This window comes from Anser brachyrhynchus (assembly GCF_964034855.1).
Source record: "Anser brachyrhynchus genome assembly, chromosome: 8".
Classification (NCBI taxonomy): domain Eukaryota; kingdom Metazoa; phylum Chordata; class Aves; order Anseriformes; family Anatidae; genus Anser; species Anser brachyrhynchus.
Genome location: NC_137702.1, coordinates 4,867,269 through 5,993,903, shown reverse-complemented (window position 1 = coordinate 5,993,903; position 1,126,635 = coordinate 4,867,269). Strand labels below are relative to the sequence as shown.

General features: G+C 45.9%; 28 protein-coding genes and 8 long non-coding RNA genes across 88 annotated transcripts; 16 read left to right on the top strand and 20 right to left on the bottom strand.

Moving 5' to 3' along the window:
• Positions 1 to 52,047: 52,047 nt before the first annotated feature.
• LOC308198983 lies at positions 52,048 to 58,605 on the top strand. The gene is made up of 3 exons (XR_013954315.1): positions 52,048 to 52,132; positions 55,941 to 56,034; positions 57,608 to 58,605. It is a non-coding gene; the product is annotated as an uncharacterized lncRNA (long non-coding RNA).
• Positions 58,606 to 62,082: 3,477 nt separating this feature from the next.
• DMRTB1 (DMRT like family B with proline rich C-terminal 1) lies at positions 62,083 to 73,402 on the top strand. Its single transcript, XM_080602710.1, has 4 exons — positions 62,083 to 62,754; positions 64,272 to 64,504; positions 65,798 to 65,942; positions 69,114 to 73,402. The coding sequence occupies exons 1-4, from the start codon at positions 62,265 to 62,267 to the stop codon at positions 69,218 to 69,220; spliced, it is 975 nt and encodes a 324-aa protein (XP_080458836.1). The 5' UTR covers positions 62,083 to 62,264; the 3' UTR covers positions 69,221 to 73,402.
• A 14,721-nt stretch (positions 73,403 to 88,123) lies between these two features.
• On the bottom strand, positions 88,124 to 89,991 carry LOC308199282. The gene is made up of 2 exons (XR_013954560.1): positions 89,777 to 89,991; positions 88,124 to 88,972 (listed from the first exon to the last, which is right to left on the bottom strand). It is a non-coding gene; the product is annotated as an uncharacterized lncRNA (long non-coding RNA).
• A 12,939-nt stretch (positions 89,992 to 102,930) lies between these two features.
• GLIS1 (GLIS family zinc finger 1) lies at positions 102,931 to 295,589 on the bottom strand. 10 transcript variants are annotated; one of them, XM_080603264.1, is made up of 11 exons: positions 287,893 to 287,981; positions 285,371 to 285,525; positions 209,147 to 209,345; positions 201,818 to 202,919; positions 142,049 to 142,210; positions 138,549 to 138,659; positions 135,245 to 135,377; positions 128,701 to 128,851; positions 114,542 to 114,726; positions 107,279 to 107,446; positions 102,938 to 104,184 (listed from the first exon to the last, which is right to left on the bottom strand). In XM_080603264.1, exons 3-11 carry the CDS (start codon positions 209,296 to 209,298, stop codon positions 104,048 to 104,050), a joined length of 2,301 nt encoding a protein of 766 aa, XP_080459390.1. In that variant the 5' UTR covers positions 209,299 to 209,345; positions 285,371 to 285,525; positions 287,893 to 287,981; the 3' UTR covers positions 102,938 to 104,047. The 10 variants fall into 10 exon arrangements, with proteins under 10 accessions (XP_080459385.1, XP_080459384.1, XP_080459382.1 ...); XM_080603260.1 differs by lacking the exons at positions 285,371 to 285,525; positions 287,893 to 287,981 and adding exons at positions 293,817 to 294,024; positions 294,480 to 295,584 and having other exon boundaries at positions 102,939 to 104,184; XM_080603259.1 differs by lacking the exons at positions 285,371 to 285,525; positions 287,893 to 287,981 and adding an exon at positions 293,817 to 295,589 and having other exon boundaries at positions 102,931 to 104,184; positions 128,701 to 128,806.
• LOC308199281 lies at positions 173,723 to 201,801 on the bottom strand. 3 transcript variants are annotated; one of them, XR_013954558.1, is made up of 3 exons: positions 186,590 to 201,801; positions 175,115 to 177,716; positions 173,723 to 173,906 (listed from the first exon to the last, which is right to left on the bottom strand). It is a non-coding gene; the product is annotated as an uncharacterized lncRNA (long non-coding RNA). The 3 variants fall into 3 exon arrangements; XR_013954557.1 differs by having other exon boundaries at positions 173,723 to 177,716; XR_013954559.1 differs by having other exon boundaries at positions 173,723 to 177,713.
• Positions 295,590 to 304,345: 8,756 nt separating the features above from the next.
• Positions 304,346 to 322,154, bottom strand: NDC1 (NDC1 transmembrane nucleoporin). 2 transcript variants are annotated; one of them, XM_080603234.1, is made up of 18 exons: positions 322,002 to 322,154; positions 321,794 to 321,914; positions 320,717 to 320,818; positions 320,120 to 320,294; positions 319,496 to 319,634; positions 318,018 to 318,126; positions 316,468 to 316,519; positions 315,701 to 315,833; positions 313,659 to 313,751; positions 312,319 to 312,400; positions 311,268 to 311,423; positions 309,900 to 310,154; positions 309,650 to 309,768; positions 309,351 to 309,401; positions 307,932 to 307,995; positions 306,821 to 306,921; positions 305,683 to 305,843; positions 304,346 to 304,605 (listed from the first exon to the last, which is right to left on the bottom strand). In XM_080603234.1, the coding sequence occupies exons 1-18, from the start codon at positions 322,044 to 322,046 to the stop codon at positions 304,542 to 304,544; spliced, it is 2,022 nt and encodes a 673-aa protein (XP_080459360.1). In that variant the 5' UTR covers positions 322,047 to 322,154; the 3' UTR covers positions 304,346 to 304,541. The 2 variants fall into 2 exon arrangements, with proteins under 2 accessions (XP_080459360.1, XP_080459361.1); XM_080603235.1 differs by lacking the exon at positions 321,794 to 321,914 and having other exon boundaries at positions 322,002 to 322,096.
• A 316-nt stretch (positions 322,155 to 322,470) lies between these two features.
• YIPF1 (Yip1 domain family member 1) lies at positions 322,471 to 327,666 on the bottom strand. 4 transcript variants are annotated; one of them, XM_080603240.1, is made up of 9 exons: positions 327,476 to 327,666; positions 327,186 to 327,349; positions 326,585 to 326,665; positions 326,384 to 326,471; positions 326,157 to 326,273; positions 324,954 to 325,120; positions 324,324 to 324,506; positions 323,286 to 323,377; positions 322,471 to 322,870 (listed from the first exon to the last, which is right to left on the bottom strand). In XM_080603240.1, exons 1-8 carry the CDS (start codon positions 327,504 to 327,506, stop codon positions 323,291 to 323,293), a joined length of 918 nt encoding a protein of 305 aa, XP_080459366.1. In that variant the 5' UTR covers positions 327,507 to 327,666; the 3' UTR covers positions 322,471 to 322,870; positions 323,286 to 323,290. The 4 variants fall into 4 exon arrangements, with proteins under 4 accessions (XP_080459366.1, XP_080459369.1, XP_080459367.1 ...); XM_080603243.1 differs by having other exon boundaries at positions 322,471 to 322,860; XM_080603241.1 differs by having other exon boundaries at positions 322,471 to 322,819.
• A 511-nt stretch (positions 327,667 to 328,177) lies between these two features.
• DIO1 (iodothyronine deiodinase 1) lies at positions 328,178 to 333,497 on the top strand. 2 transcript variants are annotated; one of them, XM_080603245.1, is made up of 4 exons: positions 328,178 to 329,186; positions 330,792 to 330,935; positions 332,149 to 332,348; positions 332,831 to 333,497. In XM_080603245.1, exons 1-4 carry the CDS (start codon positions 328,856 to 328,858, stop codon positions 332,894 to 332,896), a joined length of 741 nt encoding a protein of 246 aa, XP_080459371.1. In that variant the 5' UTR covers positions 328,178 to 328,855; the 3' UTR covers positions 332,897 to 333,497. The 2 variants fall into 2 exon arrangements, with proteins under 2 accessions (XP_080459371.1, XP_080459370.1); XM_080603244.1 differs by having other exon boundaries at positions 328,846 to 329,186; positions 332,149 to 333,497.
• Positions 333,498 to 334,139: 642 nt separating this feature from the next.
• On the bottom strand, positions 334,140 to 337,671 carry IFT25 (intraflagellar transport 25). 2 transcript variants are annotated; one of them, XM_080603250.1, is made up of 5 exons: positions 337,293 to 337,671; positions 336,978 to 337,084; positions 336,229 to 336,297; positions 334,844 to 334,887; positions 334,140 to 334,357 (listed from the first exon to the last, which is right to left on the bottom strand). In XM_080603250.1, exons 1-5 carry the CDS (start codon positions 337,388 to 337,390, stop codon positions 334,250 to 334,252), a joined length of 426 nt encoding a protein of 141 aa, XP_080459376.1. In that variant the 5' UTR covers positions 337,391 to 337,671; the 3' UTR covers positions 334,140 to 334,249. The 2 variants fall into 2 exon arrangements, with proteins under 2 accessions (XP_080459376.1, XP_080459377.1); XM_080603251.1 differs by having other exon boundaries at positions 336,978 to 337,081; positions 337,293 to 337,533.
• LRRC42 (leucine rich repeat containing 42) lies at positions 337,598 to 344,130 on the top strand. 2 transcript variants are annotated; one of them, XM_080603236.1, is made up of 8 exons: positions 337,598 to 337,738; positions 338,284 to 338,771; positions 340,950 to 341,081; positions 342,170 to 342,288; positions 342,706 to 342,794; positions 342,875 to 342,988; positions 343,153 to 343,237; positions 343,644 to 344,130. In XM_080603236.1, exons 2-8 carry the CDS (start codon positions 338,299 to 338,301, stop codon positions 343,898 to 343,900), a joined length of 1,269 nt encoding a protein of 422 aa, XP_080459362.1. In that variant the 5' UTR covers positions 337,598 to 337,738; positions 338,284 to 338,298; the 3' UTR covers positions 343,901 to 344,130. The 2 variants fall into 2 exon arrangements, with proteins under 2 accessions (XP_080459362.1, XP_080459363.1); XM_080603237.1 differs by lacking the exon at positions 337,598 to 337,738 and adding an exon at positions 337,773 to 337,985.
• Positions 344,131 to 346,518: 2,388 nt separating this feature from the next.
• On the bottom strand, positions 346,519 to 353,258 carry LDLRAD1 (low density lipoprotein receptor class A domain containing 1). Of its 2 annotated transcripts, none has more exons than XM_080603247.1 (6): positions 351,081 to 353,258; positions 350,598 to 350,652; positions 349,279 to 349,419; positions 348,816 to 348,935; positions 348,518 to 348,646; positions 346,519 to 347,686 (listed from the first exon to the last, which is right to left on the bottom strand). In XM_080603247.1, exons 1-6 carry the CDS (start codon positions 351,099 to 351,101, stop codon positions 347,541 to 347,543), a joined length of 612 nt encoding a protein of 203 aa, XP_080459373.1. In that variant the 5' UTR covers positions 351,102 to 353,258; the 3' UTR covers positions 346,519 to 347,540. The 2 variants fall into 2 exon arrangements, with proteins under 2 accessions (XP_080459373.1, XP_080459372.1); XM_080603246.1 differs by having other exon boundaries at positions 346,520 to 347,686; positions 348,816 to 348,953; positions 351,081 to 352,147.
• Positions 353,259 to 354,876: 1,618 nt separating this feature from the next.
• TMEM59 (transmembrane protein 59) lies at positions 354,877 to 363,186 on the bottom strand. Of its 2 annotated transcripts, none has more exons than XM_080603238.1 (8): positions 362,961 to 363,186; positions 360,674 to 360,779; positions 358,542 to 358,636; positions 358,192 to 358,344; positions 357,820 to 357,904; positions 357,417 to 357,501; positions 356,549 to 356,657; positions 354,877 to 355,825 (listed from the first exon to the last, which is right to left on the bottom strand). In XM_080603238.1, the coding sequence occupies exons 1-8, from the start codon at positions 363,132 to 363,134 to the stop codon at positions 355,670 to 355,672; spliced, it is 963 nt and encodes a 320-aa protein (XP_080459364.1). In that variant the 5' UTR covers positions 363,135 to 363,186; the 3' UTR covers positions 354,877 to 355,669. The 2 variants fall into 2 exon arrangements, with proteins under 2 accessions (XP_080459364.1, XP_080459365.1); XM_080603239.1 differs by having other exon boundaries at positions 357,417 to 357,498; positions 362,961 to 363,184.
• Positions 363,187 to 363,240: 54 nt separating this feature from the next.
• Positions 363,241 to 368,200, top strand: TCEANC2 (transcription elongation factor A N-terminal and central domain containing 2). Of its 2 annotated transcripts, none has more exons than XM_080603249.1 (4): positions 363,241 to 363,429; positions 363,813 to 363,954; positions 365,036 to 365,229; positions 367,078 to 368,200. In XM_080603249.1, the coding sequence occupies exons 1-4, from the start codon at positions 363,328 to 363,330 to the stop codon at positions 367,264 to 367,266; spliced, it is 627 nt and encodes a 208-aa protein (XP_080459375.1). In that variant the 5' UTR covers positions 363,241 to 363,327; the 3' UTR covers positions 367,267 to 368,200. The 2 variants fall into 2 exon arrangements, with proteins under 2 accessions (XP_080459375.1, XP_080459374.1); XM_080603248.1 differs by having other exon boundaries at positions 363,243 to 363,433; positions 363,817 to 363,954.
• A 5,158-nt stretch (positions 368,201 to 373,358) lies between these two features.
• On the bottom strand, positions 373,359 to 380,421 carry CDCP2 (CUB domain containing protein 2). Its single transcript, XM_080603233.1, has 6 exons — positions 379,995 to 380,421; positions 378,282 to 378,629; positions 377,869 to 378,207; positions 377,042 to 377,395; positions 375,345 to 375,523; positions 373,359 to 375,218 (listed from the first exon to the last, which is right to left on the bottom strand). Exons 1-6 carry the CDS (start codon positions 380,068 to 380,070, stop codon positions 374,904 to 374,906), a joined length of 1,611 nt encoding a protein of 536 aa, XP_080459359.1. The 5' UTR covers positions 380,071 to 380,421; the 3' UTR covers positions 373,359 to 374,903.
• A 4,077-nt stretch (positions 380,422 to 384,498) lies between these two features.
• CYB5RL (cytochrome b5 reductase like) lies at positions 384,499 to 395,812 on the bottom strand. Its single transcript, XM_080603231.1, has 7 exons — positions 395,738 to 395,812; positions 394,316 to 394,495; positions 393,223 to 393,371; positions 391,925 to 392,012; positions 388,589 to 388,693; positions 386,411 to 386,614; positions 384,499 to 384,834 (listed from the first exon to the last, which is right to left on the bottom strand). Exons 2-7 carry the CDS (start codon positions 394,490 to 394,492, stop codon positions 384,631 to 384,633), a joined length of 927 nt encoding a protein of 308 aa, XP_080459357.1. The 5' UTR covers positions 394,493 to 394,495; positions 395,738 to 395,812; the 3' UTR covers positions 384,499 to 384,630.
• Positions 395,813 to 395,845: 33 nt separating this feature from the next.
• MRPL37 (mitochondrial ribosomal protein L37) lies at positions 395,846 to 400,147 on the top strand. Its single transcript, XM_080603225.1, has 7 exons — positions 395,846 to 396,280; positions 396,664 to 396,847; positions 397,372 to 397,487; positions 398,000 to 398,185; positions 398,454 to 398,611; positions 399,136 to 399,339; positions 399,922 to 400,147. Exons 1-7 carry the CDS (start codon positions 395,884 to 395,886, stop codon positions 399,997 to 399,999), a joined length of 1,323 nt encoding a protein of 440 aa, XP_080459351.1. The 5' UTR covers positions 395,846 to 395,883; the 3' UTR covers positions 400,000 to 400,147.
• Positions 400,148 to 403,727: 3,580 nt separating this feature from the next.
• Positions 403,728 to 456,418, bottom strand: SSBP3 (single stranded DNA binding protein 3). 4 transcript variants are annotated; one of them, XM_080603227.1, is made up of 18 exons: positions 456,109 to 456,418; positions 455,835 to 455,907; positions 455,594 to 455,655; positions 455,151 to 455,235; positions 422,428 to 422,517; positions 414,681 to 414,761; positions 413,936 to 413,995; positions 412,168 to 412,234; positions 411,984 to 412,060; positions 408,427 to 408,491; positions 408,241 to 408,289; positions 407,999 to 408,034; positions 407,683 to 407,737; positions 407,003 to 407,073; positions 406,398 to 406,476; positions 406,229 to 406,257; positions 405,976 to 406,077; positions 403,728 to 405,208 (listed from the first exon to the last, which is right to left on the bottom strand). In XM_080603227.1, the coding sequence occupies exons 1-18, from the start codon at positions 456,162 to 456,164 to the stop codon at positions 405,179 to 405,181; spliced, it is 1,167 nt and encodes a 388-aa protein (XP_080459353.1). In that variant the 5' UTR covers positions 456,165 to 456,418; the 3' UTR covers positions 403,728 to 405,178. The 4 variants fall into 4 exon arrangements, with proteins under 4 accessions (XP_080459353.1, XP_080459356.1, XP_080459354.1 ...); XM_080603230.1 differs by having other exon boundaries at positions 403,728 to 405,153; XM_080603228.1 differs by lacking the exon at positions 414,681 to 414,761.
• A 9,729-nt stretch (positions 456,419 to 466,147) lies between these two features.
• On the top strand, positions 466,148 to 479,713 carry ACOT11 (acyl-CoA thioesterase 11). 13 transcript variants are annotated; one of them, XM_080603212.1, is made up of 19 exons: positions 466,155 to 466,182; positions 466,336 to 466,431; positions 470,242 to 470,314; positions 471,833 to 472,025; positions 472,854 to 472,923; positions 473,702 to 473,752; positions 474,815 to 474,875; positions 475,304 to 475,405; positions 475,716 to 475,851; positions 475,950 to 476,106; positions 476,350 to 476,469; positions 476,567 to 476,711; positions 477,499 to 477,554; positions 477,681 to 477,747; positions 477,820 to 477,903; positions 477,990 to 478,123; positions 478,374 to 478,505; positions 478,576 to 478,702; positions 478,785 to 479,713. In XM_080603212.1, exons 1-19 carry the CDS (start codon positions 466,163 to 466,165, stop codon positions 478,938 to 478,940), a joined length of 1,980 nt encoding a protein of 659 aa, XP_080459338.1. In that variant the 5' UTR covers positions 466,155 to 466,162; the 3' UTR covers positions 478,941 to 479,713. The 13 variants fall into 13 exon arrangements, with proteins under 13 accessions (XP_080459340.1, XP_080459338.1, XP_080459339.1 ...); XM_080603217.1 differs by having other exon boundaries at positions 466,174 to 466,182; positions 466,332 to 466,431; XM_080603214.1 differs by lacking the exon at positions 470,242 to 470,314 and having other exon boundaries at positions 466,148 to 466,182; positions 466,332 to 466,431.
• A 134-nt stretch (positions 479,714 to 479,847) lies between these two features.
• TMEM205 (transmembrane protein 205) lies at positions 479,848 to 481,903 on the top strand. Its single transcript, XM_080603232.1, has 3 exons — positions 479,848 to 480,811; positions 480,885 to 481,048; positions 481,278 to 481,903. The coding sequence occupies exons 1-3, from the start codon at positions 480,682 to 480,684 to the stop codon at positions 481,575 to 481,577; spliced, it is 594 nt and encodes a 197-aa protein (XP_080459358.1). The 5' UTR covers positions 479,848 to 480,681; the 3' UTR covers positions 481,578 to 481,903.
• Positions 481,904 to 482,045: 142 nt separating this feature from the next.
• TTC4 (tetratricopeptide repeat domain 4) lies at positions 482,046 to 491,458 on the bottom strand. The gene is made up of 10 exons (XM_080603226.1): positions 489,175 to 491,458; positions 488,975 to 489,092; positions 488,703 to 488,864; positions 488,129 to 488,206; positions 487,200 to 487,324; positions 486,819 to 486,905; positions 485,988 to 486,202; positions 484,719 to 484,800; positions 483,617 to 483,699; positions 482,046 to 482,742 (listed from the first exon to the last, which is right to left on the bottom strand). The coding sequence occupies exons 1-10, from the start codon at positions 489,331 to 489,333 to the stop codon at positions 482,643 to 482,645; spliced, it is 1,209 nt and encodes a 402-aa protein (XP_080459352.1). The 5' UTR covers positions 489,334 to 491,458; the 3' UTR covers positions 482,046 to 482,642.
• A 6-nt stretch (positions 491,459 to 491,464) lies between these two features.
• On the bottom strand, positions 491,465 to 492,928 carry PARS2 (prolyl-tRNA synthetase 2, mitochondrial). The gene has a single exon (XM_080603224.1). The coding sequence runs from the start codon at positions 492,850 to 492,852 to the stop codon at positions 491,467 to 491,469; it is 1,386 nt and encodes a 461-aa protein (XP_080459350.1). The 5' UTR covers positions 492,853 to 492,928; the 3' UTR covers positions 491,465 to 491,466.
• Positions 492,851 to 503,419, top strand: CIMAP2 (ciliary microtubule associated protein 2; the record flags this gene model as incomplete). The annotated part of the gene is made up of 8 exons (XM_080601769.1): positions 492,851 to 493,013; positions 496,074 to 496,459; positions 496,563 to 496,700; positions 496,795 to 497,385; positions 497,537 to 497,665; positions 498,331 to 498,363; positions 498,945 to 499,075; positions 500,180 to 503,419. The coding sequence occupies 8 exons, from the start codon at positions 492,851 to 492,853 to the stop codon at positions 500,280 to 500,282; spliced, it is 1,674 nt and encodes a 557-aa protein (XP_080457895.1). The 3' UTR covers positions 500,283 to 503,419.
• On the bottom strand, positions 502,034 to 511,978 carry DHCR24 (24-dehydrocholesterol reductase). Its single transcript, XM_080603223.1, has 9 exons — positions 511,586 to 511,978; positions 511,013 to 511,168; positions 510,469 to 510,574; positions 510,078 to 510,196; positions 509,724 to 509,987; positions 508,779 to 508,922; positions 507,611 to 507,808; positions 506,656 to 506,834; positions 502,034 to 504,366 (listed from the first exon to the last, which is right to left on the bottom strand). Exons 1-9 carry the CDS (start codon positions 511,961 to 511,963, stop codon positions 504,213 to 504,215), a joined length of 1,698 nt encoding a protein of 565 aa, XP_080459349.1. The 5' UTR covers positions 511,964 to 511,978; the 3' UTR covers positions 502,034 to 504,212.
• Positions 511,979 to 523,199: 11,221 nt separating this feature from the next.
• TMEM61 (transmembrane protein 61) lies at positions 523,200 to 528,928 on the top strand. 2 transcript variants are annotated; one of them, XM_080602701.1, is made up of 3 exons: positions 523,200 to 524,347; positions 527,003 to 527,411; positions 528,481 to 528,928. In XM_080602701.1, exons 1-3 carry the CDS (start codon positions 523,330 to 523,332, stop codon positions 528,767 to 528,769), a joined length of 1,716 nt encoding a protein of 571 aa, XP_080458827.1. In that variant the 5' UTR covers positions 523,200 to 523,329; the 3' UTR covers positions 528,770 to 528,928. The 2 variants fall into 2 exon arrangements, with proteins under 2 accessions (XP_080458827.1, XP_080458828.1); XM_080602702.1 differs by lacking the exon at positions 523,200 to 524,347 and having other exon boundaries at positions 527,005 to 527,411.
• A 135-nt stretch (positions 528,929 to 529,063) lies between these two features.
• On the top strand, positions 529,064 to 532,143 carry BSND (barttin CLCNK type accessory subunit beta). Of its 2 annotated transcripts, XM_080602708.1 has the most exons (4): positions 529,064 to 530,189; positions 530,638 to 530,729; positions 531,084 to 531,281; positions 531,533 to 532,143. In XM_080602708.1, the coding sequence occupies exons 1-4, from the start codon at positions 530,013 to 530,015 to the stop codon at positions 531,756 to 531,758; spliced, it is 693 nt and encodes a 230-aa protein (XP_080458834.1). In that variant the 5' UTR covers positions 529,064 to 530,012; the 3' UTR covers positions 531,759 to 532,143. The 2 variants fall into 2 exon arrangements, with proteins under 2 accessions (XP_080458834.1, XP_080458835.1); XM_080602709.1 differs by lacking the exon at positions 530,638 to 530,729.
• Positions 532,144 to 533,603: 1,460 nt separating this feature from the next.
• On the top strand, positions 533,604 to 538,182 carry PCSK9 (proprotein convertase subtilisin/kexin type 9). Its single transcript, XM_080602700.1, has 12 exons — positions 533,604 to 534,052; positions 534,141 to 534,329; positions 534,507 to 534,630; positions 534,776 to 534,909; positions 535,103 to 535,244; positions 535,325 to 535,521; positions 535,608 to 535,791; positions 536,151 to 536,321; positions 536,401 to 536,549; positions 536,630 to 536,795; positions 536,890 to 537,071; positions 537,183 to 538,182. The coding sequence occupies exons 1-12, from the start codon at positions 533,888 to 533,890 to the stop codon at positions 537,348 to 537,350; spliced, it is 1,971 nt and encodes a 656-aa protein (XP_080458826.1). The 5' UTR covers positions 533,604 to 533,887; the 3' UTR covers positions 537,351 to 538,182.
• Positions 538,183 to 540,520: 2,338 nt separating this feature from the next.
• Positions 540,521 to 601,820, bottom strand: USP24 (ubiquitin specific peptidase 24). 2 transcript variants are annotated; one of them, XM_080602695.1, is made up of 68 exons: positions 601,356 to 601,820; positions 589,870 to 590,035; positions 588,842 to 588,909; positions 587,419 to 587,562; positions 586,752 to 586,874; positions 585,849 to 585,884; positions 585,203 to 585,268; positions 583,789 to 583,854; positions 582,765 to 582,839; positions 581,777 to 581,935; positions 580,432 to 580,546; positions 579,806 to 579,909; positions 579,152 to 579,259; positions 578,543 to 578,638; positions 578,275 to 578,436; positions 576,994 to 577,038; positions 576,339 to 576,446; positions 575,549 to 575,698; positions 574,877 to 575,008; positions 574,248 to 574,359; positions 573,934 to 574,010; positions 572,927 to 573,067; positions 572,721 to 572,774; positions 572,411 to 572,526; positions 571,726 to 571,792; positions 571,451 to 571,561; positions 570,956 to 571,054; positions 570,707 to 570,877; positions 569,965 to 570,050; positions 569,723 to 569,816; positions 569,303 to 569,458; positions 566,909 to 567,006; positions 566,065 to 566,160; positions 565,681 to 565,909; positions 565,184 to 565,343; positions 564,781 to 564,936; positions 564,134 to 564,204; positions 563,217 to 563,377; positions 562,318 to 562,379; positions 561,411 to 561,602; positions 561,100 to 561,217; positions 560,087 to 560,231; positions 559,548 to 559,667; positions 559,083 to 559,208; positions 558,805 to 558,903; positions 558,491 to 558,573; positions 558,127 to 558,268; positions 557,604 to 557,723; positions 557,000 to 557,220; positions 556,480 to 556,604; positions 555,716 to 555,857; positions 555,214 to 555,364; positions 553,850 to 553,945; positions 553,081 to 553,184; positions 552,839 to 552,952; positions 551,983 to 552,079; positions 550,492 to 550,608; positions 549,796 to 549,888; positions 549,333 to 549,435; positions 548,343 to 548,464; positions 547,704 to 547,817; positions 547,414 to 547,479; positions 547,064 to 547,130; positions 545,405 to 545,483; positions 544,723 to 544,798; positions 543,573 to 543,659; positions 543,132 to 543,242; positions 540,521 to 542,966 (listed from the first exon to the last, which is right to left on the bottom strand). In XM_080602695.1, exons 1-68 carry the CDS (start codon positions 601,686 to 601,688, stop codon positions 542,904 to 542,906), a joined length of 7,866 nt encoding a protein of 2,621 aa, XP_080458821.1. In that variant the 5' UTR covers positions 601,689 to 601,820; the 3' UTR covers positions 540,521 to 542,903. The 2 variants fall into 2 exon arrangements, with proteins under 2 accessions (XP_080458821.1, XP_080458820.1); XM_080602694.1 differs by lacking the exon at positions 576,994 to 577,038.
• A 102-nt stretch (positions 601,821 to 601,922) lies between these two features.
• On the top strand, positions 601,923 to 970,991 carry LOC308199117. The gene is made up of 8 exons (XR_013954402.1): positions 601,923 to 602,570; positions 602,709 to 603,804; positions 638,535 to 638,722; positions 671,442 to 671,544; positions 843,001 to 843,066; positions 920,187 to 928,370; positions 935,181 to 967,444; positions 970,910 to 970,991. It is a non-coding gene; the product is annotated as an uncharacterized lncRNA (long non-coding RNA).
• On the bottom strand, positions 718,806 to 729,945 carry LOC308198863. 2 transcript variants are annotated; one of them, XR_013954251.1, is made up of 3 exons: positions 728,421 to 729,945; positions 727,117 to 727,336; positions 718,806 to 725,134 (listed from the first exon to the last, which is right to left on the bottom strand). It is a non-coding gene; the product is annotated as an uncharacterized lncRNA (long non-coding RNA). The 2 variants fall into 2 exon arrangements; XR_013954252.1 differs by having other exon boundaries at positions 727,117 to 728,542; positions 728,640 to 729,945.
• On the top strand, positions 792,518 to 812,311 carry LOC308199118. The gene is made up of 2 exons (XR_013954403.1): positions 792,518 to 807,346; positions 809,607 to 812,311. It is a non-coding gene; the product is annotated as an uncharacterized lncRNA (long non-coding RNA).
• LOC308199119 lies at positions 810,913 to 816,143 on the bottom strand. Its single transcript, XR_013954404.1, has 2 exons — positions 814,618 to 816,143; positions 810,913 to 813,011 (listed from the first exon to the last, which is right to left on the bottom strand). It is a non-coding gene; the product is annotated as an uncharacterized lncRNA (long non-coding RNA).
• Positions 970,992 to 984,443: 13,452 nt separating the features above from the next.
• PLPP3 (phospholipid phosphatase 3) lies at positions 984,444 to 1,027,494 on the bottom strand. The gene is made up of 6 exons (XM_080602707.1): positions 1,026,623 to 1,027,494; positions 1,003,235 to 1,003,392; positions 997,862 to 998,145; positions 997,030 to 997,087; positions 990,187 to 990,363; positions 984,444 to 986,240 (listed from the first exon to the last, which is right to left on the bottom strand). The coding sequence occupies exons 1-6, from the start codon at positions 1,026,759 to 1,026,761 to the stop codon at positions 986,115 to 986,117; spliced, it is 942 nt and encodes a 313-aa protein (XP_080458833.1). The 5' UTR covers positions 1,026,762 to 1,027,494; the 3' UTR covers positions 984,444 to 986,114.
• A 22,286-nt stretch (positions 1,027,495 to 1,049,780) lies between these two features.
• On the top strand, positions 1,049,781 to 1,073,910 carry PRKAA2 (protein kinase AMP-activated catalytic subunit alpha 2). 10 transcript variants are annotated; one of them, XR_013954394.1, is made up of 11 exons: positions 1,049,781 to 1,050,004; positions 1,056,164 to 1,056,305; positions 1,058,357 to 1,058,450; positions 1,059,830 to 1,059,974; positions 1,060,806 to 1,060,893; positions 1,063,422 to 1,063,646; positions 1,065,076 to 1,065,580; positions 1,068,278 to 1,068,404; positions 1,068,735 to 1,069,837; positions 1,072,419 to 1,072,540; positions 1,073,382 to 1,073,910. XR_013954394.1 is itself a non-coding variant. In XM_080602705.1 (10 exons), exons 1-9 carry the CDS (start codon positions 1,049,911 to 1,049,913, stop codon positions 1,068,971 to 1,068,973), a joined length of 1,659 nt encoding a protein of 552 aa, XP_080458831.1. In that variant the 5' UTR covers positions 1,049,781 to 1,049,910; the 3' UTR covers positions 1,068,974 to 1,068,999; positions 1,069,712 to 1,073,910. The 10 variants fall into 10 exon arrangements, 4 of the variants coding, with proteins under 4 accessions (XP_080458831.1, XP_080458829.1, XP_080458832.1 ...); XR_013954396.1 differs by adding an exon at positions 1,071,723 to 1,071,766 and having other exon boundaries at positions 1,072,419 to 1,073,910; XR_013954395.1 differs by having other exon boundaries at positions 1,072,419 to 1,073,910.
• FYB2 (FYN binding protein 2) lies at positions 1,072,595 to 1,098,053 on the bottom strand. Of its 4 annotated transcripts, XM_080602698.1 has the most exons (21): positions 1,097,649 to 1,098,053; positions 1,096,024 to 1,096,077; positions 1,093,796 to 1,094,495; positions 1,092,655 to 1,092,840; positions 1,091,574 to 1,091,607; positions 1,089,230 to 1,089,318; positions 1,088,478 to 1,088,506; positions 1,087,204 to 1,087,235; positions 1,086,261 to 1,086,345; positions 1,085,769 to 1,085,922; positions 1,083,929 to 1,084,046; positions 1,083,784 to 1,083,827; positions 1,083,413 to 1,083,482; positions 1,081,342 to 1,081,422; positions 1,080,303 to 1,080,331; positions 1,079,587 to 1,079,647; positions 1,078,935 to 1,079,027; positions 1,077,269 to 1,077,350; positions 1,076,816 to 1,076,972; positions 1,076,626 to 1,076,659; positions 1,072,595 to 1,076,200 (listed from the first exon to the last, which is right to left on the bottom strand). In XM_080602698.1, the coding sequence occupies exons 3-21, from the start codon at positions 1,094,349 to 1,094,351 to the stop codon at positions 1,076,191 to 1,076,193; spliced, it is 1,944 nt and encodes a 647-aa protein (XP_080458824.1). In that variant the 5' UTR covers positions 1,094,352 to 1,094,495; positions 1,096,024 to 1,096,077; positions 1,097,649 to 1,098,053; the 3' UTR covers positions 1,072,595 to 1,076,190. The 4 variants fall into 4 exon arrangements, with proteins under 4 accessions (XP_080458824.1, XP_080458823.1, XP_080458822.1 ...); XM_080602697.1 differs by lacking the exon at positions 1,096,024 to 1,096,077 and having other exon boundaries at positions 1,083,784 to 1,083,824; XM_080602696.1 differs by lacking the exon at positions 1,096,024 to 1,096,077 and having other exon boundaries at positions 1,097,649 to 1,098,052.
• Positions 1,098,054 to 1,103,400: 5,347 nt separating this feature from the next.
• C8A (complement C8 alpha chain) lies at positions 1,103,401 to 1,122,360 on the top strand. The gene is made up of 12 exons (XM_080602643.1): positions 1,103,401 to 1,103,646; positions 1,105,683 to 1,105,779; positions 1,106,700 to 1,106,844; positions 1,107,753 to 1,107,897; positions 1,109,404 to 1,109,593; positions 1,111,087 to 1,111,287; positions 1,112,558 to 1,112,798; positions 1,116,741 to 1,116,869; positions 1,117,643 to 1,117,800; positions 1,119,897 to 1,120,119; positions 1,121,653 to 1,121,825; positions 1,122,150 to 1,122,360. The coding sequence occupies exons 1-11, from the start codon at positions 1,103,528 to 1,103,530 to the stop codon at positions 1,121,802 to 1,121,804; spliced, it is 1,800 nt and encodes a 599-aa protein (XP_080458769.1). The 5' UTR covers positions 1,103,401 to 1,103,527; the 3' UTR covers positions 1,121,805 to 1,121,825; positions 1,122,150 to 1,122,360.
• On the bottom strand, positions 1,111,294 to 1,116,720 carry LOC308199103. The gene is made up of 2 exons (XR_013954388.1): positions 1,116,124 to 1,116,720; positions 1,111,294 to 1,112,223 (listed from the first exon to the last, which is right to left on the bottom strand). It is a non-coding gene; the product is annotated as an uncharacterized lncRNA (long non-coding RNA).
• Positions 1,122,361 to 1,126,635: the final 4,275 nt, after the last annotated feature.

Genomic DNA, 1,126,635 nt, shown 5'->3' with positions numbered 1-1,126,635 from the left:
AATGTATTAGGGGAGTTTTCTCATCTTTAAGGGTGTCAAAATACAGGTTCGTAAAGCTACTCTAGTTTCTGGCCTCCTTCTTCTGTTTTCTGAAATACTTTAAATTATAAGTTGCTCCAGGACAGCAGTGGAGCTATCCAGTACCAACCAGGTGCAAGCGGGCAGAGCATCGCTCACAGCAAGGATTTGGTACCAATCCATGTTGGAATTTCATTTGATTTCAGAAAAGCTGACTCGGCCTGCCTGCCACTCACAGAAAGCAACGTTAGCAGGCTCGTGAATACATCGCTCTGATGACACCTGGCCGGCCGATTCAGCAGCCGCTCCTGGCCTCCCCGGCAGGGCTGCTTGTAGCCTAGTACCATCTGCTGGATGTGTGCGTGTCAAAGGAATTGCAGAGGTAAGGAGGAAGCTAGAGGAACTAAAGGGGGAGAAAATTAGCCCAGGGAAACCATTTGGTTTGTAAGAGAAATTAAATTTAGTTGTATCCATTATGTTCAAATCATTAATTAAGACTGGTAATTTACCTCCCAAGGTCCATCACTTCCAAGCGCACACCTCTGCAGTCACAAACTGAACGGGAACTCCCGCTGCTCTTAGCCAGACTGTAGGAAAATCTGTAAAGCAACAACAGCACAAATGTATTTGGCCAAACAATAAGTGTCCAACAGCAAATACACAGCATTTAGTACACAAAATATGTCAGATATACTGCATTTGCTAGCTGGAGACTGGCTTCATTTGTAGATTTAACACACACACACAAGTCTGTCTGTCCCCACATCACAAGTCTGGTTGCAGCAGGTGAGACCAAAGGTCCCTCCAGCTCCTTCTGATCCACGCTGCAGCTGGCAGCAGGTGCCTATGAGCCTGTAAGAGCGGAGCCAGCAATGGCAATGCTTGCCCGGAATAGCTTCCTGTTTTCCAGGCATTAATGTGGTATGTTTTACCTCTGTCTACTAGCTAAATGTTCAAAGTCATCCTCAACATTCATGCAGACCAGCCAGCAATGGCTCCTGCCCCAAAGCACAAGCAGGGGCAGCAGGCTACCAGCTCATACTGAGGGGCTGTGAAGGAACACTCGAGTAACCTGCTGTATTTAAAGGCTGCTAATCTGCTCCTACTTCTGGTCGCATACCTCTAACATTAAACACCACAAGCTGACACAAATCAGCCTGGTGCTGACAGCGCAAGGAGGTACATCGCAGTAGAGCTCCATCCATCCAGAAGGACTTCCCATCAATTAGCTCCATGTCTTTCATCATCCATGCCATTTCTTTGATCTATGTCAAACTGATTTTTAAAGCTGGATTTTTTTTTTCTGATGCAGAACCCATCCCTTTTTTTTCATACTTAACATTTTTCAACAGTTTGTCACTTTGATCCCTAAGTATCTCATGACAGCTACACGTAATAGAGGAGAGAAGTCTCCTCAGGGTCACGATGAACAACTGGGATTCTGCACGCTGGATCTCTGCTGGCTTGTGTCAGTATATCGGGTTCTTTAGTTGTTTACTCACACAGGTATGTGTGTACACACCCTCCCAAACCTTTCATTAAGTTGGTTGAACCAATGTACTAGCAGCCATATCCCTTAAACTCCCAAATGATCTAAGTCAGTACCTGCAATATTAGTTACCTTTATAAATAAAATTCTCTAGTAGTAACTAAATAATGATAAATAATAAACTAACTCTGCTAGGAATTTCAAGCTATATGTAGTATTGCATGTTACATTTAAAACTAAAATTCATTTTCTGCGGCTTCTACTAAGTGAAAAACAAAACAAGCCACCAACCCAGCAAGTGAAAATACAGGCTCACTTCTGACGAGGACTTGTCCATGAGACTCTTAGGCAGATCCTGGTTTTTACCTACTGTGCTTAAGATGTCGATCACTTTTCACAATCTTCCTTGCTGTTTTTGGGCAAACGTACTTTTGTTTGCAGGTGCTATGGTAAGAGAACTCATCAGCAAAAAACCACTTAGCTCTACAAGAACAACTTCTTTAAAGTTTTTTTCTAACAGTTAGGCCTTCTCAGGGCTCTGTAGAGGACTGTTGTGGAATGATTTTCTTTCTGTTCCATTTTGCTTTGTGTTGCTGTGTTACGAGGTAAAGCACAAAAGAAAGATGGTCAGCCATAAACTGACACACTTACGACCAGTTTTATACTAACATTGGGAAAAGCTGATCTTTCACTCTCTTGAAAATGAAGACAATCGTTTAAACTAATTAGCAAAACTATCTGTAAAAAACACCCAGTAATTTTGCCTTCCTTGTAGAAAAAGCATACACATTCTTTGAAGTTCTAAGTTCAGCTTAGTCCCCCTTAGCATACTCAAAGTCTTCTAATGACATCCTTATTTTTAGCTAGTTCAGTCTACTGAAAAAGGAGGACATCACACAATCACCTTTAAGTAAAACTACAAACCCCATCAGTTTATCATCCAAGAACTGTCTCCTACAAGCCAGAATCTCTCACTTCCATAGCCGTAACTGATCTCTGTCCTACAGCTGTCACTCAGCTATGCCTTAGTCAAGCATAAGAAGCAGTATGATACAACACTGCCTCGCTGCTGGCCAAACAAAATCTCAGAGGTGCTTATTATCCAGGTATGAGACTGCAACATTTACTGACCGGGGCTTCCATTTAAATCTAAAATACCGTGTGTCATGTGTTCACTAACTGTATACACACGTCAGGATATCAATCTGTATCTCAGATATCAATCTGTATCTCAGCTGTGCGTATGATTCATGCATTCTCAGTGTGTTCAGAGCAATTCTGACTTAGAACCACTCTCATGAACTGAAGCTATGTATGTCTGCCTAACTGCAAACCCAAGCTGGTCCGCCGCCTACCTGCCCCAGGTTTTCTTTAGCATTTCAACTGAAGCGTTAACCGGTGCCATTCAGCAGTCGTGTGCCCATGTAAGGCTCCCAAGTAGCTGAGAAGAGCAGCTCCCTGGGAAGCCGGCTTCCTGAAGAGCACTCCATCACTCACAGGACTTTTCCTGTGTGGCTTCAGATCCATCTTCTTCCACTTCATGCTCTCGTCCCCGCATCTGTGTAGTGAGCTACTTTCAGGGGAGTAGGGGGAAGCTAAGAGATGGTTCGCAGCCCATTGGGAAAGTTTTTATTCAGCTAGAGAGGAGTTAACACAGAAAGCTTCTGCCCTTCATTCCCATCCCAAGGCTGAACACCCTGCCATGGCAGCATCCCTAGACAATACATCTTTGAGTGCAACCAAACCTACAGTCACAATAGGGATCTTTCCCATTAATTTTAATGAGCATAAGAATGAAGGGACTGAGAAGAAAAAAAGTGAGGATTAGGTGTCTGGCAAGATCTTTTGCATGCTGGAGGAGCGCTGCTATAGACTGATCTGCTCTTTGCTGCTGTACAGTGACTAATCACCGTGAAAGCTAACAGAAATGCAGACTTCAGGCCACAGTTAGTAACAAGTACAGTGGGATTTTTTCAAGATGTTTCACTTCAAACTATTTATCCTGCTACTCCTAACAAAGGAATCATGAATTGGAGCAAAACTGAAGTTGACAGTGTCTCGTGTCACTCTGCAGTGACCATCTACCAAAGCTGTAAGCAGCAGATTAGTACCACAGCCTGCTGTTTGCTGTATGGCTCCCAAAAGGCTTAGACACAGGGAAACCAAGTAGCAGCGTCAAGCCTGGATTTTTTCTTGCCTTTTAAAAATTCTGTAAGCTAGGCGCGCACTCCGTTTTTCTTCCACACCTTATTTGTTCAGGCCCCAGCTCTGCGAAGAAGTGCTGCATTGTGCGGGGATGGCAGAAGCGGGGACAGGGGCTGGTTCCGTGAGGTGCAAAATGCCCTCAGCTCCTAGCAGCCCTCTGGAAAGCTCTAAGCATCCTGAAGGCTCACACAAATTATTTTAGCATTAATTACAACATCAGTGAGAAAACAATACCCAAATGGGAATTTAGGATGACGTCTGCATGGAATGTTTCTCATTATATTTGTATGGATTTCATATGGCAGCAGAACACTTTAAAACCCATGTTGCGCTCAAGATAGTGCTGAATCTCTGTCCTCATGCTAAGTGGAATTTGGAAATTCTTACAGCTGCTTGACAAGGCTGGCTTTCTTTAAGAGGGAATATGACCTCAACATTTCTTTTCCTTGTTAAAGATCATTAAGAGCAACTATTTCAAGGTCTCATTCTGAATGTTGTTTTTCTTCCTTTCTCTTTTGATTTACTGGCTTGTCTTTAATGATGTTTTTCAAAGGTATCCCATTAGCTATTGCCATCTCATTGCTTTCAATTCCTACCTGACAAGAGAACTGTGCATAGACTAAAGATTTCAGCTTGGTCAGTGTGGAATAATTTGTCTTTCAAAGTGGATAAAATCAAGCTAGTTTTTAAAATCTTCCCAAAATGTAATGGAGGAAGGGGAAGGAGAGGGAAAAATTGGGAGATCTTTTTTCCAGGAGAGAAGAATCCAATAATAGATTGGGAGATCTTTTTTCCAGGAGAGAAGAATCCAATAATCATCTTGCAAAGGTGGGTCTGATGTTTGAGTATCTCCTGACTTTGCGTGGTGTTTTGCTTAGTTGATGATAAAATTCATATTTCTGGGTGTCTCTATGCACAGCTTCGTCACAGACACATTAAAGCCACATTACAACTGTATTACACATTACAAATGTAGCCTGGTTTACATTTCTGAGTTGGGAAAAACTTGGTTCTTTGAAGCTGAAAATGTTTGTACGTGATAGACATATGTATGTGCGCTCCCAGAGCAACGGTTCTGTTAAACAAAGTTTCAGAACGTGCCCTTTCAGATTTCCTGCCTGTTAAATCGTGTTGCTGCAACAGCAGTTGACGGATGAACCCCTGTGGCATTTTGTCATATCACATAAAGCATCAAGTGATGGATGCACTTCAGAACATGTCCTATAGACATAGTTTCCAGAAGCACAAAACAGCCTTTCTTCCTAGCTTTTCAAGTACACTTCTCGAAATACCTGCCCCTGATCCTTCCTTCAAGAAGAGAAGTGTCTCCCAGTTCCCCACATGTTAAGTTCTAACCAAGATGGTTCAGGCCTGAAAGGATACAAACAGATTGTTACTTGTAGTCTAAACCAACGCCCCCAAACCTCCTGCTAACTCAGCAGGTCCTTGATTTGCTCCCGCTCTTGTGCTTCAGCGCTGAGCTCTCCTACAGCTCTGCCAAAGCACAGTGTGTATTTGCATGTCTGCACAGATCCGGTCAGACTCGTGCAGGTGGAACTGCCACAGGTGCATCCCACAGCCCTCAGCCGAAGCACTGAGTTCTTACTCATGATGCTCCTGCTACAGTGCCCTTATCTCCCTTTCGTCCTCTCTTTAGAAAGCTTAAAGCTGTTCTTCTCCAAGCCTGCCTACACTAATCTCAGAGTTGCTATTTTTTAAATCATTTCTCTATTTCACTATAACCTGTGCCACCAGGTGGGATCACCACGTATTTTTTGTCCACTGGTCATCGCAGGCTGGTCTTGCTACTTGGGAAGGAGGCCCACGGTCCTTCGAAGAAGGGCAACACCACGCTGACACAGCACTAGAGCAGTGCTCTGAAGGGCTGCTCGCAGCCTCATGGCCCTGCTCAGCTGGTCCCACTCCCTGGAAAATGGGACAGGCCCAGATCAGGTTGAAGTCACACACGTTCTTCTGCTGGTTTAGAGAGCTAAGCCCCACAGCACGGGCACATTCACCTGCTGGGGGGCACGGGCCTCAGGGACTGCAGTGGGCTCCCCAGAGATCATGCCAAGTCCTTGGAGCTCACCTGAAGCTGAGTTTGTGAGGTGCCTTGTTTCTCTTACCATTAGAAAGCAGTCATTGAAGACACCCAGGGATTGCCACCCAAACCTTTGGCATCTGTTCTGGACTAATACTAGCCAACTCCGGGGGTCCCTAAACCATGGCATAGTGTCTGTATCTCGCAATTCAGTGGAGAGCAACACCTGCTTTTAGTGCAAAAGGGAAACTTGCATTCAGCAAGTCACCCGGCCAGCACAAAGGCACAGAGGGAAGTAAAGGCACCTCCCTTTGTACAGGTTCGCAATATTATCTTTGCTTTGCCAAAACAAATTCAATGGAACAAAACACCAAGATTTGGGCCTTTTGTTAATCATTTGACAACCAAAGTCTATAAATTCATTTCCCCGTTTCATTGCTTTATTTATCCTGCTGCTCTGAAAGTCCTGAAAGGACAATGAAAACTGGCCTGACTCTGACTGTCTCAGACAAATAAAGCTGGCATGGACATGGAGTTACACTTAGCCACCCACCCACAAAATTTTAGCTTCCCAGCCATCAAAGCACAATCAAAACTGCATTTTCCTGACTGTCAGTTTCTCTATGCATTTTTCAGAGCACAGATGTAATAGGTTTTACAGGGAGTCCCTTTGATTCGTGCCAGCCCTGCACATTCTCATTCTGCCCCTAATCTCTCCTTTGTGGCACGAGGACTCGGAGCGGTGGGCATGGATCCCAGCGGACACTGATTACCATCCAAATTCCCTTTTGGAAATTATCCCATCTGGCAACTGCAGAACCCAAAGCTTCGACCCTCGGCCATTGTTATTCTCCAAAATGAGCAGATTCAACTTTATTACAGATTAAACATTTGCTGTATTTTATGCTTAAAGCTAATTTCAAGTGCTATGTCAAAACACAGAAGCTTTCTCTGCTGACCCTCTTGTAGGATTTTGTATTTTAAGGACGAATAAAAATTAAGCAGTCCAAGTCATTTATTTTTTTCATAATATGTACAAAGACTTGCTCCCCAAGCTTAAATTTTGCGTGTCAAGTTTCATCTGGGAGCAGATTCATTTTTACAGCTCAGTTATCAGCTGTGCAAACAGGCTATTATTCATGTTCATCTAGGGTCTAACAGCATTATTGGCCTCTCAAAAATTTGCCAGGCCAGGAAAATTTATGCAGGACCCATTTTAGAGAAGCAAGAAAAATGAGACAGGGCTGAAGAGGCCACGAAACACAACCAAGAGCCTTGTACATCTCAGCCACGGAGCCGAGAGCAATGTGCTTATCTCCTGTTGCACGCTCCCCACAAGGAGCCTCGTAGCAAATCCCTGAGCAGCTCCGCACTGTGACCTCTCTCCCCATCTGTGGCCCCATATGCAGGATGCAGATGGTCAGACTGCTCTGTGGTCCACTGCAAGGGAGATGCAGCTGGTGTCGGCTGTGGCAGTGCCCTGCAGCCAGGGAGTGTACCAGTGGGTAGGGCTCTACAAGCACTGCAGACTTATCAAAAGCCCTATTCCTCCCTCATCAGCTCAACCCCTCTTATTACCATGCAACCCGCCTATGGTATCTGATGTGTGGATGGTGATAGGTCTCCTGTTACAACTCGGCTTCCCCCCAAAATAGCTGAAGTGCACAAATCTGACCTTGAGCAAAAGTCTTCAGCCATCTTCACCATTAACAAAGGAATGCAGTACAGTCCTGCTGCAAAAGTTTAGAGGAGCTTAAACTCTTTTGAAGAGCTTTAAAGCTCTTTTGTCAGTCTCCTTATAAAAGATGCAGAAACATAGCTTCATCACTTACCAAAAATGAAACTAGCATGATTGGCACCTTTATAACATTTTTTAATTGTCATTGTTCTTGCGTTCAGTTAAAGCCCCCTCGTTTGTTTTAGTCATCTCTGGGTATTCATCCACCTTCAGAGGGAGCTCAAAGGGCAAGACAGCATTCCTGCAATTAAATGCAACACAGTGTGTTTTGGTTTTGTGTTTGTTTGTTTGTTTGTTTTGTTTGTTCCCATGTGTACAAGAATTCAGATGCAAGAGATACCAGTACTTAAGAGAATTTATCTTGAAAGAAGTTGGTGCCTGAGTCCTGCAAAGCAGAATGGAAAATTGTTGGTGGTAAAAAAATGAAGAGTACCTTCTAAAAAGGTTGAAAAGTACAAATTAATTTAGACAATAGCCTTTCTGTAGTTATTTCTGTGAGCAGAGGAGCTTATTACTTAATGACCCTGGGGCTGCACATTTGTCATACTGGCCCAAGCACAAGATAAGAAGGAAGAAACACTTGTGCTTAGCTTATGGCTTTCAGCAAGTCCCAAATTCTCTGCCTTCTGCCATATGAGAAGTCAACCTGACCACCGTCTTCTGACACCTTCCTGCATCATCAGCAATGCTATTTATCTAGGCAGCAGTGAACTTGATACAAATCCATTCTCCCAACAACCTTGTGAGCAACCTAAACACCTCATGTGATTCACTTCCATCTAGCTCAGGTATCCAGATACTGCACTGCTGTCTTTCGTGCATAGTCTCCTTGAAAACCTATCAGAGTTAACGAATATTTCCTTACAAAAACCACTTACAAAACCAGGCAATTCATCCTCACCACCTGGAGGTTGACCAAACTGCTGCTCTGTCCTTAAAGATGGGTAATCAGATATATTTTTCTTTCTGTGAGAAACAGCAGTATAGGACATATGTATAACCACAACTGGTGGCTCCAAGGACCAGCCAGTACCGGTGTGAGGTGTGTGAACCACCGCCGTGTTCCTAAATAACAGTGCTACGACAGGAAACGTCAAAGCCACCAACGGATGTCTTAGTTCTTGCTGAGTACTTTGCATGATAAAATTCTGTTTTCAACTTACAGTGTTAATAAAATCCATCATGTGAGATACCTGCACTAGGCTGATTCTTCATTTTTGTTCTTAGTTTCAGACAAAATTCAAATATTTCAAAGAACTAAAGCAGGGAGAATATATTATTCCTATTATTCCCCCACATGAAAGAACAGAATAACCCTGGTACCATTTAACTGAAAAGGCTTCAGATCTTGAAGTAGGGACTCCAAATTAGTTAAAAACCATGTAACTTATTTATTGCGCACAAAAACTATGCTATGCTTACATTATAAAGGCTGCTAATCAAGCACATAAAATGGTGTGGTTGCCTGTGAAACAGTAATTCATGTGCTTTGTGCACGGGCACCACAATATCACTGTAAATGACACTGTCACATATGCTCGTTTTCATAAGATCCTTACCTCATTCAGTGCACAGAATGAACAATGTTCAACTAATGTGTAGCTTTCAATGGTTTATTTTCCCTTCATTATTTGGTCTCACCAGGCATTATTTATTGCACTCTATTCAGATTCTGCGTTGAAAACAGAATTATTCATTTCTTCATAGGCTTTTCTGTGGTGCTTATCAGAACAGTATGAATTCTTCAGACAGTAATGCATTCATTTTATAAACTTTCTGAGATGTTAAGGTTATAGTTTTTGCCATTTTTGGAGAACATGAACTGAGTACAAAATACCAGCTGAAGCTGGGCATCTAACACAAGCTGCTTAAAACCTGCGTTTTCAGACTATTATATAGTGCTTCATATACCCAGGATTATGATCCCAAAGGCTTCAGCTGAAACTGTGGTTGCTCAACAATTACCCAGTTTACAACCCTGGGACCTTAGCTGTTTACCACAGAAAAGACAAACTCACAATTAGAAAACAGCCTTGGAAAGCTTTGTCTGATGTAATGAGGATGCTCAGAATCAAAAAGGGGTTCTCTGGCACAAATGGAGATAAAATCTATTTCTCAGCTATTTACTTGCCACAATGGCATGCTATCACAGAAACGTCATTTTTCCTTCTGTGGATCCTTGCATCACTGGCTATATACTTTTCTGTTTCTGCAACAGGAAAGGCCGTGGTGCTCATTCACTACAGACTACTGATTTATCTCCAGAGCACACCTTATTCTGTTAATGTTTCTGTTAATGTTAAAGCAAAGGTCCCAAGCAAAAAAGATAGTGTCCGATCCCATAACTACAGATTAACAAAATTCAAGTGTGTAAAATAGCAGAATTAAGGCTGTTATTTTTAACATGGACCTGGGAATGAGAACATCATGACTTTATGCAGTTTTTTGTTTCTTCCACAGTTAAAAAGGAGATGAGACTGAGGAAACAAAGATAAATCCGAATTGTGGGAGACTGCCTGAGGAGCTGAGTAACTTACAGAAAAGGTCCAGCTGAGTGAATAGACAACTTGCATCTGCTCTGTTAAGCATTTGCAATTGTCTAAGTTTATGAGCCAGAAGCATGTATCTTGAGCAGTGCCCTAGGCTTCTGGAAAGGAGAGATTCCAACTAAGCTCATATTATACTCCCACTGCCATCTTCTCAAACACCTGCATTGTAAAACAGTGCATGGGCAACTGAAAGAACGGCTCAGAAATGCCAAATGAGCTCCTCTCTGCACATTACTGGAGGGCTCCTGTAGGGAAACACAACAGCAGCTTTGAGCTTACTCCAAACGGTACATGTTGGGAGATAGCAAATTTCAAAATAGAAGAGGCAGGGTGAAAAAAAACAAACCCATCAATACCACTTCCCTATATTGCGAGCTAGTTACTTAAACGAATCACATGAGCAAAGCCTAGACTTCAAAGCCTGGAGGATTGTCATCACTCCACCAGTTACTCTTTTAGAAATACCTTTAATATTACATGAGAAAGAAAATGAATTCTGGATGCATCCTTCTGCACCGCACAGATACACGCTGTTGTGCATACAAGCACACAATAAAGGGACATGGAGCACCAGGAAATCACACTCATATTCTTGGAAACATTAGTGCCTGGTGATGAGATATTCCTGGCCAGTAGCCAGCAAGAAGCACAAGAAGGGAACACACAGCAGGGCACTCTGTTAGGCTGGTTGGTGTTGTTGCTTAAGATCAGAGGAGTGGGTGTTCAGAGAAGGACACGAGTGCCAGAGAGCCTGCTTGCAGTGCTCTGCCTGGAGAATGAAGGCAAACGGGACCAGCGGGCCACCAGCACAGAGCCCGGCGTGGCTGGGAGGAGCCTTTGTCACATCTCCAGACAGGGGCAGTCAGAGGAAAGGGGCTTTAGCACACAAAAAGCAGCATCCAATTCTGGGCATCCTTAAACTGCTGCTCATGCTCCTACGATGTGCACCACGAGCTTGTCATTTTGCCCTGACTCAGCTCACGACAAAATCTTACAGGATTTGGTGGAAGTGCACAGTCAGACTCTTCATTCAAAACTCCGAGGAAGCTAATGTACTTGTCCAGCATGATCCTGCAGTATATGCCTCCCTGGGACAATATTTGGTTGCACAGATGTTGACCTGCTTGTTGAAATAAGAAGTCACTTAGATCCAATGAATTTTTCACACAAGGATTACTTTCTCTGGGTTTAGATTTAGCTAAAATCAATTCCATGCTGTGAAAGAAAGAGCTACAGAAGGATGCTTCCTTGTTCTCCTAACTGAAAGGATCCAGCCATCTATATATTTCATTTCTTTTCACAAAAGAGAACAAAAGCATCTCTATGTTATTGTATTTCTTACTAGTGCATCTGAAAATGACTTTTTTTTCTACAGTGTCGGTGTTTTCTTGCTGACAAATATCGATTTTTTCCACTTTTCTTCCACCGTCCCTGGGTATTTCCACTTGCAGCTCTTTTTACCGCTTTGTCCTGACTGAGTAGTGTCATCATCAACGCAACCAAAGAACTATGTGTCACAGTCGTGGAACAAGGAGCATTTAAAAATTAAATCACTGGCTCAAATTAATTTAGATCACTTGAAACAAGAAGTTATCTTCGGCAGGCACCTGATTTGAGGACATCAATTCTGCATCAGGCCAGGCAAGAATCTGCACAGCACCATGTCCTGCTTCCAGCAGTGGTCAGCAGCCGAGGCTTGGGGAAAAGTCTATGTGGCGTGGTGCTTTTCTCGACACGGACTTCTGCCAAACACTACTCCAGGGAATTCCTGGTCTGCAGGTTTTCTCCTTCTAATGAATACCACCAGCAGATTTACTTGTAAGTGGAGTTGTTAATTTATGTAATGTCAGAGAACAAAGCCCTGCATTAGTGGGATTTGATGTTCTCGCTGATACTAGGAAAGAACACAAACTTGTAAACTCTTTGCCTCCCACTTGGTATTACCATTACTTGTGGAAGTCTCTGGATCACTGTGCATGAAAGAATATCCATCATCACTGTCCATATTATCTTTTTCAGATAAGGAAAGTATCTACAGTTTCCACGACTACCCAGTACTGTTCATGAACGGAACATATGCTTACAGAGATTTATCAAATCAAAGAAGAGGAGTGCTTTGTAACACAAAGTCAATCCCCATGAGCAGACCTTGTGGTGCCAGCACCACTCTCTGAACAGAGCACCACAAGATGTGCAGTGAGCAGCGAGAGGTTGTTCTGGTGCAGTTGGTGCAGGCACAAGCAGGGGCTGGGCCCCTGTCCATGGGCTGGCCAGGCAAGCCTTGCCGCACCTACCCTGCAGCTCTGTCATCAATCCAGTGGCTTTGGGATAACAAACGGAGGGAAAGTTGTTCATTTGTCTGAACCACAGTGGAGTGCTGACTTGTAACAAAAGTCTGAGTGACAGATTAACTCCTTTGGAACATTTTTTTATGAAACTAAAATTATAGTTGTCCAGAAACACAGATGATCCCTATCGGCACATCTCAGATAAAGCTGCAGCAAGCCGCCTCAGATTAGCCTTTCTTCCCTCGCTTTATCATCCTTTCTATTTAATAACGGCCTAGATCTCATTTATATGGGATGGGCATGTCTAGAGACTTTACTACATTAAATTAGAAATTGTATTTCCATATTATCTGTGACATTCAGATGCACCTCTATTGATATTTTTTCCTTGGTTAATTAAGCACTGAGCTGAGTATTAGCTCACATCCTGGCCTTCCTCTCAGAGGTGACAGCAAGTTCTATGTCTCTCCAGGTGCAAATACACATCCAATGTGATAATAATTGTGTAAATTCTCTTTGCTGTACCTCTGGGATAGTCTATCTTCTGTCCATGGCTATATTTAATATTTCCTCGTTTCCACAAAATTATATCATCTGCACCAAATTTTTGTTCTCTGAGGAATCCCAGAACAGCTGAGGTGGGAAGGGACCTGGAGATCATCTACTCCAACCCACGGCTCGGTGTAAGGTCAGATAGAGCAGGCTGCCCTGGGCTGTATCCTGTCAGGTTCTGAAAGCCAACAGGGCAACCTGGGCCAGTGTTCAAACACCTCCTCATGAAAAGGTTCTTACATTCACATGGAACCCCCTGCATCTCAGGTCCTGCTCACTTGTCTTGTGGCACTGGAGACCACTGAGGAGGGTCTGGTTCTGTCCTCTTTACACACTAAACCACTTTGTTTAAATAATAATAAATAAAAGAAAAAAGCAAAGCAGATGAGGTAGACTTTGCATTCTGTCCTAATAAGCATCCTTGATGGTGTAACTAGCTTCTGGGCACCTGGGTGTCTAGCTTTAAACTTCTGAGTATTGTATGAATTTGCGTGCCTTAAAATACAAAACCTGGTTGGGTGTCAGGTGTCCAGGTAAAGTTTAGCACATCAGTGCACAGGGTTCTGACATTTCCTGGTGTTACACTATGAGAGGGAGTTGGAAATGCCTTTGGGGTGCATTAGAGTTGTACATGTCATGTAAAATTATCTCCACAAGTAGCTTACACTGAATTAGCAACGTACACCAGTGGATTTTAAGGGGACACCACCCAGAAACATGGTGAAAAGAGCCACTGCTGATATAATAATATGCTGTTTTATTGAATTGTCAAAAAACCTGATACTGATCACCATTTCCTAGGTGCCAGCTGGCATCAGATGTTACCTAAAGCTGTAGGCAGCAATACCAGCTGTAACAGCTCCTGAGTGGATGCAAGCGGACACCTGCCCCTCACACTTGCAGCCCTGATACCTGGCATTAGACTCAGCTCACTTGTCACAGTGCTTTAGCGGGAATTAAAACAATTATGGAAATGGAGAACGACCTCATCTGTGAAAACCTGGATGTGTCACCTTCCTACGGTGCAATTTAGCTATACCTGAGTCACAGGACAATAATGTTCAGCTACGGATGTGTTTAATGGTTACATGGAAAGCAAAAAAGCTGAAGTTCTTTATATTGGTTCAGACAGATAGGAAGGCTCGGTGTGTGTATAAAGAGACCGACAAGGTAAGGCAGTCTCAGTGTCACTGCGCTGGCATGGGTGGCTACACCCTTGCTGCAAAGGAGGCCCACAGTAACAGGAGAGCAGAAGTTGAGTCCCTGTGTCTTCATCACTTGATAAAATAGGATATTATTGAGCTGCCTGCCATTTAGTATCTCAAATTGCTTATAAGAATTCATATAAACAGGCATAAGTATTATTAATAATGTTTTACCAACATGATAAGGACACCAATCCAAATACATATCATTAATGCTTTACGATTTCCTTGGCACCTAATGAGGTTATTACTCTACTGATGAACTAATCTCTGTTAGACCCTTAAGGGGTTTGTATCAGCATGTCAGCAGTGAAATGACCATGGAGGTGGCCTCACTGTATAACAAGGGTTTTTTTTTCACACCAGTCAATAAAGCACCGAGTGACTGTCATAGCCCTTTGTCTGAAAACAGCAGCAATGGGGCAGACTACACATGCAGCTTCACAAAGCATTAATCAGTTGCTTTCACCATTTAATTACAATCTATTATTTTATGTTTTTCATGAAGTATTGAGTGGAATTAAATCCTGAGCATCACTTTCAGCCATCGTTATCCAATTTAGCTTTAGCCAAATTGCATAAACATGTACACAATCTCACTATATTTCAGCACAATTTATGGCTCCAGGGATGTAAGTTCCAGGAACAATTTAATAGAAAATAAACATGATTATTAATAAAAGTGATAAAGGAGTGGGATGATAAAGCAATATGAATATCACACAAATTACCTACTGGAATAATAAAGTATCCATTCTTCTCACACAGCTACTTAGATTTAAAATCTCTTTTTGTCCTCTGTATGAAAAACTACTACACTTTGCTTCCATGTCCTCCTAAAGAGGAGAGAATGTGGATTTTATGGCCCATGTTTTTTCCAGACTTGTACAGAACAGGAGGCTATAAAACATGCACATACAGCGACGCTGTAAGCAAAGGAAGGGAGGAGATAGATGAAACTACTGTCCAACACATTAAGGAGCAGTAACGTAGAAGCAAACAGTCTGGAATAGAGAACCCATTACTTCTACTGTCAGAGCTATTGATAAACTGAAAAATGAATGTTCTGAAGGAGGGAAATCATCTAACTGTATGACTGGCAAGCTCTTAACAGGGATTGTAAATATACAGCTTTATGATGAGATATTCAGCAGTGAATGTTCTCAAAGTTATGACTTTAATGGGACTGAACTGGAAACAAAATATGTTAATAATGCTAATAAAACTCACAAAGGAGACTTCAAGATAATTTTTTGCTGTTCTATTAAAAAGTGTTATGGAAAAACTGCTCAGGACATATGGTCGTAGAGTTTAAAACTGTGGTTGTGGATGAAGTCAGCACCATTATCAATCATGTAAAGAACTGCTGTGGTCAATTTCAATTTATAAATGACATCTCAGAAAAGCTGACAGACTACAAAGGAATGACTGCATCTGTGATAAAGTATCTCCCAAGTGCCAGAACCCCAGCCAGGGTGTAAAAACCCAGCGGAGCAAAGCCGTTTGTTCTCAGGCTAACATGTTTAACTGAAAAGCCTTCAACATCTCCACATCCCATTGCTTACGCTGCCACAACTGGCATCCCCACGGTGGTGCACAGTCAGACGTCACGCTCCCCTCTACCACCCTACTTTAAGAACCACAAAGGCTGAGGTTGCCTGGGCTTTCGTGGGGCTTTAGGGGTTTGTCCCACATCAGCACTGCTCAGTGCCCACCACCATCTACCACAGTTTCAATTTCTCACCACCACCACAGGTTGGATGAGGGCTACATATACTCTGGTGAGTACACAACTTCTTTCATGTTTGTCTCCAAGACCATGACTGAACTCGTACATTTTTTTCATCTACTTTTCTGCTTTGTTTCTCTTCCTAGTGGGGCATGTGCATTCTTGGGTTTTATTAGCATATCTTTAAAAGAATGACTGTTTCTTTAAATATAATAATTTAAACTACTGCTATGCTTTCTTTTGTTTAGAAGTCACCCAGATGTACAATAATCACAGCAGTCATTATCATGAAATTTAAATCAGAAACAAATCAGCCTGGTCTTTTTGGCTTTTGCTGTTACCTGCAGAGTAAACACATTCCTTTGTCAATCTTTGGCTGATATCTACCAGAACCACATGCACTACACCAATTTTGTCTTAGTATCGCATCTTTCCGCACGAGCCTGCTCATCTCTTCATACATGTAAGCAGAGCAGGTATGATTTCCAGGCAGTCCAGCTCTTCGGATGTACACCAGCTACGGGTTTCAGCAGACAGCTCCTCTCTGTTTGCCAAGCAACAGCCACTGCATATCCTTGAAAGCTTTTCAGGATTCAAACAGAAGCGCTTGTGAGCCAGGCCCATTCTGAAATGGCATATGAATCGATGTTTCAATAGGGCATCAGGCCAGGAAATTCAAGATGCCTTTTTCTTTTATACCAGTCTAGAAAATGAAGATTTCCTCAGTTCAAGCCATAAAGCAGCCCTAACAGAAGGTGGGAGACAATACCAGGATCCTTTATGTCAATCACCCATTTGGAATCTGTTTAGAGGCAAAAATGCTTTTTTTCCTTTTGTCTTTTGTTTTAGAGGCCTTTATTTTCCATCCTTTCACCTGCTTCTTTCTTCTTTGGTTCCCAGTACTTTGGGCTAATACAGCAGAATATTGGTCTCTCCCAGAAAATGCTGCTAATTAATTTATTTCTGTAGTCATCAGATCGATCTTGCAGGGTGCAGCCCACCTAGCTGGCTATTTAGAAGAAATCCTGCTCACCTCAGTTTCTGCAACATGTTTGTACCAATCTGTCTTGTATTTTCTGCAGGACTTATAAATATGCAGTAGTAAGACAGACTTTTCTCCTCCCTGTGTTTTATAAAAGACCAGAAACTTGCCATCTTTACTCATACTGAATGGTCACTTATGACATATATTCTCTAATTGATTGCAGTGGAACTTTTTATGTAGTACACATGGTAAAATCTGCCTTCCTAAGCATTAACAAATGGCCTTCTCCCCCGAGCAAAGAAGGGCTTCAAAAGAAAGCTTCTTTATGCTCATAATATATTTATATATTCGTTCCAGAAAATAAATATAGCAGTACTACCAGGGCCCCAGCTTCTAACACATGGAACCAAGAGGTCAATTATATTTTTCAGTATAAGAACCAAAAGGGTTTAATGCCACCTTCATCCAGTGCCACTGCCTGACATCCTTACCCTGCTCAAGTCACCTTTATGCTATTATCCAGTCTGTTTAAATGGCTCTGCCATTTCCTTCCATGTTCATTAAAAGTTTAAATCCCTGTTCAATCCCATGGATCTCCAAACCTTCTGAAAGCTGGAGATTGTTTTAAAGTGTCATCAACTTTCAGTACATATAATAGCACCCACATTTCAACCCTACTGTGAAATGGATAGCTTTTCTGATAAAATAATACAAGTCACTACATGCTACACAGATTCCTAAAAATAAATAGCTTCAAATAGACTTCAAGCCTTATCAACCATAGGAAACCGTTACCTGACCCTACAAGCAAACAAACAAACAAAAAATTCCTGATGGCTTTCAGTTTCTGTTCCTCCATCTGAAGCAGCTGGCCCCGTGGCCACCCTTCACAGAAAATTTGGCATTCTAGCCCCCTTGAGACCAAAGCTCAGACTGGAATCTACTGCCATTGTGGTTTTCCCTGACAAAAAGCTATTCAGTCAAGTGAGGCCTTCATTTCTTACACCTCAACTAAGATCGTTTTTCCAACTAAAAAAGGAACGGCTTTTCTATCATAACAACCCAGTTACTTGCACCAGTTTCCAATTCTGTTCTCCAGCTACACACCAGACCTGCATCAGGCTGAGGAGGGGCTGGAGACACAAGGAAGGATGGCTGAATAAGCGGGGTGAAGGACGCACCTCCCTGATTTTACATGCGATAACATCCTTGTCTTTGAGCACTGGGAGTGAGGGTGCCTAGTTCACAGGACACACTGTAACAGCCTTAGTTAGAGGTCAAAATGCTTCTGCTCATTTTCTTGGAAAGTACTTTAGTCAGCTAATACAGGAGAGTCAATAGATAGTTACTGCAGCAGTCTGGGGGCTTTTCAAGCCCAAGGCCACAGATAAGCACATTTGTATTGATTGCAAAGCAGTATATTCCAAGATTTCAGTTCTGACACACTCTTCTCCCAAGGAAGACTGAAATACACAAACTCCTTCAGTCCAAATGAGGGAGGAGGGAGCTGGAAATGAAATCACTGCCGAGTTGCCCAGGACTGGTTAGATGATGCCCACACCACGTGCAGTACCACACAGGCTACACTCAGGTTCATCTCGCCGTGTTTCCCTCAGGTCAGGGCTGAATGCTGCTGCAGTGGGGCCAGAGCACTGCTGCCAGAGCAGCAAAGCCCTGGGCCAGGCAGGGAAGGCTGCCCCTGGCCCCCTGCCCGCTGAGCAGCTCCCGGGGAGCTCTGCGGCACAGGACTCACCTGGCACCAGGAGGGAGGGAGGGCAGCCTGCACTTGCTGGTGTCTTCGTGGCACCCGGGAGCTGGGCAGCTGGACGCATGGGGTACACCTTGAGAGGGCCTGCTGTGGGGGGCACCAGCACCCATCTGCACAGCGCCATCCTAAGGAAAGCATTCCCTGGGGCAGCATCAGCCTGAATGCTGGCCAGGCTCATCGTCCCATGCTGCGAGATGCCCAAGGGTAAAGGAAAAGCACTGAGCTTGGTGGGGAATATCCAGATTAAGGCTCTAGCTAAGTCACAAACATCTCGTGGAAAATCACATAAGTGATAGTGAATGGACAATTCACCTTCAGAAGGGGTAGCACCTGTAAAGGGCTACAAGAGAGTGCACCAATTGGAGAAGTTAAATAAAAAGATGAATGATCTTATTCTAAGAGGTCCATACAGCCGGTCTGTGCACCACCACCCACACAAGGACAGCAGCACAGAGACTGCTGGCACACAGACACCTCTGAGGCACTTTGCATCATCCCAAGGATTCTCAGCAATGCAGAAATACTTCTAAGTTGTTTCCATTCATTCTTCCCTTCCCCTTCTCAACTGAAAGAGAAGATTTGGCTCCAAAAATTTCAGTTATGTGGAAGTGCTAAAAAAAATACCAGGGCTCATTATAAAACAAGCTCATTATAAAATAAGCTCATTATAATTAAAACCTGTGAAGTAGGTGAGGAATATTCATGTAAAAACTGTAACTGATTCAAAGAATCAGAAATTAATTAGGTAAAAGTAATGTCAGCCAAGACTTTCCAGAAACTGCACCCAGCTTAATCTCACAAGGCATTTGGAAGACATTTGGAGAGATTTTCAGAGTCATTCTGAATAAGCAGGTAGCTGCCAAATTTTACCCAAAGTAGGAAAAACTGTAGAGGTGCCTTTCAATAGCCTTGATCAATGTCAGTTTTTTTATTCTTCTCATAATTCAAGAGAATGTTGTGTGTCTTCCCCAGTCCCCCCAGTCATATTATACCAAAAGGAGAAGTACATGCAGCAGTAAATAAGTCTCTGAAACAAAAACAAAAATAAAACAAAAAAAAAACAAAAAAAAAAAACACAGGACAGAATCTTAAAATCTTCCTGAGCAGCTTCTTCCTTGAGACACTCCTGGCCCAATACTTCAAGGCCCCCATAGCTCTAAATGGTTACCTCCAAACTCACAAAGACTTCTCCAAGTCTAGAGCTATGGCTTTCTAAAGAAACGTGTATCGTGCCAGTACTTTAAAGTTGTTATTATTGTCTATTATTTATTTCTTCAGCACCAACAATACACACATAATTCATTTGACTCACAGAACAATGAACAAGGTCACATGGACTCTTGCTACTTGCTGGTGATGATAGGAGACTTCTGTCTCTGTAGACTAATTTTTATTTCATGCTTCTGAGTTTTGAGTCTTACCATGAGGTTTGAGCTTCAGAGCAGCACAGCAAGGAACAGGACATGGTTGCCACACATTTTACCACCAGAGGCATCTGCTTCTAATGTCTACTGCCTAGACCCAGTTATACAACACATGGTACAAAGAGCAAAATAGATTAAAACATTTCATATAGAAGACAGCATTGGGGAACTATATAGTGATGGGTGACAAAATATTTATTAGATATGGCAAGCTATCCAGGGGAAAAAAAGATAAAGAACAGGCAGAACCTGGTCGTCCTTACTGGCTTTGAACTAATGACACATAAAACAGGAGCTTGCCACATTCAGAACAGAAGTCACAAATAATCTGACAGTTCTTAGACAACTGTTGGTTCTGCCAGACATTGAAAGGCAGTAAAAAGTTTTCCCTAACTACAAAAGTGGCATAACTGCCACTGGTACTGCAGTTCAGGTTGAAGCCCTGTAATCAAATGATATAAAGGCTTTTCAGTTATAGCTTTGTTTTGTGCCTAAGCAATTATGGAACACCTCCACCACTATATTTCTTTTACATTTTATAAATATTTTAGATTTAGAATTCTTTTGTATATTTCTTTCCTGCCAACTCCTCCTTTGCAGAAAGTGGCAAAAGATGAGCTTTTCAAGACAAAAGCATGCAAGTTGCTAAGATTAGTATCATTATTTGGTGAGTTTTTTCTCAGCAAATTCACAAACTGCCCCAGTAAATATAACAAATACAAGCAAGCAAGAGAGGCACATTAAAGAACTAAATATTTTTAATCAGTGTGACGAGATTAAACAGCTTCTTAAATATTTCAATGTAGCAATCCTTTAGGAGGTGTTTATGACAAGCTTATAACAGTGCCAGGCAAAAGACAAAGTGGAATCTATCCAGGCTCATCCATATTTAAATGTGTGTGCTCAGTACAAACATGGCTTAGGGAAAAGCGATGACATCTCCGATCTTACGATAGGTGGCAGGCAAGAATGCTGGCAGAAGCGACCAGGAGAAATAGAGGAGATGAATAAGGAAGCTGACAGCAAGAAACCATTTGAAAGTGTAAACGAGCTCAGGGGAGAAAAACACAAAGACCATGCAAGCACCATAGTCCAGGGCGGACCACAGGCCACCAGACTACACGAAACTTCTTGTAAAATTTGTACTTGTGGTTTCATTATTGCTAGCGAGAAGCTAAGTGAAGAAATGAAACCAGCTATAGAATAATGTGCTTACCAAAATTGTGATTGAACTATTCAAGCTGTAAGAAGAGGGAAAGAAAAAAAAACTGGGATGCAAAAAGATGACAAAACATTTAGCAAATGTAAAGAACTTCTTCTGCCAGGAATGAGGAGAAAACAGTGGGCACAGATCAAACACACTGAGGAAGGAGAAAAAATATTTCCAACATTTTTTCTTCCTGATTTCTTCCGGGTGCTATGACTGCAGCCTTTTTGAGGTGGAAATCACATCATCTGCTGCAGACATCTAACAAAGGTGGAATTCAGCACACCCTGCCTGGCTGCACCTCTGGCTTTAGCAGTCACTGGGGGGTTCTGGGTGTCCCCAGCCTGCAGCAGGCTTGGTCTGGCAGCACACACACACCAGCCCTTCCACCTTCAGCCCAGCAATTCACCTACAGAAACAAGGTGTAACTCATCTGGTGCCAGCTCACTGTATTCTCTCCATCTGGGACATATTCCAGCATTACATCAGAAGATTAGTCTTTTGCAGGATACCCATCTGCAGAACAGAAGCTATCAAAATGTGAAGTTTACTTCTGCTTCCAGCCTGCCCCCTCCCCTCCCCCCCACTTTTAAACACTTTCTGCAGACAAAACGCCAAATTTTCCACTGTATCATCTTGAAACTACACTTGCCACTAGAAAGCCATCTTTTTTTCCTCTTCCTTCCCCAGTAATATTGTTACTTAGTTCAGTCTCACAACTTTGGGCTATCAACAGCTGGATAGAGAGAGCAACCTACAGACAACCGAGTATGTCTGAATCCAGAGCTGGCAGACTTTATTTGAGGGAATGAATCACTGTATAGATGGTCCAAGATCAAGAAACAGTTGTCATTGCAAATCCTACTCCAGAAGTCATCTGAAGTCTCAGTGATATTCTACTGAGAAAGGGAAACTGGTTAGAATGGCCATTTTGTTGGAAACTAAAATCACAGCCAAACAGCAGGACAAAGGGCTGAGCCTCTCAGCAAAGCCCTGCTAACAGCACCAGCAGCAAGGAGAGCTGCCACCGAAGCGCTGACCCCGCATGCAGCAGCTGACCTACGTATGCACCGAGCACTGAACATACCGCCACGATCCCTCGAGAACTTTTGAGCAGTGCCAAAGGAAGAAAGAAGAGTTACTGCACAGAGAAAGATCCCTCTCTCCCAGTCAGTGAGTTCATTCTCTAAGAGCTACGTTTGCCACCCAACACTGAGATGATTATATGCCTCACAAGGAAGAAGGGAAGAGGCCATGCAAATAGAGCAGCAAAAGAAGCATCAAGAAAGGGGAACTACCAGACCTGCCCACGTTTCTGTTCCTCGGTATTTCCTCACTGACAAGGCTTGCAAAACTGTTTTGCAGAGCTTTCACCCCTTCAAACCCAGAGAACACAACCTAGAGAAAGAAAACTACAAACAGGACAACAGTGGCATTTCTCATTTAAATGTACATAAGCTTTTAGGAAGAAAAAAAAACCTTCAGAATTTGCCTGGCGTCTAGTTTTTATTTTCTTTTGTTTTACCAGTGAAGGTTTTAGAAGTAGGTGAAAACAGGTCAAGGAGCAGAGAATGGTCAGTGTTTAATTAAGATTGGGTTCTTAACCAGACAGTTGTATCTAATTTGTGGTTTGGGACTTAGTCTGTTTTTAACATGCTGAAAGCAAGAAGAGCAGTTCCTCACAGTATTACTACCTTAAAAGAAGATTAGTTTTAATATATGTAGACACTGATGCCTTCTTTTTTAACATCATATGCACAAAAACGTTTTTTTTGTTCATGCCTATATCCCAATTTGCATGCTTCCTGTCACATCAAATGAAACTGCTCATTGGGAATTGGGACATAAGCTACCACTCGCGTTCATGAATATGTGCTGCCCGCTTTTATTTGGCACTTGACTTTCTAATGTGCTCTTGAGCAGTTCCGCAGGTGAAAAGGCCAGTCATTATCAGCAGCCATTGGAGATAAGAAATATATTGGAAAAGCTTATCTGAACCCTAAGATTTCCAGCTTTAGCAAGTTTTTCACATGATTCAGTCCTTAAAAATAAACCTGAAAGAAGCTTTTCCCCCCTCTCTGCAGCCAGAGAGGGATCGCTGCATATTCACAGCAACCTCAGTGAAGGATTTCTGCACTGCTCTTCCACTCTTTCCTGCATTGTACTTCACCCTCTGAGAAGCAAGACCAGGTGGCTCTCCTGTAGCAACCACAAGACACTTCAGTTTGTTAAAAGGAGCTTCAGTGCAACAAGCCCAGAAGAGCACATCGGCACCAAGGTCTGTTCAGAGCCATCTGCATCAGCATTAAACACTTTGAGCTGTAAATAAAAATAAGGCAGTTGCTCTTAAAGTGGCTCGCTGAAACAATTTGTGCAGTCTAACATCATTTTTATTCATTTTTAATTTCTCTCCAAACACACACTGAACATACAGAAGTATCCAAAGCACTCTTCCCTTCATGGATGAAATCCGTATCAGCCTCGTTACAGGTCTGGGGGAACGGGGAGGGCTCACCAGAGAGTGGGTCACATTGGTTTTGCTCACATGAGGCATGTGGATGTGGGTTAGACCCACCCTTGGGCTCTAATCCACCAAGCTGCTGCCATGTGTATCTGATCAGCTGCGTAGTCTGCAGGCTCACCCTGGTCAGTGGGCTTACCCAGCACAAGGGGCTCTGCCTGGACCTGCTGAGAAATTACCTGGTAACAGCTGTACCCCCTTTCTCATATGGGATCCTGCTCCTGTGGAAGACTGCAAAATTCCTGCTGACCCCAGAGAATTCAAAGTGGACCTACCAGCAGTTTAGTCAGTCGGATTTTAATCTTATTTTTAAATCCAGAAGATTCAATTTTACACCCAGTTTTTAAATTTTAACTTTCTTTTCCTCAGCCCTTTATTTTTTCAATTGTCATTATTGTTCCCTGCCCTGGCATTGTTCTTCCAAAGAAACTCATACGTCTCGAGATTTGTGGGGCTGACGGTGTTCATCACCAGCTTGCAGCAGTGATGGAGATAAACAATGTGCATTTCCTTCAGATCAATGGGCTGATGACAATCAGCACATGACAGGAGCAAACAAAAGGTCTTTAAAGGGTAATGATGACTATTGCTGTGGTGAAGTATGAGTGATTTTTACAGACTGGAAACAGGCAATAAAAAGATTCATTATCTGCTAAAGAAATCTATTAATAACAAGCCTTCCTAAAGGAAACAGGGCATTTTGAAGACAAATCATCAGCTACAACTCCTTTATCTATCTACAGAAGTGGTTCTGCCAACAGAGTAACTTCGTCTGCAGTGGAAGACAGCTCAAATAAAGGGATGGCGCCCAAGAAGAAAGACCTATCCTGCAGCCTGCCAAAAGAAAACCCCTTATGATGTTAGTGCACCTGCTGATGAGCACACTTTAAGACAAAACCAAGCAAGAAGTTATTTGAATGATGGCTGCCTGGTACAGGACAAGTTAAGTAACACGCTATCCCCAAAATGCCACCATTAATAAATGGGACCCCCAGCACAAGTAGGACCCGGACCTGTTAAAGCAGGCCTGGAGGAGGCCATGAGGATGCTCAGAGGGCTGGAGCACCTCTCCTATGGAGAGAGCTGAGGGGGCTGGACATGTTCAGCCTGGAGAAGAGGAGGCTCTGGGAAGACCTTACAGCTGCCTGCCTGTACCTGGTCAGATTTTGTGTGGCCGTAGCTCTGCAGCACCAGTTATGGTGGTTACTTTAAGGGCTTAGTTCAATTGGCTTGCTTTGTATTTGTATCATATTCCCATTTAAACCGGTATAATTTTGGAGTACTTTCATTAATCATAGTGGGATTACTCCAGTTTGGCACTGAAGGTACGTCTGCTTTGAGCTACATCATATGAGTGAAATAAACTAGGGCACTGGCTACTTAAACACACGGCACTCATCTAGAAGCCTTTTTACAGTGTTCAGGTGAAGCAGCGAAGGAGAAAAAGAAACCAACACAAATTAAGGTTGAACTAGATTATTTACAGGAAGTTTCCAGATTCACAGATTTATAAATATGCCAATGAAAACTATACTTTTTTCTTGTTCTTTCTGAAATTATTAATCATGATGCTAAATGTGAAAACAATCATTTTGATGCAGCTGGAAAAATAACTTCTCTGCAGCTGAACTGGAATTGACTCCTTAGAAATCAGTAAATAAGCAAATTTTTAATCATTACTAAATGCAAAATTATGCAGAACTGCTGAGGGTTCCCGGGCTGCACTCTCTGCAGCTGTCTTTAGCAATTGGACTAGGAAAAAGATGGAAAGTATTTTCACTGCTGCTATTGCAGCAGTGTTTGTACCCACGGCACCAGTACAAACAAGCAAGCAGGGCTGAAAACCACTGCGCTAGGAATGCCCTGGCCGCGTGTCAGAGCACAGAGAAGATGGGACCCGCCCAGCCTGCTGCTGTGGCAGGCAGCTCATGTCCTGTGGCAGGCTGATCTTACTGCACCAGTGTCTAAGGGCTCCTTCCCATGAATACAAGTTAAATTTGATGATCGACCCGAATATAGTTTGAGAGAATTGTTGGTTTTATTCTGAAAGCACAGCCACAAATCAAATAGCAAATATAGTAACAAGGCTGTTGAAAATGAGAATAATTTTGCTTTAAAATAACAAACCAAACTGAGGTAAATTTTCTTTGAAATTTAACTTAACTGAGCTGTGCCAAATTATGAATTAGATACTAAGCGGATAAATCTTAACTGCTAAAGCATTGACGCAAGCTCTAGAGGAGCCAACTGGTAGAAAGCTCCATCCTGTTTTAGATACCAACCTATATGTAAAACATGGCTAGCAGCAGACTTGTTTTGGATCTTTCACAAACGCTGTTTGTTTGCTAAAGCACAACAAATTTAAATGCTCTCCTTGTGCTGTGTACTCAGGATTTCACAAAGTGAATAACAAATCAGACCATGTTTAATACTGGAGCAGCACCATCAAAATCCCTTGCAAATGTCTGTGTCACAGGTGTTTTGCTGCAGATTCCACCCCGCTAAACACACAGCTGCCCATCATCACCCAAGGTAGAGTTCAGATGAAGGGAAGATGCAGCATGTTGGTTAATCAGGGAGAAGAAGAAAAAAAAAGGAAAAAAGAAGAAAAAAATGATGCGTCTGTCTCTAACCGTGTTTTCTACATCGCTGAACACTGAGACACAATGTCATTTATTTCAACCATATAAACCATGACCACATATTTGCGGATGCAATTACTTCAACTTTATACTCACTAGCTTGGAAACAAGCCCCATTTGTCTCATTCCTCAAGGAAAATAAGAGCCATAACGCAGAAGCGGAGAATAGAGATGTCACATCCATTCAAGTCACCCTCACAGCTTCCTTGTCTCCTGTACCAATCCCTCTTCCTGGGTTACTGGGGACAGGTTTGCATACACCTTACAGGAACTCATTTGCAGTAGGACTAGTTTTGTGAGGTAAAGATACGAGGAAAGAGGGAAGGATGAAAAAGTGCCGAAGTGGACAAGCATCCAGCATACAAATTCAGAGCTTTCCTAAGGAGCAGCTCTTGGAGATGAGGAACAACTCTAAAGCTCTTTGCAAATACTACTCCTTTGCTGTTGGATGGCTGATAGCCTGGTGAAGGACATTTTAGCTATTCAAACCTAGCCATATTAGAAAGCAGCGGTTAACTGCTTCAGAATACTTCAGAACAACATTTTGTGTATTTCTTCAGTCATTAGCAACAACATGGTAAGCCCTTCTTTAGGCACCAAATTTATACAGTGTGATAGCAGGAATAATGCTAGAAGGAAAACCGCTGGCATGCCTTTAGCAGTGCGTTGCAAGAATCATGAAGCCACTCCTGCACCACTAAGTCTGTGTGAGGCAGCCCAGGTATTTGCTGGAACAATCTCTCTGAGTAATTTGAAGTGCAATGGCTGTTGCACCCTTTGAGCCCACACAGGCCTGGTTAGGCTGCTTGCTAAAATGGAATAGCGTGCAATTCCTTAATTATTTCTCCCTCACACTCTCCTGCCAGCCGATATCCCAGATGGAGGAAGGGAAATCACACAACCTCTCTAAACAAGAAATGAGCTGACAAAATCATTCTTGTTTTGGAATATGTATTCGCACCTGAGATTTTGCTATCCTAAGTATGCCAACCAAAATTGCAACGTTTGTAACTCTACCACATTGTCCTAGCCCTGCCTGCACAGCTCTGTAAGGCAGAGCTGGGCGCAGAGCCACAGAGCGGTTCGAGGATTGGGCACATTACATGAGGAGGCCTTAGGGCTGCTCACACGTCTAACAGATCAGACCAGCACATTGCATGAAGCCGAACGCCTTGTAAGTCTGCTGCTTCACAGCTGTCCAACTAATAGTTCATTGAGCTGAGTAATGATTCCTATTTCTACAGCCGTATTATTATTGATCATTATTAAGAACCGATCACTGATTATGATAGTTGAATTTGCTCTGCTTAAGTTAGCACAGCTAAATACGTTTCTGACCACTTCCACACAGATTTCTGAGGCTGTAAGGAGCACATTCAGGGATCCATATGGTAACCAGAAATAACCACATGCTTAGAGAGCTCTTCCCCATTCTTAATTTCTTTTCCCATAGTCTCTGGTCTTGTCTGTCTCCTCTGAAAAACAAAACCTTACATAAAGGACAGTGGCCTCCTAACAGAGCAGGGTATTACACACTGATGCTGAAGTCTCATTTTCTCCATACCTTAAGGCAAAATGATTCCAGTGATTTCAGCAGAAGTTTCTCAGTTTGGTATTATGTAGCTATGGCTTCCCCTTGTACTGCTATTCATAGCAAATTACGTCACATACACAGAAAGCTGCAAAATCCTTGGAATATATTAACGCATCTTACACGAGAAACACAGCTGCTTGAAATCGTTCACCATAGTTCAGGCATGTTCCTTTCAGTTTACTTTCTGTAAGTGGCCAAGCAAGCCACTTTGCTATGTTACTGCTCCATTCAGTAACTTACCCTCATAGTATTGTATTTGTCTGAATAGAAATTAGTTTGCATATAGCTGCCTTTTACTATCTTTTTTCCCTTGGTGTTGCTATCTCCTTCCATGCTTTAACATCCTTATCAGCAGCCACAAATATACACTGATCTCCTTTTTACTATGCTGGTTGAATAAAGCATAGTTTGCCCCCAGGGTGTAAACCTTTGCTGGATCCTCAGCTAAAGCACAGCAAAAGAGAGTTTCATGAGTCCCTTCGTTACATTCAGAGGGGCACAATGCATTTATAATTTAAAATAAAGAACCAGATTCTTTTGCAGTCTTCCTTTGTCTCACTGTAGAAAATTAGGGTAATCCCAGATCATCCCAGCAAGGGTCCTGGGTTGGTGTGAGGCAGCAATAGCCAGTCACTGCCAACCCAATTCCCAGGACCGCTTGTGTCAGAAACACTGGGAGAAGAGCTAGACAACTCCTATGGTCCCAATGACTTGAAAAAGGCAAACCCCACCAATAAAAAAGACAAAAAGGAGGATTCAGGGAAATATAGGCCAGTCAGCCTCACTTATAGCCGTGAATATATCACAGAGCATGTTCTCAAGGAAGAATCGAAGAACTAGCAATTGCTAATGTAAAATTTCCAAACCCGATTCAGCTCCAGGAAGGCAAGATCCAGTGCCAAGATATAAATTCATTTTGTTCTTGAATATTATTGAGTTAGTTAATGAGCACAAATAAAGCCTAAAAAGGAGGAGAAAGATCAAACCAGAACATAATGTAAGAAAATAATAATTTCCCTAAAAGGAGTATCAGGAAAAATAAAGATTCATCATGTAAATGTAGCATGAAAGATATCAAAGTCACTATAGGAATACAAAGTTAGATGCCTGTGTAATGATGATATGTATACTAGACCTAGGATAGTGGCAGAAAATTATTTTAGTATCTTCACTACACAGATACATTCTTAAGACTTTAATACTTCAAAGCCTGAAAAATTAATAAAAACACACACAAGGCATTAGCATTGTATCTGTATGTTGAAATACATTTTCACATGGTCATGCTGATAAAAGCAGATTATCCAATTAATGAGATAAATAATTACAGATGCACTTCATAGAAGAGGATGTTATTCTAAGAAAATTGCTGTAATTACTGGAGGTGCCCTGCAAAGTATTAGTTAGCCTTAGCTGTCTGAATCTTAAATCTTTGACTCAGCTCTTAATAAAACATCGTAACAAAAAGTGTTAGCTATGCCTCCACTAAGTAACCTTGAGAATAAATGACTAATTTATCACTGAAGGCACTGTCTATTTCTATATAGACACATCAGCTACATATCCTGTACGTAAATCCAGTGCCCATCAGATAAAGCAAAAGCAATCAATTGTTGTAAGACTACCTGCAACAAGAGTGAATGGAGAAGAGGCTGAGGATCACCAATTGCCACTGACAGACACAAGCTGCAGCCCTTCTTATATTGCATGGGCTTACACTCTAAATGCTAGATAATGCCAAAAAATGCAGAGATTTGGTGGTGAAACAGCTAATGTTTGAAAAATAGTTAAGTGGATTACACATCACACAAAACATTAAAAATTTTTGACATACCTGCACAATCATAGATGTTTCCATATGTGCATGCTAATAAAAATGGTCAAGGGCAAAATGACTATGACGGTCTGGCCAAGCATCCGCCTAGGCCTTCAGAACAGCGTGAGCTCCTGAAGAAAAAAATCTTTCATTTTAACCCTAAAATTTCTCATCTGCAAGGTAACAGTCTCACTCAGGCATGTTAAATGAAAAAGGCCCAAAGTGCCTATTTACTTCCTGTCCTTCTCTGATATCCTGACATTATTTAAAATCTTTCTTACCATACAGGAATATTTATTTCCTTTATTTAGTTACTAGAGAAGAGAGCTGGAGGAACAGTGTTCCTATTTTTTCTGCAGTCTGTACTTAGTTTTGAGACATAAACCAAGGAAAGTAAATGCTTTACTTTTATTAAAGGTGAGAATTAAATGCTAATGTCCAAAGCACACTGTGATCATCTCTCACTTCTATGTCTAAAAGGCTCCCTAGTCCATCCTTTTCTGGAAAAGACAAGGAAAAAAGACACGAATGCCCTAGCTGGTGTGGATTCCAGCATGATCTAAGCAATAACACAAATTAAACAGTGAAAATAAATATTAAATGTTAACAGGCTATTTACTAACAACATCAACAATTTTCCTGTTCCTGCTGAGCAAGGTACTTGAGAGTAAGTATGGGAAACCTCTTTTATTACAGACAGTTAAATAAAAAATCTATTTCCAACTTTAGTATTTCCACCATAAGTCACTCATTTTTACTGAATTTCAACTTTAAAGACCTATTAGGTAACAATAAACAGCAAAGTATTTGTATTTAGCCAAGAAAACTGACATAAATATGTTTATATTGTAGGCTGGCAAAAAGAGGTAAATGTTGCTGTCAGGAAATACTTCCTCAGAAGTCCAGTGATACCAGAACATGACTGACAGGACACAGATATAACAAAAATGATTCTTATTACAACATGGTCATTTGCTCCAGATTCTTTCCTACAGAACGCTCTCTAGCCAGTTATTCTAATTTTCTGATGCTGCAGCTGACCATTCCTACCTGTGCTGCACTTGTTTCTGCCAAAGTGTCTTCATGTTTTTTCAGTTCATTTCTCTAATCTGTAAACATTGCTTTGAATACTAATCCTGTCCTCCAAAGTGCTTGCAACCCTTCGCTCCTGGTGTTAATCTGCAAATTTAATCATCATGTACTCTAATCCCTCACTGAAATAATTAATGATGTTATTAAACAACATTTTCAGCTTGAGTATCCCTGCTTGACGGAGGGATTGGGCTCCCTGTATGGCAAATTTAAACCGCTTCCTGGTAAGAGTTTTTTCTTTAACCTTTGGCTGATTTCCCAAATCAAAGCATATTCCACAGGAAATGGTGCAAGATTCCTAACCCAGAAACTCTCTTCTCAGCTCCTGTGAGTGGTGAAGAGGGAATAGTCTCTCCTTTTCAGTTGCAGAGACTTAGTTCCTATTGACTCATCTTTAGCAGAACCACCAATGCCTTTCCATAGAGAATTTGCACTCAGATAGACAGGGAAGAGATAAAGAAAGACTCAAAATATTTTTACGCCAGTTAGATAAGTGATAAAAAATACAAACATTTGTCTTCCCTGCTGTCTGGGAAGTCATATTTTGAACTGATATGTCAGGTCCTTCTGTTTTAATTGTTGTTTATTATTTGCACATACCTTGAGACTACAGCAAACATATTTTATTGAATAGAAAATAAACTATCCAGAAGTCACCAAGCTTTACTTATCACATTAATGAAAGAAGATGCAAGCATAGGATATACAATTCAGCAAAATGATGAATCACACTGCTGGTTATTTCTGCTAGTTGTGGGATATGTGATAGCAGAAAAGCAAGATGCTGATAATGTACAGTATGCCCTTCAGCTGTCTGCCTTTCTGTCCATTTATCTCTGCATTTGTATGGGTCCTGTAATATGGTCGTGCAAGTTCTTTCTGGGTCTCCAAAGACCCTTTTTTGCCCAACATCGTCATTTCATTACTAACTAGACATAAGCTAGGTTGTAAACATGCTAATATGTATATCTGCATCTCCTGAAAAATGTCTTACAAGTTTTATTTGCTAATGTTGCAGTTGCTCCAGATCAGTCCTTAAGTCCTTGTACGCTCCCACTTTTCTCTTCAGAGAATCTTCATGTGAAGGTCTCTGTGAAGTTGTTGCTAACACTGCCAGTGGAGGGCAAATGACACACTTTCAATAAGAAAAGAAAGGCTATGGTCTTGGGACATTTATTTTTCTCTTTCCAATATGCAGCCTCTCGAGGACTAACATGGCAAGCCCTATTTTGTAAGACTTCTACCTACATTTGTATGCCTCTGGTGCAGCAGCATTTGGAGCATGTCCACAAGGTACTGCATGCAAATGGCTCTCCCATGAAACGTTCAAAGAAACCCTTATGCCAGTGGCACATGAAGATGAGTTCCAGTAGTTCTGTGACAGGTGAAAACCACTTTTGCTCTGTGGTGATAAAGAGCTGAGTAAATGCATATTATAGCAGGAAGTAAGACTGGGCCTTTGAGCCTGTATTAGCAATGAAAAGGTTTCAGTGTAAGAACTGTGTTGTTTTGCATGCATCTGCATCAGTAGAAGCTGGTCCTTTATTTACAAGTATGAATTACCTGCTGTTGCAGCTCAGTACTACTATTAAGAATTGCTTTGGCCAGCCTGATGAGGGGGGATAGTCTATGAATGGAAAACTGTCTTGACTCCAAGCAGGTGTGAAGGCTGAAAGATGCAGATGACAGTTTGATCAGGCATCTTCCTTCAGGCTGGGTGCTTTAGGGTAATGGAGCAGACTTGCTACATGGAGAACTTCTAATGTTGATGAATGGTTATTTACAGAGACTTAAATAGCTTTGGGATCTTGAAAATAATGAACATAAGTACAAGAGTTCTTTTTATAGCACCACCTATTCTGCTCCACAAACATGGGATACAAGGAAGGCTTAGTAATATTTGTACCTAAAGCCTGAAACTAAGGAGAGAAAAAAAAAGTAAATCAGTCAGTGACACTAAATATGCTGTAGCAAAGATTTATTTTGACTTCCAAAACATGTTGGATGTTTTGAAATGCTTCTCTTTTTGAACATCCAACTTGAAAAACAAGGGAGAGACTTTGCTTTCAGAAAGTGCTGAGCACACACCGTCTGTAAATCATATCTTCTTTAAGTTCCTGCGTGTCAGGCAAAAGATAGCTACACTTGAAAATTTAAGATCAAAGTTTTACTGACCTGCTTTAAAATATCAGTTTGTGATAAGTTACTGCTGCAATAGGAAAGCAAAATTTATAACTAAGTATTCTTAGCACTTCCAAGGATGAGAGTGTATAGATTCAAATAGAAATCTAGGAGCAAGGACAGCTAATTTATTTTTTTTCAAAGTCTTTCTCTGATGTGATTATTATATTGAGTCTTGACTTGGCAGTTCACCTCGGTGCTTTTTTTGCAAAAGACTCAGTCACTGCACCAAAGGAATTACATATTAAGGCCAACATACAGCTCAAACCACACAAAAATAATTATTGCATAAGTAGAAATGTTAGATTGATTAGATGAGGGAGGGATTTTTGTTGGTAAACAAGCCGACAAAAATGCAGAAACGTCTGACTAACTTTGGGCATTAACTGTGTGTGTCTCAATTTTTCTGTGTCTCCAAAGGGGAAAATATGATTCCCCTATTTGTAAAGCTGGGTGGAAACTCTGGAGGAAAGGGGCTATACTTCTGTAAAAAGTATTTTGAAGGAATCCATTCTGGTCACCTTCTCTACCTGCTGTCTTGCTCTTTCTCACGGATACACACTCACATGTATTTCTACAAAGAAAGCACTGTAGAGAAGATCATCAATCAGACCATACCTCAGCAACTGTACTCTTACAACAATGAACACAAACAGAGCCACCAGATCAACTTCTCAAATATGGAATTAAAATTATATATATGAGTAAAGCCAGAATTTACTGTGGATGCAGGTCTAATGAAAAAAAGAAAGTTTTGGAGATGCTGGCTGACAGGGAAACAGTAGTGACCCAGAACGGCCACAAATATGTCTTTGTTGTCTTTTGCTGGCTGGATGTGATCTATCCCCATACTCTTAAGCAATTCCACTCTGCCAGAAGGCATCTTTCCAGTTTTCAGTGATGGTGTATTTTATAGCAATAGACTTTAGTGACATGGAAAACTATTTGTAAGCATTTATTACAATGGTGTGTTTAAGGGTCCTCCTCAGGGCAGCTTTCATGTTTGTACATTGCTTTATTCTGTCAAACTGTTTCTACTTACTATTTTATGCATCACTAAGTTGGTTTTTCTTTTAACATCCTCAAAAATATGTGTGAGATATAGGATATGGTATTAAAGCACATGACATTAGCAGCTAATTTTATAACATACACAAATTAAAGAAGAACCAGAATGAGAGCCTACATTCACCTTTGTGAGCTTTGATTTGGAGTGACAGGGATACACACAAATACCAAAGTCTATTGAATGGTTTCATAAAGTTACCCATCAGTGACAGAAATCTCGGTCTCCATTCCCACCTTTCCATGCAAGTCAGGCTTCTCTCTATGCCCACATCAAAAATACAATAGGTATTTTTTACAGTTGTTGCAAACAAAGGTCAGTTAATGAGTGTCGTATGAGCAAGGAATAGTTCTGATGCTCAGATGGAAACAAAAGATGAGTGTGGCGAGTGAAGTGTGAGTCAGTGAATTATAAATTAGAAGAGAAGTAAGTGTACTGAGGGACACATTTATTCCCATGAAAAGGGCCAGTAGTGAAGCCAAGGGATACTGAAATAGTGCATAGGTCTTTGCACAGAAGTGAAGTTCATGCTAATTGAATAGATGCCAACTTACTGTAGGTGCTGAACCTACTATTTCATTGGCATTTAGATATCCATCCTAGCAACTTTGGAAAGAAGCGTGACTTTGCTTTGTTCACAAATATTTCTGTCACCCTTACTGTTCAGCCTGCACCTTCGTTCTTTCACTTGGGTAAGGAAGGGGCGAAGGGAACAGAACAAATTGATTGCTTTTGCAGCTTATCAGCAATTCTTCCTTCCTAGCTCAAGAGTCTCAGATGTTCATGTACCTCCAGAATTTTGTGGCAGCCCTCTACCCACTGAGAGGGCTTGAAGAGCAGGCATTTAGCTGTCAACTTATTAATATGAGAGATGATGCTGTTACAGTGCGATGTACTGAGAATACTGTGTAAGACAGATGTAGGCTTAAAGAAAAATGTGAATGATAGACTTCTTGCAGCATGAGAAGGAAATGAAGCAAAGGTTATGTATAGCAGGTAGTAAGATCACGTTATCAATAAAACATTAACTATGTCTGCTGCAAGTGGAAATACCTTTCCACTGAAGTGTTATTTTTTTCCCAAGCTTTCTCCTCTTAACTATTCTTCCTGATTGTATAAATATTATCACTATTACAGAAAGAAAAGCACATAGAAACACATACCAGGTCCCTCCTATGGCTATCACAATGTGTCTGCTGTCCTTCCTAATTTTCAACAGGGCATGAGCAGGACTTGCATTTGTAAGTACATGTCTCTTAAAGGTATGATTTTCATCCACTCAAAATATTTCACCTTTTGAAAGGCTCCTGATTTCTCTTTTAACTGCATAGTAAGAACAACTACACTGTCACAAAATATTGGCAAATTAAAATATCGCAAAGAGTTGCTCTGTGTACACCGATGCAACAAGGAGAAGACTCAGGTACCAGGTTTGTGCTGGCAGCCAGGGCAGGATGTTTGTCAGGATCATAGCATGTAACTTGCTGTGGTGCCCATGGGAATAAAATGAAGATGATGTCCGGTCAAAAAGACAGTGGCCAGCATAATTGGCATTGACAGCTATTCAGAAATCTGATGAAGATTTGGGAGGACAGTTGAAGATAATAATAGTAAAAATAGTACTAATTTCCCTCTTCTCGATATGATTCAAGATTATTTGTCGTGTCAAAATTGTTGACAGACAGTTGTCAGTCATTCATTGATTGGTTTTATGGATTATAATTTTATGACTGGGTTTCTGAGGCAACAAAATCCCAAGAAGCTTCCTCTTGCTGTAGTTTCACATTTAAATGCTGAAATGGGGGCATGTTGGAGATATCAGAATGCAACATAAACATTGCATAGGGCACAGTGCAGCCATGTGGCCGCACATACACCTTGATCTGTGAACACCAAACAACATGCTCAGGCCTCAGTGAGTTTACAGGAAGTCAGACAACAAACACATGTAAAGGACAACAATAACATGCACTGTACATGTGGACCCTGAGAAGTGTCTTCAGCAGAACCACAGGCTGTAGCTGAGACTGTCAGGATAACTGCAGGTGTTGGGTTTATCAGTGTTTGTGTTCCCAACCTGAGCTTCTCTAGGTGCTCAATGTCCTTTGTGCTTCTAGAACTGAGAACACCAGAAAGCGATGGTCATTTTTGAGAACCTCAGCTCATACCCAATCCAAAATGTACAGCAGCAGGATACAGTGCTGTACCGCACGCCTAATACACTTCATATAATGGTACACTACAAATACTTTAAGTAGCTACACTTCCAGTTTCACCACAGAGATAGTGGCTCTATTTCATAAGTGCATCTTGTACCAATGTCATTTTGGAGACTGACAAAATACTCCACCAGTAACATACTGACTTCTAAACTGCTATTCCTGACTGGTTTTGAAATTTTGACATGCTTTTCTGTTATTTCTTTTACTACTCATTGCATTTTCCACTATTAAAACATAGCTATTTCATGTGTTTAAACAGAGTGGCTTAAGATGAGCAGATACCTAATCAAATATTTACATCGTGATGATTTGAACATGTGCTGTATGAACATACTGTGTGTTTCTCGTACAAGGCAAATGCGCAGAAGCTACAGAGCACAACTGAACACACAGCAAGTCGTATCACATAACAGATTTGCTGTTCAAGTGCAATGTGGAATGAAGGCAGTAACAGCTCCTGCATAGAGAGGAACACTGAGATCTTACTAGATAATTCTTGGTATTTTCATGGTAGAAAACCTTTGTCTTAAAACTGCAAAGTATAGTTTACAAAAGATTGTAATGTTGATCCAAATGTTGCTCACTGGTTGAATTAAAAAAATCTGATAGAGACATTTGGTTAATTAATAAGGGTTTGCTACACTGAGGACTGATAAAGCAAGAAAACATTACTGTCATCTTCCCTATGTGGGGTCCTGCATGGGCTGTGTGATGAGCCACACATCTCACAGGACTGCAGCTGACAATGCAAAGGGAAGGTGCATTTCAGGTCCTGTGCGAAGGGAACTGAGGAAGACTTGATGCTGATTTTTCTATATTTCTGATGACAGGAATTCTCTCTTCTTTAATACAGGGAGGGAAGATGAAATGTCCAATGGTTTAACTGGACATTTCTATCATATATCAAAAGTATTTTCCCCTTTAGCTAACAAAAATAGACTTCACTGCCATTTTGATGACTTTTATTAACTCATATCATTTTATAGGTGAGCTGTTTTAATTTTGCAGTATAGTCGACTGTAAAATGTAACTTTCAGATCAGCCGATCAGATACTTAATTTGGTGGGCATTAATCAACTGCCGCTGACTTATCAAATCTATTGTGCTGATGACTGGAAAGTAAGATGAGCCCCTGTCCCCTGTTGAACTGACATCCTGGGCCTTGGGGTCCAAGTGCCTGTCCAAGAAAGGCTTTTCAGGGAGCTGCCATAGCAAGCAAGCTGTAAAGGCAAATCCTTCACGAGTGGTAGCTGGAACCAGATGCAGCATATTCTCTCCCCGTCTAGTTCTTTTTTGCTCGTTTATTTAGGATAATCTATTTATTTGAGAATTTATTCCCAGAGCAGATAATAGAAAGGTATTGCACAGGTAGGCATTTTTATGTCCTATCTGCCATATCTCAACCACATCTAAAGACATAAAAGCTTCACATGCATGATAAAAGGCTACTTATGCCTAGGCAATTATTTTTCAAATTTAAATGTCTCTGTTATTTTATTATTTTTTTTTTTTTTACATTCCCTAGAGGGTTTTAGCTAGCGTGAAGAACCAACTAACATCAGGTTTACCTTTTTAAAATGGAAGACAACTCTAATTTAAAAATGCAGTATTTACTGGGTTCCCATTTAACTTAAATTTGATGAATTTGGAAGTTTCCTCATTTATGTTCAGGATCACCATTTCAATACCAACAATCAAAATTTCATACATATTTGTGCACATCAGCCACTGTGTGCATACTGATGAGGTATTCCTGTTGTACTCGCATTTGCAAGTGAAGTGCTGTCATTTTCAGGTAAAATGACTGCACATAGAAAAACTTTCCCCATAGCACTCCAGTGGTACTGTCAGTCCAAACCTGAGATAAAGCAGAGAAAAGGGGCTGCAAACTGAAGAAGAGACAGTCACTGCAAATTGTTGTGCATGCAAGTCTGTCTCACGGAAAGCAGCCTCTTCTCTTTTTCCTGGAAAGTGAAGTCCTAGCAGTTTTTGCAGCAGCTTGTTACACGCACGATTGAGGAGTCTATATTTTGTTAAACATGTTTCTCATGAGAAGAGAAAAATCAAGGCTTCTCCCCAAAGTAAAGTAAATTCACATTACCACATGCCTCTGATTTGTATCACATATGTTTAAGAAGAGTACCGAATATAACCCCTGCCTTGGGATGAAACAAGGTCAGACCATTCCCGTATACACTCACCAAGCCCGTGGTTACAGTTTTCCTTAGGAGTGACAGGTCAGGTCCCTGCTGAGATCAGGGCCTGCCAGGGGAAGCGAAGCATGCACACACTGCAGCGAGTGCTGCAACCTCAGAGAATTCAGTCTTCTCAGACAAGGCAGACAGGAGTGAGCGTGAGCATCTCCAGGAGGAAATGCTCCAGCGAGTCAAAGAAGAGTTTCTCAGGGACTCCTGTCGTGGCTTTTTGAAGCTCACACCAAAAATCAGCAGAGACAGGCACTGAGCCAGAAACTATGAGCTGTAAGCCTGTGCCATTGCCACATGACTTATGAACTGTCTGTTAAGTCTTTCTTCCCCGAACCCCCACCACTGAAGGATCTCTTTCCTTCACAGAATACTGCTTGTTAAAATTCACATCAGAATATTTAGTGCCTACTCCTAATCTAAAGAATGATTACAACAGATATTGGGCTGTTTCAGGCTCTGCTGTGCAGAACATGGCCAAATCTAGTCCCTAATAATGTAATTTCAGATGCACTGTAAGCATACACATCTTTGCACTGCACACCTGTAGTTCTGCTCTTCATGGACTGATTTATCACGTATCACAGCTGGAATGAATTTGGAGTTCTTCCCTCCCTCTTTATAACAGCTGTATCTCACTACACAAAGAACTTAATAAAGAAAATCACATTGTTTTGGTGGCAAAAACCATATTCAAGACTGGTGACGCATTAGGGGGTGACTGGCTAGCAAAACCATGCTGGGGGGTTCTGCAGTAACTGCCCCCTGTCACTCAGTGCCTCTTCTCACAGCCAGCACCACGCATGCCCTGAGATGGCTCTGCCCCGAGACTGCAGCTGTGGTACAGCAAGGTAACACAAAATGTGCAAGTCAGGCTCCAGGTGTTACACGGTCCCACCTGGCTGACTGTAACCACAGTGGCAAGACCCTTTAGGAGCTGCTACACAACACTGTAATTTTTGTGTGCTTTATTTTTTCAGTGAATTGCCCTAGTGCAGCTCTCTACTTTCACACCTCCTGCTAAAAAACCCTATTTCTGAGTTTTATGAGACTTATAAAAATTGAGTAATGGCATTGCCTATGAATTATATGGCCCCTTTAACAAAAGTACATCTCCATTTGAAAATAATCCAGCATCGTTTTTTTTCTTTGATAGTTCCTTCTACAGAAGCTGCCCTGGGCAGGGGCAGGAAAACATGTACTGTTTTTGCTAAAGATCTTAAATCAGTTACAAAGCCACTCCACATTAGTTGATGAGTCCTTTCTTCATAAAGTTGCTCTATTTCTGGATTTCTTCTCTGTGGATTTTTCACAGGAAACTAGAATGATCAGGTAAGTGGGATATGGCAGGGGAAGGGGTGAATCCATGCTGCTCATCAAAAAGCCCTTATTTCAGCAGGTTATCAGTATGCTTCCAGATTTTCTTTGCCTTGCATATCTGCTATGTAACAGTTTTGAATCGGGTAGTTAAGTTAGGTCTTCAAGCAAATTTTGCCCATCTATCTCAATAACTCACTCTGTCCTTCCATTCCCTGACGTGCAGCTATGCTGACACCCCACACAATCTCCATTGAGCAGACTGATCAGCTCTCCACAGTGGCACAGAGCACTTCTCTGTGAGGGAACAACAACATTATTATGCCCTGCATTCCTGGTTATTAGTACCAGTAGTGTTTATATACTGGGAAGCTAATAAAAAGAAGCTCTTGATTCCAAATGCAAACGTGGAGCTGGTTAAAAGCCCCTTGAATACAAGGGGAAAGTTCTGCAGAAATCAATAAGCTCTGGATCACAGCCTTAGCGAGGGTCATGCTTGCATCTCCTTATGCTCCCCACCATCACCCCACTCAGCTTTATTTTCACTTACTCTGCCTTTTCCTTGCATTTTGTACAGTCCCTTCTCTTTTTCACATTGCACAGCTGTTCTGAATTCTGCAGGAGCCTCAAATCATTTCTCAGAGGAAATAAAGATATTCCTGTTACACTCAGCAGAGGAACCCTGCCAGGTTGGGGAAGGTTAGTAAATACAAGGCAATGCAAATTCAGTTTTCCCCTCATTGCTGCTGTACCCGCAGTGGTGAGGATGACCACACACCTGCCTTCCTGCTTCAGTCTTTCTGACAGCCAGGGTTGGAAAAAATCAGCCCAAAAATACCTGATCATTCAGTTCTGCGTGTAGAGTTACCATTCTGAACTCAAATCCAATTATACTGCATCTGTATGTTAGCTAGGCAAAATACTGTGTTGTCTTTGTTTCACCTTTCTCTTCTCAATAGGAAGTTCTGCCCTTGTCTTTCTGGGTTTTGTTTTGTTTGCTTGTTTGTTTTTTCCTTATTGAAAATATCTTTTAATAGAGAGATCTTGTGATGGGATATGAATCCAGCTGTCAAATACAAGTATCAAAGCCCAAGCACTTGGTTCCATCTTCTGGTTCTTTCAAACTGGCACTCAATCTCTTCACACGGCAGTTAGCCAACAAAATCATGAACGGGCCATAAGAATGTCAGTGTGTGTTTGCAGAACCAGGTACCAGCATAGCTTGGCACCTCTCTCCTTTGAAATTATAGGTTTTGGGGAAAATGCTGCTTTTAGAGCAGCATCTTTGCGCTTCAGTGCAAAGCCACCAATGTGCAAATGCCTCAGTGCAAGCCCTGATGTAGTTTGGAGTGCCACAAAATAGCAATGACTAGCATGTGCTGTGAATAAGATCTTCCAGTTCCACCATCTGAAACACGCAGAGATATGTGTGCGTGTTTTCCCTCTTTCACATTCCATACTGTTTTTTCACTGCCAGCGCCTTTGCTTTTTAGCACTCTGTAGGGAAAACTAGTAACTGTTGCACTGTTCAACTTTGGTTCCACTGCTACATAAACCTTGTATGCCATGGTTTTGCTGCAAAATCTTTGGACTTCATGTTATCGATACCTTGGGGATCTGCAAAATTAAGGTCATCTGCATGCTCCTCCCTAAGCACCAGAGATCCTGTTCTCTCCCTTGCACTCTATCTCACATATAAAAGCAAGCTGGAGATGAAAACAGATTTTCCTTTGCAATATAAAGCAGCCTTAATTTGCGGTGGATTAAAAATGATCACAGCCAGGAACCTTCTCAGGCCAAGAAAGCTCTGGATGCCTCAGTGAAGATGGGCTGCAGTGCTGAGTTCACAGTTGAAAAAGATGAAATTTGCTACAACCTATAGGGCATAATAGGTAAACAAAATCCCAGACATCCAGAGGGAAGGTATCTGCTTGTGTTTTACACTTAGGTATAAGAAGACATGCAGATAAGCATGGCATGCTCTACATGGATTTGATAAGAGGGGCATGGGAATAGGAGGGAGTGTGTCTGCTTTGTATTTCCTAATAGCCACTTTACTGATCAACATTGATTAACAGATTTTACTTACTCCAGCCTGGGAGCTTCAGTGCTCAGTACAAGGACCTTGGCAGCTTGAGCTAAAAAACCCACAAGTATCACACTTTCAAAATCATTTCAGAACACACAGATATGCATCCAGTGTCATACTTTTCCTAGGAGGAAAGACCTGCCTGATCTGCATCAAAACTAAGTATCTTGTCCGTATAGACATCTTGAAAAAGCTGACCATTTACCTAACTGCGGTTTCCAGCATCTGAATACCACCACAAGGATTGCCCATCCTACACACCTGATTCATAAAACTCCAATACAGGCCAATGACTGACTAGATGGGGACAGAGATTGATGATTTCCTAGAGTGCAATTTCCCTGAAGACTGGGTAGATCAGGGAGCTAGAATCCATCAAGATTTTCTGTCCAGCACCGTACATTTCCCAGTTGTCTTTTCTTTTGCTGGAAAGCACTGATATGCTTGTGCCTGGAGGCTTAGGCTGCACCTTTCACACTGGCTTGTCTGTATTGCCATGCAAATTTTCCACTCAGAAAGATAAAACCTGCAGGGATGAGTGGGTTGTTATGGCAGAGCTGTGCTGCAGGGTCTTCTATGTTCTTCACAGTGCTCTGTGGTGGATGTTTGTTTTTACTTCTTTCAGAATCCATAATGACTCCATCTTTTCTGCTTTTCCCCAGCGTTACCCACTGCACATGAAAGCAAAGTCAACAAGATCAGTGGAACTAATATCATACTGATGTCCTGAGGACAAGCAATCAGGATTCAAGCCATCAGGAAACAGTCTGAAAAGTAAGATGCTCTGAAGTATCTGGCAACAAAAGGTCTTCACAGACATAAATAAAGAGGTGTTTTTTTTTGTTGTTTTTTTTTTTTTCCCTCTCACACACTCTTTTTAATCTTTTATGGCCAAACTTATAAACCTAGTTATTTTCTGGGAGAAATGTGGACTGATAGGTTGTCTGATGACAATTAAGCCCTAATGTTAAGACGTTGATACGATGATTCTTGTCTGACTAAAGTGAAATGGTTTGCCTGCTTATGCCAGGAGAAAGAGAGAACTTTTGTAAAAGCTTTTTACTGATCTTCTTGCAAAATGGTATTTATTAAAACAGTAGCTCACTGTTTGAAGTCTGGTGCAGAGATTGATTCTGAACCATATGGATATTTTTGCTTTAGTATTTCCTCTGTATTTTCTCTTTTTCTCTGTATTTCATCTCAAGGATGGGTAGGAATTAATTTAAACTCAGGAAGGGAAGATTTTAAAGCAGAGTTCAGACATGGTAACAAAGCTGCCTAGAGCAGATCCATGTGGCTGTGACGACAGAAGGTAGTTACAAAGTCCTGGCTTATGTTAGTGGATGAGTTTATGCTTCCCAGCCATTTCCAGGATTTACTGCTAGGACTTTACCCTTTCCAGACCTTCTAGCTAAGTTAAGTGGGCCAAATCTATCTCTGGTGGAGGCCCACTGAAGACTGCAGCATTAGCATACTGTGACTGACATGCTGCAAAATCAGATTAGGCACCAATTTCTTCAACGGCTGATCTCGCTCACTGTCACGCTGCCACCCAGGCTTATAATCGCCCTGCTCTCTTCCATGCAGAACTCCATTTTAGAGAAGTCCCATAAATCATCTAGTTTGGCTTTTTACCGAAACAAGCAGAACATGAGCTAGTTTTCCCTTGAAGATTGAATTAAGCCTGTTTGTATGGTACATTCATTATCTATAGCATAGCCACACACAATTGGTCTTTGGGACATACAAAGCAAAATACTGCCCAGTCAGAATACAGCTTGAAAGAAATTCTCCTTATTATGAATGTAACTGCATCATGGTTATTAGCAGATTTCTATCTGGAGTGAATCTGGAGAGGTAGTTTCTATATTATGGGGTTTATATTAATGACGTCTAGCCAGTCTGTCTGGCTTTATCTTTGTACGTTATCATGAACTCTGACAGAACAAAGCTATTGACTAGGTATCTTTTAGTAATTACTCTGCAGAGTGAGAGCTGAGGTCTTTTGCTTTATTCTCTCTACAGTTTTCCACTGAAAATGGTTTCATTTTACTTAATCTTTTGTACTGCAAAGTGGGATGGAGTTTTTGATCAGCTTTTTTGTGACACTTTGCTGAAAATGAGCAGCTATATAGCATTTTTATTGTTGCAAATTGTATTGAATCCTTTCACAGATAAATTTATTTCTTTTTGATTATTTCACCAGTGTAGACTTCTGCTTGTGACAGCTCCTCTCCTTGTAGCCCCCAAGAACTAGGCTTGTCCTTACTTCTCTCCAAAAAATGGAGTGGGGAGGACACACTGCCTAATTATGTTTTTACAGGATTCAATCAGTCAAGCTATGCTGATTTGAACTAGCTGAGGTCTTGGATGACTCTCTCTGAAATAAGTTGTCTCTGTGGCCAGAGAGATTTCAGGCATATTATTTTAAATGGGTGGTTTCTCCAGAAAATGAACCTAGCCTATCTATTTTTGAAGTTTTAGTGTAAAGAGGATCATTTCCTGAATCATTCACTGTATTATCAATGCTATTTCTATTTTTAAAAGACTCCTTATCAGACCATTAACATTTGCCTTGAAATTCCAGCTAAAGCTTAGGCTAGCAAGTAATTCATCAGAGGAGCTGGAATTCTGTTGCTAGATTCGTTTCCTTATTTCTTTGCTCTTCCCTAATTCCTTTGAATCCTTTCCAGGGAGAGATTGCAGTCTGGAAGGATGATAAATGGGGAAGTGATCAGAGGGCTCCAGGGCTCCTGGACAGAGGCTGCAGAAAGACAAAGCATTAAGAGGGAGTGATGGTTTTGTTGTTTTGTACTACAGCTCTTTGCCTTCCTTGCCTTTTGGCCAGAGAACATTCAATCTCTATGGGTCCTGTTTATAGGATGTAGAAGAAAGGACATGGTACATAATGTATTTGTTTTTCATCAGTGGCACATAGTTCCCCTCCCCTTATCCTTTCCCTCCTAATGCTACTATATTTTGGCTCAATACTAGAATTTGTGCTTACATTAATAAACACATGGAAGTGAGCATGCAACTTCAGTCTCTGAGAGCAAAGTGCACCTACGCAAGAGAAGCCACAGCCATATCCAAACGTGCTGTATAGTTGGTTTTAACACCTTAGCCTGGTATTCCTTGTTTAAAATTCTGGACAGGTTTGGCCTTGGGGCTGGTGTTGCAATGTAAAAAATGAACATTCATTATCTTTCCAGGAGAATTTCTCCTAGAGCACTGCTTATAATGAGTGCTTGCTACTCTGCTGGTTTATGCCAGCTGTAAAGGGAAATGTCAAAGACTCACGATTTATCCAGTATTTCCCTTTTTCATGTGAAACTTCTTGATATCACTCTCACCCAGCTTACTTCTCCAATTCATTAAACTTGGTCCAACTTGAAGTAATGAAATATTTTCCATAGAAAGTATTTCACAATCTACTTTTTTCCTTGCAGGTGCTGTTCGGTAGATATGTGGAGACTAAACTAGCTCTGATCATGGAGTTCATGGTCAAATTCATTTCCATTTGTGCTGGTCTAAGAATTCAGGTTGCGTTCCATAGCACTTTCTTATCAAAATCCGATGGCTTCTTTACTTAAACTTTATCAGATATGTGTCCGTCCTCTCCTTTCTTTCAAAAAATCCCAAAGGATTTGAAAAGATTGACATTCCACCATTAATATATTTCAGACAATTAGTTTAACTGAAAAGCTGTTCTTCTTAGCTCTCATCTAACTAAAAATATTTACCTTAAAAATTAAAAATAACAACCAAGACTGAGAGTATTTCCATGGAGTTGACAACCACCTGTGAGACTGGATCACTGAAGGCAATGCCAAGGGCTATTAGCTCCTGCAAGCTGCTCCCCAGTCAGTGCTTTGTGACGAGGCTGCTATTGCTATTTTAACCTCTTTTTTAAAAAAAGAAATCCAACATACATGTTTCATATTATTCCCAATTGAGACATCTCTCCTCCCAGGCATAACGGAAGAGTGGGTTTTAGTAGCAAAGCTGGACTGCATTACAAAGCATATCTAAAAAAATCAGCCACAGCTCTGATTAAACTTGCTGCTCTTAGTACCAAGGGTGACAGTTAAAGGGAACTGAATTCTCAAACAACAGAAAGCGTTTTTCTACCTAATTATTTTCCTTTTTTTTTTTAAAGGACTCCCTTTTGAGGTCTTTATTTTGGGTACTCAAAGATTTTGGTGAAAGTTAACTGCAAGGGGCATCAATGGAAATCCTGCATGCAGATCTCTTGGGGATTTACACGGCATCGCAAGCTTAGCCAAACGTTTTCATAAATATTGTAAGGAGGTCACAGCAGGGCAACTCTGTAGACCCTCAGAAAAAATTTCCTCTGCAAAACTCTGTAGGACATAACTTACAGCCAGCCGTTAATATGCACAAACTCTCCAGCATCCTCACAGGTCAGTGGAAGGGGAGGGAGCTGGTTCCCTTAACCAGAGCCATTTTGCAGCAGTCTCTTCGAAAGCTACAGATCTGCATTTTCTTGCAGATCTTCATTTTCATAGTGAGGGGCTCTGGCCTCTACAGCTCAGCATAGGTCCCAGGGGAAGAAACGTTATCACAAATTTCGCCATCAGGAGTGCCCTCAAACTCTAATGCATGTCCCTTGCAAGAAACATTCATAAGAAATCTGTGTCTGATCATTTTCCATTTCCGTCTGTTCTTCCCGCAAAGCCAGATTTTGTTCTTCCAGGGGTACAGGAAAATAAATGGGGATGCAGTGAGAGGTGCAGCCTCGGGAAAATTGCCAGAAAGAATTTAAACAAAGATATAACCAGGTCCCCAAGCTGTGTCTCACCAACTCATCATCTCCAACAGCTGCTGTTGCTAGGATTTAATACCTTAAAGGTCCCAGCATCTGTCTGTCACCTACTGGAAGGTTAGTATGCCTCTACCCACGTGGGAAGAACAAGTAGGAAGTCTTTCCCATTGCAGCCAAAGTTCAGAGCCCAGCCTGTTAGCTTATATCATTATTCATTTCATTTTACATTAATACATAATACTGCTAATGCTCCTCTGTGGATTTCTTATACATCAGAAGAAGCAAATACAGATTTATTTAACTGCCAGGATGCAGACAGAGTCTCAGAATATTAACATAGTGGTCCTGGCTTTACTGGTACTACATGAAGTTATCAGACAGAAGAATACAAAACAAAACCTGCAGTATTTTCCATCCCATGCTGTGAACACGAAGACATTAATTCAGACCTAATCCAGGTTTCTTACAAGAGTCACTCCTTATCTTGCTTTTCCTCTCCAAAAAGCTGGGCCTAGTCTTATCACCTAAACATTCCCACAAAGGTGTGCAATTTCACTTACCTGGCAAGAAGCTGCATAGCAATCTTCCTGCTATTTTATAACCAATTTGTATCTCTCCGCCAATTATTTCTGAAGCTCAACTTCGCCTAAAATAAATTGTCATTCCTGTCATAGCCTCAATCATTTTATTAATAATTTTAAGACCATTGTGCTCAATAATGTATTAATAATTTTAAGACCATTGTGCTCTGACTCATACTTGTGCTCTGACAGCTTATCTTTTACTGCTGTCTGCCACGGTAAAAATATTGTTGGAAAATAGCATGCTTTATGGGCACTGCAATTTCAGGAGGTAATTCTTTTTGATGATGTTGATTGTTCTTTTCTTTTACTCAAAACAATTTTTGAATAGGCACTCAGCTACTGTGGGAACAATTAGCAAATATGTGAACAGTAGAGGTCAAAGACAATTTGAAGAATAATAGAAAGTGCCACAAAACTAGAGGGTCAGATTTTTGAACAATGGTTACAGCACCAAATATAGACCATGGCTGGGAGACCAAGGGCCAAAATGGTCAAGTGCAGAAATACATGGAAGTCAGTGCCAACAATTCATGTTTTATGGGAGTAGTGCAATCAATTTAACAAGATGAAAATTGAAGCGCAGTATCATGAGCAGCTTTCTATAAACTAGACTGTAATAGGCTACTGCACATAAGGCATGGAAGCCAAGAGTACACATATGGCTTTGGCTATCATTCAGACCCTTCTAACGTCTTTGAAAGACACCAGAGAGATCTGGCAGAAAGGCACAGATTTTTATATTTTTTTTTTCCTCTGTCAAGCCTCTATGTATGCATGATACGATTTTTAGAATAAGATGTAGAAATCCCTAGTGATTATTTAAGGATATCATTTAGTCTTGTAATTACTGTCTCCCCTGAAGAGCTGTGTGTTCAACTGACTGCACCGCTTCAGGGCTCGAACGATTTATCTTGGAGCTCCATCTACTGATTCAAAGGTGGCACAACTTGTAAGGAGCGTTGATAACCTCCTACAGCCTTCACACAGGTCTTAGCTGTTTCAAATCAAGGCAAATCCCACTGGAAGGAAGGCCAAATAAACAAGTCGGAGGACCGCTGGTGACATCAAGGCAATATCTTTTTTTCTGCCCATTTCTGGGATAAAGCAACCTTTTCCCGGGTTAGCCTGCCTCCTCCCAGTTTGAGAAAAGCACTGCACAGACTGAGCACATTATAATTGAAATAAGGTATGTCACGTATTGTCATGCATCTTTAGAAGATGAATACAGATAGATCTTCCTTCTGCAGAAAGCCAAATATCTTTGCTTTAGATTTTACTCAAACAGTTCAAGTTCTACCTTCACTTCAGTAGGAGCAAATGAGCTAGCAGAATAAAACCATTGTTCTTTGGCCCACTATCTTTTCCACAAAAAGAGATTCAGTGCTCTGTTTTAGAAAATAGAAGTCACTCAAGCCATCATCTTGGGTATGCAGTATGAAAAGCACACAAAAGAGGTTTAATGTCAGCTCTCTTTAAAAAGAATTGTTTTTTCAAATAAACTACACAGGATTACTTACAGAGACACCAAAGAAAATTAAACCTGTATAAGTCATAACAAGGCATTTGGAAATAGAATACATCTGAGATTTCAGACACTATAAACATTTCAGACTGAACAAACTTTTTCTGTAAAATTAACCACATAGAGACAGCAGTAAGCATATACTGAGATTTGGGGCTAAATGTAACCTATCGACTTCCTATTCTTGTGGAAGAATGGATGAGATGTGGCTTGTACTTCCCTATTCTAGCATCCAGCACTGACTACAGAAGTTCTGATAGCTGCTTCAGTTTGCAACTCAGTTGCCTGTACCCCTGTAGCTTTACATGCTATAGGGATGCAAAGTGCCCAAAGGCCTTAATATTTTGCTATCCTAAACAGCCTGAGTTGTCTCCACAAAGGAACATGTACCATTGCAGTACAAACTGAGGAAATGGCAGCAACACCCTGCTCCATAGCCTGGGGAGCCCTGCTGGACCCCGAGATTCATGAGGAATTCACTGAAGGAAAATCTTCGGAATTTCTCTGGCTGTGCTACTGCTGCACACAGCCTGCTAACAACAGAGAGAAAAAGGGATGTGAAGGATCAGAAATACACCATTTTACCAACAATGAGAAAGAATGCTACAGGCAAGTGCAGTTGTATGTGCCAGCAGGATGACCCAGACATGCACTAACCTCTGTCCAAACTGGATTCTGTCCCAGAGGAATAATTCAATATTCAAAAAGAAAAAAATAGGACACTAAAAGTCTCCTTAGGAGATTTGTTCATATAATAAAGCACAACAGAAATCTTTTTGTAGGATACTATTTCTGTCCTGAGGTCTTTACTGGCTATTAATTAAAATCATATTGTATGTTTACACAGACAAAGACAAAGAATTTCAGGGGCTCAAGATAAAAAGTAGACCCCATATAATTAAAAAGAAGTCTGAAAAATGTTTAATTATGCGTTTTATTCTCTCTGAAAAGCAATTTAAATATCCGTTTCCTTTGCTATCAATAATGACATTAACTAGATGATTTTCAGCCATCACAAGAACCCAGTAAATCAAGGGCCCCTCGGGCACTCACACTGTACTCTGAAAACCAGGGCTATGTACATTGAGAATGCATGCAAAATGCATAATTATCTTCTGGACCTGGCTGTATTTCCTGAAACAGCACTTTCAACTAAATTCTCTCCAACTGTATTGCACATTTACATTTTTCTTTATTAATATGCCTGATGCACTGTAAACACTAAAAGCTGTGTTGACAAATTCATCACTGCAGCCTTTTTTTTTTTGCCTTATGAGTTTTACTTTGGTTTTGCCCTTGCACAAGGAACACCTACCTTGTCCTTAATATCCTGCTAATCAGTCCTTGCCAAGACTACTTTTGTCCATATGAAACTTCCACCTGCCACTATGGCAAAAACAAAGCATAAATGCTTGGTGTGAAGGAATAAGATCTAGCAGAAGCTTGCTACATTTTCTTGACAGAACTGTCTAGTTTAATTTGAATTTCTAGAAACTGCACTCTGTTGAAAAATATAGAAAAAAAAAAGAAACACTTTTCATGAATTCTTTATTTAGAATCACCCATGACTAATAAAATTTTGTCATGTGTTATGAGAGTGAGGAAGTGGCAGCACAGCATCTCAGACCAGGGAGGACCCCAGCTGGGGCACAAAACCTGGTAAGGTGGCCCTGGACAAAGATATAACTCCCAAGGTTTGGCCCACAGGGTGTCGGCACCTGCCTGCCACCACTCTCACCCTCATTTTTGCCTCTGAATTTCAGTCACAAGGAGCCACGGGAGCCACCAGCTGCCACCACAACCCAAAATACCAGAAGAATAGCAGGTGCCATGACAGTACCAAGTTCTCAACTGCACCTGGGACCCTTGCTGTGCCAGAAGGGCCATAGAGCAACCCTGTTTAGTTAAATAAAACTAACCTTTTCCTCAGCGGCTTCTTCCTCTGATGCCTTGGATCCTCCCAGTGCTGTGTCTGCGCCTCCTGTGTGCCGCTGTCGCGTACCATCTGCCAGGCTGGTGCGAGTACTTCTCTTGCCACCTCAGGGATGGCCATGTTGTGCATCCCCTAGGGCAGTATTCCTCTGAAGGATGGGCTCACGTTCCCTCAGTGCTCCCCCAGCAATGGCAGCTGCTATTTGATGTGTCGGCTTGGCCCTCCGAGCTATTACCTTGACCCAGCTGCACTGGGCTGAGGCAGAAGACCTCAAGACAGGAGGGTGACTAACAGCACCCCATTACGCAATGACCATTTTAACTATACTATATTTTGGTGTCCTTTATCCTCTTTCTTTTTCTATTCCTGGGCATTTTTTTCTTCAGAGATGCTGTTACAACTCTTTCACCCAAGCTGCGGCACCAGGCTCTGTGTTCCCCCTCAGGCAGCCATGTTCTCTTTCCCGCCTCAGCCCCTTCGCCGTGGTGCAGGGGCAGGACGGGGAGCAGAGAAGCCCTGTGGAGGCCCCTGGGCAGGACGGGATGCATGGATCTTTAAGTAACCCCAACCTGCACACAACTGCAAGAGTGGCCATGAAAATCCCCCTCACCCTGTCCCAAGGCACACACCAGCTCCCAGATAGCAGGGAGGCTCACTTGAGGGCAATGGGGACAGGGGGAGCGCTCCCTCATTGTCTGGGCTTCTGCGCAGCAAAATGGCTGCCATGCCGCAGGGCAAAGAAGGAACACCATGAGGGAGATGGGGACAGCAGGCAAGGCTTTCTGCTGATACAGTGCTGTTTTCTTTAAAAGAAAATAACTTTTTTTTTTGTTTTGTTTGTTTAATCCAGGCTTCCAATGTTCAAAAATGAAGAACATCAGGGAACAAAGGGATGCCAACAATGAAGCAGTAACATGAAGAGCAGGGGTTGTGCGTGCCCCAGGTGACAGGGGGCTGAATTTGAGGAGGAGTGAAACTTGGGGGCTGGATCTGAGGAGGAACCAGATGCCCTTGTGGTTTCCTCTATAGTGTTTAGTCTAAAATTTCCTTCTAATCTATGCCCCAGTTCCATGTTTGCATAAAAAGAGGCTTATCTTTCAGAAAATGTCATGGTTCAGGATGGTCCTTGTCCTTACAGTCAAGTGACTCCGAGTCCTGAAAAGATTTTGTGGGGCACAGAAGTTTTGAAAAAGCATCTGGGTATATACTGAAACCCTTTTAAATCTTTTGGGAAGTCCAGTTATGCTTTGGACAGTCACTCTATATGCCTGAATATCTGTCCTATACACATATTACGTATGCATGCCATCTGCCTGAACATGAACATCTGTGATCCAGATTCTGCCCTGCTGGAAAAACACACTGGTATGTTTCTTTCATGAGTTTTTCTTTGCTGTTGATTACACTGATATCGATTTAGAGTAATTTCATTAAATTACACAGACCTTTTTTTCCCCACTGTACTGAAAAGTCAGAGCAGTTTCTTCTGCATTATGTCAGTCTAAATACATCATAAATAATGACAGATTTTAGCTTTAATTGTTTTTGATTCCAATAGTCTTTATTGAAAGAGATGCATATCCACCAGCTCAAACTTCCAGTCTTCACTGGAAGAAGCTTATCCCTGCTTCTGCTAGGTTTAAGACTGCCTAAATTGTATGTGTAAGTGTTAGCACCAGGACTGTAATTTAGCATTGCATTGACAGTTGCTCTGTTCTGACAGCAAGGAGTGTGATTTAGAGGGAAGTTCTTTCTGAGCAAAAAGTCTATTGTTTCATGAATTGCTAGAATGTTTGCATTGTTACAGAGTTCCATGTGATGAGATCCAAAGGCCAGTGAATTAGGACGACCTATTGTATCTCTTACTAAAAATACAGTGCTATAGTGAGTATAAAGAAATTAAAAATATAAATTCCTTCCTCTTTCAATATCCCACCTAATTATTTTTTTTTCTATCAACCATCTACTGTAGGACTGATCAAAATCAGGCTACAACTTTGAGCACAGTGTCTCATTTTCACTCCATTCTGTAAATCTAACTTCCATTCTTTCTTTTTTCCTGCTTTCATCCTTATGAACCTCATTTTCACAATGTAAGTGAGTTTAGAAAGGAGACACCATTTATTTGTTTTTCATAATGTGCACAGAGTTCAAACTGAAAAAAAAAAGTTTTAATATTATTTATTTAGATCTTACTTTGAGTAACTTCCTGCCAGGCAATAGAGTCTTGCAATTCTTCCTTATTTCCATGTTATTAGGCATACAGTACATAATTTTTGTACCTGCCATTATTGCTACTCAATAATCTGCACACAGAAAATACAGGCACAATTTGGAAAAAAAGAAAAAAAAAAAAAAGATGTCCCAGGCTTGTATTTTTTTTTTTTAACATCAGGATCTCTGATAACCCAAAGCAATGGAGCAGCCAAGTGGCTACACATACTTTTCAAGTATCTAGGACTAGTACAGGTAGGACAAGATAGAAGCTAGTTATCATATAACAACTATAAAAGCAACAGACTGTTTATCAATTGTCAGTTTGTTAGGACAAATTGCTAAAAATTATACTGTCCTAATTCATAGCCCTAGGCCTTACCTTGGAAAACTCTCAGAGTCCAATTCTAACCATATCTGAAAGAGCCCATAGGAACTCACCCTACCCTGGGAAGTACTTCGCTTTAGACCAGGAGAAGCTACACGCAATCCTAACCTACAACCTGTGAAGTTTTGTAATTCCCAAACCTAACTCTGTCTCGTGGAGATCAGAGGAATGCAGTGGAGGTTCCTGAATTAAAAAGTCTTGTAGAAGACTTGAAGATCCTGAAATCATTTAATTGCAGTGTTTTCTTTTCAGTTCTGCCATTTGCAGTCCCCAAATCCAGCTATTTTGCGAGTTATTTGTATTCTAAACAGTGCATGGTCTGATAGCAGTAATATTGTCATAGCACTATTACATGCATGGTTGCATAACTGTTCCTCTCCTTTCACTGTAAAGTTTTTACATAGAATTGGCTGTAGAAACCCCTATCAACCCCCAAACTGTCTTTTTTATTTATTGTGGCAAATTAACATAGAACTGTGTTTTATCAAAGGACCTTTATTATGAAAATAAGACCTAATAAGAATTGCTTTCCCAGGCACTTTGCAATTAAAGATAAAACTATCCAGAAAAGAGAAATGTAATATGTAAATGGAATGAGGATATAGAAATGGAAATTTTCATATCTGAGTTTGAAAAACTCAGTGAGCTTAAAGCTCTGAAATTGGAGGGATGGGATAATCTCCGTCCCTGGATTCTGAAAGAACTGGCACATGAAATTGCATGTCCAGCAGCAAGGATTTTTAATAAAGCTGCCAACTGGTAGCATATCACTACTGAAAAGCAAGCCTCTTGCCTATATTTTGGAAAGGGGAAAAAAGGATAACCAGAAAAGTAAGAGTGGCCTCAACAATATTTAAGGCTCTAGAATGTATTTTTTAAGAAAAACAACAATGTAAGAAGGCGTAAAATGAAACCTAACTTTGGCAAAAAGCAAAACAGGTTAAATGAATATATTTCTGTTGATTAATACCACTGTTTGTAATCAGTAGAAAGCACTGTAGATATCTATTAGACCTCTGTAAGATAAGTTGTGAAGAAAACGCTATTGCAGGAAAAAATCCTAGTTGTGCTAGAAGATGAACTGCTGTCTGGAGGGAGGATATTATTATAAATCCTAAAGGATCACTATTAGATCTTGTTTAATATTTTCAATAATGACTGTGTCACAAGAAGAGTATGCTAAGGAAATTTTGTTGAAAACAAACACTGAGATATATTGCTAATACAAAAGAGGATTAAAAATTCATTTAGGATAGATATGGATACTGTGACAACCTGAATAACTGAAATAGAATGAAATTTAACAGCATACAATGTATGTATGAGAAACCAATATCAGGAGTTCAGCAGCTGAAAACCATGTAAAACAAGGAAGAGATACATTAGTTGAACACAGCTTCCGCTGCTGAGAACACAACCGTGTAAAAGGTAAGCACAATCCTAAAATGTACTAGATTTGGTATCACTAGTAGGTAGTAGGTGTATGAAGATGTTATTACCATTGTATAAGGCATTCCTGACATCTCATGTCAAATATTCAATTTTAGTCTCCATGTTTGAGTGCTGGGACAGGTGGAAAGAAGGACCACTAGAAAAATAGGAAAGTTTATCTTACTGAGATAATAAATATAGTCCAGCTGTTTAAAATATATCCATCTGGCCCCAGTTATCAAATCACTAGCAGTCTGTACTACTCACTGGCTGACCATTTTGAATCACAAAACTATTGACTAGCTCACTATCATGATAGTGTAGCCTATTGAGTCTAAAATATATGATTTGTGGAGGATGGGCCTAATTACTGGCCCTGGGTAATCACCCTGTCATAATTTATTTACTACCTCAACACAAATATTCATGATAACCTCTATTTTTAACAGTGATGGGAAGTCTTATAGTTAAGATTTCCTACAGAAAATGATGTTTTTATTTGCTTTTTAATAATTTAAAAATCTGTAACACTTCACAAATAACTCTTGAGAGAAGAGTTTTAAGATACAGTGACTGCGATTCATCTGAATAAAGAATATACACAAATATTTTACTTGAGTTTTGATGTTCCCATATTCCTTTATTGAAGAAAACTAATGACATTGTTTTTAACTTCTTTTAAAAAGCTGTGCTTTTTTTAAGAGATAGATACAGTATCTAATTAGTGCATATAATACATACTCTTTTCTCTCTGGTTAATAATTTATAATACAGTATGCAAATTGTAGGTTTATTTTATGTGCAGATTTTATATTAAAGAGAAAGGAAACCTTTGGATGTCTTCCAGTGAATATTCTACAAACATTTCTGCCAGCTGCAAATAATAGTAACAATCATTAATACCTTAGCCTTTATGAATACAGTATTCTCAAAAAATATCTTACTTGTTTGGTTGTGTGTAAGTTCTGAGGCAAAGAACGTTAAATAAAATAGAAATATTATAAATGTGCAATTTTAATAAACTGTGATACATGGTTTTATCAGGAATATCTACTGTGAATTTATTAATTCACTTTTATTGCATGTAGTCATGTTACTGTTTTTGTTCCATTACATATTGAAGTTGTTGTTGATTGAAAGGTGAAGATGCACATGTAGAAGGACTGAGAACTGCAGTTGTTCAGCCAAGACCAAGGATCATTAACAGGGATCATCGCTTACCACCATCCAGCATGTAGCAAAGACTTCCCACCACTGCTGACTCCCTTTTATTTCACGTGTATCACAGGAGAGAAGATGAATTAAATCTGAAGGGTTTCAAGCAGCTACATTATATCGTTGTTCTGGGTGGGTGACGGCTGTGTGGTCTGCTGCTGGACATTTGCTGCATAACTACCCCTTCATTGCTTCCTGCAGTAGTTGAGATCCAGAGAGTGTTGATGGCTGCCATGGCTGCCCAATGCATGGTGCTTTGGAGGAGCTGGGTCTGAGTGCAGAGCAGTCACCCAGAGAAACAGCACGCTGCTAAGGAAAAAGCTAGATAGGGGGCAGCCCGGAGGAGCCACTGCTGTGCAGGTCAAGCTTTCCAACAGCACAACCCTGTAGCAAAAGGCAACCTTTAGTGACAGTTGAGTCCCACAGCTTCAGGGAAACTGTGAGATGATTCATTGTCTTTTTCTATTTGTTTTCTGGAGTTGATCAAACTAAACTTTCCTGACTTAAAATCAGTTTTGTTTTAGATGCTAAGAAAATGCTGGTAACAACTTTTGGTCTGATTCTGTTATTTTTATGCTTCATAATAACTTGTCTTGCAAATTGTTCCATTTACTGTGATGAAAGACAGTCTGATTTTATGATCACAAAGGATGAAATGACAAGAAAATATGCCTTTTTATTCTTCCTCTTGCTTCCATGGTAAAACTACTTTATTATGGCTTCACACCAGCATCCTCCTATCATTTTATCTGTCAGAGCTGCTGGTCAGCAGCTGCTGGTTCACTATTTTTGCATCTTTGTCCATAATCTCTGCTGCTGCAGGTGATTTGCTGTCCATTGTGAATAAATCTCTCCTTTTTTTATTGCTGCATCAAGGAGGTGCCTTTGCAAAGCATCCATTTTATTTTCACTTCCACTTTTTTACTTTCCACACTGTGTTTGTTGACTTTGAAGCTTCAGGAGCCAGCTGAGGTAGCTTATCAACACATTTCATGTTGGAAAGACAGAAAAATGCAAGTTCTCACAACATAGCAGGAAAGTAAGTCTGTCAAGGGAGGAGAGCCTTACTTACTCAATTTGGAGACAGGCAGACATTCTTTCAGTTTGTGTCCTCTCCAGTGAAAATATACTTCAATTATTATTACATATATATGCAATTTGGGAGGTTTAACTAAATTGGAAAGATTTTGTTGTTATTGTCTATAGGAGAATTTTATGCAAATAGCATAGAAGAGAAGGAATGCTTCTGAACAGCGTCCTTCAGTGTACCTGGCTGGAATCAGCTAATGCAAATGCATCATTGCTAGTGTTTGTTTTTAATTCCATATTACAAACCACATTTGCCTGTGACAAACGAGGTTAAGGAGCCAGCAAAAGGCTTTATCATCTCACTGGGATTCTATCATTCCCCAGAGTTATACCCAAAGTGCACATGATACGCTATTGGTATGAATACCGGAAAACAATTCTAGCATGCATGCCAGAAGTTAATCATCACTCTTCTTGTCTGGTCTCTCTATAAAATAAACATTTTGATGATGGTCTTCATGCTATGTTGATAAGTAACTACTATTTGGTCATTTGATTTTCAGTTGCCTTATTGAAGTATCTGTGAAGAGTCCAGGCTGATGAGGAAGAAATTATGGCAAGCAGCTGTTTTTATTTATTTTGCATTGTTTAAGCTACTTCAGATATTCTGAAATCTAATTCAGATGTGAGGTGGAGAAATGTAGCTAGAAGATGTAGGATATATACCAGCGCTGACAATTACAAATGGAATCCTGCCCACAGCAAGCACACTCAATGTCTGTAGTAGTCTTTAAACTGTCTCCTGACTTATCTATCCATTAGCACTGCTTTAGGCTTGCTGACAAGGTAATATGACAATTTCAGTACAAAATAGGTGCTAAGCAAAGTTGACTCTGAACAGGCCACCCACTTACTGTGATGAGAGTGGTTGTTTCTGCATAAAATCTTTTTTTTTTTCTTTTTTCTTTTTTGCTCTTTGGGAGAATTCAAATGTGATTTTGTTATTCGTGTCTAAGAGAATATGACAAGAACAATAGCTGAGGGGAAGGAGAACAGAACTCTAGATTAAAAATGTGTTTATTTCTCCAGGCAGAAGAATGATTGACAAACCTAGTGGTATCCAGGCTAAAACCTGCTAAATTTGGGAGCTTGCTGAAGTAAAATGGTGTTGTAACTAAGGCATCCCTGCAGCTGTCAGAGCACCAAAAGAGTGGACAATTCTTTGGGTTTTCAGTTTCTCTTTTGTATTAATGTCTACAAAGGTGACCTTCTAAAGAAACAAAAGATTTCTTCTGAAGGGATAATAAGATTCTTAGGGTAATATAAGGAAACAATCAGACTTCAAAGATACAGTGATCCTTATGTATTGCAGACTAGTCAGACTACTCAAGTTTGATTTCTCTCCTGGTCCATTCTGCCATTTTGGTACTCATAAAATAACCAGGTCACAGAATTCTCAGTATAATCATTATTGCTTTTCTCTTTAATAAAGATCTTCTTACAATAAACAAACATTTGTCATACTAATAAAGTCTCTATAGTTAATACTTAAGAACTGATGTTTCCTGTTATATATTAAAAATACTTTTTTAAGATTTTAAATGTATGTATGAACTCCATCCGTTTATCTCTGATCATAACACAGAGTTTCACCTGTAAAGGTAAGTCTGGTTTTCTAGACACTTGGATGGCTACAAGAGACATATATGATTGCCAAATAGTGGAGATAACCACTCCTGGTGTGCCACCCTGTGGGCCAGACCTAGCTTCAGATGCCCGGTAATGGATCAGAAAATTAACCTGTGAACTCATCAGTCCGTGCAGGAAGCTATAAGGGTGACAGTGCTCTCCCTGTAAACCCAAAAGTGAGTGATGCCAGGAGATCAGTTACCAATCCATGGGTGGAGGCAAGGTATTTGTTAAGAATAGGTAACAGAAGAGTGCTGGGTGTGGTGGGGAAGCGAGCATCTGAAGCTGACTTGGTTGCTTTACAGAATGGACACTTCCAAACCACTAAGGTAATTTTTGAAGAGAGGGTTTTATCCTCATGTGTGATGTCTTGGAAATTCAAAAGATATTCTTGATTGTTATGCATAAGAAAATTTATTTATTATTATTTATTATTTATTATTGCATTTATTTTGAAGCAAGATTGCAAGTATTTGTTAATGGAGGTCTCAGACTGAGGAAATTTCTTGATTATGTTGCTATTGTTCTGTGAAATGTCAGATCTGAGCAGAACAATTTCCTTGCCAGAAAGCATTTACTGCATAAAATGTTAGCTGGAGAAGAAAAAAATATATAAAAAAAAAATCTGCTGTTGAGTTTAAAGGTAGTCTTTTGATTTGTTCCCTCTTTTAGTAGAATTGCTGTTTTTCCACTGTTTCACTTACAAAGCAACCTGCATACCAAAACCATGTACTTTTATATGATTCAGAAGTTGGAAAGAAGTAGAGACATTATTGGTATTGATTTCAATAACATGAAACCAGCGGGCTGCTTTCTTTTCATTTTGGCAAGATAATAGTTCTTATAAATGCTATTTTAATACAGAATTCTGTATACAGTTTATGTTACAGTCCCACCATATGTTACATAAAATACTAGAGTAAACTGAGTAAGTTATAGAGAAAACAGTCTCTTTGTTATGCCTCATTTTCTTTCAAATACAAATAAAAGAGAAAATTATAATAGACTTGAAGCTGCGTCCTTATGCAATTCTTCATCTCATTCCAAAAGTTTATTTTGAAATTGTTCTGTCTTCTCTGTGTGGTAGTCTTGCTAATGGCTGTGTGATAAGCTAACTCAAATGTATATATAATCATATAACAGGATTGAAGTAGCAGAATTCTTTGAACTGTCTGCTGCAATAAATACCTCACTAGCAAAATAAGATGCTCACTTTTCTATAAAAAGCATGTCTAGTTGTTTGAAACAAAGTATATGGAAAGTATAATAAATCCTGAACGCTGAGGTGAAAATTGCTCAAAAAAAATCTCCACGACTTTCAAAGACATGGTTTATTGATGGAGAAACTTTTACCAGGCCTATGGCTGGTTGACCTTTCTCCAGACAGAAGAGTGATGAATTTAAGCGTTTTTGAGTAAATGTCTTGAATATTAGTATTATGTGACTGAGAGTAGAAAACTACTGTGGAAAATGTATGTAGCCTACCTTTCTCCTCCACTGCTTTAGTATCCAAATGAACATGGATTGTGTATATACAATAAAATGTAATTATAGTTTGTTTTTTTTTTTTAATGTGTCATCTATGCTCTTTGATTCTAAATATGCACATCCTGAACATACTGCAAAAATAGGGGGCAAAAGATTAGGAACATATTAGCTGTCTATATGTAATACAGAGTCGGTGTCTAGATGATTAAGGAAACATCAGAGCCCCGGCACAGGCAAGCATCACCAAGACTGTGTTTAGAAGTAGCCATATTAACCAAGTACTTTTCTGAACTAGGAACAAATAGTAACATCTTTAGGTCAAATTTTCAAAGACGTTTAGCCAAAATGCACACAGGCCTATACACATGAAGCTGGCTTTCCAGCCAGTGCTCTAGAAGTCTTCCAAGAAAAAAGGTCTGCAACTGAGGACAGGACACTGACTACATTTGCAGGCATACTTTGCTGCCTCCCACTTGCAAAAGGAGCTGCTGATGTGCATGCAATCCAGCACTCAGTGTTTACAGTGCTGCAGTGGTCTCTCCTCCATGACCTGCTGTGTGCCTGGGCAGACTCAGTCCTGCTCCTGCACAGCACCCCTGAACGTGGGGTGCAAAGTTGTGGCTGAAAACCTTTCAAAGAAACTCACAGTCTGCAAAATCTGCAGCCTGGGGTTGCTGCTGAGTTGGGTGGTCTAGGGAATGAATTTTGTGTGCGTTGAGGATTTGGGTTTGAATTGCTTCCAGAGCAAGTCTGGCTTTGTATGCTGGTTTTGCACTCCTGAAAACATATCCTCAAGAGCCTAAGTCCTACTGGAAGTCTGTGAGACTCAGATGCAAAATCCTAGTTGGTCTTTTGCAAAGTGAGGAGCCTGAATCTAGGTGGAGCCTTGGGGGCTTGCACAGCACAGTGGCTGGATGCTTACTGCTAGAGCAAACCAGAATGTCACCAGATGTGTTAAAGGTGCTGCTAGCCCAAGACTTAAGACTTGCAGATGTGAAGACATTGAAGTCTTGCAGTAAGACCTGCTCCACCAGAAGGACCTCTGCAAAGCTGCTGTGAAACATACTCTGTTGCACATTAGAATTGTTTCAGGGCAGTAGATAGACCCTACATGGTTCTCTTGAAACTTAGTGGTAAAAAAATGTTTTCATATCTACCTGAGGTTTATTTTTATTCTTTTTAATGCAGAAAAGATTATTGATATCAGGATTTTGAAACAGAATTAGCTCTTGCATGTGTGTGAAAAATTAGTGATGTCATATTTTACATTGCAAAATGGAGAGGTTTTGCCCAGAAATGGGCTACTGTGTAAACAACAGTTTTGTAGCTACCGGCAGTAACAAATAACAAGTGCTTTATTACGAATACTTGAACTGGAGCATTCCTTTTTTTTTTTTTTTTTTTTTCTAATTGTAAGCCTGTCTTTGTTTCCAGGAATGAAGGAATTCTGAGAAAAGGAGACAGATCTTTCAAATGGCATGTGCTTTCCGCCTTCATCTCAGTACCTTGTTTTGAAAAACAGAATGACGAAACAGTTTTTTTTCTGCTGAAGCAGTCACTCTCCTCCTGATCATGAGAAGTATACTGCAAATTAGAAACAAAATGGAACTGAAATCCTGTGCACATTAAAAGCAAATGCATGAGAGGTACGAAACTGAGTGGGGACATTAAAGTGCCAAAAAGGAAAACTGTCACTTAAGGGTGTAAGGGATGGTGCATTTCTCTCCCATGCACACCCCTGCAAGTCCCAAACTCGCCATCTCCATGTGCACCAGCACAGGGAAATTTAGTAAAGTGTGCTCCACTTTTCCCCGTGCTCCTGCAGGTGCAGCCCCCTCCCTGTGTCATTTTCCAACCCCCATGGCTGAGGTCTGCCTCCAGCCCTGCTGGGGGGCTGCAGGGGGAGGCGGGCAGCTACAGCTGAGCCTGGCCCAGGGAGGGGAGGCCTGCAGGACATGACAGCCCTTATGCCCAGCCTCCACACAGCAGAGCATTCCCCACCCCTGCAATGGGCTCTCCTGCCCCGCCTGTCCCAGTTGCTACATGCTGGGGTGGAGGTGGCCATGCCCTATATATAAGGCCCCTGTGGGGCTCTGCTGGTGTGTGCTGGGCTGGTGGTGTGGGGAGGTGGTAATGGAGGCCAGGGAGGCCATAGTGGCGAAGGCGGCGGTGCGGACCCCGAAGTGCTCCCGCTGCCGTAACCACGGCTTCGTGGTGCCGGTGAAGGGCCACGCCGGGCAGTGCCGCTGGAAGCTGTGCCTCTGCGACAAGTGCTCCCTCATCACCGAGCGCCAGAAGATCATGGCCGCCCAGAAGGCCCTGAGGCAGCAGGTGCCCGACTGTCCGAGCAGGGTGGCCATGGGCCCTGTTCCCCCGGGGGAAGGCCCCAGGGTGGCTGCAGGAGCAGCCATTGCCCCAGAGCAGAGCAGCCATGAGGGGACAAAGGACGGCCAGCCCATCGGTGGCAGTGACAAAGGCATGGCACGCAGGGGGCTGCCACCACCTCCTGGTGGCCCTCCCTTCTGGGACTACGGTAAGGCTCCAGCTCCTCAAAAAGGCATTCCTGCCTCTCCTCCTTTCCTCCCTCATTGCAGGTACCCATGTTGAATGTGCAGCCCCAGGTTTCTTTTTTCTTTCGTGGGGCTTGCAGCGTGGGTCATGGAGCTCTTGCTGCTTGTTGCAAGGTTGAAGCTCAAGCAATCGGCTCTTCTCTGGGAGGGAAATTAGGGAGGGAAATCAAACTCTGATGGACTGCAGCAGAGGTGTTTGTGCGTGTTTCTCAGAGTACTGTATTCACAGGCAAAAGCCTCCAGCAACAAAAATGCTAAAAAACATGGGATGGCAAGTAAATGAGGAAGTTACTGCTGCAGTTGCCTGGAGCAAGCGTTTTATGATAGCACTGTAAAAGAAAGAGACCTTTTGGCCTTAATTCCTGCAGCAAAGACTGAGTTTAGGTCAGGTCGCTTGGTGCAAAACTACATTTTGATTTTAAGAGCAGAGGATAGGTTTTGCACGTGAAAAAAATGTATGGTCTGTCACCTCTTAAATTGCTTCTTTTAAAAGAGTCTTTCATGTAACTTGTTTATTACTATTTACTACAGTAACTTCATACTATTACTATTTACTATAGTAATTTTATGGAAATCCCTACTGACTGCAGTAGTCATTAGTCTGGGCCTCTGACGGCAGTCTACAAGGCAAAGAAAATGCTGGTCTGAGAAGCCCGGAGGAAAGAGGCATTTCAAACATCTCTAGTTCCCACCTAATCTGTCAGTAGCTGCTCTTTTTTTTTTTTTTTAAGCTTGGTTTCCTAAGAAAATGATGCATATGATGCTGGCTATATAAGTGCCTATCAGTCCTTCCCTTAATTATTTTTTTAATCTGTTGACCAATTTCAAAAAGGCTTGGGAACAGATAATGTAACTGCAGTACTCCAGAAGTAGACATATCCTAGATGCAAATTCTTCCACTTGTCTAACAGCAGGAGGATGTGTAGACAAGAAAAAGCCTATTTGTATTCAAATAGCCACATAGTTTTTTAAGACTTAAGAGGGGCCATATAAGAGCCCAGACACAAGGTAAAAAAGCATAAGAAGTAATTGATTCCTGCATTTGAAATTGCATGGGTATGTCAAGGTCACTTAAAATAGGACGTTCTCTGTTAACTTATGAAGTGATAGCACTGAAGTTAGAACCCTGTTATTTCTCTATATTATTAAGTTTTGCTCTAGTTAAAAGTGCTAAGGTAAGTTGTTTTTTCTTGCTGTTGCAGATGTGCTGAAAGACATCTGCAGACAGTGCTTTACTAAGGTCTAGCTTCACAATGCACAAGGCAGAAGATAATGCAGATCGTTATGCAGCATTGCATTATCTGTTGCACTTTTCCTTTGTTCCTTAAAAGATCATAAAATAAATTAATGAGGAGCTAAACATGAAACCAAAGAACCAGATTTTCCTGGCTAAGAGTGGAATTTGGTCCTGCAGTTACATCTCTGAACTCCTTAAAATTACAGTGATACTTTTATTTGTTCTTTTCTCATTGTTTCCTAGCTCACCCTGCTTTTCCTCCAGAATATATGGTCAACTCAGAATACATGGAGAGAGACCCTCCAAAAGTGTACCCTGGCTGTTCTGGGGTGTATCCTTACCACCCATTTCCAATGGGATTCGCCATCAATCAGCCAAGCTGTAGGGGAGCGCCATCACCTCCAGGGATATCACTTCAGAAAGGTTTCCGACACATTCCTAGCAACTATGGGCCGGGGAATGCAGCTTCTGTGTCAGTAAGTAGTGTTTTTTTTTTTTTAAATTAATTCTAGAAGTACTGCCGTAGTTGGACTAAAAGATCTTTGAAGTTCCCTTCCAGCTGAAGTAAAACTATTCTGTTCTATTCTATTGTGTTCTGTTCTGTTCAATTCTAATCTGTTCTGTTCTGTTCTAATCTGGTCTGTTCTATTCTAACCTGGTCTGTTCTATATTCAAATCAACCTTCAAATCACAGAGACTTGGTAAGGAGCAAGATCCTAATTTGCCTGTCACTTGTAATGGTGTGTGTAGGCACTTGCAGTTCCTTTCAGTCATGTTGATTTATATGGGTGTTGTCCAATTTTTGTACCGTGGTTGGACACATTATTAGATTTGCAGCTGCCGTGTGCTATTCTCTCTGCATTGAGTACAGCTCAGCAGTTCATGTTAAGGCAAAGCGGTCTGCCTCAAAACTAACAGATTTATTCTGTTCACATAGTAAATCCCTGACACATTTTAGGGGTTATTAAGAAAGAAGGTGGTATAACAGCAGTCTGTAGTGCAGATAAATTATCCCAGTGGACCAGATACGCACAGGTTGGGAAATCTCTTTTCTAGACCACCACTATATGTGGTTTTGAATTTAATTTTTAACTGCTTTGAAACAGACAGAAAGGTCTTATACAATCTCTGTCTGTACCCTGAGACACAGGATGTATGGCCAGTTCCAACAGAGAAGTGCTCCTATTTCTCTGATGCTATGGCTCCTGAAGGGTGGAAGACTCTTCTTGTACAGGGAATGAGTTCTGGCATGCTCTAACAGAGCAGTCTAACAGAGCAGTCCTGTAACCACAGAAGACAAGGTCTGTTGGGCATGCTGTGGTGCACACCAGCCCTGCAGTGAAGGTAGAGCCACTCACTTCACTGGGCTCAGAGAAGAATCCATAACTATCAGGGAAGTGATGGCAAGAAACATTTTCCTACATTGCCTCTCCGTTGCATGAAGGTTCTTAGACTTATTAAGTGGCAGGTGAAGGTGAACTGCTCCCACTGCTCTGATGAGATGCCAGAATGGACAGCGAGGATTTATAAGGTCAGTTGCAGCTGAAACATGGTCTGAGAAGCTGCTACCTCGCAGTTCATGCATGTTGCACTATGCGCAGGCTTCGCACGTGCTAATATATGCACAGACATGGCAGCATATGGCCACAAAATGGACAAAACTCTAGAACTGTCACAGGTAAAAATTCAAACAGAAATTTCTTGATACTGCAGATGTGTCCTAGAGAGAGTCACTAAATGAAGGTCCTTTGCTCCATGTGTTTCTGCAGATTCCAGATGGAGGTGGAGATTTGCATCAAGGATACTACGCTCCTCTGCCTCAGTTCATCCCACCAAGTTTTCTGCCAGGGGTTCATTACATTCCACCTCCCCTTTCGCTGAACGTGTTGGCTGAAACAACCAAGGAAGCACACAGTAAGTACTAGATGAGCCTTGGGAGATCCAGTTATAACCTAGTTTCAATACCTAACAATCAAGGTGGACCCCCCCAAGAAACCCTGATTCTAGATTTCAGTTTTCAGGGTTTCCCAGATCCCTGTGATGGAGTCATGACTGAGATCCTGAAGTCCCAGGATAGACTGACAGCTTGTACAGCTCTAGGCAGCACTGACTTAGCCTTACATTCTTGGTCTTTCCATCCAAAAAGCACCTCAATCTCACTCAGACATTGGATGCTGCAGGACTCAGAGCCATTCCAGAATACGATCTCTGATGTGATCTAAATGTAAATATTTTTCTAAATAGTTAGTCTGAAGGACATATTTAAAAAAAATACGTTTGGCTCTGTTGCAATTTAAGCAAAATGTTAAAAAAAATACAGACTAACACTTCGCATGAACAATGTGAAATTTCTTGCTTATCTGGAAATACTACATTTTAATTGCTATAGATGAAAGATTGACTCTTCAAAATCTCAAATTGTTTATATTGAATCTCACAGGATTTTAAATTACTGGCATAGATAAGTTTGTGTGTCCCTCTCTTTTGTGTCTCTTTCATGTGTTGTGCATATTTCTAAGTTTTTCATTTTGCTACAGCTAGCTGTGACCACAAGAGGGTAGAGCTGCTCAGAGAATTAACCACTAGTATGGGATGAGTGAATAGCCAGTTTCATGTTAAATTCTTTTTGAAAATACAGATAAATAAATGTAACTTTATTTCTCTTCCTGAATATGAAAATAAGAAATGGTAAGTCTGACTGTTTAGAACACAGATTACAATCATCATCCAGTGAAAAATTAAATCTCTTGTATAAGAGGGATCAGAAATAGAGGACTGTAATTGTATCATTTGAATTAAAAAGATGGTGGTGGTGGTTATGTGGGACAAAATAGAAGTTGAGAGTTTTTTTGACTTGGTTTCTCAACAAAATAAGGCTCGCGAAGTCTCATTTTTGTTAATGTTAGTCCCCTCATAACTCTTCAACCGATCAGTTATTTTCAGCCAAACATATCTGCTGTGATCATGGGCCTACACAATATCGACCTGCAAGGGAAACATATGCCTCCCACAAAATCATCTCTGCAGCCATGATGTGGTGTTTGGCTAGCAGTCAGCTTGTGCTGAATTCGTAACTGATGTGTTTGAACCTTGGCCAACAACCAAGTCCTTGCCAGTCAGCCCAGCAGTGGGCATGGATCTCCAGAGCAGTCTGCTTCACGTCTGGCTGGAAAGCCAAGGAAAAATCAGAAGGAGAAGTGGACAAGAGGAAAATGAAGAATATGGATGCATGGGGGGTATACAGACATCACAGAAACGTGAAGCTGTTTTAAGATACTGATAAAGGTATTGGGACTTTAATGCAGAGTGCAGGAGATACTGGGCTGCTGGAGGTGAAATAACATGGGCTGAGTTCGAGGGGAAGACAGGAAGCTGAGGGCTGGCAGGCAAAGCAGAAAGTGTATATGAGGATTGATGGTTTTTGTCGTTTAGTGGGGACAAGAAATCTGGGGGATACTGCAGCTGTTTTGCTGGGTGCGTGGAAAAGGGAAGGAACTAGGAGTAGCAGACAAACATAGGGGACATGGAGAGAATTAGGGGTATTGCATAAGGAAAACAGAGGAAATACAGTCCTGTATTATTAGAGTGAAGCTTTACTGGACAAACAATCGTGAAAACAGGCAAATGGGTAGAGAAGAGAGGTCATGAGGGCACCCCCCTAGAGAGCAAAATGCCATCTAATGACCTCAGCCCTTATTACACACCAGGGAAATCACAACCCAGGCATAAAGCCATAGGAAACAATGCATCATGGATTGTGCTGTTCAGAGAACAAACTAGTTTTCTTAGTGCCAGGGATGAGGTACAAATTAATTCCACTACATAGTGGTTTTGCTCCAGGATATGTAGGAATTTGCAATTGTGACCCAGTGAGGGGGATAATTCTGTATGAGGTCATATACAAAATAGCCTTGCAGCAGAAGATACAGATGTAGAGGGAAGCTACAGTGAAACTAATAATTCTTTGATTCTGGTTTTCAAGATGCTTGAAAAAAGAGAAAAGCCGTAACACTCGGTACATAGGGATGTGTTAGGGTCACATCATGTCTTTTCCTAAGAAAGGGACTGATTCAAATCTGCAATTGGACTTGAGAACATCCTTCCTCCAGAGAGACCTGAATTGAAGTGAAATGGTTTCTCTGGCCAAACAGTTGCAAGAAAATGGATTTAGAAAATTCTAGCAGGGGATAACTTGGAGAGAAGAAATATATGCAGTCTCTGAAGGGAATATGAGATGATGACAATTTTTATTTTTATTTTTTAAAAAAGCAGTTCCTATCTAAAAAAAGATTTTCCAAGGCTAGAAGCTGCTGCCAGAAAGATTTAAGTCAATAGTTCACTGCAGCTGAATGGAATGACTGAGGTCAGTTAGGTTTACAGTGGTGATTTGGTATAGACCATGTTGTTGTACAATTTCAAGCTGTATTTAGTGTTATGGAGATTTGACAAAATAAGCACGAGGTATGTCCAGTAAACAGCCAGTATGGGATTTCAGGATAAAGTCTGATTGCAGGTGGTTGGCTTTCTAAAAGAGTAAGCCACAGAAAAAGAAACAAAAACCCAAGTTGCCACATGAGAAAATGAGGCAGGTAATTTGTAAAATAGCAAATCGGCAGGTAATTTGTAAAATAGAAGTTCCTAGTTAGATGTGAAGAGAATTACTCAGTCAGTCCAGTCCTTTAAAAATTCATAGCAGTGTTCAAAAGACATGGCATAGATTCGCTGCAGTTAAGTGTGCAGAAGAGCCTGCCTCAAACTTCTGTTCCAGTGAAGCTTCAGTGTTTGCCATCTTGAAGCAAGCACTCTTGCTACATTTCTTGAAGCACAGCTGAAACAATGGAGTGCTGTCTGAAGTACGGTGTCTCAGCTTGGAGAGCTGCAGCTCTTGATGTGAAGCACCTTTGAATTAACTGCACTGAAAAACAAGCCAGATTTTTTAAAGTGCGCTGGGAATTTACCTCTGGACGTGTGATAGATATGTGTAAGGCAAATTGAAATACAGGGATTTGGGCGTTTGTTTGTTAGTTCGTGTTCAACCTTTTTCTTTCTCTCTCTCTCTTTTTTTTTTTTTTTTTTTTTCCCCAGCTACTGCAGCTGACAGCCAGGATTCAGGGGTGGTTTGTGAATCTAGCCAGCCATCTTCATCCCCAGAAGAAGCAAGTGGAGATCAATCTGTATATTCTAAACAGTAAATGGCTTGGAGAAAAGCTGAGTGGCAGGCAGCATTATTTTCATTGTTGAGGAGAGTGTTAGTTGATACGAGGCTAGACTGGCACTCAGTTACTGAGCAGCCACAACAGCTAAAAGAAGGGGATTAGTCCCCTGCTCACTTTATGATCATGTTAGAGCTACCAGCCTCACAGCTCTGCTCCCTAGGAGCTTCTCATTCCTCTGCTGTAAAGTTTGTTCATAAAAAAGGTTTTCCAAAGCCAAGGTAAATCCCATCCTCCCTAAGCAGGTGGAAGCAGGAAGGATTATGACTTTGATTTCTGGTTCCTTTGCTGAGGTTAGATGACTCCTTGATTTTAGAGTGAGATCTCCAAGCCGTGTACGCTCTGTAGCCTTCTCGTGTTCATGACGGTAATGAAAAATGTGTTGTTTGTATATCAATTTGCTGTAAAGGAAACCTAGTTCTGAATATTATGGAAGAGTTAAGTTATGTAGAGCCTGAAGACTGAGTGAGAGAAGATGGGAAGACAGTCCGGGTTGCTGATTTACCTGGCTGTCTAAGAACCAGATTCTGAGGATTTAGCAGGCTAAGGGAGCAACAGGTGCTTGGTACGCTTGTCAAGAGGGGCATGGGAGGAATTTACAGAAAGGTCTGATACAGGCTGAAATACAGTGCTTCTGCATTGTTTTCTGGGTGAACTGCCTTTAAGGTGCCTGCCCTTCAGTATAGGGACAGTCTGATTTGGAATCGCCTCTTGTCACACAGGCTTCAGGACTCTGAGTGCCTTTGCTGGTTTATACCTTATTTCACTGTTGTGTAACTCAGTGCAGCTGACAAACTGCCATTTGTTTCTAAAGGACTCATGTAGACGGCTTTATGCATGTGGACTGGAGGTGCACTGTGGCATATTAAAGGTGTGAAGAGATTGCCTCAGAAAGTGGGACAAAACACCATTTAGAATAATAATTAGTTAAAGCCATACATATTCTAATTTTCAATAATACTGTTTAAATAAAAATGAAAGGTGCATTCCTCTACTGCTTTGCCTAAAGGAACTGGTTTTGTATTAAGTGAATCAGTTGTTAATGTTTGAAGAATTTGGGGGGGGAGAGGGGCTTTTGTGTAATTAAAAAAGATACTTTGAATCATTGGTTTGGTTTTGATGATTTGAGGCTTACATATCTACACGTACTTTTTCTAGCTAAATTTCAGATGTTGCCTGGTGTAACAAACCTGTTTGGAGTGAGATTTAGGCTTCAGTATTTTTCTTCTCAAATTTTTGACTGCTACTCTAAAGGTGAGTGCAGTAAAATAAACATTCTTCTTTTCTGCTACTTGTACTATTAATCCCTTGCTCGATGCAAGATGTAAAAAAAAATATCCTAAACTGACAGTTATTTTTTTATGTAGTAGATGAATGTTTTCCAGCACACAGCCACGGTTTGGGGGGGACAGTAAGTAAAAGTGGCAAGTTGAAGACTGCCAAGATGAGAAACTGAAAAACACATGTATCTGTAGCAAATAATCTGATGTACAACTTGTTATATGCTAGATTTACAACAGGATCTCCACTCCCAGGAGTGTCCCAAACCTCCTCTTAAAACTTCTGTGTGCTAGGGAAAATCTGAATCCTTCTTTAAGGTGTTTGAATGGAGCAAAGCTCTTTTCAAAAACAGTAATCTATGAGTAGAAATACCATCAGCACCCACAAAGCAGGTTCCTCTGTGGATGGAGTTGATTGATTTTTTTAAAATACAATATAATGATTTAAGGAAATGGTAATGTACAAGATGAACAGTTGAATAGCCTCCTTCCCAGATATTTTTCCAAAGCCATATTCAGTGTTGTATTACACTCCTTAAATCTCCAAAGTAAGATGGATTCCAGCCGATTTCACTGACTGTAAAGCACAGTCATTGCAGAAATACTTCATATACAGTACTGTTTTCTCTCTATTCTGTGCCAGTCACCACCTCCAGATTGCCAGGCCAGACTCCTTATTTAACTTGTCTTCCAATTTTGAACTGTCTGTCAGTGAACCAAAACTTTGACTTTTTGGCTTTGAATCATGGTATGACACTCCAGTAGGATCTCTCTTACTGCATTGCTGCACACCAGTGTTTATCTCAGGAGGAATGTAGCAATTTAAAGAGCCTGAGAAAGGCAACTAAAGTGAACAAGGAGAAGGAGCAGTTGCCTTACAGGGGAACTTAAAAAGAACTAGAGACTTATTTTGGAGAGGAGAATGTTGATGAGGGATATGACTGAGTTTTACAACATCATAACAGCTGTGCCAAAGTATATGCAAATATATAATGCAATACCAAACCTTATTATTTCCATACATGTGAGGGAAAAGAAGGTGACCTGGGACATGGGCAAATGATGCCTGACCAGCCTGATTGCTTTCTGTAATGAAATGATGGGCATCTACCCCAGTCTAAGGCAAAGAGGTGGATAGTTACAATTGGCTTTCCTAGGGAATCAGTAGTGGGACAAATACAGTTTAAAAAGTATATCCGTTGCTTGGTTTGGTGTCTGACCAAAAGTTTCAGTTTTTTACCTTTTAATAAATTTGTCCCAAAGTTCTTTTGCACCTATCTCTGTGTGGAAAAGTAAATTACGTAAATTGAATAAATTTCCCATTAACAGGTAGAACTATCTTATGTAGATATGACAAGTTTTCATTCTTAATTTTACGCTCAGCTTGTCCTTTTTAAGCAAGAAAAAAATGTGCCTTTACAACTGGTATTGTCATACTGTGCATTTAAGGACTTCAAAGCAAATAATTTTCATTCCAAACTTAGTGCTAACCAATGTTTCCAATAATTAAACTCTGTGATCTCTTCTGACTCCATTTATTTAAATAAATGTCTTAGGGATAATGAAATCATTTTGGATTGAAATGGAATGATTTGGATTAGACAAGTCACTCAGAGGTCCTTCCAACCTAAATCATCCCAGAATTTTATTGGTTTTTATTAAGGCTGAAGCCACATAGACTTTGGTCAAATTCATAAAACCTGGGAAGAAAAAGGAAAACTAGCTATGATACCCATTGTTGAAATCTTCTTGCATGCAAGCTGCTACTCACTGCAATAGGAATTCTGTACATAGGATTTATGTCACTATTTTCTGATTGACTCCCTTGCTAAATCTGAACTTCTAAAAATGTCATTCCTAATATGTGACACCTGGGACAACCCTCTATCCTCACTGCAGGCCCCTGGGTCATCACAGAACAACAAGCTTTGACTCTACACTGAAGGGGAAAACCTAAAATAAGGAGCCAGGTCTTTAAGGTTTACTCACACCACTAATTTCATTACTTTCAGTGGAATTACTTGCAAGAGTATGGAGTTGACAACGTTAGTTAGTTATGCAAGTTTAGGCTCCAAGTTTTATACGGAGGTGTCTGTGACGTTGTCCAAAATGTCAGATTACTGTAGATTTGCATTTTCTGTAGGAGCTTTGGAAAAAGGAAAACAAACCCAAGGGATTCTAGAAGGATCACGTAATAACATCCATTCAGCAGACATGTAAGATACATTTGTCATTGCCCCACAGCGTACTGCAGTATCTTAACATTTCTGTGATGTGGGCTTCCACATCTGGACTGAAGCAGGTTTTTGTGTGACAGTGATTGTGACAGTCTTACTAGTGTTTTATTTATTTATTTTTCTTCTTGGAATTAGATGCACCCAATTGGAAACCTCTAATCCACAGTAAGACTATAGCTGTTTTTTCCACATTAGTGAGTAATTAATTTTGACCAGGAATCCAAAGAAATTTTTAATTGCCTACCAATAAAAATCAGCTTGCTGCAAACAAAATTCTCCCTCCCCTTAAAAAAACAATTTTCATGACAGAAAAATTCTTTATGATGTGCAACATACCTACTTCGGAACAGTGGAAACTAATTAAATCATTCTTATGGGTAAATGGGTCTGGTTTTCCTATTTTTTGCCCAATATTTTACTACTGCAACATTAGCATTAGTCACAGAGTTATGTCTATACTTAGCTTGCCAAAATGTAGGATAGGAATCCAAATGTAAAGAAAGACTTTGTGGAATCTATTCCTGAAATGAGTGTCACTGCTTGTTTTATTGTAGCCAAGGCCATTGAAAGAGTTCCAGATCCATCACAGATGACCAGGCAGTGATGTGCCAGTTCACCTACTCATGCGTTTTGCCTCCATGAGTATCCTTACAAGTTTTTCTTACCAGGCATCAGTAAGGCTTGAAGACCCTAGGCTAAAACATTCCTGGAAAACAACAACAATGACAACAAGAAACAGGCTTATTTTGGTAATAATTTCACTTGCAGTGGGTACCATCTTCCTGATTTCTTTCTGTTGGCCCTTCCCACTGCCTCTTCAGACATGATAAATGCAACATCACTGGCGACCTTGCTACTGACTTTCATAGGGCAGTCTATGGATCTAATGAGGGCTCTAATGGTGGGCCAGTTGTGATCTCACACTTTCCACTTTCATTTCATGAAACTCTCTTTAGTGGAGGCATTTCTGGTCTCATTTACTAATTACTTCCAGAACTACATAGTCTTGGTACAATCTACTCAAAAGTGTGCAGGCCATATAAGCTAGGGCAATACAAAACTTTTTTTAACAAAACATGCTTTAAATAACAGCCACATGCACAGTTCCCTTGGAGAACCTTCCTATTTTTTCAAGACAGATTCTGCTTCCCATTAAGAAAAGTGTTCTTCTGATCAGGATGCAAATGGACTGTTCTTCATGCTTTTCTACAGTAAATTTTCACTCATATTCAAATAATTCAAGAGTCTCACGTACCTGCAGTAGTTGTTTTTCGACATTCCTTTCCTCATCCACTGTCTCGTGTGGTGAAATGGTTCTGTACTTCCTAATGTTCCTCAGTCCTTGGATTACAAATTTGCTCTAAATATCCCTAGGCACTTTGGCCATCTTCCTGCCTGTCTTTCCAATGTCATGCACACTGGTAATACCATCCCTTGAGCTGCCTAGCATTATAGAGATCTGCAGAGGCCAGACCTGGTTGGTTTACTTTCCTGTGTCTGCAGCTGTGTTTTGTTTTCCTCAACACACTTCACAGTATTTTTCATGGCCAGTGCAATGATGGCATACAAATGAATCAAAGGGAGAAACTTAAACAAAATAGAGAAGATTAAAATAATTTTCTTCTAAGGAAACAAAAGACTTAAAGGAGAAGTTGTAGTGGAAGATGGAGAATCAGAACCTGGACTCATGTTTCCTGTGGGTTTGGGAGTGACTACAGAGGATAAAGCCACCTGGTATCCATCATCAGCACCCAGAAAAGTCCAATGGCTCCGTTTGTGTAGTGGGAGATCCCTCACTCCTTCCTGAGGCAGCAGGATTCAAGCGAGCCTTGCTCATTGCCCTCATTAGCTGAAGTTCACGGAGCTGCCTTTTGCTGCAGCACATCAGTACACTTGAGCTAATGCACATTTTAGAGGCTGTGAATGTAAAGGACTATGCTAACAAAATGATGACCTTGTCATGCAAAAACAAACACACACAAACAAACAAATGAAAAACACAGAAGGAAAAACAAACTAGGTGGTGTTTGGACTGGATTAGCCCATGAATTTTGCCGTGAGCAGGTATCTGGCAGATCGCAAACTCTTAGTGACCCACAGTGTTTTTCGTAACATGTTTATAAGCAGCAGATGAATCTATGAATCTATGCATTTCAAAAGATGAAGAAGAGGGAAATTTTACTTCTGGTGAAAACCAGGAAACTATCCAGAAGCAGGGTTTCATGAAAGCCAGAGACAGATTTCAGTCCCAGAGTTCATTGTCCCCTTGTCCCCAGTCTTCAGTCCATGGAGTGCACCAAGCACAGTTATGCTGAAAGGCTTTTTGAGATCTGTTTAATTTTAGACAACAGGAGGTATGGGGCTTTTGGCATCCTGGTTAAGATCCTGTGTTTTCCATGGGATGCGTTCCACCTGCAAGTTCTCTGTTAGTATTTCAGTCTAAGTGTTTGCTCATGCTGGTACCAGCCTATCTGGCCCTGTTGATGATGGAAATCCTCCCTGTCTCCTTGGCAAGGCCGCGGATTCCCACTTTGAACCTCTGAGGGGTCTCACAGGGCAGGCGGGCTCAGCCCTTTGTTAATGGGCGCTAATGAGAGGAGTGGCCACGCCTCACGCACGCACGTTGGGATGGCGGTTGGGCTGAGGCGGCGGGCTGAGGTGGGCTGAGGTGCTGCCGTGAGGCAGGCCGGAGTGCCCTGAGGCACTTCTGTGAGGCTGGCTGCCTCACAGTGCTGAGCTCGGCCGGCTCCCTGCCTCAGCCTGGGTGTCACTGAGATGTCTGCCTGTTGACTTCTGCAGATCGAGTGCCTCAGCTAGGTTTGAGGGCCTGCTTCTCTTGGTGTTCTCCTGCAGTAGCCATGTGTGACATGAGATTCCTCGGTGTGTTGCCTTGTGTGTGTGTGGGGTGGGGGATAAGAGCACGAATGATGCCTTTGTGGGCACTCTGGGCTGGGCTGCAGGTTTGCACTGTCAATGTGTGGGCCTTGCCTGCTGCTCCCACGCAGAGGAGGCAACGCTCAGTGCGAGGCCTGCCTTCTGCAGCTCAGTTTGTTCACTGGCGCAGAACAAACTGCAAGCCCTCCAACAAAATCCCAAGAAGAAAGTTTGCCTGTGCTGAGAGGGTAACAGGGACCTGGTGGTGATTTGCCACCGCTCCTGAAGAGCGAGACTTGGGGGTACACCAAGTACCCAGCTCTGCCCGTGCCAGGGGACACTGGAGGAGACCTCAAGCATGTTAGCAGGTTAGTTGTGTTGGGCACTGTCATCTAGCAGCTGAACCCACACCTGCAAGCTTTGTCAGTTACCATATCTAGGTTTTGGAAGGTGTATATGGCATCGGCTTTCACAAGTAAAAATCAAGCTTGTCATGCATTTTGCCAGTATTTGAGGTAGCTTTGTTTGACTTCCATTTTAAAAGTTCTTGCTTTCAGAATATTTTTACCATTTGAAAAGTCTAAAAGAAAAAACAACCCTGTAGCTTAAAAACAGGGAAAGAAAACATTTAAGACTTAAGCCAAAATACCTTCATTGTTTAAAGCAAGCCAATGCAGTTGTTAGTGGTTTTGGATTCCTTGGACTTAAATTTAGCCCTAATGGACATTTAGCCGGAATGTTAGCTCTGTGAGACTTGTGCATATTTCTGTTAAATTTACTCAGTCTAATATTCAAGGTCAAATGAAGCCTGTCTCAGACCAATTTAAATCTTCACAGTGCTTCTTAGTAGCTAAACTAATTTGGATTGTATATTACCAGTTTCCAAGTTCAAAAGTGAAACTTAGAAGACAGTAAGCCAATGCAACAGATTACCAACAGGGTGGCATGAATTTTCCATTATTTTAAGTCTAAAACAAGTATGCACGCTCCTTTAGAAGAAATTCAGGTAGATGTATTGAAGAACTCTGAATGAAATGTGGTCAGTCTCATGCAATGGATAGTTCAGAGGATAATGACTGCTCCTGGCATCACAGAATAAATTAGAGCTCAGGAAGAGCTCTTTTAGCTCTCTCAGGAGAGCTCAGTACCTTTAGGGCAGGTGATTCTTGATCTGCCTGCTGCAAGAGGTAGTACTATAGGAAAGAGCACTACAAGAAAGAGGAGAATGCACTGCAGGGACTGCCCATTTGTTTCATTACGGCAGACCATGGTATTTTTTTTCTCTAGAGCATATTCAGAGGTGCTTGGTACAGTTTGACCTTCAATTTAAGATTGTTGTTGAGGACCCCACTGCACTAGAGTTGCATATGCTTATATAGCAAGATAAAGAAATAAACTTCCTGGTGTTACTGTAGGGAAAAGACTGGTCAAAGATACTTTTATTCTGTTTCTAGCTTTCCCCCTCTAAGCTCAAGCTTGTCAATGTAATTAGTAATTATTACAGTGCTTAAGTCATATAGCTTTTAAGTAGATTCCTAGTACATGTTAAATATGCCAGCTCTTAATGGATGATTCACGCAGCAGGGGGGTATAGTAGTTGAAGCTGAATCAGGAAGGCTTTGCTCAGTACCTGACCTCAGGCCTGCTAGGTTAAGTCAGGCAGCTAATTCTCTTCTTATCCTGGTTTCATCAGATCAGTGGTTTTACTGACCTTTTTTGGTCTTGAAATGTTGCCTGAGAGCTGCTAGAATTATATAATATAAAGCTGTGGAAGTTGCAGCATGTGTACAGATCTGGTTTGTGTGGTATCTACTGTGCTAGAGATCTAGAGCAGTAGATTGTAATTAAGGAATTCTAAAGTGTTGTTGTTGTTTTTTTTTGTTTGATTTTGTTTTGTTTTGTTTTCTCCTAGGGTATAAACCTCCCACCCAGATAAATGGCACAGTTTTCAAACATGAGTGGAAGAATGAAGAAATTAAGAGCCTTTGCAGATAAAGAGCTGGAATACATATTCTACGTGTTATAAAGCAGGAACTCCAATAAGGATACATAAAGGAAATGACTCTAGCTCGGAGCCTACAAAGAAAAATGAGGACCTGCTGGGAGCTGCACAAACTTATTTAGGACTGGTCACAGTTCGTTTTTCAACATAATGTATTTCAAGCATGATTTTCTAAATGTTTGTTTTCTTCTGATACATTCAAGCACAACCGTTCTAGAATATGGACTTTGTCCATACCAGACAAGACTTTTTCTCCCTTCAAATGTTACTGCTTTTGCGTCTGATCAAATTGAGAACCACAATTTAGAGAAATAAATTTTACAAAGAAAGCAGAAACATGCAAAGAAAGTGACTGTAGTTGAAGGGAGTTAACTTGGGCTAGTATTTAATCCACTGAGTTTAGTTCTCTTCAGAGAGACGTTCAGCCAGAGGCAACAAAAACCATGCTAACTCTGAAGAATGTACAGAAAATTATGTATTGAACTATGGTCAGAATGCAGACTCTGAACCTTACAAGATGTTGGTTCTGTGGAAGAAAAGCAGCAAGTGATCCAGAATGCAAAACCATAGGCATTTTTTCTCTGGCAAATGACAGCATATAAGGTTTAGTAAAATATTCCAGCAGTGTTATTCTGAAATGAAACTTCCAAAGCAGAATCCTGATTAGAAATGTAAAACACACATGTACGATGATATTGAGGGACAGTTTCTCAATAGGAGCAAGACTGAGTCATGGGAAAATGCATGCAGAAGTTATGCGGTGCAGAAGTGTCTGACTTTGGTGCATCAGCTATGTCTTACTTGAGAAACCATTGAATCATGACAGTGCAGCTCGCCGTGTTACATCAACCCAAGAAGCAGATTAAATCTAAGTTACCATGCTTTGAGGCTGCCTCCAGTGTTTTGGTTACTATCAGTTTCTGTATACAGTCTGAGCATAACAACCACTTGCCATCAAAGCAAGACTTTAACTGGAACTCCCACCTCTGTTAGTAAAGAAGCTTGGAACTACAACCTCAATGCACTGAAAAGTTCAGGAGGTACAGTAATGGAGCTGTTTTGAGAGGGGATGATCTGACTGCTTTTGTTCATCCTGAGCAGTGACTGAAGCGAAGAGGCTGGGCTGATACCTCAACTCAAGTGAGTTTCTGGAGTACCAGAAGTTACTTTTCTCAGCAAAGTATGGTACCCTCAGGTAAGACTACCTGTATGAGTAAGTACTGCTCGAGTTAGCATATGCTCATATTGGAGAAGCTGTTTTTGGTGTACTGATTAGCAAGACAAGGTCTTCTCCTGTAGGTTTATTTCTCGTTTTATGTTTGAGCAACATCAAGGAGTCAGTTTTACTCATTGTTTTAGAATACCACCCATTAAACAGAGCTACTGTATATTTCACAGCATATGAAAGTCAGAAAAAGCAGAATATTTTTAGCTATCTTTCTATTCCTTGCTAAGGAGTATTTTACAAGATGTAAATGGATTAATAGCAGTTAGTATCACCATAGCAAACTGGATATTTGAATGCAAAGTTTGGTCCAACCTGTAGAAAGATGCTTTTTATTCCTTCATTTATTCCTTATTTGTTCCTTCAGCAGGAACAAGTCTGTTTGTGTTTAGAAGTAACAACCTGTAGCTAAAGGAAGCAAATTCGAGGCTAATTACTGTGCTTCAATGAGAAAGCTAACAAAAGACAAGACAGATGTAACACTGAGCAGTTACAAATGTGGTTGGATGACAATTAGGATAGAGCAAGTCTTTCAGCCTGGCTGGGGTCCTCCCAGCGAGCACTGACGTGTGCTGATGTGTCACAACTCTAGGAGCCTTGGTGCTGGTCAGTGCTGTCAGAAGTGCGTGACTTTGGGTGGCCTCAGCTGCTACAGCAGCTCCTCCTGTCCCTAGCTGCAGAGAAGGTGGTGTCAGCACTGAATTGCTTTGTGGGTCAGGGCTAATGCAGCTGAGAAGAGAAATACAGGAAGAAACCTCTCCTTGTGCAATGGGTGAGGCTCCAGGGGAGGATGCAGGAAATGCATTCAGAAGTTTAGGTAAGGCATTTAACCTAGCTGGGATTCATAAGCGTTTGCCTTCAGAAGAGCGAGTTGTTTTGTTTTGTGGTTGTGTTTGATTGGAATGTGATGAAACCCGTAAGCACATATAAAAGAATAGGTCCCTTCTGGAGGTAATATACAGAAACACCACTGATGTGTGCCTCAGCATGCTTCTGCCCCCCCCCCCCCCCCCCCCCCCCTTTTACACATTCATATTGCTTATTCTCAAACTATAAAATCATTACCTGTTTAATGAGTCTGACAAAAACTCCACCGTTAAAAATAAAAAGCAATTTCTTCAATAATAAGCCGCAGGAAAAACTGATGTTTGAGGAGACTTTTCTCAAATAGAGAAATATTTAGCACAGATTTCTCCGGTGTAGAGATGCAAGCACGTGGCAGTGACTGGAATCAAAAAGACAGATCTGCTGGTGTAAATAACATATTACAATATACTCTTGTTTTAAAAGTCAAACATTTCTAATAAGTTCACATTGATTAAAGGCTTTGGAATATTCTGTCAGGTTTTCCAGCATTGTTGAACTGAGTTAAAATGTAATCGACTTAAAACAAATAGAACAAAACACTCATCTAATAAACGTCAGTTTCATGCTGACTGGAAAGAAAACAGGGTGTTCCTGCCCTGTGACCCCGCGCTTGTGTTAAAGCACAAAGTCTCCAATCATGCAAATGGAACATAAAACCTTTCACTGTTCACTTCTTTCTCCTTGGAATGAAGCAGGTATGTGGTACAGTGGGCAATATAAGAACCTGGCTTTTTACTGATGTAGAAATGTTATAGTGCGCCTCGCTGAATAGCCCAGTAAAGGCTTGGCAGAAGGGAAGTCTCACAACTGATGAGCACGTTTGGCAGTATCCTACATAGTCACGGATGTTAAAAGTCGTTTCGGACTGAAGTGCCCCAGGGCACATCTGTGTGGAGCGTGGGGCAGACGTCTCTGTGGTGGTGACAGCAAGAACAGTGGCTCCTGAACTGAAAGCAGTCTGCCTGCCTCAGTGTGGAGCCGCGTCCTGCTCAGAGACGTGTCCCTCTTCTGCAGAGCACACCTGAGCTTATCGCACATCGCTGGCAGCAGTCGTCATCTTTAGAAGACAGGCAGGAAGACGGTGGCCACGATGACATTGTGAGAGATGAGCCATGTCTGGCGTGGTTGTAGGGGAGGCAGGAGCTCCGTTTAGTTAAAATGAATCTTTGGGGACTGGGTGGTTGCAAAGAATCTAGAAAGAGGCTTTGGTGGAAGCTGTATTGCAGCATTTCAACAGCGTACTGATGAGCAGAAGATGGAAGCCCAGATCTATAAGAAAAGGTTCAGTGAATGAAACTTTCAGGGTGAATATCTTCTGTTCTGGGGTTTAACATCCCTCTCCAAAATCCTTGGTGTTGCGGTGGCAGGCAGGTCAGTTTGCCTTCTTGCTGTCATTAAGGAATGTGTCAGTATTGTGGGTATCCCACTGTGTGCTTTTCTAATTTTCCTTTCAATGTAACTCATTACTTCCAAGCAAAAGCTAATGACCTTCACTTGTGCACTTTGCCTTGTTGTGTGCTTTCTCCCATGCTTTGCACTTTCTATTTAGACAATAAAAGGACCAAAGGGAAAACAATGTTTCTTTATGTTAGAAGTACAGTGGCCTCACATGTCAATATTTCTTTTCCCCCTATGCACTCCAACTTAGTTTATTTTTTTAAACACTTTGGCCTCTTTTAAGGAGATTTGAGTTCCAGAGCAAACCAGTTTGCACGACGTGTGCAGCTTCATGTTGCATTGGACTGATCGCATTTGTTATGTCTACCAGCTGATAGAGTTTTCTGAAAATATTTAGCCTGTAATATAACCCTCCCCAGTATTCTGTTTTTACTGCAAACATGCAATTAATCAACCTAATTGTTCCAATTACCCAGAAGCCCAAGTGATTATGATAAAAGGAAAAAAAAAAAAAAGACAGTGATGGCTTGGGGTGGCTATAGGACTGAGATGAACCTTCAGCACAGCCCAGGAATCTTCCATGGGTCCTCTTGTGTCTGGGGAGATGTCTGGATACACGTGCTGGGTGTCATTTAGCACAGCCTGGGTACTGGCCGTGTCTCTCAGGTTATCATCACACACTGCAAAGTGTTGCCAGACCCGGGACTACCAGAAAGTGTTAGCTGTCAAATAATTGCATGAGAAAGACCTGAGGAAATAAGCACGCAGAAAACATCATTTAGCAAATATCAGAGTTGTCATTTGCTTCAACAAGACCAGCATCATTCAGAGGTCAGGTATATATGAATAATTCCAGTTCCTGAAAATATCGGAAACCAAAATGAAACCAAAATGCTGTTTCTCTTTATTGTAAATTATAAGCAGTGCTGTTTTCCCCCCTTTCAAATAGCTTTCATTCTAGGAGCTTGGGTCTGTAATAAGTTTCACTTGTTTGGCACATCCTCGTGCTCTGTTAAAAATCCTTGGAAATGGTTCTAAAATTAATGTCCAAACACAAACCTGTGAGCAGTGATCCCGGTGGGGGCACCAGCGAGAGCTCTGTGCTTCCAAGACCTCTGAAAATCTGTGCAGTGACTCTGATCAGCTGTGGAGAAAATAAAGCCAACCGTGGTCTGAATTTCTTTTGTTTAAAAGGAAATAACATTTTAATGTTCCAGAAAAGAACAAGGTGTGTACTTTTATTTTGCTACTGAGGTGCCACTTGAGTTTCCAATGTTCTCTAAGAAATGGACGTGGTTTTGTTGTGTATATATGCACATATATGTGGTTGTTCGTGTATATATACATATGAGGGTGTAATTCTCTCACACCAGCATTACATCACTGTTTATCTGTTGTAAATCTGTGTCACTCCTGAATTACATTATTGTGAATACAGTTGGAGCTTGGACTGCATCATGGGTCTAAGACGCTGTTTTCTAATAGGATTAGTGAGTCATTTATGTCCGGATGTGGATTTGCTCGGGGGAAGGGACCAAGCAGGTCCTAATTTTTGATCCTTGCAAGATCCATAGGAATTTGTGCTCTTCTGAAACTTTGTTGCCTGTCCTTGCAACTCTTCCCCATCATGGGGAGCTGGAGAGTGCCAGGGCAGTTCCTGGGGTGCAGCTTTCTTCCCCTTGGTAGCCAGTGTAACAGAGGTGTTGCCATGCTAGGGGAGATTAAGCTGATTAGGACTTGGGAGTCCTCAAAGAAATGTGGGAACGGACCTAACAGTGATTTACAAAATCCTAATCAGGGAGCTTGCAAATGCAGAATAAACTCAGGCCACAAATTAAGGAGACCCGGGGGTATACACTGGCAGGTGGCAGAATGCTATCGAGACCAAAAAGACTAAATTATTCCAAGAGGAATTGGACAAAATCATGGGGAGAAGCTCATGAGGGCTATAATGCACCACTATCCAGGGTAGGAGAACAAGATATTGAATAGGAGGTTTAATTGGTGTGTCCCCAGAGCTAATGCTGACAGCAGTTCTCCTGGAACAATGGCTCCTTGAAAATCTTTCTGCTGAGCAAGTATAGGCTGGCTAATAGCCTCTGTAATTTCGATAGTTTTAATGAGGCTGGCAATAGTCAACAGGTAGAATAATCTTTATATATAATTTTTTCTTTGCTTGAATCCTTGAGGTAGTTTCCCATCACTTGCAGTCTAAGCTGGCTGCACACAGCTAGCCAGTCATCTGACAGAAGAAAAAGTAATTATTACAGGTACAGACATGTATATTTTATGGGAAAAATTAGTATGCCACCCTGTTGAGTAAATATTTACGAAGATCTGTAGCCTAGAAAATACTAAGGGGGACAAAACAAGTGCCAGTTAATTCTGTATGCTTTGGATCAGATTTCAGCCATAGTCAGTGCCAATTATAAACCTGAATGGAGTGGCACAGTATATTAAGGAACATATAATTTGTCATACAATGTCAACATTGCTGCCATTTTATATTTCTTGAGGTAGCAGTTTTGAGCCAGCTCTTGTTAAGTGTCCCAAATCTCATTTAGCATGTCAAAAACTACTTCCATTGTTAGTTCTCTGAATACAGGAGGAATAGGCGTGATCGACAGATTTTGACAATCATAGCTGGGCTAAACCTCTTAATGGTGGGATTTAGCTTGTTACAAGTATGCCAAGTCAGAAGCCAGTCCTGCTAGAAAAAGCTGTTTGCTGCAGCTGTCTGCCTGAAATACCCGTACAATTCCAAGTAAATGCCATCTTCAGACTCTGACCTGCTGTGTTCATCACTTAATCTAAAAAAAAAAAGTCAGAAATTCAGTTTCTAAGAGTAGGCTCAAAACCAAAAACTAAAATTATTCTTTATTTGGTGGCTACCAGAACTGAAGTCTTACAGTCGTAAACACATCCTAAGTGTTTTATGCCACTTTTCTGCCCCATATCCTAAACAGTCGAGAAACATTTTGCATGAAGTATGATACGGCAAAGCAGCTTCACACCTGAAGTGGCTTCATTACCTAAAGCCAGGGCAGTTCCACCGTGCTGGAGGAGTGAAGCAGCTGAGGAGCCTCTTTTTGCACCGTAGGTAACCCAAAAAAGCTGAAGTCGGCTCCGCGGCTGCAGCGATGCTGGGCAGGGGCAGCAGGCGCAGGCTGGGGGGTGCATGCTGAGGTTGCCACATGCTCCTCCGGGCACTCGCTGGGCACAAGGAAGGGTGCTTACTTTCCAGGAAAACGTGGTATTTTATATTTTTAACACAATGTTTGAGAGTTTGTGACAGGAGCACCAGTCCCAGGAAAACCCACCGCCCTCAGGGAAACAGAACTAGCGGGAGCGCTGACGCAGGGTGTGCCTGGAGGTTTGGGCTGGACCCAGGTGTCTGTACAGGTGAATTTTTCCTGTTGAAGAACTATGTCCATTAGTTTGTACAAAGCTCCAGACCATCCAGCTGGGTGTCTGCTAGAAATTTATATTGCATGGCAGCCCTGACATCCCCAGGCAGAAGGCTGGGTGACATAGTTGGGCTCAGCACAGCTCGTTAGCTTGTGCCCTCTTTTGTTCTTCAGCTCCCTCAAAATCTTGGCCTGCCCAGGGTTAGGTGCTGGTGCTCTTGCCTCTATTTTTCCATTCTCAGGCATTTCAGGTCTCTTACATTCACAGGAAGGCATTCACTGGCACCAGCATATGCTGAGGTAGCCTCAGTATAGCGTCTGTGCCTTCCATATCCCTGTGCTCCTGCCCCTTTTAATTCACTGGTGTAGCAATGTGATTTCAGGAACTCGGAACATATTCTCCCTGAATAAGCTCAGTGAAATTGGATACTTTTTTTTTTTTTTAATTAAAAAGATAAATTGTTTTGGCTGCAGTAAAATCTAAAAACAATGTTTTACAATGAGGGAGAGATGTATGACATGCATGACTTTTCTTAATACACTATTCTTACACTACTCATTACAGGATCTAAAAGCCCATTATATTCCAGGGTGAGCCTGATTACTGTGTTTCTCCTATATAATATTCTATAAATTCCCATAAAAGAAAGAAACACTAGATGAAATTAATGTTTTTAAGTACTGTGATTGCAATTGAGGACCAGGACTCTGATTACTGCATTTTATAAAAAGTGTTCTAAAATGTTATTTTACATGCTATCCTAAGTCAAGGCTTATTTTAAAAACAAGCTTTTGACAGCGAAAGTAAATACACATGATTATCTGCATAATGCTGGATATATTTTGTGATGATGGTTTAAATTACCGTCATCTTTTCAGCACCTTTTAATGCCATGAAAGAAAGCTTTCTTCGCTGCCTTTCAATGTGACAAGTCTGGCATACTGAAATATCAGCCGTGATTCCTAGGAAGATTTCCCTGCAAAGCAACTACCTGTAAGTTTAATCAATATTCAAAAGCTTTGGGCCTGAATTCTGCCACCTGCATGTACGTGCTGAGCAAATTATTCCACTGAAGCCAACGTGGCTCCGTGCATAAAATTATTTTGTAAGCCACTGGATGAAATGCCGTATGTTACTACTCTGCCTATGGTTTGTGCTCTCATATCTGCTCTGATTAGCAAAGATAGGTAAAAATTCAGACAAAGGGGGGAAAAAAAAACCTCTTAACTCTCATTAAATTTTATTTCATTTTTGAAACTTTTTAACAACCTGCTAAATGATAGTGAGCAGGAGTCTTCCTTGACATGTGCTCTTTGAAATCAAGATCGAACGCGGACCTTTGGTTTAAGGAATTTTTACTGAGTTTTCATTACTTTTTTAATTACTCTGTTGGTTTTTTTTTTGCTTGGCTGAAAGGAAAAAGCTGGTTCTAGTCAAAGCACCATAATTAAATGTTCTCTAATGCAAACTCTTGCATAGTGGGAATACCTGGCAAGTAGTGAGCCTTTTCACAGCCTGATGTTTGCACTGGAGTATCTGCTTCGTTAACAACCAGTACCCAGGCACTGAGCGGACTTGGGCTCAGGTACTGAATTTACTGCAGCTGCTGAAGTTTCTCTGAGTTTCTGACTTTCAAGATGTGCAGCCCAGGCTTTATGCACGTACAGCTCATGTGCCCAGCTCTTCATCGGGTACAGTCAAAACAAAACAAATAAAAAAAAAACCTTTCAGTTGATCAAAAGTGGAATTAGTTGTGGTAGGCTCTTTAGACATTATCCCTCTGGGATATTTATGGCAGAGTAATTGTATCACTCACTCTGCTGTCGAGTGCTATGAAGAAATCTGGAAGCCTGAAAATGGAGGCTTGCTCCTTATCTTGGGCAGAAAAATATCACCCATAAGGCTCCTGTATATCATTATAAGGGATTATTATTTGTATTACATTAGCATGCAGTGAGAGCAAATTCAAGGCCCAGTTAAGCCAAAGCTGCAAGACCACCATCCTTCTGGTCGGGAAAATATATAGACAAAAGGAAAAAAAAAAAAAAAAAAGCAGAGGACTGAAGAAAGGTTCTGGAACTAGAAACAAATGGGAACCAAAGTTTGTATACAGTAATAATATTTTTTAAAATACCATATATAACCAAAAATTGTGCTCAGACTAGACTCAAAGCACAATTGTAAGCCTTTGCAGGGGCAAAGCATCATCTTTCTTCTGATTTATAAAGTGAAATTTTTTAACAACTGAGAAATTTTCCAAGTTCTCCTGCCTACCCATGAGCCTAGAGGATGTTTTGAGTAGCCAGGTTTACTTGATGTGTCGACACCAGGCTTGTTAGAGCAGCATCTGAATGTCTCCTTGAAATGCACTAAATGGTGCAGCTGGCATCAGGCACATGGTGTTTCTCCTAGTCTCACCCTGGGGCAAAAACTCCATTTAGTGGGTGACTATTTTACATTAAGCTTTGCTCTGCTTTTGTTTTGTAACCATTAATACGTATTTCTGTTAGAGAAGGCAAAGTTTAGAGCATGCTCTGCGCTTGGAAAACTCTGGGTGAAGGTTGTGATGCTCCTTAGCTCAGGCTCCATCCAGAGCTCAGCAGCAAGGGGCCCAGCCTCGGGCCCTAGCGTAGTGTCCACAGCAATCCCAGGGCCATGTGGACACAAGGAACTTCCCAAATGGATGTGGCCATCCCAAAGCAGCAGGAGGGGAGTCTCGTGCAGCGCTCAGTGCCTGGTCCTTTCTTGGGGTGGGATGCTGAGAGCCAGTGCAGCTCACAGTCAGCCTGGATATCACCTTGGGTTTTGTTCTGTATGGAGTTTCATGGACACTTTTCTTTGGGAAAGACGAGGTAAGCCTTCCTTCTTGTCATTCATCAGTTCATTCTTTTTCATGAAAAATATTTCATTTGCTCCTTTTGGTAGTTTCAACACTGCAACCTGTTGCCAGCCATAGTCAGAGAACTGCTGCTGCGTTTCCTTGTGCTTTGCATTCACTCCTTCGGTTCTTCCCTCTCCGAGGCAGCTCTGTCTCTTTCCTCACCTTCCCCCAGAGCTTCTCGCAGCATCACAGATGTTTTGGGCTTGTGTTTGTGTACCCCCTTTTCCCTGGTTCCAGGCACCATCTTCTCAATCACTTCTCCCAGGGGGAACTGATGCCAGTGAGGAACCTCATTACTGACAGTTTTTTCTTTGCCTTTCAGACACATTTCATTTTCTTCTGTCCTTTTTCCACCCTTCAGCTGTTATCAGCACTGTCGTCACCCAGTGACTGTGCTGAAGCCGCTGGTGTCCATGCAGCCTGAAGCCTGCTTTATCCCGTTTATTAAACCAGCTGATTCATTTCATTTTAATGGCACGGCACCGCTGAGCCTGAGGCGAATTGCTGCCTGCCGCGAGGAGGGGAGCATCGCTGCCAGTCAGGGGCTGGCTGCTCTCCCCTGCTGACACATCCAACAGCCGGTGAGAAATCACTTTTGTTGAAACTTCTGGTGAGGAAGAATGCAGGTTGGCCAAGACCATAGGATTAAAATTCTTCCTTCTTTCTTTTAAAGTACCATGAGGTAATCTCTGAATAATAAATGGTCAAGATTTTGGTTGTATTTCTTATATGAAAGTTTGTCTTTCCAGCAGCTCAATTTCCCCAGCACTGAACTGGGAATTAGTTCAACACTAACACAGAGGGAGAGTGTCGTATTCTGAAAAATCCCCTGCAGAACCTTTTTTTTTTTTTTCCTGGAGGATTGTGGTGTTGGGTGTATTTTGTGCATGTATTGAACAAACACAAGAACGCTTGGCTTGTGTCTAAAGAAACTTTAAAAAGAAAAAATCTTAGATACAGCCCTCTATTGCAGACTGGCTTCTGCAATGAAGCAGGGATTAGTAATTTGGGATGTCCATTTTGTAGCAATATCTTTCCTGAACTTAATCTGACTCTTGTACTTACAGTAGTGCACAGCATGGCTTGGTGTCAATTCCTTTCCCCAGGAATGACTGGTGCTCAGCAGCCTCTGCGGCTTTATCTTGAGCAGATTCCTCTGAATCTGCCCATCAGGTTCCCAGGGAGGGGCTCCATTTTCTGCTTAGGCCTTTAAAAGCCAGTGACCACCATGGCCTCACTCCACAACCTGTGTATCAGAAGGCTCACTGTACTTTTTTTTCCCCTTCACTTGTTCACAGTCCAAGGAGCATTTGGGAACAATTTGCAGGGTGAGCCCCTGGGCCCCCCTCCTTATCCATCCAGTCCATGCTGCTGGGAATTGCATCTGTGGTTGCATCACTTCTCATAGATACATAAAACTTGCTGCTCGGGGCAAAGACTGTGGCAGCATTAAATATTGCTGATAGCATCATTTGCTGACTGTTCTCCGAAGGTGTTGATGACGTCTGTGCATAACTGGAAACTGCCTCGTGAGCAAGTTTGGGATGCTGAGTCCCAGCCTGCAGAGTCAATCATACATTGTGTTACTCAGCTTTAATCCAGTTAAGTAAAACTTCTGGAGGTATTTATAGCTTTATTCAGTACGTAATGTTCAACAAAAGGTCACTGGGCAGCATAACGTCAGTTAAAATAATAAAGGCACTAATTAATTGACAAGATGTTTTCACTCCAACTTAATCTGCCAGAATGTAGCTCTGCCTGGAGGACATAAACTGTCTTCCCTTGCTTTTTGCTTTCTGTACCTTCCAGTTTTAGCACTTGCAAGGCTTTGCTTAATCTAGTGATTATTGCTAAGCTAGTTTGAGAAGCCAATGTGAAAAAAAACACAAGTAACTTCGAGAGTTTATTGAATGCATCTCCCACCTTTTTCAATTTGCTCTTTTTGTTTTCTGTGTTTGAAGGAGCACAGTCTGCCACCAATATTTCTAAGCTGCCATGCTATATTTCTAACTATTTCAGAGACTACTCACTGAGGAGAAAGTATAATAGCCTTAAAATATCTTCTGCAATTGTATTTATCTTTCCACAACATCTCTGGAAACCTTCATGCATGATTGTTTTGGCCTGCTGAAACTAATACTAACTTGCTAGATCTGAAACAATTGCTTTTAGGACAATTTGTGACATACAGCTACTACTAAGTTGTATTTAAATGTTGTCTAATAATATATTCATTAAAGAAAGCTGCTAGCTAGACACCACCACAAACTTCCTCATACCAGTTCCTGGTTATACTGTCTAGGTCTCTGTAACCCTTTTTCCCCAATCTCTCTTGTATTCTCTTTAATTACCTCTTACATTACCTTCCTAAAGAACTCCCATGCCCTTGTTGTCTCTTCCCAGGAGATGAGCATTCACAATTTGCTTTAGGTGATGTTTTGGTGCATGTGTGCAGGTGAGCCAGGCTGAACAACAGGGTTACTAACATTTTTTTTGGTTACTTACAGGTGCCAATAATTTGGGAGGTAATTACTCCATGAGACTCACTAGCACAAAGCTCTGCAAGAAGCAATGCTTAATGTAGTAGAGGGCAGGTACTGCTGCAGAGATATGTGTGAGATGCTGTTTTTTCTATCCCTGCAAAGCTATTATTTGCAGAGGGGAGGTGGAATCCGAAAGGAATAAACTATTGAGGCTGCTGGGTTTCATTATGGTTATCTGTTTTGTGAATTGTGCTATTTTAAATAGTGTTACTGACTTTATTTCTAAGTGTTTAGAGAGATGACTAGGTAATCCAAAGTGATAGGGTAAAGTGATCCTTGAGAGTGAGTGTACACATCTAGAGAAATAAACACTTAAAAACAATTGCTGAAATCTTCTAATATCCAGATGTTTCAAGCATCACACAGATACTACTGCGGTTCTCCTGCAGAGTTTTACTGAGTTAGTATGTCTTTCCCTTACTGAACACTTAGTGAGTACGGAAAGTGATGTGTCTGAAGAGCATGCAGCTGTGCAACTCTGGAGAACCTTGGGGACCAGCTTCCATCCCTGGCTGGCGAAGCAGGCATCGCTCAGTGCTCCTGGGACCAGTGACCCGTAGCTCCTGCTCATGGCATCAGGAGAGTGCCAAAATCCCTCCCAGAGCCACTGGGAAAGTACTGCAGAGTTGCTTCTATATTTCTAAAATGTTCATGGTGTTAATAATTATTATTGTTTTTATTAATATTAACAATTTACAGAGGGAAAAGCAATCTCTGCGAGTGTTACCGATTTTTCACTTAAACTGACAAAAATCCACTGCTCTAGTGGAGGAGGCTCATTCACATGAAGAGCATTTTGCCATCTAAAATGGTGCTTCTGCTTCAGGTGGGAGCTGCTTGAGCATTAAACACAGTGAACATGAAGTAAATATAGAATATTATTGTATGGGATAATCAAAGGCTGTAGTGCACACCATGAATGTCAAATGTTTTCCATTAACAAAATATCTAAAAGTGAACTGGAAAATAACATTTAACAAATATTACCCTGAAATCAACCATAATTTTAATTAAATAAACATAAGCAGGCAGCTGAAAATCAGATCTGAAATCTTTAGTAATGAGCACCATAACCAGTCAGACACCACATCAGTGTTTGTAATCTATTAACAATACTGGGAGAGATCATATAAAAACGACGGTTTCTATTTCAGAAAGGAAGTTGATGAGATGTTGGCAAATATGCGCTGCGGTGGGGGGTGCAGCCCCCTGTGGCAGCGCAGCAACTAGAAATGAAACTTTTTCAAAGAACAGGATTAAAAATGGATCCTTGCTGGGGGCTGTGCCTCAGGCGCTGCTCACCGTGGGCCTGTTCTGGCTCACCGAGGCCTGGCTCCAGGAGCAAGGCCCTGCCCTCCCGTTCTGTGTCACCAGGAAAGGCAGGTGGCTCACTGGTGGCCTTAATGACAATGTCCAGCGGGGAAAAAGTCTTCCCAAAAGAGAAAGGTCTTGCTGGTTGTTAATGAGCCCCCTCAGGTGCAATGTCTGGGCATCCCCAGGTACCCTGCACTTTGGCAGAGATGGGCTGTGAGCTTTTTGGTGTCTGCTTGCTGTGACACTGTCCCTCTGGCAGGGTGAACCTTAAAAGTGGAGGTAAGAAACCCCACGCTCCTACAAAATGGTATTTTTTAGAGTCTAAGCTCTGTTAATTCTTCAAAGATGTACATTTTCTGCTAATCTAGAGCTTAAACCACCAACACCTTGGGCAGAGCAGGATAGACTTCTTCAAACACAGCCTGCGGACACTTCTGGAGAAATCCCCAGGAGCTAAGCAAAGCTTTTGTCCAGGCTTGTCAGCCTTGTTCTCCTGGGACATGATTCCCAAGGATCAGCTGCGGGGTTTGGGGGAGCACTGGGCAATCTGCTAAACTGCATTAGCTGTAAAATCCCATATATAGAGTAAAAGAGGTTTAACTTTGTGTATGTTTTCCTTAGTTTAGGCAGTGTAGAACAGCAGGCTGTCCTGATTAACCAGCATTTCCCCTGACACAAACCAAATGCCTTACAGCTTGAGTAACTGTCTGTAGAGTCCCATGTTTATTATAAATTCAGTAGATGAAAAAATTATTTAAGTTTCTATGTTTTTACAGCATTTCCCACCAGAGAACACTAACACTTGTAAAACAATAAATGCTATAGTATAACATAGCAAGACTAGTAAAATGCTGAACAGTAGATAAAGTTATTTACAAAAGACCATTATGGTTTCTTTTGGAGAAGCAATGCGGCATTTAATTTTTAGATACGTGTGCCAGGCATAACTTTTAGACGTTACAAAAAGGAACATAAATATAGAAGCGCACATGTGCAGTTAGGTACGTTCATAATCTTAATTACTTCCCTCACTAAAAATAATTTGCTCCCATGTTTGCTCTCATCTCTGCTCCACCAGTCTCTGAGAAGTGAACTACTTTGCTAGGCCTTTCAAGGGAAAACCAGCAGCAGCTAAACTTCTGTGCCCCACTTGGGCTGATTTTCAAACAAGGTTTCATGGGAAGGCTGGGCGTGCAGAGGATCAGAGAGAAAGTTGTTTTGTTTTGGAGCAGTGAATGGATCGGGGACATTTCTTCAGTTAAGCTAATTTGTTCCCTGACGGGGTTTTTTCCATTCTTGCTGTAATGCTGAATTCCAGCGCAAATGTTGACTGCTGCTGTCACAGGATGGTGGTTGGAAGGGAAATGCTTGGCACTGCCTCCGGTTACTCATTGCACGGTCAAGTCAGAGCCAGCTTACAAAATGGGAAGCTGCACATTAACATAAAGGAACTTAGCTGCCGAACCACAGAACTGGCTGATGCAGATCCATCACCTACCTGCACGTTTTGGCATCCGTGAAGGAATGAAGGCAAGGCCAGTGGCTTTAATAGCAAAGAGGTGGCGGTCGTGTTTCAAGAAGCACTTGAACTCCACCAGCTTTTTCAATCGATATTGCCTGCGTATGAATTTCCACCTCTGGAAAAGTAAGAAGTGAAGACCCCACACAGCAGGCTCTGTCACGTACAAAGTCCACAAACCAACCAGGTAGCTCCCGAGGAGCAGTTGTTTCCACCCTTCTAATCCCTGGTTGAGGACTGCTCAAGGTACTTTCAGCCATACTAGAAAATCACGAGTTTTCCAACCTGGCGAGTCTGAATTTGCCACTTTCCCTTTGATTTTCGTTGCATAAGTGAGTGAACAAGATGCAGCTGCATGGCTGTGCTGCTGGTCTGTCTGGGCCTGAGGCTGCTCAGGTGGGTGCTGTGCCCGAGCAGTGCTGGGGGCAGCCAGCACAGACTGCAGATGTGGGTCCTGAAAGCAGGCCTGGGCATCACCGCGAGGTGCTGGGAGCATGAACAAAGAGATCTCTTCATTGGGGGTACGGTGTTACTCCAACTGAGAGCTGACTTTAATTCGGGTAGCTGCTTCACCATGTGCCATCAGCCAGCTTAACTGGTCCCTAAAATTTCAAATTGAAGGGGAGAAAAGTGACTCAGAGCTGAACATTTCAGGTTTTTTTTTTGCATACTGAGCTTTCCCTTTTTATATACTTTGCTTTTATATAAGAACCACTTTGGCAAAAAAAAAAAAATCAACGTTTGACAGTTTTTATTTAGATCTTAACATGTGGTTTTTATATTCTTAAGTTTAGAGAGATGATGAATTCTGTCTTTTGAATTTTTTCAAATGTTTACATTGTAGGTATTGGAATCTGCTGGATGTTTAATATGGAACTGAAAAAGGAAGTAGGGCATTAGTTTTATTGGGGGGAAAATTTTTTTTTTTGAAAGTTCCTTTAAACCAATATCTCTCTGACATAAAATGGAAGTATGTATTTATGTTGATCATAGAATTTGATACTGCGTAATGTAAGTGTCAATTCAGAGATACTGCTGCCATTAAATATTCTGCATTTATTGTATAATAATTGTTTCACAGAAATAACATGATATTTAGAAACAGTCAAGTAGGATTAGAGGGAATCCATTGCATGGCTAACGATTTTATGTGTGGCTGACAGTACTTCAAAAAATGTATTAAGTACACTATTTGCAATAGGCTGTGAGCAAAGGAGATATTTTTAAACAGACTTTTATCACTGCCTGGAAGAAGCCTTTAGCCAACACCAAACTTGCATTCCTTCTCACAGTTAATCATAGTCTTAATTAAACAAAGCAAAGCTGGATAGGAAGGCAGTGAGGTAATTTTAGATCCTTAACTCATGGATATAAAAGCATTTTGTACATTTGGGAGTGAGCATGGAAATCTGTTTTATGTGTAAGGAAACTGAGGCAGACTGAGATCGCAAACTTCCTGGGGCTTATGCAAAGGAACGGCAAGGTAGAGAGATGCTCAGGACCCAAATCTTACCCCCCTGTGACCACTGGTGGTTCTGGCAGAGCCATCCCAGAGCAGGATGCTGTTCCCAGCCTGCAAACCTGCCCGGAGCCCCTGTGCTAGCCGGCAAGCAGCAGCCTTTGAACAACTTGTTTTAATTATGTGAGGATCATGCAAGCTTTCCACAAGCATCTTTTAATCTTTTTGATATTTTTGTTCACACTGTCACAGATACGTACTGCATTAATTTACTCCAACTTGATTCCGTTTGCAATAGACAGAACAGGACAGGGAAGTGGCTGCCACGATTGCTGCACCGGCCACCCCAGCAGAGCTGCCTCAGCGCAGCCTTTACACCGTCTGTACCTTAAGCTTAGACAAATATGAAATTCTTTTGGTTGCTGGTGATGGAAAATCCTTGCAGATTTTACATTTTCAAGAAACGTTTGCTCTTTAGAGCAAGGAGCCGATCTGCCCCTGGAACCCAGCCATGTTCCTCCCTGCCTGGCAGCCCCTGGGGGATGCCCAGCTGCTGGGGCCTGATCCTGATCAGGAGGGCACCACACTGAGGGTGCACGGCTGCTTCCACAGGGCTGTGCTGCTGGATCTTGGGGTGCTCCAGGGCTGTTCATCCCAGCCTGGGCCGCCTGTGGGGGCCCTGCTGGGTCCATTTCTCTGGCAAACATCCCTCTGCTCCTTGCACACCTGGTATCTCCCTGTGGATACACCTCTGGGTTACTGGAGTGACATCCAGTGCCTCCAATGCTGGCATTGCATTGCCTGCAGAGCGCTTTGTGTCTATGTGTGTGCAGACAACCACAGGGGCGGCAGAGGGAGCTCAAGGACATGCAGTCTCAAATTTGGATTTCAGACCAGCAGGATTTTCTGGGTGCTGAAGTGTTCTTGACATAAACTCTCTGCCTTTGGCTGTGGCAATAACTTATTTTTAAGCTTTCAAACTGTGTGGTGGCTGTGTGGGGCCTCCTGGGTTGTTCTGGAAGGAGAAGACCTCAATGGGCGAGGTGTTACTCATAGGAATCCCTTTGGGATGGCATTTTTCTTGATGTTGTTGATGAGTTCAGCACAGAAACCTGAGGTGTGCTAACATGACACTCTGGTGACTGACACCACGTCAGAGTGAAAAATCAAATAGGAAAAATTGGCTGGTCCTAAAGTGAACATTAATAGAAGTTAGGAGGAAAAGCAGTAACATGAAGTGTAATACTGTGTCTATAATATATATATAATTATATAATCTATAATATATATAAATTATATAATCTAAAATATATATAATATATATTACATAGATAGATAGATAGATAGATAGATAGATAGATAGATAGATGTGCCCATATACATATATATGGGATGGAGGTAGCAGAGCATCCCTAAACACGGTTATAGAGAATGTGTGGAACAAGCTTCCATACACAGAAGGGTCAAAAATGCTGCAAGTACCAAATATCTCCCACTGAAACCAATGTCACACAACTTGGCTTTCAAACTGGGTGGTGTTTTTACAAAGCTTCCTCCGTGGCTGTCAGGCCAAGTGCAGGCAGCCTTACAGACACTGTGTGTGAGGGTTTCACCTCCAAAATAACCTGTCCCAGAGGCAGGGGCATCTTCTTCTTCCCTTCCTCAGCCAGGACGCGGAAGGTGTCTGTGAGCCTGAGCAAGAGGCTCAGGATGGACCTTAATAAAGGGGGGGTCAAGCAAACAGTCTGTGCACTGTTACTTCATCTGGGATTTGCTGGGAGGTCTTCACATCAGAAAAATACTAATAACAGACATTGTAAGGATTATCGATGTCCTTACTGGCCTTGTTGCTTAATTCCTCGGCCCTTTTATTACTTCTGAGTGATCGGCATTCATTGCTTGGCCATAATGACATTTGATTTTTGAGGGGGGAAAAAAAATAGGCAATTGCTTCTCTCCCTGACACAGTTTAAAAAGCATCAGATCTGCTTGGAAAATCTCTGGAAAAGCAGTGGCAACTTTTTGATAATTTAAATTCATGACGAGAGTCAAGCTCTTTTTGCTGGGTTTTTAACTGCAAAGAGAGCCCCGTAAGCCTGGCCCTGGACAAGAGATGGGCAGTGGGGCCTGGGCAGGACATCTCATAGTGTTATTTCAGAGCCGGAGCTCCCTCTTGTGAGAAAAGAGAAATATCAGAGACGTCTGGGACTGCCAGCTGGAAATGTGCAGGGCAGGGGTGTGCAGTGGACAGGCAATAGCTCTTCTCTACATCTCCCAGTGTGCACACACCTATAGCCACTGGGGCAGGAAAATGGGGCATCTGTGGCTGCAGTCTTGCAGAATTGGGAACCGGCACTTAGATTTGTCCATGGCTGCCATCTGCAACCTCATGCTTGACAAAAATGAAGAATACAAAATGTTTGTCATTTGAAGGAATTGTCATTTTTTCCCCCTCTTTTTCATGACTTCTGTCCTTAATGAAAAAAAAAAAAAGAAAAAAAAGCCTAACTTTATGTCTGCTAATAAAAAGCAGAAAATAAAGGGATCTGTCAAAAGTAATAAATGCAATGTAAGAGTAAATTAAAAACTAAAATGCTTTCATTGTTGTTGCTGTGCTCAGCATCAGCCGTGATAAATTGGTGACTCTTCTGTCCTCCTGCGCTGAGCACCAGAGCTGGGCTGTCCCGCACCTGTGAGACCATCGCCACCTGAAGTGGGGGAGCCTGGCCACGAAGCACGCCAGAGACAACAGCCTGCAAGGAGCCCCTATAGGTCGCTCCAGGTGTATTTTAGCCTAGGAACATTTATGGAAAATACTTGGTATTCACTGAAATCTGGTGCGCTTTGAAGAGGAAAAAATGTGTTTGAGAAGTATTTTTATGAGCCCTAGGAATAAGTTCTTTCTGGCAAGCGTGACCGAGCGGCAGCCAAAGGGGCGAGGGCTGCGGTGGTGGCTTCCCTGACCCTCCCCTGACTTGGGCGGTGAGTCCTGGGACAGGGTTTGGGCAGCGCGCCCTGCACCCGCGTCCTTCTGGGCAAAAACCTGGGCACCTGGGGACTGCTGCTGCGCTGGGACCTCGTCATCAGCCTGGCTGTCGTTGCCCTAACACCAAACCCAACATATTTGGGTTCCTTCCCCCTGACATGTTCCCACTGGGACCTTTCACCTCTGGTACATCCCCACCAGGGAAAGGAGGACTCCTTCCTTTTCCAGCCCCCAAAGCCTCCAGAACTAGGGTGCACCCAGGCGGCACCACCTCCGGGGGCTGAGGCACTGCGATGCTTTTCTGGGATGTAGATTATCAAATCAACCTCTTTTCTCTGTGCATGGCAAGAGTTAATTGTTCTAGTGTAAGAATATTATTCCAAGGGATTATTTTAAAAATTACCATTTTTCTTACAGCGGGGAACATGTCCAATAATTGATGTGGGAATATTAATGCAATATGTGTGTGTTATCAATTTAGAGAAGCAGAAGACATACTTCCTTAAGCTTCTAATCATTTATACATATGACCTTCATTTATACAGCAGAAGGGCTCTTCCAGAGAGCTACAATTCGCTTCAGATGTTTAGCTTGGGTATTTTGCTTTACCTTCCAGCTGCCAAGTTTGGGATTATTTAGCAGTAAAATTAGAAATGTGGATTTGAGTATGTACCAAAATCCTGACAGGTGTTAATGGAACTCAAGTTGAATATTTTATTCTTTAAATAGTAAAAAGTAAACCTGCATTTGTTTAGCTTTGCCTTTCTGCCAGCTATATCAGGTATCTTGTGTGACTAGAATCACTGTTTTCTGTACATGGGCTTCATGGCAGTTTCCAGTGCCTGTTCCCAGCTCAGGCTATATTTATAATCCTAACGGATTTCAGCTCCACGGAGAATTCCATAGACAAATGTGTGGTTCTCGACCCAAAGAGATAGGAAAGAAAACTCATTATGCTATATAGCCCGGATTTGCACAATGTGCCTGAAAGATGCAAATAGGCATCTAAGAGGATTTTCAGGAGGAAACAAAATCCTGGAGGTGAAATTAAAGCAATTAAGACAGCTCTAAAAAAATCCCTCCTAATGCCCTTTTTCATTTTCATGTCTTCAGACACCTTTGAAAAATCAGCCCCTCAGCCTGTTATAATTCCATGATATATGTCTTTGGGTTATACTCAGTGCAAACTCTCATTCAGAGGGATATCCCTCGGTACCGGGGGTCCCTGGTTTTGCCCAGAGAGGTGATGCAGATCACTGCTGGGGCTGTGATGTTTTGCAGAGGAGCACTGGGTGCTTGGGAAGGCATGTAGGACACTGGCAAAGCACAGGCTCAGCTTTCTTTGTTGCAGGAGATGTGCTGCAAGGGATTTACGCTGTCTGGATTTTGATGTCCATCAGTGGCTCCTCGCGCCTTCCTGCCATGGACGGACTTCCCCTCGGGCGGCACCTTTCCCTTCCCACTGCCATAAGGGAAGCCAAGGTGCTGGTCTGGCAACTCCCAGATGCCTGGAGCAGGGTGAAATGAAGCCATCCCTTATTTAAGAGGAAAATCATGAAGCTGGTGTGTGAGCTCAGGCGCTGGGAGGGGCAGAGCTGTCCAGGGGCTCCCTTGGCTGCCATTGCCACGGGAAGGGGGAGTTACGCTGCCCTCCTGGAGCAAGGGAAGGCTGAAAGCACAGAAACGTGGGGCTGGGCCTCCAGTAACCCAACTTAATCCACTCCCTCCCTAGCCCAGTCCCTGGCCAGTGTCTCCCCATGTCCTCCCATGTCCCTGTATCATCCCTGGGCCCTGTGGCCAGTCCTGGTCCCCTGCCCTGCACCCGGGCACAGTGCGAGGGCATGGAGATGTGGTCTCTCAAAGAGGGAAGGGAAAAAGCCTTTGAAATCAAGCAGGCCAAGGGTAGTAAAAGTTCTGAAATTAACATCATGCTTTTCTTGGTGTCCTTGATTAATTGAAGAGAACTTCTGTATAACACAGGGCCAGAAATACACTTTTAAAGTTGGTTCACTTGGTCCTGAGTGAGAGTTGCTGGCTCCGGCCAGAAAATCCGTGTTAGTGCAGAAGAATTATTTGACTTTTTTCTGGCTTCACCACCACTACAGAAATCTTTTTTGCCAAAGGAACGGACAAACTTCTTTTCATCTGAGTAGAACACAGGTAGAAAGGTCAATCTCATCAGAGCTTTAGCTAGATTGGGGATCTCTATGGTTTAGACACTAAAGAAAAATGCCTACCAGGGTTTGGCCGGTTTTGCAGCTGTGCGCAGCTGACAGCCCCCCCCAAGCCACGGTCTGCAACCTTGCCGGGCTTTCACAACGTAGCAGGCTGCAGCTCTTTTTCTACTGACTTCCAAATCACTTAAGAGAGCTTGCAGTTTGTTTGAAATTTAAGCGGAGAGGAGCTTTTAGTGTAACTGCTGATTGCAAAAGGGCTTATCTCAGGAGGGAATATTCCAGTGGATTTTTTTTACTGTCAGAGAATTAAATGGTACAGGCTGGCTGTTTTTTACATCTTCTGTTGCGCTGAACTTCTAATTTAATACAAGCACATTGTTGGAGAAGTGAACCACACTGATAAAGGTTTTAATAAGATCAGCACAAGAACCATTGAAATATTTTACTCTTAGGCAATTTAAATTCAATTTACAGTCACTGTTTATTTTCACATCCTTGGTTGTTGTTTTAAGAACCGTGTTCTTTTCTGCACTGCTTGCGTAACTGACATCTATTGCAGTATCAAATTGGTGCTCTTAATGTACTCTGGAACTTGGTGTTTTGGACCTTTACCATTTAGAAAATGTACCCAACTGAAAGGACAGTCCCAGAAGCAAGGAAGCCTTTCCACAAGCAGCAGCTGTCCCTGCTGTTTGCTCTGTACCTAACTAGAAAATGTGATTTGAAAAGGTACTCACTGACTCTTCTCTTTCCGTGGGGGCATGTCCGATACGTGCCACAGGCTGTAACTTTTCCTTCTGCAGACCTGAGGCTTTGGTGTCGCACACTCCTGTGTCATGTTGGCACACCAAAATTCTGGAATAATGTTATTTTGTTGGGATATGCCACATCTGTACGTCTCATGCTCACTTGCAAAGGCACCTCTGCAGCACTGAAAGGAAGATAACTTCTACAGCTTGTGAAGTATCACAGCTAGTAAACAGGAAAAGAGTAAGCGTTTGGTTTTTTATATAATGAAAAGCTTGAGCTTGATTATATTAAAAATGTAGTGGTCCTGCTGAATGTTTGGCTCGCATCCCAGCTGGTGGAAAGTGCAAGGAAGCTCTTTAGCTGCTTCAGTATGAACTTGAAATTCATTTTCTCTCTCCCAGCTTGCTTGGCCACTGAAGGTCATCTTATTTCAGTCATTCCTAAAGCGTACTGCACACACGCAGCGTGCATGCACGGGGTAAATGGGGTTTTCATTCACTGGGGAAATGATTTGTAGCTATTTATAAATTAGTGCTGTAATTTATTATTTGAATTCTGTTGCCTAGATTGAAAAAGTATCTGACAGTCTACTGGAACCAGCAGTTCCATTTTAATTCCACAGAGTAATAATTTTCTACTATTATGAAGCCTAACTCCAGTTATTATACGTATTAGTTGGTGGGGTTTTTACAGCACCACAACGAGGAACTTGCCAAGCAATAAATTCCATTGAAAGGTTTCTTTGTGTCTTTAGGAAAAGCTTACATGAGATACTTCCCTACTTACATGTAATAAAAGGAAATAATGAAGTACACAAGCACACGAGTAACCATTAACTTGTGCTATTGTGTATTTTAATGGTTTTATTATGGATAACTTTCCAAACCATACGGACTCAAATGAGTGCCTTTGCATTTCTCTGAATCTATCCTTTTAATTTACAGAAAACCTGATTCACACAGATTCTGGAATTAAATCATCACTCCAGCTGCTACGCTTTAAGTTTCCCAGACCTTTGTGAATCATTGTGTGGTTTTGAACAGCGTGGTTGTTGTGACATAAATATTTTTGTAATTGATCAAATATGTTTAGGTTTGGTTGGTTTGTATTTTTAACTTTAAAATGTCAGTTTTAGAAGGATTTCTTTAATTTTTAGGAAATGAGATTAATCATGTTTTTAAGGCACGATTTCATTTTAATGTCTCCAACTAATTGGAACATGGGAATGATTTTGATTTCTGTATCAGCCATTACAGCTTTCTTGGGCTCTGGATATGATTTTTCTAAGCCCTCCTTTGAAAGCTCTGGAGTTTGTACTGCTGGGCAGTCATTAAGTTATTATTACCTGCCCCACTTCTTAACATGGCAGGGGAAGACTTTGGGCTGCTTATGTCTGGGACGAAAAAAGCTGATGCATCTGAGTAGGCAGGGAACGGGACAGACAGCCAAATGTGGCAGGTACCGGAAGCAAAGCTGTGTGCAGAGGCTTAAAGCATAGACTGGAGCCTTTTTACATCTAATTCCAGGAGAGCAATGGTGAGTCAGTGCTGCCAGGGATGGCTTGTGGCAGGCAGGGCAGCCACAGCTCATGGGTTTGCAGCTGGGACAGGGCGTCCTTGAGGGCCAGAGATCTTGAGGAACTGTTTACAAAAGGTTCCCCTATGCACCTTGTTCTCTAGTGACTAACTCTAAAGCTTCCTGAATGTCTAAGTTTCATTCAAATTTCTTGAGGACAGAAAGCTAAATTGGGCACAGAGGCACCCTCACGTACACTAACAAGGTGCAACCAGGTGCTGGGGAAACAAGTAAAATGCATCCATGTAGGCTTTGTGGTTGGCACAAACCAGCCCTGGTGCTACACGTGCTGCTATAAGATGGCATCCAGGGGTTTTCCCTAATTTGCAGAGGTTGTTTTGGCTGGGGAGAGGTGCAGTAGCACCTGGGTGCTCGATGCTCATGTGGGAGAGGATTCCTGAGCCACCAGGTGCCATGCTGGACCTGAGCTGCATCCCGCATTTCTGGGCCTTTAATGTTGGTTGTGCTCCTTCAGTGTCATTTTTGTGTTTCTTTTCTCTCATTTCTCCTCAGCTGCCACCCTGGCACTGCTTTGCAAGGGTTTGCAAAGTGCCCAACAGAGGCAGGGAGCTGGGGGCCAAAGGCTGAGGGCTGGTCTTGGAGCTAACACTCTTGCGGAGGGCAGGGTCTTGGTCACCTCGAAAGTTGCTGCCTGAGGGTTGTCTGCAGGCCTGGGACGCTCTCATGGTACCCTTCTGATTCCTTACAAAATGTTTGCTAAAGCTAGGAACTGCCAAGAGTTCCAGCCAGCAGCCCATGGTGGGGCTGCAAAGGACACTCAGAGTGGCTGGGGCATTGGAGACCTCTGGTTTCACACTGCTACTGCATTTCCCCAGTACTTTGGCTGCTGGGTTCACACGTTGCCACCAAATTGTGCTTTAAAATATATATATATTCACTGTGGTTGTATATCTTTGTGACTGTACGGAGAACGGCAGTCCTGTGGACCTGCTAACACCACTCCTGCAAGTGCTGCCAAAGAATCACCCCATTCAGCTCGGGGGCTGCTCAGTGGATTCTGATTACGCAGCTGCAAAATGTGGTATTTTCTTAACATGCCACCAAATTTAGCTTTTTTTCCCCTATGGAATTTACTATTTTGCTGAAGCCAGGTGCTTGACGTTTTTCTGCCGGTCCTTTTGAGGGGCATGCCATCTTCTAGCAGCTACTCCTTGGTGTAGGCTGTTCCTCTGGGGAGCAGCTAGTTGGTTTACAGGCCTGAAAACCAAAGGGATGGGGCTTAGCACTGGCATGCCTGGCACGAGGGAAGGGCCGCGACAGCACTGCACAAGCACGGGGCTGCCAAGCAGATCCTGGTAGTGGGGAGGAGAGAGCGAAGGAGGAGAAGCACCATCCTCGGTCACTGGGAGGTTTTGACCCAGTGTGAGCTTTTCCGTGGTGCCCCACAGTAGCTCAGGTAACTGTGAGCTGCAGGTGAAGGGTATTTGCCAGAAAGGAACTAATTCTCAGTCTGGGAATTGGTGGTGGTACCTGTGAAGATTTGCCTGGTGGTGAGGAATGTGTTGGGCATCAGCAGCATTTCAGGTGAGCTCCCCTGGCTCCGACGGGCACAGGACAGCTGCCTCGGGCTGCTGTGCTCCCGGCATGGGCAGCTTCTGTCCCTTTCTCTGGGATTCTGCAGGCCCCTTGGTTTTCCCCATGTACACCTGAGCTGCTTTAATTTCACACTTGCTGAAATGTCGCTGCTTGGTCTACATCACTGTCAGGCATGTTAAGAATGTGGTATTAGGATTTATCAGGCAGACCAATGATTGTAAGAAATGACAGTAGACTTGTTTCCAGTTTTTAATGCTTTCTTGTAAAACTGAAAATATAAAACCAGCCGAGCAAAAGATTTTTATATACATGAGGTCTGTGATTAAAAAAAAATCCTTTTAGTTAATAAAAAAAAAAAAAAGAAGAAGAGAAAAGAATTGACCAATGAGTTAATTGAAAACTGGTTAAAGGGACCAACATTCTCAAACTGAAACATACTTTTCAGGAAAAAAAAATCTTTACAAGTTTATTATATAACTTACATTTACACTTTATGGAGAGAACTTACAAAACAAGCTGCTTGAAATGCTCCTCATTCCCTTAAAGCATGAATTTCAAAGTGCCACAGCAAAGGAACAGGTTCCAATATTATCTTATACAGACTACTCATGTATAAAATGGTTTGGTAAATGTGAGGTGTTTATTTAAATGAGCACATATAGGGATACAGACTAAATAAAAGTACTTGAGCAACACCTTTGTTATTACATACACAGTTATAGGTATAATAAAGGAAGGAAGGTCAGCACTGCTCTTAGGTATCTGTATAGATGGGAGGAATGTGATTCAAGCAGTGATCAAAGGCGCTGTTCTGGAAAAATCCGTTCTCGTCAGTTCCGTTGGACACCATGTCTTCAGACGCACACTGAGCTTCAGAGATTGCCTCATAGCCTGCAAGCGTGACAAGTTGTATGGACATGATTTAATAGCAGTACATATAAGGAAGGAAACATAGTTTGAGGCCTGGGATTATGCAGCACGGCACAGTGCTAATGACAAGACAATAGGATTTACCATCAAAGCCTTACCCAGGAGATACACAAACTAATCTCCACGGGCATTTGTGTCATAGTGTATGAGGCTCCCATTCATTTCTGCGGATGGCTACCCATTTGCAAGTGAAGTGCAAGTATCGGAGCATGACTCCCCTGGGACTTTACAGTTATTATCTGAATAGGATGTCTAAACAATGAATGGGCAAGGATCCTAGTAAGTGTGAGCTAAAAGTGATGTAGTCCTCTTGTTTTGTATGTTTTTCTTTTTAATAGCACTTACGAAAATGTTCCATGTGTCTCCCAGCTGCTCTTAGGCTTAAGGTCCTGGAAAAATTTGGATCCTACATTTGTTGTATCCCTCCATACTGCAGAGGCAAGGTCTGGACGAGCATGGGGAAGCGGTGTCTAGGTTGGGTCAGGCTCACAGGACGAGTGAAAGGAGCTGTGCACCATTTTGTCCTCAGCCCACCAAAGCTCACCAGGCTGCTTGCTCCTCACCTGTCTGAGATGGCTTGTGCTTACCAGGCTACCAGAAAGCCACTGTGGTGGGGATTAGTTTCTCTGTCCTTCTCCTTTCACAGTGAAAACCCTCCACAGGTGTTGTAACCCACCCCGAGCTGAGCACCCCTGTGGTAAGGAACAGGTTTGCCTGTACCACCTGCTTTGGGTTGGGTCTTTAAGAAAGTGTCTGGATGAGCTTCGGCACAGGGTTCTGACCCCTGCGCCCAGCCCACAGAGCCCACCTAGCACAATTTCAATGATCATCAGCAGCATGAAGTCAGCTGAGACAACACACGGAGCAAGATCCTTCTTGTTAAGATCTCTCTTGTTAAGATCCTTCTTGTTAGGATCTCCCCCTCTAGAAAATGAGGCTGCTCCTTCTGTTCAGTGTTTCTCATCTCTTCAGCCTGCCTAACGCTGAACACGTGTGCGCCTAGGCGTGGCAGAACCTAACTGCTCCAGGCTTTTAGGTGAGGCCTCCGAGCTGGGTGGCACTGCTGGGAAAGGCAGTGCTGGAGGCCTGTCAGGTTGGTCCTCAGAACTTAATGACAGGTAGCTTACTATTGGGTCTGGTTTTATTATTAGAGACAAAATTCTCTACTTATTTTATAGTTCTGCATTTTCCTATGACGTACTCATTTACTGTTAGTTTACGGGTCAAATTCTGCTGTTTGCAGAATTCTGGCATGCAGCATATGGCCAAAGTCCCCGAAAGACAAAGTTAGCCTGTTTATCTGCCCTGTGCTGGGTGTCAGTCCAAGTGGAGCGACTGGTATTTTGATAAGCTTTGTGAGTGTTTACGCTATGCTAATTTCTATTTGATGAGCCTGTACACAGGGTGGATGCACAACCGCAGATGGACAAAACCCAAGATAAGCATACACCCCAGAAATCATTATTAGATTCCAGATAGAGTAAACTATCCAAAGTCCTGAACAGAAAATAAAAATTTATTGACTGTTAATGTGATTCATGGAACAGCTGTTTGCCAGTCACATTTGGCATTCCTGTGAGATGAGAACTCATTTAATATTAATGGTGCTATAAAAGCCTGAAAAAAATTAATACATAGCCTTGATGAATCTTGCCAACCTCAATGGTTCTTTTTGACACACAAAATTATGAGATAAGATTTATATATTTCACATATATATATATGTGTGTTTCAGCCTCTAAGTATTTGCATACCTCAATAACCACTCTAAAAACAAAAATATTACACAGAAACATTTCATAATAGTTTAGCCCCAGACAGAAAAATCAACTGTTGTTGAAGTTGGTGTCTTGCCATAGTATTATTCTTTGCTCCTACAATTTCTTTTGGAAAGTTTATTTAGTCTGTTCTTTAAATATTGCAGTCTGTCAATCTAAACTTGAAATTTGATGTTAACATGAAAAAAAAACTATGTTTTAGTAACATCAAACTTATGAATAACACAAAAGAATTCAAAGTTGAACTTGAAACTTCATCTTAAACTTTTCCCTTGTGCTAGTCACTGATGCATACACTTTCTAGTACGGAACACCAGACAAATGCATGCATGCTCTCTCTGAACAGAGTCTCCTTTAATACAAAACAAACAGGAAAGTCAACTCTAATTTTGTGGTCTGACTCAGACCCCATTTCAAAAAGCGTTTAAACATATGTTTTCAGTATCGTCCTTAGCTGAGATGCCCTCCTGAATTCAAACATGAAAAATTTTTGAAGATATGTAAGTAAAGATTGGGGTAAATGATACTATTTCATGGCCCTGACAATACTCACATTTTGTTTGATTTCAGTAATTCTGTCAACTCTTAATTGTGGTTTTAAAAGTAGAAAAAATGCTTTATAAAAATGAATGCCTACATATTGAAGTACTATAGTCTTCTAGCTATTGTAACTTATTGAAAATTTTACACTATGCAAATATGTAGCTGAACAGGGAAATACAACTTCAATGAATGTGCACAGCACACACAATGAGCAGCACAAATAAAAAGGAACTTCCAAACAAAATGGAACTAAGTAATATTTTTAGCCAAATTTCCCAAAGCAGTGTCTTTCCATTTTGTAAACATCAGTATTGTAAAGCAAAGCCATCCATTTATTCTTAGCTGGACATGAAGCTCCAGCTGCTATTTTCTTCAGAATTTTGCTATCTTCTCAACTACAGTCTGGTCATAAAAGCCTGCCTGAGCATATGTGAAGACTTCTACTATGAACACCCCACATAACGAATGTGAGAAATGTCTTGTTTGTCAGCTCTCCTGAAGCTGTGCGTTCCCTGTAATATCCAGCATAATGAAAGGAGAATTTGTCTGTCAAACCAATATTGGATTAAAGAAAAATTTGCTTTCCTAGTGGGATTTTTATAGAGTCAGATGAATTGCAGTGACTTAGTTTCTAGTGCAAACATATTTTTCTAATAGTACTGACTTTAAAATATGTTCTCTTCCCCTCCTGCTAAAAATATATGGGTAATTCTTTATAGGCAGAAAAAAATTACCTGTTGAAGCTAAAGGTGCATTGAGTATGTGATAGCCATTCTGTCTCAGAGGATTGAAGCAATGGGATTCCCCTGTTAGCACATCGCTGGTGACAGACTGGTCCATTGTTCTGTAGCAGTCTCCGTAGTGGAAACAGTTTTGTATTGAGTGAAAGCTGCCTTGGTAACCTGAAAACAGATATTGCATACACATTTTAACACTGCTGCAATGGTATTAGCTCCATTTCTGTCACGGTATTTCATTACTATTGTGGGGTTTCTTCAGTTCCTCAGTTTTAACTATGGAAAAATGATCATGCTATTCTATAAGGCGCAATAATAGAAAAGCTACATCAGACTTAGTCCCACAAGGTGCTGTGGACTGTAATCCCCATCAAGCAAAAATCTTAAGGATGTGCTTTATTTCAAGCAATAGGACAGAATGGATGAATGAAGTCAACAGCCCACTTGTGTTCAAAGAGAAGTAGTAAGTACTTCACTGGATCAGGTCCAGGAAGCTCAGCCCCTAAGGGAACGCTTCTATAAAGAATTACTTTTAATTTTAATACAATAATGCAATATTTAAATGAATAACACTGCTCTATTTGCAGCAGAGTAAAGTCTTTTCTCATCCAAGGTGCATTATGCACTGCTGGAGACAGCACTTTTTCTTCCAAATACCTTTAAGAATACCTTAAACCCCTCCTTTCTCAGACTGCTCTTATTTCAAGTGAAAACTCTTCAGTGAACACAGAGGGCCACGGTCTGCAAGCAGAACTGAACTAGAGGTGCAGGTCTGTCTCCAGGTGGCCATCAGATGAAGACTTAGGGCTCAGTTAGAGATTACTTGCTTCTTGCTTCTGCAAAGTGCCAAGATAAATCTGCAGGGTCTCTGGCTGCTTCAGTCATTCTGCTTTTGGGGCATGTGACTTTTGTACCCTGAATTTTCATCTCCTGCTTTTATATATTTTTATATGTATTTCTAGTGGCTCAGTAGTTTTGTTTTTGCTTGCAGACATTGTGAATGAATTGCACACAACAAAGAAGATATTTAGTAGTAAAGGACAAATTAATTGCTGAGGAAGGAATTTTACAACTTGCAAGTTTGTGCCAACATCTTAAAAGATGATGTTATTTGCTCCCATAAGGATGACCTCAAAGCATGCCACAACATTTATACCAAACATGGTCTGATTTAATTCTCCTCGTTCCTCCTGCCCCAGTAGCCTCTTCCTGACTCCAGATGCGATGCACACTTATCGCACATTGAGATTAACTCTCTCTTTTCCTATCTTCTCCTGAAGTTCCTTCTGAAATTATTATCCTTCCCTTATAGGTGACTAAAGTCAACCAAGTCAGGCTTAAAGTCTAGAATATGCCATCAGGATTTTTCCCAAATTGCCACAAAAACCAAGGACTGTTATCTTTCTTCCCCAGTCTTCTTCAGTTAGACTGAAACGCTTCCTGAAGAACAACTGCAAAAGCTTCAGGCAGTTCAGTCAGAGCCACAGCCAGCTCTGCAGCTGACAGGAGTCAGCACTGCTCCACTCACCAGCACAAGACCAGGTTTGCCGGGCCAGTTGTGCAGCTATTTAGTTTGCTTAGAAATGTAATAATGCCTGTCCCTGTCACCAGGGTGCCTAGGTACTGTACGGAGTGGAATTTGTCCCCTACAAATCATGCAGTGTATAAATTGTTGTTTTTTTTTTTCCTGTTAGGAAAGATCTCCTCCCTTTTTCTACCTTTTCCTTTTACTACCAAAGTTTGATCAAGTAGATAACATCAGGCAGAGTTCAGGGCCTGTCTGAATTCTGGTCATGTTTTTCTATGACAGTAATAAATAAGGCTAAGTGAGGCAATTCTTTAGTAGAAATGCAATGAACTCATCCAGTGGTGAAAGATTTGCTCTGAAGTTTCACAGTTTAATATGTGTTTTGGCAGTATGTGCGAGGATTAGATGATTCATTTCTTGAAAACCTGTGATCCTCCACCACAAAAAAAAAATAAAAAAATTGTTGATATCCATGATTGGTGAAGTACTAATGGATGACTATATTAGATAAAGACACTAAGCACACTGTACTGAAGCAGTCCGTTTTTGCTGCTATGCAGAAGGTGGCCCAGAAATTTGGAAAGCAGAGTATTAAATGATGCATGTCTTTCCTCAGAGTAAATAGTCAGCCACCTCTATTTACTGACTGGAGAGTCTGGCTCAGAAAAGCAAGAAGCTCTTAGGAGACGTAGCAAAGCCATCTTCTGATGTGGTTTTAGGTACAGTGCTTTATTGATTGGCTTTTGATAATTACCCTGACTTCTGTTTACAAAACATGAACTCCTTGCTGTAAGCCTTCTAAAAACATATCCTTTTGCGATGAGCAGTGAAAAAAATGAGACACTTGGCTTCAGATGAGGTATAGCTGGTTGCAGAGAGCACTTATATGCATTGCTAGAGGGGAAAAAAAAAGACCCTTTTCCAGAATGTCTGCTATACACATCACTTCTGGGGAAGGCATGATGTGTATTTTCTCTGTCTCTGTAATTGCTGCCCTTTCGTCATGCTTCCTAGCTTGTCTTTGTTAAATCAATTAAAACATTTATGATCTGCAGTGCTGGCACAGTGGCTTAGAATATCCAAGAACAGCCAAGCATGACAGAACTGGATTGAAACTAGGTGGTTCCAGGATTTGCTCAAGACCTATAGGTAAAGGTTTCTTTCTATTTAAAATTACACTCTCTAGCTGCTCAGGAAAAAATGTTTGAGGCAGTTGTCTGCCTCCGAATCAGAAGTCTGGGGAAGACCTGCCATAAGCAATCAAATTCTCTTTTCGATTGCAGTGTCTATCCATCAGCATCACTGAGTGATAATCTGAAAAGGCAGTGCAAAAAGTATTACTAGAACTGTCCAGTGAAGAGGCACGATGTAGGAAAATATTACTGTTATTATACTGTTGTATGTGCTCAAATTCCTGAAAAGTGCTTCCCAAAGAAAATATTGAGAAATGTACCATTCTTGCCCTAATGTGCCTGCAGATGTGATAACGGCAGCAAACTAGAGGAAAAGGACAGCTTTAGGAAGGGAAAGGTTGCAGAAAGAATATTGGTCAAGTAAAGCACACCATGACTCTTAAAAATGCGACTTCTAACCCTTTGGACCTCAGCAATATAATAAAAGTTTACTTCCTTTTTCATCAGCTTCATAGAAATGATAAATCAGTAGGACCCTATAAAGAACGGGGTGGAGGCTTTACGGAAGGCATTCCATGCGTGCATCAGAAAAGGAGTGATGGCTACCAGAAGAGTGGTCTGTCTGAAACTGTCCCTGCACTTAAACTGGGGATGAAACAACACTTGGGTAGGAAGACTTGTGCTTGCAGAATTAAAAGCTTTATTTGAATATGTAACTAGTTGAATGTCAATCCTGAAAGGTGGAAATCAGTCTTGGAATGACTGAAGCTGGCGTATCTCCAGGCTGTATGATAGCAGGAGCAGTGAGTTGCTATGTCAGTAAGATTTTCTTCATGACTTTTTCTATACTTCCTATTCTCCTGCCCGCTGTTTCAGCAGCACAGTTGGAGAGTTTCTTTTGGTATGAGGCTGATTGGCTTTTGCTGATGGCCCTCCACAGCCTGGCATGACTCAAGAGGCCAGTTAGTCTGCTTCAGAGGATCTGAGCCTCCGGCAACTTTTACACTAATAAAAAGGGAAAATTGCCAGCTTGTTGAAATGCTAAGTGTTCCTGAAAACCAAAGTCATTAGACAAGATGGAAAGGCCATGTGAGTTAAAGCAACCACAGGGACTTTTGTAACAACTGGTACCCTTGCCAGATAAGATTTCATTCATGTTACACAACCACAGGAAGTGAAATTGATGCTTGCAGACAATACAGTGGTTGATTTACATATGCAATACAAGATAGACCTTACTGTTTTTAAAATGTGCAGTATTAAGGAGAGGTTCATTCCATTTCATTATACAATCATAGAATCATTTGATTTGGAAAGGACCTTTACGATCATCAAGTTCAACCACCACCATTCCTACCGAGTCCCATCACAAGTGCCATGTCCACACCTCTCTTCAATACCTCTGGGGATGGGGATTCCACCACGTCCCAGGGCAGCCTGTTCCAATGCTTAACCACCCTCCTCTTAAAGAAATTCTTTCTAATATCCAATCTAAACCTCCCATGGCACAACCTAAGACTATTTTGTCATGTCTCATCACTTATCACCTGAGAGAAGAGACCGACACCCTCCTCAACCCAAACCACTCTATGATCCTATGATTCTCACTGCAACCGCCTTTCAGGTAGCTGTAGAGAGCGATGAGGTCTCCCCTCGGCCTCTTTTTCTCCAGACTAAACAGCCCCAGTTCCCTCAGTGGCTTCTTGTAAGTCCTGTTTTCCTGTCCCAATTCAGTTATGGTTCCTTTAGGTTTTCTGAAATGCTTTGCTTCTACCTGACTTCTCCCCCACCACCTACCTCAGAAAATATTAGGAGCTAAGATATGATTAAAGTCCCATAACTAATGGTTCAATTAGCAACTACATACGGTTGATTAGTGAAAAAGAAACATGGAATATTTTTTACAAGTTCTTCAAAGTCTCCTCAGTGGCTAAAATATGAAGTAGGCAGGGAGGCTTGTCTGGTGCAAACATCACTGCTCCTTCTGGGAGAGCAAAAGTGTAGCACCAATTTGGCAACAAGTGCTTCACCAATATTTTTTTTTCCACGTGCATTTCAGATTTTCCTTCAGTTTGTTTGATTTAAACCAAATTTTCTGAGGTTAATTTTCAAGTGAAGAATTTACTAAATGTCCTGTCAGTTTAAATGATCACTATTAAATGTTTTATGTACAGTAGATGTAGAAATATAACAGTTAATAAAGGAATAAACTGAGTTCCAAGCATAACATTTAGCTAAAATTTTGCTTTGAAATAATTTGTGGCAGAAAAGCTGCAGTTAGCCACTTCACACAGTGCACTGGCTGCCTCTGTTTCTCTAAGGCACAACCTAGAAAACTTGAAGGAGCTTTAAAATGAATGATGTCATGAGCAAATAATTGGAATATGTCTATTAAATGCCATCTTGTTATGTCATGGCATTTACATGTATGTACAAATAAATCTAAGCTCTTCAAATTCCATAAAATTTCTGAGGAGAAAGCACGTCAGGTATAAATAACTACAGGATTCTATCGCCTGCCAAATTCTTCCAGCATATAATAATTTCCATGTGATCTTACTACTACCAGCTTTAAACATATAAATAATGTCAGCTTATTATTCTTTCGTTATCAATATTTCTGCTACCAGCTTGGTGAAGCTTGATGCCTTGAAAAAACCTGCAGATCCACAATATTTATATGCTTCTATACAGGCGCCTAGTTCCACAGTTAAACTTATAGAGTACTCCTTTTTCAGTAAAAATTCAGAACTACAAAATTACTACAGATTCCATTAGAAAAACATGCTATTAATGAACTGAAAGTCAAAAAAGACTTATAGCAAGTATAGCTAAGTACAGGTTACAGATCAATTGATTTCAAAGGCTGCTAATCAAAACTGATTTTTGAATGACCATTTCCATAATGAATTTATAATAATACTTCAACATTTGGCCAAAGTGGAAAATTATTGCTTTTTCAAAACCACACGACATAACACTTAGAAAGCAACAATTCATTCAAAAGGAAATGTGGTTTTCTTAAGGAATAAAGTCAATTTATTTAAGTGGTTCAAAACTTGTTCTGTCTATGCATTTGTTTCTGCCACAGTAATGAGCTGCTAAACTTTCCTCTTGTGGTTTGTAGTTATTTAGCTCATTATAGTAACATAATCATATATCATTATATGCTATCATAAATCTGCCACTTTTCCCTCACAGAGTTAATCTTTTTAAATTGAGTAATCTGTTGAGCATCAGGTTGAGTTAGTTTTTCCTTTGGCACAAATCATTTAATATAATCTGCTTTAACTTTTCAGACTAAGGCAGTCCAACCAAAGATCAAAAATAGTCCTCAGAGATTGAAGGGCAGAAGGAACTGCTGGGATACGGAACCCCATTACAGCTGTGAATTGCTTATTGGCTTTGTGTTAAAATCCTGCGTTTCAGACCTAGCCTTAGAATTTATTCAGAGAAAGCAAACCTATTTTACGCACTGGTAAATTGATCACATGTGATACTTCGCCAGCCAAAAATGACCTTATACAAATGACAGTACAGCTGTGAAGTGAGTTTCAAAAAACTGGTTATCTGCCTGTATAAACTTATATGCTTGGTTATACTTGCGACCAGACAGATGTCTTGCACACTTCTTTATTGTGAATATTCACCACGCTTAAGCAGCATACCATCTGGATTATATGACATATTTCTTAAGTATGCAGGCTCCTGTTACTGGAAGAATCTGTGATAATAATATCACTTGCTAATTTGTACCTCAAAAAAATGTAGAAACATTAATTAGTTCCCCCAGCAGAACTGTGGAATAGGAAAATAAGTTCCCCACTATAAAGGCTAGGTAACTCAGAACAACAAAAAAATGTTTTACCTTAAGCAGTAGGGTAGCTGCTTAGCTGTTCCCATTCCTGTCCTCAAAACATGCTGACACTCTATAGTTATGCAAAGAGCCTTTGCAGATTATTATATCATACATAAGCCAAACTGCCAAATATTAAATAGCAAAATCATTTTTCTTTGTCTAAGTTCATGTCTAGTACAGCACCACCAATGGACAGAGCAGGGCATTGCCAAGTGTGCTTCACCCCATCTATTTTAGCAAGCAAACTAAAATGACTCTTGCTTTGCCAGGGTCACTCTCTCCAATCTGGCTGAAGGCTGGCTGATCAGTCAGGTGAAGTGCACAGCCAGTTGTGCTGGGAGAGCAATCCTTACTGACAATCAAGGAGTGAGACAGGGCTAAATAGTTCACTTGATCATTAAATCACTGAGTTATTTGGGGGCATAACACATTCTTGTGAGGAGACCTTTCTGAAGTCATGTTCTAAAAAAAAAAGAATAAATGCAATGGATCAGCTGTTGTGATAGCTTTCCCTGGTATGATATGATATCACAGTATGAAGCGGTCTGAAAATGTTACTCTGTATGAAACAAAAAATCTTAAAATAGGAGTTCTCATTGAAATGCTGTCGGTCCCTTAAAACAATATTGGCAGAAAATGCAAAAACTAAAATCAATTCTTTTTCCCCAACTACAAATCAGGAAAGCTTAACAACTTTTAAAAATAAATAAATAAATAAATAAATAGAAAGGAAGAGTTACCTTGAGAGCCCTGCTGTACAGACTGGTTTTGAAATTGAGCGTATGGTTTATTTGGTATTCCAGAAAACTGCTGCCCATTCGGTGACTGGCTGTGCGATGATGGAGAGCCGTGCTTCTGCAATAGGGAAGGTGGAACTAATGCTTTCAGGGGGCTGACAAGCGGAGAGATTACGTTGGGAGCAAGCCTAGAAAAAGAAAATTCAGAAAAACTTCACATATCACATCACAATATGGGAAAATGAAATACTTAAAAGGCCTTATTTCCATGATGGCAAAACTATGGAAACATTTATTTTGCAGATATAAATTATGTTGTTAAAAAAAAAAAAAAGCATGGTAATGCAGTGCTGCTTTCAGGTCTTCATTAGCAGGGAAGGCAGTTAGAAAATGATTTATGTTCCTTTACGCTGACTTCCTGTGCTAATCGTAATGACAGAATCAAAATGACATCACTCCTCAGAAAGCAACTTAGACACGGGTCAGTTTTAATTTAAAATTGTGTAAGCTGAGAAACATGTCCAGAAACAGGAGTGGGGAACATACTTAGAATGAGTGAATGCAAGTAAATTGTTCGAGTGCCTTAGTCGTTGTAGCAGGTTAAAGCTTTACACCCAGGTTTCAGCCAAGACAAAGAAAAGCATTAGTTTTCAGTCGTTCCTCATACGGTATTTTTCAGACTTCACTGCAAGAAATAGAAATTGAGCTGCAACAGATGGCACTGTCCTTTCAAAGAAAAGGCCTGAGTAAGGGTTTGCTTCTGGAGGCACTGCTCAGTGGAAGGCAGGGACGGGTTGGTTCCTGCCGGATGGAAAATTCTCCTCAGACATCTGGGACTTGGGCCAGCCCAGGAGCGTGGGGCAGTCCCGCTCAGGGGACAGGCCTGACCCGGCATTCCCAAAGCAAGCCGGAGCAGCTGAGGAAGAGCCCCACTAACCCACTTCCACGAAGGCCCTGGTCACACCGCCACCACTGGTGGAGTCACAGCCGTGCTTTTTCCTGGCCGCGGCTTGCCCATCCCACCAAGGCCAGGTATGGCAGCGGCCCCAGAAGGACTAAGCCTTTGCCAGAGAAGTCTTTTGGCCACAGGGCTGAATGGAACAGGCATTCACCATATACCCTCTGCTGTCTCTGGAGCTTTAGTTAAACACGGGAAACGTCTCTTGGAGCAGCACTGGACCCTTCAGACCCCAGAGAAACTACCTGGGAGCCACGCTGCTGAAACTTCATAGCTGCAGGGCCTGAGGTGGAGAAGTAAAAATGCCACAGCAGGTTATAATCTATGCCACCTAGCTGGAAAAAATATGGAGCACACACCATTACAGGAGTACAAAGAATCAAGTAAGATCACTAATCAAACCTAACACCGGTGACTTCCTCTAGCAGCGTACAAGCCGTTCAGGCAGCACACGCCATGCTTTGGCCAGCAGTTTCACACCAGTTTGCACGACTGCTGCTGAGCAGCTGGAACTAAAACTTGTGCAGCGAGGCTATGCTGGACACAGGGCTAAGCACTACCTGGGAGTGTTCAGGAGGTAAATACAGATGAACTGTGAATTAATTGTGACAACGGCATAATCAAATGTAACGTGAGAAGCAAGGGAATGCTGCCAAAAGCTGTCACAGTGACACAGCGTCACAGTGACGCTCTATTAAGAGGGGCTTAAATAAATCAACCAGTCAAAGCCAATCCTATCACGAAATAACTCCTTCACCCCAAAGAAGAAAAATAAGGCATATAATGCGGACCAAAGACAGCCCAAATATCTCAAACTAAACTGAAGAAATAAACAAGCATTGTTAAATGGGTTAAGGCAAGGGTATTTTCAAACCTTTCAATATTTAAGAACTGGAAAATAAACTTTTTGTGAAAAAGGGAGCCCCCCATTAGCAAAGGCCAGCAGTGCATAAGGAGGACTAAAGCAGAATTCTAAAACTCAACATAGAAAAAAAAAAGTGTTAGGCTGGAGGTTTTGTTTGTTTGTTTGTAAGTGAATATTAAAAAGAACTCAGAAAAAAAATATAAAATAAAACAAGCTTGGATGGTCCTTACCCAACCAGTGGGTAAAGGCCTGGGGTTATGGGCATGGTAAAAGAGGGTCGCAGAGCTGTGTTGGTGGGGGAATGGGGGGCTGCTGTGCCCTCTTCAGGTCAGAGACAGAAAATGCTTTTCAGAGACTGCAAACGGCTGAGGAGCAGATGCTCGGGGGAAAATACCGAGTTTATTTGCTAAGCAGCAGCTAAACGCAAAGGTCAGCTCCCATGCGGCTGTAGCTGTTCCTCAAACGCCTCGGTGGAGAAGGCGTTTAACAAAACTGATCTGTCCTGCTGCCCAGCTACACGTCGTATCCTCTGCAAATTCTCTCCAACGTGTGTCTGTGGTGGGTGCTGCATGAAGATGGGGCTGCCGTTATCTGCTGGGACCTGCAGGAAAGCCGTGGTACAGCCTCGGCCAGGGCTGCCGGGAGTGCTGGCAAAGCACAAGCACAAATTACAGAACGGTCCCCACCCCGTTCAAACGGCACATGGAGACACTGTCCTCGACACGCCAGAAATGCTATTAGAAGCCTGGAAATGCTTCTATCTGAAAAGAGATTAAAAAGATTGCAGTTGTTTTCTTTGGAAGGGTAATAGCTAAAAGAGATCATGATAGTGACATTTATATGGGTAATGACCACACACACATTTTAAAGAGAAACAAAAGATGTACTGAAAACTCCGAGGCCAGAAACCAGCCAAAAACCACGCTGAATGAGGAGGAAAATGCTCCTGGTGAGCACGTACTCTGCAACTGCCCGTGTTGGGTTTCCCGTGCCTGCTCTCATAACGCCTTGTGCTGGCTGCTGGGGGATGCGACCCCCGTACGGGCCGGCCCCGTTCTGCCTTGAATGCTGTTTGGCTGGTGAAGTAATTGCACCTTCACATTCTGTGCAGGCATGGTGCACAGCTAACAAAAGTGGTAAATTGAAGTTGTCTGCCTGGGGGATTGCTGAAAATCCCGGCTTCCACTTAACTCTTCCCAAAGTCTAGTTAGATCAACCCTGTGAGAGGAACTTGTCACTACTGTTAGAGCAGTGCTTGTCCCCACTCTCACTCTCTTTCCTATTCTATTTTTGCCTGTGCGTGAGCTCAGCAGTTGTGTTAGGGCTCGTGCCTTGAAAACTTTGGGGTGGCTGGTTGAGAGAGGCGAGAGGGGCACCAGCAGCCACCGGGGAGGCAGCAGGGGCTCGGCGGTGCGCGGGGCCCTGCTCCAGCCGGGTGAGCTGGGCTGCCAGCTCCCCGCTTCCACTCGGCACCGCTGTCACGGTGCTGGAGCTCGGCAAACATAGCTGTCTGCAGGCAGCCAGTATCCTAGGAACTTGCAGCGCAGCAACTTGAGCTGAAACCCCGAGCGCGCCGTGTAACACGACGAGCTCTGCCTCCTCTATGTGAAGAGTTCCCAGCGGTTTGCGCAGGTAACTATAAAATCTGCTCTGCTCAGGCTCTCCCAAGCAGGGAATTTCACGTTTCCCATATGTTGGGGCACAGTTTGTAGCTAGGAAAGAGCTACGCTCAGCAGAAAAATCAGGCTGTATTAGCACAAGTGGCCATCATGGGGATTGTCTCCTTAAAATAGTCATCACAATGCCTACAGCTCTGGCTGGCCCCAAAAATACGATTGTGCGTGTGTGCGTGCACGTGTGCTCTGGCACTCCCAAGGAGAGTTCTTCATCAAGTAACCGTCCCATTGCCAGTGCCCTGTTTTTAATTCTGTCCTGAATATTTGCCTGCTGCTCAGGTTGCTGTGACACTCAGGTTGTTAAAGGATAGGGGGAATCATTCCTGATACACATTAAATATATAATGCATTAGCAGCAGAAAAGAGCTTAAAAGGAGCTGCCTTCTGTATGGAAGAAGAAATGGCAAACTACTTAAAGCTGAAACTCAGCTGGATACATTAAAAATTCCCAGGCAGTAGCACAGGCATATGTTTCAATAACTAATAGCCTGTACATTTCCTGTTAATACTGTACTACAACCACAATTTGCTTTGGTTTGGATATTAATAACAAATATATGCCATATATTTTATTTTAATTGTAACTTGCATAATTCAGTAAGTTTGCAGGTCCTTTTGGGGCCTTTTAACATATATCTGTGCCTACATATAGAACACAAATATAAATATATATTTGTATATATATAAATATCCCTACCTCTCACATACATGCAGAAAAATCCTTCTTTAATTCATTAAATTTGAGGGCTCCTGACTATTCCGAATCGTTCTGTTCAAGAGAATACATCTTTTTCCTTTCTCCCTGATGTTGTTGACAAAGCTAAGGATGAACAGTTCTTACAGATTGCTTGCACTGCTGATACAGTGTACCCTGTCTTATTAGGATGCCTGATGATGTTTTCATTATCTCAAATAACAAATTAACACACTGCAAAGCTTTTATTACTCCATTATCAGAAACCATATGTCCCTTATGTGAAGAAAAAAGAAAAAAAAACAGAAAAAAAAACACTTTGTTGAATGTAATACATGGAGCAGGTAGGAAAGCTTTTTCACCTGAAGACTTACAGTGGTGCAGTGGAGGAGCCAGCCTCCTCTCCACCCTGCCCAAGATAAAGGAGCAACAGGGCATTCACCACAGGGAGAGGCAGGTTAGTTTAAAACAAAAGGAACATTTTGCTCACACAGCATGCCTTGGCCTGTGGCATTCATAGCCACAGGAAGTCACAGACTCAAACAGTCTAGCTATTTTTTTTTAAAATGGACTGAATAATTTAATGGCCAAAACCAACATTTCCATGCTAGACAAGGGGTAATCAAATCTTGTGCTTCAGGATGTAAACTGATCGCCCAAAAAGTCAGAGAGGAATTCTCACTCTTCACTCATCACACAACTTCATATGATTGACCAGGTATTGTGGGTTTTTTCAAATTCCCTTTGAAGCACCATGTGTAGGATGGCGCTGAAGACATAATACTAGTCTTGAGGGACTTATGATTTCAGGTGGAATTGCAAAGCTAATGCGCTCTTCTCCTGAGGATGCATCACTAAGCAATTAAGTAAAAGGACTAATCAGAAAAATCGTGGTTTTGTAATTCTGTCATCCCCACAACTGACAGAACACTATTGGAAGAACTGATCCTAAGTGGATAACATACTTTGATACTATGATACTGCACGCATTTCTGCACCTTGCTAAACACAGTTGTAAAATACCTGGTTCATGGCCCTTCCTAAGGTAAGCTCTTGAAGTCAGATGGGATACTACCCATGAAGAGCCACTACACCACGTGTTGGACACAGACAATGAGCCAGTTCCTCCCCTGTACTGCAAAGCCACTCATACCAGTAGAAACTCACAGAAATCTGGATCTTAACAGAAGGATTTTTTTAAATTAAAAGTCCAGCCACAAAAGATACTACTCTGTCTTCTCTCATTTTATAAAGTGCATACCTTTAAGAATCTCAAACTGAAATCCCAGACTTTTATGTAATTTTTCTTGTGATTGTGTTTTCACGTTACATATTTTTGATTGTAAAAGTTAAGATTAAATTATAAGAAAGACGTATGTGAAGAAACTATCCAGGAATGCCATGAGTTAGCAATGATCTCCACAAGATCTCAATCTCGCCTAAGAGGCTACAAGTGCCGTTATCTTACTTTAGAATCATTTATCCTGCTTCCTGGGTTGGTTTCCACAAGTACGTGGTGGTGCATAAGAATTTGTGCATTTTCACAATTCACACCAGATGTTTTGTTTCAATATTCTTGTAAAATACAGAACCAAAAATAAATACATATTGACACTGATTTTTCTGTCAAGATGGTAATGTACGGTTTCCATATTCATCTATACTACTTGGTTGGAGTTAGAAATAGTTTTATACTTTGCTTTAGCCACTCTGTTCAATAGCTGTTCCTGGACAAATTAACAGAGTAACAAATTGTAAAGCCAGATTTAGAGAAGTTTTAAGAGGAGTTTTTTCATCATCTAGTTAATCATGTCTTGACTGCCAAAAACCACACACAGTACACTTATATGGCAAATATTTAAATTGAAAATTGAAAAATAATGAAAATAAATTCAAACTAAGATTCTTCAATAATAATTGAGAATGAAACCTAACCACAAAAGAGAAATATCTAAGATAGGGATGTTTCCAATATGAAAACTGTCATTTCTTTTTTTTTTCTTTTTTCCTTTTTATGATGTGATGGCTTGATTGGCAGATTCCTAAGCTAGATGAAGAACCTCAACCCATGTCCCATTGAGTTCAGTGGAAACAGGACCAAATCCAGACTGAAAAACATCTGTCCTTTATCTCAAGTAAGTTTTTATATATTTTGGGTTTTAAGACCATACCGTAATACAGTTCTCATGTATACCATATTGACACATAACACAATCTAGACTTTGAGAATTATTTTTAACTCACGTTACTATGAAGAAAAGTATATAATAAGCACCAATGTGAGAAGCACAAAGCGAAGAAGCACCATGATTTAGCGTGACTTGTACAGCATTGCAGTTAGTTGCAAAACCTGAGGTGTTTCCATGAAACCAGGTTGTACCATAAAATCCAGCACGCCAACCCTTTCATTCATAAATTCACTCCCCCTAGCCTCACAGTTACTTATATTATGAGAAAGTCCAATGAAGTTCCAGGACCAGGAGATTATTTTTTTTTTAATGAAAAAAAAAGAAAAGTTAACACTGATTTTCATCTCTTCCCATAATATTAAAAATGATGTGTAAAGCTCTGCTAATCTGGTCTCTGGATAGCGCCCAATCTGTTGCCACGTGTTTCTGTTCTGGGTCTTGCCCTACGGGAATTTCTGTCAGCACATGCTCAGGAAACAGTTATACCGTTCCCTTTTTTTTTCTCTATTTTTTTTAAAGACAGACTCTATCTGAAGTTTGGTGAACCTTTGCACTAATCACTGCCAGGTGCCTCTGGCTAGGTTTCTGGAATGCAAGGAATCTTTTCTTTCTCTCTTTCTTTCTTCCTTTCTTCTCTTCCCCCCTCTCCCTGATATATTATAAATCGTTCATCGAAGAGCACCTTGCTGGGCATCATTGCATTTTATTATCCTTTTCTATAAACAGCAAGCAAACAAGTTATTGGGCTGTTTGATACTCAGTCTCTGCTCTGTGACTGCAAGATATGACACCGTATTTTTGGTTTTGCTTGCTTGCTCTGGTTGTGGCTGGCTTGAGAGGTGCCTGCTGGTCAGAGCCTTGGACTATTCCTGGCTCTGCTAGTAGTGCAGCGTGTGAAATACCTCCATGCGTAGCACCTTTAAAGCAGGACTAAGGAAATGTCAGCCTCTTCCTAGCTTCTAGGTAAGTACAAACTACTCTTTTTAATTCAGAATACTGCTTTGGATTGCTTTAATCCAGTGCTGCATCTTCACTGAGCAGTGCCAACAAGTGAGTGTACAAGCGCACTCAGAGGGGTTTCATAAGCATCATGGAGAACACTATCCAAAGAAGCTTTTAATATGACTTGAGAGTCTTAGGTCATTTAATTGCTTTAGAATAGTAATACCAATCAACAGTGATATGCAAACAGCTTCTGGATGAAAATTACACAGGAGCCAGAGGAGTCCTCTCTTGGTACACTCAAAGGCCTTCTGCAGGGACCTTCTCTTCAGCTACAGTTACTGAAACACTTGCAATCCGTTCTAACAAATACACACAAGTCTCATAGTTGGGCATAAAACATAACTCACTATTTTGTAACTCATTTCATTACCTACACAAAAGGACTCACATATACATAAACATAGGCTTTTCTATGTTAAAGTAATATCTTTACAATTGTTCTTACTGGATATGCAATTTCTGCAGAGCAGTTAGATCTTGGTGATCGTTATTGGAACTATGCCAAACTAAAATACATTTTATTTTTAAGGGTTCATTCAATAATTTTCCTTGAAAAGAAACTGATGAATCACGACAGTGGAAGGCACTATAACAGAAACTTGAAATCTTATTCTTTCTAACAATCTAGCAGGAAAATGTTACCAAAGTAAACGTAAAAAAATTAAAAAAATCATTTTTAATGTGCTCAAAGAAATATCAAAACAGATTTAGATAAAGAACACTGCCTTAGGTTCAAGTGATTGCCAGGAAGCCAATTACTAAGACATGCAATCAAACACAGATACTGTCTACACTATATTATCTGACATGTACTGCACGCTTGACTGATCTGTCTTATTTTAGTCATTTAAGGTCATTATTCTCTGGCAAGTGTGCAGCAAGATGCTTCCAGGTGTAGGCAGATTCTTCACAGGTAGCTGACACCTGCTTTCCTCAAGTTTACAGCCAAAAAGGCACTACACCAAATAGGGGGAGATGTTAAGATAACGTAACAAGTTGTTGTATCATGACAAATTATTGTGCTTGGTGTATATAGCTTACATCTAACTGCAGAAGTTCTGCTTAGACAACAAAACAAAATGAAAAGGGAACTAAGAAAAAAAAAACAGCTTTACATATGTTAAGCACACAATTTACCTACAGATAAAACCAGTAATGGCTAAGATCATTTACATAATGCAGAAGAGCTGTGGTTGAATCCATTTTAAATGCTTCCTGATTTACTCTGATCAACTCTTTTAAACTCCCTCCTTCTCCTGTGCCTTTCTCTTACTCTAAGCTAGTTTTGCTTACAGTGTCTCTTCTGGGCAGTCACCAAGTTGGGGTCTTATCAATGTTTATGAATGCCTGAAGGGAGGGTGCAACAAGATGGAGCCAGGCTCTCCTCAGTGGTGCCCAGTGCCAGCACAAGGGGCAATGGGCACAAACTGGAACCCAAGAGGTTCTCTCTGACCATCAGGCAGCTCTTCTGTGCTGTGTGGGTGACAGAGCCAGAAGAACTCCTCTTTGAAGATCTTCCAAAAGTTGCCTGGACGTGGGCCTGGGCCCCCTGCTCTGGGTGGCCTTGCTTAAGCAGAGGTTGGACCAGAGGACCCAGAGGTCCCTTCTGACCTCAGCCACTCTGTGACTCTGTGATCATAGCGCTCCCTTTTTTAGGCTCTCTAATGAATGGCAATCCAGCTCTATTAGAAACATAAATGAAGTACATGTCCACCTATTTCTGCTGATGGCCAAACAATATTTTACCCAATGATCAAACACTAAGTTATTCTTAACTGTGTATCATTGAAGTAAGCCTAAACTAATGCTAATTTTGCTTTATGGGGGAAAAAAACTGTATAAGCCTATCTGGACATGATTATAAATTAATTCTGATCACATTTTCTACAATGAGATAAATGACTTGGGATTTGCAACCAGATGCTTTTAATTACTGATTTTCTTTGTTACATGAACCTCAGCTCCGCACCTGTACATTGTTCTTTCTTTGTACAGATGTACTGATGCCCCTTTTGCGTGCTCAGGTCCATAACACTGAGATAAATTATGATGGGTTCTTGGCTTCCTCCATTGAAAATGTTTTCAGCTGTCAGGGATATCTGTTTCTTGTTATTGGTTTTAGTGCTTTTGAAAGAAAGTCTAAAACACTGACTTGTGTATTCTATTATAAATGAAGAGTATTCTCCAGTGGAATTCACAATGAATGAATGATGCATCTCCCTGGTCCTAAGAACTGTTTTAAAACTGTGTAGGTATTTAGTTCTCCAGAGTACTTCTTGAGAGTAAAAGTTTGTTTCCTACAAAGATTCTACCAATGCAAGATCTGGCTTACACCCTTCTTAATAAGTATAACATGATAGTAATACAAACAAAAACCTAACGCACAGGATTTTATCCTGCGTATTTTTTTCAACCTTAAAAATATCAGGAATTTCAAATCTGGTGTTCCCTTGTTGAGCAAAAAGGGAGGCTCTGTGTACCTTGTTTTACTTGAAGTAGAGGGAAATGAAGGACTAACTTTTAACAGAGATCTCTTTACAGCGAAGTATTTCTGTGGTATTTGAATTAACAGGTGCTAACAAGCAAGCAAACAAAAATTCTGATGTTTAAGCAGCCTGATTAAAATGTCTCTTTTCATTTGATTGCTCTTAAGTCCTGTTTCTTGTGATTTTGTATGGGTAAGTGGCTCTTCAGGGAGGTCTGAAGCATGGTTTGAACTGGTTGCAGTTAGCTGGTGAGAAGCCTGGTCAAAAGAGAGTTCTGTAAACCCTTTACTCTAACCTTGATGACTTAATCCTCGATATTAAAGACTCACCATAATTATAAGACTGGATTCAGAGTTCTCATTAATCATCACCTATGGACATCATAGATGTCTTAATCTCACGTGTTCTTCATTTACTGTTGTGTTTACAGAGCAGAAATGACCTAAATTGCCACAGGAGGATATAAAAAATAGTTTTGCTTTCCTTTCCCTTGGAGACACATCACCTTCTTGGTGAAGTTATTATTTGTCAGTCCCCCCAGCTTCTTTTGAGAACATAAGTGCTGTTTGTTATGAGCAGCACGAGTGACTGAGGGCCTCACAGTCACTTATAGAGGGACTGTGTTCAGATCCTACAAAGTGACCTTGTTCGGTCATTAAGCTGAATTGGTGCAAATCCCTTACTTTGCGCCACCACTTAAACTCATTTAACTTTAGTCAGATCAGTTTCATTTAAACCGATAATTTATCACACTAAACATTTTAAACTGGAACTTAGAGAACTGGTCTACAAATACAACTAAGTACATTTTTAGATGACTTAGATAATACCAGCTAAAAAAATAGCAGAGAGAAAGCCAAGTGCAACATCCACCTAAGATGTAATACTAAAAGCTGTGCTTCCATCTTCATACTGCTACAAATCAAAATGGAGTACTTTTGCAATGGACAAAATGAAACCAAATTAGACATTGTACATGGCATATGCTACAAGACATGCTAAAATAACATTTTGCTACCTGAAGTAAAAAATAAATATACATTTAAACTCGGATCATGACAAGCACACTTTCTAGATGCCAAAGTATTTCTCAGTCACACACTTTTAGTTTAATTAATATCAATATAAGTTAAAGTAAATTATTTGGTCTAGCGTATACTTCATACCAGAATTTGAAAAAATATTCTCTGTATTGTATAACGCCAGTATAAATACATTTGGTAATGAAGTCAGATTTTGTTAGAACATTTTCAAGTGAATTAGATAATTTTGTCAAACTATTTAAATGTCCTAGTAAACCATTTGGGAAAATTGACTGCTGCACTTGGTATTGACTTTGGCAAAGGATGGTATGGCATAGGGCTTTTTTTTTTTATTTTCAAAAAAAAAAGCTTTAAATCAAATTCTGAATCTTCTGTTGAACTTGAGTAGACTATTTGTACTCTGCCTCGTGTAGTTTTTGGCATCTTGCATATTTGATGACTCAGTAATTAGATTTCTTGATAATAATCATTTAGTTCATTCCACAGACTTATGCAATCCAGTCTTGTCATCGTACTGATTCACAGTATAGAAATTCTTTGCATTTACTTAAACATGAATGCTGAGACAGCTGACAAATGAGGCAAAACATTATATGTGTGCCAGCCAGCTAGAGCAGTTCACATGAAGAAAGGTAGTGTTAGGAGTTTCTTTCCTATTGTGACCCATGTGTATTTTGTATGAGTAATGGCATGCTGCTACGAACTGGTAAAGGGGTGACAGGTCTAGAATTCAGTGGTTCCAGGTATTAGATTATTAAGTGATTTTTCCTAGTTAAATGAATGAATGCTTTACACAAAACTGTGCTAAATGAAATTCAAAGACTGTTAGTTCACACTAAGCTTTCTGTATTTGCAATTAAAATGCCACGGATGGGCTTTATTTCAGCAGTCCTTAATAATGTAAGTATAAACAGTTAAAATACAGAAGGAAGATCTGGAGCTGGGTGTGACAATACTGAATGCGTATTATTTGAGTTTAGAAAATGGTATTTGAGATCCTGAAAAATTCCAAATCATTATGTCATGAAACTAGATAGCCTGTTTTAAAATAACCATTAAAAAATACATTCCCTTCTCTATTTCCTGATGTTTGGTTCATGGATAGAAATCTGTTATAATCCCAGGCTTACATTTTGTCATAGGATATTAACTATGGTGTTTCCACGAAGACTTTGCATTACTTAAGTATGTAAGCACTGAGATAATGCATCAGCACTGTCGTCTCCTCTGAGAAAGAATACTAATTCCACTAGAACTGAAAACAGCAGTGACCATTCTGATGTAAGCTTTAGCCTAAGCAAATGATCACAACGTCTGGAGAAGGAGCCGGTGAGAAGCTCAGCTCACTCAGCACAGGGAGTGCTGAAGAGAAGTGCCGTTCTCTGGTGGGGAGACACAAGGGGCAGGATGGAGAATTTATCTGGGAGCTTCCGACTCCTCAAATTGGAAAGTTGACTGCTGCCCTCATTCTGGTCAGATCTTTGATTTCATTTCTTATTAACAGTACCAAGATGTAAAGTGCTTTGGAAACAAATCTACCTCACTGACCACCAGTTAAATCCCTCCTATAGTGTACCTTTAGTCTGTTTCATTCTCGGTAGGTCTTTTGTGCCTTAACGCCCCTAGGAAGCCTATCCTACAACCACCTGAAGGAAGAAACAGCTGAGCACTGCACTGGGGAGCAGAGAGCAAAGAACCCTACTCCCCTGGGCTCAACTTGTCCCATGCTGCAGGGAAAGAATAGCTTGTGGATTACCTTCATTTTTGGCTCTCATCTCCATTCCTCCTGTTTGCACTCACTGCCTTCTCTGCTACAGAAAACCTCACATTTACCTGGCGCAACCTCCACCTAAATCCTCGTGCCCAGTGCCTCTTGTTGGCCATGTCTCTGCCATGGGCATGAGTCTGTCAACAGGAAATAAAAGGTCAGGAATGTGGGTGGCAGGGCAGGGGGGAGAGGGACTGGGCACAGACATCTTATGCAAGCTTTTCAGTAATTTAGGGACGAAGTCTACTCCTATGATGGGCAGATATGCATTGTATGGTGGGGAGGCACTTGTTACTGGCACAGGTCAGAAGAGGTGGCTGAGGGAGGAACAGGGTATAGAAGCTAAGCTTTCTACAGCATTCATTCCCCAATTCAGAAAAAAAAGGCAGTAGCTTGTTCCTAATTGAATTTCCTCAGTCAGACAGTTCTCCAACTATTCCAGGTGTATTTTCCTTGTTGCGCTCTTTCCATGCACCTGTCTTTCTGTCTGTTGCTTAAAGAGTACAATTAAAACTTCCTGGACTTTCCTTTCCCCATATAAAAGAAGGGATGGGTCAGTCACTGACAAAGAAAAAATCTACATTCACTCGCTGGCTTTGCTGAAGAACCCCAACATATTATTAGGCAAAGGTCTCTTTTCTCTCTGTATCTTAAGTTCCTACCAGAAAAGCAAAATCAGAGTACCCTCCCTGTCCAAAGCACTGGGAAGAAAAAAAAAACAAGTTTGATGTGTGATTTGCATGAGTGCAGGCACCAAGAGTGTAGCAGAAAGATGAGCTGAATTTTGTGGCTTACAGAGATTCTTTGCTGTTGAGATGCTTTGAGATCCTTGAACAAATGGTATTATAGGAATATCACATAATGTAGCGATGCAATACAATCTATACTGTAGCAATGCAATCTCTGCAATCATTGTGATAATATCCCCTTCCCTGATTAGGATCTTACTGGTCAATGCTTACAGCTGAAAAACGTATTACCAAAAATCTCAACAGAGAGCAAGGAAGTGAGAAAACTTGCCATTTTGACACAAACTAAGTCTTACAAAGGCAAATACTGCCTTATTCCCGAGTGAGTCATAGTTTGGATTTTATCCTTTGAGAATTTTTTCATCTTAGCTAAGAAAAGTTCTCTGCACTTATCCAAATCTACAAGTCATTGAGGAAGAATTTAAAAAATTAAATGCAATTGCACTCTGTGAAGAAAAAAAATCCCAATGTATTTTGTGGAAGACAAAGACAGGGCTGTAATGTCAAATTTTTAGTAATATCAAAGCTTGCCCTGCTTTGCGCAGTGGATGGATGAGATGAACTTTTGAGGTCCCTTCCAAATTAAATTACTCTATGATTCTAAAACAAACGGAATTGCTTAGTTTGAGTCAGTGTTTTTCATTCAAACAGCATTCATGCAAACCAAGATAAACAATTAATCATTCACTATCATGCCAGACAGAGGCCAAGCATGTTTCACACACATACCCTTCCCTGGCACTTTCCAACGGTGACTGATGGTGATGTGGACTGGAGAGGGTGGAGTCAAGAGGATGGTGTCTTGAAGGGATGTCGTGAGGAGGTGGCAATATACCTGGTGAGGGACCATTATGGTTAGCACTGGGACCACTGTACATGCCTGTGAACAAACAAACATCATTTTGCAACATAAAATAAGGAAAGGAGCATCCAAGTAACCTGACAGTCCCTGACTCCTTCCCTGTCCCCCAGCCCACCCCGATACACACGCGGAGCAGCACATCTCTGCTGGGGCAGTCCTACTGCCAGGGGGTTGCCTACCCAGACACCCGGCGTGATAGTTAATACCCATATTTGCCATGGCACTCGAACTGTATCAAGGCATTTTGACATGTGTGTCTCCCCTCCAACGCTCTCAGATGGTCCTGTGACTGGAGACGTGTACGCACTCCCCCCAGCAGCCCGTGGGACCTGGCAGGACTCTCACCCTGCCTTCTCCGTTCTTCTGAGGGAGCACTTGCAGCGCTCAGCTGCTGGCAGCACGTTGGAGCTCATACTGGCAGCAGAGTGGTACGTGGTACCTTAATTAGACACTCAATTCAGAGTACTGTGTTTGTGTGAGGGGGAGCAGGATCTAGATTTTTTTTCACTGTTCATTTCAATTTTTAATTTGACTTTCAATTTGTATAGTACTGGACATCCCAGACCACTAAAAAATATCACATATTGATATGAGTGAAACCTCAATAAATTAAATGCAAAGAGGAATGAGAAGAAATTTTCAATGAGACAACGAAATCAACAAGTTTAGTAGTAGATAGATTATTATTTCCAGTTTTTAGGACTCTGGCTACTCTTCAGTTCCATAGCAGTCAGGCACCGATAGCCAAATGCCTATCATGTCTTCAAGCACGTGCTTCGTTGAGGAAGCTTTGACAGCTGGATTAAGATCCTGGGATAACGGATTTTTTTTCTTACAATGTCCCTTCTAAAGAGTAAGCCATGTACTAGCCAAATCTAGGCTATCTCGGGGTCAGGCCCCTGACTCCAGCTCTTGGCACAAAGGCTGCCCCGAGGGCGGGCTCTGTAAGGAGGGAAGCTGCAGAACTGCTTGCTGCCTGGTGTTCTAGATGCTGTTTGCTCATGCCACCCTATGGCAGGGGGAAAAAAGGCCTGGCTCCTCTAAGTGCAGTTCTTGGAAAAACCTGGTCTTCTTTTCTCTGCTTCCCTGCCTGTCTCCCCCCTTCTGCATTTACCTACAATACATCTCCCAGAGTTTTGGCCCACCAGGGCATGTACATGGACTAGGGCAGCCACTGACATTGTACTGTGAAAGTTGTGGGGGGCAGATGAGGTTTTCCAGCTCCCACACTGCCCAGCTACAACCCAGCAGTCCCCATGCATCCTCTGAGGGCTAGATTCTTTGCCTTCTTTCCTTCTGCAGCATTCACCTTTCCTCCCCTGCTCAGTGTGCGAGAGTTACACACCGAGGAAAAGGGAGCTGTGTGTCAGCCGTGCTTTGCCGTGTCCCGCACCACTGGCAGGGTTCGGGATGGCACTCATCCCAGCACCTCTCAGGGACATGTAACGGGCAGAAAGCAACAGGAAAAGCTGAGGCCGGGTGGAACGTGTGACAGCCCTCCGGGTGGGTAAGCAACGGCTGAACGTCAGCATCTGTTTCTTTGTGACTGAAGAGTTAGAACCACTAGGGCACGATTCCAGCCACCTTTGTCAGGGACTTCAGATGAGTCAAAAACCTCTCATGAACAATGAGTCCTCGGCTGTTGACAGATCTAAAAGAATGAAAATGAACCACATCATCTCTGTCTCCCACTAGACAGAACATTTGTCAACCAGCCAGTGAAAACAACTTGCTCTCTGCACCGAAAGCCAGACAGAAGGGGTTTTAAGAAGTCAGATGTTCCCAGGTGATGCGAGGATTTATTTGCCAAAGCCTCTTCTGATAACAGTAAGTCAGTAGCTAGGATGCTACATTTTGAGAACACTGTTATTCTGCTGGTGACTTCAGTCCATTTTATACTATAATCGATTCCACTTGCCACAGACCCTTCTTGTTCACACATTCGTTCTCAGGCTTGGCAGACGAGCCAAACACCCATTTGACTTTGATTGTGCTGTGTCATTTCACACTTGAGCTGTATTTCCACACGCAGCTCAGGTATACTGGCAGCACAGCCTGGAGGAAACTGCTGAATCTAAGAAGGGAGATTTGTGCTCTCTGTCAGACTTAGATAGCCTTAATGGCCCCTTGGTGATAGCTCACCCAAAAAGTAAAAAAACTCACAGAAGAGAGTTCTAATAGCGTAGCAGCCAGTAAACACATTCATTTTTTTTGTCTTACAATCCCACCCCTGAACAGTTCATGAATGTTTCAGAGGTCTCCTCTGGGCTCTTCCTTACTGCCCCAGCTGCCAAGGATAGTTTCAATTCTTTGTTTGAGGTGGATGAAGAAGACAGAGTACCAGAGTACCTGATTCTCAGCTACTGCTCAGGTATTACTTTTACAAGAACAAGAAAATCACAGTCAGCACGCCCCTCTAGAGAGGCAAGAAAACATTAATAAGAACACCCCACACATCCTTATGTCCAAGAGCTGTGTCCTGCACGATCCCATGCACTCAAACCCACCCCATTAGAAAAGAAAATGAAACCAGAATTGCTGCCACTATCAGTTTCTGAGAGTTTTTTTTTCACACTTTGCCAGGACCAGTACGCAGAGGAATTTACCCAGCTGTGGAACAACTTGGGCAGACACCCACTGCCCACGCTAGCCTTGGAGCTCCTCTCCCATTTAAAGCAGGGCTTCTTCCATCTATCCCGAGTTCATCCGTGTTTTCACTTACTGATTACACCTTCTCTGGAAAGGTCCCCTGCTTGGAGCATGTGTGCTGAGGTTTGTGGGGTTAGTTCACCAGTGAGCTTTCCTTTTCCTACATCTTTATTCACCACAACGCCTTCGCTCCTGCTGGGTTGGACACGTGGCATCTCTTGTCCTCACGTCCCCCCGGCCCTCCTGCCACACCGCAGCGTGTGCTGCCTCACCCCAGACGCCGCTGGTTGCCCTCGCACTGACAGCCCGGCCCCGCAGCACCGCTAGATCGGCAGCCCACCGCAACCTCAGCCGAAGCACGTCGGGATAAAGCCAGCTGTCCCCGTCTCCTCCGTGACGCTTTGACAAATGTGGCGCTACACGTGCGCTGGCGGCTGCCAAGCAGCATGTGGTCCAGCTGAGCCCTGCCTGCCGCTCCCGCGGGGGGAACGCTCATTTTGGGTGCCACTCTCTGGTATCCAGCTGCCAGGATTCATGAAACTCATCAGAACGCAATTATCTCTGGGGCGTTTGTCAAATGTGGTTGAGCTTGGCTAACGGATTAAAAAAAAAAATACTGTGGGGAAGGGGACTGACACACATGTGGACAGCGGTGAGCAGAACGATTACGTAAGTCTCGCTTCCGAAGGAAATGAGACTAGGCCCAGAGCCCCGATGTGCACAACGCTGGGCCAGGGAGAGGAAAAAGGGAGCTGCGAGGCTGCTCTGGCACCAGACACGGCGCCGTGCGCTCCTGAGCCTGGCGATGAAGCTCTGAGAATGCACAGCCTTCTGCTTGGAGCGGGCCATGTCCGCCCCTTAAGCTTCTGGCTAGTGAGAAAGCCAAAAGACGAGCCAACATAGGCCAAGCATCGCCCCCCTATTGTTCACTTGCTTTGCTTGCTGAGGGCGTCTGCCTGTAATTAGGAGTACTTCCAAGGCCATGTGGCACAAGCAATGGAAGATGGGATTTACTATGAGATTCCATGTGAGTCTGCAGTGAGACATTATTCACTTCTGTTGAGTCACTAAGGGCCAAATTGAACTTATTTTAAATTAAGTTCAAAACAAGGGCACTCCGACAGAATATTAACTTTACTTCCTTCAGAGGGACAGACCCTTCTCTGCCCATGGGCGCTGTGCTGGGCGTACCACGCTAGGCACTACACAGGCCATGAGCCATTTAGTCTGCTACTGGAACTCATTTTGGTTGTCAAGTTTCAGTGTGTGTATTTCCAGAATTAAAACACTCAAAATTTGGAGCTGTTGCTGTCACTCTGATCCCATGACTGGGTGTGAAGCCCAGCAACAACAATGCTTTTAGAAGGAAATAATGGCAGTGGCAGTTTATCAGAAAAGAATGAGAGTGAACTGCCTTGTTCAGAGAAGCAAGAGGTACCTGCTGACACGATGGTGGGTAAGTCCTTCCCACTGCCAATCCCTAACAGTAAGGAAGAGTCTTTTGACGTCAGAGAAATGCTGCATTTCCTTTGCTGCAGGCACTCCCTTTGCCTGAGAAACCAGGTGCCTCTACAATGAAAGAAGTCAAGGAGGAAGAGCAGTTGCTATTCCAGCCTCACTCAGTATCATTTTCAATAGTTCCAAAAATTTCTCTTCTTTTCCAGCTTCTTTTCCCTTTTTTTCAGCAGGGAGCTATGATATTCTTAGTACCTGAAGTCACACGGAAGCCTTTGGAGCTGTTATAAATGACTGCTCCTGCAAGCGCAACCCAGTCCAGGACTGTGCATCTTGGGCCTCTTCACGCATTGACCACCTCAGCTTGTAAATATAAGTCGTCAATCAATAATTTAAATGGCTTGGCCTTTAACCTTAACATCTGTTGCCAAAATAGTACTCTGAGCATCTGTGACTAGCAGCATTTTTTTTCAGCTTTACACCAGGAGAGACCAGAAAAAAATAACAAAACAGGCATGCCCAGAGAAGATGTCCGCATGGGATTACCTGAATGGAGATAACTTCCTTTGCAGGGAGAGTGAGAGAAACTCTTGGGCACTGCTAGACTTGCATGTGAGCAGCCATGAAGCAACTTACAAGGAAGGTAAAAGAAGATCTAAGCAAACAATGGGCTCCTCTGACTGCAAAATATTCTTTTCCTCACTGTCTTACCCAGTCCTAAGCACAAACCTGCTTTGAAGTTTGACACAAGGGACGGGAGTTTTTTACATATTTCATTTTTCTATGATTGGCTTTCATCCCTGACATATTTAAAATGTGCTTTAACTTGGAGAAAGACAAAACTGAAACTCTCCAGGAATCCAAGTGATCCCTAAAGCCCAGAGCTCTGCACATTAATAATGTGGTTTCTTTGGAGAAAAAAAAAAAAAAAAAAAAGAAAAGCTCAAACCATGAACACTTTCATATTTTCAAGTGGCATTAAGAGACCATCATATACAGTATTCATCCATACATATCCTATATACAGTATTACAGCTGCTTTGTCCAGAAATATTACCTCTGCTTATGTGAAAGAGCATGCAAACTATAGGTGGCAGCAGGAATGTCCTTATGCTTTAAATCTGTAAGGATCAGCACTTTAGCTTATTTGCTGTAAATAATGATAGAGGAACAGTTTTGCCTATGGAATTACACCACACATAATATGAAGTAACCTCTGTTTCACTGTAAAATAGTGATTTATTTTCCCTGACACTTTTTCATACTGTGCATGTGATGGGGTCTCTTATAGGGTGACCTGATGGAAGTATCAGGAAAGATTTACTGTTTTTTACAACAACCCCGTGACAGATTGATACAATCAGCAAAGAAATTATTGGAGAAAGCCAGTATTATTGATAGACTAAACCTTTAATTTCAGAAGAGGTTCTCAGAACTAACACTGTGAGGTCAGGGCTGGTCCATTTATCTGTGAGCAGTAACTTTTTTCTTGTTTTATTGTGGCCACCTGAAATCTGAGGCTATTCCTGAGGTTATTAACTGCACCCCAATCCTCAGGGCAATGTCACTGGGCTTTCCTGTCCTGCCTGGAAGGGAGAGGCTGGACTGCCAAGGGTGGAGAGCAGAGGCCATGTGTTGCCCTCACACACCTCAGGAGTGCAGATGACAAAGCCAGAGAATTGAAGTAATCCCCCCAAGTCCCTCCAGCTTCTTGCCACTTTTTGAGGAGCCACATATAAACCGGGACTGCAGACTCCCCCGCTGCTGGAATGATGGGTCATTTCCCTTCCTACTCCGTCCTGCTCACCAGGTACATTCCAATGTTTTAGTGCAACTTAAACTAGAAAGGGGAATAGGAGGTGTCAAACAGGATGATTTTGTTGCTGCTGTTTTTAACATTTAGTGTGAGGAAAAAAGGATGAAATTCTTGCCTAGGTAATTGTAGTTATTTAGTACTTTGCTCTTACAAAACAAAAGAGCACCAGCTCATCCCTTGGTGCAGGTGAACGAGCATCTGGCATTCTTGTTTTCTAATCCCAGTTTACCTTTGGTTTTCTCTAAGTCTCAAGAGGAACAAGCTAGGGTTTATCTGGAAAGCTTGAACTGAGCTACTAAATCAATTTAAAACAGATTCATTTGGCCCTAAGCTAAAATGTTTTATGAATGATCTTAGCAAAGAACTCACAAAATTATTTCACTTTATTTGTTGTTTTTTTTTCTAACCTCTTCCATAGTGGCAAATCAGACGCACAATATTTTCTGTTATTATATTCACATTAGCATGATACTTATTAGAAATATTCTTACCTGTAATTAAATCATGATGACCTACAGATCGACCACATTTCCCATCCAAAATGTGTTGTGAAGATGTGTGGAGCTGTTGTATAGCTAAGCATTCACTTAGTACATCCTGTTCGATATCAGTACATGAATTTAGCTACAAGAGGAAGATAAAACAAACATTTTATTTCAAAGTAAACCAAATGACTTCTAATTAATTTCATATGTCTCTTTGCTTAAAGATTATGTACACAAGGAAGGAGCAAAATCACATTCTTAGCAACTTGGTGTGATTTAGGATATATCTATTACTTGGCATTTCTTATTAGAGATAATTTGGGTTTTCTTAAGCACACAAGTTAAGTGTGCTAATCTTAAATCAAGAGTAGTTTGTTCCAGAAAATAATGTACCCTGGGTTTCTTCAAACCTTCCACAGTAGTTTAACTGCACATTTTCAGGCTTTCTGTAGTTTCTTGGGTTCTGTGGCAAAAGGATTGCATGACGTTCTTACTGTAACACTTGGAAAGACATTTGATAGGGAAAGAAAAGTGTTTGTGCTTATCAGATTAGAACTGGTGGAATAATGTGCTGTCAGTAATGTGTACGAGGTATCACCAATATGTCAGCTGTTCTCCAAGTAAATTAAAGCTCTGGCAAAAATGTCTGAAGCAAACTCTTGAAAACCACAATGTCGATCATATTAAAAACAGCAGGAGAGGAGAATTAAGAAAGAAAAGCATTTCTAATTCTCTTTCAAACATGCTGACGTTGCCAAGCTTTTGTCATAATATAGAGCTCACATTACACACACAGCCATCATATTCTATAGCCATTAATAAATAGTTATTGTCTCTCTGTTTACAGTTTTGCATACCAATCTCCCCTGGGTTTGGTTATTCTAAATAAAAGATCCAGGCAAACCTATTCAGAATTCTGCTATACAGCCATTTGTTTGATCACGATAAACATCTAACATTTGGATCACAAAGTGCATCTGCAGCCAATTAAACTTAAACTACTACTAAATTAACAGCTAACTTTCTCATATTTTGTGCTTGTAAAGCTGTTCAGAACAACCAAATATTACCGCTGCAGTCATCTAAGCCATGTTCGTAATATTCAGGGTTCCTTTGATGTAAGTCTCAGCACAGGGCATTTTCTTTTGTATCAGAGATGGCAGATTTTGGTAGCATATCTCAACTGACAGATGCAGGCAGAGCATTTTTATTTCTTGGCTAAATCATTGCCACTCAGAACTCCTAGGAAGCTGATGCCAACAGGAAACTGCCTTTCCAGAGCTGTAACCAAAATTGAGCAAGTGAGTGTGAACAGTGTTTTCCCTTTTTATCCTGTGTCTGAAGTCCAAAGTAGACTGTCACTGTTTCAGTAACAATGAGATTTACTTAGTTGTGAAAGGGTGGTGTGTGTGTGTTTTTTTTTTCCTGTAATATGCTTAAGTGAAATATTTATTATTTCTTTATGAATCAGACTCAGTTTGGTCCCTGTTAAGAGAGCCTGATCAAAATACTCTTCCAATCTACTGCTTTCTCAGATGCCTTTTAGGTTAAAGGAAAAAAGACACAGGATCAAGTATTCATAAAGTTATCATGGGCAAATGAGACAGGAAATCCGAAGATGATTTCTAACCTCTGGAGGAGAGCAGATTCAGATTTGGTCTACGAAATAAGGTGTAGGAAGCAAGGAATTGACATTATTTTAAGATAGACTTGATAAGTCTATGGGAGGGTATGTATATACATGCAAAAAAACTCCTCAAGCTAGGAGATTACGAGATATGAAACCCTGGATATTTGATGTCCTGGTAAGTCCAAGTAGCTTGAGTTTGCAATGAGTGTGCAGAGCATTTGCCCTGCTGTATTCGTTCTGTGCTTAAGGCCTCCTGCTGCTTATCCAGGAAGTACTTTTTGTCCCTTAATGCAAAGTTTAGATTTAGGTCTTTTCCCCACCTTCCTCTGCAGAACTGGCAATTGGCCTCATCAGGTGTTGGGGTGTAATAATGGGGACTGCTCCTTTGTCCAGACGTAAAGGGTGCTAATGAGTTCCTGTATTCAGCCCTGTAGTTAGAGCTGAACAAATGATACCCATATCTGCTATTAGGAAAGAATTCCCTCCTTCCTTTCCCCAAGAAGTATGTCAGCAACCACTGGAAGGAAAGAGGTGGGCAGTTCTCTCCCTCAGAATACAGAGCATGGTTGCTTTCTGGGGTCATCTGAGAAATTCATATAACAAAATCTTCCTGTTGCAAAGATCTTGCTATTGCAAAAGATTTTGACACTACTAGTCTACCTCTTTCTGTGGCCAATTACGGTTACAGCTTTTTGTCTCTTACCCTCAGTAAGACCTAAAGGTTGCTTTACGGTATTGTTGAGAAGTGCTTTGTGACCTCTGGTGTGGGAGGCATGTGCACAGCACACTCTGAGGAACCTTCCAAGGCGAGAGCTGTAGTGAAACCGCATTACCCTATAAAACAAAGCTGGGCTGCAATCCTGGGCAGTCCTTTCCAGCCCTGCCCACCGACATAAAAGTTCTGACTGGATCTGAGGACACCGCTGCTGCTTGTTGGAACTAATTGTCATTGCTTGCTAAGCCGTGTATTCTCTGCCACTCCTGGGCCGCAAATATGCTTATGGTCTGTTCTGTCACAGCCCGCCTCTGTGGGGTCCCAATCATCTGTTTACAAACTGCGTGTACAAATGCGTAATAAACAAGTCTCTGATCCTGGGCTGGAGCCCATAAGCCTTCCCGTTCAATAATGAGTTCAGGATTCAGCCCATAGAAACCAAAATGCTTATTTGAATCTAACACTAGTGAAACACAACTAGCAGTCTGGGTTTGGAATGATTTATAAATGTGTTTAAAATACAGATGTGGTGGAAGAAGAGTGTTGGGGTTCATTCTGATCGATTACAAGCACGCCTTTTCTGACGTTTCCATAGTATGCTGGCTTAGTTTCACTTGAATTCAAGATAATCTGCTAGCATGTATTTACTAGCTGTTTGCAGAGACTCAATGCGTGAACATTTTATGCGAATGACAGCAAAATTTGGGCTTGTGAACAGGAAAGAAATGGTTGGGCAGAAAGAGTGGGACAAACTGAAACTACCAGGTGGTGGCCTTGGAAGTGCAAAACTATAAAGTGAACTGATTAGCAATAACGATTAAAATCCAACAGGGAAATGAGCACAATTTGAGTTTTCTTGCAGCAGTATCACAGAGGAACCCTGATTCGAAAATATATAAACTAAAGTTAAGTTAAAAAACTGTGGAGACCTGGAGATGTGTCACTTCTTGCCTGGTGAGTCTTACCTTCTTACGCACCTGTTGTTCTTTGGCTGAATGAGCTTTCACGTGCTTGCGCAGCGAGCTGGGGTCGGTGTAGCGTTTGGAGCAGCCAGGAATCTGACAGGCGTACGGTTTCTGTAAGTGTGAGGGAAGGGAAAAGATTTCATATTCCTGTGCATCTCTGCAATTGGCACACAGAGCCCTGAAGGACAGCCATTTCTATGCAACATGGCTTTAAGCCTGAGCTGCTTGCTCTGCTTGCCGTTTCCAGATCTACAAACTCGTCTGTGTACAAACGCCTGACACAGCGCAAACAGAAGAACAGCACCGATGGCTCTGACTTTGCGCTCCAGGCAAGTGCTGAGAGCATTTGACACATCTGTAATCCTGCACACTGGATATATTACTGAGCTGAATTAAATGCTAATGAGATGTAATTGGATGGGCTTTGAGAGCATTAAGTCTTCTAGCCTTAACAGTAGACTAAATGATCACGAGAACACCCAACAAAATTATAAATATAGAAGCTCTGGTTTCTAATTCTGGTTTACACAGTTTTTACAACAACTATGTTCCACATGCAGCAGAGTAAAACTTGTGGAATAGCACACATTTGGTTTCTTTCATACCCTTTTCCTGTTTTGAACAACGTCAATGTCTTTCTTTTTATAACTCCTAAGCAAACAACCTGCATCAAACATTAACATCTGAGCAAATCAATACAGAAAGAAAAATCCACTATTGTTGACTTTGTTGGGAAGACCTTTCCAGCTGACTTTGGTATGCGTCAGAGCTCGCCGAAACGTGGCACAATATGAGCACTTTCCTGGGAAAGCCATCTGAGCCTGGGCAAGCAGTTCCAGTGTGCTCTTCTCCTATGAAAATAAGTAAACGTAAAAGGGCACTCCAATTTAGCTGCTGATTCTGGAGTCCCAATAATGGAAAGCCTCACCAGGTTCTCCTCTCAGTTATGCCTACTTCCAGTAACGAAACACTATCTCTGTGCCACAGTACAGCAGCCAAGTGAATGTGCAATTACCAAGCTGAACAAAGGGACTCTGGCACTTGTTGTTAAGTAACCATTGACTTAAGTGGTAGCAAAGGAGTGCTGTGTGTCAAAGCTCACAGAGTTTCAAAGCTGAACATTCCATTTTGCTTTGTTTTCTTGCCTCATCTGTCAACATTATCTTGGCCTTCTCACTTGTACCAGTAAGTCTTTTTGGTGCTTTCCCAAAGCCAGAAAACTGGTTTGTCATGACCCCAGTGTCACATTCTTTATTCCCCTTGATTTCAGATAGAGGATGCACAAAAAGAAAGAAAAAAAAAAAGTTTTGGGAGAAATGACTGTGAGGTCCTTTACACTGGTTGTTTTACTCGTGGAGAAGTGATGACATGCCCTTTCCACCACAAGGACAGATACGTTCCCTTTGTTCTGCTTCTGCCTAGGAGAAAGATCTACTTCCAGATGATTTAGGAGAGATCTGATCAAACTAGCATACACAGTAAGTCTCTGAAATTATTTACAGATTCTCCTCCTGGAGTAGATAAATGATGGAATGACCTACATTAAGAAGCTTTAAAACCAATTCCAAATGCACTCAATAAGGAATAAGTAGTCTGTATAAACCCCTTTTCTTTGTAAGTACCTCAAGAGGATAAGTACTGCTGCTCTGCCCAGCCAGCAGGAAATTTCTTAAGGAATAATAGAATCATTCACCAAATTATGGCCTTACAGGCTAACACAGCACGTACCCAGAAAGTTACAGGGCAAAGCAGATTTATTGAGAGTGTCTGGAACACACAGAGAACTGACACCTGAGGAAAGACTACGGAAAACTTCAACAAATCCCTCAGCAGAACAAAGAGCAGAGTATTTTTCAAATAATCAGTATAATTTGAATTATTGATAGAATCATTTGATTTAGTGATATGGACACTAGATGAAAGTCTGACTGTTTGCTTTGGCTATTTGCTTTGATGTTATGGACAATTATTTTGCCCACTGAGCTAACACAGTGTGCAGTCTTTACAGTAGCACCATCCTGTAGCCCCATTATTTTTCACATTCATACAATACACCAAGTCCAATCACAGGACTTCAAAATTAATGCAAATAAGTGGAAGTCATTTAGTATAGTGTAGGGTTACAGAAGCAGTTTTGAAGAACCTGAAACAGAATAGCATGGATGATATTTTTAGTCATTTAAGAAAGTTAGTAGAAAATGATTACTGTACCTTTTTGCTGATTTATGAGATTTCAGACAATTAAGACAGAGATACAGGAAGAAGAAAAGAAAATAGAAAGTTAAGAGATTTGTCTTCAATAATGCACAGATCAACAGATATAAATATTTTTGCTCATTTTGTTAACTCATTGAATTATCTTTCAAAACTAATAAATGGCATTCCCTTTGTGAGTCTGGCTAATAAAAAATATATCCATTAGATTCAAGCAGTTACATTTCAAAACCATGCACCTAATTTAGTATATCCAGTTTCAAAAGAGATGCATTTTAGAACTAATTACAAATTCAAATATCTCAGGTTGACTTTCAAATAAATAAAACATTGTTATTGTAAGTGTGCTTTGGTTTGGAAAATGTGACTGACTCGCTTCTCTTACTTGTTTGTTTTTGCAAGGCATAATGTACATTAGACATTCCTTAATGCTGCACTGTCTGAAATGTGTAACTGCTTAAAAAGTAAATATCAATTAAACTCAAAAGTTCTGCCCCATAAACACTTGGCCAAACATTAAACCGTATATTCATTTCTTTGAAAAAGACAAAGGAACAACTTGGGCTGTTATTCTTTAAAAGCTTTATGCTGGGGACTTAACTCGTCTACAGAGTTGCCTACTTACTTTTTTTCCCCATAATATGATTTTATTTTATCAGAGCCTAAGACACCAGACAGGTCCCCATCTTCTCTGCATGACAAGTGAGAAGACTCATAGAGCTGAGCCAGAACTACCAACTGTATATAAAGGTGAATTTGTTTCTTACAGTTCATTCTGGTGGTGGTACTTAGCTTATACCACAGCTGTATCTTTACCTTTCCAAAATTATGTTCAAAACTGAGAGGCATTTACCTTCCATTAGATGTCTGAGCTGCTTTTGCATTCATTCAGAACAGACTTTAATAAAGCAACACAGGATAGGAAGCGAGACAATGACATACATTGAGTACAGCAGCGATGACTCGGCTTTCACTCATACTATACCTTATTGTACTGGTGCCTTCTCTTACTGGAATGAGAACAATGGGAGAGTTTGCTGAGTAACTTATTCCTGTGCACATTATTCCTCAGCATGAATAAGACAGCTGAATTTGCCTTTCTGAGATCAAGCCATTTTTTGTTTCTCAAAGCACACTGAATTAAAAACGGAAGTACAGTTGCTTATAGCTGAGTTTTCTGAGATGCTCCTCATGAAAAGGAAAAGTCACCCTTCAGTTTCAGGACAGATTGTGTACAAGGACTATTGGAAAACTCAGTGCAACTCCCGGTATGAAATCGTGCTTACGGTATCCAGGTGTGTTCGCTGATGCTTTGCCCGGTCGCTGGAGTTGCTGAAAGCTTTCTGGCAGCCTGGGTGCTGACACAGGTAGGGCTTCTCCCCAGTGTGACTCCGGAGGTGAATCTTAAGGTTCTCAAGCCTAGAAAATGCCTTGTTGCACCCTTCAAACTGAAAAAAGTCATAAAAAATCGTTGTAAAGCGCTATTAAATAAACCATGTGCAGCCACAATGAGAACAGTGTAAGATCCAAGTTGGACATGTAATAAATCAACCAACATTCAAACATCTGTTGAAATTTATGGATGAAACACAACATTTTGTGCTGTTCATTTAATCTGTCACTGAAGACATGGTGTGTAGCTCAATAATAATACATGGGTTATAAATATCTCACACGTTTTGTCTGAAGAACTGAACGTTTAAAGACATGGTGCCAGTACAGAAAATTCAAAGAAAGAACAAGTGTTCTGATGGGCTCTCTTAAATGTTAATTGGCACAGGATTGACTGTGGGCAATAACAATTAGCTGCTACGGACAGAGAGCACGAGGAGCTATTTGTGGCGAGTAAGAACCTGGTTTCAGGTGTCTGAAATCCTATACACTGGAGCAGATGAGTACAGACTATTACAAGAAGACCCAATCCATTTGAAGATCAATCCAAAGGAGCTCTGCAGTCATTCAGCACCCTTTTCTTTACTAGCCGTATCATTCAGATCTGTTCTCAGCATTTACACAACTAGTAACCTGAGCAATTCTGATTTCTTAAGCACCCGTTTCGTTAAGGAACTCAGTAATAATATGCTGCATAGCATTCATAACAGAAGTAGCTGTTTCAAATTAAATCTGAATAAATAAATAAATAAACGATTAAAATTTCCAGCTACTGGGCCAGAGAAAAAGTATTTTGCATTGCTCAGTGGTGAGTTTCAGTGTTACAGACAACAGGAGACTGCACTGGAGGAACTGTGTCTAGGATGGGCTTTGAGAATTAACTCAGGTGAGCACAAACACATGTACATGCACATGCATGTAAATCCAGAACATGGGCTCAGATGCTTATGCACGTGCACAAATACTTCTCTACACACTCACATGTGGTGGTGTGCCCATTTTGCCCACTCTGTGTTGCAGCCTCTTGGCATTGCGGATTTCCTCGTGTCTCTATACAGATAGGAACTTGGCTCTGCTATAATTTGTGATCTTGCCACTTCCTTCTGCTGAGTCAGGATTTTGTTCTGCAGACTGACATTCGCAACCTGTGGTTCTTTGGACGGCATCACAGAAATGACAACCTTGCCAATCCCTGACGTATTCTGCTTGTCATGCACACACCTCTTACGCCCATCGGTGTGTATAAACTTCTAACCCAGCAGCTGCCTCCAGCATTGCAGGCAGAGGGACGGGAAGGGAGGGCAGACGTAGACGGTGCCTAGAAGATTTGGTAAGCTGGAGGCACCTGGTCTCCTGGAGCCTGATGGAGTCAGTTTTGACTGCTGATGGAGAAAGGCCCCTCAAATCCTGCCGAGACCAGTGTGTTTTAAGCATCTCAACACAGTGAACAAAGGCACCTGGATTCTCAAGCCAGAGCTTCATTTCACAGGCTGTGTCCTCTCTTTGGATGCAGATCAGCTCTGCACCCTGCAAATTAAACACACCGATGCACTCCAGCACACGGACACCCACACAGAGCATTTCCAGACAGACTGCAAATTTCTGCCTTTCTCAGCCACTCATGGATGAAAAAGTCACCATGGTTTTTACTGCCCTAAATATTTTCTCTGCCCTGGGCAGGTATTTAATATCTGGATGGCATATTTAGGTCTATGGGCACAGACAAGTACCTGATATGCATATATTTTCATCTTTCCCCATCAAAAACAATCCTGAAAGCTCATCACCTGGAGTCACCCAACCTACGGCTTCAGCAGTTAGGTCACGACTCCCCTTACAACGCTTCAGCTGGCGCAGAAAATGAGGAGTTTTGGAAGAGTCCAAAGAAACAATCTTTCTTTTTAATCATCACTAAAAATTGGGCAAAGGATTCAGAACGACGCAACCTGAAATGCACAAATATCCTTGAGGTCCATGAAAAATAAGCGGAGTTTGGCAAATCCATAGTTCTCCAAAGATGTCCCACAAGGACAGCCTCTGGTAAATGGAGTTGTGAGGTGCTGAACATGGTTTGCTCTTTGTTTCCCAGCTCCCTTCCCTTCCCTTCCCTTCCCTTCCCTTCCCTTCCCTTCCCTTCCCTTCCCTTCCCTTCCCCTTCCCTTTCCTATTGCTCCCTTTCTTCAGTGTCCTCTGATCAGTGCCATGTCTGCACTGCTGTATCATCCCCTACAAACCAACACCCCTTCCATTTTCAGTTCAGCTCCTCCCGGCTTTACTCCCTGATCCACAGCCCCAAGGTAGCCTGAGGTCAGACCCGGGGTCTAACAAAGCTGTTTTGCAGCTCAGCTCCGCAGCCTCACTCACCTGAACCCCAGGTGAGCAGTGAGCACGCACTTCTCCCGTTGTTTTCATGCTCTCCCACCTGCGCGAGCGATCCCCCCCCCGACCTGAGCAGTCTCCCCTGACAAGCCCGAGCCTTTTATAAGCTCCACTGCCCTCTCTAAAGGGCTGCCTGGTTCTGACAGATGGGCATCAAAACACCTAGCCCAGGAGGACATCAGGTGGCAATGTTTCTTGTTAATGGGTCCCTGGCAGACTTTATACCCTGCCAGCATCGGAGTCACTACAGCGACACTCCACAGCCTGACCCTCATCTCCGTGTCGTCTCAGGGGCAGAAAGACCTGGTAGGTCACAGAAGTCATTTCTGAGCTATCCAGTCACCAACGCGGGATTTTGACCCTCAGCATGTTTTTCTAGTGGATTATCAGCCTTCAGCTTCGTATCTACAGCCTAATGTGAAGTAGGAAAGTATGCAGAATAATCCAAACTAATTAGAGGTCCAGCTCCATTCCCATTGATGTCAGTAGCAAAAATTCCAATGGCAAATGTCCTAAAACATCTAAACACAAGCTTAATTTGAAACACATGAACGCACATATGTTTAAGAGTTTGCTGGATTGGGACTTAAGGAAGAAAAGGAACAGGCCCTACCATAAACACTCAGAGCTACAATGCGAGCAGCAACACTCAAACAAATATGAATTTACTGTACTTTTACTGTGGTCAACAGCCTTTTTTTGGTGCTAACACATAATCCAAACGCTCCATCACCATATATGCCTTGACTTCAATGGCTTTTCTTAATTATATTATTATTTTTTGATTTTTATTCTTCATATTATCCAGCTCCATTATGCTGGATAACATACAGTGAGTGGGGCAGTCACAGTGCCGCGATTAATTCAGCCTAACCGTAAGGTGGGAGAACACACCAGCAAGGAGCGGTGTGACTACAGCTCAGAGGTCCAAGAAGGTAGGGTTGCTAAAGGTAAGTGGCTAAACAGGAAGAAAATCAGTGCAAAAAGGAGCGGGGGTGAGAAGCTTGCTGGCAAGTGATGAGGAGAGGGGAAGAAGAACAAAGGTGAAAGGCCTGAGAGGGAGAGAGGAAAGGAGCTGGTCAGGGCTGACAAGCACGAGGCTGGGAGAATTCCTTCAGAGCTGCAGAAAGGTCTTTGCTTTGAAGGATTCCAGGAAAACCTCTGTTTTGACTCTGTTATGTCTTGCTGGATCTGCTAACTGTATCCTTTGCAGTTTTTCCCTACAAGTCCACACGTGAAGGCAGCACTGCTGGGACCTGGCTTCCTCGAAGCGGAAGAGCCTCCCCCGTACAGTTGTGCAAGGATGAGTAACCTCAACTGGGCTGCTAAGGGAACTGCCAGGATGACTTCCTAAGGTAATTCCTGGACTTCGCTGCTGTTCTCTGTCACTTGTAACCCTGCCACCTACCCCATGAAATGCACATATATTTATGTATAGACCAAATAGAACTACTCCTGAAGAAACGGGGTAAGGTTCTTCAGCCTTTTCAAATAACCACAATCCCAGAAGTGTCTAAGCTTCAACTACAAAGAGCAAATGTTCAATTTCCAAAGGGCTTTAGGATGGTAAGAGCTATTTGATCAACTGAGAAGGCTACATACAGTATCTCCCAGACATCTGGTCCCAATCTGTCATTGCCTAATCCTACAATCTTAAACATTTTGTTGACGTTTGATGCCTGGGATAACTGTAACAAACACTGCATGATCCTTAAAGTCTGTAAAAGTCAACATAACTCTTAAACAAGTTCATCAATTAAAAATAATAATTATACTGCAGTTAGTACTTTTGTCTGTTTTTTTGTGAGACTGTCAATGTGTGCTTCACACCGCTATGCTGCACACATCTGAGCGCAGACACAAAACAATGCCACATGATTACAGTAAATAGCATGATGTAATTATTGGATTTTATAACTAATGTGCTTTTAGAGTAAGGCTTCTACAAGGAAAAAATATGCTGTAGAAATTTACAGGACTAAATTAGCTCAATACCAGATGGAAATACACGTTATCTTTATCTTACACTACAGCCGCACTGGAGAGTTACTGCTGGAATATCATGCATTTAGAAGGCATATTTATGAAAACACTGAATTATCTCACAGTGATCTAAACACATCACAATTTTCCTAACCAAACAATTTAATCTAATAACTGTAATTGCTTAAAATGTTTTTTCTTTGCTTCCACATTATACTTTGAATGCACCTGAGAATGTTGCCATGCAGAAATAACAGCATATTCCCGCGAGGGCTTACATTATCAAATGTTTACCATTTTCATAAGCATATTTAATCACAGTCATGTCTAGAATATCTGTCAGTGGTACAGATCAGAAGAAATAAACTATAAACTAAACAGCTCAGACCATAAGGTGAAGCAATAACTGACATTTTCTTAGGAAATGAGTTATGACTGAAAAAGAGAAGCCTTCACAGTTGTGGTGCTAAATAGGTCCAGTGTGCCATTAGAGAAAGCTCATTAATATACACCTCTGCTCTCTGCTGCAAGATCTGTTAAACAAGCTGCCTTTTATTTATAGACCGAAAAGGGAAAGAGCAGGTCATATTGGCTGCTGACATCTCAGACAGCCTACAGATGGAAAACCCAAAACATTTCATTCCAAAGCATTTAATACTATCAATAGGAAATCTTATGTCTGGTCAAAATATCTACAAGCCTTATGAACATTGTGAAATGTTCTTTCTTCCCAGCTGATTACCAAATTGGGAAAATTTTATTGAAAAACATGTCATGAGAAAAAGGATCCTGTGAGGTTGTGTATCCCTCCTGGAGGAGAGGAAATAGTCATGCCACCCTTTAAATAGCATCAATGTTTTAAAACACACTGACTCTAATGTTGGTGACATGGCAGGAGGCATACAAGGCTCCGAACTGTTATGAATGTCAGTAACTTAAGCATGTGAGCTGATCCACCCAACACAAGAATCAAAACATCTGAGGTGGAGATTTGTTTTTTTCTAGCGAACTCCTGATTGGATTAATTTTTAATTCTCTATGGTAGCTACAATGTAAAGCCCTGATCCTGCAAATACTTGCTCGGGAGTAACATGACTCATGCAAGGGCTTTTATTAAACTCAACAGAACGATTTTGGTGCATAAAAAGTACCCATAGGACTAAGCTCTCAACTTCCTAAAGAATCCCAGTTCATAGAGCCAGTTTACAGATTTAAATGGGTAGAAGCTGCTTTTTTCCCTTTGCAGCAATATAATAATGGAAGATATCTGTAACAGACAAAGGACCTGCCAATTTCTACGTCTTTTCTTGAAGTCTGAACAATTTATGTTTGCAAAGTGACACTCCTGCATGATATTTCATTTGGAAAGTATTACCTGTACTCATTTTATTATTTGTATTATAACAAAAGGAGCTTGGACTTTATCCAGATTATTGTATGACTGCTGGTGTGTAGGACATGAAAAGGTAAAAGGTTTCAGAACGGGAAGAAGAAAAATCTAGAAAAGTAAGCCACAGAATAAATGCAGTGCATTGTTCACATTGTTGGGCTTTTAGGTAATTACAGCCAATCATTTGACATCAACACACTGTACACCGGCAGTTCATTTTTCTTCCTGCTGTTAGACAGGTTGCATATTTCCTAATTAACGTGAAACTGGGAAATACTAATAAGCTGAAAGTCCTGGAAGAGGTTTTTGATCGGCATACGTCACTGAATTAAAGAAGAATTTGGGCTGTCTCTTTTCTTTCAATCCTATGCATTTTATAAGGCCCTAAGTCTGCATTCCTGACCCCCCCCTCTGGCAGTACCAGGAGTTATGGGTGCGTGAGGAATGCAGACGTGGCCCACCGAGGGCATAACAACAGACTCATTTAAGTCATGAGGCCTTTAACAGCAAACAGCTCTGATTCTGCATGCGAGGTGATTTCCACACGCAAACAGACTTCTCCGACTGCAAAATCCTACCACCTGCCTGCAAGCATCCCCTGAGATGGGATTCCTTCGCTCTCGCTGTAGCCACCTGAAAGCTGAACAGCCTCCTTGTCCGAGCTGCCCGAGCCCCCGGGGACAGGCAGATCTCCGACACGGGGCCGGCAGGCTCAGGCAGCTCCGTGGGACGTGTCCTGCTCTCTGGGTGCCTGGCCCAGGCACCTACGGAGACAGATGAGATTCGGTTCCTGGGTTTTGTTCTGTAAAGTCAGTTTTGTCTGTGTTCCCAAGTAAATCTGGCATTAAACATGAGTTTTGCCCATCCTCTCCCGAGGTCTGCTGTCACAGGGAGCGCTGGAGATCAGCGCATCAGGACAGGCACTGAAGCTCAGCCTGTCTCTAAGTAGCACTAGGAGTTTTGGCTCTTGGAAGCCCTGTTCGTGTAATTGTAAATTATCATCTGTCAGGAAAGGCGGGAATGTTGTTCTGAGCACTGAAATATTTATAGATTTATTTCTTCCAGTACCAGTAGGTCAGACACTTCAGTTAGTATTTCAGTGAGCAAGGAGAGCTTTTCATATGTTTTCCAGCAAAACTCAAAATATCTGGGAAATTATCAAAGCATCCTATCATTTTCACAAGACCCTGTTGCAAGTCTTAAAATTCTTTTTAGTAATCCTTCTGCAATCAAGTAGAGGGATAAACATTTGTCTAAACGGGGGTACTTGCATTTATTTGCTGCAACATATGAGAATGAACCAGGGAAGTTGGGGATATCTTACTATCAGCAGCATGACAGCCACATATTTTGCCATAAGGTTTTGCTAAATATGTCATTTGGAAACCAAACAATTTTCTGAAACCTCATTACAGTTGGACTGAATGCAGTATTATGGCTTGCAGGCAAAAATAACATATTATGGAGCAACAGTTTAAAAAACAGAACGCAAAATTCAGATGGTCATGTAACAAGCAAAGAAGACACCCCTTCCAAAATCTACATGTCAGTCCCTTTATTTCCTCATATGTGATTGGGAAACTATTATGTATTTGGGATTTTTTGAATAGCTTGCAAGTTATTTGAAATTAAAGAACAACACACAATCCAAGATTTGCTGCTCCAGTATCTGAAGCCAGATCTGCTTGTTATGGGGACAAAATTAAGATTGAACAAAATCAATTAAAAACCCTCTCCAGCTGTGCCAGCAAAGAACCACAAATAAAATAAAAATGTGTCTCTCCAGTTCTTTGAGACTTTTAAGCAAAAAATGTAGTTTCCTACACATACTTCAAAACTGTTCTTCTGTATTGGCAAGTCGTTGTCTTGCCAAACTTTACAATAAACATTTCAATTCCAGTTTGCATCTAATGTATTACCTATTTTTACCTATTTCAGTTGAAATTACTGAAATTTTGCCCTACACTCTTGCCTCTGTCTTTGCTTTCTGGCCCACATCTGAAAGTAAGGCACTGTGCTTGTGGTCTGGGAGGACAGTTACACTGCAAACAGCTCTGTGCAGAATACATGTCACTGCCATGCAAGGTAGAATAGGAGCTCATAAATTACTTGCAGGTATAAGAGCTTGCAAGCTTGGACTGAAGAGATAATCTGCTTAAAATAATGAATGCAGCCCCAGAACGAGGGGAGAATCCGTTATTGTTTATGTGAACTAACCAGTTGCAATTAAAAAAAAAAAGGAAAAAAGAAAAAGAAAAAGAAAAAGAAAAAGAAAAAGAAAAAGAAAAAGAAAAAGAAAAAGAAAAAGAAAAAGAAAAAGAAAAAGAAAAAGAAAAAGAAAAAGAAAAAGAAAAAGAAAAAGAAAAAGAAAAAGAAAAAGAAAAAGAAAAAGAAAAAGAAAAAGAAAAAGAAAAAGAAAAAGAAAAAGAAAAAGAAAAAGAAAAAAGAAAAAAGAAAAAAGAAAAAGAAGACAGGACAACAGCAAGAAGGAAAAAAAAAAGTCATTACAGAAAGAAAAAAAAACACCCCAAAACTTATGGCTGATTAGCATAGCATAGCATCTTAAAAGGCCAAAATACCACATGTGTGGCATGTTACAAAAGAAGATTAAAATAAAGGAAAAAATATCCAGAGAACCATGAAGTCTCAAAACATCTGGAGTTTTATAGTAACAAGCAGGAAAAAATCAAAAACATAATTGAAAAAAGTCCACTGTGATACATTATTATACAATGAAGCTTAATGGAATTGAAAGGAAAAGAGATGAAAAGGCAAAATAAGGGGGGGAAGAAATAAAAGAAACAAGAAAAGGCATTTATATTTTAAAGATGTCACTGAGGGTTTTTATCCCAGTTATTAAAAATTACACACCCTGCTTCTGTAAGCTGTTCGTTTAACGTGTTGAGCACTCTCTTTCAGCGTAGGGCAGTCCTGCGTGCTGGGGAATTCATCTACCCTTTTGTGCCCGGTGCAGGGGCACCTTTCACTCCTAATTCTTTGAGAGAGATCTGCAAAGAGAACGGCAGAAAAACTGCCCGTCTTGGGCTGCATTCTCCATCCGAAGGGAGATTTGAAGAGAGGCTGGGCAAACACGTAAATGAACAATGTTTGCTAAAAACAATGCACACACTCAGGAATTAAGCAAACAATCCTAAACTGTTATACTGGCATCAGGCACTAGAACCAACATAACTTCAAATGTATTCACTAGGAAACACTTATTTGGAAAAGTGAAATGAAAAACTTCCCTCTTTTTTCATATTTTTCTCTTTTTTAATGAATCAATGCAAGAAGAGAAATATCCGCACATAATCCAGCCTGCCTTTGTAGCATGCTAACAGTGTCCCTCTAAACAGGGAGAGTTTCCAATGCACCACCAGAATTAACATCTTGGATCAGATCTGTGCTCTGTTTGTCCCCAACCACAGCAGGATCTGGGACCGGCATGTGCCAAACCCCGTCTGTAACAAATACGGTGTCATCTGGCACCGCCGTCCACCCTCATTTCCCACTGTCCTGGTTTTGGCTGGGACAGATCCTCCTAGACTACTATATATTTTTTTTAATCCTGGGAAATCCATTTCATATCTTTGTCAAGACCAATAAATAAACGTGTTTTACAGTCACAGCTTCCCTGTCACATGTCATCGCAGCTCAGAGTGACTGCTGTCCTTGGCTGATCAAAGACAGGAGGATCCTAGGGGTGAAAACTCATCTACAATTAGAAGTTGCTGGCTACAGCTAGCTAAACTAGTCAAGCACAACCAAGTTCTGTTAGAAAAGATAAAAATTATCAGCAAGATAACTCTATTTTGTTCAACCTTAATCACCTATGTGATTTTTTTTTGCAAACATAACTTTTTGTATGTGGTTCAACAGAGATTGTGAATGTTCTCACGAAATGGATAACCTTATTGCTGCTTTCTTCTCTTCTTTTAGATAGGGTGGTTTGTTTTATTTTTTATTTTTCCTAAAAGGCACTTTCCTTCTCACACTCTATCAGTATTTATTTCCACATGGACGTAACGCAGATTTTCTCCAAAACTGTTGTTTCTAAAAATCAGTTAAGAAGATTCAAGTTTCCCTGCACGTTAACAACAAGCTGCATGAGATTTCCCCAAGGTTCTTCTTGCCAAGGCAGTAGACGACCTGGTGGGATTTCCTACCGTCAGACAGGCTCCTGCTCCTTTCTGTGCCACGCTGGGCCAATCTGACTGTCCTCAAATGAAGACTGGGGTTCTGCCCGTAATCCAAGGGATTACAGCAAGGGATTTGCTGCGATGCCCATGGTCAAGCCCAGCACTGCCCCACGCAGTGAGCAGAGCTCTGTAAAAGAGCCCCAGTAAAGAACTGGGAATGAGGAACAGGCTGTGCAACGTGCTGGGGGCTTGCTATCGTGGCAGGCTCGTTACTTTATTCTGCTTTCCCTCGCCCCGAGTGCGAAGCAGAACCTCAGAGACAAAGCTCCCTCCTTCACCCGCTGACCCCCTCCAGCCTTGCCATGCCAGAACCCCACAGGGCACCTTAACAGTGGGAGAGCTGAGGGGGAACAACATGGAGAAGAATAAATCTCTTGCTGCGAAAACAGACTCTCTTCTCTGCAAAAAGAATTTCGCATTTTACCCCGAGACGTTAATTTTTGTCTTGTAGTGTTTTTGTTTCATCTTGCTTGGCCATGAAGAAAAATCTGTGAGATGTATTCCTAGGCAAACGGCTTCAAGACCCCCCGTGTTTTAGGGCAAGTCTCCTTCCAGCTTTGCCAAAGTCAAATCAGTGCCTAGGTTGGTCAGGCACTGTGCTGTTGGCAGAGCCACGTTTCAGAGTTCTGAAACACAGCTGAGCTTTTGCACATAGTAAATGACTGCCGTGCTTCACCTGAGCTGCAGCGAAGGCCCATGCTAATTTCCTTCTGGTAAATCCAAGAAAATGGGATGCCTTCATTAGGGGCTGAGCTCACTCACATTTCCATGGGCTAAATGCACGAACTTAATCAATTAAGGTGCCCGATACGCACTGTGAAGCCATTATACTGGATTCTGTGCCTAAACCCCCAGCAGAGCTGTTAAATCAAGATTTTGCTAACGTACACCCCAAAGCCCATTGCTATTTCTTGTGCACGGTGACCTACTACATCCTAGCAAGCTGAACGTGTCCTAGTGTGGTTAGCGATGATCTTCACCAAGCCCCGCTGCAGCTTTAGGTGGTGAAGTGGCCTTCTGAAGTCTATTGTGAAGCTGAGCTCTGCTAAGAGCAGACGGCGTGGCAGCAGTGCCAGGTCCCTTCATTCTCTATAGCACTGTGGGATCCTTCAGATAAAAGGCAGTATAGCAATGTTCTTTTCTGAATAGCACTTAATGTTTTCCCACAGTCTTATTGTTTACAGGGAGTTTAGCAAGTCACTTCACTAATTTAAAATAGATTGTATCCCACATGGGTGGATAACAATAACACATATTGGTGAATCATATGGCTTTCAAATGATATGTATGAAAAAGTGCTACACACATTGTCTGAAATTTTACTGTGTGAAACCACAGCACTTAGCTCCCTACCAGCTGTGTCAACAATTCAGCGTAATAAACTACACAATTGTAGAATAACAGCAAGGTTAGTTCTGAAAAATGAAAGGCCAAGATAAAAAAATATGCCGCAAGAAAAGGTAAATGAATACAGATGAACACCATTTCAGGTGGGAATAACCAGCCCTGCTAATGATATGACCTCACAAACTACAGATTCCGTGGTTGTAGGTTGCCATCTAGAAGCCTAAGAGGAAAATGGATCATATGGCTGAAAAGATTTTCCAAGGGGAAGAAGAGCAAGCTTTGATACCTGAGGAAACCGGTGCGTGATGCTTAGACTGTACCACCACTGCAGGAGCATCCCAACTGGCTGCAGACTTCGCTTGCAACAGCTTTAAAGTGAAACGAGAGTAAGAATCCTTCCTGAACTTCGCTTCCTAGGTTCAGAGGAGCCACACAGCCATGCCGACTCCTCCGTAGGAGCTGCTCTAGCACACATGACGTAGCTCCTGAGGACACTGCCAAGGGACATTCCTGACATACTTGACCAAAAGCAGCCCGTGCACAGGAACGGCTGCATGAGCCAGGTTCAGATAACAAAGGTTTCACATCGAGCTGCCTCGAATAATTTTTAATATGCTGCTAAATAAATAAATAAAGAACCAAATAAAAAACGTCTTTTTTTCTAATATTTTGAGGGAAAACTGGAAATGGAATTCAACGGAAATAGGTTTTAAATTGAAATGTTGAACTGTAGCCCAGAAATGACAAGAAAATCAAATCTTTTTTTTTCTGAACCCCAATAAAAAAGTCTTAAACACTCTCAGTAGACCACAGTTTTGAAAGAAATGAAATTATGTTATTGTCATGCATGATTATCCAGCGTTTAGAAGGTATCTGCAAGGTTTTCCTGAGAGTTATACCTCTATCCTGCAACCTAGCAGGAAACCACAATCACTTCTGTACCTTACGTGGAGGACTTTGAAATGAAAGTGCCTCAAAATCAAATATGAGCAGCTTTCAACATGTGCATTTAATCTTCCTAGGTTAAGAAACACCCTGTGGCCACCACACTAAAGAACTGAAAACGTAAATTGAAAAAATTATATCCATATGATTAAGTAAGATTCTTAAAGAGAAACATGTTGTTAAGTACTTCATTGAGAATAAAATGAAATGCAGTAAAATAGAAGCTATTTGGAATAAATCACTGACGCACATGCTTTCTACGCAAAATGGCAATGTTCAGCTCCGAGTGGACATCTGGAGCAAATTAGCATTATGTTGAGAATAATATAAAATTAAAACATTTAGTTTCAGCTTCTAAAATTAAATATAAAATCAGAGACCAATGTTGTGTTGGACAGCTCGCCTTGTGACTCTGATAGCAAGAGTTTATTTTGTTTTTAAAGTTGTTTATGCCTCCTCTCATTGTACTTGGAGCCCTGACACTTGCAGATACTATCTGTGCAAACAGCACCAGGCAGAACGTCGTATCTCAAAGTGCTGCCGAGTCCTGCTCTGGAGGTTCAGACTGAGGAGGCCAAGGCCAAGTGTGGGCCAGTGCAGGAAAACAAGAGGAAATGACCCAAAACTATAGGCAAACCTCGGACCGCGCCCAAGCCAAATCTCCCAGGGCCTGAATATGTTTTGGTTTTACATTCGCACTCTGACTCTGCACTTTTTGCCTCTGGAGAGCGTCCAGGGTTGATGTGTTGAAGGTGCTGGATGACTTGAAGCCCTCGCGAGGTTCCTCATACCATAAGCTGAGCTCCTCCTGGCTGCTGCTGCTGAAGCTGCTCCGCTCACACGAGGGCTGATGTGGCCATCAGAGTTGCTCTCCCCGCTCCTATTGAGGTGAGGGGGAGAAGAGAAGGCTGCTCCTGGTGGGACCTGCCCTATTTGTTCCAGGGCCAGAGGCTGTGCAGGAGACTATTGCAGAGTCCCTGATTTCCAAGCCCCCAAAAAGCTTCTGTCCTTGCTGCCTCTTCCATGCATAATCTCCAGGCGCCTAAAGGTGATCAAGGATTTGTACTGCTCTTTTTCTCACTGCCCAGAGAGATTAACCAGGATGAGGGGGGTCTGTGGGGCTGTAACTCCCTATAACCACTCTCCTCCACCCCTGGGTCCTCTGTGTCACTGAGGGGAAAGGCAGCTGCCTTCAGCCATGGGCTTGCCATAGCTGGATACCCGGCCCATCCACCGTGGTCCTGTGCTTCTGCTCCCAGGGGATGCCAGGCGCAGCACTTGCCCAGACCCCCAACTTCAGGTGAGAACTTTTCCCCTAGACACCTTTTTCAACGTCCCATTTCAGTGCTCTGCTCCCCACAGCCTTCCAGAACTGGCCGGCTACTCAGAACCAGCCAACACAGCTACTAGAAAATATTTCTGAAAACCTCTTAGCCAGAAGCCTTCACCTCCCCAGTACACTTTGAACAACTCACATCTGGCTCAAGGAGCCATCCTTGCAACTGGTGGCACGCCAAGCACCCCTGCTGCTCCCATGCCTACTGCCTCTCTGAAACCCTGTGAGATCTCCCAAAGGGGTCACTCGTGGTCGGCTGGCAGGCTGGCAGTGTGAACCAGGACAGCCGGGTGGCGAGGAAGTGCCGGACTGGAGAGCAGTGCTGTGCAATCGATGAGACACAGTGCTGGGTGTGGGAGAGCTGGTGTTTTCCCAGGGGACCCTAAGCAAATCTCCTGCGTGTGGTTTTGTCCTTCCTGCTTCCTGCCTATTTACGCTGAAATCCCTACTGATCAGGGACTGTGCGACACCAAGACCCCCATTTTCCCTCGCGGTGCCTAGGTACTTCTGTAATACCTCGCTCTGGTGCTGCCGTACTGCTTGTGTGCATCTGCTGCAGACAATGTGAGCAGCCACGTGTAATCCTACCAGAGCCTCAGAGAGGTCCCTCTTAGCTCGGTCAGTGCTATTGGGTTCTCATGAAACTCAAGCTAACCTTGCTTTCACTTGCTGTCAGACTCACGGAGCTCTGTTCCCCGCTGCACATCATGTTACTTCATGTGAAAATGACCAAATGGAAGGAAAATCCTGCTTGGTGCCACTCGTGGTTCCGTTCTGCTTTCAGAGCACCCTGAACTCATCCGTCACGGGCATAAAGCCACTGAGCTCTGGAGAATCAGGCCTTCCTGCAGGAGATCAGTGCCCATGACTCTGGAAAGAATGCCAGACACATAACCATCTTCAGGTATTTTGCTCATGTACCTTTATGCCTTCAAATACTCTCCTCCGTGTTTGGAACAAAATAACGTCACACATGCAACCAGCATTTACTTTATACAGCATGAAAATAAGCTCTTTATAGTATGATTTATCTCCTTTCTGATGTATTTGGGAACATGCCAACCTTGCCACCTGTTCCTGAACTTCCTTTAAGGTAGCCCCGTCTTTCAACATGAAACCTAAATTGGATGTGCACAGACTTGCTCCTGCGCTTTGCAATGTAAACACCTGCACATATGTTTTAAATAGCCTCACACCTCTATATGTAAAATTTCAGACACCTGTGAATTGGCTTTAAATAGCCCCACTGGGTTTTGTGGATGGAGAACAACTTCCAGGTGCAGATGAATAAGGTTATTTCAAGGGCATAGGCAATGCACAGCCTCCAATCCGAGTACTACATTTCTAAATTTAAAGCAACACTTTAAGCACTTGTCTTTTCTGAAATTCAATAGTCATCTACAAAATGGGGTCATAAACATATTCGTATCTCTGTGTATTGTACAGAGCCTGAATTCTTTGGATTTGAATTCACAAAAGCACCTTGAGATCTTTGCACTGCGTGTGCACTCCACGAGCAAGAATATACTGAGTCTTGCTGTTCAAAGAGTTGCAGAGGAAAGGCAATTTTTCCTTGGTCTTAGGCTCCAGCGTTTTGTGCTTCTTCTGGAAAGAACTTTATTTCCTTGTCTCTGTTTTAACACTGAAAAGATTCTTCTGTTTTCATTTAAATTCTCCCACCACCTTCACATCAGATCCCCATAGGTGATTTCCTGTTCCAAAATTTGGGCCCACTCTGGCCCAGCGTATACTCACACATAGAATTTGGATAATCACTCCCATTATGCTTTTGCAAATGACGCTCCATGTGCATAAAGGCTAGGAAATCTGAATACATCTACAGTAATCTGTACCTTTCCTCTTCTATTTCTTCTCCAGCCACCTCACTATTAAGCAAACAGGAAGATTGTCGGGTTATTTTGCTGTTTAAGCCAGGGGTTCTGGAGTAAACTTGCTTTGATTTCACGGTGATCTATGTGACCACAATGCATTCTTTGAAAAGAAGCATAACCTTAGTATTTAATGAATGACTAGGACAAGGCTACCATAACTTTTTAAAAGTTGTGTCCTTTTATCTTTCCCCAGAAAGATAAAACAATCAAACAAAATAACCTCAACTTTCTATATGCAGGCAAATACATGTATCGGACAGTGAAGAAAGCTTTGCAGGGAGAAATAATGTCTTTTATTAGACCAACTAATATAGTTGGGAAAAAATAGACAGGCTCTCAGCACAAAAGCCCTTCTTTGGATGCAAAACTCCTTCCAGGCTGACCACAAAGAATTGAAGCCAGAGGCTTAAGAAAAGATATGTGCATTTCCATGCTGCTCTAGAAGAGGAGTCTAATCGGCAAGGGGGCCCTTGTGGCATGGAAGCCTAGTGGCCTGCACAAAGAAAAGGGTGGCCTGAGCTCCCTTCTGCCTCCCAGAACAGCTTGTTAATTCAGACTCTAGGTCTGGAGCAAGGCAGTGCCAGGCTCCCCGAGCGGGCACTGCAGAGCACAGGCACGCCATAGACCAAGGAGGTGGCTGCTGACACAGCGGTGCTGTGGGGTGGGAAGGGCACGCCTTGCCTTCAGCAGAGGAGGCCGCTTAAAGACAGTCCCTGCTGCGTACTGCTCCACTTTCTTTTCTGCTTTATACCCCTGAGAGCAGGGAGGAGCTTTTGTGGACCCCTCTGTCCCACTGAACTCTCTTTATTTGCCTCCACCAGCTCCTCTCCCTCTAGGTGCAGCCCTGGAAGTGCCAGGCTCCATGGGGATGGAGAGGTGCAGCCCTTCTTTCTCTCCAGATGGTCCTGGATCAATGTCTTCAGGGGGAAAAAATGCATATTCCTCCTTATGAGCTTTCTGTGCTCTTCTCTCACTGCCAAAAGTGAGCATATGAAATAATAATTCTCTAAATTTCATCTTTGAGGTCGGTGCCTTTTTAATTAGCCACTAATTACAGAGAAGCTATAGAGCAAACAAGGCAAATGTGGAAAAGTTGGAAAACACATGCAAGGAAAATAAAAGGGGCATGAGTGGTGGGTCTAGCAGTCTTTCCTGTTCTCATGATTTTTATGTACACATGACCTCACCCTCTACATGCGATGAGATCAACAGTACAGGACTGTTCTCCCTGTGCTGCATGTCTTCAAAACATTCCCGGCCCAAGAAACTTATCTCTAAACCACTGCCTAGAATCAGCCTTTCACATAGCCTAAAACAGGAACTTCACATGTAGTAATGCCATGAAACCCACTTCTTGAAAATAATGAGTAGTGTTAACGAGTACTACATGGTGGGAAGGTGATTCCACATCTGTGGAATAAATTTTCATACCTATTGCTGAAGCATCTCTCAGTGTCACCTGTGGTAACGCTTGGTGCCCGTCGTACTGTCGCACTCCTTACCCCATGTCGGAGGCAGGCAGATTTAATGTTTGAAAGATCACAGCCTCCCCAAAGACTTGATAATCAAAAATTCTGGGAGGATGCCTCCTACACGCTTAGGCATGAAACAGGACAGGGACAGACATGGTGTGGAGAGAGAACATCCTATGACTTCAGGTAAGCAGGTGAATCGGGACTCAATGCAGTCGCTGTCTTGCTTTCATTCTGGGGTAACCATGAAAAACAGAGCGGTGCAGAAAAACAAGAGAGAAGACGAACAACAAATGCTGAGCAACCTGTGCAGCAGATTGTACCCACTGAACAGAGACTATTTTGAAATCAGAGCCCAGAATGGGGGCCAAGGAAATTATAAAAATGGTACAGGATACTCGCTCAGCCTCTGAGTCCTGTTTACAATGAAGACTGCATTACTGATTTTGACGTGTGAACCTAGTTCTGCTTAGGATCAACCAAGTCTGTGTACCTAAATACCCCATGTCAAGCAACACAAAACATACCCCAATTTTTCATTATTTTCCTTGGTTCTCCATTGACTTTTTTTTTTTACCATGACTAACGTGAGATTTTTCCCTCAAAACTTACCATGACAAAATCACAGCTCCTCAACATAAGAGTACAGCCCGCAGGCTCTCGGAGTTAAAGCAAGCTGGCACAACAACAGCACGGATGACATCCTTGGCCACAAAGGATTACACCAGCAGGTTACCAGAGACGCATTAGCGCAGCCTTAAAAGCCACACACACAAAACTTTGGCAAATGGTGTCAGTAACAATAGGAAATGACCTTCCATCAGGGCACAGAAAAGATGCAGCCAAGTGAGGAGAGCCTCTAAGAGCACTGGGCAAAATCATCTTCTCCCCTAGGCCAGCCGTCTCTGCAGATCAGCTGGAACTTCACACTGCAGGGCAAAGGAATCAGGTCAGTGGGCTCAAGTCTTAAGGAGTTAAGGACCTTGCAACCATTTCTTAGAGTCCTTTTCCCCTGCACTAAAATCAGTTTTCTCAGCATAGAAAGCATTCTTTGCGTAGGGCAGAAAAGAGAAAGGGAGAAGTATATTCACGTAGGCATGGCTGAAAGGCTACTTTCCCACAGCAGCATCTGCAAGGAATATTTTGTATTATCTCCAGTTGCCTTGGAGACCCTGTGCCAACCTGAAGGGCTAGTCACAACCTCAGCTGTGACCTCTTAAACTAAACCACAAAAATGCAATGTATTTGGGCATTGCAGACAACCCATCGAGCCTGCTATGGCATTACCCTGCCCTCTGCTCTCTTCCCAGGATGACTGGATGACTCTGAATCATCCCTGCTGTTTGGATCCCATCATCCTCTCCTACGAGGCATTCAGTGGAATGGACAAGGATGCAAAAATCTGACTGGCATGCAAAGAACAAGTTTTTGGTATAGAGCTTCACTTCTCCAGACAATGAACAAGCCCGCTCCACGGACAAAGGGGAACAGAAGGCCACTCTCCCCTGGATTATTTCGGAGCTATTCTCGAGTCCAGCAGCACACCCACCTCAGACCCGGCCGACACACAGAATCGGCCTCTTCCTGGAGAGCCATCAGCAACGGGTCCGCTCTGAAAAATGGCAGCCTGGAACCTGCCAAGTTTAGAAGTAGGAAGAAATTATTTTGCTTTTACCAAGAGCATGTAATTATTGAACCCATTTGTAGGCTGTTCTGAAAAGTCACTTCTTTAACAAAGCAAGTTTTGTGAACCCTTTCTTGTCTGAACAGTCGAGTTACTCGGCTCCCCCATCTCAGGCAGACAAGGATGGATTGGGTGCTGGCACACAGGACTGCTCTCTTCGGTGTGTAAGCCCACTGGCAAACAGTCCAGCACAGGAAGATTGCTGTAAAAAATGCAAAGTCCGCTGGCACTACACACAATTTCAATAATGCCAAGCTCTCGCCACTTCTCCTGAGATATCCCGTCTTTCTTCCCTTAAGTTCTAGGGTTGGACTCTTAGTAGAAAGTTGACACAGCTGTCCCAGATGCAAACCCACTGACACTTCATCTGATATCTTCAAGTGACAACAAATAAACAAACCGAAAAGGTTTTTATGCCAAACACAACAGCCCAGCTCCAAATACATGCTAACATTTAAGGGAGGACAGGGGGATCTGGAGTCAGGGACCACAGTAAGTCAAACCTTGTTGTTGTTGTTTTTAATACCAGCCGAGAAGTTGTGAAATACTGGTAAATTCTAAACCCCGAGCATAACATAACGCTGGCCAAATTTCATGCCCTTCCAGTGTTGGGTAGGTGTTCTAGGATGTAAATGGCGACAATAGCGATGACAAACAAGATAACGAAGACGTGAATTCTGCGTAATAAAGAAAGGTCATTAGGACCCACTTTTTGCTGTTGGCCACTGTTCAATAACTGGTAATTTAGCCACGAAGGAGCTTATTGCTATGCATCTGTGATTTGTCAGAAACAGTTCTCAATGGAAACATACAGTTACTGCTATTCTTTGATCTGCTGTTGTGTATGGGACTTAATACTCTGTTTGTGTGCACAGCACTCCTAACTGGAAAAGTGTGTGCTCTTATAACACAAGGACCATGCGCTCTGTGATGTAGTACGCTGGTTCATTTAACTGGTCTTTTATTTTACTTTAATCCTTCAGATGGACACCACCAGCATGCAACATACATTATACACATTTCATCTGGTACAAAAACAACAACAACAAAAACAAAGCCCTAGGTAACCTGAAAGTATTTCTCCTAAAGTTTTCATGTGTTAGACATGAAAAAAAAATCCTTTCCAATTCCAAAATTTGGATAATGATTTTCTAATTAATAAAAATCAGATTTATTTTTTTTATCCCCCTCTCTTGTAAGGTTTTTGGTATGTCCCTTTTCTTTCTGCCACAAGTTCATTTGAGAAAGACACCGGAGTCAGCTGAAGAGAGCACACACAATTCTCCCATTAAGACACCTTCCAGATCAACCTGAAACCACACTACACTTCTCTTTCTTAGCTTTAACTATGCTTCAAGAAATTTAAGGTTTCCTTTTTATTTCCGTTTTATTTTCTTGTGTTTTCCAAGTTAACTTTGCGGGTCCTAAAAGTCAAAATGTTGTTTTGTGTTGTTTTTAATGAAAATGTAGATTTCGGCAATCGCTTCTGTGCCAAAGCATCTGAGAGCTGGCACAGGAATTCGGCCTGTTGTGTGGCCACCTCTTGAGTGCCTGTCTCTGGTTTACTTATCTCACTTCCCTCTGACCCAGTAACTCTTATTTCAACACAAGTATTTTATGGATTTGTGTGTAAAAGAGGGAAAGAGAGATGTACATATTTTCGAATCCATCCCAGTATGAAGCAATCATTTTCAATTAGCATGTCCTTAGATGAATACAATAAGCCAGTGTTTTTCATTTCCAATTTGTTTTGTTCCTTGCAAAAGGAATTAAAGAGATAAAGGACGTACAAAGACTGGTCCCAGATGCAGCCGTAGAGCAAGATTTGACAATTAGTATGTTAGAAGGACCAGGCTGGCCACCATTCTTAAGGCTTCAGATTCCTGCCTTTCAATTGTATCAATTTTTCTGCTTTTAATTAAATACCATACACCAGAGTGGTTACTTGAGACGGCATCAAAATCACTAGCTGAACCCCAACACCATTCTATGATCTTATGACTTATGACTTAATGGCATACAATACCGTATTTTAACCATCACAATTCAAGTGATGTACTAAATAAAGACCTCTTTCCATTCCACTTCTAGAGGGAGAAACTTTAAAACATTAGGTATACACCATTGCATTTTGTCAAATAATGCTGCTCTTACTTCAGGGAAAATAAGACCAAAAACCACTGTAGGCGTCTTTGGCACCAGCACTGACTTAAGGAAACGTTGCCACTGTTTGCTACCACTTTTTGCTCATTCCTGCTTTGTTTTGCATGCCCTCAGTTCAGCCTACAGAAGTGTTTGCACAGCCATGCTGTGAACCAGATCAGCGATTTTATCAGTCAAAAATAGAGAACATTAATTTTAATAGGCATCTGTTCAGTTCAAAGTGCACATCCCACAGACACAAGTAATGGTAAGAAAGGACGGCACCATTCAAACCCTGGTGCATGAATGAACAGCCAGGGAAGAGCTTTTTCAATCATGTTTCCACGTCTTCTGCTGAAAGCTCATGCATGGTGAAATTATTATTGAAGTACTTCAAGACTAGCCCCGTCAAGGTTACAGGGTAGTAAACAAAAGCACAGAGAATGGCATCCCAATCTTTTAAGCAAATGGCAGCTATACAGTAATACTGCAGCCCACTGCCATGCTCTCCTCCTTGCTGAGCTCTGTGAGATCTCCCTCTCCATAGCCTGTCCTGCCAGAAGTCTCCAAGCCATGCAAACCATGTCCTGCAGCCTGCCACGTGCCTGGGTGAAGCAATCTTAGACTTGTTAAAACGAAAGACTCTATACAACTATAAGAGATTATTACTATTGCCATTTCCATTCATTTTCAAGAGCTGACATTTTCACAGGCACACGGGCATTCATGAACAAACTTTGGCACGCACTTTAAAAATGTCTTTCTAAGAAATGGTGACAATAAATCTTTAATTTATATCTACAAGGCTCTGCCCAAGAGTCTTTATGCTACAGACGATGCAAGTGAATGCATTTGCCTTCTTAAATCCTCCACAGGTCCACAGAAACAAAAAATAAACCAAAAAAAGCACTTAGAATTTACGAACCCAGCTTGACAGAAATCAGTACTTCATTTGCCTTTAAAGCTGCATGTATTTTAGAACATCTGAGATGATATAAGCATCACATCCACATAGTAGGTGCAGACGAGAAATGTCTGCTAAATTTTGAAAAAGTATGTCTGGATAATGCCTATAAATCCATACAGTAACACAGAGAGAGAGAGAACATCTGATTATCCAAACATAAATCTTTGCCGATGAACAGCATACAGTGTACCCCTAGTATTTGCTGACACAACCTGGTAGTGCTTTCTCCTCAGCATCACCTACAGAGCAAAGCCAGATTTCCAAAAGGAAAGAGGAAAAAACTATAAGGAGGGTCATAATTCATATTTAAAAAAAAAAAGAAGAAAAAAAAAAAAGAAAAAAGAACCCAGCAAAGCCATCCTACCTCTGCCTTCTCTGTGTGATGTCCCATAACACTGGGAGTCAGGGGGTGTGTTTTCTGCTCCAGCAAGTGTCACGTAGGTGAGCTGCACTGAGCAGAAGCCATCTGTATTTGTCACATATACCAAGGCTGAAGTTTGCCCGTGAAAATGAACACTATTAATGAACCACCTTAGCCATGATTTTTCAAACACCTCCCCTGTACCCACAGCCTGGAACCACTTTGTTTTAATCAGCTATTTTATATCCACAGGTAACATCCTCACACTGCTCACAGCGCTCAGTGTCGAAACAAGGCAAGCCCTGAGCATACCTGGGGTAGGTAAAGGTAACTCGCTTCAAAAATACTCCCTTAACTGTGGGGATGGACCTTCTCACCTTGTCAGCTATTCTGAAGGTGGTGAAGGCAGTGAGGAGGCCGGCAGAAAATGCCGAGTGGCCTTTGCCAGCTCCTGCCCGCTGGCTACGGACGCACTGCAGGCTCTGTGACTCATCTATTTTCTCATTCTGCCTCACATTAACTTTTTCTTCCATGTTTTCCAGATGCTTGTGCTTACCTGAACTGCATGTTCTGGAAGAGAAGAGACAAGTTGTCAGAAGGGAACTTTAGCCCTGGGTTCACTGAGCTTTGGGCTGGCAAGTTAATACAACAACGGGGATGGGGGAGCAGTGTTAAACAGCCGGGATTGGAGCACGTATCTGCAGTTCATAGAATCATAGAATGACCTTAAAGATCAGTTAAGTCTCTCCTGTGCCTAAAGATCAATGGTACTAAGTAACTTCTACACATCCTTATCTTTTCCTGTGTTATCTTAGGAGAGTGAAACAGAGAAAACCAGTGCCACAGCTCCTCACGTCTTAAGTCTCAAAGGTGTAGGCTTAGCCACTGAGCAATCTCAGCTGTGTGTCAGCAGAACTGGGTGCCATTTCATTTCTTTGATTTTGAAACAATAATTTCTCATCACTCTCATTCACTGTCCCTCTGCACTGCCTCAACCCTTGGCAATGACAGCCCTGCCACACAACGCCCGTTCTGTGCTCTCTGCTGCTCCCCGCCTCTCCAGAGCTTCTTCAGCCTCCCTCTTGGAGCAGTTTCCTCCAAGAGCCCTGAGGAGCTGGGAGATGGCACAGAAAGGCTCAGACAGGTTAGGGAGAACACTTCTAATTTTTCATGAGAGCAGTCAGAAACAGGAACAGGACAGGCAAAGCTTAGGGAGCTGGGATGAGCTGCCCCTGCGCCTGGTGTCCCCCACCCTGCTGTGGGTGCCTGAAGCCCGTCGCTCAGCAGCACACCTCCAGGAGGAGGAACGTGGACATTGCCCTTCCCAGCAGCTGTTCCTTCCAAGAAAATGCCTTCTTGGCCAGCACCTCCTGCCAGCCCTCATCTCTCCCTCCCCCTGAGCCCCTGTCCCTTTCCCGACCTCCGCTGTGCCCCACGCACTCTGTGCTGCTCCCCCTTCACCTCCCGCACCCCTGTCACTGGTACCGTGGTTCTCACCTCCTAAACGTGCCCCTCAGGTTCCCTAATCCCAAAAACATACAGAAGGTGTGGCCAGCCCATCATCGAGGAGTTGGGACTACATTCTGCTAACCAACCTGCGCTAAGGCTCAGTCCGCCCGAGCTCTCTGCAGTAGCTGTCCCCACGTGGAAGAAACAGCAAAGTGCTGATCATTCCCAAACACATCTACAAGACTGCAGCGTCTGTAATTTATTATCTTTCAGGAAAAGCCTCTCTAATGCTAGCCATGCAAATTAGCATGGCGAATCCCTACACACACACACACAGTCTGTAGGATGAAGTATAAGCGCGCACACTGCAGGATCGTTGCCGTGGGATGCCAGCCGACTGTCAGCTTTCTGTCAAGAGAAAAAGATATGGCAGTGGAGCAATCTGTGCCTAGCACATCCACTTGATTTGCCGAAGGACTGTGGCCACACACAGTCTAAAGAATTCCTTTGCTTGGTCTTTTTGGTATGTACCTCTATAGCCAATTTTTTTCTTAAAATTGAAGTTGTATCCCCAAGGGTGCAATAGGAATCTTGAATTAGCCAAGACAAATCTCGAAAGGATGAGATCAGCCAGGGTGGGAGGTACAAGAAGTGCAGTTCAAAGCTTCCCGAGCATACAAATACCCCGTGATTGTAAAAACACCTTTTGAGATTGTAAAATTCATTTTTCTGGGTGCGAGGAGAAAAAGTTAGATCTGACACCTTGCCACGCTGCTTCAGGCTTGTGATATTCCACACAAGAAATGCAAGTCTGCAACAGGAACCATCTAACGAGCCTGAGCCCAGGATCTTCATTGCAAGAGGTAAAGATACCACCGGGTTTTCAACAGCACGGGCCCAGTGAAATGTCGAGGAGGTCCCAGTAGTAGAATTAACAAAATGCCAGTCTTTCTTCCTATTTCACATTACCACAATGGATGCAAGGTATTACAAAAGCAATCCAAACATGTTTTCAAAAGCGCCTTCTGTCAAGAAAGGTAAGGCCTCACAATGAAGCAAAATAAAGGCATCTCAAAATATTTAGCCAGGTGAACACCTAAATGGAAATTTTCATTTCGGCTAGAAATCCATTCTTCATAAAAACAAAAAAAATATGAAAAAGTAAACCATTTTACCACTATTGAATGTATTTTAAATTGTGTAAACGAGTAGTTCCAGCTTGCAGAATTACATACACATTGGAGCATGGGACAGAGCTTTCAGCAGGACCTTTTTCAATTTCTGAGTGCTTCACTTCACACTTTTACAACCTTTCTTCCTTCTGAAAGGCTGGGATGAGAACTGTGGAGGCCATGTCAGCCGGAGGCAGATGGGAGGCTGGGAAGAGCGGGACCCTGCAGGTGGGCAGAGATACCCAGACACAGATACCCGGACACCTGCAAAGCCTGAACTCCTTGCCTGTAGCACTAAGTCAGAGCAGCCAATAAACCATGTATCCACAGCTGTGCTTTCAAACCAGAAGCTTTAATACAGCAGTGGCTTAAACTGTAACTGCAAAATTGCTTTCTTTCTTACCTGTGTTCTCCAGAAGAGAAAGGCAGTGCCTGAAAGTTGGATTCACAACATCTTTGGTGTCTTCTGCAAGACCAGATGAATCAAATTGAATGGCCTGGCCCAAGTCACAATCAATCCTGCTATATATGGCTACATGCCATTAATTGCTTCATTTTACCCTGCTTGATGTCTCTGTTTCAGCTGTGGGGAAATACATTTCCCTATCTAAAAAGTTGGAAAGCTGCTCTGGGATCGTTCAGGCGGAGAGACACGATACGCTGTAAATATAATTACTCACTATACACAGTAGCCACTATTTAAACATGCATTTCTTAACTCGTTTTAATTTTTTGTAATACTCAAAGGCACCAGTAGATGTTTAAAGCTGTTTGGGGGCTACAGGGTATTAAAAGGGGAAAAAAAGTTTCTGAAACAATTAGATTTCTATTCCACTCATCACTCTCTTGCAATCTGAAAACAGGCCCGTCAATAAACCAAATGCAGTTTAAATAAGAAAAGCAGTACTCTCTCAGGCTGGAACCCTGTGTGCCAAATTATAGCTTGCAGTAAATTTTTATGAGCAAGTTATAAACCCCTGAAAAATGGAGCTTACAACAGAAACACTGGAAGGGCCATCACTGCAGCAGCACTAACATACACCGCCCGTTCTTGCCTGGTGGAGTCTAGCCTCATCTCCTCCTCCTCTCTGGCATTGATAGGGCTTTCTAGAGCGACTGTGAAATCAGCAGTCCTCTTTTGTGCGATGCACTGAGCTATAGCACCTGCTCCTAGCACCTCTGAAAAGACCATGTCTTCCAACACCACTGCTGAACTGCGGTGCACCCTGCTCTACACTGATTGCCACAGCTTTCCTTAGGGAACGTCTCCCTCCCAGTTTTCTGGTTTACTCCGTGAAGCTAAAGTCTACAGTTGGCCTCCCACTTTCTACCTCTCCAGAGGAAATGGAGCTCTTATTTGAAAGAAATCGGGCTGTTTCATGCACCACTGACTGTCCTTTGGCCTTGCATTTTCAGATCAGGGGTCTATGAACAGAAGTAGAGATTCAGAAGAGAAAGAGAATCCCAGAAAGAAAAAAAGCATAGCAGAGACTAACCACAGAGCAGATGAGTGTTCATTGCGTAGTTAAATTGGCTATTTCCTGAACTTGTCAATATAAAAGCTATAATGGGAACACACTATTATTTGTCCAATAGGATTTTCACCTGAGTTGAACAGACAACCTCGTCATCCTCTGAAAACGGAAAGGTAAACTTGGGTTCTTGGCCACAGACCAAAAGCAATGCATTTGACTTCATCAGCGTAATCTCTACTTTAAGCATACATCTGAAAACACAACTCTAAGGCAATCAAAAATCAAAGACAGACTCAGTGGCAACAACCTGGGTCAATGAGGAGAAAATGCGCAAGTTTAAAGGTATCTGGACCTGCGGACCTGATTCAGAGGCATGATGCTGTTTATCAGTTGGTAACACAGAGATGGGTAGAAAATATATCAAAGCTATGCACTAATAACCAAGACACGTTCAACAAAAAGGTGCAAGTCTGAAAGAAATCTATCTTATGGAAAGAAAAAAGGAATTGTGGTCACATAAATAATTCCCAGTGACCTCCTAGGTTACTGGTGAGAATTGAGTTTTCAGAGTTTGAGTTTAGCAGAGTGGTCTGCTTTTTCTTTTTCCATCTTCGATTTAAAATTACATTTTGTGAACATCTGAAAATGTTCAGATAGTTTAGATTTTTTCTGAATGTTTCTATAAGGATTCCACAAACTTTTATCTATTTCTGTGTTGTTTTCTTTTCCCCTTTTCCTCTTTCACATTTTTCTTCTTACTATCTTCTCCTTTTCTTTTTTTCATTACTGGAAGGGGACCGAGGGGAGACAAAACAAAAAAAGTTGTCTTTTGCATTGGGCAATCAGGACATTTTTTGGTCAGGAAATGATGAACTTTTACAGGAAGCATAACCTGACTCTTTTGCCAGCTCCATTCCGTGACCTCCTTTTGCACAGGATGGAGACTTTGTACAACATTGCCCTGTTCTCCTGAGCATCTTCCCCAACCATTTTTTACTTTTCCTATTTCATCACCGCAATGAGCTGTGTTTATTCCCTCATGTAGAACGAAGCGTTTAGCTCAAGTGAAAAGCAGAGTCAAATGGATTAATACCAAGTGTCATGACTGCTCTTTGAAACCTGTTTGACAAAAGCAGAGTCACTGTCATGAAGAAGTACCTCCTTCAAGACTTCTGCGGCCTCTCAGCTAACAAACACAATGACAGTTGTGCCCGGTACAGCCTACGAGAGCACTCCCTGTTTTCCTATTGTCTCAGGACATCCTCCATGATTTAATTACAGATTTTGGCTCTGCTTTGATTTCAGTTTATACTAATGATATTTGATTGACAGTAACTTAAGAAAAATCACAAACTTATGTTAAATTACTAGATTATTTATGCATTTTCTGCTGTACTGATAACAATGACTTCAGTGAAACATATGGAACAAATAATGGGATATTTAGAAATCAGGAGTTTATAAGAAACTGGAAACAACTTGATATAAACCATTTAAAAACTATATTGTGCTTCATTAAAAAAAGATATATATTTACCTAGTCTGTCTGGTATTACAGGAAACAAATAAGAGAGAGGTACTTGCAACTGTAATTGAAGTGACAACATATTTCATGGTAGCTGGAGATTTCAACTATCTCTAAAGACTGGATTCACTTTAAAACTACACAGCCTCCTCCCATCACTGTCCAATTTCAGAACACAACTAATATTAGGAAGAGTTGGCAGTACGTTCCTCAAGCCAGAACAGTATTGTACGGTATTAAGAAATGGTAAGACGAGGACAGAACGTGTCTCTACTTCTTCGCACCCTTTTTGGTGATCTTCACAACCACTGCACTGGCACAGTACATTTGAGCTTCCCACAGTTGCCAGGTCTGCCCACAGTACACATGGTGTCCACCTCCCCAACAACATCCCGTCCCACTGGGCCACAAAACCAGAGATCACCAAGCACATGCTAATGACAAACATGGCAATGAAGAGTGCACTGAGGTGGTGTGGCTGAGCATGGCTTACTACTGCTAGATGCTACGTAAGGTGAAGAAATAATATGTTGGGGAGTTACAAAATTAATAAATATCTTGGGATAAATACAAAGTAGGAAAAAGCAGTTTATGTGCTCTGTCATTTTTAATCACCACATTTATGAACATCAAATAATGATGCCTAACAACACTATGAAATGACAGTATTGCTATGGCATCAGCAAACAAAAAGCCTATCATTACTCTTGGCTGCTAGAGATGTCAACAGTTTCTACAAATTGGATTTGCCATAAGTGGCATCTCCTGCTCACGCTGCAATCCACAGGGAAGTTTCCCACAACAGGGTTTAAGTGCCTTACTTGTGGCTGTTTGTCACCTCACCAGGAAAGCTGCTCTGGGACGGGTCCCTCTAATTCCCTGGGCCCTTCGCTAAGCATTAGATAAATCATCTCCGCTTCCCAATGAGAAACGTTTTTCTTAACAAAGATTATTTTTTATTTTTAATAGTCCTTCTGGGAAGGCTGGGGCTCACAGTGTGGGGGAAAGGCTTCTTACCACATATTACTAGGTATCTCTGGGAGAAGACAAATCTTGCTGTGGGTAGCTGGTGAGGAATATTTGATATTACTTCACAAATTATTTTGTAAGACAAAAACATTGAATAGCAATGTCAATTATAATATTCAATTTAATCAAATACAAAGGCAAAGTTCAGACACTAGCCCATAACTATCAAGAGGAAATTCAACAACTGGAATCACATACCTAGCCAGTTTATTTTTTATTTCACCAGTTACGACAGAACATAGAATTGCCCATCTACCTAAGTGACCATCTTTCTGATACAAGTAGCAGCCTAAATAGTGAACACTGATCTTTCCTCCTGCATTAGGAGCTCTTTAGTTGCTGCTGTTGCTGTTTTTCAATTACAGCATTACAGCAATATTGTGTTTGGAAAAGATCAGAAACCTCTGAGACAAACTTTTTAGGACCACAGAGAAAACATTCACTTCTCCCCTTACCTTCAAGCCCTTAGATACCATGGCTTGAAGGGCCATAAAACCATTCTGCTTCCACTGACAGCACCAATTCCGCAAGCCAAAGGGAAGGGAAGGACTACAGAGAACATGATGGAATCGATCTCTAAATCCACCTTTTCCTAAGAGGATATAAAGCTCTGGATTTGACCATTGCTGATGTACCCATTTGAGGTCTTTCACAGACCTCTGCCTGTGCCACTGTGCCGTGTCCCAGTGCTGGGCACAGCGTGGGAAGGCACTAAAGACTCTGTGTCCTGTGCTGTAGAGTTTGAACAGAAATAAACTCGGTGTTTATGACATGGACCTAGTTCCTGGCACTGTGAATACAAGGTACATTCCACTCTAATTATTCCTAATTACCATGACTTAATGTGTAAATATTTGCAACACACGAACATAAAAGTGCTTCCATACTATTAGCTACAGACACGTTACCAGCTGCTAGCATGTTTTCTGAGCCTTTGCAGTTTCTCCAGATAGAGGCCACAGAGCACGGCTCCTCAGCTGACGTAAGCCCTTTGAAGTGAGGGGCTTTCTTCTTCTGTTGAGGTTTTCAACAGATAGTTGAATGGGAACCAGTGCAGCTCTAATGCCCCCGTTTGCACACACCATCTTCCCATAAATCTTTCTTTCATCCATCTGTTATTGTTTTCCACAGCTGTTGGACATGTCTATCATTGTGTAGCCTGAACCACACCTACCCTGGATCTGCCTTTGCCTTTCTCCTGACTGCTCCCATGGTACTTACTGCTCTGCCTCTCCTCCGTCCTGCATACACTGCACTGCTTCTAGTACCTTGGGCAACCTGAATTGGCAAGAGGAGACAGATGCCAGCTGAGGGTAGAGCAGACATGAACCAAACATGCTTTTCTCAGTTCAGTCCCTTTTTTCGGTTGAGTCAAACCTGCAGAAAGAGTCAGAGAGAAGGTCGGGGGTGGCTGCAGAGGAGGCAGAGCAGTGGGTGGCACTGGTAACAGCTGGGACTTCAGCTGCCAATTCTGGAAGTTTCACTGGACGGTTGTGGAGACAGCCAGTCCCAGGGCCAAGGCAAGCCTTTGGAACAGCGACGATTCTTAAGATTACCCTGAAATGCTGCAAACAGGTTTTCCACATCCATCAGCCCTACACCTCCAATGGGTGTGCCAGAGCAGCTTGGCAGCATGAATCAGGTCAGATTTATTGACTGAATGCACCGATTGCCATCAGGCACCAAGCTCTCCTCGAGCTGTAACGATTCTCAGCCTCCTTCCACTTGGCCCAGTCAGTCGGAGCAGCTGAGACACTGCATGCAGGCACAGTGCTGTAACTCACTTCCACGTCCCCTGAGGCGTCTTGGGCCGTAATTTATACAGCTCCGAATACTTTTATATTATATAGTACTGAGAGCTTGAAGGAAAACCAAACCAAATGAAACAAAGCAAATGCAGACAATGAATAGCCTGAAAAATTAAAATAGCCTCAAAACTTGAAGATCCCAAACTGTCCCCCCAAGTGACTCACACTGAAGAAGCCTCGTTTATGAGGCTGGAAGAATTGTAAAAACAAGGAAAGAGCAAGCTCTCGGGAGATTCATAGGTTACTCAGTTTTTAATTATGATCTCTGATTACATATTACACTGTAAAGGCATATAGCTATCCCAAGCCAGCGGCTTTCACCAGGGGTAGGGGAGGTAAAGGGCAAGGCATTGCCACCACCTCACAGTTTTTCTGTCCTCTCCCCCAGGCTGAGGGCCTCTCTCCCGAGCTGTGACACAGAGCATGTTCCACAGCAGGCCTTTCCGTGAGGCTGGGGAAGAGGAGGGTGAGCCAGGACAGGTCACAGGATGACTGCGGGTGACAACAGCCTGAGTCACCCCTGCTGAATCTTCTCCTTGTCCACTCTCACCTCAACGAGATCACAAGGCTTTGGCAAAGCTGAAATCATTTTTTAATGAACAGTAATAGCAAACCCAAGATAGCCTAATAATGCCAGCTAAGACACACACGTCCTAATTCTTACAGCACTACAATGCACATGCTCTCTGGCTAGTCTCTCTACTCGTGCACGTTTTCTGCAGGCTGAACGGGAGTTTCATTCCAGGACTAACAGTCCTCAGCACACTCTGAGCAACAAATAATAACAAATAAATTACAAAAGCCCTGGAGCAGTCTGCTTAGTCATCTTATTAAGTGTTACTAACACTTTCACAGCGTTGAACAGGCCTTAGTCAGTCGCCCCGTCCTGTAAAAGACATGGTTTTCTCATCAATAACCCTCTGCAAACATGCCAGAATGTCACAGCTGGAAAGGGATTGCTACGAGCAGAGTAAGGAGCTCCTCTCTGACCTCTCCCACCACCAGAAAGCAATCAAAGGTTGTTCTGCACTTCGGAAGCCCGTTCTCTTGGTGTTGGTTTGAACTCTAGGACGCTGTTTACTGATTATCAGCTCTCTCCCACACCAGTGGGAATGGCTGGAGCTCTGGCTTTGGCTACAAGAACAGCAAGAGGAAGATACTGGATATAAGCTGGCGAGGCACTGCAATTCAAATTTGCTTTAAGAAATTAGAAAAAAAAAATCTCATGTTATGCAAAATAAAGGGGATGTTATAAGTTAACAAAGAAATCAAACAGTAACCTTCCCAGGACTTAAATTTCCAGGTGGTTTGGAGGGAATTTCTAAACAGTTTCTAGTATTTTAGAGATTTTGAGTCACTTGATCATGCTGTATCGGAGCAGAAGTGTTAATCAGAATGAACAGTTACTGCCTATCACAATGGTAGTAAGTACATAAATATTATTGGACATACTTTTTCAATAATCCTATACGTGTTTTTTAACAAGCCTCCATAACACAGAGAACATATGAGCCTTGCTAGTATATACCATACCGCAAGGTAGTTAAGAATATATTGCATTTATAAACTATGCACAACTTTATGAGTCTCTAGCTATAATTTCATCATAGCGCAGTAATTGGAAAGTCTGCATAATTTTGGAAGGATATGTGTTTTAGTTAAAAGAACACTATTATTGCTAATTGGATACCAAGCGTACATTGTAAATCAGAGCAAAGTATGGGCTCCTAATTACAAACTTTTTTGAAACAAGCACTGTATGTCTTTACATTATTTTTGGCTAACAAGTGACTTAAATAACCTTAGAGTTACAAAGTCCATAAATCTTTTCTTTAGCTGTGGCTGATGAAACGCTACAGGATAAGAATGTGTGTTCCCAAGGTAAATATCTGGCTTGGCAGCCTCATCTCCTCCAGTGAATCGAGGTAAAGGGGTATGTAAGTGACTGGCACTGGCACACGCCCAAGCAGAACAGGTAAAAAGGAGAAGGCTGGTATTAACTTATGTAGCATGTTGCAGCTTAACACGTTTTAAACAGGCTGGGCTCACTCTTTGGCATCTGGAGCTAAAAACTTACAGCCGTGTTCTTATGTGGAACGAACTTGTGTATTAGAGTTTTACAACACCAGCAACAAGCTTTTATGAAGTTGTTAAGATCCTGAGTCCAGAGCTGTTGTGAAAGACTATTTTTAAAGTTTTTTTAGGTTTTTTTTTTTTTTTCAAAACAGCTTTTCCTCTGCATGCCTTGATCCACTCTTACCGCACCTGTGGCAGCGGAGACGGCACTCACCGCTGAGCAGGGCGCCGAGGGGCAAGCACTGAGGGAAATCAATATACTCATTGGGTGTGACCCTTCCTCAGCTCTGCTGGGCTGACGGAAGGTGCCAAAAGCCTCAACTTCCTACCTGAGTTCATGGGAGTGGAGAATGTTCAACAGATGCTACGATCCTTGGGGGATCTGCTTCTGAGCACACAGTGGTCAGGCCACGTACCCCAAACCTGCAGCCCATGTATTGGGAAGGTGGTTCGTTATTTGGGTGAGGGTATTAACACGCTGGGTTTTCATCACAGCTTATCTGCATGATGAACAGAGTGAAAAACCTTTAAAAGGCATGAAAAAGAGGCAACTTCAAAACTGGGCCTCTTGGAACACAGGTATCATGGCCCAGGAAGATGAACAGTGCTAAGCTTATAGTCTTTCTTTTGGTCTCTCCCCACTGAAAGGAAATTCATACCTATTCTTAAAGTCTGTTGTGATTACAATAATGTACTACAAATCTCTGGAAATCCTTTTGACTTTCTACATTTATTACATATGTGTATACCTATTAAAAAATGTAATGTAGACTTTGCCGTGGTGATGCTGTTCAAATGTCAGCCTGCGTAGCATCAAGTCAGAGGCCGTGTGTTCCAGATTTAAAAGCTGTATTCACTTTTTGATATACCATTCAGCAAGGGGTCACTGTCAGACAAACCTTTTAATCTGTTCAGCATGTTTCCACCTCTTCTTCTTCAGGGAACAGTTGTGGTACATTTCACCAGGCTACCAAGTAATTTTGGTGTCTTAACAGCCAGTTGGAGCAGAACAGAGTCTCAGACAGTGTATGGATCCCATCGAGGCTCAACAAGTCCCCAAAGTCTTGGAGTTCAGCAGCTCTGCAGGCTATATGTATTTAACCTTTTATCCTGGCCAGGTTATTAAAGTGAGTTCACAGAACTTGCCTCCAGAAGAAAAAACAGAAACAGCGTGCTTGCAGTGCTGCAGATGGGTAAGTATGGGTTAAGTCCTGTTTTATGACCCCCTTAATTCCTTTCCCATAAATTCAGTAACCTCAAATCACAACTGTGAATGCCTGTGACAAAAAGACTTGTCTGCATGGGAGCAGAACATTGCGATCTCCACCTTGGCTTGTACCTATTGTTAATGCAGAACCTGAAAATGATTTCTGTCACAAGTTCAACCACAATCTTCTCCATCCACCACAGGGTTAACCCAGGTTCACTCTTACAGTGCAGGGAACTCAAACTGTATGATTAAAATCACAGTGCTCCAGGCACATTGGCTGTGGAAGCTGGCTTGTAGCCTTCTTGCAAGCTTCTGTGCTTTTTGAGCACAGCTGTACCCAAAACCTACGTACCTAGGATGGTCAGAGATGAATGACAGACAAAAATCATATTGCCCTGCCAGGCAGAGACACCGAAGAGGAGTTTTTCTCCGTGATGTTTTGACCACTTTGTTCAGGCTCAAGCCATTAATGTTCCAAATCAGGCTTAGGATCCTCCTAACAACCGAAGACACCATGACAACACCTCGTCTCTCCCAGAATGACTGGCTGAAGTACCACACTGTGGGAAAAGCTCTCTTACGGAGATTTTCCTCAGTTTCGGGTTGGCAGCCATTCCCCACTGACCAGAAGAATTGGGAAGGGCACTGGAACAGGAATCAAATCCTTTGAGACGTGGAGCAAAATGCCAACAGGAGAGTTTTAACAGGGCAGGTGTGACAGAAACCTTAGACTAAATCACTAGTAAAAGAAGAGAAAAAGGGGACAGAAAGACAGAAGCGGACATGTACGTCAGACAGGAGGACTGGGTGACTCCTCTGGGTAATTTTAGTTCTTAACTGAAGTCTCCTCTAGAAAATTCACAAACTTCAAGCAGGGACAAATTCTTATGAAGCTGAGCACAACACGTGTGCTTCATAGCCTCCAGAAACCCAGTATAGACTGGGCACAGAAACGGGAGGTGAGCACGGTTCAAACCTCATTGGAAGGTAATCTGTGGGCACCTCACATCAAATGGGCAAACAGAAATGCTCGCTGAGAAGCTCTCATCTCAGCCAGCAGCAGAGGAAAGATTTACTATACCTGGCAAACCACCTTTGAACAGAGAGCAGAATCTGTTGTGCTAAAAACATGCTTAGCCACCTGCAATTTATGTTTTTATTTTTGTCCTGCTATTCTGATAATTCTGATGTTTCTGTTTAACACCGCTTGCAGTGAATCATTAATTTCAACTGAAACTAGGCCAACTTCTTCACCTAAAGCCTTATTCAAACATCTTCACAAGTAGTCCGTTTTTAAAGGTGCCGAGCACTTGGTACCTCTGAAAAATCAAGTCTTTGGACACCATTTCTCTCTTGGCTCAAGCTGACTGTTTATCTCAGACAACTTGACATACTTTGTTTTCAAATCCACGTCTGTCCTCTCTGTCCTTAGCTCTGAGATGACACACTGGCTGCTTCTCAATGGATTTTTGGTGGCACAGAAATTACGAGGTCTTCCCTGTTGGGATGAGCGTGTTCCTTTTCTTATCGACCCCCTGAGCACGGCAGCGCAGTTAGGTTCCAATTACATTACCGAGAGCTGCTTCAAGACCAGGTGAGGCGAAATCGGTGAGCAACCCTGCAAGCCAAAGCGCAGAGAACTAGCAGGGGCTGCTCCTGCAGGGAACTTACGAGTGTCTCTTCTGTGCAGGATACCCTCGGAGCACTGACCACTGACTCTGCTTTTGAAACAAAGTGAAACAGTCTGCTAAGAGTGATTTCAAGCCAGCTATTAGATTTCCCATGTGCATGTTGTATGTGCATGTTTTAGACTATCCCCAAGTAACACATGACATTCCCATTAGCTTTTGTTAACATCTACATCGGAGTAAGCCAGAATCTTCAGAAGATTAACCTCTGCTCCTTCTAACTGTTCCTTAATTTTTATTAGAACAATTTTTTGGGATAGTATTGAGGGCTTTTTTCCTCCTTTGGATGGATACAGAAATTTCTCTGATGAAAGCTTCAGACTTTTTTAATTTAAACCAAACCAAAACAAAAAAGCCAAAAACCCCAACCCTGTAAAATTATTTTCCTTAAGGAAACTGCCAAAACTCTAGGAATCAAATTACAGAACAGAAGCAGACGTCACAATTCCAGCTTTACTCTACCTACTCGGGGAACCTGAATGCCTCTCTGAGGTGATGAGTTGATGGGAAACAGCACAATTCGGCACTAAGGAGGGAATTTCTATTTGTATTTAATGATCTCGGTGAAAGTGAAGCTTATGAGCATATGTAATAGATTTCTGGGTTCTTAAAACCTGGAAAATAATTCTTTTGCCTACTGCTGAATAACTCCTATGCACAAACCTACAGCCAGCTAAGAAAGAAAAAGACCAGCAGGGTCGTATCCATGGTCTGAGAAGTGTTTTGGTTAACTCCTTATAAGACTGCTATAAAACATCGTTACAAAAAGCCAATTACCAGCGGACGTATATTTGCTATCCAAGAGTACACTCAACCTATTTTTTTTTTTTTAAGGAACCTGCAAATTGAAAAATACTTCAAGGTCAGAGGGCCTGATTTTGGCCATGTCCTTCACTCATGATACATTTTCTGCTTTTTAAATTGACAGACATTCTTCATTCATAAGCCCCATTGTTTTAATGGTCATTGACTTCAGGAAAGTAAGTCTCTGTTACATCCAGTAACTGCTAACCCCATTTATCCAACCAATAAATAATCCCTCACCCTCTGCTCCCTCCTGCTCAACTCCTAGGTTATTACATTGCAACATTTTGGCTCTATGCCTATTTAATCTCAGTAATAATGATCAAAACCAGAGTGCGCAGATCTCAGGACCCTGATTAGGATCACCATCCAACTATACATAATACACATACTTCATTATAAACAGGAGGTTCTGCCAGAGGTTGCCAGATTCTATTGGAAATTCTACATTTCTCAGGACTTAATATTATCATCAGCAGTTTAGATCCCACTGGACTTTAGATGGTAAATGGTAACTTTATTAGTTTTTTGTTAGAGGCAAGTGAGGAAGTGAGTTTTTTTTTCCTTTTTACATTAACTTATGTCAAGAATGATGACTCTAAAAAGTCATTAGAAAGCAGAAAATGGAGGGTGATTACAGTATAATATTGTACAACTGACAAGGCTCTGTTTCTCTTCCAACAAAAAAGAAACACTTGTGAGGTTTCGTAGCCATACATAGTAAGGAACGGGATAGTCCAAATTTAATGTCTGCCTCACTGATTTGGGGTCATGTCTCTTTGGAGCTTTTTGTAGTATATGTTAAAGAGTCCATTCACAGAGGACAGGACTCAACTCCTATCTACGACAGTGGCCAAACATCTACTGACCAAAACTGTACAGGCCAAAGGTTCCATTTGTCAGTCTCATGCTATTAAAAAAAATAAACAATAAAAAAAATAATAAAAATAATAATAATAAAGCAGTTTGCAGGTATACAGTCTAGTTTCTCCTGGCAAGGAGATCATGGCATATTGATTTATACTGTCCAACTATCTTCAACGTGCCTTGCACTCTGATGTGCAACAACAGCTACCATTTAAACAATGATTAAGATCCCCAAACTGTGGGTAAACAAATGTTCTGCAGTAGGCATGTTGCTTCCATCTTAAAGACAAGTCTACCTTCCAGCATATGTGGGAAATCCAGGAATTAATTTGTTTTCACTGCACACTTACTGGCTGATTCCTCTGCACATGCTGAATTTGCTGGCTAGCAGAGTCTTTTCTTCCACTGATGTGCTGGTACAAAAACAAAATAAGGCCTGGGAGTTTAAATTCGTTTGTTTAACAAGAAACATGCAAATCTATAGTTTTAAATAATGCTTTGTCATCACACTGCTTAAGGCAGGATTAAAATCAGCTTAGAGGCTTCTTCTGTTTTGCAGAGTCAGTTCCAGCGAGGGTCACGATGTGGATAAAATACCAAACCCCCAGCCTTGGCTGTAGGTAGCCTGACAAACCCAAGTTTGTGCTGACACATTACACATCTCTGATTCATGGCCACTTCATAAAACAAACCATCTTCCTTATCAATTAGTTACCCAAATGAAATCAGCTTGCCTTCCCACTTTAAGTCGTCCAGAAACACCCAGGTGAGCCAGAATGATTTTTCTGTGTATGGAGAAAATGCCAGGCACGTTTGACAGCGGATTGCTGGTTGCAAAGGTGTTAAGTTCCTACAAGTTTTTATGAAAATTGGCAGCTGAGTAGGGAAAAGACTGAAGAAAAAAACCTCAGTAGATTATCTTTTCCCAGACATCAGAGAATCTTCACAGGCACACAGCACTGGGACGACCAAAGAAAAACGGGACTTAATTAGCTCTGCTGTCCTCAGATTTGTTTTTAAGTTAACTATTTTATCTCCTCTTCATAATATTAAAGAATCCTTTACTGTAAAAATGCCTGTGGTATGGGATGGTACCGTGCAAACTGTCTCTGCCCATTACATCTATTAAGTCCCTTTGTCCAGCATGGAGAATGGGGAGAGAAAAGCCTAGGCAGGAATTGATGGAGGAGGGTTATGCCTGTGCACATGGGTTAAAAGACATTTAATGAGTCACAGAAAATAATAGCTTTACACAGTAAAAGCATTCCCTCTCTCTGCTTCTCTCCCCCTGCTTTTCCACATAAATTATGTGAACATATCATCAAAACATGATGATTTTTATTTTCATAAATGGGGCCATATGTCAGCTAAAACAGAAAATGTGTGCTGAACTGTGATGTGGGTTACATGATACACTTTAATTGGATGTCACTTTAATGTAAACAGCTTTACATAAAACTCAGCCTTAAAGAAAACTTTTTAAAATTGTCAAATATTAGTTGCTAAAACAACTTGATGCTGCATGTGTCTTTTGCATTGCCTAGTCAATGAAAAGAGATCAGTCATGAAAGGGGCTAGATTCTCATCTCACTTGCACCAAAGCAGCACAGAGACCAGGGTAGAGGTACTTAGAATATGGAGCCAGGGGCAAAAGATTTTTTTTTCCATAAACATTACCTTTGCCTAAGTTTTCTACGTGAGAAGATTTTTTTTTTTAAATTGCAAATGTCATTTGTTCATCTAAACATTTAACAAGTGCAATTCACTTGTGGTCATGTCTGTATGCCAACATCCATTTTGCAACGGGAAAAACCTTAATCTGAAAGAACAAAACAGAAACAAAACCAAAACCCACCACCAAACAAGTACAATACACACACACACACACAGGCGAAACAAACAACTTTTCCTTGCACAACAAACAGCTCTGGGTACCCATATGGAAATAACGTCCATAAACAACAGAGTGCCATAGAAATGAACAGCTGCAAGCAATGGGATTTTTAAAAAATTAAAATAAAAACGCTTTGGTAATGCTGGTAGAACATCTACCACTTACATTTGGAAACTTTAACAAGTCAGGATTTGCTAGCATACACCTTAGTGTTACTACAGTCATTTTCTATACATGATCATAGGAAAAAGGAGTCATATCTCACTTGCTGCTCTCCAGTAACTGTTGGCAAAAGCTTTTTCTTTGATGCCACCATGGTCTACTCTCACAGCAATGCTCAGAACAGGATCTATTGAATGAGCTGTCAAGTTCAAGTGGCAACTGAGTCTTACTACCTTGCAATAACAAACTGACGTTTTAGCATCAGATATGCAGGTGGGTAGACTCGCTAGCTTTTAGAAGTACTTCTACGTGTCAAACAATACTGCTGGCAGCAACACATTTGCCAAATCTATCCCTGGTTTCCTGTGAATATATCCGTGGTTTCATTTAGCATTTGCTCCGACCTGCAGGTCCATAGTGCCATGTATACACTCTCAATCTTAAATGTTATCCCTAACACTTAAGGCAGAATCCCACAGGATTTTGCCAGTGTTTGTGGTTGGAAGCATCCCCTGTAAGCTACCCCACCAGAACCCAAGGTCTGCTGGGCAGGAAAAATAACAGCTATCATTACTTAATCTGCAGCTTTCTATTGCAAGCCCCCTGCACCTTAGAGCCAAGGCAGAAGACTACAAGATGCCCTCTTGGGCCTGGACTCCTCCTAAAACAAAAGAAGCTCCATGCTTCTCTCCGAGAACCATCTAACACGTTTTTGAATTACGTCTGGACCACCAACAAAGCTGTTGGTGAAAAAGGGGAGCGGCATTGTATTACAAAGCTTTTCCTTACAGTTCCTGTTCCTAGTTATTGGCCGTCATAATGGCTTTTACAACGACGGCAGCGTAAATCAGCAGGCAGAGGCTGAATAGAATGTTCTGCCCTTGCCTCCTGATGAAAATTCCTGTCCAAAGAAGGGATAAAATAATAAAGTAGTTTTAAAGAATCACTTTTTTCCTTGGGTTTATTTTGGTTTAATTTAGCAGAATGCATAAAAGAAGGATAAAAAAATCCATAAAGCCAAGAAAACCACAAAATCCCCTTAAAAAATGAGATTTATGTTCAAGTTTGAAATGGCATAAACAGGCATTACAAACATCATCTCTGTTCCAATCAGAGTAATAAAAATTGTCTTACAAATTATAAGGCTATAAAAATTGAAGATGACTGCTTCTGCCATCCAGTTGGCTTGCACTGACTTTGGTATTTGGTGTTTGAATGTAAACAGCACTGCTGATTCCTCACGTGTTGCCTGCCGTTTCAGCTTGCTACAGACAGAGAAGAATGCATTAAAAGGGGAAGTGTGTTTGTATGGCTGCTCCCACAAAGTGTACGGCCCCTGAGCTGACCCTGGCCACAACGCCAGGGGACAGCCGAACCAGAAGGATACCTGCAGAACATCGTGCCTTTTGCCCTGGCTGGTATTTATGGGAAACTCAGCAGCATCACGAGGAAAATCTAGGGGAAGTTTATTGCTTTAAAGCATCATTTTGCACATGAACATCTGCTGAGACAGAACTCATCTTTGACCACATGCTGTGGAATGAAAAATGTTTCAGAATCTGTTATTTTTTCTGGCTGTACTGATGTGGGCATCCACTATCTCAGCCCACAATGTACAAACAGGCAACGCTTCCATGATAGAACTGCTGTGGCTGCAACAGCACGAATAAAAAAATCCAAGCCAGAATGGCCTTTTATCAGGAAGATTTTGGATTTGCTGCACCTGAGCAGGGCACTGACAGCCCTGCAACCCCAACATATGCCATTTGTTCCATGCAGACGTGTCTACGGGTGCTTACACAGCCCCATCCAGCTGCCTGTCCTGCAGCATGCTGCTCTTACACCGCCCGTCCTGCCTCCTAGTCAGATTACTTAAACAAAAGCCTATTTCCAACTCTAAAATACAAATCCCGTGCATAAATGCTCTCTGGGGGTGGGTGCTGCTCTGAGCAATGCCTCACCAGGGATGGCTGTTGGTGACAATATTTATCCCAGCCTGCAGCGCTCATCCCCAAACGGGCTCTGTGTTGGCGCTGGTGCCGGGGCTCCTGAGGGGGAGGCATTTTGTCTTGCTCCCTCTGGCATAGCCCTGGCAGGCCATAGCCCTGCTATTCTTTTATATACCTTTGCAGCGAGGCAGTGGGATCCAGCATCCTTTTGTCAGCAACTGCTAAGGATGTAAATCCTTCTCAAAAGCAAGGCTAGGGTCCATTCTGCAGCAGTTCACATGAAAGATTAATTTGGACACTGCAAAATCAGCTCCTTAAAGATATCTCAAAAGTGTGAGAGAAAATGAAATGTATTAGAACCACGGCTGTTCGGTACCTGCCACCCACGTTCACCAGCAGCATACAGAAGAGAATAAGCACGTTAAGGTGCTAACACGCCTGGCAGCAGGTGATTGATTTAAGGTGGTGACTTGGCACCTGTGGTGGGATTTTTATGTAAAACACAATCTTGGTTCGTGTATATACCCCTTCTGCAACAACCAGGCTGGGGGAGTATGCATGGGGCAAAATGCACACATACATACCTATAAAAACCACCTAGGTACACACACACGCGCGTATATGCGTATGCTTTTAAATACTCCCACAATGAAGTACAACTGCCTAATGAAATTACTGAACTTTGCCTGTTATAAGCCCTGCTGCCAATCTGCCACCCTGCATTCCACCTTTCACAGAGAATTCAGTAAACATTTCAATCCAAATCTCAGACCCATAGCGGAGGTATCAGTAACAGTGACATATTATGAAACTTTCATTCCCTTTCCCCCTCCCCTTCTGCCCCAGTAATAACTGTCAGGCGATCCTGGCAATTTCACAAGCACAGCAATGATTCAGCTGGCAGATTTCAGTGGATTATTGTGGCCAATTTGGAAAAACACTCTAATAAGCATTACTTTCCAGAAACCAATATAAATCTGGAAGAGAGGATTATTAAACCCAGGGAAACTATAACAAAAGACATTAATTGCATTTTTGGAAGGACCTTTTGAATTAAATTATTACCTGCTAGTTTATAAGGCAAATATATAGATAAAATCCACTACCGTGACAAGAATTTATTTATATTGGCTACATATATACACTGTAGGAAATTTATATATAAATATAATTTACACACAAACACTACGCTCATTTATGGCATTATGTAAGCAATACATGTTGTTACATGTCTGTATGTGTATCTTCAGACAATTAGGATTAGGTTATTTACTCTCACATACACACATATGCACACAAGTCAAGTAGAACAAAAGATCAAAGGTAGGAAGTGATCACAATGAATTATAAGCCATGTGTTTGTGTATTTGTGCGTGTATTTGGGGGTTTCTAGATAGTCTTACAACAGAATACAGCAGTTTCTTAAATTGGGTCCACAGCACTTGGAAAGATTTTCCCGACTTGCTTCTCATTTGCTGCTTGTGCATAATTTTGAAAAATCACTGGCCTGCTCCAAAGTCTGTTGAAGTATATCAGGAGCTTTCTCTCGACATCAGCAAATGCTGGATCAGGCCATTAAGGCAGAAAGATTAATCATTGCCTCTAACTCTTGTGTCTTTGGGGACTGTGTGAGAGGAACGATGGAACAACCACAGGCCGTTTTGGAAGTTCAAACACAAGATGACTCAAGGATTCATCCCACTGTTGAATAACAGTTTGGAAAACAAAATACTGTATTCTTACAATAATATGATGTAACCTCTGATTTTCTTATTTTCCCTGTTACAAGGCTGTTAGGTTGTACATGTGTTGCTCATATTTTGTCTGTCTTGTCTATGTATCTTTCCAAACACGTAGTGATTAGCTTTAGAAGTGAATGAGAAACCCCTTCCCTTCAAAGTGAACTCACGTCCTCGTTGGAGTCAGAGTTCTGGAAGGCTTAATAAAGCAGCAGGAAGGCAGTGCTGCAAACAAATATTTAAATAGCTCAGATCATATACCCCACTTATGACAAAAACTGGTCACAAAGTCTGAATTTATTTTGATAACTCGAAAACAGAGCTAGGTTTTCACACTCCATTATTATTAATGAATAGACCAGGAACAAACACAGGAAGCCCAGCTCCAAAATAACTACTGCATAGGACACTGCTGTTATCCAAACAAAACACGCAGGGACTGCGGCTGAGCCACACGACTCCCACACAGCTACTTTTTGTCTTCCTGAAGGGGAAATAGAGCCTGTGTCCTGAACCTGAACACGTTCAGCACCTGTCCTGTGCCAAACACCAGTGCTGTCCACTCTGGTTCTGGTATTTCCAAGTCTGCATTTCACAACCACAGGGTCTGATAAACCTCTAAGTTTCTATAAATGCAGATGCAATTCACAGGTCCCTTCCTATTCTCAGCCAGCTCCCTCCAGGGAGTGGCCATTACAGACAACAGGTTAAAAAAGAAAGGTATTTGAACCTTCTGCTGACCTTGGCAGATGACCACGAATCCCCACCCCAGCACAAGATGCTCACTTGCTCATGGCGCTGTGGCCACCTTGCAAGTGATAGCGTCAGGACTGTGCTGAAGGGCGTACAGCTAACACATTGCCCTAAGCGCCCCTATCAACTCTCAGTTTTATTTATTCCCAAATTCATTGATATACTACAAATAAATAATGAACTGTCCTTTTCCCAATAATTTCCATCTTAATTTTTGTTTCCTGGACACAGCAAGACCAAAAACTCAAGCACTGTACGGTAAAGTCAAAATTCTGCATCCACCATTAAACACAGGGACAGATTTTCAGAGCAAGAAAGAATAACGGAGTTGTTTCCCTTTCTTCTCCTTTTAGGATTGCGTACTGATACATGCAAGTAAGACATGTCCTCCCTCTGCTTTTAATCCCAAAAGACAGCCAGGCATGAGCTGTCTGCTTCATTTGACAAACACTTGGCTTTCAGGAGGATATGACTCGCAGTAACAAAAGGCTCCAATGTCTTATACTGTTTTGCCCTAAACATTACTGCAGTGTGCAATTACCATAGAACTCACTGAGAAAACAAAGTCCCTGGATGATTCACATCGTACATTTTCCCTAAACCTGAGCTAAAAACTTCAAAGCCTCCCAAACTGAATCACCAAACTGAATCACCCTGTTTTCAAACATGTCAAGGAGCTTCAGGAGAGCAGCCCTCAGAGGTGCCATAACACAGCAAAGCCCAGAGAAAGTCACCCACCTCTGTAACAGGAGCACTCAGTATCTTGTGAACCGGGGCTTGATTATTGCGCTTGTATCATAAAGGCCTCGCCTGTGCTCCTGCTTGTTTGCGGTCATTGGGAGTTTTGCTTTCAGCACAGCTGAAATTTGCCTTTAGGAACTGGCAGAGGCTTAGAGCTTGCAGCTGGGCAGGCTCCGTGCAGGTGCTCAAAGGTTGGAGACCCTGCCTTGCCCGGGGAGACTCTCCCCGCAGCTTTGCACGGTCGTTTTGATGCCTGAGAGTGGATGGGACAGAGCAAAATGGGATTGCTGGAGGGTGGGAGGGCAGCACCTTCTGCCTGCCCACGCAGTGGTAGCTACAGTCCCAGCTAGGAGCTCCAGTGGCTACTCTGCAGCTGCTCCAGCATGTCTGGAGACAGACCAACCTCTCTTTCCTTTAAATAAGGCCAACGATTTGATAGCTAAACGATGTGTCTGTTTCTATAATAACATTATGAAACATTTATCAGAATTTACCAAAACCAGACTTGGGTCATGAGTAAAGCCGCTGTACGCTCATAAATGTAGCAAAGAACCAGAAATTGGTCTTTTAAGGCTTTCTGTTCTTCATCTTTCATAATCTAAATTAAAATTGGCTGCAATCAGGCCTGGAAATCAGGCAGCCCTGCTATAGTTGTTTACTAGTAACTGTATTTAAGCTAAATTTGCCAGTATTCTATATTTAACATTTTCTTAAGTATACACTGGTATCTTTGAGTGCATGGAGGGAAAGAAAGTTGAAACAATGACAACATTTTTGGTGCAACACTGCAGTCAAAAGAACTCCATTTAATATACAGGTTTGATAGTTTGTTTTGTCTAAGGTGGCTATTTTGCATGCTGGAGTTTTGTACTTGAAATGGTTCCTGGGCAAAACACTGTAGATTTAGAATGATACGCTGCCATGTTTTTATGAAAAATATGGTTTTGTTTAGGCTACAATTAGAAGCTTTCACAATTTGTCTCTGGAAAACTGAGACCAAAAACTCCAGAGTCAGTTTGTTTACTGTGAACTGAAGTAACATCTATCTTCGTAAAGTTTTACAATAAAAGAGCCTTCAGCATAGTAAGACCTAAGAGTTTTCCTACTAAAAATGTAGGGCTGCCATGCAATTCTTAACGCACTCCAATTCACAAGGCTACGAGCCATGCATTGTTTTGAAGCCATGGGGGTAAATCAAATTATTATGAATGATACTAATGATCCCATACTTGCTTGAACATAATGCATGATATAGCCTTGCCTTTAGGGATTCTTTTTTTTTTGTATTTATAATTGTTATAAATGGCTCGCTCCCTCTCTTTTGTTGATTTTACAAACAAATGCACTCAGGTACAGAGTCTGCCTTTTCCAGGTTAATCATGTGAGCCAAATCAGCCATGCCTATCATATGAGAAGTCCCAGTGTAATGCCCCAGAAAGACCCAAGTGCAATAAACAGAGCAGCATATCATAAAATACATACAACTACCTTCTCCCAGAGGGAGCTAGAGCAGCTGACCTGTGTCAGTGGATCCTCAGTCATGATTTAATAGAAGTCCTTTCACATTGACTGGAATAGGTTTGGTTTTTCAAAGAAGTGGATCTAAACACAGTTATCAAAGGGAATTCCTGGGTGATCAGAGTATGCTGTCCTTCAGCAAAACAGGCATTTTTATTAAGTACAGGTCAATTATAAACACAATATCCAAAAATAAAATACAAAAGCTATATAATGAGAGAAGACAACCATCACAGACTTTCAGAAATCCAAATGGTTTCTTTGCCTTGCCCTTTTCTTTCCCAGCAAAATCAGGCCAGATCCCAGCTGGTAAAAACTGGCAAATTTCCATTAGCCTGTGGGTCATTAACTCTGAAAAAAGGGCAGTTTCAAAACCAGTTTTGTGTATAGTGTTAGTTTCTGTCAGCGTTGCTATAAACAATCGAAATTGAAAGTATTTGGGATGACTGCAATACCCACTTCTTTCTCTTGCCATTCAGAGATGCGTTTCAACACAGACTTTCCTAAAACAATTTATACGTATCGGAGCCTGTATTTGACAAGACAAAATATTCAAAACAAGCTTCATCTGCCTTCGAAGTTGCACCCCTGGTGATGCACAAACATAGTCTGTTGGCGATCAACAAGCATCAGACCAATTCTTAACGGAGGTGCCTTCACCTGCTAAGGGGAACGACTCATTCATAACAGCTGGGGCAAATGCTAAGACCAGGGAGCTGATGTGCTTCCTCATCAGCCACCAAAAACCTTTGCAAGAAATCTCAGTCCATGCCAGATGTAAAAGATGGAGACAGCATCATCATGCTTTTCACTGTCTTGTTTTTCTGCTATGTTTATCCTGCTCAGAGTCGCCAAAGAATTGGCAAATGCAGGCCCAGGTACAGATTCAGCAGAGATGTCTTAGGGAAGAGCTGGCCTCCTTCTCTCTCCCCAGGTTTGGCTTAATGTCATCTGATTGTGAGCCCGTACCTGTGCACCTCTCAGCTCCACAATGCAGTTGTGCCCTGCACTGTTTCCCAGACAAAACACAGCCCAATCTGATCTGATCTGATCAATGCACATCAAAGCATCACGCTTGAAACAAAACTTGAATTTCACTGCCTGAATTTTGAGGAAATTGAAGCAGGAATCTGCAGGTGAAGGTGCTGTGCTCAACAGCCCTTACTTGCCCAATTTCCCAACAGAAATAAAATATCCATATATCACGGCACAGTCATTCTTGGCACAATGGCCTAAGTGGTACAATCGCATTCCCTGGAATGAATAGCAAGGCTTTCATTCATGGTGAGAAGAAACATTCTGTTCTATAAAGGTCAAACCTGGTAAGAGCAAAGCAAAACAGAAGGTACCATTCTTGGCAATGTGACTGCTCTACCAGTCATCCCTGATTCCATGCTGGCCGGTGTGCAAAGAAAGCATTCATTTGTGAAATGGGCTGACAGTCTTGCCTGGAAGGACAGGGGGACGCACAATGTATGGGCTGCTGAGCCAGCTCTGTGCATGCTGCCTGTCCCTAGCTACCTTACAGCAACATTAGGAGGACAAAATACACAAATAATATCTTTAGAGTGCAGACACCTGAAGGCTAAAAATGTATTCCTGTGCCTGTTATTGCAAGTCCTTCTCTTATGCCTAATGACAAAATCAATTTTCACAGAATGGCAGAAATCAGCAATAAGACAGTTTGCATTCAAGATGATCTTCTACAATGTTTTTCACTTATTCAGACAGTCTACCTTATATTCTTCACATAATTGGGTATCCATTATTTCCACTATGAAATTATTCCAGTCTAAAATACACCTCATAATTAAGGAAACTTTTACTGAAAGATTAGCATTCATTTTTCCTTTGCTCAGTTATGGCTGATCTCCCGTACTTACATTCTCTGCTCTCCTCTAAACAACCCCTCCCTTTCCTTGTTCTCTGCTCCCCAGCCCTTGTTTAATTCCTTTAATCTTTCCTTAAAAGACTGTCTCTCTGTCCCCTTAATCATTTTTTAATTTCCCATCCTTTAGGCGAGTGCCAAAGATGTTAAAATGAGAGATGGATGCTTGCCATAAAGGAACAGTACTCCTGTAACTCCAAAACAGTTGAAATCATGAGAACTTGCAGGCCATTACCCCATTATGTGAATGGTATTTTTACAGCACTAGAAATGAAGTAATGCAGAGACAAATATTCATGTTTTATACGTGTTGTCATTCCAGTGGCCCAGCTACAAGTTGCGTGAGAGCAATCAATGTAAAGTTAGGAATATCTCAAGCCACAGTTAAGAATGCCCACACTTCACAAAGGTTCCTTCCACTCTGATGCCTTCTACTTTGCCCTGTGCTAAAATGTCTTTCCTTTAAAAAGGTCTACATTTGCTGCTTCTCAGTATCCATCTATAAGGAGAGACAATACAGAATCCCTCACCTGGCCTCTCCTGGTATGTTCACTGTGTACCTCTGAATCCTCACCCTCTAAATTCAGCACAGTCTCTTCACACCTGAAAGTCTTTCTGTTCATCTTCTTTCAAAATCCAAAGAAAAATGGTCAGCATCATCAGAGATAGTTTTGGCATATCACTTCAGCCCTCAAGTAAGGTATACAAAAGAAGAGGTTTGCCAAACTAGTGTAAAGCATGCTATTTTTTAGCACCTACCTGGCTAAAAAAACTTAGACTGACTAAGCTGGTGTGCTCTGTGCAGCTGATGCATATGCCAGGTTTCTGTGTTTTTGCTGTCATCTTTTCACTCCTGAAGACAAAACAAAAGCTAAAAATGTTTAGTTAGACCAAAGCATTGTAAACAGTGACCTCTGAGATCACCCCGACCATGCAATTAAAGATGTCATAACGTTTGAGGATGTGCAGGAAGATAAAAGTCTGGGAATAACTGTGATGCTTTTACATATTTTCACATATTCTGCTTTTTTCTGCTCTCCCCATGTCACGTCTGAGTAGAGAATTTATTGCATGGAGGCAAGTGGGCACCGTGTCAAGCATTAGATGTGGTTTTGCTGAGAACACCCCATACTGAGTCAGGTCTACCGCTGTTTTTCTGTGAGTCCAAGCAAGTACCACAAGGTAGGTCTCTTGCCAGACCCCCTCTCCCTGCAGTACCCCAGAACGTGTTTTCAGGCACCAAGGCTCGGGCCATTCCAGGAGCACCCCCATGGGCCTTGTTTTCTGTGGAGACAGCGTGCTGGAGATCTACAGGGAACCGGTCCGAGACCGTGTCTCTTTATAAGGGAAAGCAAAGCAACTCCTGCAGCTGGTCATTGCTGCACAAAGGCAGAGAAATGTAGTTGTACCATTTTGAAATCAGCAAAAACAAGGCTGGGTTTGTTTCACACCACTTTGAAAGACCCTGGCTTCCAAGTGTCGACACTGCATCTTTCTCAAAGGCCCGGACAGAAAGGTATTCTGTGCCTCTGGGTGTACTGAAGGGATTATTGTAATGTGACATGATACCTGGCCTCGCGGAGGCTGGGCTCAGTGACCCAGAAGGCCCTACCAGTTTCGCCTGGTGTTTTCCTGTTTTTTTAGTACTCCGTCTTCCCCGCTCTCTCACTGAAACAGCGAGTGAAATCATATCAACATGGACACAGCAGATTAGCTTTACAAGGTTCCCACCTGTCTGACATTCATCAGCTCTCTAATCTAACAGTAACACAATACCCTGTACAAGTACACGTTGAAGCAGCGTGCTCACAGCCTGAGGCCAAGGGCTGCAGGTTAAACCCAGGCCCTGCCTGTCGCTGCCGGACCGACCTTAGTGCTGCCATTCCCGGGGGCTGGCAGCCCTCCACGCAAGGGCTAAAGGCAAGTTGTAAGCAAAGGCTCTAAAACACTTGGAAGAATCTCCCTGAATCAAAACCATTTCATAAAAGGCTCTCTGCCAGGCAATAAAATATTTTTGATGGACTCTTATTTTATCATTACCCATGTAAGAAAAATGTATTGCAAGAATCCCAACACAATTCAGGGAAGTAATCATTTGCAGATTTAGTAGGCATTCTCAATTGGCAAAAATGAAAGATTTATTGTAGGGATGATGAAACAAAGAGCAGTTGTGCAAACTTTACTGAGCTGGATTATGAGAACATGCTTTTTCCATTTCCCACTTTTAAATGCCTTGGATGCTGTTTCAAAAGAAAGATCAAGATCAATTATTTAACGCTGCAGTTACACCGTACCTGAGTGAGGATCTCTTCACACATATGTTATCTGTACGCAACAATAAAAGAAGGCGATCGAGGGAAGACGCTGTTATAGACAACAAAAGCAGACTTTTGGAATAAAACTCATATTCCTGATTCCACAGGCAGCCCAGGGACGTGAACAGAAAACTCGGGCAACAACAAATGTCTGTGATATAAGTGTAAAAATTTGACTTACAGAACGCAGAAAATACAGGTGTCCTGGAGATAGCACACGGGGCTCTGAACACTTCGTAATAGCAACAATTTCTTTGAAAGCCACTGTACTGCTGAAAAAAATTGCAGTTTAGCAAACTCTTACTCACGTGAGTAATGCTCTGAAGCGGAAGGGACTTTTTGGTCAGCAGAGGTGCACACTCCCACAGCAACTTTAAGAAATAGGTGGAAGAGAAAACACTTTGGGAAGAAACAGTTCTTTTTCCTGCCTTTTCTGCCAGGGACTCAATGTGTGACTATTGGCACTTTGTAGCTGAGCCGTTCTGGGCTCACACACCCTGATGTAAATTCAGGGTTTCTTTACCATTACACCAGTGTAAACAGGGACAGAAGGTAGCGGAGTAATTTGCCTGAATTTAACTGAATCTGGAATTTGGGTGCAACACTTTTCGCCACAGGAAATGCTGTACACTGGCAGAAGCCTGTAAGAGCTTTGAGGTTCACAGCAGAAAGAACCGCTAGAGATGCAAAATAGCATTATGGATGTGTTACGTTCTTGGCCTCGCTACCTCTCTGTGATTATTCACACTCCCTGTGCTCCAGGGAGACTAACCTCGTTGTGCTCGTGTGGAAACGGAGATCTAACGTCAACGTTTCCAGAAGTGCTTACGAAATTTCAGTACCTTCGTTATATGCTGTCTGCTTTGAGAGAAGGAAGACCTCAGCTTCAGAGGTGCCCTGTTCAAGCTGGGGACCTCCACAATACAGCTACCCAAATGCAGGGTGCACTTCTGAAAATCTTGAAAATCCACAATGTGGACTGTCAGATGCCAGAAGGTCAAGTTTTGACATACTGAATTTAAATAACACATTATTTATTACTAGGCCCACTGGACGACTTGTTAAGCAAGTGAGAAGGTTTCAGAATCTGGCCCACTGTGAAGCCTACACCAATATAGCTGCCCCGTGTTGTGGAATGATGTTTTTTTTATTTCCCATCCGATTGTTAAAAGCTAAGGGTTGCTGGTTTGCCCTGAAGTAACAAACAAATGCATCATATTTAGAACTGAGATCCAACTGCATAAATGACTGTATAAAATTTTTAATGTGCACTAAATTCCTCTTTCTCCCCTGAGACTGCAGTATACAGCCTTTGTGCTGCCTGCAAATGCAGATTAACATTTTTATTAAATGACATATGTTTCACTAATATGGAGTATTAAAATGTATTGGCCTAATAAGAAACATTAATGAGTATATCGTTGGCACAGTTTTTAAACAATATTTAATTTTACTGCTTTTTAATTTGACCAAACCCTCTGCCAGGTGATTCAGGCTATTTTCTTTCTTGAGGTTAATCGTTGTTCAGGAAGGCTAAATCACTGACAGTTCAGAGCAATTCCAGGCCGTTTTTAATAATCCCCACAGAACACATACACAGAAATAAAATAAAGCCAAACACTTAACCTCAAGTACACAGTCACAAAGACTGCTTAAAATTTTAGAACTTCCAAGCTTTCCACTTTCTAAGTGGAAAGATTAATAATGTTCAGATGCAAAATCTTTTAAAAATGAAATTTTAGGGGGAAGAAAATCCTCTGTCACTGCTCCCAGATATTAGATAACTGCAGACTGCCCATGGATCAGTCAATGCAACCTACTTTCCCAGACCCTGTGGAGACAACTCACCCTGCCAAAATGATGCTGAACCCATCTTTGAGGTACTCTTGGGGTGTGTTAAGATGTTCCCACGGGAAGCAGGTAGTTCATAAGTATGTTTACTGCTCTGCAAAGCTTGTGACTAGATGGGGAATGCATCTGACCAGCCGAGGGTGTATCGCTTGTTCTTTCCTACCGTGCAGATTCATATAGTGAAACTGATGGACGATTCAGTCCCAGACAGGATGCATAGTGAGAAGGAAGTCTTGTCATACTGTTGCTACATAGGAAATGGTGAGCTCCAGAAATTCTGAAGAGTTATTGCAAACCCAGCACTTAGAGGCTGGAAAGCCTTTCCCTTTTTGCATCCTCAGATGTGCTTATTTGATACAATTCATTGATCTGCATGGCAAAGAAAGTGATCTTGTGGTGCAGCTGGAATGAATTGGCAGTTAAGAGGCTGCTTGCAAGATATCTTCAAAAGGTGATGCCCCATGAGAGGTTTATAGGTCTGTGCTGAGACTGGGGCTTGAATAAATCTACATATGGACTACCATCCAGAGCCAGGCCACAGTAGAGCTGGAAATATTCTGTGTCTTAAAATGAGAAGAAATCACTAATGGAGTTTTGTGGGGCAATGGGATAAGGATAAAAACATGCCATCGAGATGTAAGTTTTGTGAGCAAACTGGGCAAATGGAAGGGAAAGGAGTCTAGGAAAAATCTTCCAAAAAGACCTGGGAGCAATGCCTAGAATTTTGTCTGGCAGCCAGACATCATAGGTCACAACTAATAAATTGTAAGTTTCTAAGCTGGGCATACTTTAGCCTATATATTTGACAAAGAACACAAATGACTTAGTTCAGTGTGGAGGAGTTCTGATCAAATTACTTCTCTGTGCCACAATGGTGCCAAGCTGCACAGTCACTGTGTAGAAGCATTTCAACACAAAAATGTTTCCTTCCTTTAAGATGATCGCTATCAAATCGCTGTCAGGTGTTTGTCAAAAGCTCAGAGCGTTTAGGATTCTGACAGATATCTGCTGCTTTGGAGGAAAGTGGTTCATTTTACCTCTATTCAAATAATGTCACAGCTGGGATTATGTTAAAGATATATTTTTTTCAGTAGCCAAATCAAAACACTGAAGAATGAAGGGAGGAGAAATCAGTCCAGAATGAGCTGAGATACAATTGTTTGGGGACTGCTCTAACAAAATAAAAACTCTAAATAAATCAAATGGGGAGAGCTTTTACACAACCTTGAAAAGCCTCTTTGTTTAATACTTTTCATTCTGAAAAGTCAAAAAAGACGGGTTAAAATACAGAAAAAAAAAATCATTATTTCTAAATTAGTACACTGTTTAGAAAATGCCAATAGTAACAAAATCCTCCAGCCCTGTTCACTGTCCCCCAATCATTCTGTTTTCCAAACTGAATGTGATCCAGATTCACTAATGATTTTCTTCTCAAAACTCTGTTTTGCAATGATACTACTACTGGTTGGAAAAAAATGGCCTGGAACATCTAGTAACATTTCTAGTGGGGAACATGGAAAGAAATATTCGTCCTTGTGCCACAAGTCTAGCTGTTCCCTAAACCACTATCTGCTTTGTCTTGTCCCCATAGCTTGAGTAGATACTGAGTTTTATTAGCTGAAAGGATCCAGCACTGTGAGAAATCACAATAGTGGTAATTAATTACATTATATGGTATGGCAGTGAGGTTCACAGAGCAAGTACCCACTATGTTGTGGTGATATTATTGTTATTATCCCGCTTTGATTCTTAAAAGAATGAACAGCAGTATCTACACACAGTGACTAGCTCTGCATAAACATGCCAGGAAAACTGCAGTCAAAAAGTAGGATTATGTTTTAACCAGGTCCCCAATTACTGAATAATTTATCAAGTCAAATTAAATAAAACTTTATGGAATTAAATGCTCTTGTGGATAAAAACAGTATGTATTTGAAGCCTAATGCTTCCATGTAAAGCCTACCATACTCCATTTATCAGCTATCTTCAGTATCCTGTGTAAAATTTTTAAGGCATGCAACTGAGCTTGAATACCCTTCTGGGTGCTGGCAGCAATAGTCACAACTTACTTCCTTTGTATTTATTTAGATTTATGCAAACAAAGGGCCCAAGAATATGCAGTGGGACCTAACCCATATCAAACTGCTGTGAAAGAAAACGAGCCGCCCTGGTCGGATGGAAATCCATCTAGCCCCTCCAATGCTCTCAACCGGAGAAAGCAGCCACACCTCACAGCACGTCCTGAAGGTCGGCAGTCCCAGGGGAGGGATGCCCCATGTTGGGAAGCTGACGGTCCTTCAGGGAATCACTGGAGCTACTCGCTCTGCGGCCCAGCTCCAGCAGGCAGGTGTCGAGCCCCCGCAGACACCGCAACGTGCTGTACTATTGCACCGTGGCTCCTGGCCGCACTACAAACCACAGGTTTGCATTCCCGTTCTGCTGCAGCAAACCAAGGGACAACGCCAGACACAGAGGAAACTCTCAGAGCGTTTGCTCTGCGAGATCAGTCAGGCTGGAGCTCTCCCGTGGACACCAAGAGTTCAAATTCACCAGATGCTGGTGGGGAACTGACACAGTGACGAGTCCAAAGCCATTTGCCTGCCCCGCAGTGCTGGTGCATGCCTAAACCCATCTGCACTGCTGTCAGGCAGTCTGTAGTGGGTTTTGTAAACAGATAAACATTGTGTTTTCACCAAACCACTGAATTGCTGTCTACTTCTCCTCTAATCACAGAGTGGTTTTAATGGGGCAATTCCTTGAGTGTTGGGAAATGCCACCAAAGGGACCTCATAAAAAGAGAGATCTGTAACGAGGCAGCCTTGATAGAACTGATGTTTCCTACCATCGACTTCAAAGGAAAGAAAGTGTGGCTATTGTTTTTTTAAAGCACTCCTTCGGCATCAGCGCATGACACCCTCCACGCCAAAAGCCGAAAACACTTTGCAGACCTCCACAGCATTCCCTCGGGTCCGGCTCACTGTTCAGGTGAAGTAACTCCCGTCAGCCCGGGCACGCAGGCCTGTCTCCCTGCACTCGCAAGACCCGCTCAGACTCACTGGCAGATGTAGCCCACAGAGACCTCACTACTCAACGTGCACTGCTGGGCACACGCTCCCCACTGACCGTAGGCAGCATAATCCTTGCTATCTACTGACAGCAGAGATTCCGCATGGGTTTCCTTAGCAGCGGTGGCAATCACACTGATCTGCCCCACAGGCCCCTCTCGCCCTTAAGCGCCATAACCGGGTTGCTGCCCAGGATGACAAAGGCCTCGCGCGAGGCCTTCTGGCGCTCAGCTGAAAGTTGTCACAGGTTTATGCCACATGGAACCACCTGCGTCATAGAAGAACAATAAAAATAACAAGCAGGATCGCTATCTTTTATGCAATCCGTACAAAAATGTGTTTCAGAGGTCAAATTGCCAGTGCTTAGTTTGTGTGATGCAGTGATCTGAACACAGAGCGGAGCTGGAATGCTGGAATTGCCTCAGGATGCCTTTAGGCAAGTTCCTTATCTGCTCTGTGTCTCAATACAGGACCTATAGAGCCTCACCTTTACGGATCCAAAAGAACTGACTACAAACAGCACAAGTGCGGAGTTTCAGGGTGCACAACAGCAGAACCCAAATCCTTGCATTATGACTGTTCCCAAACCGAACACACTGCACGTACGCAAGGACAAAAGATTTGGCTTCCAAGTCTTACCCAGGCAGAAACACGATGCCACAGACAGGGCTACAACAAACACAGGAGGCATTTGTTTCTTTGAAATACATGAACTAGAAACATTAACAATGGCTGTTATCACCGCCCAGCTCTTTTCATGGATATCACAAACGTTAGGAAACCCAATATCAATAAACACGGTTTGCATATGTAGAAATTACAAAAAGGAAAATATAATACCTTTGCTCATGTCTGTGAAAGCCTGCAACATAGTTTCCCTGAACACAGATGCATGCAGCGATGCTAACTTCATTTTCTACTCTTTATGAAGCCACAGAAAGCACAAGAGGATAAACTGATAAGCCAAGCATGGATTTTTCCAAATCAAACAATGCTAGACAACTAAATGAGCAGCTCTGTATTTACATTTGTAAGCAGAGGCTTAAACCAAAGATGCAATATTTAGAGATCAGCAGGGTTCTACCCACCAAAGTATTGGAAGAACTAAAAGCAGCAAAAGATGCAGCTATGAGAAATTTTTTTAAATAAAAACCATTTAAGCTTACTAATTTTTGCTGTCTCAGACAATCAAAATTCCAATTGTCTGGGACATCAAATCTAAAAAAGCATGAAATTAATCTTCAGAAGTTAAAGTCTTAAATGCATTGCATCATTATTTTTGTTGGATATATTTTTGATTATAATGCAGATGAACCCCAAATTTAATAAAACTAAAATAACATGAGTTAAGTATGAAACATAACAGGATATTGCAAAGAGATTAGGTAGTTTCCTCTAGACTACTTGCAGAGCCCAAGGAAAAACCAAACTGAGGGACACAATGACAAGAAGGCACCACTAAATTAGAGTATTTAACAGAATATGAAAACAGTATACTCATAGTACGGGTTTTGGCAATGAAACACAGCAAGCAGAATACGGACCCGAAACATCAGCATTTCTCTACACCAGATACTGTTTTGCCTGTCGACTATCTGTAGTAAAGAAAGAAGCAGGCTAGCTAAATTTAAACCAGCTGTAACGATGAGAGTGTTACAGTTGGACTGAAGGAAGCTTACCTCATGAAAGTATTGTGGAAACTGCTGTTGGAAAGATAATAAAAGGATTAACTGCTGTTTTAGTGAACCATTTACTTTTCAATCAAAATGTCTCATGTATTTCCTGTTCTCAAGTAGCTTGAATTCCAAAATTCCTTTGTCTATTACAGTACATAGTAGCAAAGCTTGTCATAAGAAATTAATAATTTTACATGGAAAAGTACTTTTATGTATGATGGTGGGGTGCTGCTTGCTGTTAGCTTCTCCTGAGCAGCTCAATACCTAGTCGGCCAGTAATCTTACAGATGGGAACAAAATCGAGGGCTTAAAAAGAAAGTACAATGGGTAATTGTGAACAGAGAAAGAAAATCTCCACTACAAATACCAAGAGATATAAAGTTACTTTAACAGGGCTACAGCAAAAATGAAACAAAATCTCAGACCTCTATAGACACAGAATGAATTGCCTTCTTAATTTGCAGGAATAACAGCACAATTATTATCACATCAAAAGAAAAGCCATCATTTAAAATGACATGACATCACTGCACAAAGAAACACTGCACAGCAACCCTTGTTTAAAGTGGAATGGAATTCACTGGGCAAATAATCCCCACTTGATATTAATAACTTTAAGGAGCCGTGTTGCAGCTTTGGATCCTGTCCCTGCTAGATCAAGGTCTTTCCAGGGTAGGAAACTAAATTTACAAAGACAACTTATTTTTCATGTGCTCACTTGGATCCAGTTGTACTCCAGTAGAGGATTCCAGATTGTGACACTTAATACACGGATACATCTGCTGATAGCACAAGGGTGTTGGTCTGGGAATAGAAGAGTTAACTGCAAGTTCTGCAGTGTGAAGCACCAAATTCTGATTGGGGCAATCCTGGCTGTGGGAACAACAATACACTATCTGCATAAATAAAACATCTTTATGTACTTACATGCCAAGGCTGCATACATGTGCCATGAAAGCTATCTGCAATAGCAGATGCAGAATTTTTTTCAACCTATTCACAACGTTAAGCATTGAGACACTATCAAAAGCCACTTCTTTAATGCAGATGTACATAATTGAAAGGCAAAATCTTTAGCATTTGCTAAGATGTTACATGATTTAATGTCTCTGGTTTATCCAGTTTCCTGTAGGAATGGGAATGTAACATTAGATATCTGCTATATAATACCTGTCAAATACGCATTTTGCAGAAAAAGGCAAAAGTTCCCGCAAAAACTGATTCTTTCAGCATTATAGTAAAGCTAATCAGGGTTTCATGTTTAAATATTTCCTTTAAAAACTGTGAGATATAAGTAGGGAAAAGACCAGTCTCATTACAGAGACTGTTAAAACAGTCGAATAAAAGGAAGGCTAAAATAAAATAGGCATACTTTCACTGTTTACTTAGACTTTGGTTCAGAAAGAAGCAACTAAGCTGCATTATCCTTGCATGATTTATGACCAAAAAAAGATATTTACAGGAACTTCAAGTTCCTTTATACTTTTACAAAATAGGGTTTAGCTACTTCTGGAAATGAGCGAGTCAGTTCTTTCACTCAAAATGAAAGAAACAGGTAAGTCTTAGAAACTTTCCATTTTATCTTGGACGTGATGGCATTGTCTAAAAATCTTCATTGTTTCCAGTATTATTTCAGGGAATACCCACTGAACAGCACGGATATTAAGGTAACATTGCTCATTTATGTAATGGAAGTAAGAATATCATCAGGTGACTACCTAGAGAATATTTTTCTCCGTAAAACACTGAATAACTTTTTTCTTCCTTCTCCCTGCCATACCCATTGCAAGCCAGCAAGCTTTCCTCAAACAAATGAAGAAAAGGAAGCTTTTTATAAAAACATGCTTTCCTTTTCCTCCATAGAAAGCTACAGCTTGCCATGGAAAAGTTTGTCTTGATCTAACTTCCTTACGAACATTTTCCATTATATCATGCTCTGATCATAACAATAAATAGACATACAGTCAAAAATTCTGCCTATCAAGAACAACAACCTGCTGCTATAATCATCCCTTTTGTTTGGACTCATTTGTGTGTGCGCGTATGTGCATGTGCATGCACGCACACGCGTGCGCATGTGGGTGTTACAAATAAGACTTTCCAAATTTCATGGCCCAATTTGGAAGCTTATGTCAAACTTGTTTTGCTTCATCTGTTTCAGTCAGGGTCTTATATCATTGTTGTTGCAAACATGTGGAAAGCTTAATGGAAGTCATTAACTTTTATTTTAGTTTAGCCATATTGTCATCATGGTGGGCAGATGCAGAGATGGTGCTATTCCCAAGATCCTCTTTTTGGAACACTGATGTTGTTTACATCTTCTTGATCAGAAGAGAACAATGGTTTTTACTTATTTTTAAAGCTCTGTTTTGCAAATTAAAAAAGCCCCTAAGAACCTTTGAAAATGTAATTGAAGATATTCCTTTTATTCTTTTAACTGTTTAAAATCCTTAACAAGTTTCTTTTTCTTTTCTAAACTGCCATTCGAAACTTTTGCACTCGTAACTCTATGGGTTACTGTTCAGCTGAAGGAATGAAAAGAATTTCATTAGATGTGTTTTATGTTTCTTGATTAAAAATGTCACCCGAGGCTCAGTGACTTGTTTTACGTTAAGTGACTGCTGTGTGCTTTGATCATCACTTTATTAATGCTTTAATGAATATTAAAAAAAATAAAGCACTGTATTAAAAGTTAAGCTCTCATATAAGGGAACTGAATCCCTTTTCCAAGAACTACAGTATTTCTCACTCAAACATTTCCTTCTATATTAAGGCTTTCTCCAGTTCCCCTGTAGCCTGCTGCAGACTCTTACAGGAAAGCACAACAATTATATTGGAATAAGACTGAAGAGAGAGCAAAAAAGAGAACAGAGTAGTATGCTTCTATTCAAACAAATAAATTCCAGACTTACCATGCACTTGTTTGGTTTTTCTCCAGAATGAACCCTCATATGAATCAGCAGTTTGTAACGAGCATTGAAGGGTTTATATCGGCGGACACAGCCTGCCCAAAAGCAAGTGAAGTCCTCTCCTTTCCGCTGGTCAATGTGTGTCTTTTCTATGTGCCTGACCAGTTCGTCTTGTTGGTCGTAAGTGGCACTGCAGTCAATCCACCGACAGATCTGCTTGCCATTGCCGAGGTCCTGTTCATCCCCTTCGCTGGGCTGAAGGGATTTCGGAGACATAGAGGCGTGCAAGTGAGGCAGTGTCCCTTGAGTTTGGCTTAGCTGCTGGTGTAGGTGGTAAGGGGGAGGCAGCCCCTGATGATGTCGGAAAAGATCAGCAGCGGAGGAATAATCGTCAGCTGGTTCTTGTTTTAAGAAACTCACCTTCTGAGTGCTGTGGGAGGTGTTTTGATGAGGAATGCTACTGCCATTCATCATAAGGCTGAGACTTCCATTCTCCTCAACTTGCTGCATTTGTATCTGCTCACAGTCACCTCTGTCACATTCAGTGGAAATAGGTACAAGACATGCTGGAGGGGAGGGAATACTGCAAGGGTTTCCAGGCTGAGAGCAAGACTGGGGCCGAGAGGATTTTTGAGCACTGTGATGACTGATCTCCACGGGATGAGAGGAAATGCCAGCTGAATTAGTTCGCAGTCCATTCACACAGGTGACCAGTGACGTCTGTGATGTGCGGATGATAGCTGTAATGTCAATTCCTTCGGCTGAAGACGGCACAACAGAGATGCATCTCTTCTTCAGGTTGCTCGTTTGTAGCCTAGCCGAGTGCTGAGGGGTGCCAAGTGACAACGGACCCAGGGAGGAGCTATGTTCATTATTAAACAAGTAGGAAGAAAGTGAATTTGTAAAGCTATTATTCATTAGGTCTATTTCAGGATGCAGGCTACCGGAGGCTCTCAGCTCCATCCCCTCCGTAATCCTTCTATGCGTGGAAGCCTCAGACAGAACCTTATAATCACCGGGGCATTCTTGTTTAATGTGCTGAGCTGGGTGACTTCCATTCAGGCATGGAGCAGCAGAATCTACCGAGTCTTGAAACCTGGGTGACCTGTAATATAGTTTGCATTAAGCATCACGAACTACCACAGGATTTATCATTTTTGTACAAGACACAACATTTGTTAAGCCCCAAAGAATGGAAGCACTTGTTTTCTGCTGAACGTTGCTTGTCTAACGCAGCAATTACATCAAAAAATTCTGCAGCGCTTCCTCCACAACCCTTGTATAGGCAGCATCATTTTACATGGGATTAATTTTACACACTGAGCTATGCACAGAACAGACAGTCTCCCCTCTACTGCTACGGGCAGTTCATCAATCACAATCTAGGTTTTCAATGCATAATAGATTGGGCAAAACAATAGCTGAGAATGAAGTTTGAGAGCTTTGGGCATTTTCAAATTATTCAAATATCAGCATTTTCCTCAGAGCACACTGGGAAAATGCCTTGGCAATCTTAACATGAATAAAAAAAGGCTCGCTCCCGTGACGGAGATGCTGTGCTTCGCTAAATTAAAAAAGGTGCTCGATCAGTGGGGAAAAAAGGATTACAAATACAGAACAGCTCGCTTTCAACCAGTGGTCCAGAGCTGATGAGAAATCAGACAACTATTTACTTCTAACGGGTCTACAAAAGATAACTAGGAGAAGTCCACAACCAGTAGATTTAAACTGGCAGTCTATTGTATGTCCATTTCCATTTCTTGAAAATCTGCATGGGTCTGCAAATGATAAGAAGTGATTTTCTGCAGAATGATTTTCTATCTTTTTTTGATGTGTTCTGAATCCAATCACTCAGGAAGCATAAACCCCATGTTGACATTTCAGAAAAACTCTTAGGATAACATCTTCTAAGCAGCTAGCAATTGGTTTATGCCTTAACACAAAAAAAAAAATGTATCTTGGTGATAAACATTCACTGTGCATGACCCAATCGTGCGTTTTTCTTAGGACCAGTGTTTCTTTGTTATCTGAAAAGTGTAGTAAGGTTTAACTTGTGGCTTCAACACGCAGTGATCTGCCAGACCTAGAAGAGGAAAGTACATCTGTGTGCAAAAAAGCTGTACCTGAACCAATAAACCCCCCAGAGAGGTCCTCCATGGCACTTACACTGACATGTTCCATATAAATGAATTTTATGCTTTTTTGATGTTAGTGCCACAAAAGCTGAAGGAAACCTGGCCATTTGGCAACTTTTGTGTGTGACACCGTAGCTGACAAATCTGACACATTTTAAAGCATGAAGCACATATGCATAAAATACTGTGGACGTATCCATACATTAAACTGCAGAGCTGCTGAGTAAACAGCATTTATTTTATGGCTTAGATGATTTCACCTCTATTATTTCCATTAAACCACTACAAACATTAGAAGCTGAGACCATTTCTAACTCCTTCTTGGTAACAGCTCTCAAAGAACTGCCAGTTAGAAAATAAATAAAAACAACAACAAAAAGCTTCAAAAAGACTTCCTTCCCATGCAAATGAAGGGTGCAAAAAATGACACCAGTCTGAGGCACACAGCTGGTAGTGGTGCATCCACTGGTGACAGCTTCCTAAGCTACAACAGTTTGCAGCCAGTAGGGCTTGATGTAAAAAAACTTTAAGGACATGAGAGAAATGAAATTCCCCACCATTCATTGCTACAGAACAATCAGACCTTGCATTCTGCCACCAGAAGTTTAAAAAGACTACATTTAAAAATTTTAGAGGTTTCCATAATCCATTAGTTATAATTTCTCCCTTTAGGTTTGCACAGTTGGTCTCAGGGTAAACTTAAAGCACCTGGTTTTGCAGATGGTGAGTTTAAAAAAAACACATCAGTATTCATGCATTATTTTTTAACATTTACAGAACCATATGTCTGTAAAATATGTGGCATAAGCATAAGTAAAAACCTTTTATTGCACATGTTTGGAAAACCCTGCCTTGCTTGCTTGTAGCTTCACTGCTCAGTAGAAAGTGTGCTGTTTTAAACTCATTCTGAGAAAAGTTTTACAGCATACCATGCCAGACACAGTATTTCCTATTATTTAGTTTCTTCTGTACAAGAACTCTTCTAAATAATTCAGTTTGTGCCATAGCTTAGTGGTCCCAAAGCCTCAGGCTAAAGTAAACACAACACGTCTCTTACATCACGTAAAGCTAACCCAATCCTTACATTTCAGCCCGTGATAATTGGTGTCATACTATTAAGCTTTCTGTAAAGCTCCCATCCTGCCAGAAATCCATGTGAGGATTTCAAGCTAGAGTCAGTGCGGAGTACCTGCAGGATGGATACAAGCGTCCTTACCCTGAGACATACTACATTCTCCAAATTCCTAGCGACATCCATCTGCATTTCTAGCACAAGGTCTCGCTCAGAGTCAGGACTGTATTGTTGTGATGCTGCTACCATGCAAAACATGAAACAGTGAAAGAAGGCAGTTTTGAGGCCTTTTCCAATAAGGCATTGGAATACCTTATTTCACAAACAAAAGGGATGAAGGCACTGAATTTAAGCATCCTGTTAGCACAACCTTGCTCTGCCTACTTGATGGTAAGTGCAGGCTGCTTGTGCAGATCAGAAGCAAGTCTTTTCGGGGAGCTACAGCTTTCTCCTTAGCACTGTGTATTTAAACACGTGACATATTTTGTAATTGTTAACTCTGCCGGGAGCATCTGGCTTTGTTTCAATTTCCTGATGTTTAAGCGGTGAGGTACAGAACATCAAAGTTGCATGAATGCAAACTTTATGTATTCCTGGCAGAATTTTACCATCACCGGTCTAGGGAAAAGCCTGCAGGTTCCTCCCAGCCCTGGGGGTGGGGGACACAAACAAAACTGATGTGAGAGAGAGACAAGGTGTCTGGAACCCAATGTGCTTTGTGGCTCCTCTTCTACCTTATTATGGCACTATTTACTCCTGCAATGGCATCTTGCAGCCGGAGATCAGATTCCAGGTCTGGTACACACAGGCAATGCTGGCCTTAAGAATTTCATAATCTCTGGACAGTAGCCTAATATAAATGCGTATGAAACAAACAGCCAAGGCAAGAGGGAGAGGAACAGAGGATCGCACGACAGCACGAAGTGCACTGTGTGGGCATGTGGATTAGCTTGGGCGGCTCTGGGGGCTTCCAGATGAGTGGCCCTGGGAGGGAGCGGGATTGGAAGGAGAATTTGCCCCATGGACATCTCTTCACAGGGAGCATCTGTGTACTCTGCTCAGCATACAACAGCTGAACATAAGGCCTTCGTAGAGTAACAGCAGCCTCTCAGAGGATACTAAAACAGCGTTTCCAAAGAGACTCCCTTACGTGGTAATTGGAGCCAGAGCGTGAGGCCTGTAGCACCATGCCAGAAGTACTGCAGCTCCCAACTGCCCTCAGAGGAAAAGACAACTGTAACTGAGATCTCCAGATTATTTACAAAACAAACGTACATGCCTTCAGTTGCCACTGTAAATGTGCAATCAGTGATAACTGGCAGTTTTAAGGAGCTGGAGGGGATTGTTCTGCTGCACATCCAGGGACCCTGTGCAACACTATCTGACTGCTCCAGTGTCTTCCCTGGGTTTTATACGCTGGGCTCTGAGCACAGTGTGGGCGGGTTAGCGCTGGCTGATAATGGATTATCTGACAAAAGGCCAACATTTGCTGTGTGCTGACTCCAATTGTGGTGAAGAAGGTATTAGGACTTCTCCAGTCCCACACACATCGCATTCACAGATAGCATGTAGCAGCAATTATGTTGCACAACTTAAAAGCTATTAACTGAGTGGGAAAAAGGGGGCAGGAGGAAGAGGGATCGTGATTCTTGGATTAAGGCAGTCAACCCTAGAGTAATTTTTCTGATAGAAAGTAATTCAGGGAGAAGCTGAAGGGGACAACAAGTTTCAGTGCGCTGAGGGAAAAAGGACAAAGACAGTCATAACCCCAAGTCCTGAGGGAGATTTTGGATTGTTAGGGGAGGTGCTCTCTGGTTTGTCTGGGCTTTCTTTGGATGTTGCATATCCTAGAAATGCAGAGTGGTTCAAAGCTCAGTTTAGAGAGCTTGTTGGAATTTGTATCTTCCTTTGTTTCTATGCCTGTCACTAGAGCTGGACAGAACAACCAAACTGCACTGCCCTCCATATGCTCAGGTATCTGTCTGTTCCAGCCCTATCTCTCTCATATTTCAGATTTCAACCTTCCTTCTCTGAGGGAGGTGTAAATCTGGGGGGGGGCACAGAGCACCCCTGGCTCTCATTGACTTCACTGGAGCCCGATGGGCATTCGCCCCCACCTCAGCTATGATCACCTACTTCTGGTTCTTCAGGGAATGCCCATGCTTTTTGTTACTTGTTTGTCAGGAACCCTTAGCGTACCAAACACCATGAAGTCATCCCAGCTGCTGTCCACCTTCCCTCACATGCCAAGATTTTGGCTCTGTACCACACACGTGGTGAGTAGCACCAGGACGAAATTGGACATTGTGTCCAGGAGACCCACAGAGCACAGCTGGGCTTGGCATTACCTTGTACATCCCAGACAGACAAAAGTAGTACCAGCCAGGTGGACATACGAGTAGAGAAAGGCTGACAGGACACACCAACAACCCATAAAGGAATGGAAGGGACCTTCAAGATATTCTCTGAACGTTTCCAAACTGTTGCTTAGGAAGCAGCAGAGCCTCAAGGCTTTAGACCATGCTATAAAGCAAAGAGGACAGAACTAGGCCTGTCACCTGCCACTTTTCTCATGTTATGCAGCCAAAAATCCTTTATGTTGTTCTGGGAATCCTCTCTCAAATGGGGTCTGGAATGGGTTCATATTTCTGAGGGGGGGTACTGTGATCCACGGTATGCAGGTATCTGTCATTTCCTCACTATAAGTTTCACAAAAAGGTCTAAAAAGATCTAAGCAGAGTACTCTCTTTCTCCTTTTGTTTGCTCTTGCCCTAATTATCTTTGTTTCATAATTGTCCTCACTGACAGGATAAAAAAGGTTGGTAAGCGACAGTTCCACATTGATTCACAAGGCAGCTGGGAGGAAGCAGACTTGAATGAAGCTTCAACAGCATCTACAACTCTTTGCAGCGATAGCAGAATATTTTGTTATGTGGCACAGATACTACTTGTTCTTTTCAAACAAACAAACAAACAGCTCTTTCCACTTGCTTGCCATATTCTGTGCGCCTCCTCTTCCCGAAAACACAGATGTTCTACCCCACTAGTAAATGGAAAAGGGGAAATAAGACATAAATATGTACAATAAAATCAGAAACAGCCAGATTTCCAAGACCAAGCTATAGCCCGTATTTCCTCTTGCTGTGACTATGGAAATTTGGGCCTGATAGTTCCACGCAGAGTGCCAATTATTCCAAGTATCTAAGATAAAGGCTGCAACTTTATTGAGGTTTTTCTTTTCTACAGCTCTTCAAAAAGGTCAAGATTATTCTGTATTACATCCCCTGCCAAAAAGCATTGTAATTAAAATAGATGGACAGATTTTAATTTGTAGCAGGCTTCTATTCACAATGGATGTCTGTTTAGGGTACTTGTTTAAAATCTGGTAATGTTAAATTTGTAACAACAACAAAAAAATAATGGAGTCCTGTGTTTTCATATAATTAATTTATAGCAAATGTTTAAATAGAGATTCTGTTCATAGCATATCCAACTACAGTGTATATATCAAAACCAGAGACCAAATTTTCACATTACAGCCTTAAAAGCAAATACCAAGGATGTGGCTGTATGGGAACATTGAAAATACTTCATTAAAGGAAATGCTGTAGAAATAAAAGTGGCATTGGCTTCCTGTAGGTTTGATGGTGACATGCCAAATTGCCATATGGGAGACATTGGCTTGGGAGTAAGTATCATCCCTGCCTTCCAGGCTGCAAGTTGGAAACAGCATGGCATTGGTGTGGAGAGTGGAGGTACAGAGGAGGCAAGTCTGACCCTACTTAAGCCCCTGGCAAAACTCTCATTGACTTTTGAGCACGCTGGAAGAGCCCCCACAGAGAAGCTGTATTTAAACTTCAATGCAGGGGGGCTGCAGCTGCATATACAGTGACTCCTACTGGCATTGCTTTGGATGGTTGTCTGTGCACATGTCCATGTCCCTGCAGTGAGAACCTGCAAATGAGTAGCGTGGTTAAACGAGCATCCAAAGGACTTCCAAAATGAAGTAAAAGCCAAAAATACTCTTCCAAATATAGCACCCACGGATGCTACTCAAAAACAGTTACAAAAATGAAGCATTCCAGAAGAGCTAAGTATATCAACTGTCAAATCTTGCAGTAATACCTTATATCAGAGTGTGTCAAGTTCAGCTGACCAACATGAAGCAATCTCTCACAGGACAGTGGGTGGTCTCGCATGAGTGGGTTTCCTGTGTGGATGAATAGTCCTTGTCTGCAGACAGGTACTGAGCTACTTGTCATCTCCATGTCCATCATGTTCTTCTTCTCAGAGATCAAGTTACAATGATTGTAGCCACCATTAACTGTCAAAAAAAGAAGAAATTATCATAAGCCTTTGACTAAGAACACGCTATACTTACTACTACTGTGTGTGCTGATTTTGCAACTACTTGCAAAATTCCTGTAAGTGGCATGGCAGTGGAAATGAAAGGTTTCACAAGGAAGCAAAAATTAATTCCAAAGGAATCTGTGAATGATGACTGTTTATTTCTCATTTTAAGTTTTGTGGCTATGCATAATTTAACTCAAAAAAAAAAAAAAACTTAGTATGATAGCTTCCTTTCCTTTTGTGTATTTTTATGGCAGAATCTTGCCTTTGTTAGATTTTGTGGAGGGATGTTTCAGAGTCCCTTTATTTTCAGGGAGAGAAGCTCTCTGAAAACAGTGACGTAAGTCAAGTTTTTCTTTGCAGACAATTATCTCTGTGATTATGACTTTAGATGGGCATGTTTCTCCTTTACTGCCAGGTCAACAGTGTGAAAAAAAATGTAACTAATTTGGTTCAATGTATACATTTAACTGTATTTTCAATGTGAGCTGTTAGTTTAAACGCTACTATTACTACTAATAATAATAAATTCTGTTTTGGTGAATACTACGTTTCACTTGACTTGGAAAAACAGACTAAAGCTATAGCAATATTTTTCGAAGTATATATATAGCCACTAATGATAATTTAGTTGAAAAGAAAGGAAAAAGGGGAAACTAAGAACTTAGATTGTATCGGTCAAACACTAGCAAGAAGTAACTTAAACTGAGGATCTGACTTTTAGACAGCTGCAGTCAACTGAAATGAATCCCTCTGAGTAGCCATATGACTTACAGACACCCTGATCACAAACTACCTACTTTACACTGCTCTTGGGCCCAGCCCTTCTACTGAAGCCCGCGGTGGACCTGCCATTGGCAGAACAAATTCTGCCATTTCAACACTACAATTTTGGTATTTCCCAGAGATATAGGTATAATAATACATAGGTACACAGATACCACAGTATATAGCAAACGATATTTTCATGATATAAGAGTAGGTAAAATTCTACTCGTGAAGTTTTGCAATCGCTGCAGTTTTGTTCCATCGTTTTCGAAGTTCAGATCAGAGATCATGCTCATTTTTGGCGGTACTGCTCTGGCACAAACCCTCAAGAGCAGAGGTACCCTTAACACACATGAATCCCCATTTCTTCTACTTACAGTTGCTGTCCCTAAAGCTAACGAAAGGCAAGTGGGAGAGCTCGAGCTGTTGTGGTCCTCTGTAATGACAGTCAATGCATGCTTCGAAAGCAATGACAATGATATTCAGGTTCTTGGTGCGTATAAATGAGAAGAAACAGGTGACTAGGGAAGACTAGAAAAAGTCTCTGGTAACTGGAGAAATTGTGAAAGGGATCACAGCACAAAAGTCGATTCTCCTCCACTGGCTGGGCTCCACAGCTTCCCCATCGTGCTTCGCAGCACCATTGTAAAGGGAAGACCATGGCAGATGAAGACGTAGTCCAGGCAAGGATCCAGACCCATAGAAAAGAGTGGGTACATGTGACACCCAAATTACAAGTCTCCTGAGGCATTATTGTGACATTTCCAGAATAGAATTCGCTGGTTCCAGTGAAAAGTTTTCAGTGTTTGGCTGATGCATTGCATTTCTTGATCATTTATTTGTATGATTTTTTTTTTTTAAGCTAGAATCTTTAAAATTGGACAAACAATACGGGATTTTTCTTAACCATCTCCAGGCACAATACTAAGGTACATCATAAGTCTTAGAAAGCATAGGGCAGAGTTATATATATAAACAGACCACGTAAAATTTTTAGGAATAATACATAAGATTTTCATGTATTTAAATTATACAAAATGGACCATTAACCTTCTTCATGGTAATTAATACTTTGGTTATATCAGATTTATATTCAGAGACTGTGATATCCACTGATATTTATATCCAATGATACTCTGTGACTGCTCTAAAAAGCTCTGAAGGTACAAAGAAGCTGTACAGAAATGGAGCAACTTTTGGCCTGTGCAGAGCAGTCAGCTGTATTTGATGGGTTTGGACCAAAATGTTTAAGATCATATTGGATACCTTTCAGCTTATAGTGGGTGTTTGTGAGAAGTAGCTCTGCCCTGGATGTAATCATGACATAAATGATCATTATATCCTCTGGAGTCTACAGCTCCATGGGGCTTTATTCCTTTCCTATTCTGGCTTATTCCTACCACAATTTAACTCATTTCAATGGTAATATCTACCTTAGCAAGACGGTACAGACAGACTTGTGGCTGTTAATTTGGATTTATGAATCACATCTAAAGGGTATCCAAATACACTGCTGAACACTGGTGAAAGAAGCTCTATACAATTTTAAAGGCCGCACCACCAAGAGACGTTGGTAAATCAGTCATACCTACAATATCCAGGCCACAGTTCCTCACTTTTTCCACCAGTAATATTACCTGGAATATATGCAAACTGCATCTTCCCTCCAAAATACCATGGACGCTTTAAAAAGGTTTTAGATTTATACTGGATCTGTAATGAAAGGAATTTCTTTTTTTTTTTTTTTTTCATTCCCCATTTATACATCTGAAATTCATTAGGGCTTTCTAAATATGCATTTTATCAATTTTATCATGTTATCAAGACAAGGAAACCTGACGCTTTCACTCAAAATTCAGCAATACCAACTGTAGCACACGCTGATACCAATTTGTGTGAAGATGGAGATTTCCTAGAATAACATGGACATTATTCCCATGCTGTCAAAAATGAGTATCTTCTCTTGTAACTGTCAAATCAGAAAATACATTTTCTCCCTGCAAAGGAACAGAACAGCCATGCTAAATCTGTGAAATTCTGTGTGTTTCAGACAATCTGCCACAGATTTGCCTTCACAAAGTCCCTCACAGATTTGTTAACCAGAGCTAAAAATTTCTTGCACAACAGTGCCTTGTGTGAAGTCACACTTGCATCCGAACACCTCTGAAATATGCCCACCGCATGGCAATCGGAACAATGATGGTCAAGTAGCAGCACCTTTGTCTCACCTTTTTTTCTCTTTCCACACAGCAAGCCACGACAAGGACTGTGAGATGTCTCTGAACACAGACAACTGGAGTCTACATTCAAATGTTGGGAGAGCAAATTCATTGCCTCCGGAGAAAAAAAAAAAAAAAAAAAAGGAAAAAAATGTCTGGTTTACACCAGTGTAACTGAGAAGAGAATCTGGCCCTTTGACAACTGGCTTTTTTATGCAATATTAATATCACTGGCTGGCATAACACAAGATTTAAGCATTTTCCATGTCTGGAACTAGATCTCCTCTTTCACTGGTATCGAGGGGCCTTTAACCTACATACTGTAACTTACCAATACCAGATGAAAAGAGCACACTCCCTGCCTTACACCAGAGCGTTCACTCTGCTTTCAGTAGAACCATAGCTATTTCATAAATCCATATAAAAAACTAATCCTAATTTACAGAGAGTAAATCTAATAAAAGCAGAATGGTTTCCAGAAGGATCTCATGGAAGTGGAATCCATCAAGGTAACTTTTGTCTTTCTCTTTTGCTGTCCGGCAGCTTTGATTTATATCTTTACATTTAAACACTCACACAGGGAACAGAAGAGGTTGATGCAGAAGTGTGCAAAGGCTGCAATCAGGCAATTCCTTCCATATGAGTAATCAGGTTAGTTCAGCTTTGGATATCTCGCTGCTTTCGTTCTGGGGTAACTAACTTTGGGGGAGCGTTTCCTTGATTTATGCCAGATTAAGACTTGGGAGAATTGGTCCCACGGACTGTGACAGGGCTACACACCTCAGGAAGGACCGCTCACAACTGGTCGGGATCTGCAGAGTCAGCCTGGTGTCTCTTGCTAGGGGCACATTCTCCTAGGGGAGAACAGCACCTCGTCACACGAAGGGAAACCTGTCTGTGTAACAATGAGATCAACGTTAAAAATGACCCTGCTAAGGGGCAATAGCTCTTCTTCCCTGGGAGCATCTCGTTTACTGTTCAGGAAGGCTTCCCTCTCAGTGACAAAATTAGCTATTGTGGTTGCAGATAGATAAGAGCAAGAGCTTATCAAAAGGGTAATTGTTCGACAATAAACACATGTTGCAATGCTTTGGAGTTTACCTAATTAAGGCCAATGAACAAATAACTGAAATGATATATAATTGAAATGACTCACATTCGAAATAGAGATAGATTTGAAATATTTGCCTAACATACTTAGATATCCCCAGAGCATTGTGGGTTTTGTGGTGAAGACCAAACTAGGTCATTTGCCTTTTTTTTTTTCTTACTGCTTCATTCTCTTTAATTACTTCTTTTTTTAAAAGATTTTGCCATTCTCGGTTTTGTTTGGATGCGATGTCCAAAATTTACCACGACAACACTGAGAAATGGAACGCTGTTCCTGGCAGCTGGAGGAGTCACATGGGGCCAGTGAAAGACCAAATGGTGCCACATTTTCTCCAACAAGTGAAAATCATCCACGCTGGAAGAGGCCATCTATCAGAGCCCTCCAAGAGAAAATTATTAACCCAGAAGGTGCCAACGCAGAAAAAACAGGTATTGTAGAGAAGGCCTGTACGGATATTCAGCATCCCATTACGCCCAAGTAGTGCTGAATAATCTTTATTACCGCACGGCTGGAGTGACTGCCGCAACTCCTACAGTCAGTAATTTACGAATGTTAAAATTGATGCTTAGCATCATGCTACCTGCTGGAAGGCTCTAACAAACTAAACATTTCAAAACACAGAATCTTCAAAATGATTCATGAAAATGCAGCATTTTTGAAATCAAAAAAAAAAAAATCAACATTTTCCCAAAGGTTTTTATGCCTATTATGCCTTGTGAAACACATGGTTTCTCCTTCAGTTCCAGTGAAATACAGTCACAATGGATAGGAATTTGGGCACACATTTTTATACTGTGGACACAGCTTAAGAGAAGGAAAACCACTTCAGAAGCATGTTGGTATGACTAGCCATGTATGACAGGCTACTTAAGTAGGCCTTACCCAAATGAAATAGTTATTTTCACTTAGATCTTCAAGCTTGTAATGAGATAACCCAAATACAAACTTCCAGATCTTGGTCTGGAGACCCAAAGCTGGGATGGTCAGATCTTTTACTGAATTCTTTGCAGTCACTTGCACCGTCTGGTACGCAACAAACCTCTAGGTATTTGGGCCTCTAATGACTAGAAAGGGAAAGTTCTGCACTTTCAGAGACATTTTTGATGACTTACAATTCAATACAAAACTTCTAATAACATTTGATTTGAGTGTTTTGGTTTCATCTCTGTGTGATAGCAGTACTGTACACCACTAGATCTCTTTTTTGGGTTTGAAAAAGGCAAGAAACCCCTTAGAGCTGAATAGTCCCAGACCACGGTGCCAAGGTGCAGAATTCCCTCCTTGCTCTACAAACTATCCGAGTCTTCTGTAACGCACAGCTAGCAAACACAGGATCTGAACATGGTGCTGAGGAAGCTACTGCATCGAGAGGGATTATCAAACAAAATCAACACTACACAGAAGAGCTACTAAAAATGTTCACGTGCAGTTGTGCAGTTCTTAAGCCCATTGGTAAGCCCATGGGGTTGAACATATGGGCTTTCAATACGGCCACCTGGAACACACGGTTCCTTTGGTTCTTTTAGATAGTCAAAGGAAGTTAACAACTCTCTCCCCGTGGCATCAAGCGAGAGACCTCCGAGTCCCTTTTGCTGCTGTTTGTCCTCACCTGGACTGAAGTGGTTAACAATGACAGCACTGAATTCACTGAATTTTCACTGCCACATACAAAAGAGTTCGTATCTCATCAAGATGAACGGAGCCACTCACACCACATTCCAGGGTCACCCCAGGTCGGTTACATTCTGTTCCCATTTTAAGGCCTGTTTCATACAGCTGGCAGAGGCTTGGCTTTACTTTTTTATAATACCTGTACAATATCTCCAAAAAAAATGCAGTATGTGAGAACCAACAGGTTCTTTAGTACAGAGCAAACCACACCGTACAGTGAGAGTCAAGTGGAGAATCAAATTGTCCTACATTTGTGTATCACAACAGAGGTGACAGCTATTTGAAAATAGCTACAGGGATTCCTATTTGAAAATATATATGGGTGATATTAATCTATAAACGGGTACGGTTAAAACCGACAGCATTCAATAAAAAAGAAGGATCTCTTTCTTCCAAGTCTTTTTGAATCATCCTGTATAATCCTATAACAGAAATACCTTACCTTCACATTGATGTATGAGTGAAGACAGAAGGACTAAGAAAACTCTTGTAAACTAAAACAAACCAGTTAGTGAAATAAATTGTAGAATATCAATCTTAAAAACTTGTGATAGATTAATGTAACCCATGTGTGTCTTTTTAGTAAAATCTGGACCCTAAGTGTTGGCTACATCTATATTTGTTATTTCATGTTCAATTTATTTTTCAAACAAGTTATTTGGATTGCTTTTTATTTCTGTTCTGTGGATTTTTTTTTCTGCAGACTACACACGGTATTTTAAAAGAGTGAATGAGTAGGGTTGGCATCACTGAATAAAGAAGCATGGTTAATTTTATATCAGTTGAATTTAAGTCAAAAATGTTTCAATAGTTTAGAGATCTGTAACCTCTTCGTCTCTGAGCATGCAGATAGATATGGCTCCCATATTTGACTTTTTCATGATATTTTAAAGACAGTTTAAAGACATAATTTAAAGAGAGTCCAACAGAGGCAGGCAAAGAATGCCTTAACAGTACATTACATGCAATAGATTGCATAGGTTTGCAATGTTACAGGGTTTAGATTTCCAACAAAGACCTTCACAACACTTTTTGAAGTCTGAGAGCATGGCTGAGATTCAGGAGAACACATGCCATGTGCTTAGGTTCCAGTGACTTCACAGCCTTAGCTGATGTTCTGTGTCAGGCTCTAGATGGCTAAGAATATAACCATTTTAGGCAACGGTGCATAGATCGTCAGAGAAGTAAAATTACTGCCTGCTATCACAGTGACTGTTTCACTGCACTCGGGCTTGGAACTCAACATTCTTGGCTTCCCATTTGGATTTCAGACCTCTAAATTACGTCCCCCAACAGAGCTGAGAGCAGACTGAAAATGACCATTGCACTTCTTTGTGGCAATCAGGACAAAACCCTTCCCAGCCTGATGAAACACAGGGCTTGTCGTTACATTCATTGTTACGGAGTTTCCTCGTCTTGGAATTACCTTTTGCCTGTTGCCAGGCAATCCGAAAAATATTGTTCTCAGCACATCTGGCCTTTTTTGTGGTCAGTTATCCTTCCTCACAGCTTGGGTTTTAGTAACAGGGGGAAAAGACATTAAAATAAATGTTTTAGGAAAATATTAAGCTCAACAAACATTATTTTAATTAAAAAGGAAATCCTAAAACCTGCCTAATGGGCACTTGGAGAATATAAGCTCAATGTAATGAAATACGATGTATTTCTTTTTTTCCTTTTTAAGAAGACTGTGTATGGAATAGATTTAATTCTCAGTATTTCTAATAGATAGGGTATATCATTATAGTTTTCTTTGCTCTGCCAAACACACGAGAACAGGGGTGCCTCTGCTGCCTTATGAATAAACATGTTTGAAGGAGACACAAATACAGCCCTTGGCCCCATTCTCTGTTCCCACTTCTCCACTCACCTCTATTTCCCTTTCATTTCGAAGCTCAGTTTGAAACCTTCAGTTCCACCACTGTCTTTAACCTTCTCCATCCTGTGCCTCGCCTTCCACTACACCTTCCATGATGCCACAGATGCAACAGACAGCTGCTGTGCTGTGCGACGCTGGTGCTATCAAACCCATTTTACTATTTAGATGCACAAGCTTCAACCCCAGCTGAAGCTGGTCACACTACCCAGGTATCAGACAGTTGTATTTTTTTTTCTATGCAAGCAACACACATAGCACACACAAGCTGCTGTCAGTCTACCTGGTTTAAACTCATTGCTCTCGTGGATCAGGCTGATTGACAACCCATGCTCCCAGAGATCAGCTGAACCAGGACAAATCAATTCATACCTTGTGAATAAATGCCACTGAGCATCCTGATGTAAGGTAGAAGACAACTCTACATCATTTAGGGTTATGTATACCTGCTCCTTGTCCCCTTTGTTTTTTTTGTTGCTCTAGATGGACACCACCAGGGTTTTCTCAGCAGCCTGTAGGTTAAAAGAACTCCAGAGTGACTTTTTCAACACACAAGTTCACACATTTTCTGATGTGGGTGCTTGCATTGTTCCTACTGTAAACATGTTTTCATCATTGATTACATGACTCCATTGAAGAGACAGGATCTTTCCATACATGCACAGTTTGAAAAAACCTATTCCTTTTGTTTTTGTTTTTGTTTTTTCTCCAAGTCATCTAATTCACTAATAGCCAAAGCATGCCTCCTATGAGCTGCATGTGGGTTATTGCTTTCCCATTTACTTATTAAACTCTGAACTTTTAAACTCCCAGACCTCCACTCCCCTATATTTTACTTAGTCCATTTAGTCTCTCTTTTCCATGGAAGTTCTAGCCAGCAGACCATGTAAAGGCTCCACAGGGGCTTGTGCTCTCCCAAACATTTGAAACACAAGGATGTGCAGGGAATGAAAGCTGGGGTTTTTGCCATATGGCACCTTGCATGTGTCTTGTGTAAACATATATGTCTCTATGTCCCAAGAAGGAATTTTATGTCTGCCTAGCTCAGCATGCACTCTATATATTAAAAAGGAAAAAACCTACCACCCGTACTTCCAGCTGAGCACAACAAGAATTAGTTCCATCAAGATGTTGGGCTGAAAGATTTAGAAGCCTGGAAGTGTCACCAAGTCAGTAAAAGCCACAGAAGCTAACTTCTGCAAGGACAAAATCCATGTAGACATGCAGGCTTATGCAGAAACTTTAAACAAAAGAGGATGCTGGTAACCAAAAAGCATTTTGTTCTTTTCAATGCAAGCTAGACAGAGGAAAAGGACTGGTGGGAAGGGCATGCACAGCATCCAGTTTTAGGGATCTAATTCTGAAGCATGTATTTGGAGGCTACTCTACTTATAGTCAAAGGAGGCAGAAAATGACTCATAGTAGGAATCAAAATGAATTGGGAGTCTAGGAAGAACTGTCCACGTTGGGCGCTAAAGCTGTGTCACAGCAATACTCCCACACACAAAGGGAAGACAACGGCGGGAGCTAGTAAACCTGCACTGCACATCAGCTTCCAGCAATGGGTTGTCTTCCATTTGCTGGTCCCCCAAAACATGTGAATTAAGCTCCTTTTCTATGACAGGTTTCATGACACTCTTCTCAACTGATATCTTCACCCCAAGCCCACCTGGAGCTTCTTCCAGGCATTTTTTCTTGTTTTTCTATAGATCATAGGGATGAAAAATTACAGTCAAGAGGCATTGGATCACTGAAAGCTACAGGTCCTCCTAACATACCTTGGTTTCTCCATTCTTTTATTGAAGAGGAGACCTCTTCACATCCACACATTCCATGCAGAGTCACTGCAGACCTCTCACACTCACCAGGTAACCTACATCCCCCATCAACCTCACTCACCAAGTAACCTACATCCCCAATCAACCTCTTTGTGCTCTTGTGTAAAAAATGTTTTACAATGAAAACCCAAATCGCTACCCCAAACAGGAAACCATTTCAGCTACACAGCCTCTTTGTTCATTTACCACTTAATACCTAACACAGTAACAGCTTCTTTGCAGCTTAGAATTAAAACTGCCAGAAAGAGAATTCAAGACAAACAAAACAATCCCCTCCAGTATATGCTGAAAAGAGCAACAGCCTGGCCCTTCTACTTTTCATTTGCTGCTTTCATTGTTTGACATTTCTTTCTGCCAGGATTTTGGCATCATTTCAAGGATTGATTTGAAATATATTTAACATCAAGTGATTTGCCATGTTGCTTTCTATTTTACCAGAACTATGCTTAGGATTAACTCTATTCAAGTAGAATTTACCCTTCTGCACTCACTGCCAGTGAATGGACTCTTGCAGGCTCTCCACAACAGAGTGCGCTTCTCCCTAACCTTGCACGTATCTGACAATTCAAATAAATAACTCTTGCTGATATGCACACCTACGCTCACAGCTATCTTCTATTTAATCTATTTTCTTGGATAAATCACAGAATAATGAGATTAGGGAACCTTTGCACTGACCCAGTGCAACTGGTTTGGGTTCTTATTGCTGCATTAAACTGTCCTCTGAAAAATGTCCAGAAATCTCAGTACAGAAGAACTTACTAAACACCCATGCAAAGGTAAAGGTTGCCTCCACCATGGTCTCATCACTCCATAATTCAACTTAATGGCATAAAACAGTAAATGAAAACTCTCGTGACAGTGCACATATTTGCACAGAAATGTGCCCTGTAAGAACTACTTCTAAGTGGGAAACGGAGACCTTGTGGTGAGGTGACGGAGTTTGTGAAGAGCAGATGTAGCACAGGAACACAGGGCAACTTCCAAACACCACACTGTTCACAGGCAGAACCTAGGAGGGAGGTTGGTGTGTTTGGTGCACTATAGTGCTGTTGGCGTATCAGATCTAAGGAGTATCTTTTAGAGAGACATCAAATCTTTAAATGATGGGGAATTGCTTCTGTGGCAACTTGTTCCAAGTTCTCAGCATGAATTTTGTATAGCTTGAACTTTTTTGTCTTCATTTCCCAGGCACTGGGTCTCGTTATGCCTTCATGTGCTACATTAAGGCACGAGAAGTACCTGGGACTTTCTCCCTCTGTGGATAACTTTAAACTTTGCTCCTACCTTTTCTTCAGTGACTAACTGGCCTTTTTCGTTTTCTCACGGTAGAGAATATTCGCCAGATCGTGAATCATCTGTGTGAATCTTCTCTTAATCACAGCCAGTTTTTCCAAAGAACCTTGTTAAATTGTCAACACCAGAGCAGCACAGTGCTAGAACCATTAATAACTTCGAAGACAACAATGTCATTTGCCTCCTTCTGCCTGATATGTGCATAAACAGAGCTCTCCAATTTTTTTCTTTTCTTACTCTGCTGCAGCATCAGAACAGAACCGCTCGTTCAGCCAGCAAATTCTTGATGTTTCACCTGAGGCTGCCAGGCTGGGTCCTGTAAAGCTGTCCGGATTTGGGGGAAGGGAGAAGGATGGTTATTCTGTTCTAGTGTGTGCGTGACTGTAATACAAGCTCTGCTAAGGAATAGAATAAAGTCACCGAATTATACTACTGTGCCTCCAAACTTAATGACCCAGAATGAGTTCTGCTGTCGATGGGCCTAACTCAATAGGCACCACTGAAAACAATGGAGTCCCCCAGTGTGTGACCAAAAAAGAAATAACAACTTTTTAAGGAATGTAGCAACTGCAGAAGCTCAGTAACCACTTATGAAACTGAGGGGGGAAAATCAGCCATTTGAATTTTTTGTTTACAGGCAAAAAGGGCTCCAGCAGTAGAGTCACTGAGTGTGAGATTTCTGCTGTTTTAATTTAGGCTTTCTTAGGTTTGCCTTGTTTGGTGTAGCGCAAGTTCTGCAGAATACATCTAAACCCCGTGGCTGGTTTGCAAAAGGCGGCAGAGTGGGAGTAACTCAAGCCATTTGAAAAATAAAGGAACTGGAAGCAGAAGGCGTGTGTCATCCGAGCCCCACGCTAAGCCATAGCCTTTTAGAGCTAAAATGATTGCTGCTAGAGCAGGGCATGATGCACAAAAATCCACATTTACCTGACAGAAATCCCATGTGGTCCTGAACTGACTAAGAAATTAGCTGGGGGGGGGGGGGAAGGCAACCTCGGTAAGTACCCAAAAAGAGAAAAATAAGGAATCTTTCCTTCTCATTCTCATAGCCCTTCATCTGCATGGATCCTTGCAGCCAGCAAGAGGGAAAAGATGAGAGCAGCATGGCTCCAAAATCACTACCTGCAGTACAACGGAAGTATCGTGCATTATTTGTGCTGCAAGTCCTTAGCGGTGGTTTTCCAGGAAAAACATCAAGGAAAGAAGGGACCAGCAACAGCAAACCTGGGCCAGTTCCGAGCCTGCTGCAGGAATCTCCAAGTTGTCATGACCCGAGCTAACAAGTCCTCGTGCTGTGGGGTCCCACCACGCAGAGATATTTCCCACCCCCAAGAAGACAGCCTGTCTCTTGAGGGTACACATACTGTCCTGGGTCCTGGCCAGGCTGGCAAAAATGCACAGAGGCTGGTTCGAAGGCAAGCCCAAACGCCAGCCATCGTGCTGTTGGCCACGTGCCCTCAGATATGCTTAGAAAGCCCTACGCCCTACAGAAACACCAGTACGTATGCTGCAGTGACCAGTCCTCTGCGAGCAGGAGCGGCTTCCCAAAGCTCAGGTCTACATTCCCTGCACGTCACTGCATTTTCCTCTTCTCAGTTAGCGTGGAAAAGCAAAGTATCTGGTTTCTGTGTAACTGAATCCCAGCCATGTATATACAGCTAATGACTGGTTACACCACACATAATGAAGAGTCACGTTTTGCTAACTGCATAGAAAATAAACAAGCTAAAAAAGAAAACAATTACCGGCTTTTGTAGGAATCTCTCTTGACCTTCCTTCTGGACTCAGACCCTCAGTGTTCAGACTGCTGAGCAATCCAGCCACTGTTAGGCACATGCACTGCCTGCTCTGGTTTTGCTTCCCCTTTAAAGTCCACTGATGTTTCATAACTTTGCAGCAGGACATCCATCGCCAAGGCCAGCGCCTCAGAAGTAACTCCTGGGGTCTGTGGTCTGCTCCTCATCACCCCCGGCCTCTTTCCTGACATCCACCTGACTGAGGCGAGCCGTGGTGCAATAGCCGAGCTATTGCCAGCTTTTACTTCCAGGACACAGGCAGTGTTTGGTTATAATCCCGTATTTCTGCACTGGGATGACCAAAAATATGACAGCCTAAGAGACTGAGGGGTACAAGCAGAGCAGTAAGGAACGGTGAGCCAGTGCCACTCAGCACAGCAACGGTGGCTTTGGCACAAGTGTCATTTAGTGCTCGTTACATCTTTTGTCTTCATCAAGGGCCAAACAGGGCAACCTTGTGAAATGCAGTAATGACAAGTGCAGCCACGGGCTTGGGCTGTGCTGGTGAAGACCAGCAGGTTATGCTCGGCAGGACAGAAAGCGGGGAAGGGCTGGACCACAAGAAGAGGCAGGGAAGGAGGCAACACACACATGTACTAGGTTCTGTCCCTGCAATCCATGCTCAGGGCTAAGGGAACCCCTCACATTTCCACATCAGAAGGAAAACACATCCTTCCTAAACATCTGTGCCTCTGGTGGCCTGTGTCTCCCTCTGCTCTCCTATAGTCTAAGACAAGCCCTGTGTCACAGCAGTGTCCCCAGAGGTGACACGGTGGCCTGCACATCTCTCTGTATGGACACCGTTTTCCTGTAGGAGAGAACCTACGATAACAAATCAGTTGTTTCATCGTGCTTGGACAGGGACATTTTATACAGAGAGGTGGAGATGGAAGGAGAAAAAAAAAAAAGGGACTTACGCTGACAAGTGGCTGGTGGGGATAACGACCCCAGTCAGAGTCTTGTCTTCTTATAAAAAAAACTCTTGACAAACCCCAGCATCTGGTAGTTCAGCTGTGGGTTTCCGCTGTTTATTTTTCTATTCCAGTGCTCTCATCCCTATGCACTGCCTGTGCCTGGCTCTGTTAAGCATTCCAAGTGCTACACAGCGTAATTGAAAGAATAAAAACCCCAGGCTCAGCATCAGGCACGTACAGAAAAAAAAAAAGAAAAAAATAGGAAACTCCTTAAATCCTTCCCTGTGTTGATGGGAACGCAGGCAATAATGCCACAACACCACACCAGGCAGGTCCAAGGTGAACGCAAGCCAGGAGTGCCAAGCCCAGCGGTCTTTTCTGAACCGGTGCTCGGACGCACAAACATCGAGTTATTTTGGTCTAACCAGTGGGAACCATGCCCAACCCCTGTGATGCACTGGGAGAAGCACTTACCTCAATGAGCTGTCCAGAGGAAAGACTGTGTTCACGTTCTTAATTTCAACGAGCTTAGTCCTTTCTCTATTTCCCTTCTCCCTCTTCACCTTCACATTGGTAATCTCAATTACAAAACCAAACATAACCCTACTGCCTTTGCTCACTATTGTCTGCCTAACACTGCTAATATTCAGTCTCTGGCATCTCTTTGTGGATGACAAGTATCAAAGGTGGCTCCTTGCAGCTGCAAAATGGAACCCAGCACCTGCATCCTCTCCGTCTTTGAGCAGTTCCTACCAGAACAGCTCCTACCGTGAGGTCTTCACAACACGGGCTTCATCTCTGACTTGGACCTCTCGGTCCTCACTTTACTTCTGGGTCTTGTAATAAGCTCTTTCTGTAGACTATTCCTAAGGCAATGCCTTTCCTACCTATCCACACTGCCAGCACTTTCATCCAGCTCCCCACTACCCCATTCTTGTATTGTTAACACATCCTCTTATGTGATCTTTACTCACATAATATTCCCCTGCTGATAATCACCCAGACTAGTGCAGGAAAAAACTAATATACAGTGACAGCAGGGATGAAAAAATGCAAGACAGGGAAAGGCTGTTCTGACAAAAAACAATCCCATGCAGCTACAATTAAAAAACAGGGGACTACACGGGAACCCTGAGCCATGTGTGTACTTTGAGAAGATTTCTCCAACTCCACGCGTCAGAGTTAGGGAAGGAGCAGTGGTCAGAGCCTGGAAGGCCCAGGCTGGAGAGAAGCCCAAAGCTGAGGCTGTGCTTCCTTATGGAAGAGGGAGAGCAGGAAGAGTTGTATCAGCTCCCGAGATGCAGCCAGCCTCCTGGACGTGGTAACTTACCCTGCGAGGTGTCTGTGCAAAGCCTCCGGGGGCTGCTAATGTCTCACGAGCAGGAACACAGCCTCTCTCTGAAAGCGATTTTAGAAAATCTTTAGAGAAATGTCCTATCTTTCAGTTTGGGAAAGCCCTGTTCTGCATCTCATCAGCCGGCCACCAGAGCTGTTAACTGTAACTGGTGATAATCACAGGAGACTTTTATTCACTGACAATTCATTGTCTGTAATTATTACTGTGTTCTTATAAAAGTTACCTAAACGCTGTGCTCACAGCTACAACAAGAGCATTCCCAATGCCAACTCTCAAACTGTTTTCACTTTTAGAGATGCATAATATTGAAAGCAGATGTACCAAATTGATTCTTTTTTCTTTTTTTTTTTGCAACATACTGTAAATGTTTTTAAAATGTGACTCTAGTACAATGCATGTCAAATGGTCAAATTCAAGGTAGAGTGCTGCCAAAACCAGAAGACAAATGAAGTTTAAAATCAGTTCTGACAGATTAAATGGGGATACTTTGAAGCCATAAATCAGATGGCCAGTCTCTAGGAAGTTAATAATGAATGTATCTTTTCTCCATGCTTATTACCTCAAAGATACACAGAAAAACAAGCCAACATAATTTGCTGCAAAAGTAAATTTGTGTCTCAGTGTCTACAACACTTCACCCGAGCAGCAGTGAAAGTATGACCAAGTTCATCTCCCAATATTTGCTTGTTGTGAAGACAGATGAAAGACTAATATTTGTACGTAAGACACAACTTCCCAGAGTTTGGGATCGTTGCCGAAAGTAAACATTGGAGCCTACTGCATTTTCAATAATGTGCACATTCACAAACCAAGGATATCTGGAGGTTTTTTTCAACATTTGTTATGAGCAAATCAGTGTCTGTTTCAAATCGTCATTGTGTTTTTGTTGTCTTTTTTTTTTTTTTTTTGTAAAATCACATTCCACAAGACAGGAGGATATAAATTTTGCATGTAAGACATTATTCTAACTCCCGTACAATCTGGTTGGTTGTATTGGGTTAATTTCTTCACATGTAAAATGATGCATGCAAACAAAACCAAACCAAAACAAAGAAGGCAGAGCAAAATGTTTTCCAAGCTTTGCAACAGAGTGCTTACAGTGTTTATACAAATAGTAAAGTCTGGCTAAAGGAAGCATCTGACAGCTCTGTGCTGCTCTTAAGACACATGACTCCTATTTGCCATTTATTCCGTGTAGGCAGAATTGGGTGCCCAGGCAGAGCCCCAGTGAAATTCCTGGTGCAACGCATGAATGCAAAGTTCTGCTTGCACACATGCCATTGCTGGATTAGATCTTGCGTGTTGAGCACTCTGTTCCGTGCTCACTCAACGTGCTCCCACTGAAGCTGGACAAATCTAGATATAAACTGTCCTGGAGGAATCAGGTACTACCGAAGGCATAATAAACAGAGGGCTAAGAAATTTGTGCACAAAAATATGACTTCCATTTCTAGTTTTCTTTTGTCTTACAAATGATATTGCAAAATCTGCTGGCATGCATTCTGCTTGGACATCAACAAACTTCTTAAAGAGGGCAAGGTCTAAAATGCAGCACCTGACAGCAACCTCAGCAAGGAAAAAATGAGGGAGTCTCAGCAGGCTGCAGGAGAAATAATTGTCGCAGTAGCATCCTATGTTGTCGAATCAGGAGGGAGAAGATGGGATTTGCACTTTCATCTGTAAACATGTAAGTGCCAATACAAACATGAGCATTTGGGAATACCGCATGGATTCAGGACTCTCTGTAGAGGTTAATGCCATTACAATAATCTAGACATATGGGGAAATAAAATTCTCTTCTGATAAGCTTGCTGGTGATTCATTAAAATGACACCCTGCTGTCACTGTCCACTAGGCTCAGCCACTCTCCGCATGCAGCAGTGAAGAGGTTTTCACCAGCATCTAGATGTGTGAAACGTTCTTCCAATGCAAACTACTCCATAGGCAATTTATATTAAATATACCTCTTTCTGCTTTGATGCTGGTGTCAAACTGTCTGTTCTACTTCCAGCAAAAGCATCACCAACTACTTTAAATCAGTATGCAACATCACTAGCTCTTGTAATTACTGCCAAATTCTCCTAATCCAGAGATATTAGCATTTAAATGACAGATACTTGAGATTTAATCCCATCGCACACATCTCTATCTAAGTAAAGTTCCTCTGGAATTCAACAAAATGCCTTGAGGCTTGTGCAAGTCGCTAAATAAATCAACTGGAAGAAGGGGAAAAATGCACAACACAGGGACAAGCAGAACTTGTTTGCTTTGTACAACAGCATTTTCCTCAGTATGTGGTACCGCATTCTCCTGCTCTTCAGAATATTATATTTGAGTTATAACCTGGATTTTAGTCAATGCAAGGTTTTCCTTTGGAAGTCCTTATCTTGTGAGACAATTTACTTTACTGTATGGATCTCTGAACGGAGCTGCTATTCACAGAAAAAAAAAAAAGAGCAATACCCTTGGTAAAATAAAGGCAGAGCTCAAATCAAGCCACCCGCTGCAAGGTCCGTACCTTGCCTACAGGCACCGCAAGCACAGCACAAGGCAGGCAGCAGGGCCTCGTTTCATTAGTATCAAAATTAATCGCTTTGTTACACCGAAACCCCCTCGATACTGCTGCTTGAAGCTATTTTATAGATAGAGCAGTCACAGGCGAAACTGGGAACAAGAAATGTTCCTTCTATAAACACTGTTGCTTGGTAACCCTGTATTTTTAATAACCCAGAGCTCCAAATTCAGCATGGCCTGTCAGTATGGGATTTCAGCACAACGCTAAGGTATTTTGAGGCCAATTTGCATTGTGCCATACACAGAGTTGTTCTTCATGGACACGCAGTGACATGATCAGCTGGGGTAAAGACAGGAAGCCAAGTACTCGTTCATTATCCATACTGCCGTAACGTCTGAGACCTCCAGTGCTAAAGTAAATTTCCTTTTGCTAGTGATGTGCAAATACAAGACAAGACAGACAAGGTAAATGTACAGACTAAAAAAGGTACAAAGGGACAATTCTTTTGAAAAATAACAATCTATGCAAGAAATGCTATAAATAAATAAATAAAAATAAAACGCAGTTGTTTGTTTTTGCTTGGATATACTGTATTCCTTTGAAATATGTCCTTTGCTCTAAAACAAAACCAAACCACATACACAGATATGGCTGCTCTCTCTGCTGAGGGTACCTGAGAGCATACACGGTCCTGCTGAAGCACAGTTACATCTGCTCTCAGTATCTTCCTTGCGTTTCAGCATCACCATCCTGCTGCATTGCTTCCTTGCCTGCTAAAAAGCTTTCTCTTCAGAGAGTCCTACAATAGTTGTTTTAGTTCAAGCAGTTAGGTTCGTACAAAGGGAAAAGTGATTTTTATAAAATCAAACATGACTTCTCAGAGACATCTGTATTTTTTCCAGAGACAAGCAAACATCTGGGGATGAGATTTATATGGGTAATGAATTTTTATAAATGAGGAACAGTGGACAAAGTTCCCTCTGAAAGACAGGAATGTCATGTAGAATCAAGCACTAAATTCTGAGCTCTCCCAGACTTAATCATCCACGTTTTTATTATAAACTAATCATGAACAATAATTTAAAATACTTAGTGGACCAAATCAAGACTCCGCAGCCAAAATCTTCCAAGTCTATTAACTTTTTACCTAAGAAACAACCAGATCAGAAATAAGTACGGGTATTTGGATTTCACTCATGATTTTTACCTTGATTGTACCTACTTAAATTGCCACTGTTTTCCCTCCAGCACTTCTGCCCATCAGAACTTTGGTCAAACCCCAGCACCTCCCTGTTAGCTCGCTGTTCAGCTTCCCAACAAGGTTGTGCTCCTTTGGGAATACATCATTCCTAGCCCGAAAGGATGCACTGTCCTCGCAAGGCTAAGCTCAGTTTTACCTATAAATGTCCCTTCCCCTACTAGTCCAAAGAGATGGCAAGTCTCGCTGTCTTGCCAGGAAAACATGACGTCCAAAAGCTGACACTTTCTATGACCCTGACCCTCTAAGGTATGTTACATCTTGTTCTCCAGCCATCAAGTTTTATGTCTATTGCGTAATTCTCCAACAGTGACGCTTCCAGAAGATACTGAAGGCCGCAGTTTTACTGCGGTGTGACATACACTGAACTCAGACTTGGGGCCTCAGTTTGAACAAAGCAATGCACTTTTACCTATAGTTTATAGGGTGCAGCAGAGGCTCTCCAGCTTCCCGTAAGTCAGCAGTGTGACATGGACAATTCTCAGCATTTCACTACTGAAAGTTTCATAAGGATTCGCCACGAAAGTGTTGGTATTTATTCACATGGAACTGTGCAAGAAGGCTGTAAGACAAAGGTTTCTGTACATTTTATCTCTCTACTGTTTTAGCACTTGAGGTTACCCTATTGATTCTTTACGGGTGCAGGAAGAAAAGTTTAATGTCAGTCAAGGCAGCCCTTAAAATTTATTAGGCTATTCCTGTGAGTAAGATTAATTGATTAACCTGAACCTAACCTTTCCATTAAGATTACAGATTGGGTAAGTGATCAGAGCAGGGTTTGTATGACAACTACTGCTTTTTAAAGGCATATAGCAACAATGGACTCAGATAAATGTGACAAAATGCAAACCCAGAAGAGTGCATCCTGACAGAAATTACATCTTTTTCTTTAGGTTTTCATCTTGCCAGTATTTTGGTATGTGGAGAAAAACGATTGCTAATGCCCCAAATGTTTTTAAAATCCCCAGAAATTGTCATAATTCTTAGCTAAAGCCAACAGAGCCAGAATTTCCACAGATGCTTTGCTACTGTAGCTATGCTACCTTAAGCTTTGCACTTCACAAGTCTTGCAAGCAAATCAGTATTGAACATGGGCAGGTTTTGGTGGGAGATACCCAGGAAAACCTCAGGCACCACAGAAAGTGCACCTGACACCTAGGTAGCCACATGTTCCACTAAAATCAGCGCCTTCTGGATTCTCTGGGACGGCCTTAGGGTTACTAGCTGCCAGGATACCAATTCCTGATCTATATAGCAAACAGAGGCAGGGCTTTCACAAAATAAGTATATATGCACTCACAAGAGAACTAAATAATATTTTTGCAAATTAGCTTTTTAGCAACAGCTACTAACTGCAGTGCAGGAAGATTGCACTCCTCTATAAAAAGAAGAAAGAAAAAAAAAAACACGATCGCTTTAATTCATGTCAGATTACAAGAGCAAGAAGCAAACTCTGCATTGGTGGATTACACGCTACAGAACAACAAATATTTTCCAAACTGCAGATTCTGTAGATGTAACTGTCCAGTACAAATTACAGCTTAGACTGATTCAAGCAACGTGACATAAACCTTACCAATTCTTCTATGTTTTACTTTGGTGCAAAAAAACACACTAGCAAGGCCGGCCAACAAAAATGACCGATAGAACTGATAGGTTTGCCATGTTTAATGGAACTATCTTCCACATATTCCATAGATGTTACTATGTTTTCAAAAATGACCCTTCATCATCTGAATTTTTTAGGCCTCCTGATCAAGCTCAACATTTCCATCACAGCTGATGTCTTTTATGGTTGTTTTCTTGGGACGCTTTAGTTAGGGTAAGGTTAAGGGGCTTGTAGGTTTTCCTCTAACAGTGTAAGGTATATCTTCAAAGACTGTGTGGCTTGTGCCCACCTAAAGGCCTGGAAGAAAGGATGGGCCTTGGATTAGAGCAATGCCTGACATGTTGGAGGTGATAGTTCACATTTTGGGTGGCGCTCAGGGAAGTCACTGAATTCAACCTGTGCTTTAAACCTTTCTGGTAAAATGGGAGTAACAGCACTTCTGCCTCTCAAAGGTTTAAATAAATATATTAAGGGCTGAGAAACACACACCTTCTGTAGGGCCATAAAATCACCTTACATAGAGAAGTTACCGTCAAAGTGTTGCTGTCTGGCCACTCCCATTTCAATACAGTAGATATTTGCTGGCCAGGCCTAATATAAAGCCTCCACAGGAAGTATCTTAAATTATAGCCAGAGAGTGCACAGGGGATTGCACCATCTTTGTCAGGGAGAAGCCTGGATAATTCAAACAGGCTCCAGAACTGCATCTATCTTTTGGGATACTCACTGGAGCTAAGCCTGAACTCTGAACCCCCTAAGCCTCTGCTGTCACAGCAAGACAGGAGAAAGCTCGGTGGTAAATTTTAAGTGAAGAAGGAAGGATCTTCAGAAGGTTCTCAGGGAATCCTTAATGCAAGTGTCACTCACAGACGAGGGTGCCTACTATCACAAACAAACTGATACAAAGGCAGAAGGAAGGGGAGAAAGCAAGCTCTTTAGGGTTGGTCTCTATACCTTTACTGATCTGTCCTTGTTTTTGGTAAATTAGCTCTGCCTGCACTGTCTCGTGTGCTGCAAGGACCACCCCCCAGCAGATTACCATTTGGTGAAAGGGCAGGCAGGCAGCGCCTTCCCGGAGCACATTCAGTGAGGTTTGATGGGACAAATAAGTTGGATTTTTTCCTCAGAGGATAGGTAGACTGAGAAAATATTTGGCCTTAACAAAACCATCATTCCCAAAAATATTAGTTCAAGCCAAGGAGCAGCCAGAAATGGAGCAGAGCGCAGTTAGCTCAACCCAATCTGAGATCTGAGCCTATGTGAAAATCAAACTTAAGACAATAATTTAACACATCTTATTGAGTGGCAGATTTATTTCCCATTCACCTTAAATTGTGGCCTATTCACATGTCCATGGTTGCATCTACAGAGGCAAAACAATAGGAAGGGATAAAAGAAAGGCAATAGAAGAGGAGCCCTGGAGAACCTGTCACCACTTTTTCCATCCCTTTCCCCAGCTTGTTCCCTGTTGGGTTCAGCCCAGCTCCCCCATCCTATCTCTCACAGACTTATTTGCAAGGCCTCGAGGCCTGTCATCACCAGGGAGGCAAACTAGCACATCCCTCCCTCCTTCCTGCCTTGGGAATATGATACGTTTGTAGTCCCCACGCCCATCAAAACGACTGCTGGTAGCAAACCCTCGAAGGAGGGCGGAATGGCTGGGGGACATGTTCTGCTCCGTGTCTCTTCAGAGACTGGAACAAACCTGAGGCAGGGCCCTCATCACAGACCTCCCACCAGTCATTTACCCCTCTGGATTCTAGCTAAGAAGAATGCCAAGCATCTCAGCCCCACTCAGATGCACTCTTTGGCCAGGACTGGGTACAGATATCTCCACAACCTGTGACATTAGGGTAAGTGCTTTCTCCGGACATGTCCACTGCATTGACTTGGTCGTGTTCAAGGAAAAAATGCAGCTGAGAGAAAATACTTGCTTTAAAAGGACGACATCCCTTCTTTCTGCTTCACTTTCTTTCTTTCCACTTCATCCAGTTTAGAGAACTTGTGTGATTCTAGGATCAACACTGCGTAAAGCTGAGCTCCCAGTCCTACCTTCTTCTGAAGAAAGACCATAATGAAATCAGCCAATTAAGTCAATAAAGCCCAAACCTAAGGGGGACTTGGCAATTTTTTCCCTCTTCCTTTTTGAGCACTCAGGGAAGGAAAAGAAGGAGGATTTTTCTGAGGGGAATGTGATGGTTTGGGAGAGAGAGGAAATCAAATTTCTGAATTTCCATTCTACCAGAAATCCTCTAAGGAAGGACATTTCTTCAGTGGAGCATCAAGAGTGTTTTTGAATTTCCAAGGAAAGTAACAGGGGGAAAACAACATACTGAAGTTTCTGACCTCTCTGAGAATTGAGAAAAAAAAATGCTGTCTTTAAAATAAAAGGAAACAGAAACGTGGAGATCAGGAGCTCTGACACAGATCAATTTCTGCGAGGTGGCAAGTTACTACTTAACGACCACTTCATATTAACTGTGCTGTGCAGGCACTTTCCTTAAGTGTAACACAATTTAAGACAGCTTTCCTTCAGGAAAAGAGAGGTACAGTACCTCTCGTTGACCAGGAGGTGCTGCAAGGTAAGAGTGTGCATATGGCTGCAGACACAGTGATTTGCTGCTCTCCAGTAACTTATCCTGATGCCAAAGCCCTGAGGCCCCGTGCCCCTATGAACACCTCTGCTTCCTATCCATTAGCTCTTTAAAAGGGCTGAGACATCAGCACAATAGTCATCTGTCTCCTAGTAGGATCAGAGACATTTACACACCTCAGGAGCAATGACTGTATGCATGGAATGGTTTTTCTTGGAAAACCTGTAAAGTCTAGACAAATTCTTGGGAAGGAAATACTGTCTGTCCAGTCATTCTTGTGCTGGGCTGTGTGAATGACTGCTTGAGCTGCCCAGGATGTTTCTGTTAATCCTGCTGGATGATCAGAACACAGATCCCCCACGACTGCTGGCCTCCAGTTACAGTCATGCACGCACAGCACAGTCAAGTTCTACTGCAAGGAGACCATGGGGCAGGTTCTCAGCTCATGCAAATCATCAAAACCTCCTTTACTTCAGTTCAACTCCTTAGTGAATACTATGGTGATTTACACAAGCTAGGGCCTAACTGTGTATGTTTAGACATAGGCTGTGTCTAAACACAGCTGAGGGGGGAAGGATTTGATCCATTATATCCTTGACAGGGACTAAAGAGTACTTTCAACCTAAAAGCAGACATCAACTTAGCTAAGCTAAATGGTCCGTTCTTGGGCTAAATGGATCCATTAAGTCTTTCTATTTTTTAAGAAAATTTTCCAAAAACATTTCAGCATCCAAGCATAGGGTAGGGAAGGAGACGGCATGAAACATGTGTCCTAACATACCTTGCTCTGCAGAAGCAGTGAGAGACAAGTAAGAGAAGATTCCCTTTTGTTTCCTTAAATAACTGGATAAACAGAGGAGAGGAGACAGGATGTTTGGCAAAGATGCATCTCTTGGAATACTGCACTTAAATGCTTAACAACTGTCAGACGAAAAAGTTACGTAGCTGCTTCACACAATTGAGGAAAGGGAAATAAACAGTTATGCTCACTTGCTCTGCCTCTGCATCCCATGTTATGGTGTCTAGGCATTCAGACATGCATGGAAACAGCTACAGTGACTGCTCGAGGAAGGATTGTCCTATCTGCCTTTGGTGAGGCATGAAATGCTTCTTAACCATGGAAACCTGAAACTACAAACGAGAAAGTCTTTTCATAAGGAAAGTTTCTTCCCAGCTCCTTTGCTTCAAGGTTATATGCAGAAACACGAGGTTTCATAACGATACTACAGTTCACATCAGCTGGGCACTCTGCTTCATTTCTAGTGCTGACATAAGTATGCCACATCCATATGGTAGGAATAAGCTGTGACGCTGACAATCCTTGTCTAAGTTGGCCATAAAACGTGAGAAGGTCTTTCTTTTCCCACAGGAACCTGAGCTTGGCATCATGGGCGCCCTACCTGCCCACTGCAGGGGGGCAAGGACATGGGGAAGGATCCGTTCCTACTTGTTTTCAAATTGCTGAGGAAAAATTAGATTTGAAATTTGAAAAAAAAAGAAAAGAAAAGAAAAAAAAGAAAGAACCAGAACTGCTTTTGGAATTTCTAATTCCTTCCCCACAAACTGACTCCAGTTTCTTTTGCAGAAACAGTTTTAGGACCAATGAGCAATTCAGCTCACGCTTTCTATCTGCTTGTAGCACAGTCTCAAGAGACTCCCGACTACTCAAGTTTTAACTTCGCTGGAGTCTTCATTAGATACAGACCGAGCAGAAGGGTCATACACTATCAATTGGCCAAAAACGAAGCCCTAAATCAACTAAGTCAACCACTTTCAAGGGTAAAGACAGGTTTGCTTACCCAAGTTCAGACAGAAATATAAGCTCTTCACATTCCAGGACAGCCTCTCAGTATTTTCCATTTTCATTTACATACCTTATAAAAATAGCCAACATTTCATGATATATGCTCACAGAAATCAGTCCCTGAGGACAGATGCAATTTTTGTTTACATGGAAAACCTGTCATAGGCATTAGGGGATATATGAGCATTACTGTTAGCCGTTTGAATTGTGTCCAAAGAAAAAAAAATTAACTTTGTAATTAAAAAAACAAATCCTGCCTGAGGCTAGGCAAGGAAACCAAAAAACACTGCAGTAGATGCTCTGTACTGGGGAAAGGAGCATATTATTTAGTGTGGCATATGGCAGAGCCATGATAAGCACAAAATGGAGCTGCCTACAGAAAATGGCAAAGAAAAAGGAAAAGATCCAGGAAAAGCATTAAAACCCAAAGAACAAAACATACCCTTACACTCAGTGCAGTTTAAGTGCACCAGGAGTCCCTTCAAACATTTGACCTTCACTGGGGAAGTCCCACAAAGACAAACAACTCGCTCCAGAGCCCAACTGTCTTCAAATACCTCTGGATAGTTCCATCACCAGAGTAACAGGACGGTGTTTCTCATCCTGCACAGTATCAGCAGTTCTCAGCACTTACTAATGACAGCCTGAAATTTAGTAATGATTTCTGGCCGATGGCACCAGTTAGGAATCAGTCAGTATTGCAGCTCCATTGGCATGGGTACTGTGTAACATAATCTAAGAGATACAAAACAAAGAACAGTTTGGAGATACAACACAAGCAAATGTCCTGCCCTGCACTTCTGGAATCATTTTAAAATGAATAAAAATGAGTTTAAGAAGTTCTTCATAACAGGAACATGTTCCAAACGCACAGTAGCTTCTGGATCAACCCAAAAGTTGGAATACAAAAAAGTGCAAAATATTTTTCCTTCTTATTATGTCAAAACTAATATTTACGGAATAGTCTTGATCTGTCATTCACTATATTCTTGACTTCATTACAGGTCAGAAAATAGGTCTCTTTGCAAGACAGGACTGCACCAACCAAAATACTTCCTTAAACAAAATTCAACAGTACGAGCTTTTGGAATATGAAAGGCTATTCCAGCAGTATCTGCTAATGTACAGAAATGTGAGCTTGCTGCACTGCTTTATATGGAGCTCCTCGACAGACCCTCTGTAAGTCAAAAACAGAATAAAATAATTTATGTTCTTTGTGTATCTATTGGCAATAATACTTACACAATTTTAATGAATTTGCTGGTAAATCAATAGCTCTGTTTCTGTTCTGCATTATAAGTATTACTGCATGTCAAATAAATCACTGTAATGAAGTTTGATGAGCAAAGGGTTTGATGGTGGTGTTCCATAATTATAAACATCAGCAGTAAGACTTTTTCAAATCATGAAAGGAAAAGTGCTTTGATGATGGCAAGTAAATTCCCTGATTAAAATTACTTTAGACATTTCTGGCAATGGAAGTCTTCAAATCTGGCCCTGACCTTTGCTCTTCAAAATACATCTCTTCATTAGTAAATTGCAATACGTTTAATCATCAAATAATAAAAAGACACTGAACATCACAAAAAGCCACAGTACATAGCTGATTTATTTATGCAAATTTTGGAGATGCAGTTGCTCGAACCATTTAGAAGGTATCCAACTTCTAAGAAAAGAAACAGCCATATCAACCTGATGGAAGTATTTGTTGCCTTCATATGGAAAGAATCAAAGGGCTGAAGAAATAAAGTATCAGCTGGAACAGACACTACATTATCGAGACTATAAAACATGATTTACTTTCAGGTTTCTCCTTGACACAAGCATTATAAATTTAAAACTCTAGCTAACGTTGGATCAGGTGCAAGACTCAACAGAAGCAAAAATCGCAGTCACCACTTACACAATATTTCGTTGGATTCCTCCTGGCACACGACAAAGAAGGCTCTCATCTGCATATCGAATGAATGCCTAAATGTCTTACGCACATCAAGAAACCCACCATCCCAATTAAACAGCTCTTGCTGTAAACAGTAGGTGATTTAGGTGTTCCTATGAAAGAATAATAGCAAACAAACCTGGAGAGTAACATCAGAACAGATGTGCAAACTGAGTGCTGGGAAATAAACAAGGTTAGGTCATCATCCAACAACAACAAAATAGGCTTTTACAAGACAAATCATTTTATTTTTTGACACTTTGTAACATCCTGAAATAATCCTATCTATTCTCAGTTATTATGTTTATTGTTGTTGGCTACAACAATAAACTCCAACTAGACACCAAAGACTCACAATAACACCAAACACTCCCACTGCTTCTCCCTCCTTATATTGCCTCTAAGGTTGCCTCCATGCCTCTAAGGTTGGAGGGTGCAACTCTGAGGACACTTTGGAAGTGGCACAGCCAAAGAGCTGATATTTCCAACCTTTCTCCAAGGCTGTTCTGAGATTTCAAGGATCTGAAAAACTGCACGTGCTGGTGAAGTAGCTCCCGTTGGTTCCATCAGCTCAACCACCTATGCAGGCTCAAAGAGCTAGGAGCAACAAAAACCTAACTCAGAGACGTACATTTAGGAGTGTCTGCTCCTTCACTCCCTGATCCAGAAAGGGAATACAGAACTCAGCACTCCTCTGGCCTGTTCTTATAGGTCCCTCCAGCATTTGGGCAAGAACAGCAGCAGGTCTCTCCTGAGACCTGCAATTACACACACAGTGATAGCACAGGAACACTACATGAAGTGAAGTTTGTAAAAGAACTCAGCATTTCTTCTGAACAACGAGAAAGAGGCCTTGAGTTTTGTTTTACTAACCACAAGCTGGAGGAAAAACCAACCTCTGAGAGCATGCATTTGCATACAAAGGACAACAGCTAACCTCTGTCATACATGCATACCCCTCTGAGCTTCAGTTGCATTTCAAAGATGCAGAAAGGAATTAAATGTTTATTCTGAGAGTTGCTCCACAAGCTGTATGAACAGCTGCAAGGCCAGCCCACCAGAAGCCCTAGTGCTGGTGCTATAGCTGGAAAGGCGGAGGGATTTGTTCTTCAGCCCCACTTCGGGTGCCATTTGTTGCAGCAGATGTAACCCAACCACAGCAAAAACAGATGTTTTCTAGCAGAAAAGTCAGAACATGTGAGCACAGAAGTCAGAGACATTCACCTTGCAGATGAAACGTCAGTGACGCACAACCTTACTTTAGAGGCAGAACATACGCAGAACTTGCAGCAGCCCTATCAAAATGATAAAGGATGTGATGTATGTAGGTTTTGAGGCATGAATTCCCTATTACTAAGTCCAGATATGATTAAAACAACCAAAAAGAAAACAGCTCTTGTAAATGTGACCAGGTAGACGAAGAAAGGCAAAAATTCAGGGATCAACTGGGTGCTGAAAATTAAATGAGGGAGAGGTTTCGCTGGAGACAGAAGTGGCCCCAATCCTGGATGTAAAGGCATGGCAGGCAGCTCAAAGAGTGAGGGCAGCAGATTGGAAGGGATAAACAGAGAGGAGTCTGGTGTTCTGGCTGCCAGAAAATATTGGAAATATATTTTTAAATACGTTTAATTGAAACTTGGCTTCTTTTATTTTTTTGGTTTCCCATTCAGTACTACTGCAATGAGAGACAAACTAAAACAACTGCCTACGCTGCCCAGTCCAAGACATTCTGCAGAGATCGCAACAGTGGGTCAAATCCAGAGGTGAGTATAAGCAAGGCTGCAGGAAGCCTTTGGTGGCGTGACTGCTATTACCACCAAAAGTCCTCAGCCTGCATGTCACTTCCACTCCCACTCAGATTCCCTCCAGCCTGGTGCATGCCTATCTGGGGCTAACTCGCCCATCCTCGTGCCTCACCTCTGAATTTGGCTCTCTCTGTGTTTAAAGGCATGAGAAGGATGTTTTGGAGAACCTAAGCTATGGGATCTTACAACAGAGCTGCGTGTTGAGCACCGACTGAATCCCAGACGAACTGGGGAGTGCGACCCTAGGAGCAGCTAACTGGAAGGTGAAATAAGGCAGCTCGAAGAAGGGGCACTGCTTCAACTGACAGCACCCTAAGAGGGGCGCATATAAATTACAACTACCTATTGTACCTCATCCTAAAAGCACCTACATTAGAGTGAGGTGCTTGCGACGCATCTCCTCTGGGTTAGTCCCAACTGCTGCCAAATAATAGGGAAATCTTAAGCTTTTCCCAAAGACATTTGAGTGCCTCACCCAGTGGTACCCAGCTGCTGCCTGGCACAACTTCCCAGGGTGTAAGCGGGTGGCCAACGTCCACACATACCAGACCCAAACCTTTCCACTCACCTTCATGAAGTCATGCAGTTCTAACTCAATCTCCCCGTAACCTCTTCGGCTCTACTTCCAACATTAACAGCCAGAGTCATTTTAAGTAGCACCCAAAAGTTAGCCAAGTGAGCTAAAACTTTCCTTTGAACCCATGAGCCTTTAGAAAGGTTGGTAAATTTTTACACAGTATAGAAGTGTGGCGCGCTTGCTACTTAACAATCCAGTTCTGTGCTGGATCTGTCACCACTACAGTAAAAAGTTTAAGTGTACAGTGTGCTTATAATAAATGCTTTGCACAAAATTATTCATTCCACAGATGGGCAAAAGGGACTTTAATGCTTACTTTGTTTGCAGAATGCTATATAAATCCTGCTAGTTACAGGCAAGAATATGGAAGTTGTTTTGTTCTATTAAATAAAGGAAACAAGGTTCTCATTTTAAAATTAATTCAATGAAAACTATTAAGTAGCTGGCTGTGAATGCTTTGGGAATTTATATACATACACAAGCATATATATTTTTACCCGATACTAATTTCCCTCCCCCCCTTACCTCTTAAACAAACACACTGTTAACCACGTCATTTCCAAGGAGTTCTGCATGGGAAGAGCTTGCAAGTCAAGACAGCACCGTAACTTTCCCTACCCAAATCCTGCAGGCCGACTCCGTATCTGCCAGCAGGCACAAAGGGAGAACACACCAGAGAGTTTTCTCCCTGCAGATGCAATTTGATCTCTTCCATAATCAGGCTGGTTTAATACTAAGAGCTGAGGAGGAACAGCCACAGCCCTCTTGTCTCTTGGCAATATCAGCATCACTTGGGGAATTAGGCCAGTGCAGACTTTTGGCCAAAGTGTGAGGCCTGAGAGCTTATCTGAGCTGGGTGTTTACCCCGCCTTCAGCTCCCCTTCGTTGGTTTCAGGGCACCTGAGTGTTTGTCCTGAGCTGAGAAAGACCTATTGGCTCTCTGCAGCCTGTTGCGAGCTTGATACAAACCTAACTAAGCATTTTATCTGCTTTTTCTGGGAGGTTCCCAGCTTTCCAAAAGCAAAGGTGCTGGCTATGTAGTTACAATTTTCTGTTGTGAATGCAGCCTCTCTCTTTTTATCCCTAACAGCTTCTTTAGTCTTTCCACTTAGCACCATGCAGGATGTGCCATAATATTATTCCTGAACATCCCTGTAGCGACTGTGTGAGGCCACAAATGACGGGTTGTGTATCCAGCTCACAAGGAGGTCCAGGGTCTGGGGAGAAGAGAGCTTCAGTTTAAATAAAACCAATTGTTTATCAAGAACCACAGAACAAAGCAATAGCCAAAAAGTTAGAAGAAATATAATGTATATAATTAGGAGATGTCATTCCTGTTTTTAAACACTTTCGCAGAGCTTGTATGTATTTATGCCTCTTTGAGCTTCCAAAACCATATTTCTAATCTGTCACAGCACAAGTCACACATCATAAAACGGAACGATAACACGGCCAGAGCCAGAGACCTCTGCGCCACGCACAGATACCCTACTGGGGAGCTTTTCACTCTCTTGAATGGTGCTTCCCATGTCCCCTGCATCTCTCCGGGCTGCACGCTAACTTCAGAGACAAATTCTGGCTTAAATTAAGACGGTTGTATCAGGATGAAATGTGCATGTCTTAGAAAACTATAAGGATAATATATCAAATCTTTTAGCTGGCGTGTTTTTTTCTACAGCTTCGCTGCTGATTTACACTATCTAATGATCTGTTTATTCTCTGGATTGTGTATAGTCCATGATGGTTTAAATTACTCATCTGCTTGCACTTAAGCATTTGGCCTCTATAAAAGACATGATAGGTAAGTGCAATGCAAATGTACTTTCCAATAATCAGTGCCACCCAGGTCAGAATTTCAGCTGGGTATACTCAGTGCAAGCACACAGATTTATTCCACCTTCAGTGAGGACCCTTTGATGAGGATCTGTAGAAATTTCTAATAGGAATGTTAGCTTTTACTCTTGGTTTCATCTACAGAAGGTTTTAGCATAGCAATCTCCAATGATGTATTTTGAAGCTCAGTCTACCAAACTACATCAATATCTTTAGCAGTAAAGCAGCAGACTGCCTGTGCAGTTACATCAAAAGAAGCAGGATACACACCACAGCAGCTTGAAGAAATGCAACATTTGGATAACAATATAAAATCATATTCAGCTCATCTGATCTCATCAGGTAACTCATTATTTCATGGGGACATCAACATCTGCAACTATAGGGTCTACAGTGGGAGGTTAAGGCAAAGTTCCAGTTTATTTGGCTCATTATTGCTGGGGCACCTTGCCCTTGAAACCAGAAACTTCTGCCTGGACTCCCTACATGTGTCGTGTATATACACACTCAGACACTATATCTCAGCAAAGATTATCTAAATTCTTATTTAGATGTAGCTGAGAATACAAGTGAAATTCAATGAGCGCATCTAGGGAAGCTGTCCAGCAACAACAACATACTTACCACAACTGCAATAAAACCCACGTATCTTTCACTAGTCCTTCATTATCCATAGGGTATGCATGCTGCTCTTATCAAAACTGAGATCCCACAGCACCTTAATGTGATACTCTTTTCTCTGGAATAACCCCACTTGCTGTGGCTCAGAATTAGGGTTATGCAGAATGACCTAGAACCTCACCAAATGTCTTTCTTACTGTGGCAAGCCTGACAGATGCCCTTCAGCACACAAGCTCTATCAGTAGTTTAACTTCATAAAACAAAATGGCAGGGAGAAGCAAATAAAGGAAAAAGAACAAGAGAACAATTGTTAACATCATTTAGTTATTCAGAAAAAGAAAGAAAATGCAAGCATGTTTTCTTTGGAAATAACAATAACAATTGTCTTTGTCAGCTAATTCCCTATTGGCTTTATTGGTCTCCAGTAGAGACTTCGGCGAAGAGCGTCAAGCTGATGAACTCAGTGAGGGCCTGGGGTTTGTTTAGGAGATCCAGAAGGAGGGGAGGTAGTTGTGTGAGAGGCAGGAACGCAATCAAATGTGTAAAGGCACAATAGAGGGAACAAAGGGATAACAGGATGAGTGATAAAGACCAACGATCACCAACAAAGTAAATCAGCAATTTACCTGAACACAAAGCATGAAGTATTATACCGAAAGCAGAGCAATATTTGAAGCAAGAAGCGGGGATTTTTCAGGACTTGATGTGATCTAATCACCGGGATTTACCCCACCATTTATCCACCAAAAAAAAAAATCACTGAAGAGCAGGGACTCCAGCTCCGCCTGACTACAGCAGTACCCAGATTTGCCTCCGTATAATCAGGAACAAGTCCGGACAGAGTGGACTACAAAAGTGAATAGGAGACAGGCTTGTCTGATTTAAAAACACTTACGAATAAAAGGTCAAATGAGAAAATGAAAGTAGGCACCATCACAGCTATCATGCACTAGAATTGTGCAAGAGTGACATAAGAAAATAAAGCATTGCTTTAGCACATATGATTTGGAAATATTAAGGGACAAAAACATTGAAGTCTTCAATGCTGTTTTAGAGTTGCTTTTCAGGGAGGAGCTGCCCTTTTAGTTTGAGTGACTAATGGCAACGAATGTAATCTGTTTTTTATTTGCAGTGCCAGGCTCATTTGGCTTGTGTAAAATGCAACCCTTTGTTTGGTAAACAAGCAAATTAAACTGGTGATCCAGAGAATCTTGGAAACTTTACTTAAATAAAAGAGCCTCTCTTTCAGCGTTGTGGCTTAAAACGCATTGGAAGGTGTATTTCCAGATGTTCTATCACGGGCTGTGCTGTCGAGATCAAACCAGAAATCTTTGCTCAGATAGTCATGCCATATTAAAAACAGAAGTAGTGAATAAACATCTATTTATTCATAAAGCAACAGTGGCCTCAGCTCCTTGGTCAAATCAGAACAGCTCTGCACAATGTATTATAAATAAGTTAAAATATGGTTACATCATTGAAAATAGCCTCAAAAAATATATATAGCTATACCAATGTTATGACAGGAAAACTAATATAGAAAATAAGGAAAGAGGGCAGGAGGAAAAACTATGCACAGAAGCAAGACTGCATAACCCCTCCAAATCTCAGCAAGTTTTTTGAAATCTTAGGAATGCTCAGCTAAGACATATGCCTAATCTTGGGGGAATATTCCGCATGAGAGATTACTCCCGAGCAATGAATAGACCCATGCCACTCTACTATGCCAATACACTCTACTGTCTCAAAAGGCACAGGGCAGAAGCACACGACATCACCCTGCCTTAGGAGAATTATGCCCATTTCCTCACGCTGTCAGCCTGCCTGTTGCAGAAGTGCAAACGTTCCCCAGTATTCATTCGAAGAAGTAAACTAACCGAGGGACCGGGGCTTACACCAGCCCTTGTTGAAAAAGCTGTCTGTCCTAAAAGTACACGGAGATGTAAATGCAAGTGGAGCTGCTCATGCCAGCAGGAGGAAATGACTTTGCTCCTACCAGAGCTCAGCATCCCTGGGCAGCACAAGGGGTGCAGTCCCAAAGCCTGCTAGCTGTAGGTACACCCGCAGCCATCACGAGGAGCCTGCTCCCAGGCACTGACCACTTCCAGACCATGGAAAATGCAATACCGAAAACAATGCATTGATTGTTACAGAAAGAGGATACAAAAATAGGATACAAAAATGTCATCCTCCAGCTCCCTGGACAGATGTTGTTTAACATCTTGGACTGGACTGTTTTCAGACACAATTCGGAAAATGCTTGCTAAGGAAACCAAAGCTACATAACACCGAGACGCCCCAAGGACTGCACTGGCCGTAACAGTTGCTTTTCCCCTCCCTTTCTACAGAACTAAGGGAGCAGAAGCAAGATTCCCTCTGCTGCATTGTCAACAGACCCATGCTGTAGTCCAGGCAGTTGTGCATGTTTATTTAGATGTATAATTCATGGTTAAAAGCACTGGGGAAGATCTAATCTGGCCCACTGACATCCAAGATGCAATAACCAAGTATCATTCTGTAAGGCCAATGATAGCTTGAGGAACTGACTGTCAGAAAACACACCTTGCCATACACAAATGGAATAAACTGTTAGAGCCAGAGACACGATAAATCTAGAAGCTCTCACCATTATTTGCACAGGCCTACTTTTCACAGCAAGACTGGAACTGACCCTGATTTATGCCCAAATGACAAAGTCTGGCAAATTAAAATCTGCAAAATGAAATAAATTAAAGCAGATTCTTTCTGAGCTGAGACACCTCTTCTATCTCTAGTGAGTATTCGCATGGAGTCCACATGTAAACCCATCTTATCTATTATTCCTCCTTGCGAGGTTAAGCCCAAGACAGCATTAAACTCCATTCTGATTGTTTTGATTTTGTTGGTTTAAATTTGATCCTCAACATTTGGATTTTTTTTTCATTCAATTACACACACTCTTCTCAGAAAGGAATGCCGAGTGCTCTCTCCAGCTTTCAATTAGGATGATGCGATTACCTTGAATTTCACAACCCTCTGCAGCAACGCCTTAAACTGAGGATGGAGGAGCTCCCTTTGCCCCACTGTCACCAGAACGTGTGATTTCGAAAAATCTACATATGCTAATGCTCACTGTTTGGATATTAACTCACTATGCAAAACCAGCAGCCAAAACACAAATTAGAGCTGGTGGTAAATCGACTCCTGATCTGTTTGGGACTGTGCAATGAGATCCCCCAGGAATTCACTGTAATATTTTGGCTGCTCACCCTGTTGCCTGAGTACATGGTCACCAGCAGACAGTAAGACCAACACGCTACTAGTAAGCAAAATGTGAAATACCGTGATAGCTAATGATAAACTCTGCCACAAACTCCTGCACTCGTTGTTCTTTTTCCTTCCCAGACAGATCATCGGCCGTTACGGGGAAGGAGGGATTTATACCTTTTTCATCTCCTGGATCTTCCCTAACCCAGCACATTGCCAACACCATGTTAACGGTTTTTGAAAATGCCCCTGAAGAACAAAGATACTCCTTTTGCCAGATCCCAGTATTTACAAGCAAGCCCAAATCTGTGAGAAAATTCAATTGAATGCAGATGGCAGGAAATTCCTCTAAAATGACAGTGGCCAAATTCAAACCACAAGACATGAAAATAACCCAACGTACTAGACATGAAGAACATATCTTATAGATTTTTCCTCATGCAATTCGCAATCTGTGATTGATTACTGGGAAGACAGGCTGCAGATTTATTGGACTTCTGTAGAACAAGTATTCCATTTGCAACAATTAAATCTTATGTGGTTGAAAAATAGGTTGGAGGAACCAGTGGATGGCTCTGACACTGAGGAATGCATTTCTAGGTTGTCCGTAAGACTGTAGCTAGTTTAATTTTGTACTAGAACTCACTGTGCACTAATTTATTTAGCGTCATTAACTGGGCTGCCTCAAAATTTTTGTCACTGTATCAGAAAACTAGACCTGAGAGATATTATTTGCACTGTTTCTTTTCATTTCATTTCAATTGCTTTTCATTTTTTCAATAACAGAAGATGTCGGTCTTTTAGTGATTTAGCAGCTGACTTTCTTTATGCACTCTTCAAAAAATATATTGCCACATATATGACAACATTCAGATGGAGCCTGAACAAATTACAATAACGTCCCAAACTTGGATGAGAAGAAAGCTGAAACAGTTTTCTACACTAAAGGGACTGATTATGTGCTGGTGGCTGGACTAAGCTAGATAAGCTAGATCCTGATTCACTGAAACATTCACTCCATCACAGGAAATGAAATTGCCATCTTCTTACCTTTCCCTCTGCCTGAAATCCAGGTGACCAGGGACTCTGAAAGGTGGTACTCACACAGCATTACTTTTCTGCTGCCACTTCTGTTTTCATTTTATTCTAGCAAATTTTCGGGATTAAAATGCCTCATGCCAGTAGCCAGGTGACTAAGTGAACCATGGATGTCCATTCCTATGCCTGAACTGCTTGCCCTCCAGGGAGGGGTATTTGGGTTAGAGAGAAATGCTATCAAGCAGCTCACCAACACTGGCAGCTATGGGAAGATCCTGCTGAACAGCTGAAGCACAGAGTAGATCCTGAACACTAAAGTACGACTGCACAGGGTATGTGTGGACTTGAGGATAAATTCTAGTCACAGATAACTCAGAAACACACAACGGGCTGAACTGACCGACACCACCATTCACCTTAAATGACCCAGCCCTGTTGTGCTTCCCTGAGCCCATGGAGACCAAAACAACTCTCCTGGTAGTCTCTTATGCTGAGTTTCCCTCTCTTGCTTCCCTGTGCTCACACCTAATACCTCTCCCTTCCCATCTGCCTGCTAACACCTCTCATTTCAGAGTATCGCGGCAGACAGGTGCCACGTTTCGTCTGAATGTGATGGCGTCTGAGGGAACAGGAGCAGAGCAGGAAGGGACAGTGAATGTTTCCCTGTCCCGGAGCCACACCAAGGCAGCAGGGCAGCGCTCTCAGAGCGCTCCTGCCTCTTGGGGACACGCTGCAGGCCCTCACAGTGCCAGCACAGGCCTGTGCTCCTGCCCCAGGCGGCTGCGGGCCCACTAGGTACCGCTCCTCTGCCTCCCACCCCAGCACAGCTCTTCTCTCAGCACCCAGAGGGATACGGCTCCTTGCCCTCGATCCCCAGCACATCCCCCCTGCTAAGACAAGATAGGGCGGCAGAGGCTTCGTGCCGGCCTCTGTGGCACGCTACGTCTGCTTTCTGGCTGCAGCGCGCCTCGTGCACGCAGCAACAGACAGAAACTTGGCAGCCCCTCCGCTCGCTGCACCGACCCGCAGAGCCCTCCCCGGCCTCTCCCACTCCATACCCATTAGCTTTCATGGGAATTCTGCACGCGCATCGAACGGAAAACAGAGATCCTGGCTGGGGCCTGCGGAGGATACTCGCCTAACAGCACGCGAAGCAAGCAAACAAAGCCCGCTCTCAAACGAAGCGCTCTCTTCTCACGGTGGCTGGGAAACAGGTAGCAAAAGCGGGGGTTTGGAGCACGCCTGGCGGCTGGCAGGCTCTCCTCCAGGCAGCAAGAGACGCACACAACCCGTAACACAATAACCTGGTGCAATGCTCACACGAGAGCTGCCCAAGTATGTTGTTAGGCACCACGGTCTACGTGTTTTTATGAGTAACTAGCTTCTGTGCTGGGGCTAGGAATACCTCTTTTTTTATTTGTCTCCAGGTGCTTCTTAATATAGCTGTGAGAGCCTGGAAAAAAATCTGCCTTGCAGACAGGCTTTTTCTCTCTCTGCCTTTATCCTCCCCCTTCTCTCTGCACCTCCTGTTTCAAAACAGCTCTTCAAACTCAAAAGTCCAAGGAGATCTCCATGGAAAGAACAGTGAAGACACGAAAGCAATTACAACTGAATCATGCAAATATAAACAAGCCTGATTCGGATCCTTCGGTGAATTTATACGGGTAGAAATCCATCAAATTTATTGGAATTGTTACCAAATGACACTGGAAAATGCAATATCCTAGTTCTAATTACTGTGTTAGTTCTTGGAAAAATAATCAGTTGAATAAAAATATTCCCATTCTTTTAAGCTGCACTCGAAAGGGCTGCCGGCGTAGGAACATGTTAGTGAATCCCTTGCACTTGATCTTGAAGTGACCACTGCCAAATCTGAGAGCCGATCTGGGAGTAAAAGCAATGCTATTTTGACTCACTCTGAAGCCCATGAACAGGCCTCCCCTAACCCCAACCCAAATCAGACCCTTGTAAGGATGACAGAGTAAATCTGGGGAAGGTTAAAAGGAATGTGATATGATTAACAGCTGCCCTTACCAGCAAGTTTGAGCCTCAAGTATTAAAACAGACTAAACCATGCCATATACAAACCCACTGGATACACTTACTTTCTATTTGCTGTTGTCAGCTACTCTGAGCAAGTACTTACTCTGTTTAATAGATGGTTTAGCAATATCACATGCTGCTATTTTTTTTAAGAAACCCTCAATGCACTAACCTCACAACCTCAGGCCAATCCCAACACGATGCACTTTACAACCATGCTAAACTAACTGCATGTCTGTTCTTCAGTATTTCATCAAACCACGTTATTACCAAATATGAAGCCCCACTAACTGTCCTACCGCCACCCTCTTTGTTCATTTTTGATATTTTGATCAGGCTGAGGCAAGGAAAATAGCCACGCTGCTGTGCTGTCTGCTTACTTCACTGTGGAGCCATTCAGCAACTGCTTGAGTCTGCTTGTGCGACATGTTAACAGCAGTGTCCAGCAGCAGTCACTGAAGTCAAGGCTCCTTTGTGCCAGAGAACAGATACCCGCTGCTTTTGTACACACTGATTAAACAGAAAGATAGTGCCTTGCCCACAGGGATCCAGCTCAGTGAGGTGCTGCTCTACAGCCAGGAAAGGTCCTGCAGTAGCAGCTGCGCCTGTCAGAGCCTACCCATTACCCTTTAATTTTTTCCTCTGAAGCACCGCTTCACGTTGAGCCTTGAAAGACTCTTCCATGCTCTGCTCTCCTCTGGTCTGAGCATACACTAGATAGCAGTCTTAACTCGTGCCAGCACTGCAGGCTGAGGCAGGGCTCAGACATCTCGCAGCTGTGTGCATCAATAGGATGAACTCACTGCAGACCTCTAGGGTCAGCCTGGGCTTCATTCAGACTTGTGCAGGAGTCAGCAAAGCCAACTGAGTCACATACAATCTGCTTCCCACAGAGCCATCGGCCTTTGAGGATGAAGCAGTTGCCACTGCTGCAGCACACTTTTGTGTCACGCTTCTGACCCCGTGTGAGTCACCCCCACGTTCCCCCCTGCACCCAGCTATTTATCGCTGCCATGTCTTTGTCCCAGTCTCCCTGTCTCCTGGCTCTGCTGAGGGCAGCACAAGACAGTTCTGCGTCAGTGGTTAGCCAGTCACTCACCTCCCACTCCTGAGGCAGGGGAAGCACCAGAATAGCTCCTGTCTTCACAGCAGACACAAGCAGGACAAGATCACTCCAGCAAGACAGAGGAACAATAAGAAAGGGGAGGAAGGCAAACAGACAGCAATAATCCTACAGAGCACACTGTTGTTTGTCGTTTAATAACGGAAGCATAGGTACATGCGTGGGATGAAGTTAAGGACAGAAAGCAGGAAAACAGCCTGTTGAAAGAGATCAATCCAGCTACATCAAAGTTTCTTCAGAAAATCCACTCCTTGGCCATATGTATAAATCACTAGTAAATCTGCAGCACAGAAAAACTCTGCGCTGGCAGGAGGAAGAGCATTTGGCCAAATCACTCTTCAGTTCCTAGACCGACAGCTGAACTGGTCTCTTTCCTTTTATTTCACCTTTCAGTTTGGCTCCACGGTACCACAGAAAGAAAAGATGCACCCAAAAGGTAGGAGAGGAGTGTTTCCCCACTTGCAAACGGTGATAAATTCATGCACAGGGGTGAGGTGAAACTTTGTAAAGAACCAGGAGAACTTCTAATAGCAGATGCTGTAAAAAGTACAGAATGCTGTTGTTCAAAGGGCAGAGAATCTAGAGGAGCAATCACAAGGAGTACCACCCAGGAGCAGAAAAGAAATTAAAGGATAAGGACCTAGAAATCATATGATAAGCCCTACAAAAGCATTGCTGTGCTTACACAATTCCCCGAGTAAGCTCCTTAAGGGAAAAACACTTACAGTAAGTGATGGATTGTGTGTGAATCACCCCGTCCCCATTACCTACTCTTCAAAAAAACAAAAGGTACTTACTTCTGTACTGCTCTGTGCACAGATAACTCGCTCAGAGCTGTGCTGGCTGGGCAAGCACAACACAAATAGTTTCTATTAACGTTACTTGTGAGGGCTCCTTCTCCTCCAACATCTAGTTGGAAGCCCTGCTGCTATTCTAAAGTCATCCTCAACAGTCTATTGCTTGGCATCCCCTACAGTCAGAATTTTTAATTTTTATTTTTGTTTTCCCTTCTCTTGCCTTAAGAATCTCCTACCCAGACACTCTCAGCATTGGTAACCCTGGTAAACACTCAGATATTACTGGAAGAAGCAGGGTACAAATCTCTTAGCTGACTGACTGCGCAGGCAACACTCACCTTCCACACCCAGGTGAACCGAGATGAAACAGTGCCCATAAGAGGTAGGATCTCCAGGATCTCAAGCCTGGAGCCAAAAGACACTACCACTACATGAAGTACAAATTGCTCTTTAGGGAAAAACAAAACAAAGCAAAACAACAACAACAACAAAAGCCATCTGGTTTGGAAGCACAAGCACCAGCATTGCAAAGCACAACAGAGAGAGTGAGAAGTTTTTTATTAAAAAATATGGGGAAGCAACTCAAGTTCAAAAAGAAAAGAAAAAAATGACCGCAAACCAGAGAAGCTGGAAACCTTTACCAAGTACTCATGATGCATAACTACCAGAGGTAAAAATAAATAAATAAAAATAAATATTTTTTTTTTTAAATGTAGCAATTATAAATCCCTGGAAGGGAGCACATAAAAATGAACAGGCAATAATAACCAGAGGAATTCCAAAAGCCTAAAACCAGGAACAAGATTTCTGCAACGTGCTCTAAGGGGGCTGGCATCACTGCACGTAACCCCTCGCACATTACTGGGAGCCTCAGACAATTCGGGGCAGGTGCTGAAGCACTGAAATAGTCAAGCGAGCTTGATTCATCAGCCAACTAAGACAGCAGCCTCTGGAAGTGCGGGTGAGGTAGGTGCTGTTATGGAGCAGGATTTGCTTTTATTGAATAGTGAGTCACTTTCCCTGGGGTGACTGGGCAGCATGGTATGTGCAGCCATGTGTTTAGATGACAATGCCTCTCTCTGTGCCTAACAGATCAACTGTTTGATGGGGCATTTGCTCAGCAGCTCCTGGAACAGTCTCAAGATCATGAAAATTCTGTCTAGTCACACTGCAGCACTGTTCCAGGCATAATTCAAAAGCTAGATTCCCTCTCGAAGTACTCCTGACGCCATTCTCCTTTTCATGAGTAAACAACAAAGAAGTCATTTCAGTTTCTGTAAACATGTTTTTCTTCATGAGCTAGCCTGTTTGGTGTGCATTACGCGCCGTGCTGGCACGGGCTGGGACGTCTTACAAAAAAGCTTTCCACTAATACTGGAATCTTGCGACTCTGAGGGAATGCTGGGTTGCACAAGAGAGGCATCAAGAATGAATTCTGTCTCTTCCCCTACAATTTCAGATAAGAATTGGTTTTATGTTAATTGCACATTCCAGTTTTACAAAGGACTCTGGTATGAGTCAAAATTTCAAAAGAGCTTCTTTTTTCATTTTTTTCAGAGGAGGAGAAGAAAATGATAATATTTAGATAGAGAAATAAGTACTTACTAGGCTGAAGTAGAGAACTCTGATTTATTGCACAGTGAAGTAGCCAAATTCTGTCCTCACTCTAACAGAAACTAGAATAAACACAGCACATACTGTGAAAGCAAATGGAAGGAGATTTTACACCTAAAATTTTATACAGGTAATAGATCAGTACGTGACTGGTGGAGGAACTTGAAAATAAATAATGCAGGAAAATCTTTTGTTTAGCGAACAGGATGGCTTTTGCATCCATAAATTGGAATTATGACTGACTCCACTGACGGACTCCACTTTCCTTCCCCTTTAATTGTGTTTGGGCCTGACAAGTCTTCCCACTGAACTGGCAGAGGACAGTGTCCCTGATGTGGTTTTGATGAAAACTTCTTATTAAAATAATAGTTTCATTTTTGTTCTCATTGATCTATTAATGAACACTACAAAGTGTCTGTTGGGCATCTCTTGTCACACAATTCCGACAAGAATCCCCATTCTCCCTAATATCTCAGCAGTACTTACTCCAAACTTTTGTGTCTGTTATCATCTGGAAAGTGGAATATCGCTAGCACTGCAGCAAGTCTGTGAATTCCCCAAATGATGCCACGTCCTATGATAAATGTAGCCTATTATTCCTCATCTATCATCCCTCCCCGAGTTGTCATTCACCTGCTTTGTACAGCCTTCCCATTAAGTCACCAATCTGCTGTCTGCAGGAGCACACTGATCGAGAGGACATTTCAGAAAACACAACCATAGAAATTGTTGCGTACTAAGGGCAATGGAAGCTGGCTATAAGGCTCGTTGAAAGTCAGTGGGATTGGTACTGCTCCATTTTAGAAAAATATTTTTAAAGCCAGTTTTGATTAATACTGACTTCATCTCAACCTTTACTGGGATTCTTCATCTCCATAACAACTCTGTATCTGGACTTTTGTGCCAAAAAGTACCAGGCTGGCTCCACCCTCTTTTGAAAACTCATCAAAATCTGTGGCTCAGTTCAGCACAGCTCACTCAGATCTTTAAACAGAAATTCAGTCCTGGATTCATTCTGTCTGATTGGTGAGCACTGTAGCCTTACATGAGAGGCAGCAAAGAGACACACGCAACTCCAGATCTTAGGTGGCTGACTCTACCTTTGTGAAGTATCTCTGTCTTTTCATTAACTCCACAACGAGCCTGTAGATCTGGTCTCTCAGCTTCGATGGTTCTAATTTGGGAGTCTAAAATTAGCTGAGATGCCACTAGCAAGATGTCTTAGTCCAGAGGGACCTTAGAGTGTATTGGTTTCTTCAGCTGGAATAGATGCTTTATTTTTATCTCCAGTATCGCTGATACTTATTTAAAAATACATAAAAACGGGCTGCAATTTTCAAACATGCATTTTGGAACCGGACACCTACATTCACATTTCAGCACCTAAGAGTAAAGAATTTTGCTTTCCAAGAAGCTGGGCCTTTCATATAACTGCATGAATGAAAACAAAGAATGTAACTCCACCGCATTTCCCTTTGAAACCACTAACACCAGTGTCATTTCTCATTGCTACAATTCGCTTCAAACAAGAGGGAAAGCCGGCGGTACGCACGAGCAGTGTCCTGTGGCTCTGCCATAGCTTCCAGCAGCCTGCACGCAAACGCAGAGCGGTGCGGCGGAGCTCAGCAAGTGAAAAATCCCTCTAGTGGGGTGACATCGCAATCGTAAACTGAGCGCAGGAGTGGACTTGCTCGGTCTGCAGAAGGCACAGCGCAGCTGCTTCCCAGGGACACACGCTCCCCTGCTGCAGCATCCTGACCCAGGGCGCTGCTCGTAGCTCGTGTCACACAACTGTGGGACCCAGCTCATTTTCACAGCGTATGTTTGTTGCCTCTTCTTGTTTCAGGACTTCACGCTGCCTGATGGAGAAGTTTCTCTTGGACAACAGGTCACAACGTAAGATCTTAAACTGGATTTGACTTCTGTTTTGGAAAGGTTCTGAATTTAAGACAGGGGAAACAAAGGCCCCTCAAGCTAACTATAACTCCAAGAGGATACAGAAAGACAAGCTTTCTAACAGTGTTCTAGCACAGGTAACAGCCCTTCTGCTCCCTTTGTCCTCAGTACCCAACTCTCATTGCAGTTGGCAAAACTCCTATCAGCTTGAACAAGGGCGGTATCAAATCCTTAGGTTACTACTGTACATGCAGCTTATAATGGCGTACAAGAGCTTTGCAGCCCAAAGCACTTCAAGTTGCTCTGAGAGGCACCGTAACTCAGCTCAGCTCCTGGTATCACCTTTCCAGCAGCCACTATCTTATCTATTATCTTTGCTCTTTAGTCTTAAATGAAGTTAACTCCAGTCAGACTGCAGCATTTACTCCAGAAGCATCTTGTTTCCTGCTGAGCACATTCTCTGGGCCACCCGAGTGCTTCTGAGCCAGATGTACAGCTCTGTACGCTGGAACGGGCTTTGTCAGTTACAAACCGCTATAAAGGAGCAAAACAGTATCTCTTCCTCAACTGCCCCTTGAAACAGTGAATGAAAAAGCAGCAAAAGAAACATCCGCCCACTGGGCTCGTGGCCATGCTGTGCTAGAACATCTCACTAAGATCAGCTTGGCACCGCATACGAGAAACAGCTGTAAAATGCTGAAGGAGAAATCCTTGTTTAGAGTGCAATTAGAATGTGCTTTTCTTGCTTAAACAGATTGTGACGTGAAAATAAATATACACAGGAAAGCTCAGATTTGCTGCTCTGTTGACTAGACAGGTCTCCTATGGCTTGGATCATTCAGTGACAGCCCCTGCCCTCCCCCTAAACTCCCCTCTGCTCTCAGCATCAGTCTATAGATGTGTATCGCCCTGTTTCAAAACATCATTATTTTCCCACATTATTTTTTCACCACAGCACGAGCACAAGCATGGTGAAATGAGTGTGCTTGGCTCTCATTTGCATCTCCAGGCTCAGCACCACAAGGAGCCTTACAGGTCCACAACTATTGCTTGAGACAGACTGCCACATTAGTAAAGGAAACTAGCAAACAAACAGCAAAACAGTTCTCGGAGCCAGAGGTGCCAATACTGCCGCCCCTTTAGCTTTTAATCCACGTGTTTTAGAGGGAACTGAGGCCTCCCTCCCTGTTGCTGAGAAGCGATGCTGCCTCCCACACAGCAGGATTAGGGCAGAGCCAGAGCCCACATCTCCCCACCTCGCAGCCTGCTCAGCCACATCTCAGCACCACCACCCCAACTGGTGTGCCTGACCAGTAACGGCGGCGTTACTACGCCACGGAGGAAACGGACAGACTGACCGCATCCTCCGCAGCGCCCTCCACATGGGGACTTTTGCTCAGGACTACTTTCGTACTAATCAGTCCTAAACGAACAAAGCAAGTAAGAAGGTTAAGATCAGACTCTTGGATAACTATTCTGTCATTCAAATTAAACAGCAAAGGTTTTAGAGAGAAGGTGATCTTCTCAGAAGCAAATTAAGCTCACAGCTCACTTGTCACTGGAAGACCACCTCTTTCCTTTGGGCTGATCTGGTCAGAAGCTCACCTCTTTCCCCTCCAGCATGCAGGCAGAAGAAAAGTCTCAGCAGATCAGGACAGCCAAAAAGCACGTTGACAAGGAAAGGCTGAGGTAATTTACGTGAGGATGGAGGATGCCCCGCCATGAAGAGCTCACAAATGAGAGGAGAGTAACATACACACTAAGCCTCCGGAAACCTCTGCATCAGCTTGAGGATTACCACTAGGTGGTATAGAGCAGAAACGAACTCCTCTGCGGAGAAGTCACCACTCTTCTGAGAGGTGATTGCTAAGCCACTTTGAATTCCTTTTTGCCAAACTCAACACCATCTAAATTTCAAGAGAGGTAAACAAAATGACAACATTTTCAGAGCTCATCTTGCTGATACCCACACATTTCTGCTGCTACCTGCCCCCCACAGCTGCTCAGCACCTTATGAAGACATCAAGGTCCTCTTCCAGATGTTTGTGTAATTTTAGAAGTCTTAATTTTTGTTCTGTTTTCTTTCAGTGCTTGACACTGTATTCAGTAATTCGCAGCTTAGCTGTGGCTACCTTATTTCTTAATTATTTAAAAAAATATTTCCTCCCTCTTCCACACAGTTTCAACCTGAAACAATTCGGTTCTTCACTTGGACAAAAAGAAAAGGATCAGGGTGGACAAGGGATGAATGCAACAAGTACACAAAGGTCTGTTTAACTGAGCAGGTATTTCACAAGTCACTTGCTCATCCAAGGCACCGTTATCCTACATACTCTGCCAGTGCCTCAAGCAGCACCCATAATTTTCTGTGGCTGGTGAATAAGCTCAATTTTCAGTCAACTGGGAGCCCCACAACCATTACTTTGTCAAGTACCTAATATTGGTCCTATTGGTAAATACAAGAGACCTCAGATGGCACAACACCGTGCTACAAACTCAATAGAGGAGCACTTAAACAGAGGACAAATCACAATATCCATTTAATGTATCAATGGCTAATACCTTTTCCAAAAATATTGCTAACACTCCAGCCAAAAGGGACCTTATAGAAACAGAGGCAATTTCAGACACAGGTGGTAAAGATGAGAAAAAGCAGAGAACACGCTTCAGATTAAAAACTCTTGCAGAGATCTGGAACTTTACCTCCAAAACAGAGAGAAATAGGAGGTGACCAAGCTACACGATGAACAGTATAAAGCTATCCATGGAATAGTTACGTAGAGTTACTTCTCACCTCCCCATAAAAGAGGATGTTCAACAAAACTTCTGTAAAAAGAAATTATCCCCTAACTACTGTGCGGTAGGATCTCCTTCTATGAAGCATTTAGGACTCACTGCTGCTTAAGACAGAACCCTGAATTCAGATGGACCAATGGTCCCAATCCCTTTGGCAATCCCTTTGTTCCTGCTGTTGTAAGTTATCAATCCTACAAGGAAAATTCTTCCCTCGATATTTTTAATTAAGTTTTCTGAGTTGTTTTATAATCGTGTTAGGAAAGCAAATGCAAAGCTAACAGTGGTGGAGAGCACAGGGCATCTGTCACCAAGGGAATAAGCCATATCCTCCTAGGAGGCAGCGGATCGTCAGAGCTGTATTAACTGGCATCAGCTAACAGTTACCTTAAGCAATAAAACGGTCTCGATGCTGGAAGAGTCCATTAGAGAGCAATTACTCAGAATAACAGGGAAGGTAATAATTTTCCATATCATACCTTCAAACTTGCAGACACATGACACTGAAATCCAGTACAGCTCGGCTGTAAATCAGCTGTGCATCGCAGGACTATTAAATGCTTTCGAACCATTCAAAAAGTGTTTTCCCACCGCTTGGTACAAATTGAATCAAGATGTATTCACAGCTGTATGAATATCTGAAGGAATAATAATTTATTTTTTCTCCCTTTCAAAATCAATTGCTATTGGTGTATCTAATTTAAGAAGGTTTTTTTGGCCGATTTCACAAAATATGGCTGAAATGCAGGAAAGAAAAATTGTTGTTGACGCCCCAAGCAGGCATCTTTAGTCATGAATGGAAGCTTATTGTGCAATTAAAATAAAACTCCAAAAAGATCTTTAAAATAACTTATAATGCTTTTTAGAAATCTCATAGTGATGAATTTACTGCTTGTTTACCAAGAAAATCCAGCTTAGATTTAAGATGAAAGTAGCAGAGAAACCAGATGTTAGGACAAATATCTGAACCTAACACAGACCAAAAACAATTCAGGACTCATGTTTTTAATGATTCCCCCATTTCCCATCCCATTTTGGCTTCCCTGAAGCAAGATGGCCTTTTAAAATTATCTCATTCAACCCTAAAGGTCATGCTGTAAAACTCAAGTGTGCGTCTGCTTCCAGCACGCTGAGTTTTATCCTGTACCGATGACACGTTTCCTTCCCTGACATGCCTTTAAACATTGTGCAATCCAACCAGTAAAATAACACCATGCAGCCCACTGATCATGGGGCATGCCACTCACTCTCCCGTAAGGTGCAAAGCAGAGGATGTACCAAATGAAAACATCGTGTGGCAGTTCTGTCGAGTCAGAACGGGCTGGCTTTTGATGGGGAAGTTAACTAACACACGGTTAGGAAACTCACTGTCACAGGATATTGTGAAGGCACGCATTCAAAAAGTGATCAGAAAAACTGTGATTGTAAAACTGGTCAAGGTCTTTAAAACAGAACACGAGTACTAGCTAAGCAAACTGCAACTGTTAGAGGCTGGAAGAATGTGCCCAGATTGACTCCACGCTTGCCCTCTTCTGCTGCTCTTCCCTCAGCGTTTGCTCCCAGCTCCAGTAAGACAGAGTATTGGACCTTTAATCCAATTTGGGCGTTTATATGTCAGAGAGGAATGAGCAAAATCACCAGTCTCATGCAACAGAGATTAGAAGTCTCCCGGAGATGTCAGCTGTCCAACTCTGCCTCAAATCAGAATAAATTGCATCCAATTCTTCTCCAGCAGATGTTTTCCTAATGTGTTCCTAAATACTATAAAAGATGATGACTTCACAAGCTTTCTGCCCTTAAGCAGGTCTCCAGTGTCTAGATCCCAAATAGATCTACAAGGGCTGATTTAGCTGCATATGTGGGACAGACACAACGATGTCCTATCATGGTGCTTAGGGACAGACTTTGAGTCTTCCCTCTCCAAGGAAACCCATGCCTCTCATCTCACACCAATTAGCTAGGCATTACCTTCTGTGCCTAACATGTAAAGCTGTGGTCAGAGCTTTGTGCCCTGCCACACAAAAACCAGAAAGAAAACCTCTCACAAATGTATTTTTAAAATTATTATTATTAAAAGTAATTGTGGATAGCAGTCATACTTACTGACGGAAACACCCTTGCAAATCCATGGGGAATGCTGTAGCCCAATGGCAGTAAATGGCTGTCTTGGTTGTAACGCAAGGCTGCTGCTGGTTTCTGAACCTCCGCCTCATTTTGCCCTGTAACATACTCAGAACTGGTGCACAGACATGTATCTACTCTCACGTCAAGCAAGCAGTAAGGCTCTGAACCACGCTAACATGACCTCAAGCCCTCATCTGGAAGTAAAGTAGTCACTCAGTGTTGCGGAAGATTAACAAAAGGATTTGGTTTGCATTAACCTCAAAACAACCTAGGATCTAAACCTCAACTCTCCAGAAGCCTGAAAGCATCTGAATGATTTTAGGTAAGGCCTATCTTTGCCTTCATTATAGCAAGAGAAACAACATTTTGAACCCAAACTCTGGAATTCTTTTCAAATATGTATTCCCAAGATGTACATCTAGAAGAGAAAAAGAATAGGACTTCCATACAAACATCTTTACAGTCTTCTTTTAAACAATGACCTAAACCCTTATGATATCTGGATGTCTCTTAAATACTGATTTGAGGCCTGTTTGTCATGGAATGACGTAATGCAAAAAGAAAATACCAAGTTGAAATTTTCTGCTGGAAAATAATCCTGTCAAGTGTAGCTGTGAAAAAGAAAAAAGTTGTTTGCAATCAATAGGGTCTACTTTCAACTTAAACAATGTCACTGTATGATCAATCGCTGTATGATCACAGATGTTAGTTATGTAGGTCATGACAGACATACCAGCTAAAACTCAGCTCTCACCTCCTGCACTTCATCTGTGATGATATTACATTAACAGTTAGCAAAGATACGACATGCAATTCTGGTTTGAGAAAGGGTCATCTGACACACGCTTCTCCCGGACTCCCAAACTCCTACTCCCCTCCCCAAAAGCGGAGTAGGGGCCAGGGTTATTTATGTCAAACACAGTGGCAGACCTGTGCCCACATAGGAGACCAAGTGTGTATGGGCCAAATTCTCTCATGCTGCATGTCTCGACTTCGATTTCTGTCAGCAGAGAACATGCCCTCTGCTCAAAGGATTTGCTCTTTCCCTTTGGTCCTCAGATATTTTGCATTTTTCCACATTATCTCTGAGGCTTAATACCAGATGAGGTTCTGGATGTGTTACATGTGTCCAAAAGGATGCTCACTGCTGGATCTGTTGCTCCATCTCCAGGAACACAGGTGGCCATTGACATCTTTCTCTTCCTGTAAATGGTTCTCTTTTGTCTGCTTGAGATCTTCCTCACCAAGGCTGGGCACACCAAACTCTAGAACCTGCCTTATCATTCTCACCTTTTGTGCATTCATAAAAGGAGAACAACACAGAGATAACACTCCTCACATTACCCTTGCATCTATTCATAACAGGCGAGATAACTCAGAATAAAGTCATGCCCATGTAGTACCCAGCATATCAGTATCATCTAACTGAAGATCTATGCAGCAATGCAGATCCTCTATTTCCTTCTTACATATTCCTTGAAATTACCCCTTATCTACCTCATTTTCCCCTTAGTAACCATGTACTTCATTTTTGTCCCATAGCCGTACAGACACAGCCATCTCAAGACAACAGTTTTAGCCAATACAGTTAATGTGATTGAACCTATTTTCCACATGAAATACAAAAAATCCTTCCCTCCTTACTCACTTTTTTATTCAGGATCTTATACTTTTATTTGCCCTTAATTATAGTTTTGAAATGACATCTTAGTATTTCTTAGTCTTTTTTCCTGAATTTTGTCTGAATCCGCAGTTTCAAGAAGGTACTTAACATGCAGATTAGACCAACACTTTTGATACTAAGTTTTTTAGCCATCATATTGCTTTGATTATTTCTAACATCTGGGATCAGCATGTGCCATTTCAAGGCATGAAAAAGTTTCTGCAATACAAGAGTAGAGTTCCAAGTAAGAACTCTGCAACCTGCACTACCGATACCATGTACTTCAAAAAAGTCAAAGTGCACTGAAAGCACTCCAAAAGCACATTTCTTCCCGGTTTTTCTCTAATTCCAAGCACTGAACACTTGAGCAGGCAGCCAACAAAGCCTTCTAGCATCAGCTCCTAAATTCTACCAAAAAGGCATATTAGGTGCCTTAGCATTTTTGTTACAGCTGGCCCTCAGAAACTGCTTTGAATGAGCAGCACTGCATGAGGCCCTGACATTTCTTTCAAGGCAAACCATTTGCCAGGGGTGTGGATGCTTGTTTCTGGGTGGAACAGTGAGTGGATTGCTCTTCTCCTTCTACAAGGTCCACAAACCCTGCAGAAGCTATGTAAAACTGTTTTATTTTTCCACAAGAGATTACAGAAGAAATAAGCAATCTGCTCTTGTGCCGTATCACTGTGCCGTATCACTGAACAAAGTACAAAATTAGAATTAGACAGTGTAACTTCAAGGTGAAAAAAAAAAAGAAAGAAATCACTTAACGCTTTTTGATTGTTGAAAAGAAAATAACAACAACAAACTTAGAGCAATAACTGATAGAGCTTTTGCTGGCTGAATTATTCAGCTGTATCTGATTTTGTCTGCAGCAGAATCAAACTACAGCTCAGTATGTTTAACACTTCTGAGATACGCCACCTATGAAAATATATTTCATTTATTTGACAAATAAGGCTGCGTTGAGCTCCCAGATTTCATTTTTTAATAGTTCTCCAGTTCTCAAGGTGGTCATAGCACACGTGGTATCTACTGTTGTCATCTGCACCCAAAATCTGAACTTTTGACTAAGTGCACAAATTAAGCTGTTATGCCATCCGTGTTTCCAGTTGGGAAAAACAATCTTAAAACCCATTTGAGATCACTGCAAAGCAGCTGATACCATTCAAAAGACCACAAGAATGTGGGTGAAATGCTAAGTTTTCAGTGCTCTCTAAAGAAAAAAGAAAACAGGAAGATCCTTATGAAAGTACTAAGTAGGAGATATTATCTTGCCTGACAAAGACGTGCATTGCAAGACCACTGAAGTAAAGAAACTGAAAATACACCCTTTAGCAAACAGTAAAGTCGAAATCAATCTTAGCTGACTCGTTTGCAAACAGAATCTGATCCTCATATTTCAAAGTAGCTGAAAATGACTCAAGACAAATTCACAAATCCAGTTACTCAACATGAGATAATGGAAATTATGGCTCCAAAACTCATGAGAGATGCTTCTGAGAAAATTTCTGGAAAGTGCTGTACAATTATGAATGATGAAACAATGGATTTCTCCAAAAGACAGCTAGTGGTTTTATGTCTGCAGTATGTGGATGACAACAAGAATATTCATACAGAGTTCACCAGATTCTGCAATCCATTCTATATTTGTGGTGAAATTACATCAGTAATTAGAATATTATGTGCAGATCTAAGGGGCATCCAATGGTATGGATAAAGCTACAACAGCATACAAAATGGCAAGTTTTACATTAGCCTGACTACAGGAGGAGAAACTACAAGCCCTTAATAATCACCACATCGGATTTTTATTTATCTGTACAGCCTATGTACATGTTTTAAATTGTTTAACTATTTTGGAAATACCCAAAGGGGATAAAAGATATTAAGAAGGACATGTTGCATATATCACCTAGTGTTTGTGTGTACTCCTCTATGTAGTAAGAGCAATAGCTTCACATTCTGAGAACTGCTCTGCACGTGTGAAACTTGGGAGGATGTAAAAGGTGCAGTGAAAGATCCTGAACGTAAAGCACAGCAGCTCAGAAGTAGAAAACTAATATTCTCTTTGGTACTGAATTAAGTAAGAGAGTCCTAGACACGGTAACAACAAATCTTTTCACAGTCCTGCAAGGGCCAGGTATGCTAACAAGAGAAGTCCACTTTCTTACTGAAAGACATTAATTTCCTCAGTCATCCAACTGGATAGAGGTTACAACTTGTTTATATCCGATGGCTTTTCACCAAGGATAACTAAGTGCCTGAACCTGGTTACCAAAAACTAAAAGGGAGTTGTGTAAGTATATCTGTGCTGAAGTAATTGTTTTTACAGCATCCAGTATTCAATCAATTTCAATTCACAGGCTTAGAAAACGATTCAAGATCTTTAAACTCACATAACAACTCCAAACATAACAGAAATGCAAAAACAACACAGGCTTCAAGTGGCTGATTCTGATTTCAGCTGTAATTGCCTGGTTACTCAGCCTCTTCTGTTGCAAGCCAACTGTCAGCTCACAGAAAGGGCCTTGTAGTCAGCTCAGAAGCATCTCAGCCAGCTCAGCCAAGACTGGCTTGAGCACAGCACAGCCGATACAGGTGATTTTGATGGTACCAGCCATCGGCCCTATAAGCAAGTGCAGTTTCAGTCCTCTCTCTTATATTAATACATTTTACTCTTTCTTTCTTCTTCTCCCCCCCCCCCTTTTTTTTTTTTTTTTTTTTAAATCGGTGAACCTCAAATTATTTGTTCCTCTGCTGGTTCTAGAGCTAAAGCATTCAAAGTTCACACACTGAAAGGGACATTTTCTCAAATTTTATAAAAGTTGCAGTTATTAACGTATAGATGGAATTTTGTACAGAGATGTTCACACTGGTCTGTAGGCAGAGACGTATTACTATTTTTAGAATCACACTGAATACTCAACAGCTGAGACCAGAACGTCCTTTCAAGGTATTTTTGTTTAAAAATACTGGTCTCGAATCCCTCATTCCGGGTGCAGCCTGACACCAAAGGAAATCTTGAGAAAAGGCCAGACTTTAAGAAACCAGAGAGTCCATTACCTACCCAGTATTTCTCCCCCCGTAGGACACCCTGTGAGACTGATGCCTTGACTCTGCTTGCCAAATAGTAAATACTTAAGATACATGACTTGATTCCTCTGTGTCCCCTAAGAACTATTTCGACATTAACAACTTAAGGAACTGATCTGAGTCTCCTCCTCCATTTCAGTACACAAACAACAAATAACAAAAGTCATCATAAAGTAGTTTGTCAGAAACCTTTGGCTTTTTCACCAGCACATATATTGCTATGATTTGCAAGTCCTTCTAACTTACAAGAAGTCTGACTTCATCGTTCAGCACAGTTTGATCCAAAGATAGTTGGCATCTTTACAGTGAGTAGATAAGTAATATTTTCATGCAATGTGACAGTAGTTACTGTGCAGATAGCAGAGTAAAGTAATTGACTCTCCTGATTTATTACAAATGCTATCAACACAAAATTCACAGTAAGAGTTTCATTATATTATGTTTTCTGTATAAACATCTCCATGGGTTTTGCCAATCCATTTTACATCCAAAAAAACATAACAGCAGGGATGCATAAAATATAAATATGTCTGAGTCTGTATTTTGACTATTTCTAAGAAATATGTTTTAAGCAATTAAAATGATAAATAGAATAGGAAAGGAAGCTACTTCATTGTCTAAATCCAACATTTCATGCTCAAATGACTTCACAGGAGTTCTCTCTTTTTCAAATTGTCCTTCCATCTACCTAGACTTCTCCCTGCCCCCAACCCCGAAGGAAATGGGCTACAGACAGTTTGGGGGAAGATGAGATTTATGTGTCTTAAACACTATAAAGACTGATTATATTCTGCAGACAAAAGTTAGACAGTTCCTGCCAAAAACCTAGTCTATGTATCCCTAGCTGCAGACTGAGTTGGTGCCATAACCTGCAGTTTGGAATGTGTTTAAATCAGGCATTACCCAAGGTACAGATCAGGTGCTTTCAACCACCCAAAAAATGTCTGTACTGAGTGTAAGCGTGCTGATGTTGCTGGTTTTAGAGAACTACAGGAGAATGGAAAGATTATATATCACCTGGTTTGTGACACCTGACCCACCTGTAACATCCAATAGTCCAAAACTTTTTCGAGAGCTGGACCACTCCTCTGTTAAAAGGCATCTTCTATTCAGATAGGTTCAGTTTGAGTCTCTCTCACACAAGGCCAGATTCAAAGCTGGGCTTTCAAAGGACAGGAAATTGTGGGCCACACGCAAAATTTGTCAATATATTTATATACCTGTCAGCATGTTAGATGTAGATGAAATCTGAACACCTGTGGATGCAGAAGTCTACTTAGGTACTAACTTGAGCAAACTGGCTACAGTCTTGCCCTCACACTTGACCTTCAAGGTGCGAAGATTCAGTCCTCGATGAGACAATGCTTCTGCCTTAGCTGTGAAAAACGTCATGCAATGTTTGTGTTAGATTTTCACAGATCACTCCTTTGGATGGCTAGACATGAGACATTCATTAACTGAAGTGCCAAACAAGAGCAGATGAAAGTTCTATCACTACATACTTTTTCCAATTCTCCAATTCTTTCAGCAGCTATAAGCAAACAGTAGCACTTTGTCCATCAGGAAGAGTCTGCGGGCCAGACAGATCCTATTGGCTACAAGTCAAGATAACTCCCGTAGAGATTTAAAACAAAAAAAAAAGTAAATTGACTCTATTCTAAAATCTTACAGACATTTGTTGGCAAAAAAGTACACATACATAGAAAGCAGATTTTGAGTTTGGATCTGAAAAAAGATCTTGTGAATGTTTGCTTTACAAAATATCTATTTCTTCTCTTCCCACCCTTGCATCTCCTGTATATCAACAGTAACTTAAAGCATTTATTTGCAAGTTATTCTTTTCATATACAGGTAGAGCTGGTTGTATGCATTCCTGTGCCTGCTGAGACAATAGCCTAGTAGAAAAGGAAAGCTTCCATAACCCACAAAGACTCTACCTTTAGAAAGAAGTCCTAGCACACCTTAACGTCCCACTTCTCCTTAATTTGACTTGTGTAGCTACTTTCTTACCCATATGAATAAAATACGAAGATGATAGCTAGCTAGGTCCTAGGTGTAATTATCAGGAAGTAAAAGTCCAACTAAACACTGTTTTCTGTATCTTTCTCTTTTTGTGATATTACCATGCCTTCTATGGGCCAAATCTTCAATTACTTCTACCATGAGGGGGAACAAATATCCAGTGGGTCTAACTAGGAGATTTCTTTCCATTTCAGTCAAGGGCTGAGCGGGTAATTGACAGTAAAACTCCATCAGTAGGTCTGAAAGGCCCTCCTTGTGGTAGCTCACTCCAGCACTGTATAATTTCAGTTTACACAGCAGATCTGGTTCAAGATTGTCAGGTTATTTTTTTTAAATACTTTAATCCTATCTTCATGAACGGTCACTGTTGTGCTACTCACTTAGATCTCCAGAAACAGGAGTCAGAGCAAGAGATCTCATTACCCGTTGTTCGAAACAAAACAAATTCCTTCTTCTGCAGTGAGAGTAACCATAGGCAGTCTGCTCTCAGCTCCGCAGGTGACTGCCGGTGTGATCTTGAATAGCTGTCTTCCAATCACGTGCAGCTTGGCCTAGATCCCAGCAGCCAAATCTACGTGTGAAAACAAAATCTATAGCAACTGCCAAACCCTTCCGCCAGTGTGTGGAGTACATTACGCATATGTCCAGCAGCGGATGTCTAACCTGCCCGCAGATGAACAGCTCTCGGATCACTGCCTTGTTTAGGCCTAGGTCCGACGACAAAACCTTCTGCTAATAAGAACAAAACATGACGCTCAGTCCTGCCGTCCCACTGGCTGGGAAATGCCATCTTGCAAAGAAGGTGCTATTGCCACCATTTTAATGATGAAAAAACAACACCTTGATTCCTAAAGCTAGCCCTTGGCTTGAATGAGGTTAGCTTATCTGTCTGTCATGCCGCTTGTGTTCGGAGGAGATTTGTCTTTACTAGGCTGTAACTCAGTCAGATGCTCATGGAATAAAGCTTCTTTATCTATTCCAACAGCAAAAATTAGCACAGACACAGAAGTGGTGCTTTCAAACTGGTAAACATTATAGGGCTCATCCTCAGGAGCAGCTATTACAGGATTCCAGAATTTTCTACTTTTAAATGCATGTAAGATGGCAGGAAGGGCAGCGACTTGCAACAATGCTTTCTGTCAGGCCAATACAGCTCTGCTCCCTACTCTCACAAAACCCAAACCCCTCAAGAACCAGAGCAGGCAGGGCTGTTGGGAGCTCCCTCCCAGCCTTTTGCTTTGCTGAAGAACCCTAGCCCTGGCCTGCTGTCCTCAGGCTACTGCAATTCGTCAGAATTAACTTCTGCCGATGCACTTCAGTACTGACCCAAGCAGATGCCTTTTTTATTCCAGCCTCCAGCTTCCACTGAACGCAACAGCCAATATTGTCAGACTTCAAGGGAAGTGTCAGCTTCAACGTGCTTTAGAGACATCAATGACTCTTCACAGGCAGTCCAGGGTAGTATCAGGGTAGCTATGATTTTCTGCCTTTTACAGATGAGGGGCTAGAAACAAGGAGATTCAGTAAATCAGCCCAGGACAAGCTGCTGGACTGTTCAGAATGACATTTTCCCTCAAGTTCACGGGCCTCTCTAGCTGCCACTCTGTTTTCTGCCCCAGAATGCCTTAAGAACTATGCAGAAAGAAGGTTTCTGAAGAGAAAGGATGTTCAAATTTTGTTCTTAAGAAAGTACCTCTTCATTCAAACTTGTCCAAAAGGGAAATAGTACTGCTAGGGACTAGGGTAGGAATGGGAGCAGCTTCTCCAAATACTCACATAACCAAGATGTCCAAATGAAAACATGCAGTTGTACTGATTGCCATTTCTCCTTGCTAATTTTTCCCTTTTATTGCATACATAACTCAGCTTGCCTAACATGGGTATGTACACAACAGTTTTGTATTTGACAGAACATTTACAAATATTTCTATGGTCAAGGTATATCCAGCCCCCAACTGAGATGGGGTACCTTTTGTCTAGATAACACATACAGTGCTTATTGACAGCTCCTCCCCAAGGAGTTTGAAAAAGAAGTGGACCAGGGAAGGAATGAGGAGAACTGAGGCACAGAGAGTTCAAGTAACGTGTTCACAGTTGTACAGCAAGCCCGTAGAGACTGGGGAATTAAAGCCAGACCTTCTAAGGCTCAGCTCGGTGCATTAACCACTAGACCCTCCTTCCTGAAAAGCCTACTCCCACTTTCAATTGCACAGAAAATTGGAGCATTGAACTAAATACTTGGCATCGAGCATTGATACTGATGGATCACTTAATCTCCCAATACCTCAAATCATCACTACACACATCGTGGTCTCTTGCTCCACAATATATACAGTATATAGTCTATTTCCACAAAGCCACAAGTAATTGTTGCTTCACCCGTTAAGAGTACTTTGGCAGGATAGAGGGGTTTTTGTTTTGTTTTTGTTTGGAAATCCTGCCAAGAAACCCTCTTTGGTGGATAGTAAGTAACACATTTAGGGACTTGTTACATTACAAGTTAAAAGGAAAACTTGATTAAAAATTATATTCAACAGAGTAGAGTTGGCTGAAGAATCAGAGCATCAAAGAATGGGAATCTTTCCCAGTAAGGCCAAAGTTACTGCCCAGAGTCCATGGCAAACAATGAAAGTATTCATCAGAAGTAGTGCACCTTCCCTACTGAATGTTTGCAAGAGCACAGAAAAGCACAACTGGCCCTGGTATCATGAGGTTAACTATCAGAAAAAAAATACAGTCTAGAGTCAGTCACAATGTCCACAATAGATTTCAAATGTCAACTGTGCTTCACAAGATCAGACAGATCATGTTTCCTAAACAACCTAGGGGCTAGCTCATGGGGCTTCCAAAAAAGCTCTTTAAGAAGTGAACCCCTGAGAACTGTACACATATCCATGTATATACACAGAAATACCTAGACTAAATTTTCAGCCCTTTCAGGAGACCTGCAGATGGTGCATACAATGGGCTGCCAACATAAGCCAAAGCCCACAAAACCCAGCTTTAAGAGATGGTAAATACTACACCCCCATTTCACTGCTGGAACAGTAGATAGCAGCTTGTCATCATTAACCTTCTGAGCTGATTTACAAGTCACTGCAATCTCTTCAGATGGTCTTCTGTCTTGTTGCTGCGTCTTGTCTTTCTCTGGGTAATAACGAGGGAATGATTCATACTTGGGTACATACAAGATATTCTTAGACTGGACGACTCCTTTGGCTTCAAATGGAATCGAAGCCAGCTGCAGGTAACATCAGCAGCCACCAGCACGGAGCTGCCACAGCTCCACCATGTCAGTAACCTACCTAACAGCCTTCACATGGTAGTTTAATCGCAGATGCTAAAAATACTTCTCAATGGGTCTGAATTTAACAGTGGAAGGGAAGAAAGACAACCGCCATTTTCTGGATTTACAAGAAGGCAGAACACCTTCAAATACTCCTACAGGCATGTTACCCACAGGCTGGAAAGCCATTTGCCTCTCAGCCATCAGAAGAATTAAACCTACCTCGGAGACTAAGCTGAACTCGGAAGAGGAACCAGCTGGTGAATGCAATGGTCTCTTCGTAGCTGCATCAAAGTCAACGTTACTGTTGGGAACCTCAGCAAAGGATCAAGGGATGGGATTTGCCCTCCCACTTCTATGGCAGACAGCAAATGTTCAGTCTACACAAGGCAGCGGATGACAGTACTGACCTGTCAGGCCACTGAGCAGATGTACTGAAGACTGAACTGCTACTCAGCCATTACCACAATGCTTTCTGCATTACAGACATGTCTCAGCTTTACTTATCTGTCCATGCGGTCAAATCACCCCAGCTTAACAGTTGAGCCATTCTGTCTGTTCATACAGTAAGCATTTTTAGCCCGAAGCAGGTGTGAGATCATTCGTCTCAAATATTTTTTCCATGGTGCGACAAACTAAGTTACATTGTCTCCCCCTTGCCACAGGCCAAGAGCACAGTAGGGGACAGTCATCGCAGCATAGCTGACATGAGAATTTTTATTTTGCAAAACTGAGCAACAGTTTTAGCAGCCGAAGACTTTCATTGTCCCTCAGCCCTGCAACAAAAACCAAACCTGCCTAAAAAAAAAAAAAACAGACCTGTCCATTTAACAGGGATGTCTCTGGACAAATAAAGTCACAATTCTAGCCTGTGGTTAAAAAACAAAACAAACAAAAACACCACTAACATTTTAAGTGATGAAAAAATACATTATACGGAAATTCCAAGCCAGCACAAAGAAAAGAAAACAAAATAACAAAGAGCATGAGCTGCTCCACATGGCTCAACCCAAAGAAAACAGGGGATTTAGTACGTGAACACCTTTCAGTGAAAGATCAGGACTGGTTTTGCACAGATCTGCTCTAAGTGGAAGAAAATGCAGCTCTTAGACATGTAACACCTGAACAGACACTAGGACTGCTCCAACCCATCTTTTCTTTTCCCTTTTTTTCCCCTACTAAGCAGGGTTTATAGCAATGTGAACTATTTTCTTAGCCCCGACTGCATGCTGCAAACATTGGTGCTAGAGCATGGACATACATGACTTTAATAAAACTAGAAGCAGCTAATGGTTAACAATAAAAAATAATATTTTTCCTTCAAGCAATTAAATTGTAATATAGGGCTCTCTAATTCCTTCCTGTCTGGTCCCATGGGCCTAAGAATAAGGCAACATGAGAAATAAATAATGTGTTGCTGTTACACTGTTTCAACCAAATCTTTAAGTCTCTACAGGAGAAATATTGTCTCCCTCATTAATTCTGAAATCTCTTTTATGGTTTCATATATCAAGTTACCTTTCTGCTAACCTTTTATTTATACGCTAGTTTACTGCATTATGGTTCCAATTCAGCATTGTTTTAATGAGTAATTTGGCTTTGATAAGTCTATGACACATCACAGTCAAACCCATGTTACATTTAACCCAGCAAATACTCCAAAATAAGCAGACGCCCAGCATTCAAAGGGCCTGCAAGATTTTGTAACCGCACCTTAATGTTAGTTTGCTTTTATTTATTCCCTTCCAAATGCAAATAACTTCCCAGCTCCCTTTAACAAAGAAGTACTAGCAGTAGACAAGAAAGGGATTTTGTTAGAAGCAAGGGAGGGTTCGGTAAGTATTTAGACATGAGTATTAAAATATCAGTCATATTTCCAAATCAGACCCTGAATAAACTACATAGAAGAGAAGAAACACCTCAAAACTGCAACTTTAACATAATCTGGGACTCTACTTAACCTACTATTAGGGAAGGTACAGAGGGCCCGATCGAGGCCAGTTTTTTCAGTGGTACTGCTGTATGAACCTAGCACTAAAAAATACTCTAAAACCTCTTCTATATGTTTTTACACAATCTGGATGATAACTACATACAGGTACCAGAAGGCTCCGTGAGCAAACAGCAACTTCTCAAGTCTACAGAGTCACTTCTAAGCATTTGCACTTAAGTAAAACAATGGGATAATGTACAGAGAACAAAAGGGAAACCCCAAAACAGGCAGTGGAAATGCAGCCATCACATCAAGAAGCCTTGCACAGGGATTTCAGGAAAGATGAGGAATCTGTACTTCAAAGTGAATTCAAAGTGAGACTAAAAGGGTAAGGTAGGAAAAAGCTTCAACATGTCTGCTGAACATGAGGAGAGGAGAAACCTTCCTCACCTCCTTTGGTGAGGAGAAACCTTCCATTCAACCAAGTACTTTTTAAAGAGCTGTGAGACTTAGCTCAGAAACTAACCCCAGGTTAAACCTGAAGAAACTGCAGGCCAGCACCTACCTCGGGGGTTCTGCTCTCACCACCCCAAGAGCTTCTTCAGGGCTCTTCTACCAGCCACTGTGACCTGTTATCCTGAGCCTCGGACTTGCAGCTATTCCTCCTAGGCACGAAGCATACTTGACCTCTTGTACTGTCCCCACCATGTGTGCGCCAATGAGAACTGCCCCTCTCACCCTACCTGGGTTGCCGATCTGCATAACGTAACCCTGAGATTGTTACAGAACCTGTGTCAAGAAGATTCACAGAAGCTGCTCCATGCATCACTTCTGTTTTGGGGAAAAAAAAAAAAAAAAAGAAAAAAGAAAAAAGAAGCAGATCAGTTTTAAGAAAATAAGTGTTAATTCCCCAATACTGTAAAATGATCGTCATTCTGACTCAACATGAATGGAAACAACTTTTTTTTTTTAAACCTGACATATTACCCTTGCTAGAATATGTGAAAATCACAGAGTTATGAAAGTATAAACAGCACAAAGGAGAAAGTCTACCTTCCCATTTCAGAGGAACTGCATTAGAATACAGATCCTATGGCAGCAACTTAATGAAAATACGAAGATTTTCAGTGTCGGCAGACTTTTAAAGCATGTGCCTGAAATGTGTGTTAAGCTTTGCTTCAGAGAACTCTTCCGCCTGGTAGGACTCCTTAGTTCTTTACAATGACACACGTGTCCTCACACCCACACACACACCATTATCATCTTCAGTGATGATGTGTGTCCTGGAAATACTAGTTATTTTAGCTCCAAGCCCTGCATTTTATGAGCTTTGAGTAATTCTTAGCATTCAAAACCTCGTTCCAAAGGGGGGAGAGAGAGAGAGAGAAAGAGAGGGAGGGAGGGAGAGGGAGAGGGATGGGTAGTGGTTGGCACAGACAGAACTGGGCACCAGAGGTTTCTTTCTCCCTGCACATAGTTTTGGTTGCGCTTAAGGGCTGCTGCATTCAGTAGCTTCATCAGTTCCACATTAAGCAAAATCCTACTTTTGACCGCCCTTCTCGAAAGCCGAGCTCTGAGGATTTGTGGGTTACAATATTTACTTATATGCAGTGTTCTTGGACCACATATTCTCCCCTCAGTCTCTAAGCGCTTTATAAAAACAGATAAGTATCGCTATCCTCACTCTGGAAGCAGGGAGCCCAAGGCACAGACAAGCTGCCTGACTCACTCAAGATTGCATCGATGAGCCAGGGCAGTCAGGCCCAGAACGCAGATCTGACAGGCAGCCACGCTGCCAGACTTCAGCACCGTAACCAGAGACAGATGCCATTGTTAGGTTACACACTACACGTTCATAATAAATTTTTCTAGAATTAGAAGGCAAAATACATCACCTCTGTTGGCAAAACGAAAATTCTAAATTAAGGACTCAGTCTTGTAAACACCGCCTGTGAGACATTCCCAGGGATCCTCGATCCTCAGCTGAGAGGCTGCAGTGCTGTCAACTGGCTGCAGCTCTTACACACGCAGTCAAGCCACAACATCTGTGCAAAGAATGTAGGCCTTACGCGACCCAAGAACGCCAATCGGATGTATCTACAGCACCTCACAGCCAGGTCTGCGAGCCCAAGCTCGCTAATAGCACACTTGTGCAAGCAGACCTTCGAGGTCAGCAAGACTACTTAAGTACATAAGGACAATGTACTGGAGGCAGGGGTTGATGTCTCCAGAATCAAAATCACTGATTTCCAGAATATTTTCTAAAAATAAGAGTAACACTGGAAATTATTTTTTTTTTCAAGCACATAAAATGCAAGAGCGTTTCACATCCATGAATTATGTGCCATTTACACAGCATCAGGTTCATTAACTCCTTTTCATTTAAAATCAAAATAATACCAACATGCACTTTCTGTCTTCCTTCCCCCTCTGATCTCAGTTACAAGAGTTTGATTATGAGTGAATGCAGGGAAAAGCTGAAGAATTTAATGAAGCTGCTTTTTAAGAGGGAATTATTTGCTGCTGCTCTTAAATTTTTTACTTGCAATAAACATAATTTGTGCAGTAATGTGTAGGACTCTTTTGATTCACAAAAAAGGTTACTTATATTTTATATAATGTATCTTTAGTACATATTAATATGTAAATCTATAAGTGCATCTAATACAGCACATGCTGAAATATTTAGATTAAACATTCATCAGAAAGTAGTGTCTGACAAAGTATACAGCTAAACAGGATTATTTCCCTTTAAAGACTTTTAGTCAGTATTCCATCCCATTAAACTCTTATTTTTTTCTGTTATTACCTTTAGTTGGAGCTCATACTGATGTCATGCTTGCCATCAAAACTATAAAAGCCCAGGTTATAATCTCACAGTTTAATCAGCCCTAAGCTGACCAGCGTAATGATGAACAATTGTATAAGTAGGAAAATGATTTATCTTGGGACTCTGAGGCAGATAATTTTGGCTAAATTTTTCCAGATGGCTTCAAAATCTGAAAATTAGCCAAACTCTTTACCAACCTACTGAAAGTGCTTGGATGCCTTCCCTGGCTGATTCATGAAAAGAACACGTTTTATATACTCTATATGGCATGATACTCTTCATTCTTGGCTGCCAGCACAGAGATGTAATTAATCAGTATTAGCTGATAGGTGTTTTTCTTTCTGTTGATATTAGAAGCACAGATTAAAAAGAAACTTCTCACGATCTTTGGATTTTATGTTTCTCTTCTACTCTTTGATCCTATAAACTGGAAGTTTACTGGAAGTGGAAAATAGGGCAGTACTGCCTCCCAGCAGCACAGAGAGCTGGGTTAATGCTCGTGCTAGACATGTGTACATATGTGCATGCATAAACGTAAATCTCTAGAATAATGCTTTGAACATGCTAGATAATAAGGCCTGAAACATGTCTGTTACCACCTAGAAGGCACCGTAAGAGTCAGCAGTGCATGTTTGACATGGACTTTACCTCAGTGACACCTAGTGCTCAGCTACCCTGGTGTGACGACACTCGCTGGGACTGTCTCGGCCTGCATACCAGCTGGGTTTCTCTCGAGTCTGTCCTCTGTTTACAAGGACCTAACAGGTCCTACTTGCTTCTCAAGCACCGTCTGGGGAAATCCTGATGTATAACTTGGCCACTATAGGCATCTTCTAAAGGCCTCCTGCCCAGCCTGTTTAGCTTCCTTCAGCAATGCCCCACACCATCAGTCTGCATCCTCCACCCTAAGGAGATGCAGAAACACAGAACAGTACTAAGCCAGGCAACACAAAGAAAAAGCAAGAGGCCAAAGAGGAAGAACTGCTCTGTTAGAGCATGGCAGGACAGAGCAAAGGAAGCAGTGAAGCTGCGGGAGCCAGCAAGGGCCTTTTCAGCAGGAAGCCATGTTGAGAGGAAAGTTGTAACGGCAGGGCTTCCGCTCCGGCAGCCTTGGACCAACACTTTGACTCCGTGGACAATTCTTTTATGAGACAGGAAATCATTAATAGCATGACCAGTTTTCCAAGTGAAGCAGTATCTGTTGGAGATGAAGGAACTCAGGTTTCCTTCAGCTTACACAGACTCAGAAAAAACGTGAGTCCCAATGGTTTCTGCTGACAGAACGAGTCAAGCTGAGCAAAGGAGACTGGTGAAACATCCAGGAAAGAGGAGGCAGCACCTGTGAAAGGCAGCTAGGCCCTGGGGTAGGGGGACACACAGCATATCTGTTCTTGGCGGCACATAAAACAGACTTGGCGAAGATCTACCAGAAATAGAGTGGGGAGCGTTGATCCTGGCCGCGGAAAGGAGGATGTCTGTCACCACTTGGGTGCTGGCCAACATCACCAGCCATTTTCACTGGTAATTAAAAATGTTATTTTTCCAGAACTGTACAGCCCAGCTATGAGGGCAGACACTTGTGATGCCCTCATAAGGCCTAGGAGTACCACTGCTACTCTAAGCCAAAGCAGCATTGTGTCTTCTTGTGTCTTCTACCAGCCAGTTTACCTCAGCTAGCAAATTTTCAAATACAACTTGCTTTCATGATACTAGGTGCAAGGTCTTGCTTTAACCCTATTAAATTCCAATGCACAACACCTTATATAAACACCACTATTCACAATGAACTGTATTTCTTCTACAGCTTTCTTATTTTCCACTAGTTTTTACTTATCTATCCTGAACGTCCAAACATGAGGAACTCATGAATGTGTCTGTAAGTTATATTCCTTCCTGTAGAAGATCTTCAAGCTCTTTATTCATTTAAATATTTGAAACCTACAACTTTAACACATTTTACCATATTTTATCCAGAATAAATATGGCTTTCAGATGAAAAGTAGAGAGTTCATGATTTGGCACAAGTCTTTCAGTAGTGATGAACAGGTTACAGGAAGGAGTGGAATACTGCACAACAATATGCAGTTTTACTTTATTGTCATAAAAAATATACTTAGCATTTTCTTATATTTTAATGAATAGTGCTTCTAAAAGTTGAAGCTAATATGACATAAAAATGCAATAAAACACAGCTTACGAACTCAAGGCTATTTTTTATGCAGCAATTTGCCACCTCTACGGAGGACGCAGATTTAAGAAGAATCCAGGTGTCCACAAATTCAGTCACAGAAGGCTAAAACTCAGGAATGAAAATACTGCAAAGAGCCAGAACATGTCCTTAGCTACATCAGTGTGGCTGAAATCAGTGGAACTAGTCCAGGTTTGCACCTGTGTAACTGAAAGCAGAACGCAGGTATTTGCTTTCCCTTTAGACTTAATATTCAGTAAGACAAGAAAACAAATTCAAGCTGTTCCCACTTCTTAATGTTTACCAAAATCCTCTAATTGCTCTCCACAGGAAATACTTTGAGGCATACTCTAATCCTGACACGCAAAATCTTACACAAGGTGATTCCCTACTAACCTCTTACTAAGAGCTCTGTGCAAAGCCCCAGAAATCAAGGTGGGAACGAGCGGCTCCATCTGACTCTTGCTGGTTTACCCAATTTGCACCCACATGAGCAGAACTTAGAGCACATTTCAGAGCAGTTTTCAGCAATGTCAAAGGCTGCCAGCACAGACCTGCTGACTGGGAATCCCAAAGTACACAGAATACACATACAACCAGAAGTAAAAGCAGTAGGCCATAAAGGCTCGCAAGTTCTTAAGCAGAACTGAATAAATGTGCTTGAAAGACCAGAAATACGAGGTGGCCAGTGGCTCACAAAGGGAGAAAAACAAAACTCAAACTTTCCAAAAAGTAAAGGCTTATTAATCTTTTTCTGTTCAGCTTCTAAAGTTTTATAACCACATATCTCACCTATAAATACTCAGTCTAAGACCAATGTGTCTTGTTCCGTGTAAACTCCCCAATCAATGCTGCCTCCTTTTCTATTAATCCACCCTTTAAAATACATTCTTTTATCAGGTTTTAATGTCTAACATGATTTAATCAAGAACACATGCCTCATAAATATCATCTGTCATGTTCCATTAGTTTCATGTGGAAAAGTACAAGTCAATAAACAAAGGTTGTGCCATAAATCTGCCTTGAACACATTATACCTCAAATAAGAAAATAAAAACATGTGTGTCCTTTGACCTGGATATTCTTAAAATGGAACTTCAGGTATTGTCTTATGCCTTTAAAAACGTCTAAAGCATTCACAATTAATTGCGTACCTAAGCAATTTCAATTTACATAATGTTGATATGGAGACGGTGATTAAATAAGCACTATGCCTTTAAGGCACCTGTTAAATAACATCACTGCCTCTGGGTTAAAACTGATATCCCGGGCTGCACAATGAAAACCAGGTCCCTCCACCATGCAACTGCGCTGTAAAAATCCCTCATAACTCGGAGGAGCTGTTGGGTTCAGTTATTAAAATGGAGAGGGGGAGAGGAAAAAAAAAAAAAGAGAGGGGGAGGAAAAAAAAAAAAGGGGGAAAAAGCACCTTGTCTTGTGTGCCACATGGAACTGTGCTTGCTGTTAGCACCAGCAAGTCCGAAGGGCACGCACGGGATCCCCACGAGCAGCCCTTCCACTCCTGGGTTGGTGGACACCAGCTTGTCCCCGGTTGTCCAAGCATGCAAAAGACACGAGGTGGTCGGTGGTGCAGCCTCCCCCACCCACAGTGCATTAAGGCAAAAATCAGATTTGACGTTTGGATCATCTGGGAATTTTCACTGAAGGAAACTCCCTGCCTTTCCAGAGTTGCAGGCCGTGGTCAGTGCTTTCAACCTCTCCTGCTCTCTACTGTGCACAGCAGTTTGTGGCTTTTGGTATTTTCCACTAATGATCTCAGTTTGTTATAGGCTGTCGGGGAGTGCTTTGTGGCTTGTGGGTGGTGTGGGACAGATGCTCCGTGGACCGAGTGTCGATTGCCTGCAGTAGCAACAAGCTGGATGCAATGGGCCGTGTGGTGGTCCCTCCCAGACCCCAGGGGCTACCAAGCCATGGGGTTTGGGATCAGTCCCCATCCCTGCCCAGCCTTCTGCGCTGCAGCAGCATGAACAAGAAGGGCCAATGTTCGTGTCGGGGTCCCAGTCCGTCCCCCAGCACCTTTCTGCACACCATACTGCTCCTCATGTCCTAGAGCTGGCCAACATGCAAGGTGGCTCGCTCAATTTAGCTCTGCTAAAAGCTATGTTTTTTTCCCTGAGGTTCTACTAACTTCTGTAGGATCTGGCAAGTGGTGAACATTTCTGGTTGCTATCTAAAACCAGAGAAATTGGACTGTGAACAGCTCCAGAGTCCTTGAGAAAGAAACTCAGATGTTTTCCTCGCAAGTATTGTGAAATCTGAAAAGCGAGGAGCTCATAAGCCAATAGATAAATTCTGAAGTTCTAGGAAGAATACAAGGAATATCTGTTTTTCTCTTTAGTGACCACTCTGATCACACCCTGTGCACACACTTATTTCATGCAGGTCCAGCTTCACCTCTTTGTGCAGATGGGCCTTTACTCTTCCACAAAGCAGTTGGTCCCTGTTGGTTTCTAATTTCTCCTGTTCCAACTGCCTTTTCCCAGTGCTCCATTCCCTCCATACCCAACCCCACTGCCACCTTCTCCCAGCCCTTCAGCCTCCAGTTCTTACACACCTCACAGAGCTCCTCCGAGTTCCTGGGTACACCTTCGTGGTGCCAGTCAGGTCAGTCCCAGCGCAGGTCAGGGGAAGCCGTGACTGGGTGTTGTGGGGATGACAAGAAGAGGCCATGGGATGAAAACGCAGCAGGAAAAAGATCACAGCAGGTACAAGCAAGGGAGGAGGAGTCAAAGGAGTAAATCTCACATTCAGCCAGCAGTCCTCACATGGCTGGAGTCTCACACCAAGCCATAAAAGCATTCCAGCACTAGAAAATCCCCACAGTATTGCCGAGCATCACTACTGAATTGACCTGAAAATAATCAAAATAGACGCACAGCACCACTGCTCTGAGTCTCTGCAAGGAAGACGAGGGTGATTCTTGTTACTGCAGGAGCCTTTGCTCTCGTGTCACTCAGTCAGCAGCACCACCAAACCTACAGCCCCATGTTAAAAGCAGGCGTTGTACAGGACCATGAGACTAGCACAGCACCCCAGTAGGGCAATCATCCCCACAGCACCCTGATGAGGCCCACCACAAACTTAGCGAACTGGCCCAGATGCCGGGTAGCGACTCAGACCTCCAGAGCATCTCACAAGACACACTGGAAGCACACAAGATATTTTCTCTTATCTGTTGAGAGGACGCTTCATGTGCTCAGTGCCAGGCACAGAATTAGCGTATGGTGCACAGTTCCCAAGATCTCCCAGGCTACATCAAACCTGGCTGAACACCAGGGCCCTTTGCTGGCAGAGGATTAAGTCTTCCAGAAACCTGCAGCTGCTCTCAGGGCCCTTATACACGTCAGGCTCCACTTTCCAGCTCTTGTGCTGCTTTTTCTTGCAATAACAGAATTTTTTAAAAACAGGCTAGTTTTCTAGGTCAGAAAACTCTACTCATCAGCACTGGATGATAGGGAAGTCATAATACTTGTAATTCCCTGAGATCCTTTATCTCGCACATCTCAGACGGACTCCAATGGTATCACCTGGAAAGGAGCCAGAGGAGCTCTGCTACTAAAGCAGCATGATAAGATCAGTACTGAGTGGGGGAAACGCCAACAAAAATCTCCCACTTCTCCCCGGACTTTCATCCAAACAAACATGTCATTGTAGCTCTCCCCTCAATGAAGTCTCAATGCCTGAATGTCAGCCCCATCCTTCCTCAGTAACAATTAATACAAGAGCAGTGTAGTTTCTCTGGGTCGCTCTCCCACCCCACTCCTTGCCTAGCTCCTGGTTGGAACAGTGGATTATCACATGGCACAACTTTCTAGGCAGCTGTCTGCATCGTGTGCTGGAACTCATGATGGGAAGAATTCAAAATTAATACTATTGCACCACTCAGAAGATGCCATAAAAGGAGACCCACAGAAAGCACGAACTGTGTTAACATCCAACACCAGAAGACTAAGCGCCAGATCCAGAGAGGTATTTAGGCACTGAGTTTCCACTGACGTCAGTAGGAGTTAGGTGCTTGAATACCCCTCTGATCAGACCTTTAACAGAGCAAACTTCAAGGCTTGGTTTTTCGGTGGTTCTGCAGTTTCTATAAACTCTTCAGTACCTCCTCTGAGGACCAAGTCCTTCAGAGAAAGGACTAGGAGGCTCATCACATAGTTGTCTTGCCTGAAAACAGCCACTCAGTTCTCAAAGGAAACAGACAGGACCTGATAAGTATAGAGGGGGAAAAAAGAAGAAAGAAAAAAAAAATTGTGTTTTATAACATTGTTAAAGTGTCACTGCTTGGCTTCCCAGGAGCCATTTAACTGCACGAATCTCTAAGGTAGGATCCTATCTCTGCTACCAGACTTACGGACTGGCAGTATGGTAGGAGGCATCAGTGCAACAGTTGTTGCATTGTGGAAGAATACCTGATAGCAATTAGCTCTTCATGAAGACTTACAGATTGTTTTCAATTAACGTTGGTATCACTGAATTCCACTGGCTCTTAAAAAAAAAAAAAAAGGCAAAAAAATCAAAACAACAGCAAAAAAAATCCTAAACCCAAGAAACCTGTTTGCAGTAATAAAAACTGATGAACTGATTTGATTCTGTAACTTATAATCTATAAGGAAACTGAACCACGCATGCTCTTAATGGGCACCAAAGGGTGATCACTTGCCTCATTCAGAAATATAAATCAAAGATACCACCCAAAGGAAAAGGGAATTAAAAAAGGTCCTTGTGATGACAGTTGAGATTGAAATTAATTTGCCCACTTGCAGAAATTCTGAAAGTGTTTGCTCTTGATTTTTCATCCCCACCACATGGCAGCTGCTTTCTTCCAAAGCACACACTCGTACTGTTGTGGGCTGCTGGAGCAAGACAGCCAGCGCTGGAAATAGACGTGTCCCGCAGTGGCACGGCAAGCAGCGGGCACAGCGGCCACACCACAGGGTGTGCGGAGCCTTAAGTACATATACAGACAGACTTGTGTCTGGCCCAGGGACTGACAGAGGAGGAAGGTGTCACAAATATAAATCTCGGGCCAGGGAGCCAAAGAACTCAGCCGAATTTTAGTCACATGGGTATATCTCAGTTTCCCTTGGCTGCCTCGATCAACTGTGGCCCAAAGTTGTAAAACCTGCCCACAGCTGCTCTGCTCACCCCCAACCTGATATTTCACACTGTGACTTTATGCAGGCTTGTTTAGGTCTAACAAGGTCCTTATTTTTCTACAATGCAGGAAATAAGGAAACCAGCCATCAATTATTAGAAGCGCAGCAGATCTGAGCTGCATGGCTGTAAAACAGATTTTTCTTTAATGAAACTGAACTGGCATTTGCCAGAAATAACAAGTGCCCAAGACCAAAATGTAAATCAAAACTAAAGGAGAGTTTTCAAAACTTTGAATCATTGGTAGCAACAGACAAGCTCAGAAGGAGGTTGGTATGATTTTGGAATGTCTTAAAAATGTGTGACTAATATGACTTCTAAAGACATTATTTGTGAGTTAGTATTTCAGTCTCCCCACAGAAAGAAAACATCATGACCAGGGAGGGCCACAATGTTTGCTGTAATAACTGTGTTAGTATGTCACTATTGCCGTGCTAGGAAGGAGGCTAAGCGCCTTTGTTTTCATTTCAGAAAGCAAAGAAAGGGAAGATATTGATGTTGAAAATCATCGGGGCCTGGTAAGAGGAGGAAGAACACAGCTGTTACCATTTTCCTACGTGTCCAGGTTTTAAACCCAGCACTTGGTTTTAGTTGGTCTCAGCCCAGGTCCTAGGAGACTGGAGGTTCCATCACAACGTCTCTGAACAGAGCCCCGTCTAGCCATGGAGGAGTGGTGCTGTTTGCTGAGGAGAGACATAACACGAGGAGAGAAAGGGAGGGTTTGGAAGAAACAGTAGTTTCTAGCGATTGCTTTACCACAATTTCTGTCAAAACTGTGTGATTCAGGAGCAGTAACACTCCTCCTTCCCCAGCCTGCCCCCTGCTCTTCCTTATGAAGCCCAGACAGCAGCCCTAAATCTGGCCTCAGCATGGGCATTAAGCCTGAGGATTGCAATGCAGAAGGCACATGCAGGAAGAGCACTCCGGCAGCAGGAGGTGACCTGGGACTCGATCTTTTAAAGATTACAAGCGAAAGCAACTCAGTCTTTTACAGATTGCAAGTGAAAGCCATTGGGATGGTCCAGCTTGTTGGTCCAGTGATTCTATCGTTGAGTGCAATTTGTCCATGGTTGAAATGAATTGTTTCTTCCATAGGAACGACCAAAATTGACTCAGAGACTCCCAAGTACCAGAGGATTTATCATATCTTTTGTTAAGCTGTGCCAGGTTTACTATCCTTGAAATCAAAACCATGGGTCTTCCTTCTTGTTTGATCTTCCCTGGCTTTGGTTTCCAGACATGAGACCTTGTTCTGAATTTATCAGCACCCAGAAGAGCCCTTAAGGGTCACATACTTCTCTCATCTAGTGCATCTCCAGAACTGACCGGATTGCCTCTTTCGAGCCATTAATCCGCCCGTACCACGTGTGGGTTAGCATCTTCCAGTTCTTCTCCAAATCCTTTGATTTTTCAAAGCCATTTAATAAAGTTTGAGCATTAGCCTATCCTGCAGCTAGACTGATGTTTAACAGAAAGGTAACATCACTTCCCTGTGCTTTTTAATAATTTATCGCATCACCTCATACCCCACTAGAAATATATTTTCCCGTACCAATCTCATCCCAATTGTTTTGTCACTGCTTACCAGGACATACAGCCTGCCATCTGTAAGAACAGTTCACACTCTTCATCACAAGGAATAGTCTCAAGTGTTTCTATCAAAATATCCATCGTCCAGTTCCTGATCCTTGATTAAGAAATCCATGTCTCACTCTGGTCACTTTCTAATTTCTATTTATTATTGCCTTAATCTGAAGCAACAGATAAACTGTACTGGCAGTGGCAAACGTTTTCTGTCAGGATTTCAGTAGAAACTGTTAGATAACATTGGGAACCAAACGACCTTTCAGAGTTCTGTACAAAATACTGCCACTGATAGTTGTTTGGTGCGTGTCTCAATTTCTACAGATCAGTCAGTTTTTCGTCCATTCAAAAGGCCACATACTATTTTCTAGACAGCTATTTTTCCCGTCAACGTGGCACGTGATGACTCAAAATGTCTCCCAGAAGCTTAAGTCTAATCCACCAACACATTTACCTCTGCCAGCCTCACTGTTGGGCTTGTTCTAAGACACGAACACGCTTGATGAGACTGACTCTTCAAAGAAGCAGAACAGCTTCCCTGTTAATGCAGATTTCTGTCACAATTCACCTCAGTTCATAATAGTGTAAACTCCACCTAGAACGTAACTCTGTAGATATGAGCAGCAATGAAAGGTTGATAGTGCTGGAGGACTTTGGTATAGCCAGTCGATTTTTGTATTTGGAAAACAGGATGTACTACGAATGAATAATAATAATTCAATCTGAGCCTAATTCAGTATCAATAAGGCTATTTCCTTCTTCAGAACAATGGCTGGCATTTTCTATCCCCAACAGGCAATCGTGTGTTAGCAATGGCATGTCCCCAGAATGCCACAGAACATTTCACAACTGCTTTGCGCATAAAAATCAATCATTCTCCATGCCCAGCTGTCCCACCGCTGGCTCTCCCCACTTCTCTCTTAGAGCCCCTCACTCAGTCTGTGAGTGCTTTCTCAGCGTTTTCGTGACAAACGAGTGTCCAGAAACACTAACATAGACAAGGGGAGATTTGAACTTCATTCAGCAGATCAGAGAATAGCAGTCCAAAGCTTGACAGACCTCTTATAACTCTTCATCGTGCCTGAGCAGGTCAGTGTGGGAATGAAAACGTTGCAGAAAAGACAGTACTGTACCAGCACTTATATCCCATTGAAGGATTTCCATGCAGCCTGTCTTTAAAAACTCCAGTGATAAACACCTCACAGCCTGCTTGGGCAGAGTATATCAAAAGGTTAGTGTACTCGTAGTTAAAGTTCTTCCCTAGTGTCCAGTCCACACAAAACCTGTGGAAGAATAAACCAATGTAGAAGAGGCAGAAGGCACTCAATGCTACGCGCATTTCGCAAGGTACTTAGTTCCGATGGGGAAAGCCTACTGCCACACTCAGGTTTGGAAAGGATGCAACAGGACACATTCTGCTTGTTCTTCCATACAAGCAGAACAAGACTGGTGTGGGTACCATGCACACGAAGTGTAATCTAATCTATAAATCAGCGGATATCATGTTTAGAAGGTCCTTACCATTCATATCTAGCTTGTATTCTAAACCTGGGTTGCTCATCAAACTAACAAACGCAGGCAGGAGACTTCACACTGGAAGCTGCAGCCAGCCTCTCCGGTTGCTTTCTCTAGCGGCAGTTACTAACGTATTTCATTATTACCTAAATTCCAGTTGGTTATAAGACAGGGGTGTCCTTCACCAAGTTTCCTCTCAACTCGCGTATTATCTCCAGGCTCTGAAACTGCCCAACTGTCACTTCAGAGTGACTGCTGGCTGCCGAAACAGCCATCCCGTGCATAAAGCATCTTTATCACCTCTGTTTACCGTTCTTAATTTCCATGTCTCCCAGCAACTTCTCCAGCAGCTAATAAAAACCCCATTGTAGACATTAACGCTAACTCTTGGCAAGGAAAGCTCCCCAAGATGGTTAGTCCCATTTTAAGAAACTCAACCTGGATACCACTGAAGCAGCAAGCCTCTGCAAAATGCTTGTGTTTTTACCCAAACTCGCCAAATAAATAGCACTCGTAGCCAATGCCAGCACACATTAGGGCCCAAACACAATTCGCAATTAGTCACTGAGATGGTTTGCTCTCACTTTCTAGCTGTTGCCCCCCTTTATATCTGCTTTCTATGACTAATCCAGCAAAATATACACACTTGTAAAAGTATTTGTGGAAGTGGTGATTTTACAAGCAAACGGGCATAAAAGCAAATTCTGACGAAGTGGTCTGAGTATCCACGCCAGTAATCTCTGCTGAACAGCTTCTGACGGGATGCAGCAACAGAACGGAGATCTCACATGAATAACGTTTCCAACAGAAGCTAGCCAAATCACCCTCTCAGATTTTGAATATTTACACATTCAACAGGCCAAAAGCTATTTACACTAGTTGCCACATTTCCACATATTTAGCCCACAATTCCAATAAGTTACATCCCTTTATATATATTTAAAATAAGCCATCAGGAAAGTTGCACAAAGTCAAAGACAGAGGCCAGCAGGCTAAGAAAGTAGAATGAGTAAGTTGAGATTCGAGGGCAGGGAAAGAGCAAGTGGGCTCTAGGGGCAAACATCCCCTTAAATTTCCTGTCTGTTCATTCAGAGATGCTGAAATGCAGCATCTTTGTTTTGAAAAGAGAACCATTCGCACAGCCTGTAGCTTATCCCCATGAAAATATGACAAGTCAACAAACTACTGAATAGCTCAAGAACTCAGAGAAAAAGAATAGAAGCCAATCTGCAGTGAGTTGACAAGAGGAAAAGTAAGAAGTAAAACTGCTCAAATTAAAAACTTGAGATAACTTTCTTTTGCCACATGAACTAAGTCTATACCACGAAGACAAACCTATATGCACTAACCCCCCATGGCTCAAGTCTGCTTCATTTTTATCCACTCTTGGTTTAAAATGGTGCTGCTTCAGATCTGCACCAGATCTAGGGAGAATGGAACGAGGCCAACTCAGTTTCAGTTGAACATAAACCAGCTCTGATGACTTCAAGGAAACTGAATGTTACCACAATCAGATATCCAGAAAAGAGGAATTTGCTGTTGCCTTTTCCTCTTCGAGTCCTGGAAGGCAGTTTCAGCTGTGTGGAAAGCCTGTTCTGCTGGAGGGATGAGGATCAGGGACCTTATAGCAGATACCTGTGCCCCAAGCCCTACAGGCACACAACCCAGTGGGTGCCCCCTGCCTGAAGAACAGCAGCCGTCGGATTCCTTCCTGCTGGAAGGCAGGGGCAACTCTGAAGCTGCTTCCTCCAGCAAGGCAGGGGGAAAGTTTTCGTCCCAACAGGAACTTATTATTGGCTATTTCTAGCATAGCTCCCTCAACATAGCTCTTAACATAGCCTCTTTTCCCTCACCTAAGCATTTCAAGCACTAAAGTAAGTGGGAGAATATTGCTCCTCAGCAACTCTCCTGCAACTAGCAGTATAACCCAGACGCCAAGCAGTAAGAAACCCAGCTGAAATGTTCCATTAACAACCTTATTCTCCCAAAGACAACAAATAAGTGTTTTGGTTGCTTCACCACTCACACTCAAGAAGACTTATCAATGAAGGCAAGTACCACGTACTTCAGGTAGCACAAAGAGAAATCCAGTCCACGTGCACGCTGAGCGGAAGGGGAGCAGCCACGCTCAGTAAGCGCCGCAGACGTTGCAGTGTGGCATCCTGCGATAACACCAGGTCAGACCTCAAACACAGCACAGCCACACCACCTGAACGCTGCACCTGAACCAACAAAGTCTGGCCCTCAGCAGAGAAAATTCAGCTGGCCCTGAAGGTGTGCCGACACAACTGCACTGCTTCTGGCTCCAGAACGGGCTTGTATTTCTCCACACCGCACTCTGTTACACTCCTGCTGAAGAAATGTCCTGAATAATAAACAGACTTGCCCCCAAACAATACAAGTAAATGGCACAGCCTAGAGCAGAGTCCAAGCACCCTAACCCTCTTCATCCCAAACATTTACATACACTTGGCCATGCCAGCTGCTGGCACAGTCTTTGTGTTCTCTCTCTGCCTTCACCACTTCTTTGCCTGCCTCATGGGAGACAGCAGATCGCACTGACCTTAGACCTACGTGGGGTCCTGAACAGGAAGGGAAATTAAAGATGAACATGCTGTTCTGACTGTCTGACCTTGGCATCTGAGCTACTGGGCTGTTTCTGCTTGCACTTTTCTCTCTGGGAGCAGGTTTAACACTTGGATCTTCTAGTCTGTGCTGCTCTTCTGTGCACGGGATTTTCAAAAGCATTCAGTCCTGGCCTCCTCCTGAAGTCAATGCCACAACTCCCTGCAATTTCAGGGGAAGAAGCAGGGCAAAGCAGGAGTTAGGAAACTTCATGCTAAATCCTTTCTGTAAAACAGTGGGAAATAAAAACAGAGATTTCCTCTTTTTATCTGCTCTCACGTTAACTCTCCCTTCTCTGCCCAGCCCAGACAGAGGCTGGGAGGCAGGCAGGACTTACACAAGAACAGCAAGTGAAGAGATCTGTTTTGGGGTGAAACAAATGCAAACTGCTGCTTTCCTCTCCTGGCCTATTTGTTTTTCTCCCCTATGCGTCCAGTCTGTGGAGATGCTCCAGCAAAGAACACGACACGCAGTCATCAGCAGTGACTGATCATTCGGGCTCTGTGAAGGATTCAGGTTAAATCAAAGCCAGCTGCTTCAAAGAGGGGCAGGCGGGTAGAGAGAAGTAAAGCACAATAACGATAAAAAATGCAATCTAGAGCCTCCATACATAGGAAATCTACTCTTGTATTTCAAATAAACAAGTCTAAGGTATTTAAGCCTCATGCACAGAAAACATGTAACTTTTTTTTTTTTTAAGCCATCCTCTTGCATTGTTGTTCTGCCCTAATAACTCTGAAATGTGCTACTCATCTCTCCCAGTTAAATATCCTGTTTCACAAGCCCACTCCTAGATATCTGAAACTGCACAGCATTTCTATCTAGCTTTAGGCATCTAGCATTCCAAAGAATTAATATTTAAACTTATTATAAAGGAATGGGGATTGCATTAAGCATGCAGTATTTAGCAAAACATTCATATTAATAAACTGTTGTGTGGCTTGTTTGAAGCACTTTTATGATTCTTTAAACTCAAAGAAGACTGCTCCAAAAACTGACACACAAATCTGTATTTTCCTTTTATTACAAGCAAGACTTAGCTAGGATTATAAACTGGAAGCTATGACATTTCAATTTTACAATACGCTTAAAATCACATTATCTTTCTTTGCCATGGGGATTGTTGACTTCAGTATTTAAGCAACTTAACCACAGCAAATTGTGAAAAGGCAATGAATCACAGCACTTTATTTAAAGGAACACTAGACCCTCTACCTCTTCTTGGAAAGCGCCTCATGTTAACATTGTTACACATAATATTGCTCTTAAATCTTTTGATTACAGATAAATGTATAAATAAAATTAATCAGTCACAAAATATCACTTAATTCTTTTTTTCCCTCTTATATTAGCCTTTGATTTACACCTCAGATACTCTCTCCCAAGCCGGCACATGTAAGTTATTTACAACATAGGAAGGCAGGCAAAATACATCATCTACTGTTATACAACCTTCTACTAGGTATTAAAATACCAGGCCCCTGGAGACACACTTCATATAGTTCAGCAAGTTCCAAAATAAACCAACCAGCCAGCCCCTTAAGCACTTAAAACAACAATGGAGATCTGTATGAAAAAATTAGTTTTACAGTATTTGATGATGTCGCCTCAGTGTCATTTTTCCCTCTGGTTAAATATGAAAAAAAAAAAAAAAACACTCGTAAGAATGTATTTGCTTTCCTCTCAATCTAAAAAGATTGATAATGCTAAAGCACTCACAAAGCCTTCTTCTTATCACACACGTAAATGCCAGAATCAAAAGCAGTTTAAGATGTTTTGCATTTGTTTAACCCCTACAATAAATTTGATCGGGCAGATTCAATTACAGTGCTCCTTACCAGTCCACTATGCAAAATAATCACATATACATTCACACATAATGACAGGAAAGCCAGACATGAATATTAGATTTAGACTAATACAATTGCTTAAAACAAAAAATAAAATAAAATAAAACTTTATTAGAGAGAGAAGGAGCTCAAGCACTTTGGGATGATTTGACTAAATCCAACCTTGCAATTCCTAAACACAGAAAACCTTAAAATAACCTAAAACACATAATTTGCATCTATTTCCTATTGCAGCTCTGGCAATATTTCTTCTGTTTTCCAAGTAGCCTCCTTTATACAGTCTTCATGATTAACAGCCATTTAATATATCCAAACTAATGACTGTAATTTAAAAAAAATCCTTGTTCCAGGTTACTGGTGAAGCACAGATTCTGAGAACAGAAAGCTTCAGGTTCCAGCCGAGATTTCACATAGTGGGTGCCAGAAATGTAAGAGGAGGGGAAGGGAAAAGGGGAATTCTTTGCCTCTATTCTTCAAAGGCCGTGCAGGAAGGTAGCACTGCAGTAGCCTGAACCGATACTTATCTGGATGGAAGAACCGGCCCTTGCTTTCTTACATGCCCCATTTAAACGCAATAAAACGGCACGAGTGGTTTTAACTGGCCGTTCTGTCTGTGTCACTGTAACGCTCCCTGCTCTCGGGAGAAGATAACAGCTGTGCCATATTCAGAAACACATACTTTTGCTATTGTTTGCACATTTGTAGAGCCAGATTACGCTGTACCACAGTGAGCGAGCACTGCCCTTGCGCTGGAACCCTGTATTCTTTGAGTTGCATCAGTGTGCTGGGAAACGACGCTTGGTGGCTGAGGGGAAAAAAAAGCAAACAAAAACAACGCTCTATTAAAAGCAGTTCTCAGGCACTGTGAAATAATTACTAGATTGCATGCCTTGTTCAAGCCTGTTGACATATAATGATGGAAACCTAGAGTACAGAGCGGAGTGGTTTACGTCTATATTCCCTCTCCAATTACCCGGCCATCAACATCTTCAACGTTCTCAGATCACTGAACGGCAGAGCTTCGCGTTTCTGGAATAATGCTAATCCTGGTGCCGAACAAGGAAATTATATTGACAATAATTCCAAATTTCCCTTCGTACATAGCCCATACATTATTCTGCTTCGGAGCTTACAGATGGATTTAATACAAGCTTGTTATTTGTTCTATAGGCTTTGCCCTGTACACAGGATAAAGGACTTCTGTAATATTAGGATTGAAATACTGACCCAGCTGAAGTTCGTGGCAAGACTCCTGTTGATTTTAATTATTTGGAGTAAAATTTTGTCTCTCCTATTCAACACACTGAGCATCTTTGCTCACTGAAAGTGAAATAAAGCTCTGTTGCCCTAAGGAAGTGCCATCTCCCAGAAGACACTCACTTTACATTTAGCAGCTTTGCTCAGTCGAATCTCCCAGCACCTCCAGCACGTAACTTCAAATCTGCTAAAACCCCTTCGTGTATGCCTCAACAGCTTATGTGCTTACAGGGTTGAACTCTAGCATACAAGCAATCATTTAGATATAGCTGAATAGATCATTGAGAATGTTTGGAGTCCCAAGTATTTGTAGAAGATAAGGCTACTGACAGGAACACAGTGACACACAGACTTGGGTTTTAAACTTTTTCTTCTCATTAAAAAAGAAAGGAAAATATCTTCTTCCCATCTCTTTTAGCAGAGTATATAATAAGCCACATTTTTATTCCATTTTAAAGCCAGAGTAAATGATTTCTTATTTACTTTTATTTCATCAAGTAAAACTCAAGAAGTTACAAAATCTCTTCCACAGATCAGACTCATTTCCTGTAATCTGACATTATTTACTAGTTCTACACAGTATCAAGATAGATGCAATATTTATTATCTTCCTCTTTCCAACAGCTTTTTTTTTTCCCTGAAGCAGAAGGGTTTTCTTGCTTTAACAAGTACTGAATGTCTTTATCCAATAGGTCTATCATTAGATCTCCTGCTTTGTATTCACTAAACGTTCTCTACTAACAATCCCTAAATGACAAGATTTTAATTACTAGATGCAACTAAACCTCTTTTAAATTAATCCCATGAAAGGGTCATCTTCAATTCAGTGACTCTGATTTTGCAACACAAATCACTAGAAGAACCGTCAGCAGCAAGTAACCGAAAGTTATTTTCCTATTCAAAATGAGTAAGCATTTTAGCCAGTTTAACAGAGGAGGGGACAGTCACAATTTAACCCAAATGGATTTTCAGCACACATTCTCCAATTTGAAGCTTCCTCCCCTTTCTCTCTCTACAAAGCAGGGAAATCAGAAAAAAAGAAAAAAAAAAGGACATAAAAAGGAGTTGTGTAACTGCAAGTTCAGTTCCAATAAACCTTTAAATTCCTTTTTGTAGGGAAGAATGCAAATGCATAATACAACAAGCAGGCTTGTAAGTGAATTGCAGTGAAAAAGAAAATTTTAAAAAAGCACTGCTAGAGCTCTATATAAAACATAGGAAGTTTAGAGATCACTGTACAAGTGATCACCACTCCCGGTCTCCTTATTAGCTCAGATAATATTTATCAGCCCTAGACAGTCCCATTTGCTTCAGTGGGATAATTTAGGTGAACGCGGACAAGGTGTACAAAAGAAAATGGCAGAATCAGGCCCAAGACCAGCCAATACACCTAATAACTCATATAACCCAAACATATGCTTTTACTTAAGATCCCAACAGCATAAGCTGCTGCTTAGGCAAGGACTGTCCTGCTAACCAAGGGAGCAGGCACAGGCGGTTGCAGTGGCAAGATTTAATGCACCTTCTCAACAGCAGAAGAAAATTAATACCCTTATACATTGGTTGTGTGTTTGCCAAACGTGGCTACATTGAAAAAAGAAAAGAAAAAAAAACTTTCTCCTTGTCTGAATAATAAATACTCTCAACAAGGAAATATCCAGCTACTGCAATCCAAACAGCTTATTGTTTTGCCCGCTGAAAGTTAATATCTGAAGTGGTTACTGCAAAGGTCTGGGCCATTTGGCTGATTTCCCAGTGGCACAACCAACAGGATAAATCTCGTCATTTCTACTGAGTCATGAATTAGATACACCGAACGAAACTGGAAAAGAATGAAAAGGAGAAGTGTTTCCTGGTAACAACCATAATCAATGTCGTTTAAAAAAAAAAGAAAAAGAGAGATTTGACATCTTTATAGATTACTCTTTTGTCACCACTAAAGCTTGCTTTCCCCAAAGTTTCTTTCCTGTTGACAGTAATTATTTTGTTCTGTGTTACTTTCAAAATGGTAATGTCCTAGCACAAAATTCAATGAAACAGGATCAAACCCACACAATCACAGGACAGCACTATAAAATACACGTCATACCTCTTGGTACAATCATTCTATGCAGAGCAGACCACGAATTCCTCTAAGAAGTACTGTCTGGGTACAAATACTCTGCCTGATGACACATGGGGAAGTCAATGATCAAGAAATGCCTGGTGCGTATCACAGCCAATCGTAGCAGAAGGGGGAGGCTGGGTGAAAACTGGGTGTTTAAAATAAACAGCTCCCAAACAGAACAAAACATGAAGCACAATTCCAAACTACTGATATTTCTGGTAAACCAACAACAGCTCCATCCTACAAAGCTTAGCTCCAAATGATCTGATTCCCAGGGGTAACCCTCCCACCACCCCTCCTCGAGTTTTTGTTTGGCTGTTGATGTAAAAAGCCCTGCTCAGGCACGGAAGCATGTTGCAGGATCCATCCGAAACACCGTGAAGCACTGGAGTAACGCTGCGGGGACGTTACCCCAGCAGGATGCCTTTTCCCCATTGTGACTACTTCAAAGCTGCTCATGTTATTAACAGGGCAGTGTATCACTCCGATTCGTTCTTTTTTGAAATATATATGTATATGTTTAGAAAAAAAAATATTTTTACAGGCAACTATAAAAATTGTTTTTGCTCTTGTTAAAGAGGGTCTTTTCCTCTCCCTACTTGCAGCTTTCAGCTGTGGATAAACCAAAAGCAGGAGGCGCGTTCTGTAATCCAACCCAGACTGCAGGAGGAATTACTGGGTACGCGGTACGCTGGGGCTGGAGAGCAGGAGACGCACAGCGTGATGATCTGAAATCAAGCTGTCACCCGTTTCCTTCTCAAAACCTTTGACAGGGTAAGTGTGAATACTTCCCTCATTCCCACTTCTTAGCTTTATCTTGTTATCTGACATCTACGTACAGCTGTCCTTGGCCCTCTTCTTTATCTTTCTTTTCCCGGCAGAACCACTGGTGTTGGGAGATGGTTCACACCGCTCCTTGAAAGATCAGTGGCTCTCCTCTCCCATCAGCAGCACGGCTCACTTTGAGATGCACAGAGCTCTGATTTTACGGTTAGATCACAGTGAGTAATGGAGTGACTTCAGTTATTTCTGCGGCGCTGACTGCAGCACACTTGACTCAGAAGCGCCGGGTTCCGAGCAGGGGCCGGCAGCTCCCAGCGTTTGGTGGGAGAACTCCCCAGTGCCCGCCTGGGTATTAAGGCACTTGCCGCTGCTGGGCAGCCAGGAGGAGCCGCACAGCCCACACGTTTGGAATAAGAATCTAGCCCCAAATTTATTTTCCCTAGCTTCTCCTGAAAATATCTTCGGAGGGGAAAAAAAAAAAGCAACCAAACAAACAGCACTGCCGTCTTCGGAAAAATCCAGCGTTATCCATCAAATCACCATGCTCAGTAAATGAACCCAATCCTGGCCATGGGTACCTCCTACGTACTCCCATGAGTCAAGCCACGCATACGCTGAAGCAACCACAGGGTACCACCCTGGACAGAAAATGCATTAAACAAAAAACAGCAACAAAGCTTACAACACTTTTTTTTTCCCCCCAGTGGAAAAAAGGGGGAATTGATCAGTCACACAAGATGAATTTGCATCCTTCTCAAGTGCCTACCTACATCTGTTCTAAGTAGTCCCAAGTAAGTGGAAATTACATTTTTCTTCTTCCCCTCCCTACATCCCTACCCTCTGCAACAGACATAAGAGGAATATGGACGAAAAGAGGAGTAAATAGCTCAAAAAAGGAAAAAAGAAAAAAAAAGGAAGGGGAGGCAGAGAACGGAGAGGGAAAAAAAAGCACTTCAACAATCCATTTGAGTAAGACAATGCACAGGTCAGGTTTTAAGCCGGTGTGAACCCAGGTGAAGTGGCAACAACCTCACTTCTGGGACCAAAAGGAACACGAACATCTCACGAGTTCCTTCTACAGGCAGCAGCAGCAGCACAGCAGTACCCGAGCTCCTAGCTGTCCCGTCATCTGTTGTGAATCCTCCTTTCCTTCATCTGTCCCCTCCAAATCTGGTTCTGTGTAACAGTCCCCCAGCTCAGCCTTGCCAAATATGAAGAAACTTTTTTTTTTAAAACAAAGATATGAGAATTGCAGTATTAACAAAGAGAAAAATAAAAAAGGTAATTTATAACTTCCTGCTCCACTCTATTCACTGGTGATGAACAAACATGTCCTACAGTTTGCAGAACAGACCTAGTACACACTGAGGTGTTCGTTAACATAACTTCATGGCAATGAAGGGTGCCATCACCCTAGGTAACAAGATGACAAAAGAAAATGTTACTAGTCCAAGGGTGCACAATCTGTTTTATTCTTCAGAACGGAGAGAAAGGGATGCACTGAAAAAATCCTAGTGGGAACTGTATCAACCCAACAGCATCTCAATGTCTACAATAAAGAATGGGAAAAGACCATGGCAAAAAGAACTACCTTGTTAACGCTATAGAAAACACTGCCTTTAATATTAATAACTTTAGGTGCACGTAGGTCTCTGCAAGTGGCTTTGTAGCGCAAAGGAATGCTTGAATTTCCTCAGAATCCATCCAGTGACTCCTCAGAGGGATTAGTCTGAAACTAAACCTTGATTAACAAATTCTAGCTCAATTAACAAGTTCTAGCTCAAAAGGGTAGCAGACTTTAGCGAGCAATTCCTGACCTAACTTCAATACCAGTTATTTAACAACGCACAGACGAAAATCGGGCATTTGTTAAACCAGCAGAACTTGACCTCACGCCATGCCTTTCAGGCACCAGGAATCCCGGAGCCCAAGGATTCGCCGCCTGAATCCAACATTTGCAACACCTCCTTGAAACACAAACTATAAATCCAAGCAACCGTGGTGAAACCGTTGAGTAAGAACCAGGCATTTCTTGTCAGCCAGGCACCCCCGCGAACAAACACCCCGTGCGCACACCCGGCACGGGACAGCCGAGCACCGTGCTGGGCACCACCGGGGAGCCACCGCCGGCACCGCGCAGCGGCCGCACCGGGCAGCGGCCACTCAGCAGGACCGGGGAAGATGCTGGGCTCAGGATTTCTTAAGGGATATTGATAAACTCTGCTGCCCATCTGCAAAAAGGCAGTCCGGTGTGTTCTGCACGGGGAAGGTGCATGGAAGAAAAATGTTTTTAAGTTTGCAGCGTTAAATAAATAAGTTAGAAAACATCCTGATGAGCAAAAGGGAAGACAAGAAAACACACACACACACAAAGGAGCTCGATAGACGTTTTTGTTGGGTTGGTGGGTGTTGTTTTGGTGGTGGTGGTGGTCGGGTCGTGCGTTTTTAAGACTCACCCTTCACGCTTTGATGTTTCTGCTGCTGGAAATAATCTTTGGAGCCTCTAGCGCATCGCAGCTCCTGCGCCCTGGGCAGGATCGGGATCCTCTCGAATATGCTGGGTCTTTTGGGGACGAAGTCTAGGAGAGGCGCTGACATTTCAGGGGGGCTCTGCTGAGGCTCCGCTCGCTCGCTGCCGTTGCTGACGCTTCTCTTAAAGGACATCTGAGGATTCAAGAGAGCTTTACCGGCGCCGGGACAAGTCCCTCGCGGCTGGTCCTTCGGAGGAGCTCCCTGGCATTTAGCGGTCACCTCGAAGCGGCCCGAGCTGCCTTTCTGCCCCGCTGCGAGCTCGCAGTGCATGGCCGGGGGGGGGGGCCCTCGCCGCTCTCCTGCACCGGCCGCGGCTCCCTCAGCCCCGCGGCGCCTCCCTCACACCGCTCGGGGCTCGGGGAGGGGGGCGCGCAGACCCCGGGGGGGGGGGGGATTTGAACCCTCCCGGGCTCGTCAGGGCGGCTGCCCGCCTGCCCTCCCTCCCTCCCTGCCTAGGCAACGCCGCCGGGCTCCTAGCAGCCGGGAGGGGAGGGAAGGGGGAGCCCGGCCGCCCGGGTAACGCCGCGTGTTTACCGCTCGCCGGGCGCCGCCGTGAGGGACAGCCCCGGGGACAGCCGCGCTCCTACCTGGCAGGGGCCGCCCGGGGGGACGCGCTGCCCGCCGGCTCCCGCCGCCGCCCCCTCGCCCCGTCCTGCTGCCACCACAGCCGCCGCCGTGCCGGGCTCATGGGCTCAGCCGCGCCGCCCCGCCGCAGGGCCGGCTGCCCGAGTGAAGGCGGCCCGGGCCATTACACGGCGGCGGCGGCGGCGGCGGGGGCCAGCCCTCGGCTCGGGCCGGTCGGGGCGGGCAGGGGGAGGGCTGTGCCGCCGGGGCCGCCCCTCGGGGCTTTGACAGCGGGGGCCGCCCGCCCGCCCCTCGCGGGGAAGGGGGCGCGGATAACAGCGGGGTCCCCCCTCCGGGGGGCTCAGGGCGAGCCGTGACGGGCCGGGACCCCTCGCCTTGGGTCACCCCCAGCGCCCCGGGCTCAGGTCGGGGAGCAGGGGAGCAGCCTCGCCAGCCTCCCAGCCTTGCCGGCGGCCTGGAAGCAGATGTCAGAGGCGCACACCGCCCGGCCGTGGCACACCGTCCCCTTCCAGCCCTACAGGTGCTTGGGGCTGGCCCGCTCCAGTCGAGGCACTGAGGCTGGCTCCGAGCAAGCAGAGCACAGCAGCAGTGACATTTGCGCCGGCTCCTCGTGCCCCAGCTCGGGTCTGGAAGCAATCTAGCCGGGTTTATTAGCTTGGGCCTCGTTCCAGGCGAGCGCAGGCTGAGCTACGACGCGCAGCTTCGCACCAGCGAGACTTAGCAGCCCGCTGCTGGCTGCGGGGTGTCCGTACTCTGCTGCCCTGCTTTCTGCTCTCGGCACAGGTGCAGCGACACAGGCCTGCGACACACCAGGGCAGCTCAAAGATAGGGGTGACTCAGACCCACACAATTTATAAGGAATAAACCATTCAGACGTCTGGTTGGAAATCGCTCCTGTTCACATCACACAGAGGGGAGGTTTAGCAGGACAGCTACTGAACTGGCGCCTTGCTGTGTCCCTCCCGAGGAGCATCCTGCAGCTAGAGGACAGAGATCTTCGTCTTGCAGCACAGTGCTTCACTCACAGTATTTTGTCCATCCCCTTAATAACATGTGCTACCCCGTGGAATAAAGAAACAGTCAAGACAGGAGGGCATGACTTTATTTTTTTGGCAAATGCTGTGCATGTTGTATATTTGGTGGGAGGGCAGCAGCTCTCCCTAACAGATGTGAGATGTAGGGGTGGAACAGGCAGTTCTGGGAGCAGCAGTACGAAGTCTCATTTGCAGTGCTTCTCCCCCTTTCTGCCCGCCACGGATGCCCTGAGGTCTACCAAACAGGGAGGCTGCCAGCCTTATCCCATGGGGGTCTTTTTCTTCAGTAAAGCAGTGTCTTAAATCACCAGAAGTTAATAGCTGTCTGTCAAATTTGGCTGAAAACTGGTCAGTGTCCTCAGAATATGTTAGTAGGAACAAGACATTACGCAAAGGGAGAAATTCCCCCCTTACCTCTATACGAAACAAAACTAAACATCAACCAGCTGGCACAAACACTGAATTTTAATGGTGGTATCCTGGGCCTTGAGAAGCAGAAATCAAAAACTTTCAGCCTATGTTATTCTGCAGAGAGCAGCTACGCCACATCGCTGAGTGCTCTGCTAGCCTTTAGCCATCCCGGGCCCCTCGGCCTGCGAGGCCCTCAGCACAGAGCAGCTCTTTCTCTTCTATTTGGAAATGCTCGAGTCACCTGGCAGCACTACCAGAAACAATAATTAAGACACAAACACACTGTGGTAACAGGCTAAGCCCCAGCGACATGTGAAGAGGCAGTAAAATTTATTGAGGGAAATATTATTCCAGAACGCAGTGTAACCAGGGTAATCCGCTGCTCCCAGCGAAGGAGAAGCCTAGGGTTTGGGTAGATCCGGAACACGGCCTCAGCTTGTGCAGATTAGCTGTATCAATACAAACTGACTGAATATCTAAAACAGAGGGTTTTTCCTGGAAAACAGGGAGCATTGGGTGTGTTGTATAACTTCCTAGAGGGGGTTCTTTCTTGGCTAGCAGTCATCCCACAGCATGCAGGAAAAAGGATAGCATTTAGCACCTCGCTGCTCTGACCCCATTAACCCGCATCATGCTGCATTTCCTACCCGGGCCGTGCTGGCCCTGCCCCGAAGTGCTGTTTTCAGATGTTTCTCTCAGCATTATCCAGAATATTCTGCACAACACCGGCAGGTGCCGCCACTGGCCCAGCAATCACAGAACTGCCGGCGTTGGAAGGGATCTCTACAGATCACCTAGTGCAACCCCCTGCCAGGCAGGATCACCCAGAGATCACCCCACAGAGATATTCAGGGCCCAGGCCGAGCTGCGAGGGAGGCAGGAGGGGAATTTTTACACATAGTGGGCGAGGAGGTGCTGGGAGCAAAGCACATCGAGCTTCAGCAGCGCCTTGCACAAGGCCCGGCACAATGAGGTAGAACCTCCATGGCAGATCACCTCACAGAGGCAGGTCCCCGCGTGCCTTTAGGCACAGTAGGGAATGAGACCCTGTGGACTCAAAACTTCACTAACACCACGATTTCCTTAGTTTTTGAGGAGAAAAGAAGAAGGTCCAGGTGTGGATGTCCGTCCCGGAGCAAGAAAAGCACCAGCAGATGGACATACATCCTCCTACAGACCTAGCTGTGCCCAGCAGAGGTTCGATGCTTAAAGCTCTTCCAAAGCAACATCTCGGCTCCTCGGGCAGTGCCACAGACCCATCTGGGAGGACCAAGTGCCCGTTGAATCACTGTGCTTATGAAAGAGTTAAGCGGTTCCCGTTCTCTCCCGGCTGAATCAGAGGATGCTTCACATGTCTCGGTTCTGGAACAAAGGCCAAGCAAGTGTTGTAGGCTCTGACTGCTGTATGCCTTGGGTCACCATGACTTTGCTGTATGCATGAGCTGTGCAGCATTTGTGATTCACCCAATGCTGTCACTACAACCATCAACTAGATAGGGGTGTCCCCTCTGTGTCCTCATGAAAATCAGTCACTGGCCTCCCTCCCCCATGACAGCAATACCCATTAATAGAATGAGGGGGGAAATTTCTCCATATTAGCCTTCTTTGTTTCACATTCCCCATTACAGAGGACTGTGGTCATGGGTCATAGCATAAAGAGATCACAGCTATCCCAGTCACCTCTTCCCTCTGTTAATGAAGTCGCCATCACTGGAACAGACCTTGCAGTTGAGGCAGAGAGGACACCCTCAGTCCTAAAGCTGGTCCATGGGATTTGCTTTATGTTGAGTCAGATGTGAAAGATGATGTTGCAATGTGGGCTAAAATCTCCCAGGGGAGTGCAACTGCTTGCCTGAATATCTTCTCCCTAGGTCAGTGGGTAGGACACAAGTGATAAATAACCAGAGACTTGCCCATCTGCCCAATCACTCCTAGCTGGTGACCAAGAAAGAGAAGAACCCAGCCTGGGGTGAAATCTTACCTCACAGGAACCGAGAAAAAGCCAGGACACAGGCAATTACTGGTGAAATGGCACTGACCTGGGTCCTTGTAGCCTGACAGCACTAAAACACCGAGTTTCCATGAGACAGTTCCCTCGTGGCTCTGGGGGATTGGTGGTGGTGGGACAAGGTGCTCACACCAAAACCAGCTGCTGGACCACGCCAAGCCACAGGAGCTGGGCAGCCCGACGCCACCACAGCACATTAGCCTAACTGCCTGAGCGTGCACAAAAGGCCGTATTGCACAAGGTCCAGTTCAAAACTTAGCAGTGAGGAGAAAAGTAGTTTTAACAAGTTTGATACATCAGTTTTTCTCAGCTGATATAAGCCAAGGTCAGGTCATGGCTATAATGCTGGTTTTCTAAAGCCTGCAGGTACTTTTTAGGCACCCAGCCTCTTTGCTCTGGACAGCACAAGCCCCTGTGATCTTAGCTGCAAAAGCAGAGGCCTTACTGTCTTGGCTTGAGGTGCTGCCATCTGGGAACTGACCACGATGAGGTCAGTGAGAGAGATCATCTGTAAAAGGCAAGGGAAACAGGAGCGGGGAAAGGGCATTATGTGAAGGGGATCCCAGTTCACCAAATCCATTCTTCAAAGTGTGTTCTTTATCTTCTTCAGGAGCAGATGGTTGTGACCAGGCTCAGCAATATGGCTAGTCACAAACCAGATCTTCCAGAAACTCACAGAGGCCAAAAACTCCAGTTCCTCGCATAGTTCCTCTGTGGGAGGAGAGGAAAGAAGCAGAACAGTTGCATGTAAGGTGAGCTGTGCAGAGCAAACAGAGTTGAAGAATTCATCTGTAGTTCATGTGCTTCTTCTGCTTCTACTCCAGCAGGGAACAAAATTAAAATTTTGCTTGTTTTATTTTCTTTCAAAGAGACACAATTGAAATTGTGAGGCCTTTGTGTAACTGCTTCAGCATAGACAGGGGTGGGAGTTGTTACCATAAGCATTCTGTTAATATAGAGCAAAACAACCTCTCTGGTGGGAGAAATAAAAAACTTTGTTATAAATAACCTGGTTGCAAACGAGCTGTCAATTCACACACAGCAGTTTATTTACAAAGGCATGCCAAGTCCAGACTTGTTTTTGTTTTAATTTACTGCACCACAGATAATAAAAAAGAAACAACCAAACAAAAACTGAGCCAAAGGGATTGTCTCTATAAGTATGCCCGTTTCTTAGAGATTGCCCATATCCCTTTAAGGCAGCACAAAGCCCTTCTTTACAGCGGTTTTAAAATGACCTCTTAAATTAAGACAGCAGGGTCAAACTGACCACACATTATCTAGTGATGTACTCAGCTGTTGCCTCATAAGTTACAGATTTGTTTATAGCTCTTGTAGTTACAAGGAAGACGTTCCTCAGATCAGTGCGACTTATCTTTTAAAAACAAGTCTCTTTTCAATAACTAGCATATCTTGGGAAAGTCATATGGTAATCTTGAACCCACCTTCGTCTTGCAGAGACTGCAAGAAATGATCAGTATCTCCAAAAGGCACCATAAGCTGCAGATCTTTCCCTGCCTCCTGCCCTCCCTGTTAGCTGGCAGATCATTCTAGAAGACATCCAGAGGAAAAAGAAAAGAAACAAAACGCCTCTAAACAAGGGTTCGGTCAGCCTCCATTGAGAACATTGCTGTTTACACCTGCAATTAGGTTCCTCAAGCGTTCATCTCTATTATCCCTCTGCATCAAGTCCATAAATAGATTAATCTCTCACACCGTGTGTAGGGAACACAGGCAGTAAAATAAATACAAGCAAAAAAAAAAAAAAAAAGCCAAACAAAATAAACAGGCCAGCACAACTTGAGAACATTTAGCTTGTAAAATCCAATCCTTAGCAGTCGGGACATGCCAGAACTAGAATTTTGTACAACCTCAGTTCACGCCTACTATAAATGAATTATAACACTGGCTTATAACATGGCCCCACAGTCATTTTGCCCGGGGATCCATATATTCAATGCACTGAAGATAGCGATTGCTGAATGAGCAGCTAGTCACTCTTCTGTCTTCTCTTCATTGGCATAGCGTCTGGACCACACATTGAATATGTTTACTGCACATCAGCCAAACCCTGCACAGAATACAGAATTACTCGCTTTCTCCAGGGCATTTCTATGGTGTCCATCACCGCGGCAGCCTACTGATTTGCAAAGCCTTAGTCATCATCATCCGAGGTGAGAGAGGGTGGGGTTAGACTGAGCCCCGTTTTACAACAGAGGCCCAGAAGCCAAAAGCATCCCTTCAGTTTGGGTGCTGAACTTGTGACACTGACTGACTGCTTCCCTCCACCACCACCTCGCTCCAGGTTATTTAGCATTTCCCATCACTGTATATGGCAGAACACGTTTCCAGCTCCATCAGTTCAACTCAACCCTTGGTGTCCCAAATGGAGCACAGAAGTCTTGCAAACAGTGACCACCATGAATTGCAGAAGTGCCAGATGGGATCTCTGTGATAAAGGCAAGGACAAACCATTTCTCCCTGGCAGCATTCAGCTTGCACTAACTATAGGACAGGGCTTTCCTCTTCCTATAATGCTCTTTGCAGTTGCACGTAAGGCTTTCCCTGGGCCCAGCTGCTACCATCTGCAAGGTCAACAGCCCCCAGCTCCCGTCCTGAGCAGCTCTGTGCTCTGAACAAAACTCAACCACTGCTGTCACGGTTCACAGCCTGGCATTGCCCGAAACATCCTTTGAGCTGACACCTCTGCCAGTAAGCCCGCAGGGAACCCAGAGGTTTACGAGGCTGGTGCCCTCCGTACGTGGTCCTCACAGCTTGCCCTGAAGGTATCCACCCAACGGCACTTACACAGAACCCATAACAACCTTCTGCTTGCAGAAGGCTACTTAATCCCCCTCCCCATTCCTCCAAAATTCACTGCAGAGCTCTCCCCGTACCTTTACAGACAAGATGCAGTTAAACACAACAGCCAGCCCCAGCACTGTTGTTTTGGTAGTCACATACAAAAGTTGGGTTATTCAAGAAGCAAAAGGCAGAGCCTGTATTTTTGGTGCGTTTTTTGGGCAGGGGAAGGAGAAGGGCTCACTGTTCACTCAGCACTTAGTTCCTTTGATGACTGCACGAGCACATACACACGCTGTTTAGGCCAGTTTTCTCTGAAATTCATCCTACTGATTTACACTTTAGAGGATATGAGAGAGAGAGGAAAAAACCCTCCTGTCCCATCACCACCTATTAGAAGAATCAGCTAGTGTATCCAGCAGGCCACCCAGGGAACTAGTCCTCCTTGAGTCCGTGTTTTTGATCGCAGGGTAGACTTCTTCAGAGCTGTTCATCTAGCTCCTGTCTGACTAGCTCTACTGTAGTCCTGAGCTGAAAAGGGAGGTGTTTCCCAATTCATTTTTTGTCTTCTGATTTCAGAGAGCAGTGTAGGTTTTACTCCCTTTCTCACAGCCTGGTTTTTTTTTTTCAGACACAAGGGAGCTGCACAGCTTGTTTATACTACAGCTTTGTCTGGAGCTGACGCACCACCAGATGAGATTTGCTACCACAAGTCCACAGCTGCAGTGAGGGGAATCAATATTGTGATGTGGGAACATCCCCCTGCAGCACCAGAGCTTGGCAAACCCCACTCCTCCAGGTATGGCCACAGCACCCAAGTGTATTTGATCCACACAGCAAACGCATCAACAGTGCCACAGCCGAAATCTATCAGAGCACAGGGGAAGGAGGTGCATGGGTGTTGGGGGGGGCTCCTCAACTTGCAGCGTCTGTGATGATCCCACGCAGCCCCTCAGCTTTGTTCCATGGCTGGAGGAAGGTGGGGCTGGGAGTGCTCCTCTGTAGGTGGGAAGAGGGCTGTTTCGGGCCTTAAGACAGCAGGAGCAGCACACACAATGCAGCCTCTGTTCAAAGTAAGCAGCGACAGAATTGCAACCACTTCATTTCAAGGGTGCATTCAGGCCCTCAGCAGCAATTGGCATCAAGACAACTCTCCAAAGGGGTGAAATGAGGGAGCAAGTCCAGCAGTTCCCTCAGATACAGGAGCGTACAAAGGCCTGGGCCACTGTGTTTGCTCACTCAGACTTTTCAAAGTTGTATCTCAGAAAATGAAGCAGGACAGGGGCTTGTTCAGATTTATATGGGACTGCTTCAGAACTGAACTCTCAAACTCATTACTCAGATGTAACAGGAAAACAGATCTGAACAATCGGCTGCCTACGTCTGCAGCTGCAGTGAAAATAATTTCAGGGATTCTTGACTACAGTTAACCTGAGGGGAGAGGCAGGTAGTTCACAAAGCTGCCAGAAAAACAATCAAGCAAACACTATCAGTTTCACTTGTGCATGCAGCAGGCAAGCCAGCAACAAAGCGCAGCTCAGCTTAGAGATGATTAAACAGATGAGAAATATTATCGGGCTTAAGGGAACAAGTTTAGCTGCAGTTACATAGAAACCAACTGTAAAAAGGCTTTATGATTTTTCCTCATTACCCAGAATGCAGAAATGAACTCAAGAGACCTCACACACCTCACAGAAGTTTCACAGTGTGATTATTTTTATGTTAAGACGGAAGTATAAGGGGACTTGAAACACCAGCACAGTTTGCCACAGGAATAAAATTATTCCCAAACCCCCAAACTAGAATGAGACGTTACCCATTGGAGTTCTATAATCCAGATACTGCAACTTCAGAGGGCACCCGTCATACACTCTATATTCTTGTACACTTATATCCATGCGCACAAGATGCTGTTAAAGATTCACTTTTAAGCCTTTTTTAAAAAAATAAAAATAAAAGCACTACACTACTAGAATTGTAGCTTTAAACCACGAAGCAATCAGAGCTTCAGAAAGCTCTTCTGTCATACCCGGAGAATGCCATGAATCACATGCACATTAGCAGATGTCGTGTGCAAATCTCTGCTGCAACACAAGGACAACAGACCTCAAGCACTTTGGCATCAAAAAGACGTCTGCATTTTAAGCCTCCTGCTGACAGCCATAACACTGTTAATTACAACTTAGAGCTTATAGTTGTGGGAGTGTTGCACAAAATACCAGAGCAATAAAAAAAACATTCTGCACCTGTTTAAATGCACAGAAAATTTATTTGAAACTCTCAACCAAAGTATTTGGGTCAACAGTTAACACCTGAGGTACTAGCTAAAGCATCATTTAACTCCAGGTGCACATTGCAATACCAGCAAAAGAGCAAATTATTTAATACACCAGACGGGCAAGAGGTTTTGACGTAAGTCAAATCCGTGGTAGAAGTTAACCTTGGGGAAAACTTTAAAAGACTTTGTGTCTAACCTTAAATATAATGAAAGGCTGGCCACCCCCTTATGGTGTTTGCTGTAAGTCACCACAACCCAAAAGGAATATAGTTCTGATGTCCACTACCAAGCTAACCCATACAGTACCTGTATGTCAAGAAAATTAAATGCCTCTGTACTGAGGAAAGAAATATGTAGATCCCACTGTGGGTTTGGGTTTTTCCTCTCTTCTTACAGGTCCCTGCTAAGGAATTATTTTTACACAACCACTCTGTCAGCCAACTGATCCACCACACCAACGTAACTGACATCCTGGTCATCTTTGGATCTTAGGTGCTCTGGTAAAAACGCAGGCCTGTAAGCACTGAAGGGAATGGAAGGAGAAGAATCCAAATTTTCTTTCCCCTCATCACACTAAAAGCATTTTCAAGACCATTCAGCTTACCTCACTGTAATTGCCTTGAGATAAAACTACTGCAGCTACCTCTCAGCACTTCATATTCCATACAAGTTTTGTGTAGACATCACAGTTACTGGAGTCAGTTTAAAAATGGGATTGTTCCTTTTCAAACAACTTTGTCAGGTTTGCTTATGAATACAGTTCAAAAAAAAATGCTTTTAAAATCATATTTCTCATCAGAAGCTACCAATAATGTCGGGGATTTTTTTTTGAAATATCTGGGTATGTTGTCACAATATCACTACCTGGAGTTTTACCACAGAGTAATGTTTCCTGTATGTTTCAGTGTAGATCAGAACTTAGTTTTCTAGGTCACCTTAGAGATAAAATCCAAGCTGATAGCTTCAAGTAGTATTTGTGTGTTAACAATGCCTTTCTGCACACCCATTTCGCTCAGAAGGAATATTTCCATCTGACAGAAGAGAAGGATGTTTTATTCCTTGACACATCTGTTCCCTACCCTTAAAGTACATGCTTCATCTGCACTAAAAGTATTATCAACTGAATTTATGAAACACTTAGGCACATTAAGCATCTATGTAAATCTCTACTCGGCCCTTTATCAGGACAGAATAGGAAAAGAAGGCAAGGGGGGAGGAACAGCGAGGGGTCCAACTGGCAAAGTAACTGATCATCTCAACCACCACAGTCTTACATGAAATAAGAACTGACACACCGACACTCTCACGTGTAAGTGATATTAAAAGATGGCAAGATGAATTTTAAAACATTTTATTGTACAAAAGATGAACCGAACCAAAACTGAAACATTTTCTACAATTTTAAGAGTTTTATTCTGCAACTTGTGCTTCCACATGCTTTTCCAAAAAGCCACGATAAAACAGCTCAGTAGTTCCCCTTCCTTCTTACCAAGAGTATTGAACAAACTGTAGCTGTATCAAAATCTGTTGTTTATTCTTTGTATTCCAAGAACTGCTGAAGTCTTTTCTTATGTTCTGGAGATACTTGCACTGCACTAAAAAACAAAACACAGAACATAAGGTTTTATGTTAAATGTAATACACCACAAAATAAAGCCTCAAGCCAAAACTAAGTATACATTGAAATAAACAGCTACACTTGAGCTGAAATTTAGAAAACCCAGCTGTATGAAAAACCTGCGTTCCAAGAAAAACGCACAAAGGTAAATATTAATAGTTAAAAGTGTCAGTTCTTAACCTCAACAGCTTTCACTACTGAAAGACACTTGTCCCCAGAAACCTCATCTACTTCTTTAGCCACGTAAATCATGGAATCACATACTGACAGAACATCCTAAATTGGAAGGGACCCACAAGGCTCATTCATCTCCTGGCTCCACAAAGGACTACTTAAAATTAAACCATGCATGTGAGAGTGTTGTCCAAATGCTTCTTGAACCCCAGCAGGCTTGGAGCCTTTTCCAGTACCCAAACATCCCCTTGATGAAAAACCTTTTCCTAATATCCAATATGAACTTTCCCTGATTCAGCTTCGTGAGCAATTGTTTACCTCGCAGGAGTCATTTAAGTAAGAAAGAATCTCTCAGAAGTGATCTCTCCTGTACTTCTCGTACTTCGAACTGAGTGACATTTCATCCCCACAGAGATGGGCTGATTCTGAAGGGTGTTTCAGTCCCACTTATTTAGAGGCCAAGTATAAGAGTCTGCCTGCTGTGATAGCAGCTGAGAGTCAGACAACCAAGAAGGGTGGGAACTTGATTATGTGGGGGCTGCACAGGTTTCTCAGAATTCTCTCCCCACTAAACAGATATTTGTCTGTACCTGATTTACTTTCTTTTCAACAGCTACAATTTAATAAATGAGTGGTATTCATGGACCGCTTCTAAAGAATTCATGAAAAATCACTGAACATCTGCCCAGAAATCTTTGAATAAGTTTCTAACAGGGACCATACATCTATGCAAGAATTTTGTAAGGTTCAACAAGCCAAAACACACTAAAATACCAAGTTAGAAAAACGTCTTAAAGGGATTCTTGCAAAAACATCCATTTTTCTACAGTAACATTTAACTGAACTAAATTTAGCAAGCAAGGAATCATGAAGTTCTTACTTTAAGTGTTCTCCAAAGACAGTAGTTATCCGGTACAGCGCGGTTTTCAGAGACGCTCTAAGTGCAAATCTTAGCGTTTTGTAAGATGTGTCCACCAGACTTCCTGAGATCCTGGGAGGTTTGCTGGAGACATGAGGCAGTTTGAAGTGTCTGTCTACAACCTAATTGAGAAAAAAAAAAAAAACACAGATTAGCTTACTTCATCTGTTTAATTACTTTATAATAGAACTAGCAACATGTCCATGTTAAATAAAGCACAAAAAAGAAGCACAAGTTCAGAAATTCACTAAGATATGCATCTAAGACCAAGCTTTGTATTTGAGACCTTTCATTTCTAGGCCATCAATATGAGCACAGAAAGATGTTCTGTGAAATAAGATTCTCTGATAATGAGTCTTAAAAGCTAAGCACAGCACACACACTGAAGTATGAAACCAATTCTGTTCTGTATTATGCCTTGATTCCTTAAAAAAAAGTGGCTTTCCCCTTTCCTTCCCCCCAGTGCTGGTTCTTGGAATAGATAACTTATACTGAAGAGCTTAAATAACCTCAAAATTCTTTCCAAGAATCTCCTCCATTGAGGAAGTATAAAATGATTATTTCAATAAGACATGCATAGCCTTGAAAACAAATGTGCCTTTAAAAAAAAAAAAGTACTCATTTCCAAACCTCGATAATTTGAACAATTTGAGTAATGCCTTAGTGTTAGTAGAGAAACACCACGCTGATCTTATCTCCTGTGATTTGCAATGTCTTCAAGTGCTTTGGGTTGCACAAGGAATTGTGTACAGCAACTAAAGATGAAGCCCTAACAACGCTTAAAATATAATAAGTTTGCTGCATCCCTGAAACAAGGTTTAACTGAGCACTTAGCACCATTTATTTTTTAAGTGAAACATGCCAGTAAAAATGTGGCTTCTACATTTCATAAATCTAACGAGGTTTTTATTCAGCTGTTTCATAATTAACTTAGCAGCTATTAGCTGTTTTGTTTAGGTTATATGCAGATGAGAAGCCATTTATGGCAGTGACAACTTTAACGTTATGATTGGTCAGCAGTATCAAAATATAAAATTAACAAAACTCCTTCTCCTCTAATAAGCTTGTTCAGTGGTAAGGAAAAGTTAATGGTTTTCACCTCCTGAAGCGTCAGTAGAGTATTCAGGATAGCTGGCAGGGTAGTTTGAACAACTCCAAACTGGTCTTCAGTAAAAGAAGCTGCTACCAAATGAGACAGACCTTTGGGGAGGGAAAAAAGTCCGCTATAATTACAAGATTCACAACTTGTGAGCCATTTACAACAATCCCATTTTTGCATGAAGATTCTCCTAGTGTGGTGGAATTCTTAAGACTACAGCCAAGTAACAGGTACCTCAGCTTTGACTTGCTTCAGGACTAAATCAGACACTGGTTTGACAGCTGTACAGTTGCTTGAGATTAATAAAGGAAGTGATAAGATAAATAAAATAATTTTTAAAAGAGAATTGTCTCCCTTTGCACTCCTCTGATCGGAACTGTACCTGACATCAACCAAAAGACAAGACCTATTTCACAATCCCAGCCATACAGAAACATTTCTGGATCATTTAACTTTTTGTTCAGCTTGTACAAGAACTTTACTACTCCGAAGGGAAATTTGGATTTAGCTTCCCCTTCTTGGTTTATTAGTTTATCCTATTTTTAAAATTGTACAGCCTAGCCCCTTGGCCCCTGTTAAAACACAAATGGCACTTTCTGCTCATGTGTAAAGCTGTAGGTATTATTCCCATCTCCGAACTGTATTTCTTGGCTCATCACCTTCAGTCTGGCACAGCCTGTCTTATCTGCCCATAAAACATCTAACCTAGGAAGCTGATCAATGTTTGCACAGTCTAATACTATAAAAGATTCCATAAACACTGCTATTTGCTCTTGACTTTGAAACAAACAAGAAAATCCTGTTGTGCAACCACACACTCACTGTTATTTCAAATCTCTCTGAACCATCTCTTCCCAATTATTTTTTAATTTATTACTTAAGTGCCTCCCCATCACTCCCTCCCTCTGCTCTCTGTGATTAACAAGAGAAAAATTCAAACCCTTTTTACAGCAGGCTTACTTCCTAAAAACATTGTAAGTTTATTACTGAAACTAATGTAAAAAGAGATTCATGTTGGAGAAAAGCAACAGAAATCAAGTTCAGGAATTGCTACCAAATCTCTACAGAGCAAATTAAAGGTGCAGAAAAGCTGGGAACAGAAACCGCTCACCTTCCAATGCCCAGATGTGCATTTGGGCATCAGAGAAAACAGCTTGGATGGAGGCCTCTGGATGCTGAGAAGAAATCAAAGCATTCTGAGTGCAGGTTCTAAACAGTGTCACCAACATTGCAGGTTTCAATTAAGGTATCAGACATCTGACAGGGTCACCTCCCTCCCCTCAGAAAAGATCTCCAAGGCCAGCAAACTTTAGGGAATGCATAGAAAAATCTGATCTTTCAATAAACCAAAGTTCTTTTGGGGCAGGAGCTGCCCACAAAGCTATAGCTCCAACTGGAACTTCCAAAAAAAAAAAAGAAAGTATATCAGCTAACAAGCTTCCAAGGGCTAAATAAGCAATACAATCCCTCCACTCCTGTTTCATCGTCTTATTTGATTCAGTCTCTATTCCATTCTGATCCGTCTAACTGATCAGAAAACACTGCTGTACACGTAAGCATGAGTCATTTTCACATGCACAGAAAAGATCTGCATATAAAAATATGAACTTTACTTGCAAGAAACATTTAAAACTATGAAAAACAAAGATCTACTGTAGCGGAGAGTGCTTCTGTAAAACTTAATTGAACAAAATTCAGTTATATGAAGAGCAATGCTCAATTGGTTTTCTGCATAAATACTACACAAGTTTAGTTTAAGCTCTCAAGTTCACCTGGAAGGCAGTAGTTATGTTAGTATGAGTATTTCAAAAGGAGAAATTCCCAGCATTCCAGCTACCATTTCTCCCACAGAGGAAAACTATGAAGCATTCACTTGGTACACAGACCTAACAAAAAGAAATTAACTGAATTCTAACTTTAACTAGAGGCAATATTATCTAACAATTAGCATACAGAGACAATTGCATTTTTATGTTCTCACTTGTGTTTTACTACACGATACTTTAAGCAAAGTGCAGTTTATAGACAGCCTAGTTTAAACGAGTATTTTTATTCTTTTATGCATGTATAGAATTCCTGCTGCAGTAGGAATCAGTCACAGAATCATTCAGGTTGGAAAAGGCCTCTACGATCATCTAGTCCAACCTTTAACCTACTACTGACAAGTCCACTTCTAAACTGCGCCACTCTGCTCTACATCTAACGCGTTTCTTGCAGAGCTCCAGGCACAGTGACTCAACCACTTCCCTGGACAGCTATTCCAACGCCACACAACCCTTTCAGTAAGGAAATTTCTTCTAATATCCAACCTAAACCTCCTGTGGTGCAACTTGAGGCTATTTCCCCTCGTCTTAGCACTTGGTGCGTGAATCTCACAGTAAAAACAACAGTGTACATATGGAAAACCTTAAATTAAAAAAATAATTTTGTAATCATTGCTACATGTAAGAAGCACAATGACAAAGCAGATCCCATCTGCGCATGCATTTGTAGACCATGCTGCTCAGCCACAAAACAAGACCATGACTACCTTGCTGAAGAAATACATTATCAGCGCTCGTCTTGACAAGAAGTTTTTTATCTGAAAAGAAATAGAAAATTTAAAATATCGCATTTATCTGAAGGTATGCACAGTTGGACCTCCTCAACTCTACTATTTTTTCCATAGTAAAAAGGAATTGGGTGTGGGGGGAAAGGTTTTTTTTATTAAGTTATGTAAGATAATTGGAGAAGGAAGTGTTCATTCAAAAAAATGAAAAGTTCTTTCAGCAGCGAGAACACCTAAGCTGTGCTGGCTGTAACTTATCTGTGCCGCAACTTTTACTCTACCTGTTCTTGCTTGTTCTGAAGCCATGTGTAAATAAAGCTGGGCTGTACTGCCTCACTGCCAACTCTTGCAACAGAGAGCACTGGGAAGGATTCGTGGTGGGAACCATTCATTTGCAGACCTACAAGAGAAATGCAGTCTCTTGAAAAAACCAGTTGCTGTCACTTTAGTCCTAAAGATACAGATCTCTACTGCCATCTGTTACACCTATGACTGGAAGGCTAAGAACAAGTGTAGTGGAAGAGTGTCTACCTGAACCTGATGTCCACAGCTTTGGTCCCCTTCTCATAACATGAGGACTTTGGACTGATCCATGCCAAGGAGAGTTTAAATCCAGAATTCCCACCTTGGAGGTTAAAGCAGGTGAACTGAAAGGTGAGCCAATATCAGACCCAGGTGATGTCTTTGAAGGCATTAGGGGCGATTTAACCAGGGAAGACATGGAGGCTCTGTGAATGACGTTAGACCTCTGTGACTGGAATGGCATGTCTTCTGTCACCGCAGCTCCTGACAACAGAAACACACTGCGTGTAAACAAACAGGCTGACACGTATGAAATAGGTAATGGGTCTGCTATTTGATTGCTATTTCAACAGCTTCTGTATGGTCAGAATTCTCATTAATGGACATTGTTTCCACTGTGGTCTTGCAAAGAAGTAAAAAATCAACATGAGTATGAAGTTGAAAGTTCATCAGTTCAAGAACAAGTGAGAAGATCTGTCTGGATCCCCCCCCCCCTTTGCTAACTAGCATTACTATGTGCTGGTATGTATCAATGTAAGGTATGTTTTTAGTATTAAGTACCAGAAAACAGAGCTGCTTAAGGACAATCCCGACGTAAGAATGCCAATTCTTCCTCATTCTGCTTGGTAAGTTAGAAAGACACGTCAGTGTCAAATTCCAAGGCAACAGCAGCACTAGAAGAAATCCACCTCTGACATGCCAACAGTTCCCTGCTGTTCCCAGGACAGGAGTATACTTGTGTCCCAGGCACTGACTGCTAAGGGATTCAGTTACCTGGCAGCCCTCGTGCTAACACAGCTCTGCTGCCAGGAACGATGCCTGAGTCCGTCATGTGAAACACCCCAAATGCTTGCCAACCGCACACAGCTCACTCGAGTCAAACTGGCTTTTCTTTTACTACCGTGATACTCGGTAAACTGCATGAACATATTCAAAGTCCCTATAACAACAAAACAAAGAGTAATTTCACCATCTTAAACTAATCACAAGAGCAGCCACACAAATCATAATGCCTCTCTTGGCGAGACTTAAGTTCTCCCTGTAATAGGCTCAACCACTTACTAAAATTGTGATAGTTACTTTCTTAATTAATGCAAGTGTGGAAAAATACACTGTATTGAACATATCATACAAAGCAAAACAAGTAAGCATGCTCTTTCGAAGTTCTCCATTTATTCTGGGGTTATTGCAACAAGAATAGTTAAAATTAAATTGGGGTTGGGAAGTGTTGTTTGTTTTCTTTTTAATTGTTTCCATTTATTTGCAGAAAACCCCACTACTCATTTTTCCATATAATTAAATTCATACTAACGTACCTATGTAATCTATAGGTATTTCCATGCATTATAAACTCTTATGAGCATTTCCTCACAGTACCTGGAGTCTGTGGAGGTACTTTCATCTCTCCTGCTTGCTGTTTTGCTCTCCCGTTTGCTGCTGCAGCTTCCTGCTGTGTGATCAGCCGCTGGGTCAGATCACTCAGAAGACTCAAACACTCCCTCGATATCGCAGTCCAGTTGTGTGGGTGCCCACCTAGCAGCATGCAGACAAAATGAAACGCAGTAGGCATGTTTGATCCTGATGTTCACCACTGCATCTATTCTGACAGTGCACATGTGCTCTCAGCTTAAGCTTCAAAGACCATAGTGCCATTCAATTTCTGAAAAGCCACTGTGTTTTCACTGCGACCGTTTATTTATACTGAAAGGAAAATGAAAACATGGACAGATTCTACCCTCTGTCAATGAATAACTCTAAAATAGACTTCAGCAAAACCCATTAAGCAAGTGGGAAACGCAGGCAGTTTGGCCCATCAGATCTGATATCTGCTAAACAACTAAAATGAACCAAGTGATACCAACGGTGGTGGTAAACAATTCTGAAGTAGTGCAAACATCAGAATTCCTGATGAGGTGCCACAAAGTTTTTGAAGTCTTCTAGGCAGTTTCAATTGCCCTTCTCTGCCCTATCTTTGTATATAGCAAGAGGCTTGTGTACTAATTAGAATCATAGCCATTGTTTGCTTTCAAAACTCCAGTGGTGACTCATTATTTATGCTCAATTTAATCTCACATCTGACTATTAGGCTCACATACACATCTGTTAGATAACTCAGTTTAGACTGTTTGATGGGTGATGTCAAGAGGACCCTGCTTTCAATACTTTAAGACCTGTGTTTCCTCATGGCTGTCATTTAAATCAAACAACAGGGACCAATGTTTATTGAGTTTAGTAGATGAAATGATATGAATACAGGTAATTAAGCATTCTTTTGGAACAAGCATCAGAGAAATACTTTTACTTATGAGGTCTTCCAGATTACATAGCATACATCACAGCATTAAAAAAAAAAAGACTAGTCAAAGCATCGACTAGCATTAAAAAAAAAAAAAGAAAAGAATCAACATGAGAGAGCTTTTATAATTACCTGGCTGACTAAGGCTAAAGACTTCCTGCCGTCGAACAGGGGAATACTGGGAAAGCAACATCAAGTCTTGCAAGGCTAAGAACTGCAAAGGAAAATGTTTTAGTTCACACAAAGTCCAAGTGGGTTCCTTAAAAACTGTACTTACACAAACAAATACAATCGCTAATGAAGACTGAGTTTACAAAGACTAAAACCAGCACAGTGACAGGAGAAAAAGTGGCGGCAAACGACTGCACGTGTCCCTGGAACCACTTTGGATGGGGCTGCCGAGTAGAGCTTCAGAGAACTTTACCGTTCTTTACAAATGACCTACCGCACTATTTTTTTTAATCTTAACAGCTAACAATGCGGACAAAAAGAGCTCAGAAGTCTAAAGACAGAACTGTTTTAGCAAGCCAGAGCTCAGCTGCAGCGCACCATACGGTACAAAACCTAATAGTGCTTTTTTCATGTAATTAACTAGTTAACGTGGCAGTCCAATGATAGCCGGATTTCTCTCACTATGCAAGATCCAATTATAAACTAGACACTTTAGTTAACTGCTGAGATTATAAAGCAGATTGTGCTGTGCTCAATTCTTCCCTGCAGATCCTTTGATAACGCAAAGCTGAAAACAGAATTCAAATGAATTGCAGCTTATTATACCTTTAGTTTTATCAGAGATCTGTATAATCATTAAGTATGGATCTTCCACGTGCAGAATATTACCTTCATTTACATAATGCTTCTTATATGAGGTCAATTTTATTTAATTATAACCAGTAAGTTTGATTAATGTCTACCATAGATGGACCAAAATTACTCTCCTTTACTCACAGATTTTAGTTGTTTTTGTATTATTGTCTTTTGGGGAAAAAACATCTCAATTCCCAATATAAATATGGAAATAATTTTTAATTTCAAGAGAGATCACATGTTACAACTCAAGCATAAGCAGTATGGGCAAAACGTTAGAAGTATACAAAGCTATGACAAAATTCCTGTTTACTTGACAGAGACCCAAAGCTGAAAAAGTTTAAAAAAACACGTGTCATTAACCTTTTTTTGTGTTAGCATCAGTACAAACTAGCGCATGTGTTGCGGACAAATACCTCCCACCTCCAATTAAAGTAGTCTGTCTTCAGGCTAAAAGTAGCACAGCATAGTGAGCACCAGCAGATGTCACTACTAACCAAGTTTTCACCACTGAGCGAAACTGCCTTCTTGAGTGTGCTGAGGAAGCTGTTTAAAAAATTAAGAACTAGCACCGCAGTTAAAGTAACTGCTACACAGAAGAGCACGGTTTCAGAATCACCTTCCTAGCACACATCTAGCCAGGAAGATGGAGGAAGACCACTTACCTTTATAATCAGGGGAGGGTTGCTGTTTAAGATTTTAGGCAGGCACTGGTCTGTCTCCTCAGCAAAAGTTGGCTGAACAGGAAAATGATGTGTCTAAATATAAACATCAGAAATCGTGTTATTCAGAGCAAAACACAAGGAAAAAAGCTTATGAAACACCACACCTGAGCTGTTACTTGTTAGAAGAACATTGAACTACAAAAGCACGTACCCAATTGCTTCAACTTACTGTAAGCTAGCTTGAACAGCAAGAAAAGAAGTCTACTCTTTACATTTAAAACCGCAGTCTCAGAAAATCCAGCTACCTTTATCTTCAAATACCTTCCATGTATCCATATAGTTAGGCACATCATATCGCTACAACAGTAACCTAAACTACACACTTGTGGGGAAAAAATCTAGCAATGCCACACAGAGAAACAAGACAAATCTACACTACAGGTCTGTCTTTAATAGCACAACCAATATGGTGAAAACCAGAGGGGTTCCTTTATCAAATAAAGGAAGACTTTAGAACTCCTCTCTTACACTGTTTCACTGATAAACTAAGAAGTTCTTAGGCATGATATCTGTATTCTGTGCTTTAACAGAATTTGTTTCTGGTCTTGCAGCTACATTGTTTAAAATGCAAACTACAGTGCTTAAAATTTTATCAAATATTTCATCTTTTTAACACTACTTAACATGAATTGGGCACAGATTACCTGTCTGTCCCGTGTCACTGTTCTTGTATTATAGACCATTGCTTTTTTTCCTCTTCCCTTTCCAACTATGAAATCGAAATTTATAATAGCAATTGCTTTCAGAGGGTTAATAAAGTGACTGTGTAGAACTGACTGAAGTTTACATCCTTACTGCCTTTTCTGTTAACACACTGCAACCATTTGCAAACAGCTCTGGAAGTGTTCTAAGCTAATCAAAGATTTCAGGCGGGTAAGCTTGTCTTTTGTTCAGCAGTCAAAAGGGCAACATCCATTTTATATCTTCACAACTCGATGCTTCTTTTCTTTTCGATACTTTTGTAAGTGATACAATAATTAGTGACTTACAAGGTCCACTGGCACTTCAACTATTATCCTCTGAAACAGGTTGTTCACACATCAGAGCTGCTGTTCAGCTGTCTACAGATTCTGCCATCATTACAGCAGTTATGCTTGACTTGTTGTTAATCCTTTTTCCACATACAATCACAACAAACAGAGACCTTTTAAAATTAAAGCTAATACTCCAAGAAGCACTGTGTAACCTTTCATCCCTTAAGAGTGCTTCATACCAGTACATTGGCCAGGGATCTAAACCTCACTTGTTTTCCTACTGATATGCAGTTTAAGACAGTGTTCAAAAAAAAAATAATCCAAGTTAGATGAACACTTTTTCCTCAATTCTTACAAAGAAATATCTGGATTAGCCAAATATCAAAACCCCCAATTCTCTGGTGGCAAGACTTCCTCCTCACCCCTCCAACCCCCATCACCGTCTCAGATTTATTTTTAATAAGATTCATTATATATTTAAATGGTCTTTTTTTAGCCATATTAATTTGTAACAATGATTGAATGAAAAAGCAAAAATTTTTTAATTCCCAAGATTGCTTGGGGTCTATTTTAATACTGCAGCCTGAATTCTATTAACATGTCTCTACATAGGAGAACTGTGGATTTTGATGACTTGTTGAAATTTGAGATTTCCAGAGCTTAGCTCACAGAACACTGACATCATTTTCTTCTCTTTTCTACTGAGAAATTGGATTGAGAGCTATACATTTCCTGGGTGTATTATCTTCCCATGTAACCTGCAGCTGTTTGTCACAAGTCTTTGGATAGTCCCACGCTCAAACACAAAATCATTGCATGGGAACACAGCCAGAGACCAAGCTGACAAGTCCTGCCAGGCACTAAAGGGTCCTGTGCTGGCACAGCATCCTGACACCCAAAGAGGACAAAGAACAGGTGCAGTTTCTATGAAGTACAAAGATACGTTTTTGAAAAAAAGTATCTGTAAAACACTGTATTATACCTTCAGCATTGCAACTGAATACTAACCTCTGTAGCATAGATCTTGAAGAGTAACCAGGCAATGTACCAGGTAATCAGAAGAAATGCACCACATAACCAGGTATGGTAGAACAAAGAGAGGTCCAATAAGCCACTCAGAGTGTCAAGGGGATGCAATTTCCTGCAGATAAAACATCAAGAAGATACAAGTATTTTTATTACGGAAGACATCTATTGTAAGCTGTATTCTTGCAGTTGATGCCGTTGTAAAGTTGCCTTTTTATTTTCCTCCAAAAAGTTTCCTAAAGATGCTAAGGGATCCCATTTCTTTAATTTTTCAGTAATTGATTAAATGAAATTAAAATTACTGAAATTAAGGAAAAAACTAATACAAAATAAGTATTAATGACCGCAGTCATTTAAGGCATTAAGAGCTCCAGCTTCCCCATTTTAAGAGAAATGATAGCCGTATTTAAAATGCAAATATGCTGAAAACCACAGAAGCAGATAAAACACGTGAGATTGGGAGAGATCAGCCTCTTTTAGGTTTATGAAAATAAAGGATATCAAAGAGGATTTCTTAATGACCATCTATAAGATGATTTCTACTGGGGTGTTGTTGGCTCTCTTCAGATTTATTTCAGAAACGTCCAGTGCTCCCCAAGTTCTGCACTGGGAAGCGAGGGACAAAGTCTCACTACATGCAAAAAACCAAGTTGCTAAGAAAAACCAAGTCACTAAGCTGGACTACTTTAGCAAAGGGAGCTGTTGGCAATATTCTCCTGTAAGTACTGTAAGCACAAAGTATTACCCACCTGTCTATGTGAAGATCCATTGTGGTACTTATCCATACTTTTGGGATATAACCTAGGGGAGAAAAAAACACAAAACAACAAAAACAAAACACTGAAACAAGTAAAACACTGACAAGCATGTACACAAACAGGCCAAAAAGAAGATCAAAGTACAATGCACGTACAGAGACAGAATGGCTTTGTAACATGCATGCACTAGGAAACAATCTGCCTTTTGGTTTTCTTTGCTTTGTCTTTTTTTAAAAAATAGGAACAAGAGAATGAGAAAAGGCTTCAGGACAGCAAATTTACAGAGAGATGTAGATCTTATTACGAGTTTTCTTGCTAGCTTCTCAGCATTGGAATTATTTCTGTTTCTGCCCTAACAAAAGAGGGCTAACATTAATTAATATTAATTCTCACCACAGCTCAGGCAGCATCAGAGTGCTTTTAAGAGAGTGGAAATTGATAGAGATGCACTGTAATTGTAATTTACCCCCTAACGTAAATAAAATGGAAGCAATTCTAGCATACTTTTATATTATTTAGGAGTATAACTACAACCATAACAACAACAACAACATCACTGATTTTTTGGAAGTCCAGCCCAATCATCCCCATTAGCATAGATTATTCACTATACTTTTAAGGAATAAACTTTGGACTCACTCAGAAAGGAGGCATATTGCTTTTTTTCTCCCAACAATAAAAAATGCATTTGGAAGTAAAGCCAAAGTGCTAATTTTTGCTTTAAAATAGTAAAAACATACTAACACTACACACATTGAAGTCATACCCACTGCCAGTATGTCAGGTTCACCTCTAAGGCTGTGTTCCCAACGCCAGGCAACAGAAGGAACAGGCCAAGGCATGGAGATGTTTACCCACGTTATAAAAGATTTGGGAATATTTAAAGAAAAAAGGGAATATAAATTACAGTTGAAAACAAAATTTTGCATTCGCACTTTGGGATATTTTTGCACATTTTCAGGTCTTTTTGACACAGATCAGGATAGACATACAAAGAGCAGCCCAAAGCATAAGGTTTTCAAATGCAGGCCTGTAAAATGCTCGCTGGTTAGTTTGGTAGCTCCTCCTGTGTGCGAGTTACTTCACAGCTGCCTGTAATGAGACTTCCCTCACAGAAGAGACCAACCAGAGACAATCCTCTGGAGGAGGACCAATGTTTCAGCACAGCGTCCAAAAACACAAGATTTCAGGCTAGAAAATTACTGTTCCCTGCTGTCTTCATAGAATACTGTCATGTTCTTACAGTATTACCAACTAGGTAAGAAATCCTTACAGAAGGTGCTAATCTCCTTGGAGAAGAAACATTTCTCACATACTAAACAAAATTCTAAGACGCTTTAAGAATTAATACTAGTGCATGAGCACTGTGCCTTTTCTCACCGTTTGAGAGAGCTGTTACATCTCTTCGCTTAAGTAAGTCTGTATGCCTGCAGCAAGCTACCTGAGGGGCTGAAAACCAGCACAAAACGCCTGCCTGCCTGAAACAATCAGTTTTCAAAAATACAGGAATTAAAAAATTAGAGAACTTCAGGAATCCTTACCAAAAAAGTAATATGCAACACAGAAGTTTCTAACCAAATACAGCGATTCCACACAACTGTGTTTAACAAGGAGAGGCAAAGATCTTCTGAAACGTAAGTACTTGTATTGCTAAAAACAAAAACATTAGTTTAATATTCTGCATTCAGAACAAAGCAACGAAATGGTAAAAAAATAATGACAATGTCCTTAAAAACTTCTGGTCAAGACAAATTTAAAAAAATAGGTTAAGGCAATGCCAAGTGTTGCACCTACTATTTATTCTCCCAGGCAATTTCTGTCATTTTAGAATCATCTCTACTTTTCATCCCTTTCCTTGTAGCGGTATGAAAATGTATAGGGAAAAAACTGACTGCATACAATGGGAAACAATAAAAAAAGCTGCCTAATGCAAAACAAACAACAGACATTTCATCTGCTAGATTTCAGGTTAGATTAACAACTGTTCCATTAAAACGCAGGGAAAATTCAGATATATGAGAGTTATATTGCCAGCAATTCTCCAAGCAGCAACAGCGGTGTAATACTGATGCCCTTCTCCGTGCAAACAAATTACATCTTTCCAAAAGAACAAAGCAACCTGTCTGACACTGTATGTAAATGAAGCAAAAGCAATTTTACTTTTTATTCAGCTAAGCTGCATTTAAATTAAAAAAAAAAAAAAGAACTAATAATATTTGAATAATATAACTCTAAAAAATACTAACTAAAGCATCACCAAAATGATGCTCGGTGTGCTGATAAACTGAATGGGCATAGATTGACTTAAACGTGTTCCACTAATACAACCAACCTCGTGTAAAGGCACATTTTGCCAAATTGGTTGGACTTCGTAAATCTAGGAATCATGTAAAGTTAGCGGCTGCTGTGAGACCACGTGAACAGAAGAAATACTTTTGAGATGACGTTTCACAAGCCACCCCTCACCACTTCTCACTGGTGAGATTTCTGCAGAACTGCTAGAGGCTCCTCCAAAGGGATTAATGCAATTCCTGTTTCATAGCAGCACACACATGAAGTAACTTCGGAGGCTGAGTTTTAAGCAACTATCTATATGCTATTTAGACTTTAAATAATGTGGTATGCCATTACAACTGACATTATTTTTATTTTTTAAAATACTCATGATTTTCAGCTTTTAAGTGACCTTTTTTTGTCAGTCCCTGAAGTTAACGATCAGTTTGTGGATACTGTCTCTTTCCAGAAGCTCACTTTCTGCAGTGAAAGTGATCTTAATCAACTTTTAAATGCAACAGAGGAGCTTCGTCAGTCTGGATTTCTATGTTTATTTGAAAGGGGCTGAGCAGGAAGAAGGAAGATTAACACCACTGGCATCGGAACCTATGCGAGTACACACTTCATCTATTAGTGAAAGTTATCAGACAGCTGGTACAGCCATATTCAAAAAAAAATAAAAATCAAGGCTTTTTTGATCAGTTTCACTTAGACATCTTTCCACAAAGGTATTTAAATCTCTTACCTGTATAATTGGAAATGGCAAATAATTCATGTTGTTAATAAGATACAAGAGACTATAACTGTATCCAATGAAAGCTCCAGAAAGTAGAAAAAAGAGGTGATACTCATTTAGGCACATCTGAGGAACAGCATCTTCTGGGCTAAAATAGAGAACTTAGTATTAATTCAAAGTTTAAAAAAAAAAGTAGTCGTTCTAGTCTTTAGAAGTTTGAATTGGAAGTTCAATTTTACTCTCCTGATCAGTACCCATGATGATATCTCAGTAGGTTTTTTCCTAAAGTACAACGCTCACTATCTTTGTAATTTATATACGAGGATGCTTCTGATATTCAGTATGTCACATCAACCAAAAGACTGAGAATCAGTTCAAATAACCGTTCTGTCACCATTCGGCTTTCCATTAACAGTTCCAGCAATTCTGTTTTTCTGTCCCAGTTATCTCTCTACGCATCACAATATTTATAAAATAGGATACTGCCTAGCCTTTATTAAAGGCTATCAACAAGAAATATGCTAATTTTTGATAGTACTCAAATTTTAGCCTTCTGCTTAAAAAAAGGCCATGGGTAAATACATTTTACAATATAAATTCTTTGCGTAATTTATCCTTAACGCTCACGATTACCTTTCTGAAGGTGTGCAGGGCACAGCAAGAAACTGGAACTTCCCTTTTGTCATAACTGCAGCGCACCAAGCAACCAGCATTCCCATTACAGCGTGAACAGCTGAATGGATAACTTGCTGAGGATGAATAATTTTTCCTATCAGCGCTAATCGAGAGCATGGTATCGACGGCACAACTGTAAATAAAAGCCAAAAGTGAATTTTCAGTTGTTACTAACAAAAACCCCCATTTGAAAAGAATGCCACTGGCACCAAAGAACTTTTCAGCTGCAGTCAGCCTCTAGTAAAGAAACCAATGAAGCAGCTCAGTTGAAGGGGGTGTCAGCCATGAAGTAAGCAGGAATCTGAAATGCTTTTCCTTTGGCTGTTTGAGCCCCCCTCGGACTCACACAAGTCCACTGTTTTCAAGGCCTCCCTGCGTCACTGCAGTAATGAGTAAATACAAACCATTACCTCTGCCTAAAACTAACTTCTCTCTACATTAATTTATAAAGAAATCTGTCAGTGCTAAGTACATTGAATGTAAACGCAAATCCCTTAAACGGCCATCCGTTTTAAGCCAGGTTTTATAGCGAGTTCAGCAATGCGTATAACCCACCTGCGTAGAATTCGACGTTGAAGATGCTTATTACCAGTATCACCACAGACATAAGGAGGATACAAAAGATGACATACGAAGTATACAAATCATTGAAGGAATCTAAGATAAGAAAAAACAATTATTGCTCAGAAGATTGCAGTAACAAAGCAGTGACATTAACTAACAGAGTAACGGTAAAGCCTTTAACAATAACCCATTGAGTGCACAAAGAAGAGCAATGTTCAAAGGACTGTAATCTCATACTAGATCTGCCCAGCTGTGTGACACTTCTGGATACAAATACACTTAAGTTTCACATAAAAAGTACTTTATACCCTTAAAACTAGTTTTCTGATAAGCCACCACTCAGAGCTTTATTAAAAGTAAAATCAATGTGAATTTAACCGTAGGCGATGTTACACAGCTTCCCTTTGCTTAACAAAAGCTGTGACCATACGGTCACACTAGGCAGATAAGAAACTCCTCACAGAATAACTGATTTTGTTTAGTTGTCTTTCAGGCCTTTATATTTCCAAAGGCAAAAAGAAATCAAGTTTCTCTGCCTCGAGCAGCTAAACGCTCACAGGTATCAAGCTTCCAGCTAAACGCTTCCCTTAATTTTCTGCGCGTACGCTGGAGGGAGAGAGAGCTCACCACATCGAGCGTGCTCTTTTGGGAATTCCACTTGAGATTCAAAGCATCGTGATGTGAGGAAACTTAAGTGCTTCACGGAAGGAGCAGTTGCCCATGGTGGAAAGGGGAAGTGTGTCCAAGTCCTCAAAGCAGAGGGCTGCCCCTATCACCTCATTTTTTCTCTGAAGGATATACTTATTGCCGCCTAGAGAAAGCCACGGCTACGGTGGTTACAAGTAACACAGAATTTTACACTTCAAAGCCTGCACACCACTTAGAAACGCACAAAGAAGGGAAACGCAAAGCCAGGCAGCCTCTACCCGTCCCGAGACCGAGCCCAACACAAAGATGGGGAACGAAACACAGAGAGGCTTTTTGTAGGGCCACAAAGGCACCAAGGAACACCTCGCTAAACGCCTGGCTCTACACCGGGCGCTAAGGCACCGGGCCCGGGCCACCCACCGGCGATCCAGCGCAGCGGGCGGAGCGGCTGGGCGCGGCCGAGCAGCACGAAGGCGGCGGTGCAGGCGGGCAGCAGCAGCACGGACCAGGCGACGGCGGCCGCCAGCCTCCAGCCCAGCACCTGCGGGAGGCAAAACGGCGTCAGTGGGGTGGGCAGCGGGACCGGGGGAGGTGGGTGGGGGAAGGAGGGGGTCGGGGCCGCGCTCACCTGGCGGAGCAGCGCCCGCTGCCGGCACGAGGCCGCCGCCTCCATGGCCGGGCCCGCGCCGCCGTTCGAAGGGGCCGCCGCCCACCGCCCCCTTCCTCTGAGGCGGCTTCCGGTGCGAGGCGCGCCGGGAAAGGAGCGGAGCGGCGGCCGGGCGGGAGGGACTACAAGTCCCGGCGTGCACTGCGCCGCGGGGGGGGGGGGGGGGCGCTGCGGCATGGGGGCGGGGCGAGCTCCGCCTGAGGCGAGAAAAGACCCGGGAGGGTCGGGGGGGCACACCTCAGGGTCAGCCCCTGTGGGGAGTCTGAGGTCCCCGCCAACCCAAACCAGTCACGTTCTCTGAATTTTAAGGTTTTTTTTAAACATGTTGACGGTACCACGTATCAAAAAATGTATTTTTGAGTCCTAAAAGGTACCCAGGAAGAGAAAGGGGCCGTGGGGGAGGAAAGATTCTCACATTGATCCACGCGATGAAGATCGTGTCACAGCTTTTAATGATCACTTTCGCCTGGCATAGATATATAGATATATATATTTAAATCTAACATAACTTCTGCTTAGGAAATATTCTGGCTTTTCACATATATGCTTCTGGACGGTGTGCTCGCGGAGGCCTGGCCTTTTGCTCGTCTCCTGGACTCGCTCCCCGTCGCCTCCTTCCCCCAGGATCCTCCCGCCGCCTGCCTGTGGCAGCACTCCCAGCTGGCAGGGAGCTGAGGCTGAAACCATCCCACAGGAGGAATGCGGTCCGGATGGATGGTGCGGGCACTGCGTCAGCCCTGCACGGAGAGCACACCGATGTCCCCGTACGCACAGCTGTGCTGCTCCGAAATACCGTGTCACAGACATCAAGGGGGAAACACTACTTACTTGTAATACTAAAAGCAAAGGGGAATGCAAATAAATTGATTTTTGCTTAAGTTTGACTTCCAGAGTTAAATTGTAATAAATACTTATTAGAAAGGACTAAAGGCCATCTTTGAAATGACCTGAGGGACAGAGTACATTATCTAAATACGTGTTATTTAAATATTTCTTTGTCAAGAGTAAACCTCAAATAAAAGAAAGGTAATTTGTCTCTGTTCCTCAGTCTTTCACATTTGTATGGCTGTATTTTAACATTACAACTTCAAGAAAAGCTAATAAATGGTATTTATATATGGACGCCATTTGGCAGAACCCAGCTGTTAAACCCTTTTCAGGGAAGAGTTTCAAAACATCTGTGTCCCTAACCACAGGATAATGTTTTCAGGTGGTTACATAAGAAATCTGAGATTTGAGTTTTACCTTATTTACTGAGATTTTATTAGTGTTGTTCCATTGTGAGCGGGGACAATAGGTGCAGGAAAATCCACTTCAGGGGCATCAAAGAAGTAAGCCTAAGTTATTGAAGAGGAGAAAAAAAGATCATTTAGAAAGAAACACAGTGCTGCCTCACCAGCCCCTGTTCACACTTTCCACATCCACTGTTCATGGGGTGCTAACACAGCACTGAAACAACAGATTTCAATCATTTCTAAGTGTTTTTATCAGATTAGAAATATTCAATTAAAATGGCACTCTGAACTGGATTTTTAAATATAAGAGCAGCCAGTAGTTGGCTTCCCAAGGCCTTTGAAATGATCTGTACTGGAAGGGACAGGACTGCAGAAATTTACTTGACTGCTGATTAACAGATGAAGATCCAGGCAGCCTACAGTAACAGGAACTCCTGCTGACTCTTGTGTTTTGCCCTCTTCCTACATGCTGAGCAAACCTATCTATTCTGGAAACTGAAGGGGGGTCAGAACTAAAGCCAGTATGGTACCATTCTGCTTAGTGCAACTAGGAGACAAAAAATAATTTAAGTCCTTGACATTATGTATTTCAGTAGCATTATGGTCTTCTGCTTTCAAAACACTGATTTACTAAGTTCTGGCAAGTTTGTATTTTTATACATAAGACTCGTAAGCATGCGCTATAAACTGAGCATTTAATCATTTTAAAGGATTAACTAAGCGTAGCACTTGTTGGAATAAGCTGTCACTGGATACAACAAAGATTAATGCTTTGCTGACACTACGATGAATTCCAGATAAAAATTCTGTTCTGTAAGGAATTTTGTTTTAAAGCTATCTTCATTATCGAGTTTGTTATTGGCACTGTCAGTCAGATTGGCATCACTTTTTGAAATATTGAGAGATTTTCCTTTGGAGGCTTTTCGAAAGTACTTGTTTCTTGATTAAAAAAGATTTTCCAGCAACGAGCCAGCCCCTCCTTCCCTGCACCATACCATGCTGCAAGCCCCAGGTAATAGCAGGTTAAAGAAGAAAGGCGGTGCTATACCAAACAGCCGACGGACAGCAGGGCGTGGAGCAGAACAATGGTCCCCACAGTCGCCAGCGCAATCCTCCGGTTGTCATCTCTGACGGCAGGCCAGAAGGTCATCACCAGGACAGACCCCGAAAGGCACAGGGAGAACATCACCAGGACCCAGCGCACCACTTTTTGTGGAATAATCCATAAAATCTGTAAGGGAGGAAAACGATCGTCAAAGAGACTGTGTGAAGCAGGGATTAATTTATTGAATGCATTGTTCTCTGACATTTCACCACTTCCAGCCAATTTGTGCACAAATTAACTCGCGCTTATTTGAGGAATGAACAATGCTAACAGCAGCCACAGCAGCAAGGAGCTTTACTCCCAGGCATGACAAGTTCGTGTCCCCTGAATCCTTACTTGGATTTGCTGCCTCTGGGGAAATGACCTGTCCTGGGCTTTTCTGGGACCACTTGATGCTAGACAAGCTTGAACAAAAAGCTTTATTTTAGCCAAGCAAAATGAGCAAGAGATTTGTTCATATTAATCAAAAAGTCTTGGGGAATGGACAATCTTGTAAGAAATAGCAATGTTTTTAAACCAGGACCTTTTATCAGGGCATGTAATATAGGGACACACTCCTTAGGCCATACGTACCGCTGTGGGAATATAAACGAAGAGGGAGTAGCCATATACACACACTATCTCCAGGAACGAGTACGAGACGATGTTCATAACTTTACTGTTCCTCCACATCAGAAATCCCCAGAGAGCAAGGGGAACAAGCCAAGCGTATGCAAAAATTGTTGTTGCGGCTATGGACACTGGAAATATGTCAAAAGATTTAACGCTGTATTAGAATACGAGCCAGAATCAAGTGTATGAAGCATTCAGCACGAAAACTAGAAAGCTGCTTTTGATATTACTTTCAAAATGTAAAGCATAAGTTATTAATAAATTGAGAATTCTGCATTTATATCCACTTTACACCAACTACTTTGCCAGCATTTCAAATTATTTTAAAAGTAAAGAGTTCAGAAACTGTTCCTTTGTCATTTTCAATTTCTTTATTATATTTGGGTGTAAAATGCTATTGTTTTCAGTGTGAAAAGAAGAGCCACATAGGAAAGAAAAATCTTACTTGAAAGTAGAAATTCAGCTCCTGACAGATACTGAAAAGTGAAAGTAGAATGCAGACATGCTGTAGGTTCATGCCCTAAACGCTAAATTTTGCTTAAAAAACAATAAATGAGAGAACACAGATATGAGTGTCAAATCCCAAACTACTCAAGTAGTTTCCCTGAGGGCATCTGTGTTCTTCTGCAGGGACAGCAGTCTCCTTCAAACTACAAGGACAGGCAAAAGTAATTGGCTTCTGAGTCTGACTTCACTGGAGCACGTATCAGTAGAGCATCTTTTGCTTATTGCTGAGTTTACCAGAAGGTAACCACTTCCAGCCCTCCGTAGGTGATATGAGTAAAAACCTAACTCAGCCATTTCCTTTCTGAGGCCTGCAGGCTCCCAGGAGCCCATGGGCCCACGAAGGCACCTACAAAAGCACCACAGTGGCCGCTGCTGGGCACAATCACTAAAGCTAGAAAAATAACTTCCGATTAGTCCTGTCTGCTCCGCTAAAACTTTATCTTGTAACTACTTTATGCTTCCCAGGAGCGGGGTTCTGCCAGTTACAGCGCACTTTAAGGACTTCTTCTGCATGGCTAAAAATTTAAAAGAATCAATCGATCAAAAAGATTACTAAGTCAAAGCTATGGCCTGTTTATCACATTACTGCACTAGCACGTTAAAACAAGCAAGTAAACACACAAAAAACCCTCATGACTGTATCATACACTTACAAACCTTTTCTGAACTCGGGCACATAGTGGTACGTCGGCTTGCCCAGGTGGATGAAGAAGTTTGAGAGATTGCCACTAACAGCAATGGCAAAGACGAGCGTGGTGCATATCCAAAAGGGACCTTAAAAGGAATCACAAGTTCAATAAGAAAACATGAAGGAAGAAGAACTGTAAAACAACACAATTCCAGATGCTTAGCTCACAAGAAAACGTCTCACACCCCACACCTACCGTAGAGGTCAGGATTGCTACGGATATACAGCCTCACAAAGTTCCTCCCTGGTACGGGAAAAACAGATCCCTTGATTCGGTCCAGGACCTACGAAAACACACAGATTTGTCTGACTCAAAGTGTAAAAAAAGGAAGCCCTCAGTGTCTGTACAAGGTACGGCTCGGACAACAGTTCTGCTCCCCTGACAAGGAGTATTAACCTGGTAAGTGTCCACATCGAAGAATGTCTGGTAGTACTCAAACGTCCAGAACGGGGCACTTTTCTTCTGTCCCGCAAGCAGCTGTATGGTGCGAAAAGAAACGTGGAAAACATTACATGCATGCAATTTATGCGTTCCTGGTTTGTTTACCCAGTGGTTAAATGATCATAAATGACATCATTTATAACACATGCCTTCTTCCGTATCACAAGTTCCCTCACTGACAGCTGCACTAGCAGAGCCTTCAGACAAACTCTGGGTGTTTCAAAGCTTCCTGCTCTCCTGCGCTGACAGAGACACAGCGCTGGGCTTTCAGCTGCTGCTGCGCTCATCTCCTGGCACATTCGCTTAGCTCACACCACCACGATTACGGGACAACTGCCTAGGCTGCGACAGCTGGAGAGCCAACGCACGTCCCCTTTACCAGTTCCGAGACAGGGAAGAAGCAGAGCTTTAAAATCGCCCGGCACGAAGCCCCGGCGTCCTCTAGGCACCTCTCAGCGTTGCCAGCATCGCTCGGGTACGTGCCGGTGGAGGCAGGGCGGGTGTGGGAGCACCACCCCTGCTCCACCGCAGCCACCCGGTGCGGTAGGGGCATCACCTCCGCTTTGTCGGAGTCATCGGTGCCCAGCAGCTCGTCGTCCTCCTCCCTGCCCGGCTCCTGCGGACGGCCACGCTGGCTCCTGGGGGCCTCGGCAGGCTCCTCGATGCTGACGGTGGTGGCGTCGGGGTTCGCTGCCAGCAGGCTGGCCGCGTCGGCGAACTCTGCAAGCAAGCACAGCGCGGGGGGGGGGCGGGCCGGGCGGTGAGCGGGTGCCGAGACACCGGATGGCCCGGCCCGGCCCGGCCCCGCTCCCCAGGCCGCGGGTTCGGTTCCCGGCGCCGCCTCACCTGGGAACTGCAGCCCGTCCGCGGCCGCCATGCGGCCCCCGCCCCTCCCGGGGAGCCGCCGCCGGCTCCCAGCTCCCTGCCGCCGCCCGGCCCGCACCGGCCGCTCCGCGCGCTTAAAGGGGCCGCGCGCGCCTCGCCCCGCCAGCCAACGGGCGGCCGCGCTGCTCGCCTCTCCTCCCCCGCCCCTCGCGCTCCAGAGGAGCCTCGCGGCGGAGGGCGGCGCGGCGGCCAATCGGAGGCGACGCCGCGCTTCCTCTTCCGGCTCCGCCTGCGCCGTTAAAGGGCCCGCGGCCCTGCCCCAACATGAGGGGGGGGGTGCCTATGAAGGTGGGGGTTAACGGGTGCGGTGTAAAATGCCCGCCTGCTTACGGGCACTTTGACATATATAAATATATACATATATATGCACAGCGTAATGTGCTTGTGTAGGTATAATGGACATCTATGTGCGTAAACATAGGCAGTAATACATATGTATTTAAATGTATACAATATAAAATAAATTTTTATATAAAATTTATGTAAAAAATGCAATGTGTATTTTATATATAAATATATATATAGTAAGATATACGTATTTAAAAGTACATATAAAAATACATTATATGTGATATATATAAAATACACATATTTTATGTCTATTTTAAATAAATATACACACATATATACATATACATTTTATTTATATAAAATACACACATGTATATAAAACACACACAAATATATATAAAATAATTTTGATATCTATACATATACGTATATGTGTGTACATATATTTTATATGTATACGCATGTATATATATGAAACATATTTACATTATTATATATATAATACTTTTATATATATAAAATACTTTTACTATAAAATACTTTTCTGGGCATCCTCCCAGCCTGCGTGACGAGCCCCGGTGCATGGCAGAGGAGCACAGAGGACACAGCACGCGCCACGCTACCCCAACGCCATCAGCCACATCACTTCCGAAGCCCCCGTTGTAGATGTTGGCGGCTCCCGAGCCTAAACGCGTGGGTTTGAGCGCCTCAGCGCTGACAGGCCCAGCCCCGGGGCACCGTTAACCTAATTCTTGCTTTTAATCTGGGAAAACATCCCGATGCGGCCCCGCTCCTTACTAACGCACGCGATTTATCCGAAAAAAGCCTTGCAGCCGTGCAGTTGGCGTTAGAACTCTGCCCTGGCACGGGCGGAGGAGCACAGCGGGCGGGCTCCTCGCTCCCAGGTGCATGGAGTCCACGGGGAGGTGAAGGCCTGCAGAAATTGGGCCAAAATGAACTGGGCCACGTGGATGCCTTTCCTCCCCACCTCGCTACCTTTGCCCCTGCTGTCTCGCTGCGTTCCCATCGGAAGCCCTCACCTCCAGCACGATGTTCAGCATCAGGCTGCTGCTGCAGAAAACCCTCATTCTTCTGCACGTTACTGCGAGCGTTGTTGTCGGCAAAACACTCATGGTGCTGTTCCCCAACACCATGAAAAGACACATCCTAAAACAAGGCGAGAAGAGCAGAATGAACCAGAACCCGAAGTTCAGCTACGAAAACTGGGGCCCGACCTTTTTCAGCTTCCAGTATTTACTCTTCGTGCTGAAGGTGAAGTGGAAGAGGCTGGAGGACGAAGCCTACGAGGGTCGGCCTGCTCCCAACACGCCAGTGGTGACTTCCCAGGGGGACGTCCGGCTCCTCTTCGACTTCATGCGAGGTCAGTAATCATCCTAGTAAATGGTTTGGGTGTGCTAAAAGGGTAGGTGAGGACAAGAGGCTGCAAGGGGATAGGGACAATCAGGGAACGTGCTGCATCTTTCCCATCAAATGAACGCCGCCAGCCTGCTCTGCTGTCTTGTGAGCTCTCATGCCACCTGTCTGCCTCTTGATTTTCTAAAATAACCTGCTTATTGTCCTGGATACAGCATCCCTGCACGCCAGTAAGCTTATGAACCTCTTGCAAAAGCTGGCTCTGTCTGGAAATAACCTCCTTTTGACAGCAAAAGTGATAATTTGTTTTAGAGAGAAAAGATCCAGAGTCAGAACCGGGTGCAGTGAGTCACGACCATTGGCTGTCATTCCCTGTACATACAGAGAGTCCCATGCCAGCTCCGAAAGCCAGAATAGATCCTAGAAACTAGAAAGCACACAGTGTTTTTGCAGTTTTAAAGCAGCTAGAAATGAGGCAGAAGGAAAAGAAGTTGCTTTGTACTTTGTCCGCTACCTCCCACTGAGATCTCTGTAGAATGTGGAATTAATCATTAAGCAGCAGTGTCTGTCCCCACGGGAGGCATTAAATCCTTCTCTTTCTCTACATATTTATATATAAAATAGGGTTGCACAATTCAAATAGAGATACACAATAACTACAGAAAGGTACCCCCCCAATTAGATTCTTTAAGATGCAAAATATACTAGCAGCACTTTTTGAAGCTAAGCCCAGCCAGAAGGAAGATCCTGAACACACTTGAAATAATTTAGCATGGCCATGGACTAAAAATCCTGCAAGTTCTCTTAAACTGAGGCCTTGCAATCGGTTATGCAGATGCAAACACGTGGGTACACACTGTGTTAATCTGTAAGCAACTGCACAGATACTTTCCCCAGAGGCTTGTGTAACATTGGTTTAATAAATGCATAACCAAAGTTCTGTTTGGACATGAAATTGCAGAAATCCATGGAAAGCATGAACGCCTGTGGTGCATGACTGAGAATTCTGCAGCTTCCACTCGGCTCAGCTAGAGCTGACACCTGAAAAAAGTCAGGACATATCCAGTTGGTTCAACAGAATTAAGAATCTGTGCTTAGATGTCCATTTCTGAATGACTGTCTGTTGAGAAACCTTGCAAACGATCATGCTTAATACTTTTCAAAGTCCTTAGTATGAAAGATCTCAGGGAGGCTGCCAGGCACTGCATGCTGTATATCCATTTTAGAGCAGCACACTATCCCAAAATGCTAGTGACTTGAGAAATGGCTCTCATGGGGAGGACGCAAGACATGTATCTGTAGGGTACCTTCTGCCTTCACCGGGCTTTGCACAGAAAGGACCCTCCTCGGTTAAGCTCACTGTTGGACCCTGCGCTGGTCAGTGCCAGGCTAAGGAACAGAAAGCATCTTTATGCTTGTTTTGTACAGGAACTTGGTGATACAGACGTTCTGCTGCCAATTTTTATGTCCTAGGAAGAAAGCTGTCCACAAAGTGGCTTAACCACTGTCACTCAGGAAACCGCGTGGCAGAGGCTCACTTCAGTGTATTAATTCACTTCCGGCCTCCCTCCCACCACCAACTTAACCACAGTGTCCCCTGCTTTTCTTCTAGGTAACCGACCTTTAATCCTGAATTTTGGAAGTTGCACCTGACCTTCATTCATGTTAAAATTTGATGAGTTCAACAAGCTCGTCAAAGATTTCAGCTCCATAGCAGATTTCCTTATCATCTACATCGAAGAAGCTCACGCAGCAGGTACCGTACAAACATCATATTAATGCCCGCCAGAACTTCAGATATGTATCATTCCTTTAAGAAGGAAAAACATTTTGGCAAAGGAAGTAACTACAAATGAGAAAGAAATCTTCCTAAAATCAAAAGTGGCAACACCAAATCTAGGCACCAGTTTGCATCCCCGGTTCTCCAACGATTTGACTCACACACCTGACTTCACACTGAAATACTCCTGTTGAAGATGCTTATCTCTGTGAAGCGAAGCACATAGTTAAATCTTTGCAAAACTTCCTCCCAGTCGTAGTACAGCTCCTTTTGGAAAATATGAACAAAAATGAAAAGAGTGTTTCACAGAACAAAGGTTGACAGCATGTCTTAAGTGTTTTAAAAACAAAACAGTATAGTTTTTGTAAATCATTTTTAACGTGTCAAGAACAGGATGCAGACTTTAATTAAAAAATAGCAAACAAACTGCACACACTCTTTTATCTACACTGGACTAAGTAACATGTTGGCAGAGATTTCTATCCCCAGGTTAAGGTGGTTTTCTAAAATGCAACGTTTACAGTTTTCAAGTTTTCTAACATTACATCACTTACAGTTCTTGAGAAACAGACAGCCAAGCCACCAAAATCTTCTACTTGTTTCCCCTTTCCAAGGAAGTTATATGCAAATGATTATTTGCATATTTCTAAAAACCAAGGAGGGGCCTCCTCTCTCGTATATTTCAGTCATCAGATCTAAAATTAATTTTATAGGCTTAATGAGTAGAGTCAAGCTGAATGAACAACACTACTGCTGAGACTGCTAAATGAACAGGTATCAGCTAACAGCTGATAATCAGCTTGTAATTTAAAAATCGCCTTCTCTGCACCAATAATTTTGGCAAACTTTATCCGGATGCATCTCCCACACCTGGTATCCTTCCAGGCTTGATTTATGTGGGAAAAATTCAGCTAAAATACATCAAGTATTTCTGAATCCAGGGCAAGGAAGAAATGCAGTTTGTTCAAATTAAAGTGGGAAAACAAACAAACAAACAAAACACCATGTGATTACTTATTTGCAAAGCTGTAGTGTTCTCCTACTCTAAAGCAGACCTTAATTTCATTAATTTTAGGAGTAAATTGCAATATTCTTTTAACACAGTTTTGGTACATGACACGCAGTACATCTCCACCCCAACTGTCTACTCAAAATGTCCCTTGCTAAATACCTTTCTCATTTGTTTCAGATGGATGGGCTTTTAAAAACAATATCGTTATTAAAAATCACAGAAGCCTTGAAGATCGAAAAATTGCAGCACAATTTCTTCAGAAAAATAATCCTTTATGTCCAGTGGTTTTAGACACTATGGAAAACCTCAGCAGTTCGAAATATGCTGCGCTGCCAGAAAGACTGTATCTACTTCAAGAGGGGAAGGTTATCTACAAGGTAAAACCCATCAACAATATTGGGCACAATACATGGAGATTCTCAATTTTTAAAATAAGAATGTTTTACATTTTATGCGAGTATTTCATTCTATTTCATAGTTGCTAATTTCGCAATCCACTGTAACTGTAGAAAAAAAAAAGAAAAGGACTTGCAGTAAAACCAGTCTGGGCCATTACGGCGTACATATTTGATGTACACCTCAGTCCTGCTCAAATATTTATCCCATGGCTCATTAGAAAACCTAGCTACATCTAAGCTGTGAGATCCAGGAACACTCCCCAGCTCCAGGATCCCAGCATTGGCCCTGCCCCAGCTACACAGCGGGGTGTGACCTGTGCACACACCATCTCCCATGCGACAGCTGCCAAGCAAAAGAAACCCAAGCACACCTACCCACAGCTCTGATTTAACTGCTGTGCTCTAAAGGACTTCTGCTCTGTGTATTTGAGCATTACTGTATAATTTTATTGCCTTTGCAGGGAGGAGTGGGGCCTTGGAACTATCACCCCCAGGAAATACGCACCATTCTGGAAAAACTGAAATAGAAAAAGAAAGAAGAGGACTTCAGAGTAAAGACTAGCTGGGTAAAAAAGCTCAATGAATAAGTTTTCATGGACATAACTGTTAAAATTAAAAGAAAGACAATTTAAAAATAACAGAACACCTAGAGAGAGAGTAACATGTGCATCTAAAGAGCATTTACAGTGTGATTCATCATTTGTCTGGAGGTTTTCAAGTCTCATCGGTACAACCTCGTCTATCGCGCTGTAGTGTCTTACTGCACTCACACCACAAGCAGTAACGAACAGTAGCTGAGCTATTAGGATTGGATATCGACATTTACATTCCTAAGAAATATCATGCAGGATAAACCTCAGGGGTGGTGACATTTGCAAAAGTCAACTGGCATGCAAAACAACCAATTTCACATTAATAAGTTTCTCTTGTACACATCCGGTTTTCTTAAATGTTCCCTTCCACAGACTTCAGAAGGCTTGTGAATAAGACAATCTCTATTAACATTTGTTTCTATTAATATTTGTTATGACAGTCATAGCTTAAAGCACAGACAGCTGTGACCTGATTTTAGAAAATATTTATAGAAATAAAGGATCGATCTGCAATTATTAAAACACTGTCAGAGCATCGTACGACTCCAGCTTCTTTTTCCCCACCGGTTATTTATAAGCATTAGTAGAAGTTTATATACATCCTATTATTCTTGCACAGTTTCTTTTGAGTTAATGAGGTTTCCAATTTTAGAACTTTTGAAGAACTTCTTTGAGAGTAAGAAGTAATTCCTCCCATTTAAGTATTTCACATTTTCTTCTATTCAACTCAGGGTGCAAGGGAAACATCTCACAGGAAACTGGGTTTTAATTCATATATTAAGAAAGCCCGACCTAAACACAATGATTTAAATGGACTTAGCTATGTTCAAGTATTCTTGATAACACTCCAGATTATAAAGCTAGAAAGCTGTTACTATAATTAAGGACATCTAAGCACAGATTCTTAATTCTGTTAATGAACCAACTGGACATGTCCTGACTTTTTTCAGAGGTGTCCGCTCTAGCTGAGCTGAGTGGAAGCTGCAGAATTCTCAGTCATGCACCACAGGCGTTCATGCTTTCAATGGATTTCTGCAATTTCCTGTCCAAACAGAACTCTGGTTATGTATTTATAAAACTAATGTTACACAAGCCCCTGGCAAAAGTATCTATGCGGTTGCTTACCAATTAACTGCATTACGTACATTAAACTAGTGGTGAATACACACTACATCTATATCTTCAAAAAATGCTTTAATACAAAGTTTTAATAATAAATATTCCCTGCAATACGGATATCAAAATATAATACAAAAGGAAAAGAAAAGGTACAAATTTAAGCTGGACTTAAGTATTTTCTGCTGTGCCCTCTGCCATCACCCTGTGCACTGATACAAAATGATCAAAGGCAGACTTGATGATGAACCGCAAGTAAGTGGCTGGGAAATCAGGAAGCTGTAGAAGAGAAAAAAAAAGCTTATTTTAGTCTCTGTAGTAACATAACTATCAAACCATTTGCAGAAGTTTGTTAGAAGAACCTGTGTTCCTATGTCTGTTTTCAAATTACACATAAATCATGGTGTTCTAAAAAATTTAGCCAGCTTCAGAGATTCTTTAGAAGAGAGCAATTAAAAACAGTTGTCCCTCCCCACCCCTGAATATTGATTGCAGCCTTCACAACAATTCAGGGAGGAAAGACCACCATCCTTCTGGAAGGAGCTCTTTCACACAGGAGCAGTAGTCAGATGCAACTTCATACCACAGTCTACAGAGGAGCAGCAGGAAAGTGCAGTCTTGTATCATGATTTACAAATTCCTGTATCTAATGCTGAGTTAGCAATAATTATAAATAAAAATGTTTTGATTTTTCATGGTTTCTACCCAGTTAGTCTAGACATCCTGTTCCTTGAAGCACTGCTGGTATATCCTGTGAATACTCACTGGAAATTCTTCCATTTGAAGCTGTCCTTCTGTGTGTTGCAAATCTAGAAAATACATATTTTCAGCAAATAATGAGTAACGGTCTGCAATGCTGTGAAAAAATTTCACTGGATGTCACAGTTCATGAGAGTTTAAGGAGCATGAACTTGCACAACATACAGAAATTGTTCTTTACAAGGTAATTTAAGAGAACAAATACTCTTTGCAATATCCCAGTGTAAAAATATAACTCATTACACTGCTTTATAAAACATCACCCAAGGGGCATTAAAAAACATAATAATGCAGGCAATGGCACTCTATTATACTATGTAAGTCTTATTTTAATTTCTGGAACAAAAGAGGGTGTACAAGTAGTGCCTGAGCCCTTCTACATCATTTTACATCTCCAAACAGCTAATCAGAACATCAGTGTTCATAAACTTTATTTAAACGTGTCTATTAAACAAATGTCTAATAACATAATCATCAAGCCAGACCTGAATACTCAACAGACATGGAGTTAAAATGACTCACTGAAAAAATACAGAGTGCACCAGTGATAAAAAGGATGGTTTTATCTGTACGTCTCAGTAGAACCTATATAAAATCTAAGCTCAATTTTATAAGCATAATTTTTACACACTATGCAAACTTAGTGAAAGGCATAAAATTAAGATTTAACATTAGAAGAAAATGTATTGTTTCCTGGTGTATTTGTTTATCATTATCCATCTGAAAATGCGGTTTTCAAGTTGAGAAAATGGTGCTATACAGCACCAGGCTACATGACAGGAAACCTGGTTATTTTCCAACATGTCCATGTTCTCACTCGATGTTCAAAGAAACCAATGGGCAACTCCAAAAATTTGATATTTATGCTAGAGGTGATAGCTCTCTCCAGAAGGTGCACCACTGAAATTTTTCAGGCAACTATGGTCAAAATCTAAATGCATTACTGTGAAAATTACTCCATAGAAGAACATCACATGGAATTTTTGCAGGAAAACAGGGATTCCTGTGAAATTAAAAAAAAACAAAACTAACCAATACTAACTGAAATTATATGAAGAAATCTAGGTCACACGGCTCTACCAAGGCCTGACAATGTGACTAGTCTTGTTCTCAGATACATGCAAGGATACAACATGCCAGGGTACACATCCTAGTGTTACTAAGTTAGTTTTCTAGGGGAGAAAAAAAGAAAGAAGTAGAACTTCCTAATCAAGGTTTTTATTTTTGTTTAGTTATCTCTATACATAGTAACAATAAAAGTCAATTGGAATCCTCCCTAGTTTGCCTAAAAAAAGCTTTGTTATTCAAAACTTTGAAATAAGTGAATCAGCAAATGCACAGATCAACATCACTCCCACAAAATCCCATCCACTTCAGATTCAGAATCTCACCTTTTTCAACGCACTGTTCAAAATCTACTGGGTCTTTAGATATGCTTCTTTCAATCCTCAAGGTCCGCACTAAAATACATAGCGTTTAAAATATCAACATAAATTCTGCATTTTATTGAAAATGATATTTACTGCATCACTTTCCATCTACAAAGCATCTTATCAGTATTAACTAATTCACTGCTCCTCTAGCTTAGGGCCTTGGATTGCAATAAAACCACCACACTCCTGCTTCAGGTTGGACAAACAATGACAAGTTTTCAGTTGTGTTGTACAGCCTCTGCTGACGGTCAAGCTCCCGTACCCATGCTCTCACCTCAGAACAGTCCTTTTGGTCTTACAGCTCACATTTTCCCTCACTCTATTTTAGAAAATAAAATTCAGTGTTGTCATACACGATTATAAAAATCAGTATTAAAAATAAATCATTAAAACAGTAAGCATTGCAGTTCTGTCCATAAATCAGATCATAAGATCAGCCACCACTGTACTACAGAAGTTAACTATAAGACCAATACAAGGTTGCTATGAGAACACAATAACAACCGCAGCTGGGGCAGATTGGCCATCTTTTTCTGATGTATTTATGAAAAACTTTGGACATGCAAGACAAATGTTTTGTTTAGCTGTACCTTTATTCACATGCTAAAAGCGACTACTTAAAAATACAAGGCTACTGAGAGAATGCGCATGTAAGTGAATACATTTTGAATAATCTGTACCGTATACTGCAATACACGAAGCCTTACCCAAATAACACTGGATTGCGACTTTGCTGATTTTTACACATTTAGGAAAACCAATAATGAATTCCTGCGGGAACATTCCTGTCGTCGTCCAGAACGTTTCAGAACTTCTGTGGAGAAAGCAGGACAAAAAAAAAAGAAAACCACCCACGGCTATTTATAGCTGCCTTGAAAGAAGATTTAAAAATAAAGAAAGAATGCGAGGCCATCATTATTGGGGGGGGCATTTTAGTTTGTGTTGGGGGAGCAGAAAATACTTCAGCTCCGAGAGGCACCGTGGTGCCAGGGGACCCCCTCACGGCCCCTCGCCGCCCTCACCCGTCCGCCATGTTCTCGGCGGGGTGCTCCGGGTCGCTGGAGGTGGCGAGGACGAGGGCAGCGCCCGCCGAGCTCCGGCACCAGTCGGCGGCCCCCATCGCGGGCCGGGAGCGGAGGGGAAGGCCGAGCCCGGTGCCGCCGGTACCGGGCAGCGGCGACGCCCCGGAGCACCGCGGCTGTGGCCGGGCGAGCCGGTGCCGCAGCGGGCGGCGGCAGCGGGACCCCCGTGGGGTGGGGGAAGGGGGGGGGTACCGGGGAAACGGCGGCGGTGCCTCCCTGCGGAGCCCACCCCGGAGCCGCTTCCCCTCAGCGCCCCGCTGCCAGCCCCGGTCCCCTCCCGCTGCCCGCCCCCGGCGCGGCCCCGCCTGCTGCCGCCGGCGCTGCGGGATGGGAGCGGCGAGCGCGGCCCCGGCTGACGGCGCGGCGGGGCGGCCCCGGCGGGGCAGGTAGGTGCGGGCAGCGCCCCCCGGGCCCGGGCCCCTCAGCCCCGCTCCTGCCGGGCAGGGAAGGGGTCGAGCCCCAGCCCTCCTCAGCCACCTCCGCGGCGGGCTCCGGAGCTGGGGGCATGGCGCAAAGCAGAGCCCCCCGCGGAGACCTCGGTGCCGGCCGGGGCTCCCCTGCCCTGCCCACCCTTCTCCCCTTCTCTGGGAGCCGGGAGGGAGCCCCTCCGGCGGGCTTGGCTGCCCTGCTGCGGTCAGCCATTTACCCTCCTCCTCCTCTTCTTTCCCCCTTCCTGCAGCACAGCCAGGGCCCAGCTGCGTCCCCCCCCCCTCACACCCCGGCTCCCCTTCGCCATCCCTGGGTTCAGCCCCCCCGTGCCCAGTGTCTGTGGTCTGATGGCAGACAGCGCACGGCCCTGGTGGAGGCAGCGCGGCCCTCCTGGCGCTGCGGGGTTACGTGACAACGTGCACTCAGGGCACCCAGGATTGCTGACGGGGCTTGGGGTCTTTTCCAAGTCGTGCTTTACCTGTCTTCGGTTTGTTTTTTGCAGAACTGGGCGAGGGGAATGTCGTGCTGGCTCCGCTCAGAAAGCTGTCTGGATACCGGGCCAATATACGTGCGTGAAAATGGGAAGCTGCACGTGGTAAACCAGGGTGCGGGCGGCGTACAGAATGTCACTCCCAAAGCAAGACCTTTCAGGCTGTTCTCCAGAGGATTTTCTGTGGAGCTTTGTATGAACAGGGAGGACGATAGGGCAAGGAGGCAGAGGACCGATCATTTCATCTTCACGTATACCAAGGAGGGGAACCTCCGATACTCGGCCAAGTCCCTCTTCAGCCTAGTGCTGGGGTACATTTCTGACAATGTTGATCACATTGACTCGTTGATTGGTTTCCCAGAGCAGATTGCTGAAAAGCTCTTTTCAGCTGCAGAAGCAAGACAAAAGTTCACAGAACCAGTTACAGGACTGAGAGCTCTACAGAAGTTTACTGAAGCATATGGCAATTTGGTGCTATGTTCCTTATGTCTGCGGAATAGGTAAGTGCATTCAGTAACAAACATCTCCTAGTGCTTTTTGCTAGCATGCTTATTTTTCCCCTTACTTTCTCTCAAAAGTAACTTTTCAAAAAATTTAGGCCTTATAGCACCACCTATTTTTAGTCAACTGACTTGAGCCTTGTCTTACTCTGCTGCTTGTTTCCTTTCGTACCATTCCTTTCCTAACAAGTACAGCCCACAGCTGCTGGTTTCACACTAAGATACAAGGCAATACAGGTAATAGAATACATCCATGTTAACTAACAGGGGATTTTATTTGAAGGATTAAACTTGCAACTATTTTTTAACAATACTAATCAGTATTTGCATAACAGTCTATGTGTAATGCCATCTCAGGTATTTCTTGGGTCATTTTTGTAATTGTACTTAAAAGCATTTCAACATGCTTAGCTGACTGTACAGATAAAATACACCCTTGCAGACCATCTGGGATTATTTACTATAAGTTTTTAACTCATTTCATTTTTTATCCTGTTTCATTTTGGGTGCTGAGCAGAAGACAGAGTCTTGTAGGTGAGAGAGCCTTTGAAGTCAGGCAGGTTTTACCTTAGTGGTAATTGTGGTTCCTATCCCCATACTGAACATACCTTAATGAGGTTCTGATTAGAATAAAGCTTTTTTTTTTCCACCTTCTCAATCTTCACGTTTTCTTTCTCTACAAGAGAGCCTCACCAGCCTTAAAACTGAATGTGCTTTTAAAGCTTTGCTCCTACTGAAGTCTTTCCAAGTACTGTAATGAGACTATCTTCCGTCTATACGCTTTAAAAGAGATGGTTTATCCAGTTTAAAATCAAAGTACAGGCATATTCATCTGAAGTGCCAAGGGTGTTTTGAGCACAGTAGGAATGTTTGATCAGAGGTCAATTATCCTTTGTTTTATCTCTTAAACCTACTCCCTCTTTATTTTTAGTACAGATACTTTTTATGAGCTTAATTCAGAAATGAAGTTACCTCTGGCATAGTTTGCTGTTACAGAAAGCTTCGTTAAGTATCAAGTCTCTGAAATCCAGGAAGTAAGATACTAAGGCATTTTTTGATTAATTGTGTTTATAAAAGAGCCCACTCTTCACAAACCTTCAGAGCTACAATGCTCTATCGAGAGTTGTTTCACACTCTGACTGCATATATTGCCTTCCACAAAACTGAATTGTGTGGCAAAGGGATTTGGTGGGGTAGTTTGGTAGGTATACTTGCACTAAGAAGGTGCTCATACTTCTGTGGGTAAGAAGGCATTCATTGAGGAATGAAATTAGTAAACACACCTCATTTCAGCACTGAAGATGTTATCCTCAGAGATTGTCTTGCCGTGGGGACTATGAGGTAAATTCAGGAGAGATTAGTGAATTCAGGGGTTGTGTTGCTGTGGAATAAGCCACAAATGCAAGGGAGATGGGGGTAAGGTAGTAACTGCTACGTGCAAGCAGGGTGTTACTGCATATTCATGCATGCCATTCTTCATTGCATTCCTACCTCTAAACCTCCTACTGAATAGTTCCAGCACAGATGTTTGCATGGCTGCAGAGTGAATCGGATCAGGGAACCAACACAGCTCAAAAAAAATAACCCACTGAGTAACCACTGCCTGGGGTGTAGTCACAACTCCAGTTGGAGTCCAGGGTCCTGCAGGCATCTTGTTGGACTCAGTCTAGCGAGCTGGGCAACGTCTCTAGTGAAGTATTGTATTTACACATGTGGAAAGTAAAATTTTACCATTTGGCAAGCTATGCTGATGCATTCAGAATAGATTTGAAACCTGGGTGAATGTTGGTTTGTCTCCGCGCTACCTAGATACTAAGGAAGAGCAATTTGTGACTCTGATTTGAAGTAATATATTCTACATTATTCTGAAATAATACAGTAATAATCTGTAAACAGGCCCCTAATAATGATGTTTGCAAATTGAGGTTGTAATCGTTAGTCCATCATTTTGTGTCATAACCAAACCATGATATTTATTCAAGGAGAAGGCTGGGGATTCAGATGTGTTGTGTGCAGAATGCAGTGTAAAAACGATAATTACAACAGCTGGCCAATTTCTGTCAGTTTCTACACAGATACATATGAGAAATAACTGCCTTATGCTTGTGACTCTTGAGAATACTTGAGGAACCCGTCTTATGTGCCCTGAACACTGATCGCTTTTTTTGTTCTTTACAGATACCTGCTTGTCTCTGAAAAACTAGAAGAAATTAAATCTTTCCGGGATCTGACATGTTTGGATCTTTCCTGTTGTAAACTCGGAGATGAACATGAACTTTTAGAACACCTCACTAAAGAGGCTCTGTCTAGGTACTAATTGCTTGACATGTATCTAAAGATGACACTTTCTTTTCCTATCACTAAGGAGCTCAAAGAGTCAAGTTGTGACTTTAAAGAAAAATTTCACAGGCAGTAGCGTATAAGTTTGAAGATTTTGGTTGTTGATAAAACCTGTTCTTGAAGTAAACAAAATACAGAATTTATTGTACAAAAAGAACGTGCTCTAAAGGACACACTGAATCTCAAAGGTACTATAAATGTGCGAGATAATTTGCTTCTCATGTATTTTTATAATTTGCATTGGGCAGGTAAAAAAAATGCATCTTATCATTTGTAGCTGCTTTACACTTTTATTTCCTTCTTTAAAGGATAACTTTTATCAGACAAATTTTTAACTAAACCAGTATACCAGATGGAGATTTGTGCAAGCACTAGGTTGATGTTTAGTTAATTAATACTTTGGAAAATAAATTTTATGTTTGATACTGAAGATTGAAAAGTAGAAAAATTGGGAAAACAGTAGGCAGAGTAGCTGTTAACTAGGGGATATTACATTTATATAAAACTTCGATACTTTGATGCATTTCGAGATGAGATTTTGTTTTCGAAGCACTTTGAAAAATGTTGTAATGTTATGTTTTTCCTGAGTTCGTCTGTGTTAATAAGACCTCATTGTTTACTTAAAAATCATTGCTGTATCTCGTACCAAATCTGTCCTCTCCCATTTTGCCAAGCATTTTTCTCTTCAGTTTTGAGTGAAGTTGAGATTGGCAGCCTCAGTTTAAATAACTTCAGTTTATAAAGAACCTCCTTGTCTCTGTTAGCAAATGCTTGTGCTCTAGGACAAGTTTGTCACTGGAGTTCCGTGAATAACTGGTCAAATAAGTGCTTCTGTTGAGCTAGCAGAAGGAATATAAAAACATTTGTCAGTCCTACCAACCCAGGATTCTTTCTTGCTACTTTTTATTAATGTTAATAAAAAGTTTTTATTAACCCTTCAGTAGGCTGAAGGGTTGGCACAAGATGAGCCCAGACTTTCTGCATAGAGTTTTAAGATATTCTGCAAAACTGTCTAAATAAAGTGACTGTAAACGATTGTTTTATATTTCTCCTTCCAGTGTAAAAAGGCTTCTCTTGAAAGACAACGCTTTATCAGATGCAGGCCTTCGCAGAATGACAGCACCAGTACGAGTATTGAAAAAGGGACTTGAGAATCTTTTGGTATTAGACTTGTCTTGTAAGTGCTTCATGGTATAATATTAGAAGCAAACTGTCTTTTTTTTTTTTTTGATATTTTTCCTATTTAATATTGAAGGGATACAAATAATTTAACAATTCCTGTGAGCCTAGTACCCAGCCCCAGGTTTGACCGCCAACTTTCCACAAGGCGCAGGTCCTACCTGTAAGTCTCAGCTACTTGCTACTTACATAAATATCTTTAATAGTATGGGAATTAATATTGTAAAACTCATATTTTGACCATTAGAGGAAAAATACCACATTTGGCTCAATTTCCAAACATGAGTCATCCTACAAAAAAACAGGCCAAAAAATCCCTTGTTCGAGTATTAGCTTTTGGAACAAATAATTTCTTGGTATTCTGACTATCTTCTTCCACATCTTGCAACTTAACTAACTTTACCTGACCTTACAGGTAACCCTAAAATCACAGATGTGGGAATTGGATACCTTCTTTGTTTCAAGAAGTTGAACTGTTTGGATATTTCTGGGACAGGTCTCAAGGTAAAAGAGCTTCTAAGTTTAATGGACAAGTATAACCAAATGTTCTTTCCCTCTGACTTCTTTATTTCCCTTTTCACTAGGATGTTAATGCTGTCATTAAACGAATCCAAATGCAGATAGGCTTGGTTCACTCAGAAGTGCCTCTGAAAGAATTTGATCATAGTAACTGCAAAACAGAGGGATGGGCAGAGCAGGTATGGGTTTTTAAGTCTATTTTACTTTCTAGAAATGGTTCTCATATAATACCTATGAGGTATTAGATCACTGGATAGGAAATAATAAGGGATAGAGTTGTTTCTGTTGACGTTTCTGTAAACTTTACAAGAAATATTTTTAACTCCCTCAAATCTTCTTTCAGACAGTCTTGCAGTGGGAGCAGGCAGTTATGGAGGCTGTCAAGCCACAAGAAGACTTGAGATCCAGAACAGCAGCTCAACACTTCTGTACGTAATTGAATAGAGACCACATTATTTAATTGTTATCTAGGAGGAATATTTTCATGCATTTTTGTAGTACAAATAGCATCTCAGATGTGCAATTTCAGCCATTTGCGCAACTGCTTTACAATGTGGTGGGAGGTTTTTTGTGGTTTTTTTTTTCGTATTTGTTAGACTGCTGGATAACTTTCTTAAAATTCAGCATGACGACAGGCTTAGGGCAACATCTGATAACTGAGTTTTCTCCTTAAAATCCTGAGTCCAAAATTGTTCATTTCCCCTATGTATGTTTCAGCAAAACAGACAGTATTTCCAGGTTTGCTTGGCCAAAACAATTTGCAACACACGTGTGCATTTTAAGTCATTATTCTGTTTTTCCCCAACTCTGAACTTTTTGTTTTCCCCCCTGTAGATGGCAAGACACGCAGAATAGAGGAAGCAGTCAAATGCAAGTTGGTGGAGACCGAAACCAAAGCATCTGGAAACTTGCAGTTTTATAAGGAAAAGGTTCAAAATTGCCATTCACCTTTGAAAAAGGAGGTTGCAGGCAGCCATGAATCAAAGAACAATAAAAAAAGAGCTTTGGCTGAACAAGAGAGAGAAAGGACTTCCAAACAGAAGCATCTGTGCCTCACAGTGGAGGACTGGGATTTGTTAAATACCTACTGAGTCAGAAAGAAACGAGTCTTTTGTTTGTTGTTTTTTTGCTGACAACGGATTTTAGACGCGTTCAGAGGGAGTAACAAAGCAGACCAGTATTGTTAAAGCTGGTTGCTGTGATATGGTTGTGTTATCGTAGGCTTGGGGAGGGGAGGGCTAGAGTCCAGGAGGAGGGTGATGTTACTACTGTATATTTTCAATACATAATTTTTTTCAAATAAAGTTTTTGTTGTCATCCTTAACTAAATCTTCTGACGTAGATATCGTTCACAAAAATACTGGTCCTGTCCCTTCTCATCTTTTGTCTCCTCAGGAGCCAAAGACTAATAATGATTGCAACTTATTGGAAGTAAAGCTGCGCTGTGCTTGTCAAGTGCAGTGGGCCTTTAACAGTGCTGCTAGTACAGAAGCCTCAGCCTGTAAAAGCAGAGGCTGTGCTGATAGAGCTCTGACAAAGGGAGGAAGCAAACAGGATAAGTACGGGCCTGGGGGAGGGAGGGAAGCAGAGAGACAGAAACCCCTCGGTAACATCGCACAAATTCAAAGAACAGAAGTCCCCTATCTCCTTCCTTTTAACCCAGGAAATGAAAGCTGAAACTGGGTTACTGCAGAGATTAAACTCTACGGCTGTAATATGCCTTGCCTTACAAGCAAATCCTGCCTGCGCTTTGTGCTTTAAAGCCGCTTCTCAGTGTGTGTGCAAGCTTGCTGTACGCTAACTGCATTTCATCTAAAACATTCAGGGAAGTGTTCACTGAACAGTACACGCTTGCTACAAAAGGCATAGATACAATCATTCTGTTTTGGTCTTTCTGAAACCAGGAGTACAGCTGTAACACCACAGGTTTGTTTATCATTAAAACAGGACTGGAATTCAATCAAAACTGTCTGAGGTGCACAGTGCCCATGAGCTGGGCCCCGAGACCATCGTTGTGCCCTTTAAGGCCAAGAACTTGGGACAGGTTTCTTCTGCTAGTGCTTTTTTGGGTATCTTCCTTTCAGTGTTTGTCACAGTTCAGTAATGAGGAAAGCAGCCCATCCTTGGAAATCACAGATGCCAAGAAAGGGAACTTCACCTCAGAAATGTGTAGAGATGAGAGGGAAGACCCTGCCTCTCTTTGTTTCTTTATTGCTGAAGTTTCTTCAACAAGGACTACAAACAAACAAAACAAGCATACTTGCATTCAAGCCCTACATTTTTTCCCAGAAACTAGGCTATTTATAGCTTCCACTGAAGACTACATCAGCCCTCTTCTGAGACAAATAATGGCACAAACAGTGACTTAGCAGAACCGCTACCAGGGAGGAAGAAGGCTGTGACACACAAGCACAAGCCTCCTCCTGCAGCTGGCTTTCGGTTCAGCAGCCAACGTGGATTTCTTCTGCTAGCTCTTCTGCGACTGTGAGATCTGCTAACCTGCGCATGCAGAGGCCAGCCTCAGAGCATTGTGTACTCTCTTTCACATCAGTAAAGCAGCTGGGAGCTGACACCAAGAGACAGAAAATAGGCGCATTGTGATTTGGCATGAACGGCCTGCCCAGGTCACAGGAGTGTCAGAAAAATAACACGGTATAGCTCCGCTTTTCTAAAGAGGCGTTTTAGAGCACTGTGTTTTTTACGTTCTCCACCCCTGGTAAAATTAGTCCTTTTCTTAGCTCTTCATGCTGACCGGCAGACTTCCTCTTTTAAACACACCGTTGTGTAAATTTTATCCTGAAATGACTTAGGCACGTTACCACTCTGTACTCAACCCCTAATCTCTGTTTAGAGCTCTGAGGCACAAATCCTCCACTGACAGGGGAGCTGCTGCAATGACTGACAAATACAGGACCGGGGGAATCCTGCAATTGCCACATGGCCCAGCCTAACCAGCGTCCTCTTCCCACCCACAGCAAATGTGAGAGGCTGCAGAAAGTCATGGCTGTCCCACTATTTTTAATGCAGAACAAGTTTCTTACTAACCGTATTTGCCGGTCTCAATGCTGAGCATGAAGGTTTCAAAGCCCACGAAGAAGGCAAACAGCCGGTGGCTGAACCCAAGCTGGATCACAAAGCAGCTCTTCCCCAGAAGAGAGGGAGCTGCCCCCGAACCACCCCTCCTTGAGCTCTTCTGAGGAAGTGCTGCAGAACATCCTTGTAGATTGCCCCTGGAAATGCTTTGGCGTAATAAGAGAAGCACAGCAACTACAACAAACCAGGATTTACTGACCCCAAATCAGCCCTGTTGAAATGTTAGATGCCTGTGATTTTCTGGTAAAAACGTGCATCTCTATTTCATGTTTTGACTGAGGCTGGAAGCTTGAAAGTGAGAAATGTTTATCTAAAAAACTCTCAGTCACTCCTCTGAGCTGTAGCACTGAGGTGATGCTTTACAGACATGGCAAAAGCAAGGCATCCGTCCTAGCCTGGCATGGAAAAGGAGGGGTTATTAAATACAGCTCTAAAAATTTCCATGGTACCTGTTCCATTATGCAGAATTTTGCCATCTCATTCTAGGTAAAGCGTGAGTCAGAACACAGCGAAGCTATTTTAAAAGATCTGTCAGATCTATGGCTGTATCCCAGCTACGAATTAGAACAAACATTCACCATTTATACCAGCCATGGCGAGCTGCCGAGTTACAGATCACAGGAGAGAGAGGAAATGAGTGGACTGGGTTTTATTTTTAAAGATATGTGACCTGGGATGGCGGTGGGGAGAACAGTGCCTGATGTTTATTTTGGGCCTAGAACAGGAGAAACACTCACAGTAAATCTGTGTTTTCCTCAGATTCAGTGTTTCAGACACAGATGAGATTGTCTTTTCAAAGCAGCAGAGAAGGAACACAGCTTTCTTAAATCTCAATGGCACATCCACATCGCTATCCTGCGGCCTGCTTTGAAGGCCTGGCTGGCAGAGGAGCGAACCGAGCAGCGAGCAGATCCCGAGTCATCCCGCAGCCGCCCGGCAGTGGCTGCAGCTCTTGGTTTTCTTCTGCCCAACGCCAAGGCTGCCATGGATCCCTCCACACACCTTTATTCCTTGCTAACCGAACGCAGTGCAATGCATCCCAGCCCAGTGCCTGCTTGCGGAGCTGCCACTCCAAAACCACGCAGCCCCAAGACAAACACACTTTGGATGTGCCCTGGTCCCCCACGAGTGCCCAGGCTGGTTGGAAGGACAGCTACACCGCCACAGGAACACTGATTTTTCCCCACAAACCCCAACATATCCACCGCAGTTCCCTCACCATTACTCTCCACGCTGATCTTCATGGTTTGAACGCAGCGCAGGAGGTGGCCCGGATGGTGGCTCCCCAGACGTGTCACCCCAGCACCAGGCCCCACAGGAAGCATCCCAGCTGCGTCAGCGCAGAGCCTTCAAAGCAGCTGCTGAAACAACCCGCAGACGTGCTTTACACACCGGCACCACCTTCTCCTGCCCACGGACATCAGGAACGTGAAGATGTGTCAGAGGGAAGCGCTCAGGAGGACCCATGAAAGTGTCCCACAGACGGTGGCCACAAGCTAGAAGCACGGCGCTCCTGTCCCCTCACGCTGCTGATCGGGGCTGCTCAGGCCAGAGCTTCCAGAGCAGGAGGACAGCAGCATGGGAGGTGACAGTGCAGGAAGCACCCCGCCACGTCCAGCGTTTCCCGGTGCTGAGGCTTCACGGTGTGCAGAGGTACTCGTCGGACCAGCTGGTGCAATGCTGGACGCCGTCGCGGCACAGCGACCTGGGCACGCAGGCGCAGTACTCGTAGAACACGGGGCTGCAGCTCCACCACGCTGACCCGCACGGAGGGCAGGTGGCCACTGTGGGGGTGAGAAACCAGGAACAGAAATGCTGCTGCTGCTCTCACCAGGAGCCTCCTTCCTAATGCTGGCAGCTACTGAAAAGCCACCAGTGATGACCCCGTCTGTGAACCCACCAAAGAGACATTTTTATGACCTTCATGGCAGAGATGCCATCCTGAGAGGAACGGCCAGCTGTAATTCACTTGGTTAGCAGGCTACCCGAGACAAAACTGGTGTTGCAGACAGGTCTCACTGGAGGTTCAAAACCTCAGGGGTGATTTAGGAAGAAAGCTGCTGCTTATTTTTGAGCAGAGGTGGATTTAGGTCACAGAGGCACGCTCAGTCCCCCTTGGTCTTCAGGACTCCTGACCAAGGACCAAAGGCCAGTTTTGAATGATTGCTACTGCCTACAGCTATGCATCAAGATGGAACTGCTCCATGCTCAGCAAGTCACAGCGAAGGAACAACTTTTGGGGCTGGAGCAAAGAATCATCATATCATTTAGGTTGGGAAAGACCTTAAAGACTGTCAACTCCAACCATCAACCTGACCTACCAAGTCCCATCACTACACTGTGTCCTTTAGAGCCACGTCCATAGAGCCATAGAACCATTCAGGCTGGAAAGGGCCTTCAAAGCAGGGAGTCTCTCCCCTCTTGGCTGCCTCTGGCCAGCTGACGTGAGGGAACCCACGTAGTTCTCATGACCTAGCCCAGCCATTTTGTGTCTCAGAGGAGGACACAAGCCTCCAGGCGTTCCCAGCAGCAGCAGTAAGCACCACTCCTGGAAAACCTCTTCGATCTATCACCAGACCAGGCCCTTTGCTAACAGTAGTAGAAGGCAGACTTACAGCTCCCCATCTCGTCGGAGCAGTCCCCGCAGTCGTTCATCCCGTTGCACCTCTTGTCGGCATAGACCCAGTGCGCAGGGTTACCGCAGCGGAAAACCAGGTAGGCCGGGAGGCTGCGGGGCAGGTCGCCTGCAAGGGCAGAGACAGAGCCCGTGCTGAGCTCTTGGGGCACAGCTGTGCCTGCTGAAACAGGGACAGACAGCTAAAGAAGCGGTTAATTTATGGCCCAGTTGGTGAGACAGGTCTTCAGAGCACAGCAGGAAGAGCAGGGTGGGAAGATCTCAACAAAACTGCTCACCACAGAGTTTCTCCTGCTCATCCTCTCCGTCTCTGCAGTTGGTGGTTCCATCACAGACCTGGCTGGCTGGGATGCAAGTCACTCCGTCGTCACACAAGAAGCCTGTCCGGTTATTGGAGGCTGCACAGAGGCGGTTCGCTGAAGGGCAAGCAAGAGACGCTATTTTCTGACAGTCTCATGCTCACAGATGGTATGGGGAGCAAATCAAGGAGAAGATTTCAGAATCAAATGGGGGAATTCAGAAATTTATTTGTCATCTGGAAATAACCAGGGCCCAGGACCAATCTCCAGTGTCCTCATGGTGGGTGCCAGCAGCTTGAAGTTGTGCCACCCGGAGTTTCCACAGCCAAGGAACAGCTCACGGCCACCCCTCTCAGCCCCTTTCCTTCTCCCCACCACCGTTCCCCTCAGCACCGCTTTCCACCTCCGCCATGGGGCCAACGACGACACTCATGGGACTGACCTGGGGAGCGTGGTGGGAGCCCCAGCGCCACTGCCAGGCCCACGATGGCCGCCGTGGCAGCCAGGAGGAGCAGCACCAGCATGGTGACACAGACACATCTCGGCGGGCAGCGCAGGCAGGCCCCACGCGGCCGGCAGCAGCCTGTCGGGAGGCAAAGGAGAGAGGTGAGGGGCTGGGGGAGCCAGGGGGGCTCTGGGCTGGTGGGGAGCTGCTGAGGTGTGGGTGAGACTCTCCTCTGCCACATCAGCAGTTGAGTTTTAATACCTGGGCTCAGGCACTTCCATCACCCAAGGGTGAATTATCAGCTCGAAATGGTGAGAACTGGCCGACAAGCAGCCCCTTTCCCTCCCCAAAGACATTGCAGGATACAACAGGCTGCAGCCTTCCAGGGAGCCCAGCCTTCAGAAGGTTACCGACATAAATCAAGCAAAATCAGGAAGTTAAAGGCCAAAACCACAGCCATTGCAACACAGAGCAGCACACGTACAAGCTGACCAGCTGCCTCGACCTTGGCAACGCCAGTGCTGTGTGTCTAAACCCAGCGCTAACTTCTCTGGGATTCCTCTGTATTCCCAGACAGACAGGAAAAAATGAACGTGGTCATCTGAGAAACACACACGCTTGCGTAACTGTTCACTTAAGACAACCCTGCGTGAATAACTGGATTTTGGTGTTTCTGAACATAAAGAGCCTTGATGAAAAAGTTAGGATTTCTTAGCTGTGCCTCACACTCACTCAATTGCTGTGTGTCGTAGGAAGGCAAAGACACACCCCTTGCTCAGCCACAAAGGGATCCAGGCTGCAGTAACCAACTCCTCCGTCAGGCATGAGCAGGAATCAAAGGCAGAACATCTCAGTTTAAAAGATAAGTGGTGAATTACAGGGTGCCTGTGTCTACAAGACAATGCCTTTGACCGAACAGACATGAGTATAAAATAAAGGCAGTGAGAAAATGCTGTTTCAAGCCAATCTGCAGGTTTACTGTTGATTGTACGTGATCTCACCTTCTCTTTCTTAATGTGGACAAAATTTGCTGAAGCTTAAAACATATAGAAAGCCTACAGAAATAGTTATAAGCCTCATCTGCAACAGAGGAATATTACATATCATGTTACTGTGCCATAAGATTGCCAACGCCAGGCCAACAAAAAGCAGCTGAAGTCTATTAATTTTATAGTCTGGATGTTTCACTACAGAGGGGGGAAAAATATCAGTCTCAACAGATCATAAATACTGCCTGTATTTTACGTTGCCTAGATAGTTTCAGTTGATTTACAGTTCAATAACAAAAATGTTAAGCTTGGCATTACATTTGTTACCTCTTTCTTCAGAGAAGGACTTTGCTGGATCAAAAGGAGCTACATCACCATTCCTCTAGAAGTAAAGGAACAAAACACTGCTTACAGAAGTGGCACATGATAACCATGCAACATATGCTTTTCTAGTTCTTCTACCATCTTACCCAGGAATTAATATGTAAATATGGATAGACGTGGCAATAAATATTTTACATACAAACAAAAATTGCCTCAGTGGAAACCTGACCCAGATTTGGCTCACAAAGCGGTCAGATTACCTTTCAAATCTCCGTTTCCCATTTGTACATCAAGCGCTAACACAATACAGAAGTATTGATATCAAGTGCTGGACTTGATACCCTTTTGTATCAAATCAGGTAAAGTAGACATGACTAGGAAACTCAGAAGCCACTGATAGAGAAGTTAGACAAACAACGTTATCGAGAACAAGTGTATTTTAGGAAGCAGTCGCACATCAGATTTTTCCAGAGTGCAGGACCGTACCTGGGGATGAGTTTTGTTCATTCCTCCTGGAGCTAGTGTCTTCACAACAGCTCAGCGGACCACAGGGACCTCTCTGCACCCCAAAACTCAGCCATGTTACCAGCATACACCGGCTCTAACGTGAGCAATGTTACCAGGATACAAAACGCAACAGAGGGAGGAAAGCAAGGAGCGCAGTGCTGCCCGGGCACGCGTGCAGCAGAGGCCAGGGAAGACAGGCTGAGCACTTGCTCTGGTCAGAAGCAGGGTTTGCAGCTTGCTTCTCATTCCTCCCAGCTGATAAAGGACACAGAGACTTCTGATGCCAACAACCCCACTGCTGCTCCTGACACGTGTAGAAGATGAACGCTCACCCCCCAGCTGACGCAGCTTCCATTTACCTTGGTGCCAGCCAGGAACCAGAGGACAGGAGTTGAAAAGGCCTGAGGAAAGGGAGTCAGATCACCTTCACCCAAAATTCTTTTCCCCACCTCTTTTCTAAAACAAGGCTGACACACTGGCCTCTGGCATTAGCCCAGACTCCTGCAAGATGATCAGGTCTTGGCAGAACTGCGCAGGATACAGCCACCTGGTACAGCTTCCTCGCTTGGGCCATGAGCACAGGCAGAGCAAATCCTCCCGGGTCCTCTTTTACTTGCGTACGTGAATCTCCAGGCCTGCAGTAAACCTCAACATGAAATAGATTGCAGCTTCTGAATTGGCTGCAGGCTTCAACACCGCACACAGAGTGGATTTGCGATTTCAAGGACAAAATGCTGTGAGCCCACATTCCTCTTGCTTGCAGGAGGGTCCCCAGAACTCAAGCACCTCCAAATTGTTTCCACCCCGCAGGATTCTCCCTCCTAAGAACCAGTTAACCAGGGCTTGGAGAAGTTGGCAGCGGTATTGCCTAAAAGCTGTCCCCAAGACAGTTTCACCAAGTGAATTGATGCAAAACAACAAATAATGCCCGATAACAGAGGAATGACTATTGCTACTTCCCTCTCCCTCCCCAAGCACACAACTCCCTTGTGATTGCCTTGAGTTATTGGCTTCTTGGCAACAGCACGTGCCAGCCCTGCGCTCACCTGCTCGCAGACCAGCCCGAGTTAAATAAGCCTTCCTCCTTCAGCATGGCAACACCTGTTTGTCCAAAGCAGAAGCTTCTCCCAGAAATGTATCATGGTTAAACTTTGTGCCAGAAAGCTCTCCTGGTTGGAGAGGAATTTGGGGTGAGAACACCAAACCCCGACTAGCACAGTCCGTGACTCTAGGCACTCACCACACCATGGAAGAATGAGACTAAGGGTTAAAACCTGTGTACCAAATTCCAGATCCTCTGCTTTTTAAAGGGGACATTTAAGTTTCTAATCAGGCTTGCTAAAGAATGAGCATTTTGAACCTTCAAAAAGCTTTAGGTGATAGTGAGCTTGGTAAGAGTCCCATGTACCAGGTCAAGCAGACTCTCTACGCACATCCCACATACCAATCCTTAACAAAAACATTTAATATGTAGAGTAAAACAATTCTTAGAGACAAATGTCCATAAGAACTGTCATCTACCGCTGTTTCCTACCGCAAGATTATCAAGCTCAGCTGTAACCAAGCAGGTAGTCGGTTTCAGATCAGTTACACCCCATCAGATCACCAGCCCCCTGCCCCCCAAAAAAGAAAGACTTGATGAGAAAGAGGTAACACACACAAGCAAGCCTTCTGAAGCACAAAACACTTGCCAGAGTATTGAAAAGGAAATAAAGATGAATATATTGAGAATGATGTGAGACACGTGAGACCTTCGCAAATTCTATCACCCAAAACAAAAACCCTAAAACTCACACAGAAGTGCCACGGCTGCTTCTGCCAGTGGTGAATCGCACACGCTTGAGAGATGCCTTACTGAAGTCAGGATGACTCTATTTAAAATCTGTTCCAAGTTCAATTGAACGCATGCCTAAAGAGAATATAAAATGCTTTCCTTCTGCAATTTCAACAATTTAAGGCCCTTCATTTAAATGGTGGTCTTGGGCAGAGATCAAACCCAAATTGCAGCCTCTGAAAATGAAGATGTCAGGAAGCTAAACGTTTTTAAAAAAAAAAATAAGTAGGAGAAGCCATTTTGCAAAGTCAAATGCCAAGATAGTTTAAATACTCCACTTAAACTAGAAATCTTGAGAAACAAGTTCGATTCTCGCAGCCTAGGCAGTATCCAATTTTACTAAAGAAAGCTGCTTTGACACGAGCTTACAAGCACAGCGCTTAACGAGTTCTTTAGGCTCTGGCTTACCTTGGAAACAGTAGTGCCAAGTGACAGATTGCTACAGGCACACAGTTTCCTGTGACCTAACTGAATCACCGGCTTCACTGCACACATTACTTAGCTGAGGTGTCGTTATTAAACAGTGAACAAGAGACAAAACACGTAAAACTTTATTTGATCCATTTGTAGTTTTCTCCCTTTGTTGTAGATGCATAGGCAGATACAATGCCAAATAAAAGCAGAAGTTGTTTAAGTCAAACCTAGGAATGTAAGCAATAAAGTCAGACATTTTGGAACAGAAAAGAAAGTTTCACATTCATGAAATAAAGTCAACATAACAGAGGCCGTACTGTACACATTTAAAACACGCCAATAGCCGTGTTTTCCTGAAGCTGTAACACTCGCTCTGCAACTACACGTAACAGGAAAGTAAAATACTGTAACAGACTCAAACATCTACATGTTACTTATTCAGTTACAAAAAATGGGATTGCTAAAGTCTCTTCTGGAAAGGCAATCCAGAACAATGTAGTGCTAAGAATAGGGCAATCACTGAGCCCATACGTACAGATTTCTGAACACCCGTTCGCATACGTCACATCTGATAGCGCCGGACGCAGAACAACGCCATTCTGTGCTGGAGCAGGGCTGTGTACTGAGGTTTGCACTGCGTGAGCAGGAATGCAGGTCTCAACTGCAGTACTGCAGCAGAAAGGGATTTCCCACCGCTGTTACGCCAGTAACAGTGTTCTGAAAACATCACAACTGATTTTCACGACAGTCAAGTCTGAGGCCTTTGCATTAATGCCGCCCACACACAGGTACACGCCAATGGCTGCTGACACTGATTTCTGGTTCACAACACTGCTCACTGAAGAAAAATTTAACATCAAGAGGTACCAGTAATTTAAAACTTCAGCTTACAATTTCTGTACGTTGATACAAGCCTGCTTAAAACAAACCTCTCAGTGCTCTTAAGCCTCATTGAGGGAAAATCTGCTTGAGTGCATCTAGGCAGCGGTTTCCAGCAGTGCTGTATAGGCAACAATGCACATTCCTGCTTAATGGCCCCTGCAAGGCTGCATCATCTGCAGTTACACAACCATCAGCATCACAGCCAGATCAGGCTATTGAACCGGTTGTAACAGAAAGGGAACAACATATTGTATTCTCCAGAATATCAACCATTTCCACCAAATTCAGAACCTGGAGAAATTCTTTTTCTGCTTTTAAACCTTTACAGGAGTTCTGTATAATCAACACAACACTATGAGTTGGAGACCATGCGTTCTAGCCAGTTCTCAAATACTTACAAACAGACCTTTAAACAAATCACACATCCACAAATTGTGAATACTAAGGGAGCTAGCGATAGTAATCTCAAAGAAAAGAACAGCAAAAATGTATTAGAGACATGAGGGACACTGTTAGTTGTCGTGTTAGTGAATCACATAGCAAAATCAGGTCACCCTGCCCATGAGAGGAATGCTACAGACAGGCTTTCGTGCTGAGCATACCGTAGTCAATAATCAACCGTAGCAAAAAGCTATGTAGGCAACATTTTCTATACAGTCATTTTTATTTGTCTGTTCTCATTTCTCAGGAATCAACTTGTTTCTGTAAATGAAGTTACAAGACTAGAGTAGTTAATCAAGAGTGGAAAGCAGATTTTCTTCAGAAAACACAGGCTCTAACTTTACAAGCAATTTAAGACATAAAGGATAAAGTTTGACAAAATAATTGACCATGTGTTGTGTGTGAAAGGATATGTCCACAAGTTTTAGCAGTTTCCATCTTTCACAAACTGAGTTCTAGCCTACAGTACCTCACAAATGCTTTCCATCGTGGATATAGCCACACTGTAGAAAAAATATATTTATTTTTGCAGAAAGGGTTGTTTATGCATGGACATTAACAAGTACAAAAAAATCAGCAGATAATTTTATAATATTTTCTCTTAACTACAACAGAAAGTGCAACACTAAAAAGGCATCTCCTGCCCACTTAAAATTTCTTATACCTTTACAAAGCTAACTCTGAATGTACACGTTACATCCTAGAACACACAAATAAGTTTGAAAGTGTCGTGGCAGAAGTATGGAAAGCATGCTTACAGCTTTTGTAAGCAAGACACATAGCAAACACCAGTGGAAAGTGATCATGTCTGGAAACAAATTCAAGGTGTCTGAATCTTCACTACTACCTGAAAACAAAATCCCATGACATGTTGATTCTGTAACTTTATTTGCATTTAAAGACTGGCTGCTAAACTTCTTATCTGAAGAACCACCACAAACAATCAGGAGTTTCTAGCACTGTTAGAATTAGTCTGTTCATTCCAATGGAGGCTTATTTAAATTGCTGATTGAGCCAGATTAACTTTTGTAGGAAGAGGTCCTGCTTCTTCGTGCTCCTCGGTCTTGCATCTAACCACAACAAGCGCAGAGGATGGGTATCTGCTCAGTTTTTGTTCATTCATGTATTCCAGATCTCCATAGATGCTCAGCTTCTGAAATATTTAAACAGATTACTTTTAGACAAGGACTCTTGATACTGTGAATAAAATGCATTTCGTTATGCAACTACATTCTTGGTTTTCATGTCTGCAGCCCTTCAACAGAAGATAGCCCAGACTTTCTGCATCAGCTGAAATTCATGACAAACTATATTTGAGTGCAAATAAACGTATTAAATCTGCCAGAATAATAGCAGATGTAGTGCTTGTGTACCAGCCTCTTTAGCTTGCAAATACTGCAAGTCTTGCTTATTTCAGAAGCAGTTATCTCTCTGGGCACTAGGCACACTAGTTCAGTTGGTTCCCCTCTGATCAGAGTCTGTGGTGACTTCTGTTCTCACTGGTGATCCTCCTGAACAGCAGCCATACTGGGTTCCAGCCCCACCATCCAACCCTCAGCAGAGAAACAAACAGAGGCTGCTTTCCAGTTAAAAGCCACCTAAAAGTTAAGAGGGCAGGGCTACAAGGCAAAAGACATCGCACCTGGTCCTACTGAGTAAGGCTCAGAGCACCTATTGGCCACAAGAGCGAGCAAAAATTGTTCAGATATAAAATCATCATATAAACAACAAAATCTGTTTGCTAACCACATCTGCAAAATGAACTTTTTCCAACTGATCCCTCCCCCATATATGTTTATCGGCCTGTAGAAAGCTGTAACATAAAAGCAATATCATGAATAAATTCAAAGTATTTTAAATTATAAGGTAGGGTTACCTCAGATGGAACGTACTGCTCCACAGCTGTAGCTACTGTTGCACAACAAATCCAGAGCAGCACCAACACTGACAGGACAAGTGTAGTGGTTAAAATCCAACTGGAATTTCTGTAACGAAAAGAACGTTACTAGATTTGATATATTGAATATCAAAGTATGGACCTAAAAAGTTCTGCTCAATTTTGACCGTATGTCCTATGGATTCACTAGTCTCCTTCAGACTTCTGGGTATACGGTTTAGCCTCCAACACCTATTTAGTATCTGACTTTAAAAGACACTGAGACTGTTGGATTCTGTTTATCGGGCCCTAAGCATCCTCCCACTCACAATTTCAAGAGGTGCAGTTCACTGATCCTTCGTACCTAAACTTTAAAGGAAAAAGTCATCAGTGAGTAAGGGAAGAAAGAACCAACACTGATCTTCAGCAAAGCTTAAAGATACAGTGGGCATTTTCAGCCTAGACATGAGACACAACAGTGTCTTTCATATCAGAAAATCCCAAAACAAAATAAAAGTGCTTTGCCCTAAAACATTATCAGAGGTAAAGAACAGGCAAAACACAGAACTGATTAAGCAGTTTGCAGAACATACTCAAAAAAAAAGTTTAGGAAACAGTCAGCATTGTGTTCCACATTCAAAGCATAGGAAATCATCAACATTCTGATCAACTGAAATGTGAAAGAGGATCAAAGTTGGCAGACCAGCTCACAAACAACATTGGGCTAGCACAGAAGGTAGCGATAACAGAAGGTCAGATACACAAATACAACTGCTGGGCATCCTGAAGCAACAGACTCGCAGCGCTGAGACACTGCAACAGTGCCACCACTACGCTCCGTACGAGGTACGGTACACGACATACATACATGGAAAGACACTTGAAAAGGCTGTCGCTTCCGTGCTCTTCAAAAAGCCCTCGGTACATCTGCGAACTTCCTGGGCGTAGGTCTGCTGAAACAGATCAGCAGAAACAGCTGTCAGAAAAGCAATAAAAGTAGGAGAAGCCCCAAACTTTATACAGTTTGTTGATGCAGAGAACATAAAAGGAAGCTTTTAAAATGGCCCTAGCTTGCATGTTTCTATTTCCAGCAGTCTGGTTTCTACCACAGACTTTGCTAAGGGTGCATCATGCAGTATACGTCCCAATTATATTTTAGCTTTCTAAACATTTGCTTTCATGTGCCACCTGCAATTTCTTTTTTTTCTTTCTCTCTTTGCATGACATGGAACATTTGCATTTGCTCTTCCAAATCACAAGGAACAACTTACCGGCTGTTTTACTCAGCGATAAAGATCCTCTCGCGTCTCCAGTTTCCTGTTCGAGTTGTGGAACATACTGTACTTCTGGCTTTGACTAAAACAGAATCAGGGGTTAGGAGATCCTGCTAGCAAGCTCCCATTAATTTTGATCATACACATTTTCAAAATTATTAGGGAAGTTAACCTTAAGACATACACCATTCACATTTTTTTTCCTTGTACCAGCACTGAAGGTGGCGAAATACTATCGAAAACTAAACACTTCTGACAGTGCTCTGTTTTTTTTTTTTTTTTTTTTTTTTTCCCCCTAAGACTGGAAGGAGCAGAATTATATTTTTGGTAGCTAGGACACCTTAATCCTAATGAAAAAATGACAAGCACCTGGAATATGACAATTTTTCCATCATCTGCTTGAAGGTAGAAAGTCCACGAGGACGTTATGAAGCTCTGAGCTGAGTCCATCATGTCACTCCAGAACGATCTCACCAGTGTCAGAGGAAAGAGGAGATGAATCCTTGGCATCAGGGACATTAACTGCAAATACATTAGCCGGTTTTCTGTTTGTTTTTATATGAAAAGGCCAGAAGTCATGTTCATGCTCACCCCCAGCCCCATGTCTGTATTTCAGTCCTTCGGAAGATCTGTCTTCCGTTTGAAGAAGTTTAAAAAAGAGAAGACATGCTGAACAGAAAACAAGTAGGTGGTATTTGAAAAACATGTCATCTACTTACTTGCTCTTGCCTTAACTCAGCAAATGGCAATTGGTTCTGGCATCCAAGATGGCAAGCATATTGTTCATCAGATTGGGAGTATGCCTCGGTACAAGCTGCAAGGAAGAAGTTCCCCAAATGAGAAGATAAATTCTGCATTTTAGTTACGAAAACATTTTCAGCATAAGTTGGATCAGAAGCAAAGCAGCAGTTAAAAGACTGACAATCCTAGCTGTAGGGAAAGACGTGGCAATCACTCCACGGTTAGCGTTTGCTGTGAGGTCTAACGAAGGTTATGGAATCAGAGCTGACACACACGACATATCTGAAAACCGAACGCAGTCAGAGCAGCTGATCAGAAATGTTATTCTAGACAAACTCAGGGTTGCGACTTTTCATTGATCCTCTTCCTACCACTGTATTTTTTCATGTACAGATCACATGAAATAAATATATATATTTTAACCTCAGCGAACAGAGCTGGGATACTAAAAGAATAGAGGAAGCCTAGGTTGACTAAATCCCTTAGAGGTAACAGCAGAAGTCCAGGTATCACAGGAAAATGAAGGGAGCATTCTCCTTCGAAAACTGTGTTGAAAATACTACTATTTATTTTTAAACAAAAAACTAAGCCAATTCTTCATTTTATAGGCATCTTCTAGTTATTGTTCACCAGAGATCATGAAGACCAAGAAATTGAAATTATTCCCATTTATACACGGAGAAACCAGGCAGACAACCTACGGGCACAGCTCTTTCACAAAATACTAGAGCTGAGATGGACAACGTCGCAGCACTGCTTGAACTAAAGACTCAAACCAAGCAGCGACACCGACAGCAGCTTTCTGAATTTTCCCACAGGAACAAACGCACCACCAAAGGCCAGAATGCTGGCAATAAGCACGGCCTCCGCAGCTAAACATTGGAGTTCGCAGCTCACAGCACCTGAACAGCAATTCCATGGCAAAAGTGCCACCAAACTAGTAGACACAGAGACATCAAAAGACAGAACTGAGCAGCTCAGCCAAGATGCATCTTGCCAAGCACAGAATAATTAGTCAGGGTACCAACCAGAGTAACAGATTACAGAACATAAGCCAGCAAAAGACAACAGCCTCAGGAAGGAGAGTTAAATCAGAAAGTAAGCAACTGTTCAATTACCTCTACATGTGCTTTATTGCTACATCACCCTTTTTATGGCACTCTTTCTTGTATGGTTTGACAACTAGACTGACATGCTGTATCACAGCTATACACAGTCTATGACAGACTTGAGCATTAGCCCATTTCTGGAGTATTTAATACAGTTTGGTATCACATTAACATCTTTGCACGTCAGGCTTTCTACTTACAGACCTTCCATCAGCTCCCTGAGACAGCCACTAGCCCTCTGGTTTTTATGAGCTACTGGGAAGACAAAAGCCTCCTTTGAGCACTGAGTCAGTGCCTAATTATATTTGAAATACAGAGGGGACCTACTAGCTTTCCTGCTCTGGGTGGTTATGTCCCACTTAATCTGAGTAAAACTGTTCACCAGCTGCCTTACTGGGTAAGTTCTACACAAAAATAGTACTTTTTGGCCTGTAGTATACATATTTCACCTTCACCATGAGGTTTTTGCTCTGACACGGATCTCAGACAATTAGTCAGAAGTATTTAATGGTCTATTTCAAACAAAACATACCTGTTCCTGAGGGTTTAGCCCAGACCACCCGTTACAAAGCAGACAGTACGTTACGATCTGTGTTCTTACTCCAACTGAACAATTCACTTTCACAACCAAATTTGTTAGGAATTGTACATGGCCCTGATGTTGCGCAGAGTTAGGAAAGGAAAAGTGTTGAGTGGATTCTTTTTCCAGCCATTTTTTGCTCTCCATGACAAAAATTTTAAAGTGAATTTAAGTACTTGTAACTTATTCACAACTGATTAAGAAATTCAGGAAAATGGTAACACTACGGACCATGGAAGAAGAAAGTTGATGAGAACATACAACCCTCCAAGAAGATCTCGTATCCTATACATAACCTTCAAGAAGTTGTTAAACAAAACCAAGAAGCAACTGAAATAATCCCACCAATTCAATGATGTTCCTGCTCTTCCCTCCGTGCATCTCCACGCTACGGGATGTTAAAGGAGTACCAAATTCTTACCGGAATCGCATTCCAGTTTGGTTCGATTCAGATCGATGCCATCATCCACAAACTGGCAAATGGAAAAGAGTCTGCAGCCTCGCTGGCACGCATACAGTTCCTCTTCCTGGGAAGGCACAAGAGAAGATTGCATTCCTCCATTCAAGAAAAAAATGCGAAAAAACAATTTTTTTTTTTGGAAGTGCTATAAAAAGCCCCACACTAGAACACCGTCCTTCCTCCCTTCACTGGACCTAGAAGTCAGCTAAGCTGGCGGTCTGGCTAACCTGAAATAAAACCAAGCTACAGCTCTTTATGGCTGTAACATAGCTATTGATTTATTTCAGACAGAGCTCTCTATCCTGTGGTAAGCCAGACCTGGAACAGCAAATCCTATTTTGCAATGCCAGTCCTACAACTCACAGCGAAGTTACGATGCAGTCTTGAAAAAGCGTTGGCTTTAAAAATAAGACATACCGCTGTAAAAGATTTACTGACATTCAACCGTGGAACGAGTACAGTCCTCCATCGTGCAACTTCAGTACAGAACCCAACAGGTGAGGACAAAAAAAAGACTTTTTTGTCAGCATATTACAATATATCCACCAGACTAGTTAGAAGGACAACAGATTTGTTGAAATAAAACATTAACTTCTGACTGTCTTCTGTAGCAATACCACGGTTAACTACGTGTGTGCACTTCCCACAACCGATGCTCTCCCCGTTGCAGGGTTACAGCCAGCCACCTGAGCGCTCCTACTTCAGGTCAGGAATCAGACCCATCCCAACTCTCAGCTACACGGCCGCTCACATGATTGCTCCCAGTTGCTTTGCAGGTGGTACACAGGCTCTGAATTAACCTAACGAAAATAAACAGACCACACCTTACCGCATAACCCATTGTGAACAAACTGGCCGTTGTTTGAGAGCACAGGTTCATGTGCTTCAAAGGCAGAGAAGTGGAAAATGGAACACAGAACAAAACTCAGCTCTAACAGCACAGGCAGGGTGGCTCAAACAGTTACATTGGTGCCAAAACCACATTCTATAATTTGATATCCAACCAAAGCTAGCTTTAAAAACATTTCTGTGGCAGTCTTCCACAAAAAGTCTTAGTGAAAATTGACTTATTCTCCAACGTTAACGCAACCAATTTCCTTCTACTCAACTGATAGCTTTGTGACAAGCAGACCAAAGACTAATTGGAAATATTTTAGGATAACATTTAGTCCTAATTTCCCAGATTTAGTTCCCTCTCCTCCCTATCATTGCACGGAGGTACCAAAGCATATGACACGTGCAGATCTAGTGTTACCTGTACGCCACACAACTCCCTGCTACCTCCCTCTGTGGAGATACCAGCATCAGCTGCTGTGTGAAAAAAGCCAATTTTAGTTTCACGTGAAAGTGAACAGAGCCCTGTTACCTCATATTATCACTACTTGCATTTTCCTGCTGCCCTCAAGTGAAATCTCAAAGCCAGTGTAAGAACGCCCCTCATTCAGAGCTCAGACCGCTATACAGCTGCAGCTGATAACGCAATATATTGCCAGTGAAAAACAAAACAGGGGAGATGAGGCCACAGTAACAGCTTTTCCATGTTCACACCAGCAGTTCGGAGCTGCACGAACCTTTGAACCAACAGTGAACTCTGAAGCAGGCAGCTGTATCCTCGCTAGATATCATTCCACTGTCTCATCACGGGACAGAAGAAATTCTGTGCAAGGAAATCCGAACAGGCTGAAGGTTCTGCCAGGCTACTCCCTGGCCACCGTTTCTGCTTCATCCTTCAAAATGTGTCACCCAGGCATCCTGGCTTGGGTCCTTGGCACTGTTCTAGTTAAAAGATGCAGCAGCCTAAGCCGAATGACAGCTGCCTCTTTAGGAACAGGAGGAGAAGAGAGGGACCCCTCCCCGCACCCACAGAACGCAGAACCTGAAAAAAGCATTTTTTCTTGTCCTGGCTTGTGAGGAAAAAAAAGTCACATTACGGACATTTAAGCACATGCTGTCTACGTAAAAAATCTGTTTATTTTAGACATAAAACAACCGAATATATCGATGCTCATAAACTCCTCATCGCATTTCCTTCTGCACTTACTGTGCCACACATTTCTTATCTTACAAGAGCCCGCCTGACGCACCTTCAGCGGGAACACACTGAAACAAGGCTGAGCCCCGCTGCTCGCACCGCCATACCGATTTCACCGGCAGCACAGCCCCCGGAGCCCCCAGGAGGCCGAGCAGGAGCAGCCCCGAGGCTTCCCCACACCTATCGCTGCCACCACACGGCGGGGCCCGCCCGTACCTTGGGGTAGGTGTGCAGGGAGTAGGTGAGCTGGCAGGCGCGGTGGCAGGACGCCGTGTTGCCCAGCACGGAGTCGAAAGCCTCGGACGAGGCGGCGGCGGCGGCAGAGGGCACGGCACGGGCCTGGCGGCCGGCGGCCACCAGCAGGAGCAGGCTGAGGGGCAGCGCCGCCATCTTCCTCCTCCCTCACCGCCCCGCTGACGGGACCAGCCCGCCGGCCTCTCGCGAGATTATCCCCGCCACGTCCTCCTCCTCGCGCAGCCTGCTGGGAGATGTAGTCCTCTCGGCGGCTTGGCCCCGGCCACCCTAAGGGGGCTTGACGCGCGGCGGAACTACACGGCGGCTTCCGGGAGGGCAGCGCGGCGGCATGGAGCGCTTCGTGGTGCGGCGGGCCCGCTCCCCGCAGGGCGCCCGCAGCGCCCGGCCGCAGCCCCCGGCCCTGCGGCAGGCCCCGCTCGAGGCCCTCAGGGCAGGTCCCGGGCGGGTCGCGGCCCCTGAGGGGACGGGGAGGGGGGGGGCCTGCAGCCCCCACGGCGGCTCACACGCCTCGAAACGCCGGGATCCCCTTTTGCAATTGAGATATTTGTAGTGCAGTATCCTTAAATTCCAAAATATTCCTTTCTAGCGGCTGTTCCCTACCGCTTCCCCTGAGTTTGACATAACAAGATCAAGCGTCTTGTCCCTTCTGTCTGTCCTGAGTACCCGTAACTGTGCCGCGTGTATTCCGTGCTCTGCTGCATGCCGTAATCAATAATTCACATACCGATTGCAACCCCAGTAGCTGGGGTGAAGCCAACGTCCTTAATTATTGTAAGATCATTCCGCTTTCCTAAATGCTTTTCTCATTTGCAGAGAGTTGTGGTCGTGGAAGACATAAAGAGGTGGAAGTCTATGCTCGAGCTTCCTGGGCAACCGAAGGAGAATCTGATCGAAGCTTTGGAGGAGCTGAAGAAGAAAATACCTTCCAAGGAAGTGTTGCTTTCAACAAAAATAGGTACATCTTCTCTGATCTCACCTGAACGTCAGGCTTTGTTGTGTCTGCTTGGCTTGTCGGTGCAAAAGAGACCATCCCCCAAGCTTTTTAAAGATAAGAGGATGCTTTACTGCACCCTCACTCAGAGAAATCCCCAGCAGAAGGGCAGCGCTGTGCGGATAGCACAGGCTTGTACCTGACTGCTTTCTGTGGGATTTGGGGGAGGGGTGATGTGAGACTGCATGGTCCCTGCCTTTCCTGTCTGCAGATCATACATGGCACAGAATATCCAGGAGTGACAGACGGTCATGCTGGCCTTTTTTTTGCCAGTGAGAAGATGCCACTTGTTAGGCTTCTGTGGCTCTTGCAGCCCAGCCCGTTCAGGGAGGCACTGAAAAAGTCTCAGGAAAAGCCTGAATGAACCAAACGTGACAAATGACAACTCAGAAGTAAGGGGAAAGGCACGGATTGCATCTCCTTTTCCAAGGCGAGGGGGGCTTTCTGAGTAGAGGATCTGCTGCAAGATCCACAGAAGCCTAACAGTGACATCTTCTGGCCAACGGCGCTACTGGTCAGAGAGAAATACCACGCTGGAAAAAGATCCCTTTTGTCTCCTCTCAAAGGAAAGTGTCTTTGCACGGGCAAGCCTGTGTCGATTGGGAAGATTCTGTTTGTGTCACCGTGATGTTTGTGTGTTAAAACACTATAGCAGCAACATCTGCTTCCTTAAAGGTGATTTGAGTTAAAAGAAAAAAAAAGTGCTCTTTGTTGGCTAATTTTACATACTTTCACCAGATCCACTATCTGCGTAGAAAATGTCTGTAATATGTAATTGTCTCCACACCTTGGTGTTGTGGCAAAGTCATTTTCAGCTGTATAACTCAGTTCCTTGCTAATTGCTCAGGCAAAATCACTTGCAGGAGTCAATGAGTGAGAACTTCAGTCTTCATTCCTGGTTATTTTATATTTACCTTCGCATTAATGCTTTGCTTGTTTCGCTGACGCTGCCTGAATTAAAAGTGTGTTTGGCTGCTTGAGCACCAGCTTGGCTGGTGTATTTGGTCTCTGTACCAAAGCTGAAGGAGCTGTTGCTGTTTTCCAGGTCACACCGTGAATAAGATGCGCAAACATTCAGATCACGACGTGGCCAGCCTTGCCAAAGATGTTTACACGCAGTGGCGAACTTTCATCAAAAACCATTCAAACAGGCCCTCAATAGAAGTCAGGAGTGATCCCAAGACTGAGGCTTTCAGAAAGAACGCACGGAAGCTGCTTTGTGAAGCCCTGGATCTAGAGGTAGTGTTAATCTTTGGCTCAAAGGGTAATTCCTTGTAGGAACAAGCTGGACAAGCCTTTTTCAGTCATAGTTTTCATAAAGCTGGTCCTGCTGGCAGAGTGGGGACAAGAGTGCTTATATTCAGTGATTCTCCCCATGTCCCCAGTTATCAGCGTCTTTGTTTTAAAGGTAGATTTTATTTTAATTATTATTATTAAGCAAGTAAATGTGCTAATTGTAAGCGAGGTGTATATTGCACATTTACATAACCAGCCAACAGAATAGCTGCGTATCTACTTCAGCCGGGCTGTATAAGAAGTTAGTAGAACAAAGTTTTTACTGTTACTTATCAGCAGTTAAAACAACACTGGGACCTTCTGGGTGTTTCATATTTAAGTAATTAAACATTTGTAAATTGACATCTGTTGCGAAAACATAGAGGCAAGGTTGACAATATATAAAGTGGTGATAAATACCAGATCCCTCTGGTATCTTTAAGTAAACGAACAGGATTTTACTGTAAGGCTTAATGACTAGTTTGCTTGTCTATGAAACTCTGTAATAATTATCCTTTTAATTTATTCATTAGTTATCCTTTAAATGGCAAGAAAAGTGATAAGCACTCAAGTTTCAAAGCTGTGTGTTTGCTGTCTATGAGAACAACCTCTCCAACTTCCCATCCACCTGGACTGAGGCAGAACTAAAGGGTGACTTGCTGTGGGAATGCCTCAGAATGATTTTGTGGGGAGCTCACTTTTGCTGGGCTGCTGGGTCAAGCTTATTTCTTGCAAAGCAGCTCTGTGCACGGCAATAAGACTGCTGGTAAAGTTTGAGCCTATGGGATGTGAAGGCTGTGATATCACCCTCAAACAAGTGGTGTTGGGTAAGGCAGGACAAGGCAGAATCACCTCAGAACAGGACTCACCTGAAATTATGATGAGGAAAGCTGCCCTTCTGGCTTGCAGCTACCACCATATCTGCAGAGGGAGCTTATATCAGCACGATGAACAGCGTAGATAGGAGTGGGAGCCACAGAAGTACAGAAAGTGGAAAGCAGGGACACGAGAGGTGGATAAAGAGGGAGAATGGGGGCTGAATGGATTCGGTTGGACTTCTAGTGCAGACTGGCAGAGGGACAATTTAATGGTGGGTAGCAAAAAGACAGTAAAAGTGTTGGGAAAGGACTTGGAGGAATACTGGTTGGTATGCTGGAATCTCCTGTATGTGAAGCATGGGAGATTCCCTGTAACAAAAGGCAGAAGTGAAATTAAAACAATTTCTTGATGGGCAGGGGATTTTTTTCTAAGCTGTGCTAAATTACAGGTTTTGGCACATGTTGAAGCAATAACTACGTAATTAACATTTAGTAAATCCCTTTCTGCGTTCTTAATTATACCTCTTTCCACACTCACAGAGCCCACATTTCCCTTTATAGCACCAGGCAGAGTTGCCAAGTGTTTGGTGTGTCTTAGAGTTGCTGTTGGAATCGAGTTTAAAATAGTATCCAAGGTGCCTTATATCAGCAAGATCAAAAAGTGATCTTAATGGAGACAGTACAACGTAGCTTACAATTGTAGTTCAACTGGATACCCAAAGCTAGCTGCAGATTAGTTTCCTGTCGTGATGGCAAAGCGCTGCCACCCAGCTGGAGATGTGAATATGTTCCCTACTACTGACCATGTTGCTGTGTTCCTTAATTGCTAGGGTGGAATTAAATTGTTCTTCCTGTTGCACTTGTGATGAGAAGTAGATTTCCTCGAATCTATGCTGATTAACGAAGAAGCGCTGAAAAACACCAAACTCCAATTTCAGCCAGTCGGTCTCCTTATTAAATGTAGAGATCTAATTTTATACTTTGCTGTTTTCAGATTGATCACCCACTGGCTGAAAATATTGAGCGAGAAGCTTTTCATCTCTCTTCCCGTCTCATTAGCACGCCGTATCGCAGAATGGTGCGAGCTCTTGTCTTCTCATTAAAGCACAAACCTGAAATCCGAGCAGAAGTCAAGACTGGCACGCTCACTGTCCCTGCGTTTGTACAGAGCCATAAAAAGTGAGGTGTCGTGCTTGCTGCTGAACGAGAACTTCATGTGCCTGCATCTCCGTGGAACCGGGAACCCTTTCTGTCGTAAGGGGCGTGCAGAAGTGCTGACGGTGTGACTCACTTGGCACCGCTCTATTAACAGGGCTGCTGAAGGCAAGAACTACTAATGATGAAAGTGGTGCTGTAAATCGGAGTTGGTGGAAGTCTGCGTACGGTTGTTGCTCAAAAAGTATCTTCTCCTCTGCTGTATATTTTCCTGCTAAAAAGCCATCCGTGCTGACTCACCTGTTTCTTACTTCTGTCAGTTTGTCGTGCCTCGGTTTGGCTTCATCCCTGAGATGGGTCTTCAGGTGTAATTATTTGAATAACATTTAACAGCTTTGTGCTGGGCTAATAGGAAATAGTGGGAATTCAGGGTAGTTGTTCCATGGGAGGGGATTCCTAGAGGATAACTGCAAATCCTAGTTAACCATAAATCAGCCAAGTCTGCTGTAGCTGGACCCTGGATGTGGCAAGAGCTAGCTGTTTACCCAAGCCAGGGGATCTCCCCTGCGTTCCACAGTTGGATACAAACTGAATTTCGGTAATTCTCTATCCATCCTTCCATAGGCTCAGTCACCCTGCGATGGTGGGCATTTTCTGAAACCCTGGGGTGAAAACCAAAACGCCCTGGGGTATAGGTGCTATCTAATACCTCTGCTTAATGAGCAACTCACTCAGACTTCCATGCCTCCCTCATGATTAAAATCTGGTGCTTGTTTTTAGTGTATCATAAAAAAAAACAACTTGAAATGAATTTTCTAATTACAGTTAGGTTGTAAGGAAAATATTCCATGTAAAGGCTTTTTTTCCTCCAAAAAGAAGGTGTTTCAGAATGATTGTGTAAACAAATTTAAGCAGCAAACTATTGTATGAATTTCTTCTAGTTATTAAAAACTGAAAATCTTGCCTTTCGTATTTACTCTGATTTCTTTAGTGCCACAAGTCATCTTGTTCTCTGTGTGCTATTATTAAGGCTGTGACAGGCACAGTCTTTCTCTGCTGGTAGGCAATAAAGCGCTCTCTGTTCTCTGTGCTGGTACAAGGGACTGGTCACAAACCATTTTCTGAGTTAACAGGGGCGAGAAGTCTAGTATACCATAAGGGAGTGTGCTTTGATCAGTCATGGTCAGCACTCTGCTCTCAAGAGAGAGTCACTTAAGGACAAATAATGCAGCGGGAAAGCTGCGCATTAGTCTGCGTTCACATCTTCATCCTAAACAGGACTGGGTGTCAGTAAGTGGATCTGCTAAATACTTTTTTCTTCCCTGAACGTTAAAAAAAAAACCCACACCCAAAACTTACCTTAAATGTTGAACTCTGAAATTTATTACATAATTGCAGGTTCTCTTAAGAAGATCTAAACCCTGTTTTGTTTGCTTGGGCCAGTGCAAGACCATTGCTACTGTGTGTGTCATTAAGGTATCCTCATAGCTGGCTTTTCTCAAAACCGGCGCCCTGGCCGAGCCTAGGTGTGCAGAAATTTCGCTGGTAGGAAGTTAACGACAGGTATGTTGGAGAAAGTGCACCACAAATTGGCAGCCTGAGTGGCGACTATAGGGATAACGTGTCAATAAAGATGTTAACACTTGATGACCAGTCTGTAGGAAGAGATGTGAAACCCCTCGATTTCTTACAAGCGATCAGATCCATTTCCCACTTAAAACAACCTCAGCCTGCACAGCTGTAGTTGAATTCACGTATCTTGGACTGTCGTGAAAGGGCTTCAGGATCAATGAGTGTCTTAGGTTTTGTTTCCAGAGCTGCAATGCCATGACCTGCAGTGTTTATTTTCAGCTTTCTGTTCCTGGTGCTGGGCTGTGTTTTCTATATTTAGGTAACGTGTGAGAAACAAAAATGTGGGAAATGAGGAACTGCTGGTCCTCGTGAAAGCCAGAGCAGAGAAGTTTCCCACACAGCTCAGGTACACCAGTAGAACTTTGGCCTATCTAGGCTGTGCTGTGCACTGGGTTGCAAAACACATCTAGTGGAGAGTAAGGAATCACCCAAACAGATACAGCTCAACCTGCGTGCAGGTAGCAGCAGCCAGCACTTGCTGTCTGAAAGCGAACTGCTCTACAGCAGTGACAGTTCTTCTGAGAACAACTCAACAAAATCCGCTTTTGTTTTTACAAGTTTGCTCTGGGAGCCCACTGTGACAGGGGGAAGGGATGGGGATGCTTTTCTCTCTTACTAGTAAACAGTCCTGTGGAAGGGATACCATTCGCAACAGCACTGTAAAATTTAAAAACAAGGTCAATGAGGACATCAGCAAGGGCCTGCCATGGCCTAGAGTACTTTCTTTGCAAAACCTGATTGCATCTCAGCCTGTGCATGTCAGCTTTTGAAGCGGTGCAAGCCACCAGGAATACCAGCTGTCAGCAGGCCTGCCTGGCATCCGATTGCTGTAACCTCACAAGCTGCCCAAACAGTGCAGTCACAGCGCTTTCCCCAGCCCGCAGGCGGTGCGGAACAACTTGGAGATGCACCTGAGCTCTTCTGCTCCACACAAACTACAGGCTCCGTCTCTTCTACGCCATCAGACTTTGTTTTGGGGTATAGCAAAGTCCTACCAGGCCCATCTCTTTCAGGTGACTTTATCACGTCCGCTCCTGGTCCCTGATACCTCTCTTTTCTGAACAGGCTCAGGGAAGAGAGATTTTGTTGTTGCTCAATCTATTTTGGATGGATGCCTTTCAGCTCTTTGAAGCACACATTGCAGAGAAGAGTTTTTGGCCTCATTCTCAGTATGTACCAAATATTTTTCTTTTGGGAATTAACTGCAGGGATGCGGTTACTGCATACCAGAAAGCACATCTAAATTTCCTCTATTTAAGGGCTCATACTTTTACAACTTGTTTTCTAAGGGACCTAGGCATATAGCTCTGGGTCCAGCTCTTGCAACCTGATGTTGAAGCTAGCAGGAACGTTTGGGATGAAGATTCGCAGGCTGAGCATTGCATACGACTGACTGAAGGAACTGGAAGAGATCTCCAAGGGCTGGGCTTGAGACTTGCAGCACAGGGGGAAATGCAGAGAACAAGGAAATGGTGTAAGGACAAAACCAGGAAGGAAGGTGGGGGAAAAAGACAAAACCTGAGAAGAAAAAGCAATAGGCCAAAACAGGGCTTTATTTTCTCAAAGAGTGATGCTGAGTGGGATGAGGGGATGCTCAGTACCTCGGTACTCAGCAGCCAAGTTTTAAATTACTCTACAAAGACCAGATTTGCCCTCTTTGTTGGAAGTTGGCTGTTGGAAGTGAGGGTTTGAGTGCCCTGTGCCACGTCCCTGTGCCAGCAGCACTGACGAGCCACGGTGCAGGGACACGTGGGGCCTGCAGGACCGTCCCCAGCTTGGTTTCTCCCACCACAAGGGTCACACATCCAGCTGGGGGGCAAAAAGGCCCCTCGGGCATCCCGGGGTTGGGTCTTACTGATCCGGGTGTGCATGTCTGCTTTCGCCTCTGGTTTTACTCTGTGGCTGTTGTGTGGTGGCAGCCGCAGGGTGCCAGGAAGACACTTGACTAAGGCAGGGACTCCACAAGCTCCTGTCTTCACGCTGGGGAAACCCTTTCAGGTTAAAAGGAAGGATGGAAGATCTGAGCCGTGGCTCTCTCGGGCTGTGTTTCCCCGGCGCGGTGCCTTTGAAGTAGCTGGTGGCTTTTTACAGGGGGAGCATTAAACCAAGGAGACACCCAATCTGGAGAAAAGGCGCTTCTTTTTTTTCCCCTTTTCCTACCAGATTAAGCACAGCCCACGCACTCCTTTCAGCACAAGAGTACACGAAGCTGAGGGATCTGTAGAGCCCTGCTGCACCCAGCAGAAAGAAGGGAAAGCCCTTCCCGGAGGTGAGCAGCAGTCCCCATCAGCAGGCGGGGCGAAGGAGGGCTTCATCCCGCTGCAAATTGCTTGGGCGAGAGAAGAAGGGAGTAGAGGAGACCTCCCCGTCCTTCCTGAAAGAGAGCACACAGCGCCTCAGCGTTTTTCATCTTTCTAAGAGGCTCTTCAAAGGTTTCTCCACAAAGAACCCAAACTTTCAGATCTCCTTCGCTGGCAGCCCGGCCATGCGAAGGGTTTGCTCGGCTGGTGGCTGGCCCTGGGCTGAGAGGTGTTCAGGCAAGGAGCAGCCCCAGATGTCTTCGCACAGCCCCCCCGTGCCCCTCCCCTGATGAAGGGGAACCGCAGCCCCCCGCTGCACCCACCTCCCTCTGCAGTACTGCAGCTCTCGTGGCGGGGGCAGACACAATTTGGCTCACGGAGCCGACAAAGAGCTGCAAGAGCCTGGCCAGGTGGCTCCCGACACCGCAGCGCTGGGTTACGAGGGCAGCAGGGGAAACTGAGGCATGGAGGTGCTCCGGCAGGCTGAGGGATGCAAACAGGGGAAGCCCATGCCAGGGTTACGCTGCAATTAATGATGCTCTAATTCTGCTGGCAGTCCACTGAACGACATCTACGATCGCTGTCAATTAGGCTAGATTATGGGATAATCCCTGCTAATTACATACTGTTACATACCGAGCAGTTATCTCCCTGTAAAGGGTGCCCCTATGATGGACAAACGCTCTTCTTTTAACACAGCCGGCCCAGATGGCAAAACCCTTTTTCCTGCAGCCAATATTTTGCCTCAGCTGAAACGCCCACACTGCAAACACCGCGCTCTTGTCCCGGATGGCAGGAGGAAGAAGAGGGTGGCCGTGAGGGGCAGGGCCAGCCCGAGAGGGGAAGCAGGGGCAGCCTCAAAGCCAGACCCCGCGGACCTGCCATGCTGCCAGGGCTGGGAGCGAGCACCCCAAGGGCTGTGCTGCAGCAGGGAGCCCTGCCAGCCCCCAGGGATGCTTGGGCAAGGCTGTTGGCAGCTCGGGGTTTGGGGTAACTTGTAAGGCGATGCCATCCTTTGAGCATAACTGCTCCCCGCGTTCCCCAAATGCCCCGTTTCACCTCTACACACCAAAACCCCCAGGGAGCAGGGGGGGAGGATGACCTTGCCGTCCCCAGGGGCGCGACGGCCGGGAAACGGGAGCGATGGCTGCTTAAAATAAGCCGGGAAACAACAACTCCCGGTAAACGCTGTCGTTGCATTTTTAATTGTCCATATGCTTGATCCATTATGTCTCCCCAGCTGGCGGGGCTGACGACGGCTGCCTCCTCATCTGTGCTGCCGAGGGTCTCCGGCGGGTACCTGCATCCACAAGGTAATAGGGCAGGTAACCAGGAGCACGGTGCTGGGGCTGGCTGTGTCCCCACGCTGTGCCCACCTCTACCCCCATGTGCTTGGGGAAGCTGGCGTTAAACACCCCCCAAAAACCTCCCCGGGAGCAGCAAGCAAGGAGGTGTGAGTCTACCAGCTCCCCGTGCCGCCGCCCCGGGGCAGTCGCTATTAAATGAAATGTAGAGGCTTGCTCGAGGAGGGGATGCAGGTTTGGGCGGGGAGAGCGGATTAGAGGAACAGAGCTGCCTCATTCCTGGCATTCTTGGAGAAAGGAAAAAATAAGATAAAGAGTGAAAGCGGGTTCAGAGCCAGACTTCACGGCCCCTGCACGGGACATCAGCTCACCAGGGCTGCCGGTGTTACAAACCCCGGTGTCCTGGATAACCCCAAACGTGTCCTGCACAGGGAACACCAGCATCTGCTCAGTATTTTGGAGCTGTTGCCTCTAAGGAGCATCCCTTCCCCGAGGTGGACAGTGCTGCTGCATACCGTGGCACGCTCCCAGCCACAGGGCATGCTTGGTGGGAAGGAGAAACAGCTCTGCCGAGGGACCCTCTGCAGCAGCGGGGTCTGTGCCCAGCACCAGCATCCCAGGCACCGCTGGGCTCACCAAGGAAAAAGCTCTTGCTGGGTATTTCACGGAGTAAACCACCAAAGAGGGGTTGCCTGCTAAGGGGGGAGCACCCAGCCAGTGCTCAGAGAGTTTTCTTTCTTTCTGCAGCCACCAAGCCCACAAACGTTGTGTTTTTACCTTGAAAAAAAGGCGAGAATCAGCAGAATCTCACTGCGCCCCTCAGGCCACATAAATCCCCGGCAAGCAGAATGTGCGACACATCTGCTTGAGAAAGCATCGGGACGGCGTTAGCTTTTATGGCCGGGTTAGCGTGCAAACCTGGACCTTATAAACCACCCCTGGAAGGAGACGGACAGGGCACCAGATATAAATGGTGCCCCGGCCGCTGACCCTGTGTGCAGCATGCCCAGCATTCAGAGCCACAATAAAAGGTGGAACAAATCCCTGTGATTATCCAACATTTCTCATCCTGGGACTCGCCGTCTCCCGTCACGCTCGGCAGCTCAGTGAGCACCATGTGCACAGAGCCCCATTGACGGCGAGAGGTTGTCCGAGGCCAGGAGGGTGGCAGGGAGCCCAGCCTGTGCTCCGGCCCCGCGCCCTGACCGGCTACAAGGGGCTTTTGTCCACCCTGGGAAGTGCCAGCACGGTGACCTGCCCTGTCCCGGGGACAGGGAGGGGACGTGCCAGTGGTCCGCAGCCGGGTCCTGTGTGCAGGGGCAGGGGGTGCTGGGGCTGGTCCTGCACCGTGCCTCTGGGATGGGGACACGGGTGGTTTATCACCGGTGGCTGGCTGTGGCTAAAAACTGGTGGCCAAAAGTCCCTTCCTGGCCTCTGCCACCACTTTTGCCACCCAGGACACCTCGGGTGGTCTCCATCCTGTCCCTGTTTTGCCGCAGGACAGGAAGAAGACCTTTCCCAACCTTTCTTACACCAAAAATCCCAAGGAGAGAGCGATGCTGAGCAGACACCGGCAGCATCCATCCCTCACCGAGGGGTCGGTATAAAGCAGAGGGAGCCAACCTTTCTGTGCTTTCTTTAGATGCCGCTCCCCCAGGTGCTCAGCGATACCTGCCCCCGGGTTTAGGTGCGAGGGGCACGCTGCTCTTCTGGGCGCGCTGTGAAGGAGGAAAGCACAGAGGAAAGGACAGATTGCTCTTATTTTCTCCAGCCTTTGGGTGGCTGAAGCGTTCAGGTAAGCCCTGTGAGAAGACGACACGTGGAGAAGCAGTGGGGAGCTCAAGGACACGAGATGAGCATTTCTCATCACATCCCCACCGCTCCGACACCGCATATGGGCACTGGAGACACCTCCCCGAAGCACCTACGTGCGCTGCACCCATCGCTATGTGCCAAGGGGAGACGTCGGCGTCTGCAGCCGCCTCCAGCACGGATCCATGGCACCCACACAAGCATGGATGGGAGCACGGAAAATATTTGTTGGAAATATTGCTATATTTGGGGGTAGTCTGTGTGTTCAAGAATTCAGCGAGAAATAATTGACAGGATTATTTGCAGCCATCGGCAAACAACGTTACTTTCCCGAAAGTAGCGGCACCAGAGGGAAAATAAATGGAAGCAGGTGCGGGAAGAGTTACGGAGCACGAGAAGTGCGTTCCTGAGCCAAATGGACAGATTGAGAGACAGAGGAAAACCGATGGGGAAGGGAAGCGGCTGCCTATTGCCCAGATCCCTCAGGCGCGGGGAGGAGGTGGAGGCTGGGCTCGGGCTCCGTTTCGGGGCCTCCATCTCAGCAGCTGCGTTAGCGCTAAGCCTAGGCCGAGGGAGGATTTTGGGGAGCATTTCCGAGCAGAGCAGGGACGAGTTCACTACAGCAGCACGAGCCCGACCACGGCGATGACCATGAGGAGCCCGGCCAGGATGCAGATGCTGATGAAGACGATGTCGCTGGTATCCTGGCTCTTTGCCTCGCGGGCGTCCGCCCCTCCTGCCTCCCGCTGCTGGGCCTCCACCAGGTTTTCGGCCTGGCTAAGCCTGTGCGGGCCGGGGCCGGCGACGAGGGTCACCGTGGCCTCCTTCCTCTTCGGCTCGCACTGCACCTCGTACCGGTGGACGTCCTCCTGGTCGCCCGCTGAGAAGTCGATGTAGAGCGTGCTGACGATGATGCTGGTGTTGTTTCGTCTCTGCAAGACAAGGGTTGCGGCTCCTCAGGGCTCAGCTCCGCGGGGGCAGCTCCAAGCAGCCGCTGAGAGGAACCAGGGCTAACCCCTGCCCAGCTGGCTTTAAGGGAAGGTTTGCCAAACCTTTACCTGGGACTCGGTGCCGCAGGTGTCGAAGCGGGTATGTATCTTGAAGCTCGAGCCGACCACGTGGGCTGCACAGGAGGGCATCCCCAAATAAATCTTGTTCCTCTCCAGCTGGGCCAGGGCCCGCACGGGGATCTGGATGTGGAAGTCGGTCCGCGTGCAGCTGACGTTCATGGGCACAACTATTGGGGCAGAAAAACAAGACATGGGTGAGGCATTGCTGGCATTTCCCCAGCTGTGCCACCTACAGCGACCACTGCAACTCGGCCCAGAGCCACCGCTGCTGTCCCCGCGACGCACGGAGCTGGTGGTGGCACTGGGGCCGGCGGGGGCACCAGCCTCACGGCTTTGTTGTGCCTCGTGTGGTACCCAGCACTCCTGCCAATTTGATCAAGGCAATTAAATGAATATACAGGGAAAAAAGAGCTACACCTGTAATGCAGAAAGTGTTATTTGATACGGAACACAGCCCCTCTCCATCGCTCTCCCCCTGGCACCCTGTGTAGCCCCTTGGGGTGCAGAAAGCAAGCAGTGCAGGGAAGGGAGTAGGGAGGAAAATGCCCCACTCCTTTAAGGTTAATCCTCACTGAGCTTGAACCAAGCACTTGGGCAGTATGAATTATTGAATTATTCCAACTCCCTCTGAATCTTGGCCTTACGAAACTGGTAAGATGCAATAAAATCAATATGAAAAAACAGTGTCACTTTGCTACACTCAGTGCATTATAAAACCATTAGAAGATTTACCAAATAACTAAAGTGCATTAGATCAAGAGGAGAAGGAGGAGAAAATGGATCCTCTCTCCCGGCGTGAAGGCTTTCATTCAAACGGCCGTAAATCACACACGCCCTGCCCAACTCACTTCATGGGCCCAGACAAAAGGGAAATATTTGCATGGACTAAGAGCAGTGGAAGCTGAGATGCCCCTTTTTTACATTCCCATGGTCCTGGGGATGATATGTAGCCCTGCTGGGTGCCTGGTACAAGCTCTCTCCCTCTTAGGCTGTAGAGACCTAGGGGAAAACTCCATCCCCTCTCCAACTCCCACAGCCATGTACTCCAGTATCCCTCCTGCTACACCCCAGATGATGTACGGTTCTGCTGCTGAGGGATAAAAGCTTGAGCACCTGGCTCAGCCGCCACGGCTCCTGTGCCGCTGTGCGAGCAGCTCTGCAGGGCCATGGGCAGGACGCTGCGCCCAGGTCTGCCCACGGATGCCGAGGCTGCTCCTCCGCTCCATGGACCCGAGGCTCATCCTGCACCGAGGGCAGGCATGAATCATCCCCGACATGTGGGTCAGCTCAGATGTAATTATCCTGAAATACAGCGAACGCCATAAATTCTCTGGCTTTTGCGGAGGCTGACAAATCTCTGCACACCGTTCCTCCTGCCTGCCACCGCTTTGGGTGTGCCAAATGTGGCTCGAATGCAGTGGGAATGAGCCCGTGGGGCCAGTGGGGTCCTGCCCCTCCTGTGCCGCTCATGTTGGAGGAGAAAACAACAAAAATTTCCACCCGTGGCTGTGCCACGCAGGGCACTTGGTGGCCTTCCAGCAAGCGGACATGCGATGGCACAGCCACAAAGTGACTGGTGTTAATGCATGAGCTGGCACCTGGGTGCTTGGCCACCTCCCCTAGTGCTTCCATCCCCTAAAAATCCCCTGGGTCCTGCACCCTGCTGGGAGGAGCAGACGCCTTACCTCCGACGTAGGCGAGGGAGAAGCCCCTCTTGGCCGTGCTGCGGTCCGTGCGGAGCACCAGCAGCAGCCGATGGCCGCGGGAGGTGACGGGCGCCGGGCTGTCGCGCCCGCACCACGTCCCCAGCAGCGAGGCGTTCTCAGCCCCGCCGTCGAAGGCAGACAGGCGGTCGTAGTCGCAGCCGCCGGTCAGGCTGCTCCGGGCCTCCAGCTCCAGGTCCAAGAAGAAGATTTTGATGCGGTAGCCTGGGGGCAGCTGGATGCTCCACTGGCACTGGAGGTTGTTGGGGTAGAAGCTGGGGTACTGAGGGCTGGAGAAATTCCCCTTGATGGCGGTGTAGACTTCCTGGCACTCTCCTGCTTGGGGAAAAAGAAAGGAAAGCTGAAGTCTCCTGGCTGCTGAGCACTCATTTATTGCTAAAACTTGTTCTACCCTCCACATTACTGCTCCTCAGCCTTGTGGTTGGCCAATGTCCACCCGTGAGTTTTGGGGGATGGCAGCAACCCAGGTAGCTGGGCCCATGGGCAGTGTCCTACAGGGGCAGAGAGGGAGGGCACTTAACCCATGGCACATCACAAGCAACAAAGTGCAGTTCTTGTTCGAGAGAAAGAGAAGCTAAGGCCTGGAGGAGCCGTAATGCAGCTATTTGCTTTGCATCATGGTCTTTAACTCCCACCATCACCTCACGAGGTCTCCCCAAAGATCTCCCCCCCAGTATCATCTCCTTGAGCTGCCGTGGAAGGGAAGGCACCAAAACCCACCACCCCTTCCCCACATCCCAGCCACCCCCTCCCCACCCCCTTCCCACCAGCCCCCCCAAACCCCGTACCCGAGTAGAAATGGGCCTTGAAGCCCCTTCCCACGATGTTGAAGTCCGACTTGAAGAGGACGAGGAGGTGCCGGGTGGAGGAGACGGTGCGGGGCGGCCGGGTGCTGCCGCAGTAGCGACCCAGGCGGGGGGCGGTGGCGGTGGGGCCGTCGAAGAGGGCCACGTAGTCGAAGCCGCAGCCCTGGCCACCCTCCATCTGGAAGTCGGCGAAGACCAGGGTGATGGGGCCGCTGGCCGCCCCGATGCTCCAGCGGCACTCGGCGTCGTTGGGGTAGCTCTCGGGGTACCGCGGGCTGGTGATCTCCCCGGACAGCCCCATCAGCTGCCCGCCGCAGGCATCTGAGACACAGAAACTGAGGTCAGAGGGAGGATGGATGGACGGGTGGATGGACACATCTGCCATCCCCCACTACCTTTGCGGTAGGCGGCGGCAAAGCCTCGCTTGGCCACGTGCCGGTCGGAGCGGAAGACGACGGCCATGACGTGCCAGGCGGAGGCGAAGGGCGGCGGGGTGCTGTGGCCACAGAAGGTGCCCAGGAGGTTGCCCCGGTCGCGGGTGGCCCCGTTGTAGACCTGGAGGTAGTCGTAGGCGCAGGCGGCGTGGTACTCCAGCTCAAAGTGGCTGAAGGAGAGCAGGACAGAGGAGCCCTCGGCCACCACGATCAGCCACGTGCACTCTGTCTCGTAGGGGTATGGCCCCGGGAAATTGGGGCTGGAGAAGTTGCCGGAGGGTGCTGAGAGCACCCCTCCACATTTGATGCCTGGGTGGCAGGAGAGAGGGGTGGGAGGCAGATGAGACACCCCCCTTTCAGGAAAACCCTAAAAGGATGGTGTCTGGGCAGTGGGACAGGGTGCGCAGCACCAGCTCCATCCCACCACCAGCTCCATCCCACCACCAGTGCTGCCAAAACACAGGGCTCACCCAGCCCTGAGAAGACATCTCAAAGGAGACCTGGAGGACACGTGTCCTCCCCGCTGCCTTTTGTCCCTCCATGTAAACCCCTTCTTCCCTCCACCCCAGCCCTGCTGAGCGGTGCCCTCCCACACCCAGCCGTGTCCATGAGCTTGTCCTGCTGGTCGCAGCCCTACAGCTCGGTGCCCGCTTCTGTTTCTTGATGGGGAAAAGAAGGTAGAGTTAGTTTTAATAGAGCCGTGGTTACATCCCAGCTGGTTTCCAGCAGCCCCATCCCTCGTCCTGTGCCTGTGGGGAAACCTCAGCACCCTCTGGACAAGAGGCGCACCCCAGCCCCCCGATTAGGGGATTTAGGGAAAGATGGTTAAATGTGGGGTCAGCCTGCCGGCTGCCCAGCCCTTCAGCTTTTTGCTGTCTGCTGCTGTTTTCCCTGATTATAAAGGTGATATTGGTGAATTTGGGCTCAGAGATGTACGGGTGAAGGGCTCAACCCAAAGCTCAGCCATCGCACGCTGCCGTTCACTGCGACCTCCTGGCGGTTGCGGGTACCTCGGAGGTGCACGGTGCGGTGCCGTGAGCAGTTCTGGTGTGCACACGTGTGTGAGCAGGAGTGGCAATGTTGGTGGATCCGCCACCGCCTTGCTAATTACCGGGGAGAGGCGACTGAGCAGTACAGGGCTGTGCTAAAGGACTGACGTTATTGAACTAAACTTCCAGGAGGGAAGCCCACAGGAGGGGGGGGGAGCAGATGTGGCGCAGGCAGCCAGGTAGTTAGGGACTCGGTGCCTGGGGAGCTTTGTGTTTTGGGGAGGGATGCTGCCAGTTAGCGAGTTGCTGGGCTGAGCTGTCCCCCAGCCCCTCAGTTACTGTGCTGTGTGCTGAACCCGTTCTGCATTCAAGGGGCACGTTGTACAGATAACAGGCAGGTTTACCACATACACCGCAGCTTATATGTGTATATATACACATCTATATGCATGTGTGGGTATATATATATATATAGGTGTGTGCAACTCCACGAGCTAACAAACCCTTCAGCAACGTGCCTGTAACCGCAGCAGGATGATCCCTACCTGCAATCTTCAATAAAACCAACGTGATGCAGCAAACCAAGCGCACACCCATCTCACACACTTGCACACGCCTGGGTGGTTCCCGGGCTGGATCCTTCCCCCGGCCAGCCCCGGTGTCCCCGCGGTGTTCAGGCTCTTACCTGTGCTGGGGGCCACCCCGAGCGCCCCGCAGAGCAGGGCCAACGCTACCAGGCAGGTCGTGCCCCCGCACCCCATCCTCCCCGCGCGGGCAGCGCTCCCGTCACCGGTGCCCGAGCATCCCTCCAGAGCTGTCTGTCCGGGAGGGAAAAAAATAAATACGGGGAGAAATAAATAAAAAGCAGGAGGACTGCAGAATTAATAGCGGAATGAATAATTCATCGCTTGTTTGAATTAAGAGCGGCAAGGTAACTTGATCTATTCCTCCCTTCCTTCACTCAGTTTTAATGATCTGGATCAAATGTCCCAAGGATTTACACCATACCAGATACCTTGTCAATACACTATATTTAGAAGAGATATTAATGTTTCAGATATGGTGTATAACGGCAGTAAGTCTGGGCTGACAATATGCCCTTAAGGGGCCATGAAAATAATTTAGTTCGCCAGGCAAGACAGCGAACCAAAATGGGAATTTCAGACTCACCACGGAAAAGCACCTCAGGAATTAACGTGATTTATACTGCGGCACTCGCTGCACAAAGCCAACTGTTGATAAAAGCTGGAGAAACACCACGAGCGCTCTGGCCCCGCTTCGGGTGCCCGGCCGTCTCTTGGAGGCGCGATGCTGCAGCACCAGACCTCGCCATCCTGCGGTGGACGGAGGGCAGCAGATGTAAACCTCACAGCATCGGGCTTTTCACAGCCTGCCCGGGAGCAAACAGACTTCGCAGCCCACTCTCGGATGAGTGCTGGGGAGGAAAAAGCCACAAAGGCCTCAACAAGTAACGGAAGGTGCGGGAGAGACCTGTGCTTCTAGAAGTCACCTTCAGAGCAGTGGGGAAAGAAGCAGCAAGTAGCTCTAAATCTCAGCCGGGGAGGCAAGTTGTGTTTATTAATTAAGCAATGAGGATCGATGCCTGAGACATTTCCTGTGGATTAATGATGGGCTGGGAGGAGCCGATGGCCCGAGGTGCCGCTGAGGACCATTAACACCAACTGGCCATTAATCGCCAGGAAGTGCTCTGTGCCAGGGTCATTAAGTGCCTGCATATATTTATGGGTAATAACAACAACAATAACATTTGTCCGGGCTCTCTGCCCCATGCCTGGCCTCGCTGGAGCCATGCTGGTGAGCACCAGGAGCATGTCCCAGGGACTGCATGTGGATGGAGATGCCCGGTGGTGCCGGCTGATTGCGCTCGGTGTGCCCGGTGTGCTGCCTGAGCCACAGCCATGAGGGTCTGAGAGCAGCCCTCCCAGCCATGGTCCCCCGGGAGCAGGGACAGCGTGCTCCTGGCTTCTCCTTCGCTCCGACGTGGCCGTCCTCGCCGTGGCCCTATCGCCAGCATCACCCACCTTCCTCCAGCCCACGCACTGCTGTCCTCAGCACTGCATCCAGCACACCCACACCTACACGGCCGCTCTCCTCCAAGCCTCCAGCTGCTCTCAGCCGTCCTGCTCCGTGCCGTGGTGCCCCCCCCCAGAAAACAGGAGGATGGGGCTGTGCAGCACGGCAGCTGTGACCCCATCCCGGGGGACGGCATCCATCAGCCTCAGGCACATTCACCCTCTCCTGACCTGGGGATGGCAATTCCCCGGCTGGGCCCGAGCCCAGGCAGCGCCATCAGAGCGGGCTGGAGGGCAGAGGGGCCGAGGGGAGGCCGAGGAGCAGCAATAACCCTGACGAGGAGCCAGGCAGGGCCTGCAGCACGCAGCTCTTGCCAGAGGTGCTCTGGCTCAGCCCAGGGTGCCTTGGCTCGGGCCAGAGACACTGCGGGGTTTTTTTTTTTTTGAGGCGTGCTGTACCGGGGGCTCCCTGAATTCCTCGGCGGGCAAATCTATAAATCATGAGTCAAAAAGGCATTTGATTCATTTAAACAGAAAGGATGTGATCAGGGCTGCGAGACTTCAGAGAAGATCAAAGGTTTAAACACGGTCCCCAGGAGGAACAGGAATTATTTAGGCAGGAAATAATGAGATGAAATTAAGAAGGTATTTAGGCTGCCCACGAGGAAGAAGAAAGAAAGCGAAGTGAGGCCGCTCTCCCCAGCGGAGCCGTGGGGGCCTCCGGGGGTGGCCGGTCCCTGTGCCCCTTGCTGGGGTGGCCGGGGCACCTGAGCCTCCTGCCAGCGCCCAGCAGGACACGCAGCGGCCACCCTGACCTCCGAAGGGAAGGAAACCTCTCCTCTTCCTGCCATGGGGCACAGCCTTTCCACCCCGTGTGCCTTGCGGTGGCAGAGGGGACCCGCCGCACGCTGACATCCAGCCTGAAAAATGACAAAAGGAGAGAGGGGGAAGGGAGAGAGAAGGGCAGAAAATGCAGAACAAAGCGCCGGGGGCTGTTTAAAGGCCCCTTCAAGTTGACCCCGCCAAGGACATCGCCTCCCCTACAGAGAATTTCTGGCAGGGACCCCTGTCCCCTCCGGCGCGGCGAGCGGGGCTGCCGGCTCAGCGTGCGTCGCCTCCTCCCGCTCCCCTGCAGTCTGCCTTTGCAGGATTGCAACCCGCAGCATTCACAGCTTGCTCCGTCTCTCACCACCCTCCCTTTTAGCCACGAACAAAGACAGGAGGCTTCGCGGCAGAATGGCCAGACCAGCTGGGTAGGGTTTAACCATCGTGGCCCATATGTGCTGAAATACCCAGACATATTGGGGTTGCGCTTAAAGGAACAGTCCCAGCTTTTGCTCGGAAATTCGTCGCTTTCCCGAAGCAAGCACCAAGTTTTACCTCGGGCCTTTGCAAAAAAAGGCTTTGCGGATTTGTAGCAAAATCTCAGAAAGGCAGAGCGTTTAAAGCAAGAGCGAGGTTTTCAGAGTATGTGATATCTGAGGAAAATACTTTGTGTTCCTAGCTAGGGACAAAGCAGGGAGAGCAACTCCTTACTTTATCAGCCTGCTGCTGCACAGAAGCACCTCCGCTTCAGGGTGGCTTATGGTGGCTGAAACGTGGTTTGGATGGGAGCTGAGAGTTTGTCTTGGATTTAATGTGGGCAACTTTATGGCATCTGCTTGTGTTAAAGCCAGAACCCATTCTGGGTTAAGGGAACAGCTTTCCTGCAAGCCCTTGCTCTGATGAAGTCAGCATAGAAGCTGCATCCATGCTGGACTAAGTCCGAGTATTTGGTAACTGGAGACAAATCCCACTGATGTGAGGGGAACCTGTGTAATTCAAGACCATATTTTGTCACGTAAATGAGCACACTTGTGCAAGTGCACCAGACTTCTTGTGGTTTAATGGCAAGCACTGCAGACTGTGTCCTCAGGGCCCAAATTGTTCACAGCTCTGACCCTGAACTGTGCCACTGCTCAGCATGGGAAGGCAGACCCCCCCATCATTTTAGTGTGCTCTGCTTCTTGTAACTCTCACAGTGCATCTTCTTTGTGCAAGGTGTATTGTTTGAGACGTGTAAAAATGGGACAGGAATGACGATGCATCATCATCTGTCACCCTGGGAAATCCCAACACAGGATGAACAAGGAATGAAGGGAAAAACACAAAGGTGTGCAAAAAGGCTGTACTTGCAGGTGAAGTTAGTGAACATGGTAGTCTAAGAAGGTGAAAGAGTGGAGAGAGGATATCTTAAGCCAAGGGCAACAGCATCTTGGACAGAAAAGAAAGGGGCCGGAGCACACAGAATGTGATTCCAGGGCAGCCCCAGGGCTGCACAGAGCACGGCTCTGCCCGTACCCATGGGAGAGCACCCCAGCAAGTTCCTATGAAGCTTTTGTTCCTCGGGTGTTGCTGTCGTATGCTTAGAGCATTTTCACTCTGTTAAAGTCCTGTGACAAAAAGAAACAGCTATTTACTTGGAAAGAACTTTGATTTAATGAACCAGGGCTGTTACACAACACTTAGGGGACGTGAAAAGCAGAGAGCCATCTTCCCGGACAGATAGCAGCTATGGCCCTGATGGCTTCTCACAAGGGCATTTAGGACACTCCCTTTCTCCCTCCAGGCAGCACTTTGAGGGTTAAGGTTCAGAGCAGGCAGTGTAAGTCCTCACTGGACAGCACATGTAATTCCATCCTCATATATATCTTTAAAAAAGGGCTCTTTACAGAAAGCATCCCCCTATTAGTGTACTACAAGGCAACTGAGGCACAGAGGGGCTGAAGTGACTTGTCTAGTATCACCCAGCAAGATAACAACACAACTATGTGAACCCCACAGACTGCAGAGTGCTGTGCCAGTGCTCTGCTGTTCCTCTGGCCATGCAATCTTCTCCCTGAGGATTAAATCTCCCCAGGGTACCTTTAACAGAGCACAATACCACTGCAGACTAACATGGATTTCAAAGCGAGTCATTAGTCTTCATGTTACAACAGAGCTGTATACTTGGATGTTTCTTAGTACCCTTAAGAGATCTCTCTCAAAATTGCACATGAAGACTTCCACTGAAATTAGTATGCTGTTCCCTGACATATGGGTGGTTGCAGCAGTCATTCTGGAAGGCCACCTGATCCTTAAAACACTCTCAAGATTGAGAATCATAATGGAGGCAAATATTTGATCCAAAGACCTATGAAAGTATATGCACAAGGAACTCTGCTCAAAATCAGTCATCTCGATAAACTATGTCTTGAAACAAGGATGTCCAAGGCTTGGCCTGAGGTTCCTTAGGTCAGGAATATCCTGTTAAAAGACAAAACAGGAATTTTCTTCAATCCCTGCAGCTTTCAGATATCGCCTCATATCCTCACTGAATGAAGAAGAGCCACAAATTAGTACGAATGGCTTTCTTCGACAGGAATTTATTATCGTCTTCATCAAGTCTTCATTTAGGCGACCAGTGTATGTGTTTTCCTGATAGCTCCAAGGAAGTTTTTCCAGTGATGTTTCCTGCAAAGGCAAAAAGGTTTGCAGTGTGACACAGTAAAAAGGACAGTCGATTGCTTACTGCCAAGTCTCCCTCCTCCCCTCAGGGTACTGCACAGGACATTTTTCACCCTCGTGACTGCATTTGGGTAGAAATGACCCACTCTGAACAAAACCAGAGTGTAACTACTGCCAAGAAGCACTGCAGAACCTTCTCCTTTGGGAACCACTTCCCACCATGCCTTCTCTATTCCCCAGTCCTAAGTCCCAAGACTACTCCTCCCTATTGCCTCTTCCATTCTCAAGTCTCTTTCAGTCCCATCTCCCTTGACCAAAACAACGGAAAGGAAGCCAGCCCTGCTCCAGACACGGCTCTGATCCCATGAGAAATGTCAGATCCAGTGGGACCCCCCGTACTATTAACTAGAAATGGAAGTGTTCAGATGTGATGGGAGCAGTATTCACTCTGGCAGCAGAGTGAAATGCTGGGACAGGCACATATAATCCTAAAAGGGAAGATGCACCACTCAGAGCTGGAGTACAACAAACCTGTTAAGAGAAGAGACAAAAGGGAAAGACGTACGTGTGGGGCAGGCTGTGCTGACAGGGGTCAGAAGGGTTTCTTGCCCTTCACTGAGTTGAATTTCAAGACCTCCTCAGGCTCTTGAGAAAGCACCGTCCTGAAAAGGGTATCTAACCTGTGTCACCAGAGACAATTGCTGATTACAGTCCTACAGAACGGCTGAGGGGATGCCTAAATCACAAGTACTTTTCTCTATACCTAATTTCAACTTGCCAAGGCCATATGTGGAACATAATGTATGAGGCAGATCCACCATGAGATACAAAAAATGATTCATCTGAGGAGCTAAAAATGCAATGGGATTCATTCCCTTAGCATAAATAATTCTTTCTATATCCTCCCTGCAATGAATCCTCATTTCTGAGGGAAATAATTTTCAACTACCAAATCTGTGCAGAACACAGGCAACTTTGGGACCAAATGAAAATGAAAAAGACTGCTCAAATCATAAGACCACTGAGAGAGGTATGCCCTCATCCCATGGATTTGGCATAGAAAATAACTTTAGAGAGTGGGACACAACTTTAAAAAGTTTGAAAATGGGTCAGCTGGGAAAAATAATTGCTGGGAAGTTGGTGCTAACACACTAGAAGAAGAGAGACGTAGCCATGAGCAATGAATGGAAGATAAGGACAGACTAAGGTGCTGATATTAGGAAAAAAGAAATAGTTTATTTGCTGCGAGTCTCCCAGAGTCAAGTTTTCTTTACATAAATGCTTAGGTGCAGCAACAGCTGTCAGAAGTGGGGGGAAATGGTCAATGGTGAATAGGAATCAGGGGGTCCTTGCCAACAGAAGGGCTACCGAGGGGGTCAAAGAGGGACAAGCAGCGATGGTCACTTCCCTGAAATTCTTCAGACTGCTAGCAGCATGAGAATATTTAGTAGATTTAAGAACAGCAGCTGCTAGATCACAAAGTAGCCTTGATGACTTGGGAAAGAATTAAGATCACTGACAGAAAAGGTTCGTTCAGCACACAGAACCCTCACATAAATTCACTTCATACCCATTTATTTACCTGGCTTAGGATGTAAAATATTCTGATGTTCCAGTATCGAGCCAGATCCTGGAGAAGAGATTTCAAATAAATTGTTTCAAATGTACGGAAGCAGCCAACAAGAGTTACAAAAGTTTCATCCTCTTCATCATCTGTTATGGACTGGAGAATGGGAAGCATCGGTGCGAGGCCAGTGCCAGAAGCCAGCATGAGGAGTTCTCCGTGCTAACGACAGAACAGAATTTTGAATTAACCATCGTGACTGAAAACGGACGTGCTCATTGCTAGTTCCTCCTTCTGCCACACTGGTAAAGGGTCTCGACACAGAGACCACATCAGGTATCAGGACATGAACTGGTAAATGCAAATCTCAAAATGTATTTTTCTACAAAATCCATCAGACGGCAATCTACAAAATCCATTACAGACGGCACTTGCAGGATTTTTATATACCAAACTTAATGAAACTGGATTATATCCGAATATAAACATTTATAACTTCAGCCTTCATTACAGTTCATTTATATTTCGGTTTCAGTTCAGCTGTACTCTTTGCTGACCCACTGTGGGTTGACACACAGGCAGTAGGGTGCTGTGCGCAGGAGGACAGCAGGTTCCCAGCACCTTACCTACCAGTGCACCAATCCCAGAAGTGGGTCTTAAGCCAGTGTTTTGGGGTCTTCCCTCCTGAACTATCTTATGCCTACCCTGTTCATCATAGCCGGGGATTTGGTAACCCCAATCCTCTACAGCCAAAGTCTGATGGGGTGCTGGAAGCCAGAGGGCTTCAAGATGTGGAGTGCGACTACATATAGCAGAGAAGCTATCAGCACGAACAACGTCCAGATGGATTTGCTACATACAGGAACTGGTCCAACTCCTACCAACTTCACTGAGAGCTTGAACACATCTTTTATGCACACATCCATCTGAATTTGAAATGATTTCCTTTGTGCTACACAAGACATTAATTAGTCAGAGCCAGTGGGAACACACGGTCTGTCAGATCGGGGAAGGTCAGGCCTTAAGTATGACCACCTTGCCACGAAACAGGCTCTGAAGCTTAGATGCTCACCTATCCTGACAGTCAGCAGCCTCTTGGAGGAGGCTGGTGGTGGGAAGGGGCTGCTGCTCAGGGGCTGCTCTGAGGGCAGTTTATTTTGAATGGCTTTGATCTGCCTGTATCTAAATCCTATCCTATGGGCAGCAAATAGAGAAAAAAAAAAAAAGAATTTTTACTCTGAAATTTATATTCAGGACCTTTGTTATAATTCATAAATATTAACAGTTCTTCTACAGCAAGCTGTTTTAAGGATCACTCAGGTGCTTTGTCAACTGCACCTACAAGGATCACCCAGCCAGCCCCTGAATGCACCCACTTCTAGGCATGGCTGCTATGTTCTGTCCCAAATGATCTGGAAGCTTTTAGGAACAGAAGTGAACAGTAGCCTAACACAGCAGGGACACTATTTCAGGAAGCAGAACACAATTGCTCTGCATGGAGCTTGGCCACTGGGATTTTACAGCCCTATTTTTGCTGGTTAAAAAAAATTAAAGAAGAAGAAGAAGAAAAGAAAGAACAAGAAGAAATGAGGCTTTGGGATCTTAATGACCAATGTTTCGATTCTGCTTCTCATTTGAAAGGTCAGAATTAAGTAACGAAATTAGTCTGTGTGAGAAGCCTTCCCCTGAAACTGGATCTGCCTTTCTTTGCAGAGAGCCCGGTATCAGTAGATAGGATCAGCATTTGCAGAGTGGTTGGGTGACGTGACACCTCACTGGAGCTGCTATAGTTCAGGGAACACCCAGGAGAGAAGAAGATCAACATCTCTTCTTCACTCGTCACAAAACAGCAACGTGGTTCAAACACGGCAAAACCAATCTGCACTCATTGCTGGTGCAGAATAAGTTCCCTTTGTTAAACAAATCAAGAACATTTAATGCAAGTGATGAACAGACAGCCTTGCTAATTTTCCAGTCTCCCACCCACCTCCCTCTCCTCTTCTTCCTTAAATATGCTGCAGTTCAATAAGGTCTACTTTCTCCAGCTGACTGCTAATGCTGTAGCGCCGTACAATAACCCAGGAAGTCCCTAAAATAATCATGAAAACAGTAATCAAATTGATGTCTTCCCTTTGGAGTATTAAACAAAGCTAGCTGCCACAAACTGAAACATCCTATGTCTCTTAGGAAACTAACCTTATTAGGTCGATATGGGAACCCTCCGAAAGGCCCACGCCAAAAGACCGTGTCTCCTTTTTTCCAAGTTTTTATGTATTGTGACATTAGCCCAGCTTCATAGCACTAATAAAAAACATTGCACAAAAGAAAAGAATAATTATACTCTGCTGGAAAGTTTCCCAGCTTAAAGTCAATTATAAAGTTATCTACATTTAAACGAGAAGGGGGCAAAAAACATTTCATGCATTTAAAAAGAAAGAAAGATCGTTCTATTTGAAAAAATAATTCAAAGTTATACCCAAAACAAAGACATTTAAATTAAATCATATTGGATCCATTCCAGCTTGACTATAATGTAAACACAACCCACTCTCATGCAGTCTGAATTTCCAAAACTGGAAAAAGCTTATCAGAGTTCTTGCTTACAAAGCACACAGAGAAGAGTGTCTTGAATGCAAAGCACAGTCCAAGTCTTCAAGTGTTCTCCAGATCTCCGGGTATGGGATCTGGAAATGCCCTCTGGGTACTGATAGTTATATAAACACTGCATAGCTCTTTCTTTATTTCAGTCTCTCAAATGCTGTGTTGATACAATTAGTGACCCAAAGTCAGGTTTCTCATTTATAAAACTGTTTTCAGAACAGATCATCTGGATGCTAAGGGATGCCTCCACATTTCAAAAATATATATGTTAATTTGGGCCTCACAGAAGAAAAACACTGGCAAAAAAAAATGTTTCACTTTCTACCAGGCACAAAAGAAACATTATCTAGGCTTTTTCCCCACAGGAATGCTAGCTTCACTTGTGACTGATGAGAAAGGGTCAGTGCTTGCAAGAAAAAGAGAAGCAAGGAGATGCTGAAAAATGAAGGGCTTATCCAAGCAGTCTTGTTGCTGGATGTAATGTGCTCTCTTGCTCGCTGTGTGTGTCCTATTTGTACGATGACTTTATGGTTGACGAGAATGAATACGCGCAAAAGAATGGCCACACTTTATGGGGTCTGGCCAGAGAACAACGTCTGGCCCACCCCACAAGAGCAGATAAGGCTAACAGTGGTGGCAGACAACTGGTCTCGCACGCAGGTGATGCCACTGATAAGCCTGAAGAAGAGCCACACAACCGGAGGTCAGAAGATGGGATGCGATACAAGCCGTCAAAGTCTCCAGCCCACATAACCTGAGAGAAAGGTACTTTGGGGTGTTTTCTGCACACACGCTGGACAGAAGCCCAGCTCCACACCCCAGTGCCTTGGCTGGCCACCAAGCAGCACTGCAGGCAAACAAAACTGGTGAACCACAAAGCAGCTAAGAAAAAGTGAGTGAGCGAGCAAGTGTGTGTCTGCGCTTGCAAGCAATGTTGGCTAATAAAGAGCACAGATACTCTTCCCCTTGTAATGACCTCATTTAAATATCTTAGCCATTAAGATCTATTTGCACTGGTTGTTAGATTCAAAATGTAAATGCATCATATACATACATCCAGGCTCTGAGTTACTGTGAAGAAACATTTTATGTTCAGAGGGCCCTGGGCTGACACTTAGTTTCGTGCAAACAGTGTGTGGTTGCATCAAAGGAACAGTGTTTGATACTTACCTTCTTCAACCATACATGGAAACCCAAAACAAGTGGAAAAAAGTCAGCCCCACCTTATGGCCCGTTCCCAGTGGAACATGGTAATGGCAACTAAAAGAATCCTTCTTTCACCAAAATTATTTCCAAAAATTGAAGTGAGAAGTGATTGAGTGGGATTAAAATGAATTTTTCTAAACAAAAAGAAAAAAAAATAATTATCTCCTGGGGGAAAACTTCTACACCCAGTTTTACATGGAGAGAAACCCTAACATTATAAAATCACTCAAAAAGAGGGTTATGCTCTGTAAATGGCAACTCCCTCACTCTTAACTGTAGTATCACAAATGCAATGCTATAATAACAGGAGACAGAAGGGTTTGAACAGTGCTTGGATTGCATAGTAATAATAATAATGTAGTACTTTCCAAAATTGCCTGAATAGTGTGAAATATACCACAACCTACAGAGTGAGTTATAAAAATGGCTGCTTTACACTAGGTGTTACCAACCTCTTTTGTCACTGCCAGAGAGTAACTATAGCTCCCTTTGGGATGAAAGGTTCTATATAAAGGAAAGGTATCATTACAATCATTACTATTATTATTGAAATGCAAAACCTGTGAGTAATAAGCAAGTATACATGAAATTTCACAGTCATCTTGTGAATGTATCCTATTAATACAACTCAAATGCAATGTTTCTCTCCCCTACCACACACCAATTGCCACAAGAATGGTGAAAGGACCCTCCCACAGGTGTCTTATACAAGCTGTACACATTTCTAAAGAACAGGGCTTTCGTTTGAACATACAACGCATAATAGACCTCCAAAATGTGAAATCCTGGAGGACAGGCAGAGGACAAATGGTCATTTTGTGCAAGCCACCCGGGACACTCAGCTATCAGACTTTCACACCTATACTGAAGTCTCTGTCTGCCCTGAGGAATCACTAGTGACATACAAATACAATATCAGAAAAATCTTCAATTCGATATTCGCCACACAAAATGATTATTTATAAGGGCCCTGCAGACTTTATTCAGACAATTTTCCAACCAAGTTCTCCTATAAAACCCTTTCGAACTCAACCAGCATTTTGTGGTTGCCTCCAAAAGGGCTAGGACGCTCATCCAAAATGGGGCTTTGCCACTGCGTCTACCCTGGTAGGTGCAGCCTGTGCCTGTGGGTTACCTCTCTGCCCTGTGGGCCATGGGGACACTGCTCAGACCACAGGCAGCTCCAGAGCCCTACCTGCGCATCAGGAACAGCTGCCTGTTTTCTTTCCATATTTCTCACCAAAATGAAAGCTTTTTATGAAAAATGTCCTTAATGCAAAATAAGGCAGGGAGAGTAAGGGCTGGGCAGCAACTTTCCAAAATCAGTGGTTCAACTGGGCAGACTGCTGGGTGTGATTTCAAAGACAGATTGAAAAGGCAAAATGAAATCAGGGAGGTGGAATGGGCACCTCTTTCCACACCGGCAACTGCAAGGCTCCCGAGAGGCTCTCTCAAACGCTTAGCAGGGCTTATGCTGCAAAGCAGTTGTTTGTGTGTCACCTTCTTCTGCTTTCAGTTTTGTGGGAGGAGAAAAAAAAAAAAGAAAAAAAAAAAGAAAAAGCAATTTTTATCAGCAAAGCACAACTGCTTCAAAACAACACAGAAACAGCCCATGAGGGATTTGACAGAGTCTCACTTGAAGTACTGACAGCGTGCTTGGTTCCTAAAAGAAAACACCGTCCCCAGCACCTTCCACTCTAATCTATATTGTATAGACTTACTTACTTTCATTAAAACTTCAAAGTAACCTTCTGCATTCCTTGGGCTAATCGGAGTGTAGGCTCGCTGGACCTCCAAACCGTTCACCTCTCCTCTGAGAAGAGAAATACAGGAAGCCACTGTAACTCGTGTCATTGACAGGTATTAGCAACACTTGTGCTTTTCCCTGGGGAGATAAGGCAAGGCTGAGGGAGGCAGCAGATCCTCTTCCCGATGGCCCAGCCTGTGCACAGATGCAAAACATTTCCCTGTGAGATGTACAAATCGATGGGGGACGTAACTTCTAAATGCATCTATTGTTTTCCCGGTGCTGGCCCCATCTGTACCCCACACTCAGCTCTTGGACATGTCCATGGAAGGAGGCTTGAGATGTTTTATGAGAAACTGTTCAGTGCGCAAGAGTGGGAAAGGAGAGAGAAAATGCTTTCTTGGTAAGTGTGCTATTCCTTTTGGACTGGGGTATACCTTTCTTTCTGTGTTTGGACAGCATCTGGCAATTAACTAATGAAATTTAGGGCACAGCCTTAAATTGAGCTCTTGTCAATATACACTGTATTATCATGTAAGTCTTCTCTTTCCATAGAATGTATCCACATTGCTCTTCACTACTGACTACGTTAATTGACGGACGTGACCAAACCCTTTCCTCTGCTGCATTAGGAGAGAGGGTGGAATGAGAAGCATGTACTTTCAGCAGCCAGCCAGCTGTATACATCAGCTGTTAACGTACAAATAACGTCAACAGATACAGATCAATGGCATCATAACATGACTTTTTCTAACTGGCAATGATCACCACAGATGGCTGAGAGAGACATAAACTTTTCCCAAGTGACCCCTTTCTGGCAAGCAATAAACTACACAGGAGGGTTGTTTTTCTAGAAATCGGGAGATGCCTGGACATCAGAAATAACACCATGGGTGCTGAGTTACCCCAAGATACAGACCCTAAAATACTGAGCCCTGGGGTTAGCACAGCTCATTGTCTTCTTCCAACACGCTGGAGTAAATCATCTGTTGTAACATCTATTCTTTGACTCTTTCTTTCTGCAAATGGATTTTCTTAATCACACCTAGTTCTTTCTGACCCACCGATGCAAGGATAATGCTGAAGAAAAATACAGCTTTGGAGTGGCTTTTACCATAAAATTAGTAGAACTAATGAGCTCACGAGGCCTTTCATCTGTATCATCATGGAGCTATAGAAATTATGATTTGCCTGGTATGAAGGCTTTGTCTATTGACAAAAACCTATATATTAGGTTACATAATGCAGACTGTTTAACTAGCACAGAGAACAATACCTTAACACGATATGTTGTCCTAAACTCAATCGCAGACTGCTATTTCCCGGTAATTCAAATTTGTACTGGTAGGTGTCCTCTGTTAGCTGCTCCACTGAGCTTATGTTGAATGCAGTAAATGTATCTGGATTTAGTTCTGAATTATTGCTCTGCAAGAACAACAATAAATAATTACTTGGTTAGATGGTGTCTTTTATTATTTCATTTTTCTTTGGAAGCAACCGTGTATGCTAATTTAGCGCCTGAGATACTGACTCCAGAAGAGCGCATATTAAATGCTAGGGCCCAGTGCAAATTTCAGCTCTCTGCTGATTCATTATGGTGTTCTGCATTATGCACTTTGGGATCTTGGATCCCCCCCCTTTAAAATTACATTTTTACACCTTAGAGCAAGGTCATCTTATTATGACTCACTGCACTCATTTTCTCGTGTCTGGAAACAAACAGAAATAATACTGCTAAAAGAGCTGAGCACTGCTTTGGGGGCAACTTTGAAACCTACTGATGACCATTCGGAATAGGAAGTACTGTTAGCTGTTTCAACACTGAACATTTTTGCTTGACCCAGCACGGTAAATCTTACGTAACAGGGCACTGACAAGCTTAAAATTACACTCTGAAGACAACTATTTGAATACCAGGCCATGCACAATGCAGGCTTTCTCATTCTCAAAATAAGAATCTAAATACCAGGAAAAGACAAAAAAGGTCAGGAAAGTGGAACTTCTCGGAGGAAACCATCAGCAGAGAACACTGTGATTCTTTGCATCTTTCCCTCTGTTCCCACTTTTCACAGAGGTTTGCTCTGCCTGCCCGGGGGACGCTTCCGCAGCACATGGTCTGGCAGAAGCTGCAGACCCAGGGCTGTAATGCGACACCAGGGCGAACTCGACACTTGGAAAATCGCATTACAGCAGGGAGAGAGCAGGCAGGGGGAGCGGGTCTGGGAAGGCCGAGTTTGGGGAATTACATTTACAGTCTTAAGACACCGCTTTAATCTATAGCTGCATCCCTCACCCACCAGCACAACCCCACATGCTAGCAAGTATATGATCAAAGCGCTGGCTCTAGGACACGATGAAGACAAATTAACCTGCTCCTTCTTTTCCGTGAGGAGGCTTTTGTCTTGCTTTGCTTTGGCCCTTTCCCATCGTGCAAGATCCTTCTCATATACGTCATAAATGCAGGGTTTGCAGCCGCTGCCACAGCACTGGGATGGAGAAGGTTCTTGGGGTCTGAGAGCCAGCCACTCATCCTCATTTCCACTCATTGTCTGCAAAACACAAGCCTTGCATCACAAACAGCAGGATCAAGAGAAGCACGTGCTCATCAGCTGAGCGTTACTTGGAGAAGGACAGAGAAATCTCTCTTGAGCATCTCGTGTGCGTGTCTCAGGGGAATCAGAAAACTGAAAACCTGCAAGCTGAACTGCTGCCTGCAACGCTCCATTTCTGCTCAAGCGCCCGCTGCCTCTGCTTTGCGCGGAGCAGATCACCAGACACCGCCAGCCCTGAGCTGCAAAGCAGAACCCAGCTGGCCTTCCCAGCAAGAGCTACCTTCGGCAGCAGCAGGCTCCTGCCTGTCCTGCCACCGAGGTGGTGATTTCTAGAAAAAAAGTGGCCCAAAAATCTGGACGTCAGTCCACAAGAAGGGCTAACCAACCCCAAACTCTACCAGAGCACTGCCTTAAAACGGAGGGAGGGCACGGAGCTGAAGGTGGGTTGTAGAGCCAAGAAGCTACAAGAAAACAGTAAATTCACAGGCAAATGAACAAACAATTTGGTTATAAGCAGATTTGGCTCTGGCTTTAAATGTAGACATGTAGGAAAGGCAAGAAGCACACGCAGCGTGATTTTCATCTCCTACCCTTGGCCCACACAGAGCTACACCCAGAGAGTGCTCCTCCAACAAAAATCGAGATGCCGACCTCTCAGGGACTCTGTTATTTTTATGCAATGGTTTAACAGTATCCCCAATACATTTATATCGGTACCATTTAAACAAAAGGTCTGGAGGAAATTATAAAACCACGGGTGACGAGGCTGAAGAAAAGCACACTTAGCACTCGGAGCAGCTTCATTTCCAAGCTCCCGTGCAAGCATTAATTAATCTTCACCCCTGTGCGAGAAGGACGATAATTTGGATTTGGCAGGGGAAGAGGAAGCCAGAGGATTGCCGGCCGTGCTCCCAGCCGGATTGCTGTGCCCGGGCTGGGAGGCGAGCAGCCATCACTCAGCCTGGGGACCCGGCGGGGGCTTTTTGCTCAGACAAACTGCCCGAGGGGCGTTTTTGAGGGAAAAGTCGGGCAGAGACAAAGATGGAAGACGCTGTTAGTCAGGGGCTCGGCCACGTTTGTTGTGCTTTGTGCGTTCACTGGGGGTTTACACGCGCCCAGAGGCCCCACGGCCTCGGGCTGCCCCCACGGCCCTGAGGGGCCACAGCTCCCCGCTCCCCGCTCCCCCCCCCACCCGCCCCATGCCTCTCTCCCCCCCTCCCTCCCCCTCCCCTCACTTACCCCCGCACCTGCCCTTCCGCCCGCCCCTCCGCCGCGCTATTGGCCGACCTCTCTCATCTCTCGCCTTCCATTGGCTCCCTCCTCTGTCACTCACCACGGCCCGCGGCGCGGCCCCGCCCCCCGTCCGCCCTCCTGAGGGCGACAAGATGGCGGCGCCGGCGGCCCTTGAGGCGATGGCGGCGGCGGCGGCGCTGAGGCGGGCGGCGGGGGCTGGGACCCAGACCCGCGGCATCGTCACCCACACGGGGCCGCCCCGTCCCCGCGGGCCGCTGCCCCGCACGCCCTGGACCACCCGCGGGCCGCCCCCGGAGGTGCTGTCCCGCAGGGCGGAGCGGCGGCCGGTCCGCGAGCAGGTGGAGCTGGACGCGGTCACGTACGCGGGCCGGCAGCACCGGGTGCCCGGCCTGGCCCGGCCCCGCTTCCCGGCCTGGCAGCGAGGCTGGCACGACCCCTGGCACTCCCCCGGGCCGCGCTACGAGGACATGGCGCTGCGCAAGGAGCGCGGCTGCTTCGTGTGCCACCAGCGGGTCCGCATGCTGGAAGGTACCCGCAGCGCCCGGGCCGCCTCCCTCGGTGCAAAAATAAATGAAATACAGGTTATTTTTCTCTTAGAAATCCACGCTGCGAACCCCTGCCAACCCACCTGCTGGTCTCAGTAACAGGCCCGCTATTTTAATGGGAACGGCCTCAAGTTGTGCCAGGGGAGGTTCAGGTTGGAAATTTGGAGATGTTTCTTCTCACAAAGAGCGGTCAGGCGTTGGGATGGGGTGCCCGGGGAGGTGGTGGCGTCACCGTCCCTGGGGGTGTTCAAGGAAAGGTTGGACGTGGTGCCTGGGGACATGGGTTAGTGGGTGACATTGGTGGCAGGGGATGGTTGGACCAGATCATCTTGAAAGTCTTTTCCAACCTTAATTCTCTGATTCTAGGGGTTCGGCAAGCGCAGTGGCTCACCAAGACGAAGCTGGTGCAAGGTTTGCCTCCGTCGGTGCTCAGCATCGTCAACGACCCGGCTCACCAGCTCCAGGACCAGGACGAGGCAGTTCACCGTGCGATCGCACACGCACGGCTCTGGGAGACGACAGAAGTTTCTCCCAGCAGAGAAAAGTATTGGTAAGTTCTCAGTCCTGCGCATGGCTTTAGTGTAAGCCAGCCATTAAGAAGATGGTTTAAGAACCAGAGTTTTTAACACTACAGAGAAACTCATGCATGGATCTACTCCTGAGAGATTCACTTACCGTGCAAAACTGTCAGAGCCTTTGTATAAGGTTGTCACCTTATAAAAAACCAAAACAACACAGGTCTGAATGTTGACAGTAGTACCAGTGTAAACACGTACACTCTATTAAAGCTCCTTTTAGGCGAAAGTCTCTGTTTCTACTTGAGATACAGTTCTAGCTGATTCAGAATGTCAGTTTTTAAATAACTAATGGTAAGCATTACCTCTGCCAACTTGGAACCAGGCTGGTTTGTTGGGTATTAGTCTGAAATCTGTGTTAACCGTTTGGAAATGTTATGCTATTATATATTTTACAGGCAGTAGTGTTCTATAGCATTCACGTCCCAGAAGCATCTGCCTACCATGATAATATTTTTACTTTATGTAACCTTTCTTTTTTTCTCTCCTTATTCTAAAGCCCTGTGCTGTTTGAAGACTTGATACATTTGTGCCGGTTAATGACAATGAAGTATCCTTCCCTGGCTAAAAGAATGTTGGCTAGGAACTACAGGATTGCCGCTGTGTGGGAAAGAGGTTGGTTGCTGCTGGGGTGGAAGCCTTTGGTTCTTTTGGTTAACGTGAGAGGGGTAACAAAGTCACTAGCTTGAAAGCTGAAAACCTGGAAAAAATGAAACAAGTTCTGGAACCGAGCAATTCTTCCAGTTTTAAATAGTGCTGTAAGGATAGACATGGTGACAGGGCACTTGCCGCAAGGAGATTATTGAGGTGTTAGACAACATCAACATGACAGTGGGGGAAGAGAGCCAGCGTCTTAGAACTGGTTATTTATTTTTGGCATCCAAATCTGTTCTGTTGTCTTTGTAAAACATGCTTAGTTAAGAAACTAACGCTAGTAATTAATGCTGCTGTTTTGGAAAAAGAACCCACGGCGGAGCTGCTATTCAAGATTAGTCTGGAGGCGAGGGGGAGAGAGTGGGCCTTGCAGAACAAAGACTTACTAGAATGCTGTTACCCAGAAGGAAACGTACGCCTTGCTCTGATGTTGTTTTAGTGATGTCTGAATGCAGCCTAATTTCCGTCCCCAGAATCCTTTCTCCTTCAGGTCCGCGGCCTGAACGGAATACTTATGAACTCTGTGGCCCCGATACCACCAGTAGCCTCCAAGGAGGAGATACTGGCCACCGAAGAGCACGTTCTGGAGACCTTCTATCCCATCTTGCCTACAATTGATCTTCAGGAAGTGAATGTGTACAGGGAGCTCAACGACACAGGTACATCTGGCAGTTGAAAATAATTTTCTAGCGGTCCTTGCTTTTGTGTCAGACGTCTGTGGGAGTGGATGGGAAGGGGAGCAGCGGAGCTGGGCGCAGGGTGTGCAGTGCAAGCACTCCGGACCAGTGGCAAGTTTACCCCGGCCTAGGCAGTTCTGTGGAGAAAAACCTGGGCAAATTCTTCAAACAGTTCCTGAAGATACGGGAGAAAACGTTGGCCGTGCTGTCTCTTACCGAGCGATTTCTGACGTGGTTATCTGCCGTTTAGGTTTCAGAGATGGTTATCCATACCCTCATCCTCACACTCTGTATTTCCTGGAATCGGCCAGCGTTCGCCCTGACAGGTTCAGACCAGAACAGCTTCGTGCTAAAATGCTGATGTTTGCTTTCGGCAACGCGCTGGCAAAGGCTAGGGTGCTGTATGGGGTACGTATCGGAGACGGCTGCTCTCCTGCTTTCTTCTTTCTCTAGCACTGCAGCTAAGGGAAGGAACTGTGAAATTCCCTTGCCGTGGAGGGTACAGTAGTTTTCAAATCTGCACTGATCTTACTATATCATAGCTTCCCACTCCGGGGGTCTGACTAACCTTCAGGAGTGGTTACTGCTGATCCAAAAAAACCACCTCGGCAATGAGCGTGTTCATGATGTAACATGCACCGGGGCGGTATTAGGTAGGAAGCAGGGTGTAGGTTTAACTGTAGAACCTAACCCATCCCACAGCTCAGTATGCAAATTGATACTTCATTGCTGGCTGAAGGAAGAATTTTAATTAAAATCCAAAATCTACATTCAAAACTTGTTTGACTAGAGTAATTTTCTGGGCAAGGTAACAATACATTTATTAAAAACTTGGCTTTAAACCAAGTAGAAGATGCAGAATCAGCAACTAGTCCTACAGTTTTTGTGGTAACTGGCTTTTTCAATGTTCTCCTTCTTCCCTTCTTTCCTAGGACGATCCCAAGGTTTTGGAGCAGCCGATAGTGGTGCAGAGTGTTGGCACAGACGGCCAGCTCTTCCAGTTCATGGTGTTCCAGTTAAATACAACGGACCTCGTGTCTAGTGATGGCATAAAGAACCTCGTCTGGATTGACTCTGATCAGAATCTGTATGAAAAAGCCCAGTGTGTTCCAGAAGTCAAGAAGAGAGTTGTTACGGTAAGCAAACCGGGGTGAAACAGCCCTGGACTGGGAAGTGGCCCTGGAAGTAAAACCCTCTCATCTCTGCCAGAGGTGTGGGAGCTGGCAGAAGGCTGTGGCACGGGTTTTAAACCAGCCGAAGGGAGCTGACGCAGGCACCGGCCCCTTTCTGACTGGAGAGCCTTAAGCAGGTGTAACTGCCAGGGAGTATTTGTACCGCCGAGGCACCGCACGGCGTACGAGCCGCAAGCCAAGCTTAATACGAACTCCTCCACAAAGATCGCCCCAGCTGTAACCTACCGTCTCCTAGCAGGCTTGTTTAAAATCAGCTTGTGCTCTGACGGAGGAAGTGCTTACACGCAACTGTCAGCTTTGCTGTCGAGTAAACAGAGCGCAGTTACACGGGAGGGCGTCTCGCTTTGGTGGGCAGTGCTGGTGCTGTCTGAGACTTACACAAGTGGAAGTACCTCCACACAAACCGTTCGGGGAGGGAGAGCACGATTTGGAAGCTACCACCTTTGTTCAAGTGCATTTAAAGCCATTGTTTGTCTACATTAATTACTTCGCTGCAAACTGAGCATCCATGTCTTCTCTCTGCAGAAGCCCGCTGGAATATATGGCTTTCAGCCAGAAACATTCAAGAAGTTTCTGGCACTGTATCTGCATGGAGCTGTGTGAAATTCAGCTCAAAAGAAGATTCTTCACCAACTGTACCTGCTGCTTCTCTTTGCCAGAACCATCCCATATTTAAAGAAAGGTGGATTGGTTTACTTTCAAAAATAAATTATATTGCTACTGAAAGTAAATTCTTTTTTTTTTAAACAAAGTTGTGCCTGAAGAAGTTTTCATTTGAGGGGCTTATCTCTGGTGTCTGGTTAGAGTCATCCAGTGCGTCCTCCTGCTGCCTAGAACCAGTCCGATTCCTTTGCACAGCTTCTGCTCTCCGTGTGCTTTGCACGTACTGCCCAGTGCTTAGTTCCCAAATTATTTAATCGTCAAGCTTGCTTTGTCGAATTTAGAACCACAATTCTTTTACCTCTCCCGATACCGATGAAGAAACCTATCCATTTTGGGAAAGCGATGTAGAACGTAGCATGAAACTTTGGTGCCTGGTAACGGGTATTTGCTGCTAAAAACAGGAATTTCTTCCTGCCACCCAGAGTTAAGTGAGCAGGAAGCATATTCATTTTAAGATGGGAGGATTAAGTGTGTTTTTTGTAAAGTGAAGGCTAAATTAGCTCCTACCAAATGTAAAATGTTTTGCAGCTCTGCACTGATACCCTTCAGCACATGGGAAGGCATAGGACAGCCTGCGCTATTTTAAGGTGTGGAAGAGCACATTTCCAAGAAATTCATAATCGCTGCAGAATCCTGTGGCAGAGACTGGTCTGTGCTTTGTGATCCTGCCTGGCCATCTGGATGAACATCTCAGCCGCGGGTTCCCGGCTCAGGCTATCAAACAGCTCCGCTCCGCAGGTTGCAGAAAACAGATTTTCACTAGTCAAACCTGAGAGCAACAGTTGCACACAATGACTTGGGGTACATCTCTTAGGTTAAACTAAAAAAATCCCTCAGTAGCTGGGAGCAAATGCTTCAAAGAGAAACAATTTAGCGAGCGTTGCGTTGGTCTAATTCTGCCTGTTTGAGGGCTGCCCGTTTCAGCTCATCTGTTTAAATCCGTAATTTATACCCGGTTATTTAGGAGCGCGTTTTAATAGTTGTGCTGTGTGGAGATTGTTTCTGAAGGCGTTTCCTTTCAGTTTCATTCAGGTTGGCTCTCTGTTGTGCCGCAGAGACCCTGCTGCACAGCTCTAGGGAACAGCCCGCGGGCCGCTGCCGTCCCCTCACCCTTCCTGCCTTGGGTCAGTGCCCGTCTGAGGGAGGTGACCCCACTGCGCAGCGAGCGGCGCGGTCACAGCGGTGTCAGCATTCCTGAGCAGACCGCTTTCACTGAAGAACCATGTGAAAAGACTGATGGCAGCAAAGACGGGCATGAAGAAACTGAGCACCTTGCGTGCTTGTAGTAGGCGCGGGAGCCTGAAGATGGTCTTTATGGGAAAGAGCCAAAGTCCCTTTAGATGCTTTTACCGCTCCACGGAGCAATGGCTATTAGTAACGGCAGCAGAAGAGCACAAACCAAGCAAGGCTGGAATCCTGCCTTCTCCAAGACACAGCAGAGGCAAAGCCAGAGCACAGGGAGGGATGGACGAGGGCAGAACTCGGCAGTTTTGGGAAATGGCAGAGGCAATAAGACACCGGGCAGTCGGGAGGGGAATGAGTTCACTTCAAGTGCTGGCTTTGGTCACAAGAGGCCTCAGAAATCCACGTGAGATGACTTGAGATGACCTCAAGGTGGGCAGCGCAGGGCTCCTGGGACGGGTGCAAGGGAGGTGGGAGCGGGAGGAAGACGACAGGTCAGGGAGGCACATCTGGGTGGGCATCAATAAGTTATAAAGGCTCGTCAGCAGCATTAGCTCAGCAAGAACCAGCCATTAACTTTTAATGAGCGGCAGGCGGGGAGCAGGACGTGCGAGAAGGGGCTCCTGCCTGCCCAGGGATGTGCGCGGGTGCACGGCTGTTCCCCACCGAAACCCCTGGTAGCTGCATTTGTGGCGTGTCCCACCTGCGTGAGCGCTTTCGGACACGCCGATGGAGCCAGCCAAGGGACAAAGTGCTGACGGCACCGGTGGCCGAGCGGCTGATGACAAAAGCCTCCTGCTAACGCCTGCCGCGACGCTGCCCAGGCTGTCTCCAGGGACCCTTTTCGGGCTGCTCCCACTCGCCCAGCTCCTGTGCCAGCAGTCTCACCAGGTGTCCAGCACGCACATACTTTGCAGGCTGAATCCCTCGCGCCGTGCAAGGCGAGAAGTGTTTCCTCCCCACCACCTTCCCCTGGCTCGCGCCTGGTACAAACCCGAACTCCGCGGGCTGCGCTAGCAGGCACGCGCTGTACCCGACCCGCAGCCCCTGCTTGCTCGCAGCCACCTCCCGCCTTTAAATTAATGAAAACCAACGTGGGAGACGGTTCATCATCCCTGAGCTCGGGCTCAGGAGGCTTGTCAAGGAGGGAACGTGGCAGGTTCTCAGCGCGGTGTTTAACGGCATGAGCCTGCGACCCTGCAGGGAGGGTCTCTACACCCTGTGACGGCCGCCAGCACGCGGGCACGGTGCCAGCTGCCCCGCTCGTGCCACTGTCACCACAGTCCCTGGTGACAGTCCCTGGTTCCTGCATGCACCAGCTCTGAACACCCGCAGGGGCCGCGCTGCCGAACCTCTCCTCCTGCAAGAGAGGGGTAGGAACACACGGCCCCAGCCCTGACGTCTCCAGGTATGAACCCAACACGGGCGTCTGAGCTTCTCTGGCCTGTGACGGGGAAACCCTGGGGGACAGGGTGTAAAAAAAATAAATAATAATAATAATTATATATATATAATATATATATATAAGGGATATATATATATATCCCTTTTTAGCCCCAGAAAGCTTCTCTGTACACCCTCACCTGCAGCCCATGCCCCCACCTTGCTCTACCAGCAGTGCACCCCCAGTGGGTGCACAGAAAGAATATTTTCTTGGGCTAAAAGCTCAATTTTCTTCTAAATGCTGAAATAGAGACAAACCGAGAGAGCACCATTAAACGAACCTCCTCTCCCCAGCCACTCCAGGGGCCGCACTGCAAGCACAGCACCTACACAGCGTGAACCTGCCCCGAAATCTCGCCCTGCATAGCCCCCCCACCCCAAAACGTGCCCCCCAGCACCCCGCTGGGCTCCGAGCCCCGAGAAGCGCCTGCTCCTCGAGAACCCACGCGCGCGCCTCTCGCCGCCAGCACCAGGAACAAACTGCAGCGCACCGAGGTCAAATGTTTATGTCGATATTTATTACAGCATGGGGGGGAAGGGGGAGAACCGTTTCATTCAAAAAACCATCCCATACCAATGAAGACAATAATTTAGCTATTCATTTTAAAATACATTAAAACCGGTCCTTTCATTTCCTCACGTCAGAACAGAAAGAAGGAAAACAAAAAAAACAAAACAAAACAAAACAAAAAAACCTGAACAAGATGGAAAGCGGAAAAAGAAAAAAGTTTGACCCCTTCTGGAGCCCACGGGCGTATTTTGCGATGCAACAAATCTTCATTCGGTCATTTCTTAGCATTACTTTTAAAATATTAACCTGACTGTAACTATGAGACTGACACCCTTCGCCCCCCCGTCCCACCCGCCCTCCCTACCCAGCGACTTTCTACAGGTAAAGCACAATTAAAATGCCTAGGAAAAAGAAGGCAAACATTTAAAAAAATTCGTATTACACACTAAAAAAAGTTTTGTCATCTCATGTCTTGCAGTCAGAATAATAAAAACAAGCCAAATGTTCCCAAAAACATTTCAATGAAGGGGTGCGGAAAAAAGACATCCCTTTAATAAAACATTATCAACAAATATCGTACACAAACTACAATGTATAATAATTACTTTTTTTTTTTTTTTCCCCTCTCGGTATTTCAGAACCAGACTACAAGGTAAGAAAAAACACTGAAACAAGATACAATGCTTTCAATAATCCGCACAAGGGTCAATCCAGGGAGATAATATTTTACATAATATGATATACATGGAGCAGAAATGGAGCTTGAGAAAAAACAAAGAGCAACTACAGGGGTAGTGTAATGTACAGAGAGCCCAGACCTCCGCCAGCCTCCCTCCACACGGCTCGGCTGCCCCTCGGCTGCAGCCGCCTCCCCCGGAGCAGGGAAGGCTTTCCGAGCTTCCCGTTAAGTTTTTATTTTCTTACGACAGAGCGAGCCTACAGAATAGCAAGGATACATTTTTTTTTTTTTTTAACAACAATAATTCCTTAAAAAATATCTCCATCCAGTTCCAAATCATAGAGAAGTGAAACCCTGACAAAAGCACGTCTTCAAGAGAAAAGAAACCAAAACGGAACAAAAAGACGAAAGCAAACAAAGCCCCCAAAAGAACCAAAGTTAGCTGGAGATCACAGTTTCAAAGTCCCAGGTCAGATTAACCCTTTCTTTCTCCTTTCTTTCGGTGGATTTAAAAAAAAAAAAAGAGTCAAATTTGGTTTTGTAGTGAACCAGCTCAAGGACTCTCGGGAAGGGAGGGGCAGAGATTTCTTCTTGTACTCTGAGAGGGGGGGGAAAGACTAACACAGTGCATGCCACAGTCACAGAGAGTAAGATCACAATTAATTCGAGGATGTGATCCTATAAGGGGTCACCTGCATTAACAAGTTTATAATGAGGTGGTGGAGTCTCTTCCACAAGCAGATCTTGTTACTGGAGGAGGAAGCGTTGTGCTGCAAACAAACAACCAAAAAAAAAAAAAAACCAAAAAAAAAAGGAAAAAACCAAAAACCAAAAAAACAGGCCTTCTGAACGAAAACCACCATTGTAAACTGTCCAGTTTATTTAAAAAATGACTACAACAGAGACAACATGAGATTTCATATCTAGACTAGCTTCCTGGTGTCGCACGGCACAAACATACAACAGGGTTCTGTTTCTGTCTTTATTTAAAAGAACAAAGCAAAGAGATCGGAGTTGGGTGCTAGAGGCTTCCATTTGTTTCCAAAAAGAAGTGTCATGTACATATATAAACCCTTCTGCACAAAGAAGGATCTTGTCATGTCTTGAAATATTTTAAGTTTTGTCCTTCATGTTTTATGGAATAAAAAGTTCAGCCTTTTTATTGCATGAAACTAAACCTGGGGTTCTGGCCCCCGCCACGCGTCTCCCTGCCAATACACCTAGCTTCTTCTTGCATAATTCTTTGAGATCCTCCGAACGGCAGCTGACTCTCTTTATCCTGGAGAGGAGGAGGGGGAGGGAAATCACACACTCATCGTCATGCTGGGGGAATACTGCAAGAGAGACAAAGCCAGGGTGAGACGCCAGGCGGGCCGGACCTGAGCACCACGCTGCTCCGGCTGGGGAAGGGGATGTAGCAGCAGGACTCGGGCTTATGAGAACTACAAAGCGACCTAATTGGAGCTAATAAATCACAAGGAGCGTGTGCTCGAGACTCTAATTTTTCAGGACGTAATCTGCTCTGTAACTTGGCTTTCCAGGGAGAAAATAACCAAAGCAGTATGGGGTAAGAAGCAATTAAAAAAAATAATTAAAACGCACGCATGTACATGACGCTGATGTAGTAAAAGCAGGAGAGAGGCCCGTGCCCAGGCACAGCGCCTGAGCCAGCGCGGCGACCGGGCTGCCGGCCACAAGGCGCCGACCCGGCTCGGGGCGAGCCCAGTGCCCACACCTGTGCTGGTAACTTGGGAGGGGGCGGCCACCCGGTGCCATTAAATTGGTTCGGAGGAACCCGAGCGGCTCCAGGGATGGAGGCGGGGAGCCGAGCTGCTTGTCCCAGCTGGCCTCCGTCCCGTGGGAGCCTCTCCCACGTCCTCCTCTCCTCCGTTCCCCCTGCGTCTCGCCGCCCTGGGAGCACCCAAGCCTGCACCCACCCACACCCACCCCACGTCTTTCTTCCTCCCCCGCCTTTCGTCCCGGGGCAGCTTGCAAAGAGCAAAACCTCGGTCAGAAAGGAGGACGGAGGGAGGCGGCCTCCCCGGCGCACAGCCTCCAGCTGGGCACCCAGTGTCGGTCGCGCCCATCCCCAGGAACTCACATTGTCGTTTTGGAAGGAATGGAGAAAGTTGCCTCCCAGCTCCCCGTCGTCTCTTGGAGTGCCCGGGGGATTGCTAATGCCACTTATGTTGTTTGGAGAATTCTGCAGAAGACGAGGGGGGAGGCGGTGAGCAGGTCCCCGCGTCCCCAAAACACCACGGGGGAGGGACACGGCCCCACCGGCCCCGCTCCCGTCCCCACCCAAGGCACGGTGAGAAAAGAGGGGTCAGGCAGCCGCCCACCAGCTCACTTACTTTTGGAAGTCCATCTATGTCTCCTGACCCTGTGGCGTGGAGACAAAAGGAGAGAAGCCTTGTTGAAGGTGCACCGACAGCCCCGGCTCCCTCCTGCCCCGCTCCCTTCTGCTTTTCCCCCATGGTCCAGAAGCCGCGGGGGCTCCCGGGGCGCGGAGGTGGCACTCACCTAACGATCCGTTCATGTGATGGGGCTCCATGCCGCCCATGCCGCCCATGGGGCCGTCAGAGCCGGGGCCCATCGGGAACTGCGGATGAGAAAACAACACCTACGTCAGCCCAAAGGCAACACCGGGGCGGCCACGGCGGCTCCGGGTGACCCGTCCCCGCAGCCCGGCCCAAGAGGAGCTTGGGAGAGGGACGTGGCCACCTCCCAGGGCTGCAGAACACCTCCCGGGGCCCACGGTCACGTACGTCCACCCATAACATTTGGCCAAACCAAGGTGTGCAAACCCAAACACCGTGCCGGCACCGGGAGCTCTCTCCAAATGCAAAAAGAACAAGGCCTGCAGTCGCCCGTATGCCCTAAAACCCGTACGCTTGTGGGGCGCGCAGCTGCCACCGCCTTGACCAGAGCAGCAGGACGGCCGCTCTCTTGATAAGCATAAAAAATGAACAAAGTCGCCAAAGAGTTAATCGCTTTTTGATGGTTTGTTTTATTCCTGTTTTGTAACAAATGGCTGAAATCAATTAAACTGCTTTACTCTCAACTGATGAAGTTAATTATGATTTGTTATGGTATCTGATATGTAAATTATTAGAAAGCAGACTTACATTCGATCGGCTGCCTGCGGGCGGTACTGGATTAATCATTGTGTAGATGTTGTCACTTGAATTTGTTGAATCTGTGGAACAGTGAAGCCCAGTAAGTCGGGTGATTAATTCATTTCTTAATTAAAACAAACTCATGCCACTTGAACTCATTCTTTTGTATTTTATCACCTAAAATTCCCTCTAAGTACCACCATTTTCTGGCTAATTTGTATTTAATGAAGATCCACAAAGTTTTTAATCACGGAAATTCAACTGTGAAAAATAATTCAACTTCTAACCGGGAACCGTGGGGCTCGCTTGTCAGGGGATGCGCGGGGCAGTAATTCGTGGCCGCGTGTCGCTTCACACCCCGAAACCTCCCCGAGCCCCACTCCCTGAACCTGTGAATACAGAGAGGAATATCCCGAAATATTGGGCGGGCGGGGTGGGAGGGAGCCTGGTGGCAGCGAGGTGCCCCGGCTGCGAGGGGGCACGGCACAGCGGGGCAGGGAAGCGCCGGGGGTGTTTTGTTAGGACCCAGCCTGAAATGTAGGTCAGGGCTTCTCATCAAAATGCAGAAGGAGAAGGAGCAGCCGCAGCCTGCGCCACAGCTCCTCCCCTGCAGCTGTGGCACCGAGCCCCCCCAAAAACCCAACCTGGGGGGGCAGGGCTGGCCCCGGGGAGGGGCTTGGGGCTCCTACCTGCGGGGCTGGGCATGATGGGTGTCCCCGGAGGACCGCCGCCGCCGGGAGGACCCTGCGGAGAGATGGAGCTGGGGTGAGCCGCGCCGGTGCTGCTCCACATCCTTGTCCCACGCGTGCCCCTGACGCGGCACCCCCGGAGCTGAGCACAGCTCTGAAGCCTTCCGGTTTCACCCCAGCACCGACAACGGGGCGATCTGAGCAAGCAGGGGGAATATCCCCCGCTGCCCCCCCAGTTCCTAACGCCCTCCCAGCCCCGAATCCGCCCGCTGCCCCACGTGCACCACTTCCACCCGCACGGCGCCGGCGGACTCACCACGTATGTACCAGGCGATGAAGAAGAGTATGGGATCTATTAGGAGAGAAGAGCGGGGCTTTAGGCACCGTGCGACCAGCCGTGGAGCAACACAGCTGCACGCTCCGGGGCATCCGAGCCCCGCCAGGGCCCGGAGGAGGCTTCTCCAAGCACCCGGCGAGCCCCAGGCCGGACGCCCCGTTTTTGGGACGCTTCCCAAGCAGCCCTGGTGTTGTTTAAGTAGGAGGACAGAGCATACTCACTGAGTTAGCACTGCTGGGGTTGGGCCATGGTCTGCCAGCTCCCGGCCCCCTGCAGGCAAAAGGAAACAGAAAAAACAAAAGTTCTGCTTTCATCCATCACCCTGCGTGCCACGGGGGTGGCCGGGCAGCGTCCCGGGTACCAGGAGCGCACGGCCACGTGTGCCCAGCGTGGGGCCGGGGGCTTACATGTTAATTCCGGGCATGCCAGGGCCTAACGAGTTGGGCGGAGGTCTCATGCCGCTGCCATAGTTCTGCAACGATAACCAAGGATCAGTCTACCATAACGAGAAGGGAAAGCGGAGAGGAAAAGAGAAGGGAAAGAAAAAAAAACACAAACAAACAACAAAACGAGAGGGTTAGTTCGCGGAAACGAACATCGAAGAAAATTATGGGCTGCGTATTGCGGACATAGGGGCATCTAGCCAAAATGTGAAAAAAATAAATTAAAAAATAAACCCAAAGTAAGGCAAGGCTCCTCTGTTCCCAGGCAGTGCGGAGCAGCAAGGTTTGTTTTCCCCCAGCTGCACAGCTCTGCTGAGACCCCCCGCAGCCAGTCTGCGCCTGCGGCCGCCCTGGCACCCCACAGCCACGGGGAGCCCCCCGAGCCCCCGGCCCCCTCGGGGTTCCCCTCCCAGCTTATCTCGCCCTGCTCGGCCTCCAGCGGGGCCGGGGAGCCTCAGATCAGCATCCTTAATCTGGTGAAAACAGATCCAGCACAAAGCCCAGCCCAAGGCACTGAAGGAACAGGAATCCCCCAACGCCGCGCTCCATTTGGTTCGTGTTCTGCTCCCTGCCCTCTGGGCGACGCGCTGCCTGATTTAGGTCGCGCTGCCGCTGGGAGAGCTGCGCCGCCACCTTCCCCCACTAAGCGAGCCTGTTCCCAAAAGTAGGTTTTTTATTTTCTGTAATTTTTTTTTTTTTTTAAGCAAGACCAGCCCGGACATGGGTTGGGGAGAAAGCTGCGTGCTGCAGTCCCCGTGCCCTGCAGCGCCGGGAGGCTGCAGGAGGAGGAAGAGGAGGAGGAGGAGGAGGAGGAGGAAGGTGTCAGGGTGGGAAGAAGCTGCGGTGCTCACTGGCTGCCTGGGCTGAGGTTTCCCCCAGGAGCAGGGTGCCCCCAACACCCCAAAGCGCCACTCACATCCATCAACCTCAACGCATCTCCGTCGGGGTCAATCACCCCGTTTTTGGCAACATTTCTGCCCTTTAGAGAAAAAACGCTCAGGCAGGAGAGGGGGACTGCTGGCTGCTTCCTAGTTCGCAGCCCCCCAAGCCCTCCAAGCTAAATTTTTAAGCTCCTACTCCAGCACTGTTGACTTTTCCCTGGATTTACGCGCTGCTCTGTTGCGGGCATCTACAAAGTTTGTTTTGAGGAGGCAGACAAGGGCTTCCCCAAACAAATTACCAGCAAGGCCTTAATTGATCAAAATTCCAGCCATTTACGCTGAATAGCAGCATCAAACCCCTTGTTAAAAAAAAAAGCTCAGCATGTTTAATTGGAGCTGAAAGGATGGCAAACGAAGCCATCTGAAAGATGCTCAAGGAGGGTGGGGAGGGAGCGCAGCTGCGCCGAGCGACCTGGATGCCGGGCAAGCCGCCGACGGAAGCCAGCGAGCTACAAAACCTTTTAATAGAGGCGCTGGCAAACCTGATCCTGGCATCGACGAGCGGGGCCTCCGCAGAGTTAAAAGTGTGACTGTTAAAGGGGAAAAGCAGCGGAGCTGGGTTGTAGGAGGCGATTGATGGCCGGTTCGTAAGTAGTTGTCGGGACACCGGGACGTCCCGGCTGGGTGCTGGATGCGGAATAACTTGTAGCTAATGTTTGGGAAGGTCCTGCTGCAACACTTAAAAAAAAAAGGGAAAAAAAAGGGCAAGGAGCTATGGGCTGCTGGTTTTGGTTCAATGTTTTCCACCACTCCTTGCACACATGAGCGCTCCGAGCGCGCCGTTTCGGGAAGGCAGCGCCAGATTGGGGAGGCAGGCAGCCGGCGCCGCAGTCGCGCTTCTCGGAGGGAAGGGCACGCTTCTAAAAAGCTCTCTCTAATGTACGTACACAGGGAGCGGCGGAGTCAAAAATAAAGCTCCGAGGATTTCACAGCTCCTCCCGGCTCCCAGCCCTGCCGCCATCCCACGCAGCGCTCAGCCGCGGCTTCCAAGCTTCGCGGCAAGCTCTGCGAGTGGGAAGCCAGCAGCCTCCCGGCCGCGCGCTGCCAGCGCCTGCAGCTCTCCCGGCACGCTCCCCTTGGCGCCGGCCGCGCTAGCAAATGCCATTTTTTGTGTTTTTTTTTTTTTTTTTTGCCATCTTCCACAACGGGAGAGTCGCAAGGGAGCAGCAGGTCCCGCATCGCTGGCATCGCGGTGCTGCCAGGGCATGGGCTTGTCTGGGAGGTGATGTGTGAGGGGTTTTATCCTTGCCCTAGGCCGGGCGGACGTGAAGCTGGGCTCTCCTCCCTTCCCAGGCTCGTGTTAGGCACCGACACGACTCTCTTTACGCTACGCTCGCTTTCGCTCAACAGTCTCGAGGGGAAAAACAAAACAAAACCCAAGCACACGCGCTCGTCTCCTGACAGACTCTGATCCTCGCGCTAAAAACGCGACGTAGGCGACAATGCAGAGAGGATAAACCTACAACCGAAATGTGGTAATCTGTTTTTGAAGTCTCTTCGAAGGAACAAACAGAAGTGAGTCAACAGAGCAGCATGCAAATCCACTTCGGAAAATGAATCAACAGAAAGGCAGAATATATTAACCCAGATCTGCTTAATTTTAGAGTTTGCTCCTCCTTGGGCTGGTTCTCCCCACCCTGCCTCCCCTTCCTCGAGTAGCTGAGCAGGATTTGGGATTATTGCAGTGTAAGAGGAAACTTTGATTTAGTCTGAGCAGCTCTTTGAGCCGCGGTCGGGTGCAGTGAGAGTGCAGGGAGCTGCCACACTTTCGCAACGTATGGAAAACCACCCGGACAGCCACCGCCAGCGCAGGCACCCTGACCCCACAGCACACGAGCGTTAGAGGTTTGAGTGAGCTTAAATGCCTGGGACAGGAGCAGAGCTTCTGAAACCAATGGCAAAGCCAGAAGAAAGGTGACCCGACTTCTCTGAAGTGCAGAGGGCAGCGAGGAGGCACCGCTGGACCCCAGGCTGTGAGTGCCGAGGGGCTGCCCAACTCGCAGGTGAAATCTGTCCCCGCTCAACCCACCTCTCCTCCCAGGCTGAGGAGTTCCTCTGTACCAACCCCTTCCCCCTTCACCCCTCCAAAAACTTTCTGAATAAGAAATGACCGAAAAGGAAGAGAGCTCAAGCAGTCCGCAGATCAGGGCAGGAGGAGGAGAAGCTAGCAAAGGGAAGGGCTATTCCCTTGCTAAAGGTACCTTTCCATTTGTTTTTATTTATTTATTTTTAATGTAAGCATCCCTCCCCTTTCCTGCTGTTAGGGTCAGAGCTATTTCCCAGGCACGCTGCATAATGCACTCAGAGGCTGCTCGGGCTCGGTGCTAAGTGGCATCCCCTTCGGCTGAAGGGCAAGAGGGGGGCTGCAATCCCCTTAATGAGGACGTGCAGCCCTGAAGACCTCACTAACGTTAAAAGGAGGGATTTCCAGCTGCAGGACTAATGTAAAATGCATTAACACTAATGGGGGGACGGGGGGGGGGGGGGATATCTCCCAGCCCTCCCAGCCCCCGGGGGCCGTGGAGATGGTGGTTGGTGTTGGCAGAGCTGCGCGAGGCTCTTTGGTGCTGCCGAGGTTACCTGCGGACCGGGACCCATGGGGCCCATCCCTCGCGGAGGATTCATCCTTTGCATGGGTCCGCCCATGTTCGGGTGCCCTGCCGGAGGAAAGAAGACACGTTAGGTGGGAGAAGGGCGACTTCGGGCCCCGAACGAACAGCTAACGAGACGGGGGAAACGCTCAAACCCCCCTCTGCGGGTTTACCTTGCTGTCGCGTGGGATCCATTGAATTGGGCAGCAACGGCTGTGTACCAGGAACGGCCCCCGGGGGCTGGGAAAACAAGGTGGGGAAGAATGAAACAATAAATTAATTGCCAAAACACAGCAGAGGCAGAGAGGTTTGGGTCAAGGCTCTCCGATTCCCAAGGCAACAGGGGTTACGTGGGACCCATCAGCCCCCCTGTCCCAAAAAGCCGCCTCCCGCCGCATCCCTCCGACTCCTGGCACCGCTCCCGGTTCCCTTTGCGAACACCTCCTAAAACCCAAACCAGATGCCAGAATTTCCTCCTCTCCCCCCTGCCTGCCCGCAGCCCCCTCTGTGATTTAGGAGGGCGGGGAGCCGCGTGCTGTGTGGGGCAGGGGCTGGCACCGCGGCCAAATCCCACCAGGCGCAGGGATGGGTTTGCCCGCGACGCGTGTGCCACGCAGCACCTGCAAGAGGGGCGGCGGTTCAGGTTTGTCCCCGGATGCTCAGGGTGGTGGCAGGGGACGTCTGCTCCTGTGGTTTTGTCCACGGCTGTCCCCCCTCCCCAAAGCCACACACTATTTAAAGTTCAGCGGCTGCCTTCCACGTGCTGCTCCGAGCAGATAAAGGGGGAGAAAAGGCAGATGCCATCTGCCTCGGGGAGGCAAACTGCAAACAGGTTTGAGGCGGAGCTGCCTCTTCTTCAAATACCAACGCGAAACCAGCCCCCCCTGCGCCAACGTAGGCACCGGGTGAACGAGGCTGAGCCGAGATCCGAGATTTCACCCCCTTTTTTTTTTTTTTTTACATCTCGGAAGATGGGAGCAGGAGGAAGATAACCCAGGGTTGTTGTAGTGGCGGGTACTGACACGTCTGCTCCCATTTATTTATTGTCCCTCTGGATGTGACCGTAACCTCACCGAGCTCTGGGTATGCACAAACCTGTGTTTTATACGTGGTGTTTGGGGAAAAACCATGATCCTTCTAATTAATTTTACAGGGAAAACTAAAGGCTAGGAGCCCTGGAGCCCCTGCACCACGCTGCCACACGAACCGTCCCCGGGCCCTGCTTGCCAGCACGCTGGCCGTGTCTGTGCAGCACGAGGCGGGACAAACCCACAGCTTTAGGGAGAAGTTTGGGTAGGACCTAAGAAAACAAGCGCTGGGAACAGCAGCAGCTCCACCTCCAACAACAGAGCTGGGGGGGCCGGGAAGCAGGGCCTGTCCCTGTCCAGATCCGTGCCTCCTCCCCGTGCCAGGCCCCAGGGCTGGCGCTGGAGGCTCTCCCACCCCGAGGGGACGCAGGTGGGATTTCTCCTGGTTTTTGTGCGCAGCGAGACACTTACGTCTCAGCTGCCGCCTTTTGGAAGGTCCAGTGACTAAATGCAGCAAATAAAAACACCCAAAAAGCCGCATCCTACTCACTGACTGCCCCGCTGCCTAGCCGCTGCTGTTCCTGTTCATAAGAGCTACGCTAGAATAACATTACTTGGGAGAAATGTTAGCACAAAACGAGCTCCCGAGACAGTTTTTCCTAAGTTACTTTTGCTACCCGAAGGAATTGCGTGTTTCCTTTAATTTCACTGTAATGGGAAGTACCCCCTGGTTGGGTTACTGCTGCAGGGATGGGATAAGAGGATAAACCCAGCCCCAAAATCCAGAAGCGACCTGCCCCGCTTGACCCCGCAGCGGAGCCGGTGAGCCCGGCGGCAGGATTATCTCCGCGGCTTCGATCTGCTGGGATCGCAGGGAAAATCCACCCGGGGAGCGGGGTCGGGAGCGCAGTACCTGGTTTCCCATCCTGATGGGGGGCCGGGGACCTCCTGCGTAGCGCGGTGACATGAAAGGCTGCAATGACACAAAACCCGGTTCAGCGACACACCGCGAGGAGACAGCACGTGCCCCACACACGCCGGTTAGACTTTACACACTTTTTTTTTTTTATTCTGGAGAAATCCTTCTTTAAAAAAGTCGAGTTGAAAAAGGAAAAAAAAAAAAAAAAAGGTGTTCGGAGTCCATTTATTTAACTTTTTCTGTCCGTTTATTGTTCGAGAGCATTTGACATACTTCAGCAATACTCTGTGAGGCTGTTATAATTAGTGCACGGGAAACCCTGAGTGTTAGATACCGTGTTTAAATACATATAGAAAAATATTAAAAAAAAAAAAATAAAGGTGGGAAATAAGCACATACAGACACGCACACACAAAAAAAAAATTCCCCAATGCTACGCATCGAAAAAAAGAAGACTTAAGCTACTGTTTTACAACTGCTGCTACCAACAGAAGCTTAAAATCCCACATCCAGCTACATTTCTCAGGCTACCTGGGGAAGGCAAAACAGTCTGATACCCACGAGTGACTTCTCAGTCCACTGTCACCTGCACACCCAGCAAAAACAATCAGAAACTGGGAGGAAAGCCACATCCCACGGCGGAGCTGGGGGGCAGCGGGTGCCCGCTCCCAGCACGCTTGCAGAGCAAAATGGAGAGCGCGTCCCGATTCACAGCCCTACCCATCGCTAGTGTCGTTACCTGACTGTGGGGTCCCATCATGCTGTTAGGGTTGTGGGGTGGAGGCTGTGCGTGTGGCGAGGGCTGTGAACCAGGCGGTCCCTGTGAGGTCAGACAGTAGAAGGAGGTTATAGATTAGCACATGAAAGCGCAGAAAGAGCTAAAAAGGATTCACGGGTGGAGCTGTTTTGTCGGGAAGGCAGTTCGCCAATTTTTTTAATGGTTTTTTTTTTTTTCTCTCCTTTTAGTTGAGTTTCTATTCATTTGTAACTGAACAATGAATAATGATATATGCAAAAAAAAGAAAAATCAGAACATCTGTCAAAGCACAGCAGCCACATTACAGTCAACGGTCCAGTAGTTCAACCAGGTCTGCAATGATAAACACACAGGGAAACACTTCGCAAGGGCGTGCAACGAGCAAGAAAAATACGCAGGAGAGGGTCAGAGAGGTTGGGGGAAAATCCAAAAAAAAAAAAAAAAACCACAAAACCAAAAAAACACCCCCAAACCAAAAAAAAAAAAAAACATTTTCTCCTCTCTCCTCCCACGTCCTGATGGTTGGAAGCACCTCCCAGGGTTTGCCACCCGAGGGTCCGCGGCGTGCTGGAGGGCCCTTTACGTTCCCCTTTGCGGATGCACCATCCCTCCTCGAGATGGGTTGCCTAATGGTGCAAGGAAAATGTCTTTCGGGTAAAACGCTACTAAGGCCGTCTAGGGGAAAAAAGGAAAGATTAGTTCGTGTAGGTTTCGAACACTGCAATGCAGCAGTTGCTGACATTTTGGGGTTGAACGCCCACTTTTTTTTTTTTTTTTAATTTCTCTTGAAAGCACAAAATGAAAAGTTTGCTCGGAGGAACTGCGAGCTCGGTGCAAGAACATACCGGTGCATGTTAACGTAAGGAAAAAAAAAATTAAAAAAAAGTATTTTTGAGTCAAAGAACGTGTAATTGGTACAGAAAGCAAATAAGCTCGGTAAGTACGTTATGCGAAGCGACTACACACTCCAGGAAAGGCGCAGGAGCAGATGTTCTCTACCTGCCTCGTTACTAATTTCAACAAGTGTTCGCCTTCTAGCTGCTGCCAGCAATGGCATGGTTTGTTACCATGAGCAATTTTCTTAATTAACAGACATTAATTAGCCATTTAGCAATTTTGCAAGCATTTGTTTAGCAGCTTTCCTAAACATGAATACCACTGTGATAATGGTACTGATTAGAGGGTCCCCTAATTAACAGTACAGGGAAGGAAAATTGAAATCACATAAATTAAAAAGGGAGGGGAAGTTAATGAAGGCAGGACATATTTGCACCTGCAAATCTTTTGTACCGCGGAAACTTGAGTGCAATGTAAATAAAGTAAGAGGGTTGTGTGTGTGTGTGTGTGTGTGGTGGTTTTTTTTTTTTTTTTTGCAAACTGTTACGCGGGGAGATGTAGCCAAACAGACTCCAACCAGCCACCCGGCTCTGGCGGCCGTGGAAATGGAGCCGTGCTGTTCACAAGACTTTCTCTGCCACTTGCTTTCCCTGCTCCCAGCCCCGGTACTTGGAGCCGGAGAGTGTCTGATGCTGGGGCTGCTGTTAGGCGTTACACCCGGGGCACGATCCTGCCCCACGCGCCGCCCCAGGGCATGGCGCCTGTGCCCTGAGGCAGAAGGCCTGCGGCCATTTTGGGCTGCTCGCCCTTCCCCTGTCAGGGCAAACGGCGGCTGGGCCTGGGGCTGCCACCGGTTTCAGAGGTTTAGGGCAATTTGGAAGGAATTCCTCCTAGGCAGGGAGGAGGAGGAGGAGGAGGTGTGCTTTCTTCCTCCCAGGGGCACAGAGCAGCACATCTGAAGTGCCGGCTCCTTCCTGTCCCGGGGCCGGGCCGGGCCCCCTGCTCACGGCAGGGCTGCCCAGCGCTGTGTGCTTCTGGGCGAGGAACGCCGAGCCTCTGGAGGCGGCTATCGGCGGTTATCAGCGGTTATCGTACCGCCGTCACCATGTGCAGATGGCGCAGGGCCCGCGCCTGTGTTCCAGCCGGGAACGCCTGCTTGCTTTTTCTCCGGCGGGTTCCCCTCATTACAAACAGGAGATGATCTTGACGGACCGCAGCGCTGGAGACAAATGTTTTGCAGAGCCGACATGTGGGCTCCAACCAACGGAACGACTCCTTTTTTGTTTAAAAACGTGTGTTTAGCAGTCATTAAGCGGCGCTGCCACAGGGGGAGGCCAGGCCTGCGCACCCTCCTCCTCCTCCACGCCTCTCCCAGGCCCCAAGGAGGAGGCCCTGGACGTGGCTCCTTACCTCCAAAAATCCCCACAACCAACCAACCATTTAAACCGGTGTTAGAAGAAATTGTTTCCGACAGCGCTAGGTGTCCCAGCCTGCCTGCCGACCTCCTCTCTGCTTCATTTTTTTTTGCCCTTTTTACTACAGAGACTTTAAAAGACAAATCTGGCCTACCAGCTGACAGAGGTTTGCTGCCGCCGCCGCCTTGCAGCAGGAGTTTCCATGCGATCACATTATTTCCACTCTGTCTTTCATGAGCTCAACTTCTCAAACTTCTTGTAAAATATTAAACATGGAAAATTGCACCAGCGATCATAGTTCTGTATGTGTCAATTTATGTTCCGAGAGTAATTCACCACAAATGGATCATGTTTTATGGGCTACATACTTTCAGCTAATGGGGGAGTTTTTATATTTAAAAACATTCTCAAGTACCTCTGGGGGTGGCAGAACAATGAAGAATGGTATAAGAAGGCAAAGCAGCAACGCAACGAGATACCAACAATTTAGAGTTAGCAACAGGAAGGCGTCTTGCATTTTAAAATACCTGCCTCTGCCCTACCAGTTTCATCATTAAAAACTACCGAACTAAAGGAAATGGGTATTAATTAGAGAAGTGCCTGAGTTCACTGGGTAAGAACCTGGAGCTTTGTTCCTGTGAAGGGAGAGGGAAGTTTTGTGACATGTAAACAACCAAATCTCCCTAAGCAAGCGTTTAGGGGAGATGCTCTGGGCTCCCTGTGAGCAGGCGCTGCAGCCCTTGGAGGACCACGGCCACCTTGCAGCGCCCTGGGGCTCCTGCTGGCTCCTCCAGCTCCACAGGCTCCTCCGGTGCTTTCAGCCAAGCCAGCCCAGCCTTCGGGGAAGGTTTCAGAGCCCTAGCGTGCACCTCCAGGAGTCTGAAGAGAAATAACCAGCTAGCCAGTGTCCTCCTGCCCTGCAACATCTCCTCAGCACCGCAGCCCCCCACAGCCCGAGGTGCAGAAGGACTCAGCAGGCACTCGGTGCTGGAGGAGCTCGCCAACCCTCTGACAACGGGCCAAACCCAGGCAGCTGTGAGCTTGCAGGAGGACACTGCTCACAGCCTTCGCTCGCTAAATAAAGTTTCCCGTTCCTGGAAGTTCTGTGCCCCACAGAGGAGCTTTCTTCTACGTCTTTCCTGAAATCTGAATTTCAGAGCCTCTCTGAGCCTGCCGCAACACCCCCGAGCCCAGCACAAAGCCAAACCCCTCTGCTATGCCAGATGTCTTCTACCGTGCAGCAAGGCAGTGCCTGGAGCCCACCAGGACGGGGCTGGACAACACCGGGTCACCTCCTGGTTGTAAGGGAGAGGGCAGCAACGCCAAAAAGGCAGGAGGTGCTGCCTGAAGACCCAACTGCGCCTTCCCGCGAGCAGCGAGACCGCGGCGCGGCCAAGCTCGCCAGCAGCCGGGAAGGGAGCCGTGGGCAGGAGATCTGCCTCGCCTGCAGCTGGGGCTCCCGAGTGCAGAGTTCTGGTTTGAAGGAATATGTTAAACACAAGCTCTTCAGGAAACAAACCCGTGTCAGCCGAAGCCAAGAACAGTCACCTCCATCTGGATGGAGCACCCGAGAGAAAGTTGACTGCAAATCCCACCATATGCTCCAGACATTCGGTACAAAAGCCTCGGGCATCCTGCTAAACTTCCAGAAAAAAAAAAAAAAAAACTTTCTCCGACACTTGCTTTTTCTTCCCTCCAGCCCTGCTCTCTCTCGCAAGCCGTGTTCCTTCCCATCTTGCCTAGGAGCAATCTTCCCCTACAAAAGAAGCCCTAGCGGGACCAGGAAAGCCGACGGCGTGGGGTTCCTGGCTGCTCGTGGGGTTATGCAGCACTGGCAGTGGGATGCTCGGCGAGCGGCCTCATCCCGTGGGAAGCTCCATGAAGCCAGCCGAAGGAAGGCATCGTGGAGAGGGCTGCGAATTGAGGCACGCCCAGGAGGAGCCACTTGAGCCGCACGCCCCACTCCTGCGGCCGCGCGGGTCCCTGCTCCGGGGGCTCGGTGAGGACACCGGCTGCGGGATGCCCTTGGTGCTCCTCCTCGCCTCCCGTCTGCCAAAATCGGGCGGTGGCAGGGCGCCCAGGAGGCTAACACCCCTGGCAGTGCCCCCCTGGCTGGGAGAGGGGCTGCCCCCGGGCTGGACGCCCCTGTCCTCCCCGGCTCCCGAGGCTTCTCTGCATTAGGGGGCAGTGTAGGAACAGCGAGCGGCCGGCGCTTTGTTTTGGTGCATCTCGCAGGCTAGCTGCTGATGCATAGCTAACACGGCCACAGACATTGATTTATGTGCAACTTTCCATTTCATCAGAGCCAGTGGTACAGAGCCAGGCGGGGAGCGTGCGTTTGGGAGAGGAGGCACAGCCGCGGGGGGGCTGGGACAAGCAGCCCCCACCTCCTACGGCCCCGTTATTTACTACGGGGAAGGTTTTGTACTAATAGCCTGTAATTTTTAATTTTACCTTCTACGTCTCCCTGACACTCCCCTTCCCCAGTGCTGGAGCAGAGGAGACAAACGCGAGGGCTCTGCGAGCGGGCATCAATTCAGCTTTCAAAACAAAAGCAGAAATGACTTCGATGACCTTTAGGAGGATGAGAGAAGGGTTTGTTTGCTCGTCTTAAAGGGACAAAGAGGCGGATTTAAATAAAAGCACCTACCCACGCTAGCCGTGAACCGGGCCACCGTTTGTCAGGAGCGCAGCCTGACGCCAGGCGCTGCAGCCTGCTGGCACCACGCAAAGCCCAGGCAGCCAAAGGGTGCCCAGGGCCTCTCCTTTCCTGTTGGGCACAGGCTTTGGGAGACGCCGAGGGCTGCATTTCCCTTGGCCCCGAGCCTAAAGGTCGCTGCTGAGCTCCAGCACGGGGAAGGCTCTCTGCAAGCCAGCAGCTGCAGGCGGGTGCTGCAGCCCGGCCTCCTCCTCTCGCCTTGCCAGCACGTCCCTGCTCCTGCAAGCTCACGCTCGAGCTCCTCGTTTCTTCCCTTTGCCATCTGAGCCCACGGGGCTGCAGGGAGTCCGTGCACCCCGGGGCGGCAGCGCAGGGTTTCCGCAGCCTGCACCGAACAACCTGGTTTGCTGCCACTGCCGTCTCAGCTCCTGGCCTGATGCCACCGCGGTGCCAGGCCAGGATCTGTCCCTGTCCCAGGACCTCCAGCAGCACGCCCACGCCTGCTGTCCTCGGGCAACCTGAGCCCTCCGGGTCCCCGGTGGCTGCGGCACGGCGCGGAAGGGTGCAGGCAGCTCTGCGCAGCCAGCCCGGTGCTGCTGGAGGGAGGCGCTGGTGCTCCCTGACGCTCCCTCCGTCCTCCAGTCCCCCGGTACGGAGACGGGCTGCTGGGGTGGTACTGCTGGAAACCTCGCCCATGCCTGGGGCTGGCACGCAAAGGGTCGGGGGAAAAGAAGCCCAGCTGCTGCAGTCCTCTGCACCTCCCGTGACCTTTTTGGTTTTGCCCTCTGAAGTTCAGCACTTTTATTTCCTTCAGAGATAAGAAATTAACCCCGAGCTGCAACCAGCTCGATGCAGAGGCTCCAGCACACCTCTGCAAGAGCTCGGCTCGAGCACGTCCTGAAGCTGGAACGAGCTGAACGCTCGCAATAAATCAGCCGGGCTTTCGTGGGGGTGATGTTCTGACTGTGTTAAAAGGTGGGATTTTTCTCCTCCCCTCCTCCCTTCTTTCCCCAGGGCTGGGAGGAGAAACCAGATGTTGGAGGGCTTTCAGGAAAGGCAGTCTCTCGAGACGTCACATGCGATCCATATGCATCGGCGCCCGTCCCTCCTCCTCCTCACCTAAGCCAAGAGCAGCGACCACACTCCCTCCCTCTCCTCCCGCAGCTCCGGGGGTGGGCGGCAGCTTTGCACATGGCCCGTTATTTCTGCTGCCTTTTCGGGAAGCCCCCAGCAAAGATCCTGAGAAAGAGGGGCTGCGTCTGGGCACCCCGTCCCCAGGGGCAGGGCAGCGGCGGCGGCTGCTGGCAGCCCGGCTCCCGGTCCGGCTGCACACGGAGGTGGAGATCTGGGGTGGGTTGTCTGCTCCCCAGTCAGGCCCTCGGTGCCAAAAAGCTACAGAAAGCCAAAAAGGAAAGCGAGGGGGGAGGCCTCGGAGGCTGTCAACGAGAAGTGTCAAGACCCGAGCATGAGCAGCGTGTCTGGGGCATCGCAGCTCCTCTCCCTCACCTTCCCCTCTCGGCGAAATCCAACCCAGGCTTTTGAAGCCGTGCCCTAACTCCTTGCCAATTTTGCAACCCTCGCAGATCTGTGCGAAGTGGGAGCCTGAGAGGACAGTCATCTTTGCAACGGGATGAGATCAGGACTTTTGGAAACACATTTGTTGGAAGTAGCAACTTGGCACTCGAATTGCTGGCAGCAGCTATGACCTGCGAGATAGCATCTCTTCTGCTCGCTTCACCCCGCGTCGCGGAGCGCTGCTACAAGACCGGCCCGTTTCAGGGTTACCAATCAATATCGGCTACTCGCGTTTTGTCACACGCGTGTTCAGGAAATGGGATCTCTCTAAAACCAGAAACAGCCCCCCTTCCCCTTCCCCGGCTCCGCGCACGCACCGGCTGCGATACCGCGCTCCGATACCGCCACCATAAATCACGGGCCCTTTATCAGGTTCGCCTGTCCACTGCCCAAGAATTTCTCCCATATACAAATCACAAACCCAGATAAAAAAAGCAGCTTGCCAAAACAAATATCCCTTTCAACTGCTATCCCATTTGTTACACGAACAAGTGCTTATTCCTCAAGCAGGAAGACTTTAATGCACTGCGAGCTTACGTCGCTACGACCCAGTGCATATCATGCCATACAAAGAGATTCCAAAGAAATTAAAAAAAAAAAAAAGATTCAGGCTTTGAAAACTTCTTTTCCAAGCGCTTGCTGAAGTCCTCTCGGTTAGCATCACTCAGTCATACGTTACCCTGTCTTCAGTCAGAGCTCAGCGTGGGAGAGGGAACGCGCAAGACAACTTTGGGGACTTGGCTAGGTATTGTCTTACAAGGTGCCTCCATGGCATTCGGGGCCGTGCGCTTGGACCGAATCCGCTTCTGCCTGCAGCCACAGCCCACGCCAGCGTTTGTTAATGCTTTCAGTGATTGCATTTGGAAAAAATCAAGTGGTTAACCAGAGGGGGAAAAAGTTTCAGGAATCAAAATCCAGAATGTTTTCAATTAACGCACGTCTGTTAGGACCGAAGAACAAACACAAGCTCAACCCAAACACAAAACAAGCAGCTCTGGAAAAACATCGATTGCAAATACGCAGTAACCTCTTCAAGCAAGAAACGGAATCGCGTTAAGGCCACGGAAACCAGAAAGCGAACGTGGAAGGGGAGCAGATCACTGGTTATTCACAAACGGGTCATCTACGTTGGCGTACTGCTTGGCTAGGGTCCCCTCGGGGACAGAACCGGAGCGCGGGCACCGAGGCGCAAGCAGACCCGAGCGCCCCGTCGACGCGGGCGCCGGGAGGAGCGGCAGCCTACCTGGAAGAAACCTGGCGGGATGGGGCCCCCGGGCATGCCGTCGTTCGGGGGAATGTTTCCAAGCACGGGACTCGGGGCGGCAGCTGCACTCTGCGGGGAACAAAACCAGGACAAACACGTTGGTTTCGAGTCGGAGGTCAGGAGGAGAACATTTTAAAAAAGCCGTCTCCCCCGGCCGCGCCGCGCCGGGTCGGTCAGCGCGGTCCTCGCACGGCCCCACAGCATCTCTCGCGGCCGGAGGAAGGAGCAGAGGACGCTCGGGGCCGTTTCGGTGGCCGGGTTTGGGAGCGGAGCTCGCCCGCTCTCCCCTTCTCGCCGTGCTCGCCCGATCCTACACCAGCTTCGCCGGCGCGCTGCTGGGACCACGGCTCGGGCAGAGCTCGCGTTGCAGTTCACCCCCCGGAGAAGATGGCCGTGCAAAAAGCAGGGATGGGTCTGGGGCTCATTTGTTTGTTTAACCAGCCATTCAGCCTCGTTAATCCACCCAGGAGCCTCACCTAGCGCGTCACTCCAGGCAGGAGCTATTTTAAGGCTTTTTAAACGCTTCTCGTAGCCCACCTCCCCCCCACGCACTCGCTTGCTTCGCTTCTGTCCTCCGAAAAAGACGCTTCCCCTGCTTCCCCACCGCCACCACGAGGGGTTTTTATCGCAAAAAATCACACCGAACCGTGGCTCACGCCTCCCTGCCGCGAGCCCCCGGCGCGGGCACGAGCGGCTTCGCCACGAGAAAGGGAAGGGGACGGCGGCGGGTTACCCAGACAGCCCTGCTTAGCGACTGGATTAATATTTACTTCCTCTCCGCCACGCACGCCGATGCACAAAGGAGGTTTTCTGGCCGGGGGACCGGCCCCGGGGCTGGCCGCGGAACAAAGGGCACCTTCCCGGCCTGGCGGGCACGCCGCCACGGCGCCGAGGAAGCACCCAGGAGGACAGGGATAAAAAAAAAAACATCATCCCGGCAGCACCCCGAGGAAATCCCGAGCTCGGTTTGAACCCAAAGCTCGGCCACCACGGCCTCGCCAAACCCCGAGTCCCACCGGCAGCGGGGCCAGCTCCAGGCACACGCCGTGGGCCGGGCGGGATGGAGACGACCGCGCTGCGCCAGCTGCTGCTTCGCCCACCCCTGGAAGCATCCCGGAGGACAGCAGGGGCCAAATCTCCCCAAAAAAAGAGCCTTCCGTGAAATAACCACCCCACGAGGGGCTGGGAGAACGGGGCATCCCGAGCAGCCTTCCCCGCAAAAAGCAGCGAAGAAGGCCAGATCTGAGCGCTTTTACAGTTAATAAAAAAAAGGCCTGGCAGGAAAAATCAGCCTACCCATTCCAGGCTCTTTTTATACTTCAGACGGCAGCAAAAATAGAAAGGAGAGGGAGTGAACCCAGTTCTCCCCCCTTCCATCCCCCCAAGTGGGTCAGCTATAAAAGTAAAACCAAATCTTAATCCGAGGCCATGAACATATTGCAGTTTCTCTGCAAAGCAGATGAATGTTCTTAATGCAAAAATACAGAAGAGCAAGCCCCCGACTGCAGCGAGCCCATTTGGAATTTCCTTTATTAAACCCTCTATCACGCAAAACGCCGCTCTCCAAAGGCGGCGCGCGGCGCAATAAAGCTGCCAAGGTGATATTTTATGGTTTCAAGAGATTTCCAGCACACCATAATCCCTTGCCGGGGAATCTCCCGCGGCAAGACGGATCCCCCCGCGCGGCGAGGCCGCGAGCCCACCCCGGGGGCCGCCGCCGGCCCGGTGCGGGGCCCGGGTTTGGGATCGGAGCGACGGGATCGGAGCGACAGCGGGGTCGGCACGTGGAGGGGGCAGAGCCGCCAGAAAGCCCCTTTTCGGTGCAAAAAGTGCCTCGGCCTGCTAAAACAAATCTGAGCTTTTTTATGCCTTTGTGTTGAACCGAAGTGTGCTGCGCTCCTCCTCCCTCTGCAACAGGGAGTAGGGGGAGGAGGGCGACGCAGCCAAAGAAAATCTTTAAGCAAATGCACATTTTTCCACAAAACCACAGAACCCTTTTTTCCGCGATAAACACCCCCAAACCTCACCTCTGCGTTCGCCGCGTAAACGCGGGTTTAACGTGCCGCGCACATGTGGCGCTTGGCAGGGCTCAATAATTAAAAACCCACAAGTGCCCTGAGCATATTGTAGGATGGGAGCCAAATTGGTCAGCCCTTGATGAATGATTTACAAGGCTGCGAAGTGACATTTCACTTCTTTTTTCTTCCCCTCCCCATCGCCGCCGCTCAGGTGAACGCTGAGGCACCTTTCGGAGCCCCGGGCACCGCGGGATGTGCCGGGGCAGAAGGAGCAGGGGCGATGGGAGCGCCGGGAACAAACCCTCCGAACCCAAAGGTGCGTGCCCCAAACCCAAGGGTGCACACCCCAACCCCAGAGGGCCTTCCAAATCCTATTTCCAGAAAACCAGGACGTCTCGGCTCTCCCAGCTTCACCCCGCCTGGCTTATTTTCGCTGCTTCAGCTACGAAACTCTTTTTGGGGACTCTTGGCGTTCACCTGCCGAGCCCCGCTCCCCCCAGCCGACCCCGCGGGGACGGCACGCCCGGCCCCTGCAGGAAACCTCGGACGAGCGAAACCCAAGCGTGGATGCGTGGCCTGGGGTTGTCCAAGCCCGTCCCTGCTCCGGGGCCGGGTTTATTACCGCTGGCATTCAACCGGAGGGGGAACGAGCTAATTCACCTCGGCGCGGGGGGGCGGGGGGGGGCCGCTCGGCGACAGCCCCGCGCAGGCGGCGCGCCTGCTCCTTCGCGTTTTATTAGCCGGTAAATTCGGCCCGCGCTGGAAACAAAACGCAGTTCCCGGGGCACGCAGGCAGAGATATCCCCCGTGCAGGTTGGGTTTTTTCTCCCCGTTTTTTTTTTTGGTGGAGGCGAGTGGCGTGCTGACGATGTGGATCGCGGCACTTCGCCTCCGAAGCCAGGCGCTCAGTTAACACAGCGCCTCGGTGCGCCGGCAGATGCCGTCTAAGCCCTTAAATCGCGCACTAATTGCGCTAATTGAGCTAACAGTCTCTGTTTCGTCTCCCTACCCTGAGTCAACCAGCGTCTTCTGGTACTGCTGTAGAGATCCAAGCTGTTGACTGCAGTGTTATTTTGTCAGCCATTAAGCGATTCATCAGAGTCATTAATTGATTTATTACCGCTGCCTGCGAGTATAGCTTTGCAAATAAAGAATGATGTAGGTCAGAAGGCGAGAGAAATTGGACAAAACAACACAGCCAGGAGCTGGAGGCTTAAATTATCTGGAGGAGTCCGCTCACGCAGGCCCACTGGCATGGGGTTACGGGGGGAAAAAAGCTGGAAAAAAAAAGACAAGACGCGTCGCCTGGCCCCGCTGCCAGAAACCCCGCTGGCCGGGGCGATGCGGCGGCCGGGAGAGCCGCGGCGCTCAGCACCACCTTGCAGCGCGCCCGAGGACGTGCTGCCAAGAGGCAGCGATGCTCCGCGCCGCAGCGTGGCTGTGCCAGCCCCACCGGGGATGTCGTGGTGGCGGGGAGGTGACGGCCACCGCGCCGGGTGCCTTTCCGTGGGGCTGCCCACCTGCGGGAGGTTTACGGGCGCAAGGGGAGGCCAGGAGGACGCGCTGTGGCCGGGGAGTGCGGGCACATCTTGTCCGGCGAGGTAGGAAGCGGAGGCAGGGAGCAGCTCTCCCGAAAGCGGGGCGACATCGCAGGCGCCGGGTGAAATCGGTGCGGAGCCTGGGGGCAGGCGGCTTTAAATCTCGGTTAGTTTTTTCAGCTCAAATCTATCCGGGACGTAAAAGGGCTATTAAAACAGCCTTATTTTCTTAACCTAATCCGTCAGAAGAAGCCGGGTTATTCAACCCTGCTAATTGCCTGTAGGGGCGGAAGGGCAGAGGCCGGCACGGCTGCGCCGCGTGCCCTCGCTCCCCTGCCCCGGGCTGCCCCGCGGCACCTCGGTGTCACCGGCGGCGCGGGGACATTCAGCGACCTCCTGCCCCGGGCTGGACGACGACTCGCCTCCGCTCCTCCGTGCCACACGAGGGATGAAAGGGACACATCCCACCAGGACGAGGATCGAGGTTTTGTGCGTTTTCTTGAGCTGAGAGCCGAGGTCTTTGCTGGGCTCGAGGGCTCGGCGGGAGTGGGCGTTGCGCGAGCCCCTCCCGGCGCCGGCAGCGGTGGTTTCCTGCCCCCCCCCCCAGGCTGATTCAACCTGCGATCAGCATCTTCCCATGCGTCACCACCGAGGCTGGAGGGCTTCAGGGCCGCTTTCTGAGACCTGACGCGGGTTTGCTCCGCTCCGCGCCTCAGCTCGCCGCAAACCCGTGTCCTCTCCGCCCCACAGCTGCCCCGCCGCCAGCCCCAGCCAGCCAGGCTGCACCGCCACCGCCGCTGCTCTCCGCTCACCGCGATGCCGAGGCCCCAGCTCTGCCCAGCAGCGCTCACCCTGCCATTAAGCATGAGCTTTTTCCTCCCGTGCACGCTTGGGGTGGTGCTGTGCACGCAGCTGTGGAGCAAACCCCAGCGTTCAGGGCCTGGCTTTCGCCAAAACCTTTTTGTTTTTTTAAAAAATAACCTCAAAACACTGGTGCGAGACGCCAAGAGGCTCTAAGAGAGGACATTTCCTTCCTGGGAAGCGCCGCGGGCACCGGCTGCTCTGCAGCAACCCAGCAGATGGGCTGAGGAACGAGGTGGGGAGGGCAGGGAGCGCCGCAGCACGGACCTGCTGAGGGGTGCCGCGGCCAGCCAAGCGCTCGCGCTGCTGGCATGGGAGGTTTCTGCCCCCCTTTTCCTCTCCGCGAGGGCCGGAAGAGCAGCGCGGAGGACTCCAGCTGCACCTTGCACCTTGCAGAGGGAGCAGCACAAGCTCCAGGACGGACCCTGCAGCAGGACTGGCACCGCCAAGGCGTGCAGCGTGCAAGAAGTTACGCGAGAAGCCCCAGTTTGCAGCAGCTTTACTTGGCGCGCCCTTTGTAAGGCCTGGCCCGAGCCCACCTCCTTGCTACAAGCGCGCAGAGGTGGTGAGGACAGAGCTGGCCCCTACCTGTCCGCTGCTATTTATTGTTTGCCAGCAGCACGGGCTTTGGAGCCTGAGAAAGAAATGGGCGTGCAGGCCAGGACTTAGGCAGGCTGCATAAACAGGTACTACCGAATTAAATCGGACTCCGGTTAAGCCTTCTCATCTCATTAAAGCTGCCTTCATCATCCGCGGCGAGGCTTTGAATTTAATAACGGGACACTCCCACACCTCGCCGTAACCTGATTAGCGCCGGGGGGCGGCCGCAGGCTGACGGTGTCACAGGGCTGGCACCCCGCGTGTCCCCACCTTGCCTCGGCGGCAGCTGGGCTGCGTCACGGCGAAACTAAACGCCGCCGGAGGTGGGCATCCTCCCGTGCCCCCAGAGCTGCTTTCCAAGCGCCTGAAACCTCCCTGCGTCACGCCAACACGTCCCCGCGGGAAAACGAAAGGAAGGGAGAAGAAAGGAAGACCCCCGGGAGCGAGGCGCCAGCCTCCCCGGGCGCAGGCTCTCCGGACGAAGCGGCGATGCCGCTTTTCTTGGTCCTGCATGGAGCCGGTGCCTCGCAACGAGAGCTCCGCAACAGGTTGCTGCCTCCTCAGAGGAACGCGAAAAAAAAACAACCCTAAGCTGTGAGCGACAGCAAAAACAGGAGTTGCGCGGTTTACTCGCGACTTTCCCTTCCCGCATCGCTCAAACCCCTCCGAGCCCGAGCCAGCGCCGGCGCGCTGGGAACGCTCCTGGCGGCGCAGGGGCCGGGCTGGGGCTGGCTGCGGCGCTCCCCCGGCACGCGCTGCCAAGAAGCGCCTCGGCGAAGGCAGGTTTGGCTGCGTTACCCCCCGGGAGCTTTCTGCGATGACTTTAAGTGCATCACCTGAGTGCAGGGGAAGCGCTGGTGAGACAGCAGCCGCTCGCCTCCCCCAACCGGGGGCTGTCTCCCCCCTCCCTGTCTTTAAAAAGAAAGAAAACGCCAGCCTGCACCTTCACATCTGGAGCCGGAGCTTTAGAAAGGAGGGGAAAAAAAAAAAAAAAGAGGCAAAACATTCATCCAATGGTGTTTCAAGCAAATACGGAGGTTTTTTTCCCTTTTTTTTTTTTTTTTTCCCCTTGTAAAGGATAATCTGAGACAGCAGCTCCACCAGAGCGGCTTCGGCCCCAAAACAATAGGATTTTAATCTCTTAAGTAGGCGGCCCCCTTATCCCCGGGAAGGAAACCCCTTCAGTCATTTACAAGTTTGTAAATAAGGATCCTGGTAGCATCGCGCGGACATCTGCTCCGCGATCCTGACAGTGTTACTGCTAACATTTACAAACATCCTTACGCAAACACGCATCGCTCTCTGCTGATCTGGCTTCAGCTAAATATATCCCAAGGAAATAACTTGGCAGGGCTGCAAAATTTCACGGCAACCGAATTAAAGGGGAGACGAGGGAAAATAAAAAAGGAGGGGTGGGGATAATAAAAGCGCGAGGTGTAGGACGGGCTGAACGCAGCCGGGCCGGGCGCGGAAAAGTTGCGGAGGGAAACTTTGGGGAAGCTCAGTTCGGCTCGCCAAGTCATGGCAAAGCTGCGCTGCCCCCAGCTCCGTCGGGCTGAAGCTTCTCCAGCTCCAGCCCCTTCCCCAGCACCGTGCCCAGCACCCAGCCCTCGTGCGGAGAAGTTTCGGAGGCCTCCCCGCTGCCCAGCGGCTGCCCCGCAATTAGCAGCCTGGGAAGGCGCCCCGACCACGCAGGTATTAATTACGATAAATTCCCCTCGAATAATTCCAGCGGCAGACACGCCAGGCTCTTTTCCAGCAATCGATACCATCCATTTGAGGGCCCACCTGCCAAAAAAGTTATATCAAATAATTATCTCAAATTTTCATTAGATAATGCGATCGCTCCGGGCTATTAATCTGCCGCCCGCCCGTCGGCGCGGGGTGCTCAGCTCCGCGGCTCCTCATGGTTCCCCGTGGATCTGGTCCCGAGGCACCTCCGCAAGCTTCGCAGAAAGCTCGTGGATCCGTTTTTTTATTTGGTTTCCCCCCCCACCTTCTTATTTTTTGAAATGAAAGGGGAGAAGTGCCGCCGGCAGCGACTGGAGGAGTTTGGGGCCACAGCCACACGCTCGCCCGTGCCCCAAAACCAGCCTCAACTCAACATAAAGTCCCCAGAGCGACTTCTCCCACCTTTGCCAAGCGCAAATCAAGGACAAATTTTAAGGGAAGCCCCCCCCGAGCTGCTCCCACCCCGGGCACGAGCCACGCCAGCGTTTGGGGAGAAAGAGCGAGGCTTTGGGGCAGGTTGCTTCGCAGACGGGCTTCGGCTCCAAGCCCATCAAGACGGGGAGCAGACCTTGTTGGGGAAGTGCCACGCGGCTCTGATGCGATGTAAACATTAATAAACCGAAAGCACGCGATGCAGCTTTAATTTTCATTGTGTTTTTTTTTTCTTTTTTTTTTTTCCGAATCGGGAGCCTGTTGGCTTTGGCAGCTAGGCTTCTGTTTCACAGTGCCTGTCTCCACCGCCGCTTCTGGTTTTCCTGCCTTGTTAAGAGTTCGGAATTGCCAAGTGAATTCTGGAAGGGGTTTCAAGAAGAGCTAGATTTAAATTGGTAATCTGATTTAGAAAGAAAAAAAAAAAAGAAAAGGATCCACGGCGTTAGGAGAATGCCACCCCATTGCTCTGGGGTTTAACGGGGCCGAGGGGCTCACCGACAGCTAAGGGGGATGTCTCTGGTCATGTAGGGCAGTGAGCGCACCGCAACGTGCCTCGAGGGCGCATATGAGGAATAAATAAATATATATATATATATATTTTTTTGCTGCTTTACATTTCCTAGTGGATTTTATCCCGTAATCCCGGCTGCTGCTTGCGGTGCTCTTAGCCAAACACCAAGCGATGCGCGGCATCAGCCCCGTGTTTGGGTCAGGAAGGGCTCCCAACCCTGACCCGAAACTCTCTGCCCCCTCGCCAGACCTCATTTTTGGTGCGGTTTAGCTGCAAACTGCCCCGCATCAGCCCAGACCAGCCCCTGCCATCGCCGGGAGCTGCGGTGCCCCCGGGTCACCCCCGTCTCAAACCAGGCCGGCCCCACAAAACGTCCCTGCTTGGTGCGTTATCTCCTGCCACGGGGAAAAAGGGGGGGGGAAATTAATGCAAATACTGTGGCCGTCCTCCCGTTCTTGTCAGGCATTTGAATGCCAAAATATCACATTTGCTTAAGCCTATTTTCCTGCTAGCAGCTGGCTGTTATTATTCCCCAACACCAAAGGCGAGGGGGAGAGAGAGCCGGTCCCGAGCAGGTGAACGCCATCTGCCCGTCCCCGACGAGATGCCCGAGACAAAAAGCCGAGGGCTCAGCGGCCGCCGCTTCGGCACGGGGACGTGGGGACCCTTTCAGGGGCTGCCGTGCCCCGCGGCGGCCGCTCGGGGGGCTCCGTGGACCCGCGGGGGCAGGCACGCTCCTGCTCGGCCCCGAAAGGATGCTCCCGATGGGGAAGCGTGGCGCAAAGGGGAGCTGAAGGGGAAGAAATTGGGCGCCCGCCGTTCTCAGAGCGACCTGGTGGGGTTGGGGAAAACCCTCCCTCGTCCCCGTGTGCCTCCTGTCCTTGCTTCCAGCCTTCAAGACGCCGTGAGCGTCCCTGCGGGTGCTCGGGAAGCTGAGGACCCCCCCTTTTTACCGGCAGGGTTTGTTTATTGCAGTTATTTGTGGGTGCTGCCCCCAAAAATACAGTTTCCCAGGGCCGGTAATTGCTCGAGGCATTTGAAAATTAATAGAGCAGCTAGAGCGGGGGACAGGAGGAGTAAATCTGACGTAAGCCGCCGTGTAATTCAGCGCCGCGCGCGCTAACGGGTGGCTTTCTTCACACCCGGCGGAGCCAGGGGCTAATCGAGCTTGGAGGCCGGTCGGGCTCCCAGCCCCTGCTCGCAAGGGATTTGGCAGGAGGAGGAGGAGGGCGAACCCAAAGCGGCTCGTTTCCAGCGCACGTTAAGCTACGGGGGCACGTTCTGCAGGAGGGCACAAGGTGCACGGCCCCGGGACCGGGGGATTCAGCGTCCGGCTCCGCGAAGGGGAAGTCGGGACAACCTCAGCTGCGTGCCGAAAGCACGCCCGGGTACCGAGGACAAATAATCACATTTTTTCCTAGCTGCCGTTAGCCAAGGACAGCTTGTTTTCCCCTTCCCAGGGAGGGAAAAGAGCCATCTCCCGGGCTGCGGGACTTCGCCCGCGCCGGCCAAGCTCTCAGCCCAGCACGCCGACCACGGACAGAGCCCCGGGACAGGGTGCTGTCCCCCTCGCCAGGACAGGGTTCTGATAAAAGTGCCATTTTTAACCACCCCCTTCATCCCTGCGTGCTCACGGGGCAGTTTGGGGAGCCAAAACCCCGAGCCCTGGTTTCCTTACAGCCCGCAAAACGCGATTGTTTCGCTTCTGCGAGAAATTCTCCCCATTAAGGGCGGCGGCGAAGGCGATCCCGCGGTGATGCTCTGGGAGCTTTCTGAAGCAGGCTCTGGGGGTACCCCATAAAACCAGCGTGCAGCCCCCTGCCCCCAATAAACTACGACATGAGGCGGGGGAACTTAAAGTCTCGGGAGCACAGGAAGAAAATTCGCTGCGGGTGAGCCCGGCCACGGCGTGGGCTGGAGCGAGCAGAGATTTGATAAGGACGGGGGCTCTGGTGGCCAGGAGCTGCTGGAGGAGGAGGCTTGGGTTTTCCCTCTTGCCCTAATCCTCTGCCCGACAGCCGTAAAGAGGGGACTGGGACGCGTGGGCACCACGGCACCAGCGGTGCCGGACCACCGCGGGCACCGCGTTTGGGTCTCGAGCCCCCGGCCGGCCCCCAGAGCCCAGCATCCCGCGGCGCCGTCCTGGGAAAACTTCTGCCGGCCGCGGCGAGGAAGTGACATCAGGGACGAGGGGCTTTTGTGCGAGCAGCCCCCCGCCACGCCGCACAAAGCGGGGGGAGGTTTCTAAAGGCTCCCGTGGCAGGGAAGGGCCTCTCCATCTTCCCCCAGGCTCCGGCTTTTGTATCGCCCTCGCCGCCGCTGCGGCCGGATTCAGCGGCTCTGCTCTCGGGAGCCCGGCCTCCTTCGCCCGCGATCGCTGCAGATTTCACCTCCGGGCGAAAGCAGAGAGAAAAAAAAAGAGGAGGGGGAGGGAGGGAGGGAGGGATGGGGGGCGCAGCCCGCCTCGCGTGGTCGGGAAAAACAACAGAATGTGGTTGGGGGATAGCTACGCGGCGGCTTAACAAAAATCGCATCGCCGAGGAGATTTTGATGGCTCTGCCAGAAAGAAAAAAGTGTCTTCCCACTTGCAAACAAGAGTTAATTATAGAAGAGGAGAAAAAAAAAAAAAAAGGAAAAGAAGGAAGAGGAAAGCGTTAAAACCATCTGTGCCACGAGGAAGAGGCCGGGGCCGCGTGCGCAGGCAGCAGCAGCGCCGACAGCTGTGCCGTAGCCGCCGGGCTGCGCCGGCGCCGCGGGGACGGCAGGAGCGCCTCGGGTCCCTTCCCCGCACCCGCTGCCGCCTCCCGGGCCGTGTCCCGGCGTCCCGGGGGGTGTCCCGGCACGGCGCGGCGTGGCACGGGTCCCCACCGGGACTCTGGCACGGCGGCGTCCCCCCCCCGGCGTAACCGCTTCACAAATATTTACCTAGCTGGTTTTTAAACAGAACCGAAAAGCCGTAGGGTTTAAAGTCCACGGCCCGAACCGCTCCGGCCTCGCTCTCGCCTGGCGGGTGCGTTAACGCCGCCCGGGGCCCCGGCTTTTACAGAAATTCCTAGCAACTGGCTCAAACGCTGCTCGTGGTCTCCAAAGAAACGGGCTGAGCAGTTAAGACCCCATGCACTGCCTGTAGCCGCCGGATTTTGGAGGCGAGAGACCGTCCCCCAGCATCCCGGGCACCCAGCAGCCCTTGGTATCGCGCCCAGCAGAGGAAAACCCATCTGATTCTCTCCCCTTTGGGCGAACGATTCTGCTGGCGGAGGAGATGCAAGGTCCGTAAGGGCCAGAAAGACGGACGGGATGGCGAAGCCAAACGGGGCGGCGAAGCCGCGGTGGGACACGGGCAGGGGGAGCAGGGCGCGCGGCGCAGGAGGCTCCCACCCGGCCAGCGGCTGCGCTCCCGTGCCCTGCTGGGGCCACTGGGGCTGGATGAAGGCTGAGCACGCAACCGGGTCGTTTCAGAGGAGACCTCGTGCCGCTGAGCTCCTACATAGATCCACCGCAGAAAATAATTAGCCATAATTAAGGGCTTCTGGTTTATGGCTCAAACAATTGTTCAGCCGGCAGAGCCCTGTTGAAACGAAGTTCCGGACTTGCCAACAAATATTTCTTTGCCGTGAGACGGTTCGGTTTCACCTTCTGCTCCAAGCAGCCTGCTAGGAAGGGACCGGCGCTGCTGACCCCGCCAGGAAGCACCGGGGCTATCCCGGGCACGCGAGCCGGGCCGCGCCAGAGGTTCAGCCTGCCGGCGGCCAGAGGGACGAGAGGAGGAAAACGGGTGGGGAAAACCTGCCGGGAGCTGGAGAAGGCGGCGGCAGACGAAGCACCGCGGAGCACGAAGCCGCTGCGGGAAGGTCTGGAGCGAGGCGGGGACGCCGGCGACGGAGCCACGCACAGCAGCTCGCCGTCCTTTAATTGGCCAGGGACGGGAACGGCGAGGCAGGCAGCAGCACCGAAACCCGCAGCATCCTCAGAGCGAGTGGGGTTTGGGCTCACAGAGCAGAAGGAGCGGCTTCAGGAGCACCCAGCGCCGCGCGCGGCCCCCCGCGCCCGCCCCACCTGCAGCGCTCTCCCCGCGGAGAACATATGGCCCGTCGCACGCAATTAGGGACATAACGAGCAGAAATAATCAGCGAGTTTGGGTCCTCCTCCACCACGCGCCGCTCTTAAAAAGTCATCGCCCCTCAGCCTTCAGCGCCGAGCCCGGAACGCTGCGCTGGGACGAGCCCTTCAGCGCTGATCTATGGGAGCCCCGAAGCGCCAACCACCCTCTGTCCTCCCCAAAATTTATTCCCAAATCCGCATTTTCCCCATCACCAGGCCAGGGAGGCGAAACCGAGCTTCCCCAAAAGCCCACCCTGCGCTGCCCTGTAGGTTTTGCATCTTGAGAGGAGTGGGTAAAGCAGAGCTAAACCCCGAGATCAATATTCATACTGAGACAGCTCCTAATAGGCTGCCGTTGGTTAAGTAGCCTTGAGATTTTCGCCTCGAAACGCCACGCTGCAGCCACGGCCGTACACTGTCCAGACGCACTCAGAGGGTAATTTATAGAATTGCACTCTCTGGAGTAAAGAGCCACTGAGGGGAATATCAGGTTAGTAGGGTAGCACGGAGAAACCCGGCTTGGGTGAAAACCTGGAAGCCGCTCCGCGAAGCACGAACCACAAGTTTGGTTTGTTTTTTTTTTTTCCCCTTTTTCATTACGAGCAGCCCTCCGTTAACCCACGGCCCCGCGCGAGATGGCTTTGGTGCTGCCTCTCCTTTGGGAGAAGCCCGTTTTTAGGGACGGACGGGCCACGCGAAGCAACTCGGGGGGCCGGAGATGCCCTGGGCGAGGGCCGGCGGAGCCGCGGTGATTCAGCGCCTGGGAGCGAGCGCCTGCAACGCGCCGCCGGTAAATCTGCGCGGCGAGGAGGTTCCCCCAGCGCTGTTTTTAAGACGGATTTCCCTGAAACCAGGCCAAACGCGTCTCCCCGCTTCAGCCCAGCGCCGGAGAAGCCCGACACGGGGCGGGGAAACGCCAGGGACGGGGCGGCCATCGGCTCACGCGGAGCCACGGGGATGGCTGACGCCACCCTGCGAGGCTGGAGCAGGGCGTCGAGGCCGGGGGGAAGGAGGAGGAGGACGGTGAGCAAGCCGTGGAGAAAGGCCCCGAGGCTGCTCCGGAGCCGGGAGCGTCCTCCCGTGCGGGGAACCGGGAGCCCCAGTGGCTGGGGCTTGTTCCGAGCGTGATCTAGGAGCACTGGGGGAAGCATCCACGGCAAATGGCCGTACCACAAACCAGCTCCACTTTACGGCCCCGGTGTTTGAAGACGTAGCAGGAGCCTTTGTGCTGCGGACACAGCCGCCGCAGCTCAGTTAGCGATCGCTTACACCGAGATCCAGCACTCGAGATTTTTGCAGCGAGCGCTGACTTAAAGACCCATATCAAATACATTACGATACCGCCGCTTCCCGTTACCCACGCTGATGATTCAATTAATTTAAAAACAGCAGTGAAATTTAATTTCCCCGTTAACCCTGCCATCCTCAACAAGGGCGGGCAGGGAAGACAGCAGCAGCCTTCCCGGGTTCGGCTGGACCCGAGGGGTGGCAGGGAGAGGAGCGAGGGGAGGGAAGGAAATAGAGATGCGAGCTGGGGGAAAGGGGAGCACGAGGTCTTTCTAAGCCCTTTGTAGGAACGGTCAGCGGGAAATACGGGACGGAGACCAGGTGAAGGGCCGCAGAATAGCACTCAAAATGCACTTCGGTGGAAAGGACGCCCTCCCTCTCCTCCTCCTGCCCCCTTGTCTCGAGACAAGGCTGCCCGCCCCTCGCCTCGGAGCCATCAGTAGGGCTAAGGGTTAACGGGGCCGTCGGAAGGCGCGTGAACTCGACGAAGGAAGGCAAGCTGTTCTTTTCGAGGGGTGGGGGAAAAGGCCGCCCTCCAGACATCTGCGCGAACAGCTTCCTGAAAGCGAGCGCCTTCCGGATGGCCGCGCGCGTCCGCCCGCGCTCGGTCCTCGGCTCGCCCGCGGCTTTTCGGGGAGCCGGCCGCGGAGGGGCGGCCGGAGGGAGCGACGTGAGCCTTCCTCCCCGCCACGCAGCCGGAGAAGAACAGTCAGCCCATCCGGAGCCCTCCCATCTGCTTTTGTTTTCCGACGTGCGCTTCAGTCCCGGGCTCCGCTAAGCCCCTGAAGTCAGCGGGCATCTGTTCTCCTCCACCCATCGCAATCTGCCAGAGCCCGCCACTCTGACAGCCATCAATCACGCCGTAATGTGCTGACCACAAGACCCAGTGGGACATAATTTTCAAGTCAAATGCAGCAGTTAGCATAAAATAAAGCATTGCCCTGTTTTTATGATTCTGCAGCTGCAGCTAGGGACTCTGCGCGCAACAAAAGTGAGGGGGAAAAAAAGCACAGGAAAATGGCAATTCTACTCTTCTGAGTCATAACAATTATGACGTTGTGATAAGAAACGTTTTCTATGAATTTTTAAGTACCAGTAATCCTGTTTTGCAATTGTCCCCCGGGAACAAGGCGACAGATTGAATGGGGCTGACAGTTATTTCCAGCCTGACAAACACGGCTCCGACTCGCCGTCTCCTCCCTCGCCCTCCTCCCCGCGCAGGGCTCGGCGCGCGAACTTCCCGGCCCCGCCGATCGCTCCGGCTCCTTTCCAGCACGCGTGGCCCTGCTCCTGCTCCTGCTTCTCCGTCGGCCTTCCCCGATGGGATGCTCTCGGTGCCCTCTCGCACCCCTTGGGACGGCCCCAGAAGGGCAGAGCCGCCCCCCCGCGGGACCCAGACCCACTGCGTGCGCGGCCGCGAGGCAGCGCCGCCCTGAGCCGTGGGCACGGGGGGGAAGGCACCCGCTAAAACCCTCCAGCTCGAGCGAACGCGGCGCAACCCTTCGCAGGAAGAAGAGGAAGACCTCTCCGTTCGAGTATTTAAGGTCGGGAACGAAACCAGCACCTCCTTTGTAAAGCGGGCACCGGCGTGGGAATCAGTGCACGCCAGCGACTTTGTTTTGCAGAGAAGCGAATAAATAATGGATGGCGAAGGAAAGCTGCCACGGCGAGGCTGCCGGGGCGCCGGGCGGCCTTCCCCACGCCTTCGCTTCGCGGCCCCTGGAGCAGGCACCAGCTCCGGCTTGGGAAGCCGGGCTGCACGCAGCCACGGGAGCGTGCTGGGGGCCAGAGGAGTGCCCTCTACCAGGAGCCGTGCCGGATATCCCAGATCAACTCAACGTGAAGGGAAGTTCTCTCTGGTTAAGCATCTTTGAAGTGCAGAAGGAGCGGAGCCGTGCACCACGTGGTGCTCCCCGTCCCCTTCCCCGTCCCCATCCCCGCCGCCGCCCACGACACGTTGCACGGGTCGGGGTCTGAGCAGACGGGCACGGAGCGGGCTCTCAGGGGAAAGCCCGGCCAGCACCGTGCCGCCCGCCCTCTCCAGCAGCGATCTGTCACCAAGTCTCACTGATACGCTAAAAAAAAAAAAAAAAAAAGGAAAGGAAAGAAGGAAAGGCAAAGTTTCTGCTCAGACCCACTGCAGAGCAGGGCTGGCGCAGTCGGAAGGCAGCGCCGTCACCCCCTGCTCCGAGGGGACTCGGCCGGGGGCTGCGCTCCCCGCTCACCTCCAAGGGAAGCCTGGGCCTTTAAGCGTTATATAGCCAGCAGACATTAAAAACAGCCTGTCAATTTAGATGCAAATTTATTTTAGATGCGACAGAGGGCTTACAAAAGAAGGTGCACTATATGCTGTTTTCTTCTGCTAGCACCATTGTGATGTGGCTCCCAAGTGTATTAGAGCGTATTAGGATGGGTGACTGGGTAGCTCGCGGGATTGGTAATGGGATACGGGGACTTTCACCTCCAGGTCAGCCTCTGGTGCAAATCCAGCCCGGCTCAGCAGCGCCGGGAAGCCTTCACGGCCCCGCGGCTGCTCGGGCGGGCTGCTGTCAGAGAGGGGCAGGTACGGAAGCGCGCCCCGAGCTGTCACCACCGCCACCAAATCCTGCTTTTCCTCCGAGCAGCCCCGCACCCATCTCCCCGCCGCCTTTCGGTGAGCTCTTCCAGGCCGGCCATCCCCAGCACAGTGTCCTTTGTTTCCTGCTTTGTTCCCTTTGCCTCCCCCGGCGCGGCACCCGCCAGGCGCTGCCCACAGCAGCGCCGCCACCCAGCCACGCGCCCGGCGAACCGGCGGGGCCGGGAGCGAGCACGAACCCTCTCGCTTGCAGGGGCCTTGATGACGAGGAGGTACGAAGCGGAGCGCAGAAACTGCCCAGCCAGAGTTTTCCTCGGGTTTTATTAACCCCGCCGAAACATTCGCCGCGCCCTCCGCCTCTCGGCTCGCTTTTGGGACGCGGCCGCAGGACCCACGGGCGCCCCGAACCACGCGCCCCCGCTCTCGGGGCAGCTTCTCAGAAAACGCAACCGTTTCTGCAGAAAGTTTGGCTTTGGCTGCTCCGGCCAATGGCGGGCGCTTCTTTAATCAATTCAAATTGCGTTTTCGGGAGATAAAGTGTCGCACTCCCGGCTGCCAATAAACAGCGAGCTGGACGGCAGCAAAAAGAAAAAAAAACCCGTGCGCGCTGCAAAGTCACCGTGCGAGCTTGCAGGGTGATTATTTATAGCGTTTCCCTCTGCAAAAGCCAAAAATAATTGTTCCAGCCCAATTACCGAATTTCTGAGCGCCCCGCCCGGGGGTAGCCGCCGCGCCTCGGGCCGTCCCCCCCCCGCCCCGGGGCTGCCCTTTGGGACGGTGCCACCCGCCGGGACGGTGCCCGAAGCAGGCGGCGCGGGGCAGGGCGCTGAGCCAGCACCGGCACGGACGTGGGGGCTCGGCGAGGAGGATTTCTGGACGGAACCTCCCGGACGGGTCCACGGGGTTGAGCGGGGGCTCAGAGCCTTCTCCAGCCCAGGGCACCTCCAGATCCTCTGGAAGAGGCGCCGGGAGCTCGCCTTGGGCTCGCAGCGCGTGTTCTCCGGCGGCTTCAGGCGTCCTCAGGTTTCCCAGTTCTCCTCAAGGGCCCTCTGGTTTTGTTTGGAAAGCGCTTCTTCCTTCTCCCTCCGCTCAACCCACCCACTCCTCTGCTGCCTTTTATATCGCCGGCGAAGCCGTGCGAAGGAAAGCGCCGGGGCGATGCTGCAGCCAGCTCAGGCAGCCGGCGCAGAGGTGAAGCATGCCCCGAGCACTGGGGAAGGGCTGTGGGTGCCCGCTCCGACTCCCCCGGCTCCGACCACCTTCCCCGGCATAAAATTAAAAAAAATTGTGCTGGAATGCCAGCAGTCTCACAGCGGAGCCGAGCCGAGGGGCGACTCAGGACTGCGCGCTGCAAAACCGCCGCGCGTGCAGTCAGAGCCGACCTCCCGGCTTGGGGTGGCCTCCCCAACACACAGATTTTGGGGATGTTTACAACGTCTTGGCCAAACCGATGGAGGATCCCCCAAAACCCAGCCCGAGCCTCCCCAGGAGGCTGCAGCCCCCCAGCAGCTGAGGACACCGACTGCCCTGGCGGCCCCGGGGGGCCCACGGGAGCTCGGCTACGCAGCAGGCTGCATGGGAACCCAGACACAGCCCCACAGCGAGCCCCCAAACAAGCACACTTCTCTTCGGAGACCGCCCGACATCTCTCCTCGCTGGGGAAGGAGTTTCCCTGCGGGGTGCAGAAGAGGGAGCCGGCCCCAAATGGGCGCACCCGAGGGCCGAGGAGCCTCGGGGGCTGCAGGAGCCGGTGCCGGGGGCACCGCCCGTACCCCGGCGCGCTGAAATCCCCAGCGAGGCGGCGCGGGCTCCCACCGTCCCTCGATCCAAGCGGAGCAGATGGCACGCGCAACACTTGCGGTTTCGCTTCCCAGCCGCCATCACAGAGCCGCTTCTCGCAAGGGCGGAGGCGGGGGGGGAGACGGCGTGGTGCTTTTTTTTTTTTTCTTTCCCTGGGAATTTTGATTTTTTTTCGTTTAAAAACGCATATAATCCCGTGGTTAAGGTGCCCTCAGCACGAAGGGCACGGCGCTCTGCGCAGCCCCCGTTTGCCAGCTGGCTGCCCATCTTCCATCCACCCGCTGGTGGCCCACAAGCGCGAGGCTGACCGCTGGCAACCCCCCGTCGGGAGGGACAAATCCCAGAAAGCCTCACAAAGCGGAGAGCGAGGCGAAAAGGGATGAAGCGATCAAAACAAGGGCTTTCTAGGGATTCTGCTCACTTGCCTGGATTTTCTCCTGTTTGATCGCTCATCCCCTGCTCGCCGAGGGGCACCTCGCAGGGAGGGCAGGGGTTTGGGAAGAGGCGTGCCCCAGGGGGAACGGTCCCGGGGTGGGGGGAGAGCCGTGTTTTGGCTCCGTGCTGCACCACGGATGAGATGAAAGCATGGGGCGAGACGGGGGCCGGAGCCACCCGGGTGCCGCTCTGCCCGCCGCGGGTGCCGCGGCTCGGCACCGTCCTGCCGGAGGCAGCTGAGCCCCCACCGAGCCACGCGATGATAGCGCGGGCAGGAAGCGCCTCGCCGGGGTCGCCGTTACAGGCTTTTGCTCTCCGAGCTGGAGGTGGAGCCGCAGGAGCTGCGCCCCGAGCCGAGGGGCGGGCGCCTCCAGGAGCAGCGTGCTCCCCGCTCCCCTCCTTCACGCGCCCACACCCTGCCTCCAGCGGCACCGAAGGAGCAGGGAGGAGCCCAGCCCTTCCCACCTCCACCCTACAACTTGCGGGGTGAGCTCAGCCCCGTGAGGGGGCCGCCTGGACCACGCTGCGGCATCCCCCCCCCCCCCCCCCCCGGCGCCCGCCTTCGACGCTGCGCAGGTCCTGAGCGCGCAGCACCCAGCGGGGATGCCGCTTCCCGGCCAGGTTCCTCCTTCCCAGCAGAAGCCGCCACCTCCAACCACGCTCCGAAGCCGTAAATCCGGGCATCGCGGGCACCGGATTGCTTTCGGCGCTCGCGCTCCGCGCAGAGCTCGGTTATGAGGAACAAAAACCCGTGCTGGGGTCACGTCTGGGGATGGATAAACGCCGCGAGCTGACAGACCAGCACCTCCATCCAAGCCCAGCCCGGCGCTCGTTCTGCTGGAGCCGCGGAGAAACAAAGGCAGCTCTCCCCCGTGTCCGCACGCAGCTGCCGGGGCGGCCGAGCAGCGGCAGCGGGGCACAAAAGGGGCTGGGGGGGAGCCAGGCGCCCACTCCGCGCACGGCAAGGAGGAGCTGGTGGAGCTCGCGCTCCCCCGGTGCGCGCACACGCCTACACGTGCCCGGCCTCGAGGGTTTGGCGAGGCCGAGAACGGGGCGAGGGAGTTTTCCGGTGTCCTTTCCTCGTTCCGACGGCAGCCGCAGCTTCGCGCGGGTGCTCGTGATGGCAAGGGGAACGGCGCAGGGAGAAGCCGACTCCGGGGAGGTTCCCATTAGAAAAAAATAAAAAAGCCAGGAGTGTGGAGTGGCCACAAAAACCCTGCCCCGGTCCGTGCTCCCCCAAAACCCGCCCTTCTTCCCCAAAACGTTTCCAAATCGCTGCTGGACGGGGCCATCTCACCTCACCACCTCTCCTATCACCTCCTCCCGCCCCCTCCTTGCGCCCCACTGGTTTTTTTTTGCTCCAGCCCCGGCTCCCGGTGGAAAAGGGGGAATAGACTGGGGCAGGACGAGGGAATTGGGGTTTCAGAGGGGGCTACGGGAACATTTGCAGCTGCAGGACGGGGGAGGCAAGGGGGACAGGCGTTACGCCGCCCCGCCGAGCGGGGCGAACCCTTTGTGCGGCAGGAAGCAGGGGGCAAGGCAGGGAGCCCAACTCGCCACCCCAAAGCCGCACAGCCACCACCTGCCCCGCTACAACCGCGGGGGAACCTTCCCCCAAAAAAACAGACCCAGAAGAGGAGGGCAGGGGCAGCTCGGGCCGGAGGGGGTGCGGGGGGACGCGGGGCCCCCGGGGCCGTGCCGAGGAATGCCCGCGGCGCCGGGCGCTGGGAGCCAAGCAGCTGGAGAGCCGCAGCCTCATGAAATAATGAAATGCCAAAGCGAGCCCTGCATCTTCCACAGTCTCTCAGGTCACCTACCAGATTAGGAGGCCTGTTGCTAAGGCAACCATATCTTGCAAGTGCTAGCTGAACTTCCCCATAATTTTTAACCCTTTCGGGAGCTAAAGGGAAAAAAAAAAAGGGGGGGGGAGAAGAAAAAAAAAAAAGATTAAAAAAAAAAACAAAAAAGGGTAATGCCGGCGGCACGACCCGGTGGGGCCCGTGGCGGGGGGCGGCTGAGGAAAACGAAGCGAGAGGCGAGGCGCCCAGGAAGGCTCCCTGCTCGCTGCACGCCGCCCTGGCTCCCTTCCAGGCGGCTAATAAAATTATTCAGCGTATGCACGCGCAGGCGAAACCCGGCAAACTTTCTATGTGCCTGGCAAGGCAATGAAAAAAAAAAAAAAAAAAAAAGTCGGGTTGCGCATATGAAACGGGGACAAACAAAGCAAAAAAAAAAAAAAAAGAGGGAAAAAAAAAAAGAAGTTTTACTACCCCCGGTGGCCCCGAAGGCGAGGGGAGGAAGGGGACAGATGGCCGGCGCTGCGCCCCGGGACCGGGTCCCCTCCCCGCCGAGCAGCCGGCGAGGTTTGGAGCAGCCCCCTCGCTGCCACCCCCCTGAGCGAGGGCAAAGCCGGGTGGTTTTGTCAGCCGGGGGGGGGGGTTTGGGAGCAGGTGAGGCTTTCCAGGAATTCATCCCGCTGCGGGGAAAAGGGACCTCGCGTGCGTTAGTGGTGTGAAGGGAGGGGGAACCGGCAAGCTGTGCGCCGGGGGTGTTTTCTTGCTCGGCGAGAGGAGCGAAGTTGAAGCACCCCGGAGAATTTCACGGCTTCCCAGCCTGCCTGGGTCCTGGTCCCAGGAGGGAGGATAAAAATCCACGGTGAATGCACGAAAACGGGGAGCCCCGAACGCTGCACCCATCTGGGAAAACGGGGGAGCCTGCGAACGACGATGAAAAAAAAGGAGCCAGGCAATGCCCAGGCAGCACGAGGAGAGGGGAAACAACAACAGGGAGGGGAGAAAAAGGCATGGAAACGAGGAGAAAATGTGGAGCAGCATAAATCAGGAGCGCGGGGGGGAGACATGCCTGGAGGAGAGGAGGGAAGCGGGGCCGGGGAGGCAGAGGAGCACGTGCTGCTGCCTTCTGGATGTAAGAAAGGGCAGGCAGACGCAGCCCGGCCGCCTCCAGGCCCCGGGTGCGCTCGCGGAGACGCGGGGATAAGGAGGGGAGCAGTGCCGGGGGCTTATCGGCGGGCCGCACGCCCGACCTGCCGCGGATACGGCCCCGGCACGACCCCGCGGGGAGCCGCCCCCCCAGCATCTGCTCTGCGCCCCGTTCCTGGGGCTGGAGTCTCCCTGTTCCTGGAGTCTCCTTCGGAAAGGCAAAGCCGCCGCTGGCACCAGGAGCAGAAGCTGCTCGACGGAAAAAATTAACCGTGCGATCGCCGGGAGCTGCTTCGCCGCCGGTTCCGCGTGGGTTTCCGGCTCTGCCCCGCTGCGGGCGTCAACGCTTTGACGGTCACCGGGCTTCGCGCCGCCCGCTGCAGCCACGTGCTGTAGCAGCACAGGGCCCTCTTTCCTTCGTCCCCCTTCCCACCCTCAGGTCAGGGCAGGCACAGCCAGCACGGAGATCCCCGCAGAACCTCCTCAAAACCGCGCGGCGCGAGGTCGGCGCTGGGAATCCGGGACCCCAGCCGCTGCCAGGGCCCCGTGCTCACAGCCCCAGGACAACGCACACTTCGCTTCTTCCCACCGGCCCCAGTAAATAAATAATAATAATAATAATAATAATAGGAGCTGCAAGGGTCCATGCAAAACCTGCTCTGCTGGTGGCCAGGCCGCCCTTGCGAAGGGCTCCCACGCACTGCAGGTGCTCCCCTCCTGCCCCGCACCTCGCCAACCGGCCCGCGGAGGAACGCGATTAGCTCTGCATATCAACCCCAAACATCTGTAACCGGCAAAATTTACAACCAGAAATAAAGAGGAGTGACCTTCCCCGTGTTGAAAGACATCTAGGTTCTTGTATTACAACGATGGGGACAGGCAAAATTCATTATCTCTAATAGCTGTCCTTATAACCAGATTAAACACAAAGGCATCAATTTCATATTCCTTGACCCGCCACCGTTCCCACCCTGAGCCGAGGGGAGCTCCCCTCCGCCGCGGCGCAGCCGGGCGACGCGCAGACAAAACCCATCAGTTCAAATTAAGTTCATGTTTATGCATGCAAAGGCCTCGATCCCTCCTCCCCGCGCGGAGGGAAGACAATGCCCGGGGTCGCCCGCACGCGCCCGGCCTGTGCCACAGCCCGGGCACGACCGACGAGGCCGGGGACACCAAGCTGGCACCTCGTACCCCGAGAAGGACCAGGAGGGACCAGAGGGCAGCACCAAGAAAATGCACCTGAAGCGTCCCCATCCCTCCCGGTGGCGCGAGCCTCTCCCGTCGGCTGGGCGAGGACCACGGGACGCGGACGCCGCGGCGCCCAGCTCGGTGTCAGCGCGGGGGGAGCGGACGTTGGCGCGCGGGATCCAGGAGGAAAACGCCCGTTTTCCGGCGCGCACACAGATCCCAGCCCCCCAGAAATAACGGGGGTTACATCCAACTGCGCCCACGTCGCCCAGCACGAGCTCCCTGTTGGGGTGACGTGCCCGGGCTTCTGTCCTGAGGACGCACGCAGCGCGCTCGCCTCTCCGGGCCCTCGCGACGCCAGTCAGCAGGCGGGGAGCGAAAACCTGTTATTTCCATCAGAGGATGCTGTCCGTGGGGACCTCCGGCTGCCAGCCGGGAGAAATAAGCCACTGGAGAAAACTTACTTTCAGCACAGCCTCCTAATGGCTTTCCTCACCCCTCCCCTCAGCCCCCAGCCGATGCGCGCGCCAGGGCAGCTCCTTCTGCAGGAGGCGAGCACCGGCGGGGCCAGCTGGCTTCGCTCCTCCTCAGCAACAAGTCGAGCTGCTGCGAGAGCTGGAGAACGCTTAAGGTTGGGGGGGGGAAGCTTCAAATGGACCAGGCGGACGGCGTACCATGTTGAAGCAACAGTGAAAGTTAAAATTAATTAGCTGGCACGATGACAAAGAACCCATTGTGCAGCACGGTGGAGCAATCCAAGTACAAAGGCTTTATATAAGTCATGTTGAAAACTCCTTGATGACTGCAGGTAAGGACAGACAAGCTGTCAGGACATGCCATGACACCCAGAAGGGCTCCGGGACAACCAAACAAATGTGTTTTTAACGAGGAAAAGAGCCCCATCTCGGACCTCCTTCTCCGAGAGGAGAACAGCAAAGGCCTGAAGCACCTGGGCATCGTCGGCACGGCCACGTCCAGGACAGAACAAAACAGCAATTGTTTTTTTTTTCATGGAGAATTGCCCTTGGACCAGGCTGAAGATGCCTTGGAGCAGCGTGGGCCATCAGTTTCCCAGGAGCTCCTGCTTCCAGCCCCAGCCGTCCCCACGCAAGCACGTGGCTGGTGACCAAGAGCCTGGCAGCACGCGTCCCCGGGCAAGCTGCGCTACGCCAGCCCCGGTTCAGCAGGGTCTTCCCAAATCAAACACGCCTTCCAGGCCGTGCCTTGAGCCTGCTGTGCCCGGAGGTGGAAGAAAGTCCCCTGCTGCGATAGCTGCGATGACCCCGGGACGCAGCCCTAGGCCGCTCCTTTGGGAAGGAGCTCGCACGCTCCCCGAGCCGCCGCTCTCCTCCCCCGGGCACGCAGGAGCCGCCGGCAACGGGGGCAAAACACGAGGGCGGCCGCAGAAAGCCAGAGCAACGCCGGTGCTGAGCAGCCCGGCAGCACCGGGAGGACTTGCCTCTGCCCTCCAGCCAGGGCAGGGCTGAGACATCCACGAACATCGCTGGGCAAAAGGAAAAATCCATGGAGAAGGACGGGCGTGATTCATACCCTGCCAGGGGGCCCAGGCCGTGCCCACGGCGAGCATGGCGCCCTGCTGCTGCCCGACCTGCCGGGCCCGGCGCAAGCAGGAGCCCACGAGGAAGCGCCCTGCCCCTTCTTCCCCCGCGCACGCAGCCTTTTATAGGCAAAAAAAAAACCACCACCAAAAAAATAACCACCGCCACCAACCTCCCCATTCTTGCCTAGCCCGAAGCAGAGCTGCAAAACCAGGCTCCTGCAGGCAGCTCACCCCAGGGTGTGCGGCGGCAGAGGGGTGCGGGATCAAACCGCAGCAAGCGCGGGGGATTTGCACTCTTTTTTTTTTTGGGGAACAAACATCAGCGTCACGCCGCGGCCGGAGGGCTCGTGCCTCCCTGCGGGGCACGTCTCCTGTGCTGGAGCTGCTGCAGTGCACCCTTCGCTTTGGAAGCTTCTTTGAATCCCCCCCAAAAAAATTAGCAATTAGGTGTGAGCTCAGCCTGGCGTGGTTGGTTGAGAACCGGGGGAGAAACGGACGGAAAAAAAATAATAATAATAAAACAAACCACCCAGCAGCTGCGAGAGGCGGCCAGGCCGGGCAGCAAGAGCTCATTTTCACTACAGAAAGCTGCTGCACCCTGGGAGGAGAGACGCTCGAGATCAAATGTTTAAGGGTTTATGCAGAAACATTAAAAAAAAAAAAATTAGAAAGAAAAATGTTAGCTTAAGACACAGCCAGAGGTCTTCCTTTGGACTTTATCTTGACACCGCAGGCTGCGGCGACAGGGCCTCACGCAGCGCCGTGGGGCGTTAGTCCCTGCGGCCGGGGGGCTCCGGGATGCCCCCAGACCCAAAAAAAGGGATGGGCACAGGGTAAACGTGCCCCCGCTGTGCCTAGGGGGCTCCTGCCCCTTCCTCCCCCCGCCCTGGGGCGCCTGTGGGGCTGTGACAAAGGACAGGGGCCGCAGGCAGACTGACAGACCCCTACTTGCAGCTGGGGCCGGGGGGGGACACAACAGTGGCACGGAGGGTCCCGACCGAGGGCCCCCCGGCCCCACGCACGGAGCCTCCTCGCTGTTACCCTGCCAACGGCACAGGAAAAAAAATAAAAAAAGTCAAAACACCCAAATTGCTGTTGTGACTGAGCCTGTCAGGGAGGCAGAGAGAGCGGAGAAGGGTGGGGGGGGGGGGGGGGGGGGGGGAACGGTAAAAGCGCCAGCGGGGGCCCCGGTGTCGCTCCCCCAGCTTGGGGACGGGGGCGCTTTGCCTGAGCCGGGGCCCCGCAGGTACCGGCGGGGACAGGCATTAATTTTACACGACACCGTGTCCCGCCACGGCCGTTTCCACGAGGCAGGGGTGGAGGCGGCTTGCGCCTCAGGCCGGGGCCTCGCCGCCAGGCCACCCCGCGCAGCTGGGCACTGCTGCCCCGGCGGCAGGCCCCACGTACGCACAGACACATAAATATATATATATCTGTGTGCGTTTATACACACACACACGCAATAGCTTAATTCTGACACCAGCAGCCCCTGTGCACACAGCAGGAGCGGGCATTTCTCCTCAGGAAAAAAATTAAATTGACCGTAACAGCATCCCTCAGAGCAGGCCAGCAGCACCCCGCTGCTGCCCGAGCCCCCCGACACCGCCCCGTGTCCCCTCCGTGCCCCCCAGGGACACGGGCACGGCCTCGCGGCACGCAGGGGAAGCAGCCGGGCGCCCACCCCGTGTTTTGGAAATCCCCCCCCCCCCCCCCCGGCTGTAAGCTTTGAACTCGGCTCCTGGCACCAACCCCTTCAGCAAACAGCCCCGGCACCGGCGCTTGCGGCCACGAGCAGGAGTTTCGAAAGGGAAAAAAAAAAAAAAAGGCAAAAAAAAAAAAAAAACAACAAAAAACCCAGCCCCAACCGAGCCCGCGGGGCGGTATTTGTTTACTCGCAGAAGAGCCGTTTTCTCTCTCCCCCCAGCAGCCCGGGGCTGCTCTGCAGAGGAAGGAGCCGTTTCCTCCTGGCACGGCCCCCCAGCGCCCTTTTGGGGCCCCCCCCCCACAACCCCAACTGGGGGCGAGGGGGCTGCCCCGGCCCCCCGAGGCGGTGCCCGCAGCGCCCAGCACCCGCCGGCAGCCCCGTCCCGCGAGGGGAGCCCGCCGGCACCGCCCCGGGAGATGCTCGGCGGTGGCTGCGCCAACCCTTCCCGTGGCCTGGAAACACGAAACCCAATTAGCACTGTCTCCCCGGGGCGTGCAGGATGGGATATTTATATATATATATTTTTTTATTATTTTTTTTTTCCAGCAGCCAGACTCCCCCCGGGCACCCCGTCTCCCACCGCCGGTGCGGTGCCTCCTCCCTGACAAGACCGCGCCACGTGCGTCAGCCCAGCCTCGGGCACGGCTTTTGCCACGCCGGTGGCACGGGGAAGGGCTCAGGGCAGGGCTGGGCACCCCAAAACCACCCCCACCCCAGGGACCTGTCCCCACAGAGGTGCCCGCACGACGCTCAGCAGCACCGGAGCGGGGAGAAGGCTGGGCTGGAGCGGGACGGGGCGCGCCGAAGCTGGCACCTCCTGCCCCTGCACAAGCGAGGGGTTTGTGCGACCGGCTGCCATTTGATTTGGTGAGGGCCGCCGGCAGAGCGGGGAGCAGGATTAAGGAGGAGAAAGAGCCCAAGCACGGCCCCAGCTCCCAGCAGCGGCGCGGCAGCTGTTTCCAATAGAGCCAGGGGCTGCTTTAAAAAGAGAAAATATGGAACAAAAGGTAGGAGAAAATCCAAGTTTCCAAGGTGAGGAAGGAAATGATCAGGGGAACAGGAAAGCCTCACTCGTACCCAATACGCGCCGAGCCGACCTCCCGCACCTCCCCACGGCAGCGACGGGGGGGCTCTGCCCCCTCCCCACGAGGAGCCGAGGTGCCTCGCGCACCCTCGCCCCCGCCGCCTTTGTTCCTGCGCGAGGACCCCAGGAAGGAAGCGAGGGGAAGGTTTACGAGCCCGCTGTTTACCCAGAGCCACAAATCTGCCGGGGGCCGGGCCCCCCCCCCTGCCGCGGGGAGGGCGGCACGGAGCCGGGGGCCGCGGCACGCGGGTCCCCTCGCACGTGGCTGCGGCTCCGGGGCAGACAATGGGAGCGCACGCAGCCACCACGCTGGCCCCCGCGCGGCCTTCCTCCTCTCCTCCTCCTCCTCCTCGTGGGCTTCGCCTCCACCGGAGCCAGCCTCTATCGCGGTGCCGGGTGGTTAAAAGCAAAACAAAAAAAAAAGAAGCACGCACACACACACACAAAAAGACTCTGTTGCATCTCCTCGCCACCCATCACTTTGCTCGAGGCTGGCTCTGGCGGAGACACGGAGCAGCACGAGCGCCGCAGCCCAGTCGTGGGGGCGCCCGTGCCCCCCCCAGGAGGCACCCGGAGCCTCCCCTCTCCAAACCCACCCAGCCTCCCCTCGCCAAGCAGAATCAAAACCCCCCACCGGCTTGGGCAGCTTCCTCTCTTCCCCATCCCGCCCCCACTTTTCGGTGGAAATCCCTGGTGGATTCAAGCCGGAGAAACTTTGCATCTTCACACCATTTGTTGACATAAAATACATTCCAGTGCCTTACTTTTACAGAGGCACTCCGAGTGGAGGGGGGGAAACGTCTGTTTCCATTTGAAACTGTCAAAATTAGCATTCAGTAATTAAAAATCACACCCTTTCTCTTAATAACCTAACCAGCATGATACAATCAGGTTGTGCCAACTCTTTAATCTAATTGACTAATTACAGATTTTAATTTAGTCAGTTACTGAACAACTGTTGACAATTTGTTTTCATTAGGGACAGAACAGGATAAATATTTAGGCTCCCCAGTCAAAGACTAAGACATAAGCTCCCTGCTCTGACCTCGAGTTTAGCACACTTGGCTTTTCCATCAATAGCAGCTCCAGGAAGACAGCGCTCCGAAACCGCGTGTTTCTGCCGCCCTGCGCCGCAAAAAGTGCAAAAGTAGAGGTTGCTCTGCACCAACCACTGATGCTGTTTAAAAAAGTAAAAAATAAATAGAAATCCAGCTTCGCACAGAGCTCCGGGAAAGGCAGGGTTGGCAGGGGTGCTCGCGTGCAGCGGGGGCAAACCCGTACCTGTCCCCGGAGAAGGAGGGGAGACTGAACCCAGCACGCTGCTGGGAGAGGGAATTTCTCTGTTTTTCCCTTTTTTTTTTTTGAAGCGATTTGGAGTTTTGCAGCTGTTCCTGGCAGCCTGCCACTCCTGGAGGAAACTCCTCTCTCCGGTTACCTGTGGGGATCCCTGTCCCTGCAGAGCGGGTCTGGATACGGCCCAGCTGTGCCGAGAGGGGCCGGAGCTGTGCAGTCGCTGCCCGGGGCTCCAGCGACGCCCGTGGGGGCTGGCAGGGCCCGCACAGAGCTGTGCCCGACCCACATCCCCGCACCGCGCCAGGCCTGGCCCCAAAGCACCAGCTCTCCCCTGAAACACCTTTTAAATCGGCTCCGAAGAGCACGCTGCGGATGTACCCGGGGACCACCGCCTCCACCCCGCTGGTCCCGCAGCCACGAAGCCTCAGGGGCTCGGAGCACCAGCCTTCGGCGGTCCTGGAGCTGCCAGAAAACCCGAGCTGGGGGAGGCGACGCCGCGCCAACCCCCCTGCACACATGTAGGGCATCGGCTCCCAGGAGGGCTCCCACGTGCTGTCCCGCCTGCCGAGGTGCCACGCTGCGCCGCCCGCGCGCACCCCTGGGAGCGCCCAGCTGTGCTAACGCCCAGCACCGGACAAAAAGTGCTGTGACGAAGGAGGGAGCTTCCCCACAGCCCGGGGACGGTGCCAGAGGCAGAGAGGGGCTGGCAAACGGCTTGAACAGGACCACCCTTTTGTGCGTGTTGCCTCCTGGGCACAGCTGGGAGGCATCTCCTCCAGCCAGGGGAAGCTTGGGGTTCAGAGCCGCTGCTGACGGCCCAGCATCCTTCCTGGTGGCCATCCCACCCCGGCTCCCTCTGTACCGGCTGTCACATCCCTCTGGCTTCAGCGACTTCCGAAACCTGCTTGCTGAGATCCGAATCCGACGGGAAAGGTTCCAGATGTTGGGGGAAAAAAGGAGGAGCGCCGGCTGTCCCCCAGCCAGGCGCTGACACCAAGCTCCCCATCATCTCTGGGACCGATCACAACCTCCCCGGCTGCAGCCACCCACTGCTGCGCCAGAGCATCCTTCCAGACAGGAAAAGTTCTATAGGAAGAACTGCATCGGTTTCCTGAGGTTAAAGAATAAAATAAATCAATGCCCCCCTCTAACAAGCACGCTGCATACGCCTAAAAGCAACCCGAAGCCGCTGGTCTGTAAATCTTTCGGGGCGAAGCCAACGTGGTTCCAAACGCTCGCGAGCGCGGGTTTTGCTGGGGGGGAGCTGGGGGGAGCAGAGGGGAGGAAGGATGGAGCAAAAGGGCTCTGGCAGCCGAGCACCATCCTGATCCTCCTCTCCTCCGAGCTCCCCTCCAAGTTGGCTGCGCAGGCAGAGCAATACCACAAAAAGTATGTAGCAACAGTCAACTAGATTTAAGTTCATTTTCTGTAGCTGGAGGCCAAAATCGACTGAAGTGGTTCTGGTGATCAAGTTTTCTGCAATTCCCCTTTCTGTGTATTAGCTCTTTGACAGAAATTCACTGCGGTATTTAAACTGGCAGTCATCACCGCTAACTCAAATTGTATTGGCTTTCACCATGTTGAAACGCTGAACTGCAACCATCAATCGGCCAATTCCGAGATAAGGCGGGGGCTGAAATCCCCCGTCAGGCCGGCACGGAGCGAGCGGGCACCGCGCTGCGCCCCCGGGGCGGTGGGGAGGCAGAGCTGGGCCGCATGTCCCCCCGAGCACCCCCCCCACCAGCTCCAGGGCTTGAGGACGGGAGCAGAAACCTGCCCAGTTGGGTAAGAACACGATAAAAAACACCCCTAAATCAATCGCTGCGGGTCAAGGGAAGCCCTTAAAGCAGGTCCAGCTGTAGGAGTCGGCTGGGGATCGGCGGGTGCACGCAGCTGTAGGGGCCCCCAGCATTTTAACTTCTGGGTGTTCTCCTCTGGCACAGGCGGTGGAAGAGGCTGACTGGTGAGAACCTACCAACACGACTCGGTAGCTGCGTCTGGGGACAAAACCGCCGGGTCCCTCCCGCCTGCACAGACCCAAATCCCAGCGGGACACAGCTCTCCCAGCAACCAGCGTGCCTGCGCGGCGCCCCGACGTCCCACCTTGGGAGGAAACAGGGAAAGCAGAGCTCCTCCGCCACAGCAGCCAAGGAGCGGCCCCAAAAGGGAGGGACAGCCTCGGTTTTGGCTTTTTTTTTTTTTCACCCCCCAAGAAAAAGAATTAAATATTAAAAACTGGAGGGGGAAATTAGTAATTTGTCCTGCTGCTCCTAACAGTTTCCGTATAGTTACGCTGGGAAATGAAATGGGAATCACACAGCATGCAAATCCCACGGTTAACACCCCGCTAACGAAGCGCGCCGCTCCCCGCACCTCTCCAAACCGGGGCTCCCCGTGCCCCCCAGCGCCGCACCCCGCCTCTCCCGGGGCTCTTTTTGGGGAGCCGGGGCCTCGGGGCACCCCCCTGCCTCGCACTCACGGGGGCACAGCAAACACGTCGCCTTTTGGGAAGCAAACACCGCACTCCACGCGCGCAAACCGGGCGACCGCTGCGCAGCCAGCTCTGCGCTTGGCCACGTTTCAACGCCATCTCCCCCGAATCTGGGGCAAGGCCTGTATCGGGATATTTTTAACCACAACCAACAGATGAAATTACTCACTGGTCCACCCAGCCTGGGGCTCGCAGGAGGCCCGGCATCGCTTTTGAGCTGTCGCGCGCCCGCCGGTGTGTTTTTGGGGTTGGCGGCTGCTGAGGTGCTCCCCCACCCCGCGCGGGATGCGCCCGGGTGCGCGGCTCAGCCCTGCGGTGCCGGCACCCTAAAAACAAGGCGCTATTCACACGCACCGTTTATCAGCTGGTTCCTGTCCTCGGTCAATATTTAAGTTTTAGCCGGGCAGGTCCCTGCCCTGCAAAGTACACTCGGAAAGCGCCGCGAGCATCCCCAGCCAGGCAGCCGGCAGCAAGCACCCGTTTTAGGGCCAAAACCGGGCCCACCAGAACAAAAAAACCGGTGCAGGGAAGCCAACAGAGGGCTGAAAATCTCCTTACGAGCCTTCGCAGGGAAACCCAAAAGGTAAAGCACTCAGGGCTGTTACAAAACCGCCTTACAGCGAGAATTAAAACCAATCAGGATTGTGCCTCTGCCCCGTAAGCTCACGGCAACGTGTATTAAAGAAGTTTATGCGAATCATCTAATGCACTCGTGCCTATTGTTAGAATTATTACCAAGCTAAAAAAGATTAATTTCTCTAAACACACTAAATCCTCGGATATTATTAGAAGGCTGCTGCGAACGTAGCGTTACCATGCCTTAGCCGCTGACGGCATCTTTACCTGCGGATCTCCTTACCTGAAGGCCTGTGTTCAGCCCCGTCCCGCCTCCCTGCCCGCCAGGCCCCGAAGCGGCAGGATTTGGCCCCAAACACGCGAGGGGCAAGCGGCAGGCGGCGCCCAGCAGAGGACTGAGCAGCAGAGCCGGGCACTGATGGATTTGCTGACAAACCCCGGGTTGTCAGCTCGCCCTCACCCCCGGTTCAGGAGTTCAAAATTTTAATCTGACCCAGTAAATAAAAACCAGCTACGCAGGAAGCGGCGCAGCCAGGGGCTGAGCGGTGGGGGATGGCCGCGGGACGGACGGACGGATGGACACCCAGCACAGACCCGGAGCGGCTCCCCCAGGGGACAACCAAGCCACCCGTCCCCACGTGGGCTCAGCCACGCCACCACATCCTGGGCGCCTCGAGGGGAAGGACGCGGGCTCGGTTCGGCTCAGGAGAAGGGACGCGCCGCTGGGCTCTGCTCCCCGTGCGGGAGGAGCCGCGTGGAGGTCCCCGCGCTGCTCCCAGCCAAACCTCGCACATCTCCCGGCGGCTCAACCCAGGCATGTCGAGGCAACGAGAGACCGGGGAAGGGAGGAAAAATGGTTTCCATACCATAGGCTCCCAGGAGCAGACAAAAACAGCTCCTGCTACACAATTTCAACTCGCTTGACTCCAGTCCAAGCCCACAGCCAGGTGACTAATCCTTTGATTCAAATTCCTCCCTGCTGCAGATCAGCGCTGCGGATCTGGGCGACTTCAGCAGGACGGGAGCGGGCAGCCCACCCTGCTCCCACCGCATCCAGCGCCAACAAGCCCCGCGCCCGCGGGACGAGGACGCTTTCGGGAGCGCAGCACCTCGGCCCCGAGCATCCCAGGCGAGGAGGAGCATCTGCTGGCTTCCACCAAGACCTCTGCAGAGGACAACCCGCGGTCTGCTGTCACCAAACACCCGAGGACCCGCACGCCCAGGGCAGTGGTTGGAACGGGGTCTCCAGAGCCACCGGGCTGGAGAGCAGCGAGCTGTGGCACCTCTAGGTTTGCTCCTGCGCGCACCAAGCAAGCGGACTCGTGGCAAAGCAGGTCCAGCAGCACCACAGCGGTGGCTCCTCAAAGCGTTCTGCTCCACGTTTTGCACAAGGACCAGAAGCCCACGGCACCAACAGGCGAAAAAACCACCGCCGACCGCAGAGGGAAGAGGGCAGGTCTGCACCATCACCAGCAGCTCGCGCCTACCTCCCCGCCGCCGCTTCTGGGGGAGGATCCCCAGCCAACCAAGGCAGCCCCAAGCCTCGCCAAAGGCGGCGAGGTTTTCGGAGGCTGAAGACGGGGGATGGCATTTTGGGGAATCCCCCCCCTCTCCCTCCCCGCCTCCCAGCTGCGCCCCAACGCCTGCCCACGCGCTGGGGCTCGCCAGCGAGATGTCCTCGGCACGCAACCCATCGCCATCGATCCTCCACGGCGGTCACAGCAAACGCTTTGTTGCCCATTGCCATGCCAAACTGCTTAATTCTACCAGTAGCCTGAACGCCTTTAAGTGCTTAAGATAAGTATCTGGGCTCATTTACATAATTGCAACATTATGAAATACTGTGCAGTCAAATCAGAACGCTGTTGGTTAAAAACACGCTTTTGCCAGTTGGTTACGTTCGCTCTCGGCGCGCTGAAGAAGCCCGAGCTCCCCAACTCTATAATTACCGCGAGGATTAGAAACTTGTTACTCACATAGTCATGAAAGGCTTTTGCTTCACTTGAATGTTCGCAAGTGTCTCGCCTTTCGGGAGCTGCACAGTAAAGGTCCCAAAACACGCTGCACGGCACAAAAAGCACGAGAAGCTCCGGTTACCGCCAACGCCTCCGCCAACTGCCCGGCGCACTCGGTGAGCATCTCCCACCCCAGTTGGGGGGACCGGGCACCCCAAAATCAAGACCTCATGTTTTTTGGGGCCCACCGAGCCTCGCGGGACCACACGTGGGTAACGCAGCGGGTGGGAACCAGCCGCAGGGGCGCTCCCCCAGCCCCACCACCCAAACCCAGCTCCCCGCGCCGTGCTCCCCACCCCACCGCCACCCCCCAGGGGCTACCCCCTCCCTGCTCCTCCCGAGTCAACCCCTCCCTCCCCCCCCAGACCACGGGGACCCCAGGCGGGCCGGAGGGGCGCACTTACCACCACCAGGAGTGCAGGAAGCCGGGGGGCTCGCCCAGCGTGATGTTCTTCTCCCACCGGATCTGCGGGGCGAGAGGCCGCGAGTGGGCGAGAGCCCGGCGGGCTGGGGACGGGAAGGGAAGAAGGGACCGGGGGGGGGGGGGGGAAGGGGGATACACACACGGGGACCCCCCCCCCGGGCCGCCGCCCGCACAAGATGGAGGCCGGGCGGCGGAGCACAAAGGGCGGCGGGGGGGCTCACCTCGGACAGGAAGGTCTGCGCCGACTTCTGGGCGCCGACGTGCAGCAGGTACTCGTAGACGTACAGGGCCAGCCTGCAAGAGCCCGGCGGCGGCAGCGTGGGCACGGGGCTGGCGGGGCGGGCGGGCGGCCGGGCACCACCACCACCGCCACCACCAGCAGCAGCAGCAGCCGCCGCCCCCGCCCCGCACAAAGCCGCGGCCGGAGCCGGGCAGCGCCCCCTGCTCCCCCCCCCCCCCCCTTCCTCCTCCTCCTCCTCCCGCAGCCCCGCTTACTTCTCCCGCGCCTGCCCGTCCGAGGGCACGGCCGAGCCCTTCCCCTTGGCGAACATGTTCGGCGCGGAGCTGCGGGGGCCGCCGCCGCCCTCCTCGCCTTCCTCCTCCTCTCCTCCTCCTCCTCCTTCTGCTGCTGCCGCTGCCGGTCCCGCTGCGCCCGCCCCGCTCCGCCGCTGGCCGCCCCCGGGCTGTCAGAGCGCCGGCCCCCGCCGCGCCCCCATGGCCCCGCCGCTGCCGCCCCGCTCCGCCGCCACCCGCTGCCGCCGCCGCCGCCGCCGCGCAGCCGAACGTGGCCGCACCGCGCGCCGCCCCCCCGCCGACTGACAGGCGCCGCGGCCAATCGCCGAGAGGAAGGGGCGGGGCGACGCGTGGCCACGCCCCCCGCTCGCGCCCCCCCTCCTGCGCGCGGCCTCCCGCGGAGGGGGGGAGCGAGGCGCCGCGCGGGTCCTAACGCCGCGCCGCTTCCTCCGCCGCGGTGGGCTCGCCTTCGAGGGGCGCTGGCCCTTTAAGGAGCAGGGCCGCCGCGCACCGCGCGCGCTGATTGGTCGGCGCCGAGGGTACAGAGGGAGGGGGGCCTTGAAACCGCCCGCCGGGCGCTGAGGGGAGGGAGAAGGGGGGGGGGGCGGGCGCTGCCTCAGGGCCGCGGCGCCCGGCTGGGAGCCCCCGGGGGGGCCGGAGGGGGGGGAGCCCCGGTGCCGGTAACGGCGCCGCCCGCCCGCTGGGGCCGGCCGGCGGCTGAGGGGCGCCGTGGGGGCAGCGAGGGGCGCCGAGGGGTCGGCTTCGTCCTCGCCCCGCTGCGAAACTTTGCCGGGTTTCGGCCGTTTGGTGACGGGGCGAGGCTCGCGCGGGCGGGCCCCGCTGCCTCTCTGGTTAAAAATAGAAAAATAAAATACAAATAAAACAAAACGGAGTGAAATAAAATGGAGAGCGCACGTTGTTTGGGGAGGGGGGTGCTAACCGCTGCCTGGGGGGGTCTGGGTGGTGTGTGGTTGTGCCCCCATACTCAAGGCTCCTGTCACAGCCGCGTCCCTGTCACAGCCGCGTCCCTGTCACACCTCGCCCCTGTCACACCTCGCCCCTGTCACACCTCGCCCCCTTCTGTGGGACCCCCTCTGTAAAACAGGGGCGAAGGCCCGGGAGCAGATCCCAGCAGAACTCAGACCCCCGCCACCCGCTCCCGGCCGCGGTTCGCACACAAGAGCTGTGGGAGCACCGCAAGCACCAGGGCTGCAAAGGGCTCGGCCCCTGCCCGGCCTCACCTTCCCAAAAAGAAAAGAGGCAGCAGAGATGCGGGGCTGCTGCCTGCGCACTGGGCACGGGTTATTTCGTTAGGGATAAAACACCAATTGTTAAAATCGAGCCTGGTGCTGCAGAGGCTGAAGTGTTCGGGTGGCGTGAGCAGGGCCAGGGCGCCCGGCGAGCCTCCTGCGGGGTTGGCCAGGCTTCGGGATCGGGGAGCCGCCGGGCGTAGGAGTAACTCCTCCAGCGGCAGGCAGCGCCGCGGCGCCCATGGGAATACTCATGGCCATCGGGACCTGCCTGAGCAGGGCCGAACTCGCTTTAAAGCAAACAGAAAAAATCCGCGTGCGCTGTGGTAGGTCGGAAAGTATCAGGGCTTGGAGTCGTCCGAGATCCTCGCTGGAAGGAGCGAGCGTAACCTGGCTTGGCGCACACGTTGTGCTCTGCGGAGCGGGTGCTGGCGCTTGTCCGGGTGGCAGCGGACTCGAGAAGGGCGTCTGTGGCCGTCCCGGGCTCCGCTCCACGCGTGCTTCTGCAGCGGGGCTGCAGGGCCCAGACCCGAGGGCCAGGACAGAAAAACCACGGACTTTGTGTCTTCCCGCTGCTCCTCTGCCGTTCTGGCGGGCTTGGAAATAACGAGGGGCCTCCCCTGGGTCTTGGGCTGCGGGCCAAGTGTGACCCTCCAGCATGAGGGTAAACAGGAGATGTTCACTAAATACCCCCGTTAAATACAACACCCTCAAACGGCCGTGGCTGCCTCTGAGCCTGCTCGCGTTTCGCAGCGCATCGAGCTCCGCGTCCGCTCCCGTTCACGGGGAGTTTATTTCCCTTTAACCCGTCGATTGTCTGAGATACTGAGGAGACAAAATCCAGCCGCCTCCTTCCCCCTCAGGCCACCTGGGACCTGGAATCCAACAGCGGCAGGCGCCCAGCCTCCCCGCGTGCCTCCAAGGGCCCGCGGCCGCGAGGGGAGGACGGGGACGACGCCTCCGGCGGAGGACGGCGGCGGGGAGGCCGGGCAGCCTCCACCTCGGCGTTCCTCCCGTCCTCCGGCCCGGCTCTGGTTCTTGGCTGTTGCTAAGGGAGATGGAGAAGCGCGGCTGATTGGAAGCTTCCCACAAGTGGCACCAAGAGAAAGTCGAAATATTGCCACCCCCGGCGCGGGGAAACGCGCAGCACGACGCCAGGCCGAGGGCGGGGACCCCGGTCCCGTGTGAATTCACCGGGTACCGCTCCCTCCAGCCCCGGCTTCGCATCTGCCGCGACCTGATGGTGAGGTGATTAGAGCGAATTATAAGCCGTCGCTTTGGACCAGCCTCGCCGAAGATCAGAAGGGAGACTAATTTCATATCTGCGCCACCGCAGAGCACAATTAAGTGGCTCTGCGAAGTTTTAACGCAAGTTATGACAGGAAAATTAAAAAAAAAAAAAAAGAAATCCCAACACCCGCAGCCGGCGGCTCTGTCTAGCCAAGTCACGGGAGGAGGCGCTGAGCCTCCCGAGCACTCCCAAGGCTCTGAGGGCAGCCCGTGGACCAAATTCCTCATCCCGGGCTTCTCTCCGTTGGGATTTTTCCTTGGATGGCGGTGATTAAGGCATCAGAAACCATTAAAAACCCAAACCAAGAGCCCGCCGGTCGCTTTAACCACCCATCTGACGGCTCACAGCCTCCCTCTCCACATCACCCAGCGCCCGCCCGGCGGGTACCGAAACGGCCCCGCTCCGCCGAGCTCGAAGGCAGGAGAAAACGCTGCCGGGTGCCCGGGGAGGGGTGGGTGAAGGCAGCAGCCCCCGGCGCCCCAAGGGGAAGGCAGCGACCGCGCCGGGCGTTGCTGGAGGCCGAGCCAGGGCTGCTGTGGGATCCCCATGGGCAGGGATGCGCAGCAGGAAGGGCAGGTTTGGGAGGGAGTCGCTGTGGGAAGAGCGGCCTCGCCACGCTGCATATTAACGCGCCGTGCGATTTAATTGCAGCGGGACCTATCGCGCGGGGCCATTAGCGTGCAATGCGGAGGAACACGTCTTTTGGGGATCCCTGCCTGCCTCGCGGCCTTGCAGTCGTGGCTGGGGGTGGGGGGGGGGGAGGCTGGGGGATGCAGGGAGAGGTGTCTCGTCCCCCCCCGCCCCCCCAGGGACGATGCTGGAGCCGCAGCTCCTTCCTCGAGGCCCTGAATCATCCCCGCTGCCATCTGCTGCGCCCTCGCTCTTCCCCGCAGATGTCCTTCTTCCTTCCCCAGAAGACGAGAAGCGAGGATGAGGTGCCAAAACGCGACTTCGAGCAGCATCTAATAAAACGCGGGATTAATTTCTTCTGACTGGTGTTCGATGGCTCTGATTAAGCCGAGCAGCATTTAATTAGCGTGTTTGGACTGCCTCGAAACCCATGCCAAAGGTGGGGGAGCATCAGCGTGCGGGTCCCCTGGTGTCCACGAGCTGCTGGGTCTGCCTTCACCTTCACCTTCACCTTCACCTTCACCTTCACCTTCACCTTCACCTTCACCTTCACCTTCACCTTCACGCCTGGTGCAGACCCTGCTGCCTGCCCCTTAGGGCTGGTGCCTCTTTTGGTGTCTCCCCGCCACCCGTTTCAGCCCTGCGAGCCTCGCAGGTGGGCCGGGTGCTGTTTGCTGGTCTTACTGCTGGTGGCACGTGTGGAGCGGGCCCTCGGGGAAGGCGAGGAGAAGGATGGGTGCGATGGACATGTGGCCGGGTCGGCAGCCCCGCCATAGGGACGCTTCTGGCTTCCCGGGCTGCGCCTCGTCCTGGAAACCCGGAGCCTCTCGGCATAAACCAAACTCGTCCTGCCACTGAGTCCTTGAATGTAAAGTAACCCTGTTCTCTCCCTGATTTACTACGAGTTGCTGGCTCCTCTCCTCTCCCTCCTCCTGTCTCCTTTAACCCACTTCATTATCTATGCTAGCTTAGGCTTGTCTACGTGGGAACATCACGGCGAAGTTATTGCAAAATAGATGGGCTGTGAGTGGAAAGCGCAGCAGCGCTCCCCCAGCAGCTCCTGCGCCGTGGCTTTGGTCCCGTACCCGCGATACCTGCGCTCGGCTCGCCCCGCACAGCGGCCCTACGGAGGGCAGAGCAGCGGGTGGGACACGGCACATGGGAGCTGCTCTCCCCAGGGCCGTGCTGGGCTTCCCCCGGTGCTCCTGGAGCTGGCGCTGCCGGGGCTTCGTGCTGCAGCTTCTGTAGCTGCAGACGAGACGAACACACGTGGAAGGCCTGCATCTCCCTCCAAGGGATGTTTTGCAATTAAGCATCCCCTCCCTACGCAAACCAGCGCTCAGGCGAGTAACTCCAGGCCAGAGCCGGAGCCCCAAACTGCTGATTTTTAGCTATCTCTGGCACCTTTCATTTCCTATATTAAAAAGCAGAGAGCGCAGCGGGTGTTACGGCGCAGCGGGAGATGTGCTGACCTGTGGCGCAGCGAGCCGAGGCGGAGGAAGGGACCCAGGCAGCCCCTATGGTCCCTCCAGATGAGGAGGGTTTTACGGGGCAGAGGAAGGCGCCCGGCTGGCGCTGCAGGACCCGTCCCCAGCCCTGCTCCTCGCTCCCCACGGCCGCCTCTTTGGGCCGTATCGCTCCCACCTCTCCCACCAGCGGAGTCACTTATCGGCCGCCTCTTCCATGTGTCCCCGCCTGATATGAGCTGCCCGCAGCGCCCCGAGCCACCCCCTGCGGCGCTCATTTTGGGACAGGAGCTTCCCTTCAGCATTGCTGTGCATGTTTTTATTTCAGCACCTTCGTTTTTAGGCAAAAAGCCGCCGGTTTTTGGGTGCAGCGAGCCAGGGGCTGCGTCCCGAGGTGACAAGTCCGCTGCATAGGGAGCGGGGTTTTCGGCACCGAAACTCACCCCTGCAGCATCCTGCAGGGTTGGAAAGCCGCTGCCGCTGCTCGGAGGGCTGGTGGGGTTGTAAGCGGGGTGCTGCGTGCGTCGGGCACCTCTCCAGCCTCCTGCTGCTTCCTCCCACCCGCTTTTGGCCGTGGCGTGGTGCGTGCAGCCTCTGCCTTTGCCAAAGGGAAGAGCTGTGGCACGGGAGCCGCTCGGAGCATCTCAACCCTCCTGCGGCGTCGGCATAGCCAAACCTCAAAGCTGGGCTCTTGGAGGGGCTTTGAGCATACATTAAACTCCTTGGGAGTGCAAAGGGTGCCCCAGAGAAGCCCAATCCTTTGGTTTCTCGGTGAAATAATAACCGAAACAGGAGAGTCCATAAAGGAAATAAGAAAAGACAACTACTTTTATATGTGCGCTTAAGTATTTAGGTCAGTATTTTTAGAATAAATAGCCGTGGGTTGGTTCCTATCTTTTCACTTTCATTTTTCACACTTCAGCTTCATTCTCCCCAAGCTGGTTAACTGAAGAAGCAATTGGGTTTCTGCAAGCCCTCGCACCTACCAGCACGCCGACCTCACTGCCTCTGGTTTTTCCACCGGCCCCTCCGTCCTCCATCCTCCCCTTCTCCCCTTCTCATGGGCTGAGCCCGGCCTCGTCTGCACTGAGGGCGTCCTAAATGCTGTGGGCACGCCTCGGGGGCAGCGCTGGTCCCCGTTGTGCTGCACAAGCACACCTTTTGCTGTTCCCCTCCTAGGTCCCCAAACAAGCCTTGTGATTTCGGGGCCGAAACCCCTGGCAGAAGGGGGGATCGCAGCTGGAGGGATGGTGCCCGGTCCTCTGGGAGCCAGGATTGGGGGCATCACATCCCGCTATTAAAAGCGAACCCTCCGGAAGGGTCCTTCGGAGCGAAGCCGCCTTCCCGAGGAAACATTGGCAGCCTGCAACAGCGCTGGGTTTGCTGAAGGCCTCCAAAATTAGACGAGGCTCCGAAACTTGTGATGGATGGGTACTGCAGCGGTGCGGGGAGGGGGGAGGCTGGAGTGTGCTCAGCCTCGGCTGTGCTGCCCCAAAAATAGGGGCATGGGGGGCATGGGGGGCACGGGGCACGTCCCTGCTGCCCCCCGGGGCTGGCGCTGGGCTCCTGCCGGCCCCGCATGGCTCCCAGGGCGATTTATCCTGAGACAAAGCTCGCTCCTCCCCGGCTCAACGGCCGCTTCACCTCCGAGAGTTATTCACCGATAAACCCCATAAATTTGGGGGACAGCCATTTTATCACTCCTGGCAGCTCCACGCGTTTACGTGCGCCAAGGTGAAAGCGAGGGAGCCGGGAGGAGGTGGGGAACGAGCTCCTGGCAGGGCCGGGGCCTCGGAGCACCCCGGCACAAGGCCGGCCCTGCACCGGGGCCGCATCCTGCCCCGGCCCTCGCTGCCGGGGGCGCGAGGGCTGCTCTGAAAGGCGGGCGGCGAGAGCGGAAAGCCTCCTCCTCCTCCTCCTCCGCGTTGCCTCCATGGATGATTTATCTCGCCACGCGGCTCCGGCCTGTTTTGCTGCATCATTCCAGGCGTTTTTATTGCCTCCGGCCGGGGCTGCCGACATCCCCGGCGGGGCCCTGAGCACGAACCAGCCCCTCGGCCCCCCGCTGTCTGTGGGGATGCCGAGGAGCCCACGCGGCCCACCGAGGCCCCCCGGGGCAGGAGGACACCCACGTCCTCAAACGGCTCCTCGCCGCGTGCATCGCGGTCACGCGAGCGCCAGCACCCAGACCACGGCGTGCCGGCACCCGCCTCCTGTCCCACCCTCGGTGCCCGGCGTTCACCCGTGATTCTGGGGGGGATTGGGGTTTTTTGGGGGCGTTCATGGGTTGTTTTGGGGGGGTTCATTGTTTTTTGGGGGGTTCATGGGTTATTTTTTTCATTCCATGGGTTATTTTGGGGGGGGTTCATGGGTTATTTTGGGGGGGTTCATTGTTTTTTGGGGGGTTCATGGGTTATTTTTTTCATTCCATGGGTTATTTTGGGGGGGGTTCATGGGTTATTTTTGGGGGGTTCATTGTTTTTTGGGGGGTTCATGGGTTATTTTTTTCACTCCATGGGTTATTTTTTTCGGGCCCGTGGGTTATTTTAGGGGGGTTCATGTTTTTTGGAGGGGGTTCATGGGTTATTTTTTTGGTGTTCATGAGTTATTTTGGGGGGGGGGTTAATGGGTTATTTTTTTTAGGGTGATTTATTGGAAGGGGGTTATGGGTTATTTTTGGGGGTTCAGAGGTTATTTTTTTGGATTCATGGGTTATTTTTTGGGCTCCATGGGTTGTTTTTTTCAGTTCACGTTTCTTTTTGGGGGGGGGATTCATGTTTGATTTTTTTTTTGTGGGGTTCATGGGTTATTTTTTGGGGGTTCAGGGGTCATTCTGTGTGTTCAGGGCTTAATTCGGGGGGCTCAGGGGTTATTTTTTGGGCTCAGGGGTTAATTTTTTAGGGCTCGGGGGTTATTTTTTTGTGTTCCCAAGGGAGCAGCAGCGCTCAGGCTTTGCGGTGCGGGCTTCCTGTTTACCCGAGCGGCCGCACATTTGGGGACATTGGCGGGGAAGCGTCACCGGTACCGGTGGCCGCGCCGTGCCGCGCCGTGCCAAGCCGGTTCTGGGCCGGGCCGGTTCCATTCCGAGCCATTCCGTTCCATTCCAGGCCGTTCCGAGCCGTTCCATCCCGTCCCGTCCCGTCCCGTCCCGATCCGTTCCGTGCCACCCGCGCTCCCCCGGGGGCGGGGCGGACGGCAGCGGGGGAGGGGGGCGGGGCTAGGCGCGGAGGGGGCGTGGCCTACCGGGACGCGGAAGGGGCCTCTTGAAACCGCCGCGCGCTGATTGGCCGCGCGCCCGCCCCGCCCCGCCCCGCCGGGGCCCGCGGGTGCCTCCGACCCCCCCCCCCCCCGCCCCCGCCGGAACAAGATGGCGGGGGGGGGGGGGGGAGCGGGAGCTCGGGGCAATGGCGGCCCCTGGCGGCACCGGGCGGGGCGGGCGCGGGGTGAGGGAGCCGTGAGGGCCCTGTGAGGGCTCCGAGGGCCCCGTCCCTCGGCTGCCGCCCCCAGCGCCGCCCGCCCCCCGCCGTGCTGCCGCCTCCTGGGGGGCTGGGAGCAGCTGCTGGATGAGGAGGAGGCGGCTCGGGGGGGAGCCGTCAGCGGGTCCTGTCAGCGCGGCTCAGCGCCCGCCGTAGTGCTGGGTCCTGGTCCGCGGCCCCTCCGCATGGCCCGTCGCCGCACCAAGAAATCATCCGTACACACAGCCCGTCACCGTGTCCCGTCACCACAGCCCACACCTCACCACATCCCCGTATCCCGTACCACATCCCATCCCCACCGTCCCACCCCATCCCCACACCCCGACACCACAACCCGTCGCCACGTCCCATCCCCATGTCCCACCCCCACGCCCCATCCTAGAGGCAACGGCCTCAGGTTGTGCCAGGGGAGGTTCAGGTTGGGAATCCGGAGACGTTTCTCCTCAGAAAGAGCGGTCAGGCGTTGGGACGGGGTGCCCGGGGAGGTGGTGGAGTCACCGTCCCCGGGGGTGTTCAAGGGAAGGTTGGACGTGGTGCCTGGGGACATGGGTTAGTGGGTGACATTGGTGGCAGGGGATGGTTGGACCAGGTGACCTTGGAGGGCTTTTCCAACCCTAATTATTATAGGATTCTAGGGTTATATCCCACCACCCCACCTTGCTGCCCCATCCCGTCACCCCATAACGAGACCGTCCCACAGCAGCCCCCTCGTGCCGCCCTCCCTTCTCCCCACTGGCACCCACGAGCCCCGGGGCCATGGGCAGAGCTAACGGAGCCTCCCCCCGCTGCCCCCCGGGGCCGCGCGAAGCCTGGGAACAGCCCCACCGCGTTAATTAACCGTTGGGGCGAAGCGCGCCGTGAGGCGCCGCGCTGCCCAAGATCTCGCCGCCGATAGCGCGGGTGCCTGCCGCAGCCTGTTGCCGCGCTCCCCCCAGCCCCAAAATGGCTCCGGGGGCAGGGTCGGTCCCATGGGGCCCCGATGGGACTCAGCCGGCCTCCCAACCGGCCTCCCTCAGGGCAAGCCTCGTGGCTGGCCTCACGGGGAGGACGTGAGCGGCCGCAGCCCTCGCTCAAAGTGCTCCGAGCAGCACCGAAGCGAATAGGTCAGCTTTTTTTTTTTTTTTTTTATTGCTCCGGAGTAATTAAGGGTGTAATTAATAATCGCTGTCCCGGTTGCTCGAGCAGGCTCAGCCCGACACGGGGCTGGGCTGAGGATCCCCGGCCTCTCCTGCAGCCTCCCCAGCGCCGTCCCCAGCCCGACCGCGGCTCCTGCCCCTCTGCCGGCCTCGCGGAGCCGGGGGCCGTCCCTCGTTACTTACTCTGAAGGGCTGCCACAGTCTTTTAACCCCAGTCCCTGAGAAATTTCAGTCGTCCCAAGGAGAATAGCTGCTCGCAACCGTTTGCTAATTACACGTATGGATGTCAATTAATTCATTTAGCTAATTATCCGCTCCGTGAGCATCACGCACCGAAGAACTGTAAAAGACGGGCACGCGGTGGTGGACGGGGAGTGAGAAGCTCGCGCGCGTGCGGGCTCGGAGGTGGGAGCCACGGCGGGGACGCACCTGGTCGGTGCGATGGCTGCAGGCCGTAATTACGGCAGCGCCCTAATTGCCCCGAAAAAACACCGAGCCTGGCCTCGAAACTTTTGTTGGGAGCACACATCGAGCACCTGAAGTGTCTGCAGCGCCCTCCAGCATTTCCCACCTCCAGCCTAAATTTGGCCCCGCCGCGTCCCGCAGCATCAGGTCCAGATGCTGGGTACCCGCTGGGACCACCCGTGCTGTCCCCGGGGTGGCCGCTCCGAAGCCTCGTGATTTTTATTTACCAAAAAAAGCGAGGCCTTGTTTCCTGTTGAGTTTGTTTATTTCACCGCTGGCTTTCCAGTGCTGGGTGTGCCTGTGAGGGGCTTTGTTCGAACTCATGTACGCTGACGGCCAAAGGTTTGCTTATCAAAGCACGTAAATAAAATGCAAACACAACAACACCTCCCGAAAAGCTAACAGGCTGCGCGGCTACCGCAGCAGCACGGCAATTTGCATTTTCTTTCCTTGTTTCTGGAAACTTTTTTTTTTTTTTTTTATGATCCCAGCCAGATCTGCCTCAAATGCAGCGGGGCCAGGGAGCGACCGAGGAAATTGGAGAAGCTCCGGGGGCTGCGGGGGAAAGCCAGCGGGCAGGAGTCCTTCCAGGTGCGTGCCGTGCCCGTGCCCGCTCGGACGCGGTGCCGTGGGGAAGGAGGACGCGGGGAGACGGGTGCCGTGCCCTGCAGCACCCCGTGCCGGAGCACGGCGCTCCCCGGCACCTCCCTGGGTAGGGAAGCTTTGCGAAGCGCTACCTTAAGAAAAGTTGAGCGCTTATTTAAAAGGAAGCAGGGGGTGTGCGCTGGCTGCGTCCCAAAAGCAGCGTAGAACTGGCCTCGACACCCGCACCCCGGGTGCTGGCCGAGCCCAGCGCCGCACGCAGGTGTCCGGACGCCTCTCCTCCTCCTCCTCGCTCTCCTCCTCCTCTTTCTCCTCCTCCTCGTCTTCCTCTTCCTCTTCACGCCGCTCCGCTGCGCTGCAAATGCTCAGCTTCTTCTGGCTGAGGTGAGGGCAGAGGGGACACCCGGGGCGGGGGGGGACACGGGGACACGAGGGACGGTGGCACGCGAGCGGGGCGAGATGCCCTGTGCCACCCAAAGGAGTTTTCATGGCAGGCGTTGGAGCAGTGCCTGCAGTGCCAGCGCTGCGGGGAGAGGGCCTGGGGGGGGAGTCCCTCCTTGCCCCGCTCGCCCAGGGGATGCCCCCTTGCCCTTCAGGCTGCCGGTGTCGGGGCTTTGCACCGAGCCGTGCCGTGGGGCGCGGGGAGGGGGACGCTGGCAGGGAGGCGCTGCACGAGCCCGAGCCGCCCGCTTCCAACAGCCCCAGGGCTGTTCGGGGGTGTGGGCAGGGATGTGGGGGCACCGGGGGTGAATCGGACTCCTTGTGCTTCAAAGGGGGCAAATATTTGTGAAGCGTGGGCATGGGGCCACTACGGGGCCGGCTGGGGTAGCGTGGGTGGACGGATAGGGCGGCTGCATGACACCGTGGTGCTCTTGACCGTGGTGGTCCCAACCGTGGTGGTCCCAATCATCATGGTCCCGACCGTGGTGGTCCCGGCCGTGGTGGTCCTGGCCATAGTGGTCCCAACCATGGTGGTCCCCTCCCCAGGAGAGCCGTGGGGAGCAGGGAGGTGGGCAGCAGCCACGTGCCGGGCAGTGCTGTCGGGCGTCCCCACACTCGTGCCGTTTGTCCCTGTCCGTGTTGGCGGCACCTACAAGGGTTCATGTGCAGCTCTGCTCCCTCCTGGGGCTGGCGGCAGTGGTGCTGGGGACCTTTGTCCCCTGCAAAGCACCCAGGGGACTTTGGCCCCCTGCCGGGGCAGCTGCGGCCCCATTGCCCCCACGGCTGGGGACGGGCAGGGACGGGGCTGGGGGCTGCGGACACCCCCGGGAGTGGAGCAGAGGGAGGAGGAGGATGGAGGGACCCCAGCTGCTCTGGCAGTAGCGAAGGCTTCCCACGGGCTGCTGATGTACAACCTACAGCAAACAGACCCGTCCTCGCGGCCCCCACCGCGTGTGGCCCTCAGGTTGCACTTTCCTGGCCCGACGCCTCACTTTGCTCCACGAAACCCCCGGGGAAGGCATGACATGCGGTCCCAAAAAAGCTCTCGCAGCGTGCCAGGAGCTCACCTCTCCGGCACGGGGCCCTCGCTGCCCAGTCGAGGCGGCAGGATTTCCCTAAGTAGGTCAGGTTAATTTTTTTTAAGGCGTGCAGATTTGCTCGTTACCATGGATATTGTTCAATTGCACACCGATAATCCACCCCCCCGCCCCGAGGACTCGTGTCGCCACTTTCCTTCCCCCCGTTTTTTTCTTTAAGCATTCCCAGGGATGGGTAAGGGCGCACCGCGGGGACGGAGGGGAGGTGGGAGAGCGAAGGCGGACGAGGGACGTCTCGGTTAGGAGCCGGGGAAGATGTTTCTGAGCCGGTGGGAGGACAGACGTGTCTGTCGTGTGCACCGTGCCCCGTTCAGGCCCCAAGGGGGACAGCGCCGGGGACCCCCCGACTGTTTGGGGGTGGCTCACCCATGCTCCTGGGGGCTCAAGGACTTGGGGACCTCTGTGCGAGGGGAAAATGAACAAACATCCCCATTTTCCCTACTATCAACTGCTCCCTGCTATTTTTCCCTACTATTCAACTCAGACTGGCTTCGTGGACACACAGCGCTTGGCACCCCGCTCTCCCCAGCCCCACACCCCAAATCTGTGGGGCCATTCGTGTCTCTGCGCCTCTCCCCCCCTCTTCGGCGGCTCAGGAATTGAACGTGGCAGGAGAAATATTCCGCTTGAAAGCTTTTTTTTTTTTTTTTTTCCAAGGCAAACTTTATTTTTTTTGGTAGAAGTGGGTCACGCGAGGGGTGACAGAGGAAGAGCGGCACCGCCGGGACGATGCATCCCGTTGCCATGGTGAGCCGGGGGCTGCATCACTCAGCGGCCTTCCCCGCCTGACAGCTGAGCAAGACGGAAGGTTTTAATGAGGACAGACACTTGCGAGCTTACTCTCGATAACCTCCCACCCTGTAAATGCCCTCGGTCCGAGCGGCTCCGGGTCTTGGGAGCGCTGCGGCCGTGCGCTTGCCTCCCCTGTACGTGGAAGGCGGGCGTGTGCCCGCGCCCCGAGCAGCCGGGGGATGCAGAGCAGGTGGCTCTTTTATTTTTTGGTCCCCTTCCTGCTGGCGCTGGAACGAGCAAGGTGACACGAAGGGTGCGATCGGGGCCAGGAGCAGCTTTGGGTTTCCAAGGCACGGTGCAGCCGTGGGGCGGGTCGGGGCCACCCCCGGCCACTGCCACCGCCTCTGCCTGCAGTAAACCACCCCCGGGAGCCCTTGGTGGGGAGCTGGGCTCGGCGTGCCCCTGGGCTCTGTGCCGGGAGCAGCGGTGTGGCCGGGGACGGGAGCATCCCATTTGCTGCCCTGCTGTCGGTGTGAGCCCGTCCCGCTGCCAAGGACACCTCGGCCGTCTTGTGACTGCGGCAGCGAAACGCAAGGAAAGTATTAGCGGAGCGTCACCGGCTGTGGGATCGGCCCGGCACCGCCCCTGGGCTCAGTCCAGCGCCCCAAAATAGCCGGGAGGCTTTCCAGCAAACCCGCGAGCGCCGGGCCTGACCCTTGGGGAATGGCAGGTGCGAGCCCAGGCTCTGCCCTCGTCGGTTTTAAGTCCCGCAGCCCCCGGCTGGGGCATCGCGGGGGGCTGGCGGCCTGGGGAGGAAGGGACGTCGGTGTGGGGCGCAGGGGAGAGGGGGGGACACCCCGCTGCGAGCATCCAACGTGCACCCGTGTCTTGTCCCCGCGGTGCTGGCCGGGGACGGACCCTACACGGCCGGACCAGGTGGGTGAGGGTGGCCGAGCCCTCTCTGCTCTTGCTGGATGTCATATTTTCTGTTCGGGGCTGGGCTCCAGCTTCCCCCATCCCTCCTTGGTGGCCGTGGGTGAGGCCAGGACCACCCTGTGAGCATCCCTGCTGCCTGGGTGAGCCGGTGCGGCCAAGCCCCATGCCAAGCCCAGTGCTGACCCCGGTGCCGATCCCGGTGCCAAGCCCCTCCGTCACCTTTTGTCTGTTTACAAGCTGCTGGCAGCAGCCTCCGTCCTGCCCACGCCGCTCTGCTCCTCTGCTCCCGCTTGCGGATTTAGCCGGCTCCTTCCAAACAAAGTGCCCAGCCCCAAGAGCAAACAGCCCCGCCGCCGGCCGAGCCCTGCTCCAGCCCCGCGGGGAGCCGCCGGCAGGTCCTCAGCAGGGCTGAGCCCCCGTGCTGTGGCTAACAGGGAATTTAGGGGATGTGAAGTGGCTGAGCCGTGCCCATATCCCCCCCAAGAGCGCTCCAGCACCGCTGGGGGTGCCCCCGGAGCCCTTTTATGGCAGCGCCCCCAGCCCCCGGGTTGCTGTTCCTCTTTTAACCCCAGCCCGCTCTTCTCCTTTCCAGGTGTCTTTTAAAAATGGTCAAGGGGAACATAGTCCCTGAAGACATCTTGAGCTTCTGTTGCAATGGCCTCCAGGTACCCCGCGTGCCGTGCCCGTGACCCCGGCGACCCCGGCGTGGCTGTGCCGAGCACCCCGCACGCTCCCTGCCTGCCGTGGCCACCGCTCCCCCCCCCACAACACCCGTCCCCGTGAGCATCCCCAGCTGCGGTGCGGGGCCGGGGGGGATAACACAGCATGGCAGCTTCTCCCCAAAATCTTCCAAGCGACCAGCATGGAGGAAACAAACGCAGGGCGCTCTGGCCAGGCTTGCTGCTCACTTCGCTGCAGGAATCTTTGGAGCTCTTTGCTGGCTGGCTCCCCAGCGCCTGCCGGCTTCCAGAAATAGCCGTGTCCTTGCGTGCTGCCCGGGTGGGCGCCCTGGCATGCTGCAAACCAGCCCGGGGTGGGGGGGGGGCTCACGAGGGGGTTCGGGGGCTGCCGACGTCCCCGCGGGACGGGGCGCCCTCCCCGTAGGGTTCGCTCGCCGCCTTCGCTGCCGTCCCCGCTGAGCCGAGGTTTTGTGCCGTTTCTGGGATGTCTTGGACCAGTAGCTATGGAAACAGAGGTCTCCTGCTAGAGCGGCTGCGGAAAAATGCTATTCTGAGAGGCGAGCCCGGGATGGGAGGGAAGGCTTCGCTCCGAGACGCTCACAAAGGCGGCGGGGGAGAGCCGAGGGGAGAAGGAGCTGCCGCCGTTGGGATCTTGCAACGGGGGCGATAAATGGGGGGGACGTGGTTGGAGCACAAAGAGGAAGGAAGCGGCGTAATGAAGCCCAGACGGCTCTCGTGTCTCCTCGGTTGCTCACGGGGCTAACTGAGTTCATCCCTTGTGTAACACGGCCCACTCGGTGTAACACAGCCCATCGAGGGCTGATCCGCCCCCCTGACGGCCCCGCGGCCATCCCAGGCTCTCCAAAACCGCCCTGCGCCGAGCCCTGTGCCGGGCGAGCCTGGAGGCTGCTGGGGAGCAGACCTGGCCCTCCACCACCCCGAACAAAGGCGCCTTTCCCCCGTTAACACAGCTCCATCTGGGGGACCAGGATCCCGGCTGGTGGGCTTGGGGTTTTTTTTTTTTTGGGGGAGGAAGCGACCGGGTCAGCTCCTGCGCTGCACCAGTGCTGATGAACTGCCTGGAAGCTCGCTCCAAGCAGCCAAAGAGCTCTTTTTTTTTTATTCTTCTTTTTGCTGAGGTCTGTAAAATTCCTCCTGGTTGCCCTGCTCCCTGTTGCATTCAGAACATTTTTATCCGTTTCTCCCCAGCGATCCCCTGCTGGGTGTCCCTGGTGCCCAAAGCATCCCGCTCCGCCGGGCAGGGGCTTGCACGCGTCCTCGGTCCCGGGGGGGTTTCTCCCGTTTGTGCAAAGGGAGCCAAGGAGAAGATGCCCTTTGTGGTGGCGGATCTCCTCATGCAGCCAAAATCTGGGACGCGAAAGGCAAACAGCAGGGTTTGAGGGTCACCCTCCCAAGGCTCAGCGCCCCCGTAACGCCCGGTTCCTAACGAGGCCGGGCTAACGACCCGCAGCCCCGTGCCAGCGTCTCGCCCCTCCGCCGCAGGGCTCGACCTCGCCGCCGCCGCCGTGCAGCCGGGACCCGGGGGAGCGCGAGGAGGCGCCGGGGGCCATGGGCGGCCGCAGCCCCACGGAGGTGCAGATGAGCCAGCTGGTGCTGCCCTGCCACACCAACCACCGCGGCGAGCTCAGCGCCGGGCAGCTGCTCAAGTGGATCGACACGGCCGCCTGCCTCTCGGGTAAGGTGCCCAGGCACGTTTAACCCACGGGTGGGTTTTGGAGAGCTCGGCTTGCCCCTGGCACCCCGGGTGGGGAGGCAAAGGGGCCGTTCCAGGACGCTTGGAGCAGCACGGGGTGATGGAGGGCAGAAAGGACAAGCGGATGCATCCTCCTGCAGGGTGAGCGGGGCCGGAGGGCAGGCTCCTGGTGCTGGGAGACGTGGGGCTGCGTGCAGGCGGCAGCGTGCCCGTCCCTGCCCCTGCTGCCCACGGCGGCGCTGACGCCAGCCAGGCCGGGCACGGTGCCAGTGAGCTGAGTAATGAGAGCGGCCAGGAGCAGGACGGAGGGGGAGGAGGCTGGCTCTGCAGCGCACGCGGCTTCGTGGGGCCACATCAAATGCAGCAGCTGCTTCCCCCCCAGACACCTCCCGCTTCTCCATAGTCGGGGTGCAGCCAGAGCCAGGGCAGCACGAGGGCTGCCAGGGCAGTGGGGCAGTTTTGCAGTTCGAGGGTGGTTCTGCGGTCCTGAGGGCAAGCCGAGCCGGCAGGGTGGCTTTAAAATGTTTGTGCTGCTGCCATCAGCTGCTGCGCATCTCCGCGGCCGGGGCCAAACCACCAGCGAGGCAGAGCGACGTGGCTGGGAGCTGCAGCACGCCCACCCCGCGGGGCAAACCCTGGGCGAAACATTCACAAATCCCCAAAGGCTGCCAGCGGCTGGGCAGCCTGCCGGCGGGGAAGGGGGCAGAGGCAGCAGCAGGGCTTTGGAGGTGCCCGCCCCCCCCAGACACGAGGCAGAGGAGCGAGGCACGCCGCTGCGGGTTGCTGACGCCGTTTGTTTTTCCTTTCCAGCCGAGAGACACGCCGGCTGCCCGTGCGTCACCGCCTCGATGGACGATATCTATTTTGAGCACACGATTAGGTAAATGCGCTGCTTTCTGCCCGCTCCCGTGGCCGGGGCGTGCTCCTGATGCCGCAGCGCGGCCGGGCGAGCCGGGGCCGGGCTGGGCAGAGCCTCGCCGTGCCGAGAGCTTCCCACCTGGGTGTGTTACAGCACCCTGCTGCCACATCCATGGCTGTGCCGGAGCGGAGACGCACGGTGCCAGGTTCTCGGCACCTCCGTCCCCTGGCCGGTGGCAGGGCTGGATGTGAGCAAGCAGTGTGATAAAGCATCCATGAACCCGGCCAAACCTGGGAAACCTGCTCCGGGTCTCACCGTCACCCCCAGGAAGCTTTAACCCCCCACTTTTGTCACCTCACAGCCACTGCTGGTAGCTGGCACGGGTGAGGACGAGCCACCCCGTGCCGTGACCGTGTGCTGCCGCGGCACCGTGGCGTGGGGACGTGGCACGGCAGGGTGCTGCCGTGCAGGATGGATGGAGCTGGGCAGGGTGCTCGCACTGCCGAGCAGGGAGGAGGCAGCAAAGGGACCTTGTGGCCAGACTGGATGAGGCCCCATGCCCCACGGTGCGGCATAACACCGCGTTATACTGGCAGGGATGTAACGTGGGGCCACGTGAAGCCTGAGAGACCTTTGGGGAGCTGCAGGTTGCCTCTGTTATCTGTCCTCCTCCGCGCCTGGGTCTGTCGCTTAAACACTAACCAGCTGCATGCCGAGTGCTCCGCATCCCCCAGCCCTGCCCTGTGTTCCTGCCTCCGTCCCTAACCGCCCCGTATCTTGCTCTTTCTTTCCGCACCAGCCAGACGTATATAAACACCCCCGGGCAGCAGCGCGCGAGGAGCGGTGTCTGGTACGGACGTTCGCAGCCCTAGAGTAGCCGGAGCGGCCGGCATAACGCAGCGCTGCCGTGAGTTGGGAGCATTAACCCCACTGACACGGCCTCGGGGCTGCTGGTCTAACCCCGCTAACGCCCGGGCACGCCGCGGCCGGCGCCTGCTCCGGCCAGAGTGACCTCGCAGAGCTTCGGGGGCCGGGGCTGCCCCCCGGGGCTGCTGGCAGCCAGGAGTCGTGCGTGGGGACGGCGGAGGTGGAGAGTGTCTCCCCGTTTCTGGTTTTGAGCCCTTGATGGTGCAAACATACGGAGGCAGTAACAGGGCTCATTGTTCCACTTCGTTTTCCAGCATCGGTCTCTTTTAGAGGATGAGGAGCATTCCCGACCTAGTCACACACTTATTAAAGACTTCTTCCTCTTGCTGTTGCCAGCGAGCTGCATTTGCTTATTTGCTTAGTCCCAGCCTGGCGTGCGTTAGGCTGCAGCTGTTCCTGTGTTTACCCTGAAGCCTACTGAGGGCTGGGAGGGTTGCTCCAGCAGCTTGCTGCCAGCAGGTGTTTCAGGCGCGAGACAGGGCAAAACGCCCCTGGACGGATCCTGCCCTCTGCCACCTCCCGGCACCGCAGCGCGTTCGTCGCTGCAGGCCCTGCGAGCGCTCGGGGCGCGCACGGCTTCGGGGCCGCTCTGGCTGCTGCCAGCCGAGGGGGTCCCCACGCGTGACCCCAAACAGGAGGACACCAGGGGCAGGAGGAGGACAGGGAGCCGTTTGCTCTGGCAGGAGCGCGCGTGCCCGCGAGGCAGGGGGTGCATGGTCCCCCCCTTGCCCACACCCCTGGGCAGCTCTGCAGCCCCTCGGGAGTGCCCAAACCCGGGCACCTGTTTGCACGTGGCTGTTTGGGGGCACGACATCTCCCCGCCGGGCTGAACACCAGCAGGCTGGGGGGGTCCCTCAGCTCAGCGGGGTGTCCCCGTGCCCGCTGGCACTCACACGTCTCGGCGGGGAGATGCTCGGTGCTGTACATCCGTGGGACGTCATCCTCCGCTCACCTCTGTGTTCCTTCCCCTCTCTGTCTTTTCCAGCGTGGGGCAGGTCGTTAACATCAAAGCCAAAGTGAACCGAGCCTTCAACTCCAGCATGGAGGTTTGTATGGCACAAACCCTGTTTTCCCCCTCCGCCTGCCCTGTGCACCCTCGCTGTCCCCACAGCTGCACCCTCATGAGCACTGCAGCCGCGTGCACCATACCCGCACATCCCCCCGGGCTCCAGCTCTACCCCTCATCCCACGCAGCTTTTTGATAAACACCCGCTGATGCTCGGGCACCAAACCGCTCCTCCTCCTCCCTGCCCAGCTTCAGGATCCCAAACATCCTGGAAACCTCTGTGCTTCACGCCCTGCTTTAAATGCAGGCTCCCCCATCCTTCCATGGGGGGGATATTTGGGGTGAGGAACCCCCGTGGGTGCTTCTGCAACCCCCCTGCCCCGTGTCGGCGGTGCTGTGCCTGCGTGCTCACCCCCCCAGCCGCTCGCCCCCGCGGCTCAGGGGCCCTTGTGCTGTGCCCCCCGCCAGGTGGGCATCCAGGTGAGCTACGAGGACCTGTGCAGCGGGAAGCACTGCAGCATCTGCAAGGCTTACGCCACCTTCGTGGCCCAGGGACCCCCCGGCACCAAGGTAAGCGCTGCTCAGCGAGCCCCCGCGCCCGGCCAGCAGGGAACCAGCCTCTGTGGCAGGGACCGGGGCTGCTCCCTTATCCACGGTGGTTTTGGGTACACGTTGGGGTGCTGGGGCTATGGCACGGAGGGCGCCTGCCTTGGAGGCAGCAGCAATGGCACGTCCTCCACGTTTCCCTCCGGCCCCTCCAGCTACAGCACAGCCCGGCCACGCTGGCAGGAGTTTGCCCAGCTCCTCTGCGCTTGGTTTGGGATGTCGCAGGGGTGCTGCCCCGCATAGGGCACCCACCCCATCCATCGCCCGTGCCCAGGTCAAGCTGAAGCCGCTGGCCCCGCAGACAGAGGAGGAGAAGATCGAGCACAGCATCGCCGCCGAGCGCCGCCGCATGCGGCTGGTCCACAAGGACACCCTCAAGGACCTCCTCACCCGCAGCCCCCGCGAGACCGGTACCGTGCGTCCCCCTCCCGGGGTGGAGCAGAGGGAATTGGGGTGCGGGGCGCGGGGGCAGCCGTGGTGCTGAGCCCCCTGGTGCCCCCCCCGGCAGAGCTGGAGACGCGGGACGGCAGCGTGGTGGTGCCGGCCGAGAAGACGCGGGTGGAGAGCGTGGAGCTGGTGCTGCCCCCGCACGCCAACCACCAGGGCAACACCTTCGGCGGGCAGATCATGGCCTGGATGGAGAACGTGGCCACCATCGCGGCCAGGTGCCTGCAGGGGGTGGGCAGCCGGGGTGGGGGGGCTGCAGCTGGGTGCTGGGGACCCTTGGGAGCCGGCAGGGTGGCAGGGCTGGGGCCGGGCACAGCGCCGGCGGGGTCGGCACACGGGGCGCAGCACAGCGGGGAAGGGCGAGCTCATGGCACGTGCAGGTCCCCCGGCGCTGACCACGCTGGGAAGGGGCGTTTGGGGTTCTGGGGCACGGGTCCCATGGGATAACGCCCGCCCCGCAGCCGGCTGTGCCATGCCCACCCCACGCTGCGCGCCATCGAGATGTTCCACTTCCGCGGACCGTCGCAGGTCGGGGACCGCCTGGTGCTCAAAGCCATCGTCAACAACGCCTTCAAAAACAGGTGGGTGCCTTCAAAAACGGGTGGGTGCCCGCAGCGGGACCCCCGGGCCCCCTCCCATGGCCCCCTGTGCCTCACCCTTTCTCCGCCCCCTGCCCAGCATGGAGGTGGGGGTCTGCGCCGAGGCGTACGGCCAGGAGATGTCCGTCAGCAGAAGACACATCAACAGCGCCTTCATGACATTCGTGGTGCTGGACGAGGAGGGCCGGCCCCGCACCCTGCCCATGGTCGTGCCCCAGCCGGGGGTAAGGACCAAAGCCCCCAATTTGTCCCCAGATTTGTCCCCACCACGGCAGCTCCGGGCCCCGGGGAAGCGGCAGGCAGCTGCCGAGCCCTGAAAGGCTCCGATGGTTTTGTGTGCTCTGATCTGCTGCAAAACAAACGGCGTTTTGTTGGGATGGAAATCAGATTGCTCAGCGGCAGTGAATTAAATCGATCGCTCCGTGTAACTGCTAATAGAGTAGCAGGCCTGCCCGAGCAGAGGTGGAAACGCGTTAGCCATGCAAGGCTTCGCAGAACGTTGCCTGTGAGTTTGAGCTCAATGTTCCAGCAATTTCAGGGAAAGAATGAAAACCTATCAGGTTGTTTTCACCTTTCAAAGCATTCTAATCCATAATTTGCTCGGATCCAAATATTTTCGAACGGATGTCACACAAACACGGCAGCAAAGCAGACATCCGTGTGTCTCAGGGAGAATCGCAGCGTGAGCAACACAGCTACAGCCTTGTGCTGGGCTGAGCCGTGTCCGCACACCTGGTTTTGGGGCCTTAAAGCCAGGATTTCTCTCTGTCCTGCTTCCACCAACCCAACACATTGCAGGTCAGGGCAGGGAGTGCCGGGATTTCCCAAACCCCTGCTGCTGGGGCTGCAGGGACATGAGCTGGTGGGCTCCAAAAACGGTTCCAAACACACCAAAATGGTTCTCGGTTAACCTCTGGCAGGCGTGGGGCTTCAGCCCACCGAATGTTTTCCCCAAAAGCTGTATTTTTACCCCCTTTCCTCTTACCCTGCTGTGCGTTTCCCATTGATCAGGACGGAGAGAGGAGGTACAGGGAAGCCAGCGCCAGGAAAAAGATTCGGCTGGACCGGTGAGTGGAAAAAACAAGTGGGGATGGAGGGGGGAGAGCAGGGAGCCGGGAGATGCCACCCCCAGCACTGAGGAGCACGGGCACAGTTTGTGCCCCGCCGTAAGGAGAACGGTTCCCCTCCTGCAGGAAATACGTCGTGTCCTGCAAGCAGACCGAGGTGCCCCTGTCCGTGCCCTGGGACCAAAGCAACAAGGTAGGGAGCCTGCGGGCAGTGCTGCCTCCTGCCTGGGGCACCTCCAGCCCCTGACGTGCTGCCCTGCCGCAGGTTTATCTGAGCTACAACAACGTCTCCGCGCTGAAGACGCTCGTAGCCAAAGCAAACTGGGCGCTTGCCAGGGAAAAGGAAAAGGTACCAGCCCCTGCCCTGGCCCCTCGAGCTGCCCCCAAAATGGGGACGTGCCATGGGTGCGTCCCAGCCCTGCCCTGTGCCCCCAGGTGCGGATATACACGCTGGAGGAGGACAAGTTCCTGTCCTTCCGCATCGAGATGTCCGTCCGCATCGCCGCCGGCCAGGCCTTCTCCCTGCTCTCCGACCTGCGGCGCCGGCACGAGTGGGACAGCCACTACGCGTGAGTGCTGCGGGGCGGGAAGGGACCCCTTCCCAAAAGCACATCCTCGAGGCTGAATGTCCCTTTGGGTTTCCCTGGGAGCACGTGTTTCACGTGGGAGCTCTGCTCGCTCCTCGAACCGCACGTCCCCATCCCCGGGGCTGGCGGCTGCACGTAGGAAACGTGGATTTGGGGTCCCCCCGTGGCTGGCTGTCGGTGCGCAGCCCGTCAGCGCCTCTCCACGTGTGACCGGCGCCCTCCTGCCCCGCAGGAGCGCCGAGCTGGTCCAGCAGGTGGACGAGGACGACGCCATCTACCACGTGGTGAGCCAGACGCTCAGCCACGAGAACAAGCCCCAGGACTTCGTCATCCTGGCGTCGCGGCGGAAACCCTGCGACAAAGGGTGAGCGGCGGCCGTTTGCATCCCCGTCCCCGTCCCTGTGGCCCGTCTCACCTCCTGCCCTCCTCCCCAGGGACCCCTACGTGGTGGCCTTTCGGTCGGTGACGCTGCCCACCCACCCGGCCTGCTCCAGCTTCACGCGGGGCGAGACGCTCTGCTCCGGCTTCTGCGTGTGGCCCGAGTCGGAGGAGGCGAGCAAGGTGAGCCGCTGCGGCCCTGCCCCGCGCACGCCGGCCCCGTCCCGGTGCCCGGCCCTAATTCTCCACCTCCCGCACGCCGCAGGTGGCCTACTACAACCAGGCGACGCCGGGGTACCTCGCCTACGTCACCACCAACGTGGCGGGGCTCTCCTCCAGCTTCTGCGCCACCTTCGAGGCCTGCGAGCGGTTCCTGCTGAAGAACAAGGACGACCTGATCGCACGCCTCAGGGACCTCTAGGCCGCCCGGGGGGGCTTGGAGGCTGCTGATGGACGGACGGACGGACGGACGGACAGGGGGCTGGCAAGGAGGAAGGGGCACCTCGGCGGTGGGACGGGGCGCTCGGGCCCTGCCTCCCCGTGGAGTTTGGCCCGAGCGAGGTCAGAGGGACGAGGACGGAGGGGCGTCACGGGAACGCGTCGCCCTCACACCGACATGTCACACACCTGGCCTTTTTTTTCTCTTTCTGTTTCTTTCTAATTTTATAAGCTGCTGTACAGGACTCGATTTTCTAGTTCGATTAACGCTACTTGAATCTTTGTAGGATCCGAACTCTTCCCCAAACTGATTATTTTTTTTTTTAACTCTTTCTTTATGGGGAAATGTTCTCACAGTGGTGGGGCGGGCACAGACACGGAGGTGCCGCTGCCCCCAGCACATCCCGGGCCAAGACAAGGCTCTGGGGCCCTGCTGCCCCTCGACTCCCTGCTCAGAGCAGAGGGCGATGGACACATTGGGTGGAAAATGGGATGTTCTTGCATGGTTTTGAGTTTTTCTCAGCTCTGGGCAAGCCGGAAGCAGAGGCTGGGCTGCCACCGTGCCTCCGTGCTGGAGCTGTGCCTCTCCCACATCCAAAAACCCGTGTTTTCCACCCAAGATGCTGACAGGACGCCTGCGCCGAGCTGAAATCCCGATCCCATCAGGCTGCCCTGCGGTCCCGCTGCCAACCGGGGCCGCGGGGGCACGTGGAAGGAGCGGCAATAAAAGTGCATTAAAAGGGAAAAAAAAAAAAATAATGACCTGTACATCTGCTCGGGGGTGGCGGTGCTGCTGCCCAGCCATCGAGCGCGGGACGTGGGGAGCAGGTCACGGACATGGGGCCACGGACACGGGGCTGCTCCACGCTGCTGCTCGCAGGGGATGGGGCCGGGGGGGCTCGTGCCCAGCTGCCCCCCCCCATCGCCTCTGTAGGCGGTCCCCAGGAGGGTGCTTTGCCCCCAGATAAACCCGCGGGCGCCGGCCAGGTGCTCGCAGCCCTATCGCTGCCGTATCTCAGCCCATGGCCATCCCCTGCAGGGCCTCCACCGGGCTGCCGCCTCCCCCCGCCCTGTTATCACACGAGATAAAGGCGTTTCGAGCCGGCCGTGGAACCAGACATTCAATTTTTACAGAGAGTCCTTATCTCCCCCAACTCGGGGCGATCCTGCCCCTTTATCAGCGGGATGCGAGCCACCCGCCCTGCTTATCGCTAGGGATTGCTGCTGGTGGATTAAGAGCAGGGAGCGATGCTTCTGCCACAGCATTAAACTTTAACTCACCTCTCCTCCTCCTGAAGCACTACGCTTTTACTGCTGCGAGGTCACCATCAGCCTTGGCCTGGGGTGCCGGGGGTGGCATTTCCAGCTCGTCCCCAAATGCTTTCGGTAGCTCCTTCACTGCCACCTTCCTCGCCGGGTGCCAGCGTAGGGTTTTGGGGTGTTGGAGGGGAGCTGGGGCAGGATTCCCCCAGCAGGGACTTCTCCCCGAGGAAGGTACCTCTTTAATACCCGCAGCGTGGGCAGGTTTCCGATATCTGCCCAGGCTTTTTCTTTCCCCCTTCTATTGACTCTGCTTGCTGCCAGGGGTCAGAGCGGGCTTTGGCTGGACTTTGCTGAAAGTCCACCCAAACCAGGCAGCGGCCGGGTGCTGACGCAGTGCCCCACCTCCGATATAAGGGGTTTGGAGATCGGGTTTGCAGCCCGGGTGGGGTGGCTTGGCTGACATGGAGGGACCCGGCCCCGGCCAGGGCACGACGCCGACCAACGCGGAGCCCACCAACGTGGTGAAACTGCTGCACCTGCTTTTCCTCTCCACCTTCTGGGGAATGCAGATCTGGGTGACCTTCGTGGCGGGTAGGTTGGGGTCCCCGCACGCTCCTCGCCGTGCCTCTGTGCCCGGGACCCATTTGCTCTCCCCCCCCGGCAGGGCTGGTGATGCGCAGCCGCCTCCCCCGCCACACCTACGGCTTCATCCAGAGAGAGCTCTGCCCCTACTACTTCCACATCGGCTCCACCTGCGCGTTCCTCAACCTGACCCTATTTGCCATGTACCACCCCAGTGAGCTGCTCAGCGAGGAAGAAACTACCCAGGTAGTAGCCTCTTGCTTTAAAAGGCCAGCTGGCTGCAGCCCGAAGCCCTGCCCCTGCGGGGGCCCGCTTCATTCCGCTCTGCTGGGGCTGCTCTGGGGACGGTGACGAGGCCCACACGTGGCTTTGGTTAAAAGAAAGTTACCCTCCAGCTTTCAGCGAGCCTGGTTAAGAGGGGCACGGGAGAAGTTTAATCCGCCGCGTTTCAAAGCAGGCGTTGCTCCCCTTGCAGATCGTCGTCTTCTTCGTCTGCGTGGCCGTCTCCGCGCTGAACGCGCAGTGGTTCGGGCAGGCCACCTCCGACATCGCGGCGGACATGCACTGCATCGAGCGCGGCCGCGGCCTGGGGCAGGAGGTCGGGCTGTTCGCCGGCGAGGCCTGCAGGGAGCTGCGCGCCTCCGACCCCAGCTACGGGCAGCTGGCCCGGCAGCTCGCCCTCTACCGCGCCGCGTCCGCCCTCTGCAACCTCTGCTGCATCGCCTGCAACGGCTTCAGCCTGTACTACCTGGCCGCCCACCTCTCCGCCTTGTGAGCGCCGCTGTGAAGTGACCCCGAGTTTCGGAGTTTCGCCATCCTCAGAGATGCCTCTACTCAGTTTGTGCATAGCGCAGCAATTTAGAAATAACTAAACAGAACGCCCAACTGTTTACTTTCGTTCGAGCTGTCAGAAGCCAGAACTGGAAAGAGAAAAGTCCTCTGTGACCTGAGCAGAAGCTTTTATGGCTGAAGAGCTCTTTGACGCCCTCTGAGCTTGATGTGTCTAAAACTGCAGCCACTATTCACCAAGGTAGCTTAGCGATAGAGAAATTTGAGATTCGGAATTAATTGTAATTAAAAGTGGAAGCTCCTACAGAAGCACAGAAGGCTGCGTTGCCACTACCAGTTAACGTGATGGATGAGGCTGTTGGGTTGGGGTTTAGAATTACCGTTTGTCATTCGCTTTTAGTATTTCATACAGGGAGAAAAAATGATCACCGCATTTATTAGGCAGGAGTCAATCTGCTTAAAATAGACGCCTTTATTTCCATTTCATGTAGGTAGCAAAAGTCGGTAAAACACACCGCTCCAGACAAAGAGCTCTGATTTACTCAGGCTGGCAGCAGAGCTGAGCGGTGAAAAAAGCAGCTGCTGCTTAATCCTCAGAGCTAGAACGGCCCATGCAGGAGCCCGACCGCGTTCAGCTCGTGGCAGCAGGCAGGTACTCACCCCAGACCACTGCTGTTAAACCCCGGCAACTACAACCCACCTCAGAAGGAAATCCGTGATTTTTCACAGGTAAGTACATTCCCAGCTGCTGTTGCTTCAGCTGCAGCCAATGTTTGGCACCGTTTCAGGTTTGTTTCAAAACCCCATGCAGCCTGTCAGAGAGGAGACCTTCTGCAAGCCAGCTGGGTTTCTATTTAAACAAATAATCCCCTCTTGTAAGCCCTTCGTTCTCCTTCTATGCTTCTTTGCTGGAAGTTTCCCCACGTGCCAAGATTATTTCTCCCCTGAAGTGCACGAGGTATTTTTGTGCAAGCAGAAGTTTGCATTCTGTAGCTGAGATAGAACAGAAACAACTGTTTCTTGCACCAGATTCCTTGTTTCATTCTCACTGTTACAGTCGATGCACCTTCCTGCCAGTGAAGTACTTCTTGGAGAAAGGAGAACGCTTCACAAATGCCAAAACTGTCGGCGTCCCAGCCTTCACAAAATACCTGCAAAGATTAAAGAGAGTCCCCTTTGGTTTTCCTGTGTCTGGCAAAGCATTCTGCAAAGCAGGAGACTTCTGCCCAGCTCAATAAAGGCTGACGAAAAGCTTTTGGCTGATTGGCAGAGCCTTTCATAGCTGGGACTACACACATACGAGGAGGAGCATCTTATAAAACAACGCTTCTCCCAACAACTACTCCTAATTAAAAGAGAGCTGTTATTCTGTCCCTGGAAGGAGGCTTCTGCATCTGCCCGTACGGCCTGAAATCTGAGGGCTCGTGCATGCTGCTGTTTTACGGAGTGCCAGTTCAGACACGGTCTGCAGCAGCAGGACCAGAGCTCTGCTCCCCGGGACAGACCAAGGCACTGCTGCCGCGCCGCAGGCCTTCCCCAGCTAGCTACAAGACGGTGCAAGCTAACAGCACGAGCTTTACAACGTGTTTTTTTTTTTTTTCAATTTCACAAACAGCCGATTCTTTTCTCTAAATAACCGCACAACACTTGAAAGTCAATTCCTGAGAGTGAAACTGTGCTGCATGCTGGGTGGGGACCTGCTCGCACAGCGTTGTGAACAGTAAGAGCATTGTTAACCTTCAACACGCTCTCTTTATACGCTGCTGCTCGTGTGTAGCCCAACTCGCCCTTCCCAACTCTATGCAGCCCTGGAGAGAGCTGCGCATTTTTTTGGAGGGAAAAAACAAAAAACAAGTCACTAAAGCCGGCCACAAGGTCACGTGGTCCTGGTGTTTTACATCTTCCCCGCTTTGAGACGGCCACGAGTTAGGACTGTTAAATCAGAGGAGAAAACCGCCCTTAAAGCACAAAGCTTGTACCTTGTGCCTTTGTGCTCCCGCTGGAAGCGAACAGGTACAGCCTCACCTTTGGTGCTGCAGCGCCTGTAGCAACGTCTGCTCTGGGTTCAGCTCATACATTTCTGCCCTTTCTTCGTCTTCAAAGTAGAGCTGAAGAAATTTGGGAGGGTTATTACAGACTTCAGATACAAGAAGGCAAACTACTACGCTGTTGAAAGCCCAGGAGCAGCACACCACAGATCTACTAGAGGTTTATCAGACTTCCGTACCTTGAACTGGCTGCGTCACACGCTGTTTTCAGCCATGCATACCGCTTCGTGTAAATTCAAAGTCTTCCAGGTACAAACCAGCTTAGCTTCTTATGGCAGTGGCAGCAGGAACACAAATACAGGGGCTGCCCCTGTGCTTTACAGCAAAGCAATCCCAGCCTTCTGGGATTTCACCTTTTAACAGGTTAAATATAGCAATGGGAGGAATTAAACTGAGTAGGTTTTAAAGAAATCCATTCGATTTGTTTAAATAGAAGAGATTCAGATCTGGCTGTGCCTTAGATTGTAGGTACACGCACACAGCTACAATCCAAGTTTCTAATCTGGTAAGGTACACAGATGTTGTCCTTTTGGACCTGCCTGCCCACCGCACCACCGGCTGCCCTGCTGCCTGGCACGTGTCAAGTGGAAAATGAGACAAACATCAACAGCTTTCTAGGTACAGCTCCTGAAAAGTTCTCCAAACCTGCTGTAGCCACAACAAAACCACATTGACTTGATGGGTTCAACTGGGTGGGTGTTTAACTCACACCAATTAGATCTGAAAGTAGTCTCTTTTTTTTTTAAAAAAAGTATTTTATCATTTGTATTGAACAATTTCACCACAATGAAGTGAAAAAGCAAGCAGCTTACCCACTCGATAGTCTAAATCTCAATTATTGTTATAAAAATGAGAATCTAGGCGATATCCATAAATACCTTCGACCAAATACAACGTAAGTGCAATAAAAAAAAAAAAGTACTTTGGAAAATGTTCGAGTTCACAAGTAAACGCAGATCTCCAAATCCTTATTTCACAGCCACGTATGGTAAACAGATAATGGAACCATTGCTTTCATACACACAAAGATGCTTAATATCACAAACAAACTCAAATAGAAGGAAAGTCAAATTTCTCACCTCAAGATTGCCGGGAAGGTATTTTCTTTCTAAATCCCAAGGAGGTAACTCAGCAAACATCACCGCTAAATGATCAATAAATCTAAAAAAAAAACAAATGGACTTGTTAGCTTAGTGTTCGGTTTAATTTGTACAGTTGGCATGTGAATAATGGTAAAAATACGTTAACAAATCAGTCTACAGACTGAAAATAAGTTTAGATGTCTACAAGTTTAATAGCTTCTTCCTTTGAAACTCATTGCTTTCACCATGAGACCAAGGCCCTGGTTTAACTCACACTATTGGCTTCAAGCTTGAGCAGTGCAAGAGCAAGTTATTTTTAATTTTCGTTTTCACACTGAAAAAGGTGTAAAAATAAACACTGTGATTTTTTAATCTACAACTGATTTTCCTTGGTCCCATCAGCACCGTGCTTCACCAGATCAGCGCTCAGAATATGCTCATGTGTCAGTCACTTGTTTATTTTGGTACGTCGGGAGAACTGGAAGCACCAGCTCTTGGAATTTGTTCCAAGAACCCATTTTCACTTTCTTTGGTCATGAAAAGAGTACTGTGTAAGAACTACAGCTTTACTAATCTGTTTGCACTGTATTTTCAAGCTGTAATGTTGTTAGCGGATCTGAGGGATGCATATGTCCTACAACAAAATGTTACAAATTCTGAGTTTGTTTAAACTTGCCAGACCAGAAACTGAAGTTTATGTCGGGAAAGTGGAAGTCCCTTGCCAGTCACTTGCTTACAGTCTGTAAGGTCTACAGCACTTCAGCTAGCCCTAAGAAAAGCCTAATGGCTCATTAGTGATCATGAGAGGCTCCTTTATGGAAGCATTTTACAATTTTTTTAGTTTAATCCTCTTGTCAAGACCCACATATTTGGAGGGTTTCAAAACAGCACAGTAGTGAACCTCTGAAATCCATGCATGCAGATGGGTCACAAACACCGCTGCCTAGTGGTGTAGGCTGGCAGTGTACGCCCCTTTAATCACACTCACTAGACATGTATGATGTGTTTCTCTGAACTATAAACGTATGCAATATCTAGGTTTTGGCCCTCATATATTTTAAAGCAGCATTTGTAAATCACAGATCCCTTCCAACCTGAATTATTCTCAGGAGGTCATCCAGCACAACCTCCTGCTCAAAAGCAGGGTGAGCTACGAGATTCAAGCTCTGGAGCTACTTCAGTGGTATGACACTGTTTCACTTATGGGCCGTTGACATTTACTCAAACTTTTCCTTCATGCCAGAATGCTGCTGACGGTTCATTTACCTGGAGTTCTCATGGAAAGCCTCAATGAAGTCTGTCTGCTCGTGCTCAGGATACAGAAAGAGGACAGGCCAGTTCAGGTTGCCATCAGCATCTAAGTGCACCTTGGCCCCCGTGGCATTGTCAGAGTGGAACCCATCTAAAGATATCTCAGCCAGACCATCCGATATTTCCTCTTCATCATTCGAAGGTTCAAGAACCAGCTTGATATTTCTTTCCTAGGGGGAGGAAGGAAATTAAAAAAAAAAAGTATATGCGTGGAGATAAGATCAGAAAAATTAGCAGTAAGTAAAAGAACAAGTTGTGTCACTCTTGTTAATGAGTCTGCTCTTAAGCATACCACCAAAAACCTTCCTACAGTATCAGACTTGGGTGACTGGTCTTCCCCATAGATTCCAGAACCTCATCCAGGCACCCAGACTGCTCATTAAATGAATGATGAGAGGTAGGAATCCAGAGGAGTTAGCGTGCTGAGACAAAAGGCCTGGGAAAACATGGGGAAAGGGATGCAGCTGAAGTTCTGTTCTTTGGGACCTAGCAAGCATAACTTCAGCGTGCAACGACATGCAGCAGCTCCTGAGTGCTCCTCTTGGATAGTTGGTCCATCTCCTAACACTAGGTTTGTATTTTGCATTAGTTGTTACCTAAAATGTGGTAACAGTCCTGGGAGCTGAGGCTAGAGCCAAGCATGTGAGGAGAACCATGGCTTTATCTCGGTGTTTTTGGCACTAGCCCTCAAATCTGCACAGGAAAACAAATCCTTAGAGGCAAACAAGAGAGTTCTTAAGGGAAAAAAAACAAAACTAAAACACACAAATCCCCGCACTGACCCACCTTTATTGCTGCAAGCAGAATTTCCTTTTGACCTTGTTCTTTCTTCTCCATCACTTTTGCTTTCCTTGCGTCCCGCTCCTCAGCTCGCTGCGTGTAAGAGAAGATTGCACCACGTTCAAACACAGCAAGTCACTGCCCATCATTACTCTGCTGCTGAGTGGAGAAGTCAGCCTGAATCTCCAGAAAGGCTCCAGCTCTTTTCCCTCCACATCTCAACAACACATGCTATGCAGAACCACCTCTCAGTTCTGTTTTGGGAAGAAATTACACTACGGAGAAACTTGCACAGAGTACTCTTTGGCCAAAGAGTTTCTAGACGGAAAGCAGGCAGAACCCATCCCGAAATAAGCACAGTAGATGCTAGACTGCCATAATATTTACCTTTAATTTGTCAGCTTTAGCTCTCATTTCCACAAGCTTTTTCTCTTTTGAATCTATTCGCAAGCCCTCCTCACACCATGCTATTGCTTCAGTGAAATTCTTTAGCTCCATGTGACAGAGAGCTCCTGGAAGGATTAAGACTTTAAGTGTCTGGTATTGGAGTCAGTATATAACTACTATACAAAGTGGTTATAAAGACAGCTTTAGGCCTAGTGCCTTCAAAAGGCATATACAGCAACACATGCTATTGTTTTGCGGGGTCATGTTCAATCACAGACTTCCAGCAGGTATGGTAAGCCGAGAAGAACATCTAAGACATCTTAGCAGCTATAGCACCATTTGCTAGTCTAGTCACAAGTCTGTGAAGGATGCTAGCAGTGTCTGTTATGAGCAAAATTTCATCATCAGAATTAACATTTTAGTATGTCTCAACAGGAAAAATAAAGCAGTAATTTACATGGAATGAGGAATACTGAAAAAAACACAACCCCGCACCAAAAGCAAATATTGTAGAAAGCAGCAAAAGTTATGCTATCTTCTACAGAAAAAGGTCCGGTGAATGCATCTTTTACAAATAGGGAAACTGAAGAGCAAAAAGACAGCACTTTGATTGAAAATCCAATACAAAACACAAAGCTATGTACTGGAGAGAAACAGCAACAGCAGAACAAGAGAAGAGATCTAGTACCGTAACTGCTTTACTTTTCTGAAATGAATGCAGTCCTGAAAGAAAGCATGATGCACACTCAGAGTAATTTAAGGTTTATAAACAGTTACTTAAACCACAGAAACATGCAGTGAAAAAAAGCAACAAAAGTCTACTCTGAGGTTTGTAACTACAAGAGTAACAAGTAAACACAACATACTTAAAGCTGTTTTGAGAGGATGTTCCTTGCACTCCATGCAGGAACACGCGCTTTAACACTGACCTCTTACGATTGCTTTGAGATGGGTGGGCTTCAGCTTTTTTGCTTGGATTGCATCATTGAGAGCAGAACGGTAGTTACCTATAAACGAAGCAGAACTGCTTAGAAACTTTGATTTACACTTCAAATCCAAGCAGATCCCTAAGCAACAAAATAGCTTATGTGGAGACTAATCCACCACTTCTACAGTCACAAGGAAACAAGTGGGGGAAGAAGGAGCAAACCTAGAGCAAGAAGTGCAAGGACAGGAATCAGACAGGTGAAAGATAAGCAACGTGACTGGGCAGATGATCTACCAACAGCAACATGCAACAGCACTAAAAGGCCAAGAACAGCCTCTTTGCTGTAGCAATGGTGTTGGTAGGACGGGTGGTAGCTTTGGGAGGACACAGAGTGGCAGAATCTGTTGCTCCAAGAGATGCTTGAGATCAGTGCAGGCCCTGCACACAGCTGGGCTCCAGCGTGAGCCAGGTTTTCAGGGTTCCAGACGTCTTTTTACCACAAATAAGCTATTTATCATGCTGTATTACAAGAAAAGGAGGAGAACATAGAGGGAAAGCAGCTCCGGACCCCTCACCCAGGTAGAAGTGTGCGGCCCCCCTGTTGGTGTGCAGCACGGCGTTCAGCTCCGCGTCCTCGCACTTCTTCTTCAGCCCCTCGCTGTAGGAGACGACGGCCCTCCCGTAGTCCTTCTCCCTGAAGTACTCGTTGCCCTCGTTTTTGTACATCTTGGCCAGCTCTGCAAGGCGGCACCAGGGCAGCGGCCTCAGGGGGGGCCGCGCAGCCCCGCCGCCCCCCGGGGCACCCCCAGCGCTGAGGGGCGGCCCCCGCCGGCTCCCGGCCCCAAACCTGCGGGGTCCTGCTCCTCGTCGAAGAGCAGGGACTGCAGGCAGGCCAGGTCGGGCTGCCGCGCCGCGTCGATCTCGGCCGGGCACCGCTTCATGAACATGGGGATGGCCTCCAGCTCCTGCGGGGCACACGCCTCGCCTCAGCCCGCGCCGCCACTTCGCTGCTCCCCCCGCCTCCCTCCCGCTCCCCCGCCGCCTCACCTGCTCCCAGGTGTCCGGGTTGAAGCCGCCCCGGTACCTCCGAGCCTCGCCGCTCTCCTCGGGCTCCGCCATGGTGCTCCTGAGCCCGCCCCGCTCCTCACGGCCCGGCCCCATCCCCTCAGCGCGGCACCGCCTCAGCCCGGCCCCCACCGCCGCCATTTTGGCCGCCCAGCGGCTGAGGGGCTGCGGGACTGGTGAGGGGGTGCCGGGGCTGGAGATGGCAGCTCCCGGCCGGCTGCTCCTCGGGGGCAGCCCCTCACACCCTGCCCTGTTTCCTTATGCAGCCCCAAAAGCCTCCGTCCCGCTCCGTGCCAGGCGGGAGATGGGCAAACGCGGTGTGGGTGCTGGTTTTGTGGGTGCTGAGGCAAGCGCTGCTCGCCTGTGGGGAGCAGGTATTTCTCTCTTAGCAGGATGGCTTTAAATAAAGGCTGTGCCAGCCCATCCCGATGGTTTGGAAGGGTCTCGGCTGCTCCTTGTCCTGCTTTTAGCTCCGTGCTGGCAGCACAGGGTCTGCTTTGGGTCTGTCAGCAGCAGGTGTGCAGGGCGGTGGGAGCGGCAAGGGGGAAACCAGAGCATCGCTGGACCCTCGGGAGGGACAGAAACAGCTTTTCTGAGGCAGGGAAACGAGCAGGCTTCACCTTGTACAGCTGCTTTGCAATGGTTATCAGTCCTGAGATAACACTGTTAGGATCTGCAAAGCTCCTCACAAGGCAAGTCAATATTCACGTGAGAGCTGCCTTACCTCTGGCTTACGGCAGAGCTTAAAGAAAAAACACAAACGAATAAGCAAGTCAATAGCAAGATAGGAAACAGCTAATTCTTTGGCTGGATACTTTGGGTAAGCATCAGACTGCTGCACAGATTGCTGTGAAGGCTCCAGCACACGTGATGACAGCTAATTACGTCTCTTACACACACACAGACCTCCCATGTGCACATCGGCTGTGCAGACGAGCATCCTCTTAGCACGGACAAGGAACAGCCCGATGGCTGAGCTGGGACTGCAAGCACAAGCTGGTTTAGAGCAGGAAGGGAACTGCATGAGCCTACCAGCAGGAATAAGCCATTTTGTACAGAGAAAGTGCATCCAAGACAGTTTCTTTACTCTCGAGCAGGAGCAAGCAGGGCCCCTGTGTGCGCAGCCCCTCTGGAACTTGGCTCCCTGAGTCAGGTGCAATTTGCTGGAATTTCCCTGGTGTCAGTAAGAGCCCCCCAGCTTCCCCCCACTCCCTTGTCCAGCAAAGCAGATGGTGATATGCCGGGAAAAGAGCCAAAGCTTGCACCCCTATGAATCATAACAGCTTTTGCTGAGTTGATAACTTTACCTCAACAAGTAAGGCCATTGCTGTGACCTTACGCTGCTTGTGCACCTGCGTGTAACTGCAGTATAAAGCAGGTCTTGAGGGCAATGGTAGACCACACTGATGGGACAGGCCCTACACTGCACCACAGGGTTACGATGCATGCTGCACTCATGCAGAGGCTTTCAGCAGCTGGTTTGTCTCCCACGAAGATGGCAGACGGAGCTGATCCTGCCTCAAATGGGGGGAAGGATTAGACGACCTCCTGAATTCTGGGAACACAAGGAGAGCAGCAGCTCTACCCTGAAGTCCTACATGGCAGTGGCCATGTAGGCAGATCCAGAAGCTGCAGCATGGGGCATGGCAATTCTCTCCAAAGATCTCCCTGTCCAGGGCTGGATGGCAGTCACGTAAGGGTTCATGGGGAGATGACAGCAGTGTCACAGGGATGGGTGCATGCTCAGCATTTAGCACCATCAAATGCTTGCAGGAACAAGGCTGGGAAGGATCTCTCTGGGCAAACACATAAATTAATTTACACATAAAATTATGTGCAAATTAAACTCCACATTCACAGAACTTGGGTGTCTCCAAAGAGAACAGGCAAGCCAGGGAAAGGCACTTTCCTTTCCCACCCTCTGAAAACACTACACTTAAAGAATTCAGTACCTGAAAAGGGTGAAGGGCGGGCTTTCTGACTTCCCCTGTTGCAGCCTCTGCTGGGGCTTGCGTGGGCTGTAGCCAGAGGGAGGAATGTTGTTCGAACAAAAGCAAAGCCCATGAAACCACAGGGACAGCCCACGGGGGAATATGGCCTGACCCTACTCAACCCATCTCCTGGCGCTGCTGCAAGATGCTGCGGGTGGCTCTGATGTGAACTGGATATGGCTCTGCTCACCCAGAGCCATCGCTGACAGCCCACAGCTCCTTAAGAAGGAACTGTTCAGGCCTACTCAGTGCAGCAAAAATGACAGATTAGGAGACAGGGATTTTAAGGGACTTGCACTTTACTCAGTAACTCAATGACACCTTCCTTGGTGAGGTACAAAACCTCACCAGAGTTTTGATCCCAAACCTCAAAGACCGGGGGGTCCTCACAAACCCTCTTCCCAGCTATGACCACGTAGGGATACCCCAGCTTTTTGGCATCTTTCAGCCTTTTGCCGATTGTCATCTGTGTCCTGTCATCCAGCACCGCATCACCCGCGAGGTGCGGATGGGCCTCAACAAAGTCATCGTAGATGCGCTCCAGCAGCGCTGCTCCCTGCTCCTCCTTGCTGCCTTTCTTGGGGGGAATGAAGCACACCTGGTAGGGCGCGATGAGGCTCGGCCAACGGATGCTGTCCTCCGTTGACAGCACCTCGATGGCCGCTGCCAGGATGCGAGTGACACCCAGCCCGTAACAACCCATTTCTGCCAGGTGGGGCTTGTTGTCTGGGGAGTAGTAGATGGCATTGTAGACAGCGGAGTACTTGGTACCCAGATAAAACGTGTGCCCCACTTCGATCCCTCTAGTCTGGGTGAGTTTTTCTCCACACGTGGGGCACGAAGTTTGCTCCCCGTTGAGCATCTCCACGTTGGCCGCAAAGTGTCCGTCGGGGCACAGCACCAGCCTGTCCTCGCCGATGTCCGCCGGCAACTGGAACTCGTGGGACGTGGTGCCCCCGATGTTGCCCGTGGCCGCCCGCACCTGGACGCAGCGGAGCCCCAGGCGCTCGAAGAGGCCGCGGTAGGCGCCGCACACCAGCTCGTAGGTCTGCCGAGCCGCCTCCTCGGAGGCGTCGAAGGTGTACATGTCCTTCATGTAGAACTCCCGGCTGCGCAGCAAGCCGAAGCGGGGCTTGGGCTCATCCCGAAACTTCCTCGTCACCTGGTAGAGGCGCAGCGGCAGCTGCTTGTAGGACAGGTTGCTTTGAGCGGCCACCAGCTCCGTGACCGCCTCTTCGTGTGTAGGGCCCAGGCAATAGTCCTTGCCGTGCCGGTCAGCCAGGCGGAACAGCTCCGGCCCCATATTCTCCCAGCGCCCGCTGGCACGCCACAGCTCTGCCGAGCTCAGGCTGGGCATGTTCACCTTCTGCCCGCCGACGGCCTCCATCTCGCCGTCGATGAGGCGGACGAGCTTCTCCATGGCGCGGACGGCGGGCGGCAGGTAGCAGTAGCAGCCGGTGCTGCCGGGGTGGATGAGCCCCCCCTGCACCATCAGCCTGTGGCTGCGGCTCCCCGCCTCCCAGCCCGCCTCGCCTCCCTCGCCCTGCAGGTTTAGGGGCTGGAAGAGCTGAGAGAGCAGCAGCCGCCGCCGCCTCGCTCCGTGCGGGGCCCCGGAGGCTTGCAGCAGCGGGCCGGCCGCCGCTCGCCACCCGCGGAGCCCTCCCGACATGGCGGCGGCCGGCCCCGGGAGCCGCCGCGGGCAGGGGCTCGGGGCGCAGCCCACAAAATGGCGGCGGCGGGCGGAAGCGGGAATGGCCGCCGGGGGGAGGCTCCGTCATGGCGGCGGCGGGGAGGGACGGGAAGGGAAAGGGAACGAGGGCGCCGTCTGCCGTGCGGAGGCCGCGAGGCGCTGAGGGGAGGCCGTGGTGGCTGAGGGCGGCATCCCGAGGGGTGCGAGGTGCCCCGGTTTGGCCCCGCGGGCAAACCTCGAGGCCCCTCGGAGGCTGTTTTGTGCTGGCAGGCAGCGAGCCCTGACCCGTCTCAGCGCACTCCAGGCACTGTGGATAATGCCTTCACGAGGCACATTTCGTGCCTGGCTGTAGTGTGGTGACAGAGACATTAAAACACCACACCTCAGGCCAGCTCCTGGCGCAGGGCAGCGCCCCGTGACGGGAGTGTGATGGCTGACACCCACGGTTAGCAGCGCTAGGGAAGCTGTGCAGGCCCCAGGGACATCGTCCTGTTGGCCTTGGGTGTAATTTTGGTTCCTGGCGATCCTTGAAAGCAGCTGGTCCAGAGGAATGTTGTGCTGTCATGTGCCTGCAATGTCCTCCGTGCTCATCTGCTCCCCTTCCCCGCTCAGGGCCAGGGACGAGGGGAGAGCATCCTCAGAGGTTGGGCTGCTTGGCCATCCATGGGAGTGTGCCTGAATAAAGGACGGGAGACCAAAAGCCTTTGTCCTGTGTCATTCCAGATTCCTCAAGTCAAACTGAACGGGTGGACATCCCCCCATGCCCAGTGACCGCCTCCTTGCTGCACTTCTCAGCCTCCTGCCTGGAGCTGGAGCTCAGTGGAAATTAAAAATCTCTGAAGAGCAGTTGTAAGCACATATAAAAGTACTCCACTAGGGGAGGAGATTTCACTTCACTGACCCTCATTTTACCAGGAATTGAATTATCATTTTAAAATATAAGGAAGTAAGAGTGAACCCTTATTTTATTCAGAAAAGGGATTTGAGGAAATCTTCATGATTATTCTATAACAGGGAATAAACACTGAGATGCACTCCCATTTATAAAGGTGTGGAAATGGGAAAATCAAGGGATTAAAGGGGCCATTTTTAATGCTCCTGAGTGATTTAGGAGCACTGAAGCCACTAAATACTTGAGACAGCCCTGCAAGAGGACTCAGCATCCTGTAAAGCACTGCCCAGAGGGACAGGTCTCTCAGCAGCTCAGTGCCCAAGCCAGGATCTGGCTGTGGCTTCCAGGCTCCCAAATAACAACTTCACTCCCAAACTGCCTCCACTGGTTTTGCCAGGTAATTACTTCTTCCTACGTGTTTCTCACCGCAATTAAGCGAGCAATGGAGACGCTGTTGGGGAGACATGCAGTGGTTGAGCTGCAGGTCCTGCAGGATGCCTGGTACCACGGTGGATATCCCCATGGCCATCTCCTGCTTGCTCAGCAAGTGGAAGGTTTTCACCAGGCGGTTCAGGGCCGGAGAGTTGTCCTTCACTGTTTCTATCGCTTGTTCCAGCCGCAGAAGTGAAACACTTTTCCTCCTTCCTTCAGTGACTTACTGCCTGCTGTGCTGATCAAAGAGACAAAACCATCTTGGATTGATTTGCCGGGGCGGTGTTTTAACTGTGAGGGTTTGAGGCTATACAGGAGACATGGTCTGCAGGGAAAGCTGATATGTCTTATTAAACCAGCAGGCAGCACTGGATGAGGAGCTAAGCCTGGGGCTTTGTGCCTGAAAGCCTGTCTCTGCTCTATTTTTTCCTGCTGTGCTGGGTGGGGGGCAAATAAAGGTGTCAGCCCTGGCCCAGCCACACTGGCTACAGGACCTTGCCAAAGCAGGGCAGGAGGTTGGTATTGGAGAAGCCAGAGTCCTGGATCCTTACTGGGTGGTGGAAAATGTTTCTTTCCTTGCCAGCAGGGCAGGTGAGAGGTGAAGTCGTTCAGCAGCCAAACCTCTCTCCATTCTGTGGAGGATTTGCAGTTTGGGCCTGGGGTTCAGCATCCTGGCTGACCCTGGGCATGGTCTTACACAGTTTGGAGGGTCTGCGAGCCCACAGCGCTGGCTCACATACCTCATCAGCTAAATTTCCTGAGAGCTTCCATTCCCTCCAGTGATGTTACTGTAATCACACAGCTCTAGGATGATGTTTTTATGCCCAGTAAGGCAGTAATCTCAGCGCTTGTCCTAGAGCCAGCCCTCGGGAAGTTCCTGGGCGATATAACAGCACCACACGTCCCCTGCCCCCTGGCAGCTACCCAAGGTGCAGGCTCTGCTGAGCAACCCCTGGGAGCTTTCAGACAACTCCTCCTGAGCAGATGACACGTTGAAAATAAACCACACTGGTACAAACACAGTAATTAATCAAACAGAAGAATGCATATCATAATCTGGGGCTCAGGGCTGCCTACGATTTAGGTGCATACAGCATCTGCCAGTGTTGGGTGCCCTACATCATGGGTCACACCTTTGTAGGGAGCAGAGATGGGGTTTACACAGATGGGTACCCCGCTAGGGGACACCGGGTGGTGACACCATCCCCTGCATCCTCGCGGCACTTGGGCTGAACCGGTTCGTGTGACACAGGGGAATGCAGGTGCTGGGAGAGCAATACCGGGTCCCTGGTGGGAGCCAGGCGTGGGCTGTGCACTTCTGCAGCCAAACTGCCCTCAGGCGCCCGCTCAGAGCCATCCCAGAGGGCTCGAGGGACCTGCTACAGGCAGGGTGGCGGGGCTGCAGGCTGCCAGGCCCCCGTTCCAGCCAGGGTCCTCAGCTCGGCCCCACAGAACGTGGGTACCATGGCGAGGGCTGCCACGGCGTGGGCTGCCGCCACAGAGCCACCTGCATGAGACATGGGCAGCCAGGTGAGGCCGTGCGTACATGGGGGGACAGCCAGAATTACCAGTGCAGCTCCCACGTCAGCTGTGACCGTTTTGCACACAACAGCTGGGGACACCTAGCTCGGGCTCGGGAGCACCCTGGGGTGTCGGCGTGGATGCAAGCTGCTCACGCCCCAGGCTCGGGAGCGTGCGGCTCAGCAGAGCAGCTGCTCCTGTGGTCTGCGGGCAGTGAGGACCCAAAGCAAAGGCCAGATTTCCCTGGGAGCTGCCTTCCAGGCCACACGCAGGCTGCCAAGTCCCGAGCCACCCATGAGCAAACCCCTTTCTTGGTGCCTTACACCGGGATGAGCGACAGAGCCGGGATGAGCAGCGGGACGTGCGGCCGCGGTGTATGCACAGCGGTGCTCCGGCTCTGCCTTGCAGGGGAGAACGCCAGCCTCCGGCTGGGCCGGAGCAGAGACGGGCTCACGGCAGATCCAGCTGCCCCATTTCCACTTCAAGGCGATGAAGAAGAAACGCAAACGCCAGGTAGGAGCTGGGGTCGATCCACCCTCCATGCACATTTCCTGGGGGCCAAGTGACACAGGCAGCGCTGCCAGCAGTGCCCGGCTCATCCTCATGCTCTCCTCTCTCCTCCAGGAGGAGAGGCTGGGCCCGGGGACGTACAACATCAGGGGCTTCCTGCAGGAGACGCGGCCCTCCAGCCTCCGGGGCATCTGCGACACACGGGAGCCGAGGTTCGGGGGTGGCCGGCGGGTACGTCTCAGCCTGACTCGGGAGCTGCTGGCATCACTGCGGGCATCGTCCCCCCTTCTAGGGCTGGTCGGGGGCTGCCCACACTGTCCCTTCTCTCCCCCAGGACTGCTTCCCCGGCCCCGGCACCTACGGCCCCCGGGGGAACCCCTACACCCCGCTGGAGGAGAGGGACAAGCGCTCCGCCAGCACGCGAGGGCTGATGGACAGCAGGACGGAGAAGTGTGCCCTACCATCAGCCATGGCACGTCCTGCCCCTCGCCCCGGGGACACGTCCATGGGGTGGCCCTGTCCCCCCGCTGAGCACAGCCCCATTGCCTTCCCCCCTGTGCCTGCAGGGCAGCGGCCCGGGGCCCGGCACCTACTCCCTGCCCAGCAGCATCGAGGAGGGGCTGCGGCGGGCGGGCGGCCGCGTCCCCTGCCAGGTCTCGGGGGACAAGGCGAAGCCCAGCGGTGGCCGGCGGCACGACTGGGAGGTGCGTAGCCCCGGGACCACGCGCCTGGATGGGGTTTCTCAGCAAGCTGTGGCACTGCCCCCACAAAACGGGGCAGAGTATGGTGGAGAGCTGCTTTATGCCAGACCCCGTTTGAGTTTTGTCATTTGGCTTCCTTTGGATCTGAGCGGCCGGGTGAAACAGGCAGAGCACAGGGGAGCAGGATTGTGCCCACGAGCAGTGGCAAGGCTCAGCTCTCGAGAGACGGATGGGGTGGCTGCAGAGACCACCAGCAGCCGAGCCCCTCACGCCGCTCCCTTGCCCCGGCAGAGGAAAGGCGCCGAGCTGAGCGCTGGCACTGCCAAGAGTTTCCTGGATGAGCTGGTGTCGAAGGAAAACAAGAAGAAAGGATGTTTCAGCACCCTGCCGAGGAACCCGGGCTGCCCCTCGGAGAGGATCTTCTGGGCCACGCTCAGCCAGTGCCCGAGGGACGCGGTCAGTGGGAGCGGGGTGTCCCCACCACGTCCCCGTGGGACCTGCCTGTCCTGCCGGAGCCACCGAGCCCACCTGGGGGTGCCGGGGCCCTGGGGCAGCCGTGCAGCTTTCCGCACGCAGGATGAAGTGTAAGAGGTTTCCTTTCGCACAGCATGTGGTGGGGCCCGGCTCGTACGATCCCAAGCCCGTTGGGGAATCAGCAGACTTCAACCAGCCCCCGTTCTGGTCGTCTGCCAAGAGGTTTGACAGAAAGTCCGACCGCCTCTTCAGTGGGAACGAGGTGAGCGAGCAGGGAACACAGCAGGACAGGGACACGGGAGGTGTCAGGCTGGAAGCTCCCTCCATCGCCGTCCCTGATCCCTTGAGGGCACGCCGTGAGGGCGAGAGGACAGGCCTCGCCAGCTGGAGGTCAGGTGTGTCTCTGAGGGAAGGGCAGGCTGACCTCAGCAGGAGCATTTTTCTCCCCCCTGACTATCAAGGAAACCTGGGGGAGGTGGCCAGATGCCCGTCCTCCGCACGGGAGGTGAGCCCCTCTCCGGGTGCCGTCCTTGCCCAGCACGTGTTGCTAAAGAAGGGATGGTGAATAAAAGCACACGGCCCAAACTCCTGCCAGGTCAACGGGAACTTGTGCTCCTGCGCCAGCTGCGGGCACCCATGGCAGAGGTTGTGCTGCCCTCGGGCAGTGCAGCCCGGCTGACAGCAGGGCAGGAGCCCAGCAGCAACCACGGCCCCCCTGCCCATCCTCAGGCCTCTGCCCTTCCCTGTGGACGCTCAGACGCCCCCTTCCCATCAGGTTTGCTCTGCGTCATTTGCAGGCAAGGGAAGTGCTTCATGGATGAAAGCAGCTGGACTGCCTGCTGCTCTGAGTCCTTTTAGGTGCCAGGAGCTCCTTGTATCCTCCCAGAAAGTCGTATTCTGCTGCTTAAAAGCCAGCTTTCCCTCTAGCAGCATCAGCAGCACGTTGAAGAGCCAACGCAGCTACGAGCCCTTCCCTTAGTACCTGTTCCCAGAGCTGTATTCAGCTGTGCAGCTTCCCCACGGAGAGCCAGAACAAAGCCTGAAGGGCTCAAAGCAGGCAAGGAAAGCTTTGGTTTCAAACAGCCCACCTTGGCTAGGGACGAGGAGCAGACTTCCACACGGCTCGCTCTCTCCTTTGTGCAGCTGCGTGGGGAGCAGGCAACTTGCAAGAGGTCAAGACATCTTCGTAATTGCTGGGGAACCTGACAGATTACTTTTCAGTGGCAAGGCTGCGATAAAGCCGCCCGTGGCTATCGCTAGCAGTAGGCAACCGGGGAGCACGCTTGAGCCAGCCGAGCTAATCAGGCCCAGCTACTTTGAGGGTCAGTGAGACGAGAGGAACTGCTTGTGAAGGGGCCTGGCTGGGCTAACATCAATCAGCATGTCTCCTCTTCCCTCCCCTGCAATATAGACCTTCTTGGTTAAGATATTCCACATATTGCTGGATTTTTGCAATTGAAGGCCTAGCCACAGAAAGCCACTGCCTGGTTTTGCCTCTGCAACGATGGGATGGGAAACCATGTGTGACCTTCTGCTTCCAGAATCCCGTAGGTGTTGGCCGCTACAATGTCACCAAGCATGAAAACTACCCTCGGAAGCTCAGGTACCAGTCCCTGTACCTGCACGACGCTCAGCGGTACCTGAGCAACCTGAAGCAGGACGCCTACCTGCTGTAAGTCTGACGTACGATGGGGAATGTGGCTGGTTTCACACTGGCCTGCAGGAAAACCATTTGGCTAGAGCAGCTCCTGAGGCCAAGGGCACGTTGCTGATGCTTTACAACCGACGTGAGAGGCTAAATAGCAGAAGGGGTGGCTGTGGAGTTAAAGGGCTGCCGTGAGACTAAGGAACACTTGCTGGCCCCACTGCAGGTTTGCTCTGTGAATGAGCATGTTAGTGTCTGTGAAAAAACGAGGAGACCTCAGAGCTTCCTGCCGTGCAAGGGCAGCGGGAGGTTAGAGAAGTACTGGCTACCCAGGCACTTCCAGGATACTACGGTGGTTGTTCTTCCACCTCGTGAAATGCAGCTTGTGTGCCATGGAGGTACGGATAAAGTTTCCCTCTCAGTTAGAGGAGGCAGCCTGGGAAGGAACTGGACAGGGGATGGGTGACCAGGCTTCCTCGATCCACTCCCAGCACCGGTTGATCAATGGCCTTGAACAAAAATCGCGTTCTCAGCCTGTGCCTTGGTTTACCCATTTGAAGAAGGAAGATAACAAGGCTCAGCTCCACCACAAAGGGCTTTGAAATCGCCAGGGTGAGAAGCCCCATGAAGCAGTTAGGAACTGTGCTAATGAGGGACCTCAGGACAGCCCTCCGCTTTCACCTTTGCTTGTGGCCGAGATTAGCAAACTGCTGCGGTGGCACTACGGGCTGCAGCTCTGCAAAGGCTGTCTTGATCTCCAGAGAGTAGTTAGAAACGTGCCTTAGCTGAATATAACTTGACAGCTTTCAGTGGGGCAGCTCCGTTAGCTATCCTGTGATGAAGGAGGCACAATGAAATCGAGCTTTCAATATCGCCCAGCTTTGTTAAGTGTGCAGTTCCATTAGGAATAAAAAAAATGAAGAATCTGAACAGTGAGCAGGATGTTCAAATGCACCGAATTGCTCAATGATCAAACAGCGCTAGCTCCAAAATCACTTTTCAAGCTACAGCTGTACCTTCAAGGGAATAGGCAGGCTTTTACGAGCTCTGTTCACCTCCACGCTCATTAAGACTAATGAGATTAATCCGGCCAATAATTTGAGTCCACTGAATCACATCCTCTTTTCACAGTGAGCGGCTCAGGCCTGTTGCGAAAAACAGTTGGAGAGATCTGATTTCTGCTCCATGCTGCCCAGACATTTGTGAAGAAATCACTCCTGCTTTCCACGTGTAAGGTGGTGCTGGGAAGCTCGGATCGGCAAATAAATCACAGACATGCCAGTAGAAGGGACGGTGTAGATGAGAATACTCGCAACAGGAGGTATGAAACAACTCTTGTGCTGTGGTAATAAAACACTCTTTAGACAATCATCACTCTAACTTGTCTGTTGAGTAATTATTATTATTATTTTTAATTTTCAACTTGACACAGTTGAGAAGAGGATGTCAGATAGTGTAAGTCAATGAAAGGAAGGTTTGCTGGCACACACGGGTCATTCAATATGTAGCATTTCCTTCCCCCTCAGGTCGCACTGCTCAAAGAAGTGGTACCCACGTGTTATGTGCATGCAGCACTGATCACAGCACGCAGATGAACACCCCAAGGTCTACTGCTGCAACTCAGAGAGCTGGGTCTGAGGAAACAATGCCACGGCAGCTGGGAGGGGTCAGGCTTTCTCCTACTGTTTGCGTACCTGTCCCGTGCTACCTCTGAAGTAGTTAGGTGCGAGCAGCTTCGCTACAAGATGTAACGCACAGCTCCACTTCAATTAACAGCTCAACTGCTTATAAGCAGCTGGAGGGCATTAGGGGGAATTCGGTGTAATCACTCCAGCTTTTGTAGGGTATTAAGACCTGGAGGCAATGAACAAAGTGAAACGAACAGAAAGTTTTGTCGGTTGTAATAAAGGATGGCCATAAAAGTATACCATGAGTACGCTGGTTCACTTAGAGTTAACCTTTACGAAGTCTCATACTAGTGTTTAGACCGGACTGGAATAATTAAATTTAGGTGTAGTTACATGTTAGTTGTGGCTGATTAAGTATGCTAATTAATCTGCGATTACCCTTTGGTGGGAGAGAGAATTGAACACAGGTAAAACTATAGTAATTTAAAGAAATAGTGATTATTGTAAGAGAAAGGCAAGCAAAGGAAAAAGGAGGCCTCTGAAGGGAAATGCCTGAGCAGTGATGTGGGTGAGTACAGGCTATAGCAATCCTGCTGGGGTAGAAAAACAGAGGATTGCAAAACACAGCATAGGTCAGGGCTAAACATTTAGTTGGTTAAAGGAACATAGGACTTTAGCACCTAGATTGACGTTTCAGGGGAGTTTAGGCGTTTGGCAGCCTGGATTTTCAGGAGAAAGCACAGGAACTTCTGCCTGGAAGGAGCACAGGAAGAAGATGTGAAAGCTGTGAGCAAGGTGTAGCAGGAGAGGAATACCTCCATCCACGCTTACAGAGTTGCTGTAAAGGCGTTTTTCAAAGAACCGGAAGATGTGGATGTAAAACTCCTCAGGCTGAAGAGGGCACTGTGTCTTCATCCTCACCTCTGCCGCTGGTCCTTCAAACCAGGGATCGGTTTTAACAGTGAGAAGAATGAGATAGGTGCTACAGCTAAATCCAAAATGTAGTTTTGTTCTCCTGTGCCACGAAATCATAGGCAGAGGGTGAGGCAAGGGGGAAAAAGCCACTCAGCATCATGAGGATCTTAGAAACATTCAAAGTTAATGTGACATAATCAAAGGGTTAAGGCTCAGCTACGAGGCGTGTCTTGGGGCAGAGATAAGGGGTCTTCAACGACATTCCTCCAAAGCTGTTTGCAGCGTTAGGCTGCCCAACTAACAGCCTCACAACACCTCTGCTCTCTGACCATGACAGCAGCTTTTCTCTGTAATTGCTGAGCACTTGTAACAATACAAGAAGCACAAGAAAGAATAGACAAAACTGTTAAAAAGAAAGCTATAATTCATTAAAAGACACCACTTTGGACAGTACACGGGCCACATTTTTATTTTAAACAGCTTTTACAGCCAAAAATCAAGACCAGCAGCAATTATGCATGTGCGGGACTGGTACGGTTGCAGTACCGAATCACACCATACCAAGTTTGCCAATAAATAAAGGAATGAAAAAACAAGTACAGTGCATACCTAAAGGTCATCAGTACATAAGTGAGAGAAACACAGCTTAAGTAGAAGTATTTGCATATTCTCTAGCTGCTTTAACGTTGCCCTTTAAGAACTAACCAAACCAACTCTTGCTCTGCACAGATCATCTTACAAGCGCTGGGCTAAATCATAGCTTCGCACAGGAACAAAGAAGTTGCTCTTGTGCCGTTCCCTTGCAGGGATGGGAAGAGATCACAAGTCTGAGGATCAGCGTTTGCCTTCCCGGGTACCCCGAAGCCTGGAGCGGTGTAGCGGACGCTCCTGGATCACTGACACAGCTCTGCCTCCTGCCTGGCCAGCTCCGTGGTGTGGGCAGCACCGCAGGCGCTGCGCTGGCTGTGTCTCCCCTTGGCAGGCCGCTCCTGCTACCCAGCCCCCCGGCAGGGCTTTCAGGGGTACCTTATTCGCACGGAATTTGCCCGGCATGCATCACTGAGTAACAGGCCGAGCTTAATCTCGTTACTGCTTTATCATTGGTTTCATCTGGACCATAAACATCCATCTATCAATAAATAAAATCATTGGTTTAGCACTCAAATAAAAATTACAAAGTTTCCCACTGCAAATCATTTAAAGAGGTCTTCGCGTTCCCCTCTGTGCCACCCTCAAGAAAAATTACTCCCTCAAGCTCAGCAGGGTTTAGGATAACAAGTTTAGGTACTGCTTGGACAAGACAGGGGCTTAGTTTGGCACCATGTTTCCAGCTATGGAGTCAAAGCACTTCCACGCCTCTGCACCTGACCGCACGAAGTGCACATCTATGCTGTTTCCACCAGCATGCATCAAAAGGGGAAATCCAACAGTACTTACTATCGATTTCCTCCCCAGGTGACTGAAACAGTCCTTTTACAAAGCCTATCAGCCTAATCTAGCTAAAATTCAAAGCAAAAACGTTCTTCGAGTCAGAACCAATGCCTGTGTATACCGAGCTTCCACAGCAAGCTTTCTTCTTACCCACAGCCACTTGCTCTAACAAACCTTGTAAAAATAAAGCCTTAAATTGTGAGGACACGCTTCCTTTTCCTGCTGGACAGGACAGAATGGTCTCAAGTGACCCATGCCCTCCTCCAACTGAGTATTTATAAGGCACTAAAATTAAGCAAAAGCAAAAAAAAACACCAACAAAACCAAACCAAAAAAACAATCAACAAAAGGCAAAACCAAAAAAATCCAAATAAACTGACCCACAACAAGTAAAAAACTGAAATTAATACTTGCCTATATGAAATAGCAGCATTTTTTTTCAGCTGTACAAAGCCAGAACAATGACAGTTTGAGGCAAAAAACTAATATGCTATTAACCATTAAAGAAGTAACCCTATATCCACTTACATTTTATAATCAGAATCAGCACAAATCTGACAGGCACAAGTAAAAAGCATTTGCTTCACACCTCAACGCTCAGTTTTGGAACAGAACCAACTGTTGGCGAGTTTAACTGAGACTGCAGCACGGGATAACCCAAGCAACCCAGAACCACGCAGCATCATGCGGCGCTGCACAGCCAGGTCGCGGTACTGTTACTAAGCTGTCCTACAGGTTACTGACCGGGGGCAAATGTTTCCAACATCATGATTAATTTGACAATTAATTCAGCTTTGGCACCTATTTTTGTCACCTCCTTACCATTTTCAAAAGTAATTTTAAAAATAGCTATAGTGTATAGCCGGTGTTGCTTCGGTGTCATCTTTCCCAGTTATTTTTCTCGTGTTTGGAACTGGGTGAATTCACCCATGTTACTAAATTAGATCCAAGATACAAAGGCTAGCACTTCAGATCTCTTAAAAACAATCACTTCGAGTTTGGAAAAATGGTTTTAAAGCATCCTAAGAAATACTAAACGTAAGTTTATAAAGCATGAATTCATATCTTTAAACATCAACAAGAATGAGCTTATTTGGAGGCAATAAAGCTTTTCTTTAAAAAGGATATACTGACTAGCTAGCTATAGGTAAATTCATCTTTCCCTGATTGCTTAATTAGGTCATTCAGGCTCAGTGCCTGGCAGCTTTGCAGATTTTGTCATACACTTCTGGAAAGGCATCCTTGCAATTCATTTGCTCCCTCAGCTTGTGGTATAACGAGCCATCAAACATATCCCAGAACTCCTCACGGGTCATATAGCAATCTGCATACAGCATCTGGAAACTGAAATTTAAAAAAAAAAGGGAAGAAAGAGACAGATTCAGTATTAATTGTGCCGCAGGGTTTGAAACAGAATCAAAAAGAAAACAGGGCAAGCTATGAAGAGCAAACATTCAAAAAAAAAAAAAGCTTTTTAAAACCAAGCAAATCTAATTGCTCACATGGATTGTGCTGGGACACTCAGCCAATTATATTTTGCAGATTTAATGTTATCATGGTTTCTCTTCCAAGAGTAAATAACATTTGATGGTGTAAACAGCAGAATACTGATACAGTCATTTTGGTAAAGATGGGAAAAGAAAGCAACCGAAATTACTGCTGCTTTTAATATTTTGGTTCAGAAAATGTCTTCAGCCATCAGTGCACCGCCACTTTTATTAGTTTTGCTACTACAAAGAGAAAAGGAGAGGAACTAAAAAATGTATATAAAACAGTGGGTCATGTTTAGACCTCCTAACTATCTGCAGCCAAATCTTCCAAAACTGTGTATTCTCACAGCTTGTGCTCGCAGAGACACAAGTCTGGAGAGAACTTCAGAAGTTGCCCCAAACCAGGAGTCTGGCCCCCAGCACCGAAAACCACACATGACCTAAATGATCCCTAACAAATACTTTTCTATCTGCTTTGGAAAGCCCGCATTCCTTTTTCTTCTGTTGAAAGCTTTTTAATTTCAGCTTCAAAAAAAAAGTTTTTTTTTTTTTCCTGCATGCTTTCTTATGATCCATGGAGATACAGTCATGGCATCTCATACCAGCCAGCATTACAAAACGCATTCGAGACAGTGGTGTGTCCTTTCTGTTTTTAAAGATTTCTTTGAACTCAACACCGAGACTAAAACTGTGAAGGAAGAAGCCTGCCAAATTAGACTAGGGCAAGACTATAAGTTTATAGGGTAAATGAGGCACGGTGTAACAGAAGTCCATTTACAAAAACAAACGGAATCATTATTTAACTGTGGATTCATTCTTACTCACTTTTCTCTCCAAAATGCAGCTACCATCAGAGTACGGCAGTAAAATACAGGTACATAAAAGCTCTGTTGTGGTTATGAACTGTGAGATCAAGCTTTTATACATTGTTTATTTTCCAGTGACAGGTACAGAAGACACTAAACTCGGTTAGTAAAGAGAATTAAATTAAAAGCTTAATTTCAAGTTAATTAAAAAAGCTTAAAATTAACTTTTGGTTGCTTTGTTCTCTGGCAGATGACTTATTATAGGTAAAAGTCATTTACATTCTCCAAATCACCTAGAAGCAGACTCACCACTGTTACTCAGGCACATGGGACAGAATCACTGTTAGACTGAGAAACAGGTCAAAACAGAAGTGGAGTTAACTTATCCTGATGGTGTAAAAATACCACGTAGTTGGTTTTTTGCTCCTGAAAAACAAGTAACTGCTTCTCTACTGACACTACTACAGCAAATTAGGCTGGCATGAGCCGCTGACAGATGGTGGGTGCATGTCTCACTGTGGTCCTGTGTAACGAGGAGTGGGGCAGGGAAAAGGAGGCTCTGAAAGCGCCACTTGTGAGAGGAAGGGCTCCCACCGCCGCCTAGGGATGAGGGGGAACAGTCAAGGCTCAGCTCCCTGCACGAGGGCGCACCAGCCAAGGACAGGGCAGAGCTGCCACACGCGCTGCCAGGACGGCAGGGAGCAGGACAGCCCCAAGGGCAGGCCGGGAAGCTGTCCAAGCTCTAACAGCCTGCGGGATTCCTGAAGGGCCTGTGGCCAGCTGCGGCCAGAACAGCACTTGTGCTGCCCCTGCTCTGAGCCGGCCTCCAAACCAGTCAGCCTCAGAGTGCAAGCTCAGCGGCTGCCTTCCCAAGGACGGGGCTGGCTAGCCTTGCTGAGCGGTCACCAACCCACGCTAGCACCCGTTCAGCACGGCAGCTGGTTTACAACTGGTTTACATGCCCGTCAGTGCAGACCTGCTGAGGTCTTTCTGCTTGCGTGGACATATTTTGTTGCAGCACATTTTACTCCCAGAGCAGTCCAGACCTGCAAGGATGCATGGGTGACCCGTTTGGAAGCTATCTAGCTCCCAAACACGCTGCCAAGAACTTCAGCCAGCGAGCCCGTTTATTAGCTTGGCTTTGCAATCAAATCACTGAAGTCGCAATTGTATTTAAAAATTGTAACATCAAACCTAGTAATTAAAGTTAGCTTTTCATTATTGTGGTTGTTTAATTATTGCGATATCAAAGTGCCGTACTGTGAAATAAATGCGATTAAACTCCACGGCTGTAAGTTATATGGCACTATTACCACGCTAACGAGTGGGAACCTTACCCATGCACGCTTCTTACAAACTTTTCCATTTGCCTCATTGAAGCCCTGGCTTCAAACTGTTTCCTTTTGGGCTCTCCATAAGCTCCGATATCCACGTAGAGCTCTGTTTCGTTCCCTTTTGGGTGGACCATACCAGGATTATTGGGCAATATGAAAGGGCATAACCAAAGAGGGTATACCTGCAGAGGTAAGAAAACATCCTGTCAAGTAGCTTAAATGACTGTTTTGGCGAAAAGATCTCTTAATAAAGGTGACAAAATGAAGAAAGAATTAAGAGGACATTGTCCCAGTTTGGGAGCAGATCTTACACAGCTCTTCCTTTCCCGTTCTCTAGCTGTGGTTTTTAGATCCACTTTCTAATGACAGTAACACAAACTAATTAAGATGCTCAGAATATGTGCAGTGTGCTCCAGGAATTACATCCGCCCCTCGCCCCCCCAAATCCTTAAAGACCAGAATGTACCTTTAAAATAGAAATGACCCCCCCACCCCAATCCCAAAGCAAAAGCTGAATACATTCTGAATAAAAAGGGAACGAAGTGTTTTCTTTATCAGGTCAGTCCAAAATTGAAATAGCCAAATTTGTACTTCTTATACAAACTAAAATAAATCCAGAAATAAAAACAAGAAAGGGAAAATAATTTCCACAATATGATTTTAGCATGACTGCCAGTGATTTACGTGAAAAAAAAAAATCAATTCAAGTCTTACTAAGTGATGAAATCTTTTAGAAGTGCTGGCCTTCTACTAGAATTTGAATGTCATGTTTATATTCCTCAGAAAGCTACGTTCACTCCTTCTGCAGCCTTGTGTCATGGACTTGGAAAGAACAGTACCACCCTGATAAGATAATGACCTTTCCCACAAGCAGACTATTATGCTTTAAAACCAATAGTCACAGTCCTTGTGATGCGCAATTTGAAATTCGCTGCAGTTTAAAAATGGGTGTTCTTACATTAAGGTCAACGTGGAAGGTTTGGATAGATTTTTCAAGGCTCTTCATCGGGACCAGCATGTCTTGTACAACGTGATGCTGCTCGTACAGCTTTCGGATCGCTTCTCCTTGGGTGAGTTTTAACAAAGAGATTTTTGGAGGAACCATCCAACCAAACAGGTAACGGAAAACGGGGTTATTGCCAAAAGGAATGATATCCTTTAAAGAGGAAAGAAGAAAAGTTTGACTTAGGAACGTGTAAGTGAAGCAAAAGACAATGCCTAAGAATCCTCAGAGCAACGTTAAATGAGATTTTCAATAAATTTAACTGCTGATACTTTTGCTGAGCTATTATAATACAAACAGGAACTAAGCGAGGTCTGGACTGAATTTAGCTATACAGCCCATTCCTAAGCCTCTTCTGCTTATGACGAATGATTTTCAGAGCCATATGAATCCCAGTACACAGTCAGCCCCAAATACTTTCAGAAAATGAAGTTCCAAGAGAAGTAGGCTATTATCTTAAAAACGGGTGGGAGGAGCTCATAAGAAGCTAAACTTGCAAAACTCCTGCAAGAGCTGACACGTACAAGATCAGGTCTTCAAAGAATGTTACAGCTGTAAAATGTGAAGTACTTTCTGCATAGCAAACTCCTGCTTAACTTCTCCAGCAGCTGAAAGGATTTGGTATCTCACTCCGAAGATTCAAAATGTAGCAATAGTAATCTTCCAGCATGCCAAATAAAAGTTTTGCATAAATGCACATCACTACAAATGCATTCATGTAATTGAAATTAATGATGCAACTAAATAATGATCATTATGAGTTTAGGCAGGGCACATTTTCAGCCACAATTGACACATTCATGTTTTTTCCACCGTTTGTCTTTGGAAATCACTTAGTAGGCGTAAAATCTTAATGCTTAAATATGTATTTACATTTTAAATTCAGAAAAGCACTAAAACCGAAATTAGGAAGTTATGATACAATGCCTTAAATATAAAGTAGTGACTTTGGATTTGTTTTGCGCAAATACAGGACTTTACATTTGCCACAGACTTCATTGGGTTTTTTTCTGCCATTCAAGACAGAAGTGTTGCCAAGGGGAAGAAGGCACGTTGTACCTACACTGGGAAAGAGCGGAGTAGCTTTCCGTAGATGTTATTTTAATTTTGGAAGTGGTCTCACCTGGAGTTCCCAGAAGATGCTACGTGTATGTCTATGGTAATAATGTCTCGAGGGAATGTATTCAATTCCAGTCCTGTCAGCTTTCAAATACTTCTCCACATGCTTGAAGAACCATGGCTTGTAGTAGTTGCCAATTCTGTTTATCTACGAGGAAACATACACTCATTAGCAAATCCCAACACAGAAAGACAGTGTCACCTTACCAGACAACATTAAGTACGTTCCCGAAATTCCTTTACCATGAAGGATCAATGTTATATCTTCTGTGACAGTTCAAATGAGACTGTCTCAAGAAATCTAGAAAGCCTTCCTTTCTCCTTCTTCCAGCCACATGCATGGCTCCCTCTTACCATTCTTCTCACGATGGAGAATTTAAACGAGGCTTGCATGTTATGAGAGGGTAATAAGAGACCATGAATGTGACAGAACCAGATTCCTAAGACACTGACCTCTCAACCCATCATTAACCCAAAGCCCCATTATGGCAGAGGAGAAACATCCAGGTTGAGCGATGCAGTGAGCAGACGGCACGTCCATTCTATAAACATGCCTGATTTGTCTTACTGGTAGTATTAACTGCATTAAGAGCTTGCTGGGGAAAGAGTTACCCTGAATTACTGCAGGTTGATACAGAGTATATGTAAAAAGATACTTCTCTTCCTCCCTGGGTACTGCAAAGCAAAGGCAGATTAAATTATTTGCAGTAATAAAGGAAATCAATGGGTCGCTTCCCATCAATTGAAGAGATTCGGAGTACAGACTCTGTTGTAATAACAAAGAGCTGCAATTTAAAACATCCTGGCGGACAGATCTAAGTTTTCATCCCATATTAAGAGATTGTTCTAATCTTATAATGATTCTAGTTTTATAATGTCATATGGTAGTGTAGCTCCAATTAAACCTTGGGGGCATTGTTTTCATTGTGAGTAACTTCCCTTTAGTTACCTTGCTTTGTTCAGCTTCATCAGTCAGGACTCCTGTCATGATGACTGCTTCGTCCAAAGAATATACAAGTCCTTCCACAAAATTATTCTCCTTTTTCTTAGACTCTTCAGTAAACTTTTCACAAATATTCTGCAGTCCTCTTACAGGCTTATAATGGATTTTGACGTATTTCTTGGCAGGAATCATTTTTATTTCTGCTGCAACCAGGAAACCCAGAGTACCACAAGACCAAGGCACTGCATAAAATAGGTCTGAATTTTCAGTCTGCAAAAAGTATGTCATACTAAATCATATATCCATACTGACAACGGTCAATGACATTGTAAATGATAGCAAAATAACATTTTGTCTTACTGGTGAACATCTCACAAGGCTTCCATCAGCAAGAACAAGTTCATAGGCCACACAGGTATGTTGAAAAAGTCCATAGATGTGGGATGAAGACTCAATGCCGGTTCCCATGATCAAACCACCTTGTTGAGAGAGCACATAACAAATCAAATGAAACACACTTCAAAATGAACGTGATTTACGAGAACAAAGCTCTGCTTTTAAGCTCTGGGTGTGGTTTTTAAGATTATTTGGAAAAAGGAAAAAATAAGTGCTTGTAACACAAATGCCTTAACAGAACAGAGTTCAACAGAGTATTTCAGGAAACTTTTAAATAACGCAAGGCGTTACTGCATAAAAGCAAATGAAAATGCAGCAAAATCAATCAGTTTCTTGTCAACACAACAACCCTTACCTACTGTAAGGTCATCGAGCTCTGGCACCACAGGAATAGTCCAGCCCATAGGATTCAGGTACGCAGTCAACTGGCCCATGGTGACCAAAGGTTCCACACGAACAACCTGAAAAGCCAAAAAAACCAATCCTCCCATCAGGCATAAGCTAAGTGTTTGGCATTAATGATGACAAACCACGGCTAACTGGATTGTACACCCATCTGTTATCAAAATTCAGAGACTTACTTCCCCAAGAGCGCTACTAAAAATAGTTGAAACTGTTTAGTGATTCCTCCTCTGCCTCAACATCTTGTTGCTCAGTCCCCAAGCCCATAAATCAATCTGGGCTTTTAGACTTCAGCACATAAAACTAAGCAATCCCATATGCTGTTTTTTTGGACAGAGTGATCCAAGCGCACGTTGTAAAACCCGAATATCGGTGGGTCTACAAAACCTACTGCCACAAAAATCCTTTGTTCTTTATGGGATCCTGCTCTTGAGCTACAAACACGGTAGAAAACGCTGTAGGCTTCAGTTTTATGGAAGCGTTGCGAGGAACGTTACCCGTCTTTCGCTGTCCACTTCCAGGACGTCCATGAGGTTGATCATGATGTTCTTGTGGACCTTCTTGTACTTCCCCACACGGAGCGACACGGTCAGCCAGCCGGGCCGGCCGGTGCACATGTACCTCTTGCTGCCTTCATTTTTCCACTCCCGCACCTGCAAGCAGCAACACCACAGCAACGCTTTGAGAACTCAGACGCCTCCAACAGCGTATTTTTCCTTCGGCGTGAAAAAAACGTTCATGAGCATTGCCATTCCCCCAACGGGCGGGTGACCGACCCCGGCTGCCTCAGAGCGGTGAGGTCCCCCCGCAACCCCAGAAACTTACAAGCGAAATACCGCCGGAGGGGGGCAGCTACGAAGGGGGAGAGTTTCTAAAGCCCTACAGCTTTGGGGTTTTCTGCCGGGGCCCCAAAATCGAGCCACGGACCCGTTTTGAGCCCCCCCAGGGCCCCCGGCACGGGGCGCGCAGCCCGTTTCACGCCCCCCCCACCCCCCCAAGCCCCGCGGGCGCCGTGCCCGCCCCGTCAGCCCCGGGGCGCTGAGGGGCCCGGTGCCGCCCCCCGGCCCCACCTGCCCCTGGATATGCCGGACGCGCTGGGCGTGCAGCCGCGGGGCGCTGTGCAGGCGCCGCACGGCCCAGGCGCGCAGCTGGTAGTACACGTCGAAGAGGATGGAGAGCGGCAGGAGGAAGAGGCAGACGAAGACCCAGCGGTGGTGCACCAGCACGGCCTCCAGCCCCCGGTGCCGCACCCACAGCAGCAGCAGCAGCAGCCCGGCGCACAGCGACCACAGCGCCGACATGGCGCCCGCCCGCCCGCCCGACCCCCGCCTGGCCACCGGCCGCGATCGCGACCCGCTCCCCCCGCTCCCTCCGGTTCCTCGCGCCCCGGCGCTAGGACCCGCGCGCCGGAGCCGCCCCCGCGCGCCCCGCGCGCCCCGCGCCGCCATTGGCCGCTGCCCTGAGGCGAGGGGAGGGGAGCGGCCAATGAGGGCGCTGCGGGGAGATCGGACCAGGCGCGGGGGGCGGTGATTGGCTGGGAGGGGGCGGGCCCCGCGCGGCGCTCGGCGAGGCGGGACCGGGAGCACCCCGGGGGGGGGGGAGCGGGGAGGGGCGGGGCTGGGGGCGGGGTCTGAGGGAGGGGGCGGGGCTGGGGAGGGGGCCGGGGGGGGGCCTGGGGGGGGCCTGGGGGGGCAGGGGTGGGGAGGGGGCGAGGGGGGGGCACCCCCAGGGGACGGGGATGGGGAGAGGGCCCCAAGTGGGGGCACCCTTGGGAGACCAGGAATGGGGAGGGGGCAAGGCGGGGGCACCCCCAGGGGGGCGAGGCTGGGGTGGGGGCTCCAGGTGGGGGCACCCGTGGGGAGATGGGGATGGGGACGGGGCCTGAGGTCCTGGGACCCCCCCCTGGGTCAGGGGCTGGTGCCATCGGGGGACAAGAGCCCAGGTCCATCGGGTAGCGAGAGCCCAGGTCCATCGGGCTGCAAACAGCCCAAGTCCATCGGGGGACAGACAGGAGCCCAGGTCCATCAGCCCCCGTGCCAGGGAGCAGCCCCAGTGGCACGGGGACAACCCCGTCACAACGCTGCGGGGTGCAGAGCCCAGCCACGGAGGTGCCCCGTGGCCCCCCGGCGCAGAAACACAGCACTGAGGTGTTGCATGAGGATGCCACCAGGACACCGACGTTGCCACCCCATGACATGGCGTGCTGGTGTGCCGGGTGGTGCCTCTCCCGCTCTGACAGCAGGATCAGCACATTTGGCTGCCGCAGGAGGTACCGAGCAGCACCAGACAGGGAGGGGTTGGTGCATCACGGTTCAAAGCTCAGCTGCAGCAGGCAGCCGCACCTCGTCGTCTCCTTCGGAAAACGTGGAGCCGCTGCTCTCAGCCTTGTTTGTCCTTCTGTCCCCCTGATTTTATCAAAAAACTGATCTGCAACTTCGCTGCTCCGACGTCTTGAAATGGCGTCCCGATTTCCAGGCTAACTTCATTCACAGACAAATTGCATTTATTGCATTTGCGGCCAGGCTGTACATTGGTGCTTTTCCTTCTTGTATCTGAATCGATGTTATCTGCTTTTGTTTACCAATTTGCCTGCTGGCTGGAATTATGCATGACAAAGAAGTTTCCCGTGCTCTAGGAGAGGTTATTTTAACCTCTCTGAAGGAGCTAAATAATTGTGCTTGATCTGAGAGTGATCAAGTGCAGGGCTTATTGGGTAACAACATCATTTATTCATAAGGAGATATTTATACCTTTGGTGTAAATACTACTTTGAAATTGTTTTTTTATGAAGATCCATTAAAAGCGTTTATAACGTTTTCCATGCTCTGCTCTTGTTTTTGTAAGGCCCTAGGCAGCGGGAAGGGAGCAGGTGAGCTTAAAGACTGCAGTGCGAAAACGTGCTTTGAAATAGAGAAATGAATCATTGTTAAGATCACAGTGAAATTGCCTATGTACATACCGATGCCAAGCACAGAAGATACAGGAATCGGGAGGGGATGAGGGAAGGGGAGGGAGATTTTTTTAAGGCTGGTATTTTTCAGTTTTAGTTATTTTAGGCGTGAGCAAAACATCATCCAACAACCCATGTAGGCTTAGCAAAACATCATCTACAAATATGGTCTGAAAAGCTGAGATTCCCCTGGTATCTTCTGTAAGACTAAAACCCCAATTCTCTTCAATTACCATTTTATGTGTGCTTAAGCTGTTGCTGCTTCTTAAAAAAGCAGTCCTCTTCCCTTCCTCCCCGCCCTCCCTCGCCTGCCATCCCTTCCGCCCACTCGTGCTGTTCTGGGCATGCTGTGCAGTACAAATGCTTCTGCTGTCACTCTGTACAACGGGTTGGAGAACCCATCTGACTGAAGAATTAAACTGTTTTTGAAATTAATCTTTTCCTGCCCGGACCAGCTCCCTGACGGAGTTCAGCCCGCGCACACACTTGTGAGGGTGGAGCGCAGGGAGCAGAGCAGGGGCTTCTCACCGGCTGCGTGGGGTCACCCATCTCCTCGGTGAGAGCTCATCACAGGTCGCTCTGGCAGGACTTTGTTCGCTACAAAAGCAGGTCTTAGCAATAACTGTGCAAAGGCTTTTGGACAAAGAATTAAAAGACGCAGCTATTTTTCGAAGGAGACAGCTAAAGGGACATGGTAATAGCGTACAGAGCATTGGAGCTGCAGAAAAAAAGTAGGCTGATAACTTCTGTCTCCGTAAGAAAAGTATCAAGAGGCATTCAGTGGTAGCAGAGACAGGCATTGAAAACAGTGAGAAAGCCCTTTTTTCATGCGATCTCACTTAGCCCTGGTACTGGCTGCCACGGAGCTGCTGTTGGGTGGCACCAGGACATCGAAAGGATGGGCATTTTAATAGCAATTACCATGAAAACCGAACGAGAATTTTGGAAAGGCTGCAAGCCTTCTTAATTCAATAAATAAACTAGCCCATGGGTACTAGGGGCTAGGAGTACATTTCCCTAATCACCTACCACCACATTTCCTGCATGCTTGTTTGTTTGGCACGGGGTTGGTACAGTCAGAAGTGGGACGTGGTTTCAGAGGGTTCGACCACTGCGGCGCTCAAACTGGTATGTGAGAAGCTCCCTCTACTGAGAAAACCAAAGTATTTTCGGTCGCCTTGAATAAAAAGTCTGTCGGAGGCCGTAGCTGCAGTGGGGCTTTCTGTGTGACACCGGCAGGCTGACACGTGCTGTTTGGGCTATGGGCTGAATGAATCCTGAGCAGCTTGCTTTCATCCTGCAAATGAAGAAAAATGTAAAATTTCAGCCTCGGGGCTTTAAGGAAAAAAATACAGGGGAAAATTATCAGCTGTTTTATCGACTGACGATAGCAGAACAAATGCCAGAATATTCCAGAGGGATGACTCGCAGTGCTGCATGACTTCTGAAAGAACAAAATCACTTTATGGCACTTTTTTAAAGCAAAATTCAAAGCCAGCCTGGTCTGGGGAGTGCTGTGTGCGGGGAACGTGTCTTTCTCGGGGCTGTCCGGGCAGGGAGGCGTGAACCCCACCTTACACCTGACAGCCACATGCAGGGCTGGGGGCACTTTCCAGGGCAAAGAGCACTAAACCCTTTAGACAGAGTAGGTGTAAATGGAAAAGAGCCGGTGTGAGGGGCCAGCCTGTCTAAAGAGCAGGGACTTAGGAACTGGAGTGGCTCCGTGTGAACCTCCTACACCTGGATGCACATTTGGGAGGCCCAGTAGGGCACAGGAGATTTCAAAATATAAGGAGACATAAGGACCCATTTTCTATTGACGTTTGGTTCATCAGACCTACATGCTGCACCTTAGAAAACCTTCTCTTTAGAGAGTCTATGTGAAGAACGTGATTTATCTTACATTTCACTCATACTTCAGGTGAGGGAGAAGAGATGCTCGACGACTTGAGGAGGAGGAGGACAGCAACTGTGGTGGCTGTTGGAAAGCCCATCAGAAAGGGACAATGGGATTGTAGTTGCTTTATGAACTGTTGAGTACATCTCAGGGAAAGTGAAATCTCATGTGAAGGCTTAGACAAGGACCTTTGGGGTGATTAGGCTATTTGAGGTGTAGGTGGGTTGAATGCAACATGGAAGATCTTGTCTGACACCTGTGATGGCGATGGAAGAACTGGGATAGGGTCTTCAGGTGGCTGTAGCCTGGCCTGCTCTGCACACCTAGACCTCAGGTTGACGTTGCTCCTCCTTCCTTGCGTTCCCCTTGTCCTGTGAGGGCCGCACTCACCCTGTTTGCACCGGGAAGGGCTTCACCAAAAGAAGGAATATTGCTGGTGCTGCAAGGCGGGGCAAGGAACCAGAGATGCCTGGGCTGTACCCTGTGTGCCTATGTATTGGCTGTGCTCCTCCAGCAACGAGTTACCGGGGATGGCTGGTGGGATCCCGGCAGTCGTCCTGGGAGGAATCAGACGTAGGATGAGAAGTCTGGGACATAAGCAACAGGGCCCAGCCTTTGGTGGCCGTGCGCTGTGGTAGGAAGCAAGATCAGCTACTGGCCAGCGCGTTCACGGAGCTGCCGAAAAAATGTGCCACAGAACTTGCGAGAGCTCTCGTGTATTGCCTCTGACATGCATTAAATCCAGCTTTACGACTGCCTGTGAAAAGATACTCTGCCTGGGATTTATAAAAAGAATCACTTAGCAAAACAGAGAGCTGGGCTGGGAAAGGAATTCAGCCCTGCCTTCATTGTCACTGGGGCCGGTGTCCTCAGCCACAAAACCGAAAGGGCTGTGACAAGGTGGCTGCGTGGTGGTGGTGGTTGGCGAAGGAGCCGGGGATCCAGCTCTGGAATTGCAAGCTGGGGTGGGCCACCACGAGACCTTGGGTGTGAGCGGTGGAGGAGAGGCGGTTGTCAGGCAGTGCTGGTGAACCTCGAGCTGGCTTCGTGGCCCACTGGGCACGCGGGTGCCAGAGGGTGAGCAGGGGCAGCGGCTGGAGAAGCTCATGATATAGCGGACACGTGTGCCCGTGGCCTCCAAGATGCCCAAGGTGAACTTTCTGTGAAGGCAGTTGTGGACCACAGCTGGCGGGCAGCAGGTTTGGGGGAGCCTCTTCCACCGCTGGCCTCCAGCCTCCTCCTGCCTGCAGGGGCAAGCGCTGTGGGAACATGCAGAAAGCATTCAGGGCTAACATGATGACGAAGGCTTCCAGAGGAAAACACTGCAAGATATTTTACTGTTAAGGCCAAATTTTTCTCCTGTTCTCAGCTCCTAGCACATGTGTTTAGCCTCCTAGTGCCGGATGTACTTGTGGGCCCTTTTCCTCCAAATAAAGCTACGACTTTTTGCTGCCCTGGCTGTTGCTGTTCTTCCCTTCTGGTGCTGTCACTCAGTCACCTGTCTGCTTTCATTTATTTCAACATTTTAAACATTTTACGGGCCCACTCCCAGATGATGTAAAGTGCTAAAACTCCAGGCCACGCTCCAAAAACATCAAACTGCAACTCAGTGTAGGATCTAGACCTTTGGGTTTACTTACCTAGGCGAAAGAAAAATGGAAATGTTTTATGGAAAGCAAAAAATGGAAAAGAAAGCTGAAACCTACAGTTGGCTATATAAGGATTGCATAACTATTATAGTTACCTCGCATATCCTTTTTATAAGTGAAGCCATCACAGCCAGATAAGTTAATAATTAAGGGTGACAAAAATATACCATTGTTCCAATGATAAGGAACTGTATTAGTCTTATCAAGGCTAAATGGAGGCATATTTAGTACGGTTCAGCGTTGTGCTGATGGACCACAAAAGCCCTTTTTTCACTAGAGAGCTCAGGACAGAACCGGGCCAGAAGCTGATTACTGGTATCTGCTAAGTCATTTCACTTCCCTCTCAGTTGCTCATCTTCTTTCGATTGCAGATGTGCTTTTGTCACAGCCCACGTTGTGAAGCAGCTCCCAGGGCTGTGAAGCTGAGCAGGAGGAAGCAGGAGGCTTTGGGAAGAGGGTTATGCCCCTTTCTATCAAGTGGTGGGACACTCTCCTGTGTGCACATCATCTCACAGGGATCCAGAACTCAGACTGAGGACTGGATAAACAGGCCGGTCCTCACCCCTGCAAATAAATGATCGGCAAAGGTCCGTGCGTGGGAAGGTGATGAGGGTGTGGCTGATCGGTCTCTTAATACAAGAGCTTCCTGTATAATTCTTGGTTATAGCACTACCTACTAAAGCAAGACAGCAATCCCAGTACCTCCCAACACGATCCAAAACAATATTTTCATACCTTTATCAAGCGCACAAATGTGATGGCCACAAAACAGTGCCTTTTCTATACCCACACTCAAATTTTGTGACTCTCGAAACAGCTCTGAGGACGGGTGAGCACATGGATCCTGTCTCCAGCCCGTGTTAAAGCCTGGGCTCACTTCTCAAGTCTTGCGTACCGAGCTGCAGACTCACACAGCCGTTTTCTGTCTCTTTCTGCCCTCTCCATCCACAGCGAGGCCCATTTATTTTTACAAAACACTTAAGAAAAGCCAATCAGCCTCTAATACTAACCAAGAGCCTGTAGTAAGCTCAGAACTTCATTGTATTCAGGTGTCCGACCGCATCCACACGAATGCTGATGGCAGGGCTGGCTCGAGGCAGGTTGTGCTGGGGGTGGCACAGTGAATCACCGGAGGAGGAGAGCCTTCCGTCCAGAGAGAGCTGACAGTTTCCTGGCACAGCGGTATTTACACCTCCGGGGAAGTGAAACTACACTCTTTCAAACAAGATGAACAGCCAGACTCGCTCCTAGCTAAGGAAAGGACAGGGTACTTTTTGGGGAGGGAGGTTAACACTCAAAGTCCTGGAAGGCTTCATATGGAGATGGAGCAGGGAAGCCCCTGAGCTCCATCAGGGATGGCACATCTCCGGCTCAGGGATGCCAATTTCTGGGGGGACTTTCCCTCGCCTAGTCTGGCTCTGACACATTTAATGCCATTATGGAGAACTTTCAGCTCTTTATTTCCCAAGCTATCGTTTTTGCAGGATTTAAAAATTGTCTGCAGTTACCTAGAAATACGGTTAAGAAGATGTAAATGCTCCAGGTAAAAAGCGAGGCAAGGTGTGCAGGGAGAAATTACAGCTTTTACTAGGCCAAGAGACAAGGCTGAGAGCAGGCTTTGAAGGCAGCAGACAAACTCCTGGGCACAGCAGTACAGCTGGAGCAGCATCACTGCTGCTGGATGGAAGAGGGTGATCTTTGCTGTTTGCAACAGAGACCACGCGATGTGAAGAAAAGAGAGCCAAACAAAGCATCTACTGCCTACACTCGTGGAAGAAACAGCACCTTTCCCAAAGGTCTCGAACCCTGTAGCCTGCAGACTACCAGGTGCTGACCAAAAAACTCTGACCTGCAGAAGGGCTTCCCTGTCTGAAACTGTGTTTGTTTTTTTTCCCAGCCGTATATTCCTCACACTGATAAAAGGTGCTCCCTCTCCTTTCAGCCATACTTTGCTTATCTCCTCAGGCCACCACGGCTAAAACACAAGTTTTTCAGCATTCACTGGTGGTGTGATATCCCTCTGCAACCACACAGCTCATCACACCAGCGCCAGCAGTGCTTGTAGGCAGCCCGACACCAGGCCAGAAGGTGAGGTGGTGCAGGAGGCACCGGGCAAGGAAAGCAGCTGTGGAGCATCTGGGACTGGTTTTACTGGGTGCTGAGGTCTTCACACACTGTGGCAACCAGAAGAGCTAGATGGCTGCTTTATAGATTTTCTAAAAATTGTAATTAATGCTGCTTTTAAGCTTCTCTTTTGCATTTCTGTGCAGAAAAAAAAAATATAAAAAAGAAAAAAGAAAAGAATAAAGCCTATTACTGGCTCCCTGGAGTCCGCTGTAATGGCTGAGTGCTGGGAGACATTCAGACTTCACGGGGCTCTTGGGAATGTCCGCGTAGCTGGAGCTCATCCCTTGTGTAGTGCTGCATTTGCTGGAGCGCCGCTGAAAGCAAAGTTAGCTGGTTTTGTCTATGGCTGTATGTGTTTGCTGCTATGTTGAACATTAGCATTTTAATCAAGGAAGCAGAGAAGCTTCAGCCTCATTTATTCACCACGTGACGCAAAGTTGACGTGATTTAGCAGCCAGTGCAGACCTTTGATGCCCTCTCTGCTCAGGTGGGATAGCCATGCTCACGGCCAGCCTCAGGCATGGCTGTGGGGTCTCCAGGGCTGCAAATTGGTGTTTTTTTCACCACGAGCCCAATATCAGCTGATACTCCATCAGAGCTGCAACACCTGCAGCATGTAAAGCACGCCGGGTGGTGGGGCACACGTGTGTTAGCCCAACTGCTGTGCCTCTTCCCAGAAAAAGGAGCTCAGACCTGAAATGTGCAGAGTGTGTGGGGCCTCCCTATGGGAAAAACTTCCAGCAGCTCAAGAAAAGCTTTGCCTGACTAAGAATTAGGCAGGGACATGAGGATTCCTCTCTTCCCTACCCCTTTTTATGGCAAATTTAAAATCCTTTCTAGATTTGTAGATTTTTCCACCATTTCATGGTGGAAAGAAACGCTCCTAGGAAGCTCTTACCATCTTACAATGTTTGCAAAATGGAAATTTCCCTTACAGGAATCCCCCAGCTTTGACATGCCCACTTACCTACCACAGCACCAGCAGAGGGCCGCACGCAGGCCTGGTGCTGCTGTGCTAATTCAAGTCCTGAATGAAGAGCGGAAGGAATTTCAGGCCATTGCTCATCCATAAATCCTTCTGTGGATGAAATTATCAGTACTTCTCCTTTTCTAGGACTTCCCACCACAGCCGTGTTCCTCAGAGTGGTGCAGCTTTACAAACCTCTGGTTAGGACCACTGCAGTCCTGTTAGTGCGCTACAGGCTTCAAAACACACAGGTTTTGGGGCCAGAGTCTTGCTAGATGATGGGCATTGCTAGTGCAGAAACCACTTCAGAAACTGAACTTTAACAAGTGATGGAGCTGAAAATATCATAGGATGTTTATACACATCTTGTTCTTCTATTGTAATTCAAATCCAGTAAAAGCCATTGGAACTAAAAAATAGAATGTGTCATGTAAAAAATGGGCTTTTGTAGTCAGTAAAGTCCCAAGGCAAAAAAAAAAAAAAAAAAAAAAAAGCTCTCCACAGAAAGAATACTTGTTGGTGAAACTGGAAATGCCCACAACAAGCAAACACCATTTTGTGGCTGTAGGATCGATCCCCTTTTACAGCCAAATGCTAGGCTTTTCCTAATGGAGAGCGAGGTTGCACGGTCCCAAACCCTCTGGTTTCCAGTACAGCAGAACCACCAAAGAGAGAGCTGTGGACAGCTGCAAGTTCAATCCCAAGTAAACCTAAGGTCACAGGTAAAAATTGCATCATTTGAAAAAGTAGGACAAATATTTTCCGTGCTAAGATTTACTTACCGGATTAAGTGGGAGTGCCTGGGCCAGTATATCAACAATCACATCTAATCAGGCATTTTAAGGAGATGCAAATTAAGGCAGAGATAAACAGCAGGAGGTTTCTCCCTTGCTGTACACGTGCTGGGTGTAGGAACGCCTTCCCATCTGCGCACTGTAGGGCGCAGCGGCTCGACAGGCTGCACCCCGCTCTGCTGGGCCACCTATGGGCACCTCGCGCGTCCCCCGAGGCCTCGCCAGCGGCTTTTAGTGGCCCCTCTACGGGAAAGCAGTGTCCTGTTGAGCAGTTCTTGCATGTAGAGAGCCCAGACCTCCCTCCCTGTACAGGCACCGGGCGTGTGGGTGCATGGCACGGGTGCCATGTCGCTGGTGGAGGCCTGCGGCCTGGCCCGCGCTGTGGACGCTCCTGGCCTGGTACGAGGGCCTGGCAGCCTCACCCCAGCCCACAGGGCTGACAACTGAAATGTATGGAAAATTCTGGCTTATTTAGCCTGACTGTACAGCAAAATACACTGTTTTACATTCGATTTGCTGCAGCAGCAAAATGCGGTGAATGGAGAATCAAGCAGCAGCACTTTCCCCAAGCAGCGGGAGGGAGAGCTGCGCTGCTGAAGCAGCACGAGGATCGGGCTCAGCAGCCTTACCTGGGGGAGGCAATTACGGGAACAATCTCGCTTTCTCTGTTCCTCTTTGTTCCTGTTCTTGCAGGGGCTGAAGCTGTCTTTTATATCTTCTTGTTTTCTCCACCGTGTTCTCACCGTGCGCGGGATGTTTTGCATATATTGCCCAGAGATTCTGCCTTTATCACGGAGAATCCCTTTGTGCCCTTACCCCAGCTGTGCTGCAGCACCTCACGCACCAGCAGGGAGGAGAGGAAAGATGTCAAGGGGCCAAGGCCATCCAAGAGCTGCCAGCTCTCTGCCGCTTGTGTCACTGGCACACTCAGCACTTACAGCCTCTAACCTCTTGCAAAGTGTGTGCTTTGGGTTTGTGTCTGCCTGTAGGGCAGCTCTCAGGGAACGAGGGAAGATCCCAGCTGGTGGTGGGGCTGGAGGAGCAGTGTTTTGGCATGCAGGGGCCTCTCTTACCATGTCTCCCTGCAGTCCCGTGCACGCAGAGCCCTGTGCAACAGCTGCCTGGGAGTGCTTCAGAAACCTGTTAACCAAATCTCAGTTAAAAATAATACTGAGCAGGTGACAAGCAGAAGAACATGTGTCATTGTCCTTTGATAGGGGAGCTGGCGATTCACGGTGCCCGCGTTGCTCACCGACGGCAGGCGCTGATACAGGTGCCGGCGGCAGAGGAATCCAGGTGTCCTCCGAGGCTGAGCTATGTCCTGTCAGGGAGTGAGGACCGCAGTGTGTGGAGAAGGACTGGGGTCTGCTACTGGGGGGACTGGGCCTCGGGGTTCGAGGCTCTTGCTGCATCCCAGCCTGGGGGGTGAGGCTGTGTTGGGGCACGGCTTTGGGGACCACCCAGTCCCTCTGTTTCTCTGGCACCACTTGGACAACTCCTCTGTGTCTGCAAGCAAACAGGGTCATGTACCCACACGTGTTCAGCCAGCCAGAGCGGCTACCAAAAGATGTGAATTACGTGGTGGGGCTTTGCAACAGCCCCTACAGCCCGTGCAGGTAAACCCAGAGCTGCTTTTGAACCAGCAAGATGAGGAGCTGCAGGCAGCGCAGGAACAGCAGCCCGGTGCAGATGTATCCATAGAAATGTCTTCATCTGCCAGTGAGGTGCAGCTGTAGCTCGAGAGCAGCACAATGGATCTGCGAGGGCGCACGGCAATAGCACGGAGCGGCGTGACAGCTGTTAATGAAATCTACCTCCACCTGGGTGATTAGGAAGCGCGCACAAACCCAGCTGCCAGTCATACAGCTCATCCTGAACCTTAGATCAGAGCACTCTTGGCTTGTTTAAAATCCAGATATACCCATGATTGCTGCAGGGCAAAAAGATCCAGCTGGAACAGGGGAGAGGGGAAGTATTGGCATCTGACAGGGAGATGAGAACTGAAGAGGTCACAAAGCGGTGGGGATCCCCCTGTGCCGCAGCGTGGGTGTCCCACTGTACTGGTTTCAGCTGGGATAAAGTTGATTTTCTTCATAGGTACTGGTATGTGCTGTGTTTTGGATATAGGAGAAAAGTGATACTGATAAGTATTATTATACAAGTAATGTATAATACTCCTCTCCGCAGCCTGATGCTCTCTTTCCAGGTTCCCCGACTCCTGCGCCCCGGGGACCAGCGGTGTCTGTGTGCTCACCGCGCTGTCTCTTAGACGCACACGCAGCACGGTGCAAACCCACCCAAAACCCACAGAGGCGAGCACACTCACAGCCCCGGCCTTACCGGCCCTCAACCCCAGCACCCCCCAGCAGACCATGACATTGGCCCCTCAGGTGTCTGCCATAAAAACCACAATACTCTGCATTTGAACAGATGTTTCCTTTTTTTTCCCTTTCTTTTTTTTTCCTTTTCCTTTTTTCCTTTACCTTTTCTTATCTTTTTCTTTCCTTTTCCTTTTTTCCTTTTTTTCTTTCCCTTTTCCTTTTTTCTCCTTTTTTCCTTTTTATCTTTTGCTTTTCCTTTTCCTTTTCTTTTTCTTTCCTTTTCTTTTTCTTTCCTTTTCCTTTTTTCCTTTTTTTCTTTCCCTTTTTCTTTTTTTTGCTTTTCCTTTTCCTTTTTTCTCCTTTTTTCCTTTTTATCTTTTGCTTTTCCTTTTCCTTTTTTTTCTTTTTCTTTTTTCATTTTTTTCTTTTTTCTTTTTTCTTTTTTTTCCTTTACTTTTTTCCTTTTTTTCTTTTCATTTGTTCCTTTCTTTTTTCTTTGCTTTTGCTTTTCATTTTTTCCTTTTTTTTTCCTTTTCCTTTGTTCCTCTTTCTTTTGTGCTTTTGCTTTTCCTTTTTTCCTTCTTTTTCTTTTCCTTTTTTCATCTTTCATTTTTTTTTGCTTTTGCTTTTGTTTCCTTTGCTTTTTCTTTTTCCTTTTCCTTTTTTTTTTGCTTTTGCTTTTCCTTTTTTCTTTTTCTTTTACTCTTTCCCTCTTTTCTGCTTTTGCTTTCCCTTTTTCCTCTTTTTCTTTTCTTTCCTTTTATTTATTTTTATTTTTTTATTTTTTTTCGGGGGGGGGTGTGCCTTTCCTTTTTTCCTTTTTTCCTTTTTTCCTTTTTTCCTTTTTTCCTTTTTTCCTTTTTTCCTTTTTTCCTTTTTTCCTTTTTTCCTTTTTTCCTTTTTTCCTTTTTCTTTCTTTCTTTTTTTTCCCCTTTTCCCTTCCTTTCCCCCTTTCTCCTTTCCCCTTCCCTCTTTCACTTTCATTCCCACGCCTTCCTCCTCTCCTACCCCGGCAGCGGAGCAGCCCCGGGGGGGTCCCGGCAGCGCCCCGCCCGCCGCCCCGCCCGCCCTGGGGCCGTGCTCCGCGGGAGCCGCCGGGCGGCCGGAGCGGGGCTGGCGGCGGCGGGGTGAGTCCGGGGGGACCGGGGGGGGCAGGCGGGGGGCGGCGGGGTGCCCGCGGTCCCCGTGCTGCGGGGCGGGCTGGGCTCGGGAAGCCGGGAGATGGAGGCGTGCGGTGCTCCGGGGGGCTGCGGGTAGGGACGGGGCATCCCGTCCTGTCCCCATCCCCATCCCCATCCCCATCCCCATCCCAATCCCCATCCCCATCCCCATCCCATCCCCATCCCCATCCCCATCCCATCCCCATCCCCATCCCATCCCCATCCCCATCCCCATCCCCATCCCCATCCCCATCCCCATCCCATCCCCATCCCCATCCCCATCCCATCCCCATCCCCATCCCCATCCCATCCCCATCCCATCCCCATCCCCATCCCCATCCCCACCTGCACTGCCCGTGGGATAACATCAGGGCCGTGCAGATGCTCTTAAAAACTTATTTAGCACAAGGTTTTGGGGCAGCCCAACCCCTAACTAATGCCAGCGGCAGCACAGCAAAGTCCGAGAGAGGCAGAAAGGAGTCTTAATTCCACGCCCGTGCCTCGGTGCGTCTCCGTGGTGTTCCTCCTGGCACGTCCGCGTGTGGCTGCAGGTCTGCGGGTGTAAAGGTGGCTGGGAGCGCCGTGGAGGTGGATTTCTGCCTGCGGGCTCTGGGAGAGATTCAAAACTCTTCTCATTTCTTGCGTCTCCGGAGAAGAGTGTTTTTCTGAGTAATGCTTAGTAGCCCCTATGAATCACCGTCTGCATAACTTTATATGGGGGCTGCTATTCTCAGCATCTCCCTGCAACTATGCAAACTATTAACCTTCCTATCTGCCTGGAAGCCAAATGTGCAGACCTTTTTTTCCCAGGAAAGCCTGCTGCGGAGCGGGATGGGGCAGAGCAAAACGCAGCTTGGCAGGTGGGGACGTGGGCTTGGAAGGAGACCCTCGCTGTTTTCGGAGGGGCAGCCCCTCCTGGAAGCCCGGGCAGGAGATGTGCAGCGGGAGACCCGATGTGCCGGGTGCTGCCTCCTGCCCCGACGCACCCCTCGCACCCACCCACGCTCCTCTGGCCTCTTCCTGCAGAAGAAAAAAACCTCACGTCTTCGAAGGGCTTTGGAAGATGCCCGGGAGAGCTGTGCCAGCCCCACAGGGGCCAGGAAGGGGTTTGGCAAGGGGACGCTGGCGATGGCAGCACGGAGGAGCTGCCCCCGCACGGGCACTGCGGGAGCACGTGCCGGGTGGGCTGGGGGAGCTCTCAGCGCTGCTCCCCGCGCTGCGCTGCTTGTGTCAGAAGGGTTTATTCTCCAGCTGTCACTCTGCCACCTTCCAGAGGCTCTCCCTCTGCCTTCCTCTGCCTCCCCCTCTCTCCCAGATGTGTGCGGTGCAGGGTCCAGAAAATTCCCCGCAGCCGGGTGGGGAGCTGCAGCATCCCCCAAAGCTCCCCACACCGACCCCAAGCGCGGGGAGGGTGCTGACTGCAGGAGCATTTCCGCGCTTGGTGATGCTCCAGTCCAGGCTTCTGGCTCGGAGGGACCTGTAATTTCCACGCAGTTGGATCAGGAGCTTCAGTGTGGGGGGGTTCAGGGGCTTTTTATTCTTATTTTTTTCCAAATGACATTGGGTGACAAATTTCCAGGAAAATGCAGTGTTCTCAAAGGCACTCACAGGTCAGGGGCGTCCTTGTGCCCCCAGTCCCGTGCAGTCCTGCGAATTTCCAAGCTCCCCCTTCTCCCTGGATCTCTTCATTAGAGGTAGATCAGATCAGACGGGGTTTCTTTCACTACCAAGTAATTCAGCTTTCCATGGAGCGAGCCCATCTGATAAACGGGGTCAGCCGGAGCTTCGTTTTCTCAGTGCTTTGTGGCCTCGGCCCCGCTGCCTGGCATAGCAGAAGCACCCACGTCAGCGGCAGGCCGTGCCCTCTGCGAGGGCTGAGCTCGTGTCCAGCAGATTCCTGGCTTTTAACGCAGACGGGGACTGATTCCTGCTCCCACCCCTGCCCCGCGCCGGGTGGCAGAGGCGAGCAGCTCCTGGGGGCTCCCACGGGACAGCTCCTGGGGGTCCCCGCTCACGTGGTGCCTCGGGACCAGACCTACGTGAGCTCGCCTGGTTTGCCAGGGCTCTTTGGCTTCCAGGGGTGGCCCTTGGCCACCTTCCCTGAGGACCCTGAGGATGCAGGAGGCAGCGCAGCCCCCGGTCTCCGGGACTAGGGGCTTTTGAGCAGCGATGCCAGGCACCTCCTGGCACCGCAGGGCTGGTTTGCGTCCAGCCTGAGATGAGAAAACATGCGCTGATAATTCTGGAGTGGTGACATCTGAAATTTATGTCCCTCCCCTAACCCCTCTCGTAAGCCTTGCTTTGATCAGAGACCCAGCTGGCGTTTTTCCGAGTCTGTGAGGAAGGCTGGAAGAAAAACCAAAGGCAAGAGCTATGCACGTCCCCGGGGCTGCCTCCTGAGCTCCCCCGGCTGGGATTTTCGTCTGCCGGGATGGGAGCGCTGGGTCATGCCTTAAAAACATTTTTATGGGGAAAGTTTTTTGGTCCAAGGGGACGGCTGTCTTCGCTCTGCACGAGGGGTTCCCATCGGGGACGGTGGAAAAGCCCCTTCTGGCGGTCGGTGGTGAGCAGCTGAGGAGGACGCACCGCCTTGCCCCTCTCCAACCCTTCCCTGTGTTGCAGGACGCGGCGTCTCATGCGCTGCCTCGCTCTTCTCCCCTCCCGGCCTTGCTGAATCCCGAAGGATGGCAGCCGCCTCGCTGCGCTACGGCGTGACCATCACCGGGGCCGTGCTGCTGGTGACGGGGACGCTGTGCTTCGCCTGGTGGAGCGACGGCGAGGTGGGCTCCTCGGCCGGCGCCGGGGCTCGCCTCCTGCCTCCCCGCGAGGCCCAGGCGGTGCCCAGCTCCTCCAACGCGCTGCTGCGCTCCGTCAGCTTCTTCTGCTGCGGCATCGGCGGCATCCTCCTCCTCTTCGGGCTGCTCTGGTCCGTCAAGGCCAACGCCAGGGTGGTGTCCCGGCGCTACCAGTACCACTTCCCCCGGGACCTGCAGTACTTCACCGCGGAGCCCCTGGAGAAGTGGCACTGCAGGTGGGTGCTCTGGGTTAAATCGGAAAAAAAAAAAAGAAAAAAAAAGACTAAAAGAAACTAAAACCATAAAGCCACGAATGTTCTGTCGGGGCGGGAGGCAGCATTCCTGCTTCTCCGGGGCTTTCGGTGCCCATCTGACCCCAGGGGTGAGATGGGGAGCTGCTCTGGGTGCTCTGTCAGGCTTCGCACCAGTTTGTTCCCAGTTTGATTCCTGTGCTGGTGGGGTGGCATCGCCCCGGCACTGCTGGTGCTGTGAGAGCTGGAGCCAGCAAAAAACACTGCGGCGAATGCCTTGGCATCCTGCACGGGGAGAGTCAGCCCCCTCCAAACCGCCGGTGCTGCGCAGGGCAAAGGTTGAGCGGAGGTTTTCCCTGTACACACGCCGTGTTTGCTCAGCACAGAGCGGCTGGAAGCGGCGGCAGCGGGGCTGGTGCGTGGAGGGCTCGGGAGGGCACGGGGTGGGGTGGGACTGCACTGAGCCGGCACGCCCGGCCCTCGCCCCGCCGCTCGTGGCAACGTGCTGCCCGGCTCCCGGCGGCCTCTGTGCTTTTTGGGGGTGGTTTTGGGGCTGCAGGTGGGGTTAGGCAGGTGGTGGGGCTGCTCTTCTGCCCGTGGGTGCGGAACGGCGGCTGAAAGCCAGCCCCTCCGCTGCCTCACGGCCAGCCTCACGTGCGGTCATAGCCCTTGCGCCAGAGGTGGCAGCTTGCCTGGCTGCCTTTCCTCTTCTTGGGTGAGAGCTCAGTGGGAACGGGGTGACGCTGCCTCGTCGCAAGGTCTCATCGATGGTTCCTCCTGCGTGGCTCCTGCTGCGTGGCTCCCTGCCCTCCCGGTGCCAGGCAGCACCTGGCACGGTCTCCGCTTGCCTCCAAGTGTGCAGAACCCGCCCGTGTGCCACCACCGGCACACACACCCCCGTGCTCAGGGCTTGTCTGTCGGGGCAGGAGGATGCTCCAGGCGACAGGGAGCTGGGGCGCTCCGACTGGTGGGCACTGGGATGCTCCAGCTGATGGGTGCAGGGATGCTCCAGCCGACGGGATGCACTACCGGGTGTCTTCTCCTTCCCTCCCAGCTCCTGGGACTCCAGCGCCATCCCCACCTACGAAGAAGCCCTGACCTGCAGACCTGCCCACGGCGCCCCAGCCTTGGTGCAGCCGGCGGCGAGGAAGGAGGAGCGGACGCCGCCGCTGCTGTACCACTACCTGCAGGAGGATGAGCGCTGGCAGGGCGGCCGCCGCCGCAGCTCCTCCGACAGCGCCCTGTTCCGCCCCAGCCCCTCCTGGCTGGAGGCCCAGCGCCCCGGGGAGCCGCGGGCAACGCCACCACCCAGCTACGAGAACATCAGCGGCCGCGGCGTCTGAGAGGGTGGCGGCGCGGGGCCGGACTCTGGGTGGAGGCGCGGGGGCTGTCCCGATTTCCGAGCGATCGGCCCGGGGCTGCGGGTCCTGCGGGTGATGCGTTTGGGTAGCGGCGTGCTGGGAAGCCTTTGTATTTTTAATAAAAGCCCTGGGGAGCTCTTAGCGGTTTTTGGCGGCGCGTGTTTGTGACACCGAAGGGTGATGGTGGCTCCAAGCCTGTGCCCGTCGCTGTGCCACGCATCGCTCAGGCACCCACCAGCACCGATCCACGCTGGGGGCTGCCCTCTCAAAGCAAGAGCTGTGCAATAAAACCTGCAGCAAAGAACAAGGGCTGGAGAAAATGCAACCAGCAGCTGGGACCGAAGGCAGGCGAGGACCCGAGGTCTGGGCTGTTTCAGGGAGACCAGGGGCAGAGGGACGTGGAGCGTGCAGTGCCTGCTGCCTCCCCTCTGCTTCTTTCCCCTCCTCGTTTTGCTTTGCACGTCCCCATCAGCCGGCCACGTCCCCGTGGAGCGATGGTGCTGGGGAAGAAGCACACATCCCGTGCCCATGCTGCCCTGCTCCGTGCCCTTCCACCCGTATCTTTGTCTCTTCCACCCCGCTTTCCCTGTGCATTGACATCCCATGCCTCGCTTCATCCTGCTTAGAGACGCTCAGTGGCTCGTGCGTGCGCTCGGGGCATCCGTGTGCATTTGCTGTTTCAGCCAGCGCCCTGTAAAACAAAAAGACATCCAGGGCTGCTCAGCCCCCCTGCCCTCAACGAGCAGCTTTGCCTCTGTGCCCAGCACCAATACATGCACACACACACACACACACATATATATATAATGTAATACAGCCCTTTGGGGCTGAGGACACCCCAGTGCTGAGTCCGCAGGGGCTGAGCCCGCTGAGCAGCCCCGTTATTTACCCTGGGCTGTGCAAGTGCCCACGGTGGTTGAGCCCCCACGCTGCCAGCAGCGCCGGGTCCCCTCCCCACGGCCGTGTGCCCCCAGGGAAGGTTATCCGGGCACGTGCCGGGCAGCTTCGCTGGAGTGTGACCGGCGGGCCGGTGTTTGCATTCATCACAAACCCATTAAAAACTGGCTGGCTCAGCCCTGGGCAGGACCAGCCCCATGTGCGGCGGCTCCTCAGCCCCTGGCAGCCTCTGGAGGAGGAAGAAACCACTCCTCGCCCTGCCCCAGAGCCGTGCTCAGCGCGGCCGGGGGGAACAAGGGCTTCCCGGCCCCCCGCCCCGCCGCCGCCCATGGCCGAGGAGAAGACGTTTCGCTACGGGTTCATCATGCTGGGCTTCTTCCTGGTGATGACGGGCATGTTCATCATGAGCGTGGAGAAGCCCCAGATCTACATCACCTTCTGCGCCGTGGGTGTGCTGCTCGTCGCCGTGGGCATCACCTGGAGCATGTGCCAGTGCTACCCGAGGGTAGGGCACGAGGGCCGGGGAGGCTGCGGGCTGCTTGGTGCTGAGCTTGGCCGCAGGGAGGGGAAAAGCTCAGGGGGCTCTGGGTGCTTTGGGGGAGATTTTCAGAAGCCCCAGCACTTGGGGTGGGGGGCATTGGGGTTTGGTAGCCTGGGAAAAGCTGCCCCCCCCAGGACCTACGGAGTCTCCTTGGCAGAGGGCACGGCCAGCACGGCGGGGCAGCCACGCGTCCCTCCCCGGGGACACAGACCTGGCACGAAAGGCTTTTTTCCCAAGCGCTGTTGCTGCTCTGGGAGGTGCAGAGCTGTTCTACATCAGGGCTGCAGTGAGGGGCTGGGGGGCTCCCAGGACCCCAGCGGGGATCCCCGGCACCGGGGTGCTGCCGGCCGCATCCCCGCAGAGCCCCCGCGCCCCGCGCAGCCCCCCGGGCTCTGCCTCTCTCCCCCCCCAGGTAACGTTCGTCCCCGTGCACCCCGAGGCCGAGTGGTTCCTGGCTGACAAACCCACGCTGCCGCCGCAGAGGGACAGCCCGGGGAAGCTCTGGTACGTCCCGGCGTTGCTTTTGGTGAGGGTTTCCAGCTGTGCTCAGGGCTGTCTGCCTGCCACCGGCGGCAACGGCAGGGGCTGAGCACGCCGGCACAGGGGACAGGCACACGTTTTGGGGCACAAACCAAAAAATCAGCAGGGGAAGGGGTGAGGGGGGGCAGGACCCCCACTTAATGCCGGGCAGGACCTTCCCGTGGCCACCGGCGCAACGCTTCCAGCTGGATCCCCATGGGCATCCCGCCCCGAGGATGCTCTAGCCGGGTGTTGGCCACAGCACTGGGGGCAGCCCCATCGTGCCGCAGCTCCGTGGGGCCGGATCCTGCCCTACACCCTCTCCTCCTTCGCCCCCAGCCCGCAGGCTCCCTACAGCAGTGCCTACGAGAAGAGCCTGCCCTCCTACGAGCAGGTTCAGAGGCAGGCGTCGGCGCAGCCCCGGCCCCGCAGCTGCTCCCAGCCGGCCGTGCAAGCAAAAGCAGAGGTGCACCGGGAGCTGGGGGGCAGCCAGGATCCCCCCCAGGAGCCACAACCTCGTCTGGAGACCAGCAGCTGGTACGTGACGGTGGCGGGCTTGGGGTGGGATGCGCGGTGCCCACACGCACCAGTAAAACCAGTGGGGGGGGCGTGAAGACGTGCTGGGAGGGGGGACCTCAGCGCCAAATTATTCACCACGGAGAAATCAGGAGGAAAAGGGGCTGGTTGAGTGATGCTGAGACCAACAACGCGGGGCCCGCCTGGGGTGGGGGAACCCAAAAATTAGCGTAACCCCCACCACCAGCCTTCAGCCTGCTCTGTCCCCACAGCCCCCCCCGGCCACCCCCGGGGACTGCGCCGCTGGCGTCCCTCCTGGAGGACATGGACACGGCGTCGCTGGAGGGCTTCGTGCCCGGCAGCCCCGTGCCGCGGGGCCGGACCCCCGGCTCCCCCCGAAAAGCCACCGGGCAGGAGGACGACCTCTACTACGGGCTGAGGGAAGGGCCGGACGCTCTGCACGAGGACAGCGATCACCTTTTTGAGCCCGAGAACTGATGTCCCGGGGGGGGGGGGGGGGGGACGGCCGCTTGGCACGGATCCATCGCGTGGAGGGGACGCAGCGCTGAGGAGAGGGGCTGGGGCTGACCCCAAAAATGCAGCTCCAGTGGTGTGGGGGAGCCCCAGCACCCACCCAGCTGCTCGGGGGGGGCTGCGGGGTGGGCGCGGGGAGGTGTGAATGGCAGCCTGGGCAGGATCCGGGCTGAGGAACGCGCTTAGGAAGGGGAAAGGAACCCGGCTTCGCTGCTTGAAGCAGGCGCAGCGGTTAGGTGGGCAGCGGCGCATTCACCCCAGGTGGGCTTTGCGAGGCGGGGATGTCAGCAGAGCTTTTTCCCCACTTACCAAACCCTCCCCCCAAAATTAAAGCCAGATTCTGAGACTCCGACAGCCGGCGGCGTTCCTGTTTGTGCCCTGGAAATGCTCTCCTGGTCGTGTGGGAGCCAGAGGGGGGCAATGGGGCATCCCCGTCCCTCCTGCACGGGGCCAGCAGGAGGGCTGGCAGACCCCAAACCCCACCCTGGTGCGTTGCTGCCCTTTGCCACTCTGACGCCAGGCAGCAGCAAGGTGAAAAAGGGCAGGCGTGTGTGGGGTGGGAGTGGAGAAGCTGCTGTTTGCTAAATATTGCCGGCAGGAGCACCAGCAGCCCTCCAAGAGGACGTGTTCGCTGCCCAGGTGTTTATACATGATCCGCTCCTGCCCGTCCCTCCTGGCTCTGTGGGGTGGCTCACATTCAGTTGAGGGCTCTTCCCCATCTCACGTCGCAGGGCTCACCACCGCCTTCACCTTTGAAAACTTCACCTTTGAAAGCCCCTGCCCCGAAGGGGGGGGATCTGGGTCCCTGCACCCACCAGCAAAGAACCCCGTGAGGGAACCCTGTGGGCACCGGGGTGGCCGGAGCCGAAGGCTGCGCCCTCGGAGCCTGGCCGCGGTTAAACATTGCGAGACGCGGGACATTCCTGCATGGCATTACGGGCTGCGGGACCTGCACGGCTGCGGCTGGGGAGCCCGGCGTGGTGGGGACGTGGGGAGGGCACAGAGGGCACAGAGGGGACGGGGACACCCCAGCTTGGTGGCGGCACTGCTCAGCGGGGTTCGCTCCCTGAGCCCCGCACCGACTGTGGCCGCACGGCACATGCCTCAGTTTCCCCATACGCATCCCCTGCACTGCACGCAGTTAACGCTGTCCGTTGCAGCGCAGACATCTTTCCCCTGGTGCACAAACCTTTTTTATCCCCTGGCGCTGTGGCTGTGCACCTTGTGGCAGGCCCAGCCCCGGACCCCGCAGCACCAGTGGTGTAGTGGTATCATGCAAGATTCCCATTCTTGCGACCCGGGTTCGATTCCCGGCTGGTGCACGGGGTTCCTGCAGCTCCTCAGAGCCTGACCCCAGTGAGGGGGGTTCTGGGGTGCCTTTTGCATCCTGGGAACCAAGATCAGACCCCTGCAACTTTTTTTTTTTTTTTTTTTTGGCTGTTTCTAAGTGATTTATTTTTTTTTTTAAACAAAAACCCATCTTTCGGAAACTGATGATGCAGGGGCGGGGAAGAGCTGTGCTGAAGGACACACACACACACACACACATATATTAATATTACACACACATGCATATACATTACATATATTACACACGCATGTATATTACACACACACATAAATAAATATATATATATACATACATATGCGTGCTGCTGTGACGGCTCTGTAAAAAATGCCTAAACAGGATTAGCAGCTTTCTCAGACATCCACCTCCGACCTCCGCCAGCGAGAGGCACATAAAAGCTGCCAGCCCCTTCCCCGCACAGCCCTCCAGCCTCAGCGCTCGGCTTGCTGCAGCGGGGGGATCTGGGAGGGGGGGGGATCTCTCTGCTAAAAAGGGCTGAGCCTGACGGATTTACCGGCTCAGTGCCTCTCCCCAGCGCCGCCGTGTCGCTGCCCTCCGCGGGCTGTGGCCCCGTTACTGGTTAACTCGCCCCGGTGGCCCGATGGGGCTGGCGGTGGCGTGATCCTCACCGCGCCCGCCCCGTCGCACCGGCAGCACCCAGCGGGAGGCACCGGCTCCGAGGGGCTCCGGGCTGCCCGGTGCTGAGGTTCCCGGCTGGGTCGGAGCCGTCGGGGCCGTCGAGGCCATGGTGCTGGTGCTGCCGCTGGTGCTGCTGCTGCTGGCGGCGAAGGCGGTGGCGGTGGAGGAGCTGGCGGAGGAGCTGGTGCTGGCCCTCGGGGCCGCCGATGAGGTGGTGGCGGCCGTCGGGGCCGCCCCGTCGGGGCACGCTGCCTTCCATCGTGCGGCCAAGGTGAGGAGCGGGGTGGTCGGGGTGGTGGTCGTGTGTGTCCTCTGTCCCCTTCACCCTCCCGACGCCGAGCGCTGTTGTGTCCCCGCAGGCGTCGTGGCGGCTGCCCGGGCGCTACGTGGTGGTGCTGCGGGAGGGCAGCGGCGAGGCCGAGGTGCGGGGCACGGCGCGGAGGCTGCAGGCCCGGGCGGCACGGCACGGCTACCTCACCGAGCTGCTGCACGTCTTCCACCTCCTGCCCGCCTTCCTGGTGAAGATGAGCAGCGACGTCCTGGACATGGTACGCAGCAGCACCCATCTGCTGGGTGTGTGGGTGCTGAGGCGATGGGCACCCACCTCCACCCCCAGCCCTGGAGCTTTTCCAAAAGGACCCGGCTTTGCCCGGGCTTTTGCCACCTTCATGAAGCCTTCAAGGCGTAAGCCGGGTGGTGAGGGAGGGTGCTGTGCCTCCCCGCAGGCCCTGAAGCTGCCGCACGTGGAGTACGTGGAGGAGGATGCCTACGTCTTTGCGCAGAGCATCCCCTGGAACCTGGGCAGGATCGTGCCGCCGCAGCCCAGCTCGGGTGCCTACAGCCCTCCCAGTAAGTGTTGGGGCACGGGCAGGGCCGTGGGGCTCTGGGGAAGGATGCTGAGCTGTCTGCTCCCGTCCCGATTTTGGGAGCATCCCAGAAGGCCCGGGCTGACCGTGCTGGTTGTTGCCTTTTCCCCTGACCCCATCCGTGGCAGATAAAGGCGACCAGGTGGAGATTTACCTGTTGGACACCAGCGTGCAGAGCACCCACCGGGAGATCGAGGGCAGGGTGCTTGTGACCGACTTTGAGAACGTCCCCGAGGAGGACGGCACCCGCTTCCACAGGCAGGTGAGCCTGCGGGTGCTGCGTGCTGCAGCCTGGTGAGGTCCCCGGGCACCCACTGGACTGAGGCACTGCGGTGTCGAGCTGTCATTGCCAAGGGGAAAAAGCAAAGCACAAGGGGAGGGCTGGGGAGGGCACTGGGGTGTTACAAACCCGCTCTGAGGCGATGGGTTGGAGCGTAAAACCTTGCCTGCACCAGGCCAGCAAGTGTGACAGCCATGGGACCCACACGGCCGGGGTGCTGAGCGGGCGCGACGCCGGCGTGGCCACGGGTGCCAACATCCACAGCCTGCGCGTGCTGAACTGCCAGGGGAAGGGCACCGTCAGCGGGACCCTCAGCGGTGAGTGCCCCGGCCGGGACAGGACAGCGCTACCTGAAGGCCTGTCCTGTCATTGTTCCGTCCCTCGTCCCGTCCCCCAGGCCTGGAGTTCATCAAGACGACGCTGGAGGCTCAGCCCTACGCGCCGCTGGTGGTGCTGCTGCCCTTCGCCGGTGCCTACAGCCACGCGCTGAACGCCGGCTGCCGCCGGCTGGTGCAGATGGGGGTGGTGATGGTCGCGGCCGCCGGTAACTACAAGGATGATGCCTGCCTGTACTCGCCAGCGTCTGAGCCAGAGGTAGGGGCTGGGTGGGATCCCCAATGCGTGGGGACACGTGGGGATGTGCTGCCAGCCTGCATCCCCCTCTGTCACCCCCCCGGCAGGTCATCGCGGTCGGGGCGACCAACAGCGAGGACCAGCCCGCCTCCATCGGCACCCTGGGCACCAACTTCGGCCGCTGCGTGGACCTGTTCGCCCCGGGGGACGACATCATCGGCGCCTCCAGCGACTGCAGCACGTGCTTCACGGCGCAGAGCGGCACGTCGCAGGCGGCCGCGCACGTGGCAGGCGAGTGGGGCGCTGGGGGGGTGGGCCAGTTGGGTTGGGGGCATTTATTTGCCAGCCAAGGTTTTGGCATATTTGGCTCGTTTGGGTGCTGGGGCCCACATGGACCTCCGATGCCCCGTGTGCGCAGATGGTGGGCTGCAGCAAGTTCTTCTCGCATGTCACCTCCCGTGGTCCTGTTGTCCCCTCTCTGGGTCCCAGCTGGGCACCCATCAGGTCCCTGGGGGCCCCAGCCCTGACCCCCGTTGGTCAGCAGCGCCGTGCTCATGCCCACGCTCCTGCCACCCCGGCGTGCCAGCATCTCTCTGCAGTCACACTGCATGTCCCCCCGGTTCTCACCGCGGCCCCTCGGCTCCCTGCAGGCATCGCAGCCATGCTGCTCAGCGCCGAGCCCAGCCTGAGCCTCGCCGAGCTCCGGCAGCGCCTCCTGCACTTCGCCACCAAGAACGCCATCAACGCGGCGTGGTTCCCCGAGGAGCAGCGGCTCCAGACGCCCAACAGCGTGGCGGGGCTCCCCAACCGGCTGGGTGCAGGTAAAGACCCCGAGGTGTCCCAGGGCCTGAGCATGGCTCCAGGTGCCACTAAGGGCTGACACCGCCTGCCCCGTTGCAGATGAGCAGCTGTACTGCCGCTCGGTGTGGTCGGCACGCTCGGGGCTCACCCGGCACGCCACGGCCGTGGCTCGCTGCGCCGGCGACGAGGAGATGCTCAGCTGCTCCAGCTTCTCCCACAGCAGCCGGCGGCTCGGCGAGCACATGGAGGTGAGGTGTGGTGCGTGGCATCCCAAAAACGCTGCCCGTGGGGTGCACCCCGGTGATGCTATGTGCTCTCTCGGCCGCAGGACAAGGAGGGGAGGAAGCAGTGCGTGGCCCACAACGCTTTCTGGGGCCAAGGCGTCTATGCCATCGCCAGGTGCTGCACGTGGCCCAAGGCTGAGTGCCGGATCAACGCCAGCTCGCAGGCGGCCGAGGGGGCTGGCTGCTCCCCGCAGGACCACGTGCTGACCGGTAAGGCCCGACAACGCGGCTCACAGACCCTTGGGGCTGTGGGCATGGGTCTCAGCGGGGACATCCCCTCTGACATCCCCTCTGCCCTTGGCAGGCTGCAGCTTCCACTCCGCCTCTGCCACCCTGGGTGATGGCAGCAGACCCGTGCCGGGGCCAGGGGCTGGGCCTGGCCGCTGTGCCGGGGGAACGGAGGTGATGGCACACGCATCCTGCTGCCCTGCTGCCGCGCTGGAGTGCCGGGTGAAGGAGCACGCGCCTCAGGGCTCTGCCGAGAAGGTAGGGAGGGTGTCACGCCGGCCACCTCACCCCAAGCCCCAGGGACCATCGGGGACGGGCAGACGCCCCCCTGTTGGTGACCCACGGAGGGTGACATCCTTCCCCGGCTAGGTGACGGTGTCCTGTGACGACGGCTGGACGCTGACGGGCTGCAACGCCTACTCCCAGGGCCCCGGCACCTTGGGGTCCTACGCCGTGGACGACACCTGCGTGGCGGTGAGCGCCGCCGGCAGCTGGGCGGCCGCGGCCGTCGCCATTTGCTGCCGGAGCCGGCAGTAGGGACAGGCCGAGCTGCCACCAGGGCGGCTGTGCCATGCTGCGATACCTGGCCGCTTGCGGGCGCCAGCCTGTCACTTGTTTGGTGACAGGACGGGCTCCTGCTAGTGCAGGGTATGGAGGAAGGAAACACCACAGGAGCACAACCGTGTGGCGGTGGAGGCCCAGCCAAGCCTCCCGGTACAAGCCATGGGGCAGCTCTCCAAGCAGCCACCATGCATCCAAAGCCCTGCCGCCCTTTCCCTGCCACATTTCTACACATTCCTATACCTATACCGACTGTATAAGCTGTCTTGAGGCTATTTGTTTGTGTTGTCACACAGCGTTTGACAAAATCCCCACCTTTATATATATATATATATATAAAAGTGGGGATTGCTCCTTTCTCTCCTGGCTGGTTGCTCCTTAGGTTTCAGCTAACACAGCTTTGCACTCGGTGAATCATCGTCCAGCCATTTAGGGTGGTTTTAAAATTGTGTACTCAGGTATTTGGGAGACCTCTTTACTTTTCAGCCAAGTGTAAGGGTTCTAGTTTAAAAAGTCTGTTTAATTAGATTTTAATCTGCATTGCTACAGAATCAGCTACTGCTTTGTTAGTGTGACTTTCCGTTGATGTTGAAGTCAGAGTTGATGACCCGCTGGTGCTATGTGTTGCTTTAGTGGTTTCCCTTTCAGGGCTTCCCAAGTCATACAGAACTGGCTGCATTTTTTTTTTTTTTAAAGAAAAATGAAAGAAGAAAATCCTTCACAGTACTTCAGTTTTTACCTTTGTACCTTATATATTTATTCAGAGTTTTATAAATAAACATTTATAAAGTGTCTTCTAAAAATAAAACTCAGAGACCAGTGCTTGGTAGATACAGTCCACGGTCTGCCTTCACGTACATCCCCACGGGGCCGCGGGACGCGGGGCTGCCCACCTGGATGGGGGAGCTGGCACCCATCCCGTGGGACATGGGTGCCTGGACACCTGCATTGCTCCCCCAAACGAGCTCTGCTTCGTTAGTGAGACAGCACCTGGGGCTTGATCATCCCTGGACATCCACTAAAGGATGTCTGGCATCCTCCGAGGCCAGCGCAGACAGCGTGGGCACCCTCGCCTTGCCCCTGGCTAGCCCGAGCTGCGGCAACCAGGGGCCGGTTGGTGTCCTGTGCAGACGCAGGAACTGCACAAGTTTGTTTTCAAAACAGCGGTGGAACAAGAGGCTCCAGTTATGGAAACAAAGCATCGCCCAGCTTCGGGGAACGTGCCCTTGAGCTTTCTGCTGCCGGTATAAACACCGGGCTTCCCTGGGTGAGGCCTGAAGCCCGGGTGGGAAGGTGAAGGGTAGGTGCTTGGAAAGGGACAGCAGTGGGCAGAAGTGCCAGGAGCCACCAAAGCAGCATCGCGCTGTTTGGGGTGATTAGCAGCCTCCTGTTACCTCAATACCTAATTCGTGTGGCGTTACCTGAGGAAAGATGAAAAAATAGAGCTCGCCAGCACAAGCCTGAGGTTAACCTGTCAAGCTTTGGGTGTGTTTTCCCCCGTTAAGAGGCCCCTTACAGAGAGGAGCCGTTACTCCAGCTTTAATAGGCCATAGCAGGCAGAGGCCCGGCAGGAAGCACCGCTTTGAAAGGCTTAAACACCTTCTAACTCTTTACCTAAAGATGGCAAAGATACCTCATGTAAACATGCAATTACGCAACACGTGTATATAATTACAACCCGTAATTTTATCAGCTCTAGCCTCACTTTCACGCAGGGGGACAAAAAGAGAGGGCTGTTAGCCTAAGAGGAGCTCTGACAGAGCCTGCACTGCTCAGATGAGAGGTACGAGCCACTTAAAAACACACATCAGCTTCTTCACCACTGCTGGCTTCCCCAGGAGGGCAGGTCCTGCTCCCCGCAGGGGGTGAGGATGCTCACACAGCTGTACGCCAGATGCAGCTTTCACGGCTCAGGTCAAGTCCGCTCACGTAAACCCAGTGAAGAGAAGCAATATCGAACAAGATTAGCTCTTGCTTAGGACCCCCCCGTGTGTGGGTAAGCAGAAAGATTGTTCTTATTTGTTCTGGAGATCGAGCTTTAAAAAAGCAAAGTAAAGCTGAAGGATCCTGAGCTCCTGCGGAGGGATAAGCAGGCAGCCTTTCCCCTTCACTGCTCACACAAGGCCAGAGGCCTGAAAATGCTTTTTATGGAGGGGAAAGCAACGGACCACAAAGGAAGGTGCTAGGAAAGGGCACTCCAGAACACAGATGCACCTCACTGCGTTTACCCGTGGCCATGACTTACCCCCAAAATTTGCGCTGCTTGCTGTCCTGATGCTCTCCCAGTGACAGCTCTCAGGTCCTGGCCTACCTCTCATGACCAGCACAAAACGTTCATGTACTGGGGTTATAGGACCTTGTGTGGGCTGTGCCTCCCAGTGCCCCTTCCTCAGCCCCCATAACAGCCCGTGCTGTGGTTAGCAGCTGGTAGCATGCAAAGGCCACCTTCTGCTCCAGGATGGAGCTCTGTTAAAACATACCAGCACTTTTCTGTCTCCTGTCATGCAGGAGAAAGCAACATGGATCCCCAGCAAGCTGTGGGCAGTCCCGCCAGCAGGAGCAGCATCACATTGCTTGCAAGCCCCAGCCCCTGCTCCCAGGACAGGCACTGCCAGGGAAGATTACAAACTGGGGGATGCTTCAAATACAAGCCCTTGTGCTTAGACTGGAGGACAAAGGCAGCTGCCAGGAGGGCAGAGCTGGGGCTGCAGCCTCTAGTTCTGCTCACAAAGGGAGGGAGAAAGGTGACCGAGGGATACCAGCACAGCAGCTCTGCCAACAGACAAGGCAGTACTACTGCGAGCCCAGCTCTCCTGCTAATCTTGTTATCTGACACACAAAAGCCAGTCTAATCCCTGACTGCAAGCGCAGCCAGGGTAAGTCTTTCTGCTAAGAATGGCAGGAGAAGAAATCACACACGGTAACAAATCTGACGGCGCATCAGAACATGCCGTAGCATAAGGCTGTGCAGCAGCGCAGCACTGGAGACCACGCAGCTGCTTTGCTTTCCTCGGGGCAGGCGCCGAAACAGTAAGCGGGGTAACCCCTCAGAGCTCCTTATCGGGAGGAGCAGCTTAAGAAGTTCCGAGATAAGAGGATCAACAAGACAGTGGTGTAGTGTACGTGCAGTCTAAAGATTACACTAGTTTTCTGTGAAAGGAATAACTTTATTCCATTGACCAGGAATCCCAAGACTGTTCATCAAGACTGCCTAATTTTTCCAGTGCCAAATGTCTATGTATTAATCAGACAGTATCTCCCCGACTGCTCACAGGCAGGCTGCGGCTGCTCCTCACTGAACATTGTGTAAGCTGTATAAAAACATTTTCATCCAAAAAGATTGGCAGTAAAAATTACAACATAGAAATGCATCACAATTTACACAAAAACTAGTTTTGTTGAACTCTATTTTCCAAAAAATAATCTTCAGCAGGTTCAAATGACAGCAGCTGGAAACCAAAAGAATTGACCAAGTATCATCTTATTGCAAATTATAACCATCGACTTTGTACAAGCATGAGCAGAACCATGAAAAAGTTTGTATTGGTTTCAAGTATACAGTGGTGATGAGCCATCCTGATGTTGTTCTCCTAGCAATGCTTCTCTGGGCCTGCAGTAATCGAGGATGTTGTTTCCATAGGAAATAACAGGAACCTGAAGTGACAAGTGGTGCCAACCCATAGGAACGGTACCAGCTTCTTCCATCACCATCACCGCTGTGTACTGACTACTCGTGATGTTTTATGACCCATTACAAAGTATTAGGGGTGGGGGAAGGAAGAAGGGGTATCTGTAAGAAATGACTCATTCAAAATTAATTTAAAACATCACATTTAAAATGTCCCAGCACATTATCAGAAACATTTATAAAATGCTAACTCTGCCATGTGTCTATGAAGACATTGTTTGGAAAAGAAAGCGAGAGATTCACTACAATGCCACCCTTGCTTCTTTGCAATTTATGACAACAGTTCTCTTAACCCGCAATAAGTTATAAAGCTGTACAGCTGAAATCATATCGGATGTTTACTTCCAACAGTGAAATGACTGGTTAATTTCAATATTAGTGCACAACAGTGAAAAGCTGGCTGCTGCCTCTTGGTTCAGCAGCAGCATGTAGAAAGAAAAAAGGCACTTTTTGGCTGGTTGTGCCTTTAACTTGGCAAATTTGTCTATTTTGGAGGTACCCAGGCACTCCTTAAGATGCCTCCCATTTCTGTGCATGTTTGTTTACATAATTTTTAAAGTAAGGCAGAATCTATAAATAAAGGCAAAAAGCAGTGCAGAAAATGTGACAAACGTAAAATGTACAAAATATGAAGTTAGTTGGCACAAAAGAAGCTAGCATCCAGAACCAGAAGTCACTGAACTAAATTTGACATGGAAAACAAAGCTGTGCTCAAGTTATCCCAACTGGTTTCCAGTTGTTTATGAGCAAATCAAAAGAGCCGTGATATTTCAAATGTTGCCTGGTCAAGTGAAAATACAAACAAAGCCAAATCATTCTTTCCCCGTGTTAAAATTGCTATAAAATCTGCACAACAGTGTCCCCACCTCACGCAAGGAATTATCATATACAACCAATACCAACTTTCTCAGTAATTTCAAAGCATAAGCAAGTGATTGCAGATCACATGATTGAGACTACATTTGATTCAATATGTCTCCAAAAGGTAAAAAATTTAATGAGTAAAACTGCAACAGAATTCCATTTTAAAGTGCTTTTCTTTTAAAACTACTCATTAACTTTTTTTGTTAAATCCACCAATATCCTTTAACAAACACTTGCATACCTAGAGAACAAAGCTTTTCTTTTATTGCCCTTCCCAGGTGTCTGTGGTTTTAGGAAGGGTACCAAAGAGACAACCCATTCCAGAGCTCATTGACCAAACCTTTCTGTAAGGAGTCACTCTCCTCGCAGAGCAATCTTACTGATCCTTCTAATAAAGAGCTTTATAAATGAGCAAGGAGACATATTAAATACAGAAGTCCTTATGTAAACCGATTCTTTAACTAATATTTTACAATGAAATGTAAGTCATCACACATCTTTACAGAAATTTGAATATTCCTATTCAATATTATCAGAAAGATTAAAAATTTGCCCTCCATACATAAGGGCAGTCTGGTTTTTCTCTGTATAAAAACCAAAAGATTTTTTTTTTTGCAGCATCACAGAAAAGCAACAGTTTTACATTCACTCATTTAATGTTCACATAAAAATTCAACCACTAGCGTTTGTGTATTTGATAAAATCTTCTTGACAAACTGTTTTCGGTGTCTGGACTGTCATAAGCTACTGCAGGTGAAGATGCAGTTTTCTAGAGCGTTTATCAATCTGAAGCCTTCGTGGCTAAAAATGCTTTTAGCTTTCAGGGAAACAGCCTCCTCCTCCAGCGTTGCCACCGATCCTGTAAAGCCATTTCTCTTCCAGACTTTTCTAATGGCTTAAGCAATGGGACTCCAGTTTCAATAGGTACCAGGCATTAAATGTTTGAGTTGATCTGCTCTCGTGTTCATTGGTATCCTTTACGGGTCAACATCATCAAGGTCACTTTTAGACTCACCAATCATCATAGGAGACTCTGAGCCCTTCCAATACACACAAGGGGTGGGGGAGAAAGATACGGTACATTATTTTTTGTACGGCACACAATTATTGTGTCTCCATTCAGCAATGGTCCTGACCCAAACCCCAGGCACAAGTTGTCTAACAGAAGGCACCAGAAGATAAACATGCCCTTATTTTATAGTTACCTGCTGTAGATGTCTGTCTCCGTTCTCGTTAGCTGGACTACTTTCTGACCCGTTACTGCTTCCAGACTGATCTTTCTCATTCAGCAAGGCTGTGGCATAGGCCAGCGTGTCCTGATTTGGAAACAGTTCAGCATTCAGTGTCAGAAGCCCTGCTGATACTTTTATTTCAAAATCACTTTTTTTCCCCAAGCTTATTCTAAAGCAATATAGCTGCTGTAGTGAGATAACCAATTCACCACAGGTAATTGTATGGTATTGACTAATAGCCTTTAAAGGTTAGTTTTTACAGAGAAAAAACACAGGATCTAGGCTTGTCAGGGAAGAATGGCATTAAGTGCACTGGAATATAGTAAAGTTGCCACAAACAAAGCCACTAACTGAAAAGTGAGAGGAGAAAATACCCACAAGTGTAACACCACCTCCCAGCACTGACACACTTACCTGTGCTGAAATAGTGCGCTGGAAGGTTTTTGCAGTTGATGTTTCATTGGATACGTTACTCTGTGGAGCCCAGTAATGTTCAGACATCTGCATAAAAAGCCAAGAAAGCCACAAAAACGTAGTATGAGTTTTACACGTGTAAAACCTCATCCACTTGTGCTGGTAGGCAAACTACAAGTCTTGAACAAGCCTCCTGAATCATTTGGCAAAAGCTGGACATCTGGGGCATTGACAGGCAGGCATTTTGGGATGTAGTTTCAGAAACTACTGCCCTTCAGCTAAAACCTAGTAACCAGCTCCCTTTTTGGCACCTGTACAAGTTACTGGATGCCAGCTGAAGAGTGGTAGATTCAATTTTTCAACAAGGCTGTATATGAGCTAGTACAAAGTAAAAACAGGTACAGCAGGGCTATCCACACCTGTCAGCTTACTGTATTTCAAGAGAAGAATGACAACAAGTGCCAGCTGCACTGCAAGAATCCCAATAACGCTGCTTCCAGTATTCAGTACAGTGCTAGTTTATGCATCTGGTATCTTATTGCCGGGCAGCAGCTGTCAGGACAGAAAGACAGCCTAGATCTGAAATGATTTCTCAGACAAGCATAGAGAGAACAAGCATGGCCCTGCCTGTCAGCAGACCTGGGCTGCTTCTGCTGAGCTTTAGGTTTTATAAGTGTTCTTGGATATTTATTAAGGGATGTATTGGCCAGCCTACGTTAAGTTTAGAGGGAAGAACCAAAAAATACGTATGTGGGAAGAAAAAGCTGTGTGTCAACAGCTGTGTTTTGTGCAAAGCTGTGAAGATTCCATAAGAAATTCACCTTGCAAGGTGCTCCCTTGCACCAACACATAAGCAAAAAGCAGTGTAACCTTCTAACATGAATACAGTGACACTGAAAGTTTCCCATGTGCAAAGGAAAGGTAATCATTATAACTATTTACATTTGGTTATATTTACTGAAACACTTGGTGGCTTACTAAAGTTCTCGAATGCACCAGATTAAACTTCATTCAAACTGTCCTTGTTAAAAATAAAGTAGCTTGTTTTTTTGTCTTAAGCCTCCTCTCAAGGAGCAGTAGAGAGAATGGAGGTTTCATAATTCTCATTGTGAATAAGGTGTCAATTTTCCTGTGAAGTTAGACAAACTACCTTTTTCTGTAGCCACTGCACAGCCCAGCTCCAGTGGTGGGAGTTCTCCTTGAAATAATCTTTTGCGGTAGGGCACCTAGGACGTTGAAATTATATTCATTATTACTGGACAAACTATTCTGGCAAAGTTAAAAAAAGAATAATCTAAAGGCTTCTCTTTCTTTATGCTGCTGTCTTCTGCATGCACTGTTATCATTGCAAATGCTGACTTAAACTAAATAGCTCTGTTATTAACCAGACTAGCAAGAACAATAATGTTTAGTAAAGTTTACTCAAAGTAGTCTACTACACAGATATACTTATTGCAGAACTATGCTTTAGCAACACATGTGCCAAGTTCCAACCAAACAGAATTTAACAGTCACAGTATTTCAAGAAAGCTGGGACAGTTCTCTTATATTTATCTTGGTCTTAGTACTAGGCATCTACTCCATGAAATGTAGCTGACCACTGCCTTTAAAAACAGCAATTATTGGTTTTATATAAGAAATCCATTTCAGATACTACTTGGTACAGATTTCACTTCACACTGAGGCACACAATATCAAGACCTCTGAGCACCACTTTCATCACAATAACAGAAGCTAAAGCTGATCAAAAGTGGAAAAAGCAGCAGCCTAAATAGTAACAGAGGGCTTTAAGGTAGGGATAGAAGTTAAACTCTGAAAACCTTAGTACTCACTTCTGAGCCAAAGTAACGAGGAACTTGACACACTGGTAACACCGACTGCTGTCCACATGGTTGCTGTGGTGCATCAAGGCTGTAAGGAGAAACAAGTGGATTAAAAAAATAAAAATCAGATTTCTGTGTACCAACCAGGCTGAAAACATAATGAAGACGAAGCTAACATTTTAGCTTAGGTAGGGAAAGTTATTTTTTACAGATGTTAGCATGAGTATGTGTTAAACGCACTACTGTACTGCTGGCAGTTTTGACTATTTCTGGAACTCTATTGGATTAAAAATAGATCAAAGTGAAAACGCAGTAATTCTTTCAAACATGGTACCTGAATTTTAAATAGCCCTCTCCTAATGCAGTTTTCCTCCCCTATAATCCATTCTATGTTAGATAATTGCTATGGTTACATGTATCTGAAGTTGAAAAAAAACCAAAACAAACCGTTCCAAACCACTATAAACAGATCAGACCACCAGCTTCTCCTGGATCAAAACTTGCTAAGCTAGAAGAATGTTTGGAGCTTCTTCACACAAACAAGCATAGCAAAATTCAGTCATGAGACTCTTCTATGGGAGATCCAGGCAAAACAACAGTGTTCCTAGTCAGGAATTTTTCTATACAATGAATTCCCATGTAACAAAATTCTTTGGCTCAGAAGCAGATTTCCATGGAGCTGCCACAACCAGATTTCCCACTCAGAACTCAGAAGTTGCTCTGTCCATTTCACTCCACATCAAAGGATACTGCAGTGAAACCTCTAAAGAAGGCAAACAATTGCCAGGGACCTGAAAATTGCCATGTTTTACCCTCAAAGCACAGCAGATAATTAACATCTCAGTACTGGCATACTGCAAATTAAGCACAAACACCCTTGAGGGCCACAGAAAACTATCTGCTGGTTTCTTTCCTTGGAGTAAGACCAGTCAGTGTGACTGATAGGTCTTGGGCCACGTGCAGTGAAACTGGAAGCTGTTCAGTGCTGTTGCTAGGAGACTCCAAGGTAAAACTACAACATTCACTCCCCAAACTCACAGCAGTACTTGTAAAATATGTATGATTTAATACCAAAACACAATAAGCCTTCAACATAACCTAATTGAATAATTGCATCTCTCCTCTGCAGAGGAAGAACAAAAGGTCACATATTGCCCAAATTACAGAATAGGATCAGTTCAAGTGGGACCACTTAGAAAAAAAGATAACCACTTAATCCCTGACACTACTTCATGTTACCCTCTCTTCTATCAGTCATACATGGAAATGAGTAAACAGAAGAGCACTGAAGTGTAAGAGAAAAAAAGCTAGGTATCGTTTCTCACTAAACCAGAATCCAAAATAAATTAAGGTAAAAGCCACAGTCTGAAGCAGCTCCTCATCCAGACAGCTATGAAAGAGATACCCAAGCTGCACTCGTTGATTACATGAGCTCTTTGAGCTCTGTGTGGCTAATCTACATTTGTTACACACAAAGCCTCTTCTGATTCACATGAAATAAGCTCTCATCATTCTGGGCCTTCTTTATCACTTTTAAATGCTTTGGTAACTTTGCTTCAGTAAGGTCAAATGGAGATGCAACGCTTTTAATAAGTAACCAATCAGTATGAATTATCAACATACAGGTCGGTAGGAGAGACAGTAACATTCACACACTGGCTTACTTGCCTATTAATCCATTTTCTGTTTCAAAAGCAAATTTGATGCGTTCTACTTGTAAGGGGTCTTCAATAACCTGGCAAGAAAGAGAAAGGTCAATAGAAGTTATGCTTGATACCTGAGAATCTATACTATGAAATGCTTTTAATCACCTCAACATGAAAAACAGGAGACTTATGAAGTTTCATATAACACCAGATTATCAAGAGAGCAATTTAAAAAGTAATAAAGACCTCAAACTGAAGGATCAAAGATACCTGAATGTTAAAATTATCAATGCAGTCCTGTTTTTTTTCCATAATACATCGATAAAAATTAGGTCCTGTACTTAAATGTGCAAGTCTTTACCATTCACCTACCAGTATCTCATGGAGTAACTGGAATATATTTTTCAATTCATGAGGTGGAGCAGTTTCCAGCTGAGTCTGCAAGTAAGAAATATAAAATTACTTAGATAGTAAAACGTGTGGACGACAGAATTACCAGACTTTCTGAAAATTAGTTACTTTAAACAGCAGAAGTTAAACAACCACAAAAAAACACCTCTCAAATCCAGTGATTTGTACTGTTCTGCAGATCCTAGCACCCTTTTAACACCTAAGACACAGTATGACCAAAGCCTAGAAGAAACAATCTCTATCATCTCTACCTTGATGAAGTGTAGCACAGTAAAGGAGAAGTGCTCATTACAAAAGCAGCAGTACACCACCATCTCAATGACAACTGACAGGGATCCAGTTAGCTCTCGTAACGCATACATCACCTAACAAAAAGATAAACAATTTCAGACACAGCCATACAATTATTTTCAAGAGATGGATCATGTTTCTAACAGAATGTTAGGTTTTTCCAGAAATGGTTGCTTTTTCTTTTCTTCACAGCACCTGCATGGCCCAGTGAGCTGAACCTCTTCACGCACAGCACTCCACTCAGCTCCTGCTCCCCACCTCTAAGGGTCTGAGTCAAGCATGACCCATTAAGTCACAGCGATCCAAGTTAGCACCTCCAACTAACATATGGTAACTGACTGCATTGACACTTGTAAAATATGTTCTTTGCTAACTTTGTAAACACTCATACTAGACCTTAAAGCTTAGGGATTTACTAGAGTAAAGTGTCAAGAAGAAACAGAAACCAAAGGTGCTTTCTTCTTTAGGCTCAAGGTAAAACCCACATACTCCCAGCTGACTGCTTTTTAACATTTAGTGCTTTTCACATAAAGATACTTCAAAGAACTAATGGCAGACAAGCCTTTAGGTTCAAGCAGGGTAGAATTTATAACAGATACCTCCATTAAGTAAGGTTTTCCTTCAGACAGGAATAACAAGGCTTCCACTTCTCCATGGAGCGTCAAAAGTGGACCTGAAGTAGTTATGCTTAGAGGTGGACGCTGCTTAAAGAGACCAGGAGCTGTAACAGCAAATAGAAAAACAATCCAGCAATAAATCAGACTGTTCTATACACCTTGAAGACACTTCTGCTCATCTGGCATCCTGTCATGTCTAATGATGGTCACCTCAACTAGCCTGTATGGTACCACTCCAGACTTCTGTACTGACATGCCATTTACATTAGTGACAACATCGGGAGATAACCACAAAAAAGCAAAAGCAGGACGTTCATATTTACTATCAGGACTTTGAGTCTTAATTTCATTCCCACTGTTGCACATTCAAAATGTTTATCATTCTCCTGTTACTTTACAGTTTTTGACTGCCCACAACTCCAGAAACTTTTAACCTTTGACAGACATCAAATTATTCTTTCAAAAAGAAAACTTCAAATGCTTCCTTCAGGGCACTGAAGATCTGAACTCATTTCTTTATTATGCTTATTTAGATATCTGTCTCTTGTACGAAATATCCAGGAGAGCATTCTATTTCTTATTATTCAGTAGCTTGGTCCAGATATTCCCCTTAAGACTAGCAAAAGACATAAGAAATGCAGGCAAAGTACAGCCTGGCAGGCTGCAAGTCTTCCCCAGACGAGTTGATTCATCCACATGAAGAAAGACCTTTTAGGCAAATGGGGCTGTGTGTGTTGGAGGGAAGGGCATAATAATGTTCATCTCAAGATTTTTTTTTCCCCACCCAATGCCTGTAAACGCTGTTTGCTACAGCCTCTCAGTACTTGTACAGAAAAATAAAGAGTAATCAAAGGTACCTGCAAACCAGTGTCTTAAATTTGAAGTGATTTTTTTTCCTCACTGATGCCTAAGTTACTCCCATTTAAAGTAACCAAAGTGAAATGTCACAGAAGGCAAAAATGCAATTCTTACCAACATTTCTTTGTGAGGAGACGTCAGAGTGCAAAACAAGTAGCGCCACAGTGTTGTGAAGATATCCAAACTCACGTGCTTGTGCTGAACTCCATCTCCGGTTCTGTTTGAGCCAAAGGAGAGATTTAATTAAGTTTCATTTAATCAAGTTTCAATTGATTGATTTAGTCAACTCTTGTTAAGTCAAAACAAAGCAACGTCCTGAACAGCCCACCTCTGTGTTTCAAGACTTTGAATGCATTGAAAATTTTATTATCCCAAGAATGACACTCACTTCTGTCCATACAGACATTTCTCCACATTAACTACTATGTTTTCTATGTTAACTACTATGCACACACGCAGTCTTTAAGACTTGCATGAAGTTTTCAGAATAATCCACGGAAGAGTCTATTTTATCACATGAAAAGTATTTGCCCATAATGTAAGCATCTTAAACCCTGAATGACTACATAAGCTTTACCTGATTACTCTGACGATTAGGACCAAGGAGAAAGTTGATCATGTGCCTCAAAGCAGAGTGTCTGAGAAGAAGACTGCTAGCCCTTATGCCCTGCTGTTTAGACAATAATAAAAAGTTACATTCCCATCCAGGTGAAGAACTAGTGCTGTAAGGCACAAAAGAAAAACAGTGCTAAACACTGCACCTTCCCTTAAAAAGGTGTCTCGTTATATACAGCACATTATATAAACTAGACCAGAATTGCCACATGCAAAATAACTGTCATATAAAAGAAAAAAAGAATAGGGAGATAGAGAGAACTCATACTGGGGTAAACAGCACAGTTCAGTCATTCATTCTGCTTCCTATCTGACAAAAACTATCCCAGACCATTAATATGTTTTAGAGGAGACAAAAACCAAACAACGAAAAAATCACCAAGAAAAAAAAACCCCAACATTCAGAATCTGGACATCTTCAATAAGTATACACTGCTTGTATATTTTTGGATGATTTTATCCTAAATCAGTGTTCAAAGCCACTTATTAAGAAGAGAAAAAAGCAACCCTGAAACGAAAATCAAATACTCTTCTGGAGGAATTCCACTGTGCTGTTGAAAACTTCTACGAAGATGGATGACTAGCTGTTTTACTACAGTTCTTTAAAATTAAAGTTTTAAAATTAAAGTAACATGAAAAAATATAAATGGTTGCTTACCTTCTGCACAAAATTGTTGAATAGCAAAAAGTACTGAGCACAGTTTTTGCAGTTTTCAGGAACATCTTTATCCAGTAGAGCAAGTAGCACCTCCAGTAACTGATGTAGACTTTTTAACTGTGAAAACAATTAACTTGAATTCAAATGTTTGTCTCCTGCTTAAAATACAAGAATTCCTACATTTTAAATTTTGGGTTTGATTAACAAAACCGTATGTATCATCAAATATGCTTGCTGTGATTAATATTAATAGTTAACATAGGACTGCAACCTTACCATTTTTAACTCTGAGTTAATGTGCATATATTAAACAGGAAAGTAAGGAAAGCATTAGCATGCAGGTAACTTGCTTAAAGAAGTGGAACTCAGCAGTTACATAAGTTTGCAATATTCTTAAAGTGATTCAAATTACTCATCAGTCAAGTGGTAACTGATGTTTAAATCTTCCTGTCATTATAGTAATATAAAATAAACCGGATTAGAAGTAAATCATAACTCAGAATCTCAGGCTAACATAGCACCACATTCACGTATGCAGAAAGCAATTTTAGTGTTTACTTTACATCAAAGCACATGAAAGGCATTAGGATATTACATCTTACTTAACAGATAGCAACTAACAGCCAAGAGGAAGCAACGAAAAGCTCTCAAGCTATACTGTAAGTGTTCATCTCCCTACTATCCTACTCAACTTGGAGGACTTCATAGCAATCTTTCCTTAAAGCTCTAAATAAGGAAAACTTTATTGCAGCCTATACAACAGCAGTGCCTAAAATCTGATGCAAGAAAATTACTTCAGACTAAACAAGACTTGACACTCAAAAGCCCCCACTGAGACCTCAGTCAGTAATGTTTTCTGTCATCTACCATATTTCTTTGCGTTCTTTATACAAATGGTCAGGTCTCCCAAGGGCAACAGATGAATCTCAAGCATTTTTACAAGCGACCCCTTTTCACATGTTTCCTGCTGGGTTTTCCTACAATGAGCCAAACAGAACAATGCTACACTTCCCAAGCTTACTTGCCAAGATTTTGTAATAGAAAATTAAACCTTTGAATAATAACCATAGTCCTAATCTCTCCTTGGAACAAGATGCCCAGTTACTACTGCTATGGGCTTCTGACTGAGTGAGGAAGAAGTTAAAAATTAAAGCTGATTTCTAGGATCTCTCAGTTACAGAAAAAGAATAAATTTCACGAAAACAGTTTCCAAACTTTCAAAAAGAACGTGATGTCAGTTTATAAAACAAGCTGAAGTGAGGCAGAATTGTTTACACCTTCAAACTTAAATTCTAAGAATTACAGCAGCATATTACCTTACAGGGTAGGGAGAAACAAGAATTAATTTATTCAAGAAAGAGCTACAAGCCTGTAAAGTGTGTGAGCCTTCCACCTTGTCATTTACAAAATCATGTAACATTGCCTTCAATTGGAAGCAAGAGCTGAGGTAGAGACAATCAACAGCATCATTGGTGGGGAGGTGTCACTAACCTTCTCTTGATAAAGCAAGGCACTGTCGAGGGTTTTTTCAAGAACAGTGGCTACAGCAACTCGCACCTCTCTCACACTGCATTCCAGGAGGAAAGTTCTGGAAGATAAAAGGTGAAGCTGCAAAGAGAACTGGAATCAACGTGTACACACAATTGCTATGGTTAAGCATGGTATTTATCATTTAAAAAGGATAACAGTTCAAATACTCTTGGATCATACTTCTGTGGATAAGCTTTAACTTATCTTCCTACATTCCCGTTTGTCACAACTAAAACCTATACTACTACTATATAATTACTTTCAAAGAACAAAAAATCTGAAACTAAGAGGTACCATTTCTAAGAGGTACCATATGATCCTGTCTTTCAGTGAAACTTCAGAGACACTTTTCTTTAGATTGACACATCCCTCTCTTTTATCAGTTTTCCAAGAGTTTGACACAGGAGTTTTGAAAACACCTATTAGCTGATCTTGGTGGTGAGAAAAATGTTGTAGTTTCTGTGATATGTCAGATATGTATTTAACTTATCTTACCCCAATTCACCACATTCTCCTTTCCCTCTATTTGCAGGAGTGACTAGACAAACACACTCCAAGGCACTCCTCTGAATTAAACACCTGCATCCTTCACATACACTGCACCATTTTATTAGATTTTCAGAATCACTGAAAAAGCTGGACAGAGGAAAATACTAGAAGTAAAAACCTAAGCGATAATTTAGAGTGCCTGTTTAAAGAATGCGCATAGTCAACTCCTTGGCAATGCACCAGTGTAGGCCAGATCATGTTATTATGAAGCTTCATCCATACAGAAGACACAAAACACCACACAAAAGTCTGAATTACCAGTACTTACTTTACAAGCTCTCGTCCCTCTGGCCCAACGAAATATTCAACTAACCACTGACATGCATCAATGCTTTTGGAGAGCAGTGCATCTATGGTTGCAATCCACTCTTCCGTATCAGCCCTTTAAAAAAAAGGGAGGAACACAACCAGGGGTAGTAATGAAAATCACCTCCAAAACCTAAGCAATGTTTCCTATCACGTCTTCCTTTTTGGTAAACCAGAAGTGGCTTTGCCACAGTCAGCTCTTACCTGAGTTTCTTCTTGGTTCGGAGATAGGTTTGGAAGAGGAATTGGACTGCCAGCTGTAAGCTCACCTTTGCCATGCATGGATAATAAGGATGTTTTACCTTAGTCTGAAAGAAACATTAAATTTACTCCAGAGCATAACTATACCTGCAGCACTTATGCTGCCTCCTATATATATATGAACATGTTCTATTCAAGTAATTGGCTTCATTTGGAAAACAAAGCAAACCATATTCTTCTGTGCTAAAACCAGTCTCCAGTGCTGACTATGCTAGTCTGACAAATATGCTAAAACAGGAACAAACTTACTGTAAGGCCCACTAAGTCCGTAGATTTCATAAATTTAATAAATGCTGGTTTGTTTATTAATCAGTAACTATATTCAGAAAAACTTTAGTAGACTAAACTGTATTGAAACAAATGAAGGTCTATCAACTTCAAAGTGACTAACACTGGTTTTTGGATATTCGATAGAGAGGGGAATTTCTGTCCCTCTAGAGCTTAGTTTGCATCAATTTAAAAAAGTATTATTTCATAAATTTTACTATGCATTTACACAATGGTATTTTCCCACTTCTGTAACAAGAGGCTGGAGTCAGCTTTGAGACAGATGCTATCAACGTGAAGAATTATAGGTGTTAAGGAATTTCTCAGCTGGAAAAGCAAAGTCACATAAAAAATTTCTCTTGTAGTTTTCTTGTCATGGCTCTTCTGTGGCCCTGTTTACCCAATATTTTCCCAAGTACTCCAAGATTAAAATCTAGTTACTTACAGCATTCAGTGAAGCTAATGATAGAACAAAACTGAAGTAGTCACTACTGTATACATCTCTATTCTTCATAAATTTCAGGTTTTCGTCTCTCACCATCTGTAGATTTTTTGAAGTAAAAGAACGCAAAAAAAAGAAGTTAAAACATTGCCAAAGAACATTTCTCTAATGCTTCATCTTACCTGTGTGTGGTGTTTAAAAACCAGTATCAGACCTATTCTGTTAATACTACTGTTCTGTTATCACTCCTTTGGTGGAGGGCAAAACCACATGGGAAGCTTAGATTCGTATAAACCAGTGATTTTCTTCAAAGGACATTGCAAGACACAGGATAACTGACAGACTTAATCACTGGACCATTATGGAAAAGGAAAAGGAAGAAGCTGCTGCTAAATTCCATTTTTTGCTTGCTTTTAACAGAATATCCCAAAAAAATCCTTCAAATCTGAAAGCCTTGCTTAGCAAATTTACATGTACCATGGTATGCCAGTGATGTACTAACATGCCAAGACCCCCTTTATCAAACAAGATTTTGCTGAAAGACTCTCAATAAATTTGAGCCACATTATGTTTATTGTAGTAGCACAACCCCAGATACCGGAATGCCTAAAGTGAGTACCAGTGCCCTGGTACAGGTGGAGGGCCGTATATAGCCGGCACAGTTTACTGTGTAATGTTGGCATTCCTGCACACACACAGATCAGCAGGGTGGTGTGTGCTCAGAAGGCCAAATACATGCAAGATTGTGCCCCCACCACACCTGCAGGCCTGCAGACAGACCTTCCTCTTATGACAATGAATGAATACTGAGTCTACCATCCTCTCACTGCTCTGCTAGTGCCATCACACCTCCGTTACCAGCTCTGACTTGTAGTGCTGCCTTCAACATCTTTGTTCTCCCATTGGAGAACACAGAGGATTACGTAAGCTAACAGACAGAATTAGCTGGCTGCGGTTTCTCTTAGTTTTCCTCCCTTTTACATTGTTGTGCAACTTGAGAACTAGAGGATAACTAATTTGTGAATTCTCCATTCTTCTTCAAACGTACTTTAAATGAAGCATCTTCTCTGCTCTCATCTCTCCCTGTTTGCATGCTGACTGCTGCTGCATCTCGTTTGACTACTTTGCCTGCAGTTTTTTCAAAGCAAGGAATGATGGGTCAATATTGTGAAAAGGGACAGCAAAGCGTACAGTAATGTATCACTGCACAGCTTGTTAAGAACTTCATATTAGAATCTAGAGTTACTTTCTAGCTTTGTTCTCAATAACTGAATTACTTCTAGGCCACCTTCAAAATTGTCGTCTTCTTCCTATGAGCTTAAATTTTGTATGAACAGCATTTATTTGCAACTTGCAAAGTTCTCTACCTGATATATCCGTACAGGCATTTTCTCTACAAAAAGCCCCTTTTTTTCTCCTTTCCGAACCAGCTTGGTTAAGATGGATAGGCGATCACTGTTGGGCCTGTGAGGTCGAGGTGATGACTGGGGTGAAATTTCTGGTGAAGATGGAGCAGATCTAAAATATATAGAAGCTCAAGGTCAATAATGAAATTCTATGACAAATCTGCAGTTCAAGTTTTAAAGTAACAATAGAGCCAGTATCATCTTAAAGCAAATTCAGATGACAGTCTAAGTAATTTATGAGGCTGTCAGTCAGCCTGAATTTCTTATTCCAATGGTGACAGGAGTATGGAAGAGGAATTTATAAAACCAATAAAAGAATATTCAATTAAACAGCTTAAAGAAAACCAGAAGGATTGGTACACTCCTGTGTTGAACAAGAATTATTCAATTCCTTAGTTCTGCAGATAGGGTCTAGACATCAATATAGGGTAAGTAAGTCTTTACAGACACAAGAGAAACTTACAAGGAGAGGTCCTCAGCTTCCTGACGCACAACACTCACTCGACTTTTCTTTGGTAAGACCGGAGAGTTCTGATCAGACACTCTCTGGTAAAACAGCATATAGGCGTTCCAGTACCGCCGACGTACATCAGGGTAAGGATTAGCTGATGAGAGAAAAGGCATTCAACAAAAGCCTTTGAGGGTTTAGCACCCTCTTCACTCCTACATGGGAATGAAACTGGGTGTGCAAGCAATAGACTGTGCCGTACGAAGTTATTTCTCAGATCAAAGCATCAGTCTACGTTAGTGAATAATAAAAAACAGTGCACACACAAACAGCATATGTATTTTAAAAAGATAACCATTAGAATTACAAAGTAAGTGAATAATGGTGGAAATATGTTTGGAATTAATTCCTTAAAGCACTGCAAAGTTCAACTATATGGTCCCACACCATGTTCTACACACATTTTGACTAGCCTAAAATAAGGCCTGTTTTGCGTTTTCTTTAAACCATTTTTAATAACATGCCATTTTACTTCTGGATCTCCTCTGCTATTCAGTTCGCAAAGAGCTGAACAACAGTGAATATGGTTCAATATTTTAGGCCATAGCAGAACATATTAGGACATAACAAGTGATGTCCTTCAGTAAATCAGAATCAGAAAAAAAATGTTTGGAAAGGATTATTAGATCATGTCACTCTAAGTAAATATAATGGACTTAGCTTTATTGAGAACTAATATGAAACAAAGCTACTGTAAATTCATCTTCACTTCTGCTTACATTGATCATAGACTTTAGGTCTGTACTCTCCACCAAAACATTCATATTCCAAGGTTTCATCAGTTAACTCAAATTCTTCAACAACGGTGTCATTGAATTTATACCACTTTCCTTTTCCACATCCTCTGTAATAAAAAAAGAACAGAAACAGAACAGAAGCAATATTATTTGATTGTCTAGCAAAAAACAAACCACCCCAAATACCCTAGCAATGAGAACCTTGAACTCACATTTGTTTTGACAAGAAAGAGAAAGCTTAACTCAATGATAAAATTGGATTCCAAAAACCAATTGATTAAAAAAACAGAAACATCACCGAGAAGTAAGCATCACAGGAAGTCCTCATTGCAATACAAGGCACATAAGAATTCCTGATATTTTGATAATGTGGACAACTCTGCTAGGTGTTAAGAAAGACCAGTGCTTCCAAAAGAGCTCTGAATGGCTCACTATACCCTCCCAAAACAAGTAGTCTTTAGACTGCTCTCAAAGGCATTATGCGAGTCTTCTTGGACATTACCTCCTGTCCTTTATAAAAGAGTAGTAATGCCCTGCATGTGCCTGGCCACTGTGAACAATCACACCAACAAGCTCATAGTTTTCTGTAGGTGCAACTTTCTTCCTTGGGGAGCCTCCGCTTCCTTGATCCGCATTTCTACCATTGTCCCCCACTTCCGAGGACGAATCCTGACGAGCCATCCCTGACACAGTGTAAGGCTCCATGTTCAGCATCCAGGGAAACTGTGAAGAGATTTTAGATTAAATTGAGAGATCTTGACATGCACTTGCTTAATGAAATTTTTTTTTAAGAGTTGTATTAATACTCCCATATTGGAAGTGCTAACGGAAAGCATGGTAGTACAACTTTTAATCCTTATGACACAGAAGTTAAATAAGATGCCTTTGCAGAGGCTTTTGCTTTCTGAAAGTACTCTGAGAATGCTGCAGGCAAAGTTTGTAGAAGTACTTATTTTCTGTACCGTTATCACATTGTAAGCTTTCTACATATTCAAGAGTCCAGCACTGAAATGTGGAGGAAAGAAGGGAGTATGAATAGGAAGGGTGAGTGCACCCCACTCCACCGAGATGGTGGGAATGGGGAGCATAACCAATAGTTTTCTTACCCTTATTTGTTCATCATATTTAATAGAACGACCGCTCTCCCAGTCAAAGCCAAATCTCATGAGGTGAATCACCAAAAGGCTTGGTAAAACCTTGATGCATGTGCGCTTCACTGTAGTTCTCTTAAAAAGACAAAAGAATATCACCTCTATCTATATAGCTCAAGCAAGCTAACATTTTTCTACAGAAGCCTGATTCCAACCATCTTGAACTGATGCACAATACAGCTACTGAAGGTAGGATGACCATAGGATGACTGTTAACACCTACAGACAGGGTACTGTGGCAGTTATGTTTGTGCAGTGGGCTGGCATGTTACAGAACATTGTACCATCCTGCCATCCCTCTAAATGTTTAGTCCACAATATGAGTTACAAGAAACGAAGAAAGCTATTTACATGGAATTTGGATTTAACTTTTTAATTAAAAAGAGTAAGTTGTATTTAAATGCGGCTTCATGTGACCATGCAATGCTTAAAATATCAAGCTACAGCTGAATACTCTTACATACATTAAAAACAATACCTTTTCTTTGCATTTTTCACAGTAGTATGCATTACTTCCTTCCAAAACTTCTCCTCTAACAAATTGATCCAATGATATTTCCAAACTTTGACATGAAGTCACACCTAAGTTGAGAGCCATGAAGGCTTCCTCACGCTCATACCTAAAGTAAAGAAGAAAAATGGTAAAGACATTGACAGAGAAGAGCCTATGTGAAGTGCATTAACAAGACATGCATAGGAAATACTGCGTTTGCCCAGTAGCTATCAACAGCAACGATGCTTACAGTCAAAGGCATATTACTTTTTGTGCTATTTTGACCTACATATTGTAATAATTATGGCAGCACACAACAAGTTACCTAATGCAGTAAAATTAACATTACCTGTGAGGACAGTCCTTGCAGATCTTCTGATCAGAAAAGATACCTTGAAAAGTATTCTTAAATATTTGGTCTCTTCCTATTTTCTGTTGAAAATAAAAAAAATTAGACATCAGTTATATATATATATATCTATTCAGAGTGAAAGACCAAGTATGCAGCATGAAATTTAAGCCTCTGAATATTACTTAGATCACAAAATAGTTAAGTGGTTCTCTGCCTTCTTTTCCAAAGAAAAAAAGAATGACTGACAGAAATGAATAGACTTGACTACCAAGAGAAACATGTAAACAAGCAAAGAAACCTGAGGTTTTTACCTTGAGGTACTCATCCATTTGATCTATAAGACTGGTAAAGAACTCGTAAGCATCCTGTTGCTCTCGAACATAAAGTTCCTTATTCCACATCTTGAAGATCTATATAAAGTATAAAGAGGTAGCAGTTCCATATAAATATTAAAAAAACTTCACCGATAAGCATTATTTCTACACATTTTGACTTTTTGAGGTAAAACTTTATCCCTAGAAATTCTGCAAAGAGAAAAAGGTAAAAAAAGGTTAAGTAGAAAAGTATATATTCTAAACAAAAATAATACCTTCCAGAAGTTCTCAGGTACATAATACTGTAGCTTGCTTTCCATCAAGTGACCAAAAAGAGACTGAACTTGATAGAACACATTGTCATCTGGATTGTCTGTATCATCATCAATGGAAAGCAGGGCCTGGGAAGAAACAAATAACTTCACTAACTTTGCCAAGAACTAATACTCCTAATATTCTACTCCTTCTTGTACTAATATTCTACTAATAATACCAATACTAGGTTTTCATGACACAGCATGACAAGTTAAAAGTAATCATTTGTGTGAGTGTATATGTTTTTAATGTATATGTGCTATGTATACGCACTATATATATTTATACATAGACACTATGTATATACACACTTTTTTCTTTAAAGAAAAACAAGAATTCATGTTACAAATAGCGTGAAATGAACTTGCAGCTCAGTTGACAGTTAATTTTGAAAAAAGGACTTTACAGGACACTGAACCAATTACCTCTGGGAGACCAGGTTGCATATATAGCTGCTGGAAGACGGCATTCATGTAACAAGTAGCACCACCATTCTTTAGTCCCACAAATCCTGAAATGGAGCGACTATCCACTGGGGGAAGATACTACAATGAGAAATATTTTGTCTTAATAAATTATAGAACACGTGAGACTCCAACATTATCTCTTTTATAATCACCTTTATAAAAAACTTATGTGCTATTTTATGGAAAACCAGGAAAACTAATTCTGAAATATCACAAGAGCTGTATTTGTTCATTTATACAGTTAATATTCAGCATAAAACTGAAAAAGCAGCCTAAAACGTATCTAAATGAAACTGGTGATAGTTAAGCAGCACTTCTTTCTTACACAGATAATTGACAAAGACTCACAAGAGTATTTGCTTCTCAGAAAGATCAACTGGGTCTTCATTTACTCGTCTGCTTTTTTGTAATTTTAAATTAAAGACCATGTTCAGTAGATCATACAGTACTAATGCTACCACACACTAATGCAAATTAAAAAAAGGCTTCTTGCTTACGTCAAACTCCTTGGTAAGTGCAGGGTCACACTGGTGATGCATAGAAAGCAGCTCTTTTGTAATAAGCTGAAGATTGGAAGGTGAGCTATCAGCCAGCATTACCAACACTTCATAGGCAGCTAATCGGCTATCTGCTGTACTGCACCTAAAAAGCAAACCACAGTTGAGATCTATTTTTAAGGATTACTCAATTATTTCTAATTCTAGAAAGCCATATTACTCAGAACAAGTGACAATTGTTCAAAAGGACTAGTTTAAATGCTAAAAAAACTCCTGAGAGACTGCAGAGTGTTTTTTTTATCTTCTTTCTTGGGGAGGCAGAGGGGAAGGAAAGCAATCAGAGGATGAGCAGCCCCAGAAACACTCCTTTAAATAAGCCTTTCTCACTGACATGGAGATGTCTGTGCTTAACATTCAGTAGCAAGGAAGCAAGGTGCCCAAAAAAGACGACAGTTTGTTCCACCTCTGAGGACTAACAATCAGATTCTCTCTATTACTGTAACACTGGTGGAGACAAAATGACTCACGTACACTGAGATGAGCTTTGGAAGAGCTAGACCAGACAGCTTCCTTGCTTGGAAGTGGCGACCTTAGACCTACAGTGTGCCAAACCAGTAGAAAACACTTTTACTTAACTCTTCAACGGATCAAGCACACTAGCCCTTTCTTCTGAAGGCCAAAGAAAAGGCTTTATTTAAGCAAACGAGAGAATGCTTGAGATGAACAGCAACAGAACAATACATTAAGGTGTAGTTAATAAAATGTAGTTAAAGTTAATAAAAATGCCAGTTACTTACATGAAACTTTAAAAGCCTATTAAAGATGCCAAGAACATGCAACTTACAAAAAACACTATTTGGACACTTATGTAGGAAATGTATAAATTGGGAAGGTATGCTCTGGAGAAAGCTCCAACATTGGTATGAACTCCGTGTATCTATAGCCCCAGTGTGACATTTACATTCATGAGTACTTGGACAAAACCCATGGCAAACAAAAAAAGCAATTTTTACTTTGGATGAAAGTCTTGTTGACTGATTGCAGCACTGCCTGCCGGGGAATGGCTATTCAGAATAATCCTGGACGCTCTGAAGAGGAAGTCATCCAACAACGGCTTAATCAAAGATGAACCTGTAACACAGTAATCCACATCTACTGTTGAACACATTACATACTGAACTGCCAATGCTATTCCTTTCAGCTCTGTAACTTCTAATGATATATATCTTCTACTTATATCTTCAACACGTTTTCTACGTAATTTTTAACACTGTGCAGAATTCATGCTGGTCTAGCCACTTTAGAATGAAAAAGGAATACTTACCAACCATTTCCTTCTCTGCTCCACAAAGTGAAAGGAGAGTCTTGATGAGCCTTAAGTGTCCTGCTAGCAAGATGTTATCAGCTTCACTGGTCTCACACTCAGCTGTGCGATTGGGTTCAAAGTTGTCTAGCCAGGTGATCTCATCTTCTAACATGGCAGCTGGGCTTATCTTTAGCTGTTCCATTTCTGATGCTACAAGATAAAAAGGGACATCCCCACAAAAAGATCAGCAGTTCTATGTATGTATAAGTGTAGAATTTAAATACAAAGGTCTCAAACAAGAGTAGAAAGCTTTTGAACTGGACTTCCACTCCTGTGCTGTTATGTTACCGACTAGGAAAAAATCAATGAGAGAATTTCCCAGGAAAGGGAATAGATTCTTGGAAAGGTTTCTTGAATTAGGTCAAACTGAATTTTGAGAAGGTACAGGCAGTGTGGAGTGGTAATATGTTTGTATGTATATCCTCCTTATGGGGAAGGCGCTGCAGAGATTTACTCTGCAAACTGAGTATACAGGTAGGTATTTCATAGCTCCTCATGGGGGAAACTGACATACACATACTATCTAACTTAAGGCTCTTGATTATCTTACTATAATTTTTCATCTCTGAACTTCCATCTGAAGGCCTAACAGATGGTCTAATTTCCCCTCACAATATGTAAAAAGCGCACCTTCTGCAAAGGAACTCATTTCACTTTCCAAGAGGAGTAACTGCCTTGCAGTTACCAAACACCGAGAATTGCCCATGTCAGGCATTAACAACACAAAATGGCCAGCACACTGGCAAGTCACAACGAGTTAATCCTCAATGTCTGCATTCTGCATCTTGTCAACAGAAGGAAGACATGTCTAGAACTTGCAATCTGAATAGCATGTTTGTCTGGGCAGTAACATGAATGTACTTACATGTCAGGTCATCCAATAACTGACATCTCAGGTCAAAGTATTCTGTACACTGGGACAAAAGTCTAGAAAAGATACAAATAAAAGAATATTTTAGAAAAAAGTTTCTAATTTTAGTTTAAGCAGTTACCTTTAAGGCCCACGTGCTCTGTCCATCTAATCCAAGCATTGTAGCTGTCTCAGTAGTGCTTCTTTATGCATGTGCTGCAGCTTTAAAACAATTGCTTCTGATTTATTTATTTATTTTTGGAGTAACATTTAACATTGCTTTCTTTCCTCACCTCATAACAGTTAGATATCAAATGGTAACACCAACATATTTCAGCTTCACAGTTACTCCTCTACTCAGATTCTTCTACAAATTCTTCTAGACAAGTATATTCAGTAATTTTTGGCCAGTCAGGGACATGTCAACAGGACTTGAGCCTTTGCAGGTGTAATGGTTAACAAACAAGAAAACAGGTGAGGTTGGTTGTTCAGACATTATTGAAAAAGCTGGGCCCTTCCGCATCAATTTCTGTTCTGGATCTATACAACGCTATCAAAAAAATTCAGTGTTACTGTCATACATCCCATCACCTCTTCACCTCATTCAGGACTCTGGCCTCATTTTGACTACCACAAGAAAATCCTAGAAAGAGAATGCCTATTTAGCAACTATAGCCTCCGGGAAGTTAAAAAACAAACTGTATGAGTTCACAGAGGAAGAGCTGTACATTAAAAATCCAGCTTTACTTCCCTCCAATTTACATACTTCCTGAACTTTCTGGGGTATGACAGGCATGTCTACTTTTCAGAGAATTGCAAAAACAAAGTCCTACTCACACCTCAGAGCTTCCAAAGCACTACTGATTTAAAAAAGCAATCGGTTTCCTTCCTTAGTAAACACACATCTGCCTTACCTCTGGTTAATTCCTCTCATGATGCTGGTTGGTGACCAAAGAGGCAGCTGGGCACTGAGAATCACGCTCAGGAGAAACTGGTTTGGCTTCTGTACATCTGGGTGAGTTGACGTGTCAGTCTGACTAAGGGTGTACAACTGGTCACAGGCAACACGACGAATCTGAAAAAGTATCATTGTCAAGCACTAGACCTTACTCAAAGGCTGCCAAAAATACACTTGTTTGGTTAGAAATCTGCCAAAACCCAGACACCGAAAATCTTGTGGAAACTAGAGCATGAGCTCCACACCCACCAACCAGGGCTTCTCTATTTATAGGGATGTAGCAAACCACTTTCATCCCTCTGCTAACAGCTCTGATGCTTTATTAAACACAGACTATCAATTCAGATAAAGGGTGAAAAGATGCAACAACTTCATACAAAATAGGTGGGATGCAACGAAATGAAGTGTGTGGCCTGAAAAAAAATCTCTGAATTTTTGAATATCCAGAAAAATCTCAAATCAGAAAAAATAAATTTTAGTAGGGTTCTGACATTTGGAAGATTTTTTCAGAAGTCCAGAAGAGTCCATTAGATCTTACCCAAATCTTTTGAGACAATATTCCTTCACGACTTCCCCTTGTTGAGAAGGTAAAGGTACTAGTATTATAGCTTCTGTCTTACCAAAATTGAAGTTTTTTCAGACTATTCAAAGCACAGCTCTGTGCCTCATGGATTATACAAGCCTAAGGAATGCAATACTTCAACATTTGTTATCAATACAGCACTAAGTACTGGAATCACTAGCCATTACACAGAGGTTTATGCAAACAATATTGGAATACTTGTAATGAACAATTTTATCTTCAGACCACATGAAATGAACAAAGTGTACATATTTCACTGAAATATTTAAGATGTTTTCAAAGACCCTTACCTCAGCACTTGGTGATCCAAGCAGTATGTCAATGATAAAATCAGCAACACAAGGCAAATTGTAAAAAGATCCTAGAACAGAAGAATACGAGGTTATCTTTTCTAGAATAAGCACTTAAAATCACTCAGTCTTACATTAAAATACCATATAGGACTTATATGAAATACCCTCCTATCAATACCAAAAAGCAAGAACGGGTATTTGCATGTTTCTCTATCTCCTGCTGTCAGAGATGGGCACTACCTCATAACAGCATTTTCCTTCTCCTTCCACCACCATTTACATTTCTCGTACACAAAGGTTCAAGTACTAAACATTAGCTGTGCAAACAGCAGCACGCGCAGAATTATGTCCTTCAGAGCCAGTACAAATATTTATATACTGGCAGTAAGTTAGTTTTCCCAGTGCATTTCACTAAGGCACAGCACCACATGCCTTGTTTCATGCCACCTACCGTTCAGTCCTGGGTATAAAAAAAATTGCATTTTTTAAATGAAATTGTGTGTTTCTCACTTGAGCTGAGAAGGTAACTTATAAATTTAGGAGTTTCTATGTTTTTTGTTTTTTTTTTTTAAACCATCTTCAAAAGCCTTTCCCCCCCCCCTACTTATACTCCAAATACCAAGCAATCCAATTGTATTTCATACCTAGCTGTTGACTGCGTAGCTGAAGGCAGGTTACTAACAGAGACAGGGCTTCTCCAGCAATCAAAGCATCTTTGGTAGATACAGACTGCTGTCTCACACAGATACCAGCATGCAGGGCTGTTGGCTCGCCTTCACTTCCTGAACTGCAATTACTTCCTGTATTAAGAAACGAACAAGTGCTATAATCCATTACATTTTTCAGCCCCTGGTCAGTTACCTGCAACTTAAGTCTTCTCTAAAAGAGACATGAACATACAACATTTTTCTCAGATTTGTGTAATTCAGCTTCACACTTCACAGGTGTTAAATTATGAATAAACCAAGTACTTTCATCCCTAAAGATGGCTTCCAAATGCTTTCTTCAATAAAGACATTTTAAAAGATGTTAGGCACAGTAACCTACCTGAGCTGCTAAGTCTGTTTCGAATCCCTGCAGGAAATAAAGTGTTGCTTTCTTTTATTGGCTGACTACTTCCTACGAGGTCCAGTCGTCCTGCAGCAGCCGCCCACGAAAGTCGCATGAAGCAAGCCACTGTGGAAGTGAAATCATTCACCTCCATAGTCTGAAGGAACAAGAAAGTGTTAATTCTGTGATGGTCGACAGCCTTTGTTAATCATAGGGATAAGAGGAACGTATCTTCTGGATCATGTCAAATTCACATTTGGATTTGTTCTTCTCTCTTCTCTAACCAGACTTAAGGATGCCTTAAGTTAGATGTTAAAATCCAGATAAAGGTAGGGAAGACAGACTGATAACATGGATTTTCAGAGGCTTTTAAATAGAGCCTGGGCAAGAACTAGTATAGAAGGTAGACTTTTAACTGAAAATTCCAGGAGTTATACAGCTGCCACCAGAGATCACACTGCTACATCACCATAAATTATCAAACGCTTCCTTACTTGTATGGCAACTCTTGCTGCTGGTATGATTTCTTCTACCCTAATGGAGGATCTATCAGACACAGAGAGCTGTCGGTAGGATGACTTCTCAGGTGTTCCACAAATGGACATCTGCCTACTTCCTTGCCGGCTGACGTTACGGAAGGGGCGTGAGGACAATGCTTCTACCCCATCTTTAATAAAATCCTCATCCAGTAAGGTAGGCATTGTCTGGCCAACAAGCAAGAACCTACATTCACAGAGCAGAAATGTCAAGCTTATTTTTGAATGTTCACAGCAAGTGAATAACTGATACTTTGAGTTCTATTTCAAACTTAAATATTACAAGGGACAATCCAAAAGCCAAGGAAGTAGCACTCAATCTGATGAGAAGCAATTACTTACCTTGCAAGTTGCAGGCAGATGGAATAGACTCCCTGTCTGGTTTCATAGTCTACTTCTGATGGGATGGAATCTCTCTGCATCACATTCACCACCAAACTTAAAAACAAATCAATAATACAGGCTCTGTTTCAAAGCATTTCACTTAGGAAAGAGGTGCAATTAATTTATCTCCATCCTTCCCTCCTCTTATTCACTCAGTTGAATGCCAATTAAAACTGCCAAACTGGCAGCTTTGGAGACTAACATCCCTATTTTCCCCTCCTGCATTTACAGACTGGAGATTTCTGTTCCCGCTGGTAAATGCTTCAGGATCTATGGGGTACAGAAGTTTAAGAGCAACACATACTTGACCATTTTGACACAATTATAAGCAATGTTGCCCGGTCTTCCAAATGCCTGTACCTTATCTGAAGGGTCTGGATTTTGGAGATGGTCAAATTTAATTTGGTTCCCAATACACAATCTACGTTTTTGACTGCTAAAAACTGTCTGCTGGTGTATATGCAGGATATAGCATGTGTAATGCAGCCACTTACAAATTTGAACTAAAATAATGGATATTTCAATAGTTAGCATGTAACTACCTCTGTGTAAGCTACACTTCATAGGCTTATCTGTGCCTATCTTTATGTTGGTGTTAACATGATATACTCAGTTACATTACTATGGTAGCTATGGTATCTTTCCAGACACTGGTAAATGAAAGGATAGCTTTGGATGGACTTTTCCTCTAAAAAAAGCAGCTCAAAACCGTACAAGTGTGCTACAGCATGGAAAGCAGAACCACAGAGAACAGCTAACTAAATGAAGTGTTACAAATAGAGTCAAGATTTTGAAATCTAACCTCAAACCTCCTGCTCTGAGGAAATTTTCACAGAAAGACTTGGCACAGTTTCTTGCCATTTCGTCATCTGCAGTTGGCATCAGCTTGGAGCTCAGTACCTAAAATAAAGTATCCACGCATAAATCTTAGTATTCCTTTACTGCTGAAGGTCAAAACTATAGCAGAAAAAATCCACTACTAATGGAATTAACAATACAGCTCTATGAAGCTCTAGTATGTAAAGAAATCACACTAAAAATATCCAGGACAGCAAAGACTACTACAGATATTTATCCTGTATCAAAGGGCATTTTTATCTTCACTGCTGTTTATTTACTAAGTACATACTCTAGCCTGTGAAATGCGTCTTCAGGCTCAGAAGGAACTCCTTAAGAGCACAAATCCTTCTCCTTTCTAGACTTTCAGTTGACAGCAGGCCATAAGTAAGCCATTTTTAGGGTATTTTATTAATTCATGTCTTCTGAAACAATTGTATTAATTACTATTTTCTTTTTTTTTTTTTTTAAGAGATTGTCCAGATAATTCTACAGCCCTTGTGAACTTCACCTCTGCATCATCCCTCTTGTTTTAAGTCAGCACTGAACTTCACAGAATCCACTTACACTCGGAAATATGGACGTAGAATTCTGCAGTCTCTGTTGGCACATTTATAATCAATTTCACTTTTTTTAAAACCAAAATAAATAGAAAAAAATATAGGAGTTATTTGCTTTCTTGAAAAGTCCCTTCAGCATGTACAGCCAACAATGCTGCATATGGAAAAACAAAATATATCATTTCCATGCTCACATAACAGCTGCATGGCTTACAGAGTTCCAGGTATGAAATCTTATTACAACACTGCATAATATAACATTGAACCTCTGAAACAGATAATTTTCATCTTTCACATGCTCTAAAATTTGCTGTGCACATTCTTCAGAAAGCAGTTACCCCAATGTTCCAGACTGGTTTCCTAGTGTTTGAACAGGTTACCAACTGGGGGAATAGAACACCATGCCATCTTTTTCTGACAATACGCATCTTCCAACTGGCTTGACTGGATTTGGAGAGCAAGTCCACTCATAAAATCTATGCATCTAATCCAATTTACTACTACTTATTCCTTGCCAGAAAAACAAACAATTTATTGCTTGCTTTCATTATTTTCTCTGGCATAGAAGTAGATAGCCATCTTGTCACACTGTAAGATAACCTGCCAGTTCAACAAAATATCCTTGCTGTGATATGGTAAGCCATTTGCTTTCAGTTGTAGAACTTGTCAACACATTTTAGAGACAAATATATTTCATTCCAGCTTGACAGAAAAAGGAGGAACCCTACCACTGCAATGGGATGTCAGAGCGTAGGATGATCAAGAGTGAATGTTAAGACTGCAGAAGTCCAAAGGAAGGCAACTATAACAAAATTCCTACAGCAATCTTGGCACACGCTGAGAAGGACAGAACAGTTACTTTGTCCACTGTTTTTGAAGCTGCTAGCAATGGTCCTGCAACTTCATATTGTTCAGACTGCATTTGTAACGCGTCCTTATTAACAGTGGGATCTGTGAGCAGAAGTAGACACTGCCCAGTTTCCTAGAGTGTGCAGATTAATGTAACGTAAGAACACCACCAACTGAACCCTCTCATTCTCTTTAAAATCCATGCACTGAGCACTTGGAAAGAACCTTTTTACAGTGTCCAACCCAGTCTTTCAGACTTCTGGATAAAGAACTTACGGAGGAGAATACTTAGGGTTAAAAAAATTGTATGCATTCCACTCACTTTGCATGCACAGTTAAAACAGGCCAGAAGCTCCTGGGTAAAAGCCCTGCGCATTTGGATAGTGAAAATTCTTCACAGCTGAATGCTTCAAGAAATATTCCTCCTTAGCCTCTACAGACAGAATATGGTAGACTTATGTAGAAGGAAAATTAGCATTCTTTTTGCCAGCTCCCTCTGAATCTCTAGTATTATTCTCCCTTAAAATAATCAACCTTTCAAAAGGATTTGAGTAGAAACAATTAAACAGCTACTCCCTTTCATTTTTAAAAGGACCAACATTTTTATATGACAAAAAAATTCATTAAGTATCTGGAGATTCAGGCAGGAATTGTACCTAAACGGTAAGGATTTCAACATTTCTCTGCTTCTCTCCACATAAATTAAAATACTCCTTCCACCTTACAATGACAAGAGAGGCGTGGCTTCACAGTAAAGTCTCTAAAATGGAACTTTTTACCCCTTCTGTTACGGGGAATTTATTGTATACAGAAAAACAGGCTACGACTCGACATGTACATTTTCCATAACGTCATGGTGAACTTGAGGCTTCCTGCCCAAGAAAGTTTGATCTACTTAAACGTTAGCACTCAGAAACACAAGTATGAAAGAAGAAAATTTGTTTTCTTACCTCTAAATTGTAGAGTACTCTAAAGGTGGACATGCCTGGAGCAAAAGATCTGAAAAGACTTTCTAGTATTGAACTAGCACTGGGCTGATGTTGGTGTTTTGAAGACAAGGAGGGGGATTTTGAAGACTGAGAACTTGATTCTGAGAGCAGTGTTTTCTAGGAGGAATAAGTCACAGAAAAAAAAATATTTTTAGACTACTGCAGTTTGTTATAATTGGCAACGTTATATTATCTCATATAATCCCTATAATAACCTTTTCATCTCCAAATGCTCAGAAACATGTCATTAATCCTTAAGATAAGCATTGTTTTGCAGTAGCTTCAAACCCAAAGATTGTCATTTTACAGATAACTTAAGAAATCTGCTAGTAAAACCCTTTTTGTTAAGCTCACCAGCATTTGGTATTGTTTAATCCATACCTTCCTTCCCAGGGAATCAAGCTGATCAAGTGCCTCTTGAATAGCTGGGTCAGTAGGAATTAAAAGCAGAAGTTTTCTCACTCGCAGCGTTATTCTGAAAAGTTATCAGAAATTACTTAGGCAAAAGAGGGCTCAGCCACACCGTGGCCAGGTGAATACTTATACACTATAAAATAAGCAGCTATTTGAGCTTTGCAACATGAGCATTTCTTCAATATTTGATAACCACTTTGCTTGCTTACCTTGGCTCCTCTAGGTTGGCAAGCTGGTAAAGCATATCAAACACATTACACACGAGAGCCATGACTACTCCAGGGAGGGATTTCTCCTGAGAATTAAGCAAAAATACAACGGTGTTATTTTTGTCCTGCCCACTCTGTTTAAGTAATTTAATAGAGCTCTTCATTGAAGCAACTGACCCAGACGTCAACCTGGCTCTGTGAAATCCCACCTACCTTCCAGATTGAGACTATCTGTATTTTGCTATTACCCCATTTCCCTTTTAATAAGCAAATTTTGACATCAACTATTATTTAATGTCCACATACAAAGCAGACTAGGAGTGGTCTGAATAGGCTAGTTGATACTTTCTAGTTTATTTTCATACTGCAGCTTTATTAATGGTGAAAGTCTGGAAATATCTGCTCCAGTCAAGTATCTAACCTCAAAATTAAGTCAAGAGTCGCTTGTTCCAGGATTTAACAAAAGACTCTGCAGAGATTAGTGTAGCCTGCTAAGTGATGAAATAGTTTTTAAAGTCAAATCCAAATGTGTAAGACAATTGTGTATTTAAAAGCTTTGTTTCAATTGCTGTTGGAAAGGAAACCTAGGCTTCTAAGGACTGGATACTGAAGCTGATGTAAAAAGCTTCTGTTCCAACTTCCTGTATCTGTTCCACCACCCAAACTGTGTACTGCCCTACTACCCCCTTGCTACCTCATCCCCTTCAAATCCAAGGGCAGTTTTCAGGCTACTACACTGTACCTGTTCCATTGCATAGGATGAACTAAATACACCACTGCTGTTGCTGGAAGTGGTTGAGGAATCTGCTGAGCTCCCTGATGGCGTCCCGCTTCCTGATGTTTTTACTGTAAGGACTTGTTCATCAGAGAAGCCCAACTGGTGGAGTAGTTTCTGATCTTTATTTACCGTTAGCTGCAAAAAAATATCTATCATTTAGTTCTGAAAGAGAGATTCAATTTTTATACATAATGAGAATTCTAGTTAACGTACCAGGCTGTCATTGGCAAATATCTGTATATTATCCACAGGAGAATTCAACATCTTTGCTATCTTCCACCTGACGCTCCCTACAGTTTCATTGCTATGAGCCTGTAAAATTAAATGGCATTTGTTTAGTATGCCTGCTCAAGAACTCAATCCTGAGAGCAAAAAAGAAACCTTTCAAGAAAGTTCTCCTGCTTCCCTGCATAGGATGGTAAAGGTATTAAGGTATAAAAGAGACTACTGGGGTAGGACAGTACTAGAAATACTCTATCATTAACAGCAAGGAAACAACTTTTCCTCCTTACAATGATGATCAAAACCATTTATGCTACAGACACTTCCATTACTGTAAGCTTATGCACACATTTAGCATTTTTAGATAGATTTCGCAAGCTGACCGAGTCCTTAAAAACAGCTGCCTGTATTAAGACCAAGTATCAAAAAGAACCAAGTAGCTACAAGATCAACATGGCATGAAACACACAACCTGTACACACATACCTCTATGGTGAAGGTATCTTTGGTAGATTCATATGTAACATTAAGAGTTAAAATATGTCCATGAAAAGAGGCACCATGAGGTAGAATAGTTCGGGGAACAGAGTAAAGGTCCTGCCGGAAGAGAAGGACAATGGTGAATACCACCCTTGAGAACAAAGACATTTTTATGATGACATGTAACAAATTTACTACAGTTACATAGGTTTAAATTACTTTCACTGTTTTTAATAATATTGAAAGTTGCATTCTTGCCTAGGAAGAAATTTTTATCTTACCTCTATTGTTATCACATAACGCTCTGCCAATAGCAGCAGTCTCTCAATTATTACAAGTTTAGTTGACCTAGGGATAAACATCCAAAATAAGTTACTTGTCTCGGAGATTAATTTTCAATGCCCATGTATAGCAATCATGAATTAACTGTTTTCAAATGCAACTCCTTAACATTGGGAATAATTCAGTTGTAACAAACTAGGAAAATAGGTCAAGAATCTTGCATTACGCTGCTTGAGACATACTGAACTTCAGAAGCAGCTTCATGTTTCCAGAGGTCACCTCTGTGCTCATATATTTAAGCTATAGACATTTAAGCAAGCATAAATTAAGGGGAAGGATGAAAAAACCTCCTTTTCTCTCCCAAATAAAAAACAACACGTTGCCCCAGAAACAAGACCAGTAGGACGGCAATTTTGAGAACTTCAGCACTCAGGCTTTCAGTCTTTTTATTTATATGTTATTTTTTAAATACTATTTTTTTAAAACAGGTTTTGTTAAAATCTTTTTGGAACTCCAATTACATTGTGACAGAATACACAACTACCAGTAATGAGAAATGAATGCTGAACAAAATATTACTGGCCAACAATAACTCAGCAATTTTGATTATCACTCAAAATCAGTCAGGAAGTTGCTGGGAGCAAACATATATGGCCATATTTGCCTTTTTGAATACAAGCTTACCTGTAAGGAGATTGAACTGATGTTGCTACTGTAGGCATAGCAGTTGCCGTAAGCATTTTTGTAGCTCTTGTAACAGCATGTGTTAATGTTGGACCACCGAGTGCTGAACTGGCAGCCTAGAATACAAAGCGGAATATAAGTGGTTGTTTAAACGGACCATTAGTATGTGCCAGAGAGCTACAAGGACAAGAAATACCTGTGGAATTATTTTTTTCTTTAAATAGAATTACCATAGTCAATTATTCTAATCCTAACATAAAAAAAATGAAAGAGGAGATAGGTACAAGAACAATTAAAATTTGTCTTTTACCTCCAATCGTGTGTAGCAATCAGCAATGAATTTCTTGTGCAGTGATACTGAATCCTGCAGATACAACGGGCAAATGATTTAGAACTTAATACAAAAACATAGGAATTACTTATAAACTGAAAGAACCCAACAAACTATACATTTTAACATGCAGAGTGTCAAATTGCTCTGAATGTCAAAGCATTTTCATATACAAATATGCTTACCTTTTTCAATCTAGGAGTTAGGTTAATATAGCTGTAATTTATTATCAGTTGAATAGCTTCATTTGCAATTTCTTCATCAGGTGATTCCATTGCAATCTTCCAAATGAAATCCATTCCTATTAATTCCAGTTTTTCTACACTCTATGCAAAAAAGAACAACAGTAAAACATGACTGGATTTCTTAAGTAAAAATGAGTTCAAACAGGGGAATTAAACAATTTTTCATCTGCTGGGAAAGTACCTTTCGATTAAATCTTAACAATTTTCTTTCCCAACATGTTGCCAAGTTTTGCCACATTGCAAAGTGACATCAATAGCTGCAACCTTACATATTTATACTAGAAACAAAACACTTGTTTACAGGTGAAGTTCCAAAGAGCACTTCCAGTCAAGCCATGTGAAGAATTTTACAGTACAAAACCACTGAGAAATGTAATTGGGAATGGAATTTGTTTCATAGAGGTCAATGTGGTAACTAACCACATAATAAACCATCATAAAACCTACTACAATACTTGGCAAAAAAAATCTGCAGTTGAAGTAAATTAACTCTGTGATAGAGATCTAGAATGCCTACGGAAAACTACTTAACATAAAACCATTAATTTAACAAAGCCAGTCAAGGATCACAAAGTTAAAAAAGAGCTGTAGGCTAGAACTTGACTATGATAAGACTAAGTCCCTTGTAAAGAATAAAAAAAAAAACCCACATTTTCCTGCCAAGGAGAAGCAAGAGAAATTCACACTAGAATTCATGATTGTTACTAGACCTGTGCAGAATTTTAGAAGCTACATACCAGCTTCTTGTTATCAATGGCCGAATTTCTCCTATAGTTATTTCAATGTTTTAGCTTCAGAATTTAACAACATTAATGCTAGAAGGACAATCTGCATACTAATACAAACACGACCATATCAAACAGCTGATACAGAAGCCTTGTCCAACCTCCTCCCTGCCTCAAGATGCCACAAGTAGTACACAAGAATGAACTTGACAGAACACTCACCAACTGAGTCCCTTGCCTCTTTAGTCGATGGTCACACAGGTTCACATTTTCAAAGAAAGTCTTAAATAAACTAAAACCTGAAAGTGAAAAGTGATGCAAGCTTTTTATTCAGGTCAGGTCAAGTTTCTATCCTTTTTTAAAAGGGATATCAAATGCAAGAGATGACTTTTTTTTCTGTAACTATTAAAACTCAGAGTGATAGAAAAAGACCCCTTTATTTACAGAGCTGCTTGATATTTAATTTGAAGACTTAGAAAGCAAAGTGCTGGTATTTATTTAAAAAACAGTTCTGTTGACCAACATAATTTTCATACCATTCATAGTAATTTCATACGACTCCAGTTTAAGAATTTTCTCTTTGAAGAGCTGTTGCTGTACATCACTCTCTAGATCATGTTGTCCTTTGGTAAACCACTCAAAGCACATCTGTGAATGAAAAGCAGATATATTTTTACCCCATTGTCATTGCAAGTATTTTAGATTGTCATTGCTGTATAAAACTCCGTCAGATATTATAGTAACTTATCACACAAAAGTTTGATCTGCAGCAAGAAGTTCAAAATCTCACAGTAACTTTATTATACCAGCTGTACTGCAGCATTGGGGTACTTAATCTTGACAGTCATCTCGCACCCAAATATCACTGAACATCTCTTTTACGACTCTGCAAGCTTTCAGGCAGTAATTTTCTAGCTAGCATCCATAAACCTGCAACTAATCTCCTCACCAGCATTTCTCTTCCAGTCAAGTTTAATGTTCAAAGAGCATCCTAGTCATAAGCAAACATAACAGTAGTTTCACTAGCTTACACAGCAAGCATATAATGCCTTATTACTTCACATTTACTACTTAAGTTCCATATATCTCCACAAATAAAGGTTCATGAATAGCACATGTAAGATTCACTCTGCAACCACAGACAACAACTCTGAGTATTTCTTACCTCTCGATCTAACTCGCAAACATCCTGGCCAGTTACAAGGCATTCCCAGATCTCCCTGGCACGATTCCAGCCCAAATAAAGAGTGGCTTCTTGCAGAAAAAATGCCAAAAATTTTAGATGTGCTTCCAAATACTGGAAAAGGAAACAAACGCAGTTTTAAGATTTTTCTTCCCATAACAAGAACTCTGAACATTCTTTTTAGTTTTGACAAACTTAGTGATAAGAGTACACTTAGTAAAGCCCAAGGACTAGAAACTCTCTGAAATGAGCTTTGTTTCTATTTCATACAGTTGTTAAAATTACTGCCTTTTAATTTTCTTTCTAAAAAGGCTTCAAACTGAAGCTTGCACAGAAGCTGAAAGCTGCAAAAGCTTGGAGACAGGAGCTCCTGGATAAGGAGATCATGTTCTCAACGCATTACAGACTCTGCAAAGAAACTTGTAGAGTGTGATGTTCCATCACCTTTGCTACATAATATAAAAAGGCTGTAATAATTCCCAACAGATGAGTGTCAGAATTATGAATAAGAACTAATGCAATTATTCTCCAGACAGAACATATTCCAGTGAATTCCCAAAATGAAACATCAACTAATTTTATGAGACTTGGTCAGTGATACACTACATCATGTTTTCAAGCCCCTAAGGTAGTAAGAAATGCAGGGTTCAATACCTCCCGGTATGTGTATCGGCCATCCACCAACGTTCCTCCAACAAGCCCTCCAGGACCTGCCACAGACGCAGCCAAACGGTGGCATGATATTAAGCTTCCTGTCACCAACTTCACTATTTCAAAGTTTTTCTTTAGATCTTGAATAATGCTCTTGGTAAAAAAACAAACATCAATAAAAGAGGTTTTTAAAGAAAATATATAAGCAGACACATGCATTCAGCAGTCTGGTCTTTTACAGAGAAGTGTTTTTTATGGAAAGGATAACGATCCCCTCTCACCAAAGTCGGCTGTACCCATTCCAAATATCCAAAGCCCTCTGGCAATACCATTTTCAGCATGTGCTGAAATGTGTGTGCTGCAGATTGCAAACAAAGTCCCACACCTCCACTTAGCCACAGAATAGCACACATGAGTTGCTGGTATTTCAGTCTGTTCTCCAACTGTCAATGTCAATACAATTACGAATTAGCTGCTCTAAACATTAGCCATGGTAACTTCTTAACAGAGACATACTCATTAATTATTTTACAAAAAGCTGAGAATAAAATAAACCAGTCCTGACACAGCCAACAGATTTTATTTATACGCATACGCACACACACACAAATGGACAGCACACAACACAACCTCCCTACTTGTACATTTACTTTATGCTGTACTTTATACAGTATTACTTTATACTGTAAGCTGTACTTATCAGTGTTTTTTTTTTCTCTTTTCTAAACTCTAGAGAAGCAGAGCCATACAGACATAACAAGGGTGTCAAAATAATCTCAGCACATATTCTTACCTTGTCTTGTTTTTGGTAAGTTTGCTTAATAAATGAACGCGTGATTTCATGAAGCTGACGTAATGCTGGCACCACCCACACAAACTGAGGATTGTTGTGCTGGGATGACTAGTAGTAAGAAAGGTAAAAAAGAATTACGCATGTGTACATGCTCAGCAATGTATTAACTCTCCTCTTAGACTCCTAAAGAGTAATGATTTCCATTAATATCCCTGTTTCAAAACAACAGTTACTAGCTCAGAAGGGTTCAGTGACTTGTTCCTGGTTCCCTTCCAAACACCGAAGATGCCCCTTTGCCCTCTTCAAGACGTCCTTTGAAACATTTTGCTATGATTATTAAGCCCAAAGTACCACCTCCTTGCTAGAGAACATGCAAATTTAGTACACAAAAACTCAGTTGCACCAGAGGGATAATAACCACCACCTTCCTCAATTACAGGAGATAAAGCGGGCCAGTTAGGGCTTTAAAGGGCAAATACAGTCAAATGAGGTTACTTATTGTTAAGGTGAGAATAACAGAAGAAAAAAATCTGAAGTACTACTGAGGGTTAAGAGATGAGAAGAAATTTCTGATTTGGTGCTGCAAGGAGCCCTCTGATAGGAAGCAAAGGCTATTTAAGCTGCATTTTGAAAGAGATCCTACAAAGGATCCTACCTCATTGTTAGAACTGCTCATCACTTTTCTGGGAGGCTTCATGTTCTGTAAAGTTTGATCACACAAACCAGTACTGAAGTTTTTTGTTCAGATAAGTGATGTCTGGTTTAAATATCGACAACAACCAATACCACCTGCTCACTTAGAGACACTAATGTACCCTGCCTGTAACAGCGCTCTACTGAAGACTCCCTCATGTAGCTGAGAATGCTGTCTTAATATTACATTCCCTCCCAATTTGTCTCCATTTCCCCTAACACAGGGAAATAAGCAAATGATGTACTGTATTTTTAAAAGCGTATTGTATGTTTGCCCCATTTTTTTTCCAGCCTATAGTTACAGCTTTCCGTTAGCGTTCCCCACTGCAGCACCTTTGTTAAGGCCCTTGGCAGAATGCAATTAAAAAGAATGGAAGAACAGGAAAGCATAAGATCAGAGAAGACTGCAATTTTGCAGACATTAAGAACCCAAACTTCGAAGTCTGTATTCACAAACACAGGCAAAAAAGAAAAAAAAGTGATCAATATCAAGAAACAACATACTATGCTTCCTAAAGAACTAACATCCTCTACAGATGCTGCTTGACAGACAAAACCTAATTTACCATGAAAGAAGTACATGAAAAAAGTAAAAACCTTTTGTTTTATGGGCATATTTCCAATTAAAAAAGAAATAAAAAAACAAATAACAGAAGATAGAATTCTTGCAAATCTCAGAAAATATGAACAGTGCAGGACAGAGAAGGTACAGTCTATTAAGCCATGCATGTGTCTGCTGCTGCCAGACCCATCTTAGCACAGGCATGCCCAAGAATGGCTTCTTCCATGTTAGATGAAAAGCTATTTTTAAAATTGAAATACAAAATTCCTATGATTTAAATATTGATTTATTTAAATATTGATTTGTATTTTGAGACTTAGGGGACATGCCAGAAACGCATGCTTATCTCAAAGGAAACTAATTCAAGCTTTCACATGAACGGGACAGTTAAAATACTGACATACCTTTATAGTGGTTCCATTTGCAAATTCTAACCTTGGGCCCATCCTGGTAGTTTCCCATAAACTGATCATTCCTTGTGCTGAAAATTTGTTTAAAACAAAGGCAAGAGACTTACTACAAGTCTCAAGGTCAAACTGGCTCACACAAAGCCTACCCCTCTCATGGACTCCCCAAGGTAAGAACTTACAGATGGGACACAATTTGCACATCCTGAAAGAAGAGGGCAACATCAAGGCTAAATAATGTTTCATTTTGGAAGAGAGAAAATAATAAACCAACCCTTTTAATATCCTCTATGCATTTAATGATGTAACTTCTTTTGATCGCCTCTTTCACTGCATAGGCATCACTGAGGATTGTCAGGTGTTCCTCCAAGGCCTGCTGTATAAGACTACATGGTAATGTTGGAAGATGAGCCAGCTCCCAAAGGACCTCCAGAACCTACAGGAACAAATCCAGAATCGATCAGGACCTGAAAAGTGCAAAGACTACAAACCCTATGTTTAATAAAGGAAAAAAAAAAAAAGAAAAAGTCACATCCACGTGCCTTTCCAGTGGTTGTCTCCACCCGCGCTTCTCGACCAATGCGCCCTATCAGGCTCAAGAGCTTCTGTCGCACTCTATCACTCTCCGTTTCCCAGCTCTGCATAGCAAAGAGATAATGTTTACTATTACAGCAGCAAAAACTGTCAGTCTGTTAAGTCTCAAGTGGATGCAAAATATAGTTTACAATTGTTTTGTGTTTTGATTGTCCTGCAGTAAAACAAGTATGTTTCTACCACGTGTATTTCCTCATTTTTGTTACTGGCAATTACAGTACTATTTTGCCCAATTGTTTTTTCAAATACACGCTGTAAGAGATCAGATATAATAAAACCTCGTTTTTTAAGTGTTTTTGCACTGAATATATAACATAATTAAAATCTAAGTCAATTAGTAATATAGTAGCAACCATGTTTTTGGGTTAAAAAAATCAGTATTGTAAGTGTTGTTCTACAGCCAACTTTTTTTTTAAATATACACACACAAATATATTTTACTTTACATTTATATCTAAGATATAAATGTATGCAAGGCACTTGCCTTTTGGTAGGCTGGATGTAGAAGCATTTTTAAGTACTTCCACTAAGGAACGCAAATTTATGTTAGAACTTACCTTTTGAATTAGAACAAATAAATGATTAAGCTGGTCAGAGCTAAACTTCACAGCAGCTGCAGCAATAATGGTATGTATGTTTTCAATCACAGTGGAGGATTGTCCTGACTGGAAAGAAGAAGGAAAACACAAGAAGGTAGGTTTTAATCCCAAGTGAGGTAGTGAAAAGTCTTCAATGTAAGTGTTATTCTACTATTTCTATTAATGAGAAAGGATAACAGCTTTGGACATGTTAGAAACACAAGCCAGGAATAACTGACTCTGCTCCTTGTTCCATTGGCACAGAGGTCATTCATTAGAAGCAACTCAAAAGCAGGAAAGAACAATGGTCCAACCTGGTCCACCATGGCCCCGCAGCAGGAGCAAAAAAATAGCTTCCTTGCAAAAAGGGAGGAAGGTCAAGCCTGTAAGACTTAGAGCAGACTCAAGGCTTGAAAACATTAAGTCTTGTTTCACCGATTCTTTAAGATACAGATTTATACTGATGTTCCGGCACATTGACAACCTCTTATGTCTCTCATGGAAGGAGCCAAGCAAATATGATAAAGCAGACAAATGAACAGCTAACATTCCACCAGCTAAAGAACTTGGTAACAAAAAGTACTTATTTTTCCAAGGCAGCCTAAAAGCATCGGCCTAACCTTGATTGCTTACCTGTATTCTCCAAATTTTAGTAAGCTCATCTAAAGATAATTTACTGCCCAGCAGTTCAATAATTCCCTTTATACGGTCACAGTATTGCGCTTGGTCTATATTACCTATGAAATAAAGAATGGCAATTGAATTAATTTATTTAAATCATTAGACACATTAAATGCATACGAATAAACACATTACATTAAAGGGGACAAGAATAAAGTTATCTTTATTCTAAAATTCTCAATCTATTGCTACAGAAAAATCCAGTCTAAAGAAGGAAAAAGAACGAGCTTCCTTCTATTCTTGTTTTACTTCATACATCTGATAGCAATCTACTCCTACATGGCCTTACTGCTTGGAAAAAATAACTCTTTTCTCACTCTTCTACAGGTTTAAAAATATAGGTAAGCTGAGAGTAAAAACCTCAGGTACAGCAGAAGACGTTTGCACAAATGTCAAAGAGAAATCTAGATGATAGTAGCAGAAATCTGCTGGGTTTCCTCACTCTGTTTTGACAGCGACAAAATCCTTGAACTCCTTTGATAGTAATGCTTCACTAAAATGTATTAAAAAGGACGGACCAAATTTTTAAGTTTAAGACATTCAAAGCACATGCCAAAGATCTCTGTGAAAGCGCTTACCTTCTAGAGCAATCGACAGGACAGAATTTTCTACTAGCCAGTTTAGTAAGCGGTCTGTATCTATTGCATTCTTCACCGACTTGGACACAGTGCTGTCTTCTATTAATTTGGTTACCTAGAAATTGCAAAATGTGAGATTCTAATGATGCACATGCATCATAAGTGCTTATACTGAAATCTATTCAAAAAAGCTTTCTATGAAGCTTAAGTGTGAATCCTGAAATGTTTCGAGCACAGGAGAATTTTTCTTTCAATTATTTTTTATTTTTTAAGTAAACTGTTTAAAGGTAAATTCCTAACCCACCTCCTAGGAATCGGTCTGATGCAGCAGATTCTTGTTCCCAATCTGACACAGAAAAGCTCGCCTGTGCTGCATATTGCTACAGATATACCAGAAGTGGGTTATCTCAGGCTTCTGCCTGTGATACTCAAATTAGTGTCCTATTTTTATCAAACACAGAACCAATACAGGCTCATCACTCTAGGGAAAAGGTGCAAAAAGTACATTTATGCTAGAGCCTTCAAAAGCTGTGCTTTTATAACTTCACCAAGGATACACAGTACTTAAGATTAACAACCACAGAGCAGTGAGGCTTTGTATCTCAATTTTCCTTTAAGTAGAGAAGCAAAAAGCCCAGAAGAGGTAACCTAAAACACCTTAGAATGTCTGCATACTAAAAAAGGTCTTTCTTGAGACACTGAAGTTGAACAATTTCTGGAAGGAAGAAGTGAATGAACAACTCTATACTTAAACCACAGGTTCCAAGACAAATAAAATGTTTTCTTCTCCCACTTTTATCTAAGAGCCTAGCAGAAAGAGCCCTGTTCCATAAACTCCAGCTCCTAGACACTACTACAATGCCCATACACAACCATAATAAAAAAATACAGCTACATAGTATAATGATCTGATACATCTGGCCTGAGAACAGCAATCTAGGATTAAGTTGCCTCTCCCTGCCCTTTTTTTCTCCCTTTTCCTCACAATGGGAAAAAGAGAAAAGCAATACCTCAGAATTATGAGCATGATCTCAGAGTACTGAAGGAATGATACACACTGTTGCTTATAAACGAATTTTAAATTGTCATTCTTAGAAAAGGTTCAAATTATGTGTAGTTGTTTTCTAACTGGGAGACCACAGTCCTTTCAGTAGCTACTAATATTACAAGCAATTCCTGTCACATGAATTTGTTTTGGTATTTATGAGCTTTTGCTAAGGCAACATAATTTGTAAGATGTTGCACCCTCTTTTTAAGGTTGTGGCTTCAGCAACTTACTAACAACCCATCCCACCCACGCACACGCATGTGCGCACACAAACACACCCACATGTAGCAAACCTACTTCTTTGAGGGAATTCATTTTTGCACTGAAGTGAGGAGATTTTAACATGCGCAACAGAATGTCCAGCCGTAAGTCATCCACTGCAGTTACTAAATCGGGTTGGAAGCGCATACACAGCAGTTTGATGCCAGACAAGAGCTCAGGGATACTGACCAGTCTCTGTTGAAAATGAAACAAACAACAAAAAAGGACAAATAAAGGCAGTGCTGGTTTTAGTATTCTGTTTCAGACTTCAATGATACACAAAGAGTAGGTTTAGTGATCCAGTACAGACTGTTTAAACTAGATATCTGAAAGTATTACTTATACATCGGGAATTCTAAGACAACAAAACCTTTCGTTCAGTGACCTCTCCTGCTACAGTTTGGTGCACTGAATTGCTCTTCTGTTATGCACAATTTCCAGTATGTAATTAACAAAAGTAAGTCTAAGTAAAAAGTCAGTACTCAAATTTATTACAGCTGGATGCCAAATTCAGTGCAATATGAGGCAGTCACAAGTTACATGGATATTTTCAGAGAATTATATGGTTTTGGTTGAAAGGGACCTTAAAGATCATGTAGTTCCAACCTCCCTGCTGTGGGCAGGGACAGCATTTTAAACAACAATTACCAGATTTTTAGAAGCAAAGAGATAACACAACAGTTGTATGCACAGAAGTTGTAAGAATTTAACAGAATGCATCTTCAAGCAAATCAGAAAAGTGAGCAATCAGTACACTGCAGAAGGGGACCAAAGATGTATTTGATAGTAACATTGGGAAGATATTTTTAAAAGGGTGAAAACATTAAGTATCTAATTAAAATGGATTTATGAAAAATTGGTTAAATGCAGACTAGCTACTTTTCAATATTTTGAGCTAAGTCACTCATAATTCAGAACAGGCTGTATTTTTGTAAGTGAGAATAAGATTATGTTCTAGTCTACACAGACACCATTTCCACAACATACGGAAAAGTTCTTAAGTATTTAATTTATAAATCATTACCTTGTCTTTCAAGTCCTTCTCTTCTACATTCTGTACATATTTAATCATTTTATGAATGACTGGGTCAAGCATGGGCTAAAAAGAATGAGAGAAGAAGGCATGATGATCATTTTATGTTTCCTGAAAACAATTACATTACTCAGCATATCTGGCTGCAGCAAAATGAAATACTTAGCTGAAAGTCCAGTTACCTTAGACATAAAGCAACACATGCAACATATACAAAACTATCCTGCTAGGTAAGTCCAGAAAAAGAAGCAACTAGACTAAGAAGCTACTTGAGACCACAATAGGTTTACAGATGACCCCAACCTGCCCCAAACCCATTTCAAAGTGCATCAATTATTAGATGCATATGCTCCTTTGACCCTCATTAACTCCTAAAATATATCCTTTTCAAATAAAGGCTTTGTCATTTATTAAACCAGTACTTTTTGTTAGTGAATGCAGATATGAAACCTAGAGCACATTTGCAAGTTTACAAAAAAACCACCATGATCTCTGTACCACACTTTTTCCAGTCTAAACTCTCATAACTGTACGCTCTATCTCTGCCAGAAAAAGAAATTAAAAACAAAAATCTATCCATCATGTTATATTCTTTCCCTGCATGCTTTACACTGATGAAAGTTATTAAGAGCAGTCCCAAAATTTCTCACCATTGCAAATGTTGATAGACAATTAAAGATCACTGTGCTTGGAAAAAGAATTTGAATGTTGTCTGAGCCCTCTATTCATCGCCTTCAGGATTCTTAAAATGGTTCTTGTACTTTACTCAAAGTGAATTTGGGAGGCTTCTTAGAATTGGTCACCAGTTTCACAGCAACAGTCAAACTAGTTTTCAGTCCTCTTATTTTTCAAATTGCTATGATGAAAAAACAGATTCTCACATACTTGCATTTCTGACACTATACTGCCTGGGATTTCTGTGTTAAAATAGATCTATCTAAATCTGAGCAAATGACCAGTCACATTTTTCAAGGCTTTTATATTTGCTGAAAAGAATTTGTAACACACATTTTACCTGTACTACAGAAGAGTTAAGATATTCTGCACAAACTCCAAATGGTTGAACTAATGCAGAGATTGCCTGAAGAAAAAAACAACAGTACATATAAACTGATTTTAGCATGCAACTCCCTTACAACAATACATGGTTCAGGAAATAGACGTTACTGTATGCTGTAGAATATAATACATATTTTTGCCTGAAATTAAAAACACCTTCCCATTTTTCATTAGTATCAGTCCTCTCATCATTCTGTCCAGTCTTCTCTGTCTAATCCTGTTTCCGCCAGAGAAATAATCAGACATGAAAAGGACACATCACATTTTGGTTGCTTAACAGCAATGAGAAGTGTGAAGACAAGATTTAAGTTTAAAGCCATATGGTGAATTTCATTTCCAAAGAAAGAAGTGGCAGAAAGCTTTTGCAAATGTGTCATACACATGTCAAGCTCCTTTCAACCCAAAGTTCTCAACTGATATCCATCATCAGGAAATTAAGTGTGTAAAAGACATTTGCTAATGAAGAATATCAAAACTAGCTTCTTCTAAGAGCGGGTCAAAAATTATGAATGAAATTGAATATGCCCCACTGCAATCAAAGGCCTAAGTTTAGTGATGCTGAACAAGACTCCCTAAACAAGCAGTCATTACTCATTAAACAAAGTCAAAGTTCCTATTGGACTATCAGGATTTAAATTGAATTTTCTTACTCTTCTTCCACGCTTATATAAGAACTTATCTTTTCTTAGAGTATTAATACTTGCTGCTTAATGAAAAGAAATTCAATTCTCCCAATATGACAGCTCATTGAAAACAGACTAATTTTATACTTGGAGACAAGATTCTAGGTTACATTGTTTTCCCTTGGCCTCCTTGTTCTTCACAGCTTAAAAAAAGACACAAAGTCAAGTTAGGAAGCTGAAAACAAATAAGTTAGGCTTTGCCAACAAAAAATAGTTTAGAACCGTTAAGACTGGTTTTAAACACAGCTCTTGAAAAGTTGCTTAAGATTAGACAGTATCTGTCTTCCTAAGGATTTTTTCTTAAAAATGATTTCTATAATGCACAACGGAAGTTAATTTACTTCCAGCTAAATGCAGATAAAGCTGAAGAAAACAGAAAACCAGAGACCTACTGGTGAATATACAGTGAAACTAGACTGATCGATGTCTAACTGGAAGGCTGAACATTAGAAAAGCATGCTAACCCTTCCCTCTTTCCTCTGAAGTCTCAAAAGGTCTCTTTAGTCAGGACTCTTACACACAGCCTCATCTGACCTCCAGTGTGACAGCATTTCTCCAGGGCTATGTGGGAGTATTGCTCTTGTACCAAAGTAAAGGTAACAGCACTGCCAAAAGTGATGTTACTGGTTCTATATGAAGTGAGTAATGGAAAGAGAGAAGCAGCCTAGTGACAAACAATGAACTTACCCCAAGCTCAATATCTTCTGAATTGAGTTTGGACTGAATTGCTGAAAATCCACCCAACTCTGCAAACTGAAATAAAATAATCAACATTATATTAGCAAACTACAGTATTTTATCTTTCAAATACGCTATTATAGAAAATACTCCACTAAAAGTTCCTGGGGTGACAATGAGTATCCTTCACCATATAACAACACATGCAACATAAGCTTTACATTTTCATGAGAATTCAGGGACACAGTGGGAATGCAATGCAATTATATGTGGTCCCAGCTTAAACATCAAGCTAGTAAGCGTCCTGGCTAAAAATGGATATAGTGACGAAAGCTAGACCTTATAAAGCAATAGTAGATTGGCCTGGCACATTTGACTGAGAAACATCACTGAAGCCTAAGCTGAACTCTAATTTCTTTTAGTGATTGCTATCATGTTATGGTAAAGGTGCTCAAGGGAGAAGGCAGCAACACAAGATCTATTTAGCAAGGTCCTTTCCCTAGATGCAGACAGCATTAAAATTTTAAACCATTTATTGTGGTTGTCACTCTGAGGAAAGAAGGGAAAAAACAAGGGTGGGGAGAGGAGGAAATTACTTGGAGAGCAATGAATTCAAGTGACAAGTAACATTTCTGCTTGGTTTGCATTTACGTACCCTGTTTACCAGATCAACCAGCCACCCATGAGGTTCCTTGAAAAATTAAAACATTAAAAAATTAGCAGCTGCAACAAACATTTGTCTTCTGGAACAGATGTGGACAGACACATTCAGTGCATTAACCCACACTCTAAAAGCACGCGCTGTTATTTCACAGAACGCAGCAGTGTGTTTACAACAGCTCCTTTGCTAAGTGTGTAGCTGGAGCTCTGGGAGGTTCTCATTAGCAGTATCCGTTTTTGGATTCTACCTGACATCACTGACCATGTGCTGTGGCAACAATACACACTGTGGCTGCTGACTCACAAGCAACTATATTTATAGCACATTAGCTGTGTGGAACGTCACTAAAGGACCTTTTCCAAAGCAGCAGATGGAGAATTTTCTTTCTACAGCCACAAACATGTTTCCTTCAGGAAACAATCAACAACATCGAGGCTCTTTTTTAGACCCTTTTTAGACCCACCTGTCTGGAGCAACCACAAGACAATGCAAACCTCAAAAACTGGCTTCTCGCCAGTGTTTGATGAAGATATCCCAAACTTGGGTGACAGAAAAGCATGAATTCTCTGCTAGAACTATACACCTTGAGTTATCCCGGTCATTTCATACTCAACAGATGTCAGTCCTTAGATACAACAGATCTACCCATCTGATTGTTGTGTTACTTCAGACAGGATAGCACAGCAATTTCTAAATCCAGTTTCCAACAGAGAACTGGAACAATCTGAGAGGAAAAAGGGAATTCATTTCTACAGACCAACATAGACTGAAGATCTGTTTGTTGTAATTCTTGATCACACTTTTAAGCCTTCTTGTGTTACAAGTACCTACTAACCAATCTTTTCTGAAACAGAAACATCTACCCTAAAAATAAGCTTAGGGCATGGCCACGCTCACCTTCTGAAATGTGGATATGGGTGAGACAGCATGCATGTTGCCCTCCCCGAAGACTTCTGCCCAGTTTCTCTGGCACACCTTCATTCGATTTTTGAAATGATATTCATTGTCGGGGTTAAATGCCTTGAAAGAAAAACACCGTGGAAATTAACAGCACAGCTTACACCAGTCTCAAAACTTACCCTGATAATATTTGACTTTTTCAGTTGAACATTCTTCTAGTTGACAATTAAAGATCTAGCAAAAACTAAAGTTCAACAAATGACCCCTGCCTCCTGCCCCTCAGTTCTTACTGTACAAAGGATCCTAAAATTTCAGTTCTATGTAGACAATATCCAATATCCATGTGAGCCAGCTATCCATATAAAGGGATAGATGAACTCAGTGTACCAGTTTTCAAAAAATAAACACTGACTTGGCAGCAGTTGTGAAGTATTTTTGACAATATACAATTTAAATAGGATAAAAAGAAGCAGCAGCTTAAAAATGAAATACCCTAATATTGCACACAAAACACAGGACAATTTATGACAGTTATTAATGGAGACTTCTACATTTTGAGGATATTCATCAATGAACTAGTATACCCTCATTCGCCATATTACTTAAACAGATCCCAAAAGTTCAAAACACCATAGTTATTAAAAACTGCATCAAGAAGAAATACCATTGTAAGCACACCGAGCAGGCCCACAGGAATAGGATCTTGTTTTACTCTTTCTGCAACCAGGTCTACTAGCAGCATAAGCATGTTGTATATTCCTTCATGGATTTCAGTTCCCCATTTGTGAACAGCACTGGATGTCAACAGCTACCAATAAAAAAAAAAAAGAAATTTCTTGAAGTTTGAGCAAAGTCATGTAAAACAGGAGAAATTTATCCCCTCCCCAGACTGTTTTCAGAGCAAGTGTTTCCTTAGAGTGTAATAATCAATGGGTGGTACGCTATTTTGTATCCTCTTTCCATATTAATGACTTAAGAGTTAGTTAAATTCGTAATTTAACTGAAGAATGCCTTACGCCTTACATCAGTTTGTGACAGAAACTAGTATGTATCAAAGCAAACTGATTTCCATTTCCACTCACTGGTAAGATTATAACCTTTGTAAAGAACAGCCAATATGCAACTGTTTGCAGCATGAACATATGACTATTAAATCTTCAAGTACACGTTCCGCAGAGCTGCACTGATTCATCTGTAATAACCATTTACCGACTCACTTTTTGAGCAGTTTCTGTTGGAAAACAAAGAACATGTACCATGAAGAGAGCTATTAGTGCTGCTTTCCCACCTACTGAAACACGCTCTTTAAATCTGGTCTAACCTAGCTGGTTAAAGAGGACCTGAAGCTTCCATCTGCAAACATTATTTAATTTCTGCTAGCTCTGAGCATTAGCTGTCTTTACAGTTAAAGAGCTTGATATTTTAAATACTATTACTTTTTGTACCATTTTAAGAAACAATCGAATCAGGCTCAATTACTGACTTGCAAAAAATTCAGCAAATTGTAACTTAGCACATTCTGAACTTAGATTTTTTTTTTTTTTTTTTTTTTTTTTACAGATTCTACACTGTAGACTACATTTTTATTTAAAGTGCAGAAGGTGTTGAGTGAAATGAATGATATGCAAGGTTATTACTCTAATAGCCAAATGGAAAAAAATTTTTTCATTTAAATCTTCATTTTCTTTAAATATACTTATGCCTCAGTATTTTAAGATTAGGACTGACTGATTTTTTTTTTTTTAAGAGGTGTATGCATGTTTTTGTACATGATGTAGTCTAAAAACTCAGAATAGCGGGAAGAAAACTGGTTTGGGGAGCTCCGTAGAGAAGATGCACAATAACCCAGAGAAAAACAGCCAGAGAGGCAGGTTAGGCATTAATCACTGAGGTGAAAAGTAGTGAAAAAAAGAAAAAACACATATAAGAGTTGCAGAACTGCAACTTCAGAGTATGATTTTAATTTAGCAACACACTCACTGTTTACTGCAGTTTCTAAAGTATGTATCAGTCTGGATTACAAGACACTATTTCCACCATGAACAACTTAAAGACGAGCAGTGAATTACCGTACTGTACCTGCTTACCTTTTTGAATGCTTCAGGCATGCATCTGTCCATAAACCTCTTGCAATTCTCATCAGAATCAGAAAGACCTTTACAGAAAGGAAGAAGTAAATGTTTTAAGATTACCTCAGAAAATTCAGTGCAAGTTTTTCGGTACGCCAACCAAAACCAGCAGCAACAAAATAGCTACTATTAATTGATTATTAAGCATTATGCTATTCTGAGTCACAAAAGAACGTGAACCAAAAGAACTTGCCTTTTAGAAATAAGAAGTTTCCAAATGTTTAATCTTTTGCAACTTCTTCAACCGTGATTAGTACCACACACATTTCTCTCTTCAAAATTTAATACTAAGCGTAGATCATTCCTGATGCTCCATATCCCTCCCCCCGCCAAAAAAAAAACCCACAAATCTACACATAGCCTTTTAACACACGTTAAAAATCAACAAAGCAAGCCAGAATCACTAACCACTTTTATTCTGCCTACATATTATAACCTCCCTTTTGTCTGCTGTCAGGCATATTGGAAAAACTGCCCCGTACTCTCATTACACCATGAGTTGGGCATGTCATCTCCATAACACTTAACCCCAGCCAAAGTACTGAATACAGAACAGTCAAATTCAGGTCTAATGCACTATAAGCACTTCACTAGGGAAAAACAACCAGTTACACAAGCTTGGTACAGCATGAATTTAGATGACAGCTTGTTTTTTACAAATGGAAAATTACCAGCACAATGAAAAATGAGTCGGTAATTCAGCTCTGAAAAAACAGTAATTCCTACAATCATTAGAACATAAAGAAACATGTGCTCCATTTTTTTCCCTCCAAAAAAGCTTAAGTAAACAAATTACTTTAGAAAAAGAGATCAACGCTCCTTTTACAGCATTAGATAGAATAATTCATTGGTAACCACTTTCACAGAGATGTGATCACTCTGCTGGGTGCTAACGACTGCAAAATTAATACAAAAGGCATAACTGCGCACCATATGTCTATGAAATCCGAGCAGATTATCTTTATGTGTGTAGAAATAGAACTTACCTAGTCTTGCTAGATAGGTGGATGCAATTAGGCACTTGCCTAGAGATTCTTCCCGCTTGTAGGGTATGGACCAGTGATCTGTTAGAACTCTGCTCTCCAGCTCATACAAGTTGGTGGTTGGAAACTCAATGCCTTCTCCAGAGCAATTCCCGTTTTCATCATTTTTCTGTGAATAAAAAGTTCAAGTGAAGCAATTTTTTAATCCATCCTCGACACTTTAAAGGATTTACTAGCTTCAGAAGAGATGGCTGTGCTTATAAGCAGCATGTCAAATTCTCAGCAACCCTTAGGCTGCTTCTGTTTTTCAAAGTAGAATTTAATATTTCGATCTGAATTGATTACATACCTTTATCATCTCGTGTAGGTGATAACTGCTATGTTTACATGACTAATTGCTTATCATCTCTAAGTGGCAAGTTTTCTTCCTTAGCATATCAGATCCTAGAGCCAAGTGCTAAGTGCTTCTAGTCCCTGAGAGACTTTAGAGTACAAGCCCTGATCTTCACAGAAGTGTGCATATTAATCTTCTGTTCAACAACTGCTGGAGATTATGAAATAGTTTATTTTAAGGGAGGCCAATTTTACCCCTTCACCCAATCACATTGAAAATAAACTAGACTAATCCAGTTGATCAGGATTTTTTTAGTAGCTAATCATGTAAAGAAAATATCAAGTCTCAGATATAGTTGCCCAGCAAGGAAGCTGCTGTTGTCCATCTCCTGAAGTCAAAATAAGTTACTGGAAAGCCTTCTGGAAGGCGAAGGGGAAGAAGCAAGTACAAGCCTGCAGCTCAGCTTTTCAGGTTTGTTGCCCGTGTCACTAACGGCAGCTATTTCTGTGCACAGGCAGCACTCGGAATTAGCCCCGTTCTTCGTTAAGCGCCAGATGAGGTAACTGCCTTAGGAGTGCCAAACGGAATGCTACACAAGTTATTTATGCCTTATTTTTTTTAACTTCACATTGATGCTGGCTATCCCACATGTCAAAGAGATCCCATGGGCTCTCTGTGGCTTCCAGAAGGCCGAGAATCCAGGTGGGAGGAAGGAGCACGGCTGGAGCAGGCCCGGCAGCCGCTGCCAGAGGCCGAGGAAAACACGAGTGTGTGGTGGTAACAGGAGAGCGGCCAGGGACACGCCGGGAGAAAGGACAAGCAGGAAACACATCTGAGAGTAAAATATAGCACCAGGAAAGCGAATGGAGCGAACAGAAAGGAAAAAGTCCAAAGAAACAACTGAGCTCGGGAGGATGTGGTGCACAAGGAATGAGATTTATATAGAGAAGTGTGCGTCCAGCTCTCCCTGCACTTGCTATTGCAGGATTAGATCTGTTAATTAAGACATAAATGCATCATACTCACTTTCATAATGACTCAAGAACGTGACACCAAGGGAACAGCAGTTGTATAGAGCGCACCCTATACAGGGAATTAGCTCAGGTGACAACAGCACACGGGCTGTACCTAGTAACAGGTTCTGGAGAGCAGCAGTAACATTTATAGGAGTAACACCAAATCGTACTCAGGCAAGAAAACACAGTTGGGAAACAAGGTGCCACCTTCCCCAACCCTCCACTAAACATTCAGCCCCAAGTTTGCCACTACGGGGTGCCGTACTTCCGTTGAGAGAGCTGGATATCCAGCTTCGTTGTTTGATCTAGCAGATCACCCTTGTTTAAATACATGAACTTTTGGAGAAGAGATGTCCAAAGGACCAAAAGAAAAGACCGAGGGTATTTAAAAGCAAAAGTTCTCCAAGAAATATCCCGTTGTAGTGATTAAACAAACACTTAAGTCTACAGCTTTTGTAGAGGGTACCCAACCAGAACATGAATCAATTTCTGTAGAAAACGAATGCGCATTTATAAAGGAAGCCCTTATGGCATCAGTACAGAACACAACAATTAGTTTAATAAAGGAAGACTGACTGGAACGCGCACATCCAGTCACTAGGTAACAGACTGCATTTCAGCCTAGACTTGTGGCACAGCAAAGAAGCATCTCAACAAATGGTGACATTAACTTCGCTATAGTTTCTCCAATCCTTAGAGGAAGGTAACTGTGTTAAATAAAAATATCTGTTATTTACGTTAGTGTTGGAGAGGTGCAGCCTAACAGCAGCGCAGACTTTCTACTGTTGCTGAAAAACTCCACGTGTTGTTGTTCTGCTTCTCCATCTGCATCTCAGGGGAGCTGCTCGTTATTTCTCTCCCCACAGGCCGTGGCCAGTGCCTGCAGTACTACGGAAATTCGCAAGGAGTGAAGTAATACCTCTTCTTCGCTGTGCACTCACATATACGGACATTACCAAAACAGCTGGGCTAAGAACACAACTGGCCTATTGCTATATTGAGTCTACCAGCAACATAGCAAGAAGATCTTTTACACAAGCAATAACAGTGGGTGCAGTACTGGAAATATTGCCCTAATAACAAAGGGAACTGTCTGCACTGAAGGAGCACGTCTTTGGCACATTCTGTTAATTACAGATGACAAGGCATTCTTACACATCAGTTTTCTGCTACTAAAATCCTTCCCAGAAAGTGTCAAGATTAATTATGGATTAATTTTAGAATGTAACACATTAAAGCAGCTTCACAGCTAGCATGAAACCTACAGCGTGCTCAAATCCATGCCCAGGTAGTTTAAAAGTCAAACTCGAACTCTGCTTCAGACCATTAATAAAGCTAATGCCCTTGGAGATTATCTCCATGTTCAGTGCATATTTCTGCAGACTGAATCTCGTTTCTTACAACATACCTAGCCTGAGTAAGTCTCTCTAAAAACATATTGCTACTCTTTCATAATTAGTGTCTTTCTGCACAAAAATCAAGCAGCTCCCCATCCAACTTTTAAATCAATTTGTGCACCGCTCTTTAAAGTGAAGGATTTATTAAGGTTGCAAGGTGCAACATAAGCTTTTCCACAACTTTATATTGGCTCACTAACCAACACCCACTTTTCTTCAGAGAAACTGGCACCTGACAAGTTCAGGATTGGTAGGGATCCTTTCCAACAGCAGAACAGTACAAAAGCAGTGGGACTAGTCCTGGCAGTTAACTGGTCATCCAAAGACTGATTGTTCAAAAATTTTCAGGAACCATCTGTTTTCTGAGATAGAAAATCACGTTGCACATCACACGCTCTGCAATAATTCTCCCTTCTGCAGCTCAATTCTCGAGACCAAAAAGCATTTACTGACAAACCTTTAACATCATCTTCCATGCCTGTACCTCTTCCTACACAAGAGCCCTGAAGATTCCTCCATTTTAGCAGGGTCACACGGCTATTTTTGGCTTATTTTCAAGGTGTCCAAATGCAGTTATACCCATACATGCACACAGACTCCCAAGAAAAATATTCTCACTTAAACAGTTTCAAGTGCTGATTCACGACTGTCACTCTGGTGGCCTGGCACCTCCCCAAGTTGTTTGCAAGTCTGAATAAAGATTGTTAAATACCTGATGAACAATGTGTTGCCCAAGTTTGAGCATAAACCCTTCCAAGGCAGACTAACACAGAACAAAGACTAACCCTCACATAGGAAGTGAAATATAAATTAACTTCAATTGCCAAAAGGTCATAGTTCAAAGCTTCAAGATGTATTCCCGTAGCATTCAGCTAATTAACTCATCAAACAGCGTTTAACTAAAGCCACTGATGCTTACCACGTCGGTCACTTTACATAAAATAAAAAGGAGTTTAAGAGAGTATTTTGATGTTAATTGGCGCTCTTAGCAATGAAATTACAGTCAAGTTACAAATTAAATTCGTTAATTTGATTTTGACAGAAGGCTACCAGCGCAATCTAGTGTCACTAGAGCCAAGTTCTATTAGGTGCTCTTGAATCTAGTATAATTTCTGAAACGGAACCAGAAAGTCGTGTTTCTTTCAATAAGCAGTAGGACCAGGGTTTGTAAGATACCAGCAGATCTGTTTCCTTCCCTCATGCTTCTCCAGTAAGTGATTTTCACGCGATTTCAGCATTTTGCAGCCAAGAAAACAGGATTTTGATGTTTCACTGTATTGCTAAAAAAAACCTTGTATATTATTATTATATACCAACAAACAGAATCAAGTTTAATTGCTCTGAAAAGCAGCAATGAAAAACGAAATCCTTCGGGCCAGAATTAGAAGACAAAAAATCCTAGATCCACCTTTCACTTTTATCACAGATATACTGACCAATAACGAGGAAATCAATTTGTGAGTGCTTCAGCTTCCCCAGCAGCAGAGTGGCAGTAACGACACTTGCCTCTGCCACAGCAGGTTGATGTACGATCCACTGGTGTTTTGCAAAGTACCACAAAATGCTCAGGTGGAGGCAATACAGAAGCAATACATCAAATATCCATAAAAACAGAAAGAGCAGCTCTCTACTCCCTGATCTATTATGTCCATCAACTTCTGGGAGAAGCTATGAATCCTGAAGTCATGACTTGACAGTCCTATCTGCCAGACTGCTGATTAAAGCAGCTTTTACTTTTGTACCTGGATGGCATTTTTTCCCCCTTCATTTTAATTAACTGTTAGGAGGAGGATATTCTGTTGCCTAGAATTGATTCACTGGAGTACGAACATAAAGGTTTTCAAATAAATCAAAGCCACTGCTTCGCACTCAGGCTGGAAAACACCAGCATGAGGTAGACAGTGATTTTTAAACTTATATTTTCTTATTTGAACAGAAGTGTTTTTTTTTATAAACCGGTACTCCCAGAGCTTCAGGAACTTCTTTAAACTCCGGTTAAGTGGCAGATCTGGAAAATATCCCTACATATTTTATTGAGGAACAGCTACTTATTTTCAAAGCACAGTAACAATCTTTAACTGCTTTATACCTTAAGCAGTTATAGTATCTTGCCCTTAATTTTTTTCTGCCGATAAAAATGCATGTGTATGCAAAATTTTGAGTAAAATGACAGAAAGGAACGTTATTTGTTATTTATGTTCTGCTACGAGAAAGTAACCTTGCTGGTTAGTTATATCACAGTTTTTTCTTTTCACACAGAAATTAAGTCATTTAGCTCATATTTCTGCTATGCACTACATTACACAAAGTGTTAATATTAGTAAATAGTACTTAATCATGTTAATAGGAAGTAATGATCCTAGTCTACCACTAAAGGAAAATAAATCCTGTGTTATGCACCCCATCTAATCAGAGCTGATTCAGATTCTCACCTCACTATAAATCCCTTCCAAAAAAAATCCGATTTATTTAGTGACTGTTTTCACACAATGTTTTGGAACCTGACCTCAACTGAGAGTAATACGAGTGCATTGTCAGGAATGCCTGGTTGGACTAAGCCCTCCTTAGTACACGTGAAGGATTATAACAAATAATGTACAACAAACACAGCTTCCTCCCCACCTCTCAAACCGCAAGAACTATAGAAAATTGGGAAGAAGAACATGACGTGAACTGGATGGTGGGAAGGGGAATCAATAAAGCTTGAAATGAACCAGGATTTTCTAAAAACAGTGCTTGAACTGTACCCCTGCTTTCCAGAGTGATGCAATGTTACCATGCAATATTCCCCAATGTACTTGCCTAGTCGTTCGGAGATGAACTCAGCGCTAAGCGTTACAGCAACAAGAATCAAGGCTCTGTAAAAATCCTGTTTAAATTAGAAGATCCATTTAACTTAAAACAAACTAGAAACCTTTTGTATTACAACTACCCCAGCATTCAGTGGGATCAGAGAGGTTTGTTACGAGCACTTTCAGCAGTGCATTTCCAAGCTCAAAAACAAGCTGTAGGCCAGGGAAAGGTCACGGAAAGCTCTGTTAAGAAAGCCACTCGTAAGAAATCAAGGGAAAACACGCTTATCTTACACGTGTTTTCAGCATTGTCTGAAATATTTAAATAATTTATTCCCTTGGCGTAATTACAAACATCCAGGCACTGAGTTGATACCATTATTCCTCCCAGCCCTCGAGTTTTCATAAGCACAAAAACACTGCTGATTTCCAAATACCTCAAAATAACTTTGTGTGGTATCAGATAAACATTGTGCTTTAATACAATAAAACAGTGAATCACAACTGTTTGGCATTTCAGTGCCTAAAATTAAGCCATTACTTCTACTCCCCTTTGCCAGAACACCAGGCATTAACAGAGCCGTGCTGCAGAAGCACGAGATAAAGGATTTAGCACAACGCTTTTGTGACCAGTGTTCAAGATCTGGAAGGGAGAGCTGGTTCCCTGACACTGCGTACACGGAGGTGCGGTGAGACACAAACTAGTACCACAAAAGCAGCTGGCAATGAGCTTGAGTGCAAGTTCCGCAGCGTACCATTCATTGCAAAGTTGTGGTTAACAACTAGGACCAAAACCTTTAAGCATCTCCCAAGACCACTCCGCCGGGCATCGGAACCAAAGAAGCGAGAACTGCTGCACAGCAGCGAGCAGGAAGGGCAAGCAGCGAGAAGCACCGAGCACACCGGGGCTTTAATTTGGCCCACGAAGCATAACTGAAACATACATACCAAAGGCTACTCCTATGGCAGCAGAAACGCGTGGTTTTTTTCGAGTTGAGAGTTTACAAAAGAAACAGGCACTTCCTTTCCATCTTCGCCCTCTTCATACAAAGAGCTACTGTGCCTCAACCCAAAAGCAATCCAAATGATTTGCTGGAATTAACTTCTAACACTGGCTAATTTGTTTTTATTCTCGTTCTTCCTCAGCATTTCACTTCCTTATTAAACAGCTGCCACGGAATAGCACTTCAAACTGGGAAGATGACCAGCAAATGCCTCCAGAGAACATTTTATCAGAAGCTTCCTGCCCAGCTGAGGAGCCGGCTGCAGAGCTGCCCGCTACCTCCACGGGCACCACCAATGCTCCAGTAACTGCAATGTGCTGGTCTCAACCTAAAAATTCCTCCAACAGCCATATTACATGGTAAGGGGCTCATAAAGTATTCAAAACAAAGCTTGCTCTTAAAGTTAATGAGCCGTCCCTCTCAGTACTACCCCCATTCTCGCCACCTTCCTGTAGCATCTCTGTTACTATCGTGCCGGATAAAACACTGACAAAGCAGGGATTTTTCTTTCGAAACCCAGGAAAGCACTGATGTAGAAGCTGCACCTCCTTTCAGGTTTTGGCTACCCCAGGACCACAGGTGTCATTTTTGAGAGCAGAGATGCTGAAACCCAGGAGTGCTAAAGTACTAATTCCACTTGACGTTGAGGTGGCAGCCCGCCAGGACCCAGCGCCAGAACGCAGCACAGAGCTTTATTTGATTGCTTAATTGCTTTACAAGGCCAATTCCTAGACAAGCCACACTGTAAAACTTCCACACGAGAGTGCCAGCAGCAGTCACTTTTGCGAAGCTCAACTCTACTTACAGGACAGGAGACTGACTTTACATTTACAAAGCTGCAGTGTAAAGTCCATCGCGTTTCCTAAATAGCTTATTTTTGCCTTGAAATAAACACAGCTCCTTCCATCCAAGGACCAGAGACTGTCACAAGCCCAGTGTCTGCAGTATTCCCACACGGCACGGACCGTTATCCTCATTTTACACCCTAGAAGCTCAGAGAGGTTCAGAAGGAGGCAGAGGGTTCGCACACCGAAGTCCTGCAGTGTGAGCAGTGAGTGAGAAGCTGCTGCCGGTGCCAGTACTCGCTGCTGCTGCTGGCATGCTCCTTCCACACAGCCCCTTCTCCTGAAATCAAACATAACATCTAAGAGCAATTTCAGACAAGTTTTATGTTAAAGATTATCTAGTAAAATCTGGTGTATGTGAGCTTTTGATCCCGTTCAACTAAAATAAAATAAAATAAAAAAAACAACATCAAAAGAGCACGTGCTGAAGGAGACAGGAATAGCTGGAAGGTAACACAACCCGCTGATCACAATTTACCCAAAAGGTCAGAGTAACGACTCGCAGGAGCTGTTTAAAAACAAGTCAAGATTTCTTTTCAGGAAGGGTTATACAAACAGCGTAAGTGGGTTCCCACCCTTAACACAATTTCAGGCTCTCTGCTCATATTTGCCTGGCCTGCCCCTCTCCATCCTATTCCTGCCCAGCTTGTGAACGTCAGCACTTAGGGCCCTCGGGACAGTTTGTGGACACTGACAAACATTGCCATCACATTCATTTATAGTTTCATCATAAATTTTAAGGACTTAGCAGCAGTTCAGAGAAGAGCTTATCCGTCAGTCACATGAAAGATGAGTATAACCTTGCATCCCACTCCAGAGATCACAGTGTAAAAATCTTTACGTTGCCTAAGGAACAAACACAAGAGAATCCCAGGTTCTTGCCAAAACGTACTTATCAGATTCACTTCAGCCAACAGACAGAAACATAAAAGTTGTGTCAAACAGGCAAAGTAACCTCTTGGAACAGCAGCTAATCTCAGCCTGTCAAAGCGGTTTGGCACCGCAGAGGGCAAAAACATCAAGCCAACTGGAAACCTAAAGCTGAACTTCCTGAGATTTCAGGAAGAAATGTGAAGCCCGCTTCCTACTTCCAAATTAATTAAGCACGGTCACGCCAGCAGCACCAACTCCACAGACCACAGGTATTAACTCAGAACTGAATCAGTTGTGCGCTCCGTGGGAGACATGAGCCTGCTGAAACTCAAGTTTCAGCCCTTGTGAAAATGAGTTTATGCATGTCCTTATCTCAGGTCTCATAAAATACACAGCACATGCTGGGCCAGTTCACAGCTGCTGCCTTCCAAATTCAGCCTCCTATAACACCTCCAGAAGCCCCTGAAGCAGCCTGGACCACCGGAACAGGATTTGTGATGGCTTTAGTATCCTATCCAAAGGCAAGATGATTTTATTAGTAAGATTTTTGTTAGTAAGATACATACTGGGTTGCTGTGATACGCTCAAAGAACACCAACAGACAAACCCTTCTTTGATCACCGTGCTTACTGAACGGAACAGACTAACTTTATGTAACAGAACCAAGCAAGCATACGCAAACATAACGGGTTCATTACTGATTAGAGAAAATGTAAAGTGTCTAATCATTCATAAAGCTACCCTTCTTTGCACAGTAAATTGCACTCAGCCAAAAAAAAAAAAACAACAAACATGTACGAAGTATAGAGCTGTTACACACACATCTTGGAGCACGGCTGAAGTCGTCCTGTTATTTTTAAATTAACAAATCTAACCCTAACTTTTGTTCACTTAGTGATGAAAAAAGATTACTAGACCAGAAAAATTTATTTAGGGGAAAAGTAGGGCTGTGCTCTATTTCGTTTATATGTTTGTGCACATTATTGATATATACAATCTAAAAACCAAACCAAGAAACATCCCTGCCTCCCCATTAAGCAAGCATTAAAATTGGCATTACGATGAGAGGGAGGAACGCATGCTCTCAGAGCTGTTAGAAGGGGAGAGGATATTGACAGGAAGATAAACAGAAATAACATCCGAATTGTGTTGCCACAAGATAGTACGGGTGTACTACTCACAAGGTTTCAACATGACGTGCGTGACTACAACAAGTAATAGGGGCGTCTGTGCAATGGGCTCTCTGTAAGGCTTCACAGGCCACGAGCTCGTTCAGAATGGAAAACTTCCTACTAATTAACTACCTAAATAATAATGCAGTTTATTAAGTACAGTTCCACGTTACACTTGGAGAATAAAAAGAACAAGAACTGATCATATACGATTTCCCTTTTCATGAAGTATGTCAAAGCTGCTAGGTTGCATTGCAATATTAGGCAAATAAACAGAGGAAATAATCCCAAGTCTTAAGACTTTTACACGGATAACTCTTGCATGACAAAAATGTAATGCATACACATGCATGAGCTGACAGATGTTCATATGCAAATGGATCCAATTACTAAACTGAGGCCTGAATTCATATAAAGGTTCATGCAGTAAGATACTTCAATCCTTCTATGCTTATTTTGTGGATTTGCAGTCATTTGCATATATTCAAACGTTTTGGTTTCCCTCCTGGGGGTTAACAAGAGCACAAAGCAAACAAGAACACGGGTGGCAAACGAAACTGAAGTATAAGTAAGTTTGATCAGACATACAAACTGAAATAACAGAAAAAAACTCTTAGAGTTGTCAGTGTCACTTGTAATAGGAACAGAAGGGGAAAGAATGGGGGAAAGAATGCAGTTGTCTGAAGCTTACACTGACAGCTTCTCTTTAAATGTCGCACTGACAGCCCAGATAGTCCCATCCAGAACCACGAGATACCTGACACGGAAATCCACCCTCTTCACAGCTAACAAGCTCTGAACACCAACCAGCAGAACTCTCATTCACTCACAACCCTCCAAAGCAAAGGCCAGAAACTCATTCCCTACTGCTTCAGTCAGGGAATTTAAAGCAACTCCTCTTCCGCACAGCACACGTGCGGCCCTACAGATCAGCTTACTCCACAAGCATACATCACTATCGTACACCAGCGAAGGATCTAAACCAGTTAATTCAGCGAACAGGATCGCGTATCGCTGTTCTGCAAGAGGGGACTTCAGGCAACAAACCAACACTGGACGTGGACGATCCGTGCAAGTGTAGCTACGTACAAGTAGATACGTGCATGTATTCTTCATATATGTTTTTATAGGTAAATGCACAGAAAGATATCCCTTCTGGCTCAGTATCCCCAGGATACTGTTTGAGGTGCATGAGTCTGTTGTTATTCACGTGCTTAGGCATCTGCTGCGGGCCACTGAAACACACCGTGCAAGGTGGCCCTTTGGTACCGCACAGCGGGGCTGCTCCGTTCTTCTGCTCTCACCCCCCTGGGCTCCTGAGTGCTGACTTAGCTCTTTTCATAGGCACCTTGGAAATTTTGGAGAAGAACAGACCTGGAGGCGGAGAAGGCTTTACAGGTAAGTGCTGCAAGCGCGTTCCAGGCAGCACAGCAAGAGCCATCAGCGAATTTGCTGGCCAAGGAGCTCCGAGTTCTGGAAGAGCGTGGAAGAGGAGGGAAAAAAGCAGAACAGGGAGGAAGGGGAAGAAGCGTGCGAGGCTGACATTTGCCAGCCCTCCTGCTTCAGGCGTCTTTTTAAAACGCAGCTATAATTAACGAGTTAAAGCCTTTGTTTTAAAAACACTTGAACTGGTTGTATTTCCAGGGGCAAACTCGTGGCCTATCCAAACAAAACCCAGGATTCGCACCTTCCTTTGCGTCGAGCAAACGGCGTTTAAAAAAAATACGCTCTGCGGTCAACTACGGGGTTATGCAAGAAGGCACGGGGCTGGGGGGGGGGGGATCGTGGGGCAGCGATGCATTCCGTGAATGCCAAGAAAAATAACGAGATACCGGGTGCTCTTCACCTTGCAAAAACACCCAGAGAGAGACAGAGGGACACGGGCAGAGGGACACGGGCAGAGGGACACGGGCAGAGGCCGGGGCACCACGAGGGGCTGCCGGGGGGCACCATGAGGGGCTGCCGGGGGGCACCCCGCATCCCCCCCCCCCCCCAGCCCTTCACCCTCCGCCGGGAGGGCTCGGGGGCAGCCCGGAGCCGCCGTCCCGGGGCTCACCTCGGTGTCCACCACTTCGTGGTATGCGGGCGGCGGGTCGAAGCCCCCGCTGCCGCCGCCCCCACCGCCACCGCCGGTGCCGCCGCCGCCTCCTCCGTCCCCGTCGCGGGGTCCCGGCCCTCCCGCGGGGGAGCCGTGGCCGCCGGCCGGGCCGTGCCCGCTCTCCATGGGCTCGTAGCCGCCGTAGTGGAGGCCGGGCCGCTCGTTGGTGAGCAGCGCCACCGCCTCGTTGATGTCGTTCTTGGCCAGGCGCAGCGCCTTGCGGATGGCGGAGGCGTCCGAGAAGCCCATGCAGAGCAGCGTGGTCATGTGCTGCTCCTCCTCGCTCTCCATGGCCGCGGTCCGGGGGCCGAGGCGGGCGCCGGGGCTCCGGGCGCTGCCGGGCTCCGGCCTCAGGCGCTGCCCGCCCCGCGCGCCGCCATCTTGACGGCAGCGCCTCGCCCCCCTCCCCGCCCCGCCCCTCCCCTCTCGGCCCGGAAGGGGGGGGGGGGAGAAGCAGAGGGGGGGGGGGGGGAGAGCGCGGCGCTGCCCGCGTCACGTGACGGGGGAGGCTCGGCTCGGGGGATGAATGGAGCGTGCGGGGCGTCGTCATGGCGACGGGAGCGGCCGCGCCGGTCACGTGGCGGGAGCGGCGTTGCCATGGGGACGGCAGCGCCGGGGATGGGGTCGGGGCTGGTCGAGGCCTGGTCGCGGCCTGGTCGCGGGGGGGGGCTCGGCCCGGTGCCCGCTGCCCCGCGGGTGGCTCCTCCGGCAGGGAACAAACCCCGTAAATAAGTGCAAATAATAATAATAATGAAATTGCTGCTGCCCAAAGCAGAAATGAATTGAATTTGCGTATGATTCTTAAACGTACTTGGCCAAACTCTGGCACCGCATGGAAGAGAGTAGATCTGAATCTCTTAGGCTATCTAGGCAGCATTCACCGCTCCATTTTAACAAACGCTTTAATGGCCACAGAAAAGGAGGAAGCCGATAAAAGATTTGTGAAGATCGGTGCTGGTATCTTGTGTTAGCAGTGGCTGGCATCACTGAGAGCACCGGGGTTAGGAAACTACAAATAATTGCCTGAAATCTGAGACACAGGTTTACATTCAGCGTAAGGGAAGCTTTCTAGGGAACACCAATGATATTTGAACTTTCAGAGCTCAGTGTCCGTCGCTGCTCTTGATGGTGTCTGTAGAAAGAAACAGGCTGACGGATCTGCCTGTTTGACTGGTAAGGTTTTTGATTAATTTTTAGATAGTAGTATGCCAACAGTGCTCCCATGTTCTTTGCATGCTGACCCAAAAGGTAATCACGACTCTTTCATCTTGCTTATTCATATCCTCATTTTTATTTATTTATTTTCTGTAGGCGACATTCAGTGGAACGTAGGTAACGCGCCCGACTCAACTTCAGCGTCTGGACTGAAGGAGGGTTCTTCAGTCACGCTGATCTCCAGCTATAAAAGGAACTGTTATGGCTCAGTCTCGCCAGGCTCAAGAAAAAAAATCTATCACTTTGAGTGCATTCAGTTAATATGCTGAATATTGACTCACTGCTTACTCATGTGCTCAACGTTTAAATTACACTTTCTCATTTCTGAAACATAAGTAATGATTTAATCCTCACAGGCTGATGAAGTCAGTTGGCATCATTTTCCTTTACTAGTGGAAGACAAGACTGGAGGAAAAAGTACTATCTTTTATTAGATGTCATTATTGATTTCAGATTTATTTCAAGGAAGGGGTGCTGTAAATTTGCACTGAGCTAATTAATGAAAACATATCAAAAGTAATGGAGGAACTGCTTGTAATCCCAGACGACTGAGCACAGAAGAGAATGCTTTACAGTTAAGTTACCAATGCTTTGCTGTCCTGAAAGAAGTTTGAAGGGAATTTGAATTTACCCATATGGGATGGTAGCACTTGGACACAGGAGCTGAACATAACCTTGGCAGTGAGGTATACTGATCCTAAGGTTTTCACAGAGTTCTCTGACAGCATTTCTCTTGAGACTGCATAAAGGACAAGACTGTATATTCCAGTTTATTGAAAGAAGGGGTGCATCTTTTTCTAAGTTATTCAGCCTGAAAGTCCCAGCTGCAAATATTGTTCATGCATTGTTATTTGAAGAAAAGTTTCAGCGAGAAGCACAGCAAACTTTTCTAACTGAGAACAAGAAATGTAGAGTGAGTCTTTCCTGATGGGGCATCACAAGGTGCAAGGAGACAAGGGAAGGAAAGAAGATGAAGGAGGGAGCAATACCCTCAAGATCTGCTTTTGGATAACTTGGAGTTTACGACTGTGAAGTTGCCAGTTTGATAAGACACGTTTACTATGACTGCGTTACTTTACAGAAGGTAGTGACTTCCTACAAAATTCATCATTTATGTATCCTAAAGTACCTCTGGACATGAATAACCCCTGTATTACAACAGAGACATTCTGGAACAGAAACTACTTTTTTGGTAAGTGACTTTCAGTAAGTTCAATGCTGTGACATCAGACACAATTTTTGGGTTGACTCTGGAGTTTCCAGGCAGCCTGAAAATAGGGTTTGATGGAACATTGCAATGATTTCTGTGGAGATGTTACAGTAGGAGTGCTTGGTTAATTTGTGTTTAACTGAATATACTTTTATGATTTTCTTCATAAAACTGTTTTAAAGCCAGTCCTGTGTTTTACAGCTCACTGTTTAAACAGTGAACGCAGTGTTTTCACTCAAAGAGAAACATCTGTATTGTTCTGGTGGAACATACACGTGCAGCCAAACCAAAAGTTAACTCTGGCTTGATGGACATTTCTCATGTTCACAGCTGTTGGGGAATTCTGACTAAAATCTCTGAACTATTTGGAAAACATCCCTTGCCACCCTGATTCTGTTTCCCTCTTTGTTGCATCTTCTCAGCCACAATTATTACATACATACTTAGAGACTCTGCTAGAAGGGAACGGGAAGTTTGTTATATTAGCACCAGGTCTTACACTTGACGCGTGTTTTACTCAAGATGAAAGATCATCTTTCTCGTCATTTGTTAAGACATTTCAAAGCAGTATGTTACTAAGGGAAGCTTTGTACGAGCTAAAACTTAGTGTTCATAAATCTTTTATGACTAAATGTGTGAAATCAGGACAAAATTTAATCACAGTGCCACACCATTACATGGTGCATAAGCACAGAAGGAGCACTATGAAAATGGGAGTTGCAGTAGCTAGAAGAAACTCGTTTGCAGTCGTTGCATGAATTGGTGTGTGTCTATATGAAACACAGCTCATTTGTTTGGAAGGGAAGAACCCTGCTTCTCTCACTGATGTTAATGGCTTAGGATTAGGCAACTAATATAGATGGATCTCATGATGATAAGAAGAGGCTTCTGTGCTGTCTGCCAAGCGAACAGAAACACTCTCCACAGGCTGCAGGGTAAATATTTTTTGTGGACTTGAATTACAGTACCAGAAAAGGCAGCAAATCAAATGGCATCGCCTTGCAGGAGATCTCACCACCCAGTGAGTGATGAGAAAGTAACTTTCTGGTGAGAAATATCCTGACTCTGTACCTCTAAACATACCAAGCGTTAACAAAAGGAACATATTTACGAAGGTTTCCCCCATCTTATGTTTTTGGTGGACAAGATGCTTCTTGCTTTTAGTATAGCTGGCAGTTATGGCACAGGAAGTCTTCACTGCTTAAAGAAAGAGTGAGTATGTGAGATGTTGCAAAATCCAGCTTTATGTATAGTGTTGTGCAGAACTAATTTAGCTTTTCTGAAATGTTTTTTTCCTTCCTTCCATCTTTCCTTCCTTCCTTGTTCCGTCCCACCCAGTCTCTTCCAGTTTCCCGCTTCTACTTTATTTATAGCTAAATGTAATAGGTGGGATTTGAGGAAGGGCCTCAGCGATCAGTTAGTGCAAATTCACCTGAATTACTGAAAATCATAATTATGTTATCATACAGATAACAGAGTAGATGCGTAAATGTACTTGACTCCGCAGAGAGAGTGCAGCATCCCAGGAAACAATTTTAGCAAACACATGTGAGTCCATTCACAACCACCAGCTGACAGATTCATGTAATATACTTTTAGACTTTGCCTGCACTGGGGATTTTTGCTGCCTTCACGGCTTTTGGCCAGCTAGAAAGGAGATCTGTACTGGGATAACCTCCAAGGCAAAGCCTGCTGTCAGCAGCAGTTTGCAAAGAGGCGGCTTACCTTGGTTTCACGCCGACATTACTTGTGTATGCTACTAATCATAATGACAATATTTAACTCTATTACTGTGCTTTTAAGATGGGTATCTAACACACCTCACAGGGGGATGGGCTGGTATCCTTGGCCCCTCAGCATATAGTAGTTTTTGCACTGCTGCTAACTGTAGTGGGACTAACAGGGCAAACAGGGAGGTGAGCAGGTCTCGTGGTGTTGACGTGCCTCCTCCAGTAATCCCTGTTGTTATTCCGGCGTCCAAAGGGAACAGGAGCTGAACCATGACTGTTTTTCCTTCAGCAGCTGAGTACCTGCTGGTCTCCCACATACAAAACTGAAGTTTCATACTGTTTCTCTTGAATGGAAGCAGCATGACGTGAGTGTGAAAAGAGTGGAGCAGCATGGTAAGGGCAACACAACCAAAAGGAGACAACAGCTGACTCCAGGGTCGGATCAGATTTGTCCCCTCTGCTTCACTGCGTGGGTTTGTTTTCAGCTCTTCAACTCAGACCGTCCCGTGGGTCTTACAATGCATCTCCACAGCCCTGGGCTAAGAAGAGGAACCAATTGCAAGGGGCTTGTTCATTCTTCCTAAAACAGGCTTCACAAGCCTGAAGAAATGAAGGCTGAGGCTGAACTTTAAAACAAGCTGAAAGCACTAAGATGCAGAAATGCAGAGTGAAACCATTCTGTAGAGTAAAATTTGGAACAGAGCCCTGGAAAAATCTATAATTATGACTAATCCATTTTTTATGTGTGTGGTTCCAGGTAAATTACTTTTAAAGATGATTTCTCTACCTATATTGGTTACAATTCTTTACTGTCATTTTAGATAAATGGCACGCTGACGTGTGAGCCCAGTATCAGATGAACTGCAGTGACAGAACTATTTCTGATGCCGAGTGGCCCGAGCTGAGCTGCTGCTGGTGCAGAGAAACAATACAAACAGGATATTCAGTGTCAAGCCGGAGTGGCACCCTGAGGGACCCACCCAGAGGCAGGCACTTGAATGCAGACTCTATCCTTCAGCCAAGTTAGCTGAGGAAACTTGACATAATGGCAGGCTGTAAGCTCAGCTTGTGCAGGGGCAAACACACGCAGTCACATTTTGGAAGTGGAAACAATCCGGAATGGAAACTTCAGGTATTCCTGAAGCACTGAACAAGGCTGGGAGCTACCACAGAGTTTTAAACGATAGCCTTTGGGTGCTTTTATTTTGTCAAATCGTCCCAGCCTTGCTTGCCGGTCCCTTCTCATGATCCCTCCCATCCTGTGATAGAGGAACACTGAAGTTAACACACTGCTGGAGGGAGGGGAGCGGTGGTAAATAACACTCCTTGTGTGTGAGGGCCATGGCTGTTGTGATACAAATCCAATCCTTTACAGGCTTTGCAGTCCTGATCATTAGTAGAGCTGTGAATAGGAAGGAGCATGAATTCAGTGCAAACAAGGAACAGACCACGGAAGGGAACAGCGTGGAGATTGCTTAGGCAGGTCGGAAACAAAGCGGTGGATCCAACACCATGGGATATGTTCAGTTCACAGGGCATAGCAGCCTAGCTAAGGGCAGGGCAGCGTGGCAGCAGAGCTTGTAGTAACACGCAGTGCTGAGGGTGAAGGCTGTTTTCGGTGGTGTGTGTGTATCTGAGAGCCAGTCGGCATCTCCCTGATGCAGGCTGTGATGTGGTGCGGTGCGACAGAGCAACAGGGAACTCCTTGCTGGCTCTCTGCCCGGTGCAGATTCCTTTTGAATTATGCTTTGACCTTTAAAGCAGGACCTGCTTCTTTAGTTTCTCATTGTCTAAGCTCTGCGCTGAAGCTTGAGAAACAAGGCTGTAAACACAGCAGGTAGGAAGGAGTCTGCCGAGGGAGAGCCACCAAATGGACCTGAGAGGTGAGGGAGTGCTTCACAGCAACACAGGCCTGGCGGTGCCAGGCTTCAATCAGCACAAAAGACTGGTTTATATTAAATACTGGTCCACAAATCCTCTCCTGCTCTTAAGAGCAACCTCTGCCTCCTGACGGGAGCGCTACCTGGTCTGTCCTCAGTGATGTGGAAAACCTGGGGTATGGATGTAGAGGGTCTGGGGTGGGACAACCTCTCTCCCATCCAGAACTTCTTTAACGTTGCCATTGCTTCAGTTGTGTTTGCACAGGATTTCTCGTTCAGGCAGTCTGTCACGTGCAGGTTATTAAATGCAGACTGACGGGCAACTGGAGCACAAACTGGGCTCTGGCCTGGGAGGCAGCAGCCCCTCTGGGCCGGACGAAGGCCTTGCTGCTGCTTTTAGGGATACGCAGGAGAAGCGCATGCACGTGGTTAAGGTTCAAACACATGGCTTAAGTTCTGAAATACCAAGAGGTTCTTCAAGGCTGTGAGAGCCTAAAGCCTCGGATTTCTCCTGCCTCATCTGCCTGCTGGCACTCGCAGCCGTGTTGTCCCTTTAACGATGCACTTGATCTGTCGGTGACTCATTTGAAGCCTCTCTTATCTCCACCAGCGAGGTGCTTCAGGGCTGAGTCGCACCCACGTATCAGCTCGGTTACTGTACGGTGTTATTAGCTGCTCTTTTCACTCCTCGGGTGCTCCCAGCCTTTGATCTGTTACCATATTGCAGCAGAAACTCCCTCCCCTCCACAAGATATTTTTTTTAATGCTGCATTACGTTGTGCAAGGCCATCGGCACTGCAGGAATGCCGCAGTCTCTGCTGCCTGTTCGCTGTTCTCACAAACAGATCCATATGTTCATGTGTGAAATCAGCTCTGGTCGATTTCCTCAATATCCTCAAATATATTAATAATATTCCTCAATATCCAACAATCCCCGGATAATCACAGTGGAAGTCACTCTCTGTTCTCCTGCAGCATTTTACTACAAGACGGCAATTTCCACCAGACACCCAAGTAGCCTACAAGTAACGTGGAGTTATAATGATGTGGTTAGCTCTTCCCTTCCTTCTCCCTGATGCATTTCTCTGGCTGTTTGTTGCTTTTACAAAACCGTGGGGCAGGAGCTGTTTGCTCCATCCGTACAGCAGCTGGTGTCGTGGGCCCTGACTAGTCTGTAAATCCCGACGTTACTGGGCAGTGACGAATCCTGCCCAGCAGCAGAAAGTCTCCTTTTGCTGGTCAGGCTGGATCTTGTTTAATTTGAGGTTGGTTCCGTCAGAGCTAGAGACCTCGATGGGAAGAATGGTGCTGTCTGTGCAGCAGGACTGATGAAACTTTGTTTTGCCTGTTGTACAGTGGTTTTCTTGTTAAGCTGACCATCCTGCCTGATGCTGGAGACGTCAGAGAGGCCAGACAGGAGAGACTCCCTTCCTGAGAACAGGGGGCTCTGCTGCCCAACACAGCACAAGCGTCCAGCAGAGCTCTTCTGGAAGCTGACTCATTCGGACACGTGGCTTCCTTCCACACAGGTTTTCTGGTGCCCAGTAGCTGAGCTCACATTGCAGCCCCAGTTGGAGCCTCACGGCGTCTTTGAGGCTACCTCAACAAAATATATTGGGTAGCTTATTTTCATTATATCCGTCAGTGCTCGGTAGCTCTAAGACCTCTATTCGTGTGTCAAATTTGGCTGCAGCTGGCAAATGGATTAAGAAGTTATTGGGGCATGGGGCAGTAAGTGACAAAAACAGAGGCAGCACACTAGTTCAAAACATAATCGCTTAAAATCAGCTAAAACCCAAATAGTGTTGTAAGGAAGACCAGTGGCAGCATCTGAGCCATTTCTGCTGGATCAGATGACCTAGCAAAGCCTTCCTGACCTGTAGGATTTGGGGCAGAAACTGGCACAAGAAACACATGCCACCCCACAGCCTGTGGAGCAGTCAGTCCCTGCTGTTGTGCTGCGGCTCAGTGATTCAGCTCGTTTCAGCTGTATGTTCAAGGATGGGCCTTGCTGGGCTATGTGGTGGAGGATATCCCTGCTGCACCTTGATCATGCAATACAGGGAGGGCTGTGGCTGTCGTATTTATCTCCTATGGGGTCTGCCAAGTGGCACAGCCCTAACGCTGCAGGGTCTGACCAGAGGTGGCTGATCTTAATCTGGTTTAATAATGGCAAATCACTTTCCTTCCACTGGCCAGGTTGGATGCATTTTATTTATGTCTTAAAACCTCTCCTCTCTCCCACGTTGTGATCTGCGCAAAGCTGTTTGGTAAGTTAAAAGCTCTGTCTGGTGTGTGGGCAGGAGAAAGGCTACAGCCTGGTGCTGCAAACGCATGAGATGTGGTCCAGGCTCACGGGGAAGAATGAGGCAGGGATTAGAGATGCTAGTCTTGTGCTGTGTTCGTGAGACTTGCCTGGCCTGTTTCACAGACTCACAGCTACTGATCCTTCACTGTGTTCCAGGCCCGGCCTACAGGCACTGACTGTCCATGTCCTGGGGCTTGCGCCAGACTTTAATTGTCTCTGTTAGTGTGATGGATGCTGGAAGGGAGGGCAGCCTGCAGAAGGGTGGCGTTTCACTGCCGCTGCTGTTGCTGGGAATTCCTTTATTGGAAGTTACTCGCATTTGCCCTCTTGTGAAACGCGTAGGTGAGCTATTTATAAATGCACAGACATCCCACATCTCTAGCTCGTACTCACGTTTAAGGATAATCCCTGCAGGGAGGGGAGAATTTGTCCAGTACTGCGAAGCAGTTTAGTGGCAGAGTTGAAAATAATTTACTTCTTCTGAGCCTCAGCATGTTCTATATGTTGGGATGGATTTATGGTGGTGGGAGTGGGAATGGAGAAGAGGCATTTTGTTCCCCTGTTAGCACTGCCTGTTGCAGCATGATCACCCAGCTTCTGGCTGAGCAGAGGGACTTGTCCTGCTGCACGGCCCCCTCTTCCATCTTCCCCTTCCTCTGCACAGCAGAGGCACACTGCTCTGCTCTGTGCTGCATCCAACCTCAGCCTTCGCTTGCTCGGAGGAATGAGTCCTCTCCTGGAGCAATCCAGCCCCAGACACATGGGTATCAGCCTCTGTACTTCTTGAATGTTCTTCTACAAGTACATACAGCTACTTGCATTCATCACTTTTCTCCTGCAAAGTGCAATTTTCCTCGCTCTTTAAAGCATGCGGTTTCTTGTACTGAAAGATTAACGTAGCTGGGTTTCCAGCATCTCTGTCACCTTTCACACGTGGATTTGCTGATGACCAATAACAGGCAAGCTTCTAAGCCTGTCCTCAGTGGGAACACGATTCTTCTGCCTGACTTCCAGTTTTCATGAAGCCGAGGGCATTTAGCTTCCTTTGAGGCCTGCACCCCAGTGTTGGATTGACCAAAGGACCCAAGCAGGATGAGGCAGACATGGATGCTCCCCAAACGAGAAGCATGAGCCTAATTGCTGTAGAAACAAGGCTAATGCCTTGTGGCTGCACTGAGGAAGAGATTTTTTTCCTCTTTCACGGAGTTATCTGACAGCTCCTGGCGTGCTGGCTGTATCTGCAGGACACACTGCCCTCTTTTGGCCCTATGTGGGCTCTGGATCTGAGCTGAGAAACTCGCTCTTCGCTTGTCTTTCCTGGAGCCTTGTGGGGGAATCTGATTTGTGATGGGATTTACAAAGTCAGGCAGCATTACAGACTCTGCAGGCAATCCAAGGACCTCATGAGGGGGTTTATGTGGAATTTCAGCATGAAATCAATTGTGAGAAAAATAACCTGCTACTGGTTTTATTATCTGCAATACAAGCAATGTAAGCATCTGCAGAAACCTGCTGTCTGGGTTCTTGAACACATGGTGGAAGGCTTTCCTCTAGTTTCTCTTGCAGATGAGAGTTTGATGTAAATGTTGGAAAATCATCATTATGATAGAAAAGTTTCAGGGAATTTACGTTTCCAGATGTCATGGAGTTGTAGGAGAAATCTATGAACAGAGACTTGCTTGAAAGAGACATCTCTGCCTTGATCTCAGCGGTGCCCTTTGGGGTTATGCGAGCTCAGAACCTGTCCCTGGCTGCTGAATGAGTGATTTAGTGTGAAGCTGAGCTTTGTTTGAACTGTGCAATACTGGTATTTTAATACATGGGATGTGGTATTTTAATACATGGGATGGAATGGTTTCACATCTGTACTTTCTTGCTACTTGTGCTTGTGTGGATTATTTCATTCTGGCAGTGTCTGACATTGTTCACCCTTCTTAATGTCCTGGAGAACCTCATTAATCTGATCTGTTTCTTTTCTGGATTAGTGAAAATCCTTCTTACAGCAAGATGGGGGGACAAAGAAAATTTAGTTGTTTTTCAGAGAGATTGTGTCTTTTTGTTTTGTCTTTTATCAAATGATTATTGTCAGCAAGAAAACCCAGCGTGACTTGGAAGTGTACATTCCCACTGCACGTGCTCTTGAAGGAGCAACAGATGGAAATCATGCTGGGTCAGAGCGTCCCAGAACAGTGAGAGTCCTGGGGCTGCACAAGTCGATGGATATCTCCTTGTTTGTGGAAATGCACGTGGAGCCACAAAGCTAGGTCAAAAAATCAAAACAAAACAAAAAGATGCTGTGATCCTAAACATCTAACCTAGCTCGTGCCTTGCTTGAGGGCTCTGCTCTCAGCCAGGCTTTTGCTAAGATTCTAGGGAAGTGTGTCAGTTTTAGGAGCACACTGTCCTGGGGTGCAGGACACCCACTGAGTACTCTGGCAGGTGTTCCTCCTTTTAAATGGAAAAAAATCAGCTCTGCTCCACAGTGCCCCAGCCTGACAACTCACATCTGGCACGTGGGATCAGTGGGCAGGACAGAAGCCCCGTGCCTGTCTCAAGATCTTGCCTTTTTATCTCAGGCCATAGGCTACCCCTGGCATTTTCAGCCTGTGGACCACCACAAGTCAGATTATGGTGGGAGGGCAGGTGACAGGAAGGGGAACCTTCCCACGAAAATAAATCTGCGCAGGTTTGCCACCATGGGAAGAGATGGCTCTTCTCTGACTGCATCTCCCTGCCTCTGGTCCTCCATCCCTCCTTTCGGGGGATGTAGATGCCACCACCGTGGTTTATGGCATCTTTTTGGGGAGTACAGTGAATGCTCACACGTATCAGTGGTCTGCTTACTGTGTTGTGATTTTCCTCTCCTGTCCAGGTGAGAAACCAAACCAGCCGTCTGAAAGTGGAAAGTTTCTGACTCAGTGCCCAGACTCACCCCTTCTTTCCGTGGCCCTGTAACCTCGCTGCTGCAGTAAGCTGCTCTGGGCTGGTACTGTCTTGCTGGGTTAACTCGAGGGAAAGGCGTTCATCAGTATTTTTATAGTGATTTACACCTTTCTGAGGTTACGCCTTTGAACCAGATTTTTCCTTAGAACCGAAATAAAAAGGAAAAGCTGGCAAAACAGCCAAAGGGTTTTATTTTTTATTTTTCCAATGCAAGAGGCCGGTTTTTGAAGACATCCTTGGCTCACTGTCAGCCAGCTGCATGAAATGCTTTGACCCGTCGCAGCTGGCCATGGGCTTGTGCGGGGCTGGCTGGTGGGGAGCAGGCTGGGCAAGCCCACGGGCACCCCCGGGAAGTCGGGAGCAGGAGTGGGAGCGGGCACGGCAACTATTTGCTCACGCTTCGGCTTGATGAAAACATACCCTGACCCTATAGCTGCAGGCAAGGTGAAAATGACTTCGCAACTGTTGTTTATCCACTTAGTCACTCCTAATTAGAAGATGGGGAGACATGCAGCTTGTGTTGGTCTGGGCTGACTGGGAGGGAAGGCTGTCCGCCACGGCAGGCTGGGGCTGCTGCCACCAGGGGACACTGCAGGATCGCCTATAAACCACCTGCCCTGGGCTGGCCTTCGCCTTCTCGGTTTGGCTCAGCCTCCCTCCCTCCACCAGCCTCTGTTGAGCCCCTTGTCCTTGGCACTCCTTGCTCTGGCACTTGGTTTCTTGGTTTCTCCTTGTTCCCTGCAACGTCGGCGAGGCGTTTTCCTCGCGTAATTTTATCGTGCAAGGGCACCGCAGGATCTCGGGTTTCTTTCTGTCTCTCCTTCCCTGAGGCAGGTAGCCGGTACGGCAGCTTCCCGGGAGCGTGCAAGGACCTGCAGGGACCTGCAGCGCTTGGGACAAGAGGCATAAGCCAGGCACAGCCTGTTCTGAAGTTCGGGAGTGCTCGGAATGGAGATTTGGGTTTGGAAGATTAAGTTCAGTCTAGACTCAGACCACCCCGGTTCCCCAGGGTAAAAAAAAAAAGTCCTCTCTCTTATTTTCCATAATAAGAGTGAAGGGTAAGGTTCATGGATTTTGAAGTTAGTGCCCTGATACTTTGTGCAATAAGACAACATCATTACTTGCTTGAACTTAAAAAAAAAAAAAAGTTGTCAGGTTGCTTTTTCAGACGGAAAGGAAAATTCCTTAAGGAACCTGGATAGGTGGGCATATGAGTGATGTGGGTTCCTGCAGGTTTCCTTCTGAGGAAGGCAAGCCGCACAACTTGGGCCTAAAGAAGGCCACGTCCCTGCCTGCCTGTGAGACTTTCCTCCCTGGTCCCGACTCGGACAAAATCAATCTTGGTTGATTCCCCGTGGTTAAACCCACAGTTCGCACCTTCCCTGAGGCCTGCTTGGGTACCGGCTGCCCCTGGCCTCAGTTTCTGTGGGCTCTTGGAGTCACTTGGCAAAGTGATGGAGAGTTTGTCCCTGCCCCCAGGCAGCGCAGAGATATTTTGCAGGGTCTTCTACTGAATGGGAGGCTGCTTCGTCTCTGAGAGGTTAAGGGATGACTGGCCTTCTGGAGGGGAAGCTCTCCTGCGTTTTAGGATCCTCCATGGTACAAGGTATGTCCTGATCCGCAGCATTGCCTGAGGATCGAGGCAGGGGTGTTGTTACCGTCTGCCAACATGTCCTTCAGCGCTAACTCACCTATTAAGAAGAAACACGGAGCTGTATCTCTGCTCATGTCATTTTGCATAGCTGCCTTGCATTCAAAAAGTTTAGTGCAGCTGAGAGCCTGGTCCGTCTTGCACACACAGGGCTTTCTTTTGTGCACCGCTATTTCGGGAAACAACTTCACCAAGTGCTAATACCGCACCGGACAGAAAGCTCACACTTGTGCTTTGGTGGGGACTAGCGTGTGGGAGAGCTCCGTGCACCGTGGCCGGCCTAACAAACACCTCTGTGACAGGAGGCAGTTTCCTTTCTGTTCAGGAGAAAAGGTGCCCGTAACAGTTACTGGGGGGGAATTTAACTGGTCAGCTCACGAGCATGTTTATATTTAAAGTGTTTAAAAAGGGGGATGGCGATTTTCGAAGTGAAGAGTAAAAATGGTCTGGCAGTCAAGCGATGTTTAAGGATGGATGTAGTGTAGGCAGCGCTCCCTTGTAATACGTCAGGAGGCGGGAGGCAGCAGTCTGTGTTAATTACGCTTACAGTTAGCAGCAAATGCCTGCGTTTCAGCCAGGCCATACTGTGCTGATTATGATGGATTGGAATTCCAGAGGAGACTCAAATTCAGTGTGACTCCTCAAAGGGGGGTCACAAAGGGGGATAAGTACGCTGAGATGATAACAATAATTCATTAACGTTTTATATTCTTTATGGTGCCTTGTCCCCTGTGATAGCAGAAGCATTTCTGTAATCTAGAGTGTGTTGGAGTGTTCTTGGAACCCTTCTTTCCTGAGGAGTATTCTCTTTGGGAGACTGCTTCAGCGCACTGCGAATGACACTTTGCTGCAGAGCCCCAGATTTCACGTTTGTATGTAGCCTGGGAACTGATGGAGAGAGAAAGAAGGTGCAGAAACTCCTAAGAGAAAACTCCTTGCTTCCTCCCATCCCACATTGCTTCCTGAAGTGGCCAAGGAGCTAGGCAGGGCTTCCTGGTTCCCATGGAGGCATGGAAGGGTCTTCATGTCACCTGGGTTTAGGCCAAGTTTTGGAAAAAACAGGTTCTTCCTACAGTTGAAGGAGAAAAGTATCCTGACATGAGAACGGGGGCCAGCATTTCACTGCCATCTCATACTCAGAGAGTAAACATGTGGCAAGAGTGGACATGCTTGCATTTTTGGTGAATTACCCAGAGCCTCATCATCTTCCTCTTGATGCAAGGAGACAGCAAGGTCCTGATCTAACACAGAGCCTGCCAAAACAAAAGGTAAACCTGTGAGCTTTTTTACTGCAGAGTGAATTTCTGTTGGATCTTCACTTTTATATCACTGGGCTCTGTCTTTTTTGACCCGATAGTAGGCGTCCTAAAGCTGGGTTTACTGTTTCAAAGAACCATGGCTTGAACTACTCACATTTGGAATTATTTTCTACAGAGTGTTTTTACTCTCACTAGCTCCTTGGTTGACTGGATTCCTAAGCTGAGCATGAAAATTAGGAGTCAGAAGTGATCTGAATGCACTCTTCTGCCCCTGCATCCTCTCTGGTATAGCAGGGTAAGCCAGGAGCAAGGGTGGGTTTTTGCCAGTGGAAGGCTGAGATCTGAATCTAGTTCTAGTTGTGGGTCCACTGATTTCAGTGGATTTCCTCATGCACGGAATCAGTCCTTGATCCTGGCAGGATCATACACCTGCTAATAGGGCTGGTCTGGTGATAGACAACAAGCTCCTACCGCTCCTTCTTAAGTAATGCTTTTTGTCTGAGTTTACCTCTTGTAAGCCTGCTCTATATAGATGAAAGGGGAGACCAGGCCTCGTGGCTGGGATCTGGTGCCGAGGAGCAGGAGGACACCAGCGATCTGCTTTCACGGAGCGAGCACATGGGAGTGCAGGCTCTCGTGCCTCAGTTTCCCCCTTTACAAACCGGGTGACAACTGCCTTGCAAGGTGCCTCCTGCAGGGTGGCAGTGGAGTCTCTCTGTCCCGCTGGGCCCCAGCAGATCAGCTCTTGCAGTAAGATGTGATTTAAATGATTTAGGGTGTTGTCATGTGATCAGAACTGATTGAGTTCCTGTGGCTTAACAAGTTGCCATCTGTTATCAGCCCCATTATGAATTATGCATTAACTTAAATCAAAGCTGAAGCCAGAACAGTTCAAGCAAAGTCCTCATCCCAGTGATACCGTAAATCTGTCCTTAGAGCCGTTAGTACTGGATCCAAAGCACTGCAGCCGCGTGACAGAGCATGCTGGTCCAGCACAAGCTCTCTGCTGGTTCGAACCGTCCAGGCAGACCCATGTGGCATGGTTTATGCTGGCCCAGGTGCGGACTGCCGTCCTCATGTAGGCTCATCAAGCTGGTGAGAACTCCACGGCTTGTGTCCTGGCTCAGTTGGCAGAAACAAGGCCGTGGGCCCGCACCACAGAGGCCCAAGGGCCTTGAGGTCGTTTGGCCATGGAAGTGCTGCTGAAGAAGGCACAGTGACCGCACTGCCGGCTGACTCTGCATGAGGCTGCGTGAAGCTGCTGGCCCTGGAAGTGCCGTGAGCCCTACAGCCTGCAGTACACGTGCAGGCGGAGGTGTCAGAGCGGCTGTTTGTGGTGGGACGCTCCCAGCCCACCTCAGACATTCACCCCAGTCCTCAGGCCTGGGAGCACTGCGGCATCAGGGCACAATCCCCTCATGTCCCATCATCTCCCAAGCCAATCTCACAGGCCAGGCTCTCTCGGCCTGCAATCTACCAAGGCAAGGTGCCCAGGGGCAGGCCTGGCTGTTACTGCACTCCTGGAGCTGGCTGAATTCCCGTGCGCTTGCCGAGCAGCACACTGGGTCAGCACCTTGGTTCTGACGCAGAGGCAGGCTGTTCGGTAGCAGCTGTTTGAGATCATAGCCTGTAAAATAAACATTTCTCTCTGGGAACAGGCAGCGGAGATTACTGTGGCTAAATCGAGACTTCATTGGTGAGTGTGCTTAGTAGGGAAGGCAGAAAATCCGTGGCATCCGCTGAAGCCAAGTGCTCTCACACGGGTTGCATGGCAGTCCTGAGGAGGATCCGTGAGCCAAACAGGATGGGTTGGCAGGGAACGAACACCTCCTGGCATCAGCAGTGGTTGCAGTGATAATTCCTGTTTGGATTTGGGGCCGTAAATCTTGCTGTGGCTGCAAGAACGCTTCCAGTGGCTCCAGCTTTATCCCCGTGTTCAGAGGTGTTTATTTACAGCTGGAAGGTGGTTGTTCCATCAGCTTTGGCTGGCACAAAGGCTGACTCTGACTCCTGGTTTCTGCTCTTGGATATCTGAGGGCAAAATCCTTTGGATTCAGTGGGAACTACTCACACAGTGTCCCTGCTAGAAATAGAACCATGTCCCTCCTCTTTAAAATAAAGCCAGATTCTCTGTCTTCAGCGCGATGTGCTAAGCTCTTCCTGTGGGAGAGAGCCAGCCTGTTTTCTCACCCAAATTCACTAGAGTCTTTATCCCGTGCTGTTTTACAGAGAGCTGAATAGTCTCTTCAACTGAGACAGGAACTGAGAGAGTCTTTCTTAAGTTCCTTTGCAAAGAGGAAGGTGGGTAGCAAAGCTCCCGGCAGAAAAATAGTGCTACCATTATGATTTCTGTAAAGCGAGGTGGTCGGATTGCAGGTCTTTGCTCACATTTTGTCCCAATGGCTTTGCAGTCTAAAGATGAAGAAAAAGAATGGTAAAGCTCTGGATGCTGGGCAACAGCAAATTAAGAGGGAAGGACTAACAAAACAAAAGAGGATTTAGGATTTAGGATTTAGTGTGGACCACCAGGATGGGAGAAAAGTGAGACAATTTCTTGGACAAAGTCTCAAATTGCCCCAGTCCGCAGGGTGTTGTGCTTGGGAGGCTGGGAGGGAGTAGTCAGGCAACTTCATCCTTGGTCATGCAAAGGCAAAATTGTTGGACAAAAGGATTTTATTAGATATATTGTAGCTGGGGCCTCGTAAAGCATTTGATACAGGGTATTACAAGCTCTTGCCCTCAGTCCGAAATTGTTTGGCTTGTCTTGGATAGCAGCTCAGTCATGTGGGTTAGCAGAAATGACAAGTGATACATGGCTCTGATCACACAGATTTCAGACCGGTGTGACTGATGAAAGTTGTTGGTGCATCCTCTTCGCTGAGGGCTCCTTCTGTGCATTAGCAGAGCAGCAAAGAGCATTTTAATGACGTTTTTAGATGTGATAGTTTTCACAAGCTTTACCCAGTACCTTGCACATGAAGTGCAGAAAGAAAGTAGGAAGTTTGGTAACTTCGGAGAGGTGAAAATAATGAAAGCTACTGAAAGTTAGAGGTAACTGAAGTCACAGTATTGGGCCAGACTGTAAGCTGGGGTGAGCAGCATAGCTCCAATGAAATCTATCGAGGTCTGACAGCTTATTCATGCTGAGGTTACGGCTGGGGTAGAATTCACTGCTGAGAATTTACTAATCAACTGGGTTGAAATCAGAGCTGAAAGAGGGTTGAGTTAAATGATTTTACTTCTCCCCACATATTAAAGAAGAAAGTCTGCTCACCCCAGGCCAGAGGAGAAGGAGGGAGGTTGTAGAGGAGCCTGCCAAAACTGCAGAGGTATGGGAGGATTACTGAGCTGTACGGGAGGACTTGGCACACTTGATAGGAAATGGGGTATGGCACTAAAGCCCATTGCTCGGGAGCAAGAGTGCTGCCGGGGAGGCAGCCTCGATGGCCAAATCCGTCTTTCTGCCTCTGTATAATTGGACTCTGTGGATTCTGGCTAAAATTTCACTACAGGCAGGCCGTGAGATTTTGCCCAATAGTCCCACAGAAGAAGGAATTACTCCACCTTGTAATAGATGTGAATACTGCATAGCCCAACCAATTGTGGCTCAATACAAGATTTTCTTTCAGAGCTGACCACTTGTGATCCGAGCAGTCCAGTTCTGATGACTTTACCATTAATGCACAGTCCATACTAAGCTCCTATTCTTGGAGACACGCATCCATGCAGGTCATTTACGTACTGCGGACAGTTCAGGAAGGACCGTGCATGCCTCACCAGTGTATTTCTCTGTCCAAACGTCATCCAGTAGAGCTCAGACCACCTGGCTGGAGAATAGGAGTGCTTTGTTCATCGTTCCCCTCAACTCTGGGTGAGTCTCCACCTGCAGCACTGTCAGTGCTGGAGAACAGTCAGCACTGTGAGAATGGACGGGCTAAACCTGAAACAATCCTGCAGCCGTCAGCTTGGCTCGCTGCTTCTGGGACTGGAGAAGGATGAAGGGTTTCCTCGTCTGATTTCCACACAGTTTGCATCAAATGCTGCCTGTGCCCTTCTCAGCAGCCACCAGTGAGGAAATTGCAACTTACTGCTACTCTTTGGTGCGTTTTGCTCAAGGTATGGCTTTTTATATTGTTTCATGTGGCATCTGGCAGTCTGGTCTTCTGGAGCATCTGCTGATAGTGGTGTGAATCAATGACTTAGGGATTAGAGCATTTAAAATGAAGGCTAGACAAAGAATGTACAAAGCTGGTCAGACCATAACCTTTGCTTTAGCGTCAATAATGCTAACTGGAGATTCTTTCGGTGTGAAAACCTTTCAGTTGAAATCTCTTGATCCAAGTAGTTGGTTCATAGCATGATCTTATCCTGCAGCATCAAACTTGTGTACCCATGGCATTGCCTACCAGGTGCTGAGCTTTAGCTACACCTAGTTGTCCTTTGGCCCGTCTTGTGTGCACTGCAGAGGCTGAGTTCATGTGGTGGAAAGCAGAGCTCTGTTATTCCTCTCTGCAGTCTCTGTGCAGCTCTACTACTTGTAGTGACGTTATTCCTAGGTTACACCAGACTTGGGCTTGCTGTTTTTTTGATTTGATAGTAAATCAGGGTGAAGAGGAGTGACTGATCACTCTCCAGTCCATTTCAGGAGAGAATTGGATGGTCAAAAGGTTACTTTAAAAAAGTGCTTGGTTTTCTGTCTGCATTTGATTCCATCTGTAAAAATATCTCTGTAATTGTTAAAGGCTATTCTTCTAGATAGTAGCATACGGTAGAAAAGGCAACGTGCTTTAAGCAAGGAGTAAGCAGCTAGGTTTCAATCACTCACTAAATATGATCCTTCAGGCAACTCTTTAAGAGTTTTGCATGAACAGAAAATGAGAAAGTGGAAGGGAGAGTTTATATTGAAGTCTTCATTTAGTTCCAAAGGCCTAGAGCAAAGCATCAAAACATGAGTGCCTCATACAAGCCAAGACAGAGAGTAGAATTTCCATTTTATTCCAGATGAGAAGTAGGTCTTGTTATAAAGGGCTTGGGTGACAAAGCTAAATGTACTCTGAATTTCTACTCCCATCTATTTTTAATTATTCATGTGTAGATTCTTTTGTAGAGTTAACAAGGAATTTGCCAGAAGCTGGCCCGCGGAGGCTTGAGTTGCAGTTTTCCAGCAGACATCCTGAAAAAAACACTGTCACAGGCAATCAGCATCCTTGGGGAGGTGGCCTGTTAGCAGGGTGTTTACTAATTGGGATCATTCTGCAGTGGATAATTGTTTGTGACACCCACACTGATTGGACTCACAATATCTTCCCATCCTGCAAATGGTCCATGACAGTTTTGATGAATATGAAGCTTGGAGTCTGAATAAATCCACGTAAGGAAAAAACTGCTTCCACTGGAAAATATGTGTAGAAGGGCAGAGCCTTGCCCTGGGTCAGCCTCCAAGAATAGAGCCACAGGAGCACGCAGAAAAGGAGGCCACTCAGTGGGTCTGGTCAGACTTTCTATTTTTTCCTCTTGCATTTAATTACAAGACTGGGGGAAGGGCAGCCATGCCAAAATAAAATTGGGAGAGATGGTTTAGTCCTCACAGGACAAGGGATGTCCTAACAAAGGACTTCTGGGCTTACTGGGAAACTGCAGATTTATTGAAATATCTCTGGAATGAGTTCAGATGCAGGTCAGGCCTTCTCGCTGGTAGACAATAGCAAAAGTGATGCAGATGTCCCCAGCAAACAGGCATTGCTCTGGTCTTGGGAGCAGAATGTGATGGTTGCAAGCATCATTTTGCAGAAGAACTTTGGAGTTTTGTTGTTGTTGTTGTTGTTGTTTCTAGAGCAGTGGACCAAAATGTGTTTTACATTTTTGCTGCGTTTGAGTGCTACTTTGATATGGGGTAGAATTAAGAATTCCTCAGAAAGCTGCTTTGTTAGGCTATGATTTGGAGCACCTTGTAGCAGATCAGTGCTGTCATAGCCAAACAGAGCAAAGCGCTGAACAGGTCCCAGATTACACTCTTTTCTCAACTGGGTCAACATTTCAGCATTTTTTTTCTGTCTGGATGAATAACTTCATTCTGGCAGATTGCATGTCTAATAAGCCAATTATGTGTCTGCAGCACTTGAGGTTACAACCAGATCTAGGATCACAGAATTGTAGGATCATTCTAGCCCAGTCCTCTGCTTGAAGCTCATTTTTCCTCCCGGCCCAAGCATAAATTTTATAGCCAGGCTAAGCTTCATATTGTGTGTTTCCACTTATTTGATAGAAATGTATTTGTCATGCTTTGTCTGGATTGCATCTGTACGGCACCAAGGTGAGCTGGAGATGCAGCAGGTTTAGTCTTTGCAGTTGAGATCAGAGCTTCAGCTGGATTCCTTCAGGGCCGTATGAATGCACAGCACTTGCCAGATTTCAGGGTGAGGTTGAAGTTGCAGAGCTGATATCAGGCCATGCATGAATCAGTGATATGATCTGGGCCTCCCTGTCCCTAAAAGGTCCAACTGGTCAGTATTTTTTCTGTACATATTTCAAGATTCTAGCAAAAATGGTACTGGACATATATCAGGTCTAAGAATTGCTGTTACAGTTCCCATATCCACTGTCTAGATGTTTTGGTTGAGAAGCAAAGAATTAAAGAAGCATTCCTCTCTAATAAGCTTTGACAAACCAAAAGAGTCATTAATGCTGACGGGATCGAACCGTATGTCTGTCCTGAAATCACAGGGCTAGTAATGGCTAAAACATAGGAGACACCGATGCAAAAGTGTCCCAGTGTGACAGAGTTCATATTCCTGTTCAGAACAAAGGTCAAGTCATCCTCCTGAGCCAGAAACTGTTTCTGGAGACAGCTCTCCTTCTGCAATAGCCCTGCTCAATTCCGCAAGCAAATGAAGTTCCAGATGGAAATTGTTGTGGAAAACTGTGAGAAGCCATCTAGGTCTGAGCTTTGGAAAAAGAGAAATCTTTGTATCATCTCTCATCTCTTCCAGATCCTCGCTGTTCAGCCTAGTGAGAGACATCCCGTGAAAGGCCAGCTCAGTCTGGACATTTTGATGGTGGAAATTAATTGATTGTCGAATTGATTAATTTATTGTAGAATTAACCATAACAAGTCAGGTGGTGGTACACGATACAACTGCAAAGCTGTCTTTCCAGTGGTCTAGTCAAAATGCAAACAGTTCTCTGAAGACTTTTACTGAAGACTGATCTCAACACCTTTGTTGATCTTGTGTTATGCTGTGGTAAAGTCAGAAGACAAGTCAAAACCATGGAGAGGATAAGAAAGTCCTGACTGGAAGTGTCTAAGTGTACTTTAAATTTGTCCCTCGTACGTAACGAATGTGGTTAATTAACCATTTCTAAAATTATGTTGAATGTTTCCCCAGTAGTAAAATGCAGGATACTCTCCTGGTCATGCAGCATCCCCCTGAAGCCAGGAAGATCACACAGGAGTGATGTGGTCCAGCTTTCTGGCTCCTATCAAGGATTATGACTGAAACGGGATCAAGGAGTCAGTCTTTGAGGCAGAGCACTGGTTACAAGAGACGATCATTTTTATGACTCTTACCAGGGGCAACCCATCTCCTCAAACCCAGCATCCTGCACATTAACTTAACTCTGATAATCTTCTGGAGCTTTAGCAGATTCACAGGAAAGGGTGAACCTGGAAGGGTTCCTAGAGGCTGTCAAATAAGTATCCAGCATTTCAATTGCAATGAGCTCCAGTGAATCTTCTCTAAATCTGTTTCAAGTTGTTTTTTCGGGGTCAGTGGAACACAGTATAAATCCCAGCTCGCTCGAGTCCTTCAGGCAGAGAATGTGGGAAATACATATGGAAATACTTTTGCCTGGTGTTGTCTGTTCTGTACCCCTCCCAAACGGAACATACATTTGTGTTGCAGTATAAAAGGGGAAAATCTCCAAGCCTGGAGTAATGTATACAATTCAATAATACACGAAATTCAAAGCTGCACATTAATCACATTCATGTTTAACTTTCAGGATTAAAACCCTGCAGGTTGGCTGGCCTTTGTTCTGCTAAGTGGAAGGGGGCATTCCAGCCTCTCCGTGCAGAGTTCAAAAGCTGCCTCGGGGAACAAGTGCAATTGGCTTTATGGGCCTCATTGTATTCTCCCTCCGGGGCATGGTGAGAAGCTACTGCACAGGTTGGCCCCTTATCAGGCTGTTCAAAGGCAGAAAAGTTTGGATAGCAAAGGTTTGGCAGGTCACTGTGAGGGGCTGCTTGCAGGTTCAGGAGGCCAAGACCGGAAAAGCGATGATGCTGCAAGTCTGAATCCAGCTGCATCGGCAGGTCTGGGCAGGGGGAGCAAGTTATACAACAGCCTCTCCTTTCCTTCCGCCATCATCCAGGTTCCAAGGCCCTTGTTTTCATTAGTGTTAGACGTCTGCAGCTTTTTGTGAACCACGTTTCGTGTTGGAGCGCTTGTCTCTGATGTGTCCCTGTGTGATGGATTATTTACTGTTCTCAGTGTTACCTTTGTCCAGGATTTGCTCACTCATCCAAGTGCTGCAGCTTCCTTGCGTGTGGCTGTTCAGTCCCCATTCTCTTTCAGTCTGTTCAAAATGCTGTGACGATACACTTGTATCCTGCCCTTCTCCCAGCCAGCCTGGCTTTCCAGGGCCCCACACAGGAAAATTGAGCCACAGGGGGCACAGACTTTTCTGCTGCCCTTTGGCAGCCTGCTGCCATAGGAACCTGCCGACTTGTTAATATCTACTCTGGCCTAAGGGGGCTGTGGCTAACTAGAGAATAAATTTCCTTGCAGTATCTGATTTGCATCAGGGTGTTAGTCTTGGGGGATCCAACCGCAGCAAGTTGTGGCAGTAATGATGGCTGTGAGATGGAAGCAGCTGCAGGTGGATCAGCCTGGGGGCTGGTAGCAGTCCAGCTGTGGCATTGTGGAGGTTAAGAAGGCAGCAAAATCCACACTAGAAACCTGGCAAATAGCATTAACCTACAGCATGTTGGCCATTAGGTAATTTAAAGTGCATCTGCAGAGCTGTAATGACATGTTCTTCAGTTTCCAAATTCCAGTGTATCCTCTCAGGTAAGACCTGAACTTAAGATGTTCTGTCTGAATGGGGGAAATGCTATGAGCATCCCAAGAGTGCTTACAAACATCACAGAAGACAGGATATGGGACAGACTTGTTAGAAGTAAACAAATTGGTTGACTCAGTGAGGCTACCCATTGCCAGCAAATGAGCCTGAACTTTGAAGTTAAATGGTCTAAATTCCAGGGAGCCCAAACACTTTACACAGTGGACTGAAATGCCAAATTCTGCAGGCATATCAGAGGTGTAGTCTTTGATTAAGAGCTGCATATACAGCGATGACTTGTTGCTGGAGGGTCATCCAAGAACATTTTCTATGCTAAACAGCTTCTGGTGGTGCAAATTATTAATAGTCATCAAAGCAATGGAAGAGTTTGGTCCTGTGGGGTCCTTTCTAAAATTTAAGCAGAAGAATAAAGATATCTTTTAACAGGGAGTGGAATTCACATGCCTGTTAAGATTAAGTGGTAAATTCATCATTCGAACTTGCAAAATTGTAGGCTGACAAGCTGAGCCCACCACCCGACAGTGGAACATGGCCTGAAAGACTTTCATACAGAACACAAATACAGAGGTGCAGTGGAGGGCACAGTTTTCCATCTCTGTCAGTTGGAGAGAAAATATTTTATGCAACAACACAGAATTTAACTTGCAGTTGTAAAATATACGTTGTTCTTGTAGGGCCACATGGGGGTTTAAATGAAGGAAATGCAAAGCTCCCACTGACAGGGCTTGGCTCTCGGCAGCCTCAGTTGCGGAAGTCGTTCTGATATGTATTTCATGCAGAAAGAGAAAAGTTTCCAACCTATCCAGCTTCGATGCAAGCAACTTTTCCCAGTTAGTAAGCAGCATGCAAACATTTCTGGAAGGATGGTTAATGGAGTAGTACCTTGGAGTTTTAGTGATAAATCACACAAGTGACTTCCCAAACTTATTTCCTGTGCCTCTGCGCTATCCAAGTATATGACAGAGTATGGAGCTGGCTTTTCGAATTAAGCCCCCAGCCCCCATTTACAGGCCGCATTAACTTGAATTCATTATAAAGCCAGGTGTCTAACTTAGACAATCCCCAGTGCTTCATAGTTAAGGGTTGCCATAAAGAGCAGTGTTCTTTAGGTCACAGCGAAAGCTCAGAGAGGCTCTGTTGACTTAAAAAGGCACGGGATCAGCTTAGCTTCTGATCTGAGGGGCCTGACACACAAGGCAGCATCTGTCAGCTGCCCCGTAATAACTTGCTGTTGGTAGATCCTGACCTTGTGACAATCCGCAATAAATGGAAAATAATTAGAGCTAGTGTTTTTCTCTTTAACTCCTGGGAAAGCTACCCTGTATTTAAAAAATGGTCCCCCAGGGATGTGAGTGTGCATGTGGGCTGAGAGGAGCTGGTGTGTGGTAGTTGCAATCACTCGTTTGTGTCACAGCTCCGTGATCCAGCAGCTTCTTGCTTTCTCTAACTTCTCTCGTCTTTTCTGCTACTTTCTTTAAACTGCTATTTTCCCTGACAGAAAAGAGTTTCTGTCACGGTATTCGAAGGTCGATACTGGAAGTGTAAGTTTGATGCCTATATGCCATTTCTTCGTTTTCCTGGCTGATGGAGATGAGCTGTGTCCCGTTGCCCTAAGGGAACAAGACACACGCATGCTTGGCCTCTTGGTTACGAGTGGTCGCATTTAGTGGACTGTGAAGAGGAACTCAGTTCCCACCCCACAAGGGGCAAACTCAGAAAATAACATTTTTTCAGCCCAGAGGCTGGGAAAACGGAACTCCTCTGACATTGTGGAGAGGAGAGACCAGTGGCTCTTTGCTTTACAGCCGGGCAGGAGTTATAGAACCTTCTGGAAAGCTGGGCGGGGCCTAGCTTGGGTGAGGCTCGGGCCTGTGGCACCATGGCAGTGCTCTGGCAGAGCAGGTGGGTTCCTACACGCTAAACGATTAAAATCAGAACTAGGAATACTCTCTGAGAAAGCCTGAGGTCAATGTGAGGCAACAGGTTATATCTAAAAGGCTTTTTTTTCTTAGAAAGCAATGTCTGATGAAAGGCTCGCAGTCTCTCCTCAGTTCATATGGTGGCTACAATCTTTTAGCCACACTGGAAGCAGCCAGATAGTTCGTAAAAAGACTCAGTAACTTAACATGATCTTACTTGTATAGAACTCGCTGTTCTTTGATCCAACTAACTCAGTCCAGGAGGGCTGTAAAAGGAGAGAAATAAAGTGTTTCTAATTAAAAATATGAAAAAAAAAAGTTTTTATGAAAAGAAAAAAAAAAAACACGACAGAAGAGTATCGATGTAGAATTATTTAATTTAAAAAGTTTCCTAATTCTCTCCATGTTTTGACATGAAAGGTAGATCTGTGGCCAGACTGTTAAGCGGAGCCGCTTGGCTACTGGCCCACACACATGGACTGCAAGCCAACTTCTGCCCTGCCTCCTGGCTGCGCCGCCGCGCTGCAGCGTGGCAGGAGGCAGCAGATGGACGTGAGCAGGAACCCTGCAGAACTGGCAGCCGGTGGTTGATTGGATGCCATTTTTACAGCAGCTGGATGTTTGAGTTCGGGAAAGCGCAGACAAGTTGTGACTGTATGTAGGACAAGGCTGATTCCAGGCCTCTAGGGCCTCGGGAGGGGAGCGACCGGGGGTGACAGTCTCTGAGGTTTTGCAGGTTGTGTGCGTGCTTCTTCTTGTCAGCTTCTTAAGATGACAAATTAGGAGAAAGGTTTTTTTTTTTGTTGTTAAATCTTTGGCGGGTGGGGAGGGGGAGAATATATGCTATTTTGTAAGTAGGTTTAGGTAAAGGCAAAACTTACTTGATCTCAAGTTTCACTGCAATTTCGATCATTCTCTCTGGCATCTGGTGCCCATTTATAAGGTACAAAATAAGGAATCACTTAAAAGCATGCGCAAGCAAATGCGAAATTTGTGCTAAAACAATGCACTTGCGGATTTTAATACAATAATTGACCCCTTCCTTGTTTGTCTGTCTAATGCTCACTTTGTTCTCTCTAGATCTCACAAGATATTGAATTTACTGGCTAGAGAAGGGCTGCAGAGAAAACAGAAAAATTTGCTGAGAAAGCAGAAGACGTTAGTGGAAAAAATCTTGTTTTCTCTGGGCAAGTAGTACTTATTCTCTTTGTGATCAACACCAGATACTCTCCAGAAATCATTTTTTGTTTTTCACTCCACCCTGAAAGAGTTCTAACGAGTAATGTTGTGCTTTACTGGTTTTACAGATTTGATAAAAAAAATTTGGAGAGGCATACAATCCATTTCAGATAACAGCAGATCAGTACTGAAAACCTTTCACCTCACAAATTCCCAGTTACCAAAGAGATTTACAGACAGTGGTGACAGCCCTAAGCTCTCCTGCTCTTATACTGCATGCTTGTCATGCTGGAGGCTTTTTATTTCTTACAGGTAGATCTTAAATTTGTAATGTAAACAAAAGCTGGTGAGTGTTTTGTGGCTGGCAGGCTGGGAGGGAGAAACAACATGCATCTGACTTCTGGACAAGTCATTCAGTACAATACAAATGGTCAGAACTGCAAAATCCCTGTGCTTCTCTGTGACATGGATGAGGTGAAACCTACATACCACTACTAGAGTTTGAAGTGCTTGTTCTTTGGCCCAGAATACACAACTTTTCCTGGAAGCTAAGAATTCAGAGTGCTCTCTACGTGTTTGGTCCCATGCCTCAGCGCCAGGAGAGAGCTGCTGGTGCGCTTCCCTGAATTGATCTGAAAGTGGAAACAGGGGCAAGAGCCACAGTTTCAGTGGTGTCTTTTTGGTGGTGCCTCCTCGTCTGCATATGTTGCTCATGTTCAGTCATCCCAGACCCATCTCTTCCAGCCAGATCTCCCTGTTCTGGATGAGACTACTTGAATCAATGAATGCAATGATTTCAGTATTTCTTATTTTAGTTCTTGGACTAATGCTTAGGCCTGCCTCTGCAAGACACAGGGCAGAGACTTTTACAGAGCCCTCCTGAAAGAACTTGTACCTAGTAGATCCTAAAGCTCTAGCATGAATCAAACCATTAATTTTGATAGACAGACATTCCCAAGATTTTGTCTGCATGACCTCTGCACCTAGCTTTTTTGGCTTCCAGATACACTGAAGCTAGAAACCAAAAGGTTTTTGTAGATTTGGTTCCTTGCAGTTGCCAAGCAGTTATTTGGATGCTGCTGTATCCGGGTTTTCCTTATGCTAGCAGAACATGTTACCAGCGTGGCCTCATTCCTATCAGAAAGCATGCTTTCTGCAGCTTCTTTGTTTCTCAGCCTGCTGGTTTTATCTGTCCCCAGGAGCAAGTGTTCAGCAGAGGAAGGATTGCACAGCCAGGCCCTGATGCAGGACATCCATTTGTCTTGCTTGGAAATCCTGAGTTTTGAGGTCTGATAATTAAGTGTTTCATTAAGCCTGACGCTGCGGTGGAGCCTGGAAAAGTATGTGCTGTGCGTTAGAGCACTCTCACATGCTGGAGCGCAGGCCTCTCCGTTAGAAACAGCCACTGAGGGAGAGCTGTGGCTGCTGCATAGGGGAAAATCTTTGTCTGAAAGGATCCAGCGGGTGTCCGAGCAAGGAAGAGGTGCAGCTGACGGCAGCGTGAGTCCCGGTGACAGGCTGAGCCGTGCGCACACACTGCGCCACCTGCGGCCTCTTCCCCAGGAACCTCCTGGCAGGAGCAGAACAGGCAAGGACAGAAAAACTGTTCTGGGAGAGGAGGAGGAGGCTGAGAGGGATGTTCAGGAGGGCCAGAAAGTCCCGGGGAGCTGGAAGAGTGTCAGAAGGGAAAGGCATGGCTGGAAGAATCCCAAAGACATTAAACGTGGGAGGAGATTTTCTCTGCATCTTTAGATGAACTGGAAGGCATCTGAGTGTGGCTGGTTCCCTGTCAGCTCCTTATCACCATGTTCAGGCACCTCTCCAGAGCTGTATCAGGGAAAATAGGTTTCTCAGTGAATCACTTGCACTGAGCAGTTCTGCTGCACAGATTTTAAGTGCAAGGCACTCTGTGGTCCTGTGGTTCGATGCAGTCACACCGACCTACATGAGACCTGCACTCAAAACCATTTTGTCCCGAGAGACACTGCCCATCATGATCAAACCAGTCTTATTTTTGAAAGAACAGAATGAGAATTGAATGGCAAACGCTTCCAATAAAGGGAGTTAAATCTTAGAAAAAGACCTCTCGTGCCCCCAGAGTGCCTCACTGCTGCCAGGCTGGGCAGTCAGTCAGGTCTGCTTTGCTTTGCCAGCCTGATTTTCACAATTGCCAGCTGGGCCTATGGGTAACGGTGAAAGCAAGAAAACCTTTGTATGACACTGAGAAGTCCCTGTTTAGGTGCCTGTGGATGGACAGAGATGTATACAGTCATACTTGGGTAACGGATATTCTGTGGCTGGAAGAAAACGGTGTAGCATTTCTTTTACACCAGTGGGAATGACCTATGGTCTCTGCTTTTCTATTCAGCCTGTTGTTTATTGCTCACAAACTATGGAAATAGCTCACATTTAAAGCGTTTGCTCATCTTAAAAACAAGACCCAATCAAAAAGAAACTCTTTGAAAGAAGTTTTCAGCAATAATTTACTTCACTATAATATGAACAAGCTTGAACTGAAACTTTTATGACCTATGACTTGTCAGATTTTTCTTCACAGACCTTACCCTTTAGCACATTTTTTCATGATAATACAAGCCAATCTGTTTATTATTTTCAATTTTAAAAAGTAAAAAAAAATATTGCATCCTCATGAAAATTGCTTCACTGTTGGGCTGTTTGAGTGGTCAGTGTAATATATCATTGTTTGATCTGGCAGAACCATCTATTTATAAGCTAGTATGTGTCAAACTATTTTTTTGGCAAAACTGGGAAGACACCTGGTTTAGTTTAGATTCCTCGCTATGTAATTCCAAACATCGCTCAGTCCTCTTGGATTGAAAACTCAGGCTAGGGTCCAGACTTAAGAGTGCGGCTGTCATTCACAAGATGCTCAAGGGCCTCTGCTCTCAAGGTTCATGAGATCATAAATTCTTTTTTAATTTTTCTTTTTTCATCGTTCAAGTCTAGGCAGGAACACAAAATAGGGTACATATTAAATGGAAGTGAGGTGCAGCGAGTTCCGTTCATTGTTTCAGAGGGAGCTGCCTGTATTGGCCAACAGAGGTAGCAGCAATGAAGTTAATTAACGTTTGCTGACGAGATTAAGAGGAGTGGGCCACCTTTGCGGAGTTGTGATAAAACATGGGAAGATAGCACAAGATTTGGGAACAGGAATTATAAATAGCGTATCTCTGAAGTTAAGTAAGTTTAAGGGAGCTGGTTGACTTGTTGAAAGGTGCTGCTCAGTAACAGTGCAATGATGCCGCTTTACAGGGATGTCTTTTTGTTTCCTAGCTCCCTTTTGTTAGAGTTGATATACAACATACCGTACCAGTATTATATTTAACACGGTTCCCATTTTCAGTCAGCCAGATCATGCTATTTGACAAGACTCAAGATGTGTGACTTGGTTGTAAAGTTCAAGAGCTTGTATTGATGGATTCATATTTATTTCAACTATAGTCATTTACAGGTCTCATCAAGGGCATGGGGATCATCAATGTCAAGTAACTGGAATGATGAAAGCTGTAGTATGCAATACAGCGTGCATGCTCAGCACTTACATTAACTTAATAGTAAAGATGAGAAAGAAGACAAGGTGAGCAAGCGAGAAAAAGGATGAGATAGGAAAAAGAAAGGTGTAGCTCCTGATCCTACACTGTGTTCCTTGTTAAACCGGTGATGCCGGCCCTTTCCATCCAATAACATCATACCATTGCATCATTACCATGTTGAGCCTTTTGCAGGTTTTGTTTTTCCTCTGTGGTGGATCTTCTCTCTTCTAACCGGGAAGGAGCCCTTTGCAAGAAGCTGGCCAGTTGTCTAAATAGGCTCCAGCCCCTCTTGATTATTTTCTCTTCATCCTCCTGGTGAGGGAGATAGGTGGTCTGAAAAACAGAGTCCAAGTGAAATGGTTCATGCCCAGAGCAGCTAAGCAAAACTATGCTTTGAGGCCAACTTATTTTTCATAATTTATCTTGTAATGTAAGCCAATGCAGTAGTTTAAGACAAATTTATTTTAAGCTTTAAAGGGCAAAGGACCTGTATATTTAACCACAGGCTAAGTCTGACTTAAGTACACTGAAGTCAGCAATGACTGTTACCTCCGTGACCTCCTGTCTCCTACTAGGCAAAGTCCTTCTGTTTCTGCTGCCTGTGTCTTGATGCTCCTCAGTAAAACAGCCTTGACAGTGCTCTGGGAAGAAGAAATGGAGCTCGATTATGAGTGAATGAGTGGTTAGTAGTGACAGCTGAAAACTTATCGACGTGGTGAGAAACCCTGCATCATCATTTCTAATGCGTTAGGAACTCAGTTGTGCATGAATGAAGAGTTAGGCACCCAAAACTGGCACTGACATCAGCCGTCCTGCTGAGGGCTGTGAGAGGCTGCCAAGAGAAATGTCGAAGAGAAAAGGTTGTCTGAGATATTCCCCCTCGCATTACTTCAGGTTGTACCTGCAGGCTGGATTTAACCAACCGGGGCTTCACAGCCCGAAGCGCCTGGTGCACGGTGGTGCCGAGGCGCTCCCGTGGGTAGGTTTTTTGTTAAAATACAGCCAGACAGGGTCACAGTAGTGACAGCCTTCTGTGGAGCAGACCTCAAGTTACAGCACCTGGTGAAGTTAAAGAGGTAGGCTTTAGCCCAAAGGATTTCCAATGCACCTTTTCCATTTTGTATCAGAAGATAACTTGCGATGAGGGAAGGCGACTCTCCAGCTTTCCTGCTGAAGGCGCCAGGGCCAGAGGGAGCATTACTGTAGCCACAGAAGAAGATATTCCTTGGGTTTCCCCTGGTTCCTGTTCTTCATTCCTTTATTAACTTGTTTAGTACCAACTCCAAGCTATTTAAATGAATGGGAGTTGCATGGATATGTGACAACTACCTTCATTTAGAATCGGGTAGGAATTGTGCCAGCCCAGTCCCTGATGGTTTCTGAAAAGTTAGATAGCCTAAGAATCTGGGGAAGGTGGATGAAAACATTATCAAGAGTCAGTATAGGGGCTATATTTTCTGCTTTTGTATTAGAAATTCTTCCCTGTAACTCTTGTAGCAGCAGTGGGACAGACTATCCCCCACTGCATCATTTCTTTGAGCATACATTAGGTTTGAGTTGTTACCAGTGAGAGAAAGCACAATGTAGAGAATTGGGAGCATTTCAAGTTGACTGCATGGACTGAGAATTTGGTCCATGATACAATGACACATTTATTTATTTTTCTTATGTTAGCAGATGACTGGCATAAGTAGTATTTCCACAGTTTTTACATGTAATATTTAGATTTTAAAAGGTTCTATTTATGTGTGCTTAGGACAAATGTAGAGTTTAGTAGATTAACATTCCTTAATAAATGTGAACACCTCGAGCTTTTTCTTGGACCGTTACCTTCAAGTGTCCTGAAGGACTTGAATGTCCTTCAGTTTCCCAAGAGGGATGGCATTTTATTTTGGGTTTTGCCAGTTTTCAGGACTACAAGCTCTTTTATTACCTGAACCCAGAGTTTCTGAAACACCGAAACCTTTAATACTGCAGGGCTTTGTGTCCAAAAAATACTAGCTTTTAAACAATGTCAGCATTTACCCAACAGTCAGGGAGCAGGGATTCCTAGTAGTAGAAATAAGATTCAAAATTCTTGCATCAGGCTTAAGATTGTCTTTTTAACCCGCAGTAAGCACTTCTCGCCTTCCTATTGTACCTACTTGCTACAACTAATGAGATCAGTCTTTTGTGTTTGTTCTTAATATCCTAGGGGTAAAGAGGATGCAGGGCACTGGAATGTCTGTTTTGTCTTCCACATGTAACAAGGAGCCTGAACACGGGATCCTTGCTGCTCTTGAAGTTCTGGCAATGAATGCTACCTCCAGTTCTGTACATGTCATGGCAAAAAGGATGGCCTATTCCAGTGGTAGAGGCATAGATTTGTTTTACGGGTGTGTTGCACACAACAACACAAGCTAGTAGATTCTGCTTCTTATTTGGTGGTAATCTTCATCAATAGCAGCTAAATCATTTACAGAAGAAAAATAAATAGGAAGAAAAATTCACATTTATATTCCAGCTGTGTAAAGGGATCTTTGGGTTTTCCCCCATCCTCTCCTCCCAGAGCTTGTCAGCAGTAGGAATTCATACTAATAAAAGCCAGACTTATTTCCAATGCAGGTGTTTCTAGAGTGATTGTAATCTTTCTGATTAACTGCATCTGTAAGAGATCTCATCACGACAAGCAGGGTAGAAGTTAGGAAAGAAGGTGCTCCTAAAGCAGTGAACTGGCAATTAATATTACAGGCTCTGAGCCTCATGGGATTGCAGGGGGAGTTTGGAAATGCAGCAAAGACGGGTCTGAAGATGTCATTACGCCACCAAGATCTTAGAACCCCGCAGCAGGGTAATGGACTGGCGAGGGCAAAAGAGCCTGATGCGATTAGGTAGTGCTGAAATCCAGCTTTTGGAGATTAAGCTGCATGCCTGAGATTAGGGGTCCTTATCAAACTCCGAGCCCCAACAGACTGCCCAAAGTCATCTGCCCTAAGCCATTAAGGAAATGGCTGCAGAAAAGTAAAGTGCTGATCTTGTAAAAATACCATTTTACTGCTTGTGAAAGTCGCTAGGACTTGGAGACCGGGGTCTTGTTTCCTCACGCAGAGCAGCAACATAAGGTTTGGTACATCGCAAACTGCGTGGCCTCACCCTGTATTTGGCACAACAACATTTAATAGAGATGGAAATTGATTAACAGATACTAATCAAGGCCACATTTCCTTCTAGCTTCTACGCTGGGGCATGTGAAACATTTGCAGATGGTTGTAATTCCAAGCTGAAATTCTAGGGAGAGCAGGATTTATTTACACATGTAAAATGGCTTTCTGGCTGCAGTCTGAGTAGCGTTGTCACAAAAAGGTGACACTGGGAGAGGTGGAGAGGACCTCAGCTTCTTGATGGTCAGACTACCCCCTTCTGCTCACCCTTGATGCTGCTGGCAGATCTTGCATCTTATTTCAGGTCTTACATCTTTTTTCAGATCTTGCATCTGTTATTAGATCTTGCATCTTATTTCAGATCTTGCTTGGTCACCTGGGACAGAGATCCCTTTCCCTTAATGCTCATCGCTAATCAGAGCCCTCCAGTCGTAACAAGATAGGGCCCTTACAGCAGCCTTTTGGGGTGAGAAGTTACCTCCATGCAGTCGGAAGCAAAACTAGGTGTTTATCCAGGACATTTATGAGGATTTGAACCCTTGAGTGCCAGTCTCAAAGCCGATCCTTGGGATGATCTGTCCTGCATCCTGCTTTGTCGTGTGGGTCCAGCTGACATGCGAATGTGTGGCACAAACAATTCACCCCCCCTTCTCAACTAGTACCATGATAGTCCTCTGGTTTTTGCATCATTACTTGTAGGGAGACAAATGGAAGGAATCCTCCAGTGTCATACATCCGTGACCTAAAGTCAAAAGGCTGTCTAAGTTGTTATTGGAGGAGATCCAGTTGTAGAAAGAAACATTCTTGCCAAATCAGCCAGGGAAAGTTGACTGAAATATGTTTGAACAGACAAATTGTTCAGTCATCTATGCAGCTGCCTCAATAGAGGAAACTGTTATTCCTGGGTAATTTGAAGCAACTATGTGTGTATGTGTATAAATATATGTATCGAGCAGTCTTCCTAGTTGTCACCATTTCTCCCAGAAGGAAGTCTGAAATCCAAGGGTAGTGGAGAGGGAACTCCAAACTACAGATTCAGCGCCCTCCTTGCCCCCAGGATAATCTCTTGTTCCTGCATTGGAGTCCCTGGCTCTGGATATTGCTGAGCCCTTGTTCTGTGCAGTGGGAGGCGGCACTTCTCATGCTCTGACCGTCTGCCCCCGTTCCGTCCTGCCTTAGCGAGCCACACCAGATTTCCTTTCCCTCACCACGTTCCACGAAGAGCGGAGAGCCATTTGGTGTAGCGTACCTGGTTGCGAAATCCACAGATGGGATTTCATCAACAGCTAAACATCGCCGCAGAACCATGGTATGTACTTGTTAGCAAAAACATTTCAAGTGCCCCGTTCTGCATTCATTTGCATTCTGGGACTTGGCAGCGGCACTGCAGTTTGTATTTGTTTTGGGACGACACGAGAAGAAAATCTGTTCCCGTCAAAGCACTCACCCGTCCCTGCCACCTGTCTCTGGTGGGATAACAGGACACAGCTGCTCAGGATCCGGCCCTCCCAGCAGTACCTGAAGGGTTAAACCGAGTCCCAAGCACTTGTTCTTCCAACATACCCTGCACTCCTCACCCTCCGGGATTTATGGTCATCTAGTCGCATGTTAAAAAGATTATTGGAAAAATATGTAAATGGAAGTTAGTAAGTGTAGCAGAGTGGTGTAAAAGCAGACTTATTAGCAACAGGATCCAAGGCTCTGCATATGCTACGTTTCTGTTGCTGGAATTATCATCAAAGAGCTTTCCAAGGCTGCAAGGCCCAGCTGGATTTTACATCTTTGTGCACCAGCCCTTAGCCAAAGCTGGATTTGCAGGTGAAGCAGACACCGCAGCATGGATGGAGGTGCCTGGGCTGTGTGTCTGTCCCTCACCCAGGCTGCGGTGCTGCCTCCTGGGACAAGCAGAGAAAGGTGGTTTTGGGGAGAGCTTTGCCTCAGTCTTCTACCTTTGGTTTAGCAAAAAATAAAAATAAGGGGGAATTTAACAAGGCTTTGTCCTTTAGGTTGAGAATACACATCGCAGCCCTTCCCTTTCCAGGCCCGTTGGAGCATTTTCCCTCTGGAGGCTGTACATCTTTTTGCCAGCAGCCCACAGGGCAGCGTTGTAACCTTGTTCTTTTCTCCCGTTGCTGGCAAAGAAGTTTGAGATGTAAATCACCAAACAGCAGTGCTGCAAGACTTGTCTGCTTTCAGCACCTGCATGGCTTATGGCTAGGGTTCCCGTGGCAGCTGGTCTGGGCAGCAGGACCCCAAGAGGAAAGAGCAGAACACGGTTTTCCCCAGGCTGTCTGCTTTCCTGAGAGCAATGCTGATGGGGAGATGGCACACACCTGGAGCCCAGGAGGAGAACCAGAGCCACATCTGTGGGTGTCCACGAGCTCTCGGGGAAAGGGACTGCAACAAATTTGGACTGCGAAATTTGGGAGTATTACTTAAGCATCAGTTAGGTATACGTGCCTATTGCTGAGCGTGGCCTGCAGAGCTTCCGTGTAATCCCCTAGCACAGAGGCTGTCAGGGTATCAGGCTGGATCCCACTTTGTGGCCTAGAGGTGCAGCCAGGGTCTCCATTAAATTCATCTGTAATGACATCCCCGCTCTGATTGCACAGCCAACACCGACCCCTTTTGCACCACAAACGGAGCTTTCGGGGCTGCTGCAGGGGTCAGCCCAGCACACGGAGAGCTGTGCAGAGAAAACCCCGGCGCTGCCAGCGGGCCCCGTGCCCAGCTCCACGCTGTGCATGCGTGGGCCAGCGATTCTGCTGGGCGCTTTCATCCGCTGGATTGGGAACCAGATGGACCTATTCAAGTCACCTTAAATCTGGTCTTTGGAAACCTGAGACTGAGAAAGCCCTTAAAAAAAAAAAAAAAAAGCCCTCAAACAATAACAACAAAACCAGCATGTGACTGAAAGCTGGAATGAGGCACTGCCAGGATTTCTCTTGGCAACCTGTCATTCTAAGAATCTGCTTCTTGCCGCACTTGTGCGAGGCACATTATTGAACATTTCCTGACTATTTGCCCAGGATGCTATAAATGCTGTCCAAATAGCAGGGTCTTGCCTGCCGCTTTGATACATCTGGCTAAATTGCATTAAGCAGCACGCCAGAGGCTGACGGAGTCCCCACAGGACGTGCTCCGTCTGTCAGACTCTCCAAAGAGCCCGGGTGATGAATGATAGCGCTAACATTAAACAGCTTGCCTGTGATGTTTTTCAAGTGTCCCTCCCCAACAGCTCGCCTGCTGCCCTGTCTTCCAGGAGATAACCCAGCACAACAGAATATTACCTCATTAAGAAAGCTAGCTCTAATTAAAACCAGGCAGGGCATCACCTCCCTTATATTAGCTCGAGGGGTCCACCCTGCCATTTAAATTCCTCTTTAGAAGATTAATGTCCACGCACGTTGAGGAGAGTGACGTTCTTGGAAGCAGTCAGTTCAGAGCACATACTAGACGTGGTGAAAACGGGCATCAACAACGAAAATTGCAATCGCACGTTCTTCCGCTGTTCGTGCCATATTCTGGAAGTCGCGTGTGCGCACGTGTGTCTGTGTGGTTGGGGGGTGCCATACAGATACTGGCTTAGAAGAAACAGAGGAACATGATTTAGCCCAAGCCTCATATTAATACTACAGAGGCATATTGTTTAGGCACAAGATCTGTATGGCCACAACATGCCTGTCTGTACTCAGAGAAACAGGACACCAGCTGAGGAATATCAAGAACAATTCACAGGACACCCATGGCAGAGCCTTCTACAAACATGCTGTCAAATTAACTCCTCTGTTCCTCCCATTACTCCAAGTTTCAGAGTAAAGAACGGCCGGGTAAGAGATGGATTTTGCTGGCCCCCGAATGGATGGAGAGGAAAGGGGAAAATGAATCATATCCTTGAACTCACAGCTCAGTTTTTGTGGCACTCAGGTTTTTCTTCCCTGATGACTCTCTGGTTTATTTTAAACCAAAGGTTTTAAGTTCAAAAATGACTTAATTTGGAATAATTTGAAGCAAGCCAGTAGCCTCACTTAAGTCACTTACTATTTATTTTGCCTTTTATTTCTACAGAACATTTGGTGGAGAGCACTGCCATGATTTGTACAGAATTCCCATCGCAGGGGTGGCTTGACACAGCAGAAGCACTTTTAACTTCGGGATATTGCTGCCACCACCTGACTGCCAAATCTAAGGCCCCCAGGTGATGACCACTGCCCGGGACACAGGCTTCAGGGGTCTCATTCCACGCTGCTCCTCAGGTATGCCAACACAAATAGTTACATTTTCTATTTTCTGCTTCACGTGGCTCAGTTCCTTCAGCTGGTTTGTCACCCTGACACCTCCTGCAGTGGTACTGGGCTAAGTCTGGTGGGTGAAATAATGAAAATGAAAAAAAAAATGAAGCCACAATAAGTGTAGCCTGCACGTGATCTGTAGGACACTGTTTTCAGCAGGACAATAGAAGAATAACTTTCCAACGGTCTTGGCTGTTCACCTCTAACCTCAGAGCACGAAAGCTCACTGCTTTTCCTTTCAGAGGCCCCAGAACCAGCCTGTGTTTCTGATGGTCCACCTAGGAGCCCTGTGTTTGGATGGTGTGTTCAGTTCATATTAAATTGGTCAGCAGCCAAGCTATAAGAGTACCTACGGAGTCACATTTCTTTCAGAGAGCCCAGAGGTCCAGCAGCATTACAGTTATATTCAATATGTGTACAGCTGACAATAGCCTGTTTTAAGAATACGTACTAACCTTATCAGGTGCTGCTTGCTACACTGAATAAGAGTTTCCCAGTTATTCAAATTACAATTGTCATAAGTTATGATGATTTGTGTACTAAACAGCTTTAATTGTTCACTGATAAGAAGATCCCTGAAGCCATGAAAAGCATGTTTAGCAGCCCACTATACTGGAGAACCTTTATAGCACAAAAGATGCATTTTCAGTTTTCAAGCATCAGATAAACAGTCAAATGCAGCTGTCTCTGGATCAGTAGGCTGAAGAGTTTTGTTTGGGGAAGGGAGGCATCACAGGAGAAAAAATACAATTAAGTTATCTATTGGTACAGCCTAGGTTTAGATTTAGAGTTGCCAGTGCTCCATTTCAGTGCAGACTCTTACTGAACCACCTTTCATAATCTTTTCCCATCTTAGACATCCTGTGAAGCAACTCCTCCAGGAACTAAGCTGGGCTTAGACTGTGACCTGAAGAAATGGCTGTCTAAAATCCAAATAGCATGGGCAATAATTTGAGGTCATAGTGGCAATTTTTTGTGAAGAGTGCTGAACAAAAAGAAATATGCTTGGTCAGGGTGGGGTTACATTGCTGCTTAATTAGCAGGTCTCTTGGCCAAAATGTCTAGTATAATCTTAAGCTTCTTCACACATTTAGTGGAAACAGGTATCCTGAAAGAAGGCTACTGATCTGCTGTGCATGTCTATTCCCTAGCAAGAGTTTGGCCCTGAAACTGAGCAAGGGAATTGAGATTTAAAACTGAAACACTAGACTTAATGCTCACCTTAATGTGCACATAGGGACATAAGAATAGATTTCAAGGGGAAGAGCCAGTTTGGAACCTCGCCCAAATCTTTGTCCCCAGTGTCAAGATTCAAGAATGATCAAGTGCAACCAAAAAATAAAAAAAAGGTTTCTTATTTCTGTGCTCTCCATTTCCTGGTCCCTCATTCAAAGTGAGATTGTCAAGGATTGTCAAGTACTCCAAGCACATCTGTTTTCTTGCAAGACCTGAAGTATCAGGAACATCTGGAAGTGCATCAAGAAATCCTGTTATCGGGACATCATCAGTCTAGTTATAGAAGGTCACCTGAAGAGGGCAGGGAGCCTTAACAAAGCTGGCAGACTTTTGAGGTACTTCTGTCAGTAGTTACAGGACATTATCACTGGGCTCTCAGTGCCGTAACTGACCTTACAGCCCCAAGTGGACTCCTACACCTCCATTTATGGTGGTGTTTGGACTTGCAGACAAACTGCTTTTTTCCCATTCTTCCTGTTGTGATTATGATCCAGAACTCTTCATGATGCTTTAAGATGTTACAGGTTTAAAAAACAAAACTAACCCAGGCAATAAATAACTTTTTCAGTTTTTCTTTGAATAATCTGCAATAGTCATAAAAATCAAGAGGAAATCATAAAATCCAATATTCACACATGCTAATAACAAAGTGGAAATGGCTTTTTAAAACTCCCAACCTCAGTCTGTGTTGCATCCTGCTTGCTAATTCCTTGAAGGATCCCTTAAGGGATATAAGTGGCAAAAGCTCTGGTAGAGCAAACTGCAGCATAAACTTCTCTACTTCAGTGGTAAAATCCACACTTCATCCAACACTGACTAATGCCATAGTCTCATCCTCACCTGCATACAAGGAGAGGACTACAAATTAAACTGTTTCCAGCAATGGAAATTGCTGAATGAAAGGACGGAACTTGCTGATTTTAACACTGTGTTCACGTAGATCAATTGATCTTGCACTACAACTATCATAACTTACACGTCTGTCCCTCAGAAATAGGTGCATCTAGTTTCCAAATTAATCTTGGATTACTAATAAACTGTAGCTCTCCTCTTCCATTCTGCCCATCATAACCTTCTTAGCCACGATATGGCTGGCAATTCTTAAAACATCCTACCTTCTTCCTTCCTAGAACTAGGTCGTCTTCCACCATTCAACTGTTTTTCCTGTCAAAATTTGAAAAAAAACTTTTGATCAAGACATTGTTTCTTCATTGCTTCATCAATTCCTCTAGTAGATAAGGTCTTTTTTCCCCCCCCTCAGAACCTCAGGAGAGCACCAAAGGACATTCCTTCAAGGTACCGTTTTCCAAGCTGATTGCTTGCAGCTCTGCTTAGTTACAGAGCACTTAAAGCATATGAAGACTGTAACTCCTTAATTTCTTACTCTCTTTAGATCTAGTGTAATGGATTGGATCATTCAACTGTTCTCCCCTCAAGGAAAGCTGCTACATGGCTCTGCACATACTGCAAAAATGAAGGTTGTAGACTCTTTTACAGTTAACCCAGACCTTACTTTCCTTCTGAGATGACTGTGCAGCAGAATTGACCCCATAAACTGCCTCAATACCATACAATACAATGGATTTGCAATTTCAGAAGGGCTGTAACAGCCACAGCTCAGGAATACCTTACCTACAGACTACCTTCCTGTTGAAGTTCACATTACAGGAGCATCTTATTGCAGCAGTCTCCAAGAAGCTATCGTAGTATGTTAGCATGTCCTTGTTGTGCACAAGGTGGTGTGATGAGAAGTAGAAGTAAGGATGAAACAAAGCAAACGTTGGCTGACAGATGTTTTCTGACAGCAGGACATGGATGATGCACCGTTCTACAAAGAGAAGTCTAGCAAGTCATGGCAGGTGGTAGGTCATCTTATACAGATCTGTCCTGACAAATGCAAATGTTGGGCACATCTGACTTTCTAATGTAGTAGGAGACAGTGTTTTTCTAGCTCTAGTTACTTCACTCTTCAAGGTAATTAGTTTCAGCTGAAAACAGCTACAATCCCTCATGCTGACCTCTTGGCAGACCAAGCAAACACCTGCACTAACCAGTCAGGGTCTTTTTTTTAAAAAAAAAAAAGTTCCCAGTAATACATTAGGCTATTATCAAGATCCAGACTTGTAGGAAAGCTGTATTAGCAAGACCTCCAGAAGTCCTGTTTCTCTGTAAACGAGTAACATCTCACCTGAGCCTCTGACACCAGGGCAGTGCCTGTCACACATATGCACAAGGAGGCATATGAACACCCCACCTTGACCTGCATGAAGATACCTCCATTACATCATGACACACAAGCTCCGGTCATTCTCCATTACACTAATGCAGAAACTGCTCCACCCCACTTAATAAAGCTTGCTTGAATGTAGTCAGATATTTGTGTTAACTTATGCTGCAAGCTGAGGCCTTTAAATAACATGAGACTTGCAAACAGAGCTGAACGGAGAATGTTTCTCTCATTCCCTGAAAACTGGGAATCTCAAGCATTTTCCCTGCTGAGAGTCATTACAAAACCAGAAACAGCTCACAATAGGCTAAACTTATTCCCCTGGGATGTGGTAAAGCCCATCTTCCACCCTGGCCAGGCCTCATTTAAGATATTCTGAGTTGTCTTGGCATTAAGGAATAGACACATTTCTGTGGAGTTTTAACTAAGACATTTTCCAGCAGAAGACATGTCAAAATGTTCCTAATGAGACCTTACAATAGAGTCAATCAGTCATATCGTTTGGGAGGTTCAATGGTTAATTCCAGCTTCCAGTTCTGTTGCAGGCCAGATTTGACACAGCTGGGACTGGTTAAATAAGAAACTTGAGGCTTAGGATGACACTGTTGCAGGCCCAAACATTAGCCAGGGCTAATGACAACAGATTTCTCTCCTCTCAGTACCAAAGGTGACAAGGAAAGTAGTCAGGGATGTGTCTTGCTCATTTGCAAATCCAGGACGTTGCAGGCTGTACTGCACAAATCCCCTTGCACAGACAGCCACGATCTCTATGTACAGTGAATAAACAGGGCAGGCTCTTGACCTCAGTTTCTCCCCAGTGCTTAGACAGCCTGTTTTAACAGTAACCTTCCAATTCCCACAATCCCCCTCCAAAAGGAAAAGGACTCTTAATTCCCCACAAGTTTCCAGAACATAAACACAACACTAACCTTCAGATAGAAGAATTTATTTGCTTAAGAAAGGTTTTCCAGAGAACGAACTAGTTCCTGACTGTAGAATTAGAGTTTAGCCATATAAACTCACTTTGGGGTCTGTAGTACAGGATATGAACATGAATGAAACATTAAAAATATGAGTTGAGAATAAAAGCTCTCCCTAAATCTCCCTTATTGTATAAGCTGCTATGAATTAAAGCCCTTTCAGGCTGATTTTTAGTCATCAACATAATTATTTAGGAACATTTTCCAGACCAATGTTTTTTACAAGGATTTTAACAACCTGCAAATCAGGAAACTGTAAATCAGAGAAATGAACTGAAATCAGCAATCACAAGGCAGGAGGCCCCTGGCTTGGACTGTGACAGCATGCCGTGAGTAGCGGCAGCTCTAGCTTGCGAACGCTGGGAACTGTTGCTGGAGATAGGTCTGAGCTAAAAGCCACTGGAGCCGGGGACTCAACAAGGCTAAAAGGGTTCAGCTCCAGTGCTGTGAGCTGGAACACTCTTAAATCCTGTTCTCACTGTGAAAGATGGGACACAGCAACAACCTGGCTTTGGATTCTCTCTTCTCTCCAAGCAGGACAAACCTAGAACCAAAAGCCCTTTGCAAGGATCTTCTTCCTTTCCCCAGAATTAATCAGTTCTGCTTTCATATGCCCAACTTGAGGTGATAGGGTTTTGAGCCTTAGGAACAGCAAAGCTTAAGTGTAGAGCCAAAAAAAGATGCTTTCTAGAGGTGCACTCCATCACCTGCATGGATCAGCCACACGTTAAAGCAGAACACAGAGCCCTCTTTCACGGTGTAAGTATGGCCTCAGTTTCTCTGGAAAGTTTTTTTTTTTTTTTAGCCCACTGAGGCAGTTTATTCACAAGTATTCAACACCTTTAATTCAGTCTTTGTAAATACAGTTGAGAGGCAGCCTTGGATTCAGTGGCCAGCAATCTGTTTGAAAGGCAGATGTCTAATCTTTGATAAAGGATTCGTGTGCCAGAATCCAAAATCCATCCTGTCCCACTCTTATGACATGGAAGAAAAGTGAAACCAGTGAAGTCCCTGCTCTGTTCTGCCTGGGAATGAAGTGTTATGGTGAATGGCTTTCCTAGGAGCAAGTGCCAGCATGTACAAGTTTAAAGGTGAAATCTTTCATCTGGCTACGAGAGGCTGAGAGACCGCATTACAGGCCTCTGTAATGTCCTGCCATTGAGAACATGGTCATTTTTGCTGACTAAAAGATGCCACAGCTCTCAGATCTCTACTCCAAGATATTCAATACTTCTGACAACCGAAGCATGGATATTCAAAGCCATTTGTACAGATGCCCGGGTTCCTGAAAGTCAGGGCCGTGTACCTCGAAGCATACTACTGTCATCTCCTTAGATCCTGTCTGCAGCTTTCTGGGCTTTAGTTTCATCATCTGCAGAGAAACTAGGGTCTGCTTTGCCAAGCCTGAGAGGTGGTTTTGTGCAAGGAGTTGCACTGCCGAGGTGACTTAGAGCTTCAGAAAGTGGGACACGCTGTGCCTAGAGAAATGCACTAGGATTTGCTACAGGTATTTTAGCTAACAAGGAAAGAAGCAGTGTGCCTACATGAACGCAAAGAGTTTGCTAGAGCAGGACAAGCGAGGAAACCACAGACCTCTTCAATAGTGCAAGATAATAGAGAACTCTCAGTCTTTTTGCTCGAAAGAAAAGGTGTCTGCAGTTACAGGACCTCCCCTGGGCTGGACTTCCAACCTTTCCTATGAGCCAGAAACTAGCCGTGAGTCCAAAAGCATTAAGGAAATATAAAGTTTTATGGTGAGATGTATAGGTCTAGCAAGATTTGAGATTGCTTTTTCACAAGCTCACAGCCCTCAAGTGTCACAGATACAACACAGAGCTCGTCCTGTGAGAAGAAAGGGAAACCATATTAAGTCTCAGGCGTAGTCTTCGATCCCGCAAGCATAGGGATTCATTCCCATGGTGGCCTATCTGAACATAGTTATCTAGTAGTTCAGCAGCTGTTGTTCACTACACTCTTACCAGGACAACCTACAGCAAAGCTTAATTTATTTGAAAAGTTTTCATACATATATGGTACAACTTTAAAAAAGCTTAAGCAAAAGTAAACAATAGCAACATAAAATTCCTATATTTAATTTCCTTCCTAGCTAGTACTTATGTATAAGACATCAAAAGAGCTTTCCCCACAAAAAGAGAAAGAAGTAAAACCCTGCAGAGCTTCTTAAATGGCCAGACCTCTGAGGAAGTCCCAGTGATCACTCACATTTGGTGGTAACCACATACAGGGGGTGTATGAAAGGTGAGGTCCAGGAGCTTCTTTCTTATAAAAGGACTGAGGTAGGAAAAATGATGAGAGGAAAATAAATGAGCTTTATGAGTTTTAATCTTTTCTCAATAATAATGTTTTCATATGACTTTGAGCAGAGTCCTTCTGTCGTTTCTGAGAGGCTGTGTGTTTTTTTTTCCTCATTCTATCTCCAGAGTTTCCCCCAGGCTTTGCAAGTTTCTGTTGCAGCACAGAATAGGTTAGTGTTCTCTGAAGCTAGGAGTGGTGGCTCTCACTACTGAACTTCCTTCCATAAGGAAAATGCAGTAGGGTTACCAGGAGGGCTGGCAGCAATTTCTTAAACAGTCTTTTGAAAGTCTTTTTTTTTTTTTTTTATCATAGCAAATAGCACACACAAAGCTATTCAGTCCTCCCATCTCCTTGCACAGGCTGTCAGAAAAGCTGGCAGCTGCCACAAGGAGCTGAAAAAAAAAATCATCATTATACTCTAGGCAGCTTGAAATCAAATAATATGCGCACACAAAAGGTTTTCATTTCGGAGCTATTGTGCCTGGCTTATTTTGGAGGAGGGGAGAAAGAGACCTATTGTCTCTTAAAAAGCAAAATAGTGGCCTGGTTTGAGTTCTGCAGGAATGGGGTGATCTGTGTGCTATTAGCCGACAGTAAAGACATCCTCTTTGCAGAGCTTGCTCACTGCTCCACTTAGTTTGCAACTGGTAACTGCCAAATCCCCACAGGGTAAGAGGCCTTGCACTCCAGCTGTTGGAGAAGTAATATCCCCCACTGCTCAGCATGATAGGAGAGTAATAAAAACATCATTTCTAATAGGAAAATGATGCTTGCAGAAGCAAATGGAGACTGGCTTGCTTAACAAGGAGGGGGCTTTGGGAAGGACAAAGCCATCCTTAGCAAGCTTGCAGATGAAACCTTGAACAGAGCAAAAAGTGTCACAGAATCCCCCAAATCTAGGCAGATAGTGAAACTTTATAGGCTTTTGTAATAGCTTTATAAAGTCCTGTTAAAATTTTAATTGACCCTCCAATTCTATATGAAAAAGATGTTTAGGAGCTTTCTAGAAGAAAAATACTCCTATTTTCAAGGAATTACTGCAACTTTGCTCAGAGCCTTCACTTTTGTCCCTGCCTCTACTTTTATAAACAAAAGCGGTTATTAAAGAAAACTACTGGCTGTGGGCACAAAGTATCTACGGTATCTGAGTTCTGTCTTTGTCAAGGGCTTAACGCTGATCAGAATTGTGAGCACAGAGCAGCTGAATGACACTTTTATAAGTCAATTTTTCATTATACAATCTTGCTTGGGTGCTCTTAAAAATATATAGGAAAGATTGTACCAAACTGTAAACTTCATAATTATTTCATCATGGCCTATCTTGCTCAAGCCTGTTCGTAGCAGCACTCTTCCAGTTACAAAGAAATGGATTTGTTAGGGAAAAAAAATCCACAACAAAGGAGAAAATTTGAGTTTGTTGCATCTGCTTGGTACACAAGCTTAAGGTGTTAATTCTGAAATGATCTCTTTCTGGCTGCCTCATGCACTGAGCTGGTCTGCAGGAGTTGCTCAATATCCGTATGTTTCTTCAGTTAGGCTTTGAAAAAACAACTACACGGTAGGCTTCTTTACCCTTATCTGTCCTGGAAGCCCCTTTGCAAAGAATTGCTCTTGGCAGGAAAAGTGTCAGCATAGTTCAGGCTGATGAGATCACTACGAATTAATCATTGGCTTTGGTGATATCCCATGCTGCCTTTTTGCAAGAGGGGAAAAATTTGCATCCATTTCCATTTCTTCTTCTTCTTTGCCTTTTTTTTTTTTAATTTGATTTAATGGAAATAGGTTAGATAACAATTTCTTGATTAAAAGAATGGAATTATTCAAGGGGCCTTGCCAAGTTTCTTTTGGGTAAAAGACATAATTGAAAATCCTTATTCTTGAGCTTTTCCACACCCTAACAGGATCAGAGAACTTTAGGTTTGAAGTGGTTTGGAGATTTGGATGCAATTTCCTCCTGCAGTAAGTGCTGCTTTCTTAAACTGCAACTCTCATGGACTAGGAGGTGCAAATGAGTATAAAGTGAAGTAATTCAAACTAGTTTGAATCTCTCTGCTCAGGTGCATGTAACGCCAAAAGCATTTTTAACATCTTAAAAAGATGTTTCCCTTTTCCCACTTAAATACTCTCAGGCATTAGGGAAAAAAAATCACTTTGTTTGTGTTCAGTTGGTTTTAATGAGGAATCTTAAGCATCGTATCTGGAGCAGTTTGGACTCCCTATGTGTGTAAGCACATGGTGCCTCTTTCCAAGCGAGGCTCACAGAAGCTCTCTTAGTTGAAACACCAGGACAGCAAAAAAACCCTGTAGAGAAAATGAAAACAACTGTAAGATTTTATGTTTTTCATCAGTCAAAACATGATCAAACTAAGAAAATGGAGAGATTGAAAACTAACATTTCAAACTTCTCAATACCAGAATAGAACTTCTTTCTCTGTAGGAATTTGTCATTTGAAAAAGAAGTGACTGCTCCAGCAATGAGCATTAAAGGATCTATTATGATACTGAAATGAACTGGTCTGCTTCCATTCAGCTGAGCACAATGGTATAGGCATGCACTAGTTGTTCTTTGTAATGTTGTTTCTAAACCCAGATTTATGTGTAAAGTGGCCTGAAACATCCCCCTCTCTTACTTCTGGGAGATTGAAGCAAAGCTGGCCTTTTTTCACTTGTGGAGAAAAAAGTAATCTTGTTGGATTTCTGATATCTAAGGAGAATGATGTGAAAATATCTTTGGATCAAGCTTGTCACTTACTTGCTTCAGACTGTTTCATATTCAAAAGTTTTGTGAATCTTGGATCAGGCATGTTCCATTTCAGACTATTTCTAAGTTGGCTTTAATAAACACTCAGCATCAAAATCCTTAAAGATTAATGACAGATCTCATACCCAGGCATCTGTGAGTTTCCTTCCTTGATGTTCTGAAGGGTGCTCCCATGACTGCAAGGATAATGTTGATAGGAATGATGAAGCCAGAAATGTCTCCCAAGTCAGACATACTGAAGGATAAAGGGGAAATAAAGCTCAGTTAAATACTGAAAAACAGCCTCAAACCAGCCTGGGGCTGGTTTGAGCCCCAAAGCAATGGGGTAATATGGATAGAGGACCTCCAGGGAGAGAGGACTGGAATTTGGAAGCATACAGCTTCTGAGTTGAAGTAGCCAGAAAGCCTCTAAATTATATGAAACAAGTAAGAAAGTCTCATACGCAGCCTTGTTTATTTGAAAAACGAGTATCTCCTACTTATTTTTATAATATAGGAAAGGAACACCAAGTCAAAGGACTGGGCCTCCATAGTATCGTGTCGTTCCAAAAGCTGTCTGTTTAATTCCCTGCAGAAACATACTGGGTTGTAAAGACTCAAAGGCATGAAGTGGGAAAAGCCTTTCTATAAGTGATAGTGTTCAAAAGTTCTTATTTTTGAAGCTATCATTGAAAATCTCTTCTTTTCAGGATAAAAGGAGAATGTACGGTTTTGATCATAATGATTTGTACGAACTTACATTAGAAGCACACAATGAAATTAAAATTGCATTCTATGAGGAATGTAAAAGGATAAAGGGTTACTTTCTAAAATACGGCACCAAACTTCATGGCTTTAAATACTGCAGCGGTGAGTTAGTTTTGCAATACCTAACACAGTTGTGGAGACCACTAGAAGAAAATTTGTAAGCTTAAATGGAGCTGCAATCAGTCTGACACTGTATTTATTTACTTACCTACTGTGACCTTCTGTGATAAAACGCACGAGCCCACAAGACAAGACAGAATACTTGACATATCCAGAAAACCCAGGTACTGCTGATCAGATCTGGGAGCAGGTTTAAAAGGTTATAGAAACTTGTTGTTAGTGATTGGGAGATTTCTTAGAAACATGGAGGGGAAACTTGCAGCTGAAACTTTAGGTGTAGAAGCCAAGAGGGCTATTGCAGAGACAATTATTTGTGTTTAGAAGGAGAAGCCACCTTATGCTGAGAATTGCAATAAAGCTGAAGGACGAGTTAAATGACGCACCGGATAATAAAACACAGTAGAGATGACAGAAAAGAAAAGTATTAATAATGTGAATGCATTTTACAAGAATATCCATGTGTGGAGGAGTGAGTGAGCATGATTAAGGACAAAAGTGGAAATTATAGTGTAACTATAAAAAGATAGAGAAAATACTGTGATCTCTTTAATAGTGAGGTGGAAAAAAAGAGATACTGGCTGTAATCCAGACAGCTCAGCTGTTTTGTAGAAATACCACATTTTGAGGAGCTTTGAGAGACAATTACAATTCTCAGGACCAATAAAGCACCAGGGGCTGATAGTGTTCCTGCTGCATTATTGAAAACAGGAGGGCCTACATGAACTCAAAGACTTTAGAAACTGATTTGGTTTGGAAGCTTGAAAAAATTCCAAGTGAATATGCCCACGTCTGAAAAAAGGAGAAAACAGAATGGAAGAAATATTGCAGCATTCTTCGTTCTCTGTACAGCCTAGTTTGTCCAATCTGCTTTGTAAAGAGACTTATTTTTCACAGAGGGGAGAGGCTTGATCCATGAGCTGCTCAAGAGAGGGCAGGAATGTGATCAAGATATACATATCTTTCTGCGTACGCATATATGTTTGCTCTGTACGTGTAGCTTTTATGGAGCTTTAAGAAAGTCCTTGTATATTTCATAAACTGACTCTCAGCAGAAAAAGGATTTGCATAGCTTGAAACAAATAACAGGAGGGTGCAAATGTGAACTGGTTGAAATGGCAGAGGTTACATATTCTGCTCTATTAGACTTCAGTGAAGGGTTAAGCTAGAGAGATGTTTCGTTCCTGATACTTTTAATGTGACTGCATAGGGATTAATATGCTCGTTGCAAAATTCTCAGATTGGTGTGAATTTAAATGGCTTACATTTGCTATTTGGCCATGCTGGTTAGTTAACTATCACCAGAGGAAATATAGCTCAAAAGAGAGTTGGAGACCTGAAGGTACTGCAAATAAAAAACCAAACTCCAAACAGTGCTTAAATTTGAAGAAAATAAAACCCAGTTGTTAGCTTAAGATCATCTTGGGAAAGCCTCTCCGGGAGTCAATAAATACTCTAGATTATGTTGATGTTAAATGCTTTGAACACCTCAGAGGAAACGAAGGCTTGTTAAAAGCCGGAATGAGGTTACTTTTTTTCTGCAGGTAACTCTTAAGTCCAAAATAAGGAGAGAGACCAAGCTGCAGAGATACAACAGTTGGACCTTTTTTAAGATGGAAGAATGACAACTAAATATCTTAGATCAAGTACTGAGATAGATTTTTGGAGAATGTGGGGCAAAATGTGTAGAGAAGATTTAATAAAGATGAGCTTGAAGTCTATAAAGAACCTAATATAGTAAAGGTAGTGAGATCCCTCGCCATTTTGCTGGCAGAGCCTACATTTGGGATGATGGAAGACAGAACAGCTGAGCATTTCTTGGAAGGCTGTTCTCATGGTATTTGACCTGGGTGCTGATCAAAGAGACAGATATTACTGAGCATGACCAAGGGCCTTTAATGTCTATTAGTAGCGATGGAGAAGGAATGTCCTTGACAGCCTTAGCAAATCATGAAAAGAGCCAGAGATTTTTGGGGTGTGTAGAGCTAGTAAATAAGTAACTAGTACTGTATTAAAAGTTGGATGTCACAACAGTGTTTCTGTAATAGCAGATGGGATGCAGTAAGAGTGCACCAAGGATTTCGTACGGAGGAGGCTGGAGGGTAGATCCGACCCAATTATTTTGCATCGATGTAGATATGAAAACCAGGCCAAAATGCTTGGGAGGATATAAAAAAGTTAGAGCTGTTGCACTAACAACTGTGAGAGAAAGCAGTTTGGCTGAAAGTCCGGACACTGATCTTTGGAAGGATTCTGATGGTTGGAGTTGTTTCTACAAGTTTTGAGCTGTGTTTTGGTTTTCATGTGAATTCTTAGATAAAAAGTGTCATGCTGTAGATAAGGAGCTGTAAATGCAAAAGACTTGGATAATTCTGATATGAAAGTTTGGCCTTGAACCATTTCTTCACTTAATTCTTGTATTCTAACCTTCTCAACTGCTAGCACAACATTTTTATGACTTGGACTAACTTTTCATGCCATTCAATGATTTAAGGACTTCTCTCCTTAGCTAGCCTGAAAATAGCTGTTCTAGGATATGAGACAAAGTTCTCTAACGCTCATGGAAAGACTTGTGGATGAGGCTTTGTCATATGGCTGGTTCTCAGGACCAAAGATTTTCATGTTGCTCTGCTAGGTTTGAACTCTGGATGTCAATCTAGTTTTTCATTTGTTAAAACTTTTTATTCTACACCGACATTTAGTCTGGTCAACATTCAGTGATGCCGCTCCAGGTGACTGCCTTGTTGTTCTGGGAAGGTCTGATTACATCTTTCGGGAGCGGATGTGTAGACATTTCTCAGCTCCAGAAATACTTTGGTTTAAATTCCTTAATGTTCTGTGATTGTATGTCAGTCTTCTTTCCCCGTATCCTTGCTTGGCAAAAAAAAAACCACAAACTGTTTATAGCTACATATATAGGTACATGCAGTTATTACATATACATATACATACATATGTAGATACCTGTATATATGTTTATAGGTACATATAAAAACATTGTCATATATATGTGTATATATGCATACACGCATATAAAGTCTCAATTCATTCCTTTGTGATCTCCCTCTCAGCTCGTCATGCTGTCTCTTTGCTTATTCTGTCACAGTCCCTCTTGCAAAGGTTTTCCAAGTCAGAAGGTTTCTCTGCATCCTACTTCCTCCTTACAGTTTTAAAAAACAAGTTGTTCTTCCTCCAGTGACTTTTGTTCCCATGACTCTTTCTCAGACTTTTGCATTAGCCATTAGTATCCTGTTGCCCCTGATAGCTCACTGAACTTGGTCTTGAGTCAATGGTCTTGTTTTGAGCCGATTAGCAAAGATTTCCTTTTCTTTATCAAAGCTAAACAAAAACAAGGAAATTAAATTAAATACAAAAGTATGTTTAAATAACAGTAGGGTTGTGACATGAGGCAGGAAGCTCAAAGATAAGGCTGATGATCTGCCCAGAACTTCGGAGTGGAGAGGCACTGTTGCAGGAATGAAGGGCAGAATGTCAGCCATCATATAGCATTTTTGTGGGGTTTAATCAGTTGTCTATCGGAGCAGCGATTGTCTAAAGTAAGTAAGAAAATAGCATCTATTGACTGGTCTGGGAGGAAGGGGACGTGTAATCTTCCATTGCACTTAGCACTGTCATTCTCTGCAGGCTGAGATCTGAATACCTTAATGCAGCGGATATAGCATGTGCGCTGTGGTCAAAGATGCAGGAAATACAGCCACAAAGATTTAAAAGGACCTATGAATGATTATCCTCACAGTGTTGCTCATTCATGAATTGATGAGATAATGTCTGTTTGACATTTCAGGTTACTTCTAAGGCAAGAAACATTGCTAAACTGGGCACCTTTTGTTGACTTTGCTCAACAACTTGATTGCTAATCCTTTTCAGATTTTTTTTTTTCAGATTTTTTTTTTTTCAGATTTTTTTTTGCTTTTGTAGCCTTGTACAGAGACAGAGTGAAAGCATTAGTTTATCCTTCCCTTTCTTTCCATGATTTCCATGAAAAATAAAAATTGTATCTGTACTTGCTCGTAAAGGAGCTGGATTATTGTCGTGGTTGAAAACCTCATTTTAGTAACTTGAGTACATCTATTGTAGATTCCTTCAGATTATAAATTACAGTTAATAAGTGACCATTCATCCTGAATCTTATGGAGATTTTTCATACTCCCCCTCCATGTGGGTGTTTGCTAATTTGTGTCCGAGAGCTTGATAGAGTAGCAGTTGAATGCTGAACAGCTTGAAGTGCACCGAGTTGTCCTGCTGGGATTCCCTGGGGGAGAAAGGTTCAAAGTTAGCTGGAACTCCTAAAACGCAAACACTTCAATGAAACAGTAAGAGAAAAAATTGAGCTTCAGTGCTCCAGAAGCCCTCGTCTCTCTGGTAGCTGTTGGCCAGTTAGACGGATGCTTGGAAGCAGCTTAAAGAGTACAGGAAGGAAGAGAGTTGGAAAGCTGACAGCTCATAGGAAGATGTTGCTCATGTGCAAGATGTGTTTGGCATTACAGGCTTGAAATATATGCTCTGCTAATTCCCTGTAGTTTTGGTTCTTACAGCCTCTGTCCTAAGCAGAAGTTATGATGCTCACGTGTTCATCAGCAGACTGAGAACCAAGTGCAGAGTTGAAGATGGCCAAAAGAAAACCGTTCTTTATGCTAGCAAATCTTTGGGCATGGACACATATGAAAAATTGTGAATAACACACAGTAAGAACTGCAGGTCTTCTGTCTTCCATCTACTCTTATAAGGCCTATGGTAAATCTTCCTTTCTAAAACCTGAGCCTGAGTAATCTGCGCCCCTAAATTGAGCATCTCCATCATCCTGCTATATGTGAGTTCATTTAGATTGCACTCACTCTAAATATTTCTTTGGGTATGTTTTTATTTTTAAATAATGTGTTTAAAGTTCTCTCAAAAACCAGACTATAGAATAAAAGTTCAAGGGATGGCCCTCAGGGCCATGCTCTTTGTTGAGGTCCTGCTGTCGGATGGCTGCCAGGACAAAAATGCTATAGCTTTGGTAATAAGGATAAAAGGAACTCAAAGCGTGAACTAAGCCCCTGACTTACTATAAATTCGGTGTTGTTTGCTTCTTTCAGGTTAGCTGAGCACTGGCAACTCCCAGCATTTTCAGTTTGGAGGTATTGCAGATGTTGTGTCTTGGGAAACTTTGACTTAGTTACCCATTTTGGTAAAGTGCATGGGCCTGAAGGGACTGTGAACATAGCCAATCTCATATAAAAGTATGTTGAGGTCCTGGGATGCAATGTATCCCATGCTTTAAAAACTAAAAGGGTAGATTTAGATTAGATATTTGGAAGAAATTCTTTACTATGAGGGCAGTGGGGCACTGGAGCAGGCAGCCCAGAGGAGCTGTGGGTGCCCCATCCCTGGTGGTGCCCAAGGCCAGGCCGGGTGGGATTTGGGCAGCCTGGGCTGCTGAGAAGGGTCCCTGCCCATGGCAGGGGGTGCAACCAGGTGGGCTTTGAGGTCCTTCCAACCCAAACCATTCTCTGATTCTTTGATTATTTATATATATAAACAAAAAATGCTTTAAGAATGAGAAAGGTAGTTGCTCTCCTGGAAGGCTGACCAGTCAGAACACACTGGGGCAGGTTTGGTGGAGAGATGCATCTGGCGCACCAGCCCCACCTGGATCTCTAACATCACCCTGTGCAAAGCAGGTGTTGTCAGGACATAAAGGTTCTTTCCCTTGCTTATCTGTGGCTGTTATCAGGTGAAGCCCCTGCTGGAATGCTGGCTAGTGGGATTGAATGCATACCAGTGACCTGTAAATTATAAAAAATGCCTAAGGCTTGGGACCACCTGGAAGAGGATGTTAGGGAGAAATAGGGATGACTGATGACTTTCTCTGTCTTTTTTTTTCTTTTTTTTTTGTTCTCCTGATTGTTGTTGTCACTCCAAATGCCAACCCTCACAGCCTTATCCTGCTCCATCTCAGCGTTAGTTTAACAGAGTGGATGGTTTCCTTTGCCTGTGGCAATTCAGGGCTCATCCATCTGGAAAGACGTGCCACAAAGTGTGTGAGAATTCGTCTCGGCAGGAAGGGATACCAGTTACTTCGCCTTAATGATTGACAGAGTCCCTGTAATTATAGCTACACCAGCTGATACCCTGTGTGCTTTCTCCTCCCTGCCGCCAATTTGGATACATCCTGTGTGTTTGTATTTGCATTTTTTCCCTCTCACTGGAGCAGAGAGAGGGTTATTGAAAAGGTGTTTTGATTCACTCTTCTTCCTGTGCAAACCACTATGTCCTTTGTGGCATTTGTTCACAGGAGATCTTTTAAAACTGAAGGAAGAGAGACTCTTTGGCAGATAAGGCCACCTTGTTGTTTTTTGCTTAGCTGATCCCCCCCAGTCCCAGTGGAGGATCCCTGATCCCTCTCTCTGACCCCTGCTCCCTCTTCTGCCCGTATCAGATTTTCTGTGCATGACTGGAAGTTCCCTCCTGCTATGCTGCTTCGAGTTTTTGTTCTCTTATGGGCACGCAGTGCAAAGAGGGGACCAACAGGAGGAGCACCCGGAGGAGAAGTGGGGATGGCTGACTCAGGAGCAAGCACACTCCTTCCTCTGTCACAGTCCAAAAAAACCAAAAGGCATCATGGGGGAAGTGTCCCAAAGCATTGGCAGAGAGTATTTATGAATTGGATTCTCCAGAATACTCTCGCTGTGAGGTGGTGACCAAAAAAAACCTCTTTAAACAGCAGAGTCATGTGAAGGCCCAGAGCCTGAGACTGTTTCCCATTTGGTTTTCGTTATTTAATACAAGTTAGATTGACAGAAAGCTCTTTAATGAAAGACCTTAAGAAAGAACATATTGTTGATCTGGAAAAGCTGATAAACAACTGGCAGCCATGCATGGCATTTTCATGCTAAACCAACATAAAAAGATTCCCTCCCCTTTCCCCGCCATGCCCCCTTGTTTCTTTTTGCAATAATGCGAACACATGTTTTGTCCCCATGAAAGGGACGTGATTTTGATCAAGGCTTTGGCATGTCCAGCGAGCCTAGAGCAATTTTTTTGTGTTTGCAAATAACAAGAACGATCTTTTTAAGATTGGCAGACTCCCACCCTCACACAGAAAAAAACAAACTCACAGCTTTTACTGTGACACACGGGCTGGCGGCTGGCTTCCCAGTGAGCCAGAGGGAGTCTGCATAGCACTGCTGAAACCCGATCAGCTCCTCAAAACGAGGTTTGTAACCAAAGCAATGGCTCACTTCCTCGGCTGGTGTGTGCAGTCAGATCTGGAGAGCTCTATTGCTTTACACCAAGTAATAACTAGCCTGTCGTGGACCGTGCGACACTTGAAAATGTCTGCATCAGTACCTTAAGACTCATCACCGGGTTTCTTTATTTTCTATTAAAATAAATAGAAGGAGTAAGCAGATATTCACTGTTGAGTTCTAAATGTCTGTACTACTTGTCAGGCCTTGTGCTGGTGCATGTTGCATATGATCTGCCCATGCGTTTGTTACGTTTTCCTCTCTGTTTAGGATATTTCATCAATCATGCATGCAGTTCCTTTGTTGTCTTTTGAAAGAGTGGTGTGGTTTAATTTATAAGAGCCACGTTGAGAAGATGTTTCCTGTTAAAAAGTGAAAGCTCTTCTTACCAGTACTTTGTCTGGAGCTATAACAACTGAACAGTAAACAACTTTAGCTGGGTTTAAGGACTGTTTTCTTCTCCAGAAAGTTTATCACTTCCTCAAGTAGCCAACCAAGGCAGCCTTCATGAAGAGGTCAGTATAAGAGTTAGGTCACTGTACGTGGATGTCACAAACTATAAGAGGCTCTGCCAAAGTCTAGATCCAAAATATTGGTTGGGAATTTTCCACCATCCAGAGATGAAAGGAATCATTTCAGTGATCTAGAATGTGCCCGAAGATACTGAAGATGATTGTAAGGAAAAGATGTGAGGGAATTACAGTGTTAATGTGTCATCGCCACACAGTATTCATGTGCCTGCCCCTACACATCATGTGGGCAGTCCTGTTCTGTTCTGAGCCTCAGACAGCTTATTCTTGTCTGTTACCTTGCAGCATCGAGAGTTCAAAAAACTTCTCAATCAGACCTGTTGCCCTCATCTCACCACACATGCTATGCTCCCATCAAGAAGGTAGTTACCTTGCCCACCGTACTTTTTCATGCTCTTTTTCCATGTCCAACTTCAAGGGACATGAACTGCTTCTGAGTTGGGGAATCTCCACACCTTACTTATAAATCTAGATCACTGGGTAACACAACTGCAAGTAGCTGGCCTTTGAAATTTCAAGCAAATCTTACTGACTTTATGTCTTTTCAATTCCAGATCTACATGCATGGTAGGCCATTTGGGGAATGGATTATAAAGACTAGCTTATAGGGAAATTATTGCTTAAGAAGTGAGCAAATCAGGCACCTTCCCAAGCAGTGATTGTGAACCTTCTCTGATTGTCCCTTGACCCTGACTGATTTTTCAACCCAAAATCTTGATGGAAAACTGGGCAGAACAGAAATAGAAAATAAAAGGTGCTGTGGGATGCCGCATGCCCTGGCACATGGTTTTCAATAGTGGCATTGAGACTGGGAGGCTGTGGCTCACATCACTGTAGCTACATGAGCTCATGTCTGTGTTGTTCACATGCTCCCACACTTTCCAGTGAAACGGGAGAGGATGCACTGGCATCACATGAAGAAGCTTTTTTGTCTCTTTCAAATGTCAGCTTTCCCTCTGGAGACTTGTTAAGCACAAAATGACTGTGTCCCCAGGTCATGCATTACTCAGCAGCAACATGAGGCCCCCAGATGTGCTGTGGCTCCAACTCACAGGATGTTCTTTGTCCGGGGGACAATGTTCCAGGTTTTTTTGTTGTTTGTTTGTTTTAATGCATCTGGTAGAAAAGGCTGGAGCCAGTGTACTGATTTGACTTGAACTTGGGGCATCATTTTCAAAGACAAAGATCCTCCTATTTCCCATTCTGTCGTCAGCTCTTGAGAAGAATGGCTCTTTTTTCCCTTCATGTGGGCATTAGAGACATGGTCCTGCACTGCTGTCCTTCATGCCTGGAGTGTGCATAGAAGCTTGGATGTATTCCATGTCCTAAGTGGTCGTTGGCATCTTCTCAGGCTACAGCTGATCCTTAAACAACAAACGAGTTACAGCAGACCAAATACGTAAAAGGTAAATTTGACCCCTGCTCTGACAATATCACAGCAATTTCCCGTGTTGAGATGGCTTTAACTTGTCACAGTTTACAGAGTGAGCAAGGCTGAGATGTGGCAGTTTTACAAAGATCTTATTTCACTTCAGTTTGAAATCGTTGTAGCATATGGACATGTTTAGGGATGGCAAGAAGGATCGTTGTGTTTTGTAATAATAGTAGATTTAAAAACTGAGTTTTATTCCGGTTGTACACGTGTGAAAGGCTGCCCCAACTAATGATTTATCAGGCATGAGAGCGCATAAAGGGGTGTTTGTACTCCATCCAAAACTTCTCATAAAGCAGTTTAGTTGCTCAGCTCCGAGCCTTCACTATGAGTTCAGATAACTACTCTGCAACTTTGCACACAATAGTTTATGCCAGTTTGACTCCGTTGGTTTCAACAGAGCTTGGTCGCTTTTCCCAACACCAAACATGTCCATATGGTATAAGCTTTTTTTTTTTTTTTTTTTCTGTTGCATAAATATAAAATAATGAAGTAAAGCCTAGGAATATGCCAGGGAAAGCACAGTGTGTCTCATATGAACTCAAGATGTCAGCTGTCTTTACAGCAAAGGAAGAGGGATTTTGGCCCAGTTAAAGGTACTCCATTAAGAGACATGTGAGGGATGTTGCAGAGTTACTCTGGGTTACCACTGAAACTAAGAAGAGAAACTGATGTCTTCTATAAATGGGACATTTCTATGGGAGGATGAATCTTGAATTCATAAAGACCTATGAACTACTCATGACTCGTTGGTAGGTACTTTTGGTCTCAATGTTACCGTCAGCTAATGGGAATCATTGTGTAAGAGGTTAGCAGTGTGGTCCAAATGTGAGCTGACTCACAAATACTCTAGAACAAGAGGTGTTTTTACTGTCAGAGCATCCTTGCAGAGCACATCTTTCTGCAGACGTCTTCAGTTGTAGGTACATTTTTATAGGCCCTTCTTCCAATGTAGATGCTCTACATTGGGGGGTCTCTGTAGACATCTTTCATCACTGCTGCTGACTAGCTTCTGAGGACATCAAGCATGGATCCGTGCTGACGATACGGAATCTTGCAACTTTCCATGCCCAAGAATAGGAGTAAAGTTGCCTGGATTACGGGAAAGAATATTGGACCAGGAAGGAAATCGAAAAGTAAGAGGAAAGGACTGAGAATACAGTTAAGTCTTCCAATAATTTTAATAGCTTTAAAAATTTATTATTTTTTTAAGATACAATAATAGCATATTTTTAGGAAATATTTTTAGGAGTTCGATAAAATGAGGAGAGGAAGGCACTAAAGTTGGAAAGGGAAGGGTCATTTGAGCCAAAAAACATACTAAAATGAAACGTGTTTCTGTAACAGCTAATAGAGCCAACAGAATTTATATTAAACTTGTGAAGAAATATGTCCCTAATTCAGGTAAGTGTTTTTTATCCCTTAGTGGAGGAATGTGGTGAGATCTTGCCTAATAATGATTGCTGAATTGTATAAAATAAACCATTAGTAGGGCTACAGGCAGCAGGAACCAGTCTGTTTATGAAGCCTCGTTACAATATTGACCCAATGAACTGTGCAACAGGTGCTGTGTTAGGCCATCCCATCAGCAACAGGCTGTATTGACAATGTTCAGCTATCTCAGTGTTCTTGACTGGATGACAGTCTTGACTTGTCTTTTTGACAAGTCAAAACACTTTTGAAAATCCTGTAGGAAAAAAAAAAAAAACCAAAATGTTTTTCTAGACCTGAGTCCATAGGGAAGGTGGGCCAGGGGTTTATGTTGTCTTCCACATAGTCCATCTCTACAGAGTGGTACTGCAAGACAGCTTTTATCTCTCTTTACACATCCCACATTTGAAGACTAACACCCAGATCTAGAGTTAGGAAATAAAATGGGCTCATTTAAAAAAAATAATAAATCATTGCAATGAAAAAAATCATTAACATCTCAACTGTTTTGTACCTGGTCATTAAATGATCAAGGTAGCATCGTATTGTTACAGCATTAATGACTGCTCTATCAAAATATCTAGTCTCAGTTGAATCATTGTGCTGGATCCCTTGGTTTTGAGTTCTTTTATTATTATTCAGGGTGATCTCTCCCAGCCTGACTGCATGAGTTCCTTTGAACGGTGAAATGCTCAGTTGAGCGCAATTTTTCACATCATTTTTATCAGGTTGATTCATGACTTGACTTGAGCTGTAAGTGAAAACTGTGATGTGTTTATATGTCAGTGGCTGGTCTTCATTGAGGCTTAGGGATGCTGATGGGCACAAGGAGCTTACCTCCTAGGAACTGTGGAAAGAGGAGAGAAGTGTGGCTTCTGTCCAGCAGGGACGGGTTATATCCAAGGGCGAGGTAGTAGCTGCCGTATGATACATCTGACATAGGGACCTCCAAAAGGAAATCCCAGAAAATAGGGTGTTCTGTCCTGTGCTTCTCTTCCATTTTCCCTTTAAGGGCATATGAGGGCTACAAGAGCACAGTCTTTATTAGATGTAGGACATTAATCACAATTTTCTCTTGGAGAAATTGGCAGTAAGAACTCGGAACAAACAGATTAAACACTGGTGCAGCCCCTAGGAACATTAAAGTAGACATCCTCCACATGAAAGATGGGTAAAACAGAAAGGGCTGGTTCCCTTTTTTACAATGTGCGTAATTCTGAATTGAGTCTCTCTTTGAATTAAACTCTATTGGGGTATGCCTGTTTTGGAAAGAATTTTGTCCTCTTTTGAAATATATATAGACATTTTAACTTGTTGATTAAGTTATATTTTCATCCCCGTGGAAGCTAGATTGGTGTCTTGGGAACCTGATGTAGGTCCGGCTGCCTAAATCTATTTAGATCTGTTAAACTGTAGAGCACACGGGTAAAGTAAAAGGCAGTGCTAGAGCTAGAAAAGAGGGGAACTTGTCTATATCATTTCAGTTCTCCTAGAAGTGGGTGAGGGATGGATATTGAGAGTCAAGGATGAAAAGTAGTGGAATTCAATTTCTGAGACTGAGCTTTGGTACTAGTGAAGTCATACACAGAAATTTCTGTAAAATTCTGCTCTCTGAGCGCTGGGTGTGCAAAGAAACTCTGAAAGTGAGTACCATGAGAAGCAGCCTCCAGCCTCCTCGGGCCTGTGCAGGCACTGAGGTTTAGTCTGAAATCTATGCTGGTATTTTTTTTTAAACCTTCTCCAAAACCTACAGGAAAAGTCAGGTATTTTAACAAATATTATTAAATATTTTAAAGGGAAGAAAAGAGCTTATAATTAACATCTCTCTCAATCTCCTGGTTTTTGTCCTACTTTAAAGCATCTGGGCTCCCGTGTTGACAGATAAAGTCCTTAATCTCTTTACCTCTGTTATATGTGCTCTCCAAGTTATATTTTTCACTTCTAATTTAGTGGCATCTGAGCAGTGTGTGTGGGGAAGTGAGCCAAAGGCTGAAGTGTTTGCAAGAGAATACAGGAACATTTTTTTTGTTGGAAAAGCACCTGAACGACGGATGCCCACAGACCAACCTCATTTGGCTGCATCTGCCTTGGCAGCTGCTGGTGGTGAAGTCTTCTCTGCTCACTGAAATCAGGCACGCTGAACATGCAGGGACCTAATGTGCCTAGCACTGTCGGAGGCACCAGATCCCTAAGCCGTGGGGTTTGGTCACATCTGCTTTCCTCCTGAGCCTACCCGGAGCTGGTCTGAAAGCTTTACAACTCACAGTACGTTCAGTTCATTTTCCTTCTACAGATTCCTGTGCAAAACTGGTGCTGTGTGGAGAATTCCTCGCTGGCCTTCAGAGAAGATGAGCTGTTGTGGATGAACCCAAAGCATCTCCATTCTCATGGGAATCACTTGAAACGTGGCCAGGAAAAGCAAACTGTTTGTTTAGTGGCAGTCATTTTTTCAAGGGTTAGTTTGAAAGGCAGTTTGGCATATGATGCTATTAGTGTCTGAGGTTTAATGGAAGGTTAGATGTCAAAAATCTGGCATATAATTGCATTTAGAGCTGTGAAATCCAAGATTACTTGCTAAATATAAGCCTATTTTCTGAAGTGTTTCTCCCATGACAAGCAAACAATATGCTCTGTTAGGAACCTCCCACGTCTCTTAAGATGGATTTTGTTCAGTCATGTTTGCTTGGTGGCAATCGGCTACTAAAGTGACTTCGGATGCAGTAAATCTGCTTTGTCACTTAAATGGAGAAAGGCACCATAAAGTCCCTATTATGAAATGTCATGGACACACTTCAGTGCTATTGCTGGGGCTCTGGGTCTCCTTTTCCACTTAGGGAGTTGTTTTCCTTAAAGCACCCTCTCCTGGGATCAAGTGATTCCGTGGCATTTTTGGCTTTTGGAATTAAAAGTTTGTTGTTCTCAGAGTTACAGGGATTTTTAAATTACAGCTTAAACTACAAGCCCTGTGAGCTATATAAAACAAAAGACCAGACTTAAGAATGTGGTTGTTATTGTTTTTTTTTTGGTATTCTTTAAACCAAATGATTTTCTGGGGAGTTGTAGAAGGAGAAAGTGTCCTGAAGCTTGGATGCTTGGAGCTCCCAAGGCTGAGAAGGAGATTCTTCATGGAGCCGGGGTGACAGCACAAGCCTGTGCCTGGGATGCATGGCAGAGAATGAAGATTGTCAAGACACCTGCAGTGACATTTTTAAGGCAATCTCAATTTTCACTGTTCTGTCCCACACTTCATAAATGAATAATTGCAAGACATTTTAAAGAGTCTTCATTTCTGCTTCAAGTCAGATGATGTGTCAGTAAGAAATGGTGACTAGAACTGAGTAAATTGGAAAAAATCCTTATGGATATTATTTCAAATTCCACAATGAATTTGGGTTGGCCTGTGTTCAAAAGCCTCTCATGTTAGCTTTGTGGAAAGATTTGGGTGCCAGCATTTTACTAGCACAACTATTAGGAAAATAGGATTTTAAAGCTGAAATACTTTGGTGAGTCATTGGAAGTGAATTTGGTAATTTGGACTATCTAATTCAAATTTTGCACCACAAACATTCAGGTGGCAGCATCATGAACCTGAATTCTTTGCACTTCCCTGAGAGTGTAGTAGAATGTTAGTCAGTAAACAGCTTTTGACATTCAAAGGAAAAAAGAGTCAGAATTTTCTGTTTTCAAATAGTGGAAGTTTAAGATAGGGAAACCATTCCAGGAAACAGTGAGCTACCGTGTTTGCAATATTTATGTTTAAATGGATTAAGAAGTGTATGTCTGATGCATCTGAATCTGTTACCAAGAGCCTGACAATGAGAATATTTGAGAAGCTACAGGCAGGTTGTTTTTTCTTTACTTTAAATAGAAATACATCTTTTTCAGAGAGACATACATCTCTTGTTAGTATCCATGCAGCTCAGATGTGAAGAACAAAACGCTGCCCATCCAAAGGCACCCTTCTCAAACACTTGGCTCTGGATGGCAGCAGATTCAGTAGGAAAGTTGGAAGTCTTGGCAACTCCAGGTTTATCAAGCAACTAACACTTAATCTTTGCCAGCTGTCTGTGGTTTCCTTCCTACCACTGCCAAACCAATACTAAATATGGGTTTCATATTAGAAATAAATCTTTTAGTATATTACAAGACGGTCATGTTCCTTGAAGTATGCCAAATGGTGAGGAGCAAGACAAAACTTTAAGCATTGTGGTCAGTTTTCTCTCAGAGTAAAGTACTGTTTGTCTGAATTCTGGCCTTTCTTAGGGTTGGTTATCACCATGACTTAATGGGTCATAAACCTAAGAAGAAAGTTGCTGTCTTGGGCTGTGCTGAGCTGACTGTAGACAGTCCAGAGCTGAGCACTCTTCCCAAACCAGGCAACTCCTTGCTGGCCAGGAGGGAGAAGTAGAGGTGAGGTGAGGAGTTGGAAAGGGTGAGAAGTGAGTGTGTCATCAGGAGAGCTGCTTCACTCCGGGCTTGCTCCTTATTATTGCACTAATAATACTAATTACTGTCGCACTGCTCTTTGGGCAAGGAGACGGAGTTTTCATTTGTAATTTCCAAAGCAGCACCCCCTGTGTTCAGAAGGGGTGGACCTAGCACAGGATCTGTGTGATGGCACAAGGGTGGAGCCGGAGAACCATGGAGACCATTGCCTTTTGTAAATCCTTCTATAAAGCTGTGTTACTGCAGGTTACATAATTGTTGTGAGCAGTCCTGGTGTTTACACGACCCATTACAAAGTTCTTTGGCAAGTGCCCACCTGCCACAGCTCAGCCAGCGTAACCAGCCAAATCCTGATCTCACGTCCCCACAGCCCCACTGAAATGGCTTGGATTTACAGGGATCTGAATGAGGTCAGGACCTGGCCCAGGATCCGCAGGGATGGTCAAAGTTGGTGTGTGGAGCTGCACACAAATCCCTGCCTCTAAGCTGGTCATTCTGACTGCGGATCCCTTTAAGGTTTCATTGCCTTAACTTTTTAGGTTGATCTAGCAATTAAAAAATATTATTTCTAGTTGTCAAAACAGAAAAAGGTACAAGAAATATGGATTTCACATCCTTGCACAGAGCTTCTGGCAGCTGGTATTCTTTCTGCATTTGTAATGACAAATAATGTTAACCTTAGCCATTTTGCTTGGCACTTGGGATTGTGTTTTTTACACTCATTATTCCTCTCAGAACAGGGAACAGTTTGTGATCACTGCTTCAGTTTTTCACCAGCCTCATGTCCAAAAACAAGGCTGAAGCCGAAGATTATTTTTTCTTTTTTCTTTTTTTTTCCATCGGAACAAACCCCACATCAATCATGGGATCCTCCAGATCATAAAACTCCTTGCTTCAGAAGACAGTAGAAAATCTCCCTGCTCTCTCACAAAAATGGCCTGTAACTGTGAGGCCTGGCAGATTCCTACCCCAGGGTTTTGGGTCAGCCAAGCACCGTCTTTGGTTTTCTTCAAAACTGGCTTCTCCTGCCTGTCTTCTTTTCTTCACGTCCGACTGTCCAGATTTTGCTCCCCAGAATTTGTTTTCCTAAGGGCATGCAAACGAATAAGAAAAAGGCATAAGAACAGAACAGACAAGAGTAGTTCCCAAGTTGAGGGTCTGCCTGTGCGTGATATCAGCGAAACCACAGAAGTTATCAAAGCAGGCCAGGGAGGCAGGCATATTATGATAATGATAGCAAGTAAGGCTGCATTGCCTGCTACTCTGCCATTTGTCACCTTCCCGAGAGACCTCAAGTGGCCCTTCCGTCTCAAAGCTTTTAGCGTGCCCTTCTCCACCGAAGTGAGCAGGCACGTCAGTATTGGTTATTCTTTTGGATGGATCCTTTATGAACTCAGTGGACGGGAAGACCTGCGGCTCTAAAGGGACCTCCTTGCTCACTGGGGATGTTCTCTGCTGTTCTCTGCATACTCGAGGATAAACAGTCGCACTCCGCAATTTCATTCATAAATTCATCAAGCTGAAATTAATGTGCGCAGTCAAACGATACCCTGCATTTTCAGTGCAGGGCGGTCTTTTTAGTTTTTGTAAGAATACTCCGGAGAGCTTTTTACCAAAATGGATGTGATATAAGCAATTACTACAATGAATATTTCATTGCTAGACTTGTGAATATGCAAACCCATCTGGTTCAACCTTATTTAAGAGAGTATAAATACGAGCTTATGTTGTTACAAGGAATAGGAACATTATGATATGCCACAAATTAAACAGTGAGATCCCACACAAAGAACTTTCCTTCCCCATCATGTCTAGGAATATTCTGTACACCAAGGAGAAAATAATACAAATAATACTAAACCTAGAAAACCTTCACTGAATCTGACCTAGCTATCACCCCTCAGCCATCAGATTTTGCAATAAAGCAGAAGCTGATCAAATGCCACGGAGCTGCTCAGGGTGCAGGGAAGTCTCCCATGTATCAAGATATTTACTGAACAACCTTAATATCTTGAATCGAAACAAATGGGGCAGCTTTATCAGTAGACCTTCACTGCTTTTCTAATCCTGTTTCTCATGCAAGCTCATTGTAATAATCCAGGCTGGATATTGTCCAGGCAGCTGGTGGATGTTGTTATTCTTCCATTGACTTGACAATGAAGGTGCAGGCCAAGAGTGAGAACCTGGAAGAATAATTGCCTTGACCACAGAGGGGTGGGAAAAGGCATCACTGGCAGTTTTGGAAGTAGCAATTACTAAAAGTCATGCAAAATCCTCTCCATCTCTGTCTGCATGATTGGAAGGATTCAGTTCTGCATGCCATCACTTGTTTTTTTGGCTTGGAGAGGTATTTGGAGGTTCATTCATTACTTGCTATAATCCCTCCCAGTTCAGCTGTGCTGAAAGTGAAATATTTACATTAGAAATAACATCATCACTGCCAATAACTGAACTGCCCGTTGTAGAACCTGTGAGGGAAATGAAGTCTTTATAGTGCACTTTGCTATGCCATTCTCTGGATCACTCAGATTTTTCTCCCCTGGTACCACGAAGTGTGTGTGACCTTCGGAATAAACTATGAGCACAGCCAGCGTTATACTATATAGAAGTAGGTTTTTGAGTACTTCCCTTTTGAACTACCTACCACTTGAATCTGACCAGGTTTTGGGGCTTCTTGGCTAGGTCTACTCTCTTTAGACTTTGTCTTACTCTCTGCAGATTTATATTGCCCTGTTAACACGATTCAAGTCCAAACACTACATCACAGCTGTGGGCTTTTGGGCAGCCCTCCAGCAATGAGCTGAATCTTTCTCTTTTGCCTTGCTTTTAATAATTCTATTATATGTGGACAGAGCTGCTGCTGCTTTTAATGCATGTCTTGTTGAAACTTTGCAGGCTCCTTTGGATTTACACAGGACTCTGTTATAAAAGGCGAAACTAAATCTCTTATCCATCCCACTCCCAAATCTGTGTGTTTCTCTTATTTCCAAACACTTCATTTAGAAAGCTGGCCAGAAAAGCCTGAGCTAATGTCACGTGCCTCATTCAGTTCAGTTGTTTAGTCCAGACAAGCTTTGCTTTTGTAAACTTTTTTGGAGATATAGAATTAAATGTGAAACATGAGTCAAACAGTTTTTGGATGTGTTTAGCTTGGAACGCTTTGTAGTTGTAATGTCCTGATTCAATACAGGAGAATGTACTTTTTTGCCCTCCAACAGCTTTCTAAGATGGCTTTCAACTGGATAGATATGTACTTACTCATCTTGCTCCTGATTCATTTGCTTTGGTTACTCCATCTCCTGCAAGGCAAACCAAGGAACTGTGCCAAGAAAACTCACATTTGTGTTTCTGTGGTTTCAGAACAAGAAGAAAGCCTCGATCTGCAGGATATGTTCCCATCCTTGACAGATTTTAGAAAAAGCAGGCACAGAATCCAGTTTAGGCAACCACTGTAGCATAAATGCTTTACACAGACCAGGTATGATCTTATGGCCAGGTAGTCCTTGAGCATATCCATGTAGTGAAACTCTCATCTAATCCATAAGCCTGTAGGCAAACCCCATCCCTTTTTAATATCTGAAGGGCTGCCTGGGGATTGGAAAGACACTTTGGTCCAGGTTTGAGTAATTCTCTACCCTGGTTCTTTCATCTCAAAGGCTTCTTTGTACGGGACTACTCGCACTGATATTCCAGTGTCTGGTATACCATTTTGCAGCTCTCTTGGTATGGGCTGCCTTTTTATCCCTCCAGCTGGGTCTGGCTGCTTCTGAATGGCCTTACTCTTCCACTGCCAGGCTTGGCTTGCAGACCTCAATACATGCAGCAGGTGAACGTCAGCAGAGCATGCGTGTCCCTTCTGGACAGTCCTGCTTGGCGTTTAGGGCAGGGGGACAACGTGACTTCTCAGGAGGCTTGTCTAGGCTAAGCTGGTGTTTCATCAGTTGGTACCTGGTTTGAGGAAGAGAGGCTAAAAAGGAAAAGAGGCAGATCAGACTGCAGCGTGGAAAAGTAATTCCTGGCTTGGTTTGGTTTCCAGAGACACGCAGGCTCCTGACGGGAGGCAAACAGAGCTCCCCTCCTTGCCCTCCAGCGTGTTTTTTTTCCCTTTTTGTGCATGTGCACCTGTCTCCTCGCTGAGCTCTCCACCTGTTTAACCCCCTGTTTTGCAGGCTGAGGGCGGTTTGCCTGTGACTGATCGCTTTGCAGCTGCCGAGTGCCAGAGCAGGTATCAACAGGAAATCCACGCGCTGAGCTTTCCACAGCAGTCAGAGAGCACATCGTGCCCTCCTGGCAAGCTGTCTTGCAGTGGTCCCTCCCAGCTCTCTGGAGCTTGTCTGTGCTGGATCAGGCAGAGGTGCCAATCGCCGGCTGTGCCCTCACATTAAAGCGTTTTGCACATCATGTAAACATTGCTTATCACTGAGTTCCTGTCTTGCAAGCACAGCATGAAGAATTAGTTTTGGCATGGAACAAATAATAGTAATCTACAGCCACCTTATCTGTCCTGTATCAAGGTCAGAGCATTCCTGACCCAAGCTCTGGTTCGGGCAGCTTGGAGCTCTGTGCGTGTTACGTGGCTTAAAGGTTTTCTGGAACAAAAAGCTATTCAAAAATCTGATGGAAAACACAGAAAAGGCAGGGCATGGGTTGTTATCCTAAGTCAGCTCGTGGAAACTTGTTGCCAACTGAGCCAATATTTTCCACTCATCTGAGATAGTGATGGAGGTCAATGTTCATTTATTACCTCAGCTGGCCTGAAGTGTCACCAGTGGTTGTTTGTCTCAGCTATGCACCTCATGCAGCTACAGGCTGTAGCCTTGGCTGCGTGACAGTGCAAAACCAAGAGGGACCCTGTCTGAGGTCATGTTTTACTCAGTTACCTCTGGCCAGATTCATTCCGTTACACTGCACGGTCGTGATGTTTGCTGGCCAAAGATGCGCCCGTGTAAATCAGGAGTGACTCAGAGAGCCACGGTGGATGGTGGAGGATTAGCAGAGGCCTGGTGTCTCCATCACGAGAAAAGAAGTTGTGTCCGTATGAATGGCTCCGTGTTAGCTGTCCCCAGGTGCTGGGTCTCTTTGCGAACATTGGAGGCCGTGCCTGGGGTCCGCGCCGTGTGAAAGAACAGTGCTAATACGATCAGCTTTGGCAAGTTATTGAGTCAGACCTCTCGTCGTAGTCCACGTGTTTAGTTCAGCAGTCACTTGGCTCTCAAACTAGGCTCTACTGTGGGAACAGACTTTTTGTACAAAAGATCCAATTAAAGATTTTTTTTCTAAAATAACCTGTAATTGGTTGTTACGGTAAAATATTGAAATTCACGTTTCAGCCTAAAAGTAAGCTTAGAAGCATTACATTTTGGAATTTCATAATTCTTCTCCCACTAGCAAACTTGGAAATCTCATTCCCTTAGCTCTGGACCCAGACACGATTTCTTTTCATTTCTGGAGCTGTAGACATACTCCAGACTCTGAACATGCAATGTTTGTTCTGTTCTGGAAAGCTTCAGATGTGGACAAAAATGGAATCTACAGTTCCTCCAGATTTTGTCAAATCTGGAAACACAAACAGAAGAGCTGGCATTTTACTGTTGCAACTGGGCACTGGTCTGTATACCTCCTCATGATTCTTGTGCATCATACCGCTGAGTTGTGACCCCCTGTGGCCAATATGCAAGACCATTGCTTTGCATTTTTGACCACCACTCTCCAACCCTCAATTCTTTGGTTTCAGCAGCTCTTTAATCTCCTGTAGATTATTTTAACATTTTTCTTGTTTGCTTTGTTTAATCCTTTTGATGGTTTCTTTTTCTTTCTTTCTTTCTTTCTTTCTTTCTTTCTTTCTTTCTTTCTTTCTTTCTTTCTTTCTTTCTTTCTTTCTTTCTTTCTTTCTTTCTTTCTTTCTTTCTTTTTCTTTCTTTCTTTCTTTCTTTCTTTCTTTCTTTCTTTCTTTCTTTCTTTCTTTCTTTCTTTTTCTTTCTTTCTTTCTTTCTTTCTTTCTTTCTTTCTTTCTTTCTTTCTTTCTTTCTTTCTTTCTTTCTTTTTTCTCTTTCTTCTCTTTCTCTCTTTCTCTCTCTCTTTCTCTCTTTCTCTCTTTCTCTCTTTCTCTCTTTCTCTTTTTCTTTTTCTCCCAAGTGATGTAACAGTTTGTGACCAGATCAAGTCATCATCAAACCAGTCTGTGGTTCTGGATTTGTCATGTACCTTCACTATGGAAAGTAATGAGCTGCGGAGCAAGCTGCTGAATGGGATAAATGGTTGTTTATCAGATCAGCCTTAGCCAGTGATTGTAAAGGGATGTTTTTCTAACCTTCTGCTACCTGGGGTTGGAGTTCTACAGGGGTCACTGATGGGATGTTTGCCAGCCTTTATGTTTATCATCCAAGGTTTTTCAAAACAGGGTGAGAATCTCCATCATCGGAGTTACAATAGTATGTTTGTCACTCTCACCTGCTGACACCTATGGTATGAACAAGACAGGGCATTGTGGGTGGGGTTGTTCTCTTGCAATATTTGCTGTCTTAGTCTTGTGTGGTCTTTGCCAGTATGCATTTACATCCCTTTTGGTAGATGATGTGTTTTTATTCTCAATTTGGGAAAATGGCTGGCTGTTGAAAAGGGTTCTCTTTTCACCTTTTGTAAGTCAGAGAGAAGAACAGAGAGAAAGTTAAGGTGAGATAGAACCTAAGATTTTTACTCCACTACCTTTGTTTTCTTTCGGTGATCCTGAAATTCATTATTGAACTTTTGCAATACAGTGAGACAGAAGACATGAGGCTTAATTCATGCACACACAGACAAGCACAGGTAGTTAAGTCATGTAGTCTTTTATTGACATCCCCTGTTTGTTGGCTAGGATATTGGTAGCGGACTTATTTTCCTACAGATTCTTTTGCTCACAGGCTTTTGTGTGTGTTATGGGAGGAAACACAAGGCACTTCCCTGTGCAGAGAGAGATTGAGATGAAGGGTTGATCCAGTTTATACTAGATGTGTATGCTGTGAACGCAGTGTCAGAGGAGATAATCAAGCCTCTGGGATCTTCTGATGCAGCCTATGCAAGACCGTGGGGTGCTTCTTTTGGAGTTTTTAAGGGATAGGTAATCACGTTTCAAGTGGAAATAGCATCTTTCTTTTATTAAAATGTCTGTATTATAAATAGAAAGTCCAAACTATAACCCTACTTTTGTTTCTCTCTTTTTTGGGTTTAGAAATGGACATAATCGGAGAGAGCCAGCACCAGAACTGATCTCTTGCATCGCATGATGACCTAGAACAAAGCTCAAGATGTTGTGTGACCTCAAGAAAGATCAGGTCAGGACTGACATGCTCTATCATTCTCCTTCCTGATATAACATTTTCTTGGTGAAGCATTTTTTTCTCCTTGTTTTGCTTTCTTCTTCATGTATCTAGACAAACTTGCAACCACAGACATAGGGAGAGAGCAAAGATGTAAAATACTATGCTGTCTGAATGGTGGCTGTGCTTGGATAACCGTTGATTTGTCTCAGAGCCCTGTGTGTCCACACCTGTCCTCTGAGATCAGGCCATGTAAAAATCCTGTCCTTTCCTTAAAAGTGCACTTGTCTGGCTAATGCTTAGGACGTAGGTGCAAAATGGAAGTACGTAAAACTCCTGAGAAGCAGGGCTGTATCAGGTACTGATAAATGGTCTATTTGTAAATTAAATGTCGGTAGAGTAACCCAAGATCTTTACTCCAAGTGGAGTAAACCCCATTTACTCACATTTTTCTGTAGGTATTTTTCTGGTATTGAATGTGGTCTCTCTCTGCTGTGGTAGTCTTACTGGTGAGGGAATGAGAGTGGGGAACTGTAAACCCATTTGGTTCAGATAATATGTTACACGAACTCAGTTGTTGGGAAGGGAAAAACAGACAATATTTGTTTAGAAAGTGCAGCTTGTTCCAATTTGTGACCAAGCAAATTAAGAAGATTGAGTTTTGTGGGGGTATTTTTAAATGTGGCAGTGCAGGGGTGGGGGGGCTGACTGTAGTCATGAAAGCCTGTGAAATAAGATTTCTTTTTTCCTAAAGAGAAGAGCCCATTAAGGAATTCTAGCGTATAAGCCGTGTAGTACCATAACACCTCTGCTCTTGGCGTTTTCAGTTTACCTTCTCCTGCAGAGTTTTCTGCCCCAGCATCCCCATGTCTCCTCCCGCTTTCTCCTCCCTATCTTCTCTTCCTCTTTTGCTCCATTTGGGGTACGAGGGGAAGGAGGTGAGGGGTCTTGCTTAACATTCCAGCTCACTTTAACCTCCCAACAGAGTTGGCTCTCAGCTTGGGTAGGAAACAATGCAGCTGTCATCTCAAGCAGGGGACAGGGATCAGCAGAGGGGTGCAGGGCACGATGGGCTGGACCCCTGCACCAACACGGGAGGTCCCAGTCAAACCAGATTTTGGTTGAAAACTTGCAACAGATCAACCAAAATCCTTCAGTTTGCAGCGGGAATTGTTGGATGAAAACCTATGGTCTGAATTGTACAGGAAAGTAGATTTTGACAGACAAAGTGTTTCATTTGGTCTTAAAACTCTGAAGCTCTTCACTTACTGGGGAGAGGCAACTTCCAGTCATATGTAAAAATGCTAGCTGCAGGGACTGTCAAAGGAGTTTAAAAGAATTAGGATCTTGGCTGTCAAATAACCCTTCATAGCTGTTGCAGGAAAAAATGGTTGAACAATTTATTTTCTGGCTGTTTAAAGTTTCGCTCTTATGCTACTAGGAGGAGTTAACATTTTTATGCTGAGTTAGGGTGTTGCCTACTAGAGAGGAAGATATATATGGACCTCATTCTTGGGAAATGTACTCCTCTGTGCACTACAAATGAATCAATTCACTTAGAATGGAACTGCATAGGTGTCCTTTGGTGACACAAAACTGCCACGAAACTCAGCAAAAAGCTGGGATTGCAAGAAATAGATGTCATAATGAGTAATTGCTGCCAAAAGGGAGGGCTCTGTTTTTGAGCTAATTGGGAAAACTGATGATGTGTTATGGAAGGTGGAAGAGGACATTTCATGAGATATTCCCATAATTGGTTTGGGTTGGGGTGGCCTTTTTAAGGAGCTGGTTTAACCAATTCCTTCGTCCCCACAAACATTACATAAGAGCTGCTGGCAAAACTAACACACACACACACTTCTTGTACAAAGGACTAAAAAACCGGCCCAGATGTTTACAAAGCAACCACAAGAGACAGGAAGAAAAACAAACATACAGAGATGTTTTAAATGCAGAGCAACCAACAAGCATAGGAAAAAAATATCCAAGTTCCTGGCAGTAGCTTTTGAACATGATGAAACCATTTGGGACAGCCATCCTTCAAACTTGCCTCATGGCAGGTTTGAATTATCAGTTATGTTTTCATTCATTACTTAAGGCCAAAGACTTCATCTTCCAGTATAGACCTACCCTTCTCTTCAAAGACACATGGAGAAGGTAAGGCACATCTTCATCTATTTCTTGATTATTTGTCCTAATGGAGTAACCCGGCTTGCCCCTACTTTGCTTCCTCTGACAGAAGCTCTGCAGCAAGGACATAAAAGAGGATGCTTGTCTCCCTGCCTTCCTCTTTGAGCGAAATGGCACTGCTAAGCACTTCCTGGTGAGCCTGCAAGCTACCTGGGGACATAGGCAGCCTAGACCTTTGCAGATCCAAAAGTGTGTTGGACCACTGTGTAAATTGCTGCATGTCTACTTTCTTCAGGCAGTGCAGTGAGGAGTCTGGTTTCTGCACCAACTTGTTGGACTTCTTTGCCCAAAGCCACAATCCTCATGATTTTTAGGTCAGGAACAAGAGCTTTTTTTCTTGGAGGTATAATTTTGCTTGTCTCCTTTGTTTGCTTAAGTGAACATAGTTTGGAAATGTAGTGCATTTGGACAGACACTTGAATTCATACAGTCACTCCTAAAATGCAGCTTACATTTTCCAGATGGCTTAATAACAAAGCTGATGTAATATTCTTTGCACATACATAAAAGTATTAAAGGATCTCACCGACTCACGTGCCTTGGTGAGGTAGTCCTGAACTACCAAACACAAGGCTAATTTAGATCTGTACACAAATGGATGAAGGTTCCAGGAGCAATGCTGCTTTTTGTTGAAGAAGACCATGCACTGTACTCCTAAGCACTACAGAACTCTGTAAAAGCTGTTTACTTCAGCTTCTGGTGTCCTGAATTTGCTGGAGGAGGGCATGGCTTTTGTCCTCCTCTACCTACAAGTCAAAATGCTTGAAGAGAAGACGAAAAATGCTCCTTTCAGGCAGGAATGTGGAGGTTGCAATTTATCGTTCTGGACTTGAAAGAGTAATTTTCAGTTCCAACTTGTTTGAAGAGGAATGGGCTGGTGAAAGAATTTAAGGGCACTTCTGAAATGCAAAATGTTGCCTGTCTATGGAATGGCCCAGAAATGAAACATCCGTGAGGATCTATGGCTCAGATATTCCACACTGCCTGGACAGAATAATGAAACACTTCTCCTGAGATTTATGAGCTTGGAAAATAGACTGCAGACTTCCAGCAAGGCCTGAAAATACTACAGACTATATAGTTGGAGTCTCTTTTTGCATAAGCACTACAGGGTGGAAGTATTGGGAAGGAATCAGAGATGAAGTGTAAATGCAAACGCAGAAAAAAATATATTCTTTACTGTCATGAGACTCTCAAGCTGCAATTGTGAAAGAGATTTTATCTTTCTAGTGTAAATTCCCTGTTCCTTGTTTTGTTTTCCTAACTAGGTACTGCATCCAACTTCCTACCATTGCGCTGCGAGGTGAGGTGCGGGGGGGGAGCGTGAATTTGGGTGGGAGCTTCTCTCTTTAGCAAACGTGCAGGCAGCAGAGATGGTGAGTTCAGGTTCCTTCACCTTCCTCCGCGAAGGCCAGGGACTGGCAGGCACATGCTGTGGACGCTGTTTCATCGCATACTGTGAATGCTGATCTGTCCCCTCCTGGCGAGTAAAGGAGGAGCAAGGCAGTGACTCGCCCATTTGAAAATAATGCCGTTTCCGATGAGAGAGTGGAAATGATCAAATCCTAGAAAACAGGAACTTGAGGTTAGCCAGACCATCACAGCCCCACCGCCGTGTCAGCTCTAGGAGGTGTCTGACGTTGCTTCTCTGTCCTGTTCCTGAAAAACTGCAGCGATTGGGATTCCCGGCCCCGGTTTGCACGGGCTGCACAGTTCAATTTTTTTCCTTGTCTGTAGTGCCAATCTCTCTTGCTGCGAGTGTTTTCTATCAAATGTTTGTCATAAAGCGTGAGGTAGGTAATCTGGCTTCGCAGTCACATCTGCTGATGGTATTGTTGGTATTATTATTTTATCATCACTGTGCTTTTTAACCGTTCAAACTGCAGGTTTGAGAGTGATTTTGGGTGCGAGAAAATCTTTGTTACGTGATTAGATGTGTCAGCTCCAGGAATGAAATCTCACCCACCAGTCCCAGCTCTCCGTTCTGAGAGCAGGGACCAAAACCTCCCGCGTACACACCCAAAGAGGGACCGGTTTTTGCTGTCACCTCTCGGATGCCTTTCGTGGGGCCGGGTTCTCAGTAAAGCTTTAGGGCACCAGCCCTGAGCTCTGCTGAAAGCCCAGCTAGCAACTTGGGTGCCACGGTGGGGAGCTGAACTTTGAAAATCTGGTGCTGAGCCCTGCTGTAAAAAGAGCCAGCTTTGCAAGGTTGCCCCAAATGTACCCCAAAAGAGCCTGCAGTCTAAATAAAGAAAACAAAGCCGGGTCTATACCTGCACAGCTGAACAGGACCTGGAATAATACAGGGAAGAGTGTTCAAAAACTAGGAAGGGGAGTGCATGCCCATCACCGCTGTTCCCCTAGGTTACAGAGGAGGCTTTTTAGTCGTTACTTAATTTGCATTTGTTTGTTTTCCCAAGACTTCTACAGAGCGAAAGAAATAGGTTTTAGTGGCTGTTTGGAAGAATTGCATGTTAAGGGCAAGGACCGCTCCCTAGATAATCCCTGCCTGTTATTCATCATGCTGTAGATTGTTATTAGCCTGATGGAAACTGTTTCTCAGTGGCCCTGCGTTCCTGGTGGGGACCCTGTAAACTAACGGGGCATGGGGCTTGGCTGGTGATTTCCTAATAAACGCCATGTGCAAAGACAGAGCAGAGAACGTTTTGGGGGTGGAGAATGAGAACAAGTGCCTTGTATGTGATGATTGATACTGCCAGGCGGACAATAATTATGATTTACACACGATTTCTTTATTCTTGAGGGGAAATCCCAGTTGCCAAGTATGTTAACGATGTATGTAATGGTGTGTTAACGGACACCATTAGTTTGCTGGACAAAACTGAGACCTCTGCCAAAACAAACCTTCTCCAATGGTACATTTTATGGATCAGCGGATTCTGCAAATGCTTCGGAGTGGAACTGAATGGTGGGGCACACGCTTCAGGAACGGCTGGCAGTTTTCTAACCGCAAGTTTAAAGGTATCTGCTAGCAATTAAACGCACTTGAGCATTTTCTTAATTTCAGCATCTTACCGTTTCTCTATGAGGTGCAATAATTGCAGTCCGGAAATAGTTTGTGTTAACATTATGACAGAAATTAGTACGGAAAATAGCCCCAGCTTGTGTTAAGTTCTGCGCCGGCAGACCCCTGGCTCGGGGCGATTTAGGAGCACCAAGAGATGCTTGGTGCCACAGCTTGGGGAAGCACTGGTGGCAGGGCTGGTGTCCTCCTGCACCAGTGGAGGCAGGGTGGCTCGGCACGTGCTGAAGGTGAGTCGAGGTGTCACGGGCTGGGGCAGGCAGAGTTAGAAACACAGATACAGGCGTGTGCTCTCTGGGGGAGCTGCCTGCAGCTGGGCAAGAAGAATCTGTGCTGCGGAGGCATGCGATATCACGCGCATGCCCAGGCTGCAGCGCTTTCCCTGGAAAAAGCTGAACACATTTTGCAGTTCAAGTTCCTCCGTTTGATGCGTGGTTCATACAATATTTTGTGGGATGGGGATTTTCTATTTCTGACAAAACTGGTTTAATTCAAACTGCGGGGACTTCTGCAGGATTAGACGCTCAGGGCAGCAGAGGGCAGGAACATCCTCAGAGCGTTGTGTTGTAGTACTTCCACAGGGTTTGGATCAACTGTCAGATGCGAGCTTCCTGCACTCTCAGAAACCTCCAACATTTTTTCCTGAAGGCCAAACTACGCGATCCATTCACTCCAGAGCAGAACTTCTAGACTCTCCCTGTACTTGTTTTTGCTTGGCCTTTTGGAATAGATGTGCTCGGTAAAGCTCATTAAAGCAGTTTATTGCCTCAGTTATGAGTCTTCCTGTATTAATACAAGAAGTTTGGAGCACAAATATGGGTTAAATAAATGGCTGACAAGGGTAGAGTGATCCAGGAATGATGCTGGTTCTTCCTTTGAAAAGTTTCCATTCATCTCAGACACGATAGCCTAATCTTTGACTGAGACAAGAGTTTTACCTGGATAGTTTCCAGTCATGTTAATGGGAGCTGTGAAAACCCAGTGCATATCAGCAGAAGAAGTGGCCCCTTTTTCAAAGGAATGGTTTTGGTTGTTTCTTCATGCATTACAATAACCAGCCACCAGACTTAATTGCTTTTTGTACCACTTTCCCTCCCCTCCTCGTATCTTTATCTCCTCATGCCATAAAAATACTGCACTTTAAAATGAAATCAAGGAGACAGAAAACAGAAGAGCCACGTTTTGCATGAAAGAAGAAACACATGTTAGGAATAAAGACTCAAAACGGGCAAACATATTGAAGACATACATGCCTTCCCCTCCCTGTTTTGCACCCTCGCAGGCCAGCAGGCGTGAAGCTGCCCTTGTGCCTCGACATGCTGCAAGGGGACTGAGCTGTGGCTGTGGCAGTGAGCAGCCATCGTCCCCAGAGAGCGGCCTGCCATCGTCCCCAGAGAGCGGCCTGCCATCGTCCCCAGCGAGGGGCCTGCTGGGCCCGGCACCAAGGGGGGAGATTCGCTGGTGGGTGAGGATGCGAGCAAGTTGTGGTGCTTTTCTTGGAGCCGAGAGCACTGCTGGCACAAGCGGGTGAAATTCCTCCGACAGAGCCAGAGATGACCCGGGATGTTTGTGAAGGGGGTAGTTTGTTCGCAGTGCTGCCGGGGAAGGACAGAGAGGCCTGGGTTAATCATGTTCTGCAGTGATCCTGCTTTGGGCACCCAGTGTATGCTTGCACTGAAATCAGACCCGGGTCAACTTCAAGCAACCCGGCCCAGGTATTCCAGCATGGATTATGCAACTTTCCCATGGAAATGCTCAGCTGACTCACTTACAAACATCTCCATACTGCTGCCCTCACCTGAGCTGGGGTTTCGAGCTGCTGGGGTTGTGCCAGTGCTGTCCAGCAGTGATGCTAGTGCAGGCAGAGCTGGAGAACAAAGGGCTCTGGGGGAGCCTGACTCCACCTGGGCCTTCTCCTTCTTTTCTTCCTTGCCAAGAAAAATAAAAATATATTCCCCCCTCCAACTCCTTGAAAAGGAGGGGGGGAAGGTACAGAAATATTTTAAGTACTTGTTGTTTTTCCTAAGGGGAAAAATGCAATGTGGTTTCATTCTAGCCATGCAAATATTTATGTGAGCAAGGGAGAAGCAAGATCAGAGAGGAAGGCTGGGTTTGGTTGTGACATGAGCTTTGGTGCCAGAGACGTGGATTTACTCGTGGCTCAGGCACAGATCGCCTGTCTGACCTTGGGCCAGTCACGCTCACCTCTGTGCCCGCAGCTGCCCAGCTGCTCGAGCCCCCATTTCTGTATTAGCTGCCTAGGGCTAGGACAGCTTCAGGGTAAAAAGTAGCTTTTTCAACTCAACAGGAACTCCAAAGGAACTCCTAACACTTTGGAAATGTAGTAATAGTGGAAAATGATGGCAATTTGAGCTAGGGAGGATACCTCCAAAATTTGTACAGTACCGTGCACACTGTGCTTGATTTGCTGGCGTCTTCTGAGTGCTACTGTAATGCAAACAATGGTCTGCATTCAGTAAGTAGCTCCTCAAATTTCCTGTGGATATCCCCAGCAAATCTGTATTTAAATAAGCAATAGTTTCTTAATCCGGGGCTGCAAGTTGCTGGGGCAATTTGTACTCAAGGTGAATGCTGAGGTTAGGGAGATGTTGAGATGTATATGAGAAGCTTGCCATCCAAATTGTTTCCATCTGTTTTCATCATGCCCCACTCCTGCAGAATAAACCAAACATTTTAGCTTTCAGCCATTTCCTTCTGGACTCTGTAAAGCTACCTGTGCTCAGAAGCATTATTTGGTGTCTTTAAGTGCTTTAGTCTGATGTTTTTACAGTTGTATTCAGCCAGTCAAGAAAACCGCCTGTAAATAAGCAGACAGTTAGGAAAGGCGGCTGAAAAAAAAATGGAGAAGCAGTTTCATTAAATGAAAAAATCCATCAGTTTGTATTATTCAAAGCATAAAAATATTTCGGTAATACATTTCGGATATACTAGAATTTCTTGACAATTGTGTAGTTTTGCCCTATCTTTTTTTCTACTTCTTCCCTGCCAAAATTTCCAGGGCCGTAGAGTTTAGTAACCCATATTTCAGCTCATGCCCGGTTTCCTCCATGTTTCTTGTGTCATATCTGACTGCTTGGACACATCAGCCCAAATATCCCAAGACTCAGACCTGTGTTGTTGGGACTGAGGGTGACATGTCCACCTCCAGTGTGCACCTATCAGAAAGGGATAATCGTTTTAAATCTCTGTTTTTGCTTCTTTTGATAAATGACAATCTCAAAGTTTTGCTAAGTATTTTCATGTAGAGAAATGGAAGGGGGAGGTATGTCAAAAGTGTTTTAAAGAAAAAAAGCAATTAGTTGTCTGCTGCAGTCATGCATTACCTTCTTCAGATCTTGAAGACCAGAAAGGATCAGAAAGAATCTGTCTGGTAACTGAAAATATTTCTTCCCAGAGGAGTAAATATATTCTACCCTTTCTTTTTTAGCTAATCTTATTTGTGTTTAGTTCTGAAGAGTGATTTTTATTTGCTGGTTGCCCAGTTGCCCAGATGTATATGTTACCTTAAAAAAAAAGTAATTGATTTTTAGCCAAAAGGACAGGAGAAAGGTTAGGAATGTGCAACACAGTTTCTCATAACTTTGGAGGAGGCAGATGTTTCTCTTCTGGTTCCAACCTTCATTTTCTTTGCATGAAGAACGAGTTCTTTAAAACCAAATAAATATCCCTTTGAGAAGAGCATGGTTCCCACTGTTATTCTTTAAATTAACTCTTTTGTGGCTAAGGCTGAGCTTAGCTTGTTGGTTTTGTATTGCCAAAAATAATGGAGCAAAAGAGACAATGTAGTGTGAATTTTTGTATAAATTGCTTCAGTTATTATTCTCAAGAAAAAAGTAACAACAGCAACAACGAAACCTCTGACATCTGACAATATGAATTTTCATTACTCATTCTCGGTAATGTAAATATGACTAAAAATATTTTTTCTTGCAATTAAGATTTCATTTAAGCATTCATAATTGCAAACATAGCAGCACATATTTCACATCTGTAAAGATAACAGAGAGTGCAGTTGTATCTGCCAGCAGTAACCCGCTCTGGGCATTTACTGAGGCAGGCAGAAAGGAAAGACAAGTGAAGGTTGTTACGGATGGTAACAGTGCACAAGATGGATGTCGCCTGTCCCAGGCTGGAATGACTTGTCTGTGCCGTGCTTGTCTTGGTGATGGAGATGGTGGGATGCCGTTCTCCTTGGGCACTGGGACCAAAACGTCAGGTAGGCTTAGAAAAGTCTCCAGTAGAAAGATAAGTGGAAAATGTCTCATTTCAGGTTAATACTCTCCCTCTGCTGACACTGGGGATGTCCTGAGACAAGGACTGTAGTTAATTCCGTGCTCCACAGCCCCCGATTCCCAGGGAAAAGGACCGAAATGTTTACCAGGGCAGAAGGCCTGGCAGGGGAGTGTATCTGTGTGTGGCTGGGAATGGACACTCCGAGATCTCTAGGGCCTACTGAAGCAAGGCCAGAGGCTGGGGGTCACTGGTAAGGTAACCTCAGCCACAGTTTGGATTTAGTCATTTGTCTTTGTAGAGTCTGACTGATGGGAAATGTGGACAAAAGCCTTTGTGAAGCTCTGCTTGCCATATGGAGCTGTACAAGGCCACTATGGAGGTTGGCGTGTTTACTCACCAGGTCTGCAAGAGGCATTTGGTTCCCTAAGTTTATAAATCAACACGGTGACCCCTTTCCAGAGGATGGGGGAACGGCTGAGGAATTGCAGAAGCCAGTGTCTGAAGTGTACGTGTGTTTAGCCATCGTGGGACCAATGACCTTCGCCATCTTCCTCTCCTCCCTGCTCCGTCCTGAGTCCTGGGCAACACGGGCTTTCAGAAGTCCTCACTGGGAAATCCTGGGAGGAAAGAGAAATGTGAAAAACAGAATAAGGTAAAAAGTGCCAAGGAGGTTTGAGACAACAGCTGCCTGCCAGCGCTAAGGAAGCTCGTCGTAGTCGGTGAAGCACAGCCAGTGTGCTGAAAGACGTGACAGTCCGTGCGTGTCCTGAGTCGTGGTGGGAATTTGGGCTAGCCGATGCAAGCTCTAGTGGTGTAGTAGTCAGGAAACGAAGTGTGCATGGAGTTGAGGCTAAAACCACATCATCCAGGCAAGATCAGACCTGAGTGATTCACCAGTCGTCTCGTGGACCCAGTGGCTGCTCGTGGGTTGTGAGACCCTTCCCAAGAACCTTGATAAGGTTGGAGGGCAGGACTGGAGGTTGTTCCAGAGGGGAAGGAGGGCTTTTCACATTCAGAAATCACAGGTGGCTCTTCAGGGCTGCCCGTGATTTATTGATTCCACATTGTGTGAATGGGGGGCTCTCAGCCCACCCACACACAACCCTTCTTTCCTATAACAAACAGAACACAAAACACATGAGTGAGTCCCACATGTTCATTCTCCACTGGCATCTTCCTCACCTCTCAGACTGGCCGCGTCCATCTCCTGGAGGAGTGCTTGGCAGGGAAGTACGGAGTCTGCTGGGACACCTGGGGCATTCATGTGCCTTTGCAGAGACGTGCACCACGATGGGACAAAGTGGTCCGGTACTCTACCCAGTGCATCTTTATCTTATCTTTTCTTCTTATAGAAGACTTTTTCATGCTGTCCTTAGTTCTGGAGGCCCTAGGGTGACCATTTACAGTACTTTGCCTCCCGTTTTGCTGGTTAAGCCCTCCTGAACGCATGGTGTTTCACTCCTTTGGCCCGATCAGTTGGCTGGGTACCGGCCCTGCGGTTCCAGGGGAACCTGGAGCTCGCTTGCTCAGGGTCAGCCTTTAGCATCCAGGACTTTCCTGTGTTCTCACCTCAACTTCTGGCATACTCTAGCTGCATGTGAATGGGGCGTTACTGCCAATTCTGGATGATATTTTTCATTGAGCCACTTGAGAGTGAAGAGCTTGTTTCCTGTTTATACCTTTAGAGAGCTCAGCCCAGCCATTTCCTTGCCGTGGGTTTTGGAAAGGAGCACCTTTCATGTCCTTTCAAGCACTCTCAAGACATCTGAGTCCACATCTGCACAGTCAGATACAGATGGATCTGCCTGTTCCTGCCTGAGCGGGGCTGGGGATCCTGGCCAGACCCACTGCTGTGTAAGAAGGTGGATTAGCACAAGCGTGGTTTCACCCTGCCAAGCTACCGTCCATCCAAAGAGCCGACAGCAGGCCTGTGGTCGCTTGCACGTGTCCGAAATAAAGTGGGTTTGGAGCCCTTATGCTCCCGTGTATGGCGATGGTCAGCAATAGGCCAGGTCCTGCTCCAGTTGTGTCGAGAGCAGTTTTCTATACAATCAGGTCCAGCAGAAGAGAGAGGAGGGTTACATCTGAGGCTTTTGCATATGGCTGCTTCTGTGTCTGTTTAAACCTGGATCGTATCTGGCTGGCTTACATCAATGCATTCTCAGAGAGCACTAATTCTGTATAACCAACATGAAATATGTCTGCATGTGTTAAACCAGCGCTTGCATTAGCTTGCCCAGAGAGGTTTGCTGAGTGCTTCGCAAGGTAACTGGTGCAACAGAGCGATGAGAAAAGCTGAAAAGGTGTCTGGCTCTGGATTTGCTTTATGCACGGAGTCTTGCCAGAGAACATATTTCTAAGGGCCAGTACAACAGACTGAATGCCTTACATGACCTCTTCTGAGAAAGAGGAGGCAGTCTGTTTTCTCAGAGCTGCTACCAAGGGACAGTACTCCATGATCTTACTCTCGAAAGCACTCCCTCTTCTGTTCTTGTGTCACCGTATCTAGTTGATGCTGCTGTGAAGCAGTGACAACTTTTGTTCTCCTTCAGACCCCAGGAAAAAAATCGGTGGAATTGAGGAGAGCATCTGATAAACCTTTGGGTGTTGCCACAACCTAACCAAAAATGGGCCTGCTCCCTGCTCTGACTGTGAAGAAGTGCATTTCAAATGTTTTACAGAAGTCATTTTTATACAACTCCACCAATTTAATTCACTTTCATCCTAACGGATATTTCTATTTAAGAGTATTGGTGATGCTGAGTAGGTACAGAGTGTTTTGGAACTGGAGGAAGTTCTTTAGCATATAAAAATCTTATTAAACCTTAGCACACATCTCTGTGAGCGAAATGTCCATGTCCTAAGATCTGAAAAAACATCTAGGGAAGGATATTATATTCAATAAATCATATGGAACTATTTATCAGCAATCACTTCTTTAACTTTTCCACAGTCTTCAGTTTCAAAGTGCATTTTGAAGTGACTGAAGTTTGTACAGAGCAGTTTATTTAAAAAATTATTTTAGGAAAATTACCTCAGGGTTGATTGTGTATTTATGAAGGGTTTCTCTTCTCTTTCTTCCTTTCTTTTTTCTTTTTTTTTTTTTTTAAATATTAACATAATGTAAGAAAATGGCTTTATTAAGAACAGTGGAAAATGTGTAAAGAAACAGACAAGATTTTGTGGCAGACAGTCTGCAGTGGGAAAGGTTTTGCTTGTCATGCACTCACAAACAACAAAGTCAGTGGAAAGACCTTGATTTCCATGGGCTTTGGGTTAGGCTCTTTACCAGTGGGGGATTGTTCACTGCAGAACCTCGAGATGTTTCTGGTTGTCTGTAGCCTCCTCAGTGAATGTAGATTCTATTTTGTACTGTTTTTTTTTTCTTTTCTTTTTTTCCCTGTCATCATCACTGATTATTTTTATTAGCCCATTTGAGTGCTGCCTCATCTCCTTGCTTGCTTCCTCCTTAACCTGAATTGAGTTCTGATTTTCAGTTACAAATGAAATTAAGATGCTCAGGATAAAAACAAACAAATGCTTTTACCCTCCAGCAATCATTGCATGATCTCTTGCAAATCCATGTTGGCCACTTTATGATCCTGACATCATTCATTCCTGGAGCAATTATGGTCTGCTGCAGTTTAATTATGGTGTCTTTCAGTACACAACACAGCATGGTGCTAAGTAATGCAATCACTAAGTGATTACATTTTCTAAATCATGAAATAAATCTGATTGTGAGTATGTGGTATGCAGTTTACAGTCAACCGGATGATGACTTCTTCCAGTGCAGTCGGCCTCTTTCGTGATGAGCCTACAGGTTGGGGTAGAACTAAGTTTTGACTGTCAATTGTTGTGGGCTTTATGGATTATTATTTTTTTGTGTGTTTGAAACTCAGTGTTTTCAAAATATTTGGCATCTGTCTGAACCGTAGTGGTACTCTAAGGCCTTAGCTTGGGGTCTCCAGCGACGAGATGAAGTAGGAAGGCTACACGAGCTGGCAGTGGCCATGTTCCTAGAAGGTCAGCTTCATCTCACGGCCTCAGCCAAGAGGTGTACGAAATCTGCTGGCTGCCCTCCGAGCTGGGAGAGTGGGAAGGGAGCAGGGAAGAAGTGGCTGCTCCGGTCAATGCATACGTGGGGCTGGAGGAGCACACAGGAGCCCCGGCTGTGCTGGGAAGTCAAGGTGCACTTTGGATCCAGGCAGACAGGAGGACCTTTTCCCAGGCATCCCTGACTGTCGAAAGGGAAGTTGTCTGCAGTCACGCAGTCACTTGGAATGGATTAAGTAGACAAAATAGGAATGTTTGAATAAAGTAGTAGCCACAGCTCTTGTGTAGACAGTAAACAATGGTTTATTGACAGTAAACTCTTGCTGTTATGGTAAAATGTCTTGAATCACTTATTTCTTGAAAGACTCAGGCAGGGTGTCTTTGGTCACTCACACATGTTTTGTACTTTATCACAAATCAAAACATCCTGATTTCCAGACTCTGGAACACATTACTTGTCCACACTTTCCCTGTTTGAATAGAAGGTGGCAATCCCGGCAGTGCACTCGTCAAGGCTGTTTTTAGGTAGCATCTAAGAGTTAGAAACAAGCTGTGGATAGATGAGACCCTAGGATTTGTGCAACAGAAAACATCCTCGGACTGGGCTTGGCGGAAGGGAGTTGTGCTGATGGATAGCTCTTCTTAGTTCCCTTCTGCTCAGACTTCCCTGTGTCTGCTGTCAAGGAAAACAGCATGTTTTATTGCTCAGGCAGGAGCCTCCAGTCTCTCATGTGGTCTGGTTTAGCTTCCACAGCTTGAGGAGCCTCCTCAAATGTTTCCATCGCATCTTGCCCCTGCAAAGGAGACGCCACCTGAGTCCCTTAGGACTAGGCCAGTTTGGGTGTGCTGTGGGTATTCACCTCTGTGTGGCGTGCAGAGTACAGCAAGGTCACCTGGTCGGTGCCAGGGGGGGCGTGAAACTGGTTGGTGCTGAGCCATGAACATCTTCTGAGACTGGGTTGTCTCTGGTCTGGAAACGGCCACTCAGGTTCAAGAAGGCCAGCGTTGGCCGGTGGGTTCTGAGAAGCGCTCGGTCTGGCTGTCACCTTCCATGAGCCCCAAAGTTTGAAATAAAAGCCTTGGACAAGCCTTACACCCAGATACTGTACTGGGTAGAGGGGACTGGTCAGATGTCTGCAGGACAGAGTTATCAGCTGATATCCATGCGCTCCTCACTGCAGCTACAGCAGGTATCCCCGTCTAGGGCTGTAGCCGTGTACCATCATCAAAGGCATGCCTTCGACCTGCCTCCTCATCACTGTCTGGAGAAGGATGAGGGAAAGTAAGTAGAACCTGATTTCTACTTGCCCCAGCCTCAAATGTGCACATGTGGCTCCACCACCGGTGCTGTGCGGGTGCCCCGTGCAGCGATGGAGCTCTGATGCTGTTCATCAGGGGGAGAGCACAGGGCAGAGGTAGGGAGCTGGAGCTGGAGGGCAGGCAAAAACTCCTGGGCAGTGGAAAGGCAGCGGGAAGGGATCAGAGAGTGGGGGCTGCCTCGGTCCTTCCTACTGAGGAACAATCAGCAAATCTTACCTGTGGTTCTGAATAGCTCAAAGCCTCGACTGGTCGCTTCAAAAGTCCTTCTTGCAGCCCTCAGCGTCCGGAGGACTCAAGCCCACGATACTTCCAGATTTCTTTTGCCAGAGAGGGACTTGTTGTGACCCTCTCCCGAGGGCCCCGGCCTCAGGAGGTGAAGATTGCCGAGCCTGATGTCAGCCGTATCCGAAGTGGGTTTTGTTTAACGGCCTCCGCTGCTGTTTATATTTTGTAATGCGCTGCGGCTGGCTTTTGTTGCCATTAAAACTTCATTTGTTTGGAGGATCTTTTCAACAAACTGAAATCCAATAAATCATGAGTAAAATATTTATTATTTCAACTGGATAAGAAGGGGAGGGAGGAGTGGACAAATTTGTATTCCTTCAGCAGCATGTTAAATGGGAGACCGTGGGGACACGTTAGCCACAGGAGCCTGTCCCCAGAAGAACGATTAGTTGGCTGGACAGGGCCAGCTGAGTGACAGCTTCACTTTGGAAGCAGACGCGGAGCAGAAATACTCGGAGCGCTCCAGCTTTATCCTGTCTACCCATGTAATCACATCCGCAGATGATGGTAGGGAGCTCAGGGCTTCTGGATTAAAACTGTCAAATATACAAGCCTCTAATGCTCGAGCTGGAAATTCTGGGCTAATAAACTGGTGCCGTTTATGTTGGTGGCAAAGCTGCTGTTGTCTGAGGTCGGGGTTTCACTCCAGGTCTGCTTTAGTTCGCAGGCCGTAGCAGACTCCACACTCTTCGTCCTGCTGTAGGGTATGTTGCACTAGCTTGTGGCGGGACAAATGGCACGGAGATCTGGAGCAGGATGTGGAAAATGTCATCACCAGCATCATTACATTAGAGCTGCCTGGCTTTTTTTGTTTGTTGAACAGCGAACTCAATTAAAACTGGTGTGGGATTTAGAGCTGTTCGTGCACTTCTGCGTTCAGCCAGTGGCTCTGGCTGAAAAGGCAGAGGCACAGAGGGGAAAGTCAGTCTGATTTCAACATCTAAAACACAGAATATGTTGCCTATTCACTTGGAAATGGTGTTTACTTTATAAAATGGCATTTTTCAATGCCAGAGACACCAAATAATTTACTTTTTGGGCTGACCTGAATAGAAATGGTTCTGAAATCTGTCCGTGGGACTAAGGCAAAATTTGTGTATCATCTACTGGGAAATTCTGAGCACAGGTGTGGAGCGTGGATCCGAACGTTTATAGCTTGTATATTTGGATGTAGCAGGCTCCATAATAAAATGGATACATGTATGGAATATTTCTATGGAGAACTGTTGCAACTATGACAGAATCTGTCTTTTTAGTGAGGAAAATGCCTTTCTGTGCCTGTAAACCAGACCCTGGCTGAAACCAGCTCCAAAATACACTAGCAGGGAGCTGGCCTGCAGTTTTTCACATTAAATCCCATTCCCTCAACCTGTTCTGCTGCACCATAGCTTCTACCCCACACAGTCCCCAAAGCCATCTCCTTCACTACTAAGGCCTCTAGATGCTACTATAATACCGTAAAAATGTAGAATCGTAGATAAAATAAGTTAGTGTCCCATCTGTTAAAAACAGGACGTGCGGCAACCCTTCCCAGTGAGTCATCTGTTCAGCATTCTCAAGTCTTTGAGACCTCTGCACTCACCAGGGAGCTCTGACATTTACCAATGTTATCTTTCTTATTTCAGTTTTGGCACCTTCTTCCTTTCCTCAGAGACTGTGCTGGGCAGAAACCACGTGAAATGAGCAGCAGACATCATCTGTCATTTTTCTGAAAGGTTACTGGGCTTAAGTGTGTTGTTTGGCCGCAGATGGTGGTAACTTCACCAGAAAAACAACAAAAAAAATAGAGTGAAAAAAATGTTAACTGGGCTGGCTTTTACTTGAGGGGTCCATTTGCTGAAAGGAAAGAGTAATCCTTATTCATACTGACTTTTGGGATGACTAAACCCTCAAGAATCAGATCAGAAAACGTTACAAAACACTTTTCCTACTATCATTTGCAGTGAATCAGCACTAAAGGAGTCACCCCTTTGGCAGCATTCCCATCGGGGTCAACAGAGCCAGGGTTTCACCCCTGGAAGTCCTGCACAGCAGCAGGGGCTCTCCGGCAGCCTGCATCCATCCGCTTTCACTTCTGTGGGCAGCTGTGAGTCCACTTGCAGTGTTTCGTAACACAGGAACAAAGAGGTTATTCAATGAACACGCAGGAGGAAGAGTTTTAAAGCAGGTCAGCGTATATACTTGCCGCACAATAGTGTCAACACCTGGCTTTTTATCCCTGGTAGGCGTCAAAGTACTGTACAGGAGTGGTCAGCACCGGTATCTCTGTTCAGCAAAGAGACAAAGAAAGGTAGCACTACCTGTTCCAGGTCACCAAGCACGCAGACAATGGCAGAGACAGAGTGGAAAATATCCCCCTACACTACGCAGTGGCTTCTGGTAAAAATGAAAATGCCTTTATGTTAGGGAGCTCATTGCTCCAGGTCAGCATGACACCAAGAGCTCAGTGGCTTTGACTGCATGGAGAACAAGCACACAACACCGGCAGTTTTAAAGAAGAGCTCGGGTCAGACAGCAGCTCCCGGTGTTGTACGGATCTGTCTGATGCCAGAGAACAAGAGGATCTCGGGCTGGGTAACACGTTTCATTTTAATGATGCTGCAGGGCACAGAGCTGGTTTGTGGCAGTCAGGGTGTGCTTGAAATCCCTGCTGGCTGTCTCGAGTCGTCAGTGGTCCGCGTAGAAGGGGAGCTGTCATTTGGCAAGTGTACTCTCTTTGAGGTGAGCAAAGGTGTTGCGGGCTGCCACCAGAGATACGTGCACACTAGGGTACAAAACGACCCTGTTTTCCTGAAGGTACTCAGGGATGAGCAAAAGAAGGAGCCCAAGCTAAGCATTCTTGTGGGGCCCCAGGGCTCACCCAAAAAAACCAACCAGGACTCGACACCTTGCACCATACCAGGTCTGAGGCCGTACTTTCAGGTGCATTCAGGGAGGCTTTCACCAACATCCAGGGGTGGTCACGCAGCGAGGGAGACGTTTGTTCTCCGTCTGAGCTGCTCTCCCTGCTCTTACCTCTCTGCGAGGGGAAGGAGCCCCCAGCAGCCTGTTAACCCTTTCCAGACTCACATGGGTGTGCACATGTGGTTTTTAGTGGCATAATTCTTGGCAAGAGGCACGACCGTAATATTGCTATTGGACCTACGTGCGTGTCTGTTGTTCATCATGTGTAAATTAGATGGACTACCCTGAGCTGGAGAGAGGGAAGCTAATGATTGCCATATTGTTTCCAGCACTCGTCAAGCAAAAGAAGCTGTTTGAACTTTCCCCCAAAGACGCTTCTGCCTCTTGCAGTGATTTTTAGGTTTTGGGTTTCTACCTTGCTGGAATCCTTTTTCGAGGTGATTAATTTCGTAATGATGCTTTTGCTACCTTCTCCTCCCCAGGGGAGTGGGTGAGCAGGGAGGGGAGGAGAGGGACGGGACAGAGAGAAGGAACTTTTCAAAACTAACTCCATGTGCTGCAGTAAAAGGCGTGATAGCTGCTTCTCTTCCTCGCTCCTCTGGTTTCCAGCAAATTCCCATGTGCTTTCAGATATTTCAGTGTGCATTGCTTTTAATTCCTCCTCAATGCACATATTGACATATTTCTTTCCTGTCTATTTCTGTCCTCCCTTACCCAGTAAAACGATCCCAGTAGGAAGGCGCAGGTCCAAATAGAAGGTGGAAGGGAGGAAAGCATCTTTCCCAGTGCTAGGAGCAGACTGATCGATAGCATGTGAATCTGAGGCAAAGATCCTCTCTGGGGTGGAGATCATAGCCTCGTTGTTAGTGTAAGAGCAGGCGAGAAGCTGGAAGAGAGAGTGGTGGCTGTGTCTAGGTGTGACTAATCGTGGCGCTTGTTTTTCCCCAACAATCCGGAGGAAGATGCTGTAGCAGGCATTGTTTTCATCCTACAGGGTATTTCAAGGGCCGTGCTTTGTGACTAAGGGAAAGACTGTATCCCACAACTGGCGATTAGAGCTGACTGTGATCAGGGCTGACCTCGATGTTCCTTTTGAAATGTGAACCCAGGTGCACCTTGCTGCATGACCTTGAAGTGGACAGTACGAAAAAAACAGCAGAAAAATGAGAGAATCTCCCATGTTGTTTGGATTGTCAGTAATAAATGAGAAGGAACGGAAAAAGCTTTCATTGCTGGCAGGATGATCCCATCATCAGCGTGTTGGCTGGCTGGGTGGCTGATGCTATTGCAGGTTTAGAGGCATTTGGGAGTCTCCTTAAGATTGTCTACTGGCTGCTGGCTGCTAGACTTTTCTCTCAAATATCTCATTTGAGCAAAGTTGGGGGAGAATACAGAATATGCTGCTAGAAGTTCCTAGGACAGCTTGGTTCAAAACAGAAAATTACAAACATCCCTCCTGCCTTCAAGTCCATCAAATTAGCAATTAAATCAATTGGAGGGTCCTTTAGTTTGCACAATATGGAAAGCATTCTCAGGAGAGAAGTGTTGGAGGACAGGGTCACGAAAGCTGAGACACTATGTAAAGAGTGCCATAAACACCAGTATCCCGTTCCTCCAAGAAGCTTCTGAAATAAAGTAGGTCTCAGCAGAGCTACCACTGTGAAGATTTCAGCAAGGACCTCTGTTCTTTAAATTGCAGAGCATTTTGAAACCTGTCACAAGAGATGGCAGTTGTCTGAGTGGGTTTTCAGATTTTTGGTGTCATTGTTTAATTCTATTAATATGCCTTGCAAAGATAAAATGGGCCAAGGCTCAAAACTGGTGAATCCAAATGGAGGCAAAGACGGCAGGGAGAGATGAAAAGCACTGTGGAAAGAACCACATGAAGGGAAGAAGTGGACAACACTGGAGGCAACTGTAATATGGTCTGACAGCTTAGGTGGGTAAAGCATGTGCTTGGAGGGGCCATGGATTTCCTGGCTTCACAGGAGAATGTGAAGACAACATCACTCAAAGCCTTCTCTCCTTCAGGGCTCTATTTTCTCCCCACTGTACTGACGGATCCTTTTCTGCCGTGTATATTTTTCTTTCAACCAAATCAGAAAAGTACTGAAAACTGGCAAGGCAGCTCAGAATAGTAAGAGATCTTGTTCAAAATCTTTCTTCCTTCACAAGTTGTTGGGACATGCTGTAACATATGATTAGAGATAAAAATGGCATTTTCTCTCAAAGGTAACAAAATATTTCCATGGCCGACCAACCGTACTGCAGCTGGCCTGACAGGTCCTGAAACCAACTTTTTTATAGTTCTCTCCAGAGAACCAATTAGCTTGAATACTGGCATAGCTAGCACGATAACCTTGACTTACTTGCTGTTAATGCAAGAAGGGCTCGAATAAAAGCTGTAGGCTATATTATTCATCTCAGAGGCTATATACTGCAGTCTTCCCATTATTTAGCCCAAGAGCCAGACCTGTTTATGAATCCGTCCTCACCCCTGCAAGACAATACAGCCCCCTGGCAGACTCTTACAAATTTCGGTGGGAAATGGCCACAACAGGCTGACTTCCAGAAGTCATTCCTTAGGGCAATTCTTCCAGCAGGAGCATCTGCTTTATAAACGTAACTCGTGTTAGGATCTCGTGGGCAATAAAGTTGTTGTTATTTCATACTCCTCTGTTCTTCCTCAGCCTGGCTATTTGATTTTCAGAGGTGTTGCAAGTGCATTTTCCTCAGTGGGTGTTCTTGTAGAGTTATGTCCCTCTGAGGGTAGAAACACCAAGCATTTTGCTTTCATGGATCAGGACGCAGAGAGTGCCCAGAGACAAGGACAGATGATTGCATGGAGAACAGCTGTGCTGCTGAGGAAGTACCAAGCTTTTAGCTCTTCTGAGGGAGGAATCATTTGGCTTCCCTTCTGAGTACTTCAAAAGTAGAGAGTAGAGAAGAGTGGTTTGCTGTAACCTCACTAAATTAGTCAGCCCCATGTAACTACATCAGTGTGTGGGATCTCTTCTACCGTTCTCACTGTGGGCAAGTTGTTTACTGGCAAATATCCTTGAACCTCATCAGAAAGCTTTGAACAGGCCTGTCTGTCCTTTGGGTACCAGTGAGACAATTTGTAGATGGAGCCAGTGGCTTCTCCACAGAAATCAATAAGGTAAGGTCTCTCTCCTGGCCTCATGGAAGGCCTTACATCGTGAGCTCATCTGCAGTAATTTCAGATTGGCCTTGCTTCCAGCAGGAGGCTGGACGAGATGACCTCCAGGGGTCTCCCCCAACCTATATTTTTCTGTGATTCTGGGAGCGAATGGTAGCTCAGGACCGCTGCAGCACAGACTGCTTTTATTTGTGCCTACCGTGAATAGGCACATTGTGTGGATACCCAAAGGCCCTGGTGGACAAGCCCTGGCAGATTAACTGCAGTGATCTGAGCTTTTACTGCCCTCAGCTATCGTCCTGTGTCTGCCAGGTGATACCGCGCTTGTAGCAGCACGAGGGAAGGTGTGAACTGGAGCAGCTGAGGATGCTCTCATGATTGTCCCCACAAGCTGTGTGTGGTGTGCCAGTCATGTTTTAGACCGTGGCAGCCAATTGCTCAGGTAAGGGGTGACAGAGCTCTATCTTCATGCAGCCAAGCTTGGAAAATGGAGTCGAAGCAACCTGAGGATGGCTTGAATGTGGAGAAGGGATGCTGCAGTCTTCCATCCCATCTGAATGCTAAACAAAACACAACGTGGCCCCGAACCCAAATCCTCCTGCAGTCTCCCACCTCTGAATATTAGCTTTGAATCAGCTTTGATTTTTAGGGCACGGCAGCTGTCAGAAAGTCTAAATGCTAGAATTGCTGCTGTAATAAATCCATCCTTCCAACCCCTCGCTATGGGTCTGCCCATTGGGAGTTTAAGTAACATACTGAGTGGTACCAAAAATACGCAGAGAGAACATTTTGCTTCCTGGAGGTTTCAGCTTGGTTTGGCAGCTCGGTGCTGACTCACGGGCAGGACCTGGGTTTGTGCCGTGGTGTTGCACTGTACTAAAGCAGGGAGGACTGCTGCCTGGGAAGCACAGCTATCGATGTTGCCACAAATGGATGTGAAACCAGGCTGTTACCATCCTAGGTGATTTTTTTTTCCTTGGCAGTGCAAATGCTGTGGCATTCAGCCAGAGGCCAGCTTACAGCAAAGGCAGCTTTCCCATGCCATTAGGTGAAGAAGCAGAGAGGACCCCAAAATGGTCTCAGAGCGCTATAGCGAGCTGAAGATTTCTCTTAGTGCTATTTTTGTCCGGTACTCTAATTTTATCTAGTTTCCTTACATAACTTTCAAAGTTGCAGCTGAATAAACTTCCAGGGAAGAGAAATGTTTCTAACAGAGCTCCAACTTTCTCTAGACTTGTGCCCATTCTAAAACCAACCACAAAATGCTTTCAGAGCATCATGTGTGCAGCTGAGGACCTCTGTGCGTGAAGGATAGGGCAGAAGGAGCTCCAAGCCTCCAAACACTTGAATTTGCCCCTCATTCTGCGGATGGCAAGAAGAACTTATTTTCCCCTCGTTGTTTCTGGCAATAAAACGCAGTGACAGTGATGGAGCAGAGTCAGGTTGGTTTTGCCTAGGTGGGTTTAGCACACCAGGAGCACTCCTGCACCCTGCCTGCCATGCTCCCACCCGTGCTGCTGTCCTGTCCTGCTCCCCCTGCTGCATCTCTGGGTGCTGTCAACAGACGAAAGCAGGGCCAGCTCCACCGCTGCCCCACGCAGAAGGCTGCCCTGGGCAGACTTTTGGTGCTGGGAGTGTCAGGGTGTAACGAAAGCTAGCCGTGCTCTGGCTTTTCTCTGCTGTCAGTGGCCGTATGAGGCGGATCACGAGTGAGCAGAGTGCCGAGGCTTTCCTAACGCTCTCCGGGGAGCAGGTGGGTCCCTGGCTGCTGCAGGATATGGCCTGAGAAAGGCTACCTTTCCTTTTCCCAATTCCCTCTCTGCGTTTACATCTGCAGGAAGAAAATCACTCGAATCCAGGCCAGATGTCTTCTCCAGCCCCTCCCTGCATCAAGATGGGAAACGTTCGCTGCGGCGTTCTAGAAGAGCCAGTATGGGGACTGGCCAAGCGTGAGGGATGGGGAAAACAAAGGCGTGAAGAGATGCAAATACAAACAAAATGAACGTAACTTTAAACAGGAAAAATGGCTAGAAAGGCAATGCACCTGCATGCCTGTAGGCTTTTTTTTTTTTTTTTTTTTTTTTTTTTTTCAGAACGGAGGGCAGACTGTCTGAGGGGGGCATTTGCAAGAAATTTTGCTGGTCAAACTTTTATTTTTAGCAGTTGAGGAAAGATATTAGTGAAAATATAAAGCAAAAATCACAAGAATCATGAATTGGAGCGTTCTCTAGCTGTCTGTCTATCCCCAAAAGAGAGGCTACATTTGGGTGATAGTTCAGGGGCTGCTTTATGCCAAAGGCATAAATTTGGCCAATGCACTCCAATAACTAATGACCAGATGAAAAGTCCAGCGAAGCCAGTGGGAGGCTTTCCATTGGTTTCTTTAGAATTTGGATGACTTTTATAGGCAAAATAACACGCAAGGATAATCAACATTTGCCCCTTCTTGGAAACGCGTCGGCCCAAAGGGGCTGTGGTTTTGTATTTGTTGTTGCATCTGACTTTGACACCCTGTGAGGAGGGCCCAGATCATCGGAACGTGATGCGGCAATGTTTGCGATCTTGGACGTGGAATTGTTTATTGAACAATGACGGACTGCAGCACATCGCTTCTAATAACGATAAGGAAAGGTTTATGCAAGCGCACATCTGCACTTGGCTGGGTACAAAGCGCATTAATAATGTCATGCTCCTGATTAGCCATAAATTTCTCCAAAGCACTTGCTGAAATAGGAGAGCCCACGGTGACTGACTTCTGCTGCACAGCTTGTATTGTTTCCACTGCTCCGAATGTGGTGCTCAGCAATGAAATATAGCCCCATAGGATTGCCGGTCCTTTTGCTTCCACTCTGTTTCTGTTACACTGCTTTACTGTCTTGACGCTGCTTGGACTCTGCCAAGAACTGGGATTTTTTCAGCCCTCTATAGATACGTGAGAGATGTTTTCCTACAATCTCCTGTTCTCAAAGCCCTGGGTCTTCCTTGTCATGTCACGACCTGCAGCATCTCTGCCTGGTGAAGCACACTAACAATGTTTAAGACTTCAGCAGCAAACAAAGGCAGGTTTTTCTCACTGTCACCACGCTAGGTCTCCCCGTGGTTGTAATGGAGATTTCAACAGATCTTCTGATGTATAATCCAGAGAGGTTTTATGTGTAAAACGTCTCTCTGAAGACCAACAGTAATTTCCTCGGGGCCAGAGGTAACAAAGGCTTCTTGCAAGGAATTCTAAAATCATAAACTGGGCACTGGTATTAGATCTTGCGCTAGGAATGTAATTGCAAAATACATACAGCTATTCCCTGTTGTGTCCTTGTATCTAGATTATTTCATTTTTCACCTATATTTTTTTCATGGTCTCCAAGTCTCCTGGTACCTCCCAGATTTTGTAGGAGGCCTAAAACATGGCCAGGTCTTATGACAGAAGGAAATGGGGAGCAAAGAGCAGCGATGGCTCAAAGTATTCTTCCCTTTATACCGTATATTTACTTACCCTGAATGCAGGGTCATAGCTAGTCTGACATAACACTAATATAAGCTGACTCTCTGCCTTTTCCAGAGTTTTCTTATGATCCCAAATATGATTCCTGCACAGTGAAAAGAAGAAAGCATCATTTCTGCTTGAATGTGCCATGCCATTTATTGAAGCAAGTCCGATACAGCTACAGCTAATTCTAACTTTGACCTCTGAGATCTGAAGAGTGCCCCGAAGAGTCTTTTGGGGTGGGAGGTGCACCATGAGCAGAACCTGCTGCCTTCTGGGGAGAAGAAATGGGACAGTGAGTATCATGGCAGTGTTTGGAAGCAGGGGGTGAACCAACATACTGTGCATCAATACTTTATTCCTGCAGAAGACTCAGGAAGCAGCCGGTGGTATGTGCAGCCCTGTCTGCGTTTGGAAGGAAAACTCAGAGCTCCTCTGTATGAATTAGAGCAGTCAGAGGGAAACTATCAGCTAAATCTGCGAATGAACCGAGGATCACAGACAGTCCCCCACAGCTCCTGTTCAGCAGCACTGTATATTATTTTAAGGGAGCCTTATGCAAGAATTATGCTGCATTCTGAAAGAGGAGATTGTTTTACCTAATTGATGTGGGAAGGTCCTCACATTACAGACCTTCCTGCTTATATTAGTACATTCTAGGGTTCATCCTGCTGCAGTTACCCTGTGCTGTATGACAGGCAGGATCCATGGCAGATATATCCACAGCCAGAGCCTGCTTTTGCAACAGAAGTCTCTTGCCAGCGAGCCGGAGCTATTTCAGCCTTCTCATTACAGCTGAATGCAATTAATAGCTACTGGGTTTTGCTCTGGAAAAGATGTGGGGGGGACAGGTCAGAGTGTCCTGGAGCTGAAAGTCACTGCAGGGCCCCAGAACAGGTACAGCTCCAGACGGAGGCTGTGGAAATGGGATGGGCAGAGCAATCCTGGCTGTGTTCTTGGAAGACTGAGCCTAGTCCTGCTCTTCCACGACAAAGCGACCTGCTTGCCAGCGAGATGGATGGGAAGAGGCAAATTTCCTATGCAGGAAACGGAGTGACCCAACCAAAACTATTAACAGCAAAGATGAAATATCGGTGTCCTGAAATTCCCACTCGTGTGTCTTCTAGTCCCAGCTGCATGCCTGTGTTCCTGAGAGAACTCCAGCCACTTGTGTCACTTGGGGGGTCAGCCCTGTCACTGCCGGGGGGGGACCACAGCATGCCACAGGACATGTAGTCCACCACCCTCCTCATCCACTGAGAAAACAGGGGTGTGAGGCACAAGGTACGCTACCCACAAGGCAGGAATGACACTCTGGCTTTGAAATGTTTTTAATTTGCCTCAAAAAATGTTATTTTGAGGAGGAAGAGGAGTTTCAGAATGGCTTTCTGACGCACTGTGCTTGGACGCTGAGGTCGGTGTATGTCCGTGCAGGGCGCACGGCACTCCTCAGGCCGGGCTCTGGCAAGGCCATGCTATATTTAAATACATTCTGGTGCTGCGAGACTAAAGGGCCTCCAGAGTTGTAACTTCCTAAGGGCTATTCTGCAGATTCCTTCCTCCTTTTTTAATTTTTTTTTTGTTTTGTTTTCCTTTAGAGGAAACTCTCAATCTTCCTAGGAAATACTCCTTTGTTTATGGCATGAAAAAACCTGTGCTCTCCTGGCTGGGAGCGGGGAAGAGGCAATAGGAAGAATTGCCACTTGTGAGTTTTGATACAACCAAGCGTGTCTTAAATAAACACTTGTTTATTTTTCTACCTTTCTGTTCAATTGCCTCGCTGCCAACATGGAAGGTAAAAGTATCCAGTTCAAAGAAGGCAACTGCGAGCGGAGGCTGACATCCTGTCGTAAATATAGAACTGGCCTCGTGACAATGCCCTGCTCACAAACAATGGGAGCGGGGCTGGGAGAAAGAAATTTATGAATTAACACAGCCCAGGCGAATGATTAACAGCTGATGGAGGAACAGAGCTGCGGGCACGCCTGCCTGCCCTCCGGGTGCTTCGGAGCGGGGCCGTGCCCTGCACAGAGCTGTGCGGTCTCTGCCTCGCTCGTGTGCCATCAGTGATGCCCCTGGGATCCCCTGAATCCCTGCCCTTGGGATGGCCCTGGACAAAGTCCCGGTGGGCCAGGCGGTACCCACCTCCATCGAGCTGCACTGCAGACCTGTATCCACAAGCAGGAGGAGAGCCCCAAGCATTTCCAAGAGAGAAACGAGAAGCTTTTGAAGGAATGGAGCCCCAGGTTGACTAGGGACCTTACTGGTGCTTTCTGTGATACCTGAGAAAACCTGCAATGGCTTTTAGGAACCAGACTGTGGCTGTCAGTTGTTCCTGGCTCTGGCTGGGGCTCCCACCTGGCAGAAGTCACCAGCTCGTGTCCTCACCAAGGAGGAGCAGGCAGGGGGGAGTCAGGAGATGTGGGTGTCTGTGGCTAGTCTTTGCATTTACAACACGCTCGTGGGAAGGGAAGCGTCAGTCCTGGTTTGGGAAGGGATGAACCAGGGCCCAGGCACAGTGACTTTTTTGAGACTTCTTGGGAACTGGTGGCTAAAGTGGGCACACTTAAAGTTTAGTGAGCCAGCAGACCTGTGTCTGCAGCAGCAGCACGCGCCTGACACTCGTTTATCTTACCGAGCACACGGAGCATGGCATCCCGAGGCTGAAGCACTGGGTTTTCTTCTTTTCTCCTTCTGTACAGCACAGGGTGTGCCCCGTTTGACCTAAATATTTGTGAAGTTACATCCTTGGGACAGGCTGACAAAAGGTTATAAACTCATTTGTTTTCATCTTTTCCTAAGTCGGGCGGGCTGCAGAGGCAGGACATCTGCCTCGCGCGGGGTCCCTCGCACCTTCCTCTGACGCATCTGCTGCTGGCCACCGTCTGAGACAGGATACCAGGCGAGACGGGCCACGGACCTGGTCCACCCGAGCAATTCCTGCTTCCTCGACACCTCCCGTGGGCCCCGGAGGCACCTTTTGGGGTTAGGAAGCAAATAGTGTGAGAGGAGATCAGGTGTCAGTTCTGCAGCAGAAGGGCTCTTTACGCTCATGGGCTCGATCCTCAGCTTTGTGAACCCACGTGAATTAGCTCAGTGTGATGGGATTGGGTTTTTCCCCCTGAAATCGGTGCTGTTAGGTTGCTTTGTACCTGAACCCTTAGCTGTGCTCTTCTCATTTTGGAGGAAAATGGGAAAGTTTTGAATGTTAGTGGAAGGGAACCAGGCAGTTTAATCCCAGGGGTGATGCATGTGTGCATAACAACACCGGTTTTTACCCTATCCCCAGCACTGTTTGACACCGCCTGCATTTGATTATGGCTGTGGTGCTGTTATTTCTTTCAGCAGCAGAAAATAGTGAGGTGCACTCTCAGTATTTGAGCATCAGGCAGAGAGGAAGGGATTTCCCCACTCCGCTGTTGACTTTGACATTTTTGTTGAATATTTCTGTTTCGGGGCTGCAGTCCCTTTGTGCTTGGCTTTAATTGTACACTACTCCCTAGCATATTTAGAGAGCTCACTCGTGCTGCCCTACCAAGCAATCTCTCTTCCAGGAGAGGTGCACAAATCTGCAGCCGGCAGTTTTGGAATCAGCACACAGCCTCGATGAGACATCCCGGCCGGCTGGACATTGAAGTGCCTGCTCTGAGCAGGCACTGCCCTGCCTCAGCCTGCACAAGCTCCACTCCCTTCTCTCGTGCCATTTCTTTGGTGCCCGGACCACCTTGGCTCATTCCCCACGGTCAGCGCCTTGTCCTGGGGAGCCCAAAGCTGGGAGCAGTACCCAGCCTCAGCCCTGTGCGTGCTGAACGCAAGGGAAGAACCATTTCCCTCACCCTGCTGGCTGTGCTCTTGCTGTTGCAGCCCAGTATGGAGCTAGATTTTGCCCCTGGAAGGGCACACTGCTGGCTGAGGCTCAGCTTCCTATAATGGAATAAATATCCTTCTCTCTCACTGGCAATACGATGTACAAAATGTCCCTGTCTGACCCCGAATGAATCTTTGAGTCTCTGCGTGCGGGCAGTAGGGCCAGATGAGGGCTTGAGCAATCCTGTAGAGCTTCTCTTTTCTGCACAGTTTCACCTTGCATCCAGTTTTTGAATGACTCTGCTGAAGCCTTGCTTTCGGTGTGTGTAAGCTTACAGCAAAGCGAGCAGCAACAGCAGAAATGTGTCTGTTCAGTGAAATTACTTTCCCAGTATCTTCTGTGCCCTGAACACTGGTTCAGGCTTTGGGCAATACAAAGCTCTGGGAGAGGTTTCAAGGGAAAATTCACGTGTAGCGCTGCTTCGTGATATCTGAAGTCAGACTCTTCTTGACCACTTCGCTTCCTACTGCAAATACACCACAGGAATGCAGCCAGAGCAAGCAGTGAACAGGCTGAAAAGCTCTCGTGTGAAAGCTTTTGTCCCCAAGGAGATTCTCCCCAGAGAACCTAAGTGTTGATAACTGCTTGAAAAATACATTATTTGCATTGCCTGGAACAGGTGAGGAATGCAGGGGGAGCTGATTGCTAGGAGGAAAAGAAGGATGAGTGGGGACCACCGAAGCTTTATAGCTATGTCCTGAATCTGCAGCTGCGAGTCTGCAGACCGTGGCTTAGGGTCTGGTGGGACCTGAGGCACTGGGCAGCTCAGCAGGAGCACGGGTGACAGGCAGCAGCACAGCGAGACACTTTGCTCTGTGTTTAGGAAGGCCCTTTTTGGGTTGTCCCATGGCCGTTCATGTCATTTGCCATGTTTCCTCCATGGCCATAGCCCCGCACGTGCTGTAGCGGTGCCCTACTGTCGCGTCTGTCGGTATCCCAAATGGGGTCCCACCACCCATCCCCACCCACCCCGTGGGGCCCGTGACCCCATCAGGGCCCTGCTGTGACCTCAGATCACCTACGGCAGCGGGAGCAGGAGGCTGTGAGTATGAGCCAGGGTCACCAGGTGGCTCTCGGCCCAAGCCCTGAACTTTTGGCCCACGCCAAGGGGAAGGTGGATAACCTGGGGGTTGCGAGAAGCCTGAGAATCTAGCAGCATTCCTGTATCCAGACTAGGTGGGGCAGCGACAAGGGGATATTAGCTCTCCCTAGCAGTCAGTGTCTGAAACTTCCTTGTATTGTTTGCCCATTGGTAAGAGTTTCCCCCCCCCCTAAAAATAGCTTTTTGTTTGTAAGTTCACTTTGCATTCAAGCTTCCTCTCTTGGTTTTCTCAAGAGGTTCCTTGGTATCTTTAAATTTGCTTCAACCACAGGAACAAAAGGCTGCAAAATTCTCACTGCGTTAAGATGGGGAGGTTTTCACCTCGGAAGGAGAGAGGGGGAGACAGTTTTTCGTACATTCTTATATTTAGTTCAGGTTTGACTGGCAAGAGCAAGCATCACGCTCAGCCTTTGTTCTGTTTACCCAGTAAGAGCAGAAAGGGAATGCATTGTCCTCCCGGGATCCCAGGGAATAGTTGGCAGCGATACCACACAGCTAAAAAAGTTGTTCTCAGAACTAATCGAGCAACCACCAAGCATCAGCAATCGCTGTGCTCTTAGCTCTAGCCCTTGGCAGCTGTTATCTGGACCAGATGTTGTCTTAAGTAGAAGGGAGATGCTGTGCTCTGGGGCAGAGGGATATTTTTTTTCTTCCTGACATTGTTGCTCGATTGATTTCTTTTTAAAATAATGCCTTGTAGAACATTAATAAATAGCTGTTTATTTTGACAGCAGTGTCAAGAGCATGCTAATGTGTTATTGTTTGTACTGTGGACACTTAAGACATATAAAGGGAGTTTGTGTTGCTGGTTCCAGGGAAGCAGGAGGGTTTTGCTAGTGGTGGATCCAGTCCAGAGAATGTGCATTACATATGGGTGTTTATATCTCGCTCCGTCTGTAAGAGTTCATTTGGTTGATGAAAGATTGTTTGCTAGCACTCTAGGAGCTGGCAGGATGGTATTTATACCATTGTCAACTCTGATAAAAGTTTCAGATGTTACAAAAGCTCTCAGCCTAGATCAGAAAAAAAAAACAATTAAATAAAACTCAATTTCTTCTAAATTCTTTTGTGTCCAAAAGTGATCTGCCTCGTGGGCCTTTGAATCTGGGCTGATCTACTCGGTATCTATTGCAGTGAATCTGATCTGAAACCAGCCAGTTTTGCACGAGATCTCAGTCTAGCTGCAGCCGTGTGGAGCTTAGCATGGGGTGGTGTGTTGGGTATAGCAGCTCGTGCAGTACTTGCTGGTGGTATACAGCACCTTGTGCTTCCTGCAGGTAGATCCCGAAACTCAAATCCTGTGTGCAAGGGTAAAATTACAGGGCTAGAGAAGCCCTCTTCAAATGTCTGCTCCTTCTTCTCCCAGCTGTGGAGCTCTGCCCACATCAGCCCTGGTTCGCAGCGGTGATGGAGGTGCTGCAGCCTTCCCAGGGTGTCCGTCGCAAAATTGTACCTAGGGAACTGCCTGGGAAGTTCCCTCTAAGGTACAGGTGGAACCTTTCTGGCTTTGGTTTACTTACCCAAACTCTAGGGGATGTGATGCTGCTGCACCTTGTGGAAAGTGTGGAATGCTCTGGTCTTTTGGAGTGCTAGCGAACAGGGCGGTGCAACCACCCCTAGGTGCAACACCTCTATTTCAGTATGTGCGATATCCTGCATGGGAAGGGAAATTTGATCTGTGAAACAGAGCCCTTTATTCATGCAATAAAAGTCATGAAGACATGTGAATACCAGCTCCTTGGTGAAGGAAGATATTCTCAAATTGACGCTCCTGCTGGGGCTGGTGCACGGTGCGTGCCCGAATCATCTTCACCGCTCTGAGGCTGCACCCAAGGATACCATACCCCGCTTTACAGCAATAGGACAGGTTGGCTTCCTTTGCCTTTGTACCACATTCTGCACTGAAACAATAATTCCTATGGAAAGGTCATGGAACTGAGTCCTGCTGCAAGACGTATCAACAAGTGGGCATATTACGCATGAAATGTTAGCGCTCGTACGTGTGAGAATGTTGCTTGAGACAGCAGCTGAATTTATGTAGTGTTAGTAATAGGTGGATACATTTTCCGCTAGCAACGACTATAATAAAATCAGATTACAACAGAAACTAAATGCTAAAGTGAATCATAAAAATAAAATAGAAATGAAGTGCTGGTGGACTCCCATCTAAATCAGATTCAATTAAAGAAAGAGTTGAGGCCAAAATTGCACTTGGAGCGATTGTGAAGGACGGGCCCATAATGTCATCTCTGAGTCACCCTTCAAGTGAATTACTGGTCCTTGGAGGCGACCATTTCCCCATGAATTCACGCCGAGGAACGGCTTTTCCAGTTGGTGTTTCTGAATTATTCTGCTCGTCTACGTGTGCAGTCTCAGGTTACTGTGTGCTGTCAGGGGCCGGTGCAAGGCCGGCATCCCTCGCGCCCTTCCAGCGCCGTGAAGTCTGGGTGCTCTGCTGGCCCCGGGACACAGCTCCGCTCCTCAGGCTGTGGACCAAGGGTTTTGCCCAGATAACGACAGAAAAATGGGTGCTGCCGAGGGCAAGTGGTGCTTAGTCCTTCTGGCACACGTGGCTTAAGGATGGGGTGTCTTAGCACTGAGTGTGTATTTGCTGGGGCTCCTACCGGAGCCTTGAAGCGAGTGATTTCTGGCTTCCACAGGAGCCACAGCTCATTGTAGCAATGCTTCGAAATACTAATTTTTATTTTGAGGGAATCGGCTAAGAGCTTTTCTTCATGCTCTGATTTGGCATTTTCTTGCAATCGTAGTTGTCTTTGTAATATGTCTGGTCAGGAATTCTCTGATTGGGTTCTTCTAATCAGAAAACGGTAGTCAAGGATGACCTGTCTGTGTTTGCATGAGGGTCGTTCTGGTAAATCTCTCCTGAAATCCTGAAAATGTTTCTGAATGGTTTCAAAAATAGAAAACCTGGGGTCTGGATTTTTTTTACAGTTTTTTCTTGCTTCACTGTTGTCTGTAGCATTAAAACCAGAATGAACATTTCAGCTGATTCACGCCATTTCCCCTCTAGAGATGATCCCTTTGCAAGCATGTTGAAGCTCTGATTTTCCAGTCCGTCTCAGGGCGATAAAGCAATCCCTGACTCTCATCTTGTGTGAGCACAGAGACTTACTGGAGTTGTCTGACAGCTCATTCCGAGTTCCAGTTAGGTGGAGGAAGTCCTTGTCGTAGGGAAGACTCAGCTGGCTACGTTGCCATTTGCCCCGGTATTTTTCGCGTGTTTCTGGCTGTCGTAGTCACAGCAGTTCTGCACGCTTTCAGGCATTTTCTACCCCTGGGACAGAGCAGTGGCTCTCTTTCTGGTAGGAAACCCACCCTTTTCCTTTTAACCCGGCCTTTGTCATGCCGCCTAAAACTGGGTTTGATGGACCTCATCTGGCAGGAGGCCACGGGAGCAAAACCAGGAAAAAATAAAAAGGCTAAAATGTGTTGCACGGGGGTGTCCTGGCTTTACCTGTCCCATGAAGTCTTCAACAACTGCTCGGTTACCAGAGGACAAAAACAGAGGTACAGAAAACAGCAGAGCACTCAGCAGAGCACTCTTGGACCCGTGTCTAGCAAAGGGAGTTCAGTGCAGGGAGCTCTCTGGGCTACATCTGCACCCTGTTGAAGTCAGTGTCCACGAGGCCCAGCTCGTGTGTGCGTGCTGGTGCCCACGCTGCAGTCCCCGAGCTCCGCGGAGCGGGGAGGACACCGCTGCCTTCGTTATCCGGCTGTGCGGATGGCTCGGGTCATACCGATCGTCCCAGGGAAGAAAGATGAACTTGCATTTTTCTCTGGTGATGACGGTGATGTCATGGTATGGTAAACAAAGTATTTCATCTTTTCTCTCTTTCTTCGCTCTGTTCCAGGAGCTAGTCAGGGTTTTCTGCCAGAAAGCTGACTTTTCTCCTGGCTGAGGCTTGAGCGCCCATCAGTGCTGAAACATCGCTGGAATGTTCTGTCCTGCAGACACGAGGGAACAGAAACCTCTCCGGAGGAGGAAACGCTAACCCCAAGAGCTGCAGGCTTTGTTTCTGTACCTGTCACAGTTATTTATTATTGCACGCAACTTCTAAATTTATATAGTGCTCCTGAAAACCAGGGCCGAGCTCTGAATAAGAGGAGGAACAGACTCTTCAGCACCTGACTGCTCATTTTGGCCAGCAAACGGGAAGCTCTGTGGTGGAGCGGAAGGTGAAGCCTCCAAAATTACCAGGTCAAGTAGCAACAGCTAGTGATGCTTTTAATTCCCACTGGTACAGCTTTGAAAGCAGCTGTTTTGGGGGTTGAATGTAAAGGCAGTTTGTTTGCAATTAGTTTTTGTTGACTTTGCCAAAATGCCTTGTCCAAACAAAAACGTGTGTGAGTATGTGCATGCACACACAACGTGCATACACACGTGCACACATGCTGACACACACGTGCACGCGTATTCTGGCATAAGCCCACTCCAAAATATAATCCTTCCTCCCCAAGTATTCTGCTGGGGTTTGGGTGTCATGGTTTTTCTCTCTCCTGTCACAGCCCGACGCTCACGGAAGCTGTGTTTTCTGAGTCCTTTTCCCACCAGTAACACAAACGTCAGAAGTTCTGGGACGAGGGCCAGGTTGGTGCCCCCTGCTCCTGCTGCTTACCCTCTCCTGGCCGGGCTCCCTTGCTTCCTCCTCCTCCTCGCTCCTGCTTTGGAATAAAGTGACTCAGCAGAGCACAGCAGAGAAGGAGCCTGACTCAGAAACAGCCGTCAGCGCTCAGGAAAGGGCTCAGACTTCTTGGAACCTCAGTTTAGTATCCTCTAACTATACCTAATACGGCCTTGAATTTGCCTCTTGGTTTTATGGAAGCTGTGTGTAGCATTAGGGTCGGTGCAGCAGGAAGTGGAGTTAGTTGTGGGTCAGATGTGTGTATGGGGAGAGGATGTGGACCTGTAGGACCTCTGCACTGCAGGGTTACGGAAACCTCGAGACCTGTAAATGCTCTGGGAGGCATTTCTGATGTGGTGGTGGTCTCCATCCCACCTACAGAGCCAGCCTGCCTCTGCCTTCATAGCAGTTCTCAGTAACGGGGCGTTTGTGATCAGGGGATCAGGCAGAGAAAAGCTGGCGCCGTGGTGCTTCTTGCAAGGTTATGAGGCAGAGGAGGAATCCAGGAGTTACCAAGGGATAAATCCCAAATACGTGCACATTTCCTCGCTGTGTTTGCTGGCAGCTGCGGATGTGCTGCTATCCATCAGGGAGGTGTGAGAATACCAGAAAGCAGCCCCCCTTCTGAGTCGGATGATTTTGAGATCAGGAATCTTGTTTTCATAAAATTCTCTGAAACTGGCCCCTGACAAGTTCAGTATGGCCAAGAAAACTATGTCTACTTGCACATCTTCACGTCTTCTGCTTCTCAATGTGGAACAGGCATGTTAAAGATGAGGGTTTTGGTCAAAGCCTCTGTGCATTTGTGCTTAGGGTGGAGGAGCTGAAGCTGATTATACCCTACAATGATTTTTCATGTCATACAGCTGCACAGTGGGAAAAAGAAATAAATTTCAGGTATATATGACAGGTCTTAATTCATCCTCGGTACCCCTCTTTCGGGTTGGGACAGTGGTTGGAACTGTTGCTGTCAAATTCAGACCTGCTCCAAGCACACAGCTTGGACAGAACGTGTTAATTTGCTGATGACTTAGGCCACATCCTAATTGGTTGGTCCAGTCCTAGGTTGGTCTGAGCTCCTTTGGGGCCTTTGGCATTCCCCTGCCCATCAAGCTTTACCAGCTGCAGATGCTGGTGTCAGACCAGGGCTGGCTCTGTTCCGACCGCACCAGCAATGGACACTGCTAGGGAGATATACAGTCCTGGGGATGCTGCACTGCAGTTTGGTTTGGAGGAGGCTGTTTTAAGGAGCAAAGTGGCTTCTTTTCTGCCTTAAAATAAGCAGAGTTGGGGCAGAATTGCTCCCTGGGAATTACAGTTTGCCCTCGTATTTCCAGAAAGCATGGATATCATGCACGCAGGGTGCAACCCTCTCTGTCACCAGCTCATGTGTAGAGCATGCAATAAATGTTTCCAGATCTGTAGGGCCCACTCCGCCGAAAAGCAACAGTCGAGTGTACAAGGAAACAAGCAATGTGCTTAAGAAAGGGGAACTATTTTCTTGGAATAATGTCATATTCAAGTAAACCCTCCCTTTCAATAGCTCTTAATTACGCAATAGAAAGCTAACGTAGAACAGTCAAGGGCAGTGAGAAAACCATCTACAAGATTTTTCGAGTGGATTGGGCCCTTAAAACTCAAGCTGAAATGTGACCGAGGTGGGAAGTCCAAAAAACTCAGACTGAAGAAAAATCCTGGAATTTATTAATCAAAGCCTTTTTTTTTTTTCCAGGAAAAAGACAGTTAAAAATATTAAACCATCTTGAATAAAAAAGGCTCTCAGTCAGCCAAAAAAGTGAAATGAACCCTGCGATACTATTTGACGTATGCAGGTGGTGTGCATAGACACTTGTATTTACCTTTCTACTCTAGTGAGTTCATAAAATAATTAAGAGGTGTGCTAGAAATACTGAGATGAAACATGGCCAATGGATAAAAAACATTGAAATAGATTTATTTTTTTTTTATTAAAAAAAAAAAAGAAAAAAGAAAGTACAGGAAAGATATGTAAGCAAGGGAATGGTTCCTGTTGAAAACTGATGGGAGCTCCATCATTTGGTTCATTTGAAACTGGACTGCACACATCACTAAAAAAATGCTAAGGGAAACAGCTGTAGGTTTGTTTCTCTAGGGAGGGGCAAGACGATCTAATATATCTTCTTAATTTCATTTCTAATTCCTATGCTTGAAATAATGTAGACAAATCTTGAAATATAACATACAGCGTGCTAATTCCTTCCTTTCTTCCTGTCTAGAGAGAGATGTTGAGTTGAAGGCAATTACCCAACATTTCTGACTATTATTTTTAGCCCGGTTTCCTAAGGAAATGAATCTCATGTGAACACGGTGTCCCTGTGTCCGTCTGCCAGGCCCTTTTCTTTCCTCTTCCCCCAGGAACTTCTTGGCCAAATTTCAACCGAATTTAAGAGAGGGCTGGGGTCTGAAGAGATATTACAGTTCTTCAAGGTTTACGAGTAGGGGTGGCTATAGGGTGCATGTAGCGTCATTAGACAGAGACTGCGTTGAAGCTTTGCTGGTATTTGGCATCTGAAAGTTCGTGGTAAGCTCAGCCTAGGGGTGGGACCCAAGGAAATGGGTGCCCTTCTGGTCAAGGCCAGCCCATGGGTTTGCTCAGACACTGACAGGGACGGGGCTGTACTGGGACCATTTGTCTGGGCTGGAGGAGCAGTGCTGGCAGCATCACGCAGGTCACAGCCCTGCAGCCGCGTTGGCGTGTCTGCCTCTGCTGCGCTTTCCTTTCCTCTTTTATTGTCTCTTCGGGGTGTGCTGGGGTGAACCGCTGTGACGGGCCTCCACCGCGGGGCCTCAGGGCCTGCACGCAGGCCTGCCCGGCTTTCACAAGGCCTTTTCCCCTAACTCCTCCTTTGAAGTCCCCTCGCCCCACGCCCGAGGAAGCTGATGTCATTGGAGGATGGGAGGCCGTGGCGGCTCCGGCCAGTTCCCACCTTCGGAGGAAGGAAATTCCTTGGGGCAGAGCTGTTTATCTGTTGGCCCCCAGAGAGCCGGACTGAGAAATGATGTGGCTTTCTGAAAGCCGATGATTTTTGGTTCCCCCCTCGCCTCCCCGCGCTCGCTGTGCCTTCATTGTGAGGGTGGCTGCCTGGGGACGCCCCGCTGATTGCAGTGTCAGAAAGCTGAAGCCTGGCGCCTTAATTACTTTTACACCTTGCTTGTGGAATTCGCTCTGCAGAAACACAAAGCGTCGTGCAAGCTCATTTCTGTGAATTGATTAAGGAAGAAAAGCCCAACAAACTACCCCCCCTGGATTAGTGAGGGCAACGAGCCAGTGCGGCTCTGCAAGAAGGAAAAGGTGGGACTTGCTGCTCCAGAGGATGCAAAGGAAGGGGCCCTGGCCACAGCCTTGAAGCCCTGGTGAATGGAGCACTGAAATTGCCTGCTGTGTTGGGGAGGAGAGCGGTGGCAGAGGAGGAAGGATGGGGAGGGTCTCAGACAGTCCTGCCCAAGGATACTTACAGGTTCCTTACCCAAGGCTGCAGAGTATGGCTGAGTATGTCCTTGGGCATCTGCGGCCTACACGAAAAACCAGAGAGACCCTGTTTTGCTGCTAGGTGAAAAGAAACAATTTCTGCCTTCACAGCCCCAAATGTGGAGTAGCTACAACCTCAGGCAGCCATCTCACAGCCCACTGTGGCCACAACAGGCAGCACCAAAACCCACAGGGTCTGTCCGTAAACCGCACACGAAGCAGAAGCTTGCCATGAATGCAGGCAGTGGGTCACACTAGGAGCCCAGAAATGGCTGTGCGTTATCGCAGAGCAACCTCTGGCTGGGGATTGTCTCTGACAAGTATCTCGCTTCGCAGCCGAGAGGGCGCGTGTCAGGCAGGAATGTGCTGTATGACGTCCTGGCCTCCGGTCAGCACAGCCACAGCTTTCCCCCCTCAGTGTACTGTCTCAGTGTCCTTCTAGATATCAAATAGTCTGATCCTTCTTTTAGCCTTCCTCTGTCCCAGGTGAAGTCTTCACAGAATCCAGTGCCGGCGCTCTCCTCTGCAGCAGGAGGAATGTGCTGACACACAGATATCACTGGACTGGCAACCTACGCTGGAAACACGGTTATTCGAGCCAAGAGGTTTCTTTTGCTGGTGTAGTTTATCAGAGCTACCCAAACAAAGTCAGCTATACTGGAAAGAAAAAATATCCCTCCTTTTGTAGCACTGCATCCACACCAGGGCTTTTTGTTGGCGTAGTTCTCTATCTCGCAGGGATGATGTCTTTGTTTGTTCACACTCCTAGCTGACATAATTAGGCTTGCAAAACTCCCAGCCCTAGCAGAAAAGGGGTCAGCTTGCTTCAGGAGCACTTCCACACACCATTGAGAAACGCTGTCGTCCTGAGGTAGTCCGTTACATCTATTTTCCATCAGTGTAAAAGATCTCCCACAGCACAGAGAAAAAAGCAATCTTAAAAGCTTTGTTTTGTCCAGTCATTTTTGTTAATCCATTATACCTGCTCATGTGCAGACCTTGCTCACAAATTGCCACAGGGTAGAGCTACAGGGCGTTGGTGAAACAAGTACGTGGAATTTGTTTGCGGTTATTCAGGCAGCTGAAGAAGCATGGAAAGAGAACACCATGATCCGATAATTGTGCTTGTTTCGATCCACTGATTGTGTATGTGATGTACAAATCAGGACCCATTAGCTGTTGTAAGGAACACTGAATCAATGTGCTTAAATTACACGCTGCCGTTCATCCTGAACGGATTGTACAAGTGGGGACTTTTTGTCCTTCTGCTGAAGTGCAAATACTGCTGAGAAAAAAAGCGGCAGTGGCTGGGAAGACGTGTAGTGGTTCACGTCAGCGAGGGAAGAGCGGCCAGGTCGGGACGGGTGGGTTTGGGAAGGGGGCTGTCACTCGGTGCCTGAGGCAAAAAGTACTGCTGGAGGATGCCATTAATGGTGGCGAACAGACATGATCCCAGGGTGAAAAGCCTGCATATAAGCTGCAGCGTTTGTGGTCTGTGGATAAAGATAGTGTCCTTTCTGGGAAAAGTATCAAGAAGTCACTTTCTGCATAAGAACAGGAGCCCTGGCTGGATGTCCCTTACCAGCTGCATGATTTCAAATTTTCTGTCCAGTCACAACAGTTGGCTCAAATTAGAGCCCTCCAGCCAACTTACAGGATGGCCCAGATCTTAATTCCCGTCCCTTCACTGCTCCTTTCCTTTTGTGTGACCAAGCACCCCACGCAGGCCACCACGAGGGCTCTGAGGCCTACCGCCGGCACTCCGTGGTGAGCAGTTTCAAGCCTAGAAGCTATTGCCTCTCTTTGAAGCTGAATCGCCAGCCTTTGTGTACTGAGATAGAGAGATTATTTAGATGATGTGCTACTGGAAGGAAAAAGTTTATTTCCCCCTCCACAGACACAGTTTCAGACTAACTAAATTATGCTCAGCATGGGTATTTAGGCTCGGTTCTGCAATATAGCATTGCACCCTGAGGTATGGTGCCTCCCAGTTTGTTGTGATATTAATCTTGGAAGCAAAACAAAATCCTTTACAAAAGATCAATTTAGTGCATCTCCTTTGTCTTGGCAGAAGACAAATTGGAGCTGCAACATCTGTTTTTTTGAAGAGATAGTACTTTTCCACTCTTGGTTTTCTCTGGCAGCTGCATGCTGCCTGAAAGGCTGAAGTGAAGTACTTGTCAGTGGTACCTCTGACACTGAGCAGGATAATGGGCCTTAGAGATGAGCTTAGTATTTCAAAGCACTGGGCAGATTTTAATTATCTTTGCAATTATTGCCCTTAGCCCACCAAGTCGTGTGGATAAGCCACGGGGAGAAATACCGTATCACGCGAACACTTTCATTTAGGGAAAAAAAAAGGATCGTTAGAAGTACTGACTGAAAGAAGAATCCCAAAAAAGTCAGATGGGAAATGAAACTTGAATGCTCAGTAGGGATGGGAATTAATCACAGGGGGAAAAATACCAAGGGATGTGCTGGCTTTTCTCCATCTCTTGATGTTTTCAGATGAAGATAAGTTGTTCTTCTGTAAGAGATGGAGAGATATATATTGGTCAAACATAAGCAATTGGCCTCGATTCAGGCACAACTGAGTGAAATTAAAGGTTTTTGATATAGAGAAGCCAGACCAGACTCTTCTTTGTAGAGCCTTAAGCTCTATAAATCCATGATGTTAACTATTTTCCCTTCTTTATCTAAGGAAAATCCCAAACTGGCAGGTGATACAAGCTGCCCAAGGCCATATAAGAAATTAATGGCAGAATCAGGAATATAATTCAAGAGTTCCTGGCTTTCTGCCCAGTTCTGCAGTCATGCAGCCCTGCGAGATGCTGGCGCTGCAGGGGAGAGGCCGAACCACTTGCTGTCTCTCCCCAGCCACAGCTGCCCGCCATGCCCCTCGCTTGGTGCTGCTGCCATGGCCCGGCACCTGCAGGCAGAATTTCCATCGGTGTTTGGGCTCCTGGGGTGCTCATGTGGCTGCCTGGCTCCGAAGGCTGGAGCAGGGACCTCAGCCCCACCTTCGTGCTGGGCAGTGTAGGCAGATCTCCCCACAGGGTGACTGCCTGATGTCCTCAGGGCACTTGTATGCTTGTCTAGAGGAATTCAGGAACAGGCAAAGACTGTGGCCAGGATGAAGGGCTGCTGCTGGGGACAGTGAACATGCACCCGAAGGGCTGAAGGTCTCCCTGTGTAGGTTTGGATATGGCCAAACTGGAGTCCTGATGCAAAAAAGGAAGAAGGGGCTGAGGGCTGAGAGCCCCGATGTCAGCAAAATGGTTGAGTATATCCTTCAAAATGCATCTTGCTGAATCCCATTAAACACATTCTTCATGCTACACAGGGGCTAAGAGCTTAGCTGAACCAGGGGTTGCCTAAGTGGAGGGCTGTACGTCATTTAAGGTATTATTTTTAAAAAGTCACCTGCAATAGAGTAGATAAGATCAGCTGTTTCCTCATTGTACCTAGGAAATATTTTTATTCCATATAGAAATAAAATTTCAAATGTGAGAAGAGATCCACCAGGAAACAGCGCATCAGGAAATTAGACAGACAGGGTATTTTTGTACTTGTGAGATGATTTGGTACATTAATAGCTATCTGGCAGCCCAAATGTGTCTTGGTGCCATTGGGCCTGGTGACCCTTGTCTCTCTGATGCTTCTGCCAGAAAGCTGTCTGCTTGGGGTGAGTGGGGAGGACTGGACCCATCAGAGAGCAGCGTAAAGATGAGCCGTGCCCAAGGTTTGCCTCTGCTGGGACATCAGTTCAGTGTGGCCACCTCACTTAGCTGCTGTGCTGCTTTCTGGGACGTGACTACCATGTTTTAATTCCGGGATGGAGACATTTCAGCAGAAATCGATCTGGATGTTTACTGTGGATTTTCATCAGGATATCTGATGCACAGCCAGTCCCAAAAACATTTAGCTCACTTGATCCTACCTAAAAGCTTATGGGCACAAGCTCGTCTTTTTTATGGAAATTATTCAGGCATATGTGAGAGTAGGCCTTACCTTGATGTAGCACCTTTGGATTTTTTAGGTTGAAAGCAGTGTAAGTTGTTATCAGATGGATGTCATCTCCTGTGTTGTGCTGGGACTGTGTTCGTACAAAGAAGGCAGCTATTTTGTCCTGCTGGGGTGAGAGCCAATCTCAATCCAAACAGAAATTTATGTCTATTTAAAATGGTTATATCAAGTCATGAACCTTTGAATACGGTCCTTCAAAGGTTTCTTTCAAACACTTTCTTTGAAATGCAATTCTCCCCTTCCCTTTTTCCTTGAAGTTTCTATTCCAAGGTACCTCTAATCTTCAGCAGCTGATAAGAGCAGTCACAGGGGAATTGCTGGAGGGGATCTCCCGGCACAGAGGCACCTGTGAGAGCAGCAGGTGTGACCTCCTGCAGTCCCACTCAGGGTTGGAAAGTCCTCCTCTGTCCCCCTTGCACAAAGGGGAGAGAAATGCTTGCAGCCCTTAACAGGATAATGCAGGTTCCTGGTGCTGTCTATCCTGCTTGCTCCTCTCTGTTGTCCCCCTGAAATCATTCAAGTTTCTGACAAAGGCTCCCAGATCGGGCCATTTTAGTAAAAGAAATTTGAGGGTTTTCTTGTTCTTTATAGGATTCTCTGTGTGTGGAAGGAGACCCCCCAGGTACTTGGCTGAAGGATGGGGAAGGTAACGAAAGGTGTTGGGAATAGCGGGAGGTGGTGAAGGGGCACAGCATCGCAAGCTGGACAGGAGGCAGGGCAGACTGGGAAGTGAGGTCAGGAAGAGCCTGCTTCAGTGCAGTCCTAGTCCCTTACAATTTACTGAGTCCTCCCTAACCCACTAGCTGACTGCTAAGAAAAACTAGATCTGTGGAAGTGGAGAATTACTGATTCTTAGGATTAATCCTGCAGATCCATGGAAATGTGTCTCCATGGCACTGCTGAGCTGTAGTGTCCCAGACTGGAAGAGGGCAGCATATCCTCACGGGTCAGGAAATGCTGTCTTGAGCTGGAAGCTGCAAAATAAAACTGCACAAAGAAGCTATTGAAGCTGTTTCTCAATCCTTTTGGAGAAAAAGCAACAGCTTTCTGCAAGCCAGTTATTCAGAAAGAGGGTGGTCAGGCTTTTCTGTTTGTTTGTTGTTTTATTTTTTATTTTTTAATTTAAAAATCAGGCAGAAGAAGCCAATAAGATACTTACCTGAAACTGCTGCAGTAAAAATGGGGAGCTGGCTGCTTGTTGCATGCTGTGTTCACCATGCAGCCTCTGCCAAGTCATTTGTCTTCTCACTCCCATCCCTAAAAGTTGGAGCAAACCAGGCTTGAAGGGGAAGACATGAGGCTCAGTTCCTCAGATGTCTGGAAAATCCAGTTATAAAGTAATTAAATGGACACAGCACTGTGACATGGATATAGTTTAATTCCAGCAGACAGAGCGAGGAGGGCTATGTGGCTGTGAACGCACCCAGCCAAATGGTGGGAATAGCACAGTAGAAGTCCAGGATTGCCTCAGGACCACAGCCCTGAGATCTGAAAACTGGGGCACCACTTTCTGGCAGCCTCCTGCAGTGCAGCCCGTGACCAGGGGTGATAGAGGTTCTCCCCTGCAGCAGGATGGTGCTGTGCTGCGATGGCTGCAGCACCACGGTCCAGCCCGTTATGCCCATCACTGCCTGCTGCTCCCCTCTGAGCTAAAATCCTTTCCCAGGGTGTGAATCCCCCCTGTTTGCCCCATTAGGATGTGGGGTGAGGCCTCCAAGAGTCGGAAGAGGTGCAGCAGAACCTCACTGAGTGGGGCCAACAAGGGCACAAGAAGTCAGTCAGCTCTGAAATGGGACCTGCTGCCAGAGAACTCACCGTCTGGAGTCATTGCCTGTCTAAGTGGAAAACCATTCATTCGTGCAATTAATTAGTGGGCCTCATAGAAGAGGTTGTCAGTGCTGGGAAAGAAACATAAGTGGAAATATAGGTGGCATCAGCTGGGCAAAGGCAGACCTGCAAATCCAGGCCTGCGGTATCAGAACTTTTCACATTTAAAAAAGAGGCTTTACTCCAGTTGTATATGAAAAATAAAACAGACGTTTGCTGTAGCATGCAGTGAAGAAGAGGGAGATACGTGGGGTACCTGCAGCAACCCCTCCAGCATCCTGCTAAAGGGACCCTTCTCGTTTTAGGGAGCAGGGTGCTGAAATTACTCCCATGGCTTCAGTGGTGAAACGTGAAGGAAAAGTGACAGAGAGGTCGTGTGTCATTTTTATGTTGACACTGCCATTGTAAGTTGGATCTCTGTTTGCTGATACTGTAGAAATGAAAGCAGTATTTTTCTATTTTTTCTCAAACCAGGATTTGCCAAACTGTTTGAAAAATGGCAAGAACATGTCTGATCTTGATTGTTTCCCTACAAAACCACTGGAGCTCTGTTTGCTTGCTGGATGTCCGGAGGCAAAAGAAAAGGAGTGCCTTGGAGTGTGGGGAAATCACATTTCCCATTTTTGGGTGCCACCAAGGCTTGAAATGAATTGTATTTTTTTATGACTAAATAGCTTATTATCCTTTACCCAACCCAAGCCACACTTCCCCAGTTCTTGGCGGAATAACCAGACATGTCATGGGCCAAATAAGGGTCAAAGCATTACCTTTTCTTTCAAACAACATTGCCTCGACCCTGTTGTGTTCAGTGTTTTCATTTATTGCTCTTGAAGCTGAAACACATTCCAGATGTGATTTGCAAGGGCTCCTGAAAGGTCACAGCCAAGTCGAGGTGCTCTGGCTGGCCTGCAGTGACCCCAAGGTGTCCTAGGGTGGGGGGCCCCGCTCCCTGCTGCTGGCCTGGGCCAGGGGGCTGTCGTTGCAGATAAATCCTGACTTCTGCTGCTGCAAGGAGCTTCTCCATCTTTCTGTGAGTGTGAGGAATGTGGGGGTGTGCAGACGCCTCTGCCAACACCTGGTTCGCTTCCTGATGAGTGTGTCGAAGGCAGAGGGTGGACAAAAGGTGCCAGGCCTCGGGACAACAGTTGAAGGGAAGTTTGTGCCTTAAGGAAGGGACAGGAGACCAGATAAATGATGTTTGTAATCTTGATAGCAAGCATTTCGGAATCTTAGCAAGGTTCTTGTACTGTATTTCTGTGTGAGTTTTTTTTTTTCTTAGACGAATGAAAAAAAAGTAAAGAAATTACTTCCTTGATGATATCATTCCCCTCTCAATCCTTTAAGCTCACCAGACCTAAGTAACGACACTGGTGTCTATTAAAAATAAATGGCTGTTTTTTCTGCTACTGTTCCCTCAGGACAAATTCAGGCTCAAAGCATGAAGACAACATAAATTCCCTTCTTCTATGTGAGCACTCTAATAGCCTGATTTTCAAAGGTCCAAGTGCACACAGTACCATGGAAAACCCAGCTGCAAATTCCTACTCCTAGAAACACTTAGGCAAATGTTGTTTCAGCCAGCCTGCTCGTGTGTGCAGAGCTGTCACATCCCTGACTTTGTGGGACTGAGGTTTAGTCCCTCAGCAGCAGCTTTAAGGGCAACGCATGTACTGGTTGTGTTCAGCTCCTCAAGCAGTTGGGCAGATGAGTGGAGTCCTCTGCTACGGGCCAAAGTTTCTGAGTCCTGCCTCATTAGGCTTTGCTGCCCACGCTTGTCAGGCAGGGCAGAGATGCACTGAGCTTCTTAGAGGTTCCACTAGAGAATTTCTAGTATCCAGAATGATTGAACAGGTCTGTAGGAAGACCAAGCTTGATAGGCAATACTTAAGACTCCTTAAAAGATTTCTTTTTCTAAGAATTTGTCCACTTGCCCTTTGATCCCATGTAAACTTTTATTTTTGCTATTACATCTCGTGGCAAGGAGTCCCTGTGTGTTGTGTGCTAAGCTGTCTCCTGTCATTGGATCTGAACCCGCCACATGCAAATCTCTTCTGATAACCTTCTGTTCTTGTTCAGGAAGATGATCGTAAGTTTCCAAGTTCTAGGCTAGATCACAAAATCTGGGGTAAATTCTGCAGACTGAAGTCATAGCTGGAGATTCTTTCTGATAGTCGTGCTGCGCGATCAGCTTGGGGGGCTGAACAGAGGGGCCAGTTACGAACTCCTGAGGAGGTTCCTCAGGAGAAGATTCCCCCAGTGGTTTAGCCAAGGTCAGATGCAGCCACCAGCTATGCCCTGCCCAGTGAAGTACCACAGGCTTCTTGGGAGACTGCTGGGCTCTGTTGGAGTGAGGCCCTCCTGGGTCTTAACCTCCCGGGCCTCTTCCATCTCCGTCTCACCCCCCTGCCCCCTCAGGATTGCTCCCTACAGCACATTTGTGAGATTGCTTCACAGTTAAGGGCTGAAATGACCCAAGTGATTGGGAGCGGGGAACTGCTGTGGCCTCTCAGGAGTGAAATATAGCTTTGTGTCTGCAAAAAGGTTAAAGCTGCTCCCCAGCAAGAGCAACGGAAGGAAATGCCCTGTAGCTAAATTTCATTTTGGTGTACAGTATGAGAACATGTGCAACCCATTACAATAAAGCTCTTGCTGGAAAATGCCTAACCTATGCACTGTAAAACCTAATTAAGGGATTCCTTAAAAAACAAAGTTACCAACCAGTATCAAGGAGTGGATAATGAGAGGCTGCTTTGTGTAATCCAACCCTTTATCTTTAGGCCTTCGGGGTGTCCACGGCCAGGGTCTGTCCCCTTGTTGTTGCTAGGCCTTTATTGTAATCGCAGGCCCCTCTGGCCTAAGAACAACTCAACCATTGCTTGTAAAGTTGGCCTGCTCCACTTAGGTTTCCTAATGGGTACAGCTGACGGTCTCTGAAGATGGATCAGCTCCCTGTGGCCGGGGGGATGGGGTTCCTACAGGCATTGGCTCTGGGTTCGGAGGCCGATGGCGGTACCGTCACTTCCAGTGGGGTTTTTCTCCACCAGAGGGAAGGAGGACAGGGAGAAAGGAAAGAGATAGAGGATGTCTTTCTCTGAGAGCCTCCCCCAGGCCGACTGTGCTGCCTGCTACTTTGCCATCCAACATTAGGTTCTCCAACATGGGTGGGAAGGATGGAAGGCCTTTCCTCAGCACCTGCTGGGGTGCAGTTCCCAGGGGACTTTGGCTCTTAGGACCATGCAGGAATGGAAGAGAATGAAGAAACCATTGCTTACAGTAACAACACTTTTCTAGATGTGTAGACCCAAATCAGTTTTCCCCTGATAATGGATGGGTGCTCAGTGCCATCAAGTCTCCATTTATTTTTGTTTTTTTTTCAGAGGGGCCAGCCACAGCGCAGTAACCACCTAATTCCTGTGCGTGGTGCTGATGCGGACAGGCTCCATCCAGGCGGGTCCCAGCTCCTCACCTTGTCCTGTGCTGCCCTTCAGAGCCTCTCAGGGACTCCCTGCCTCCTTCACAAACCAGACAAAGCCACTTAAAGGAGCCTGGGATTTTGGTGTAGGGTCTGACACATCCTCGTGCCCCATCTGAAGAAGAGAGGGTGAGGTCTACCCTGAGGTCCTTGGCACCAGCTGAGCTGGGACTTGCTTGGGACTTCATGGATGGACACATGCTAGAGATGTGTTGCTAGCACTGAACAAGGGCAGATTTATTTGCAGGCCAGGTAACATGCAAGCACTCTTCTTGCCCTCAAGCTCACAGCATTATAAAGTGTTTCCTGTTGTGGTCATGGCTGTTAACAGCGGGTCAGAACTAAAAGCTCCCAATTTTTACACAGGGAAAGCCAACAGGAGCAGAGGCCGAGCCCTCTGTTATCATTGTCTGCATCTCCCCCTTTCCAGCCCAACGGCTGAGCCCGAGAGCTAAGCTGAGTTTTACAATATCTGTAATTAGTCATTTTTATGGCGTGCTCATTTGCAATATTCTAGGTAAAGATCTGTCAGTGTTTCCATTATATACCCTTCTGTTTGCAGTGGTTTATAACCAGGCTATAAAAACACACTCTGGGGCAAAGCTTGCCACATAAATTCTCAGCAGAGAGCCTATTTTTGTTTTGGTTTTGTTTTTGTTTTGCTCTGTCACTTATAAATATGACTTTTAAATGTCCTGTAAATATAGAAAAAATCAGGTGGCTTCTTCAAGCGTGTGTTTAACCAGGTTTCAGTTTAGCAGAAGCATAGTGCTAAGGGGATTAATTTCTGTGGCTTTTGGGTAGCCGAAGAATGAGAAGTGTACTATAATTGAACTGAAAGACTATCTGTAAACTAGCATCTGGATTTAGAGCTCTATTTACCACACAAACCGTGCTGAAATCGCTGACTCTATAACTCCTGGAGGGCAGTTACTTTGCTCTACATTCAGCCCTGATACTGCACATACAGACGCTCAGCTCCAAGGACTATATCCAGTGCTCCGTTTTTACCCCTGCACATCCAAAGAAGGAGTAAATTTTAAATGAAATACAAACAGCATACAAACAGAAGGCTTGGTAGATAAATAGAAGAATAGATTTTCAGTGGGGATTTTGGGTAGATGAGCATTTGACCATGTCCACATACCTATAGGGCTAAAAATCTTACTAATTTCTAGTGTGATTGGAAACATAAATTCAGATCGGTGTTTAAGGTTTTCTGTAAAATAACAAGAAATTTGAATGCAAGGAGTTTTATGACATAAAAGCATTACACTTCATCTGTCAGGCAACATAAGCGATCCTCTCACTTGGTGGTGGCATTGCTTTATAGAAAGCTGTCTCCACTTCCAGCGATTAGGGGTAGATGAGCTACAGCACCCAGCTACTTATCCCCGTGGTGTGCCGAAAGCTGCCCTGGCACAGCCAGCCAAGTGCCAGGAGAAAAAACTCCTGGTTGCAAACAGCAGCTCCTCACAGGGGAAACACCGAAGGAGTCGTTGGCTTCAAGGACACAAGATCAGTTAAGAACGTTTTCAGTGTATTGAAGGCCAAGTTTTGCAACTCTTTCCCTGCATAAAATATAAAGAACTGATTTATCTCCCTCAAGAGCAAGGGCTACAAAATCTGCTCCTCATCTTCTTTTGATGATTTTGCGGTGTGTTTCTCTGATCCTCAGTCTGATCCTTTTAATTTCAAAAGCTTTAATCAAAACCTCTTAACAATGCACTCAGTTAATGGTTTGCGGTTCACATTTAATTCTGATTGATTTTTTAAAAGGATTGTTGCATTAAGATGCTATGGCTTCTGTTTGAGTGATTCATTAATATATGCCTGGGATGGCACAACCCCAGTCAGACTGAAGCTTTGTGCTGACAGACCACTAAAATAATACCCCGTGTGTGACTTCCCAGGGAGTAAATAAAGAGAGCTTTTACCAGGGAGACCTTAAACCCTTATCATATCATGCAAGAGTGCTCAGTTAAGGCCTGGAAACCCATAGGTATAACACTTAGGTGTCCAATGGGCCGTTCACCACTCGCTCCGTGCCTTTCTGCTCACAGCTTCAGGGTGGACTTTGGGTTCCCTGGGTCTGGGCCGAAGCTGCCTATCAATTTGTATCGGCGTGCAATTAAACTGGGGCGAGCTACTGCCAGATGAATTAAAATAATAGGATCTGGTTTTCAGGTTTAATGATGGGATTAGTGAGCGAGGACCAATTTTGCAGGAATGCTGCCTTGTCAGACGGAGGAGAGGGGCTGCATGTGATTGCGTTTAACTGGGCTTTACTAGAGGCAGTTGGCTGGTGTCTGAGAGCTGGTCTGCTAGCTGCCCTGAATATAAAAAAATTGAGTAACTGCCTTATTTTTTATTAACTGAAATAGAGATCTGATTGCAAAAGCCCAAACAATGCAGAAGATCAACAGTTTAAGCAGTTTAAAAACCCAGCTTCTTCCTTTCACCAGGGCTCTACTGTCCCAGCATCTCAACAAACATATGAGTCATTTGAAGTTGTATTATCCTTTCAAAATTGACTTTTGGCATTTGTTTCTTCAGAATCAAAAATATCACTCATTTCCTCCAAGCTTCTCTCTTAAGCACATTTGCCAAGAATCATGGCTAGCATAGGGAAGAAATTAGATTTACTTAAGGAAAAAATAATGTCTCTGTCTTGGTTGATCTAAGTGTAATGAGCTGATGCTAAAGGAGGGTTCAGAAAGGAACTGCCTGGGACCAAATTAGTCTTGTTTTATCACGGAAATGAAGCAGGTGGCAATCGATTTTTATACAGAAAAATAAAAATGGTTATGAAAGTTTATCGTCCTTCATCCTCACAGTGATAGGAAAGGCCATTCCAGGAACCACGGGGGAAAATCTGGGGGACTACGTAGAGGTGAGGTAGCAAAACCGTCCGTGCAGGTTTCTGCACATGGAATACATGAAATGGCAGGTGCCTGCCAGCAGCCTCCTGCCCGCAGGGCACCAGGCACCGGTGTTTGTGCTGCTGGGCATCGCTCGCAGGGAGCCAGGCAGCCATGGAGCTGAGAGACAGGGATTAGAGCATGCACAGAGCGGGTAACGCTCTGCAAAGGGTGCCCAAAGACATCTTTTCTTCCCTTTGCGGTGGGGTGTACTGACATAACGAAGGATCTGTCACTCATGGTGCAACTGTTGTCTTTACAGAAACACTCGGCTGTGGCCTTTTATCTCAGCTGGATGGCTCTAGGGCCCCTTACAGCCCTCTTGCAGAGCAGGGTGCTATTTAAATCTGTCTGCAGTGTAACAATGGAGGGGGAGGAGGAGTTCTTACTAAAGGTTTTCTACTGATTTGGGGGGAGGAATCCCTGAGTTGCTGAGGAAAGTTCCATTTTGCATTTTCTTTTAGTCTCTTGATCAAGGTACTTAAAGGCCTCTCAGCACCTTCACACCTGAGTGCCCCTGACATTGCTGCACCAGGGCTGTTTGGGCAAGGGAACATTGCACAAGAGGGCAGTGTGGCACGTGCAGGTCATTAAAAAAAGAGCAAACAGTGTCTGTTTCTGCCAAATGTAAGGACTTCTTTTAGAACAAATGATTTTTTAAAAAATATTTTGCTTTAAAGAGAGATCTGAACATTTTTTTACAAAAGGGTCAGAAACTTGAGGTAAGGAGACGTTCCCTTTCAGCTGCAGCTGAACGACAAACTATTCTGTTAAACACTTCTGAAAAGATGTCTTTCTCTTCCAAATGCATCTCTGCTGTAAGTTCATGTGAGAAAGGAGCTGGCTGGCTTGGAGTGGGGCAGATCTGGGAACTGTCTTCTCCAGGTGACCACTTTGAATTTACCCCATGATGGTAGAAATTAAAACCTCTTAAAAGTCCTGTAAAATGAGTCAGTCTCAGCCCAAATCCCAGAATAACTTTGTCCACATCAGTAGAAAGTGATCAAAATCGGTGCTCTTGCTGGCTGTCCCTAAAGAAAAGTCCTGGACTAAATGAGCCGTGAAAACAGAGCTCTTTCACTGTGCTTCATCCAGCCAAGCATTGCACCATATTTTTTAGCAAAGCACTGTGGAAGTTTGTTCTGGGTATCTGCAGAGTGCTTACATCTTCACAACTATCCAGCAAACCCCTTTAAGGGGGCCTAAATCTCCATATGCAAGAAGATAATTCCCTCCTGTACTATACCTCATGCCACGGACCTGAAAGATGGAGGGAGCATTGCACCCTGGAAGCAAATGAAAAGATTAAAAAGCACTGAAAAGGTGTTTGTGTAGGATCTTCTCTGATATTTCTGTCTCCATCATGTACATTCGTGACTCGTCAGTGCAAAATTATTCACCATGGCCCTGCTAAAATCTTGATCCATTTCACATTCCCTTTTCCCCAAAGGACTCTTCATCTCTGTTCAGCTCAGTAGCTTGAATTAATATTCAGATATTCTTGGTTATATCTGTTAACTTGGAATCTGTTAACTTCTCCATCATTTTTAAGGAAGTTCACTCTTGGTCTTTTGATACACCAAGCTGCTGCGGTAGTGAAGTTTAAGGAAGCCTGACCTTCCTTGTTAAGCTCGGGGAGGGGAACACAAGCTCAAAGGAGGCAGGTGGTGGCATTTTGGATACTCTTCCTTCCTAAAACAGGAAGCAGCTTTCAGCTGGGGATGCCCCAGAAAAACCACGAGCACGCAGCTGCACCCTAGGGTGCACCTTTCCCTTCTGCTTGCCCTTGCTGAGCAGAGAGCTGTCAGGTGGCTGGCGGGACAGCTTTGGGTGTAACGAAGAAGTAGCCTGGGAAAACATCACACCAGAGCCGTTTTCCGTAAAAACGTTCTTCTGAGGCTCCAGTCCGGGAGGTGAGAACCGATGTCCTGTTTTCCCGGTGACAGGCGGCCCACTGGAGAGAAATGCTGGGTAGCACCAGGCAGCTGGAACGGCAGTCGTGCATTCCTGGTAGGAGCAAGACAATAAAACTTCCTCGCGTCTCCAAGGCTCCGCAGCTTTCTGATGTCAACAACAGCAGCAGGAGGCTTCAGGCACGTTCCCGGCAGCTGATCATATTTATCAAGTTCATGTTGTTCTTTTTTTTTTTTCTTTTTTTTTTTTTTTTTTTCTCCCCCCTTAAATACCAAGGTCCGGGAGCCACGAGATGGCCAAGTTCCAACTCCGGCCCCTTTGAGCATAGAGAAATGTGTGCTGGGGGCTGGAGCAGGGACATGCTTTCTCCATGTGAGCCAAAGAACAAACAGCAGAGCCCTCCACGGGGACAGATTGTTGACATGTTTATGATGATGAAGTGGGGTAGAGCTCTCAAAGGGGGATGCTAGAAATGAAGAAGTAAAGTGTGGCACTGCTGAGGGCCTATATAATGCTAAATATTGTAGGAAACTGCAGTTTCTTCCTATTTGTGACCGCTCCACTGAGCAGTTGGAAAAGTCCCTTCCCAGCCGTACATCACGCGTTCCCCGTTTGGAGCTGTAGCTGTAACAACAACAGCAACAACCCAGCAGGCGCCAGGAGTACGGAGTGATGGGGCTGAAGTTACAGGGACTGTCACCATAATTTATAGCCCTGCTCGAAAAGTGTGAAAGATATGATGCTATGTGCCTGGAAATCCTACCCAGAGGACAGCTTACAGATGCTAAGTGGGTATTGGAATACCCTGGCTGGCTGGGGCTTGCCATTACGCTTGGGGTCACAGGCAAAAGCACTTCATCTTCCTCTGCATGTGCACATGTGTGTCTGCACTGTGGGACGGGCCCTGGATCTGCTGCCCAAGGTCAAACCTCCCACCTGGCATCTGAAGGGGAGAAAAAGGATGAGGGAGCTGGGTTAAGCTCTCCCGTGTGGCGATGTGCCTTCTCCTGTCTGCAGCAGCCCCGATGGGCCACTCATGGCTGGCTCGGTGGCCGGGCTTCCCCTAGGACCAAGCTGGTGAAAAGACAGCAGTGGAGTGCTCACCTCAGCCCTGGAGCTCGCCCTGCTGTGCTGCAGGCCGGCTCGGTGCAGCCAGATGGGGTTTGGGTACCATTCTGCAACCACGAAGCACCTCGTGTTGGGTGTGACGTGCCAAAAAGGGAGTGAGTGGCAGTGTGTCCGTAGCCAGGTCTGGCCGGAGGTGGTCAGCTGGGACAGTGTCCAAGCTCTCAGCACTGTAAGACTTCTGAAGGAGTCTTCGCTTGTGTTTGGTCAACTCAGAAGGTGAGAAGGGGAAAATTTGGATCTGTTTCCTCTTACCTGTGTAGACATGAGTTTAGAAAAAGCAAGGGACTTCTCCCAGAAGCTCCAGTTCCTTCTGTGGGGTTACGCACAAGCCGAGCAGCCCCAACCTCTGAGCCTCTCAGCCTGCTCAGTGCTGCAGAGCAGAAAAAAGAAAAGCGAAGCAGAAATGCGTGTTCACAGGCATCACTGGAGCTGTTATCTTTTGTGAATCCCTGCTGGCTGAGTCTGAGCACACCTTGTCTGGGGCCAGAATGGCTTTCACCCTGAAGAAAAAAAAAAGAAAACATCTTTCTCAGACAATATTTCAGTGTCTTAACCTGCCGCGGGCTTCCCTCTGGGCCTCTTGGATGTATGAGGTGGGAGCTGACGGCTTTGCCTCGGTCTGAATTCTGCTGCTACTGTGCTGGGGGCTGTGTCCCCCTTGCCGGGCTCATGGGCTTCGGGCTGACGCTTTTGCTCTAAAAGATAGGGGTGGTTTTTTTCAGAAAACATGTTTCTGGGCTTTTTCTCCCTAGGAGAAAATTTAACTTCTCAACAATTAAATGAAATTGTCTGGGGGAAAGGGTTGTTGGAAGGGGGAGCTCTCAGAATAACAGATGTCCCCACTTGGTTGTCTTTGGTTCTGGAAATCTTTCCTGACACAAATACTTTTGTCTGGACCAAAAAGGATTAGCACGACTTTCTCATTACTTATGGAATTGAACTGGTTTTTGATGAAATCTTAGAAAAGATTACCATTGAGAAAGTTCATGTGTATTATATGGTAGGACCACAGTCCTCCTGCCAGGGCACACAGGGGCTCATGGGGCCAGCCTTGTCCCCGTCTCCCTCTCTCCTGAGCCCAGAGGTGCCTGGTGTCTCCTGAGCCCTCACTTGGATAAGACCTCACTGTTTGCTGCCTGTCTCTACTGCTGCTCTCTCAAATTTTACTCAGTCCAATTCGTTAGGATTTACAAAATCACCATAGATGTTTACCAGATGGAAGATCTGCTTCATTTATGCATGTTATCTTCATCTCCATGTTAAGGAGCTTTATCCATTTCCCATAGCCCTTTAGCAGGCGTGTTCACGCTGAGGATGATATCCTCCTTCCTGTACAGTAATATTTTCCCAATACTTAAACTCTCAACGTGTCCCAAAGGTATCAGACTCATCTTTCAGACTCCGATACAAGTGCATTTGTTCCAGCTTAAAACTTGAGGATTGATCCTTGGTGTAAGTGCATGTGACAATTTCCTCCCCTTTCTGGGCAGCAGTCAGATGTTCTTACCGTGTTGAACAACAACACATTATTCCACATAGCAATTAAACACTGTGGATAACTGAGTTGGGAAACTCACTGCCACAGAACTTGGTGTGGAGGCCAGTAGTTTAGATGTGTTTGGAGGGACTGCACAAATTCTGGACACAGGGGCACTAGAAACAAGCACTCAGAGGGCTCTGGGTGGCAGATTACTGGAAGGTGGCAGAGAGAGAGACATCAGGACCATGATCATGCCATGGGCATTTGCTGTTGTTGACTGTCGGGCCTATATCTGAACCAAAGAGCAGCACTTCTGTTCTCAGTATATAGTCAAGTGACGCATTTTCCCCTGAAAGCAGAATAAGCTATGGCATTTCATCCTTACTGCCGTGTGGCAGCACCTGTATTTCTGTCTCTGCCTTTGGTCCGCTGATGTGTTATTCTTCATTGGTAAGAGCACATCTGCCTTGCTGCAAGCCACGGTGTTTGCATTGCCACTTGCTACCTACCAGCATCTAGCCCCACTGCACGGCTCCCGATTTTCCCATTTGTGGCTTCTTCCAACTCTTGAACATTCCCGAGCTATCGACTCGAGGTCCAGCCTCACATCCCAAAGCCCTACCTGGTATCAGCAACCACCAAATTGTTTCAGTTCAGTCCAGCTCTTTCCAGGGCTGTGCATGGGAAGCAACACGTGAAAGGCCATAATAAACTCACTGCTTTCTTTTCCTCTCTCCCTCTGCCTTTTGTGGCATCTCCTGTTTTATGATCTTCTTTGAACTGTAGCGTTTCTCCCAGATTTTTTATGATTTAGACCTAGGTTATTTTGGTAATTCCTTCACCTTTTAAGAAACATGACTGCTGAGGACTCTGCACCCTCTGTTTGTAGTCCTATCAAGCCAAAATCCTCCCACACCTGCCTGTATGAGTGAATTTCTCAGCTGTATTTCCATGCTGTTAAAGGCCCTCTATGAGCCCCAGAGGCACAGAAGTGTCACTAACCATGTGTCCAATGTCTTGCAGGAGTGTGATGCAAGGAGAATTCAGACCTCCCACAGGGCAGCAAAGGGCATTTTAGCATATCCATGTATCAGGCCAGGAGCCCGTAAATCCAGCAGGAGTGGTGCTCCAGGATGCCTGTCTGGCTCTGTTTTCTCCGACCCCGCTGGTGCTGGTGGCTCCATGTTACTCTCTGCGTGTTTTAAATTTCAGACCTGATTTGCTAGAAGAAAGTCGCCAAACAGAAAATCTGACAAACAAACCACAGAGAACATCTGATCTGATCAGAAAATACATAAGCCTGTTAGTGAGTGTAGGCACGGCAAGGGCTAGCATTAATGGGGAACATATTTGTTATTAAATCCCATCCACATAAGCCAATCTGAAACAGATGTGGATGTTAGTGGTATTAATAAGTGGGCAAGCTCCAGGGATCCTGAAGGTACTGCTGCATGGGGGGAGAAGGGGCAAGGACACGTCTTTGCTGTCACATGGGTTTTATAAGGAAGGGCTATATTTTAACACCATGCCTTGCTTTGCATTCCTTGCTGGGACTGAAAAATGCAGGATACAGAGAGAGGGGCGCTGGGTTGGAGCGGAGACAGCTGCCTTTGGGACGGGAAGGATAGAGACGGGTGGGAAGGGAACCAGGTTCTCTGCCCTCCCTCTGAGGGCAGCGGGTGTCTGGTGGAATGGTCCCAAACAGTCCTGCCAGGGCCAGGAGGGTGAAAGGTTAAAGTGTGCTCAGGAAATTGCAGACAGTAAGAGCTGCAGCGATGTAAGGGGCGTTGCTTGTGTATAAAAAGGGCTTTCAGAGCAATTCGACTTTGTCAAATCTGACAAAATTGCCAATACATGCATTGTCCAGTCCTTTCTCTAAAGCAGGAGGATTCTGGACCTTTCCAAGACAATGTTACTAGGGTTTTGAATATTGCAAGCCCCTAGATTTTACCTAGCCACCTTCTGTGAAACAGCTGACCACTTTTTTGGCTGATAGTTAAAAAAAAAAAGGAGAAGCAAAAACTTCAGCCCAAGGCAGACACTTGGCATGGAAAATTGCAGCCCAAGTGGTTTTAAGTTTGACAAAGTTATTAGCAATTGAAAACAGGGCCTTATAATTGGAAATGTTTGGCAAGCTTAATAATAGGTTGTGCTACCAGCCCTGCCTCTTAGATGTGTGCATGTACGGGGACGTGCATGCACCCGGCACGAAGGCATGCGTTTGTGTTGGGTTACTTCTGGCTGCAAACAGGCACACACAGCGGCACACCGGTGTCCTGCACTCCCAAGACACCGCTTTTATTCACCTCTCTCTTCTCAACCTTAATTCTTCAAGTTTCGGTTGTCCTTCCTCCTCCTACTGTAATTAAAAACAGACTGCAAATGCTTCTTGTCCTCACTGGAACAAAACACTGACTCTTCTCATGCTCTAAGAATTAATATTAAAAAGGAGAATTCACAATGGCTTTGGGGTGGCACACAGCCAACTTCCAGGGTGCTGGGAAAGCAGCAGAGATGCTTCATACCTCCGTTTTCCTCCTGAACGTCGCAGGGAGAGTGGGATTTGCTTCTTTTCAGTCTACGTGCACGTGCCTGGGGCTCTTTGCGTGCCAGCAGCTCATCGGGCGGAGATGGCAGCTTTTTGGACAGCACCTACCTGGGTAAGGAGTGTCCTGGCTGGGCTGAGCCGGCCGGCCCCGTCCGCTGTTGGTCTTCATTAGGGCTCTCTGCGGTGTGTGCTGCTGCTCCATCGGCGTCCCAATAAAGGTTCAACTCTCGATTACCACAAGCCCCGCTGCAGCCAGGAAACGACGTCAAGTTGAGTCATCATATTGTTTGAATTACACCAATATGAAAATACATGCAAGCCACGGGGAGCCAGCATTTTCCCTTCTATATAAAATGGGGTTATGACCATATTAAAAAACACAACAAAACCTACCAGCTTTTAACAGGAGATGGTGGAACGGAGGGCTTAAGTGATGCCGAGAAGTCCAAGCACAAAAATAATTACGTTGGAAACAAGGGCCTGCTCTTTCTTTTGCTCAGCCTCGTTTTGACCCCTGCTCCTGTCCTCCCTGCATCTTCTCCACTGCCTTTCATTTTGGGGAGGGCAGAAGAGCGGCTTTGGGCTGCGGCTGCTGAGTGGAAATGCAGCACTGTCATCGTTCACAAAAGGGAAGCAAAGCTGAGATTCAGGTAGCAAAGAAGTGGCTGGAAAGGAGGCTCTTCTCCAAGCCTCCAGGTGTTTATGCAAGAGACAATGTCACTATTTTCCCAAACTCTCCTGTAAACTACAGAGACATTTCTCTGACAAGGGAACATTTCTAAACCAACACAGAGCGGATCTCTGGCTCTTTACACCTGGACAACCCAAACTCTTTTTATTTTCCCTTGTATTGGCACAGAACAATGGGGTGAAAAAGAAGCCTTCACCCTGCTCGTTGAGACTGTCAGACCCGGTCCGTGCTGTACAAGACCACCACCAGGGCACACTGAGGCCAAGGGGAAGAAGACTCGTTTGTCTTCCTATCTCACACGCAAAGAGGAAGCCTGGGCACCCTGGTAACCGTGCCTTTTCTTGAGATGACAGAAAGCGCCACTGCTAGGCTGGACTTCACCGTCCTTGCATGCAGGTGAGCACAGCTCACAAGTTGTGTTCTTTGCACTTTGCTACTTCTCTCCTGACTTCCAGTCAGACCTACTTGCTGAATCTGAACCGAGTCAGGTTTTTGGATGCTGCTGAAATCCCCCGAGAGTCTTCCTACTTCTTCAGAAGCACAGCAGCTTGTGCACTGCGCCTTATACTGGATATTAATCATTTGTTTTTAACTCTGTTTTGTTTTAACTCTGTTTGTTTTTAACACAAGGATCCGATAGGCTCGCAGCTCTGGGTTTAAGGCGAACATGCCATGCTGAAAACCAAAACAGCGCCTTCATCCCTTTCAGGCTCCTTGTTTGTTTCAGCGTTATGAATGGTGTTTGCATGCTTTTTAATCATCTCGGCTCAAGGAGTTTGAGTCCTTTGCTGTTAGTAATTTTGATATATTGCTACCATGCTACACACCGAAAGTATTTCTACTTTCTTACCTCCACATATGTATGCAGTCAGGAACAATTACTAATGTCAATCGTGTCTGCTTGCTAGCTTGCTTTTTTTTCCCTGTTGGTTGTGCTGTAAATCATTTTCACATTTACAACATTAAGAAGGCGCTCTGAGCAATCATTCTTGTGGTCAACAAACTGTTACTGCTTCTCAAGTGTCATGGGTCACTACTTAATTACTGGATTTCACTCCCAGTTAAAACCATTAATCTTGTCTCCACCACCTTTCTCTGGGCCTCTCAGCCCAGTGTGTTTTATGTTAGGCACACGTGACTCAAAATGATTATTATTTTTTTTTTTTTCACAGCAGCAGCAGTTCTATAGCCAGGATTTCTGGGCTTGATAAGCAAAATCATCCAGCAGAGGCTTTCTCTGGGCTGAGCTGCTATAAGCTGAGCCTTTCGGCAGAGAGCAGGGTTTTTCAAACGGATGCAGAGATGCTGAATGCAGTGAAAAAGAAGTAATGGGGGAGCTCAGCGGTGGTGCTGAGCTTGCACACAGCGATGCCACCTTGGCCATGGGAAGTCCCCAGGCTTCACACCCTGGGAGGAGAAGGGATTTTTGCTGTGCACTGTGCTCTCAGCAGCTGCTCTCGGCCACTGCCTGAGGCTGGCACAGGCAAGAGCATGAAAGGGGAAGACACGGCAGCCTGGGGAAAGCAGACATTAATTTATGGGTCCTAAAGGTTCATCGGGAGTTGAACTTGTATGTGGAAGATTACTCATGCCGTCACTTCAAGAGTCAGCCTCTGCTCTCGTAACTCTGCCCTCGGGCAGGCTGGAAGCCCCTCTGGATGGCCCGACTCCTCCCCATCTGCTCTGGCATCGATGGGGATTCATAGGTGTTATGTGAGACAGAGAAAGGCTCCCCTGTTGTTCCCTACGTGAAACTGCAGCGAAAACATATTGAGAATTATAAGTACAAAAAAATGGAACATAGGGGCTACAGAAACCAAACAAAGCTTGTTTCATGGGCCACATCCACAGTGTGTTCATACAAAATGCCACATGAATCGCACTTAATTTGCTGCAGAATATATTTTGCTATTTCAGCAAAAGAAAAAAAAAAAAAGGAAAAAAAGAAGAAAGCCTGTGGAGGACAAGAGCTTTGCTGCATGCTAGCTGTAAAAGTTCCATAAATGTGGAATCTATTAAAACCATTATTTGTTTATGATGTGAAAGTGATTAGTCTGTTCCAAAAGCAAAAACATGAAAACACCAGGCGTTGGGACTCTGGGGCTGAATAGCCACTGATTCTTGATTATAGTAATTTATATAATGTGAATCTTTATTATATGTACTATTACTGTAGCACTCGGTTGCCTTGGCCGAAATTGGGGTCCCCTTCACGTCATCTAGGGAACACATTCCCTGCCCTGAAGAGCTTCTAAGCGGACAAAAGCTGGACAAAGGAGCATGAGAGCACCTCTGGTTTGCAGCTGGGGAGCTGAGGCAAGGAGGTAGCCCTGCCTGCCCACGGTCATGGCCAAGGGGCCGTGCAGCAGCCCGGGCACCTCGGCTCGGCCCTCATGGTGCTGCTGAAGCCAGCAGTTGAGCACGGGTGTCGGGACGTCCATGTGGCCCCAATTACAGGCCCAGGGCCTCGGTTTCACTTCCTGGATCGGATACAATAACAGGATGCTAGGATATTTGGGCTGCGTTCACTGCAGGGGATGGTTTTTCTTTAAAAACAGAAAAAAAGGCTGTTTCCCTCTAAGAAGTCAAATCGTGAAAAGGTGGGGACTGGGGCTTGTTCTGAGAAACCTCGCCCAGCTTTGGCTCCTTACCACTTCCCTTCACAGCGCTGCTCTCTTTGGATTGTAACAGCTTGCTGGTGTTAATGTACTTTGTGGCTTTCGGGGGGGTTTGTATTTGCTGCCACCCTCCCTGGATGACCCTCACCTGGCTGTTTCGGCAGCTTCACAGGCCTGCAGGCAGAGCCCCCGCTCGGTCCCTGCTGTTGGGCCCTCTCATCAGTGGCTTGCAGGGCCTTTTAAAACCAGGCCTGCAAAGGGTCCGAATCCCCAGCCTGCTCAACCTGTGGGTGACAGCACCAAAGCTGCTCCTTTACCTTTGAAGCAAGGGGCTTCAATTTCTAACAGGAGAGGAGCACTCAGCCCGAGGCTGGGTTCAGCTGGCTGCGAAGGCCGGCAGTGAAGGCTGCTATCAGTGGCAGGAGGGTCTGGTCCTTCACTGGTGGGCCGATGACCCAAACAAGCATCTTTCAGTTTAGCAGCCTGTTAGAGCTTTTGTCTGGTCAAAATTTTTCTGTTATTCCCAGGCAGAACAAGACACTCCTGGAGGTTTTCTGGCCTGTGTGCTTCAACCCCATCGCTTCCTTTAAACCACATTTGATTTGGGACGCAATAATTCATCAGTCATCTTTCATTACCCAGGAAGAGCGATTGTGGCTTACTACTGTTTCCTCTGCCTCAGTAACTCGCCTGCTCATTTAGTGTATTGCTAATGATGGGCGTGGGCTCGAGAAGCACAAAATCCCGTTGGTCTCACCCTGGGAGGGAGGCCTTTCCTCTCTTTTGGAGGTCTGCTTTGGGGAGGAGACGATTAACAAAGCGAGGGCAGAACACTTAGTTTGGGAAAGTTTTTGTATTTAAATCAGATTGAGTACTCAGCTGCTGCAAAGTAGTTAGCCAGCCAGGGCACTACTATCTTAGAGAATAAAATCCCATAAACATTTACTAGTTATTCAAGCTCCATCTTCTTCTGGTTTCTTCTGCAGAAAGTGCTTCCCGCTCCTGCTTTTCCCAGAGCCCTTCCTTTCATACATTGCACCGTGAATTTACTTTACTTGCATCCAGTCGGCCACAACGCTTTATACGATAGTGTTACTGCTTCCCTCCGTCTGCGGGATGTGGTGTTCAGTGTGTCCGGGTCTTTCCACTCACATGAAATTACGGCGATACATTGCCTCACACCTCGCACCTCAAATCTGTGTGCGTTTTCTGTGACTTCTGGTCTCAAGATCATCTGGTTTGTGTTAACCTTCTTGCTCTCCTCCCTGTTTACAGTATCTTTGAAACTGGGTTGATCAGCAAGTTTCGTTAGCACATTTCTTACATGACATGCCATGGTCATTAATGAGAGAACCCTGCAAGACAAATTTCTAAGACCCAACAGTGAAGAGCTCCAGCAGTCACTCCTTTTAGCCAGGAATTTCCTTTTCACATAATGTGTTGCCTTTCATACACATCACTACTTCACATACTTTTCAGATCTTGTACGAATTCCCATTTTCTCCTGTGAAGAGCCATTTTCCATGGGGCCCTATATGACATACTTTACTGAAGTCCAGACCAATAGGATTCATTGCATGTCCTCTAGGAAATCTCTAGCAAGGAAGCCAGATGAATTAGATATCTATCTTTGGCAAATTCACGTTGTACTCCATCCCAGTTCTCATGTATACTTATGTCTTTAATTATTCTTTCCTTTGACTGTTGTTTTAAAGCCTTGTGTGCTCTTAAAAATGGCTAATGGCAACAGGCTTTACCTGCTGTTTCAAAGCAAGCTCTTTAAAATGCCTGTCAGAAGTGAATCTTGGTGTGCAGGATGCAGCCTGCGTAGGGTTTGCAAACTGGTGGGAGAGCAGCTTGTCTGCCTCACTGGATCCTGTCCACAGTGAGGAGAGCCAGCAGGGCTACAGGAACATGGGGACGTTGCTGGATCTAGACCTGGTGTTCAGAGTGGGGTCCTGGGCCACTGAAGGAGTTAGAAAAGCTCCCATTCACCTGAGAGGTCCTCAGGCAAAGCGTGGTGTGTGGGTCATGTTTCTCCATGGCACTTTGTCCCCAGGAAGTCCTTGAAAATTCCCTGGGAATGTAGGAATTGTATTTCTCCCTTTGCCCACTTTCTCATCATGTGAGGAAAAAATGGAGTTGGTTTGTGTGTTCACTCTATAAATTACCGTTCTTTAAACGGGGTTACAGTTAAGTGGATATGAAAAGGAGAAATTTATTGTTGTACTTCTGCTCCTGCTTGGAAATACAAGCTTTGGCTTGTATCTGCATTTATATTAATACAAACTCAGGCACGTGCACACAGGTTTATATAAAGCATGTGAAATGCCTGTCTGTGTTTGAAATGAAAGAAGTGGGTAGTTTGTCCAATCTGGAAAATACCGGCCAAAAAGAGGAGGGGGGGTAATACGGGTAAAGCGTAAGAAGAGTCTAAATAAACTTGTCAGAAAGGGGAAGATTGAATCTGGCAGGTGGAAACCTGAATGCAGCAGAAGGGAAACGGGAACCTACGTGGAGTGTGGCAACGGGGAAAATGAATAGCTCCAACAGGAAGGTGGGGGCTCGGTCTGAAAAAGTAAGCAAGGAGAAGAGAAGAGAAGAGAGGGAAATTCAGCTTTTTTCTAAGGGAAGAAAAGTCTTCCTGAACAGTCTGGCATGAAAAGAGGCCTGGAATGGATGAGAGCCTGGATCTCCAAGTGAAGGAATGTATGAAAGGAGTCAAGAGAAGGGGGAGACTTAAGGAAGAGGAAGATTTACTTCTGTGTCACAGATGGGGGAAGAGATACTGGAAGAAGTTCTTAATACCTCGGGAGATTTCAGGCTGACAGGATGAATTTTTCTCGATTAAAAAAAAGGAGCTAAATGTAAAGTGGCTTTCTCTCTTGTCCATCGTGAGATCTCTCTTCACTCATTTTTGCTACAGGCTTCTGCAAGAAGAAGCAGGTGACTGGTCCTGCTGGTGGTGTGAGTCCTGGACAGCGGGGCACCTGGGCGGTTGTCTCTTTTCCCCCCCAGCCAGGGGCCGGGCTGCTCTCATAGCCTACCAAAGATGTGTCTCTGCCTGATTTTCCAAACCTGCTCCTGATTCCAGGGGAGGTAGATTCAAGGGCCTAACACCTTGACCCGCTTAGCTCTCAAGGCACGTGTGTGACCATCAGCACCACCAACTGGGGAGCTAGTTCAAGCTTTCATATACAAATGGCTTTGACATAGGTGGAAGGGTGATGATTTTAGTATAGTCATGGCTGTAGAAATACTTAAAATGAAAGAAAAGCTGGCATTTCTTAATGATGTCATGGTATCCCAATTTTTTACTTAATTTTGCTTCAGTTGTGCCCAATTGGGGTTAACTTTCTGCTAATATCCCAGTGCTACTTTTACTGCTCTGGAAGCCCTCTGAATGCTAATTTCAAGGTCACATAGCTGCATTTGGAAACCAAATTTAAAAGCTGTTGAGGCAAGTATGTATTTTCAAGTAATTTGGCAGCTCCCCCAAACAGGAACAAAACCAAACACAACGTGGATGCTGTGACGGGTCACAACTACGTGGCAAAGCTCTGATGCTAAAGTCCAAACCTCACGTGTTGCATTGAGGCCAATCTCCACAAACATACCATAGGCAGGGGGAAAGGTGAAAGGGGGCCATAAATCACCTGTTGTGAGCTACCCACTCAGCACTACTGCGGAGGAAAGTGAGAGCTCATTTTGGGGCTCGGTCTGTGGATCAAAGCGAGCCAGCCATGCCTTTCATCTCCCCTGCCTCCCCGGGTGGCTGGCAGTGGGTTTGCAGGGCTGCACTGAGGGAGAAGGTCTGCAGCGAAGGGCTGAGCTGACCTGTGACATTGCTTGTACCTGTCTTCCCTCTGCCTGGATCCTTTGATTCTCCCTTAACCTGTGCATAGCCTCCCAGGGGACCTGGTGTGGGGAAGCAGCAGGGTAAGAGGAGCTGTGCTGCTAACCCAGCTGCATCGGCTGTGGCTGCGCAGGAGGCTGATGCTGCGTTCACACAGGGGAGGTAGTGAAAACAAGCTCAGTCTCCTCCAAACTTGCATATAAACACAGAGAGGAAGGCTGAACCAGACCTTTACGTGTGGAAAGCCACAAGACCCTGGGGACAGACCTCCCCCTTGACGTCGGGCAGGGTGCTCTGTCCCACCCCATGCCTCAGTTCCCTCCATGAAACGAGACAACAGTCTTGTCTCCCAGAAATTTTGACTGACAAGGAGCTGGATGAGGTGACAAGTGTCTTGACAAATGTGTGATACTACATTTTTTCCCCGTATTTTTAAGTCAGAAAGATTTCCCTTTCCCTTCTAGCTTGTCAGAGCTGTGAAGTTAGCCATGACAGCATAAATGGTCACTAAAATGGAACTTTCTAGTGAAAAAGAAGACAGATTTAATTTTTTTTTAAATGAATATCTTAGTCTGAAAATGTTGTCTGCAGGTAGCAGAACTCTTGGGCAAAGTTGGAGATGTGGCTCACCTTGGCCTGTGGAGTTTGGCAGGGAAAGAAGTGTCCTTCAGCATGTCAGAGCAGCCCCAGTCTGTGTCTTGGATGTGTTCGGCTCGAAACAGTGAGTGTGTCAGCTCGCCTGCTCTGCAAGAGCACAAAGTGCAGGCTTCAGGAAAACTGAAAAGGGCAGTGAACAGCCTCTCCCTCGGTGCGGTTCTGCAGCATCAGTCTGAATGAGCGATGTGTACACGCGTCTGTGGTGCGTTTGTGGGGCTGAAGCAGGTTCCCTGGGGTGTGTCCATTTTGTTCCAAACAGTTCATAAATCTCGTAATTACCAACAAAGGATATTCTGTTAAATGTAAATAATATCTGGAATATAATCTCTATAAATGTGGTTCATTTAGCCATTAATTTTATAGATTGTTGAAGTAATTAACAGTGCATAAAGAGGACTTCCTGCAATGCAAGTGTGATCTTTGGCTGAATGGACCTTTATAGTGATCTCTAAGACAGTCTCTCAGAGTGGAACTGGAATTTCATCTTGCCTTTATTTCCTTATTTTAGTATTTTTAAAGTGTTTCTAGAATGAAATTCTTGGGTACGTTGGCCTTTGGTTATTTAACTCTGCTTTTGTGGGTCAGTATAAATCACGCAGAAATTCATAAATTAGAGTCCTTCTCATGGTAACTTAGTTAAATTCTCAAATATATGAACACCGTCTTACACAGAAAGGCTGTGGCAGAATCTGCAGCACAATCAGGGTACGTTTTAAGGCAATTTCCACTTCATTTGGTTTCTTCCCTCTCCATACACCCCTCAAACATGCCTTTTTTCCTTTGTTTCTGTACGTGCCCCATCAGTGGCTAAAAGCAGCTTAGCACTGCAGGAGAAATGAGAATCTCCATTTATTCTTGCTGTCTCTAAAAGTTATATTCTCCCAATGGGGAATCGTCCAAAGAACATTCTCTCCTACATTGCTGCTGCTCTTTGATTGCTCTCTCTCACCTGTAGCCTCTCCTACCATTTGTATTCGAACAGATCTTCTGCAATTTCATAGCCAGCAGTTCATGAGACTTGATTGTGTCTCCCTCCTGCTGGTGGAGGACAAAGGACCTCCAGGAAGGAAAAACAAAGCTGGACTCCTATTTCTACTCTCTCATAACAGCGTGAATCCCCCAAAAGGCAGAGCAGCTTCTAGGTGTGGCTTTTACATGGCCACAAGAGGGTTTTCTTGCAATGCCAATGTTGCGGGCCTCGTGGGCCCTTTCAAGAACCATGCACTTAGTATCAGTTGGTGAGAGAAGGACTTGTGTGGGCAAATCTACATCTGAGCTCTCACTTCATTTTGCTGGGAAAGTCAAAAAAAGAATAAAACCCATTAATAGTGAGTTGTCTGTCAGGACTGGCTCTTTTCTTCCACTCCATTTGGATTTCTTTTGCAAAGAGTTCCTCAGAAAGGTGGTGGAGTTTCCGGTATGCCTTTCTCCTGGTAAACCTTATTCAAGTAAATCGACATCTTTTAGTTCCCAAGATGTTCTTGAGGGTCAATACCTCAATATCTTTTGGCAAAGGTTTGTTTAACAGGTAGCTGGAACTCAAAGTCTTTTCTGTCATAATCTCCTTGTCCTTACAGGAATTAAGAGGTGCCCATTTGGCATTTATTACAACAACTCTTCCTTCCTTATGTGAAGGAAACGATACCTTCCCTCTCTCATTAGAGTAAAATATAACCCTTTTAATGCGTTGGTGTATCGTTGCATAAATTATGAGGACTTCTCTCTGTTTTATATGGAATGCAGACATTTCAAAACCGGCGCACAGAGATGCTGGGCTACAGAAATAAAAAGCAGATGTCTTTCTCCCTCTCTCTCGGGAGGTTAATGCTTATCTGGGTACTTTAACTCTTGAGGTCCTGTGATGGGCGACATCTACTGAGCAGAGGGAACTCGCAGGTGCTAGATGGGACATACAGTTAGTCCTGGATTGCTCTTGGGTTTGCCGTGGGGCTGAACTGAGCAGGATGAATATGGAAATTTTGGCATTTCTGGCTTTTCTTTCATATAAATGAAGGGAAAAGGTGGTCTAGAAATACCAGTCTGGCTGTGTCACTGTCCCTTTCTGCAGCCCACATGGCAGACTTTCTCCTTGAGATGCTTGCTTTGTTTTCTTGTCAATGTGAAGTGCCTGCACCCATCACCGCATGGCTCTTGCCTATCACCCAAAGCATCCAAGCAAGCCCAGAGATTCTCTCCTTGTGAGTGGTGAAACACTCAGTCTAGCACATGTGGGCCGAACAGGGGAAGAAAGTCAAAAATCCAAACAATCGGTATCTTACCCATAACCTCTGTGCAGAGCAGCACGTGGCACAAAGCCGTCTGTGGCGTGTTTGGGGATCTCCTGGGCAGGGGGAGTCCTACATGTCCCTTTAGGTCCCATTTCCAGATGGCTGGAAGCACCAGAGCTGCACCTGCAGCCTGAGCCCTCAACAGGCACGTAGTGGCTGGAAGTGGTTGCAGTTTCGTCATGGGAAAATGAACTCAGGGCATGGATGTGCCTCCTCAAGGGCTCTGGGGTGGGTGTGGAGGAAGAGTGACATTAAAAAGAAATCTGCAGAAAGCAGATATTTGTCATGAAATATTGATTTAAAAAGTGTGAGAACCAGGCAGATGACTCTAAAATGTGTGGCTGGCCTCTACTTCGTGGTATTGCCACAGTGTTTTATAGTGTTTGGAGGGAGAGTTATGACGCAGAACAAACGAGATAAAAAGCTGGTTTAAGTGCGGTTGTGTCGGTCTAAAAGCTGCCCATTTTATGGGAAGGAGCTGCCGGCATGATGCCAAGCTGTAGCATGCTGCATGGTTCGCCAGCTTGTCATATCCATATGGGCTGCCTCAGAAGAATCTGTTTAAAAGTCATCCAAACAATTTATGGATGTTTTCATCGCTGGGCCTAAGCACATGAAGGGAAGATACACCCAGCGAGGTCATAAAATGGTACCAAGATCTTCTGTTTTTAAAGACAGCAGCTTAGATATTCAAAATTGTCATCCACTGACATCACCCCAGTAACCATTAGCGCTGATGGGGTGGTCGTCGTCCTGACATTTCCACGTGGAGTCACATTTGTTGGCAGCCAGCTTAAACGGGAGAGGATCCCTTGGACTGGACGCTCATGCAAGGCAGTCACGTTGCAGATGGATCAGATACCCATGCAATGAAAACGCTCCGCCAGCCAGCAAGCCTCTTCTTTGAGGGCTTATCCCAGAGAACTGAGCCGGTCAGAAGCGTTCCCCTGAAACATCGTTCCTCGAGCTTGGCTTGTTTTGCTGGAACGGCGCTGAGCACGGTTGCCTTTCCCGATGCCTGAGGAAGAGTGCTTGAGGAAAGCCACCTGTGCTCCTGGCAGATCCCAGCCGGGACAGGAGGAGCACAGCGCGTACAAATCCCTGGCTCCGCAGCGGATGCACCTGGTGGATTTGCCCCAGGGCCAGGGGTGCTGGAGCTCCGCAGCTGCCCGCCGGAGCTGACAAGCTTTGACGTGCATTTCACCGGGAGGCTCGGCAGGGCCTGGGGAGCTTCTGGCTTCCTGGAAATTGCTCTCTTTTCAAAAGAAAAAACTGTAAGAAGTTTCTGTTCAGTTTGGATCAAAACCAAATTATATATGTATTTTTTTTAAACCCTACGTTTTCAATGCGCTGGAAACGCTGCGTTTCAGCCAGCTCTACTTGATAGTTTTATAGGGCTTTGCCATAATAAAAGCGAAGTGAGACGAAACAGAAAAGCCCTGCTCAGTAACACCAGGGGGTGGGGGAGTGGGAAGGGAGGCCCGAACCAGAGACAGGCCTGCTGGGCGGCCGTCCTGCCTGCAGGGGACAAAACGAAGTGCCAGAAGCGTGGCTGGGATCTCCTGGGCACAAGCCTTTGCAAACCAAGGTGCCTCGTTGCAAAGTGGGGCTGCTCGGCCCTGAGGGTCGCTGGTTTCTTTGGCTTTTTTTTTTAGCTGAACACCAGGTTATTTCTCCGGCATTTCGGAACAGATGCCTTTAGCCTCTGAGGGCTGTCTTCTCACATATGGCATTTTGCTTTGTCACCAGGCCCTGCCAAAGAGCCAGTCCTCCTTTTGACAGCAAAGAACTGCTTTTATTTACAATGAAAGCCAGTCTGGCTGGGGTTCTCAGTTTTGTAAATTATTCATCTCACGTCTCTATTAGCAGAGATCTTCTCACACGTTAGTAACTTTATTTCCAGTAAGCTACCAAGTCCAGGTTTCTGTGGGGGCAGTAAGGCAGAAGGGGCTTCAGAGCTCACTGTCTTCGTTACCATTAACAAGCCAGGTGACCAGTTCCTCCTTATGCAAGGTCCCACCCACCCCTTGCACTGGGATTAGCTCTGTCCTGTCCTGTTTATGTATGGGGGACTGAGGGACAGATGAAGCATTTATAGCCAGGATCCAAAGGGCTCTGTCCCACCGTGCTTTTGCCTTCCCACGTGCGGAAGTGAACTCCAGTGGATGTACTCTGTGGTCCTTCCAGGAACAGAGAGAAAGCAGCTGTCCAAGATTCTTCTCTCACCTTTCTTATAGATGGGGGTAATATCAGCCTTTTCCTGGTTGTTAAGGACTTCCCCTAATCACTGTAATCTTTTCCAGGTAATAAACGGTGGTCTCACAGTCATATAACCCAGCTCTTCCTGTGCCTTCAGGTGAAAACCATCCATCTCCATGGATGTGAATATTTATACTTTCCCTACGTTACCTCTACCTTGTTGCTCCTCCGCTGTTGCTTGTCCCTTTCTTCCCCAAGCGATTCTTAGTTGTGCAGAGGTCTAGGAGGAAGATTTGCTGGTGAAGACAGAGGGTAAAAAAAGATGTTCAGTAATTTGACCTTTCAGGTCTGTCAAGAGGCTGTCTTCTCCATGAATGACAATTTTTTTCAGTGACCTTACCCATCAGAACTGCAAATAACGGGACTGCAGGGTAAATGTTGTAATCATTCAGAGCTAAGTAAAAGTGCTCTGCTTTGCTCAGTATCTGAGTTCTAGCAGATCAGCAGGGTATAATGTGAATGTATGTATGACCTCTTTGCAGGAGCCTGTATAAGGTCATTTCAAAGACATAACTCCCCAACAAATAGTATTTATACTACATTCAGCAAGAATGTAGTAAAATTGTTTCCTCTAAGACTAAAGTCCAAGGGAGGATGAGTTCTCTGTGCGACTTTGATATGTTTGTATCTCCTCATATTTTCACAGATATTCTGGGTAGTAAATCCCTTATCTCCAGCTATGCAAACAGTTTACCAAACATCTGTCAGTAGCACCAGTGCCCGTCTTGCTAATCTCAAATGCCAGGATGCCTCCAAAGCTTGAAAAATGTTAAAAGAGCTGTATCTCAGTACCAAAAATGCAGCGCCGTTTAAGTCAAAATTTTAAGTGTCTGCACTTTGTTCGTGTAAACTTTATTTGCAAGACAATCTTTAGGCATAAGAAGAAACACATTTCCAGAAGGAAAACATTAGTGATGGGTGCAGTTGTGAAGGGTGGGAGACAGGGTTATGATTGAATTGGGCCTTGGAGGTCAGATGGTTATCGGAACCAGCTGAGCTTGAAAAACCGAGCGAGAGAACTCGGATAAGTAGGTCTGTGGCATCTAGGCACTGTATTAAGTAGGATTTGGGGTGCTTGCTGCTTCAAGCTGTACCAAGAATAGCATGAGCAGCCTTTCTTCTTGAAAACTGGTACATCTGGTCCCAGTCCAAGTTGGAACCAGTAGGGCAAGAAAAAGTATGCTGTGTTACTAGTATTTGTGTTGCAGCCTCTACTGGAGGATTTGGTCCAGGCTGGACATTCACAGTGCTGTGTGAGCTCTGCTTTCTTTCTCAGCCGCCATACTCTGCAGCAGACCAGCTCACGTATCAGGAAGCCTTGATCATCGGGCAATGATAGGCTCTGCTCATGTATAGCCCCGTGCTCAGTTCACTCGTAGCCCCTGGGCTACCAAGCTCTCTTCAGCACTGTCTTAAAACGTAATACAACCCTGCACAGAGGAGGAGCTAAATTAGTCAAGCAACAGAAGGAGAAATGGAGGAAAAAATAATTTATTTGGTGAGGCAGGCTGATGACAGCAACGGCAGCAGAATTTGGGTCCATGCTGGCCCTTTTGGGTCCTTAGTCCCATGCCAGCTTCCCTGTTGCTGGCTCATATGGCCCGCCGTACTGGGAGCGAGGGCAGGTACAAGAGAAATGGGTGGATTTAATTCAAACTCTCGAAGATGTTGCTGCCAGGTTTGCAGATGGTGGCAGCAGATGACAGAAGTGAGCTCTTTTCCCCTATGACCATTTTTCTCATCCCTAACAACAACAACAAAAAGGTCTTAAAACAGTGTGCTCCTACAATAAACAGAGTTTTCTCCCACTCCCTCTCCATTTTTCCCCCTTCTTTCTACTGGAAGAAGGTAACCAGAGCAAAGGAGGAGCAGATTCTTGCAGTAATTCCTGGAATACATTTTCCAGCCATCCCAGTGATGGGCTTTTTTACACAACTCCCTTTTAGGATCTGCTGCGGCCCAGGACTGAGGTAATCTCTGCATTTTAGCCCAGATCATCCCTCTCCAGTAGGACTGCCCTTGACGGTGACTATTTTTCCTTCTCCAAGTCCCTGTCATCAATTCTTTTTATTGATCTTGTCTGTGAAAGGTTATTTCTACACAGAAATCTGTTTGTTGGGTTTGAAAGACCTGGAATCCCTCTTGCTACAGGCCGATGCCTGGCAGGACAAGGCAGATGCGTGGCAGGACAAGGAGTGATGACTTTTCTCGTCACTGTCTGCAGCTGTTCTCCTCTCGGTAGCAGTTCCTGAGTCTGGGTTTGCCAGTGACTCCTTCCCTTTCTTCCAGAGGGATAGAGTTGTTTGGTTTCCCCACCCTAAAGGCAGCTGCTTGATTCAGACAGCGTCCAGACAGCAAGCCAGAAGAGCAGAGACTGAGCTAATAGCATGAAGTGAGCCGTGCGTGTCCTGGAGACCTTTCTGATTCTTCAATCCGGTCTTGTTCAGCAAGACAGCTTTGAGATGATGCAGAGAAGCGGCTTCAGAACCTGCATCCATGCAATTCTGGGTGACATTAATTTCTCTCTGCTCTGTCCAAACAATAAAAAGGCAAAAGAAAATGTAGCCCTCAGATACACTACTGTCATGATGCTCTCTTCTACCTCAGTTTGCTTTTAGATTGTGCTTTCCTGACCTAGGCAGAAGTACTGCCAGTACCTAAGAACCACCACCCGCCTTGTTTTTAGGAGGGATACAACCATGGATATTTTTCCCAGAGGTAGCTCACCATGCACGATTCGTGGTCTTCAACAACACCTCATCCTTCTGCATTCTCGGTTTTCCACTGTGTGTTTCTGGTGGGATGATTAGTGCTGATCTTAGCTCAGCAGGCTTTACAGGTCCCCTGGTTGCAGCCTAATAAGTGGAGTGAACTTATTAAAGGGAAAAAAAAGCAAAATGAAACAAAACCCATCATGACATTTCTTAAAATAATATGAATTGCCCATTCAGCTGTTCACACACTGCAAAGTAGAGCCCAGACTTCTTCTCTAACTGAAATCCTTCTTGAAGCCTGGATCCCATTGAGCATTTAGGACTGGATTCTCATTTATGCTAAGGTCTCTCGAGCCAGCAAGCACAGGATGTAAATTATTTTTACTCTCACTTTCACATGAGAGTTAGGCCTTTAGTGTCAACTTGAGTTACCTTGTGCTGGCTGCATCAGTCACTTACGTCCACCTGTTGTTTCTTGTTTTAGCTTAACCGTATTTAGTTTTTTTGGCAGGGATGCTTCCTCCGTGTTTTCATAGCCCTGGCCACTAGGTGCTACTGCAACACAGACACAGGGCTGGTTGAATGGAGGCAGCCAGATGGCGGCCCTGGCAGCTCGGCATGGAAAGGTCTTTCTGCAGCTCCTGCTGCCGGTGTGACCCCTGGGACGTGGAGCTGGTGGCACCGTGAGCTTGGGCTGGGGCTAAGGCAACCTCCTGCAGCTGAGCCCCGTCCTACGTGAGAAGGGCATGGAGGTCTCCAAGGTGATCTTCTAGGCTGGCATCCTCAATCTGTTGTATTTCACTGGGTACCCTAGTATGGAGACCAACTAATTGCGTGTTAGTGCAGCATCACCTCTGGAAAAGCATCTACTCAACATCAAGACATCAGGACAAAACACCACCAAGTTTCCATGGTTGTTCATGCTCCATGCCTAAGCCAGCTCGTGCCTTGTGCCTTCCCACTTGTTCAAATCAGTCTGCCTTGAAATATGGAAGAGGTTCTCCTGGGATGTGTGTGACCAGGAATCAAAGAAGGAACAAGAACACATGAGATAGATCTGCTCTGTATTTTTCCACTGCAAAGTTTCATTCTGGTTTATGTTTTGGGCTTTTTTTTTTTTTTCCCAGAAGAAAAAGAATCCTTATTAAAACGGAATTTTTAATTAAAACAACAAAACAAAACTTGTTCTTACTGAAAACCTCAAAATTGAAAAATCTGGTTTTAGGAAAATCCTGTTTCTCAGGCTGGCTTCATTTGATATCTTATATCCTCAGCATGATGCTGACTTTCATAAGACTTAATTTGCGTAATAGAAGCCAGCAATAAATGCAGCAAATGTTCCTTTTACCCCGTTAATAGCATTGGTTTATCTGGGCTGGCTTCGGCACCTCTAAGAAGGCAGCAGAGGGACAGTTTGTGCAACTTCGCCTTAGAACAAATATATTAAATGGAGACAGAGGCTCATTCTCACGAGCTTTTATTTGTCCATCTGAGCAGTCTGCTTGCTGCGATACAGCGCAGGGACCCGCCGGTCTTACGAGTTCCTGCCCCTGCTCGGTCCCCGGTGCTTCTCCAGTTCACACCATCGCGGTCTGGGGCTCCGTACACTGAAATCTTTGTGTTATTTTTTTTGTGGGGAATGGGCCATCTGCCAACGCGGCCAGGGCAGCGTGCTGTACGTTTGGTAGTTCTGAATAAATCTGCTGCTGTCTTCTGTAAAATAAGTGGGAAGGCTTAGATTTTTGTAGCTGTCCTATAATGCTCTGATAGCTTTACTCTTAGCTTCTGGGAAAAAAAACAATCTTTATCTATTGAGCTTGTAAATTTTGATTACTCTTGACATGGTCTACTGTTTTATGCTGTTTTAATTACTCCCCTGCCTCGTATCCAGTTGGGGCAGGAATTCAGAGCTGATTCAGTTTATCATGCATGTAATGCAAGTTACAGAAAAGCATTTCACTAGAGAGCTTAGACATTGCTCAGTGGTGTTTGGTCCTTATTTTACTGCTAAATTGTGCTTTACACTTTACTGCCTACTGCTAAACAGAGCAGACATTTGTGAGAAATCCCAGCATGTATTATTATCTAGTTAGTTGTTCTTTATTTTCTATTGCCTAAGAAGCTTGACTGTATTGCATTGAGCCCATGCAGAATGGGAGCGTGCTTACCACAGCTTACTCCCTCCTCTAACACAGGGCATCCCAGAAAGGATGAAGTTACCAGTTAGGGGACCTCAGCAGATTTACACAGGGAAATCTGTCCTGTGGTTACAGTAGGGTTTGACTTGAAAAGCTAAATCTGAAAATTCATTCACACCTTTTCCAAAAGTGGTGTGCTGAATGCAGGTAGTGCCAGGCCATGAGGACACGTGCACAGCTGGCACTTAGTTGCTCGTTAGGTTGCTACTCTTTGATTTGATCCGTTTTATGCTGGGAGAGTTTTTTGTTGCTGGTTTTTTCCCCTTTATGTTGCCTTTCAAGGACTTGCAGAGTTCCCAGCTCACTGGATGACCACCGGTGCTGGTAATCTCTCAAGGACAGAAATAGCTGTCTTCTTAGGCATACATGTAAAGTTGCTGCTCCATAGCATACATTCAAATGAGAGTTTGCTGACAAATGTTCTCCCTGTCCACCCAATAAATACCTGAGATGCTGATGTGTTTGCTTCACTGTCAAATGCTGAACCTCAAACCTCATCCCAACCTGAAAGGCTTTAAAACAACTCCCCAGACCTGGTATTTCTGTACTGCTGGGGAAGAAGTATTAAGACAGCTCAAAGAAACAAGTCTTTGGAAGCTCTTTAAAATGAGGGTGAAGGAGGAGGGAAGTTTGGCGAGGCAGGATGAAGCAGTAGTATTACACAATTGTAATGCTGTCTCTTTCTGAATCTGTGCTAAATGATTTGTAGCACTGTGAGAAGAAATGTGCACCATCAGCATTAATAAGCTTGAGAGAGTTTGGCCAATACTACAAAATTTAGATTTGTGTTTGATTGAGACTAATTTGCCTTCAAATATTGTGTATTTTCCTTGTACTCAATTTGCACTTATTGAGGCCACTAATGCAGACCAGTTAATTCTTGCTGCACTGGTAAAATTTTGCTTGGATGCTCTCTTACCCACAGCAAAACTCTCTATTTGTTGTCCCGTGTCACCTCTCGGTTAGCCAAACAGACCAATTCTGCTGCAAGTATCAGGATATCATTTGTCAGGGTGCCACGTTGCTTTCTTTTTGCTTGAATGTTGCTTTGGGAGTGGATGGTTTGGAAGAACCATTCAGTAGGTGCATTTTCAGGCCTGGATATTTGAAAAAAAAAAAGCAAGACCAAAAATACTTTGTCAGATTGTTCACTATATTGTAGTAGACTGGCTGGTGAATATGTGTGTCACCATCTTCTCTGAGTCAGGGTATGTGTCATGTACCTCACAGTGCCAAAGCTTACAAGATATTTTCTTCAAGTCAAGTGATGGGACATGCTTTTAGAATATGACTGCAGGGCTTAGTAAAGTGACAACATGACATTTTTCATGGTCATAAAGTGGTTACAATAGATCTGAAGTCTTGTGAACCACAATGGTTAGGAACAAATTTTATCTGCTACTCAAAGTTCCATGTAGATTGCTACATCTTTGCTTAAAACAATTGTTATTGTGCTTTTTGTGCAAACATTTGCTTACCAGCTGAGCCTGGAGGTTACAAGTTCAGAGTTTTCCCTGGGCAGGAAAATGGTCTTATTGCTGATTTGGCAGCGGACCCATTAGGTTCTCCTAATGGGCCCTTCCTTTGGGAATGTTATCTTCAGCAATGCTTTCTTTAGATGAGCAAGTTTCTTCCATCTCCTTGTCTTTGTTCTGTGCCAGAGCAACCCACTTTGCTTCTGCAGTTATCAGTTACTCCGTCAGATAGCCGCTCTAACCCAAATTAGCCCCTCACGTTGAGTTCTTGCTCAATACGTGTTTGTAACTATACGACCTTCTGTCATGAAGATGGCTGAGATGATGGCTGTTGGTGTTCAAGAGGCATTTGGACAACACGCTCATTAATATGCTTTAACTTTTGGTTAGCCCTGAAGAAGAGGTCAGGCCGTTGGAGTAGATGGTCTTTGAAGATTCCTTCCAACTATTCTATTCCGTTCCGTTCCGTTCCGTTCCGTTCCGTTCCGTTCCGTTCCGTTCCGTTCTATTCTATTCTATTCTATTCTATTCTATTCTATTCTATTCTATTCTATTCTATTCTATTCTATTCTATTCTATTCTATTCTATTCTATTCTATTCTATTCTATTCTATTCTATTCTATTCTATTCTATTCTAAAGCATACTTGTTGAGGTAGCTGTTAAAAAAGCTATTTGGCTAGAGGCAACAAAGGATCTTACTGAGACAATGATCTCATTTATATAGTGCTTATTAGCCCAGCACTGCACACCTGCAGCTCTGCTGCTTCCAGAGGTAGCCTGGGTCCAGGAGTATTACGTCCACGTGTAGAGTGCAGAGTGTTGTGGCCAAGGTAATAAACCTTCCTGGAACCACAAGAGCTGAGCGGAGCTGAAGAGAGTCAGTTGGCTCTGTGGGATCCTGGTGTGGGGGTCCAGAAATAGTAGGCATCATGTGCATTTTTACTTTGTGTGGATAACCATTAATCTTCATTGTCTCAGATGATGGAGGGCTGAATGTATCCTGAACGTATGAAGTACTGTGCTGTGAACTAGACCCTACAACATTCGGTACTTGCATCTGGCCTTTGATATTTATCATTATGCACAGCAATATCAACATATATGCACTGCTTTTGTATCCAATGATTCAAGTTAGAGCAGGCTCGACTTTGGTCACAATGCTGTGTTTTGTTCTCCTCGGCTCTTTCTTTCTTTGCATTGACACCTTGATATTTGTCTGCTGGCTTGTTATATTTCTGGCAGTAGTTTACTCTCTTTTAAGGGCCCCTGGAGCAGCACACAGTGAAAGACCCAAGGCTGAAGAAAGACTTGGAAGACATGCAGCAGAGCACACAGGTGGAGCAATAGGCAAGGGCTAGTCCAAAGGAAAGGAGCCAGCTTTCATCCTGAAAGCCAAACAGCTGTCTGCACTCACTGCCTCTGCTGCTGACTGAATTGTTCCAGCTTCAGGTTGGGAAGGCTGATGTTGGTTGGCCTGCAGGAGCTGTGCTGGGTGGTGACTGCAGTCTGCTCCCCTCCACCTCCAAACTTCTGAATGGTGACGTGATGGCAGGTATTACTCTCGATAGCCAACAAACTGCGTAGGTTCCTTAGGAACTTGCTAAGGTTCAGTCTTCTTCCCGTCCTCAGATCACTAAAATAGGGAAATATATGGTGTTAAAAACCTCATTCACCATGCCTTAATGTGCTTAGGTGGTCCATTCCGGGCTGTGCTGACAGCAATGGATTGTTTCATAGGTGTTGGAGAGAGGGCAGGGGACTGAGCAGTCAGGCAAAGAGCCTATGTTTCCTAAACATATCAGGAATTAAGCCTTTGTACAGTTCATCAGATATATCATCAGAAGCATCAAAAAAGAAGGCTGGTCATATGTTTATAAAATAATACTGTCTCTGTAAAAGGCCATGGGACTTGTGCCATTCCAGTTCCAGGTGGGGTTGTCCAAAAGTCTGTCTTGTCTTAGAGCTTCTCCCAGCTGTTCATGCTGCATTTTCCCAGCTCTGGATCTCTGTTGGGATCCTACAAAAAAGGTGTACATCAGAAAGAGAAGAAATTCCTGACTTTGAATAGGGGTCTCCAAGCAGTTTTATCCAGTGTTGAGAACGTGTCCAGTTCATTTACCTTTTCTTTTCAACTTTTGGTGTTTAATCTTACTGGTACCAACTGAACGGTGCTTTCAGCAAAGCGCTTCAACTTCCCACTTTCCAAAAAAGTGCTTTCAGCTTCTTCTTTTTCTGGTGATGACCAAATGTTCTCCAGAAGTAGGAACAGAAAGACTGTGATTGCTATGGCAATCAGCAACCTACCTGGCCTTCCTGCAATGACAGCAGCAGGCACGTCTGCTCCTTGCTTCATTGCCCAGTGTAGAAATATCCATTTACCAGGAAGGGTTAAGGGCGTTTCGTGTTTGGCGTGACCAGGCACATGCTGGCAGTGTTCAAATTCATACATCCTCTTGCTTCAGTGAGGACAGCTCTGAAGTGACCTCATGGAAACCTCTCAAGAGTTTCTGTATGATTTCACACGGCTTTATCCTCTTTGTAGATGCAGAGGGCTGAAAACTTGCCCTGCAGCCAGAGAGGTTGTGCCTTTTATGAGCCCTCAACAGATGAATGAATTTGGTAAGAGAAGGGATTATTCGTTCTACCCCCACATTTCAGACATTTGGACCACGTACTGCACAATTTTGACAATGTCTTGTTCTCCATCCAAAGCTGCTTTCCAAGCATTCTGTATGGCTCAACATTACTCATCTGGGAGAAGCAAAGAAACCTGAGTAAGACTTTTACAGGGCAGGACTGAGTGATGAAAAATGGAGATGTGACAATGTTGTATCAGCTCAATTGGAAATAATTCAAAGCTCCTTCTCTCCCATGGGTCTTGGAGAGCTTGGGCTGGCCACCACCACTTCATGGCAGTTTCTAGATACTAGCTGTGCGCCCAGGAGGCCTCAGGATGTTGCTATCCAAATTTATAGGCGTGTGTGTGGACCCCAAAGCAGCAAGCTGTACATGCAAAGTGGCAAGAGCAAAAAGCATCTGTCTATTTGGCCTGCATATGGGGTTTAATTAAAATCTCCTCGAAATCCCTTGACATCCGTGGCCTATACATCAGGGCCAGAGCGCAAAATGCACTTTGTGACTGGATCCAAAAAATATTTTGAAACATTTTTGCTAATTTAAGGCCAGATTCTCTGATCTTCTCAACCATTTGCCTTGTACAAAGCCATAAACTGAGAAAAGTGAACGAGTTGGAAGACTTAGTCCTTGTACAGGAGAAAGCAGAAAGAAATCTGAATGCATTTTAGGAGTTGAATATTCTTATTTATCTGCACCCAGCAAAGCAGATAGGAAATATCCTCCCTCTGTGTGTTTCATTACCAGAAGAAGAAAGTTTCCCAAAAAGAGTAACTTCATCTTTTGAATTGCAAATATTCAAGTTTACACTCAACAAGAAGACAGTCAGCATGCAGCAGCCTCAAGAGGGAATGTGAACATCACTGATGGTCCTTTTCAGTTATGGCACCGTATAAATAATACCAGTATTGTAAAATTTCTCTCTCCTCTCCCTCTTGCTCTCGCCCAGCTTCCCAGCCCACGCCACATGCGAAACTTGCTCCACACATGTGTAGCCAGCTGAGCTGGACTCCAGCAGCAGGCAGCAGGCAAACAAGGCAAGACTTCTGAAATCAAAGATCCTTGGGCATTGCGCAGCCTGCTGAAATGAGGAATTATCTTTAATCTGTGTGCAAAAGCCCAGGCTGTAGTGGGGCAGAGTGAGTAAGCCTTCATTTGCTCACAGATGTCAAGGGTCTCCGTTGGTCCTTTGGCAAGGACGGCAGCAGCTGCAGCAGGATGTTTCTTCTACTTGTGATAAGAAGTGAAAAATACAAATGTGATGGGGAAACAAATTAATTGTGAGGCTCCTAATTAAAATCACTGGGAGAGGTATTGCATTACAGTGCAAAGAAGTAGACAAATATGACCTTTCTGTGAACTTCTCAACCCTACTAGAAGCATAAATTTAAAGTCTCTTAGCAGAGAAGTGTTCTGGCACTGAACTGGTGTCTACAATCAGGATTTTGTCTGCAGGTATCAATGCACAAAATCTCTGCCTCGTGGAGCTCGGAGTCCCCCGAGGCTTCTTATGTTTTGCCTTCGTTTGCTATAGTCCATGGCGGAGGGTTTCAGTGGGCTCTGGCTGCCTCCCTCTCCTCCGAGCCTGGAGCATTTCCTCCATATGCAGGGAAAAGCTCTCGCAAGAAGGTGGTCGGAAAGGCCGTGGCCACTGGAGCGGAACAGAGAGCTGCGTACTGCAGAAACGCTTGCTGAAGATATATAACTTTTGTCTGCTACCAGTTGTCACAAGCAGTTAAGGCAAGCAATTTATGGGTTTGTAGCTCACACTTATCCCGCTAGATTTCCATCTCTGTCTCCTACCTGGCATACTGCACCGATTTCTCTTGCTTTTTGACTCAAGGCAGGGCAAAACGAGCGTTATGAAACAGATCTATGCCCTTTCTTTAACTTTAAGGAAGGGGTTTTTGTTTTTGTGTCTCCCTCATCATTAAGCAAACGCTTTCTCTGAGTGACAGCTGTTTCTGCTCAGAAACAGGACATGAAGTTTGGCTTTGTTTTAATCCTGGGATGTTTATCGTGGGACTTTGAAGCATATACCCCTCACTTTCCCCTTCTCTATCTCTCCAAAGCTTTGGGGTTGAGAAGAAGCAGGAAGAGGAAGGGTTTTCAAAGGGATGTTTCACTGCTAAAAGTTCAGTGTTGCTCTCATATGTGATTTTCCTGGTTGGCAGCTTTATGGCTAAAACCTCTGTTTTAAAACTGGTGCACACTGGTGATATCATGAACATGCCACATGGTGTCTGATGTCCTTTAGTGACGGCAGATTTATAGCATTTTCCCTCATAAAAACCCTCTCCCTTGCCAAAAGAGGTCCAGCTGGAGTTATGAAATCAGTAAACAGAGACCCTGCTCCAGTGAGGAAGCTTGGCCTTTTCTTGGTCCGTAGCATGCAGTGCACAACACAGCCTTGCACGCTGGAAATTGCACAGCATCCAGGAACCCTTGGAAAACCTCCTTTACTCCTACGGAGACGTGGGATCTGATAACACCTGTGGCCCTCATGTGCTGCTTTGCAATTAATAGGAAGTTCATCTTATTATTATCGTGTTACAGATTTATTAAAGCCTATGCCCAGGATGTAGTTAAAAGCCTATGGTCCAAAAACCCCCACCCTAATTGTGAGATACTGCACCCTTGAAATTTGGCTGCCTCTAAATAGACATAATCCCTTCTTGAGTGTTTGGGAAGTGATTAGTGGAGCTTGGATGTCACCATGAAGAAACCCTAGTTAATAATTCTTTCATTTGGAAATGTGTTCTGAATCTGCCGTGACTATCTGACCACTAATCGTTTTCATGTTGCTCACTGTGAAATTCATAGGCAATTAGGGAAATGGAGACAGATCTGATAGCTAATTGGTACAAAAGTCGTCCTCAGAATGGCTGAAAACCAGAATTCCTCAGCTGAGATCCACAACTGTCTTGATGCGGAGTGAAGAGGTTCCTCAGCAGTGCCTGTGGGGTGAGGATTTGGGAGTGCTAGAGTGGTACGAGGGGGTTTGGAAGGAATCAAGGACAGAGGCAGCAAGGTTTCCCCATCGCTCCAGAGACCCTCAGCTGTCTCCAAAAGCTCTATCAGCTCTCCTGGCCATGGGGCCTTCACAGAGCGTGTTGGAGACCTACACTCAGCCCTGTTGCCTTTGGAGAATGACCGTGTCATGAACAGAGAATTTAAGGGCTACATTTACAGGGGACTAGAGAACAACTTCAGCTCCAGATCCCTTTGTCACTTGAAAAGTCCATTTTCCAGCCTAGGCCCAGGTGCAAGCCATATCTCAGTACCGCTTGGGTGAGTAGGAAGCTCTCCTACAAGTGTGCTGCTCCCCTCCTTACAGCGCACCGATGATATGTGTATGACAACACAGTGAGAGGGTGGCCGAGGCAATGGTCACCAGCCTTGTGTGCCAAACGGTCAGCAGAGACGAGCTAAAGAGATCTTTTAAAGAACACTGTGGGCTTTAAGAGTTGGCTGAAAAAAATGCAATGTGTAGAATTGCGCAGGCCTGTTCCTACATGGTGTCCTGTGCCATGCTGAGGACCTGTAGTTCATTCTCCCCTACTTATTGCTTCAGTTTCTGAGGCAAAATATCATACGGGAAAAGTCAAAGTCCCTGCCTTTTTATTTACAGTGCCACCATGGCCTATCACACTGCAAAAGCTACGTGGCTGCCCATCGTGGGGCACATCTGCCATGCATCATTCAAGGTGTGCCCATGGATGAGCAGCTCCCGAGTGCACCGTGAGAGGGAGATTTTCACATCCATTCCCAGGCACAGCTGCCTTCTGCAGTCCCAAGGACATTTCCTGTTCTCAGTTGAGTGCTCCAGCAAGGAAGGGAAGCCTAGCCACCCTTGAAAACAAGAGGGACTTGATTTTGAATCAGTGAGCACATAAGTAAATCAGAAATAACTGCTGCTGAAGTGCATTGTGTTAGCTCTGGATACAACGGGTGTGAGATCGGAGAGGGGTCCGATCTTGTCTATTTGCTCTCTTGCTGTAGTTTTTGGGAGGACATTTCTATTTGGAAGGCTGGTACTTGAAAGATGTTTCTGAAAAGCTGTATAATGCGTTTGTAGCTGACACCCTGGCTTGGAGTCGAGGGAGTGAAAGGAAAAGTAGAAAAGAAAATGAAAAAAGAACAGTGAAGAAATAAACATCCCAGTGGATACGGGATAAATCTAAAGAAACCCAGGGAAATCACTGTGTGTCTTATAATCTGGAAAAAATTTCAGGGAGTCAGCATTTTTCATTATGACTTTACCCAAGTGTTAGACTAACAGAACAAGAGGACGTTCTAGTTGGCTTCCTTTCTGCACAAACGCATCACACCTGGCTCCGCGCTATTTGTGCTGACCTCCATCAGCCATGTAAAGTGGGAATTTAGGGACCAGGTCTGGGAAAAAGGAAAAAAAAAAAGTAGCAAGTTTGGGCTTTGATTGCAGCAGCCAGGCGCGGAGCTGAGCCGGGGCGGGCTCGTTCACCGAGGCCCCTCCAGCAGCAGGACACAGAGAGGGCTGTGTTAGTTTCCATGCCGCTTAACGTTTGTATTTATTTATGCACCACGTTTAATTCTTTATTTATTCTGCATGTGAGTGTGGATTTAATGCTTGGCTCCGGGCAGTCGTGTGTTTATCCACAGGGCTGCAAATGTTCAGACTGACAATAGGTTTTAACCCCAAGTGGAAAGGCCACCAGTAAGTCGTGGTGCCTAAGTCCACCCATTTGGGTGCCAGGGAACTCTGAGGAGCTGCTGGTGGCTTGGCCAAGGGGATATGTGCTCCTGGGGTCAATACTGAGGTCACTAAGCCCATGCCCAGGGGCCACCTAGGACCCCTCTCTGGTCAGCTCTGGCTTCTGAAGCACGAGGTGCGAGCCCGAGGTGCAGTGGAAGCGGCGCTGTTTGCTTGCTCGATGGAGTTAATGGGACATTTGCACATTGCTCCCTTCCTTGGTGTCTGTTTAATGTTCTTGCTATTGTCAGCAAGCAAATAGCCCTTGAGGGGCAGATGCCACCAAGTGTAGCAAGGGAATATCCCCGTGGATGCTCTGGCTTCTGCTGTGTGCTGGACAAAAAAGGCAGGAAACCAAAATACCCTGTCCCAGAGCCATGTCCATGCCCTTGGCCCCATTCGTGCACCACATGGAGTGCAAAAGCAACAGGGAGTCAGCGCGTTGCCATTGTTCATTGTTAGCAGCTTCAGATCTGAAGCAGCAAACGGGGAGCCAACGTCCCACTCCCCTTTGCAGAAGCCATCCAGTTCCCTCTTTGTTCGTCGGCAAACACAGGGATAACAAAGGGCGCTGCTGAAATCCAGCGGTGTTGCAAGATCTGTGCATAATAGTTGCAGAGCTGGTTGAAAACAGGGTTTTGTGAAGAAAAATTGCAGGCCTTCAAGCTGCCCGTTTCCCAGGGTGGTATCGCAGCTGAAGGTGGATCCTGCAGGGGTTCACACGGTTTTCTGTGCATTGCAGAAGTTGGAGAAATTCTGTGAAGATGTCAAAGGAAAAGGAAAAAACAAAAAACCACTAGCCAAACAGCCTGTCAGTGCATTCAGTGATGAAGGGAAGGTGGGGCAGGGATGAAAGAGGAACAGCCATCAGTTAAAGGCAGGGAGGAAAAAAAGCTTATAAAACTTCTATTTTCTAAAAGCCCGAGGTTGCCTGGACCCTAGCTTGTCTTTGTTTTAAAGAAAACAAAGAAAAGTTTTGAAAGCAAAGTTCTCATGATTGAAAATTGTACTTTCTCTCTGAATCCTCTGGTTTGGGGAAAACTCCTTTTTCAGTAATAACGAGTTTCACACGAAGTGTTCCAAAAGGCTGGAGGTGTTTGTGTGCAGAGCTGCAGCTGCTGACGGGGATTCCCAAACTGGACACCTCCGCGTGGCCTCACCCTCTCTGGGGACAGTCTGATGCCCCCTTCCCTTAGAAATGCATCCACACGAGCAGCCGTCGCATGTTGCTGTGATGGCCACGAAATCTGAGCTCCAGACTAAGGCCATGGTCAGTGAGAAATGACAGCTGGGTTACATTACTTATGCTCAATATGGTACCACATCTTTCAGCATTTGGAGCCAGGAACTCCAGATGCGGCTCCGGGCGGCCCTTTCTGGAGAGCACACCGTGCTCCCCATCGCCTCTCCACCGGGGACCAGAACCACAACCAAATGTGAGACCTTGAATGTCACATTTCCATCTGTGCTATTGATGGACGGGGCATAAACACAACCCGTGGGGGTGAAGGTATCTGCCAAGCCATGCAGAAAGGGCACGCTGCTTTCATTTCGTTGCATGCCTGTCCCCCCTCGTCCTTTCGATCCAGATGCTGCTTTTCATGCTGATGTGAGAGAGGTTAATATTTCTGACATGAATCGATAATGTTGGATGTGGAGCTCATTTCTTGGCAAATCAATGCAAAGGAAGTAAACAGTACGTGTTTGTTTTGACTTTCTTCCCTCTTTAAGTCTGGTTTATTTTAGTAGATGGTCTTTTGATTTCATTAATTAAAATATGGCTGGATAGGGAATGAGAATGAATACAAAGGACTTACAACTGATATATACAAGAAGAGAGGAATATCCTTTGTGTTCCTATTGCCGCTAAGAAAGTTGTAAGAGGTAAAGTAGATCTTCATCTTGGCTCCAGGGCTGCAGGGAGGAGAAGTTGGTAATTTTAGATCTCCACAGTGGTTTGCTAGAATTCGAGCTTGAGATTCAAGGTCTTTGGCAAAGCTGGATTAATTAATGATAAAGAAAACATGGCAAAGATAAGATATAGCAAAATAAAGCAAAGCAAAGCAAAAATATATACTACAAATTAATTATTACAAAAGCATCCAATATGTTCTGGTATGGCTCCTTTTTTTTTTCTTCTTATTAGCATAACATTTGAGAACAGTTTTTTTTTTTTTTTGTGTGTGTGTCTATTTATATTTCAGCAAATATTAATAAGCAATTGGATTTTCAATTTATGGACTCTCTTCAGATTGGTTGCACTGATTTTTCTTAACACTTTCACCAAAAGCACTATGCCGTTGTATTTCCAAGACAATTTGCCTACCTCATACCCCACTTGCTATGCTGAAAATAGGTAACTGTGACCATCACAACTGGAATAGTAAGTGCTTCAAAAATTTCATCTTGAGAAAGACAAATTTGAGAAAACAATTTCCTTCCTGGAGCAAAAATAAAACTTTCCGACAGATTGTGCACAACAGATGATCTGGAGAGAAAACAGACCTGCAGTTTCAAGTTTTGGACCTCAAAACCATGGGTGGTGGCTGTTGGAATGGATGTAAAAGATAGGATGCATTATTAGAGAATTTTGAAAAATGAAATGTCTGTTTTGGAAACCTCGAAATATTTTTTCAGTATTACTTGGAGATCATTTAAACTTTCATTGATCTGTTCAGTTTCACAATTCACATACATATTTTTAAACAAATGTTAAGTAACACCATCTTTCCTTTTTAAGTCTTCTTTAGGGCTGCAAAACATCTCATTCAATCTAAATCCAACCCTACTTGGGCCAAACAAATGTGTTCCACTGACTCAAAACTGTTGCTGGCTTGCTGGTGATGGGGGCAAGAGGCTGCAGGCTTGCCCTGGCAAATGCGAACAGTCTCCATTCTGGTTTGACTCCAACCAACTTTTTCGTTAGATTTTCCTTTGTGTTGCCAATGACAAGAAAAACCTCCGATTCACCCTGGGCTGAGGTCTGTGATAGGAAGCAGCAGTTAAGCCAGGCCCGGTGATGGGACTGCCAAGAGATGGGGCTGCTGGCTGCCAGGATGCTGCATCTCCATGTACAGGAAAGCCCAGCGAGAGGTCAGCACCTACAAATCTTGGATCTGCCCATGAAGCGTGGGGTGAAGACCAAACCCATTGCTTCTGGCTTGAACGCTGGAAACATTCCGTTTTCTCTCCAGGTCCTCTGTTGTGCGCAATCTGTAGGAAAGTTTTATTTTTGTTCCAGGAAGGAAATTGTCTTCTGCCCTCCCCAGATTTCCTGCAAAATACAAATTCTGGTTTTTACTGGCTTTCCTCACATGCCATTCTGAACAGGGCTGGTCTTCAGCATGTATGTTGGGTTTTCTGAACTTGAGAAGAAACGTGAAGTGCTTACGACACCACGCAGCTCACGAGAGTCAGCTCGCCGCGTGTTTCCATGACAAGAAAGAGATTTTATGAGCTACGCTAGCTCAGGAGCCAGCTGAATTTGCAAATCCCTTCACCATAAGATTTGCTAGGCAAGCAGACAGGCTTTCTGAGTATTTTTCCAACTCAGGGTTTCCTGCTGAGTACCATTAAATGGCAGGTAAAATGTGGTGATGACTGGGCGATGCATAGCATGGGGTTTTGTTTGCTGCCTCCCAGTGATAATTTATGCTTTGCTAGGAAGCTCCACAGAGCTCTTATGCAACTGAAGATCTTAAACATGTGTCATAAATTGCTTTAAAATGAGAGGAAACTTAACTTTCTCTATAAAGAGAGTAAGAACTGTAATTTATTACTGTAAACAAGAATAAGAAGATAAAAAAAATTAGAAAAGAAAATGTCAAGCTCTTTTTATTCAAAATCTGAGAGGACCTGAAGTCAATTGTTTCCTCCCGTGGAAGGTCTGGTTTCTATCAACCAGGCAGAAAGGCTTTTGTTTCTAGCAGTCAAATCAACAGGCCAGTAAGAGTAGCTTTGAACTGCAATTTGTCTTTATGTATTTTGAAAATGTTCTTCCGATGTGTTTACATGTTGGCTGGGGCGCTTTTGCCAGAGTCAGCTCTTTCTGAGATGATTAATCAAACGATCAAGTCTCTGATTAATCAAAGCCCCTCCTGACAACACAGTCCTTTCGTTCAATCACCTGCTGAGTCTCTACTAAAACCAAACAAGCAAATGATTAAACATTTTTTTTGAAATAGGAAAGAATGAAAGAAAGAAATTAAAAAAAGTCGGCGTGTCTCGCAGATTTGGCACTTTCTGAGGTACATACCTCAAGGAGAGAGAGATCTTGGACTACATTTGTGATGCAAACTGGAACCTTTGGCTACCAAATGCAGGATGTGGTGTATCCTGTTCAAAGAGGCACATATTTCGCATGTTTGTGTTGGCTCCTTTCAATCAAAGCATGCTGTGATTCAGCTACACTAAAAATTAACAATCTATGTTATAGCCATGTATTACATTACGCCCCATTTTTTTTTTTTTGGAAAAATCTTTTCCAGAAAGACATCTTCTAAAAAGAAGGGAAGATAGGTAACAAAACCCTTGCAAATGTTTTCATAATAATTATTTGATGGCAATCAAATCATGGCACTATAAAAGATCAGCTGAAATATCTGTAAATATTTTCTTATCTCTGTCAGAGTGGTACAAACTCCTAATAAAATGCATCTGTCTCTATTTCTGCATTATATTGGAGGTAGATTTTCATTTCAATGGCTTTTCAATGTCACTGCAAATAGAAGAGGAAAAATAAAATAGGGGATGCTGTTTCATAGCAACTTGGGATTTTCATGGGGCTGCTTTTGCTTGTTTGCTTGTTTATTTGTTTGCTTTTTAAGGAAAGGAAACGGGCTGCATTAGATGAGTTGAGTGATGTCAAAAATGACTGAAGTCTCTTTCATGACTGGCAACATCATCTGAGTCTGCTGGTAGCTTAATTAGTGCTCTGATATTGTCTTTTTTTTGGCTTCTGGGATTTCAGACTCTATTAATAGCCATTCTTGACATCTTTCATTCAAAGGTATTTTATAAACCAATGAATGAGGTGCAACAGAGGTGATACCCAAATACAAGTCACTCTGTTTTCAGGTAAAAGCAACTTACTGGAAAGTTTGGAGAAGGCATCTGTGCTGTGCAAACACAGACCACAACCTTGAGCTGTTCTTCCGACCATGGAGCCATGTTTTTTTCTTCAAACCAATCCCACCTGCTTCTGCAAATTAGATTAGAGGGGTCCCCCACTGAGTGTACACACAGAATGCCCCAGGGCTGGCCAACTGGGTAGGAACACAGCTATTTTTGCATACTCCGTTTCGACGTTGTTGGTATATCTCCAGATTTCACCCAAGTTATTCCATACTCTTGACTTACGAATCCCTCTGACAGTCCACTGTTTGGTTGCCCTGCCACACCTATTTCTAAATTGCTGATTACTCTTCTTGTTCCATGCTGATGATCCAAATATGTTTGTTGTTTTTTTCCTTCCCCAGGGTGGCTATAAAATTCCACAGTTAGCTTAATTTGCTGAAGTGGCCCCAGAAAAGGATCTAGCCCAACACATCTAATGACAGTTTCTTAGTATTTCATTTTCAGCAGGCATTTCTGAAGAAACCCCATTTTGTTTCAGGCAGAGCTCTACATTTCAGATAATGTGGTTTGCAAGCTTTGTAAAAACCCCAATATCATGTTTCTTTCTTCATGGCCTTTAGAACAAAGTCAACCAATGTTCATGCTTCCAGTTGTGAAACTTCCCCTCAAAAACAAAATGCAGAAAACATGTTTTTCTCCCTGCTTGAATTTATCTTGTTCTGTTTTCAATAACCTGTGCCTGGCATCTTGGGTATTTCTCACCCTAGAGAGATTTCAGGACATGAAAAAACCAACACAGCAACCAAGAAGAAGCTAAATCCTGAGAGAAATGATATTCCGAGGAGGGCAATGGCATAAAGAATTCTCTCAGTTGTTCTGGTGAAAGAAACAGTTGCATGTCAAGTTGTGGGTGACAGAAGAATACAAAACCTAATGTCTTAAAAGTAACAGATCTCTTCTGAACTTGATTATTGAAGAGGCTTCTGGTGGTTGGCAGATTCACGAAATCAGTTTAAAATATCTTCTACATAGATGTCTCTGGTTGTACACCTAAGCCCTGATGTTAGTAGGAGATGAGATGTCAGTTACCTACACTGAACTCAGAGAGAAAAAATATAAAGAAATAGATAGAGACATATCAACTAATGCTGCTAACATTAATCTGCCATAGTAAAAACACTGAGCAGCACTTTCTCATTCTGTACAGTTTAAACAAAAGGGGAAAATTCATCTTATTCTTGGCATAGATCTTATCCATTTTATTACTCAGTATCTCCAAATATGCTGAGATGCCAAGTAATTTCCAGTTTTTATCAAATTTTAACTTTGGAGTATGACTTTGGGATATTATGTTCAGAATTGCATGGAGCTTTTGAAGCAGAATTTCCCTGGATTTAATATATCCCTTTCAGAGCTTTGCCTTTAGATGGAAATTCATTCTGAGCCAGTAATGCTATATGTTATTTCTAAAACTCTTAAGTTTATAAAGCACATAATGAAATTTAAGTCTTCAGCCCAGGTGGAATCATGAATTAGCATTAAGTTCTCTGAGCAGCAGGGCGCGTTGCCTTTTTCATGCCTTTGCATCGTTCCAGATAGACCATGAAATATGGCATAAAACATCTATGAAGTCATGATGGGCACCAAGGTCACATCACCCCCTTCCTGGGAAGGCAGTCCTTCCTTGGCAGGGTGAAGATGCTCACAATGGAAGTACGGGGAGAACGTTGACTGTGACCTGGAAGTGTTTTCTGACAATCCTCGTAGTTGATGTCCATCTGCAAACGAAGAAAGGAACTCCTTCTGATGTGGTTGTTTTCTGGACCGTAGCAATGGCACAGCATTACTCACAGCAATAAGTGAAAAAGAGAATATCTATAAATACATTGGAGTTGCTATAAACCTTTATGATTACCATTCTTTAATTAGGAAATTTGCCATCTTAGATCCTCAGGCCAGTTCTGTACTCATCCAACGTTACCTGACTTCAGAGTACCAAATAGCTTAACTTAAACTCAACATGTTAAAACTGCACTGCTCATTGATTTTTTTTTTTTTGTCCGGAGTGCAGAACAACGTGAGATTCCTTACAGTTTCTTTTGCAACATATGTATTCTGCAGGCTAGTTTTCTCTCCAGCTCTGAGCTAGATAAGACCATTGAACATGAGAACCTAAACTGAATTAACTCTGTCCTGCGTGATAAGGACAATGAGAGAAAGAAAGTCACAGTGGGAAGAGTTAAGCCATTGATACTTAGAATCATAGAATCATTCTATGATTTTATGGTTAATTCTTGCTCATGGTACCCATGTTACAGCGAAGGAGCAGTGTTAAGGAACATCATCTGAATGGCCAGGAATGAGAGCAGACTCATGGTCAGTGTGGGTCAGCACGTGCCTGTCCACACTGCGGATGGTTTAACTGGTTGTTAAAGCAGATGAGGAACTCACTGGGGTGCAGGCGTTGCCAACTGGGCAGCCTTCAGTAGCTCCATCACACCTCTAACTGTGTTTGCTCACACAGTGGCTGCTCCTCTGTATTTCAGGTGGGTCTGGCTCGCCAGAAGGGAAACTGTATTTATGTAGCATGTTATGGAGGTGACACGCTCTTTGCCCTTGTTAGGAAATGTTTGCTTTTCCCTCTGAATCTAAACCAAAAGTCACACCGGCTGAAAGAATACAAATGCTCTTTTTATATGGGAAAATACATAGCAGGAGTCAAGCGCTTGCACCGTCCAGTTGCAGGTAAAACCAGGGTCCTAACTGGCACAGCAGGGAAGCAGGCAGGAATTTCAGCCTCGCTGTGACTAACGGACACTGCGTGCCACAGGCATCCCAGCTGCTGACCCCTAGAATACATCTTGATTGGGGGGCTGAATTTCAGAGAAGGAAGGCTTCAGGTGCAACTGCTCAGGAGAAGGATTTTCAACAGCCGGTGTTTTCTGATTTATATCAATCTGACAATCAGACATTTGGCCTCGGTGCTTGTTGGTACAGACAAAGTGTATTTCATACTTATTAGCCAATTTTCCTCCCAGGAACTGACTTGTCCTGGAAGCTCTGCCAAGTGGTTTGTATGCGAGTCCATCACTGATGTGCAGCTCACGCTGCCCACGAAGCTGCAGCTAAGCCTGATCTGCTTTATATTCAGTTTTCACACTTGACAGAGCAAGCACCACGATTTTGGGAGCCCAGAGCAAAAAATGTAAAACAATGGAAGCGTTCAGAGCTGTTTCCTTTGGAGATGTCCAGCGCTGATTAGATCTAGCTGCACAGCAGGTAGCCACCTAGCAAAGTGCTTAGCAAGAGCTGCCTCGTAGCGCCAGGGCGTGCGTGCAACGCGAAGGGGTTTTTAATTCCAGCTGTCACACACAACTTCTTGCAAGGCTTCCAAAAATCACATAACCCTGTGCCCACTCCCGGCTCTGAGAGCGAAGTCCTTTTGTTTATTGTCTTTGGGCCTGGTGTGCCTGCAGCTGTGCTGGTGGCAGCATCGGCCCCTCCGACAGACCCCCTCGGTGGGGTGAGTGGTGGCTGGGATCTTCCCACGTCCAGCAGTCATTTCTCGGGGTGACGGTGGCAGAAGGTCATGGGCGGCTCTTCCCTTCGCCTGGTGTGTGCTTCTCTTGGAGCACGGTGATGGCCACCCCCTGTTAAATGTCCCCTCAGTGAGGGGCCAGCTGGGTGTTTCCCACATTGCAGGCACCGGAGGGCTCGCTTCATGCCTGGGCTGCCGAACGTGATGGCATTTCTTATGGTCAAGGTCTTTCCCAAACTGCTCATCTGTTCTGGGTGTCAGAGAAGATCCCAGAACAATTGTGAGAAGTTCCTTTTAATGACTGGTAGCATCTTTTTTTTTTTTTTTTTGCCTGCTGCACAGCTGCTGCTCCTCCTGCCGTAACATCTGTGTCGCAGCAACGTGAGCGTTCCTGGATGGCAGGAGGGGCGAGAGGGATGTGGAAAGGTGCACATCTCATCTGTGGGTATCCGCTACCGAGGAAACTGCACAAATTAAACACACATTGCACAAAATAATAGTGGAAGTCCATTTGGGGTCACATCTTTCTTCCAGTCATAAAAGAAAGTCTGAAGCAGAGTACCTCTGAGGTCTGTGCGTGCCGTTAAGCATGCGAAAACAGGCGAGGGAAAAGATTCCCCTTCCTAACGATGTAGCAGGCTCACGTTTGCTGGCTTCCCAGCACATGTCCCCGCAGCACGGAGCTGGCATGCAGCAGTGGCACACACACACTGGAATGCGTCTGGCACAGGGGGCTTTTTCAGCTTTTATTTTCCTAGCTAGCCATGCCAGGAGACATATTTGTGTTTATTGCAGGGGCTGGGAGTTTTCTACAGGTGCTAATTATTGACTGTTCCACCTCCACAAGGGAGCCAGTGTGCGAGCCACCCTTCACCCTGCCTCGGATTCCCTATCCCATTCCCCGCAGCTGGACGCGAGCTGTTTGGGTTGGAGATGGGGACACAGATGGTGCCACCTGCGGCACGCTCTGCCAGCCACAGAGGCTCCTCAGCAGCTGCTGCTGCCTCTTAGGAGGTCGTTCATGGGACAGGGCAGCCAAAACCCATCTGCAGTTGCATGAGGCTCCCCCTTTGCACATCGGACGGCTGCTCCAACAACCTTCCCCAGGGCTGATGGACTCGCAGACCACAGGGGAGGCCTGTCCAGCCCTGAGCATGGCCCAGTCTTTCAGGGTTGGGAGCAAAAATCCTTTGACACCCTCCAAAAGAACAGGAGCAATCTCATGCTTTCTGCAGGACTTTCCTCTGGCAGCACCCAGAAAAAGGTGCAGGAAAGATGAAATCCAGAATTTAAGCTGGGATCTCTCCCATCTGATGGCTATCGGATAAAGAGAAACAACTTCTGGCTTTCTTCTGCCCTCTCTGTTCCCAAACAAGAAGTATTTATTATACAGTTTTAATTAAGATTTAGGCTGATATAGCAGAATTGCTGCCTCTCCCTGTACTGCTTTTATTGAAAAGACAGCTGAATACAATTACTAAAGGAAAAGTCTTGCCTTAATGATATATTATCAGTTTTTAACTGTGGTCTTTACTGATGTCCAATAAAATAATAGAATATAAATCACAGCAACCTAAAGGCTCAGGGTGTGATTCTCTGACAGGTGGCCTTGAAAAGGCAGAGAATTGAGAAGATTCCCACAGTGTGGCTAAAATTGTCAGGTTTTACCTTCATCAAATTTATGTGAACAAGAAAGTCTCGGAGTCTTTGCACCTGAAGCTATAAACTGGCCCTTGCTCCTTTGAAACACAGCCAAGACTTGTTGGAAATTTGGTCCACTTCAGGGACTGTCGTTTGAACTGAGGAATAAAAGCCAAGTTGAGGCCAATTCTCCACATGCTGGGAGTGTATGTGCAAGGTTTGTGTTGTTTGTTTCATACGCGTGGCGAGGTTGCATCTCGTGGCTGGAAGGACTTCATTTGGCATGACCCTCACCCTCGCCAGGAAACCCACAGCCGTACATTTGTGTTCGAAAAAATGGCAGAAAGGCATTTCCCGGGAAAGCCTTCCAATTTGCTGGACCATTTTCTGTGTTCCTTTAGGAGAAGGAGTTGGGTTTCCTAGGTTTTCCACCTAGATTTGAAAGTTTCTTTAAAAATATTGAATTGTTTTTTACTTTTACTCAAGAACACTCCCAAGAAATATAAAAAGTAATGCATATCATTCTTCATTATTTTTTGGTGATTTTTAAATCAACACTGGTCATTTTCAATAGTGCTCTATGAGCCAGTTCAGCACTAACATGCTGAAAATTAAACATGCACTGAAGAGCTTCACCAAATCAGTGATCAGAGCTCCTTATCCACATGTACATGCATACTCTACCAGGCAGCACAAGATTTTTTTTGCATCTATTTATGTCCCTTTTTCCTCTAGCACAGAAAACGATGCCAAGGTATGTTTCCCTAACTCGCACAGGTCAGCCACACACTGAGATTTCTCCTGCTCCCAGCCCCCTTACAGACAGCGGTTTTAATTTCATGGCATACTCTGATATCACTTTTTTCCTCCCGTGTTTCACAACATTGAGCAACTTCTCCCTGGCTGTGACCGCTGGGGCTGCTGGGCATCACGGTGGAGGAATGCCAGGCATGTCCCACCAGTGCTCAGCCCCCTCGCAACACGCAGGCAGGCTTCGGGCAGCTGTTCACACCTCTTCCCATCATTTATTTGGTGTGGGGCTGGGTGGAAACCAGTTTTTCCATCTCACAACGGCACTTCTCATCGTGAACCTTAGGTCTCAGCTGAAATGAATGAGTGGGAGAGAGAAAGGAGGAGAACAAATACCTTACAGTCCCCTGGTGAGGGAAATACTTGGGCTGCCAGCGCTCCAGGCTCAATTCCCAGCTCTAAAGGCAGTGCCTTTCATATCCCAGCTGGCCTCCCCACCCCAGGCTGCAGGATGCTCTGGACTGGGGCGAGCACATACTCCCTTTCTGTGCACGACCAAACATTCCTCTTTGCACAAGAAGTGGGAGCAGGCCCTACCGTGTTCCTCCAAACAGCTTTCATCTCAGCGCATTGGTATTTTTCCACCTCCAAAAACATTTGTGAAGAGTTTTCCGGCCTGATCTCCTCTGTGGCTTTTAAAAGCATGTCAGTCATTGCAGTTGTTTCAGTAGCTCATCCCATCGGAGCGGGTTCAACTCTATTGATTCCAATGGCACCTAATTTGTATGAATGAGTGTTTTCGTGTGTACAGATACATGTAATGGTTTGGAAGACATTTATGTGCCTGATATAATTAAATCCAGTGGTTTTGTATTCCTTCAGATTTGGGCAGTGGAGATATTATGAGGACACCAGATCTGTCTTTATGGAAAAGCCTTACAGAATTTAATAAGAAAACAATAACCATTCTTAGGCTTTGGAGCCTTTTGAATAGGGTTTAAAAGTGAATTACATCATAGCGATTCTATAGAAGGGCTTAAAAAGTCTTTGGAAAAGGGGATCATTCTCTATCAAATTGTAAAGATTACACAGCCATTTCCATAGATTATTTCATTTCTCTCCAATCCTCCCGATTGCACTCCTATTAATTTTCTGTGGGGCTTTCCCGTATGGCACGTATTATTTTCTCTATAAAAATGCTCCCTGAGGCAGACCAGGCTATGAAAGACATACAGCCGAAGTTCAGCCCAATGAAATTGCATTAGCTTCCTTCAAGGCTGAGTCAGGGTTGCAAAACTGTTGCCCCTGTTCCTTATGAGTACTTGCGGTCTCCTCTCACAAAGCTGTACAGCGTTGGATGGGGGGCTCCTTGCCCCACAGAGGACACTGTCTGCGTGATAGAACCTCACATCTGATATGTCCGAGCTCCCGCGTGTGATCTAGTGAGCTTGCTGGAGGCATCATGCTTGGGAACAGTGGGATGTTGAAGAGGTTTGTGGTGTAATCAGTCAATGCTTTTTAAATTCTGATCAGCTTTTCCTTCCAAGTTTCCACTCCTTTGTACCTTTCTCTCTGTCCATCCCTGCGAGCTGCAGCCAGCAGCAGATGGTGTGTTACAACCCTCTAAATGCCCCCCACCTCCTGCTGCTGACACCGGACGGTGCCGCCGCGAGGGTCGGCATCATTGCCATTTCATCCCCCTGGGGCTTCACCCATGCCCCTGTGAGGTGCTCGCCCACAGGCAGTGGCCCTTGGTGGTCGCTCTCCATCCCGCTGCAGCATCCCGTGGAAGCCTGTGAGGTTAAATAGCATCACTTGACCATTAGCCTTGTCCGGGAGCAATCTGACCTATTTACTTATCAGAAGCTATCTCCAAAGAGCTCAATCAGCCATTGCAGCCGAAGGGACTAAATCTTACGGGCTCATATGTCTCCCTTGGCCTTTGGGATACCAAGAGTGCACTTTCTTGCTTGCTGCTGGTGTACTGTGGTGGGTGGGTGAGATGCCTTTCTATTTTCACCTTACCATTGACCTTAAGATTTATTTTGCTTAACCTAAGCCTACTGAATTCCAACCTTTCTTGTACAGCCCAACGCAACCTGCAATATAACCTTACACCTAATTAGGTAAGCACACCGTACGGCTTTGCTTACGTTCATTTTGCGGTGATTTATTTTTCTTTTCATACCCTTATGAAAGTGGACACCACCAGTGGATGGCGGGGTCAGACTTCACCTTCTCTTGCGTGAGCTTAAGTAAGCAAATGTCTTTGAGGGAACTTCAAAGCAGAGGAGGGAGAGAGGGGCAGCTTTTTAGCCCTGTAACTAATAGCCTGGCATGTTGAGATCAAACCCCAGCACGATGCTGAATGTGCGGGCCACTTGGATATACCAGCATGTAATATTAGCCCAGAAGAAAGCGTGATTCAGACATTGACTGGCACAGCTGCAGCGCTGCCAGTGGGCTGATTTTAATTTCCAGAGCTGAAGATCTAGTCTTCTGAGATTTTAAAGTTATTCAGTGTAGAAAGCAGTGTGTATCACCCTGACTACATTGCACACAGTATGGCCAGGCCCTTGATTTTGATGAAGCTATCCCATTTTCTTCCAGAAGAGCATCTGTCCCTCTGCGTGGACCTTTCGAAGCCTGGCTAGAAATCACTTAACAGTGGGAACTTACTTCTATAACAGCACAAATAATTTATGGCAAGGCCTTTGCCATTATTATTCTGCTGCATTTCTTCGACATGTAAAATTATTTTATATTGCATATTTTCCCATGCCCTTTCCCCGCTTACACTGTCTGCCTCAACTCGTAGCTAATGACGTTTGTTGACAAGCTCAGCGCATTTTGATAAGTCTTCTGCCAAAGTGCCTCTAATAAAAATAAGAAGAATGACAAGTGGAACAGTGCAAAAAGGATTCCAACAGCAACAACTGAAGGTTAAAGCAGCATAAAACAGGGGGAAAACATAACAAAAACAGAACACAGAGAGACCAGATTGCCTTTGTTAAGAACATTTAATGCTTAATTTTGTTTTATAGCTCTGGCTCTCAAGTTCTCTGTGCAACTTAGATTCCCATCTTTCACAGTTGTGTGACTCTGCCTTCAATTCCTGTTGGAGCAGGGGCAACTCTGTGTGGATTTTACACTTCCAGTGTTTGGCCTCATCTGCTTTTGGTCTTCCAAGAGCGGGATTGAAGACATGTCTCCCTCCTGTCCATGGAAATGTGACCGCAGAAGGCTGGTTGTTCACAGCCCTGCTGCCAAAGGGCACAGATGCAGCAGCAGTGAGGTGGGACAAATACAATGGAGAGAATGTGGCCAAGCATTTGGGAGATTTCCTGGTTTGGCATATCTAGCCCTGCACCGGCTTGAGGTCCTTATGTTGTACCTCTGCACAGCTGGGGAGAGTGGGTGTGAAGTCGCTCCGAGGGTGAAGTTCCCAGGCCTGGCACCAGCTGCTCCCAGCATCTGAGCGGGAGGTGGGAACAAACCCCAGACCTTGCACCTCAGTCCATGTGCCCCTTTCCCTAACTCTTCCCTGTCGCTGCTAGCTTGTGGAAGAGACCTGGGGTTTCTCAGCTATGTGCCTCTCCCTCCTCCAAACCAAAGAAGAAAGTCCTGAGAGCATGACTTTGCCTCCATTTGGGCTTCACTGAACTATGATGCTGCAGTTGTTAAATGATGACCACTTCAAACAGGATGGTGTCTGAGGATTAAGGTAGAACAGATGCACAAGTGAAGTGGCAATGCATGCCCTGATGGGTGATTTCAGTGCACGTGGTGAATGAGTCTCCTCATGTGTGGCTTAGTGCGGTCAGCTGGGATCGAGTGCAGGGAAAATCATTGACAATACCACATCTCCCTTGTAGAAAAATCCCGCGGAATTAATACACACAAAATAGCCTGTTTGAAATTCTGAGGCTTTTCACAGAATTTAATAAAAGTTTTCAGCTGTTTTGCAGAATGCTTTGACAACCTCTTCAAGGCACTTGAGGACCAAGGTAGCTTTAAAGTCCTTGGCCCGAGATCTGGTCCGAGCACAGCTGCATCTAACCCCACCGTGAGAACCAGAATAAGTGCCTGAATTCTCCATTTGTTAGCTCTGCGAAGGTCTTGTTTTGGCACTTGTCCACTGTGAAAGCCCCCCTTTGGCGCAGCCCCCATTTCAGGGACCAGGGCTGAAGTTACAGGTGTCCCCCGAGCGGAGAGCAGGTGGCCTGGCTCAGGGGACAGCAGCAGCTGCAGGCCCCGTCACTGCGTCCCCGGTGTTTTCCACAGGCCCTCGCTAACGCTGTTATCTGAGACAATTTTAGCAGCTCGAGGGGGAACCACCATTTGGAAACATACTGCGACGCCTTTCAGGCAGGAGGGAAGGATTAGGGGAAGATCATATCTGGATTCCTCCCCTCGTGTCACAGAAGATATTTTTAGGCCCCTTGAAGTCAGCTGGAGCTTTTGTGGAGGGGAAGACTCTATTCTCCCCTCTAGGGGATTTTCCAGCCTTGCCCACATCAGTGGTGTAAATAACTCCTTCTGCTTGGCCAATAATGCCCCAATGGGACTTTTCAAACTTGTTCAAGCAAGTTTATTTTTTAGGGGAATTTAGGTACCCAATTTTTCCTAGCAACTAAGCTCTTGAACTCCTCTAGCAGTCTGCCACCAGCTCCCACTGAAAACCCGTGGGGCGGGTGTACAAAAGTCCCTGGGCTCATGGGAGAGTCTCAGGCCCTGCAGCTGAGGTGTGGGTGACAGGATCCCTGGGGGCAGGTGGAAAAGCCAGCCCCCACAGGATGGCTTTCCGCGTGCTGCGGGACCGCGAGCGGTGGTTAGGCCACAGCATGGCCGGCTTGGGCCTTGCCTGGGGATGTCACATTTGGGATCTCTGGCGGTGTTTTTTTTGAAAGATGAAGGGTAGTGAGGGCTTGGTTCTGTCATCTGGGCCTGAGAAAGCTGTCTCCTGCACCCTTAAAAAAGCATTTTTTAAAAAGGTTGATTTTACCCAAATCTATCTATCTAAAGAGATACTGTTCTCTCATAAGATATATCACTGTACTCTGGGAGTTTCGCCCTGCTGCCTTTCACAACAAAATCCTGCTAATCATAGGCTTTAATAGATGAGGTATTTTTACCAGCACCCACAACTTGCAACACAGCATTGCATTAAATACCACATCAGCTAAGGAACTCAACCCCCCTCACAGCATTGGCTAGGAAAAAAAGGAGGAATATATTGCTGCTTCTGCACTGGGATGGGTTAAAGGGTCCAGCATGTGGTAATGCCCACTGAAACACAGAGGCATCAACTTGGAGGACTTTAGGAAAGGCCTCCAGGGTGAAATGTTGTGGGGACTGGGCACCTCCACGGCGCTCCCAGCCTTTCTGTGGGGCTCAGCCCCATGCTGAACTTAGCCCCTTGGGGATGGGGGTGTTGAGGACTCAAACCATGAGTTCTCGGCTGGACCCTACCCCCACAGACATTAATTGCAGCTAGTCTAGATTAAACACTACCCCTTGCAGGTCTCCATCCTGGGAAGCCTCCTGTTGGCACAGACCCATCAGCTCAACGCTTCCCATCTGCCGACGCATCAGAGCAAATGACGTCTTTCAGACACCTGTCCTCACAAAGGAAAGCCCCGTCCTGTAGGAAGCCAATGCTAGGAAGATATACCATGTCCCAAACCACTCCTGAGTAATACACAGGGAGCCCTGATGGTCTGGAAGGATTTTATAGTCTAAATATCATGCCGGGGGCCCTGGAACGGGAGTGTAATCATCCAGCAACTTGGCAGGTAACAAATCTCTGCGCTTCGAAAGGCGGATGTCGTCATTGCTTGGCTCCGTGGCACCAGCACCTGGAGGGCTGGAATAGGCTTATGTGTGCTTTTCTTCTGGCTCTTCAGAGGGATCTGATGGATGATCTCAATCAGGACTCATCCGCCACCCCAGCAAATCCTACATTCTCCCCACCTGCAGTGCCCCGTGCTTTCTCCTGCCTCGGGCTGGTGGCATTGTGCACCTGCTGGCACGGGGTCTTCATGTCCCTCTGCTGACAGCGGGGTGTGTGGGCGGGAGCCATAGGGCATGCGGGGGCTGCTTGCTGGGAGAGGGGCCCCGCACCTCTGTGCTGGTCCTGGCTCCAGCGGGGCTCAGCCCCATGGCCGGGCTGAGCAGGACCGTGGGGCTCCCAGGTTTGGGTCCCACCACCCACCCGGGCACAGTGCAGTGCTTTCTCCCTTCTTCTCCTCAAAATGGGTTGGCTTGGTTATTTTGCAAACATTTTGTCATATGCCTTTTTTTTTTTTTTTACCATAAAAATGGAATTGCCAAAAGAAGGACAAGAAAAAAAAAAGCAATATTTCAATAATTTTGAATCAGAAAGCTTTCCCTTTTTACTTTGAAATGTCTCCTTACAAAGTCTTCTGAAAAATTCTGCTTTTCAATCCAAAGATTTTTTTTTTTCCTGGAATATCTTTCAATTTTCCTTATACAACCAAGCATATTCCCCCTGCCTCCCCTCTAAAAATAGTCTTTAGAGAAAACAAATAATCTAATGTTGGGGTTGAGCAAAGCCATCGATCGGTCCCAACAGAAAATGCTACACATTTCTCAGTTCTCCAAGGAAAATTTCTCCCCCCCATCCTTTTTTTTGTCCCACGTTTTTTTCCTTTGTTCCATGAGGTCAACTTGGGACAATTCCACCCCTCCCCAGTTTTCAGTATTACACAAGTGGACCAGAAAAAACAGCCATTCAGCTGCTCTAACCACAATCTAAATGAGAATGAGAAGATATTTCAGCTGTTTCTCTTGGTTTCCATTTTTCTCAGTTTCTGGCTCAGTAGCTCCCAAAACCTATTACACTAATTGTTCTTTTCCAAAATCCGACTGTCAACAAAAAGCAGGGAACCAGTCTCACATTTTCAACTGGAATTTCCACTGCTTCGGTTTGTCCCTGGCTTTGATTTTCGCAAACTCGTTTGCCCTCCAAGAAGTTTGACATTTTGTGATATTTCCCAAACTGAAACTCAGTTGTATAAACTCGTCGTCTGACAAACACAGAGTTCGTTATCACAAATGACATTTCATAGAGGGGCAGGAGCAAATGTCTTCCTCGTTATGTTGTTTCCAGTCTGTGATGAGATAATGAAGGTGTTTATGTGGAGGTGTAAGAGAATCGATATGAGGTCAAGCCAACTGGGTGAGCTCTTCAGCGCAAAACCACCATCTCAGGGTTCCACAGGAACTCTTCTTTTACAAGTATACCTAATCCCTGCCCCAAATGTCCCTTCTCCAGCCAGAATTAATCCCATAACTGCCATTTACAATGCAATTGTGTGTCATTTTTTTTTTTTTCAGCGTTCTCCTACTTGTAAAGATGTATCTGAGAAGCATTTTAACTGGTTGGTTGTGTCCAGGACACCGAAACATAGTGCATGTGATAGAAACAACAAACAAGTAGAATGGCATCTTTATATTATGGGCCCGGAATTATCTGAGAGTTAATAAATAAAGTAAAGTCAGTGTTTACCGATGTTTCACCTCACCCATTGGCAGACCAGGCTCACAGTCTATGGGATAAATCAGGTGCTTAAAATTCAGCACGTGCTTAAGGGCTTTGTTAAAATACAGCCTAGGTGCTACTGCAGGTGGAGGAGGGACTTCAATTCCCCTGGTAGAGAGAAATGGGAGTGGGAGATGGGAGCCTCTTCTTGGATTTAACCCAGTAGAGACTGAACTAACCCAAGCAAAGCATTTCTGAAATATTCTGTTCCTATTTCCCTTCAAAGTTCTCTTTCCCCCTCTTTTCTCTCCCCTTGTCCAGGGGCTTTGATAAAATGGAACAACTGAAAAGCCCTGGTAATTGTTTGCAGCACTGGGGAGCTTTTCTCTGACGTGTCCCAGAGCTTCTGCTGCGAGGCGGCGGGAGCCCAGCGCGGGCAGCTGGTTTCACTTTGCAGCGATGTACGGGGCGCGCAGCTAGCGCATTTCTTGTACGTTTACAAACCCCCGTGGCTCTGCAGCTCCGTCTCTGCACCCGCATCCCTGCCGGCCTGATTTTGCTCCCAGCATGCTGGGTTCAGGTCTGGTTTTCTTTGTTCTTTCTTCTTCTTCTTTTTTTTTCTTTCTTTGTTTTGTTTATTTTTTTGTTTGCGGAATCAGTAAACATCTTTTCATAAGCAGGAGGACGGCTGTGGACGCTCCTGGCTGCTGCTCTCCCTGTGCTACCACTCCTTTATGTGTATAAGTGTAGCAGGGGGTCCAAGAGCTAAAATGGAAAGCACATGGTTTTGTGACTTTACAATTGAAATAAAGAAATCTAATATGACAGAAGAAGCATGTTGTTTATGGAATTATGGATTTCAGCGAAGGACATTCCTACCAAATCATAATTAAACTACCATAATGACCTCCAAGTTTCATTTGCTGGGCTGGGACGGAGGAAAATATAGATATTTTCAGTGGGTCCTGCTGAAACAATTTATCGAGCCCCACAGCTGGTTTTAATGTGCTGATGAGCTGGGAAAACAGTCAGAATTGTACTCCAGTCAAGTGACTGTGTAATATCTGAGGGCTGAACCAGACCAAAATCTCTGTCATTTTATTTAATCTAACGAATAGTGTTTTGTAACTGAAAAACATAATTGCCCTGCACATATGTTACATGCACACTTCACTAATAAAACCCACAGTGCCACCGGTGGAACAAATGAAAACACTTTTACTGTGATTTATTTAACTCTTTTATTTTTTTTAAAGACTTCTTCAGAATAAAACAAATATTGGCAATAAAATCTTCAGCAACGTTTATAAAAGCTATAGAGAGGAAATCTATGTTCCTTAACGTATTCTTTTTTCTTCAGGAAAAGATGTTTTAGCAAAATTATTTTCTACCTTTTTAAATACATTTTAGATTTTTCACTGGAGTTGTCTTTGAAGTTCAAGACACAAAAACAATCAACTTTAAAATTAGCACATAAAATTAATGATTGCTGGAGTTGGCAGGCTTGCTGGAAAACCAGGACTCTTCTGGCATTTTCATTTGGAAAAGCTTCAAAGCTGCTGCCTGTGTTTGACATTAGAAGCAAGAGCTGAAAAGTGAGGGAGAAAAGAGGAAAATGCCTCCCAAATATCAGGTGCAGAGCAAATTTCAAGGGTAAAAGCACCCAGTGCTGCAGTTGTGATTGCAGTCTTAGGGACATGACTGAAAACCACTGAGTAGCTTTATTCTTTTTTATTTTATTTTATTTTATTTTATTTTATTTTATTTTATTTTATTTTATTTTATTTTATTTTATTTTATTTTACTTTATTTTATTTTACTTTATTTTATCTTTAGCATTCATGGGTGAAAATAAATAAGGGATGGGTTCTGGGGAGCAGTGGAAGAAGCGACTGATACGGTCATGCACAACAAATCAGTTATCATACTTACCCTAGAAGAAATATACATACATAGCGATGACCAGCTTGGGTTAAGAAGTCACAGTTGGATTTGGCTAAAGTTGCTTAAGGATCTGAAAGCTGTTCCTTCTTTAGATGGCACATATTTGGTCACCTACCCTAAGATCAGAACTAGCAGCCCAAACATTTTGTTGTATTTTCTGTTTTCCCAGCGGCAGCTGTGAAGCAAAAGTTTCTGGGGAGCAAAGGACACAAAATTACTGCTTTATGCCTTCATTAGTGGAAAATTAAGTTTTCCCTCGCCTGTGAGAAGCCAGCCAGGTGTGGGGCTGGTGATGGAAGACAGCTGCAAACAAACGTGTTGAGTGAATTAATGTAGTGTGCGGCAGTGGAAAAAGAGTTCAGCTCTGCAGGAAGGACTTGGTTATCTCAGGTTGAGCGAGGCTGGAAGAAGGTTGGTACGGGCTGCCCGAAAGTCCAGCTACAAACTGCGCGTTAGTATTTAAAAAGAAGGAAAGGATGTCTTCAGAGAGGAAAAAAGAAAAAAAAATATGCCTTGAGAGCAGCAAAATTGGCAAAATACGACTTGCTATAAGTTGGATTCTTGTTTTCTCGAGTGGATTTGGCTTCAAAAGTAATTAGCGTCTTGTCACATGCTTGGGCAGTCATGCCAAACAGCTCAACAACACATTATTTTTGTCATTGCACAAAAGGTGATATTGAACCCAGAATAACTGTTTCTATTTATGACTTTGGCTTTTGGCCTAAGCTCAAAGGAAGTGAAAAAAAATAATGATATCCTTTCCTGAAGGTCTTGGGGCACTTGAGTTTCAGATGTTAGTGTACAAGAAAGTTTACCAGGGTCTCAGCATCAATAATAAAGGCAGCTCCCCACTAGATTTGTTTGGGTCGTTTGGTGTTTGTCAGAGAGAAAACCCAGCACAGCAACCCCATAGGATTAGCAGCTGAGGCCACAGTGATTCGCTAATCCTACATCTACCAAAGCTTTTCTGAGGTGTTGGCAACTTCAGGAGGAAGAGGAGGACTCAAGAGCCAAAACTTTGTGCCTGCTACAAGCCCGCTGCCTCTAAGAGCTATTCCAGTGGGGCAGTGTCTTGGGAATGTACCTTTGACATCCCAGGAAAATATTTCAGTCCCTTAGTGCATTGGTAAAACATACCTAGAAGGGTGGTAGAGTTCCTTCCTTCTCAAAGAAATTATTGTTTAACCTGAATATTGATTAAGCCAACGAATCGTGTTGGCCAGGGTGTAATAGCTGAACAGGTACCTGCAGGGACAGACACCAGGTAAAAGAGGGCTTTGCTTTGCAGGGAAATGGGGAGCAAGCGAAGGGTGGGTATATATGTGGAAATGGGCTTAATAAACACCTACTGAACCTTCTACTTCCCTGCCTGTAAATACCCAATGAGGTATTTTAATCTTGACCTTTTTAAATAATACACAAAAATCTTATTAATAATTACGTTCTGGAATGCTCCTGGTTAGTCAACTCCAGGGCAACAGCTTAGCTTGACACAACTGTGTTTGCTTTAAACTGTGTGGACTGTGCCAGTCTGTGGGGGTGATTCATTTGCTGGCTAATTAACAAACGTCTAATGTAAATTTAACATTCACTTCGCCTTACATTCCTTCTACCCAAACTTCTTTTTGAGTGGGGTAGCTGCAAGTGGAAGCCAAATATTTTCGTTGGTGGAGCCAAGGGGATGGCATATGCTGCTCATTTAGATTTCCATTTCCTTTGCATCTTTTCTGGGGCTGAACGTTAGGCGTTAATATTTCCAAATACAAAATCATTTTTGTATGGGAGTTTGCAAATAAACCCCCAAGAGTTTCTGGTACTACAAAAGCTTAAACCTCACCTTCTTTACTTTGCAAAAATGATGCCCTGTGATGTTCCCCAATTCCTTCTTTCAAAATGTTCTCAGAAATTAATGCAAAATGCATGCTCAGTTCTGCTCAGTTCTGCTCAACAGAACGGTGCTTTGGCTCCTGGTCACCTCTCTGCTGCAAGCAACATCTCCATTCTCCCCGATGGTGCTTCACTACTTCTTTTGGACATTAGTATTTCTGGAATAAGGCGACACAAACCACGATGTAGACAGGATCAGAGCTTTCCCGATGGCCCACGTAAGAAGGGAAACAACTTAATCCTGCAAACAGACTGCAGGCTCCGGCAGCCTACCAGGAACACGCTCACCAGTGGCTGCGTTGTGGGGACAAGCTGGGTAAACAGCAGCAGAGATGAAAAGCAAAAGAATTCGGCATGTCTGGAGGAGTGAGGGAGAGCCCTGGGACTAGCGTGACGCAGTGCAGATGAATAGTTTGGGCTCAGATGACACTTGTCACCGGGCTTTGCGCTGCCAGCTCCGCGTCCGTTCCCCAGGGGGTGTTTTGGGATGGAAACCCAACATGTCCCAGCACATGCAGTGCGCCAGGACTCAGGCCCCAGGAGGTGTCTGGAGGCAGCAAACCCAGCCACACGCAGAGCCTCACCGATTTTAGTGCAGGGAACACCTATAGCCAGAATCCATCATTTCAAATGTTTTATTTTAAGTGGAGGACCATGGTTTCTTGGAGCATTTTATGATAAATATCCTCTTCCAACTGGCTAGATTTTTTAAAATTATATATTTATTTTTTTAACCTCCCCCCTCATGGGGAAACACTTTTTTAAGGGAGTGGGATTTGGGGAAGCCTGTCCTGGGGAGCTGAGCACATGACGAGCTGCTGAGACCTCTCAGTGCTGCTCCTGCTGCTCCACTTTTCAAGTCTGGAGGAGGGACACAACCTCTTTTCCTCAGCTTCCAGCTCAGCAATGCAGAGTAAAGGCTGCTGAAGTCCATCAGGGCTGCGAAGTGTAATTAAGTCACGTTCTTAACGTGCTTGGAGATCATCTGATGAAAGCCATATGCTGATACTACGCTCATCGAATGCAGGTTTGATTTCAAGATTATCTGGAAATGACCCAACAGAGAGAGAGCGTTTGTGACTGCTCTTGAGAAACGCCTGCACAGGATCAGCCATCATCCTGTTTCTCCAGGAGAGAGCTCCAGGCGCATCCAAAGAGATTTATTTTAGAAGTCGCACAGTAATCTCACAATAACATCATCCCGACGTGATTTCCAGCACCTCCTCACTACAGCTCCATTTCAATGAGATACAGAGATACCGTGAGAATGTCTTTTTTTTTTTCTTCTTTCTTTTTCTTTTTTTTTCCCCAGCCTATTTTGCAATCTCTTAGTGATGTAAATGTACTTTTCACCTGGTTTGGTTGAAGGTTTGGGCCAGCTCTGTAGGTTGAGCTTGGACAAAGATGAGTTTGGCTCTGGGCTTTTCAGCTCAGCCCCGTTGCTGAAACTCCGGGGAAGAAGGGCACAGGCCATTCACGGGGCTTTCACTCCTGCGGGATGCAGAGCTCTGAGCCATCACCTTGCTTCGTTGGCTAGCAAGGCCATCTGTGTGCATTTATGTTTGCTACTGTATGGACTGGGTGTATATATAAAAACTTCTGCCTCTGCTGCACATACACCCACTTGGCGAGGCTGTAGCTGAGCAAACACAAGTGAAGTTTTTCTGCAGCTTCCAAGACTTGCAAAAACAGAGTGCCCTTTTCAGATGAAAAATTCAGACCATCATCAGGACTGAAAGATGTCTTCTCGACTCTCCTGTGCTCCTTCGTGGCACAGGGAAACCTATATAAAGAAAATTGGCCGGCTCTTGAAAAGCATAAATTAGAGGAACTGGCTGGGGGAGAGGTTTCGGAGTCCGTTAGGGCTCGAGAAGGAGTTCAAACGCTTCGTTCTTCAGCTGCTGGAGATAAAAGTCCTGGTACATTCAATTCCCGCTTTCTGCCGCTGCCAATAAGCAGGGGGGCTTCTTCCTCAGCCTCTTACCACTGCAGAAATAACAGAGATAAAGCAAGCAAAATAAATAAATGCTTTGTGGCTAGAATAGATAATAATTTCACCAGCTGAATATTAAAATATCAAAGCTCAAGGAAAGGATATATAATTATGGGCCTTTGAAGTTCAATAAAGGTCTGTTTCATCAACGTGGTAGCTACTATTTCAAATGCAAAGATAGAATGATAATGCTACGCTGGCATTTCTGATCCACGGAGGATATGTTGGGAGAAGAAGGAAGCCCTTTAAGACAGAAGCCATTTAGACCATGGCTGATTAATTATGCTACCCCAAAAAGAGCTGTCCCTGGCAGGAGAACACTGCTCAGCATCATTTCTCTCCTTTTTACTCTTGTCGTAGTTTTGATTTTCCTTTTTAAGAAGGATTTATGTCTGGCCCAGTAAGGGCAGACGACATGAAGCACACTGAAATGAAGGGACTCTATGTGCTTGGGTAGGCTGGAAATATCCCCAGACGAAACAGAGGATCCCGATTCTCCAGCCCAGAAAAATATGGCTGCACTTTGTTTGATCCCAATTACTTAACCCAAGTGTGGGTTAAAAAGGTTAGCAGAAATTCTGGGTGGTGAAGATAGTTGACTTTAATTCCACCCTATGACAGATAGAGAAAAGCCGTCCTCGAGACATCTTGCAGAGGGCATAAGGTCCTGAAAAATCTTAAAATCACGTTTTCCCCCAGGCCCTCGCTGCAGTGGCAGTACCTGGCTGTGGGAACATCCTGGGGCACCCCGGGGAGAAGTGCTGGGCCCTGGGGCACTGCCCCAGCTTGGGTGGAGGAAGGAGAGTGGTGAAACCTGCGGCAAGGCATGCTTTTATCTTAATGTAATTTGTATTTGTTGGTAAAGACGTTTCACTGTCATCACAACGAAATAAAAAGATGTAGCTGTTAAAGCTACGAGTGCCAGCAGTGTTGATATCACACAGTTCTCGTGCTTAGACAATTTTTTAAGGTTATTTCGTATTCTCGTAGACTGTAATCATATTTGGATACATTTTCCATTTTGGATTTACATCCAATGCAGTTCTGCGGCTGGGGGAAGATGGGTGAGAGCCCTCAGCTACACCTCAGCGGGAGAGGGGCTTTTAGCTGCAGGACTTTCCCACCCAGTCTTGGACAGAAAGTTGAACTTTTATTAGGTCTCTGCATGAGCATACAAGTGTAAGAAGAGTGTACCGTATCTGATTTCATAGGTAAAGTGTGTTATACAGCTTTTGATCCAAAGTGGAAAACCGTGGGGAAAAAATGGTCTTCGCAGCCCAGCCCTGCCAGCTCCCCGAGCCCAGCCTGAGCCGGGGCATCGCCTGGCGTGTGACAGCAGGGAGGTCGAGGACAGCCTTTTTGCCAAGCCTTTTACAACGGTGAAACGTAACCCTTCGGATTAGTTCCACTTCTCATTCCGCCTGGTTTTATATCAACACGCCGGGGTGGGGGGGAAAGCGTTGGCTCAGCGCACAGAGCGAGTCTGGGAGGAAGGCACGGATGGGTTTCTCCCAGCTCCAGCATCCATGAGGACGTGCCCCCTGTTTTTGTGGTGCTGATCCAGGCGCGTTTGTAGTGCAGCTCAGCTGTACCTCCCTTGCTTTTTGTCCTGTCTGCTTTTGTTTGAAAACTGGTATCTCTCATTGCGCTGTTTGGTGCACGAGGACTTCTGCAAAACCCTTGCAACAATCCAAGTTCAGTGCTGACTTGAGGGTTATAAATATCTTGTTTCTTTCCTTCAAAGCAGACAGCTTCAGTCATGAGCTAACACGGAAAGGGATGGGTAAAGAGGACTGCTTGCCCATCGCCGGGTGTGATTTCTCTCGAGACCTGCTGTTCTTGTTCCCTCCCTGCTTTCTCACGCTGCTCAATTCAAGGTGTCCCAGGATCTCCCAGTTGGGGTGGGGAAGCTGTGCCTTTCGGGATGACAAATGGGGTCACCCCAGTTTTGGGGCGGGCATGGGGACATCCCTAGCCACCTCCTGTCCCAACATCCTTCTCCACCAGCGGTGTCCATTCATCGAGGATGCAGCTTGGGGTGGGCTGCAGGTCCCCAGGAGAGCCTCTTGGTCCCCACACCTGAGGATGTCAGCTCTGACCATCCTCCGGGGGCTTTCACAGAAGGCAAGGAAATCACTCAGGAAGTACCGTAAATTGAAACCAGAATTATTATAATGGAATCTAAGTGAAACCGTAATATAAGAGAAATCGCAGACAAGGATTTCCTCTCTTCTAGGGCAGAATAGGCAATTTAAATTTTAAAAAAGATGAAATTAGGGAGTGATATACAGTTCAGTGGAGAGCCAGCTGGTGTCCTGGTTCTGCTAGAGAGGCATTTGTCTTCAGATTCAGCCCTGTAGGCTTTTATTTGCGCATAGATCCTTTATTTTTTTGTCAGTCAGCTGCTTCCACTAAACCACTTTAAATTAAGTCTTGGTCAGTGTCAGAGTTGAGAACTGTTTTATAGGGATGAATTTGCGGAAGATCACCCAAATACCTGCCCCTGAACTTGTCAGTTATAACTATATTCTCAGCAGAGGCTGAAAGCCATAAACCTCATGCTGAGGGCTTTGAATATCACTTAAGAGCTTAAGCCACAGCCTTGGGGTGAGTTTATGAGAAAAACCCGGAGGGACCCAGCAGTGGGCACGAGGAGCTGGAGCTCTCCTTCCCTTCTTCTGGCAGGGAACGAAGCCCCACGGAAAGAGGTGGCAAAGCCTTCTGCAAACAGCACGGCGCTTACCTTGCGGGAAAACTCCAGAAAACACTGGAAAAACAAACGTTGTCGCAAGCTAAGGTCAACATGACGGAGTGAGAGGTGGGATGGGTTGGTCAGAGCAACGAGGGAAGCACTTTCCTCATGTGAAAACAGCTTGTTAAAGCCAAACTAATTGCTTGGCCCTCGAATTATCTAATAGCTGCTTGTCCTTTCTTTGGCTGGCTCTGTTCCCTTTCTGACACCACAGACAAGAGCAAGCATGCAGCTCCGATTTAGAAATGTCAACGTGGTTTAGGTTAGGGAATGTTTATAATAATTACGAATTGCCTTTACGGTTTGTTTGCTTTCCATAGCAATTGCAAGAAGACAGCAGCTGACAGCTGTGGAAATTTCTGGTGTTGTTCCCTTACTATAGAAAAACATGGATCTAATTAGTGTGTACCAGCAGCACCATATTATTAAATTAATAATAATTAGAAAGCTATTTGCACCTGTGCTAATGTAACACCATTTATCCCGGAGCATGCTAAATCATTAAGCGCTTTGGGTCTCTCATGACACCGGCTTTACAAACAGGCAGGCAGAAGGGGGAGAGCCGGAGGCTTTCCCAAACTCCCAGAGCTACCAGTCAAAGGGAAATTCGTCCCTGTGCGGGGCAGTGGGGGCTGCCTAACACATGGAGGCCGCAGTGCCGTAGGCACCATACTCATATGTATGTAAAAATACCTGTGAACAGATATTAAATGACCACCAAAAGCCCATGTGGAGGGAAGCAATTATTCAAAATAAACCAGAGATTACCAGGGCTAGTAATAACTTCTGCGAGCGCAGTGCAAGGCGAATTCTGCCATTTTTAACATATCAGCCAAGACTTCTGCTGTCAAAAAATCCTTTACGAACCCACCAAGATTCCTTTTGCCCCTTAAGCAACAGCAGAATAGCGATGTTTATTGAGCTGATACGCTGCGTTAGCCTTGGCTGTTGTGGAGTGATTATGGTTGATATTTTTTGAGGAAGTAGATAGACCATAAGGAAACATGTTGGAGTCTAAACTATACCACATCCACACAAAATATTTGCTGTGGTTGAATTTGTGCAGCTTGAAACTTGACTCTTTCAGTTAATTTCTATTTATTTTTGGCATTGTTTATGGTAGGAGACGGCAACATCCCTCCTTAAAGATTGTGTACCATTCTTGGAAGCACAAAGGAAATAAACTTCTGCCAGGGTGACACCATTTATTATTATTACTCCTAGTATTTGTTTTGATTTTAGTGGGATGGAGAAGGGCAATCAGGGTCAAACACACTGTGTGAGACATCTTATAGGAAAGATGGCCCCTACCTCCGAAACAATTGCAGTTCAATGAATGCCTGGGTTCAGCAAAGTGTTTAAGCACAGATTTAATTGTAACCACATGCACGAATCCCTTTGATGCCGCATCATATCGGAAGCTGTGATACAAGACAACAATTAGGCCCATTGAGCAATCATATGGAACACGGATAGAGAGGGAGCTGAAAGAACACGCAGTTAAGCAGGCCAAATAGATAAAAGATGATGCCCTTTTTCCCTCTCACTACGCATGGATCTGTGTTTTGTTGGCAGGGAGGCAGGAGGTTTTAGATCAAAAGTAACCCATGTAATCTCATTAGACCTCTTGGTCAACCCTCAAGCATCTTGAGTGCTCTCCCATGGCTGTCAAAGGAAGCAGAGGTGCAGATGTGGATGGCAACGTGACCAGGACTGCAGACTGAAAGCACCCTGGCCATGTGTAGTGGTTGTGTAGCTATTGTCCTTCTTAGCCCCCGAAGTGGAAGTGGTGATTGAAAGCCTCACCCCGAAGCTAGGTCCGCACCTCCAGCAGAGGTGCAGTAGCTCCGCAGCCCGCTGGTGAGTTTGCAACCATGACAGCAAATTATTGTGCTCCCTGGTCCGCCCGCTTCGACTGCGTTCTGCTAACGGGGACTACTTGCGTACACGAAACTTCTCCATCCGCTGTTGGAGGTGGCGAGCAGCAGAGTAGCCATCTGGCATTTCCGTGCGTCAAGCTGAACTGGAACAGATTGCTAACATCTTCCACTTGTGGATCGGAGTTTTGCAACTGTCTGCGTTCGCTTGTGATGTAACGTTTTGTAGGGAGAAAGTTATTCCAATTCTGTGTGTTTTGTAACAGATATTGCTGTGCTAGTAAATCACTGCTGAGTGACTGCCTGCTCAGATGTTAGATGGAATTGCTGTTACTGCACACAGGGCACGCAGTAGTACCTGATCAGTGTTTAGGGTCGGCCGAAGCCTCTGAGAACATCTGCCCATCATTAACTAAAGACTTTTGAATCCCTTTTTCCTTTCCTGCCTTTCTCATTGTATGAAGGCCGAAGGAAATGGTGATTTTTGTGAAAGCTATTTGTCCTTTGTGAACCTTCCTTGAATGAACTAATGTGCTTTACTACACGCACACCGAAACTTCAACACAGTGCCATCAAAGGGACAAATTCTGCCCTCAAATGAGTGGGTGGGCAAGAAACTTTAAGCTCTGCACATGCTTCTGATAGCCTTTCGTGTCTCATCTGCAAAGTATTGAACTTGGGGGCATAAATCCACAGGTTCAGCACTGAGAATCTGTCCTGCAATATTTATGGCTGTTGTTTAACTTTAATCTCAGCCATTCATTTGCTTCCCAGTTCTCGTATAATTAGAACGTATTAAACAGGAGCTAACCACAAGAAATATAAAAGGTTAACGCAGTTTGGAAATGTCAGTGGAATGAATGCAGCTCACTAGTTCACGGGTTCTTTCCATAAATATTTCCACCAGCCAAAATATTGACTTTAACCTTTTCCATCTCCTGCATGTGAAGCTTTGTATTCCCTTGTCGCAGCAACAAACGCCTCGGAGTGTGCGGATGGCGCTCAGGACGGCGCAAACCACTGCAGCACGCGGTTATGGTATTAATTAAGTGGCAGAGTCAGATTTCACGATTGTAAGGCACACCCAGGGATGGAAAACGTGGACATAACGAAAGGAGCAATATGTTGTTGTGGGAATGACAGAAAGCGTTTAGGACAACTGTTTGGAGCTGGTCCAGCAAGCATCTCACCCCAAATGTTTTGCTGTGAGTAACACCAGCGTTTGGACACTGGGCTGAGAGATGCCCTGGGTCACTGTCCTCAGCTGCTGGAGGGGCCCCTGTCTTGGGTCTGTTTTCATACATTGGTCAAGTCCCATCTTAAAAGCTGTTATATTCTCCTAACCACTGGTCCCCTGTGGAAGGCGGGTCCATCACCTCCTGATGGTGATGGTTAGAAGTATTTGTTTGTTGTTTTTTTGGCAGCTCAGGGCTCCTGAGTGCCCCATGCGGGGCTGGTCAGCACATCTCATGGGGGGTGCCTGTCGTGATTTACCACAAATCTCCCACGGCCTGAGCTTCATTCAAGAAATCAGCAGCTCCCACCGGTGCCCATTCCACGTGGAAATTTCCTGTCTGTCCAGGCTTGCTCGGGATGCTACATGGCGGAGGACCCACTGCTGTTTTCCTTGTGTCCCTCAAACTCTTGCCTGTTTGAGGACCTGAGATCATTCTAGTACTACACCCTAGCAGCTGTGCTCAGGGTTACCTGTCCCCTGGGCTTTTCAGGGTCTATGGCTGCCTGCAGGCTGCACATGCAAAATGTGTTATTCCCTTAGTGCTACCTGTGGCTTCAGCTAATGTGTCGTGACGTTTCTCTCTGGACCATCCCTAAAACCTGCCTGCACTGTTATAAAGCAGTGGGCTGCATTCAGAAGTGAAATCAGTCCTTTATACCACAGTGCACTGCAATGAAATATTTCATATTCAGTATTTTTTGACAGATTTTGTATCTAATGTCCTGGTGGGGCACCTGCACATCCTGAGAGCAGGTACTGGATGTGTTTGTATCAGAAGATACAAACCACACGTTCACATTGTGCTACAGCATGTTATAATGAAACTCAACAACATTTTACAGGATTGCCTCCGCCAAGGAGGCAGGTAGTGCCTGGAGGGATGTCAGGCGTCTCTGCCAGCTTGCTTACACCAGAAGCCCCACACCACGTCGTGGCAGGACTCTGCACCAGATAACCAGCTTTGAAATGTGAAATAGAGAGCTGCATCTTTAACTCACCTTCAGCACCAGGCTTCCTGCATCCTGCAGACTCTCGGAGCTGGCTGGGGGATCTGCGCAGCGTGCGCTGGGGCCGTGCAGATTTCGAGGTCCTCCAGACCCCTTCTACTCTTTCATGGTGTTTGGTGGGATTATCCCATTCAGAGAATTTTATCCCATAGTTTGGCTTTATAAAGTAAATGGGATTAAGTGTTGCTTAAAGCTAAGCCTTTGCCTAAGCACTGCCCTGAATTAGATGAGAAGCCACAGACCGCAAAGAACCGAGGAGGGCTCACTGCTTGGTGCTCTCATTACTTATCTTTTGTCCCGGCTTGTATTCAGTTACCTGGAAAAATTTTCCCCTCTATTGTAAGTCCAGTTGCCCAGGCACTGGTATTTTTCTCCTGAGGGGGTATGCTAATTTGAACAGGGGGTGTAACTGCAGAATACAAAGCCAAGTAAGCCAAAAGGAGATGTGTCACCTTGTAGAGCAGGGCTGCGGGTGGCACAGCACTCAGGAGGGCTTGGGAAGGTGTTTGCATCCAAACTGTGCATCCCTGCAATGACAAAGGATGGAGGCTGGACCTGAATCTGAAATCTGAGATGTACGCCAACACCACAGAAAGACAATGCTCACGTAATGATGCTAAACAGAGGTACTGCCTGGAAAGAAGGGAAGAAATCGGTGCCTTTTGCCCCAGCCAGAATGGCTCTGAACAGTTCATGCAGCTGTGGTGTCCTGCTCAGTGCGGGCAGCACCTTGCCTTTATGCTCGTTGCAGTTTCTGCTGCTGGTACGCTGAATTCAACGTTTAGTAAATATAAAAAGTGCTTAGTTTCCTGTAACGCCGACTATTTAAATCTGGGTTCAATATACATGCGGGAGTACATAGGATGCATTCTTTATGACTTACTGTATCTTTAACACCAATTCACAACACTTGTGTAATAATGGGCTCATGACAGAAATCAAGATTTGCCTTTGAATGAGTATATCTTTTATAAAAGGAACCACAGTGAAGCAGCCCAGTGAGACATGCACTTGGTTTTTATAAGGTTTTATGCAGCTTTCATCCTCCTGGGATGTGTGTGCTTCCCATTAGTGCATTCACCACCACCCCTGCCATCTGTCACGACTGATTTGCTCTTTCTCATCTTATCTCCCCCAGAGGAGAGCTGTTTCTGAGCGGAATTCAGATCTGTGTTTTTGTGGTGGTGGTTCATTTTATTTTTTATTTTTGGGAGGCATAGGGGGGTAGTGTTTCTAAGTTTCTTTGCAAGTACACCCTGCCCACTGCCTGTGATGGGGAAAGTAAGGTTAAAGATATGTCCCTTGCCCTGGTCGTGGGGACAGGTGACATCTCTGCCCTGGGGAGATGCAGGGTGGCACTGGCACCTGGGGCTTTTTGCACACAAAAGCATTCCCAGACCTTACCAGTACCTTGTAAAGCTTCTGGTTTTGCTGTTCTGTCCTGATTTAATGGGCCAGGCTTCCTAGTGGGAATGCAGCAATTCATTCCCCCCTTACCTGGGGGCGTGGTGGGACAGGAGCGAGCTGTGGATTCTCAGCCTCAAAGCCTTTGAGAAAGAGCAGCAGTGGGATTTGGAGCCTGAGGTGGTCCTGGTTTGGTGCCAGCCTCTCCCCAGCATTGCTTGGCAGCATCGTGGTTGAAGCCCTCGCGTGTCATCTCACAGGTGTCAGTGGCAAAACTCCAGTCAACCTGTCCGAATTACCCGTATGGAAAATTTTATTTCTGTGCTGGCTTTTGCTGTTGTGGTTGGAGCAGGAGTGATTACGAGGGCTGCATGGCACCACAGGGGCGCCGAGCTGTGCTGGGTGTGCGGCTCAGGAACGGGTGCGAATGGGGAACGGCCCCACTGGGCGCCCCGGTAGCTAAGGAATAAAGTCTTTTGCCAGATCTTTGCCTCCAAAATGAACCGGTCACAGAGGAAGAAGAGGCAGCCGCAAAGCTTGGTGCTCTGGTGGTTAACTGAGGGACTAAAGTCGGGATTAAGGGTGGTAAACTGCACGCTGAGGGATGTCGGCCCTATTTCTAGCCGAGCTGCCAGCCACGGGGAGATTGCTTTGATCTGGGAAGTGGGGAAAAAGTCCTTATATAGAGCTTTTAGACTCTATGTGGGTGGGAAATCTGGGAAATGTCCAGGTGGAGGAATGTTAGTGTTGGTATGTTTCATAATAATATGAAATAACTTAAATATGAAAACTTCTACTTTTGCTACAACTGGCATAACATTTCCCTAAATCAAAATCCTCTGGATCTGGTTATCGTACAGGCCTTTTCATCTTAAAATGGCTTTGCAAATTTTATCCGACTGCATTGCTTTAGAAACGCATCAAAATCGAGGGCAAAATATTACCTTTCTCAATTTCCTCCTAGGTAATATGTTGCGCTTTCATCCTCATTTGAGATGGATGGCTCTGGTTCTCTATAAAATTTCTCTTAGCATCCTGGTAAGAATCCTCTGCGGAATAGTTCATCATGGGCTGTAACATGACTAGGAGCCTAAGTTTGTCTTCCTTTCAAATCTTAACCTCAAAGTTTTCGGCTGTCTTGGAGACTTCCCTTGGCAGCCGTCAGCAGAGACCCCGTCAGTGCCTCTGCTGAGCTGGAGGCGAGGGTTGCATTACAGCAGGCCTGGCCTAGGAGCCGATGCTAATCTCTCAGCTTCCCTTTAAGACGGGATCTGAGCATTTGTTAAGGTTGTGGAGTTAAACCTGTGTAACAGATTATGGATCCCGGCCTACCCACTATCACCTGCCTGTCTCTTTCCGAGGAATGCAGAGGCTTTACTGCCTCCAGGACCAGACAGCATTTAAAAATACTGCCGGCGCTCAGCTCACCGGCTGATTTATCAGGAGGAACAGGCAGCAAAAGGGACTGGGGCTCCCTTCTCGCCTTTTCACTGCCCGGAGGAATACCAGGACTGTAAGGAATATAATATAGTAGCTGCAGCACGTCAGGAGCGCGTCTGGTGCCAGTTCAAGTAGAAGTCATGGGGCTTGATACAGAAATTATCAGCTGAGACTGTTTGGCTTGTGTTTCACAGGAAGCTGGATGGGACTACAACAACAGTCCCTTCTGGTTTTAAAAGTCTGCCGAAGTTATAAATGTGCAATCTATGCGAAGGTCTCTCGTCTTTGTGGGAAATAGTGGTGAATGAAAGTCTGAGGGATGGAAAGAAATGCATTGGAGATGCCGTGCATTAAGCGTAGTGCATAAATCCTGGCTCGTGCTTTTTTTCTTCCATGGCAAATGAACTTACAAAATATTTCTTTGGCCAAGATTCCCATGGTAACAAGAAGGCTGTTTTGTACTGGGAGACATTTCCCTCTCCGAGAGTCTTTGAAAACCGGCGTGCTCTGTAATACGTAGGTGCTGCAGAGCTGTCACCCTAAGCAGAGGAAGGGTGCTGTGGGCCAGCACTGAGGGCTGGAATGCAAAGACAGTGTAATTTAGCAGTCCTGTTGGCAGGGGTTGAGTTGCTCAGGGTTTTGTACCTGTTGCATCCGCTGTCAATGTAAGCGCTGCCTTTAGATTGATTGTAACACAGCAATAAAAGTCTTGAGCAATTGCAAATGGGGCTCTGCGCATCTTTCAGAAGATGCAGGGTATGATCCTGTGCTGACACCAGGTGAGGGCGAGTCCCCTGGTGTGGGACGAGGAGGTGCAGGCTTGGACAGGGCAGCTGCGTGCAGCACCCAGGAGGGTGTCTGGGAGCACGAAGGAGATGTGTGCGTGTGTGGTTGTGCAAATGTGGGCCCATGCAAGGGAGGTTTCTGCACCCCTGGAAGGCCCAGATGCTCATGGGAAGAGCGTGCACATGTGAACTGTGTGGGAGTTATTTGTGGAGCATCACCGCGTAGTGAGCGAATCTGTAACCTAACCTCCTCACCGGCTGGGGCCAAGCTATGAGAAAATGGTTAAAGTCATGGGGAAAGAGGATACACTGTCTGCCTTAGAGGTAAAGTTTTTCCGTCTGACTTCAATTGAAGTTTGAACCATGTCCTAAGTAAATAATATTTACACCCATCTAAGGGAGGAGGCCTTTGGTTCCGTAATGAGTCTGCAGTTTGTTCTGCGATACCTTTTTACATTCTGCCATGGAGTTTCTCATGCTCTGTACAACCTTGGATGGGTATTTATAGAGCAAGAACGTGTGAATCCATCACCCTTCAAACATGTGCTCAGCCCTAGGAACCGTAGTGATTCATATCCTCTCCTAATCACCATTGATTATATGCGGAAAACTTGGATAAACCTTCTGAGAGGCTTAAAATGCGATGTATATCTAGAATCCAAAATAGCCATATGGGTTGTGACTCACTTCTTTAGATGCTGTTCATAAAAATCAATTATATGGTCATTTTGGCTACCAGAAGGGATCTTTTCCATTGGCCATTTGTTTCCTAATATCATATTTTATAACTTTTTGAAAATCATAAAATGCTTACAAATTAGATAATATTTCTGGCAAGGAACATCTTCCATAGACACAGATCTGTCGTAGTTTATTCTAAAGCAGGCTGGAATCCTAGAACATGCTGGAATTTTTAGCATTGATGTGCTAAAAACACCTGGCAGAGAGAAGGGAAATGCAAAGCATCTGGAGACGAAGCGAGGCTGGGGAGCTGGGGAGGCGGCTGTTTGTCCGGCGGCTGGAGCGCCGCAGCTTGCTTGAATTTGTGTTCCTTGCCCAAGTCATGTAGACCAATGTTTTCAAATCAAATGGCTAAAATTAGAAAGCTCTGGCACTTCTCAGAGCCTCCGATCCAGGATGGCTTTTGGTGGTGTCCAGAGTGGTACTGGCCCAGATAAGTGCACCTGCTGGCGTTCCAAAAGGATTTTGCCAAATCTCTCCAAGCAAGCCTGCAGGAGTCACAGGTTTGGGCATTTTTCTTCGGAAGTTGCTCGTGACTTAGAGGCACTGCAGCAATCCCTGTCAGCCTTGCATCCATTAAAGTTTGAGCTCTCAGAGGTCTGCAGGAAGTTTTTAGAGCGTGGGCACCTTGATAAGGTGCTGGGAGGGCTACAAAGCCAAAGCGTGAAGGTCCGATGCTGAGATGGGGCTGGAGGCAGCCTGGTGGTACAGCTGGCCAGGGAAGGGAGATGCGAATAATGGTCCTGCCTGTACCTTACTGCGGCAAATGCCAGCGCTACAACCCCGGGCTCTAAGTATTAATCAAATATATTAAATGAAAAGGAGAAAATCTGAAAGGCTTCCTTGTCAGAAAGCATGGCAGCTGCTTCATATGATAAATGTTGCCTACTGAACGTGAAAAAATGATTATCCTCGAGATGCTGACTGTGAATTAATTCTGAGTAAAGTACAAGTTAACAGTCAGCTGCCTGTGCCTGCACGTCAACCTGACAGACCCACTGGCCTTTCCTGAAAGCTTTTTGATGTCCTGTGCTGGTGAGTGGCTTGATTAGGAGTCACTCATGAGATTCAGGTCTGATCCTTAGATAATTCTCTTTGTGCATCCCTCTCTCTTATTTGCCCTGCCTGTTCTGTGTGCAGGACATCCATCGACAGAAACCCACTTGAGAGCAAACGTTGCCCTTAAACACATTGCTAGATTTCCTTATTTTATTTTCTCAAGCTGTATAATAATTTTTTTTCCCTTGCTCAGCTCTTTGAAGTGTTGCTCAGCTGCTCACGGATCTTACGTCACATGAATATTTACGTGCATTTGTACTTTGCAAAGCATGATTTGGATCACCTCTGACGGACAAGCGAGCACAATTCCTGCTGACTTGGCCAGAAGGCTGCCAGCATCGCCCAGAAGTAACCGACCTTGCTTTGTTAAGCAGCTATATTGATCATGTCATGTGCTGATTGCATGAGCCCTCAGGATGGATGGGGATGACTGTATGAGGCATGCTGGCTCTGGACATCCATGCAGGTGGGATGCTGAAGGAGCTTCCTACCAGATTTGCCCCAAAACTCTAAGCCACGTAGCTGTGAGTATGTAAACAGCACATCGCTAAGGGATACCAATAAAAAATAATAATTCTTGGCATCCCTGACTTAGACTTTCTGAAACAACAGAAAGAGAGGGATTCTGGTTTTGAAGCATTTCTTCTGCAAAATGTTAGAAGAAAATATGTTGAAGCATTCCACTGTGCTATTTGGATGCTTTCACTCAAACAGAAGCCATGGATTTCAGGCAGAAGTTGCTGGGTGAGGCTGCAGTCTCCAGAGGGCCAGGCTGAACATTTGTGACGGTTCCCCGGCCTTAAAACGTATGAATTTGTGCATTTCCGTATTTATTAATACATTTTTCTGTGCATAAATCACTGGGCACTATTTAAAGTGAGTCATCTGAAGGGAAAGATGCATCATTGCTGCGAGCTCGCTGGTGGCTCAGAACTGACAGGCAGAAATGATGGGGAGGCCACTGGGTCTGATGCTGTTCCTACTGTTTAACTCTTTCTTAGGTGTCCCAAATATCAGCCCTGGTGCTCTAATAAAGTCATTAGCAATTATCTGGCCTGACTGATGATTCAGCTTCTGCTTTTTTTATTTTTTTTATTTTATTTTATTTTTTAATCCTGAAACACAGAAAGAGTACGGGGGAAGCACTGGGGACAAATTGGATCCAATTGATGGCAAAAGCAGCTCAAAGTACCTCTGGCGATGGGCGATGCTGTTTTTATAGAGGCCAGCAAAGTTCACCAAAGCCCATTAAGGCTTCTGAGCCAGGTCAGCGGGCTGTGGATCAGGCGCTTCGTCAGGACGGCTGCGTGGTGAATTGCGCGCCTAATGCACTTTTAATGAAAATGTTATCCTCTGGAGCGGGGCCAAATATGACTAGAGCAGAAGCAAAGACCCTCTGCTCCCTAGCAATCATGGGAAAAGATATTACAGCTATTTCATAAGCCTTCATGTTTTAAAAGTCTAAGAAAGCCAGCCCACATCAACAGCCGAATGAGCCGACTTCTACGCGGACACGTCATTTAATCACAATTTAATAAGGCTCCTGTATCAGCCTTTCGTAATGAAACTTTTGGGTAGACCCTAACAAAGGGTTCACTGTGGGAGAGAAGAATGCAGCCTTTGATTCACGGTTTCTTTTTAGGGTTCGTGATGTTTCGTTTTCAGCAAGCTGCTGGCGAAGTGAAATGCTTTCCGCATGCCAACTGTTACCTCATAAATGGTCCTTATGAAAAGTAATTTGTGATCACGAGATGATTATCAGCCTGCTCGGCCCAGCTCCTGTGGGGAGCATGGGTTCTTCTTCCCTACAAGAAACCCCTGGGTATTCAGGCCTTTAACAAGTGCTGAATAGAGGTGTTTAGGGCCTGGATGACAAAAGGGCATTATTTTAATGGAGCCGTTAGCTTCTGGGAGCCAATAACTTGTCCCAGGACAAGCACACACGGCCTGGTGGTCTTGGCTGCGTTGGGAGGACATGAGGGTGGTTGTGCACCAGGCAGGGGCGAGCTGCCAGAACCTGGGGGACCAAAACCTGCTGTGCCAGATGATGCCAGAGGACATTAACCTCTGTTAAAGATCCCCCAGTCTCCGTGCCTTGGGAGACTGCTGTATGAGCCAGTAACTACCAAGAGGTGAAGAAGGTGGTGAATGATCTGGAGAAGGTCAGTGGGGAGGGTGCGAGGAGGAGGAAGGTGTCTTTGCTGCGTGTCTGAGCCTCCATGTGGTCTTGCTTTTGCCAGGTTTCTGGTTATAGCATGGTCCCCCCCTTGTTCTTCAGGCCTTTGGTGAGGGCCCAGGACCCATAGGGCAGGGACATCCTGCACCCGTCTCCTGTCTATCATGGACAGCATGGGCTGAAGGTACGCGGACAGTCCCTGGAGGCAATAAAATGCAGCTTCTGACGCTTTCTGAGGGATGACTTTAGCTGGTGCATGCAGCCTCCTGGAAAGCTTTGGCCCAAAAGGACAAGCTGAAATGTATTTCTGTTAAAAAGGCCTCACTTGCCTATTTCAGAGTGCTAATAGCTTGGTTTTATCCAGCTCCTGATCTGGTGTGTGGTGAAGCTGGAGAGGTGGAGTCTTGTCTTCAGCTCTTTGCCACAGAGGGGTTAATTGCTACTTTGTAATTAGCAGAACTCTCCTGGTGTGCTTCAGCCATGGCGGCCATGTTCCCAAGGCTCCCTGCAGCCTGTGCCTTGGGGAGGCTCAGCTTTAATTTTGTCCTTCATCTGTTTTGTTCTCACTAGATATTGCACAGGCATTGGGCTGGATGGTTGCTCTCTGTGTACTGGAAAAATAGCTAAATTCTCCAGTGATTCTCACCACGAGCAAAAATTTATTGGAGAAAAAAGAGAGTTTAGAGTTGTCTGTGCTTCAAAGGCCCTTGGAGGCTGAGCTCCGTGTTGCCACCATCCCTGGCATGGTGCTGGGGAGCCGAGAGCAGGTTCTCCACACGGGTGCTAATCGCCACGGTTGCTCGTGGCCGGGTGAACTCTTTGTTCATGCAATACAGGCATAAAAGTAATGGAGCTGCTGTGAGCTGAGCTGGGTTCATGGGATGTGTGATCCTGTATGGCTTTAGCTCCCCATCTGACCGTTCCAGTCTGTCTTTCTGCCTGGGTTTGTTGGTGGGCACCACTGAGGCAGGACTTCACTTTGCTATGTGCTCCTGTTGGACTTCTGAGCTGGAGGCTCAGAGCTGAGTGATATTTGGCTTTGCTTCTTTTCTTTATTTCATTGCTTTTACATATCTCTGTGTGTGTGAGTATCCTTATAAACATATGTATATGAGCATTTAAGCAATATGTATCCTTGCACACAAACCTGTTAATAATGCAGTAGTATCAAAAAAACTACACCACAAAACAACAACAACGAAAAATCAACAACAACAAAAAACCCCACTATTTTAGTATAAAAATGCTATCAAATCCTTACTGTGCCTTACAGTGACTGGACAGCTGACAGGCAAGACAAATGCTGCGCTGCTGTATTTTTCCCTGATGCTGGGCCTGCTTAGGACGGAGCCAGTGCTGCTTCAGTTCAGCCTTCCTCAGCTCCGAAGGTAGGCATTAAACAGGAGTCACCTGCACCCAGCTGTGACTCTTCCAAGTGATGGACTTGCTGGCTTGGCAATCTTACACAGTGTACACTTAAATTAGGCAGGTGTCCTGACTCCTAAAGCATCTCAAATATGTTTCCATAACTGTTATCTCATAAACATTAAGCAAAGACAACTTAGATTTTCTTTATTATGCTCTAATGCTGCAGATATATTCGAATTATGAAACTAGCCACTCTGTTACTTATCTCTTTCCATTCGCCAGCTTGTAATGATTAAATGATTAAAATGCTGTCCAAATGGAGCACTGTGAAGAGCTTAAGAACTTTTTTTTTCCTTTTTTTTTTTTTTCTTTCCCTATAAGAAAAAAGCACCAAGGTAAAGACAAATTAGATGGCCATTTTTCTACATCCAGGGGCTTTCATGGCTTTAAACTCCTCTCAACAGTGTGCTTTATGTGCAATAATAAACACAGAGCTGATGCAACCAAAGTGGTCAGGTTTGTGCATTACTTTCCTATGCTATGTTACATGAAAAATTGGAGACGTTGCCGTCTCCTGGTTTTCAAATAAAACTGGCCAGCAAGGAAAGGATGCTCTGAGTTTCTTCCCAGAGTTTTTGAAGAAACAATGCCACATGCAGTGAAGTGATTTCTAATGATGAGTGTCACTTACGGGTTGCAGGGTGAAAAAGAGAGCTGGCTGAGGGGAGAAACTAATGTTGTCAGGTAATGGTACAGGTATTTTGTGCTTCTCTGCTGCTGGTTAAACACACAATGCTGTGCGTCTTTCCCATCACTCCATCTCCTGCCAGAGCCTTCCTTTCTTGAAAAGCTTTGCATGTTATCTTTGGCCACTCAGAGGTAGGGTAGTATATCCCTGGCTGCTTCTCATACTAATAAAATGTGGCTGAAACAAAATAAAATAGTTTTCAAACTAATCCACATTTTCTTATATTTTTTACGTCAGAAGCAGGGCATTTGTCCATCAGTGGCTCCGATACAATTGCTGTGAATTAAGATGGCCCTTTTGTAGGGTGTCCATAAATACGGATCGCTGCTATTCAACCTAGTTTTCCTGGCAAATTCTTCTGCTTTCTCATGTGTCAGAAGATCTTCCCAAAGCTGCTGCTGCTGAGGTGCAGTAGCCAAATGCCTCTGTACAGACTTTTGCAGAAGCTGAGGTTATGAGGCCTGTCCTTAAATCAGAGCTGAATTATTTGGAGTGCTTCAGCCTGCTGATGTGACAGGTTTCCAAAGCCCCTTTCTGGGTGCTGCAGGCCTTAGCAGAAGGCTGCCAAAGCTCAGGGTTGACTGCCCTCGGAGACCACAGGCCTTTACGTGCCTCCTGAGCCTGAAGTCAGGCTGACTTTCAGCGTGGTTGAACACTGCTCTTCCAGCTTCATTTGGTGCTCATTAGCCTGACAAATGGGCACCGGGTGTCCCATGGGGCAGAGGACGTGTCCCTTCTCCTGTTTGCCAGGGTTAGGCCTACTCATGACTCCAACCAGCGTCGTATGCAGCTGGAGTTCTGGAGAGCTCGTGTGTTACCGAGGGGTAAAATAAATAGCCAGAAAAGAGCACTGATATGGTAGGGAATGGTTGGACTTCACTGGTGGCTGAAGCTCTCAGTGCGGTGAGGAGGAAGAAAGCTTTCTTCTTCGCCCTGTCGAGTTGCTGTGGAGGCCCAAGGGGTGCAGAGGGCTCTGCTTTACATCTGGAGTGGTGATAAAGCTGCTGGATGCTTCTCCCTCAGGCAGGGAGGGACCTCCCAGGATAATGCTGTCTCAGGCTGAGAAGGGGCTGGATGTTGAGGTATAATGCAGGTATGGAGAAGCAGTGAGAGGCCTCTCTGTTCCTTGCTAGCTTCCAGGCTTGCCACTACCTTCCTCCACCTTCGCAGGAGGAAGAGTGTGAGGGCTGCACTGCACCTGGCCAGCAGCAGCCCAGCCCCAAGGAAGCATCTCTTTCCATCGGTGCTGGCTGTCCAGGAATCCCTTCTAGGAAGCCGGGCCCGAGGCGGCACAAACAGCACAAACAGCACAAACAGCATCTCTTGCCTTCAGCTGACCTTGTCTCGAGCTCTGTGGGAATTCCCCAGTAGAGAAGGAGGCAATCCGAGGACAGAGGCATCAACAAGGGTGCAATCCTCGTGGAGACCAAGGTGGCTGCATCCCCTGCTCCACTGGCAGAGGACAGTCCTGCTCCCCAACCACCTCCGCTGGCATGGGTCTGGAGCAATGATTGCAGTGCAGAAGCTCCCCCTGACCACAATGCTCCTTTCGTCCTTGACTTGGGATCAGCGAATCCTTCCACCTCCACTGCTGCCTCTTGCAAAGCTGAATGTTGGCTCACCCAGGCGGGAAGTGGCCTGCACTCATTGCTTAGCTTGGGGGGGGGGGCGAGGAAAAAAAATGCCGAAAGCATGCCAGTACCAAGCACAGGAAGGGTTGTTTTTCATTTATTGTTGAGATATCAAAGATAGGGGAAACATAGAAGCAGCTCTGGAGGAGCGGGCGGAAGGCCTCACACTGTAGGAAGCGTTAGTCAAATAAAAGTGGAGGATGTTTATGGTGTGAAATCGGGAAGTGTTTTCAGGAAGCTGGTAGGAAAATTCAGATGAGATAGGAGAAGGGGAAACAAGAATGCATAGAGCAAGAGGAGAGAGGCTCTGCGTTGTTTAGCCATATTTATAGAAAATTGGACCATCATCAAATCTTACAACCACTCGTGAGCTGCCACCCATATCCCTGCCCCCCTCGGCCCTGAGGTTCACTGCCAGGAAATGGTGCTGTTGTGTGTGCAGGGCTATTTCAGGGCTGGAGGCTATTTCAAGAACCATCAGCAAGGCCAGCTCATCAGCACTGCTGCAGATGGACTTCGGGGGGGTGAACTTGGCTCATGGAATTCATGTGTCTGGGCTGTCTCACAACAAAGAGCAGTGGAAGAAAGCTGGCACTTTTTTTTTTTTTTTTTGCCACTGCATCTCTCAATGCATTGCATGGAGACGTTTTTATTTCATATTATTTGATACAGCACTAAATGGGACTGTGGGGAGAAGTGCTTTGCTTGGGGTGGCAAGTGAAAACAGTCTTTTTAAACAACAACAACAAAGTCCCGGATATGATCCCTAGGCAAAGCTCAAACCCTACAAATGATTAAATACCTGGGACAAATGAAAGGAAATAATCCTTCATGTATGCTATGGTCACTCCAAAATTCACTGCTGCAGGAAATCATCTATGGTTATAACTACATTTTTAAAGGACTGTTTTAAATTGACACTCATCAATAGCATGTTCAGTTTAGGCAGGCAGTACAAGAAGAGTATCCTTACTCACCTTTCAAGGCATTGCATGGTTCAGGGGAGGAATTATTCCTCATTTGGGAGCTCTAATGACTGATTGTGGGCATTGCCGGAAGGGAAGAAATCTCCTTTTCAGCATTGCATTTCACCCACTTACAATGAGGAAAAGTTGCTCAACAAGATAGACTTACAATTTGATTGCAAGCAAGGCCAGTATTTCCATATATTTGATTTAAATTTTAATCAAAGTAAATTGTTTTTCAAATGCAGATAACACTGTGAATGGCTCCAAAAATAAAACACGAGTAAGCAATCTATCAGGCATGTCTGTCAGCAGAACAGACGCCATCTCATAAACCTGCCAAAACAGTCCTTTGCTTGAAACAATAAAAACTGGATGGAATCAAAAGCCTCAGCTTTTGAAATCACTCTTTGTACATTCTTAAAGAAAAAATCCCAGCTCTAAATTGGTATAATTTGGACTAGGTTAATGTAAAAACGAAAACTATTCAATAAATCTTTTACCGGAGATCAAAAGCAATGAGTGTAGGAAACCAGAAAATTGATGATATGACATTTTCCGACACTCAATAATGCTCATATTATTCAGAGAACTGCCAACCGCAATTGTTCAAGTACTCTTTTAACTGATCTTGTTCCTTGAATTCATAAGCCAGCCACTGGTTTCCCCAGGGAAAAACGTATGGGAAGACAGTAGCTCAATTAAAAGTAATATGGTGTGTGGCTCTTAATCCTTGGTTGAGAATTTGTGCCAGAAATCTCTTAGGTATATGTTTAAATTTAAGCCTGTGCTCAAACTTTATCTGTTTTTATGTGCATTTTTTTGAGTGAAAAGCCCCGAAGTACTCTTGAGTTTCCTTTTGTGAAGGCCTCTCAGGCTGCACTGGCAGTGCTTGGAGGTGGCACTTTCTCCTCGCACTTTGGGCTCTGCAAACATTTCCGAGCATTTTCTGTCATTCATAAACTCTGGTTTCCGATTGCAAAGCCTGATTTGAATCTTGTCTCCCTCTAGTGATGGGAAAACATTTGGAAGGAGGCAAGTGGGGTGTCAGAGGTCTCCTGTCTCAGTGAGCAGAGAGCAGGCATCAGCGGACTCTCCCCATAACCATGCATCTCACCAATAACCAGAGGACAGGGCTTGGAGGGATTTTGGAAGGAGAGCATCGTGTTGTGGGCTGACGGAGCTGCCACTGGCTGCTTTTGGCTGATTAATCAAGCGCGTTTTGGCTGGGTTGTGCTGTATCTTCTGTTCCACTGCAGGAATAGATTCTCTGTTGCGTGCCGGCGTCTGTGCTTAGCGCGAGTCTGGCATCCTCTTGCCTGTCCTGAAAATTAGTGACATCTGAAGAAAATGAATGATGAAAACAAGATTATGAAAAGCTCACTTGCATGGAAAAGAAAATTATTGGGATTGAAGCCTTCCTGGATGGATCGTGCAGGTTGTGCTGTGCCCTCAGCTGGGCTGTACCCTGGGGCCGGTGTCCGTGAGGTACAAGATGTGCCCGGCAGAGGTGGCAGCATGGCCTCATTTTCCCTGGTTGGGCTCGGGGAGCTGCATTCAGCAGATGGGGATGGCAGGTGAAAAACAAACAAACAAACAAAACACAAAAACAAACAGCTGAAAGCTGTTTATTTTACTTGTATTTTATTTTCTCTCCTCTTTGATGGCGGCAATGCAACGTGCACCTCGGCTGTAGGCTCACAATGGACAATGCCCAGTGGAAGACACGCCAGCCTCTTTCTTCCCATGGTGTTTTACCACTTATTAATCCTTTTGATTTTAGCCTCTTTGAAGCCCAGGGCTTGGATGTTTTTCAGCACACACTGAAATTGGACATGAAAACACTTCCACCAGTGCAAAAGTTTAAAACCCTTATTCATACACCCTGGAAAGGCTTTCAGTTGATATGCTGACAATGACTGACTTTATTATGTTTATCTTTTGGCAATATCTCCTTCTGCAATTGATAGTGTCTCATGTTTTCCTGGTGCCAGGTTCAATTTCCAGCCTCAGTAAATGAAAGAGCCTGTCGTGTTTCTCTGCCACACGGCGGCATGCTCTGTGCAGCCCGCGATTTCACTGGTAAATATACAGAAGAGTAAAATAAACATGTAACAGAACAGCGCACAGAGACACACATATGATAAAAAGTCTGGTCTTTCACCTAATTTAGACCAGAAAATTGGCATCCGATTTTATTGTTCAGGCTGACTCCAAGAACACAAACATATTTTTTCCTTCAAAACGAGAACTGCCAAAGTATAAAGAATGATATCTGCTGTTTTGAACTAATTGGGATTAACTGTTTCATGGCTGCTTGATGTGAAACAAGTGCCATTTTGCTCAGTCGATAGCAGCAGCAGCACCAAGAACAATTTATGGGAATGAGGGGTGCGAGGAGCCTCGCAGCATGGCCATAACCCAGCAACCAGATCCATGCAGGAGGCACTTTCTGGTCTGCACCTTTGGGTGTCTGAAACAGAAATCATCTCTTTTCCCAAATTCTCAGCCCTAGGAGGCTGCTGCCCAGCTCCCATTACAGCATGGAAAGCTGAGTCAGGAGCAGTCACACTGGACAAGGGAGCTTTCAGCAGATTGGTTCCATTTAAATTTGTGTTTCTGCACACTTTTTGATTTCCTATTTTTATGTCAACTGTTGATACTACTTGCATTTATACAAGTGCTTCCAAAAGGCAGGAAAAAATGCACGATCCCATCGAGAACCCAAGTACTTAATTAAAATTGTTGGGATTTGGAATAACACTGCAATTAGAGTTGTGTCTATTTGTCTTCCGGGGTTTAAGATCCGTGTTTTCAAGCCTTTTGCTGTAAACATGGGCCTGGAAATTTGTCTTGGGGTTTCAAAATCGCCAAATGTTGCAAAACCTGCCAGAAGGACTGAGAGAGCTGGGAATGCGGGGCTTGCAAGAGGACGGGGGAGCAACCCACCCTCTGCCTGTGGCTGTTTGGGATGTTGAAATAGGTGCAGAAAAAAACACCAGGTTCTGTTAGGGGCTGATCTGAAGAACCACACAGCAAAGGCTATGTGTAAAACATGGCATTTTTTATGGACAAATCACACGGCGTATTTTTAACCACATTTCCTGGTACCTCGTGTATTAACTGCTTGCAGATAGAAGAGCTGGGAAGCTTGGACTGGGATGGTCTGGCTCGCAGGGATCTCTGTGCTGATTGTGCAAGGCATGTGTGGGACAGGGTGGCTGAGACAACTGCAGAGCAGAAGTCCAGGAGGAGGAGGAGTATTTTTGATGCAGCTCCCAGGGGACCTCTCGAGGCAAAGATGCCTGCGCGCTGCGGTACACCACTCGCCCAGATGTTTATACCATGGTGTGAGCACAACAAACCTGGAGACAAGCTGTTCCTGGGAGTAGGCACGGGGACAGGCACGCAAGAACACCCCAGGGTGCTGCGTGGGGCCACCAGCCCTACCAGCCTTCTGTCCCCCTCAGCTGGCACACTGCAGCTACCATCTGCAGGGCTGTGGGCTGGACCAGGCCACCAGGCTGGAGAGGTCCCCCCGTGTGCTCGGGGTGTCGCCACGGTGGGTGATATTTGCTGTGTGAATAATGAATCAGTTTATCAGGATGTCCCTGGGATGTTCCTCAGCCTAGACATGCCCCAAATATCTGAGACGGTTCCTAAGAAAATAGATAAGACAGAGGCCAAACAGACGAAGGGGTCTGCTGACTTTGCTAATTTTCGTGTTTCATTGATGCTTTCATTAAATCAACATTGGGGCACAGATATTTCTAGCCAGTGTCTCAGTAAAAGGATGTATGTGTATGTATGTAAGTGTAAAACACTACCAAGTGCACATGCCTCCCACTCTCACAGCTGCACTTGCAATGGCCAAGTGCTGCCTCTCAGGGACTGCTGTATGGGGCTGCTGCTCTCGTTCCTTCCCAGTGGCCAAACTGCTGTTTGGCACAGCCACATGCTGGATGGCAGAGCATGTGCAAGGGTCCCAGACCAACATTTCTTCATAGAATTGGTTATATTTTATTTATTCGATATTATACAGTTTTATAAAATGTTCTAAATACCTGGCAGTCAGTGAGAGAAGCTTCTTTGCTTCATCTCTGTGCATCATTTGAGCATCACCTCACCTTCGATTTGGGTTAGGTGGCCTTTGGGAATACCTTGAAGGATCTATGCAAGCAATAGAGGGAGGGGCAGGGGAGCCCTGCTGCCCAAGGAAAAGGCATGTTTTCCCCCAGCTGTGGCTATTTCTCCTTCCCGGTGAAGCCTGTTTGGGTGGGTACCAGGGGGAGATCTCCCCAGCCCTACCAGTCTGCTTTTGCTGCTTGGTCATTGAGGAAACCACTGAACCAGCTGTGAGAACATTGATTTGGGGTTGCTGGTTTGTTTGTTTAGTGTTGGAGTCTGCCATGAAAATCTGGGGCAAATTAAGGAAAACAAAGCGAAGCTTTTTCTTGGGAAGTTAAAAAAGACATCAGAAACCCACATTGCATTTCAAAACTCGCCAGAGAGGAAGAAGTAAGCGCATGGACCCCCAACCTGCCTGAGACTCCTGAACTCCTGAGACTAGAAAATAAGTGATCCCACAAAGAGACCCCCACAGGGTGATAGGCGCTCCCAGGCCATGAAGAAATATCCTTTTTTTTCCCCCTACTTGGCTGCAGAAGACCTGGCTGGGTTCACCCTCCTCAATGCGATTTTCCCTTCCCACTGCAGAGGTGAGGAGAGATGTCCCTGAACCCAGCAGCCTCCCGCCTGGCTCTGATTCCCCACTCACCCCCTAGAATTGATGATGTGCCACGTGTTGAGGGCCTGGCTTCAATCTGGGTGTCAAATGGGGAGAGGTGGCTAGGGAAAGACGGGCAGCTGTGGGGCAGGGCTCAGCGTGGTAAAACATGGGTGAGTGAGGGAAGCCTGGGCTGGAAGGATGGTGGAGAATTTACGTGGTGGGATGGAGCGTGGGGAAGCCTCACATCACGTCTGCAAGCAAGAGGCTGGTACTTCTGGGGCTGCAACACCCTATCTCCAAAAAAAAACCCAACATTATAAAGGCTCCTTGGCAGCTCACATCCATCCTGGGCGCCATGCACGTGCTTCAGAAGCCGCAGCTTTCCTTATTTCTACCCCTGCTTCTGATTTGCTCAGTCACCTCAGGCAAGTCATTTAACCCCAACTTCAACCTATTTTACAGGGATGTTGCAAGGCTTAATTAAGGCTTGTAAAAGGTCTTGAGTTCCTGAGAGGTGCCTGCTGGAGGGAGGTGATTAATCACATGCTGATGGGAGGGATATTGTGGAGGTAAAATCCAAGCAGTCAACAATAGGGCAGATGATATTTTTCCCTGGGGGAATAAAAAACAGGGGGGTTGTAAAAGCACGCACATGTCAGATTTATTCATTCTGGATATCAAGTAGTTGAAACTGTAGGGAGATTGTGGCCAAAACCACAGAAATCTGACTGTATGGCTGTGATAAAGACATTGCGAATTTCAACAAAAATCAATCAAAGATACATAAATTAGGGTGTTTCTCCCTAGACTTCAGAGTCGCAAAGGCAAACAACTTGCAAAACTTCAAGTTCTAGAGATAGAGGCTTGGCACTTCCTCCAAACACCGTCCTGACCCTCTGCAAACACCCCAGAATTACCCTGTTAGCATTCTTACTGCAGGGCAAAAGGGAGATTGCTCAGAGAAGGAGGAGGTGGGGGGAAAAAAATAGAAAACCCTTCACTGGTGTTTGTGCAGTTGTTCACATGATTGCCCAATTGCAGTTCCATATGGAAAAGGAGAGGAAGGGAAAAAAAATGGACTCTGAGCAGTTATTTTCAGGAGGACCCAGTTCTCCTCCTTTGTGGGGGAAGAGGCAGAAAGTCGCCTGCTGAACTCTGTGCGTGTTTTTATTCTTTATGTTTCGTTTTAGCCCCATCCTTCTCCTCTATAACTTCATCTCCTCCAATAGACTTGCCCCTAATTTATTCCAGTGGTATGAAGTGGAGCTGGGGCTTGGGAAGGAAAGCAGGACCTGCACCAGGCTGTGCTCATGGCCATTTGCCTCTTGTGAGCTCGCCGTGGCCCTGGTGGATGGGAGGAATGCAGCGAAGCCTCGTGCATGCAAACTGCGTGATTTCATACGCTTTTCGGAGAGGGAGCGTAAATCAGTATTGTTTTCTAGATGGCTTGGCTTGTCACCGATTTTTTTTTCCTTGGGGAACATCCAGTATCCGTGTGTGATGGGGAACGAGAGGGATGGCTGTGCCCTCTGTCTCCACCTCAACGTGCAGCTCAGTGAAAACTGGATTTTATTTTTCCAGGGACCAAACAGAGCCAGCCAAAACCAGAGATTATCATCACTGAGGAATCCTGCCTGGGGAGCTTCCACCAACCAGGAGAGCAGTTAGTCTGAGATTTTTTAAAGCATTTTTTTATGGCATGGCAGTTTTAGTTGAGCTAAATGAAGCTTATTGCAGTGGGGAATTCAGCATACACATGTTTAAAAATCTTTTAAGATTGGATATTTTAACTCCAGCAAATAATCAAGTCCCAGGAACAATTTAGATGAGTAATATATTAAAAACAGGCTTATACAGATCCAAGAAAAACGTTAGAGGATCCATAGGGGTCATTGTTATGCACTGCAGGCTTAAATATATTGACTTTTACAACTGCAAATGGATGGTTGCATAGTGGTTTCCACCGAAGAGCAGTTTCAGTTGTGATAACTCATACAAAGTGAAATTCAGTCTTGTGCTCAGAGCCTGCATGAGGTCTAAGAGCTAAGCGAACTTAATCTTTATCTCTCTACAAACATTACATCTCTTTAATCCTTGAGGCATGCCATTCCTGGGAGGATCCTGCATAATGGATGCAATAGAGCAGAGCAGGAATTGGATTTGTTATTTATGGAAAAATCTGAAATTAGAGAAAACACGTTCTGAAATTACAGGAAAGAAAACATTTTCCAAAGGGGAAGAAAATCTGAAAAACAAAAATAAATGGATTTTGTTTTTCACCAATAGAAGTGTTTTTCACGTCTTTAAAATTGTATCATTGTATTTCAAATGAAAGAGAATATTTAAATGTGTATCAGCCAGATGACAGCCATTCCGTTCCAGGAAGGTCAAAATACTTTCTGCAGGCAGGATTTGTTTTTGATACAAAAATTGTGAAGTGAATGGATTATTATGGAATACTGTTTCTTTTCCAATGGAAAAAAACAGCAACTTTCTCCTGGAAAATGTGCAAACCACAGTATTAAACCCACAATGCCTGTGAAAGCTAATGAGATTTGGTAGTGTGCAGATAGGAAATGTTCAAGATGTTTGGGTAGGTAGGATGTGGCCACAGATACACAGGCTTCTCCGTGGCACCGTGGTCTGTTTTGTGGGGCTATTAGAGGAGATGCAACAGTGAAACCAACTGTCAGAGGGTGCTGAGCACTGAGAAACACCACCTTGAGAAACAACACTCAGCTTCGTGAAATGAAGGTTTCAGCCGATACCGCAAACCTTCAGCTCCGAGTGCTGGGTCTGAATCCACATGGTCTTCACTGAAGTGATTTGAATTAATTTTAAATCAATTTATATTTTCCATCCAGAAAAAAAAACACTATTGATGAAACCAGGTTTCCATTGGCACCAGAACCTAAATGCTCAGTGAATGAAAGCGAGTATTGGAGCAGTAATCGGTGCGTGAAGAACAGCCCCCAGTGCAGCCAGGTGACCCAAAGATTGCTGAACGGTTACATTTTTGTAATGCTTCCCCCAGTGATGTGGTGTGACAGTAGCTATTTCCTCCCCGAAGATGGATTTGTCATTACCGAAACCAGGAGAGGTGGCAGCGTCAGGAGCAGGGCTCATAATCACCTTCAGTAGCAAGATATTGCGCAGGAGCCCAAACGTCTGAAGGAAAATATTTTGCTTTATTCAAATTATTCATTTCTGGCCCATTGGAGGAGCTACACAGTTTACTAATTAGGGAGTTGGGAACAGGGGGTTCAGGAGCTATAATCCTTGGCTGAGGGAAGTAGTGTATTCATTACAGCTGTCACTCAGCTCCCTCCTGTCTCATTTTTCTGATCTGTAAATTGAGGTTAATACCCTCTACAGACTGCAGGTACAAGGAGGATTAATTAAATGGCATCTGTGAGCACTGCAGTCTCCTCTTTGGGCAGCAGCTGGAGCTCCAGAAGAAATGGAAATGGCTCAAATTTTGTTTTCTGTTGAAAAAACTGTATGTTGACGCTTCAGCTCTGAATCACTGAGATCTAAGTTTTCATCCAAAAATTCCCAGCACATGAAACAAAAGCATCCGACATAAAGAAAACTGCCCTTTTGGAGGAGGTTTAATAGGTTTACCTGTGAAAGGGAACAGGGAGGCTTTTCTTACTGAAAAAAAATCCCAGCCCTAGCATCCCCAATACTTGGCACCAGCATAATCACAGCCTTAACAGAGCACTGAGTTTTCCTGTTACAACAAACGAGATCTGCTCTGTGTTAAAAACAAAGCAAAGGGGAAGCAAACAAACCAAAACCCCAACCCTTGAAGCAGTCCAGGGAAATTGGTTCACTACTGGGCAAAGCTCAAAACCTATCCAGGAACTGTGTGTTCTCAAACCCATTAATTTTACCCGCTGGTTGCTTGTTGGGCTACGTTAGCAAACAAAACAAGCTGGCTGACAATTTGTGCTGCGCTGCAAGGCGAAAAAAAACACCCCTCCCGACGGCTTCTCCAACTCCGGGGCCGGAGCAGGCAACTTAACTACTTATTTACTCTGCTCACCCCGAAAGGACCCAACCTGATGGATGGCCCCTGACCTCTCCGCTCCGCAGGGCCACCGGCCGGGCTGCCACTTGGGTGTCTTCTGTGCATGGAGATGCAAGCCTCCCACCTGGCAGCAGGCCAGCTGATTTTTTTGTTCCACACCGCGGTAAGAAATCCTACACTTCCCCGAACGGGCGACCCACAAGTCACACGTGGGTTAAATGGAAGCATAAGTTATTGGGACTCGCAGCCATGGGACTGTTCTCCGGGAGGAAAGGGTAAATAAACAAATCATTTATTAGCAAGTGAAATTGTTTTTTCTTTGAAATGCAAAAATGTGCTCTCGAGTGAGTGATGCTTTGAGCTTCGCCCTTCGCTCTCACCAGGCAGAGTCCGAGCATGTCGTGAGCAAAACCGCTTTCAAGTCGCCCGTCCAGCTGCTCGCCGTAGGGTGCTGTTTGTCTGGTTAATCGCTTAGGGCAGCACTCCTTCGGGGGAATTAGCCACTGCCTGGGGGGGCGGCAGGGATGCAGCCCGGCTGTGGATATGGGGCGGCACCCACCGAGATACCCCGTGCCCTGCAGCCGAGGCGCTCGGGGCAGGGGCGATGAACTTGGTCAGCACCAAGGTGGAGGGAAAGGCAATGCAGGGCCAAGGCCAGTGCAGCGGAACAGATCCACGGGCATTTTCTAGTCGTGAGACATCTCTCTGGGTGCTTTGGCTCTGGCAGACAGGGTTGCGTTCCCAAATGGGAATAGTTTTAAGCACACACTAAGCCAGTGAAGAAAGGCAGCTATTTTGTGTGTTCACGAGGAAGATGAAGTGGGGAGATAACGACATGAAGGAAACCCTGGTGAGCAACGACCACATCACCTTGGCAGGCGAGAGCTCCTGATACCTTCAGGAGGGTGCGGGCTGGGGGCAAAACCACCTGCTTCAAACCATCCCCCTTCAAAAAGGCTTTCAGGTCCATAAAGCCTTTAAGAAATGCTGACTCAGAACAGGAGGAAGCTGCTGCCACCGAGGCCATTGGCAGGGAAAGTTCCCCATTCCTCCTACTGCCCCATTTTCCTGCGTCGCCACGGGCAGCTCATTCACACTTGCCACTCTCTCAGGAAAGAGGTAAATATTTTCCCTCTCACATAAGGGCTCAGGCACAAACCCCCTTCCTCCAGCATGCGGGTTTGAAGAGTTGTTTGTGATGCTTATAAAGCACACCGAGGTCCTCAAATAAACTGTCCCGTAAGAGGCACAGACCAAGGGGAACAGATCCAAGCACATCTCGCCACGTGTGCCGGAGCTGTTCTTTGGGCTGTGTCAGCTGTGATTTATGTAACTGTTTTCGGGATCGTATCATCGGGTATTTCTTAAAAACTGCCTTTTCCCCAAAGACGCGACTCTAGAAATGAGATTCCTCGCATTCCTTGTCTTGTCCAGCTGAGACGTGTGGCAGAGACAGCATTTTTGTAAGGCGGTTGCAAGGCTGTTTTGGAAAAGCGAGCTGTGTTTGTTATTGAACCCTCTCCGTTCGTCTTATTTAGGCTTTTCTTCTCTCCCTGCCGTTGTTATGTACGAGCATGAAACTGGTGCTTCTGTGAGGACGGTGATTGCTTCACGAGCAAAATTGTGGGTTTCAGTGGTCTGCTGCTTCTGAATGGGTACTTTGAGTAAATAAATGTGCTACCACAATTTCATAACTTGCCCGTAGGAGGATTAAAATAAGCTGAGGAAAACAACTAAACAAATCAATTTATTTTAGCTGGGACTACTCGAACCTTTCTTTGAGAGAAGTAAATCTTGCTTTCTGATTTAAATAGCACCGATTTATTTTTAGCCCTGTGGCCAGTGTGGGAGCTTTGGGTTGAAGCAGGGGCAGGGGTGCTATGGATCTTGGTGGGAGAAGTCATCTCAGGGCTCCTGGGCTGCTGAGTCCTTTTTGTGGCAGCCCTAATGCTTGTTTCGGACAGCAGCCCGAATGAACGGGCTCCGGTGTGGTGTGATGGGGAAAAGTGGGAAGAACTGGGGGTTGGTGTCAGCAGCCTCATGTGCAAACCCCAAATCTGAGAGTGATGCAGTGCGCGCAGCGGAAAGCTTTTGCAATATGTACTGGGGGCATGGGAAGGGAAACTTCCACTCAAAGCTGGTGTCTTCCCCTTTGATGGACATAGGCGTCTAATATTGTGTGGGGACCCCTAAGTTATCCAAATCCACACGGGACTGAGAGGCATACCACTCTGATCCACGGAGCTGTTTGAACCCAGAGCTACCTATCCCTTAGTGTGGGATTTTGAGGCCTTGCAATAGAAGGAGCTCTGCCACCAGAGCTTTCTGGGCCCTGGCTTTGTGCTTGATGTTTCTCTACGTCAACTAAAATGAAAAGGCCATGAAGACATTACCTCTGTTTATAAGACAACAGAAACAAACACTTGCATTTGCGAAAGCAAATGTCAACACCATTGATCCAGAGCTGGGTTGTTTATGATAAAGAAAAGTTAATATTTAATGGAAGGTTAACTTTTTTTTTTTTTTTTTTCCAAGGTGCCTAAAATCACCAGGCTTTGCAAAGAGTATGGTTTTGATTAAGAAACATCTGACTTAACAAAAGCAAAGTCAAAGTTAATACGTGCATAGTTTTGTATTAGCCTGCCTTTAATTTTGGAGTAAAACTCTAATGATTACAGTAAATTTGTTCATTTATGAAACAGAGAGGAAATGCGATATGCAGAAGAGATTAGGGGCAAGAAAAACAACCCTTCTACTGAAACAGAGCCGAGTGTATTGCAACCATATCCCCCGCACTGCTTCCTCTAGGCTTCCTCAGAAAAAGGGACTTGCATTTTTTTAAGGATACAAAAACTTCCACATCACAAATGGAAAGAAATCAGGATGGAAAGAGAGATTCGAGGGCTCTTCTGTGCAGGAGAACATTTTGGTTCAAACTGAAAGAATGAAGTCAGGCCTTCCTGTAAGTCTGAAGTTATCAAAATGAGAAAGCAAGCGAAGAAAACAGATAATGAAATTCTGCAGCTTCTTGGAGAATGAGCAAGCCATGACTAACTCCTGTGAGTCCTTCCTTGTGTATCCAGGATCTCATCCAACAGGAGCATGAAGAGCAGCCCGAGCACCCCAAATGTGGGGTGGAGGATGACGAGTGGGAAAAGCTTTGCTGGAGGAGGATAAAGAGGAGAAGGGCAGCGCTACGGCGTGGTGAGTCTGCCTCCCACTACCTGGATGTATCGCACCCCAGGCTTGCTGAAGCCGTATTTTTAAATAAAAAGGTATAAATAAAATGTTAAAAAGGAGTCTTTTTTTTTTTTTTTTTTACAACAAAACGTATGCAAATACCTCTCTTCTTCTGCAAGGACACTGACATCCCTTCGTTAACCATTTTGCTGCTGCAAAATCCGCATCCTGGTGGGATTTTCCCATCCCAGGGCGTGCAGGGTCCGGGACCTGCCTGCACCACGCAGGAGCAGCGTTTTCACCACTTTCCAAGCTCTGGACATCCCTGGGGATGTGAGGCAGGGGCTGGCACTTTGTTTCCCAGCCAGGCTGCTGCTCGCAGGCAGGAGGGACTGTTTGATCTGGCAGCCGTGGGAAGAGCTGCTGTGCTGAGATGCGTTTGGAAAGCGCCTGCTTTGGCGGTGGCCCTGATAAGGCGGGCGGTGGCTTTGAAGGTGGAAAGGGGGGACCGGCTGGGCCCCGGGTATTTGGATGACAGCGCGGGCACGGAGCTCGTAACACACTCCCCTCAGGTTATCTAAATAGCATATAAATCACTGTCAGGGCTGCCATTTCCTCTGACGGGGACCCGTGTAAGTGATTAATAACACGCAAACAGTGGTACTTTGGTGAACCGCAGTAAATTTTATTATAACTTCCTTCCACTTGATAAGCGCTTCCACGGAGACACCCACTCCCACCCATCTGCCACCCGCCAAAGACCCCGGCAGCCCCCAGGTTAGGGAGGGCTCCAGCCCTTCAGTGACCATCTGCAAGCCATGAAAGGGGACATTTTCAGTTTATTTTGTTTTCTTTGACTGGACATAGCCTCTCATCCCCACTGGTTGACGTTGGGTTGGATCTTGCACACCTGCTGTTTTAAGAGTCCCACTGCATGCCCTGCGACATGCTGATGGGATGCACGGGGGCGACAGCAAGAAGAAATGCTCCTTTGCAAGAGAGAGAGGTGGAGAAAGGCCATAACTTGTTGCTTGGGGTTTGGAAAGCCATAGGATAGATTGCTGATGCTCTCACTACTTTGCTCATTCTCGAGGCTTCGTATGCTCTCTAAATATTTACAGATAAACATGTCTTTGTGTATGTGAAACGCTGTTTTTTTTTAAATGATACGTAATTTGTTTCAAGTGGGAGGGGAGGCTGCTGGTAGACAGAGCACAGCACATAGCAGCGGTGATCCCAGAGCAGGATCGGGGTAAATACTCACTGGTCTGCAGCCCCGGGGCTTGGTTGTAGTTACATTAGGGATATAATTTCTATCAGCTTTATATCAGTAATCAAGTGATCAGTGAAGGAGGATGGGAAAAAATCACTGCCCTACTCCCCTACAATTCCTTGAAATACCAATGGTTTTGTTTTCCGAGTTTTAATGTGCTACATGAAGGATAGGAGCAAGGTGCGCATCGTGCACCAGGAGCAGGCAGCTGCCGTGAAAAGCTGAGCCAGGTTTGGTGTCTCTCTGTAGAGCCACGAGCCCAGAAATTTGGTTTTGTCCCTTGAAGAAGCATCTGTGTGCTGGTTTTGTTTTGGCTTTTTGGACAGCCGGGGAAATTGCAGCAGCGCGTGGGACAGACTGGAGCTAAGGCTGTGCCTGTTTGCAGGCTGAGATGCTGCTGGGGCTTGGCCATGACCCTGAGCGGGGTCCAGGACAGACACAGCCCTTGCACCTCCACTTACAACTGTGTGGTCTGTGAATGAACTTCCTTCCTTTATTTTTTGGCTAAGCACAAGTGAGGTTCGTGCTCTGCTGTGTGCAGATGGCCAGTTGTGGCTGGCACGGTGCCCCGTGGATGCGCTGCAACAACACGCGTTTCACGGGAAGGAAACAGCCTCTGGAGAAACGAAGCCTCGAGCCATTCAGTTTGTAATGGTGCAACACTGACAGCAAAAGCTGTGAATGAAAACCTGTGGGACACCGTGAGCCAGTTCATCTGGATGGGTTTACTTTTTTGTTTCTCCTTGTAGGCATGGAGCATAGGTTGAGTTTTATTCTGACAGCTCAATGCAGGCACGACTGCACAGCAGCGTGTATATGCCCACACTTCTGGGCTCTTGGCAATCCTGACTGCAAATAAGATGTAAATGAAGGCATTTCTGCAATTCCTTGAGCAAATCCAAATGGTTTAAATGAGAAATCAAGGCAAAGCAAACAGCGTCGGAGGTCGGCAAGAACATGTCTGATGTAGGTTGTGTTTGGGCATCCCTTTCCTGAAAGAAGCCGGGTACCTGCTGAGAGGCCACCAAAACAAGCTCCTTCCCTGCCCACATGGAACACGAGCTGTCACCAGCAGCAAGGTGGTGGCGGTGTCCACTGTCAGATTTACCAACGAGAGGGAGGCTTTCAGGGCTTTCTTGTTGCAACTGATGTTTTCCAACCCGAGCTTCCCAAGAACGCTGTGGTTTCGATTTTTGTTTTTCTTTTGTTTGTCTGGTTGGTGGTGGTGGTAGTGGTTTTTCCCACACCTCATTAGGTGTGAAAGAATTTTGGAATCAAAATCTTTCCATTCCAGCCTCGGAGAGCTTATATACCAAAGAAACATGGCTGGAGTAGCAGAAGAGGAGGTTGAGAGGCTTCTGCTGTAGCCCAGGAACTGGCATATGGTCGTGGGAGGGATGTCCATCTCAGGCTCTCGGCATCTCAGTCCATCCACCTCAGACTCGACATCTCAGTCCATCACACTTGTCAAGAGGAAAAATGAAAAGCTTCACAGGAAAAAAAACAACTTGAAATAAAAATTGGTGAGGAAGTGAAACTCATCTGGATGTTCAAAGGTAGGGCGGATGCCCAAGGTTTCCAACAACATGCAGTGGTCACGGGGGATAATACAGTATTTCTTCCTGTTGCCTCCATGTAAATGGATTTATGAATGTTCAAACTAATAAAGCGTTGGCAAGAGAGACTTCTAACAATGTCCAAGCCACAAATACATTTCAGGGAAATAGTAGAACATTGATTTTTATTTTTTATTTTTAAATAATTTCCCAGAAAATACTAGGGAATTTTCAGTAACTTTTCTAAGTGCTTTTCTGAAGCCTTTAAAATTTTTGTGGGTTTTTATCCTTCCATCCTAATCTTTACACAACTTAACAGAAACTAGCATTTTTGATGGAGTTCTCACTCAAGTATGTCCACAGGAAGTCAACCCATGAAGATTTATTACAAATAAAAATTCCTTAGACAGTTTTATGCTCAGAATTACTCAAAACCCCACCACAAAATACTGAAAAATCTGCTGATTTTTTTTTTTTCTTTCAAAGAGGGAATCTGAAGGATCACGGAGAAGTAAAAATCTACTGTCCCACAAAAAAGGCTTTATGTTTGCAGACCAGAAACATTTGTATCGTAATATATTCTTACACAGAACAAAGAAAAGCAAGCAGCTGACAGATTTGCCTTTTGCACGTCTGCATGGAAATTCAGCCCCTCTTTTGGGATTTGGTTAGGAGCCCATGTCCTGTGGTGGATCTTAAGGGCTTTGGTCAACACAGCCAGGGGAAAACCCCTCTCCTCTGTGGGTCTGGCTGGGCCACAAGAGACCCCAACACATCTCCTCTACTGCAACCCCTACCTGACCATTGGGATAGGAAAAGGAGAAGAGTGGAGTGTTTTCCAGGCAAGGATGAGATTGGAAAACATCTATGTGTGAGGAATGCGTGACCTCTCCCCAACTCCTGGTTATTATATCCACCACACTTTGGGGTTTAAATTCAAACCTCTTCACGTTTTCGCTGTTATCGTGGCTTTCTGTAAATGCTCTTTTATATTGCATTGCATCATTTATATCAAAACCAGATCAGAAAAAATTCTCTTTGGCCCTTTTTTTTTATGACTGTTTGTGAATTTCAAAGCACTTCAGGATTATGCAGGGAGAGAAAGGTACTTCCAGCCTTTATCTAAAATGGATTCATTCCTGTCACCAAAATGCATTAAAAAATGATAAATAAAATACAAACTAATTCCAGACAAGACAGATGGATGTGATAGTTCTGCTTTGGATGATATTGGCCATGCTGAGCCCTTTCAGTGTATTTTGAGTGGGTAAAATGCACATGATGCTGAACAAAATGTGACTTTCATACAAACACCTTGTGTTTGTATGTATGTATATGTGTATGTTTTTATCTTCCTCATGAAATATTTGAGGCTCTCCCCCAAGAAAAAATGCCTGTGCATCCAGCTGTATCTTTAAGCAGACCTGTATTTGCTAGAGGGAGAGGAGGATCCCCATGGACCCTATCTGCTGCAGCACGTCTTCTGCCATGGTGTGCTCTACTCCCACCCCGTTCATATGTGGGCTGTATTAGTCACCAAGTTCCTGGGAGATCATAAAGCAATGATGACTGCTTGTCCAGAAGAGATGACGCGTTGAAGAAGTCAACCATTTCAGTTCCACATCAGAAATGATTTCTTACATACCCAGGATAAAGGACGGATTGTAAGTGAGACGGTCTGGATACTCTTCGGGCTCCACTCTTGTTTTCAAAAAACTTCACAAGGCAACCAGTGGAACTACGCACTTTTAAAAAAGTGGCCTCTTGTTCAAGTGGACTTCCTTAAGTCTCTTCTCTTAAGTCCTACCAGTCTCCAAGCCCAACTGTGATTTGGAAATGTCTTGAAGCTCTATTGAAAACTGCCCCATAGTTTGGGTTTGGGGGAGGCCATCAAAAGTAAGAGCATTTAGTCTTTCTTATTCCATAAAGCTGTTGTCCACTCATCCACAGCGGGTTTCTGAAGAGGTTTCCATACATAATACTAGTACAGCTGGAGAAAAGCAAGTGGTACTTCCCAAATTCAACAATTTTAGTCTTCTTAAAGATTTATTTATTTTTTTAATAAATCATTCATTGTAAGGAAAATTCTCTATTCAGGCTGGCCTTCTGGACCACATCATAGTTATCGTTGAGCACAGAATATGCTTTGTTATTGCTTTGGTTTCCTGCCTGCACCTGCTCCAGCGTTTGCACTGCTGAGGTGTGCAGTCCTCTGAGAAGTACTTTGCATGAGTCCTCTCTGAGGTCTTCACTCACCCTTGCTTCTCCTTGAGAATATAAACTCATTTACCCTTTGCACATGCTGTCACGTTGCTGGAGAATGGACTATGCATTTATTTCCTTACTCTGTTGTGTTTATAACGTTTGCCTTTTTAATTGCTCCCCGGTACAGACTGGCCACTTGCTGCAAATACAAGTAACTGCTGCCCTCCGTGCTCTCCTGGTGGCTAAACCAACAGGGGAGCGAAGCAGGTCAGCTGTGCTCTGAATTACCCTGGCAAAAACTCTTGGCCTGAAGTTCACTTACCTCTTTGACACAATGTGAAAAAGGAGCCAAATTTTGGGGATGAGGCAGTCCAGGCTAAAGAGGGCTCATTTTCTTGTTGTTAATGGTTATAATTATCACTGCCTGCTTTCAGGGAATTGTTTCTGCATGCTTTTGTTCGGGGGTGCTTACACTAAAGGAAATATGCATAGTTGAATGAAGAGGAACAATACAGAGATTTGGTTGAGTTCTCTGCCCAGTGCAATGTTGTTAGAAGAAGAAAACATGAGGAGACAGATAGACGTTTATATTTGCTCTGTGAAGTCCCATTGTGCAGGGCAAATGGGAATAAAAGAAATTAAAACCTTTGCAATAGCTGAGCCATTTCCACTTCTTTGGGACTTGTTCTCCTGCCTTAAAGCATCAGAGCTTTGAGTGCCTTCATCTTAACTAGTGGCTTTAGGTAACATTTAGGCAATCCCCAGTATTTTTATTAGTACTGAAATGCCAGAAGGGTATTGAAAATTGAGAGAAAAACTGTATTTTACTTGTCCTGTATTTTACCCAAATCCCTGAAACCTGAGCAGTGCCTCGCACCCCCAGGTGGTGTAAATCAGCAGTGGGCTAACGAGGGGAAAGGAACCGTGCTCATTTAGGCCTTGGGCAGCCAGCAGCCCAGAAAGGGCCACAAAGGCTGGGCCTACTTGGGGCATGTCAGGGGCTTGAAGGTAATGTAGCTGTTCCACCTTGTTTTTTTGGACAAAATGCAGCTCATATCTGATGGTAATATTCCACAGACAATTTGGGGGGGGGGGTTATGGGTGCTGTTTTGTGTCTTTTCAATCTGTTGAGCATTGGCAGTTGTTTACGCGTGATCTCTGAAGTGATTTTTGGTGGTTGTGGCAGCTGTGTGTTCTTTGTGATTATGAAGCATTACAAAGCATTTACCCCTTATTTCTCCAGCCCCTTTGGAGAGCTGTCTGGAGATGTTACCTCAGTAACAAGGAACATGTGCAATGTGAGGCTCAGGTGCTAGGAGGGAGCAGTGGTTTTGAGAAGCCTTGGCATAGCTTGGCCTGTTTGGATAGGCCTAGCGGTTTGGACAGTCCAACAACATCCATATGCAATGACTTTCCTGATTCACAATGTTGAAACTAAAAACCACTTGGCTTTAAACTTTAAGCCTCTGCATACATTCCCCTGAGAATGAGCATTTCTGGCAAACTATAAGTTCTTAAATATCACTTCTCCAATTACATTCTCACAGGTTAGTATTTATGCAGGCCTGGCTTTTCAAATCCACAGAGCTGGTACTGGGCTGAGGCTTAATGCATTACAGGTGGCTTTTGGTGCTTTGGGCTCTCTGACCAAACTGGTTCCAGATGGCCACACAGTATGAGTAATAACATCAGCTCATTAAGTTGCAAAGTTTCAACTACAATCACAGAATTATCAATGAAATAAAAGCTAACAGCATATCAGCTGCACCCTAAGCCATAAATAGGATTTACAGCAAAACAAAAACCTCCTTTTGAACCCGCTCCTCTCATCGTTTCAGTATGGGGTGTCCATATAATAGGTTTATTCAGTAGCAAAAGAGCGAGAAAATTGCCCCACCCTCTTTAAAATGTACTCCTGAAGGCTACTGTAGTGTGGTCCTGTGAGCTTCTGATTTTGGAAAAGCTTTTGATTGGGGTTATTGAACATACACAGCAGTATTTATCTGTGCTGACTTAGAAAAATCTGGAGCAAGTCAAGGCCTCAGATCAAAGAGATAAGTGGCAGAAAGCCTTAATACCTTCTGTTTCATGTTACACTTGCATATGTTATTGTTTGTGCAAATTGTTATCTGTCTGTAATGTGTATATCACATCCAGCGGGATGGCTCTTCTAATGCATGCAGGTGACTTCTGATGCTTGCAGTTTTGTTGGTTTAGATGTCCTTTTTGCTCAGCATCACCATGGTGAAATGCTCCTCCAAGCTCCTGAGGAGGCTGGGCTGACTGACCGCTTATCTTGGTTATCGGGGGAGAACTTTGTGCAAGATGTAAATAGAGTAGAAAAATATATTTAATTTAAGTAATACCTTTCTTGAATTCTCATACTCCTTGAGCCAAGCAGGATGTGTTAGCTGCCGTTCAGTCCCTGTTGTATTTGTGTGCTGAAGCAGATCCTTTCTTAAATTCTCCTTGACTCTGGTACTTCTGGCTCTTGGTTGACTTGATAAACCTACCGTAGCCAATTCCTGAAACTTCAGTGCAGCAAACATTTAGTATCGGGCACCTGATTGGCCTCTCTGGTTCCAGTGGGATTTCTCATGCATGTGAAGTGGTGTGTGTACGTGAGTGTTGGCAAAACCTGCTGATGTGGCCAGGCTGGAGCTGCAATGTGGGGTGCAGAGTTGAGGAAAGCTCCCCTGTCTTGGCATGAGCTGGAATAAGCTGATGGGGGTACAATAGAGGGGGCTTTTCAGTCCCTCTCACCCTGTCTTTCATTCTGCTAATCTGACCCCTCTGCTAGGAAATCAGGACTTCATTAGCAGGAAAACCTGAAAGTCGTAAAGAAATTATATTAAAGGTATAATGTCACAAGGTTTGGAGCAAGGTATCTTGTATGCTGTGGTATATATTACATCAAACCGAATAAGGCGCACTTCCAACCCAGCTGAAACCACAAGCAATTTTTCAGTGCTCTTCCATACCAGGCATCCTGAAAACCAGTATGTTGGAAGAATGAAGACATCTTGCTTGGTGCAGCAGAAAAGCTCTGTCCTGTCCTGTGAAGTCTGGGAAGGCAAATAGTTTTCCCACACTTTCGGGAAGCTTGGGTAAGCTTTATGTGACCCTGGTTTGGTTCCAGAGGTCCTGGCTGTGGTTAAAGCCTGGATCTAGCACCCTGAGTCATTCTGATAACCGGTGCAACACTCTGCATGAATAAGGGACTTGAAGTCAGTCCCTTGGTATGTGTTTTCTCCAGTTATTTCAATTTGTCCTACCTGCTGCCCTTCTGTAGGTGAAATTCCCAATTATTTCTACCCCAAGGGCTGTTTACAGCAAGCAGCATTGCATGTGGGTCATGTGATAGTTCAAGCATTACGGTGTTAGGCAAGGTGAGTACATCAAGCATCCTGCTCTTTGGGATTTAATTATCAATGTAAGTAATCCTGTAGGTACTTCTCTCTGTCCTGTAATTGCGAGGGTCTTGCAGATGTGCAGTATCACTGCTTCCAGATGTTGACTGCCTTTTCAGAGTACTGGGCACTGGCCCAAGAAGGGATTTGGTATCGGGGAATTCTGGCACAGACTGTTTCCAGTGATGTGTACACCGAGGAAATTATTGTGCGCAAGTGTAATGCAGAGACGCTGCTGGAGGCTGAGCCTAAGTCCCTGGGCAGGCATAGTACTGATCAAAAATCAGGGCTGTGGGCAAGCGTGGACAAAAGTAATGTGGTGATTTAGTGACTCTTCTCAAGCCACTATTACCCCTTGTGCTTTTTGAGATGCAATGCTTCCAGCATCGCTTTTCTACAAGGAGCAGGTTTTCAGTGATGCTGCGAGTCTGGAGGGCTGTGTTCAGGCCGGCTTTAGACGTGTAATTTCGGCAAGGTGATGCTTGAGGTACAGGATGGTGTCTCAGCATTTTTAAGACCTGTGTTCCCTGTCCATGGATTGACCCATGAGCTTTAAACCCGGGAAAGTCTTTGAGATATCTCCAGTGGGGTCTGGGTGCTGGGAGAGGCAGGGCACGGGTGTGCTGAGCTGGGAGCTGTCCTACACCATCCTGGCTTTGGTTGTTCTGGGGGTTTTTGGGTGTAGGGCATGCCCTGACAGGAGAAGGACCTCTGAATGCAGCTCACCCATGGCTATGTCTCTGAGAGGGTGCTAGGATGCCAAACCTTTTGGGGTGAGGCTTCTGCCCACCTGTCCCACCAAAGTGCACCCTAGGGCCACGAGAGCTACATGTCCTGGAAGGAAGCCTTGATACCATGGGGTCAGCACCTCATTTTGGACATTTGCTCTACGTAAGGATGTTTTAGGGGCTCTGAGCAGTGGGATGCAGCTCTCCCAACCCCTTGAGGCCACCATCGGGTGCGTGAGCCCGAGTCTCACGCAGCACGGTGCTGGAGCGCATCTGTGCAGGGCGAGGAGCACCAGACCCACCGGCTGTCTCCAGATCTGTCTCCCCGGCCAGGCTCTGGATCTGATTTGGATGTGGAGAGATTTATAAGGCATTCTCTTAATTGGGGGGCCCTGTAATATTTTCGGCTGAGGAACACGGGGAATGAGGAGACCTAACAGAGAGGCAATGGCAAGCAGCGGCCTGGAAGGGAATGCAGAGGGCCAGGGAGACCGGTGGCGTGTGCTGTAAAGAAGTAGGGGCAATAAAATACACCAATAAAAATGATGTGTACGGCCATAGCCTCATCTAAGAAGAAGGAACAACAGCAGGTCTCTTCTAAGGGCAAACAAGAGAAAACCCTCCATCTGTAAGCAATTATCGGAAACACATGGGAGAGGTGGACAGGGCAGACGAATCCGAAAGCCATATGATATTGCACAGAAGAGTGAGGCTCATGTAAAGCCTGGGAGTTCATATATTTCACAGCTCACAGCGCACAGAGACTTTGGCTTGCTCCAAAAACTGCAACTGGGATGGCTCTTCTCATTTCAGCCTTGAGGTCTGTGCACAGATGTCTCAAGCTGGGATGAGTGCGGGGCTGGAGGGGCTGGCATGCTGCTGAGGAGGGCTGGGAGCCGGCTTGGCTTGGCTCTGTGCTTCCCTTCATAAAACACTTGCAGCTGCCCTGTGCCACCAAAACCAGAGTGCTGAGCTGGGGTACCAGCGGCAGTGTAGGTATGCCACAGCCGTGCTGCTGGTGAACCTTGAGGTAACACTGGGAAATCTCTGCTCTGGTTGGTTTTGCAGTGTGGATGTCTCCTTATTGTCTTTAAATTGATGAGATCCATGGCAGGAATGGGAACCCCTGACGCACTGCACACATCCTCTTTCACACCTGTATGAAGAACAGCCAGCATCTTAATGAGTTCCCATCACTGCAAGAGCTGTGGTGAGGTCTGTGTACCCCTGAGCTGCCTTTCTGCTGACTGGCCAGCTGTAGACAATTGTTTCATATTGCAACTTTCATGCTGGCTTCTTGCCCTTCCTTCAGAAGAGGAGGGCTTGGGGACACCAGCTTTGTCTCTGCATGATATTGCTTGTCTTTGTTCTGTGCATGTATTCTTGGTAGTGAGAGATGCAGAGGGCATCCCTGCTCACAACAGCGTGCTGAAAGGGTGCTGATAGTCATCTGTAGCAGCAAGATGAGCAAGGAGCAGTCCTGGAGCAGCATGGCTGGACAGAGGGGCCAGTTTTATTGCTCCTGTCTGAAGTGTTTCTATCTATTTATGAAATAAAATGCAGAATTGGCACACTTGGGAAGCCACCTGGCCATCCACAGAGAGGAATGATGAGGGGCTGAATAGTCAGGGATAAGCAAATCTCGCAAATCTCCAGCCAAGGAGTTCCTAGGGCAGAGGAGTGGGCACATGGTGCTGTCAGCTGTTTGTGGTCACTTCCCTATGCCTCTCTCCCATCCAAAGCCTCCAGGGCTGGTGAGCCCCGCGGAAGGCAGCCCCTGTACAGAGCTGGTGTGCCTGTGACCGTGTGGTGCTGCAATATATCAGCCCCATGTGCTGAGAGCCAGCCCCATAGCCAGGTCAGCCCTGTGGGGCATGTTTGTTCTTGGTAGCTGTTCTGAACCAGCTACCTGATCTCGTCACATCCACTTGTGAAGAACGTGCTGCTGACTGGATGCATGCCATTAATACACCTGAATTGGTGAACTTACCTTGTGTTCAGTGCAGCAGGAGTCAGCTCAAGCACCTCTTTCTCACGCGTACCCAAACTTGACTTAGCCTAACAGTGCCCTGGGTCAGACTCGTATACAGGTTTGTTTTGCAAATGTCTCATATAACAAATGCAGCAAAATCCCCAGGATATGTGGAGACCAACTTCGTAGGGGTCAAACTTATGGCACTTGGTTTCCCACTGGAGGCTGGGCTCTCCTTCCTAGGGACCACAGCAATCTGGCTTTCACCAACAGTAATCAAAAACAACCTTCCTCCATTTAATTTTAAAAGTTGGAGCAAGGATTTAGAGAAACTGAGCTTTAAATTTACAAATATCCTACCTGTGCCCGTCTCCTCCAAAACCTTGAACACTGCTGCACTGTACTACTATTGAATTGCTATTGTCCACCTAGGGTGGACAGCAGAATGGGGAAAGAATAGCTTCCAAACATGAGTTTAAGCCTTGCATAAAGGCTACCCCGTTTTCAAATGCACAACTCTTTGTTCTTGTTATGCTGCGAGAAGAGCTGGTATGATTGCAAGATGTACTCCTGTGTGCGCTACTGGTTATAGAAAATTATTCTTCCTTGCAAGAAATGGAGGGGAAAGTTCCCTCTGCTCCTCAATGTGCCGTTCTCCTGACCATTAACATGATTCTTTTTTTTTAAACTGACTGAGCAGATGTTTTAGTGCTCTGAGGATCACCTTTGCTGCAAAGGGTGGTGCTTACACCTCCAAGGGCAGGGGCATGTTCAGCCTCAGTAAACATGTTCTGCTCCATCTCACCGAGCACTGAAAGCAGAAACTGCTCTTGGATTTCATTGCAGAAGGGGCAGCTTTGCCAATATAAAGAACAACTTGTTCAGAGTCTGCTTTCATCTCTGTGCATTATCAGAACTACTAAAATGAGGAAAGAGCTCTTTAAGCCTCATTGGACAGTGACACTAAAAACACCCCAGCAGCCCCCTCAATCCCAAGCCCCAAACAACTGAAAAACAAAAGCCAGCCCCTAAACCCTTAGCCCCCGAAAACCCTGGGGTATCCATCACTGCCATGCATAATCACAGCTAGAAATCCAAATGAAGTCTGCAGCCTGTCAGCTCTGCAGACAGATTTGGTGGTGATATGAGCAAAGCCAACATTTAAAAATGACTGAATTCTCATTATAAAGATACATGATCCTCCTTCTCATTGAGAACAGTTGGGCTTTGCTTCCAGTGGAGAGCCAAGCCATTTATTTTATAGCTCCATTGTACGCTATACTGGGAATTGTTCCCGCAGATAGAGGTTTCTAGCATGTTTTCCCTATGTACTTTGTTCCTCATGCACTGTGCCCTTTGCACATGCTGAGGGCTCTCACATGAATTACACTTTGCCTGATTTGGTTGGATGGCTTTCCTACATTTGTGTCCTATAAATTGGCATAGTGATGTATTTATTTTGGTAATCAACCAGTTCTTTGTAAATCTGTGAGCTTAATCCTCCAAGAGAGAGAAATAAAAGGCTCAGTTCTTTTTCTAACAATGAAGATAAATACCTTTATTTTCATAACTTTTGGACATCTTTTTTCATGGCATCCTGCCAAATCATGAGGTCCTTGCTCAGGCGAGAGCACGCAGATATCATTAAGTCCTTCACCAGGCTTGTTAGGGCATGGAAAAACTCTTTAAGAGGAAGGATGGTCTCGTGGTTTTGCTATTGAGTGAGAATTTAGTTCAACTGGGCTCAGCCCTTGTCTCTGCCATGTATTTCCAACGTGACCTTGCGTGACCTCTCCCTACATCTGCTCCCCCAAATCTCCTGCTGTCGACCACATAAATCTCGTTGGTGCGGAGGCCCTCTCTCGCTGCGGGCTGGTGCGTGCAGGAATTTTGGCTGAGGCCACGAAGTGTGTTGGAGGCAATGCAGACGGGAGAGCGGCAGTGAGCTTTCTGCTCTGTCTGTGGGTCAGGGCTGGCTCCACCTTGCTCCAAAGTGATGGGATGTAGTCAGAAGCCACCTGAGCCCGGTAATGCACAGCTATGCCTGTAATATTACGCGTTGGTGCTCAGCTTATTAGAACAGTTGTGAGCGAACTTGGGTGTGGTAGTGGTGATGCACCTGGTGGTGAAGGTGGCTCATTGGTCTGTGTGCCCAAAAGTAGGGTCTGATAGAAACTTAAAGGAACCAGGCTGGCAATTTCGGGATCTGCTGTCCTCTGTTCTAGCATCATCAGTCATCTGCTGATCCTCAGTGCTTTAGTTACCTCCTGGTGAGACTGGGCTGTGCAAGCGTTCAGTTTTCACTATTGTCTGCCAAGGAAGACCTCCCTGCCCTCCCTGCAGTATTGTACATAGTGCTGGGAAAGCGAGCATGAAGGCTGAGAGTTTGAGCAGTGTGATGGGGTAAGGACCTGGCCTCCATGCGGGGTGACACTGGTTGGGAGTTGGAGGAGGTTGCAGGCGTGAGCTTGGGTCACCTGGCTCTTCTGGCTTTAGGCACAATTTGGCTAGGACAAGCAGGCTTCAACCTTTTTGGTCCTTCCTTCCCCCTGCCCTGCTTGAAGGTGTCCATCAGGCTGCAGAGATCTCTGTGACCACCTGGGCTTTCGTCTCAGATCCAGGTGATACCAACCCCTTGGAGACTTCGACTGTGGCCACCATCCCTCTGGCTGTGGCACATGTGCTCTGTCTTTCTCTGGGAGTAAAGTTCACAAACCACTAAAGTCATCCCTTTCTCTACGCCTCTTTCAGGATCTGTTTTCTGTGCTGTTATTAATTAGAGAAGGAAATTTTGTAATTTGGGGGGTGGGGAGGAGAGAAGGTTATAGAAATGCAAGGGTTTCCTGAGTGACTGTTTCCATGGGCAAAAAAATGCCTTTGCAATAAGAAATGATGTTCTTTATGTTTTTTTTCCCTTTTTATACCAGCCCTTACCATGAAAGCAGTATGTTGGCCATAAATCTTAAGGCTGCTTAATTCCTATAAAATTCTGCCAGCAGTATTGAATGATTTTATTACCCCATGTCAAATTAATAGCTGGGTGTCTACCAGTGTCACTTCCTGCTTGAAAAATGACCATAATATTAAACAGATTTTATTTATGCTTTCCTGCCTGATGATCGAGAATAGTAAACTCAACCATGATGATGAGGAAGGATCAGTGCTCATTTTATAAATAACACCACCACCACCACCACACCTCTCTAGAGTAAGCCCATGGTGGTACCCATGCTATGGGACTCAGTGTTCTCCCTGGACATGTGCTGACTCCCTTTTTCCCCTTTATTCCTCCTTGCCACAGGAAGGGAGTTTGGGTTCATGGCCTTAAAATCAGCTCTGATCCTCACCTGATCTGATGGGAAGGGTGATACAAATGGGGCATGTCCCACAGTAAAAAGTTGACTGAAATTCTTCCTAATCCGTATTTAGATATGGGAAGAACTGAAATAAAAAGAGCATAAATAAAAAGGTCTTCTGGCTGATGTCTGTCTGAAATTCCCACAAACTGCAGCAGGATCTGGTGTAGTCCCATACCACTGACCTCAGGTGTGTTGATGTTGCCCAGAGTTTGGGCTTTGTCTTCCTCAGTGCCCTGGTAGGCCCAGAAAGTGGTTGCACTTTGTAGGATTGGGATTCCAGTTGAAACCTGTTTGTTAGCTTTACTGGAGTAAAATGTTGCTTATTAGTGGCTAATTTTTACAGTGACACCCAAAATGTGCATTGACTGCAGAGGTGCAGGGCCAGCTGCAGTCCAGCCTGGAAGCAGCTCACCCACTTTTTCCCAAGTTTTTGACCAAAGCACAAAGAAATCCCGTGCAAACAGCTGTCCTGCGATTCTGTGCTGTAATGTCCTTGTGAGAAATCCTTTGCCAATAAATGGTGCTCTTTTGTGCAAAAGGACACGGACTCAGGAGAGGCTGTCCTTCTGGGGGACCTGGAGCTTCAGAAGGCAGCTATCCTCTACAGGCCATGGGCAGCTGGAGGCAGTGGCCCGACTGAATTTGCCTCTCTGGATTCCTCCATCCAGCCCATGCAAGCAGATGGAAACAGCAGCTGCCAAGCACACCACACCTCCCAGCCTGCAATAATAATCACAGATCGGCTCACCTCTGGCCCACAGTAAGTGTCTGGAGAACTTTTTCTCTTGCCAACTGCCCCACGTTTGGGCCCAGTCTCTTTGGCTTGACCCAGAGCTGGGGACTTGTCTTTCAGTCCGCTAGTGAAATGCATTAACAGAGGCCAGGCGAGGACATTACGATCGGCAGCATAAAAGAGCTTTGCTTTCTGAGTCAGCTCTCAACTTCTCTAGCGCTGCCAGCACTAGGACTCGCTGCTGTTTCTCTTGTTGCTCTGGCTGTAGTCGTTCTCTCTGAGCCCAGCTCTTTCCACTGTATATTTTGGGAAGAGCTGGAACGTTCCACTCAGCCTTCCAAACTCTGAGTATAGCCCTCCCTAACACTTAAGAGTCAGCCCTGGACATGCTACAGGTTATTTTTATCCATCTGAAGTTGTCATGGTCCACCCAATCTGGCCAAACCACCTGCAGCTGGGTTAGCAGTGGTCTCCACCCTTTGAGGTGTCCAAGAGATGCAATAGGGACGGTCCTCATCCTTGTAGTTCATCCTGTCTCAGGATCATTTGGGACTGAGCTGAGATGGGAAACATCCAATGCACAGCACAGAAAATCACCTGGAAGTTGGGTCCTCAGGGAGCCTGTTGTAGATCCTCTTTGACCATTTTCCTGGGTCTCCTTACAAAGAAAATCAAATTCCATGTAGAAAAGGCATGGAGACAGTGTGCATACAGGGTTTTGTCTGGAAATCAGGACTGAGACATATTCCAGATGACACTTTCCCTGCCCACACAGGCAGAGCCTCTCCGTCTCTTCCTCATCTAAGCAGGACAGCACACCCTTTCTGCCTGTTTCTCTATTTCATCCCTTGGTTTCCAGGTCGGTATCATGACCCACACAGTCCCTGAGAAATGAAGACTTGATTTCATCACAACTACGGACCGTGTGTCATGAGATACAACCATGCTCTGCTTGGATAATTCAGCCTGCAAAGCAAGGAAGAAATGAGGACAAGCAGGGAGGATAGGGGTGTCCCTATAGTGCAGAATTATCTAATCCATACTCCAAATTCTGAGCTCCTTTTTCCTTTGAGCCCTGTGCTCATGACTGGAGGAATTCTGACGTGCATACCCCTTGCAATCAATCAGCCAACCAGTCAACCAAAAAGTGTCTACAATGTTCATAATCCCCTGTAATTACCAGGGGAGCGGCCGCAGAATGAACCAGGAGGCTCGCTCGGTTTGATTTACTTCACCAGCCTCTTCAGCCCAGATGTTGGGAGATGCACGAGCCTTTGAGCCGAAGAATAGCCCATTTGCAACAAGTGGCCATTAGGTGCTAATATCCCTTTGCCACAGGTTTGGCAGCGCAAGCCATGCTTACATGGAAACTGCAGCTGCGGGGTACGAACATCTGAAAGCGCTGTTAGAACGTAAGAAAAAGAAAACAGTTCAGACACATGACCTCAGGGCCAGCGTTTTATTAAAAATATATATTAATGCTGTTCCCTCTGATAAAGAACTTATTTAGGCCTTGCTTAAACTGAAACCTAACCTATTGCTTAGAACTACTGTATCTTCCTACACAGGGGTTTATTTTGTCACCAGGCCAAATACAAAGTCATGTAGTTAAAAGCCTTTGGCACCTGCCTGCACATTTGCATCTGGGAAGAAAATATTTTTGTCCTTTTTCTCCCTTTCTCTGTATGCAGTCAGTTTATAGAGCCAAAGCTACCCCTAGGGCTCACTTCTCATACTTGCTCTCAGAACAAATCGATTTCCAAGCCACCAAGTGTTGGGATGGCTGCAGGGAGCAGAGCCTGATCAGTTGGTTTCTGGTGGTAGTCTGCAAAATAGAAGTGCGACAAAGCATTCACGAGGACGCTTAATGATATTACAAGGCATGAGGAACTTGGAACCATAGTATGGGGACCGCTATAGAGATTATTGTGCCTCAGATTTTCCAGTGTGGTGAGCTTATAAAACATAAGCTTTTTATTTTATACCATTTTTATATTATAATTATATTTTAACTCACACTTTTAAATGTATAAAAAGCACTAATATTTTATAACCTTGCTGAACTGGAAAGTTTGAGGCATGTGCATTTGGAGATGATGACGGCTTGATGCATTGATTTTATGGGGGAGGGGGGTCAATCAAATGCCCCCGTCAAAATTCCTTAAGAGCATCTCACCCATATCCAGGATTTTATACTCAGTCCCACCAAAGTCTTATTCAAGACCTTAAAATAGAGTTTAACTGATTCACAGGGGTTGTGTCGGGCTTCCTACCGAGTTGATTCACCCAAGCTTCGTAACAGTAATAATAAATGATTCTTAATGACATCAATATGTTATTTCTGATCGTTTTCCCCTGGGACTCAACCATGTTACTAAGGAAGCTGGTGTCACTCTCCTAAAGATAAAACACACCCAGCTTACTAGTGGGGATGTTAATTAGACTTTGGACATCCATGTTTAATCTTCTTGCTTTTATCCTTTTCCTACATGTGAAATGTTTAAAAACATGTGGAAGCAAATTAGTTAAACATCTGCTCCATGCTGGACTCATCCATCCAGCCCGTAATTCAGTGCGTGGGAGGATTTTAGGGGTGAACTTGGCTGTGAAAAGGGCAGAAAAGAATAGCACCAGGCTCCGAGAGTGCGAGGCCAGCTGGTGTGAATCAGGGTGTCCTCTCCTGAGCTGTCAGTTTGAGGCATGGTTCCTCTTCACCAGAACTTACTGCTTTGGTTTGGGATGTTCCAAGCTGAGTTTCCTGAGTGTTTCTCCTCCCATTCAAGTGTAGTGATCTGAGGAATGAAGTTGTAAAGCAGAGTTACGCCGTGGGCTTGCTCTGGAGGAAAAGGACGATAAATTAGGGCTTCTTGTTTACCTGCCCTGGGCTTCTCAGGTCCAGTGCTCAGTGATGCACTGAGTAAAGGAGAAACTTTGGGTGAATGCCGGCTGTCAAAATTGGGCCCTGAGCAGCCACATGCTCAGGGTGCTACTCTGGGAGGTGCTAATGGAGGACTTACTGTTCCTTTACTGTCCTCCTGGGTGGTAAATCCATTCCAGCTCTTTTCCATGATCAATTTCAAAGGTAGCACTGAGCACAGGTTTTCCCAGGGGTGTTCCCATTTGCACTGTTTGCAGCACAGGAATGCTGTGCAGGTGGCTCGAGTAACTGATGAGCAGGACCAAGGCTGTGGCGGTGTGGGTATTCAACCAAAAACAGCGTGGCATTTCTTGTACAGGAGGCTCCTGATGGTGTCTTCAGGACTTAAAAAAAGAAGTGATTGCATTTGGTGAGCCCTCGTGGGAATGGAAAAGCAACCTGTCCCGCCTGGGCCAGGCTTTTTAGGTGCACTGGCCTTCCAGGCAGTGAATTAGGCCAGGTAGGATTTACCCCTCGCTCTTGCCAGCGTGTAACCTGGTGGGGCCAAGCTGCCTGGGTACAAACTTCTCCTCAGCAGGAGGCCAGGCATGAGCTGCAGCTTTCCCAGCAGTGCTTGATGGCATGCCGTACCCCAGGGCGACTTGCATTCCCTGCTGTGAAAAGCTGTAAATCACACGCCAATAACTGCATGGAAATGGCTGGGCAAATATTTTGAGAGATGGAGAGACTCTGTAGAAATCACCGCTTTGTGAGTCACAGGCGGAAAAAGGTGAGCCCAAAAGATCTCCCTGGCAAACGATTTGCTGGCCGTTACTCGTCTTAATGGCACCGCTCCTTCTTCCTTCCCCCTTTCTTATCTGCTGCCTTTTTAAAACTTGCTGTTCAAAGTTTGCAATGTGATTTTTTTTTTCCCTCCCAAATTTCTAATGTCAATAAATACTTCAAAGGTGGAGAGAACTCACATGCCAACTTCTAGCCTGGAGCTTACTTTTACAGCTCTGTAATAAACCCCCTTTAAAAAATGTTTATAATGGCCATGACCGTGGTACTTAACTATTGCAGTGCTTTCTATCACCCTCATAATGTTAAGTGCCAATAAATCACCTGGACTGTCATGGCATCCTGTATTTATTTACAAAGCCCTTAGAGGGGCGTTTTTTGGTTTTATTGACCGAGTGGAACAAAAGCTGGGGGCTCTTTTTCTTGCACAGGAAGGCAGATTAAATGCTGCCTAAACCTCAAGCTGGCCTCTTGTACCTGAGGCAGGCTGTGGTACTCGAGGCTGCTATTTTTGGAGGTATTTCACAGGAGATCCGATGCCGTTTGGAGGCGAGGCTGAGCAGTGGTTGCCTGGTGGTCACGAGTAGTGTGCGTTGCTTAACCTCCACCCGGGGCTGAGCTGGTGGCTGAAAATGAGTTTTGAGGGGAGGCACCAGGAATGTGAGGCCTGAAGTGAAGCCCTTCTGCTTGTAGGCACTGCTCCAAAACCTCCTGAGCTCTACTTATAGCAGAAGGGGATTTTTGGACTCCAATTTTTTAAAAATTTCTAATTTAACTCAGGGTGTTGTACTGGGCCTTGTAGACTCAACCATTGCCTTCTTGCAAAGGCATTGCTCTTTGACCTATTGAGTATTCACAGACTTTCTACTGAGAAGCAGAGGAAGTAAAACCGTAAAGCTTACCCTTCATCCTAAACACTTGTTTCCTGCATGCTATCATCTCTCCACTATAAGTTTTTGGAGACAACTCCCTACTGAAGAGAGGGATGAGGAAGCACAACAACTAGCGAAGAGCAGAATTAGAGCTTACTGTATGTATATGGACAGAGTCTTGGTTTGAAATTAATGCCTGAAAAATAAACTGTTCTCTCAAAAAAAGTAAACGTAGTAAATTTTCCAACTGTGTCAATAACCCCAGGGCAAAATGGATTTTGAGGCAGAAATGGATCATAAAGAAAAACAAGATTTAACTGTTGGTAATTAAAAGTCAATATTAGAAGTAAAAGGCCAAACGGCCTTGAAAGCCACCTGCCTCCTCTTGGAGTGTGTTTTGAAGATCCTCACCGTGTACTGCTGCCTCTCAGTGTATCACCTGGTTGGAATTTTTCATGGAGCTTGAATTTATTAGAAAACAGCCCCAGTCAAGCAGAACTGTGCAAATTAAATTGGATTTACATGACAAGGTGGAGCCCAAGCACAGCAGCTAGGAAATGCCTGAGAAGAAAAAGACAAACCAGAGGGAACCAGGGAGAAGGGCTGCTCTGTGTAAACAGTGTTTAAAAAAAAAAAAACACCTTGGACTAACGGAGCAATAAAATTAAAATTCCCACTTTAGCTGCCCTGGGGGGAGGGGGGTTCAAAATGAGACACTGAGGGGGAGTTTGAATATTAGAGGAAATAAACAGATTTCAGCATATAATAAGCAGGAGGCTGGGATATTATTGTAGGATAAAGTGTTCTGGGATGGAGCAAGCTGACCGAGGACATGTTCCTGTTGTGAAGAAGGGTGAAGACTTGACCTTCGACCCTGCTGAAGCCTGGAGGATTTAATCTATTGGCTTTGAAAGACTTTGAGTGAAGCCTGAGTTACTGGTAGATTCTAGGAGCTTCATATGGTCTTCTCTTTAAGAAATAAGCATGTAAGCTTGTGTTCTTGCCTATTATCTTATCAGAATATGGTTTCTTCATCAGTAATATGTAGGCTTCATCTAAATCTGTAAATACTGAATTGCTTCCATATGCCTGATGTTTCACTGGAGAGACCCTCCACTTTGGGAATGTCATTACTGCCCAGCGTAATCTTCTGTGAGTCATAATGTAAACTCAAAGTTATTGCAATTTATTAGCAATCGCAATTTGCCAGGAAAATAGCATCAAGGGTATATCAGAGCAAGTAACTCAATTGCAAAATGAACATGCCCTCTATTGCAGTCTGAGCCCATTAATATCGACTTTCCAAATCCAAAGAGTGATTTCCTCTTGGGTCCATATAATAATGTGGTGCAGAATGCTTTCCTCTGAAGGAAGCAACAGGGCTTTATTGAATATATGGAAAAGAATTGGTTCTCTGGCTTGTTACTTAACAACTGATCCTTACTGTCAACATTCGTGATGAGTAAACCTCGTGAAATAGTACAGCTAAGGGCTTAATCTGGTGCCACTGTGACTTGTGGAGATGTGCTGGAGATGAAGTGACCGTTCTGGGGACCAGGCAGGCAGGAGGAGCATGCAGGCACCCTGTGTCCTGGTCGCTTTGCCAGAAGTGCACTGTGGTGCTCTTAAATATCAAAGGATTTGCTTAGAGATCCTGTACTGCTGTTGCCATCAGCGGAGCTTGGGAGAGGGGCACGAAGGAAACGTGGTGAAAACAAAGCCATGAAACAAGTGCTAAATGTGCCATTTCCTGCAGGAGCTGTTCAGAAATCCTTATGAGAAATCCTCCCTTTTGCATCCCACTGTTTGGAGTCTGGATTTGGGAGGGTGAGAAAAGGCTCTTTATTGGTAACACTTTGATTCCCCTGATCCCTGGGATTTCTTCCAGCTAAATGCTGATGTGAGCTGCCTCAGAGCCTGTTCCTATAGGAATGTCGGTCTGTAGCAGATCCAGCCGTCGGCCACATAGGGCCAACTTGTTATCTCAGCCCTGACCTCGATGTGAAGCCTTGCCCGGACAGCAGTGCCATATCCCCTCAGATGCAGCTGGTCTCCTGCCCTTCAGCATCGTCCAGAGATGTCCCCAGGACTGTCCCCATGTAACGGACAGCAGTGGCTTGGACTTGCTCTGGTACACAGTCATGCTGGGCGTCCTCACAAGTCTCAGACATAAAATGGTAATAAAAACCTGTGATATTTTTGTCATCCACAGGGGTTATGAAAGCAGTCAAGTTTTCCTTCAGCGTGGGCTGCACTGGGGCTTCAACTGATCTTTTTCCCTCCTTCCTTTCATTTTTCTTCCTTTCTGGGAAAAAATGGGTGTGAAATTCTGTTCCCCTCTCCTCGAATCTAACAGCAATTTTTTCCATTAATCTCAGTGGGGTCATACAGGTATTTGTGTGTGTTTCCATCAGCTAGTACCCAAGTGTAACAGCTGAGCTGGTCTGAAAAAAAGGGATTTTCATATAGAGGAAAGAAGAATGCGGCTCTGCTGGAAAAGCTCTGGTTTGGCAGTGGCTGGAAAAGGTTGTTCTGGGACTGATTTAAAGAGCACTGGGTAATCTTATGCAGATTCCCCCAGGGCAGCCATAAGTTAAGTGATGAAAATGTGTGCATGTTTTACACAGCTCCGCTCTGGGACTGGGGGAGAGGCAGCAGTGCTGGAACAATACGCAGAGCCCCACGCGGACAGTGTCGCTGCCGAGGGGATGGGGTGCTCCCCGTGGGAGCAGCGACAAGCAGGGTGAAGCATCTGTGCCATGGAGCTGGGCACGCGTAGGGCTTTTGGAGTGGTTTTGCTGTGAAGTGCATTGCTAACACCATCCTAATGCCCCGGAGAGCATCTCTCCAAAGGGGAGGTGCAGTCCCCATCCGGCTTCTTGCATGAGTCCGGCTGCCCTGAGCTGCCTTGTGGTGCTGAGCAGGGACCTACGTGGTGTTTGGGGCCTGGGCAGGAAAAGCAATGGTTCTTCGGGCTCATCTTCAGGGACAGCTGCTGTGGGGTACCCCTCTGTGCCACCCCTCGCTGCCCTCGTGCTGGTTCAGGGAGCTGCACGGAAGGGTGCAATGCTTCACCCAGAGCCATCCACGATCCTGTTGGGAAGGCTGCAGGGCTTGTGTAGGGCTGCAGGGCTTGTGTAGGGCCTGGGGGTAGTCAGTGCCAGGGAGAATGACTTCCACTCTACACGTGTTTCTAATTTACATAATTTGCATATTAATTTGCAGTGCATACACTGAGAAGGGGCGAGGGCTTGGAAGAGTTGGAGGCTGCTTGTTTGCCATGTTTGATGTGGCTGCCTCTTCGTGCTGGAGTCTTGCGTGTGTGTGACATAAGTGGTCTTAAAAATACAAGGGGTTGGGTGGGAGGAAGAGAAGAATGGAAACTGCAAGTCTTTTACTAAGCTAGACACCATAATAACCCTGGCAATTAACTATGGGAAAGCTCCAGAGCTGGATTTTTTTATGCCATACATTTGTTTTCTGTGTAACAGAGAGACCTTCCCACTTGCTGCACAGGAGCTGTGCCCAAGGGGACTTGGCTATAATGAGATCCAGAGCAGGGTGTCTCTTCTGGGGTATCTGTGTGTTTTGTCCATAAAACTTGCACCCCACCCCCCAAGATAAACGTGAAAAATTGGAAAGTGAACTCCAGAGGCTTCTCTGATGAACGGGCCTTTTGTTCTAAAAGCAGTGTCACCCGAAATGGGGAGACTTGAAGCAAGAGTTCAAGTCGCTAATGAAGAAAGGCCGCTGTGATTGTTCAGGGGGCAAAGCACTACAATGCGGCAGTCCCTGCTCAGGGAGCAGCAAAATAAGGATGGCCATGCAGGCAAGCCTTCAGGTATGTGTAAGAATCTGGGTGTTACCATGCTGTACGTCGCTGCTGCGTCGGAGGGAAGGTGGGCTGCCGAATCCCAGCACGTCCTGGGGGCTGGCTGTTGCTGAAGCAGTCCCAGGTTGCCTAAGATCCCTCTGAAGGTGCTGGGATATGGGACTGCAACCCTACTTCAGTGTAGTCCCAAACTGGGTTTATCCTCTGGAAGAATTTCCTTACAATTGGTTAATTCTCTGTCAGAGGAAGGCAGGTTTATGGCATGCCTTCACTCTGCAGTGCGCGCAGTGCTAATGAGTTTGAGTAGTTAATCAATGTAGTGTGAGTCCTTGCTTAAAAAAAAAAAAAAGTCCATCAAGCCATACAATATCTGCTTACTCTTTGCAGAATGTTTTCTATTCCACCCGTCTAAACACCGAGTAGTATTTTAAACAGATGTAGGCCATCAGTTTCTATAAACATCGTAATTGTTTGGCACCGCCAGCGCTTACATTTAAGGATGCAGTTTGCAGGGATACACACAGACACCAGGCACACACTTTCTGCTGTGCACAGAAACTCAGTTTATGTTCCGTTAGAGGCCCGTAACTCTCCTCCTGTAAAACTTGCTTTAGCTTCGAGCCTGGCACCAAACGAGGGCTGTTATCCTCGCAGCTTTATACGGCTTCGTGCTGCACGCTCGGCCATTTTAGCAGCCTCGACAGGAGGATGTGGTTTGGATCCCACCCCAATAGCTCTTAGCTCTCATTGCCCTGCTGCAAAGTAGATGCAACGTTGCTGGCACCTTGAGCTTCTCAGTCTATCAGGAGAAAGTAATATAACTGGCCCCAGAGCTCGGCTCGGCCACCTTCCCACAACTTTCTGTGAGCTCGTCCTGTCGGACCCATGGGTGGTGGTGGAGCTGGCGTTCGCATTGCCATCCCCCGAAAGCAGAGGAGGTGTGGTCCTCGCGTCGGACCGCTCAACCTCTTGTAAAAATGATGAATTGAGCCGGAGAGAGGGAGGTGAAAGGAAGGGATGGATAATATTCACGCTAATAAATCTAGTGCTGCAATTAACATCGCCTTTAAAAATATGTGTATTATCAGCACAAATGGAAATCCAGACAAGAGCAGCGGCCAAGTGCTGCTCTGTGTTTATAATCAAACAGGATGGACTCGGCATTAGCTGGGACTGCTGGCCAAGCCCGGGGTTCTCCTGGACCGGGGTGAGCAGCTCTTGCTATGCAATCTTTCATCTTCAGCTCATGCTCAGCTCAGTTTCTCTTACTCCGTGTTAGCCTGTAACGCGGTGGCGGGGTGATTGCTCTCATCTCTGGATCTTATTGCAGTTGCTTTTGTCATCAGTGATTCCTTCCGTTAGCCCTAGCTGGGCAGGTCAAAACCGGACAGCTTTTTTGGACTTGTGGCAGCAAGTGGCCCAGCGATGTCAATGAATTCAGGGCTTCCTTGTTCCCGTCCCGAGAGCAGCCCCATGTGCGTTCCCCTCCTGTTATGAAATAGTAAGTGGCAACAATAAAACGAGACCTCGCTGATAGCATATGTTCAACTCACGGGCCCATTGCTTAATATACTTTGGCTGCAGACTCCAGCTGAGAAACCAGATTGTTAAAGCATCGTGAGTGTGGATAGATGTACGGTCAGGGTATTGCATAATTTTTGCCTCAGTGAGACACAGAGAAAACTGTGAATATCACCACAGGCCATGAAAATGACTGCTTCTCCCCTCTCTGACCTTCTGGAGTGAGAGTTTCTGGGCTTTTAGGTTGCTTTTCTATCCAGTATCAGTTCTTGGTCAGTTCGAGAAAGATGTGGCCAGATTTTGAAGCACAGATGAGGCATTTCCCACTGGGACTGAGATACAAGGGGCAGAGTACCAGAGGAGTGCTCATCTCGTCTACCGTCAGGTGTCTGCTTAAAGCTTCTGACTTCGGTGCCTGGCTTACACAGTTCATCGCCCAACAGCTCCTCCATACAGTGGGGAGGTCACACTGTAAGACCCTTCCCTGCACGCGAGGTTAATTCCTGCTCTGAACTGCTCCCTGGAAGAACAATCTCTCTACTGAGACTGTGAAGAGATCAGAGGAAGATCAGCCACCTGCTTAGTTGCTTAAGCAACGTGATTAAAGTTTGTCTGGGGGCGAAGGAAGAGAATATTTGCCCCAGTGGCAAAGGTTTCTAGGGTAACTTATAGGCATCTCCGTGGTGTAAGGGACGGGTCCCTGAAGCAGCAAAAAGGAGCCATTTTTCCCAGAAAGCACTGAACTTCTCCCAGAAGAAAGCTTCCAAGTGTATAGAAGGAAACTTAACGCTGGAGCAAAAGGTTGGAGTTAATGGAAGTGGTTGTGGTTGTGGTTGCTCAGTGGTCAAAACAGTTTGCTCGTCCATCTATGCACAAGGGTCCTATTCTAGGAATTCCTGCTCGTGTCACTAGGAATTCAGCCCGAAACAGACTCCCTGGGTCGGAGGGGAACAAGGAGCATGGCTCAGGACACAAAAATGCACCAAACTTGGCCTCAGACACCTCTTGCACTCTGTGACCAGGGCAGAATCTGATGTCAAGCTTTCCCCAGGAGTTGCTCTCCTAAATGGAAAGGAGCCTAAAGTGATTACACGTTGCTTGTTCAAGGATGACTGGCTCTTACTGCAAGCGAACTGGTTGGGGAGGTCTGCTCTTTGAACACAGACTGCCTCCCGCATGCTGATTTTCCTCTGGAGGACAGGCATTTCTCAATCAGGGCTGAGCTAATAGCTCTTTCCAAACTCAGGGTTAAAGGAGGCATCCACTCTAGCACTGTCTCCATCTGCACAGTGGTCAGAAGCTCAGCAGCAGATGCTCTGCCACTCTGCCGTCCCTTCCCTTTCAACCAGGGATGGTGGCTGAAACCTCTCAGAAGGTGTGGGACTTTATTCAGTCCCTGCCTCTGGCAGGAGGTCCATGGAGAAATATCTTTCTTGGGTATCTCTGCTTTGACCGTGACCCCAGCACACTTCTGGTTCTTGGTCAAACAAGTGTAAGAACCATCCTGCTCTGTATCTTGACAGTTACGTGACCATTTTAAAATAAAGAAAACTAAATTAATACCTCCCTTCTGGTCTCTCTTGAAGGTAATATTCATCTTGTTTATGTGTCTGTGCCCTGATCTGTTATTCTGACTGGATTTGCTCAATTCTACTAAGGAGAAGAGCCCATCACCCGGAGCAGCGGTGACCCCTGGTCCCAGCATCCTCAGAGCTTGAGAAAATCCACATTGGGATCTGAATCACGAGACTTGGCCTCTGCCAAACTGTAAGCTGAGGCCCAAACATCAATAGCAGTTGTTTAAGAAAGGCTTATTCCAAGATAGGGTTTAGCAACGCTTGAGCGTGTTTCTATCCTGGTAGACAGGGACCAGAGCACACCTCCCAGCTGTTGCTCCTCGGCATGGTCCCAGATCCTTGCGAGCCAACTGCTGACCCCGTTCCAGCCTGCCTGGTGGCAGCTGTGCACAGGCAGAGCAAGTGAGCGAGTTTGGAGCTGTGCTGGAGTCATCTGCAGGCCCCGCTTCCCACCATCCTACAGCAAAATGCTGCCTCTTCCCTGCTGCCAAAGATTTTGCCAATGGCCATGCAAAAATCCAGTTCTGGAAGCAATCCCCTCCGGACCCTGATATTTCCACCAAAAAAAAAGGAAAAAGCAAACAAAGCAGCAGAAGCAGCTACTTGTGTGCCTCTCAGGCTTGCAAAGTCCCTTGCCCGGCAGCTGCAAGTGGCATGCCTGGGAAAGAAAGGCCTCTTTTCAGTCCTTGGCACTTTGTTGCATGCACATGGGGCAGCAGCAAAGCCCTTCTGTTCAGTGCAGGCCCTCGATCCATTACGTTTTCACCATTCCCAGTAACCCAAGATCCAACAAGGGGTCCTTTTACCTCTTTTGGGACTGAGTTCGAGCAGGGCTGGGCAAAGTCTTCCTTGTTGAATGGGAGGAGGAAAGGTGTTGATGCGAGTGCCTGGGCGCTGGTGGGCATCTCAAGTCTGCAGGGAAGTCACTGAGCAGTCAAGTTAATTATTTTTAATGAACTGGGCCAAAGCTGATTGTGTTATTTTGTAACATATTAGTTTGGAAAGCAGTGAAAATATTTGGCATCCCTCCCCAGCCATCACAGGGACCTCTTTGTGCTTTCCTTTTCCCCACTTTTCTCTCATGTGCATAGCTGGCTCCCACATCTCCACTTGCTGACGCTGATTGATTGCATTAATATCACTGTAAATATTACATAATCTCCACTTACAATGCTAGAAAGAACCGATGAGTTTTCTGTTGCCAAGGGCTTTCAGGCTGGAAAATAATAATAAAAATAATTCAGAAAAAAATAAAATCTTTATTTTGTTCCACCCACCCTGCTTTTTTTTAATTTATTTATTTTTTTTAATGCCATTGGCCCTTTTGGTTGCAGACCAAGAAAAGACCAAAACTTTGTGGCTGTTGCTTCAATGGGGCAGTGAAAAAGAGGTGTGAAAAGACAATCCAGGTGTTGTGGTAATGGGGAGAGGGAGCAGTAAAGGATGTGTCAGAGCAGTTATAGAGAAAAAGAAGGCTTCAAAAAATGAGGTTCGAGTCAGTTAAGGAGGATGTGGATGTGCAGGGAGGTCTACACCCCATTCAGGATTTAAAAGCCTTGGTTTTGCTTTCCTGCAGCAGTGGCAGCTCTCTGGGAGTCTCTCGGATGCTGCCCTGGGCTGGGAAAGCTGCAGTGCTGAAGGGAGGGACGGAGCAGGGGGGCCCTGCAGGACGATCCTCCCCACCGCCCCGCGCAGCTCCTCCTCCTCCAGCACCAGCCCAGGGTCGTTTGACCTCCTCCATGTAGCACATCCTCCATCCCGGCCTGACCCTCCTTCACGCCAGTCCTGTTTCTCTTCTCTGTCTCCCCGCCGCAGACAACTGCGTATCGGGTTGCGTTTTGAGGCGGGCGGGCTGTTTTCAGCCTCCATAGAAAATCCATTTATCATATCAGCCTTACATTAGCCAAAGTACAGGAGATAAAAATTATCTTGGAAATCTAAACATAGATTCTAATCTAAGGTACGGCAGCATCTGGTTCCCATTACTTTTTTCTTCTTTTTTTTTTTTTTTATACTTGCAAGATTTGAACCGCATTACTCCTGCGGCGAGATATTTCTGAGAGCGGAGGGCTGCGCTTCCCAGAACTGTGAGTCCTGCTGCTGATGGCTGCTCCTCTCCCAGGGCTCATCTGCGTGGGAATTGCTGATCGCTCTGCCTGCAGTGCTGGGGAAGCGTGTGTCCTGCTCCCAGGCAGGGTCCCCGGGCAGCAGGCTGGGCTGGGTCAGGGTTACGCTGACTTCAGCGCTATCATCACTGCAGCTGGGTGAAAGAGGTCTGCTCGGGGACCTTTTCGTGGAGAAGTTTGCCGTGCCAGGCTTCGCCGGTCCGAGCTGGCTGGGGAGGAGCAGTGGTGTGGATGCTTGGACACAAAGCCGTGACTTCAGGCTCCCTTCTTCCAGCTGGGCTCTTCCTGAGCTGTGTGCTGGGGGTGATGAGCTCCCTGCAGGGTGCTGCCAGGAGTGACCCAAACCTACCCATTCTTCTATCCTCAAGGGCTAAATCCTGCACAGCTTAGCCACAGGGCAAGCTGCTTGACCTGAAGCAGCACAGCCAGCCTTGCCAGCACCCCACACCTGGCTTCATGGCTTGAGATGCCTGAAGGTACAAGTCAGGTGGCTATGTTGCAGGGACATCCGTGTACCAGGCTGGGGTCCCGAGGCCACTAACAGAGCTTATCTGCTCTGACCAGCCACACCTGAGACCTTCAATGGACCCCACTTGATCTCAGAGATTGTCTGTCCACCCTGCCTGAGCTACATTGCAGGATCACCGGCCCCTTGCCCTGTTCCTGAGCTGTTGCTTTTTTTTTTTTCTTTTTTTTTTTTTCTGGATTTTCTTTAGGGAGCAGCCCCGCTCTTGCTTCTCTCAGATGCCAGCAAGCTTTCTGTTATTTGCAGCACATTGGGCACAGCGGAGGGGATGAGCTGCTGTGAACTCAGCCTTGCCCTGCTGCTTGGAGACAAGTATGCAGCTCTGCAAACTACTGTTTGCCTCTTGAGACAAATTATGGCATACTGCAATAGCTGAGGAATAGCATAAGAGGAGTATGCAATGAATCACAATGCATATGCACACGAGGGGAAAAGTTCAACCTTCTGTTTGCCATTATCTGACTCTTGAAAGCTGAACTGTTCGATTCTTGCATTTTCCTAGCAGTTGATTTCTGTGGCATTTCCTAAGTCTGTCTGTCTCGGGGCAAGCGAAAGAAAGTGCATCACCCCTCAAAACCCTGCAGTTGTGCTGGCTTGCAACTAAAAATCAGATCAAACTGAAACAGGGTGAGAGAGCGGCGATGTTGTGTAATGTGTAACTCTGAATTGCTGTTATGCGTTCAGGCAGCTGAGTGCATTTCTCCAGCTCACCCAGCTGGAGTGCCCCCGAAGCCCACCACCACGGCACAGCCTCCTGCTGGGGAGGAGGTGGGAACAGGCACCGGGAACCTGGGGAAGTGCTGTGGGGTTATAAAACTCACGTTTCAATTAGCAGCGGAGATATCGAGTCATTTTTTTCTGATTGCAGCAACTGGAGTGGGTTTTCTCTGATAGAGACGGGGAAAGTAGAGCGAGAACCTCTCCATTAAGTGACTCAAAGTTGACTTTGCCTCTCAAGGTACCTGCTTTTCCCCAGTAATGATAATGAGACCATGTGCTGACTAATCTCCTAAATTAGCTCCCTGAGGGTGTATGACTTCGGGATTTTCGGGGCAGTCTGAAATCCCATCAAACTGCTATTGCCAATACAGGAAATTTAGTCTTTAATTAATTTCATTGTCAGTATGTGTAATTAGTTCTAAAGAACTGTGTTACCCAGGACTAGATACGACTAGGGGATCTGTTAGCCTTTGCTCAATACATCAGATTTTGTCAAACCTCCAAACTGCATAGTGGATACTTGTCCTTCCTCAGGCAAATGTTTAACATGCAAAGAGCAGGCCAGGAGGTTTTCAGTCATCTCTTAATCATCTACTCTGTTTCACATGAGAGGGGGTTTTTCTGGGGGAAAAAAAATAGTATCTCCTTAATCTAGTGGAAAAATTAGATCCAGAATAATGAGGAAACAGAAGCTGAACACATTTAGAGTGGTGACAAGACATGGGTTTTCAAGAATGACGCTAATTACACATTGAAAGCCATTAGCTCGGTGGCTGGAGGAGTCTACATTCCTTCCTTCCTCCTCTCAGCTGCCAAAACTCTACTGGAGAGCATGGGCAGAGGCGGTGCGGGAGGTCAGCGCTGCCTCCGCTCCTGCAGCTGGGAGGTGGCGGTGTGGTGACGCTCCCGGCGCCCTGGGGCGTTAACTCTGAAGCCTAAGGATGGCTATCTCCACTCCAGAGGTGCTTCAGGGCCAATTCCTTGGGCAGCAACATGTGCTTTTGCTGGGATTGGGAGCAGTGGGAATACAGCCACCCTGTTTCACCCCTATTCTTCCTGAACCACCTCACTCTGCCCTAGACCTGCTTGTGTGAGCTGCTTTTGTCGCAGCACTGTGTACGTCCTATAGAAGCACGTGTGGTTTGTACGCCTAAAACTGCAAGCTGTGTTGTGTAGCAATGTAAGTAGCTAAATGAACCATTTCACTTGCATCTGACATGACAAATGAACCTGACAAAAATATGATGACCTTTTCAGTGTTTATAGAGATCTGATTTTTCTGGATATTCTCCTGGAAAAAAAAAAAAAAAAGGCTTAATTTCACAGTAATATTTGCTTTCTTACTGTGTACTCAAAGTGGCTGTGCAATTACCAAGCGTAGGAAACTGTTTGTGCCACTTCTTCTCTTTTTATTAAAAAAACAGCTTTGACTTTCTGAACTGGCTGCGTGGAACAGGGAAAGGTCACTCCGGAGAACCGAGGCTGAAACCATGGTGTGGATGCTAATGCGGCACGAACCGTTTGGGATCAGTGTTTTTGGGTAGGATTTTGCACTGTACCCGGTACAACAGAGCCTGGATCTCAAAGTGCGCCCAAAACACGGTGGGTGAGGACTGCCTGCAGGGGTTAATTTTGCCCATCCGTGCACTGGAGGAAATAGTGCAGCACTCTTCCTGTATCCACCCCCTTGGGAGCGGGAGGAGGATTTAGGTCAAAGTACAGAGGACCGTGTTACCGGCATTAGCACTTATTAACCAGTTTGATTCTATTAAGGGAAACCTACAGTGAATAATGAGAACCAAGTCGGCCCTTTCCACAAGTGCTTTAACAGCTGGTGGCCTGAGAGCTGTTTTGATGAAATAAATCACCCCAATGGAAAATTCTCTGAAGCCGCAGCCTGTGGAAAGTTGACCAGATCTTTACTGGCAATATTTAGGGATGCTCTAAACAATGAGACAGTTGTTTTTCTGTTCCTTTGTGTATCATGCCTGGAAAAACACGATACCCCTGATCTGGCCTGCCCTTTAATACTTGGGAGGTAGGGCGCTGTTAAACCTGATGGCAGAACCCCTGGAGGGGCTTCTATACTTGTAAAGATTTTAACGTATGCAATTATTAGCAGGATTGTTTTGTCCTCAGTTGGAGATGGTGGGGCTGGCTGCAGACGAGCAGGGTTGGAAGGATTTTTTCTCCTGGCGAGCATCCTTTACAGTGCTGCACCTGCTGTGAATTTCTAAGGAAAAAAAAAAAAAGAAAAAAGAAAAAAAGTTGTTGTTGCAATGCGTGCTGCTGCTGTAAAACCTGTGAAAAGTAAATACAGAGGTAGGCACATTGCAGGGTATCTGTAAGGTGTCAACTCTCTCCCCATGCATGCATGGCAGCATATCCTCCTGGAGCTATCTGGCCTCTGGATGGCATTGCAGCGAGGCAAATCCAGCCTTTACAACTGCTAGCTCTGCTTCAGCTCCGGTCTAGGTGGAGATGTGCTGGGAAGAGCATCATGTGGGTGGGATTCCTGCAGTGTCTTATGTCTTAGCGTGAACTTCATAGCTCATTGAATTTGGAGGAGGGATGGTTTTTGCCTACACATGGAATATGTGTTCTCTTCATGTCCAGGCTATGTTAGGCTTACCTTGTTCCATTTAATTAATTAATTAATTTATTTATTTATTTATTTTCAGATGAGGCCAAGTCTGTATGAGTTTTACAACAGACAGCGAGACCTGAAGTGGCTGGCTCAAGTACAGGTACGTGTAGATAACTGAGCAGACAGCCGAGTTCCTTTTCACCTCTTCACCCTGACCTCTTCCTTTTCACCTCTGGCTGCAACTGCTTCCTCAGCAGTCTGTGTGGGGGAAAACAAAACCTACAGAGCAGAAATGAAGAGAAAAGTGCAATCAAATGCTGGCTCAGCAAAAAAAAAAAAAGAGATTTCATTTTCATGTACCACTCTTGGGAAGGTCTTCAGTTCAGCCTGCGAGACTAGTTGTCCTTTCAGCATGGGATGGGCAAAAAAATAATCTCGTCTAAGCTTCTCTCAGCTTAGAAATGTCCATGTAGCAGGTTACTGAGCAGCAATAAATTGGGTTAAGGGCGTACCAAAGAGGAGACTCTTCCTGGCTGTGGTGGTGGCAATTTCTGAGCTAGGTTTGACCCTCCACAAACACCTGCACGCTGCAGAGGAGCTTAGCGTCGGCGTTAAGCGGTGAGGAAGTAAAATAGAAGCAACCTGTCAAATTCTGTTTATTGAGGTCTTTCTCTTTAATTGGGTGTTTGTGGAAGTGGAAGCGGTGGTTTACATACTGCGGAGGACATCAAACCGACAGGAAAGTGCACAGGTGGCTGGTTGAGCTCTCTTGGGTTGCCCTCCATGAAAAATCCTCTGCTGTCCTCCCTGTTGCTGGCACCAATGTTCCTACCAGGGCTTTACATGGAGCTCAGATAGCAGGGAGTGTCACCAGTCCCCAGATATCCACTTGCTTGTCCTGTTCAAATTAAAACCTAATTACCTCCTGAGGTTTTGTTACTGGCACCTTTTTGTAGTCAGCACTTTGCATCTGTTTTCTGCAGCCTTTCCATACCCTGTTGTCTTGGCCTCTCCCATTCACCCCGATGTCCCACTTACCCCTTTCAGGGGGACAAAGGATCGGTCATGTTTATACATTGTCAAATTCAGCTCTCCTCCTGTTCCCTTTCTCATGGGCAACCCAGAAAAGCCGTTACTGAGATCAATTCCACATTATGGAGCTCGACCAGGAAAATAAGTTTTTGCAGTCAGAAAGTCCTCACAGTTTACAGGGAAAAAAAATAGATTGAGCCCAGCATGTAATGCAGTAACTGTGGGCTGTGAGAGAAAAGATGTAATTGTTGTCTGTGCTAAACAGAAATCTAAACAGGATCACAAGTAATTAGCTATTTAATAGGTGACTAAAGTAAATACTGCAATTAAAAAGCCTATTAAAAATAATATTAAAAAAGAAACCTCACAAGAAATGTAGCTTTGTCCCAGATTGCCTGTCAACAAAATCAACAAACTGTTAAAAAAAAAAATTGTCCATGCATGCCCAAATCAGTAAAACACATAATAATTACTTGGCACATTTTATCTTCAAAGCCCTCTGCAAACACTAAGTAATTAATCCTCCCAACACCTCTCTGCGGTATGTGCAGCAGGCACTGGTGAAAAGCGAGCCTGTGTTGCAGCCAGGTATAAATACCTTGTTGTGGGGCACATTCCTCACAGAGGAAATGCCACTCGAAAGTCAACAACGGGGAGCAGAGCATGCTTATCACTTCAATGGCACTCCTTGTAAGCCCCGACTGCCTTTGTTTTAGGGAGGGGGAAATAAAAGCCCCCATGCCAGGGCTGGTGGAGGTGGCAGAAGGCTGCTCTTGGTTTCTCCGCCAGCCTCCGTGATGGTGGAGATGGTGATGCCCTGTCATTTTATGCAACTTTCTTGCCTCCAAAACTGAATTTGAAGGTGTCATCTGAGGTCAGGTTCATCTAAAACCTGAGTCTGAAACCACTTGTCAACATGAGCTTCAAGTCAGTTACGTTGAAGTTAATTAATTTCAGTGTAATTGTTCCAAGGCAGAGGGGTGAGGGAGCACCCCTTCCTTCACGGTGCCTGCTGTGGCTCCACCAGCAGCCTGGGGGGGATGGATAAGATGCAGATGTTACGGTGTCCTGAGCCCAGTTCTGCGCTCTCAGCCAGACAGAAGACAAGTGGCTTTCTGCTCAGATCCTTCCTTCTGTTGCTCCATAGGATGTCTTTTGCCATGAAACCAAAAGGTGGGGAAAAAAAAAAAAAAAGGAGGTAGATCAGAGCCAAGTAGCACGTGGGGGAATGAGAAGCAAGAATGCAACAGAGGGGCATGGAAAACTCACGTTGACATCAAACCATGTCATAAACACTTCCAAGCCTGAGCTCTGGGAGTGCCAGGAGAAATAAAATACCTTACAGAGAGAAATCAAAGATGATACCCTCAGACCCCATCCATCCCCCGTTGAACGCAGCAAAGGGCTGTGTGGAGTTTGGCAGGTGCTGCGTGGAGCAAAGCAGGAATGACTAATCCCACCCTGGCTGCCTTTAAGAGACCTTTTTGCAGCAATGGCTAATTGGGCCGAGCATTTATACTCTTGGCCAAAAATAAACTTTCCCACAAAGAAGGCTGAGCTACAAACGGAAAACTACCTGCGCTGAGGTTAATTTTGGTGTGTGAGGGAAGGCACTTTGTGCAAAATGAAAGGCTGTATTCAAGAAAGGGCTTGTTTTCCCTTTGATCAGAGGGGCACCTGCACCGCAAGGAGGCAAATGGAGGGTTGTTGCTTTGCAGCCAGCAGAGAAGAGCATTTTCACCCAAACAGATTTTTGTAGTTCCCTTTGCAGGTGTGTGTGGAAGACTAACATCGCTGTGCTTCTGGCACGGATTAGTAAGGGTTGAATGACACCGAAACGTGGCTCCTCTGGGGAGGGAGAGGTTGAGCTTTGTGAGCTGGTCCCCGGTCCTGCTGCAAGGAGCTGCTGCGTGACGCTGGGTCACCCCTCTGCCAGCCCACGGATCACCTCCTCCTTCTGCCACAGATGCCAGCAAAGCTGTGACCTGCCTAAAACAGCTACTAGCTCCTCCTTGTCTCAGACTCTTCCATAATCCTAATTCCTTGGTAGGATTTGGGCCCATATTGTCTACATCCATTTTCCTGTTGTTCTTATGTGATGTCTCCTGTGGAGCACAGAATTTCTCTGTCTTCATCTCCTCCCTACAGTGCACAAGGAAGGTCCCATCCCTTTTTTTTTTTCCTCCGGACTCCCTTGCTTCTTGGCTCAGATGAGCCCCGTGTCTGTCTCTATGCCCCAGCCCAATTTGCTTTGCCTACTGGCCAATTGCTTGGGGAGATCGCTCTCCTTGGGGATGCTCACCAGTGTTATTAGCCAGGTTGTTTCTGTATGGATTTTCCATTTGTCTAGGAATTAAAATGACAACAGAGAAGACGGAATTCAGAATCTCAAACAGATTTAATAACACGTGAAACGTTTCCCAAACCATCACATCATCCAGGCATAAGTCACACAGTGTTTTTCATGTGCGCACAAGCCCTATCTTAAATCCAGAGTAAATTGCCAAGTTATTTCCCCATAGGACATGCTCCGTGACGTACATCAGCTGGATCATCAGGATAGTCTGACCCTGCAAAAGAGGATTTAAACGCATGCTGAGGTTTAAACAAGGAACCTAGGCACGTACTTTAAGACTATGTGCTATCCTGATTTACAAATTAGACTCCTAACTCTGATGATGACCATGGTGTGGAGCTGGTCTCTATCCTAAGATGTACTCATTTGTTTGTTTGCAGTTTTCCAGCAAATGTCACCTTCCTGCTTCTCTCGTTGGTGCAGTTAGGATTTCAGACTTGGCTGAAAGAGGCGTATGCATGTTTGTATTGGGTGACTCTTCTTTGAAGGCTGATTTGATAGCACCAGGTGGAAAAACTCCTATTAACACTGAACAAAGCCCAAACCGTTATTTCATCAAATATGTGTTTGATTAATATGGAATACCCACTTATTTTTGCTGTTCCAAAATAATGCTGTATTTGGAGGGGATTTCCTTTTGTTATTTTTCAGTGAGTCTGTTTCACGAGAGTATGTGCTTTGCCTCACCAGTTTCTTCTGAAAGAACATCTAGGGCAAAAAAAAATGTGCAAAATGATCATTTGAGATCCATCTTTTCTGGAAGGCAGTGGGCTGTTCATCGTCCATCTAGGAGCTGCTGGCTGGCAGCCCAGACCCCAGCATGCCCGGAGGAAAGGGCATCCAAAACGGGCCACGTCTCTAAAAGCAAAACCATACATGCAGAAGTGAGCACAGGTGAAGAATTGGAAATGACACCTACTAGCAAAGCAGAGAAATGCAGCGGGCAGCGTGGAAGTTAGGGGATGGGATGCGTGAGCTGTGCCCATGCTGGCCCTGGGTGCGGTGATGTGAGAACATCTCCGTGTCCTACACCTGCGTGCTGTGGTCCTTGGAGGTGCCTCCTGCAGGGGTCTTCTGGGGTTTGGGGGCAGTCTCAGCTCCTTGCACAGCACCGCGGGACGGACACATGGGACGTGGTGGATGCAGCCTTCCCCGATGCACGTCTGAAACCTCTGGGCCAGAGTGCCCCGAGCACCTGGACCAGCATGTCAGGACTTCTTAGCATCATCCAGGGCTTGACCTAATTTCTGCATCTCCTGTTAAATGTTGAAAACTAGCTTTTTTAGTATTTTAGCATCTCTGCTTTACCTGCTTTCCACGCTCACAGCATGGCCTTGATATGTACAGTACAAAGAGTTAGCCTAGTCTGCATATAACTCAACCTTTATTAGATTACATGCTGCAGTAACCCATTAACCCCCTTTTTTCTATTACTGAGTAATATAAGTAATATTACTTATATTACTTATAAAAGCCTCCTTTAATAATTACTACGTGTTCTAGCACCTCAATGCCACAGGCATCAGCAACCAACCTTGTGTTCCTTAACATTTTTCTGAGCAAATGTCCCAAGCGCAGTACTTTCTCTTCTGCTTTTTTAGGGAGCAGGAGGCAGCGTTCCCAGCCTCCGCACGTGACATTCCCCTGCCTCCCTCCCTGTTTATCCTGCAGGGTCTCTCGGATCAGACCCGCTGCCATCCATCATCCGTTCAGAGATACAGATTTCACTAATGGCCACAGTGTAAATATTTGCAGTAAACAGTTTTAACAGCTGACTTTTAGTAGCCACTGTGCATATAGAATTGCATAAACAGGAAGAACAATTATAGTGATGGAAAAATTGGCACAGGAAGAGGGGAGAATAAGATATTAAATGTTGAATTCCTAGAGGAAGGTAGGAATTATAACCTCTGTAATAATTAATTGGTGATGAGCCTTCTCTTCTGAAGACCCACATTGCAGGCATGAAATGAACATATAGAATTATTTCATCCTACCAAATAATATATAGTGCTGAAATTCACATTATGTTACTTTTTTGACCCAAGTGATTAGCCAGGATGTGGGGTCTCATGGCTTGTTTCCACTAGAAGTAGAAATTAATGATGGTCTCAAGTATTTCTTTAACACAATCCTGTTTATTTCAAAGACTGTACAAAATCCTTGTTCCCTGAACTCATTAGGAATTAAATAGCAGGAGGCAGTTTCCTTGGGCAGTGGTCCAAGCCCCCTTTTCCAGCCAGCACTCAACCCAAAAAGCTCACTTCATCAGTCTCATTTCAAGGTCACGCTTCATGTGCTTCTTTAGTTATCCTTGACTTTTTCAGCTGCCTTTTCTCTTTGCTACTGTGATATTTCTCATGATGTTTTTCCTACTTTTTTTCCCTCCTTTCCCCAAACCTCCTTCCCCTTCCCACCTTTCTCCCCCCTGCATGAATTTATTCATTTCTTGAAAGAAAATTTAAATCCCTGCCCTTAGCACCTGGGTAGCTCATGCTACATACTGTAGGCAGTAGCTTCTACTGCTTTAGAGGACTAATTCTCCCCCAACCCTCAAAAAAAATAACTATTTTTTTTCCATTTATTACTAACAAAAGTAGCTATTAGGTATTCAAGCTTCAGTGAAGCATCTCCTTCTGCCTCTGGAGATACAATGGCTTTGTTTCTTCAGTCATTGTCGCTTGATCTTCCCAGATGCTTGTGGTTCTTATTACTATTTTTTTTTTTTACTTTTTTTTCTTATTCTTCTCCTTGTATCCTCAAGAATCTTTCTGAGGGAAAGGCAGAATTTGTTCTGGTCTTTTAGACAGGCTTCGCCCCTGAATGGGGTTTTGTTTCTGCTTTCCACTTGAGCTGGTAAATCCTTGTCACAATGTAAAACACAAAACGATGAAAAATTCCTGTGTGCGCTTTATCTGTAGGCAGACATGCTTGCACACACACACTTTGGACCTCAGCAGTGAGATGTGTTAGCTCTTATTCCACCCCCCTTGCCAGAGTAACTCTTCCTCTGTGTATGTTTATTTAACAAATCGGTGCTAAAAGCAGTATAATGCGATAACAGAATTATTCAATATTCTGGTCAAAATCTAGGCTCCATATAATTTTTATTATTATTTGTGGTGGTGTTCCTTCCTTTTAAATTTAGGTGGGCATAGCCAGTGGGGTATTTACAAGGCTAATTTCAGCTATTCAAAGATTTTCAACAGGTTTTTAAAGGGATGACCTACAAACTAGAACTGAGAGTGAGGCTTAAGCTTAGGTTTATACATCCCAAGTGCCAAGATTGCTCAGATATAAACTCTGTATTCCCTTTCTTGGATCTGCTTTATTCTGCAGAAAGGTAGGAGGAGGAAGGTTATTTGACTTGGAGCTGGGCAGACGTCTGACAAAATAATGTCAGTAAATTAAGACAGATGAAAAGTGGGGACAGAGAGGGAGAGAAAAGTGAATTTCTTTTCCTCTTCTGGAAAATCCAAACAGTCCAATATCTGCTGCAGCCCAGGTGGCATTCATTTCCCCTGTTTAACTAATTGGGGAGACTGGGATTTTTATTTTATTTAATTTATTTTCTTTTTACAATTTTCTTGAAGTTTTCTTTTTCGTCTATATTTTGATTTTCTTTGGAACCACATGTCTTCCTGCTATATGGAAAAGAATCAGTAAGCCATCACTTCCACTTCCTAAAACACTTTTATTGCTGATTTTTTTTTAATGGATTTTTTTTAAACCTGCTGTTGTCTTAAAAAACTTGTGAAATGAAAAGAGTAGTAAAAGAATTAAGAATTCTTCTAATAACACGGTGGGAAAGACGTAGCCCACCATGGCTGGGACACAAGAGAAAATCAGGCCAGGTCCTCCTCGGAGGACCAGTGCAGGTGACTCTCAGCTGCAGGGTGAAATTGGTATGTCCTTCTTCAAGACCAGTTTTGGCTGGGAATCCATGCACCCAGCCCCAAAGACTGATTTGGGGGTGCAAGACAAACCGACAGAGGGAACCGCAGGGAATCAGTGACTTTGGGCCATTTTATCAGCTCTCTGCACCAGGCTTGTGTTTGTGCATACGAGGAGAGGGTATTGGGACAAAACTTCTCTGATTTCCTTGGGAAAATGTTTATACAAACCTAAATGCCATGTGACATCCACACAAAGCAGCATCACAATGACACCAGCCTCCTGGATCTCATGATTTCTTGGTATTTTGACTCCTGATCCTAGCAAAGGATAGAAGTTTTCAGCTCGCTTGGGTTCATATCCAATGGGAGACTCAAGTGCAGACAACCCCAGCCCTTAATCTTCAATTAATGCTCAGATCATTAAATAATTTCAGCCCAAGGCATGCTGCCAAGGAAAACACCATGAAGATTGTGTTATCATAAACTGATTAACAAACTGTGAAAGAGAGACTTTTCCTGCCTCAGAGGAAAGATGGAAATATCGAAGAGAGCAGAAGGGGTAATGTAATTATGAAAAATCTGTAGCTACAACGTAAATACAGGAATATACCCCCTGAGTCAGCAGTGTTCTTAAATATATATGAAATTTAAAACTCACAAAATACACCAATTAAATCACATACATGAATTGAGTGCTTAAAATTAGGCATATGCCTAAGTCCCTTGCTGAGCTTGGGGCCAGGTGAGACGCTTGTCTACATTCTGTTGACATTTTATTGTCAACAAACTTGGTCCCAAATTGTTTTTAGCTTGACATAGTTTGGGTTACTTTTGTCTCTGCTTTGGGGTTTTCCCTTCTTTGCCGTTATTCATAGCAATATACAATTTCTACTCACATCTTGAGTCTTTAAGAAAGAAAGTTAGAAACTTTAGAGCACCAGTAGAGACTGTTGCATCGCTTGGGTTTCCATTACCCACAGCCTATATTAAAGTACATCCTTGATGCAAAAGAACAGCCAAATCCCAAGGCTGGCCCTAACGTTCGCACCTCTCTGAAGACCAGGGCTCAGTAACACACGGCTTCGCAGAGATCCTCAGCACATGCTTGTGCACATGTATGTAACCTCTCTGGTATGCAGCTGAACGGAGACATTTAGCGCGCCACTCACTCGTTTTACAGCTGGTTAATGATGCTAATTTTGCCTGCACCTGTTCACTCAAAGGGCTTATTTAAATGAAGTGGCCTAATCCATGCAAGGAAATGAGGGGCTGGGCCTGTGGCTGATGCTAATCCACCAGTGCCCCTGAGCATCACCTTGGGTTCACAGGGAGAGCCTCTCTTCTCCCAGGGTTAAACATCAGCACTATACATTTTTGCATTGGTATTCCATAAGCTGAGGATTTGAGGGAAATCACTTAAAGAAAAGACGTTTTTACACATCAGAGGTATTAAGAGCAAAGCTCTGTAGGTAACCTCTGCCAGGTAACCTCCATCCGTCCTTCATGACGATGGAATCTGAAAGCCATGTTCCCAGCAGGCTGGCCAGGGGACTGCTGACTTCAGCAAGTCCCTCTGCACCTTGCTACGGCCTTTGTGCCCATCATTACCCCCTGCAGTACGTCATGGGGTGAGATTGTGACCCACACTGCTGTGTCATCCCCCCACCCCCCCAAAAAAAAAAAGGCTAAGACTGGCTAAAATTAGCAGAGCTAATATTGCACCCTTGGTGCACTATGTAGAGTGCAAACCAAACAAGCAAAAAAAGCAAGGTGAGAAGATGTGTAACAGGGAAGAAAAACATTTATGCCTTGATAACTAATTGTACAAGGATGAGGATAGGAACACCACAGTAGAATACTGAAAGGGAATAGCTCTGGAATAGAATCGCACCAGGTAACCTGTCTGAGAAAGGATCCAGCAAGGATGAGGTTCCGGTTTTGGTGAAGGGAAACCTGCTGCTCACAGAAGGCGTGACTGGGCTTCATACAGTGCTGTGTAAATGACTGCATGGTTATTAATTTGGTTTCCATATAGAGTTGCAGAGGAATTTCCTGGTATTTCTTTTAACAAAATCTGCTACTACATCAAAAATAAACTAAAATATGAAAAGGAATGTTGCTGCTTTCAAAGTATAGAAGAGTTCAAGTGAGGAGGTTTCAGCAGGCTTCATGGTGTTGTTTTTGTTTCAAATTTGTATTTTACTCACATAAAAAAAAAAAAAAAGGCGCTAAAGATATGAGGGGCAGCATCAGTGTTTCAGAGCTATCTGAAAGCTTGACCAGCTGCATCACTTGTTTCACCTTCTGATTATTGCTTCCTTCTGAAATATGAACTTTGCATCATAATTCAAAGAAGAAATAATATCCCACTTTCCTTCTGTTCTTGGGTCTCTTTATTCATATCTCTTTGCTCTTTGCATTTCCTCCTGATGTTGCGTGCCCATGCAACTGTTTGTTTTCCAAACTCAGAATAAATCAGAGAGGAAAGTTAGTTCTCATGTACCACCACCACCCTGAAAATGTCAGTTATCTCCAAGACCAGGAAACCTCTTCTCCATCTGCAACCTGTCAAAGGCTTGCTTGGTTTGGGGATGCATTTTTGGTCTCAGACTTTAAAGATGGCAACTTAAAGGTCTCTAAAGTGTAACTACAATGTACCATACCAGTTGGTTGGAAAACCACTAGCCATTTAATAAATGCCTTAACTTCCTGCAATCTTGTCAATAATTTTGGCCACAAAGACCAGTTGCCAGTGAAAAAAAAAAAAAAAGACAAAAAAAAAAAAAGACTCGTATGGTTCTGCTCCAAAGTTCTGATAAAATCAAGGAAAAGGTTCCTGTTAGTTTTAACGGGGTTTGGCTCAGAGCTTATCCGTGTGAATCCGTGTTTCATCCCGTCTTTATGAAGTTTGCAGGAGAAGAAAAGAAAAACTGCACAACTTGTCTAGGTTACTCTTTAACAAATGGTTTTAGTGTTTTTAAAATTCTGCCTCTGGGATGTTCATGCATCACTGAGCACTGTTAAAATAGAATTTGACATTGGTATTCACAGCAATACTAAGAAAACTGCCTTTCTTTATAAGAAGAAAAAAACTAACCCTAGAAGGAACATTAAACATAAATAACATGAAACATGGCTGTTTCCACAATAATTTGAATGATTCATTTATTTGTTTTTAGTCCAGGGCTTTTAAGATAAAGATTCATCATATGAATTATTTTTTTAGGTAATGCACACTATAAACATATTCTACCCCCCCCTCCCCCCTTCCCTCAAGATCCGATCTTTTTCATTTTTATTTTTTCCTGGGGAAAGCAAGATTTTTCCAAACTTTTTGTGAATAAGTGATGACGACTGGAAGTTCTCTAATCTCTTGCCATTTACAAGTGAGTCCACGTGGAGTTTTTGGATGGAAAGCTGTAGCAGAAGGTTGCAAGAGCTGCAGGGCTCTCTAGCTGTGAGCTGGGCTGAGTGTATGGAGATGTAACCCAGGCAGCAAAATCCAGCCTCCCAGAGGACACTTATTTTTTCACTCTCATCTTTGCCCTCTAAAGAGCAACGGTAACCTTCCCTTGCCTGCAAGTTCCTTACTACCTATGTAACCGCTTCCCTCTGGTGTTGGTGGGGGAGGATTTGGCTGCCACAGGATTAGGGTGGCTCATTCCAGGCTGAGGCCCTTGCTCTGATTGTCCCTGTTTTGCGTGCTCAGAGGTGTTTGGAGGCAGGGCGAAATTTACATTCTGGCAGCCCAGCCTTCAGTCCTGGGATTAACTCCTCTCATTCCTCTCGTATAGAGAAGGGGTATCATCTGTGTAGGAGCTTAGGGTGCAGAAACAACTCTGCCCAGGACCTCTGATGATTTAATAGGGCAGTTTATTCCATCAATATATTATGCAACGGGGCACAGCCCTCTGGAGATGATGACAATCTTTCCAGTTGGTTTCCATTAACTAACTATAAAATGGAGCTGCAGTTTCAGAGACACTTGGCTATGGAAAAACACCAGCACCCAAGAACCTGAGGCTTCCTCTTGGGTGCTGGAGAGAGCAGATCGTAGCCTTGGGTGGCGGGTGACTGCTAGCTACTTTGGCTGTAAATTTCAGCTTCACATCATGCAACAGGACCCAGTGACTGTGAGATCCGTGCTACATACTGACATTAGAGGATGCTCTTCTGTCTTCTCATGGTGCCTTACGCAGTGTTTTACGTACCAAAACAGCTCCACTGCACCAGGGGTGTGAAGAAGACAGCTTGGAATAAAAACTTGCATCGCCCCCTTAATGCAGATATATTTGTGATACATATTTTTAGTTCATACGCTTTTCATGACTGGAGCTTTTTGGTATCAATATGGGAATATGGAGGAGCATTTTTTATAGTGCGCACACCACTGACTGGTACAAAAAAGGTCAACTGTGTTTCAGGATAAGATTTGCTCTAAGAAAAATAGCACAGAAGGTCTAATGGAATGGCTGAATATTTAGAAGAAAAGAAGTGATTGATGGATGTTGAATATGAAATACGGACTCACTTCTAGAATATTTTGAGAAGTTTCAGTTTTGGAGAGAGTAGTTGCGCTAAAATGTGAAAGGCTTGCAGTATTTCTTTTCCACCTAAAGGGTTGCTGTCTAACTATGTGGAAATACTATCTATTATGCCACATAGTAAAGCACATTTTTTTCCTCTTTTGCAAAAAGTGGTCAGAAGCCAGCTTTCTTCTTATTTATCCAACATTTGTCGTCCCACAGGGAAAGGACTGGAGATTTAGTAATATCTTGAAAAAAGGTTTGCCAATATAAATGCAATTGTTTCTTGCAAAGGCCTGTTAAGAAGACAACATTCAGTACTTCCAAAAAGGAAAAAACAAAGCTGAATGTAAAATAGTTTGAGAGGAATTTACAGGAAGTCAGCAAGGAATGAGTCTATGCCTGCTGAGATGATAGATCGTTAAAGTATAACATGACTTATTTCTCCAGAAGACAAATATTCAGTGCAACATATCTCACGATGCCCAAGAGAAGGAGCTGTTGGTGGGGAGTGGGCTCTTGGGTGATGTGCTTATGGTACAGGCTCAACAGGAACCAGACCTGTTCCAAAAACAGAGCCATCTGCACACTTGAGCCATCATCTACAGCTGCCCGGCTGGGCAGGTGGGTCTTCTTATAGGTACGGCTGATAAAACATGGAACAAATACTGGGACGTTCACCCCTGAAGCAAGGAGGGATCCAGGCCCCCTGTGCATGGGGCTTGGCAGCTTTGGCTCTTTGGAGATAGCTGGCAAATTGAAGGCTCAGATCCTAGTTCAGCTACATATGTAAACACACCTTCACATTTCCAGCCTCATTAAGTGCGGGTTAAACCGTATTAATTTTAGTATAAACAGGACGTGTTTCATATTTATGCATGACTCTGGCTCGGGTTGCTGTCCTGAACCAGAGCCATGACGGATGAACATCTCCGCTTTAGCCTTGTTTTTGTTTTGCTGGTTATGCTTACAGCAAACAACCGTGTCTGGGAAGCCTGGGGTCCGTGGGATCAACTGTTTAATCAGCTGTAGCAAGAATGTAATTGTCTTTGTTGTTAACTGTTCAGCAATGAAAAGCGTTAATAGTACATGTACATTTGGAAGCACTACACAAGTAGTTTTGTCCCTGCTTTGCTCCCTCCTACTGGTCAAATGCTCAAAATAACTTAAATATTTTGGAAGTTAAGCGTTTTGCTGTTTTCCCCAAAGTTGGTGTTTTCACTTCAAAGAGATAATTGCATCTGTAATGGCTAGATGTTTTCTTCACTTGGCTCCGTTAACATCATAAAACACCTGCTAGGACTGAGCTGCTTTTAGCTTTGAAATGCTCATTATTATCATTTCTTTCACTAATAAAAACATACTGCAGTACCTCCAAAATTTTAACTTAAAAAAATAATTTGGAAAGCTACCCTCCTTCCCACTGAATACACGTACTCACTTTCTACATTTTGTTTTGTTAGTTTTTTTTTTTCTTAGCTCCCTATAGCATCATTCTTTTCCAGCCTTGCGTATGAAAAGAAAATATTTCAACCAAATTGAATGTAACAGTTAAGGTGCCAAAATGCAATCCTCCTGTAGCCATAATTCCTGAGTACAGAAGACGTAGGGTGAGGAGGTGGCTCCTCCTCCCAGTTTTGCATCCCTGCAAAGGGGACCTCGGGCTGTTTCCCTCTGCCCATAACCCAGCCCCGGTGCTTTCTGTGCTTTAGGGACACCCAGCACCCGGCCCAGCTGCCCCCACTGAGCTGTTGGGGTGGGAAGGGCGCTGCCACTTCACTCTGGATCCAGGTAATCCATAAATCAGGGAAGAACAAAGTGCTCCTGGTTCCGGCTGGGCTCTGAAGCCAGCCTTGGGCTGAGCTGAGCTGAAAACCAGCTGGTGGGGGTGATTGCTTCACCCTGCCAAGAGGCTGGATGTTGCAAGACCACTCAAGGTTTCAGTTGTTTTCCTGCACTCCGGAATGTGTCTCCGGCTGGGGGTGTTGAGTCATTTCTCTGAGGAGCAGCGAGTGGCTTCTGGCCCTTGATACTCAGAGCAGCGCCGGTCGGTGCACTGGGGAGCAGGCGCAGGGGGCAGCCCACGGAGCAGCACCCCCTCCGGCACATGGAAATCGGGTGTTGCAATGCCTGCGTGAAGCTTGCCAGTTTTTAAATGGAAAGTTAATGGAGGGCTAACCTCAAAATGCTGGGAGCTACCTAAAGGGTTACATCACTCTACCACCCACAAGCATTTCTTACAAACTTTTCCTGATTTCACCCGAACTTCTCAGCTGTCATCTCCTCTGCACTTGGACAGGCAGCAGCATTTGGGTTTGGTTTCAATGCTCTGTGAAAGGCATTTTTTAAGGTGTTGCTGAGTGCAGAGACAGGAGACTGAAGCAATATCCCGTGTCACCAAGCACAGCAGAGACACACTTGGGCACCCTGCTCCCACGCTGAGCCCTGACTATGTTAATGTTAATACCAAGGAGCTGTGGGGTAGGAGAGGGTCTAGCCCCCTTTCCCTCACTATTGTCATATCTGAATCTTCCTTGCAAATAATCAGAAGGGGGCAAACCACAGGCTCCTTTTAAATCATTTCCAGGATCGTTGAGTCCATGTCATGCTTTTGAAATAGGAACCCGAGAAATGAAGAGTCCCTGTTTTCTCTCCCTCCCCTCTCACCCCCAGCACCCCCCTTTTCAGCTCCAAGTTCCAATTTCAGAAAGAAAGTTAAAAAAACAGGACTGATAAACATCTTGCCATGTTGCATAACTCTTGCCCTAAGTGCATTTTCCATGCTCCTGAGCCAGACAGGTTATTCATTTCGACTTTATAGTTATGTCTCACTCGGTGACAGTTCTATCGCAAAATCTCCATCTCGTATTTTCTAAACCTGCAACTATTTATGTTTGTCTCGCTTTCAAATTGCACTTGGTCCCTTGCCGTGCTGGGGTGTCCTGGAGATGCTGGAGGAGCGAGGGGGAACAAGCGCTGGCTGCGAGCGGGACACGGCGGTGGTGGGTGGTCTGCGGGCAGCTCGGTCAGGGCTGGCTGTGCTCTGAGTTAGCCCTCCACAAGAGCTCGGGCAGCCAACATCCCACAAAACCCATAAATGCCTTTTTCTTTCACGTGTGACTTCAGGGTACGGGTAAAATTAGAGCTCCTGGATGATGAACTTTGCCAAAGGTGGGCAGGTTGCTCCTTCCTGCCTGCATAGGTGTGCCCACCATTTCCAGCTGCACAGAAATCAGAGGGAGATCTCAGGTATTTTGACTCTTTTTCATGTTTATGCACAGCAGAAAGTGGTGCTGCAAAACTGAAAGGATCCTGAATTTTCTGCACAGTAGGGGATGGCACAGAGGCAGCGGGAGAGAAATCATCTCTGTGTTGCCTTGAAGGCTCTGCTGTTGTGCCTGGGATTGCATCTCCCTGCTTGCAAAATGTAACCTGAGTCTTCTGCATGAAACCTGCCCAATTTAAAGTTAACACAGGTCATCACAATGCTTCCAGCTTTCCTTAGCTCTTGCCTCAGTTGCTTTGTCTGTAGCCCTGTTCTTGGAGGTGGGCGTCTCAAGCAGCTGCCCCCTGCTTGTGGGGCAGGGAGAGGCTTGGGGAGCAGGTTTCCCACCTGGAAGATGCCCAGCAGCCTCCAGAGCCCAGGGAAAGGAAGGGACACTTAACGGGAAGAAAGTGAAAGAGGCTGGCTTTCTTATCTGTGTAGAAGGGAGGTTGAGAAGGTGTTACAGCTCTGCAACAGCCTAAAAGGGGACCTTGCCAGGAGGACACCTGACATCCTGGTATAAATTTAAAGGAAGTTTAGAAGAAAAAGGACAGTTTTCTGACAATCAGAGCAGTGAGATTCTGGGCACATATGGAGGCATAAAACCTGTCAGGGTTTTATAGGGATGCTAGGTGGATTTGTGAAAGGTACTGTATGGTGAGAATTGGATGCAGAGCTCCTGTCCTAAATGTCCTCTCTGCCTGGGTACACCAGGTCCAAGTACCTTTTCTGGGTTGTTTGTGCTGCCCTAATCCTCTCCAGGATGCTGGGCTTTATATACATTCATACTACGAGGCCACCTCTGTTTGCTTTAATGGAGTTATTTTCCCCACTCAAACACTATAATTTAAACCAATGTCTGCTGGCTTAATATGTACTGAAGCTTTTTGTTCTGTTGCTTTCAATTTAATTGTATTTCTTTTTATGTATTTATTTGTTTATTTATTTATTTATTTCCTCCATCCTCTGCCGATTCCTCCCCTCGGTTTTCATCTCCCAAGGCCAGAGCTAGAGCAGATTTTGTCATGATTATCACTCATCATAACCGAGTCAACATAACTCATGATGTCATGATAAGACATCAACTGTCTCAAGCTGTTTTGTAGACAACTCATCTCAGTAATTCTCCCTGCCCTCACTCAGACAATAACCTTACATCTTTTTGGCCTGCGTCTCTTACTAGCATAATTGTTTTTGTCATGATGGTAGTAGTGCTCTCTGTGCCAGAAACATATCCCTGGAGAAGCTGTGATGAAAAACACAGTAGCAAGTTTTGCAAGTCATTATTAGTCATTTGCCAAAAACGAGTGGCAGCTCGGGCTGGAAGTGTGTTACCCAGATGATGCCCAGGAAGGCAACATCTATGCTGCATGCCTTCTTCTTCCCACACGGACACGATTGACTTTCACTGAGGGTGGTCAGAATGACTCACGTCCTGCCAGGAGAGAACTGGGACCCATTTCTTGGAAGAAACAGGAGTGGAGGCAGAGCCTGATTCACAAAGTCTAATTTTTCTTGAAAAACTGCTTTTGAAAGCTCTCCATGCTGTCAATACAGATTCAGCAGTCTGACGGTGCCAAAACTGTTCTTTCCTCCTCACTTCTTTCCCTAAATGCAGTTATTGCATATTACACATCCATGCTTCTGACTTGCAATTCCTTATGCCTGTTCTTTTCAGACGCCAGGATGGAGATTTCCCAGTCCCTCTGGATTTCCCCATGTGAAGCTATGGCTGTGGTTTCCTCTCAGCTCCGTCCTTTCCACTTTCAGTTCTGCCTTCACCCCACGCTCTGCAGCAGCTCATCGCTGAGCACCAGAGGATGGGTGGCAGGCTGCCTAGAGTAAGCCTTGGTTCTCCTATTTTCGCTCCATTTTTACTGTACCACAACCCTTTTTCCCCTTCCAAGGTCTAAATGTTTGTGGCTGGAAAACATCTGAAGCATTTTTTCCTCATCAGAAGGTCTAGATAGGGTAATTTGGACAGTTCTCCTTGTACCTCTCCTCTCTCCATCCTCTAAGATGCTCCATTCATTGCTCTTGTGTCCTTTTTGTATGCTTGGCAAGGCTCCTACAATTTTGCCATCGTAAGATATCAATGTAATCAAGTATATCAGATATTCACCAGGAATATCTAAAAAGGCATTTTTGGTGCAGTTCCCTAACAGAAATCCCAGCCCCCTTCATCATGGCAGTCACTGAGCCCTTCAGTCCCACTGGCTCTTCTAGCTTTGCTTCCTTTTTGGTACTGAAAGCCGTAGTTTTGCTTAAAGTGTGTAAAGTTGCAATCACTCATTCCAAGACTATTTTCTATGATCTCTGTGCTTAACCAAAAGCAAGTCAGAAATAGTCACTAGTGAGGAAGCCTGTCCATGAATCAGTGGGCTCCACCAAGAGAGCAGAACATTTTCTCCAGTTTCCCCCTGTGAAATCTCCCTCAAGAGTACAATTCCCAGCAGCTTTCCTCTATCCAGCACCATGCAGACATCACTGCCAATGCCAAACTCTGCCTTGAAGAGTCTTGGCCAGCCTCTGGGTGTCACAGCATCACATCCCAGCACCATTCTGCCCCAGGCAGATGCTGGCTGGTTCCTGAGGAACCTCGCTCCTGCAGTGCAGCAGTGGTTTGTGATTTATCACAGAGCACCACACCATCACTCTCTGTGGAAATCCTGCCAGGGAGTCTGGACCAACCTGCATGATAATCTTAAGGGCTTTTTTGGTCTTGCTGGGGGAATGTGTTTCTTTAAGTGTAATACATCTCCCATCCCTGAAGGCTCTGTGTGAATTTCATGGACTTATTTGGCTCTCCAAATCCTCGCTCGCAGGGAGGATGTTACCCGTGAGCTCACGGACGGCCGTGCTCTGGCCGGCTTTCCATGAGAGCCTGCCTTCTTGGTCACAGTTCTCTGAAATCTGCCTTTATCCTCTGCCACTTTTGATTTGTTGGTGTTTTTTTCTCCCGCTACTATTTTTCAAAGCCTGGTTTTAAGTCCAAGTGAAGCTTACATATATTATGTTATTCACAGCAGGTATTTCTCCTTTAGCTTAACTTGAAGCGCTGCAGCAAGGGTGGTCCTTCCTTCAGTCTAAATCACCTTTTAATCTCCTATTGACCAGGGATCATAGCCACTTTCCATTCAGTGCTACGTGGGCAGGTGACCTTGGCTTTGCTTGATGGCCAAGGGCTCGGCTAACCGGCCCTTCTCCAAAGGCAGATTTTCCCCCCAAAGCAAAGGAACTCGCCATTCCCAACCTGGGGAAAAAAAAAATACAAAAACAAAACAAAATAACATGATCTCATCAGGTATGAGAAATTCCTCCGGGGACAGATATTTGGCACTGTCATGTCAGACTAATGAGCAAACAGCCTGGTTTGATGAGCCCCAGCGGGACCTCAGATTTGGGCGATCTCCAGTAGATGACAGGCTGCTCAACCAGAGCGCTTTCAAACCAGCTCAGCCAGAAAGAATCATTTCAGTTCCATCAGACATGTCCTTATACCCACCCCTTTTGTGTGGGATTTCTTCCTTCTGATGTCCTTTTCTCAGTGGGCAGGGAACTTCGAAAGGATGGGAAAAATTATCTTCCTGTGATGCTGTCATTAAATGTATACTCTGGGAACTGACCTTTTGGAGAAATCATATATTTTCTTTGTTTTGTCTTGGAAATACATTAAAAAAAAAGAAAAGAAATCAATCACAAAGCTATATTGTTATCAGTGAGTGCCGTTTGGGGAAATCTTATTTTCCTGTTTCTTTTCCATACATTTATATGTTTTGCTTTGTTTGTTTGGCTGCTTTTCTCTTGCATAGGCTGTAAAGTTCAAATGATCGTAGGATTTGGAGATTTTAGTCCAGCTTCACTTACAAAGAAAGTCAGAACTTGAGAAAATGTTCACAAATGGAGATGAAAAGGCTCTCACTGACTTTGAGAAACTGTGGCTTACGTGTCAGAGAAAATCCAAGAAACTTTTTTTTTTTTTTAATGGTTTCAGAGTTAACGAAACTGTCATTCTTTGAACTAGGGGAATGGATGGATTCTGTCTCACACTTTTGCACAACTCCTACGCTCTGTACTCCTACAGCATCACTATTTGATTTTAGATTGGGTACTGCTGAGGACAAAGTAGTATGGGAATGTGGTGGGTTTTGTGTTTCTTTGTGTGTGTGTGTGTGTGTGTTTTTTTTTTCTCCTCGTCATTATAGACTGCTCAATAAGCTTAAATTTTATATGAAAAGGTCTTGGTCAACCTACTTGAAATTTTGGACATGTATTTGGGAATGGGATCTCCTTTGCATATCAAAGGAATACAACAAGATACAAAGTCTGGAAGCAATGTCCAGACAAATCTGGGCTAGAAACAGAATGGAAAATTTTAGTGGTGAAAGTAGTTAGCCATAAGATACCTTAAAAAGATTAGATTTGAGGGTGATGATTTTGATTTGTAGGATTCTTCCTCGCACATGTCATGGTTGGGTTCTTTCCTTCTAGAGCCTCAGCATGTCTCAGACACACCCTGGGGACCAGATGGAGAAACTCTTCAGGACAAGATTCATGACAAAGTGAGACAGAAGGTGACAAGAGGACAAGGCTCATGCCTGGTTTAGGCAGGAGGTGACAGCAGACAGTTATTGCAGTCTCCCTCATCCTTAAACCTAATCATAGGCTTGTATTAGGTAGGCAATTATCGACAATATGCACTCTCAATCTCAGGGGTCATGTAGGTGGCAGATGAGTTCATCTAGAGAGAAATTTAATGCCCCAAAGACTTTTGCAGTTTTGGTCTGAAAAAAGGACTGTTGTGGTGGTTGTAGATGGAGCTGCCATGGCTCATCAGCATAGCTGTAAGCTTGCAAAAAATACTGTATACATGTGGTCCAGGGGAATTCTGCTGCAGCCTCTGGGCAGCAGCGTGGTGTGTCAGGCTGACAGGAGTCAGAGGAAGTGGAAATGTAAATTGAGGTGTTTGGTGCAGCTAAAAGCAAATGTCTTGCTTGCCTGTTGGTGCTGTGATGACAGTCAGACTGTCAGGATGCAAGTGTTATCCCAGGGGCTGTTTGGTGGCTTCACTCCCTGAAGGAGGGGTGCCTCAACGTGCTGATGGAGACAGTGTGGTTTCTTGGGCTCCGATTACATCGAGCAACTTCAAAGGAAAAGAAACTGTGAAGTTAATGTTAAAAAAAAAAGAGAGAGAGAGAGAGAGAGAGAAAGAAAAAAGAGTCCCATGTTTTGTGGTTAAAAATCAATGAGTGACACAGCTCTTTCCAAAGTGGAGGCGTCTTGATTTTTGCTTCTGTCTCATTTAATTAAGCTCAAAGGACCATACTTAAAAGCTTCAGGAAAAGGAGTCAGACCTTTACAATGAAAGACATGAAGTGCATTTGTGAGTGCCAGTCTCTGGTTCCTGCAGTTCACATGCTGGAGAGAGGTTGAAATGGGCTGATGCTGGGGCTGACAGGCAACCTCCTAGATGCTGTGCCCACAAGCACATTGGTAGGAATCTACCAATCCCTGTTCACAGCCAGCCTCTTTCAGAGTGTCTTAATAAAGACATTCCTGATGGCAGATTAATTGGGTTGCCCATTTTCTTGTCCTGGATAGAAATTTTGGAAGGAATGCTCCAAATGCCTGAATGCTTTCTTTGCCAAGACACCAATTCCCCAAGCATCTACAGCTGAGGTCCTTAAGTTTTGAGGTCAAGCGGAGTGGACCTATGACTTGTTCTGAATGAGTGTGAATCTTCCTCCTTGCACTTTGTGAGTGGGTATAAATACGTCCCGTTTATTGACATATCTCCTCTTCATTGCTTTGAAGGTCTAAGACCACCAACCTACTCATTTCCTGGGACTGTGATTGAAATGCTTGAGTCAATTCTCCCAAGCGTGTTAGTGGTTAGATGTTGGTAGATACTTATGTCCATGTCTTTTTCCACGCTGTGGCTTGAGTTTCTTGTTGTGATTCTTAGGATGGAGCAGCCGGAGCTACTGCAGTTGCTGCTTCCTTCTTGGTGCACCCAGGCAGAGGCTCAGCGCTGCACAGGCTCTCACAAACATTTCTTAGACTCTTGCATGGGAGGCATGTCTCTAAGCCTACTCTCATTCTCTTATATTTACCAGGATGCAAAAAAAATTACACAGACAACTCTGTTCCCACTTCTCTTCCAGCTACATAAAATGGTGAGCGCCTCCCTTGCATTTTCTGATTTTTTTCAAAGTTTATTTGAAGCTAAGGGCAGGCAAATGGGTTGTAAATGGACTAATGCTGAGCCTGGACTGGGATAGTGAAGAGCAAAAGTTCTCAGAGGGGAAAATGGGTAAGCAAATGTGTTGGACCATTCATCAAAAATAAATCTTCCTCCAGCGTCTTGCTTCTCTAAATAGAGTTCTAACAGATACTCATTTACAGTTTGGATATATGCCGTGAAATGTTTGACATACGGTTAACTTCATGTTGTTCATTATTTGAGGCTTTCTAGAAGTCTTATGTGGGATTTGGTGCAGAGCTATGTGGCCGTGCAGGACGGATGGCATCTTTTCCTACCGCTTGTGCGTAGCGATGCTCGCTCACAGGCTGTGTCATCTCATCAGCTGGGATGTCAGCGGCTGCTTGGAAAACCCATTCCCATCCATAACTCAGCCATGTGCAGTAGGCACAGGACATACATATTTTGGAAGAGAGATTGCATCAGGGAGAAGGGTCAGCAGCAGGGGCAGCGCTGCGTGGGTCTGCAGGTGGTTTAGCTCACTGCCCCCGAGAACCCACCCGCAGCAGCTTTTGCCTTTCCCATGAGCAGAGCATGGTGAAGAGATGCTCCTCTCTGGTGCTCCAGTGCTTCTGGAGAGCCTTTTTTTTTTAACCAGCCAAACTCCGTTTTTGAGCAATCTGGAGAATTTTGCTGTGTGTACATGGGAGCTGGAGCTCAGGCTAAGCAGCAATGGCGACATAGCTGGTGGGAGCAGCGAAGCTTTAAAATTCAAGCTCTGCTTTGTTCCCTGTGAAGCCAGCAAACGTTAGATTCTCCTGCTTGCTGGGGAGGCAGGAAAGACAGGAATTTCAAAACTTCATTCCTTCAATTCGCCTTTCCCTCAAAAATGCTGTTCTTCCTTTAACTTCTTCTCTGGTCTCCAGTCTAAGCCAAGTTTTCATAACTCCTTTTTCCCCCACACTCTGGTTTGAATTAGTGCAGTGTCTATCACTTTTAGCTGACTTTGTGAATAAACTCTTACAACGCAGGGAATGCCTTGCTTTCTAAATGACTTAAGTGATAATCAAATTTAGCGAGATGAATTAGAGCCCAGGAAGTTTGGAGGGTGCATTTATTTTAGTAGAACTTGTGGTGCACATAAGTGACCGTCCTGCTGGCTGTCCGTGTGAAGAACGCCTCATGGGAAATACTGTCCATTTTGCCTCGCTATCTGGTTTTCACTTTTGCGGTAATCTGAAGTTTTGGAAGGTGCTAAAATCACAGCTATCTGCTTTTGTTGCCAGAAATGGACTAACACTGAGAAATCCCAAGAGGAAAATGTGCTTTCATCCAAGCGGAGGCCAGACAGCCAATTATCCTTCCTTAATAAGAACAACAACTGCTCGATGCTGCATCATACTTGAAACTAATAATGAGTTAAATAAAGACATCAGCAACTGGTGGAAAGTGAAAGAATACCAGGAAATAGCTCCTCAGGCATCTTTTTAGCTCACGGAACTCATTGCCACAGGAGATGGTTGTGATGACTGCTATTGTCCAAAGGCCACAGCCTTCACTCAGGAAAATCTACCACTTTTCTGCGTGAGAAATTTTGGAGGGAGGTTTTAGAAGAGCTTGTCGAAGCAGCAAGGTGGGACAAGAATGACGCTATGCTTTGCTTTGCAAGGTGACTGCTCACAACAGCTAGGAAACTCTGTCAAGGCTTCCCGGGAAGCCTGGCTAGCTTAAAATAGACAACCTGGGAATAGCTGTTCCTGGAATCATAACACTTAATGTGCCACGCTTCCTCATTTCCCCTCTATGCCCTCAAATTAGTGGCCAATTTAATAGAAAGGGGTTTCTGTGTGCAACAGCTGTCAGGTTTCCATTGCAGGACCACTTGTCAACCATACCCGCTTCCCATCTGATTCTACAGAAAAAATCTCATCCAGCCTTGTTTAAGATCTTAATGAATGCCTATGAAGAAACCCCGGAATGCCATGGAAAAATGGTCCATGAGCCCACCACGTGTGCAGGTGGGCAGCCTGTCCCCAGCCCCAGGTTTCCACCTCCGCACTGACAGATTCTGCCCGAGGCTGCTCTAATTAGATGGAAGATTGTGTGAGGACCTGAGCAGATTTATTCAGTTATTCTGCATATCTTGACACCAGCGAGGTTTTCTCCAGGGCCTGCATGTTGATTTTGACATTAAATTTCCTTTATAGGTTTGTAAGTTTATACTTCTGACAAACTTGGCCGATGCTTTTTCCACTGATGCCCTTAATGGGCTTCATTTTATGATCAACTGGACAAGCTGGGATTTCTAGCTATATTATTTCCAGAATACAGTCTGGAAATTACACAATGAGCTAAAGCATAGCCGTGAACCTCTTATCATCATAATCAGATATATATCACAGCGCTACATAGGAAGGGCTGTCTGTACAACAACTGGGAAAAGGTGTGAGTCATCGGTTCTTACTCCATATACTTAAGTGAAACATCACACCACAGCTCATAAGATGCGATTACACGTGAAAGGGAAGGTTTGAGCGATCAGGGGTTATCACTGAAAATTTGCAACAGAAATGACCTGTGATTCACTTCTGATTTCTGAGGGTTTTGCATTTTTTTGGAGCTAACCTAAAGCAATGAGGAGCACTTCCCGTAACATCTAGTGCCATTCACTGTACAAAGGCACTGACACACCATTTTTGACACATAAAGGGCAAAGGGCTTGCCAAACAGTTGTGTCCCAACACCTCACTATTGGCTGAAAATTGACATCCACACGTTACTCTGTATCGGCTCCACTGTGTCTTGTACTCATTATATTGGCTCAGGAGCTGCTTGTTTGCAGCCATGAATACATACATAACTTTTGTGTGCCATTCAAGCTCTCTTGCTGGAGACCTGCCATCATCTGGGGAGGTCACACGGATCTGATGGCTAGAAGAACAAACAAGTCTGAGAAAATCGATAGAAACTCTATAGAGCAGCACAAGGCTCCTTCCAAATGATGGGGAGCTGCTGCAAGCCCTACCTTTTAAAGTGTTTGGTGTAATTTCAGAAAGCTCAGTCCATGAAAAACAACTGCTTTGCTAACTAAATCAAAATATTCTATATCTTTCCTGTCTCCTAAAGACAAAATCCATTCATAGCAGTATTGGGTGCAGCAGAAAACCTATGGCCTCCCTTCTTTGTGCTGTTCCCTTCTGCCTGGACAAACTTTCATCCTATTCCTTTTGTGAAGTCTCATTCTCAATAATGAGCAGCTAAGCCACAGCCAACGTGTGTCGTGGGAACATGACCAGTAAGAGACACTTAGAAGAAAGAAGAATCCATGACTACACAATATCTTGATAGTTAACTTGATTAGAGCGATTAATACTAACACAAACGAGAACAAAATGCAAAGTTTTGGGAGCTTTTGGGTGAAAGCAAACAGTGCAGTTTCCCATGAACTCTTTTGCTCCCTCGCTGGCTTTAGTCATACCCCAAACGTTCACGTCGCTTCCTCTTTTCAAGACCTGGATAGTCATGTTGACCAAATATTGGTTTTATAGTTATAGTTGATATTTTTGTTCTTCTTACTCAGGACAAACAAAGACCAATGATGGAAGAGGAAACCTAGCTGAAGTCATGGCTGCCAAGGAGAAATGTTTGTCTAGAGGATAACTCGAATCAGACATGCACATCTGAACTACCTTCTGAAATATTACAGTTGTGACTTGCAGGAGGGCAGCTGGGTAGTTATGACAATGCTGTCTGGCTTTCAGATCCATGACTCTATATGTTCTCTCTTTAAAAATCCTTTTCCTCAGTATTTAAGAAGTTGATTTTCAGGTGCTGATTCCTAGATGGAGTAACAACCTCCACCCATCTTGAACTATGAAGCTCCTCTTTTATTAATATAATTACAGCTCTTTTCCAAAGGCCACTGAACTCCACAGCTCTTCACTGACTCTGCCTAGCCCTGGGTTAGAGTATGTATATATAGAAAATATTGTCCTGCAAAGGTTTTGAGACTTGGGTTTTGCTGCCACTTTACATATTGAACATGACTGAGGTTTCAGTAATTGTTCCAATGGAGAAAAGCAGAAGAAATTTAGCTCACCCCAACAATCGCTCTTGTCTGATGATCTGGGTTTGATTACGGGCCTTTGTAGATGCCTGAAAATCAGTTCATATCCTTTGCTTCAGAGGCAAACCCTGTAAAATGCATTTAGTATCCCACTGAGTATTGCTTACATTTAATTCTGTGCTTATTTTTGGTCACAAACTCAGTGGGAAACTGCGTAAACAAAGCTGCAATAAGCATACACACGCGCACACAAAGAGATTGCCAAGCAAACGGTGCCAATCTGGGTAAGTCTAATGTAAACATCGAGTCTAGACAAAATGATCTAGAGACAGAATCCAACTCTGATGTCAAAGGAGATCAAATGTTGATAAAATTGCTTGAACCAGGGAGCCAAAGAGGTTTGTGTTAAACTTGGATAGTGGTTGACAGTGATGTTTTTACTCAGCTTGAGTTAATGGAGTTTTTGACCTAATATATTACTTCAGACTCCCTGAATCTGAGTTAACAGGTCTGAAAGCCTTTGCTTTGGTTAGCCCATCGATGCATGGTACAAAGCCTCTCTTCCAGCCCTGGGCAAAGCCTCCACCATGCTGTCTGGTGCAGATACAGTCACCCTACAAACCCTCATGTGCTACCCACAGCATGCCAAGTCCTTGCCAGCCTCCTGTGACACAGGATGAGGTAGATGTGGTACATGGGTACATGGTTTAGTGGGCAATATTGGTGGTAGGTGGATGGTTGGACCAGATGATCTTAGCGATCTTTTCCAACCTTAATGATTCTATGATTCTGTGATGTGGCAAATGCAACCTCAGGGAATCTGGTCACAACAGGGGGCTTCAGCCCCGGCACACAGAGGAACCAACAGCAAGAAGCTTTACGTCTGGCAATACAGATTTTACCAGCAAAATATTTAATTCTATAGTGATTAACCTCTACAGGTGTACGGTCTCAGGGACAGACCAGCCCACCTGGTCCTCAAATCCCCTTTCCGTGTCTGTTGGTTCCTGTGAACGTAGGGGGTCCAGGCACTGCAGTAGCTCTGCACAAAGGGGTGCCATCCCCTCCTGTTCTGCAAATAGTCCTGAGTGCGTAATGCAGAGCTGGCTGCAAAGAAAGTGGCTCAGAAACTTCTATGCATTTATTTGCATTCCAAGAAGGGCTTCAAGGTAAGCAATAGTCGTAGCCCAGCAGCTGGGCAATGCTTACCACCTGGACATATGCTCCAGTAGAACTGCAATGATGAAATAAGGCACAGGCTCCGTGTGATCTGTGCCACACTACTTCACTGTTAAAATAACGGTATTGCTTCTTGAGGTCTTGTTAATACTATACAACACGAAAGTTAAGCATTCTTGAATGATCTGGGCAGGGACAGGAACTGCTGTCCCTGCCCAGATCATTCAAGAATGCTTAACAATCCCCTCTCTTCACTTCAGTGTTTTTATTAGTAGATTTTGCATGCCTTATCTGAGATCCGTACCACATACTCTGCTGGCCCATTGTGTCAATTGGTCTATTTGCAAGAGTGCTTGGTCAGATCCTAATTTGTCTTGAGGTTGCCCCGCCAACATCTGCATGCACTCTGTTCTAGATGGGAAGCACTTAGCCTGATTTCTGGAATAGAGCAACAAAGTTTCCAAAAACCAAAATAACTTTCAGAGCAGAAAGTGAACTAACAAAAAAGTTATTCATGGGAAATGACTTAGAGTGCAGAACAATATGTCAGTTACTAAACAGGTTAGGGTCAGTGGCATGAAGGAAATAAGCACCATGAAAGAGAAAATCTGCTCTGTGGTTCCTGTGGCGGGACAGATCTCCCACAGCCTGTGTCCTCAGCTGCCTCCCTCTGTTCCCAGAGCATGGTCTCGCTCCAGTTGACTTCCAGGACTAGCTGCAAGCCTCTCCCAAAAGGTGATCTTCATCTGCCCCAGTGAGTCAGAGCTTTAACCTGCTGGGTGCTGCTCCTCTGGCTCCTTGGCGAGCCACGTGTAAATGAACACGTTGGACTAAATCATGGCACTGATGTGCCTGGAGATCTACTCGGAGGAACCAACAGGGACGTCACAGTCCTAGTGGTACCAGTGCAAGGGCCACCACCAGCTCTGGCCCTTCCAATGCTCCAGGGTCCCCCCCTGCCTCCTCCACCACTCTAAGGAAGATGCTCTTTCATATTTCCCCCAGCTGCCCCTAAAGGCATAGAAAAACCCTGAAATGAGGGAAGTCGTATAATGTGTTTTGAATTTTGCTTAAAAGCATATTAAACCCCCCCACTTTTTTTTTTTTCTTTTTCTTTTGGGGGGATTTCCTTTGTTTTACTGAGCAGCTGCAGCCTGCAAGGTCCCAGAATTGTAATTTTGGCCTGCAACAGCACCATATACTGTCACAGTGTGTATTACATATCCAATAAAGCCTGACTATTGCGTCCTCTGGGCACACTTTAAAATAATTGCTTGTAAAAGCACATACTCATCTCAACTGCACTCGTCTGAGGGACCAGAGACAGAAAAGGCTTCCCACTTTCCCAGACTACACATTCTCCTCGTCCTCCTCCATTGCCCCCCAAATCAGCTTTTCCTAGGGAACTGCTCAAAGGCTGAGTCTGCCCCTTCAGCCTTGCCCAAGGCTGCACAGAGGTGGCCGAACGTGTAGAGGAGGAAACACCTTGGGGACAAGGGGGTGGCAGAGGAGATGGAGTGGAAGAGTCCCGTCTGTCCTGATGGAGATGGAGGGAACCCTTATTCCACCTCCTCTTCCATGAGGCAGAGGAGAAGCAGGGCCCAACCATGGCAGTGGATGTTGACTTGCCTACAAGGACACCATGCCACCCTGGTGGCTGCCATCACTCTCTGCCTTTGGCCATTATGAACCTTACGGTTCAAACATCAAAACTCCAGCATAACACCTAAGGAAAGCAATTTCTCCAACCAACATGGCTTATGACCCCCTGAGACTGTTCCTTTCCTCTTTCACCTCTTAAATCCTCTGTGCAAACCAGGAGCCCATAACCCTTTCTTGGCTATTTCACCCTGTCTCAGAGTGACTATTAGAAATTAGTGACGAGTGAACATCCAGTGCTTTGCAGTTTGGGGTCACTTCACTTTAAATAAGCATCCAGACATTCACAGCTGAGCTAGCCAAAGCTCATTTGTCTCAAAATTTTCTCACGCGATTTCAGGCGCAATTTCTTCTGGCCACAGCTGGGATTATCAAGAGAATATTCCTCTTTGCTTTGTTTTGGGATGTTTGGCTCAAGTGATAGCCAGAACTGGAAGTTAAGGGAAAAAAAATCCTGATTTTGTCAATTTATCTATCTATCTAATCTATACTCTATGTGAGAATATTTATGAGAACTTAAAACCTTCGGAACCCAAATTAAATTTTATTCAAAATGGGGTTGAGTTGGATATAACCTTTAGGAAAAAATTTGGTTCTTAATTTTTATCTTGACAGACACAAACTCATAGGGATCAACATTTCAGTCCATTTTGAAATGGAAATCATGTAATCTGACTTTTTTTTTACTTTTTTTTTTTTTTGGCTTGTGTATTTTCAAGGCTACCCACTTACGGAAAGTAACAGCGAAAGTTTATCTGCTGACAGCTCATTGCCAGAATTCCAGGCAGGGGCTTGTAATATTTACACAAGGTGTTTCATTGTGAACTTTCTGTATGCAAGTGTATTAAAACTCAAGAAATACACACAGCAAGTTGCAGAAAATTAATTCTCTTTCCTTCATTCCTGTACTTGCAAGCAATCTTTGCCAGTCCTCTTTCCATTCCAGAGCACAATAATGCCCATAAAAGACCAGAGAGTGTCTGCTCTATGCAACATTTCTGCTTGTTTATAACAGGAGGGGAAAAATGGATTGAATTTATTACAGCTGGTGGGGGAAGTCTGTTTTTGTCCATTTTACCTGATTGTTGCCGAAACCATATGTAAAAAATAAGTGAAAAGAAGCATACCTGCAAAGAAATTCGGCTGTTGAGCTTTCTGCAGGGTTTTCCTGAGGTCTGACCTTTGGCAATCATGGTTTTGCCATGCTTTACAGAGATCTAATTGTTCCTAATTTCCTGTCAATAAATGGTACAAGGTGTGGAGTTGCACTTTTAATGTTAAATTTCAATCATTTGTCTGACTTAATAGACATGAATAGCTCTTTCAAATGTAAGTGCTTTCAGTCCATGTAGGATATATTTGTATTGAAAACCTATTTTGAGTGGATAAAGCCATTATTCAGGATGTAGGAAAACATTTCCTACCTATTGCTGTCAAGCTCTGGGGGAGCTGTGAGCTCAGGGCTTGGATCTTCTGATCTCGGGAAATAGACTCTATAGTAAGGGTATTTTTTCCTTCAGTGAAAATCACAACAGGTTCCTGCTTGCCATGGGGAGATGTGGCCATGCTCTGTCCCAGGCGTGTCCAGTCACATCCACATGCATCTGGGTGGCATGCAGGTGTCCTCCCACCACCAGGCTATTCCTGGGGGCACAAAACCAACACTTCTTGGAAACACTGTTGGTCCCTTGGCATCTTTTTCCTCTTCCCCAGGATTTTGGAATTTGGGTCTTCAGGTGTTTGCTTTTCCCTGTGTGGGAAGCTCCCTCCATCCCTGCCATGCCCGTGATGTGTAGTAACTGCAGCGTGGGCATGCCCTGAGTCACAGAGGCAGTAGCAAAAGCCACATCTAATTCTGGGAAGGGAGTGCCAACTGCCTGACTGCAAGCCTCTATCAGAGCCCATCTGAAAGTCTTCATCTAAAATATAAAGCAATACTTCTGCTGGACCTTGATCTGGCTAGGTGTGATGAGAAGAGTAGTGTTTCTACAGGTTGATACTTCAAAGAGGCAATAAAGTCCTAGGGAAAATTGCTTTTGACTTGTGATGATGCAGTTAAAGATTTGCAAAACTGTTTTAACAGGATGCAGAGGAACTTAGAGCTATTAGTGATAGGTGATAAATCAGTTCAGATAAAGCAGTTTGTGTGTAGAAGATCAGTACTTGACTTTACTGTAACCATGAGTAACATTTCAGTAAATAACAATTTATTGAAATCTTTAAGTCAGCAGTCATTCATCCTGTAAGGTTTCCACAGGTGAACTTGTGGTCTATGTTGATAAACACTGTTAGGGAGCAGATAAAAAAAAAAAAAAAAGACTCACCATATAATTTACCCAGCCAGTCCCAACCCTGAATCAGAGCAATTATTGCAATTACTATGTCCTTGTGTTTGGTATTTTTCATTCAGCTTTACACACTCGTCTGAAAGTTCCTGGCAGGACACTATATTCTGTTGGTCTTCTATCACATTCTAAAGCACTTGATTACACCAAGAAAACCAGTAATTTCTCTATGTTTGAAGCTATTCTTTCCTTTGTTGTGTACGATGCTGCTTTTCCAGTACTGAATCCATGAAAAATGGCTGTATTTTTCCTATGAAAAAAAGATGTGTTGTAACTTTTCCTTAACATAGACTGTGTTTTAATATAATTCAGCTCATAACTAATCCCCTCCTACACAGATAACATTTTATACTTGAGTTTTGCTCTTTGAGCTTTTCAGCTTTTCAATTCCAGCACTGGATTCATATCAGGTTTCCTCTCTTAAATAGTTCTCCTGTCTGTTTTGTATAACTTCCAGTGGTTTGCAGAGTATCTTTGTTTCAAAATCTGTTGGTCTGCTCTACTGGGACTACATATGTCTCTGTTGTGTTTAACTATCCCCTGCAACCTGTTAATATAGCATAATGGGTTTGCGAAGATAAAAACCTTACCAACAAAATAATACTCCTTTCATTAGAAATGGACCCTGAAAAAAGTAGATACTTGAAATGAAAAATGTTTCAGGAGGAGAAATATCTAGGTCACAGCTTTTCTCAATTTTTGTAATTTAATGCAGCCTGGAATAATTGCTGCATGCATTCTTTTGAAATCGAGTCCTATAATGTTCTTATTGCTCAATCTCTATTTTCGAATGTTCTTGGTACTGTACATTGTTCTGTTTTCCAAATAATTACATTGTAAAAAAATGCTAGAAAAGTAAGTTGAATCAGAGTTTATCCAAATATTGAAAAGAAATGTAGCCATCCACATCGGCCTGTTAGCTGTTGGTTTCGTTGTGGGAAATTAGCTCCACCTCTGAAGACCTCACTGCCACAAAGCCTGAAGCTCTGGAGAAAAATACACTGTTGTGGAGCTGTTGGGGGGAGTAAAAGACTTATGGCTCGAGACTCAGGTAATCTTAGGGTAATCTGAGGAAATTAAGTAGTGTGTAAATGGTGCATAGGCTTTCTGCATCATGCATGCTCTTCCCTTTGGAGCAAACAGTGGGATCATGCACAATTTCCTACTCAGGATTGTGCCCTTCTTCTCATGCATATGCTACAGAAGACATTTTGACAGCATTCAAAAGTCATTAAAAACTATCTGATGGAGGCAAAAAGGTTAAAGTCTCTCTCCACACTTTCTAGGAATTACCTGACAGACCCAGGTACCTTACCAAAAAGCACTTCCACTCTGGGCTATCAGGCTCAGAAAATGGAAGGTGGGCAGTAAATACCCTCATTTTGGTACAAAAGCATTTTCCTTTCTCTTTAGCTTGGTGTTTTCTTTGCTGCAGTGTGCCAAACCACTGTGCACCAGTCCACATGACACCAGCTCAGCAGAAAGATAAAGTAAGAGCTGAAGAAATTTTTCTAATCATCCATTAGGGGAGAAAATGTTGGCAGATTTTCAGATCAGGCATAAATATTTGAAAAGTTGGGCTATTAAACTAAAAGATTGTGTTCCTCTCTGTAGCTAAAAATAAGGCACTTGAAAGAATCCCAACATGCTGCATGAATCCTTCATGAAAATAGTGTATGTAAGAAGTGGAGCTCACAAATTACTTTTATGTGTTCTTCAGTATCTTTGCACAAGTGCCCTTTGAAACGAATAGATTTAACCTCTTTTCTCTTTTGTTGTGCCTAAGAGAATCACTTTTTAAATAACAAAAGGAAGAAAACTTAAACCGCTCTACTGAATAGTTACTTATCTGCCCTCTCAGCCACTGCAATCCATCTCCATCTCTTCTCATAAGGTCAAGAAGTGGGCTATGTACCACGCAGTCTTTCAGGTAGGGTTTGTAACTGGGCCATTTCTGCTGCTGAACAGCCTCATATACTTCCCACCGATGAGTTCAGTGGCATGAGAACGAAACTCAGGAACATCCATCACAGGTGGATGGGATACTGCCAGATTTCTCGTCTTACCACTGATGACCAAATAATTTCTGTTACGGATGATTTCCACCCGTTTCTGTTACGGATGATGGCAGCTTAGCTGGATTTATGCCCAGCTAAGTTGTCATCACATTTTTAACTGGAGAGAGTTTTGTTTTGTTTGTTTGTTTGTTTGTTTTTTTCCTTTCCATCTTTGATTTAATACAGAGATCTGTCCTGGCACAGTGACAGAAAACCTAAATTAGAAAACCTTTCATTGAGGTTTTGCCTATCAAACCAAATAGTTGTCTCTCCAATTACTCTTGTAGAAATAGAGGTTAACCAGCTGAGTTCAGTCATAGCTGACATTCTCCAACAACCTAGATGTTTTAAGCGGTGTTTTTGCCAAATTTTTAATTACACTGCATAGACAGCACAGATTTTCTATTTCTCTAGCCCTGTTCAAATTTATTTTTTTTTTTTTTGAGGACTCATCACTGTGTCCATATTCAAAAATATATATATATCTGCATCACCCTTGAGAGTATTTCTAAGGTATTTAATTCTTAGTTTTTATTCTTTATGGTGATTACTGCAGTTGGATTGCACTTCTGGCTTTTTTGGTTAGTTTAGTGGGATCTTTTTTTCCTGATTCAGATTATTAGTCATAATGACCATTAATAGCCATATTTCCATCTGGTTCAGCTGAGGCACGCTGGCTAGTGCAGGAGTTCTTCCGCGGCAGATGCAGAGCTATCGTTATGGATAAGGATATCATATCTTTATATCCTTATCTTTTAATAGCTTAGTGTTGAATAACCAGCATTCAGTGTGGGTAAAAGCTCCCATCCCTTTTCATTTGGCATAGCTGTGCACTACTGCCTGTCTGCTTGCTTTAAGCTGTGGTGGTCTCACAGAGCATGCATAATACATGCCCCCTCTTGTCCCCAAAAGTCTCTTCATCAGTTGCAAATAACATCAAACAGATCAGTTTTTCTTATCAGTATTCAGATGCCAACCCTTTTTTTATTAGCCGTTAGATTTACAGGAGAGTGCAATATGACTTTATTACATGATCAAAGGAACTTTGTTCCAAGTTTCCAATGTGAATATTTGAATTATACAATTTCTTCCCATTAATTTTTTGCTTCTGTAATTGTTCCTGTCAGTAAATGTGTTCGTTATTGGAAAAAGAAACTGAAAAAGAACATAAGCACTGCTACAGCACATTCAATAAGGCATTAAAATGAGTATTCCTGGGAACTGTATTTGTAGTATTTTCCCAGCTGCATGTCTTCCAATGGACAACTCTACAGAAAACTTAAAGAGAAAAGGAGCCTAGGTCATTTTCCATGGAAATCATTGTTCATTTAGCACAGGGACTGCAAGACTGGACACTGGCAAGAAATAATTCAATAGCAGGATCTTCTCTGCCTGGGAATATGATTCATTTGTGTGGTTTATCTGAGAAGTCTTGTCTGACTTTAAGTATTGAAAGAAGCAGCTGGTTAAGAGGAAGATTTGAAGCACTTTTGCTTGAAAATGTGGCCCTTTTCTAACAGCAAAACCAGTCTATCCCTATTCTTTTGGAAATCTGAGATGACTGCTTATTTGAGAGAGCTTAAATGTACATCTATTCTTGGTGGTAAGCCCTGTATTTTCATTTACATTCCTCTGATGAAAAAGAAACTTGAGACCAGTTGCAAAGAAGGGCTCTTTTCCCCCGTTTGCAGAGGGAAGGCAGCAGGATGAAGAGAGCCCAGATGTTTTATTGGATGGCCACTTCCTATGAACAGCACTGCGGTATCCCTTCATGTTCCCAAAAAGACAAAGCCCCTTCTCTTCCTCTCACCTTCACCTGACGTCTATGTGGCGGCTACAGCAACTGCTCTGATAGCAAATATAATTTCTGCTTTGTTTCATGCTAAACCAAAGATGTTAAAATGGAGAAATCATCAGTATTTGGGCCTCCAAGGAGCAATTAAATAGAGGCTTAAAATTGGATTAGGAAGCCCTAATCCTAACCTAAATTTCCTTGTTTTAGACCCATTTGCAAGGTTAGGTATTGAAGGAGTGCAGAAGTAGAACAAAGGAGCCTGCTTACAGCAGGAAAAATCACATCTTAAACATCTGAGAGGCTTCATTCCACTTTGGTGTCATAAATTTAAACAAACAATGTTGTTACAGATTCATGCACTAAATCAGCTCAGCAATTGGAGACCGATACATCTTCTGTCACCTGTAGAATCACACAGACAATTTATAGTTGCACGTGGTACTTTACCAAGAAACACAATAACTTACTGAGTTTTATTATATTTAATTCCTACCAAAGCTCAGACTTTGTTCTTTTGGTCATACTTTACGTTATCACCTCGCTCATCTTGGTGAGATACCGCTATATATTCCTATGGTTTGGAAGAGGTGGCACGCTTTGCTCCAGTGCACAACCAGGCTCCAAGCAGAAAGCTTTTTCCAGCACCCAACCTGTCCATTGAGCTGAAAACAGCATGTTTCACCTGTCCCAGTGTACCCTGATGTCAAAGTCAGAGCTAGTCACCCTTAGACTGAATAAAGAGAAAGAGACACATAAAGGACCTCAACCATCTCGCTCTGCAGTAGCCATCACACCGTAAATAAGCCTGTTCCTCCTCATTGATTCATGAGGGGCCCCAGGGTGGCTCTCCACCACATTTAAGTCTTATTTGTGTATGGTTAAAGCAAGGGGAGGTGAATCCATTCTCAAAGATCTGCCTCATACATCACATCAGCCCTTTTTACCGTTGTTACCTCTAAATGCTTACTTTTCTGGCTACCAGTGGGTTAAACGGAAAATGCACAATGCTAAAGCTGCAGGTTAGTGCTCTGAGATTTGGCAGGGTCTTGCTTTCTTATTGTGTTATTCTGTAGAAATAACTTCACTGTTTGCTGGAAAAACAAAACAAAACAAAACATCTGTTTTACTCTTCACACCAAGAACTACAACCCTGTGAAAGCTACTGAAGCAGGAGACCGTCAAAATAAGAGAACTGCTATAATGTCCAAAGGGAATTCACAGCTTTGCTGTACCTGGGAAGAACATGAGTCACAGTGTGCTTGGAAAGCGCAGAGACGGTGGGGAATAGGTCTTGCAAAAGGCTGCAAAGTGATGTCAAAGAGAGCAGATGGATTGCATTGCGCTTGGCAGACTGGAAGACGCTCTGTTGTCTCCTGAACTTGAGCTGTGGCTCTGAAACAACAGAACTGTGCTCTCCCGGCACGCTTTCTGCTGATGTGGTGGTCACTCTGCACAGGAAATGTTCTGAGTCCCTTGTAGCACATCCAGCCACAAAGCCTGAGCATCCTGATGGTGCCATCAGCAGTGCAGATGAGGACCAGTAATGACAAGGTTAAGGTGGCTGATAACCTGTGAGCCCAAGTGCACAAGTGTTAGATAAACAGTGGTAAAGAGGGGAATTTGAGGCAATAGATCCTTGAGGGCTAGAAGATCTTTCAAAGTTGCTTTATTTAGAAAGTGTTTTTCTTTTATTGCAACATTTCTATGGGAGGAGGGGACGCTGTGCTGAGTGGGATCCTTTGCATTGCAGATACCAGTTGCTCTGTGGGGAGTAGCAAAGCAGGCTGCAGGTGCTTTAGTTGAAACCTTGATTCAGTGCATTGCCCCAGTGACTTTTTCCATTGGCCCTAAGGCAGGAGGGCTCCTGTCCTCCCCAGCACAGTGCCACCGGGAGCACAAAGACACCACTGAGCTACGTCTCACAATGGTGTTTAACGGAAGGACAGAACCCAACAGAAAAGTCCTCCCAGTCCCCTTGCTTAGGAGTGAAATGCCATGGCCCCAGAAATCATGCGGGAAGATTACAACCAGATTTTCACATTGCAGTGTGTTCTGTTTGTGAATGGAGACCAAACTATGCGACCGAAGAACAACCCCTTATTAGAGGGGAAAGGCTGAGACGACGAAGAGCCTTGTGCTGTGCGGATGAGCTGGAGTCACTGTGCTCTGCCTCAGCTAATTGGCACAGGACCCAGCAGCGTGGGTACCCAACCAGTCGTTTCATACATAGAAACTTGTAATTGTGTGAGCATTTCTACTCACTTTTAATTCGGCTGATGAAAACACACAGATGTGAGGGTAAAAGGTTGTGTGAGATTCAGGATGTCGCCAGCTCCTCTTAACTTGCCTCCCTAGGCTGTTCAAATGGTTTTCTAATAATAATATTAATAGCAATCTTAATTTGCTGTGAATTGAAAAGGAGAGTTAAAGCAAAGGAAGAAGGTGCCATGGTCCTCCAGGAGGACACAAGAAGCTGAGGAACCTTTTCCTCTTCTCTAAACTGGAAAGCCACCCTGGGGGAGGTGGAGACTGTTCACCTCAGCTGTCCACCCTGTCCTCTCCATGCCCATTTTCATGGCCCATGGCTAGTGAAGGGGTTGTGCCAGCCAGCTCTGTGGGCCATGCCTGGTTGGACACGGGTGCCTGGGGCACCGTGCACCACCAACATCAGCCACGAGCCTCAGCTGCAGCCACCTCTTTCCAATTGGCCGGGCTGGCTCACATGAAAGTGATTTGTCAGGGGCTCCACTGAACCCCCCCCAAAAAATATTCTTGGCCAGAGTGCCAAGCTTGCCCTCAGGAGACTCTCCCTGGGCAGCTGGGCTCGCTCTTCCCACACGCCAGCCCCCCTCGGACACATTGCATGGGCATTTGAGCAACTACCCAACCATAAAATAAGCATAAATGTTTTCTCAGGGAGAGGATGAGGAATGTGTTTGCAATCCGCTCCAAGCTTTCCCTAAACTAAAGACTCCATGTCCGTGGACAATAATCATATTAGCACACCAGGAAGTTAGAAAAAAATGAAAAAGAAGTTATTGTGTTGGTCACACACTGCTGGGTTTGTCCCTTTCTGGACACACTTGATTAGACTCCGTTACTGGTTTGTAGACACCCTAAATCTAGAAGGGAAGGACTGAAGCACTGACATATGTTTAAGATAGTAAAACAGCCCAAACCTTTCCAAGCATTAGCTGAATTTCATCCAAAATTCCATTAAAATACATACTGAAATAATGTGGAAAAAGAGGAGGATTTTTTTTTTTTTTGCATAGCCATTTATGTATTCTTTGGTGTCTTAGTGTCATCGTGATCCTTAGCTCAAATTCCTCAGGTTCACACACCCAGCACAACACTCTGCATTGACTTGGGGCCACAACTGAGATCTATTCAGGGAACTTTAATCTCATGGACCCTCGAATCTAACACTTCCAAATTAACACCAATTGTGGTTAGTTTCTTCATATGCACTCTCTTTAGATATCCATTTCTGGCTGTGTGCAACTGCCAGCAGCAAAAATGTGTTAGAAAGATTTAACTCTAACCTCACCCAAGCAAAAGATGTTCCAGAGCACTGATACTTTGGTGGGGTTCTGGACACTGGTGAGGAGGACAAGTCGGAGAAATGTCTCCAGTGTGTTCCTTCCTCAAACCCTGTCCTCTGATCACCAGGGCTGCATCAAAAACCTGCCTCACTTCCCCAGATCCTATTCTAGCACCTTAAAAATGTCAAAAGCACTCATCCTTCCTCCTAAGTGCCTTGACGGGAATGATGCAAAGCAGTCTGCTATGGGTTCTGGTACGGTCAGAGAATATTAAGAGGTAGCTGAGTCGCTACTTGTGTCAAGGAGCTCCAAGAAATCCTTTCTGGGTGAGTTGGTAGCAGTTCAGTGCACATCATTTCTTGATTTCAAGAAGATTAGGAGGATCCATTCCATTTTTCCCGTTTTTCTCCAAGACGTACTGCTTGGACAATAACAGGAATAATTCCAAGAGAGGCAGATGGCATTAGATGATCATGCTGATCCACTGAGGCTTAAGTACTGAACTTCTTAGCAGTCAAGGTGGGCTAGGAACATGCACTGTGATCAGCTGAAAAGCAAGGAGACATTGCTGCATCTGTGTCTGATTTTTGCGTGCCCCAAGAAGGAAATTGCATTTCAAAAGGGTTTTGCATTCAGGTCATGTTATTTTATTCCAAGCTGGTGAGATTCTGCTCCACTACCTAGCCCTGAATGTCAGGTGATTTCAATTTGTTTGACATCTCTAGTTTTGCACTATTTTATTCATTCTGAAATAGTACATTTGCCCAAGTATCACTTCATATTAAACAAGGATTGGAAATTTACTGGAGTTTTCTCTGAACAGACAATTTGCTAGAATATCATTTTTAAGATGAGAAATTAGTTAGACAGTTTCCAAAGAGCTTTACCTGCAAGCCTATAAGAAAATGGAATCGGTTTAACAAATTTTATTTATTTTGTGTTTATGTTGTTGTATTTTTTTCTCTAAACAGATTTTTTTCTCTCTTTAGTTTGGAGGCAGATTTTTTTTCATGAAAAAGCAAACTGTTTTTTTTCTAAAGGCTAGGAAAATAGCAATCCAAGTCTGAAAATGAAACAGAATTATTAACTTATAGTTGCAAGATCGCATGAAAGAGATCAGTCAATATGAAATGAACTTTTTCTGTTTTTTGTTTGTTTGTTTGTTTGTTTGTTTCTGGTTTGGCAGGAAAAAAAAATAAACCCACACAGAAATAAAACAATCCTTTGCATAGCTCTAGATAGTGCGTTTCAAAAATAGTCCAAAGGGATACATTCACACAGAAACAGATTCTTTCATTTCTCAAGCCATCCAATAGTGAAGGAAAAAAGGGACCAGAACTTCCTCCAAGTTTCCTTCTGCTGCTCCTCTTAAAACAAGGGAAAACACATTTCTGACCACATTACATGTTTTAGTTGGACACCACTAAATGCAAGGCTTCTGCTGAAATGCAGGACGCCACCCGACCGAAGTTCAAAGTCGGGCAACCAGCCATGATTATTTGTAAAATAAAGTGGATCCAAAAGCTGTCAGAAGAGCAACTGCAATGATAACTGGGAGCATCTTCCTGGCTGTAAACACCCTCCTGTGGTGGTCCCTGCCCCATTTACCCCAAGATATACCCTCCCCTCGTAACTCAGCCAGAAGTTAGGTGCAGGAGGACTTTGGCTCGGGGTGCTGGTTGTCCTGCCTTTCCTTCCTCCATCTTCCCTGCTGTGTTTTGGCTTGGGCAGTACTTGAAGGCAACACAGTGATTTTCATGGAGGGCACTGGGATCTGCGTGGTCCATACAGAGGTGGAAGGACGAAGTAAGGACGTGATATTGGAAAGGGACAATGCTTTCCTCTGAAGGGTTGTTATAGCTCCTTCACCACCCTCTCGCTGGGAAAATCTTGGTCATTTTCACCTCTGCTGGCCCTCCCCAATGTGCCATGCCATGTTGCACATGCTGCGTGCTGTGTCTGCAAACCTGGCCTCCCTCCTCCATGCAGTGTGTCATGCCCCGTCGAGAATAAAGCTCTGGGGGCCCTATATCATGGCCCTGATATCGCTTAATGTAGGGACCTTTAACTAAATATTGTGCTTTAATTCTTTAGTTCCTCCTTTCTGGGGTTGTGTTCCGGTTCATCTGGATGCAGGAATTCAGTATTTTATATATTCCTTATTCTTTTGACTCGTAGGGACGTTTCTGCCAAGCCCATGGTAGATTTTGCATTCTGTGAAATACATAATTGCATTCACACTCTCTGGTTAAAGCAAGTGGCTGTTAGCTGGCTTGCCAGATTCCCATATCTACCAACAATTCAACTAGCAGAGCACCTAGGGGTGCAGCAAGAAGCGCAGGAGCAGAGATTTTCCACTTTCCGCACTCCAGATCTTCATCTGCCCACCACATCTGTGGAGCATGTCTGTGCAGCTGGGTGGGAAAAAAATATCAATTTCTAATAAAGCAGCATCAAATATTTATGCTTCTTTCCGTGTCCAGGAGCCGGTCATCCCTGAACCTTTCCCCCAGGACTGGTTTGGACAACAGAAAGCTCTTTGTGCCACCCAAACCTCCCTGAGCCAGGGAAACCAGCTTCTAAAGCCAAGAGGGTCTGAGAGAGCGATGCTGCATCATCTGCAGCCGCCCTGCCCTGCTCCAGCCCAGACGCCAGCTGGTGTGACTAAAACCGGGCACTGGCGCGAGGCCAGCCACACACAGCTCTTGCCCTGGCACTGGTAGCTAATGAGGTGTGTGAACCATCCCCCCCCCAAACCTCCTCACAACCAGTCCTACAAAACCCTCCTTGGGCTTGAACTCGCCCGCAGTTCAGATGGTGTCTGTCGCTGTAACCAGAGAGGCCCTCAACCTTTTTTTTTTTTTTTTTTTCTGGCTGAAGCAGCTCGCCAAAATTCAGGGCTTAGCGCTATTTTTTTGTCCCTCTTTTCTTTCCCTGTTTGGCTGGTGGGAGGAGAAATGCCTGGCTGGGGTGAGAGCCAGCGCTGATGTGGGGCAGCTTCCTCCAAGGGCTGCTGTGAAGCCCCATTTCCCCTGCACACCAGGAACCAAAGAGCCGGGAAGGTTCTTCTCACTCGGAGAGCCAAGCGCTCTTCCCAACCCGTGCTTGGCCCCAGAGCTTCCCCTTGGCGTTTCTCAGTTCCTGTGCTTTTTTTGGCCTCGTTCTCCACTCCTCGCTGCTGCTCCCAGGCTGTGGGCATGCTCCAGGATCTCTTCCCACCACCGCCAGGCACTTAGCATCGCCTCCCTGCTGGGCTGGGCTCACGGTTCTGCTGACCATGTCATGGGAGCGCTCCCTCACCTGCCACAGGCAAAGCCATGGTGCAGAACTGCAATGCAAAAACTTGTCAAGTGATGGATGAAAGCATGGTTAACTCCTGGGGCTTGCACGGATGTGCTCCAAAGGTCTGTAATTTAATGCACAACACTGTTTTGCAACAGGAAAATTGCTTCAAAGTGTGTCAGTCTGCATGATAGCTGTGCCTATGAGGATCAGCATGGAAGGGTTGTGTGTTTACTTGGTGATATGGCTAAAACTTCAGCAAACTTGGCTAAAACTTCAGCAAAATCATTGGAGGATAAAGCTGAGTAAGGTCATTGTCACGGGCCACTTTTTATAGTATGTGACTTCTGGGTCTCCTCAGACACGCATGTGTCCATTACAGCTAACAGAAAAATATTCCATGTCACCTCAGACCAATCCTTCAGGAACACTGAGAAAAACCGTGTCCACAGCTGGGAGATCTACCCTTCGGCAAGAGATGTCAACAAGAAGAAGCGCCAATGTGGCATGCCACAGGCTCCCGAGGGCAGCAGGATCCGGCGTGTGTCACTTCCCCGTGCCATCCTCAGGGCAGAGCATCTCATGGCACTGGGGCTGGGGAATTGGGCTTAAGGATCAAACACAACAAGAAAATCAGCAGTGAGTTATCAACAGGCAGTGATTTCCACTAGGCAAATCATACTCTGCAGCACTGATGGCACCAAGCCTTAAATAAGACCTGTTCTGTTGTAAATGGTGAACCAAGTGGGTTTCATGGGTGTCATGCTGCACTTTTTTAATAATAATAACAGCTGTACGGCTTGGGGCTTCCTCTCTGAAAAATACAGATCCAACGTGATTCCATGCATATATGGCTGCTTTAATAAGTATACTTATGTACGCTGTAAAAATAGAACATTTTCCTGGCCCTAAGGATGTGGATTTGTCTGCAAACAGTGCTGTAACAAGAAATTTCAAAATCCTTTTCTGCAATGGAAAAGAAGGAGATTTCAGTAAGCACTTGATAAAAAAAAATATATATATATATATCTCATCGGAATTGTCTGCAACACAAAGCTTTGCAACTGTTGTTATTCACATCATCAACAAACACTTTGAAAGAAGTGGTGTGCAGGGGTGTGGGAAAAAGAGCTTTGTGGTTTTCAGTTTCAGCTCTGCCTGTGAATCACTTTGCAGTCTTGGGCAAGTGGCTTAACCTCCTTGGGACTCGGTCTGTTTAGCTCCGCCGTGAGCTGAGCTACATTTGGTGGACCTCGTTCAAGGGGGTGCTTGAAAATATCCATGGGATCAGAGAAGATAGTATATAAATGAAATATAGCATTATACTAGCTGGAGTATCGTAGCTTTTTATCCTTCCAGAAATCCAGATGTGTTACATGAAAAGGGTGCTATTGTTACATACGGATGGGTTTTTCTTCCTCAGGCAAACAATGCAACATCTTCCAGACAGAGACCAGGATCCTGACATCCTCATCAAGCAGACTCCCACTGAAGCCAGCTACAGCTTTGCCTGAGCTAGAATTTGGCTCTTTGTGAATTATCCAACACAATCCATTGACTCTTTAACCCATAAATTGTCAAACTCTATTATTTCCAGCTAGGCAGATGGCTGAAAACAAATAACCTGTAAGATAAGGTACTCTGGCTCCAGTTTTAGGTAAAATTAAAGTTTGCTAAACACAAATGTTACAGTTACATAAATAACAAAAGAAAAAATCACCACGAAGCCAAAAATCATTTTTCTGAAAAAACATAGAGGATCAATTTCTCCAGTTTAGTATTACCAAACTTGGCAGTAATTCACATTTGAAGTATAATGATGTCATCTGGTTGGCCTTTTCCCATCGCAAACAGTAAATCTTAAAATCTGGAGAGATCTTTTATTTGGTTATTCATATTGTACTGCATCAAGGGGTTACAACACATGTGCCTGGGCTTATTAAAATCATCTGGAAGAGAGGAGCTTGTTATTTAAAGGCGCAGTGCTCGAGACCAGACTATTTTTCCTGGAGACTCTTTTTTTTTTTTCTGATGTCAGCTGCACTTCCAGGCATACACTCACCACCACTTGTGTCACGTTGAGAGGGCCCTTTGTTTGGAGTGGCTCTTTGTAGCATCTGGCAAGAGATGCTCTAACCCATGGACTTGCATCCGTCATCCAAGGGACCGGCTGTGCTCAGTGCTTTTCTTCTTCAGAGAGGACTTGCACCGTCGTGGTAACTCTCCTCATTGGCTTTTGAGTGGAAAGTTACTGACATTTGGTGCTGAAGTCCACACAAAACCTCCCATCTAGGGGAACAGGCACATTGTTGTGCTCTCACCAGCCACATCTCTTGCTCCCAGGGCCAGTTTCATCACAGGTCGGCCACGTGTTTACCCCACTGCAACGAGCAAATAGCAGGCTGGTCCTCTGCAAGTCCCGCGGTGCCTTCAGCTGGGCTGCTCCTTCCTTGCTCTCCCAGATTTCCGAAGGCTGCTTTCTCCTGCTCAATTTTATTTACGTTTCTGAGGTTTGCGTTGTTTGGGGTTTGGTTTGGGCTGCCGGCTGTTTTTCTTGGAAAAAGCCGTGGTGCAGCGCAGGATGTCCTCGCTGTGCTGTTTTGTGGAACATTCCCTCGCTGGAGATCACTCTGTGTTTCTCCAAGGCGTGGCGCCAGCCCAGCAGTACCAAGCAACGTGTGTTTTTTTCGGTCAGTGGATTCCTTGCTGTAGATCCATGCAGCATCTAGTAACACTACTTAAAATCTCTGCATAGTTTTTCCCCATTTGCTTAATATTGCTGCATGTTTGCACCAGTGTGTTCTGCCCTGGCTCCCCCTTGAGCCCTTCTCTGTTGCCTTCTTCTTCCAACCGGTGTGTACGGAGGTTTTGCTGGTTTATTAATCTCCTCGTGGTATGAGGGAAAGGCCCATTTTGTAACTTGGCCAGGTAGGAAAGTTTAGTGCTGAAGTACCCTCATGAAATTTTGCTGAACTCTTCTCCTGCAGAAGTGTGGTTGAAATACTTCCAGCCAATTGTGAATGCTCAACAGCCACTTATTAGATAGCACAGCAAAGATTGCCAGGCACATAAAATCATCCCACAGCTGGAATTAGACATGGAAAAAAAATAATAAAACAACCCACAACATTTTTTTTTTCCTCATATCTGGGGAAGGAAACAGTGTCTAACACCTGAAATTGTAAGATAAACTCAATTGAGAATACTCTTTTATTATTTTCCCCAAGTGTTTGGCAAGATCTGGCACTTGGAAAAAAACAGCTATAGCTTTGAAATTAGCTGATGGTTCCTCACATTGAACGCCACCATGAACACAACATTTCAGTTTCTGGAACGGGTGATTTCAATGGGCAGCTCAGGGCAATGGGCATGAGGCTGTAGGATCTGCCACCAGAAGCCCACTCAGGTAATTTTCTGCTTTTCCATGCAGCTGTTACCATGCGTGGTAATGCTCATTGAGTACTTCTCTGAATACATTTCTGCCCACAGGAAGGATTCCTACATCATCCACACTCGTGTATATTATTTCTATCCATTTATCTATATAAAAAAGTGAAGGAATAATATGCAGATCCCTCTGCTGTCATAATAAATCTAGATTACCAATGTATTTCAAGGGCTGACTGTCGTGTTAGGACTGTGCTGTCACAGTTTTCTACACTTAACGTGCCATCTGAAGGGCTGTCCTCGTGCCTCCCCTTTCTGGCTGTGAATTAATTTTCTGTATAATGACTATCAGAGCAGACCTGCTATAGATAACATTAAATCTTGTCCCAAGAGATATAATAGTCTCCTCATGTGTCTTTCTACACCACATTGCAGTCCGCAGCCTCAGCCTTGCTTGCGTGATAGTGCAGGATAATATAATGCAAATGACGATGATGAAAAGTGTTGCCAGGCGTTCAGCTTTGCAGCAGCAGCTGCCGTGGCCTCGTATCTTCATTTCTTCATCTGTGTAAGGGATAGAGCGCTCGCCTTCCATCTCACATGGCTGTGGTTGGGCCCCAGCACAACCCGTTAATGTTTGTAGGCGCAACGTGATTGCCAGGGAGCGCAGGAGGAACGTGTACAAGAACTGCTCACAAATTCCCCAGAAGGCTGCTCCTCAGTGGGAAGTGGGGCCCGAAACTCACAGCGACTTTTCTTACAAAAATGCCTCCTTTCTGTAGGGGGAAAAAAAAAAAGACATTTCCTGAAATCACTAGAAGTTTTCATCTGACGATGAAATATTTACTAGCCCCAGTTGAAAACTTTATAATTTTTATTTTATTTTATTTTATTTATATATTTATTTATTTATAATGAAAATGTAACAGTCTTTAAAAGAAAACTCTTTTTGGCTGGTCCTGGCCAGGATTGCTTTGCTCTGTGTCCTGCCTGATCACTGCTCCGCTGACTTTTTCTACGCCTAGAAAAAGTGGTTTGATTAATATCATCGTAAAGGCCTAAGTTAAGGGACGGTGAATATTTTGGAGTTACTGTACCTGCTTAGTCAAACAGAACGTGCTTCCAATTAGTGTTGGCCTGCTGTGTTTCAAAATAAATGTGTAACTCATTATCAGTTGGTATCACAGGTTTTGAACTGAATGCATCCCAAAGGAAATGTACGACAAATATTTCATATCAGTTGCATAAATCATGAGAAAATGTGCATTATTTTTTCCCCTCTCCTTCTTGGGATGCCGTATCCCTTAAAACAAGCCTGTGTGTCTGAACGCAGAGCTGGGTTACCTTGCTGCCAGCCTGAGCCTTGCTTGGTGCAGGTGTCACCCAGAGCCCAACCCAGCACCACTGCCAGCTGCCCTGACCCATACTGGTGAAAATTGCATTTTGGAATTGCTGGGAATGGAGACATCACACACATCTCCTCCCACGGGCTGTCCCACTGCTACCCTACTACTGTCAGTGAATAACGTGGATTTTTTTTTCCCTAAATCTCTCTTGTTACAGTGTAAGTCACTGCCTTCAGAGAATAAACTTATATAATAAGAGAATAAAACTCAGTCCTAAGGTCCTTTCTCTGATCATCTCCAGATTTTTCTCTCCATTTTGCTTAGAAATCTGAAGTCAAATTTTCCTTCTTACCTTGGAAAATAAAAATTCTGCATGGTTATTTTTAAATGCAGGAAATGCATAAATACTCAGCACCAGCAAAGTAAATGTGAGTAATACGTGACCAAGTGCAAACAAGGAGTTCAGCAAGAACATCTTTTGAGCTGCTGAAGAAAAAAAAAATGAACAGAAATGCAGACTCCAAAGGGACAGCTTCTCTGATGGCATGACATGACATCGTGCCACTGGGCCATAACACGTCTGCATCGGGACATGCGGAAGGAGCCGCTCCTGACAGCAGTGTGCTCTCTGGGAGGCTGCAGGGCTGGAAGGCACTGGATCCTCTTTGGGACTCAGTAGCAGAGGATGTGAGGGATATAGGAATAGGAAGGGAAAGAGGAAATATAGGTATAGGAAAGGAAAGAGAGGCTTTTTTTTTTTTAAAAAAAAGAGTGCTGTTTTTACGCATTTTATGAGACTGCACAGGAACTGGTCAGAGGGATGCTACACAGACACTTTGTCCAAATTGGAGTGTGTTAAATGCTTGGATGACATTCAAGTATGCATATTCACCGTCTCTCATTGGCTTCTAGTAGCAGTCCAAATCCCCAAGGATCTCTATTACTAATTTATCTTTGATTCTTAGATAGGCATGGGCTATTTTGATTAAGGGAGGAGAGCTATTGTGACTTTCCTTCCTTTCTTGCTCCACCCAAGATAAAGCAGACAGGATATTTTACAGCATTGTGCCTACAGTCACTATGTCGTCTAGCAGAAGGTGCTGGGCCTCAGAGACCAGGCGCCCTTCTGCACTGGGATCTTTAGTTCATAGACAAAACTGGAAAAGCTTGGTGTGTCATGACTTCCTCCTTGCTCCTAAATTGCTCAGTCCAAAAGTTTGGTTCAGATCTTGTTACAGAGCTGTCTGATGAAGACACGCTTGGTCTATATCTATCCTCAAGCATAATGCAAAGGAGTAAGTCCCCATTCAGTTGAATATTATGCTGGATTTTTTGGACGCTTTCTATTGCTGCCTAATCGCCAGAGGTACAAACTATTCATATACACTCTCCATTACTCAGAGGATAGACATTTGTCATCTTCATAATTTCTACTTCTACTTTATTTCTTTTTTTTTTCTCTTTTTCTTTTTTCCTTCTGTCAGTTCTGCAGGGTCAGCCAGCAGCAGCCAGCACTGCCTCGAGTCCTGCTATTTTGCAGCAAGAGGTTCTGCCCAAACCGTTGATTCTGGGGCCGTAGCGCAGACAGCCGCCACAACAGCCTTCAGACCCAATTCAGTCAAAATACAGCCTTATCCCCTCAAAGATTCTGTCCCAGAAACTGTGCTAACGTTGTTATGGGATCGTTATGACCCACACCTTTGGAAACGCAGGCTTTCGGTCACTCTCACTTCTGGCTTATCTCTGTTGTGTCTCTGCACAGAGCTCTGAGCCGGCTTTGCAAAATGTCCTGGGGGCTGTGCTGTGCACTTGCTGCCCATTGCATCCCAGCACCCTGCCAGGTAGGAAGGAGAAGGGATTTCCACCGAGGAGGGTTCCTGCTGGGAAAAGCCACAATGCACTGAAGGAATCTGCTTTTTTACACGTTTTCCTTTCACAAGAGCTGTTCTCCTGTCCCCATGGGTAGGGACTTTACCAACAGGCAGAGGAGGAAGGTCTCTGTAGACCTAAGTTACCCTTTTACAGCCCTGGCAGTAGGAAATAGTTCATATATTTCTGGTATAGGTCACAGCATCACTCCTGCACAGCTCCAGGCACGCACTGCACTGCACAGTGGCTGGGTGCATGCCTGCATCCTGATAACCAGGCCCTTATTTATCCTTTCAGTCACTTTTCATTCCCACCCACATCAAAATGTTGACCATCTTCTGAGAAAAACAATTCAGGAGACATGCATGGCCAGAGGGCTGCCAGGAAAGTCAGCCCAGGTGTGGACTGGGGACACCAGAGAAGTGACTTGCTTCATGTCTTTTCCCATAAAGGCCTGGTATCAGAGGGATGCAGAACTGGTACCATGTTTACCCAGGCAGCTTGAGTAAATCCACTGCATACCAATGCAAACCACTCCGCCAAAATGGATTAGTGGCCCTGTTAGCCTTTGAACAAAAAAACAATCTTAAAATATGAATAAGCCGTGTTTTTTTAATGAGACATGGAAACCAGTTATCACTGCCAAAGCACAGCTCCTTCTCTCGGCGTCCTGTTCTGATTATAGGAACGGTAATTTGCCAGCTCCCGACTTCCTGTTATTAAGCCAATTGTTCAATTTTCAGAAAGACTTGGGATCAGAGGCTAAAACCCAGGGCTTGCGTTTGCCCAGCACAGATGACCTCCTCCTACTCCTGCTCCTTCTCTTTCTTCTCCTTGTTCTCTTCTCCTCCTCCTCCCCTTCTCCCAGGGCAAACCTGGGCAGCAAGGGACACCTTCATGGCCCCGAGCACTGGGGAAAACCTCCTGAAAGGGGCAAGGGAGTGATGTCCACATTCAAAGGAGCCATGGAAAACATGAGCCCCCGGCACTGAAGGCAACATGAAGAATGGATCAGCTCCCGAATTTCCTAGCACACTTGCCAGGACAGCCCAGGCCTTGTTTTTTCCTTAGAGAGCTGAATGGGCTCTGAATGAAGCAGACTTTCAGAGGTGAAAGACATGTTTTCTTTGCAAAAATAACCTACCTAGCATAATAAGATTACTGCATGTTATGACATCTATTGAAGGAGAGAGTATTTACAGGGGAAGAAAAGGACTTTGCATGCCAGGGCAGAGAGCAAAGTCCCTGTTGCAAAAAGAAATGCCAGGTTTCTTCTAGTGATGCCGTTTGTTCTTTAGCACAAGGAAGATGCTAAGCCTCTGAAGCTCAGGGCTGTACTCTCTATATGAATGATGCAGCTACATATATCCCCAGTGATGATATCAGTGGTTTTGGGTACATCTTCAGATGCAAAGTGTGCTGCATGTCACTCACTGCTCACCAGATATTAAAGAGACTCTCCTCTGGTCTGCATACACCATTCCCTACAGCCATCAGCACTGGTAAGAGTAGTTAATCAAAGTCACGTTGTTCCATGGGGGAACACTTAATAATTTTCTGTAGTTCACATGACAGACTTCCCTATTCTTGGACAGCATTAGGATAAAACAGGTTCTAACTTTGCCTGTTTTGGGGATTTTTTTTTTAAGACCTGTCGCCATTCTGTCTAAACGTTGCAGGAGATGTTTTCAAAGACACACATAGCTGTTCAGCTTCCAAATCCCATCAGCTTTCCAAGGGAGATGACCATGAAATTGCCCTTTGTATCGTGCAAACCATTCCTGCCTATACTGCACTATTAGGTTACACGTACCGGCTTCTCCTGCCGACCTCAAACCCCCGTGGAGCTGGCGTTCCCAGCTGCTGGCAGGACTGGCACGCGGCTAACAGATAGCATCACCACCTCCTTTGCACCCTGCATATTTCACTGTTTCACCTGGGTGAAACACGTATGTCGGTATTAAATGCCTGTATTTCTGTGGCTATATATTTATATATTTGTGGAATGTTCTTATATTATACTGGAAATTTGTGGCAGGCAGAATCTATATTTTAAACCTTCTCTTTGGTAACCGATAGCAAAGTTAAACTTTTCTAATGTATTTCATTATGCTATCTGCATAAGAAATCTGATTGACTTCTCCTTTGGCTCCTATATTCATTTTCCTATCACAATACATATTCTATCTCTCCATTCCCAGAAAAATACGGATGCATTATACAAATGAAATCTTCTGAATGTTTTTCACCAAATGCAGAAATTCCCAGTTGTTGATTTGTTTCTGCATGTGGGGCATGCTCAGACACAAGCAGAGAGTTCTCGGTACACACAGTTCCTTTCACAGCTATAAAACATCACTGTTTACAGAGGTATATTTTCCCAGATCTCTGCTGTATTAATCACTGCAGTGACCCAGAATGTTTATTCTGAAAAGCAACCACCACCAAGTCTCCCTTCGGGGATGTGATATTAAAGAATGCGATGGAGAAGGCCAGAGCTCAATCGCATGGAGGCTCCGCACCCTCTTTATGCTCTTATTTACCCTAAAGTCATATCCTAGATACTGGCCTGCACTTTCAGAGTGTAATTTCAGTCCATTGATCACAGAAACCGTGAGTCAGCTCTAACCAACGTGGCAAAGCTGTTTGTTTGCTCCCCCAAACAGATGTTTGAGCAGTCTCTCCGGCCTCCAATAAAATATTGCGGACAACTGTGAAGTTTACTAACCCCTTGCTAAAGCAATCTCCTTGAAGTCTTTAGCTCCCCAGAAGACAAACCACACCAGCAGGGCATGCTCCCACTCCCAAGTACATGGAGCCATTTACACCAGCAAACGGAGATTACGTCCGTAAACTTTTGCACTGGAAATTGTTGCGCCTCTGGCTTAGATCAATGACATTAAAACAAAGACAGATGGAATATTTCAGTCTTATCTGGGGCTGTGGTTAATTGCCTTTCTCATGGCACACATCTCTGTCTCTTCTCTCCCCCCAGTTCTTGGTGCTGGGCTCAGAGCCCCAGTGGGTCGGCAGGCAACACATGGCCTGAAGTCCTGCAGCACTCGTCCATGTGTCCACGGCTGGGGTTAGCCCCGGGGATGGCAATGGGGCAGGAGCAGAGCACAGAGCACAACCTCCTGGAGTGGTCTTCCCCACAAAGGCACCACATTGCTGCACTCCCATTCCCACCGTGCCATGTTTGTGTGTCCCTCCATGCTCTCTCTGGCCACCAAAAGAACAGTTTTGGTCAGTCCATCCAACAGGAGAGGGCAGCAACACGGCAGGCAGGTCTGAGGCCACCCAGCACAGAGCTGGGAAGGGAGGGGCTGCCCATGCCCAGCTGCATCTGGGGTATCAGCACATGAGCATTAGCTGAGGTTGAGATGATCAAGTCAGGCACAGTGCAAATAGTGGCAGACCAAGGCTCCTTCCAGCAAGATGCATTGCTTCTTTAAAGCAAAGGGTGCAATATGCAGCTTACATTTTATTTTTGACAGCCAGGTTATCATCTTTTATTCCCTGCCCTTCCAAGGATTCACACTGCGCATACTTCTGCAAAGGGAACTTAATGGTTTTTTGTTTGGTTTTGTTTTTTCCTTTGAAGTTATGGAATAGCAATTCTGTTCCTCTCTTCTTCTCCTCCTCTCCTTCTATTAAAGCTTATCATCATGTACTGCTTCAATAAAGATTCCTTATAAGCTGAAAAGAATGTCCTGAGCAGCACTGGGAGACTGAGTTGCCCAAGATGTTCAGTGTCAAAGGGCCAAATCCCTGAGCATAAATTTTAAATACAAAGAGAAGACTAAGTGTCTGCTTAAGTATTTGGTTGGATCCGGACAGTGTATTTTCTACGCCACCCATCATATGATATTGGGTTTGTGATTTCTCTTGGTTTTCTTTGAAAATAAAATCTAATGACAACTCTGTCTTGACTCACTCCAACACAAAATGGATGAAGGTTATGTGGCACTGATGCTTTGTGATGGTAAGGTCCCTGGTTTGTGTCTGCAGCTCGTCTAGAGTAAGGGAATGCCCCATGGCCTTTCCCTCCCCGAGGAATCAGGGCACACCAGGCAGACAGACCACACTCAGGTCAGTTCCTGACAAGGACCCGGGACAGGAGCAGCCAGTGCACCTACAGACCAGGAGGGCGAGCATGCACGGGGCCAGAGCCCTTCTCTTCCATCACGACCGTTTAGCAGAAAGCCACCGCTTCTCCAGATATGTCACCAGGTCAGCACACAGCATCACAACAGCATATGGCATCAACGGTGTCAGCTCTGCTGCTGTGAACAGCCAGGGTTGTGGCCTCAGTGAGAAACAGGCGTGGGATCTGGGTGACCAAAAGGTGCAAGCTTTTGTCACCCGAGCGGCAGCAGCTGGTGTCAGTAAGAGCTTTCTGTCCTCCACACATGCAAGGAGCACTTGAGAGAGATACCCAGATTATTAGCGCAGTGCATATACATAACAGAGCATCCTGGTTGACTGATGAAGGTTTTTTTCTCATTTTTAAAGTAATTCTTTCATGCTTCGGACCTTGTGAATTATATATGATAATAAATAGCCTAGAAAAGATGGAGCTTCTATATTCCAGACAACAGACTCCATAAATGCATTTCTAAAATAATTCAGTGAGAGATCATCTGTTACACTTGTGCACGATGAGAGGGAAATTGTCCAAAACGTGTAGTCTAATGGGGAAAAAATAATCCTTGGAAGCAGAGAGCGGGAATCTGCTGGCTAGGAGACCCCAGAAAGCTTTGAGTGTTTCAAAGACTGTAACTGATACTGAGACTTTTGGGCAAGTGGACAAAGAAATTCCTGAAGGCAGACCTCTCTCAAACCCTAAAATGCACTTTATTATTATTATTATTATTTTCTGAGGAGACATCTTTAATATTTTGGTGGAGGAGGCTGTTGGCCTGTCAGGGCTTCAGGAGGTTATTTAACAGTCCTGGACTTCGTGGTCTTCTCTCTTACTTCCAATGAATTTCTGTCTCAGCCCTGAAATGTCTGGTTCCCATTCCAAAGATGTAATTTGACTTCTCCTGTAAGCAGTCTAACTATATCCATGGTTTTTGTCCAGCCAGGACTTAGAAGCACTTCAGTTCCTCTTCAAAGAAAATCTGAGGCTGAACTCCATTGAATCAGAGTGCACTCAAGCCCTCAGAAGACCAGGCCCCTTGTAACTTTGCTGCTTCTAAAACATAGAAAATAAAGTATTCTGCATCTCATAAAATAAAACCAAACTGGGAGAAAGCTCTAACCACTTCAGAAGATCCTAAAAGCATTCACCTGAGCTGGAGAAGTAAATAAAGCCGATATCTGTGTTGATGCAGCTCTCATGATGCACCAGCAAAGTCACTTGGAGGCTGTGGAACAAAGCGGATCCTTGGGTTCAAGCCTCTCACAGGGTTAAATCTTGCATCCTTCAGCAAGGCCAAAGTTTGTGTATGGGGGTGACATGTTCCACTTGTGCTCTGAAGCATGTCGGGTTACCCATTTACCTGCTCGTGTAGCTTTGGGCACAGCTAAATGGAAGCACCTGCAGCCCCCACCCTGGTACCCAGATACCAGAGGTTTTAGGTGGTGGTTGTTGTATGTAACACAAACATTTCTGCTTTCCGGCAGTGCAGTGGTTCAGTGAGATGTAAAAATCCCTATTTTTATTTAAAATTAAATCCAAGTGTGCTTGTGCTCTCAGTTTTAGAGGGTGGAACCACTGGTGATAAGGAGTGCCAAGGGATGCCCAAGGGTGGCACGGCCCAGGGCTGGTTTGCAACGTGCCTTCCTAGCTGGGGTAGGTGTGTGCCAGGGCTGGCAGCACATCTGACAGAGATGGTGTCTCTCTAGTGGAAAGAAATGGTGAAGACCCATCCCTAAATCTTTACGTGTTGGAGCCACTCCAGGCTGTAGCTCTGCATGCAGTGAGCGCAGCAGGAGCAGTTACTTCCATGCAGGAACTGCAAGCTCCCATGTTCCTTGGTAGCCAGAGTTCATTCATGTCAGTGAATCTCGCTGGAAGAAGAAGCCTTATTAGAGCAGAACATTGTACTTGTTAACAAAAAAGGATAGGAAGATGGGACAGAGCTGGATTCCTGAACTTACACAGCAGAGCTGTGCTGGGAGATAAACAAACTATTAAATCACGGTGCTGTGCTCTTGCCAGACTGCTATATCTCTCCTTTGAAAATAGTGTCTGCAAGGAAATGACAAATAATTTTCCATATGCAGACCTTGCAGACACTCTGAAGTGAGTAACTTGGAGGCCATTAATATTTTCAGTATTCCTGTTCTTCCGGAAAGCAATGGCCAAATCCCCACTGAGCACAATGAGAGCATCTCACTCCTGGAAATGGAACTGAGAACTCGGAGAGCACCGTCTAGTAAATGATGAGTAAAGACCCCGAAATGATGTGTAGGATTCCAGCAGGACGTGGGCTCGCATCTGGACCGCTGCCACGTGGAGGTCACGGAGGGAAATAAATCAGTGGCTAGTGAGCTGCGCTGGCGAATTTGGCTGTGATTTCTGCCCCGTGCTCACTGTCGTGGCTGCAGGCCCTGGGACTCCATTCGTCAGCACGGCAGCGGAAATGCAAAATCCAGATCGTTACAATGGAGACCATTGAAAGAAGGCTCTCAGGAGAAAGGCTGCTGAGCAAAGGGAGTCATCAGCCTTCGCAGCTGCAAATATGTTGTCTAGGACAAGAAAACACCAGGAAGAATAAATAAATACAACCGAATCCTGCACTAAGGTCTCAGACCGTATGAAGTCACTTCCAGAAAAACATTGTCAAGCTCATGTAACACATGGGTCTGTGTGTGTGTTGCGACTGCAGTGGGCTCACCAGGAGCTAGGAGAGCTGCGTGTCCTGCCTGGCGTGGGGCAAGTTGGGGTGCAGTGGGGCAGCAGAGACCCTGCAAGGTGTTTCAGATGTCTCCAGGTTTGTGGTGCCCACTGAATGTGCTGGATCCTGCTACAGCTTCACCTGGGGAACCTTGAAACACAAGCCTGGAGGTCTCCAGCTCTTAAAAAAGCCTCCACGATGCTCATTACCTGTTGGACCAGCCAGATCATTAGTCATTTTTTGCTTCCCTTAAGTTTGCCCTGACCCTGGTTCTCCCAGATTTATTCTACCTTTCTTTCACACCTTGGGTTTTGAAGGCAAAATAATTGCTACTTTTGCCATCACCCCAGCTGCTGTCATGTGTGAAACACTGCATTTGTAAGAGCTCATTGGTGAAACAGTCTTCAAGAGAAAGTATGTTTATAATAGCCTCTTGAAAAAAATATATATATATAAAACAAACAAACAAAACAAACAAAACCAAACCAAACCAAAACAAAACAAACAATCTCCTCTGAAAACTCCAACAGACATGACAATTTAGGAGGTTTTGATGTATAATTATTGATGACCCCTGAACACAAGCTGGGCATAGGGCAGTAAACCAGGGCCTGAGCTTCTACCCATAGACCTAGCTGCAAATTGAGATTTTACAGGTGCTATATCACTTTTTTTTTTTTATTTAATGTCTTTCTGAGGCAGGGAGGCAGCGAGCTGGCAACAGCTTTGCCAGCCTCTTGGTGCCCTGGATGAGGGAGCCAGTGTGGGAAGGTGCTGTGCTCCTCCTGTGCTTCCTGAGCTGGGAAAAGAGAGCTTTCATTGGAAATATTCTACAATGGGAGGGATATTGGCTCAAAATCCGTGATTTTCTTTTATGAGAACTGCTGTAAATTTCTGCAGAGAGCATCAACATTTAGAATCCAATTTCCCTGAGATAAACCCTTTCTGGCAGGTTTTATTTGTCTCTATTTTTAGTAACAGCAGCAGTGATTATTCAGATTTTTGAAAGACTCTGAGCGTGTTCATCCCCACTTGAGCTCCAGCTTTGCAGCTGGACCAGACTTTTCTCTTCCTACCCTGCATGAAATTCATGGGTGGGCTGAGAAGAGCCGTGCAGTTTATGGAGCAGTAGTGCTTTCCTTAAGCCCTCTTTTCTACAACTTCAGTGAACCATAAGCGTACAGCAGGTACCCAGGGCAGAGCTAAAAACTCTGTGGTTTGCAGAAAGCGAATGAAAGCCAGGGAGTACAAACGGGGCTCTCTCAGGGGGGTCAGTCCCGTCGAAGCCAGCTCTGGCTTGGCCAGGAATACATCCTTATTAACACCGCTTGCAATAACACCCTTCAGCTAGCTCACGCCTGCAGCAGGTGAAGGCTGCTGGACAAAGGCTCTTTGCCTTCATTCTTTTGTCGTGGTTCCCATTTTTGGGGGAGGACACAAAGCCTGCCCTCCATTGCATCCTCTCCATCAGCACTTCTGCTTCCTTCCCCTAGCTTGCCTTGGGCTCCTGCTAAACAAGACCCAGATAGCAAGATGTTCAGGATCACCATCAACAGAAAAACATTGTGCTCATTTATTTTATTTACACAGCTGCCATGAATTTCATTATGCCTAAATCCTCTGTCTCTTCCTCTCTCAGTGGGCCAGGGAGAGAAGAATGGGCTTTTTAGCTTTTGTGTTTACTTTTATTGCTCTTTAAAATATTTTATGGCCTTTTAACAGAGTGGCACAATAATATTAAAATAACTTTTTAAAAAAGTACAAAAAATGTATTAAAGCATCATAGACATGGGTTTAACACTTCAAGTATCCCTTCAAACTGGCACCATGTCCTTGCTTTGAAGTGAAGCAATAAATTCACTTTATAAGTCTTTATTGGAAGTTTTATTGGAAATTAGAGTACATGTACTAAACAAAATGTCAGCTTATCTATATACAAATATTTGCCTAAAACTTGGATGCAAAACAACGTATCGTACATTACAATGCAATTCATATTACAGAAGCCAGCAGAGATTCAGTCATGGTCCAGGCCCATGCTTGGTGCTCCATCTCTCTGCATTAAAAGTCAGCCTTGCTCTCCAAAATAAGCAGAGAGACGGTGTCAAATGGGGAAACGGATAAAGCAGCTTGCTCCTGGTTGTGCAGCAAGGTCAAGGCTGATGTGGAGCTGGGACCCAGGACCCAAGGCTGTGCCTCTGAGCATCTCTCTGGTGCACCCAGCGCTGCCTGGGCTGTGCAGAGCCTGTCAGGCACAGGCGCAGATAGTCCTAAGTGATCTTCTTATCTCGCTGGTGGCTGGAATGACAGCAATGCAGCGTACAAATGCAGGCGATTATCACAGAGACAGCAGACAAAACAAGGAGAGAGGAACAAGACGCAAGCAAGGCATCCGTCTCAGGGCGAGCACGAAGCGCAGAAAGGCAAAAGGTGGATGCCTCATTTTAAAAATAGCCACATGGGCACTTTCTTGGTGCTTTTGGGCTGCATCACGTCCTGAGGAGCACAGGGAGGCAGCAGCACCTCCCCAGTTGCCCAGCAGCGTAGTGGCAAGCAGAGATGTTCAGCCAGGAGCAGGGCGACAGCTCGCACAGAGCCCTTCCCTCACTGAGCACCGATCACTTTCCTTCGCATTCCCCTTGTGTTTGCAAAACTCATTGAGGAACTGGTGAATTAAGAAGTGGGGAAAGATGATTATGCCAACATATGTTATCGATCTGACATAAGTCATCACCGGGGTTGTTGCAAAGGAGACTGCCGCTGGGGAGTCACGGGGGGAGGAGACCGAGTGGCAATTACGGCACTTGGAGCAGCGACACGCTCCCAGTAGCCCAGAGAGATAAATCTCCCGCTGGAGGCTCCTCCTTGAAGCTATGGCATCCTGCATCTCAGGGCCAGCACAAATGTGTCGCTGTAAAAAGCTTCCACCCTTCTGCCTGGTCCAACAAACATCCTTTCAGGACCGATGGTGAACGAGTAACTGTTTGACATGCTCCTGCCCATTCCAGGGAGCGCCAGCAGGGCTGGACGGATGCTGTTTGCCTCCGCTTGGTGCTGGGCTGGAGGAGGGCACAGCTTTACACCCATGGACAAGCCTCCTTGCAATACCAGCTCCTTCACAGCCACCCCTCATCCTCCTTTGACAGCTCGTTGCACGCTCGGCATCATGTCAGGGTGCAAGGGATGAAGGTGCTGCGGTAAAACAGCAGAGCCTAGAGCTTTTCTCTTGGCACATTTTCTTGTTCACTACAAACCTGTGATGCCAGAACCTGGCCCCCTGGACAAAATAAGGTTACATCTAACCAGAATCGGTGTGCACAGGGGCCGTTTTTCTATGTGGAGCCTTTCCCAGTGCGGCTTTCTGCTGTTGGTGCCATTTGATGTCTCTCCAGTGAGGCCAAGTGTTACAAGTCAGACCCAGTCCCATTCACCTCCCCGAGCACCCGTCCCTCTGTTCAGAATCAAAAACACTCACAAGATGCCAGCTTTGTCCTACTGTACTAGCAATATCCTGATTAAGCTATAAATTTACTGCTAAAAACCCATTGTCATGCTCAAGTTCTGCAGGGTGAACACTATCACACTACAAGGTAGCAGAAGGTGATTAAATATTGGAGCCAAATCAGTTACAGATTTATTCCATAAACTTCTCACGATTTCATTGTATTTTTTCCTCCTTTGATGAATGGATTTTCCCGAGTTTGACAGATTTATTTTTTGTGGCAGGCATTTTTTCTCTTGCCACGCTTTATGCCAGTTTTCCATTAAAATCTAAGGAACAAGATGAGGTGAGAAGTAGGTTTGTTTGTATCTGCAATTTGATTTAGCTGTATGCAGTTCATATTTGAGAACTTTTTTTTTTTTTTTTTAATGACACAGGGTCTGTGTTTCCAAAGCCTTTGTATCACTGTTTGGAAATACTGATGCTTTTAGGAAAGGGAAGAAATCTGAGGGAAATGATAGGCTCTGCAAATGGCATTAAAAAAAATTAAATTTTTTAAAAAGCCTGTTTTAAGCATCACCTTTAAATTGGAGATTTTCTAAAAGATTGTGGAATATTTACATATAGTTAAAAAGGATTTTTGTAAAGACCTGTGGAATATTTATGCATTACCAAGAGGAATTTCACTCCATGTATGAAGGCAGGCTTTAGGTTTCCTCAGATTTCTTTGGAGATTTCCAAACCTATAAATGCTGTAAATATCATCAGTCATTGCTCTGTCTGAATTCTGTTAAACTGGCACTTTTTTTTTTTTTTTGAGGGTATGATCCATGGTTTATTTTGCTTGAACCATATTTGATATTTAAGGAAATTAAACAAATCTCACATATAGTCTCCCAAAATAATACATGGTGTCCATTAACACATGTTAAAATTAATGAAAGCTCGGTGGTGAACGTATAAATAGCACAGCTGCCGGCCTATTTTGTGAAATTAGAGTTGAGCTCTCTTTGTTGTAAAATGTTCAGAGTGGATTCACAGAAATAATATTTGTTTCTATTTGCAATGCTCTTTTATTGTTACTGCTTTATGGGCTCTTTGGTTACACGGTGGCTGGCTCTGCATCGTGGTGCTCCATCCATGTCCCATAGTGCTATGATGCCTGCAAGTTTCTTGGTGTTTCCACTCCCAGCCCTATCAGCAAACAGCAGGCACTGTGTCTGCTCACTTGCACAGCGGTGTCTTGGCATAATTGCATGGTGCTGAGCAGGGGGACTTGCAGTGGGCAGTCCTCACCAGCAAGCATAGACACTGAGTGACGTATTAAGTCAAGGAAAAAAATTAATGAATCTGACACTTTTGAATGTCCCAAATTCCAGTTCCTCTTCCATTCCCACCTCCAGCCATGTCTATGGGGCTGGCCATAATTATTTGGCATAGCACCATGGTTCTCCAGTGGCCATGCTGGCTTATGCTGGGCTTTACTAGCACATATTGCAACAGAATCTGGCCCTCTGATTTTCTTTCACATTGTTGTTTAATAAGAAAGCATGGCACTGTTGGCATGAGCTTAACATGCTGATTGATTCTCCAAAAATCACCATGACTTTACCTTACCCCAAATCTCCGCTCATGCTCTGGCTCCAAACAAAGGCAGCTTGAAGCAAGTCTGTGCTCATATAAGTGCTGCATGCACGATGCTGAAGATGTGAACTTCTCTCATCACCAGTGGCCGCAGGCTTCAGCCCCAGGAGCTCCCCACATCTCCTGGGGAAGACTTGCGGGTGCCTGCATCCCTTACTGCTGCTCTCCTCAACCCCCCAAGAAGCCTCCCCCTTTTTCATGGGGGCAGTGAGCATCCATTGCTTGCAGACAGGCTTGCTCGCAGTAGAGAGGCAGTGGGGGGGACCTAAGGCCAAAGTTTTTATTGAATATCCAGATAAAATCTTGAACTGAAGCCTCCTTCACATTAGGAAGCTGCTACAGAGATTAAAACGTTAAACGTGATCTCACATAAGGTCAGAAAATTAAATCCCCACCTCCCCCAAAAAAGTACACTGCCAACAAGTAGACGGAAGCAATGTGAGAGCTTTCTACAGAAAATATCAACGGACTTCAAGCAAGCATATGCACCCCCTGCAAAGGCTGTGGTCATCAAAAAACCCTTTCCTTACCACCAGCCCCCACCCCCATTAAGCCTGGAGATTTTTTTTCCATCAGGCCTTACCAGAAAGCATCAAAAGCTGGTTCCAAACTCCACTGACATCACAGGGAGGCTTTCCAAAGGCTAATGGGCTTTGGGATCAGACTGCTGGGTTTTATTCCAAACTTTGACAACAGTGAGCTTAAATCAGCCCGCGTGCATGCGCGCCCTACAAGATTTTCCTACATTACGTTCGCTTGGAATAAAATCGCCCCCCCCCCCCCCCCCCCCCCCATGTGGTGGGCCTGAAGCGAAGCCCATCAATCACTTGGAATGGGGTGCAAGAAGAGGCAGGACAATGAGCAGGAGTGGAGATCACCTTACAGGAACCCTTATCAGTGCTCCCCAGGCAGCTGCTGAAGCAGGGGTGCTAGTGGATTTGCTTCCCAACCCACAACATGGCACAGAGATGATGGCAAAGGAGAGCCAAGAGGTATACAAGGGATGGACTGGAGGAAAACCCATGGAAAAAAAGACCCCACAGGGTCTCTGCTCTGCTCAGCAGCTTTGCCAGGATTCATGAAAGAGGCTGTGCAAGAAGGGAGGACCTGAATATTTCTGTGCCTTCCTTTTGGTGGTATTCATCCATCCAGTGTTAGACATTAATCTCTGCTTAATTGACCAGAAGGCCACAGATCTGTGGTACGTGAATATGATCCTAATTAGCTCACGTCAGGTTACACATTGATTTTCTGCCTGTTGCCTTTTGGAGCTGTGGAGCAGCTTGTTTTTGAGGAGAACATAAAAGAGAGAGGGGCAGGGGGGGTGTTAGTTACAGCTATAAATTTTACAGTTCACTGGAAACCACATTAAATGGCAACATCAGTTTATAGATCAACTCTGCAACTGCTTGGTCGTTAAAGTGGTGGTGGTAGATTATTGTGTTGTAGCCTTGTAAAATATGGGCACCGTATTTGCTGGGACAGAACTTAAAAAGAACAATAAAAGTCTGCAGCATCTTTGATTTCTCATTTCGCTTGTGCTACAGCCGGCAATACGATACGATCTTTGTGCGTTTTTCTGGGGTGTGAGCATTTGCGAGGCTTTTCTCTTACGCTCCAGAGGGCAAACCTGATGGGCTTTTCTGCTTCGAGGAGTCCTCCGGATAGGTTATACTCCCTCTGTGTCTCTCTTTGCCTGGCCCAGACAGGCAGGATGAGGCCAGGCCACCCCTAAGCTGCAGTGGACGTCGAGGGGCAGCAATCAGCAGTGCCACAGAAGCAGCGAGCATGGAGCAGGAGCAGGAGCACTCATCAGGAGCTTCTGCAAGCCTGCCAGGCACCAGGACGAGACTCAAGTGCAAAAATAAAACTTGGAAACAACAGAAAGTGGAATCTCTTCCCAGACAGTGCCTAATCTTTGCCTGTCTTCTGAAAACATAGACATTTGTTTTGGACTATGAAGAGCTTCTCTCGAAGGCTTGGCCACTGCTAGAAGCACTGAGCTCGCTGGAAAATTCCAGCCACAATATGCTGCCCGATGACCAATAAATTTTTTCATTGATTTTTTTCCTTCCTTATCGGAAAGAAAGAGTGGATTGTGGGACTGGTGTGCTGTTTGCTGGAGGAATTAGGGTTAATAACCGTGCTTTAGGCAGCATGTGTCACTAAGTCTCTTCCCACTGAGGAACAATAAGTGCTGCCTCACCACAGGGCTGGCTGATCACAAAGCTTTTCTTAAAAAAAAAAAAAAAGATATTTCTAGCTCTAAAATGTAACGTCGAGTGAAATTAATTAGCTTTACTGCACAGTAGACAAATGGGAATTGTTTCAGAAACATGGTAATGAGGATTGGGAAATTAATTCTGTGGAATTAAATGTTTTAAAAATGCTACTGCTCACCGCACTTTACAGAATAGCTTTGGCTGCCGCTGCAGGGGCTTGGTAGGGGATAACCCTGAGATGAGGAGGAGCCCACGGCTGTCATGAGCCGCTGTGGTGGGTCCAGGTGCAGAGGGGGAAGCAGACCCGGCCCCTCGCGTTTGTTGGGATGCAGGCTCTGAGCTGGATGGCCGCAAGGCTGCTGGGTGCCTTCCTTCTCCACAAAGGGCAGTCTGCTGCAGCCTGTTGGGCCGTTTCTGCAGGACTCACACGGCCATGGGACTGAGAGCCAGAAGAGCAGCAGAGAGCCGTCGCGGATGTGTGAAGGACCTCTTGTCCCTTTCCTGAGAACGGCAAGAGCTTTTATGGCCTGTGTTTCGAGAAGTGCTATAGTCTTGTGAATGCTAAATCCAGTTGAAAAGTAGCATAAAAACAATTTGGCAAAAGTAATCAAACACGTAGTGTTCCTGCTAAGTGTGTTTGGTTGCTTCCTAGTGGAGAGGATTGTGAAGGCTGTTGTAACTCAGCCTGAGTAGCTCAGCCTGCTGCATGGTTGCAATTTCCTTAAGAATTTCCTTCAGAAAGGGAAAAAATAAAAAATAAAAAAAAAGGAAAGAAGATGCTGTTCGTCTAACATCTAAGGGCAATGCCTCTCTGCTTGAGATGTGCGTACTGACAGGTTAGAAGATCTGACTGCTCTGCAGTGAAGAACAGAGATGTTTTCATGGTGTTTTGTTCTGTAGGTTGTTTATGGTTATTATTATCGTTGTTGTTGTAGGTTGTTTATTATTACTGTTGTTGTTGTTGCTATTATTATTATTACAGCTATTATAGTTATTATTATGGTTATTATGGGGGAGCTTTGGTTGGTTAAGGGGATCATAAGACCCCATGTCCCACCAGGCTGCACCCCTCTTGCGGCACTCTGACACGCAGAAGTGCTCTAACTAGGCCGCAGATCGTCCGTGCTGACGCAGGAGCAACTGCTGGTTTTTGTAGGATGTCATGGGCACATCACAGTCCTGGGGAACCTCGTGGTGGGAAGGAGTGTGGTGTGTCACCAGTGCTGTGATACTTTGGCAGGGGACCACTGGGGACCTCCTGTCAGGGGACGAAGATGAACAATCTGGCAGAGGCTTATCTCAGCCGCGCAAGTGGCACAGGCCAAGGCTTACTATGCTGTCCTGCTGCACGGAAACTCGTTCATGAATCGCCCTTTGGAGACAAGAAGCTCAGCTTCTCTTCAATGACAAATGCTTATAAGTGCCCGTATAGTTCAATCTTGTCATTATTTGGGTGTTGTTCTGTTTACTGCCCCCTTTTTAAAAATAAAGGCCTTGTCAGGAAAACGTTGTAACACGCCCCTAGAAAGACATTATTTTCAGTGTAAAATTTCCTATGTTCCCAACCAAAATCATGAATCAGAGATAAAATCTGACATGTTCTCACCAGTTGTTTCTCTGGCAAAAGGAAAAGAGGGGTCATTCAGTTCTGGGCCTGACGTACAGGATGCCACTCAAGCCGTCATCCCTGATAACTTCAACTTGAACTTGTTCCCTCATGTAAATGGGGTTGATTTATAACCTTGCAATAGAGACCTAAAGCTTTGTGTGATGTTCTGTGTGATGCTAAGCTGCCCTGTTGTAATGGCATTAAATGCGCTGTTTTTTGTCTCCGAGGTGCTTAGCACTAGGGACCAACCTGTTAAGGTCTAAGGGACCCTCCTTGTGCACAGAGCACATTTCAGGCATGGCATCCCTGTGACAGAGGGAGTTCAGTGGCTTTGGGGAGAGATTTGTAGTCAGTCCTGGTCTCTAGTATTGCAAAAATCCTTCCAAATCCCAAAAGAAAACTGCAAATTCAATTTTCCTTTCCCACTAAAGTCATCATAAAGAAATGTTTTTTAAAAACAAAGCAGCACAAAACAGAACAAAACAAAACAAAACAATAACCCTATGCTAAATACCACAATTGCTGCTAAAGTCCAAGGAAGAGCTGTCCAAACCCCAGTTTCTTGGGATTTTTGTGTAGTTCCTCTGACAGATTCAGCTATAGTTAGTCTATTTATATGTCCTTGCAGCTTAGTGATAAAATGTAAGCTTGCAGCCACTAGCAGCAGAATCTCTTGCAACGCAGAGAGTAGAAATTAGCATGGATAATCCAAACCACACTTCCAAACTGAATGGCTGGTTGTGAGCCCGTCCTGGATCTGGACTACAGTTGCAAGGCTGGGCCATCCATCACTGAAACCAGGTTGTTAGGTCCACCAAGAGGTATACCGTGATAAATCACAATGACCTCTCTCCTCCACACCGACACTGCCATGGCAGAGGTGATATTATAGGCAACCATCGTCCAGCAGAGTCCTGGGTGAAGGAGAAGTTGAATTTCCTCCAGACCTGCAGCCCACACCTCACGGCATGGACGAGGATCAGCCACGTCTGCCAGCTCATCGGTGTTTCAGCAGTACAGGACTGCAGGATTTCAAAGGCTGAGGCCGTCTATAAATGCCAGCTCTGGGAGTGCTCTGACAATGCCTTTTGTATTAGTCAGAGAACAAATGCATTATTCTCACAAGCCACTCTGATTTCTGTTTGTTTGTTTTTAATTTCATATATTACGTATAATTTCACGTTACACAACTGACAAACAAAGCTCTTTCAACCTTTATTTACAAAAGATGCATTTGGCTTGATTTGTGAGACTTCAGATGGCACAAGAGAAAATAGATGAGACAACTGGAAAAAGCAGAAATTAGCCTTCATTCTTAAGACGATCCCGGTGTCCAATTAACCATGTTTAAAGACTCAGGGCCATTTTGTGTCTGATGTTGCCATACAGAGACCATCCCATAACTCCATTTCGGAGGGGTAATGAACCACTTGTTTGAGGCAGGGCAAGACTGACTTTCAGGAATGGCAACATGAGCTGGACGGTGAATAGAAAGCTGTGAGTAATACTGAAAGTGGTGTCCCCATGGCCTGCTGCCTCCTCCAGCTGGGTGTGCCACGTGCCGATGCCTTCTGCTCCCGTAAAAATAATGGAGTGCAGAGAAACACCCACTGAAATGATGAGCACACCACCAAACTTCCTGCCTCGCACGTGTTTCTTGCCCATCTCAGCCCAGTGAATTCTGCTATAGCTGCTAAAGCTAAAGCCTGGATGTGTTTATAAGTCACACACAGATGCCTCGAGGCATCTGACGGGTTGCGTGCCTGCTGCTGCAGAGCCGAGAGCTTGGCGCTGACTTTTTGGGACCATACTTGGTGGTTGTTGGCAGAAGACACTGTCCAGCACTCCATCCCTACGCACCACTGCTGCATGTGTAGCTGCGATCCTGTCAGAGGTGTGCTCGGTTATTTTATACATTTACTTTATAGGGAAAATACGTTCTGAATTGTAAGGGTAAGGAGAAAAATAACCTGTACGTTCCTGGCTGCAGTTTGTATCTTAGCTCCTAACTTTGACTCCATTTTTTCCTCATCTTTCGTTTCCCCGTTCAAGCAGGAATGCGTACCAGGGTTATTTGGAATTGGTATGCATGTCTTATATCAGAAAGATTAATTATTCAGAAATGTTCTGCTTACAATAATACTCCCTTACAGTGCTGTGGCTATATCAAGAAAGCTTAGAGCTGGCACACAGTAGAGTTATTTGCACTTTTGGGGCTATTTATAGCACCATAGCAATACAAAGGAGGCCCGTAACACCTATGTATTTATTATTCATCACATACACACTTATTATATAGGTATGCATGAGATAAAGAGAGAGATAGATTTGCACAGCACAATGCTTAAGCTGTGCCAAAGAAATAAAATTCCATCCCCGGAGAGTCTAACTGTGAAGGCAAATAGGGTCTAGCAATGAAATCACAGATTATGATCACATCTAAATGGTTTCTTTGAGTAAGGAGATGAGTTGGCGTATTTTCCGTGGGAGGCTGCCTCTGATATGCATGACATTATAAATAAAGAGGCGTGAGCCAGATGCCAAGGATGTGGGCCAAAACTGATAAAAGTCAGTGGGAGTCCCCCAGTGTCAATAGGTTTCAGAGCAGGCTTGTGATGCCATGAGCTGCCTGAAAGGAGCTGCTGCAGCCTGGCACCCCACATCTCCCTTGGACACCGCTCTGGTCTCGTTGCCACAGGGTTCAGATGCCTCATTCATTGCCCTCGGCATCCTCCACCATCCCCACAAGGAATTATTCTCATTCCTGTGTGGCAGCGCAGGTGCTGCAGGACAGCTTCTCGAGACACCTCTGCCTGTGATGTGAAGGCAGCTGGATCAGCAGGAAGGGCCTGGAGGCTCCAGGAGGAACCCGTGTGCTAGATTAAAACTTTCTCTGCAGCACAGCTGGGAGGAAGCAGTGCAACAATTTCAAGACACCTGCATTTGTGTTGTAAGCCCTGATTGTACAACGTGAATATCTGAGGATCAGTCCTTCTCCAAAGTTTAAACCCAGACCACGCCTAGCAGAGGCAAAAATACTTTTTGGCATTCACCAGGTGGCAGTTTGTGTTAACCGGATCCAGCATGAAATCTGCTTGCCTCCACCCAGTCGCTTCCCAGCAAGCTGGTGAGGTGTTAGATAAAAAGCTCATTTCAGAAGTACATTAATTTTCATTAAGGATTTTCTAAGAAATTCCTTCCATCAGAAAGGTACACATGGGCTTTCTTTGTTGAAGAGTGCAGCTCAAACTGCCTTGTTACCCACGGGAATAGGTGGCGTCCCTTTCCTTACTCATCTGTGAGGTTTCCAGCCAAGAATGGGGACACAACTAGCCAAAGATGATGAGTCCACCCAACTAAAGTAATGTCATGTCATTGGAAAAAGTTCTGGAAATACTCTCATTGGTTGTGTATTCTCTAGAAGCAGTGTTGTGCTTTTTTTTTTCTTTTTTTTTTTTCACAAAGGATGTTCCCACTAACAAAGATCCTGTGAACAGTTCTCTTCTGGTTCCACCTTTTCCCTTTCTGTCATGTTCCCCAGTCCCTAAAGCCTCCTGCAGCTAGGATGATGAGTAACAATATATATTCACTTCTGGAAAAAAATTAAATACTTACGGCTACTGCAAGAAGATTTCTGCTACCTCCAGCATTCTGGGGGAATTTCTGAGGAGATCCCATCAGCCTTAAAGCTGTGCTGGTCTGGCTTTCCTCTAGGCAGCAGAGTTCCTTGTACGTTTATGTAATTATGGGCATAGATTATACTCCATCCTTCTTGCGCCACATTTATCCTTTAAATTAAAACAACGTGTCATTGTTTTGTTGCCTTTTTTTTTTCCTTTGCATTGCTCTACTCCAATATATTCGTAGATAGATAATGTGTTCTCCTCAGATTGCATTTCAGTGTGTTGGAGGTAGCACAGCTTTTATGTTTCTTTTCATAAGAAAGGCTGCTTATTGCCTGGTGGCTCTAGTTGACTTTTTTCTGATTTTCTTCTGGGATTTACCTGGTCTGGAAAGTGCACAGAAATACACACAGGACCCCCAGTGATCCCATGAGGCCTTTGCAAAGGCTTCCCTGCCTCTTATGTCTGCGCAGTGCATCTTGTCAGGATCAGGTCCGCCTTTCTCATGATCGCGCTGGTGGAGTCGAGTCATCCTGCGATTAATCAGCACAGTTGGGTCTTTCCTCTCTTGCCATTTCCCTCTGGTGACCGTACCTTTCCAGACTGCTGTGGTGCCCTGAGCAACACAGCTCTCATTCGGGCTCCGCTCCGGGCGTTCCCAAACCTCTGGGATCCTGGCATGGCCCCTCAGCTGCTCCACAGGAAAACGAGGGCTCCCCAGGACCAGCATAAACCCAGGGGCTCTTCCCACATTTCCCAAAGCTCCCTGAAGCAGATGCAGTTCTGTAAAACAGTTGAGTCCGACGAATCTCCGGTTTTCAACAAAAAGCCATTTGGTCAGAGCATGATCATCCAGCTGTACTCAGGACACAGCTTGCTGCTTTTATGGATGCACATATATCTTTTAGGACTCGAAATCAGCGTTGTTTTTGTCTTCATGTGTAATGTTTGACATATGATGTAAATTTACTTTTACAACATACAGACATAAAAGCTACTGTGACTTGGACTTAGAATTTATTGATTGTAGAAAACCGACTACCAGGTTTGTCGATTAACATTTTGTTAAACAACGGGAAAGAAAGAATCAAAATATGCGAGGGCAAATTTTGCACTCCATAAAAGTTATTCGGTCTTTTAAAATTTCACTGCTGTAACTGAGCAATGAGGTTTAACACGGCTCTCCCTTGTAATTCTTAAGATGTCCTCAGTAGCCATCTACTTATCCATAGGATCAGTTCAATTACTAACATTTCTAAATAAACTCCTACATGCCCAAGTGGTAAGTTATGAATTTAACAATGATAAAGCAAGAATTGCCTTTTCTCTAGCACAAAAAGTCCTGTGGACTTTTTTGCAAAAGCGTAGAATGCAATGGCAAACTCTAAAGCCAATGGAAGGACATCTGGATGGGGAGCTAAGCCTGTGGTCGGATGCATTTGTGTTCCCACAAACTGCTTCTTTGCTTTGCTTTACACCCACACCTTGTGCAATTAATGGCAACCTTTTTGTTAGAAGCAGGAAGAGGGGACACAGAACCCCTCTGCTCTTTGTCCTTTTCTGTTGTTGCTGCTCGTCTTTGGCTCATACCTATTGATTCTTTCTAGCAAAACTTTCAAACTGTCCTTTACACATTAAAGAAGTATTTAACAGACAGAACCTGGCCCCTAGCTGTTGTCATGGTCAGGTTCACAGAGAATTTTCTAGCCTGACTTTATAATTCAAACCATTTTCATACTGCAAACACATAAATAAGGAAGCTGGAGGTATTGAGCAAGCCACGCATGCAGCTGAGTGAATGTGTTTTGCTTAAAAGTATCATTAAAGCAATTTCCCATAATGTCTGGCAGGGAGTAAGTTTCTTTTAATGATTTTATTAAAAAGTGAATTAAAGGCCAAAGGTTGCTTTCCTACAGCCCTTAATTTCCTGTTGGAGTGCCAAATGCTGTGTGCAGAAATTGCTTGGAGCAGGAGACAAGGAGCTCTCCCGCAGGATCGGCCCCCGGCAAGGCTGTCGGAGCTTCGGCTCGGCCACCGCACTCATGTGCAAGTCTGCTCTCACGGTGAAATTTAGCATCAGCCAACACAACAACAAAAGCAGGTAGCTATCGATGGCAGATACAAGCCTGTGGAAGTGGGGGAATGTGGTACAGACTCAAAACAAGGCCTAAGTTTTCTGTTTAATATCAGGGACTTGATTTTCCTCTCCCCGACGTTAATTTGTAAGTGCAGGGAGGGCAGCACAGAGGACAAGCGGGTCCTGAAGGTGAATTTGCCTTTGACATAACTGGGATGGTGACATGCGTTTGCATTTTTGTTGCATCTTTATGCAGCCTGGATGTTGCCAATGCTTTATTTACGATTTGCAGTTTGGTAAGCATGTGCAAGTGCTTCGAGGTGAAGAGCTCCTGGTGGGCCAGTCCCTACGGAGAAGCAGGGCCACTCGCAAAGAAGCAACCAAACTAATGCAGGAAGAGTAAACCAGTAACAGAACCACAGAATCACGGGATGTTAGGGATTGGAAGGGACCTCGAAAGATCATTTAGTCCAACAGGCTACAGTCCCTTCCTCCATGGGTCTACCCATCTCCCAACGCTCCTGGGAGAGAGCATACAGCATTGACAACACAGATAATGGGTGCTAAAGATCAGAGGCTCAGAGCTGGAGCTGAGAGTTGCTTTGTGTGGCATCCCTGTATTTGGAAAGCCCAACAGAAATTCCCTCTTGGTGTGCAGGAGACCTCTGTGAGATGCAGCTTGCACCTTTGCAGCCTGGCCAGCTATTGGCAGCGAGCAGCATGTCGGTAAAACTCCAGTCTTTAAAATTCTTTAATAAAAGAGCCATAATTTACCCCACTGCAAGAGCTATAAACTGTAATTTAATAATGTGTTTGTAAGGGGATGGCTTTTTAAAATATATATATATATATATAAAGTTTTATTATTATTAAAGAAATGTAGTATATAAAAATTTCTAATTGCTGGGGAAGCAACATGATTATGATTTTCAGATATTTGGTATAGGTAAATCGTTCTAAGGAAGGGATCTGAGTTTTTATGGTGAACTCTTGCACTACAGGTCTCTCATTAAGTTTTCTGGGAACACCGTTCACAATCTTTACTGTGCATGCAAATCACATTGAGCATGGGAGCTTTTATCCTGCTCTTATGGTGGATTCACAAAGGTAGATGGTATTTCTTTGCACGTAATATAAGCATCTTTCAAGTAAAAGGAGTCTATTTCCCCCAGGACAAATCTTCATGCTTTGGGATCTTGGGCATCTCAGTTCAATTCCCATAAACTGACCCCAAAACATCAGTTTTATGGTTAGTGCCTGGAATGGCCCAAACTCTCAAAAAATCTCAGGCCCAAAACAGGCGTAGCTAGACAAAAACATGCAATTTCTGCTCAGTCTTGCTGCAGTCATCTGCTCTGACACAAAATAGGATTAAGAATCATATAACTGCTTCCAGCTAATAGGTTTAGGCTGTGGTTCCAGGATTATTAAGACCAGATCTGTGCACTACCAGCTCGCCCAGGACTATAAATCTAATGTGGATCAGGCATAGACACATGATTGTGTTTTGTCAAATTAGCCGAGGGACATGATATGGAATTTATACCAGCTTTATACTTCTGTGCTTGCTGCACCCCTGCTGTGGAAAGGCAGAAGATAAAGATAGCTGGTCCAACATGGAGTTAAGACAATACAGATCTGGCAAAAAAAAAAATGCTGTTATAAGGGTATTTTAAGTTTGTTTGTTTGTTTGTTTGTTTTTTGGTTTTTTTTACAAATGTGAACCCATTAATTAGAGCTTGCCTATGCTCTAGCAGCATGATGCTCATCTGGCACATGGCACTGGTGGTATGACACCACAAATCTTCCAGTTGGGTGCAAACCACAGCCTTAATAAGAATTAGCACTTATGTGCCTGTCACGTAACTACCCCTTGAAAACTGGAATCTTTTTCTAGGGCATCGTTTCCTTATCACATGTTAGGGGATCAAGAGGATTTTGCTGCTTAGTTGTACGCCTGTGACAGGTCTTTTATCTTGAAAAAACAGCATATTACAGAGGTCTCTCGTGCGTGTTTGCTACAAAGTAGAGAACGCTCAATTTTCAATGCTTAGCTTTAAAAGCCTAAAAGGAGATCACATTTCCTCATTACTCTGGAGATATATTAAATATCAATCCTCAGTGTCATTGCAGGATTGGGACTGGAATCTTACCTGGCCAACAAGTGGAAGCAACGGGTAGGGCAGTGTGAAGGAAATAGCATTGGGAAATGGCTGTGGGATCTGTGTTCTTGGCTGGAAGATCACACATGGTAGCACATCACAAGCATATAAGTCTCTTTTTCTGTTCTACGTGACTTTTTGTGATGGGATGTGGTCTCTGGTGTGACTGCCAGGATATGGACAGGCCATTAGGCTGGGGAGGCAGGGGTGACCGCGCAGCCACTGTCACTGAGCAGAGGCAGGAGCACAGCCAGTGCAATGTCCATGGGCAGTGGGGAAAGGAGTGAAAGAGTCACAGCTCTTCAGTTTCTGGGTAAATCCCTACTGAAAAGATTATTTTATCTTTGGTGTTGGATAAAGAAAATAAGAGATCAGAGTGATGTGATCTGGGGAGGAGCAGCCACTCCTCAAATAAATGAATGGGATTTTTCTAAAGTAGGGAGCCCCACTCTACAAAACACATTTGTTTTTGCCAAGCCTTTTCAGGAAGACACAAAGCAGGTGAAGATTTGCTCCAGGGAGGCCACTTCAATGTGCTTGAGTTCTTCCATCATTCCCAAGCAATACTACAGATGAGCTTTTCACATTGACATGACAAATCACAGCCCCCCGAGTTGCTGCTTCTATGCTCAAATCTCTCCTTTCACCTACAGGAAAGCCCTCGGTCCTAAGGACTTCTGCACTGTCATACATGAAATACATCAGCAGCATGTCTGCTTTGGATATCTGTCTGTGTTAGAAATCAGGAAAAGGTGAAATCCGGAGGGTCCTAGGTGCTGTGTAAGGCCTGGAGGACAGGATTGACACTGGAGTGTAACTGAAGTCAGGCTTTGACCCTTGGAAATGCACAGCTAAATTCTACCCTCATTTTCCCTCTTCCCAATCCTCCCCGGTTCCCTACATGGCTGTTCTGTATTATGATCCCTTTAAATAAGCAGCCTGTCATTAGCTTTTATCCCAGTGCTTGCTCAGCCGGACTAAAGTCTAGGTCTCTTTGTTTTTAAGACTTGCATGGTGTGTAAGTGCCAGATGTTTCCCATCTCTTGGCTCTTGGTGAAATAAACACGAACTGCCATAACCTTCACCTTTCAACTCTTACATTACCTATTCCTAAAGTACAAAAAATGGATGTGTGTTTATGCTGCTAGGCTTTGAACTACCTTCCAGGTTTATGTCAAAAGTCCTATTCTCTAGGCAAAGATAACATATGAGAACGAACCTTGGTGCTGCTACAAAATTCACCTTCTGTACTAATGAAGTGGTAGTCTTCATGGAGGAAAGTAATCTGGGGGGATTAGAGGCCGTGTAAAGCTGATCTGACTGTCAGGGCACAAATTGAGTTGCTCAGCTCCAGATTTGGCACTCCTGGAAAAGGGGAGTCTCTCCGTGGTGGCAGCCCAGTTATTTTATCTGTAAGTACTGTAAACAGGCAGAGAGTCCCGAGGGATTTATCTTATGTGTCATGGCTTGTTGCACAGGCTATGGAGTTAGTCCCTTTAATGTATTGCAGTTATCTTTACAACTTTCCCCCTCCCCAGCAGAACCAAAGCTGACTAGGAGGGGTTAATAAAAGGATTTTTGTTACTAATAACAGCTCATCTACATTTATCCTGAAGTTATTTTTCTCCCTCCCCCCCTTCTCATTTTGTAAAATCTCCCTTGAAGGCACTTGGGTGACTTGGCTCCTGGGGAGGCACAGGGGTATTTAGGATTTCGTGCTCACGTGTCCTAAGGGAGAAGGGGGAATGCATTGCCCAGGGAGGCTGGGGCCAGCTGCCTGATGACACACGCTCAGAGCTGCCCAGGAAGGAGCCGTCCGGGCTTAGGTGTCTCATGGAGAAGTCACACAGCGGCTCTTCCTTTTTAACTCAATTCAGGAGCATTGAGCAATTGCAATTAAATGAGAAACAAATGGTGTAATTAAGATTGCAAAAGCATTTCAACTAGAATTCAGAGTGAATTATGCAAATAGGATTTTAATTTGCGTTAATTCATGTCTTCCCAGAAATAAATGACATTTTCCTTTGGGGATGGCATTTTTTTGTTATGGTCTCAGCTGAAAGGTGAATTAACAAGCACGGAGCAATGAAATACTTCAGCCGCTACTCACACATGCATGCAGAAAAGAATGAGTTTTCCTCGCTGTAAATAGACTAGCAGCTATGTTTTTTCCCCATCTCAAGCTCAAAACCAGCTTCCCTGGAGATCAGGGATGTCCTTGCAGAGGGTAATCATCACTGAACTTTCTTTTGCATTCTGAATCATCAGGATATTCTCCTTGTTTTGTTTCAGTCCCCAAGCCAAGTATTTGGAGACCATCTATTTAAAAGAGTGCCAGTTTTAGTGTGGCTGTTCTATCCATGGAGATAAGACAGAAATTGTATGAAACCAGAGCCTGAAGGATGGCTGTCTCCAGGCACTGGTGTGTCTCCGCAGAGCTGCAGAGGGCCTGGCCTCTTTTATGACCTCTCGGTGCATATTTCCTTAACTAAGTTGACTCAGGATGCTGGGGTCACTGAAACATGAGTTATTTCAAAGGCTGCACTGAAGTGTACATGGCATGATCTTCTGTAAATTCATACTAAACCACAGCCCTCGGATCAAGAAGCAGTTACTGTTATTTCTGGGTGGGAATGAGAAAACTGCACATTTTGTACATATTCTGCTCCTCATTGTGTATGCTCAGACCATTTATCCATTTAAGCACTTATTGCAGGTAGGTTGGAGTAAACTCAGAAGTGTCAGCCATGGCACATACCCAGGTTCCCTGCTGAATGACAGCTTCCATCATTTCCTTATCCCTCATCGGTGTCTGGTGCCTCTATGTCTAACCTCCCATCTAAAAACCTATATGTGGGTTTAGGAACAACTTTTTCTGTAAGTTAACCTTGAGCAAATCACAGTATGTTCTAGTGACGCTGTAAAAATGCAAGGAAAAAGTTAACACTGAATTATTCACCTAATGCCAAGCTGCTCATTGTCCAGCATGGATCTTATTAGAAGTCACTGTAATTTAGGATATGTATATGTGTTTCATGTATGTCATGTTATATTACATGAACATAAACATATGTTTAAGATATCTATATTGGACTGCAAGAATTTGTCTGTATCCTTATATTCCAATGACCTCATTCCTGCTGGACAGTGTTTTATTTCACTTGAGGTCCCCACTGAACCTAAAGACTTATGTCCACTCAGTATTTCCAAATATTCTGCTAGGTAATTAGGTGCCTAACTACAGGGTGGTGGATTTTTTTTTTATTTTTATTTATTTATTTATTTATTTTTAGTTTAGATGATGCCTTAGATAGCTTAGAAGATAGATAGGCAATGGAGAACCCACAACCTCTTTGGGCAACCTGGTCCAGTGTCCATCCATCCTCACTTTTTAAAAGGTTTTTTTTTTCTTTTTTCTTTTTCTGTATTTCAGCAAATGTAATTTGCTGTATTTCAGTTTATGCCCATTACCTCCAGGTTGTTAATGGAGTTGTTAAGCAGTATTGGATCCAGTATTAACCCCTGTAACACTCTCCAATGCTCATGCTGCCCCTGTTAGCTTCCTGGTTACACCATTTGTCCCACTACACCATCACTTAGCTAAAGCTCTTTGCCCAGGAAGTCAGCGATTACTTTGATAAGAAGCAAATAAGTCACAAAATCAGATATTCTAGTGAAATTAACAGTAATTTTGCTCAAATAAAATGGTATTTAAATTCCTTCTTGGCATCTTCCTTGTATATTGCAAGAGCAGAGCAAAATAAAACACATTCTGTTTATTCTTTTTTTTTTCTTATTAGCTGAAGTCAGTAAATCTCAGAGTTATACATGTTACCTCAGTCAGGAATAAAACTATCACCTTTAACATTGGTTTCAGTAAAAACACAAACACTTCTGCAGTCAAAAGACAGAGTTTTATGGCTGTGGTTCTTTGAAACAACTAATAAATATTTGTTTGCCATTTCTCTCTGGAGCAACTGTCCACTCGCTAATTTACACATCACCAAGAGGCCATTTAACTCTTGCCTGTAGGTATTAAACCCTATCCATTACTATGTCACTGAAAATACAAACGGTCTGGAGGTTAGGAAGTGCTTGGAAAGGAATGGGAGCAGCTCAGCCCATGGCAGGTCGTCCCAAAGGACTACTCAGCATCTCTTGAGAGCCTTATGGTTTCTGATTTGAGTTAATAGTGGTGTTTCTGCCCTAAGGATTGTGGGCAGTGCTGTGGGACACTCTTCCATAGCTATCACTGTCCAGTGGAGGTGTCTAATACTTGGCCTTCACATTTCTATATATTCTTCAGCTTTTCTTTGCCCCCCCTTCTGCTGTCACACCCAGGCCAGCAGCAGTCACTCTCACTAACATTATCTGCCTTATCAACAATTGCACATATCCAAATTACCTCCCCAAACACTTCCAGATTTTAACTGTGTGAATCAAGAGTCTGAAGGCTCTTCTTCCAGCTTGTAAATCTCAGCCTGGGAATCAGGTGTCCTGCTCTTTCCTGGATTTATTTATAAATGTACATCTTAGGGTTTTATGTGTTTGTGTTCTTTGGAAACCTCATCTGTTTCCCTGGAGTTTTGTGCTTCATCAGTTCCTGTCCCTGGGTCCCTGGTTGATAACCTGACTTCTAAAAGCCTGTGAATTAGCTGCCTGTAGTTGTTTGTTTGTTTTCCTTCCTGTTAGGCCTGAGAAACCTGCTCTCCATGATGTTTGCTACTAAAAACATTAAGAGAAATGCTCTTGAGTAATTTACTTTTGTTGTAGCTAATTACAGTCCTCCCTTTTGAACCTCTTTATGTCGCCTCTCTCTGCTTATGCCCAGCCCTTGCAATGAGTATTTCTCTATAGATTTAGCAGCAGAGCAAGTGCAGTAAAGACAGAAATAATACATACTTTCCACACATGAGGGTGCACAGGAGGACACACATGTGGGTACCGTCCTCAGGCTGTCTTTGCACAGCTTTTGCAAGTGGTCCCAGGTCACCCCAAGCTGGCTGTCCCCATTTGGAAGATGCCAACAGTATTTAGGCAGTGTCAAGTGCCCAGGCCTTAGTGTAACTCTGGGACTTCACCAGATCTTCTGGAAGTGAATAGAAAATGCAAGGAAGCTGCAAGTATGAAATATCTGCATGACCTGTCCTATGGGCTGCTCTCACTGGTGTCTTAGACACGTGGGGTACAAGGAGGAAAGCTCTCACCAGCTCCTTTCACACAGGGGTCACCTTGAAGCTTCTTCCAGCTTTACCAGCAACGTCCCCAGCAATGTCAATGGCAGCAGTCAGCGTGTGTGGTGGATCCCTGTGCCTGTAAACAAGTGTAAGGCCTCGAGCAGAGCTGTAGATAAGCCTCATGCAATAATGCCCTGCCCTGACAAAGGCTTGTCCCAGCTCGCTCCTGCACTGCTGGACACCAGCCTTTTATTCCTGCATGGACATCGCAGAACATTCATGTATGAGCACTGCAAAACACTTGAAAGGTGACGTTATTTATGGCTTCTCAGACTGGCTTCCTTCTGCTGCCGACTTATGAATATACCTATAAGCTCAAGAGCATGCATTTTTTTTCCAAAGGACGAAGCCTATCTGAGCATGTGAAGCCATCTCCCAAACACAAACACTTCTCAAGCAAACCCACCAAGGCCCAACAACAGCCCACCAGCTCCAGATTCGGCCCGCGGCCCATCGCGTTTTGTCAAAAAACACCAACACAAAGTAAAATAAAGAAACATTCGTTATGATTTTTTTTTTTTTTTTAATAGCTCCCAACTACTGTAAACTGTAGAGGAATAGAGCTGCAAAGCCGGCCATTAAACTGTCTGCTCCTTCCTGTTTGAACAGGGCCTCTCCAGGGCTTTTGCTGCCTCAACCACCGTGGGTCAACCTCCAGGAAGGAAGACGTTTCTAAGGAAACCGCGGAGGCCTTCCACCAAGGTGGCTGCATGAAAGCGCTGAGCTGGTGAGAGTGACAAAAAGCAGTTCATTGGATAACGTAGAAAAAGGTAAAAAGTTATTGCACGCAGGCTGTTTTTATAATGAGGCCATTCAGGCAGAAAATCACTTTAAATAGGTAGTTTGTTTCCACATTGCAGAATTATTTTTGTCCTACTCTTTCAAGGGGGAGTTTATCTAGGCACGGCGATGTATAAATAATAAATAGCCCTGGGGGCGAGGCATTTTTACTTTTTTTCCCCCCCACCTTGTATCCTGTTGCAGTTGGTCTCAGGCTGCAAAATGAATTTTGTTTTCTAAAATAATATTATTTACTTTGAGTGCAGTCCTCTGCGAGAGGCCATGAATTCTCCTCTGCGGTTGCAATGTCCCCGACCAGACAGGAGCGTTTTGGCCCGGCATTTTTGTTAAATGGCTTTTCTGTGGGTTGCCATGCGGCTTGCTGGGAGGACGGGTAGAGGCCCATTAGCTCACAGACCTCCAAGAAAGCTGTGTGTGTGCATCCAGTGTTTGGACCAGGCACTCCTGTGGTAAAAATAGTCCAGGGATAACCCCATGGAGACCAGAGATGCAGGCTCACCATAAGGGTGGTAAGGTGAAAGCAGGAGGTGGCAGCTGACATGCTGTGAATACACCACTTTGAGACTCTCTGGACATAGACAACAGGTTCATTTTTTCTGTTTCCTGGGATGATGCACATCTCCGAGCATGTTTCTGACAGTAACTGCCTCCAGCAACACAAGCAGCAAGACCCAAAGGTCATGCCAGGCTCTGGTTCTCCTCCCATGGGGTCTTCTGGGATCCTCCAAGCTGGGACCCCATGGTGGCGTTGGGAGGGTTGGAGTAAACCTGCCATCAACACCTGCTTGGAGGAGCCAGTTCAGGGCCTGACCCACCAGCCCAGCTCTCCTCATGGATGGAGGTGGTGCCTGGCAGCCCTGGGGAGATCCTGTGGCTGGCTTGACCCTAATGTGACAGGAGGGAGGCTGGAGTGGTGGTGCTCACCCTCTTCACCATTGCTCTTGCACAAGTTTTGAAGAGTATTTTGGGCACATTACATTACTGATGGATTTACACCTAGCATGATCCCTGTCTTTGTCTTTTTTTTTTCTTTCTTTTTTTTTTCCTCCTACCACCCTCCAAGAATTTGCAGCCCTTCCCAGGGACTGGCAGCACTTTCTAGTCAACAAACCACATTTATTCTGCTCTGTAACCTCAAGAGGCTCGGTAGGCCTGCTGGGAGAAAAGGCAACCTTAGCTTTGGGATACTGTCAACCACAAGAGCTCTTGGTTTGAATCTGAAGATAGCTCAGCTAGATGTGGCACTTGTTATTTTCTTGTGTTTGGGGTCTTGCTACTTCGCACTCCAATCCAGGAGGGGAGCCCTTGTTAAGTAGAGCAGAATTGGACTAAATAAACAGCAAATGTTTAGGAGCCTCAGGGCATGAAAAACTGAGATTCCCTTATCTAATTTAGTTGTAGCCTCAGGCTTTCCCTGAGTGCTTGATAGGAGAGAAAAGGTGCGGGGGACCTGCTTCTTTTCACCTCTTCTTTGGCTTGCCTCCTGTGCATCATCAAGGATGAATGATACTGAAAGAGGCAAGAGGAGAGTATTTGGGTATGGGAGACTCAGGGCTTGATGGTGAGTTCCCAGAACTATGAAATACACTGCAGGTGGGCTCAGGGGCATAACCAGGACCTGCAGTAGGGAAGGGGTTAGGTTCAATGAGCTCAGGTGAAGAGCCTTCATCATGTGCTAGAGGGGTGCAGTCATTATATCAGAAGTTTGGGCCCAGGAGAAATAAATAGGAATAGTTAAGGAAGGATCAGCCTGAAATGATCCAGACATGCAATAAAGTCCCAGGTTGCTGAAGGGGGAGGGAGTGAAATTCCTGCTCTCCTCAAAGCGAGTGAGTGATTAGCTCTAAAAGCCATGTGCCAACGCTCCTCCACGGCTGCCACTGCTCAAGATAAAATAACAGGTCATCTGTTGGAGCAGAGGTCCTTCCAGACTGAAGTCTAATTTCTGTGCTCCAGGGGCTTAAGTGCTGGTTCAAAGGTCACCAGGCAACACCAGTCGCCGAGCAAGGATGAAGCTCATTTTCAGTAAAAACAGAGCCCGCAGAGCAGGACCCCGCGCGCAGTCAATCACACGCGGTGCGTGTCTGCACAGTCTCAGCGGGGAAGGAGGTGGTTGGAGATCAATAGCGTAGACACGCGGTGCCAGAGCAGATGCTGGTTGTGTCACTGGCACAGAGATAGGGGCCTAACCTCACTCATGTAGCCAAAAAGCTTGAAGCGCAGACCTGCAGAGTAAACTTTAGGGGTTAAAGATAAGCCCAAGGGAAGACCCGTGGCTGTGTTCACTTGCACCAAAACTCTAGGACTTCATCCAGGAGACATGTTATAACTTCATAAATTGTGCCTTCAACCTGTCTGGTTGATGATCTTTATCCCAGCAAAAGATGCTTGCAAGTAAGTGAAGATTTCACTGAGCTCTTCAAGCCATGCCCCCCCCAAAACTAATACACACACACACACACACACCACAAAAACAACAACAACAACAACAAAACACCCACAACTTTTAAAAAACCAGAAATATTCCTGTCTGTTGTTTGAAAGGACCTTTCATTTCAGTTACTTGACTCTAGTTACTTTTTAGTGGAAGAGCAACAGTTGATAAGGTTAATAGGGTGAAAGAGAGTGGGGAAAGCAGCACCTGAAGCACTACAGATATCCATATCTTCCCTGGGTGCTTGTCATGGTGGTGCCCCTGTCCTTACTGTAAAGAGGGTCAGCTGAGTCTGGAGCTGGGCTGGCAGAGCTAAAGCAATGCAAGGGTTATCACCATGCTGGCCTAGAAAATTAATTTATTTTTTTTTCCCCAAATAGCATGGAAAAAGATGCAGATAAAGTAAAATGATAACCCTGAACCCCTTCATCCACTGAGTAAGGAGATAGTGAGAACCACCCAACAATTCAGTGTAGTACTTCTTTTAGAGGGCCAGATAAAATGCGTAAAATATAAACTTCGGGAAAATAAACTAAATAAGATGCTCAGGAACTTAAGGCCTGTTTTGGACTAGATGCTAGTCCATGTGTCACCTGGGCCTTGAACTTCCACCTTGTCCTCTTCACTCTGTTCTTTGCTTTTATTCTGGCAAATCAAATATTTGCAGTCCTTGGCTGCCATTGGGAAAAAAAAAAACTTTGGAAAAACCTTTTCCAGAAATAACCCACAAAACCCAAGAACCAGCACCAACACGACTGTAACACAAAAGCTCCCAGGGGCCTGCTGAGGTGCTCTACAAAGCATTCAAGTCTTTAAAATGTTTGCTCCTGGTAGGCACTGAGCGGCTTTTTTCCATAACAAAATGATCGATTTCACAGCTTTCAGCCAAAAGAGTCAAACAATCAAGCAGCAGTTGTACCTTAACAATTGCTAATATCTTTCAGCACCTAATGAATCTATGCAAGAAGGGCAGGTAAAGGACAGAAACAGTCTGCAGTTAACTCCTGCCCTCCCCTTGCAAAGATTTTTATCCCCTGCCTCCCAGTCTATGTTTTTACTGAGTGGCAATTAATTAAAAAGATCAAGATAGAAGAAAGATGGAAACCTTATTACTGGTGTTATATTTCCATACTAGTTTTGCCCAGGGAAAAAGTTTCCCAGGAGATTAGCTAATAGTTAAGCTATTAAAGGCTTCTAAACTGAAAAGGTTATTTGCAAGGTCAGGCAACTTTACTAAGCTGGTAGTTTCAAAATTATCCTGGGTTCCTTTACTAATTCATCGATCAAAATGACACGTTTTAAATTACAGATGAAAATGGAACAGATTTAAGTTCCCGTCATGTAACCCCTGCATGAAAACTACACATTACAAGCTTCTAACTGTAGTAATTTTTAAGTGAGAATGAAACATTTGTTCTTATTATGAAGTGCTGATTTACTACAAATTCACAAAGAGCTGAACCAGCCTTCACGCTGAAAACACACAATCTGCCCAGCACCTCTCAGATGTTTTGAGCAGTTAATGCAGTATTATTTCCCCACTAGCTTTAGTTATCTTTCAGATTCCCTGTCTAAAGATAGGCATGCACTTCCATAAGATGGGAAGCAAATATATGGACAGATGTAAAGGAGGGATCTTTCCATGGATTCGCCAACTTATGCAGTAACAAAATTTCTTCATGGGAAGCCGAGAAATCTGCAGGACACAGCTGAAACCTGTCTACCCTACTCGGGTAGGTGTACAGGATTTCCAGCTAGATCAGTCATTCAGATTTGGATCTGCTTTGAACTTATATGTAATGCTAGGATTGTTATTTGTGGATAATTCCAGGCTGGGCACAATGGTTACTTTTGAAATGTCTTGCTTTGGGGAGGTGAGCATCTCCTCTGGGCAGGGGTGTGCAGAGGAACTTGTGCTCAGCCTTCTCCAGAAAGCAGGTCCTACAGAGTCTCACGGTGGTCACCCAGAAACAGGTCATTATTTTGAAGTATAAAAAAAATTAAATAAAGAGAGAGAGAGAATCCTAAGCATCAAAACCAGTCCTAGCACATAGGATGGAGATGTCCTCACATTAAATAAACAGCTTCCAGCCTAGCAGGGAACAGCCAGGAGGCCCAGACTGGCAGACCTTGAGGCTTCTGCATCCTGTGCACAACCCTGGAAGCTCCCAAGTGCCGCATCGCCCCCAGAGCCGTGCTCCCATGGCCAGTTATGTGCTGTCAGAAATATGTGTGCTGTTTCACCGCCGGCTGCCTCGAACCGTCCAGTTTTGTGGGCAGCAGTGGCGGTGTTGCTTTTCTTTCCATCTGGCCCCTCTGCATCCTCCAGCAAAGGAGTCAGCACTTGCGGCCGCAGCTGTAGCAAAACCCATATGGCGAAGCTTGGATCATTTTCTTTCCCAGCCGAGGCATCTGGATCTGTGGCTTGTTCAGCTAATAGCCTTGCTGGCAGGGCTGCAAACAGCTCCGGAGCTAAATAGTCATGGGGAGGCTTGGGGAGGAGCTCACCTGTCCTACACGGCACTTTTCATTCTTTCTTTTCAAAGGATGTGACTCATTGACATAAATTTCATAGCCATCCAGTGAAAAACGCTACTGGATAATAATGACCTCCTTTCAAAGTCTCTGCTATTGTATGTCCTACTACTTCAAGAATTGCTCCTGTCAAGATAATGTGTTTATAAGTTGTTTTTGTTTTTTTTTTTTCCATCGTGAATCAGTTGCAAAATATTCCGGCAGCAGGACATATGGAAATCATATGAGGTTTTACTGCGTTACACTTGAAAGTGATCACTTGGAGAGTGTGGGCAGGACACTGTTTAATGCCTGACTGCCCAGGCTTCACCAAGAGGTGATGCACAGGAGGAGGGGAACCCAAAGCTCCTTGGTCTTTCATCTTTGGGGGATCGCTCAGCCATTGTGGCTGGAAGTGTATTTGGTGCTGCTCAAAAATCTTCCACTGAACTTTTTTCCAGGGAGGACGTGGGGTTTGGTTACACGAACACCATCTGTGTTTTCAAAACGTTTGTTTTTTCTATCGGAAACCGAAACCCCCACCGGTGAACAGCCCGGTTTCTGGATCCAAAGCCTGACAAGAGGATTTGTAACACCAGCGAGCACAACGTCACCCATCACAGAGGTGTCTCCTGAGCTGGCACCTCCCTGCTGCCAGGGAGCTGAAAACGGGAGGTGAACGATGACATGAGCAGGAGACTTTACCACCTTTCTGCTTCCATGCGAATACTGTGACTGAAACCCCTTTCTCCTAGACAAACTCCACCCTCAGGAGCATTACGCTTTATAAGATGGGGTAACAGACCCCATAGCACCGCTGTTACAGACCTGCTGTAGGAGCTGACTGTGGCTCTGATCGTTGTTTGTGTGGTGACTCCTCTGCGGCGTACAAAGAGGCATTACCCCAGGCAAGCTCACGTTTGCTGTTTCAGTTTTTCCTTTGCTGTTCTGAAGGTGAACGAACTCTTGCACCCACGCAGAACTGAATGGGGAAAGAAAACGCCTCAACAGAGCTGATAGAAAAACAGTCCAGATCTCTGTGGGCAGAGGAGTAATCTGCTTTGCAGAAGGGCTGAGGCGGAGGGTGGAAGAAAGAAGGCGAACGAGAAGGAAGGATAGACATCTGCCATGCAGCTCCGGCACTTGCAGCAGAAGCAACGTGTTTGTTCAGACCAGAGCACATACTTGTTTACCCAAGCAATGCTGCTGTCACATGCCGCGCACCAAACAAAACTCTACATCAAAGTCTCTGAGCACTTGCTAAGCAGCAAGCATGGCCATTTGTCTTGTAAGGTTACATATATGCTATTTCACAGTGGAATGCAGTATGTTGTGCTGGAACACAGTGGCAGACGCCTCCAAACATGCTGAATGATGGAGTGTTTTTGTGCTGGGGGAAAACATCGGTTAGCTATTACACTGTGACCATCAGGCTTGCTTTGTTTCTTATTTAGGTCTCTCTGCTGAAGCTGTGACATTACAACTTTTCTCACTTGCAATCTCTTTTTATTATTATTTATATATATATATATATTTTATCAGGATGCACTTCATACTGGCACCTTTCTTAATGTCATCTCTGTAGTTCACTGGCTCAGCCACTGGAACAAGAAATGGCCGAACAGATGCGTGTGTTCTGGTTGAAGATCATGAAGCCTGTAAATTGCAAGCTTTCTTTGGGAGACAGCATGTGGGTTATTATTAAACCAGAAAACATATGTGAATAATTGAGGAAAAGGATCCAGCATTTAGCTCAGAAAATGTGAAGTCAGCTTGCTGAGAATAATGTATCTCTGCATTTTGACCTGTTGCTGACAACAAATATATTTCACTATTACCTGGATAGCAATGATTTTTTTTTCCTCATCTAAATGAAAGCCAGTTGAGAGAAGCTGGCAACAGACAAATGATGCTCATTCCACCCCTGCTTTTACTTAATGGCTGATATCAAGATCCTCAGCATTCATTGGTGACATTAGTATTAAAAACATATTTCTTATCTGGCTCTTTTATTCCTACAAATCGAGCATGGAAATAAATCTGTGCTGATGGAGCAGTGAGCACGCAGCCGTGGGAAGGAGGAGGCTGGCCCCAGGATGGAGCCCACCACGCTCTGCACCTGCCTGGTGCTCACCAGGCATCCTCTTCACCCAAGGACCTGCAAAATCCTAACCCTCGAGGGGCCCAAATGCACTGGACCCCATGGAGGGGGTTCCAAACCCAAAGGATAAACCCCAAGGACCCTGTTCAAGAGGACGTGGAGGGCCCCTTAGGTCGTTTCTCTGTGCTGCCATTGTGGGAGCACCAGGGTGGTGGGCAGATGATGCTCAAGGGGATTTGCAATATATATATGTGGATATATCAATATATCCGTATGTCAGTAAGTGGATGCAAGAAATAGCTAAGAGCAAGGTAACCCCTGGTAAATTCTGTGTGATTGTTGTTCTGAACAGCATTTGGTGCATGTGTGATATATGACCCGCAAGCACCATCCTACCCGGATCAGTTCTCTAGGATTAAAATTATACAATGAATTAAAATTTCGTATGAAAATCTGGTTAATTGATCTGGTGAGTGCTGGAAAACATTACTCCCCCCTTTTCCCTTTCATCCTCAGAAAGGCTTTTATTGGGGCAGATGAGTAAGTGTTTCACAGTCTTTTCCATTATGGAGGAGGGATTTTTAACCACAAGTGTGGATGAGAAGAACTGAAATTTCCTTACCAGATTGGCTTAAGGTACTAAAAAATACCGTAATGGTTTTTAGTGTCATACAGGCAAGGTAGGACAACACAGTGAATCAGATGAAATTTAATGACAAGTGAAAATGTCAACATTGTTTACATTAACCAAACATGAGTTTGAGGTTATGTTTTTCCTCCAGTTTATCTGAATTTCTCTGTTTATTTTATTATGCGTCCTTGGGGCATGGACAAAGCTTTACCTGATTATCTGGAGCCAGCAAAGAAAGACATAACTTCAGGCTTCTTAAGATCTACAGATGAGGAACTTCGGAGTCCCGGCAGTGTGTGCAGAAACGATCAGGTAACAGCCGTGGGGGATTAGAGTATCTGGTGACCAGTTCTAACATTCACAAGAAAAAAAAAACAACCTCGTAATGACACCACCTAAGGACCAAATGGAAAAAGGCAGAGGGCTGGAAGGGGAAGGAAAGCACAGAGTGCCTCTATATGTGGTGCCATTTCAGAGATGGCCGGATCCTGTTGGTTTTCTCTTTGCAAAAGGCTTAGGTAAGGACATGCTGGGTTGTTTAGCTGCAGGAGGAGATGCCGTGCACCAGGAGATGAATCCCATCCCACTCTACTCAGTAGAGGTGAGGTGTCTCTGGGCGTCAAAAGCAAACGCTGAGATATTACAGCCTCTGCTCTGCAAGCTGCCTGGATTAGCAGGCAGTAGCATCTCCCTCCGCTTCCAGGATTACCCCAGAAAATAATGTGATATGGCATCTTCTATCACTGCCTTTTGCATTCAGCTCTACAAGGACAACATGGGACAAATTGATCATACGAGACTGATGAGGCCACTGGGTGAAATTTGGGTGAAAACCGCATCCAGATTTAACACCAGCTTTGCCTTTGTACTCCAGCTGAAAGCACAACTGTATATTGCATGAGCATACTTAAAGCAGGAAGGTACTAACCACTTTGGAGCCAGGCTTTTTATGCAGTTTTTGTTTGTGATAGTTTTAATTTACTGCTGAAGTGAATCTGAGACTGATAATTTTTGTGATTTTTTACTGAGAAAAGACATTAAGCTACTTACTTTGGCTGCACTTCCTACCCTGCAGAAATTATTTATCCAAGCACAGCAGCAAAGTGGGTCAGGGGAGGGATTAAAAAAAAAAAAAAAGAAACTGCCCACAAAAATCCTGAATCCCTTGCAAAAGTTGGATTAAGGCTCAAGATACTGGATAAAAACCACTTGCCACCTTCTCCATTTCAAAGGAAAGGTGTCAGCTCAGGCAGCGACACAAAAAGGCTGCAGAGTTCGAGCTGCAAAATCCCACTCCCATGGTCTGCCAAGCTAGCCACAAAGCCAGCAACAGAGAGCAGGATTCATCTCTCAAAGCTGCTCAGCCATTACCTCAAAGGCACGTAAATCCCAAGGAGCGAGTCGCTTCCTTGACTCCATGAAAACAGAGCAGAGAAAGCACTTGGGAAATGTGGGTGAGCATCAGTGCCCATGAGGGAGAGGAGTGGAGAAGGGAAGAGAAAGCTTTTTTTCCTGTGTTTTCTACCACTCGAGTTGAGCTCAAGTTGCAAAAGACGAGCAACCTAGGACTGAAACACGAGAGGAGCATGAGGTCTACCCAACAGCTTCCAGTAGCTCAAGGCTGCAGCAGAACCTTGGGGCAGATTCGTGCTCGAGGAAAAGTCAGTGCGGTGCAGCTGGGAGGGCTGCAAGCCACCTCCACCTCCTGTGCAGGCAAAGGAGGCGACAGCATTGTGGGGGGAACCCCCTGACCAAGGAGGTGGGACAACCACGGTGGAATTTTCAAAATTGCTCTGAGCAGAAGGAAGCCTGATCTCAGTGAGGTTAGTCAGTTTTATTCCCAGTATCAGTAGGAGCATCATTACTGGTGGTAGAGGCAGGCAGGGTATGGATGGGGACAGCGTACGCCGGATGGGATGCATCCGGGCAGGCTGGATGTGCTGCCTGCAGGAACCCAGCCCTGCCAGGAAATCTGGCCTTGATTAAGCCAACAAAGCTTGTTCTTAGGAGTGACACTGTCAGCGGCCTCCGTGGGCTATGTGGGCCATCGCAGACAGCCCTGTACGCGCTGTCCTCCTCTCCTTAGGCTCCGGGAAATGTCTCCAAATGCCAAGCCCATGAGTGGAAAAGGAGGACTGGACCTTCAGCTGGGAATGCTGGTAACTCTGGGGCAAGGAGACCAGTATTTGCAAAATAAAATTCCAGAATGACTCCAGATTGCCCTGATGAAAGCCAGATTTGTTGCCTCACTTCCATGTAAGTCAGCTGTTAGGCTGCTCCTTTTCCTTAGGTGTTTCCATGGCTACTTAATGAAGCCCTCCCAGCCTTCCTCACTTGAGAAGGAGGAATTTGGATAAGTTTGAAGAGCCCTGGAGGGGTAGAGAGGGAATAGTCAAGTAAATCTGGCTTCCCCTCTGATCATCCATCCGCCTTTCCCGACACAATAGACATGCTTTTGGTTTCCATGAAGTGATTGGAACCAGAGGTGAGACCTGTGGGCAAACTGGAAAACATTGCTCGGCTCATCCCATGCAAGCTTTCCTCACTGAAACATTTCAAAACCAAGCCGTGTGGCACGGAGCTGCCTCAGATTGCTCGCAGATGTCAGGATGAAGCAAAGAAGTTCATATCCGGCTGCGAGGGAAAGGTCACTGAGGAGCACAGCTCGTGGCAGTCTCCACCGGTGCCTGCGTACCCATCAGATGTGATGAAAGGGACATTTGCCACGCAGGCAGCAAATTTTGCAACTCCGACTTCTGTTAGGGTGAGGCTAGGTGTAAGTGTGTACTCAACCTCAGCCACCCTCTGCCTTCCCAAACATTTTTCAAGTCTTTTTTTTTCCCTGACATTTTCGAAGATCTTCAAGGTGGGTGATGTCTGAAGTGGCTGATTGTGCAAACGCGGCATGGCAGACGGTTCATGTGGGAACACGCGCAGCTGGAGGAGCCGTGGGGTTATATATTTTGCAGAGTTTGGACTGTTTGTGTGCGTAGCCTGAGTCAGCAGTCTGTGTTTTCTCCCAGGCAAGAAGAGATATTTCATGCAAGCTTCGCCATCCTGTTCTTGTTTCCTGTGTATAAGAAATGACCTGAAGGCGGAGAAGGAGACAATGCAGAAAACTGCGGTGCGTGAAGGGCACAAATAAGCCAGGAACATTTCAAAACAAAGCTTTTCATCATCTGACTTATTTAGCAGCAGAAGAGCTGGGGAAAAGGAGGGAGTTACTGGCCTGCTGTGGAGACACTGGGATCCAGCAGGGAAAGGCAGTTGTCACTTAGCCACAGCGAGGAAGGGGAAGCCAAATCTTCCTGCTGGAGCAGCGTGTGCACTGCTTTGGGGGTGGGTGATGCTTGGGAGCAGGGTGACCAGCTGGTGAGTGCCTCTGCTCGGCCCTGCAGGATTAGGCAAGCAAGTGGCTGCTTCTGTGCCCCAGGAAGGCAAGGAGGTCCCATCGCCATGGCTGGTATGTGTCCTGGCTCATCCCCTGCACAAGGGTTTGTGGATTCTTTCCTGAAGCCTGTCCTGAAGACAGGGGTTCAGGAGTTTTGAAGACTACCGAGTGCCTATGCCTCTGCCAAAGCAGTATATCCACAGCACTGTGGGTGCCACCTGTCACCACCACTGTTCCTGATATCAATCTTAGTGCTCCTCCTCCTTCCACTGCATGCACGAATCCTTTAAAAATCCAGTTTTGAGGACATATGTATTCCATTTTTTTATAAACAAAATGACTTAAAAAAACTGTTCATGACATACATCAGTGAAGTACTTTCCATTCCTAGAAATTATTCTATAAAATTCAGCTCAGCTTTTGAGGGTCTGACTATCTAAAAGGCTAACACACAGCCTGACTTTGAGCCAGTCGAAGCTCAACACCTCGGAAAACTCAGCCTCGACTCCTCTGGGAAGCAGAAGCTGAACAGGCCACATGTGAGCTACCGGAGTCCTCCTCTGGAGGAGATGCAGAGCTGGTATCTGGATCACACATGGCAGGGACCATCCCGCTGGAGGCTTGCAGAGCTGTGTGTTGCACCCTGGTAGACTGGCCTGAATTTCAGCCAGGAATTCATGGCAAAACTTCACCCCATCAGTGACTCCTTCAGTACTTTTACCCTTCTTCTTGTATGTGCCTGTTTCAAGAGTACTACAGATCAAGAACTCTTCCTCAGATGAATTGCTCCATGCCCAGAATTTGTCGCTGCTTTGGGTCAACAGAAAAAATGACGCCAAACATTCATCATCATTATCGTAATTATTACTGTGATTGCTGCTCTTTGCCAGCAGAAGTTTCTCACAAAGTAAATACCTAATAAACTACCAATAAATATAGTTTGCTTCCTCTTAAAAAAAAAAATAATTTCCAACAGGAATAACACGTATTTCTTGCTAGCTTGTCTGGTGTGGGCTCAGAGCCATGTCCACGGGAATAAGTGGCACACTTGTATGAGTACCAGCACCGGGCTCTGTATAACGTGAGTGAAAACAGCAAAAGGTAACCGGGAAATAGATGTCAGCAGTGCTTCTAATCATCATGGGCCTCCTTTGACGCATGTTTTTAATTACTTAAAAAAAAAAAAAAAAAAGGAAAGAAGAGAAATAAAACCAGTTATGAATAATCTAATAAGCTTACCAACCACCTGTGAAACGTGGCTTCCCAGCTGCACAAAATCAGATGCAAGAATATAAAACAGAGCATTCTCCGAGGCAACACACATTCACATTAGATGCACGTCATGCCAAAGCTACAGAAGAAAAATGCATTAATGCCATTTCTGGCTCATGGTGCACATGCCACTCTGTAAAAGTATCTTGGAGGAGTGTTTATGTAAGGAACAGAGAATCTGCTTTAAAGTCAAAGGTGGAGGGGGGAAGATGGAAGAGGGGAACCTGCTCCTTGGCATCATTTCAAATGAAAAAACGACATCATCAACAAAATCCCACATAGCATTAATTTGAGGGATTGCAGTCCAGCAAGCAAAATTACTCAAGAATAATTAAGCGTGTTTCCTTGGTATAAAGATATTCAGGAGTAGGTGCTCAAGCAAAGTTTGAGGCGGCTTTATTCAAGAAGTAATTTGTTTTCCCAATAAGAAAAGAGGGTTATGTTCACTGCATTTTGGAGCCACTCAGCAAATGTCCTCACGATGCTATTTTTCATGGGAAAGAGCTGTTTCATGGAGGGAAAAAGGTAACATCCTGACATGGAGGGAAAAGAAGTGAACTGTATTTCCAAGGCTGTTTTGACATGTTTTCCTTCTGCACAGAACCAGACTTCAAATACAGCTTCTTAACCACGACAGCTAAGTGACCCACCCAGAGAACTCTTTTTCCACAAACAATATAACGTCGGGAGAAGGAGTCTGAGAGGAAAAGCAAACAGTCCTTAAAGCAACTACTTTATTTGGATAGTTCTGAACCACTGGCATTGGGGGCAGGTTTTAAGTCAGTGGGTGTGAGGAGAGGAAAGCTCATGGTTTTGATTTGAAGTAGCCACATCAAACCCTGTTTCAGTGAATGGAATGGCAGTATTTTGAAAAATATATCCTTCTTAAGGGGATGTTAGGGAAAACAATCCCAGGGCTTGATGAATGACAAAAGCCAACATGTTGGCTGAGGGGAAAAAAAAAAAAATAATGTGTCTGGAAGTGAGATAGTTGGGTAAATAAAAGGTGTACCTTCCCTGGCCAGAGCGATGTCCTCTCATCCTGTCCAGCTACCACCTATTAGCCAAGTACCCAAACCATTTCTGATGCAGCAGTGATGGGTGAGACACAAACCTGCACCTGAAGCAACAAAGATATCGGAAGTGTCTGCCAGGCAATTAGGGCATCTAGTGCAGTGTCTTCTAGCCTTTGACTTCAGCTTTCCCGTGCACTCCTGATAACCAGATTATAAACTTTGTGTTTTTTAAGGTGATGGAGTCTCGCTTCCCATGCTACCAGAACATTACACCTCTCCCAGATGGCTGCTCTGTGGCCCAAAGGAGACTTTACTATTATTATTATTCTTTGTGAACAACTTTGAACACGGGTGAAGAAAAGCAATGTGAGACTTCAGGCAGCTATTCTGCTTTTCTGGGAAAGCAGGGGAGGCATGCAAAGAGCAGCAAAGGACGAAGGATGGGTGATATCCCTATCAAAGTCCAAGAGTGGGGCAGGTGGCCACAGTGTGGCCGGAACAGCCAAGGGCCCACATGCCAGAGCTGTCTCCAACAGGCCATGAAGTTTCTGGCAGAGACAGCCAGAAATCAGCAGTGCACTTCCACGAAGGTTTCTGAGGTCTGGAAATGTGTTTTCATTCTGGTGTGGAACAAGAACCAAACTTTTCAAACCCCAAAATGTTTTTTGTAGTTGTTGTTGTTATTGTTGCCATTGAAACATCTGTTTTCAGATTGAGAAGATCAGGGTTCTCATTTAGATCCTTCTCCACTTATAAATTGACCCCAGAAACTCTGAAAACTTTCCCATGGAAATATTATTAATGGGACTATTTCACTGTGAGACATTTTGGTTTGGATGAAGCAGCATTTTCCAACAACAATGACAACAAATCTTATTAAAATTTTCGAGTTGCTCCAGTCTCAACAGCACCAAGTGGGGTGTTTTTTTTGAGCATCTTTAGGTCCTAAAGCAAAAAATATGCAACAACAATGTAAGATTATTGTCACCCATCAGATAGGCAGTAATACAATATTCACTTTGCGTATCTGTAACGACTTTACATCAATGGATCTTTGTTTCCAATAAATCTCTTACAAAAATGGGAAAAGAAAAATGCCATGAAATACCTCCATACCAGGCGCTCAATGCCATTCAGCAAGGATGCATTTTGGTCATTAATCACCCACATTTAGGCAAGCAGTTAGAAAAGCCCAGCTGTTCCAGGCCACAAAGCTTTCCTTTATTACATTAGTGTCTCCCTGCTAACAAGACAACTTTAACACATGATCTCCAAGAAGGGCTACAGTGCTTTATTCCCAGAGTAGTCATGGTGGCATTGTTTAAGATCGAAAAGTTCATAGACTTAATGCCTTTTAAAAATCCCAGTTCAGCCTAATTATCTTCTGAAGGGTTTTGTACAGATGATATCTGATTTCACATCAGCACCGTGTTTACCCAGCAGCTCCCAGGACAGCCCGAGGTCTTCAGGGAGCATGAAAGTGAGCTCTTGTTTGCCCCTCCAAGCTTTCACAGACTGCACATGCTGCGAGCGGTTATGGATACCCCTCTCTGGAGATGCTCTTTTGGGATGGGGTCGGGTCCTGAACAAGCTCTGAGCTTCAAGCGAGTGGGATCTGCCTGATGTGTTTAACCTGTGCTTGGTGCTGTGTCCCATTGAAACACCAACGCCTTATTCCTCCCCTTCCTGGAAAACTGTAGTGCCAAGATGCTGCATTTCTTCTGCTTGTCTTTAATTCAACATCTTTTTTTTTTTGTCTTCTTTTTTTTTTTCTTTCTTTTTTTTCTTTCTTTTTTTCCTCCCTATGAATCAGCATCCTGGTACCGACCTTTTATTGCCAATACTCACACGCCCTTCTCCAGCAATGTGGTCCTCTCTGCTTCCCACCGCTCATCCTCCTGCTCACCAGCACATACCCACAGCTTCCTGAGCTGGGATTTCACGGGGAATCTGGTCCTCAGAGCCATTAGGGTGCTGCCAAGCTTCACCAGGCTGCCAAACACTTTCCAGGTAAAGCTTGGTGCTTGCTGTGCTGGATCCAGCCCATGAGCATCCTCCCATGGAGGACCACGCGAATTGTCCCCACCCCAGGGCTGGTGCTGCACGTCTGGAGCTGCTCGTGGCCGCCCCCTCTTTTGGCACCACCGCTCCCCATTGATGCCCCCCAGGGACTAAATTCACCACTTTTCAAACCCACAGCTTTGGAGTGGGTTTAAAATTTTCCCCAGGCACATTCCTACGGCCTCTAGTTTCCAAACTCTCAGGAATTTGCCACACAAACATGCTCCTTCCCTTCATTTGTTTCTTCCAAGTAATTAGATTGGGGATTGTTTGCTACCTGTCATACCTTGGTTTAAGCCGTTTGGGAACAAAGTGGGAAAAGAAAAAAAAAAAATAGAGGCTCGAAGTGGATTAAGGCTGCTGATTGTAGTAACAAGAGGAGGTATTTTAATGACAGGTTTAAGACTTGCTAAGTAACTGCCATGAGGATTATGAATATATTTTGTAACAGGGTAATATTAACAGATAATCCTTTTTTTTTTTTTTGAAAAAAAAAAAGAAAGAAAAAAAAAGATGGCAAATGGATTTTTCAAAAGAAAAATAAACTGCAAAAACACCAAAAACCTTTCAAAATTCCACACATGGAAATTTTTCCTTTGAAAAGTTGACATCATTAAATATTTTCAGGTTACTGTCCTCAGCAGGATTACACTGGTGTGTCCTAATGTGAGTGAAATGGTGTTGATTTATACCACATTTAATTTGAGCATTTCTTAAATGAGCTAACAAGTTTCTTGACAAGTAGCAGCCTGGCATCCTCAGCTGCAGGGAGCGCGCCCGCGAGGAGCGAGCAGCCTTTCTTAGAAAACGAGCTCTTGCTCCTGAACAATGATGTTATTGATACCTAAATGTCATATGGAAATTTCGAGGACACTTGGGGCCTTTCTCCTTCCTGACTCTGTGAGACTTGATCTTAACCCTCGCCAAACTGAATCTCTGACCAGCCATCAGCTTTGGATTTGACCCTTTCTTTCTGCGTTCATCTCAAGGCAGTGAAGCAGTGAACAAAAGGCTTATTTTCATTCATTATCTGCAGCAGGAGTGCGCCGCCTTTAACACCTTCTCAGCTGTATGCACGTTTTTACATTGATAAGATCCATGTGGGCAGATCTCTGCTGACAACGGATGAGTTTCTGAGCGGGTGTTGGGGCTCTGCAAACCCAGCTGAAGACTTGGATGCTTGAGCCTGGTGAGGACGTGGCTGCTCAGGTGTCTGCCAGCCATAGTGCAGATCCAGCATCAACCGGGGAAGGAGTATGTCTGTTCTCTGGCCAGCAGCAATAATTGGCACCGATTTCCTTAATTTTTGTTTCAAATGCCATTTCTCTGGCCAGTAGCAATAATTGGCACTGATTTCCTTTATTTTTTTTTTCAAACGCCATTTATTCAGGTTTCGAGAAGAGTTTAAGTGAATTTAGATATGAGTCAAAATGTTTCCAGGAGATGTTATAGGCTTTTGTATTTCACTTGAAGCTGAGCCTCACCAAGGCTGTTTTCTGTTGCTGCTGTGACGTTAAATTACATTTTGGGGCTGCAGAAGGGCTTTCTGAGATTAAGAAGAAAGGCACGAAAGCCAACTGTGAATTAAATGAAGGTGTGAAACAGAGGAAAAAAAAAAAAGGACAAAACAATCTGGACAGAACCTTCCTCAAAACCCACTGAGATCAGTGCAGGCTATTTCACTTACCCAGACAGGTTTTGCAGCAAGCCTGTGGTTAAATGTCCAGTTATGGTCTTTGTTTGGTCCATGGCCACAGAGAAGCAGAAACTGCTTTTTCTCCCATAGAAGCAGTTTCTTGCCAAGTATCCCCACACAAAGAAAACAAACACATGAGAAGGCACCATCACAGATACCTAGGGAGATAAGCTGCAAAAACATGTGCTCTGGGCAAAAGTGCAAGGTGCAGAATGTGAGTTCATGATCTACATGTGTTCTTCACTCTGCTTTGTTTATTTTCGCTCAGTTTTGATGTGTTAAATTAAGGGATAGTTCATGGCCGTAAGTCATCTTCTTGCTGTTGGAAGCCAAATAGTGGGAAGCAGGTATCTCGCACATCAGAGGCCAGCTGTTTCCCAGGGAGACTTCAAATGACTGGAGCAAGAACATGAGCAGTTGTTCTGTGGCTGAAAATGTTGAAGTGACTCCAAAGTTTTAGGAACAAAAATTGCCCTAGGTCCCAACTGCAAATTAGAAGGGGATGAGAATATCTGCTCCTCAAAGTGTTTCAGTTATTGAGAGCGTTTAACCACTGGGGCTGGTGCTGAGTTTTCATGATCCTTTGTGGTACAGTTTCTGCACCGAAGGCTTTGTCTGGAGCAGGACCGGCTGTACAGCACACCTGATGGTAAGTCCAAAAAGGTGATCCCAGCCTGTGGTCCAGGAGGAGGGAGCAGAAAGAAGGAGCTCCCGTACCTGCCTCTGCCCATGGGGAAAAGAGCCACATGCTAGCTGTGTCCCCACAGGCAGCTGCAGTGGGGCCATGCTCGGCTGTACTCTGCTCTAACATATCCTCTTGCCTTGTTTTCATACACGGGGGGTGTGGCGTGTGTGTGTGTGTGTGCAAAAAATGATCCAACCTTCCCCAGCCAGATCATTTCCTGCTAAATCTGTGAGTCAAACCAGCTTCTGGAGCACTGAAGCTCTGTGTGCAATGCACACAGGTGGAAAGGCACAAGCAAAGTGAACCCACAGTCTGGAGAAGAGATGGGTGCTCTCAGCACTTACAAGTGGACAGCTGGATGTTTCTCTTTTCCTTTTCCAAGACAACTTTTCCCATGCAGCAGCTGACGATATTACAAAATTGCTGCAGTAATGGTCTGTAAATGCACATAAAGTCACCTACAGGAATTTTAGATAAAGTCATGGGGAAGTATTCTGCAGCTCCAGAAGTCTGTCTGTTGGTCTCTGAGAACCAGCAAGCAGTTTTATGATGTGTGTTTGCACAGGGCTCATCATCTTATTGACTAGGACAACTTAGGGAGCAAAAAGAAAGAAAGGAAAAATCAAACATTCTACAGAATTTTCCCTTGCAACAGGGAAAAACCTGACTGTGCAGGACTCACAGTTACTGACATTTAAAATTCATCATCCTCAAAGTGTAGTGATCCTTGCAGTAAAATCAGTGGTAAAGCAGTAAAACCAGGGGTTGTCATGACCTGGCTACTAGTGCATCTGGCAAGCAAAAATAAGTAAGTAAATAAATAAATAAACAAGCAAATAAATAAAATTCACAAATAGATAGTGAACTTCTCAATTCATTATTTATTGCTGCAGTTATTCCCTGGCAGGGTTTCCAAGTGATGATTTCCAATGAAGTTTATCAGGAGGACAGTATTCCTCATAAAATTCCAGAAACAAGGTGTTCTTTCCTGGTTACTCACCATCCAGTTACCCAAGCAAGAAACAGGGTTTAAATCATCAGTGTCACACAGGGACTTCAGAGAAATTGAGCTAAGAAGTTTTTTTTAACACTCTTCAGTCTCCAAAAGAGTTTGCATAAAATGCATACCAGTAATGAATGGTTTCAGGGACTCATCCATCAATGAAAAGAGGGGTTGAATTCATCTGTTAATTTATTTCCAATGAATAACCCAATCTGTTCAGAACAAAAGGAAGGACTTGCTATATTGTTTTTCTCAGCCATTTTGTATTTCTCCTTTATGTTCACCACAACTCATTGAAACCAACAAAGCCCCCAAGACAGAACCAACTACACCAGCAGTTGCATTGCTAATATACAGCTCAGCATCAAGGTTGTAGCTCTCCTGTATGTTTTCTCAAACGCGATTTGAAGGCATAATGTACTTTATTAACTGCAGACAGAATATTTCAATTCAAAATATTTTTTCTTAAGCTTCATCTTTTGAAATGGCAATTGGCGATATTCAAGCCACATGTTAGCCACTTGTTTTTAGGATAGAGGGTGTACCTCAGTACAAACCTTTCTCTGTTTCTTGAAAAAACAACAATAAAACACCCTCCGCCTTTTATCCACATCTGGCTGCAGCAAAAACAGTGACCCATGGAATTCAAAATTTCATACTTCAATGCTGCGGGCGAAGTCCAGAGGTTATTCTTGCTGTGTTTGTGAAAGATGTAGCGCTGTCAGGAGGAGAAGTGCTTATTGAAAAAACACGTGGGGTTTCTGTTTCCAAAAATTATGGAATTAACCAGTGATAAAAGAATTTTTAATGCCCCCTAGACATTCATGGGATTTAATAGGGAATGTCTCAGTTGCTAATTACAAGATAAGAGTAAGCAGTCCATGTCAGATCTCATGCATGAAGTGCCACCACCCCAGCTCAGCAGATCTGCGATGCAGAAGCAGTATCTCTCTAAGGGTCTGCAATTCCAGGGAGGCTGTTGAACATAAATTACAAAGCAATAAAGAGGATGATGAATCTAAGGCATTTTCCCAATGCGTCCATCCAAAACTGCCTTTCTCCATTTCTGAAGAGCATGAAATAAGGTTAAGGTTGGTCTGAACCGAGAAAGTGGGAGTTTTACTCAAATCCTTATTCTTGTTCCTACTTTGTCCAAGATGCAACATGATGCAGTTACTAGAAATCCTGCATATCAGAGGTATGAGTCCAAAACAAACCATTATCATTTTATCATCCCTCTAACTTATCAGCGGATGTGCCCAAACTCATCACTCATGTTGCCTTCCTTTGGTGTAAAGGCCTCCTCAAATGTAAAGCTAGACAGTTTTGCAGATGGGAAAATACAGTCAGACGAACACGTCTCTGGGGAAAAGAGATGTGAAAAGCCTCTGGCACCATTCCCAAATTAATTTTCACCAATGTGAAAGATAGCTGTACAGAAGATAGCTGTACGGTGGAGTTTTAAAGTAGGGCTTCCCAGATGTAAAATTGGGCAGTTTTGCTTCTCAGGCAGCCCTACCTCTGCAGTGGGTCCCTGCACGGAGGTGCCAGCTGGTGTCGGGGTGCAGCAAAGGACAAGGAGCCACCCATCATGGTGAGCAGGTCCATGTTCTGCTTTCCCCCAGCGTCTCGGCTATATCTTCCCTTCCCTTCGAAGGGAGAGGTCTGATTCCCAATCTAGTTTTGGCTGGCATGCAAATCCTATCATCTTTCATGTGTGTGCAGGGAGGGGGGACTTAACAACTTTAATGATCGCAGAAAGAAGTTCATCTGCCAGTAGGACCTTTAGGAAGCACATTTCCTTCTGCCTTGCATGTGATTCTGAAAAACATTTGGTTGACATCTTTCTTTGAAGCTTCCCAATCATCCTACGTATCTACAAAACCCGAACAGCAAACCATTGACAGAACCACAGTTTCACAATATTTTGATTAAGGAACAACTCGTCCTCTCTGCTTTGATGCTTCCCTGTCTGTGTTTCCTGAAGGCAGGATTTCAACACTGAGAAGGCCGCTGGATCCCATCCATGTAAAAGGACGATGTTTTTTTTTTGTGGCCTGAGCTCAGGAAAACAACCTTAAAGCAGGGCACGAAGCAGGTACTTAAATGCTGTCTTTCTGGGTACAGACTTGAGGATGTTTAAGTCATTTCCTGACTCATCACCATAAAGTCTTAGAACTTGCCTTAACTACATCAAACGTGCTTCGAATAGATGCAGAATAAGCACAGTATCCTTATCCTTGTATTTGTGCTTTTACAAAGCATTATGCACTACAATAACCTTTGTAATTGAAACAGTGACAAATGAAACATAATAGCCTACCAAGTAAAAAATTGCTTTATATGTATAGTGTCATTGGCCATTCTTGTTAGAAGAAGGAAAGTCTGAGTAATAAATTCCCTATTATTTCTTTAAAACACCAAGCCAGATAATACACTGTATCTTATTAGTCATACGGGAACCATAGTACCATAGTAGAAGTATTTCCACGCAGATTGCCTAAGAGTTAACGTAGGAGAAAGGCAAAGCATACTGATGACACCAAGCCCATGTAGATAAATATCAGATGCTTTCCAACACCTTCACATTTGGTTTATATCAGCAGTGCTGAATTCCTCTGTAATTCCCAAAATTGCATTCCAAGTAGTTGACATCCACATTAGCTGGATGTTAATCCAGTTAAAAATAAATGCAAATTTTGGGAAGAAAATGAACTCATATGTGCTTGGAAAACAAGCTATCACCAGTTTGCTGTCTTTTGGGAAGCATCAGCAATTTTACTTCCCCGTCCCTTTCAAGGCCATTTGAGAGGGTTACTTGAAAAAGGTATTATAAAACAAAATGAAAAAAAAAAAAAAAAAAAAAAGACAATGCCAGAAGAGAAATGACTGGCCAGCTCTTCTGAAGGCCACCTTCGTCCTCACCTCCTATCCAGGTCCTGTGGTTTGCCTAACGAAGTGAGGGGACTGGCCTTGCCATCCTTCGAGGTGTCTATCCCACACATGTAATGGATTTCCAGATGTGCCACCACCACTGCAGTGTTTTCCCAGTTGCAGAGAAATGTGGCGAATGAGAAGAGCTTTCCTGGTGAAGAATTGTAATCAACCTGGATGTCCTGCTTTCCCTGCTCCCCCAGGATCTGTTTGCCCATCACTCAGCCACGCTCTGCTCCCAGGGTTATCCATACTAGCACCATCTGCTGCGTCCCAGAGATATTACAGCCTCATTAAGTCACTTTTTAAAGCCTCCCTCTCTCTTTTAAGCGGAGGGAGGAAGCATCAAAGGTGCAAGGGCTGTTTGCTCCCAGGTTCCTTCCAAGCAGAAGCTCCTGGTGATGACAGATGAGCCCGCTCCATGCGGCACTTGCTCCCCGGCCTTATTTTCTTGCCCAGTTTGCTCCCAAAGCTTCCCATGCAAAAATGCACAGTGGCATTTCCATGAGCCTGCAAGGGGGCTGGCCCATGCTGGGTTGGAGTCTGTGGCCCTGATTACAAGGGCTTTAATGTCCATTTCCCCACTCCTTTGATCCTGCCCATGGCATGCAGAAGAAAGGAAAATCTGGCTTTTGTCTGAAGCACATTTAACCCTGCTGCCCAGAAATGGGACCCTGTCAGTCAGTGGATTTCATGGGTGGGTGAATGAGATCACAACAATTTTCAGTTCATTAGAAATAAAAGGCCTTCCTAGTTCTTGCTTTAGACCTATTAGGATATTTATGCATTTAATATCGGACCTTAATGGCCACAGAACACAGTGCTGTTACTTTTATAAGACAAGCACAACCAGTCGCTAAATAACTCATCATCTCCTGAGCTGGGGTGGATTTCAGATGAGCTCCTGCTGCCCAGCTGGTACAAAATCCCCGATAATGGACCACAGATGACAATGCTGCAGCCAGGGGTCACCCGGGCGGTCTGCAAAATAGCTCAGCAAGCGCAGCCTGCGCGTTGGGATCGCGTGTCCCCATCTCCAGCAGGGAATTTCAGAGGGCGTTGATGTCAGGAGCAAAGCCCAGCCGGAGGATTCTGTGATTTTATGAGATTTCCCCCCCACAAACACACACACTTTTGGGACTTTCAGAATCTAGCCTGATTTGAAAACTTCTGTAGGATTTTTCCTCTTTGAAGAAATGACGCATTTGTCAGAAAAATGCCTGTGTGTCCCCATCTCTCTACAGCAGACACCAATTAAGGTTTCAACTATGCTGGCAGAGTTTCCCAGCAAACCAGTGCTGTTGTTGAACTGGGAGCTTGTCCTTTCAAATACATTCTTCCAAAAACCAGCTCAGCACTTGTTACGGGAGGGTCTGCAGCATTGCATCCCCTTTTGACAGCTTGCTACCAGAAGGAAAACCAGGGAACGCAACTCCATGGTTTGTCTGTTATAACCAGGCTGAAAGCAGGGGGGCCCAAAGCAGTCATGGCCAAGGCTGGAATGATCTCTGTGACAGATACGTGCCCATCTGAAACTTCCTGGACTTTCCTAGCTGATATTTTGTAATCGATCAGGTAAAGGGAAACCCAGGTACAGCCGGCTGCCAGACTTAAAACATTTCAGCCAGAAACCAGGTGTGTTTTGAGCTGGGAGTGTAGCCTTTCACCGGTGCTCTCCCAAGGAATCTGTTTGGCTCTTCATCACTTGAATATTTTCAGCCCAGTCTGGGTGTCAGTCCCAGCCCAGGTGGCTCTGACATTTCAGGTTCCCTGTGTGATGCAGGAGATGTCGAAGAGCCCTGTGATCTTGAAATAGAAAGCTCTAGGAGGGATCACATCTCAGAAGTAATTCGTCGATACGTCAGCATTGAATTAAGCTGGCACTCAAAGCTTCCTAATAAATCCAGCAAGTGTTAACATTTATTGATGCTAATTAAGACAGTGAATGTATGACAGCAGAAATGCTATGGTTACACAAGCAAAACTGAGCTTGGCACTATCCAGTGGTCTTAAAAGAGATGAAGCCTAATCCTTGGCATAGCTCTGCCTGCCCTGCCTGACCTGGGGTGGAGGGAAGTTGTCCGCCAGCTTCGCTTTCTGCCCTTGCACAAGTGTCACCGACACAGAGAGGTGTCGCATCTCTCCCGTGTGTTCTCATTACAAATAGCTGAACCATCTGATTCATACTTAGCCTAATTATATTAATCCTAAAGCAAATAATCCCAGCTCTTACGCTGTCAGCATGTAATTTTGCCATTATTAGGAGTTCTCAGAAAATGCAGCTGGGAGGGAGCTGACGAGGTCATGCTGCGCGGCTGGTGCCAAACTCCAAACCCTTCCCGTGGGGCAGAGGTGCCACATGCAGCTACTTCTACACCAAGCAGTGGTGGCAAACCCCCAAAAATCCATGTCAGACCATCTCTACCTTTAACCCAAATCTCTTTTGCTGCAGATTAAGCCTGTGATTTCTTGCCTCATTCCCCAGTGGACACAAAACCAGTTTATTCCTTTCCTCTCCACTAAAATATTTGAGTTATAATATCATGTCTTCCCCCTTGGTCCTCTCTGCTCAGAACGGCATGAGCTCGGTGCTTGCTCTCTTGTGGCAGAAATCATGATTTCTAGAGCTCTCGTCACTCCCTGCTGAACTCTCTCCAGGTCTTCCTTGAAGGCTGGATCGCAGAAGTTGGACGGTCCTATGCAGCTGAGGCTTTGCCAGCCCCAAGCACAGCAGAAGGGGTACGCCTAGGGGATAACAGATAGACACATATATGACACATGTCACTCTACTTTATGTGCCCCAGAGTGCTGTCTGTTTGTTTTTTTTTTAAAGTCCTTTGGCAAATTGGACCATCTGTAAGGCATTTCTGGGACAGCCACCCCAGTCTGAGAACCTCTTCATCCCCTTTCTGAGGCAGGCTCCCAGCTCCTTGCCTGTTCTTTGCACCTGTTCTTGTGATATGCCAGCATCAGGGTTTTTCTTCTGCATTAAATAGCATCCTCTTTATTTCAGACGGAGCCTTACTTTCTCCAGAACATTTTGGGTTCTCATCTTGTCCATGAAAGGGCTTACAACACCTCTTGCCTTGTCATTGCCTCAATATTGTTGTGTAAAAATATTCTAGGTCCAAGAAAAAAAAAAGTTTTTTAGTTGCTTGTTGTTATTGTTTTGATAAAGTAACAAAGAGAAACCAAACACACACCCTCTGGCTTTTTCAAACCACCCCGAGTGCTGGATGTTGACATATCAGTGACCAGGCTAGATTTTCTCAAGACTTATCCTGCACCTCCAGGCTTTGGCTGGCTCTGATGGAAACATTGGAAGAGATGGTTATATTTATAGTAGTTCATTATTTCCACTTTCTTTCCCAACATTTACACATCTCTGAAAAGAATTGGACACATCCTCTGGGAGAGAACTCCAGCCTCGTTTTTATCTTACCCAAATCTGTTTGTTTGCTGCATTGAGCTAAGCTTAATACCGATGTAGTGTAAAACCAGGATAAACCCTAAAATTAATTACAATGTCTGCATTGTTGTTTCTAATTTTAATTCAAACACCTCAGCAGAATGGGGCTGATCAGACCTAGAAGTATTTCTCTGCTGCCTTTGGAGGTAGCCCAAGTATAGGGGCAGCTTAGGTATGAGGAACAGGGTATTTTAGCTCAGACTTTACAACCTGGGCTATAGCTGAGCATCACAACATGGATTCCTCTACACAGCCCTGTCCTTTAATGCTGTCTTGCAGGGGCTGTGATGAATTTGGAGCATGGAGTGGGAGCAGGAGAGTTTGCAACTAAAGGAAAATAGAGCCAAGTATGACATTAGTAACACAATGAGGGAATAAGTGTTTGGAGAATGAGATCTTTAAAATAATTGCTCTCTGAATTATTAGTCCTGAAGACAGGAAAGTGTGCCTTATTTCAAGACAGAGCTTTATTTCCAGGCCTGAGTATTTAGGGCTGTTGCAACACCAGGGCCCCATTCTCCCTTGGTGATCATTAGGATGAAGGAGGACTTGTCCATCGCTGGGAGCAACAGGCCCCATGTGTACACACAGAGACAATAGTCTTGGGCTAATGCAGCAAAAACCAGCCCAGATTCAGAGTTTCCAAATCCTGATGAAACCCCTCAGTGCAATACCAAAGAAGATATCAAACCATCTGGGGCTCTGAATCCATTTCTTTAGCCCCCAGCAACCACGAGGACACTAAGGTCGAGAAGAGCCTTGCAGAGGGAGACAAGTTATGAACCTGATTTCAAAATAAAGTTGGGTCTGTTCATGAAGCGTTTGCCTGCAGTGTTAGCATGCAACAGCCTTGTGACCCATGTAGCAGGCACAAGCAACATGGACAGCAACCCATTCAGTAGAGGATGGTGTTTCACAAATAAATAAATAGGTGGGTTTTGACCTGTGGACTGCAGACCCATGAGGGTCCATGGATTATTTCCAAGAAGTCTGTGAAATGTAACTGAGGAAAGCCATTATCAGGTTTAAATGCATTGCGAAATGATCTGCATCTCCACCAGAGAATATTTAGGTGCCTGTTAAACAAAATCAAACCACGGAAACAGCCACTAAAGCAGCATCTGGTAAGAGAAAAGTGTGGAAAAATATAAATTATATAATGCTACATTCATGAATGACTGCTACATTGTAGGGATAAATACACAGAGGAGTAAACAGAACCATAGAATCATAGAGTCGTTCAGGTTGGGAAAGATCTCTAAGGTCATCTAGTCCAACCTTTGTGAAATGAAATACTGCATTCAAAAGAAAGAAATTACTCAAAAACAAAGGTCATTTTTGGAGCTGGTGGGTTACAGAGGAACTTCACAGAGCCACGTCCTCTGTCTCCACAGCACTGAGTCTTGGCATCTGTCGTGTGTGTTATTAACCCAAACCAAAGCAGAGCCCAGCTATGCTGCCTTGTTTTCCTGGCTGGGTAGGAGAACTGGCCAAGGCTTAACAAGTGCTTACCAGAGCTTTGATGTCCAGTCATAACCCAGGTTTGCCTGACTTGCAAAGCTGAACAAATGTCTCGCTGCACAGGGATGAGTTTTCCTCCCAGCAATAATACTAATCCACTTTGAAAGCTTCTGTCTTTACAACCTGAAAAAAAAAAAAAAAGAACTTAAGAACTTTGTGATTTTTTTTTCTCCCTTTGTGCAATAACAGTATACACCAGAGCTAAAAGTGAAAGAGTGAAATTGTGTTTGGTGATTCATCAGGTGAGATGTTTTTAGAGCGATGAGAAAAACTGATCTATGCATGGGAGCGTACATAGGAATAGAGATTATACCTGCAATTTTATCAGGTAGGAGAAAAAAGCAAAACAAGGAGCCAAGATCAAGAAAAAAAACTACCTCCCTGTGGTATATTACTGTGCAATTAGGTATGTGTGATAGGTAGCAGATGAGGATCTATCTTGCTACAAAATGCCATAGCAAAGAAACCCCAAAAGCCCAATAAACTGTTCCCATATGACAGTCGCTAAATTCCTAGACATGACCCATGTTCTGTCTTCAAAGATACATCTGCTCAGTGCACAAGCCTTTTTTCCCCTGTCACCATGCTTGAAAAATCCCCCTCGCACTGCTGTTCTAAGCCAGCCACAACACATCCATCAGAGACGCGTTCGCGTGCTGCCTTCCTACGCAGGAGAAAAGCATCTCTGGGAGGCCAGGAGCATGACCCAGGACCGAGTGCTGGATGAGAGCAGCCCAGGAACAGAAGGCACGATCCCACATTGCGCCACCGCTAAATAACCTCCCGTACCGCCGGGGATTCACTTTTCCGCTAACCACCCCTAATTAATGCTCTTAGGCACTGCTCTAATTCCATGCCTGCGTCTCAGTCCGAGGCTAAACCTACTCCCACAGACATCAGTGGCAAACCTGCCATTTATTTCAATAAAGCAGGATTGAACCACAAATATCCACCTTCACCTGGCCTTCAACGTGCAAAAGCATTACAGCTTCCCCATCTCTGGCTTTGCTCTTCTCCTTTCCCTGCCAGAAGCTGTAGGAGGCCCAAGGGTTTGCACCTGAAGTGGCACTGAGGGCTGCTGTGAACACCATGCGCAGCCTTCAGCACGAAAGGGCATTTTAAGAGAGGTATCATTTAATGAAAGTATAATAAGGGGTTTCCAAAATTAATAACAAGGGAAGGGTTTTGCATGGACCCAGAAGCGTGCCACATTTTCCAGTGCTGTGCCTCCCATCCTCTATGGAAATCCAGCCCAAGCCCAAGCTTTGCTGTCTCCTCTTTAGTGTGGGTGATCGGTGTGCCCACAACTTCTGCCTCCTTCCCAAGCAATGCTGTACATTTACCACGGCAATCCAGCACTCCCGAGCCGCAGCATTCACCCATCTCCCCTTTTTTTCTCCCATAAATATAGTCTGAGGAATCTCCCTGGCTTCAGGTGGCAGCAAGAGAGCTGGGGGCAAGCAGCAGCCAGGGAAGATGGCCAAAGCCCTGACCATGGCCATCAGGCACCCACATGTCAGACCCAGATCAAACTGTGAGCAGATGCCCTGGTATACCAGTTTCTAGTCTTAGCTTTTTTTTTTTTTTCCTTTTTTTCCTTTTTTTTCCTTTTTTTTTCTTTTCTTTTTTCTATTTTTCCTTTTTCCCTTTTCCTTTTTTTTTTCTTTTTTTTTTTTTTTTCTATTTTCATTGCTTGTAAATATTTGCAGGATTGAGTTTAGTGAACAAAAACCACTTTCACAATTCCGATCTTCCACTGGAGGCAACAGGGAGATTTCATGGCTGCAGCAAGATCCAAATTGTTCTCTAGTTTGAAAGACCATCATGAAATAATAAAGTGCGTTTGTTGAAAGGAGAGTCCAAAATCTCCACGAAGGCAGCTTGTTAGGCTCCACTCGCCTTTCTCAGCGGCACCGACTCAGAGGAACTCGAGCAATGTCAAATTGTGTAAAATTGGTGTGAATTCTGTGTGACTGGTGAACAAATTGACTTCTGAATTGGGTGGTTTTCTTCTTCCCGCAAATGGCGTTTTGCCTTTGCTGAAATCACTTCTCGTTAAATCCTCCCACTGAAAAGTGTTTGGTGTTTAATAATAGAGGCATTGCATGTTTAAAGCAGCTGATTTATTTAAATTGGCTCTACTGAGATTTAGCAAATTTGAGACAAATATCTCAGCGCTTTCTGGCTGGACGTAAATAAAATCCAGGGAGTCAGATTCTCTGCTCTGTCCTGATGGCAGAAAAAGGGAGTAAACACAGTCAGAATCAGGCCCAAAGTTTTCAGACACATTTAAGACATTTTGGAGGTAAATTTCCTTTTTACCTTTTCTATTTTTTGCACCCCAGAAACAGCCAGGAAAGAAACATCTTTGTAAGAAAGAGGAGATTGAGCCTGGGTTGCAGAACCAGATGCCATTTATTCCCAGTCTGGCAAATGAGTGTGGAGTATATGGCAAAAAGTGTGAATAAAATGACACAGACCTCCTCACCAGAGATTAGCGAGTCTGTTTATTTACTCAGCCTATGCAGCCCTTGTTTTATACTTGGATGCATATGAGTAACAACAAATACTTAGCACGTGTCAGCTGGTTCATATAAGACCCCAACTGCTTTTCCAGCCAGGGCATGGTGAAAGGAGCAGAGGCGCCTTCCCTGCCAAAACCAACCCATGCGTCAGACCCCATCGGAGAGCCCTCGCATCCTGGCCTCATTTCTTAATGAACCTTCTTCCTCTTTAAGCACTCCAAAGATGATGGTGAAGTAATGAAAGGGTTTTACACAAATGAACAGATACGTTTTCAAAATTTCCTTTTTTTTTTTTTATTTCCTTATTTTTTTTAAAATGATGTTTCAAGTAGATTTAGGTAGAGTGTCAACAGCACATTCCATTGGGGTCTTTCTGGATCATACGATGGGACCAGCAGGGCAAGGAGGATGACAAAAGCAGGCAGCCATGACCTACCTTGGTGTCTCCCATCCACACCACAGGAAGTATCCCTGGCAAACTCAATTTTCTGAACTTGCAAGAAAAATAATTTGATTTTGGTTTTTCAGTGGAGTAGCAGATCATGAGCAAAAATGCCCAGAATTTCCCTTTCAGGAACTTGCATGTAGCACAGTCAGGGGCAAGCTGAAGCTGGGAAAAACACCTCAGTTGAGAATTAGAGGAATTTGTATCCGCCAACCTTCACGGACAGAAAAGAGGCCGGCTCTGAACTTCTTTCTTTCCACTTACCTCTCATTTACTTCAACAAAGTTCCTAACATTTGTAATATTCTGCCTGATTATTATGCATCAGCCTAAGCTTATAATAAACACGGTATGGGATGTACGCGGCGCAGCGCGTTATGAGCAGCTCTGATTGACGGTGCCGTGCAGTGATGACAGCGCTGTGTTTTCCTTTCATTTTTGGAGACTAAGTGGCTTACATGTGGTCCCATTTAAAGGATGTCTGGGTGGCAGCTGCATTCTCCAATGTGCTTATGAGAGGGAAATGAACTTTTCAGTCCTGAAATGCTGTAAAATGGGGTTATGTAAAAAGACTGCATGCGGCTATTGAAAGGGGAAAATATCCTCTCCAGACAATGTGACTTCCTGTTTACAAAATAGAAATATTTTGGACATCCCTCTGAAATGCCACACAAGACTTTTGATGCTTTCCAGAGCAGTGTCCAGCTTTAGGATCAGAATGATGTTTTGGAGAGTGCTGTCCTCGGAGACCAAACCACCTTTGAGGCTGTGCATCTGAAATCACCCATCCATTTCCCAAATTTTAGTCTCCACCGAGCCCCCATTTTTAGAGATGCTGAGCCTGTGCCCATAGCAGCACCCCTCCAAAGACCAGGAGCATCATCTGGGAGGCAGCAGCAAACTCAGCAACAACCACAACTTGTTGTTTTTCCATTACAGACATTTTGCAATTTAAAAAACAATCCAGCGTTGAAAAGGAGCAGGCCCATATACTCATTTAAAGTTAGGATGGGAAAAAGCAATGCCAGTTCTGAAAGCAGCTCGTGAATACAGAAGGGATCAGCCTATTCAGCCTCTGGACACAAAGAGAGGAATGTCACAGGTCTGGGAAATGCTGCGAGCAGCCATGGCTGTCCCATAAAGAGCCTTTCTCCATCAGGGCCAGTGGGGTATCTTAGAGCCCACATGGAAGCCAATGGTGGGAGCTATAAACACGCCCTGAGACCTTTCCTATGGCCCATGATTGAATAGGATCTGACAGCGTATATCTCCTCTCTTTTCTTGGATGCTGGCAAGCAGTATTTTTTTCCTCTTTGCCCTTTGTATGGCGTGGGCTGTCCCACAGCTCAGCCCTCACTAGCAGAGGGGAAGCCAAGGGCGATTGAGGAGCTGCTCTTTGGCACCAAGCAGCAGAGCCGAGGAGCGAGTGAATAAGTGAGTGAGCCCTGCCAAGACCAAGCAGTCACTTCGAGTGGAGTTGTGGCCTCCAGTGACAAAGTGCAAGGAGGTTGCCAGCAGAGGGCTGACCCAGCAAAACGCTGGTTTATTTATACATTTCAGCGTATGCCAAATGTGTGCACTGGATGGAAGGAGCCTTCGGTACCAAACCTGTGCTACTTTGAATCCTGCTCATTGCACGTACATAAAATTAAACAAGAAATATCTCGTTGCGTTTGGTTTCTTTGGGGTTTTTGTTTGCATTGTTGGTGTGCTTGTTGTTGTACTGGTGACTGATAAGCTGTGTACACGAAGCAGTTAAACATGAATGCTTGCCCTCAGCATGCACAAGATGCACAAGTGCCTGTCTGGGTCATTCCCACTGCGCACGCGATATACCTCCAATGCTCCTTAGATAGCCAGAAAATACACAGTGTCCACCACATGGGCTAAATTTGCTTTTATTTATTTATTTTTCATGGATAGGAGGAGACCTCTCTCAGGCTCCTTGCTTCTGTCTGCTCCCTAAACAACACATTAATCACCCGCACAATGTAACTGAACTCCAGGCTGCTGCCTTCTGCCTTGAAAAAAAAGCGCTATCATTTCTGAAATATCAGTGTCTGGGAAGCACGGTATTCGCTGTTGTGTTTTCCTGAAATCTGACATAGCCCTGAGATCCCGTCTTCTTGGGAATAACAACCGGGTCCAAGGTTTGTGGAGAATTCCTAAAACCTTCCTTGCTGATAAGGAAGAGTGCGGCGCTCGGCCTTTTACACACCTAACTGGGATGAACTTTGTGTTGTGGCACAGACTAGTTGTGTTTGGGTTCAAAGCAGCTGTTTTTGTTGTTTAAACTGACTTTTGACATTTTTCACCCTGACCTCACTATATTTCTGCCCACCCCGCCATTAAAAGGCTATCTAATTCTACTCGGGGCCATGTGGGTTTCTGGATGTGCATCAAATGTCAGGCTGAGATGAATTGTGAATGGTCCAAGCAGAGTACTAAGCTGCATATGAAGAAAACCTCCTTGTCCTGACAAACCCCAGAAGCAGCCAGGAAAGGTTATTGACAGAAAAGTCAAACCAGAGCATGGGGAGTTCTCCTCCATGGTGAAACCCCATGGGGCTCAGTGAGCGGAAGAGAGGCACGGCCTTGGGGATAATGAGTGAGGGTTGGCGGACACAGAAGGAGTAAGAGGAGCAAAATTGTCAATGAATTTTAAAAATTGAGTTTAAATTCAGAAGGAATAAATTGGAAAAAAAAAAATTCAAAATGCATTGCCCTTCTACGGGTCCATTAGGGTCAAAGCAAGCAAATGTCTATATGGTGTTAACGTGCAATATGTGGTGAGAAAGGGAGGTGATGGTGAAATGAGAGAGGGATAAGACAAAGGCACTGCTCCCCCCATGCACCCATGCTCCTCTGTCGCGACGAGTCTACTTTGTGACCCCATCACATCTGCCTCAATCACTCTTCATTTGCCTTTGAACAGCGATAGATAGCTCAGCAGGTTTTGATTACAGCAATGTGATTTGGGCTAGTGATGACTTGTGGAAAATCCTCCCCGTTATAATTAAATGGCTGGATGGGCCTTGCTGATTTTCATGCCACTGGTGGAAAACTAGCCTGGGAAGGCTGACCAGAGGCCAGCATGTTGGGAGGCAGGAGGGAACAGATTTTCCTTGCAATTTCTTGCTTTTAACACTAACAACCTGGTAATGCCTCCCAGCTTGCCGCTTCCTCCAGCCAGGCCTGTGTTTGTGGTTAGAGCTGAAGTTTGCCCTGCTGAGCAATTCCACTTTGTTATTTTAAAATTATAATACACACACACACAAAAAAAGATATTTTACAGTGGGGAAGAAGCCAGTCTTTTCCACATTTGACGGAAACGAGACTCCTGCTCCACCAGACATTGCGGGACAGTTGGCGTGATGCAGGTGGCTGTGCTGGAGGGTCACGCCAGGTACTTCTGGCCTTTACGTAGATTAATAGCCCTTAAAAAAAATAATTTCATTTTATTCTGCATACTACAGAAAGCTACAATGAGCTGACATGAGCCTGGGGAGCACCCGGGGAGTATTCACACCCCTGCAGCTTTGTGTGGCCGCTTCACATCACTGTCTGGCAGCATTTATTGCTTTACAGCAATGTCTGCAGACCGCCTGGTGCCGACGTGCTGCAGACCTCTCGCTGTCTTGCTGCCCAGTGCTCCAGCAGGGTTTTCCCTTCTGCTGCACGCTGATCAGGGGAACAGGAATCACCTATGCTCACCTTACTTCCCAGCGAGAACTGATCCTGGGTGCGATTCCCGTGCTGCAGAAGGGCTGTGGAGCCACCCTAAACCATCCCTAAAATGTTTTAACAATGGGATGTCCCATTTGGTCTGCACCAGAAGCTCAGGAAGGGGCCGAGTGCTTCCCTGGAAGGGCAGCTCTTGTTTACAGTATGGTCAGGCCGGAAAAAAAAGAACTAAAATTCCGTGCCACCTGACATCGGGCAGTGATGCACTCGTTCAGAACAGTGCTGACAAGGGGCTGCTCCGGCTTCAGCAATAAAGGGGCTTGGGACTTAAACGGATGCTATCATCAGGCAGATCCTGGTCCCCAGATTATTTACTCAGTTCCTAGTGAAGCACTATATTGTCTTCCAGTTACTCAGCCATTTCCACTGGACTTGAGCACAAGCTGCTGCTTCACTCTGGCTCTGCCTTCTGGGCTCCCCACTCTGCACCCTCCTGATCATCATAGGGGTGACGATCATGCTTATGAGGGACACTTCTGCCCTTTACACTTAATTACAATATGTAACAATGCCTTATTACACCAACTTTGTGTTGATATGCAAATGAAACTTTTAAATCAAGCCAGAAAAACAATATGATACTGTGATATTAAAGCTGATTAGGCAGCCTCCTGGAGGTGCTGGTTAGATCCCCTCTTTCTTACCTTCTCTGGAGTGAGTTTAATGCGTCCCTCCAGATACACACAGCCTAGATGGGGCAGAGAAGGGTCTTTGCTTCGAGACCACTTGTTTTAAGGCTCTGACAAATGGCTCGGCGCTCTGAGGGAATGGCAATGTGAAACGCCCCTAGGTGGTACCATGGCTTTGACAAGCCTCCTCAGTTCCCCCTGACAAATTTTGCCACCTTGGTGCTCAGAGCCAGCCCGGAGCAGATCAAAGGGCAGCCTCGTGGGCTGGCTGGGCCAGCTCTGGCTCGCTGCCACCCATCGCAGCTCAGCGCCTTCCCATCCAAGCCACGAGTGCCAAGGGTGCGACGGACTTTTCCTATGCTTTTATTTCTCTTTTTCTTCTGGTTCAGTGTGGATGACAAATAACTTTTTAAGCTCATCAAGGAAATGACCTCAGATTTTAAGTTCTTTCCTGGGGCGGCTTTGAATATTTAAATGTATGTGTGTGCTTTTCTGCTTCTTTTTTCTTTCCTACACATCCGATAAACAGCTTCCCCTCTAGAAACGAGTACAGGATGATATCATAGCTCAGTAAAATGCACTTGTTGCTTTCGCTCTCCTTGTGTTTCTAAGGGCTCACTCAAATTTCACTCAACTTGGCTCTATTTCAAAGCCCCTGATGATGGATCACTGGGCCAGATTTCTCCTCTTGCTTTTACCATTCCAGAGGTATAAAAGCCAGAAAAATTAATAACACTGTGATTTTACTAGGGAATGTTATACATTACCAACCACGCACTCTTGAATGTAGGTATTTACCATGACCGCCTTGCTGGCTCATTTAAGCACTTCCCTCTGTGTAAGGTCTGGGTCCTTACAGCGGCTCTTTCAGGTGGAGATGCATTCATTTCTATTTTATGGAAGGAAGGAAGAAAGCACAATTTAGCATAGGGACAGGAGTCACCTCACCCACTGCCTGCATTAGTTAGCTCCCATCTTAGTCAACAAAGAGATGTTGGTTCCTCAGGAGGGCAGGTCATGAATGTCCACAACATTCTGGAGATATCTTGACGTCTTCGCTGAGTATAGATGTAGGCAGGGGGTAGTGAGATGAAATCTGCCTTAGCTAAGGGACCACATCAAATATTTACAGTGTATAAAGGTATTAAATCCTCTTCTCCCACACTTCTGAGTTTCATAGTCATTTCTTCAGAGCCCCAGCACTTTCCTTTGAGCTCAGCCCTCCCCAGAACTCAGTAAGGATGAGATCCCTGGGACACCTACAGAGAAGCATTTGCAGAACAGAGGTCAAAGTGTTATATACCATGGGAATAAAGGTTCTCAAGGTTGCACTGGAGGGAGGAAAAAAAAAAAAAAAGAAAAGAAAAAAAAAACACAGCTCAAGAAATGATAAAGTTAAACGTACTTCAAGGATGATTACTATTAGGACTGCTGCTGTACTAGGATATGCTTCTTCTGTTGCATAAAGCAGGGCATATTATGCAGCTCTGACGTGTTCAATTAGCAATCACCCTCCTGGGTCAGTAAGCCAGTGCATTATGGAAAGACACATGGCATTTTTTAAAGACCAGTAATCACAGATCAGTTGATTTCTTCTGGTCCTATCCAGGGTTCATCTAGAAAACTAAAGATTATTAGAAATTTCTTTGAGAAAGTCTGACACTTACAATTTTTCTTTTGTGAAGGAGAAGGGGGAGAGATTTATAGTCCTTTATAGTTCCCCTAAGGCAATCTGCAACTCAGCCACGCAATCTCCAACAAAAGAGGGAGACCCACGGTGCTTGGTGTGCTTTGTCTCGGGGATGTTGATTCAATCTGCATCTTGGCAAATGAATTTCATTTCTGTAAAGTCAGAAAAACCCCATTTAAGAGTGATTCTGAAGAAGACTGGATCCACAGGAGTGCAAAGGAGGGTTAGATATCAGGTCTGCATCCAAACCTCCGTCAGCGGAAAAAGGATGACATCTCCATGATTACATTTCTCCAGCCGGTTTGTTAATCCCTTTGCCACATGGATGTAAAGCGCTACTTCCTCCTTCCTCTGGAGAATTCAATCATCTGGTTTGTGCACCAACAGTGATAAAAAATGTACTGTTCAAGCTAGGCTCAGGATGAAGATATTCAAAGATCAGCAGGCTGGCTAAGGCAAAGGCAGTTGGTTATGGGAGACTGCTCAGGGCCCACGGGGAGAGGCTCATTACCTTGAGACTCAGTGTGAATAATGTTTCAGGGTTTGTTTGTTGGAACTGATTTTCTGAATGGCCCCAGTGCATGCTCTTGTGTACATACAGGCACAGTTGTGCTCTGTCTCACTGGGGCAGCTCCTGGCATTTTTCTTCCCATGCATTGCACACAAGACAGCATTTTGAGGCTACTGGGACCTAGGAAATCATTTCTCATCCAAACCATAACTGAAGAAACTTCACAGCCAAATCACTGCAGCTGACTCCATTTGGCAGTTTAGACAAGGACGAATATTAGTCCAGGGTGGTGGGAATGGAGAATGGTGGTACTGGTAAGCTAAGAAGAGTTATGCTTAACATGACACCATGCTATGCCAAGTTTTGCTGAATGCAAATATCCATGAACAGGAAAAGGGAAATAATAGGCTTGAAAACTCAAATAATGTGAAGAGTTCCAACTTGGTGCTGGAGAAGCTGGCTAGTTCTGCACCATTTGGACATGTTGTTGAGTACAGGAGATGTCATCCATTTGAAGGCACACACCTGAGAATTTCCTTTGACACAATTTAAATGAGCTGCTCAAACCATCAGGGAAAAACAAACCAAGCAGAAAAGCTAGGAAGCAAACTCTCCTTCCAAGACAAAGCAGCAAAGTCATCCCTGAAATATGAGCAGCAGACATCAAAGACAGGATGATGTGATTTTCAACACACCTGGATGTCACTTCTCCCCCTCTTCCCCCCTCCACATTCAGTGTACCATGTCAGCTGAAATACGTTGGACCCCTCCAAAGCAATAGCATAGACTTGGGAACAGATCCAGCACTCAGTGAGAGCCTTTCAATAACTGCAGTGATCATGAGCTCAGGCCCAGTGTGATATTGTATTGGTTTGCTCATTTGGATTTGGTTTCTCAGGTAAAACTTTTCACCTCCCCGTTTGGTGAGAACAAGTCATTCGACATTTTTAGGATCTTGACTTGCTTGCATGATTTGACAGCCCAAGAGTATTTGCCAAAAGTTGGGAAAATGCCAAGTTTTCATTAAACCTCTTGTAAACCCCAAACTGCCGTCCTGCGAGGCTGCATCTGGCAAGGAAGCCATCTGCGATTCGTATAGTCTTGCTCCAACAAAACGACAACAGTGTGAAAAACTCTTTTCTCTGGTCGGCAGTGAACTGTAAAAGTAACATTAGTAATAGCTTCTGCAGGCTCAGTAATGACATAATTGACATTGGCTGAAAGCACAAGCCCCAGCCGCGGGGTCCTGCCAAGGCTCTGGATTGATTCATATCATCCTTCAAAAATACAGGTCATAGTCAATAGCCCTCTTGGACGCCGCTTCTCACGTTGGTGTTGAGACTGCTCTCCTTCGGAGCGGTGTCTGCAGCAAAGTCTCACAAACAGAGTACGAGCCTCCTGACCCCAGCCCTAGCCAAAAAAAAAAAGCGGCTGTTCTGCTTGACTGAAGCCATTTGCTTGATCCATAAACAAGGTCTGTATTTCCAATTGTTTAAAAACCTGCAGTTTCACAGAGAAGTGCACATTGCACCTAGTAATCTCTTATATCTGTAGCAACATGACCCGGTGCATTTTATTTAATGCAGAGCCCTAGTAAGGAGACTGGGCTCTAAGCCATCTGCACATATGTTTCTTGGATGCCTGATATTTTCATTTTGCTTCAGATGAGCTGCACTGTTAGGGGGCTCCCATTTATAGCATCCGGGATTTTTTCCAGAATAAGTTGTGCTTACCCCGTCTGCAAACCTCTCTTTCCCCCTCAACCCCCTTCACCCCCACGGCTCAAAAAATACAAACCCCAGCAGATGTCCATTAAAAAAAAAAAAAAAAAAAAGTAAAAAAGAAAGAAAGAAAAAAAGCGAGACAAAAAGCACTGATTTGCTCAAATCTCTTGCTAAAAAAACCATTCCCCAGCTCCCTTTGTGTTTAAAAGCTTGAGGCCCCTGGTTTAGAGAAATCCTAGAAATATGATTTAAAGACCTCGGTGGGACTGTGCAGCACTGAGAGGCTGCCTGCTTACTGATGGGGAATGTTTAGAAAAACAACACCTAATGCCACCAAGGTTTCCATTCGCACCTCTCCTGTTCTACACACTTCGTGGAGAGCCTGGCCTGAAATGCAGGAGCTTTTTGTGCCTTATTTAGATAACTAAGTGACAAAAAAACACTGGACCATAGCCTGAATATTTTACTAAGTCTTTAGGTCTTCCTGGTTCAGATGAAAAAGATTTTTTTATTTTTTTTAAAAAGGTAGAAAAGGACTATCAGGTTACACAAACCTTAGTGCCTGGTTGTGACTCTCCCCTGTGGGTGAATCCACATTTGTGAAGATCAGAGGGGACTCTGTGTTGAGTGATGGGCTCCAGGACATGGGAGCTAGGACAGAGCAGGACCAAAGACCACTGATAATGTCATTTTTGTTTTAAAACATGTCAGGACCAACTGGCCAGACCCAGAACTGGTGTCAAGGGGTACAGCTGTCTCAGATTCATTCCTGCTCAGAATGCCCAGGAGTTTGACCAGGTGAAAAAATCAAAGCCCATGCCTGAGCTGAAACCTGGTGGGCCAACTCTCCTTGCTGGTGAAATTAATGAGGGCTGGGCTGTGGGAATTTTCTCACTACCCTGCTCTACATCCTCCTGGGGTCACCTCTGCTTCCTCTCTGCAGCCACCTCATCGCAGTCGAGGGCTTTGTACCCACTCTTGCGAGGCTCCCAGGGCCAGATCAGCCAAGGAATTTCTCTGAGCTTTTACCTCCTCCTGCCAGCCCGATGCCAGAGGCAGAGCCCACACAGACTGCCAGACAGTATTTCCAAAGCCAGCACTCGAAACCAAGGTCAGGATGCTGGGAACCGGCCCTGAATATGCCCTTCTATGGCTATAGGGTCCACTGGCTCTTGCCTTTGGCGTGGTTTGAAGCTCCCATGGGCCATAATCTGTGGTCTCTTTTTTGTTCTACAGTGACTCTTCAACATGGGCCTTCAGGGTATGTTCCTGACCAGCTTGTTGGGTGGGAGACAGGGAGTTCATAAGCTTGCTGGGCTTTGTCTGCCAGAGCTCCCGGCTGTGGCAATGTAGCGCTGCTCCACAAAGGAAAGGTCATGGTCCCTTTTCAACACGAATGCTGCTGGAGGGTTACACAAGCCCGTCACGAGGCAGGGATGGGTCCCCAACATGGTTTTGTAACATGGGTATGCTGGGACAATAGAGCTCGACTGACGCCTTCCCAAAATAAAGCCATCCTCTCCCACGTGCGGCCTGCAGGACGCAGTACTGCAAGGCTCCGGCTCCTCCAGCACAGCTGCTGGCTGCTGAACACCGTGTCTCTGCTGCCTGAAGCCACCAGGAAGGGCAGACACTCTCCATATAGTTGGGACAGCCTGAGGACAATGCTTCTTGGTGTTCTCAGGAGAGCCTGGAGCTTTGGGGCACCACCAGTTGGATTTCCCTAGGCCCCCCCAGGAGGCTGCCTCCCCAGAAGGGCCTACCTGGCCCTCCAGAGGCTCCAGAGCCTCCAGAGGCACTGCAGATTTCTGCTGGACGATACCCTGTTGCTGCTGGATGACACCCTGTGCCCCACTCCTCAGGAAGCCCCCATCACCTCCAGACCCCTGCTCTCCCGGGTTGGTGGAGCATTAACTCACCAGCCCGGCTAAAGCAGGGTCGGAGCTGATTGCAAAAGGGAAAAGTGTGTAATGCAGGCAGGGAAGCTGGCTAAATGAGCAGAAATCTGGTCAAGGGTGGTCACTTCCTCCATTTGTATGAGGATTCAGGAAGTCCATTACAAAGTACTTCATCACTGTCACTTCATTCCAGCTAGATTACAAAAGATTAATGGGTCAGCTCCTCCTACCCTTTGCTGGCGTGTCGCAGAGGGTGGTGTTATCAGCCCCTCGGTGTGTGCCAGGTAGAGTTTCCCAGGACTTCAAGGAGCTTTCTTTTGCTCTCTAATACCTTAATAATCTGAGCCCAATCATCACGGGAGCCATTAAAATCCTTCCAGGCACAGAGATGGAGGAAACATACACTGGAAACAGCAGATGACCAACGTTGTGTCTTTGGGAGGCAGCACTGAGGCTGCGATGCCTACAAGCGACCTGGCTCTGCTGTCTGGAGCAGCGAGCCTCTTTTATTAGGCTGCTCCTCAAGCTCGTGTTACTGTCACGGCATGCCAGAGCCCATTAATAACTCCTGGATACAGCACCAGGGTGATAAGCAAGTCCATTACACGCTGCATTCCTGTGTTTGGCCCCAACCTCGTGGTCCCAAGGAATTCAACCTGATCTCCAGAAGTCTTAAGATGATTTATGGCCTCTTCTTTTGCTTTTCTCCTAATCTTCACCCGGGTAACCTGACTGATGTGAATTAGCTTTGAGTAGGAAAGCCATATCCCAAACCTGAGCAAGCACAAAGAGAAGCAGGCATTTGCCAAAGTCCTCACACTTCTACTACCTATTTATACACACTGGACTCAAGCATCAGGTAGCCTGTTGCTATTATCTGGTCATCCTTTTACTCTTCAGATGACACACATCATTTCAGCTGCTCCTCCACTTTCCCCCAGGACTACCATGTACTGCATCTGGCAACTCACCAGGTAAATCCAGGTAGTCTGGGTGGGATGTTGGTGCGATGAAGGGGAGGCAGACCCATGGGGTACGTGGAGGTCCATGGCAGATGCATGGGGCTCAGCTATATCTGCTCCCTGACTGGGGCAATTAACACTATCCAAAATTGGGGTAAGTTTCTGCAAAAGTTTATCCCTCAAAATGGAGCTCTGGGGAGAGAAAGACTGTGAATAGGTTCAGATCTGGTAACTAGTTCCTGTGACAAGAGGGAATGCTGGCTCTGGAAAATATTCTGACTTTTTGTATCAGTGTTTCTTAAGTGTAAATATTGGCCATGGAAAAGCTGCAATGTTTCTTTTGTTAGTCTTCTGACTTGAACCAAAGAAATAAGATACCTAAAATGATTATATAGGCACCAAATTAAGTAAGTCATATCTCATAGCAAGAAATTTCAATTAATGCACTAAAAATATGTTTCTAGGGTTTCCTCTTCTATTTTCAGTGCTAAAAGAAGGCAGATATGATATCTGTGCTGGACACAAACTAGTATTCTCTCCCCGATGATTGTCGGACTGTAGGACCTAAAGGATAAGAAAAGTAAACCAAGAAGATGTATTATTAATATAATTAATAGTATTGCTGGTGTAGTAACTACTGGTCCTTGGCTATGCAGGCAAATCTTAGTGGTGGTAAAGATGGATGCTCCTGCTTTGGGAATCCAATGGCGTGGACCTACCTCTATCTGTTCCGTCAAGTCTGGTCTGACTGCGGATGCCAAAATACCTTGTGGCCCCTTCTGCTCTGTCTGCTTGGCTCCCGCTCAGGACGGCGAGCAGACAGATAATGAAAAAAAAGGGTTAGATAGCTGGGAGAAAAAAAAAAATGTTAGACCAAAGATCTTGGACGCAAATGTGCAGGTTGTTCTGATCAACCTCCTTTGAGAAATTGTCTGCTGAAAGATTTGGGCGCTTCTGTGCCTCATAGTTCACACATAATAATTTATGTACATTGTCCAGGCTTTTTTCATTGTCAAAACCATCTAAAGGGTCTTGGATAGCCACTGAATCTGGATTTTGTGGTCATAGCAAATGCAAGGATAAGCCCCGCACTGTAACAGAAGAGCATGATCACAGAGCCATTCCCATATGCTTCCTCAGGGCCGGACCATCGTTCACCACTGGCCAAAAATCCCCACTAAGATTTTTTTTCTTCTTCTTCCAGAGTTTCGTATTCCACTACGGACATATTATTATTCTAAACTTAATGGGAATTTAATCAGAAAGGAGTGACGCAGCGACTAGTCACCAGCTGAGCTCTGCAGAGCCCTGATGGATGGGGCCAAGCCCGCATCCAGCCCGCCAGCGCTCCCTCACCGTGTGAACGCTTGCCCTTCGCCAGGCTTTTGGGTTTGGAAATCATTACCACTGCCTCCCGTGGCCGTGGCAGCTGATTACGGTAACGGGGGAATTAAAACCCTTCACCTGCTGTGGCTCTTGCTCAGCTCCCTCCCTGCCAAGCGCTATCTTTGTCCATAACAGCCTGTGAAAGCCCACCACATCTTAACACAGCAGCAGATGTTTTGTTTTAATAGGGGGGGGGAAAGAAGGGGGAGGAAAGGGAATCGGTGACAGGCCGTGAAAAATAAAAATGGGAGGAAAAATAGCAAAATGGAACTGTCCTGTCTGCCTTTATTTCTCCATTAGCTGGCACAATAAATAAGGTGGTCTGGTTTATCTGGGAGTGATGCTGACGAGAGCAGAGTAAGCTGCAGGTGTCCATCGGGTGCTTCTTGCTGAGTTAGATAGAGTGCTTCCAAAAAGAAAAAAAAAAATCCAGAAAAGCCAGGAAGGTACCAAAATTTGACCCTGAAGCGAACTTCATCCCACCTAGTGCCTCAGTAATATCAACACGATTTTCTGTCGTGTTGTCATGCATGGTGCTAGGCCTCTGAGTTCAGTTTGAGGTTTTGTTTTAAATGCCTCTGAAATTTGCAGATGTTCAGGTCATGGGGTTTGCTTTGCCACTCACTTAACTTATTGTTCCTGTGCCACGGGGGTCTGAGAGTATTTCCAGGTTTAGTGGCATCGTTTCTTCTGAAAGTTGCTCTCCTAACCCAGCATTTTTGTGTGCATTGCTGATAACCTATGCCTAAAATAATGGCGTGACTGAGCGCTTGGCTGGGATCCATCTGCCTGTAAAAATACATGTCAGAATTGTCCATTTTTGCCATTTATATTTCCACCAAAGAGGCTTCTGAGTTAATAAAGACCTACAGAGGTAAGGAAGCAAATTCCCAGTGAAGTGCTAGAGAGCTTCAGACCCAGAGTCTTGCAGCAGAAGTTGTTTTGTTGAGCATTTCTCCTCTCATCTTATATCCTTAGGCATCTCTTTTCAGCCAGCGATGAACCCTTCTTCTGGTTGCCTGTCCCCATCGACATCTCTGAAGACATCCTCTCTGTGTTCTTTGGCTTTGACGCTCCCAAGCTAGCAGGAACATCAAAGAAATCTGCAGAAATTCCCATGTTAGCAGCAATGGAAAGGAAACGTGGGATGCCAAGGCTGCAGTGGTATGGTAGGAAAGTAGGAAAGTTTTGTCAATCCACTTAGAAGAAACTGCAGACATAAAAAGCCAGCCCAGGCACCAAAGAACACTTCCAAGAGATCTCCAGCTCACAGGACTCTTTTAGAAGACATACCAATTATGTTGCTTTTATTTATTTTATTTTTAAACAGAGAACAAGGATGTAGCCTATTTGTTCTTGTGCAGAAGAAGCAACTTGATGTGGAGAAAACCCACCTGCTTTCCATTTTTAGGGCATTTTTCCATTCTTGGGATAGACTGTGGACAATTGTTTAACTATATAAAAGCTGTTTTATTTCCCCTCGATTAAAAAAAAAAAAGAAAGATATGCAGGATTTGCAACTGTTCTGAGGACAAATTGTGTGACAAGAATGAATGACTCCTTTTCATTAATATGTATGTCTTTTAGCTAAGCTTTTAGTGGAAAAACTGCTCTGAAGCATAAATGTGACTTGAAGTCTGATGCTCTGCTAACTTGGCAAATACCAGAGGATAAAGTATGGAGAAGAGCTAACCTATAAAGTATCCTGTATTTTAACAGCCTGTTTCTCCATTAAGCATTTTTAGACATCAATAGAACAAATTGTCCTGTATTGTATGTTACATGTCTGTGCGCTGTAAAAACATTAAAGCTTTTGTCAGCTTGCTACTTTAACCCTTATAGACGTTACCGATGACTGGTGCTCCCGCAGTCATTGCTTTCTGGATTTTTTTGGAAAGCTGCTGTTGATTTTATGGCTGTGCAGCCACGTCATCATTAGTTTTCACCCTCAAGACAATCCAGATGCTGGTGGTGATTTTATTATAGTCGCTGTTGTTATTTGCCTGTGAGCTGCTCCATGGATGAGGATGCTCTCAGATGAAGAAATGCATAAACATGAAGCAAAAAGTCCCCAAATGCTTTTTTCGGGGGTAAGTTCAGCCTCAGCAGAGCAGGTTCTACAGGGCAGGGATGTCTGTGCAAAACGTTGGCGAAAAGGCATCTGTAGGCCATTACAATAACATGCCTGTCCACAGTAAAACGCAAAGCACTGCAAATGTAATTCTAACCTTGGCAGCTGAAGGTATAGGAAGGGCATAGGGGAAGGTGGGGTGGTGTTAGGAGGAAGCAGTGTGGACTTAACACTCACGCTAGGACATGCATCAATGCAGCTCAGGTCTCCCCTTGCTGACAGGGGTCGGTTGCGCTGGCCAGGCTCTGAACCTTCCCACCAGGATTTTCGGCACCATCTTCATTTCTTCCTGCTTCGTCCTGAGCTCGGGCAACTCCCTGCTTGTCCTGCTGACCCGGGAGGCTCTGATAGCCCCGCCAGCAGCTCTCACTCACACAATATTCGTGGCCTCCCGGTGGCTTCCTGCACGCCTGACCTTGAGATAACCACCAATCGGCCCGGCGGTGGGGATGGTGTCCCAGGCTGGTTCCCACCACACACTGACAGCACTCATGGCTTGCACGGTGGCTGCTCTGCAGTAATTGTCCATGTGCTCCGGTTAATCTGCAACAAATGCGAGTTAACTTACTCTAGTTTTGCTGAGTTTAAGGACCCTCAGGTCCCATCACCATTACCCCTGGACCATTCGGAGGCAGGGCTGTCACACTGGTGAACCCTTCAACTCAACCCTATGACCATGTCTGCCACACAGCGTGACTCTGAAATACATGTTTTCAGGCCATCACTGAGTATGGTTTCAGGATATAATGGCTCTACTGGCAAATAAAAATGAAAAAGCAAGCAAATAAGCAAATAAAAATAGTCAAAAAAAAAAAAAACCACCAACACCACCAACAACGAAATTAAGAAACACTTTACTGCTGCTTCCCAGTGCCTATGGATTGTCTGCTCTCCACAGCTGTGTGTGTCACTGTGAAGAAATGTTCATCATTGAAATTAATTTTCTTTATCTTCCCCTAACAATATTGTTTGTAGCACAGATCATCTCTAAGATCTGGCTCCTAAACTGTATAATTTGGACAAGGGGGATGGTGGAGGCAGCACTGTTTTGAAGATGCAGAAGGTGTTTAAGCTGAGGTTGTATCACAACACATCGTTCACTTTAATGAATTGATTATTCATGATAGCCACTGGGGAGAAGGCAGAAAGCGAGAGCCCTGGGCAGGTCTCACTTCACCACCCACCCAGCAGTCCTTGGGCTGTGCCTGTGGGTCGCTGGGGCCCTACGACATGGGGAGAAGGGCTGCAAAATGACTGCAGCCTTGCCTCCCCATGCTGGACCACCAAACATGAAATCTCCTCCAGACCTTTGCACTCAGGAGAGCAAGCAAAGAGCTAAAAGAAAACAAACTAGATTTTTTTCAGGTAAAAATAAAATAAAATATAATAATTAAAAAAAAGGTGCAATAAATGAATATGCATGTTAGCTTCGGTTTTTACTACTCTTATTTTTAAAAAGGGGAATCATGATGGCACCTGCATCAGATGGACTCTGGATCTTCCTCAAAAAGACCCTGCGATCCGTTAGGTGACAAAAATATTGAGGCAAACGGAATTGCTCCAGTACTTATGCCAAGCTTTTAACAAGCAAGGGGCAGCAGCTGCAAGAATAACCAGGAAATCGCTGAGGAGCCGGTGCTTGACCAGCTTGTGGAAGGTGTTTGTGAGGAGCTGGTGACTGAGCCCCCTGATGCAGGTGGTCCCTTCCAGTCCTACGTGCCTGGGAATGGTCGTGGCTCCCTCCCAGGCGCCATCAGCACTGATGTATTTATGTTCCTTGCCGCGGCATGTGAAGCAGCTTCTCTGGAGCCAAAAAGTTTTATACCTGGAAGTCGCACAGGAGACTCCCACGCAGATCTGAAGAACACACATAAGGATCGAGAAGGCAATGATGACAGCAAGGGCTGCAGACAGTGCCACTGTGCCATTTTGTGGGGAAAAATCCAGCTTACACCCCTCTTCCCCAGCCCTTTGTGGGTATTTTGCTCTTTAACTCCAGGAGCTCTCTCTGCCTGCTGAGGAGCGTTGATCATAGGAGTAAACGGGCCCACCTCTCTCTCTTTGTGCTCAAACATGGGAGTTCACATCCTTTGCCTCTTCCTCTCCGCCACTGGCCCCCTACAAGAGCAGAAGCACACCCCAGGGACCGCACAACAAACAAGGGTGAGGGGTGGCGGGGCGAGAACAAAGCCCTGCGGCCCTGTGAAAAGCTCATCCTGGAAAAGGGAGTCGATTCCAAGGCAGTACCGGTAAGGGAATTGAAAAAGCACCAGGAAAGCAGAACAAAAGCAAAGATAACAAGGCTTCAATGGTCTTCTCGTGCATGTCTTAGGCTTCATGCGTACATGGGTTTCCATATATATATTTCCAGAAAGGAAATAGGAGCCTTGTTTATAAAAATTATGGGCTTGCTTCAGAGTTGAACCTCTACCCTTTAAACAGCAGCCTAAACCTCGGGACTGCTTCATGCAGGGTGAAGTGTTCCTCTGGCCCACTTTGGTTTTGAAAGGAATATACAATTCAAGACATTCTCACCCTTCTGCTACCTTCTTTTGTCTTTGCTTTAGTGAAAGCAGGGACAAAAAGCTTCAAGAGTTGCTCTGATTGCATCATTCCTGTGTAGGAGGCCCCATACCTGCTCCTCTTCCTGTGCCCTTCACTCTCAAAGTGCCAAGAGCCTTATAACTACCTCCAGTATGTACCCTTGTAGCTACCTCTTGTAGTTTCCCTTGTGACTACCTCTAGTAGCTATTTCTTGTAACTACACTTTGGTTACCCTTGTAACTGCATCTCTTGCTGTAGTAGACACAGCTCCCAAGAACCACTTTGCCCCAGGCACTTACCCCACTGAGTGCTCCACTTTCCAGTTTCCCTTTAAGAAAATCTTTCCTCTTATTAAATGCTAAATTGAGTTATTTGTTAAGAGGTGAGATGGTAAGCACTTCAAGGTATGAAGAGTCAAAATTCTCATTTGCTTTTCATCTGCCTCATCGGATATCATAGGGCAATGTAAATTAGCACCCTACCCTGCCTGGGACGTAAGCCCTCACCCAGGGGCTCTGGTTTGGCACCACCCTGAGACCCCACCCCAGACTTAAGGAGGAACAACACCATTAAAATTCATTAACGCTCTTAACTGAAAGAAATCGGTTGTTGCAATAGTGGTCATTGCCCTTCTCCCAGGCAAAACTCCTGCTGGAAGCACCCAAAGGTTTGCCCAATCTTATATTGCAGCATCTGGGTGCCCTCTAACAAAAGAATCAAACCAGAGAGTTGCATAAATGTGAATTTTCTTGCCCTGAATCTGCTGTTTCAATTCACATGATTCATCGAATGATTCCATTGGAGCCTGTAAATAACTTCCCCCCCCATTATTACCCTAATAATTCTCCCGAGATTGAAAATGTGTTTATTTTGACTCGGAGATTGTAAAACCACAGGAATAAAACAAGTTTAGGCTGCCAGCACTTTATTTAATTTCTTGTTCTTTTGCTGAAGCTCTGAGAATAACTTCTGTTTCCTGCTGAAGAAGGAAACGGTGTTTTCCTTGACTTATGTAAATATGACTTCCCTGCTCATGCATTTTCCCAGTGCTGGAAATAGGCAGGAATCTTCCCAGCAGCCCACGTTTGCAGCCTGCTTATAAAATTTTGGCCTGCACCAGCTCACTTTGGGCTGGCTTGGCGGGTTGGGGTTTCCCCCTGGAGGTTAAGCATCTGCTGAGTCCTTATGGGCACAGGGAGGCTCAGCAGACCGAGGGGAGGTGCCACCAGCCCTCCATAAGGACCTGCCTCCCAACCAGAGCGCTCTGACTTCATTTTGACCTCATTTTGCTCTTCTGCGTACATTTTTTTCTGTGATTTAAGTCATTCAGCCATAACATATAATCAAGACTTCCCTTACCAAGAGGAGCTGCAGCAAGAACAGAGGGAGTAAAATATAGGCTAGCCATGTAATGGGAGCGTGTGAATGTGGGATGGGAAACGCAGACGGGAGGACAGGAAGGCAGAGCTGCAGTATAAAAGCAGCACTGACATCGGGACTTATTTCTCTGGCATGTATATAATCATATGGTAATATCCAGTTGGGAGAACGTGGTAGAGTGTTTCAAACAAAAGAGATGGCTGATGCCTGGAGCTCCTCTGCATATTTATTACATCAACATAATGATATAGAGAAATAAAAGAGAGACAGAGGCTGGCGTTACGAGTGTGGCTACTACCCTATATAGCGCTGCTGGGAACGTGCCCAGCTGGGGCTTGGCATGGAGGTCGGGCTTTGGGGAGGATCCTGGTGAATTAGTGAGAGTTCAGGAAAACACTCCTGAAAACAGCTGTTTGAAAACCTTGTTGTGGGCTGAGCATCTCAGGAATCCAAGCCATTGAGCTTCCCAAGGAGGATGGTGAGAGGCTGGTTCATTGCAACCAGCTGGTCCCCAAAGCAGGGAGAGGAAAGGAAAAGGGCTGCTGGTGGCAAATTGATCTTTCACCAACCCAGCAGAAGTGATGGAAGAAATGGTAAACCCTTTCCAGTTGTGGCCCTTCTTAACGGCGACTGCAGCAATTGCCCAGAGAGGTGAGCACTTCTCAGGGTGCTCAGGTGGGGGCTTCTTCTCAAAGTCATACTCTAACACAAGCAGGGAATTACAGGCTTGATGCAAAGATTATAAAACTTAATTATCTAGCTTCTGTTATGCAAGAGTCTAAGAAAGATAACCTTGTTGCCAGGCCTTTAATCAATGATGTGCCTGTTTACAGTAGCACTGAGTGATCTGGGGCTCTCTTGGTTTTAAGGGGTTCTGCTGTAAGATGCCCAGCTTTCCAAGGCTAAAGGTGATGTTCCCTTCATGGCACAGACAAGTGAACTCCAGATCTAGAATCTTTAAGCACCTTGGAAGCCCTGAACCCTGACGTTTTCATGAAGACAACTACTTTCCTATGGCTTGACTCTTTCATATGAAGATTTCCCAGAGTGCTGTCCCCATAAATGAACCTTTTCACCTGAAGAGGACATCTATCTCTTTCCCTGCCAGGGCCATTTTTTCCTCCCATTGTACTCCCAGCTATCTTGCAGATACTTATCTATTTTTCAACTTACTTTTTTTTTACTTTTTTTTTTTTAATTCCTATTACTGCCAAGGTGATGGCAATACCCTGTAACAATATTATTCTATGCAATTTATCATGATAAGTCTGTTCCACTAATACAATGGAATTCCTGTTTGCTAGGAACAACAACAACGAAATAAAAAAGAAACTTTCACAGGCAAGAAAAATCAGTGCAAGCCATACAGAACTTGCACACTACTGCGGCGAGAGAGCTGACAGGGAACAGCTCGCCTGCTGCTCATAATCAGCGCAATGTATCACTGCTGTGGTCTACTCATAACCCTTGAAATGAGGTTTTAATTCCCAAAGTCTTGCATAAAAAACAGAGTCGCAGAGAGGGAGACACTGGGGTAAGGAGAGAGGAGCAGTGACCTTTGCAAGGGAGCTCCCAGGGAAATGACGCACCTCAGACCAGTCCTGATTTTTATTCTCAAAAAGCTGACAGCAGTGCTGGCTGTCAGACAGCAGCCAGGTCCAGCAAGCTTGGCTATTTGAGCACTTAAACCCAAATGAGGCCCACTCGCACACAAGTTTTAGGGATGGCATTGGGTCTGTACTGCACCTTCTGGCTCCAGAAGCTCCATCTACCCAGAGATCCCCTGTACTCACGAAATTGAAGGAGGTGGCCAAAGTGATGAACAGGTTTTATGGCTGGAGTTAATCTTGCCCAAGGTCTGGGGCTGGTGCCCTTGGGCACTGCACTGATTTATTTACAGGATCTGCTTTGTACAGAAGACTACAGATCAGAACATCCAGAAAGAAAAACAATGAAGCATGTGGCCAATTTATATTACATATCTTACATGTTATGTATGATGCAGACAGTATTAAGATGCCCATTACTTTGATGGTGATGATCCATGAAAAATAAAAAACAAGGATCCCCCAGCTTCTGTGCATCTTCTCCAGCTTCTTTTTTTCTCCCTTGCTTAGGAAATGGAAAAAACCTGTGGTGGGCCGAGGCTCCGAACTGGGGGTTGTTTTCCCATCATTTTGCTTTTTCCCTCTTCTAAAAAAGCCATTAATTTCCCCCTTGCTGCCTTTTGTCTAGGCTTCCCAGCAGGAGCACCAGGCGCTATTGCCCAACACGCCCCCCTCCACAGAGAAGCTGCTGTGTGTTGCTGCCATCGCCGTGCATCTGAAGCAAGCAGAAACACCCAAGTTGCCACCTCGTTGCTTTCTCCATCAGCTCCTTGTCTCCACTGAGAGAGCTCCACTGCAGAGCTCCTCGGGGTGAGGCTGCAAGCGCTGGAAAAGACACATGTTTCCCATTAGGCGCCTAAGTCTTCGCAGAGCCCTGGTGACAAGAGATTTTACAAAATAGCGCTTGGTGGAGAGGGGCCGCAGGTGGGGGAGGGCTCTCCTGTTGCAGGGGAAGATTTGCAGGGGCTCCTGTTAATGATAAAATAGGGGAGGTGGGGAGAAGGTGACAGAGCCACAAAGGAACCCAAACTTGCGGCAGTTCATTTTATCCCCAAGAAGCAAACAAAAAGAATTAACTTTATAAAAAGCTCTCCCAGGCTGGCCAGGTCCAAGGATGTGCTGTCCAAATCCATGCTGTATCACTCAAAGCTGCTGCAGGAAAGAAAAAAAAAAAAAAAAAAAAGAAATAAACCACCCTCTGTTTATATAAATCACTTCATTTCACCAAAGAGTCGCTCTCAGCACTGCTCTCACGCGCCGCTGTCCTGTTCCCTCGGCCCGCTTGGAAGCACTCCCTTGTTTCCAGGGTTGTATTACAATCCCATTTGTTTTTCACTATAAAACCAGCTCATTACGTGGCTCTTCCCATCCCTGCTGTTACAATACAGTATGCAATTTTGCATTTGCTTATGACACATCATGATCCGAGCAATATAAATATCTTGGCCGATCTGGTGTTAATCATCTCGTTACCGTCTGATGGGAGGGCGATTGAAAATACACTACGGCTCTGCAGGTTATTCATAGCATCAGCTCACTAATTTTTACTGGAATACATTCGCATGTGAATGACATGTTTATTGGAACTTCTTCTGCAGTCAAAGAGAGTTATTGTGGGCATGGGCTAAACGTATTTAGCCATTATATTCTGCAAGCCGCAGCTAAATGCCAGACTAGGGTTGAGCTGGGTTTGAACAGCCTATCTATAAAGTTTCCTCCAAGTGTCACTGAAGCAGTCTTGCAAAAGAGTCCACAGGCTACCAGCTGCATATTAGCCTAATACATTAGCTCTTAGCCCAATAATGAAATAATAATAATTGTCAGAGGTATAAACCTTGCGGCCAGGCAGAGAGTGCATGGAAAATGCAGCCCTCAAAGAGAGCGGGTCATCGGCCAAGAGAAATAAATTCCCTCCAGCTCCCAGCACGCCAGCTGTGTCTGAATCAGCTGAAACGTGCAATGTCCGCAGACTGGTTTTATCTGCTTGGAAGGCGAAGGAAGGTTTGCTCGATGGTGGACGATGATAACCAGTGAGGCTGGAGCACCCTCACGCCTCCCCAGCCTCCTGGCTGGGCTCTCCCCTATCTCCCAAGGAAATCTGCCTCCTCTTCCAGTTCTTGGCTCCATATCTGATCCTAAAGCACGTGGTGGTTGCTTTGCATGACGAAGTCCTCCCCGTGGCGTGCCCAGCTCCTGAGCCCATCCCTGGGGTGGGTGATGAAGTAGGTATTTGTGAAGTTAAATAAAAGCAAAAATCCTCTTCTTTGAGGGTTTTTATAGCCCAAATGTGTGTTGCCATGGTGAACTGGTATTTAGATGGCTTCCATGAGAAAAAGACGTTCCCATCAGGATGGTTTTATTGGGAACATTCGCACCTCTGCACCGTGGTTTAATTTCTCTCCCTAGCCTTGGGAGCTGTGGACAGCAGAAAACAACACGCACCACAGGTCCCCTAGGGATTTGCGACCTGGCGAGCCTGGCACAGAGCTTGGTGGGGACACAAATCTGTCCAGGAGCTTCCAGCAAGCTCAGCCCTGGCCCCCCAGAATAATCATCATTGCTCCTTGCAATAACATGGTCTGGTGCTGCTGCAGGATACAAGGGGTTTTAGCCTCCATTGTGGGATTTATTTCTGAGTTTTTGAGCCTCACAGTAGGCCAGCTATTTGGGGGAAAAAAATCACTGTCCTGCCTTGTCACAAACCAGTGCACCTGGTTCTTCTGCCTCTCCTCATATGCAAAATTGAATGAATGGAAACCAACCTAAAAATTAAAGTTGCAAAGTGCATCTTTCTTATTTAAAAGAACCTGGGATGCCAGCTTTTTTTTTCTTTTTTTTTTCCCCTCTTATTTACAAACTATCTATTTTTAGGGTATGGCTGTTTTAGTGAAGGAAGCCAGGACAATAATAGCCATACAAGTTTTCATGGAGTTGATTCAGACAACTATTAAATCAAACTGCAGACTTGCAAAATTATGACAGAGAACTTCATTCCATCCTTGAGATCTCAGCTCCTTTCTGACACCAAAACGTGAATCAAAAACTGAAATAACTCTTGCTGGGTTATTTTTGCTGAAACTTTGCACAACTGCAGGCAGAAGCCCAAAGCACTGAAAAATGCAAAGCACAAAGGACTTTATGCATTGTAAACCACTCCAGCTCAAGTATTAGAAGAGCTGTTCAGAAAGAATCAAGAGGAGTTTTGTTGTTGTTGTTCTTGTTTTCTTCAAGAAGGCATTATTTCTTAATAAAAGACAAAAAAAAAAAAAAAGCTATTTTTCCCAGTGCTAAATTTTGGAATGAAACCAGAGTCTGATTAGAAGTGATGTGAAATGAAAATTGGATAAGGCAGCATTGACATCTTTCTTAAGAGGACACAGCAGAGGATATTTTTGCAGGCTCGCCTTTTTTTTTTGCTCTCTCTTTTGCTTGCAGCCCTCTTGTCAGGGGGAACAACAGCAGAAAGAGGCCACGCAAGGCTTAAATATGGGCAGGAAATTTCCCACATGAGGACAGGCAGAAAAATTTGCTGAGATGTCAAAATGTAGCCCCGCTCGCCTGGAAGTGGATGTGAGACCAACACCTTTGAAAGCTGTTAGATAGGAAGAGCGCTCGTGTCTCGTCCCACAACTGGTCGCAATCCAGACATAAGGGGATATAAGGGATTTAAATCCTTTTTGGAGAAACAGTTAAAGCAGGATTCTGCTGGTGTGTGAGATGGCTAACAGCTAGCACTTGGGCTGGATGAGCCATGCATTTTGAGCAGCCCCAACCAGCTGCACCACACCGGTGAGACCGCAACCAGAATCTCATCAGGGACTGGGGAGATTTGACCATGGAGGTCTGACTCAGACACAGGTGGGACTCAGGTCTGGGGTTCCCACATCCCCACCATGGCCTGTCATGGCTAAACACACGTGCTTCCTGACCACAAAGTGCCTTGTGATATCAAAAAAAACCTTCTCCGGGAAAGCTTTGTTAGAAAGAGCTCTTTCCTATGAAACCTTCCATTCTGAAGATAAAGAAAAAATAAAGAACGAAGAAGAAGTGTTTCATCCAAAACTTGCCAGATGTCTCCTTGCCAGGAGGTTTTGCCCAATCCCATGCTAATCCATGGTCAGAAGCTAGGGTTTGTCCTTTCAATAAGGACCACGAGGCTCGTATTTCCTGCCACCCCATCACCTGATGTCTGGTTTGGGACAAACAAGGTGTTTCCCTCCCCTGCACCTCATTTTCTCTGCTGGTAATGATGGGCAGTGGTGATTGCAGCCTGCTTTGATGAAGCATCCTGTGATCTACAAACGAAAAGCTCAGTGTAAATGCAAGGAACATAATTATTGTTATCAAAAAACAAGCTGCCTGGTCACCTCAGAGCTGGTTTATGTGTTCGTGATTGGTTTAGATCGAAAAGGTGATAAAGTAACGTGTTTAAACATGCCATCACGTTCTCGATATACCCAATCCAGTCTTGGGGGACAGTAAATATTGCAAGCGTGGTTAACCCTTCTTTCAGGACACTGCAATACCTTTGCCTTTGATAATCTTCCGAGCTCCTGCTGCCCTGCTGGTGTTGGGATTTGGAAATTCCCAGTCGATACTCACTCTGCCATACAAGTCAGGTTAGTTTTCAGCCCATGTTTTGCTAGAACGAATTGTGTGCAGACCTCAGGAATGAGAACCAAATACTACTTGACATTTACAGTGGGTATTTAATTTCAGAAAGAGCTTTTGTGTAGAGCAGAATCACACAGCAATGAAGAGTCCCTTCCAGCCTGAAAAACAGCTGCTATTTAGTGTTTTATAATCACTTTATGCTGCCCTCTAAAACAGAGGGTGAGGACTTGAATGCTGCATCCTGTTAAAATTACAGAAGTCTCAATAGACTGAAAGCCATTTTCCAAACTGGATTTTAGCTGTAATTATGGGTCAAACATCTCCTCTCAAGTAAAAAGCCCCCTTATTTAATGATGTGACACAACATCGCTGCAGGGGCTTTGGTTTTCAGCCCTTTTCCTACCTCTCATTTATTATATTAATCTGGCCAGAAGGAGAAAACAACACAACCATGGGAGGGCTATAAATCTGCCTGCTTTTGAGCATAACTCAAGCCCTAAATAGAGAGAGGTTGGGAAGCCACTTCCTCCATCGACAGGTTATTCCATAATTATCCTCTCCTGGTCTCTCTCCACCTTCCCCTGCAGACTGGAGCCAGGATGGGGCCGGGATGCTCGGCGCAGTGGACACACGGCCAAGCCCCACGCTCCCCAGCCTTGTGCAAGGCAGCCTCTGTTATCAGCGTCCACAGCATCTTCCCACAGCTCAGACAAAAGCTCTGCGGTTATTTGTAGATGTCTGTAATTTGTGGGGTCCTCCCATCATTTTATTTGCTCGTAAATATAGGACTGGGAACTCCTGCACTCAGTCGTCCTCTTATTGCTTGGTGTTTCCTGTGTACCGAGCGTGCTGGCCAAACAAATATTCCCCTACCCTTGTTTACTGCACTCAGCTCTTTGGCATGTCATACATCAGGCCCAGCTTCCTCCCCTGCTCCTTATAATCGTGATTACCTGAATTGGAGCTATTAAAGGCTTTTAGCAGTCCTTTTCCTCCCAAGAAAATGAACCCAAATCTCCAGAATGTCACGTTCCGCTTTGTTTGTACAAACGGTGGTCAGAAATCCTCTTGGGAATATTGGGATCATCTGTCATTATCTCCCAGCCCATCTCGCTGTAGCCAAGCTGGCTCCTGGCTGGTTTCCTCCGCAGATATTTAAAGGCTATCACAGTATTTATCTCTCTTTCCTCTGCTATTTGTGTGCTAGATCCTCAGGCTTATGTTTCATTGCTATTTTCATTGTTTTTCCTCTGTTTCAGGAATAGACAGTGCTTGCTCTGGAGGTGGAGGGGAGGCGACCTGAGGACAGACTGTGTGTGTCAGGGCTGGGACCACTGCATCCTGCAAACTGCTCCCAAGGGCTTTGCAGGGCAAAACCCTCACACATGGCCAGTGTGCCATCCGTGTGCACACGATGCACAGCCTCTGACATGGAAACTAGTGAGGGAGCTGAGCTCGGGAAGAGTTTTCCCCCCTCTAGGGCCACGGGCTATTCTGGACCTGTGAGCTGCAAGGGGACGAACCTGTTGATTTTTCCACTAAGCTACATAGGCTCCTCAAACAGCTCCGTAATGCAAAACATGTGCTGCTGAGCCCCGGCAGCCAGTTCTCACTTTGGCTTAGCCAGTGTTTTTTCAAACTCTGAGTGCCATCAGACAGCAGAGAATTTGGGGTAAGGAAAGCAACATTCCTGGAAATCCTGTTCCTGTAAGAACGTGCTCCAGCTGGACACAGGACCCTTACCTGGAAGGTTATTTAGCTCCCTTGCTGCCATTTAGCACCAGCTCCTGTTAAAACCTGCCCCTAAATAAACTTGTAGAGCAATGCCGAGGTTCACAGGGACTTTAGGTGCCTAGCATGTGCTGCACAGCACAGTGCATGGGGAGCATCACTTCACCATCATCGGCAGGTTACCTTCCACGTTGCCTGAAATGTGTCCTTACAGCCAATATCACCATCCTCAGAGGTTTCAGCATGGGGAAGGCTGCATCATTTCCACCACACACTTAGGAAAGTTCGGCTCCGGGGGAAGGAGAGAGGCAACCTCTGCCAATGGACCCAGCAGCTATGCCAGGAGCATCTCATTTTGCTGAGCTCGGGGGCCAGGCTCCAGGCAACACCTCAGGCTGGTGAGCCACGTGCTTGCACAGCTGTCCTTCGGTGAGCATGAGTGGAGCTCACTGTGCTTCTCCTGCCACCCCAGCCGAAGGGCTGCCCAGGAGCAAGCCTTGCAGCTACGCTTAGTTAAAAATCATGAGTCTCGTTTGCTGCTTGCATTGTGTCTTGAGGTACAAAAGAAAAGGAAAACACTCCTTGAGCACTTTGAGATTGTAAGCGATTTTGGAGATAAGGAGGCTTTTTCTGTTCTTGGTGCCTGCAACTATGTAGGTCTGCACTGTAGCTGGGAAAACAGATTTGCAAAAAATTGTTTAACATTTCCTAATGGGGATTCGTATTTTGACTTTCTGCCTCAATTCAAGAGGAAAATAGTAAAATATCTGAATTTCTCAAAGGATTGAAACCCCAAATTCAAAACTGCCTTAAGTGAGGAATGGCTAGGAGAAGCCCCCAGTATTTTTGGCAACTATAAATACCAGCAGATCTTCTTGCTGGTTATGTACCTTGGCTGATGGCATAGATAGGGGAACATACTATACAGATGTGCCTTTAGGATGTCCTTCCCTTCTGACTCCTGTCATCTGCCTCATTTTTCTGGAGTCCCTGAACCCAAATGTGAAAGGTTTTCATTGAACCAAGAAGGGTGAGTGCCTTAGGCCAAACCCATCTCGGTGCAGCAACCTCACCCCACTCCTGTCTGCCTCAACACCATACAATATGTAGATACAGAGGTTGTACTTGTCTGTCATGTGTTCTTAAACTCATTTTCTATTTAATAAACCATTTGTTTGCATGGCTGTTATGTGCAAAAAATGCACAATTTTCCCTCCACAAGGAAAGATAATGCACAGCAGCTCATGTATGGACATGACCCACCCCAAAAGGTCTCCCCATGCCCATGTAGATGCCCCAAGGGTTGCAGCAGTGTGTGCAGGGGCAAGTGGAGCTAAATCTATGCCATTTTTCCCCCCTTCTGCACTTAAACAGAAATAGCTGCTCATAAATATAACCAAATTGGGAGAAAACGTCTCGAGGCAAACTCGAAGCTCATTACAGGTCCCGTGCTGGAAATGTTTGTGTTACGTTGCCCGTAAAGCACAACGGGTATTTTGGTAGCTTGGCTCCAAGCAGCCTGTTCCTGATCGAACCCTCTGGCTGCTTGCAGAGGTGCCAGCTTGTCGTCAGCAGTACCGCTATGTGCTAATATCTTCTCCCAGAGAGGTCTGGCGGTTGGTTCATTAGCTTAAGCACTAATCCTTGCTGCCTCAGATGTATTTGTACAGAGACCTGCTCTGCAAGAGAGCTGCTTTCCATGCTTTTTCCTCTGAACTGTTAATCCACCTGCTCGGTGCCTAGCCTGGCCCACTTCCGCAGGGAGCTGCTCTCTTCTTTGCAAGATGAGACATGCATGGCCTAATGCCTCGAGTGAGCTTGCCTGTACTATTCAAATCTTCCTGCAAGGGCTTAGAAATACAACTGCCGCCTTATTTTCAGTGCCAGTTCAGACAAGGAGCAGGCACACAATTATCTGAATATTTTGTCCTTAATAAACAAGACTGAAGCTGTAACCCCGGCCCAGCATCCCTCTCCTTGCCCCTCTGGCCTATTTAGCATACAGTGGGTGGAAAGTCTTATGCAGCCTTTTGTTTGGCTCGAGTTTGTCGGTGTCTGTGCAGATAACCGTTATCAGCCCCATGTGCTGCTGTTTACTTTCAGCAAGGTCACATCTGCATAAGTCAGTTGCACTGCAAGAATGTAGCATAGAGGTAACCTCTGGTTCCTTCCTAGCTCCTCTGAAAAGCTGAAATGATTACAGGAATTTTAAGGTGTCAATTTTGTGTGAATTTTAAGGTAGAGGTCAATCCATGGCAACACAATCTTTCCAAATATATCTTAACCCTCCAGCTTTGCATCAACCAAGGAGTCATCTCCAAACATTTCAAAGTCTTTTGCCATGTGTACCTCAGCTCACGGTGGCCTGGTTCACACCCCTAACAGCATCACACCTGATTTATACTGAGTATAAATGAGCAAGAAGTGACTTAGGCCCCCCCCCCCCACCCCAAGCTTGGAAATGCAAACAACCTCCGCAGCATCACCTGAAGAATTGCATCTTACACTTTGGCTTGGAAGTCACTAATGCTCAACTTGCAAAGAGGCCTCTTCTGCAGCCACGGACAACCCAACAAGAGAGGGTTATCCTTTCCCCAGAAGCACCCCAAGGTCAAGCAGATAAGGTGCCTGACAGAAGCAGGCATGAAGGAGGGCAAATGCCATCAAGCGGTGACTCTCATTGGGCCTGGTAGGGGTTAGGACCTGATAAAGGATCTCCTCTTTGACAGTGTCAGATTAAATCTGACCTACAGGCAGAAGGTGCTCCTCTCTAATTGCTTCTAAACAGGAAAATTGGTCCTCAGCTATTCACTTCCCCACCGGTTTTGTGTTAACTTGCAGCCTTTCTGACATTTTTGAAAAGCGAGGAAAAACCTGAACAGAAAGTGAGCAGGCTTTAAACTTAGAAGCATTATTTATAAGCAAAGCCCATGAAAAGCTAGCTAGGGCACTCAGCTATGGGAAAATGGTGTGATTTAATAAGATTTTTTTTTTTTGATAAATAAAAACAAAGGCATGTGGTACTTGAGAATACAGAGGCAGTTAGTAATGAAAAATAAGGGAATTAACAGCACATTTTTAACAGTGAGGCCTGGGAGCCAGTGGGACAGCTGGCCAAGGCGTGTGGTAAATCCTATGCAATTTGGCACCTTTGCATCAAGCCTGGATGGCTTCCTAAAGGCCATGCAGTACCTTAGCCATTGCTATAAGGCTAAACACAAGAGCTGTGGGATGATTTGCGAGCAAAGGATGGAGTGTCGGTGTACTGTTGGCCTCAGCATTAGTTAATTTGTTTGCCATCCATGTTGACGACTCTTGGAAATCCATGAGTTGAAAATGCCATGCCCAACCAGCCTGCATCCGTTCAGGGAGACCCTAGGCTGGGTGTGCTGAAAAGCACTGCCTCTCTTCAATTAAGCAGTGTTTTTTCAGCTGCTATTGTCTCGTCATTTACAAGCAGAACTTCCATAGTCTTTTTCTAGTTTTTATTATTTTCCCATGGCAAGAAATACTTCATAAAGAAAAAAATATCAAAGCAAAGCCCATTCTTTGTTTTAAAGAAAAGCTTCAATGGTATTTTCCCCCACCCCCCCAAGCCTTGGTAGTTATTCTTGCTTTAATTTGAGCAAGGCTTATATCAGTTGAAGTTATACTTGTGCTTACTTGACTTCAGGTGAACAGGACTAATCCTGCTTAAAACTAAACTAAGAATATCTACACAGTTTAATGAAATGGATTAAAATTTTACCTCATATTAAACATTAACAATCTTTCTTGTTCAGACAAGCCCTGGGAGGCTGGAGAAACATTATTTATTTGCCTTCCACGTCACTGAAATTTCCTTGAAAAGAAGCAAATTATGCACTTGTATAGAAGGCCGGACCCTTTGATATAATGGGACTCCATCAGCTTGTGCTCATGGGAGATCTGGCTCCCTTCCTCTGTCGGATGAAAAGAGTGTTTCTTTTCTTTTTTAGATTTTATTTTATTTCTGAGTTCCTTATTAAAACAGCACCGTTCTTCCTGTTCCATTTGTGAGGTTTCTTTAGGGAAAAGATCAGCCTAGCACGTATTAAATGCTCTTTGATTTAATTTATATCTCCAAATGACCTCAGCTGGCACGCACCCACACCACACACCTGGAGATGGAGATGTCAAAGTTTGGGTGGAAAGCCAAGATTTTCCCACCGGTTCCTGTACAAAGTGATGGCTTTGTTTCACTTCAGTCTTTTTCAGGGTAAGAGAAGTCACATTATTTCAAGTTTTGGTATAGTTTTAATTATTTCAAAGACTGCAGGAGCAGGCTGAATTCCCATTAATTCCCATTTGTCTCATCTGTGTATATATGTGTGTACGTATATTTTGGTGTTTGGTGGTTCTTTTCCTCAAAGTCCTGCTGACACGTGGGAACACTAAAAGGCGTTTTTCTTAAATAACAACCCATTGTTCCTGTTGGTTGTGAACCCTCAGTACAAAGCGAGATCAAACCCTGCAGAGCTCGTGCCTTTGCACACCGCAGGTGCTGGTGCCTTTGCTACCAGCAGCGAATTAGCCAGCGGCCTCACACTTCATGTGTCCCATAACACAGCACGGAGAGTCACCTGATTAGCGATGGAAAAAATGAAACACACCAACAAACAAACAACAACAAACACCAAACATCAACACAAAGACAGTCATATTCTTGGGGAAAGAACAAAAATTAAATGTTTCGCGCAGCCGTGCCTCTATGTATTAAAAGCAGCGCTGCCTGCAAGCTACCGCCGCGGTCGCAGTCGGCGGCTCTCGAGAAGGGCAGGAACAGGCCGAACAAGACTTTCTAAGGAAACCAAAGGGCACTGGGAGATTTTTCCTCGTGACTGCGCTCCCTTCTAGCTACAGATAGGACGGGGCAGGTATTCGTCGCAACCAGTCCGATCACTGCTACCCAAACACATGCATAGGTGTAGTCTGTGCCCCGAGGAAATCATAACTTAAGACAAGCTCACGCAGGCACTCCCACGCCGGCTGGTGCCAGCGGGGGTGGCGTGCAAAGGTGATAATTGAAAGTTGTTGGGTTCGAGGGTTGTTGTGTGTGTTATTTTCCCCCCCGCTGAATCAACAGGTTGTTGTTTTCGACCTCCTGCTTCCTTCAGTGAAGGTGGCGACTTGTCTTCAGGCTCACAGGGCTGTGCCCGGGCCTGGCAGGCCTGGCAGGCCCCTGGCACCCTGTCAGCAAGTGTCGGGAGGTGTGCGGGGCTGGGCAGCAGCCCAGGTCTGTAAGGAGGACCCCAGCCTGTGTTTACAGACGGCAGAAGCCGGGTGATTCACCTCATTCATAAAATCTGCCTCTCCGATCTCGGCCCCAGAGGTGAGGCTGAGCACCAGACCTGCCTCTTGGGAGGGGAGCGGTGGGTGAAGCCGAGGGTGCGGCAAGAGAAAGGGGACGTGGGGTGAGAAATGCAGCAGACACGGGGTGCTGTCTCCCGAGGTGTCCATGGTGTGGTCAGGAGGCTGAAACCAGCTTCCAGCACTGAGCTGGAGGAGCTCAGCCTCACACGTCCTGTGGCCCTGTGGCTGGCCGCTGGCTGGGTCGCTGCAAACAGCTGGATGGAAACTTCGGCCACCCAAACGAGCCAGGTTTGGAGCAGAGAACAGCAGGTCCCTGCTTGCAGGACGGATCTCCTCCCTCTCCCTCCCTTGATTGAAAACTTCATATCCAAAAAATAATCAAGCAGAAGTTCAACAGCTTCAGCATCTGAAGGCTGCCAAGCATTCTTGCTGAGGGAAGCTGTTTGGGTACACCGAAACACGGCGGAACCTGGGGCTTGCGTAAACCTTTCTTACCTTGGAACAAAAGATCTGCTCCCATAGCAGTCAGGTGCACTGCATGAATCGTGTGAAAACACGCCGAACCGGTCTCTGTGCAAAAAAAGACAGGTTTGACTGGAACAGCTCCTTGTGCAGAAAGGACCTGCCAGCATCAAAGGCAGATGTGTGCTGGGTGCTCCACAGCCTCCGATTAGCATCTGCAGGAGCAGAGCCCACATTTTGCAGCACTGAAGGCCACAACGGGCACCCAGCCTTGGGCTCCAGCAACGTGCCTGGTTTGCATAAATGTGTCTGAGTCTTTTCATCCATCAAACTCACTGGGAGAGCTGCAGCATGAAAACCACCGTGCTGCCCAACCCAGCCAGCCACAGTCTCGTGGCTGCTCCCCATCCCTGCTGATGTGCATTAAGGACCAAACCTGGCATGGTGCATGCTCCAGCAGCACGCACAGACGCTGCTCAGGGACCGCCTGCAGAAGTGGTTGCCTTCAGATCCTAGAGCATGTATAGTTTGGTTTTAGGTGTTGTTTTTTTTTTTTTTTTTTTCCATTTCACTCTTTTCTCTTTCACTTCCTTCCTGCCCCGCAGGAAGCGATTGTAATAGATATGCCCCATTGCCATGCTCACGGCTCGCACTGCACACTCGGCCTCCCCCAGTGGTGCCTGCGATGTACAAGTGGCAGCTCCCAGTGCCGCGGGATGTCTCCCGCACTGGTTTCCAGCGTCACCCTGATACTGCCTGGCCCAGCATGCCCAGAGCTTGCTCCTCCTATAGCAGCTACACACTCACTCGATGCCCTTCTGCTAATCGGGACAGGGCTCTCTGGACCACGCCACCACTATCGCTGTCCCCCTGACCCCGTGCTGCTGGCAGTCATCCCTCCCCTTTGCTTATTTACCAAGTGGTTGGCAAGGGTGAGAGGCAGAGCCAGAAATAGGACGTGATGCTGCTGACGCCTGGCCCCATGCTATAACCTTAAAGCCTGCTGCCTTGTCCAAACACACACACTGCCTTTCCTGCCCCATACCTGGCCCACACATCCTGCATAAGGCCCCCAGCATCTCACGACTTCCCCAGCTGCCTGATGTTCCCCAAGCCCTCCTCTCTTCCCCGTACACCTGTACACCTGTTTTCATACACTCAACACTACCAAAGTTCCCTTTGCATTTAGGACAGGCACAGGTTTACTAAGTTGTTCCACACGTAATAAAATACTACTACTAATTACGATAATAATAGCAAGTGCTAGCTGAGCTCTGCCTGCTTAATTTCCACCTGCTATTTATTTTCAGTTTGATGTGGTATTTACTTCCTGTCATGCATTCTTGCAAATTATTTCTGTGCCGCGTTATCTTGCCAATGTGGTTCACCCAAGGAGTGGCCGAAACGCAGCTCCAACTGAGGGTGTCACCACCAAGGAGTTAATTTTGTTCTCAGATCCTGTAGGAGGGGGGGGAAAAAGAAATCAAGCCTGAAGTGGAACTGTACGCTGTGCACGTGTGTATATATGAGCACATACCACTGTGGGATGTTTTTTTTCCTCTTTTCCCCTTCCACCCACATCTTCACAACCCATCAAGCTGCAAGGCTTTTTGTTCTGTTGCAAAGTATCTGAGTTTCATGAGAAAGGTGTTGGCAGAGTTGTGAGCCCTGTTGGGAGACCCAGCAGCCAGACTGAGGGGATTCAGACTTTAAAATGTGTGTGTATATATATATTTACACACACAAACTTCTTTAAATCTTAGAATATTGATAAAGAGAAAGGGACAAAATCAAAAAAAGATGTGCTCAAAGCCTGAGCATTGCCAGGAGCAGTTCAATGCAAACCTGTGATTGCAACCACCACATCCTCTCCACCCAGGAGCCTATCTACGGTGGCATCGGGTCCCCTTTATCCAGCTGACGCATGCATCAAGTCCCAAAGGGTGACCCGATTTCCCTGGGCAGAGGGGCGACAGCACAGCGGGGGCTCAACCTAAAGGCAGGACGCAACACACACAGGGCTGTTTAGTTGTGTTATGAGCTTTTATTTAAAAAGCACATTTATACAGCAATAATTTCGCAGATACAAATTTTAATTTTGTATTCTACAAAAGTCTTTGAATATTCTTCTCTTTACAAAATGGAACATTACAAAAATACAGACAATTTAATATGATTTTTTTATACAAATGTCTCTAATTGTAGTTATTTTCATTAAAATATTACTACCACAGAACTACAATATTTTAGTCGACTATAAAAAATTAATTCAATGCTTTTTTAAGCAGCAAAATGTAAATAACACAGGTCAGGACACAGTTTATAGTCATAGTGGATATATCTAAAATTGTTTCAGAAATAATATTTTACATAGTTAATTTTTAAGGTTTTATACATTATTTATATAATATTTATATATAAAAAAATCATAGCTTGCTATAGTTGAAATGATAGGACGGATTCTGTACGAAGGATGTGCAAATGGCCGTTCTGCATGCTTTGCGTGATCCCTTTGCAAGCGCGCTCTGTGAAAGGTCTGCAAGCCAAAAACCTGTGGTTTCCGGGCAAAAAAAATGAAAAAAAAAATCACACTCAGCGGAGGCACAACTGATTTCCCACCGGCGTCCCCGAGTGGAGCACTCCGCCTGGCACCCGCGGCGGCAGCGCACACCGGGGCGCCGACAGGAGAAGCGGGGGGGGGTGCACGGACCGACTGACACCCAGGCTGGGACGTGCCGCCCAGCAGCCCGTCCCGAAACGGCAGAATTAAAGTTTCCCCAGGACTCAGCCCCGAGGTCGTAGTGCGAACGCGCCTCCGGCAGAGCCGCCGCTGCCCAAACCGTGAGCGCACAGAAAATCTGCTGCAATTTTGAGGGGGGGAGGACCAGGAAGCGGAGGATGCTCTTTTCCATTTTAAGGCCATTTGCGGCTGCTGCATGTGCCCGGTGGCTCAGGCAGGATGAAGCCTCGCCAGGAAGCGAGCGGGAAGGAAGAAATGTGGCTTTCTGCGCCGAGGGTGGGTTTGTTCAACCTCGCTGCGTGTCTCAGGACTGCTTGTGAAAGGTGTGTAGTGTGAACAGAGACCCTCCGGAGATCTTTGACTGGGCAAGCTTCTTCTACGCTAAGTCACAGTATGGAACAGAGGAGGCAAAAACAAACTAGCATCCAACAGGAAAAAAAAAAGCAACTCTTATGAACCAATCCCAGATCTTGACTCAGTGCTGTTTCTCATACATAGTGCTATATAAATCAACTGTGAGTTGTTTTTTTCCCCCCTCGCAGGCACTGGACATCTTCATCATAAAAAAAAAAAAATCACATCTACTAAGATGGCCAGCTTTCCAAAATCCCTTAGTGTTCATTACGCTATGAACAATTTGGCGTTCACTACAACATGAACACTCAAACCAATTGCACATCCAGGACTCCGGCACCTCTCTTTGCTTGTTCGGCTTTTTGTTGTGTGTCTGTTTCTCACTGTCGCTTCTGACTTAGTTGACCACCACCCCTTTCCTCCAAATGTCGCAAGTTGAAAAGACCACAGAGTAAGACTTTACCGGTCGGGCAAGAAAGTCTCTCCCTACATTCTACTGTCTGATGAGATTTGAGAGCAGCAGGTAGTCGCTGTCAGCAGTCATTTTTTGCAAAAATAAAAAATAAAATAAAATACAACGCCAATCCAATTTCTCAAAGGCCTACACCATGTTGTGATGGTTATTGCGTTCAATGATGTCCACAGGTGAAAGGATCTCCTTCCGGATGGGGGGCGGTGGCAGGCAGGTCTTTGTCTTGGGCTTGAAGAGGTCTGAGACGTAAAACACCTGGAGGAACAAGAGGGAAAGGCAAACTTAGCCCCACTGGGTGATGCTTCATTCACAAATTTGGTTTACAGAACACAGATGGCTGTAGGCTCAAACACTTTTTGTGCTGTTGAATTCCTGCATGTAGCCCCAGCACCTGCTACCACCTTCCCGTAGGACACAGAAGGCTCAGACCTCACATAACACGGCATAAAAACATGACAGAACAATTTCATTTATTGCTGTGTCTTCACCAAGAGCAGGACCCCAACCCTGCTGCTGTGCAGGTTAAAAAGCCAGGAAACAGACACATGGCCCACACTCACACGAAACAAAGGTCTCCAACTAGCCAGCCTGACTCATGCAAGCACAGTTTTAGGGATGGGATTGATGTGAAATAACACATTTATGCATTCTCCAGGTAGGCAATGAGAAGCCTTCAAATCCAAGTTGTACTAAACGTTACAGGCAGCAGGTCCAAGGCACACGATGCTCTCATCTTACCCTTTCCCCACCAGCCCAGAGAATAGAGGAGGAGTCATTCCCAACTACTTTTTCCTAAATATCCTGTGATGTAAGCCCTCTCCCGGATGTGAAAAAGCCAGCGCTTGGCAATTTCGGGAGGCAGCAACACAATAAGAAACAAAATGCTGGGAGGAAACTTCCACATCCTCCCTTGGCAGCCGCTGTACTGAGCTTATCAGCGCCGTCAGACCGGGGCACTTTCTCCTGTGCCAAACCTCAGCCCCTCACCAGGAGGGAAAAGACTTAGACAGCATGGATCCTCCAGAGGTGGCAAAAAGCATCCAGGACTCTTCTTTTTGTTAGCTAGTACCAAATCCCCAAAATTTGGTCGTGTTGTCAACGGCTTCTGCTGGCCCAAAGTTGCTGGCTCAGCCTCAGGTACCATTAAGCACTGGTAATTCAGAGCAAGGTGTGGGATAGCTGAACTGAAGCCCTGGGAAGGGCAGCATGTGGCACGGCGAAGCTGTAGGAATTAGCAGCACATTGGACTTTTCTCCCCCAGTACTCAGATGCAACAAGATAAGTTAGGGGAAAAAAAATAATCCAAGGTGCTCAAATGAATAATATCAGATTTACACCTTCAGGCTGGGTAACACGGGGAGGGAGCTGAGACGTTCCCCTCTGCCTCTCCACATTTTCTAGCTACCCACAGCCTCACACGGCAAGTTTAATTGTCCTTGGAAACAACTTTTGCAAGTCCCTATCAGCACAGGCAGATAAGGAACTGAGCTGAATAGACACCAAACCTGCTATAAATGGCAATTCACTCCTACAACCAAAACTGCGGATTCAGGAAGCCGAGCTGTTGCTGCTCAGCTTTTATTGCTTCATGGACAGACACAGAAGGAGCTGACATGCAAAGTGGCTCTTTCCTCGGGGATGTGTTGGTATCTGGCCGCCTGGTTTTGTAACGGAGCTGGTAAAGTCATTTACAGGGCATCCAAGAAGCAGCATTTGTGTGTCTAGTTCCATCACAGGATCCAGCTGAACCCACAGAGGATCACAAGCCTGGATCTGGCCTCTTGCTGCTGCATCTCAGAGCGCAAGCATCTTGAGCTGCTCTGGTGATGGTTTTTCTCTTCGCTGTTAACAAGCGTAAAACCCCCGCTCGGCTGGCTCGGCACGCTGCTGGTACCAGCGCTCTTGCGTGCCCACCTCGGAGAGCTGGATTCAATCAAAAAGATGTCCAATTTCTGCACCGACACAGCCATGACAAATTGATTTACGGGAGGAGAGTGCTCAGTGCAAGAAGCATGTGGGGATTACGCTGAGCCTGGTCCTTGTTTTGGACAGGAGTGAGTTATGGCCGAGTGTCATCCTGCACACTTCAGCCTTTACCCTGCTACTCGCTGCTTTTCGGGGTTTCATTCAGAGACTGGGTAAGAGGTTTCCTTTCTCTTTAAACTGTATTTCACTTTAACGTGGCTGGAGGTTATACAAACACTTATAGGAATCATGAAACATGATCTTTTGGGGTTAAAACAGTGTGTTAAATCCTCCTAATGCTTGAAGTGTTTAACACAAAAAAGGACTAATAAACGTGCAAAGTTTTTCACTTGGATTAGCTCCATTTCCTGTAGAAGGTGCTCTCCACCCATAAAGAAAACTTGACAGCAGAAGACTGAGCGCCTGTTGTACAAAGCAAGCCAATATCTTATATTGCCATTTAGCAAGTCATGTTCCTTTTTGGTATACTGAAGAATTCCTTAATCACAGACAGAGAGGTTAAAACAACCTTCTGATCAAACCAGAGCAACACCAGGAGCGTGTCCTTCTGACGCCTCCCCTTTTCTCTCCATCAGGGGAGACAAACTGCACGACACATAGCAGGCTGCCTACGACGTGCATAAAAACTATTTCCATTTAAGCAGTCCTCATCATATTTCACCCTGGAACCAAGTCCGAATGTTTCATCAGCTGGAAGCGCTTGACACTAATGTCTTCTGCTTGTTATTTCAGGCACTAGAGGACAAACGCGTCTCCTGCAGCACAACCTGGATTTAAGTTCTGGCAATCCTCGGAGGTGAAACCCACAATCGGTTTCTAGCAGAAATTACAGCCTGATAACTATGGTGTTTTAACGGCCATCATCAGGCATGCTGCTGAAGGCTGTGCTGCAGGGAGGGGAAGAGCAGCAGGTCCCTGCCTCTGCTTCGCAGCATCCCCTGCATGAGAACCCAAACCCAACCTGGGTGAGCAGCCCCAAGACACACCAGCAAAACACTCTGAGACCTCCACCTACCCCAGGGAGTCTGGGGTGAGGCTTTCCTGGCCGCCAACCCCTGTCTCCAAAGGGCACAGAGATGACCAGCCCCTCCACGAGCTGGCTGGAAAGGGTAGCGCCAGCAAACCCGTGCCCACCTGCAAAGCTCACAGGCAGCTGCTTCCTACGCTGCTTTGCCTCCGCACAGGAAAACCAGCCCAGTGCTGCTGTGGCCTCCCCTTCCCAGCACAGCTTCCATCTGTCGGGGGGGGGGGGGATGGCCAGATCTGCTGCTTGTCCCAGCCAGGAAGCCTGGGGACGCCTGCACCAAGCATCCGGAGCGCTGCTGTCTTCCTGACACCGTGATCCGGGCAGCCACTGCCCTATCCCCCAAATATCGCTGGCATCCTGCTCCCCAAGTGGAACAGCACACGGAGAGGGAACTGCACACCCCTGTAACACTGCCTGGTGATGTGACCTAGTGTCTAGACCTCCTGCATACCCTGCAGAGGAAAAGATGACCAGGATGTGTGGAAACACCCTGGCAATATTGGTATGAAAGGTGCAGGAGCTGTGCTGACGCTGGCGGCAGGGTTAAGGCAGCAGCACGCAGCTCTCTGCTTTTCCTCTGCATCTGCTGGCTCCACGTGCCTGAACAGGACTTTGGCATTCGGCAATGCCACAACCCAACAACTGCTGCCCAGCGGGTTAATAATGCTTTATAACAACTTTCCAGCCGTGCCATTTTTAACTTAGCTTTGGATTATTATCAATGAGTGGAAAGTATATAACCTATTTTCTCTCCCTGCAAAATAAAGCATTAGGGAACTTAATTCCTTGCCTCTGGGTTTGCTTTACTCTTACATCAGTAAAAATAAAAATTAAAAAAATTAAAAAGCACCTCTGGACCAGAAAGCAGTAAGCTGTTACAGCCTTGGTTTGGGGAGCTCGTACAGAGACACGAGCGACCCCAGCCCCTTTGTTTCCAGGTGAGGCAGCAGCCCTGAGAATAGCCCCGGTGCCCCCCACCAATTCCATCTGTCACTTCCAGTTACGGGGCCTGCAAACAGGTCACTCCTCGGAGAGTAAATTGCATGAGAGCAGCTCAGGCTGCCACAGACAAGCAGACACAGCTTTTGTTAACAGTTTTCTCACAAGCCCTTCTGCTACATTAAAAAAATGAGCTCAGAGCAGCCCCGGTAACCCCTGCCCGAGGTGTCCCCCCGCAGCAGCACTCACCACGCAGTAAGCCACCAGGGCTCCCTGTGCAAAGCCCGCCAGCACGTCGGTGGGGTGATGCTTGTGGTCTGACACGCGGGACAGGCCGGTGTAAAACGCCATCATGATGAGCGTGAACTGCAGCAGGGGACGGAGCAGGCGGGCGCCCTTCCACGTGAACCTGGCCTGCAGATAAAACTGCAGGGAAGAGAGAAAAAAAGAAAAAAGGGCGCGTTAATTTGAGGCTCCCACCTGCAGCGGGGTAGACGCAGGGGCCCCGTGGAGCAAGGAGGGGGAGTTTTCAACACAAAGGATGCTCTCTACAGGCCTGTGACCTCCTGCCTGCCACTTTGGAGCCTGGCAAGGGGCTCGATACCCATTTACAGCCCCTTTTGTGCACCCAGAGCAGTTCGCACTGCCTTGAGACAGGAGTGAGCAAAGCTCTCACCAGAAACCCGAAGCAACTTAATAATATCATTTACCTACAGAAGCAGAATTAATTGGAAAGCTGATATGGGGGAAAGACTGTGTTGGTTTATTTAGTGTCTGGCTGTTGCATAAGCATTCTATTTACCCCTTTTTGGGAGGAATACACACCAGACTCTTTAAAGGCAACGAAACATCATGTCATTGGAATGGAGCAGATGCTCCAAATTACCCAAATTGTTAGCCAATTAGCATGGAAGAGAGCAGTACCAAAACAGCTTGGTGCTGGCTAGCTCACATTATGATTCTGGGGAATATTTCTGCAAACCAGCCAGAGTCTGGGAACGGGGCCACGTCCCCACGGCGCACACCCCACACTGTGCAAACTGGTCCATGCGATGCTGGGGGACGAGGCATGGCTCTCAGGTCCCCATGGCACCCCCAGCTGCTGCAGTCTGGTGAAGCAAATGTCTCAGGAATACTCTCAGGTCCAGGGTACAGTGCAAAACTCAGCTGCCAGTATGTTGTTGCAGAGCAAAAACAGCTCCATGTATTATATCTTACAAACTGTTACCCTTAGTCCTACCAGGGGGTTTGAAACCTTATGTCTTACGCTTCAGGCTGTGTCCCACCGAAGCCATTAAGAACGAAATTTGATGCTGGATAATCTGACATTTGTCCTTTTTGCCCACCCCAACATCCCCTCAAATCCTTATATCCCACAAGCTTGAACTAAATAGGCATGTTATAGGTGGAGAAGCAAAGTTTCAATTAAAAATTAGCAATGGAAAGCTAACACTGAATTTGAACACAATAAAACAGATGCTTTTTGGAGTCTGAAGTGATTAAAAAATAGGAAATTCTATACAACAAGGAAAGTAACACCTAACTTGCTTGAGACTTGTGCTTTGGGCAAACCAATTTATCAGCTAGATTATACTGAGATTTTACCTTTTCTTTAGAAACCCTTGCAAAACTGCCCTCCCTTCCCCTGCCCAGCCTCTGTCCCCGTGTCCTCTGGCCCTGGTGCCTCCTGCTCCAGGAAACAGCCAAGTCCGAAACCACTTGGAGCAAAACTTGCATGTGTTTGCATCGCCATATCCCGTTCCCCTATTTCCATGCAACTTGCGCTCCATCCCCACTGAGCCCTGATGAAATCAGCCCAGGAGTTCAAAAGTTATCGCAAATTGCCAGGCAGATGCAGACAGCAAGGTCACCCAAGCCCCGTTTCCTTCAAATGGTGCAAGGGGTTGTTTTCACGCCAACTCCCTCCTTCCACAGCACAACCCTGGCCTGTGCAGCTCGTGTACACCCTCTGGCCCCATACAAGGTGTGGAAAGGCTGTGCAGCACCGTACTGCGTGTGCTGGAAGCCACCGAAGCACCCAGCACCACCTCACACCCACACTTGTCTGAGAACCTGCTTCGGAAGCAGGCTGGGAGCACGTACTGAGTGATGCTTGGTAAGGACTGCCAGGTTTGGGTGGGAACGTGGGGCTGGACAGAGCTCTTCCAGGGAGGGGATGGCGGAGCAAGACCACAGCCTGGGTTATCTGCACCACAGACCGTGGCATGGCAGCAAAAGGCAGGAGCAGCACCAACAGGAGCAGCCCGGAGAAGGGGTGGATGGAGAGAATGAAGTGAGATCACAGCAGGAGCCGTTTGGAGCTCCCACCCACTGCCTGGCTTCTGGCAGGGGCTGAATTACCACGGAGCAGATGGCTTCGAGGGCATCGCATCGCTCTGCTCCTGCCAGGGGACTTCCACAGCGTCGGCGGGGACAACCCGCGGCCGCACGCAACCCCCGAGCGAACCCATTGGGGAGGAGCTGGCAGGGGACACAGGCTGAGAACGTCACCTCCAGCCTCCCAGGGCTTTCTGCCACCCAGACATCCCATCCCCTTCACGCTGCCCCCACCGCAAGGCTGAGCTCCACCAACCACGGCTCTGACTCACCCGAAGGTTTCCTTCTGGGAAGCGGCCGGTCTTGTTTCGGAGTTAACCTGACGTTACCTCCTCCAGCCCCATGTGGAGCAGTACCCGGCACAGTGTGGGGCCAGAAGTCCTCAAGCCCTTGATATAGGGCAGAAGGACAAAAGACCTCCCAGCACCAAGTGGATGAGCTGATTGCCTCTTCCCCGCCTCTGCTGGCTGCGCAGCATCCTCCCACCCTGCTGGGAATATCACCGTCTGCTCAGCAAAGCAGGTCGCACCTCGGCCCCAGCCTTGGTATAAACCACTTTGTTCACGTCCTTAGGTCACCACTAAGCCTCAATCCAAGTCCACAACCACCACGGAGTTTCCCTCGTACACATCATCGCTCAGAATCACAACCTTCTCTGCCCTCGGCAAGAAACCTCAGTGCAAAGCTCCACGGTGACCCAGACAAAACCAGCAACACCTGTAAGTTTCCATACAACCAGCAGACCACACTGAAACCCCTTCTGATCTGAAGGCTTCGGCCTTGCCCACTGAACGCCCATTAAACACCCAAGCTGCCCTGTTTTACTCTCATTTTCTCCAGAATCAGCCAATGCTGCTGAGAGATATTAACTTAGTTTTCCTTCATCTTCCGAGTGACTAGCTGGGGTTTCGGTGAAGTTCTGGCTGAAAAAAAATCAGCATTATGGTCTCAGGTGCCTGACGGGAGCAGAAAACCCCATTGCTCCCCTCGAAGCCTCCCCATGAACCTGAGGTGTGGGCTGGGTGCACCGCAAGCTGTTACAGACCTCCTCCTTCCTCAGCCTGCTATAAATACGGGTTATGGGCTCGCTCGGCCAAGGAGCAACAAAGCAAGGAAAATTAAGACAAAGAGGATTGCCCAAGCGCAATTTCCCCTTTTAAATTTTTATACAAAGGCCTGATGTTAATTGGGTATTCTTGGTGACAAGGAGGCTGCGAGAAACTTAGCCCTGAAGTCTCAGTGCTTATAACCAAATCCCAGGAGCTCGGACTGTGTGGCAAACGCCCTTCTGTGGGACTTTTCCACCAAAGCCCTTCGGGGCCTGGCATCAATTCACAGCTCCCTGTTGGGAACCCGTTCCCAAACCAATAGTGTTTAACAGAGACCGACTGGCCACAGGGCTCGGTGCTGAAGCAGGGCACTGGTCACCCACTGCCCCCCTGCTCCTGCCCGGCCCCAAACCCTGCAGGACCCTCCGCAGACCCAACATACTCCAGTGATGATGGATTCTGCAGGTCTTTTCCCCAACCAAAGGCATTTTTCAGCATCCTTGAGGTCTCCAGACAGACCCTGTTAGCTACGGACCCTACCAGAGCACACAAAATATTACTGGCCATAAGCTTGTTTCTGCACAGGGTTTATACACACCAGCACACCACTGATGAGGACGTGCACAGCAAACTTCCATCGAAAATATCCCCCTGCCCACGTGTGGACGCTGCATTTTAAAGGTGGCTTGACTTCAAGCGTGGGGTGATGTAATATTTTTTAATAGACCGACTAAAGCTTTCTGCAGCCACGACCTCCACTGCGTGGGACAGAGGACTTGAAGCCATCATCGTGCAGAATGGGCTGCAAGAGCCATGCCAGGGCATGCCAGGAAGTGACTTGTTCTTGAAAAATGAAGTATTGTTCAACACAGAACTTGGACGCTGCACTTAGGACACAGCTGACCAGCTGAACGTCTGCAGCTCTTGCTCAGCCCCACAAATGCCCCTAAAGTGCCTTCACCACCATCAGTGCCCCCAGTTTGCAGGGGTCCCCCACCAGCTCCCAGTTCCCACAGCACCAGCAACAACCTGTTGCCACTTTACAACTTCACCATCCCTAGCTAGTCTTCCAAAAACCCAGTCATTCACTGAGCTGGGCAAGAAAGTGGGGTTTGGTTTGTGTTAAAGAAACCCCCCGGGCAAACATAATTCTCTTTATCATCATCATCATCATCCTTCAGCCTCCTGAATATGACAGATGATCTGCCTGAGCTGCAAAGCCCCTATCTGTGATAAGACAAGCTGAAGGGCTCGTTTCCTCGCCCTGATACACACCACCACGAAATGCTGTCCAATTTCAAGTTGCTTTTTTCTCCCTTTAATTTATGGCTGAACCCTCGGTGCGACTTTTGCCCCGACTTTTTAAGGCACAGCACAACTGAACAGCTGGCCAGAAGGAGCCTGCTACCAACCTTATCTCGGTCACACGACAAGGTAAAATTTAAAACAAAGTCATTGTTAGGGGACTAAGGGACTAAATGCTTCACGGAGAGGAATAAATGGAGCAGATGGGGAGAGGAGCAGAGGCAGCTGGGCGCTGACAACTCCAGCACTCCCATAAGGGGACAGGGAAGGATAGTGAAGAGATCAGAGCTGACTTTTTGCTCCGAACTCATGGGCCCCAGAGTTACACAGGAGTTACACTTCCAAAGCCTGTTGCAAAGCTAAAAGAAAATTAGGATACTTTGTACTAGCGCAGGCACTGCTGCAAAGCAGCACTGGAAAGTGAGCCGCAGTTTTTCCAGGTGTCCTAAGGGAACGCTGCACATTATTGCTTTGGGGTCTCCAGCGCACCCCCTGCCACCAGGGCCTTCCAGGCAACTGAATTCCCATTTCGCATCTCACTTGTTCCATAACCACTGTTTTTTCAGAAAAACAAGGGACAAAAAGTCCTGGCAAGGCAGAACGGTCTGCACGGCGCCCTTTGGAAAGCGGGTCAAGCCCTGGCAGTGTCGGCCAGCTATGGCCAAAGCGAGCGGCTGGGAACATGGGACGGGGCTGGGCTCTCCCCCAGGTGCTGCCTGGGAAGACCAGGTTTGTCCCCTACCCTGAGGAATGCCACAGGCTACGATGCTATGCAAAGGGTGAGAGGTCATGCTGGGCTTCCAAAAAGGCCTGGGAGCTGCATCTCCTAAAAAAAAAAATACCCAGAACCTTGCTGAGTATTCAAGGAAGAAACGCGACCGACTTAGTGGGGACTGGCAGTCCTTGCTGCCTCCAGATGCCAGGCTCAGAAGGGGCCAACTTATCTGCCTGCTTGCAGAACACTCAGAAATAAATAAATGCCCCTCCCGAGGCAGTGAGAGTGACAATTTCCAAACTCAGCTCGGAAAGTTTTGCGAAGGCAGGGCAGGAGGGCCGAGCCTCCTGCAAAGCATCACGAGGCGGCTCTGGCACCGGGGGGGTGCTGCCAACCACCACGCTTCGGGTGCCCGGGCTGGGGCACAGAAGGGTCATTTTTGTACAAGCAGTGATTTTTGTCGGTGGGAAAATAAAAAAAAAAACCCACACGCTGCGGCAAGGAGCTGGTTTCTCTTTTGTTTCCTGCCTCACCCTCCCCACGCTGGCTTCTGGTAAGGGCAACGCAGGGGGTGCAGGCTGCTTCTCCCCCAGCCCAGCACCTGGCAGCACTTCAACCTCATTATTGTAACGCGACTAGGAGGAGGAGGATGGCCAAACTGTTTCCCAAAATATTTCAAGAACAGATTAAAAAAACAGGGGGAATGAGGAAAGAATTTAATACACTCCCCCCATACAGCCTGGAAAGCTTAGTAATTAAATTACAGGAACAGCTCCCAGCCCACGGAGGGTAAATCCAGGGATTAAAAGGCAGGAGGGAGCAGCAGTAATTTATCTTTTCAGAGGGGAAAGTAAAGGGACAGGGGAAGCACTGCTAGTAGATAAATAAGAGCTCATGTTTACTGTTTTTACAAGCGCAGGGCTGGTCCTTCGCTTGCCAGTCTGAGCTTACGGGAGATTGGGGGGGGGGGGACAAATCTTGAAAGGAACCTGAAACCTTTTTTCCCTTTTTCCTTTTTTTTTTTCTTTTTAAAAAAAAAACACAAATCACTATCCAAATCCCTTCCCCCCAAAAAACTCAGCGCAGGACCTTTTTGGGGGCGCAGGGAGCGTGCCTGCGGCAGCCCTGGCAGGAAGCACCTTGGCACCGGCCCCGCGCAGGAAGGGCAGAGCCATTTGTCACCGACAAAGGAAAACGAGCCCCAGCCCTCCGCGACAGATCCGGCCGGGCAGGCGGCTTCACCTGCTCCGCCAGCCCTGAAACACAGCCCTGGAACCAGTCCACACCCCTGGCGGAGCTGCCACGGTGCATCCCCCCACCACCACCACCACCGTCAATGCAATATTTTGGCACCCTCAAAATTCTCCCCGGTGGAAACCACAGCTTGGGGTGAGCAAAAATGCACAAGTCATCCGCTGGGGTAGCAGGGCTCAGATTTAATTGCAGCCTTGGCTACATCCAAAAGCTGCACAGCTCAGCTATAACCCAGGAGTTTCCAGCCCAAATAACACCGCAGGGTCCAAAAGTGAGACCTTTCCACCAGTGTGTTCGGGCTCTTGTTTTCCACCAACATCCCCCTCTCTAGTCCTCATCACAGCACTAGTGCTACCAAACAGGGGCGAACGCCTCGGGGTGGGGGTTAGGGGTTGAATCAGCTCCATCTCCAACAAGGCTGAGGTCACTTACCACCAAATACAGCATGGTGTAGAGGGAGAAGGACGCGTGCCCGGAGAAGAAGGATTTCCTGCAAAACAAAGCAGGTGCTAAGAACCAGCCACTATCATATTCTCATACGGTGTAACAACATTACACATAACAGGGTAACTTGCCCATCGCTAGCGAGATGGTCCCAAAGCAGAGGGAACCACAACCCCCCATCCTTCAGGTTACAAAAGCCCTGTTATCCGCCCTGCTCGCTCCCGAGGCCGAAAACGAACGGATGGGCAGGATGTGCGCATTGTTCGTCCCTTCCTGGTCTATTCGTGGGACAGCGCAGCTATTTCCAGGACAGCATGATAACTCATCGTCTCGCCTCGAATAACCAGGAAACCGTGAAGAAATGAAAAGCAAGCACTTCTCCAGTTGCTTAATTACGGCATTTAGGCACCTCTCATTTAGGTTCCCCCTAAAAATGTCAAAACTAGGCATGGGATGAGTTTGATGAGGAGTGTGAAAGGGAGGTGCCAGCAGCCCCTCGGCCTGGAGGAGAAGTCCTCCCCAAACAGCAGGTCAGGCCGCTGACATTAACTCAGCTCTTATGGTGAATTCCCACATTGAGCAACCTCTCACGAAACAATAGTGTAGGAGTATAGAGAAAGGAAGAATACTATTCAGGCAAACCCCACAACTCCCAAGGGAAACCACCCGTTGCTGCAGCCTTCCCAGAGACAGCAGCAGCGAGATCATCTACTGCTGGCGGAGAAGCCCTGAGAAATATTTAGTGTGAGACACCGTTTTGGCATCAGCAGCCCATTTCTTTGGACACTTTCCCCCCCAACAGGGAAACAAGGGCTCTCACCTGGCTTCCTGGACCTTGCTGTCGCTTCCCCTGCAGGTGTAGTTCTGGATGTAAACCCCCTTCCCGCAGCTGATGGTGGAGAAATCCAGGTCGCAAACCTCCAGGAAATGCGGCCGCAAGCGCCCGACGGACACTTTGGCAATGTCTGTGAAGGACTGGCTGATGGCACAGCCGAAAACAAAGCAGCCCACCTGCTTGTAGAGCGCTGCCACGTAGGGGTTCTGGATAAAGGAGTGTGACTTCTCCTTCAGGTAGTGGATGCGGTACAGCTCTCCCGTGATGATCTGTGGGGATCACGCAACACAGAGGGGCCAGTGTTAGAGAGAGGGAAGGATGCTTTGCAAAACTGGCCGAGATAACAAGATGAAGATGTGCCAGGCTACAAGCCAGGAGAGACAAAATTCATTCTTACAACAGGCTGCTTAATGATTTGCTCTTCTTGCTCTGAGCATTTCAAATCAAGAATCTGTTGCCATAGTGAGTAAAGCTTAATCCAGAGCCTGCCACCTCCTGATCCTCCTCATCTTCCACTTCTTACTGCCTCTCAAGAAGAGACTGCACTCCTCAAAGTATTGTTTATGGAAAAATTAAAAAAAAAAGCTGGATTTTGGTTTAGCATGTTTGTGTATCTTCACAGAACTGAAATAGTGCCCCAAATTCTATACCAGCGCCAGAGAAATAAAAAATCGACATAAAACAGATATGTAATCTGGGATTGTTTGGGAAGGAGAAGCCAGATCCACTGCCCCCACATAAAAGTGGCTTTGGAAAGGAAAAAAAAAATGAACAACTTCCCAACCTGCCTCTCTTCCTCTTCAAAGTCCATGAACGCAACAGGGCATGACTCAGAAAATGCTGAACTTTCCAGATTCTGGCCCCAAATCTGCCACCACCAGACCCCATTTCAACCATGCAGAGCCACCATACCCACACCAGGTATTTTGCTGGGAACCTCAAGGGATCCCGAAGTTGCATGGCAGCAAATGATGCATTTGTGGTGCCACAGAAGGCTTTGGCAATATTGCCACAAATCACCGCCATAGAGCAGAGGGCTGCCTTCTCGTAATCCCGACTTTTAAAAGGCAGCTTAATGAAAATCAGGCTGTGAAACCAAGTCCAAATGTCTCACCTCTCCCAAAGAGGCAAAGGCTTAAGTTGTTCTCTGTCACGTTACACACCTAGCTTTTGAGCTCCAGATTTACAGCTTCAGGATTTCATTCATTACTTTAAATGCTTTTATACCTGACCAATAAAGCAAGGCAGGGTTTTGTTTTGTTTTGGCTGCCCCCTCGTCTCAGCCCCTCTCTACTCTGGTCACAAGGACGGTGATATGTAAATTCAACCATCAGGAAAAATGCCTTCATGTTAATCCCTTTCTGGAGCAGGCAGCAATATTCCTGCCGGTGTGGCAGCCTGCCAGTGGCGTTCAGGAGACAAGGCTCCCCTGCCTACCTTTTTAAAAGCTTGGCACAACATTTGGAAACTAATAAACTGGAAAAGTATGGCAATTAGGCCAGGAGGAGATGAAGCTGTATCACTGTTTGAACTCACTCGTACCACGGCTTGGAAAACAAAGGTTGACCTAAGGCGTCTGAAATCACAGCTAAGCAGGGTTTATCAAGGAGAGATACAAGTACAATAATGAAAAAACAAAGAGCAAGCCAGATCTTTCAGCAGCCATACACAGAAATACATCGGGCAGCTGCACTGTCATCCAGGGTTTACACGTCAAATCTAATATTTACTCTTGGAAGCCTGGTCGTGCCCAAGAGCTGCCTGGGGAGCTGCAGCTAACCAGCTCCATTTTAATCCTCGCAGAATCCAAACCATCGTTTGCACAATCTTTATCCCCATTCTGGACTACCTTCAAGCCCGAGCTGGGAGCCAGGAAATCTCTTTGCACGAGAATCACAGAAGGATGTCAGAGTATCTCCTGCTCCTCTGCCAGGAGGCAACACTGGGGCATCCAGAGTGGATGCAGATGGTCCTTGGGGCTGTTTGGAGACTCACTCCCATCCATCTGCATCTTCCTGGGCTCATTCTCATGCTGGTGACAAAAACCTGCAGGAACATTGTCTCTGCCTTCACCATGCACCCAGCATGCAATGTTTTTGCACCATGCAACTGCAGCGCGCAAGGGCACAGCCACTGCCTGCAGCCTCCTCAATGCCTAAATTTGCAAGGAGAGCTGCTCAAAACTCCCAGCTCTTGCAAAGGGGAGATGAGCTGAATTAAGGACAACATCTGATACCGGCCGATGTGCCATTGCTCCCAACGCACAAACAGCCACGTAAAGCTGAGGCTCCTGGACTGGGAAAGGCACGTGACCAACATTTTTAGCAAGGACCAACAAAAGTCTAGGGATTAATATTTTTTTCTCACTGTTGGTGGTCTTGGTAATTGCACACATGTAGCAGATTGTAAATTGGAGACTTCATTCCCTCGCTAACACACGGCTGGGCAGCCGTGAGCCCTCCACGCTCAGTTAAAGTCATGGCTCAGGCTTAATGAGAAGCTAAAATTGGGTAAACTTGTTTTTTTGGCAGTGCCGTCCCAGATAAAGCAGGATGGTGGAAAATTAACGTAGCACAGATGTGCAGTAACTGAAAAGACATCCTGAAAACAAGCAAGTCAAAGCTATCCATTCAGCTCTGCTCTTGCCTCGTGTCCCTGGCAAGCTATCCACATGGAATGAGCGCCGTGACCGTCACACGTGTTCAAGAAAGTTGGCCATTATGACAAAGCCAATATCAAGCTTTTCTGTCTGTGCATGCCTTCTGCACATTTTCAGTTCTCATGCCCATTTCACTGTTATCATAACGTATCAGCAGCAATTCAATTAGCCTGCAATTGCTTAGAGTCTTTCGAACCCTTAGGTCTTTGGAGCATCGTTCTCGGTGCCTAATTGCATTGAAACCTATCACCTCCAACTGCAAAACAATCAGCTAATCTGGCTGTGGAACTCAGATCACCCAGGAAATCCATCTCCTTAGGTATTTTCCATAGGTGTTTATGGCCCATCAGGTGTCAGGGCTGGGGCCGCAGAGCAGTGGTGCCTGTGCAAGGCTAAGGAGGAAGAAAAGGGCATTTTCCATCCCAGCGAACATCAACGTGCCTCTTTCACCCAGGAAGATCAAACTGACCATTTTCTAGCAGGAACAGCAGTCAGGAAAGATGTGGGAGCACCCAGCCCACATCTGCAGGGTCATCTGCACGGGAATTTGCCTTTCATCAGTAAATATGTAGGTATGAAAAACAAATGTGTATCTCCTCATGGCCTGATGGAAGCAAAGGTCTCTGCCTCCATGTTTACTTAACTGGACCTCTGAGTGTCCTCAAGCCAATTAAAACATGACCCGGACCTTTTGCCCAGGGCTAGGCTGCCCATCACGCCACGTAAGGCAAGGGTGTAAGATTTTGGCTTCGCCACCCAAAATGCCATCCCCCGGCAATCCTCCTAACCGCTGTCCTGCCTTTCGAAGGCAAATGTTTTGAGCAAAAAGGAACAGAGTCAGTGCTTTGTGGATTTGGAAGGAATTCCTATTATGCTACAATAATTCTGGTATCTGGGTTACATCTGAAAAAGAGGTCAGACTGACTTGAATTTTCCACACGTGCTGCCATAGCACAGAAATCTGTTTCTTCAATTCCTCGTTAGCCGTTTGTATCACTCACCAGCAAATAACGGAGCTTGTGAATTTACCTTATTAAGTTACATTTGTTGTGGGCACAGTGAAACCAGCACAGAAACATCTAATTCTTTGGGGATTTTCTTTTTCTTTTAATTGACCTGCTATTTCGTGGTAGAAAGCTGATGGATCACATAGGCAGCTGATTATGTTTCCAGTTTCTGTTCCAACTCCTCTATTTGCCACCGCCTCATTACTGATCCGAAGCACACTCCGCATGCAGCCAGCATGACGATAACTCAGGCAGTAATGTGAAAATGAGGGGCTTTCTCATTTCGTTTTTATGGCTTTTCCACACTCGGGGGTAATTCACCTGCAGGGTAAAATTCTGCTGCACTTATGGAATTAGGGGGTTGTCACCTTTTGGGGGTTGCTTTGAGTAGGGAGGGAACAAGGAGGCGGCGTTTTGGGGACCTATTCTGCTAAGTGAATGCAAGTGGTCCGGGAATGATGGAGAGATGGGCACAAGCTGGCAGATGCACTGCACATCTCACTGCTGCCTGAAAGCAAACTCATGGCCTATTGGCAGCAAAACAAAAGGAATGGGATGGCTTCTGCTGGCCACAGTGAGAGGGAACATTGGCACTTCATGAGCACCCAGGGACAACACAGGGAGGCTATTCTGGGGAACGTTTATTGGACTCCAAGATCTTTGAACATCCCTTCCAACAGAACCATTCTGCTCTATTCACCACTCAAAGCAGCAAGGCTGGGGACAAGGCGTTACTGGAGCATGCACTATGCCACGCTAAAATATCTACCAGCCATGACATTGCTCCCATGACAGAGGATGAAAGCCAAGAGGGAAACAAGTGCTCCTGACCTCCCTGTCTCCAGCAGGGAGCAAGAGGAAGGCAGCATCTTTGGGAAAGCACCTGAGCTGTGCTGCCAGCAGGTGAGCAAGGAAAATGCAGGTACTTTTCATTAAATAACTCATTGGGAGTTTCATCTGCAGATGCAAGTGTTTGACTACCAGCCAGGAGACGGCTCCTGCCCAAGCACGAGACACGTGCTGGTGGAAGGAGGCTCAGCTCCATGGGCTGAGTTCAGCTTTTTGGCTGAAATATAAAGCTCTCACTGTACAATCATCATCTCCTAGCATAGCTCTAGGAAACCTGGCAGGAAAAGAAATGAAGACATTGGGAAGGTGGTGTATCAACTACTTTTTACAGTGAGGGCTCTGGGAATACGCTCCTCATGGAAGATTTTAATTGTCTTTTTAATATGCCTGTATTATACAATCTCTTAAAACCTAATACTAACCTGTGAAACTTTTCCAGGTACTGGTTAGCTGAAAAGGTGCATCTTTTTATTATTTTTTTCAACCTTATAAAATAGGCAAATACCTAGAGTTATTTGAATAGGGACAAACCATGCCAAGTCCTCGCTGACACTCAACTCTTTTTGCTTCTGCTCTGAACTCCTACCACAGGGTGAAAAAGCTCTTGCAGAGCTCCCAGACTTGCCCAAACAGCTTTGGGCCTGTTTATGAGCTTCAACAGTAATCTCATTCCTCCCATTACAAGCTTTCATTTGCAAATGTTCACTGAACTTACACGGAAGTCAGATAGCCGCCAAGGAGATGTGCACCTCAGTACATAGCACGGACTGGCTACAGAGGTTACAAAAAAGCTGTCGTGAATGCCCAAGGGGCAGGAGAGAAGGCTTCAAAGATAGTACTTACAGCAAGGATGGCAATGAGGATGCCCGCAGCACACAGCACTGCGTCGTTGATCGTCTCCATCGACTTCAGCGGGTACCTGATGCTGTCATCGTCGCAGTAGAAGCCCCGCTGGTAGGGTTGGATTGTGCTCGTTTCAATGATGAGGAAGGGCAACCCAGCTAGAAAGAAGGGGAGATTATAACCAAACCCATCGTTGATACAAGGCAAATACAAACAAACCATAAAAATTATACGTATATACATATATGTACACACACAAAAATAAAAGTAGAAAAACCCTTGCAAACCACCCAGTGCCATTCCTGATGCTTCTCTTTTCATATTGCTATCTTTCCAGAGGGGATAGCTTTGGCTTTTGTTTTTCCAAGTTGCTCTTGTGGGGAAAAAGCATCTCTCCTGTTATGGTTATCTGATGTCTGCTCTGCCTTGTTTCAGTTAAGCCTCGTGCACTGCAAATATTAACTAACAGGAATGGACCCCAAAAGCAATCCCTCGGCAAAAAGCCATGAAAACGAAGCTGGCACTTTTCTCCATGGAGGGCTGATGCTCTGCTGCAGCACCCTGCCACCAGGCAGGACGAGCTGTGCAACCAGCCATCAAGGGATTGGGTATCGGCCCTGCGTTTCCTACCTGACTGGCCCAGCTAAAGTCAATCCACTTTCCTTTTATGCCTCTGAAACCTTCCTTGGCTCCCTCCTATTTACGGGGTATGGGCATGCTGGTGTCCTCCCATGCCATAAGTCTATGTGCTTTGGGCAGCCACAGGGCACCCGTCCTCCACCTATCCACAGGAGGGTGAGCTGAGCTCGCACCCAGCTCCAGGAGCTGCTGAAAGCCCATCAGAGCCCTTTAATCACATTAAGGCCATGTGAAAATTGCAGTAAAACGCTGTTTGTGAACGCCCTGCACAGGTTAGATGTCCAAACAGCTCGGCTGGAGCTCTGCACCAGGCACTGGGCTCAAAAAACAGACTGCCACGGATTAGGACGCAGGAAAGGACACCTCAAGATTGTTGCACATGTGAAACTCCATATTCTCCTTAGTATTTTGGAGAAACACATTGTTACCTCACAGGTATTTCCCAGCCACACTGTTAACTTGTACAGGGCATGCACATTCCTCGTGCCTCAGTCTCCCCATCCATCTTTGCTATTAAGCAGTACATCCCCATCAAAGCAAGGCCCAAATTCCCTGAAACCCATTCAGAGCAAAACACAGACCACAACATGCAGGAAACCCTCCTCCCACTCACAGAGCAGAGCCCAGCAAGGGGAAAACAAACAAGGCGAAGCACCTGACGTGGTACGGCAAGAGTACGTAAAAGATGGGGTCAAAGCAAAGCGGAAAAACCATGAGCTGTGGCCGATGGAAAGCACAGGGGATGCCATTTAGGTGACAACGCAGAGTGGCTCAAGCTTTGGGCCAAAACAGCAAGTCTCATGCCCAGACCTTGTAGAAAGCACGTGGGAATGTTTGTCAACCACCAACTTGCTTAAGCCTCCACTGGTTTGTTAGCACAGCTAGAAGTCCAAGAGATCAGAGGGGTTTTTCTTTTAAACCAGCAAAGAAAAAACAAAACAAAACTACTAACGTCTTTTTCTTTTTTTATAAATTTGGATCACAGTCCACTGAGCGTGATTTGCAAAGGTACTGCTTGAGGAGTTAACACGTAATCAAAGTAACGTTCCTCATCTCCATGGGAACAACTTTTGTCCTTCATTTGCGCAATCCATTTTGGCTCCCTTTGCTCTGTGTTAACAGGTTTACCTAATCCAGGATTATTAGGGGTTTTTTGTTAGCCTATTAAAAAAAACAAACAAAAAAAAAGGACAGTGCTAGTCATCCTCTCCCTGCTCCAAGCGAGCAGGGACAAAACCACTCAGACCTGAAGCCTTTCAGGCGCAGCCAGGGCCACCGCTCAGGACTGCTTTCAGATCACCTCCAAAAGCTCTGGAAGTGGGTTAATGGTGAGCATTCAGCCCTGCAGTGCTTGGCAGGACAGGGCAGTTTCCAGCACGTGTGAAATGATGAACAAAGGTTTCGGACCTGCCTGCCCAGCTCCGATTCGGTAAATACGATCGGACATCTCATGTGAATCCAGTTGATCTTCATTCCACTATTTAACTGTTCGGAGGCATAGCCAGCTTGGCCCTGAAATGTGCCTCTGATGCCAGCAATATGATATTAATAGGCCACTTAAAAAATCCTTAGTTTCCCAATGAAAAATTGCAGTAGAAGAGCTAACGGCGCTCGGTGTGATCCAATTTCACATGCACTTGAAGTGGCAGCATAACAGTTGAACTCGGGGAGTAGACATGCCACGGTTACGTGGCTTATTGTTATTTCTCCAGTTCCTCTTGTTAATAGCTTTCACATGACAGGTCTGTAAAACACATGTTCCCACAGACAATAAAATACATCTGAAAGCTAAAACTGGCTTAAAATAAAATAAAAAAAAGACAATAGTGTTCCTATATATTATGTGAACCCAGGAATAATAAAGATTTGTTTTCCCTTCATTCACTGAACAGCATGGGGTAGTATTTCCGCATTTCAATTATATGTACGCTTGCCACAGCTATAATAAGAGCATAACTGACCTATATGGTATACATTTTCTTTAAGCGCGCATAGGCATAGTTCAGAAAATCCAATGGTTTTGTTTTCTCTCCTACAAACTTGTGGTTTAGTGGGATATTGCCAATCGAGTCTTGACATTTTTCCAGCAAAACAGTAACCTCAGATTCCCTTTTTTTTTCCCCTCCCCCCTTTTTTTTTTTAACATGAGAAACATAAACACACTCCATAGATGAACGGATATTGCTTAGAAGATATAACATGCCTTTGATTTCGAGGGCTGGGTAAGAGGATGCTTTTGCAGCCATAATTACCTAAGCAACAGAAGACCCCAGCCCCAGTCTGTGCTGAATGGTAAATTGTGCTAAAGATGGTTCTTCTTCCAAGAGATTATTTCTTGGAGCATGGGTTGTCTACTGGACTAGGTCACCACCCACATTTTTTTGGCAAGGGGGTTCCAGCACGGAGAAGCCTGAAGCAGAGCCAAAAGGCATCCAGAGAATGGGTTTTGCAGAATACACTACAGAGGGAAGTCTGGAAGAACACAGAAAATTAAAAGCGGAGCAAGATGCCTTTGAGATCCCTTAGAAAAATACCACAGAGACTTTATTCACACTAGGAGGCAAAGGTAGCCAGAAGTGGAGCTACAGCCCATGCCTCCTTGAAAAGGCGAGGCAAAGTAGTGTAGGGTTATACCACAGAGATCAAGTTTTGCCTCATGGCTTCTTATGCCCCAGCGTAACTCATTTTAGTGATAAAAAAATCCAGGTTATGCATCCCTGCCTGCAGAGATTTGCATCTACAAATTCAACAGCTGAGCTACCTGCAACGGTGCTTATTTTCCAACCTCTACCACTTCCCATTCCCAGCCATGGCACAGATCTACTGAGAATAGATGAGGTACATCTCAGAACTTGGTAACGAATGGCAATTTGCGTTGAAGTGACCAACAGCCCTACAAGGCATGCAAAAAATTACACTGACTTTGGGATGGTTCACCTTCTCCAAGAACGGTCCTATTTGGCCCTTCTGCCTGTCTCTACAAGGCACCTGTGTTCTCAGATCAGTTGCAAAACCTTTAATAGCATTGCAGAAGGGCCTCACATCCTCCTTATTACTGGTATCACCATGCTGAGATATTACGCAGCAGCCAGTGGACCATCCCCTAATGCATCGAGGCCACCCTGGCATATTCATATGGGACCATGTAGCCAGAGATGGGATTATTATCCCCATTTTACAGACAGAGGAAACCAAAGCAGAGCACAGCAGAGGGATTTGCTTATTCCACAGCAAAAAAGGTAAATGGAGCAGAGATTGCCTTTCTGAATTGTAACATCCTTCGTAAGGTAAAGGAAGGTTTTTTTCCCCCCATACATAAAGGGGAATTTCTCCTTTAATAACAGAACAAGGAAATCCCAACCACATGCTTTTATCTAACTACACTGCAGGAGATCAAACAGGGCTCCAAACCATGAGCATAACAGAAATCTCCTGGGGGCTGATCCTGCCCCATCCAAACCCACAGGGGTTTGCCATGGGTCCGCGTGGAGGGCGGCACAGAGCAGGTGTGGACACTAACGAATTGTGCGAGGCACCACGGGACACCGCAGGGCTGGACGTTGAAAAATGATGTTGCTTTTGTTGGGAGGAAGTCCAACTGACTTTGTGACCCCAAACCGCTGGTGTCCCACGCTAATATTGGAGGCTTTCAATTTATTTATCCTTCCATTTAATAAAGCCAATCAAGTTTGGAAAATCTAGCACCAAGGAAAAAAAAATATATTTTCCTTTCCTTCACCAGCACCTTTATCAACAGGCAATTAATAGGCAATAATCCTGGGAAGGCTGGCAGGGTGCAGGGGAAAGCTAAAACCTCACCGCCAAGCCCAAACAAAATCCCTTGCAAAACCCGAATGTACTCTCTGACCAGCTTGAAACGTGCAGAAAAATCAAAGGCAGAAGAAAGGACTCAGTGTTGGGTACAGCACTTTGAATCTTGGAGCCTTTGAAAGGTTAGCACTTGTACGGATTTAACGAGAAAAAAAAATAAAGGGATAAGCTTTCCTTGGCCACCCATTGGAAAAGTTGCGGAGGGAGCAGGAGGGGAAGAGCCATTTTGGCAGTGACCCACCCATGTAGCTCTCATCTTCCCAGCCCAAGCTTCACCTTTGCACTACATTAAACACCCTCTCAGTCTATTTTTTTTTTTTTAAATGTTTGGTTTTCATGGAGGTTGTTTTTTTTTTTTTTTTCAAAAAAATCTTCTTTAAAGACAGCAGGTCAGTGGGATGTTGCTGGCTATCTCAACAAAGCAATGGTAATTTCTAGCAAGCACACTGATGGGTTTGGCTGCCAGTGTCCAGGCCGTGGGCATGTTTTTAAGGTTTCAGTAGATTACAGGTCTAGCTTAATAAGTGAAAAAGATCATTAAATAATTTGGCAGGGCTGAGTGGGGCATCTAATTCCTCATTCAAGATACATTCTGTAAATATTTGGGTTCCAGCAAGAGACGGGCTTTCTATTTGAACTATTTAGTGGCTGATCTTGGGTACATATAAACCTTATTTGGTTTACAGTATTTGTACATATTTTATAATGCATAAAAACTACGGTGGGCTTTTACTGGGGCTTTAAAAGTTGGCTTCCCCAACTTTTGGAGGAGAATGGCAGCACTTCAGATGAGAAATAAACACATCAAGCTTTGGCAGCTGCTGCAAGAGTGAATGACTCTTGAAGACAGTTGACATTATATAGATATAAATATATGTACACACCGATAAAATTTTATAACACAAAGAATAAAACTATTTCCACATTTTCATCGTATCAGGCATATGCTGACAGTCACTATAGGGCCTGACTCTGCACCGGCACCAACAAAATGGATAGAGGAAGGAAGGGTAGGAGGTTGGTCAACAAAAACAATCTCAAGGGACCTGATCCATAGTCAAATGACAGATGAAAGAAGGATCCTGCTGCATTATGCTGAGATCTTCAAAATTCTTGAAAGCATCAGTGAGAGCCTCCTCAATGTTTTTGACTGAATCTGGATACTTAATGTTTGTATCTTCACCAGAGGCTAATATCAGAAATGCACAATACCTTCAGCCTCACACTTCATTAGCTTTTCAATTGTAATTGTTCTTCACCGTGGTTCCAGCAGTCCAGAAGACCGCTCTGGGCATCTGCCCATATTTTGGAAACACATCTAATGTCTTTGTTTTCAAAACAGATTCCCATTCAACTCTATCACAGTTCTACTACTCTCAGCTACGCAGAAACGCATGGGGATAGAAGATTCCCTAAACACACAAACAAACCCTAGACTTTACTGTAGACCAGGTACCTGCTTTAGAATGCTGAAGAACCTATAAACAAGGAGCAGCATGCTTTGCATTTCACTGATTTGACCTGTTTGGAAAAGTCCCAACACATAAGGGGTTGATTTCCACAAGAACCAAGACCCTAGTTCATTTTCTACCTGCTGTAGGTTCTGCCAAGTAGCTCACACTAACCTTTGCTGCTACCTGTGTCAATCTGTCTGGTGCTCTTCCTAGCTATCAAGAGAGTGACGCTTCCATCCACTTTATAATCATTAGTCGTATTTCAGCCAATTCATAGGGACTTTAATGTAAACCTCACCGTTTTTAGGTCTACCAGGTCTGCTTCCTGATGGGCAGACACAGGTTCATTGTTCATTTTGACCTAGATGATGATATTTTCTAGACTTTATGTTGTGTTCCCCACAACACCTCTTTAATAAGAACTGGTTATTCAGGAATGCTGGCCAGAATGCCTTCTCATGCCTGTGAGAGCAATGGCAAATGAAGAAAGCAAAGAGCACTCATCTTCTATACGGACAACCCTGTAATATTTATGACCCCAAGCCGCATGGGTATTTGAGAAGTGCCTCTAAAAGGAAGCGGTGACGGTGGCAGGAACGCCACTGGGTGACTGACAGGTATCTCTACCTTAAGACCAAAACCATCATTCAGCAGCACAGCCCATCTTTTGCAATAAGTACTATCTGGAGTACACTCACTGACCCAACCATTCTGGAGAACATTAAGAGAAAAGCTCTTGGTCACAGATACTTTAAACCAAATGTGAAATTATTCTCACGCACTGCAAATTCCTCTGGATTCAAAACCCCGGCAGGAAGCGCTTCCTTATGTGGCCGGAGCTTACCATGCCAGACCCACGCACTCACTCTCCAAAGGCTCCAGATGAACAGGAGCGCTGCCATTGCTTTTGCTGGGAGGAATTCTGCTCTTTCAGAGAGTACCTGTTACCTATTTCCAGAAGCAAACACCACGTACAAAGGAAAAAAGGAGATAAAGAAATTCTAAGAAGTATGTTAAGTTGTTCCTCCTGGGAGTTTGGCATTAGCTGATATAATAAAAGAGCTTTATATTAAAGTGTGCATATACTTTTAATACCTAAAAAATGCGTTAATAAGAACAAAAGCTTATCCAAGTCACAATATCTAGATGCGTATAAAATTCTGCATTTGTGGGGTAGAACGGATCTAAGCCAGACTGGCCAACCCGCAAAAGTTGGAGAGGATGATTATAAAAGACATTATAAATAGGAACCCAGAGACGGCACCAATCAAACATGATGGAAAAAAAGCCATCAGTTCACATTGTCTAGAAAAAAAAATAAAAACGCAATATGCCATGAAAACCCAAGGCATCAGGATCTTTTGAGGCACCTCTATATGTCCAAGTGCTGTAGCAGGCCTTACAGATATGCCGAGTCTGACCTAGGATGACCCAACTCAAATAGAGAGGGGAAAAAATTAAAAACACATCCTCAAACTCTGCAATACCCAGGGCAAACAGACCGTGTGAAAAACATGCTGTGGCAACTATTATGTTTTCAATTAGAAGTGAAGTGAGCCCAGTTTCCTCTGCCGGTCAGCGGGGTTTGGAAGGAGCTCTGCCTCGCCACGGCTTCCCTGGGTCTGCCTTCGAGGAAGGGATCACGCTGGCCCCACTGGCACGCACTGCCCATGGGAACCCTCAGATTTGCCCTTATAAGGGGCCTGCTCAACTCTGCCAGCTCCTACTCAAAATTAAAATTCTGCAGGCTGTAGGTCTCATATTAATACATAAAATAACGAGCAGAGACTCCTTACCTCAGCTCACTAATCCAAACGCTGCCAGGTATAAGCTACTTTTCGTTGCACAACCATGACAAACCTTAGCAAAAGCTTAGGGCGGAAACATAAAACTGCAGCCAAAGTGATGCAGTTGACCAAATCCTATTATTTTTTAAAACAGTAAAGGAGCAAATGCAGGAATACAGCCAGCTCACCTGGTCCACATCAGGCCCCTTAAAACAAAAACAAAACAAAATTCATCTGCTAAACTTCCCAAGCTTCCTCCCTGCTTGCCCGGAGCATCCTGGCCAAGCTCTGCAGCCATAATTGAGCACGTTTTTGGGAGCAACTGCTCCTTTGCAGGAGGAGGCCGCGAGTAGCTTTGTGACCCCGTTCTGTCAATGTACCTATTGTAAATGCAAAATTCTGCTTCGGATTTGCAGCAGCAGCCACCTGCACAAATAATGCAGGGTTATAACTCTGTAACCGAAGACAAGCACTGAAAGCTTAAGAAGTTTGTAGTCCAAAATGCACTTCTGACCTCTTCCTTAAAAGTTCACTAATCACTTTTAATTCATAATTTATTTCCTCTTAATATACTCGCTTTATATAATACTCCCTCCTCTTATTTTTTTCCTTTTTTTTCTGGAAGTTCCCCAGGAGAAAATGGTATTACACAACTCCCTTGATTAACTGGAAATGAAACTTTTCCCCCTCAGTAGTCGTGATCTGGTACAGTTTCCAGGATATAATGCACGGCGCTGAAAGAAAGTCAAAAAAGCATGAGTGCAGGTGGAAATGGTTCAAGGGCCCTTCAAGTGATGGGGGTTTAATCTCACTGGTCCCTGGAGCAAAGCCCCGCAAGGCTGTGCCTATGCCCAATGGGTTAAAAAGATGCAGGATTATCTCATTTCTCCCTCTCCTGTACTTTGGCTGAAGCTGCACCGTGAGAGTGGCACCCTAATATATGGCAACGTGTGACATAGCTGAGACTGCGCTGGTATCCAGGTAATATTAAAAATATATATAAATAAAATGGTACAGTTAACTAAAAGAGCTTCATATTACAGGGAGTACAGACCTTGCACGGGAAGGCTTCTGCCTTGGCCCTGCTGCCACCTTGCTGCCCAGTTGCACTTTTTTTTTGGTGAAAAACAGCTAGGAATGGGATACTTTGGTGGCTATCGGTCACCTTGAGCAACAGAGGTGGCTGCCCTGTGCTACCAGCAAGGATGGGATGAACTACCTGCTGATGGGATGAACACAGCTGCTGTGGCCAGGTGACACTGCACGGCCCCATTCCTTTAGGGCACAACAGAAATGGGGCCGGATTCAAACAGTGCAGGCAACAGCCAGGCTCCTATTTACATGCACCCAGGGGACACAATGCATACAGTGTTCTTTAAGAGCAAAAAATGGATAACTCCCCATTTCCCTTTCCAGCCCCCTCGTAACAATGCCCTGCCCCGCTGTCAAGGAACGTGTGAATAAATTGGGGAAAAAAGGTTAAAGAAGCCCAAGGGAATGGCAGTCCCTTTTTCTTTATTGCGGTTAATTTTGACAAAGGCTCTACTGTTTCCCTATTTTTTATTTTTTTTTTTTTTCTTGAAAGGCTTCGTGCCAAGTTGCATTATTCCTCTTCACCATGGTACTGCCATGAAACCCGCCTGGTATGTTTGCCTGAAAATTGCAGGTTTTCATGGAAATTGTTTTTTCCTTCAACAACTCTCTTTGTCACAACCATTATGAAAAGAGGAGAGGGGCTCAGGTCTGACCACAGAAACAAAGTGCCACAGAAAAGCACCCCAAAGCCTCTGAACTGGGCACCCTACAATGCCACTGCTCAGCATCACAAAAACCTGCAGAAACCTCCGAAACCCCTTCTCCCACCTCCTTTGCGATGTCAGCCCCATGCAATTTGCCGCAACCCACTTCGCACAGCCTCTTTTCTAAGCGCTTTGACGCTTGGGAAAAAGCCCATTTCTCCCTCTACCATTGGCATGGTTGTTTGGAAGGATGTTTTTAAATGGAAATAGTTTCTTTTCTTGCAGCCCATCGTGGCAACCAGAGCCCCCCTGGCTCCCGCTGCCGAGGCAGGAGCTTAGCAGCTCGGAGGGGGTGTCCTCGATTTCCAGCCTATTTACTGCTCCGGTGAGAAAGGCGCCTATAGATGCTCCAGTTCTCAGATCAGAGCTTGGAGGGACTCGCTCATTCAACAAACCAGCTCTTTCTAAACGCTGTCAAAGGAGTGATTTGATGCCTTTCAGCGCTCGCTATACAAAACACTGAAAGACCAGCAAACTTCAAAAGCCGCAGAAGCAGAGCTGAAGTTTGGCAGGAGTTCATTAGCTGCCTGTGTCCTTCTGTGTGTGGCTTGTAATTACATGCAGACCTGATGCCAAATCCTAATCTACCGAGGGGTACCAATTAACATGCTGCTGGATGATTCACAGGTAGCTAATGTCGAGGTTTCTACAGCCAGCATGCCAAATAATGCATGCGTTTGTTGGGGGGTGGCGGCTTGGTTGGTTGGTTTTGGAGGGGGGGGGGTAAGCTGGTCTTTTTTTCCCCTCTTTCTGAGTTAGCGTAAAAGTGAGGTTCTGGCAGCAAAACTGGGATTGTCCAGCTTGCTCCCAGGCCACACAACAGTGGGGCTAATCCTGCTGTCACTGGGGAATGTGCACATCCCTTGGTGCATGGCCTGGATGGAAACCACTGGGGTTTTGCTCCTGCGCTACAAGCCATCAAAGCTCACCAGGAACATATTTCTTAAAAAAAATAATTGGATGGTTTGGATGAGTGGCATTAAATAGTTCATTACTGCTCTCTTGCTTCCGCTCACCCCAACAAGGGCTTGCAAGTTGAACCACCTATCACGTTCTCCGTTCGTATAAACACTACTTTTCTGCTCCACAGAGGGAAAACTCTACAATTAAGGTGCAGGTTGCACTCCATACCTGCCATTCCTGCTGCTTTCACCCTCTTGCTGCTGTAGGTAGTACAACAGTGAGCAGGAGCTTTAACAGCAACCAGAGAAATTGAGGAAGCAGGTACCTGAAGATAATTCACCTCTGGAGGAAAAAATATATACAAAGCTCTATCTCCTGCAAAAGAAAATACAGCAGCTACCGGATCGTGGGAGCAAGAAAGCCCTTCTCTAACTTGAGATCCGCGTCCCTTCGCAGCCAGCTGGCTCCCGGAGCAGCCCTTGGCAACTAAAACCTTGGGAAGTCAAACACAACGGCACGGAAGCTAATCTTTTGTCTTCCTGCTTTTTAATTCTTGTCCTGTATTTGATCTCCAAGCAGAAAACACAGGCATCGAGTTCTCAAGCAAAGGGGAAGCCACAGCGGAGCAGGCCCCTGCCTGCTGAGTCCCTCGCTCTGGAGAGCGGATCTCTAAGCACCACTACTGGTTTTCCCATGGAGAGAAGGAAACCTAGCCCTCACCTCTTTTTCCTACTTGATTTTACACTTTCCAAAAGCCAAGGCAAGGCCACTGAACCTCTCTTCCCCCTGGCATGCTGCGGTTCAGTGGCCTCCTGTCCCCAGAGGCACCGTGAAATGAGTGGCACACGAGACGGGCAGCAAAGCTCCCTGCCATAAAAATGCATGCCAGAAGGCTGTCCCGTCACCTACCACCCATCAAATGGGTGATGAAAATGATGACCACTATAGCTGGGGACTGCTAAAATGCTTCCTCTGGTCTCTGAGATGGGCTAGCCAAGCACAGGACTTTTTCAACATGCATCTAAAGACATATTTTTCCATTTGCTCCCAAAGAAGCAAACCTTATTGGAGACAAAATCAAAGGGAATAAGGATAACAGTTTGTTCCTGGCTGCCTCTCTGCCCAGGAGCCCTATGGATCTTTATTTCAGATTTACTGGAGGTTTGAGGCTGCTAGCCAGAAACAAGGCTGGACGCGTTGAGAGGGAATTTGCAGAACTGGTCAGCCCTGGTGGAACATTGCTCCTGGAGGCATCAGTCACGGGAGAGCTATGCACTCAGAAATCATGGTTTGGTTACATTATGGATATAGCACCCAGAGGCCCTCATTAGCAGTAATTTGATAAATTTTGTTCTTCTACCTTTACCCAACAGCCAAATTTCTATACGAATTTTCTGACAGCTTTTAAGCACATCGACGCCCATGTCTCCCACCATCCCTCCAGACACCCCTAATTCCTTACATTTGCATTTCCCCCTCTCCATAGGGTGAGCAATTCTCCCATCACGCTCCTTCATCCCAAACCACTGCAAAACGCCTTCAGCCCCACAGGATAACTCAGCGCTGACACCGGCGGGCTGCAAGCACAGCCCAACGCTCGCACCACTTTATCTTCCTAATAAACCTTTCAGTGCATTTGACACGATACAGATCTTGTCCAGCCAGGAAAGCTTTCTTGCTTATCAGAAGCATTTTTAATCAACTAGAAGGGAAAACATGGCCTGACGTTTTATTGCTTCCTTGCGCTTTGCTTTGAGATGTTTCAATTTTCTCCGATTTGTACTCTTGCTAATCTCTTCACGCGGGGATGGGTGGAAAGCCTCAAGTCTTTCATGGCCAGCAGCTTCCCCCAGATAATTTGGGGGCAGGTCAGGGACAGGGGCATTGGGGCAGCGGGGAGGGCACACAGTGGGGCGAGAGAAGAAGGCACCAGGCACCGAGCTCTCACCCTCACGGCAGGTTCTGGGACACGGTTTTGTCCTGGCCACAATTACAAAACAACAAATAGCGTCTGTGGGGAAGGGTCATAAGAAGTTCAGCTTTCCTCTATTAAAACCATCTGGTGCCTATAAAAATAAAAAAAAACATGACTGGTGGTTGAGATGGTTGGTAGCACCTCCTCTCCACTCTGCTCTTCCTGATATTTCTTAAAAGCTCAGTGGCACTTGGAGGTGCCACCTCAAGGGACAGGGCTTGTTCCATGGGCCGTGGAGTGCCCTGCCCTCAGCACAACAGCAGTGGGGGGCCTGGTGGATGCACACCCCACTTTGCTGTGAAGAAGGTTCCTGGCATCCATTTCTCCCTATCTGAGCCAGACACTTGCCCACCAGGATCCTGTCCCCCCAGCAAAGGGTTTCTCCAGATTGGAGATGCCACCAGGTCCGCCTTCGGCGAGAGGCATCACTGAACCTGCAGGAGCTGGGGGCAAGGAAAAGGAACCTTTATTTTCCCTCTCTTTAAAAAAAAATTAAGAAGAGCCTAAACCTCCCCTTTGTTTCCAACAGAAATAAAGGGGAAAAAAGAAAAAAGAAGAGAGGGGAGTGCTTACAGGCAGCTCCCCAGCCTGTAACACAAAACCACGCTGTGCTGGGAAACCTTACACCGCGCCGCATCCAGCTCGCGCACTCCCGCACCGCTCGCCGCCTCCCGGATGCTTCCCCAAGCCCAAACTGCCCTTGAGAGAAGCCAAGTCTCAGCCTCTGCTGAAAAGCCTCTTTGTTTGGATTCCCTTTCCAAATCAGCGTATCCTGAGATTGAACTCCCTCCCACCCCTCTGCAGGGCTTTTTAATGTTCGGGTGCCTTGGCAGCGGCCAGATTCGCCAGCAGGTTTGCGGTCCTGTAATAACGTTCAAAACCTCGGTGCTGGGGCACGTACGGCGCTAGCAGCTTTCTTCACGTTAAAGGAGGAGGGGGGAAAAGTGTTGCAGAATTACTTCAAACAGTCCTTTAATCGTGAGTTGTGACCAGAGGAGCTAAGTTCTCCTTAATTAAACAGCAGCTTTAATCAGGCTTCATTAGGCTGCGCAAAGACACAGCAGCGAGCTGCAGCAGATTCTCAATGGGATGTTAAATCCACTTTCCTGTACTAACCCACTCTGCAAGCTCAGGGGGACAAACGTGCTAAACCCATACAGCCACAGCGTGCAACTTGGTCCCCTATCTCCCTCAAGGTTTGCAAGCACCCCAAAAATCCTGCAGTACCCCTAGGACGAGGAGACGCAGTGCATCCGGGGCAGGACCTCTGCACCAGCACAGCCCCAACTGAGGCCCTGCAGCACAGACAGTAGTAAGGCAATAATTGCAGTTACCCAGAGCTAAGCACACCAGACCTCACGGCAAAGGACTGCAACTCGCCCAAGAGCTCCCCCCGTGTGCCAGCACCAGGTCCTGTGGTGACTCTGGTGTCATCCAAGCAAAAAGCAAGGGACGGTGCAGCAGGTTTCCCCTCCACATGGGTAACCTCTGCCAATGCCAAAGGGAAAACGAGCCTTCTTCCCTGAAACCTCACACCCAAAACCTGAAGCAATATCACTGGGAAAAAGCTGTTTTTCCACTTGCAGTGAGCTTTTTAATCGACCTCAGCATTATATCTTTCCCCATGAAAGCAAAATGCTGAGCATTCAAGCAGGTGGATTTTCAGACTGTGGACCCAATCCTGCGTTCGTAAAGCAACATCCAGTTTTGTAGATGACTTCAGCAAGAGCAAAAGCAAAGTCTCTTATATCTGCAGTCCAGATGCATCCTATGGTCAAACTCCCACTTATCTGACCATTTCAAAAATGTGGCACCCATAGACCCTGCAGCAGCTTTAGGCACTGGAAAACTTCTTTGTGCCCATGCATGCGGTAATTTATCAAAACAGGCTCTCTCTAAAATGCTTTTTGACTTTTCCACGGTTTTGCATTTCACAAAGATTCATAACAGCTCGGTAAGAAAAATAAATGCCACAAAACTTCTCCTTTAAGGAAGAAAAAAAAAAAACCAACCCTCCCCAGACCAATGCTTTAGAAATGCTTCCACATGCTAATCAGCCTCCTATTCAGCTCCAGACTGAATAGGACTCCAACAATGACAAAGAAATACGCTGAACCTATTCCACATTTCATCCCCTTCACTCAAAATGTTGCTGTTACCTTGGTTTTCTGCTGCTTTGTGGGAGCTGCAGCAGAATGACCACTGCATGCTAAAGCGACAGGGAGGGTCAAGAAATGGGGAGTGTTAGGCAATAAAAAAAAAAAAAGAAACTTATCCTGGATTATGGGTGAAAATAAATGGGATTATTTGACGAGATAGTCACTGATGCTGTAAACTTTTATAAGAAAAAAAAATAAGAAAAAAGGCAGGCCTCTACTGAAAACAGCTTTGTATTGCTATGCAGAAAAAGGAAATTTTCCTTAGCTTGGCAGTTCTGAGAAAGCAAAAATGCCCTCTAAGCCCTTCTTCTGCAAATTAGCCACCTGTGCCTCCTGTTATCAGTTGGCAGACCCCTCGGCACACCTCTCCCCATGTACCCTTACCAAGAACAGCCTCAGCCCTGGTTTGGGGAAGGGCTGAGCCAGTTGCAGCTGCAGCGGGTGACCCAAGGCCATTTCCTTTTTCTGCAGAAGAAGGAAGCGTGCGATGGGGGCCACCTAGCTACGTTCACACAGGAACCAAGGTGGAAATTCCAGGGGCAGGTGCACACATATCCTAGGGACAGGATTCGACCTGGCCACAGGAGCCACAGACTTTCTCCTGGATGGCACATGGCTAACAATCAGCTTTCAGAAGCTGCCTCCCTACCTAGGGAGGCCGGTGAGGCCCTGGCAGAGGCCCTGAGCCTGGAGCTGCACCGAAATGATCAGGAATTAGAGGTACCTCGTTAGCTCTGCAAACTCCACCAGGCACCTGGGCGCATCCGTAATGGAAATTTGGCCTTTGATGAGTGCCCTCATTGTGCTCCTGCTCCTCACCCATGGCGGGGGACAGCTCCTTCATGCTCCCCACATCAGGAGGCACAAACCTCCCCAGCCACACGGGAGGGCAGCAGGCTCTGCACAGGGATCATTCACTTGGGCCTTTGAGGTCCAGGGCAGAAACCCAGGAGCCAAAGGGAGCAGCAGCTCTGCAAAAAGCCAGGGCCATCTAATCACTGATCAAAGGGCTGCTTCAGAAACCTGATAGCACCCAACCGAGTCACAGCTATCAGCTTCGGAGGAGCCTTGCTGCCTGCCGCCGGCTCACCATCATCCAAAATAGCCCATGAGCATCACTCGGGAAAATAAACGTACCCGCTGTTCACTAAACAGCATTCTGAGAGATATTTTTGGCTTGCCATTTGGAAACTATCACTTTAGAGAGAGGTGGGCCTAACAAAAAGCCTTGGAAAGCCTCAAAGCTCCTCTGTGCTGAAATGCTTGGGGTGCAGGAGCGGTTGCCACGGCCACTGCGCTGCTGCAGCAGAGACCTCGTGCACCACATCGGTGGGAAAGACCAGCAGGGCTGGGCTTTGAGAAAAGAGCATCAAACCACCCCAGCACAGAGGTGGCGAATAACTTCCCAGGCCAGGAAGCCCAGACCCCGCTTGTCACAGAGGTTTTCAAATGCAGTGGTTCATCCTGAGGCATGTGAAGATGTCTCAGCCTTGAATAAGCACACGCTGGATTAATGGCAGTGGAATTAATGTCTGCTTGCAGTGCCTGCCTCCAACACGTGCACAGTCAGATGAAGGGCACTGCTGTAAAAGCTTTCAAAAAGTGACCATCGTTCTCGCTAATTTACAGTAAAACCATTTGAAAGCTAATTACAGGGAAAGCAGCTTGTTGCTTCCTCTGCGCAGCAGCAGGCTACAACCCTGACACTGTGGGGAGAAGCAAGCTCTCAGAGGGATCATCATTTGCTTCAAGAGGGATGCCTGCCCAAAACCACTAACCAGTGACTTTTACTTTTTCTGTTTAACCTCGTGGAAGGAAACACCATGCTGTGCTCAGCTCCTCCAACTGGGGAAGCTGAAGCGGCCCCAAGAGGTACAGCCATCTACAAACCCTCAGTGCCATGTAGGACACCTCCGTGCCACAGCTGCCTGCGGTGTTCAGGACAAGGCCTGGACTTTTGCAGCCTAAACTAAGCCAGAGCACTGCCAATCCATCCTTAATTTGTGTCTCAGCCACTGCAGACTAAACCCATGGGTGTGCTTTAGCAGAAGGCTGCAGGCATCTCCCAAGCTTCTCTGTGCTATGCTCAACGTAGCTGCCATGTCTTTTTGGGGCAAGGGATGAAAAATTACGGGAAAGTACCAGAGGATTACGAATACTCTCCAGTGATTCAGTGTCACCAACGCTCAGACCAAGTGCAGCTCCATTTAGGCTTTGGCTGGCAGTCCCAGCCCAGCCCTGTAGCTCCTGACGGAGAGCACCATGTGCTCTGATAAGGCAAGTTCACAGAAAGGTGCAAGCTACAGGCAGCGCTGGAATGAGAACACCCAGCACAAAGAGCACAGGCATCCTCAGAACACCAGAAGCTCTGGAGTTAGGTTACAGGCTCTGCTCGTAACGTTTACTTGACGCGGAGAGTCAGTTTTCAACCCTCTGTCTTCAAAACATCCAACGCATGTGAAAAACAAGCCCACTTACGCGACCAACTTGAAAGTACAGAGTTTAAAGATATTTCTGGTACCTAGAGCTGCCAGGCCAACCTAAGTTTCAAGCTTTTTAATACATTGTCTTGGTGACAAACTTAAGGCAAGTTTTCCAGTGGTTTGTGTCAAAATACTCCATGAAGACACCTTCAAACTCCTCTTTTTTGGCAGCATTCTTCCTGCTCAGATCTAATTCCTGAGCACAACCTCCCAACAGCTGCCCCAACACAACCCTGCGTGCGGACACCTGATCTACACCGAGGAGCTTTTCACGTGCTAAAATCATGGAGCGGATCGTGCTTCTGCAAATAGGTATCACAAGAGAGCGAAATGGAAAAAGGATGGGGTGGCTCTGGCAGGGATACGAATGCCTTTCTGTAAAACGGATCACACTGAGCCCCGAGGAGACACGGTGGATGGGGCAGCCTCGTCCCAGCTTTTGGTGAGACCTCTCCAGCCTGACCAAAATCTGGGCAGGGGCCCAGGGTAGAGTCGTAGTGCTGGAGGCACGGAGGGCTTCGTTAGCCTCCGCTGAACCAGGTCCCACTGCTCTGCCACACCAGACATCTAAAGAACACGAGAATCATGAAGTGTATTCAGAAAAACAACCTTAGACCTTACCATTGCAGCATAAAACACCGAATTCTTCAAGTCACCTCTTTTCTGAGGCAGTATCATTCACTTGAGTCACAAGTTTTGTGGTTTTTTTTTTTGTTTGTTTGTTTTGTTTTTTGAAACATGAAACCCGAGCTATCAAAAAAAGCAGCATAACTGCAGCAGCCAGGGCCCTAAGAACCAAAACACCACCACCACAACACACAGCAATGACACCCAGCCCCCAGCTGGCTTCCGGGGAGGGGGGTTCCCTGCGCCCCCCAGTACACAGCCCCCGGGGAAGCTGCAGCTCTCAGAGCTGGCTGCATTGAGGCTGGGCTAGGAGGGCTCGGAGGCTGCTGCCTCTCCCCACGCTGCCTTCAACAGGCATGCCCTTGTTCGAAGCGAAGGCAGACCGGGCGACCACAACGGTCCCTCCTGGATTGCCACGGATGAAGCAGGAGCATTGTATGAATGAAACGGAGAGGACGGAGTCTGCTCCTCCACAGCAAGCTACAGAGAAGGGCTGGGGCGTTTTTTTCCCCTCTTTTAACTCATTTCAGACCGAGATGGGAGGCATGCAAACAGCCTTCCTAGCTCAAGTATGCAAACCATTTCTGGGCGGTCTATGGAGGCACATGCATCTGGAGGATGTACTGTCAACCTGTATCTAGGCAAACAAAGTCAGACCAAGACAGCCCCAGAAAGGCATGCATATTAAATCGAGATTTAAAGGGTATAAAAATAATCTGTTTGATCTGGGAGAAATGTTTATATTATTTTCTGTGCTCACTACAAACAGATATGATTAAAAAATAATGTCGTCTACTGTAATTGCGATCCCATCTCCTGCCTGTCTCAGCAGCAGGTACACAAGATTCAAAGCACTCCTGGCCACGAAGCAGTAGCACGTAATCCTGCTTTCCTGGAGACACATCTTCAGCCTGGCTAAATTCCACCAGCTCAGGAAAGCAAGCAGATTTATACCCCCGAGGACTCGGTCTGCCATAGGTACAGCACTTCCTTGTTCTGCAATTAACACCTCAGGTGTAATTGTCACTAATAACCCACTCTTGATAGTTTTTGTTTCAGTTTTTATGAAGTCAACACATGCACACAAAAGAAAAAAATATTTTAAACACCTCCAAAACACTTCTCTCTCATCTTTTCTTCCAGTCACTTTTTGCTCTTTTTGTCTTTCAAGAGAGGGGCAAAAACTGAGGATGGGTATCATGCTTAGATGCTGATTGCTGGTTGAGTCTTGAAAAACGTATTAAAAGAAGCATCCCAACCAAGGTATGGTGGGATGCAACCACACAGCCCCTTACCAAGATGCCACCCCTGCAAACCTGCTTTTACCAGAGCACTTCCAGAGCATCCATCCCCGAGACAGACCCTGCTGCTTCGTGACAGACCTCTGCGCTGTGAGGAGATCCTTCTGGGATAAAAAGAAGTGATACGTAAACACCAACAACCAAACCTGATCTAGGGATGCTCCAAGCACGATGATGGCTCTCCACCCACACAGCTTCTGCCTTGTGGTGCAGGCCAAGGCCTCCCCAGCCCAGGGAAGGCACGGAGAAGACAACACCGAGGCACTGGGACTGCCTGGCTGGTTTAGCGTGGCCAGAGCTCATTGTCCCTCACCAAAAAAATAAGAAACAGCTGAGTCAGCAGTTTTTCAGGCACCTATAGGAAGATGCTACCTGCACGTCAGCACGCCCTGCACGGCAGGGTAGTCGTAAAAAACAAAACAACAAAAAACAACCCAAACAAAGCAGAGTTGCTTAGCTCATCGAATTCAACTTTACAGCATCCAAATAACTCTAACCTCATCCCCCATCTTTAATTCCTCCCACTCCTTACAATTAAATGACAAACCCAGTCCTGTTTGCACTGATTTTTGTGACGGCATGGCAGGGGCTCAGGTGGAGCTCAAACCCTTTTTGCTTCTGGAAGCTGGACAACAACACAATTTTCTACACAGATGAGGAGAGTTAAGAGTAACCTAAACTGTTAGCCCAAATTACAAGATTATATCCCCGCTTACGTAAACATTTCAAGGTCCTGCTAGCATAAATATTTACTTTCAAAGTTCATTTTAGCATCAGACGAGATGCCAAATTTGTGAGAAAGCTGAAGAGATATTAAGGGCGTAAGAGGCCTATCAATCTGTTGCTCCAAAACTTCCTGAAGGCAGTAAAACTTGTGTTGTGTTGATTAACTGGGACTGGCAGAAAAGAAAAAATTCAATTAGAGACAGAGGATGAGAAGCACAGTAAGTTACGCACACTTTACATCTCACCAGCCCTAAATACACGCGCCCATAAGCCTGACTTCCACAAGCAGAGGAAGCTGGTAGGCCAGATGAAACCCCTCTATTTTATAGCACAAGCAGGACATTTGGGAAGCTGCCGTACCTGCGCAAGCTGCAAAAACACGAGCTACTGAAGACCCTAGCGTGCCCTGCTGGCCTTGCTGACGCAGCCTTCCCCTCTTCCGAGATGAAACGCTCGGCTTGGCGCCTGTCAGCGGAGCACAGGTGGGCACTCACAGTTTGCCTAATATGAAAAAAGCAGGCCTGAGAGGAGCAAATTTAACCCTAGATGCTGCTTCCATGAGAACAGCTTCCAAGACATCCCACCTGAAGGGGCAGGGTAGGAGGACTTGCCCCACCAGGCCCATGTCCCATGCAGAAAGGCGATGACTGGTTGAGCTGCTCTCAACCAGGGTGACCCCTGTAGGTGGCGTGAGGTCCTCACATCGGAGCCTTCCCCAAAAACTCTCCCGTTGCTCCTCAACCCACGCCGCTGACCAGCTTAGCACGGCCAAGTTGAGCCCCCCAAGCCGAGCTCCTTGGCCACATTTTCAGATGTGTCGCAGTGACCAGCAGGACGCTTCCAAACCACCGGGCTCGCCTGTGGCCCTAACAATTTCAGGAAGCATCTTCTAATTCTCTAAACAGAGCCATCCCAAGAGGAGGAAGCAGATGGAGAAAGTTATTTTCCCCGCCTTGGATGACCTGGTTTAAATGCACACTCAGTTCTTTTCTGCCTCTTTTCCACGGTTGAACTCCGACACACAATTTCTGGGATGTTCACTGTATCTGTGATGAAACCTCTTGTTGGCGCAAGGAAGCAGAGATTTGTCAGCATGGGTGCTTGGCATATTCACACGTGAAGTGCACTCATCAGGAGTGGGGTATTTGGAAATATTTAGCCCAAACCAAAGTGGAAATGCAGGGGAAATGGGGGGGGTCTGGTTTGGCAGATCTTCATGAAGCCCACCCCACCAGCAATGCTCTGGCAGCTACCAAAGCAACGTGCTCCCATCAATGGATTGACAACTGCTTCCCACCATCCCCGAGGAACGGAGATAGAAATCTTCCCCTCATGCATTTGCTATCAAGATAACCATTGTAATGACAATGAGAGACAAAGTGGATCTTTCTAACACCTTGCAAATTAAAGCTGAAGGAAGCTCCTGATAGCATTGCTTTACTTATTCTGATTTTCTGAGATGTTTATGATAATTGTCTTCTGGGTAATTTGGTTAAATTTGTATGTAAACAAACAAGAGTTTGTACACATCTACTGCCTCACAGAAAGCATGTGTCATTTCTGAAAGGCATTTCAGCCATAGCTTATTCTTTTCATTTTTCCCCACAGAATACTGACTCAGGGAAGAATTACAGCAAAATAACTGCAGCAGAAGCCAATGCATCGTCATAGCCCTCTGCAAATCAAATGACCGGTTTTAATATTTCCTAAAGTGGTCCTCAAATGAGAAAAGCCTTCTGTTTCCCTGTTACTCTGAATGTGTTTGGGCAGCCACTCAAGAGGCGTAACTCACTTTAACTGCACTGGAGGCCATTGGCAATGCCTGCGTGCACCAGCAGAAGACCCTGGCTGAGTGCATCCACCTTAAAACGATTCATTTCACCCAATTCTGCTTCTCATTAGCTTATGTAGGACTCCATTTCTTTACTGGACATGTGAATATCCCTCATCTTGTAACCATCCAGGTTCCTCTTACAGGCTTCAGCTAGAGCACTTATTTTTTCTCCCTCACCTCCAAAGTGTTTTCCTTGTGACAAAGAAAAATGGGAATCAAGTGCTTGGAAAACTGCAAACTCTTAGCTTTCCCTAGAGGAACGCAGAGCGAAGAGCAAGCCAAGCCTCCTGCGAGCGGGGCAGCTGGCTTTCACAGCAACTCATGCAAAGACATCCACCGGCAGGTCCCATACTGCTGGGCTGGACAGATTTGAAAAGCCCATCCACAAACACACACCCCAGGCTCTCCATCACATAATCACCTCCCTTGGCACGTCCCACCAGTGCTCTTCACCTGCATGTCATTAGCCAGACCAAAGCTCTCTCCTTCAGCTGTTGAATTCATGCTCTTACTTTCAAACCTTCCTCACCCTAAAAAACAACCCTTGTGTTTACTCTCTGATTTCCACCTGCAGTAACATGAAACAAAGCAACAATCACGGCTTTTGGTGTATCACATTATTCACTGCTAACAATACCTTCCAGTGATGCTTGATAAGTTCTGTTTACCAAAACCATCACAAGTAGAATAACACATGTCAACTAATTGCTTTTTCATTTTGGACCCTTAGTCTAAAGAAAGAAAAAAAAAAAACACACAACAACAAAAGCCCTTTACCCATTCAAATAGCACTTACTCATGCCAGGAATGCCTAAAGTCAAGAAAACTTGAGTAAATAAAAGTTTAAAAGTTGCGACTCCTAGGAGTTGTTTTACTAGGAATCCAACCTCCTGTTTCAGTAAGTGAGGTAAGTCAAGCTACATTTCTGCTTACATTGGTTTCACATACAGGATACCAAGTATTTTTATTTTTTCCAGATACAAGAAGATGAAGCTTTCTGCACTGGCCCCTATTCTTGTGGGAATATAAAGAGAAAACCATGCCTCTCTTCTTAATATATTAGTGCCTCGTAATATACACCAGATGATCAATAAACTACAGAAAAATTAAATCAAACTGACAGTCCTCAAAAAAACGGGCCCTAAGCAGAAACAATTGTTTTAAAGACTGTGGTGTCTGGAGCATTAAACTCACGTGCTGTTGCGTTATTAATCTCTTTGTTGGAAGCCAGTTGATTTCCCCTGCCTGCGTCTGTCAATTAAATATTCGGCATCGCAGCCATAATTGACCGGTTGATGTTTTGGCATGCGAAGGCTTTTCGCAGGCAGAGCGCTGACAGTTTCTGTGCCTGCCCCACCACTTCCAAAAGACCAGCGGGCTGAGGCTGGGGCTCCTCCAGGGACTGGGAGATGCCCGAGCGAGCTTCAAAGCAGCTTTTTAAACAACCAAGGGAGATGGAGGGAGGCAGCACCACCACCCCCCCGGCAGAGAACAGAGTCAAAGCTTTGCTCCCCGTCCCCGGAGCCCCTCAGCACTGCCTCCATCTGGAGCCCGCAGCCCCCGGGGGGCAGCGGGGACCCTGCCGGGGGCACCCCCAGCGCCGGGGGAGGGCACGGCAGCGCGGGGCCGCAGAGTTAAACAACTCTGGGGGGTTTAATAAAGTTAAATAAATTAGAAAAAGCGGTGGTTCGGGGGGGTGTGCACGCTTCCCAAGCTTGTGTCCCGTCCCCCCCCCCCCCGGTAGGGCCCCGCTTTTGTTCGGGAAGCGGCGCGGCCCCGGCCCGGCTCGGCTGAGCCCCGAGCCTCCCTGCCCAGGGGGACCCGGGGAGAGGATGAGGAGGAGAGGGGAAGGCTGGAGCGCCGAGCTCACCCATGACGAGGCAGAGGAAGTCGAGGCAGATGAGCAGCGCTTTCTTGCTGCTGCCTTTGGCCGGGTTGTTGTTCAGCGCCGGGCTGCCCCCGTTCTTGCTCTCCGGCGCGATCGCCTTGTCGTACTTGTAGCTCTGCATTATCGGGGGCGAAAGCCCGAGCCGTGCCGTGCCGGGCCGAGCCGAGCCGTGCCGAGCCGTGCCGGGCCGGGCTCGCACGCGGTGCGCCGGGGAGGTGCTGGCGGAGCCGCTCCCGGCCTCTCCGCTGGGGCCACGGGAGGTTGAAACGCAGGCGGGTCTTCCCCCAAAATAAATAAATAATAGCAACAACAAAATAAAAAAAAAAATAAAAAATAAAAAGAGCAAAACAACAACAACAACAACAAAGCACAAAACCACCAGCGAAGGTGGGAGGGAAGGAAAGAAAAAACAAAAAAAAAAAAAAGTTTGCGGCTGTCCCAGCGGCGGTGGAAAAGTCCTGGAGGAGAAGTCGAAGGGAAGGAGAAAAGCCTCGGCGTGCGCCTAGCAGGGCGGCTGGGTGCCGGGGGAGAGGCGCGGAGCGAGGGGCGAGCAGCTCCCGGGGGCAGGTGGGCTCCGCGCTGCGCTGCCTTGGGGGCTCCCGACGCGCCCGCCCCGGCCGCTCTGGGAGCCACCGGCTCGTTGCTGCACTTTTATTTCGCGAGCTCCTTTCCACCCCTTAGTAAAAAAAAAAAAAAAAAAAAAAAAAAACGAAGGGGGAAAAAAAAATATCAGTCACTTCGCCTCGGATGGGATATCCAAGTAAGCACAGCCCCTTTCCTGCATCTGACATTTTACATACATAATTAACTCCACATTTTTCCCTGAGGGAAGTTGGAAAAGAAAAAAAAAAAAAAAAAAGTCAGGAACTAAAGTTTTTCGCAAACCAGAAGGAGAGAGCCTCTAGCGTTCACAAAGCAGAGGAGTGCAACGGCAGAGGGAGGGGGGGAAGAAAAACAACCAGCCTTTCCAAGGGAGGACTCCTGAAAGGTGGTTGTGGTGTGGAGGGGGAGAAAACTGGTGACAAACAACTTAAAACTCTTTTTTTTCTCCTCCTGTTTTTTCCCCCCTGCCTCTCAGCTCTGCTCCCTGTGCTGGGACAGGCCCTTTTCGAGTGTGTGCAGTGCCCACAGACCCTAACACCCAGCACACCCCAACAGGGCCACCACGCAGGGCCGGATCCTGCCCTGCCCGTGCGGGGCTGTAGGATGGGTCAGGGGAAGGCTGGGTGCCACCACCGAAGCCTAGCATCCTCGTCCTCCCGTGGCAGCAGCACCAGCTTTATGAAATAAAATAACGAGAGCGTTAGGAGTTAGGCAGGGAATTGTTACCTTGGCTAATTGTCCCTTTGGTCTAATTAGGTATTGCCAGGGATGCAAATGAAGCGCTCGCCAGGAAGCCCGGATGGCAATTTTAACAGCTCCGAGCAGGGAGGCCGGGGGAGCGGGCAGAGCCTGTGGGTACCAAAGGATGCTGCTCGGGACAGCATCTGACCGCTATTTTTTCTGCTTTTGCCTTGTAGCTGACCTCGGGCTCCCGTCCGCGCTGGAGAACCACCGCCAGCGGAGCTGCAGACTGCAGCCGAGGCGAGAGCCCGCGCCTCGGCGGGGGCAGGTTTTCCAGGAATCTGTTTAGACACATACCTGGGCACATTTGGGCCAGCCTGGGAGGAAGAAAGCGAAGTAGCTGTTTTAATATTTTACTTGTATATGTGCGGTGTAAAAAGAAAAGGGAAAACAGACCTTGGGTTTTTCGCCAATTCTTTCATCGCGCCTCAACGGCATGGACTCGGGTGCCATCTCCCACCTTGCTTTTGAGGAGACAGCTCTCTTTTGCCTCACATCTCATGGTGAGGAGGGCAAAACCATCAGTTTTTGACCCAAAACCATTCCCGGTGGTGACGGTCACCCAGCTGGGGCCACCCTGTGACTCGAGGACACGTCTCAAGGTCTCTCTCTCCTTCCCCTGACCGCAGGTACCAAATTTAGGCTCGCCGGCTGCCTGGAGCGAGTGGAAAGAATCCTCACATGGGAATTGTCACCCACCCAGGGCCAGCCCTGCTGCCCAGCCCAGCTCCCTCCCCAGGGCCTGGCACCGACCCGCCCCAAGGAGCCCGAGGCTTTCAGCAGCTGGCTCCAGCCACCCCGAGCGTGCATCCAAACCTGCTGATTGACAGTGATCCCCATGGAAACTCCTTGGGTTCAATTCAATTTTGTGTTTAAAGTGAGAAAAATAAAATAAATAAAATAAAATAAAATAAAATAAAATAAAATAAATAAAGTAAAATAAAGTAAATTAAAATAAAAAAGACCTGTCATTGTAACAACAAATGAGGAAAAAAAAAAAAGGCCTTTCTTTTACTTAAAGGGAAAGTGAGGGTTACTGAAATTAAAGTTTTATATTTGCATTTACAAGGCCCCTCAGGCCACTAATGTTTGCATTTTCATAACAAAAAGATTGTGCTGTTAATTGATGCAAGCAATGGCGCACAAATAAGTCCCAATCTTGGACAATTTCTTAAGGGAACAGCCACTACAATCCCCCATTGTCAAGCGTGAACTGAGCAAGCCATCAGTGCCAAAAGGCAGCTTCTGTGCCTTGGTCAATAATATGCAAGAGATTCATTGGTAATATTTAATTGTTTATTCATAAATGCAATTATTGAATGCACGATGCACCAGCTACCCTTTTAGGGCTCAGCTTTTCTTCTCAGTCCTACTGTAAATTCCTGCCATGGGCTGCACTTCTTCTTGATAGAGATTAACCAAACCAACTGCTTTTATGTTATTGGTGAATTTTACTCCACTTTTTTAGAGATCTCCCACGATTTTCACCATCTCCCAGTCTGAGCTGGACCAGGCCCTAGTGAACAAAGAAGAATCATTCTGATAATGTATCAGAAGATAAAGCATTTGCAGTAAAATTTGTTCTTGCCCAGATCTGCACCTTAACTGCAGTATTTCAGAACCCAACAATATTGAAACAGGAATTGTGTTTTATTCATCCAGTCTGGTCATTTTATGAGAATAAGCTCCTTTAAAACCGCCACTGAAGCAGAAGAGGCAGCAATGGGTTGCTTGTACCCCATGTATCTGCAGGACATGGCTCCAACCCGCCCCCATGGAAATCTGCTCGTTCCACAACAATAACTTAAAACTGAAAGCATCTCTTCCACATTCAGCATTGCCAATCATCATGATTCAGGTCAAAGGGTCTCACTTCTGTCAAAAAGAAAGAAAAAAAGTTTAAAAGTTCCTGTTTTCACTTTTTCTTCTATAGGAGAACATGGCCGGGGGGGCAGTAGGATCTGGGCCAGGAGCAGAGCACCCTACAGACAGATGCGGTTTCCACCTGGTGCCCAGGGTATTTTTGGGGGGAGAAAGAAGGGAAGGGAGGCAGTTCCTGCTCCAAGGCTTACGAGTGTATTTTATCCCCCTCGCTGCCATTATTTAATGTAAAATCACTATTAATTGGGTTGGGAGTGCTTTGTCAGCCCCTACAACGTGTTTCATTAGTCTGGCATTACCACTGCAGCGGCAGCCCCATCCAGCCCTACTGTCCCTCTTGTAGGTTTGGGGGATCCCTCCTGCTTTGCCTGATGTGCTGGGGGCAAAACAAGGCCACAGAGCAGGTGGAAGTTTAAAGCGTGTATGGTTGCACGTTTAGTGATGCATAGCCCAGTGCCAAAACCGCTGCCCCCTCAGACATACAGCGGGGTTTTGTATAGGAGCCCCAATGCCTTTTCCATCGCAGGGACAATTTTTGGCAGCTCTTCTACGGAGGGGACACGCAGTAGGAAGGGGCAGGCGCTGCCTGTTGTATTATTCAGAAGCATTCAAGACCACATCTATGGGAAACCTAAAATAAGAAATCGGTTTGCAGACGGTTATCCATCCGTTATCTCAGATCGTTCCCTACCAGATGGGGAGATCAGGAAATAGGTGGTGAGCATCAGGTGGCCTGATCCGGAGGCACAAGGCCTGAACAGCAGTGACCTTCTGGAAAGCCCCGAGGTGAACCACTGCTGCCCTGCTCAGACCTATTCTCAGCCCCATTCCTCCCCAAGCCAGGAGAGGGGCTGCGAGCAGTGGGGAGGGGGCGCAGGGGTGGCCTGCCAAGGCCAGCCCAAGCAGTATTTTCTGCCCTTCATGAAATCAGGCATCCAGATTTATTCAGGCCAGGGGGGTCAGCCCTCAAGCACGTGCCTCAGTGACCCACAGGGTAGGAAGCTGGGTCAGGGACCCATTCCTGGCATCCCAAATCACCCGGGGGTCAGATGCATTCGATTTGCCAACAGCCCTGAAGTCCGGCCTGTTTTGAAACCAGCTTTTGTCCCCCTGCCAAGTTTCACAATCCTGGTGTTCCTCCTTAATTTAATTTAGTTCCCCTAAATCTTGCTGCCTCCTGAAGTGCTCTGGTTACAGGATTCTGCTTCGCATTATTAAAGAGAAAAAAAAAAAAAATCAAGTGACACGATTAGGAAGAAAAACAGCCTCAAAAAGTCATCCGAGAGACCAAAAGGCACACAATGTAGGAAAGAGCACCTCGTTATTTCACCTGAAGGTGTCGTGAAGCCAAAGGAGCCCGGTTTGGGACAGGGGCCCCTGGGCGCAGGCAGGGCGCACAGCTCCTGCGAAGGCAGCGTGGGCTCCTTGTCCCCAAAAAGGAGGCTGACAGCACCCCCTGCTGCCTCGTAGCTGCCTCTGCTGGCCCAGCAGCATCCCTCAGCCCCGGTCCCACAGCCCTGGGGAGGCACCAGAACAAACCTGGGCTGGGAAATCAAAGCAGAGCTTAATGACGGAATGGGCACGTTAATTATCAGAACCCCCCGTCCTGCATAACGCGCGCCCTCCCCAACTGGTGGCATTAAAAGGGATTTCAGTGTAGCAGTATTTTCATATATTTCCCTCGAATCCTTTCATGTGTTTATTAGCAGAGCCTTAAAGGGCTGCCTGTATAATTCGCCCTTATGTGCAATTTCTGCCAGGGAAGGCATTTCCACAGTCAACAACTGTTAATGAAAGAGGTGGCGCATGGCCGCGCTGCTCCAGACCCGCTAAAACCCGGCTCTGTGCTCCGCACTGGCCGGCTCCCAGAAGTTTGTTTGAAAGTCAAGAATGTGGCATGTTTTAATTACGCTGCAAGGTCAGGATCTAAATGAAAGCCCCGTTGGAAAGAGCAGTCTCGTAGGAAAGGTCCACACTCGAGATTTTAGCCCCGAACCGATTACCGGTTAGCTCGCAGCAGTTAACACATCAGTAACGTCTCGTCTGGACACTTCCCAGATGGTTGTTGCGGGATGCAAACATTCGTGGTTTATAATGTAAACAGGCACATCTACATTTTTTCAGCCTGGACTGATTTTGGGTCGCAAACTATCTAAATAACCTGTTTGAAAGCGCTCAGCATCCAACCAAAAAGAGAAAAAATATATGTATTTTTCTCCATGTCTAGACCAAACTGTTTTACAGGCCACCCGATAGCTTCTGGCATCGCCTTCAAAGCAAGCGTCGAGCTCCTGAGCACGCGGCCAGGCAGGTGTGTGGACTGGGGCCGAGGCAGAGTGGGCTCATGTCCTCCCAACATCTGGTACGAAGATGGAGATGCACCAGGAAAAGCTCCTTCATCCTTCTTGCTGCTGCCCCATGTGAGACATGAGAGTCAGGCCGGGCATTTGTATACAATGCATGAGTCCCCAGGCTTATCTGCTCGCAAGTCTCCATCTCGATAATTCATTGTCACCAAGGCTGAAGTATTTAAATGTGTTTGCAAGGGGCCAAGCTGGACCCTCCCCAAATATTTGCTTCAGCACACAAGTTTGGTTTGCTCTAGCCCTGGCTATCCTGGTCTTGATCTGTCTGTGCCATGTAATACCCAGGAGGTTTCCTCCATGTGCACCAGAGGAACGCCATCCCCCTGGGCTGCGAGCCCTGCACCAAGACTTTGAGGGGCACAGCACACAAAAAAAAAAACCCACCTTACCAGCAACCTTCAAAGCCTGCTCTTTGCTCCCATTTATCTTATCTAGCACTCCACTGAAGTGTGGATTTACATAATGCATACCTAATATATTAATGTTCCTATTCATCGAGGGGATCTCAGCACTGTTTTCTTTGAAAGCCTTGCCAAAAAGCTCCTTGCAACAGAAGATTGTTTTATAGCTCTGAAAAGGATTTTCTTCCCCATTTGTCTTCTGAATACTCTTGCAGGGGCTGTTCAATACTAGGATAAGAGCCTGGTCCAAAATTCGAGGAGTGGTGGGATCCGCTGTTGGGTTAGCAGGACGTTACAAAACTACTACAGCCCTCATGTTACTGACTTAGGATGAACCACTTGGTTCACGCCCTCTGTCTGTCTACAATATTTTCCCAAATTATCCTGCAATGTAGCCTAATAGCCAGAAAGGGTCAAGCCGGGCCTGCGGCCTGCTTTCATTTGTCACACATTTCCATGAACGCAGTTAAATGCCTTTTTTTCCCCCAAGTGCACAACCCTTCCCTCCTACTTTACTTTTCTGTGCCAGTTTAATTTTTCTCGGGACATTGGATTTCAAAAGACTGAAGAAACACATACAAAGAAGAAAAGCCACTGAAAGAAATGATGTTCAGGATATGATACTGACTTTAATACAGCTCAAATGATTTTACAAAGGCGTGCAGACCACAGCATCAAACCACTAGAAGGATGCTGCTCTGTTTTCTCTTGAAAGCCACACAGATTCACTATAATATATCTACCCTCTTCTTTGCTTTATTTTGAAAGAGCTAAATAAATATTTGCTTTTATAAGTTTGTTTGGGCATAAGTCATCTTCTAGCCAAAGGCACATGAAGAAAAATGAGGAGTAAATTACCTATTTTATTTTAAATACTGATAATGATCACATCTTGGAACAAACTGTTGGGTTAGTGGTTGATCTCTCCACTTTCATGCCATGCCTGAATGCCTTTCTGGAAGATATGCAGTGGCTGGACAAAAAGTATTGGGCTCAGTACAGAAGAGGATGAAGTTAGGGGGCTTGAGCTATCCAGAGACTATGGCGTTAATGGTCTCCTCTGATTTTCAAAATCTGCAGGTTTGCTCTGAACCAGGGATTATGAAATCGCAAAGAGTAAATCCCTTTAAAATTGCTAGTAAATGTCAAGAAATACACTTTAAACACACAAAGACAGATTCACTGACAGTTGTTGCACAATAGATCACAAATAGCTTGCGTGCTTTGTCACAGGCCACTTTATCTCCTTTATCCAGTCCTGCCAACACCAAACAGTAAATGTCAAAATCCTCTTTCAAAACCCTGAGATTGTTTCGAAACAAGAGGGATCCAAAAGCGAAAGAAGACAACCCCCGCTGCTCCTGATAATGGACTGTGGGGAGAAGACACGATCTTTTCCTATTTTTTGATCCATCCCTGGTCATGTTTCCCACACTCAGATAGCACCAAGATATCACAAATTTAGACACTGTTGCTTTCACATCCCACTTGAAGGCAGGAGGTAGAACAGAATGAAACAAACAAACAAAAAAATGCACAATGACCACAGTAGTTAAACTGATATGATGAAAAATTCCCTAAAAGGGGAATCCTGCTTCTTAAAATAGCTTGGCACCAGGCTGTAACAAGAGACCCTTTTGCTGATGCCAGCTGGGGAGGACGAGTACAACATGACCGCCCTTGCAGGAACTCAGCCTGGAGAAAGCAGAGACCTCTCTGCCTGTTTAACACCTCCGATTTTACAAAGAAAGCAATAAACAGCACCTTGCTTCAAAAGTTTCATGGTCCATAGAAATGAAACTTGGCTAGTCCACCGGCAGCCAAAAAGCTATTATCATTGTGACTTCTTGTGCTGATACAATCTAAAGAAAAACACACATCTAGGCCTAATAATAATAAATAATAAAGCTATTCATAGAGCCTGCTGCTTACATGATGGCAATTTCCCCATAATTGTAGGTAAAAGGAACAGGCACACAAACAGGAGCCTGTAGTAACTCAGCGTTACCCAGTGCTCGGGCTGAAGCTGTTTCTTGTAGGTACATATACTTTGGGGAAGAAAACTATTTGAACTCCAAGCGAACCTCAGTAAAGCTCTCCTGCATTCCTGGAGCTGTATTCACACCAGGAAAAAAAGGAAAATAAATAAACAAACAGACAAAATAAAAAATGTAAGGGCACAAAGGTGTTTTAGAGGGAGAATGTGTTTTGGGTAGTGATGAGACCCAAAATGATGAGGTTGGTGCAGGACCTCCAGGCAGTGAAGTGACCAGAAAAACCTAACAGTGCTCAAGCCACCTCCAGCATGCATAGGGACCTGGGGCATCCTGGCTAGAGACAGGGTGATCCTGAGCACATAAATGATGCTGGCAATTGCACAGCACTCATTCGGTTGTTAAACTCAAGGTCATACACAGGCAAGGCGGGGAGGGAGCGCCGTGCTCCTGCCTGTGGCTGCCCACGGCCACTTACTCATCTGCTCTCCCGTCTGGCTCCTGCAGACATTTACTCCCCAAACTGGGGAGTAATCCTGCCCGGAGTAGCAGCTGAGCACTCCCTGAAGCACACAGAGGAGTGGGATGGGACTGGGGGGATGCTAAACGCTCCCCCTGCTCACCCACACCACCAAAAAGACATCTCCAAGGCAAAGAGGAGGAACCGCCACCTGGCCAAGAGCCACCTCTTGTGGTGTCTCTGCTTTTTCCCAAAGCTCAGTAATGGCCTAGGGACAGTTTGGCTTATTTGTTATACCAGGTGAAGTAAAAGTTAATTCCCTCATTCGGGGATGTCTACCAGCAGCATTTCCAGTCACCTGCAGCTATCCCCAGACCGCACACCTCAGGGGACACCAAGGGCCAGCAGATGAAGAGACAGCAATGCACACAGCATGCTCGAGCACTGCTGAGGCTGGCAGCATCCCCTGGCAAAAAAGGATGTGAGCAAACAGCCCCTGGGGATTCAACACACCTTGACTTGGGCACAGTGCCTTCCCCCTCCATCCCCTCGCCATAGCTTCCTGCTCCATGGCACGCTGCTCAACTCAGCAGAGAAAAACCTCTGAGGGATGGTAGCACAAGTGGAAAAACTCCACCTCCCCTCCCCTCTTTTTTCCCCATATCCAGCTGTCATCAGTATTTTTGGACCCGGCTGCAATTGTCATTTCATAGCCCAGGAGCCCCAGCTCCTCACTCTGGATGCCATCTAGTGCTCAGAGCTGAGACTGGAGGAGCCCTCACAGGTGCCAGGAGCTGCTGGGGTCTGCTCTGCTCCTCTTCCAAGAGCTGCTGCCACCCTTCAGGCTTCAAGCTGCTTGCTCACACCAGGCTGTTTCCCAAAATCTCAGTGGAAATCATGGAATCATTTAGGTTGGAAAAGGCCTTCAAGATCATCAAGTCCAACAATCAGTCTGACCTACTGAGTCCCATCACTAAATAGGAATGGAATCATTTAGGTTGGAAAAGACCTTCGTCTGTGATTTTTGATTGACAAAGCTTCTTCGACTGTTCCTTCTTTTTTTTTTCTTTTTTTTTTTTTCTCTCTCTCTAACGTAGAATTTCAGGAATAACCAAACATAAGGAGGTGGGGTCCCTTCAGAGGAAAACATCTGTTGGAGCCATCTAAAACCTGTTTCCAACTAGTGCAAAGACTGGCACTTCAGGGAAAGAATTTACCAGATGTATAAGAGAAGGCTGCCCCAGGATGGGAAGTGCCTATTTCTCTTCATTTGACTGTAAAGTGAACCAAAGTGGGATACAGCCACCTCTTCAGTGGGTGGCATGGGTCCTGTGCAGGGCTGTTCTGATTTTGAGGGAAACTTTGGACAGATTTCCACAAGCCAGCGTGGTGAACTCAAACAAAAAAGAATTCTTCATGGGTTTGAAGAGGTACCTCTTGCTGCACCCCTCAAAGATGGTTTTGGTCTCCAGGTGAGGAACCATTTAGCCTAAGTGCCAGGGCTTGTCCCAGTGCCAGGGTGCAGGGTGACAATGCTGAGTCAGCCCCTGAGATCTGTGCATCCTAAGGAGGACAGGCAGGTATTTTACCCTAACTCCAGCACTGTGCTGCTGGCCGTGACTTTCCTGCATGATCTCCATGGGGTGAGCACAGGATATGCCAGCCCATAAAGCCCTCAGTCCCCAAAAGCATCACAAGACTCTGTGAGGCTGGAATCCTCCTTCTTCCTCCTCTTTACCCCATCCCAGAACTGGATCCCAGTACCACATATTCCAGGTACATCACAACCCCAGTGGCCGAGATCCCAGCCTGTCTCACCGAGCCCAGGTCTCACCTCCACGCCACAAGGCAGACATATCCTCGGGGCACGTCTGCTCACCGGGCTCCGGCTGCTCCACTCCTGCTCGGAGCTGGCAGGGTGCAAGTCAGGTCTGGTCTGGCAGCCGCAGAGCAGCGTTACGGTGCAAAGTGAGCCGTCTGCCTGGGCTGCAAACCCTCAGCAGGTAACCCTGCTTTCCCCTGCCTGTCCCCCAAAATGGCACGCACCCACTCTGGTGCAATGAGGGTGGAGGGATGGTCACAGCTCAGTTCCCTCGGGGCAACGCCTGGCTCCCACCGAGCCCTGCTCCCATCTCAGCACCCAGGCTGCTCTGGGAGAAGCTGCAGTGATTCACTCGCAGGCTTGCTGCTGGTTTATTAATTCCTTTTTTAATTATTATTATTTTTTTTTCATCTGCAATTTCAAATGGTGCAATTTAGAGATCAAAGCTCTTTCCCTTGTGCTAATGGCTCTGTGTAAGTCCTGGCTTTCTCGCACACAGCAGCCTCTGCCTGGAGGAGAGAGGTGAGACTTCATCTCAGCCAACACGAAATATTTCACAGAGAAGACAAGCCGGGCTAAATTTTGCTCTCATTCCTACCCATTCAAAGTTAATTGACTTTAATGTGGGTAGAACTGATCTCAGTCAGGCCAGGCCCATCCCTGCTGCGTGTTTAAGACCCACTGGGTGGTGATGCCTGTGAAATTGCTGCATTTACCCCCAGCCTGAGGCTTGGAGGAGGAGCTGGAGAGCACGCTACACGGACAAAGAGCCAGCAGGATGCAAGGCAGGGGGCTGCCACATCCTCCCACCTGGAGGACGTACATTTATGTTGGGCTTCCTGAGCAATATGCAGCTTAAAGTTTCATCAAAGATGTTATTTACACTCTGCTTGGTTTCTTCAGCACACCGCAAGTAGCCCAATTTACATTCTTTCCTCCCCTGCATCAACACTTGTATTCTACAGGACAGAGAGAAGTTAAAAGGAGGTCTAAAATGCATAGCTGGACATTGACATTGCCCAACATCACCCAATGCATCAGCAGCAGGGCATCCTGCGCTTGACACAACAGCCAGCGTTTGACAGAAGGTAAACCTGTACAAAAAGGTAGTGGGACTTTATTTTGGTTTACACCTGTGATAGTAAAGCTTGGCTTAAATTGATTAGGTGTTGTTTTATGACAAAATTAAATCTCTCAGATAGGATGGAACATCACGGCTCACAATCCTTAGTTTCCCCCGAGAAAAACACTTGGCTGCCGCTGCTATACAGCAACGCAATGGGCTACCCTGCTCCTGGAGCTGCGTTCTCACTCTCCCTCCGGGTCCTGTGTGCATGACCCTGCCCGGAGGTGCCACAGTTTTTAAAAGGGCTCAGGGCATGGGTTTTGTCAGAGCCAGGCTGGATCGGTCTGTAACACACGGCAGTTCATGAATCAGGAGCAAAACAGCTTCCCTTGGATTTGAAATGAGCTCAATCTTTTTTCTCATAGACCTACTCCATCATTCTCCATTAAAAAAAAAAAAAGAGGGAACAACACAACAACAAAAAATACTCTTCATTCTCTTATGTCAACCATCAGGCAGAAGCACTTCAGACAACAGGGTCTCTTTGCCTATTGGAAACTGTAAGTACATTTGTTGTGCACCGTGCCATTTGATTTATGTGTTGCTGATAAAACACAGGCTCTGGTTTAACAAATCAATACAACAGTCCTGTTCAAAGCCCCTCTGAGCAAAAAGCTTCTTGATGTTGAACGTTTCCTTATCTAATCTTTCATACTTCAGAAGTCCTTCATTTAAAACACTGATAATTGAAAACGCAGAGGGGGATGATCACAAGGAGAGAATAATTAAGGAATATTAACAAAGTATTTGAAATAATAGTAGCATTTCATTAAAGAGAAGAATGTTTGTGCTCTCATTAACCAACTTCTGTGCGTAGGGCTTATGGATCCCAAGCAACGGCTCTAAACCCCACTGTGCTAGGTGCTGTGCAAAGACAAGCCCTGTTCTAAGAAGCATATACACTCCCTACAGGATAGAAAAGGCAACCTAACAGATGTTTTCATCTCCAATTTCTTTAAGTGAGATCCTTAAGGTTTTGTTAGTTCTTGCTGATCTCCAAACATTGATAAAATGCTGCCTGAACAAAGACTTCAGGAGCTCTATTCTTTGAGCTACTCTGCATTTTATGAAGAGGGATGAGCATCAGATGATACATCAGTTAAAAATAACTCGAAAATATCAAACAATTATAACTACCTGTCCCACAGGTTTGCATATCTTTAATACTGTAATGCCTTCCTATCATGCATAAGCAATGAGTCTCACTTTTGCCATTAGAAACGGTTTAAGCAATGTGCTCTGTTTTGGTATGGTTTTGTTCTGGAAGGCTGTCCTAACAGATACTGCTCAGTGCTGAAGTTAAAGAAGGCAGACTAAAGACCTCTGCAGCACAGCTGGAGTAGAATTGGATTTGAGGTTTTTGCTGGAAATTAGTTCTTGTGGAATTTTTCTCAGCAATCTCATAACAATCCTGTAGCAAACTTACAATCAACAACTTTATCCTTTGTAAAAACAGGAAAGCTAGCATTGGACTCCAAATGGAGGATAAACAGCAAGGTCTCAGAACTCCTTCCAGCCAAGAGCACCACAAAATAAAACACTCTCTTCACTAGGGGCCAACAAGCACCAGGACTGCCTTAAGAGTAAAATTTTCCTGTACTTTACATCGAGATCCAAGAGCATCCTGCATCATGACCGTATGTAAAGTGCTGGTCACTGTGGACCAGAGGTGAAATTTGAAGCCTACCAGGGTACCACAGCTGCTCTGCAAGACAAGAAAAATGTAATACATGTGTAGTATAAAAATCTGGCCATCCAGAATCATTTCACTGCACAGGTAAGCATGAGATGGATCTGATTTTTATTTCTTTCCTTTAGGCACAGTACAGCAAAACCAGCTCACTTGAGCCACTGGAGAGGAATCATTTTTTACAATAGCTTCAGCATGCCTTAAATGGCTAAAGTAGCCATTAGACAATAATACCCTGATCCTATCTAGTGTTTCTCATCTATACAGCTCAGGTCGCTTTAGAAATGAGGAAAAGCAGCACCCATCACTTACAGGGAGAACACAATTGAAATGAATACTACTCTTCAATGAATCTAAAAGTCATCATAGATATACAGTGAAATATCCCACAAAGATATCCTAGATCAAAAACGAAGCTATCTTCTATCTTCTTCTCATGCCTTTACACACAATAATAAGATGAGGAAAATGCAGTGGCCCAACTGACTAGAAGCTTTCTCCAAGTCTTAAATTACTTTCTCCTTGCTCCTTGGGATCAGAGAAGAAGGGAGCCAAGTATTTAAAAAAAAAATTAAAAAAAATTAAAAATCAACTTAGGCATTCTAGAGAGAAAAAGAATAAGGGCTCACAAAAAGTATGGTCAAATGAAGGAACAGCAAACATGAGCTGGAGGTCAGAGAACCACAATACAACAGGGAGGAATTCAGCAAATAAAGAGGTCACCAGTATTAGAATGCATGAATTTTATTGAGCTAATCCCTCTAATTTCACTGGCCCTAGCAAAGCTTGGGCCTGAAACAGATTTTGAGATGTGCAGGGTAAGGGAAAGTCACATCAGAAGAGGTGAAAAGAATCAGAAGCAGCATTTTTTCTCTATTACCTCTTATATTTTATTGCCCCACCTCATCAGAATACATGATCATACATGGTATAACCTTCAGGAGGTGAGCTAGTACGTTGTCCTACATGACATGCTGTCAATCACTGTACAAATCACTGCTCTCAATTTTTCTCATGCTTGCATTTCAACTGAGACTTTCTCAGCAAAAGCCGCTGTTCAATCTCAAAAAGGTTAAATGGTTTTCCAGCTGATCCTTGGCCACCGTTTCTATCTACTCAGCTCAAAACAAGGGCCAAATCCCAACTTGGCTCCGAGCCGCCCGTTTCAGTATTACTTGATAAGTTCCTTTTGTCTGGAAAAACCTTCAGATTTATCTCCCACTTCTCCCTCATACAGAGATAACAGCCAAATCACAAGCGCCTTCACCAAACATGTGCGACTCAGATGGCCGTGAAACGTAGCGGGACTCCGTTTCCACACGCTGACTTACACAACCCAAAATCATCAGCCGTTTCCCACTTGTCAGACACCCCAGCGCAGGCCAGCTATGACAATCGGGGTCTTTTGAGACCCCATTTCGTTGCTGCTGCAGCTTTGCCACATCCATCGCCAGGCCGCACAGTGACACGTGGCGGTGTTGGGGCTCTTCAGGGAAGTTCATGAGATTCCACCTCCATCTGCATATCCTAGATTTTTCCTCCCAGCCCAGCAAACTTGGCAAAGACATCTTAATTTCTGCTGAAGCGGGCTGTGAAAGCCTCACGTTCTCATCTCGGAACAGGTCTCTGAAGATTTCTGGGGAGGATGCGAGCACGGCTCCCACGGCCAGGCCATCCCATGGCCTGCAGCTGAGAGGGCACCCTGAAACTGGAAGTGCTCGCTCCACAGTGCTGGCAGGGCAGAGGGGTCTAAAACAGCATGGCTGATTCTCAGAAACGATAAAAACAGATTAGAAGATCTAATCTCTAGGCAGCAGGGGAAAAACTGATGGGAAGGCCAGCTGTGAGCGTCGCTTTCATTTAGACAACACATGGAACAAAAATGCTACCGTAGGATGAAGTTCTCTATCATGTGAATTGGTCAGAAAATGTTTTCAGGATCATTATAATATACTATTTCTCAAATTAATCAGCACATTTCCAATACAACATACACTGAAGCATATGGGGAAAAAAGAGTGCTTTCAGTATGCTTTGGAACAAACTGAAAAATCATACTATTGCACAAGCTTGCGATAGCACGCTAGTAAAATGATATCCTGGCTTATAAAAGCAGTCGTATCAAGCAGAGTGGAAAGTTATATTGATGCACTCGCAGACAATATACCCTAAGCAAAAGATGATATTCCTAGCTATACAGTAATATTGCTGCATATATCCAGTACTCATGATTAGTGTGTTACGGGGTTGTTTCTAAGACACAAAATATAGCTGAAAGATTGTTATTTCTTATGAAAGAGGTTTTGCTTTGTTTGTTTTTAACATGGACAGCCAGATTTAGGTTTATTTTCACAATATGCTGCTGAGTTATTAAAGAAAGTACTGTCTAGAGGTTAACTCAGAAGCCTGGGAATCAGGGAAAACACCCCTTATTAAGTGTCATTTGGTGTTTTATCTTCTGATCAGTAAAATGTGAGTAATGCCCCTTTGGTGAGGCCTTAATTCATTAAGGTTTTTTACATGGTAGTAAGGCACACAGGTTGAAGAGAAACAAGACGTACGAGTGCTGTAAGTGGGAGAACTTACATGCCCACAACATGCTTCAAGGGTTGTGACACACAGTCATGTTGTTCTGGTGTAAAACGTTACCCCATTTGGGGTGATCTCTAGTTAGTGCCCACGTAAAATGCCTTATACTTGTATGAAAGCAAGAAAATTCACGGCAGCTTGCTCCACATCTACACCAGGGTAAGCCTGGGCACACGAAGCTCCCGTGGAGCAGCTGGTGGCTGAGAACTTCTTTGACAATGGCAACTTGTTCATGTACCAAAGCCTTTAGCAATTATTTCCCATCAAACTTTCTACATAATTAAGTCCCTTCTACAAACGAGTGCAGCAGTTCACGCACATTTCCCATTGCTGCCTCGTTACGCTTGGTGACCTACATGAGCAGTGCTGCTGGAGCCTCAAACAAGTTTCCAACTCACAGACAACAAAAAAAGTGCCAAAGCGCCACGTAATTACCTCCGAGCATCAGTTCTGGGGAAGCCTCAGCACAACCATTGCAGACACTGAACTTTTCATCCCAGAAGATGACCCCGACAGAAAGGGACTGATGCACACAATTGAGATGATGAGGGGAATTCCCACTCTTTCCTACCAGCCAGCAATAATCCAAATTTCTGACTGTAGACCAAAAGCAAAGGTAAAAGGGCCCTTCAGACAGTTTGTGGTCTCCAGAAGCTCTTTTGTTTATTTCGGATCTGCCTGGGATTCAGACTGATGCAACTGAAGTGAAAAATCCCTACAGCTCCTGCAAATAGATTGAGCCATCACGTTGCCATGTCACACAAATTTATAAGGAAGGATTTGCTCTGTTTCACCTCTCCCTGCCATGCATAGGTCTAGGAATAAACGATTGTTTAATGAATGCCTCTAACTCGCATCCACTCCATCTTAATGACACCACAGCCTATATATAACTAGATCCCCCTCCGGCACATTTTCATGATTCACCTTCAAAATCTTAGCAGGTGAGATTTACATTTGTCCAGATTTTTTCCTCTCACTGCTGGCTGCCTGCATTGCAGGAGTACGGGCACACAGAACAGCTGGGAGGGTCCAGCCACTGAAATAAGACAATAAGAAAAAAAAAAAAGCAGCATAATTCAGGCTCTGGCCTGAATATGTTATAGCAAGAGGGGCAGCTGGATTGCAGACACTGCAGGGAAGGGATGCCTCAAGCTCCTCTGCAGCTGCTGCCCAGGTGGTACCAACCCTCCTGAGGGACTTCAAGCAAGGCAAAAGCCCCACTCAGCAGGGAAGTACCTGCACACAGGTAAGCACAGGGCTGATATTTGCACAAAATCCCTGACTGTAAACTGTCCAAATCCTTCCTCCAGAAGACACTGCTTCCTCCCCCGCGCGGTGCGTGCGCACCGGAGTGAGCGCCTGTCCCTGTCCCACGCCTGCCTGCGTGACAAGTCGCCCAGACGCGGCTCTCCCCGACACGCAAACTCACAGCTCACTGCCGTTACCATGGTTTCCCCTTTCTCTTACCAAAGCTCGTTCCCATGATGTAACGAAAAATGCTTCCCTAAAACCTCCAGGAGATTCCCGTGCATGGATGCGGTCCTTATCTCGTCTTCTCCTGTGTAGCTGATTTATTAAAAACACCTAACCCAGCACGTACCAATTTCTCAAGAACACACCCCAATGGTTTCCTGAAGGAAGGGTAAGTCTATATAAAGATATCAGGGATGGGATTTCAGCCACAATAGCTAGGGAAACATCAGATCTGGGGATGCAATCGCATCAAGGTCCTGATGATCCTTGTCGTGTGTGAGATTGAAGTCATCCATCTCTCAGGTTTCCTTCTGTTTAATCATATTTGAAAGAAGCCTCTCAAACCGAGATTTCTGATGCAAGAACTCCACAACGCAGCCCAAAAATAGCAGAATTATGAGTGCTAGAAGTGTCTAGCATGGCTTTTATTTTAATTCATATTCGAGAAAGGTTTCTAGCAGCTGGAGAAAGTAAGAGCTGTATTCATAAAACCCTTGGCTATTTGCCACACAAATGGTGCTTTTATTGAGCCGGGGGGGTGGGGGTGCAGAATGTGCCTATTCCACACCAGGAATGCATTTCTCCAATTCATAAATCCTCCCCTTCTCCCCCAGCTGACTGAAGGAAACCTTTCTCAGTTTGCCACTGAGGTGACAGAGGGCGAGAGTGATCCTCCGAGTGTGCCAGCCCCAGAGAGAGGTTTTTCACGTGGAAAAACCCGCGCGTTAAACACACACACAAGCAGCACTATGTGCTATGATAGGGCCAAGAGAGCTCAAATCAAGCCCAGACAACAGCAGGGACAAACCTCTCGAAAGGACAGCCAACCCTCCACACCAGCATCCTGCCACGATGCATCACATCCTGCAATACTTACATACATTTTCAGAACACGTCGGAGAGTTTCCAGCCTAAAATACCCTCTCAGATGCTGGCTAGGAAAAAGAATAAGTTGTGAAGATAGTGAACAAGCACAAAGACTGCGAGATTCAACAAAAAAAAAGGATCTAGATTTATTTTAAAATTGGTGATGGAAGATTATACGTAGCCACAACTGGAAAAGGGAACCAGAACTCATTTCCCCCAAGTAAAGCTTTCTCGCAAGCCGCAGGTACTGCAAGGTGCTAAAGGTGCTCTCTGGGCACCCAGGTACTAGGCACAAGGGAGGGCCCACAGCTTGGGTTATTCTGGGCTAGGTAACTCCACAGCTCAGTGCTGGTAAAAACAGAGCTGTTTGGGTTAAAAAACAGAGGTTTGGCTTTTTTTTTTTTTTTGGCAGATTCCCATCTGGGGAGCTTGATAGTAAAAAATGAATTAAAAAATAATAATAATAAAAAAAGCCACCTAAACATCAGGGCTTGGCAGCAGCAGAGTCAGAGGTCTGGATCATGATTTTTCAACTTCAGCTCACCTCTCCCACTTTGGGGACTTCAGCCCTAAATTTCACGTAGCCCTTAACAGCTTGCCCAGCGTCCCACAGGGGCTGAACCCAAATCCCAAGGCCCCGGCTGGGACACGAATCAAACACTCGATGCGCGGGAACTGACCTCGCAGCATCCCTCTGCCCCAGGCAGGAACATCTGCACTTCACGGTCCCAAACAAATAGGTTCTGATGCTTCAACAAGCCTCATTTTAAGCATTTCTTCATTTCATACCATCTGTCTGTGGTTTAATTTTAGCCCTATTCTTGTCCTGGCCATTGTGGACGTGGAGAACATGTTGTTCCACCCTGTTTGCAGCAATCCTCTGAATCAGAACAAAAATACAGAAGAGGCAAGGAAATAGTGGACTGATTCTGCAAGGCTGTGAATCTTTAAATAGCATTTTATAGCAAGGTCAAAAGAGGCTGGATTGACTTTATAGGCAAAGGACCAAATCCTGAAGCTTTACAGAGTCAGTCGCTGGAGCATAACCTCACTGGTCCAAAGAGAAGGGTGCAAAGTAGCAGCGAGGACACACTTCAGACTCCTCACCAACAAGCCCTTTCCCAGATGATTTAATTAGGCAAAGCCAAGAGAAGGTCTGCCAGCTCTCGCAGATTATGCCCTGAAAGAAAACATACTTGGCAAGCCACAGAAAAATGCTATAAGCAGCTCACACGGTCACTGCTTTTCCCTCTGCACTGCTAGAAGTTATCTCCCAGGATTTGGAGCTGGGCTGCCTGTATTTGTAAAGAAAAGGAGGGCGAGGCTGTGCAGAAACAAAATAAAGTCCCCATAAAGCTCACTGTAAATCCATGTCATGCTACACATTCGTAGATACAGCCTAAAAGATCAATTCCGTGAGTGCAGAAAAAGGAGTAGTGTACACATCTGCCTTACAAATGACCCCAAAGTGCCCAGATAAACCATCGCAGAGCATACAAAAAACAACAGTAATTGATTATTATTGACTTCTAGTGAGATGAGGTATCTCATTACATGCACATTTGGCCTCTAAAATCAGATTTTTGGTGGCGCAAGCAGCCTCTTTTCAGCAGTCTCCTAATTAAACAAATGTTTAGCATGTTGCATGCTTGAAGTGTTTTATTTAGGATGTCAGAAATATCACTCTCATTGCCTCCCCTGACTCAGGGAGGGTTTTCAGCACACATCCCCAGCAGAGCATCGTATGTTGCCACACAGTCCAGATTTTCACTTAATACAGAAAAGAACATAATAGACTTTAGACCCATATGCACTACATTTTTGGAATATGCTTACATCACAATGAACTAATCACAAGATTGTTTTCAAATAACTAACCCTCCAAAAAGTTCATTTCCAACACTGTAGCACTGCAGTTCAACATCTGCTCTTGGCCAGCATGTGGGGTTTGATAAATAACATCAGTTACATAATATAAATGGAAATTGCTTGGTTACAAATCTAGTGTCCATAAGCCTCTGATGCATGTAGTTTCGGAAACATTCAAAATAAATCATTTCACATGTCACAGTTTACCCGCTGCTGCATTATCTCATTAACCATCTCCTCCAAACAGCCTGGGAAATCAAATCCTACTGAAAATCCACAGATTTAGGGCACTTACCAGAGTTGGACGGCATGCCCCCGAATCTGAGCTCCCATATAAATAGATGCACAGCGTTCCTAGTCTTTTTTTGGTCACATTGAACCAGAAAACACAGCCTGAGCCAGAAAGGGCAGCATCCTAACGCATCCCCAGACAGGCTGAGAGGTTCAGGGTGCCAAGCTGAAATCCCCACGGGGCCAGATGCAGCTGGGGAAGGCATAGGCACAGCCAGATGTGAGTTGGGTTGCACTGGGGTGTAACAAGGGGCACGAGCAACAGAACAGAACAAGCCCCAGCAGGATGCATTTAGTAACCCCCAAAAAAGACAAGCCAACTGCTAGCACACAGTGGCTGGAAAAGCATAGGTGAGGAACCCGAGCCATGGTGGTGCCTTCCTGCAGCACACCGAGATCTTTGCAGAACTGCTCCCAGCGATCTTGTGGGGGTGGAAGGTGCCCACCCACCTACAGACACGTCTGCCTCTGAGCAAAGAGCTTTCTGGGTGTCTCCTGGAAGTGTTAAGCCCAGAAAATGTATCTGCAGATTAAAAACTTCATTGGTATTAATTCAGTATTATCGTATTAAATCAATATTTCTATTTACTGGTGTCTGTGTGTAATAATAGGCTACATCAATGTTCATGATGCATCAGTTTGCTCCAAGATTTAGCTACCAACTTTTAGGAAACAAGTAAGGCTAAATAACACACCTACTTACAGCAGCTCCTGTTAAACACATTAATTTAGCCATTACAAAAATACCATGCGAGATCTCACCTACTTGTTGTGGTGCCTCATTCAGGCAGGCTCGGGGCTTGCCAAGACTGGAAGCAGAGATCAAACAAACCCCATGCGCTCGTGTGTACATGGAGTGAAGAAAGCTGCTGAGACTTTGCAAGGTAAAGACTTGCACAGACGGATGTGTTTGCAGCTGCCTGAAGAAGACCGGTTTTCATAGCTTTCCAAGACATAGTAAACCTCAGATAAGATAGTAATATTGTTATTTGTAAATACTGCTTCTCTTACAACCTGATGTACAGTTATTGTTCTGATTGAACAGATATGGTTTCATTACACTACATATGGTTTTATACTGCAGCAACCTTCTTGTCTCTACCCTGAGATTGCTATTTTATTTACACGAATGGATTTGTTGAATTAAGTCGTCATTTTATTATTTATGACAGTACAGCTGCATAGTCTGGTCATTATTTTATCACACATCCTTTGTTTATACATCTTCCCAAATAGCTCTTTATTATTTCAGAACGTGGATTGCGTTTGGCTGCCTTCTGCTACCTCTTGCAGCTGAATAACGAAGTTCGGTATTGGAGACGTTAGAATCAAAATGTGGCAGGACCACACTTCGTATACATGAGATCCATTTATTTCAGTGCTCAGCCATGCTGCTTACTTGGAAGAGCATGCCTTTTTTTTTTAATGTGATGTTGGGGTCCCAAAACAGCATTCACAGGGGTCCCAGGACCATGTAGCTGAGGCCACAGGGCTGTGAAGGAGGCAGACCATCACTTCTTTATATCAAACAAACCTGTGCCAGCTGCTTGCTGAGCTCAGTTGTTGCACAGTGGGGAAAGGGGCTTTCTTTTTGGATTTGCAGTTGTCCTCTTAATAAGTGAAAGGGGAATCTTAATTACAGAACAGAGCTGGGATTGCTGAATGGGTGTTTCCTTCAGGATAGCTTTTTTTTTTCCTCCCCTAAAGTACACTTCTAATGAGACAGAAGCTTTAGCAAGAGGAATTAGCCCACTTAGAGTGGCTGTGTTGTTATTTAATTTACAACATTACCATAGCAGACCTTAGGCTGTCCCAGGGCTGAAATGCTAAGGAACGGATAATGCTATCATTAGGATGAGCTGTTAGCTCACGAGAAGCAGCTGACAACACTGCCAAGATATGGAGATGGCTGCACTGACTGATGTACGGATGCTTCCTCCCCTGTGAATCCGTTTCAGTCCGTTGTACTAACACAGCAAGTGACCTGCAGGAACGCTCCTGTAGGTGCTTTGCCAAGCATGAACCGCTCAGCAGCCCCCACAGCCCAGCCAGCAGCTGCTAGAAGCAGGCAGCACCTCCATCACCCAAAGCCGGCCCTTCCCTTCCTTTCCCTTCCCCTCATCCCCACCAGCCCATGTTATTTAATTGCCCATTATTGATTATTTTCATCGATCCCCTCCACCCGCCCATCTCATCTCCCAACCCAAGCTACAGCCAGGCCTCACAGGGCACACGCTGGGCCATGCCTCCTGTGGGGATATGCTCTATGGACCTGCCACCATTCCCCTAGCCGGTATCATCTCAAGCAAGGTGTCACCACGAGGAGGGTGTCAGGCTCAAGCAGGTGCACCCCAAGCTGGGTGTCACCCCAAGCCAGGTATGCCACAAGGGGGGATCGACCCAAAGAGGGTGCACCAGAAGGAGGACATACCCTGAGGGCAGATGGGTGCAACCCAAGCAGGTGTGACACCCCCAAACTGGTGCACCCCAAGGACACTGCCACCCTCAGGTGCGTGTCCCTCAGAGGACAGTGTCACTTTCACACAGGTGCACCCCAAACGGGGTGCACTATAAGCAGGGTTTCACCCTAAGTAGCATCTCATGCAAGCAGGATGCATCCCGAGGCCAGCATCACCCTTAGGTTCCTGCACCCCCAGGAGGCTGCCACCCCCAGCCAGACAAAACCCCCCAGTAAACACCACCCGAACCAGCAGCCCCTCGAAGAGGTGACACCCCAAGGCAGGCGACCCCCCCCCCAGCAGGAAGGAGGCGCATCCCGGGCAGGGCGCACCGGGCGGGCAGCGGCACCTCCGCCGGGCTCCACCCCGAGCACGGGGGGGGGAACCCGCAGGCAGGTGCACGTCGGCGAGGGTGTCCCTGAGGCCGCCCTCAGTCCCGGGAGGCTGCTCCCCATCCCACCCCATCCATCAGCACCGGGCGCGCCCATCCCCGCCCCCGCGCACCCAGCCCGGGTTGCCGCCGCCGCTCCCCGCTGCGCACGCCCGTTGCGCTGCGCCGAGCCGAGCCGTGCAGAGCCGAGCCGAGCCGTGCCGGGCCAGCCCTGTGCATTGTGGTCCGCCGGCGGGGGGCGAAGATGGCCGAGAAGCAGAAGCACGACGGGCGGGTGAAGATCGGCCACTACGTGCTGGGCGACACGCTGGGGGTCGGCACCTTCGGCAAAGTCAAGAGCTGAGTACCGAGGGGAGGGGATGGAGGGAGGGGAGGGGGCTTGGCAGGACGAGGGGGGGGGGTCTCCGTGTCGTCCCGTATCGCCTCCCCCCCACCCCACCCTCCCCGGGCATCGCCCCCTCTCCGCGCTGCATCCCGGGGGCGGGCGGAGGCTGGCGCCGCGCCGGGTGGGCGCAGGGGATGGGGCGGCCCCTGCAAATTGGGGGTGTGGGGGGGGCAAGGGGCGAGGGGGCGCCGAGCTGGCCCTTTGGTAGCAGCGGTCGCGGCCCCCCCCCCCGTGCCCCCAGCGGCTGCGGTGCCCACAGCAAAACTTTGAACCGGCAGCGGGAGACCGGGGATGCGGGAGGCTGGGCGGCAGGGCCGGCGTTGCCGAGCCCCGCGTGGAAAACGGGCTGTGGGCTGCCTGTCCTGCTCGCTTCGAGCCGGGGGGGTGCGAGGAACAGGGAGAGAGAGGGGGTCTTTTTGTCGCCCCCCCCCCCCCCCGCCTCCCCGTGTGAGCAGCCCCGCGGCCAGGCAGGGCTGGGGCTCGGGAGGGGGTCCCCTGGGATTCACCCCGGAGAGGGAGACTCGAGGGAGGCACCGGCTTTGCTTTACCTGACACCAAGATGTCTCTTTTTTTCCCCTGCCAAATCTGCCATGACACGCACCTTTTGTCGCTGAGTCGTGATATTAAAACAATAAATAAATTAAAAAAGCTTTATGAAATTTGTTATCGAAGGGAAATGAAGAGCTGTGATTCCAGACTGCTGGCGCGGAGCATCTGCCCTGCTGGGCTGTCCCCTGCCCTGCCATGGGAGGCTGCCGCAGTGCCCAGAGGCTGCTCAGTTCAGAGATGTGCCCGCGCTTGGTGGCCGGAGTATTAAAATAAACCAAAACTGACAGCAAGGGAGAGAAAACACCTCGACCGCTGGAGCTAAATCCACCTGTGACCATTAATCAGGCCCCTAAAAATATATTGCTGCGTTTAATCCCAAACCACAAATTTAGCGACTAAAGAATTATCAGAATAAATACTTCCAACAGTAAGGACTGCTTAAATCACTCCTGTATGCCAGCGGACCTCAAAAAGTGCTCCAAAGGCAATTTTTTTTTCTTGCGGACCAAATTAAGCCTGCCAACAAAGCCTGTTTTCCTTAGCTACCTTTCAGGAGTAGCTAGCACCAGCACCCCCTGCGCATACATCTCCCCGCTTTGGTTAAGAACAGTTTCAAAGGCACATTTAAAATAACATTAAAGCGATTTCCAAACTCAAAGCCCTGTATGAGTAAGTAGTACCCTCTACACTTGTATATTTTCCTATAGTATTTTGCCTGTGATGGCAGTTGGTGTTTGCAGGTGAAATTTGGATCTCAGATTGGAAACCGAGACAAAGAAACTGCATCTCCTGTTTGTGCAGAATTGCAGCGTTTTAATCTAACGGGCTTTAGAAAAGACCATATTCACCATGTTTAGCAGAAAACATGGGAGAAGCAAAGAGATTTTTTTCCTGGTTGCTTCAAGCTTTGTGTCTGTTGTGTGTAATAATTACTTCTGCACTCAGCAGGCTGGGGTAATCCATGCCGCGTTTCTTATTGCTGATGTGCTTTCTTCAACCTGCCTTGCACAAGACTTTATGAGAGGCACTTTTTTCCTGCCTTACTCTCCATGGTTAAGAAATCATAAATTGCTATTTCAATCGTTACGGTATTAAGGAAGCAGAAGCTTTGCTGTGGAAGGACGGGGGGAGGATTTAGTGGTGATGGGATGCTAACAGAGCTTGAATTTGTGGCTGGAGCTGAGGAGTCACTTCCAGCTATCAGAAACCAGAGGTATGACAGCAGAAGTCACTGCTGCCCTGTTGGGATGTTTGTTCTGCCTCAACGCTACCTGTGTCATTGATGAAAGCTAAAAGAAATGGTTACTTTCAAGCCCCTTCAGTTCCTTAATCTCCGTTACAGGAAGACCACGCAAGGCACGAGGTGAGGGGAGCAGATAGGTTGATAGATGAGAGCAGGGTCTTGGTGCTAATGCTGAAATCCCAGCTGGAAGTGGTGGTGGGAATACAGCACTTGTTACAGGGGAGGAAGGCGGTGGGTGTGAGTGTGGATGGACAGCAGGCCTTGGAGGAAGGCTCGGAGCTGCCACTGGTGCCACAGGGTTTTGCCAAATCCAGGGAGAGCTGGTGACAGTTATTCCCCCTGTCCTCTAGGCCCAAGACGGGATGAATTTGCAGAAAATAGAGCTGAGGTGGCTATATTGCAGATCTGGAGCTTAGGGAAGCAGTGCAGGAAGGGGTGGCAGCGGGAAGGAGCAGCAGGAGGAATTGCTGCAGTGTTTCTTCTTGTGGTGTCACGCTCAGCGTCGCGGGTGGCCTCTTGGTGGTTTGTTACCCGCGCTTCTTGGCCACCAAAGTGATCAATTCGTGGTCTCTCAGGGACCTGCAGATCTTGGGTTATGTTTACGTCTGTTCAGAGGGCTTGAGGCAGGGTCAGGTCCCGTTTTCCATTGCTGCTGAAGGACAAACCTTGTGCTGGAGGATGATCAACTAGAAGAGCCTGAACAGATGAAGGAAAGGGAGAGGAAGGGTGACAGAACATATGAGCAAGTGGCGCTGGGACAGGAGTAATACGTCATGGCTAAATATATGCTTTGGATTGATATCGTTTGTAACTTCAGGCTAAGATAACGGCCAGCACAGCTCATAGGGAAGGAGTCTTCTCTCCCTTCCCTAAACTTTTACAGTCCTTGCAAAGTGTTTGCAAAAAACGTAAGTGCTCATGCTGTCTGAGCTGCATCAAACACACACCCAGAGGTGGGCTTCGTGGGTACCTGCTGTAAAAAGCCACGCTGTCAAGGGACTTCAGTGATTGTTTATCTTACAGTGAGCTGAGACACTATTCATCCTCATCTTTTTCTCATGTAAAAATAACAAATTGAAAGGGGTCTTCTGACAGAAACTCATTCGATTATCTTCTTGTTCTAGTAGCATCTGATACTGAAGTGTTCTTGTCCCCAGGCAGTCCCATGTGCAAGCAGATGCCATAGTGGCCGAGGACACTCGTACCACATCTGGTTTGGTGCCAGTTTTCGGAGTTTAGGGCCTCTGTTCAGTATGCAGTGCTGCTCCTCATCTCAAGGTCAAATCTGTCTCCTCTACCTGCCCTGAAGGAGCCCTGGTCGCTGATTTTAAGCTGCGGGGGAGCTTACCAGACGAGATGTGCACCAATCCTTCTCCTAATACTGCTGCTCAGCCCTCCCTCCTCCCCGTGGGCTTTTAATCCGGGGAGGGAGGGAGAAGGAAGAAGAAGGCTCCCTCAGCACCACCATCCCAGGGACCAGGAGAGGACAAACCCATTAGCACAGAGATGGCTTTCAGCCCTGCCGAGCCCGTGGGACCTGCTGGTGTTCCCCATGCCAGGGCTGCACCCGGTGTGTGCTGGGTTGGAAACTTAGTGACAGAGGGGAAAATTGTCCCTAGGGCCATGTGTGGAAATTCCCGTGTCCGCAGGCTGCAGCAGGAGAGACCCAAAAGGCTTAAAAGACACCCACCACATAGCAAATTATATTCTCTCTTTGTCTGTCTCAAGACGTTCGAGTAGGCTTAACAAGCCACTGGGGACCGAAACAATAATATCTCTGTATCTAATGCTTACTGTAAGCAAAAGATGGATTACAAAATAGACTGTTTATTTTTATTTATTGATGTCTTTGAACTAGAAAACCTTTGCAGAGTTGCGTGTTGTTTGTCATGGGTGGAAAGAAGATGAACTATTCGGCAGTAGTTTAAAAACAATAATTATTCATTCCAGGCATGGCCTTTTTTTTTTTTTTTTTCCCGAAGCATATACTGCGGAAAGGCCAGACAGACTTGTCTTGAACAAAGGATGGCAGAGATCTGGGTCTTCTTCCTAGTTCTGCCATAAGCCACTTTGCTTTGCTGTTCCCTGGTTTCCCAAGTACTGTCTTAGTGCACTACAGTTCTTGAATGGGGCCAAATGAAGCAAGGGCAGCTTTCAAAAAAGGTTTATTGAGCTCCCAGCCACGGAGGTAGGGAAGGAGAGTGCAGAGGTATCGCAGCACAAGGGTCAACCAAGTCAAATATCTTGAAGACAACTGCTGCAGTTGTTGCTCCCCCTCTGTTCTGCCTTCCCCAGCCTCCTCGGTGCAGCGTGTGCTGTGCATAAGCAATGACAACCTGGGCAAGGAGAGGTCAGTGCCTTTTGCAGGCCTACTGTTGGCCAAAGCACAGCAAGTTGGGGAGGATTTTTTGCAGTGAATGAAGAGGCTGTGCCCTGGCCAGTAAACCTGGAGCAGGCTTTTGCACCCCTTGCACACGGGCTGCTTTGCACAGTTTTGCTCCAGCAAAGGCTCCCTGCGGCGGGGCAAGTCCAGCACTGCCCTGCTCTCCCATCCCCGAGGATCACCAGGGAAAATGCCTCCTTCGACTATTTTTGGTGCTCTCCTTGTACCACACGGGAGGAATTACCTCCCTACTTCAGCCCTCAGCTAATCCCTAAATTGCATCCAAACTGCAAAGCTTAGTTTATTTTCATTTCATCAGGTAGTTTAAGTATTACGAGGAATAAAATGGACATGCAAAGTGGTGCTTTAATTTTCAAGGGCAGTAAAGTGTTTTATTTTTAGGATGCTCTTATTGAGGAAAGAATCTCCAGCAGGTCTTATCTCGTGGCTAATAATAGTGACCTCGTGTGCCCCGTGCAGTGCCAGTGCTGCCATCCGGTCCTTCTCAGGCCGCCTGCTTATGCAGTTTGCTTCTGATCAGCTCATTAAAGGCTCCAAAATTACAGACTCTAATAATGTAATACCAGCGTTCACTCATAATTATTAACTCCTTGTGCTCTATGTTGTTATTGAAGGGGTAGCATTCATAATTAGAGAGACCAGATATGTACCGTAAGCAGGTTTTGCCTACAGTCTTTAGAAAGCCATCTGTACGCCACCTCTTTGAGTATCACACCTTGAGATACTATGAAAGGGGTAGCTTGTGGCCAGAGAACCCTTTTGGATATAAACACCTGACTGACAGTTTTCAAGCAGTATCAGTAGTTTGTCCCGTTAACTTGACTATAAATTTTGCTTCCTACAACACAGAGCATTTTTTCTTTTTAAAAATAGTCTATTTGTTGATAGCAAATGGATTAAATTCTGAATTCATTTTACATTACAGATAAATTAGTGCAATTCCACCAGTAACAGTGGTGCTACTCTAGATTATGGTCACTGTTTGTCTTGATGTGTGCAGGAGATAAGCATCAATATACGTGCACCATGCGGATATTATAAAAACACATATTAAAGTTTGTATCTTTTCTACAAGCAGAATTTGCTGGAGCTCTTACTCTCCAGCGTGGTGTTCCTGCTGCTTGTCATCAAAACAAGAAGCACACTTAAGGAAGTATAAATAGAAATTCATTTTAGTAATGCAAATCCCACAGTCCTGTTTTGGGCAGGGAAAAATCTCTGTATCTTTTTTCTTAAAGAAGCGTGATGTTCTAGTTTTAAGATTTGGTTTGTCAGGGATTTACTCAACCCATGTGTGACAGTGGAGATTCTCTGCTGCCATTTAAATATATCTGTTTCTGATCACTGTAACCTTTTCATGCTATAAATCCTTGCAAATTAGCTTTGGGTATGAACACCTCCAGTAACTCCCTTTGCAGATAAGTCCCCTCTTTTCTTCCTTCACTTCAATGGGAAAATAATAAAGTGAAGAGACACAAAACGACTTTTAAGCACTCAGTTATTCTTTATCCAAATTGTCTTTTTGAATAGGTCTATTGGGATTTGCCTTGTACAAATGTGCCAAATCTAGTTTTAAAGTCATTTATATATTGTGGCACTGATTTCTGACGTTTTAGTTAAGGCATTTTATGAAACATTGCATCGTTTTGCTTCCTTTAAACCTGCCACTTTCCTGGGTGTTTGATTCCAACTTTTCTCTCTGAAAGAGGTCTAAGAAACTTAAAGAGTACCTATAGGAAAGATGAGGAAAATAAAGTCCTAATATAGAGACTACATGCAGAACACCCCAAGTTCTGTTGTTTTTTCCCTTCAAGAGTTGCTTTTTGCTTAGAAATTGTGTATCTCAGTAGCTTAAGTTGCTTATGTGAACCTTGCTTCTCTGTTTAGTGACTTTGCAATGCTCTTTTTCTATTTAGTTGGCGAACACCAGCTGACGGGGCACAAAGTGGCAGTGAAAATACTAAACAGACAGAAAATACGCAGCCTGGATGTGGTTGGGAAGATCAAACGAGAAATTCAAAACCTGAAACTCTTCCGGCACCCTCATATTATCAAACTGTAAGTACATTTTCTGCCACATGTTCACCTTACTGCGCCATCTGCAACGTCTTCACATGGCGACTTGGTTTCAAGAGAAGGCTTATAGTTGTAGAGAATGTTAGGTGCGTGGTCAAGTTTTTGCATTTTAGAGCCAAATGCTGTTTTTTGAGAGTCCTCCTGCTGATTTGCCTGGGGACAAAATCAACACATTGAGAAACGATGGAAAATGTGTCTACCATTGGGAGTTTGGGCCGTTATACCAGCCATCAGACTTGTCCCTGCACCAATTTTGGCGTAGCTAAAGCTGCACAAAACGTCCTCTTTTCCTTGCACATGCCATTACAAAGCTGCATGGAGAGGATCTGTGCTTTCCTGTGTTGGGATGCTATTAGAAATTTCTGTGATTTTTCCCTTTTTTGGGTTGGTATCTCAGGACTTGAAGCTACTGAGAATCATGCCTGAGGAATTACAGCACAGCCAGGCCCTTAGAGTGAAGCTTTGGCCTGAATTCAATAGGATTTATGTTTTAATGGCCTGATTATCCAGAGCTTAAAGGAACATTTTTATTTATTTATTATTTTACATAAGTTTTCAACATTGCCACTCTGATGAACCTGAATTTAAGTTGTAAATCAGCACCTGCACTCCAGCCTCTGGGATTCCTTCTCAATCCCCAGTTTGTGCAGCCAGTCCACATTAATGAGGCACTCGATAATATCTTTGGCATTTCTATAAAAGAAAGCTGTTGAATGGTAACTGCGAGGATAAGTTGACATTTAGGTCAGCCTTAAAACTGGCATGAGATATAGCAAATACCTGGGTCTTAGAGGCAAGGGAAAACAAATTCTCCCTACAGTTAAATAACTAACCATGCAGCAACTGTTGACTTTAGAGTAACTTCACAGTTCCGTGGATTTATTGGAGAACACATTGGTATTATTTTACAAAAAAGCCAGCAAGAGTCCTCAGCTGTGCATGCAGTATCCTGCAAGTCCTGCTCGCACATTTATCAAACAAACTTTTAAAGCCTAAAAATTAAAACCAGTTTAAAAACATTGGTGTCCTACGGTAAATACTGCAATCCTGAAATGCAGTGATAAAGAAAAGAGGTGAGGAGGAGACTACAGTACATAAACCTCCTCTTTCAATCCCTTGTGATGTCCCATCACTTTACATATAAATGGAAGAAATATTAGTGCTACTAATAACTTAGATGTCTGGGTGCAAAGCACTTCAGAAAAACTAAGTTGATCCTATTGATCTTTATGGAACTAACACCTGTTCACTTGCTGATCTCTGAAAATAATTTGAAATCTATTTACCAACTGTAAAAAAAAAAAAAGGGGGGGGGGGGCGGGGGGGGCAAGTAACGTGTCTGAAACAGGGCACCTCGGCTGGTGCTGCTATGAATTACTACAGCTGCATTGGCCACAGCTCATCGCCGTCAGGTTCTGCCAGCTGGGAAACTGAAGTGCGTTTGTGGCACTCTGGGATCGTTTAGTGGAGGTGGAGAGTAAATTTGCAAGTCAATGGGGATACTCTTTCCCCCCCCACACCTATCACTAGAATATAAAGGAGTTTAATGTTTGAAAAATAATGTTAATCTGCAGTGCTCATCTTTGTCTCAATACCTTTCCAAGGGCAGCTCCCTCTAGTGTCTAGACTTCCTTTATTTATCTTCACCATGAGGGAAACCAAATATACCCCATTCCCACCCCCCGTTTTAATAAAGCCTTCGTTTCTGAAGATTTTGCTGCAGATCTTAGCCAAAATGGAAATTTGAAAGTCAGGACAGCCCTAAATGCAACAGGATTCTCTGGCAGAGATTTTAGAGGATTATTGAAAAGCTTGAAGGAAGAAGGTAAATCTGTAAAAGAGATTTTTCCATAGCCAAGTGAAAGATTATCCTGACTTGCCCCTTGAAATAAGAGATGGCTTTTCAGAAATGGAAAGCAATTATAAATGCAAGATCCAAGCACTGCTTATTTTAAGAGCTAACATGACACTAATAATCTGTTAAAAGCCTTTCTATTTCTTATTATTGTTTTTTTTCCCTTGTGTTTTTGAAGGTACCAGGTCATCAGCACACCAACAGACTTCTTCATGGTCATGGAATACGTATCTGGCGGAGAATTATTTGATTACATCTGTAAGCATGGACGCGTAAGTGCCAGTACCGTGTCAGCCCAAACACTTGTGTGGGAAGAGGATGATGTTTAGAAGTAAAACGGCTGCTACAGGGAACACGGTTAAGGTTAAGGCCCAAAATAGAAGCTGCTTCACAGCAATCCCATCTGGAGCGTCTCGTACTCGCCTTGCGCAAAAGTTGCGTGCCATTTTTTGCAACATTCTGTGATGTATTTCGATACGCAAACCAAAATATCCAAGGTAACGTGTTGCTTAGTGAAAATATTTGGAAAACTACCATATTTTTTTTTAATTTTTAGCTATAGATTGCCTGTCAAACCCCCCTGGTTCAGCAGCAGATTTACGTGTGTGCAGGGCATTGGAGGGGAAGAACACTCGGTGTGGTCTCCATCCCAGTCATTTTCCTCCTCCAGACTCCCCCTTGGCTCCACGTCAGGCTTTTTGAAGACTTTTTAAGAATGTGGCTTATCTGAACAGCATTTTCAAATGCCAGTATTCCTACTTGGTATAAATCATCTGAGGAATAGGTTGAGTGCACGAAACATGATATGGTTACAGAGAAAATCACTAGTGGACATCCTTGTAGATAGGGAGCGATCTCAGGACAAAGAGACCAAAATGGACTAAAATGAACATCCAGAGTAAGGCTTCAGGTGAAGGATTGGTCCATTATGCATTTCTTCTCTATACTACAATAAGTCAATAAATGTACAATATTTTTTTTTAGGTTATTGCACTGGTAGATGGAGCTAACTAATTTACGTTTTTACATATAGTTCTGATTTCCAGCATGTTTTGCCCACTTGGGTCTTTTCAATGACCAATTTGGATCCTTTCTGAACTCTCACATTCAGAAACTAAATTTTTCATAAAGGGAATATTTAGGAAGTCATCAGCATAAACAGTCAGTCTCCTGATCATTTTATATGTAGATTTTCTGTCTGTAGCATCACTGCAGTGTTCCACCTTCGGCTTCTTTTTTTTTTTTTTTTCCCCATAGCTACCTTCTCCATCTGCCCATGAGGAATTGTTCCCTGTAGCATCCTCTGCAGTGTTTTGATCTCCATATGCTGTACAACAGAGCCTGTCCCCTTGGGAAAGCATGCCATTGCCTGATAGGTGTCACCAGTAGGTTCTCCGTGACAGCTCAGGCAAATTTCGTTTTCCAGTTTCATCTCATTACCCCCAGTTCTGGACTATATCACTTGAAAACACGAGCACGTTATTAAATGCCAGTGGGAAATTTGCTTCATTTGCTGCTCCTGGTTCCAGCGTGGTCACAAGCATGTTATAGTTTTGTCTCCACGCTGTGAAACAGTTTTGGCTCCTTGCTAAGGCAAACCTCCCCTCGCCAGCTCCGTAGCCCTCAGGCCGGTTTCCCCTTGCGTCTGCAGGTTGAAGAGGCAGAGGCTCGACGCCTTTTCCAGCAGATTCTCTCCGCAGTGGATTACTGTCACCGACACATGGTTGTCCACCGAGACCTGAAACCGGAGAACGTGTTGCTGGACGCGCACATGAATGCGAAGATAGCCGATTTTGGTATGTGACCCCAACAGCATTCCAGATATGCAGCCAGCTACAAGCCGCTTGCTGGAGCGTGTCTGCGTAGCACGCCGTACAAAACCCAGAGTCTGTTTTCATAACCACTAGCAGTTTCTCTACCTGAAAAGCCCACAGTTATAAACACTGGCCTCTTAGCAAAAGCAGGGATTACTTATTGTAGGCTGCTTCTGTGCTTGCATTAATAATGGAGAAGCAAGGTCATTTGCAAATCTTCACTATGTTTTATTATAATCACCTAATATAAAGATTTAGCTAATTTATGTTTAAGACAGACTCGGCGCAGTTAATTTCAGGGTGAGGTGGCTGCATATGTTTATTTTCATGCGTGTTCTCCTTAGTATAGCCACGTGCTCTTGGCCTCACTTCATTTTCCAAACGAACAGTAACAGGAGTCTTTAAGTGGCATTACTGTTTAAAATCCAACGTAAAAGCTGGGTTACCAGCTCAGTCCCATTCAGTCCTTTCTAGCAGTGATAAATCCTTTTAAAGATTTACAAATTTCACAACCCCACACGATTGCCATATAAACAACACACTCTGGAGTGAATTCTGTCTCTCTTCCTCTGCTAAAGAAGGCTCTGAGCTTTGCAACTCCGAGAAGCAAAGCTAGCTTGGAGTCAATATTCCTTGTGGATTCCTATGGGTGCGAAAAGAAAATATTAAGGATTATCAAAGCAGCTCAGGGGTTTCTGCCTAAATGACGTCAAATTTACCCCTCCACTTGCTATATCTCTCCTCCTCTGTTGAGTCCTCTCTATCTGGACTTTCACACCAAATGTCAATATGTAGCAAACATCTTGTTTTTAGGATTGTCCAACATGATGTCAGATGGTGAATTTCTTCGCACCAGCTGTGGTTCCCCAAATTATGCAGCCCCTGAAGTCATCTCTGGAAGGTAGGACATGCCACTGCTAATCAGAGCACATGTGAGTACGTGATCTTTAAATTTGCTCTTGGGATTGGAAACAGTTCTGTACATCTAGTAAAAGCAGCTGAATGGTTCCTGTCCATGTTTTATGTTTGGGTGAATCTACTGGCAAAATATTAAGGTTTTCTTGGTTATTTCATTTCTCAATGGCTGTAATAGCAAAACATGTTTTGCTAAAGTTGTTTACTCTGGAGGAATTATTAATAGCAGATGTTTACTGTTTATATTGCTAATTAAAGAGGATGAAAATTGCTCTTTGAATGCAAATACTGAGGTTTCAGTTGGAAAGCCTCTTTCAGGCCACCCCCTTCTCTCCTGCCCACCTATAATATAAAGCGCAACATTAATGAGGAAAATCATTCACTAAGAGAGCAATCAGTATGTTCTTTAGTTACTTCCCTACACTGCTAAGCTCTTGTATTGAAAATCCTTGGCTTCTGGTTCCTTAAGCTAGGCTTTTTTTTTTTTCAGTAGGTTCAGCCGTCGTAGCTTTGTTTTGAATTGATGAATTGAACTGACAAACTCCAGTGCAGTGGCATATCTAAGCTGCATCCTGCCAGTGTGCAGCAGCTGCATGCACATGGCATTTAAGCTCACGCTGCAAGGCTGAGTTCAGTCTTGCCACATTGATACAGACGTTTTAACTCCTGTGTTTTTCTGTCAAGAATCTAAGCTACATAGATTTCCCTTGCTCTTTCTGTAACAGCATAGTACAAATTATAAACACAGATTTTCAAATTTACAGCCCTCTGCGTGGTCTTTCAGGCTGCCTATCTCCTTTGTATCTGCCCTATACATTTTAATCATCCTTTGCATGAGCATTAGTTTTCATAATCCAGTATATTTATACCTATAACTTTTAAATCTAGCATTTTGTTTAAAGTTGTGATTATGACTATTTTATGCCTGTTTACACAGGCGCATGTGTTGGCAGAGTATCCTAGGAACTAGACTAGTATCCAAAAAGCCTGTTGTGACTACAGCTATATATATGAAAGCAAGTAAATCCTCAATGTCAAGAGGGGCACAATGCCAGAAACTCTGCTGTGATTCCAAAAAATATTAACATTATCTCTTTGTCCTTTTCAATAAAGGCCAGAAACACATTTCTTTTCAGTTCATGTAAGAGAGAAGGCACCTGGCAGATTAACAAAAAGTATTTAGTTCCTACAGGTCCTGGTATGCAGAGTGTAATCGTTCCAAGGATAGAGGCAATACTGCTTATTAACAAGCAAATTAAGGAAAAAAAGCAAAATCAAACCCGCCTGTGGCATTTTTTCACTGACCACAGTGTTTCCTGCAGCCGTCCTCCATCAGGACCGCTTGGAGCATCAGTGTGGGTGACTCCTGTGACTTATACCTTTGATTTATGTGCTAAGCTGCCCTTTTCTCAAAGCTGTAACGGCATACGAGAGCTGTGTTTGTGGGGGAGAGGAATGATCTGCTGTTTCTGCCAAGGGGTAAACATGCTGCTGGGGGTGGGTATGGCAGGCTGGAGGAGGTGAGCTGCTTCCAGGACTCTGCTGCCTTGGCAGGTCCAGGATGTGAGACCTTGGATTTCAGCATAACTGAAGGATGCTTCATTTGGGCTTCAAAATCCAACCACTGTTCAAACAATGCGGCTACCAGCCAAACAATCCAGCCTCCTATCTACTGAAAGCTGGCACGCAGTGGCAGGACCAGGGGGTGGCTAACTGACAGGGCATTTTGAAAATGCAGACTTAACTTTGCTGCTGGTCTCAGTGGGGAAAGTCTCACACTTGAAAGCAAAGATGGTATTTTGGTGCTCTGCTAGCATTCAGAGAATGACAGCGTGCACAGCCGGTGCTTTTTGTATACCAGGTGTGTCTGCAGCAGAGCTTTTCAAGAGCGGCAAGTGCAGGATGATTAGGTTTCATGAACAGACCTCTGTCTTTCCATTTCCACCTCTGCATTTTGATTTTTCAGCCCCGGGGTAGCACTGCCTTCCAAAGTCTCTAAGAAAGCATCATTTGTAGCAAAAAGCAACAAACAAATCGACCAGGAGAGCAGGAGCAAAACCCATATATTTGGGGTGTCATGACGTGGTGATGCCAGGGAGCACATTAGCAGCTTGTCGGAAGCAGGAACTCTTGCATGCCAGCACACAAACTTCAACTGAAAATAAACACTCAAGAGATACAGTATCTGCTGCCACTTAATCTGCCTCGCTGAATGAATAGAAATTGCTGGCTGAGTTGCCCAGCCCTGGGGGCAAAGGAACAAGCAGCCTGGCAGAGCTCCTGGAAATGGGGGTTTTGGCTTTTCCATAGGTCTGGTGGAGACACTCACATACTTGCTCCTTACGCCACAGAGGAGCGTGGTCAGCCAGCACCAGCTCTGCAGGTCATTTCCTATCACCCTTGTGTGGTTTTGGGCTTAGGCAGGTTTTTAAGGCAGCTGGGCCCAGGGAAGGAGGGCGGAGCGGGAGGTGGGCAGAGCGGTGACCCCTTTCTCCTGCCCTTGTCTTCATGCAGGCTGTACGCCGGTCCAGAGGTGGACATCTGGAGCTGCGGCGTTATCCTCTACGCCCTTCTCTGTGGCACGCTGCCCTTTGACGACGAGCATGTCCCCACGCTCTTCAAGAAGATCCGGGGAGGCGTGTTTTACATCCCCGAGTACCTCAACCGCTCTGTCGCCACGCTGCTCATGCACATGCTGCAGGTTGACCCCCTCAAGCGAGCAACCATCAAGGACATCAGGTCAGCCCAGAGTGTGCTTTACAGGAGTAGTCAGTTAATCCAGCTGGGTTTTGTCCTGAGGGATTTAATTTAGGAACCCTCCTACAATGTTCTGTGCTGAAGGAGAGGTGGGTGATGATGAACCTGGGGTGGTGACTTCATTTCTCAGTGGCTTCACCAATGCATGTGAAAAAAGGGCAATAGGTAACTTCCTGCAATTTTATATATATATATATATATATATATATATAAAATTTATATGTGTATACATTTCCATATATATAATGCCGTATTATTGCATTATAAAAATAGCCTCAAAAATTTCTTGAAAGTCCTTTGGAAAATGAGCTCTATCACACAATAATCCTAAGAACTTAATATTCACCAACCATTTTTCAGTATGTAAGAACACATCCCTCCGAATACCAGTTCAGAATAAAAGGGTAGTCAATGTATTTAGTGTCCATTCAGTAAAAAATGAAGAGGAACGCAAGAATTACTAAATTAATCTTAAAATATCAGATATATCTTAAAATGTGAGCAAGTGGTTTATCTTTAAATGCAACATCCTTTTCTTGTGTAGTCAATGAGTACACTGCTCATGAGCCTTTGCCGGCATGCATCACTGTGGGTATTCAAAGTAAAGGGAACAAGTGGGCTCTTAAGCAGATATTTGAGCCTTCAGATATCATTAAAAATTCATGACTCCAAATAGGACTTGGAGTGATTTTAAAAAGTTTTGTAAAACTGGAGCCCGATATGTACATTTTATGAAGTTTATGGTAGCCGTTACATGTAGCTGGTGTGATAAGCATATACATAGATGTTACAGACACTTTCAGGACTTCCAATTTTTTTTTTATATTTTTGCAATTGATGGCCTTAATTTAACCATTCAAGTAAAATCTAGATTATAAATGCCTTTTTTATCTCTTATGTCCTTAAGACTGGCAGATTTAATTATATGATAGAACTGCAGCGCACATGGTACGATTACAGTTGGTACATGGCACCAAAGCTCTCTGTGGCTTTTACCCACTTAATTGTCATTGACTTCATTTTAAATCCATGGGAATTGGGGGCCTGGGTAACTTTGAGGCTCAGCATCTCTATCAGACCCATGGGGATGAAAAAGCATGAGCATCTTGTAAGTGCTGAGGTCTTGCTGCAGAGACAGGTGAGCAAGCAGCTGTGCGTCCACAGTGTTGCAGTGCTGGGGGAACCATGTAGGACCAGGTCCAGCTCCCCTTTCTGTGTCTGAAGATTAGTCCTAGCTTGACCAAGCAATCTTTGTGGGGTACATGCAGCCACCCAATTTCTCATCCCACCCCCATGCCAGAGAGCTCATTTTCTCCATCTCCTCCCCAGTGCAAAAAATAGCCAGTTCCTCACCAAAGTGGCATCAGTGGTTACCCAGAGCTGACAGTGGCACCTCTCTGCCTTTCCCCAGGGAACACGAATGGTTTAAGGAAGAGCTGCCCAGTTACCTCTTCCCAGAGGACCCTTCCTATGACGCCACCGTCATCGACGACGACGCGGTTCGGGAGGTCTGCGAGAAGTTCGAATGCACCGAGTCAGAGGTGATGAACAGCCTGTACAGCGGCGACCCGCAGGACCAGCTGGCAGTTGCCTACCACCTCGTCATCGACAACCGGAGGATCATGAACCAGGCCAGCGAGTTTTACCTCGCCTCCAGTCCCCCCACCGGCTCCTTCATGGACGACAACACCATGCACATCCCTCCTGGCGTGAAGCCGCACCCCGAGCGGATGCCGCCTTTGGTAGCGGACAGCCCCAAGGCACGGTGCCCTTTGGATGCACTCAACACCACAAAGCCCAAACCCCTGACTGTCAAAAAAGCCAAGTGGCATCTGGGGATCCGCAGCCAGAGCAAGCCCTACGACATTATGGCCGAGGTGTACCGTGCTATGAAACAGCTGGATTTTGAGTGGAAGGTATGAAATATGCTGTAGGGAAGTTTTCAAGGGTTATTTTCGTACAATCTGAGTTGATCAGTGATGTTAGTTAAAATCATGGTCGCAGCCTCACCTGTTTCCAAACAAATACCCACACCTTGTGATCATCCTTGCTAGTGCTTATTTATACCAACACACTGTGTGAAGATGCTGGCTGTGGCTCAGTATCCATGCCATTTATTTATGGCATGAAATAAGCGTTTTCTCCCTGAATGCCCTAAGCCTCTGGCTGGAAAGATAATTCTGCCTTGTTTAGCTGTGGGGATAAGAGGAGCTGGTTACATTTCTAATTTTAGTGGCTAATTCCTTGCGAGGTCATCTCGAGTGCTCCCAAGAAAAGCAACTCCCATTATTTCTGCTTGGGTCATTGCAGCCACATGTCCTGAAATAGCATGATACGTGTTCCCTTATTCCTTCTTACGTGGTGATTTCGCAGTGATGGGCAGCTAAGCTCCACCACACTCCTCTCTCACTCCCCTCTCTTCAAAAGAACAGGGAGATAAAATACGATTTAAAAAGATCATGGGTAGAAGTAAGGACAAGGAGAGCACTCACCAATTACTGTCACAAGCAAAAGAGACTCAGTGTACAGAGATTAACATAATTTGTTGCGTTTTACTAACAGACTAGAGCAGTTGGAACTAAAAATGAACTGAAAACACCTTCTCCCCATCCACCCTCTTCTATCTTCTCCCCCTGAGCGGCGTAGGCGAATGGGGAATGATGGGGGCTGCAGTCAGTCCCTGACACTTCGTTTCCACCGTTCCTTCATGGTCACTCCCTGCCCCTGCTCCGTGTGGGGTCCCTCCCACAGGATGCCATCCTTCCCGAACTGATCCTACAGGGGCTGCCCACAGGCAGCAGCTCTTCAAGAACTGAATCAACATGGCTTCGTACCACAAGGTCCATCCGTCAGGAGCAAACTGCTCCAGCACGGGTCCCCCATGGGTGGCAGCTCCCCCCAGACCCCCTGCTCCTGCGTGGGCTCCTCTCCACGGGCTGCAGCTCCGGCCCGGGGCCTGCTCCTGCGGGGGCTCTCCATGGGCCGCAGCCTCCTCCAGGCCACATCCACCTGCTCCACCGGGGGCTCCTCCACGGGCTGCAGCATGGAGATCTGCTCCGTGTGGGACCATGCAGCCCCCCCCGCTACCAAAACCTTGCCATGTAAACCTACTGCATCATAAAAGAGGCCCAGAAGAGAGGCTGGGGTGTTTTGGGGGCAGAAGCCATGCTGAAGCTGTTTGTATCATTGATGTGGTGGCATTTTCCTTGACAGAGCCAGAACGGTGACCAGATGTATTTCCAGACAGCTTCCATGGTTTAGGGCTGAGCTTCTTGAAGCCTGATTTAAACCCAGTTGACATTTTAGTTGATAATATTTGCTTCAGATATTTCTGCAGAGGTACGCAGCATTTTATCACAATCTTTTTCACATTCAGATGAGTAAACCCATGAGTGAGTTCTCACTATTACTACTGGGCCCAACTTCCTAAAACCCGTTGCAGTCGTGGGTGTGAGCTCTTCTGGCCTTTTGCTGCAGCCTTCTGCAAGCATCAGGACCAGGACAGGAGAATTTCTGAGTAGGTCTTCATCACCAGAGTCAATACTCTTCTCATTCCAGGTCCAGAGGGTTTTGCAGGTTGAATGTCACACTTCAGCACTTGGAAAATGCCCAACTTCTGTGCCCATACAGCTTTGTTCCTTCAAGCATGCCGGCACACCTTCCTTCTTCTCGCTCAGTAGCAAGCATCTGCCTGCAGGAAATGCTGCTTGCGTTTGGTAGCTGCATCCCAGCTGGGTCCCAGGCCTTCACCAAAGCCTTGTATCTCCTCCTTATTTTGATAATATTGTTATGTATTTAAAGCTACGTAGCGCCCAGAAGCCTGATTTCATGGCACCAGTGAGGAGATGGACTGTCTCCAGATGCACATGCCTACAAGAGCTAGACATTTGTTAGCTGCGTGGTTTTGCGGAGAGCTAACAAACGTAATGTATTTCTGGTGTAGCTTTGCGAAGCAACTCAGCCAAACGCCTTTATGGAGGCAGTGGAGCTTTTTTCGTACAAGGAGGTTTCACAATAGTCCTTTCCACCCTAAGAATAACTTCAGCTGTGGCTCTTAGTCAAAATAGCTCTCCCATCCATGCAATCGCTTCATAAATATAGCACAGAGAAAAGATCTCATTGCAAATGAGATGCAGCAGATTGTAGGGTGGGAAGTGTCAAGAGAAAACGCATAGCACGGCTCAAGACTGATTCACGAACACTGAGTTTAGCCGTCCTGCTGGGAGAGGTTACTGTTCCCCACCATCCAGCCTGCTCAGCTTTCCCAGGCACAGTCCTCGTGTGCGGGTGTGCGAGTGGCCTTGTGGCTCATTTGGCCATTGCTGCTGTTGAGGGAGCAACAATGTCAGCTTGGTGCCTGGCAGACAGGCTGCAAAGGCTTCGTCTGCCAGCAGAGCTGGTGAATCAGAGCCCCAAGAAGCATTTTTAAAAACAACTTCTAAGAGGAAATATGATATGACGCCATTTGCTTAATGTTTTTTTAAAATAATCTTTTCAGAAGCTGTTGTGTTGGTTTCATTTCTCTCAAAAGGTGTCTTGCTAGTGTTTAGGAAAAAATAGGATTCTTCTTGCTCCCTTGAACGGAATTCCTTAAAGCCAGTTGCCCATTGCAGGTGGTGAACTCCTACCATCTCAGAGTGCGCAGAAAGAACCCAGTGACAGGCAACTATGTGAAAATGAGTCTGCAGCTGTACCAGGTGGACAACCGCAGCTATCTCCTGGACTTCAAAAGCATTGATGGTAAGTGGGAAATGGTGCAATGCGAGATGTAAAACATACAAAATGGCAGGTTTGGTGGTTTGGAAGAAAAATAATCATTCTTTCCGTTCCCCGATGCTTTTGTAGCACACAGTGCTGTTTCTAAGTCAGTTAGAATTGTAGTCATAAAATATCTAAAGTTGGAAGGGACCCACAAGGATCATTGAGTCCAACTCCTAAAGCCCTTGAGATCCATTTGTCTCCACTACTATTACTAGTTCCTTAGCAAACACGTTAGGGGTCCCAAACTAATGCTGTGTTTTATTTTTTCTTGCCTTTTTTTTTTCTTCTTTTTTTTTTTTTGCCTTCAAGACGAGGTGATGGAGCAGAGGTCCGGCTCATCCACTCCGCAGCGCTCGTGCTCTGCCGCAGGCTTGCACCGGCCGAGACTGAGCATTGATGCCGCAGCAGCCACCGAGTGCCAGTCGCTGATGGGGTCCCTGAGCGGCTCCTTCGTGGGCAGCATTGCCTCGGTGCCCCCGCGCCTGGGCAGCCACACCATGGACTTCTTTGAGATGTGCGCCAGCCTGATCATGGCCCTGGCTCGCTGAGCCAGGCACCAGTCCCCCAGCACATGGTATCGCACTGTGAGGATCGGGTCCGACGTGGCCGTTCCTTCTTTCTTCTTCCTTTGTCCTCCTCACCGCTCCATAGCCTGTGACACAGAACCAACTCCTTTTTTAAAAGATCCAAAATGTACTCCTTTGTGCTCTCAAAGGATCCAGTCCCCTTTAACAAGGCATTGAGGAAATCAGGAATAACTTAATTTCACTAGTTAGACCAGGGTGAAATGTATACAATGAGCTTTTTTTTCCTAGTGAACCAAATGGGAAACGTGGGCATGGCTTTGAAGTAGCAAACCTATCACTGACTTTTTGGTAGATACCTCCCTCCTGATTGATCCTGAGTTCACAGAGCCGTGGCCAAGCATCTCTTTCTACAACATACACAGCGTGCAGCGAGGTTCATGTTGTACCCCCTGTGCTGCCCAGAGCAGGGGGAGGATGGGGCTGAGCCTCTGGCAATGCTTTCCTCCTAAAACCAGCAGCTGCTGAAGTGCTCCTGCACTGCTGCGGTGTGCCATCCCACCCTCTGTTCTTTTTCCCCTACTAAAGAAGGGTGAGGGGTAGGATGTGCAAAGCTCCCATTGCAGATATGGGGCAAGATGTTGCCGAGCCCCCCCAAATCCAGTGCTCTGCCCACAATGTTCTCATGGAGGGGGAGCTTCCCTGCACACTTAAGAGCCAGCAGCATGGCCCTGGCACATTTACCTTTCACCTTTCCTGTAGGAAGCTTTTGGCCATCGTCACCGCCCCAAAACCAAAGCCTGCCTTCGCCCGCCGGAGGATCTGAGAACAAAGAGCTCCGCTGTCCTGATGCTGAAGGGGCTGGGACCTCGCCGCTCCGTGGAGAAGGCAGGGATATCTTGAACGTTTCACTGTTCCTTTACTATCTGAAGGATAGGATTTTATACTTTAAGACAAACTGCGGGGATTTTTAAGGTTAAAATTCTTGTTATTTGAGGGTAAACTCTAGTGCATGTGTGACGACTTGTTTGTTTAAAAGAGTTACTACTTCTCATCGCGTAGGCTTAATCTCATGGACAACGTTGGCATCTGCTTGGCTTTGCTATGGTATTTAATTCCATTTACTTGATTGCGAAGGAACATAATAGGCTAATCAGTCAAGGAACAAATGCTTTATGAAAACTTTGCCAAAAAATCCTGGGTGGTTTTTTTTCATACTTTTTTTGGTTTTGTTTTAAGAAACAAAACAAAGGAGAACCAATGTTACTGGTCCCAGGAATGTGGTCATTTGACGTTTTAAAAAAAAAAATCCATTTTTTTTGATAGCCTCTTATGACCGTAGATGGTTTTTGCTAGGAATTGTTTCTTTTGTACAGTTGCACTTTAATTTATACTTTCTGAAAGTTTCTATGAGAAGCAAGGAAGAGAAAGACACGTTAAGCCTTTTGTACTGATCATTTTAGGTAATGAAGACAAATACGGGATATTTTTGCCATCTACTGGCAGTTAAGTGGACATTTTCAACTTGAAGTCCCTTTTTTTAACAAACACAAAATTGCCTTACTTTTGTTACAGATTACACTTTGATTCTCACTAGTGTGAATTTCCAGCTCCGTTTTTTCCAGAAGCCGCACAAAGTAGAAAGCTGCCAAAAACCCATCCGTTTTGCTGTTAAGTTCTCGTATGCAGAATCCAACGCAGCAGTGTTTGGATTACAAACCGGACAGCAGAACAATTTTGTTTTTAAAAGAAACACTGGAAATATTTGTAGTACTCCTAGGTTTTGTAATAAGCTTTTATTATATTATCCTTATGAAATAAATACTCTGGGGTGAGGGATGGCTTTGACAGTCTGCCTGGTGGCTGTCAGGTGACGCACGTCTCCTGTGCTATGGTATAAGAAAGAACAGAGAATCCAGAATCCTGCATACAAAAAAAAAAGCCCTAGAGCCAAATCTGGCCAGCATCTTGCTCCTTAGGACCTTTTGGATCAGCGCTGAGATGCCAGCAAAGGTTGGGCAAACAGACCTGGATGTTTTAGGTGCTGGAGATAAGCTCCTCGGAAAGGAGCAGGAGAGGGTGGCTGAGTGGCTGCAGGTACAGACAGGAATTCCCATCAAGGAAACAATTAGGAATCTCCGTGTCCCTGCTGTGAAGTATATTTGAAATGTAAAAGGCTGTTTAAGTCATCACTCACAATTTAGCATCTTGCCAAGGCACTTGTCCTGGAAACAACTATGGCCCAGCTGATAATGGGCTCGTGCATTAGATGTAATCTGTAGTTCAGAAGTGTGTAGATGTACTGATGTCTTGCCTTAAAATTACACTTGTCCTCTGGGGTTTCCTACCCCGCAGGACTAGTTGTGTTAAGCAGCAGCACGTTCCCTAAGGAAGAAATTAGTGCTTCCTGGAGACATGTGGGATTTTTAGGTGGTAGGAAAAGACCTTGTGGCACTTTGCATCTTCTCAGACCCATGCAAACATTAACTAAACGTATGGATCTGCAAAACCGGTCCTGCCAAAAAGGCAACAACAGTGTCTCAGGTTTCCATATGGAGAAAAGCAAAGAGATGAAGCTACTCTCAGCAGAGGCATTGCAGCAAGTAGGTCGGGTGGTAAGCACGTAGAGCTCCAGCCCAGAGCTGGTGGAAGGACCTCCTCAGTGAACAGATCGGATTAAACTCTCCATTAAACAGCCTTACCTAAATCCATGCTGCATTTGGAGATGTTCTGAGACATTTCATCATTTTTATTTTTTTTAACTTTCAAATAGGCTGTTTTCTGGTTCCCAGAAGCAAAGAAACTACTGACCTCCAGGTATGCTTTCTGGAGGAAAAGTTTGTTTTACACTGTTACACTGTGGTCCAGTGTTTGAGTTATACTGGTACGTGCACGACCATTAGGAAAAGCAGGGTAGATGTATTTGAAGTAAACAAACTTGAATTCCTCCAAGTGCAATTCTTCATAAGCCACTGGACAGCTGTGCTTTGCAAGCCACAGATTCACCCGAACATTGCTTCAGCCCAGCCGGGAGAGAGACACCATGCAGAGGTCAGTTAGGCTCCAGCATTAACCTCCGGCTCCTCGATGAGTTAATTCAGAAATAGCTTGTAATGTACTAGTTGGCAAATATATATATGTGTATATTATATACGCAGGGGCAGTTTGGTTCTCAGGAGTTGGAGCTAAGCAGGCAAAGGCAGCGGGAGGTTTTTGTTTAATAGGTTAGAAGTGCACATGCAGTGTGTGTGTCCAGTTTAGCTTTCCAGAAGGTGTCTACAAGCACAGGGATGTGGGCAGTGTTGTAAAAAGTGAAGCAACTGGTTCGTATCTGTTGTATATACATTATTTTTTGTGATTATAATGCCAAATCGTATCAGAATAGATGAAGTCTGAATGAAGTAACCGTTCTGTCTACTCCGTTTTGTTTTACTGCTCTTTACCATCAGTCTTTTGTGCACCCATGTAGAAGGAAGAGAGACCCTAGCACAGGACATGAAATCGTGCCTTCAACACACATTAGGACTGCTGGAAACTGCAGCTTTATTTCCCGAGGTGCACAAATCCCGCAGCTCATGCAGAATCGTACCGGTGAGACATGCAGGCCATGTTCCTGAATACTTGAAGTACCATTTGTTGTGCAGGTTTTTGTTTTTTTTTTTTTTTTTTTTGGATTGGTTCAGAGAGGGATGGGGGGAAGAATCTCACATCCGTCCCTTCAGGTGAGCCAAACAAATTCCTGCTCCAGCTTCTGTAGTGTTTTATTTTAAAGTTTTAGGATTCATTTTTGTGTAACTATTTACAGCCACCTTTCTTAAGGTCTTTCTTTGATATGGACTCTCCACTTAGTGCTTTCCTTTGGCTTCCTGAGTCCTTCCCTCATCGATTTCTCTTCATCATTTACTTACAAAAAGGCAACAGCTTCCTATAATTCTGAATTTCCAGTCTGCCTTTTGGGACATGGATTTAAGGTTCATTCGGAGGTTTCTCTCTCCATGCCTGAAAGATGAACTGCTTTTCAGAATTCCCACGTTATTCCTGTTGACCAAACACTGACTTTTGCAGCAGAACTGATGCTGCACATACGTAATGCACTTATCTTTGCTAGTTTTAAACATCAAAATTAGACAGTCAGAACTCTGGATACAAAGCGTGTTGTTTAGTGTTACAAAAACAGTCTGTTTCCGACAAAAAGCCTTGAAATTCTTGCTGAAGCTGCCTTAATTTAAAAAGAAAATTATTTGTAAGACTCATCTCTAGGTTTTTTTTCAAGTTTTGAAATAGTTTATTTATCCTCATCTCACAAAGCTGTGAAGTAGATACTGTAGACATGGTAACATTTATTCTTGTTGCTGAAAGCATGTTCATGTGTTCTGTATCATGTTATATTCATGTGTTTTGTACCTCAATGCGTTTGTTTTTTTTCTTTTAGAGTGCAAAGCAAAACTGAATCCCAGGACGACTGTAGTACCCATGGCCCAGCATCTCTGGGCAGACAATCCTGACCTCTGAGATAGGAACCAGACTAGCCCATTGCAAGGTTTTGTTTGGATTATAAAGAATATTTATGATTTTTCTTCTGCTAAGATGCTGAACTTTAAAAAGCTCTGAGTATAAGCATCTCTTCAAACATATCATTAACATGAAGCTCAGAAGAGAATACTAAGTTCTATGACTACTCCATCCTTCTTGACATTTTGTACTTTGTCAACTGATCCGGAAGGTTGTGTTGACTGGTTCATTGAAATTGAGATTTATTTCTGGGTATAGCCTTTGTGGAAGGGCACAGAGCTTGGGTTCAGTTTTGGCCTTTGTACAAGTAACTGTGCATTAGATAATCACAAAGAAGCCTTTTACCTTCTGTTGATGGTGTGGAAAGTGGTTCTCAGTGTACTGCACTGCATGTGATAGCTGTTTCCATGGTTGACATTTGCACTTTAATAAACTCAGAGACAAAAAGAGACAGTAGCAACAACTCCTTGAAACTTACTGGCTGGGTGAAGGGGCAGGGAAGAGTGTTAAAATACCTGAGTGCATAACAAAAACAGCTTCCCCAACCCAGAATGCACACCATGAGCCTGGCCCACCAATTTTTCTCCCATTTTAACATGCATCTAGTGGAGCTGATGGACCTGTGCTGAGTCAGATCTTGACTTCTTACGTAAAAGCACAGAAACAAATACTTTAAAGATATTTTGCAAAAATAAGAAGAGCTTGGAGGAAAAAGTGGGGGATAGTTCACGTATGCCTGTGATACAGAGGGATGTAAATTCAATTAAAGCACAAAGCTGCAGTGGCTGCTCCAGCTTCATCCCTACCTGCAGTCTCCTTTAGTCACAATTTCTGTGATAGAACTGGCTTTAAGACATGCCAGTTCTCCCTCATATTCAGCAGATCAGAAATGTTAGCACAATGATTTCCATATTGAAAAGAAATATGGGTTTGAAATTCACTTGCTAATTTTTTCTGAATTTTGATTTGTTCAGGATATACCAGCAAGGCTATTAAAAAAAAAAAAAACTATTTTCCTAAACAGTATCTTGACCTAAGTATAGCCAATGTGTGGTTTAATTGAGGAAATCTAATTTAAGTTGCTATATGTAAAGCATTTAGTTGTATTGTCTTAAGTCAACCCCTATCAGGCACTTTCCCTCTGTACACGTGTTGGAACCTGGCCATGAAGAAAAATAGTTTTAAGTGCATTGCAAGGCTTCCATGCGTCAGCTAAGCTGCTTGCTGCAGTCAGCACAACACTTTGTGTTTCACCTCGAAGGAAGAGAATTTGCACATGCAGCTAATGCAAGACTCGCCTATTGCATCCGCTGGGTGCATTGTTAACAGGTGAGGACTTCTGAGCTAGCCTGGGGTGGGGAGGAAGCAGCCAGGAGGAGGGTGTTTTCCCTAAATATCGCCATGCAAGAGAGCCCAAAAGTAAGCTTGCATCTCCACAGCCTCCATCAGGACTGTTCCCCAGGAAGGCCGGGGGTGAAGGACACACGTCCCCGGCTGCTCTGCAGCCAAGGACGCACTCCAGCTCCCCGGCTGTCCATCTCCGCAAGGAAAGTCTAAATATTTGGGCTGGCAAGCCTGCAGAGCTGCGCATGCTTGAAGGGGGTTGGGGTTTTATTTTGTTGGTCTTTTTTTTTTTCCAGGGTGGATGCAGGCCAACACACTTAATAGTAACCACATGGTAAAATAAATAAGAATGCCTGTATAGACTTTAAAGTAAATGTTAAATATTTGCTCTGTTTTTCTGATCTCTTCGATGCCAGATTTCAAATGGCCCTGTGGCAAACAGCAATTTTATTTTGCTGTTTTCTTAAGCCTGGAACATTTAATAATTTCTAATTAAGCCATCTACGTTTTTAGGATTATTTATGAACACACTGTTACGGTGCTGGGAATGGGTGGGGGGGCTACACAGCAATAGTCAAGTTTGTTTCTGCCAAACCCTGGAACGCAAAATCAGAGTCCACATTTTTTTATGTGTTGAAAAGGTATCCAGCCACTAGATACACTAAGGAGAAGCCCATGGCAATATATATTTCTCCTCCTACTTTTAGGAGCATTTTTCTTAAAATAAGCACTCAGCTTCCAGCCCCACAGCCCAAACACAGGGACAACTGTTGGGTAAATACCTGCTGCTAAGCAGTAGGGGAAGCCAAAAGGCAGCCTCTACATATCTTGGATGCCTAAGTTAGCTTGCAAAAATAAAGTAAGTTTTTACTGAAAGCTTTATTTACTTTTAAAAATGTATTTATTTTTTATTATTTGAAAGGAATGAGTCAACTTTTCCACTATTTTATATACTGAACCTAGCAAGAATGTAGTAAATACTTGTTGTCCAATACTTCTCTCAAGACCAAAAATTTATATGATTTGCTTTATGGAAACCTTGCAATTCCAGCACCTAAGATAGACAGTAATGAATGGATGTGGTGTAATTAAATTTCAGTTTTCTGCATAAGATTTTTTCATCGATGCAGAAACGTAAGCCACTTCAGAGCTGAACAAGGAGGTACTCCAGAAAGTGAGAAACCCTGAAAATACCTAAAGTTGAAAAAAATCAGTGAACTCATTCAAAATAGACAAAAAATGAAAATGTCTCTTGCATGTTTACCAGTATAAGTGTAAAAAATGAAACTTTATTTACATGGGTATCAGGTCTGCACTGTTGACAAATGTGGGCTCTCACGGGCACGTGAAGCTCAGAAGAGCGCTGCGGGGATACTCCAGGGAGGTTAGTACTGCCTGTAAAAGAAGAGAATTTCACAGCAACAGACACGTTGGCAATAGGAGGTTCGCTTGTAGCAATTACAATTGGGCATGCAAAGAAATGCTGTCGCAGCAGGGGGTTTAAGGATGTGTTTTGGAAGGGCGATGCACACAGAGTGGGCCTAGGTTGAAGCAGATATGAATTAATATGGCATAGCTGAAGGCAGTCAATCTCCAGTTTATACAGGTCAGGATTGGACAAGGATATTTTTTTTTTTAGCTGCATTTGGACTGGAAACCTGGGTAACTAATGGCAGACTCAGACAAGAAATATTTAATAGTGTCTGTCTACATTAGCCATCCCTTGGCTTCGGAAGTTTAAAGCACATTTCTCTAGATCTCAAATATCCACACAGAGGGAGAAGAAAACATGCATCACAATAAATAGAACCCAATTTTACCTGAAGTTTAAATGCTCCACTAGAACATACCCATCTGAGAAAAGGAAAAAAAGAAGCAAATCAGTAAACTCCTGAGCAAATACTGTGGCAATGGCTATGCACAAAGCACATAATATCTGATAAGCCAATTTGCTCCTTAAAACTAGATTGAAAGATGACCACTCATACCAGAGAGTTTTTGCAAACTTACATCTGCCCTCCGAATTGCGGCATATCACTGCATTGCCCTCCGTGACATCGATCACATCCAGCTGCTCACCAGCTGTGAGCGGGAGATCAGCTCTCCTCTTACTGGGGACAGAGCACTCAGCAGTCGCGGTGTTGATGACACTGATCTCCTTATCGTACTGCAGGAAGGCAAGGAAAGCACACATCATCCTACAGGCATGTGTGATGTCTTCAAGGGCAGCAGGGAGGGATGGAGGGAACAGATTGCGAGGCTTTGTCTGGGGCTGGAGAGGGGGGAAAAGCCCGACAACATCCCTGGTGGAGATGCTGGATGAGGGGAGAACACAGCAGGCCAGGTGGATTTCTCTCCCAGCATGGCTAAGGACCAACAACTTTTCACTGTGCAACTCTTAAGCATGACAAACATCTGCTTTCCTCCTATGGCACAGATAAGGCTCGAAAAAGACTCACATACCAGAAACATTTCTCTAAAAATCTTCTCTTCTTTTTCCATCTTCTTGCTTTTTTCTTCATTGTTCTTGATTTTGAGGATACTTCTGCACCAAGAGAAACATGCGCTCAACATCATTTCAATATCCTCTGGCACTGGGAGACAGCAGGAAATGCGACCCAGAGCCTTGCTCCAGGTTTGTCTGCAATGAACGCTTGCAAGACCAAAGCACACCCTTCATACTGCTGTTTTTCATAAACAGATGAATATGCAACTCATATTTATTGGTGAGCATAACTTGAGCCATTTGGTATCTCCATTTGGAACAAGTGTTCTCACTGTAAACGGCAGGAGAACAAATAAACACTTTATCAAGGGTTTCAAATCAATTGTGGCTTTGTAGAAGACAATTGACTTTTCCCCAGCAATTTGTCTCCTGTTTTTATTTATATTCAAACACAAAGGGTCCCCAGGTAACTTTTATCATGAGCCGTTAATGAAAGCAGGGCTCAACACAGCCCTGCAGGTTTGTGTTGCTTTTTTAGCACATAGAGGAGAATGTCACCAAAGCAGAAGTTTATAAGGCACTATAAAATGAAAAACAAGCTCTTACAACCAAGTTAAGGGGAGCAAAGGCCATGGATATGGAGATGGCACTCTTTCTGGTTTATACCTGGGGTTACAGCTGTGACATTCATTTTAAAACTAAGATGGTGGGGAAAAAACACTTGCAATAAATTATTCACACTTGGCTAACTTTCATGATTTTAATTTTAAGAGGAAGTGGAAACAAGAGCTGAAATTAGGAACTTCTAAACGGTTAAGAAGTTTGCCATTGGCAGGCTCAGCTCGCAGGACCTGCGCTCTCTAAGGAACAGATGAAATCGCATCGGCTTCCTGATATTCCCTACAATTATACACATGACTTCGCACAACACAACAAGCAGTGTTTTAGCAACCCCATGCAGGAACTCTGTGGTAAGAACCCAGAAAGTATATCACTGATTTCCATTTGTTTGAAGTCGTAGGGGCTGGGCCATGAAAAGCTCATTGCCGTGCATGTTTTTCTGATCTAAAAGGGAAATGAAATTGCCTGCTTCCATGTGAGGTTTTGCAGCACCAGTAACAAAGTTATATCTTCAATTTTATGTGCACAAATGGTACAGCAAGAGGCAATGTGATAAACATTGCTGGGGAAAAAAAAAAAAGACCCAAGAAATCAATACTTTAAATAAGGGCAAGGGGGACATGTGGGTGATTACTATGCTGTGTATGGGTCTTCAAATACAATGGTCTTGCCAAAACAGCAATGGCTGATGTATGGAGATGAAATATTTAATCATGGCACAATGAGGGAAGGAAGGGGGCTGAGCACAGCAGAAAAGCAGCCCAATACATAGCAAGGAACAACTTTTTGTCTCAGCTAAGCAGGAAGACCACATACAACTGTCAAGGTATCCCCCACTTGCACACAACTCAGATCCAAGAATTTGTTTTGCCTTCAAAGTACTTTCCATAAAGTTTCCAAAACCTGGGTTCAAAGGAAAAGGACCCTAGAGCAGCAGCCAAACGCCAATGTTTGCTTAAGCAAGGGCATCCTGCTCCTGCAAGTGACTTAAGAGAACCGCATCACGACACACCCTGTACAAAGTCAGACAACAAGGGAAAAACACTTAATGCAAGTAAAGACCTGTCCACATCGTCGCTGCTTTTCCTTCGGTCCTTCTCGTCTCTTGACACCAGGAATTTTGGCATCCAGGTTTTGTACTTGTCATCCTTCTCCCTGACAGGAGGGAGGGGAAAGAGCCACACAAATTGAGGTTTTGCAGCAGGACACGTCCCCTCCCCAAACCCGCGTTGGTACAAAGCCGCGATTTTTCCCTCTGCCTCCCCCCACAACTCCCACCCAGATGCAAGCATGTGGTGCGCTTTGTACCAGCACACGCTGCCGCTGTGATCATCTGGCAGCCAGGCACCGAGACATGCTGTTCCTATTAAAAGTAATTTTTCTGACAAGGAGCTTGCCAGGACCGCGCTGATTATCGGCTCTGAGAGCTGGGCTTTTCCTTCCTTAGGAAAACTATCTGAGTTTTGCTGCGCGGCAGCGAGCAGCTCTCCGCTTTTCACATCTCTGGCACTAACTACGTCACGTCAAAGAAACATTTTTGGGGGATGTTTCTTGCCAAATTAAACACACAAGAAGAGTACATCTGGACTGTCTCCAGAGGAGCGGGTCCTGCCCAGCTCATGACCCTCAGTGCCTCACAGTCCAGCATGGTCCCCAGGCTCACACCAAGGGCCCCATCTCCTTGGCCACCCCCTGGAGAGGGCCCGCTCCTCACCTTGGCTCTCTCTGCCCCGCCTCGACGTCATCGTACACCGTGTCCTCCTGGGAGACATTCGCTGGCACCCAAACGCAGCAGAGACAATTGGGAAATGTCATTCTGAGTCTAGCACTCAATGAAATTTATTGCAGAGGGGAACTGGGGATGCTGTAAGCCACACAATCCAAAGGGGCAAAGCCGAGGTGAAAGGAAGAGCCTCACGGCTCCATAAACCAGCCAAAACTCCAGCACAAGGCAAGATGCTGGGGTTTGCCACATGTGTTTGTGGGCAGTTTTCTACCCCAAGGACACGGGGGGTTCGCTCCAGCACCCTCCCATGGTGGGGAGAGTTGGTGTGCCCATCCCACTTACAGAGGGCACAACCCTGTCCCTCCAGCAGGCAGTTAGTGCCTGATCACCAGTGAAACTTTGCAGAGAGCTGCTGGAGAGCAATGGCCGTGGTTCAGCATGGACTGCTTCCCACATTGCCTTCCAAGATATATCCAAATATGCAGGATCTTAAAACTACCAAAACTGCAAAACTGCCAAAAAATAAACAAAACCCTAACCCTCAACTGCAGCACAAGCCTATATTAAGCCTTCAAATTAACACTGCCACATTACATGATTTTCAGATGGGCACAATGTGTAAAGTTGATTCCCCATTGTGCAATACATTTCCCTCTTCATACACACACACATTCCCAAGAGCCAGATACATGCAAGTTGCTTACCTAAATTTGGTACCGAAATGGAAAACAATCTGAGGAGAGAAAGAGGCTTTCAGAAACAGGCTTTCACATCATCATCACCAAAAAAGCCATGAGCACCGACAAGCCAGTGGCATGCCATGCTTGCTGCTGAGGCAATGCAGGGCAGCTCTGGGTGCATGGCATCCCTGACACCAACAGCTTTTGCCAAAATGCCATCCCTTGCTAATTAATCATCTCCATTCTCTGGCAGCAACAAGAGCCATGTGTTCAAAAAGCGGGTTGTGAAAGGTCTACAGTGCATCCAGAGAGCAGCCTTACTCAGACAAAAGAGGAAAGGAAGAAAAAATAACCTGGAATTTCCAAAGTAATAAGAAAAAGTAGCGTTTTTCAGTCTTTGCCCTACATCGTGCACAAGGTGAGGTGCACTCTGGCAGAGGTGGAGGACAGGCTCTACAGGCATCTACTGCACACCTGGGGAAAAGCTGAAGGAGTTCTTCCACAGACACTTAACCAGGGTTTTAAATACTCAAATAAGAATACCTGAAAGTGTATTATAGGAAGTTATACAATATTCTCTCTCATTTTGCTGCTCCCTTGTTAGACTTACAGACTCAACTGTAAACCTAAACAGCAGATGCTGCTGCCAGCTTGACTACAAATGGTATTTTGGAAGAAAACACTCAGCCCTGAAGGACCACATCAGCAAGCCTTTGACTAACAGGTCCAGGCAGCAGGTATCATGTTTCTATGTTCCCTTGAGCAGCTGCAACATGCTGAGGTATCGGAAAGGTAAAAAGGGCAGCAGAAAGCCTGAGAAAATTTGGATGCTGCTCTAGGACCAGCTCCTGCAAATCTCTGATGCCAGAGAAGCTGCACAGATGGGCCACTGTCCACATCTGCCGTAACAGCTCCTAATGAGTTGGCAGAAGCACTTTGGGTGTTGTTTTTCAGGTAAAGATGTACACACTCCTTACTTCTAGTCCTCCTGATCTCAAACTGTTGCAGATACAGCTGCTCAGGTTTGGAGGGGGAAAGGGCTGGACAACCAATGTTTCCTTACCTTAAGTTTTCCTTAAACCTGATATTCAGTTTCAATTTCTCTATCTTAAAGAGATTTCCAAATCTCTTTTGTCTTTCCAATCTGTCCAAAACAGAAAAGATTGTAAATTAGAGAGGCACTAGGCACTGAAGTATACGAGGTGCAATATTCACAGCCCCTGAGATCCCAAAGCAGGTAGAGGAGGGTCAGCGGACCTTAGGCCTCACTTCAGCAATATCATTTAAGCTTATCGTTATCCTTAATAGCATCATGTGGATGAATGATGGTTTCAATGAGATAGTCAAAGATGCAGCGAAAGGTGACTAATTACAAAGTCCAAGCTCAAATCTTTTGCCTAGCTTTGAACTTTTCTGTGTTGACTGTAGTTAAAATAAAAAAGAGAAGTCCCTCCCTGTCCTTCCCTGACCCAGCAGCTGCAGACTGGTCCAGATGCATTTAGAGTAAAAACTCCTGATGAAAGGGACAACAATTCCCCAGCGGCACACAACGCACATTAAAGGAGGACATCCAGAAGACTGGTCTGTGCCACCCTTCATCACACATTTCTGTCATGTACGCCCTTCAGAAAGACGTTCCACTGCACACACACCTCTCTGGAGCTTACAAGAGGCTGCAAAGCTACGGTGATTTTCTATTACTCTATGTGCAAAGAACCAAGATCCTCACATGGGGGACATTACCCACGCACAAGTGCTATTAAAAATAATTCACGTATGTGTTAGCACAGCTAACCCTGCATGAGGGAATCAATAGAAAGGTTTTGTAGAGTGGTTTGGGGGTTAAGATACTGAGCTCTGAACCCCATGAATTTGGGCACAGCCCCAGCTCTGTTGAATAATTCCTTTGCAACAATTCTTTGCATAATTCCAGCAAGATGCTCTGCTCCTCCATTTTCCCATGAATTAGAAGAGTTTAATTTCTCCTACTGTTGCACACCCATGTACACAGAGGTGCAGGACAGGCATGGGGAAGGAGCAAGAGTTGGAGCTCCCTGCAGGCAGTCCAGGGATGGGATGCAGACACCAGCACATCTGGCTGGAGACACTTATGCACCTCCACCACACAACTCCCACGGACAATCAGCAGAGAAGTGATGCTGTCACCTCTAAATAACTGCCCAGTCACTTCCAGGGTTTCAAGTTTCCTATACTTTTTCCCCCTCTCTGACAGGGGCAGGCTTTACATGCATGCCTAAGCTAGACTTGAATCCAGATGCACGCCAGTATGAGTCCCACGTCCATAAGGGAAAAGCAGATGTACAGAAACACCTTATTATTCCTCCCACACTGCTCCTTAGAAGAGAGCCACCAGATGCACTCGAAGTAATTGTGTGCAGCATCCGCAGCCCATATGCCGTTCCCAAAGGCTGTCTCTATTTCTTACAAAGGGACGCAGGAAATCTGCAAGGGCAGGGAACCATACAAAGCTAATAAGTAAAAACACAACTAACTTCAAGCTTCAACATTTGGGAAGCTCAGGCAGTGTGTAAACCTGAGGCTGCAAAACTCATTGCTTTTATAACACACCCTCTGGAAGCAAACATCATGAGAAGCCCTGTAAAAAAAAAAAAAAAAAATAGGAGGTTGCAAGTAACTTAGAGCGTATCAGCTGCAGGCATTAGCTCACAGCCTGGACTCCTTTCAGCTTTCCATCCTTCTGTGATCTGAAATGTCAGAATTTTGTCCCTTTTTATGGGGACAATGTCCCCGTTTGTCCCTTGAGCATTACCTCGTTGGGCACACAAAGAGGTGCCATTTCTCAGCTACAGCTGAACAATGCTTTTGCCCAAGAGGGAAGCAAGACTTTGTGCTAGCAGGGGTCTGTAAGGGGTGCACTTCCAGTGGATAGAGAATGCTACAAGCTCTCATAGGAAGGCCTTGCTGCTAAGAGTTAATTTTGTTAACCGGTTTTTGTTCCCTAAGTGTCAGCCAAAGGGGAAAGACAGAGGAAGCAGGGCAGAAACCCACACATACAACAATTTTCCTGGAGTTGCATTAGGAAAACAAGGCTTCCAGCCAGTACCTGGCATGTGAGATCAAGTTGAAATACAGGCTAATAAATTGCAACTTACTCCTCTTTTGCTGGATTATCACCGCCGATCTCAACATCTTCATATGTTTCTTCGCAGTTGCTTCCTGAAACTTAAAACCAAGGCATGCCATTATCACAAACCACGTTCAGTAGCGGTGAGGTGAGTTTTGCTGGACAAATTGCATCCAGGCCATTACATGTTACCCTAACAGAGGCTTCAAAGTTGCTCAAATGAGTTCCATGCTAGACACGTGTATTGCTCCCCACTGGTTTTAATGGGAATTGAGAGCAGCCAGGCCCAAGGAGACACTATAGATGTTGAAAGTTAAATGAAGGTATTCACGTCATCTACCAGGCACCAGCCCAAATTAAAAGCAGCCCTGTTTGAACTACCCCATGTGCTGCACTTACTGCTGCCTGAAGCAGATGGACTTGAGACATCTGATGCATGGCTGCTAGAAGACAAGACAGAAGTATTACTTGGGGTTTTACTGCAGCCTAGTTTATAAAACACATTTCATTTCAGCCATTGGGATGAGCCCCTGTCCACACTCACAGTCTATCCTGCAGTCCTTCAACATCATCGTACACATCCTCTGGTGTCGGCAGAGTGTTTTGGCTCAAGGCTGTTTCTTCTTCACCTGGTTTTGGAGCACCAACATACATGTAGTGTGCTGGAAACAAGAAAGGATTTTTTGTTTGGGAGCTTTTCCGAGCAACTTCTCTCAAGGCAAGGACAGCTGTTGAAGATGGCAGTTGGAGTCCAGAAAAGTCTCTGCTCTGAGCTACTTTCAGAAGAACTTTAAAATATCGTAAGTTTTAAGACTTTAGAAAAAAAAATTAAGCTACAAGTTTTGAAATATTTCAGGTTTTAAAAAAATAAAATATCCATCAGTATTCTCAGTTGTAGCAGCTTTGAGACAATTCCTCCTTGACTGAAAACATCCCAAGGGACTATTCACAGATGTTTGCAGGTGTGGTTAAAGGGAAGGCTTAGCATGGCTGCTAGAGCTGCTGAGACCCAAACAACGGGCCAGTCCTTCGGGAATCCACCTGTAAATCAACAAGTTGGAAAGGAGATGAGGAGGGAGAGCCTCCCAGAAAAGTTTTCCACCAGGGGATGGAAACAAAGCATGAGAGCTGCACCTCACGAGGTTAGAAAAAGATTATTACTGGAGGACTCTGTTCCGTGGCAATATTAAATCCTTAATGAAGTTAAAAGAAGTGGAATAATATAGAAATATAGCCACAAAAATAACAGCAGATAGTGTTCCTAAATGAACGTAGGTCCATGCAATAGGTCTCACCAGAAGCATGTAGCACCGCAATATGCCCTAGTTAATGACATAAATTCCTGCAAAACATTCAGGGCCCAGAGAGCAACTCTCCTTGAAGAGGAGAAGGATGGGGGTTGAGGGAACACCAGTTCTCAGAGTCAGCCCCTCTGGTGGAGCAATAGCAGGAGGCCCACCATGAGTACTTCTAAAAAAAAAAAAAAATCCCACCAGAATTTGCCTCCAGCCATCCAAAGGTCAAGCAAACCAGAAACACCGCTTACAAAAACAGACACCAACCAAACCGGAAAATATCTATGAGGTAATTCAAAATTAAAAAGAAACAAATCCCCAGAACCACACCAATAACGACCACAGCCACAGCCGATTTGCACTTTCTCCGTCACACCCCTGTTCTGTCCACATTGCCCAGCAGAGTTGCTTTTCTCTCCTGCACCTCTGAAATCCTGCCATAGCACACTAACGGTTTGCAGAGGCAGGGTCGAGCCTTAGCAGAACGCAGCTCACGCACACTTACACCTGAAGCTGCGAAGCAGCATTGACAGAGGAGACGTGGCTGGGTATAACTGCAGCTCAGGTGCGTGTCACCAGCTCTGGATGCTATCTCAGAGCACCTTGAGAGGAGGAGCCCAAGGTCAGATGCCGTAACCGTACAAGAAGGCTCGCTGGAGCCACTGAGAGGCTAGAGCAAGGAATCATCATCCATCTTAATAAGAGACAGGGGGAGACGCCAGGCTCTCATCCTGCTCACGTGTGTTTCTACCACAAACGCCGGCCAAACCCTCTTCTGAGACTCAATAAATTATGAGAAGCAGAGGAGATGGATTTCAGCTCTCTCGGATAAGGGCAATCTGCTAGAAAAACAAACACCTCGGTTTGAGTTATGCAGATGGTTAACCAACTTAGGAAGCTATTTGCAAAGCCAAAATAAATGATTCAGACCAGAGTATAAATGTGCATGCAACCTTTTGCCCTGGTTTAACTAAATTGGTTCAAGAGTTTCATCCAAATTTAACATCTTTTCCCATATGGAAGAGACATTTGGGCAACAGATGGGACCGAGGATTGAGGAAACACTCAACAGCCAACTGAGATACTCACAGGGCTCTGCTCTGTCTTTTGCCAGCCCCTGTGGGGTAGGATGCTTTGCAGGCTGGGTACTGGTCACATCTTGCTTCATATGCAGCACCTTCATCCCACCTCTACCATCTTCCCTGGTTTGGCTGCTGAGAGATACGTATTCGTTTCCACCTGCCTGAGATCAGACATCTGGTTCAGTGGATACAGCCTTCAGAAACAGCTTTCTGATATAAGTTAATATAATATATAAGAATATAAGTTATCCTTCTGTGGACTTAGAAGGGTTTCACACCCTTTTTCCATCAGGGATTTCTGGTAGATGCACGTGCTGCTTGGCAGCATTACAGGCCTTTCAGGCAGTGCCAGTTGGGCAATGGGCAAGCAAAGGAGAAGACCAAAAAAAACAGGTGATCAAAGAATCAAATATTTCAAGTGTTTCATGAACAAAAGGAGGGTAGGAGGAGAAGAAATAACCTCCAGTAATTATTAAAATCAGTCTTAAGCATATGATACCTTGAATACTTTCTTTACTTCCTGCTTCACTCTTTCAAGACTTGGTTTTTCCTCTTTTTCATCCTCTATTATCTCTCTCCCAGGACTGAAAATTTCAGAAATGAGAGAGATCTCAGAAAAGATATACTTTAGTAAAGTCACCAACAAACATGTTGCTTTATGACTGTGCCACAATAAGCAGCTCATTTTCCCTCTGAATGGGGTAGGTGGCATAAACACCACTGGTACTGTCAGGGCAAATCCAAATCTAAAGGCCACTGGTTAATTGGAAAACAAAAACAAACTAAGATGACTGTTTTCTAGTAACATCAATGGAGCAGCTAGATCCACTTGCCAGAGGTGGTACTTGGCTCACGAGACTTGCTCCTTGCTATATTAATTGCAGTTTAGGGAAGGAGATACAGCAACAGAGGCAGCACATGATACTTTTTTTTTACACAGCATCATATTTCACAAAGAAGTGATACCATTTTTTCATGTGTTTCTTCAACTCCCACCAAAAAAAAAAAAAAGAAACACTTCAGCTAATGACAGTAATTAAACACTGCCAGGAGTTTGAAATGTGCCATTTACAGGGTGAAATTTGGCGTGGACCTTGCCTTACCACACAATTTTGGAGCTGGAACTGGGCCTCCCAGTCTGAGAACTCAATGCCTCTCCCTTCTTACACTGAAAGAGTTCAGGTTTCAATACGAAAAGACAATTTTTTTGGATTTATTTTTTTTTGTGCCAGAAGAAAGAGACAACCCCCTCAACCAACTCTTTATAATGAAAAAAACTGAGAAACGTTGAGTGCTGATGCAGAAGGGCTTGATCATCTACATTGTACTGGTCATGAAATTTATGAAATTTCATTTTATTTCCTGAGTGCTACAATATCGTAACCCTAACCTGGGTTAGTTGTGGGGTTAGAAGAAGCCTGGGAGAATGGAAAGGAAATTACCTGGATTTGCCAAAGAGAAAATTCTTCTGTTTCTAGAATAAAGAAGAGGAAAGCTTTCAGGCACTCTGCTTTTTGCAGCAGTCAAACTTTTATGCAAGACCTCAACTGTCAGCTAGTATTTAAAGCAATATTTCTTTAGAGAACCCAGAAGCATTTAATGTTTGGAATAGTCATCATACAAGGATGTTTTCTCTACTTGCAGGACAGGGGATACACATATTGACAAACTATATAGAAATAACGTAACAGTGCAAGGGATCAGGCCAATGAAGCTACTGGTCAGAAATACAGCAATTACAGGCTGGAGAGCTTACAGCAGAGGAGGAATGTTTTTTTATTACTTAAAGATTTCCAACCTTCCATAAAATAAGACTACAGATGAGCCAGAGAACCTCTCTGCAAATCATGCACAGATAAGTGCATTTGGAAGCCTACGCTGTTTCCTGGACAATTTGATTGCTTTGCAAGTCAGTATTTGAAAGTGGAGTTTGACCTTTTCCAAAAAGTAGTTTCCCCTCTTTTAACAGAGGCAGAACTGACACCCAATTGTCCCCTGCCACGAGGGGACTTGCTCTCTCAACCCAGTTACCCACCACGAGCTATAGGTTCTGCTGTGCAGCCACGCTGGGCTTCCATGGGGACACCTGCAGCAATCCCTTCCCTGCACCACCCTGCAGGATGCCTCCCCTGCCGAGGTGAGCTGCCACCAGTTTTGTAGCCAGGGTAAAATGAAAAGCGTTGGGTCATAACAGCAGAGATCCCTGCAGCAGAGTACGAGAACCCATGTGGTCATCCCCACAAACATTGCCCTCACATATGAGCCAAAGCTCAGAGAACGCTGCTGTGACAAAGAAGCTAGCTCATTTTTGCTTTTATGCCTTCACAGAGGGATTGCTAGCACCAGCTTGCCTTTGGCAGGAGTTTCCAGAGCAATTCAGTGGATTTTGCCTTCAAGAATTTATGATCTTGATACTGGTGCTTGACATTTACTTGGTCTCCTACCAATGTCCAGATGGTGTTACCACTTCCTTACGTGATTCCAGAGGAAGTCAAGGGAACTGATTCTCACCTTGACTGTATTTGGAAACCTCATTAATCTTCATGTCCCCTCTGTATTTTCTTATTTATTCTTTGAGAGTCTTCACAGACATCACACATACAGAAATACCCAGCACATAAGAAATATGAATATTAAAAGCTTCTAAGGTAGGAAAACACAGGATGCATGGTTCAGCCAAACCTGAAAGGTCAAAACAGGCTGCGAAGAGACTTACCTTCTGATCTTGAGGCTCTACCTTCAGTACTAGAAAAGATATTTTTGAACTGGTATTAGTTGTTAGTAAACATTAAATCACTGTACTCTAAGTTGCAATCCCCAGATTTAGCCCATATGCTCAACATCCAGGCACATATTCACCACGTTATACTGCCTAGGGTCCTTGAATTTGTTGTTTAGTGATGGCTAATGTTATGGGCACTGCAGCATCCAGTTGGACCGGCCGCAATTTTCACAGTCCTCGGGGCAAACCCAAGAGTGTCATGGTGGGTCTCCCCAAGGAGGGTGCTTTGTTTCCATTCCAATGGGAGGTTAAAAGCAAACAAACAAACAAAATCAAGGCAGAAACTAACTTCCCCTCAAAGTGGCAAATATTAAAAAAAGCAAAAGCAGAGCACTGACAACTCTGATAGAGAAAATTATACTGAGAAGTAGTAGTGATGGAAGAGGAGATGGAAGAGAACCTTATACTGAAAGCCCCCATTGCCAAGACGACACTTAGACCTACTTCACTATCTTCTTCCCTTTCAGCATCTCACCACCAAAATGCTAACTTATTTTCTGGTCGGTGTCCCAGAGTCCTCATACCCTGCCAGCATACAGAGGGACAATGCAGGCAGTCATCTTTGTTCAGCCCAACCAACATGCAACTGCTTTTTTTTCCGCTGAAGAAGAGATAATATTGCCTTTTTTAAAGGCTCTTTCCCAGACAGCATGTGATTCCTTTAACAGTCTAGTCTTGCAAAGTACCTTCAATGACACACGAGGTTGTGGTGTCCCCAGACTGATTCGGGTACGTCAGGGTTTCTTCGCAATTATGCTGCTCTTCAAGTTGAGCACTGAGAGGATGAGAGAAAAGAGAGAAGAAATTTTTTTCTGGCCTTTTTAGAAGTCTAAAAAAAAAAAAAATGTATTCTTCTTAAGGACAAGAACTTCAAGAGCTTTGATACCGAGCCTACAAGAAAGCAAAGTGAAATCAAGAATTCCTCAGAGGGAGAGGAGACCTGTGCACAACGTGGGACTCAGCTGAGCCTCCCCGCGACCCCACACTGCCACAGCTTTTCCTTTAGGAGGTCATGCTGTAGGTACAGAGCTTGAAGCACATCAGGGGACTTCGCACTGGGATTATGGTCCTCTGCCTACAGTGATCCCTCAAGGAGAAACAGAACAAAAAGCCTATGGAAATCTGAGCGTAACAATTTTCAAGCTTACTGCAACTACTTAAATAATAATAACAATCCCATTGCATTGTTGAGCAGGCTTTTCTCACTTAGAGAAACAGGCAGGAAAAACAACACTTATCAGTGGGTACATACAAAGGTCCTGCTCCTGAGCTGAAGGGATGGGCTCCATGCTGGCACAGTGCCCAGCCCCACACCACACAGCCTCAATATTAGGATTCCCAGCCCAGACCCTCTCTCCTCAACCTCTTTTTTTCCCTTTCCTCCTGCAGAAATTCAAATTAGCACCATTTGGAAATGAGTGCAGAGAGAAACATAAGTCCTCTCAGGGCACCCAGGCAAAGCCAGGTTGTTTCATACAAATGACTTAAAAAAAATAATAATACAGAGAGTGGGGGAAAGAGCCTCTTCCAACCCCATCCACCTGGGAAACAGTAGGAGAAGGAAAGCTCAGCTCATTTCTTTGGGTGGCCATGAGGCAATCCCCTGGGTGGGCAGGGTGGCGAGAGAGCATCAGGAAGAGCTGCAGCAAGAACTGCATGGGATATCTGTTAACACCAAGTTAACATAAAGCTCAGGGAGGGGTTGACTTCCCTTGAATCACCCTGCTGCCACAACTGAGCTCCAACAGAGAAAGAACCAGGTAGTCTCTGCAAACTGCAGCAAGAGGAACAAAGAACTCAAGGTGCATTTTGACAGTCATGAAGTCAGAGTGAGAAACGACAGATAAAGTTGGGCAGAAACTTGCGCTGACACCAAAGGATTCCCTGGTCAGGAAGAACCCTGGCCCTTCACCTCCCCAACCCAGCCCTGGGGTAAAATAACATCCTGGGAGCTTGGCTGGGCACCAGACCGTGGTCGGTGAGCACCATAGTGCTCCGCCAGACCTGAAACACAGCTGGGCAGGTGGATCCTTGCCTGTTTATCCCCAAACAAGGAGCTGGAGCCCAGGATTAGGTGCCCCAAGCAACAACACCAGGGGCTTTGAGGGACTGGTTTTTATTACAGGTGAGGCTCCCAGCTCTGGGATTCAGGGAGGAAAATTTCTCCCAGTATTTGCTGTTATGTAATTAATTCATTTCCCCATTTACTACATGGTTAATATTTAACAAGTGACCTATTGTAAAGGCCATATCACAAGTACGAGAGAAAGATTGCTAATCTTGATGTAATGAACTACTGGGACAGCTTCATTGTGGTGCATGACAGTTATTGGGCTGGTTATTTTTTGACCAGTTCTCTTTTGACAAGTAAAGGCTGAAAGTTAATCAAAACACAGGCCCGTCCTGGCAGGAACACCTCACGATGTGAAAAGCACAACTGTCTGCATTGTTTGCTGCCAGAGCTCATTGTTTGGGTGCTGAAGGTACGTTAAGAATTTGTCTCTTTTTCCTCTAGTTTAGCCATTCTGTTTCCCATTTTCACAGTATGTTCATGCATCCCACACATATAGGTTCATATGCCTGTCCAAAACAGGTATATGAACACTTCCCTACAAACCAACGTCTCTTTGTTACAGAACCAGAACCACCCTACGACCCCTCACGACAAGTCAGAGGCATACCAGAAGAAGCCAGGATCCCCTAGCACACCAAAACAATCACGTCTGAGATTTTTGAGCTGTTTCATACATGGCCACACCAGAAGCTGAACTGACCAGCTCACATCACCCAGTGAACAGTTTCGGATGGCCGCTCAATAAAAGTCTTGCCTGGGCATCTGGAGGCGGCTGGAGCTGGAGGGCTGGGGCAGGGGCAGGCCTTGCTGCACAAACACACAGCAGGGCTGCTGCCAAAACCCCAACACCTGCCGGCTACGCTGGGGTTTTGTTTCTGCAACAGCTCTCAAAAGCATCACCTCGCCGAAAACCTCAGCGGGTGAGAGGGAGCAAGGTGCCCCCACTGTGTGCTCACCTTTCGGGGATCAGGTAATCCTCATCTTCAGCAGCTGCACACAAACACACAGAAGATTAGCCTTTGGAGGCAACAGCATCCTGCAGAAAAGCGGCTGCAGGGATGGAGAGGTGCGATGGGGAGGCCTTTCCTCCCGGCAGCACGCAGAGACAGGCATGAAATAGGATTGCCAGCAGATGTGGCTATGTTAATGTCATTATTTCGTGTTTCCAGGCAACAGTCTCAGTCCTTCCAGAGATCAATAGTTGAGCAATATTGATAGGGCACGCAGATGACGACATATAAATAACTAGTTTCCTCCGTGCCATTTACATGTTTAGAAAAGGCAAGAACATTAGAGAAGAGTTTCAGTGAAAATCTCTCTGCCTGTGACTCTTACTAAGCCCAGAGCAGAGCAACAAGCACAGGCTCAGTAAGCCAACAAGATTTTAGCTGAGCCCTTCTTAGAAATGCAGCTCCCTTTGAATTCAGCAAAAGTTGTGCCTACAGATCTGGCTGTAATTAAGCCTGTATCTATAAAGAAACAGCATTTAGCAGCTTAATAAGCAGGCCAAAATATTCTATTATGCAACATCAATAGGGTTTTATTATGGGAAACTGAACTCTTGCGTTTCTTGATGTTGGAACGTTTAACGACATTGCCCTCTGTTGTATTTAAAACATAAGGGGGGGGGATTAGCAGACTGGTTTCTACCGATTTTATTGTGCCTTCCCACAGCCGTGTGCTCCAGAGCGAAGGCATTTCGCGTTGAAGTGGGGTGATAAAGATCAGCTCGCAGCGCCGGCAGCTGCTGCGGTTTTACGGCCAGCTGCAAAGCGCTCGCAATGGATCTGCAGCTGGAAGGGAGGCAGGTTTCTGCACGGGGGATGGCGCCCAACGTGGAACACTAGATCCCTTCCCCAGATTAAGGGTAAAAAGTGTTTGTGTTGCCAATGATGGGCTCTTTCTCATATTTGAGGAGGATGTGAGAAATGAGCTACGAACCCTCATTTCCACATGCCTTATAGATGCCAATAAACTGTACATTTTTATTCATTTTCTGCAGGGCTGGTTTGGGGAGAAAGACTAGAAATCTCTTACTTGTTTCATTTCCTCTGTGGACTGAAGGCACCATGCTTCGGAAAGAGCTGAGATCAACGCTCGGGGGTCTCGGGGGCTTCTTGGGGGCAGGACCCAGGGATGCAGCTGAAGGAAGGGGTTTCACCTTTGGCGGCTTGCTGCCCAACCTCATTCCCACTCCCAGCTGGCACAGGGGAGGCTCTGGCTCTGCTCCGGGGAACCACAAGCACAGGCACAATTACCCCTCCTTGCAGCACAAATCTACCCAGCATCATTAGTTGCTACACTGACATTTCTCGCCACCGCTGCTTCGTCCTAAGGTCAGCATCCCTGTAACACAAGGGGCTCTTACCATGCTACCAGAATAGAAAAGTGGAGAGAAATGACCACTTTTAGAGATTTTTACAACATTAGCTATGCCAGGGCCTCAACTCTCAACAGCTCCCTTCCTCTTGAATATAAAATACTAGCCTAATTTTCTGTACTGATAACACTTTAATCTGCTAGGATTTAGGGCTGTGGCTGTTTTCAATACGCAGCCCAAGTGGGGTGGCTTTCCAGAATAAATAAGGACTCAGTCTTGCAGTGCCCTGCTGCTCAGCAAGACGTTGGCCAGGGGAACCTCGCAGCATTCACCTCCCCTTTCTGCAAGAAATACTGCAAGGAGAGCATGCTCTCCTTGCTCACATGGGACCTTTTTTATAAAGCTGGGAGAGTACAGAGACTTAAGAGGCTTAAGCCACTTTAATTTGAACTAGACTGTCTTTGCAGGAAAGAAAAGCCTTTGTACATCTGTGTGAAAACCAAACAGCAGGCTGTAGTCATGTTTACCTTGCAGTAGGCCAAGACAGACCTAAATAAGATGCTCCCCCTTTTTCACACTTTATTCTACTTTCAAAAATGTGTCAATTTCTTAGAGCGGGGTTTTGAAAAGTGCAGTGGAGACAGGGAACCCTCCTTTATCTCCAGGACCTCCAAGGAGGAATGGGAGCACGCCAACAAGCCAGCTAACACCACACTTTGAGGGGCCCAACTTGTTCTTGCCTTCCTCTCTAACCTGTTGTGCTGTACCCTGCAGATTCAGAACACCTCTACACGCTCATATAAATATATATATATATTTGTATACATATGTATATAGCAAGATTATAGCTTACTATACCTTTATGGCGTTCAGGTTGCACAGCAATTGCTGCAGTGCTCTCAGTAGCTCTCCCATCTCCCCTGGCAGCCTGGGGAGAAGTCAGCCCGAGGCTACGCAGAGCATCCTTCCTCTGGGATGAAGCAGGCTGGCTTCCAGCTGGTCGCACCCTGCTGCTGTCCAGCACGGTGGGAGCATACATCACCCTCTGCTCCGGGCGAGGGTTCACGTACAAGTTCATTGCCCGCTGGGCTGGGCGCACTGTGCTTGCTTTCTCCCCACAGGATAAAGTGTTTTCCCACATCTGCAGGGCATGGTGGAAAGATTTGGAGAGTGGAGCATCCTCAGGGGCTGGTCCTTGCTGGTCAGTGTAACAGGGCGGTGGAGGCTTCTGAGAGCCAATCTTGGGGGAGCTCAGCCCTTTCTCCAAGACATTTCCTTTGCGCTCTTTGTTCCTCCCCATCGGCTCCGTGCGATCCAGCTTGGCCCACCAGGCGAGAGCAGAGGGCTGGGAGGCAGGACAGAGAGGTTCATCCTTGGGTTTGGGTATGAGCACTTCTCTCTTACTCACAGGCATGGGGCTGGACACGCCGCTGCCTCCAGAGCCTGGTTTGGGTGCGATTTTGGGGGGAGGCTTCTGGCATGGCTGCACCGGCTTGTTGGCAAGGTTGGAGTCGTTCTGAAATTTTGCTCGGAGGGCTTTGAAATCAGTCACACCTTCCTGGGTGGGGGAAGAAAGGAGAGCACAAAACGTCTGCTTTTAGAGGCAATTTATGTGATTGTTTCAGAGAAAAAGAGGCTTCAGACTCCGAAAGGCTGGTGAAAATTTTAAAGCAGGAGAGCAGAATTAGGTCATTGGAGTGATCCTCAGGATCACAAATCATCGCTGAGAAAGGTGAAAGAGCAGAGACAGGGCTAAAGCTCTGGAGCTGAGCATGAAAATGCAACAAGCAGAGCCAGGGGGACCAGCAGAGGTGGCTCCTGCACCCCGATGTGGCCCACTGCTGAAGCATCGCCCTTGGGAGGTTTTGGCAAATGCCAAAATGAATGTCAGAACTTCCCGATGGAGTTGCTGCAATACCGCCTGTGCAGCAGGGCAGGAAGGCTGAGCCTTGCCTTCTGTACCCAAGCATCAGCTGCAGGAGAGGCCATCCCCTGCCTCCTCCAGAAAACTCCACCACCAGGAGAGAAGCATCCTGGGTCCGGATAACCCCTGGGACAAAACCTCCTTCCTCCACCATGCTGATTCAGCTCAGCATCCCCCATCACTCTCCGGACCCCGCTCCCCTTGCTGTTGTTCCTACCCCGTGACACAGAGGACATACAAACTACCCATGTGGCACACAAGGACAGCAAGAGCATCTCCTGGTCCGGGTGGTGAACTCTGGCTAAGACACTCGATTCCTCTCCCATATAGCCACCAGTTCTGAGGTTATATGTGATTTTGAATAAATAAATAAAAATCAGTGATACCACACTTTGAAAGGGCACTTAAAGAACATTTTGTTCACCCCTTTCTCCCCAGACATCTCGCTGTCCCGTTACAGAAAGGAGACCCCAGTTTTTGGCTGCAATGCTGGAGCATAAACTCAGCCCCAAAATGAACTAAAGAGAAAATATGAAGAAAAATTTATGAGCTACTTAAGTCCTTGAACTGCTCTATAACTTTTTATATGCCATGATTACATTAGGTGCACTACTCTGGCAGCTTAGTTCAGTGCTGAGAACTGTAAGGCTTCACGAGAACCTGTCTAATGAGGAAATTGGAAAAAATTATCTGGGACAGAACTTCGTTATTCTGAAAAAAGCCCCAGCCTTAAGTGTTAAGGCAGAACAGATGAATAGCATACTGAGGTTTTATTGCATTTAATTGCACGATTTATTAAACACTGACAATTTCTCTTGAATAACCCCTTTCACTAACTTTATTACTTTCACAGGGTAGTGCATGATGTAAAGAGCCAGCCCTTGGGGGAGAGGTTTGAATTGCTCCAATTATATTTCATATTAGTGGTCAGCAGTGTGATGCCGTGTAAGCTGCCCAGACAGCCTAATCTAGCAGAGAGCCTACAGGGAATGGGAATTTTCAGAAGCATACGGAGGGTGAATCAGGTTTAAAACAAATCCCACGTGTCTCAGATCCCTCCAGTGATGCCAGACAGGAAATAAAGCAGCGCAGTGCCCTAATGCGATTGCACCAAGCTTTTGCATGTGCTGCAGCAACAGTTGAAGAGTTCAGCGCTGTTTACCTCTCCTTACTGATTTCCTTTTGTTTCTGTAACACGTAGTTCCCCGTCAGTGCCCTTGGAGATAAAGAAAGCAAAAGAAGAAATATCTGCGTGTCTCAGCGTGCCCAGCACCGCAAGCAAGGTGAAACAGGATTTTTGGCTGGGTACTTGCTGGGGCAGACAGGGCTGCTGAGAGCCCCCTGGCTGGCACCTTGGATTGCTCAGAGGTGGATTCAAGGCTCCCTTTTTCCCCTTCGGCTTGTTATTGCTCTCGCCTTGAAATGGCAGCTTCAAACCACTCGTGTAATTAACAGGAAGACAATCTGTGCTTAACGCGCCCACGGCGCCCTTCAGTGCGAGAGTTCTCCCCATTTTGCAGCCACCTGGGATATTCATGTCAGTGCCACGAGCAGAGCCAGGAGGGACGCAGACAGCCAGGTGCCCCAAACCTCCTGGTAGCAGCAGGGGCTGCAGGGATGCTCGGCATAAATCGCACCCCAGCCCTGACACCACCTCCCTCCCCACAAAGCTCATGCAGCCCCCAGCTGAGGTTAGCACGGTCCTCTGATGTGCATCGAGTTCTCCAGGTCTCGGCGGGGTGTTTTTCCCAGCTCTGCCTGGAGCCAGCTCAGGGAGATGAGCCCTGGAAGCCCCTTGCCCGGCTCAGGGCACTTGTCAAGTCCCGGCCCCCAGCCCAGGGAGGCACTGCACAGTGGGGCCAGGCACCCAGCTGTAAATTAGAGCGGTCAGCAAAGTAGGGAGAAGCCACCCATAAATTTAAAGGACTGGCAAAAGCTCACAGCATGCGTTACAGCTACATCTGGCCAAATAATTCACCAGGAATAATAACGCACTTGGCAAAAGAGCATGCAAGATGAGAGAGAGAATCAAAAAGAAACAAACTTTTCCTGGCCGGAAAGCTACAAGCATTATGGAGTCAGGGGACAGCTAAACTTTCCATATTTTCTCCCTATAAATAAAGTACTCTTCTAACATTAATATCATGCTAGGAAGCAGAATAAAGCTCAGCCTAGGGCTTCAGTATGGACACCTTTCTGAGAGAGCAGCAGCTGGAGGTCTGTGCTGTTATAAGGGCTGTCCAAAAGGAGCCTGAGCTCTCAGTACCTTTCTGCTTTTCTAGAAATAATCGACAGAGGAAGAGAAACCATACTGAAGACAGGGACAGGAAGGACTGCTCGCTCCCTCCTGACGTGCCTCTGTTTTCCTCCCCTCTCTCGATCACCAAGGGAGTTCCCGCGGGTGAATGTGTAACCGGCGCTGCCCTCTGCCCACACACATCTGCCGGCTACTCATTAACTCACCAGTTTCTCCTAAAAAAAAAATTTAGGAAAATTAAAAATCCACTTCTATTTTCAGTAAATTAAGAGGCAGCCACTGCCGCTCATCTCAGAGCGGTGGGGAAGAAGCCTAGCACCGGCAGCCCCTCAGTGCCCGCTTTGGGGCAGGAAAACATCCCCAGGTGGCCCCACAGAGAGCAGAACAGCTCTGGGAGCATTCATCACACCAGGAGGATGAGCTTCTACCTGCAGCCTGAGCCTATAAACGTGTGGAGGGGAGCCAAGCAGCAAGTGTTTCATGCAGCTCAGCCCCTGCTGTGGCAGAAGGGAGAAGCCCGCGGGAGTTACCACGTCCATGGCTTCGCTCTTCAGTGCCAGCGTCACCCATCCGGCCCCGCAGTGCCCTCCTGCCTCCTGCTCCGTCACCCTTCCTGCTGCCCGGCGAGGCGGAGCGAGCCCGAAACACACCTGGGTCACGGCTCTGCCCCCGGGGTGGGGAGAGCCTCACCTGGGCTCAGCCCTTCCCTCCTGCTTATCTTATCAGCCCTCCAGCTGGAGGGAGGTTTTGCCTTTTTTGCAAGCCAGGGATTGAACTGTCACAAGTCCTCTGCCCAGGTTTTGGTTTCAGCTTCATTCCCACCGCTGGTGGAAGAGGCTCGCAGCCTGGCTGGAGGTGTGGAGGGGGTGGCCAGCAGCATCGCACGCAGCCCCTAACCTATAAAATACAAGAGCCCTGATCCGACCCTTGCTCCCCATGCTCAGTGTGGTCTCTCCCCAGGTGATGCCCGTCCCACTGCATCCACCCAGCCTGAGCTGGGGAGCTCGCAGGGATTAAAGTAGGCATTTCCCCAGAGGGCCCAAATGTTTGCTTCATCTCTAGATAGCAGAGTCCAGCAAAAACTATTGTCCTTGCTGAAGTCTGCACTTGTTCCCTGGTGAAGCTGTTCCTTGATGTCCAACAGGCATGCCTGCTAAATCTGAGCACACAAAGCTTTTCCCATCACTGGATGTTTTGGTCCTGGAGAAGAGACTGAAAGGATCTGTCCAAACACTGATCCCGTGCTTTTGCAGAGCACATCTCCCAGGAAAAGCAAGGCTGTTGAACTTAGCAGGAAGAAAACCACAGGGATTCCTCTTTCTCTCCATAACTGATCAGACTTATTTGGTCTTTCTTCTGTAGAGCAGAGAGACAGCAGCAGCATGAAAACCTAGCTGGGCAGTACTGGGAGGCGGGTGCCAATAGGGCTTGCCCTGGTAGGGATTCATCAGCATCCTGAGCAATGATCACCCCTCTCATGCTGTCCCTACTCCCGTGTACTGGGACACAGCACCTCTCTCATAGACTGTCCCCAAGGATCTGCCTGGAAAAGAAGCCCTGCAGCATCAGGAGGCCTTGTGGTTGCAGGAAAACATGTCTGTGATGTGTGGGACCTGCTGGCAGAGCGTGTGTCTGGCGTCTCAGGCATCTGAAATTTCTTTTCAATGATTTGAGGGTAATTGGGGCGATACATGGCTTGTGGATGGGCATTGCCTCTCTGCAGGTGAGCATCAAGCCTTGCCCAAGCACCCATACCGCCCCAGGGAGCAGGACTGATGCTCTCCCAGCCTCACCTGACCCTGCCTTTCAGAGCCAAGCTTGCTGAGAGCTGGAAAAAATAATAAAAAATATAAATTAAAAAAGGGGGAAAAACGAAAAAAAAAGAAGGAAAATAAAAGACTTGGTCATTGGAGACATGACTCAAAGCATGAGTCTCGCTCCTGGCCACATGAAAAGCCCTGCTGCTGCGTGGTGGTCTCGGAGAAGAAAGAGGGGGTCCCGCCGAGCCGCGCGCCGGCAGGGAAGTCCCCCAGGCCCAGCCTGGAGTCGTGGCATGACCAGAATGAATGGTGGCTTTGTGCACAGGGGCTGGGGAGGATTTACGAGCCGCCCAGTGCTATGAACGCGGACCCTGAATTAAAGCAGTGTTGGAGAACAGGGAGGTTGTGACTTCGGAGCTGGGGTCCTACGGAAAGGGACAGGGCAGTATCCTCCTCGCGGCCTCTGAAAGAAATAAAGACAAGCCAAAAGTGTCTCTAAAACAAGTGTTTGGTGAGTGCTAGCCCTGGTGGGAACCCTGCTTGCCTCACCTAATTCAAAAGCAGCCCGGGGGCTGCCATAAATCGCTCTGGGTCATAATAACTGTGGCGGAGCTCGGGGTGGCCGCGGTGCTGCGCACATCAAGCAGTGCCCAGGGGGAGCCAGCTCTGCTCGTCTCCTCCAGGCTCAGTCACCTAACGGGCCACGAGGCACCACGAGCTTCCTTGGAGAACCTGGGCAGAAAATCAGGACTTAAACCTATTAAATATATAAATATATATATATATATTTATTCTTATTATTTTTTGCAGTGATTGAATAGCATCTTATATACACACCTCAGTCCAAGGGCTGCAAGCATGGCATTCATCAGCCTTATTTTCCCTTCTTTATTCTTTTCAGCTACTTTGTGATCAATAAAATTTATTGTATGTTACAGGTATATTATCCAGGTCCAGGGCAGTCCTTTTTCTGGATTTCCCAAGTCTTACCGTAGACTAGGCACAACAGAAAACCTTGGGAGTATCGCTTACCCCAATCTTTCACGCTTTCAGAAAGGGGATTGGTGTGCCTGGTGAAGCCTAGGGAAATTTTAGGACAAGCCAGCCTTCTTTTGAAGACACCTAGATTGCAGCATTAGCTGTGACGTATCACTGGAAACAGAGCGGGGACGAAATGTTATTGGCAGGGGAGAGCCTGATGAGATTTTTTCCCATGTCACAGCTGGCAGGGGTGGGCAGGAGACGGAAACGGCTGGCCTGGGGTGGAAATGCTCCGGGGCAGAAGGGACCCACTGGTCGGGGGCAGAAGGGACCCTGCAGCCCACGGAGCTGCAAGCCCCCCCGTGTGCAGGGATGCCGCCCCCGGACCAGGATGCCCATCTCCAAACGCAGAGAAATGGGCACAAGCGGCTCTCAGGGCACAGTCCCGTTCGGGGGGGGGGGTGCTTGTATCTGTGTTGGGGGGGTTGCAGCCCAGCTTTTGCCTAATTCTGCCGGGCCCCTGACCCCCGTTCTGCACTCCCCAGCTTTTTCTGCCCGCAGCGGTACCGCAGGGCTCCAGCAGAGGGGGAGCGAGCACCGCCTGTGCCCTGCCTGCTGCTCCCCAGGAGCAGAGCTGGGGGATGAAGCCCTCTTCCAAATCCCAGAGCAGTGCTGATGTCTCCGGTTTTGCTGCAGAATATAAAGCCCTTTTTTTAATCTAAGCCTTTCTCTCGAAGGTATCTGCTCCGGGACTTTGATTTTGAAGCTCGGAGATGAAGACCCGGAGAACCAGCCTTGCTGCCATGGCAAAACAAGTTATTTTATCCAGCTCCTGTGCAGGAAAAACTCGCTGGCACTTGTGGAGGGGATGAACTGAGGAAGCCCATGTGTGCTGTGAAAGCAGGTGTGAAATGGCAGGATTTCCAAGGGCAGAGCTCCAATCACTGGGCACAATTCCTTGATCTTGCCTTACCAAACATTTCTGTAACCTCTGTACTTTGCAACCATCCCTGTATTAAAGAAAAAAAAGGTGCTACCCCTGAAAGAAAGGCTGTCTGCCCAGAGAGCAAACACCACGTGTCAGGTGGCAGCCACATCGCCTAGTGCATGACAGGAGGGGCCTGGGGTACAGCACTGCGGGTACAGTGCACAGGATGGGGTAAAATAGAGCAGCACTCTGTAGTTAGATGGGGTTAGAAGGGTTTTTGGTGAGGAGCTGCATGTCTTCTAATCAAATACTAGCTGTGAAGAGTTCTTTGGTGGCAAGACAAAGAGCTTTGCAATGGTCACGAAGTGCCTGATGCAAATTCCCACCCAGATTTGCCACTGACTCCTCTCACACCTGCTCCCAGCCCCAATTTCCCCGCTACCGACTGGCCCCCAGTCTCCATCCCACTGCCCATCCTCCTGAAGGTGACTGCGCAGCTATCGGCAGCATCACCAGCGTTTCAAGCCAGAGGTTCAGAGTTAATTCAGGTTTAGAGGCAAGGATCCAACACGCATTTTAGACAAGTTCAATTCATAATGTTATAAATGGAACCATAACTTTTATATATACCGCTTTTGGAACATAACACCTTTGAGAAAGGTTCTTTAATTTCACCTCTAATGTGGTGTGCATCGCTTGCAGCTTAAATCTCTCACATGCCTCCCCCCCGAACGACTTCACCCATCAGTGCGAAATTGTTGATGTGCCTGATTGCACAAACCGGCTCAGCCTTTTATCTGGGAGACAGTCCACAAATATCTTTCATTATATATATGGTGTGTTTCTGATGCTGCTATCAGAAAAGATATAATGCTTCTCCAGTCCTGTTGGATGCTGAGGAGGCATTTGACTGCAATGCAGCCATTTATATCAAAGGACGGCAGAAGTTTGGACTGAAGACAGACCAGACAGACAGCAGGGGAGGCTCCCTCCTTGGGGACGGTGGAATTGTCCCCACCAGATCTCTGTAAGCATTGCTAAGACCCTTCTTTATTGTTCTTAGTGACATGCAGGGGCGGTACAACGTGTAACAGGAGGTAATGGTGGGTACCGCCTTAGGCCAGTTTCAATCCCCTGCTTTTCTCCCAGGTAAAAGCAATTTAGGCCTAATATTAAAAATAATAATAATAAATTAAAACCTTAGTTGAGTTATTCTTGCATAGGCGAAGAAAGGAGGACTTTCTGAACCCATCTGAAGTACATTAGTAGGTTAAGGGACTGCATTAACGTACTCCTGAAGGTCACAAAAAGGCAGTTTTCATTTCATCTCACTACAGAGTTTACCCATGTGATACATTTCTTCCTGTTTAGTGCAGACAAGCTCCAGGGTCATTCTAAACTTTAATTACATTAAAATAACACAGTAAGAGGTCCTTTTATTTTGATAATTTACAATACCGGCTATTGAAACGAGCTTCACATTAATTTGGGAAACACACAAAGTGATACTTCTATCCCAGTCTTTTGTGGGCAGAGAACAATTCACTGTCCGCTTAATAGCTGTAATAGCCCAAGACCAGATTTTCCTACAATAATTACACTTTCTCTCAAATTTATTGAGGTTCAAGTTTCCAGTTGTCTGCTGGGAATGCTTCATTTATGCATGAAGTATCTCAGCCCTCTTTGGCAGAAGAAAAGCAGGGAGACATGGAGGCTTGTTCAAATACAAAAGTCTCCATAGATATCATTTTTTTTTTCTATTTTAACTAACTAATAATAATGTTACAGAGTCCTTGTGCACTTTTTTTCCTGCCCAGAAGCCCTCAGGGGGGATTTTGAAGGCTATGTGCAACCCTACGTGCAAGTGGTTTTCCAATGGCTGTTTTTTCCCTTTTTTTCAACACGTGAAAAATAATATCCTAAATATCCTTATCTTGTGGCTATTCTCTTAATAATATACAACCCATGGTGTTTTGCTTTGTATGGTGTTATTTTCTCATACCTGTGCACTTGCATATCCACTACTTCTGCATTGAGGTCCCAGCCTGCTAAAAGCGTTAAAGCCACCACCCATGGACAGGTTCACACAGCAGCTGGGATAGGACACAATTTCAGAGTGAGGGGGCATCTTCCTCATCCCAAACCAGTTTTAAAAATGAGGGTTTAGATCCCCAAGTTGCAGTGACTGCGTAGGACCATCCCAAAGCCCTTCTGAGCCAGGTGATAATTCCCAGTGGCTTTGGGCATGGGACACTACCTTATGGGAATGGCAAAGGGAAAAAGCTGAACTGACATCTCCATGTTGTATCTGGGTGGTGTGTGTCCCTCATAACAGAATTTTGTAAGAATCTTCAGTTCGCTGTGCTGGGAAGTGACCAGGTGCACCAAAATTACAGGTGTTGTGGGAAATAAAATGATTTTCTTCCTTCAAACGAACTGGAGGGTACAGGGTGGGCAAGAAACACAACTGCCTCGATCGGGCCTGACTGACTTCCATGTGGAAACAGTCTAATATATTCCCTTGCCAGAAAACTGGGAATTTGTTTCCAAAAGGGCAAAGGCCTCCGGGACGTGTCCTGATTCTTTGTGATCTGATGGGTGCCATCGTCAATGATTTACCGCAGCATGCTGGGCCGGGGGGCTCCGCGCTTCTCCCAGCAACACTGGCCCCACGGCCTGCCGAAGCCTCAAGCTTTTGCTTGCAGCTAATTAATAGCAAACATTCACATATGGAAAAACAATGTGGTGGAGCCAGCGTCAGGTTTCTCCTTTGATTCTCGCTGTATGCTCGCTGTCTCTAACAGCAAGTCAGGGCACGGCTGCGGCACACGGGGAGCCGGCGGCGGCGCCTTCCCAGAGGTAAGTCTGCTTCCACCCAGCTCTACGTACAGAAACTGTGGGCCAGTCAGTCAGCCCATCAATTTCGTCTTGACTTGAGGCATGTGCACGCTGTGCTCTCTGTAAACAGCTTCCAGAAAAAAAAATATGTTGGCCGTTATCCAAGCCCAAGCGAGGAATCATAATTCCTTCTTATATGAACTGTTTGCACAATGGGTTTTCTTTCACAGATGACTATTAAGCCTGCTTAAACGTCTTTACCAAAATCACCATATTATTTTGGGGCATTTGGAATGAATTCCTTGTACAGGAAGACTTACAAAGAAATATTTTTCATATTCATTCTCATAATAATTATTTTGCATTTGACAATTAACAAGTGCATGTACACAACCCAATTTTCAATCCAAGCCAGAAGCATGTACCTCTATTCTTTTTTCTCTAAACAATATTATTAACCTATACAAGTGTCATTCAAGCTTTGAAGGAAGGGGATATACAAGTTATTTTTTTCTAAACCTACAGTGTCATGATAGGAGAAGGGTTGTTTTTTTGTTTGTTTGTTTTTCCTACAGTTATTAATTTCAGGCTTGTTGTAAAAGCAAATGTGATTTAGAAGGATCAAGAAAAGGTATCACTGATAATTGGAACGTGAAGACAAGGAGAAGGCAGAAGGGAAAAAAAATCATGGTAGTGATACACTTAATTATGAAGGCTTATTCTGATAATCCCTTTTGAAAATGAACAAAGACAAGATTTTTGATGTTTGATGAACTTATCAAACAAGGCAGAATAATGAAGAGGTAAACATGAAATCCAGTCGAAGGTGAGCCAATTAAGTGCTTGGTGAAGTGCTGAAGGACACGGCCCACAAAACCTCCTGTCAGAGCCAGGAAGGATCGGTACGGGTGCCTCCTCCAGCGCCGTGCGTGTCTGCAGGATCCCGCTGTTCTCCCGGCGGGTGATGAGTGCCCACGGGCTCCCTGCCCGAGCCGCTGTGCCTCTCGTCTGGTGGTCTTGCTGATGAATGCCCAGTGTGCTCCCTACCTCCGCTAATTATCGGGATTTCTCTTTGGGCTGCAGTCTTGTAAGTAAAACAGACTGCTCATTAGTTAATTGCCAAAATAATGATAATAATGTTTTGGCTTGGAATAACCCCTTAAAATGCTTTGAAGGCTGTGGCAACTGGAGAGTCATTTCTTTATGCCAGAGACTGCTCCTCAAGACAAAGAAATGTGTAAAAACGAAGGTTGTAGGAGTGGGGACAGAAACGCAGGTATCATAATGACAGGGCTGGGTGGAAAGACAAGTATTTGCTTGCTATTGTACAGTGATATTCAATGTATGTGCAGAAACCACTGTGATACACAGCTCTTGCCATTTTCTGTTTTTTATACTTTTTTTTTTAACATTTCCCCCTTCACAGAATCTAGGTATTTCCTTTTAGAAATAGTCAGCCAACGAATCCTCACGGTCAGCACAGCCCTGTGGCTTGCTGCTCAGCACCATTGGTGCATCCATTCCCACTACCGTGTGCATGGGCATCAAACCCTGTCTGGAAAAATACTGATAAGTTCAGAATGGTGTAAAAAAAGTGAAATTGATTGATTTCAAACCAGGTGACAAACATCACTAACCCTGGAGTTTGTGAGGTGCTCCTGAGAAGAAAGCCCCAAAGAAGCTTTTCCTTAAAATGTGAATTTTCTGGACATTACTTCTGTCTATCTGTGTGTTTGGCCTCTCGTGTGTGGTGTACACAATTTTATTGCAATCTGCCTATTGGAAAGGGCTAGGATCTCCCAGGAGAGCAGGAAACCAGAGGCAAAATGCTCAGGTCCTACACCTGCTGCCCCAGACCACATTTTGAGGGTAGACTTCTTGGACAGGGCGGCTAGGGTAGGACGGCCACCCCTGCTAAGGGTCTGCCCTGGCTTCCGTTTCCTACAAAATAGATTCCTAATAGAAGAAAACACAGAGGTCATTTTCTCCCTGCTGGCCTCCAACCCTTCTTAAAGCACAGCTTCAAAGCCCTTAGACCACTCTCTTCTTCTCCTCAGAAGAAGCAGCAGAGATGTTAATTCCCCAGCTCCTGTCAACTGTCAGCTGAGCCAGTGGTCAGCGTGGACTGATTGCTTTCCTTGCCAAGGGAAAAAAGTAAGGCTCCACTGTTATGTATTCATTTATCTTCAGATGTGTCTGCAACGAGGATGTACACACATTAATTATATATATTATACATATTCATCATTCTGAAGCATCCCGTAAACTCATCCAAATATGATGGAGGTGCTCCTCTCGTAGAGAGGCTTTTACTTTCCCTGGTGTAAACGGAATAAATTTGTTTAAGGCAGCAGAGCTGCAAAACACAAAATCAAGGCAAAAGGTGGAAGAATCAGGCCAGAATACTTGGCCAAGACTTCCCTTTTCAAATTCAGATTTAATTAAGTATCCCCTGATTCTTAATGCAAATATTCTAATGAAAAGAAATTAAAAGCAACCTTCATTCATCAGCTCCTGTTCTCAATTTTCGATATAATTTCACATCTTCATAATTCAAGAATTTATTTTCAAATACCTGACATAATTTTGCTTTCTACTTAGTTTATATCCCTGTATTTTTGTTCCTGTGCTTATAATCAGTAAACAATTTGGCTGTTCTCTTTTTTTTTTTCCCCCTGGTTTAAAGAGCAGCAATCCTCATTAATAATCCATCGGAAATGTTTCAGGATCAGTGTTGCAATTAGTGTCTATGTCCATCTGAACCCATTACATCCCAGTACAAAATGTGAGATTAGAAAAATTCTTTATTGCTTCCAAGGTATAAAATAAGGAAGAGATTTTAAAACAGTCATTCCAGTCCCCCCCCCAGAATTCATTTATTTGAACTTCGGGCAGTTCTCCTGAGCTCCCACCTCTCTGCTGATTCTCCTCCACTTATGCACAAGGCTATGTGTACGAGGACTGCACAGATAAATAGCAATTCGGGTAAAAGCTATAGATATAATTGCGTTACGGCCCATGGAGGTAATGCTGATGGGGACACGAATTAGGTGTTTCTCTCTTGTATGACCCAGCACCGGTACCGGACGCTGGTGCAGCCCGCGGGGTTTGCGGGGCAGCGCTGCGCGGGGGACCTCTGGGAGGAGCAAGCTTGCCACGCTGGGGAGACCTGCACCGGGGCCCCCAGCTGCGGGAAGGACTTTCGGTGCGAGGAGACCGGTGAGTGAACGGGGCTCGAACTCCCAGTTCGGGTGGATAGACCCAGGGGAAATGAGTCAGACACTGGGGGGACAGAATGACATCTGCCGTAGGTAGATCTTTGCCAAAATGCATTCAGGCTGGCCAGCAGGATGGTGAAACAGTGCAAGGAAAAATATGAGATTTCCCCATCTTTGGGGGTTTTCCATTTTTACCAAAGTCCTTCCATGTTACACTTCGATTTGGAGAGAAAAGAAGGCATGTGTGACATGGAAAAGGTTAATTTTTCAGTGGAATAAAGATTCTAGAAATATTCTGCTCCAACAGCCGTGCTGTGTGCTCACATCCCCCTCCATGGGCACCAGCGCTCCCCCAGCACACGCTTCCTCTCCCTGAGAAAAACGCAGCTCAGTCCTGAACCCAACCAGCAATCTGTTGGGGTGAATTATTTATTTTTAGCCATTCCCAGCTCTGAGGACTGGGATATGATACGGCTGTTCTCGGGATGTTTGACTCACCTTGGCAGAGCTTTGCTTTTGCACGAGTGGCTTGAGCTCCCACCTTGAGCATGTAATGAAAATCCTAATGAAATTTGGCAATGCACAGCAGCTCTGGGGGCAGCTCCTCAGCTGGAGCATGTCATCGCTGCTCCACCACTTCCCTCCATGACTGCCATGTCAGGGTTTTCTCCTCACCCCCAGAAATTAAAAAAAATAATAAATAAATAAAGTCCTTTCAGGTTGTGATTCCTGCAAACATCTGTTCTTGAGCTACGATTATTGCAATAAGCTCCTGATGGAGCAGTGCAGTGTCCAACACACAGCATGGCTTCCTGTGGCACTGAAATACGTGTGCAGAGCAGCAAAGTCAGGCTGCCAAAAACTTTTCCTGAAGGTGGCCAAGGGATCTCCTGTCCCTGTGCATTCTAGGTCGCTGTATTAAACGACATCTCGTGTGCAACGGCGAGACAGACTGCAGAGATGGGTCTGATGAGAGTAACTGCGAGGATGAAGATATTGAAAGCCCCTGTGAAGACCTGTTCCCAATCCCAGGGTCTGAAAAAGCAGCACAGGGGTGAGTAATTAATCAATAGCTGCTACTCTAGCAATCAAAGCAGGAGTAAGGTTTTCATATTTCTCCTCCTTAGTAAGAACAGTGCTCCATGAACTGATACCATGCTGTGCAAAACCCAAAGGAGAGTGACTGTCCCACACAGCCATGGGTAGCTATGACAGAGGCTGGAAGGCTCGGCCCAGCTTTTATTTCAAATTCTTCTCAGATTTACTGCCTGACCTTGACCTCTCTCAGCCACTCGGTACTTGTGAGTGTACTCTTTATGCTCATGTAACAATATAGCTCAGTTCTCTGTGTCCTTTCCATAGCTGATGGAAACAAATATTGAAGGAAACTGTAGGCATTGGAGGTGCAGCATTCTGGTGGTTTCCATTTTTATTGAGAATATTTGACTCCAGGATTTAGGACTTTGGAGCATAGATTGAGGGCAGAGAGCCTGAGCACCAAATGGAAATAAGCTGAAGTAAGTATTTCTATGCATGAAAAGGTTTTAGGCTATGCAGCTTCCGATTTTGATTATGCAATATAGAAAAGAAGACTCTGGAATGAATTTAAAGGCAAATTTCCTATTGTGAAATTTTTATTTTAAATCCTGTGTCTTAACACAACTGCTTAGTTTCATTTGGAGAGCATGAGCTACAGTATGACAATGTAACCAGTCATCGAATAATTCTCCTCTCCAACACTCTCCTGAGTCAATGAGATAAATGCATCTCTGGCCCAGGGCCTGGGAAAGTCCGTCAAAAGTTTTTCAAGGCATCTATTAATTTGCAGTCAGCACCGCATTTAATACTGCTCTCTGATTTGTTTTCTCCACAGAACACACAAAAGCAATAGCATTTACTATCCTGGTCTTAAAGATGATTCCCTGTTGTGAGGAGCAATGCTGCTGTCTAGTTTGAATAATGCTTTCATTTTGAGCCATCGAATTACAGGGAATATTAAGTAACAGGCGGGATTTGGGAGGGCAGCAGCTGTGATGGCTGGAAAGCAGAAGGAAAAAGGCGTAAGGAAACAATAAGCAAGTGACTTGGCAAAACAGGAGGCTTCAAGTCTAGGGAGGGTGCTAACTCCACTGAGAAATGAGACCGCTATTAAAATGAAGGAGATGAAATTAAGATAGGAAACAATCACAGAGACTGCCAGGAAACCCTTTGTGGCAGGGAGATGCATCAGGCTGCGAAAGCTTAGGCTGGGACTGGAGAAATCCCAGTGCTGTCGGACTTTCACAACTGGGCTCACAGGGATGGACTGGACAATTTAACCGATTTCTTCTTTTTCTAGGATCTGAGTCTGAACCAATGCCTTCTGTTAGCTTTGGGAAGGAGACAGCAAAGAGAGAGCAGACCCAACCCTCAGGTTACAGTTGCTATCCCAGTTCCAAGCCAGAGACCTGAGTATAGATTACGTGCAGTGCTGTAGTGTCAGGAGAACAAAAAAGGGGACAGTGTCTGTTGGGGAAAAAAAAAACATAGGATAACTTTCCGAATGTTATTTCTTTCAAAGATACAACATCCTAACACAGGAGGAGAAGCAGTATGTGTACGATCCTAATTTTGGGGGGGGGCATTGCGAGTACGTCTACAATGGGGAGTGGCGGGAGCTGAAGTACGATGCTGCCTGTGAACGCCTCTACTACAGGGACGACGAGAAGTATTTCCGCAAGCCTTACAACTTCCACGTGTACCAGTTCCTAGTGAGTACCTCAGGTGGTCAAATTCGGCAATGCTTTCCCAGCTAAAGGCCCAACTTGTTATAAAGGTATTGTGCGCATTTTATCGGGGGAGAATTCGCTACGTGTTGTCTTTCAAGGCACCTTCCTGCGGCTGTCCCCAAGACAACAGGCAATCGGTGATATAAATGCAGTTTTATGGCACATCAAGGCACTAACGTGCTTTATCACCCAGGCATCCCCACTGCTTATTCTGGCCTAGTCAGAGCCAAGATAAATGTTTTTTTACTAAATTCTGCTATTAATGAGCTGTAGAGCTTGCACGAGCCACTTGCCTCTCCAGGGATGAAATTGGCCATGTGTAAAATAGGAACAATGCTACCAGTTCAATCTTTGGAAGCATTTAAGTCTATGGCATGGCTACAAGGGACATAAATCTGAATTCTGAGTGAGACAAAGATCCCGAAAGCCATCACAACATGTATCACAACGCCTGTGTGCTTTGGGGTGACATCTGACTTTGGATGTTGGAAACTGAACCTATTAGAGGGGGGACTTAAGCTGAGTGTCCCGTGTCGTAAGTAGGTGCTGTTAAGCATCTGTCATGCTTTTTGCAATGGATGAATGAAATAAATATTATTCCAAGGCAATATTACAGCCAAAAGCCCAATGCAATAGACTCTCCCCACAGGCAGAATCCCCTTAAGTTCCCAGTTGAACCCAGACAGACCCACCACACCAGCAATGTTTTCTTCCCGCTTTTACCTGCTGCTGCTGGTGGAAGCACACCTGCACCACGGACACAAGGGGAGGGATGCTCAAGAATGTCCCACATCTAGGCTGACTTCGGAGTTTGTACCTGCCCAGGTCTAGGAAGACACTCACGACCACGTGAGATGCCATTTTTCAGCGTTGGAAATTTATCTGGCTTTTTATAGAGATGGCAAATGGCACAGCCCAGCCTCGGCAAGGCTGCTAAATTCCACGTGCTGGCAAAGCAGAGCTGTCAAGGGAAAGGTCACTTCTCTAAAACAGGCAGAACAATGTTTATTTTCTGATGTTGCCCTTGTAAGTGGCTGGATCACCGCTGAATTTTTTTCCTAATAAATTCATCCAGAAGCAGGCAGGAGTGGAAAAAAATCATTCCAAATAGTCAGGATTTGGCAGAGTTGCAGGGAACAGGAAGGAAGGCTTTATAATGGAAAGTGTCAAGGTAGCTCACTAGACACTGTTACCAGATCTGCCTGTAATAGCATTGCTTTCTGGGGCTAAACAAAAACCTTTCCCCTGTCTGGAGACAGATGACACAAAATGCATGGCTTTATCTACATCTCTCACATATTTCCAAATGAAATGGCTCATGACTGAATTCTTTATCCTGTGTTCACTGAAGTCAGTGTTGGTGCCATCAGGAGCACCACTGGCTTCAATGGAGGTACGATCTGCTCCTTACAGAAATATTGATTAAAAAGGAAGGAAAATGCCTGAAAAATTAATGTGTGCTCCTTTTACTTTAGGCTCATGCTGATTCTGGATTCTCTTTTGAATTTTATGAAGATTCAAAAGATCTGCTTAATGCCCTTGGAAGTAGTAAAAGCAGAGGAGGCGGTTTTACCTTTGGGATTGGACCTAAATCAGTACCTGTAATGCTAAACCTTGGCTTTTCTTTATCACGTGGCAAAGGATCCCTGAAGAATTTCACAGAATACAATGCAAAGGTAAAAAAAAAAAAATCAGCGACGCGTATACTCCAATCATGTCATCTGTGCATTGCATGGTCTGGCTGTAACTTACGTCTGTTTATTCTCTTAATTGCATTTTTTAACACATAGCAATTGTACCTTAATTTGTTCGTGTAATTGCAAATGTATGATCGTTAGTAATCCTGTTTGTTGTTCTTATTACATTTTAGCAAACAGGGAGTGGGAATAAAATTGAATTACGAAGTACCACAACACATGTCATCTCACCCCATCCTGTTTCATGGCTACGTTAAGCACATAAATAAAAAATGCTTAAAGTGACGATGAGGGAGGCGGAAATATCAAGATGTTGATCAAAACAGTTGTCCTCGGGGAATGATTTCCAGTAGAAAATATATCTTGTTCCAATTAATACAAGCTGCCTTGTGATAGGGAAATATGTTACTTTTGAAGAAAGGTTATAAAACCATGATATATATTTAAAAAAAAAAAAAAAGAGCTTCCATTAAAAAGGTTTATTTCTCATGAGTTTACATCATGGAGTAGCTGTGGTGCTTTTTCCCAACTAATAACAAGAAGACTGGTATTTCCCACATATACCATTCCTTGTCTTCTCTTCTCTCTTGGCTGCTGACAGCAAACAATACAGAATAATTACTTTGATGGTGTTCCGAGTTGAAATGCCCTTAAAAGCTTCTTTGAAATTGGCACCATTAGAGTATTTACTGTGCACTTGTCTAGACTCACACGACATTTGCAGCTGAACAATGATCAATTATTGGAGGAATCATTTAAGGGGCTGGTCCTGTTGCCCTGACACCTTTCCTGGGGCAATGGCCAGTCTAGAGGAGAAGCCACTGAGCTGGTGGTAGAACAAGGAAATCCTCCTGGGTCAGCACCTTCCCAGCCAGGGAATCCCCCTGCTGCTTTGTCCCACATCACTGGTCAAGGCTGTCAAAATGGACAAATAAATAAATAAATAAATAAAACAAAACAACAACAAAAAAGGCATAAGCAGCATGGAAACAAAAACCAGAAATAGCAGAAATCTGCACATCAATAAAAAACCCAAAGCACCCACGCCATGACTCTGCCCTCCACCTCACACGTTAGAAAGAGACGTTGAAAAAAAAAATTGCCACTGATTTCTTTTAAAGTTGGCCTGCTTTTCAAGCCCTTAACATACAGTGACAGTTACAGATTCAGGCTTTCCTCTGCAAACCAGACTAGAAATTACTTTTTTTTTTTCCTTCAGTGAATATTGATTGGCAGTCTTTGCCCACAGGAGGTTGGATTCATTAGAGCTGTGACCAAGGTGCAGACAGCCCGTTTCAAGATGAGAAGGAACAACATCGTTTTGGATGAAGACATGCTCCTCTCCCTGCAAGAGCTTCCAGATGCATACAACTATGGCATGTATGCCAAATTCATTGATGACTACGGCACCCATTTCATGACATCCGGCACTATGGGAGGTGTCTTTGAGTACATCCTTGTTGTTAACACAGAGGAAATGAGGCGAAAAGGTTAGAATAATGCACAAAATTCTCTGCTCACAACTTTCTGCTCTAAACCAGGCATTTCCCACCTGGAGACCATGGAGTGGGTCCAGCCCACCTGAATAATTCATCTGGTTGCTCCCCACACCCATCATTTCCCTGGGCCCTGGGAGGGTGGATACTCATCAGCCCCTCCTTGCCAAGCTAGCTGGTGTGTCCTATTATATGATAGGCACCAAAAATGCACAGTTGGCAGGGGGTACAGGTATCCATGTGCTCTTTATGAGATGAATGCACAACTCACTGCATAGCAAGGGAGAATCTCAAGTATCACAAACTACTTCCTGAGCTAATTTCAGAAGAATCTGGGTAATGTTTTTGTAGTTTAGGAAGGAATCTGAATAACTTTTTCTCCCTTTTTTTCAGTGTTGTTTACTAGACTTCTCTAAACTTCTCTTATTGCTTATAATCTTTGTTCTGCCCATCCTTATGAATGCTCAAAGACTGCAAACTCAGCCAGAGTAAAGAATAATAGCCCACTGATGTTTTAGCATCCTGGTAGTGAGTTTCAATTTTCTGTAAATGGAAATAACGCTTTGCACTTGGCAATACCACTGCCACTTTACTCTGGTTAGTGTCATATCTGAAGACTAACAGAGCTCTGTTAGCTCCAGTTCTCAACAAATTAGAGTGTATGAGACTGGAAAGCCATACCTCTAAATCTCAGTTATATGAAATATCCGCTCCAGATATCTGGACTACAAGAATAGCCATTACTGGAGAGCTAAAGCATAGCATTTTTCCTAATCAAAAACATAAGACGCAGAACAACAATAATACGGTACTTCAGTACACTAACCAGATTGCCGACTTTTGCAAAGATGTTGACAGTGCAATAGATCCCACTTTGCCTAAACATCATCATCCTGATCTTCTGAGGGTAACTCCAGCTCGGTAACTTCAGGCTGAATGTTTATGCAAAAGATAGTTGTGACCTTGGACAGCAGGTGCAAATTGCCACAGTTGGTGCAAATTGCTATAATTCCATTGATTTCCATGAGTCTGCCCCAAATTCTGCCATGGACCTGCCAGTCTGAAATGGTTGGGTACCATCAGTACTAGGATAACTATACACTCCATAGTGAGTGTTAACCATGCCAGTTTTTCCTGTGAGGCACTACCAATTGAGAGACTTTTCATTAAGTCCCTGAACTACTAATCTTTGGAAACATGATGCCTCTTCAAATCATTTATTCACTTTGAAGAGTGAGTGATATAGAACAAGAATAACATTTTGGCAAGCAAGTCTTCAGGAAGCAGACTGCCAATTTCAGAGGAAGAATGAATCAAGAGCATGTGGAGGGAAGCTATTATTTTACTTTATCTTGTGCTTGTTGTGTATCTGAGGAGATTTACTGCTACAAGATGCCCTCTTTTAGGAAAGAAGGATGCTGAAATTCAGCAAAAGACAAAAACGTGCCCCAGTAGAGATGTAATTTTCATTCTAATGTAGCACATTTGTGTAATTTTCATCTAACTCAGACTCTGCTAGAAAGTCCACATTTGTCAAGTCAAAAAAAATGTCTTTCCATTGGCAATCACCACCATGCTTGAAGGCTGTATTTGCAAAAGGATTAGCCACGTCCCCTGAGGGACGGTCAGGATCAGAGTGTACGTGCTCAAGTCTTGCAAACAAGAGCTTCAGAAATTGAGCTGGAACCTCTGCAGATGCCTGGAGACTTTCTGCTGAGCCCCTGCAGGGCTGAGCAGCACAGCACCAGCTTCAGATCCACCCATGCATCCTGAGAGCCCACCTAGCCCGGGAGGCTACATGTTAAACGCTTCAGAAGAGAAAATGCTCCTTTATTTATTTTTATTTTATTTTTATTTTTTATTTTTATTTTTCCCTAGACTGGTGACTAAGCCAGTCGTGTTCAGGAAATAAAGTCCCCAGGCTGAGTCTTCTCTAAGTGAAAGATACCTGGGGGGGGTCACTGAGCATCCAGCTAGGCATAGGCATGAGCTGGACTTTAAGCATATTAAAAAAAAAAACTTGATTTTGAAAATGAAGTCACCTTCTGGGTTTAGACACCCAGGAAGAGACCACAACCCACTTGTGCAGAGTTTAGGATGGCAGTTCTGCAGCCAGACCTGTTTCTAGCTTTCAGGCTGCAAGGGCTTCTATGCATGTGGTCATGAGTGAAATAAATACATATGTCAGAACGAGGTCCCTTGTTGCTCTGCCATCAATATTTTTCATTACTTGTTTTTAAAATAGATTGTTATGGTTCTATTATTTAGCAGAAAACAGTATAATGTGTTCACACATTACAAGAACATTTATGGGAGAAACATTATGCTCAGAGTAAATTAGAAAGAGTCTTTCATATATTCTGATTAATTCAAAATGCAGCAGTAAATCTTATCACTTGAGCACATTCAACTATCGCAAATTATATCTTATAAAAAACTATCAGGGCTCCCCACTCAAGTGCCAATATTTTCTATGACCACCCTTTTGCAGTGATAACCACTTTTCATTTATCAAGATCTGATCTTGCTGCAACCAATAGCAAATTGTATTGACAGACCCTTGCTGAACATAATTACTCAACAGGAACCATGGCAAATCAATTAATCAGGGTGTTCCTCAAGTTTAATTTTATGGCATTCCTACACCAAGATGAGCAATCACTCATGGTGCTTTGGGTGAATGAACTTTACCCACTGCATTTACAACTGTTGAACAGCTTACTACGAGTAATTGAGTGCTACACATTTAATCTTCCTCAAGGGGCCCATTTTGCAATGGGATGTAATTCCCCATGAAGTCTCGAGCATGCTTCAGGTCCCACCACTTTGGCTCCAGGACTTGGAGTCCTTTTCCTGGGACACTGAGCACCTTCTCCAAGCCAATGAGCAGCCCCGTGCCCACATGGCTCCAGCTGGCCCCTCCTGCAGAGCAGGAGCTACAGGAGCTAATTAAGATCAGGGTCTTAAATATGAGCAAGAAGAGGCGCTGATCCCTGGTACTGGGTGAGGCAGTGCAGCTCGGCACTCCGGGTCCAGCCTCGATCATTAAACTGCTAAGCCACGATGCACAAATCCTGCTGACCTCTGTGCCTCCCTTCCAACAGGGTGGTATTGATCGCCGGGCTGCTTTGTAAATCACTTTAAGATCCTCTGACAAAAAGAGCAACGCGAAAGTTACCTATTACTTACAATACCTGTATTTACTGAAATCAATGGATTTTTTAACTATTCCAGAAGATGGCCTTATATTTGCAGGAGGCTGAGGTGTGTACAAAGAAAAACCAAAAAACAGGCTGTGTGAAATATGCGCATTGCTTACCTCAGTGAAGCCACCTCGTTAGCTCGCTTCTCCCCTCTGCAGTCACTTCATGGGTCTCCAGTTACAAATTCAGGTGATGTATGCGGCAGTGCTGGTGGCAGCAGCACAGCAGCATGCTGCAGGGCTTTGCAGCTCTCAGCACACAGCTTTTGCAGGTTGCTTCTTGAAGATGCTACTTAAACCACTAATACACAGGTGAAACCCTCAGATTAGGAAATTAGCTAGGATCTGTTGATTTCAACTGCTGTTCCCAGCTTTAGTTATGAGTTAGTGTGTGAAAACGTTTTTATTTTTAAATAAATGGGTTGAACAATGAAATACATGTTTGAAACCCTGTGTTAAGATATTTAGTTTCTTATAATACTTTCTGAGGAAACCACTTTATGTCAAGGAAGTTTCCCTATTCACTTGTGCAGTAGGCCCAACATACCCCAACAAAAGTTTGGCTTTGCCACTACAAGACTAAAGCCTGTCTTCTGCCATGGAACAATTCTTCAAGTTGCAGACCATGCAAGTAGATGAATATTTTCTTAATAGACATAAAAGATATCAGGAGGAAAATGAACATCTTCCACTCAGTACGAGCCACTGCTTTTACTGGTCTCCTTGTTTTGCAGAAATCAGCTCTGAAGAAGTCATGGCCTGTTTTGGCCTCTCAGCTGGCGTTTCGGTCAAAAAGTTTGCGATGAAAGGGGAAGCATCCGCGTCATACTCTCAATGTGACAATAAAAAACTTCTGGAAGAGGGTATGCTGGGGGGATAGGTCTGTGGCCACTGGGCCCGGGGACAGAAGTTGGGTTACACTAGGGTGTGAAAAGGGTGCTCTGGTGCCGTCCTCAGACACAGCTCAGACCCAAAGGTGGGACCAATATGTCTTCAGGGCCAAGTTCCCAGCAGTACTGGGTCCTCTTGAAAGAAACTTGAGTTACAGCATTTGGACAGAAATATATATTGCTGGGTGAATGGGTGACCAAGGAGCTCCGGTCCCTTTAGCCACCCCAGGCCAAGAGTGAGCAACCTGGGTGAAAACACTAAAACCAGGTCCGAGACTCCTCCAAGCACCACAGGGGAATGCCCTATGGCTCTGGTCCCTCCTGCATGTGTCCCATGTGCCACCACTCTGGACCAAACATGTTGCAGAGCCTCAGCTGGGCCCCGTGGTTCCAACACAGGCCCAGAGAGGGCAACATCGGTGACGATTAAAGGAGCCAAATCTGGCCATAAAAAGAACTCAAAGAGGTTAGGAAGCCCCAGATTGTAAATCACTTTAGCCAGTGATGACCAGAAACAAAGGCTGGAGCCGTGCAGGACCTTTGGGTCGCAGTGTTTTAGGGCATTTGGGATGCTTAACTCGTCACCCATCGCCTTGTACAAGGCCGAGGGGGAAGCGGAGCACCCATTGATGTGGGGAGCACAGCATGGTGCCTCTGGTAGCCCCTCTCGTGAGTGATCTCACCTCAGTTTCCAGAGTAGGTGTGGAAAATGTAACTAAATATATGGGTGTAATTCAACTTTTCAGATGAGCAGAGCCACAATGCCATTGTGGAAGATATTATTCCCCGGATTAAAGGTGGAGATACTGCTAGCAGCGGAGGGCTCTTAAACAGTTGGGACGGCAACATGTATCGTCGCTGGGGAAGGTCATTAAAATACAATCCTGCTATTATTGATTTTGAGGTAAGGCTTTCTGCAGTTGAAGAAACTCTGCCGCTATAACGAATGAAAGTGTAGTCGAGCAGATCATTTCGTATTTTTATTGTGATCCCATCACAGAACAAGATTAAATGTAATGGGCCACTGATCTAGTAACCTCTTATTCATTTCACAATGGGGAGTACATCTCCCACCGACAGCATCAGCAGGGAGACAGACAAGGAGCTTAATGCTGGATTAGTGCCGAGTTAAGTTTTTGATGTGTCCCCAAGCAGCTTGCCAATGAACGGCTCTCCATAGTTGCAGCCATCCCCATTATTCTCTGTAATGCTCCTGCCTTCCTGTATAAGCAGGGGGCTCATAGGGGAGGCAGCCACCCCCCCCAGTGAAGGCTTTGCACAGATGCCCCCCCCTCCACTGCACGTGCTTCAGAGCCACAGTGGCTCTGCCTAAGCCCTGCACACCACGGTGCGTCTCGCTCTGGGTGCTTCCAGGAGTTTTTGGAGCACGGGAGCCCACTTTCTTAGGTGGGTCCTGTCTCTCTCCATGCTCTGCTAAGAGGGTCTGTGGTGATCAAAATCAGCAAAGTTCTCTTCCTGCCTCCTATTTTATCGCATATCCCATAAAATGGGAAGGTTGCTGAAGCATCCCACAGGGCTTCGCGGTGTGAGGGAATGGCCCTCAGTCATGGCACGGACACACTGCCATGAACATCCTTCTCATCACCACTTGTGGGCACCCAGCAGGAAAGCCAGACAATGGAAGAAAGGAGATGGGCAGGTGGAATTGGGAAGGCTCTGTGTTATTGTCGTGAGAAATGGGAATCTTTCTGGGCAGCGCCCTGGTGGCAGAAAGGCCAGTTAAAGTACAAGTGCTTTCAGTTACAGCTGAACGCATGCTGCAGGTTATTCACCTTTCTTCACAAGTTCCCATCAATTCTGGGCAAAGCTTATTGCAATTTTCCAGTAAACCACATGCTGACCTGTCTGTTGGCTGCTTTCGGGGCTCAGCAACCTCTGTGCAACCAGCAGCAGCTCAGGCTGGTGATAAGCACCCACGTCCACTTCAGCCACTCTTATCTGCAGCTCACGCTCATTTGTTAAACAGGCCTGTGCAAATTTGTCTAAGATCCCTTCCCAAAGCCTGGCTGGCCCTCCCCACGAATCACTCCCCATGTGCTTGTGCAATGAGGTGATGCCCAGGACTGCCCTGGGACCAGTGTCCACCAATTCCCAGCCAGGCGCACCTTGGACGTACAAATATGTCCTTGCAACAGCCTGGAGCTCGCAGCTTCATTGTTCATTTTTATTACTGGCAAAACTGGAAGGGCTGAGATTTTTCAGGGAGACATTTTCTAAACATAGTTGAATGCCTAAAACACCCCAAAGAGATACATTTTGAAAGACAGAACGGTGCCACCAGCATCAGGGCCTGTTGCCCTTCGGCTAATCCAATCAATTTGGTATAACAGGTTCGAAGCAGAAGCCAGGTTACAATTACAGTTGTCCACATTGGGCTATTTTTGCTGAATGGTATACAAGAATTGCATTTTGCCACTGGAAATATTACAAGCTTGTTTTTAAAGCTGTAGATAGCTCAGTATTACTTCACTGTAACAAAGGGTAAAACTTAGGCAGGTAAAAGTCTCCATGCTGTGCCTTTACTGGATTGTTCACAATCTGGTCACCATCAGTGGTAGGTCGGTGTTAAGTTTTGATGATACCCGCAGTCCAAAGCTCTTACCTAAATGTTTTGCTTCAAAAAGGTAAAAAGCATGAGAGAATCTCTGACATCATGGTAGCACTAAGAAACTAATCAAAAAGTGGGCTTTCTGCGGTGTTTGAATTTATCATTTGCATCCACACTGAAACTCCAGAGCAAGCCAACCCTGCACAAACCCCTCAGATGGGAAGAGTTTTGGGCCAGTGGTTTCCTACTGGGGCCTATCAGTGGTAATGCATTTGTGTGATGTACATGGGGCTACCAAAGAAGACAAACTCTTTTGCTCAGCCCCCAGCTTATTCAGCGACCTCCCTGCTCCTTGACTGCAGCCTGGCAGCACCTGGGCCTATGCCCGGATGAGATCTCCAAACTCCACTTTTTGTCTCCGTCCTGCACAGCTGCAACCCATCCACGAAATTCTCCGCAGGAGCGACCTCAGCAACATGGAAACCAAGCGGCAGCACCTGAAGCGGGCTCTGGATGATTACTTGCTGGAGTTCAACGCCTGCCGCTGCGGACCGTGCCAGAACGACGGCGAGCCCATTCTGGTGGGCGACACCTGTGTCTGCCAGTGCCAGCCGGGGTACGAGGGCCATGCCTGCGAGCGGAGCAAGCGCCCAGGTAAGGCCCCTGTGTGAATGAGACTGTCACCCGGTCCCTGCTGACTGGCATGGCACATCCTGCGCATAGCAATTCCCTGGAGCACTTGAGGCATCCCGATGTGGATGCCTGCTGCAAGGGCAGGAGTGCAAACCCCGTCAGGCAGGGAGGGAAGGGAGGCTGAAAGGGTCAGGCTACGTGGTTGGGAAGTGATGCTCCAGTGAAGTGCCACCAAAACTGACGTTTCAGTAAAAAGTTGCCAAATTGCCAGGCCTCCCCCAGATAGGGAAACATTTTAATAAGAGGAAACTATCTATCTGGGAAAAAAAAAAAAAAAAAAAAAGTGTCAGTCCCCAAGTGACAGGCTTTTATTTATGCTTTATTACTTTATGTTCTGTTCTAAAAAATGAAATGGGTGGCAATAAAAAGCTAACCTCAGAACACGCTCTTTTATTTCAAAAAAAATGCCAGGATTATTTCTAGACATTTGTGTCCTGATTCGTGATGACGAACATTTCCCAATATCAGCACTTGAAGCTGGCAGAAAAAATAAATAAATAAATTCGTCCTGAGACCAGTTCCACCAAGCAGAGCTCCAGGCCTTCAACTATGTGCTCTTACTTAGGGTCTCACCATTGGAAAATCAAACCTGTGATGAGCTAAGGAGTAAGAGCAGAGATGGGTAGATGGTTTATGAAACTGAACTCAAAAGCACTGGTTCAGTGACTCCAAAGTGGGTTTCTTCTAAAAAAATCTCAAGTTCTTTGAGTTGTCTCCAAATCCAAGGAATCTGCCTGAGATGAGGCACATGGAAAGCTCAGGACCCAGACAAGCTGCTCTGAGCGTTGTTGCTTTTAGCAGTGCTGGGGGGAGCTTCCAGCTTATGGGAAAGGAAGCAGATTTTTAGTTTCAACACACATTTAAGACCAAAAGCAGTTTTGTAAAGACCGATGTTTCAGCAGACAGAAACCCTAGTGTTTCATCCAGCACTAAGTAAGAGCACACAAATCCATTTTTACTGTCTGGATTAATAAAGTGCCCAAGCCAGGAATGAAGGCCAGTTGAGTAAATAAAAAATGACAGTAAATGACAGCCATCAAGCACTCCCATCATTCAAGAGTGCCACCATGATCTATAGTATCGAACGCTCCTGACAACTCAGTCTGTCCTGTAATGAAAAAGCCTCAAAATGACCTGTCTCCAAAGGGACAGGCAGACTTTTCAGAACAGCTCCATGACAGTGACGTTAGGAGACGTTTGTCCCTTGCTTGGAGGTGGGAAAGTTAGTGCAGAGAGCCATCAGCAGCCCTTTGGGAAAGGGAAGTCAAATGGCAGCTCTTCAGAGGAGAGAAAGAAAGAGTTCGTAGTATATTTTATTTGTATTATTTTATTTTATTTATTTTACTTTTATTTTACTTTATTTTATTTTACTTTATTTTATTTTACTTTATTTTACTTTATTTTATTTTATATTTTGCTTTTATATTACTTTTAAAAATTATTCTATTTTACTTTATAGTTTGGTTCAGCCTCTTATTCGATATGCTTTTTCAGGCACTGGGATGAGCGGGCGCTGGAGCTGCTGGTCGCCCTGGGCTCCCTGCCAGGCGGGCTCTAGGAGGCGCAGCCGGCAGTGCACCAACCCTGCCCCGCAGCACGGCGGGGCACCCTGCGTGGGGACGAGCGTGCAGAGCAAAGCGTGCTAAAATCAGCACTGTTCCCCAACGGTACGTGCTCGAGGTGTTTTGGTGTCTGTGCTGGGCAATAAATATGGTGGGCATAACTCTGCAACTGCATTACACTGGGGACAAAGCATTGCATTTACACACGTAGGGGGATGAGCTGGATTTGCTGTACAAAACCCAGCTGCTGTCCAGACAAATTGCTCAGGCTGATTGCGTGCGTGCCTGGCTGCACCCTGCTCCACCAGTGCTCTGGTTGGACAGGTCCACTGGTGTTCCCACTGGGTCAGCTGGTATCTCCACCAGGTCTGATGGTGTCCCCATTGTGTCAACTGGTGTCCCCACTGTGTTAACTGGTGTTCCCACCAGGTCAACTAGTGTCCCCACCATGTCACAGCCATGCTGCCAGAACACAGGAGGTGGCGGAGAACCAGCACAGGAGGCTTTGCTGCTGCATGACCACGGGGCTCTCGCTGCTCACGAAATACATTTACTAAAACTGTTTATTTAAGTAAGCTTCACTCGCAGAAATTTTTATGTTTGCCTTTGGAAAACAAATTAAAAGCCCGCGATCCTTGCATTTTTATGCAGTTGGTATTGACATATGTACCATGAAACTTTTATAAGTTGGCACTGTCAGATTTTTAAGTCTAGCATATTGGACAGGGCTGCATTTTCAGCAAAGCCATATGCTGATCAGTACGGGAGGAAGCTTAAGCCTAAAGACACCAAAGAGCCATTGCAAAATGCGAACTCGAACTAATGAGGAATCCTACGTAAATAAGTAAAATAATAAATAGAGAGGCTCAAGTGAAACTATTCTGCAGAGGGTGTTCATGCACACGTGAAGGCTGCTCCTCTCTCAGATCAGTGATGGACTGAGTATGGGCACATGGGCATTTTATCTCCCAGGCACTCAGAGCCAGAGAAGATGCTCATGGGCTGCTTGATTTAAGTTTTTTTAATTTTGAATGTAAGGTGTAAATCTCAGCACAAGAATACACATGGTATTGAACTGCATCCAGAGACTGTGGCCAGAGCCTGCAGCTCAGTGCTCTTAATGAACTGCTGCAAAAACACGGGGTGGGCAGAAGGTGAGCAGCACTTCATTTCACTGTGCTTTTCACTGCAAGGAAGGAAAGGGGAAAAAAAAAAAGAGAAAAGAAAAAGCCCTGAGAAGGAATTAGGCATTAGGAAAAGCAACACTAGCAACAAAACCTCAAAGCACAAAGGAGCACTTCTATATGCATTTGAATGGAAAGAGGGAGTAGAAAGGAACCATGGTTTAGTGAAAAAAAAATTGCTCAGCTACAGCTCTGATTCTTGGAAATGCTTGTTTTTCAACAGCGTGTCAGTAGTGATTTAGAGTCTGACACTTAGCTGATGTAAATCAGTGTAGCTCCTTCACCGCAGCTGATTTATGCTACCTGAAGATCTGGCCCCATATTTTCTTTTGTGTGCATGTTTGCCAAAAGACAATTTTTTCACTGCTTCTTCTCTTTTGCTCGAAAATGAAACTGCAGGCTCTTTTTTTTGTATAAGAAAACAACAAACCATATTGTCTCGAGCACTGAGATTTGATTTTTCAGTGAAAAATTACTATGACATATTTCTAAGACATGGGCAAATGGGTGATAAAACTGTGGCCTTTTTGCCAACCCTGCCTTTCCAGGTAAAGGCTGTGCTCGTCCAGAGACAAATTTGCTCCCATGGGCTTGAATCTGATGTCTTCTATGTTGGGAAAATGCAGCGGCATGAAGCACCCATTGAACTTGGTGCAATTTTGCCCAGAGGAATGTGAAATGTGGAATCAGAGCAGCAGTTTTCAGCCACGGTTTTATCAACACTCTTTGGCACGGGGCTGGCACGTTATGTAGAAACATGAGACAGGGCTCCTACAACCACAGCTAGCTTGGCGCATGGGCTCAATTCTTACCTGTACATGGACCTGGGCAGGGCTGAGGAGAAAGCCTGGGAGCAAACGAATGTTGAGTAGGTTAGGGAGCAGCGTATCTCTTCTGCGAGCGGGGAAAGAAGTTATCGAGGGGAAGATTTGCTGCCTGGGAGGCTGGGGAGGGAGGAGGATGCCTGCAGCCTCAGCTTCGGAAACCTTTCCGGAAGGATAAATGCCAGGCTGGAGAATCGCCGACACCACAACAGGAAACACAGGAGATTAAAGGGACAATACCAGAGGAATCCCACCAGCCCTGAGGTTTGCTCCCAGCTCACCCAGAGCCCAGGCGTCCTCCCAGCAGCAGCTCCGGAACAGGGAAGCTGCAGTCAGAGGGAGGGAGAAGCTGTCTGTAAGGTCTGTTAAATAAAAAAAAAAAAAAAAAAAAGGAAAAAAGAGAGATTATGAGCAATTACACATTTACAATGCCAGTCAAAGAAGCTAATATATCTCCTGCTGAAGTGGCCAGCATGAGAGCTGTGCTAGATGAGATAAGCAGCAAAAATGTACGTTTCTTACTTAAACTAAAAGCTTAGAGGGTACAATAAAACACTGCAGTTCCACCCTGGCTTTAATGAATGGATTTTCCCTTCTTGCACACTGACATACATTTGATATAGTTATTTATCCTATATATTTCTTGCGGCATATTTCCCAGGAGACCTTGTTTATCTCTCTCATAAGTACATGATGGATGTATGGTGCTTTGGATAAATGGTATCACAATCAGATATTTTTATGGATATAGGCAAACTGGGTTATTAACAAAGGAAGGGCAGCGAGGAACCAGTACGCAACAGAAAATAGCGAATGATTGATGACAATACACCTGAGGTTGCAAGGTGCAGGCTCCAGATAACCAGCTAACAGGAGAGGAGATAAGGGCTGTTTCCTACCTCGGGGTCAATGTCACGCTGAGTGCCCAAACGCCTGCGTCCCTTCGAGCCTGCGATTTTACAGCAGCCGAGGATTGCCCACCGGGAGCAGCTCTGAAATTGTCGCCTCCCTTTTCGTCCAGCGCTAATGCAGAGGCACGGGAAGGAAGAAAACATCCGGTCCTACACAAACCAAAAGAAATGCCGGGTCCTGGCGGATCTGAGAGAGGCTGGCATTTGTTGTGGGGCTGCAATGTACCCAGCACAGTGAGACCTGGAGTCCTGCACTACTGATAGGTAAAGCACAAATGTCCATAATGGTAATAATTGCTGTCTGCATCTCTAGTGCTGTTGATTTACGCAAACATGAGGGTGTTAAAATGAGGTATAAAAGGAAGACAGATCTGCAGGTGTAATTTGCCTTGAAAGCTGGTGGGTTTTTGGGTGCTTACTGGGTTCTGCAGCAAGCACAGCAGAACCCCAAGCTGGCAATGTGGGGACTGCTAACACCTCCACAAGGACTCCCCAGATTGCTTCCAACAACCTCTCTCTGTCTCTGTGTCTATTAGTTTCTCTGTAAAGCAGATTTCTGTTCTGTATGCCCTCAGGGACCTGGGTGCGGATGCCAGGAGTGCTGATATTGTCACTGAGCTTTCTGGCCCCACCACTGCAAGGGCTGGCGGGTAGGCCGCGCGGGTAGGCCGCTGCAGCCAGTAACACAATACAGGGAGGAACAGCTACATTCACCTGACAGGGAGGAATAGGAACCTGGGAATTGATTTAGAAACCCTGTGGCTACAACACAGGGTTACAAGACCCCAGTCACAGCCTAGACCATGTCCCAGCCTCACAGGTCAATGTAAGTGTCTACCTGAGAGGAAAAGGCAGGGAACAAGTGAATCCCGGCTGGAAACCAGGCTGACTGACCCTTTCCTGATGATGTCGGGGGCAGCAGGAGCCGAGATGGTTTTGTGCTGGGAAAGTTGGATGTGGTAGTTACAGCTGACCCAAAATACCATTTCTGGAGCTTCCTAAGCCATGCTGACTATAACGAGTGAAGCACTGGTTTTTACACATAGCAGCAGCGTGGTGTTAACTGCAGCTCTGTGGTGAGACACAGGTGACAAAACCTACAACACAGGACTACTGCAGGTTTAAAGAAGCCCATATTGAGATGACACATTTGGACCAGGGTAGGAATGCAATAAGGGGTGCAATAAAGCTCATTGAGACAAGAGCCTTAGCCACGGAAATGGGCTTAACCAGTGCAGAACATGCACACGTCGTGTCTGCAGCCTTCTCCTGCTTTCATACCTGGGTTGTTAATGCAAACTTGCACAGAAAGTGGAAGTGAGAAACACCAATAAAAGATAGTACCAAAATTTAATGTGTACCAAAATGAAACAATAAAAGCTTCAGCATAGTACCTTTTATTACCCTCCAGATCATAATAAATCATTAGTTAGTTAAATCTAAGCACAACATCACAAGGACAAGATAAAGTTATGTCCTTTATGGGAGGCTTCCAGAGCCTACAGGCTCAATGTGCAACCACGCCTGAAATCATACCTCAGGTAGACTATCCTGCTCATCTTGAAGACCGTCAAATCTTTTCTCTCTTCCTCCAAAAAAAAAACCAAACCACCAAACCAAACCAAACCAAACAAACAAAACACAACACAGCAAAATAACCAAACCCAACCCCAAATATCCAAACCCAGGCACTGCCATTTCAAAAAATATGGGCTTTTCTGATCAGGGAGAGCCTTCAGGTTGCCGTATTTGGCTCTGTTTCACTGCTCGTGGCAGCAGCAGACAGATGCACCATGACCATGTGTCAGAGTGCTTTCTCCACCTTGATGGTCAGGAAAGGTGGTCAAATTTACAAAAGCAGCTCTAGTCATCTGAGAAAGTTTCTTAATCCGATCACATCAACGCTTCTCAACAAGGGCAAGCAACTGCACTGCAGTGCACATTCTCACAGGCACCCATGAACCAAACCAAGCTGGTGATCAGGGTTCTCTCTTGC

What these genes read in the sequence shown, in the direction of transcription:
- ACOT11 (XM_080603206.1), top strand. Translation starts at nt 471,400, where the DNA reads ATGAACTGCCTGGAAGCTCGCTCCAAGCAGCCAAAGAGCTCTTTTTTT. An exon ending in CCGCAGCCCCCGCGAGACCG is followed by an intron (nt 475,852 to 475,949) that starts GTACCGTGCGTC and finishes CCCCCCCGGCAG; the next exon opens with AGCTGGAGACGCGGGACGGC. An exon ending in GAGTGGGACAGCCACTACGC is followed by an intron (nt 478,124 to 478,373) that starts GTGAGTGCTGCG and finishes CCTGCCCCGCAG; the next exon opens with GAGCGCCGAGCTGGTCCAGC.
- TMEM59 (XM_080603238.1), bottom strand. Translation starts at nt 363,134, where the DNA reads ATGGCGGCGCTGCCCCTCAGCCTGCTCCTGCTGGTGGCCGCCGGCCGC. An exon ending in CTTTTCAAGTGTCTTTCCAT is followed by an intron (nt 356,658 to 357,416) that starts GTATGTATGTCG and finishes TTTTCGTTACAG; the next exon opens with AAATTCCAGTTGGATTTTAA. An exon ending in AGCAGTACGTTCCATCTGAG is followed by an intron (nt 355,826 to 356,548) that starts GTAACCCTACCT and finishes TAAATATTTCAG; the next exon opens with AAGCTGAGCATCTATGGAGA.
- BSND (XM_080602708.1), top strand. Translation starts at nt 530,013, where the DNA reads ATGGCCGAGGAGAAGACGTTTCGCTACGGGTTCATCATGCTGGGCTTC. An exon ending in TGTGCCAGTGCTACCCGAGG is followed by an intron (nt 530,190 to 530,637) that starts GTAGGGCACGAG and finishes CTCCCCCCCCAG; the next exon opens with GTAACGTTCGTCCCCGTGCA. An exon ending in CGTCTGGAGACCAGCAGCTG is followed by an intron (nt 531,282 to 531,532) that starts GTACGTGACGGT and finishes CTGTCCCCACAG; the next exon opens with CCCCCCCCGGCCACCCCCGG.
- CDCP2 (XM_080603233.1), bottom strand. Translation starts at nt 380,070, where the DNA reads ATGGGGTGCGGGGGCACGACCTGCCTGGTAGCGTTGGCCCTGCTCTGC. An exon ending in CGGGGTGGCCCCCAGCACAG is followed by an intron (nt 378,630 to 379,994) that starts GTAAGAGCCTGA and finishes CCTGCCACCCAG; the next exon opens with GCATCAAATGTGGAGGGGTG. An exon ending in TGCCGCCGCCTACCGCAAAG is followed by an intron (nt 378,208 to 378,281) that starts GTAGTGGGGGAT and finishes TCTGTGTCTCAG; the next exon opens with ATGCCTGCGGCGGGCAGCTG.
- DHCR24 (XM_080603223.1), bottom strand. Translation starts at nt 511,963, where the DNA reads ATGGCGGCGCGGGGCGCGCGGGGCGCGCGGGGGCGGCTCCGGCGCGCG. An exon ending in AAGTGGACAGCGAAAGACGG is followed by an intron (nt 510,575 to 511,012) that starts GTAACGTTCCTC and finishes TTGGCTTTTCAG; the next exon opens with GTTGTTCGTGTGGAACCTTT. An exon ending in CCTTCCACGTTGACCTTAAT is followed by an intron (nt 506,835 to 507,610) that starts GTAAGAACACCC and finishes TTACCTCTGCAG; the next exon opens with GTATACCCTCTTTGGTTATG.
- SSBP3 (XM_080603230.1), bottom strand. Translation starts at nt 456,164, where the DNA reads ATGTTCGCCAAGGGGAAGGGCTCGGCCGTGCCCTCGGACGGGCAGGCG. An exon ending in CATCATGCCCAGCCCCGCAG is followed by an intron (nt 407,074 to 407,682) that starts GTAGGAGCCCCA and finishes ACTGTTCCACAG; the next exon opens with ATTCAACAAATTCAAGTGAC. An exon ending in ATTCCTTCCAAAACGACAAT is followed by an intron (nt 405,154 to 405,975) that starts GTGAGTTCCTGG and finishes CCTCCTCTCCAG; the next exon opens with GATAAAGAGAGTCAGCTGCC.
- IFT25 (XM_080603250.1), bottom strand. Translation starts at nt 337,390, where the DNA reads ATGGGGGCCGCCGACTGGTGCCGGAGCTCGGCGGGCGCTGCCCTCGTC. An exon ending in CGCAATCCAGTGTTATTTGG is followed by an intron (nt 336,298 to 336,977) that starts GTAAGGCTTCGT and finishes TATGTATTTTAG; the next exon opens with TGCGGACCTTGAGGATTGAA. An exon ending in TTCAAATGGAAGAATTTCCA is followed by an intron (nt 334,358 to 334,843) that starts GTGAGTATTCAC and finishes TCTCTTCTACAG; the next exon opens with CTTCCTGATTTCCCAGCCAC.
- LRRC42 (XM_080603236.1), top strand. Translation starts at nt 338,299, where the DNA reads ATGTCGTGCTGGCTCCGCTCAGAAAGCTGTCTGGATACCGGGCCAATA. An exon ending in TTTGGTATTAGACTTGTCTT is followed by an intron (nt 342,289 to 342,705) that starts GTAAGTGCTTCA and finishes CTGACCTTACAG; the next exon opens with GTAACCCTAAAATCACAGAT. An exon ending in TTTCTGGGACAGGTCTCAAG is followed by an intron (nt 342,795 to 342,874) that starts GTAAAAGAGCTT and finishes CCTTTTCACTAG; the next exon opens with GATGTTAATGCTGTCATTAA.
- GLIS1 (XM_080603256.1), bottom strand. Translation starts at nt 294,162, where the DNA reads ATGCACTGCGAGCTCGCAGCGGGGCAGAAAGGCAGCTCGGGCCGCTTC. An exon ending in AAAAACCAAACAAGTGCATG is followed by an intron (nt 142,211 to 201,817) that starts GTAAGTCTGGAA and finishes GACTTTTTTCAG; the next exon opens with TTTGAAGGGTGCAACAAGGC. An exon ending in TGTACAGCAGGGCTCTCAAG is followed by an intron (nt 107,447 to 114,541) that starts GTAACTCTTCCT and finishes ATCTGTTTTCAG; the next exon opens with GTTACCAAGGCAGCTTTCAC.
- TCEANC2 (XM_080603249.1), top strand. Translation starts at nt 363,328, where the DNA reads ATGGAGCGCTTCGTGGTGCGGCGGGCCCGCTCCCCGCAGGGCGCCCGC. An exon ending in CCCCGCTCGAGGCCCTCAGG is followed by an intron (nt 363,430 to 363,812) that starts GCAGGTCCCGGG and finishes TCTCATTTGCAG; the next exon opens with AGAGTTGTGGTCGTGGAAGA. An exon ending in GTGAAGCCCTGGATCTAGAG is followed by an intron (nt 365,230 to 367,077) that starts GTAGTGTTAATC and finishes TGCTGTTTTCAG; the next exon opens with ATTGATCACCCACTGGCTGA.
- TMEM61 (XM_080602701.1), top strand. Translation starts at nt 523,330, where the DNA reads ATGTTTCCTTTTTTTTCCCTTTCTTTTTTTTTCCTTTTCCTTTTTTCC. An exon ending in GCGGGGCTGGCGGCGGCGGG is followed by an intron (nt 524,348 to 527,002) that starts GTGAGTCCGGGG and finishes CCTGTGTTGCAG; the next exon opens with GACGCGGCGTCTCATGCGCT. An exon ending in CTGGAGAAGTGGCACTGCAG is followed by an intron (nt 527,412 to 528,480) that starts GTGGGTGCTCTG and finishes CTTCCCTCCCAG; the next exon opens with CTCCTGGGACTCCAGCGCCA.
- YIPF1 (XM_080603240.1), bottom strand. Translation starts at nt 327,506, where the DNA reads ATGGCGGCCGCGGACGGGCTGCAGTTCCCAG. An exon ending in ATGACTCCGACAAAGCGGAG is followed by an intron (nt 326,666 to 327,185) that starts GTGATGCCCCTA and finishes CGCACCATACAG; the next exon opens with CTGCTTGCGGGACAGAAGAA. An exon ending in TCGTTTATATTCCCACAGCG is followed by an intron (nt 324,507 to 324,953) that starts GTACGTATGGCC and finishes CCTCCCTTACAG; the next exon opens with ATTTTATGGATTATTCCACA.
- TTC4 (XM_080603226.1), bottom strand. Translation starts at nt 489,333, where the DNA reads ATGGCGGCGGTGGGGGCCGGGCTGAGGCGGTGCCGCGCTGAGGGGATG. An exon ending in ACCCGGACACCTGGGAGCAG is followed by an intron (nt 489,093 to 489,174) that starts GTGAGGCGGCGG and finishes TGTGCCCCGCAG; the next exon opens with GAGCTGGAGGCCATCCCCAT. An exon ending in GCTTTCCATGAGAACTCCAG is followed by an intron (nt 484,801 to 485,987) that starts GTAAATGAACCG and finishes TTTTTTTTTTAG; the next exon opens with ATTTATTGATCATTTAGCGG.
- FYB2 (XM_080602696.1), bottom strand. An exon ending in TAGAGCCTCAAGATCAGAAG is followed by an intron (nt 1,087,236 to 1,088,477) that starts GTAAGTCTCTTC and finishes TCTTTATTCTAG; the next exon opens with AAACAGAAGAATTTTCTCTT. An exon ending in AGCAGCGACGATGTGGACAG is followed by an intron (nt 1,077,351 to 1,078,934) that starts GTCTTTACTTGC and finishes CTCTTGGTGCAG; the next exon opens with AAGTATCCTCAAAATCAAGA.
- USP24 (XM_080602695.1), bottom strand. Translation starts at nt 601,688, where the DNA reads ATGGAGAGCGAGGAGGAGCAGCACATGACCACGCTGCTCTGCATGGGC. An exon ending in CTTACCAAAAACAAGACAAG is followed by an intron (nt 575,699 to 576,338) that starts GTAAGAATATGT and finishes TTTTTTACCAAG; the next exon opens with AGCATTATTCAAGATCTAAA. An exon ending in GAAGCTGAGGACCTCTCCTT is followed by an intron (nt 555,365 to 555,715) that starts GTAAGTTTCTCT and finishes TATATATTTTAG; the next exon opens with ATCTGCTCCATCTTCACCAG.
- PARS2 (XM_080603224.1), bottom strand. Translation starts at nt 492,852, where the DNA reads ATGTCGGGAGGGCTCCGCGGGTGGCGAGCGGCGGCCGGCCCGCTGCTG.
- LDLRAD1 (XM_080603246.1), bottom strand. Translation starts at nt 351,101, where the DNA reads ATGAACAAAACTCATCCCCAG. An exon ending in GCTCCCACCACGCTCCCCAG is followed by an intron (nt 348,954 to 349,278) that starts GTCAGTCCCATG and finishes CTTGCCCTTCAG; the next exon opens with CGAACCGCCTCTGTGCAGCC. An exon ending in CTCCGACGAGATGGGGAGCT is followed by an intron (nt 347,687 to 348,517) that starts GTAAGTCTGCCT and finishes TCACCCCCACAG; the next exon opens with TGGCCACCTGCCCTCCGTGC.
- NDC1 (XM_080603234.1), bottom strand. Translation starts at nt 322,046, where the DNA reads ATGGAGGCGGCGGCCTCGTGCCGGCAGCGGGCGCTGCTCCGCCAG. An exon ending in CAACGTCGAATTCTACGCAG is followed by an intron (nt 320,295 to 320,716) that starts GTGGGTTATACG and finishes TTTTATTTACAG; the next exon opens with TTGTGCCGTCGATACCATGC. An exon ending in TCAAGATCTATGCTACAGAG is followed by an intron (nt 313,752 to 315,700) that starts GTTAGTATTCAG and finishes GTTTATATTTAG; the next exon opens with ACACATCATTTTCCTGTTCA.
- MRPL37 (XM_080603225.1), top strand. Translation starts at nt 395,884, where the DNA reads ATGGCGGCGCCGGCGGCCCTTGAGGCGATGGCGGCGGCGGCGGCGCTG. An exon ending in GCGGGTCCGCATGCTGGAAG is followed by an intron (nt 396,281 to 396,663) that starts GTACCCGCAGCG and finishes CTCTGATTCTAG; the next exon opens with GGGTTCGGCAAGCGCAGTGG. An exon ending in TCAAGAAGAGAGTTGTTACG is followed by an intron (nt 399,340 to 399,921) that starts GTAAGCAAACCG and finishes TTCTCTCTGCAG; the next exon opens with AAGCCCGCTGGAATATATGG.
- PRKAA2 (XM_080602705.1), top strand. Translation starts at nt 1,049,911, where the DNA reads ATGGCCGAGAAGCAGAAGCACGACGGGCGGGTGAAGATCGGCCACTAC. An exon ending in ACATCTGTAAGCATGGACGC is followed by an intron (nt 1,058,451 to 1,059,829) that starts GTAAGTGCCAGT and finishes TTGCGTCTGCAG; the next exon opens with GTTGAAGAGGCAGAGGCTCG. An exon ending in GCAACCATCAAGGACATCAG is followed by an intron (nt 1,063,647 to 1,065,075) that starts GTCAGCCCAGAG and finishes GCCTTTCCCCAG; the next exon opens with GGAACACGAATGGTTTAAGG.
- CYB5RL (XM_080603231.1), bottom strand. Translation starts at nt 394,492, where the DNA reads ATGAGTGGAAATGAGGATGAGTGGCTGGCTCTCAGACCCCAAGAACCT. An exon ending in ACTTTGAAGTTTTAATGAAA is followed by an intron (nt 388,694 to 391,924) that starts GTAAGTAAGTCT and finishes GTTTTTTATTAG; the next exon opens with TGCTATGAAGCTGGGCTAAT. An exon ending in TCCCATATCGACCTAATAAG is followed by an intron (nt 386,615 to 388,588) that starts GTTAGTTTCCTA and finishes TTCTGTCGTTAG; the next exon opens with CACGGAGAACTCCTCATGCT.
- PCSK9 (XM_080602700.1), top strand. Translation starts at nt 533,888, where the DNA reads ATGGTGCTGGTGCTGCCGCTGGTGCTGCTGCTGCTGGCGGCGAAGGCG. An exon ending in CCTTCCATCGTGCGGCCAAG is followed by an intron (nt 534,053 to 534,140) that starts GTGAGGAGCGGG and finishes GTGTCCCCGCAG; the next exon opens with GCGTCGTGGCGGCTGCCCGG. An exon ending in GCAGGACCACGTGCTGACCG is followed by an intron (nt 536,796 to 536,889) that starts GTAAGGCCCGAC and finishes TGCCCTTGGCAG; the next exon opens with GCTGCAGCTTCCACTCCGCC.
- TMEM205 (XM_080603232.1), top strand. Translation starts at nt 480,682, where the DNA reads ATGGAGGGACCCGGCCCCGGCCAGGGCACGACGCCGACCAACGCGGAG. An exon ending in CTGGGTGACCTTCGTGGCGG is followed by an intron (nt 480,812 to 480,884) that starts GTAGGTTGGGGT and finishes CCCCCCCGGCAG; the next exon opens with GGCTGGTGATGCGCAGCCGC. An exon ending in GCGAGGAAGAAACTACCCAG is followed by an intron (nt 481,049 to 481,277) that starts GTAGTAGCCTCT and finishes CTCCCCTTGCAG; the next exon opens with ATCGTCGTCTTCTTCGTCTG.
- C8A (XM_080602643.1), top strand. Translation starts at nt 1,103,528, where the DNA reads ATGTGGTGGAGCCAGCGTCAGGTTTCTCCTTTGATTCTCGCTGTATGC. An exon ending in CTGCTATTATTGATTTTGAG is followed by an intron (nt 1,117,801 to 1,119,896) that starts GTAAGGCTTTCT and finishes CGTCCTGCACAG; the next exon opens with CTGCAACCCATCCACGAAAT. An exon ending in CGAGCGGAGCAAGCGCCCAG is followed by an intron (nt 1,120,120 to 1,121,652) that starts GTAAGGCCCCTG and finishes ATGCTTTTTCAG; the next exon opens with GCACTGGGATGAGCGGGCGC.
- PLPP3 (XM_080602707.1), bottom strand. Translation starts at nt 1,026,761, where the DNA reads ATGCAGAGCTACAAGTACGACAAGGCGATCGCGCCGGAGAGCAAGAAC. An exon ending in TCCTCATTGCCATCCTTGCT is followed by an intron (nt 998,146 to 1,003,234) that starts GTAAGTACTATC and finishes TGATCCCCACAG; the next exon opens with ATCATCACGGGAGAGCTGTA. An exon ending in AGCAAGGTCCAGGAAGCCAG is followed by an intron (nt 997,088 to 997,861) that starts GTGAGAGCCCTT and finishes TTTGTTTTGCAG; the next exon opens with GAAATCCTTCTTCTCCGGGC.
- DMRTB1 (XM_080602710.1), top strand. Translation starts at nt 62,265, where the DNA reads ATGCTGGGGTGGAGGTGGCCATGCCCTATATATAAGGCCCCTGTGGGG. An exon ending in CCCTCCCTTCTGGGACTACG is followed by an intron (nt 62,755 to 64,271) that starts GTAAGGCTCCAG and finishes ATTGTTTCCTAG; the next exon opens with CTCACCCTGCTTTTCCTCCA. An exon ending in GGAATGCAGCTTCTGTGTCA is followed by an intron (nt 64,505 to 65,797) that starts GTAAGTAGTGTT and finishes GTGTTTCTGCAG; the next exon opens with ATTCCAGATGGAGGTGGAGA.